The following is a 1,153,433-nucleotide window of genomic DNA, read 5'->3' as shown; positions in this document are numbered from 1 at the left end:
TAAACTTCTAATACATATATATCGAGCGATAAATCATAAATAAACTTTTGCGAAGTTTCCTTAAAATTGCTTCAGATTTAAATGTATCCCATATTTTTTTTTACTAACATTGTGTTCCACCCTAGCGCATTAGCCGACTTAAATTTTGAGTCTATAGATTTTTTAGAAGTCTATCAAATTCTGTCCAGACCAAGTGATATTTAAATGTATGTATTTGGGACAAACCTTTATATATAGCCCCGAACACATTTGACGGATGTGATATGGTATCGAAAATTTGGATCTACAGAGTGGTGCAGGGTATAATATAGTCGGCCCCGCCCGACTTTAGACTTTTCTTACTTGTTTTTCTATAGGAAATTTTGTCAACAGTTTTATTTCTATAGAAAAATTTGTCAAATTTTTATTTCTAAAGAAAATTTTGTTAAAATTTGTAATTATATGGAAAATTTTGTCAACATTTTATTTCTATAGAAAATTTTGTCAAAATTTTATGTCTATAGAAATTTTTGCCAAAATTTTATTTCTATAGAAAATTTTGTCCAATTTTTTTTCTATAGAAAATTTTGTCAACATTTTTATTTCTATACAAAAATTTGTCAACATTTTATTTCTAAAGAAAATTTTGTCAAAAATGTTTTTTTTTTTATAGAAAATGTCAAAATTTTATTTCTATAGAAAATATTGTCAACATTTTTATTTCTATAGAAAATTGTGTCAAAATTTTCTATAGAAATTTTTTATTTCTATAGAAAATTGTGTCAATATTTTATTTCTATAGAAAATTTTGCCAAAATTTTATTTCTATAGAAAATTTTGCCAAAATTGTATTTCTATAGAAAATTTTGCCAAAATTTTTATTTCTATAGAAAATTTTGTCAAAATTTTATTTCTATAGAAAATTTTGTCAAAATTTTATTTCTATAGAAAATTTTGTCAAAATTTTATTTCTATAGAAAATTTTGTCAAAATTTTATTTCTATAGAAAATTTTGTCAAAATTTTATTTCTATAGAAAATTTTGTCAAAAATTTATTTCTATAGAAAATTTTGTCAAATTTTTATTTCTAAAGAAAATTTTGTCAAAATTTTATTTCTATAGAAAATTTTGTCAAAATTTTATTTCTATCGAAAATTTTTCCATTGGGTAGACCCATAGGTCTTTTGAATCGTATCTTTCTCTTTCCCCCAAGTGCTACCAGCCAATGCATTGAGGATTCAGTTTCTACTCCCTACGATTTTAGCAATCATTTCCTCATGTTTTCCACAACGGGTTCTTGCGTGTGGGGTGCTCTGCCGACGAATGTGGATATTAAGCTTCAGGTTCACTTTTTTGGTCCTCCATGTGAAAATGATTGCCGTCGATTTAGGAGCAAAAAGTTTCAGATTCCTGCTGACAAAGGTATCCCGCGGAATGTCTACATTGTATATAGCTATCTCGGCAGCTCAAGATTTGACAAGGTAATCCGATAGCCCACTGTGCCCGCTTTGCATACATAGGGTCGTTGGTTCAACCCAAAGACTATAATTTATTGAAGACAGGAATTCAGTTGTTCTTCCTCTTTTTCTCGAGAAATCAGAGATTAATACAGTACCCTTTCCATGAGAAGTTGCAACTTTTTTTTCAGTTTCCCCTTCAATTTTGCATTCGTAACAAATCTTAATTACCTTATTTTAACAATTTTTTTTTATTAATAACACCGACATTTGCGAGGACTTGCAAGAAAATAGCAAATACAAATTGTCGCCATCAAACCAATAAGTTCGGTGCGCTTTACCTACAAGAGTGCTATTAATCTTTGGTTTCTGATACTAACACAAGCACACCTCATTTCATATCTTCCTCTTCTATGGTCCTTGGTTCAAGCCCAGTTTCGGCCGTACACCAACAAGTTTTTCAGCGGTGGATTATGCCCTCTCAGTAATGCTGCTGACATTTCTGAGTGTTTCAAAGCTTCTCTAAGTGGTTTTACCGCAATGTGGAACGCCGTTCGGACTCGGCTATAAAGCATAGTATGGGGTAGCACTCAGTGATACGTAAAATTCGATACGGTCGAATAAATAGAAACATGCCAATATATTACTAGCACCCACCTCCAAAGACATTTTTAAGAAATCTAAAACATTGTCTCATCTGTGTAAAGGTTATCCACTGCCATCATAATTTTTCAATAGCCCAACAGTCAGGATGATCGCCTTTGTCAATTACCGACCCCGAACGACGACCCTATTTGACCAATGATAATTGACAACCAAAGGACAGTCATAGTTAAAAACATAATTGTAGTGAGTTAGGGGTCAAAGAAATATGAATTTTGTTTCTCTAATTTCACAAAAGTAGGATGATGATGAGTGGATAGATTTTTTCACTTTTTTTGCCCATGGGTTTGGTTTTAATTGTTCATTTGTTTGTTTTAGGTTGCGTTCTTGAGTACGCTGTTATTTTTGAAGTTTCATTGCACTTTCGATTCAAGTTCATTGCTCTTTTGGTGGTGTTATTACTTTGTAGTCATCATCATCATGAACATTCCCCAGGATGGTTCAATTTCACTTTACAAACAAATATGAATAAGTTAGCTTGGTAATCGATAAAGATGATGATGAGTATGTGTATCTATTGTATGCGGTATATGGTAGTAGCATACATGAAGATATCATAGGTGGTAGATTAAATGAATGTGGGATATTTTTCAATACACTTTTGTATGCGTTTGTATTAATTGTGGAAGCACTTTTTCACTCTGAGATATCTCCAAAACATGCATTCTGTCGAAAAACGGGAAAATCTCATTTTACTTTTTACGTATGGGAATAAAAAGAAGTCATTCGGTTCCAAGTCAGGACTATGCGGCGGATGACCCATAAAATCGAAAAATCCAGTACTTTGAGTTGATGTCAGAGAACTCGCATTTACGTGGTGAAGAGTGATCCATCTTCGGAGGTTGGTTTTCCTAATTTCTTAATAGACAACTGGCAAACAAATAAACGTTTCCAAACCAGTAAGACTCATTAGTTCCATTAGTTGTGAAAATGTTATTTCTATAGAAAATTTTGTCAAAATTTTATTTCTATAAAAAATTTTGTCAAAATTTTATTTCTATAGAAAATTTTGTCAACAATTTTTTTCTATAGAAAATTTTGTCAAAATTTTATATCTATAGAAAACTCTGTCAACATTTTATTTGTATATAAAATTTTGTCAAAATTTTATATCTATAGAAAATTTTGTCAAAATTTTATTTCTATAGAAAATTTTGTCAAAATTTTATTTCTATAGAAAATTTTGTCAAAATTTTATTTCTATAGAAAATTTTGTCAAAATTTTATTTCTATAGAAAATTTTGTCAAAATTTTATTTCTATAGAAAATTTTGTCAAAATTATATATTTATTTCTATAGAAAATGTTTGTCAAAATTTTATTTCTATAGAAAATTTTGTCAAAATTTTATTTCTATAGAAAATTTTGTCAAAATTTTATATCTATAGAAAATTTTGTCAAAATTTTATATCTATAGAAAATTTTGTCAAAATTTAATTCTATAGCAAAATTTGTCGAAATTCTATTTCTATAGAAAATTTTGTCAAAATTTTATTTCTATAGAACATTTTGTCAAAATTTTATTTCTATAGAAAATTTTGTCACAATTTTATTTCTATAGAAAATTTTGTCAACATTTTATTTCTATAGAAAATTTTTTAAATATTTTATTCCTATAAAATTTTTTGTCAACATTTTATCTCTATAGAAAATTTTGACAAAATTTTATTTCTATAGAAAATTTTGTCAAAATTTTATTTCTATAGAAAATTTTGTCAAAATTTTATTTCTATAGAAAATTTTGTCAAAATTTTATTTCTATAGAAAATTTTGTCAAAATTTTACTTCTATAGAAAATTTTGTCAAAATTTTACTTCTATAGCAAATTTTGTCAACATTTTATTTATATAGAAAATTTTGTCAAAATTTTATTTCTATAGAAAACTATGTCAAAATTTTATATCTATAGAGAATTTTGTCAAAATTTTTATTTCTATAGAAAATTTTGTCAAAATTTTATTTCTATAGAAAATTTTGTCAAAATTTTATTTCTATAGAAAATTTTGTCAAAATTTTATTTCTATAGAAAATTTTGTCAAAATTTTATTTCTATAGAAAATTTTGTCAAAATTTTATTTCTATAGCAAAATTTGTCGAAATTCTATTTCTATAGAAAATTTTGTCAAAATTTTATTTCTATAGAAAATTATGTCAAAATTTTATATCTATAGAGAATTTTGTCAAAATTTTTATTTCTATAGAAAATTTTGTCAAAATTTTATTTCTATAGAAAATTTTGTCAAAATTTTATTTCTATAGAAAATTTTGTCAAAATTTTATTTCTATAGAACATTTTGTCAAAATTTTATTTCTATAGAAAATTTTGTCAAAATTTTATTCTATAGAAAATTTTGTCACAATTTTATTTCTGTAGAAAATTTTGTCAACTTTATTTCTATAGAAAATTTTGTCAACATTTTATTTCTATAGAAAATTTTTTAAATATTTTATTCCTATAAAATTTTTTGTCAACATTTTATCTCTATAGAAAATTTTGACAAAATTTTATTTCTATAGAAAATTTTGTCAAAATTTTATTTCTATAGAAAATTTTGTCAAAATTTTATTTCTATAGAAAATTTTGTCAAAATTTTATTTCTATAGAAAATTTTGTCAAAATTTTACTTCTATAGAAAATTTTGTCAAAATTTTACTTCTATAGCAAATTTTGTCAACATTTTATTTATATAGAAAATTTTGTCAAAATTTTATTTCTATAGAAAATTATGTCAAAATTTTATATCTATAGAGAATTTTGTCAAAATTTTTATTTCTATAGAAAATTTTGTCAAAATTTTATTTCTATAGAAAATTTTGTCAAAATTTTATTTCTATAGAAAATTTTGTCAAAATTTTATTTCTATAGAAAATTTTGTCAAAATTTTATTTCTATAGAAAATTTTGTCAAAATTTTATTTCTATAGCAAAATTTGTCGAAATTCTATTTCTATAGAAAATTTTGTCAAAATTTTATTTCTATAGAAAATTATGTCAAAATTTTATATCTATAGAGAATTTTGTCAAAATTTTTATTTCTATAGAAAATTTTGTCAAAATTTTATTTCTATAGAAAATTTTGTCAAAATTTTATATCTATAGAAAATTTTGTCAAAATTTTATATCTATCAAAAAATTTGTCAAAATTTTATTTCTATAGAACATTTTGTCAAAATTTTATTTCTATAGAAAATTTTGTCAAAATTTTATTTCTATAGAAAATTTTGTCAAAATTTTATTTGTATAGAAAATTTTGTAAAAATTTTATTTCTATATAAAATTTGGTCAAAAATCAAAATTTGATTTCTATAGAAAATTTTGTCAAATTTTTAGTTCTATAGAAAATTTTGTCAAATTTTTATTTCTATAGAAAATTTTGTCAAAATTTTATATCTATAGAAAATTTTGTCAAAATTTTATATCTATCAAAAATTTGTCAAAATTTTATTTCTATAGAACATTTTGTCAAACTTTTATTTGTATAGAAAATTTTGTCAAAATTTTATTTCTATAGAAAATTTTGTCAATATTTTATTTCTATAGAAAATTTTGTCAAAATTTTATTTCTATAGAAAATTTTGTCAAAATTTTATTTGTATAGAAAATTTTGTAAAAATTTTATTTCTATAGAAAATTTGGTCAAAAATCAAAATTTGATTTTTATAGAAAATTTTGTCAAAATTTTATATCTATAGAAAATTTTGTCAAAATTTTATTTCTATAGAAAATTTGGTCAAAAATCAAAATTTGATTTCTATAGAAAATTTTGTCAAAATTTTATATCTATCAAAAAACTTGTCAAAATTTTATTTCTGTAGAAAATTTTGTCAAACTTTTATTTGTATAGAAAATGTTGTCAAAATTTTATTTCTATAGAAAATTTTGTCAAAATTTTATTTGTATTTTTTTCGATGGTTGATTTTTTTTTTATTTTGTAGAAAAGTGGACCATTTGATGCCGTGTAGTTTGAAAATCTAAAACGCTGCTAAATTCCATATCTTATGAAAATTCGATCCACTTAGACTCTACAGAAGATAATTAGAGGACTACGTAAGAGACTTAAAATTACAAAAAAAAAAAAACATAAAAAGTGGTGTTATGAGGACTCAGGAAAACAAAAGGGGAGAATCACAAATGGGAATAATAGACATTTGCCATATTGCAATGTAAAATGTTCCCTTGATCGTCTTAACCTGGTGAAGGATATTCAAAGTATATTTCAAAATCTTAGGATGTCCTTTTGAAGATCACTCCCTTTGACTACTCTTTGATATAGAAATGAAATTTATGCCGTACTCACCTTTAAAGTGGACACGCAAATTATTCTGTGACAAACCAATCGAAAGGCATTTATCATGAGGACTCCAGCAGCGTGGTAGAGGTGTCTCATTCTCATTTACATTTGGGTAGAGTAATTTCAAACGATCAACAACGGGTTCCGTGGTGCCATTGGCAGATGACCCATGATTGCGATCGCCTGAGCTAGTGCTAGCAAACATTGTTGAACTGTTATTGCTATTGGCGTTGTTGTTGTTGTTATTGTTACTATTAGCGGCACTGGTGCCGTTTGAGTTTTTCTGTTGTGGCAATGATGTAGTTCCAAAACCGTAGCTATAACCACTGGGATGAGGCTGTTGATAGGGACTTGTCGTATGATGGTGATGATGATGATGATGGTGGTGGTGGTATCGTGGATTATGATAGCGATGATCGTAGGACGGCGGTAAATGTTTAGAATCTCCAACTTGTTGTTGTTGTTGTTGTTGAAGTAGCAAAGGCAGTGTTGTTGGTGGTTGTATTTGTCCTGAAGTACCCGCCGACGATCCTGATGGTGTGGTATCTAATAATTCTTCTTGTTCTTGACGACGACTAGCTGATGATCCAGCAGCATTTAGGTCCACATCAAAATCATTATTATCATTGTCATCCAATTGTATATCGTTGTCGAAAGCTTCTCCTGCTGCTCTTTGATTTTGATCACCTGCTTCCCTCGGTGGTGACCGATGAGAAACATTAGAATCCAATGGCTGAACAATTACAGCAGAAGCATCGATTGTATCGGCAATATCGTTACGATTAATATGCTCCCGATCCTGATGCTGGGAAGATGATGGTGTTGAAGCCGATGAGGAGGAGGATGTTTCTAGATTTGATGCTGATTGTTGTTGTTGCGCTTGTAGAGCTTCCAATGGTGGTGGAGAAATTCTTTGTCGCTACAATAAAAGAAATAAGAAAAATTAAAAAAAAAATTGAAGCAGGAGGATTTTTTTATTAGCTGATAATGCAGTTGATGAAGATAAGTCTACAAATTCAGATTATACGAGATTAATGAGATGAATTCAATGTTGACAAAGGACCTTGATGATGATGATGATGATAGAGGAGAGATGGCGTTTTGCAATGTTGATAAGGATGATAGTGCTGGCAGTATTGATTGTCATTAGGAGTTAATTAGAAAACGCTTGAAAAGCTTTAGTATTTTGGGGAAGAGGATATCTAGAAATACATGTAGTGGGAGTGATTTTTGGTTTTTTAAATAGTGCAGTTAATTGCTGTTGTCTCTCTGAAAGTAATGTTTGAAGTGGGAGTTTTATTTGTGTTTGTTTTTTGGGGGGGAATTATAAAAAATTAAAAGTGGATAACTTAAAATTTGTGCCAAGGATATTATTGGAATTAGAAGTTATAGAAGTGGCTGCAGTAGTAGTCGGGTGGGGAACTTAGCCAATGGAAAAATCAAATCAATGCACGAAATTATGAAGTTCGTGTATCTTCCACACTTCTACTAATAAATCTAAGAGCTCAGCACATACCATGGGCTCCAACACAACGGCATTAGCTTCCGCAATATTTGGAGCCATAGGCAAATTATTGACGACATCATTGTTGCCACTACCACCACCAGCCACAGCCCCTTCGGCCGACGAAGACAAAGAAGAATTTTGTGGCATGGATTCCTCCTCGTGCATATTTTCATCATCATTAACATTGCCGTCGTCCTCATGAACATCATCATCGTCCGTTGACCTCATAAATGGCAACATTGGCAAATTTCCTAAGAGATTGCTACTACTGCTGTTATTACTACTACTGGGCGATATCGATGCCGAAGCTGATGACGAATTGGGTTGATCGTTATCATTTTCTGCATCCATGTTGTTCCGCGTTAGCCTTGTTTCGTTTGATTTTTGTTTCGTATTTCAAAAACGATAGTATGGACGTTTTTTTTTTTTGCTTGGCTTCGGTTGTTTTTTTTTCTACCAAATACACCACCTATGTGGGTGAAAAGACTTTCATATACACTTCCTTCCAAGCTTTGCCGGTTTGTACGATAAGAGCACAAACTACGTGTATGCTTATTAAGAAGAAGATATACCACGCACACACATACACACACGCCTGCAATAAGCAAAACAATAAACAAAGGAAGATAATAAAACATTGTTAATATCTTTACTTAAGTAAACCGTATAGAGGAGGTCAATATTCTATAGTCCACAGGGGGGAAATTATTTTTGTTGTATTTCTATTAATTTAATCGAATATTTGTAATGCAGATACGTAAATATCCAAATTTTAGGACATAACAATTTTGGAACAATTTGGTGTAGATCTAAAGGATCTGTGCGTATCAGTATTGTCAGAAAATTTAAACCAACACCGGGCTCGTCATTCTTTCACATAAACAGTAATGAACCACTTTCGCCAAACCTTCACTAACCTACTACTTGTTGACTTTTCGTTCAAGTTGGATATAAAATAGAGGTGTGCACGTGACACGAAATTGTCGTGACTAACGAACGGCGTGAGTGTGCGTGAGCGTGATTAACAAATCAAAATGTCGTGTTTGAGCCTGAGTCACGAAAATATTATCTTCGTGAGTGTGCGTGAGTAAAGATTTACATTCACGATAATAATCCCGCTCACCAACATAAAACGCTTAAGAGTTAAAGTCATTTACAATTTAGTGACACCTGGGATGTTAAGAGTGTAATAACGCTCTCGATTTGAATAATGCTCATGTTTTCAGACACGTCGCAAAGGTAAATTATTCAAAACATTGTTCGTGAGTCACGATATTTTTTCGGACTACAACTTTGACCTCTGTGGTCTTATGACGGAAAATCGGGCGAAAGATATATATGGGAGCTATATCTAAATCTGAACCGATATCAATAAAATTTAGCACACTTGACTACACTACTAATTGTACTCCTAGTGCAAAATTTCAACCAAATTGTGATAAAACTTTGGCTTCTGGGGCCATATAAGTCGAAAGATATATATGAGAGCTATATCTCAATCTGAACCGATTTCACTAAAATTTGGCACACCTGACTATAGTACTTATTCTTCTCCTGGTGCAAAACTTCAAGTAAATTAGGGTAAAACTCTGGCTTCTGGGGCCATTTAAGTCCATATCGGGAGAAAGAAACAAAGATATATATGGTAGCTATATTTAAATCTGAACCGAGTTCTTCCAAAATCAATAGGGTTCTATTCTGACCCAAAACAGGAACTTGTTCCAAATTTGAAGGCGATTGGAATTAAACTGCGACCTAGACTTTGATCACAAAAATGTGTTGACAGACAGACGGACGGACATGGCTAGATCGACTCAGGGACCCACTCTCAGCATTATTCCCAAAGACACCATGTGTCTATCTCGTCTCCTTCTGGATATTGCAAACATATAATACCCTGTTCCACAGTGTGGCGCAGGGTATAAAAAGGAAGGTCTTCGTCATTGAGGTAAGTATGGAAACCAGTAGTACTCATCTTTGGTACTTTGACCATCATTGGTACTAAAATAGTCTAAGATCTTTGTCTATCTTTGCGGAGGGTGAATTTACAAAACTCCAAGATTTTGTAATGGCAGACCATCGATTAGTACTGCACAAGATATCTTAGGTAGTAGATATTTCAAAAGGTTGCTTACGCCATATTCTGCCGAAATTTAAGCAGGAGAAAGTTGTTTACCATATTTGCTCAAAACCAATTAAACGTTAGAAACCAAACAAAATTCCAACCAGTTAACAGTGGAATAACATATAGACTTGCCACAACGTTGCCCATAGAACTGAGACAGGATGAAATTTAAATATGTGGAGAGTAAGACCATTGCACACCATTTTTATATGCAGTCGAAGCAGTATCTCGGGGGGTTGTTTACGCGGTAATCATCCAAACCGCCCCAGAAAGGTAGGGTTGATCTACATTATCTAGAGCGCGATATCCAGCGCTACAAAAGAGAACCTGTAGATCAGGCAGTATACAAGACATGTCTGAATAAGATTCATGAGGATATTGTAGCTGAAAGGGTGAAAAGCTACAAGAGAAGCTCGGATGCCGTTCACCGCCCATAGCATCGAAGGAGAGAGAGACCTCCTCCGGCAGACTAGGCTAGTTTTGGCCCGACTAAGATCAGGCTAGTGCAACAACCTCAATTGGTTTCAGCGAAGCTTACGTGTGTCCCATCTGTAATCAAGGACCATATAACACTCGAAACCTTTTCGCTTGCCAAGCCAAACCTACTCGCCTAACGACCTGACCAATTTGGGTGAATCCCAACTACGTCGCAAAGTTTCTCCATATTGATACAAGCTGATGTACCAACAGCACAGCACGAAATGGACGATAGCAAAACACCCTGGCGCAATCACAAGGCTTGGTCCAATAAAAAAGATTTCCAAGGATTCACGATCTTAGAACTTAACTACTGACGGACCTACACAGGACTGGTACCGAGATGCTGAGCATGCATCCCGCGAGAACGGACGCAATCTGGCACCATTCAGTGCTAAGAGAGAAGTTCACCAATGTGGTAGCACAATAGTCTCACTAGTCTAAGTTGTCCTGAAATATCAAGCTGCCATTATACCTAACCTAACCTATTGAAGCTTTGAAACCCTCAGAATGGTGACATTTCTGAGGGTTTCAAAGCTTCTCTAAGTGGTTTCACTGTAATGTGGAACGCCTTTCGGACTCGGCTATAAAAAGGAGGTCCCTTGTCATTGAGCTTAACATGGAATCGGGCAGCACTCAATGATAAGAAAGAAGTTCACCAATGTGGTATCACAATGGACTGAATAGTCTAAGTGAGCCTGATACATCGGGCTGCCACCTAACCTAACCTATTGAAGCTCTGGGCAGACAGACATTTCGGCTGCAGAACATTGACATTTCAAAAGGTCTCGGCACCATATCACTTAGCACGAGTCTACCAAGAATTGCTTTAAAACGGAGGTTCCTCGTTTCATTTCTAGCGCACAATAGCCTCCAAAATATCCAGATCTCTATCCGTTGGAATTATTGGCTATAATCTGGTCATTCTAAATTGTTCCCGGAAACCTATCTGGACAGACAAACATTTCGGCTGAAGACCATTGACATTCCAAAGGAAATCGGCACCATCCCACTTAGCAAGAGTTAACCAAGAATGGCTTAAAAACGAAAATTCCTCGTTTCATTTCTAGCGCACAACAGCCTCCAAAATGTCCAGATCTCAATCCGTTGGAATTTTTGTCTTGGCATTTGTCCAAATTATGTCAATGACACTTCTATGTTAAAGTACCTCGTTCCTTCTGTACTCTTTGACATGATCTGGGACAGGCCCATACACACAAGGGGCTAATCCTGTACGGTTCCTGGGCATAATCTAGTTACAAGCTGACTATAATGGAAAAGAAAACCCTGGTCAAATTGCACTACGAACTTCAGTCGATTTGCTCTAATTGGACCTCTGCACAGTTTTGTTATTGTTCATTCGCTGATCAAAAATAAATCGCAAATTTTCTAAATATTATGAGGCTAAATACTCATCAGACCATTTTCGTACTAAACGGTGAAATCTCGTTTGCAATTGGAGTTGATATTTTCTAAAATTTTTAATTTTTTTGGAACACTTTAGCAACGCTGTAACATTCGTATGAGACGCAATTATGATCGCTAATGGAAATGGAAAAAACTCAAATTGATTTGAAGTTTTACATTATGAGTCACTGAGCATGGACGCAGGGGGGCGGGCACTAGTAATTTAAAATGCAAATGCTTCCCCAGTGAAAACCATTAAACAAAACATTCCATAACTAACAATTACACGAGCATTGGAAGCATTCGAATGCCATGGACATTTTTCCCCCAGATCCAAGAAGGAATTATGGAATTATTAAATATTATTATTAGACAAAAAATGCAGCATGGCTGGCTAATGCATTCATTTAGAGCAATAGCAATTCAGTTCTCATTGAGAAAAATAAATGAAAATGCATAATGTGCGCAGTAAATGTGGTCAAGGCTAGAGTGACCTAAATTCGATTGCTAAGCACATACACCATAGAGTTTTCCTCCTTTTTTAGAGGAAGAGTGACCATAAATCTTGGAAACTTTTATTCATCGAAAGCAATTGTGAGTTTCTCAATATCCAGGAAACTTTTATGTCGAGGCTAAGAGATCACGAAAATAAAAATACAAACGCAAAAGGCACATACAAACACACATACACCGATATATACATATGTAGTACACCATCACAATGTGGCGACTTATGTGACACGAAAAATTTCTTTGTTTCGATTTATTTCGTTGTCATGTATATGGTGATAAATGTAAGAGGAGGAGATATCTGTTGTTTTTTCCCCAAACATAGAGTTTCCAAAGGGCTATGTTAAGAAGACAACAATATATGCAAAACTATTGATATCTGGATGCATTTATCTCTTCGTCTCAAACTATTGTCGTTGCTGTAATTAAAGGTAGCTGCTAATCGCACACACTAATGGGACTCTGGCAAATCAAAATATCATGCTCTCTTTGGTGAACAAACCTTTGTTTTTCTCTGTTTTTTCACATCCAAAGAAAATATCCGATTCAATCACCAAATCTTCACTGTTTTGCACTCTAAAATTTAATTCTTATTGCACACTAACAAAAAACTAATACAGTCGAAGCTCTGTTTAACGAATATCCCATTTAGCGAAAATCCATTTTAACGAACGTCAAAATTCTTAACATTGAGTATTCTAAATAACGAACAATTGAACAAAATTTACGTTCGATTTAACGAAAAGGCTTTTAATCTTATGAAAATAAACAACAACAAAATTCAGCAATATTTGACGATTGGGAGTATGGCTTAAGTCCTTAGGAAATGTCCACAAAGTACGGCATTCCCAAGATATTTAGATTCCATTAAAATGTTTGAAAACACATATTCAATGGCCGGGTAACTGGTAAAGTAAGGTTAGATAGAGTAGCGCAGCTTCGCTACGCACTGAAAAAAAAGCTACTCGGTTTCAAAGATTTTGTCTTTACTTTAAAAAATTTGGTATTGATTCCGAGCCAAAGAAGCGGAGAATACAAGTAAGAATACTTTTAAGACAAAATTCTCTTTTAAATTTAGGTTTTGTGTACTTGCTTCTAGGAAGCAAATTTTAATTTTTCGCTTTCTCAGCTTTTTTTTCTTCATATGCTATCAAAGTCCTTTAAAAACGAGTTAACGGCAACTTTATTTTCCAAATTAGGGCTCGACTTCCAGTAGAAATTATGCTATGTTTGAAGTAAAAAACTTCTTTAAAATAAAGTTTTGAAAAACATGTCCTATATTTGAACGATTTTTTGCTTCGTAGTCAAGATGCAAAAAGACAACAAATTTAAAGACAATTTCATTAAATTTAAAGAATTTTTCTGAATTATTAAAGTCAAGTTGACCTTAGCCTATAAATTTTTTCTTTCATGTAAAGATACCCATTTTTAAGTCAAATCAATTATAAGGACAATATGACTTCATTGAAAAGTTTATCGACTTTTGGACAAGGAAAATAACTTTATTTTAGAGAAATGCGTCTTCTATGCTAAGCAAAATTTGTATTCGTATTTTAAAGACATGAAATCTTTGACCTCACGACAATATTTTTTTCAGTGCGGGAAATGGATCTACAACAGAACCGGTACAGGACTTCTCCCTGGTGTGAAAAGACCAGTCCCAGTTCTGGCCGAAACGTATGGTAGGGACCGTTCACTTCAACACGGGTTTGTCATTGACGGGGATAAATTTACACTGCAGGCCACGGATTGGACTCATTCTAAACTACATGACCTGGGAGAACTTAGTAGGACTAGACAGGTCCTCATGAAACAGTCTGGGACAAACCCTTAGGAACCGGTATTATTTTGATCATCAGATTTTGCATCAGAAAGAAAAACTTTTGGACTATGTTGGTCCATAGGTAAATGTCTAGATCAAATAAAATTTTAAAATAAAGAGAGTATAGAAATCAATAAATTATATGAAAATTTAAAAACTACGACAAACTCGAGCACTGGTCCTGTAATAGGTCTGTTAGTGGCAATATTTCGTAGGATTGCCAGTTGGACAGGTGGTTTTTCTCTTAATATTGAGTGCTACCCGATTCTATATTTATCTCAATAACAAGGAACCTCCCTCTTATAGCTGAAGATAAACTATGAAATACACAGGAATATCAACATCATTAGTGAGAGGGATAAACTACCACTGGAAAACTTTTTTGGTGCCCGGTCGAAACGGCGTCGAGAGTACATCTATGCCGACAGGAGCAGCGGAGTAGTGGTGTATGTAAGACGTCACTTAGACTATTCAGTCCATTGTGATACCACATTGGTGAACTTCTCTCTTATCACTGAGTGCTGCCCGATTCCATGTTAAGCTCAATGACAAGGGACCTCCTTTTTATAGCCGAGTCTGAACGGCGTTCCACATTCCAGAGAAATCACTTAGAGAAGCTTTGAAACCCTCAGAAATGTCACCAGCATTTCTGAGGTGGGATAATCCACCGCTGAAAAACTTTTTGGTGTTCGGTCGTAGCAGGAATCGAACCCACGACCTTGTGTATGCAAGGCGGGCATGCTAACCATTGCACCACGGTGGCTCCCTATGAACACTACCTATGCCTGGCCATTCTTGAAACCGGGCACTGGAAACAAATTAGGCAATTCGTCTAAGAAGTTAGAGTATACAAATTATGACATGGGTGTATATAGGCCCCCATACGACAGCGAATCTTGGATCCTCTCTTCAATCTAACCTAACCTAGATATATCAAGCTCATCAGGATTATTTTTTAAGTGTCTCTGTGCATTAATTTTTTCAAATGATTATGAATTTTTACTCATCTGGTAAAATAACTTCGATTTTCAATAAAAGTTAACATTTAATATTCCCGTTCGATTTAACGAATTTTTCTAAATAACGAAAGGGCCTGACAATATATCGTTCGTTAAACCGAGCTTCGACTGTAATAAGAAGCAACTGGGGATACCACACAAAACAACAAAAACGAAATGCCAACTGATTGGGAAACAACAATGTTAAGCACAACAATAACAACTTCCTCGCACTCATGTACACACACACGCACACCTAATGAACGAGCCCATAACCATGTTTTGACGTTTTTGTCTTTCTTCATTTTTTTATACCCCCAAATCCCGAATGCATTTTTTTCGAATCCGTTTTATCACCATCAAATTATTGGAAAATATTTCAAATTAAAAATCCGTCTAGGCAGATATTAGTAGGCTATTTTTCTTTGTTTCTAATGCAGTTTTTGTAGCAACTGCATCAAGTCCTTCGGAGTAGGGGGTGCGCTACGAAGAAAGTCGTCATTTACGTCGAAAGGAAAATATCAGATTTGTGTTGCACGACACGACGACGACGAGACTCTTTTTCTTATTTCTTTGATAAACACTCACAAATTTCACCTTGAATGTATTTTGTAACTCGTCTCTTTTCACGTCAATGGCTTCTTACAGCAAATGGTTTTTGATTTTTTGTGTATTCACTTTAATTTGATCCATCAATATTATTTTATTTTTCTTTAAATTAAGTTTTTCTTTTCTTTCTTCGACAAGACGAACGAATCTCAGTGAATGACCAAAATTCGACTACAATTAGAGAGCATTATCGATTATTAGAAGTTCTGGTCGATAATTTATCAGCAGGTTTTTAATTGCTTTATTATCGATTGAAGAGACCATACCTAAATAGAAACGTATGTGTATAGAATATGCTACAGTACGGTACAGAATTAAGCGAACGCAATTAAAGCCCGTATACAGTGCCTGTGGAAATTTTTGTTGCTAATAATACAGTTTTATCGTAAGTTTCTTATGAAATTAAATTGTAAACAGTCGATAACAACTCTGCACGGAATTTTCGATAAAGTCGGTATGCACCTGTAGCGGAAATTTTGTTTGCGTGTCAATAACACAACTTTGCAATGTTTTTCTTATGGGAGCAATATATAAACAATCGATAATAACACCTCAAGGAATTTACGTTAGCAAATATATATAGCAATGCATTTCTTATGGGTAGCGAAAATTTCGGCTGGCGGTGAATACCGGCCTTTATGCGCTTTACAGACTATCAGTTATTCCGGACGACAGTGCTCGTGTCGAACATATCCCAAATATTGCGCACATTATAAGCCCTGCCAACATTTTTTGAATTTGGGGACTCTTTTGAGAATCCCCACTACGTCGAAAACAATCATATACGACATCAAAAACTCGTCGGAAAAGCGCCGTCACTATTGAGAAGTTGTACCACGCCAAGTTACTACAAAAATGTTTCGCATGAGTGCAATTATTAGGTGTCTTTATAGATAAATTTAGAACGACACCAATAAGGGACCCTCCAAACAATCAGAAAAAGTGCATTTTAAGATAGTTGTAAAAGAATCATTGTGGTCGAGTAAAACACGTTTGTTTAGATATTTATTAATTTGATTAAACATTTACAAATTCTTAAAAATATAACATTTATACCACTATCACATTACATTTAACATAATTTTTGGCATTAATGATGATGTTGAGTTACAAGTAGCGAGTTACATGTTGCTGCGTCTATCAACCAGTGTTTTTATTCCATGGAGGCAGCGTGTCTGTAAAATATCTGAAAAACAATCACTTTATTCCATTTGGAAAATCACCAAATTGTTCACCAATATACCTTTCACAATTTTAAGCGTATAATCTATGTTTTCAGAACTTTATTTTCGTTTTTATTTAATTAAAATATAACAAGCTGGGTTGCGCTTGGCGTTTCACAAAAAAATGGCTTTTTTAACAGTAGGGATGGCAAATTACTTGCATGTACTTTTTGATGTACCTTTTCATGATGGTTGAAGTGACATTTACGAGTCTGTGGTAACGATGAGGTTGAAATGGAACTTTGAAATGCTGGCAGGGAAGTTAAGTCCGAAGGCATAATCGATACTGCTGCATGTTTATGGGATCGATAACACATTTACCGATTATTTAGTCATCGCCGACAAGTCGTATCGATCCGACACAATCTAATATTCTTTATGCGCTTTACAGACTATCAGTTATTCCGGACGACAGTGCTCGTGTCGAACATATCCCATATGTTGTGCATATTATAAGTTAAGTCCGAAGGCATAATCGATACTGCTGCATGTTTATGGGATCGATAACACATTTACCGATTATTTAGTCATCGCCGACAAGTCGCATCGATCCGACACACTGTAAGATTCTTTACAAACACCGACATTCCGTCAGGAATAACTGATAGTCTGTAAAGCGCATTACAAACACCGACATTCCGTCCGGAATAACTGATAGTCTGTAAAGCGCATTACAGACTATCAGTTATTCCGGACGGAATGTCGGTGTTTGTAAAGAATCTTAAGGGCACATTATACGGTCGGATAAACCCTTGGACACAACACGTTGCGGCGACAAATCCGTTAGTATAAGGTCATGTTCGCGTGTTGCATAAAATCAAAACAACTTTGATTTTTTCCGGTTTGGGGGTACAAATCTTCAAGTGTAAATGGATGTTCGCCAAACATTAACAAAAACAAATTTATTTTCATAATTAAAATAAGCATTTGTGCAATGAAATTAATGAGGGATTCTTGGAATTTTTTTTATTCCTTCCATTTTTACTAAAAAATGGCTTTACACCTAACTTTTCGTCCATCTTCATTATTTGTGCTTACCCTGCCAGCATTTCAAAGTTCCATTTCATCCTCATCGCTACCACAGACTCGTAAATGTCACCACAACCATCGCGAACTGTGATGGGGGAAGCATATCAAAAAGTACATGAAAGTATTTTGCCATCACTACTGTTACAAGAGCCATTTTATATTTTATTTAAATAAAAACGATATTGAAGTGCTGAAAACATAGTTATTTCGCTTAAAATTGTAAAAGGTATATTGGTGAACAATTTTTGACTTTCCAAATGAAATAAAGTGATAGTTTTTCAAATAAAGGGTGATTCTTTTGAGGTTAGGATTTTCATGCATTACCCTGCCAACATTTTTTGAATTTGGGGACTCTTTTGAGAATCCCCACTACGTCGAAAACAATCATATACGACATCAAAAACTCGTCGGAAAAGCGCCGTCACTATTGAGAAGTTGTACCACGCCAAGTTACTACAAAAATGTTTCGCATGAGTGCAATTATTAGGTGCCTTTATAGATCAATTTAGAACGACGCCAATAAGGGACCCTCCAAACAATCAGAAAAAGTGCATTTTAAGATAGTTGTAAAAGAATCATTGTGGTCGAGTAAAACACGTTTGTTTAGATATTTATTAATTTTATTAAACATTTACAAATTCTTAAAAATATAACATTTATACCACTATCACATTACATTTAACATAATTTTTGGCATTAATGATGATGTTGAGTTACAAGTAGCGAGTTACATGTTGCTGCGTCTATCAACCAGTGTTTTTATTCCATGGAGGCAGCGTGTCTGTAAAATATCTGAAAAACAATCACTTTATTCCATTTGGAAAATCACCAAATTGTTCACCAATATACCTTTCACAATTTTAAGCGTATAATCTATGTTTTCAGAACTTTATTTTCGTTTTTATTTAATTAAAATATAACAAGCTGGTTGCGCTTGGCGTTTCACAAAAAAAAAAATGGTTTTTTTAACAGTAGGGATGGCAAATTACTTGCATGTACTTTTTGATGTACCTTTTCATGATGGTTGAAGTGACATTTACGAGTCTGTGGTAACGATGAGGTTGAAATGGAACTTTGAAATGCTGGAAGGGTAGTATTTGACAGATCACGTGGGATTTCAGACATGGTGTCAAAGAGAAAGATGCTCAGTATGCTTTGACATTTCATCATGAATAGACTTACTAACGAGCAACGCTTGCAAATCATTGAATTTTATTACCAAAATCAGTGTTCGGTTCGAAATGTGTTTCGCGCTTTACGTCCGATTTATGGTCTACATAATCGACCAAGTGAGCAAACAATTAATGCGATTGTGACCAAGTTTCGCACTCAGTTTACTTTATTGGACATTAAACCAACCACACGAATGCGTACAGTGCGTACAGAAGAGAATATTGCGTCTGTTTCTGAGAGTGTTGCTGAAGACCGTGAAATGTCGATTCGTCGCCGTTCGCAGCAATTGGGTTTGTGTTATTCGACCACATGGAAGATTTTACGCAAAGATCTTGGTGTAAAACCGTATAAAATACAGCTCGTGCAAGAACTGAAGCCGAACGATCTGCCACAACGTCGAATTTTCAGTGAATGGGCCCTAGAAAAGTTGGCAGAAAATCCGCTTTTTTATCGACAAATTTTGTTCAGCGATGAGGCTCATTTCTGGTTGAATGGCTACGTAAATAAGCAAAATTGCCGCATTTGGAGTGAAGAGCAACCAGAAGCCGTTCAAGAACTGCCCATGCATCCCGAAAAATGCACTGTTTGGTGTGGTTTGTACGCTGGTGGAATCATTGGACCGTATTTTTTCAAAGATGCTGTTGGACGCAACGTTACGGTGAATGGCGATCGCTATCGTTCGATGCTAACAAACTTTTTGTTGCCAAAAATGGAAGAACTGAACTTGGTTGACATGTGGTTTCAACAAGATGGCGCTACATGCCACACAGTTCGCGATTCTATGGCCATTTTGAGGGAAAACTTCGGAGAACAATTCATCTCAAGAAATGGACCGGTAAGTTGGCCACCAAGATCATGCGATTTGACGCCTTTAGACTATTTTTTGTGGGGCTACGTCAAGTCTAAAGAAATAATCTACAGAAATAAGCCAGCAACTATTCCAGCTTTGGAAGACAACATTTCCGAAGAAATTCGGGCTATTCCGACCGAAATGCTCGAAAAAGTTGCCCAAAATTGGACTTTCCGAATGGACCACCTAAGACGCAGCCGCGGTCAATATTTAAATGAAATTATCTTCAAAAAGTAAATGTCATGGACCAATCTAACGTTTCAAATAAAGAACCGATGAAATTTTGCAAATTTTATGCGTTTTTTTTTTTTAAAAGTTATCAAGCTCTTAACAAATCACCCTTTATTTTTCCAGACACGCTGCCTCTTTTGGGAATAAAAGCACTGGCTGATATACGCTACAACATGTAACTAAAGGGTGATTCTTTTGAGGTTAGGATTTTCATGCATTAGTATTTGACAGATCACGTGGGATTTCAGACATGGTGTCAAAGAGAAAGATGCTCAGTATGCTTTGACATTTCATCATGAATAGACTTACTAACGAGCAACGCTTGCAAATCATTGAATTTTATTACCAAAATCAGTGTTCGGTTCGAAATGTGTTTCGCGCTTTACGTCCGATTTATGGTCTACATAATCGACCAAGTGAGCAAACAATTAATGCGATTGTGACCAAGTTTCGCACTCAGTTTACTTTATTGGACATTAAACCAACCACACGAATGCGTACAGTGCGTACAGAAGAGAATATTGCGTCTGTTTCTGAGAGTGTTGCTGAAGACCGTGAAATGTCGATTCGTCGCCGTTCGCAGCAATTGGGTTTGTGTTATTCGACCACATGGAAGATTTTACGCAAAGATCTTGGTGTAAAACCGTATAAAATACAGCTCGTGCAAGAACTGAAGCCGAACGATCTGCCACAACGTCGAATTTTCAGTGAATGGGCCCTAGAAAAGTTGGCAGAAAATCCGCTTTTTTATCGACAAATTTTGTTCAGCGATGAGGCTCATTTCTGGTTGAATGGCTACGTAAATAAGCAAAATTGCCGCATTTGGAGTGAAGAGCAACCAGAAGCCGTTCAAGAACTGCCCATGCATCCCGAAAAATGCACTGTTTGGTGTGGTTTGTACGCTGGTGGAATCATTGGACCGTATTTTTTCAAAGATGCTGTTGGACGCAACGTTACGGTGAATGGCGATCGCTATCGTTCGATGCTAACAAACTTTTTGTTGCCAAAAATGGAAGAACTGAACTTGGTTGACATGTGGTTTCAACAAGATGGCGCTACATGCCACACAGCTCGCGATTCTATGGCCATTTTGAGGGAAAACTTCGGAGAACAATTCATCTCAAGAAATGGACCGGTAAGTTGGCCACCAAGATCATGCGATTTGACGCCTTTAGACTATTTTTTGTGGGGCTACGTCAAGTCTAAAGTGTACAGAAATAAGCCAGCAACTATTCCAGCTTTGGAAGACAACATTTCCGAAGAAATTCGGGCTATTCCGGCCGAAATGCTCGAAAAAGATGCCCAAAATTGGACTTTCCGAATGGACCACCTAAGACGCAGCCGCGGTCAACATTTAAATGAAATTATCTTCAAAAAGTAAATGTCATGGACCAATCTAACGTTTCAAATAAAGAACCGATGAGATTTTGCAAACTTTATGCGTTTTTTTTAAAAAAAAAGTTATCAAGCTCTTAACAAATCACCCTTTAGCAACTTGTAACTCAACATCAATCTTTTATTAATTAATACAAATATGTTAAATGCGATGTGATAGTCATATAAATGTTATATTTATGAGAATTTATAAATATTTAAGAAAATTAATAAACATCTAAACAATCGTGTTTTACTTGACCACAATGATTCTTTTACAACTATCTTAAAATGCACTTTGTCTGATTGTTTGAAGGGGCTCTTATTGGCGTCCTTCTAAATGTATCCAGAAGGGCACCTAATAATTGCACTCATGCGATACTTTTTTGTAGTAACTTGGCGTGGTACAACTTCTCAATAGTGACGCCGCTTTTCCGAGGAGTTTTGGATATCGTGTACGACTGTTTTCGACGTAGTGGGGATTCTTAGAAGCGCCCCCAAATTCAATACATGTTGGCAGGGATGTTGTTATCATAATTGTTCGTGCGGTGTGAGGGTAAAACTTGAACGAACACACAACAAATAGGCGAACATCTGTTGTAGTGTTTATCCGAACGTCTAAGGTCCGCTTTACAGTGTGTTTGATCGATACGACTTGTCGGCGATGACTAAATAATCGGTTAATGTGTTATCGATCCCATAAACATGCAGCAGGACTTAACTTATAATGTGCACAATATATGGGATATGTTCGACACGAGCACTGTCGTCCGGAATAACTGATAGTCTGTAATGCGCTTTACAGACTATTAGTTATTCCGGACGGAATGTCGGTGTTTGTAAAGAATCTTACAATAATCGGCAAATGTGTTATCGATCCCGTAAACATGCAGCAGTATCGATTATGCCTTCGGACTTAACTTATAATGTGTCCAATGTGTAGGATATGTTCGACACGAGCACTGTCGTCCGGAAAAACTGATATTCTGTAATGCGCTTTACAGACTATCAGTTATTCCAGACGACAGTGCTCGTGTCGAACATATCCCATATATTGTGCACATTATAAGTTAAGTCCGAAGGCATAATCGATACTACTGCGTGTTTATGGGATCGATAACACATTTACTGATTATTTAGTCATCGCCGACAAGTCGCATCGATCCGACACACTGTAAAGGGCACCTTATACGGTCGGATAAACCCTGCGACACAACACGTTGCGGCGACAAATCCGATTGTATAAGGTCGTGTTCGGCTGTCGCGGCGACGTGTTGGCATAAAATCAAAACAACTTTGATTTTTTCTGGTTGGGTGGTACTAATCATTGAGTGTAAGGGGATGTTCGACAAACATTATCAAAGACAAATTTATTTTTACATTAAAAACAGGCATTTCTGCAATGAAATTAATGATGGATCGCCAATTCTAGTTGAAAATTAAAGAAATATATAAATCTAAACCAGTATTGTGGCAAAAACGTGGAAAATATCCACTTCCAATCAATGGGAAACCAGGCGACAAGTATTTTAAATTCATCAAGTAATTTGTAATATATTAAATGTGGATTACTTCAGGAATCATTGTTTTGACACATATACCAGGATTTTTTTTATTATTTTCTTCCATTTTTTCAGTAAAAAATGGTTTCACCCATAAATCTTCGTACAACTTCATTGTTTGTTTATGCTTCTTCTTATTTTTTCATGTTGTCATCATATTTGTTCGTGCAGTGTAAGGGCAAAACTTGAACGAACACACAACAAATAGACGAACCTCTGTCGGAGTGTTTATCCGACCGTCTAAGGTCCGCTTAAGATTCTTTACAAACACCGACATTCCGTCCGGTATAACTGATAGTTTGTAAAGCGCATAAAAAGCATACATGCAAATATATGACTGTATTATCGACACGCAAAAGGAATTTTCGCAAGAGCTGCTTACACGGAAATTTTCGTGTCGCACATATCCCAAATATTGGCCACACTATAAATTATGCTCGAAAAAATAATCGATATTGCATTTACCGATTATTTATCGTCACCACGTCGTATCGATCCGACACACTGTAAAGGGCACCTTATACGGTTGGATAAACCCTACGACACAACACGTTGCGGCGACAAATCCGCTAGTATAAGGCCATGTTCGCGTGTTGCGGGGACGTGTTGGCATAAAATCAAAACAACTTTGATTTTTTCCGGTTGGGAGGCACAAATCTTCACGTGTAAGGGGATGTTCGCCAAACATTAGCAAAAACAAATTTATTTTCATAATTAAAACAAGCATTTCTGCAATGAAATTAATGAGGGATCGCTAATTCAGCTTGGAATTTTTATTGTTTCTTCCATTTTTACTGAAAAAATGGCTTTAACCCTAACTTTTCGTCCATCTTCATTGTTTGTGTTTATGCTTCTTCTTATTTATTCATGTTGTTATCATAATTGTTCGTGCAGTGTGAGGGTAAAACTTGAACGAACACACAACAAATAGGCGAACCTCTGTCGTAGTGTTTATCCGACCGTCTAAGGTCCGCTTAAGATTCTTTACAAATACCGACATTCCGTCCGGAATAACTGATAATCTGTAAAGCGCGTTTTGTGAGCAACATGTAATCAATCGATAACAACGGCTCACGAAATTTTCGGTAGCAAAAATACCAATGCAATGTGCATACCGCCCTTAAGCGAACAATAAATACACTTTGAAAATTGGACCCCTAAACACTATAATACATTTTTAATCACACATATGTGAAATATTTATTAACAAAGATGATTAATACAAGTTAAAATATTATTGAGATAGAACAAATTGTTTCAGTAGTTTTCTGTGGTTCTAACATAATTAACTCCTGATGGCATGGATACTTTATCAAATCCCTTGGGGAATAGTTTCTCGGCCTCAGCATCGGTAACGGAAGGAATGATCATAACTTTAGTACCAGGCTAAAAATAAGTGAAAAAATACGAAATTAATACAAAATTTCGTTTGTTTTTTTTTTTTATTAAAACTTACGGTCCAATTCGCAGGTGTAGCTACTACCTTGAGACGATCGGTTAATTGCAGGGAATCAATACAACGTAAAATTTCACTAAAATTAGATAATGGAAATATGGAGGTGTATTAATATCTGACTTCAAATTATTAATTATTTTTTATAGTTGTGAAAATAAAATATATATATATATATATATATATATATATATATATATATATATATATATATATATATATATATATATATATATATATATATATATATATATATATATATATATATATATATATATATATATATATATAATTCCCATGGGCATTTCAATGGAAATTTGAGTGTATCGACGATAACACAGTTTTAATAAATTTTTCTTAAAGGAAATCGGTAAAATTTTATAGCAATAGGTATTGTGTTGCTAGCGAAAGTAATGAGATACGATGTTATCGTATCGTATCATTTCACCCAAAACTGTGTTAACGATTTTCCAAACAATTGAGATTGTTATATCTTTCTCTATCTTTTCAAATACTTACTCAACATTACGTCCAGTTGTCATTGGATAGAACATGGACAAACGCACTTTATGATCGGGACTTATGATGAAAAGAGCACGAATGGTTTTACCAATTTCGGGATCTTTACGTTGATCTTCATCCAACATACCAAATTGCACAGCTAATTCACGTGTGGGATCAGCAATAATGGGATATGGGAATTCACCGGGAATATCCAAACAATATGACTTAATGTCATTAACCCAATCGACATGTGACTTCAACTGATCGACGGAATGAGCCAAACATTTTGTATTACGTTTGGCAAATTCTGGAGCATGAACAGCTATGCGACCCAATTCAGTGGTGCATACTGGTGTGAAATCAGCTGGATGAGAGAATAGTACTACCCAACTGGAAAACAAAAGTGATATAGAAAAATAGCAATTAAACAAATCATTATAAAAAAAGGGGGTTTTAAGGAATATACTTGTAGATGACTCTATCAGGGATGATAAATGATGTTGACGAAATAGTACTAAAAATGTTTTAAAAATGTACTTTTCGAAACCAAAAGGTACTAATATTACACAATCTAAAGACTATTGTAAAAGTATATGTATATTTAAATCTAGACCGATTTGGACAAGTTTGTTTTAGTTTTTCTAAAAAATTTTATTTTGCAAAATATTATTTCTGCAGAAAATTTTGTAATTTTTTTTTTCATTTGAAAAAATTTTGATAGAACATTTTCTATAGAAAATTTTGTAAAAGTTTTGTTTCTATAGAATTGTGTCAAAATTTTATTTCTATAGAATTTTGTCAAAATTTTATTTCTATAGAAAATTTTGTCAAAATTTTATTTCTATAGAAAATTTTGTCAATATTTTATTTCTATAGAAAATTTTGTCAAAATTTTATTTCTATAGAAAATTTTGTCAAAATTTTATTTCTATAGAAAATTTTATTTTTTAGAAAATGTGGTCAAAATTTTATTTCTATAGAAAATGTTGTCAAAATTTTTTTTCTATAGAAAATTTTGTCAAAATTTTATTTCTATATAAATTTTCTTTTTTGAAAATATTGTCAAAATTTTATCTTTTGTTAACATTTTATTTCTATAGAAAATTTTATTTCTATAGAAAATATTGCCAAAATCTTATTTCTATAGAAATTTTTGTTAAAATTTTGTCAAAATTTTATTTCTTTAGAACATTTTGTCAAAATTTTCTTCTTTTGGAAAATTTTGTCACAATTTTATTTTTGTCAACATTTTATTTCTATAGAAAATTTTGCCAAAATTCTATTTCTATAGAAAATTTTGAAAGAAAATTTTCTATAGAAAATTTTGTCAAAATTTTATCTCTATAGAATTGTGTAAAAATTTTATTTCTATAGAATTTTTTGTCAACATTTTATTTCTATAGAAAATTTTGTCAACATTTTATTTCTATAGAATTTTTTTATCCAAATTTTATTTCTTAAAAATTTTTGTCAAAATTTTATTTCTAAGAAAATTCTGTCAAAATTTTATTTTTTTAGAAAATGTTGTCAAATTTTTATTTCTATAGAAAATTTTGTCAAAATTTAATTTCTATAGAAAATTTTGTCAAAACTTTTATTTCTAAGAAAATTTTGTTAATTTTTTATTTGAAAATATTGTCAAAATTTTATTTTATTTTTTGTTACCACTTTATTTCTATAGAAAATATTGCCAAAATTTTATTTCTATAGAAAACTTTGTAAAAATTTTATTTCTACAGAAAATATTGTCAACATTTTTTTTCTATAGAAAATTTTGTCAAAATTTTATTTCTATAGAATATTTGTCAAAATTTTATTTCTTAGAAAATTTTGTCAAAATTTTATTTCTATAGAAAATTTTGTCAAAATTTTATTTCTATAGAAAATTTTGTCAAAATTTTGTTTCTATAGAAAATTTTGTGAAAATTGTATTTTATTTTTTGTCAACATTTTATTTCTATAGGAAATTTTGTCAAAATTTTATTTCTACAGAAAATTTTTTCAAAATTTTCTTCTCTTGGAAAATTTTGTCACAATTTTATCTCTATAGAATTGTGTCAAAATTTTATTTCTATAGGAAATTTTGTCAAAAGATTATTTCTATAAAATTTTTTTCAAAATTTTGTTTCTATAGAAAATTTTGTCAAATATTTATTTCTTTAGAAGATTTTGTCAAATTTTTATTTTTATAGAAAATTTTGCCAAAATTTTATTTCTATAGAAAATTTTGTCAAAATTTTATCTCTATACAATTGTGTCAAAATTTTATATCTATAGAACATTTTGTCAACATTTTATTTCGATAGAATTTTTTTATCCAAATTTTATTTCTATAAAAATTTTTTTCAAAATTGTATTTCTAAGAAAATTCTGTCAAAATTTTATTTTTTAGAAAATGTTGTCAAAATTTTATTTCTAAGGAAAATTTTGTCAAAATTTTATTTCTTTAGAAAATTTTGCCAACATTTTATTTCTAAGAAAATTTTGTCAATTTTTTTTGGAAAATATTGTCAAAATTTTATTTTATTTTTTGACAAAATTTTCTATAGAAATAAAATCTATAGAAAATTTTGTCAAAATTTTATTTCTCTAGAAAATTTTATCAATATTTTATTTCTTTAGAAAATTTTGTAAAAATTTTATTTCTTCAGAAAATTTTGTCAACATTTCATTTCTTTAGAAAATTTTGTCAAAATTTTATTTCTTCAGAAAATTTTGTCAACATTTCATTTCTTCAGCAAATTTTGTCAAAACTTTATTTTTATGTATCCACAGAAAATTTACAAGTAAGTTTTTGTAAGCGGATATAAAACTAAAAAAAAAAATATTTAAAATTAGGGAGTTGACAAACAAAATTTTATTTTCTTTAAAATTCAGTCAAAAGGAGCCCGTGACAATAATCTTCCAATGGAACTTTTGTTAAAATTTAGTGGAAATTACTTTTTCGTTAAAAAAAAAATCTTTTTTGTACTTTCTTAAAAATTGTATTTTCCATCCCTGTTAGGAATACATGGAAAAACTGTATTATTGGCATGCAGCAGGAATTTTCGCTCTAGCGGAAATTTTGTTTTCGTGCCGATAACACAGTTTTACAATGTATTCCTTATGAGAGCAAAATGTAAACACACGATAATAAATCCTCTCGGAATTTTCCTTAGCAAATATATAGCAATTCATTTCTTATGTGTAGAGGAAATTTCGGCTTGAGGTGTATACTGGCCTATATTCCTATATGCTAGACATAATATTCGCAAATTAAAATTTTGAGCATGAAATGGAAAAAATTTGAAGCCTTTCAGTTTTAAAGATATGTGTACTGTAAAACCTCTCATACTTGGACATTCTGAAAGACAGATACCTCTCAAAAGAGGACAATTATTGAAAAACCTTTGCTACCAGACATAATAAGTGGTAGCGTTGTCTAGCCAAAAATCGTCGCTGCTAAAATTGGTAGTGCGTCTAGGTGGCTTCATTCTATGCTCTGGACACACCAATAGACACAACTCTCCTCCGAACTGGACGCAGTTCGTAACCTATTCTTGATATTAAATATTTTCTTTTTAACTTTTTATTCTTCCATGTTTTGTGAGGCGTCATTATCGATTGTTTACATTTTGCTCCCATAAGAAATACATTGCAAAACTGTGTTATTGGCACGAAAACGAAGTTTTCGCTAGAGCGAAAACTCCTGTTGCATGCCAATAATACAGTTTTTTCCATGTATTCCTAATGGAAGAAAAATGTAAGCAATCGATAACAACGCTTCACGAAATTTTCGGTAGTAAAAACACCAATGTTTTTTTTTTATGAGTGGCGGAAATTTTGTTAGAGGTGCATACTGGCCTTTAATATGTAAATTTGATTATAGGATTGGTCGTACAATTTATTTTAGCATTTTGCCAACGAATTGGCTTTATTGTCTATTACTATTAACTTTGGGCAATCATCCAATTTGTATGACTGTCGGTATTAACAAATTAACATATATTGAATTGCGTGATGTTAATGGTTATCACGTTTTTTGTAATATTGTAAATTATTTTAAGGTATTATGCATTGAAAAAAAATTTTTTTTAATATGAAAGTTCTCTTTTTTTTATTTCGAGAATAATTTTCAAACTCATAAATCGTTAAAAATTCCTAACAAATTTCTAGCAAACATGAAAAACCGTTTATGGTCATTACCCTTAATTGTTCAAATTGTTTAAAACACATTTCAAGATTTTTTTATTCAAACATTTTGGAGCGTGTAAAAAAATAATAAATCTATTAATATTCGCTTAACACGATAATAAATATGCATATTATTAGAATTGAATACCCATAAATAGAAATTTAAGTTGACAATAAATTTATATACGTGTCGTCAGTTTGATAGTGGTAACACTAATTTACAATTATTTTGATCATAAAATCTGATTAAATTTCATTTTTATTTTAATTATATAGTTTATTAAATTTAATTCAGTTCAATTTTAGCTTATTTTGGTGTATTTTATTTAATTTAAGCTTTCAATCCAATTAAAGGCAATTTTAATATGAACGATTTATTTCTGATTTTATAATTTTTTTTTCTCTCTGACCTAGAACTGTATCTCAAAAAATTTTATTTTAGTATTTTTCTTGTGTTGCTCATATCACTGCATATTTTGTCCAACATCTGTCGTCACGGGCGAATAGAAATTGAAAGTTATTGGAAAGGCATATGAAACCAAAGCGATAAGACGTAAATAATCTCAAAATGTGTTTATTTCTTTTATTACGAAAACAGAAGCTCATTACGATTTTCATAAGAAATTAATTGGAGATCGAATTGTTTTACCTCAAAATTGGGAATTTTTATTATCCATCCATATCTTATGTATACGATCTAAAATGTTAAATCAACTATAGGGCCTTTTTCAGATGATCATATTATTTAACCCATGTTTCAAATTTTAAAGGGAGTCAAATTGGTCTCTTGGACTCTTGGTAGAATGACGGTAACAATAGTCTATCAACATAATACTAACATATGAGACTGATAATATAGTAAGGTAGGTAGTCATGTTAACTCCTTATCGCCCAACTTGAATGGAAGCATAGATATTTAGAATCGATGGAGAACTTGTTGATAGTGCACAGAAAAAAATATCACCAAAATATTTCCAATTAAATAGTTAATTGATGTTGAAATTTTTTTCAATTAATAAATAAATTGGTACAATTAACTTTTTAATCAAGATAGAAACATTAAGTTAATTAAGTCAATGATTGAAAATTTTAAAATTTTTAATTAAAAAGTTAATTGATACAATTAACTTTTAATCAAATTCGGAAGATTAAGTCAGTTAAAAAAGTGATGAACATTTTTTTAAATTTTTAATTAATGTTTTTTTTCAAATAATAAATTTTTAATCCAAATAAAAATTCTAAGCCAATTCAGAATGTAATTGAAAACAGTTACCTTTTTTTAATTAATAAATTAATTGAGTTTTGCAATCAACATCAATTAAATTTTTAATTGAATCAATTAAAAAATTAATTGAAATTTGGTAATGAAATCAATTAATTTTTTAATCAAGAATTTTTTCTATGCCCAATTAAAACTGTGATTGATACTATCATTTTCGTGATTGAAGACATTTCAATTAAAAAATTAATTGGATCAATTAATTTCGTGATTGAATCAGAAAAATTTTTTTTGTGTGTGATTCCACAAGGATTCCCAACACGAAATGAATCTAAGTGGATTATTATCGAATGTGTACATATGTAGGCCTTTCATAAACGATAAAATAAAAATGTTTAAAAGATGTTCGCAAAACACTGTTATCGACTATTTCTATATTTTCAAAGAAAGTCATGGAAAACAGTCGTTTGTATAAACGAAGTTTAAATATTGAAATATAAAACAAATCGATAATAGGGATTCAAAAACCAAAAATTCTCGACCCGCACCAAACATTAAAAAATCTAAATGTTGTCGAAAACACCTTTATCGAGCAAAAACAATAATATTAGCTTCCATAGACAGCCCAGTTGCCACTCGAGTCAAAAATAATCTACCAAAATTTGGAGAAAATTTTACCAAAAAACTACCAAACAATCTTCTATAAAAAATTTTGTGAAAATTTTATTTCTATAGACAGTTTTGTAAAAAATTTTATTTCTATAGAAAATTTTCTCAAAATTTCATTTCTATAGAAAATTTTCTCAAAATTTTATTTCTATAGAAATTTTTGTCGATATTTCATTTCTATAGAAAATTTTGTCAAACTTGTATTTCTATAGAAAATTTTGTCAAAATTATATTTCTATAGAAAATTTGGTCAAAATCTTAATTTTTATAGAAAATTTTATCGATATTTTATTTCTATAGAAAATTTTGTCAAAATTTTAGTTCTATAGATAATTTTTCAAATTTTAATTCTATAGAAAATTTGTCAAAATTTTATTCCTATAGAAAATTTTGTAAAATTTTTGTTTCTAGAAAGTTTTGTCAAAATTTTATTTCTATAGAAAATTTTGTCAAAATTTTATTTCTATAGAAAATTTTATTTTTGACATTATCGACTAACATAAAGGGTGGTTAAATTGTAAGGGCCGATGTTGAATGTGAACCACACGTAAACGCCAACTTTTTTCCGAATTTTATTTGACATTTCTATATTTCAGACTTACACAATTTGAACCATGCACACATTGAACCATCGCGGCGCCCATTTGGCCGATATTTTGTTCCATACATAATTGAGTAATACCAATATATCATAATAAAATAAAATTACAATAATTTCCTAAATAGTTTGTGTTTTATTCAAAATCAATATCGGTCCTTGAAATTTTAACCACCCTTTATTTATATTTTCAAAGAAAGTCATGGAAAACAGTCTATATACAAACGAAGTTTAAATATTGAAGTATAAAACAAATCGATAATAGGGTCTCAAAAAACAAAAATTCTTGACCCGCACCAAACATTAAAAAATCTAAATGTTGTCGAAACACCTTTATCGACCAAAAACAATAATATTAGCTTCCATAGACAGCACGGTTGCCACTCGAGCCAAAAATAATCTACCAAAATTTGGAGACAATTCTACCAAAAAAATTACCAAACAATTTTCTATAGACAATTTTGTGAAAATTTTATTTCTATAGAAAATTTTGTCGAGATTTTATTTCTATGGAAAATTTTGTCGAGATTTTATTTCTATAGAAAATTTTGTTAAAATTTTGGTTCTATAGATAATTTTGTCAAAATTTTAGTTCTATAGAAAATGTTTTCAAAATTTTAGTTCTATAGATAACTTTGTCAAAACTGAGTTCTATACAAAATTTTGTCCAAATTTTATTTCTATAGAAAATTTTGTCAAATTTTTGTTTCTATAAAGTTTTGTAAAAATTTTATTCCTATATAAATTTTTGTCAAAATTTTATTTCTATAGAAAATTTTGTCAAAGTTTTATTTCTATAGAAAATTTTATCAAAATTGAATTTCTATAGAAAGTTTTATCAAAATTGTATTTCTAAAGAAAGTTTTGCTAAAAATTGTAATTCTGTAGATAATTTTCTTAGTATTTTATTTCTATATAAAATTTTGTCGAGATATTATTTCTATAGAAAGTTTTGTCAAAATTTTAGTTCTATAGAACATTTTCTCGAAATTTTATTTCTATAAAAAATGTTGTCGAGATTTTATTTCTATAGAAAGTTTTGTCAAAATTCTACAGAAAAATTTGTCGAGATTTTATTTCTATAGAAAATTTTGTCGAGATTTTATATCTATAGAAAATTTTATCAAAATTTTAGTCCTATATATAATTTTGTCAAAATTTTAGTTCTATAGAAAATTTTGTCAAAATTTATGTTCTATAGATAATTTTGTCAAAACTGAGTTCTATAGAAAATTTTGTCCAAATTTTATTTCTATAGAAAATTTTGTCAAATTTTTGTTTCTATAAAGTGTTGTCAAAATTTTATTTCTATAGAAATTTTTGTCAAAATTTTATTTATATATAAAATTTATTTCTATATAAAGATTTTATTTCTATAGAAAGTTTTGTCAAAATTTTAGTTCTATAGAAAATTTTCTCGAAATTTTATTTCTATAAAAAATATTGTCCAAATTTCAAAATCAATATCGGCCCTTGAATTTTTTAACCACCCTTTATTTATATTTTCAAAGAAAGTCATGGAAAACAGTCTATATACAAACAAAGTTTAAATATTGAAGTATAAAACAAATCGATAATAGGGTCTCAAAAAACAAAAATTCTTGACCCGCACCAAACATTAAAAAATCTAAATGTTGTCGAAACACCTTTATCGACCAAAAACAATAATATTAGACAATTCTACCAAAAAAATTACCAAACAATCTTCTATAGACAATTTTGTGAAAATCTATTTCTATAGAAAATTTTGTCGAGATTTTATTTCTACAGAAAATTTTGTCGAGATTTTATTTCTATGGAAAATTTTGTCAAAATTTTAGTTCTATAGAAAATGTTTTCAAAATTTTAGTTCTATAGATAACTTTGTCAAAACTGAGTTCTATACAAAATTTTGTCCAAATTTTATTTCTATAGAAAATTTTGTCAAATTTTTGTTTCTATAAAGTTTTGTAAAAATTTTATTCCTATAGAAATTTTTGTCAAAATTTTATTTCTATAGAAAATTTTGTCAAAGTTTTATTTCTATAGAAAATTTTATCAAAATTGAATTTCTATAGAAAGTTTTATCAAAATTGTATTTCTAAAGAAAGTTTTGCTAAAAATTGTAATTCTGTAGAAAATTTTCTTAGTATTTTATTTCTATATAAAATTTTGTCGAGATATTATTTCTATAGAAAGTTTTGTCAAAATTTTAGTTCTATAGAACATTTTCTCGAAATTTTATTTCTATAAAAAATGTTGTCGAGATTTTATTTCTATAGAAAGTTTTGTCAAAATTCTACAGAAAATTTTGTCGAGATTTTATTTCTATAGAAAATTTTGTCGAGATTTTATATCTATAGAAAATTTTATCAAAATTTTAGTCCTATATATAATTTTGTCAAAATTTTAGTTCTATAGAAAATTTTGTCAAAATTTAAGTTCTATAGATAATTTTGTCAAAACTGAGTTCTATAGAAAATTTTGTCCAAATTTTATTTCTATAGAAAATTTTGTCAAATTTTTGTTTCTATAAAGTGTTGTCAAAATTTTATTTCTATAGAAATTTTTGTCAAAATTTTATTTATATATAAAATTTATTTCTATAGAAAGTTTTGTCAAAATTTTAGTTCTATAGAAAATTTTCTCGAAATTTTATTTCTATAAAAAATATTGTCCAAATTTTATTTCTATAGAAAATGTTGTCGAGATTTTATTTCTATAGAAAGTTTTGTCAAAATTTTAGTTCTATAGATAATTTTGTCAAAATTTTATTTCTATAGAAAATTTTCTCGAAATGTTATTTCTATAGAAAATGTTGTCCAAATTTTATTTCTATAGAAAGTTCTGTCAACATTTAAGTTCTATAGACATTTTTGTCACATTTGTATTTCTATAGAAAATGTTGTCAAAATTTTATTTCTATGGAAAAGTTTGTCAAAATTTTATTTCTATAGAATATTTTGTCAACATTTAATTTCTGTAGAAAATTAGGTCGAAAAAAACTTTTTTTTGGAAAATTTGGTCGAAATTCTATAGAAAATGTTGTCAAAAACTTTATTTCTACAGAAACTTTTCTCAAAATTTTATTTCTACAGAAAATTTTGTCAAGATTTTATTTCTATAGAAAATTTTTTCAAAATTTTATTTCATTGTTGTTGTTTTTTGATTTCAGCTTAAAACCATGCATTGACTAAACTACAAGTGTAGCTTAACCAACAGAGGAAAAGAATGTTTGTCAAATTTATTTGGGCAAAGCCCTATAGACTGCAAGATGGTTGAACCTTCCGCTTAAAACCATGCATTGACTAAACAATAAAAAAACAAAACTAATGAAGGAAGAGGAAGCACGCTCAAAATAAACCCAGCCAACTGCACTCAAATCGATGATTTGACGGTGGCAAAGGAAGAGAGATATGTTTGTACGGCATAAGCCGACTATTTTACATACCTTTTTTCGTAAGGTTCAAGTGTGGTTCATTGTTGGGTTTAATGAACTGCCTGAATTTATTCTGTTAATTGGTTGATAGTTTTGCTGCAAGTAGAGGATACTGATGAGGAATGTGGTAATTCCGAAACGTGCGTCCATCCAACCATCTTGCTGTCAATAGGGCTTTGCCCAAATAAATTTGACAAACATAGAAAATTGTGTCAAAATTTTATTTCCATAGAAAATTTTGTCAAAATTTTATTTCCACAGAAAATTTTGTCTAAATTTTATTTCTATTGAAAATTTTGTCAAAATTTTATTTCTATAGAAAATTTTGTCAAAATTTTATTTCTATAGGAAATTTTGTCAAAATTTTATTTCTATAGAAAATTTTGTCAAAATTTTATTTCTATAAAAAATTTTGTCAAAATTTTATTTCTATAGAAAATTTTGTCAAAATTTTATTCCTATAGAAAATTGTGTCAAAATTTTTTTTCTATACAATTTTTTTTTCAACTTTTTATTTCTATAAAAAATTTTGTCAAAATTGAATTTCTATAGAAAGTTTTATCAAAATTGTATTTCTAAAGAAAGTTTTGTTAAAAATTTTAATTCTGTAGAAAATTTTCTCAAAATTTTATTTCTATATAAAATTTAATTCTATACTTTATTTCTATAGAAAGTTTTGTCAAAATTTTAGTTCTATAGAAAATTTTCTCGAAATTTTATTTCTATAAAAAATGTTGTCCAAATTTTATTTCTATAGAAAATGTTGTCGAGATTTTATTTCTATAGAAAGTTTTGTCAAAATTTTAATTCTATAGATAATTTCGTCAAAATTTTATTTCTATAGAAAATTTTCTCGAAATGATATTTCTATAGAAAATGTTGTCCAAATTTTATTTCTATAGAAAGTTCTGTCAACGTTTTAGTTCTATAGACATTTTTGTCAAATTTTTATTTCTATAGAAAATGTTGTCAAAATTTTATTTCTATTGAAAATTTTGTAAAATTTTTATTTCTATAGAAAATGTTGTCAAAATTTTATTTCTATAGAAAAGTTTGTTAAAATTTTATTTTTATAGAATATTTTGTCAACATTTTATTTCTTTAGAAAATTAGGTCGAAGTTTTATTTTTTTTTTTTGAAAATTTGGTCGAAATTCTATAGAAAATATTGTCAAAATTTTATTTCTATAGAAAATTTTGTCCAAATTTTATTTTTATAGAAAATTTTCTCGAAATTTTATTTCTATAGAAAATGTTGTCCAAATTTTATTTCTGTAGAAAGTTCTGTCAACATTTTAGTTCTATAGATAATTTTGTCAAAATTTTATTTCTATAGAAAATTTTGACAAAATTTTATTTCTATAGAAAATTTTGACAAAATGTTATTTCTATAGAAATTTTTGTGAAATTTTTATTTCTATACAAAATGTTGTTTTATATCTATAGAAAAGTTAGTCAAAATTTTATTTCTTTAGAAAATTAGGTCGAAGTTTTATTTATTTTTTTTTTTTGAAAATTTGGTCGAAATTCTATAGAAAATATTGTCAAAATTTTATTTCTATAGAATATTGCGTCAAAATTTTATTTCTGTAGAAAATTTTATTTCTATAGGAAATTTTGTCAAAAATTTTATTTCTATAGAAAATTTTGTCAAAATTTTATTTCTATAGAAAATTTTGTCAAAATTTTATTTCTATAGAAAAATTTGTAAAAATGTTATTTCTATAGAAAATTTTGTCAAAATTTTATTTCTATAGGAAATTTTGACTATCGAAAATTTTATTTATTTTTGAAGTTTTATTCCTACCATTTTTGGTAGAATTCTACCAACTGTGGCAACCGTGATATTAAGTCATGTAATTCAATAACCGACATAAAGATATTAGGATTAATTTCTGTATACACTATTGGCGAAAGTGGATTTGAGTGACAATAGTTTTTTTACAGTCGATAATATTGTGTAGGAGAAATATATGACGGCAAAAATAATTGTCCATTTCTTAGGGCCATGAAAAAATTTCAAGAATAATGCTTAATTGTAATTAGTCTTGAAGAATGTTTGGTCATATACACAGAAAAATAAGCTATAATAAATCAAATTAAAGACGTACTTAATACATTTGCCTAAAACCGGTTATATGACACAAAAACAAAAAATATATTAAAAGAAAACCCAACATTCAAGAACCACAAATTCAGCATTCAATTTTAGTTGACTTAATTTATTTGGTTCAAACCTAATCTCATTGTACATAAAATCACTATTTTTTGTTTTTATTTTGTAATGGAAAACTTTGACTTTTTCAATCATTAACTTACGAATCTCCTTGCCAATCGTAGAATTCAATAGGACCCTTGGTGGAATCACATTTAAAATTTGGCACTGTAGATCCCAAACGCATATTTATTCTATTTTACTTTTCTTATATAAAACAACAAAAACGAAATTCTTTTTTTTTCACTTATATTCAACTTTTAATGGGGATTAATTGCCGTCTACACACTCACGGAGAAACTGTTTGCTATGATAAGCTAGACATTGACTTTTATAAGGCTAGCTTTTACTCTTTTTTCTCCACCCAAAAGAGATCGTGTGCATGGGGCAGCCGATACCGAACTATTATCGTATGCCTATCCACTAAGGCACACTATATTGTATTGAGTGGTAAGAGTAAACAGTTATTTAGTATGTAAACAAATAAAAGAACTTTAGAATATTGACAATGAAAATGTTATGTTTTCCATCATAAATTAATATATTTATATAATAATCCATTATTAAAGGAATATTAAATTAAATAATTTTTAATACATAGATTATTATTTTTTCTTATCGATTATATAAATGTTCGTGCATAGAGACTGGTATACACCTCCATCCATAAGAAATACATAGTAACAATGTTATCGACAGTTCAAATTTTGTCCTATAAGAAATTCTTGGAAAAACAGTCTTCTTGGCAGATAACAAGAATTTTTGCTCGACCTAAAGAATCGATAAAAACTCCTCATAGAATTTCGTAGAATTTTACACCTCCATCCATAAGAAATACATAGTAACAATGTTATCGATAGTTCAAATTTTGTCCTATATGAAATTCTTGCAAAAACAGTCTTTTTGGCAGATAACAAGAATTTTTGCTCGACCTAAAAAATTGATGAAAACTCCTCATAGAATTTCGGCAACAAAAATAACAATGCCAGATTAGCCATGTATTTCTTGTGGGTGCAACATTAAACAATCGATAGAAACGTCGCACTGCCTCTTCGGTAGCCAAAATAACAATGCCCGTATGCAGCTTCCTTTGGTATGACAATCATATAGTGTTGCATTATATTTGGAACAATATGTAAACAATCGATAAAATCGTTTAATTGTCATAGTAACCACATTTAATAGGAGCAAATGTAATCGATTAATAATAAAAGTCTCGAAGCTTTTTTCTTGTTATAGCATGAAAATAAGTCTACTACACTCTGTACATATAAATATTATTTCACTTTGCTTTAATCTTTTGAGATTTTGTTGAGCTTATCATCATCATCAGTCACCAAATGAGCACTTGTTAAGAAGAGTAACAGAGATAAAAGCTTCGTCATATCTTGTCGCCTCTCCTCAACATAAGCGATATTAATAAGGCCTCGTACTGTGTGTTGTTGTGTTAAATGCGAGAACGTTAATTATTTAAAAGTTAAATGCATTGAGGTATTATTGGAATAGCTCGCCTCATCCACAAATAAAAACGACAACAACAACAAATGATAGAGAGAAATGTAATTAAAGAGGCATATAACAGAACATTGCTTTGTAGCTCGTTTTAAGTAAAATACTGATTCACAGAAGTACGAATTGTGAATTAACATTTTAATTCAAAAAATTAATAACTCCCATTAATTTTAAATTTTCTACGAAAATGTTAAGTTTCTACGAAAATTTCAATTTTCTACGAACATTTTATTTTTCTCTTAAAATTAAAATTTTCTATGAAAATTTCAATTTTCTATGAAAATTTCAATTTTCTATGAAAATTTCAATTTTCTATGAAAATTTAAATTTTCTATGAAAATTACAATTTTCTATGAAAATTACAATTTTCTATGAAAATTTAAATTTTCTATGAAAATTTAAATTTTCTATGAAAATTAAAATTTTCTATGAAAATTTCAATTTTCTATGAAAATTAAAATTTTCTATGAAAATTTCAATTTTCTATGAAAATTAAAATTTTCTATGAAAATTTCAATTTTCTATGAAAATTTCAACTTTCTATGAAAATTAAAATTTTCTATGATATTTAAAATTTTCTATGAAAGTCTAAATTTTCTATGAAAATTTCAATTTTCTATGACAATTTCAATTTTCTATGACAATTTCAATTTTCTATGAAAATTTCAATTTTCTATGAAAACTAAAATTTTCAATGAAAACTACAATTTTCTATGAAAATTTCAATATTCTATGAAAATTTAAATTTTCTATAAAAATTAAAATTTTCTATGAAAATTTCAACTTTCTATGAAAATTTCAACTTTCTATGAAAATTAAAATTTTCTATGAAAATTACAATTTTCTATGAAAATTACAATTTTCTATGAAAATTTCAATTTTCTATGAAAATTTCAATTTTCTATGAAAATTAAAATTTTCTATGAAAATTTCAATTTTCTATGAAAATTTCAATTTTCTATGAAAATTTCAATTTTCTATGAAAATTTCAATTTTCTATGAAAATTTCAATTTTCTATGAAAATTTCAATTTTCTATGAAAATTTCAATTTTCTATGAAAATTTCAATTTTCTATGAAAATTTCAATTTTCTATGAAAATTTCAATTTTCTATGAAAATTTCAATTTTCTATGAAAATTTCAGTTTTCTATGAAAGTTTCAATTTTCTATGAAAATTACAATTTTCTATGAACATTTCACTTTTCTATGAAAATTAAAATTTTCTATGAAAATTAAAATTTTCTATGAAAATTAAGATTTTCTATGAAAATTACAATTTTCTATAAAAATTACAATTTTCTATGAAAATTACAATTTTCTATGAAAATTTCAATTTTTTATGAAAATTTCAATTTTCTATGAAAATTAAAATTTTCTATGAAAAATAAAATTTTCTATGAAAATTTCAATTTTCTAAATTTTCTATGAAAATTTCAATTTTGAATGAAAATTAAAATTTTCTATGATAATTTCAATTTGCTATAAAAATTTTCTATGGAAATTACAATTTTCTATGAAAATTAAAATTTTCTATGAAATTTCAATCATCTATAAAAATTTCAATCATCTATAAAAATTTTAATTTTCTTTGAAAATTTCAAATTTCTATGGAAATTTAAAATTTCTATGAAAATTTAAATTTTCTTTGAAAATTACAATTTTCTTTGAAAAATAAAATTTTCTATGAAAATGTCCATTTGCTATGAAATTTCTATGAAAATTTCAATTTTCTATGAAATTTCAATCTTCTATGAAAATTTTAATTTTCTATGAAAATTTCAAATTTCTATGAAAATTTCAAATTTCTATGGAAATTTCAAATTTTCTATGAAAATTTCAATTTTTTATGAAAACTTAGAATTTCTATGAAAATTTCAATCTTCTATGAAAATTTTAATTTTCTATGAAAATTTCAAATTTCTATGGAAATTTAAATTTTCTATGAAATTTAAATTTTCTTTGAAAATTACAATTTTCTATGAAAATTTCAATTTTCTATGAAAATTTCAATTTATTATGAAAACTTAGAATTTCTATGAAAATATAAATTTTTTGAAAATTTCAGTTTTCTATAGAAATTTAAATTTTTCAGTAACAGTTTTAATTTTCGTAACACAGTCTATCCATTTTCCCGCATTTTTATATGGTACTCTTTAGCTTGGGATTAAGCACAACAACTGCAAAAGCTTTTTTGCGACAAGCTTAGGTTCTACATAAGAAATAACTGATTTTAGTTTATTCGAATTTAAGTTTTTTCCCTAATACGCACAATAATATAATCGTAAGCGCTGTAATGGTAGGCTAGGTAAGGTTTCTGTTATAAAAGCTGCCTTTAGTTTATTAAGTTAATTGTGACCTATGTGTTCACAATTAACAATGAACCTTTTTCGTGACAGTCACAAGATCTTATAGCGAAAATTGCAAGAACGCTGGTATGGAATGTTAACATTTTACAGATTACAGATTTTTCAAATAATAGATGTTTTAAATCCAACGCTAAACTCATGCCACACATATTGAGTTGAAATAAATTATTCATGGATTGTTAATTTTTTTTTTAGAAAATTAAATGTAAAATGATTGTAAGTAAACCTCTTTAAAAACAAACAAATATATCTAATACTTGTTTAAGTGATGTAAAGTTATTTATTACCACTATGAAGATTTACGTGAGAAGTATTTCATTGTTTCATGAAATAAATAAACATCGTCACAAACAGACATACATATATACGTTTTTATCATTCTTGTTTACCTTAGTTGTTGTTGGGTTTTTGTGGGATTTAAAAAAAAATCTCAAATAGAGTTATGTTCTGTTTTTTTTTTGCTCTCCTTCAATCACACTGGAGTTGAAGCACGTGCGAAAGTTGGTTAACTGTATATTATGTTTATTCATAACATTTGGCTGTGGGGGTTTTTTCTATTCTTGTTTAACATTGGTATTTGATTTCAATTACAGTAACACGAAACCATTAACAATATCCCCACTGTTAACAGCGGGAGTACAATGTATGTTTACTCTCGATCTATGTTATTTACATAAGAGGAGTTACAACAGTACAACCAGGGTCAATGTGATTTACGAAAAATATTCCAATGTAGCGAAACGAAATATTATAAGGTGATATTCCTTATATTTATAAACATTAAAAAAATTCCATAAAATTTAGCCATTATCCAGGCCGAATCTTATGTACCCTTCACCATGGATTGCGTAGAAACTTCTACGAAAGACTGTCATCGACAATCGAAATACTTGGGTTGCGGTATCTTAAAACTTCTTAACATCGTTTTCTAAATTGTGAGTTAGTCCATACGTGGTAGAGAGCCAGAATTGTAATATGGGGGTCGCTTATATGTGGGCTATATACAATTATGAACTTGATGTGGACCAATTTTTGTGTGATTGGAAATCGATTTATCTGAGGGATATATATAACTATAGACCGATATGGACCTAGTTAGGCATGGTTGTTAAAGACCATATACTAGCACAATCTACCAAATTTCAACTCACTCGGATGAAATTTGCTCCTCCAAGAGGCTCCAAAACCAAATCTCGGGATCGGTTTATATGGGGCTATATATGATTATGGACTGATATGGACCACGTACCAAATTTCAAGCAGATCGGATGAATTTTGCTTCTCCAAAAGGCACCGGAGGTCAAATCTGGGGATCGGATATGGGAGCTATATATAATTATGGGCTGATAGGAACCAATTCCTGCATGGTTGTTGGATACCATATACTAACATCACGTACCAAATTTCAACCGAATGGGAAGAGTTTTGCTCTTCCAAGGGGCTCTGGAGGTCAAATCTGGGGATCGGTTTATATGGGACCTATATATAACTATGGACCGATTTCGACCAATTTTTGCATGGTTGTTTGAGGCCATATATTAACACCATGTACCAAATTTCAACTGAATCAGATGAATTTTGGTCTTCCAAGAGGCTCCGGAGGTCAAATCTGGTGATCGGTTTATATGGGGGCTATATATAATTATGGACCGATGTGGACCAATTTTTGCATGGTTGTTAGAGACCATATACCAACACCATGTACCAAATTTCAGCCGGATCGGATGAAATTTGCTTCTCTTAGAGGCTCCGCAAGCCAAATCGGGAGATCGGTTTATATGGGGGCTATATATAATTATGGACCAATGTGGACCAATTTTTGCATGGTTGTTAGAGACCATATACTAACACCATGTACCAAATTTCAGCCAGATCGGATGAAATTTGCTTCTCTTAGAGCAATCGCAAACCAAATTTGGGGGTTCGTTTATATGGGGGCTATACGTAAAAGTGGACCGATATGGACCAGCTTTTGCGTGGTTGTTAGAGACTATATACTAACACCATGTACCAAAGTTCAGCAGGTTCGGATGAAATTTGCTTCTCTTAGAGCAATCGCAAGCCAAATTTGGTGGTCCGTCCATATAAATATGGGCGCTATACGTAAAAGTGGACCGATATGGCCCATTTTCAATACCATCCGACCTACATCAATAACAACTACTTGTGCCAAGTTTCAAGTCGATAGCTTGTTTCGTTCGGAAGTTAGCGTGATTTCAACAGACGGACGGACATGCTCAGATCGACTCAGAATTTCACCACGACCCAGAATATATATACTTTATGGGGTCTTAGAGCAATATTTCGATGTGTTACAAACGGAATGACAAAGTTAATATACCCCCATCCTATGGTGGAGGATATAAAAATCATAGAATTTCATAGATTCAAATCAATTTTTGCGAAAATACTCACAAAATGAAGTCATTAATATTCATTTTTGAAAAAAATCATAGAATTTCATAGATTCTAATCAAATTTTGCGAATATATTCCAAAAAATTATGAAGTGTGGTTAAACTGCTCTCAACAATATTGGTGATATTTCTGAGCGTTTCTAAGCTAGTTTAAATAGCTCCATACATAGTGTATATGCCTTTCAATCTCGGCAATAAGCAGCAAATTCAACTGTGAAAACTCTCACACGTGGACACTCTGAAAAGCGGACGAGGTGTCAAAAGTGGACAATTGTCGTGAGACGTTTGCTATTTTATCACATTAAAATTAACCTCTCTTAAGTGGATGCCTCCCATCTGAAAAATTGAGGCGACCGTGGCAGTCCGTCCTCAAATCAGAACCATTGAAATTTTCAATTTCAGTCTACCACACGGATGGATGTGCCCAGCATTATTGAGAGGGGATAAACCACTGGTGAACGACTTTTTGAGCCCGTGCTATCCATTGAGCCTTGTATTCTTTTTAAACGTAGTTAAGGATCTCAATTAAAATTCCTAATTGTAGACAAATCGGGTAAAACTTGCATCTTCTATATGTCCAGGTAGAAGTAAATTCGTCCAAGGCATTTAAAATAACTATTTTTAAAAGTAATTTCTTTATTATGATTGTTTTATTATTATTATTTTTTATTTTCTAAAAATAATTTCTACTTGGCATTTTTATGTTTATATTCTTATAAGTTCATAAAGGCCACACTGTTTACAGTCCTTATTTGTGGATTTCATTTGCCTCTGTTAAAAGCGCCTAATCAATGTTACCATTTCAATTTCTCCCCTGTTAATACTATCTTTCTATCAATAAGGACCAAATGATTTACCACTGTTAACACATATTTTAACAAGGGGGTGGTGCCGGGGTGAAGCAAATAATGTGAATGCACTCTCTTAACTTAACATTGAATGTTGTTTTTTTGTTTTTGTTTTACATATTTCATTCCTTGTTTTACGGCGACAGGCCTGTTAGCAATTTTGTTTTCGTCCATAAGTTTAGTAGTGAATGTTCAGAGCGCGTGTTTAGATCGACACGATTAAGGAAATCTAAAGCTAAAGCAAAACAAAGTATAAACACTCTCACCTTAAGCGGAAGATGGTGATGAAGATGAGTGTTTAGAATTGTTTGGCAATTTTGCGGGTGTAAACAACAACAAGTGTTATGTGAAACTATTTATTGAATGGTAGCACCTAACAATAAAGTGAATGAATAATAAATTTGCCCAATGATGTTGTTATAAAATTGAGTGAATGAATGCGAAAGTGTAATACAAATTGTTATTGTAGTAAAATAACAAGAATGCATTAAGGCTGGCGTTGCCTATCGTTAGTAATTAGTGTTGCCATATTAGCTTTGTGTGGGCCTAAGTTTACAGTTTTAGTGTGAGTGGCTGTGTGTGTAAGAGAGAGGGAGTTAGTTTAATGACATCGATTAGAAAAACAATAACAACAATAAGCAAAGGATTAGTGAAAGTGTAAGCCTTAAATCACAACTTAAATTGATTATAATAAAAATAATAACAAAAAATAAAATAAAAAGTATAATAAATAGTAGAAATAACGGAAAAAAAATAAGTTGTACAATGACTAGTCTTGTAGTGCCGCTATAAATAACTAAGCCATAGTTCCTCCAGATTTTTCCTTGTTTTTTTTTTGTAGTGTTTGTTAAAATAATCACTGTGAATCGTACCACAAGCAAATCTCAATATAAACAACAACAACTACACAAACAACAAAAAGGTATCTCCAAATTGGAATTTTATTGATTTTCTTGTCATAAGTTTGGCCAACTATTAGTGAATTTGCTCGATTGTGTATGTGAGTGTGTGTGTGCGTGAAGGTAAATAAATATTTAATAAGTTTCTGTATTTCTTCACAACATTTACTTGTTTTTATCGAAATACCCTACACTCTTTCCACATCTAAAGCAACATCATTGGACATACCATTATTGTCCTGTTGCTAGCCGGTAATTACCCAAAATAGATTGCCTTGCAACCTATGCTTAGAGGTATGTGAACACAGCTGCGTGTCTCTGAATATTAACGACTTTCTGTGTGTGTGTAAGTATGTCGTATGTCTACTGAAATAGTCAATCATTCATTTCCTTTAGAAATTGAATTTGTAATGAATGTAACAAATTAAGGGAAATCACATTAGGATCGATTTTAGGAAGCAGGGTTGGTAGAAAATCTCGTAAAATTTGAATTGTGGTTTCATGTACAAGAAATAAATAAAAAACGTTTAAAAAGGAGTTAACCCTTCAGGGCACTAAAGTCAATTGAACTTTATTGTAGTAATTATTATGGTTTAGTTTAAATGTCCCCAATATGGGAAAGATTCCGTTACTTTAATATTTTTTGTGTACTGAACGTACGTACGTAAAAATGCCTTAATAAAAATAAAAAATAATAAAATTTACTAAATTGGTATTTACCATAAAATAGATCAGAATTTACTAAAATTTTTAAATCACATTAGGTTTGATTTTAGGAAGCAGGTTTGGTAGAAAATCTGGTAACATTTGAATTGTTGTTTCATGTACAAGAAATAAATGAAAAACGTTTAACTACATTCTAAAGGAGTGAACCCTTCAGGGCATTAAAGTCAATTGAACTTTATTTTAGTTCATGGTAATTCTTATGGTTTACTTTAAATTTCGCCAATATGGGAAATATTCCGTCGTTTTTTGTGTACGTTAAATAAATGAATTAATAAATAACAAAAAATAATAAAATTTATTAAAGTATATCACCATTTATTAAATTTGTAAATTCTACCTAAACTGTTGCCACAGTTGGTAGAACTCTACCAAAAATGATATTTTTGTACACTGAAAAAAAATATTGTCGTGAGGTCAAAGATTTCATGTCTTTAAAATAAGAATGCAAATTTTGCTTACCATAGAAGACGCATTTCTCTAATATAAAGTTTTTTTCCTTGACCAAAGGTCGATAAACTTTTCAATGAAGTCGTATTGTCCTTATAATTAAGTGATTTGATTTAAAAATGGATATCATAACATGAAAGAAAAAATGTTTGGGCTAAGGTCAACTTGACTTTAATAATTTAGAAAAAATCTTTAAATTTAATGAAATTGTCTTTAAATTTTTTGTCTTTTTGCATTTTGACTACAAAGCAAAAAATCGTTCAAATATAGGACATGTTTTTCAACACTTTATTTTAAAGACGGTTTTTACTTGAAACACAGCATAATTTCTACTAGAAGTCGAGCATATGAAGAAAAAAAAGCTGAAAAAGCGAAAAATTAAAATTTGCTTCCTAGAAGCAAGTACACAAAACCCGATTTTAAAAGAGAATTGTGTCTTAAAAGTATCCTTACTTGTATTCTCCGCTTCTTTGGCTCGGAATCAATACCAAATTTTTTAAAGTAAAGACAAAATCTTTGGAACCGGGTATGCTTTTTTTTCAGTGTACTGTTTGGGAGATTGGTAGAATTTTTGATGGTTTGGTAGATTTTGCAATATATCCCACTTCAACTAAGAGGTACCTCAATTTTTTAAAGAAATAAAATTTTGACAGAATTCCTATAGAAACAAAATTTAAGCAAAATTTCTATAGATATAAAATTTTGACAAAATTTTCTATAGAAATAAAATTTTGCAAATTTTTTATAGAAATAAAATTTTGACAAAATTTTCAATAGAAATAAAATTTTAAGAAAATTTTCAATAGAAATAAAATTTTAAGAAAAATTTCTATAGAAATAAAATTAAAAAAAAAAAAATACTATAGAAATAAAATTTTAAGCAAATTTTCTTTAGAAATAAAATTTTAAGAAAAATTTCTATAGAAATAAAATTTTAAAAAATTTTCTATAGAAATACAATTTTGAAAAAATTTTCTATACAAAAAAAAAAAAAATTATACAAAATTTTCTATAAAAATAAAATTTTCACAAAATTGTCTATAAAAATAAAATTTTGACCAAATTTTCTATAGAAATAAAATTTTGACAACATTTTCTATAGAAATAAATTTTTAACAAAATTTTCAATAGCAATAAAATTTTAAGAAAATTTTCTATAAAAATAAAATTTTAAGAAAAATTTCTATAGAAACAAAATTTTAAACAAAATTTCTATAGAAATAACATTTTGACAAAAATTTCTATAAAAATAAAATTTTCACAAAATTTTCTATAAAAATAAAATTTTGACCAAATTTTCTATAGGAATAAAATTTTGACAAAATTTTCAATAGAAATAAAATTTTGACAAAATTTTCTATAGAAATAAAATTTTGATAAAATTTTCTATAGAAGTACGATTTTGAAAAAAATTATAGAAATAAAATTTAAAAAAAATTCTATAGAAATAAAGTTTTGAGAACTTTTTCTATAAAAATGAAATTTTGACATTTTCTATAGAAATAAAATTTTGAGAATTTTGAAATAAAAATTTTATCAAAACTTCAAAATAAGAATTTTTAAATTTGGTAGATTTTTGGTTTTTTTTTTCAACAAAATGTTGATAAAATTTTCTTTAGAAGTAACATTTTGACAAAATTTTCTTTAGAAACAAAATTTTCTATAGAAATAAAAATTTTTACACAATTGTCTATAGAAATAAAAATTTTACAAAATTTTGACAAAATTTTCAATAGAAATAAAATTTAACAAAATTTTCAATAGAAATAAAATTTTGACAAAATTTTCTATAGAGATAAAATTTTGAAATAGAAATAAAATTTTAAGAAAATTTTCTATAGAAATTAAATTTTAAGAAAAATTTATATAGAAATAAAATTGTAAAAAAATTTTCTATAGAAATACAATTTTGAAAAAATTTTCTATACAAAAACAACTTTACAAAATTTTCTATAGAAATAAAATTTTGACAAAATTTTCAATTGAAATTAAATTTTGACAAAATTTTCGATAGAAATAAAATTTTGACAACATTTTCTATAGAAATAAAATTTTGATAAAATTTTGACAAAATTTTCTATAGAAGTACGATTTTGAAAAAAAAATTATAGAAATAAAATTTAAAAAAAATCTATAGAAATAAAATTTTGAGAACATTTTCTATAGAAATGAAATTTTGACATTTTCTATAAAAATAAAATTTTGAGAATTTTGAAATAAAAATTTGATCAAAACTTCAAAATAAGAATTTTTAAATTTGGTAGATTTTTGGTATTTTTTTCAATAAAATTTTGATAAAATTTTCTTTAGAAATAACATTTTAACAAAATTTTCTATAGAAATAACATTGTCTATAGAAATAGAAATTTTACAAAATTTTGACAACATTTTTAGAAAGAAATAAAATTTTGACAAAATTTTCTATAGAAATAAAATTTTGAAAAAATTTTCTACAGAAATAAAATGTTGACAAAATTTTCTATAGAAATGAAATTTTGACATTTTCTATAGAAATAAAATTTTGAGGAAATTTTCTATAGAAATAAAATTTTGACAAAAATTTGATCAAAACTTCAAAATAAGAATTTTTAAATTTCGTAGATTTTTGGTATTTTTTTTTTTCAATAAAATTTTGATAAAATTTTCTTTAGAAGTAAAATTTTGACAAAATTTTCTTTAGAAACAAAATTTTCTATAGAAATGAAATTTTTACACAATTGTCTATAGAAATAAAAATTTTACAAAATTTCCTATAAAAGAAAACTTTTGACAACATTTTCTATAAAACAAAAATTTTGACAAAATTTTCTATAGAAAAAAAAAATTTTTTGACAAAGTTTTCTATAGAAATAAAATTTTGACAAAATTTTCTAAAAAAATAAAAATAAAAAAATTTTCTAAAAAAATAAAATTTTGACAAAATATGAGCAAAATAAATTTTTCATATAAAAATTAAAATTTTTTAGGATTTGGATGCAATTTTTAATTTTTTTGGGGCTGGTCACGAATTAAAGTTTAATTCCTTTCCCTATCAAATTCAGAAGGATAGACCACCCTCAAGCTTATCCGAAGGAGAAATTCGGGAAGCTTTTCTTCAAGTTGGAAAAGGCATGAGGGAGGTCTCCTCTCCGTCAAAAAGCAGATACCCCACATTAATTCCAACCTCCCTCCACGTTCATTGTAAATTTTAAGTAAATCGGGGAATTTTAGTTTTTTTTACACTATATTCAAAAAAGTCCTGCAAAAAAGTCGTATTGTATCTTTGTGTAAACGCCAACACCAATTGTTCCCAAAAATCGGAGAACATAAACGCAATTGTCAAAATGTCGGACAAGTGGGAGGTCCATCTTCCCGTTCAAATATCAAAACATCAGGTATCCCATTTTAATTGCATAACCTCCACCCACGTCCTCTATAAATTTATCAATCTGATAAAAGACACACTGTTAGAAAAATATGTTTTATATATGTTCCGATATAAACAAAATGTGTTTCGGGCACAATTTTTAAACACAATATATTTAAGGGCAAACATGTAATGTTCCTAAACTAACACAAAATGTTTGGGACACATATGTTAATATGTTGGAATATATTATGTTTGGGGCATGAATGTTTCATAAAAATAATATGTGTGAATGTAAACATATATAAATTTACAAATTTCGAGTAAACATATATATGCTGTGATACTTTATTCAGAGAGCGACAGAGAGAGAGAGAGAGTTAGTATAGAGAAATAAATAGAGATGGAAACCGGGAGGGTTGAATAAAAAGATATCAACATAACACAGCGAGAGAATGAAATGAGAGCAATTTCTGTGAAACCGCTTGTATGTTGTTTCGGAAAACTGTTTCATGATAAGGCCAAAAATTTAATATGCTTAAGTCTAAATATTATTTAATTTGAATATTAGAATGAGTATTCGGAATCAAGAGAATAGACATTTGAAAAACAACAGCATATTACAGAAAAAGATGCGAAGAACTCAAAAATTTCGTGGAAGTGAAAATTATGTGAGGGAATGAGCACAATCTTTTTTGAGGAATTCTTCCAAGCATATACTATTTTTGGACTCAAAATGCTTCCAAACATATAATATGCTCACATAAAACAAACATATTAATGTTTCGGCAGTATCCAATAATATATGTGCTTCCTGCAAAATATGTTTGGAACATATGTTAGAGAAGCGATTTTTCTTGAGGGTGCAGGGCCCCTTCCCAACCAACTATCGAAAAATGCGATAACGGATCCTTGTCTGGACGACACACCTAAACGTATAACTTGGATCCAATTTTTAAAAAGTCAGTCAAGGAGGAGGTCCCCCTCCCCTACCAGATATCAAAAAATCAGGTTACTATTTTCAGCAAATGATCACCCTTTATGTTCTCTGAAAATATCAAGTAAATTGGTAAGCGTCCAGAATGGAGATCGGTTTATATGGAAACTAAGCCAAAGTTATATCTAAATAAGGTCTGATATTTAATATTCCCAGCGACCTATTGCTATAATAAAAACTGTCGAATGATGGTATTGGTTTTTCTTTTTGATGAACAAACCATTGTATCGCCATTTTTGACATTACATCATTGTGACATATCAATTAAAAAATGTCATTACAAGGCAAGGATTATCATAAAGTAATAAACACCATATATGTTGATTAATCTTTTTTTTTTGTAATGGTAGTTTTTTAACCAAGATTGATTATGCACTGAAAAAAAAAGCATGGCCGGTTCCAAATATTTTGTCTTTACTTTAAAAATTTTGGTATTGATTCCGAGCCAAAGAATTTTTAAAGTTAAATTGACCTTACCCCAAAAAATTTTTCTTTCATGTTATGATACCCCTTTTTAAGTCAAATCACTTAATTATAAGGACAATACGACTTCATTGAAAAGTTTATTGACTTTTGGACAAAGAAAAAAACTTTATTTTAGAGAAATGCGTATTTTATGCTAAGTAAAATTTGCATTCGTATTTTAAGGACATGAAATCTTTGGCCTCACGACAATATTTTTTTCAGTGTGCTATGAAACAGATTTGTACTCCAATTGCACTGACAGTGACACTGCAATTGACAAGTAGGATTTTTTTTTTTAATTTAATTGAATCCACTGTTGATATCCTTGCATATACACATATAGGTTATCAAAATTTAAAAAAAAAAACTATTTTACTACTCGAGGAAAATCCTGCGTAATAGCGAAATTTATGAAAATAGATAATAAAGGGTGATTTGTTAAGAGCTTGATAACTTTTTAAAAAAAAAAACGCATAAAATTTGCAAAATCTCATCGGTTCTTTATTTGAAACGTTAGATTGGTCCATGACATTTACTTTTTGAAGATAATTTCATTTAAATGTTGACCGCGGCTGCGTCTTAGGTGGTCCATTCGGAAAGTCCAATTTTGGGCAACTTTTTCGAGCATTTCGGCCGGAATAGCCCGAATTTCTTCGGAAATGTTGTCTTCCAAAGCTGGAATAGTTGCTGGCTTATTTCTGTAGACTTTAGACTTGACGTAGCCCCACAAAAAATAGTCTAAAGGCGTCAAATCGCATGATCTTGGTGGCCAACTTACCGGTCCATTTCTTGAGATGAATTGTTCTCCGAAGTTTTCCCTCAAAATGGCCATAGAATCGAGAGCTGTGTGGCATGTAGCGCCATCTTGTTGAAACCACATGTCAACCAAGTTCAGTTCTTCCATTTTTGGCAACAAAAAGTTTGTTAGCATCGAACGATAGCGATCGCCATTCACCGTAACGTTGCGTCCAACAGCATCTTTGAAAAAATACGGTCCAATGATTCCACCAGCGTACAAACCACACCAAACAGTGCATTTTTCGGGATGCATGGGCAGTTCTTGAACGGCCTCTGGTTGCTCTTCACTCCAAATGCGGCAATTTTGCTTATTTACGTAGCCATTCAACCAGAAATGAGCCTCATCGCTGAACAAAATTTGTCGATAAAAAAGCGGATTTTCTGCCAACTTTTCTAGGGCCCATTCACTGAAAATTCGACGTTGTGGCAGATCGTTCGGCTATTCATGATGAAATGTCAAAGCATACTGAGCATCTTTCTCTTTGACACCATGTCTGAAATCCCACGTGATCTGTCAAATACTAATGCATGAAAATCCTAACCTCAAAAGAATCACCCTTTAGAAGCCAACCCCAAATAGTCAGTAAAAAAATTATGGCGCCTGAAAATAGGCAAAGAAATTTTGAACCGAGTACTCATCTGAACTGTTAAAGTTAAAGGATTGGTTGTCGATGAAAAGGAGATAAAATCATTGATGGGTTTATTTAGATAAACAAACATATGAAATAATCAGTGCCACTTTTTTTAAAGCAAGTGTGCCACCTTTCATTGAGAGTGAAACTTTTTGTGATACTTTTATACATTTTCAACGGTAACGTTGCCTTATAGATTCTACCGGGGCGAATTCAGCGACGTTATTATTGAAACCAGGGCTGTGGAGTCGGAGCCGGAGTCGAAGACTGACGATTTTGCTGGAGTCGGAGTCGAGGCTAATAAGAAATGCTGGAGTCGGTGCCGGAGTCAAGCAAAATTGACTCGACTCCACAGCCCTGATTGAAACTATTTTTTATACCCTCCATCATAAGATGGGGGTATATTAACTTTGTCATTCCGTTTGTAACACATCGAAATATTGCTCTAAGACCCTATAAAGTATATATATTCTGGGTCGTGGTGAAATTCTGAGTCGATCTAAGCATGTCCGTCCGTCCGTCCGTCCGTCTGTTGAAATCACGCTAACTTCCGAACGAAACAAGCTATCGACTTGAAACTTGGCACAAGTAGTTGTTATCGATGTAGGTCGGATGGTATTGAAAATCGGTCCACTTTTACGTATACCCCCCATATAAAGGGACCCTCAGATTTGGCTTGTGGAGCTTCTAGCAGAAGCATATTTCATCCGATCCGGCTGAAATTTGGTATATGGTGTTGGTATATGGTCTCTAACAACCATGCAAAAATTGGTCCACATCGGTCCATAATTATATATAGCCCCCATATAAACCGATCCCCAGATTTGGCTTGCGGAGCCTGAAAGAGAAGCAAATTTCATCCGATCCGCCTGAAATTTGGTACATGGTGTTGGTATATGGCCTCTAACAACCGTGCAAAAATTGGTTCACATCGGTCCATAAGTATATATAGCCCCCATATAAACCGATCCCCAGATTTGGCTTGCGGAGCCTCAAAGAGAAGAAAATTTCATCCGATCCGGCTGAAATTTGGTACATGATGTTGGTATATGGTCTCTAACAACCATGCAAAAATTGGTCCATATCGGTCCATAATTATATATAGCCTCCATATAAACCGATCCCCAGATTTGGTTTGTGGAGCCTCAAAGAGAAGCAAATTTCATCCGATCCGGCTGAAATTTGGTACATGATGTTGGTATATGGTCTCTAACAACCATGCAAAAATTGGTCCACATCGGTCCATAATTATATATAGGCCCCATATAAACCGATCTCCAGATTTGGCTTGCGAAGCCTCAAAGAGAAGCAAATTGCATCCGATCCGGCTGAAATTTGGTACATGGCATTGGTATATGGTCTCTAACAACCGTGCCAGAATTGGTCCATATCGGTCCATAATTATATATAGGCCCCATATAAACCGATCTCCAGATTTGGCTTGCGAAGCCTCAAAGAGAAGCAAATTGCATCCGATCCGGCTGAAATTTGGTACATGGTATTGGTATATGGTCTCTAACAACCGTGCCAGAATTGGTCCATATCGGTCCATAATTATATATAGCCCCCATATAAAACGTTCTCCAGATTTGACCTCCGGAGCTTCTTGGAGGAGCAAAATTCATCCGATCCGGGTCAAATTAGGAACGTGGTGTTAGTATATGGTCGCTAACAACCATACCAAAATTGGTCCAAATCGGTTCATAATCATGGTTGCCACTAGAGCCAAAAATAATCTACCAAAATTTTATTTCTATAGAAAAATTTTGTCAAAATTTTATTTCTAGATAAAATTTTGTTAAATTTTTATTCGGTTCATAATAAAATTTTCATCATTGTCAAAATTTTATTTCTATAGAAAATTTTGTCAAAATTTTATTTCTATAGAAAATTTTGTTCAAATTTTATTCGGTTCATAATCATGGTTGCCACTCGAGCCAAAAATAATCTACCAAGATTTTATTTCTATAGAAAATTTTGTCAAAAGTTTATTTCTATAGAAAATTTTGTTAAAATTTTATTTCCGTAGAAATTTTTGTCAAAATTTTCTTTCTATAGAATGTTTTGTCAAAATTTTTATTTCTATAGAAAATTTTGTGAAAATTTTATTTCTATAGAAAATTTTGTTAAAATTTTATTTCTGTAGAAAATTTTGTCAAAATTTTATGTCTACTTTGTCAAACTGAATTATATACGTATTGGATCGATCTTTTTTGATTTAATATATACCACGTATGGACTTACATACAATTTAGAAGATGGTGTTAGGAGGTTTTAAGATACCTTGCCATCGGCAAGCGTTACCGAAACTTAAGTAATTCGATTCTGGATGACAGTGTTTAGAAGAAGTTTCTACGCAATCCATGATGGAGGGTACATAAGCTTCGGCCTGGCCGAACTTACGGCCGTATATACTTGTTTTTTGTTCCCATTAAACACCCTTAATATTAATGCTATTATACACACATATGTTACATAAATTATTATTTGGATTATTCCACACTATTGATGGATAGTGTCTGTCTATTGACCTATTAAAATAGTCAGTTTATATATGATAGCTTTTTGGCTCTGAGCCAGATTAGCGGCAGCTTCAATTTAAATGCTCAAACAATGAGTTCCTAAAAATATTATCTTTATTAACAGTCATCAATCATTTCAAATGTTAATATATTTATGTATGTATTGAAATGAGATAGGCAAACAGAGAAACAGGCAGACAGATAGACAGAGATAATAATGCGAATAATTACAATAAGCATATTTTCAGATTACATCCTCTCTCAAATCACAAATCAAATTGCTATGTAAATTGGGAAATTTTAAAGGACGAACATAATGCATTTAAATGAAGAACTAAAATTGAAGTGATTTAATTTTCAGCGATGAAGAGAGAAATTATTTTACTATGAGGGACAAAAATTCAATCAATTTCAATGAGAATGTGAAAATTTTTTGATCAAAGAACGTTTTTTTTGGAGAGCTAAATCTCAATTTCCTTTAATTAGTGTCAGGACTTTTGCAAGTATCTTCAAGGTAGCCACCATCAATTTTTGATGGAGGAGGAGGTTTGACTTTAGTTCTTTCAAGAATTTCTAAAATGTACACATAACCTTATAACGAAACTGGCATAATTATGAGTACTCGTATGTTTACCTATCAATGACTCCATAATATTTATCGTTCAAGGATCTATCGTTATTGTTTCAAAAGGAATAATTAATCATATAAAACAAGGCGTTAACCCAAAAAGTTTTATAGGTTATTGTAAATATATATTTTTGTTATTTGTCATTTACCATTTCCCCTTGTATGGATCAATAAATTTAATGGTCTCATATGGATTAGTCATAAATGTGATTTAAATTAGGATTCTAAACAAATTAAGGTTATACATATATCATAAGAAAGGCTATAAGCCATAAAATTTATATTTTCCTATACCACATGCAAAGATGCTCACCTCCTACAGAAAAACATATTGTGAAAATCGGGCAATAAATTTATGTAAGAGCTATATGTAAGTCTGAATAAGACGGGCTAATACATCTAAATTACAAATCTCAGTAACATTGGATAATAATTAAATAATTGTGAAAATCTTACGATACCTACACGGATGAAAAAGGCTGTTTTTCATATGTTTGGCTATAAACATTATATGTTTGGAACACAAATTTTTAAACACAATATTTTTGAGTGCAAGCATATAATGTTCATAAACTAGCATAACATGTTTGGGACATATATGTTAATATGTTAGAACATATTATGTTTGGGACGTAAAATGTTTGTAAATATAAAATGTTTGGATGCAAACATATATTAATTTAGAAATAGCCTATAAACATATATGTGTTTAGTAGCTTGGAGCGCTATTTAACAGGGAGCGATATTGAATTAAGTTGGTGGTTGTTGCTTGTTATTACAAAATTAACATTTTATTTTTCCTTGGGCAATTGATCAGCTACTTCTTTGATCCTTACAAACTGTGTGGTCCGCTGTTCGAATCCCCGTCCGGCAAAAGGTAAAATTAAAATAAAAAAATCATACAATTGAATAATTTCTTCTACAATGTTTGTATTACAGAAAAAGGTACTAAGAACTAAAAAATCTCGTGGAAGTGAGAAAGATGTGGGGGAATATACAATTGGGCAGAAACAAAATTTTGAGCATTCAGGTCGAAAACCTATGTTGTTAGCACCTATATTACCTGTTTATTTTCATAATTCGTTATGATTGTAAATATATAAATAAATAACTAAAATTTTGAGCACAATATTGTTTGGGAGAATTTTTTTAAGCATATAATATTTTTGGGTGCAAAATGCTTCCAAACATATTATATGTTCACATAATAACATATTGTTTTTTGGAAGACAACATTATTGAATTTGGATGCAAAAATACAAAATGTTTGAAACTTAGACTACCCAAACATATATTGTTTAGACTAATATGCTTTCAAACATATTATATATTGGAAGAGATCAAACATATAAATGTTTGGGCAATACCCAAAAATGTATATGCTTGAAGCAAAATATGTTTGGGAGTATATGTTACAGAAGCGATTTTTTGTGAGCGTGTATATATGAGAGCTTTATCTAAATCTGAACTGATTTGGATGATATTTTGCTGGTTTAGGTGCTAGTTACTATAGAAAATTAATTTGTGCCAGCTTTAAGTAAGATTGGTTAATAAATAATATTTGGGAAAATCGGGCAATACTATGCAATACAATTCTTCTATAGAAATAAAATTTTGACAAAATTTTCTATAGAAATAAAATTTTGACAAAATTTTCTATAGAAATAAAATTTTGACAAAATTTTTTAGAGAAAGAAATGACAAAATTTTCTATAGAAATAAAATTTTGAAAATAGTGTATATAGAAATGAAATTTTAAGAAAATTTTCTTTAGAAATAAAATGTTGAGGAAATTTTCAATAGATATAAAATTTTTACAAAATTTTCTATAGAAATAAAAATTTGACAAAATTTTCTATAGAAATAAAATTTTGACAAAATTTTTTAGAGAAAAACAAGTAAGGAAAGTCTAAAGTCGGGCGGGGCCGACTATATTATACCCGGCACCACTTTGTAGATCTAAATTTTCGATACCATATCACATCCGTCAAATGTGTTGGGGGCTATATATAAAGGTTTGTTCCAAATACATACATTTAAATATCACTCGATCTGGACAGAATTTGATAGACTTCCACAAAATGTATAGACTCAAAATTTAAGTCGGCTAATGCACTAGGGTGGAACACAATTTAAGTAAAAAAAAATGGGAAACATTTAAATCTGAAGCAATTTTAAGGAAACTTCGAAAAAGTTTATTTATGATTTATCGCTCGATATATATGTATTAGAAGTTTAGGAAAATTAGATTCATTTTTACAACTTTTCGACTAAGCAGTGCCGATTTAACAAGGAAAATGTTGGTATTTTGACCATTTTTGTCGAAATCAGAAAAACATATATATGGGAGCTATATCTAAATCTGAACCGATTTCAACCAAATTTGGCACGCATAGCTACAATGCTAATTCTACTCCCTGTGCAAAATTTCAATTAAATCGTAGCAAAAAATTGGCCTCTGTGGTCATATGAGTGTAAATCGGGCGAAAGCTATATATGGGAGCTATATCTAAATCTGAACCGATTTCAACCAAATTTGGCACACATAGCTACAATGCTAATTCTACTTCCTGTGCAAAATTTCAACTAATTCGGAGCAAAAAGTTGGCCTCTGTGGTCATATGAGTGTAAATCGGGCGAAAGCTATATATGGGAGCTATATCTAAATCTGAACCGATTTCAACCAAATTTGACACGCATAGCTATAATGCTAATTCTACTCCCTGTGCAAAATTTCAACTAAATCGGAGCAAAAAATTGGCCTCTGTTGGCAAATGAGTGTAAATCGGGCGAAAGCTATATATGGGAGCTATATATAAATCTGAACCGATTTGGCTGATATTTTGCAAGTTTTTCGAGACTCTTAAAATATTCGAATGTACTGAATTTGAGGAAGATCGGTTGATATACACGCCAATTATGACCAGATCGGTGAAAAATATATATGGCAGCTATATCTAAATCTGAACCGATTTTTTCCAAAATCAATACGGATCGTCTCTGAGCTGAAACAGGATACTATACCAAATTTTAGGACAATCGGACTAAAACTGCGAGCTGTACTTTGCACACAAAAATACATCAACAGACAGACAGACAGACGGACATCGCTAAATTGACTCAGAATTTAATTCTAAGACGATCGGTATACTAAACGATGGGTCTCAGACTTTTCCTTCTTGGAGTTACATACAAATGCACAAACTTATTATACCCTGTACCACCATTAGCGTAGCTAGACAATTTTCCTAGAGGGGGCTATAGCCCCCCTAGCTAAAACTTTATAGACTGAACTTATAGGTTCAACTAATGTTTTATTTCATAAAATTGAATAAAAAATAGACATCAAAATAGCTCGACAATCAACTAAAAGTACCCTACGATAAATTGGTGCAAATTGCCACTGATGGACCTATCACAGAACTGGTACCTGTGCTCCAGTTAGTTGCAATTTTCACATTTAGTGAAATAAAATTATCAGAATAACCTTTTGTTCGACATATTTCAATTTTTTTTTTCATTTCGGGTTCGATTAGGAGCCCAAATTGAAAGAGATTTCTAAGAGTTTGTCCGAGACTGGTTCCTGAGGACCTGTTTATGGGTTGCTTCTGCTAAATTGTCCCAGGACGTGTCCTTTGGGATGAGTCCAAGACGCGTTCTATGACAAACCCGTCAATGACAAACCCATGTTAAAGTGGACGGTCCCTTCCATACGTTTTGATCAGAACTGGGACTGGTCCATACACACCAGGGACTAGTCCTGTACCAGTTCTGTGGTTGATCCATTTCCCTTAGGGTAGTTCCACACTTTTCCCAGCAAAAAATTGGGAGTTGTTCTAAAAGCACAACTTTAAAAGCACTTCCAAAAATGTCTTCACAAAGAAGTTAACTATTTTAACTACATAGGAAGTTTTTTTTCTTTATTTTTTTATATTTTAATGCGTAATTTTTTGTTTTCTTTTTTTAAATAGTTTAAAAAAAGAGTAAGAATAAATAAAATGGTAAAATTATTCAAATTTTGCCACAAAAATGCTAAATCCATTATAGAAAAATCGATAATATTTGAAAAAACGTTTCAAACAAGCGTTAGAATGCATTAAAAATCATAAAAAAGTATAAAAATTATTTATTTGGGAAAATATCCCAAAATTTTTAATTCACATTCAAAACACTGAATTCGGATCACACCTTAAGAAGTGATGCAAATTCATTGCAGCGGTTGCTGAAACGGTGGACATTCGTTCTATGACAAGTTCATATTACATTCATCGCTTCTCCGCCAATTTTGTACCACTTCCAGACCCAAAAAGAACATTTTCACTTCTTTTTTGGCGACGCTTTTTTGGAGCATTATTAAGAAATTAATTTATGAAAGAATAGTTTTAATATCTATTACTATTTTTTATTCAACTAAATCATAAGTTCAACCACAGCTTTATTTCATAAATATCAGACTTCTACCACAACCCAAGTAATTCGATTGTGCATGAAAGTCTTTAGTGGAACTTTGTGCGTTGTACTAGTATATACTTGTTTAATTTTTATAAAAATGTAAAATCGTAAAAGGTTTTCAAATTCTGGGGGGTCTAAGCCCCCTCCCCAGAGGCCTTCCTACGCTTATGTGTACCACAGTAGTGGTGAAGGGTATAAAAATGACAAAATTTTGTATAGAAATAAAATTTTGAAAATAGTGTATATAGAAATGAAATTTTAAGAAAAATTTCTTTAGAAATAAAATGTTGAGGAAATTTTCTTTAGAAACAATACTTTGAGGAAATTTTCAATAGAAATAAAATTTTTACAAAATTTTCTATAGAAATACGATTTTGAAAAAAAAAATATAGAAATAAAGTTTAAAAAAAAAAATTCTATAGAAATAAAATGTTGATAACATTTTCTACAGAAATAAAATTTTGACATTATTTTTTATCAAAAATTTCAAAATAAGAATTTTTAAAATTTTGACAAAATTTTCTATAGAACTAAAATTTTTACACAATTTTCTATAGAAATAAAATTTGTACACAATTTTCTATAGAAATAAAATTTTTACAAAATTTTCCATAGAAGGAAAATTTTGGCAAAATTTTCTATAAAAATAAAATTTTTACAAACTTTTGACAAAATTTTCTATAGAAATAAAATTTTTACAAAATTTTCTATAGAAATAAAGTTTTTACAAAATTTTCTATAGAAATTAAATTTTCTATAGAAATAAAATTTTGACAACATTTTCTATAGAAACAAAATTTTAGCAAATTTTCCTATTTTTCACTGCAATGTGGAACGCCGTTCGGACTCGGCTATAAGAAGGAAGTCCCTTGTCATTGAGCTTAACATGGAATCGGGCAGCACTCAGTGATAAGAGAGAAGTTCACCAATGTGGTATCAGAATGGACTGAATAGTCTAAGTGAGCCTAATACATCGGGCTGCCATCTAACCTACCCTATTCGTGGCCAAAACAAAAATCTACCAAACTTTGAAGAAAATTTTACTAAAAATCTAACAAATTAAAAAACATATATATTTTGAAGTTTTTGACTTTGGTCGATGGTCTTATATAGATGACTTAAAACGGAAAACCAAAATTTTTAATAATATCGAATTTATAAATTTTTTTTGTTGTTTTTTGATTTCAGCTTAAAAACATGCATTGACAAAACTTGTAGTAGAGGATGCTGATGAGGAATGTGGTAATTCCGAAACGTGCGTCCATCCAACCATCTTGCAGTCTATAGGGCTTTGCCCAAATAAATTTGACAAACATTCTTTTCTTCTGTTGGTTAAGCTACACTTGTAGTTTAGTCAATGCATGCACACAAAAATTTTTTTTTCTGATTCAATCACGAAATTAATTGATCCAATTAATTTTTAATTGAAATGTCTTCAATCACAGAAATGATAGTATCAATTAAAAAATTAATTGAAGGTTAATTAAAAAATTAATTGATACTATTATTTTTGTGATTGATTTTTGTTTCAATTAAAAAATTTGTTGAATCAATAACATTTTTAATTGAATATTTTTTAAAACTCAATTCAAATTTTAATTGGAAAAATTTTCGTGAAATTTTTTTGTGTGTGGTTGTAAGCTGAAAACAAAAAACAACAATAATGCTTAAAGAACAAAAACCAACAATACAAAACAAAACGAATAACATTTTTTTTCTATAGAATATTTTGACAAAATTTTATTTCAGTACAAAATTTTGTCAAAATTTTATTTCTATAGAAAATTTTGTCAAAATTTTATTTCTGTAGATAATATTGTCCAAATTTTATTTCTATAGAAAATTTTGTCAAAATTTTAGTTCTATAGAAATTTTTTTCAAATTTTATTTCTATAGAAAATGTTGCCAAAATTTTTTTTCTATAGAAATTTTTTTCAAATTTTTATTTCTATAGAAAATTTTGCCAAATTTTATTTCTATAGAAAATGTTGCCAAATTTTTTTTTCTATAGAAATTTTTTTCAAATTTTTATTTCTATAGAAAATTTTGCCAAAATTTTAATTTTATTCTATAGAAAATTTTGTCAAAATTTTATTTCTATAGAAAATTTTCTCAAATTTTCATTTTTATAGAAAATTTTCTCAACATTTTATTTCTATAGAAAAATTTGTCAAAATTTTATTTCTATAGAAAATTTTGCAAAAATGTTATTTCTATAGAATTTTTTGTCAAAATTTTATTTCTATAGAAAATTTTGTCAATTTTTTTTCTATAGAAAATTTTGTCAACATTTTATTTCTATAGATACTTTTGTCAAAATTTTATTTCTATAGAAAATTTTTTTAAATTTTATTTCTATAGAAAATTTTGTCAAAATTTTATTTCTGTTGATACTTTTGTCAAAATTTTATTTCTATAGAAAATTTTGTCAAAATTTTATTTCTATAGAAAACTTTGTCAAAATTTTATTTCTATAGAAAATTTTGTCAAAAATTTATTTTTTTAGAAAATTTTGTCAAAATTTTATTTCTATGAAAATTTTGCAAAAATGTTATTTCTATAGAATTTTTTGTCAAAATTTTATTTCTATAGAAAATTTTGTCAATTTCTTTTTTCTATAGAAAATTTTGTCAACATTTTATTTCTGTAGACACTTTTGTCAAAATTTTATTTCTATAGAAAATTTTGTCAAAATTTTATTTCTATAGAAAATTTTGTCAAAATTTTATTTCTATAGAAAATTTTGTCAAAAATTTATTTTTTAGAAAATTTTGTCAATTTTTTTTCTATAGAAAATTTTGTCAACATTTTATTTCTGTAGATACTTTTGTCAAAATTTTATTTCTATAGAAAATTTTGTCAAAATTTTATTTCTATAGAAAATTTTGTCAAAATTTTATTTCTGTAGATACTTTTGTCAAAATTTTATTTCTATAGAAAATTTTGTCACAATTTTATTTCTATAGAAAATTTTGTCAAAATTTTATTTCTATAGAAAATTTTGTCAAAATTTTATTTCTAAAGAGAAATTTGTCAAAATTTTATTTCTATGAAAATTTTGCAAAAATGTTATTTCTATAGAATTTTTTGTCAAAATTTTATTTCTATAGAAAATTTTGTCAATTTCTTTTTTCTATAGAAAATTTTGTCAACATTTTATTTCTGTAGATACTTTTGTCAAAATTTTATTTCTATAGAAAATTTTGTCAAAATTTTATTTCTATAGAAAATTTTGTCAAAAATTTATTTTTTAGAAAATTTTGTCAAAATTTTATTTCTATGAAAATTTTGCAAAAATTTTATTTCGATAGAAAATTTTGTCAAAATTTTATTTCTATAAAAAATTTTGTGAAAATTTTATTTCTATAGAAAGTTTTGTCAACATTTTATTTCTATAGATAATTTAGACAAAATTTTACTTCTATAGAAAATTATATTTCTATAGAAAATTTTCTCAAGTTTTTATTTTTATAGAAAATTTTCTAAACATTTTATTTCTATAGAAAAATTTGTCAAAATTTTATTTCTATAGAACATTTTTTGAAATTTTTATTTCTATAGAAAATTTTGTCTAAATTTTATTTCTATAGGAAATTTTGTCAAAATTTAAATTTTATTTCTATAGAAAATTATGTCAAAATTGTATTTCTACAGAAAATTTTGTCAACATTTTATTTCTATAGAAAATTTTGCCAAAATTTTGTTTCTGTAGAAAATTTTGTCAATAATTTTATTTCTATAGTAATTTTTGTCAAAATTTTATTTCTATAGAAAATTTTGTCAAAATTTTATTATATAGAAAATTTTGTCAAAATTTTATTTCTTTGAACATAGAAACGTTGTCAAAAGTTTATTTCTATATCAAATTTTGTCAAAATTTTATTTCTATAGAAAATTTTATTTCTATAGAAAATATTGTTAGAATTTTATTTCTATAGAAAAATCTGTCAAAAATGTATTACTATAGCAAATTTTATAAAAATTTTATTTCTATAAAAAATTTTGTGAAAAATTTATTTCTATATAAATAAAGTAACTCATAGTTGGTAGAATTCTACCAACTTTGGCAACCGTGCTAAAGAGATGATTTGTTCTTATTTCCAGATTTGAGGCACTACATTGTCTTGAACCATTTAATTATGTTATATTTTTAGCCAATTTTTTAATTAAATGAGAGTCATAAATCATTAATCCATAAATTGGAAATCTTGGGGCCCTAGTTATAGCAAATTTTTAATTTTTTAGTAGTTTTGTATCTATGTAAAACATATATAAACCACTGTCTTGGGATCAAAAATTTATAGGGATCTTGGATTTTTTTTCATAACCAAAATAAAATTTTGAAAAATTTATATTTTTGTAAACCATTTAAATAATTTAGAATTTTTAGGTAATTTTTTTATTGAAACTGGTAAGAGCTGAAAGTTCCATAAATTATTGTGCAATTTCTAAATAATTTTGTATCTTTGTAAAACTTACAAAACCACCGTCCCATACATCTTTTGGTTTAACTTCTTGTTTACTCAAGGGTTTGTAGATTTTTTTTCATTTCATTTCAAAAATATTGTCGTTATTTTCAATTATTCAGTTATAAGGAATTTAAATAATTTATTTTTTTCTAAGTTTGTCATTTATAGTAGAGTCATAAGCCACAGATCCATAAATTTGTACACTTGGTAAAACTTACATATCCACCACTGTCCCGTATAATATTTTGACTTAGAACATATTTTTCTTTTTAGGACTCTCATTTTTTTATAGCCAATATAAATCTGTTATTATCTACAGGTATGAGTTCAATGTATATTTCCTCCCCTCATGACCTTAGATATTAATATCATCCACTTTAAAGGATTATTTTTCTTCTTTCACCATAAGAACATCCATTTTTATTTTAGCTAAAAGAAGAGGGGTAAAAACGATGTATGTTGGCCTGGCGATTGGGCGGGCATTCAGATTTGGTTGCTACCTCTCTTCTCAATTTCAATGATGACCTTTAGCTTTGGGATTGTTTTTCTTTTGCCATTTTTGGAGGAAGGATTTTTTTGTCTGTTCGTATTGCTTAACAAATTATTCATTGCCATTAGTAACAGATGGACGATAGCGAACGTTTACATAAAATCTAGCAAGAATCTCCATGAGAAATACTAGAAGCTGTGGTAGGAGGAACCATATGTTAATTGAAACAAAAAGAATGTAGTAAAATAATTGGTAATTACGAGAGTGGTATGATAAGTACATAACCTCGAAGTAGGAATGTCGATCGATTCTACACAGGTAGAAAACTCTTAGCTAGATTTGTCTTTAAAATTGAGCTAACCAAACAATTTCGTTGGGAGCCACCATGGTGGTATGGTTACACGGACGAAAAATACTATTTTTCATATGTTTGGATGTAAAAATGATATGTTTAGAACTCAAAATTTTTAACACAATATTTCTAAGTGCAAGCATATAATGTACATAAACTAGAATAACATGTTTGGGACATATATGTTAATATGTTAGAACATATTATGTTGGGGACATAAAATGTTTGTAAATATTATATGCTTGGTTGCAAACATATATTAATTTAGAAATAGCCTATAAACATAGATGTGTTTAGAAAGAGAGACCTAGAGAGTATGCTGCAAGTACAACAATGGAAGTAACCAATTGGCGACTTAAAAATATACATATATACACAAAGAAAATTTCATTAAAATTTTTTTCTACCAGTGTATGCTTGAGGTGAAACATAATATGTTTTAACAATACAAACAATATTTTGTTTGGAACAATCCTAAAAATATATATGCTTGAAGCAAAATGTGTTTGGGCCATATGTTACAGAAGTGATTTTTTTTGAGGGCGTAGCCTTGCCCGCCTTGCATATGAAGGCTCACGGTTTCAATCATAGCTTCGACCAAACACTAAACAGTTTTTCAGAGATGAATTATCCGCTATTAGTTATTCTTCTGACTCAAGATAACCTCCTTGGACTCAGATTAACCCCCTGAGTCGATTTGTCCATGTATTTGTTGTTTTTTTGGCACAAGGACAAACGCTATTGAATCTAGGAAAAATCGGATCAAATTTAGATATAGCTCCCGTATATATGTATAGCCCGATTTCGACAAATGGGGTCACATTCACGGTTGTCATAGTAGGTAGAATTCTACAAAAGATGGTAGATTTTTTACTGTTTGGTCGATTGGTAGAATTCTCAATGTTATGAACTAAAATTTAAAATGTAAAGAACTAAAATTTTGACAAAATTTTCTATAAAAATAAAATTTTGATGAAATGTTCTATAGAAATAAAATTTTGACAATATTTTCTGTAAAAATAATATTTTAACAAAATTTATATTAAAATAAAATTTAGGCAAAATTTTTATAAGAATAAAATTTTGAAAAAATTTTCTATTATAATAAAATTTTGACAAAATTTTCTATAGAAATAAAATTTTGACCAAATTTTTTATAGAAATAAAATTTTGACAAAATTTTCTACACAAATACAATTTTGGCAGTATTTTATATAGAAATAAAATTTTGGATTTTTTTGGAAATAAAACTTTGACAAAATTTTCCATAGAAATACAATTTTGATAAAATGTGCTATAGAAATAAAATGTTGACTAAATTTACAAAATTTTCTATAAAAATAAAATTTTAACAAAATTTTCTATCAAAATAAAATTTTAACAAAATTTTCTATAAAAATAAAATTTTGACAAAATTTTCTACAGAAATAAAAATTTGCCAAATTTTCTAGTTTTACATAATTTTCTATAAGAAAAACATTTTGACAAAATTTTCTATTATAATAAAATGTTCACAAAATTTTCTATAAAAACACAATTTTGATAAAATTTTCTATAAAATACATTTTTGACATCCTTTTCTATATAAATAAATAAACATTTTCCATAGAAATACAATTTTGATAAAATGTTCTATAGAAATAACTTTTTTACAAAATTTTTTATAAAAATAATATTTTAACAAAATTTCTATTAAAATAAAATTTAGGCAACATTTTTTTATAAGAATAACATTTGGACAAAATTTTCTTACAAATAAAATTTCCACAAAATTTTCTATAGAAATAATTTTTGACAAAATTTTCTACAGAAATAAAATTTTGACCAAATTTTTTATAGAAATAGAATTTTGACAAAATTTTCTACACAAATAAAATTTTGGCAATATTTTATATAGAAATAAAATGTTGGCATTTTTTGTTTGGAAATAAAATTTCGGCAAAATTTTCCATAAAATGTTGACTAAATTTACAAAATTTTCTATAAAAATAAAATTTTAACAAAATGTTCTGTCAAAATAAAATTTAGGCAAATTTTTCTATAAAAATAAAATTTTGACCAAATTTTTTATAGAAATAACTTTTTTACAAAATTTTCTACACAAATACAATTTTGGCAATATTTTATATAGAAATAAAATGTTGACTAAATTTACAAAATTTTCTATAAAAATAAAATTTTAACAAAATTTTCTATCAAAATAAAATTTTAACAAAATTTTCTATCAAAATAAAATTTAGGCAAATTTGTCTATAAAAATAAAATTTTGACAAAATTTTCTATAGAAATACAATTTTTACAAAATTTTCTACAGAAATAAAATTTTGACAAAATTTTCTACACAAATACAATATTGGCAATATTTTATATAGAAATAAAATGTTGACATTCTTTTTTTTTTTAATAAAATTTTGACAAAATTTTCCATAGGAATACAATTTTGATAAAATGTGCTATAGAAATAAAATGTTGACTAAATTTACAAAATTTTCTATAAAAATAAAATTTTAACAAAATTTTCTATCAAAATAAAATTTTGGCAAATTTTCTAGTTTTACATAATTTTCCATAAGAATAACATTTCGACAAAATTTTCTACAATAATAATAAGTTCACAAAATTTTCTATAAAAATAAAATGTTGACAAAATTTTCTACAGAAATAAAATTTTGACAAAATTTTCTATAGAAATAAAATGTTGACAAAATTTACTATAGAAATAAAATTTTGACAAAAATTTCTATAGAAATAAAATTTTTGACAAAATTTTCTATAGAAGTTTCTATAGAAAAAAATTGAGGAAAATTTTCTGCAAATTCAAAATCTTTAAATAATTTAATTTTCCTATTATTATATACTATCAATGTCCATTGTGAGTAAGATCTCTCTTTATGTAGAGGGAGCTACTTTTCCATGTCGCTGCAAGCTAAAATCGTCAACACATTTACAATTTAAGGGATATTTAAACGTCCGCTTCTTTAATAACCAATTGCGTTTATCATCCTCAAATTTGGCATAAAGTAATATAATTCACTACCCTTGCAGAATTTCATCGAAAACGGTACAGATTTGTTTATAGGTCCCTTATATATGTATCGCCCGATCTTCCCAAATTTGGCCTTAATGATCTGGCTCAAAGCTGGCATAAATTAATCTTCCATAGTATTCACTAAGCCTGCAAAATATCATCCAAATCGGTTCAAATTTAGATATAGTTCCCATATATAAGTATCTACCGATTTTCCCAAATTTAGTCATAATACACTTATTTGGGAAAATCGGGAGATACTTATATATGGGAAATTTAGTCATAATACACTTATTTATTAAACGATTTTAGGTCGAAAATCTATGTTGTTAGCACCTATATTACCTGTTTATTTTCACAATTCATTATGATTGTAAATATATAAATAAATAAATAAATATTAAACGATTTTGCTCGAAGCTGGCACAAATCAATATGCAATAGTTGCACCTAAAACTGAAAAATTGGGTTAGATTTAGATATAGCTCTCATATATATATGTATCGCCCGATTTCCCCAAATTTGACCATAAAAGCTTTATTTATTAATTAATTTTACTCAAATTTCAAATTTTGATGTAGTAGTCGATCTTATTCAGACTTACAAATTTGGCTACATTATCCACACTAATTGAGCCCTTTTTTTTAATAATAGTGGGATACTCTCCCTCTCTCTCTGTATGTGTAAAATCACAAATTTGGCTACATTATCCACAGTAATTGAGCCCCTTTTTTAATATTAGTGGGATACTCTTCCTCTCCCTCTCTCTCTCTCTGTATGTGTAAAATCAAGTATAGCTCCTAATATCAGGTATATCTGTTGAGATAAAGCTCACATCAAAATGTACCCCTTAATTTTCCTAAATATGGAAATTCGCTTTATCTCCCAACCCTATTTCAAAGATACTCCACAAATGCTTATGTCTACTAATTTAGTACGGGTGGTTTAGATTAATAAATTTTTTTCAGTGTAACTAACCATAAAAAACCGCAATCTACACAATCCAATATCTTTGCTAGCTACACCCAGAGAAGGAATATGATCACCTCAAACATGTTTTAAGAGCAAAATGTTATTTTTGGGTGGTGACCATGTAACATGGTTTTCGCAACCATGTTTTTTTTCTCGGAAATCATGTATCTGATTTCGGCAAGCAGGTTATATTTGACGAGAAAATAACATTTTAGTGACAAACATGTTACATGGTCACCATACAAAAATAACATTTTGCTCTTGATACATGTTTGAGGTGATCATATTCCTTCTCTGCGTGTAGCATTCGTAATTGCTCTCCAAATTTAAAACTGAATAAAGTTTTAATATTTTTTCGGGTAACCAAAGAAATTGCCAAGAACCACCATCATCGACATCATCATTGGGCAGAGATATTTTCGTTTTAAAAAATTCATGAAATTCTTTGAGTTTTAATGCCTTTTTTCGCCAAGGCATTTTCCTTTCTATACTCAGCGATGGACGTGTGTGTGTTGTGTCTGCAATTCCTTTCATTTGGAAGATGAAATGCGTTTTAACCATTTCACAAAGAAGTGGGTGTGAGTTGGCCATAAGATTTTCGCATAATCCATGTTTTATTGAAGGAATTCTATAGTTAAGCTCATTGAGTGGCTGCTTGAGTTTTACTTTTTTTTTGTTTTGCTTGTGGGGAGGGGATTCCAGCTTTTTGTTTAATTTTCTCAAGATGCCGATAAAGTTGGTTTTTAGTGGCCATAAAATTTCCTAGCATTAATTATGCACCAAGTACTGTTCATTGACCTAGTTTTAATGTAACAGTAACATTATTGTGATGAGTGCATCACTCTACGTTGGGGGGGAAAAATAAAGAAGGACAAAATCATATATTTTTTTTGAGGAAGGTGGTCGGTCACATACATGTGCTTCTCGTGAGGAATATGAAATCTTCAAGAGGTCATAAAATATGCCTTAAAGCTTTCACATTTAATGAAAATCACAAAAACTTTTGGCTACAATTTAAAGTGTGAAAGTTAGGTGGGTATAGTAGGACCATGAGAATAGAAAGAAGAATATGTTGTCGACATATTTTAAATATCCACCAACATGGATCTTATTCAAGAAATTTATTTTATTTGAAACCCAAAAATTTTGCTACGTTTACATGAACAAAATTAAAGCGAAAGAAATAAAATTTCTATAAAAAATTTTGCAAAATTTTATTTCTATAGAAAATTTTGTCAAAATTTTATTTCTATAGAAAATTTTATCAAAATTTTATTACTATAGAAAATGTTGTCAAAATTTTATTTCTATAGAAAATTTTGTCAATATTTTATTTCTATAGACAATTTTGTAAAAAATTTATTTCTATAGAAAATTTTGTCAAAATTTTATTTCTATAGAAAATTTTGTCAAAATTTTTATTTCTATAGGAAATTTTGTCAAAATTTTATTTCTATAGAAAATTTTGTAAAAAGTTTATATCTATAGAATATTTTGTCAAAATTTTATTTCTATACACAATTTTGTCAACATTTTATTTCTATAGAAAAATTTGTCTAAATTTTATTTCTATAGAAAACTTTGTGAAAGTTTTATTTTTATTGAAAATTTTGTCAAAATTTTACTTCTATCGAAAATTTAGTCAAAATTTTATTTCTATAGAAAATTTTGTCAAAATGTTATTTCTATAGAAAATTTTGGCAAAAATTGTATTTCTTTAGAAAATTGTATTTCTAAAGGAAAATTTTGTCATAATTTTATTTCTATAGAAAATTTTGTCAAAATTTTATTTCTATAGAAAATTTTGTTTCTATAGAATATTTTGGCAAAAATTGTATTTCTATAGAAAATCTTGCCAAATTTTGTCAAAATTTTATTTCTATACACAATTTTGTCAAAATTTTATTTCTATAGAAAATTTTGTCAAAATTTTATTTCTATTGAAAATTTTGTCAAAATTTTATTTGTTTAGAAAATTTTGTCAATTTTTTTTTTCTATAGAAAATTTTTCAAAATTTTATTTCTTTTGAAAATTTTGTCAAAATTTTATTTCTTTTGAAAATTTTGTCAAAATTTTATTTCTTTTGAAAATTTTGTCAAAATTTTATTTCTTTATAAAATTTTGTCTAAATTTTATTTCTTTATAAAATTTTGTCAAAATTTTACTTCTATGGAAAATTTTGTCAAAATTTTATTTCTATGGAAAATTTTGTCAAAATTTTATTTCTATAGAAAATGTTGTCAAAATTTTATTTCTATAGAAAATTTTGTAAAAAGTTTATTTCTATAGAATATTTTGTCCAAATTTTATTTCTATAGAAAATTTTGTCAACATTTTATTTCTAAAAAAATTTTGTCAAAATTTTATTTCTATAGGAAATTGTGCCAACAATTTTATTCCTATAGAAAATGTTGTCAAAATTTTATTTCTATAGAAAATTTTGTTAAAATTTTTTTTTCTATAGAAAATGTTGTCAAAATTTTATTTCTATAGAAAACTTTGTCAAAATTATATTTGTATAGGAAATTTTGTCAAAATTTTATTTCTATAGAAAATTTTGTCAAAAAATTTATTTCTATAGAAAATTTTGTGAAAATTAAAAAAAAAACAACAAAACAAAAAATTTTATTTCTGTAAAAAATTTGTCAAAATTTTATTTCTATAGAAAATTTTGTCAAAATTTTATTTCTATAGAAAATGTTGTCAACATTTTATTTCTATAGAAAACTTTGTCAAAATTATATTTCTATAGGAAATTTTGTCAAAATTTTATTTCTATAGAAAATTTTGTCAAAATTTTATTTCTATGGAAAATTTAGTTAAAAATTTATTTCTATAGAAAAATTTATCAAAATTTTATTTCTATAGAAAATTTTGTCAAAAATTTATTTCTATAGAAAATTTTGTCAAAAATTTATTTCTATAGAAAATTTTGTGAAAATTAAAAAACAACAAAACCAAAAATTTTATTTCTGTAAAAAATTTGCCAAAATTTTATTTCCATAGAAAATTTTGTCAAAATTTTATTTCTATAGAAAATTTTGTCAAAATTTTTTTTTCTATAGAAAATTTTGTCAAAATTTTATTTCTATGGAAAATTTAGTTAAAAATTTATTTCTGTAGAAAATTTTATCAAAATTTTATTTCTATAGAAAATTTTGTGAAAATTAAAAAAACCAACAAAAACAAAAATTTTATTTCTATAAAAATTTTGCAAAATTTTATTTCTATAGAAAATTTTCTCAAAATTTTATTTCTATAGAAAATTTTGTCAAAATTTTATTTCTATAGAAAATTTTGTCAAAATTTTATTTCTGTAGAAAATTTTGTCAAAATTTTATTTCTAAAAAAAATATAGAAATTTTTTTTCAAAATTTTATTTCTATAGAAAATTTTGTCAAAATTGTATTTCTATAGAAAATTTTGTCAAAATTTTATTTCTATAGAAAATTTTGTCAAAATTTTATTTCTATAGACAATTTTGTCAAAATTTTATTTCTATAGAAAATGTTGTCAAATTTTTATTGCTATTTATTTCAAAAAAAAAAAACAACAAAAAACAAAAATTTTATTTCTATAAAAAATTTTGTCAAAATTTTATTTCTATAGAAAATTTTTTCAAAATTTTATTTCTATAGAAAATTTTGTTAACATTTTATTTCTATAGAAAATTTTGTTAAAATTTTATTTCTATAGAAAATTTTTATTCAAACTTTACTTCTATAGAAAATTTTGTCAAAATTTTATTTCTATAGGAAATTTTGTCAAAATTTTATTTCTATAGAATATTTTGTGAAAATTAAAAAAAAAACAACAACAAAACCAAAAATTTTATTTCTATAAAAAATTTTGCAAAATTTTATTTCTATAAAAAATTTTGCAAAATTTTATTTCTATAGATAATTTTGTCAAAAATTTATTTCTATAGAAAATTTTGTCAAAATTTTATTTCTATAGAAAATTTTGTCAAAATTTTATTTTGTAGAAAATTTTGTGAAAATTAAAAAAAAAACAACAAAAACAAAAATTTTATTTCTGTAAAAAATTAGTCAAAATTTTATTTCTATAGAAAATTTTGTCAAAAGTTTTATTTCTATAGAAAATTTTGTCACTCTTTATTTCTATAGAAAATTTTGTCAAAATTTTATTTCTGTAGAAAATTTTGTCAAAATTTTATTTCTGTAGAAAATTTTGTCAAAATTTTATTTCTATAGGAAATTTTGTCAAAATTTTATTTCTATAGAAAATTTTGTCAAAATTTTATTTCTGCCGAAAATTTTGTTAAAATTTTATTTCTATACGAAATTTTGTCAAAATTTTATTTCTATAGAAAATTTTGCAAAAATTTTATTTCTATAGAAAGTTATATCAAAATTTTATTTCTATGGAAAATTTTATCAAAATTTTATTTCTGCAGGAAATTTTGTCAAAATGTTATTTTTATAGGAAAATTTGTCAAAAATTTTATTTCTATAGAAAATTTTGTCAAAATTTTATTTCCATAGAAAAAATTGTTCACAGTGGTGAACTTTAAAAATACGTTTTCAATGACCACTAATTACATCTGCTCTCCAGCCTTCTAATTAAAAAACACAAACTATGCAAATATCACTTAACGAATATCTTCTTTTTTGTTGTCCATGGAAATTAACCCGCAATTTAATTGTAATTACGTGGTTAATTGCAAGTGGAGATTTTTTGCAAGTTCATTATTTAAAATTGCTTATAAACTTTTTTGGTTTTGGAGGTCATCAACCCTCCTAATAACAGCCCATTAAACTGTAGTACACTCGACAGTATGATTTACATGGTTGCACAAATATTGACCTTAACATTGACTTAAGGATTTTGGTAATGATTCCAAGGATTAAATCTATGTTAGAATCTCTGAAACTAAACTAATTATAATTCAGATCTAATTTAAGAAATTTCGTGACGTCAGCATATGCTTTTTACTACTTATGCAAAAATTGGTCCAAATCGGTTCATAAGTGTATGGGGCTATACCCCCATATAAACCGATCCCTATAATTTGACTTCTGGAGCGTCATGAAGAAACAAATTTCATCCGATCCGAATGAAATTTGGCTCTCCAGTTACCGTGGTTCATATCGGTTCATAATTATTTATATATTGCCCTCTACAAATCGATCAGGAGCTAAAGTGGCTTATATATGTATTTAATCAGCCTGATTTTGTCTATACTCCATATGGACTAACTTACAATTTAGAAGACTACGTTAATAAGTTTTAAGATACCTTGCCAGGGGCAAGTATTACAATTACTAAAGTAATTCGATTGTGGTTGATTGTCTTTAGTACAACTTTCTACGCAACCATGGTGGAGGGTACACAAGATTAGGCCTGACCGAATTTGCGGCGGTAGTTATATGTTTTTCTTTAATACATATAAAATTAAATTTTAAATTTCTGATTAAATTTGAATTTAAATTTTTATACCCTCCATCATAGGAGGGTATAAAAAGTATACATATTCTGGGTCGTGGTGAAATTCTGAGTCGATCTGAGCATGTCCGTCCGTCTGTTGAAATCACGCTAACTTCCGAACGAAACAAGCTATCGACTTGAAACTTGGCACAAGTAGTTGTTATTGATGTAGGTCGGATGTTATTGCCATATCGAACCACTTTTACGTATAGCCCCCATATAAACCGACGCTCAGAATTGGCTTGCGGAGCCTCTTGGGGGAGCAAAATTCATCCGATCTTTTTGAATTTTGGTACATGGTGTGAGTATATGGTACTTAATAAACATGCAAAAATTTGTCCAAATCGGTCCATAATTATATATAGCCCCCATAGTTAGTATATGGTTAAGCTAACCTAACCTAGTATATGGTTAGTAGTATATGGTGTTAGTATATGGTATCTTACAACCATGCAAAAATTGGTTCACATCGGTATATAATTATATATATAAGCCGATCCTCAGATTTGACCTCCGGAGCCTCATGGATGAGCAAAATTCATCCGATGCAGTTGAAATTTAGTACGTGGTGTTAGTTTATGGTCTCTGACAACCATGCAGGAATTGGTCCATATCGGTCCATAATTATATGTAGCCCCCATTTAAACCGGTCCCCAGATTTGACCTCCGGAGCTATTGCAAGAGCAAAATTCATCCGACCCGGTTCAAATTTGGTACATTGCGCTAGTATATGGCCGCTAACAACCATGCCAAAATTCGTCCATATCGGTCAATAGTTATATATAGCCGATCCCCAAAAATTATCTACCAAAATTTTATTTCTGTAGAAAATTTTGTCAAAATTGTATTACTTTAGAAAATTTTGTCAAAATTTTATTACTATAGAAAATTTTGTCAAAATTTTATTACTATACAAAATTTTGTCAAAATTTTATTACTATAGGAAATTTTGTCAAAATTTTATTACTATAGAAAATTTTGTCAAAATTTTATTACTATACAAAATTGTGTCAAAATTTTATTACTATAGGAAATTTTGTCAAAATTTTATTTCTATAGAAAATTTTGTCAAAATTTTATTACTATACAAAATTGTGTCAAAATTTTATTACTATAGGAAATTTTGTCAAAATTTTATTTCTATAGAAAATTTTGTAAAATTTTATTGCTATAGAAAATTTTGTCAAAATTTTATTACAATACAAAATTGTGTCAAGATTTTATTTCTATAGAAAATTTTGTTAAAATTTTATTTCTATAGGAAATTTTGTCAAAATTTTATTTCTATAGACAATTTTGTCAAATTTTATTGCTATAGAAAATTTTGTCAAAATGTTATTTCTATAAAAAATTTGGTCAAAATTTTATTACTATACAAAATTGTGTCAAGATTTTATTTCTATAGGAAATTTTGTCAAATTTTATTGCTATAGAAAATTTTGTTAAAATTTTATTACAATACAAAGTTGTGTCAAGATTTTATTTCTATAGAAAATTTTATTTCTATTGAAAATTTTGTCAAATTTTATTGCTATAGAAAATTTTGTCAACATTTTATTTCTATAAAAAATTTTGTCAAAATTTTATTACTATACAAAATTGTGTCAAGATTTTATTTCTATAGAAAATTTTGTCAAAATTTTATTTCTATAGAAAATTTTGTCAAATTTTATTGCTATAGAAAATTTTGTCAACATTTTGTTACTATACAAAATTGTGTGAAGAATTTATTTCTATAGGAAATTTTGTCAAAATTTTATTTCTATAGAAAATTTTATCAAAATTTTATTTTTATAGGGAATTTTGTCAAAATTTTATTTCTATAGAAAGTTTTGTCAAAATTTTATTTCTATAGAAAATTTTGTCAAAATATTATTACTATACAAAATTGTGTCAAGATTTTATTTCTATAGAAAATTTTGTCAAATTTTATTGCTATAGAAAATTTTGTCAAAATTTTATTTCTATAGAAAGTTTTGTCAAAATTTTATTTCTATATTAAATTTTGTCAAACTGAATTATTTACGTATTTAATCGTCCTTTTTGTTTAATAAAGGGTGATTCTTTTGAGGTTAGGATTTTCATGCATTAGTATTTGACAGATCACGTGGGATTTCAGACATGGTGTCAAAGAGAAAGATGCTCAGTATCATCATGAATAGACTTACTAACGAGCCACAACGTCGAATTTTCAGTGAATGGGCCCTAGAAAAGTTGGCAGAAAATCCGCTTTTTATCGACAAATTTTGTTCAGCGATGAGGCCCATTTCTGGTTGAATGGCTACGTAAATAAGCAAAATTGCCGCATTTGGAGTGAAGAGCAACCAGAAGCCGTTCAAGAACTGCCCATGCATCCCGAAAAATGCACTGTTTGGTGTGGTTTGTACGCTGGTGGAATCATTGGACCGTATTTTTTCAAAGATGCTGTTGGACGCAACGTTACGGTGAATGGCGATCGCTATCGTTCGATGCTAACAAACTTTTTGTTGCCAAAAATGGAAGAACTGAACTTGGTTGACATGTGGTTTCAACAAGATGGCGCTACATGCCACACAGCTCGCGATTCTATGGCCATTTTGAGGGAAAACTTCGGAGAACAATTCATCTCAAGAAATGGACCGGTAAGTTGGCCACCAAGATCATGCGATTTGACGCCTTTAGACTATTTTTTGTGGGGCTACGTCAAGTCTAAAGTCTACAGAAATAAGCCAGCAACTATTCCAGCTTTGGAAGACAACATTTCCGAAGAAATTCGGGCTATTCCGGCCGAAATGCTCGAAAAAGTTGCCCAAAATTGGACTTTCCGAATGGACCACCTAAGACGCAGCCGCGGTCAACATTTAAATGAAATTATCTTCAAAAAGTAAATGTCATGGACCAATCTAACGTTTCAAATAAAGAACCGATGAGATTTTACAAATTTTATGCGTTTTTTTTTTTAAAAAAGTTATCAAGCTCTTAACAAATCACCCTTTATATACCCCGTATGGACTAACTTATAATTGAGAACACGGTGTTAAGAAGCTTTACGATACCTTGCCATCGGTAAGTGTTACCGATTCGATTGTGGAATGCAGTCTTTTGTAAAAGTTTCTATGCAATCCGTGGTGGAGGATACATAAGATTCGGCCTGGCCGAACTAACGGCCGTATATACTTGTTAATATTCATTTTCATTATATGTGTAGCTACAGCCTATTATTTCAGGCTCACTTAGACTATTCAGTCCGCTGTGATATCACAAGTGGAGAACTTTGGTCGTTTGGTCGAAACTGGGATTGAACCCATGATCCTTTGTTTACCAGGCAGGCATAACCATTGTACCATAGGCTCGGCTAACCCTCAGCTTTATAGGCCGCCGTGGTAATTAAATGGATTGCGCTATAGAGAAATGATTATAATTAAAATGTAATTTAATTTACTTATATTTTAATTTATAGCATCCCAATAACTGTAACACAACTAAAGTTAATTGCATGCCTTTAAGGTATAAAAAAAACAACTTTAGGATTATTTATAATTTTGTGAATGTTCAATACCGCGGTTAGTGAACCCAGCTGTGGTTTTTTAATTTCCCATAGCTACGTCAACAAGTATTGGCAAAACAATGAATATTAATTTGTTATCCGTTTAAAGGGGAAGGTATTAGTATGAGTCTGAGTGTATGTGTGTGTATGTCTGGAAGCGAATGATTCTATACAGGCGGTTAGATGATAAGAGATCCATATGTTATTTCCCTTTGGCGTGTGTGTATGTGTGTGTTTTATTATGAAAACTCTTTGTATTGTCACATCAAATTTACAGTAACTTGTTATGTTTTCTCTTATTCTCTATCTCATTCTCGTTCACTCTCTTCTCTTTAATTACAGCATCATTGGTGGTGCAAAAAAAAAAAAAAATATGGCAATAATCTATGTTTGCTTTGGAAGAGGAAAAAAGTAATTAAAAATTAATTAAATGGTCATTCATTTACATAAATAAACCATAACCCTTAAGCAAACAATGCTGTAATGGAACGACATTAATTCGAAAGGAGAGAATCTAGAAACACCACTCTCACCAATACACAACACACAAATTAATCAAAGGCCCCTCACCACCAAAAAGAGTTTGAGGTGAGCATATTAAAAATTCCTCAATTACTAACGGAAACTGACTTGTGTGTGTGTGTGTGTGTGTAAACCCAAAATCCATGAAGATTGCTTTTTATTCCGTGTAACCCCCTGGATAAAGCAAAAGCGACTGAAGCCGGTGGCTCCACCAAGATTTTTTTCATTTTCGTCTCAATCACTGCAAGATTCTGTCCAATCTGTGGCAACGCATACGATCGCCACGGCCCAATAGGGCTAGTGGCGGCTATATTCTAACCAGTGGTAACGGTGGTAATTCATCAACCACTGGCAGTAACTTAGCCCCTAATACTACCACAACATATTGGACAAATGCTGATGGCAGTATCCAGGGTGGTGATAGTCCCTATGGTGTTGAGACATTATCATCGAATGAGTGCATAATTAATGTAACCCAGGCTGCTGATAGAGATTTTGAAATTAGGGCTTTCGATATAGCCAAACCGGCCACAATAATCACCACTACCTGTGTCACAGATAGTGAAGAAGAGGAAGAAGAAGAAGACGACGGCGATATCTATGAGCAAGGGAGAGAGGCTGGTGGTGGTGGTGGATACAAGAAAGGAGGTGAAAGCACCAAAAATAATGGTGAAAGTAGTGAAAGTGATAAAGCAAATAATGAAGGTGATTCGAACGATGACAATGACGATGATGATGATGACGACGACGACGATATAGGTGTTGGAGCCGATGATGATGATGAAGAAAGGGCTCTAAGACGTTATTTTCGTAGTTATTTTGCTCGACATGCCCAAAAGAACAACAATAACAATAACATCAGTGCAAGCAATCATCCCCCAAGCAAACCCAATAAACCTACAACCTTACTAAGAGCACCCGAAGTGAAAATCATACCAGCACCAGCAACAAGTCCTTGGACTCCATCGCCAGTTAATAACATTTACAATACATCAATTCCAACACATACAACAACAGCAACTGCAGCAGCACCGACCACAACAACTACAACAACAGCGACGACTACAAAAATGATTGCTCCACGTTATCGTTTTCGCGATTTACTTCTAGGCGATTTTTCCTTTAATGACGATGGTGAAAGGTAAGTCTCCATTAACCATATTCTACTCTCGTTCCTTCTTCAGTTTGTTTTGTGTGTAATTATTTTAATAGAATTTTAGCCAATCTCCGACAGGAAACAAAAAAAAATTTAATTGAGGATGTCAACAACAGTCTTGCATAGCCATAGGGCCAGTTTGTTTCATCTTTTTAATGAATAAAAAAAACGTAAATATAAGAAAAAGCATTGCTTTTGTAATAGCAAAGTAAAATTAATATTTTGCATGTCCTATTACAAGGGATTGTAATGAGAATCAAAAAGTAGACTTTACGACTTTTTCCAAAATTGGAAAATATAATTTTTGGACTTTTTCAAATTTCCAAAATGTCATCTTTTGACTTTTTCAATTATAATTGCAAAGGTGACTTTTGATGTTGCGACTTTCGACTTTTCGGCCTAAACAAACTATATAACTCACGGTTTTTTGATTTTTATACCCTTCACCACTACTGTGGTACAGGGTATAATAAGTTTGTGCATTTGTATGTAACGCCAAGAAATAATTGTCATAGACCCATCTTTTAGTATACCGATCGGCTTAGAATTAAATTCTGAGTCGAATTAGCGATGTCCGTCTGTCTGTCTGTCTGTATATGTAATTTTGTGCACAAAGTACAGGTCGCAGCAGCGTTGCCAATTTAGCTTTTTTCCCGCTAGATTTGGCTTTTTTTGAAGTCGTTTAGCGGGGAAAAAATGCATTTAGCTTTTAGCTTTTTTTCTGGCTTTTTTCATGACCCTTTTAGCTATTTTTGGCTTTTTTTATTTTCGACATATTTCTATTGAAATATGGATAAAACGGCGCTTTTATCTAAGGCTTGCTGTCAGAATAAGGTTTTCCACATATTTCAAAGCTCAATTGAAACATTAATGCTGATTCCAGCCATTTTGCGGGCATTTTTCCATCAACTACACCTTGTTATAACGTTTTTTCCTCATATTCATACAAGTTATCGTAAACTTTAAATCTAATGGTAGATACATGTTCCTTAAATAAACTGTCACTAAATTATTAGGAATATTAGCATTTGACTCGTTGATCCTTTTTATGCTATTATAATATTCTAAAGTTATTATGATATTACTAAATTAAAATAGTAGATATGAATTGCTTTGTACACTGAAAAGATATTGTCGTGAGGTCAAAGATTTAATGTCCTTAAAATACGAACGCGAATTTTGGTTATAATATCATTTGAATTTCTCTTATATAAACTGTTTTCTTTGTCGGCTTGATAAAGTCGTTTTGTCCTTATAGTTAAGTGATTCAACTTAAATCTATACATGAAAAACGGCGTGGATCAATTCTAAAAAATTCTTAAAATTAATGAAATAGTCTTTAAATTTGTGGATTTTTTGTATCTTGACCACAAATCAAAAAAGCGTTCAAAAATAGAAGATATTTTTAAACACTTTATTTCACTTCATTCATGAAGAAAAAGCTAAAAAACGAATAAATTCAAATTTGACTCGGATTCAATACCAAAATCATTCATTAAAATCATAAGAAATAATTAAGGAAATAAAGTTTTGAATGGGGTATTATTTTTTAATTTCAAAAAAATACAATAAATAAAATCAATCAAAACATTTTTAAACGCGCGCTAAAAACAAATCTTTTATTTATTAATAGAATGGATTTACATTTACGAACATTCGACACCAATAGGTTTGTTTGGGTAATTTTCCAATAAAAGTTATTCAGTATAAACTTGCAAGACAGTAAGAATGGGTTTTATTCTCTTGGGTAAAATTAGAAGAAGTTTCCACGTTCACGAATGTTCGCCGAATGCGAAAAGTATGGAAATATAGGGAAAAATAAAAACACGATAGTTTAATATTTTCAATATATAACAAGAGCAGAAGGTTTTATTAAGGTGTTTTCTATTATAATTAATGGTAAACAATATTACCTATAATTTCCAACGATATGGATAAATTTGCAACCGCACCAATTGGCTTATCGATAACAAGTAAAGTGAGAGATGCTCTCAACCAAGATGGCGGAAGGCGGGGCTTTTGACAAGATAAATTAATATTCAAATTATGACATTTCTACTCTGGCAGGGATGTACCAAAAAGTAGTATACAAATTCTAACGAACACTATTAAGTCCAATTAATCTTTACTCGAACTTAAACATTGCCGGCCGCCTTGCAACATCAAGGTATGTTGTAACTAAAACTAAACTTAAAATACAAAATGAGGCTAAGTGCAGTGCAAAGTGAGTTTCCTTCAGTTCATTTACCATAAATCCAATTTATTAATTCATTTATCTTTCCAAATTCAACCTAAGACTAGATTACAAAAAAAACTAATAAAAATAATTACGTAAGGTCAGAAGGGGACCTGGTAGAACCCAAAAGGGGGGCTCTCGCGACAATATATCGATGGGTCAAAAGGGGACCCGTTACAACCCCAAAAAGGGGGCTCTCGCGAAGAGATACAATAAAACGATGGCCAAAAGGGGGCCGTTAGAACCCAAAAGGGGGGCTCTCGCGCATTTACCCTAGCAGTTACACAACCCGGACAGAACCCAACCGAAGATTGTATAATGAGCCACCGGGAGACCGGGCGACGTATACACCCTATGTGTTATGATTCGCCCATACACCTCAGGACCAAAAACGATCGCAACCCGTCCCACTCGGTAAAATTGCGGATCTGCCAAAGGTAATCCCAAAAAGGATTCCTTGATCCGTTCTGGCACGGCTTCGGCGGGGGTCAACACACGACCTAGATCGTGCACACGAGCAGTAAACGTCAGTCGCTGCTCTGGATCATAAGCGGACGATACTGTCAACCGGCAAAATTGGACCCCCTCAATATTTGTAACCGGTAGCCCTAAGTTCTCGACCATAGAACGACAGATTTGGCTTTGGCGCGCGCAGTTGTCGATTACTGCACGGACCGGAACGGACACACCATGGGGGGACACGCGGACTACGAGGCTGGGCGCCAGAGTAACGACATTCTGCAGAGGCAGAACTCCGACGCCGCCAAAATCGGAATATGACCGTGCCACAGCAAGATCGGACGGACGATTCGTATGGCTCCCACTACGAATCCGCTGAGCAGACCTCGAGCTCCCATGTTCAATTCGAGGCGCCACAGCCGCAGCGTGTAACAAAACATTGTGGTCCCCGGAGCAACTGGGGCACCTACGCCGGCTAGGACAATCCTTCGACTGGTGGGTCTGTGCTAGACATCTGTAGCAATAGCGATGTCGTACCACCATACGTATCCTCTTCTCAATCGAAAGAGAGAGGAACTTCCGACACCGCCGCAATGCGTGACGACCTCCACAAACCCTGCAAACCAATGGAGCAGGAGTTCGACCAACATCAGTAGCCTCTACTACAGCAGGCGCCACCACGGGCTCATCCACAACTACCGGAGGTGGACTCTCAATTTCTTGGGGCGATAGCTGAACCTCCGGAATGGCAGGCGACGGTATCGCCATCGGCTCCTCCAACAATGCCCGTTCGACCGCCGACATATCAAGGGGGCACGCAGTATCATCATCCGATTGATCCATAATAACCTCGAAATTTTCCAAGTCGTCAGCGAAGCACGAGGTATTTTCCATGATACTGCGAGAAAATATACGAATTACAAAGAGTTCGCCGAAGTGTCGGTCAATGAGACCAACTTAGCTATAGGTCGTCTTACAACGCCATTCTCCGTACGTATATCCGCGACCCGAATGTGACCATCTACGCCCGGGTGAACCGACACGACTCGACCTAATTTCCAAGAAGTTGGTGGAAGCTGTTCATGACGAATAACGACTAGGTCATTTACCATAACATCGCGCTGAGGAAATTTCCACTTATATCTCATATGCAGATTCTTCAAATATTCCTCTTTCCAACGTACACAAAACTGTTGTGCAAGAGCCTGTACCTTACGAAACCGATTCACCAACGAAAGAGGCTGTTCGGTTATAACTGGCTCAGCAGGGGCGAGTAGAGGGGCACCTATAAGAAAATGACCCGGTGTCAAAGCGTCAAGCTCCTGCGGGTTATCCGATTGGGGACAAAGAGGTCTTGAATTCAAACAAGCCTCAATACGAGCCAACACCGTCGAAAACTCTTCAAACGTGAAACGAACATTCCCTATTTGCCTTCTGAAATGCAACTTAAAACTCTTCACCCCAGCTTCCCAAAGGCCTCCCATATGAGGCGCACCAGCTGGGATAAATCGCCACGATAGGCCCTGGTGTGCAAACTTAGAGGACACGACATCACTGCTTCCCCTAATTACATCCCGGAAATTTCGTTCAAGCTCACGCGACGCACCGACAAAATTTGTCCCATTGTCCGAGAAAATGGTCGCAGGACAACCCCGACGAGCAACAAACCTATGAAATGCCGCAAGAAAGCCGGCAGTCGACAAGTCGGAAACCGCTTCCAAATGAATCGCCCTAGTAGCAAAACACACGAAAACGCACACATAACCTTTAGTTATGCGACAATAACGTCCGGTGAACGACTTCACCTCAAAGGGGCCTGCATAGTCTACGCCAGTCGTAGTAAAAGGTCTGTCGAGAACAGTTCTTTCCGGAGGAAGAGGAGCCATCACCTGACTACAAACCCGTTTCCTCTCCAAAAGACATGGTTTACACCTATGTATAACCGAACGAATAAGATTCCTCACCCGAGGTATCCAGTATTCTATACGAAGAATACGCAACATCAACTGATTTCCTCCATGAATGGAAATCAAATGAACAAATTCCACCAAAAGCTTCGTGAATCGACAGCTGTAGGGCAAAATTATAGGGTGCCGCTCCGAATACGAAAGAATAGGCGAGCGGCTCAAACGACCATACATCCGCATTACACCCATTTCATCAAATGTTGTCCAAGCCGAAGGCGTTTTCTTTAACCAGGCTAGTACAATAGTCGAATCCGTCCAACAATAAATTCGACCAAAATCAATACCGATTTCTCGAATGACCGTTCTTGCGAGTTCGGACGCTAAAACAGCGCCGCAAAGCTCCAAACGAGGCAAAGAAACCGATTTCAACGGAGCAACTTTCGTCTTGCACGATAGCAAATTAACGACAATCTCGCCATTTGGGGCCAAAACTCGAATATATACTACCCCCGCGTATGCCTTAAACGAGGCATCTGAAAATACGTGAAGCTCGGCCGAAGTGCACGGTGTGTAACGAATCCACCGAGGAATATTTATCGAATTGACATCCGGATAACTATCTACAAATTTTTCCCACTCGGATGCCGTTGCCGAAGGCAGTATTTCATCCCAGCCGACGCGATCAAGCCAAACCTTCTGCATGATAATCTTTGCCACAATTATCACTGGACCTAACCAACCGACAGGGTCGAATAATTTCGCGATAGCCGACAACACTTCCCGTTTAGTGTATCCACACCTTTTTGCTAAAGGCTCGACCGCGAAGTAGAATGCATCCAATTGAGCATTCCATCTCACACCCAATGGTTTCGAATTGCTAGCCTCGACAAATGCCAGCAATTGAGCATCAACCAAATATTCCGGCGGTAGTGAATCTAAAATTTCTCTATAATTCGATGTCCATTTCCGCAGTTCAAATTTAGCCGTCGCAAGCGCCGCGATTAATTGATCCCGAGCCATTATCGCAGTTTCAAGGTCATGAGTTCCGGTCAAAACGTCATCAACGTACATACATTTACGTAATATATCGGCCGCGAGTGGAAACTCCTCCTCAGTGTCTTCAGCTAACTGTAACAGTGTCCGTATCGCGAGATATGGTGCACAGTTTACACCGAAGGTCACCGTTTGTAGTTCATAGTCCTGGACTGTCCTTGTCGGAGAATCCCTAAAAACAATTCTCTGCAACGGAGCATGAGAAGAGTCCACTCGAATCTGCCTATACATCTGTGTAATATCGCAGTTGAACACGTATTTAAATAGTCGCCATCGCACAATAAGAAGGACTAAGTCCTGCTGCAAAGTGGGACCTACGTGAAGGATATCGTTAAGACTATTCCCGTTGGACGTTTTATTAGACGCATTAAATACGACGCGAAGTTTGGAAGTCTTCTTCTCGAGGTTAATGACAGGATGATGTGGAAGATAACACGAAAGTGTATCACTTGCAGAAATGGCGGATACTGGCCTCATGTGATCCAAATGCAAATATTCTTTAACAACACTATCATAAACTGATTTCACGTCCGGCCTTTTCGATAATGACGATTCATTACGATAAAATTGCCTCAAAGCAGTTGTTCGGGACTCACCCAAATATCCACGAGGACCGAGCTCTTCCTTTAGCGGAAGTGTAACTATATATCTACCTTCCGAATCTCTGCGCGTTGTCCGAACGTAATTTTCCTCACAGAACTTATCGGAGGGGGACAAAACCCCTTTACGTGGTGTTTCCTCCAACTCCCAAAACCGTAAAAGCGTTCTATCTAAATTTTCCTCTTCATCAACCGCTATAGTCGTAGTAAATGTTTGAATTTGCGATGTAGAAATCGGACCCGTTACTAGCCAGCCGAAAACACTGTTCTGTGCTATCAATGATTGAGCCGCAATCTGCCGGCAACCTTCTAATAGTATTCTCGGGTACAAGTCAGCGCCTAGTAGAATATCGACCGGTCTCGACACGAAAAGATTCGGATCAGCTAAGCGAATATCCGGAATCTGAGACAAAACTTCCTGCGACACCGTAAAGGAAGGTAAATTCCCGGATATAGATTGGAGCACTATAGCCATAGTTTCCAACAAAACCGACGCGTTGAGTGGAGATCCGATTTTCAAATTACACATTTTACTCGATTTGGCCGAAATTGCGCTATTTACCCCCGAAATTGTAACATTAGCCGCGTGAACCGGTAGTTTCACCCGATTTCGAAAGCGTTCCGTCAGAAACGAAGATTCTGAAGCGGGGTCAATCAAAGCGCGTGCCGGATATGAAACCCCATCGTGCATGATATTAATCATCGCAGTTCCCAAAAGCACGGCCCTATTTTGCGTCGTATGAAATGCCTGGCGAGGTAGGCACGCCGACGAGGTAGAAGGTTGCGGCTGATCAACCGAAGGCATAGTTCTCGGTTGAAAACTAGCCGCTGAACTCGACAAGGTGTTGGTCGAACCCGTCGCCGAAGTCGCGCTCTTAGACGGCGTAGAATCGCGATGCAATAGCGAATGATGTCTCGAATTACATTTTGCACACGAATATTGTCTTGGACAATCCTTCATCTCATGACCTTTCATTAAGCAATTCAAGCACAACCGGTTACGTTTTACCACTATGTAACGTTCCGATACCGAGAGTTTACCAAATTTAACGCAAGCCGAAAGTCTATGATTATGTTTAGGACAAATAACGCACTTAGATTCTGACGAAGCACGCGACGATTTAGAAGAAGACGCATTGGTAAAATGCGCTTTTACCTTCTTTTCCTGAGAACGCTTCGAAGACGTGTCTTCCCGCAAATCATGCAAACACATCAACGTACGAACCCTTTCGGACAAAAAAGCGTCTAAATCCGCCCACGACGAAAGGGCTGATTTGTCCCTAACACTCTGCTCCCAAAGAGTCTGTGTGAGCCGCGGCAAACGTTGAAGGCAAATAAAAACGAGTATCTGGTCCCAATTATCGGTCGAAACTTCGTACGTATTCAATGCCGAAAGACAGCCATTGATTCCACGTTGAATCGATTTCAAACCCGCACTTGTCTCTACCGATACTGCCGAAATTGCAAAGAGAGACTTAAGTTGATTGTGAACTAGAACCCGCTTATTGTCGTATGCATCAACGAGGGCCTTCCACGCGAGGGCAAAACTTCGATGTGTCAGCGGAAACTTCGAGACAATTTCCCTAGCTTCGCCACTGGTCTTCCGCACAAGATGACACAAACGCTCGACGTCCGTTAATCTTGAATTGTTAACATAAACTGCTTGAAACAAATCCCGGAATGTAGGCCAGTCTAGAAAATTGCCCTCAAATACATCCGTATCGCACGGTGGCAACGCCAAATTGTGAACCATATCACAAAGTGGAGGGCCACTAACGGCCACCTCACCCCTAAACCCGGCTTTGCCATTAGGCAGCGACTGCCCATCCCGATCAGCCGGTATCGAAGTAGTCGCCCAAATCGCTTCGGATCCTTGAGTCGATTTATGAGACCCGATACTCCGTCTCGATGCTGCAACGACCGAAGACGCAGACGAAGTGATCGATGATCTACGTGACCGACGAAACTGGCCCAATTTTCGATTTATCGCGGACAAACAATTCATATAAGCCTGATGGGACGCGTCATATTTCCCGTCCACCGATTCAATATCGCTCGTTTGCGTTGTTCCGGCACCCTGTAAACTAGCCACGCATTCCTCAAAGCAATCCTGAACCTTTGTCCACAACTTCCCCAATTCCTCACTTCGAATCTCGAGGCTATAGACGTCTAACTCCTCATCTTTCATGGCATTAAAGTGGGCGTGGAATTTAATAAGAGCGTCCGAAACGCGAATAAAGCGATCAAAGGGAGATACAGACATTCTAACTTTACGTTCAACTACCAAATTGAAGAATGTAACCAAATACGAAATTACAATATAGCCAAGAAGCAACGGCCAATAAAATTACCAAACTCAGACAAGGTTCCGTTCAATAAAAATAGCAAAATACGCAAAAGTAACTCGAGTTACAAAGATTAATTCGAGTCCACAACTCGCGAAAATCCGACAAAAGATCAAACGTTCCCAGAAACCGAAAATACTGAATGTAGGGTGCACAAAATATTACCCCCGAACGCTTGACACAAGAAAAATTATAATAATAATAATAATAAACAAAGGTATAAATAAATCAATAATAATAAATACCTGTCCAATAAATATTCAAAATTTACCAAATATTTGAATGATCGAATAATTTCTCTCAGTGTGAGAGCGTAAAAGTTTCAAAATATACCGAGTTTTAATTCAAGCCCCGATTCCAACCGGGAAATATTCAAACCTTTGAATTCAACTTGAATTCTACTGTGGGAATTACACGTAGTGTATAGCCCCCTTAAGAATTCAAATGATGATCGATATCCGATAACACGATAGTACGAGATGTGCCCGATTAGTCACTATACTATAGCAATCGACTAAGAGCGCAACACTGATGAGAACAAAACAAAATAAAAGCTTTTGTATGTTCTCAAATATATGCAAATGAACGAAACAATAATTAATAAATGAAATTTCAGCACAGAAAACGCGAAAAAGTGGTGAATATACGAAACAAAGAGAGTGATATATGTGTATAGTGAATATTAGTGTACGAAAGTGGTGAAAATATGTACTTTAAGTTATTTCTCTCCGAAATTATTTGCACAGACGTCAAAATGGAAATACAAAAACAAAAACCTTGAATGCGTTTTGCCGTCGGCAAATGAAAATTTACTTAAAAACAATGAAAAACGATATTTTCACGCAAATAAAGGCAAATAAACCACTTTAAATAAAAAAACACTAATATTCACTGATATCACTGAACTTGTACACCACTTTTAGGAATATTTATAATAAAAACCGATCGCGTAGCGTTGTAAAACAACCTTTTTTTTTCTTTAAATGGACGGACGACCACTATATTTGTTGTTGCACCGACCGCGAACTCACTTTATAAGGGAAAATGCACTGCACTTACCTTATAAAACGATGAAACAGATGTTGAGGATGATGAACTGATTGGTTTGAGTTTAAGGTGAAATTGATGACCAGGTCAGGTGGACTGTGTCTATAACAAAAACCAAGAAAAACACCGGTTAAACCAATTCTTCCACTCCGAAGTCCAATTATCCGGTACGAATGGATCAAAATGTTCGCCGAATGCGAAAAGTATGGAAATATAGGGAAAAATAAAAACACGATAGTTTAATATTTTCAATATATAACAAGAGCAGAAGGTTTTATTAAGGTGTTTTCTATTATAATTAATGGTAAACAATATTACCTATAATTTCCAACGATATGGATAAATTTGCAACCGCACCAATTGGCTTATCGATAACAAGTAAAGTGAGAGATGCTCTCAACCAAGATGGCGGAAGGCGGGGCTTTTGACAAGATAAATTAATATTCAAATTATGACATTTCTACTCTGGCAGGGATGTACCAAAAAGTAGTATACAAATTCTAACGAACACTATTAAGTCCAATTAATCTTTACTCGAACTTAAACAACGAATTTATCATAAATTCAGCGGTTTTAAACCAAAAACAAAAACGAAATATATTTATATTTTCTAATGCACTTCTATGCGACATTGTGCAATATATCGCACATTGGATTTGTCGATGATTAACCAGCTGATAATTGCACGTTTTTACTGGGAAATGTAAACGAAGGACTTCCAGTAAAAATTTGTGATAGTAATCAAAATGTATCGAGTACGCACACAGAGATCATATGGCTTAGGTATTGTTATAGTCTCACAGAAGTAGAATTAAAATGAATACAATTAAAATAATATGCATTATAAGTGAAATAAAGTCTTTAAGTTTGTTAAATTTCAATCAAAAATGTATTTTAAGTGAAATAAAGTCTTTAAGTTTGTTAAATTTCAATCAAAAATGTGACTTTTGATACAACAAAATTTAGCTTTTTTTCTAGTTTTTTTAAACATTTTTTAGCTTTTTTTAGCTATTTATTTGGGCAAATCTAGCGGTTTTCGGTGAAACAATTCTGGCAACGCTGGTCCCCATCCACATATGAAATCATCGGGTACCCCATATTAATTCCATAACCTCACCACATGTTCTCTGTAAATCTCAGATAATTTAGAGAATTTTAGTTTTTCACTGTACTTTAAAAAAAGTCGAACAAAGGAGAGGCCCCCCTCCGCCAGCAAATATCGAAATAAAAAGTAGCGGATCTTTGTCTAGATGCCAACCCCAATCTTCAACGAAAATTTCAACCAAATCGGTCAACTTTGGTCCAATTTTCAAAAAGTCCGACAAAGGGGAGGTCCCCCACCGCGACCAGGTGTCAAAAAATGAGGTACCCTATTTTCACCACATGAACGCCCCCTACGATCTCTGAAAGTTTCAAGTAAATCGGTTCAGCCGTTTCGGAGCCAACTCGGTACATACAAACAAACAAACAAACAAACAAACAAATAAACAAACATAGATTGAATTTTATATATATAGATAATAAAATTTTAAGTAAAATGAAGTTTCTAATCTTTGCTTCAAAAAAAATTTTTATTAGATGTAGGACACAAATTTTGGAAATTGGCGTCTCTCCGTTAATTCAATTTGTTTACTGTAGGGTATATTAAAGTAAGCTCCGTCTGACTTATGCTTTTCCCTCCTTTTAGGATTTGTAATTTATTTTCGTTTTTTCTGCGTAATCCCACTTTCGTTTGTTTATGTTCATTGGTTCAATGGAAGGTTTAAGGGCCCAAGGGTCAAAAATAGTAATTATTTTTCTGAGAATAAGTGGAAATCATGGATAAACAGGGAAGATGGACTTAACTTAAAATGAGTTAAAATTTCGCTTCAAAAGACAAAGAGCCCTTAAGGTAAGAGATTTATAAATTTAATTTAAAGCTATTCAACTTCAACAAAATAGTAAAAATATATATACAAATAAAGGGTGATTTGTTAAGAGCTTGATAACTTTTTTTTAAAAAAAAACGCATAAAATTTGCGAAATCTCATCGGTTCTTTATTTGAAACGTTAGATTGGTCCATGACATTTACTTTTTGAAGATAATTTCATTTAAATGTTGACCGCGGCTGCGTCTTAGGTGGTCCATTCGGAAAGTCCAATTTTGGGCAACTTTTTCGAGCATTTCGGCCGGAATAGCCCGAATTTCTTCGGAAATGTTGTCTTCCAAAGCTGGAATAGTTGCTGGCTTATTTCTGTAGACTTTAGACTTGACGTAGCCCCACAAAAAATAGTCTAAAGGCGTCAAATCGCATGATCTTGGTGGCCAACTTACCGGTCCATTTCTTGAGATGAATTGTTCTCCGAAGTTTTCCCTCAAAATGGCCATAGAATCGCGAGCTGTGTGGCATGTAGCGCCATCTTGTTGAAACCACATGTCAACCAAGTTCAGTTCTTCCATTTTTGGCAACAAAAAGTTTGTTAGCATCGAACGATAGCGATCGCCATTCACCGTAACGTTGCGTCCAACAGCATCTTTGAAAAAATACGGTCCAATGATTCCACCAGCGTACAAACCACACCAAACAGTGCATTTTTCGGGATGCATGGGCAATTCTTGAACGGCTTCTGGTTGCTCTTCACTCCAAATGCGGCAATTTTGCTTATTTACGTAGCCATTCAACCAGAAATGAGCCTCATCGCTGAACAAAATTTGTCGATAAAAAAGCGGATTTTCTGCCAACTTTTCTAGGGCCCATTCACTGAAAATTCGACGTTGTGGCAGATCGTAAGTCTATTCATGATGAAATGTCAAAGCATACTGAGCATCTTTCTCTTTGACACCATGTCTGAAATCCCACGTGATCTGTCAAATACTAATGCATGAAAATCCTAACCTCAAAAGAATCACCCTTTATGAATGTAAACCATAAGCATAAATAAATAATAATTATTTGATATATTTTCTCTTTTGAAGAAGAAAAATAAAAAAATAACAAAATGCTCTTTAATTTTATCTAAATATAAAAACATATTTTTATAGACCTAGATTTAAATAACAACTTATTTTTATAACATTTCTCTCTTGAATAGGCAAAGGAAAACACGTTAAATTTTTATTGACTATTGCTTCCCCATCGAATTGCTTCGTACTGCAGCAACAATTCTGATTCAAAGTTTTTTTTGCCTTTAGTATGGTATACCCTTCCAGGTAATACAATCTAAAAATATCAGGAAATCAATAAAAGCCATTAACATTAATAAACTAAAAGTGTTGCAGCTCAATTGTGCTTTTAAAATTCCAACAGAAACTTCCAACTAAGTGTAAAACGGAAAAGAATGGAAATGCCTGTCAAACAGTATACGAAACATCGGAAGTTTAAGTCAATACATTATCGATGCATTGTGAAAATTGGCCAAGAACATTACACAAGGAAATTGAAAGAAATGACTTTTGATTTTTGCAAGTAGGAAAAAGCACTGAATTCAGCCGGGCTAAAGCTCATAACCTTCAACCAAGGGTTAAATGCCTTAGGACTTGCAGTAGAAAATAAATGTATAACAATTTAACAAGAGAGGACAACAAAAAATACTGAATATTTTATATGACAATTTTTGATACGAAATGAAAGCCAAACAACTAATAAACGCAAATAGATGTATGGGGAAAGTTTCTATGAAAACTTTAAATTTTCTATGAATATTTCAATTTTCTATGAAAATTTCAATTTTCTATGAAAAAACCAATTTTCTATAAAATTTCAATTTTCCATGAAATTATCAATTTTCGATGAAAATTTAAATTTTCTATGAAATTATCAATTTTCCATGAAAATTTCAATTTTCCATGAACAATTTTTCTATGAATATTTCAATTTTCCATGAAATTATAAATTTTCGATGAACATTTAAATTTTCTATGAAATTATCAATTTTCCATGAAATGATCAATATACTATTAAAATTTCAATTTTCTATGAAAATTTCAATTTTCTATGAAATTATCAATTTTCTATAAAAATTTAAATTTCTATAAAAATTGAAATTTTCTATTAAATTTAAATTTTCTATAAAAATTCCAATTTTCTATGAAAATTTCAATTTACTATTAAAATTTCAATTTTCTATGAAAATTTAAATTATCCATAAAATTTTCATTATTCTATGAAAATTAGGATTTTCTATGAAAATATGAATTTTCTATGAAAATTTGAATTTTCTACGAAAATTATAATTTTTTAATGAAAATTGGAATTTTCTATGAGAATTGGATTTTTTTATGAAAATTTAAATTTTCTATGAAAATTTGAATTTTCTATGAAAATTATAATTTTTTTATGAAAATTTGAATTTTCTATGAAAATTGGAATTTTCTATGAAAATTGGAATTTTCTACGAAAATTGGAATTTTCTATGAAAATTTAAAATTTTAATTTTCTTCTTCTTCTTCTTCTTTATTGCATATTCGATATTCGAATGTTAGCGATCATATTACATTTCATGTAGAGTTTCCTTTTATATATTATTGACAAAACAAGAAAAATAATTCCCTGTTTCTAGCTTCACTTATTAAATTTTCTGCATTTCGAAATTCTGTCCATTGTTTAATATTTTGAATCCAGGTCATCTCTTGTCTTCCTCTACTACGTTTTCCTTCTACGAAAATTTAAATTTTCTATAAAATTTAAATTTCTATAAAAATTTCAATTTTCTCTGAAAATTTCAATTTTCTTTATCAATTTTCCATGAAATGATTAATTTACTATAAAAATTTTAATTTTCTATGAAAATTTCAATTTACTATGAAAATTTCAATTTACTATTAAAATTTCAATTTTCTATGAAAATTTCAATTATCCATAAAATTTTCATTATTCTATGAAATTAGGATTTTCTATGAAAATATGAATTTTCTATGAAAATTGGAATTTTCTACGAAAATTATAATTTTTTAATGAAAATTGGAATTTTCTATGAGAATTGGAATTTTTTTGGAAAATTTAAATTTTCTATGAAAATTTGAATTTTCTATGAAAATTATAATTTTTTTATGAAAATTTGAATTTTCTATGAAAATTGGAATTTTCTATGAAAATTGGAATTTTCTACGAAAATTGGAATTTTCTCTGAAAATTTAAAATTTTAATTTTCTTCTTCTTCTTCTTTATTGCATATTCGATATTCGAATGTTAGCGATCATATTACATTTCATATAGAGTTTCCTTTTATATATTATTGACAAAACAAGAAAAATAATTCTCTGTTTCTAGCTACACTTATTAAATTTTCTGCATTTCGGAATTCTGTCCATTGTTGAATATTTTGAATCCAGGTCATCTCTTGTCTTCCTCTACTACGTTTTCCTTCTACGAAAATTTAAATTTTCTATAAAATTTAAATTTCTATAAAAATTTCAATTTTCTTTATCAATTTTCCATGAAATGATTAATTTACTATAAAAATTTTAATTTTCTATGAAAATTTCAATTTACTATTAAAATTTCAATTTTCTATGAAAATTTCAATTTTCTATGAAAATTTCAATTATCCATAAAATTTTCATTATTCTATGAAAACTAGGATTTTCTATGAAAATATGAATTTTCTATGAAATTTTGAATTTTCTACGAAAATTATAATTTTTTTATGAAAATTGGAATTTTCTATGAGAATTGGAATTTTTTATGAAAAATTGAATTTTCTATGAAAATTTGAATTTTCTATGAAAATTTGAATTTTCTATGAAAATTATAATTTTTTTATGAAAATTTGAATTTTCTATGAAAATTGGAATTTTCTACGAAAATTGGAATTTTCTATGAAAATTTAAAATTTTAATTTTCTTCTTCTTCTTCTTCTTCTTCTTTATTGCATATTCGATATTCGAATGTTAGCGACCATATTACATTTCATGTAGAGTTTCCTTTTATATATTATTGACAAAAGAAGAAAAATAATTCTCTGTTTCTAGCTACACTTATTAAATTTTCTGCATTTCGGAATTCTGTCCATTGTTGAATATTTTGAATCCAGGTCATCTCTTGTCTTCCTCTACTACGTTTTCCTTCTACGAAAATTTAAATTTTCTATAAAAATTAAATTTCTATAAAAATTTCAATTTTCTCTGAAAATTTCAATTTTCTTTATCAATTTTCCATGAAATGATTAATTTACTATAAAAATTTTAATTTTCTATGAAAATTTCAATTTACTATTAAAATTTCAATTTTCTATGAAAATTTCAATTATCCATAAAATTTTCATTATTCTATGAAAATTAGGATTTTCTATGAAAATATGAATTTTCTATGAAAATTTGAATTTTCGATGAAAATTTGAATTTTCGATGAAAATTTGAATTTTCTACGAAAATTATAATTTTTTTATGAAAATTGGAATTTTCTATGAGAATTGGAATTTTTTATGAAAATTTGAATTTTCTATGAAAATTATAATTTTTTTAAGAAAATTTTAATTTTCTACGAAAATTGGAATTTTCTATGATATTTTAAAATTTTAATTTTCTACGAAAATTTCAATTTTCTATAAAATTTAAATTTCTATAAAAATTTCAATTTTCTATGAAAATTTCAATATCCCATGAAAATTTCAATTTTCTATGAAAATTTCACTTTTCCATGAAATTATCAATTTTCGATGAAAATTTAAATTTTCTATGAAATTATCAATTTTCCATGAAATGATCAATTTACTATTAAAATTTCAATTATCTATGAAAATTTCAATTTTCCATCAGTATGTAAATTTTCCATGAGAACTTCAATTTTCTATGAATATTTAAACTTTCCATAAAATTTTCATTATTCTATGAAAATTTGAATTTTTTATGAAAATTTGAATTTTCTTTATCAATTTTCTATGAAAATTTCAATTTTCTATGAAATTATCAATTTTCTATGAAAATTTCAATTTTCTATGAAATTATCAATATTCTATGAAAATTTCAATTTTCTATGAAAGAATCATTTTTCTATGAAATTTTCAATTTTCCATAAAATTATGAATTTTCTATGAAATTATCAATTTTCTATGATTATTTTAATTTTCTATGAAAATTTAAATTTTCTATAAAAATTTAAATTTTCTATAAAAATTTGAATTTTCTATGAAAATTTCAATATCCTATGAAAATTTCAATTTTCTTTATCAATTTTCCATGAAATGGTTAATTTACTATAAAAATTTTAATTTTCTATGAAAATTTCAATTTACTATTAAAATTTCAATTTTCTATGAAAATTTCAATATTCTATAAAATTATCAATTTTCTATGAAAATTTCAATTATCCATAAAATTTTCATTATTCTATGAAAATTAGGATTTTCTATGAAAATTTCAATTTTATTTATAAATTTTCCATGGAATGATCAATCTACTATTAAAATTTTAATTTTCTACGAAAATTTCAATTTTCTATGAAATTATCAATTTTCTATGAGAATTTAAATTTTCTATGAGAATTTAAATTGTTCATCAGTATTTAAATTTTCCATGAGAGCTTCAATTTGCTATGCAAATTCCAATTTTCCATAAAATTTTCATTATTCTATGAAAAATTTGAATTTTTTATGAAAATTTGAATTTTTTATGAAAATTTGAATTTTCTATGAAAATTTCAATTTTCTATGAAAATTTCAATATCCTATGAAAATTTAAATTTTTTATGAAAACTTCAATTTTCTCTGAAAATTTCAATTTTTTTTATCAATTTTCCATGAAATGATCAATTACTATTAAAATTTCAATTTTTTATGAAATTATTAATCTTCTATGAAAATTTCAATTTTTCCATCAGTATTTAGATTTTCCATGAGAAATTCAATTTTCTATGAAAATTCCAATTTTCCATAAAATTTTCATTATTGTATGAAAATTTGAATTTTTTACGAAAATTTTAATTTCCTATGAAAATTTAAATTTTCGATGAAAATTCCAATTTTCTATGAAAATTTTAAATTTTAGTTTTCTATGAAAATTTCAATTTTCTATGATAATTTAAATTTTCTTTGAAATTGCATTTCAATTTTCTGTGAAATTATCAATTTTCTACAAGAATTTGAATTTTCTATGAAAATGTGAATATTCTATGAAAATGGAATTATCAATTTTCTATCAAAATTTCAAATTTATATGATATCATCAGTTTTCTATGAAATTATTATTTTTTATGAAAATATCAATTTTCTATGAAAATTTCAATTTCTATGAAAATTTAAATTTTCCATGAAATTTTCAATTTTCCATGAAATTATCAATTTTCCATACACTTTTCATTATTCTATGAAAATTTGAATTTTCTATGAAAATTTCAATTCTATTATGAAATTTTCAATTTTCTACGAAATGTAAAATTTTTTGTGAAAATGTCTCTTTTATAATCGTTTTACATTACACTGTAATTCAGTATAACAGATGCTCACATGACCATTGTTTATCTGTATAGTTTTGATTGTCTTCGTGTCTCATTGAACTCGAAAGACACTCTAACATACACTCTCTACTGTTAACATTTGCATTTTTCTTGCATTAGCCAAATCTCAAACTAGATTTAGGCCAATATCAATTAAAACCCATTAACTGGACAAGAAAATGCTTTATAGGCTGACAATGAAGTTAGCCTGGCACATGGCCAAGCAGAGAAGAGAAGACAGCATGAGAGTCCAATTAGTGAGACAGGTGAAAAGAGTTCATTTCTTCTTCGTAGTTAAAGTCTCTTCCACAAATTTGCTTTGCGAAGTGTCACAGGAGCTTAAGTAAGAAAATTTAAGAGTTTTTTTGTCACCACAATGAATGAATGTTTTCACCACAATCCGTAATAGTTTCGAAAATGTTCATCATAGAATTAATTTTTTAAGAAGAAATAAATAAAAAAAATTCTCCACACAAAAATACGATTCATAAAGGCTTTTTTGAAATTGCATTGTTCCAATTTTTATGATTTTCTTGCAATTGGTCAAGCAATTTATTCTAGTTTTTTATTCATTTCAAATTCATTTCTCACTTCCCTCTTCTTTGCCATTGAACGAAATCATTTACACCATTCTGCTGTATAATCAAAATTTGTTGTTAATATTTTTAGTAAAACGATAAAATCTATATTGATTTGTTTATCTGTTGGGGGCGAACGAAGAATAAAAAAAAATGACATAAAACCGAGACAATAAACAAAAATGATAGTGACACGGTATAGAGGACATAGCGTATGGACAGACTTCATGACACAATGCAAAGAGGTATAAGTACTCAATGGCGAGTTTTTTTTGACTTTCAGGCTTATCAAATTAAATTAACTTAACTTGAAGGACAATAATTTTTAACATAATATTGGCCTTATTACAAAAATTGAATGGAAAATGTCATTATGTTCTTTTTATGCTGAAATGTCATGTGAAAAATTGCAATCCGCACGAACGAAAAAGACTGTTTTTCATATGTTTGGGTGCAAAAATGATATGTTTGGAACTCAATTTTTTTACTCAATATTTTTAAGTGCAAGCATTTAATGTTCATAAACTAGCATAACATATTTGGGACATATTTGTTAATATGTTAGAATATGCTTCGATGCAAACATATATTAATTTAGAAATAGCCTATAAACATATATGTGCTTAGAAAGAGAGACCTAGAGAGTATGCTGCTAGAAAAATAATGGAAGTAACCAATTGGCTCCTTTAAAATATATCCACAGAAAGAAAATTTCATTAAAATTTTTTACTACCGGTGTATGCCCTAAGGTGAAACATAATATGTTTGAACAATACAAACAATAGTTTGTTTGGACCAATCCTGCAAATATATATGCTTGAAGCAAAATCTGTTTGGGGCATATGTTACAGAAGCGATTTTTTTGAGGGTGTTCAAGAACGTTTGCCACAGTCGGTAGAATTCTAACATAAATGGTGAATTTTTTTTGTTTGGTAGAATTCTTGATGGTTAAGTAGCTGTGCACCGGAGAGTTACTTCACAAATTTTCTATAGAAAAAAAAAAACTTTGACAAAATTTTCAATAGAAATAAAGTTTTGAAAAAATTTTTTATGGAAATTCATTTTTGAAAAAATTTTCTAAAAACTAAAATGTTGACAAAATTTTCTACAGACCTAAAATTGTGACAAACTTTTCTATGGAAATAAAAATTTCATAACATTTTCTAAAGAAATAAAATTTTGACAAAATTATCTAAAGAAATAACATTTTGACAAACTTTTGTATAATTTTCTATAGAAATAAAATTTTGACAAAATTTTCTAAAGAAATACAATTTTGACAACATTTTCTAAAGAAATAAAATTTTGACAAAATTTTCTATAAAAATAAAATTGTGACCAAATTTTCTATAGAAATAAAATTTTGACAAAATTTTACAGAGAAATAAAATTTGGATAATATTTTCTATAGAAATAAAATTTGGACAAAATTTTCTAAAGAAATAAAAATTTGACAAAATTTAATAAAGAAATAAAATTTTCTATAGAAATAAAATTTGGACAAAATTTTGTAAAGAAATAAAATGTTGACAAAATTTTCTTTAGAAATAACATTTTGACAAAATTTTCTAAAGAACTAAAATGTTGACAAAATTTTCTAAAGAAATAAAATTTTGACAAAATTTTCTAAAGAAATAAAATTTTATACAAATTTTTCTAAAGAAATAAAATGTTGACAAAATTTTCTATAGAAATAACATTTTGACAAAATTTTCTAAAGAAATAAAATTTTGACAAAATTTTCTAAAAAAAAATAAAATTCTGACAAAATTTTCTAAACAAATAACGTTTTGACAGAAATAAAATTTGGACAACATTTCTAAAGAAATAAAATTGTGACCAAATTTTCTAAATAAATAAAATTTTGACAAAATTTTCTATAGAAATAAAATTGTGACCAAATTTTCTAAAGAAATAAAATTGTGACCAAATTTTCTAAAGAAATAAAATTTGGACAAAATTTTCTATAAAAACAAACTTTTGACAAAATTTTATTTCTGTAGAAATTTTTGATTTTTTTGTTAGTTTTTAGTACAATTTTCTCCAAATGTTGGGTGATTATGTTTGGCTCGAGTAGCAACCTGCCTGCAAATCGAAATCTCAGCAAGTGTGACATAGAGAGGACATTCCACTGAAGGAACGGTAAATCCAAACCTTAATTCGTAATAGGTTGACACTCAAGATAGGATTCCAGTACCCCTTGTAGGTACTGTGGAAGGATCAGAACTCTTTGGGGGTACTGTAGAAGGCTGAATGGGGGAAATTTATTAATTTAAGCTAAATATAATTTTTTCTCAATTTCATCGCAAATCAATCCTTGAAATTACCAGATCAGAGGAAAACCCATTTTAGCTTTAAAAAATGTCCTTTGCATATTTTAGGCGGCATGGAATAAGTACTCGAACTTAAGGTATTTGACGCATAAGTTCGATTTGATATTAAGGGTAAAAATTTTCTATCCCTCCGGAAGAGAAATTAATTACAAATTGGCACAAGATGGCAAAAAAGTGGCACAAAAATTAAAAATGGCATTTAATGACTAACCCAACAAGTGGCATAAAAATATCAACGCTTCAAAAATGTGGCAAATTTACCAAATAAAGAGCACAACAGTAACACTGTAGCAGATTAGAATAGTATAGGACTCTAGCTACGCGTAATGAATTTTGTTGGAATATTTTGTACTTTTTCTTCCCTTTTTATATGTTGAAAAGCGAAAAATATTCCTTTGGACCATAGCCAAATTTGAATTTTGAAAATTATTTCCTTATTAAGTTAAGTTTTGAGTCCCTTTGCATTTCATCGATTCTATTGAATTGCTACAATAGAACAAAGAAAATATCGTCAAAACGCATCAGGCGTTTCTAATAATAGGTCATAAGAAGACAAACAAACTCCAAACGTGGCTACCAAAAATAAATGTACAACATACAAATTTACATAATCAAATGACTAAGGATAAAGAAAAATTAAAAAAAAAGATACGAAAGCCATCCCATCAATGTATGCCTGCAAGGATGTAACAAAATGTGACAAAAACTGAAAACCAATTATCTCAGTAAACAAAATATGCTTTGTTAACAAACACAAAATTCCGCAAGTCATAAAAAATGTTTAAAGGTATGTTAAACAGGTTTTCAATGGAAATATCTGAAATGTCTTATTGCCAACATTTAGGTGAATTGTTTTTCACTCTCTCTCTCTCTGTCTTTCTCTCACCCATTTAGTCAAAATAAAGCCATTGCAATACAAAGAAAGGCAACAATATTGAATTGCTTTTTTTGTTAAATGATATATCATCATTTAAAAATTAAAAAGTCATCTCTTTAAGACTTTTCACACATATTAAGAAAAATAGGCCGATACTCGGATTATGAATGAGAATGAAAAATTCCTTAAGCTATGCCTCAAATATTTATTGTCTGATAAACTTAAATAAATATGAATAGAATGTAAAAATAAAAGAATTTACTATTTTAGGATAGGGCTTATTACGAGAATGGAGTGATAAAACAATATAGCAATTGACTATTGTGTAGTATATTCTTGTAAATGGTTACTGTCTAAATTTCAGAAACTCCGACTCGAATTTTTTATTCGCTCTTCAAAAGGCAGTGTCTGTGCATTCTCAAAAAATTGCAAAATATTAAAAGATTCCCGGAGGTAAATCAGGAGTTTGAATGCTGCGTAGGGTGACTTTTCTCTAGCTCCACAAATTGTTTTATGGCTCGATGAGCCATGTCACTTTTTTCGAGGCAATCTGTTTATTGTTTATTTTTGGGCCACAATTTTGTTACGCCATACTTTTTTTACCCTGTGCCACACAGTGGCAGTCTGAGTCCAATCTACTTCAAATTTAGCACAGGTATGCATTTTGGGTTGGAATAGAACCCTATTGATTCCAAAGCTTCTGAATTTGGGGACAAGAGCCAGAACTTTTTATAATCGCCCGAATCAACTTTGACTTTTGAATTTTGTACAACACGTGTCGAATCGATTAACCCAAGGTCAGACGCCAGTTACAAAAGTAAATATTTCAAAATACTGAGGTAAAGTAGAACAAATTGGTTCCAGAGTAAGGGTTAAACAAAAACAAGTAAGGAAAGCCTAAAGTCGGGCGGGGCCGACTATATTATACCCTTCACCACTTTGTAAGTCCACATTTTCGATACCATATCAAATCCGTCCAATGTGTTGGATGCTATATTAATCCATACACATATATTCTGTATATCTGAGCAGATCTGTACAGAGTTCTGCAATACTTATAGATTTTACATTTAAGTCGGCTAATGCGCTGGAACACAATGTTAATAAAAAACACAATGTTAGTAAAAAAATATAGGAAACATTTAAGTATGAACCAATTTTGAGGCAACTTCGCAAAAGTGTATTTATGATTTATCGGTCGACAGATGTGTATTAGAGTAATAGAAGAATGTGAGTAATATTGATAAGTCTTCGACTTGGCAGTGGCGATTTGATAAGGAAAATGTAGGTATTTGGGCCAGTTTTGCCTAAATAGGAAAAACATATATATGGAATCTATATCGAAATCTGAAACGATTGCAATCAAATTTCACATGCATAGTTACTATGTTGAATCTACTCCACGTGCAAAATGTCACGTAAATCGGGTAACAACTTTGAACTCTGTGGTCATATGACGGAAAATCGGGCGAAAGATATATATGGGAGCTATATCAAAATCTGAACCGATTTCAACCAAAATAAACACGCATATGCAGAACCTTAATTCTACTGCCTGTGCAAAGTTTCAAGTTCAATTCTACTCCCTCTGCAAAATTTCACGTAAATCAGAGTAGCACGTTTGCCTCTGTGGGCATATTAGTCCAAATCGGGCGAATGATATATATGGGAGCTATATCTAAATCTGAGCCGACTTCAACTAAATTTTGCACAATTAACGATACTATAAAACGTACTCCTTGTGCAAAATTTCAAGCAACTCAGGGCAAAACTCTGGCTTTTGAGGCCATATATATCCAAATCGGACGAAAGATATATATGGGAGCTATATCTAAATCAGAACCGTTTTTAATCAAATTAAGCACACTTAACGATACTGTTAAACGTACTTGTTGTGCAAAATTTGAAGCAAATCAGGGCAAAACTCTGGCTTTTGGGGCCATATAAGTCCAAATCGGTCGAAAGATATATATGGGAGCTATATCTAAATCTGAACCGATTTCAACTAAATTTGGCACAATTAACGATACTATTAAACGTACTCCTTGTACAAAATTTTAATCAAATCAGGCAAAACTCTGGCTTTTGAAGCCATATAAGTCAAAATCGGACGAAAGATATATAGGGGAGCTATATCTAAATCTGAACCGATTTCAACTAAATTTGGCACAGTTAACGATACTATTAAACGTACTCGTTGTGCAAAATTTGAAGCAAAACAGAGCAAAACTCTCGCTTTTGGGGCCATATAAGTCCAAATCGGACGAAAGATATATATGGTAGCTATATATAAATCTGAACCGATTTAGCTGATATTTTCAGTTTTTGCGGGACTGACAAAACATTCAGATGTACAAAATTTGAAGAACGTCGGTTCATAAATACGTGAATTATGATCAAATCGGTGATAACTATATATGGCAGCTATATCTAAATCTGAACCGATTTTTTCCAAAATCAATAGCGATTGTTTTCTACCCGAAGAAAGACGTTATGTCAAATTTGAAGACGATCGGACTTAAACTGCGACCCAGCGTTGCCAGAATTGTTTCACCAAAAACCGCTAGATTTGTCCAAAAAACTAGCCAAAAAAAGCTAAAAAATGTTAAAAAAATAGCTAGAAAAAAAGCTAAATTTTTTTTTGTATCAAAAGTCACATTTTTGATTGAAATTTAACAAACTTAATGGCTTTATTTCACTTAAAATGCATATTATTTTAATTGTATTCATTTTATTTTCATTTCTGTGAGACTGTAAGAAAATCTAAGTTATATTAGCTATGTTTGCGTACTCGATACATTTTTCCCAGTAAACTTGCGATTATCAGCTAGTTAATCATCAACAAGTCCAATATGCGATATATTGCACAATGTCACATAGAATTGCATTAGAAAATATCAATATATTTCGTTTTAACTGAATTAATGATAAAGTCGTGAACGTGTACACTTCTCCTAATATTACCCAAGAGAATAAAACCCATTCTAACTGTCTTGCAAGTTTATACTGAATAACTTTTATTCGAAAATTTCCCATACAAACCTATTGTTGTCCAATTTTCGTAAATGTAAATCCTTTCCATTAATAAATAGCAGATTTGTTTTGATCTTATCACTACGAATTTTTTATTGCATTTTTTTATGTTAAAAAAATAATACCACATTCAAAACTTTATTATTAATTTATTTATTATTATTATATAATTTTTATGTTCGGTTCCAAAGATTTTGTACACTAATGATTTTGGTATTGATTCCGAGTCAAATTTGAATTTATTCTTTTTTTCAGCTTTTTTTTTCATGAGCTATCATGCTTTAAAAACGTGCTAACGACAACTTAAATTTCCATATTCAGACTCGACTTTAAGTAGAAATTATTCTATGTTACGTGTTTAAAATAAAATGTTAAAAAACCTCTTCTATTTTTGAACGCTATTTTGGTTTGTGGTCAAGATACAAAAACTGCACATATTTAAAGCCTATTTCATGTTTCATGAAAAGATACCAATTTGTAAGTTGAATCACTTAACTATAAGGACAAAACGACTTTATCGGCTTTTGGACAAGGAAAACAGTTTATATAAGAGAAATTCACCAATGCTTTATAACCAAAATTCGCGTTCATATTTTAAGGACATGAAATCTTCGGCCTCACGAAAATATTTGTTCAGTGTACAAATCAATTCACATTTCACAATTCAGATAAAAACGAAGTCTTATCCATATTTCAATAGGAACATGTCGAAAATAAAAAAAGCCAAAAATAGCTAAAAGGGTCATGAAAAAAAGCCAGAAAAAAAGCTAAATGCATTTTTTTCCCGCTAAACGTCTTCAAAAAAAAAGCCAAATCTAGCGGGAAAAAAGCTAAATTGGCAATGCTGGAGATCAATGAAATTTGATATTTTATTTTGATACAAACGGAATGATAAACTTATCATATCGTTCATGCTATGATGGCGATTATGAAAACGAAAAAGTGAAGACATAATTTAATTTTATTAATTTAAAATTTTTATGGTCACTGTTATTCTATTTTCTCTTCTTGGCTAACAACAGCAGTAGATTTATCTCGGTCATAAAATAACTTGACAATACCATTTTTCTATATGTTTCTATGTTACTCTTCTCAATGTTCCTTCCTTCCTTCCTTGTGTGTATATAAAGGTGTGGGTATTAGTGTGTCTGCATGTTGAACAATTTAATTTCTAACCTTTATTCTCTCGTCCTCTCTCAATTTATTCAAAAATAATTGGAACTGCTTTTTGAAGAAATTTTTCTTCTCTTATTCCTCTATTTTCAACTGTATTGAATAAAATGGCCGCTTAAAAAATTAATTTCATTAAAAATTGAAATTTAAAAATAGTCTACAAAATACACTTAAGAGAGAAGGATAAAAACTATTTTTATTAATCTTTAAAAAGGACGCTTATGAGATAATAGTGGTATGAAAAAACTTTTACGAGTACTCAATATCATCACTGAAATTGAATGCATTTGGTTTTTGTCTCAATATATGTTTAATGCTTTGTTGTATGTTGAATAATTTAGCAGCTTAAATCTCTGCCATTTCGAGTAATTCAATTAAAGTTATTGCACACAAATTCGCAGACAATAGGTAACAAAGAAAATGAATGGCAATGGTTTGCCACATATGTTGTGACGACAATAGCACTAACAGATACCAAGCTAATGCACAGTGGTATTTATGCTGCTACAGTTTTAGAAATCAAAACTAGAATTTCAGTTAGTGGCAACAAGTTTCAAAAAAAAAAAACAAAAATAGATTTAAAACCCCCAGGTAGCTTAGATATTTTGCAATAAGAACTTTGGTATATAATTTAAAAAAATTACAATTTTTAAAGATACAATTTTATTGTATAGAAATAAAATTTTGACAATATTATCCAAAAAATTATTGACAAAATTTTCTATAAATTCAATATAAAATATTTCTTTGGAATAAAAAAAAAATTGTATACTAACTACAAAAATTTTATCAACAACTTTGCAATGAGATTTTTTAATTTGTTAGATTTTTGGTAAAAGTTTCCTTTATAGTTTGGAACATTATTATTGGCACGAGTGGCAACCGTGAGCTCAACTCCTCTAAACACAATCAAATGGGAGCTCAGCTCCACGAACTCTTACTAGGGGGGAGCTCATCTCCACCAAGTGATACTAGAGGAAGCTCAACTTCACTATAAGCAACCAGTAGGAAGCTCAACACCTCTAAACACAACCCAAGCGGAGGTCCACTGCGCCAATTCTTACTACAGTGAGCTCAACTCCAACCTGACCAACTGACCTCATTTGTGATTATTATCGCCTTTTATAGGCAGTTATGAACATCACACATACGTTGATGGGGTTGATCAAACCAACAGCGCACAACAAATTAACCCTAAGTCATACCCTTTTTGCCAATAGATGTTGCTCCATATGTCCATTAAATTCGAATTCCATCCTCAACGGATAATAAATTAATTTTTATACCGTCCACCATAGGATGGGGGCTATATTAACTTTGTCATTCCGTTTGTAACACATCGAAATATTGCTCTAAGACCCCATAAAGTATATATATTCTGGGTCGTGGTGAAATTCTGAGTCGATCTGAGCATGTCCGTCCGTCCGTCCTATCGACTTGAAACTTGGCACAAGTAGTTATTATTGATGTAGGTCGGATGATATTGCAAATGGGTCATATCGGTTCACTTTTACGTATAGCCCCCATATAAACGGACCTCCAAATTTGGCTTGCAGACCCTCTAAGAGAAGCAAATTTCATCCGATCCGGTTGAAATTTGGTAAATGGTGTTAGTATATATTCCTTAACAACCATGCAAAAATTGGTCCACATCGGTTCATAATTATATATAGCCCCCATATAAACCGATCCCCCGATTTGGCTTGCGGAGCCTGTAAGAGAAGCAAATTTCATCCGATCCGGCTGAAATTTGGTACATGGTGTTAGTATATAGTCTCTACTTACCACACAAAAATTGGTCCACATCGGTCAATAATTATACAAAGCCCCCATATAAACCGATCCCCCGATTTGGCTTGCGGAGCCTCTAAGAGAAGCAAATTTCATCCGATCCGGCTGAAATTTGGTACATGGTGTTAGTATATAGTCTCTACTTACCACACAAAAATTGGTCCACATCGGTTCATAATTATATATAGCCCCCATATAAACCGATCCCCAGATTTGGCTTGCGGAGCCTCTAAGAGAAGAAAATTTAATCCGATCCGGCTGAAATTTGATACATGGTGTTAGTATATGGTCTCCAACAACTATGCAAAAATTGGTCCACATCAGTCGATAATTATATATAGCCCCCATATAAACCGATCACCAGATTTGACCTCCGGAGCCTCTTGGAAGATCAAAATGCATCTGATTCAGTTGATATTTGGTACGTGGTGTTAGTATATGGCCTCAAACACCTATGCCAAAATTGGTCGAAATCGGTCCATAATTATATATAGCCCCCATATAAACCGATCCCCAGATTTGACCTCCGGTGCCTTTTGGAGAAGCAAAATTCATCCGATCTGGTTGAAATTTGGTACGTGGTGGTAGTATATGATATTTAACAACCATGCCAAAAGTAATCCATATCAGTCCATAATCATATATAGCCCCCATATAAACCGATCCCGAGATTTGGTTTTTGAGCCTCTTGGAGGAGCAAATTTCATCCGAGTAAGTTGAAATTTGGTACATTGTGCTAGTATATGGCCGTTAACAACCATGCCTAACTAGATCCATATCGGTCTATAGTTATATATAGCCCTCAGGTAAATCGATCTGCAATCACACAAAAATTGGTCCATATCAAGTTCATAATTGTATATAACCCACATATAAGGGACCCCCATGTTTCAATTTAATACCGTGCAAAAGTCCATATCGATTCGTAATTATTTTTAGACTTACCTACACATACCTTTTTGTGTAATATATACCACGTATGGACTACCTCACAATTTAGAAAACGATTTAAGATACCACAACCCAAGTAATTCGATTGTGGATGACAGTCTTTCGTAGAAGTTTCTACGCAATCCATGGTGGAGGGTACATAAGATTCGGCCTGGCCGAACTTACGGCCATATATACTTGTTTTTGTTAAAGACTACGACTAAATTTAACATAAACATAGTAATTAAAGTAAATAAAAGTGGAAAAATAACAAAATCAAATATAATTTCATAATAATGATGGCGTAAATAAAATAAAATTTTTATGAAATATTGAAGTTTTTGTAGAAAATGTTTATTTAAAAAATTTAATTAGCTATGAAAATTTAAATATTTCTGATAAATGTTCCATATCTGAAATATATTCACTGTGTTCCATGTTTGTGGTTTTATACACCAGAGGGCATGTATATATCCTACGTATGTATGTTCTCACTTAACATTGTTACGCGGCTGAACGCGCATATACGCAGCCTAGTTGAATACCCACAAATGTAACCAAATGATTAGGCTAATTCGTGAGAACAAAAGAATGGTGTGTGTGAGCGAGAGAGTGGTGTGATGAGAATGAAAGCCAGATATAGTGGTGAGATACAGACAACAACAAATGAATAAATGAATGTTGTCATAAAACACGTTTTTCGTTTGACTCTTGATACTTGCAAGTGCAAAAATAACAGAAGCAGAACAAAGAAATAAAAATCACAAGAGAATACAAAATACATATACACACACAGTACACAGTCATTTACACATACACTACCCATAGATCAGCCCATCACTAATATCCTGTTAAAATAGACAGTGTATGAATAACACACATTGGGGACAGGTACTAGACAAACTATTACGGGTGTATAGGTATGTGTTTTTGAGTTGTACACATACATTCACACATATATGTACTTTAGCAAATATACTTTATTGCTGGATTTGGCCAAATTAAACATCTGCCATGAACTGACTTGATGTCTTCCATTCGCGAACTTTGTTCAAATTTGTCGACTAACTTTTACCCTCCCCCATTCCCATGCAACAGTAGTGGTGCTAATCTCTTGATACTGTATGGCAAATTTTTTTGTGTGTTTGTTTATCAAGGTTGATGATGATGCTGCCGCCCCAACTCACACATCTGTCAGCTCTCAGGGACATATCCACAAATATCATTGCTCGGATGACTAAATGGATGCTTGAGCACACGTGCTTTTAGCAGATATTGAAGACTTAAAGCTCGTTTACTTTGTGTTGTGTTGCGTTGCTTAGTGATTGATATTCAGTTAGTTAGTGTTCTTCAAGAGTTCGGTTCAAATTTGATATATTTAAGTGCATGGAAAATGGGCTAAGACAGCATACAAGACAGTTATCGTATTGCAAAAGAGGATATGATTAAAATTTCCTTGAAAAAAAAGGATATACTTCAAAATAAATACTAACGCTAATCAAAGGATTTTTTTGTTTCGGTCATTTAATGTGAAGGCCAAAAAAGGGATAAACCGCACATTGACTACAAATTTATTTTTGTTATTATTAAAGTAAAATAAAATAAAATAAAAAGAAGCAAATGGAATTAAGTATTAAAATATAATTAAAATATTTGTTGTTTTGATAAGGGGTTGTCCAATAAAAGGTCTTTCTTCAGTATTAAAAGAAAAATTCCATTTTGGAAGATAAATGATAAGAAAAAACCCGTGATTTACTTCAACTCTTGGTGTCTATAGCAGCAATATTCTTTGTTGTTCTTGAGCGATAGGTTAGGTTAGGTGGCAGCCCGATGTATCACGCTCACTTAGACTATTCAGTCCATTGTGATACCACATTGGTGAACTTCTCTCTTGAGCGATATTCAAGGGTTTTATTATTCAACTCACCACCTTGTACCACCAGCTCAAACTTTTCCTGCAGTTTTTATATTGCTGTCCGATGGGATCAGCTAATGTTCAATTGTTTCGCAATTTCTTGAATCATTTCAATGCGATTATCGGATTTTTGTAAATAGTAAAAAGTTATAGCCACCGAAACACCTGGTGATGGTTAGATTAGGTTAGATTAGGTGGCAGTCCGATGTATCAGGCTCACTTAGACTATTCAGTCCATTGTGATACCACATTGGTGAACTTCTCTCTTATCTCTGAGCGCTGCCCGATTCCATGTTATGTTAAGCTCACTGACAAGGGACCTCCTTTTTATAGCCGAGTCCGAACGGCGTTCCACATTGCCGTTCGTTCACTACTTAGAGAAGCTTTGAAACCCTCAGAAATGTCACTGAGGTGGGATAATCCACCGCTGAAAAACTTTTTGGTTTTCGGTCGAAGCAGGAATCGAACCCACGACCTTGTGTATGCAAGCGGATATGCTAACCATTGCACCACAGTGACTTCCTGGTGATACTGGAAAGCTCTTTCTTTTAACAGGAAGAGGGAACTCCTTCCTGCCAGACTGCAAAATAATCCCTCATGGCAGCTATAATTTCGTCATTGGAATGTTATTTTTTCCTGTCGAATAATTTTTTAAATTTGAATAAAAGCTACAAAATTTTCTATAAAAATAAACTTTTGAGAAAATTTTCTATAGAAAAAAATTTTGACAAAATTTTCTATAGAAAGAAAATTTGACCAATTTTGACAAAATTTTCTATAGAAATAAAATTTTGACAAAATTTTCTATAGAAATAAAACTTTGACAAAATTTTCTATAGAAATAAAATTTTCTATAGAAATAAAATTTCGAACAAAATTTTCTATAGAAAAATAAAATTTTCAAAACAAACATTGACAAAATTTTCTATAGAAATAAAATTTTGAAAAAAATTCCTATAGAAATAAAATTTTGACAGAATTTTCTATAAAAATAAAATTTTCACAAAATATTCTATAGACATAAAGTTTTGACAAAATTTTCTGTAGAAACAAACTTTTCTATACAAATATAATTTTGACAAAATTTTCTATAGAAATAAAATTTTGACAAAATTTTCTGTAGAAACAAAATTTTTTATAAAAATATAATTTTGTCAAAATTTTCTATAGAAATATAATTTTGACAACATTTTCTATAGAAATAAAATTTTGACAGAATTTTCTGTAGAAACAAATTTTCTATAAAAATATAATTTTGACAACATTTCCTATAGAAATAAAATTTTGACAAAATTTTCTATAGAAATAAAGTTTTGACAAAATTTTCTGTAGAAACAAAATTTTCTATAAAAATATAATTTTGACAAAATTTTCTATAGAAATAAAGTTCTGACAAAATTTTCTATAGAAATAAAGTTTTGACAAAATTTTCTGTAGAAACAAAATTTTCTATAAATTATAATTTTGACAACATTTCCTATAGAAATAAAATTTTGACAAAATTTTCTATAGAAATAAAGTTTTGACAAAATTTTCTGTAGAAACAAAATTTTCTATAAAAATATAATTTTGACAAAATTTTCTATATAAATACAATTTTGACACTATTCTCAAAAAAAATTGACAAAATATTCTATAGAAATAAAGTTTTGACTAAATTTTCTGTAGAAACAAAATTTTCTATAAATTATAATTTTGACAAAATTTTCTATAGAAATAAAGTTTTGATAAAATTTTCTATAGAAATAAAGTTTTGACAAAATTTTCTGTAGAAACAAAATTTTCTATAAAAATATAATTTTGACAAAATTTTCTATAGAAATAAAGTTTTGACAAAATTTTCTATAGAAATAAAATTTTGACAAAATATTCTATAGAAATAAAATTTTGACACTATTCTCAAAAAAAAATTGACAAAATATTCTATAGAAATAAAGTTTTGACAAAATTTTCTGTAGAAACAAAATTTTCTATTAAATTATAATTTTGACAAAATTTTCTATAGAAATAAAATTTTGACAGAATTTTCTGTAGAAACAAAATTTTCTATAAAAATATAATTTTGACAAAATTTTCTAAGAAATAAAGTTTTGACAAAATTTTCTGTAGAAACAAAATTTTCTATACAAATATAATTTTGACAAAATTTTCTAAGAAATAAAGTTTTGACAAAATTTTCTCTACAAATATAATTTTGACAACATTTTCTATAGAAATAAAATTTTGACAGAATTTTCTGTAGAAACAAATTTTCTATAAAAATATAATTTTGACAACATTTCCTATAGAAATAAAATTTTGACAAAATTTTCTGTAGAAACAAAATTTTGTATCAAAATATAACCTTGACAAAATTTTCTATAGAAATAAAACTTTGACAAAACTTTCTATAGTAATAAAATTTTGTTTAAATTTTCTATAAAAATAAAATTTGAAAAAATTTTGTATAGAAAAAAAATTTTCGAAAAGATTTCTATAGAAATAAAATTTTGACCAAATTTTCTATAGAAATAAAATGTTGACAAAATTTTCTATAGAAACAAAATTTGGCAAAATTTTCTATAAAAACAAAATTTTGACAAAATTTGCTATAAAAAATTTTTGACAAAATTTTCTATAAGACCAAAATTTTGACAAAATTTTCTGTAGAAATAAAATTATGAAAAAAAAAATCTATAGAAATAAAACTTTGACAAAATTTTCTATAGAAATAAAACTTTGACAAAATTTTCTATAGAAATAAAATTTTGTTTAAATTTTCGATAAATATAAAATTTGAGAAAATTTTCTATAGAATAAAAATTTTTTTCAAAAAGATTTCTATAGAAATAAAATTTTGAAAAAATTTTCTATAGAAATAAAATTTTGACACAATTTTCTATAGAAATAAAATTTTGGAAATTTATTTATAGAAATAAAATGTAGACAAAGAAAGAAAGGTTTGACCAAATTTTCTATATAAGTAAAATTTTGACAACATTTTCTATAAAAAATATAGAAAGAAAGAAAATTTTTAGTCAGTTTTCTATAAAAACTTTCTATAGAAATAAAATTTTGACAAAATTTGCTATAAAAAAAAAATTTGACAAAATTTTCTATAAGGCCAAAATTTTGACAAAATTTTCTGTAGAAATAAAATTTTGAAAAAAAATTCTATAGAAATAAAACTTTTCTATAGAAATAAAACTTTGACAAAACTTTCTATAGAAATAAAATTTGAGAAAATTTTGTATAGAAAAAAATTTTTCGAAAAGATTTCTATAGAAATAAAATTTTGACAAAATTTTCTATAGAAATAAAATGTTGACAAAATTTTCTATAGAAACAAAATTTTGACAAAATTTTCTATAAAAACAAAATTTTGACAAAATTTTCTATGAGACCAAAATTTTGACAAAATTTTCTGTAGAAATAAAATTTTGAGAAAAATTCTATAGAAATAAAACTTTGACAAAATTTTCTATAGAAATAAAACTTTGACAACATTTTCTATAGAAATAAAATTTTGTTTAAATTTTCGATAAACATAAAATTTGAGAAAATTTTCTATAGAATAAAAATTTTTTCAAAAAGATTTCTATAGAAATAAAATTTTGAAAAAATTTTCTATAGAAATAAAATTTTGACACAATTTTCTATAGAAATAAAATTTTGGAAATTTATTTATAGAAATAAAATGTAGACAAAGAAAGAAAGGTTTGACCAAATTTTCTATATAAGTAAAATTTTGACAACATTTTCTATAGAAAATATAGAAAGAAAGAAAATTTTTAGTCAGTTTTCTATAAAAACTTTCTATAGAAATAAAATTTTGACAAAATTTTTTATAGCAATAAAATTTTGACAAAATTTTTTTTTGCAATAAAATTTGGCAAAATTTTTATAGCAATGAAATTTTGACAAAATTTCCTATAGAAAGGAAATTTTGACAATATTTTCTATAGAATAAAGGAAATTCTTAATGCTTAGTTTTGGGGTTATTTAAGCGTCTTCGTAATCCTTTGAATTAAATTTTATAGAGTTTATGAGTAAGTCTTATATTTAGTGATAATATTTCGCTTTATCTACGTGGCTGTCCATGGAGCGTATAAGTATTATTAATTATGCTGGAATTCCAATATATTGTCCATATCTCCAGAAAAACTAAACTGATGTAATCCGTTTTTAGCCATTTTTGATAGCTTACTAATTGAGTTATATAAAAAAAAATATTTGGAACTTTGAATTGACTCTAAGAAATTTAATTTGCAAGCGTAACATTTTCAGAAATAATATTGAAAACTTATAGTGTTTCACCAAACCCTTTATTTACCATTGAATAAAATGTTTATATATACTTAACATTTACACAAACATTAAAAAAAATTGATCTCTGCATATATTTCCAAAATGCACTGTTCTTTGGGCCCGCTTTAACTTAGGCTTTAACTAAACGATATAACCATTTCAAATTCAGCATAGTTTCATCAAATGTATTCGATTTCAAGTATATATTCAATGAGAAATTTCCTCTTGGATGCATTTGAGGCAAAGCCGCCTTATTGAAAGCATTGCGAAACAGATATGATCCTGATTTAACGGGACATTTCAAAGGATCCGAATGATTTACAAGAAGATGCTGATAGAAACCATGAAAGACACGATTGAGAAGAGGATTGGAAAGAAAGCTGCAACCTTCCATGTTATTGATTTTGTACATTTCCTTATCCTTGTCGACTTGATTGATAATTACATCAATGTAGAAAGCCTTAATATCCTTGACAATGACACAATCATAGATATTATCATCATCGGAGATACGACGAAATTCTTTAATGTAGACAGTATCGGGTGTAGCCTCAAAATGATCCACAATGAATTTGATGGATTTTGAAAGAGGCATTATAGTGGGCTAGAAAGAAATAGAGAGGGTGGGAGAAAGAAATAGTTTTGTGTTAACTCGGCTACAGAAAAATGAAAATCCATTAAAATATTACCTGCGATTTTATTTTATGCAAATTACAGCATAATATTAAAATAATGCATAGAATTTTAGAATTTTTCATATTTAATTATTTTTTCGTTTTTTGTTTTTTTTTTTTTTTTTATTTCACACAAAACTTATTTAGCTTAAATTATTATTTTATTTGTATTTTTCACCAAATTATTTTTACAGACTGATAATTTTTACCTTAAGCCTAATTGTTTATATTTTCCTGTACTTTGATTTTTCATTTTCTAGTAAATATTTAAAATCTCATTAGACCTCATTTGCTGCATCGTATCGTATTTTCTGACGGAATTACAAATAATTTAATTGCTTTGTTATTTTGTTGAGCTCCAAATGTGAAGGTGGTATAATGGTTATTTAATCGGTTTAGTTTTCCCATTTTGGGCCAGAACTCATACAGATTCGTGTTGGCGGTGGGGAAAAACAATCAGATTTATTTATCATATCATTGTATCTATTGTCATCATCGTCATGTAATGATATTTACATAGATATATTTTCTATAGATAGCACATGTCTCCAATTATGTGCGTTTTGGTTATCAACAAAAGGCGATTTACTAGATTTAGCATAAATAAATTGAATTATTAAAATATAAATAAAATAGATTTAATCATATTATATGACATTGTCATAGTTCAACTTATAGGTATTTCCATTTACCTATACACACACATATCTAAACTCAAAAAAAAAAAAAAACTTGGATCCAAATATTTTGCCCTTTGAAAAAATTTTCTATAGAAATGAAATTTTGACAAATTTTTTGTAGAAATGAAATTTTGACAAATTTTTTTTATAGAAATGAAATTTTGACAAATTATTTACAGAAATGAAGTTTTGACAAAATTTTCTATAGAAATAAACTTTGAAAAAAATTTCTATAAACATTTTGAAGAAATTTTCTACAGAAAAAAATTTTGGTACAATTTTCCATAGAAAACAAGTAAGGAAAGTCTAAAGTCGGGCGGGGCCAACTATATTATACCCTGCACCACTTTGTAGATCTACATTTTCGATACCATATCACATTCGTCAAATGTGTTGGGGGCTATATATAACGGTTTGTCCCAAATACATACATTTATCACTCGATCTGGACAGAACACGGTTGCCACGGTTGGTAGAATTCTACCAAAAATGGTAGATTTATTATACTATTTGGTAGAATTCTTGATGGTTTGGTAGATTTTGCACATAAATCCTCTCCAACTAGGAGGTACTTTACACACTTCTATAGAAAACAAGTAAGTAAAGTCTAAAGTCGGGCGGGGCCGACTATATTATACCCTTCACCCCTATGTAGGCCAAAATTTGTGTTACCATCTCAACTCCTTCAAATTTGCTGGAAGCTATATAAAGGGGACAATTTTTTTACTTCTACAAAATCTCTAGAATTAACATTTAAATCGGCTAACGCTATTCAGTTAATTGGAGGAAACTTCCATTGAAAATGGGTCTAAAATGTGTAATAGTCTACCATATTTCCCCAACTCTGGTGTACGTATATATGGGAGCTATATATAATCTGAACCGATTTTGACTAAATTTGACATGTAAAGTTAGAATAATAATTCTGCTATCTATGCGAAATTTCACGTATGTTAAATGGGAGTATAACTTTGGCCCCCTGGTCATATGAGTGCAAATCGGACGGAAGATATATATGGGAGCCATATTTACATCTGAACCGATTTCAACCAAATTTGGCACAATTACCGATACTACTAAACGTACTCCTTGTGCGAAATTTGAAGCAAATCACGGCAAAACCCTGGATTTTGAGGCCATATAGGGTCAAATCGGGCGAAAGATATATATGGGAGCTATATCTAAATCTGAATCGATTTTGACAATATTTGGCACATACAATAGTATCGTTAAAAGTACCGCTTATGCAAAATTTGAAGTAAGTCAGGGAAAAACTCTGGCTTTTGAGACCATATAAGTCCAAATCGGGCGAAAGATATATATGTGAACTATATCTAAATCTGAACCGATTTTAACAAAATTTGACACACTTAACGATACTACTAAACGTACCTCTTGTGCAAAATTTGAAGCAAATCACGGCAAAACACTGGCTTTGTAAGTTCAATGGCCATGTAAGTTCAAATCGGTCGAAAGATATATATATATATATATATATATATATATATATATATATATATATATATATATATATATATATATATATATATATATATATATATATATATATATATATATATATATATATATATATATATATATATATATATATATATATATATGGGAGCTATATCTAAATCTGAACCGATTTGGCTGATATTTTGCAAGATTTTCGAAATTCATAAAATATTTGGATGTGCGGTATTTCAAGAAAATCGGTTGATAAACACGCTAACTATGACCAAATCGGGGATAAATATATATGGCAGCTATATCTAAATCTGAACCGATTTTTTCCAAAACCAATAGCGATTGTCTCTGTCCCACGAAACGGCCCTATGTCAAATTTGAGGACGATCGGACTTAAATTGCGAGCTCTACTTTGTGCACAAAATTACATATACAGACGGACGGACAGACAGACAGACAGACAGACAGACGGACAGACGGACATCGCTAAATGGACTCAGAATTTAATTCTAAGCCGATCGGTATACTAAATGATGGGTCTCAGACTTTTCCTTCTTGGCGTTACATACAAATACACAAACTTCTTATACTCTGTACCACAGTAGTGGTGAAGGGTATAAAAATGTTGTTGAAATTTTTTATAGAAAAAAAAAATTTTGTTGAAATATTCGATAGAAAAAAATTTTTGTTGAAATAGAAATACCAATAAAATTTTTTGCAAAATTTCTATAGACATAAAATTTCCACAAAATTATCTCTAGAATACAATTTTAACAAAATTTTCTACAGAAATACAATTTTGTCAAAATTTTCTATTGAAATAAAATTTTCTGTAGAACTAAAATTTTATCAAAACTTTCTATAGGAATAAAATTTTGCCAAAATTTTCTATAGAATAAAATTGAAAAAATTTTCTATAGAAATAAAATTTTGACAACATTTTCTATAGAAATAAAATTTTAACAAATTTTTTATAAAAATAAAAATTTAACACAATTTTCTTTAAAAATAAAATTTCGACAAAATTTTCTATATAAATAAAATTTTGATAAAATTTTCTATAGAAATAAAATGTTGTCAAAGTTTTCTATAGAAATAAAATTTTGACAAAATTTTTTGTAGAAATAAAATTTAGAAAAAAATTTTTATAGAAATAAAATTTTGATAAAATTTTTTATAGAAATAAAATTTTGACAAAATTTCCTATAGAAATAAAATTTCCACAAAATTATCTATAGAAATAAAATTTTGAAAAAATTTTCTATAGAAAAAAATTTTTGTCATTTTCCACACAAATAAAATTAAAAAAAAAATTGACACAATTTTCTGTAGAAACAAAATTGACAAAATTTTCTATAGAAATAAAATTTTGTCAAAATTTTCTATAGAAATGAAGTTTTGACAAAATTGTCTATAGAAATAAGATTTTGACAAAATTTTCTATAGAAATAAAATTTTGACAAAATTTTCTATAGACATACAATTTTGACAAAATTTTCTATAGAAATAAAATTGTGACAAAATTTTCTATAGACATACAATTTTGACAAAATTATCTATAGAAATAAAATTTTGAAAAAATTTTCTATAGAAAAAATTTTTTGTCATTTTCCACACAAATAAAATTAAAAAAAATTGACACAATTTTCTGTAGAAATAAAATTTTGACAAAATTTTCTATAGAAATAAAATTTTGTCAAAATTTTCTATAGAAATGAAGTTTTGACAAAATTGTCTATAGAAATAGGATTTTGACAAAATTTTCTTTAGAAATAAAATTTTGACAAAATTTTCTATAGACATACAATTTTGACAAAATTGTCTATATAAATAAAATTTTGATAAAATTGTCTATAGAAATAAAATTTTGACAAAATTTTCTATAGAAATAAAATTTTGACAAAATTTTCTATAGAAATAACATTTTGACAAAATTTTCTATAGAAATGAAATTTTGACAAAATTTTCTATAGAAAGTTTTGACAAAATTGTCTATAGAAATAAGATTTTGACAAAATTTTCTATAGAAATAAAATTTTGACAAAATTTTCTATAGAAATAAAATTGTGACAAAATTTTCTATAGACATACAATTTTGACAAAATTATCTATAGAAATAAAATTTTGTAAAAATTTTTTATAGAAATAAAATTTTGACAAAATTTTCTATAGAAATAAAATTTTGACAAAATTTTCTATATAAATAAAATTTTGACAAAATTTTCTATATAAATAAAATTTTGATAAAATTTTCTATAGAAATAAAATTTTGATAAAATTTTCTATAGAAATAACATTTTGACAAAATTTTCTATAGAAATAACATTTTGACAAAATTTTCTATAGAAATAAAATGTCAAAATTTTCTATAGAAAAAATGTCAAAATTTTCTATAGAAATAAAATTTTGACAAAATTTTCTATAGAAATAAAATTTTGATAAAATTTTCTATAGAAATAAAATTTTTACAACATTTTCTGTAGAAATAAAATTTAGACAAACATTTTTATAGGAATAAAATTTTGATAAAATTTTCTATAGGAATAAAGCTTGGACAAAATTTTCTATACACCCTCAAAAAAAATCGCTTCTTTAACATATGTTCCAAACATATTTTGCAGGAAGCACATATATTATTGGATACTCCCGAAATATTAATATGTTTGTTTTTTGTGAACATATTATATGTTTGGAAGCATTTTGAGCCCAAAAATATTATATGCTTGAAAGAATTTTCCCCAGAGAAGATTGTGATCATTCCCTCACATAATTTTCACTTCCACGAAATTTTTAGTTCTTGGCACCTTTTTCTGTAATACAAATAATGTTGAAGAAATTATTCAATTTTATAATTTTTTTTTTTTAATTTTACCTTTCGCCTGGGCGGAGAATCGAACCGAGGCCCATACAGTTTGTAAGCCAACACACTATCCACTGGGCTACGTAGTAGTTATAGTCACCAGTAGACAATTATCGTTACAAGTTACATTTATATAGCATACTTTGCAGCACTCACGAGCCCATGCAAACATAACATTATTTAAAAGAAACATACATTTGTTGGCCACGTGGAGCAGTGATTAGCATGTCTGCCTTGCATGCAAAGGGTCGTGGGTTCAATTCCTGCTCCGACCGAACCAATTTTTTTTGTAATTTAGACATTTATACTATATTAAATTTTTGTAATGAAACTTCGAAATGTGGGTTATTAAAAATTTACAGTCCCCATATACATAAAATTCTCCTCTCAAGGCGAAAACACATGCTGTTTTTTTTCAAATCTCTATGCTCTTGGTTCCGAATGTCTATTCTCTTTACTCTGAATACTCATTCTAATTTTCAAATTAAATAATATTTAGACTTAAGCATATAAAATATTTGGCCTTATTATAAAGCAGTTTTCCGAAACAACATACAATCGTTTCACAGAAATTGTAAACATATATATGTTTGCTCGAAATTTGTAAATTTATATATGTTTACATTCACACATATTATTTTTATGAAACATTCATACCCCAAACATAATATATTTTAACATATTAACATATGTGTCCCAAACATTTAGTGTTAGTTTAGGAACATTACATGTTGACACTTAAATATATTGTGTTTAAAAATTATGCCCGAAACACATTTTGTTTATATCGGAACATATGAAAAACATATTTTTCTAACAGTGTAGAAATAAAATTTTACCAAAATTTTCTTTAGAAATAAAATTTTGACAAATTTTTCTATAGAAATCAAATTTTGACAAAATTTTCAATAGAAATAAAAGTTTTGACAAAATTTTCTATAGAAATAAAATTTTGACAAAAAAATTTCTATTGAAATAAATTTTGACTATTTCCACACAAATAAAATTAAAAAAAAATTTTACACAAGTTTCTGTAGAAATAAAATGTTGACAAAATTTTGAGCAAATTGTCTATAGAAATAAAGTTTTGACAAAATTGTCTATAGAAATAAGATTTTGACAAATTTTTCTATAGAAATGAAATTTTGACAAACTTTTCTATAGAAATAACATTAAAAAATTTTCTATAGAAATAAAATTTAGACATTTTCTACACAAATAAAATTAAAAAAAAAAAAATTGACACAAGTTTCTATAGAAATAAAATTTTGACAAAATTTTCTATAGAAATAAATTTTGAGATTTTCCAAACATAAAATTAAAAAAAAAAATTGACACAAGTTTCTATAGAAATAAAATTTTGGCACAATTTTTTATAGAAATGAAATTTCTAAAGAAATGAACTTTTGACAACATTTTCTATAGAAATAAAATTTTGACAAATTTTTCTATAGACATACAATTTTGACAAAATTATCTAAAAAATAAAATTTGGTTAAAATTTTCTTTAGAAATAAAATTGTGACAAAATTTTCTATAGAAATAAAATTTTCACTGAAATTTTCTATAGAAATAAAATTTTCACTGAAATTTTCTATAGAAATAAAATATTGACAAAATTTTCTATAGAAATAAAATTTTCACAAAATTTTCTATAGAAATAAATAAATAAATAATTTAGGATCTGGCCCAGCTGGGAAACAGTGACTGACATATTAGGAATTTCGTTAAAGACACAGATATCCTGGAATAAAAGATGGGTACGTTGGAAAAAGGAGTTCGAAAGCACAACAAGTCGAATACTAGCTTATGTGCATGTCGGCCGATCCTCTTTTCGACCTAGTCTAACCTAATCCAAACATATATGTATCAATACACGGACTGGGTATAATCGGCAATTGGTTGGGAACTATCTTCCAGCTTATAATCCAAACATTGAAATAGTCTATGCGACCCGCATGTGTGCTTTCTTGAGTTACATCATTTATGTTAAGTGCCTATAAAGATTTAAAAATCATCCCATAAATAAATCCTTAATAAGATATAAAGAAATTTAAATTCTTCCACGTTAATATTTTGCAAAAGATGAAAGGACTTAAAGAAAACACAAAGACAACAACACCATCACATATATGTGGAAAAATTCAATGTTTCCTTTTCGTTTTCTCATTCAAAGGGTCATGCATTCACAAAAAAAAAAAAACTATAAAAGGCTATAAAATGCAAGAAAGAAACATTAAAATTCCAAAGGAAAAAAAACCTGCCAATGGTTTCCATGTCGAACAATTTTGCTTGTGGCGGTTTTTATTTCACCGCGTGGATTTTTATTATTTTTGTTGTTGTCCTCTTCTGTGTTTCTTACTAAAAATGTCAGAAGTCGGCGAAAGTAAGTCTTCCAAGCTAAAAAAAAAACAGGTAAATATGCAAGAAAAAAAAAAAAACAACACAAAATTATGAAATTCCATAGCATAAAGTGGAAAGTTAGGAAAATTGAGCATGAAGAAAAATTAGATTTTGTAACATTTTCTGGTTGGCGGTTTTTCATTTTTCCCCTACTTTCCTACTCCTTCTCCTTCTCATGTTGTTGTTGCTGCTTTATTGTCGTATTTGTTCACATTCACATGTCTTCTTAGCTACCTGGCTTTTGAAACGTTTCAAAAAAATATGGAACTGACATGGCTGAACTATTTACGCGCTTAAACGAACAAACAAAATGTGTCTTTGTCAGGGTAAGTATCTCAGTTATTGAAGCTGGGGGAAACGTGCAAATTTTATTCTTCCCCCCCTAACCCCTTTTTTCTGGTTTCCTTGTTAGTTTTATTGAAGCCTGGAAATGCTTTTACATTGTCTTCCATTCCAAATCCTCTGTCTCTCTGGCCCATCACTTGCTGTACTGTTTGTGTTTTCGACAGACACATGAACTAGTATTTCATCTAAAAATCTCTCAAATGCCCCTTCCTCTCAATTTTCGTTTACCTTAGTGGTTAAGGAGACCTTCTATTACTAAGTTGTAGTGCAATTGGCAAGACTCTTCTGGTATTTACATAGCATCACTTTTGTCTCAATTCGAATGTCAGGTATAGAACAAGCTCCAGAAATAGGATATGGAGAATTTTCTTCGTATGTTATACGCTCTGGTGAATTCAGAGTTTTCTCGTCTCATTAGGCCAATGAGGTATTGCCAAAGGTTTTGTTGGATGAAGGCCTTTGACAGAGTAGAAGGAAATGGAGAGTAACAAAATTAATAACCGGTGGAATTGATGCTCAAATGAAACTTTTTCTCCAACTAACTGAGACCTTTTAAAACTCAAATGAACCCTTTTTCAAATTAAATGAAACCTTTTTCAAAACAAATGAAACCTGTGTAAAATATATTGAGATCGGAAATTAAAAATGCTCGATTTTTTTAAAAATGTTTACCGCAACTAAAACACAACTCGTCCTTTGACTCAATCCGTGAATCTCCCACCCCCCCTTTCGCCACTCCCCCATTTTTAGCTTCCTCATAAGAACAACAATGCTGATCACCTAGGTAATGTTCCATCGATCGGAACATGTTGGAATTCAGAAGGATCAACGTCAGGGCTATATGACTGGTGGATTATGATGTCCCATTTGAGAAGTTCACCATTGTGATATCACAATGGACTGAGTAGTCTAAGTGCAAAATTATTATAACACTTTCAAATAGCTTGATTGGGGGTGAAAGGCTCAAAATTTTGACTAAAATTACTACAATTATTAATAAAGTTTTTTGATTTAATCTAATATTTTTGATTAATTGGCGGCTAAATTTGAGTCGAGATGAGCCGACATATTCGGCGGCGGCGTTGACTGGCCAAAAATGGCCGGCGGCGACTGAAATCGGCGGCGCGACTCGGCGGCTTCATTCTCTGGCCCTGAGCTGTCTTGCGGGCATTTTCCCGAATATATTCATTTCGTTATTTCGACCCGAGGTCGATGAATACGAGCGCCCAACATCATTACCATCGGCGGCACATGAACCGACAAAGCCAAATACCACCTTGATCGACAATTTGGTTGATCGACACTTTGGTATTTTTGAGTGCTAGACTTACTTTCCAAAAAGCCCAAGACACAAAAACTTCAGCAGATTGATATCCGGAGATTTTGGTCGCTAGAAATTAAGGTATTTATGATTGACTCTTGCCGAGTGCGATGGTGATGAGTCTTTTGGAATGTCTATTGCTTGCGACCGAAATGTTTGCCTGCATAGGGCTTTAATACTGTATTTAGGACATTTTCGCGATAATATTTGGCATTTATTTAGGTGATCACAAGCGGATCACAACAATAACATATGAGGCATTTGAGTTCTGGTGGTCAATCGAAGATGTACATTTTCAGCTGTCTTTGTTAGCAAGTAAATTCGATCATTTTGTTTTTTCACAAACTGCTCACTTTGGAATGGCTTCTCATTAGAAAAAAACAAAAACAAATTCGGTCACTGGCCACTTTCTTGCAAGCGAAGCAACTCCTTGGCTTTCTCCAGTATAACATTTTTTGGGCATCGGTGAACCATTTTAGAACGGCATGACTTCAGACCAACCTCATTTTGACAAAATTTTCTATAGAAATAAAATTTTGACAAAATTTTCTACAGAAATAAATTTTTTATAAAAATTTTATATAGAAATAGAATTTTGACAAAAGTTTATAGAGAATTCAAATTTTGACCAAATTTTCTATAGTAATAACATTTTGATAAAATTTTCTATAGAATTAAAATTTTGATAAAATTTTCTATAGAATTAAAATTTTGACAAAATTTTCTAGAGAAATAAAAGTTTGACTAAATTTTCTAGAGAAATAAAATTTTGACAAAATTTTCTATCGAAATCAAATTTTGACAAAATTTTCTATAGAAATAAAATTTTGACAAAATTTTCGAGTGAAATCAAATTTTGACAAAATTTTCTATAGATATAAAATTTTGTCAAAATTTTCTAAAAATAAATTTTTGGCAAAATTTTCTATAGAAATACATTTTTGACTAAAATTTTTTATAGGAATAAAATTTTGATAAAATTTTCTACAGAAATGAATTTTTGACTAAATTTTCTATAGAAATAAAATTTTGACAAAATTTTCTATAGAAATAACATTTTATTAAATTTTCTATAGAAATAAGATTTTGAAAAAAGTTTCTAATGAAATAAAATTTTGAAAAAAATTTTCTATAGATATAAAATTTTGACAAAATTTTATATAGAAATAGAATTTTAAAAAAAGTTTATAGAGAATTAAAATTGTGACAAAATTTTCTATAGATATAAAATTTTGCAAAAATTTCTACAGAAATAAATTTTTGACTAAATTTTCTATAGAAATAAAATTTTGATAAAATTTTCTGTAGAAATAAGATTTTGAAAAAAGTTTCTAATGAAATAAAATTTTGAAAAAAAAATTCTATAGATATAAAATTTTGACAAAATTTTATACAGAAATAGAATTTTGAAAAAAGTTTATAGAGAATTAAAATTTTGATAAAATTTTCTATACAAATAAAATTTTGACAAAATTTTCTGTAGTAATAAAATTTTGATAAAATTTTCTATAGAAATAAAATTTAAAAAAATTTTCTATAGTAATCAAATTTTCAATAGTAATAAAATTTTCTATAGTAATAAAATGTTGATAAAATTTTCTATAGAATTAAAATTTTGACAAAATTTGCTAGAGAAATAAAAATTTGACAAAATTTTCTAGAGAAATAAAAATTTGACTAAATTTTCTAAAGAAATAAAATTTTCGAGAGAAATCAAATTTTGACAAAAATTTCTATGGAATTAAAATTTTGTCACAATTTTCTATAGAAATAAATGTTTGACAAAATTTTCTATAGAAATAAAATTTTGACAAAATTTTCTATAGAAATAAGATTTTGACAAAATTTTCTATAGAAATAAGATTTTGACATAAGTTTTTATTGAAATAAAAATGTGATAAAATTTTCTATAGAAATAAGATTTTGGCATAAGTTTCTATTGAAATCAAATTGTGATAAAATTTTCTATAGAAATAAAATTTTGACACCATTTTCTATAGAAATAAAATTTTGACAAAATTTTCTGTAGAAATAAAATTTTGACAAAATTTTCTATAGAAATAAAATTTTGACAAAATTTTCTATAGAAATAAAATTTTGACACACGTTTCTATAGAAATAAAAAATGATAAAATTTTCTATAGAAATAAAATTTTGACAAAATTTTCTGTAGAAATAAAATTTTGACAACATTTTCTATAGAAATAAAATTTTGACACAAGTTTCTATAGAAATAAAAAATGATAAAATTTTCTATAGAAATACATTTTTGACTAAATTTTCTATAGAAATAAAATTTTGACAAAATTTTCTATAGAAATTAAATTTTGATCAAATTTTCTATAGAAATAAGATTTTGCAAAAAGTTTCTAAACAAATAAAATTTTGACAAAATTTTATAGAAATAACATTTTTACAAAATTTTATATAAATAAAATATTTACAAAATTTTCTAGAGAAACAAAGTTTCAGCTACGTTACTTATCATCCCTGTTTTCAAGTCATATATAAATCAATTGCATTATCACGCTTAAATTAAACCGCTAATAAATGCTGAATGCAATATATTCCAATACTTTTGTTAGCTTGTAAACAGTAAAATGAATTGTCTCTGAAAAAAATCTGTCAGTTGTCAGACAAGCGGTTTAGAAATGATAGCAACCTGACGATGGTTGTAAAACATATCAGCCACCCTCTACGATTGTAAAAACTCATAATTTTTCTGTTATCCATGAATTACAACAGACCAGATTTCAATAGCAATCAGAGATGTAGAAGTCCCATTTGTTGGAAGGAAATCTTATCGGGCCTACGAATACTGATTTTCAGTACTGGATAACTTCATTGCCATTACGACCACCACCACAAGAACTGTCACTTGCTTAGCCTCCAAAACAGAAAATAATTTCAACGCATAATATGAACTCGTTCATGAGTAAAATATTAAAATGCTTTGCGACGCATTTAGTCCTGGTTATGTGGTTACTACAACCGTATTCTTTGCTCACATATGCTGATGTGATATGTGCAAGAGTTTACAAAGTTCATTGTTTCTTGAAATTAATTGGGGAGGAAGTGTTATGCGTTATAATTTCATAATTTATAGAATACGAACTCGTGTAAGCAAGACGAAGAGAAGGTTCTTTCCATTCCCATGTGAATTAACTTAAATTGGAAGACTAACGTGCATAAAATGTTAATAGCTTTACAAAGGATCTGATATTTTTGAGAACTTAGAAAGAAGAAATAGAAGCCACCAATACAGATGAGGTGGATTCGGAGTGAGGAGATAATGCGAAGACTTATTCAAGGATTTTGTCCATGGTTTATACGGACCTTAATTTTTAATCACTCGCAAAAAATAAAAAATGCATTTAAATTCTAAAAAAAATTGAAATTTTTCTATGTATAATTCTTTTGCTCATATCTCCTAAACATAGAGCGAAAAATGCAATTATAGAAATGACGAAGATCGTTTCTATTCACATTGATCTACCAATTTTATTATTTGATTATTTAGAAGAAAATGTTCGTTCATAAAAAAATATAGTGACAAGATTCCTATTTTCATCTCCCGAGTATTTGGAAGAGTATGACATAACTTTTATATTTTTTAAATTCTTAAATTATTACAGATTTTCTTCAGCAAAGTCTACTTCTTCATTTTGTTTTTCATAAAAACTTGTCAAAAATTTATTGGAAAATTTATTGTGAGACATTTTAATTTAAAATGGGGAATTTTGGGGACAAGACCTCGTAATTTGGGGACAAGGACCAGATAAATACTGGCGACAATGGTTGTGAAAGATGATTGGCTGGTTAGTATATGGATTGATGGAATATTTTCTCTCTCATATTCAATGCTACTAGAAATACAAATTTGACAAAATTTCATATAGAAATAAAAATTTGTCAAAATAAAATTTGACAAAATATAGAAATAAAATTTTGACAAAATTTTCTATAGAAGTAAAATTTAAAAAAAAAAATTCTATAAAACTAAAATTTTCTAAAGAAATAAACTTTTGACAAAATTTCCTATTGAAATAAAATTTTGACAAAATTTTCTACAGAAATAAAATTTTGACGAAATTTTCTATAGAAATAAAATTTTGACAAATATCTATTATTATAAAATTTTGACAAATATCTATTATTATAAAATTTTCACAAAATTTTCTATAGAAATAAAATTTTGACAAAATTTTCTATGGAAATAAAACTTTGACAAATTTTCTATAGAAATAAAATTTGGACAAAAATTTCTATAAAAATAAAATTTTGACAAAATTTTCTATAAAAATAAAATTTTGTCAAAATTTTCTATAGAAATAAAATTTGAACAAAATTTTCTATAGAAATAATATTTTCACAAAATTTTCTATAGAAATAAAATTTTGAAAATTTTTTCAATAGGAATAAAAATTTGACAAAATTTTCTATAGAAATAAAATTGTGACAAAATTCTATAGAAATAAAATTTTGACAATATTTTAACAAAACAATATTTACAACATTTAACAATATTTTAATAAAATTGTCTATAGAAATAAAATATTTAAAAAATTTTCTATAGAAATAAAATTTTGACAAAATTTTCTATAGAAATAAAATTTTGACAACATTTTTTATAGAAGGAAAATTTTGACAAAATTTTCTATGGAAATAAAATTTTGAAATTTTTTTCGATAGAAATAAAATTTTGACAAATTTTCCATAGAAATAAAATTTTGACAAAATTTTCTATGGAAATAAAACTTTGACAAATTTTCAAAAGAAATAAAATTTGAACAAAATTTTCTATAGAAATAAAATTTTGACAAAATTTTCTATAGAAATAAAATTTTGAAAATTTTTTCAATAGGAATAAAATTTTGACAAAATTTTCTATAGAAATAAAATTGTGACAAAATTCTATAGAAATAAAATTTTGACAATATTTTAACAAAACAATATTTACAACATTTAACAATATTTTAATAAAATTGTCTATAGAAATTAAATATTGACAAAATTTTCTATAGAAACAAAATTTTGAAAAAAAAAAAATGAAAAATAGAAATAAAATTTTGACAACATTTTTTATAGAAGGAAAATTTTGACAAAATTTTCTATGGAAATAAAATTTTGAAATTTTTTTCGATGGGAATACAATTTTGACAAATTTTCCATAGAAATAAAATTTTGACAAAATTTTCTATAAAAATAAAATTTTGACAAAATTTTCAAAAAAAAATAAAATTGTGACAAAATTCTATAGAAATAAAATTTTGACAATATTTTAACAAAACAATATTTACAACATTTAACAATATTTTAATAAAATTTTCTATAGAAAAAAAATTTGACAAAATTTTCTATAGAAATAAAATTTTGACAAATTGTTCTACAGAAATAAAATTTTGACAAAATTTTCTATAGAAATAAATTTTTGACAAAATTTTATGTAGAAATAAAATTTTGACAAAATTTTATATAAAAATAAAATTTTGACAAAATTTTCTATAGAATTAAAATTTTTACAAAGTTTTCTATAGAAATAAAATGTTGACAAAATTTTCTGTAGAAATAACGTTTTCACAAAATTTTCTATAGAAACAACATTTTTATAGAAATAATATTTTCACAAAATTTTCTATAGAAATAAAATTTTGACAAAAGTTTCTATAGAAACATCATTTTTATAGACATACAAGTTTAACAAAATTTTCTATAGAAATAAAATTTTGACAAAATTATCTATGGAAACAAAACTTTGACAAAATTTTCTATAGAAATAAAATTTTGTTGACATTTTCTATAGAAATACATTTTTTTGAAATTTTCTATAGAAATAAAATTTTGACAAAATTTTCTATAGAAATAAAATTTTGACAAAATTTTCTATAGAAACAAAATTTTGACAAAATTTTCTATAGAAATAAAATTTTGACAAAATTTTCGATAGAAATACAATCTAGACCAAATTTTCTATCGAAATAAAATTTTGTTGAAATTTTCTATAGAAGTACATGTTTTTGAAATTTTCTATAGAAATAAAATTTTGACATCATTTTTATAGAAATAAAATGTTGACAAAATTTTCTATAGAAATAAAATTTTGACAAAATTATCTATGGAAATAAGACTTTGACAAAATTTTCTATAGAAATAACATTTTGACAAAATTTTTTATTGAAATAAAATTTTGACAAATTTTTCTAAAGAAATAAAATTTTCACAAAATTTTCTATAGAAATAAAATTTTGGCAAAATTTTCTACAGAAATAAAATTTTGACAAAATTTTCTATTGAAATAAAATTTTGACAAAATTTTCTATTGAAATAAAATTTTGACAAATTTTTCTATTGAAATAAAATTTTGACAACATTTTCTTTAGAAATAAAATTTTGACAAAATATTCTATAGAAATAAAAATTTTCTAAATAAAATTTTTACAAAATTTTCTATAAAAATAAAATTTTCACAAATTTTTCTATAGAAATAAAATTGTGACAAAATATTCTATAGAAATAACGTTTTCACAAAATTTTCTATAAAACAAAGTTTTTATAGTCTATAGGGCTTTGCCCAAATAAATTTGACAAGCATACTTTTCCTCTGTTGGTTAAGCTACACTTGTAGTTTAGTCAATGCATGGCTTTAAGCTGAGATCAAAAAACAAAAAAAAACAACAATAACGATTGAAGAGAAGCCAACAATAACAAACAAAACGAATAAAATTTTGACAAAATTTCCTATAGAAATAAAATTTAGACAAAATTTTCTAAATGAATAAAATTTTCACAAAATTTTCTATAGAAATAAAATTTTAAGAAAATTTTCTATAGAAATAAAATTTTCACAAAATTTTCTATAGAAATAAAATTTTAAGAAAATTTTCTATAGAAGTAAAATTTTGACAAACGTTTTTATAGAAACAACATTTTTGTAGAAATAAAATTTTGACAACATTTTCTATAAAAATTAAATTTTGACAAAATTTTCAATAAAATTAAATTTTCTATAGAAATATTTTTTTTTTAAATTTTCTATAGAAATTAAATTTTGACAACATTTTCTATAGAAATAAAATTGTGACAAAATTTTTTATAGAAATAATATTTTGACAAAATTTTCTATAGAAATACAATTTTGACAAAATTTTCTATAGAAATAAAATTTTGACAAAATATTCTATAGAAATAGTACATTAAAAAAAAAAAAATTTCATTTGGTAGTGTTTGGTAAAATTTTTTTAAAATTTTTGTAGATTATTTTTGGATTGATTGGCAAATGTGTAGTCTATACTGAACTCATTCCAAAATGTTATGTTATTTCCGACATTTTTTTGCTTTTGAACAATAATGTTTAAATTTTTTAAAAACATATCATCCACCCTATAATGTTTCATTTCATTTACATGTGATCAACATAACAAAAATCATTGGCACTTTGAATTATTGTAGCTTTTGTCTTAAATATTCACATCGACAAATCTTCACGTCAGTGTCATAACATGAAACTTCATAGAAATATTAAATCACATAGAATGTGCGTGTTTGTGGCAAAAATGATTGTCTGGAGGATTTTGTCTGTGATTTAAACATAAAGTTAAAGAAAATATCAACTGATTCTGGATTTTGTCTGTGCATTCCTGATTCTGTATTGTCAAAGAATCACAAGTACAATAGCACCTGCCATATGTGTAATGGAGGGTTGTGGTACTAATGCCACAGGCATTTGGCATTGTGATGCTTTCGATTAAGTCACACGCATTCACATTTGTTCTTTTTTCTTTTATTTAGCCCAAATATTTGTCCATGTACTCGAAGCACGAATGAAGGATGAATGAAGATCTATACTCCCAAACATATGAAAACCACCCCAAGGCCATCATGTTACACACACACACTTTGATTTTGTTTGGGTTATTTGGTGGCTACATCAGAAGACTACTGGAAAATGTAGGTGTTGTAATACACGAACTAACCAACCAACGAACCAAACAACCAATTTGTTCTATATTTTGTTTGTTTTCCTTATTATTAGGCCTATGGGAGGCTTAAATAAAAATATTCGTTAGTCGTACGTGCAATCATAGTAAACGTAGGGACTTAACAAAAACATAAAGGCTTTGAGCTAATGTTTAGAGTGGTGGGAGCAAAAGAGAAGCAAAAGTAAGTGTAAGTGTGTGTGGGTATGTGCGAATTTCTATGTTCCCCTCTATTTTCTGTGGGTATGGACATATGGGAGAATTTAAATAGAATATTAAGAGTGCTGCAACCATAATGATCGATGTTGAATTATGAGTTACACCATACTGTAAAACAGGGATGGACAAAGAGACTACGAGGCTTTTCGCTCTCAATTTTCAAAATATTCTCTTGCTAAGAAGAGCACAAAATCAATATTTGATATGTCACAAAACATTGTCTCACACATGTTATGTTACACATGGTTTCCAGAGACATTTTTATAAAATATTATCGGTTTGATTTCAGCTTAAAATCATGCGTTGAGTAAACTACAAGAGTAGCTTGACCCACAGAGGAAAATTATGTTTGCCAAAGACCTTTAAACTGCATGATGGTTGGATGGACGGCGGTTTTGGAATTAATGCTATTAATTATTTATATATATAAGAAATTAGTTATTTCTTATCAGCATTTTCTACTTGAAGCGAAACTATCAACCAATTATCTAAATAAATTCACTAAACCAAAACTGAACTACACTTGAACCTAACAAAAAAAAAAAAAAATACATACATTTTTGTACAAACATATCACTTTTCCTTTGCCAAAGTCAAATCATGGATTTCAGTGCAGTGGGCTAGGTTTCTTTTGAGCGTGCTTCAGTGTTCCCATTTTGGTCGGATCGGACCAAAATTGGTCCACAGAATTATTAATTTTTAAATTTGGTCCGATGATCGGACCAAATGGAATTTGGTTGGTTTTGGTCCATTTTCGTAATTTTTTTGAAAATTTTGACAAAATTTTCTATAGAAGTAAACATTTTGACAAAACTTTCTATAGAAATAAAATTTTGACAATATGTTATAAACAATAAAATTTTGCCAAAATTTTGTACAGAAATAAAATTTAAAAAAATTTTGTATAGATTCAAAATTATGCAGAAATTTTGTACAGGAAGAAGATTTTGTAAAAAAAATTATAAATAAATACAATTTTGTGAAATTTTCTATAGAAACAAAATTTTGACAAAATTTTCTATAGAAATAAAGTTTTAACAAACTCTGTAGCAATACATTTTTGCAAAATTTTGTACAGAAATAAACTTTAAAAAATTTTGTATAGGTACAAAATTATGCAAAAATTTTGTACACGAAGAAAATTTTTTAAAAATTTTATATAGAAATAAAATTTTGCGATAATTTTTTGTAAAAATAAAATTTTGCGATAATTTTCTGTAGAAATAAAATTTTAACAACATTTTCTATAGAAATAAAATTTTGACATAATTTTCTATAGAAATAAAATTTTGATAAAAATTTCTACAGAAATAGGTTAGGTTAGGTTATGTGGCAGCCCGATGTATCAGGGTCACTTAGACTATTCAGTCCATTGTGATACCACAGTGGTGAACTTCTCTCTTATCACTGAGTGCTGCCCGATTCCATGTTAAGCTCAATGACAAGGGACCTCCTTTTTATAGCCGAGTCCGAACGGCGTTCCACATTCCAGTGAAACCACTTAGAGAAGTTTTGAAATACTGAGGTGGGATAATCCACCGCTGAAAAACTTTTTGGTGTTCGGTCGAAGCAGGAACCGAACCCACGACCTTGTGTATGCAAGGCGGGCATGCTAACCATTGCACTACTGTGGCTCCGTAGTGCAATGGTTAGGGTGTCTTTGAAATCTATTATACAGCAGAATAACTCGGTTGATTTACTATAGAAAATTTTCTTTGCATAGTTTTAGGCGGAACAGTGTTGCCAGTATTGAGGACTTTCCCCCAAAATGATAGATTTTGCAAAATATTCTTCTGCTACTAAGTGGTACTTCACAATTTTTTTTTTAATGTTGACAAAATTTTCTATAAAAATAAAGTTTTGAAAAAAATTTCTATAGAAATAAAGTTTTGGCAAAATTGTCTATAGAAATAAAATTTTGACAAAATTTTCTATAGAAATATAATTTTGACATAATTTTCTATAGAAATATAATTTTGACATAATTTTCTATAGAAATAAAATTTTCACAAAATTTTCAATAGAAATAAAATTTTCACAAAATTTTCTATAGAAATAAAAGTTGGACAAAATTTACTAATAAAATAAAAAGAAATAAAAAATTTAAAAAATTTTCAATCGAAGTAAAATTTTTGGAAAAATTTAACAATTAAATTATATTAATTTAACTTGGAAAAATGGTGCGCTGGTACTAATTTTGGTCCAATTTTGATTCGAAACTTATTTGGAAAATGAGGCAATTGTTTTCATGAAGACAATATCCAAATGTCAATAATATCAATTAAAATTTGAAATTTGAATAAGATCCCCCATGACAAATGAAAAAATTCTTGTTCTAATTAAAATTGCTAACTCATTTTGGTCCAAGTTTGAAAAAATGGTGGTCCAAAATAAATATTCATTGTGGCAACGCTGGCGTGCTTCCTCTTTCTTCATTTTTAGAAATTCATGGCAGAAAAAAAATCAAAGCTTTTCTTCACTTAGTAAAAAATAGAGAGCGTAATGTTAAACTACACTTGTTTTTCCTAATTCGAAATTCAAGAAATATCCACGAGAAACATGAAGAGAGTGATCATATGGACTCGCACAAAATCACAAATCTCTCTCTCTCCCTCTCCCTATGCCATGATGTAAAGTATACTCTCAACCATTGACTAAGAAATGTAGAGACGCCTTAAGATAAATTAACGGTGCTGTTGTTTGCTTACAATGTACATATAAAGGGTGATTCTTTTGAGGTTAGGATTTTCATGCATTAGTATTTGACAGATCACGTGGGATTTCAGACATGGTGTCAAAGAGAAAGATGCTCAGTATGCTTTGACATTTCATCATGAATAGACTTACTAACGAGCAACGCTTGCAAATCATTGAATTTTATTACCAAAATCAGTGTTCGGTTCGAAATGTGTTTCGCGCTTTACGTCCGATTTATGGTCTACATAATCGACCAAGTGAGCAAACAATTAATGCGATTGTGACCAAGTTTTGCACTCAGTTTACTTTATTGGACATTAAACCAACCACACGAATGCGTACAGTGCGTACAGAAGAGAATATTGCGTCTGTTTCTGAGAGTGTTGCTGAAGACCGTGAAATGTCGATTCGTCGCCGTTCGCAGCAATTGGGTTTGTGTTATTCGACCACATGGAAGATTTTACGCAAAGATCTTGGTGTAAAACCGTATAAAATACAGCTCGTGCAAGAACTGAAGCCGAACGATCTGCCACAACGTCGAATTTTCAGTGAATGGGCCCTAGAAAAGTTGGCAGAAAATCCGCTTTTTTATCGACAAATTTTGTTCAGCGATGAGGCTCATTTCTGGTTGAATGGCTACGTAAATAAGCAAAATTGCCGCATTTGGAGTGAAGAGCAACCAGAAGCCGTTCAAGAACTGCCCATGCATCCCGAAAAATGCACTGTTTGGTGTGGTTTGTACGCTGGTGGAATCATTGGACCGTATTTTTTCAAAGATGCTGTTGGACGCAACGTTACGGTGAATGGCGATCGCTATCGTTCGATGCTAACAAACTTTTTGTTGCCAAAAATGGAAGAACTGAACTTGGTTGACATGTGGTTTCAACAAGATGGCGCTACATGCCACACAGCTCGCGATTCTATGGCCATTTTGAGGGAAAACTTCGGAGAACAATTCATCTCAAGAAATGGACCGGTAAGTTGGCCACCAAGATCATGCGATTTGACGCCTTTAGACTATTTTTTGTGGGGCTACGTCAAGTCTAAAGTCTACAGAAATAAGCCAGCAACTATTCCAGCTTTGGAAGACAACATTTCCGAAGAAATTCGGGCTATTCCGGCCGAAATGCTCGAAAAAGTTGCCCAAAATTGGACTTTCCGAATGGACCACCTAAGACGCAGCCGCGGTCAACATTTAAATGAAATTATCTTCAAAAAGTAAATGTCATGGACCAATCTAACGTTTCAAATAAAGAACCGATGAGATTTTGCAAATTTTATGCGTTTTTTTTTTAAAAAAAAGTTATCAAGCTCTTAACAAATCACCCTTTATTATACACAATTGCACTTACGAGTCTCTCAATATCTCTTTGGAGAAAGAGAATTGCAGTACATATCAATCAATCAATCCGATTACATTTAAAAAGGGCTGGATGTGTACAATGTTTTATGATGTTTTATTAAAAAAAAATAATAAGAATAATAATAAAAAAAACTAAATAAATAAATAAAATAAATCAAACACAAATTAAAAATATTAATTTTTAGAAGCAAATGGTGCACTAACTCAGGACGTCTATACCATTATTCCACTATGAGCTCAATCTTTTGATGCTAATCTGCTACTCTCTAAAGCATTGGAATATTGGTTACAGAGAGAGAGAGAGAGAGAGAGAGAGAGAGCGAGAGAGAGATGAAGACAAATATCTATACTCACAACAATGCTAGGCATAGACAATAGAAATACATAGATGCCCCATGGGTGTCAAACTAAGTTTGACAGTTCCGAAGATTAAGAATAAACGAAGAAAATCAAGAGAATTGAGAGATTTTTGGTACTCTTTTCAACACAACAGGGTGTTCTGCAATAAAAAACTCCTCATAAAAAATTAATTGTGAATGGACAACGAATACAAAAGAATCTCTCTTAACGAAAAAAAAAACAAAACGAAATGTCAGAAAATTAATTTTTGGAACTGACACATTTTTTTAAAGAGAAGAGTGGGACATCTATGTATTTCTATTGTCTATGATGCTAGGGAACTAAAATATCTTAGAATGGCATTGAATTTTTTTTTTGTGGGTCGAAGCATTAACTCCCCTCCTCTATGAATTAAACTGTTTTTATGATTTAAATATCGAAGTAATTTTGATTCGAAATTTATTAGGAAAATGAGGCAATTCGTACACACGAAGACAATATCCAAATGTCAATAATATAAATTAAAATTTGAAATTTGAATAAGATCCCCCATGACAAGTGAAAAAATTCTTATTCTAATTAGCATTGCTAACGTATTCCCTTATATTGTTCATTACTGTTGACCCACCTTTTGTTGGGAAGTCCTGAGCTCGTTATATCACCAGTGATATTTTTCTTTCCATTTGTTCTTGTTCTTTCATTTTTTGAAATTTGTTGTGGATGGTTTGGTTTTGGTTTTTTGGTTTTTTTTTTGAAATTTGTTGTGGATGTTTTGGTGTCAAAACAATTGAAATAGAAGAGGTTCGGATATGTCTATTAAAATGGCTCAATGTTTGTGATTGGGCCACCTTCAAATGGTTGACAGATTTTATTGGCAGTTACATTTTCCGAATTATGCTGCATAGTGGGTGACATGGAATCGAAATTTATCAGACCAGGAAAGTCATGTTGTCATATAACCACTAGGCTAGGTCGATCTAACGATTTATATATCATCTATTTATAGATGGTCAAGATGCACTTAGACTATCTATTACTAGAGATTTTATATTTTTTGTAAAAGAATAAAAGTACACCGAAACAAAAGTGAACTGTTTTATAGGAAGAAAAGTTTTATAGGAAGAATGAACTACCACGCACGAAAATTGAACTAAATTTTACTCCACATTTTGAGATTTCCATAAAGCGTTGTGAAAACCAGGAAATTTTAATGCCCTGTTGTACTTTTTAACTGCAGTTCACGAAATTACATCATCTCATAGAAGAAACAATTAACTAAAAGTAAAGAAGAAAATCTTTGGTGCCATATCATGACCATTTTAACCATACAGTAGTTCATTCTTACTATTTTTGGGAATCGTACGAAAATTTTCATTTGTTTTAGTTCATATTGAACTTATGTGTACGGTCATTGAACTTTATACTCACGTTTAGTTAATAACATTTTTGAGACACACTTAAAAAAGTAAGATTTCATTAAGCTGTGGAAAATTTCGATAAAAATAATAAAATTTAACTACATGCAAATAAAATTTTTCCAATAAAAATAAGTTAAATTTAGCGTTAGTTTAACTACGGAAATTTTTTCTGTGTACTTTCTTCCTTATTTGAAATGATGTCTTTCCACACTTGACCACTGTGAGCATTCTTTTGGGGATACTCTCAATTAAAATTTACATAGGCTATTACGGGGTAAGTACTCACAATTATTTTCTATCCTTAGAAATTTGGAAAAGTGTGAAAAAGGGTTAAAGAGGGAAAAAATCATAATAATTTCAAGATAATTTCATGGCTGCAAGGGAATTTTATGGTCACAATTTTAGGTTTGACGTCAATTCAACAGGTCATCTAATAAAAATTTTATGGCACCAAATTATGATGACACCCAAGCAAAAAAGGATACGATTTTCCCTTAAAATGGTGGGAAAAGAATATAAAAAAAATTAGTAATAAAAAACTTCCCTATACATTTCTATTCAACTCTTTTTAAACATTAAATTGTTCCATTATCCTCGATATCACCTTTTGCTTAATAGAAATCGCTTTATGTAAAATTCTTTTGTATTTACTGTCACATTCTCTTTGTTTGTATAACCATTACAAAGAGCAAAAGATTACGCCATTGTTAGTAGAAATTTTTTAAAATTAATTTCAATTTTGCCTGGTTTGTGTGGTGTTAATTAAAACCCACATCTTTGTGGGTTTATCCTTTGTCGTGTCACTCTGGGTGGTGTGGTGAACATATTCACCACACCACACATACTAACATTACTTGTTGAGAGAAAAAAAAACTCGAGTGTTTACACTTTCTCCCTCTCTCTCTCTCCCGCCACTTTACACGTATGAAAACCCCATTAGTAATTGGTGAATCCTTTTGAGATTAAATTTTAATGAAATTCGAAAAGTTCACAAAGTTTAAGAGATATTCAATTATGCGATTCTTAACATACGAATCTGGTACAAGGTTATCGCAAGTTAGCACAATCAAAATTTATTTTTAAAAGGTTTTTCTTGAAGAATCAATTACAGGATGGCACAGAATTTTCCCTAAAAAAAAACACCGACAGTTCCACCTACGAAAACCGACAGCATTTGTATTTGTTTGTATTTCTATTGCAAGACTTTAGTTAAGCTTCATTGAATTGGGAGTTTTATGGGAAAACATTCATTCAGCCTTATTGAATTTAAACTTTTCTATAGGACAACTTTAATTTAGCGAGGCTGAAAACTTGCAGAAAACTAAAATATAGCCTAGCTGGGTTTTCTGTACGAAAACTTAAATTAAGTCAGGCTGAATTAGGCTTTCTATTGGAAAACTTAAATTCTGCTTGGCTGAATTAGGTTTTGTATTGGGAACCTTTAATTCAGCCTGGCTGAATTGGGTTTTCAAAGGGAAAACTTCAATTATGCCTGGCTGAATTAGGTTTTGTATAGGGAAACTTTAATTCAGCCTGGCTGAATTGGGAAAACTTTAAATCAGCGTAGCTGACTGTGTATTTTTATTAGAAAACCTCAATTCAGCCAGTCTGAATTGGGTTTTCTATAGGAAAAATTTAATTAAGCCGTGCTGAATTGGATTTTCTGTAGAAAACTTAAATTAAGCTTAGCGGAATTAAGTTTCCCATAGAAAACTTTTAATTAAGCCGTGCTGAATTGGGTTTTTCTGTAGGAAAACTTAAATTCATCCTATCTGAATTGAATTTTCTGTAGGAAAACTTACATTCAGCCTAGCTGAATTGAGTTTTCTATAGAAAAACTTTAATTAAGCCGTGCTGAATTGGATTTTCTTCAGGAAAGCTTAAATTTAGCACAGCTGAATTGGGTTTTCTGTAAGAAAACTTAAATTCAGCCTATCTGAATTGGTTTGAATTAGGTTATCTGTGGGAAATTCAGCATGACTCAATTAAGTTTTCTATAGGTAAACTTAAATTCTGCCTTGCTGAATTAGGTTTTCTATAGGGAAGCTTAAGTTATACCTGTACGAAAACTTAAATTAAGTCAGGCTGAATTAGGCTTTCTATTGGAAAACTTAAATTCTGCTTGGCTGAATTAGGTTTTGTAGAGGGAAACTTTAATTCAGCCTGGGTGCATTGGGTTTTCAAAGGGAAAACTTCAATTATGCCTGACTGAATTAGGTTTTGTATAGGGAAACTTTAATTCAGCCTGGCTGAATTGGGAAAACTTTAAATCAGCGTAGCTGAATGTGCATTTCTATTAGAAAACTTCAATTCAGCCAGTCTGAATTGGGTTTTCTATAGGAAAAATTTATTTAAGCCATGCTGAATTGGATTTTCTGTAGAAAACTTAAATCTAGCTTAGCGGAATTAAGTTTTCCATAGAAAAATTTTAATTAAGCCGTGCTGAATTGGGTTTATCTGTAGGAAAACTTAAATTCAGCCTATCTGAATTGGGTTTTCTGTGGGAAAATTTAAATTCAGCCTAGCTGAATTGAGTTTTCTATAGAAAAACTTTAATTAGGCCGTGCTGAATTGGGTTTTCTCCAGGAAAGCTTTAATTTAGCCCAGCTGAATTGGGTTTTCTGTAAGAAAACTTAAATTCAGCCTATCTGAATTGGTTTGAATTAGGTTTTCTGTGGGAAAATCAGCCTACCTCAATTAAGTTTTCTATAGGAAAATTCTGCCTTGCTGAATTAGGTTTTCTATAGGGAAACTTAAGTTATACCTGGCTGAATGTGTATTTCGGAAGGGAAAACTTTAATTCAGTGTGGCTGAATTGGGAATCTTTAATTTAGCGTTGCCGATTTGTTTTTTTTTTTTTTTTTTGATAATTTTAAATCAGCTTAGCTGATTTGTTTTTTCTACTGGAAAATTTTAATTCAGTCTAGCTGAATTGGGTTTTCTATAGGAAAACTTTAATCCAACCTTGCTGAATTAGGTTTTCAATAGAACAACTATAATTCATCGTGGCTGAATTGGGTTTTCTATATGTAAACTTTATTTTAACCCAGTTGAATCAAGTTTTCTATAGCAAAACTCTTAGTTGGTATGGCTGAATTCGGTTGTCTGTAATAAAATTTCAATATAGCCTGACGGAATTGGGTTTTCTGTAGGAAATCCTTAATTCCACCTGGCTGAATTGGGTTTCCTAGAGTAAAATTTTAATTCAGCCTGGCTGAATGAGGGTTTCTCTAGGAAAACTAGGCTCTCTATAGGAAAACTATAGGAATACTTATAATCAGCCTGGGATTTCTGTAGGAAAACTTAAATTCATCCCGGCTAATTTTGGGTTTCTCTAGGGCAACTATAATTCAAACTAGCTGATTTGGATTTTCTATAGGAAACCTTTAATTCACTGTGTCTGAATTAGGTTTTTTATAGTAAAACTTTAAGTAAGCCTTGCTGAATCAACTTTTCTATAAGGAAACTTTAACTACACTGGTCTGAAATGGGCTTTCTAAAGAAAACCTCTAATTCAGCCCTGCTGAATTAGGGTTTCTATAAGGCATCTTAAATTCTGCTTGGCTGAATCAGGTTTTCTATGGTGAAACTTTAATTCAACCTTGCTGAATTAGGTTTTGTATAGGGAATCTTTAATTCAGCCTGGCTGAATTGGGCTTTCTATAGGAAAACTTTAAATCAACGTGGCTGAATGTGTATTTCTATTAGAAAACTTCTTTTCTCTATAGGGTATTTTTAATTCAGCCTAGCTGAATTGGGTTTTCTGTAAGAAAATTTAAATTAAGTCCGGATGAATTAGATTTTCTATGGGAAACCTTAAATTCAGCCTGACTCAATTAAGTTTTCTATAGGAAAACTTAAATTCTGCCTTGCTGAATTAGGTTTTCTATATGAAAACTTAAATTATGCCTGACTGAATGTGTATTTCTAAAGGAAAACTTTAATGCAGCGTGGCTGTATAGGGTTTTCTATAGACAAACTTTAATTCAGTCCAGTTGAATTAGAGTTTCTATAGGAAAACTTTAATTCAGTCCAGCTGAATTAGGTTTTCTATAGGTAAACTTTAATTCAGTCCAGCTGAATCAGGATTTCTATAGGGCATCTTAAATTCTGCTTGGTTGAATTAGGTTTTCTATGGTGAAACTTTAATTCAACCTTGCTGAATTAGGTTTTGTATAGGGAATCTTTAATTCAGCCTGGCTGAATTGGGGTTTCTATAGGAAAACTTTAAATCAACGTGGCTGAATGTGTATTTCTATTAGCAAACTTCTTTTCTGTATAGGGAATCTTTAATTCAGTCTAGCTGAATTGGGAAAATTTAAATTATTCCGCATGAATTAGATTTTCTATGGGAAACCTTAAATTCAGCCTGAATCATTTAAGTTTTCTATAGGAAAACTTAAATTCTGCCTTGCTGAATTAGGTTATCTATATGGAAACTTAAGTTATGCCTGACTGAATGTGTATTTCTAAAGGAAAACTTTAATGCAGCGTTGCTGTATAGGGTTTTCTATATGTAAAATTTAATTTAGCCTAGCTGAATAAGGTTTTCTATAGACAAACTTCAGTTCAGTCCAGCTGAATTAGGTTTTCTATAGGAAAACTTTAATTCAGACCGGCTGAATTAGGTTTTCTGTAGGGAAATTTATATTTAGCCCTGCTGAATTAGGTTTTCTGTAGGGAAATTTATATTTAGCCCGGCTGAATTAGGTTTTCTGTAGGAAAATTTTAATTCAGCTCGGCTGAATTAGGGTTTCTATAGGAAAAGTTTAATTTAACCTTGCTGAATTAGGTTTTCTATAGGAAAAGTTTAATTTAACCTTGCTGAATTAGGGTTTCTATAGGAAAACTTTAATCCAGCCTGGCTGAATTAGGTTTTCTATAAGAAATTTTTAATTTAGCATGGCGGAATTGGGTTTTCTATAGGAAAACTTTTATTCTGTGCAGCTGAATAAGGTTTTCTTCTAAACCCCTTTGTTTAAAATTTAACTTTGCTCCATACTTAATCCGAGTATTACCCAATTACCATAGATATACTAAATGAGATTGTATCTCGTTTGTTATTGTACATATCACTCTAAAGGGTCTCTTATTTCATTGCCCCAGTATGATGTCAGGTTAAGTCATCTGAATGTATGTGGGTGAATTGTGTAGTTAAGTTTTTTTTTAAGGTTTAGCTCTGTAAATAAGATAAGAATACATGGCGGGCATGCAAATTGCCATACAAGTCCTTAGACAAGGACATCAAAGAAAAAAAAAAAACCGAAAACATGACAAAAGCCATTGTCATCAGAAATGAAAGCAAAGTTTCCTTTATTTTTGCTACAATCACAAACTATAAGATGGTCCTTACAAGTGACTTTGTCTTGTTTAGAGCCTAGGTATGAACTGACTATGGGCGAAAGTATTTGCCAGAGTCTTTTGGATGTGACTCTGTTCATGCATCTTTTTGTGGTCCTCAGAATCTTAAACAATTGTAAAGAAGAAATTGTAAAACTTTATGATGAATTTTGCACAAAGCTCATAGCTGAAGATGAAGAAGATTTTTTTCCACTGGTATTCAGACAGGTGGGAGAATCTTGTCTAGTCGTTGGACACGCATATTTTTCTCAGTGTGGTAGTAGTCACCACCAAAATGACATACACGTTCCGCTCTGACAAATCATAAAAACCATTGGTTTTTTTTTTATAAAAATGACTTTTCTTAGCTAAATCACAAAGCACAAAAGAAAACTCTGTGCCTTTTTTTGTTCAAAACAATCCAAGCTTGTCATCTCCATCGTCCAGGGGATTTGGAAATGGCATTTTCCTTGGTAGACCATTTTTTGTCGTCGCACAAATTTATGCCTCCATGAAAAACTGTGTTGACCTTTTTACTTAAACTAATGCCAGTCGTCGACCCCCATTCCTCACTCACCCACTACTGACTGACCATGTTGTGTAATTTTTTACCATTCCGCCTGTCTGTAATAAATATTTTGTACAAATTTTAGGATTTTCTGTTGCAAACATTTTGTCTTTAGGATTGTGAGCCCATGGGGAATAGTCATCAATATTAGGTATCGATGTTGGTCATGTCATCCTTAGAGAACATCATCATTCATTTATTGTTGGATTTTATTTTATGGTCTTGCTTTGGATTTATATTTCATGTCGAATTGAAGCTTCAATTTCACGAAAACTTTGGCACATCTTTATCACCATTCAGGACCAGTGCTAGGAAGTGCTAATGGACCATAATGTGATGTATAAATTTACCAAAGTAGTACAGAAGAAAAACAATCGAAGCGTTTAACAGTTGCCCGAAAAGTTTCCTATGGATGCATGTAGTGATAAAGGTTGACATGGAAAGAAATCCCAATTCTGCCATGTCGAATTCAAATTTTCCTTAAGAAAGCCAAATTCAGCCATGCTGAATTCAAGTTTTCCTTTAGAAAACCCAATTCAGCCAGGTTGAATCAAAGATTTCCTATAACAAACCTAATTCAGCTCAGCTGAATTAGAGTTTTCTTAGAGAAAACCCTATTCAGCTATGCTGAACTAAAGATTTTCTATGAAAAAACCGATTTCAGCCTAGCTGAATTAAAAATATCTTTTCAAAAATCCAATTCTGCCATGTCGAATTAAAGTTTTCCTTAAGAAAACCAAATTCCGCCATGCTGAATTCAAGTTTTCCTTTAGAAAACCCAAATTCAACCAGGCTGAATCAAAGATTTCCTATAGCAAACCCAATTCAGCTGAGCTGAATTGGAGTTTTTTTTTTTAGAGAAAACCCTATTCAGCCAGGCTGAACTAAAGATTTTCTATGAAAAACCCAAAAAAAAAATCTTTTAGAAAACCCAATTCAGCCGGACAGAATTAAAGATTTTCATATACAAAGCCCAATTCAGCTAAGCTGAATTAATGCTTTCTTAGAGAAAACCCTATTCAGCCAGGCTGAACTAAAGATTTTCTATGAAAACCCCAGTTCAGCCTAGTTGAATTAAAAATATCTTTTAGAAAACCCAATTCTGCCATGTCGAGTTCAAGTTTTCCTTAAGAAAACCAAATTCATCCATGCTGAATTCAAGTTTTCCTTTAGAAAACCCAATTCAGCCGGTCTGAATTAAAGATTTTTACATAGAAAACCCAATTCAGCCATGTTGAATTCAAGTTTCCCTTTAGAAAAACCAATTCAGCCAGGCTGAATCCAAGATTTCCTATAGCAAACCCAATTCAGCTAAGCTCAATTAATGTTTTCTTAGAGAAAACCCTATTCAGCCAGGTTGAACTAAAGATTTTCTATGGAAAACCCAAAAAAATCTTTTAGAAAACCCAATTCAGGCGGGCTGAATTAGAGATTTTCATATAGAAAACCCTATTCAGCCAGGCTAAACTAATGTTTTTACTATGGAAAACCCAATTCAGCCTAGCTGAATTACAAACATCTGGTAGAAAACCCAACACGGTCGGCCTTAATAAAAGTTTTTCTATGGGAAACCCAATATAGCTTAGCTGAATTAAAGTTTTCTTAGAGAAAACCCTGTTTAGGAAGACCGAATTAAAGTTTTCCAATAAGAACCCCAATTAAGCCAGACTGTTTTAAATTTTTCCTATAGAAAATGAAATTCAGCCTGGCCGAATTAATGTTTCCTTTATAAAACCCAATTCAGCCGGGCTGAGTTAAAGGTTTCCTCTAGAAACCCTTATTCAGACACGGTGAATTACAGTTTTTCTGTAGATAACCCAATTCAACCAGGCTGAATTAATGTTTTTCTATAGAAAATCAAATTCAGTCAGGCTGTATTAAAGTTTTCCAATAGAAAACTCAATTCTGCTTGGCTGTGTTAAAGTTTTCCTATTGAAAACCAAATTCATCCAGGTTGTATTAAAATTTTCCTAGAGAAAACTTTTTCCATCCTGGCTAAATAAAATGTTTCCTATAGAAACCTTTACTCAACGTGGCTGAATTATATGTTTCTTATGGAAAACCCTTATTCAACTTGGTTAAATTTTAGTTTTCCTATAGAAAATCCATTTCAACCTGTCTGAATTAAAGTCTTCTTATAGAAATCCCACATGAGCGAGACAAAATTATAGTTTTCTTATAGAAACTCCAATTCAGCCCGCCTGAATTAAAGTTTTCCTATGGTAAACCTAATTCAGCTAAGCTTAATTAATTTTGTCCCATTGGAAAACCCAATTCAGCCAGTCTAAATTGAAGATTTCAACTCAGCCAGTCTTAGTACAAATTTTCCGATAGGAAACCCAATTCAGCCAGTCTGAATTAGAGTTTTGCTATGGAAAATCCAATTCAGCCAGTTGAATTGAAATTGTCCTACGGAAACCCCGATTTAGCCTGGGTTAATTAAAGTTTTCCTATGGAAAACCTAAGTCACCTAGGCTGAATAAAAGTTTTCCTATAGAAACCCCAATTCAGCCGGGCTGAATTAATGTGTTCCCATGGAAAACCCACTACTGCCAGGCTGAATTAAAGTTTTCCTATTGAAAACTCCATTCAGCCAGACTGATCTAAAGTTTTCCTAAAGAAAACCCAATACTACCAAGCTGAATTAAAGTTTTCCTATATAAATCCTTTTTCAGCCAGGCTGAGTTAAAGTTTTCTCGTAGAAAACCCATTTCAGCTGGGCTGAATTCAAGTTTTCCCACAGAAACCCCAATTCAGCTAGGCAAAATTCAAGTTTTCCTATAGAAAACCCAATTCAGCTAGGCTGAATTCAAGTTTTCCCAAAGAAACCCCAATTCAGCTAGGCTGAATTCAAGTTTTCCTATAGAAAACCCAAGTCAGCTCAGCTGAATTAAAGTGTTTTCAGAGAAAACCCTAGTCGACCAGGCAGAATTTAAGTTTTCCCAAAAAAAACTTTATTCAACTCTGCTGAATTACCTTATTTAGCCCCGATTTAGCCAGGCTTAATTAAAGTTTTCCTATGGAAAACCTAAGTCACCTAGGCTGAATAAAAGTTTTCCTATAGAAACCCCAATTCAGCCGGCCTGAATTAATGTGTTCCCATAAAAAACCCACTACTGCCAGGCTGAATTAAAGTTTTCCTATTGAAAACTCCATTCAGCCAGACTGAACTGAAGTTTTCCTAAAGAAAACCCAATACTACCAAGCTGAATTAAAGTTTTCCTATATAAATCTTTTTTCAGCCAGGCTGAGTTAAAGTATTCTTGTAGAGAACCCAATTCAGCTGGGCTGAATTAAAGTTTTCCTATAGAAAACCCAATTCAGCTAGGCTGAATTCAAGTTTTCCTATAGAAAACCCAATTCAGCTCAGCTGAATTAAAGTTTTCCTATAGAAAACCCAATTCAGCTCAGCTGAATTAAAGTTTTCCTATAGAAAACCCAATTCAGCTAGCCTGAATTCAAGTTTTCCTATAGAAAACCCAATTCAGCTCAGCTGAATTAAAGTTTTTTCAGAGAAATCCCTAGTCGACCAGGCAGAATTTAAGTTTCCCCAACAAAACTTTATTCAGCTCTGCTGAATTACCTTATTTACCTAGAATGGATTAAAATTATCATAGAGAAAACCTTATTCAGCCAGGCTGAATTAAAGTTTACCTATAAAAACCCTTGGCTGAATTATGGAAACCGCTATTCAGCTTAAGTGAATTCAAATTCCTATGAACACCATATTCTTTGAAGTTGAATTAAAGCTTGTCGTAAAAGAATGTTACGGACATAAGTCAAAAATATTTTTTTTTATTTCTAGCCTCAAAAGTAAATACCATAACGATTCCTCTTAATTACCGTTCAGTGGACTCCATTAACCATGAAAGATGGGATATATTTATTTATTATCGCTTTTGTTTTCAAAATAAATTTCAAATATAATTGGTTTCTGGAACATGCCTTTAATTTTAAATATGTGGAGGGACTCATTGCGGATTGGATGTTCATTTAATTCGAGTCTGTTAATTAGATTTTAATTGTCGATAAATGGCATTTATCACAGCCACGAGGAGTAAGAGTTGGGATGGACAAGATAGTCATTATTTGTTTAGCCAAATGTTAATTAAGCAGTAAATTTCCAATTTCATTATTTGTGGCTTTGTGTTAACAGCTCTAATGATGAGTTTTCTTTGTCGAGTGGGCGTAAGCCATTTAGGCAAAAGGCGCATGTAAAGCACAAATGCTAAATGTAGCCAAAAAAATTTAGGACAATTCTGTAGTTTATCGTGGCAGAGGGGGAGGGGGGTTTCCATTGGCAATATCCTTTAATGACTTCAATAATCCAGGTTTCTAAGCAGATTAACAAATATAAAAATGGACATCGCAGCTCTCGACAACGTCTATTGAAATGGAATAAAGCATCTGCGTTACGCGTGTAAACCAACTATTGGCCGTGGACAAAAAATTTGCTCTGGGGAAATTTCATAGACATGAAAGAGCACATAAAGAACTGAATTTGAGATGAGATAATGATAAAATGTGAAGAAATACAGCTGGTGTTGCCCACAACTATAATGAAAGTTGGGGGGCAAATAGTGAAATTTAAAATATTTTTCTTTAGGAAAACTTTAATATAGCCTAGCTGAAGTAGATTTTCTCTAGGAATTCTTACATTCAGCTTAGCTGAATTGCATATTTTGTAGAAAAACTTTAATTTAGCCCAGTTAAATTATGTTTACTCTAGGAAAAGTTTAAGTCAGGTTGGCTGAATTGGGTTTTATAGAGGAAAACTTAAATTTAGCCAGGCTGAATAAGGGTTTCCACAGGAAAACTTCAATTCCCCTGGGTTTAATTAGGTTTTCCATGAGAAAACTTTAATTCAGCCAGGCTGAATAATGTTTTCCACTGGAAAACTTCAATTCCCCTGGGTTTAATTAGGTTTGCAATGGGAAAACTTTAATTCAGCAGTGCTGAATAAGGGTTTCCTCAGATAAACTTTAATTCCGCTGGGTTTAATTAGGTTTTCTGTTGAAAAACATTAATTCAGCTAAGCTGAATATGGTTTTCTAAGAAAAAAACTATAATTCAGCTGGGTTGAATAATATTTTCATTGGGAAAACATTGATTCAGCCAATCTGAATAGGTTGTTTTGTAGGAAAACTTTAGTTGAGTCTGTCTGAATTAGGTTCTCTATAGGAAAACTTTAACTCATCTAAGCTGAATTTGGCTTCTTATAAGGTAACTTTGATTCAGCCTAGTTGATTTGCATATTTTATGGATAAACTTTAGTTTAGCTTTATTAACTTATGTTTTCTTTAATTCAGCACGGTTGAGTTAGATTTTCTACGGGAAAATTTTAATTCAGCCAGGCTGAATAAAATTTTCTATAGGAAAACTATAATTCAGCTTAACTGAATTAGGTTTTCTGTACGAAAACATTAATTCAGCCTAGCTGAATTAGGTCTTCTGTGTGAAAACTTTAATTCTGCTTAGCTGAATTAAGTTGCCTAAGGGAAAGCTTTACGTTACGCTACCTGAATTAGGTTTTCCATAGGAAAATTTTAATTCAATCCAGCTAAATAAGGTTTTCTATAGGAAAGCTTTAATTCAGCCAGGCTGAATAAGGTTTTCTACAGGAAAACTTTAATTCAGCCAGGCTGAATAAGGTTTTCTATAAGAAAACTTTAATTCAGCCCGGCTGAATAAGGTTTTCCAAAAGAAAACTTTAATTCAGCCCGGCTGAATAAGGTTTTCTATAAGAAAACTTTAAGGTTTTCTATAAGAAAACTTTATTTTCTACAGGAAAACTTTAATTCAGCCAAGCTGAATAAGGGTTTCTACTGGAAAACTTTAATTCAGCCAGGCTGAATAGGATTTTCTACTGGAATACTTTAATTCAGGCAGGCTGAATAAGGTTTTCTACAGGAAAACTTTAATTCAGCCAGGCTGAATAAGGTTTTCCACAGGAAAACTTTAATTCAGCAAAGCTGAATAAGGGTTTCCACAGGAAAACTTTAATTCAGCAAGGCTCAATAAGGTTTTCTACAGGAAAACTTTAATTCAGCCGGCCTGAATAAGGTTTTCTACAGGAAAACTTTAATTCAGGCCGGATGAATAAGGTTTTCTACAGGAAATCTTCAATTCAGCCAAGCTGAATAAGGTTTTCTACAGGAAAACTTTAATTCAGCAAGACTGAATAAGGAAAACTTTAATTCAGCCAGGCTTAATAAGGTTTTCTACAGGAAAACTTTAATTCAGCAAGGCTGAATAAGGTTTTCTATAGGAAAACTTTAATTCAGCCAGGCTGAATAAGGTTTTCTACAGGAAAACTTTAATTCAGTCAGGCTGAATAAGGTTTTCTGTAAGAAAACTTTAATTCAATCCGGCTGAATAAGGTTTTCTTTAGAAAACTTTAATTCAGTCCGGCTGAATAAGGTTTTCTATAGGAAAACTTTAATTCAGCCAGGCTAAATAAGGTTTTCTACAGGAAAACTTTAATTCAGCCAGGCTGAATAAGGTTTTCTACTGGAAAACTTTAATTCAGCCGGCTGAATACGGTTTTCTGCAGAAAAACTTTAATTCAGGAAGGCTGAAAAAGGTTTTCTACAGGAAAACTTTAATTCAGCCAGGCTGAATAAGGTTTTCTACAGGAAAACTTTAATTCAGCCAGGTTGAATAATGTTTTCTACAGGAAAACTTTAATTCAGCCAGGCTGAATAAGGTTTTCTACAGGAAAATTCTAATTCAGCAAAGCTAAATAAGGTTTTCTACAGGAAGACTTTAATTCAGCCAGGCTGAATAAGGTTTTCTACATGAAAACTTTAATTCAGCAAGGCTGAATAAGGCTTTCTATAGGAAAACTTTAATTCAGCCAGGCTGAATAAGGGTTTTCATAGGAACACTTTAATTCAGCCTGGCTGAATTTTGTTTCCTATAGGAAAACTTTAATTCAGCTTGGTAATCGAATTAGTGTATTTCAACTCATTGACTATATTCTCATGCTTGAATGTGCTATTGCCACTCATTAATTCTTTACTTAACCAATGATGAGTAAGATATCTTTGCGCTGACAAATTTTATGATAATATGATTGGAAACTATTCCGCACATCATATGTCAAATCATACGTGGGGAAGAGGGTGGTCCATGTGAATGACTTGCTGAATAGATGTCAGTGTCATCTGGCGGCTGCCTTTCAGGTCTCCTCCTCAGTTCTCTATTGAAATGCAATTCCACGAACTTATAATGTTTAGGGTCTCATTGACAATGTATGACAAATTTGGATTTTTATTAATTCGTTAAATAATCCAAGTGGATGAAATGAGGGAGGATATTTCTCAATGGAATGACAAAGTCATCTGTTCTTGTTGTGCGGCAGCCAAGAGAAGCCGTATCATCATTCTAAGCTGTATCCTTTATTGCTGCTATAGGGCGATATGGCTCAATAAGCAAATCATTCAAGTGCTGATGTGTTATGCTACGATAAGGACTCTTTTATGAAGAGTGTATTGGTGGTTTTATCCTTTTAATGGGGCGGGTGATGATCGTTAGCTGTGTGAATTGGACATGGTATTGAGGTTTTAAGTAGAAATGTGAGGTTTAAAGTGGGTGTGCCCATAAAAGGTTTTTTGGTATACTGAAGTTGAGGTTAATGAGTTTTAATTGTAATTATAGTTGAATTTTAGGTTAAAATAAAAATTAAATACATTAAATTCTACTTAATTTGTTTTCTATAGACAATTTTCTCAAAATTTTATTTCTATAGAAAATTTTTTCCAAATTTTATTTCTATAGAAAATTTTGTCAAAATTTTATTTCTATCAAAAATTTTGTCAAAATTTTATTTCTATAGAAAATTTTGTCAAAATTTTAGTTATATAGAAAATTTTGTCAAAAATTTAATTTGTATAGAAAATTTTGTCAAAATTTTATTTCTATAGAAAATTTTGTCAAAATTTTATTTCTATAGAAAATTTTGTCAAAATTTTATTTCTATAGAAAATTTTGTCAAAATTTTATTTCTATAGAAAATTCCGTCAAAAATTTTATTTCTATAGAAAATTTTCTCCAAATTTTATTTCTATAAAAAATTTGTCAAAATTTTATACAATTTTGTCAACATTTTATTTCTATGGACATTTTTCGCAAAATTTTAATTTTGTCAAAATTTAAATTTTTACAGAAAATTTTGTCAAAATTTTATTTCTATAGAATATTTTGTCAAAATTTTATTTCTAACGAAAATTGTGCAAAATTTTAATTTTGTAGAATATTTTATCAACATTTTATTTTGTGTCAAAAATTTATTCGTGGTTTTATCCTTTTAATGGGGCGGTTGTTGATCGTTAGCTGTGTGAATTGGACATGGTATTGAGGTTTTAAGTAGAAATGGTGATTTAAAGTGCGTGTGCCCATAAAAGGTTTTTGGTATACTGAAGTCGAAGTAAATGAGTTTTAATTTTAATTCTAATTGAATTTTAGGTTATAATAAAAAATGAATTTGTTTGCTATAGAAAATTTTCTACAAATTTTATTTCTATAAAAAAATTTGTCAAAATGTTATTTCTATAGAAAGTTTTGTAAAAATTTTATTTCTATCGAAAATTTTGTCAAAATTTTATTTCTATAGAAAATTTTCTACAATTTTTTTTTAAACAAAATTTTCTCCAAATTTTATTTCTATAGAAAAATTTTTCGAAATTTTATTGCTGTTGGAAATTTTGTCAAAATTTTATTTTCATAGAAAATTTTGTCAAAATTTCATTTCTATAGAAAATTTTGCCAAAATTTAATTTCTATAGAAAATTTTGTCAAAATTTTAGTTATATAAAAAATTTTCTCCAAAGTTTGTTTCTATAGAAAATTATCTCCAAATTTTAGTTGTATAGAAAATTTTGTCAAAATTTTATTTCTATAGGAAATTTTGTCAAAATTTTATTTCTGTAGAAAATGTTCTCAAAATTTTATAGAAAATTTTTTCAAAAATTTATTTCTATATTAAGTTTTGTCAAGATTTAATTTCAATAGGAAATTTTGTCACATTTCTATAGAAAATTTTATGAAAATTTTATTTCTATAGAAAATTTGTCAAATTTTATTTCTGGAAAATATTAAAAAAAAAATATATTTCTATAAAAAATTTTATCAAAAAAATATTTCTATAAAAAATTTTATCAAAATTTCATTTCTATAGAAAATTTTATCAAAATTTCATTTCTATAGAAAATTTTATAAAAATTTTATTTCTATAGAAAATTTTGTCAAAATTTTACTTCTGGAGAAAATTTTGGCAAAATTTGGTTTATGTAGAAAATTTTCTCAAAATTTTATGTTTATGTAGAAAATTTTTCAAAATTTTATGCTTATAGAAAATTTTGTCAAAGTGTTATTTCTGTAGAAGTTTTGTCAAAATATTATTTCTATAGAAAATTCCGTCAAATGTTTATTTCCAAAAAAAGTTTTGTTAAAACTTTATTTCTATAGAAAATTTTCTCCAAATTTTGTTTCTATAGAAAATTTTCTCCAAATTTTAGTTGTATAGCAAATTTTGTCAAAATTTTATTTTTATAAAAAAATTGTCAAAATATTATTTCTATAGAAAATTTTGTCAAAATTTTATTTCTATCGAAAATTTTGTCAAAATTTTATTTCGATAGAAAATTTTGTCAAAATTTTAGTTACATAGAAAATTTTGTCACAATTTTAGTTCTATCGAAAATTTTGTCAAAATTTTATTGCTATAGAAAATTTTTTCAAAATTTTATTTCTATAGAAAATTTTGTCAAAATTTTATTTCTAACGAAAATTGTGCAAAATTTTAATTTTGTAGAATATTTTATCAAAATTTTATTTTGTGTCAAAAATTTATTGGTGGTTTTATCCTTTTAATGGGGCGGGTGATGATCGTTAGCTGTGTGAATTGGACATGGTATTGAGGTTTTAAGTAGAAATGGTGGTTTAAAGTGCGTATGCCCATAAAAGGTTTTTGGTATACTGAAGTCGAAGTAAATGAGTTTTAATTTTAATTATAATTGAATTTTAGGTTATAATAAAAAATGAAATACATTAAATTCTACTTAATTTGTTTTCTATAGACAATTTTCTCCACATTTTATTTCCATAAAAAAAAATGTCAAAATGTTATATCTATCGAAAATTGTGTCAGAAGTTTATTTCTATAGAAAAATTTTCAAAATTTTATTTCTATAAAAAAATTTCTACAAATTTTATTTTAAAGAAAACGTTCTCCAAGTTGTATTTCTATAGAAAATTTTTTCGAAATTTTATTTCTGTTGCAAATTTTGTCAAAATTTTATTTCCATAAAAAATTTTATCAAAATTTCATTTCTATAGAAATTTCTGTCAAAATTTAATTTCTATGGAAAATGTTAAAATTTTTAGAAATAAAATTTTAGTTATATAGAAAATTATGTCAAAATTTTAGTAGTATAAACAATTTTCTCCAAATTTTGTTTCTATAGAAAATTTTCTCCAAATTTTAGTTTTATAGAAAATTTGTCAAAATTTTACTTCTATAGGAAAATTTCTCAAAATTTTATTTCTGTAGAAAATTTTCTCAAAATTTTATTTCTATAGAAAATTTTGTCAACAACTTATTTCTATATAAAATTTGGTCAAAATTTTATTTCTATAAATTATTTTGTCAAAATTTTATTCTTAAATTTTCTTAAAATTTTGTATGTATAGAAAATTTTATCAAAAATAATTTTAATTCTATAGAAAATTTTGTCAAAATTTTATTTCTATGAAAAATATTTTCGAAATTTTATTTCTAGTGGAAATTTTCTAAATTTTATTTCTATAAAAAAATTTGTCTGAAGTTTATTTCTATAGAAAATTTTGTCAAAATTTTATTTCTATAGAAAATTTATAAAAATTTTATTTCTATAGAAAATTTTGTCAAAATTTTATAGCTGGAGAAATTTTTTTTCTATAGAAAATTTTGTCAAAATTTAATGTTTATCGAAAATTGTGTCAAAGTTTTATTTCTTTAGAAATTTTGTCAAAATTTAATTTTTATAGAAATTGTTTTGTTAAAATTTTATTTGTATAGAAAACTTTGTCAAAATTTTATTTGTATAGAAAATTTTATGAAAATTATATTCTTATAGAAAAGATTATCAAAATTTTATTTCTATATAAAATTGTATCAAAATTTTATTTCTATATAAAATTGTATCAAAATTTTATTTCTGTAGAAAATTTTTTTAAATTTTATTTCTATAGAAAATTTAGTCAAAATTTTATTTCCATAGAATTGAAATAAACGTCCTATTTAACAACCAAATAAATGAAACTTTTAGCTAGATTGTTAACTGCAGTGTCAAGTTATTATCCTTTTTACGGGCCTTCTCGCAAATGGTTTCCCTCGTGCAATAAAAGAAGTTATCCTCCTTTTAAGCTACCGAATTTTAAGGTGATTAATGACTTTGAAATAAGTAAATAAAAGTTTTTCTTTAATGGTTAAACTTTTGGTTACGTATTTTTTATTTATTTCATTATTCGTAGCAATAAAGTGTATAGCATTTACCACTATTCGCAATCGCTTTCATCTGTATCCTTTTGGGGTTAATTATTTATTTAATTAAACAAAACGGATTTAAGTGCTTTACCTGAAGTTGTTATTGATTTTCGCAACCTTTTCCAAATAAAACCAATTAATTAAAGTTTTTCATTAACATTTATCACGAAAAAATGATGGTAAACTCTTTCGCGGCAAATTAAAGATAACTGGTGCTCCACAACACACTCTCCATGGGAGTAGTAAGAGGATGCAAGGCAATTGTGATAAAGTTGGCTTTTCATAGCCAGGGTGATGATATAATAAGTTTGCCATGACGTCTATAACACATCGAAATATCGATTATTAAAAACAGTTTTTTTAAATATAGAAATTTTGATTAAAACAAAGCTTAAAAATATTTGTCATTCAATTTAGGACACGAATCTTTAAAATTTGTATTCGTCCGTTAAAATCGTATTTTTCTTAAAATAACGAAAAACCATTTCGATTTAAAGAAATAATATTTAATTTTGTTTATCGTTTTTTTCTTCTATTTTATCGGCTTTTTCTATGAATTTGTATTTTGGGACTAAAGGTGAGCACGTGATTAATATTTTACTCACACTCACGACGGAAAAATCTTACTGATGCATGATATTTTTGGTAGGGCTCACGTATACTCTTGACAAAAAGAAAAAACGTTCTACGCACACTCACGAACAGAAATGTCATGACACGGAATAATTTTAGAGAACTTCACCTGGGGAACCTCATTCGAAAAACGCGAGCATGTTTAAAATCGAGAACTCTTAATAACATATTTACGGTGTCACTAAATTTATAAGCGATTTCCACTCGAAAGCGTTATTATGTTCGTGAGCGGAATTATTTTCGTTTGCGTATTTTTCCGAAATTCGTTACTCACGTACAATCACGAAGAGATTTTTTTCGTGACACACGCTCGCGTATGACATTAGGTTGGTTAATCACGCTCACACACACTCACGTGAACACTCCATTTGGGACCATAAATTGGTTTGCCGACTAGGGTCACAAGAACCCGTAATTGTTGTCCGATTTGCCAGACAATTTGGCAAATATCCCGATTTGACTTCAATTTTTTTTTCGATTTACCTAAAATTAAAAGTCTAGAGGTATTTTAGGTTCATAAATAGATAAGCCAAGTAAGCCGTGTATCGGTCCATCTTTTGGTGTGAGCCCCATATAGACCGATATCTCGATTTGACTACTTCGGCCTTCTAGACACCTCAATTTGTATCCGATTTGCCTGAAGTAGGAAGTTTAACGAAATTTGGTTTATATCGATCCATGTCTTGATAATGCTCCCATATAGACCGCCCACCCGATTTGACTTTCCGGACATATAGCAGCTTTTCCTTAAATTAGAAATCTAGAGGTATTTACCTAATACAAAGACCTGAGACGAATTTGGTTTGCTTCTGTAGAAATATAATTTTGACAAAATTTTCTGTACAAATAAAATTTTGACAAAATTTTCTTTAGAAATAAAATTTCGATAAAATTTTCTATGGGAAAAAAAAATTTCGACTAAATTTTCTATGGGAATAAAATTTTGACAAAATTTTCGTTGGGAATAAAATTTCGACAAAATTTTCTATGGGAATAAAATTTCGACAAAATTTCTTAAGGGAAAATAATTTCGAGAAAATTTTGTAAAGAAATAACATTTTGAGAAAATTTTCTATAGAAATAAAATTTTGACAAAATTTTCTAAAGAAATAAAATTTTGTCAAAATTTTCTAAAGATATAAAATTTTGACAAATTTTTCCATAGAAATAAAATTTTGACAAAATTTTCTATAGAAATAAAGTTTTGACAAAATTTTCTATAAAAACAAAATTTTGACAAAATTTTCTATAGAAATAAAATTTCTAAAGGCTGTGGAAAGGTTCATTCGCCCGAACCGAAACATGTACAGTCCAGGCGTGTATAGATTTGTATCTGGCGTTTTCTTTTCAATGGCTCTATTAACCATGTTCCTTAATCTATATCTGTCCATAAAGCTCGAAAAATAATTGTATAATTAGATATAATGCATTTGGACGTCAATTGCCTGTTTCGGTATCAGGCTAACATGTAATAAAATAAAATTTTGACAAAATTTTCTATAGAAATAAAATTTTGACAAAATTTTCCATAGAAATAAAATTTTGGCAACATTTTCTATGGGTATAAAATTTGGACAAAAGTCGACAAAATTTTCTATAGAAATAAAAATTTGACAAAATTTACTATAGAATTAAAATTTTGACAAAATTTTCTTTAGAAATAAAATTTCGATAAAATTTTCTATAGGAATAAAATTTCGACAAAATTTTCTATGGGAATAAAATTTCGATAAAATTTTTTATGGGAATAAAATTTCGACAAAATTTTTGATGGGGAAAAACTTCGACGAAATTTTCTATAGAAATAAAATTTTGACAAAATTTTCTATTGAAATAAAATTTTCACAAAATTTTCTATAGAAATAAAATTTTGACAAAATTTTCTATAGAATTAAAATTTTGGCAAAATATTCTATGGGAATAAAAGTTCGACAAAATTTTCTAGGGAAATAAATTTCCACCAAAATTTTCTATGGGAATAATATTTGGACAAAAGTTTCTTAAAAAATTTTTTTTTTACAAAATTTTCTATAGGAATAAAATTTTGACAAAATTTTCTTTAGAAATAAAATTTCGACAAAATTTTCTATAGAAATAAAAATTTGACAAGATTTTCTATAGAATTAAAATTTTGACAAAATTTTCTATAGAATCAAAATATTGGCAAAATTTCGACAAAATTTTCTATGTTAATAAAATTTTGACAAAATTTTTTAAGTGAAAAATGTTTGGCAAAATTTGTTAAGGGAAAAAAATTTCGAGAAATTTTTCTAAAGAACTAACATTTTGAGAAAAATCTCTATAGAAATAAAATTTTGACAAAATTTTCTATAGAAGTAAAATTTTGACAAAATTTTCTGTAGAAATAAAATTTTTACAAAATTTTAATTTGGCCAAAAGTTTCTTTAGAAAAAACATTTTGACAAAATTTTCTATAGAAATAACATTTTGATAAAATTTTCTATAGAAATAAATTTTGACAAAATTTTCTATGGGAATAAAATTTGGAAAAAACGTTTCTTTAGAAATAAAATTTCGATAAAATTTTCTATGGGAATAAAATTTTGGCAAAATTTTCTATGGGAATAACATTTTTACAAAATTTTCGATGGGAATAAAATTTTGACAAAATTTTCGATGGGAATAAAATATCGACAAAGTTTTCTAGAGGAATAGCTTTTTGAAAAATTTTTCTATAGAAATAAAATTTTGACAAAATTTTTTATAGAAATAAAATGTTGACAACATTTTTTTTAGAAATAAAATTTCCACAAAATTTTGACAAAGTTTTCTATAGAAATAAAATGTTGACAACATTTTCTATAGAAATAAAATTTTGACAAAATTTTCTAAAGAAAAAAAAATTTCCCAAAATTTTATTTTGAAATAAAATTTTGACAAAATTTCTATAGAAATAAAATTTTGGCAAAATTTTGTAAAAATTCAATTATTCTAAAAGTTTTAATATTCGTGTTACTATCAAAGTCCATAGTAGGTAAGTTCTGCTATTTTGTAGAAGTAGTAACTGAAATAACTAAAATAAAATATAAACAAGTAAGTAAAGTCTAAAGTCGGGCGGGGCCGATTTTATCATACCCTTCACCCCTATGTAGGCCAAAATTTGTGTTATCATCTCAACCACTTCACATTTGCTGGAAGCTATATAAAGGAGAAAATTTTTTTACTTCTACAAAATCTCTTGAATTTAAATTTAAATCGGCTATGTTAGGTTAGTTAGGTTAGGTTGAAAATGGGTCTAAAATGTGTAACAGTCTACCATATTTCCCCAATTCTGGTGTACGTATGTATGAGAGCTATATATAATCTGAACCGATTTTGACTAAATTTGACATGTATAGTTAGAATAATAATTCTGCTATCTATGCGAAATTTCACGTAAATGGGAGTATAACTTTGGCCCCCCTGGTCATATGAGTGCAAATCGGACGGAAGATATATATGGGAGCCATATCTAAATCTGAACCGATTTTAAAGCAAATCACGGCAAAACCCTGGATTTTGAGGCCATATAAGTTCAAATCGGACGAAAGATATATATGGGTGCTATATCTAAATCTGAATCGAGTTTGACCATATTTGGCACATACAATAGTATCGTTAAAAGTACCGCTTGTGCAAAATTTGAAGTAAGTCAGTAAGTCTGGCTTTTGAGACCATATAACTCCAAATCGGGCGAAAGATATATATGTGAGCTATATCTAAATCTGAACCGATTTTAACAAAATTTGACACACTTAACGATACTATTAAACGTACCCCTTGTGCAAAATTTGAAGCAAATCACGGCAAAACTCTGGCTTTTGTGGCCATATAAGTTCAAATCGGACGAAAGATATATATGGGAGCTATATCTAAATTTGAACCGATTTCAATCAAATTTACCAAGCATTGGTAGAATGTCAATTCTAACCTCTGTGCAAAATTTCACGAAGATCGGTAGTAAACTTTGGCCTCTGTGGTCAAATGAGTCTAAATCGGACGAAAGATATATATGGGAGCTATATCTAAATCTGAACCGATTTGGCTGATATTTTGCAAGATTTTCGAGATTCATAAAATATTTGGATGTACGGTATATCAAGAAAATCGGTTGATAAACACGCTAACTATGACCAAATCGGGAATAAATATATATGGCAGCTATATCTAAATCTGAACCGATTTTTTCCAAAACCAATAGCGGTTGTCTCTGTCCCAAGAAACGGCCCTATGCCAAATTTGAGGACGATCGGACGTAAATTGCGAGCTGTACTTTGTGCACAAAATTACATATACAGAAAGACGGACGGACAGACAGACAGACAGACGGACATTGCTAAATCGACTCAGAATTTAATTCTAAGCCGATCGGTATACTAAAAGATATGTATATGACCACTTTTTCTTGGTGTTACACACAAATGCACAAACTTATTATACCCTGTACCACAGTAGTAGTGAAGGGTATAAAAAGAGGAAAAAACATTTTTGCATATTAACAACAAAAATGTGATTAAAAACGGCAAGATAGGATTTTTGTATTTGGTAGATTTCAGGTCAAATTTTCTTAAAATGTTGGTAGATTATTTTTGGCATGAGTGACAACCGCGAATATAGGTCCAAAAACCAATGTGCTGCATATGGTGTGTATCGGTCAGGATTTTGGTGTAGCCCCCTTCGACGGTTGCAATAGATATCAATGGGATGATGCATGTATATGTATTTTTTTTAATCCGGCCACACTGTATGTCTAGGATCAATGCCGTTTACTTTATATTCTTGCTCTCAGAGGTTTCCTCTCTCTCTCGCTCTCTGTCCTTCTCTTCAATTTTAGAGGAATTTTATGATTATAGGCCATTAAGGCATATTCACTTTATTCACTGTCCTTATTTTGTTTATATCTGCTATTAAATTTTCACAAATTCTCTGGCCAGTCTATTGTAGAAAATGAAATGTCTTGTTAATTATTTGCCATAAATCTAAAAACAAAGAAACACTAAAACAGTATCTCAAAAGCCAAAATGGAAAAAGCATGATAGAGTACCACAAAGAAATTTATAGCAAGTCATCGCTGAACAGTTTACACAGTCTGTACTATGAACTTAGAATTGACCTTAAATTTAAGCATCGCGAGTCTCTCGATAATCGTAAACAGTTTAGTTTGTGGATACAATGAAATTGTATTTATCTAAGCCTCTGTTTCCACAAAAAAAAAAACCAAAGATTTTTTCATGCAAATAAATCATTCATGCCATGAGAATTCATGCCATTGAGTGGCAATGCAAATATGTGCCCTTAGTAAAAACGTAAAACTTGGCGTTTCGCACAATTTCATTAACCTTGAACTTGAACTCGCAATTCTGTGTAATTGTATCTCAATTACTAGCAAGAACTTGACACGTTTCCTGTGTCAACGATGACAAAGTTTGTGTTTGCAGACGCTCTATCTGTTCACCTGTTCAAGTGTTCTTTTATTCCCACTTTAACCTTCGGGCAGAAGGAGGAGGAGGAGAAGGAGGTAAATATTTTACCAAAACATTATGTTCATGCTAATAGCAATGACATTTAGACTGGAATTTATTTCTTACATTGTATGCTCCTTTGAATTCACTCTTATAAATGGCACAAATAAAATTTCATCTAAAGACAGACACACGAGAATAAATGTTTCACGGCCCATGAAATTTAAGTACCTGAAATTTGTTATCCTTTTTCTAGGTGGGAGGGTGAAATATGTATGTCTGGTAATTAACAATATGAGAATGGTGGGGATGATTATTTCATTCTTCAACTCCTACAAAGATAGAGAGTATGTGTAATTTGACATGACCAAAATGCCCTTCTGGAAGCAGGAACGAGATTCCTACAGTCCCTATCTACTATCTAGAGAAACCACAGCCAAGAGAACAGGCTTGAAATATTTAGTGGAAAAAATACCATGTTGAGCATGGTGTTTGGTATTAATATATTATCTTAAATTTTTGACATTGAGTCATTATATATTGAGTAGTCGAAAATGACTTTTCGTATTATGCCAATAGATGTCGTAGAATTTTTTAATGAAATTTTTTCCACATAAATAAAATTTTGCCAACATTTTCTATAGAAAAAAATTTTAGAAACAAATTTTGACAAAATTTTCTATAGAAATAAAATTTTGACAAAATTGTATATAGAAATAAAATTTTGACAAAATTTTCTATAGAAATAAAATTTGGACAAAATTTTCTACAGAAATAAAATTTGGACAAAATTTTCAATAGAAATAAAATTTTGACAACATTTTGTATAGAAATGAAATTTTGACAATATTACTTATAGAAATAACATTTTGACAAAGTTTTCTATAGAAACAAAATTTTGCCGAAATAAAATAAAATTTTGACAAAATTTTCTATAGAAATAAAATTTTGCCGAAATAAAGAAAAATTAATTTTGGACAATTTTTTCTATAGAAATAAAATTTGACAAAATTTTCTATGTAATAAAAATTTGACAAAATTTTACGTAGAAATAAAATTTCGAAAAAAATTTCTATAAAATAAAAATTTGACAAAATTTTACGTAGAAATAAAATTTCGAAAAAATTTTCTATAGAAATAAACTTTGGTGAACATTTTCTATAGAAATACAATTTTGGCAAAATTTTCTATAAAATAAAATTTTGACAATTTTTTCTATAGAAATAAACATTTGCGAACATTTTCTATAGAAATAAAATTTTGTACAGAATTAATATTTTGACAAAATTTTCTATAAAATAAAATTTTGACAAAATTTTCTATAAAAAAATGTTGACAAAATTTTACGCAGAAATAAAATTTCGACAAAATTTTACGCAGAAATAAAATTTCGACAAAATTTTCTATAGAAATACAATTTTGACAACATTTTCTATAGAATTAACATTTTGACAATAGTTTCGTAAAAAATAAAATTTTGACAACATTTTCTATAGAAATAACATTTTTACAATAGTTTCGTTAAAAATAAAATTTCGACAAAATTTTCTATAGAAATAAAATTTTTACAATATTTTCGTTAAAAATAAAATTTCGACAAAATTTTCTATGGGAATAAAATTTCGACAAAATATTTTATGGGAAAAAAATTTTACAAAAAATTTCTAGAGGACTAACAGTTTGAGAAAATTTTCTATAGAAATAAAATTTTGACAAGATTTTCTAAAGATACAAAAATTTTGACAAAAATTTGTGTTGAAATAAAATTTCGACAAAATTTTCTATAGAAATAAAATGTTTACAATATTTTCGTTAAAAATAAAATTTCGACAAAATTTTCTATGGGAATAAAATTTCGACAAAATATTTTATGGGAAAAAATTTTACAAAAATTTTCTAGAGGACTAACAGTTTGAGAAAATTTTCTATAGAAATAAAATTTTGACAAGATTTTCTAAAGATACAAAAATTTTGACAAAAATTTGTATTGAAATAAAATTTTGACAAAATTGGTTAAGGGAAAAAATTTCGACAAATTTTTCGAAATAAATAACATTTTGAGAAAATTTTCTAATGAAATAAAATTTTGTATAGAAATAAAGTTTTGACAAGATTTTCTATAGAAATAAAGTTTTGACAAGATTTTCTATAGAAATAAAGTTTTGACAAGATTTTCTATAGAAATAAAATTTTGACAAAATTTTCTATAGAAATAAAATTTTGACAAAATTTTCCATAGAGATAAATTTTTGACAAAATTTTCTATAGAAATAAAATTTTGACAAAATTTTCTATAGAAATAAAATTGTGACAAATTTTTCTAAAGAAATAAAATTTTTGCGAACATTTTCTATAGAAATAAAATTTTGACAACATTTTGTATAGAAATAAAATTGTGACAAAATTCTATGTAGAAATAAAATGTCGATAAATTTCTCGATAGAAATACAATTTCGACAAAATTTTCTAAAGAAATAAAATTTTGACAAAATTTTCGATAGAAATAAAATTTTGACAAAATTTTCTATAGAAATAAAATTTTGACAAAATTGGTTAAGGGAAAAAAATTTCGACAAAATTTTCTAAAGAAATAACATTTTAAGAAAATTTTCTATAGAAATAAAATTGTGACAAAATTTTCTATAGAAATAAAATTTTGACAAAATTTTCTAAAGAAATAAAATTGTGACAAAATTTTGTATAGAAATAAAATTGTGACAAATTTTTCTATAGAAATAAAATTATGACAAAATTCTACGTCGAAATAAAATGTCGATAAAATTTTCGATAGGAATACAATTTCGACAAAATTTTCTATAGAAATGCAATTTTGACAAAATTTTCTATAGAAATAAAATATTGACAATAGTTTCGTTAAAAATGAAATTTTGACAAAATTTTCTATAGAAATAAAATTTTGACAAAATTTTCTATAGAAATAAAATTTTCAGAAAATTTTCCGTAGAAATAAAATTTTGACAAAATTTTCTATAGAAATAAAATTTTGAAAAAAATTTCTATAGAAATAAAATTTTGACAACATTCTCTATAGAAATAAAATTTTGACAACATTTTCTATAGAAATAAAATTTTGACAAAATTTTCTATAGAAATAAAATTTTGAAAAAATTTTCTATAGAAATAATATTTTGCCTAAATTTGCTATAGAAACAAAATTTTGCAAAAATTTTCAATGGAAATACAATTTTGACAAAATTTTCTATAGAAATAATATTTTGCCTAAATTTGCTATAGAAACAAAATTTTGCAAAAATTTTCAATGGAAATACAATTTTGACAGAAATAATATTTTAATAAAATTTTTCATAGAAATAATATAAGGAGAAATAAAATTTTGACAAATTTTTCTAGAGAAATAAAATTTTTGCGAACATTTCCTATAAAAATAAAATTTTGACAAAATTTTCTAGAGAAATAAAATGTTAACAAAATTTTTAATAAAATGTTGACAAAATTTTCAGTAGAAATAAAATTTTGACAAAATTTTCTATAGAAATAAAATGTTGACAAAATTTTCTGTAGAAATAATATTTTCCCTAAATTTTCTATAGAAATAAAATGTTAACAAAATTTTCTATAGAAATAAAATGTTGACAAATTTTTCTACAGAAATAACATTTTGTTAAAATTTTCTATAGGAATAAAATTTTGATAAATTGTTTGACAATTTTTTCTATCAGAATACAATTGTGACGAAATTTTCTATAGAATTAAACTTTTGCGAACATGGAAAAAAATTTTGACAATATTTTCTAGAGAAATCTCTCTGTTGGTTAAGCTACTCTTGTAGTTTAGTCAATGTATGGTTTTAAGCTGAAATAAAAAAACAACAACAATGCTTAAAGAACAAAACCAACAATAACAAAACAAAAAAAAAAAATGGAAAAAGAAGAGGAGGCACGCTCAAAATAAACCCAGCCATGTGAATTCAAATCGATGATTTGACAGTGGCATAGGAAAAGAGATATGTTTGTTTCGAATTTATTTCGGCATAAGCCGGCTATCAATGTAAAACCTTTTTTCGGAGGGTTCAAGTGTGGTTTTTGTTGGGTTTAATAAACTGCCTGAATTTATTCTGATAATTGGTTGATAGTTTTGCTGCAAGTAGAGGATGCTGATGAGGAATGTGGTAATTCCGAAACGTGCGTCCATCCAACCATCTTGCAGTCTATAGGGCTTTGCCCAAATAAATTTGACAAACATTCTTTTCCTCTGTTGGTTAAGCTACTCTTGTAGTTTAGTCAATGTATGGTTTTAAGCTGAAATAAAAAAACAACAACAATGCTTAAAGAACAAAACCAACAATAACAAAACAAAAAAAATAAAATTTTGACAAAATTTTCTATAGAAATAAAATTTTGACAAAATTTTCTATAGAAATAAAATTTTTCGAAAATTCTTTATAGAAATAATTTTTTCGAAAATTCTTTATAGAAATAAAATTTTTCGAAAATTCTTTATAGAAATAATTTTTTTCGAAAATTCTTTATAGAAATAAAATTTTTCGAAAATTCTTTATAGAAATAATTTTTTTCGAAAATTCTTATAGAAATAAAATTTTTCGAAAATTCTTTATAGAAATAAAATTTTGCCAACATTTTCTATAGAATTTAACTTCATATTTTTCCCATCCCAGTTACGTTTCATCTTCATTAGCTAGGGTTCATTTCTTTTAAAAACAAAAATGGAAATGATACCTAATGGTATTTTGGGGGCCATTTGCATGTTTCACTTGGGTCTCACATTCATTGGCCTCATATTCTTTATGAAATGTCGCCCACATTAGTGGCCCTGTTTTATTTTAGGGTTTTGGGGCTCATTTTCATACCACCTTCTCTAGGCTCAATTCATTTAAAGTGTCGCAATTGTCATCTGTGGTTCTGTTTATTTATATGAATAAATATGCTTATCTCTCATGTTTATTTCCATGATAATTGCCTATTAACGCTAATTCTTAATGATGAGCTTCGCCACAATTTTGTTACCCAAATGCTTGGATATGTGACTGTATAAAATTTTTTTTTATATTTTTCACAGACCTATAGGGCAAATTCAAGTGGCATCACGAAGAACATTTAATAAAATATTTTCACATTTATTTTAATTTGTGAGGAGAAATTAAAATAACGATAATTGTACAATGAATTTTTGGGGGGATTATTGAGGGAAGATACTACAACCAAGAGACCTTAGATAAAATATTCACCCCTATGCTATTTTTCAAATTATTGGTGTATATTTTTTTTGAGGTTAAATTGTTACCAGGAATTATTTTTAATATTCTCACTATGTATGATAATTTATTCCTATAAATTTCAATTTTTTTTTTGTTTCTGAAAATATCTTAATCTCATGTTTTTTTGTTATTCGTGTGAGAAATTATGCTCCATTTTCAATGGAGAACATATCGTTTGTCTTTGGCTTTGTCCATAGGTGCTTGGGCTGTTTCTGTTCTTCCAATTCTGAAAATGTTTCGTTCGTTGTTAGTCTAAAATGCTGCATATTTCCATTTGTTATTCCGGTAAATGTGGGTATTATTTGCATTACAAATTGTTGGAGTTAAATTTACTATGAGAGCATATCTTTGGGGGGTGATGGTCATGAATTTTTAAAAATATTTCCGTTTTTGCCTGTTTCTCCTTCGCTTTTGCAAGTTATGTACTGCATTCTGTCCTGACTACTGATTCATAAATAGAAGAAATTACATGATAAAATATTTTGAAGTGGTATGCAAAACAAGAAGAAGAAAACAAGAAAATAAAATAAAATTAAGAAGAATACTGAAGTTTGAAAATTTAAAATATTTTTCTCTAATGACGGAAGAATTTTCATGATGGAAGATAGTTGGAAAATACCTGCAGGGGAATTTATTTATATATATTTTTTTAAATAATAATACAAAAACTAAATAGAATAAATTCCATTTTTACTATAGTTCTAGTCATGATAAAACAAAAATCAACAGTTTTAAATATTCCAAATCTGATTTGGTGCTTCCTTTTTTTTAGAAAAACCAGAAATGGGTTTATTTAATTTTTATGTACAAATGTATCTGATATTAAAAACAAATCAATTGAATATTTTGGTCACTTTCCATCCTGCCATTTATCTTCGGGTACATTTTATATTGTCTATGCTATCCCTAAGAAATAAATCTACTTGCATTGAAAAGCTTTCCTTTTCAATTCCTTGATTGCCTCTTAAAGGCCGAAGTGGGTAATTAAGTTACAGGAATAAAATCCATATCCTTGAATGGATGATCTCTTCCTTTGTTCCTTTAAAGGCTTTAAAACTTCACACATAAACAGTCAAGCATATCCTTCCAGTTATATCCGTATTGCTATAGTTAAAAATAGTCCAAGCAAACATATGTATGTATTCCCCCATAGGGAGAGGAAACCATTTAAGCTTTTGGGAACAGGAACTACGCCGAGTTAAAGTGGACAACACTAAACGCATTTATAAACAAGTGCATTAAGTATCCTTTGATGGTCGACGGGAAAACTAAGTGCAAGTTAGCAAATAGAGCTTCTTTTCACTCTCCAGCTCTTTTCATTTTCCGAGGTTAGATTGAATACTTTCCTAGTAAAAAAAGAGAAATGAATATTTTGGTATGGCGGTATGAAAATGGACCCCAGGAAAATGAGGCGTGAACAATGTATTTGAAGCTTGAAAATCCAACCAAAATAAAATTAGGGATAAAATTTTGGCAAAATTTTCTATAGAAATAAAATATTGACAAAATTTTCGTAAAAATAAAATTTTTGCAAAATTTTCTTTAAATATAAAATGTGGCAACATTTTCTATAGATATAAAAATTTTGGCAAAATTTTCTATAGAAATAAAAATTTTGTCAAAATTTTCTTTAAACATACAAATTTCAGCAAAATTATGGAAATAAAATTTTGGTAAAATTTTCTATAAGAATAAAATTTTGGCAAAATTTTCTATAGAAATAAAATTTTGGCAAAATTTTCTTTAGAAATAAAATTTTGACAAAATTTTCTATTGAAATAAAGTTTTCACAAACATTTCAAAAGAAGTAAATTTTTTGACAACATTTCCTATAGAAAAAGATTTTAACAAAAGTTTCTATAGAAGTAAAATTTGGCAACATTTTCTATAGAAATAAAAATGTTGGCAAAGTTTTCTGTAGAAATAAAAATGTTATAAAATTTTATATAAAACGAAAATTTTGGCAAAATTTTCTATAGAAATAAAATTTTGGCATAGTTTTCTTTAGAAATAAAACTTTGGCAAAATTTTCTATAGAAATAAAATTTTGGCAAAATTTTCTATAGAAATAAATTTTTGACAAAATTTTCTATAGAAATAAGATTTTAACAAAATTTTCTATTGAAGTAAAATTTTGACAAATATTTCTATAGAAGTAAAATCTTGACAAAATTTTCTATAGAAATAAAAATGTTGGAAAAATTTTATATAAAACGAAAATTTTGGCAAAGTTTTCTATAGAAATAAAATTTTGGCAAAATTTCCCATAGAAATAAAATTTTCTATAGAAATAAAATTGTGGTAAACTTTTCTATAGAAATAAAAGTTTGGAAAAATGTTTCACAGAAATAACATTTCGGCAAAGTTTCCATAGAAATAAAAATTTTGGCAAAATTTTCCATTGAATTAAAGTTTTGACAAAATTTCCTATAGAAATAAGATTTTAACAAAATTTTCTATAGAAGTAAAATTTTGACAAATATTACTATAGAAGTAAAATTTTGACAAATATTTCTATAGAAATAAAAATGCTGGCAAAGTTTTCTGTAGAAATAAAAATGTTGGAAAAATTTTATATAGAAAGAAAATTTTGGCAAAATTTTCTATAGAAATAAAATTTTGGCAAAGTTTTCTATAGAAATAAAATTTTGGAAAAATGTTTCATAGAAATAAAATTTTGGCAAAGTTTCCATAGAAATAAAAATGTTGGCAAATTTTTCCATAGAATTAAAGTTTTTCCATAGAAATAAAGTTTTGACTTTTCCAGAGAAGTAAAATTTTTGACAAAATTTTCTATATAAGTAAACATTTTGACAAAATTTTCTATAGAAATAAAATTTTGACTAAATTTTCCGTAGAAATAAGATCGTGACAAAATTTTCTATGGAAATAAAATTGTGCAAAATTTTCCATAGAAATAAGATCGTGAAATAAAATTTTTGCAAAATTTTCCATAGAGGAAGATTTTGACAAAAATTTCCATAAAAAGAAGATTTTGAAAAAATTTTCTATAGAAATAAACTTTAAAAAATTATATATAAATAAATAATTGTAAAATTAGATAAATATAAATATAAAAATAAACTTTAATAAAATTCTCTATAGAAATACAAGTTTGCAAAATTTTCCATAGAAATAAAATTTTGGTACAATTTTCTAAAGAATTTCTTTCTAAATTTGACAAAATTTTCTGTATATATAAAATTTTGCAAAATTTTCTATTAAATATAAAATTTTGACAAAATTTTCTATTAAATATAAAATGTTGACAAAATTTTCTATAGAAATAAAAATTTGACAAAAATTTTTTATAGAAATAAAATTGTGGCAAAATTTTATATACAAAATTAAGGTTTGGCAAAATTTTCTATAAAAAATAAAATTTTGGCAAAATTTTCTTTAGAAATAAAATTTTGGCAAAATTTTTTATAGAAATAAAGTTTTGACAAAATGTTCAATATAGGTAAAAATTTTGACAAAAATCCTTATAGAAATAAAATTTTTGTAAAATTTTCTATAAAAAATAAAATTTTGGCAAAATTTTCTATAAAAAAATAAAAATTTGGCAAAATTTTCTAAAAAAAATAAAATTTTGCAAAACTTTCTATAGAAATAAAGTTTTGACTAAATTTTCTATAGAAATAAAGTTTTGACAAAATTTTCTACATAGGTAAAGGGTGATTCTTTTGAGGTTAGGATTTTCATGCATTAGTATTTGACAGATCACGTGGGATTTCAGACATGGTGTCAAAGAGAAAGATGCTCAGTATGCTTTGACATTTCATCATGAATAGACTTACTAACGAGCAACGCTTGCAAATCATTGAATTTTATTACCAAAATCAGTGGCAGAAAATCCGCTTTTTTATCGACAAATTTTGTTCAGCGATGAGGCTCATTTCTGGTTGAATGGCTACGTAAATAAGCAAAATTGCCGCATTTGAAGTGAAGAGCAACCAGAAGCCGTTCAAGAACTGCCCATGCATCCCGAAAAATGCACTGTTTGGTGTGGTTTGTACGCTGGTGGAATCATTGGACCGTATTTTTTCAAAGATGCTGTTGGACGCAACGTTACGGTGAATGGCGATCGCTATCGTTCGATGCTAACAAACTTTTTGTTGCCAAAAATGGAAGAACTGAACTTGGTTGACATGTGGTTTCAACAAGATGGCGCTACATGCCACACAGCTCGCGATTCTATGGCCATTTTGAGGGAAAACTTCGGAGAACAATTCATCTCAAGAAATGGACCGGTAAGTTGGCCACCAAGATCATGCGATTTGACGCCTTTAGACTATTTTTTGTGGGGCTACGTCAAGTCTAAAGTCTACAGAAATAAGCCAGCAACTATTCCAGCTTTGGAAGACAACATTTCCGAAGAAATTCGGGCTATTCCGGCCGAAATGCTCGAAAAAGTTGCCCAAAATTGGACTTTCCGAATGGACCACCTAAGACGCAGCCGCGGTCAACATTTAAATGAAATTATCTTCAAAAAGTAAATGTCATGGACCAATCTAACGTTTCAAATAAAGAACCGATGAGATTTTGCAAATTTTATGCGTTTTTTTTAAAAAAAAGTTATCAAGCTCTTAACAAATCACCCTTTAAAATTTGAACAAACTTTTTTTGTAGAAATAAAATGTTGGCCAAATTTTCTATAGCAATCAAAATTTGGCAAAACTTTCTATAGAAATAAAATTTTGGAAAAATGTTTCATAGAAATAACATTTTTGCAAATTTTTCCATAGAATTAAAGTTTTTCCATAGAATTAAAGTATTGACTTTTTCAAAGAAGTAAATTTTTTGACAAAATTTTCTAGATAAGTAAAAATTTTGACAAAATTTTCTATAGGAATAAAATTTTAACAAAATTTCTACAGAAACAAAATTTTGACAAAATGTTTTTTCAGAAATAAAATTTATTGCTACATTTTCTATAAAAAAAATTTTGGCTAAATTTTCCATAGAAAAAAGTTTTTGACAAAATTTTCTATGGAAATAAAATTGTGTAAAATTTTTCATAGAAATAAAATTCTTGCAAAATTTTCCATAGAAAGAAGATTTTGACAAAAAATTTCCATAAAGAAATTTTCTATAGAAATAAACTTAAATATAAATATATAAATATAAAAATAAACTCGAAAAAATAAAGCTCGAAAAATAATTGTATAATTAGATATAATGCATTTGGTCGTCAATTGCCTGTTTCGGTATCAGGCTAACATGAAATATAATAAAAATAAACTTTAAGAAAATTCTCTATAGAAATACAATTTTGCAAAATTTTCTAATATATATATATATATATATATATATATATATATATATATATATATATATATATATATATATATATATATATATATATATATATATATATATATATATATATATATATATATATATATATATATATATATATATATATATATATATATATATATATATATATATATATATATATATATATATATATATATATATATATATATATATATATATATATATATATATATATATATATATATATATATATATATATATATATTGACAAAATTTTTTATAGAAATAAAAATTTGCCAAAATTTTCTATAAAAAATTAAGGGTTGGCAAAATTTTCTATAATAAATAAATTTTTGACCAAATTTTCTATAGAAATGAAATTTTGGCAAAATTTTCTATAGAATTAAAATTTTGCAAAACTTCCTATAGAAATAAAATTTTTGCAAAATATTTCATGGAAATAACATTTTGGCAAAGTTTCCATAGAAATAAAAATTTTGGCAAATTTTTCTATAGATATAAAGTTTTGACAAAATGTTGAATATAGGTAAAAATTTTGACAAAATTTTTTATAGAAATAAAATTTTAGCAAAATTTTCTATAAAAAATAAAATTTTGGCAAAATTTTCTATAAAAAATAAAATTTGGCAAAATATTCTATTAAAAATAAAATTTTGGCAAAACTTTCTATAGAAATAAAGTTTTGATAAAATTTTCTATAGAAATAAAGTTTTGACAAAATTTTCTACATAGGTAAAAATTTGGAAAAAAAATTTATAGAAATAAAGTTTTGGCCAAATTTTCTATAGAAATCAAATTTTGGCAACATTTTCCATAGAAATAAAATTTTAGCAAAGTTTACATAGAAATAAAATTTTGGCAAAATTTTCTATAAAAATAAATTGTTGGAAAAATTTTTATTGAAGAAATTTCTATAAAATATATAATTTTGGCAAAATTTTCTATAGAAATAAAGTTTTGGGAAATTTTTCTATTGAAACAAAATTTTGGCAAAATTTCCAAAGAAATAAAATTTTGGCAAATATTTCAATAGAAATAAAATTGTGGCAAAATTTTCCATAAAAATATCATTTTGGTAAAATTTTCTATTGACATAAAAATTTTGGCAAAATGTTCTATAGAAATAAAATTTTTTAAAAAATTTGTATAGAAATAAAATGTTGCAACATTTTTTAGAAAAAAAAAATTTGGCAAAGTTTTCTATAGAAATAAACTTTTGGAAAAAGTTTGTATAGAAATAAAATGTTGGCAACATTTTTTAGAAAAATAAAATTTTTGCAAAATTTTCTATAGACATAAAATTTGAACAAAATTTTCTATAAAAATAAAATTTTGACAAAATTTTCTAAAGAAATAAGGTTTTGACAAAATTTTCTATTGAAGTAAAAATTTTGACAAAATTTTCTATAGAAATAAAAATTTTGGCAAAAATTTTTATAGACATACAATTTTTGGCAAAGTTTTCTATAGAAATAAAATGTTGGTAAAAGTGATCAATTTCTTTAAAATTACCAAGCTTTTTCTAAATATATTGAGATAATGATGATTTGACGAGATAATGGAGCAGTGGTAGTCATTTTAATTGAATGTTTCCAAAACAAACAAAAAATGTCTTTTCATTTCAAAGACACAAATACATAAAAATTTTAACTGAAAATAATTTTCAAACTATGTAAATTACAAATACGCTTAGGGACTTTTTGCCATTAGTGCCTTTTTCAAAAAAAGAGACAAATCTTGTGGAACTAAAATTCCTTTGCCTTTTTGGATTAATATCCGGCATTAAGAGCAATTTACTTTGGTTTACCACAAGTGATGTAAATCAAGTCAGTAGCTTAAGTAAATACATTTTTCCTAAGCCGATAAAAAATATGAGTTTGTTTTCCTAGTACAATGATAGTTGGGGATAAGCTTGAAGGGAATTATTTGCAACAAAAAAATGCACCAAAATTTTGGAGGCAATAGAAAGAGTCATATAATTTCAGCCAAGCTTTTATTGTAAGCGCACAATAATTTTTTTTCGGATCCTATCTCGATATTAGTAGAGATATTAGAGAGATTAGTAACATTGGGAAAGACGTCCCGAAGACTTAATAGTAGGGAACATCGTATAAAGGACGAGGTATACTGGGATGCTTATTACAGCTGATTCAGAAATACGTTTACGGTGGGTGTCTCCTATTATCCGGAGATTTTGCTGGTCATTATGCTGTAAAAATGAAGCGCTGAATTTCCTTCTTGGAAGCGCTGAATTTCCTTTTTTGTTGACGCTTATTAAGTTTATGCAAAATTTCAGCACGATAGCTTCATTATTGAAGACTGTAGCGTGATTGTAACAGACAGACAGACGGACAAGGTTATAATCTTAGAATTTCTCCCTTTTGTGTAGTCGGAAATTGATATTTCCATGTGTTACAAAAGCAATGCCACACTCTCTCCCATCACCATCAACGATTTACTATAAGGTCAACAATCTTCAATATTCTCGCAATATTTTTTGTCTTCTAAATTAACAGTCTGAAGATTTCGATAATGAAATCTCTTTGTAATAATTTTAATGAAAAAAAGGAGAGAAAAAAGAAAGAATCAATTGCAATTCTATTCAATGTAGACTGATTTAACTATGCGATATCAATTTTATCATCTTTGCAATATGCTTAACCAACAAAGCCAATAACCACCAACGAACATGCCTTCAATGTCCCACACATACTCACACGCAAAACATCCTTTCACACAAACGATGGAAGGCACAGCCATGTCAAACAAATCCATATTCATACAGTCGAGGAAAGTGAAATCATTCTTTAATCCATGTACGCAATACATTCAAAGAAAAAATTTTCAATTGTTAAACTTCAGAGATTTACTTGAATCAAAAAAAAAAAAAGTTTTTCGAAGTTAGCAGAACTCATTGATGTGGGAGATGTTGAACACTTGTGGTATTACAATGGTTGAGTAGGCTAAGTGAGTTTAAAATAACGGCCTGTCCTACATTTAACTTAACCAAGGTTGGGGGAATTTATGCACGGTTGCCACAAGACCCAAAAAGATCTAGCAAAATTGGGAAAAATGTTACCAAAAACTTAAACTTTTATTTCTATAGAAAATTTTGTCAAAATTTTATTCTATAGAAAATTTTATCAAAATTTTATTTCCATAAAAAAAAATTGTCCAAATTTTATTTCTATCAAAAATTTTGTTAAAATTTTATTTCTATAGAAAATTTTGCCAACATTTTATTTCTATAGAATATTTTGTCAACATTTTATTTCTATAGAACTGTACAAAATTTTGTCAAAACTTTATTTCTGTAAAAAAAATATGTTTCTACAGAATTTTTTTTTCAAATTTTATTTCTATAGAAAATTTTGTCAAAATTTTATTTCTATAGAACATTTTTTTAATAACTTAACTTGTTATAGAAAATTTTGTAAAAATTTGATTTCTATGGAAAATTTGGTCAACATTTTATTTCTATAGAAAATTTTGTCTAAATTTTATTTTTATAGAAAATTTTGTTAAAATTTTATTTCTATTGAATTTGTCAAAACTTTGTTAAAATTTTTGACATCATTTTATTTCTAAAAAAGCTTTGATAAATTTTGTGATAACTTTATTGTTTTAGAAAATTTTGTCAACATTTTATTTCCATAGAAAATTTTGTCAAAATTTTATTTCTATATACAATTTTGTTAAAATTTTATTTCTATAGAAAATTTTGTAAAAATTTTATTTCTATAGAAAATGTCGTCAAAATTTTATTTCTTGGGAAAATTTTGTCAAAATTTTATTTCTTTAGAAAATTCTTTTAAAATTTTATTTCTATAGAAAATTTTGTTAAAATTTTAATTCTATAAAAAATTTATTCACAATTTTATTTATATAGAAAATTTTGTCAAAATTTTATATCTAAAGAAAATTTTGTCAAAAATTTATTTCTATAGAAAATTTTGTCTAAATTTTATTTTTATAGAAACTTTTGTGAAAAATTTTATTTCTAAAGAAAATTTTGTCAACATTTTATTTCTATAGAAAATTGTGTCAAAATTTTATTTTTATAGAAAATTTTGTCAATATTGTATTTCTATAAGAAATTTTGTCAAAATTTTATTTATTTAGGAAATTCTTTTAAAATTTTAATTCACTATAAAATTTTGTGAAAATTTTATTTCTATAAAAAATTTCCTCATAATTTTATTTCTATAGAAAATTTTGTTAAAATTTTATTTCTATAAGAAATTTATTCAAAATTTTATTTATATAGAAAATTTTGTCCAAATTTTATTTCTAAAGAAAATTTTGTCTAAATTTTGTTTTTATAGAAACTTTTGTGAAAATTGTATTTCTATAAAAAAAATCCTCAAAATTTTATTTCTAAAGAAAATTTTGTCAAAATTTTATTTCTATAGAAAATTTTGTCTAAATTTTATTTCTATAGAAAATTTTGTCTAAATTTTATTTTTATAGAAAATTTTGTCAAAATTTTATTTCTATAAGAAATTTTGTCAAAATTTTATTTCTTTAGGATATTCTTTTAAAATTTTATTTCTCTAGAAAATTTTGTGAAAATTTTATTTCTATAAAAAATTTCCTCAAAATTTTATTTCTATAGAAAATTTTGTTAAAATTTTATTTCTATAGTAAATTTTGTCAAAATTTAATTTCTATAGAAAATTTTGTCAAAATTTTATTTCTAGAGCAAATTTTGTTTTTGCAGAAAATTTTGTCAAAACTTTATTTCTATAGAAAATTTTGTCAACATTTTATTTCTATAGAAATTTTTATCAAAATTTTATTTCTATAGAAAATTTTATTTCTATAAAAAATTTTAGAAAATTTTGTCAAAACTTTATTTCTATAGAAAATGTTGTCAACATTTTATTTCTATAGAAATTTTTAAAAATTTTATTTCTATAGAAAATGTTGACAAAATTTTACGATTTACAATTTCTTTAGAAAATTTTGTTAAAATTTTATTTCTATAAGAAATTTATTCAAAATTTTATTTATATAAAAAAATTTTGACAAAATTTTATTTCTAAAGAAAATTTTGTTAAAATTTTATTTCTATAGGAAATTTTGTCAAAATTTATTTCTACTGAAATTTTTATCAAAATTTTATTTATATAGAAAATTTGGTCAAAATTTTATTTCTATAGAAAATTTTGTCTAAATTTTATTTTTATAGAAAATTTTGTCTAAATTTTATTTTTATAGAAAATTTTGTCAAAATTTTATTTCTATAAGAAATTTTGTCAAAATTTTATTTCTATAGAAAATTTTGTCAACTTTTATTTCTATAGAAAATTTTGTCAAAATTTTATTTCTACAGAAATTTTTATCAAAATTTTATTTATATAGAAAATTTGGTCAAAATTTTATTTCTATAAAAAATTTTGTCAAAATTTTATTTCTATGGAAAACTTTGTCAAAATTTTATTTCTATAGAAAATTTTATATCTGTAAAAAATTTTATTTCTTTAGGATATTCTTTTAAAATTTTATTTCTCTAGAAAATTTTGTGAGAATTTTATTTCTATAAAAAATTTCCTCAAAATTTTATTTCAATAGAAAATTTTTCTTAAAATTGTATTTCTATAGGAAATTTTGTCAAAATTTTATTTCTACAGAAATTTTTATCAGAATTTTATTTATATAGAAAATTTGGTCAAAATTTTATTTCTATAGAAAATTTTGTCTTAATTTTATTTTAATAGAAAATTTTGTCTAAATTTTATTTTTATAGAAAATTTTGTCAAAATTTTATTTTGATAGAAAATTTTGTCAAAATTTTATTTCTATAGAAAATTTTGTCAACTTTTATTTCTATAGAATTTTTTGTGAAAATTTTATTTCTAAAGAAAATTTTGTGATAACTTTATTGTTTTAGAAAATGCTGTCAAAATTTTATTTCTATATACAATTTTGTTAAGATTTTATTTCTATAAAAAATTTTGTCAAAATTTTATTTCTATAGAAAATTTTATATCTGTAAAAAATTTTGGGAAAAATTTTATTTCTTTAGGATATTCTTTTAAAATTTTATTTCTCTAGAAAATTTTGTGAAAATTTTATTTCTATAAAAAATTTCCTCAAAATTTTATTTCTATAGACAATTTTGTTAAAATTTTATTTCTATTGGAAATTTTGTCAAAATTTTATTTCTATAGAAATTTTTTTCAAAATTTTATTTCTAGAGCAAATTTTGTAAATTTTGTTTCTGCAGAATATTTTGTCAAAATTATATTCCCGTGTAAAAATTGGGGGATCTGATTTGATATGATTAGATCTGAGCCAAGACATGGTCAGATCTGAGCAGATCCAAAAAATGGTTATATCTGGTCAGATCTAAATACTATGAAATTGGATCTGATCAGATCTCAAAAATGAGACACATCTAATCAGATCTAATCAGATCTAATTTGATATAATTGTATATTATTTGATATTTTTGTATCTTTCGAGATCTTTGAACAGCATAGGGCACCTTCTCATAATAAAAGGCATAATTTGTATATAAAATGAGATCAATTGTTTTATTAAATAAAGAATATACATTAAATATTTGCATTTAAAAGTAAAATTATTACATATGTTAAAGAAAGCTTTTACTAGTTTCAATTTGCACTTATTAAGTTAATGTATTGTATATAATAGCTTATTGCTAAATAAAAATCAATCAATGAATACAAAAAATAAAAAACAAATTATTTTTTAATGTACCTAGGGTACTAAATAATAATAACTTTCAAATTTGCATTTTATTTTTGGCGTTTTATTTCGCCCAAACGTTGCGACATCGCCCTCTCAATTTCCCGCCTTGTTTGCGGGTCCCATCCACGTAATTTGGCAACTGCTATGGAAAAATCTGTGGAAGAATTATCGATTTATGCTCATATGCAAAAGCAGTTTATGCATATAGGTTTTAATACGTTGACTTGTGCGACGATCCCAAAGCCATGTCATGTATTACTTTGCGGCAGTATACATCGTCACCAATACAAACCATCTGCGGAAATAAAATAAATTAAACTTTAATCTTAAAAGTGAGGGAAATATGCATAAAACTTACATCTTCCTCGTAATTAGGCCCCAACATTTGATTATCATCTTTTCTGTAAGATTCCTCTATGGAAACAATAACATTCGAATTTTGAACTGGATTTGGAAATGACCGATCAATCATTATTATTCCACTGGGCCCCGGTCGGTCATTCTCCTTTCCAATTGGCTGCGATCGGTCATTCAGTGATTGTGAATTTTTTTAAGATTTTCCAATTCAGCCTCAGTTTCGCGAATTTTTTTATTTAATGTTGCAAGCTCGTCCTCCTAAAGATCAGAAATACATTTTATGTCAGAACGAATAATATAATATAAATGTATACTTACATCTTCACTAGATGAACTAAGTCTCCTTTTCAAAATGTTCTTTACTTGACACTTTAATTTTTTGTTATCTTTTTTAGACATTTTGATTAATAATTTATTTCTCCAAACGCGCCAATTAGAAATATTCCACAAAATGTCATCTCCATGTTGTTTTCATTATGAGTTGCAGAGTTGCGTTTGAACGGATTGATCGGCCTAAATTGGGGCAGAAAATAATCAGGTAGTGTTGATGGTATTGCAAATAATTTAGACACTCAAATAAATGCATTTGAAAAATGCTATAATTCAACACGTTTTCAAACATTTGCACACACTTTATACGACGAAACACAGGATGAGCTTTTTTCAAATGCAACACCTTTTAAGTTTGAGAGTAAACATAATTTTCAACATAAATTCAACTTGAGACACCTTTCAAAATATTTTAAAATTGTTTGCGAATTACTTCAAAATCGCCAAAATGTTGACGAAATCTTTGGAAGCGTTATGAAAATGATTTAAGAAAACGTGAAAAATATACTACCCTTAAATGCAACGAAAAAACATGTAATTTTCAATACTTCTTTGTGCAACGAAGTTCTTGGTCATTTGGAAGAAGTAGAAAAATATGGAACATTTTGACAATAAACTGAAGTTACTACAAATACTTTACAATAATTGGCAAGTCTAAATAAAAAACGAAATGAAAACCTTATTGAAGTCACTAAACTCAAATATTTTTGTAGAAAACTAAAATCTTTGGATGCTATATTGTTGGGAGCGTTAAGAAGCTGACCGATGAAAATATAATGGTGGCTTGTGGACAATTTCCACAAAACTTTCAAAGTGCAACCAGTTGTTGTTTATTATTAATTTTTTTTGTAAAATTCAATAAATTATACAAAATCCCCAGAAATTTGGTGTTGACTTTCAGTTAGAAGTGGGTTTAATTTTTATAAAAATGATGGTTGAAAAATATTCGCAAAAATGTTAATTTTTAGTTTGTCTCGCATCGAAAACTGTTTGAGAAATTATTGAGTATCGATGCATTTCAATTTGAGGATTATAGATGAGAAATTGTTCTGTTGAGGGTAATGTCTGTTTTTTGTTGAGAACGCGATATTCTCAACTTGAATATTACCCTAATCGTCTGAAAAATGTTTCAAATACTGTTGAATTTAAGCATTTTTCAAACGTTTGTGTTTGTCCAACAAATGGAACACTACCTGATTATCGGATTTGTTTGTGAAAGATCTAAATTGCAACTCTGTGTTTATGTTTATTTAATACAAAATTCTAAAAAGTTTAACTGCAGTTGTGAAAATGGAACAGAGAAACTATTATAGAAAATGGAAGATTACTTCTGGGGTAAGTATACATGGTTTGAATGAAATAACAATGAACTATTAATTTATTGTCTATAGATTCATAGAGCAACAGTATGGAGGTGGAAGCAAAATGAAAGATCAAGAACAAGTTGGAACACCGCAAAACGTTACAAACAGTGGAGCAATAATTCTACCACCGCTGTAAGTGCCCATCAGTCCTTTAAAAACAACAAATTTGACATCGTCTTTTATAGGTACCATATACAACACAAAGAAGGTGGAAACATTTTCTATCCAATGCAGAATGTGAGATGGACGGCTACGAAGAAGTGCACAGTGACGAGGAAGCTTCTGAATGCGACAGTGAGGGAAGTCAAGATAGTGTAGGAGAAAGTAGTGTCATCGAAGAGGGTTGTGCGATCACAGAAATCTATGAAAGTCGTAGTGCTGAAATCGATGGGAGCCAAAGCAATGACGATGAAAGTGGTGGAGAGGAATGCCACATGGTGGAAGAAAAATCTTGCTTGCTTTACAACGGCAGCTCAATGACTGTAGACAAAGCAGTGTTTGAAGTTTTAGAAATGTGGATTTCCCAAAATTTGACGAAAACTGCTCTACGATGCCAACTTGAGCTTCTAAACAAAATGCTGCCACAAGATAATCTAATGCCTAAAACGCTTTACACCTTTTTCAAATACCTTGAAAATAAATTTGACTCCATCGACGTAATTCATCACTACTACTGCATGGAATGTTTGATATATTTATCCTACAAAAAAGTAGAGATCTGTCCATCTTGCGGTGAACGTAGTATATGCTACTTTTTTGAACTTGATATTGTGCAGCAGATAAAGATGATATTTGAAGAAAAAAGTCTGGGGAGTTTATTGGAGAAGCAAATATTTTCCACTGAACCAGAAGTTATTAGTGATATCAGTTGTGGATCAGAGTACATCAGAGTGAATGCAGGGAGAAATACATATGATCTAACTTTAATACTATATACCGATGGAATATCACTATCGAAAAGTTCCAAAAGTAATTGCTGGCCTTTGATGTTTATGATTGCAGAAATACCGCCAACTTTAAGGTCCTCATTTATAATCACCATAGGTTTATGGTATCACACTGAGTTAAAACCGCCTATGAACCTTTTCTTACAACCCTTTTGCATTAAACTGAGAAAACTATCAAAAGGCATCAAATGGAGAGATCCCAAGACAAAACAATATGTTACATCAAAGGTACGGTCGCCATTATTCGTAGCTGATGCTCCAGCACGATCACAAATACAAAATATTCTGAATTTTAACGGAGAATATGGCTGCAATATGTGTGAAATAAAGACAAAGCGTTGCGCAAACGAAAAGCGAAATAGGATAATTAGATTTTATCCCTACAAGTCAAATCTACGTTTGAGAACTGATTCCAACATGCGGCTTCAGGCAATAAAAGCAGATTCTGAGAGCAATGCCATAGAAAAAGGCGTAAAAGGACATACTATAATATCGTGTCTACCATCTTTGGACTTGGGAACATGTGTTTTCCCAGAATACATGCATTCTGTGCTGTTGGGAGTTGCAAAACAAATATTAAATATTTGGCTAACACAAAAAGGACCTTGGAGAATATCCAAATATATAAATAAAATCGACACACGGTTAAATAAAATAAAACCGCTGCAATCTTTTTCAAGAATGCCTCGAAGTATCAGTCTGTACCAGTCATATAAGGCGACTGAAATGTATTATTGGATACTATTTTATTCGATTCCCGTACTCAGTGGCATATTACCGCAAGATTATTACCAAAACCTAATTTTACTTGTCGTTTCCTTGAATAATTTGCTTCAGAGACATATAGAGTATCGAACAATTGAATATACAAACATTTTATTAAACTCTTTTGTTAAAGAATTCCAATCGCTTTATGGAAAGCATTCAATGACGTACAACGTTCATCAATTGTTACACTTATGTGTATATGTTCAACGATGGGGCCCTCTGTGGGCTACATCTGCTTTCCCATTTGAATCCCATAATGGCGTTTTGGCAAAAACTTCACACGGAACGAAAAATTTAGGTACAGAAATGATTAATAATCTTAAAATATCCGAAGGAGCAAATATTTTACGACATAAGTTTGAGCAACAGTCTATGACCAATACGTGTACGTATCATCTTTTTGGACGAAAGGTTAATTATACTCCAAACGCATGGGAACGACAAATACTAAATGAGTGTTTTGAAGAAACCCACACATTTTCTTACTATTCGAGGTGTCAAATAGATAAAAATATCTACACATCCCTTTTATACAAAAATACCAAAACTAATAACTATACAGTACAATTAATAAGAAAAGATGGAGAGGTTCTATTTGGCTCTATTAATTGTTTCTTTACTCATTTTCGACAATTGTATTTTTTTATAAATCTTTTTGACGTCAACCAGCAGTATGCGGTAAAACATTTAAAAACTGGCGCTGTCGTTGATCATATTATACCCATTTCCAAAACTGACTGCTTTAGATTGATAAAACTAACTGACCTGAAGGAGCTGAACTACGTTCTGAAACTCAAAAAACATGTTTGTAAAATGCCTAATACTTTGAAATGTATTATGTAAGTTTGATAAATAAATGAAGTTATTTTTCCATCTGTAACTTTGTGTATATATCTTACGAATAGTTTTTTTTGTTTTGCTATAAAGACGTGTATTTCAAAAGTCTTTTTAACAATTTCATGATTTTTTTATTATATTTTGCACCATATTTATCCCCATATATAGTCAGATATGAAGTTATATATACCATATCTTATTAGATATAGTGCTATACATGATCCTATCCAAGCATATATTATTAGATATGCGAGATATAATTAGATATTATGCTATATATGATGAGATCTGCTATTATATCTAACCAGATCTAGCACCATATATAGCATATCTGTGCAGATCTAATTATGTCTGAAGCAATATCTGCAAAGATCCAATTAGATCCAATTTGATATTATTAGATAGGATTGGATCCTCCAATTTTTACACGGGTTTCTATAAAAAATTTTACAAAATTTTTCCAAAAATTTTCATAGAAAATTTTGTCAACATTTTATTTCTATAGACAATTTCGTCAACATTTTATTTCTATAGAAAACTTTGTCAAAATTTTATTTCTATAGAAAATTTTGTCAACATTTTATTTCTATAGAATATTTATGAAGTACTTGTTTGCAAAATCTACCAAAACATAAAGAATTCTACCAATCTACCAAACAGAAAAATCTACCATTCTGCCAACTATAAATATATGTCATTAAATTAATTTAATTTTTTAAAGTTTTGTTTTTTTTCTGGAAGCGATGTCAAAATTTTATTTTTATGGAAAATTTTATCAGAATTTAATTTCTATGGAAAATTTTATCAACATTTTATTTTTATAGAAAATTTTGTCTACATTTTATTTCCAAAGAAAATTTTGTCAACATTTTATTTCTATAGAAGTTTTTGTCAAAAATTTATTTCTACAGAACATTTTTGCAAAACTTTATTTCAATGGAAAATTTTGTCAAAATTTTATTTCTTTCGTTATGTTTTGTTATTGTTGGTTTATTCTTCAATCATTATTGTTGTTTTTGGTTTCATCTTAAAACCATGGATTGACTAAACTACAAGTGTAGCTTAACCAACACAGGAAAAGAAAATTGTGATAAAATTTCTGTAGAAATGTTGTCAAAATTTTATTTTTATAGAAAATTTTTCATCGTTTTTTTTTCTATAGAAAATTTTGTCAAAATTTTTTCCGTCAAAAATTTTGTCAAAATTTTGTTTCTGTCTAATATTTTGTCAAAATTTTTTCTATCAAAAATTTTGTCAAGACAGTAAATAATCTACCATTTTTGGTAGAATTCTACCAAATGTGGTAACCGAGAATTTATGCCATTAAATTAGGGATTTTATTTTTTCAGGGTAGAGAGAAAAACTGTCACGTGTCCCACTTTTAAATTTTGAGTCTTGTACTTTTATTTAAATTTTTTCTGGAAGTGGGTTATACTACTCCAAAGATTTTTTCCATTTTAAGTGTGTTTTTTAATTTGAGTGTATCTGCCTTTTCCCCATGCTTTCATTATTTGTTACCCTCAATTTTCGAAAGAAAATCCTCAAAAGCCTCTTGTCACAGATTATGTAGTTACTGTGATATTAGCCTAGAGTGGCATATCCTCGAAGCACTTGCCACATGGTTCTCTCTGCCTCTCTCCTTTGTTTTCTTATAAGGATGAAGCTTTGAAGTATGTACACATGGGGGGGCACTTAATTCTCTTAAATTTGCAACAAAATTTATTGGATTTTGGTGTTAACAAACGACAATCCAAATTAAAGTGGCATTAATATGCTGGAAAACTTAATATTATTGTATATTTGGGTGTATGGGAAACAATAGCTTATAAGACGTTGGTCTTAGTCCATACAATATATAAAGGATGGCCAACATGTTTTGCAACCGACTTCAGGTTGCTATTATTTCTTTTGAAAGCTGATAGATTTATTCCAGAAATGATTCGAAAAGTGAATGCGAGAGAGCTGATCGAAATCCACTCCTCAGTATCGTATAAAACTTGCTCGTGAACGGTTGACCATTAAATTCTGTCATTCATTACGAAACATCCTTTTATGCATATATGTTTGAGCTATCAGCCTATATTTTGTTTTATGTTATTTGCGAGTTGTGTCGACATCAACTCTCAAGTTTAATGCAATTTATTGTCATGTTTTTTGAGGATTTGTTTTTTTGGTTCGGATAATATGACACACTTGCGGTTCTAGCCGGCCACTTGTTCTCCCTGTCAACATGTTTTTATTACAATTAAATGAAAATTGAATTGTGGGTATTACTGAACCTAAAGTTTTTTTCTCTTGCTTACAGTGGGTTAGGTTTGATCGCTTTTATATAATGGAAGCCATAACACATGAGGCCCTGGGACTTGGCTAGATGTAGTAAAGACTTAATGTTCACTATAAACACCGCATGTCGTCTTGATTCATCCACAGCATCCAATTGGCCAAATTTCCAATCAGCGCTTGAAAGATCTCGATTACATTCCTTTAGTCGGTTTAATATGGATTCAGTATCAGGAGCAGAACACTGGGCACGTGTTCTAGTCCCCCCCCTAGTTCCTGCCAGATTGCTAAATTTTATTATGAAGATGTTGATGAGAAAGTGGTAGAAATGGAATGTTTGTATTTAACAGAATACTTGAAAATTATGGACATTGAAAATTAGGAATCAAATTCTATGTTAAAAATATATCAACTTTAGAAAGAAAACAACATTGAAGACACATTTCCAAATGTAGAAATCGCAATGAGAATCTTTTTAAGCATGATGGTTACTAACTGCAGTGCGGAAGGTTCCTTCTCCAAACTAAAAAAATTAACAAGTATATACGGCCGCAAGTTCGGCCACGCCGAATCTTATGTACCCACCACCATGGATTGCGTAGAAACTTCTACGAAAGACTGTCATCCACAATCGAATTACTTGGGTTGTGGTATCTTAAAACTTCTTAACATCGTTTTCTAAATTGTGAGTTAGTCCATACGTGGTATATATTAGACAAAAAAGTTATGTATAGTTAAGTCTACAAATAATTACGAATCGATATGGACTTTTTGTACGCAGAGAGCCAGAATTGAAATATGGGGGTCGCTTATATGGGGGCTATATACAATTATGAACTTGATATGGACCAATTTTTGTGTGATTGGGGATCGATTTATTTGAGGGCCATATATAACTATAGACCGATATGAACCTAGTTAGGCATGCTTGTTAACGGCCATATACTAGCACAACGTACCAAATTTCAACTGACTCGGATGAAATTTGCTCCTCCAAAAGGTTCCAAAACCAAATCTCGGGATCGGTTTATATGGGGCTATGTACGATTATGGACTGATATGGACCACTTTTGGCATGGTTGTTAAATATCATATACTACCACCACGTACCAAATTTCAAGCAGATCGGATGAATTTTGCTTCTCCAAAAGGCACCGGAGGTCAAATCTGGGGACCGGTTTATATGGAAGCTATATATAATTATGGACTGATAGGAACCAATTCCTGCATGGTTGTTGGATACCATATACTAACATCACGTACCAAATTTCAACCGAATGGGAAGCATTTTGCTCTTCCAAGGGGCTTTGGAGGTCAAATCTGGGGATCGGTTTATATGGGGCCTATATATAATTATGGACCGATATCGACCAATTTTTGCATGGGAGTTTGAGGCCATATATTAACACCACGTACCAAATTTCAACTGAATCAGATGAATTTTGGTCTTCCAAGAGGCTCCGGAGGTCAAATCGGGGGATCGGTTTATATGGGGGCTATATATAATTATGAACCGATGTGGACCAATTTTTGCATGGTTGTTAGAGACCATATACTAACATCACGTACCAAATTTCAGCCGGATCGGATGAAATTTGCTTCTCTTAGAGGCCTCGCAAGCCAAAATCGGGGGATCGGTTTATATAAGGGCTATATATAATTATGGACCGATGTGGACCAATTTTTGCATGGTTGTTAGAGACCATATACCAACACCATGTACCAAATTTCAGCCGAATCGGATGCAATTTGCTTCTCTTAGAGGCCTCTCAAGCCAAATTTGGGGATCGGTTTATATGGGGGCTATATATAATTATGGACCGATGTGGACCAATTTTTGCATGGTTGTTAGAGACCATATACTGACACCATGTACCAAATTTCAGCTGGATCGGATGAAATTTGCTTCTCTTAGGGGCCTCGCAAGCCAAATCGGGGGATCGGTTTATATGGGGGCTATATATAATTATGGACCGATGTGGACCAATTTTTGCATGGTTGTTAGAGACCATATACTAACACCATGTACCAAATTTCAGCCGGATCGGATGAAATTTGCTTCTCTTAGGGACCTCGCAAGCCAAATCGGGGGATCGGTTTATATGGGGGCTATATATAATTATGGACCGATATGGACCAATTTTTGCATGGTTGTTAGAGACCATATACCAACACCAAGTACCAAATTTCAGCCGGATCGGATGAAATTTGCTTCTCTTTTAGGCTCCGCAAGCCAAATCTGGGGATCGGTTTATATGGGGGCTATATATAATTATGAACCGATGTGGACCAATTTTTGCATGGTTGTTAGAGACCATATACCAACATTATGTACCAAATTTCAGCCGGATCGGATGAAATATGCTTCTGTTAGAGGCTCCACAAGCCAAATCTGAGGGTCCCTTTATATGGGGGCTATACGTAAAAGTGGACCGATATGGCCAATTTTCAATACCATCCGACCTACATCGATAACAACTACTTGTGCCAAGTTTCAAGTTCGTTCGGAAGTTAGCGTGATTTCAACAGACGGACGGACGGACGGACGGACATGCTTAGATCGACTCAGAATTTCACCACGACCCAGAATATATATACTTTATGGGGTCTTAGAGCAATATTTCGATGTGTTACAAACGGAATGACAAAGTTAATATACCTCCATCCTATGATGGAGGGTATAAAAATTAAAAATGAACTGAGAAATACAATGCTTCAAGAGAGATTAAGATTAGGGAGATCGCTGATGTCAATAGAATGTGACGTGCTAAAAAGCATAGAATTTGAAGAAGTGATTAACGATTTTGCCTGTCTCAAATCTAGAAGGGTTCCTCTTCAAACGACATAAATTAGACAGCAACCCTGATGCCAGTCTCTTTAACGCTAACCTCTGATGTCCAGGAGAAAAGATGATGGAGTAGTAAAAAGTTGTAAATGAAGTAAGTCGTTTAAAGTTGATCTGCTCTGTCGCGTATTCTAATCGATTTTGTTTTATCGTTAAAGTTGCCAGCTTAAAGTACCATCAGCCATCGATCGATTATTTTTTTAAAATTTAGTTCCCTTCAAGAGGGATACAACGATTATAACGACCTTCCAATTTTTTGATACCATTTTGGTAGTACTCCTTCAGTTTTGCCACAAAATAGGCCTCAGTTTCGGCGATCACCTCTTCATTGCAGCCAATTTTTTTCCCCTGCGAGCATCCTTTCGAGGCCTGAAAACAAGAAAAAGTCGCTGGAGGCCAAATCTGGAGAATACGGTGGGTGGGGAAGCAATTCGAAGCGCAATTCAATTCATGACTTGTGGCACGGTGCGTTGTCTTGGTGGAACAACACTTCTCTTTTCTTTTCTTTTCTTTTCTTCTTCATATGGGGCCGTTTTGCCGCGATTTCGACCTTCAAACGCTCCAATAACGCCATATAATAGTCACTGTTGAGGTTTTTTCCTTCTCAAGAAAATCGATAAAAATAATTCCATGCGCATCCCAAAAAACAGAGGCCATTACTTTGCCAGCGGACTTTTGAGTCTTTCCATGCTTCGGAGACGGTTCACCGGTCGTTATCCACTCAGCCGACTGTCGATTGGACTCAGGAGTATAGTGATGGAGCCACGTTTCATCCATTGTCACATATCAACGGAAAAACTCGGGTGTATTACGAGTTAACAGCTGCAAACACCGCTCAGAATCATCAACACGTTGTTGTTTTTGGTCAAATGTGAGCTCGAGCGGCACCCATTTTGCACAGAGCTTCCGCATATCAAAATATTGATGAATGATATGACCAACACGTTCCTTTGATATCTTTAAGGCCTCTGCTATCTCGATCAACTTCATTTTACGGTCATTCAAAGTCATTTTGTGGATTTTTTTGATGTTTTCGTCGATAACCACCTCTTTCGGGCGTCCACTGCGTTCACCGACCTCCGTGCTCATTTCACCACGCTTGAATTTTGTATACCAATCAATTATTGTTAATTTCCCTGGGCAGAGTCCGGAAACTCATTATCAAGCCAAATTTTTGCTTCCACCGTATTTTTTCGCTTCAGAAAACAGTATTTTATCAAAACACGAAATTCCTTTTTTTAAATTTTTTTCACAATAACAAAAGTAGCTTCACAAAAGACACTCTATCTCACAAACTAATTAACTTACTGACGTCAAATTTTGACACGAATCATTTGAAGGTTGGTACTATATAAAAATAATATGCATTTAATACTAGCGACGCCATCTATGTGTCAGACTTATCAGCCAACTTGTTATCAGATTTTGAAGGTTAGCGTTTGTCTACCAATTTAGGCAGCCAGATTTTGCCACAGGTTTTATTACCGCAGTATAAAGCCAGTTAAAAAGGGGGAAGGTCCCCATCGTACCATGACGAGAGTACAAAGCCTCATATGACTTTTTTATACGGTCTGTGGTATTTTCCAGTCAGTTCAGTTTAAAATCCAAGAGAACTCCCAAGTACTCAACTTCGTTTTTATACCCTCCACCATAGGATGGGGGGTATATTAACTTTGTCATTCCGTTTGTAACACAACGAAATATTGCTCCAAGACCCCATAAAGTATATATATTCTGGGTCGTGGTGAAATTCTGAGTCGATCTGAGCATGTCCGTCTGTCTGTTGAAATCACGCTATCTTCCGAACGAAACAAGCTATAGACTTGAAACTTGGCACAAGTAGTTGTTATCGATGTAGGTCGGATGGTATTGCAAATGGGCCATATCGGTCCACTTTTACGTATAGCCCCCATATAAACTGACCCCCAAATTTGGCTTGCGAGGCCTCTAAGAGAAGCAAATTTCATCCGATCCGGCTCAAATTTGGTACATGGTGTTAATATATGGTCTCTAACAACCATGCAAAAATTGGTCCACATCGGTCCATAATTATATATAGCCCCCATATAAACCGATCCCCCGATTTGGCTTGCGAGGCCTCTAAGAGAAGCAAATTTAATCCGATCCGGCTGAAATTTGGTACATGGTGTTAGTATATGGTCTCTAACAACCATGCAAAAATTGGTCCACATCGGTCCATAATTATATATAGCCCCCATATAAACCGATCCCCCGATTTGGTTTGCGAGGCCTCTAAGAGAAGCAAATTTCATCCGATCCGGCTGAAATATGGTACATGGTGTTAGTATATGGTCTCTAACAAACGTGCAAAAATTGGTCCACATCGGTCCATAATTATATATAGCCCCCATATAATCCGATCCCCCGATTTGGTTTGCGAGGCCTCTAAGAGAAGCAAATTTCATCCGATCCGGCTGAAATATGGTACATGGTGTTAGTATATGGTCTCAACTGACCATGCAAAGATTGGTTCACATCGGTCCATAATTATATATAGTCCCCATATAAACCGATCACCAGATTTGACCTCCGGAGCCTCATGGAAGACCAAAATTCATCTGATTCAGTTGAAATTTGGTACGTGGTGTTAATATATGGCCTCAATCACCCATGCAAAAATTGGTCGAAATCGGTCAATAATTATATAGGCCCCATATAAACTGATCCCCAGATTTGACCTCCGGAGCCCCTTGGAAGAGCAAAATTCATCCGATTCGGTTGAAATTTGGTACGTGATGTTAGTATATGGTATCCAACAACAATGCAGGAATTGGTTCATATCAGTGCATAATTATATATAGCCCCATATAAACCAATCCCCAGACTTGACCTCTGGTGCCTTTTGGAGAAGCGAAATTCATCCGATCTGCACGCTCACAAAAAATCGCTTCTGTAACATATACTCCCAAACATATTTTGCTTCAAGCATATATATTTTTGGATATTGCCCAAACATTTATATGTTTGATCTCTTCCAATATATAATATGTTTGAAAGCATATTGGTCTAAACAATATATATTTGGGTAGTCTAAGTTCCAAACATTTTGTATTTTTGCATCCAAATTCAATAATGTTGTCTTCCAAAAAACAATATGTTATTATGTGAACATATAATATGTTTGGAAGCATTTTGCACCCAAAAATATTATATGCTTAAAAAAATTCTCCCAAACAATATTGTGCTCAAAATTTTATTTATTTATTTATATATTTACAATCATAATGAATTATGAAAATAAACAGGTAATATAGGTGCTAACAACATAGGTTTTCGACCTGAATGCTCAAAATTTTGTTTCTGCCCAATTGTATATTCCCCCACATCTTTCTCACTTCCACGAGATTTTTTAGTTCTTAGCACCTTTTTCTGTAATACAAACATTGTAGAAGAAATTATTCAATTGTATGATTTTTTTTTATTTTAATTTTACCTTTTGCCGGACGGGGATTCGAACAGCGGACCACACAGTTTGTAAGGATCAAAGAAATAGCTGATCAATTGACCAAGGAAAAATAAAATGTTAATTTTGTAATAACAAGCAACAACCACCAACTTAATTCAATATCGCTCCCTGTTAAATAGCGCTCCAAGCTACTAAATACATATATGTTTATAGGCTATTTCTAAATTAATATATGTTTGCATCCAAGCATATTATATTTACCAACATTTTATGTCCCAAACATAATATGTTCTAACATATTAACATATATGTCCCAAACATGTTATGCTAGTTAATGAACATTATATGCTTGCACTCAAAAATTTTGTGTTTAAAAATTTGTGATCCAAACATATAATGTTTATAGCCAAACATATGAAAAACAGTCTTTTTCATCCGTGTGGTTGAAATTTGGTACGTGTGGTAGTATATGATATTTAACAACCATGCCAAAAGTGGTCCATAGCAGTCCATAATCATATATAGCCCCCATATAAACCGATCTCGAAGACTACCACCTCTATATTTGCAGGTTTCACCCCCAATCCACATCTTCTGATCCAGACTGAAAGATACTGTAAAGCCTCCTCCTAAGATCCACATGAAATACTGGAATTTTCCCATTACCAATATTACGATGTTATCCGTACGCCAATACTTTGATAACTTTTCTGCTCAGGCCAATTATTGGTCCATTTACTATCAATAGCCATAGAATACCGTTATATTACACCACCTTATGTCAATACCCTTGGGGTATTCATTTTCCTTATAGAGTTTGCCAGTTCACCCTCTATATTCGTATGAAATAACATTACCTCAATCCGCTATATGAAACAATTTTCTACACAAATCTCCTCTAACGCCAGTACTAGCCGATCAATACTTGTATTATGTTATTGAAAACATCTTCAATATGTCTTATAGGTATAACCTATTTGGGCTTGCCAACCATAGCTCGTTGAGATTTTCCACGCATATAGAGGACCAATATCAATACTACGCTTAATCTCCATTACGACTAATTTTCTTTTTATATTCACTCATATGCTAGCACTTCCATTGTGCTACCGAAGGCCAGTAGTAGATATCTTTTGCGATACTTTTGTATTAGACGTAGAGGATAAGCACTTATTGGGCCACTCTCGTACCTCTATTCAACTGTTTATATTCTATTATTCTATTCTATTTATCCTAAATATGTGAAAGGTTTTATTTCTATCCATTAATTATTTCGTTTTACTCTGCTGAAACAGTTCTTAGTATAGATGGCTAGCATCGAACTAATCACTCTATGTGAAATATTTTCCCATACGAATAGGAGAAAAAGTCCATACTGAACTGCAAACATAAATTATTTATACATCCTTTTGTGGAATAGATCAAGTTCGCTAGCAAATTGAATTGATATTTCCCCAAAGTTATTACTTCTCCAAATCAAAGTCCCTCCCATTTTCATAACACCATTATTAACGTTTGTTTTGTTGTAAAATCTTATTCTTTAAATGCGACGGACCAAAAGAGATTTCACTGCAAATGATATTTTGACATGTTGATAAAGTTATCTAAAATGAAATTGATTCCTTAAAGTTTCTTTTTTTTGTATAGTCATTTAATAGTTGAAAAAAAAAAAAATAAAATAAAGAAATTATTTGCAAAAGTAATTCAAGCATTTAACATTTAAAGGGTGAGGAGGAGGGGTCTGATAGAGATATAAACTCTCACCCACACATACTCAAATATACTCATATATGAATTACCCTTAAATTCCATGCAATTGCATTTTATCTCAATAGAGAGGAACGCATGAATGGCTGAAGGGTCGAGAGAATGTAAAACGTCATTCGCAATAATACTCACTGATACTCTTGCAATGAGTATGAGAGGGAGTATGACAAATGTTATTCCCAGAGGCTGTCGTACGATGATTGTCCAAATGATGATGATGATGATGATGATAATGATGATGATGATGTACTGATTGCTGCTGTTGGTAGTTGGTAATGACCAAAAACAATAGAAGATGAAGATGGGAAAATGGCAGCAGAGGGTATCAAACCATTGACGGCGTTCGATGCAAACGTGTCGTTTATGATTTTTTGTTCCACAAATTAAACTAAGAATAAAAAGAAATTTATATCAGGGAATGACGTTGAACAATCGGTCAAAAGTTTCTCATTATTATTTACACAAAATTTAACATCATTTGTGAGTTTTTAACAAAAAATATTGCAAATTAAAAATGAACGAACGTGTATGTATCGAACACCGTAAATGCAACTTTTGGTATGACGTCGCCCATTTTCCAATATTCCTTTTCTATTGTCTTTGGTAATGACCAAAGACCATTAATAAAGAAGACGTGAGATAAGCTTGCTCTTCCTCTTTTTCTTGAAAAAACAGAGATTAATATCATACATGTTCCATGAGACGTTGCAACTTTTTTTCGGTTTCTCTTTTCATTTTGCATTCGCAACAAAACTTAATTCGCTTATTTTAGCAATTTTTTAACTCATAAACGAACAAAAACACTTTGTGAAACATTTTATTAATAATTTAGTGCAACCGACACAGAAATTTGCGTGAAATGTTGGAGAAAATAGCTAAATAAAAATTGTCTGCATCAAACCAGTAAGTTCGGAGCGCTTTTCCAACAAGTATGATATTATCTCTGTTTTCTAGTACTAACACTATCAAAGCCCATTTCACGTCTTCTTTATTAATGGTCTTTGGTAATGACAAAGACATTTTTATCTCTTACAACAAAACAAAAGAAAGAAAAACAAACAATAACATCACAAAACACACTTCTATGTGTTTACACTCTATTCTCTTTTATAGCGATTTAGTTGATTTACTTGTATACACGGTTGCCACATTTGGTAGAATTCTACCAAAAATGGTAGTTTTTTTTACTGTTTGAAAGATTGGTAGAATTTTTAATGTTTTGATAGATTTTGCAAAATATAGACACAAAATTTTTAACAAAATTACCTATAGAAATTAAAATTTGAAAAAAAAAAATTCCCATAGAAATAAAATTTGACAAAATTTTTTATAGAAATAAAATTTTGACAAAATTACCTACACTCAAAAAAAGTTTGCTTGGATCCAAAAATTTTGACCTTCCCTTAAGGATTTTGGTATTGATTCCAAGGCTTCATTAAAATAAAGAAATTTTTTAGCAACCTATCTGGCGTTAAATCTAGGACCATAAAATTAAAATTAGGGTACAGATCTCATTTAGCAAATTTCATTCTCTTTTCGAGATTTATTAACAAAGGTAGTCACGTACAAATAAATGCCAGGTTAAAAATTCAAATTATAACGGATACTTCAAAGTAAAAAATGTTTTCTTAATTCAAAAAAAAAACTAAACCAAAGACGCTAAATCCTCAAAATAAGTATTAGCCTATATTTGAAGCGTTTTTATCTTAAATTTAAAGTTTCAATATTTCAGTTAGGTTAGGTTAGGTGGCAGCCTGATGTATCAGGCTCAATTAGACTCTTCAGTCCATTGCGATACCACATTGGTGAACTTCTCTCTTATCACTGAGTGCTGCCCGATTCCATGTTAAGCTCAATGAACAGCGTTCCACATTGCAGTGAAACCACTTAGAGAAGCTTTGAAACCCTCAGAAATGTCATCAGCATTACTGAGGTGGGATAATCCACCGCTGAAAAATTTTTTGGTGTTCGGTCAAAGCAGGAATAGAACCCTCGACCTTGGGTATGCAAGGCGGGCATGCTAACCATTGCATCACGGTTCAGTTAATTTAATGAAAAATTTCTTTAAATAAAAAATGTGTTTCTTTACTTTAAGGAAAATTAGCCTTAGTCCATTTACAAAAAAATTTACAAAATTTGTGTCCTAAATGTACTGCAAACACTTTTTGAAGCAAAGATTACAAACTTTATTTTAATTAAAATTTCATTGTTTTGAAGAAATTTGTCCTTAATATTTTGAAAATTTCGCGTCCTAAAATTTAGGTTGCGTAATCTTTAATATCACATATATATTTTTTTCAGTGTATACGCATAAAATTTTGTCAAAATTTCCAATAAAAATAAAATTTGACAAAATTTTCTGTAAAAATAAAATGTTGACAAAATTTTCTATAGAAATAAAATTTGACAAAATTTCCTACAGAAATAAAATTTTGGCAATATTTTCTATTGAAATAAAATTTGACAAAATTTTCTGTAAAAATAAAATTTTGACAAAATTTTCTATAGAAATAAAATTTTGACAAAATTTCCTACAGAAATAAAATTTTGACAAAATCTCCTATAGAAATAAATTTTTGACAAAAAATTTCTATAGAAATAAAATTTTGGTAATATTTTCTATTGAAATAAAATTTTGACAAAATTTCCTCTAGAAATAAAATTTTGCAAACTTTTCTATAGAAATAAAATTTTGACAAAATTTTCTATAGAAATAAAATGTTGACAACATTTTCTATAGAAATAACATTTTGACAAAATTTTCTATAGATATTAAATTTTAACAAAATTTTCTAAAGAAATAAAATTTTGATAAAATTTTTAAACAAATAAATTTTTTAAAAAATTTTCTATAGTAATTAAGTTTTGACAAAATTTTCTATAGAAATAAAATTTTGACAAAATTTTTAAACAAATAAATTTTTTAAAAAATTTTCTATAGTAATTAAGTTTTGACAAAATTTTCTATAGAAATAAAATTTTGACAAAATTTCCTATAGAAATAAAATTTTAAGTAAATTTTCTATAGAAATAAAAATTGGACATTTTCTATAGAAATAAAATTTTGGCAAGATTTCCTATAAAAATACAATTTCTCAAAAACTTTCTACAGAAATAAAATTTTAACAAAATTTCTTAAAAAAATAAATTTTTGCAAAATGTTCTATGGAAATAAAATTTGACAAAATTTTCTATAGATTTAAAATTTTGAAAAAAATTTCCTATAGAAATAAAATTTTGATAAAATTTTCTATAGAAATAAAATTTTGTTACGAACAATTTTAGATTTTTTTAGTGTTTGGTTTTAACGCTTTGATAGATTTTGCAAATTAGTCGTCTGCAACTAAATAGGAAAAAATTGACCGAATTTTGGATAGAAATAAAATATTGACAAAATTGTCCTTTGACAAAATTTCCTATAGAAATAAAATTTTGACAAAATTTTCTATAGAATTAAAATTTTAACAAAATTCCCTATAGAAATGAAATTTTGACAAAATTTGTTATGGAAATAAAATGTTGACAAAATTTCTTATAGAAATAAAATTTTAACAAAATACCCTATAGAAATGAAATTATGACAACATTATCTATATAAATAAAATTTTAACAAAACTTTCTAAAGAACTAAAATTTTGACAAAATTTTCTATAGAAATAAAAGTTTGACAAAGTTTTCTATAGAAATAACGATTTAACAAAATTTTCTAAAGAAATAAAATTTTGAGAAAATTTTCTATAGAAATAAAATTTTCCAAAATTTTCTATAGAAATAAAATTTTGACCAAATTTCTTATAGAAATAAAATTTTGATAAAATTTCTTATAGAAATAAAATGGTGACAAAATTTTCTATAGAAATAAAATTTTAGATTTTAGTGTTTGGTTTTAACGTTTTGGTTTATTTTGCAAAATATTTCTCTCCAAATAAAATTTTGATAAAATTGCCATTTGACTAAATTTCCTATAGAAATGAAATTTTGACAAAATTTGCTAAAGAAATAAAATGTTGACAAAATTTCTTATAAAAATAAAATTTTAACCAAATTCCCTATAGAAATGAAATTTTGACAATATTTTCTATAGAAATAAAATTTTAACAAAAGTTTCTAAACAAATAAAATTTTGACAATATTTTCTATAGAAGTAACTTGTTGACAAAATTTTCTACAAAAATAAAATTGTGACAAAATTTCTTATAGAAATGAAATTTTGACAACATTTTCTATAGTTATAAAGTTTTGACGAAATTTTCTATAGAAATGACATTTTTACAAAATTTTCTATAGAAATAAAATTTCGACAAAATTTTCTACAGAAATGAAATTGTGCAAAATTTTCTATAGAAATAAAATTTTGCAAAATTTTCTATAGAAATAAAAATTTTGACAAAATTTTCTACAGAAATAAAATTTTGACAAAATTTTCTATAGAAATAAAAGTTTGACAAAATCTTCTAAAGAAATAAAATTTTGAGAAAATTTTCTATAGAAATAAAATTTTGAAAAAATTTTCTATAGAATTAACATTTTGGTAACATTTCATATGGTAATATACACATAAAATTTTGTCAAAATTACGAATAGAAATAAAATTTGACAAAATTTTCTATAGAAATACAGTTTTGACAAAATTTTCTATAAAAATAATATTTTGACAAAATCTTCTGAAGAAATAAAATTTTGACAAAATCTTCTAATGAATTAAATTTTGACAAAATTTTCTATAGAAATAAAATTTTGACAAAAATTTTCTAAAGCAATAAAATTTTGGCACAATTTTCTAAAGAAATAAAATTTTGCAAAATTTTTTATAGAAATAAAATTTGACAAACATTTCCTGTAGAAATAAAATTTTGACAAAATTTTCTATAGAAATAAAATTTTAACAAAAGTTTGTAAAGAAATAAAATTTTGACAACATTTTCTATAGAAATAACGATTTCACAAAATTTTCTATAGAAATAAAATTTTGACAAAATTTTCTATGAAAATAAAATTTTGACAAAAATTTCTATAAAAATAAAATTTTGACAAAAAATTCTATGGAAATAAAATTTTGATAAAATTTCTTATAGAAATAAAGACAAAATTTTCGATAGAAAAATATCTTGACAAAATTTCCTCTAGAAATAAAATTTTGCTAAATTTTTTATAGAAATAAAATGTTGACAAAGATTCTTATAGAAATCAAATGTTGACAAAATTTTCTAAAGAAATAAAATTTTTATAAAATTTTCTAAAGAAATCAAATTTTGCAAATTTTCTAAAGAAATAAAATTTTGCTAAATTTTTTATAGAAATAAAATTTTGACAAAGCTTCTTATAGAAATAACATTTTGACAAAATTTTCTATAGAAATAAAATTTTTACAAAATTTTCTATAGAAATAAAATTTTTACAAAATTTTCTAAAGAAATGAAATTTTGCAAAATTTTCTAAAGAAATAAAATTTTGCAAAACTTTCTAAAGAAATAAAATTTTGCAAAATTTTCTAAAGAAATAAAATTTTGACAAAATTTTCGATGGAAATAAAATTTTTACAAAATTTTCTAAAGAAATAAAATTTTAGCACAATTTTCGAAAGAAATCAAATTTTGCAAAATTTTCTAAAGAAATAAAATTTTGCAAAATTTTCTATAGAAATAAAATGTTGACAAAATTTTCTATAGAAATAAAATTTGGACAAAATTTGCTATAGAAATAAAATGTTGACAAAATTTTCTATAGAAATAAAATTTTGACAAAATTTTCTATAGAAATAAAATTTTAACAAAATGTCTTAAAGAAATAAAATTTTGACAAAATTTGTTATAGAAATAAAATTTTGGCACCAAACTTTATAGATTTTTTATTGTTTGGTTATAACGTTTTTATAGATTTTGCAAAATAATCGTCTCCAACTAAGAGATAATTCGTAAATAGAAGAAAAAAAATTGACAAAATTGTCGATAAGAATAAAATTTTGACAAAATTGTCCTTTGACGAAATTTTGTATAAATTTTGTATAGAAATAAAATGTAACAAAATTTCTTAAAGAAATACAATTTTGACAAAATTTCTTATAGAAATAAAATTTTAACAAAATTTTTTATAGAAATAATTTTTTTTTTTTTTTTTTTTTTTTTTTTTTTTTTGATCTCAGCTTAAAGCCATGCATTGACTAAACTACAAGTGTAGCTTCACCAACAGAGGAAAAGTATGCTTGTCAAATTTATTTGGGCAAAGCCCTATAGACTGCAAGATGGTTGGATGTACAGCTGTTTCGGAATTACCACATTCCTCATCAGCATCCTCTATAGGGCTTTGCCCAAATAAATTTGACAAGCATACTTTTCCTCTGTTGGTGAAGCTACACTTGTAGTTTAGTCAATGCATGGCTTTAAGCTGAGATCAAAAAAAAAAAAAAAAAAAAAAAAAAAGAAAAACGATAACGATTGAAGAGAAGCCAACAATAACAAACAAAACGAATGAAATAAAATTTTGACAAAATTTTCTATAGCAATAAAATTTTGACAAAATTTTCTATAGCAATAAAATTTTAACAAAATTTCCTATATAAATAAAATTTTGACAACATTTTCTATTGAAATAAAATGTTGACAAAATTTCCCATAGAAATAAAAATTTGACAAAATAAAAAAGAAAGTTTTTTTCAATATCCCTTTTTATCTGGCGAATACCTTCGCTGGCTATCTGCCATCCTTGAATGACTTTGTTCTATTCATAGTGGATGGTATTCAAAATTCGTTACGACCAAAACGAGTTCCATTGTATTTACTTACGTTTTCTGTCTAATTTATTGTGTAAGTAACTATAGTCAACGAATTGCAATCGTTGCACAGTGATTTCTATGCATCATAAAAAAGACTTAAGTTGTAAACATGTTTTATTTTTCCATTCTACTATCTGTCTTATTGCCGAACTCTGCGACATAAAAACGAGCTTTCAAAATCACTGATGCGTTTCAAAGTCATTTCGATGAAATGAAGACGACGACGACCATTGTGAATGGAAGAATAGAATGCCATTTGAGAGAAAACTAAAATGATTGATTATTTTTTCATTGAATGCACGCCAGTAATGTAAACATGATTTCAAAGAATTTATTGGCATCCATATAAAATTTATATTGTTATGGGGAGCATTCAGGTCATAATATTGTCAAAGCTTTGCTTTGCTTTGAGAGACCACAGAGGATTGGGTGACACGGCCAATATGGTCTTCTTTTGTGTGGAAATATTTTTGTATTGATTCAAATGTGGGGAAATAATAGAAATTTCAGGATCCTAACATTTAAAATTCTTTGGATTGACCTTTGGTGATGTAGTGGGGAACATGTTTTTTTTTTTGTTTTTGGGCATTTATACTTTATATGTGCCTTATATAATAGTTCCGATACTTATTTGTACCTTAATGGTCTACAATCGTGTCTGCTCAATGAAAATAATTTTGGGATGGGGATTGTAATCACAATTATAAAGTGGACTTTTATTGTTTTAAATTTTTTAAAATTTGGAGTTTTAACAAGTTAAAAAAGTCGGCTCTATCAAAATTGCAATTATTCGATTATAAAAAAAATTAAAAAATGTGGTTTTTGGCTTTTCGATTTAAAAATTGGAATTTGAATAGTCAAATAAAAATTTTGGAAAACTCACTGTGAAGAAAATTCGTTTTTTTGGTTTTATCATAAAGTGGAAAGTCCAGTTTTCGACTGTTTTCAAATTTTGAAAAGCAACCTATTTAATTTTCGTCAGTTTGAAATTGACTTTCAAAATTAAAAAATCGACTATGATCTATTGAAAATTCTCTGATTTGTTTTTTTTTTTTAATTCAAAAATTTAACTTTTCCTTAAAAATTCGCAAATGTCGAGTTTCAAAATTTCCAAAATTAAGAAAAAAATTTAGAAAACTGGAAAATTCGATTTTTTAAACCTTTGTGACAGGTTGGAAAAATAGATTTTTTGGACTTTTTCAAAATTTCCAAAAAATTTAACTTTTCCTTAAAAATTCGGATATGGCGAGTTTCAAAATTAAAAAAACAAAATGTAGAAAACTGGAAAATTCGAATTTTTAAACCTTTGTGACAGGTTGGAAAAATCGCATTTTGAACTTTTTCAAAATTTGGAAAAGCGAAACTTTCGTTTTTTTTTTTAATATGAAAGATTTGAATTTCCGACTCTTTTTAAAATTTTGAATAACCAATTTTTCAAAACGTAGAATATTCGATTTTTAGACATTTCCATTTTATCACAACATAGGAAAGGCCAGTTTTTGATGATCTTAAAATTTGGAAAATATTATTAAGGGACAAATTAGAAAAATCGACTTTTTGACATTTAATATTTGGAAACATTTTTTGAAAACTGTTTGATTTTTTTTAACGAAATGTCGACCTTTCGACTGCTTCCAAATTTGGAAATTTTTTTTCAAAATTTGGAAAAGTCGGTTTTCCTAGTTTTCGAATTTTTCCAGTTGATATTTCTATTTTTCAACAAAATTGATATTTCTATTTTTTTTAAAGTTTGAAAATGTCGACTTGGTGACTGTGATATTCCTCGTCGACATCTTCGAAAATCCTTTTCAATTTTTCAAAATTTTAGATCTTTCGACATATTTTTCAACGTAGCGTACTTTTCGAATTGAAGTCAAATAGTCACCTTTCAATGTTTCAAAATTAAAAACCTGACTTTTCCACCTATAGAGCGAACTTTACGAAGGTTTTAACATTTTTTAGTTATCTTTTTAAATTTTGAATAATGAAGTTACTCTAAATGTGAAAAATTCAACTTTTGTGAAATAACCAAGGCTGTGGAGCCGGAGTCGGAGTCTTGGAGTCGGAGTCTTGGAGTCGGAGTCTGAAGATTTTGCTGGAGTCGGAGTCGTAAAAATTTTGCCCAACTCCGACTACGGCTAAACCAAATTTTTTAAAACACTTCACATTTTTGTGACTAAGCAAGTTTTTACGCAAATTAGTTTCCATTGCGTTATTCATTCGATCAATGTACAGCATGCTTGTAAATGAAAATCAATTTCCAATTACGGCTATCTTTTTAAGTTTCCTAGAATGTTAGACTAGCAGATGGGCTGGATCGATAAATTTTAATGCCCATTTCAATTTATATGAAATATTTCGAACAATCGAAATTATTTTTTTAATTTTATTTTAAGGCCATATACATATGTGGAATATTGACAGAAAATTTTTTCAAAGTTGTTTTTTATAGAAAATTTTGTCAAAATGTTATTTCTATCAAAAATTTTGTCAACATTTTATTACTATAGAAATATTTTTTTCTATAGAAAATTGAGTCAAAATTTTGTTTCTATAGAATATTTTGCAAAATTTTATTTCAATAGAAAATTTTGCAAAATTTTGTGTGTTACATAAAAATTTTTTCAAAATTTTATTTCTATAGAAAATTTTGCAAAATTTTGTTTGTTACTCAAAAAAAAATTTTTTCAAAATTTTATTTCTATTGATAATTTTATTTCTATAAAAATTTAAGTCAAAATTTTATTTCTATAGAAAATTTTGCCAAAATTTTATAGTAATAGATTTTTTTATTAGATAATTTGGTCAAAATTTTATTTCTATAGAAAATTTAGTCAAAATTTTGTTTCTGTAGAATATTTGCAGAATTTTATTTACTACACAAAAATTTTTCTAAAATTGAATTTTTATTGATAATTTTTTATAAATTTTATTTCTATAAGAAAAAATTGTCAAATTTTATTTCTATAGCAAATTTTCTCAATTTTTTTCTTACTGATGCTCACTGATATTCACTGCTATAAAAAATGTATTCAAAATTTTATTACTATAGAAATATTTTTTTTCTATATAAAATTTAGTCAAAATTTTATTTCTATAGAAAATTCAGTCAAAATTTTGTTTCTATAGAATATTTTGCAAAATTGTGTTTGCTACACAATTTTTTTTTTAATTGTTTTTCTATTGATAATTTTTTCAAACTTTTATTTCTACTATCCTTCCCGGCACTCGAAACTCGAGTGCATTGTAAGCCATTAACGGTGGGATAGAGGTCCTAGATGATATGGAACTCTAGCGAACTCTATATCATACAATTTATACACTTCTCTTTAGTTAGTTTTTAAAATAGTCTTCTATGAATTCTGTAACTGATATTTTACATTGTTCTTCTATATTGTGTGCAAGTAAAGTTAATCGGATTATGATATAAGTGGCGCACTATTTATACAAATGTAGCAACACTTTTTTTGAAAGTTTTATAAAAAGTAGTGTTTTTTTTGATGTTGCTCATTTAAGGTGGGTATAAAGTTCGAGTTCATCCTCTAAAATTGAGAATAAACCTGAAACAACAATAAGAAATTATAACTTTTTTTGAAAAAAATATAATAACTTGGTGGGGAATGGTCCAAAGCATAAATTTAAAATTTTCAGTCCTCATTACTATCAGGCTAACATAAAAATAAATATATATATTTTTTTTTAATATCCAACAGGCACAAATGATCTTGGTTATCCGGTGCCTTTCAATTATATTTTATAAATTTATTTTATGAAATATATTTTGTAAATAAATAAAATATATTTTTTTTCTTTAAAATGAATTATTAAAGAAAACTAACAGTGAAAAAGGAAGTAACATCTTTATCGAAAAATTATAAAAAAACTATTCGCATACACTAATTTGAAAACCATTTCCTTACTTTTAAACCAACAGTCTTTAAATAAAACAACAAAATGTTTTTTAATGTGAAAAACTAAAGGTTACTAAATAACCTTTAGTTTTTCACACCGTGGTGCAATGGTTAGCATGCCCGCCTTGCATACACAAGGTCGTGGGTTCGATTCCTGCTACGACCGAACACCAAAAAGTTTTTCAGCGGTGGATTATCCCACCTCAGTAATGCTGGTGAGATTTCTGAGGTTTTCAAAGCTTCTCTAAGTGGTTTCACTGGAATGTGGAACGCCGTTCGGACTCGGTTATAAAAAGGAGGTCCCTTGTCATTGAGCTTAACATGGAATCGGGCAGCACTCAGTGATAAGAGAGAAGTTCACCGCTGTGGTATCACAATGGACTGAATAGTCTAAGTGAGCCTGATACATCGGGCTGCCACATAACCTAACCTAACCTAACCTAAATAAAAGAGGCTCCTAAAGATACACACAGATTTTCTATGATTATTTTTATAATGTAATTTCCATATATTTTATTTTCGAAACCAAATTTTTAGTTAACTTAAAATTCAGGAGATTAGTATATATATTCAATAAAACCAAAAACTTTTATTAACATTCTTACATTTCACTCCCACAACCACACTCCTCTCATCTCAGTACTGTGAATAGTGTTTAGCTATATAACACCCAATCCTATTATTCCTATTTCTGTAACACGATCACTTCTCACTATTTAAGCATTACCAATGACTCTGACACTGTATCAAAAGATGGGGCTTTAATACCAACTGAAGTTTATTTTAGTTCATAAAGATTAGTTGATTTTAGTTAAATGTTGCCCAATGTGAGCAAGTGTTCCTTAGATGAATAATTTTTTGCTTACTTTATTGGCGTGTACTAAAAATAAAAAAAAGTTTTATGCAAATATAGTACATAATTTTACTAAAAAATAAAATATTTCATATTTTCCTAAAAAGGGAAAAGTTGGATTAAATTGTGTTCATAAGCCTCTCAAATGAGTAAATTTTACAAAACTTTTACCTGCCTTGAATTTCGTACAGCGCTAAAGACATTTTAATCATTTTTGGATTTGAAATTTTCTTAAACAACACAAAAAACATTATTACTTCTAAATCATTTTCTTAAATTTTCTTCAAAAACAATTAGCTTATTTGTAATATGTTGCAATTAAAAAAAATTAGTTAAAATTTTCCAAAATAATAACAACCATATATCCGTATATGGCATCCCTATAGAAGTAGGCTTAAATAAATTTAAAATAAAATTGTTTAATGTATTGTTCTAAATATTTTTTAACAAAATTAAATATAATATTACTTTCAAAAATTACTATTTCCAGCGCCTTTAGAAAATATACACGACTAACTGATCACTTTACTACGTAAAACATAAAACCACCCACCACACTCCCCCACCCACCCTATCTATTACCATCTTACAATCATATTATTCTCATTGCTCCCAATCAACTCTCACATTATCACTCTCTAACTTACTCTCCCCCATGCCAGCATAACAAAAGCCAACATACAATGCACACACACCCACACGCTACAACAAACCAAACAACAACTCTCTCGCTCTCACTCACAAACTACAACACAACAACGACAACAACGTCAATAATTTTAGAAAAATGCAATTTTCACCTCGAAAAATGCATCAATTTAAAAAATTAAAACGATTCGCCATATCTACAGAAAATTACCTTTCATTTGATATCAAATTTACCACGCAATACCCCTGCACACGCCCACAATATGTACCCAAAAAAAAGTGTAGCGTATTAATATATACAGTATGTCAAGAAAGTCTTTTGACATTGCCAACTATTTCAAATTCTAGAAATAATTGAAATATTAAATATTTTATTAAATTTTTAATTCTTTACACTTTCCTTGCATTTTTATTTTTTGTTAAAATTGTGTTACGTCCCATAACGTTAGATTTAAATTTTAAGTACATAGATTTTGTAGAAGTATATACAATTTGGTCTAAATCGATTCAGATTCAAATTCATGCATATGGGAATATAAACCTGTATATGGCTCGCAGCAAATTTAAAGTATTTGAGATAGTATCAATAATTTTGGTCCACAAATACATATACTGTTGGTATCTTCTCATATTATGATGGGTATTTATATCATTATTTTATTTATTAAACATTGCCCTAAATTTGCAATATAGAGTTCAATTGACATCTAATGTGAAATTAAGACCGATCCACTTACGGTACCCCCACAATAGAACTAGAAATTAGTGGTATTAAAATGAGATTTAGTTATATTACCCGGAGTCGAGCTGATGAAAAATGATGGAGTCGGAGTCGAGCAAAATTGGCTCGACTCCACAGCCCTGGAAATAACTTCGACTTTTTGTTACATTTTGGAATTTTCAATTTTTTCCAAATTTAAAAAAATTAGAAAGGTCAACTTCTTAATTGGAAATTCGATTTTCGAGTTTTACATCCCTAGTCTATAGAGGTCATTAGTGGTCACAGCTGCCCAATGGCATTCATTATAGTTGTCGCAGATTCATCTTGAATTCATATCATTGAAATAATTTGGAATGTTTGGTATTTCACATATCTCATCATCGACATTTTGTATTCATTGATATTTTGTATTCATAGAAAAATAAAAGAAAAGCCAATGTTTGCATTGAATTTTGGGGGCTTAAACGATTTGATGACTGATGCTTGGTTTTGTGAAGTTTTGTGTGCCAGAAAAAAAAGCAAAAAAAAAAAATTGATATGTCGCATCAACGATTTTTGATATGACATAAAGGTCATCATATCAATTTTTTTATGTCATTGACAGATTGATAGGCTAATACCCATAGGATAGTTGAGAGCAAATTCGATCATTTAAAGGGAAACTATGTCACTAGTTTATTTTTGGAAAAAAATAAAAATTGATAATCGTAGAAAAAAAAATAAATATTCAATACAAGACAAATAAATAAAACACATAAATAAAAAATATGGAGTAATAAAAGAAGGATTCTTGATATTGTTGAAAAATCTACATTTGTTATTATGGCTATGCATCAAAAAAACAGAGCCTTGTTTTTAATAGGTTAGGTTAGGTTAGCAGCCCGATGTATCAGGCTCACTTAGACTATTCAGTCCATTGTGGTAACACATTGGTGGAGTTCTCTCTTATCACTAAGTGCTGCCCGATTCCATGTTAAGCTCAATGACAAGGGACCTCCTTTTTATAGTCGAGTACGAACGGCGTTCCACATTGCAGTGAAACATTACTGAGGTGGGATAATGCACCGCTGAAAAACGTTTTTTGTTTGGTGTTTGTGACATTTCTGAAAAAAACTTTTTTTGGCGTGTGGTCGAAGCTAGGTTCGAACCTACGACCTTGTGTATGCAAGGCAGGTATGCTAACCATTGCACCAAGGTGGCTTCCCAGAAACATAACAATTTGGTGTTGTTGGTTTTGGGGGTTCCAACTAATTTTTTGGGGGTACCAACTAATTTAAAATGAAAATAAACCCTAATTTCTAATTCCTAATTTTGCAAAATATACCTCAAGAGGTACATCAGGTTTCTATGGAAGTTCAATTTTGAACAACTTTTCTATAGAAATAAAATTTTGACCAACTTTTCTATAGAAATAAAATATTGACAACATTTTCTATAGAAATAAAATTTTGACAACATTTTCTATAGAAATAAAAATTTTATTTGTTGTTTTGATCTCAGCTTAAAACCATTCTGTTGACTAAACTAAAAGAGTAGCTTAACCAACAGAGGAAAAGAATGTTTATCAAAGTCCAAATAAAGATTTATTTTGGCAAAAAGCCGACTATCATAGACCTTTTTTCGGAAGCTTCAAGTGTGGTTCACTTTGGGTTTAGTGAACTATCCGAATTTATTCTGATAATTGATTAATAGTTTTGCTGCAAGTAGAGGATGCTGATGAGAAATGTGGTAATTCCGAAACGTGCGTCAATCCAACCATCTTGCAGTCTATAGAGCTTTGCCCAAATGAATTTGAAAAACATTGCTTTCCTCTGTTGGTTAAGCTACTCTTGTAGTTTAGTCAACGCAATAGTTTTAAGCTGAGATCAAAACAACAAATATGATTGAAGAACAAACAAACAGTAAAAAAAAAACAAAATGAAATAAAATTTTGACAAAATTTTCATTAAACTAAAATGTTGACAAAATTGTTTATAGAAATAAAATTTTGACAAAATTGTTTATAGAAATAAAATTTTGACAAAATTGTTTATAGAAATAAAATTTCGACAAAATTGTTTATAGAAATAAAATTTTGACAATATTTTTATTAAAATAAAATTTTTACAAAATATTCTTTAAAACAAAATATTAACAAAATGTTCATTAAAATAATAATTTGACCAAAATTTTCTTTAGATATAAAATGTTTACTATATTACATGTTAGCCTGATACCGAAACAGGCAATTGACGTCCAAATGCATTATATCTAATTATACAATTATTATTCGAGCTTTATGGACAGATATAGATTAAGGAACATGGTTAATAGAGCCATTGAAAAGAAAACGCCAAAATTTTCTATAGAAATAAAATTTTTACCAAAATTTTCTATAGAAATAACATTTTTACCAAAATTTTCTATAGAAATAAAATTTTTACCAAAATTTTCCATAGAAATAAAATGTTTACCAAAATTTTCTTCAGAAATAAAATTTTTTACCAAAATTTTCTATAGAAATACAATTTTGACAAAATTTTCTATAGAAATAAAATTTCGACAAAATTTTCTATAGAAATTAAATTTTGACAAAATTTTCAATAGAAATTAAATTTTGACAAAATTTTCCATAGAAATGAAATTTTGACAAAATTTTTTATAGAAATAAAATTTTGACAAAATTTTCCATGGAAATAAAATTTTTACAAAATTTTCTATAGGAATAAAATTTTGACAACATTTTTTATAGGAATAAAATTTTGCAAAAAAAATTTTGGCAAAATTTTCTATATGAATAAAATTTTGACAAACTTTTCTATATGAATAAAATTTTGGAAAACTTTTGACAAGATTTTCATTAAAATAAAATTTTGACAAAATTTTCACTAAAATAAAATTTTGATAAAATTTTCTATAGAAATAAAATGTTGGCGAAATTTTTTATATAAATCAAATTTTGAAATTTTTTTCTAAAGAAACAACATTTTGACATAATTTCCTATTAAAACATTCAAAAGAAATGAAATTTTGACAAAATTTTAATAGAAATAAAATGTTGACTAAATTTTTTATAGAAATAAAATTTTGACAAAATTTTCTATCAAAATAAAATTTTTACAAAATTTTAATAACATTTTCAGTAAAATAAATTTTTGACAAAATTTCTATATAAATAATATTTTGACAAAATTACCAATAGAAATAAAGTTTTGACAATATTTTCATTAAAATAAAATTTTTACAAAATATTCTTTCAAATAAAATATTAACAAAATTTTCATTAAAATAAAATTTTGACCAAAATTTTCTTTAGATATAAAATTTTTACCAAAATTTTCTATAGAAATAAAATTTTTACCAAAATTTTCTATAGAAATAAAATGTTTACCAAAACTTTCTTCAAAAATAAAATTTTTACCAAAATTTTCTATAGAAATACAATTTTGACAAAAATTTCTATAGAAAAAAAATTTTAACAAAATTTTCTATAGAAATTAAATTTTGACAAAATTTTCAATAGAAATTAAATTTTGACAAAATTTTCTATAGGAATAAAATTTTGACAAAATTTTTTATAGGAATAAAATTTTGACAAAAAAAATTTTTTGGCAAAATTTTCTATATGAATAAAATTTTGGCAAACTTTTCTATAGGAATAAACTTTTGACAAGATTTTCATTAAAATAAAATTTTGATAAAATTTTCTATAGAAATAAAATTTTGACAAAATTTTCTATGGAAATAAAATTTTGACAAAATTTTCTATAGCAATAAAATTTTGACATAATTTTCTATTAAAACAAAGATTTTGAGAAAATTTTCTATAAATTCAATATAAAATATTTCTTTCGAATAAAACACATTTTTTTATCCTAACTACAAAAATTTTATCAAAAACTTCAAAATAAGATTTTTATACCCTCCACCATAGGATGGGGCTATATTAACTTTGTCATTCCGTTTGTAACACATCGAAATATTGCTCTAAGACCCCATAAAGTATATATATTCTGGGTCGTGGTGAAATTCTGAGTCGATATGCACGCAGAGAAGGAATATGATTACCTCAAACATGTTTCAAGAGCAGAATGTTATTTTTGGATGGTGACCATGTAACATGTTCACTACAACCATGTTATTTTTTCGGAAGTTATGTATCTGTTTTCGGAAAGCATGTTATGTTTGGCGAGAAAACGACATTTTTGTCATAAACATGTTACATGGTCACCATCCAAAAATAACATTTTGCTCTTGAAACATATTTGAGGTGATCATAGTACTTCTCTGGGTGTGAGCATGTCCGTCCGTCCTTCTGTTGAAATCACGCTAACTTCCGAACGAAACAAGCTATCGACTTGAAACTTGGCACAAGTAGTTGTTATTGATGTAGGTCGGATGGTATTGCAAATGGGCCATATCGGTCCACTTTTACGTATAGCCCCCATATAAACGGACCCCAAAATTTGGCTTGCGAGGCCTCTAAGAGAAGCAAATTTCATCCGATCCGGCCGAAATTTAGTACATGGTGTTAGTATATGGTCTCTAACAACCATGCAAAAATTTGTCCACATCGGTCCATAATTATATATAGCCCCCATATAAACCGATCCCCCGATTTGGCTTGCGAGGCCTCTAAGAGAAGCAAATTTCATCCGATCCGGCTGAAATTTGGTACATGATGTTAGTATATGGTCTCTAACAACCATGCAAAAATTGGTCCACATCGCTCCATAATTATATATAGCCCCCATAAAAACCGATCCCCCGATTTGGGTTTCGGAGCCTCTAAGAGAAGCAAATTTCATCCGATCCGGCTGAAATTTGGTACATGTGTTAGTATATGGTTTAACAACCATGCAAAAATTGGTCCACATCGGTCCATAATTATATATAGCCCCCATAACATATAAACCGTACCCCTGATTTGGCTTGCGGAGCCTCTAAGAGAAGTAAATTTCATTCGATCCGGCTGAAATTTGGTACATGGTGTTAGTATATGGTCTCTAATGACCATGCAAAAATTGGTCCACATCGGTGCATAATTATATATAGCTCCATATAAACCGATCGCCAGATTTGATGTCCGGAGCCTCTTGGAAGACCAAAATTCATCTGATTCAGTTGATATTTGGTACGTGGTGTTAATATATGGCCTCAAACACCCATGCAAAAATTGGTCGAAATCGGTCCATAATTATGTATAGCCCCCATATAAACCGATCCCCAGATTTGACCTCCGGAGCCCCTTGGAAGAGCACAATTCATCGGATTCGGTTGAAATTTGGTACGTGATGTTAGTATATGGTATCCAACAACCATGCATGAATTGGTTCATATCAGTCCATAATTATATATAGGCCCCATATAAACCGATCCCCAGATTTGACCTCCAGTGCCTTTTGGAGAAGCAAAATTCATCCGATCTGGTTGAAATTTCGTACGTGGTGGTAGTATATGATATTTAACAACCATGCCAAAAGTGGTCCATATCAGTCCATAATCATACATAGCCCCATATAAACCGATCCCGAGATTTGGTTTTGGAGCCTCTTGGAGGAGTAAATTTCCTTCGAGTCAGTTGAAATTTGGTACATTGTGTTAGTATATGGCCGTTAACAACCATGCCTAACTAGGTCCATATAAGCGACCCCCATATTTCAATTCTGGCTCCTTACGTACCGTGCAAAAGTCCATATCGATTCGTAATACATACCTTTTTGTCTAATATATACCACGTGTGGACTAACTCACATTTAGAAAACGATTTAAGATACCACAACCCAAGTAATTCGATTGTGTATAACAGTCTTTCGTAGAAATTTCTACGCAATCCATGGTGGAGGGTACATAAGATTCGGCCTGGCCGAACTTACGGCCGTTTATACTTGTTTTATTTGATTTGTGATAAAATTGTCTTCAAATTTGGTAGATTATTTTTGGGGTTAATTTTCAAGGGGTCCATATTCATCGCGCCAAACTGATATACAAAAACACAATACAAGAATGGATGAAAAAACCACAAACAACCAAAGTGTCGATAATATCAAGAGGGCGCTTAGCCCAAATACCGCAGCGTGTAGTGGCTTTGTCGGCTATTTAAAGGCCATAATTGGTGACCGAGTTAGCCAATTCGAACAAATCTAAAATTTTATGTTATTTCCGGCAGTTTTTGCTTTTTAACAATCAATAAAAAAAAAATTAAATAAAACAATTTAAAGCTTTACTTTGGTGCATTATATCCCAGGTTCTCCGTAGACCTTTCCCACATATCACCAGTTTAATTAATACTAAGCGACATTGTATGCAATGTTGGTCTGTTTTTGTGGCAAATATTATCATGGCTTTCCATTCCATCCCACAAAAAATAATAAACAAAAGTTGAAACGATTTAAAAGGAAATTATAAAAAGTTTTATTTAAATAACTTTCAATATTGTGTGAAATAAAAAAAAAAAACAAGGGATTCTCGAAAATGGGCTTGAAAAGAATTCCTTTTTTCGTAACTACGGAATGTTCAACGAAAAACAAAATCTCTACTCTGTAAAGTGAACTGAACTGTTAACAAAAATCATCAAACTCTACCGATTGCTTGCTGGCATTCATAGAAAACATGGAAAAACTAAAACTTTTCATTTAAGGATTAAATTTCCTTCTATGACAGACATAGGATATTTTTGTGTGTTTGGGTTTTTAGATTCAAATAGAAATTCTGTGGGGATTTTGTTTTGACGAGAAGTAAAAAGTTCCTCCTACTAGATGACCAAGAGGCATAAACTATGGGAGGAGGAGGTGGGATCCTTTTTGTGAAGTGAATGAATAATGAATGACCGAATGAACATACTATGAACCTGCAAATTTTTCTCTATGACTTGGCAGCATATTTCCCATATATATTTGAAATAGCATGGTCTGAATGTGGCAATCAAATGGAGAAATATTTTCGTTCTTTAATGTGTTAGTAGTTCAATGGTTTTCTCTTAAATCGATTGAACATGAATTCAAATAAAAGTTTTATTTTATTTTCTTTTATGATTTTAGATCTCTTACAAAGTTTACAAATATGTCTTGGAGAAAAAAATGTTGCTTTGAAATTTTAGATTTTTATTTTAAATTAATTTAAATGTCATTTAAATATTCTTTAGGAAAATTTGTATTTTAAGACACAAACAAATTTCAGGTAATTTTTTTGTTATACCCTCCATCATAGAATGGGGGTATGTTAATATTGTCATTCCGTTTGTAACACAACGAAATATTGGTCTTACATACCCACAAAGTATATATATATATTCTGGGTCGTGGTGAAATTCTGAATCGACCTAGGCGTCCGTCCGTCCGTTCAAACCTAGTTTGACCAAACACCAAAAAGTTTTTCAGCGTTGAATTATGCCTTCTAAAACATTCTGATGACATTTCTGAGCATTTCAAAGATTCTTTCGAAGTGGTTTCAATGTAATGTGTAACGCCGTTCGGACTCGGCTATAAAAAGGGTCCTCTTTTTGATAAAAGAGAAGTTCACCACTGTGGTACACAACCGTGCCAAACATAATCTATCAAAATTAAAAAAAAAAAAAAAAAGTATATACGGCCGTAAGTTCGGCCAGGCCGATTCTTATGTACCCTCCACCATGGATTGCGTAGAAACTTCTACGAAAGACTGTCATCCACAATCGAATTACTTGGGTTGTGGTATCTTAAAACTTCTTAACATCGTTTTCTAAATTGTGAGTTAGTCCATACGTGGTATATATTGGACAAAAAAGTTATGTATAGGTAAGTCTACAAATAATTACGAATCGATATGGACTTTTTGCACGATACGTAGAGAGCATGAATTGAAATATGGGGGTCACTTATATGGGGGCTATATACAATTATGAACTGGATATGAACCAATTTTTGTGTGATTGGGGATCGAGTTATCTGAGGGCTATATATAACTATAGACCGATACGAACCTAGTTAGGCATGGTTATAAACGGCCATATACTAGCACAATGTACCAAATTTCAACTCACACGGATGAAATTTGCTCCTCCAAGAGGCTCCAAAACCAAATCTCGGGATCGGTTTCTATGGGGGCTATATATGATTGTGGACTGATATGGACCATTTTTGGCATGGTTGTTAAATATCATATACTACCCCCACGTACCAAATTTCAACCAGATCGGATGAATTTTGCTTCTCCATAAGGCACCGGAGGTCAAATCTGGGTATCGGTTTATATGGCAGCTATATATAATTATGGACTGATATGAACCAATTCCTGCATGGTTGTTGGATACAATATACTAACATTACGTACCAAATTTCATCTGAATCAGATGAATTTTGGTCTTCCAAGAGGCTCCGGAGGTCAAATCTGATGATCGGTTTATATGGGGGCTATATATAATTAAGGACCGATTTCGACTAATTTTTGCATGGATGTTTGAGGCCATATATTAACACCACGTACCAAATTTGAACTGAATCAGATGAATTTTGGTCTTCCAAGAGGCTCCGGTGGTCAAATCTGGTGATCGGTTTATATGGCGGCTATATATAATTATGGTCCGATGTTGACCAATTTTTGCATGGTCATTAGAGACCATATACTTACACCATGTACCAAATTTCAGCCGGATCGGATGAAACTTGCTTCTCTTAGTGGCTCCGCAAGCCAAATCAGGGGATCGGTTTATATGGGGGCTATATATAATTATGGACCGATGTGGACCAATTTTTGTACGGGTATTAGAGACCATATAATAACGCCATGTAGAGGCTCTGCAAGCCAAATCGGGGGATCGGTTTATATGTTATGGGGGGCTATATATAATTATCAACCGATGTGGACCAAATTTTGCATGGTTGTTAGAGACCATATACTAACACCATGTACCAAATTTCAGCCGGATCGGATATGGGGACTATACGTAAAAGTGGACCGATACGGCCCATTTGCAATACCATCCGACCTATATCAATAACAACTACTTGTGTCAAGTTTCAAGTCGATAGCTTGTTTCGTTCGGAAGTTAGCGTGATTTCAACAGACGGACAGACGGACGGATATGCTCAGATCGACTCAAAATTTCACCACGACCCAGAATATATATACTTTATGGCGTCTTAGAGCAATATTTCGATGTGTTACAAACGGAATGACAAAGTTAATATACCCCCCATCCAATGGTGGAGGGTATAAAAATTACCAAACTTAAAAAAGTCGAAATTTTATTTCTATGGAAAATTTCAACAAAATTTTATTTCAATAGAAAATTTCAACAAAATTTTATTTCTATAGAAAATTTTGTCAAAATTTTATTTCTATAGAAAGTTTGTCAAAATTTTATTTCTATAGAAGGGTTTGTCAAAATTTTATTTTTATAGAAAATTGTGTCAAAATATTATTTCTATAGATAATTTTGTCAAAAATTTATTTCTATAGAAAATATTGTCAAAATTTTATTTCTGTAGAAAAGTTGGTACAAATTTTAGTTCTATAAGAAATTTTGTCAAAATTTATTTCTCTAGGAAATTTCAACAAAATTTTATTTCTATAGAAAATTTTGTGAAAAATTTATTTCTATAGAAAATGTTGTCAACATTTTTTTTCTTTAGAAAATTTTGTCAGAACTTTATTTCTATAGAAAATTTTGTCAAAATTTTATTTCTATTGAAAATTTTGTCAAAATTTTATTTCTATAGAAAATTGTGTCAAAATTTTATTTCTATAGAAAATTTTGTGAAAAATTTATTTCTATAGAAAATTTTGTCAAAATTTTATTTCTATTGGAAATTTTTTTTGTATGAAAAATTTTGCCAACATTTTTTTCTAATTTTACATTATTTTTTTTTACATAATTTTTTCTTTTTTTTCTATAGAAAATTTTGTCAGAATTTTATTTCTATAGAAAATTTTTTCAAAATTTTTTCTCCATAGAATATTTTGTCAAAATTTTATTTCCATAGAAAATTTTTGCAAAATTTTATTTCCTAAGAAAATTTCAACAAAATTTTATTTCTATAGAAAATTTTGTCAAAATTTTATTTCTATTCGAATTTTTTTTTTTTATAAAGTTTTCTCAAATTTGTTAGTTCTATAGAAAATTTTCTCAAATTTTTTATTTCTATAGAAAATTTTATCAAAATTTTATTTCTATAAAAATTTTTGTCAAAATTTTATTTCTATAGAAAATTTTGTTAAAATTTTATTTTTATAGAAAATTTTGTTAAATTTTTATTTCTATAGAAAATTTTGTCAACATTTTATTTCTATAGAAAATTTTGTCAAAATTTTATTTCTAAAGAAAATTTTGTCAAAATTTTATTTCTATAGAAAATTTTGTCAGAATTTTATTTCTATAGAAAATTTTGTCAAAATTTTTTTTATAGATAATTGTGCCAAAATTTTATTTCTATAGAAAATTTTGTCAAAATTTTATTTCTATAGATAATTGTGCCAAAATTTTATTTCTATAGAAAATATTGTCAAAATTTTATTTCTGTAGAAAAGTTGGTAAAAATTTTATTTCCATAGAAAATTATGTCAAAATTTTATTTCTATAGAAAATTTTGTCAAAATTTTATTTCTACAGAAAATTTTGTCAAAATTTATTTCTATAGAAAATTTCAATAAAGTTTTATTTCTATAGAAAATTTTCTCAAAATTTTATTTCTATAGAAAATTTCAACATCATTTTATTTTTATAGAAAATTTCAGTTCTATAGAAAATTTCAAAATTTTATTTCTATAGAAAATGTCAACAAAATTTTATTTCTATAGATTATTTTAGCGAAATTTTATGTCCATAGAAAATTTTGTCAACATTTCTTTCCATAGAAAATTTTGGCAAAATTTTATTTCTATAGAAAATTTTCTCAAATTTTTTATTTCTATAGAAAATTTTTCAAAATTTTATTTCCATAGAAAATTTTTGGCAAAATTTTATTTCTATAGAAATGTTTCTCAAATTTTTTATTTCTATAAAAAATTTTGTCAAAATTTTTTTCCATAGAAAATTTTGTCGAAGTTTTATTTCTATAGAAAATTTTGTCAAAATTTTATTTATATAGAAAATTTTATCAAAAAATTTTTTTCTATAGAAAATTTTGCCAAAATTTTATTTCTATGGAAAATTTTAAGAAAATTTTATTTCTATAGAAAATTTTGTCAAAATTTTATTTCTATAGAAAATTTTGTCAAAATTTTATTTCTATAGAAAATTTTGTCAAAAATTTTATTTCTATAGAAAATTTTGTCAAAAATTTTATTTCTATAGAAAATTTTCTCAAATGTTTTATTTCTATAGAAAATTTTCTCAAAATTTTATTTCTATAGAAAATTTCAACATCATTTTATTTTTATAGAAAATTTCAGTTCTATAGAAAATTTCAAAAATTTTTTTTTCTATAGAAAATGTCAACAAAATTTTATTTCTATAGATTATTTTAGCGAAATTTTATGTCCATAGAAAATTTTGTCAAAACTTTATTTCCATAGAAAATTTTGTCAACATTTTTTTCCATAGAAAATTTTGGCAAAATTTTATTTCTATAGAAATTTTTCTCAAATTTTTTATTTCTATAGAAAATTTTGTCAAAATTTTATTTATATAGAAAATTTTATCAAAAAATTTTTTTTCTATAGAAAATTTTGTCGAAGTTTTATTTCTATAGAAAATTTTGTCAAAATTTTATTTATATAGAAAATTTTATCAAAATTTTTTTTTTCTATAGAAAATTTTGTCAAAATTTTATATCTATAGAAAATTTTGCCAAAATTTTATTTCTATATAAAATTTTGTCAAAATTTTATTTCTACAGAAAATTTTGTCAAAATTTTATTTCTATAGAAAATTTTGTCAAAATTTTATTTCTATAGAAAATTTTGTCAAATTTTTATTTCTATAGAAAATTTTGTCAAAATTTTATTTCTATAGAAAATTTTGTCAAAATTTTATTTTTATAGAAAATTTTCTCAAATGTTTTATTTCTATAGAAAATTTTGTCAATTTTTTTGCTATAGAATATTTTGTCAAAATTTTATTTCTATAGAAAATTTTGTTAAAATTTTATGTCTATAGAAAATTTTGTCAAAATTTTATTTCTATAGAAAATTTTGTCAAAAATTTTATTTCTATAGAAAATTTTGTCAAAATTTTATTTCTATAGAAAATTTTGTCAAAATTTTATTTCTTGGCACCGAATAGCTTCGTTTTATTCCCTTGGGTAAAACATGAAATGAGAGGTCATTGTATTTTGACACCTGAAGAAGCGGTTGATGCATTGAGAATGCATGTATGGGAGATAGCTCAAGCAGAGATGAGTAGCAAATGTCGAAAATTTTTATTTTACCCCTTCATTTTTGAACCTTTATTTAGCTTTCCATATTTTTATACGACAATGAACAACGTTTTGGCATCTTCTGAGAAACGTATACTTTAACTGGGGTTATATCTTTAATTAACTTAAATCTATTGATAAGTCCAATGACTTTCCAAGAACAAGCATTCCATTTAAGCTCAATTAAGTGTTAATCAAGAAAAAATCCCAATAAAAGTCCCGAACAAAATCTATGACAAATTACCCATAATGAACTTGAGGGTCTTATCGACTTAATAAGAATATTTTGCGATAAACACAATAACCAACCAATGAAGGATGACATCGTAAAGAGAAATTCCAAGCAAAAATTCATTCAAGTCTCGTCCAAAGGTAAAAACAAGTAACAATAAATAAATCTCTCTCGGTGATTGGAGCGAAATCAATAATGACCACATAAAGGTAAAAATAAAATCGCAAGTATCACCAAGGTATACTGATGTCCTGTGGTTATTTCATCTTTACGAGACTAAAGATATTTTCGCTATTTCCCCGGTAATTGGACGACATGTATTTGTTGTCATCAATAAAATTTCGTATACGACTTATACCACAGATTTTTATTATCATGCCAATGGAAATCCTCGGAAAATAGAGTGGAATATAAAAGGGAATTGAAGAGCAATAGTAATGCAATGAAATCTACAAATTTAGCGGGTGGTGAGGACTCTTGAAATAAATTCTTAAATAGGGGTTTTTTTTTACTATTTCTCTTCTCTTCCTTCTTTCTATAACAATGTAATGATATGCTGAATTTGATTAAGAAAAATTCATGGTCTTAACATTGGCATATTGCTGACCTAACTTCAAATAAAGCCGTATTTTACTACTTATCGGCAACAGATATGAAAATGGCATCTTCAACTTTTAATTGAAGGAAGAATTGAAAGCCGAAAATGGACAAAACGGATGTTTCAAATCTTTGCCGAAATTTTGTGGTCTATATGCAATTCAGTTGCAATAAATCAATGTTTAGTCACTTATACTAATTTGATTGTATTTCCAGGAAAATTGCATCTCATCCACACAAAGTATGTCATGTGATATGAAAACAGTCATTATAAATTCTAGGGATTATTTATTTCCGTGCCAGAGAGAGCTAAAATTAAAATTGCATTGCAATCATCTATCATAAGGAAAGCAAAGGATGTACTCTCATAAATTGTGGGAGTATACAGTGTTCGAGAAAATATTGGTATTACTATTGCATGTAGTAAGGTCCTCGCAAGGGTTGACACAAGACCTTATGAGAGCCACGTCGGGCATTAATTTGGATATTGAATGAAAGAGGTCTGCTCTTTTGATGGTTGATGAACCCACTGGTTTTATTTTAAATATTTTTCCTTACTTGATATCTTACAAACTATTTCTTAACCTGGTTCCACACTACTTTCTCTTATCATGCAATAAATCTATATCCTGAAAATTCCCATATATTAAACTCTAGGTAGCGCTAATTATCGTAACATATACACAAACTTAGATCAAGGATGTTTAACCTGAGAGCCATTTCCCTCGAATGTCACTCCCAGCTACTAAGGTAACAAATGGCAAAGTTTTCAGCATGTTGCCAACAATTCTGATCCTTTTCCTAATGGTGGTCTCTTAATCATGTTGCCAAGGATGTACTCTCATAAATTGTTCGATTATACAGTGCTCAAGAAAATATTGATATTAGTAATAATATTAATATTGCATGCAGTGAAATCCTCCCCAGGGTTGACACAAGACCCTATGAAAGCCAGGTCGGACATTAATCTGGACATGGTATCAACAGAACCTGTATAGTCATCTAAATGGTGATGAGATATAGAGCGTTTTCCAAGTCCTGTCAGAGATCAAATAGGACGGAGGCAGGGCGAATTTAGCCTGAGAGTCATTTCCCTCTGATGTCGCTCATTTCGTTTGGAGACGAAGAACAGAGATTTCCCATAGCCCCAACAGGGGATTAGCGGGCCAGAGGCAGGTGCGACATTAGACTGAAAGCCATTTCCCTCGATTGTCACTCCCAGCTACTGAGGTACAACTTTAGTCTGAAAGTCAGCCTGACAGGTGACAAATGCCAAAGTTCTGATTATTTTCCTAACCGTGGTCCCTTAATGATGGTGCGAAGGTTGTTACTAGAGGTCTGCATCGAATACCTTTTCACTACATGTATGCAATTCGCTGTCGAATATAGTACATACACTGTCTTTCTCTCAGAGCGCAAGTATTGAAGTGAAGAGAACACTTGCTTATCAAATACCACCAAGTACTTATCCGAAAAAATATGTGTTCCGAAAAAAAGGAACAATAAAAATGCAAGTACTTGAGAAAAAGTACAACATGGATTCTCTTCACTTCACGTGGTACCACAAGTATTTTTCAGTTATGTGCGAAGCAAAACTTTCCATTATTATTAATCATAGATATGTATGTATGTCACATATTTCATATATTTATGTATGTCACACACTTACCTTAACGTTTGCCGTTCTTTATAACAAACCGAAAACATATATTATGGAGAGTATCTGTTTTTTTTTTTTTTGTATTTCTGAAACTGCACGTGGTACATGGAGTACTCTATGAAGTCTTGTTCTCGCAACATACTCGACATGATCACTCTGAGTACACTTCAATAAGAGAGAAAGAGGAATATGTGTTTGTTGGTAGTGAAGACATCAGAGTAGCTACAAGAAGTTACTCGTGGCTTTTGGTGTTCATCAAAATGTGTACCAATTGTTTTGCGACTCTCTCAAATAGATGTACTCATGTAGCAAGTACACGTGTACTCTTCATTTACAAATGGAATTGTGCAGACCTCTAGTTGTTACAGCTTATCGATATCTGCTGGTTTTTGATTGGAGAGTTCAGATTTCCGTAACGAAGAACGGAGCATCACTCTCATAACTGACCCTACATATAGGGCACCCCTGTGGAGGTATGCCTATTTAACTGGAAGCATCCGATCGCCGAAGCCACCGTGGTGCAATGGTTAGCATGCCCGCCTTGCATACACAAGGTCGTGGGTTCGATTCCTGCTTCGACCGAACACCAAAAAAGTTTTTCAGCTGTGGATTATCCCACCTCAGTAATGCTGGTGACATTTCTGAGGGTTTCAAAGCTTCTCTAATTGGTTTCACTGCAATGTGGAACGCCGTTCGGACTCGGCTATAAAAAGGAGGTCCCTTGTCTCCTGTGAAGAACAACGTCGTCTGCATCCATTTTGGTCGGCGTTTTTGTCGCCACGTGATTAACAACAGGTTTGTCTGTAGCAAGTTCTAGTTCGTGTATTTTCAACCAGGGCATTACCCGTATCGTCACTGTGCTTCTGGATGGTTCGCTGCAATATCGTCAGCGTATCCGACCAAAAACTGTCTACTGGTACTCAATTTCTAGGATCTCATCGGAGTTAATATTCCACAGATAGGGGCATAGGATTGTTGCCTGATGTGTATTATAGATACATCAGTATTATAGATCAATCAAAACTGTTTCTTCTCGATAACTTCTTATTATTCGCATGAGATACCCTGGGATCTAGAATTTAACCGCCAATGAGACTACCTAAAGCATTTTTTACGCCTAGAGTTGCGAGTAGTACGACAGGTCTGCTGTGATGTTTGCTTCTCAAGCGATTCGGAGCCACGTCCATTGCATCCTTAAGCTCTCCCATTGTAGATTTTCCTGAACTGAGAGACAACTTATAGCTGGATTGCTAGCCAAGGCTATGATAAGCCTTCGCAGCAGATCCCCAGTTGCGTTAAACATACTTAGGGTTCTCTATGATTATCGCAGTTATTGCGTTATCTGCATTGTTTTCTTAGCGACATGGACAATTTCCGTAGAGAACATCAACTTTGTATGGAGTCGTATTTTATTGTGACCCTCCCTTTAATAACGACGTCGTCTACTTCCATGTCGATCGGCTTTGCCTTTTTTGTCCCAAGATTATTAATAACAGGTTGGCTGATAAGTCCCCGGTCTGACACATAGATGGCGTCGCTAGTATTAAATGTTATTATTTTTATATAGTACCAACCTTCAAATGATTCGTGTCAAAATTTGACGTCTGTAAGTCAGTTAGTTTGTGAGATAGAGCGTCTTTTGTGAAGCAACTTTTGTTATTGTGAAAAAATGGAAAAAAGCAATTTCGTGTTTTGATAAAATATTATTTTCTGAAGGGGAAAAATACGGTGGAAACAAAAACTTGGCTTGATAATGAGTTTCCGGACTCTGCCCCAGGGAAATCAACAATAATTGATTGGTATGCAAATCTCAAGTGTGGTGAAATGAGCACGGAGGACAGTGAACACAGTGGACGCCCGAAAGAGGTGGTTATCGACGAAAACATCAAAAAAATCCACAAAATGATTTTGAATGACCGTAAAATGAAGTTGATCGAGATAGCAGAGGCCTTAAAGATATCAAAGGAACGTGTTGGTCATATCATTCATCAATATTTGGATATGCGGAAGCTCTGTGCAAAATGGGTGCCGCGCGAGCTCACATTTGACCAAAACGACAAGGTGTTGATGATTCTGAGCGGTTATTGCAGCTGTTAACTCGTAATACACCCGAGTTTTTCCGTCGATATATGACAATGGATGAAGCATGGCTCCATCACTACACTCCTGAGTCCAATCGACGGTCGGCTGAGTGGACAGCGACCGGTAAACCGTCTCCGAAGCGTGGAAAGACTCAAAAGTCCGCTGGCAAAGTAATGGCCTCCGTTTTTTGGGATGCGCATGGAATAATTTTTATCGATTATCTTGAGAAGGGAAAAACCATCAACAGTGACTATTATATGGCGTTATTGGAGCGTTTGAAGGTCGTAATCGCGGCAAAACGGCCCCATATGGAGAAGAAAAAAGCGTTGTTCCACCAAGACAACGCACCGTGCCACAAGTTATTGAGAACGATGGCAAAAATTCATGAATTGGGCTTCGAATTGCTTCCCCACCCACCGTATTCTCCAGATCTGGCCCCCAGCGACATTTTCTGGTTCTCAGACCTCAAAAGGATGCTCGCAGGGAAAACATTTGGCTGCAATGAAGAGGTGATCGCCGAAACTGAGGCCTTTTTTGAGGCAAAACCGAAGGAGTACTACCAAAATGGTATAAAAAAAATTGGAAGGTCGTTATAATCGTTGTATCGCTCTTGAAGGGAACTATGTTGAATAATAAAAACGAATTTTGACAAAAAAAAAATGTGTTTTTCTTTGATAGACCGGGGACTTATCAGCCAACCTGTTAACAGCTCTGTTTTGTAGCAAGTTCTAGTCCACGTCTTCCCAACCAGGACCTTGTCCGTAACACCATTGTGTCAGTTCTCGCCTGTGCTTCTGTGGAGGTTCGCTCCAATAACGTCAGCGTATCCGTGCATAAAGAGTCTTCTGGAATCTCAATTTTTAGGATCTCCTCGTAGCTTATATTCCACAGATCGGAGTCCAGGATTGTTGCCTGGACAGCTACTGATGTGATATCAACTCTTCGAGTTTCTTCGTGTCTGCATTATAGATCAATATTCTAACCTCTGGACAACTTCTTATTATTCGCATTAGGTACCCTGGGATCTGTAAATTAACCGCCCATGAGGTAATTATAACCAAAAAATTACGAGTAGTAAGTTGGGTCTCCCGTTATGGTTACTTATGTGGGTCGCTGGAGCCACGTCCCTTGCATCCTTAAGTGCTCGCATTAAAGATTTTTCCTGATCGGAGCCCATGTTGAGCCTGATAGGTAACTTCTTCTATCTGGATTGCTTGTTCTAGGCTTGACTTCAAAATCCTCCGCAGCTTAAGCATACATAGGGACCTTTAGGATTATCACACAAAATTATTTCCGTTTTGATTTCAAGTACCTTTACCATTCTGAGTTTGTGAAAATTCAACCCATGGGAGCCACCGTGGTGCAATGGTTAGCATGCCCGCCTTGCATACACAAGGTCGTGGGTTCGATTCCTGCTTCGACCGAACACCAAAAAGTTTTTCAGCGGTGGATTATCCCACCTCAGTAATGCTGGTGACATTTCTGAGGTTTTCAAAGCTTCTCTAAGTAGTTTCACTGGCATATGGAACGCCGTTCGGACTCGGCAATAAAAAGGAGGTCCCTTGTCATTGAGCTTAACATGGAATCGGGCAGCACTCAGTGATAAGAGAGAAGTTCACCACTGTGGTATCACAATGGACTGAATAGTCTAAGCGAGCCTGATACATCGGGCTGCCACATAACCTAACCTAACCTAACCCATTGTGCCATATTGTTTATTTTTATTTCTGCCATTCATTGTTTATTAATATTAAATTTTATGATTGTTTACCCATTGATAATATCAAGAACATAAGTTAACATAGTATGTACATGATACACAAAAATGCGTTCTTATGATTGAATTAAATTCAATTGAAATTGATTGAATGTTCCAGCGATGATAACTGCGGTAGCTATAGCAATGACAAACATTTTCATTTGTAGACAATGGCATAGTAATTGTATTAATTGATTGTTCCTAATTCTAAGGCATAAAAAAAATCTTAATTTTAAATAAATTATGAAAATATATAGTCAAAATTTTTATGACCACAAAAATACACACATGGAGACAGTCGACATGCCACCACCACCACCATCAATTCGAATATTTTATTATCTAGACGATTTTTTCTTTTTATTTCTTTTTATGTTGTTGCTATTTTGTTTGATTTATTAGTTGTGTTTTTGTAGTTCGTGCCGTCAGCTAAAATCAAATAAAACGTAGTCACATTAAATTGTGAACATTTATTGCATGCCATAAAACAGATATGAACTGTAAAGTGCTTCAGTTACACGTCATTTTGCAAGGCATGACGGCGTGATATACATTCCAAAAGTCTGGCTAGGGAGGTTTTTATATTAAAATCTGGGAAGGCTATATATCCGAATCCAAAAGTGTTCACCTTTAAGCTATCTCTTAGCATGGGGTAATGCAATGGTAAGATAACAACAGGCAAGCACCATTCCTAAGCTGTACCTAATATTATTCGTTTATTTCTCTCTCTCTATCTATCTTCTCGCGAATAAAATCAATTTGTACCGCAATCGGAAGGGGGTCAGAGTTCATGGCAATGTCCACATGTCATGCTGTGTGCGCCACGAGGTCAGAGCTAACCACAGTGATTCCCCGGAGCTTCTGCATAAGGCCGTCGGGTGGTCTTCATTTAACAAACAGAAATCTGATCCGGAAAATATTCTCCTCACGCGCAAGCTATGAGTGCCAACTAGCTTGATCGGATCGTCCGCCAGGATAGTTCGCTCACTACTTAGTTATTGCCTCGTATTATTCGGTCCTTTTTCGTTTTTCTCGGGAATAAAATCAATCTTCACCGTAATCGGAAGGTGGTCAGAATTCATGGCTAGGTTTACATGTCATGCTGCCTGTGCCACGAGGTCAGAGCTAACCTCAGTGACGCCGCGGAGCTTCGGCATGAGGCCGTCAGAAATCTGATCCCCAATATATTTTATACCCACCCGAGCCGCAATATATTCTCCTCCGGTGTCACAACCAAGCTCTGAGTACCAATTGGCTTGACATACATTCAGATCGTCCAACAGAATAGTTTGCTCACTACTGAGTTATTGCTCTTTTTCTCTCTTCTCGGGAATTACATCAATCTTCACTGTATTGGGAGGCGGTCAAAGTTCTACGTTTGGGGAGCATGGCCATCGGGTCCTATGTCATATATTCTCCCCTGGTATCACATCCAAGCTATGAGGGCCATATGTCTTGAAGTACTTTTAGATAACTTAAGAGGATAATTTGCTCACTACTGAGGTATAAGCTCATATCCAGCCTGGAGTATAAGCTCATATCTAGCCTGGCAACCTGCCCACCGTGACATTTATCCCCTGGATTTTCAAGTTTGGGGTTAGTCGTGGTCAGTGACATGGGTCTGTATCTCATAGATTCATTGACAATGAAGGATATTCGCTCACCGCTGTTCCTTTCTCGTTCGTCTCTCAATGGTATGGCAGGAAGATCTGGAGAATTTAAACTCCGGGAGCATAGTAGTGAGAATAGCCTTTGGTAATTTTAGTTATTTATTATATACGCTTCTTTCTTACTCTTTTCTTGGTAATAAAATCAGCTTTCACTGTGATATGAAGGTGGTAATAGTTCTTGGCTATGACCACGTTGCCATGTGCCGTCTGTGTCACGAGTTCACAGCTAACCACTGTTATTTCTGGGCGGCTTTGGCCGTTATGCGAGTCGGTTGTCATGATGTGCATTCATATCGGCTAAGATAATAGGCTGCTTACTACAGAATCGAGAGGGATATATGCGTTTATCACGTATATGACAACCTTCCCCACCGTGACAGTTAAACCCTACATCTTCATTTGCGGGTTAGTCTTAGTCAGTGGCATGTGTTTGTATTTCACAGCGTCATGGACAGTGGAGGCCATTTCCCCCATGGTGTTCTTTTCTCTGTTCTGCCTAAGAACATAGCAGCACGATGATCCGGAGAGTGTAGTAGCCTGGGCGTGATAATGAGAATATCTTTCTTGTCCATAACAACAGACAAGCACCATTCCTGGGTTTATTCGCTCCTTTCTCTCTCGGGAATAAAAGAATTTTCATTGTGATCGGGAGGGGGTCAGAGTTAATAGCTGTGGGCACAATGACTTCCGGGGAACTTCTGAATTTTCATTGTGATCGGGAGGCGGTCAGTGTTCATGGCTGTGGCCACGGTGACTTTCGACGAACTTCGGTCTTTACGCAAGTCAGTTGGTCTTCATTTAATACACAGAAATCTGTGTCATCCACTTGATCCGCAATATATTCTTCCCTGGCGGCACATCCAAGGTACTCACCAACTGTCATCACATCCCAGCAAAAAAATTTGGAAATTATTCCCAAGGCACAACTTTAAAAGCACTTCCAGAAGATGCACGCCCAATGATGTTCTTTATTTTAACTATCCAGGAAGTTCTTTTAATTCAATTTTCTATAACTTGGTTTTTTCATACTTTTAATAAGTAATTTTAATTTTTTTTTGGTTCAAATAGGTTAAAAACCGAGTAAAAATTCATAAAATGGTACAAATCATTTAAATTTTGTCGAAAAAAATGCTTAATCCAATCTAAAAAAATTGTGAATTTTTGAAAATATTTGAGGTCAAACGTTTTCGACAAGCGTTAGAATCTATTAAAAATTATGAAAAATTATAAAAATTATTTATTTGACAAAATATCACAGAATTTTTTAACTTACATCCAAAACATTGAATTCGGATCACACCTAAAGAAGTGATGCAAATTCAGTGCAATGGCTGTTGAAATGGAGGACTTCCGTCCTATGACAAGCCCATGTAAAATTCATCGCTTCTGCGTCAATTTTGCACTACTTCCGGATCCAAAAAGAACATTTTCATTACTTTTTTGGCGACGCTTTTTTTGCTGGGATGAGGTAACCTATCAGGATAGTTTCCTCACTACAGACGTATTGCTTTATCGGGAATCGGGAGGGATATATACATTTAGCACGCATATCACAGCCTCTCCCACCGTTACAGTTATCCCCTGTAGTCATTGAAAATGGACTATATTCCCTCAGCGATGATCCTTTCTCTGTCATGTCCAAGAATGGAGTACCTCCTGGAGAGTTTAGTCTCCTGTGATTTCAGTAATCTTCCTTTTCAGTCCATTACAGTTCCACTGAAGGATCTTGAGACCCTCAATTGGTTCTTAACAGTGCTGCGGAATGGCTGAGAAGAAAGAGCCAAATATTGCTGTCGCTTGTAGGCTATTGTCGATGGATGGAGATAGCTGAGATTGTCGAATTTTCCGGCTGCAGGTTCCAAGAAAATCAGCGGTATATTATTTCGCATTCCTGATTACCTTTGGCCGAGGTTTTGCAGACAGATATACTGTTCCGAATTTCTGAGTCCACAATCCACGAACACGAACTGACTGTCCTGGAGAATTTTCCGAGCTTGACATGACTCTGGAGCGGTGAGACGGTGAATGTGTTTTTATGGGAGGGTGTGAATTAATGTATGGAGATGTAAGATTTGAAGTCTCAATATGAGAGGACAAGTGGGACACATGAAAGCAGGAATGTAACCTGTTGACAACCAGTTGAGTCCCAAGCAATGCAGGTGTATCCAGTTGTTGTTCTTTTAGTCCTTTGGAGTTGTTCGTATTTTCGAGTTTTTAACCCCCAAATGGTTGTTTGCAGACCTTGGATAGGATAGAAAGCCCTGTGTCAGGCCTGGTCCGTGGAGCTTACTGCAGTAAGGGCTGAGGTGTACTTAGTTGTGACATTTGCTGCTCATCAGAGAGTATCAACTGTGCGTGACTGATCGCGAATAGACTGGACACGCGTGCTTCACTATTCAAGGATTGCCCTCAATGTCGTCGGCCCAAAGGAGAAGGATTATGAGCACATGAAGGAAAAAGGAATGGAATAGGGTTTCGGTTTAAGAATGCGAGTAGGACTATGAGTACGCAAACTTACTTATAACCCTGTGCGGTTGTTACAGTCCGCGGATCCCTTGTCATTGAGCTTAACATGGAATCGGTCAGCACTCAGTGATAAGAGAAAAGTTCAACAATGTGGTATCACAAAGGACTGCATAGTCTAAGTGAGCCTGATGCATCGGGCTGCCACCTAACCTACCTACAGTCCGCGGATAAGGATGGACTCTTCGTGTCGATCCCGGTATGACAGCCTCCTTCACCCAAGTTGTTATCCACTTTATCCCCAAGTCTGGGGTCAGTCTTGATTATTGATATGGATCTGTATATCACAGAGTCAGGGACAATAAAGGCTATTCCCCCAGTGGCGTTCTTTTCTCTGCCCTGCCTAATAACAGAGTAAGGATGATCTGCTAAGGCCTTAAATACTGAAGAGTCTATACTCCTGGAGCTCGGCAATAAGAATAACCTTCTTGTTCTTGAAATCTGTGATTTTAGTAACGTTCCTTCTCAGGGCATTACAGATACACCTAAGGATCTTGAAGTCATTTAACTGGGGTTGTCGAACTCTGCCTTCTTGGCTGGGCTGTAGTTAGCATGTGCTGGCAAGGTAGAATCAACTATTGCTGTCGGGTATGGGCTATTGTAGATGGTTGAGGAAAGCTAAGATTATTGTGGGTTTGAGTTTATTTTCTTAAAAATTGATTTTACACCTTTTCTCTTTAAGCAGCCAATTTTAAGATTTCAGTTATCTGTTATCTCCTTTGGCTTAATAAAAATGTTTATAATCGAATATATATTTAATATCCGTTTGTTTTTTTTTTTTGTTTCTTCTTGCAGGTGAGTCTTAACATGAATTTGCTTTTATGGTCCCACAAACTTGTTATGCAGTCTCGAAATGTAAGTAAGACGTTTTTATGTATCTTGTCTGCAGGGAATTTATTTTATTTTTATGTACTCAAAAAAATCACACAAAAATGAAAAATTGTTTGCGGTAAATCTCTGTCTCAATTCCATGTATTATGTACTTCAAGGTTTTTAAATTCTTGGGAATTTTTCTTTTGCATTGGTTTTGTTTCAACGAATGCACTAAGAGTAAAGTGAATGAGCAATAGATTATTTTGTGATATGTGAAAATCTTAATTAAAGGTTTGAAATTCGCCAATAATAAGGTTAATAAATTTAAGTTGGATTAAGCAATGGCCAGCAATTCCTGTATATCTTTAATTTAATGGATGCCTCGTGTGATCTCCTTTTGTACTAGGAAATGTTATGACAAGAATATACCGTCGAAATTTTGCACGCTCCAAATCTTATGTTACGTACCATCCACCATGGATTGCATACAAAGTTTTACTAAAGATTGTTATACACAAACGAACTACTTAGGTTGTGGTAACAATTGTCGATGGCATCTATGTATAGTTCTATTCCTTAGTAATGTCTTTTACTCCATGTACAATCTATGCAGATTAAATACCTATGTAACTTCTACATGGGATTACCAATTTCCGCTTGGTAATTAAAGGGATAAGTTTCAACCGATTCGCATGAAATTTGCTTTTCTAGTTGGCTCCAGAAGTAAACTCTCTGTCAATCGGTTTATAGGGGGACTATACCTAAAAGTAGTCCGATATTTGTAACGTGACAAAATTAATTTAGTTATTTATTTTGCCAATCAATCCAACAACATACGTCATCCAACAGTAAACCAATTAACACATACGCACACATAACCCACGACAAATTATTATGTTCAACAGCTTAGTAGTTGGGTGTTGCTGCATAGGAGTGATTTCTGGCGACAAACATTAATTAACTACTTCATACAAGCAGTGATAATTCCCAGTAACTTGTTTGTATGCATTACTTATATGGTGGACGTTTTGCACACCAAAAGCAGACTCGGATAGGTGATTGACTGAGACTTTGGACAAATACCTGCATCTGGGGTATACAACTAGGTGCGGATCGTGCTACGAGTGGCTCATTGTACATCGTACTGCTTGAAGTTCGGTGATATATTCTTTGCGTCGTCTGAGGAATTTATTCCCAGACGCGAAATAAATATTACACAGAGACTTTCGTGCCTAGAATTCCCCCACAGAGACTTTCAGGCCTACTGTTCCCCCACAGAGACCTTCAGGCCCTGTTCCCGCACAGAGACTTTCCGGCTTACTGTTCCACCACAGAGACCTCCGGGCTTACTGTTCCCCACAGAGACCTTTGGGCCTACTGTTCCACCACAGAGACCTTCGGACCTGCTGTTCCACCATAGAAGCCTTCGGGCCCACAGAGACCTCCGGGCCTACTGTGCCCCCACAGAGACCTTCGGGCCTACTATTCTCCCACAGAGACTTTCAGGCCTACTGTTCTCCCACAGAGACCATCAGGCCCTGTTCTCCCACAGAGACTTTCGGGCCTACTGTTCCACCACAGAGACCTCCGGGCTTACTGTTCCCCTACAGAGACCTTCGGGCCTACTGTTCCACCACAGAGACCTTCGGAGCTGCTGTTCCACCATAGAAGCCTTCGGGCCTACTGTTCCCCCACAGAGACCTCCGGGCCTACTGTTCCCCCACAGAGACCTTCGGGCCTACTATTCTCTCACAGAGACTTTCAGGCCTACTGTTCCCCCACAGAGACCTTCAGGCCCTGTTCCCGCACAGAGACCTCCGGGCTTACTGTTCCCCCACAGAGACCTTCGGGCCTACTGTTCCACCACAGAGACCTTCGGACCTGCTGTTCCACCATAGAAGTCTTCGGGCCTACTGTTCCACCATAGAAGCCTTCGGGCCTACTGTTCCCCCAAAGAGACCTCCGGGCCTACTGTTCGCCACAGAGACCTTCGGGCCTACTGTTCCCCCACAGAGACCTTCGGACCTACTATTCTTTCACAGAGACTTTCAGGCCTACTGTTCTCCCACAGAGACCTTCGGGCTTACTGTCCCCCCACAGAGACCTTCGGGACTACTGTTCCACCGTAGAGACCTTCGGGACTACTGTTCCACCACAGAGACCTTCGGGACTACTGTTCCCCACATAGACCTTCGACCAACTGTTCGCTCGTAGATTAGCTAGCTAAACACCGACCTTGAACAATACCGACCCGAAGCTGATCCTGACTGTCACGCCACTGTCACACCGCCTCTACAAAAATCAACTGCAGCAACACTGGCAGCCGTCAGAAAGCCGAAGATCTCATCAGCTGTTCCCGATAATCTACAAATCGACAAACAATCAAGATCACGATCAACTACAAATCGACGAGTGCCGAACCTTCCCAATCGCCAGCGAGCCGAACTACTCAGCAACGACGAAGCATCCGCGTCTCAACGAATTCTGTTGCCTCGGATTGTCAAGGAATCATCATCTACCCAGCATGGTCGAACCGATATTCTCCATTACCGATTACAAACGAACCGAACTTCCTCTCACCTAACGAACATCGATAAACCGACGTTCTCATCACTACTGATAACCGACGAACCCAATTTATCGCCGACAATGAATTATCTACGAACCGAATACCTCATCAATTACCGACGCTCTACAAGCCAACGTCCTCATACATCATCGTTCATCAACAAGCCGAATAATCAACAATCAGCGACCGTCAAGAAACCGACGCACTCATCAACGAACCGAATCTCTCATCAAACCCCTATCATCAAGCATAATCGAAGTACTTATGATTATCTACGAATCGAATTCCTTCTTCCACGAAGATACCAGTTGCCATATCGATGTCATCCCGAACAGCGTTGCCACAATGAATTTTTGTATTTTGGACCAACATTTTTTCCAAAATTGGAGACAAAATTCGTACGAGCGGACCATTTTTCCTAATAAAATCATTTAAAAGTTAAAATTTTTCCAAAATTATACTTCGATAGAAAATTTTGTCAAATTTTTATTTCTATTCAAAATTTTTATTTTTATTTTTATTTTATTTTATTTATTTTATTATTTCTATAGAAAATTTTGTCAAAATTTTATTTCTGTAGAAAATTTTGTCAAAATTGTATTTCTATAGAAAATTTTGTCAACATTTTATTTCTATAGAAAGTTATCGCAAAATTTTATTTCTATATAAAATTTTGTCAAGATGTTATTTGAATATACAATTTTGTCAAAATTTTATTTCTATATAAAATTTTGTCAAAATTTTATTTCTGTACAAAATTTCGTAAAAATTTTATTTCTATAGAAAATTTTGTCAAAATTTTATTTTTGTAGAAAATAGAAAATTGTGTCAAAATTTTATTTCTGCAAAAAAAATTTGTCAACATTTTATTTCAACATTTATTTCGGTAGAAATTTGTATCAAAAAATTATTTTTATAGAAATTGTGTCAAAATTTTATTTCTGTAAAAAAATGTCAATATTTTATTTCTATAAAAAATTTTGTCAAATTTTATTTCGGTAGAAATTTTTATCAAAATTTTATTTCTGTAGAAAATTTTGTCAACATTTTATTTCTATAGAAAGTTATCGAAAAATTTTATTTCTATATAAAATTTTGTCAAAATGTTATTTCAATATACAATTTTGTCAAAATTTTATTTCTATATAAAATTTTGTAAAAATTTTATTTCTATAGAAAATTTTGTCAAAATTTTATTTTTGGAGAAAATGTGAATATTTTATTTCCATAGAAAATTGTGTCAAAATTTTATTGTTGTAAAAAAAATTGTCAACATTTTATTTCTATAAAATTTTTTGTCAAAATTTTATTTCGGTAGAAATGTTTATCAAAAAATTATTTTTATAGAAATTGTCTCAAAATTTTATTTCTGTAAAAAAAAATTGTCAATATTTTATTTCTATAAAAAATTTTGTCAAATTTTATTTCGGTATAAATTTTTATCAAAATTTTATTTCTATAGAAAATTTTGTCAACATTTTATTTCTATAGAAAGTTATCGCAAAATTTTATTTCTATATGAAATTTTGTCAAAATGTTATTCCAATATACAATTTTGTCAAAATTTTATTTCTATATAAAATTTTGTCAAAATTTTATTTCTATACAAAATTTTGTAAAAGTTTTATTTCTATAGAAAATTTTGTCAAAATTTTATTTTTGTAGAAAATGTGAACATTTTATTTCCATAGAAAATTGTGTCAAAATTTTATTGTTGTTTATCAAAAAATTATTTTTATAGAAATTGTGTCAAAATTTTATTTCTGTAAAAAAAATTGTCAATATTTTATTTCTATACAAAATTTTGTCAAATTTTATTTCGGTATAAATTTTTATCAAAATTTTATTTCTATAGAAAATTTTGTCAACATTTTATTTCTATAGAAAGTTATCGCAAAATTTTATTTCTATATAAAATTTTGTCAAAATGTGATTTCAATATACAATTTTGTCAAAATTTGATTTCTATATAAAATTTTGTCAAATTTTATTTCTGTAGAAATTTTTATCAAAATTGTATTTTTATAGAAAATTTTGTCAACATTTTATTTCTATAGAAAGTTATCGCAAAATTTTATTTCTATATAAAATTTCGTAAAAATTTTATTTCTATAGAAAATTTTGTCAAAATTTTATTTTTGTAGAAAATAGAAAATTGTGTCAAAATTTTATTTCTGCAAAAAAAAATTTGTCAACATTTTATTTCAACATTTATTTCGGTAGAAATTTGTATCAAAAAATTATTTTTATAGAAATTGTGTCAAAATTTTATTTCTGTAAAAAAATGTCAATATTTTATTTCTATAAAAAATTTTGTCAAATTTTATTTCGGTAGAAATTTTTATCAAAATTTTATTTCTGTAGAAAATTTTGTCAACATTTTATTTCTATAGAAAGTTATCGAAAAATTTTATTTCTATATAAAATTTTGTCAAAATGTTATTTCAATATACAATTTTGTCAAAATTTTATTTCTATATAAAATTTTGTCAAAATTTTATTTCTATAGAAAATTTTGTAAAAATTTTATTTCTATAGAAAATTTTGTCAAAATTTTATTTTTGGAGAAAATGTGAATATTTTATTTCCATAGAAAATTGTGTCAAAATTTTATTGTTGTAAAAAAATTTGTCAACATTTTATTTCTATAAAATTTTTTGTCAAAATTTTATTTCGGTAGAAATGTTTATCAAAAAATTATTTTTATAGAAATTGTCTCAAAATTTTATTTCTGTAAAAAAAAATTGTCAATATTTTATTTCTATAAAAAATTTTGTCAAATTTTATTTCGGTATAAATTTTTATCAAAATTTTATTTCTATAGAAAATTTTGTCAACATTTTATTTCTATAGAAAGTTATCGCAAAATTTTATTTCTATATGAAATTTTGTCAAAATGTTATTCCAATATACAATTTTGTCAAAATTTTATTTCTATATAAAATTTTGTCAAAATTTTATTTCTATACAAAATTTTGTAAAAGTTTTATTTCTATAGAAAATTTTGTCAAAATTTTATTTTTGTAGAAAATGTGAACATTTTATTTCCATAGAAAATTGTGTCAAAATTTTATTGTTGTTTATCAAAAAATTATTTTTATAGAAATTGTGTCAAAATTTTATTTCTGTAAAAAAAATTGTCAATATTTTATTTCTATACAAAATTTTGTCAAATTTTATTTCGGTATAAATTTTTATCAAAATTTTATTTCTATAGAAAATTTTGTCAACATTTTATTTCTATAGAAAGTTATCGCAAAATTTTATTTCTATATAAAATTTTGTCAAAATGTTATTTCAATATACAATTTTGTCAAAATTTGATTTCTATATAAAATTTTGTCAAATTTTATTTCTGTAGAAATTTTTATCAAAATTGTATTTTTATAGAAAATTTTGTCAACATTTTATTTCTATAGAAAGTTATCGCAAAATTGTATTTCTATATAAAATTTTGTCAAAATGTTATTTCAATATACAATTTTTTCACAATTTTATTTCTATATATAATTTTGTCAAAATTTTATTTCTGTACAAAATTTTGTAAAAATTTTATTTCTATAAAAAATTTTGTAAAAATTTTATTTTTGTAGAAAATCTGAAAATTTGATTTCCATAGAAAATTGTGTCAAAATTTTATATCTGTAAAAAATGTCAACATTTTATTTCTATAAAAATTTTTGTCAACATTTTATTTCGGTAGAAATTTTTAACAAAAATTTATATCAATAGAAATTGTGTCAAAATTTTATTTCTGTAAAAAAATTGTCAACATTTTATTTCTATAAAAAATTTTGTCAAATTTTATTTCGGTAGAAATTTATATCAAAATTTTATTTCTATAGAAAATGTTGTCACAATTTTGCTTGTACAGAAAATGTCTTCAAAATTTTATTTCTGTAGAAAGTTATAAAAAGTTTTCTTGCTATGCAAAAGTTTTGCATAATTTTGTATCTATACAAATTTTATTTTTGTTAAAGCTTTTTTTACCGTACAAAACTTTAACAAACTTTTATTTCTATACAAAATTTTGTTAAAATTTTATTTCTATAGAGATGTTTGTCAAAATTTTATTTCTACAGAAATTTTGTCAAAATTTCGTCTGTAGAAAATTTTTAAAAATTGCCGATTTGACGAAAATGGACCAAAATCAACCAAATTCGATTTGGTCCGACCATCGGACCAAATTTAAAAATTAATAATTTTTTGGATTAACTTTGGTCCGATCGGACCAAAATGGCAACCCTGATCACGAAAGCCTGCTCCCATCAGATCCTAATCATATTAGAGAGATTGTCAAATATTACACAAGTAGATTGTAAAATAGTTTTTATCAATAGAACCGAAAGAGGTAAAAAAAATTGTGGTCTTATGCCGAAACGTTTAATGGGTCCTTACGGAGACCCAGGAGGCGATTGAGTTTATCTCAGTATGCCCCAGTCCTCGCATCACATTCCGTACCTTTCATTTTTTTTAATTTTTGGGTAGCCGTTAATTTAAATATAAATCCACCATAGCTAAAGCTCGATCATAGATGGCGCTCTTTTGCAAACGGGAAGTAAAAAAAAATCCAATGACTAAATACAAATACAGAAAAACAAAATCTTGTGACGTTATAAATTCCAGTTATTACAAATACAAGAAAAGTTATGACGTCATTGCTAACGCTGGAAATTAATGACGTCAAAATCTGTTAACCTTGCAAAAGCTTTTCGGCATTTGAAATAGAATAAAATGGAACAGCTGTTCACAGAGTAAAGAAAAAATACAAAGCAAATGTAGAAGTTTTCATTGGTATAAGAAGGAAATACCCAAGAGCAAGTAAACATACATGCAGACAACTAGGCTCTCACATACATACACAAAGAAACTTTCGAATCTTTGCTGCCTTAACCCGATTGTATGTAGTGGTGTGTTTTGCATTCATCTAGAATTTCCCGCCATTTTTCTTTGAATGAATTTTTCATGCCTCTATGCCTCTCCTTTTTTCGGCATAGGTATTTTCTCCCACTTGGTTTTTGTTGTATTCCTATATAAGCTCTTGCTACTTCCTACATTCCCAGGTCTGGTGTTTTTTTTATGAAATTTCTTATTTTACCGTTACCCTCTGTTTGTTGATACTCACCAGATATGATGAAATGAGAAATGAGTACAATGTGTGCAGTATATGAGTAGATATGTGGGCAGATGTGTGTGTGTGTCTACCAACCATCATTTGGTTGCATAGCTGAGCTCCATGTGCGTTCCTAAATAGATGTGAGTGCGTATGAGCGTTTTTGTGAATCTGTACGATTTTAATGCGCTGGCGTATTTCATAACACGTGGTCATTGACCATATCCTGTAAACTGAAATAAAATACTATAGCTGAGTATTGGAAAGTGCGTAGTATATGTGTCTGTATATTTTGTAAAAATAATGTAAACCCCTCTGCAAAATCAACAAAAACTGTGGAAAAAGAAATGAGAGAAATCTGGAGTGTTTATGAGAGTGAATATTTTGAAGGTAAAACAAAATTCTACCAATTCACTACAATAGATAGTCATTGTGTTACCGTCATAACAAACAAAAAAATCAAGACAATTTATCAACATTGAATTCCATCACAATTCACCGTCTATTCTTTGGTCATAACAATGCCAATTGAAGGCACTATCGGACTTTTCAATTCAATGTCCATTATCAATTTGGCCTTTCTGTTTCGTTTTTATTATGCTATTGATTAGCAATGTTGAAAATGAAGACAATGTTTTCTTCTTCTTTGAGACATTAATGTTTATTACAATGCGTATGGAGGGCCACTAATAAAGTTTTTGGAAAATGGGAAATTGGCAAAGATTTAATAATATGAAAATTATTTTGTTTAAGTTTAAATTATAATAAAAAGTTAAATATGGCCACACATCGTAACTTCCCAATTAGAATGTCCCCTTAAATTGGTGGGTCATTTCCCAAATAAATTAATACAATTTAAAAGTTAAAATTTTTCCAAAATATTACTTCGATAGCAAATTTTCTTAAAATTTTATTTTTATTTAAAATTTTGTCCAAATTTTATTTCTATAGAAAATATTGTCAAAATTTTATTTCTATAGAAAATTTTTTCAACATTTTATTTCTATAGAAAATTTTGTTAAAATTTTTATTTCTATAGAAAATTTTTTCCAAATTTTATTTCTATTGAAAATTTTGTGAAAATTTTATTTCTTTTGAAAATTTTGACAAAATTTTATTACAATAGAAAATTTTTGTGAGAATTTTATTTCTGTAGAAAATTTTGTCAAAATTTCATTTCTATAGAAAATTTTGTCAAAATTTTATTTATATAGAAAATTTTGTCAAAATTTTATTTCTATAGAAAATTTTGTCAAAATTTTATTTCTATAGAAAATTTTGTTAATTTTGTTAAAATTTTTATTTCTATAGAAAATTTTTTCCAAATTTTATTTCTATGGAAAACTTTGTCAAAATTCCATTTCTATAGAAAATTTAGCCAAAATTGTATTTCTTTAGAAAATATAGCCAAAGTTTTATTTATATAGAAAGTTATCGCTAAATTTTATTTCTATATAAAATTTTTGCATAATTTTGTATCAATACAAAATTTTTTAAAGTTTATCTTTGTACAAAATTTTGTTAAAATTTTATTTCTATAGAAAATTTTGTCAAAATTCCATTTCTATAGAAAATTTAGCCAAAATTGTATTTCTTTAGAAAATATAGCCAAAATTTTATTTATATAGAAAGTTATCGCTAAAAAAATTTTTTTAAAGTTTATCTTTGTACAAAATTTTGTTAAAATTTTATTTCTATAGAAAATTTTGTTAAAATTTTATTTATATAGAAATTTTTGCCAAAATTTTATTTCTATAGAAAATATTGTCAAAATTTTATTTCTATAGAAAATTTTATCCAAATTTTATTTCTATGGAAAATTTTGTTAAAATTTCATTCTTTTAGGAAATTTTGTCAAAATTCCATTTCTATAGAAAATTTAGCCAAAATTGTATTTCTTAAGAAAATATAGCCAAAATTTTATTTCTATAGAAAGTTATCGCATAAAGAGGATGCTGATGAGGAATGTGGTAAATCCGAAACGTGCGTCCATCCAACCATCTTGCAGTCTATAGGGCTTTGCCCAAATAAATTTAACAAACATTCTTTTCCTCTGTTGGTTAAGCTACACTTGTAGTTTAGTCAATGCATGGTTTTAAGCTGAAATCAAAAACAACAACAAATTTTATTTCTCTATAAAATTTGTACAAAATTTTTGCATAATTATACCCACCACCATAGAATGGTGACGGGGTTATAATAAGTTTGTAATTCCGTTTGTAACACATCGAAATATCGATTTCCGACTATATAAAGTATATATATTCTTGAACAGGGAGAAATTCTAAGACGATATAAGCATGTCCGTCTGTCTGTCTGTTGTAATCACGATACAGACTTCAATAATGGCGCTATCGTCCTGAAATTTGGAACAGATTCGTCTTTTGTTTGCAGGCAGGCCAAGTTCGAAGATGGGCTATATCGGTCCCAGTTTTGATATAGTCCCCATATAAACCCACCTCCCGATTTGGGGTCTTGGGCTTATAAAAACTGTAGTTTTTATGCAATTTGCCTGAAATTTAGAAACTGTACCGAAAATGGTGCCTATCGGTCGATGTTTTGGTATAGACCTCATATGGACCGATTTTGCTTCTTGGGCGTCTAGAAAGTGTATTTTCTATCCGATTTGCCTGAAATTGGAAATCTGGAGGTATTCTAGGGCCATAAAAAAGTGTGCCGAAAATGGGGTGTATCGGTCCATGTTTTGATATAGCCCCCATATAGACCGATTTCCCGATTTTACTTCTTGAGCTTCTAGAATCCGTAGTTTTAATCCAATTTACCTGATATTTGAAATCTAGAGGTACTCTAGGACCCTAAAGACGTGTGCCGAAAATGGGGTGTATCGGTCCATGTTTTGATTTAGCCCCCATATAGACCGATCTCCCGATTTTACTTCTTGAGCTTCTAGAAGCCGTAGTTTTTACACAATTTGCCTGAAATTGGAAATCTAGAGATATTCTAGGAAAATAAAAACATGCGCCGAAAATGGCGATTATCGGACCATGTTTTAATATAGCCCCCATATAGACCGATTCCCGATTTTACTTCTTGGGCTTCTAGAAACCGTAGTTTTTACCCAATTTGCCTGAAATTGGAAATTTAGAGGTATTCTAGGAAAATAAAAAGGCGCGCCGAAAATGGTGATTATCGGACCATGTTTTCATATAGCCCCCATATAGACCGATCTCCCGATTTTACTCATTAGGCTTCTAGAAACCGTAGTTTTTTTCCAATTTGCCTCAAACCGGAAATCTAGAGGTATTCTAGGACCTTAAGGAGGTGTGCCGAAAATGGTGAGTATCAGTCCATGTTTTGATATAGCGCCCATATAGACCGATCTCCCGATTTTACTTCTTGGGCTTTTAGAATCCGTAGTTTTTATCCAATTTGCCTGCATCTAGAGGTATTCTAGGACCATAAAGACGATCCTACATTTAAAACTTGACTCGGTCAAAATCTTTGAATGCAAATAAACATTTTTTTTGAGTGTATGGACTCTAATTTCCAATAAGTGGATTCCTCTTATGGTAAATTTAAGCCTAAGGGGTTATGGCAAAATAAAGTCCTTCCCACACCAAATATTGAAAAAAGAGATACCCTTCATGAATCATAAGAATTTCTTCTACACTTAAGAAAAACATGCCCGGTTCCAAAGATTTTGTAATTTTGAGCCCAAGAAACAGGGAATTGAATTCTCTATTAAATTTGGTTTTTGCGTATTTGATTCTAGGAAGAAAATTTAAATTTTTCGCTTTTTCAAGTTGTTGTTTGTTCATATGCTATTAAAGTCCGTTACAAACGTGTTAACAACCACATAATTTTTTAAATTCAAACTCGACTTCTAGTAGAAATTATGCTATGTTTCAGAAAATAAAAGAAAAGAAAAGAAAATAACATTTTTGCCGAAAAAAAATTGTTTTCTCGCCAAACATAAACTGGTTGTACAAGTCAGATACATAAAGTCCGAAAAAAGCGACAAACATGTTCCATGTTCACCATCCAAAAATAACATTTTACTTTTAAAACGTGATTGGGGTGATCATATTTATTCTCTGGGTGTTTCTCTGGCAATATTCCTGAGAGCTCCCCCTGATTGCTACTCGAACCAAAAAAAATCTACCGACAATTGAAGAAAATTTTACCAAAAAAAAAAAAAACCAAACAAAAAATTTTATTTTACAAAATTATATTTCCATAGAAACTGCTGTCAAAATTTTATTTCTATAGATTTTTTCCAAACCATATTTCTTTTTTTTGTCAAAATTGTGTTTCTATAGAAATTTTTGTCAAAATTTTATTTCATCAGAAATTTTTTTCTAAATTTTATTTCTTCAGAAATTTTTTTCTAAATTTTATTTCTATAGAAAATTTTTTTCAAAATTTTATCTTCATAGACAATTTTATCTAAAGTTTATTTGTATAGAAATTTTTGTCAAAATTTTATTTCTTTAGAAAATTTGTCAAACTTTTATTTCTATAGAAATTTTTTTTTAAGATTTTATTATCATAGACAATTTTTTCTAAATTTTATTATAATAGACAATTTTATCTAAATTTTATTTCTTAAGATTTTTTTTTCAAATTTTTATTTCTATAATTTTTTTTTGCAAAATTTTATTTCTACAGCTAATTTTGTCAAATTTTTATTTCTATACAAAGTTTTGTCAAAATTGTATATCTACAGAATTTTTTTTTTTTTCAAAATTTTATTTCTATAGAATTTTTTTTTCAAAATTTTATTTCTTTAGAATATTTATTTATGAGAGTGAATAAAATCTTTTAAATTTTATTTCTATATAATTTTTTTTTTTAATTTTATTTCTATAATTTTTTTTTTCAAAATTTTATTTCTTTAGAAAATTTTTTCAAACTTTGATTTTCATAGACAATTTTATCAAAATTTTATTTCTATAGAAAATTTTATTTTCATAGACAATTTTATCAAAATTTTAGTTCTGTAGAAAATGTTATAAAAATGTTATTTCTATAGAACATTTCTTCATGATTTTAGTTCTATAGAAAATTTTTTCAAAATTTTATTTCTATAGATTTTTTTTCATATATAATTTTATCAAAATTTTTTTCTATAGAAGTTTTATAAAAATTTTATTATCATAGACAATTTTATCTAAATTTTATTTCTTTAGAAAATTTTGCCCAAATTTTATTTCTACAGATTTTTTTTTCAAAATTTTATTTCTATAGAAATTGTTTCAAAATTTTATTTGTATAATTTTTTTTTATTTGATTTCTTTAGAACATTTATTTATGAGAGTGAATAAAATCTTTTAAATTTTATTTCTATATAATTATTTTTTCAAAATTTTATTTCTATAATTTTTTTTTCAAAATTTTATTTCTTTAGAAAATTTTTTCAAACTTTGATTTTCATAGACAATTTTATCAAAATTTTATTTCTATAGAAAATTCTATCGAAATTTTATTTTCATAGACAATGTTATCGAAATTTTAGTTCTGCAGACATTTTTGTCAAAATTTTATTTCTATAGACATTTTTTGCCAAAATTTTATTTTTATAGAACATTTCTTCAAGATTTATTTCTATAGAACAATTTTTCAAAATTTTATTTATATAGAAGTTTTTTTGTTTTAATTTTATTTCTGGAGAAATTTTTTTTCATATACAATTTTATCTAAATTTTGTCAAAATTTTATTTTTAAATTTTTAAATTTTATTTCTATAGACATTTTTTGCCAAAATGTTATTGCTATAGAACATTTCTTCAAGATTTATTTCTATAGAACAATTTTTCAAAATTTTATTTATATAGAAGTTTTTTTGTTTTAATTTTATTTCTGGAGAAATTTTTTTTTCATATACAATTTTATCTAAATTTTGTCAAAATTTTATTTTTAAATTTTGTCAAAATTTTATTTTCAAATTTTGTCAAAATTTTATTTGCATAGAAAATTATTTTTATAAAAAATTGTGTAGTTGGAGAGGAAGATTTTGCAAAATCTACGAAAATATTAAGATTTCTACCTATCTACCAAACAGTAAAAAATCTACCATTTATAGATAAAGAGAACATCTGTCAGTGTCGTCAAGTGTGCCAAATTTGTTTGAAATCGATTCAGATGAACATAAAGCTCCACTACATATCGTTCGCGCGATATCCATTCAATGCAGCGCAGAGACTAACGTTTCATTTTCATTTGCTTCAAATTTTGCACAGAGAGTAGAATTAACATTCTAGGTATGTGTGCTAAATTAGATTGAAAACAGTTTCGCCCAATTTAGACTCATATGGCTTTAGCCAGAGTTACACTCCGATTTACGTGTAATTTTGCACAACCCAGCAAAAAAAGCGTCGCCAAAAACGTAATGAAAATGTTCTTTTTGGATCCGGAAGTGGTGCAAAATTGACGCAGAAGCGATGAATTTAACATGGTCTTGTCATAGGACGGAAGTCCTTCATTTCAACAGCCGTTGCACTGAATTTTCATCACTTCTTTAGGTGTGAACCGAATTCAATGTTTTCGATGTAAATTAAAAAATTCTGTGATATTTTGTCAAATAAATAATTTTTATAATTTTTTATAATATTTAATGGATTCTAATGCTTGTCAGAAACGTTTGACCTCAAATATTTTAAAAAATGCACAATTTTTTCAGATTGGATATAGCATTTATTCGACAAAATCTAAATGATTTGTACCATTTTATGAATTCTTACACTGTTTTTAACCTATTTGAAACAAAAAAAGCTAAAATTACCCATTACAAGTATGAAAAAACCAAGTTATAAACAATTGAATTAAAAGAACTTCCAGGGTAGATAAAATAAAGAACATCATTGGGATTGCATCTTCTGGAAGTGCTTTTAAAATTTTGCCTTACGAAGAACTTCCAAATTTTTTTGCTGGGAAGGAGTACAATTAACATTTTAGGAATGCGTGGCAAATTTTATCAGATTTCGTAAAATCAGGTATTTTAACCGATTTATTATTAACTTAGTTAAAATACTATTACAAAATGTTAGATAAATGATCCACTCCCAATTGAAAACAATATATAAATAAGTAATAACTTTTTTTTGTCGTGGTACCAAGTTTCTCTCTGTTTTAAAACTTTTACAGTGACCTCTATGGAACATTCACTCCTTAATGTTAACATTAAATTATAAGATATGAAATTTGTTAATTCATTATGAAGGAATATTTTCCATTTAAAAATAAATGTTAATATTAACACGCATTTATTTTATTTTCCCAAAATTAAGGAAAGAGAACTTTCTTATTTTTATTTATGAATAACACGTAATATTTTGTCTTAAATTTTATTCTGCAATATTTTTCTCGTTTGTTTGTTAACATGAAACTCATGTAGTCTACTGCCATTGCTGTTATTGAGAGTTAAGCTTAATCAAGAGAGAGGCAAGAGAGTAGAGAGTTTATAGAAGCTAACTGGGAATGTTAATATGTTGGAGTGTGTGTGTGTGTTAAGCATGATTGCAAAATGTTAATTTAACACACCATTCTTGCATAGCATTTCTATGGCCATGTGTGTGTGTGTTTGTGTGTAGGTTTGTAACGCACAATAAACAGAATGATAAAAGTCACTGGCTATAGAACATCTCCCAATGTCATCTTTGATGTCCATGCTGCTGAGAAATAGAAAAATATGAAAAATCTTAACTTGCTTTTATTTGTTGTCCTTCGATGAACAGAGTCGATGAGTGTAGGACAGAATAGCAGCGCTGCTTTAGCTCTGCTAACCAACTGTCAAGCTCTTGGATATCTCGACAGCAAAATTTTCAGTTAGTTGGTGATTGGCAAACGCGCGAGTTATTTACCAGAACCTCGAAGAAGCTAACAAAAGACCAAACAAAACCACTGACATAGAGTAAAGCGTGTAGCGTGTGACTGGAATGTTAATCATTCTAGTGGTGGAGTGGAGAGGAGTGGAGCGATGAAGTGAAATGGAGTGCTATGGAGCAGAGCAGTGTGGCAAATGGAGTGCCTTTTTTCCATTTGTGGTAGTGTGAAGTGAAAGTGCAAAGTCTAGGAAACACACAGATAAAATGACAGAGCTCTAAAAAGAATACCATTAAGCATTAAAAGCAGAGAAAAAAAATCTACAAAAAAAAGAAAATGTGAAGAAAAAAAGATAATCGAAAAAAATTTAAGGAAATAATAAATTAAAAAAAAGTGAAAAAAATACGCTCTTGAAAAAATACCAAAAAGTAAAAAGAATATCAAATATTTAACATAAAACAAATTTAAATGCAAATAAAACAGGACATTTTTTGTCCTTGAAGTGTTTGTGAATATTTTTTTTCAATGTGCTGGTCCTTTCCTAAAACACCACATGTGTGCTAAAATAATGAAAATAAAGTTTCCGAGAAAAGAAAATCATATAACCCCAAAAGAAAAAAAGTGAAATAATAAAAGTTTTCAATTGAAACAAGGGCAGAACAAATTTTCCCCTATATACAAAACAACAAATGGAGTAATATTTGGCATCCCCCTCTAATAGTTGGTATCCTTTTGCATTTTGCTATTCAAACTTTTTCCTATACCATAAGTTTCTTTGTGGATTTTATTGGTGAAATTGAAATTTTAAGTGGTTTAACATACACGGAGACACAAACAACAAGTATGAGAGGGTTACGCATTCCATACAATTTTGAAGTTTGAGTGAGTGTGTGTGCGTGTGAAAATAGTGTTGTAAACCACTATCTTCATACACATACACACACACACATATATTATCATATATTTAAATATCAATACCAGAATACGCACACCCATAAACTCCCATCCCCTTTGTCTTTCACCAAACTTCACTTCCGTTTGTTAGCTGGTTGTTTTGTTTTTGTTTTTTCCAAAAAATGCTGCATTGCTGCTGCTACTGCAATCGATTAGTAAAGGAAAATACAACTTTAAAATCAATTTTTGGATGAATATTAAAATACAGTGGGGAAATTATATGAGTGAGCTGTTTAGATTATTTGCATTAATGTACTAAGGGCCCAAAGGCCATGTTTTTTCGAGGTATATAAATATCGTAAAACGCTTTACGTATTTTATCCATAGATATCGTTGGAATCCTGTTACCAATCCCCTTGTTTCGACCATGTTTGTAGGAAAGATCCCCCTTTATTTAATCAAACAACAATTAAGAAAATATTACAGTTGTTCAAAAATGAGTGACCATCATGACCACCCCCATAATATGGAGGTGTATACTAACTTTGTCTTTCTGTTTGTAAACATTTTATTTTTGTAGAAAATTTTGTCAAAATTCTATTTCTATAAAAAATTTTGTCAAAATTTTATTTCTATAGAAAATTTAGTCAAAATTTTATTCCTATAGAAAATTTTGTCAAAATTTTATTTGCAAAAAAAAAATTGTGAAAATTTTATTTCTATAGAAAAATTTGTCAAAATTTTATTTCTATAGAAAATTTTGTCTAAATTCAATTTTTATAGAAAGTTTTGTAAAAATTTTTAGTCTACAGCAAATTTTGTCAAAATTTTTAATCTGTAGAAAATTTTATCAAAATTTTATTATTATAGAAACATTTTATTTCTATAGAATACTTTGCCAAAATTTGATTTTTTATAGAAAATTTTGTCAACATTTTATTTCTATAGAAAATTTTGTCAAAATTTAATTTTTATAGAAGCATTTTATTTCTATAGAAAATGTTGTCAGCATTTCATTTGTATAGAAAATTTGTTACAATTTCATTTCTATAGACAATGTTGTCAAAATTTCATTTCTATAGAAAAACTTGTGAAAATGATATTTCTATAGAAAGTTTTGTCAAAATTTTATTTCTATAGAAAATTTTGTGAAATTTTTTTTAGAATATTTTGTCAAAATTTTATTTCTATAGAAAATTTTGTCAAAATTTTATTTCGATAGAAAATGTTGTCAAAATTTTATTTCTATAGAAAATTTTGTCAATATTTTATTTCTATAGAAAATTTTGTCAAAATTTTATTTCTATAGAAAATTTTTCTCAAAAAATTATTTTTATAGAAAATTTTGTCAAAATTTTATTTTTATAGAATCATTTTATTTCTATAGAAAATTTTGTCAAAATTTTATTTCTATAGAAAATTTTGTCAAAATTTTATTTCTATAAAAAATTTTGTAATAATTTTTTTTTCTACAGAAATTTTTGTCAAAATTTTTAATCAATAGCAAATTTTGTCAATATTTTATTTTTAAAAAAAAATTTGTCAAAATATCATTTTTATAGAAACATTTTAGTTGTATAGAATATTTTGAAAAAATTATATTTTTTATAGAAAATTATGTCAAAATTTTATTTTTTATAGAAAGTCAAAATTTTAATTATATAGAAATTTTGTCAAAATTTTATTACCATAGACAATTTTGTAAAAATTTTATTTCTATAGAAAAATTTGTCAAAATTTTATTTCTATAGAAAATTTTATAAAAATTTTATTTCTATAGAAATTTTTTTTTTTGTTAAATTTTATTTTCTTAGCAAATTTTGTCAAAATTTTATTTCTATAGAAAATTTTGTAATAATTTTATTTCTATAGAAAATTTTGTCAAAATTTTATTTCAATAGAATATTTTGTCAAAATATTATATTAATAGAAAATTTTGTAAAAAAATTATTTCTATAGAAAATTTTGTAAAAATTTTATTTCTATTTTATTTCCATTGAAAATTTGGTCAACATTTTTTTCTATAGAAAATTTTGTGAAAATTTAATTTTTATATAGATTTTTTTAATTTTATTTCTCTAAGTTTATATATAATTTGGTCAAAATATTATTTTTATAGACAATTTTGTCAAAATTTTATTTTTATAGAATCATTTTATTTCTATAGAAAATTTTGTCAAAATTTTATTTCTATAGAAAATTTTTCTCAAAAAATTATTTTTATAGAAAATTTTGTCAAAATTTTATTTTTATAGAATCATTTTATTTCTATAGAAAATTTTGTCAAAATTTTATTTCTATAGAAAATTTTGTCAAAATTTTATTTCTATAAAAAATTTTGTAATATTTTTTTTTCTACAGAAAATTTTGTCAAAATTTTTAATCAATAGCAAATTTTGTCAATATTTTATTTAAAAAAAAAAATTGTCAAAATTTCATTTTTATAGAAACATTTTAGTTGTATAGAATATTTTGAAAAAATTATATTTTTTATAGAAAATTATGTCAAAATTTTATTTTTTATAGAAAGTCAAAATTTTAATTATATAAAAATTTTGTCAAAATTTTGTTACCATAGACAATTTTGTAAAAATGTTATTTCTATAGAAAAATTTGTCAAAATTTTATTTCTATAGAAAATTTTATCAAAATTTTTTTTTTGTTAAATTTTATTTTCTTAGAAAATTTTGTCAAAATTTTATTTCTATAGAAAATTTTGTTATAATTTTATTTCTATATAAAATTTTTTCAAAATTTTATTTCAATAGAATATTTTGTCAAAATATTATTTTAATAGAAAATTTTGTAAAAAAATTATTTCTATAGAAAATTTTGTAAAAATTTTATTTCTATTTTATTTCCATTGAAAATTTGGTCAACATTTTTTTCTATAGTAAATTTTGTGAAAATTTAATTTTTATATAGATTTTTTTTTAATTTTATTTCTCTAATTTTATATATAATTTGGTCAAAATATTATTTTTATAGACAATTTTGTCAAAATTTTATTTTTATAGAATCATTTTATTTCTATAGAAAATTTTGTCAAAATTTTATTTCTATAGAAAATTATGTCAAAGTTTTAATTCTATAAAAAAATTTGTAATAATTTTTATTCTACAGAAAATTTTTGTCAAAATTTTTAATCAATAGCACATTTTGTCAAAATTTTATTTAAACAAAAAAAATGTCAAAATTTCATTTTTATAGAAACATTTTATTTGTATAGAATATTTTGAAACAATTATATTTTTTATAGAAAATTATGTCAAAATTTTATTTTTTATAGAAAGTCAAAATTTTAATTCTATAGAAATTTTGTCAAAAATTTTATTTCTACAGAAAATTTTTTTCAAAATTTTATTTTCATAAAAATTTTGTCAAAATTTTATTTCTATAGAAAATTTTGTAATAATTTTATTTCTATAGAAAATTTTATTTCTATAGAATATTTTGTCAAAATATTATTTTAATAGAAAATTTTGTAAAAATTTTATTTCTATAGAAAATTTTGTCAAAATTTTATTTCTATAGAAAATTTTGTCAAAATTTTATTTCTATTTTATTTCCATTGAAAGTTTGGTCAACATTTTTTTTATAGAAAATTTTGTGAAATATTAATTTTTGTATAGAAATTTTTTTTTAAATTTTATTTCTCTAATTTTATATATAAGTTGGTCAAAATTTTATTTTTATAGAAAATTTTGTCAAAATTTTTTTCTATAGAAAATTTTGTCAAAATTTTATTTTTATATAGAAAATTTTGTTAAAATTTGTTAAAATTTTATTTCCATTGAAAATTTGGTCAATATTTTATTTTTCTATAGAAAATTTTGTTAAAATTTTATTTCTCTAATTTTATATATAATTTAGTCTAAATTTTGTCAAAATTCTATTTTTATAATAAGTAATGTCTAAATTTTATTTCTATAGAAAATTTTGTCAAAATTTTATTTCGTTAGAAAATTTTGTCAAAATTTTATTTCTATAGAAAATTATGTCAAAATTTTATTTCTATAGAAAATTTTGTCAAAATTTTATTTCTATAGAAAATTTTATCAAAATTTTATTTTTATAAAAAATTTTGTCAAAATTTTATTTCTATAGAAAATTTTGTCAAAATTTTATTTCTATAGGAAATTTTGTCAAAATTTTCTTAGAAAATTTCTATAGAAAATTTTGTCAAAATTATAATTGTATAAAAATTTTTGAAAAATGTTATTTCTATAGAAAATTTTATCAAAATTTTATTTTTATAAAAAATTTTGTAAAAATTGTATTTCTATAGAAAATTTTGTAAATTTTTTTATTATTTTATTTTAATCTATTTTTTATAATTCGCTTTTTTCATAAATCTGTTAAAAACAGAGTACAAAAAAAAAAAATAAAAACAATGTATTTAAATTTTATAAAAAAAAATGCTAAAAGTGCGAATTTTGGAAAATCAAAATTTTCAAACTGTTCAGACGAGCGTTAAATGTACTAAAATCCATAACAAATTATTTAAATTGTATATCTTGAAAAATATCGAAAAAGTTTTAAATTGATATCGCAAACACTTTATTCGGATCACACCTTAAGAAGTGATGGAAATTCAGTGCACCGGCTGTTGGCACGGTGGACATTCGTCATATGGCTTCTGTGCAAATTTTGCACCACTTCCGGATCCAAAAATAAAATTTTCACTAATTTTTTGGCGAGGCTTTTGTTTGCTGGGCCTGCCATTTGCGGTTTGTTTGGCATATTGCGCATTTAGTTGGGATACAATGTATTATTCCTTCATTTAAATCTCCGCCATTGTGCAGAATCGTTCTTACCACAATGCTTTAGGCAATGAAGGAAGAAACAAAAATGTCCTTTCATGGTCACATCATCAACACATGCATAGTTGACAAAGAATTGGGTCTACAACAGAGCCTCTTGATGTTCTTGATATTGCTGACACTGTGTTGATTTCCTTGATTTTTTTTTTGTTCATTCTTTTGTCCTTTTCTCCTGCTGACAAATGAGGCCAATAGCAAATTTTGTCGATTCAACAAACATCCAACACAAAACATGCTTTTTTGCTTAAAGCATCTATGAATTTCTCTACTAAATATCGGATGGTTTTGCCATGTTAGAAAATTCCAGGAAAAGTGAACAGATAACAGCTGATATTTTTCCTATCCTGAGCTGAGCATGGGCAATGAAACCCCAACAAATTTCCTTCCTTAATTTTGCCTACAGCCTAAGGTGATAAAATTCGCATTGTTTTGTGTCACTGGAATTTTTTTACTATTCGTAAGATTTTCTTGGGAAATTTTCTTCTAAGATCCTTTGCAAGGGTAACATGTAAATATTTTTTTAGATAACTCGGTGTGTGCGTGCGTGTGTGGGATGCTTTTCCCTTTGCCTGTGACATTTTTTCGCATACATAAACCACCAGAATAGTGGTTGGGTATTTAAACAACAAGGACATTAATTTCATAACAGACATGACCAAAACTTGTTACACAAAAGAGCATGTCCATAGTCAATAATGATAAGCCTCTATGTTTTGTTTATTTGGGATATTTTCTTCTTAACCCAGAAATGATTTGGTGTTTGTGTTTTTTTTGGGTTTTTGTGTAACTGGGCTGAAAAAAAATGAGATTTGTATTTTAAAGATAACAAATTCACATTCTCATGGAGAAGGGAAACTTAATATTTTCCATATTTTATGTGTCTTAATAATCACGCATGGACAAAATATTTATTTAAATTAACAGCTTTATAGAGATTTCGATGGAATTTCGAGTTTTTCGGGTGTGGTCAAGATTTTCGTATTGTAAATTTGGATCTTTTTGAATTTCGATGGAATTTTAAATATTTACTTGAAGTTTTAAATTTGGATTTTTAATATGGCATTTGTTTGTACTCGTACGTGAATAGCTTTATTAATATTGCACAAAAAGAAAATGAATGCACAATAAATTAGATCTGCATCCTACTTTTATAGATCCTAGATTTATATCCAGATAGGTCGCTACAAAAATGTCTTTATTTTAAAGAAGCTTCATCTTTGGCTAGGAATCAATACCAAAATCGTTAAAGGAAGGTCAAAATCTTTGTATCCAAGTAAAAATTTTTTGAGTGTAGGAAGCATAGTTTAGAGGATACGGGCAAAATAGGTTTCTCATATAAAATTTTCGAGCTTATCACGATTTCGATGATCACAAATTAAGCTCCTTCATACTTTGGTAGGTGAGGAAAAATAGATATTTTATATGAAAATTAATTTTTTTCAGGTCGAGTTTGTATACCCTCCACCATAGGATGGGGGGTATATTAACATTGTCATTCCGTTTGTAACACATCGAAATATTGCTCTAAGACCCCATAAAGTATATATATTCTGGTTCGTGGTGAAATCCTGAGTCGATCTGAGCACGTCCGTCCGAGAGCATATAAACGAGCATATAAACGAGAACTGAGAAGGTCTCAGCATAACTCTTGGAATGATTACTGCAGCAGCATTGAGAATACGTCCGAGGCTTCCAGACTACGGAAGGTGCTAGCATCCACGAGCTCCGATCCAGGTTTCATTAAAACATCGGAGGGCAATTGGACAACGTCCAGTGAGGAGACGCTGGAGGTACTATTGGACACACATTTTCCCGGAAATCAGACGGTTGAACCATGCACAACGGTGCCACAGTGGCTCAGCGGTTGTTTCATATCTAGGAAATAATAATAATAATAAAATGGGCGTTAAATAGCTTTGGATCATTCAAATCCCCCGGACCTGATGGAATTACTCCGGCGGAGTTACAAGCGGTGGCTGACAGAATTATCCCCTGGTTGTCGGCGATATATATAGGATGTATCAACTTAGCATATATTCCACAAAAGTGGAGGGAATCAAAAGTCGTTTTCATACCTAAAGCGGGAAAAGCCTCTCACTCGAATGCGAAGGATTTCCGACCAATCAGCTTATCATCATTCCTACTTAAGACTCTGGAGAGGATGATAGATATTTATCTTAGAACTAGCGTCGATTCAAGTTTGCTCTCGAAACGACAACATGCATACTCGAAGGGCAGGTCTACTGAGACCGCATTACATGAACTAGTCAGCTTTATTGAAAGCTCACTATCTGTCAAAGAATACACAATCGTGGCGTTTCTAGACATCGAAGGGGCGTTCAATAACGTCCATCCGAGCTCGATATTAAATGGGCTGACAACTCTGAATGTTGATCCAGGTATACTTAGGCTGTTAGACGAACTTCTAAGGAAGAGACGCATTTCAGCCACACTAGGACAAGCAAACATACAGAGGTATGTGAACAGAGGCAGGAGGAGTTCTATCACCTCTTCTTTGGAATGTTGCTATAAACGACCTTCTGGTTTCCCTACAAAAAGAAAGGATACAAGTGGTGGCATACGCAGATGATGTGGCGCTAGCAGTCAGGGGAAAATTCCCATCAACAGTTAGAGATATTATACAGAGAGCCCTCCGGATGACTGAGAAATGGGCGAAAGATAATGGTTTTGGGGGTAAATCCTGCAAAGACAGAACTAGTCATGTACTGCAGAGATCGCAAAACTCCCACGGTTAGACCCATTTCCTTAGGGGGTATTGAAATTCCCTTTAGGGAGTGTGCAAAATACCTTGGCGTTATTTTGGACAGGAAGCTGAACTTTAAGCTTAATATTGAAGAAAGGGCGAGGAAAGCAACGGTAGCTTTATACTCGTGCAAAAAGGCAATAGGAAAAAAGTGGGGACTAAAACCAAAAATTGTACATTGGCTATACACGGCAGTGGTTAGACCTATAATGCTATATGGTGTTGTAGTCTGGTGGCCGGCACTTCACCAGCCGACAAGTTTAGACAAAGTTCAGCGTATGGCGTGCTTGTGTATCTCAGGTGCATTCAGCAAGACAGGAACAAACTCCCTTAATGTCATACTGCATATATTGCCTTTAGACATTTTGGCCAAACAGTCAGCTGCAACAACGGCTGTGCGGTTGCGTGAGCTATCGCTGTGGTCGGAAAGAAGTTACGGTCACAGTTCGGTCCTCAAATGGCAGATGTGCCTAACGTAGTGGATTACACATTGGCGAGTCCACTCTTCGACAAAAAGTTTGAGACTTTAATTCACAACAGTGAGGCGTGGTGTACACGGACCCCGGGGAATAAAAGATATATAGATTTCTACACTGATGGTTCCAAATTGGATGGCCAAGTGGGTTTCGGAGTATATTCTAAAGATCTGGAACTTCGAATAGCGAAAAGATTACCTGATCACTGTAGTGTTTTTCAGGCTGAAATATTAGCAATAAGAGAAGTGGTGAATTGGCTGAGAAGCTCCAAGCAATATTGGCATTAATATATACTCAGACAGTCAACCTGCAATAAAATCCTTGGACTCTGTGTTCCTCAACTCGAAAACGGCCATCGACTGCCGCAAATCACTCAATGAGATGGCTGAGCAGCACAATATTCACCTAATATGGGTGCCTGGCCATAGGAACATACCGGGGAACTGCGAAGCAGATGAGCTAGCAAGGCTAGGAACTACCTTACATATTCCAAGGGAACTAAAATCTGTTGGTATGCCTCTGGCTACCTGGAAGCTCTTACTGCGTGAGAAGGCTGTCATGATGGCAAATGTGCGATGGAAGAATTGTAAGGGTTGTAACGACACCAAGCAAATGGCCCCATTTAAACTTAAACCGCACACTAGATATGCTAGTGTTCTCGAGACGCCAGATATCACTCCTGATATCTGCTATAACAGGTCGCTGCCTGATAGGCGATTTTGCAAAAACTATTGGTGCGAAGTATAATGACTATTGTATGAGCTGTCATGATGCGGAGGAACAGGAATCAATAAAACACCTCTTGTGTGAGTGTCCTGCATTTTGTGTAAGGCGTAAGCAAATTTTAGGGGCATCCGATCCGGCTGAAATTTGGTACATGATGTTAGTATATGATCCCTAATGGCCATGCGAAAATTGGTCCATATCGGTCCGTAATTATATATAGCCCCCATATAAACCGATCACCAGATTTTACCTCCGGAGCCTCTTGGAAGACCAAAATTCATCTGATTCAGTTGAAATTTGGTACGTGATGTTAGTATATGGTATCCAACAACCATGCAGGAATTGGTTCCTATCAGTTCATTATTATATATAGCTCCCATATAAACCGATCCCCAGATTTGACCTACGGTGCCTTTTGGAGAAACAAAATTCATCCGATCTGGTTGAAATTTGGTACGTGGTGGTAATATATGATATTTAACAACCATGTGAGTTGAAATTTGTGGATGACAGTCTTTCGTAGAAGTTTCCATGGTGGAGGGTACATAAGATTCGGGCTGGCCGAACTTACGGCCGTATATACTTGTTTAATTTTGTATTTTCCCCATGTTAAAACATTGTCACATATTCCCGCTAATGCTTATAGCAAAGCATAATAAAAAGGCGGGAAAATCACTAACGTAAATAAGAACAAATTGTGTTTTCTTTGTTGTGTTAATGTTTCAATCATTGATAGGTATTTTGCACCTAGAGATATATGCTGTCCATCCAAAAGGCTCCCTATCTCCACACCAAACGAAATCTGTCAAAATGTTTCCCACGTTGACATCTACGAAAAAGGATTTTCCATAGAAATTCCTTTAAGAAACGCAAACGTTTTGTTGTGTCAGTAACAGCACACCAGGGAGTGAAATGAAGATTTGTAAAGTGAGAAATACACTGAAAAAAAAGACAATATAAAAGTAAATAAGATTACCAGGCTTAAGACTAAAAACTTGTTGAAGTTGTCATAAGATAGTCCCGGTTGCAAATACGGCATTAGATACTTGATTTTTTGTCAAAAACAAATCCTTATTTTAGCTTTGAATTTTTTTTCTGAATGGCAAATTATTTGGCTTATTTTTTTATAGAAAAAAAATTCTATCAAAATTTTCTCTAGGAGTAAAATGGCAACGAATTTGGCAAAAATTTCCATAAAAATAAAATTTTAACAATATTTTATTATGAAATAAACTTCTGTGAAAATTTTCTTTAGAACTAAAATTCTGACAAAATTTCCTCCAGAAATAAAATTTTGACAAAATTTTCCATAGAAATAAAAGTTGACAAAATTTTTTATAGATATAAAATTTTGGAAAATTATTTACAGAAATAAAATTTAGAAAAAAAGAATTCTATTGAAATGCAATTGACAACATTTTCTATAGAAATAAAATTATGACAAAATTTTCAATAGAAATAAAATTATGACAAAATTTTCTATAGAAATAAAATTCTTTTTGTTTTGTTATTGTTTTATTCTTTAAGCACTGTTGTTTAAATTCTGACAAAATTTTCTGTAGAAATAAAATTCTGTCAACATTTTCTCTGGGAATAAAATGTTCTAAAGAAATAAAATTTTGACAAATTTTTCTTTAGAATAAAATTTTGACAAAAATTTTCTAAAAAAATAAAATTAAAAAAAAAAAATCTATAGAAATAAAATTTTGTCAAATTTTTCAATAGAAATAAAGATTTGACAAAATTTTCCATAGAAATAAAATTTTGACAATTCTTTTTTAAAGAAATGAAATTTTGGCAAAAATTTCTATGGAAATACAATTTTGACAAAATTTTCTCTAGGAATAACATTCTAACAACATTTTCTTTAAAAATAAAATTTTGACAAAATTTTCTTTAAAAATAAAATTTTAACAAAATTTTCTTTAAAAATAAAATTTTGACAAAATTTTCTTTAAAAATAAAATTTTAACAAAATTTTCTATAGAAATAAAATTTTGACAAAATTTTCTATTAGAGGTGTGCGTGTGACTGAAATTTAACTCACACTCAAGCACATTCACGTAGCAAAGTGTTTATTCACGCACGCTCAAGCACGATACGTGCAATAGCCAATCCCACTCACGCACATTCACGAAAGGAATATTAGTACTCACGCACGAACTACTGTTAAAGACTCACGTTCATGCACGATTCACACAATTCACGACAAATTCAAGAGACTCATGACATTTTCCAATTTTCCATTACGCACATTCACGAACAAATATTACTGTGCACGCACGACAAATTTCTTTTAGTCCCATTCACGCACATTCACGAGAGTTGCTTTGGTTTTTGTTCACGACTCACGTGATTCATGCGTGAATCACGCGTGTCACGAGAATTTCGTGTCACGCGCACACCTCTATTTTCTATAGAAATAAAGTTTTGACAACATTTTTTATAGAAATAAATCTATATATATAAAATTCAATTTATGTTTGTTTATTTGTTTGTTTGTTTGTTTGTATGTTCCGAGTTGGCTCCGAAACGGTTGAACCGATATACTTGAAACTTTCAGAGATCGTAGGGGGCGTTCATGTGGTGAAAATAGGGTACCTCATTTTTTGGCACCTGGTCGCCTCCCCTTTTTCGGACTTTTTGAAAATTGGACCAAAGTTGACCGATCTGCTTGAAATTTTCATTGAAGGTTGGGGTTGGCATCTAGACAAAGATCCCCTACTTTAGATTTCGATATTTGGTGGCGGAGGGGGACTACCCCTTTGTTCGACTTTTTTTAAGTACAGTGTAAAAACTAAAATTATCTAAATTATCTGAGATTTACAGAGAACATGTGGTGAGGTTATGGAATTAATATGGTGTACCTGATGATTTCATATGTGAACGGAGGGGGGACCTCCCCCTTGCCCTACTTTTTGAAACTTGGAACAAAATTATGCGATTTGCTTGAAATTTTCATGGAAGATTGAAGGAGGTGTCTAGACAAAGAACGGCTACTTTATTTTTCGATATTTTGTTCGGGAGGGGGACCTCGCCTTTGCCCGACTTTTTTAAAGAAAACAAAATTAAAGTCCTCCGACTGAAATTTTACGGAAAAACAGGGTGCGGCAATGAATATTTGGTCGGGGAAAAATAAAAGGGCATAGGGAGACATCCGCTTCTCTTAAGTACATACAGAGAAACAATTAAACTTCACCGAGTTACTTGAAATTTACAGAGGACTGGGGAGAGGTTACGATATTAATAGTTTATGCCTGATTTTGTGATATTTGGACGGAAGAGGGGCCGCCCTTTGTCCTGCTTTTTGAAATTTGGGCTTATAATTTGCTTGACATGTTCTGGGACGTTTACAAAAGATACGCTACATCACTTTTCGATATTTGTTCGGGGAGGAAGTCCTCCTCTAAAACTGCAAAAAAAAAAAACAAAAATTCTAAAGTTTTCTTGAAATTTACAAAGGCAGTGGGAGAAGGTTATGAACGAAGATGCAACCTTCCTTGCCCCACACTTGAAGGAAAGTTTCAAGAATTTTCAGGGAAGGTTAGGGGTGCTATTCACTACGGTGTTTGTCGATATTGTATCGGGGAAAGTGACGTCCCTTTAAAACAATAGAGCAAAATTTAAACATCGCCGATATACTTGAAATTTACAGGGAACGTGGGAACGTGGGGAAGGGGAAAATTGAAATAAACTTTGTAGGTTTACTTCGATAGAATTTATAGGGACCATTGAGTAGTTGTGAAATTAATATAGGGTACGTGATAGTCCGAGTGAAGGTGGGGAGAGGGTTCCCTTTTGTCTGTGTTTTTTTTTTTCTTAAATTGAAAGTAGAGGGTTGTCCGTAAATGGGAACTCGGTACATAATTTTATGATTTTTGCACAGGCTTCTTTCTGCCAAACTTCTTTTTAATAAAGAACTTAAATTTACATGAAATTGGCAGCCAAAGTAGAGGGTGCATCATTTTAGCAAATGTTAATGTGGTAAAATTTTTTACTAATTTTGCTTTTTCCGATTTATTGGATGGGAAACAGTAATTCTTTGTATGTTATTATAATATAGTGCTTAATTTTCAGATATATTGAGGAGAAGGATACCTTTCCTTGACAAACCACACTTAAAATTCACAAGAAATATAGAAGATTGTCCAACTACTTGAATACAGGACATTATTTAAAAAAATTGGAGGAAAGGGTACACCCTCTCGCTTAAGACTAACCGTTTTACATATGCATATCCGCCGTATTTGAACCTATAAACGAAAAAGCAAGTAGTCCGATTTGTTTAAAAGAATTCAAATCGTTTCGAATTTGTTTTCAGTACGAAAACAAATTCGCAAAATATTCCTACAAACACGCTTCGGAAGGCGCAGCGAAGCGGGCCGGGTTACGCTAGTTTTCTATAAAAATAAAAATCTGACAAAATTTTCTATAGAAATAAAATTCTGTCAAAATTTTCTCTAGGAATAAAATGTTGACAAAATCTTCTACCGAAATAATATTTTGACAAAATTTTCTCTAGGAATAAAATTTTAAAAAAATTTTCGTTAGAAATAATAACAAAAATTTCTATAGAAATACAGGTTTAAAAAAATTTTTATAGAAATAAATTGATAACATTTTTTATAGAAATCAAATTTTGAAAAAATTTTCTATAGAAATAAAATTTTGACAATTTTTTTTTTTTTATAGAAATAAGGTTGCCACCGTGATGCAATGGTTAGCATGCCCGCCTTGCATACACAAGGTCGTATGTTCGATTCCTGCTACGACCGAACACCAAAAAGTTTTTCAGCGGTGGATTATCCCACCTCAGTAATGCTGGTGACATTTCTGAGGGTTTCAAAGCTTCTCTAAGTGGTTTCACTGGAATGTGGAACGCCGTTCGAACTCGGCTATAAAATGCAAGTCCCTTGTAATTGAGCTTAACATGGAATCGGGCAGAACTTAGTGATAAGAGAGAAGTTCACCACTGTGGTATCACAATGGACTGAATAGTCTGAGTGAGCCTGATACATCGGGCTGCCACATAACCTAACCTAACCTAACCTTATAGAAATAAAGTTTAGACAAAAATTTCTTAGAAATACTATAGTAATAAATTTTTGACAATTTTTTTTATAGAAATATAGTTTAGACAAAAATTTCTATAGAAATACATGTTTGACAATTTTTTTATAAAAAAAATTGATAAAATTTTTTATAGAAATAAAATTTTTACAAAATTTTCTATAGAAATAAAATTTTGACAATTTTTTTTATAGAAAAAAAAATTGGCAAAAATTTCTATAAAAATAAAGTTTTGACACAATTTTCTATAAAAAAATTCTATTAAATGAATTTTACAAAATTTTCTACCGAAATAATATTTTGACAAAATTTTCTCTAGGAATAAAATTTTGACAAAATTTTCTATAGAAATAAAATTTTTATAAAATTTTCTATAGAAATGGAATTTGTCAATAGAAATAAAGATTTGACAAAATTTTCCATAGAAATAAAATGTTGACAATTTTTTTTAAAGAAATAAAATTTTGACAAAATTTTCTATAGATATAAAATTTTGACAAATTTTTTTATAGAAATAAAATTTTGGCAAAAATTTCTATAGAATAAAAATTTTGAGAAAATTTGCAAAAGATATAAAATTTTGACAAATATTTCTGTTTTTTTGTGAAAAAAATTTTTTCTTTCTGTATAAAATGTGAGTGATATCTATGTCAGCAGTTGTCTGGCATTGCTGGCTTTGCATCGCAAGGAAGGATTTGCGTGTCCTGCTGTTGTAAGCTGGTTTCTGCGTTTTCCTAATATTTTGACTACTATTCTTTGTTATTGTTGTTATGCGATTTTTTTCTATCACATTAAACGAAGCATGGAAATATGGGTGCGTTTTTGACATTAACACTAAGCGAGAGACAGAAGTAAAAAAAACGCTACCTCTTTTCTCCCCTTGAGAAAAAAATGAAAGAAAATTCTCAGAGTTTTCTAAAGCTTTGTTTCCCTTTTGTTCACATGTTTTTTTTTTCATTTTCAGGGAGGGTAGAAATAATCATGATGACATTTTCTTTAGATTGTGGTTACCCTAGCTTAACTTTGGTTGTTGGTTGGTTTCGTAGTTGGTTTGCTGGTTCCTTAGAGTCTCTTTTATTTTCCCCAAGACAAATAAGGCTTTTGTTCTGTCTTGGTGGTATTCGGTCGTTTTGTTTCTTTGTGTGTTTTTATTCATCATGGATTTTGTTGTAGCCTCTAAGGATCTAGTCAATTTGTTTGGCAAGGACTTGTGGTTTATTTTTTTAAGGTCATTTTTTTTACCATGTCTCTTGCACTTTGTATGAAGATGAAGAGTGGGGCTAGGCGGGACTATGTTAACTTTTTCATTTTCCTATGCGACCATTTGCCTTGTCTTCTTTTCTCCTAAAGAAATTTTCATCTATGTTCTGGATATTGTAGCTGCTTCATTTTTATGCAGGTATAATTTGCCTTTTGTTACTTGTTTTCTTAGGTTTATGAATAGACCTATTTTTTGTTTGTTTGGTTTACCTTTAGAGATTTTCTTAGAAATGGAAAATTATGCTAATCTTTATTAGCCCTCTTCGGGGTTACTTTATACTCTGTAGACTTTTCAAAAGATGAATGTCTAAGCCAAAAAGAAAGCGAGAATAGCCTTTGCTATGGATCAGAGATATTTGGCTTTGCTGAAATAATTTAAAAAAATTGGCAAATAGGCGAATATCGAAACATTGAGATAAAATTGAAAAATAATTTTACAAAAATGCTAAATGAGTGATTATCGAAACATTAAAGGCAAATTTTTAATAGTCGAAAGACGACGTTTTTAAATATTAAAAAATTCGAAAAATCTAATTTTTCCGTTTTTATAATCGTTCAAATCGAATTATGAACTTTTTTAAAGTTTTTTGAAAATTGACTCTAACCAACTTCGAAGTCGAACATGGAGACATCAAAGGCGAGTTTTTTTTGCTACTTAACTTTAGTGTTAACAAGTATGACAAGATTTTCTATAGAAACAACATTCTGACAGGTTGCTGTCACAGTTGGAAGAATTCTACCAAAAAATTTAGATTTTTTATAGTTTAATAGATGTTTGGCAAAACATTCCTCTCCACAAATTTACTATAGAAATAAAATTTTGACAAAATTTTCTTTAGGAATAAAATGTTGACAAAATTTTCTTTAGAAATGAAATTTTGACAAAATTTTCTATAAAAATGAAATTTTTGACAAAATTTTCTATAAAAATAAAATTTTGACACAACTTTCAATAGAAATAAAAATTTTAACAAAATTTTCTATCGAAATAAAATTTTGTGAAAATATTCTATAGAAATAAAATTTTGACAAAATTTTCTATAGAAAGAAAAATTTTGACAAAATTTTCAATAGAAAAAAAAATTTTAACAAAAATTTCTATCGAAATAAAATTTTGGCAAAATTTTCACCAGGAATAAATGTAGAAATAAAATTTTGACAAAATATTCTATAGAAATAAAATTTTGACATATTTTTTATAGAAATAAAATGTTGACTACATTTACTATAGAAATAAAATTTTGACAAAATTTTCTATTAAAATAAAATTTTGTCAAAATATTCTAAAGAAACAAAATTTTGACAAAATTTTCTATAGAAATAAACATTTTCACAAAGTTTTTGATAGAAATTAATATTTAAAAAAAATCTAATTATACAATTATTTTTCGAGCTTTATGGACAGATATAGATTAAGGAACATGGTTAATAGAGCCATTGAAAAGAAAACGCCAGATACCAATCTATACACGCCTGGACTGTACATGTTTCGGTTTGGTATCTGGCGTTTTCTTTTCAATGGCTCTATTAACCATGTTCCTTAATCTATATCTGTCCATAAAGCTCGAAAAATAATTGTATAATTAGATATAATGCATTTGGACGTCAATTGCCTGTTTCGTTATCAGGCTAACATGAAATATAATTTAAAAAAAATTCTATCGAAATAAAATTTTGGCATCATTTTCTCCAGGAATAAATTGCTGAAATGTAGAAATACAATTTTGACAAAATATTCTATAAAAATAAAATGTTGAATAAATTTTCTATAAAAAAAAATTTGGCACAATTTTTTATAGAAACAAAAATTTTGACATATTTTTTTATAGAAATAAAATTTTGGAAAAAATTTCTATAGAAATACAATTTGGCAAAAATTTTCTAGAGAACTAAAATTTGGACAAATTTTTTCAGAAATAAAATTTTGGCAAAAATTTCTATAGAAATAAAATTTTGACAAAATTTTCTACCGAAATAATATTTTGGCAAATTTTCTCTATGAATAAAATTTTAATAAATTTTTCTTTAGAAATAAAATCTTGATAACAATTTTGTAAAGAAATAAAATTTTGATAAAATTTTCTATAAAAATAAAATTCTGTCAAAATTTTCTCTAGGAATAAAATTTTGGTAAAAATTTGTATGGAAATACATCTTTGACAAAAATTTTGTAATGAAATAAAATTTTGATAAAATTTTCGATAAAAAATGTTCATAAATTGTTTTAAAGAAATAAAATCTTTACACAATTTTCTATAGAAATAAAAATTTTTGACAAAATTTTCGATAGAAATAAAATCTTTACACAATTTTCTATAGAAATAAAATTTTGGCAAAAATTTCTATAGAAATAAAATCCTTACACAATTTTCTATATGCCAAAAATAAAATTTTGGCAAAAAAAAAATTACAAAAATTTTCTGTAGAAATAAAATTTTGACAAAATTTTCATAGAAATGAAGATTTGAAAAAATTATCATAGAAAGAGCATTTTGACAATTTTTTTAAAGAAATAAAATTTTGACAAAATTTTCTATAGAAATAAAATTTTGACAAAATTTTCTACCGAAATAATATTTGGCAAATTTTCTCTAGCGATAAAATTTTAACAAAATTTTCTTCAGAAATAAAATTTTGCCAAAAATTTTGATAAAATTCTCTCAAAATTTTCTCTAGGAATAAAATTTTGGCAAACATTTTTATAGAAATACAATTTAAAAAATTTTTTTATAGAAATACAATTTAGAAATGCAAGTAAAGTGTTGACAAAAATTTCTATAGAAATAAAATGTTTACAACAATTTTCTTAAGAGATACAACTTTGACAAAATTTTCCACAGAAATAAAATTTGGACAAAATTTTCTATAAAAAAATTTGTCAAAAATTTCTATGGAAATATAATTTTGACAAAAATTTCTCTAGAAATGGAATTTTGTCAAAATTTTCTATAGAAATGAAATTTTGACAAAATTTTCTATAGAAATACAATTTTGAAAAAAAATTGCTATAGAGACAAAATTATGACAAAAAAAAAATTGTACAAATAAAGTGATGACAAAAATTTCTATAGAATTGATATTTTGACTGAATTTTCTATAGAAATAAAATGTTGACAAAATTTTCTTTAGAAATAAAATTTTGATAACATTCTCTAGAAAATAAAATTCTCTCAAAATTTTCTCTAGGAATAAAATTTTGGTAAAAATTTCTATAGAAATACAATTTTGACAAATTTTTTTATAGAAATACATTTTAGAAATGCAAGTAAAGTGTTGACAAAAATTTCTATAGAAATAAAATGTTTACAACAATTTTCTTAAGAGATACAACTTTGACAAAATTTTCCACAGAAATAAAATTTTGACAAAATTTTCTATAAAAAAAATTTATCAAAAATTTCTATGGAAATACAATTTTGACAAAAATTTCTCTAGAAATGAAATTTTTTCAAAATTTTCTATAGAAATGAAATTTTGACAAAATTTTCTAAAGAAATACAATTTTGAAAAAAATTTGCTATAGAGACAAAATTATGACAAAAAAAATTTGTACAAATAAAGTGATGACAAAAATTTCTATAGAAATGAAATTTTGACTGAATTTTCTATAGAAATAAAATGTTGACAAAATTTTCTTTAGAAATAAAATTTTGACAACATTTTCTATAGAAATAAAATTTTGCCTAAATTTTCTATAGAAATAAAATATTGACAAAATATTCTATCAAAATAAAATTTTGCCAAAATTTTCTATAAAAATAAAATTATGACAAAATTTTCTTTGGGAATGTTAGGTTAGGTTAGGTTAGGTTAGGTTAGGTCAGGTTAGGTTAGGTTAGGTTAGGTTAGGTTAGGTGGCAGCCCGATGTATCAGGCTCACTTAGACTATTCAGTCCATTGTGATACCACATTGGTGAACTTCTCTCTTATCACTGAGTGCTGCCCGATTATTATTATTATTATTATTATCTTTATTTGTAATTTGAAGCCTTAAAGGCCAATTGAGGTAAATTACAATTAATCTACTAAAGAATAACTCCTCGAAACAAAGTTTTACTTATAATCTAAGATGGTTAAAGGTATGGAATTAAAGTTATCACAAATATAAACTTCTTAAGTCTAAAGAAAAAAAAAATACAAAATTTTATAATTTTCAATAAAAAAACTACTCTTGCAATTATTATTAATATATTTTTTTTATTGTTATTATTATTTTTATTTTTGTATTTTTTTATATCTTTTTTTTTTATTTATTTTTAATCGTTTTCTTTTAAATCAATATTACTATTGCGAATAAATATATATATTTAAAGTTTTTATTGTCGTCTTCAGTGACACCTACTCTTAAGTACAATATGGTTTTATTTTTGGTATTTTTTTATTATTATTATTTTTTATTTTTTTTTTATTTTATTTTTTTTTTTAATTATTATTATTATTTTTTTTTTATTTATTTATTTATTTATTTTTTTTATCCTATTAAAAAATAGCATTATGATAATCAGATTATAGTGACTAGGATTTTATATATATAAATATTGTATATGTTAGTCCAAATCTTGACAGTATTGCAGAAGATGCTTGCGGTATGTGGCATTTGTACTATTAAATACCCTTAAAGTGCTGGGAAGGGCATTGAACAGTCTAGCCGTTCGTACTGTGAATGAATGTCCCAAATAAGGTCCCACTCGAGGTATAACAAGTTGATTGGCTCGTACAGAGTGACAGAATGTAAACATATTGTAAAGGAAAGACGGGTTGCGACTACGGAAAAATTTATAGAATGTCAAGAGTAAGCGAAAGTTCACAAAGTTCGAAAATGATGAACCAATAAAGCGACGGACAAATGGTGAAATATGGTCATACAATCTGCATGAATATATAAAGCGGACTGCTTGATTAAACGCGGAGTTTACTCTCCTCATGATGATGTCGGATGTGCCAGAATAGACCTCTAAACAATAGATAATGTTTGGCATAATAAGAGCATGGACCAGTCTTTCCCTTACAAATCGAGGTAGCACATGTTAAGCTCAATGACAAGGGACCTACATTTTATAGCCGAGTCCGAACGGCGTTCCACATTGTAGTGAAACCACTTAGAGAAGTTTTGAAACACTCAGAAATGTCACCAGCATTACTGAGGTGGTATAATCCACCTCTGAAAAACTTTTTGGTGTTAGGTCGAAGCAGGAATCGATCCCACGACCTTGTGTATGCAAGGCGGGCATGCTAACCATTGCACCACGGTGGCTCCCTCTTTGGGAATAAAAAGTTCACAAAATTTTCTATAGAAATAAAATTTTAAAAAAATTTTCGCTAGGAGTAAAATATTGACAATATTTTCTATAGGAAGAAAAAAAATTTAAAACTGCCAAATAATATTTTGTGAGTTTGCAGGTTTGTGGATCCAGTGGCAATATATTGATAATATTAGTATGAGTCCATATTATGGTGGAGTGTATAAAAAGTAGAAGAGTAACTTTTCAAGTTTTGGAGAATGTCGAAAAATCTACTTTTTTTATTTTCAATATTGTCGACATCTGATTTTTGATTTTAGGAAACAGACTCGTCGTATTTGGAAGGTGCTCAAATTGAACTAAATAAAGCGATGTTAAATTAAAAAAAATGGTATATCTCTTTTATGAAAAATCTATAGTGAATTTTTTTAAAATTTTTCGAAAGTCTGAAATCAACAAATAGAACTGTAGAAAGTGATGTATCTCTGTCAAAAATTAATATAAAATTATATATCAATTTTATAATTGTTGCCAAAGTTCAAAAAAGATTTTTTTTTTAATTTTAAAATATTGAAAAATTGTCTTAAAATTGAATTATCGACTTTCGATATGGGTCAAAGCAATTAGTCGTTTTTTCGAGTGTCAAAATTGGACCAATCAACTTTCATCAGAAAGTAATAAAACGATATTGAATAAGATAGATAATTAGATGCACGCATTGTATCTCAAAATTTCGCCCAACGCTGGACTCTCCGACATAGGAAGTCAATTGTTTTACATTTTTGAAAAGTTGAAAATTTGCATTTTACAAATTAGGAAAAAGTCAAACAGTCAACCTGACAGGTCAAAGTGGAAGTGTAGAAATAGCTTTTTTCAAATGTATAAAAAATCGAAAAGTGGGACAATATTAAGAAATAGACTTATATCATATTCAGCACTTAAAAAACTGCAAATTAAAATAATATCAAATTAAAATAATAGGTGGATTAAGACAGAAAGGAACATGGTCAGGCGGACAGACGGATGTTTTTAGGTTACAAAAGGAATTTTATTTAATTGGGCAACCAATATGACAATCCTATACAAACTGAATGCCATAGTTGAAATGTCTTCCATCTGATGTGATGCCTGGTATAAAAGTATAATAAAATTTATATAATTCTATTATTTTATACCACCAAATAAAATCGTTTTTGTGTTGTATGCTTTAAATAAATTCTCATATATTTTTATTTTTACAAAATTTTATGAAATTTTCATCTTTTGCCTATGTCCTTTGGAAAATCTAAATGTCAATATTATTTACATACGCACACATTATGTTAATTGAACGGAAATATGCAAACAAGGTCCTTCCTCGATGTTGGCCAGGATATTTGGTTCTAGTAGATGAGATGGTGGTAGTGGCCAATAATGTTGTTGACTTTCTAAAGTATTAATTTCATATGAAATTTTAATTTCTTTTTGCAAAAAAAAAGTAGCACAAAATATAGGCTAATAAATTTTCATGATACTTGGTGACATTAATGTATGGTCTATTTATATGGTAATTAATGAAAACGATATTAAAAAAAATGAATATTAATGCGTAATGAGTTTTTAGACCGAAATTTTTTCGGTATTACATCTCATGTAATTAATATTGAAATTTTTGTGATATTAAAAAAATTTATAATTTAAATTTTGCTATGGTTTTTATTTTATTTTTTTGGGAGAAAATGGAATCTTCGTAATATTATTTAAATAATTTATTAAGAGATGATACTGAAAGAATTAATATTTATATTACCATTCAAATTGTTGTAAATTAATAATAATAAAAAAAAAAAAATATTTGTTGTTTGCTGCAAAGATTTATTTCCCTTAGCGTTATTTATTTCATTAATTTTAAAATTAAAAGAATCAAACAGCCGAAAATTCCTTGTGGCAAAATAAATTAACTATTTTGAAGTCTTAAGGCTACAAAAATCCTCTTGTTGTGTAAAGGTATGAATCATAATGCCACAAGCGGCAAATGGTATAGTGGTTTCTTGGTTTGGAAATACCTCTATCAGAAGGTCTATGTGGGAATTTATCGATTTTAAAATATAATATAATAGCTCGTTAAATTAACGGCCTTAGTTTCCTACAACTCTCGTTTTTTATACTGTTATCGAGTATGGTGACGTATACGTCATATTAATTATTTTCACTTTGTGAGAACAAGGTGCCGTATGATTTATTTTAATTTATGTTATTTGTAGTAAAACTAAAATCAAATATAAATAAGATCTTTGTCTAATGCAAAAATATCGCAAAATAAATACTCGTGTAGTAAATTTATTTTAACCGTTACTAACCTACGGGAAATTGGTGCATATTGCCATTATCAGACCTATAGCAGAACTGATACGTATGTTCTAATTTGTCGAATTTTTAAAAGTTCATATAATTTATTGATTTCTATACTCTCTTGGATATTAAAAATCGGTCAACACATTTATTGAAATACAATTGTTGGAATAATTTATTTTCCAAGTTATGCTAAAAGTTTCTTTTCTGGTACGATTCGGATGCTCAAAATGTAACAGGTTCCTAAGAGTTTGTCCCAGACTGTTACATTAGGACTTGTCTATGGATTACTATTTTGCCCGTGGATGTTTTCTTTGGACTGAGTCCAACTCGTGTCGTAAAGTGTAAACTTATCCTGTCAATGAAAACCCATGTTAAAGTGACCGGTTCCTTCTATACGTTTTAAACAGAACTGGATCGGGTCCATATACACCACATGTGTGTGTGTGTGTTTCCTTTGTTTAATCCATTTTCCGTGTGGTATAGACATTTTACCTGATTGGACTTGTATTTTTCATTTGACTTGAGAATCGGGAGAGTTCTCGACTTTACTATGCTCTTGATCTTAGTTGGATTTTTACCGGAAATTTTAGTTGGGAGGTATCGATCTACTGACAATGATGCTCTCTAAACTATACTGCTATCTGGAGGTCTCTATGGGAATTCATCGAATATAAAATACAAGCTTATAATGACTCAGGGCGTGAATGGCATTAATTTATCCCAACTCTCGGTTTAAGATAATATGATCAAGGTGGCGTATAAGCTATATTATTAATTGTTGATTAGTGCTACCAAGGTGCCGTATGATTGATTTTAATTTTTATTGGCTCAAAACCAAATATTTATGCTTGAAATTCCATGAATGTTAATACTAGATTAGTGCGATAATTTATCGTCTAAAGCAAAAGGCCCAGCCACGGTTGGGACCACGGTTGCCACAGTTGGTAGTATTCAACAAAAATGGTAGAATTCTTGATGGTTTGGTAGATTTAGCAAAATTTTCTATAGAAATAAAATTATGACAAAAATTTATATTAAAATAAAATTTTGTAAAAATTTTCTATAGAAATAAAATTTTGACCAACATTTCTATAGAAATACAATTTTGAAAACAATTTTTTTATAGAAATACAATTTTGACAAAATGTTGTATAGAAATAAAATTTTGACAAAACTTTCTATAGAAATAAAGTTTTGACAAAAACTTCCATTGAAATAAAATTTGGATGAAATTTTCTGTAGAAATAAATATTTGACCAAAATTTCGATAGAATTAAAATTTTGACAAAATTTTCTGTATTTTCTATAGAATTTTCTATAGAAATAAAAATTTGATAAAATTTTCTATAGAAGTAAACATTTGATAAAATTTTCTATAGAAATAAAATTTTGACAAAATTTTCTATAGAAATAAAAATTTGATAAAATTTTGACAAAATTTTCTATAGAATTAAAAATTTGATAAAATTTTCTATAGAAATAAAATTTTGACAAAATTTTCTATAGAAATAAAATTTTGACAAAATTTTCTATAGAAATAAAAAGTTGACAAAATTTTCTATGGAAATAAAATTTTGACAAAAATATCTGTAGAAATAAAATTTGGACAAATCTTCTGTAGAAATAAATTTCTGACCAAAATATCTTTAGAAATAAAATTTTGACAAAATTTTCTACAGAAATAAAATTTTGATAAAATTTTCTATAGAAATAAAATTTTGACAAAATTTTCTGTATAAATAAATTTTTTAACAAAATTTTCTATAGAAATAAAATTTTGACAAAATTTTCTATAGGAATAAAATTTTGACAAAATTTTCTATAGAAATAAAATTTTGATAAAATTTTCTATAGAAATAAAATTTTGACAAAATTTTCTATAGAAATAAAATTTTGACAAAATTTTCTACAGAAATAAAATTTTGATAAAATTTTCTATAAAACTAAAATTTTGATAAAACTTTCTATATAAATAAAGTTTTGACAAAATTTTCTATGGAAATAAAATTTTGACAAAATTTTCTATAGTAATAAAATGTTGACAAAATTTTCTATGGAAATAAAATTTTGATAAAATTTTCTATAGAAATAAAGTTTTGACAAAATTTTCTATAGAAATAAAATTTTGACAACATTTTCTATAGAAACAAAATGTTGACAAAATTTTCTATGGAAATAAAATTTTGACAAAAATATCTGTAGAAATAAAATTTGCACAAATCTTCTGTAGAAATAAATTTCTGACCAAAATATCTATAGAAATAAAATTTTGAAAAAACAAAAATAAATAAAATTTTGATAAAAAATTCCAAAGAAATAAAATGTTGACAAATTTTTCTGTAGAAAAACATTTTTGAGCAAAATTTTCAATAGAAATAAAATTTTGGCAAAATTGCCTATAGAAATAAAATTTTGATAAAACTTTCTATAGAAATAAAATTTTGACAAAATTTTCTATAGAAATAAAATTTTGACAAATTTTTCTATGTAAATAAAATGTTGACGAAATTTTCTATGGAAATAAAATTTTGACAAAAATATCTGTAGAAATAAAATTTTGACAAAAATATCTGTAGAAATAAAAATTGGACAAATTTTCTGTAGAAATAAATTTTTGACCAAAATATCTATAGAAATAAAATTTTGACAAAATTTTCTATAAAAATAAAATTTTGACAAAATAGATACAATTTTGATTAAAAATCCATAGAAATAAAATGTTGATAAAATTTTCTGTAGAAATAAATTTGTGACCAAAATTTTCTATAGAAATAAAATTTTGACAAAATTTTCAATAGAAACAAAATTTTGACAAATTTTTCTATAGAAATAAAATTTTAACAAAATTTTTTATAGAAATAAAATCTTGACAAAAAATTGTGTAGAAATAAAATTTTGATTAAATTTTCTGTAGAAGTAAAATTTGGCATACATTTTTTTTAATTCAATATTTTAATTTTCGTGTTAGGTCATAGTATCAAAGTCCTATGGTGAATAAGGTCTTCCTTTTTGTACAAGTGTTAACTTTCCCTTTTTGACTCAAGCTACAATCGTTAAAATATTTAAAATTCTACACATTTACAATCCAAGGGATATTTATAGAGATTTTTTTAATTTTTGGTAGATTTTTGTAAAATTTTCTTCAATTATTGGTAGATTATTTTTGGCACGCGTGGAAACCGTGGATGGGACTCGTATTTTTGTTTTTAGTAGAAGCTGGAGTGATTGTGTCTTTACGTTACTCTTTATCTTTGTGGGATTTTGCCACGATATTTTAGTTGGGAGGTTGTGTTCACCACAAGCGGCAAGTGATACAGTGTTTTCGATTTCTATCACGAGATCTCTATGGGAATGGCTCAGTGAATTAATGCCCTTACTTAACCCCAATTCTCGGTTTAAGATAAGTTTGTAAAAAGTTATCGAACAAGGTGGCTTACACGTCATATTAATGATTTTTGGTTTTGCGACCAAGGTATCGTATGATTGATTTTAATTTCTATTGTCTTTAGCAGATCACAAATCAAATATTTATGCTACAAATTCCATGGATATGAGATTTAAAATGCAAGCTTAAAATAGTCAGGTGAATTATTGACCTCAGTTTCCCCCAACTCTCTGTATAAAATTATTTTTTAAACAGTTATCGATCACGAAGGTGTATACGTTATATTAATTATTTGTGGTTTATGTTACCAAGGTGCCGTATGATTGATTTTAATTTATATTATCTTTAAATGATTCTATTAATATGTATACCAGAACAGTGCGATAATGAATTGCTTAGTTTTTACTTTCCCTATTTACAGCTTCTATTGCAAAAAGCGAGTAAGCCTATTCTTAGAAAATTTCATTTTAATTAAAATAGTATGTCCAACAGAATATAAATTAATTTATAATTTAATCTCTTCTCCAGTGTAGAATTTTAATTATCTTAGGGTATTAGCAGACTAGCTTTGCGCATAGCAAAATGAACAACTTTTATAAACTCATTTCATAATTTTTAAGCATATTTGTCTATTTGCTTATCACTTCAATTAGTTTGCTAGTTGACAGCTAGAAAAACTAGTTAATTAAACTTTACAAAATCTTTCAAGGATATTGTTTGAAGATTAGAAAAGACAAACGAAATTCAAGGGAAATAGAATTACTTTAATTTGTAGGGAGGAGATGATATGGACATTAGGTTAGTTCGTAAAGCTACCAGGAACACCATAGAGAAAACATTATATTATAATACCGCGACGAAAATCCGGCCTTTGGACAAAATCCGCGGATCGACTCAATTTTTTGCTTTTTTATGGGAATGAAAATGCTGAATAGCCAGATCGTGCGTTACCGATCGGTCCAAGCGGTAATCAGAAGGAGCAATATCTGAACTATACAGCGGATAGGGCAAGACTTCCCAACTGAGTGTTTCCAAATAAGTTACAATTAGGGATGCAGCACCTCATAGTCCCACCATACCATGAGGTGCTAAGAGCAAGGTTGCGCATACGTTATATTATTTATTTTTAGTTTGTAAGACCAAGGTGCCGTATGATTTATTTTAATTTATATTATAAATAGAAATAAAATTTTGACATAATTTTCTATAGAAATAAAAAGTTTTGACAAAATTTTCAATAGAAATAAAAATTTGACAAAATTTTCTATAAAAATTAAATTTTGACAAAATTGTCTATAGAAATAAGATTTTGACAAAAATTTCTATTGAAATTAAATTTTGACAAAATTGTCTATAGAAATAAGATTTTGACAAAATTTTCTATTGAAATTAAATTTTTACAAATTTTTCTATAGAAATAAAATTTTGAAAAAAATTTCTATAGAAATAAACTTTTTAATAAAATTTTCTATAGAAATAAAATTTTGACAAAATTTTCTATAGAAATAAAATTTCAACAAAATTTTCTATAGAAATAAAATTTAAAAAAATTTTCTATAGAAATAAAATTTAAAAAAATTATCTATAGGTTAGGTTAGGTGGCAGCCCGATGTATCAGGCTCACTTAGACTATTCAGTCCATTGTGAACTTCTCTCTTATCGCTGAGTGCTGCCCTATACCATGTTAAGCTCAATGACAAGGTGCATCCTTTTTATAGTCGAGTCCGAACGGCGTTCCACATTGCAGTGAAACCACTTAGAGATGCTTTGAAACCCTCAGAAATGTCACCAGCATTACTGAGGTGGGATAATCTATAGAAATAAAATTTAAGCAAAATTTTTTATAGAACTTAAATTTTATTTTTATAAAATTTTCTATAGAAATAAAATTTTGACAAAATTTCTATTGAAATAAAATTTTGGCAAACTTTTTTATAGAAATAAAATTTTGACAAAATTTACTATAGAAATAGGATTTTCACAAAGTTTTTAATAGAAATAAAATTTTGACAAAATTTTCTATAAAAATAAAATTTTCACAAAATTTTCCAAAAAAAATTAAGCAACATTTTCTATAGAAATAAAATTTTAACAAAATTTTCAATAGAAATAAAATTTTGACAAAATTTTCTATAGAAATAAAATTTTGACAAAATTTTCTATAGAAATAAAATTTTGACAAAATTTTCTATAGAAATTAAAAGTTTTGACAAAATTTTTTATAGTAATAAAATTTTGACAAAACTTTCTATAGAAATGAAATCTTGAAAAAATTTCTATAGGAATAAAATTTGCTTTAGAAATAAAATTTTGACAACATTTTCTATAGAAATAAAATTTTGACAAAATTGTCTATAGAAATAAAATTTTGACAAAATTTAAACAGAAATAAAATTTTTAGAAAATTTTCTATAGAAATAAAATTTTGACAAAATTTTCTATAGAATTAAAAACATTTGACAAAATTTGTTGTAGAAATACAATTTTGGCAAAATTTTCTATAGAAATAAAATGTTGATAAAATTATCCATAGAAATAAAATATTGAATAAAATTTTTACAAGATTTTCTATAGAAATAAAATTTTGAAAAAAATTTCTATAGAAATAAAATGTTGATAAAATTTTCCATAGAAATAAAATTTTGACAAGATTTAAACAGAAATAAAATTTTGAGAAAATTTTCCTATCGAAATAAAATTTTCACAAAATTTTTTATAGAAATAAAAAAATTTGGCAAAATTTGTTGTAGAAATAAAATTTTGACAAAATTTTCTATAGAAGTAAAATTTTGATAAAATTTTCCATAGAAATAAAATTTTGAAAAAATTTCTATAGAAATAAAATGTTGATAAAATTTTCCATAGAAATAAAATTTTGAAAAAATTTTCTATAGAAATAACATTTTGACAAAATTTTCTATAGAAGTAAAATGTTGACAAAATTTTCTATAGAAATAAAATGTTGATAAAATTATCCATAGAAATAAAATTTTGAATAAAATTTTGACAAAATTTTCTATAGAAATAAAATTTTGACAACATTTTCTATAGAAATAAAATTTTGAAAAAAATTTTCTATAGAAGTAAAATGTTGACAACATTTTCTATAGAAATAAAATTTTGACGAAATTTAAACAGAAATAAAATTTTGAGAAAATTTTTCTATCGAAATAAAATTTTCAAAAAATTTTCTATAGAAATAAAATGTTGATAAAATTTTCCATAGAAATAACATTTTGACAAAATTTTCCAAAGAAATAAAATTTTGACAAATTTTTTATAGAAATAAAATGTTGATAAAATTTTCTATAGAAATAAATGTTTACAAAAATTTTTTATAGAAATAAAATTTTGACAAAATTTTCTATAGAAATTAAATTTTGACAAAATTTTCAATAGAAATAAAATTTTGATAAAATTTTCAATAGGAATAACATTTTGACAAAATTTTCAATAGAAATAAAATTTTGACAAAATTTTTTATAAAAATTAAATTTTGACAAAATTTTCTATAGAAATAAGATTTTGACAAAATTTCCTATTGAAATGAAATTTTTACATTTTCTATAGAATTAAAATTTTTACAAAATTTTCTGCAGAAATAAAATTTTTACAACATTTTCTACAGAAATAAAATTTTGACAAATTTTGCAATAGCAATAAAATTTTGATAAAATTTTCAATAGAAATAAAATTTTGACAAAATTTTTTATAAAAATTAAATTTTGACAAAATTTTTTATAAAAATTAAATTTTCTATAGAAATAAGAATTTGAAAGAATTTCCTATTGAAATGAAATTTTTACGACATTTTCTATAGAATTAAAATTTTTACAAAATTTTCTATAAAAATAAAATTTTTACAACATTTTCTACAGAAATAAAATTTTGTCAACATTTTCTATAGAAATAAAATTTTGACAAAACTGTAATAAAATTTTGACAAAATTTGCTCTAGAAATAAAATTATGAGAAAATTAGCGATAGAAATAAAATTTTGACAAAATTTTCTATAGAACTAAAATTTTGAGAAAATTTTTTTATAAAAATAAAATTTTGACAACATTTTCTATGGAAATAAGATTTTGACAAAATTTTCTATAGAAATAAAATTTTTACACCATTTGCTACCACTACACCATTATTTATATAGAAATAAAAAAATTTTACAAAATTTTCAATAGAAATAAAATTTTGACAAAATTTTCTACATAAATAAAATTTAAGCAAAATTTTCTATAGAAATAAAATTTAAGCAAAATTTTCTATAGAAATAAAATTTTGAGAAAATTTTCTATAGAAATAAAATTTGACAGAATTTTCTAAAGAAATAAAATTTTGACAAAATTTTCTATAGAATATTTGTTGTTTGATAGTTTTTTTTCCAAGTTTTGGTAGATTATTTTTGGCCCGAGTCGCAACCATATTTTTGATACCAAGGTGCCGTATGATTTATTTTAATTTCTATTGCCTGTTGTGTATAAGATGAGAACTTTTAATAGTAATTCCATGTATCTTTAGAATTACTGAATTATTAAGATTTTAAATGTGTTACTTAAATCTCTCATCCAGTCAAAATATTTTGCCATAATTCTTAGTGTATACGCTATTGGTAACTTTATGGAAATTTTCAAAAACTTAAAATCACCCCTTCGATTGCTATCCCGTAGATTTTCCTTCATTGGTAAATCCCAAAAGCTAAATATTCAAATACCACTTTAATCAATTTCCCGTTTTGTTACGATGAATGTCTAATGACTGGTTTATGTTGGCATTTGCATAAACCCAATCTGAGGAGGAGAATTTCACTATAAGGAAGTTAAGGTCATACGGTGGGAAGAGCCCTGTTTGTGTTTTTCCATAGTAATGGATGCCAAATTCCTACAGTGTGTTTTTTGCTCTCTCTCTCCGCAAAATCCATAATAGTAACCGCCAATTACTTCGCAGATGAAAACAAAATATCACCGAGGCAAAAAATCTCCCAATACACATCTGCTACGAAAGGTTATCCAATTAAATTGGCAAAAAATAGAAATGTTTATTTCTTCAGTCAAATGAAAGTACTGGGAGACCTAAAGGTGAAATGAAATTCCAAGGCATATCAATTGAGACTAATGACGCTATTGCCTATGGCATAGGAAAAAGTCCCTGTCACCTCAGATGGGGAAGGTGAAAACCATAGCAACGAAAGCAGCAGCAGGTGGTATAGTGGCTTTGATATTTTCCCAAATACCTTAAATACCTTATGGGAATCCATCTAATTTTGAAATATAAGCTTATAATAGCCTAGTGATTCATGGTTCTTGAATGTTTGTTGCCCTTAATTTTCCCCTCCAAAACAGCTTTGTATTTAAGCGAATTTTTGTTTTATATTCATCATCCAATAAGGTGGCGTATACGTTATATTATATATTTTTCTTTTGTGAGACCAAGGTGGCGTATGATTTATTTTAATTTTTGTTTTCTTTAGCACGAAACGAAAAAGCAAATCCGTGTCAATTTCATGAATATGTAAAATGAATATTTTGTTTGTTTTTTTCTCCTCAACCATATTTTAAATTAATGATGTGAAACTGAACTTATGTTTATAATGATCCACGAGAAGATATTATTGTTGATTAATGGTAGTAGGGCAAGTTTGCTAATCAAAATGTATGTAGAAAATCCTATGTCGTCTATGTCGGTGTAATGCAATGGAAGTCATCATATTTCATGGGATTTTACTTTTCACTGGAGTAATGTTAGCCGATTTAAGGATTTTTCTTAATCAAACTGAAAGCTATTATATATGAATGAAGCATATTGAAGAAAATTTCCATCTATGAATTGAAATGTAATTAAATTTCTGTATTATGTTGTGATATATTATATTCAAATGGAAAATGTTTGGGTTAAGTTAGGCAGGTATTTACTGACATTGATGTTCTATATCTTATGGCATAACACCACGATATCTTCACCGATTTTAAAAACCAAACTTATAATAGCTAAGGGAATTAATGGCCTTAGATTTCTTTAACTCTCAATTTATGATAATTTTTGTATTCAGTAATCGAACAAGGTGGCGTATTAGTGATATTATTTATTGTTCTATTTTGAGACCAAGGTGCCGTATGATTTATTTTAATTTCATTTATTTTGAGCAGAACGAAAATAAAATATTTATGTTTCCAATTCCATGAATATGAACTCGAAAATAGTGCTATGAGTTTTTAGCCTTATCATCTAAGACCAAAATATTGCCGTATCGTGTAGTAAATGTATTAAAAGCGAAACTCACGCCAAGTTTAACCACATTGGACGTATAATTTTCTCTTGAGTAGGAGTGATAACGGCCTTAAAATGCTCTTTTGCTTGCTTTACGATGCTCTCGATTTTACCATGACATTTTATTTGGGAGGCTTTTGGTTGCATGACACCACAATATTTTCATCGCTTTTAAAATTCAAGCAATTCATAGGTAGTTCATTGCATGGGTTACCTTTGTCAACCAAAGGCAGACTCGGATAGGCGACTGACTGAGACCTTGGACTATGTAAATAATGGCCTTATTTGCCCTTAACTCTCGGCTTATGCCAAATTGTGTATTCAGTAATCGAACAAGGTGGTGTATACATGATATTATTTTTTGATGTATTGTGAGACCAAGGTGCCGTATGATTGATTTTAATTTCAGATAATAGCAAAACGAAAATCGAACAGTTATGTTTCAAATTTCACGAATATGAATACTAAAGTAGTGCAATAATTTCTTAGCCTTATCTTAGCCCAACACAATTATCGGGCTAGCTGATAATTTACACCTTCTATTGGCCAACAGAACTCAAACGCTGAAGATGGTAATGTCGTAGGCCGCCGTAAGGGCCGATGGTCGCTTTACGGTTGTGTTCATCAAATTAAATGTCAAATATTTTCGGGAAAATTTGTTAAGGACAGTATTTCGTCCGCTGACAATAAACATTCCAACAGGACTCAGCTCCATCACACTAAGCACGCGTAAAGCAAGAATGCCTTAAATAGGAAGTCCCTTGCCTCGTTTTCACCGCCAAATGGCCATGAAAATCTCCAGATCTCAATTACGGTTGGCACCCGGGTCAAAAAATTTTAATTTTACTTAAAAAACAACCATATACAAAAGTCCTATTTTTAGGTTTTTTTTTTAATAAAATTTTTGTGGTTATTATGCGAAACAAATGTTTCCTCAAAAGTACTGATAAAATGACCTTATAGAACATATATTCAAAATTTAATTTTTATAGAAAAATTTGTAAAAATGTTATTTCTATAGAAAAATTCCTTTCCTATAGGAGGTTTTATCAAAATTTTATTTCTATAGAAATTTTGTCACAATTTTATTCATAGAAAAAATTTTGTCAAAACTTTAGTCATAGAGAAAAATTTTGCAAACTATTTTTTCTACACAAATTTTTGTCAAAATTTTATTTCTAGAGAAAATTTAGTCAATTTCTTTATTCATAGAGAAAATTTTGGCAAAACTTTATTTCTTTGGAAATTTTTATCAAAATCTTGCTCCTAGAGAAAACTTTGCCAAAATTCTTGTTCCTATAGAAAATTTTGTCAAAATTTTATTTGTAGAGAAAATTTCGTCAAATTGGTGTTCTTTGACATAATTTTGTCAAAAATTTATTCCTAGCGGATATTTTGTCAAAATTTCATTTCTATGGAAGGTTAGGTTAGGTTAGGTTAGGTTAGGTTAGGTTAGGTTAGGTTATGTGGCAGCCCGATGTATCAGGCTCACTTAGACTATTCAGTCCATTGTGATACCACAGTGGTGAACTTCTCTCTTATCACTGAGTGCTGCCCGATTCCATGTTAAGCTCAATGACAAGGGACCTCCTTTTTATAGCCGAGTCCGAACGGCGTTCCACATTCCAGTGAAACCACTTAGAGAAGCTTTGAAACCGTCAGAAATGTCACCAGCATTACTGAGGTGGGATAATCCACCGCCGAAAAACTTGTTGGTGTTCGGTCGTAGCAGGAATCGAACCCACGACCTTGTGCATGCTAACCATTGCACCACGGTGGTTCCCTTTTCTAGGGAAAGTTTTGTCAAAATTTTACTTCTAGAGAAAATTTTGTTAAAATCTTGTTCCCAGAGAAAATTTTGTCAAAATTTTATTCTTAGAGAAAACTGTGTCAAAATTGTATTTCTACAGAAAATTTTTTCAAAATTTTATTTTTATAAAAAATTTTGTTAAGAATTTATTTCTACAAAAAATTTTGTCCAAGATTTTATTTCTAGGGAAAACTTTGCCAATATTTTGTTCCTAGAGAAAATGTTATCAAAATCTTCTTCCTAGAGAAATTTTTGTCAAAATTTTATTTCCACAAAAAAAATTTGCCAAAATTTTATTTCTAGAAAAAATTTTGTCAAAATCTTGTTCTAAGAGAAAATTTTGTAAAAATTTTATTTTTAAAGAAAATGTTGTCAAAATTTTATTCCTAGAGAAAACTTTGTCAAAGTTGTATTTCTACAGACAATTTTGTCAAAATTTTATTTCTATAGAAAATTTTGTCAAAATTTTATTCCTAGAGAAACTTTTGTAAAAATTTTATTTCTACAAAAAATTTTATCAAAATTTAATTCCTGGAGAAAATCTTGTCCAGAGATTTTTTTTTTTATTTTATTTCCAGAGAATTTTTTGTCAAAATTTTATTTCTATAGAAAATTTTGTCATAATTTTATTTCAATAAAAAATTTTGTCAAAATATTTCTATTTTTCAAAGTCATCTTCCTACAGAAAATTTTATTTCTATATAAAATTTTGTCAAAATTTTATTTCCACAGAAAATTTGTCAAAATTTTATTTCTAGAGAAAAATTTGAACATTTTTTATTTCTATAGAACATTTTGTCAAAATCTTGTTCATAAAGAACATTTTTGCATTTTTTCCTAGAGAATATTGTGCCATTTTTTTCTAGACAAAATTTTGCCAAAATTTCATTTCTATAGAAAATTTTGTCAAAATTATATTTCTATAAAAATTTTTTTATCAAAATATTATTTTGTTAAAATGATTGAAGAATAAACCAACAATAATAAAACGAAAAAAGATGTATTTCTGTGGAAAATTTTGTCAAAATTTTATTTCTATAGAAAATTTTGACAAAATTTTGTTTCTTTAGAAAACTTTGTCAAAATTTCGTTCCTAGAGAAAATTTTGTCAACATTTTATTCCTAGAGAACATTTTTCCAAAATTTTATACCTATAGAAAATTCAGGCAAAATTTTATTTATAGAGACAATTTTGGTAAATTTTTATTTATAGAGAAAATTTTGTTTATTCCTAAAAAAAATTGTGTCAAGATTTTATTTTTTCAAAAAAATTTGTTAAAATTTTTTTGCTATAGAAAATTTTGTTAAAATTTTATTGAAATAGAAAATTTTGTGAAAATTTTATTGAAATAGAAAATTTTGTAAAAATCTTATTTCTGTAAAAAAATTTGTCAAAATATTTCTATGGAGAATTGTTTTGAAAATCTTCTTCCTAGAGAAAATTTTGTCAGAATTTTATTTCCATAGAAAATTTTGTCAACATTTTGTTCCTTCAGAAAACGTTGTCGAAATTTTAGTTCTTTAGAAAATTTTGTCAAAATTTTAATCCTAGAAAAATTTTTGTCAAGATTTTATTTCTAGAGAACATTTTGTCAAAATTTTATTGCTAGAGAAAATTTTTTCAAAATTTTATTGCTAGAGAAAATTTTGTCATAATTTTATTCCGAGAAAAAATTGTGTCAAGATTTTATTTCTTCAAAAAATTTTGTCAAAATTTTATTGCTATAGAAAATGTTGTTAAAATTTTATTGAAATAGAAAAATTTGTGAAAATCGTATTTCTATAAAAAAATTTTGTAAAAATATTTCTATGGAGAATTTTTTGAAAATTTTATTTCTATAAAAAATTTTGTCAATATTTTACTTCTATAGAAAATTGTGCCGGCATTTTATTCCTTGAGAAAACGTTGTCGAAATTTTAGTTTTGCAGAAAATTTTGTTTAAATTTTATTCCTGGAAAAAAATTTGTCAAGATTTTATTTCTAGAGAAAATTTTGTCAAAATTTTATTGCTAGAGAAATTTTTGTACAAATTTTATTCCTAGAAAAAATTGTGTCAAGATTTTATTTCTTCAAAAAATGTTGTCAAAATTTTATTGCTATAGAAAATTTTGTTAAAATTTTATTGAAATAGAAAATTTTGTGAAAATCTTATTTCTGTAAAAAATTTTGTCAAAATATTTCTGCATTTTGTCAAAATTTTATTCGTAGAAAAAATTGTGTCAAGATTTTATTTCTTCAAAAAAATGTTGCAAAATTTTATTGAAATAGAAAATTTTGTGAAAAATTTTTGAGCTTGAAGAACCATTAATTTATAATTCTAACAAAAAGGTCGACCAAAAATCAAACAAAAACTAATAATTTTTGTCAAAATATTTTATGGAGAATTGTTTTGAAAATCTTCTTCCTAGAGAAAATTTTCTCAGAATTTTATTTCTATAGAAAATTGTGTCAACATTTGATTCCTTGAGAAAACGTTGTCGAAATTTTAGTTCTGCAGACAATTTTGTAAAAATTTTATTCCTAGAAAAAATTTTGTACAAATTTTATTCCTATAAAAATTTTTGTCAAGATTTTATTTCTAGAGAAAATTTTGTCAAAATTTTATTCCTAGAGAATATTTTGGGAACATTTGGTTCATAGAGAATATTTTCTCAAAATTTTATTTCTTTGTAAATTTTTTTCAAAATCTTGTTGCTAGAGAAATTTTTTTCAAAATTTTGCTCCTAGAGAACAGTTTTTCAAATTCTTTCTCCTAGAGAAAATTTCACCAAAATCTTGTTCCTAAAGAAAATTTTGTCAAAATTTTATTCCTAGAAAAAACTTTTTCAATTTTTTTCTACTGAAAAGTGTCCCTATTTAAGAACATGTGCCACGAAAATACTGGCAACACTGAAGAGTATTATAATTTCTTTAATTAAAAGTGTTGTATTTTACATAAGCATGTTTTTATTATTGTGTAAATTGTATGTCATTAAATTTAAGTTGCAATAATCTTTCATATTAGGTCAATATATTTTCAGTGTAGATTTTTCTTTAAGAACTTTCGTACCTATATTCGCACATAAATATAGTACCAGTATTGTATTTCCCATTTTCGTTTCCAATTCTTAATATGGTATTGGGGATTTCTTGTTGTACTTTCTCTCTCTCTCTCTCTCTGTCCGCCTCTGTCTCTCAAAGTAGCTTAATCTGTCAAAAATACTTAATGCTTTGTTGAATTTCATCCCATGGAAAGTATGCCACTTTTTTTCTTTGTGGTTTCCACTCAACTGGATCATAGAATTATGGTCTTTAACTTTTTTTCTTTTTTTTGCTCCAAATATTTATGAGTTTGAATTTTGATAGTGTTTTTGAATAACACTTGTATACGTGTGTAATGTCATTATAAATGCAGGATTATTGCCTTTGATAAAGGGCTTCAATTTCTAAAATTGGTCAATGATGTGTGCTTGTGTGTTTGTGTATTTTTAGGTATTTGTATCTAACCAAATAAGCTTATCCTCTTATCATGATTAAAGCTTGTGTATGGAAAGAACGAACAAACCAAAAACAAACTTTAATCATTTATCAAAATAAACAGGCAATTGCCTATATACAAAAATGTTTATCCACCAGGTAGGATATTATCCTTGAATATTAAATGGAGTTTGTTTTTTTTTTTTTTTTTTGATAGAAAGAGCTTGTAATTCGAAATATTTGAAAATAAATTACAAAAGGGCTAAGGCAAGGTAGTGACGACAGTATGATACTCTACACCAACCAGAGATGGTCTGTCGTAAACAGTAAAGTATTTGATATACATTTACAACGTATTTTACCATACGTGAAAAACGTCGTAAAACTTCCTAAAATACTTTGTTTTTGACAATTTGTTTGAGAACGCCTTTTTCTTATAAAAAAAAATATAACTAGTAGAAACAGTTTTCACTGTTTTAGCAACTGGAGAACGCGTTGCATTCAGACGTTTTTGACATGCTTTCAAATTGCTTTTGAGTAAAAATATTATTATAAAAAATTCTAAAATATTTCAATATGAGATTTTTATGGCTTAAACACTTTTGCGGCAAAAATGTTGTTTTCACTCCAAACATAAAATTGTTGTCGAAATCAGATACAATAAATAACATGGTTGCGACAAACTTTTTACATATTTACCATCCAAAAATAACATTTTGTTCTAGAAGGTGATCATATTTCTTCTCTGGATGTATTCTTCGACAGTGGGGTAAACATTTTTACAAAATTTTCTACAAAAATAAAATTTTGACAAATTTTCTATAGAAATAAAATTTTGACAAAATTTCTATTGAAGTAAAATTTTGACAAAATTTACTACAGAAATAAAATTTTGACAAAATTTCTATTGAAGTAAAATTTTGACAAAATTTACTACAGAAATAAAATTTTGACAAAATTTCTATAGAAATAAAATTTTGACAAAATTTTCCATTGGAACAAAAATTTTTACAAAATTTTCTATAGAAATAAAATTTTGACAAAATTTCCTATTTAAATAAAATTTTGTTATAGAAATACAATTTTGACAAAATTTTCTATAGAAATAAAATTTTGACAAAATTTTCTATAGAAGTAAAATTTTAACAAAATTTTCTATAGAAATGAAATTTTTAAATAATTTTCTATAGAAATAAAATTTTGACAAAATTCTCTAGAAAAATAAATTTTTTGCAAAATTTTTTATAAAAATAAAATGTTGACAAATTTTCTATAGAAATAACATTTCGACAAAATTTCTAAAGAAAAAAAGTGTTGATAAAATTTTCTATAGATAGAAAATTTTGACAAAATTTCTATTGAAGTAAAATTTTGACAAAATTTACTACAAAAATAAAATTTTGACAAAATGTTCTATAGAAATAAAATTTTGACAAAATTTTCTATAGAAATAACATTTCGACAAAATTTCTAAAGAAAAAAGTGTTGATAAAATTTTCTATAGAAATAAAATTTTGACAAAATTTTGACAAAATCCACTACAGAAATAAAATTTTGACAAAATTTTCTATTGGAACAAAAATTTTTACAAAATTTTCTATAGAAATAACATTTTGACAAAATTTTCTATAGAACTAAAATTTTGACAAAATTTTCTATAGAACTAAAATTTTGACAAAATTTTCTATAGAACTAAAATTTTGACAAAATTTTCTATAGAAATGACATTTTTAAATAATTTTCTATAGAAATAAAATTTTTGCAAATTTTTCTATAGAAATAAAAATTTGACAAATTTTCTATAGAAATAACATTTTGACAAAATGTCTAAAGAAAAAAAGTGTTGAAAAAATTGTTTAAATAGAAATAAAATTTTGACAACATTTCTATTGAAGTAAAATTTTGACAAAATTTACTACAGAAATAAAATTTTGACAAAATTTTCTATAGAAATAAAATTGTGGCAAAATTTCCTATTTAAATAAAATTTTGTTATAGAAATACAATTTTGACAAAATTTTCTATAAAACTGAAATTTTAAAATAATTTTCTATAGAAATAAAATTTTGACAAAATTCTTTAGAAAAATAAAATTTTTGCAAAATTTTCTATAGAAATAAAAGTTTGACAAATTTTCTATAGAAATAAAATTTTGACAAATTTTCTATAGAAATAACATTTTGACAAAATTTCTAAAAAAAAGTGTTGAAAAAATTTTCTATAGAAATAAAATTTTGACAACATTTCTATTGAAGTAAAATTTTGACAAAATTTTCTATAGAAATAAAATTTTGACAAAATTTTCTATTGGAACAAAAATTTTTACAAAATTTTCTTTAGAAATAAAATTTTGACAAAATTTTCGATAGAAATAAAATTTTGTGAAATTTTGTTATAGAAATACAATTTTGACAAAATTTTCTATAGATACAAAATCAGATACAATAAATGACAAAAAAATAACATGGTTGCGACAAACTTTTTACATATTATCGTCCAAAAATAGCATTTTGTTCTAGAAGGTGATCATATTTCTTCTCTGGATGTTTTCTTCGACAGTGGGTAAACATTTTCACAAATTTTTCTATAGAAATAAAATTTTGACAAAATTCTCTATAGAAATAAAATTTTGACAAAATTTCTAAAAAAAGTGTTGTTAAATTTTTCTATAGGAATAAAATTTTGAAAAAATTTCTTTTGAAGTAAAATTTTGACAAAATTTACTACAGAAATAAAATTTTGACAAAATTTACTACAGAAATAAAATTTTAACAAAATTTCAATAGAAATAAAATTTTGACAAAATTTTCTAGTGGAACAAAATTTATGACAAAATTTATCACAATGGACTGAATAGTCTAAGTGAGCCTGAATCTTAATCGGGCTGCCACTTTAACCTAACCTTGTGACAAAATTTTCTATATAAATAAAATTTTGTGAAATTTTGTTATATCAAACAACAACGTAATACAATTTTGACAAAATTTTCTATAGCAATAAAATTTTGACAAAATTTTCTATAGGAAAAAAAACAAATTTACAAAGTTTTTATAGAAATAAAGTTTGGACAAGATTTTCCATAGAAATAACATTTTGGCAAAATTGCTATAGAAATAAAATTCTCACGAAATTTTATAAAGAAATAAAATTTTGATAAAATTTTCTTTAGAAAAAGAAATTGAAAAAATTGTCTATATGATGACATTTTGACAAAATTTCAATAGAAATAAAATTTTGATAACATTTTCTATAGAAATAAAATTTTGATAAAATTTTCTATAGAAATAAAAGATTGACAAAATTTCTAAAAAAAAATCAAACAACAACGAAATAAAATTTTGCTAAAATTTTCTATAGAAAAAAAATTTCGATAGAAATAAAATTTTGATCAAATTTTCGATAGAAATAAAATTTTGATAAAATTTTCTATAGAAATAAAAGATTGACAAAATAATGAATAAATATAATGAATAAATAAATAACTAAAAAAAAACTTTTTGCTCAAATTTTCTATATAAAAAAGTTTTGACAAATGTTTTTATAGAAATATAATCTTAACAAAATTTTCTGTAGATGTAAAATTGTGACAAAATTTTCTATAGAAATAAAATTTTGGCAAAATTTCTATAGAAATAAAATTTTGACAAAATTTCTATAAAAATAAAATTTTGACAAAATTTTATATAGAAATCAAGTAAGGAAAGTCTAAAGTCGGGCGGAGCCGACTATATTACACCCTTCACCACTTTGTAAGTCCACATTTTCGATACCATATCAAATCCGTCCAATATGTTGGATGTTATATGAATCCATACACATATATTCTGTATATCTGAGCAGATCTGTACAGAGTTCTGCAATACTTATAGATTTTACATTTAAGTCGGCTAATGCTATGAGGTGGAACACAATGTAAGTAAAAAATATAGGAAACATTTAAATATGAACCAATTTTGAGGCAACTTCGCAAAAGTGTATTTATGATTTATCGGTCGATAGATGTGTAATAGAGTAGTAGGAAAATTTGAGTCAATTTGATAAGTTTTCGACTTAGCAGTGGCGATTTGATAAGGAAAATGTAGGTATTTCGGCCAGTTTTGCCTAAATAGGAAAAACATATATATGGAATCTATATCGAAATCTAAACCGATTGCAATCAAATTGCACATGCATAGTTACTATGTTGAATCTACTCCCTGTGCAAAATTTCACGTAAATCGGATAACAACTTTGACCTCTTTGGTCATATGACGGAAAATCGGGCGAAAGATATATATGTGAGCTATATCAAAATCTGAACCGATTTCAACCAAAATAAACACGCATATGCAGAACCTTAATTCTACTGCCTGTGCAAAGTTTCAAGTGCAATTCTACTTCCTCTGCAAAATTTCACGTAAATCAGAGTAGCACTTTTGCCTCTGTGGGCATATTAGTCCAAATCGGGTGAATGATATATATGGGAGCTATATCTAAATCTGAACCGACTTCAACTAAATTTTGCACAATTAACGATACTATAAAACGTACTCCTTGTGCAAAATTTCAAGCAACTCAGGGCAAAACTCTGGCTTTTGAGGTCATATAAATCCAAATCAGACGAAAGATATATATGGGAGCTATGTCTAAATCGGAACCGATTTTGACCAAATTAAGCACACTCAACGATACTATTAAACGTACTTGTTGTGCAAAATTTGAAGCAAATCAGGGCAAAACTCTGGCTTTTGGGACCATATAAGTCCAAATCGGACGAAAGATATATATGGGAGCTATATCTAAATCGGAACCGATTTTGACCAAATTAAGCACACTCAACGATACTATTAAACGTACTTGTTGTGCAAAATTTGAAGCAAATCAGGGCAAAACTCTGGCTTTTGGGACCATATAAGTCCAAATCGGTCGAAAGATATATATGGGAGCTATATCTAAATCTGAACCGATTTCAACTAAATTCGGCACAATTAACGATACTATTAAACGTACTCGTTGTGCAAAATTTGAAGCAAATCAGGGCAAAACTCTCGCTTTTGGGGCCATATAAGTCCAAATCGGACGAAAGATATATATGGGAACTATATATAAATCTGAACCGATTTAGTTGATATTTGACAGTTTTTACGAGACTGACAAAACATTCAGATGTACAAAATTTGAAGAACGTCGGTTCATAAATACGTGAATTATGATCAAATCGGTGATAACTATATATGGCAGCTATATCTAAATCTGAACCGATTTTTTCCAAAACCAATAGCGATTGTCTCTGTCCTAAGAAACGGCCCTATACCAAATTTGAGGACGATCGGACTTAAACAGCGACTTGTACTTTGTGCACAAAATTACATATACAGACAGACGGACAGACAGACGGACATCGCTAAATCGACTCAGAATTTAATTCTAAGCCGATCGGTATACTAAAAGATGGGTCTATGACAATTATTTCTTGGCGTTACATACAAATGCACAAACTTATTATACCCTGTACCACAGTAGTGGTGAAGGGTATAAAAAAGAAAATTTTTGTATATAAATTTGATTAATTTGAATTTTCTATAAAATCTTGTAAAAATTTTAATTTTTGTTTGATGTCATAGTGGAATAGGCTCCCTTTTGTAGAAGTGGTAACTCTCTCTTGTTGTTGCAAGCTAAAAATATTTAAAACTTCGACATATTTACTTCTAAAATAAAATAGTAAATTTTTTCTTTTGAAGAAACATTTTTTTTTCATAATAAGACAAAACATGAATATGTGCCAAATTTCAGTACGATAGCTCTATTAAAGAAGGCATATAGCCTATACCTAAGAGTTATTGGATAAGGCCCATGTGCACTTTTATCCCTCCTACATCAATAACAACGACTTGTGTTAAGTTTCAAATGGAAAGCTTGTTTCATTCGAAAGTTAACGTCAAGAGACGGAAGGACGGACCGATATCGCTAGATCGACTCAGAATTTCACCGCGACCCAGAATATATATACCTAACGGAGTCTGGGATCAATATTTCGATGTGCTACAAACGGAATGACAATGTTTGTATGGGGTGCATCCTATGGTGAAGTGTATAGAAATATTTTGCAGTAATTTTGTTAAATTCAAATGTTTAAATTGTTATTCCACATTCATTGGAATTTCGCCTTAGGGACATCATCATCATCACCATAATCAACATCATGAAGGTCATATGTTATCAAGTATTCAGTAGTGGTGCATTACAGTTGGTGGTGGGGAAAGTCATTATATTTCATAATATCCGTCTGTCAGTTTTCATGTTTGTAGCCATAATAAAAATTGCGAAATTGTGTGGTTTTTATTTTCTATTTATGACAGTGTTGTATGGCCATAAGAATTACTATCATTTACTGGAAGCAACTACACCTTGACCTCCGACCTATCATCCCCCTAGCTACCTGTTTTGATGTGGCAGAAGACAATAGTACTTTCATTTCTTTATGAGTGGACTCGAAATGAATGCTGACTTAAATTGTAGGTGATTGCTAGGCCAACTTGTGGCTTCTTTATTATTAGAAACATAGGTCAAAAGCAACGAAAAGAAATTCACAAGGAGGAGCAAGAGGATAGACGAAAACTGTGATACATTCATTACCCAAAATAGTAGACATGGTACCTAATACGACCTACAAAAAAACAAGAAATGTAATAGGGGATAGTAAGGAAAATTGCTTGCCCACCCTAAAAAACGAGACTTGTTGGACGATTTGGTTTTTATTTTTCCTATGTGGCTTGATATACTATCGAATTTTCTTTGTGTTAGTGGGCAGTCTTAATGGAAAGGAGGAGTAGTGTTTTGCCCACAAATCTTGTGGATTATAGTCTATTTAGCATTTTCTCATGCCACAGCAATGGCTGTGGTAAATTGATGGAATTTAATTGTGAAAACCGAGATTTTCTTTTTTTTTTGTACTAGAACTAGTCATTAATCATGATTGAGTGAAAAGGGCATGTTTGAAAAAGGAATTTTAAGCATTTTCCTAAACATTAGTTATAGGTTTGAAAAATTGCCTAATATTATATGACCTGGATCAATTTGAACAAATATAAATGTTACGGTAAGGAGCAAAAGATAAAATAAAAATTAAATATTGCATAAAGATTGGACCATCAAAAAAATTTTTGTTAGCGTTGGATCCCACACAATTTGCCAATCGATCAAAAAAAAAGAGCTCGTATCGATTGGTCGAAAAAAATGCTCTAAAATTACAATCGAGGGGCTTCGAAAAAAGTCTTTTACTTCGAGGCAGGTGATGAATTTTGCCAGTTACGTGTATAAGAGCGAAAGTAAATAACTGTCGTCTGTATGGATATTTCAAGGTGAGCCAAATCCAACAAAAGTTGCCTGTGCACTAAGCAATCGTACCACTAGAATAATGCATGACAGCCAATTCGCAGTGGTACACAATCATTTGTTTGTCAGTTCCAAGAAATCAAGTAAACCAACCGTCGATGACGGATCACTCGTCACCACGACAATACGAGCTCTCCAATCGGTACTTGAAACATCCATTTGATGGGTCTTGACACCGAATGACTTCTTTTTATTCCTGTACGTAAAAAATAAAATGAACGGTGTTTGACACCTGAAGAAGCGGTTGATGTGTTCTTTGTTACTTTCTCCAATTTAAATTTTTGTTTTTTACTCATGGCTTTTGTGGAGAATATTTATTAGATTTTTGTTTAAACAAAATTTTGAGAAAATTTCATTAAAAAAAATTGACAAAATTTTACAAAGAAATAAAATTTTGACAAAATTTTCAACAGGAATAAAATGTTGACAAAATCTTCTATAGAAAAAAAATTTGATAAAATTTTCTATAAAAATAAAATTTTGACAAAATTGCCTATAGAAATAAAATTTGACAAAATTTTCTATAGAAATAAAATTTTGAGAAAATTTTCTATAGAAATAAAATTTTGACAAAATTTTCTATAGAAATAAAATTGTGACTAAATTTTCTATAGAAATAAAATTTTGAGAAAATTTTCTACAGAAATAAAATTTAGACAAAATTTTCTATAGAAATAAAATTTTCAGAACATTTTCTGTAGAAATAAAATTTTGAGAAAATTTTCTACAGAAATAAAATTTTGACAAAACTCTCTATAGAAAAAAATTGTTTTAACAAAATTTTCTATATAAATAAAATTTTGACAAAATTTTCTATAAAAATAACATTTTAACAACATTTTCTACAGAAATAGAATTTTGACTAAATTTCTACAGAAATCAAATTTTGTCAAAATTTTCCATAGAAATAAAATTTTGACAAAATTTTCTACAGAAATAAAATTTTGACAAAATTTTCTATAGAAATAAAATTTTGACAAAATTTTCTATAGAAATAAAATTTTGACAAATTTTTCTATAAAAATAATATGTTGACAAAATTTTCTATAGAAATAAATTTGTGACAAAACTTTCTATAGAAATAAAATTTTGAGAAAATTTTTTATAGAAATAAAATTATGAGAAAATTTTCTTTACAAATGGAATTTTGTAATAATATTATGAGAAACATTTCCATAGAAATACAATTTTAAGAAAATTTTCTATAGAATTGAAATTTTGAAATAATTTTCTATAGAAATGAAGTTTTGACAAAATTTTCTACGGAAATAAATTTTGACAAAACATTATACGGGAATAAATTTGATAAAATTTTCTACGGGAATAAATTTAAATAATTTTCTATAGAAATATTTGTTTGGTAGATTTGTGTTAAATTGTTTGTGGAAAATTTCCTTTAGAAAAAAAAAATAGAAATAAAATCTTGACAAAAATTTCTATAGAACTAAAATTTTGACAAAATTTTCAATAGAAATAATAGTTTGACAAAATTTTCTATAGAAGTAAAATTTTGACAAAATTTTCTATAGAAGTAAAATTTTGACAAAATTTTCTATAGAAGTAAAATTTTGACAAAATTTTCTATAGAAATAAAATTGTGACTAAATTTTCTATAGAAATAAAACTTTGACAAAATTTTCTATTGAAACAAAATTTTGACAAAATTTTCTATAGAAGTAAAATTTTGACAACATTTTCTATAGAAATAAAATTTTGACAAAATTTTCTATAGAAATAAATTTTTGACGAAATTTTCTATAGAAATAAAATTTTAACAAAATTTTCCACAGAAATAAAATTTTGACAAAATTTTCTACAGATATAAATTTTTGACAAAATGTTTTATAGAAATAAATTTTTCACAAAATTTTCTATAGAAATAAAATTTTGACAAAATTTTCTATAGAAATCAAAATGTGACAAAATTTTCTATAGAACTAAATTTTGATAAAATTTTCTATAGAAATAAGATTTTGACAAAATTTTCTATAAAAATAAAATTTTGATAAAACTCTCTATAGAAAAATTGTTTTAACAAAATTTTCTATAGAAATAACATTTTCACAAAATTTTCTATAAAAATAAAATTTTGACAAAATTTTCTATAGAAATAAAATTTTGACAAAATTTTCTACAGAAAGACAATTTTGACAAAATTTTCTATAGAAATAAAATTTTGACAAAATTTTCTATAGAAATGAAGTTTTGACAACATTTTCTACGGGAATAAATTTTGACAAAATTTTCTATAGAAATAAAATTTTGACAAAACTTTCTATAGAAATAAAATTTTCTATAGAAATGAAATTTTGAAATAGTTATACCCTGCGCCACACTGTGGAACAGGATATTATAAGTTAGTGCATATGTTTGCAACACCGAGAAGGAGACGAGATAGACACATGGTGTCTTTGGCAAAAATGCTCTAGGTGGGCTCCTGAGTCGACATAGCGATGTCCGTCTGTCCGAGAACACATTTTTGTAATCAAAGTCTAGGTCGCAATTTTAGTCCAATCAACTTCAAATTTGGCACAAGTATGTGTTTTGGCTCAGAATAGATCGCTATTGATTTTTGAAGAAATCGGTTCAGATTTAGATATAGCTCCCATATGTATATTTCGCCCGATATGGACTTATATGGTCCCAGAATCCAGAGTTTTACCCTAATTTACTTAAAATTTTGCACAAGCAGAACAATTAGTACTATAGTCAAGTGTGCCAAATTTTATTGAAATCGGTTCAGATTTAGATATAGCTCCAATATATAGCTTTCGCCCGATTTAGACTCATATGACCACAGAGGCCAATTTTTAACTCCGATTTAGTTGAAATTTTGCACAGGGAGTAGAATTAGCATTGTAGCTATGCGTGCCAAATTTTGTTGAAATCGGTTCAGATTTAGATATAGCTCCCATATATAGCTTTCGCCCGATTTACACTCATATGACCACAGAGGCTAATTTTTTGCTCCGATTTAGTTGAAATTTTGCACAGGGAGTAGAATTAGCATTGTAGCTATGCGTGCAAAATTTGGTTGAAATCGGTTCAGATTTAGATATAGCTCCATATATAGCTTTCGCCCGATTTAGACTCATATGACCACAGAGGCCAATTTTTAACTCCGATTTAGTTGAAATTTTGCACAGGGAGTAGAATTAGCATTGTAGCTATGCGTGCAAAATTTGGTTGAAATCGGTTTAGATTTAGATATAGCTCCCATATATAGCTTTCGCCCGATTTACACTCATATGACCACAGAGGCCAATTTTTAACTTCGATTTAGTTGAAATTTTACACAGGGAGTAGAATTAGCATTGTTGCTATGCGTGCAAAATTTGGTTGAAATCGGTTCAGATTTAGATATAGCTCCCATATATATGTTTTTCTGATTTCGACAAAAATGGTCAAAATACCAACATTTTCCTTGTAAAATCGCCACTGCTTAGTCAAAAAGTTGTAAAAATGACTATAATTTTCCTAAACTTCTAATACATGTATATCGAGCGATAAATCATAAATAAACTTTTTCGAACTTTCCTTAAAATTGCTTCAGATTTAAACGTTTTCCATATTTTTTTACGAACATTGTGTTCCACCCTAGTGCATTAGCCGACTTAAATTTTGAGTCTATAGATTTTGTAGAAGTCTATCAAATTCTGTCCAGATCGAGTGATATTTAAATGTATGTATTTGGGACAAACCTTTATATATAGCCCCCAACACATTTGACGGATGTGATATGGTATCGAAAATTTAGATCTTCAAAGTGGTGCAGGATATAATATAGTCGGCCCCGCCCGACTTTAGACTTTCCTTACTTCTTTTCTATAGAAATGAAGTATACATTTTGACAAAATTTTCTATAGAAATATTTGTTCGGTAGATTTGTTTGTTCTTCAAATTTTGGTAGATTATTTTTGGCATACATTTGATGGGTCTGTCGCTTTATAGACCTCACTTGGCACCGAATGACTTCTTTTTATTCCTGTACGTAAAAAATAAAAAGAAAGATTTTTCGACACCTGAAGGAGCGGTTGATGTATTCTTTTTTACTTTCTTCAATTTAAATTTTTGTTTTTTACTAATGGTTTTTGTGGTGAATATTTATTAGATTTTTGTTTAGATAATTTTCTTTTAAATTTCTTTCATTAAATTGTCCTCTTCTAAAGACATTTGTTTATGCCAAATATGTATTTCTCGTTCTCGATGCTCATCATAAAATCGTCTTATCTAGTGTGCATCTCTGTTATTATACATCTCCCAAGAGAATTTGAGTTTAGGGTACCTATGGGGTCACTTGTACGGGCATTCATTCATTCATTCGGTCACATATCGTATGGGGGCTATAAAACGTTTTATTATTTTCATAGTCATCAGTCACTGGGCAGCTGTAGTAGTGTGTGTATTTCATTGTATCTTGTGTTTGTATCTTTGCAGTGTGATGTTTTTTCTTGTATTTACGAGTCTCTGTTTATTTGCAATATGGAAACCCTGATTCTATGATTCTCTTGTGTTAGTTGGGGTTTTTTTATGTATGTGTGTGAGTGTGGTGGTTATTGCAAAGCAATGTACCCCAACACTACTCTCATCATTATAAGCTGCATTATTGCCATCATCATCACTAATATCACCATCGCATTGTGGTTTTTCGAAAAGACCACTCAATCTGAAATGTAAACACTAAAGCTAGCGAGAGAGGGAGACAGAGAAAGAGAGTAAAAACAAAACTTACAAAATATATTTCATTGCTTACTTGTTTATGTGTTACCACTCTCATACTCACCACCACCATACGTGTACTTCATTATAAACAGAAATGCAAAAACAAAAATGAAATTCCAAAAAAAGAATAAAATTTTATTCTTGCCAATTACTCATAATCACAAGAGCTGTTAGTTCGGCCGGATATAGACATGCTTTTTGTTTATTTTACATATATCCTTAGTTATTTTATATTGCTTCTCTCTGGATCAGGCAAACATTTTAGTTGGAGATTGGGGATAAGTTTAGAAGGGTATGTTGAATTTAAAAAAAGTAGCGGCATGCACAAATTTCTTTAAAGGAGGACAATTTAATGAAAAGAAGAAAAAAATTGCAAATATTCTCAACAGAAGCCATCAGTAAAAGACTAAAATTGAAAGTGGAGAAACCATAATTTTTTTTTTTAATTTCTTTCAATAGAGGGTTATACAAAACTCATAGAATATCGATCTCGAACCGTATAAACAGTGTTGCCGGGAACATTTTTCGGTTTACTCTACAAGGACAAAAGAAAAGTTCCCTACTTTCCCAAAAAAATTATCCCTACAATAATTTTCGTTAAGTTTAAACAAAATTTATAAAAAAAAAAAAAAACAAAACTGGTTCTATGTTCTTTACTATCTTAAAACATAAAAATAAATTTGTATCAGAGAGAATAAAAACACAAGAGTTCGTACATTTCTCTTCTACAAAAACAAAAACTGTCAGCCGTATAGATGTCGCACAATGCCTGCAGCGTTGGTATTACCGACGTCGCGGTCGAAGCCCTGTTTTGATAAATTGTTTATAAAGGCATCGGCAGTTATAATTTCAAATTGTCTGCCAACAAAATTTAATAGAATGAGAAGATTTATATAAAATAACATTTGTTATTACAAAGTAGGTTGTAAATCTCCTATTTTCCTTACGTTTCGTAAAGCCAAAGGCAGAGAACTGAACTGGGTGACGCCGACGCAAACTGTATGCTATTTGAAAGAAGCGCCGACAAAAACTGCATGATATTAGAGAAGCTTTCCTCATGATTGCGACTTACTAACGCAGTTTCGCTTCACAGTTTTGTCCTCTTGCCTTTTTATTATCTCTGTATTACCACCATGGTTGCCACAGTTGGTAGAAATCCAGCAATAATGGAAGATTTTTTCTGTTTGGTTGATTATAATCAGAATTCTTAATCTACCAAAAGAATTTGCGAATGTCACTTCAAATCTCTACAGATATAAAACTTTAACTAATTTTTCTATAGAAATAAAATTTTGTCAAAATTTTCTATAGAAATAAAATTTTGAGAAAATTTCCTTTAGAAAAAAATTAATTGACAAAATTTTACATAGAAATAAAATTTACACAAAATTTTCTATAGAAATAAAATTTCATTTATTGAAATTTTCCACAGAAATAAAATTTTGACAACATTTTCTATAGAAATAAAATTTTGACAAAGCTTTCTATAGAAATAATTTTTTGACAAAACTTTCTACAGAAATAAAATTTTGAGAGAATTTTCTTTCGAAATGCAATTTTGTGAAAATTTTTTATAGAAATAAAATTTTGGGAAAATTTTCTATAAAAATAAAATTTTAACAAATTTTCTATAGAAATAAAAAGTTGACAAAATTTTCTTTAGAAATGAAATTTTGGGAAAATTTTATATAAAAATAAAACCTTAAAAAATTTTCTATAGGAATAAAAATTGGCAAAATTTTCTATGGAAATAAAATTTTGTGAAAATTTTCTATAGAAATAAAATTGTGACTAAATTTTCTATAAATATAAAATTTTGCGAAAATTTTCTTTAGAAATGAAATTTTGCGAAAATTTGTACAGAAATAAAATTTTGCGAAAATTTTTATAGAAATAAGATTTTGGGAAAATTTTATATAAAAATAAAATGTTAAAAAATGTTCTATAGAAATTAAAAGTTGACAAAATTTTCTATGGAAATAAAATGTTGTAAAAACTTTCTATAGAAATAAATTTTTGACAAAAATTTCTATAGAAATAAAATTTTGACGAAACGTTCTATAGAAATAAAATTTTGTGAAAATTTTCTATAGAAATAAACTTTTGTGGAAATTTTCTATAGAAATAAAATTTTGTGGAAATTTTCTATAGAAATAAAATTTTGCGAAAATTTTCTATAGAAATAAAATTTTGTAAAATCTTTCTAAGAAATAAAATTTTTACAAAATTTTCTATAGAAATTAGGTTTTGACAAAATTTTCTATAGAAATAAAATTTTGACAAAGTTTTGCGAAAATTTTTTATCGAGATAACATTTTGGGAAAATTTTCTATAAAAATAAAATTTTAAAAAATTTTCTATAGAAATAAAATTCTAAAAAAATTTTCTATAGAAATAAAATTTTCTAAAAACTTTCTATAGAAACAAAATTTTTACAAAATTTTCTATAGAAATAAAATTTTAACAAAATTTTCTATAGAAATAAAATTTTGCAAAAACTTTCTATAGACATAAAATTTTGACAAATTTTATGTCTATAGAAAGAATTTTGTAAAAATATTCTATAGAAATTAAATTTTGACTAGATTTTCTATAAATATAAAATTTTGCGAAAAATTTAATAGAAATGAAATTTTGCGAAAATTTTTATAGAAATAAGATTTTTGGAAAATTTTATATAAAAATAAAATGTTAAAAAATTTCTATAGAAATTAAAAGTTGACAACATTTTCTGTGGAAATAAAATGTTTTAAAAACTCTATAGAAATAAGATTGTGACAAAATTCTATATGGAAATAAAATGTTGACAAAATGGAAAAATTTTGGAAAAATTTTCTATAGAAATAAAATTTTGACAAAATTTTCTACAGAAATAAATTTTTGACAAAAATTTCTATAGAATTAAAATTTATACAAAATTTTCTATAGAAATAAAATGTTGTGGAAATTTTCTATAGAAATAAAATTTTGTGGAAATTTTCTATAGAAACGAAATTTTATAGAAATTGTCTATAGAAATAAAATTCGGTACAAATTTTCTATAGAAATAAAATTTTGACAAAAGTTTCTATAAATATAAAATTTTGCGAAAAATTTAATAGATATGAAATTTTGCGAAAATTTTTATAGAAATAAGATTTTGACAAAAATTTCTATAGAAATAAAATTTAGACAAAATTTTCTATAGAAATAAAATTTTGTGAAAATTTTCTATAGAAATAAAATTTTGCGAAAATTTTCTATACAAATGAAATGTTGACAAAATTTTCTATAGAAATAAATTTTTGATAAAAATTTCTATAGAAATAAAATTTAGACAAAATTTTCTATAGAAATAAAATTTTGTAGAAATTTTCTATAGAAATAATTTTTTTTGGAAATTTTCTATAGAAATGAAATTTTCTAAAGAAACAAAATTTTGTGAAAATTTTCTATAGAAATAAAATTTGCTATAGAAATAAAATTTTGTAAAATCTTTCTAAGAAATAAAATTTTTACAAAATTTTCTATAGAAATTAGGTTTTGACAAAATTTTCTATAGAAATAAAATTTTGACAAAGTTTTGCGAAAATTTTTTATCGAGATAACATTTTGGGAAAATTTTCTATAAAAATAAAATTTTAAAAAATTTTCTATAGAAATAAAATTCTAAAAAAATTTCAATAGAAATAAAATTTTGACAGCATTTTCTATTAAAATAAAATTTTGACAAAATTTTCTGTAGAAAAAAATTTTTGACAAAATTTTCTATAGAAATACAATTTTGAGAGAATTTTCTGTGGGAAACATTTTTATAGAAATAAAATTTTGGGAAAATTTTCTATAAAAATAAAATTCTAAAAAAAAAAATTCTATAGAGATAAAAATTTAACAAAATTTTGCTATAGAAATAAAAATTTAACAAAATTTTGCTATAGAAATAAAAATTTCACAAAAATTTGCTATAGAAATAAAAATTAAAAAAAAAATTTTCAATAGAAAGAACATTTTCAAAAAATTTTCGATAGAAATAAAATTTTAAAAAAATTTTCTATATAAGTACAATTTGTGAAAATTTGCTATAAAAATAAAATTTTGTGAACATTTTCTATATAAATACAATTTTGTGAAAATTTTCTATAGAAATAAAATTTTGTGTAAATTTTCTATAGAAATAATTTTTTTTTAAAATTTTCTATAGAGTTAAATTTAACAACATTTTCTATTGCAATAAAATCTATAAAAAATCTACAGAAATAAAATTTTGACAAAATTTTCTATAGAAATAAAATTTACAAAATATTCTATAGAAATAAATTTTTTTTTACTTGCAGCAAAACTATCAACCAATTATCAGAATAAATTCAGGCAGTTTGTGGGTTTAGTGAACGGCCTGGATTTATTCTGATAATTGGTTGATAGTTTTTCTGCACGTAGAGGATGCTGATGAGGAATGTGGAAATTCCGAAACGTGCGTCCATCCAACCATCGTGCAGTCTATAGGGCTTTGCCCAAATAAATTTGACAAACATTCTTTTCCTCTGTTTGTTAAGCTACATCTGTAGGTTAGTCAATGTATGGTTTTAAGCTGAAATAAAAATAAAAAAAAAAAACAATGACATAAAATTTTGATAAAATTTTCTACGGAAACAACCTTTTGCGAAAATGTTTAAAAAAAAATTGGTTACAATTTTTTTTATAAAAATAAAATATTGCGAAAAATTTCTATAAAATAAAATATTGCAAACAGTTTCTATAGAAATATAATTTTTACAAAATTATCTATGAAAGTAAAATTTTGACAAAAATTTCTATGGTTGACAACAGTTTCTGTAGAAATAAAATTTTGCAAAAATTTTCTATAGAAATAAAATTTTGCAAAATATTTCTATAGAATTTTGGAAAAAAATCTTTTTTGACAAAATTTTCTATAGAAATTTTGCATAATAACATTTTTTGTTTGGTAGTTTTTGGGTAAAATTTTCTCCAAAATTTCGTAGATTATTTTCGCTTCGAATGGCAACCGTGGTTCCGTACGATTTATTTTTATTTTAAATTTATAAGATTTGGCTAATGGAAATACATGAGTGTGTATGACATTTATTTATTTTTTAGGGAATCCATAAATTGTCCGCTACCTGGGTTCTCTGAGAAGGCCAATAGCTCATAATTTATTTTGTTTTTGTTTCGTTTTGGGTGGTTTCCTATTCAAAACGTGGGCTGCAATAATGTTACCATTATTTTTTCAATAAATCAGACAAAACACATTAAATATTTATTTATAAAAATTTTTGAGGGCGAAGTAATAAAGACAAATGGCACAAAGTTTTATGCCTTCCATATTGAAAATAAACCAAAAATAAAAAAGTTGAAAATTTACGTCATACCAATTTGTAAAAGTAAATACAAATTATTGTCCCAGTATACAGGATGCAGATTGAAATATCAGTGGTTGAGCTGAAGTCCGAGGACAAAAATTAATTAGGACCAAACACTGTCCTAACTTATATTTTAAAAATCTAGGAAATATTAACAAAAATGTTATTTCAAATTTTTCATAAAATTTTATTCCTATATTCATAATAATTTGCGGACAGCTTATGGAAGAAATTTGTATTGAAATAGTAGGTTTAAAGTTTATGTTAATTTTTATAAATATGGGTAATATTCTTTAAGTCGGAAATCGATATTTCGATGCTTTACAAATGGAATGGCAAACTTCTATATACCCCCATCATCATCCCATGGTAGAAAAATCAGTGGGTTAATAGACAGCGAAGACATTCTTTTTGTGTTTGGCTATAAAAAAAATTAAATAAAATCAATGATCAGACCTAACAGTGGTTACCCATTAAACTACATCATGCCGAAATATTTTCGCCACTATTAAGATCATCTAAGCACTTCAAAATCTATGATATAAACTGCGAAATCATATAGCCAACACATGTTGATGACATTCATTTAAATCCATTTTACACCGCAGGATCTCTGCATATCCTTCGCAAGCATGGTGCTATACTAACGAGCATAGAAAAAACATTCCAAGAATGATAAATCATCCACCCACCAACAACTAACTCTAATGCACAAATCGTTTATGTTCACAATGAAATGATAAAGATGTGCAAAAAAAATGAGAGAGTAAAAATGCCAAAAGCCAGTCAAATGGAAAATCCAAGGTAATATGCATGCAGCAATGGATTCAACCATAAAATGTAAAAAATGTCTGCGATTCCTAGGAGTCGCCCAAAGCATTGCGACACATTGCTTGGGGATGTTTGCTTTTTTTTGTGGCTACAAATCGAGTTGAAGGACAAGTATTTGCAATTTGATTATTGTAAAAAGGTCATTTAACAACTTTATGTGTACATTAAACGGGGTTTTTCGATTTTTAAGGATGAAAGTTAAAGTAATAAAAAAAAAAACACGGCATTCTCTCCTAGGTAATGACCAGAGAAGCATAGCTTTGGCAGATCAGATAGATGACTCCATATTTTGCACGATGAAAGAAGAGGCCCCCACGAGAATTATGGGTGATTGCAGTAGTTCGCCAGATTTATCTTTAGTGTCGCCTAGTCTGATAAATGACGTTCCCTGGCAATCCCTCATTTCATTAGGATCAGACCACCTCCCCATAATTCTCACCATTAACCGACCCTCCGATTTCATAATCTCTGAACACCGGACGTTTATCAACCAAAAGAAAGCCAACTGGGAAGGCTTCAAAGAATATACTGATCGCCGCTTCAGTTAGCTCTTCGCCGCTCGCTTCATACCGGCTGGACGAATTGCCCAAGTGAGGCCCAACTTCCCAGCCGAGGCGGCGGGACTCGCAGACGAGCGTGATGAACGCCGTCGTTCTAGCCCTGCTGATCCTAATATCAGGGAACTTAATCTAGAGAATAGTAAGATAGTCGACGAGCACAAGCGGAACACTTGGTTAGAGCACCTGAAGCAATGTAACTTAGGCACAGGAACTGGTAAATTGTGGTCAACAGTGAGAACCCTCTCGAACCCCACCACAAGGGATGATGGGATCGCAGTCATCTTTGGCGACGTGACGATCCGAATAGATGCGCCAGATTTTTCAACCGACAGTTTGTCGAGTATACCGAGAGTGATAGAGCGAAAAGGAGAGCCACTCGTCGCATATGTGGTCTCCGAGCCGATGACACACCACAATTTACCACAGCCGAAGTTACAAACCATCCAAGGCGCTGGGTCCCGACGGAATTACAATGCTAATGCTGAAGCATCTGGGAATACTGGGAGTTGACCAGACTCCTCAATTTGCCCTTGGAATCACTCACTATACCCGATGTCTGGAAGATGGGTAGGGTGATTCCACAACTGAAGCCAGGCAAAGATTCGAGTAAAGGTGAATCGTACAGACCGATATTCCTTCTCTCGCCAGTAGCAAAGACACTTGAGGTGGTCCATTGTTGATGACATATGCGATCGATTGAACGTCTACCTCGCTGATCTTAGCAGTTTTTTCACTGCAAGAAATTTGAGGATATCTATCAAATCCTCAGTCACACTATTCACTAAATGGACGGCGGAAGTACACACTCAGTTGAATGTCAGAGTCGACGGCGAAATAATTCCGATCACAAATTACCCCTAGATGCTCGGGGTCACATTCGACAGTCTTTTTAAGTCGTCCGCCTATGCCACACAATTTGTGGTAAGCTCTGCAGTAGAAACAAGGTTCTCAAGTCGCCTGCTGGCAGCACTTGGCCGGTTAGTGATAAACTATGCAGCGCCAGTGTGAACACCTCAAACGGGCGACATGCAGTGGATTAACATACAGACCTGTCAGAACGCTGCCCTTAGAACTGCAACAGGATGTCTCCGCAGTACACCCCTGGATTACCTCTATGCGGAGTCCAAGATCATCCCAGTGCGTCGACACAATTGCATGTTGTCAAAGCAGTACCTCTTGGGTTGCTATCGAAGCTGTCATCCAAATCACCATCTTGTGGATAGACAACCTCCACCCAGGAATGTAAGGGTTGATCTTCAACTTCTAGAGTGCGAGATCCAGCCTTATGATAGAGAGCCTCTAGATCAGGCAGCATACCAGACAGGTCTCATTAGGATTCATGAGGATAGTGTTGCTGAAGCGGTGAGAAGCTACAAACCGCCCATAGCACCGGAAGAGAGAGACCTCCCACGGCAGACAAGGGTAGTTTTGGCCCAACTAAGATCAGGCAAGTGCAGTCGCCTCAATTCTTACTTATCAGTGACGTGTGTCCCATCTGTAATCAAGGGCCACAAGACACTCGTCATCTTTTCACTTGCCAAGCTAAGCCCACGCGTCTCACCATCAGATCACTCTGGACACACCCCATCCTTGTCGCAGAGTTTCTTGATCTGGCTACTAATTGAACTAAATAAGCATAAAACAAATGGATGAAACTACATTAAAAATGTTACAACAACAAATCGAGGCACATTGGTTAGATTAGGTTATAGAGGATGAAAACAATTCTTGAAACGAATTGATGTCCATGTAGATCTCTATTGGTCTATCGCGATTCCTTGAGGCGATTTTCTCATCTTTTTCTTCGTTGGGTGGTTTCATTTAAAGTCGCTCAAGAACATCAATTTTTCCGTCTTCCTTAAAGTTGCTTATAACATGCAACCAGAGGCCCTGAGGAAGGCGAGTATGTTCCTTAAGCTACACTCTCGCAGATCGGTGAGAGCCCAAAAGAAAACAAGAGTTCCGTGTCTTGTTTTTTTCTAAAAGATAATGATAGACACTGACACAGGAAGTTGTACGAGTCTTCCGCAGCTTCCTGGTCCAGACTCCATCGGCAAATGTCATCATCTTTAAGGCCTATTCTTACCATAGGTTTCCCAAGTGTGTTATGTCCTACGATTCTTTTTGTCCTATATCAATTTAGTTTGCTCGCCATCTTCCATAGTTCATTATTAACGGAAGAAACACGTCCGCAATGACATTATTCGTTCCACAAGCGCCTTCCTTAGCCAGCACATTTGATTCTTCATTTCCCATTATTCCATAGTACAGGTACCCAGTTCTCAGTTCAGTGAGAACCTTAAGCTCCCTACCATAACGGCTTATTACCTTAGACCTTATGTTCCTACTATTCCAATGTTTAGCTGCTTGACTGTCGCTTCTGGATAATGGTCTTATATCAACAGTGACTCAATAGTATTTGTGATTGCAGAATATTCTGTCTGAATGATACTGGAATTCCTTTCTAACGTAGATCACTACATTAAATGCCGCTACCAGTTCATTCGTTCCATATTAGATTCATCTGTATACATAATCAGAGTTCTGAAAGTTATTCTCCCTTCCTTTCACTCCTGCATACTTGGTATGGTAGGCTTTCAAGCGAATCACTTACGTCACATCCTGGACAATTTTTTTTGGTATAAATGATCATCCCAGTGCGTCGACACAATAAATAATCAGCCGAAGAGCAGGTGAATAAAAGAGGTCTTTTGGAGGTTGCTGAAAACACTGATTTCATTTTTTCTTTCTTACTTGCTATCTTACAAACTATTTCTTAACCTAGTCCCACACTACTTTCTCTTATCATGCCATAAAACTAACATGAGAAAATATATCCTGGAAATTCCATACATTAAACTCTAGGTAGCACTAATTATCGTAACGTATACGTATAAAAATAATACACACATGGAAAAATAATAACTTATATCAAGGATGTTTGAATTATTCACCCAATATTTAAAATTCTACCTGCTATGGATACATCTGATTAACACTACAGATAGTAACATGTGTTAGCTTACGATAAATTATGTTTGAGAAATTCAAACAGCAGGGCAATGGCATTAATAAGGAAAAACACTTCGAGCCATTGCCATGCTCGAAGGACCATATATTTTTCATGAAATTTTTAATAACCAAATTGCCAAGTTGCTATTTGTCCTAAGTAAGGACTAATAACCTCGCCGAACCATAAACTGCACCAAACACTTACACGTCCAGAATGGAGAAGTTTCTTAGCAATAACTCCTGGGTTTTCAGAGCCCCCAGATGAGACAATTTTGTTTATACGGATGGCCACCGAGGTGGCGGATGAATTTTTCTCCACCAAGAGGCTCTAAAACCAAATTTGGAAATCGGTTTATATGGGGGCTATAAGTGATTATTGACCGATATGGACGAATTTTGACATGGTTTTTAAATACCATATATGTTAGTTGCTCCTACAAGAGGCTCATGAGGTCAAATCTGGGGATCGGTTTATATGGGGGCTATATATAATTATGAACCGATATGAACCAATTTTGGCATGGTTATTAGTGACTATATACGTATCCCACGTACCAAATTTCAACAGGATCGTATAAATTTTGCTCCTCCAAGAGGCTCCGGAGCTCAAATCTGAGGATCGGTTATATGGGGGCTATATATAATTATGGATCGATATGGACCAATTTTTGCATGGTTGTTAGGGACCATATTCTAATACCATGTACCAAATTTCAACAGGATCGTATAAATTTTGCTCCTCCAAGAGGCTCCGGAGCTCAAATCTGAGGATCGGTTTATATGGGGGCTATATATAAATATGGATCGATATGGACCAATTTTTGCATGGTTGTTAGGGACCATATTCTAACACCATGTACCAAATTTCAAGCGGGTCGGATGAATTTTGCTCCTCCAAGAGGCTCCGAAAGCCAAATCTGAGCGTCGGTTTATATGGGGGCTATACGTAAAAGTAGTCCGATATGGCCCGTTTGCAATACCATCCGACCTACATCAATAACAACTACTTATGACAAGTTTCAAGTCGATAGCTTGTTTCGATCGGAAATTAGCGTGATTTCAACGGACGGACGGACTGAGGACATGCTTAGATCGACTCAGAATTTCACCACGACCCAGAATATATATGCTTTATGGGGTCTTAGAGCAACATTTCGATGTGTTACAAACGGAATGCCAAAGTTAATATACCCCCATCCTATGATGGAAGGTATAATAAAAATTTTAAAATTTTATTTCGAAAAAAATTAGAGCAGAGGAGCCACTGCTAGCCTCTAAATTTTCGCAAATTTCTGGCAAAACAAATCGTCTTCTAATTCAATCCGCGAACAACGAAAATGCTGATCAGTCAAGTCATGCGTCATCGATCAGAACAAGGGTTAATCGGAAGGAGCCCAAACGGCTGGACTTCCCATTTGATGCGAAGGTGGCTTTTTATTTGGCGAGATTGAGATGCCAATCTTTCAATTGATAGCTCTATCGTATTTTTGAGGTTATACGTACTTGCAACGTTTTAACATACGAGCACCATTTGTGACCATGGATTAGCTCAACAACTGTGCATCCATGAACCTTTTTTTAATTTTAGGCGATGATGCTTCGTCATGGAATAGGGTTTAATGATGGTATGGTGAATTCAACCGAGGCCGTAATTCACTCCAAGACGAATTGCGTGGAGGTCGTCCAAAATCATTTGTTGATCCTCAAACCACTGATGCGGAAACACGTCTATGACACCTTGGCAGGTGATAAATGGTGGATTTACACGTATCAGTACGAAAGTAATGAACTGTATGGGTATTCCAAGATGAGCCAAATCAAATAAAATTTGATGACGCTCGAAGTACTGCCAATGATCGCCTGATTATTCGGACACAAACTGGACATGTCGTAATTGGACCACTAGAATAACACTGAGCAGTCAATTCTTAGTGGTAAAGGGTGATACGGTCAAAATTTGGTCAAGGGAAAACGCGTGTAAATCGGTGAAATCGTTTATTTAAAAAATCAAATTAAATTTCTTTTTCAAGTTCAATCAGTATAAAATTCAGGAAAAATATTCAGTTAGGCTTTCGCTTTTCCAAATCCGAATTGCCGGGCCTCACGCTTGACACCTGCCATCAGATTTTGTACAGCCACCTTGTCCACCGTCTTCGCCGCAGAAAGCCAGTTTGCCTTGAACTGCTGCTCGTCCTTAGCAGTTTTTCTGGTCTTCTTTAGGTTCCGCTTAACAATAGCCCAGTATTTCTCAATTGGGCGGAGCTCTGGCGTGTTGGGAGGGTTCTTGTCCTTGGAAACCACCTGCACGTTGTTGGCGGCGTACCACTCCATGGCCTTTTTACCGTAATGGCAAGATGCCAAATCCGGCCAAAACAGTACGGAACAACCGTGTTTCTTCAGGAAAGGCAGCAGACGTTTATTCAAACACTCTTTCAAGTAAATTTCTTGGTTAACAGTCCCGGAAGCTATGAAAATGCTGCTTTTCAAGCCACAGGTACAGATGGCTTGCCAAACCAGACATTTCTTTGCGAACTTTGACAGTTTTATGTGCTTGAAAATATCTGCTACATTTCCCCTTCCTTTTGCCGTATAAAACTCCTGTCCCGGAAGCTGCTTGTAGTCAGCTTTGACGTAGGTTTTGTCATCCATTACCACGCAGTCAAATTTCGTCAGCATCGTCGTGTACAGCCTCCGGAACGCGCTTTGGCCGTCGTATTTTGTTTATCATCGCGATTTGGAGTCACTACCTTCTTGTAAGTCGATAGTCCGGCTCGTTTTTTGGCTCGATGCACAGTTGTAGACGATACACCCAGCTTATTTGCGGCATCTCGGAGAGAGAGGTTAGGGTTTCGCTTGAAACTACCGGCAACTCTCTTTGTCGTCTCCGTGGCTTCCGGTTTTCGATTTCCCCCCGATCCAGACTTCCTGACTGTCGACAAACGTTCCCCAAACACTTTAATTATATTTGTAACCGTTGATTTGGCAACTTTTAGCGATTTTTCCAGCTTTGCGTGCGAGTAGCTCGGATTTTCGCGATGCGCGAGCAAAATTTTGATACGCTGCTCTTCTTGCTTGGACGGCATTTTGACAACTGAAGAGTGAATTCCAAAATTAAAATAGGAGCAACATTCTACACACACACTCACCTTCAAAATGAGGGGTGTTCAGGTTTTTTAAATGCAAAATTGAAAGAAATACGTCAAGTTTCAAGCTTCGACAATTGACTCAAATGCATTCAAAATTGGGGAATATTTTAAAACACAATAAAGCGATTTTCGATGGTTAATAATTGTTTTTGTTCTCCAATCCTGTAATATAAAAGGAAACCATCGTATGTCAAGGATTTTCCCATACAAATCAGATGTGCCAAATATCACAAATTGAGTACGGTCAAGGGTATCATAAAGTCGTCTACGCTTATGTGACATTAATCTCTGATGAACTTCTCATTTCTCTTCCGCACGGCATAATTTTGAAAACTTTCTCTTACATTATGCTGATGTGAGGTTCCTTTTCAAACTTTTTAAAGATTTTTTTTTTGTATTTTAGTCGGCTCTTCAAATTATCAGGGGTTGACTGCCGGATAATCGGATAGCTCAAATCAATCATAAAACTTGCGATAATTTTTAATTTAATCTTTAATTTTTTAGTTCGTCATTCAATTAGGCCATTTTATGTACTTTCAGTTTCTGTTTTTTCTTTTCCCTCCCGACATTCCATTTCATTTACCAACTTTTGTTCAATGCTCATCTCCTATTTCACCAAAATAATTTTGCTGGCGGCTTAAAGCACATTCAATTTTAGTGCAAATATTGAATTAAGTCATAAAAAATTTGATCATAACATTTTGCACTAAACTTTTAAGCAGTGTGAAGAAAAACAAACACGAAAGAGGAAATTGAAAAAAAAAAGAATCGAAAAGTTTTTTTTTGTTGGCTCTGAAATGATGTTGTATTGAACCGAGTCATTACATTTTGATTCGTTGCCAAAAATTCTATCTGCTACCTTAAAGCGGTAGGCAAAATTCATTAAACATTTGAAGTCCTGGGAGTAAAAAAATTGGCGAGTGCTTCGATAATCGTTTTAGTGTTGGCAGGTTATATATCTCTGAGCTGTATTTAAGAGAAGAGAATTTATGGTATATTTTTGTAATGATGAGACTTAACTCGGTCAGGATTTTAGTGGTGATTAATTAGTTTTATTGCTTTGAAAGTAGTAATTTAGGTTAGAATGAAAAGATTATACTGGTTATGCTGTCTCATGTCAGACAGTATTCGGCTTGTTGTACTCTCTAACGTCTTTTTTCCAGTGTACCCTTCTTTTATTCCAGAAACTCTGTGTCTCTAAATTAGGTCAGGTTAGGCTTAGGGCAGCCCGATATTTCAGGTTCACTTAGACTATTCAGTACATTGTGATACCACAGTGGTGAACTTCTCTCTTATCGCTGAGTGCTGCGCGATTCTATGTTAAGCTTAATGACAAGGGACCACCTTTTTTATAGCCGAGTCCGAACGGCGTTCCACATTGCAGTGAAATTACATAGAGAAGCTCTTAAACACTCTGAAATGTCATCAGCACCGCTGAAAAACTTTTTGGTATTTGGTCGAAACTGGGTTTGAACCCACGACCCTGTGTATGCAAGGCGGGCATGCTAACCACTGCACCACGGTGACTCCCTCTCTCTAACAAATTTCCTAATTTTTTTTCTAATATCTCAAGCTGGGCCAAGATCCGTATCACCTCGTATTCGGCACAGATGTTTTCAATTCTAGGTGCCCGGCTATTATTCTCACGATCCTCCTGACTTTTGTCCTACTCTCCTTAAGTAGTTTTCTAGTCTTTTCCTTATTTGGGTCACCCCATTGTATTTTCATCGCCATTTTGACCGTTGCATTGGTCCATATCGCTTTGTGTGTCTCCCGTGTCCATTCAGATGGACCTGTCTCATGTCGTCTGATGTAAACCTAAGCCAGTATGCAGCCTGTATCCAAGTTGTACCAAGTCCTGAATCATCTCTTCATCGATATGGTTAGCTTTTTGCCTAGTAAAGACAAGGCAGTAACATAGGTAGAGTTCCAAGGTCTCATCATCCGCAAAACACACTCTGCATGCATGCTATTCAGCAAATATGTGCTCTCCATATTAGGTGCCCGGTTATTATTCCCTAGGTCCTCCTGAGTATCATCCTCCCTCCTTTCCTTAAGTAGTTCTCCATTTTTTTTGGGTTACTCCATTGTATTTTGATCGCCATTCCGACCGTTTCAATGGCCCACATCGCTTTATTTGTCTCCCGTGTCCATTCAGATGGCCCTGCCTAATGTCTTCTGAAATATACACAAGCCAGTATTCGGCCTGATTTCAAGCTGAGTCCCGAATCACCTCTACACCGACATGGTTATCTTTTTGCCCAGTAAAGTAGGGGCAGTGACAAAGATCGATCTCTAAGGTCTAATCATCCCTAAAACACGTCCTACATGCACCATCCTCTGCTGCTCCTGTTCGTCACAAATATGCTCTCAATTCTATGTATCCGTTTATTATTCTCATGGTCCTCCTGATTGTCGTCCTTCTCTCCTTCAGTAGTTTTCCAGTCCTTTTCTTATCTAGGTCACTCCATAGTATTTTCATCGCCGTTCTGACCGTTGTACAAATATGCTCTCAATTCTATGTATCCGGTTATTATTCTTATGTCCTCCTGATTGTCGTCCTTCTCTCCTTCAGTAGTTTTCCAGTCCTTTTCTTATCTAGGTCACTCCATAGTATTTTCATCGCCGTTCTGACCATTGTATTACTCCACGTCGCTTTATGTGTCCCATGCGCCCATTCATCCAACTCTGCTCGCGTTGTCCTTATTGTCTTAGCTCTTATGACCAATTCCTCCTATTCTTGCATGCCCCGGCACCCATATGATGCCGATCCTGCTATGTTCTGAGAGTTCGTTGGTCATGCTTTGCATTCCAATATAGTTCGCGAGCGAACCGTAATGTCTACTATTTCCTTCATTGCTCTCCGACAATCTATTTCCATGTTTTTTGGTCGTTCCGTTGCGACACGCATTTCTGCCTGCAGGATTGTGCTGTGCTCCGGGAATCGCAATGGGATCTCAGTGTCTGGTTCCTTCACATATGCGCTCAGTACCATTCTCTCGTTCATCTTCGATCCATTGGTGTAGCAGTTATTTCCCTCTGCTATCAGTTCTGGGGTCCCATTCTCCCAGGTCCATCTTACTGGCTTCTGCCAACAACAAACCTCTGAAGGGGAACCGTACATGCGGTGAACTCAGTGAGGGTTTTCAGTCCCGTAAAGATCATAGGTGCGACGCAGATGCGATGAACTCCGTGGGGATTTGGCAGATTGCTTTATGTGTCACCATTGACCATTCTTCCACTCAGCCTGTGTTGCCTTTATTGATTTTGCGTTCTTCAAGTTCATTTCCCTATGTGTTCAATCTGTAATTCGTGAAAATGTTCACGGTTTGTGTTCTGGTGTTATTTCGGAGTCATTTAACACATTCGGTGATGGCACGCAGTTTTGTTCTGTTGTCCGGTAATCGGAATAGGATCTCGGTGTCCTGGTCCACCACATATACGCCCAGTCCCGTCCTCTCACCCAACTTCGATCCATCGGTGTAACAGTCATTTCCCTCTGCCAACAGCTCAGGGGTCTCATTCTCCCAAGCCCATGAGGAATTTTCAGTGTCGTAAAGATCAGAGTTGAAACCGTAGATGCGAAGAACAAATTTCAGTCCCGCAACGATCGGAGGTGAAACCGTAGATACGAAGAACTCCGTGGGGATTTTGTACATCACTTTATGTGTCTTCCGCACCCATTCATCCAACTCTGCCCGCGTTGCTTCTATTTGATTTGCGTTCTCCAATTTCACTTCCCTATGTGTCCAAACTTCAATCTGTGCAAATGTTATTTATGATCCATTTACCACATTCGGTTATAGCACATATTTCTGCCTGCAGGATTGTGTTGTTGTCCGGTAATCGGAATAGGATCTCAGTGTCTGGGTCCTCCACATATACGCCAAGTCCCCTCCTCTCACCCATATTCGATCCATCGGTGTAGCGGTTATTTCTCTCCGGTATATATTCTGGGGACCTTTACTCCCAGGTTCATATTACTGGCGTCGGAATGTCACACTCGGCAGCTATACCACCTCAGGTAGACGACCGATGAATTGTTGCGCCATCCGCCATTTTACCCACCGTCTCCCCTTTTATCTTTTGATGGTTCGTCATGTTTCGTAGATGTCTGAACATCTTTAAACTCATCGCAGCCATGCCGGCTACGTTTTTGATCTGAACCTTTGTAGGTCTTAAGTCCTGTATCGTATCCAAGCCTTTGCTTGACATGGTCGTCATTGCCCTAGTTTGGCCAATGCAACATGTTGGTTGGATTCGATGCAAAGTTTCTAGGTTGCACTTCATCTCCATTGATATTCACCAGACTATCGTAGCTTATGTCAATATTAGCCTTACTACGATCTCATATATCCAGTGCGTCACCTTTGGATTCAGTTCCCATTTACAGCCCACCGCTCTTATGCCCAGTGCCCAATATCTGTAGGCTTTCTCAGTCGTCTCTTTGATGTGTTTTTCCAATTCAGTTTCGTAGGAGTAATCCTACGTCCTTTTACAGAGTCTGTTAAGACCCGTTCCTGCAGAAGTATTATAAAATCGTATACTTAACAGAGGGGTTCAAATCCATCCTGAGCTAGACTCTTTAGTAGGCCGTGTATAGTTGTTACTCACAGTAGTGGCGATAGCATACGCCTTTATGGAGTTCTCTGCTCTACATTCGCCGTTATGGTCACATAATGGGATACACAATTTATTCAGTAGTAGGGAATTCGGCAGGTCAGCAGCTTATAAACCCTTCATCATGGATGTAGAACACAATGCAATCGCATATTTGGAAAGATCTATAGATCAAACCCACGATACTCCAACCTTTTCAACCAGTCTGAAACCCCGCTCGACCTTGAGTGTCTTATGATTGAAATCCCTTGAGCACCCCTTAAACCCAAGCATTTCTCTGCATTCCTACTCATTGCACCCTCGCGTGTTACATCCCCTTTTCTTGATAGTCGATAACGATTTCCTTTTACCATGTAACTTCATTTAATCCAACATTTATTTTACTAAACGAACGATAATCAAGTTCCATGTCAACGCCCATGTGAAAATCAAATCCATTTTCATTTCTGGTGTTCATGACGTCCCTCCGCATATTTTCATCGTTTTCTTTAGCTTCCTTTACTTCTCCTTTTATTCTTGCAATGTTTCCTGAGCGCACAAAAAACCCCATTTGTTAAACGAAAAGTATATCCTGTCGTGTTGTTCTGCGCGCTGTTGTGTCTTTCCCAGATTGAGTTGTGGTTGCCTTGGGGTGTTTGCTACGTTGTTAAAATCGAAAAAAGGAATTTTGTTTTGTTTTTCAGTTTGTTTTGTGGTCTCTAGTTTATGCTGTTCATTTTGATGGTTTCTAGCATTTAATTTTGTTTTATTGCTATATTAATGGAAGTATTTATTTTTCATAATGTCTTTCTCATAACTGAAATAAAATTTAATATCGAAAATGTTCTCATTTTCTTGATTATCCAAAATCAGTACTATGACTATTAGGGGGAAAATGGGAAATTTTAATTAGGTGTTAAGTATATAAAAAATTATATTCCGAAAATATATAATTGAGTAGAAAATTTACACAGACTTGAGGTATTTACGATGGAGAGAAATAAGTAGATAATGGATAACATTTGTGACAGAGTTAGTTAGATGTCCAGTAACTTGTTCGTCTCCCTGACTTTCTGCATTTATTTGATTTTTAATTTATTTGATTTTAAAGGTGCATATTCGTACAAATTACTGGAGAAACTCTAAATCAGCAATTCAGTGTGGCAACTGTCCGATCCGAAGGACTCAGCGAGATTTCCGTAGAAATCCATGGGGGCTCTGTACATGCAAGGAACTCAGAAGGGAAATTTCAGCCTCGTAACGCTCACGAAGAACTCAGTGCGGGAACTATAGATCCGAACATCTCATTGACAAAGCTCTTAATTCCAAGAACTCAGTGTTGGAACTGTAGATCTGAAGACCTCAGAAGTGGAATTGTAGATCCGAAGAAGTCAGAGGTAGAAGGAAAACCTCGTTGAGGGAATTGTTGATCCGAAGAGGTCCCATGTAGAAGGAAGAACTCGTTGAGGGAACTGTAGAGCCAGATAACTATATGTGATAACTGTAGATCCCAACAGCTCAGAAGCAGAAGGAATGACTCATTGAGGCAGCTGTAGATTCGGAGAATTCTGTGTGGTATCTTAAGATTCGAAGAATTCAGGGTCGGAACATCTGAAGAGCCCAGAGGTGGAAGTATACATGCGAAGACCTCAGTGAGGGATTTTCGGTTCCATAAAGATCAGAGTTGGTACTCAGTGGTTGAACTGAAGATCCGAAGAAACTGTAGATCCAAAGAACTCAGTGTCGGAACTGTTAATACGAAGACCTCAATGATGGAACTGAAGATCCGAAGAACTCAGTATGGGCATTGCACATTCGTCCTATTAATCCCGTAAAGATCAAAGTTGGAATTGTAGCTCGAAAGAACTCAGTCGGGAACTGTAGATCTTCAGAACTAAGTGGGACAACTGTAGATAAGAACAACTCAGCGGGGAGCTTTAGATGCCACGAAGTCAGTGATGGAACTGCAACTGTATATGCCGATAATTCGGTCAAGAAACTGTAGATCCAATGAGCTCAGTAGAGGAATTGAACATTCAAAAAAGTCAGAGGTGCCGGAACTATAGATCCGGAGAATTCGGTGGAAAATTGTATATGCGATTAACTCAAGAAGGAAATTTCAGGCCCGTTAAACTCATAGATGGAACTGTAGTTTCAAGAACACAGAGTGCGAATTGTAGATCCGAAGAACTCAGGGTGGGAACTGTAAATTCGAAGATCTGGTGGAACTGTAGTTCCAAATAACTTAGAGTGGAAACTGTATATCCTAAGTACTCAGTGGTAGAAGTAGATCCGACGAACTCTGTGGGAAAAGTTTAGGTCCTTAAGCTCAGAAGTGGAACAATAGATCCGAAGATCTCGGTGGCGACGCTGTAGATTCGAAGAACTCAGTGGTAGAATTTCAGGCCCGTTTAGTTCAGAGATGAAACTATAGATCCGAGAAACCCAATACGGGGAAATTGCGAAGAACTCTGTGGAGGAAATCCAATCGCGTAAATATCACAGGTGGGACTGAAGATACGAGGAACTCTGTGGGGAAAACTGCACATGCGATCAATTGTACATGGGAAGTGTAGCTCCCGAGAACTCAGTGGTGGAGCTCTAGATCCAAAGAACTCAGTGTCGGAACTATAGATCCGAAGGAATCATTCGGGAAACTGTACATGTGGTGCGGCTCATAAGGCTCATAAAATTCAGATGTGGAAATTTCCTAATTACACAGTGTACGAAGAAGATCCGAAGAACTCAGTAAGGGAACTGTCAATGCGAAGAACTCAGTGGGAGGAGTTTGGGTCTGCAAAGCTCAGAAGAAAAACTGTACTTTCGAAGATTTCATTATGGGAACTGTAGATCTAAAGAACTCAGTTGTGAATATGTAAGTCTGAAGAACACAGTGATACTAAGTACCCAGTGTGGGAAGTAGATCCAAAGAAAAGGGAATTGAGTGTGCAAGGAACCCAGTGGGAAAAGTTTAGGACCATAATGCTCGGAGTGGAACTCTAGATTGGAAGATTTCAGCACAGGAACTATAAATCTGAAGAACTCAGTTGTGCAACTGTAGGTCCGAAGAACGCAATGGGAGTTTTCAGTCTCGTAAAGTACAGCGGTGGAACTGCATATCCGTAAAACTCTGTGAGGAAACTGTTGATACGAATGTCTCAGAAACTGTAGATCTGATGAGCTCTGTTGGAATTTCAAGTCCGTAAGGACCAAATATGGAATTTTATATTAGAACATTTCTCTGGTGGAACTGTAGATCCGAAGAATTCAGATCGCCATCTGTGGCTCCGCAGAAGTCAGCGCGCGAGCTGTAGATCCGAAGAACTCAGTGTGGGAAATTCAATCGCGTACAGATCAGAGCTGGAAATATAGATACGAAGAACTCTGTAGGGGAACTGCGAATAACTCCTTAGGATAAGTGTAGCTTCGAAGAAGTCAGTGCGGGAACTGAAGCTCCGAAGAGCTCAGTGGGCGGACTGTACACGCCACGAATTCATAGAATTTCAGGAGCGTAAAGAGGTGGAATTGTAGATCGGAAAAACCCAGTAATCCAACTAAAGGTCCAAAGAATTCGGCGATGGAAATGGAGGTCCTAAGAACTCAGTGTGCGAAAAGTGGGCGAACTCAGAGTCGGAACCGTCTATTCGAAGAAGTCTGTGAGGGAGTTTTAATCCAAAAATCCCAGTGGAACACTGTACATTCAAAGAATTCAGTGGTGAAAAATTAGTTTCATAGAACTAAGTGACGATCCGAAGAAGTCAGAGGTAGAACTTTTGATGTAAAGAACTCAATGCGGGAACATAAGATCCGAATAACTCAGTGGGCGGACTGTACACGCCACGAATTCATAGAGGGAATTTCAGGAGCGTAAAGAGGTGGAATTGTAGATCGGAAAAACCCAGTAATCCAACTAAAGGTCCAAAGAATTAGGCGATGGAAATGGAGGTCCTAAGAACTCAGTGTAGGAAAAGTGGGAGAACTCAGAGTTGGAACTGCCTATCCGAAGAAGTCTGTGAGGGAGTTTAAATCCGAAAATCCCAGTGGAACACTGTACATTCGAAGAATTCAGTGATGGAAAATTAGTTTCATAGAACTATGTGACGATCCCAAGAAGTTAGAGGTAGAACTTTTGATGCAAAGAACTCAATGCGGGAACTGAGATCAGAAGAACTCAGTGGGCGGACTGTACACGCCACGAATTCATAGGGGGAATTTCAGGAGTATAAAGTTCAGAGGTGCAACTGTAGATCGCAAAAACCCAGTAATCCAACTAAGGGTCCAAAGAATTCGGCGACGGAAATGGAGGTCCTAAGAACTCAGTGTGGGAAAAGGGGGAGAAATCAGAGTCGGGATCTATCCCAAGAAGTCTGTGAGGGAGTTTTAATCCGAAAATCCCAGTGGAACACTATACATTCGAAGAATTCAGTGATGGAAAATTAGTTTCATAGAACTAAGTGACGATCCGAAGAAGTCAGAGGTAGAACTTTGGATACAAAGAACTCAATGCGGGATCTGAAGATCCGAAGAGCTCAATGGGCGGAATGTACACGCCACGAATTCATGGGGGAATTTCAGAAGCGTAAAGCTCAGAGGTGGAATTGTAGATCTGAAAACCAAGTAATCCAACTAAAGGCCCAAAGAATTCGGCGATGGAAATGGAGGTCCTAAGAACTCAGTGTAGGAAAAGTGGGAGAATTTAGAGTCGGAACTGTCTATCCGAAGAAGTCAGTGAGGGAGTTTTAATCCGAAAATCCCAGTGGAACGCTGTATATTCGAAGAATTCAGTGATGGAAATTTAGCTTCATAGAAATAAGTGGCGATCCGAAGAAGAAGAAGACGTAGAACTTTGAGATACAAAGAACTCAATGCGGGAACTGAAGATCCGAAGAGTTCAGTGGGCGGACTGTACACGCCTCGAGTTCATAGGGGGAATTTCAGGAGCGTAAATCTCAGAGGTGGAATTTTAGATCGGAAAAACTCACTGGTCGAAGTAAAGATCCGAAGAACTTAGTCTGGAAACAGAGGCTGAACTCTAAATCTGAAGAAGTCAGAGTGGGAGTTGTAGATTCGAAGAACCATTGGGGACACCGAACATTGAAAGAATTCAGTAGTGGAAATTTAGACTCTTAGAAATTAGTGGCGAATCGGAAGAACTCATTGGGGGAATCTCAACTCAGAGGTGAAACTATAGATACGAGTAACTCAGTGTGGGAACTTTAAATTCGAAAACGCATTTTGGACAACTGCTGATTCTGATATGTCAGTGGTGAATTTGCAGATCCGAGAAAATCTATGGGGAAATTGCATAACGAAAGATGTATTACTCAACCAGGAGCGAATTCTTCAGAGCGCTTAAAAAATCGTATAAACCTGTGGGTGGATTATACACGCCACGAATTCATGGGGGAAATTTCAGGAGCGTAAATCTCAGAGGTGAAATTGTAGATCGGGAAAACTCAATGGTCGAAGTAAAGATCCGAAGAACTTAGTCTGGAAACAGAGGCTGAACTCTAAATCTGAAGAAGTCAGAGAGGTAGTTGCAGATTCGAAGAACCCATTGGGGACACGGAACATTGAAAGAATTCAGTAGTGGAAAGTTAGACTCTTACAAATAAGTGGCGAATCCGAAGAACTCAGTGGGGGAATCTCAGCTCAGAGGTGAAACTATAGATACAAGTAACTCAGTGTGGGAACTGTAAATTCAAAACCCCATTTTGGAAAACTGCGGATTTTGATATCTTAGTGGTGGAGACTATATATCGGAAGATTCCATGTATTACTCAACCAGGAGCGAATTCTTGAGAACGCTTAAAAATCTTAAATTTGCAATCTAGCTGCAAGCGAAAAATGCTGAAAAGTCGAAAGTCAATTTTTGTTTCCTTTCCGAGTAATTTTTCTGCTTTTGAGTGGATGAAGATCGTATACTGAGATTGTTTTCGTATTTGTGTGCAATTTTGTGGGTCCCTAGCTGGTCTATCGGATTGGAAACTTGATCGTCTCGAATGTGTGAAATTTAGTTTCAGCCACAAAATCTGCAATTATGAAGCGATTTTTGTGCGCATGCGTACATCTCTTTTAGTTCGCAAAGTAGGGTCCTTACAAGCCTTTGGACATGACTAAGCCGTCATAGAGTTCCATTTTCTTCCACTTATGTGCGCTTATTTAACAAAAGCGGAGTCAAGGAGTTCGGAGTTATTTTTGCAAATCGAGACAAATCGACTATCGACCAAAATTGTTTTTAACTTATTATTTAGATTGTAATTAAAGGTACCCCACTTGATATACAACCATATTAATTTGTTCTTTTTGGCGAATATGAAAAACCCCATTTCACTTAACATTGGTATTTCAAAGAATTTTTGGATGTATTCTTCCGGCCAAAAAGGCAATACACAATACCCCCTTATCTCACTAGACAGACACATGGTGGAAATGTTAAAATTAACCTTTTTGGTTGGTATTTCAATGTAATTTGTCACAATGTTAATGGGCCAAAATATGATTGTACAACAAAGTGTTACGACAGTGAAACACACATTTTTGACTTACTCCAGCGTCGCACAAAAAGGATATTTTGGGTCAATGAATAAAAGTGTGTTTGTGAGCATCTAGAGTTTTCGAAATAAATGTCATAACCAGAGAAATCTTGTGCTGGGAACAGGGTTAATTCGAATATAATTTCATCTACCCCACCCATCCCTTGGACACATTTAATTTGAAAGTAGTTTGTATTTAATCACCATCTCCCAAAAGACATGTCTTGCATACACGATGAGATTTTTTCCAATTGTAGTAGCTAATTCTGAAGCACACACAATACTGGCATGTTTTTGCAGTTAGTTTTCCAAAGAGGTGATAAAAAGATGATGACAGGCCCGCCCACCTATACCACACACCCTCACAGACATTTCAAAATATCCTGGAAAAGTGAATTTCACAAAGAAATGAAAAACTTTTCTCATAAAGGAAGTCACAACAAACATAAGAATTTCTTTTATTTTTCTAAAGTCATTTTTAAATCAAGCCTCGGTATGTGTATGTGTGTGTGCTTGTGTGGTTAGTCTTTAATGCTTAAAGGATATTTTTCTGTTGTATTTGTGTGTGTGTGGGTGTTTGTGTTTTACACAAACTGTTGAAGATGCTCGATTCTATCAAACACTCCCAAGATAATAACGGAAAGGATGTGACGGAAGTCCTTCGTGTGAGAATGAAAGAAACAACAACAGAAAATGAAAATGATAATTTTGATTGAAGATTATTCCCATGGTTGTTGCTGCAATGCCATTACTTTTTGCCTTAGGTTTTTTTGTTATGAAATTGTTAAGAAATTTAATATAAAAAAATTATTGAAAATAAAATCTTATAGGAATGAACTTGGGGATATTTTTTTGGGGATTTTTTCGTCGTGGTTGGCCGTAAAGAAATGTTATTAAATTTTTATAAAAAATTTTGTCAAAACTTTATTTCTATAGAAAATTTTATCAACAAAATATTTTTATAGAAAATTTAGTCAAAATTTTATTTTTATAGAAAATTTAGTCAAAATTTTATTTTTATAGAAAATTTAGTCAAAATTTTATTTTCATAGAAAATTTTGTCAAAATTTTATTTTTATAGAAAATTTGTCAAAATTTTATTTCTATAGAAAATTTGTCAAAATTTTATTTCTATAGAAAATTTTGTCAAAATTTTATTTTTAGAGAAAATTTTGTTTTTATAGAAAATTGTGTCAAAATTTTAGTTCTATAGAAAAATTTTATTCTATAGAAGATTTTGTCAAGTGTTTATTTGTATAGAAAATTTTGACAAAATTGTATTTCCATAAAAAATTTTGTTAAAATTTTATTTCTATAGAAAATTTTTTTAAAAATTTATTTCTATAGACAATTTTGTCAAAATGTTATTTCAATAGAAAATTTCGCGACGATTTTTATTCTATTGAAAATTTTGTCAAAATATTATTTCTATAGAAATATTTGTCAATTTTTTGTTCTAGAAAATACCATGAAAACTTTACAGCTATAGAAAATTTTGTCAAAATTTTATTTCTATAAAAAGTTTTCACAAAAATCTATTTTGATAGAAAATTTTGTCACAATAATGTTTCTTTAGGAAATTTTGTCAAAATTTTATTTATAGCGAAAATTTTGTCAAAATTTTATTACTATATAAAGTTTTGTCAACATTTTATTTCTACAGAAAATTTTGTCAAAATTTTATTTGGTTTTGTTTGTTATTGTTGGCTTCTCTTCAATCGTTATTGTTGTTTTTTTGATCTCAGCTTAAAGCCATGCATTGACTAAACTACAAGTGTAGCTTAACCAACAGAGGAAAAGTATGCTTGTCAAATTTATTTGGACAAAGTCCTATAGACTGCAAGATGGTTGGATGTACAGCTGTTTCGGAATTACCACATTCCTCATCAGCATCCTCTACTTCTATAGAAAGTTTTGTCAAAATTTTATTTTTACAGAAAATTTTGTCAAAATTTTATTTCTATAGAAAATTTTGTCAAAATTTTATTTTTATAGAAAATTTATTCAAATTTTTATTTTTATAGGAAATTTGTCAAAATTTTATTTCTACAGAAAATTTTGTCAACATTTTATTTCTGTAGAAAATTTTGTCAACATTTTATTTCTATAGAAAATTTTGTCAATTTTTTTTTTGTATAGAAAATTTTGTCAAAATGTTATTTTTAGAGAAAATTTTGTTTTTATAGAAAATTGTGTCAAAATTTTATTTCTATAGAAAACTTTGTCAAAATTTATTTCTATAGAAAAGTGTGTCAAAATTTTAGTTCTATAGCAAATTTTTATTCTACAGAAGATTTTGTCAAGATTTTATTTTCATAGAAAATTTCGTTAAATTGTTAGTTCTATAGAAAATTTTGTCAAAATTGTATTTCCATAAAAAATTTTGTTAAAATTTTATTTCTATAGAAAATTTTTTTAAAAATGTATTTCTATAGACAATTTTGTCAAAATGTTATTTCTATAGAAAATTTCGTGACGATTTTGATTCTATTGAAAATTTTGTCAAAATATTATTTCTATAGAAAAATTTGTCAATTTTTTGGTCTAGAAAATACCATGAAAACTTTACTGCTATAGAAAATTTTATTTCTATAAAAAGTTTTCACAAAACTCTATTTCGATAGAAAATTTTGTCACAATAATGTTTCTTTAGGAAATGTTGTCAAAATTTTATTTCTATAGAAAAATTTGTCAAAATTTTATTTCTACAGAAAATTTTGTCAAAATGTTTTTTTCTATAGAAAATTTTGTCAAAGTTTTATTTCTATAGAAAATTTTGTCAAATTTTTATTTCTATAGAAAATGTTGTCTAAATTTTATTTCTATAAAAAATTTTGTCAAAATTTTATTTCTATAGAAAATTTTGTCAAAATTTTATGTCTATAGAGAATTTTGTCAACATTCTATTTCTATAGAAAATTTTGTCAAAATTTTATTCCTATAGAAAATTTTGTAAAAATTTTATTTCTATAGAAAATTTTGTCAAAATTTTATTTCTATAGAAAATTTTGTCAAAATTGTATTTCTATTTGTTTAGTTCAGCTTGAGGTCATGCGAATAAAAACAGATGTGTTTTTTTTTTTGAGTTGTACTTTTTATTTAAAGTGATTCAATATTTCGAAACATCTTCGATGTTCGTCTTGAGGGATATTTCTTTAAACAAATAACAGAAAACATTTTACACATTAATAAACAAAATAGATATCAAAATCCAAAAATATTGATATTGATATCACTCTTAAAATTCATCCGTCTTTCTGTAGGTACATTTATAATATGTAGCATCTCCAGTGTAAATCTCCTTTTATAGTTGGTTTCTTGCGTCAAAATATCCTTAAGATTTGGCTTATGTCCTGTTAGAGTGCAATGTGCTTCAAGTGCCGTCTTTTGCTCTAAGGGCTTGTCAGTGGATTTCTGATCAGATTTATGCCCTGAGATGCTAGTTTTTAATTTGGATTTTGTTGTATCAACATATACTTTTTGGCAAGTGTCAGATTCTTTCCCATCGTATTTTATCTTATATACTACGTTCGACATATCATCTTTCTTGATTTGTATTTTGACTTACTGAAGAGTTTATTTACATTATTGCGAGTCCTTTTGTAATCTGAAATTTGTCCTTATTAAACATTAAACATTGATGATTGATGATTTAGATCTTTCTGTAAATCCGGGAATATAAAGGGTGATTCTTTTGAGGTTAGGATTTTCATGCATTAGTATTTGACAGATCACGTGGGATTTCAGACATGGTGTCAAAGAGAAAGATGCTCAGTATGCTTTGACATTTCATCATGAATAGACTTACTAACGAGCCACAACGTCGAATTTTCAGTGAATGGGCCCTAGAAAAGTTGGCAGAAAATCCGCTTTTTTATCGACAAATTTTGTTCAGCGATGAGGCTCATTTCTGGTTGAATGGCTACGTAAATAAGCAAAATTGCCGCATTTGGAGTGAAGAGCAACCAGAAGCCGTTCAAGAACTGCCCATGCATCCCGAAAAATGCACTGTTTGGTGTGGTTTGTACGCTGGTGGAATCATTGGACCGTATTTTTTCAAAGATGCTGTTGGACGCAACGTTACGGTGAATGGCGATCGCTATCGTTCGATGCTAACAAACTTTTTGTTGCCAAAAATGGAAGAACTGAACTTGGTTGACATGTGGTTTCAACAAGATGGCGCTACATGCCACACAGCTCGCGATTCTATGGCCATTTTGAGGGAAAACTTCGGAGAACAATTCATCTCAAGAAATGGACCGGTAAGTTGGCCACCAAGATCATGCGATTTGACGCCTTTAGACTATTTTTTGTGGGGCTACGTCAAGTCTAAAGTCTACAGAAATAAGCCAGCAACTATTCCAGCTTTGGAAGACAACATTTCCGAAGAAATTCGGGCTATTCCGGCCGAAATGCTCGAAAAAGTTGCCCAAAATTGGACTTTCCGAATGGACCACCTAAGACGCAGCCGCGGTCAACATTTAAATGAAATTATCTTCAAAAAGTAAATGTCATGGACCAATCTAACGTTTCAAATAAAGAACCGATGAGATTTTGCAAATTTTATGCGTTTTTTTTTAAAAAAAAGTTATCAAGCTCTTAACAAATCACCCTTTATGTCAAGGGTTTTCAATTTTTGGTTCAATTTCGTCATGTATGGTGTGTTTTCGTTCTGTTACATGTTGAATTAGGTTGTCAATCGTTTTATTCGGGAAATCATTTAATCGTATTATAGTCCTTATCTTATCCTCGTTGTCCTTATGAAATATTTCATCGCTAATATCGTATACTCTTCATATAAAATTTGTAGACGTATTCAGTATGATTCATCTACGATGTTTGGAGTTGAAATTTATCGTCCTATGGCTGTTGGCTTTTGATACCAGTTAATTTTTATTCCAATTTTGTGCCTTTTTTTATTTCTTTAGATTCTTTTTTATTTCTATAGAAAATTTTGTCAAAATTATATTGCTATAGAAAATTTTGTCAAAATATTATTTCCATAGAAGATTTTGTCAAAATTTTATTTCTTTGTAAAATTTTGTCAAAATTTTATTTCTATAGAAAATTTTCGCAAAATTTTATTTTTACAGAAAATTTTCGCAAAATTTTATTTCTATAGAAAATTTTGTCAATTTTTGTTTTCTATAGAAAATTTTATCAATTTTTTTTTTCTATAAAAAATTTTGTCAACATTTTTATCGTATAAAAAATTTTGTCAAAATTTTATTTCTATAGAAAATTTTCGCAAAATTTTATTTCTATAGAAAATTTTGTCAACATTTTATTTCTATAGAAAATTTTGTCAAAATTTTATTTTTATGGAAATTTTGTCAAAAGTTTAGTTGTATAGAACATTTTGTAAAAATTTGATTACTTAAGAAAATTTTGTAAAAATTTTATTTCTATAGAAAATGTTCGCAAAATTTTATTTCTATAGAAAATTTCGAAAATTTTATTTCTATAGAAAATTTTGTCAAAATTTTATTTCTATAGACAATTTTATAAATTTTTTTAATATAGAAAATTTTGTTTCTATAAAAGATTTTGTCAAAATTCTATTTCTATAAAAATTTTTGTTAAAATTTTATTTCTATGGAATAATTTGTTTTTATAGAAAATTTTGTAAAAATTCTATTTCTATAGAAAATGTAATCAAAATTGTTAAAACTTTATTTGTATTGAAAAGTTTTGTCAAAATTGTATTTTTATAGGAAAGTTTTGTCAAATTTTTATTTCGATAGAAAAATTTTTAAAAATTTTATTTCTATAGAAAATTTTGTAAAAATTTTATTTCTATAAAAATTTTTGTAAAAATATTATTTCTATAGAGAATTTTCGCCAAATTTGATTTCTATAGAACATTTTGTCAAAATTTTTTATCTATAGAAAATTTTGTTAAAATTTTATTTCTATGGAAAATTTTGTTAAAATTTTATTTCTATGGAAAATTTTGTCGAAATTTTATTTCTATAGAAAAGTTAGTCAAAATTTTATTTTTAAAGAAAATTTAGTCAAATTTATTTCTATAGGAAATTGTGTCAACATGTTATTTGTATAGCAAATTTTGTCAATTTTTTATTTCCATAGAAAATTTAGTAAAAATTTTATTTCCATAGAAAATTTTGTCAAAATTTTATTTCTATAGAAAATTTTCGCAAAATTTTATTTCTATAGAAAATTTTGTCAACATTTTATTTCTATAGAAAATTTTGTCAAAATTTTATTTTTATGGAAATTTTGTCAAAAGTTTAGTTGTATAGAACATTTTGTAAAAATTTGATTACTTAAGAAAATTTTGTAAAAATTTTATTTCTATAGAAAATGTTCGCAAAATTTTATTTCTATAGAAAATTTCGAAAATTTTATTTCTATAGAAAATTTTGTCAAAATTTTATTTCTATAGACAATTTTATAAATTTTTTTAATATAGAAAATTTTGTTTCTATAAAAGATTTTGTCAAAATTCTATTTCTATAAAAATTTTTGTTAAAATTTTATTTCTATGGAATAATTTGTTTCCATAGAAAATTTTGTAAAAATTCTATTTCTATAGAAAATGTAATCAAAATTGTTAAAACTTTATTTGTATTGAAAAGTTTTGTCAAAATTGTATTTTTATAGGAAAGTTTTGTCAAATTTTTATTTCGATAGAAAAATTTTTAAAAATTGTATTTCTATAGAAAATTTTGTAAAAATTTTATTTCTATAAAAATTTTTGTAAAAATATTATTTCTATAGAGAATTTTCGCCAAATTTGATTTCTATAGAACATTTTGTCAAAATTTTTTATCTATAGAAAATTTTGTTAAAATTTTATTTCTATGGAAAATTTTGGTAAAATTTTATTTCTATGGAAAATTTTGTCGAAATTTTATTTCTATAGAAAAGTTAGTCAAAATTTTATTTTTAAAGAAAATTTAGTCAAATTTATTTCTATAGGAAATTGTGTCAACATGTTATTTGTATAGCAAATTTTGTCAATTTTTTATTTCCATAGAAAATTTAGTAAAAATTTTATTTCCATAGAAAATTTTGTCAAAATTTTATTTCCATAGAAAATGTTGTCTAAATTTTATTTCTATAGAAAATTTTGTCAAAATTTTATTTCTATAGAAAATTTTGTCACAATATTATTTCTATAGAAAATTTTGTAAAATTCTATTTCTATAGAAAATGTTCGCAAAATTTTATTTCTATAGAAAAATTTCGCAAAATTTTATTTCTATAGAAAATTGTGCTTTTATAAAAAGTTATGTCACAAATTTAATTTCATATAAAATTTTGTCAAAATTTTTTTCTATAGAAAATTTTGTGAAAATTTTATTCCTCTAGAAAATTTTGCTAACATTTTATTTCTATACAAATTTTGTCACAATTTTATTTTAATAGAAATTTTTTTTCAAAATTTTATTTCTATAAAAAATTTTATCATCATTGTATTTCTATAGAAAATTTTGTAAAAATTTTATTTCTATAGAAAATTTTGTAAAAAGTTTATTTCTATACAAAATTTTGTAAAAATATTATTTCTATAGAGAATTTACGCAAAATTTGATTTTTATAGAAATTTTTTTTCAAAACTTTTTATCTATTGAAAATTTTGTTAAAATTTTTTGTCTATAGAAAATTTTTTAAAATTTTATTTCTATAGAAAAGTTAGTCAAAATTGTATTTTTAAAGAAAATTTAGTCAAATTTATTTCTATAGGAAATTGTGCCAAAATGTTATTTTCATAGAAAATTTTGTCAATATTTTATTTCCATAGAAAATTTAGTCAACATTTTATTTCCATAGAAAATTTTGCCAAAATTTTATTTCCATAGAAAATTTTGTCAAAATTTTATTTCTATAGAAAATTTTCGCAAAATTTTATTTCTATAGAAAATTTTGTCAACATTTTATTTCTATAGAAAATTTTGTCAAAATTTTATTTTTATGGAAATTTTGTCAAAAGTTTAGTTGTATAGAACATTTTGTAAAAATTTGATTACTTAAGAAAATTTTGTAAAAATTTTATTTCTATAGAAAATGTTCGCAAAATTTTATTTCTATAGAAAATTTCGAAAATTTTATTTCTATAGAAAATTTTGTCAAAATTTTATTTCTATAGACAATTTTATAAATTTTTTTAATAGAGAAAATTTTGTTTCTATAAAAGATTTTGTCAAAATTCTATTTCTATAAAAATTTTTGTTAAAATTTTATTTCTATGGAATAATTTGTTTTTATAGAAAATTTTGTAAAAATTCTATTTCTATAGAAAATGTAATCAAAATTGTTAAAACTTTATTTGTATTGAAAAGTTTTGTCAAAATTGTATTTTTATAGGAAAGTTTTGTCAAATTTTTATTTCGATAGAAAAATTTTTAAAAATTTTATTTCTATAGAAAATTTTGTAAAAATTTTATTTCTATAAAAATTTTTGTAAAAATATTATTTCTATAGAGAATTTTCGCCAAATTTGATTTCTATAGAACATTTTGTCAAAATTTTTTATCTATAGAAAATTTTGTTAAAATTTTATTTCTATGGAAAATTTTGTTAAAATTTTATTTCTATGGAAAATTTTGTCGAAATTTTATTTCTATAGAAAAGTTAGTCAAAATTTTATTTTTAAAGAAAATTTAGTCAAATTTATTTCTATAGGAAATTGTGTCAACATGTTATTTGTATAGCAAATTTTGTCAATTTTTTATTTCCATAGAAAATTTAGTAAAAATTTTATTTCCATAGAAAATTTTGTCAAAATTTTATTTCTATAGAAAATTTTCGCAAAATTTTATTTCTATAGAAAATTTTGTCAACATTTTATTTCTATAGAAAATTTTGTCAAAATTTTATTTTTATGGAAATTTTGTCAAAAGTTTAGTTGTATAGAACATTTTGTAAAAATTTGATTACTTAAGAAAATTTTGTAAAAATTTTATTTCTATAGAAAATGTTCGCAAAATTTTATTTCTATAGAAAATTTCGAAAATTTTATTTCTATAGAAAATTTTGTCAAAATTTTATTTCTATAGACAATTTTATAAATTTTTTTAATATAGAAAATTTTGTTTCTATAAAAGATTTTGTCAAAATTCTATTTCTATAAAAATTTTTGTTAAAATTTTATTTCTATGGAATAATTTGTTTCCATAGAAAATTTTGTAAAAATTCTATTTCTATAGAAAATGTAATCAAAATTGTTAAAACTTTATTTGTATTGAAAAGTTTTGTCAAAATTGTATTTTTATAGGAAAGTTTTGTCAAATTTTTATTTCGATAGAAAAATTTTTAAAAATTGTATTTCTATAGAAAATTTTGTAAAAATTTTATTTCTATAAAAATTTTTGTAAAAATATTATTTCTATAGAGAATTTTCGCCAAATTTGATTTCTATAGAACATTTTGTCAAAATTTTTTATCTATAGAAAATTTTGTTAAAATTTTATTTCTATGGAAAATTTTGGTAAAATTTTATTTCTATGGAAAATTTTGTCGAAATTTTATTTCTATAGAAAAGTTAGTCAAAATTTTATTTTTAAAGAAAATTTAGTCAAATTTATTTCTATAGGAAATTGTGTCAACATGTTATTTGTATAGCAAATTTTGTCAATTTTTTATTGCCATAGAAAATTTAGTAAAAATTTTATTTCCATAGAAAATTTTGTCAAAATTTTATTTCCATAGAAAATGTTGTCAAAATTTTATTTCTATAGAAAATTTTGTCAAAATTTTATTTCTATAGAAAATTTTGTCACAATATTATTTCTATAGAAAATTTTGTAAAATTCTATTTCTATAGAAAATGTTCGCAAAATTTTATTTCTATAGAAAAATTTCGCAAAATTTTATTTCTATAGAAAATTGTGCTTTTATAAAAAGTTATGTCACAAATTTAATTTCATATAAAATTTTGTCAAAATTTTTTTCTATAGAAAATTTTGTGAAAATTTTATTCCTCTAGAAAATTTTGCTAACATTTTATTTCTATACAAATTTTGTCACAATTTTATTTTAATAGAAATTTTTTTTCAAAATTTTATTTCTATAAAAAATTTTATCATCATTGTATTTCTATAGAAAATTTTGTAAAAATTTTATTTCTATAGAAAATTTTGTAAAAAGTTTATTTCTATACAAAATTTTGTAAAAATATTATTTCTATAGAGAATTTACGCAAAATTTGATTTTTATAGAAATTTTTTTTCAAAACTTTTTATCTATTGAAAATTTTGTTAAAATTTTTTGTCTATAGAAAATTTTTTAAAATTTTATTTCTATAGAAAAGTTAGTCAAAATTGTATTTTTAAAGAAAATTTAGTCAAATTTATTTCTATAGGAAATTGTGCCAAAATGTTATTTTCATAGAAAATTTTGTCAATATTTTATTTCCATAGAAAATTTAGTCAACATTTTATTTCCATAGAAAATTTTGCCAAAATTTTATTTCCATAGAAAATTTTGTCAAAATTTTATTTCTGTAGGAAATGTTGTCAAAGTTTTATTTCTGTTGGAAATTTTGTCAAAATTTTATTTCAATAGAAAATTTTGTCAAAATTTTATTTCAATAGAAAATTTGGTCAAAATTTTATTTCTACAGAAAATTTTGTTCAAATTTATTTTGTGTAGAAAATGTCGTTAAAATTTTATTTCTATAGAAAAGTTTGTCAAAATTTTATTTCTATAAAAATTTTTATTAAAATTTAATTTTTGTTGAAAATGTCGTCAGTACTTTATTTCAGGCTAACATAAAAACGAGAAACTTTTCATTGAATGCTTTTTGTACAACTGAGTTTTTTATTTGTAAAGAGATCCATACTAGAAATTAATTACTTTTTGGTTGCCTGATTTTCTTTGGAATTCTTCCTTTCTATTTTACATTTGTGGTTTTAATTGTTATGCTGGTTTTGCTTTTACAACCCAAACTCGGGAGTTTCATAGAAAAAAAAAAACTAATTGATGGCATCATTAAGGACAGCATCATTTGCCAGTAATCATTTGTTGGTACTGCAGGATGATGATGACGACAATGAGCTTAAATTCTAAGAAAATGAATTTCAGACCAAACTAAATGAGGAAATGGGAGAAAGAATGGATAATTTCACAACTACCAAAAAACTACAACTGGTTGTGGTGTCAAGGTCATAAAATTCATCATCATTTATGTCTTCATTATTCTAACAAATAAAAAGATAGTTAGCCAATTTTCTTAACATTTCCCATAATTCACTTTGACTCAATTTACATCAGAGTCAATCTTTAGTGCTACTGGAAAAAACGTTAAATTTCAATTATTTGAAAAATTTATTTTTAAAAGTTTATGTCAAACTAAAATAAACTTTTATACCCCGTTTTTATAGAGTTTTTTTTTTCTACATCACGACCAGGCCAGACTGCTGGATTTATGTCCAGAAAACTTCACAATGAAATCGTTGAGATAACGAGAAAATAGAACTTTATGAATAATGCAACTTTGAAAAAATGCCTTCATGTTGCATTAATAAATACAGAGAGATGGAGATAGACAAGGAGAGGGAGAGAGAGAGAAAGAGGGAGTGAGCTCTTTGGTGTAGCATAGAGAATATGGGTCAAATATGACAGTAACTTGAAAGCGACATCATAATACCATAATACCTCGCATAAAGACAATAAAATTCTTTGTTAGCATATTTCTGAGGAAGAAATATCCTTGGCATTTTGATTAAGTTAAAGTATTAACGGAAACTTTTTCATAAACTGGAGGAACAAAGACACAGAATATGCGTCCCAGATAGGTGAGAGATTTTGGATTTATGGCAAATATTTTATTATGGGGATCATTTTCATAACCTTTGCTAATAAGATAATACGACATTTAATCAAATATTAATAATTTTCATTCCTTTTGTAACGCATCGAAATATCGATCGATTTCCGGCTTTATAAAGTGTATATATGTATATTCTTGATCTGGGAGAAACTCTAAAATGATAAAACCATGTCGGTCTGTCTGTATTTTGTAATAACGCTAGGGCCTTCAATAATGAAGCTATCGTGCTGAAATTTTGGATAAACTCGTTTATTCCTGCAAGTAGATCAAGTTCAAAATTTGATATAGCTCCCATACTAACCGGCCCTATAAAATGGACCCACGGTTGCCACAGTTCATTCAATTCTACCAAAAATGGTAGATTTTTTACTTTTTGGCATATTGGTAGAATTCTTGATGTTTTGGTAGATTTTGCAAAATATTCCTCTCCAACTAAGTGGTACTATATAAAAAAATTAACCACATTTTCTACGAAAATAAATCCTTGAGAAAATTTTCTAAAGAAATAAAATGTTGACAAAATTTTCCGTAGAAATAAAAAATTTGACAAAATTTTCTATAGAAATAAAAATTTTCACAAAATTTTCTATAGAAATAACATTTTGGCAAAATTTTCTATATAAATAAAAATTTTGATAAAATTTTCTATAGAAATAAAATTTTGCCAAAATTTTCTATATAAATAAAAATTTTGATAAAATTTTCAATAGAAATAAAAATGTTGATAAAATTTTCTATAGAAATAAAATGTTGAGAAAATTTTCTATAAAAATCAATTATTGAATAAAAATTTTATGGAATAAATTTTGAAAGAATATTCTATAGAACTAAAATTTATAAATATATTCTATACAAATCAAAATTTAGAAAAATCTTCTGTAGAAATAATTTTTTTAACAAATTTGATATAGAAATATAATTTTGATAAAATTTTCTACATAAATAAATTTTTGAGATAATTTTATATAGAAATAAAATTATGATAAAATTTATTTTTCTATAGGAATAAAATTATGATAAAATTTTCTATAGAAATAACATTTAGACAAAATTTTCTATAGAAATAAAAGTTTGAAAAAAATTTTCTATAAAATAAAATTTTGATAAAATCTTCTATAGAAATGAAATGTTGACAAAATTTTCTATAGAAAAAAAAAAATTGACAAAATTGTCTTAATTTTTTTTTTTTTAATTTTTTTTATAGAAATAAAATTTTGACAAAATTTTCTATAAAATAAATTTTTGAGAAAATTTTCTATAGAAATAAAATTTTGACAAAATTTTCTATAGAAATAAAATTTACACAAAATTTTCTATAGAAATAAAATTTGGCCAAAATTTTCTATAGAAATAAAATTTTGACCAAATTTTCTCTAGAATTTAATTATTGAATAATAATTTTATGGTATAATTTTTAAAGGAATATTCTATAAAACTAAAATTCATGAATATATTCTATAGAAATAAAATTTTGACAAAATTTTCTACAGAAATAAAATGTTGACAAAATTTTCCGTAGAAATAAAAATTTTGACAAAATTTTCTATAGAAATAAAAATTTTGACAAAATTTTCTATAGAAATAACATTGTGCCAAAATTTTGTATATAAATAAAAATTTTGATAAAATTTTCTATAGAAATAAAAATTTTGACAAAATGTTCTATAGAAATAAAATGTTGAGAAAATTTTCTATAAAAATCAATTATTGAATAAAAATTTTATGGAATAAATTTTGAAAGAATATTCTATAGAACTAAAATTTATAAATATATTCTATACAAATCAAAATTTAGAAAAATCTTCTGTAGAAATAATTTTTTTAACAAATTTGATATAGAAATATAATTTTGATAAAATTTTCTACATAAATAAATTTTTGAGATAATTTTATATAGAAATAAAATTATGATAAAATTTATTTTTCTATAGGAATAAAATTATGATAAAATTTTCTATAGAAATAACATTTAGACAAAATTTTCTATAGAAATAAAAGTTTGAAAAAAATTTTTCTATAAAATAAAATTTTGATAAAATCTTCTATAGAAATGAAATGTTGACAAAATTTTCTATAGAAAAAAAATTGACAAAATTTTAATTTTTTTATAGAAATAAAATTTTGACAAAATTTTCTATAAAATAAATTAAATTAATTAATTAATTAAAATTAAATTAAATTAAGTTAATAAAATAACGCTACAGCCTTCAATAATGGAGCTATCGTGCTGAAATTTTAGATTTAGATTAGATTTTAGGTAAATCCGTTAAACTTGCAAGCAGGTCAAGTTCGGTGGTGGGCTATATCGGTTCATAATTTGATATAGCCCCATACTAACCGGCCCCCTGATTTGGGGTTTTCAGCGTCTAGACAGCCCAAGTTTTATCCGATTTGATTTAATTTTACAATCTAGAGCTATTTTAAGTGCATAAATAAGTGTGCTTTGGTCGACAGTTTGATATAGACGCAGATTATCCCACCTCAGTAATGCTGGTGACATTTCTGAGGGTTTCAAAGCTTCTCTAAGTGGTTTCACTGGAATGTGGAACGCCGTTCGGACTCGGCTATAAAAAGGAGGTCCCTTGTCATTGAGCTTAACATGGAATCGGGCACCACTCAGTGATAAGAGAGAAGTTCACCACTGTCACAATGGACTGAATAGTCTAAGTGAGTCTGATACATCGGGCTGCCACATAACCTAACCTAACCTAACCTTGATATAGACCCACGGTTGCCACAGTTCTTTCAATTCTACCAAAAATGGTAAATTTTTTACTGTTTGGCATATTGGTAGAATTCTTGATGTTTTTTATAGATTTTCAAAAATATTCCTCTCCAACTAAGTGGTACTAAATAAAAAATAAAAAATTAATCACATTTTCTACGAAAATAAATTCTTGAGAAAATTTCTATAGAATTTTGACCAAGTCTTCTATAGAAATAAAAATTGGACAAAATTTTCTATAGAAATAAAAATTTTAACACAATTTTCTATAGAAATAAAATTTTGACCAAGTTTTTTATAGAAAGAAGTTTTTTATAGAAATAAAAATTTTGACAAAATTTTCTATAGACATCAATTATTGAATAAAAATTATATGGATACAATTTTGAAAAAAAATAGTTTATAGAACTAAAAATTATGAATATATTCTATAGGAATAAAAAATTAGCAAAATTTTCTGTAGAAATAACATTTTTACCAGGTTTTCTATAGAAATAAAATGTTGACAAAATTTGTTTAGAAATAAAATTTTGACAAAATTTGTTTAGAAATAAAATTTTGAAAAAATTTGTCTAGAAATAAAATTTTGACAACATTTTCTATAGAAATTAAATTTTGACAAAATTTTCTGTAGCAATAAAATTTTGACAAAATTGTCTATATAGAAATAAAATTGTGACAAAATTTTCTATATAAATAAATTTTATTTAAGTTTTTCTTTATACATACATTTTTGGACAAATTTTTCTATAGAAATACATTTTTGGAAAAATTTTCTATAGACATAAAACTTTGAAAAAATGTCTATAGAAGTGAAGTTGTGACAAAATTTTCTATATAAATAAATTTTGTACAAAATTTTCTATAGAAATAAAAATTTTGACAAAAATTTCGACAGAAGTAAAATCTTAACAAAATTTTCTATAGAAATAAAAATTTTGACAAAATTTTCTATACAAACAAAATTTTGACCAAGTTTTCTATAGAAATCAATTATTGAATAAATTTTCAAAGAATATTCTATAGAACTAAAATTTATGAATATATTCTATAGAGATAAAAAATTAGGAAAATTTTCTGCAGAAATAAATTTTTTTTACCAAATTTGATATAGAAATTAAATTTTGACAAAATTTGTTTAGAAATAAAATTTTGACAACATTTTCTATAGGAATAAAATTTTCACAAAATTTTCTATAGAAAAAAAATTTGGACAAAATTTTCTAAAGAAGTAAAATTGTGACAAAATTTTCTATATAAATAACATTTTTTCAAAATTTTTTATATAAATATAGTTTTTTTCAAAATTTTCTTTATAAATAAATTTGTTGACAAGTAGAAATAAATTTTTTGCAAAATTTTCTATAGAAATAAAATTTGGACAAAAATTTCTATAGAAGTAAAATTGTGACAAAATTTTCTATATAAATAAATTTTGTAAAAAATTTTCTAAAGAAATAAAAATTTTGACAAAAATTTCGATAGAAGTAAAATCGTAACAAAATTTTCTATAGAAATAAAAATTTTGACAAAATTTTCTATACAAACAAAATTTTGACTAAGTTTTCTATAGAAATCAATTATTGAATAAATTTTTAAAGAATATTCTATAGAACTTAATTTTATGAATATATTCTATAGAGATAAAAAATTAGGAAATACATTTGTTTACCAAATTTGATATAGAAATAATTTTTTGACAAAATTGTCTACATAAATTAATTTTTAAGAAAATTTTCTATAGAAATAAAATGTTGACAAAATTTTTTATAGGAATAAAATTTTCACAAAATTTTCTATAGAAAAAAAATTTGGACAATATTTTCTATAGAAATACAATTTTGACAAAATTTTCTATAAAATAAAATTTTGACAAAATTTTCTATAGAAATAAAAATTTTGACAAATTCTTCTATTGAAAAAATTTTTATAGAAATAAATTTTTTTATTTTTGTTTTTGATCTCAGCTTAAATCATGCATTGACTAAACTACAAGTGTAGCTTAAACAACAGAGGAAAAGTATGCTTGTTAAATTTATTTGGGCAAAGCATTATAGACTGCAAGATGGTTGTATGGACGCACGTTTCGGAATTACCACATTCCTCATCAGCATCCTCTACTTGCAGCAAAACTATCAACCAATTATCAGAATAAATTCAGGCAGTTCACTAAACCCAAAGTGAACTACACTTGACCTTCCACAAAAAAGGTTTGTAGTTTAGTCAGTTTAGTTTAATAACAAACAAAACGAAATAAAATTTTGACAAAATTTTCTATAAAATAAAATTTAGACAACATTTTCTATAAATAAATTTTTGACAAAATTTTCTATAAAATAAAATTTTGACACAATTTTCTATAAAATAAAATTTTGAACAATTTTTTATAGAAATACAAATGTTGACAAAATTTTCTGTAGAAATAAATCTTTGAAAAAATTTTCTATAGAAATAAAGTGTTGACAAAAGTTTCTACATAAATAAATTTTTGACAAAATTTTCTTTAGAAATAAAATTTTGAGAAAATTTTCTATACGGACAAAATGTTCTATAGAAATAACATTTTCACAAAATTTTCTATATAATTAATTTTTTTACAAAATTTTCTATAGAAATAAAGTTTTTGAAAAATTGTCTATAGAAATAAAATGTTGAGAAAATTTTCTATAAAAATAAAATTTTGATACAATTTTTTATAGAAATAAAATTTTGACAAAATTTTCTGTAAAAATAAAATTTTGACAAAATTTTGTATACGAATAAAATTTTCACAAAATTTTCTATATAAATTAATTTTTTACAAAATTTTCTATATAAATATTTTTTTTTTACAAAATTTTCTGTAGAAATAAAATTTTTACAAAATTGTCTATAGAAATAAAATTTTGAGAAAATTTTCTATAAAAATAAAATTTTGACAAAATTTTTTATAGATATAAAATTTTGACAAAATGTTCTACATAAATAAATTTTTGAGAAAAATTTCTATAGAAATAAAATTTTGACAATATTTTTTATAGAAATAATATTTTGACAAAGATTGATCAATTATCGCACAGAAAAAAAGTCCGTTATAAAATTGATGCTAAAATGAACTTATATTTATTGCAATTGCAAAAATTCATTTTATTTTAAAATTGTTAAAGAAATTCTTGAAAACGTTCCAGTTATGATTTTTTTTGAAGAATATGGCGGATGGGTTGCACTTAAAAATGATTCGAATGACCCATTTTGAAAACAAAATCATGTCCATGAACATCGTTAAATCGACTCGGGATCCGAATAATTTTACCAAAGGTCTTACTGCTTCATTCCTTAGTTGAAACTAGTACTGCAGACTTATAGATTTGGAATTATTTTTGTAGTTTTTTTTTGTTTGTATTCTAATCTTATTGAAGCTAAATTCGATTTGTAAATAAATTACCCATAATAATCAGTAGCAAAAATTTTCTTCTATTCACCATATTCACAAATAACTGGCGTGTTGTGTTATCCATAGAATATTTCTCTTATTAAAAACAAAAAAAAAAAACTTACAGCAATTAACTTTTTTCACACGTCAATTTCTGAGAGACCGGTAAATGAAACGTAAGTTCACTGTCAGTCATAATGACAGATGTGAAATTTATGTTTAGCTCTCTCTCTCTCCAGGGACTGAAATGGTCGACTTGACGATTATGAATTATTAATCAGAACCATTTGAAATGTTCGCTTCTCGATGTGCGGTGGTTATTGGCACATATGTAATAATACTTGCCGGCGATCATAAAAAAGAAAAAGAGACAAGCAATTGACAGATGGATGAATATCCATTAGAGATGTGAATAAATTTACCCATATACTACAATTAACGATGGTGTTGATAATTTTGAAAGTGAACTAAGTAAGATTCAACAAAATACAAAAAATAAGGGTTGTAATAAATTATAATAAACAAAATTTTTGCCCCAAAAATGTTTTATGTTCTGCGTACAAAAATAACAGTTCTACTCTGCAGGCGTATCCTTTGTGCAAATCGCCGCTTCTTTGACTCGGAATCAATATCAAAATCATTAGTGGAAAGATAAAGTCTTTGGGACGGAGAAATCCTTTTTTCAGTGTATCTTAAATTCCTTAATCCTATTTAAAACAAAAAATTTTCTCAAATTGGCTGAATCCAAAAGATATTTTCAAATAAGACTTTTCACAAATAGTCTCATTATATCTCCGGACATGTATAGTACAGTCTTACATGTAAAGAAATTTGTCTATGTACTTAATTGTTACCGTTTTTTGTGCTTTCACTTGTTTTTACCCCATGCTGTCTATTTTGTGTTGTGTTGTTGTTTGTTTTTGTGACATGGAGAATATTTTCAAGCATGCCATTGACAACATCTGACACGATATAAATTTATTTAGAACATGTTCTGTGGATGTGTATAAAGAACGGTTGGCTGTTTGTTTAAAACAATTATTAATATTCTTAAAATTATTTTGGTTTTTTTCTCTCACATTTTTGCCAGCTGCCATATACAGAAAGAAAACGTTGTTCTTTGGAATATTAGCAGATACTGATTTCCTCTACCCATTAACCATGGCACTCCTAAGTTAAATGCTTCTATTAATACTTTTGTGAAGTAATTGATTTTTTTAACATATTTACAAAAAAACATAAAATATTTGTATTCCATATGAATTTCGGCCAAAGGTATTAGGTTTTTGCGAACGCTCTTCTACGCTCTTTCTACGCTCTTTATACTTTTTATTCTATGCTCTTTATATACGCTCCCATCCTCGACTATGGTTATAAAAAAAAAGGGTTTTGGAACAGACAAATTTCAATTAAATTTCTCAAGTTAATAGAACCTAATGTACTCCCCATATTCCATATATTATTTGGGAGCGAATGAGAACTAAAAAAAAATTTAGCTGTTAGAGGTGGCTTGTGCTTGCTCAAGACAACAACCACCCAGTTAATCAAATTCAAATTGGCTGTTCGATGAGAAGAAAACTCAAGTACTCTGCTCATCAAATGGATGCACATGACTAAAATGCCATGAAAGACAAAAGAAAACAACAACAACAAATTACTTGGTATATATGTCCAGATGTGTGTGTGTGTGTGTGCGAGAGTGTTTGTTTGGACTCTTAAAGCAATATGCTCAAATTGATATTGACCAATAAATGTATACCACATATGAGACATATGGGAAGTAACTTACACTCAAGCTAACTAAATTAATTTCAGTTGAAAGTTAATAAATTAGAAAACTAAAAGCTAAAAAAAAAAATTTGATCAAGTTTTGCCAAATAATGGATGGAAAAAGATCCAAGGAATTGATTGCAAATAATTTTATATTTCTAAATTAATTAACTAACAAGTATATACAGCAGTAAGTTCGGCCGGGCCGAATCACCATGAATCAAATATTAGGGTTTCCTTTGAAATTTCAGTGGGGTTTGAGGACAGATCAAGTAGAGCAGTTCAATCAGTACACTTCCCGTAGAAAAATTTAAAGATTTTACCTATGAAGACTATATCAGATTCTGGATTTTTAAGAACCATTTTTGTTTGAGTTTTAGAGGAATCATTAATATCTCTTGTAAGTGTGCCAGAAAATTATAAAATAACGTCTTGATTTGAAATCTTAGATCTGTAGATTTTCACCCCAGAAGTAAAATCTGGAAATTTTACATTGAGTTTCAAGCAATTTTCATGATCAATGCGTCTGCTATACCCTCAAGAAGTGAAATCAGTCTATATGGAGGCATTACCAAATGGACCGATAAAAAATTAATCCGACACACGTTTTTGTGAGCCAAAAATACCAGAATATTTACAATTTCCGGCAAATCGGATAAAAACTATGGTTTCTAGAAACCCAAGGAGTTAAATTGGGAGACCGGTCTATGTGGGGGCTATATCAAAACATGGACCGATACACCCCATTTTCGGCACATCTCTTTATTTTCCTAGAATACCTCTAGATTTCCAATTTCAGGCAAATTGGGTAAAAACTAGGGATCCTAGAAGCCCAAGAAGTAAAATCGGGAGATCAGTCTATATGGGGCTATATCAAAACATGGACCGATACTCACCATTTTCGGCACACCTCTTTAAGGTCCTGGAATACCTCTAGATTTCCGATTTGAGGCAAATTGGGTAAAAAATACGGATTCTAGAAGACCAAGAAGTAAAATCGGGAGATCGGTCTATATGGGGGCTATATCAAAACATGGACCGGTACTCACCATTTTCGACACACGTCTTTCTGGTGCTAGAATCTAGATTTCCAATTTCAGGCAAATTGGGTAAAACTAGGGATTCTAGAAGCCCAAGAAGTAAAATCGGGAGATCGGTCTATATGGGGCTATATCAAAACATGGACCGATACTCACCATTTTCGGCACACCTCTTTAACGTCCTAGAATACCTATAGATTTCCGACTTGAGGCAGATTGGGTAAAAATTACGGATTCTAGAAGCCCAAGAAGTAAAATCGGGAGATCGGTCTATGTGGCGGCTATATCAAAACATGGACCGATACACCCCATTTTTGGCACATCTCTTTATTTTTCTAGAATACCTTTAGATTTCCAATTTCAGGCAAATTGGGTAAAAAGTAGGGATTCTAGAAGCCCAAGAAGTAAAATCGGGAGATCGGTCTATATGGTGGCTATATCAAACCATGGACTGGTACTCACCATTTTCGGTACACGTCTTTAGGGTCCCAAAGTATCTCTAGATTTCCAATTTCAGGCAAATTGGATAAAAACTAGGGATTCTAGAAGCCCAAGAAGTAAAATCGGGAGATCGGTCTATATGGGGGCTATATCTAAACATGGACTGGTACTCACCATTTTAGGTACACGTCTTTAGGGTCCCAGAGTACCTCTAGATTTCCGATTTGAGGCAAATTGGGTAAAAATTACGGATTCTAGAAGACCAAGAAGTAAAATCGGGAGATCGGTCTATATGGGGGCTATATCAAAACATGGACCTATACTCACCATATTCGGCACACCTCTTTAAGGTCCTAGAATATCTCTAGATTTCCGATTTGAGGCAAATTGGGTAAAAAATACGGATTCTAGAAGACCAAGAAGTAAAATCGGGAGATCGGTCTATATGGTGGCTATATCAAACCATGGATCGGTACTCACCATTTTCGGTACACGTCTTTAGGGTCACAGAGTTCCTCTAGATTTCAAATTTCAGGTAAATTGGATTAAAACTACGGATTATAGAAGCCTAAGCAGTAAAATCGGGAGATCGGTCTACATGGGGGCTATATCAAAACATGGACCGATACTCATCATTTTCGGTACACCTCTTTATGGTCTTAGAATACCTCTAGATTTCCAATTTCAGGCAAATCGGATAGAAAAAGTGTATTTGCCCAAGAAGCAAAATCGGGAAATCGGTCCATATGGGTGTTATACCAAAACATGGACCGGTAGGCACCATTTTCGGTACACTTTTTGATGGTCCTAAAATACATCTAGATTTCCAATTTCAGACAAATTGGATAAAAACTACAGTTTTATAAGCCCAAGACCTCAAATCGGGAGGTCGGTTTATATGGGGACTATATCAAAACTTGGACCGATATAGCCCATCTTCGAACTTGACCTGCCTGTAAACATAAGACGAATCTGTGCCAAATTTCAGGACGATAGCGCCATTAGTGAAGGCTGTAGCGTGATTACAACAGACAGACAAACGGACATCGTTATATCGCCTTAGAATTTCTCCCTGATCAAGAATATATATACTTTATATAGTCGGAAATCGATATTTCGATGTGTTACAAACGGAATCACAAACCTATTATACCTCCGTCACCATTCTATAGTGGTGGGTATAATAAAGTTAGAATAAGTTATACTAAATAAAATTTAAAATAATATTAATTTGAATTAATACTTAAACGAAAATTAAAATTAAAAATAAATTTAAAATTAAAATTAAAGTTACATTATTATTATTTTGATTTCAGTTTAAAACCATGCGTTGACTAAACTACAAGAGTAGCTTAACCAAAAGAGGAAAAAATACTAAAATATTAAAAATAAAATATAAATTAAAATTGAAACAGAAAATAAAGAAACAAAATTTTTTTAGAAACTAAATTTTCTTAGAAACAAAGTTTTAACAAAATTTCTTATAGAAATAACATTTTGACAAAATTTCTTACAGAAATAACATTTTGACAAAAATTTCTTATAAAGGGTGATTTGTTAAGAGCTTGATAACTTTTTTTTTAAAAAAAACGCATAAAATTTGCAAAATCTCATCGGTTCTTTATTTGAAACGTTAGATTGGTCCATGACATTTACTTTTTGAAGATAATTTCATTTAAATGTTGACCGCGGCTGCGTCTTAGGTGGTCCATTCGGAAAGTCCAATTTTGGGCAACTTTTTCGAGCATTTCGGCCGGAATAGCCCGAATTTCTTCGGAAATGTTGTCTTCCAAAGCTGGAATAGTTGCTGGCTTATTTCTGTAGACTTTAGACTTGACGTAGCCCCACAAAAAATAGTCTAAAGGCGTCAAATCGCATGATCTTGGTGGCCAACTTACCGGTCCATTTCTTGAGATGAATTGTTCTCCGAAGTTTTCCCTCAAAATGGCCATAGAATCGCGAGCTGTGTGGCATGTAGCGCCATCTTGTTGAAACCACATGTCAACCAAGTTCAGTTCTTCCATTTTTGGCAACAAAAAGTTTGTTAGCATCGAACGATAGCGATCGCCATTCACCGTAACGTTGCGTCCAACAGCATCTTTGAAAAAATACGGTCCAATGATTCCACCAGCGTACAAACCACACCAAACAGTGCATTTTTCGGGATGCATGGGCAGTTCTTGAACGGCTTCTGGTTGCTCTTCACTCCAAATGCGGCAATTTTGCTTATTTACGTAGCCATTCAACCAGAAATGAGCCTCATCGCTGAACAAAATTTGTCGATAAAAAAGCGGATTTTCTGCCAACTTTTCTAGGGCCCATTCACTGAAAATTCGACGTGATTTGCAAGCGTTGCTCGTTAGTAAGTCTATTCATGATGAAATGTCAAAGCATACTGAGCATCTTTCTCTTTGACACCATGTCTGAAATCCCACGTGATCTGTCAAATACTAATGCATGAAAATCCTAACCTCAAAAGAATCACCCTTTAGAAATAAAATTTTGACAAAATTTTCTATAGGAATAAAATTTTGACAAAACTTTCTATAGAAATAACATTTTGACAAAATTTCTTATAAAAATTAAATTTTGAAACAGAAACTAAAGAAACAGAAATTTAAAAAAAAACAAAATTTTAACAAATTTTCTAATAGAAATAACATTTTGACAAAACTTTCTATAGAAATAAAATTTTGAAAAAAAAAATCCATAGATATTGACAAAATTTTCTAAGAAATAATATTTTGATGGAATTTTCTATAGAAATTAAATTTTGACAAAATTTTCTATACAAATGAAATTTTGACAAAATTTTTGATGGACATACAATTTTAACAGAATTTTCTACAGAAATAAAATTTTGGCAAAATTTTTTATAGACATAAAATTTTGACAAAATTTTCTATAGAAATAAAATTTTGACAAAATTTTCTATAGAAATAAAATCATGATAAAATTTTCTATAGTAATAAAATTTAGACAAAATTTCCTATAGAAATAAAATTTTGACAAATTGTCTATAGAAATAAAATTTTGACAAAATTTTCTTTAGAAATAAAATTTAAACAAAATTTCTATAGAAATAAAATTTTAACAAAATTTCCTATAGAAATAACATTTTGACAACATTTTCTATACAAATGAAATTTTGACAAAATTTTCTACACAAATAAAATTTTGACAAAATTGTCTATAAAAATAAAATTTCGACAAAATTGTCTATAAAAATAAAATTTTGACAAAATTTTCTATAGAAATAAAATTTTTACAAAATTTTCTATAGAAATAAAATTTTGGCAAAATTTTTTATGGACATACAATTTTAACAGAATTTTCTACAGAAATAAAATTTTGGCAAAATTTTTTATAGACATAAAATTTTGACAAAATTTTCCATAGAAATAAAATTTTGACAAAATTTTCTATAGAAATAAAATCATGATAAAATTTTCTATAGAAATAAAATCATGATAAAATTTTCTATAATAAAATGTTGACAAAATTTTCTATAGAAATAAAATTTTGACAAAATTTTTATAGAAATAAAATCATGATAAAATTTTCTATAGTAATAAAATTTTGACTAAATTTTCTAAAGAAATAAAATTTTGACAAAATTGTCTATAGAAATAAAATTTTAACAAAATTTTCTATAGAAATAAAATTTCTATAGAAATAAAAAATAAATGAAATTTTGACAAAATTTTCTACACAAATAAAATTTTGACAAAATTGTCTATAAAAATAAAATTTTGACAAAATTTTCTATAGAAATAAAATTTTAACACAATTTTCTATAGAAATAAAATGTTGGCAATATTTTTTATAGACATAAAATTTTGACATAATTTTCTATTGAAATAAAGTTTTAAGAAAATTTTCTATAAAAATAAAATTTTGACAAAATTTTCTATAGAAATAAAATTTTGACAAAATTTTCTATAAAAATAAAATTTTGACAAAATTTTCTACAGAAATAAAATTTTGACAAAATTTTCTATAGAAGTAAAATCATGATAAAATTTTCTATAGTAATAAAATTTTGACAAAACTTTCTATAGAAATAAAATTTTGGTAGATTATTTTTGGGGATCGGCTATATAAACTATAGACCGGTATGGATCAATTTTGGCATGGTTGTTAGCGGCCATATACTACCAAATTTCACCACGTGCCAAATTTTAACCGGATCGGATGAATTTTGCTCCTCCAAGAGCTCCGGAGGTCAAATCTTGCGATCGGTTTAATGGGGTTTATATATAATTAAGACCGGAATGGACCAATTTTTGCATGGTTGTTAGAGACCATATAAAGGGTGATTTGTTAAGAGCTTGATAACTTTTTTTAAAAAAAAAAACGCATAAAATTTGCAAAATCTCATCGGTTCTTTATTTGAAACGTTAGATTGGTCCATGACATTTACTTTTTGAAGATAATTTCATTTAAATGTTGACCGCGGCTGCGTCTTAGGTGGTCCATTCGGAAAGTCCAATTTTGGGCAACTTTTTCGAGCATTTCGGCCGGAATAGCCCGAATTTCTTCGGAAATGTTGTCTTCCAAAGCTGGAATAGTTGCTGGCTTATTTCTGTAGACTTTAGACTTGACGTAGCCCCACAAAAAATAGTCTAAAGGCGTCAAATCGCATGATCTTGGTGGCCAACTTACCGGTCCATTTCTTGAGATGAATTGTTCTCCGAAGTTTTCCCTCAAAATGGCCATAGAATCGCGAGCTGTGTGGCATGTAGCGCCATCTTGTTGAAACCACATGTCAACCAAGTTCAGTTCTTCCATTTTTGGCAACAAAAAGTTTGTTAGCATCGAACGATAGCGATCGCCATTCACCGTAACGTTGCGTCCAACAGCATCTTTGAAAAAATACGGTCCAATGATTCCACCAGCGTACAAACCACACCAAACAGTGCATTTTTCGGGATGCATGGGCAGTTCTTGAACGGCTTCTGGTTGCTCTTCACTCCAAATGCGGCAATTTTGCTTATTTACGTAGCCATTCAACCAGAAATGAGCCTCATCGCTGAACAAAATTTGTCGATAAAAAAGCGGATTTTCTGCCAACTTTTCTAGGGCCCATTCACTGAAAATTCGACGTTGTGGCTCGTTAGTAAGTCTATTCATGATGAAATGTCAAAGCATACTGAGCATCTTTCTCTTTGACACCATGTCTGAAATCCCACGTGATCTGTCAAATACTAATGCATGAAAATCCTAACCTCAAAAGAATCACCCTTTACTAAGACCATGTACCAAATTTCAATCGCATCGGATGAATTTTGCTCCTCCAAGAGGCTCCGGAGGTCAAATCTGGCGATCGGTTTATATGGGGGCTATATATAATTGTGAACCGATGTGGAACAATTTTTGCTTAGTTGTTAGAGACCATAGACTTACATCACGTACCAAATTTCAGCCGGATCGGATGAAATTTGCTTCTCTTAGAGGCTCCGCAAGCCAAATTTGGGGATTGGTTGATATGGGGGCTATATAGAATTATGGACCGATGTGGACCGATTTTTGCATGGTTATTAGAGACCACAGACTTACACCATGTACCAAATTTCGGCCGGATCGGATGAATTTTGCTGTTCCAAGAGGCTCCGCAAACCATCTCTGGAGTCGGTTTATATGGGGGCTATATATAATTATGGACCGATGTTGACCAATTTTTGCATTGTTGTTAGATACCATATACTAACACCATGTAACAAATTTCACTTGGATCGGATGAATTTTGCTCCGCCAAGAGGCTCCGCAAACCAAATCTGAGCGTCGCACAGTGGGGCAAAATCGCAAAAAATGGAGATTAATTAAACTGCTTATCCGATTTTAAAAATTCTTTCACTATTATAATGCTACGTTATCACTGAATGACAAAGGCTACACATCTTTTGGAAAAGTGGGCGGTGACACTCCCACTATTAAAAATAGCTCTAGCGGCCATAGTAACGGAACGACTGTCATGAAACTTTCCCAATGTTGTACTGTTAATCTGGTAATAATCCTTGGCTATACATGGTTATGATTGGGCATGGCACCTCCCAATCATAACCACTGTTGTCCTGCTAATAAACCGTGGCTATACTTGATTATGATTGGGCGTGGCACCGCCCATTCAAACCTGGAACGGATATATCTTATGAACTATCAGGGGTAAGAATATGAGATTTGGTATATATGTTGATCGTACAGTATGAGTTACATCCAAGGTGGAATAGGGCGGTGCCACGCCCCCTTTTAGAAAATGTTCTGGCTTAGTCGAATTTTTTGTTTTTTGGAAAAAATTAATACAATTTTAACATAGTAATTAATTTATTTGTATTATAATATGATAACGTTGTATTATATGTGCAACTAAATTCGGGACCCAAAGCAGATATTAAATTTGTTATAAAAACACCTTGTTCCTTCATATCTACAAAGTAGGAAAAAAGTTTATACACCCTCAAAAAAAATCGCTTCTTTAACATATGTTCCAAACATATTTTGCAGGAAGCACATATATTATTGCATACTGCCGAAACATTAATATGTTTGTTTTATGTGAACATATTATATGTTTGGAAGCATTTTGAGCCAAAAATATTATATGCTTGGAAGAATTTTTCCCAAACACGATTGTGCTCATTCCCTAACATACTCGTTATTTTCACTTCCACGAATGTTTTTAGTTCTTGGCACCTTTCTCTGTAATACAAATAATGTTGAAGAAGTTATTCACTTTTATAAATTTTTTAAATTTTACCTTTCGCCTGCACGGAGAATCGAACCGAGGGCCATACAGTTTGTAAGCCAACACACTATCCACTGGGCTACGTAGCTGTTATAGTCACCAGTAGATAATTATCGTTTTAAGTTACATTTATATAGCATAGTTTGCAGCGCCCACGAGCCCATGCAAACATAACATTATTTAACAGAAACATACATGTGTTTGCCACGTGGAGCAGTGGTTAGCATGTCTGCCTTGCATGCAAAGGGTCGTGGGTTCAATCCCTGCTCCGACCGAACATTTTTTTTTTTTTTTTTTTTTTTAATTTACACATTTATATTTATACTATATTAATTTTTTTAAATGAAACATCGAAATGTGCATTATTAAAGATTTATAGTCAGTAACAGTGCTTGATATAAACGAAATTGAATGATTTTTGGATAAAATATTATTTTTTATTGCAAAAATAACAATCTTGTAATAAAAAACTGTTTTTGTACAAAACTTTAAAATTTGGAAGGAATTCAAAAACTAACAAAAGAAGAACGTGGAGTCGAGTATAAACATACATACAAAATTTTATAATATAAACATAAATTTATTTAGGAGTGAACAGTTTTTTACTAGCATTTACCACCATCGCTCTAAAATTCCTTTTATTTTTCTTTAATAATTCATTTTAAAGAAAATAAACTTTTTAAATTGTTTTAGCTGTAAAAGTCGAACTTAATGCCCGCTTTTATATTTGATGGTGTCCGTCAACTCCTCGTGGACTACTTTTTAATAAAGAGAAACTAAACTTTGTTTTTTTTACATTTTACTGTGTACTTTTTCACTATTTCCTCCTTATGTCATTTTACCGTCCCAATTCTAAAAAGAGTATAGTGCCCTTTCGTTATTTTTATGAAGACCCCTGATTTCTTTTAACGAACCAAAAAAAAAAATTGTGCCCATAATGCCAAAATGATAAACAAAACACATGTCCACACATACATAAAATGCTGCTCTCAAGGCGAAAACATAAGCTGTTTGTTTTTCAAATGTCTATTCTCTTGGTTCAGAATGTATATTCTCTTTATTCAAATTAAATAATATTTAGACTTAAACATATCAAATTTTTGGCCTTATCATAAAACAGTTTTCCGAAACAACATACAAGCGGTTTCACAGAAATTGTTCTCTTTTGACTCTTTTGCTGTGTTATATTGATATCTTTCGTCAACTCTCCCGGTTTCCATCCCTATTTCTCTCTATACTCTCTCTGTCGCTTTGAATAAAATATCACAACATATGTATGTTTAGTTGAAATTTGTAAATTTATATATGTTTGTATTCACACATATGATTTTTATGAAACATTCATGCCCCAAACATAATATATTCTAACATATTAACATAGATGTCCCAAACATTTAGTGTTAGTTTAGGAAAATTACATGTTCGCACTTAAATATATTGTGGTTTAAAATCGTGCCCGAAACACATTTTGTTTATATCGGAACATATGAAAAACATATTTTTCTAACAGTGTACATAAATTTTTATATATATCGTTATAAGACATATGTTTCTGATCTGCTATTTTAAAATATATGCCCAGAGTCATCAAACTCCAATGCATTGTCCTCCATATAATCATCGTCGTCATCTGTTTCATGATTTGTGCCTTCTGGTGCCACGTTCGTCAAAACTGAAGGCGAAACAAGTAGATCTACCACTGATTTTGGAAGTTGGTGGATTTTTTCTTTTTTTTGGCAATTTTGTTTTACAAGATTGGATCTTAACTTAATAGGAACCTATTTAATATGTCTCGATGGCAATCCTCTCGACTACATTTGAGAGAAACATGCTCTCTGTAGTTCTTAAAATTTTTGTTTCGGGCAACCCAGGAACCCAATTACTAGTTTTACATCATGCGAAAACGTCAGACGTGTTGAGGTTTTCGCATTTCAATACACAACACATAACTCACAATAACAAATACTCTTGTCATTGTAACACACAATTGCTAACGATATTTAAAAACAAAAGTTATAACAAAGAAAACGAAGAAAAAGCTAAGAAAAGACAAAAACTGGACTATTTGCTCAGTTAATTTAATAAAAAAAATTCGCGCAAAAATGCGCAACATTTTATTACTTCGTATGAAAGCCTAGGAATTGTAGTTTATTAAAACATTAATATTCTAACGCCAAGTGACCTCATTCATATTTAAATATCCAAGAATATTTTGAAAATAGCCAAAATTTAGACACATTTTAAAAAATTTTTTCAAAATATTTACACACATTTTTTGTTAACACAATTTTTGTAGAACAACGCTAAAATACCAGAGGTTAAAGATTCCATAGTGAAAATATTACTTTTGGCTTGCGAAATACTATATATTAAGCTCCGAAATATACCAAATTTCAAAGTAGCACTACTTTGCGCGAATAGCTCAAAAATTGCTTAACTTTAACATAATGCAGCGTGACAAGTAAACAACATATGACATTGACATTTTCAGTAGTGATGTACAATTTTATATACTTTAATCGGATCCCAAGTATTTTTCAAAAAACAAAAATTTAATTTTTCAATTAATCTCCATTTTTTGCGATTTTGCCCCTCTGTGCGTCGGTTTATATGGGGGCTATACGTAAAAGTGATTCGATATGGCCCATTTGCAATACCATCCGACCTACATCAATAACAACTACTTGTGCCAAGTTTCAAGTCGATAGCTTGTTTCGTTCGAAAGTTTGCGTCAACGGACGGACATGCTTAGATCGACTCAGAATTTCACCACGACCCAGAATATATATACTTTATTGGGGTCTTAGAGCAATATTTCGATGTGTTACAAACGGAATGACAAAGTTAATATAGCCCCCATCCCAATGTGGAGGGTATAAAAAGTTCTTGTGTATTTATATTATTAAAATTTATTTTATTTTTGGTCTTTAATTTTTTTATATTTTTTTTTGTGTTTTTTTATCATCCCCATAATTTTTGGAATTTCCCATATGTGTTGTATATTGGTGTGAGCAATTCATAACCATATATATTCACCCATAACAAAAAAGTGTAATACAATTCACATTTAAGTTGTTTGGGCATATTTTCACAAAGTTCAATTTGTTTATTAGTTGTCACCGGACAGCTGAGGCAGAAGCAGCAGCAACATCTTGGAAATATGTGGTGATTTGTTGGCCCATGTTTTTTCGCTTAACGCCATGAAATGTTTAAAAACAATCATAAGTAATTCTCGTGATGAAAGATATATTTATGGGGGTCCACAAATATTATATTTTGATTTTGTTTTCTTCTTAAAAAAAAATACCAATACCACAAAAATTAAACATTTATTTTGTGTATTTATTTGTTTTTTTTTTTTTTATTTTTTGCCTATATTCTAATGTCTCTAATAATCATCTAATAATAGGCTAAATGATGAACCTAACCAAAACAAAAAATTATTTAATCTCCAAAATAAGAAAAAGAAAACATAAAAGCAAATATTCTTAAATGAAACAAAAAAAAAATCAACTCAATAAAAACTACGAGTACTCAGTCTATAGAAAAGAAGAAACAAAAACATAGATATCCCAGTGCTAGCTAAATTAAATGAATGAAAGAAAAAAAAAATGTGGAAAATGTGCTATGTGCTGGCAAAATGGCTTTGAATTTTCCGAAAGTATGAAAGTGCTGGTGGCTAACTTTGATAAATTACAATGCCTTAGTATGCGAATTGCTATGTGGACGTGCAAATGATAAAGGCCATATACCAAGCGGAGTGTTAGTTGGAAGAAATAAAACAAACAAAAAATTAAAAATTTTATAATACAATCTAAGAAAAGTGCAAAAATATACTACAAATATTAAAAAGAAAAAAAAAGTTCCACAAAAATTAGAAAACCAACAGAAAATTGTTATTCACGCGACCTCTAACGCGCGCGCCATGACCCATAATTTTCAAGTAAGCTATACAGCCCTTGGAATGTCTGATGATAATCATACCAGCTACTCGATGCCTTCGGTGGCATCGTCTAGCCGTGCCCGTAATGTTAACTTTAATGAGGATCTCAATGATTCGGCTGGCTATCCACCACAGCAGTTGCCACCCCAGCCCAGACGCAGCTCGAAACTTTTCTTTCAACGTCCGCGCTCAATGTCAGCATGGAGTGATATTAGTCGCAGTAGCATGCGATTGGATGAAAGGTAAATCTAAAATATATTTTTTTTTGCAGAAAAAAAAAATTATAATATTGAATTGGATTTTTTTTTCTAAATTTAGTTTGGATGAAAGGTAAATGTGAAAAAATATTTTTTTTTGTGCTTTAAAAAACGATTTAACAGGCTCTACACATTGCATTCAAAATCCACATTTACGAGATTTGAAATTTCCTTTTTATAAGGCAAATGTCAGTTGAAATCTAGTTGAAGTGGTTTTTGGAAGAATAATGTGTAAATCGTATAATATTGTATTTTAAATTTTGAATTGTTTAATTTATTTTTTAATTTCGCTCTGGTTCTAAAATTAACCATTAACCCATGTTCCTTACAAATTGGTCATTTTCATTAGTCAAACTAAAGTAAAAAAAAATTAATTAACAATAAATGCAATTTGTGAATTACTACTGCACAATTTATTGATGCTTAAAAAATTTTAAAAACTATTGTGTTTTATTTTTTATTTATTTGTTTATTATATGTTTGTTTTTTCCCAAAGGCTCTTTGATACTTAAAAAAAAATTTTAAAAAAAAATATTATGTTTTGTTTTTTATTTATTTAAATTTATAAAGACATTTTGGTGCATAATAAATTAAAAAAACTGTTCTTTTTATTCCCTGCAAGGCTCTGATTTTTAGTTATTACTAATATTTCCATATGAATCGGATTAAGAACACAAAAATATTAATTCATGTCCATTTAAAATTGTTCATTTTCATCTGTCAAACTAAAGAAAAAAAAAAAAAAACAAAACAAATTAATAACAATTGATTGATTGATTTTCATCAATAATTTTTTTTTTTTTTACAAACAACAATATTGTATTTGAAATTTGTATTTTTATTGTTCATGTGGCCAAAAGGCTATTATTACAAGAGAGGTCAAAGTTGTGATGCGATTTAAGTGAAATTTTGCACAGCGAGTAGAATTAACATTGTAACTATACATGCCAAATTTGGTTGAAATCGGTTCAGATTTAGATATAGCTCCCATATATATGTTTTTCTGATTTCGGCAAAAATGGCGAAAATGCCAACATTTTCCTTGTAAAATCGCCACTGTTAAGCACGGTTGCCAGACGTACCAAAAATAGTCTACCAAATTTTTAAAACAATTTTACTGAAAATCTAACAAATTAAAAAAAATATTTTTCTATAGAAAAATTTGCCAAAATTTTATTTCTATAAAAATGTTATCAAAATTTTATTTGTATAGAAAATTTTCTCAAAATTTTATTTGTATAGAAAATTTTCTCAAAATTTTATTTCTCTAGAAATTGTTGTCAAAATTTTATTTCTATAGAAAATTTTCTCAAAATTTTATTTCCATAGAAAATTTACGCTAATTTTTATTTCTATAGAAATTGTTGCCAAAATTTTATTTCAATAGAAAATTTTCTGAAAACTTTATTTCTAGAACATTTTCTCAAAATTTTATTTCTATAAAAATTTTCTCAAAATTTTATTTCTTTAGGAAATTTTGCCAAAATTTTATTTCTGTAGATATTATTGTCGAAATTTTATTTTAATAGAAATTATTGTCAAAATTTTATTTCTATAGAAAATTTTGCCAAAATTTTATTTCTATAAAAAATTTTGCCAAAATTTTATTTCTATAAAAAATGTTGTCAAAATTTTATTTCTATACAAAAATTTTGTGAAACTTTTATTTCTGTAGAAAATTTTCTCAGATTTTTATTTCTCTAGATCAACTACTAGAGAATTTTATTTTTATACATTTTTCTCAAAATTTTATTTCTATAAAAATATTCTCAAAATTTTATTTCTGTAAAAATTTTCTCTATAGAAAATTTTCTCAAAATTTTAATCTATAAAGTTATTTCTCAAAATTTTAATCTATAAAATTATTTCTCAAAATTTTATTTCTATAGAAAATTTTCTCAAAATTTTATTTCTATAAAAATTTTTCTCAAAATTTTATTTCCATTAAAAATTTTCCCAAATTTTTATTTCTCTAGAAATTGTTGTTAAATTTTATTTCTATAAAAATTTTTCTCAAAGTTTTAATTTTATTAAAAATGTTCTCAAATTTTTATTTCTCTAGAAATTGTTGTTAAATTTTATTTCTATAAAAAATTTTCTTAAAATTTTATTTCTATACAAAAATTTTGTGAAACTTTTATTTCTGTAGAAAATTTTCTCAGATTTTTATTTCTCTAGAAGTTGATGTCAAAATTATATTTCTATAAATTTTTCTCAAAATTTTATTTTTATAAAAATATTCTCAAAATTTTATTTCTGTAAAAATTTTCTCATAATTTTTCTCTATAGAAAATTTTACTTTATAAAAAATTTTCTCAAAATTTTATTTCTATAGAAAATTTTCTCAAAATTTTATTTCTATAAAAATTTTTCTCAAAATTTTATTTCCATTAAAAATTTTCCCAAATTTTTATTTCTCTAGAAATTGTTGTTAAATTTTATTTCTATAAAAATTTTTCTCAAAATTTTAATTTTATTAAAAATGTTCTCAAATTTTTATTTCTCTAGAAATTGTTGTTAAATTTTATTTCTATAAAAAATTTTCTTAAAATTTTATTTCTATACAAAAATTTTGTGAAACTTTTATTTCTGTAGAAAATTTTCTCAGATTTTTATTTCTCTAGAAGTTGATGTCAAAATTATATTTCTATAAATTTTTCTCAAAATTTTATTTTTATAAAAATATTCTCAAAATTTTATTTCTGTAAAAATTTTCTCATAATTTTTCTCTATAGAAAATTTTACTTTATAAAAAATTTTCTCAAAATTTTATTTCTATAGAAAATTTTTTCAAAATTTTATTTTATTTTTATTTCTCTAGAAATTGTTGTTAAATTTTATTTCGATAAAAATTTTTCTCAAAATTTTAATTTTATTAAAAATTTTCTCAAATTTTTATTTCTCTAGAAATTGTTGTTAAATTTTATTTCTATAAAAAATTTTCTTAAAATTTTATTTCTATACAAACATTTTGTGAAACTTTTATTTCTGTAGAAAATTTTCTCAGATTTTTATTTCTCTAGAAGTTGATGTCAAAATTTTATTTCTATAAATTTTTCTCAAAATTTTATTTTTATAAAAATATTCTCAAAATTTTATTTCTGCAAAAATTTTCTCATAATTTTTATCTATAGAAAATTTTCTCTATAGAAAATTTTACTTTATAAAAAATTTTCTCAAAATTTTATTTCTATAGAAAATTTTTTCAAACTTTTATTTCTATAAAAATTTTTCTCAAAATTTTATTTCTATTAAACATTTTCTCAAATTTTTATTTCTCTAGAAATTGTTGTTAAATTTTTTTCTATAAAAATTTTTTTCAAAATTTTATTCCTATAAAAATTTTCTCAAATTTTTATTTCTCTGAAAATTGTTTTCAAATTTTATTTCAACAAAATTTTTTCTCGAAATTTTATTTCAATAGAAAATTTTCTCAAAACTTTGTTTCTAGAAAATTTTCTCAAAATTTTATTTCTATAAAAAATGTTGCCAAAATTTTATTTCTATAAAAAATTTTGTCAAAATTTTATTTCTATACAAAAATTTTGTGAAACTTTTATTTCTATAGAAAATTTTGTCAAAATTTTATTTCTATAGAAAATTTTGCTCAGATTTTTATTTCTCTAGATGTTGATGTCAAAATTTTATTTTTATAAATTTTTATCAAAATTTTATTGATATCAAAATATTGTCAAAATTTTATTTCTGTAAAATTTTTTTTTTAATGTTTCTTTATAAAAATATTTCTCAAATATTTATTTCTATAGAAAATTTTCTCCAAATTTTATTTCTTTAGAAAATTTTCTCAAAATTTTATTTCTATAAAAATTTTTCTCAAAATTTTAGTTCTATTAAAAATTTTCTCAAATTTTTATTTCTCTAGAAATTGTTAAATTTTATTTCTATAAAAAATGTTCCCAAAATTTTAGTTCTATTAAAAATTTTCTCAAATTTTTATTTCTCTAGAAATTGTTGTTAAATTTTATTTCTATAAAAAATTTTCTCAAAATTTTATTCCTATTAAAAATTTTCTCAAATTTTTATTTCTCTGGAAATTGTTTTCAAATTTTATTTCAATAAAATTTAGTCTCGAAATTTTATTCATATTAAAAATTTTCTCAAACTTTTATATCTCTAGAAATTGTTATCAAAATTTTATTTATATAGAAAATTTTCTACAAAATTTATTTCTGTAAAATTTGATTTCTATAAAATATTTTCTCAAAATTGTATTGCTATAGAAAATTTTCTCAAAATTTTATTTCTATAAAAAATTTTCCCAAAATTTTATTTCTATTAAAAATTTTGTCAAAATTTTATTTCTATAGAAAATTTTGTCAAAATTTTATTTCTATAGAAAATTTTGTCAAAATTTTATTTCTATAGAAAATTTTGTCAAAATTTTATTTTTATATTTTTTTTTTCAATATTTTAATCTATAAAAATTTTTCTCAACATTTTGTTTTTGTGAAAATTTTATATAGATTAAAATCCCAGCAAAAAAGAGTCGCCAAAAAAGTAATGAAAATGTTTTTGTTGGACCCAGAAGTGGTGCAAAATTGATGCAGAAGCGATGAATTTAACATGGGCTTGTCATAGGACGGAAGTCCTTCATTTCAACAGCCATTGCACCGAATTTGCATCACTTTTTTAGGTGTGATCTGAATTCAATGTTTTGGATGTATTTGGTTAAAAAAATAAGTTTTAAAATTGTTTATGATTTTTAATGTATTCTGACGCTTGTCTGAAACGTTTGACCACAAATATTTTCAAAAATGCACACTTTTTTTAGATTGGCATTTTTTTTGACAAAATTTAAATAATTTGTACGATATTATGAATTCTTGCTCTGTTTTTAACCCATTTGAAACAAAAAAATTAAAATTACCCATTAAAAATATGAAAAAAACATGTTATAAAAAACTTTAATTAAAAGAACTTTCTGTGTTGTTAAAATAAAGAACATCATTGGGAGTAGATATTCTGGAAGTGCTTTTAAAGTTGTGCCTTTGGAAGAGCTTCCAATTTTTTTTTTATTTCTATAGAAAATTTTTTCAAAATTTTATTTCTATAAAAATTTTTCTAACATTTTAATCTATAAAAAAGTTTTCTCAAAATTTTATTTCTATAAAAATTTTCACAAAATTTTATTTCTGTAGAATATTTTCTAAAAATTTTTCTTCCATAGAAAATTTTCTCAAAATTTTATTTCTGTAGAAAATTTTCTCAAAATTTTATTTCTGTAGAAAATTTTGTTACAATTTTATTTCTTTAGAAAAATTTCACAAATTTGATATGCTATCGAAAATGTGGAACTAAAAAGTGGTGCAGGGTACAATATAGTTGGCCTCGCTCGACTTTAGACTTTCCTTACTTATTTTATTTATATTTTTTGCTTTTTCCTAAGGCTCAGATATTTTAAATCCCTTGTGTATATATATTTCCCCATTTGCGTATTTTTTATTTGGTTCTCATTCTTAAAAAAAAAAAAACATTAACCCATGACCAATTAAAATTGGTCATTTTAATTCGTCAAACTGCAATAAAGCAAAAAAATTTACATTAACAATAAATGCAATTTGTAAATTCCATGTAGGTGTTCTAGTTTTGGTTTTTTTGTCTATTTGGATTTTTTTCTTAATTTATATGTCTCAAATGATTTATCGTAGAACACACATGGTTTACACAAAAATAGCCTTTTGACCACATGGACAAAATGTCTACAGTTGTTGTGCCTCTGATCCATATAATGGAAATTTTAGTCATAAATATTTTTGTTTTTAAACACGACAAGATAAATGTTTTACGAAAATAAGAGAACAAAAATTACAAACATAATTCGTATGTTTTTACTCGGGGCCAGCAATAAGCAAATATTTTTGTTTTGATTTTATTTGATTTTTCTGGTTAAAAATTAAATTCATAAATAATAGCAACTAATAAAAGAGATTAATAGGATTTATATAAATCAATATTTAATAACAATTTTATATTTATGGTGTTCTCAGTGGTTTTTGGTAGAATGAATTATTTTATTTATTTAAATTATACTAAACTTATAGTAAATATAAGATAAGTATGGGAAAATTGAGGGAAGCTTTAGCAACTGAGGCCATCAGCTAAGAATGAAGTATTAGCAAAAGCAAACATTTTAGAATTATCCTCCATAAACGTTTCAGTTGGTTAAGCCGACAAATATATTTTTTGCCTTTGGCACGAAATTATAATGCCCTCCACCATAGGATGGGGGGTATATTAACTTTGTCATTCCGTTTGTAACACATCGAAATATTGCTCTAAGACCCCATAAAGTATATATTCTGGGTCGTGGTGAAATTCTGAGTCGATCTGAGCATGCCCGTCCGTCCGTCCGTCTGTTGAAATCACGCTAACTTCCGAACGAAACAAGCTATCGACTTGAAACTTGGCACAAGTGGTTGTTATTGATGTAGGTCGGATGGTATTGGTCCATTGGGCCATATCGGTCCTTTTTTACATATAGCCCCCATATAAACGGACCCCCAAATTTGGCTTGTGAGGCCTCTAAGAGAAGCAAATTTCATCCGATCCGGCTGAAATTTGGTACATGGTGTTAGTATATAGTCTCTAACAACTATGCAAAAATTGGTCTACATCGGTCCATAATTATATATAGCCCCCATATAAACCGATCCCCCGATTTGGCTTGCGAGGCCTCTAAGAGAAGCAAATTTCATCCGATCCGGCTGAAATTTGGTACATGGTGTTGGTATATGGTCTCTAACAACCATGCAAAAATTGGTCCACATCGGTTCATAATTATATATAGCCCCCATATAAACCGATCCCCAGATTTGACCTCCGGAGCCTCTTGGAAGACCAAAATTCATCTGATTCAGTTGAAATTTGGTACGTGGTGTTAATATATGGCCTCAAACTCCCATGCAAAAATTGGTCGATATCGGTCCATAATTATATACAGGCCCCATATAAACCAATCCCCATCTTTGACCTCCAGAGCCCGTTGGAAGAGCAAAATTCACCCGATTCGGTTGAAATTTGGTACGTGATGTTAAAAAAAAAATTGGTCCATATCAAATTCATAATTGTATATAGCCCCCATATAAGCCCCCTACGTCTCGTGCAAAAAGTCCATATCGATTCGTAATTATTTGTAGACTTACCAACACATACCATTTTTGTCTAAAATATACCACGTATGGACTAACTCACAATTTAGAAAACGATATTAAGAAGTTTTAAGATACCACAACCCAAGTAATTCGATTGTGGATGACAGTCTTTCGTAGAAGTTTCTACGCAATCCATGGTGGAGGGTACATAAGATTCGGCCTGGCCGAACTTACGGCCGTATATACCTGTTAAAATTAGAAAAACTTAAATTCACCACTTTTAAAAAATCAAAAAGTGAGATTAGTAGACCTTTCGATTTTTTAAAAATTTGGAAAAGCTAATTTTCGACCTTACGTCATTTTTCGAATTTTAGATTTTTAAATAATTTGGTATTTAGAAAAGAATTATAGACAATTTTTGAATCGCAAAGGGGAGTTTCGTTTGTCTAAAATTTCGTTCCGGAGGAAAATATTATTTTTTTTGCAACTTGGTATTGAAAAAGTTCATCGTAATAATAGGGTCCCGTGAGCGTGGCCGTTATGACCATTTGGCTGATTTTTCTTTTCGTTATTCACGGCATACTTGCCTCTTTATTATGAAGTAGGCATTCGATAATTTATCTCAAAAAATGCCACTTGGCCTTGGAACCCAAAATAAACCTTCTCTTTGGAAACATCCATTATACATCCCTCGAGTTACTTATGGGAATTCATCTTACATATCTGGGAGATTTTAAATGATTGCTATACATGATTTTTATGATGGCAAATCCCACGAAAGTCCCAAGAGAAAGGACACATGAAGCTTATGTGGGAATTTGTTTGGTTCGTTTCAACATCGAGACCAAGAAATATGTACCTGACTGTAAATGCCTTCTGTGGAAATTTCTTCTTTTCTGAGAGCATATCGTAAATACCTTAAGCCAAAAACAGGAGCTTAAAGTATTCCCTCCTGTATGGGTAATACTCTGGCACACAAATCTAAATCAAATGTTAACCCCCCCCTCCAATTTTGGTGTATACAAGAGGAGCTTATTCTACAAGGATAAAAATCTTACCGTAGACAAATATAAAAAAATATTTTGGAAATGCATGAATGAATTTGATTTGTATGTTTTCCCTTTTTTATGTTATCATTTCAACGTCGGCTGAAAAAAAAACAAGAACCAGATGAAGAAAATTGATTTGGAATATATCCTGATGAACGTTTCACTTTTTTGTGTTAGAAGTCCTTTATGCTTAGAAGTCCTTGTTTGTTTTTACCTTGTGTAGCGGCTAAGGATATTCATCATAATTTTATGTTTACCCATAAGGATGTTTGACAATCAGAATTTTTTTATGTACGCAAGTATATCCTTTTTATTTTATTTATATGGAATGCAAAGGATGTGAACAACATGAGTACAAAAAAATATGCATACAACCACGTATGCTGCTCTTAATGTATCCGGTGTATGGTGCGTTATGGAGGTTTTTGGATTTTAAGGTAAAAGTAAACCAAAAGAGAAGAATTTCTTTTTAAAGAGGTCTATATTTTTTACCATGAAAATTTGACTTAAATTAAATTACATGTCGATCATAATTTAACATTACATTCAAAATTGATTTTACCCTAATTTTAAAGGAATAAAAAACATGTTTTTTTTTTTCAAATGTCTTTTAAAAATCATTTACCAAATTGGCATCTCTATCAATATGGGATATGATTGGTTTAGCATAAATATTTTGTGTGTGTGTGTTTTTTTTGTTATCAAACATGATTTTCCTTTTAAGCTTTAAGTCCTTAGAAAATATTTTCCATCCTTCCATTGAGTAAATGGAATAAAACTCCTGTGGTTTCAATGACCAAAATCATCAAAGACCGAAACCAGTCAGGACAAACAAGTGAAACGAAATTCACCTTATGTTGAATACTTAACATACCATAAAATATTGTGCAACTAATCCGGGTCACAATTAATCCCATCGACATAAAAGTTAATTTCGACATGTGGTTTACACAAAAAAGGTCATTTTATGTTTTTGGTTTCTTATATTGCAGTCGATTGGAATTTTGATGGATGACTATGATGTCATGAAAGATTTGCTGTGTGTTTAATGGTATTGTCAAAATTTTATTTCTTTAGAAAATTTGATCAAAATTTTATTTCTATAGAAAATTTTGTTAAAATTTTATTTCTATAGAAATTTTGTCAAAATTTAATTTCTATAAAAAATGTTGTCAAAATTATTGTTGTTTTTGATCTCAGCTTAAAGCCATGCATTGACTAAACTACAAGTGTAGCTTAACCAACAGAGGAAAAGAATGTTTGTCAAATTTATTTGGGCAAAGCCCTATAGACTGCAAGACGGTTGGATGGACGCCCGTTTCGGAATTACCACATTCCTCATCAGCATCCTCTACTTGCAGCAAAACTATCAACCAATTATCAGAATATATTCAGGCAGTTCATTAAACCCAACAATAAACCACACTTGAACCCTCCGAAAAAAGGCTTTACATTGATAGCCGGCTTATGCCGAAATAAATTCGTACAAACATCTCTCTTTTCCTTTGGAGGGTTCAAGTGTGGTTTATTGTTGGGTTAAATGATCTGCCTGAATTTATTCTGATAATTGGTTGATAGTCAATGTATGGTTTTAAGCTGAAATCCAAAAAAAAAAAAAACAACAATGATTAAAGAACAAAAAATAACAATAACAAAACAAAACGAATTTTGTCAAAATGTTATTTCTATAGAATTTTTTGTCAATTTTTTTCTATAAAAATTTTCCAAATATTTTATTTCTATAGAAAATTTTAACAACATTTTATTTCTATAGAAAATTTTGTCAAAATTTTATTTCTATAGATAATTTAGTCAAAATGTAATTTTTATTGTTAAAATTTTATTTCTATAGAAATGTTTGTCAACATTTTATTTCTGTAGAAAATTTCAACAAATTTTTATTTCTATAGAAAATTTTGTCAAATTTTTTTTTTTGCTATAGAAAATTTTGTCAAAAATTTATTCCTTTAGACAATTTTCGAAAATTGTTTCCTATTGAATATCACAATGGGCTGAATAGTCTAAGTGAGCCTGAAATTTAATCGGGCTGCCACTTTAACCTAACCTAACCTTCCTATTGAAAATTTCTTCAAAATTTTATTTCTATAGAAAATTCCAAGAAAACTTTATTTCTATAAAAAATTTCAACAAAATTTTATTTCTATTGAAAATTTTAACAAAATTTTATTTCTATTGAAAATTTCAACAAAATTTTATTTTTATAGAAATTTTGTCAAAATTTTATTTCTATAGAAAATTTTGTCAAAATTTTATTTCTAGAGACAATTTTGTCAAATTTTATTTCTATAACAAATTCTGTCAAAATTTTATTTCTATAGAAAATTTTGTCAAAATTTTATTCCCATAAAAATTTTTTAAATATTTTATTTCTATAGAAAATTTTGTCAAATGTTTATTTCTATAAAAAACTTTGTAGAAATTTTATATCTATAGAACATTTCGTCAAAATTTTATTTCTATAGAGGATTTTGTCAAGATTTTATTTCTGTAGCAATTTTAACAAAATTTTATTTCTATTGAAAATTTTGTCAAAATTTTATTTCTATAGAATTTTTTGTAAAATTTTTATATCTATAGAAAATTTAACCAAAATTTTATTTCTATAGAAAATTTTGTCTAATTTTTATTTCTATACAAAATTTTTTGAAAATGTAATTTCTATAGAAAATTTTGTCAACATTTTGTTTCCATGGAAATTTTTGTAAATTTTTTGTCAATATTTTATTTCTATAGAAAATGTTGTCAAAATTTTATTTTTATAGAAAATTATGTCAAAATTTTATTTTTATAGAAAATTTTGTCAAAATTTTATTTTTATAGAAAATTTTGTCAAAATTTTATTTTTATAGAAAATTTTGTCAAAATTTTATTTTATAGAAAATTTTGTCAAAATTTTATTTTTATAGAAAATTTTATTGCTATAGAAAATTTTATCAAAATTTTATTTCTATTGAAAATTTAGTCAAAATTTTATTTCTATAGACAATTTTGTCAACATTTTATTTCCGTAAAATTTTGTCAAAATTTTATTGCTATAGAAAATTTTTTCAAAATTTTATTTCTATAGAAAATTTTTTCAAAATTTTATTTCTATTGAAAATTTAGTCAAAATTTTATTGCTATAGAAAATTTTTTCAAAATTTTATTTCTATAGAAAATTTTTTCAAAATTTTATTTGTATAGAAATTTTTGTCAAATTTTTATTTCTATAGACAATTTTGTCAAAATGTAATTTCTATTGTTAAAATTTTATTTCTATAGAAAAGTTTGTCAAAATTTCATTTCTGCAGAAAATTTCAACAAAATTTTATTTCTATAGAAAATTTCGTCCAAATTTTTATTTATATAAAAAATTTTGTGAAAAATTTATTTCTATAGGCAATTTTCGAAAATTTTTTCCTATTGAAAATTTCTTCAAAATTTTATTTCTATAGAAAATTTCAACAAAATGTTATTTCTATTGAAAATTTCAACAAAATTTTATTTCTATAGAAAATTTTAACAAAATTTTATTATACCCTTCACCACTACTGTGGTACAGGGTATAATAAGTTTGTGCATTTGTATGTAACGCCAAGAAGGAAAAGCCTGAGACCCATCGTTTAGTATACCGATCGTCTTAGAATTAAATTCTCAGTCGATTTAGCGATGTCCGTCTGTCTGTCTGTCCGTCTGTCTGTCTGTTGATGTATTTTTGTGTGCAAAGTACAGCTCGCAGTTTTAGTCCGATTGTCCTGAAATTTGGTATAGGGTCCTGTTTCGGCTCAAAGACGATCCCTATTGATTTTGGAAAAAATCGGTTCAGATTTAGATATAGCTGCCATATATATTTTTCACCGATCTGGTCATAATTGGCGTGTATATCAACCGATCTTCCTCAAATTCCGTACATCCGAATATTTTATGAGTCTCGAAAAACTTGCAAAATATCAGCCAAATCGGTTCAGATTTAGATATAGCTCCCATATATAGCTTTCGCCCGATTTACACTCATTTGCCCACAGAGGCCAATTTTTTGTTCCGATTTAGTTGAAATTGTGCATAGGGAGTAGAATTAGCATTGTAGCTATGCGTGTCAAATTTGGTTGAAATCGGTTCAGATTTAGATAAAGCTCCCGTATATAGCTTTCGCCCGATTTACACTCATATGACCACAGAGGCCAATTTTTTGCTCCGATTTAGTTAAAATTTTGCACAGGGAGTATAATTAGCATTGTAGCTATGCGTGCCAAATTTGGTTGAATTATTCAGTTTTAGATACAGATTTAGATATAGCTCCCATATATATGTTTTTCTGATTTCGACAAAAAAGGTTAAAATACCAACATTTTCCTTGTAAAATCGCCACTGCTTAGTCGAAAAGTTGTAAAAATGACTCTAATTTTCCTAAACTTCTAATACATATATATCGAGCGATAAATCATAAATAAACTTTGGCAAAGTTTCCTTAAAATTGCTTCAGATTTAAATGTTTCCTATATTTTTTACTAACATTGTGTTCCACCCTAGTGCATTAGCCGACTTAAATTTTGAGTCTAAAGATTTTGTAGAAGTCTATCAAATTTTTCCAAATCGAGTGATATCTAAATGTATGTATGTGGGACAAACCTTTATATATAGCCCCCAATATATTTGACGGATGTGATATGGTATAATTTAGATCTACAAAGTGGTGCAGGGTATAATATAGTCGGCACCGACCGACTTTAGACTTTCCTTACTTGTTTTTATAGAAATTTTGTCAAAATTTAATTTCTATAGAAAATTTTGCCAAAATTTTATTTTTATAGAAAATTTTGTCAAACTTTTATTTCTATAGAAAATTTTATCAAAATTTTTTTTCTACGGAAAATTTTGCCAAAATGATGATTTTTTGATGACAACCGTACTCATTTGGAGAATCCCAGGCGAAAAGGCAAACAGATTGTGATTCGAAGATTTTAGTGACCATTCTATAGAAAATTTTGTAAAAATTTTATTTCTATAAAAAATTTTGTCAAAATTTTATTTCTGTATAAAATTTCAACAAAATTTTATTTCTATAAAAAAAAATTCGTTACTATAGAAAATTTCAACAAAATTTTATTTCTATAGAAGATTTCAACATAATTTTATTTCTATAGAAAAAATTGTCAACATTTTATTTCGTTGGAAAGTTTTGTCAATATTTTATTTTTATGGAAAATTTAGTCAAAATTTTATTTCTATAGAAAATTTCGTCAAAATTTAATTTCTATGGAAAATTTTGTCAAAATTTTATTTCTATAGAAAGGTTAGGTTAGGTTAGGATAGGTGACAGCCCGATGTATCAGGCTCACTTAGACTATTCAGTCCATTGTGATACCACAGTGGTGAACTTCTCTCTTATCACTGAGTGCTGTCCGATTCCACGTTAAGTTCAATGACAAGGGACCTTTTTTTTATAGCTGAGTCCGAACGGCGTTCCACATTGCATTGAAACCACTTAGAGAAGCTTTGAAACCTTCAGAAATGTCACCAGCATTACTGAGGTGGGATAATCCACCGCTGAAAAACTTTTTGGTGTTCGGTCGAAGCAGGAATCGAACCCACGACCTTGTGTATGCAAGGCGGGCATGCTAACCATTGCACCACTGTGGCTTCCTTCTATAGAAAAAATTGTCAAAATTTTATTTCTATAGAACATTTTGTAGAAATTTTATTTCTATAGAAAATATTGCGCAAATTTTAAGGTAAAAAGAATGTATTTCTTTTTTCAACACGTGATAAACAGTGTGGCTGATATGGAAGGCAACAAAGTATATCACTGTCGTTTTTTTTTTTTTAATTTTATCAAATTTTAAAATCAATTTTGGCCCATTTCTGGCTCGAGATGATCGGGATGATTTTTTGATGCCAACCGTACTCATTTGGAGAGTCCCAAGCTCAAAAGGCAAACAGATTGTGATTCGCAGATTTTAGTGACCATTGTGCGGTAGAAATGAAGCGACAAACCTCCTTTCTTAACCACTTTTAGTTGACATTTGCATAGGCGATGATGATGAATCCAGTTGGAATGTCCACGGTCTGCGGGTAAAATTTTGTTCTGTCCAGGCTTCCATACTACCAGTAGGACTTTTTCCAGATAGTACTCGGCATTTTGACCCCATGGTCGACGAATACGAGCGGAGAGTGACCATATGCGGAGCTTGAGTTCTGGTGGTCAATCGTAGTTGTATTTTTCAGCTGACCCCTTTGGCAAGTAATGGCGAAGAGACGGAAAAATTTTGTATATATTATTTATGAAATGAAACTTTCAATAAAAAAAGTAAACCCAATCATTTTGGTTGTTGTATTCTCCATGTGAAGCTTTGCAGCTTTAACTTAAATTTCGGGACCCATATGATTTGAACAAATCTTCTTGGGGGAGTATATTTCATCAAATCTACCTTAAATTAGTTAAATTTTCGAATAGTTCGTTACGACGAGATTTCGAGTTCTCAGTGGGAAATCTATCCACGAATGGTGGAGATCAAAGAACAAATTTTAATCTTGAAATATTTATTTTTATTTTCCCACGGCACTTTCCTTAGTTTTGAAAACAAACACCAACAATTCTAGTTTAACCTTTAATCTTTGTCGTTTTGTATCGTCCCCTTTTACTAAAAATTTTCTACAAAAATAATTTCACCTAAGTACCACGACATTTTTGTATATGATGGTTAGAGTCATCAACAAGTATGCAATTAACAACGGTGTTTAACAAATCCACCCATTTTAAATTGCTAGTGAGCGTTGTTTGCGACAACATACTTTGAGGCGAGATTAAACCAAAAAGAATAGCTCTTGAGATACTCTTTGTAACAACAACTTAATGACGATAATGATGATGATGTTGTTGCTGCTATTGTTGATGATGATGTTTTTGTTATTGCAATAGGGAATGTTAAGCATGCCCTTGGCCGACTTCTCAGTTTCTTTGTTACACTCTTCTTCTTCTCATCACTCTCACTCCCTTGGATGTATGCGGGGGAAGAATCCAATCAGCCTTTTAATGTATGAGATGGGTTGAGAGTGTTGATCCATTTGAATATGCAAAAAGTAGAGATGATATCTGAGATTATAAAACACACGAAAGTAGCTACGCAAGTTCGTGTATGTGAATGTGTTTGTGTGTTTTTTGTTTGTAAGACCATACAATGTAAACTTTTGCAATAACCGGAAAATATAATAAAACAAAAAATAAAACACGAAGCTAGATATTAAACTAGGTCGTTTAGATATTTTTGGTGCATTGCCTTTGGGGAATTTATTGAAATTTAATTTTGTGTATAGTTTGATGTGGTTTGATATTTTTTAAGTGTTTTCGTGACAGTTAAAATATTCGCTGGTACACGCTGGAGCATAAGTCGAAATTAGCAATACAACAGTTGAAAAAGAGCTTCTCGACTTTTTATCAAAACAAACATTGAAAAGTCGAAGCCGAATTTTTATAATCTTTATAACACTAGTTTACAAAATAAAAATGTTTCATGTACATTTGAGGAGATGTGACTTTTCTTATGTATTTTGATCTGCTGAACTCGAAAAAAAAATTTATTTTATTTATGGAACAGTTTTTGAGATATAACGGGATAGTTTTTCGCTCTTTTTTCACTAAAAAAATATATATATCTCGAGTTAGAAACGTCCGATTACATCTATGTTGTTTATAATTAAATGAAAGGTATTGAGATGACGAACAATCGTGTACAATTGGATCTGTAATAAGTTAAAAGCTTCAAAAACTATCGATGCATAAAGTGCGAATTTTCACAAAAATCATGTTTTACTGTGACCCCTTTCCGCCGTCTAAATCGCAATTGGATTGGAAGATGAATGGTACACCCAGAGAAGGAATATGATCACCTCAACCAAGTTTCAAGAGCAAAATGTTATTTTTGAATGGTGACCATGTAACATGTTTGTCGCAACAATGTTATTTTCTCGGAGGTTATGTATCTGATTTCGTCAAGCATATTATTTTTGGCGAGAAAAGAACATTTTTGCCATAAACATGTTACATGGTCACCATCCAAAAATAACATTTTGCTCTTGAAACTTGGTTGAGGTGATCATATTCCTTCTCTGCGTGTACATCACTTCTTCCAGAGACGCTTGTGTCAATAAAGAATTGTCATTTGAATACAATGCTTGTCCTTCTAAAAGGTATAACATTCACGGATGCCACTCGTGTCAAAAACAAAATTTAGAGAAGATTTTACCAAACAAAAATTCTTATTTTGCAAAATTTTATTTGTATAGAAAGGATTGTCAAAATTTTATTTCTATAGAAATTTTTGTCAAAATTGGTTTTTTTATAGAAAATCTTATTTCTGTATAAAATTTTGTCAATCTTTTTTCTAGAAAATTTCGTCAATTTTTTTTTTATTTCTATAGAAAATTATTTCAAAAATATTTTTGTTTCTATAAAAAAATGTTCGCAGAATTTTATTTTATAGAAAATTTTCACAAAATTTTATTCTATGGAAAATTTTTTCAAAATTTTATTTCTATAGAAAATTTTGACAATATTTTATAACTATTGAAATTTTTGTTAACATTTTATTTCTGTAAAAAAATTTGTTAATATTTTGTTTCCATAGAAAATTTTGTTAAATATTTATTTCTATAGAAAACTGTGTCAAAATTTTATTCTATAGAAAATGCCTTGAAAATTTTATTTCTCTAGAAAATGTTGGCAAAATTTTTATTTCTATAGAAAATTTTGACAAAATTTTTATTTCTATCAAAAATTTTGACAAAATTTTATTTCTTTAGAAAATTTTTTTTCAGTAAAAAATTTGTCAGTTTTTTTGTAGACCATTTTGTCAAAATTTTATTTCTATACAAAAAATTTTGACAAAATTTTATTTCTATAGAAAATTTTGTCAACATTTTCTTTCTATAGAAAATTTGTCAAAATTTTATTTCTATAAAAAATTTTGACAAAATTTTATTACTATAAAAAATTTTGTCAAAATTTTATTTCTATAGATAATTTTGTCAAAATTTTATTCTGTAGAAAATGCTTTCAAAATGTTATATCTATAGAAAATTTTGACACAATTTTTATTTCTATCAAAAATTTTGACAAAATTTTATTTCTATAGAAAATCTTTTTCAGTAAAATATTTGCCAGTTTTTTTTATAGACCATTTTCGCAAGATTTTATTTCTATAAAAAATGTTGTCAAAATTTTATTTCTATATAGAAAATTTTGTCAAAATTTTATTTCTATAGAAAATTTTGTCAAAATTTTATTTCTATAGAAAATTTGTCAAAATTTTATTTCTATAAAAAATTTTGACAAAATTTTAGTGCTATAGAAAATTTTGTCAATATTTCATTTCTATAGATAATTTTGTCAAAATTTTATTTCTATAGAAAAGGTAGTCAAAATTTTATTCTATAGAAAATGCTTTCAAAATTATATTTCTACATACATTTTTTTCAGTAAAAAATTTGTCAGTTTTTTTGTGGACAATTTTTTCAACATTTTATTTCTTTAAAAAATGTTGTCAAAATTTTATTTCTATATAAAAAATTTTGTCAAATTTTTTTTCTATAGAAAATTTTGTCACAATTTTATTTCTATAGAAATTTTGTCAAAATTTTATTTCTATAGAAAATTTGTGAAAATTTTATTTCTGTAGAAAATTTTGACAAATTTCATTTCTATAGATAAATTTGTCAAGAGTTTATTGCTATAGAAAATTTTGTCAAAATTTTATTCTATAGAAAATGCATTGAAAATTTTATTTCTATAGAAAATATTGACAAAATTTTTATTTCTATCAAAAATTTTGACAAAATTTTATTTCTATAGAAATTTTTTTTTCAGTAAAAAATTTGTCAGTTTTTTATAGACCATTTTGTCAACATTTTATTTCTATAAAAAATTTTGTCAAAATTTTATTTCTATATAAAAAATTTTGACAAAATTTTATTTCTATAGAAAATTTTGTCAAAATTTTATTTCTTTGGAAAATTTGTCAAAATTTTATTTCTATCGAAATTTGTATTTTTATAGAAAATTTTATTCCTGTAGAAAATTTCGTCAATCTTTTTTATAGAAAATGTTCGCAAAATTTTATTCTATAGAAAACTTTGTCAAAATTTTATTTCTATCGAAAATTTTGACAAAATTTTATTACTATAGAAAATTTTGTTAAAATTTTATTTCTATAGAATTTTTTTTTTTAAATTTTATTTCAATAGAAAATTTTTTCAAAATTTTATTTATATAGAAAATGTTGTTAAAATTTTATTTATATAGAAAATTTTATAAAATTTTTATTTTATAGACAATTCTGTCAACATTTTATTTCTATCGAAAATTTTGGCAAAATTTTATTTCTATGGAGAATTTTGTTAAAATTTTCTTTCTATAGAAAATTTTTTCAAAATTTTATTTCTATAGAAATTTTTTTCAAAATTTTATTTCTAAAAAAAATTTTGTCAAAATTTTATTTCTATAGAGAATTTTGTCAACATTTTTATTTCTATCAAAAATTTTGACAAAATTTTATTTCTATAAAAAATTTTTTTTCAGTAAAAAATTTGGCAGTTTTTTTTTATAGACCATTTTCTCAACATTATAATTCTATAAAAAATTTTGTCAAAATTTTATTTCTATATAATAAATTTTGTCAAAATTTTATTTCTATAGAGAATTTTGTCAAAATTTTATTTATATAGAAAATTTGTTAAAATTTTATTTATATAGAAAATTTTGTTAAAATTTTATTTTATAGACAATTCTGTCAACATTTTATTTCTATCGAAAATTGTGGCAAAATTTTGTTTCTATGGAGAATTTTGTCAAAATTTTCTTTCTATAGAAAACTTTGTCAAAATTTTATTTATATAGAAAATTTTGTCAAAGTTTTATTTCTATAGATTTTTTGTTTTTTTAATTTTATTTCAATAGAAAATTTTTTCAAAATTTTATTTCTAAAGAAAATTTTTTCAACATTTTATTTCAATAGAAAATTTTTTCAAAATTTTATTTCTAAAGAAAATTTTGTAGAGATATTTGTCAAAATTTTATTTCTATAGAGAATTTTGTCAAAATTTTATTTATACAGAAAATTTTGTTAAAATTTTATTTTATAGACAATTCTGTCAACACTTTATTTCTATAAAGATTTTTGCCAAAATTTTATTTATATAGAAAATTTTTTTTAATTTTATTTTATAGACAATTCTGTCGATCGAAAATTTTTGCAAAATTGAATTTCAATAGAAAATTTTTTCAATTTGTTTATAGAAAATTTTGTCAAAATTTTATTTTGACAAAATTGGAGTACGGCTAGTACCATACTCCACTGGTACCCACAAGAAACTAAGGGACAGTTGATAGAATGGTTTCCACCGTATTCGACGTTGACATCCTTACGTAGATGTCGGTAGGTGACTTGTAGACTCGAAAAACGCAGTGGTTGAATTGGAGACTGGGATAAATCAGTAGTTGAACTGCAGACTCAAGGATCTCAGTGATTGAACTGCAACAACGGAAACTTGTGCGGCTAAAAGAATGTGGGGTGGCCATTTGTAAATACCTGGACGGCGGAAAACACATAGATACAGATGGCACGCGACGGACTGTACCGTGCAGGCATCTACAATTTCTTCGGATGTCGAATTGTCCGTGTCGCGTTGGATGGAGGTGTGCATTCGCCCACCCAGTGTTTCCTATTATTGCCACCCTACGTTATTGCTAAACTCAGTACCTTAATTGTACTTGCACTGTTATACTCATTTAGGGGCAATTTGGATCTTATATGCTATCAAATCGAATCATATTTTCATCTAAACTACATGTCTTGTTTCGTTATCAGGCTACCATGAAAAAGTAACAAACAGTATCTTTAAAACTATACATCCTTATGTTCCATCTTTCCACTTGAATATGTTAGCAAGAATGTCTGAAATTGTTAAGTAAATCCAATCATATTTCATTTGAATGTTTTAGAATCTTTGCTCTCTTTTTTTCGCTTGCTTCAAATATTTACCAAGGTTGTTTGTCATGTTAACATGGAACTCTTGGGTAAATCATCAGAAGGAAGACATGAATTCATTTACTTGGATATTTTCTTTTGCCAAGTCTGTAAAAATCACATGTGATTTATTTTCATATGAAAGAGTTTCATTTTTCGTTTGGGAATTTCATGCAGATGATTAGATTTAAAAAGACATATTATTTGTCTTCAGAGCTTAGACAAATATTTTGCTTGTAGTGAAACCATTTTGGATAGAAACATTTTTTTAAATTGTTCAGAAAAAAAATATCTGTCTATGTGACTACCTTAAATAGTGGCATCTGCTAAAGTTTTATAAAGATTGCGGGTTTGCTTCTTTCGGAGAGATTCCACATAAACCGATGTTCTTTCCCATGAGCTGTGGCTCAAATGATGTGGACAGTATGGCCAAAACAGAGCAGAGAACTCGTCTGGAAATTATGCATATTTACACCAATAATGGTAGTGATGATCAAGGCCTCAGAAATTCAACTATAGATCTGAAAAGACCACAGTCGTACGTCAGCAGACCTGAAGATCTCAGTGAGTGACCTGCAGAAATGAAAGGGTTCAAAGGTCCCAAAGATTTTTCTGATTTAACTGCAAGTGCGAAGATTTTTGTCGTTGAACTTCAGATCTGAAAATATCGGCGATTGAACTGGGTTTTCAATGATTTAAATAATCGAAATGCCGGCCCAAAGATTTCAGTATTTGAAATGCCGACATAGGAGTCTCAGTGAGTGACATACTGAATCGAACCTTTCAGCTATTGAACTTAAATATTCCAATGATCAAAGTGCAAACCCGAAGATCTCAGTATTTGAACTGAAGATTAAAAAATGGATCAGTGGATGGACAGCAGACGCGAAGATCTGTATAATTGAATGGTACACCGCTAGGTTAGGTTAGGTGGTAGCCCGATGTATCAGGCTCACTTAGACTATTCAGTCCATTGTGATAGCACATTGGTGAACTTCTCTTTTATCACTGAGTGCTGCCCGATTCCATGTTAAGCTCAATGACAAGGGACCTGCTTTTTATAGCCGAGTCCGAACGGCGTTCCACATTGCAGTGAAACCACTTAGAGAAGTTTTGAGACCCTCAGAAATGTCACCAGCATTACTGAGGTGGGATAATCCACCGCTGAAAAACTTTTTGGTGCTCGGTCGAAGCAGGAATCGAACCCACGACCTTGTTTATGCAATGCGGGCATGCTAACCATTGCACCACGTTGGCTCCGCTAGATCTCAGTTATTGAACTGAATACATCGAAATGTTTAAGATTAAAGTGGACACGGGAAGATCTTTGTGTTTGAACTGCTGCCATAAAATCCCAGTGAATGACTGGAGCAGAAAATCTTGAACTTCTGAACCGATGATCTCAGTGATCATCAGTGTGCAGATCTAAAGACCTCAGTAGTTTGAACTGGAGACCCGAAGATCGCAGTGATTGAACTGCCAACACGATATGGAGATTTTACTCCCGAAGATCTCCGTCCAGCAGGAGGTTTTAGTCATTAAACTGCAGATCTTAAGGTTCCAGTAGTCACCTACATCTGGAGACCCGAAGATCTCAATGATTGAACCGATGACCATAAGATCCAGTGAATGACAAGGAGATCTCAGTGATTGAACTGCTGGCGGGACGATCTCAGGGATGAACTTGCAGATCTGAAGATCCCAGTGAGCGACCCGGTAATACCAAAATGACAGTGTGTGCACTGCAGACCCGATATATCAGTGAGTGGACTGTGGACATGAAGATCTCAGCAATTGAACTGCAACCTCAACTAATCTAATGACGAAACTGCAAATCTGAAGATCGCAGAGTTTGAACTGTACACACGAAAGTCTCAGTTACTTAGTTGGTGAAACGAATATATCAAATATTGAACTGTAGACCCGAAGATTTCTCTTATTGGGATGCCGACGCGAAGATATCAGTAGTAAAATTGCATGTCCATAGGGGTCGGTAAGTGTACAGTTGTAACGTGCAAACCCAATGAGGCGAAGATTTCAGATCGGGAGATCTCAGTGATTGGGATGCAGATTGAAATATCCCGGGGGCGTCCAGCAGATACCAAAATGTCAGTTTGTGAACTGCAGACCCGAAATCTCGGTAAGTGATCGGCAGGCTTGCAGATCTCAGCTACTGAACTGCAACCACAAATATTCCAACAATGAAAATGCCCATCTGAAGATCGCATAGATTGAACCGCCCACAGTAAAATCTCAGTCATTTAGTGGTAGACACGAAAATCTCAGTAGTGGAATTGCAGACCCATTGGTCTCAGTAAGCGTACAGTAGGGACCCAAAATCCCAAAATCCCAAAGAGGCGAAGATTGCAGTAGTTGCACGTCAGGAGGTTCACTAATTAAGCTGGAAGATCTCATTGTTTGAACTGCAGACCAAAGGGCATCCTTCACATACCAAAATGTCAGTTTGTGAACTGCTGACCCGAAATCTCAGCGAGTGACCTGCAGACATGAAGATCTCAGCTACTGAACTGCAACCACAAATATTCCAATAATGAAACTGCCAATCGGACAATAGCAGAGATTGAACTGCCAACATGAAAGCCTCAGTCCGAAGAGTTCTCTTATTGCTCACAAGATCTTTCCTGTAGCTCTCATCGATTGAATTGAAGGTACCAAAGTCTAAGTTACAGAACTGCAGAAACTCTCAGTGAGTAATTAGTAGACTGGACGATTTCAGTGGTTGATCTTCAGACCTGAAGATCTCCGCACATAAAAAGCAGACCCGTAGGTCTCATTCGACCATCAAACCAGACGATTTGTGATCGAACTAAAGGCCTGAAGATCTCGGTTATTGAACTTCAATTCCAACAATCTCAGTGAATGACCAATAGATCAAGATTTCCGTATGTGGCCACCAGTGAGTCTGAATGATTGAACACCAAGATCTGAGTAACTAAACTGCAGACCCGCAGATCTGTTTGAATGACCAACAGACCCGAAGACTTCAGTGGTTGATTTTCTGACCCAAACATATTAGTGATTGAACTGCAGACACGAATATTTCTCTGATTGGAATGTAGAATGAATGCAATATTCATTAGTTGAATTACAGACCCATAGGTCTCTGTAAGCGATCATCAAACCAGGCAATTTCAGACAATCTTCAGACCTGAAGATCTAAGTTATTGAACTACAGATTCGAAGATCTTAGTAAATGGTCAGCAGACCACAAGAATGCAGTATTTACCCACCCATAGGTCTCAGTGATTGAACTGAAGGCACCAAGATCTATGTGACTGAACTGTAGACCAGTAGATCGTAGACATTGCAGACCCGAAACTCTCAGTGAATGAGCAGCAGATCGGAAGATTTCAGTGGTTGATCTTCAGACCTAAAGATCTCAGTGATTGGACTACAGATCTAAGTGACTGAACTGTAGACCCGTATATCGTAGATATTGAATTGTAGACCCGAAACTCTCAGTGAATGACCAACAGACCGGAACATTTCAGTGGTTGATCTATAGACCTAAAGATATCAGTGATTGGACTGCAGATCTAAGTGACTGAACTGTAGATCCGTAGATCGTAGATATTGAATTGTAGACCTGAAACTCTCAGTTAATGACCAACAAACCGGAACATTTCAGTGGTTGATCTTCAGACCTAATGATCTCAGTTATTGAAGTGCAGACCCGATGATGCGTTAGTAGATGAACCTGCAGATTTGTGATTGAACTGCAGACCTGAAGATTCCAGTTATTGAATGCTGATCCAAAGATGTCAGTTTTTAAACTGCAGATCCGACGATCTCAGTGACTGACCCGCAGACCAGAAAATTTCATCTCAGTAGTTGAACTGCAGATTCGCAGGTCTCAGTGAGCGTCCATCAGACCAGAAGATTTGTGGCTGAACTGCAGACCCGAAGATCTCAGTTATTGGAATGCAGACCTGAAAATCAAAGGTGTCAGTTTTCAAACTGCAGATGAACAGCAGACCTGAAGATTCCAGTTATTGGACTGCTGATCCAAAGATGTCAGTTTTTAAACTGCAGATCCAAAGATCTCAGTGAATGGCCAGCAGACCAGAAGATGAAATCTGCGTCCACCAGACCAGAAGATTTGTGTCTGAATTGCAGACCCGAAGATCTCAATTTTTGGATAAAGACCTGAAAATCTCAGTTTTTGAACCGCAGACCCAAAGATCAGAAGATATCAGTATTTGCGCAACCCAAGGGTCAGCGATTGCACTGAAGGTACCCACATCTCAGTGATTGAACTGCCGACCGGAAGATCTCAACGAGTGACTTGCAGATCCGAAAATGTTAGTGTTGGAGCTGCAGACTTAAAAATTCCGATGATCACACTGTAGGCCCGAAAATCCCCGTGGATGAACTATAGACTCGAAGGTTTCGGTGATTGATCTGCAGAATCAAAAATCTCGGCGAAAGAACATGTAGACCCGAATAATTCAGCTATTGAATTGCCGACCAAAACACTTCAACGATAAAATTGCCGAATTGAAAACCTCTGCGATTCAAAAGCAAATCAGAAAGATCTCAGTGGTTTGACTATGAAATCTAGGATTAGATGGAATTGCAAGCCGGACAATGGATCCTAACAGGTTGGCTGATAAGTCCCCGGTCTGAACCATAGATGGCATCGCTAGTATTAAATGCATATTATTTTTATATAGTACGAACCTTCAAATGATTCTTGTCCAAATTTGACGTCTGTAAGTCAATTAGTTTGTAAGATAGAGCATCTTTTGTGAAGCAACTTTTGTTATTGTGAAAAAATGGAAAAAAAGGAATTTCGTGTTTTGATAAAATACTGTTTTCTGAAGGGGAAAAATACGGTGGAAGCAAAAACTTGGCTTGATAATGAGTTTCCGGACTCTGCTCCAGGGAAATCAAGAATAATTGATTGGTATGCAAAATTCAAGCGTGGTGAAATGAGCACGGAGGACAGTGAACGCAGTGGACGCCCGAAAGAGGTGGCGTCCACTGCAAACTGATTTTGAATGACCGTAAAATGAAGTTGATCGAGATAGCAGAGGCCTTAAAGATATCAAAAGAACGTGTTGGTCATATCATTCATCAATATTTGGATATGCGGAAGCTCTGTGCAAAATGGGTGCCGCGCGAGCTCACATTTGACCAAAAACAACAACGTGTTGATGATTCTGAGCGGTGTTTGCAGCTGTTAACTCGTAATGCACGCGAGTTTTTCCGTCGATATGTGACAATGGATGAAACATGGCTCCATCACTACACTCCTGAGTCCAATCGACAGTCGGCTGAGTGGACAGCGACCGCTGAACCGTCTCCGAAGCGTGGAAAGACTCAAAAGTCCGCTGGCAAAGTAATGGCCTCTGTTTTTTGGGATGCGCATGGAATAATTTTTATGGATTATCTTGAGAAGGGAAAACCCATCAACAGTGACTATTATGCAATGAAGTGATCGCCGAAACTGAGGCCTATTTTGAGGCAAAACCGAAGGAGTACTACCAAAATGGTATTAAAAAATTGGAAGGTCGTTATAATCGTTGTATCGCTCTTGAAGGGAAATGTGTTTTTCTTTGTTAGACCGGGGACTTATCAGCCAACCTGTTAAAGCTCGATTATTAGCAGGAAACTTAGACAAAAGAGCCACCGTGGTGCCCGCCTTGCATACACAAGGTCATGGGTTCGATTCCTGCTTCCACCGAACACCAAAAAGGTTTTCAGCGGTGGATTATCCCACCTCAGTAATGCTGGTGACATTTCTGAGGATTTCAAAGCTTCTCTAAGTGGTTTCACTGCAATGTGGAACGCCGTTCGGACTCGGCTATAAAAAGGAGGTCCCTTGTCATTGAGCTTAACATGGAATCGGGCAGCACTTAGTGATAAGATAGAAGTTCACCAATTTGATATCACAATGAACTGAATATTCTAAGTGAGCCTGATACATTGGGCTGCCACCTAACCTAACCTAACCCAACATAGACAAAAGTTGATTATTAGTTGAAATGGGACACTGATGCCTTCTCAACGAGTTTTTTTATTATTGATCTGTCCTATGGTCAATATAGTCCATCGTTAAGTTTTTGCCGCAAATTGTTTCAAATGTCGGCGTTAAAAGGGGGCATTATAAGATAGTCTTAGAACTACAAGATTACCGTTGTTATAAAAACGGAACTCGAAAACTAAGTGGCACATAACCTGAATGATAATCCCAATCGAAAGCTCCCCTAATCCAATTACTTTTCCCACAATATCTAGGTGATTCTCGTTTACCTTATGGTTACACCCTAATCCTATAATTCACCCTTTGGTCGCTGAAAAAAAAAAATATTTCCGCACCATAAATCCTCGCCTGCCGCATGGCCATATAAATCATTCTGTTGCACTTGTATAGCTACCATACATCCATTTATCCTTCTCTATTTCCTTGTGCCTGAACGCCAAGGCCCAGAGCCCATTGCACTGAAACTATGTAAAGCAAACTACTTTTAACTTCAATTTGAATTTACTATAACAACAAAGGGTAATCAGCTAACATCGCGTGTCTCACTTGTTTTAGTTTTCTTCCGTTTTGTTTTTTTTGCCTTTGTTTTGCGAATTATCAAAATCGCACAATCTTAATGGTAACGAATGCTAACACTCGCTTTGAACTTTTTTATTTTTTTAACCAGCAATTTTTTTCTCCCTTAAATTGGTGGCAAAACGATTTGGTTTTTATTTGATTTTTGTTTTTATTCGCTTCACTTGAAATTCAGTTTTGCATATTCAACAAGTTTTGAAAGCTTGGCAGTCGACGGAAGCCAATTAATGTAAATTTTAGTCGGAAATACTTTGTGGTTGTAATCGAATACAAATCTAATTCGTAGAGTTTTCAAAAAGTTGGTGCAGATGTCAAGCGGATTAGGAAGTTTGTTGTTGTTGTGTGATTTTGAAATTATTTATGTCCGACGAGGTTTCCAAGGTATTCGTTATAGAATAGGATTAAAGGGAGGGCGACTGATGGGAACCAGTTGGACTGCTTTAAGACCCCTAAAAAACTAGACTTCATGAGTAAGACAGCTAATTAGATTCTCTTCGCTCTACGATTAAGCTTCTCCATTATCAGCTGTTTCCTCAGGGAGCCATGGTTAGCATGCCCGCCTTGCATTCACAAGGTCGTGGGTTCGATTCCTGCTACGACCGAACATCAAAAATTTTTTCAGCGGTGGATTATCCCACCTCAGTTACGCTGGTGACATTTCTGAGGGTTTCAAAGCTTCTCTAAGTGGTTTCACTGGAATGTGGAACGCCGTTCGGACTCGGCTATAAAAAGGAGGTCCCTTGTCATTGAGGTTAACATGGAATCGGGCAGCACTCAGTGATAAGAGAGAAGTTCACCACTGTGGTATCACAATGGACTGAATAGTCTAAGCGAGCCTGATACATCGGGCTGCCACATAACCTAACCTAACCTTCCTCAGATCACCCACTAGCCCGTCCGCAGGCTGAAGAGAGAACCAAACGTCAATCGTGCTACATTTATCATTGAATTACCGATGCGAATATGTCAGTGGCTGAACTGCAAACCTGAAGGGTGTTTCTTTTTCAAGTTCAATTAGTATAAAATTCAGGAAAAATATTCAGTTAAGCTTTCGCTTTTCCAAATCCGAATCGCCGGGCCTCACGCTTGACACCTGCCATCAGATTTTGTACAGCCACCTTGTCCACCTTCTTCGCCGCAGAAAGCCAGTTTGCCTTGAACTGCTCGTCCTTAGCAGTTTTTTTGGTCTTCTTTAGGTTCCGCTTGACAATAGCCCAGTATTTCTCAATTGGGCGGAGCTCTGGCGTGTTGGGAGGGTTCTTGTCCTTGGAAACCACCTGCACGTTGTTGGCGGCGTACCACTCCATGGCCTTTTTAGCGTAATGGCAAGATGCCAAATCCGGCCAAAACAGTACGGAACAACCGTGTTTCTTCAGGAAAGGCAGTAGACGTTTATTCAAACACTCTTTCACGTAAATTTCTTGGTTGACAGTCCCGGAAGCTATGAAAATGCTGCTTTTCAAGCCACAGGTACAGATGGCTTGCCAAACCAGATATTTCTTTGCGAACTTTGACAGTTTTATGTGCTTGAAAATATCTGCTACCTTTCCCCTTCCTTTTGCCGTATAAAACTCCTGTCCCGGAAGCTGCTTGTAGTCGGCTTTGACGTAGGTTTCGTCGTCCATTACCACGCAGTCAAACTTCGTCAGCATCGTCGTGTACAGCCTCCGGGATCGCGCTTTGGCCGTCGTATTTTGTTTATCATCGCGATTTGGAGTCACTACCTTCTTGTAAGTCGATAGTCCGGCTCGTTCTTTGGCTCGATGCACGGTTGTAGACGAACACCCAGCTTATTTGCGGCACCTCGGAGAGAGAGAGGTTAGGGTTTCGCTTGAAACTACCGGCAACTCTCTTTGTCGTCTCAGGGGCTTTCGGTTTTCGATTTCCCCCCCATCCAGACTTCCTGGCTGTCGAAAAACGTTCCCCAAACACTTTAATTACATTTGTAACGGTTGATTTGTCAACTTTTAGCGATTTTGCCAGCTTTGCGTGCGAGTAGCTCGGATTTTCGCGATGCGCGAGCAAAATTTTAATACGCTGCTCTTCTTGCTTGGACGGCATTATGACAACTGAAGAGTGAATTCCAAAATCAAAATAGGAGCAACATTCTACACACACACACCTTCAAAATGAGGGGTGTTCAGGTTTTTTAATTGAAAGAAATACGTCAAGCTTATATTGAAAGAAATACGTCAAGTTTATATTGACCAAATTTTGACCGTATCACCCTTTATTCCTCCATGTCGCGGGACCCATATGAAGCGGATCCTGCGGTATTCAGAGTATTCTTTAATCAGGCTTTTGCATTCCAATACGTTTCACTATCGAAACGTACTGTCTGCTATTGCCTTCATTGCTCTTCGGCCTCCACATATTCGCCCAGTCCCGTCCTCCCACCTGTATTCGATCCATCGGTGTATTTATTTCTGCGGACTCATTTTCCCAGGACGATCTTACTGACGTCGCAATGTCACATCATTTTCATAGCACCTTTTTATTGGCGTCAGAATTTCATACTCGATAGCCACGCCCACTTCAGCTATAAGACCATGGATTGTTGAGACGTCCGGTAATCGAAATAGGATCTCGTTGTCTGGTTTCACACTCGATAGCCATGCCCACCTCAGCTATACGACCATGGATTGTTGAGACATCCGGTAATCGAAATAGGATATCGTTGTCTGGGTCCTTCACATATACGCCCAGTCCTCTCACTCGTCTTCGATCCATCGGTGTAGCAGTAACTTCGCTCTGGTATCAGTTCTGGGGTCCCACTTTCCTTGACCATCTCACTGACGTCGGAATGTCTCATGGGGACATCAAGTATACAATCATGGATTGTCGAGACATCCGGTAATGGAAATAGGATGTTTGGTGTCTGGGTCCTCCGTATATACGCCCAGTCCTCGCACCTGTCTTCTAACCCATGGTGTAGCAGTCATTTCCCTCTGGCATCTGTTCTGGGATCCCATTCTCTCAGGCCCATCTTACTGGCGTCAGAATGTCGCACTCGGTATCTGTGGCCACCTAAGGTACACAATCATGGATTTTTGAGACAACAGGTAACCGAAATAGGATCTCAGTGTATGGGTCCTCTACATATACGCCCAGTCCCGTCCTCTCAACCGTCTTCGATACAACGTCATCTGTTGTGGGATCCCATTCTCCCTAGCGTCAGAATTTCGGTATCTATGGCCACCTTAGGTATTCGATCATGGATTGTTGTGGCATCCCCCTATCAACCAACCACCCACTACTAACCCTTCAGGGTTCGCCATTTTTTGTATTTCCTTCCATTCCCTTAAAGTCTGCAATATCATCGGCTATAGTGGCAGCCCGATATTTCAGGCGCACTTACACTATTCAGTCTATGCTGATGTTAAGCTCAATGACAAGGGACCCCCTTTTTATAGCCGATTACGAACGGCGTTCCACATTGCGGTGAAAACACGTAGAAACACTCAGAAATATCATCAGCTGAGAGGGGATAAACCACCGTTCAAAATCTTTTTGGTGTTTGGTCGAAACTATGGTTTAAACCACGACCCTGTGTATGCAAGGCGGGCATGCTAACCATGGCATCACGGAGGCTCTTCTATGTTGTACTTCCTCTCCATTGATGTGCTTCAGACTATCGACGCGTATGTCAGTATTGACCCTATTACCCTCTCATCACCTTTGGATTCAGCCCCAATTAGAGCCCAACATCTGTAGGATTTCCCAGTCCTCTCTTTGGCGTGGTACATTCAATTCAGTTTCCTGTCTAAGGTTACTGTCACGTACTTTTTTTTTACCAGACGCTGGTATCGTCTTGTACAAAAAACTCTGTTAGTTAAATTGAGCAATTTTATTCCTTCTAGTTCTGACTTCTCCGGTTTAACATTCAGACCTATGGCTCTGGCTCAGTCACATTCCATCCTCAGGACCTTTCACATTAGAAACTATGCAAGTTTCCGCATATCCAATTAAGAGCAACCAACCTAATCCGCCTGACCTATCCAATGACATTATGAGCTATTGTATTTAGAATTTTCGTTTCAGCAATCTATGAGGGAAATACCCAAAACAAGCCTTATTTCCCTGTTTTGTTTATTTACACAATTTGTTCCAATGAATGAAGCCATATTAAATCAATGTTTGAATTAAATTTTATGTAAACTCTAACATTATACGCACCATAAATCGCCAAAAGTTTTCCAAGTCCACCTCCCCAAAAATTTAAGCTTTGCTATGTATTTTCATGGGAAAAGAAGGAATTCGAATTTCCTTCTGTAAACGTATACATGTATTAGTGTGTACTATTGTGTATGTATGTAAGCGGTCGTTATTCACGCTTTTGTGAAGTATCGAGTTTCAGAAAAAAATAGAAAAAACATACTCTAAGATATAACCGTGGTTCCCCAAACACGGTTGCCACTCGAGTCCAAAATAATCTATCAAAAAAATTTCATTTTGCAAAAAGTTATTTCTTAGAAAATTTTGTTAAAATTTTATTTCCATAAAAATTTTGTCAATATTTTATTTTAATGGAAGATTTGGTCAAAATTTTATTTCTATAGAACACTTGGTCAAATTTTTGTTTCTATAGAAAATTTTGTCAAAATTTTATTTCTGTAGAAAATTTTGTCAAAATGTTATTTCTATAGAAGATTTTGTCAAAATTATATTTCTATAGAAAATCTTGTAAAAATTTTATTTTAATAGAAAATTTTGTCAAAATGTTATTTCTATAGAAGATTTTGTCAAAATTATATTTCTATAAAAAATTTTGTCAACATTTTAATTCTACAAAAAAATTTCGTCAAAATTTGATTTCTACAGAAAATTTTGTTAAAATTTTATTTCTACAGAAAATTTTGTCAAAATTTTATTTCAATAGAAAATTTTGTCAAAATTTTATTTCAATAGAAAATTTTGTCAAAATGTTATTTCTATAGAAAATTTTGTCAAAATTTTATTTCTATGCTTAAAATTTTATTTTGTCAAAATTTTATTTCAATAAAAACTGTTGTCAACATATAAATTCTATAAAAAATTTCGTCAAAATGTTATTTCTATAGAAAATTTTGTTGAAATTTTATTTCTATAGAAAATTTTGTCAAAAATTTATTCCTATAGAAAATTTTGTCAAAGTTTTATTTATATGGAAAAATTTGCCAAAATTTTATTTGTATAAAAAATTTTGTCAAAATTTTATTTCTATAGAAAATCTTATCAAAATTTTATTTCAATAGAAAATTTTGTCAACATTTTATTTCTATAGAAAATTTTATTTCTATGCAAAATTTTGTCAAAATGTTATTTCTATAGAAAATTTTGTCAAAATTTTATTTCTATAGAAAATTTTGTCAAAATTTTATTTCTATAAAAAATTTGGTCAAAAATTTATTTCTGTAGAAAATTTTGTAAAAATTTTATTTCTATAGAAAATTTTGTAAAAATTTTATTTTTATAGAAAATCATGTCAAAATTTTATTTCAATAGAAAATTTTGTCAAAATTTTATTTCAATAGAAAATTTTGTCAAGGTTTTATTTCTATAGAAAATTTTGTTAAAATTTTATTTCTATAGAAAATTTAGTCAAAAATTTATTTCTGTAGAAAATTTTGTAAAAATTTTATTTCTATAGAACATTTTGTCAAAATTTTATTTTTATAGAAAATCTTGTCAAAATTTTATTTCAATAGAAAATTTTGTCAACATTTTATTTCTATAGAAAATTTTATTTCTATGCAAAATTTTGTCAAAATGTTATTTCTATAGAAAATTTTGTCAAAATTTTATTTCTATAGAAAATTTTGTCAAAATTTTATTTCTATAGAAAATTTTGTCAAAATTTTATTTCTATAAAAAATTTTATCAACATATTAATTCTATACAAAATTTCGTCAAAAATTTTTTCTATAGAAAATTTTGCCAAAATTTTATTTCTATAGCAAATTTTATTTCTATAGAAAAATTTGTCAAAATTTTATTTTAATAGAAAATTTTGTCAAAATGTTATTTCTATAGAAGATTTTGTCAAAATTATATTTCTATAAAAAATTTTGTCAACATTTTAATTCTATAAAAAATTTCGTCAAAATTTGATTTCTACAGAAAATTTTGTTAAAATTTTATTTCTATTGAAAATTTTGTCTAAATTTGATTTCCTTAAAATTTTTTGTCAAAATCTATAGAAAATTTTGTCAAAATTTTATTCCTATAGAAAATTTTGTCAAAATTTTATTTCAATAGAAAATTTTGTCAAAATGTCATTTCTCTAGAAAATTTTGTCAAAATTTTTTTCTATGGTCAAAATTTTATTTTGTCAAAATCTTGTTTCTATAAAAATTTTTATCAACATATTAATTCTATAAAAAATTTCGCCAAATGTGATTTCTATAGAAAATGTTGTTAAAATTTTATTTCTATACAAAATTTTGTCAAAAATTTATTTCTATCGAAAATTTTGTCAAAATTTTATTTCTATGAAAAATTTTATCAAAATTTTATTTCGATAGAAAATTTTGTCAAAATTTTATTTCTATAGAAAATTTTATTTCTACGCAAAATTTTGTCAACATTTTATTTCTATGGAAATTTTTGTCAAAATTTTATTTCAATAGAAAATTTTGTCAAAATTTTATTTCTATAGAAAATTTTGTTAAAATTTTATTCGTATAGAAAATTTGGTCAAAAATTTATTTCTGTAGAAAATTTTGTAAAAATTTTATTGCTATAGAAAATTTTGTAAAAATTTTATTGCTATAGAAAATTTTGTCAAAATTTTATTTCTATAGAACATTTTGTCAAAATTTTATTTCTATATAAAATTTTGTCAAAATTTTATTTCAATAGAAAATTTTGTCATTACAAAAGATTTTGTATTTCTATAGAAGATTTTGTCAAAATTATAGTTTTATAAAAAATTTTTGTCAAAATTTTATTTGTATAGAAAATTTTCACAAATATTTATTTCTATAGAAAATTTCTATAAAATTTCATTTCTGTAGAAAATGTTCACAAAATTTTATTTCTATAGGACGTTTTGTCAAAATTTTATTGCTATAGAAATTTTTGTCAAAAATTTATTTCTATAGAACGTTTTGTCAAAATTTTATTTCTATAGAAATGTTTGTCAAAATTTTATTTCAATAGAAAATTTTGTCAAAATTTTATTTCCATAGAGAATTTTGTCACAATCTTATTTCTATAGGGAGCCACCGTGGTGCAATGGTTAGCATGCCTGCCTTGCATACACAAGGACGTGGGTTCGATTCCCGCTTCGACCGAACACCAAAAAGTTTTTCAGCGGTGGATTATCCCACCCGTTGGTGCCATTTCTGAGGGTTTCGAAGCTTCTCTAAGTGGTTTCACTACAATGTGGAACGCCGTTCGGACTCGACTATAAAAAGGAGGTCCCTTGTCATTGAACTTAATATGGAATCGGGCAGCACTCAGTGATAAGAGAGAAGTTCACCAATGTGGTATCACAATGGACTGAATAGTCTAAGTGAGCCTGATACATCGGGCTGCCACATAACCTAACCTAACCTAACCTAACCTATAGGAAATTTTGTCAAATTTTATCTCTATTGAAGATTTTGTCAAAATTTTATTTCTATAGAAAATTTTGCCAAAATTTTATTTCTATAGAAAATTTTGCCAAAATTTTATTTCTATAGAAAATTTTGCCAAAATTTTTTTTCTATAGAAAAAGTTGCCAAAATTTTATTTCTATAGAAAATTTTGTAAAAATTTTATTTTTATAGAAAATCTTGTCAAAATTTTATTTTTATAGAAAATCTTGTCAAAATTTTATTTCTTTATTTATTTAAATCTATAAAAAATTTCGTCAAAATTTTATTTCTATAGAAAATTTTGCCAAAATTTTATTTCTATAGAAAATTTTGCCAAAATTTTTTTTCTATAGAAAAAGTTGCCAAAATTTTATTTCTATAGAAAATTTTGTAAAAATTTTATTTTTATAGAAAATCTTGTCAAAATTTTATTTTTATAGAAAATCTTGTCAAAATTTTATTTCTTTATTTATTTAAATCTATAAAAAATTTCGTCAAAATTTTATTTCTATAGAAAATTTTGTTAAAATTTTATTTCTATAGAAAATTTTGTCAAAAATTTATTTCTGTAGAAAATTTTGTAAAAATTTTATTTCTATAGAAAATTTTTTCAAAATTTTATTTCTATAGAAAATCTTGTCAAAATTTTATTTCTATAGAAATTTTTTTCAGAATTTTATTTCTATAGAAATTTTTGTCAAAAATAGAAAATTTTGTCAAAATTTTATTTCTATAGAATATTTTGTTAAAATTTTATTTCTCTAGAAAATTTTGTCAAAAATGTATTTTTGTAAAAAATTTTGTAAAAATTTTATTTCCATAGAAAATTTTGTCAAAATTTTATTTCTATAGAAAATTTTATGTCTGTGTAAAATTTTGTCAAAATTTTATTTCTATGCAAAATTTTGTCAAAATTTTATTTCTATAGAAAATTTTGTCAAAATTTTATTTCAATAGAAAATTTTGTCAAAATTTTATTTCTATAGAAAATTTCGTCAAAATTTTATTTATATTGAAAATTTTGTCAACATTTTATTTCTATAGAAAATTTTGACAAAATTTTATTTCTATAGAAAATGTTGTCAAAATTTTATTTCTATAGAAAATTTTGTCAAGATTTTATTTGTATAGAAGAGTTTGTCAAAATTTTATTTCTATAGAAGAATTTGTCAAAATTCTAATTCTATACAAAATTTCGTCAAAATTTGATTTCTATAGGAACTTTTGTCAAAATTTTATTTCTACAGAAAATTTTGTCAAAATTTGATTTCCATAAAAATTTTTTCAAAATTTAATTCTATAGAAAATTTTGTCAAAATTTTATTTCTATAAAAAAGTTTATTTCTAAACAAAATTTTGTCAAAATTTTATTTCTATAGAAAATTTTGTCAAAATTTTGTTTCTAAAGAAAATGACAAAATGTTTCTTCTATAGAAAATTTTGTCAAAATTTTATTTCTATAGAAAATGCTGTCGAAAATTTATTTCTATAAAAAATTTTGTCAAAATTTTAATTCTATAGAAAATTTTGACAAAAATTTACTTCTCTAGAAATTTTTGTCATAAAAAGAAAATGTTGTCAAAATTTTATTTCTTTAGAAAACATCAAAAAATCTACCATTTTTGGTAGAATTCTACCAACTGTGGCAACCATGCCCCAAACCTTGATGATAGCTGCCCTTGATATTTTCTGTTTTGTTTCTTTAGCTGAATGGGAAAAATACCAAAATTCCCTAAGAGTTATCAATTTACTGCTCTACCAAAAATCTCTAGTCGTTTGTTTACGCTTTTGTAATTTTACACTTTCTTAAAGTTCTTAAATTTTTGTTTTAGCAAAAAAATTGAATAACTTGGCCATCGCAATGCTAAACTTTTATTTCGTTTCTTTCTTTTCTTATTCTTTACAGGTGAGTTTTGGATATTTTATGTACTACTACTTACATTACAAGGCTGCTACTCCCAAATCATAAAAAAGAGGAGGAATGGTAAGCCACGTACAAAAAGAGGGATATTTCTTGTGGCCTTCATCACACCACGACCACTCCCTGCCCGGGAGCTCTTAAAGCAATGAAACCATGATATCCTTATACCTTTAACATTTGTGGCAATTACTCAAGTACATGCAATGCAACATTAAAGGTAAGCGATGAGGCTTAAAAGCCATTAATTATTGTAACAGCGCAAAATAGAGGTTAAATGGGGTTGAGAGAATTTACTCTTCACCTCGTAGTCCATAGGGTAAGTAATTATTATGTCTAGCGCAAGAGGATGCACTAGAGTGTGGATTATGGTTATGGCTTTTATTGTCCACTGATGAAATGCCATAAATTTCAATTAAAAATGCCTATGAATAGCTTTCCCTTGTGAGCAAAGTGTGAAAACCCCACTTGACCCCCTAGCAAATAAAATCGGAACAAGTTAAGCGTCTATAAAAAAAAATCAGTACTCAGCTTAATGACATTTTGTGACCGGTGGTTATTAGCAATTTTACCTTCATACTCACTATTCATACCCCATGTTTTTTCCGATTTTTGGCGGTAATTAAAGCAGAGATGGAAAAATTTTAGCCGTTGTAGTCACTCACGGCCATGCTCACTTTAGCATGAATCAGGGTGATATATCGACAGTGTAGTCTTTTATCTGCCTCGAAAAAAATGGAAATTGTCTTGGAAAAAAAATTCGGATTCTTAAATTTTATTTTTTCTGACAATTTTCCCTTTAAACAATAAAATTAAAAAAAAAAAACTATAGCCCTCTACTTTGTTGCTTTACATATCAGCCTTATCCATAGAAATAACATTTTTGACGAAATTTTCTATAGAAATAAAATTTTGATAAAATTTTCTATGGAAATAAAATTTTTCACTAAATTTTCTATAGAAATAAAATATTTGACACAATTTTCTACAGAAATAAAAGTTTGATAAAATTTTCTATATCAATATAAATTTGACAAAATTTTCTTAATAATAAAAATTTTCTAGATAAAGTATAGGTTAGGTTAGGTTAGGTGGCAGCCCGATGTATCAGGCTCACTTAGACTATTCAGTCCATTGTGACACCACATTGGTGAACTTCTCTCTTATCACTGAGTGCTGCCCGATTCCATGTTAAGCTCAATGACATGGAACCTCCTTTTTATAGCCGAGTCCGAACGGCGTTCCACATTGCAGTGAAACTACTTAGAGAAGCTTTGAAACCCTCAGAAATGCCACCAGCATTACTGAGGTGGGATAATCCACCGCTGAAAAACTTTTTGGTGTTCGGTCGAAGCAGGAATCGAACCTACGACCATACACAAGGTCGGCAAAGCGGGCATGCTAACCATTGCACCACGGTAGCTCCCTAGATAAAGTATAGAATTTGACAAAATTTTGTAAAGAAATAAAATTTTGGTAAAATATTCTAAAAATATTTTTTAAAGAAATAATATTTTGATAAAATTTTCAGTAGAAATAAAATTTTGACAAAATTTTCCATAGAAATAACATTTCGACAACATTTTCTCTAGAATAAAAAATTTTCTATAGAAACAAAACTTTGATAACATTTTCTAGAGAATTTTCTAGAAAAAAGGAATAAAATTTTGAAGAAAATTTCTCTATAGAAAGAAAATTTTGACAAAATTTTCTATTGAATTTTCTATAGAAATACAAATTTTGTCAAAATTTTCTATAGACATAACATTTTGTCAAAAATTGACAAAATTTTCTATATAAATAGAATATTGACAAAATTTTCTAGAAATAAAAAATTGACAAAATTTTCTCTAAAAATAAAAATTTGACAAAATTTTCTAGAGAAAAAAAATGTTGACCAAAATTTGACAAAATTTTCTATAGAAATAAAATTTTGGCAAAATTTTCTATAGAAATAAAATTTTGTCAAAATTTCTATAGAAATAAAAATTCGATTAAACTTTCTATAGAAATAAAATGTTGACAAAATTTTCTATAGAAATAAAATTTTGTCAAAATTTCTATAAAAATAAAATTTTGTCAAAATTTCTATAGAAATAAAATTTTGTCAAAATTTCTATAGAAATAAAAATTCGATTAAACCTTCTATAGAAATAAAATGTTGACAAAATTTTCTATAGAAACGAAATGTTGACAAAATTTTCTATAGAAATAAAATTTGGACAAAATTTTCTATAGAAATAAAATTTGGACAAAATTTTGTAGAGAAATAAAAATTTCAAAAAGAATTTTCGAGAGAAATATTAATTTCAAAAAATTTTGTATAGTATAAAAGTTTGATGAAATGTTCTAGAAAAATTTGACAAAATTGTATATAGAAATAAAAATTTTACAAACTTGTTCAATAGGAATAAAATTTTGAAAAATTCTATATTGAAACAAAAATTTTGACAAAATCTTCCATTGAAATAAAATTTTGACAAAATTTTCTATAGAAATAAAATTTTGAGAAAATTTTCTATAGAAATAATATTTTGACAACATTTTCTATAGAAATAATATTTTGACAACATTTTGTCTAGAATACAAATTTTCTATAGAAACAAAACTTTGATAACATTTGATCAAAATTTTGATAAATTTTTCTAGAAAAATTTGATAAAATTTTCCACAGGAAAAAATTGTTGAAAACATTCTCTATAGAAAGAAAGAAAATGTTGACAAAATTTTCTATAGAAAGGCAATTTTGACACAATTTTTTTATAGAAATAAAATTTTGTCAACATTTTCTATAAATATAAAATTTTGTCAAAATTTTCAAGAGAAATAAAAATTTGACCAAAATTTGACAAAATTTTCTATATAAATAGAATTTTGACAAAATGTTGTATAGAAATAGTATTTTGACAAAATTTTCTAGAAATAAACAATTGACAAAATTTTCTCTAGAACTAAAAATTTTACAAAATTTTCTATAGAAATAAATTTTTTCAAAATTTATATTGAAATAAAATTTTGATAAAATTGTCTATAGAAATAAAAACTTTACAAAATTTTCTTTAGAAATAAAATGTTGACAAAATTTTCTATAGAAATGAAATTTTGATAAAATTTTCTGTAGAACTAAAAATTTGACCAAATTTTTTATTGAAATAAAATGTTGACAAAATTTTCTATAGAAATGAAATTTTGATAAAATTTTCTGTAGAAATAAAAATTTGACCAAATTTTCTATAGAAATAAAATGTTGTCAAAATTTTCTATAGAAATAAAATGTTGACAAAATTATTTATAGAAATAAAATTTTGATAAAATTTTCTCTAGAAATAAAAATTTTACAAAATTTCTATGAAAAAAAAATTGATAAAATTTTCTATAGAAATAAAATTTTGATACAATTTTCTGTAGAAATAAAAATTTTACAAAATTTTCTATTGAATTTTCTATTGTAATACAAATTTTGTCAACATTTTCTATAAATATAAAATTTTGTCAAAATTTTCAAGAGAAATAAAATTTTGACCAACTTTTGACAAGATTTTCTATATAAATAGAATTTTGACAAAATTTTCTAGAAATAAAAATTTGACAAATTTTTCTCTAGAAATAAAAATTTTACAAAATTTTCTATAGAAATAAAATTTTGTCAAAATTTATATAGAAATAACATTTTGATAAAATTTTCTATGGAAATAAAAATTTGACAAAATTTTCTATAGAAATAAAATGTTGACAAAATTTTCTATAGAAATAAAATTTTGACAAAATTTTGTGTACAAATAAAAATTTGACAAAATTTTCAAAGAATAAAACTTTTGGCAACATTTTCTATAGAATATGTAATCAATTTGGCCGAATGAGGCTTCTGGATTATGAAAGTAAATAAATAAATGAAATGAAATGAAATGAAATAAAATGTTGACAAAATTTTCATAGAATAAAAATTTTGTCAATTTTCTGTAGAAATAAAAATTTGACAAAATTTTCTATTGAAATACAAATTTTGTCAACATTTTCTATAAATATAAAATTTTGTCAAAATTTTCAAGAGAAATAAAATTTTGACCAACTTTTGACAAGATTTTCTATATAAAAAGAATTTTGACAAAATTTTCTAGAAATAAAAATTTGACAAAATTTTCTCTAGAAATAAAAATTTTACAAAATTTTCTATAGAAATAAAATTTTGACAAAATTTTTTAGAAAAAAAAAATAATTTCAAAAAATTGTGTATATAAAGAGATTAAATTTTCTAGAAAAGTTTGACAAAATTGTATATAGAAATAATATTTTTACAAAATTTTCTAAAGAAATATAATTTTTACAAAATTTTTTATAGAAATAAAATTTTGACAACATTTTCTATAAAATACAATTTTCGACAAAATTTGCTATAGAAATAAAATGTTGACACAATTTTGACAATATTTTCTATAGAAATAAAATTGTGACAAAATTTTCTATAGAAATAAAAAATTTAAAAAAATTTTCGAGAGAACTATTAATTTCAAAAAATTTGTATATAAATAAAAGTTTGATGAAATTTTCTGGAAAAATTTGACAAAATTGTTTATAGAAATAAAATTTTGACAAAATTTTCTATAGAAATATAATTTTAACAAAATTTTTTATAGAAATAAAATTTTGACATTTTCTATAAAAATACAATTTAAAAAAAATTGACAACATATTCTATAAAAATACAATTTTAAAATAAAATGTTGACAACATTTCCTATAAAATACAATTTTCGACAAAATTTTCTATAAAAATGAAACTTTTAACAAAATTTCCATTGAAGTAAAATTTTGAGCAAATTCAAATTTCGGTGGATTATTTTTGGTAAATATAATTTTATAGAGGCTAGAGTTAAATATAGACAGCCCTCCTTGGTTAGGTTAGGTATGGTTGGTAGCTGCCCGATATTAGGTAAACTTATGTGAATTTTATTGACAAAATACCTCCTTTTTTAGAGAAGGTTTGAAACCCTCAGAAATAGCACCAGTTTTGCTGAAAGGAGAAAAACCATCGCTATAAATCTTTTTGGTGTTCGGTCTAGACTAGGATTGAACCCAAGAGCCTTTGGATGCAAGGAGCGCATGCTAGCCACTGTACCACAGTTGCTACTCCCTGAACGTCGTTATTAATCCATGTTTTGAGAATGATTGGGGATAATGTTTGTGAACGTGTGGCACTCACAACCAAAATTTTCTCTCCATTCCAAGAATTTTCGGCCCATAGCATTATGGGTTCACTTGCACATCTCTAAAGTGACCCCCATCTCCTGAAAAATTGTATGGCGACTACCGACCGAACAGGAGTGAATGAGATCCACAGCTTAACTTGTTCTCGATAGTGGCACTATAGAATGATGTCAAAATGGGAGATTATTTTGTTATTTTTGGCTAATAGCCATAGTACCCTGAGACGTGTTTTAATATGGTCCTTATGACATTGACCAAGTTCCAATAAAAGGGATTTGGACGACCATCTTGAATGGTGTTCAACGTTTAACAAGAAAGAGAGCATGAGACTAAAACAATAACACCCATATATGTCTAGTATGAAGAGGCTTTAGAAAAACAAAAAATATTTTCATGACGGAGAGAGAGAGAAATAGGGAAACCAAGGCGATGAGGGGTGGTCCTTGGCATATTAAACTAAATTATGATATCCTTTATGATAGCCTGCCTGTCACTATGGATTTTGATGGTAATAAATATGAAAGCTACCATCATTATAATTAACCATTATATAAATCCCGATGGCTAGTGGAATAACCAAAGGGGGAGGGGGGGGTCCATTATCTATAGCAATCTCTGTGGTATAACGAAAGAGAGGTTACCCATCATCGAATGGTCCATCTTTTGCCACACATACCAATTGTGTTGATTAATTGCCTTTCGGGCATATACAGTAATTGCCATTAAATGCATGAAATCGAAAAAAAAAAAATAAATCAAAGCAAACAATGGATACTTAATTCAATTGAGATAATGGTGTCCGAAATGAGAATAATTACTCTGAGTATGTATCGTAATCAAATTGACTAAACACACTATAGTTTTGTGCCATAATAATAAGGACGTGGAATACATACATTGGCAATTTTATTATATTCAGTTATCGTGATTAAAATAGAAAATAAGTGAGTAACTTATAAAGATGGGAGATGTCGACTTATATTATTCCATATAGGATTATCTAGGCCAACAATAACCCTTGGAAGTTTAACTCTTTCAACTTAGATGAATTTATTTTATGACATCCATGTCCTAAAATTAAATAAGGCGATTTTTTTTTTTTTTGTTTTGTAAAAATCTTTATTTATTATTTTGAATCAATTTCATACTCTCGACAGTAATCCCATTCCCATAAAATGTCTCTATGGCAACGTTTTTGCCAATCCTTGAAAGATACCAAAAGTTCCATTTCCGTTAAAGTCATCAGCGCCTTCTTTGAAAATCAGACGAATATGGTGGTTGTTGCAACCGCGGCGCAATGGTTAGAACACACGGTTGCCAAACGTGCCAAAAATAAACTATCAAAATTTGAAAAAAATTTTACCAAAAATCTACCAAACTTAACCAAAATTTAACCTTTATTTCTATAGAAAATTTTGTCAAAATTTTATTTCTATAGAAAGTTTTGTCAAAATTGTATTTGTATGGAAATTTTTGTCAAAATTTTATTTCTATAGAAACTTATGTCAAAATTTTATTTATATGGAAAAATTTTTCAAAATTTTAATTTTATAAAAACTACTGACAACATTTTATTTCTATGGAAGATTTTGTCAAAATTTTATTTCTATAGAAAATTATGTCAAAATTTTGTTTTTATAGAAAATTATATAAAAATTTTAATTTTATAAGAACTATTGACTAAAATTTACTTCCATGGAAAATTTTGTCAAAATTGTATTTCAATAGAAAATTTTGTCAAAATTTCTATAGAAAATATTGTCAAAATTTTATTTCTATGGAAAAAATTTTCAAAATATTATTTCTATAGAAGATTTTATCAAAATTTTATTTCTATAGAAAATTTTGTCAAAACAATATTTCTATGGAAAATTTCGTCAAAATTGTATTTCAATAGAAAATTTTGTCAAAATTTTATTTCTATAGAAAATTTTGTCAAAATTTTACTTCTATGGAAGATTTCGTCAAAATTGTATTTCAATAGAAAATTTTGCCAAAATTGTATTTCTATAGAAAACATTTCAAAATTTTATTCCTATAGAAAATTTTGTCAAAATTTTATGTCTATATATAACTTTGTCAACATTTTGTTTCTATAGAAAATTTTGTCAAAATTTTATTTCAATGGAAAATTTTTCCAAAATATTATTTCTATAGAAGATCTTATCAAAATTTTATTTCTATAGAAAATTTTGTCAAAATTTTATTTCTAAAGAATTTTTTTTTTTAAATTTTATTTCTATGGAAAATTTCGTCAAAATTGTATTTCAATAGAAAATTTTCTCAAAATTTTATTTCTATAGAAAATTTTGTCAAAATTTTATTTCTATAGAACATTTTGTCAAAATTGCATTTCTATAGAAAATTTTGTCAAAATTTTATTTCTATAGAAAATTTTATCAAAATTTTATTTCTAGAGAACATTTTGTCAAAATTGTGTTTCTATGGAAAATTATGTTAAAATTTTATTTCTATAGAAAAATTTGTCAAAATTTTAATTTTAGAAGAACTATTCACAAAAAGTTATTTCTGTGGAAAATTTTGTCAAAATTTTATATCTATAGATAATTTTGTCAACATTTTATTTCTATGGAAAATTTTGTAAGAGCTTTATTTCTATAGAAAATTTTCTCAAAATTTCATTTCTATGAAAGCCTCAGTTTTGGCTCGGATTAATGAATCCAAAAGCTATATACCTTTGTATTCATTAAAAATACGGTTAACTTGTCCTATAGAAAATTTCAGATAGATATTTTTTTTGTTACCCATATAGAAACTTTTGTCAAAATTTTTTTCCTATAGAACATTTTGTTAGAATTTTATTTCTATGGAATTTTTTTTTCAAAATGTTTTTCTATAGATGATTTTATCAAAATTTTATTTTATAGAAGATTTTATCAAAATTTTATTTCTATGGAAAATTTCGTCAAAATTGTATTTCAATAGAAAATTATGTAAAAATTTTATTTCTATAGAAAATTTTGTCAAAATTTTACTTCTATGGAAGATTTCGTCAAAATTGTATTTCAATAGAAAATTTTGCCAAAATTGTATTTCTATAGAAAACATTTCAAAATTTTATTCCTATAGAAAATTTTGTCAAAATTTTATGTCTATATATAACTTTGTCAACATTTTGTTTCTATAGCAAATTTTGTCAAAATTTTATTTCAATGGAAATTTTTTCCAAAATATTATTTCTATAGAAGATTTTATCAAAATTTTATTTCTATAGAAAATTTTGTCAAAATTTTATTTCTAAAGAAATTTTTTTGAAAATTTTATTTCTATGAAAAATTTCATCAAAATTGTATTTCAATAGAAAATTTTCTCAAAATTTTATTTCTATAGAAAATTTTGTCAAAATTTTATTTCTATAGAACATTTTGTCAAAATTGCATTTCTATAGAAAATTTTGTCAAAATTTTATTTCTAGAGAAATTTTGTCAAAATTGTGTTTCTATGGAAAATTATATTAAAAATTTATTTCTATAGAAAAATTTGTCAAAATTTTAATTTTAGAAGAACTATTCACAAAAATTTATTTCTGTGGAAAATTTTGTCAAAATTTACTTCTATAGACACTTTTCCCAAAATTTTATTTCTATATAAAATTTTGTAAGAGCTTTATTTCTATAGAAAATTTTCTCAAAATTTCATCTCTATGAAAGCCTCAGTTTTGGCTCGGATTAATGAATCGAAAAGCTATATACCTTTGTATTCATTAAAAATACGGTTAACTTGTCCTATAGAAAATTTCAGATAGATAATTTTTTTGTTACCCATATAGAAACTTTTGTCAAAATTTTTTTCTATAGAACATTTTGTTAGAATTTTATTTCTATGGAATTTTTTTTTTACAAATTTTTTTCTATAGATGATTTTATCAAAATTTTATTTTATAGAAGATTTTATCAAAATTTTATTTCTATGGAAAATTTCGTCAAAATTGTATTTCAATAGAAAATTATGTAAAAATTTTATTGCCATAGAAAATTATGTCAAAATTTTATTTCTATAGAAAATTATGTCAAAATTTTATTTCTGTAGAAAAATTTGTCAAAATTTTAATTTTAGAAGAACTATTCACAAAAATGTATTTCTGTGGAAAATTTTGTCAAAATTTTATTTCTATAGATAATTTTGTCAACATTTTATTTCTATGGAAAATTTTTTCAAAATGTTATTTCTATAGAAAATTTTCTCAAAATTTTATTTCTATGGAAGCCTCAGTTTAGGCTCGGATCAATGAATCAAAAACCTATATACTTTGTATTTATTAAAAAAAAACGGTTATTTCGTCCTTTAGAAAATTTCACATATGTTTTTTTTATACCCTTCACCACTACTGTGGTACAGGGTATAATAAGTTTGTGCATTTGTATGTAACGCCAAGAAGGAAAAGTCTGAGACCCATCGTATAGTATACCGATCGTCTTAGAATTAAATTCTCAGTCGATTTAGCGATGTCCGTCTGTCTGTCTGTCTGTCCGTCTGTCTGTCTGTTGATGTATTTTTGTGTGGAAAGGACAGCTCGCAGTTTTAGTCCGATTGTCCTAAAATTTGGTATAGGGTCCTGTTTCGGCTCAAAGACGATCCCTATTGATTTTGGAAAAAATCGGTTCAGATTTAGATATAGCTGCCATATATATTGTTCACCGATCTGGTCATAATTGGAGTGTATATCAACCGAACTTCCTCAAGTTCCGTACATCCGAATATTTTATGAGTCTCGAAAAACTTGCAAAATATCAGCCAAATCGGTTCAGATTTAGATATAGCTCCCATATATAGCTTTCGCCCGATTTACACTCAAATGACCACAGAGGCTAATATTTTGCTCCGATTTAGTTGAAATTTTGCACAGGGAGTAGAATTAGCATTGTAACTATGCGTGCCAAATTTGGTTGACATCGGTTCAGATTTAGATATAGCTCCCATATATATGTTTTTCTGATTTCGACAAAAATGGTCAAAATACCAACATTTTCCTTGTTAAATCGCCACTGCTTAGTCGAAAAGTAGTAAAAATTACTCTAATTTTCCTAAACTTCTAATACATATATATATCGAGCGATATATCATAAATAAACTTTTGCGAAGTTTCCTTAAAATTGCTTCAGATTTAAATGTTTCCCATATTTTTTTTACTAAAATTGTTTTCCACCCTAGTGCATTAGCCAATTTCAATTTTGAGTCTATAGATTTTCTAAAAGTCTATCAAATTCTGTCCAAATCGAGTGATATTTAAATGTATGTATTTGGGACAAACATTTATATATAGCACCCAACACATTTGACGGATGTGATATGGTATCGAAAATTTAGATCTACAAAGTGGTGCAGGGTATAATATAGTCGGCCCCGCCCGACTTTAGACTTTCCTTACTTCTTTTATATAAGTTTTTGTTCTTATCCCACAATAATGGATTTAATTTAATAGATCCAAAACCTTTATATTCACAAAAAAAAATCTGGTTAAGTTGTCCTATAGAAAATTTCACATAGATATATATTTTTTTGTTACCCACATTTATGTCACACCAATAGGCCAAGTCATCTTCACACCCACAATGAATATTTCTTCTTTATCACAAACACCCTACTATTTATTATTATTACATTTTCATTATTACGAGTTCATTATTGCTTCCTTTTATTTCAACGTTTTGTTTTTACGTGCCTTTGGGTGTGTGTGTGTGCCTATGCATATGGGTTTGAATAAAATCTAAGGGAAAAAATTTAAGGAAATCATAGTCCATAGGACGATATTGACAAGGTTACATTTTGCACCTTACAAAAGTTCATTAGTCAGTGTTGATTTTCTTTTGTATTTGTATTAGTGGTTGTTGTTGTTGTTGCTATACACACGAATGTTCTCTGCTGGCGTTCACAACTGTTCATTGTGGCTTTTATTTCTGTTATTGTTATTTTGGGTTAAAATGTACGAGTAAGTTTATCCTGTTAATGTTAGCCTACAAACAATGTTTATGCAAGAGGTTTCTGGTATTTGTGTTTGCTGCTGTTTTTTTTTTGTTGTTCTAACCACGTGTTCTGTTAGTCATTACAATAACTTTCACTTTAATTTTGGTTTGTCTCTCATTTACACATACACATACATTCACCACTATAGAGAGGGGAATTTCCGCACAGTGATTATATTTGAGAGTATGTGAGAGTTAAACGAGTTTGTGAGAGTTGTGAAGACAACAGAGGATATACAGAAAAATAAATATGCTAAATAGTTAAAAGAGAGCACATCATCTGTAGCAAGGGAGTGTATGGGAATTTGTGTTGACCATTTTGTTTGTGTGTGCGTAGTGGTGGTTTTGTTTATTGCGATTTTACGTTTTTGTTTTGATTATTGAAATTGTGTCAGTATGTTGGCCTTTAGATATTTTGTGTAACCTTCTGAGGATTGTGTGAGTGTTAGAAAAGCTTCCTAGCTTTTCTAATCCATTTTATTTACTTGCGAATGCAACAGATGGCGCTGTTTTTCCATGAAGTTTTTTTTATTAAGAAATTATTCCAAAAACATTTCCAGTTACTGCGAAGCTTTCAAAAGCTTTTTTGTGGAAATTTATTACTGTTTACTTTTTTTAAATTTGTTTGCTTTAATGGTTTGGCGATTATTTGTCACAAAAAGTCCATTAACTAGAGATATTTAGAGAATTTTTTTGGCAAAGTAACATCATCCATAGAAAATAATCATGACCAGTTCCAAATATGTTATCTTAACTCTAATGATTTTGATATTGATTCTGAGACAAAAAAAACCGAAGAATTGAAGTAACGATACATTTAAGACCCAATTGTCCTTTAAGTTTGAGTTTGGGGTCCTCGTCTCTAAGAAATAAATTTGAATTTGTTCGTTTTTTCAGATGTCTCGTATGCTGTCAAAGACATTCTTATGGCGATTTCGATTGGGAAAAAAGGTGCAACATTCTCGAAATTGATTGCAACATATCACGGACACTGCCATAGATTTTGGATCCTTTATACCTCACAATATTATAAATTAACAATAACTTTAGAATCACACTATCATTTGGGCGAAATGTCAATTAGGGAAAAAGTAGTTTAACACCAAGGCAACATATTTTTTGCGAATCGAAAACGCCCTTAAATATAGCCCAATATTTTGGTTCAAATTCTAAACCAGTGCCTTTTTATTTCTCTTCTTTTATATGCCACGCATTCATTGGGGGTAGAAATCATGCCATGTTTCAACTAAAAAAGTCTTTAAAATAAAGTATGGAAATCATATTATATTTTTGAACGTATTTTTGCTTTGTAGTCAAGTTACAACAAGTCAACAAATTTAACGCAGATTTCATTAATTTCAACGAAATTTTTAAAAATTATTAAAACCACGTGGACCTTAGTCAAACGAAATTTTCTTTGATGTAAAGATTCCAATTTTTAAGACGAATCATTTAAATAGAAAAACAAAACGACTTCATTGAAATTTTTATCGACTTCTGGACAAGGAAAAAAAAACTATATCAGATAAAAGTGTCTTCTCTGCTTAGCCAAATTCGCATTCGCATTTTAAGGGCATAAAATCTTTGGCCTCATTGCAATATATTTTCAGTGTCCATTCACAAACACTGTGGTAAATGGTACCTTGTTATAGCGCTAAATTTTGAGATATTTCAATTCTCGGTATAATTGTATGATTCTTCGATTATTCAACCAATAATAAAGGCAACCTCGCCCAGCTATAAATGCATATCCACCACCGCCATGGCATTTGTAAGACATCGAAATGTTGAGTTGGAGATCGACATTGTATATACAGTGAGCAAAAAAAAAAGTTGTACACCAGTGTGACGTAAATTGTGACATGATATGGAAAATATGAAGTAAATATTTAGTTTTAATTAAAGGTATAAAAAATAAATATTTACTTTATATTTTCCATATCGTTTCACAATTTATGTCACATTGGGCCAAACTTTTGTTATTTTCTTTTGCTCACTGTATATTCTTGACCAGACCATTCTAAGACCATTTAATGGTGTCTACTGTTTGGTTTGTTGTCAAAAATGGGCTAATCGATCGCAAATTTGGCACATATCTGTATATTTTTTGTTTTCTGCAAGCAGGTCAAGTTCGAAATATCGGTTCAGAGTTTAATATAGCCCCCATATAGACATATCTCCAGGTTTGATATTTTTTAGACATCTAGACCACCGTTGCCACTTGTTCCAAAAATAATCTATCAACATTTGAAGAAAATTATACCAAACAAACTACCATATTAAAAAAAAAAATATTTTGAAGTTTTTTATCTAAATTTCTCCAAAATTTTATTTCATTGAAAGTTTTGTAAAAATTTTATTTCTATCGAAAATTTTGTCAAAATTGTATTTCTATGAAAAAGTTGGTAAAAATTTTATTTTTATAGAAAATTTGTAAAAGAAAATATTTCTATAGAAAATGTTGTCAAAACTTTATTTCTATAGAGAATTTTGCTCAAATCTTATTTCTATAGAAAATTTTACCAAAATCTTATTTCTATAGTTTTTTTGTTTTTGTTTTTTTTTTAACGAAAATTTTGTCAAAATTTTTTTTCTATAGAAAATTTTGTCAAAATTTTAATTCTATAGAAAGTTTTGTCAAAATTTTATTTCTATCGAAAATTTTGTTAAAATTTTATTTCTATAAAAAAGTTGGTTAAAATTTTATTTTTATAGAAAATTTGTAAAAAAAATTATTTGTATAGAAAAAAAAGATTTATTTCTATAGAGAATTTTGTTCAAATTTTATTTCTATACAAAATTTTACCAACATCTTATTTCTATAGTTTTTTTTTTTTTTTTTTTTTTTTTTTTAACGAAAATTTAGTTAAAATTTTATTTTTATAGAAAATTTGGCCAACATTTTGTTTTTACTGAGAATTTTGTCAAAATTTTATTTTATTTTTATTTTGTCAAAATTTTATTTCTATAGAAAATTTTGTCAAAATTTTATTTCTATAGAAAGTTTTGTCAAAATATTATTTCTATAGAAAATGGACAATATATATACAGTGAGCATACAAAAGGTGTACACCAATGTGACGTAAATTGTGAAACGATATGGAAAATATGAAGTAAATATTTAGTTTTAATTTAAGGTATAATAAATAAATATTTATTTTATATTTTCCATATCGTTTCACAATTTATGTCACATGGGTGCAAAACTTTTTTTTTAGCTCACTGTATATTTTTGACAAGGCCATTCTAAGACCATTTAATGGTGTCTACCGTTTGGTTTGTTGTCAAAAATGGGCTAACCGATCGCAAATTTGGCACATATTTGTATATTTTCTTTTTCTGCAAGCAGGTCAAGTTCGAAATATCGGTTCAGGGTTTAATATAGCCCCCATATAGACATATCTCCAGGTTTGATATTTTTTGGACATCTATACCACCGTTGCCACTCCTTCCAAAAATAATCTATCAACATTTGAAGAAAATTATACCAAACAAACTACCATATTAAAAAAAAATATATTTTGAAGTTTTTTATCTAAATTTCCTCAAAATTTTATTTCATTGAAAGTTTTGTAAAAATTTTATTTCTATCGAAAATTTTGTCAAAATTGTATTTCTATGAAAAAGTTGGTTAAAATTTTATTTTTATAGAAAATTTGTAAAAAAATTATTTTTATAGAAAAAAAAAAATATTTCCATAGAGAATTTTGTTCAAATTTTATTTCTATACAAAATTTTACCAACATCTTATTTCTATTTTTTTTTTTTAACGAAAATTTAGTCAAAATTTTATTTTTATAGAAAATTTGGCCAACATTTTGTTTTTATTGAGAATTTTGTCAAAATTTTATTTTATTTTTATTTTGTCAAATTTTTTTTTCTATAGACAATTTTGTCAAAATTTTATTTCTATAGAAAGTTTTGTCAAAATTTTATTTCTATCGAAAATTTTGTTAAAATTTTATTTCTATAAAAAAGTTGGTTAAAATTTTATTTTTATAGAAAATTTGTAAAAAAAAATTATTTTTATAGAAAAAAAAAATTTATTTCTATAGAGAATTTTGTTCAAATTTTATTTCTATACAAAATTTTACCAACATCTTATTTCTATAGTTTTTTTTTAACGAAAATTTAGTCAAAATTTTATTTTTATAGAAAATTTGGCCAACATTTTGTTTTTATTGAGAATTTTGTCAAAATTTTATTTTATTTTATTTTGTCAAAATTTTATTTCTATAGAAAATTTTGTCAAAATTTTATTTCTATAGAAAGTTTTGTCAAAATATTATTTCTATAGAAAATTTTGTCAAAATTTTATTTATATCGAAAACTTTGTGAAAATTTTATTTCTATAGAGAATTTTGCTCAAACCTTATTTCTATAGAAAATTTTACCAAAATCTTATTTCTATAGTTTTTTATTTTTTTTTTATTTTTTTTTTAGTTTTTTTTTATGAAAAATTCGTCAAAATTTTATTTTTATAGAAAATTTGGTCAACATTTTGTTTTTATAGAGAATTTTGTCAAAATTTTATTTTATTTTTATTTTGTCAAAATTTTATTTCTATAGAAAATTTTACCAAAATCTTATTTCTACAGAAAAATTTGTCAATTTGGTCAACATTTTATTTCTATCGAAAATTTTTTTAAAATTTTATTTCTATAAAAAAGTTGGTCACAATTTTATTTTTATAGAAAATTTTTAAAAATTTTATTTCTATAGACAATGTTGTCAAAACTTTTATTTATATATAAATGTCAAAGTTTTATTTCTATAGGAAATTTTGTCAAAATTTTATTTCTATAGAGAATTTTCTCAGAATTTTATTTCTATTGAACATTTTGTCAAAGTTTTATTTATATAAAACATTTTGCTCAAATCTTATTTCTATAGAAAATTTTACCAAAATCTTATGTCTATAGAAAAATTTGTATATTTTTTCCCTATAGAAACTTTACCCTATAGAAATTTTCTTCTATAAAAAAAATTTGACAAAATTTGTTTCTTCTTATTAAAAATTTTGTCAAAATTTTATTTTTGTAGAAAATTTAGTCAACATTCTTACTTCTATAAATTTTTTTTTCTACAGAAAGTTTTGTACATTTTTCTTTCTATAGAAAAATTTGCTAAAATTTGTTTTTTTTATGAAAATGTTGTCAAAATTTTATTTCTAAAGAAAATTGCTCAAATCTTATTTCTATAGAAAATTGTACCAAAATCTTATTTCTACAGAGAAATTGTCAATTTTTTCTCTATAGAAAATTTTTTAATTTTTTTCTATAGAAAATTTGTCAAAATTTGTTTTTTTTTTTTTATAGAAAATTTTGTCAAAATTGTATTTCCAAAAAAAAAAAACAAAAAGTTTTCAATATTTGATTTTATTTTGTCTTTGTCAACATGTCTATAGAAAATTTTGTCAACATTTTTTCAACAAATTCTCTATAGAAAGAATTTTGTGAAAATTTTATTTCTTTAGAAAATCTTGTCAAAATTTTATTTTATTTTTAGTTCGTCAAAATTTTATTTCTATATAAAAATTTATAAATTTTTTCTCTACAGAAACTTTTGTAAATTTCTTTCTATAGAAGAATTTGCCAAAATTTGTTTTTTTATAGAAAATTTTGTCAAAATTTTATTTTTATAGAAAATTTGGTCAACATTTTATTTCTATAGAGAATTTTGTCAAAATTTTATTTCTATAAAAAAGTTGGTTAGAATTTTATTTTTATCGAAAATTTTTTAAAAATTGTATTTCGATAGAAAATGTTGTCAAAATTTGATTTCTATAGAAAATGTTGTCAAAACTTTTAATTCTATAGAAAATTTTGTCAAAATTTTATTTCTATAGAAAATGTTGTCAAAACTTTTATTTCTATAGAAAATGATTTCAACATTTTATTACTCTATAAAATGTCAAAGTTTTATTTCTATAGAAAAAATTTGTCAAAATTTTATTTGTATAGAAAATCTTGACAAAGTTTTATTTTATTATACCCTGCTCCACACTGTGGAACAGGGTATTATAAGTTAGTGCATATGTTTGTAACACCCAGAAGGAGACGAGATAGACACATGGTGTCTTTGGCAAAAATGCTCAGGGAGGACTCCTGAGTCAATATAGCCATGTCCATCTGTCCGTCTGTCCGTGATCACATTTTTGTAATCAAAGTCTAGGTCGCAGTTTTAGTCCAATCGGCTTCAAATTTGGCACAAGTATGTGTTTTGGCTCAGAATAAATACCTATTCATTTTGGAAGAAATCGGTTCAGATTTAGATATAGCTCCCATATATATATTTCGCCCGATATGGACTTATATGGCCCCAGAAGCCAGAGTTTTACCCTAATTTGCCTAAAATTTTACACAAGAATAACAATTAGCACTATAGTCAAGTGTGCCAAATTTTATTGAAATCGGTTCAGATTTAGATATAGCTCCCATATATATCTTTCGCCCGATATGGACTAATACGGTCCCAGAAGCCAGAGTTTTACCCCAAATTGGTTGAAATTTTGCATGGGGAGTAGAAATAGCATTGTAGCTATGCGTGACAAATTTGGTTGAAATCGGTTCAGATTTGGATATATCTCCCATATATAGCTTTCGCCCGATTTACACTCATATGACCACAGAGGCCAATTTTTAACTCCGATTTAGTTGAAATTTTGCACAGGGAGTAGAATTAGCATTGTAGCTATGCGTGCCAAATTTGGTTGAAGTCGGTTCAGATTTAGATATAGCTCCCATATATATGTTTTTCTGATTTCGACAAAAATGGTCAAAATACCAATTTCGCCACTGCTTAGTCGAAAAGTTGTAAAAACTACTCTAATTTTCCTAAACTTCTAATACATATATATCGAGCGATAAATCATAAATAACCTTTTGCAAAGTTTCCTTAAAATTGCTTTAGATTTAAATGTTTCCCATATTTTTTACTAACATTGTGTTCCACCCTAGTGCATTAGCCAACTTAAATTTTGAGTCTATAGATGTTGTAAAAGTCTATCAAATTCTGTCCAAATGGAGTGATATTTAAATGTATATATTTGGGACAAACCTTTATATATAGCACCCAACACATTTGACGGATGTGATATGGTATCGAAAATTTAGATCCACAAAGTGATGCAGGGTATATAATAGTCGGCCCCGCCCGACTTTAGAATTTCCTTACTTGTTTTCTCTATAGAAAGTTTTGTATTTTTTTTATAGAAAAATTTGCCAAATAGAGAATTTTGTGAACATTTTATTTGTATAGAAAATCTTGTCAAAACTTTATTTTATTTTTAGTTTGTCAAAATTTTATTTTTAAATAAAAATTTGTCAATTTCTTTCTACAGAAACTTTTGTAAATTTTTTTCTACAAAAAAAAATGTGCCAAAATTTGATTTTTATAGAAAATTTTGTCAAAATTTTATTTTTATAGAAAATTTGGTCAACATTTTATTTCTATGGAGAATTTTGTGAAAAATTTCATTTCTATAAAAAAGTTGGTAAACATTTTATTTTTATCGAAAATTTTTTAAAAATTGTATTTCTATAGAAAATTTTTTCAAAATTTGATTTCTATAGAAAATGTTTTCAACATTTTATTACTCTATAAAATGTCAAAGTTTTATTTCTATAGAAAATATTGTCAAAATTTTATTTGTATAGAAAATCTTGTCAAAATTTTATTTTATTTTTGTTTTGTCAAAATTTTATTTCTATATAAAAATTTGTAAATTTTTTCTCTACAGAAACTTTTATAAACTTTTTTGTATAACAAATTTTGCCAAAATTTGTTTTTTTTTTAAGAAAATTTTGTCAAGACTTTATTTTTATAGAAATTTTGGTCAACATTTTATTTCTATAGAGAATTTTGTCAAAATTTTATTTTATTTTTATTTTGTTAAAATTTTATTTCTTTCGAAAATTTTGTCCCAATTTTTATTCCTGTCAAAAATGTTATCAAAATTTTATTTCTATAGAAATTTTTGCCAAAATCGTATTTCTATAAAAAATTTTGTAAGTTTTTCTTTATAGAAAGTTTTGTAATTTTGTTGTTTCTATACAAATTCATTCAAAATTTTATTTCTCTGCCAAAAAACTAATTTCTATAGCAAAAAAATTATTTCTATAGAACATTTTGTCAAAATTTTATTTCTATAGAAAATTTTGTCAAAATTTTATTTCTATAGAATATTTTGTCCAAATTTTATTTCGTAGAAAATTTGGTCAAAATTTTATTTCTATAGAAAATGTTGTCAAAACTTTATTTCTATAAAAATGTTTGTCAACATTTTATTTCTATAAAAAATTTTACCAAAATTTTATTTCTATAGAAATTTTTGCCAAAATTTAATTTCTGTAGAAAATTTTTGTCAACATTTAATTTTTATAGAAAATTTATGTAGTAACTCTTAGTTGGAGAGGAATATTGTGCAAAATCTACCAAAATATCAAGATATCTACCATTCTAGCAAACTGTAAAAAATCTACCATTTTTAGTAGAATTCTACCAACTGTCGCAACGTTGTTCGATTGTTCTTCAATTTGCTTAAAATTGGAAATCTAGAAAAGTTTCAAGTCCAAAAGTGGGTGCGCCAAATATGGTGTACATCACTTCATGTGTTGGTATAGCCACCAATCTCCCGATTTAATTTTTTGGTTTTCTAGACAGCGTAATTTTCAATCGATTTGGCTGAAATGGAAATCTAGTTCACAACTAGATGTGCCGAGTATAGTGTTTATCGCTCCATGTTTTGGTATAACCCCAATATAGGCTGATTTCCTAATTGGACTTCGTAAGACCATTGAAGGCCCAATTTTCTTCCGATTTGCTTATAATTCGAAATCTGAAGGAATTATAAGTCCATAAAGATTTGTGATAAATTTCGTTTATATTGTTGATATATTCATATTGATGATATAGTTTTCTTCAATGTGAAGTTCAAATTGAAATTAGAAGTATTACGATTTATTTATGTTATAATAAATTAAATACTTGCGAGTTGCCATACATGGGAACATAAGAGATTAAGACAATGAAAAATTTCTCATAGGAGCTCATAGAGAGAATATAGATTCAGCCTTTAGTTTTTGAATTTTTTCCATTCCTATGTTCTATTCAATTTAATTTTTTTACCTGCTAGCATTTTTCTTTAAGTGTTCTCTTAGATTCATCCTCTCAATTTAGCTTTGACTAGAGTGGTAATGTATTCAAATGATAGTCTTCGTCACAGAACATGTTGTGACATCAACGATTATGAATATGATATTCGAAAGGGATTGAAAGGACAAGTGACAGGAGTTGAGTTTCAATAGCTGTGGTTTTGATTACAACATAACCATCATCATACATCATAAGGACTTTAGCCAAAAACGAAAGGAAACCAGGTTAAGGATGAAAAGAAAGAAGCAAACACATACGCATACACCAAAATAGGCTGTTCAACAATGTCGATATGTTTACTTTAAAGATTAGAAATCAATAACACAAAGTAGAAGCAAAAGTGAAGTGAACTATACGCTTTCATGGGGTTTGCATTTGAAGAATTTAGGAATGGGATATGATGGATTTTCTGGGAATGAAGTGTATTTTTCTGTCGCCAGTGATGGATGATATTCAAATGTTGAAGTTAAATGGTTAGGTTATATGGCCTTATTTTTGAATTAGCATATATTGGAAGCGTCGGATATGATGTATGAGCTATAACTGATAGGTTAATAGACAAGATATTTTTACAAATGATTACTTGAATAAAATCGTTTCATAAATATTTATTTTTTTATTTATTTAGCAAATTAAAATAGACAGACATCCCTGAAGTCTGGACTCGCATCCTATTTAAAATATAAAAAGAAATCGTATATTGTCAATATAACGACATTTGATGGTGGTAATAAACGAATTTTATTTTTTCAAGTTGCTATGTGAATTTCTATTTTCTATGAAAATTTCAATTTTCTATAAAAATATCAATTTTCTATGAAAATTTCAATTTTCTATGAAAATTTAAATTTTCTATGAATTTAAATTTTCTATGAAAATTTAAATTTTGTATAAAAATTTATATTTTCTATGAAAATTTCAATTTTTTTATGAAAATTTAAATTTTTATATGAAATTTCTTGAAAAATTTCAATTTTCTGTGCATTTTAATAGAAAATTTCAATTTTCTATGACAATTTCAATTTTCTATGAAAATATCAATTTTCTATGAAAATATCAATTTTGTATGAAAATATCAATTTTCTATGAAAATATCAATTTTCTATGAAAATTTCAATTTTCTATGAAAATTTCAATTTTCTATGAAAATTTCAATTTTCTATGAAAATTTCAATTTTCTATGAAAATTTCAATTTTCTATGAAAATTTCAATTTTCTATGAAAATTTCAAGTTTCTATGAAAATATCAATTTTCTATGGAAATTTTCAAGTTTCTATTAAAATATCAATTTTCTATGAAAATTACAATTTTCTATGAAAATCTCAATTTTCTATGAAAATCTCAATTTGCTATGAAAATATCAATTTTCTATGAAAATATCAATTTTCTATGAAAATTTAAATTTGCTATGAAAATATCAATTTTCTATGCAAATATAAATTTTCTATGAAAATATCAATTTTCTATGAAAATATCAATTTTCTATGAATATATCAATTTTCTATGAATATATCAATTTTCTATGAATATATCAATTTTCTATGAAAATATAAATTTTCTATAAATATATCAATTTTCTATGAATATATCAATTTTCTATGAATATATCAATTTTCTATGAAAATATAAATTTTCTATGAAAATATAATTTTTCTATGAAAATTTCAATTTTCTATGAAAATTAAAATTTTCTATTAAAAATTTAAATTTTCTATGAAAATTCCAATTTTCTATGAGAATATAAATTTTCTATGAAAATATCAATTTTCTATGAATATATCAATTTTCTATGAATATATCAATTTTCTATGAAAATATCAATTTTCTATGAAAATATCAATTATCTATGAAAATGTCAATTTTCTATGAAAATTTCAATTTTCTATGAAAATATCAATTTTCTGTGAAAATTTCAATTTTCTATGAAAATATAAATTTTCTATGAAAATATCAATTTTCATAGTAACATTGAAAATTTCAATTTTCTATTAAAAATTTCAATGTTACTATGAAAATTTCAATGTTACTATGAAAATTTCAAATTTCTATGAAAATTTCAATTTTCTACGACAATTTCAATTTGAAAAAATTTTTGGGGTGATATTTTCGGTTTTTATAACCGTAATTAGAATGTTCCGATTTAAAGCAAATGTGCACGGTTTGGTTAGATAGCTTGATGCCTTTTTCAATGTAAATTAATTTAGTACCTTACATAGCCGCCGTTTCTATTGCCAAGCAAATTGAGACAACCTTCTCTTGTAACAAAATGTTCACCTGGACTAGATCGTAATTACATGGTGCCATAACCTTACTATACACCTAATTTAAAAAAAAAAAATTCTATCTGTCCCATATAGAATATATTATTTTTAGAAAAGTCAATAAATTTCTGTTTTTTATTTAAAATTTAAATTTTTATATAAAATTAAATCTCTCATATGAATTGATACTCAAACCTCTTTTTCTCTACGAATATATGGGAGAGGCTTTACCAATGCAATGACTTTGTTGTGCTCAGGAGTATGAGTGACATTCATTCACTGTATGTGAGTGTTACTCCTGTATCTGTAATGTGTCTACATCGGAGTCGTGTTTAATATGTAATGAAGCTCAGTGTCTGATTTTTCATACTCTCCCATATTGTTGTTTTCTCTAACCCCTCTCCATATGATTATTCTATACATATGTCTAATGGCAATGAAAGCATTGCCATTAGATATTGCATTGTGTGTGTGTGTGTATTGGTGAGTATTTATGTATGTTTATAATAAATATTGGTTTGACATGCTTAGGTTAGATCGTTATAGCCATTTTATAGGAATATGAAAGTACGAAACCTTCTGCCTATATTCTGAAAATATTTCATAGGCATATGAATGTGTTATTGGCTCTATTATTGGTCGATGTCTTTCGATATTATTGCCACTTATACAAGCATAATGTCATTTGAACTCCTTCCGTTAAATTATGATCGAATGTGCGGATAATGGAGGAAATGGGTGGAAATTATTGTGGTATCAACTATTTCAATTATTAATAAATATGAGATGATAGCAATGCGGATATTGAAGGAATATCTTTATAGAGACTTTAAGGTTAGGAGTGAGTTGGGGGAAATTGATGTAGAAGTCTATTTATTAATAGTTTTAATTTAAAAATTATATAAAATTTTAAATTGTTTTAATTACAACTAAATATAAAATTAAAATAAAATTTAATAATAATAAAATAATAAAATAAAGTAATATATAAAATAATAAAACTAATTGTAATAAAATAAAACGAAATGATATATAATAAAGTAAAACTAAGCTAAAATAAAATATAATTGAATAAAATAAAATAATATAAAAATAATATAAATATAAAATAAAATAAAGTAAAGTAAAAAAAAAAAAATAAAATAAAAAAAAATAAATTGTAATAAAACAAAGTAAAGTAAATAATCCAAAACAAAACAAATTAAATTTTTGAATAATTTTTCATAAATATTTTTTATTGAAACCGAAATAAAATATTTTGAAATAAAATAAATTGTAGTATAACAAAATTAAATATAATAAAATTAATTAAAATATAATAAAATTAAATGAAATGAAAGTGAAACTAAGCTAAAATAAAATATGATTAAATAAAATGAAATAATATGAAAATAACATAAAATAATATAAATAAAAAAATAAAATAAAGTAAAAAAAAAATAAATTAAAACAAAATAAAATAAATTGTAATAAAGTAAAATAAATAATCCAAAACAAAACAAATTAAATTTTTAAATTATTTTTCATAAATATTTTGTATCGAAACCGAAATAAAATAAATTATAGTATAATAAAATAAAATATAATAAAATTAATTAAATTAAATAAATTGTAATAAAACAAAGTAAAATAAATTATCCAAAACAAAACAAATTAATGTTTAAATAATTGTTCATAAATATTTTTTTAATCGAAAATTAAATAAATAAATAAATAAATAATATAATAAAATTAAATTAAATTAAATATAATATAATAAAACAAAATGAATTTAAATAATAATAAAATAAAGTTTTAACTAATATTAAATTAAGTAAAATATACAAAAATAATAAAACGAATACATAGTAGAATAAAATGTAATAAAAAATTAAAAATAAATAAAATAAATTAATTAAAATTTAACAAATGAAACTAATACAAATTTTTAAATATTTTTTTTTTTTTAACATTTTGTAACGAACCCTAAAATAATATAAATTTAAATAATAATAAAATAAAGTTTAAACTAATGTTAAATTAAGTAAAATATACAAAAATAATAAAACGAATATATAGTAGAATAAAATGTAATAAAAAATTTAAAATAAATAAAATAAATTAATTCAAATTTAACAAATGAAACTAATTCAAATTTTTAAATAAATTTTTTTTAAACATTTTGTAACGAACCCTAAAATAATATAAATTTAAATAATAATAAAATAAAGTTTAAACTAATGTTGAATTATGTAAAATATACAAAAATAATAAAACTAATATATAGTAGAATAAAATGTAATAAAAAATTAAAAATAAATAAAATAAATTAATTAAAATTTAACAAATGAAACTAAATTAAATTTTTAAATAAATTTTCTTAAACCTGTTGTAAAGAACCCTAAATTTGCTTGTATTTGATTTGATTGTGTCACTCTTATTCATTGTCTCCTTGAACTGCGTTCCTATGCGCTTACCCAAAATATGACCATGACCGTAGATTTGATAATATACCAATTTTTTTTGCCGGCATCTGAATCAGCAGGCCAAAATGTCATTGTGAAAATTTCTAAGGACCAGAGTAGAATAATAAATTAAATCAAATATTTGTCGGCATTCGGAAATACTAAGAAAAAGTAATGACAAATACATATTTCAATTTTACACTATTTTCATAAATGCATTGTTTTGGGATAAAAGATGACTATTGCCCAGTGGGTTATTTTTCTGGAAAGCCATACTATTTTTGCTTTTTTTGTTACTAGTGAAAAATATATCAAGGGCTACAGCCCTACCTAAAATAGTTTGTCAGTAAACACCTGTTGCTTAGATTTTAGCCTCTATCATTGTAATTTTTTTTGTTACCACATCCATTGAAAGTGTCTGATATAAAAAAGTTTTCCACATAGTAGCTCTTGTAATTTACGATGGGAATCATCCCCAAAAGACATGCATTGTTTTCTTATGAAGTCATAAATTCTCGTCGTAATCTCTCATATGGCTAAAGTCATTCTACAATATGGCACCTTGCTTCTCCCCTTAATATTTGAATAATAAAGCTTTTGTCTTAGCTTCATTTTCATTGTCAAGGTCATGAATGGATTTGAAGACTTTTGGGACTATGTTGCTCCCTTCAGGCAAAGTTTGTAAAATTGCCAAAGAAAAAAATAAAGAAAATTTTAATTCGCTAAATACATAAAGTCAATGATTACGCTGCAGTTGTACGATACGATGTTCTGTTTTAATTTTTCATCAGTTAGAATTTTAAATTTAAATTAGAATGAAAATTTAAGAATTTTGAGCTTCAAGTCACTTTCAATAAAAATAAGATTTTGCCACAAATTTCTATAGAAATAAAATGTTCATAAAATTTCTATAGAAATAAAATTTTGACAAAATAGAAATTTTAAAAAAATTTTCTATAGAAATAAAATTAAAAGAAAAAATTTCTATAGAAATAAAATTTTGACAAAATTTTCTATAGAAATAACATATTGACAAAATAATCTATGAAACTAAAATGTTGGTAAAATTTTCGATAGCATAACAGTTTTGACAAAATATTCTATAGAAATAAAATTTTGAGCAAAATTTCTATAGAAATAAAATTTTGAGAAATTTTCTATAAAAACAAAATTTTGATCAAAATTTCTATACAAATAAAATTTTGTGAACATTTTCTATAGAAGTAAATTTTTGACAACATTTTCAATATTTTGACAAAATTTTCTATAGAAATAAAATTTTCAAAAATTTTTTTAAAAAAGACAAAATTTTGACAAAATTTTCTATAGAAATAAAATTTTCACAAAATTTTCTATAGAAATAAAATGTTGACAAAATAAAAATTTTAACAAAATCTTGTATAGAAATAAAATTTTGAGAAAATTTTCTATACAAATAAAATTTGGGAAAAATTTATTATAGGAATAAAATTTTCAGAAAAATCTTGTATAGAAATAAAATTTTGAGAAAATTTTCTATACAAATAAAATTTGGGAAAAATTTATTATAGGAATAAAATTTTCAGAAAATTTTGAGAATATTTTCTATAGAAATAAAATTTTGACAACATTTTCTATAGAAATAAAATTTTGAAAAAAAATCTATAGAAATAAAACTTTGACAAATTTTGTATTGAAATAAAATTTTGGCAAAATTTTCTATAAAAATAAAATTTTTACAAAATTTTCTATTGAAATAATATTTTGACAAAATTTTTATTGAAATAAAATTTTTACAAAATTTTCTATAGAAATGCAATTTGACAAAATTTTCTATAGAAATAAAATTTTCTTAAGATTATCTATAGAAATAAAATTTTGACAAAATCTTCTATCGAAACAAAATGTTGACAAAACTTTCTGTAGAAATAAAATTTTGCCACAAATTTCTATAGAAATAAAATTTTGAGAAAATTTTCTAAGGAAATACAATTTTGTTAACAATTTAATATAAATATAAATAAAATTTTGAAAAAATTTTCTATAGAAATAAATTTGTGACAAAATTTTCTATAGAAATTATTTTTTTGACAAAGTTTTATATAAAAACCAAATGCTGACAAAATTTTCAATGGAAATAATATTTTGATAAATTTTCTCTAGAAATAAAATTTTGAGAAAATTTTCTGTAAAAAAAAATTTTGAGAAAATTTTCTATATATATAAAATTGTGAGAATATTTTCTATAAAAATAGAATTTTGATAAAAATTTTTATAGAAAAAAAATTTTGACAAAATTTTCTATAGAAATAAAATTTTGAGAAAATTGTCTATAGAAATGAAATTTTGACAATATTTTCTATTGAAACAAAATTTTGGTAAAATTTTCATAGAAATACAATTTTGACAAAATTTTCTATAGAAATAAAAGTTGGAGAAAATTTTTTATAAAAATAAAATTTGGACAAAATTTTCGATAGAAATAAGCTTTTTGACAACATTTTCTATAGAAATGAATTTTTTTACAAAATTTTCTCTGGAAATAAAACTTCGAGAAAATTTTTTACTGAAACAACATTTTCTTTAGATATAAATTTTTAACAAAATTGTCTATACTCGTAGAAATAAAATTTTGACAACAATTTATCTATTCAAATGAAATTCTTGACAAATTTTTCTATTGACATAAAATTTTGACAAAATTTTCTATAGAAATAAAAGTTTGAGAAAAAATAAAGAAAATTTTAATTCGCTAAATACATAAAGTCAATGATTACGCTGCAGTTGTACGATACGATGTTCTGTTTTAATTTTTCATCAGTTAGAATTTTAAATTTAAATTAGAATGAAAATTTAAGAATTTTGAGCTTCAAGTCACTTTCAATAAAAATAAGATTTTGCCACAAATTTCTATAGAAATAAAATGTTCATAAAATTTCTATAGAAATAAAGTTTTGACAAAATAGAAATTTTAACAAAATTTTCTATAGAAATAAAATTAAAAAAAAAAATTTTCTATAGAAATAAAATTTTGACAAAATTTTCTATAGAAATAACATTTTGATAAAATAATCTATGGAACTAAAATGTTGGTAAAATTTTCGATAGCATAACAGTTTTGACAAAATATTCTATAGAAATAAAATTTTGAGAAAAATTTCTATAGAAATAAAATTTTGAGAAAATTTTCTATAACAGTAAAATTTTGAGCAAAATTTCTATACAAATAAAATTTTGTGAACATTTTCTATAGAAATAAATTTTTGACAACATTTTCTATAGAAACAATATTTTGACAAAATTTTTTATAGAAATAAAATTTTCAAAAATTTTTTTAAAAAAGACAAAATTTTCTATGGAAGTAAAATTTTGATAAAATTTTCTATAGAAATAAAATTTTCTATAGATATAAAATTTTCTATAGAAATAAAATTTTCTATAGAAATAAAATTTTCTATAGAAATAAAATTTTGAAAAAATAAAAATTTTAACAAAATCTTGTATAGAAATAAAATTTTAAGAAAATTTTCTATACAAATAAAACTTGGGAAAAATTTATTATAGGACTAAAATTTTCAGTATACCTTCTATAGAAATAAAATGTTGAGAATATTTTCTATAGAAATAAAATTTTGACAAAATTTTCTATAGAAATAAAATTTTGAAAAAAATTCTAAGAAATAAAACTTTGACCAAATTTTCTATAAAAATAAAATTTTTACAAAATTTTCTATAAAAATAAAATTTTTACAAAATTTTCTATTGAAATAATATTTTGACAAAATTTTTATTGAAATAAAATTTTTACAAAATTTTCTATAGAAATGCAGTTTGACAAAATTTTCTATAGAAATAAAATTTTCTTAAAATTATCTATAGAAATAAAATTTTGACAAAATCTTCTATCGGAACAAAATTTTGACAAAACTTTCTATAGAAATAAAATTTTGCCACAAATTTCTATAGAAATAAAATTTTGAGAAAATTTTCTAAGGAAATACAATTTTGTTTACAATTTAATATAAATATAAATAAAATTTTGAAATAATTTTCTATAGAAATAAAATTGTGACAAAATTTTCTATAGAAATTATTTTTTTGACAAAGTTTTCTATAAAAATAAAATGCTGACAAAATTTTCAATGGAAATAATATTTTGACAAATTTTCTCTAGAAATAAAATTTTGAGAAAATTTTCTGTAAAAAAAAAATTTGAGAAAATTTTCTATAAATATAAAATTTTGAGAAAATTTTCTATAAAAATAGAATTTTGATAAAAATTTTTATAGAAAAAAATTTTTGACAAAATTTTCTATAGAAATAAAATTTTGAGAAAATTGTCTAAAGAAATGAAATTTTGACAATATTTTCTATTGAAACAAAATTTTGGTAAAATTTTCATAGAAATACAATTTTGACAAAATTTTCTATAGAGATAAAAGTTGGAGAAAATTTTTTATAAAAATAAAATTTGGACAAAATTTTCGATAGAAATAAGCTTTTTGACAAAATTTTCTATAGACATAAATTTTTTTACAAAATTTTCTCTGGAAATAAAACTTTGAGAAAAATTTTTATTGAAACAACATTTTCTTTAGATATAAATTTTTAACAAAATTGTCTATACTCGTAGAAATAAAATTTTGACAACAATTTATCTATTCAAATGAAATTCTTGACAAATTTTTCTATTGACATAAAATTTTGACAAAATTTTCTATAGAAATAAAAGTTTGAGAAAATTTTTTATAAAAAAAAAAATTTCGATAGAAATAAAATTTTCACAAAATTTTCTATAGAAATAAATTTTGTTACAAAATTTTCTCTGGAAATAAAATTATGAGAAAATCTTCTATTGAAACGAAATTTTCTTTAGATATACATTTTTAACAAAATTTTCTATACTCGTAGAAATAAAATTTTGACAACAATTTATCTATTCAAATAAAATTTTTGACAAATTTTTCTATTGAAATAAAATTTTGACAAAATTTTCTATAGAAATAAATTTTTGTTGAAATTTTCTATAGAAATAAAATGTTGACAAAATGTTCTAGGGAAACAAAATTTTGACAAAATGTTTAGGGAAATAAAATTTTGACAAAATTTTCTATAGAAATAAAATTTTGTGAAAATTTTTATAGAAATAAAATTTTCAAAAAATTTGCTATAGAAATAAAGTTTTGACAAAATTTTTTTATAGAAATAAATTTTTTTTCAAAATTTTCGATAGAAATAAAATTTTGCCAACACTTTCTATAGACATAACATTTTGACAAATTTTTCTATAGAAATGCAATTTGACAAAATTTTCTATAAAAATAAAATTTTGAGAAAATTTTCTATAGAAATAAAATTTTGACAAAATTTTCTATAAAAATAGAATTTTGACAAAAAATTTTATAGAAATAAAATTGTGACAAAATTTTCTATAGAAATGAAATTTTGACAATATTTGCTATTGAAACAAAATTTGGTAAAATTTTAATAGAAATACAAGTTTGACAAAATTTTCTATAGAAATAAAAGTTTGACAAAATTTTCGATAGAAATAAGATTTTCACAAAATTTTCTATAGCAATAAAAATTTGACAAAATTTTCGATAGAAATAAAATTTTGACAAAATTTTCTATAGAAATAAATTATTTGACAAAGTTTTCTATTGAAACAAAATTTTCTTTAGAAATAAATTTTTAACAAAATTTTCTACACTCGTAGAAATAAAAATTTGACAAAAATTTATCTACTGAAATAAAATTTTTGGCAAATTATTCTATTGAAATACAATTTTGACAAAATTTTCTATAGAAAAAATTTTTGATAAAAGTTTCTATAGAAATAAAATTTTGAGAAAATTTTCTATAGAAATAAAATTTTGAGAAAATTTTTTATAGAAATAAAATTTTGACTAAATTTTCTATAGAAATAAAATGTTTGAAAAATTTATTTCTATGGAAATAAAATGTTGACAAAACGTGGTATAGAAATAAAATGTTGAGAAAATTTTCTAGAGATAACATTTTGACAAAATTTTCTATAGAAATAAAATTTTGACAAAATTTCCTATAGAAATAAAATTTTGAGAAAATTTTCTATTGAAATAAAGTTTTTAGAAAGTTTTCTATGGGAATTAAATTGAGACAAAATTGTCTAGAGGAATAAAAAATGTACAAAATTTTCTATAGAATAAAATTTTCACAAAATTTTCTATAGAAATAAAATTTTGACAAAATTTTCTATAGAAATAATATTGAAATAACAATTTCTATAGAAATAAAATTTTGACAAAATTTTCTACAGTAATAAAATTTTAACAAACATTTTTATAGAAATAAAATTGTATATGTTTCCTCTTAATTTTTTTTTTACAGCATAAAAGCTTATTTGTTAACTAAAATCCTTTAGTGCGGCTGACTCTCTCTTATCATGTTTATGTTAATAACAGTGGGGGTAAAAAAAGCTTTTTTCCCAATTTGTAATGGCTTCCACAAAGCCTTATGAAAACTGTCCTACCCTTCAGTAATGAAAGAACATACACATTTGGGGTTATCCTGTTCTTTATCCTCCAAGAAACAGCTACACTCCAATGTTATTTATAGCCAACAGTATGCTATTTACATTATCTCTGCTACCTTTTGTTTACAGGCTGTTATTTTACAGAAAGTTTACTCGTTTGTGGTGCTACTGTAGCAGATGATTTTGGTAAACAATGACATTTGAAAGTTTTGCTTTTAGTTAATTTTTATACGTTAGTGATGAAACACGTTTAAAGAGGAGATACGGCCCGAAAAAACGAAAAAATAAATATAAGAAGGAAAAAAGAAAACACCTTTCATCGGCCAATACAAAAAAAAAAGAATGAATAAAAATTTGAAAATATTTTGGGTTTTTTCTACGTGCATAAAGTGTATATATAAATTGAAATTAGTGACAAAATAAGGGACTAACAGCAAAATTTAATAAAATTTAAAAAAAAAATACCTTAGATAAATAAAAATATAGAATTTTGTTTCTTTTGTATAAAAATATAATCATAATATGCGCCGGCGCTTTATGTTCGTTTGGATAAATATTTAAATGAAAGTTTAATGGTGAAAATAAAAAGTGTAACGATCATAAATATTTTAAAAATATATATCAAAATAAAAATAAATATACAAAATAAATAAATTAATAATATGTGTAAAATATATGTATAATATAATAGAAGTATAATTTAGTAGTGAAAAAAACATAGAATAAACAAAAATAGTTTAAGTGACTTAACAATAAGTGAAAATATCAGTAGCATGGGCCAAACAATGATTTAATATAACAATTTTCTATAAATCCTTCATGAAGTGAAATTTTCAAAAATTTATAAAACAAATTTGGTAAATTTCTACACTCTCAAAGATATCTATTTTCGTTATTTTTTTTTATTAGCAAGAACTTCAACGAATATTTTTTAATACGAAAATAAATTTTAAAATTTACTAAAATGGAAATTAGAATAGCCATATGTATACCGGGTTTTCCAATAATAGGTCAGGTTAAATCATAAGATATTGGTGGCATATCGATAAGATATCATCTCTTCGATATAAAACGGCCCTGGAAACTATTCTCGTACAACAACAATGGTTTCGTTGTACCGCTTTCAACTTTGACCATAAGATGGCCTCTTAAGCATCTCCCGATAACGATACCATAACTGTAGGTCAAAAAAGTCGAAATCGACTTTTTGTAATCTTCAAATTCGAATAATCGACTTTCCATATTTGCGAAACTCGTTTTTAAGTGTTCGTCAAAATCTACTAAATAGAAGTCGACTATTTATAATATTCTAATCGATTTTTAACCCTTTCACTACCGATGTCCACTTAGAAGGACATTCGCAAAACACAATAAATTCTATTTTTCCACTTAGTTTCGATTTATTTCTCGATGTTAGGATAGGTTAGGTTAGGCTTTAATCTAAATAAGCTATAAATATTTTCCATATTGGTGAGGTTTAAAATGCATTTTTATAAACTTCTTTAGCAATAAACGAAAAATACAAAATTTGAGACAATTTTTCTACTGTATGTTTCTAGTAAATGGAAATTCATACAAAAACTATAGCTGATACTTGTTCGGATTCTTTTTTGTATTTTTTCTCACACTTTGAAGGAAATTATAGGCCAAATAGCGTTTATTTTCGTAAGGCCATTTGGCCACAATTCAAGAATCAAGTTTTCAGAACAAGCTCATATAGCTCTTGAAGTAATTGAGGTAGCTTTTCAAAATGGAAATTTTTGTTCTACATGCTGTTAGTACAAGTAAAAACAGAAGAAAAATTAAAGTTTTTAACATTAGGTTTATTTAGGTAGTGAAAGGGTTAATGAAATATTCGAAAGATGCAAATATGATAAAAACATGGCTATGACTATGATGGCGTATATCAATTCAAAAAAAAAAAATCAAAAAAAAAAAAAATTAAACAAAAAAAAGTCGACTGCTTCAAATTTTCAAAAAGAATTTTAAAAATTTTTGAAAAGTCGATTTATTTATTTATTTTTTTTTTTTTAATTTAAAACACGAAAAATCTTAACTTTGAAAAAAAATAAAAAAGTCGACTTTTCAAAATTCCCAAAAGGTCTACCTTTTAAATTTTTCACAATTTTGAAAAAATTAAAAAAAAATCTCAAAAAAACTACTTTTTCAAATTTTTGAAAATCCAAATTGTCAAAAAATCGAAACTCTATAAGTCGACATTTATAAATTGCCGACAAAAATGTACTGTTTTAAATTTTCAAAAGTCGTTGTTTACAATTTTCGAAAAGTCGACTTTTTAAAATTTGTAAAAAATCGAAAACTCTCAATTTTGAAAAAATTAAAAAGGTCGACTTTTCAAAATTCCCAAAGAGTCGACTTTTTAAAGTTTTCAAAAAGCCGAATGGTTGAAAATTTAAATTTTCCTATATAACAAAGAAAACGAAAAGTCGACTTTTTTAAATTTTCGAAAATTTAAACTTTTTCAATTTTTCAAAAAATTTAAAACAAAATTGACATATTTAAATTTTTCGAAAATCGAAAAATCAACATTTGTAAATTTTCCAAAAATCGAAAAATCAACATTTGTAAATTTTCAAAAGGCAATTTTTCTAAATTTTCAAAATATCAACTAAATTCCCAAAAAATCTACTTTTTTAAATTTTCAAAAGGCCGAATGGTTGAAAAGTCGATTTTTTTTCATATAAAAAAAAAATTAAAAGTCGACATTTTCAAATCTAAAACACGAAATATTAAGATTTTTAAATATTCAAAAATTGGACTTTTAAAATTTTCAAAAAGCCGAATGGTTGAAAATTGAAATTTTCCTATATAACAAAAAAATCGTAAAGTCGAATTATTAAAAGTTTCGAAAATTTAAACATTTTAAATTTTTCAAAAAATTGAAATCATGAAAAATTTACATTTCTAAAATTTTCAAAATGTCGACTTTTTAAAATTTTCAAAAAGCCGAATGGTTGAAAATTCAAATTTTCCAATATGACAAAAAATCGAAATGTCGACTTTTTTAAATTTTCGAAAATTTAAACTTTTTTTTTATTTTTCAAAAAAATTAAAACATGAAAAATCGACATATTTAAATTTTCTAAAATCGAAAAATCAACATTTCTAAATTTTCAAAAAGGCAACTTTTCTAAATGTCAACTAAATTCCCAAAAAATCTACTTTTTCAAATTTTCAAAAGGCCGAATGTTTGAAAAGTAGATTTTTTTCATATTTAAAAAAATGAAAAGTCGACTTTTTCAAATCTAAAATACAAAAAATCAAGATTTTTAAATATTCAAAAATTGGACTTTAACAAATTCTCAAAATAATTTACTTCTTTTCAAAATGTCGACTTTTTAAAATTTTCAAAAAGACGAATGGTTGAAAATTGAAATTTTCCTATATAACAAAAAAATCGTAAAGTCGACTTAATAAAATTTTTGAAAATTTAAGCATTTTAAATTTTTCAAAAAATTGAAATCATGAAAAATTGACATTTCTAAAATTTTCAATATGTCGACTTTTTAAATTTTTCAAAAAGCCGAATGGTTGAAAATTCAAATTTTCCAATATGACAAAATTAAATTTTCGAAAATTTAAACGTTTTCAATTTTTCAAAAAAATTAAAACATGAAAAATTGACATATTTAAATTTTCGAAAATCGAAAAATCAACATTTGTAAATTTTTATAAGGAAATTTTTCTAAATTTTCAAAATATCAACTAAATTCCCAAAAAATCTACTTTTTCAAATTTTCAAAAGGCCGAATGGTTGAAAAGTCGATTTTTTTCATATTAAAAAAAAATTGAAAAGTCGACCTTTTCAAATCTAAAATACGAAAAATCGAGATGTTTAAATATTCAAAAATTTGACTTTTAGAAATTCTCAAAATAATTTACTTCTTTTCAAAATTTTCAAAATGTCGAATTTTTAAAATTTTCAAAAAGCCGAATGGTTAAAAATTGAAATTTTCCTATATAATAAAAAAATCGAAAAGTCGACTTTTTAAAATTTTCGAAAATTTTAACTTTTTCAAAAAATTGAAATCATGAAAAATCGACATCTCTAAATTTTTCGAAAATTGAAAAATTAACATTTGTAAATTTTCATAAGGCAACTTTTCTAAATTTTCAAGATGTCAACTAAACTCCCAAAAAAATATATTTTTTAAAATTTCAAAAAGCCGAATGATCGAAAAGTCGAATTTTTCAAAATTTTCAATAAAAATTGAAAAGTCGACTTTTTAAAATTTTCAAATATATAAAACACGAAAATTCAAAATTTCCAAATGTTCAAAAGTTTTCCACATTTTCAAAAACTAGACTTTTTCAAATTTCCTAAAATCGACACTTCCAAATTTTCAAGAAATCGATGATGATGGATTACATTTACAATCAAATTATAAGTAAAATTATTCTATTCGCATTTTTTTAAAGTTTGGAAATTTTTGAAAATTTCTCAAACTGGACTTTTTTTTGGAACTTTAGAAAAGTTGATTTTCGTAAAATTTGGACTAGATCAACTTTTCGATTTTTTTTTTTTTTTTTGAAAATTTATAAAAGTCGACTTTCGAAAACTCTAAAAGTTAACTTTCCCAAATTTTGAAAATTTCTAAAACTAGACCTTTTTTAAATTTTTTATAAAGTCGATTTTTGAAAATTTTAGACTATATCTATTTTTCGATTATTTATCGGCTTTCCAATTTTTTTTTTTTTTTGAAAATTTAGAAAAGTCGACTTTCGAAAACACTAAAAGTTAACTTTCCCAAATTTTAAAAAATTTGAATTTTCGAATTTGTAAAAGTTTGGAATTTTCTGAAAATTTCTAAAACTGGACCTTTTTTTCAAAATTTATTACAGTCGATTTTCGAAAAACTTAGACTATGTTATATAGACTTTTCGATTTTTTTTTGAAAATTTAGAAAAGTCCACTTTCGAAAACACTAAAAGTTAATTTTCCCAAATTTTCAAAAATTTGAATTTTCGAATTTGTAAAAGTTTGGAATTTTCTGAAAATTTCTAAAACTGGGCCTTTTTGTCAAAATTTATTAAAGTCGATTTTCGAAAAATGTAGACTATATTGACTTTTAAATTTTTTTTAAATTTAGAAAAGTCGACTTTCGAAAACTTAAAGTTAATTTTCCCAAATTTTCAAAAAAGTCGAATTTTCTATATTTTTATAAAAATCGAAATGTTGATATTTCCAAATTTTCAAAAAAAAAAAATTGAAAAGTCGACTTTTCAAAAATGTCCAGACTTTCAGAAATTTAAAAAGTTGACTTTTCCAAATTTCTGATTACACTTTCTGAACCGCAGCTACCAGTCCCACTTTGAGTACGGAATGGCTTCTCTACAATAACTCTTGAGTTCTTCAAGCCCCATATGCGAGAATTTTGTTTTGACGACGTAGCCACTGTGGTGGAGATGGACCCCATTAGCGAAGACGAGATTTCCATATATCTGTGGCTCAAGTGTATCACCATTTTTCTATTGAAATTACAATAAATTCAACGCGTAGATGAAACAAATTTCAATATTAATTTTGCTAGTTGTCATAGGTTAAATACCAATAACTACAAAAATTAGAGCAACAAAAAAGCCGGTTATTTAAAAATAACACCTCTTATTGGAAAACCCTTTCTTTACACTCTCCAAGGTTTCTGGTTCCGTTTCCTTCTCCAACTACTAAGAAACTTTAACATATGCTCATACACACATATGCTTTAAATTAATTTGCATTTCTATAAACTCTCTCTCTCACACACACACACACATAAACCCATTGGCTATTATCTATGAATTACTGACTTTTAATTGCTTGAAATTGAAATGTAATCCATTTATAATTGCATCAAGAAACAATCAATGCTTAATGATTATGACCCTGGTCTTAGAATTTACCGATTTCGTTTACAATGATCAAAGGGAAAATTTCATTTTGGTGATTTTTATTAGTTTCTTAGTAAAGCCTTATACTATTTCGAATTACTTAATGACCACCGATTACAAAAGGGCGCCTAATAAATTGGTGTCGATATCATTGTCCTCTTTCAATATCATGTACGAGTATAGATTTAATTGTTGTATAAATATTATTTCACTGACCCTAATTAACATCATTTTCTTGTTTCTCTTATTGGTTATCAAGGATGGGGGGACGAAAAGGATTTTCTATCTGTATTTGTGTTATTTTTTTTTATTTGTAAGAAAATTATTTTCTCCATTAAGGCCTAATGGAATTTATGTAATGTTTTTTTGGATAATGTCTTTTCGCTTAGGCAATTAAATAGCAAAAAGTTTTCTAAGGTGATAATCATTTGGATTGAATAAAATATCAAAAAAATGGACCTTTGCTTGAGAAGATGTTTTATGGATATCTTGCAAAAATATATTAAAACGGTTCATTGACAATGGTAACCAAAGGTGATTAGTAAAAGTAACAGAAAAAAGATTTCTTTTAATTGGCATTTAACAAAGTCCTCCATTAAAAAAAAAAAAAACAAAAAGAAAAGGGCTGAGAAGGCATTTCTTATGTTTTTCCTGGAGTATAGTATTTATGGTGGAACTTTTTTGTACGCACCTTGAATATTTCAAGAAAACTCTGAGAAAAAAATGTTGTCAAATTTGTATTTTTGTAGAAAATTTTATCAAAATGTTATTTCTATAGAAAATTTTGTTAAAATTTTATTTCTATAGAAAATTTTATCAAAAGTTTATTTTTATAGAAAATATTGTCAAAATTTTACCTGTATACCACATTTTGTCAAAATTTTATTTCCATAGAAAATTTTATAAAAATTTTGTTTCTATAGAATCTTGTCAATTTTTTTTTTCTATAGAAAATTTTCTCAAATTTTTATTTCTAGAAAAAGTTTTCTCAAAAATTTTATTTCTATAGAAAATTTTGTCAAAATTTTATTTCTATATAAAATTGTTAGCAAAATTTTATTTCTATAGAAAGTTTTATCAAAATTTTACTTTTATAGAAAAGATAGTCAAAATTTTATTTCTATACCACATTTTATCAACATTTTATTTCCATTGAAAAAAATTTTGTAAAAATTTTATTTCTATAGAAAATTTTGTAAAAATTTTATTTCTATAGAAAATTTTGTAAAAATTTTATTTCTATAGAAAATTTTCTCAAAATTTTATTTTTATTGAAAATTTCGTCAAAATTTTGTTTTTATAGAAAAGATTGTCAAAATTTTACTTGTATACCACATTTTGTCAAAATTTCATTTGTATAGAAAATTTTGTCAAAATTTTATTTCTATAGAAAATTTTGTCAACATTTTATTTCTATTGAAAATTTTGTCAAAATTTTATTTTTATAGAAAAGATTGTCAAAATTTTACTTGTATACCACATTTTGTCAAAATTTTATTGCTATACCACATTTTGTCAACATTTTATTTCCATAGAAATACATTTTGTCAAAATTTTATTTCTATAGAATATTTTCACAAAATTTTATTTCTATGGAAAATTTTCACAAATTTTTATCTATAGAAAATTTTGTCAACATTTTATTTCTATTTTTTCAATTTGTCAACATTTTATTTCTGTAGAAATTTTTCTCAAAAATTGTATTTCTATAGAACATTTTGTCAAAATTTTATTTCTATAGAAAATTTTGTCAAAATTTTACTTCTATAGAAAAATTTTATTTCTATAGAAAATTTTGTCAAAACTTTATTTTTATAGAAAATATTGTCAAAATTTTACTTGTATACCACATTTTGTCAAAATTTTATTTCCATAGAAAATTTTATAAAAATTTTATTTCTATAGAAAATTTTGTAAATTTTTTTTTCTATAGAAAATTTTCTCAAATTTTTATTTCTAGAGAAAATTTTCTCAACATTTTATTTCTATACCACAATTTGTCAACATTTTATTTCCATTGAAAAAAATTTTGTAAAAATTTTATTTCTACAGAAAATTTTCTCAAAATTTTATTTCTATTGAAAATTTCGTCAAAATTTTATTTTTATTTTCAAAATTTTACTTGTATACCACATTTTGTCAAAATTTTATCTGTAGAAAATTTTGTCAACATTTTATTTCTATTTTTTCAATTTGTCAAAATTTTATTTCTATAGAAAATTTTGTCAAAATTTTATTTCTATAGAAAATTTTGTCAACATTTTATTTCTATTGAAAATTTTGTCAACAGTTTATTTCTATTGAAAATTTTGTCAAAATTTTATTTTTATAGAAAAGATTGTAAAAATTTTACTTGTGTACCACATTTTGTCAAAATTTTATCTGTAGAAAATTTTGTCAACATTTTATTTCTATTTTGTCAATTTGTCAACATTTTATTTCTATAGAAATTTTTCTCAAAAATTGTATTTCTATAGAACATTTTGTCAAAATTGTATTTCTATAGAAAATTTTGTCAAAATTTTACTTCTATAGAAAAATGTTATTTCTATAGAAAATTTTGTCAAAACTTTATTTTTATAGAAAATATTGTCAAAATTTTACTCAAAAATTTATTTCTATATAAAATTTTGTCAAAATTTTATTTCCATAGCAATAAATTGTGTAAAAATTGTATTTCCATAGAAATAAAATTTCTATAAAATTTGTAAAAATTTTATTTCTATAGAAAATTTTGTAAAAATTTTATTTCTTTTGAAAATTGTGTTTTATTTCTATAAAAAATTTTCTATAAATTTTATTTCTATAGAAAATTGTGTCAAAATTTTATTTCCATAGAAGATTTTGTCAATTTTTTTTCTATAGAAAATTTTGTCAAAATTTTATTTCTATTGAAAATTTTGTCATTTTTTTTCTATGGAAAATTTTGTCAAAAATTTTTTTTTCTATAGCAAATTTTGTCAAAATTTCATTTCCATAGAAATAATTTTTGTAAAAATTTTATTTCCATAGAAATAAATTTTGAAAAATTTTATTTCTATAGAAAATTTTGTAAAAATTTTATTTCTTTTGAAAATTTTATCAAATTTTTTTTTCTATAGAACATTTTGTCAAAATTTTATTTCTATAGAAAATTGTGTGAACGTTTTATTTCTATAGAAAATTTTCTAAAAATTTTATTTCTATAGAAAATTGTGTCAAAATTTTATTTCCATAGAAAATTTTGTCAAAATTTTATTTCTATAAAAAGTGTGTCAAAATTTTATTTCTATAGAAAATTTTGTCAAAATTTTATTTCTATAAAAAGTGTGTCAAAATGTTATTTCTATAGAAAATATTGTCAAAATTGTATTTCTATAGAAAATTGTGTCAACGTTTTATTTCTATAGAAAATTTTCTAAACATTTTATTTCCATAGAAAATTTTGTCAAAATGTTATTTCTATAGAAAATTTTGTCAACGTTTTATTTCTATAGAAAATTTTGACAAAATTTTATTTCTATACAAAAATTTGCCATAATTGTATTTCTATAGAAAGTTTTGTCAAAATTTTATTTCTATAAAACATTTTGACAAAATTTTATTTCTATACAAAAATTTGCCATAATTGTATTAGTATTATTTACGTTATGATATAGTCGGCCCCTCCCGATTTTCTACTTCGCTCACTTGTTTTATTTAAAGGTGTTTATCTACCAATAAAAACACAATTTGAGTGTTTATACTCCATATTTTCTCGAAATTACTTTACGATTTTAGTTACTATCTTAAATAAGTAACAATTTTAATTTACCAAGCTGGAAAAATCTCCTTTAAAATGTATTGTTCACACCAAACATGTCTTCTCTTAAGATAACTTCGATACATCACAAGGATCCCTGGGGATACTGACGAAGTCAAAAAGTTAAGAACAATTCTGTCAATCGAATATGGATGCTACCAAAACTTTACTCACTCAGTGTAAAAAGGAAGCACAAACGAATGTATGTGTGTTACTCTGCCTCTTTTTTGGCTCCTTTTAGGTCAACATCGATATGTGTGGACACCATGTTGTGCTTAAACGGTTATAAACTCCAAGTGGCTTTATTCGGAATACTCTTAGGACTTTTTCCTTTTTGTTTTTTTGAATGGAAGACATGCAGAGAATTTGAAAAGGATACCATGATAGTTTATGGTATGAGGCTAAGGACAATAGGAAAGACCAAAGGATATCACAAAAATAGGTTCATGGACATTCGTATACAGTGGAAAACAAGTTTGCCCCGAGCCAAAGATTTTGTCTTTACACAAATGACCACAGTTCATTAGATTTTTCTTTTATGTAAATTTAAACATTTTTATCTCGAATTTCCTAACTCTAAGCATAAGCAAGTTAATTGAATTTTGCTTCTTTTTAATTTTTTCTATAATTTTTTTTTTAAATAATCTATAGAAATAAAATTTTGTTTAAATTTTCTATAGAAATAAAATTCTGACCAAATTTTCAATAGAAGTAAAATGTTGGTAAGATTTTCTATAGAAATAAAATTTGGCAAAATTTTCTATAGAAATAAAATTTTTACAAAATTTTCTATAGAAATAAAATGTTGAAAAAATTTTCTTTAGAAATAAAATTGTGTTCAAATTTCCTATAGAAAAAAATGTTGACAACATTTTAAAGAGAAATAAAAATTGACAATTTTTTTTAGAAATTAACAATTGGCAAAATTTTATATAGAAATAAAATTTTGACAAAATTTTTATTGAAATAAATTTTTGACAAAATTTCGTCAAAATTTTATTTCTGTATAAAATTTCATCAAAATTTAATTTTTAAAGAAAATTTTGTCAAAATTGTATTTCTATGGAAAATTTTATTTCTATAGAAAATTTCAACCAAATTTTAGTTTTATAAAAAAAGTAAAAAGTTTTGTCACCATTTTATTTTCATTGAAAATTTTGTCAAAAATTTATGTATATAAAAACTGTATACCAAATTTTACTCTAGGAAATGTCTTTATTTCTTTAAAAAATTTTGCCAAAACTTTATTTCTATAGAAAAATGTGTCAAAATTTTATTTCTATAGAAAATTTTGTATCTTTAGAAATGTTTTTTGACATAGTACGAAATTTATATACACCCTCTATTTCCCTAACAATTTCTATTTGCAAATCGAGAGTAATTTTTAAAACCACGGCAATGGTTAGCATGCCCACCTTGCATACACAAGGTCGTGGGTTTGATTCCAGCTTCGACCGAACACCAAAAAGTTTTTCAGTGGTGGATTATCCCAACTCAGTAATGCTGGTGACATTTCTGAGGGTTTCAAAGCTTCTCCAAGTGCTGTCACTGCAATGTGGAACGCCGTTCGGACTCGGCTATAAAAAGGAGGTCTCTTGTCATTGAGCTTAACATGGAATCGGGCAGCACTTAGTGATAAGAGAGAAGTTCGCCAATGTGGTATCACAATGGACTGAATAGTCTAAGTGAGCCTGATACATCGGGCTGCCACCTAACCTAACCTAAAATTACCACAAAAATGGGAATGTTCCCTCACCCTGTCTTTTTAAACCCATATTACCTACCTTCTCTATAAATTCCAGATAATTCGGAGCAATTAGCAAATATTTTTGAGGGGCTTTATTTCTTGCTCTATGCTCTTACCAAGTTGGAAGAAAATCATTACCATATAAACAATTTGGATAATTTTGGTCAGCCGATTTTTCTTGGAATATGACTAATATACAAGGGAACATAATATTAATGGCTTCCATGACCATCTATAACAATTTATTTGTTTTGTGTTAGTAAGTATAAATGTGACCACTCTCTGTCTCTCTCTCCCATTTCACTTTCTGCCTATGGAACTCAATATGAGTGATTTGCTACATACTCTCATCACACCACTTAAATGCTTTTGTATAGGTATCCCATTCAGCATATTGATGCTTATTTGTAAATATTTTAAACCAAAATTACAAACAATACAGAAATTGTATTGAATTTAAATTTTTTCTTTTGATGTGCATATTTAGGAGGAAAACTAAAATAAGAAAAAAGGAGAAAACAATTTCAAAAATTCAACCGGAATAGAAGGTCAAACATTGTAGCAAATGCGAGAAGAGAATAAAACTGCATTTGAGCTTTACAATGCATTGTATTGTGCAATGCCATAAATATTCAGCATTTTTTTATGTGATTGTACGAGTAACGGATTTATTTGTATGAAAATGGAAGAAAACAAAAATATTGTAAACTATTTTAGCAAAAGATAAATATTTCCAAAAAATATCAATCTATTGTTCATACAATACTAAGTTTTAAATAGAATTCTATAAAATCAGCATAGGTTTGGGAAATGCATATTAAGGTCTATGGGGGATAAGAGTTTCCATTTCCTTTTGAATGAGAAATTTATTGAGATTGCATTCTGACAGAATTTACTGTGGTTCTGGGCACATATTGGGTTGCAGATTAAATTTCAACATCATCGTATATACCGGGAAAAAATTAACAATAAAAATTTCATTTGAATTTTAAAAAATGTTCTATTAAAATTTTAATTTACATATCTCTACCTTGGCCATTTATCTTCCAATCACTTGAAATTTTTTGACAATTTTTAAGAATATTGCAAAAGTTTTTTATGGCATTTTATCCTTAAGCCTTTAAACTTTTAATAAACCTGGATTGTAGTTTTCTTCGTCAATTTAATTCCAAGTTTTTTCCCCCTGAACCATTGTCTTAATAATTTTCATATATTTCCGGAGATATCCTTTTTCCAGTTAAATGCTCTTCCCGCTAGTTTTGCGTTTTTTCTTCTATTTTCTCAATTTAGGTTTTAATGTCCCATTTGAGTTTGTGGTTGAAAGTTGATGCTACCATTTTACGCACTCTCTTCGATTAGAGCTATTCCTTTACTCTTCCCCATAGCATATCCTGTATGCATGTATGCTACTCTAGTTCTACTATTACTGCCACTGCTGCATTGCATGTCAAACTCAAATCAGTGTTGAAAGTTGTAAAAATGCCAAAGGCAAAACAACAACGAAGGAACGAAGAAAAAAACAAAAACAAAACTACTCCAGGATAAAGGACATGTTATATAGCCATTTTAATCGTGGCACATAAAAATCTATGTTTATGCTTGAACCATTAAATATTTGAAATTGAAGCTGAAATAGAATGCGAATTTGAAAGAGAGACGCGGTGTTTGTCATCATTAAATATGATATGGAAAATGAGGCGGAAGTTTAAAGAATTCGCTATGATTTTTTCAATAATTTAAGTTTTTGTTAGCAAAAAGAGACATATATTCTGGGTTGTAATAGAAGTAGAATTCTCGTTGTTTTGGTAGCTTTCGTAAAATATTTCTCTCCAACTAAGAGGTAATGTATAAATAGAAATATTCTACTGGAATAAAATTTCGACAAAATTTTATACAGAAATTAAATTGTGACAAAATTTTCTATAGAAATAAAATTTTGTGAAATTTTTCTATAGTAATAAAATTTTGTAAAAATTTTCTATAGAAATAAATTTTTGTGAAAATTTTCTATAGAAATAAAATTTTGTAAAAATTTTCTATAGAAATAAAATTTTGTGAAAATTTTCTATAGAAATAAAATTTTGTGAAAATTTTCAATAGAAATAAAATTTTGTAAAAATTTTCTTTAGAAAATAAATTTTTATAAAATAAATTTTTACAAAATTTTCTATAGAATAATTTTGTGAAAATTTCTAAAGAAATAAAAATAAATAAATTTAAAATTTGACAAAATAAAAATGTTGACAAAATAATAAATAAATTTTGCCAAAATATTCTATAGAAATAAAATGTTGACAAAATTTTCCATAGGAATAAAATTTTTAAAAAATTTTCTATAGAAATAACATTTTGACAAAATTTTCTATAGAAATAACATTTTGAGAAAATTTTCTATAGAAATAAAATTTTAAACAAAATTTTCTATAGAAATAAAATTTTGTGAAAATTTTCTATAGAAATAAAATTTTGTGAAAATTTTCTTTAGAAAATAAATTTTTATAAAATTTTCTTTAGAAAATAAATTTTCTTTAGAAAATAAATTTTTACAAAATTTTCTATAGAATAATTTTGTGAAAATTTCTAAAGAAATAAAAATAAATAAATTTTGCCAAAATATTCTATAGAAATAAAATGTTGACAAAATTTTCCATAGGAATAAAATTTTTAAAAAAATTTTCTATAGAAATAAAATTTTGACAAAATTTTTACCAAATTTTCTCGAGAAATAAAATTTTCACAAAATTTTCTATAGAAATAAAATTTTATGATTTTTTTTTTAGAAATAATATTTTGTTGCAATTTTCTATAGAAATAAAATTTTGACAAAATTTTCTATAAAAATGAAATTTTGACAAAATTTTCTACAGAAATAAAATTTCGACAGAATTTTCTACAGAAAAAAAAAAATTGACAAAATTGTCTACAGAAAGAAACAAATAACATTTTGAAAAAATTTTCTATACAAACAAAATTTTGACAATGTTTTCTATAAAAATAATAATGTGAAAAAATTTTATAGAAATAAAATTTTGATAATTTTTTTTTATAGAAATAACGCTTTGACAAAATTAATAAATAAACTTTTGATATAATTGTCAATAGCGACAAATGATGACGAAATTTTGTATAGACATAAAATAATAAAAGTAAAATTTTGACAAAATTTTCTTTAGAAATAACATTTTGTTGCAATTTTCTATAGAAATAAAATTTTGCCAAAATTTTCTATAGAAATAAAATTTTGACAAAATTTTCTATAGAAATAAAATTTTGACAAAATTTCTTATAAACATAAAATTTTGACAAAATTTGCTATAAAAATAAAATTTTGACAAAATTTGTAATAGATAAACTTTTGTGAAAATTATCTATAGAATTAAAATTTTGTGAAAAATTCCTTTAGAAATAAAATTTTACAAAATTTTCTACAGAATAATTTTGACAAAATTTTCTATAGAAATAAAATGTTGAAAAACATTTTTTATAGAAATAAAATTTTGACAAAATTTTCTATGGAAAAAAAATTACAAAATTTTCAGTAGAAATAACATTTTGACAAAAATTTTTAGCGAAATAAAATTTTAACAAAATTTTCTATAGAAATAAAATTTTGCCAAAATTTTCTATAGAAATAAATTATTGTTGCAATTTTCCATACAAAACAAATTTGACCAAATTTTCTGTATAAATAAAATTTTGACAAAAGTTTATATGGATATAAAATTTTCAAAAAATTTTTATAGAAATAAACTTTTGACAAAATTTTCCATAACAATAAGTTTTGACAAAATTTTGCTATAGAAATAAAAGTTTGAAAAAATGTTCTATAAAAATAAAATTTTCACAAAATTTTCTATAGAAATAAAATTTTGACAAAATTTTCTATAGAAATAAATTTTGTGTTGTTGTTTTGATCTCAGCTTTAAAACCATTGTGAAAATTTTGACAAAATTTTATATAGGAATAAAATTTTGAGAAAGTTTTCAATGGAAATAAAATTTTGACAAAATTTTCTATAGAAATAAAATTTTGTTGTTGTTCTTTATTGCAGCTTAAAACCATACATTGACTAAACTACAAGAGTAGCTTAACCAACAGAGAAAAAGAATGTTTGTCAAATTTATTTGGGAAAAACCCTATGGACTATGAAGATGGCTGGATGGATGCACGTTTCGGAATTACCACATTCCTCATCAGTATCCTCTATTGCAGCAAAACTATCAACCAATTTTCAGAATAAATACAGGCAGTTCACTAAACCCAAAAGTGAACCACACTTGAACCTTCCGAAAAAAAGGTTCACAGGACAGCCGGCTTATGCCGAAATAAATTCGTACAAACATATCTCTTTTCCTTTGCCACCGTCAAATGATCGATTTGAGTGCAGTTCCCTGGGTTTATTTTGAGCGTGCTTCCACTTTTTTTGATTCTGCACTCAAATCAAACTTGCTATAGAAATAAAATTTTGTGAAAATTTCCTTTAGAAATAAAATTTTACAAAATTTTCTAAAGAATAGTTTTTACAAAATTTTCTATAGCAATAACATTGCGAAAACAAATTTCTATAGAAATAAAATTTTGCCAAAATTTTCTATGGAAATAAAATTTTTACAAAATTTTCAGTAGAAATAACATTTTGTCAAAAATGTTTATCAAAATTTTAACAAAATTTTCTATGGAAATAAAATTTTGATAAAATCTTCTATCGAAATAAAATTTTGACAAAATTTTTTATATAAATAAAATTTTGACAAAATTTTATATGAAATAACATTTTGTTGAAATTTTATATAGAAATAAAATTTTGTTGAAATTTTCTATAGAATTAGAATTTTGACAAAATTTTATATAGACATACAATTTTCCAAAAATTTTTTATAAAATTTTGACAAAATTTTCCATAAAATAAGTATTGACAAAATTTTGCTATAGAAATAAAAGTTTGACAAAATTTTTTATAAAAATGAAATTTTCACAAAATTTTCTATAGAAATAAAATTTTCTATAGTAATATAGTTTTGACAAAATTTTCTATAGAAATAAAATTTTGACAAAATTTTATATGAAATGCCATTTTGTTGAAATTTTCTATAGAAATAAAATTTTGACAAAATTTTCTATAGAAATAAAATTTTGACAAAATTTTCTATAGAAATAAAATTTTGACAAAATTTTCTATAGAAATAAAATTTTGACAAAATTTGCTGTAGAAATAAAATTTTTGACAAAATTTTCTATAGAAATAAAATTTTCTATAGAAATAAAATTTTGACAACATTTTCTGTTGTAATAAAATTTTGTTGAAATTTTATATGCAATAACATTTTGTTGACATTTTCTATAGAAGTAAAATTTTATTGAAATTTTCTATAGAAATAAAATTTTGTTGAAATTTTCTATAGAAATAAAATTTTATTGAAATTTTCTATAGAAATAAAATTTTGTTGAAATTTTCTGTAGAAATGAAGTTTTGAGAAAATTTTCTATAGAAATAAAATTTTTAGAAAATTTTCTATAAATAGATCGATTTAGTTGATTCTGAGTCGTTTGGTATATATTTTTTGTGGCGTTTAGTAGGCACTTTTTTTTTGGCAGATCAACGTTTTTATACCCTGACCCATTATGTGGTTAAGGGTATAGAAAAACTTTTAAGCAAAAACTTTATATTACTTTCTGCTTTTGTGGTTTATAAAAGACCATATCACCGTCATCTCTTTATTCTTTGATGAATTTTTCTAATACAATATAATGGTTGCAATTTACTTCACAAAACCTCTATTCCCCTTATTGTCTTTGGCTTCCTTAACAAAATTGAGAAAATTGACCTTTGCCATTGTGTGTGAGTGTCGACAAAACCGCAATTAAAATCAATCTAAAAAGGGAAGAATAACTGACAATGTGTTGATAAATTAAATAAACACAGACCTACAAAAAAAAAAAAAAAAAAAAAACGTAGAGAAAAGAAACCACACAGAAAATCAAGAAATACGGGCCCAACAGAGCACCAACACGAGCCAAAACCATATATAGCAACAACAAATAATACAAATGAGAGCAAACAAACCGCATAGAGGGAACAAAACAATAACGATTTTATCTAATATCCTTATTAAAATCAAGCATATATGCATGTGTATATGTACCTTCATATATACGTATTAGTGTCTTTTTACTGATAAGGGCCCTATCAAGTGTGTGTGTGTATGAGGAGGTCTTAAGCAGAAATACGTGCAAGTTTTTTTTTTAAGGAAAAGGAAACAAGAAATTCAACAACCAACACTGATACCATAAACCAACACAAATACAAACATTAACACTAACACCAATCTACATGAATTTTTACACCCTCCACTACAAAGAGTAAATAAATCAATCTCACTTGTTGAATATTAGGGTGGCTCCTTAACCGTTTTTGTTTTAGTTTCTCCTTAGCTTTTGGAAACTTGGATTTTCCCACCATTCTATCCTGTTATATAGAAGAAAAGCGTAAATAAGAAAATTATCTTTAATCTATAAAGGAATACGGTATTAAACCCCAAGAGCAACAAACATAAGTGAATAGTGAATTTCATTATAGACGGGTAGTTCCATTACCTTAGCACACATATATTCTTCAAGTGTATGAATACAAAACGTATTGCTATGCATCCTGGCTTGTGTAAGTGGGTGTCTGCATGTGTGTGTGTGCGTCTATGTCAATGATAATACCCAGTGATTGTTTGCTTCGTTAAAGAAAAGTGCAAATATAAAAAAAAAAACCAAAAGCAACAAAAAAAACTCTACCTATATAGAATGGAAAACTTAAGCCCTACTGGTATAGTGAATGGATCACATGAGTGCTGAAGCAACAACTTAATCTACATTTATCAAAGTTACCCGCATACAAGTACCAGGACTGACTGTAGTGTTCTGCGAGGAAAAACTTACGTTTGTTCATTCACTCCTTGGCATCTTTGGTATTTGCTGTCTAGATGCTCACATATACAAATACAGGAAATTTTTGAAGCTTCACCATTTCATTGTTAAATGAAAAAAGGTGGCACACAACAACATCCTCTAACGTGGAAATCCGTCCTCTGTTTTCGTTTATTTAAGCTCAAGGAAAAACCCCCGAAAAAATCCATTTAAAATTTCTTCAATATCCAGAAAGCACCACAATAATCCGGTAAGTTTAGTTTGTTTATTCTTCTTTTACAAAAAATCCTTTATTCTCATCTTTTACTATAAGCGAACAAATAAACCTTTGGCTCAAGTATCTAGAAACGCAATTCTATTCACAACTATGAATAAGGATTTTATGGTATATGAAAAAATATGCTATAATTGCTTTTAGCTTGGAACAATATATAAGGAAAATGTCAATTAAAAAAAATCATAGGAATCTCACAAATCAAATTAAACGGTCTAAATAAATTAATTATATAAGTGAAGGAAATGAAATTTGAAATTAAAAATTAAATAAATTAAAAAAAAAAAAAATTAAAAATTAATTAAAATTAAAATTAAAATTGGAATCATACTTAGAATTGAAATTAATATTAAATATTTAAGTTAAATTTTAAATAAAAATCAAAATGAAATTTAAAATAATATTTAAATTAAATCTGAAATTAAAATAAAAATTAAAATACATTAAAATGAAAACTAAAACTAATTATAAATATAAAATCAAAATTAAAATGTCAATTAAAAAAATCATACGAATATCACAAATCAAATTAAACGCTTAAAATAAATTAATTATATCAATGAAGGAAGTTAAATTTTAAATTAAAAATAAAATAAATATATATAAAAAAATCAAAAATTAATTAAAATTAAAATTGGTATAAGAATTAGAATTGAAATTCATATTTAATATTTAAGTTAAATTTTAAATTAAAACAGAAAATAAAATAAAAGTTAAATTAAATTAAAACTAAGTATAATTATAAAATCAAAATTAATATGTCAATTAAAAAAATCATACGAATATCACAAATCAAATTAAACGCTCTAAATAAATTAATTATATAAGCGAGGGAAAATTAATTTTAAACTAAAAATAAAATAAATTGAAAAAAATCAACAATTCATTAAAATTGGAATAAGAATTAGAATTGAAATTAATATTAATATTAAATATTTAAGCTAAAATTTAAATAAAAATCTAAATGAAATTTAAAATAAAATTTAAATTAAAAGAGAAACTAAAATAAAAGTTAAATTAAATTAAAATGGAAACTAAATATAAATATAAAATCAAAATTAAAATGCCAATTGAACAAAAATCATACGAATATCACAAATCAAATTAAACGCTCTAAATAAATTAATTTTATAAGCAAGGGAAAATTAATTTTAAATTAAAAATAAAATAAATTTAAAAAAATCAAAAATTAATTAAAATTAAAATTGGAATAAGAATTTGAATTGAAATTAATATTGAAATTTAAATAAAAATCAAAATGAAATTTAAAATAAAATTTAAATTACAACTGAAATTAAAATAAAAAGTAAATTTAATTAAAATTAAAACTAAAATTAAATATAAAATCAAAATTCAAATGTCAATTAAAAACATCATACGAACATCACAAATCAAATTAAACGCTCCAAATAAATTAATTATAAAAGTGAAGGAAATGAAATGAAATTAATATTAAATATTTAAGTTAAACTTTAAATAAAACTCAAAATGAAATTTAAAATAATATTTAAATTAAAACTGAAACTAAACTAAAAATTAAAATTAAGTATAAATATAAAATCAAAATCCAAATGCCAACTAAAAAAATCATACGAATATCACAAATCAAATAAAACGCTTTAAATGAATTAATTATATAATTGAAGGAAATTAAATTTTAAATTAAAAATAAAATAAATAAAAAAAATCAAAAATTAATTAAAATTAAAATTAAAATTGGTATAAGAATTAAAATTGAAATTAATATTAAATATTTAAGTTAAAATTTAAATAAAAATCAAAATAAAATTTAAATTAAAACAGAAACTAAAATAAAAGTTTAATTAAAACTAAAACTAAATATAAATATAAAATCAAAATTAAAATGTCAATTAAAAAAATCATACGAATATCACAAATCAAATTAAACGGTCTAAATAAATTAATTATATAAGCGAGGGAAAATTAATTTTAAATTAAAAATAAAATAAATTTCAAAAAATCACAAATTAATTAAAATTGGAATAAAAATTAGAATTGAAATTAATATTAAATATTTAAGTTAAAATTTAAATAAAAGTCAAAATGAAACTTTAAATAAAATTTAAATTAAAACTGAAACTAAAATAAAAATTTAATTTAATTAAAATGAAAACTAAATATAAATATAAAATCAAAATTAAAATGTAAATTAAAAAAAAATTGTGATATTCGTATGAGTATCACAAATTAAACGCTCTAAATAAATTTATTTTATAAGTGAAGGAAATCAAATTTTAACTTAAAAATAAAATCAATTAAAAAAAATAATTAAAATTTAAATTGGAATAAAAATTAGAATTGAAATTAATATTAAAAATTTAAGTTAAAATTTAAATAAAAATCAAAATGAAATTTAAATCAAAACAGAATCTAAAATAAAAATTAAATTTACTTAAAATGAAAACTAAAACGAAGTACGAATATAAAATCAAAATTAAAAAGTTAGATTAAAATAAAAATGAAAAATGAATAAAATAGTAAAATTAAATTAATAAAAAAAATGAAAGTAAAATGAAAATTAAAAGTAGAATTTTTAAGTCGGCAGCTTTAGTTAATTTTTAATATAAAATTAAATATATGTAAATTTAATGTAATTAAATTAAATATATTTTTAATATAAAATTAAATAAATATTAAAGTAAAACTTGAGAATTAAAATAAATTAAAAGTTTAAATTAAAATTTTTAAAATAAAATTTAAATTAAAATCAAAAATTTTAATTAACATTTTAAATAAAAGCTAAATTAAAGTTAATTCAAAAATTCAAATGAAAATTTTAAATTGAAATAATTATAAAACATTTAAATGAAATTTTTAAATAAAAATTACTGTTAAAATTTAAAATTGAGATAAAATTAAGATTAGATTACATTTAAATTAATATTAAATTCAAATTTCAAATAAAAATTAAAATTATAAATTTAAAATTATATAAAAACTATACTTAAATTATACTTTAATTAAAATTCAAACTAAAATATAAAATTAAAAATCAATTTTTAATTTAAAATAAATTTTTAAATTAAAAAAAATAATAATAAAAATTAAGATTCCGATTTTAAATAAGACATAAAATGAAAATAAAAATTGGAATTAAAGTTATAATGAAAATAAAAATCCAATTTAAAAAATTAAGTTAACTTTTTAAAATAAAACTAAAATTTTAAATTAAAATAAAAATTAATATTCAATTTTTAAATAAAACATAAAATGAAAATAAAAATAAAAATTGTAATTAAAATTGTAATAAATATAAAAATCAAAATTAAAATTACAAATTTCAGTTAACTTTTTAAAATAAAACTAAAATTTTAAATTTTTGTTAAAAAAAAAAAAAAAAAACAAAATTAAATTAAATTATTATTAATTATAGCAATTTCTTTGTTTCCAAACAAGTAGTTTGGAGCCCTTAACTTTGGATAATCTTCCATGTTTTTTTTTTTTTTTTTTTGCGTGTGACAGAAAAATCCTTTATGAATCCGACATTGCGTCCACTTGCCTTGTGTCGGTCTCTATCACACTTAACGATACCGGCTAAGAACTCATCCTGTCTCACTCCTGCTATACTTCCCGCCTCGTAACCGCTTTCGTGGATCATGCCCATGATAGACTCTGTTTCCTCGTCTGCTACATTGGTCGGTGGAGTGTTCATGTGATTTGGTTGCCAACTTGGAGCGATTATCTGCGTCCGATAATGTAGTTGCCCTGAGGAGTGACCTCATGTAAGCAGTGAGCCATTGCTAATTTCTCCAAGCCCTACAAGGGGAACGGGGACACTTATAACATTAGCCTGAAAGACATGTCATTCTCTTGTAACAGAATGCCACAACTGTCGACTCGTTGCTTCTATTCCATTCCATATTTCAAAGCAAGGTCCATATTCGTGATTCCATGTCAATACCAATCTCCAATATTCTCCTTGTTTGTTTTGGAAGTCAACGAAGGCATCACTCCCATTCCAGCGCCTATCTATAGGGCACCCTTGTAGGGAGATCCTTACTTAAATGGCGGTATCTGATCGCCATGTCGCAAAGACGTCCTCGGATATTTGAAAGTAGTTCGGTTTCAGATACTTTTCAAGAGAAGCGTGCTCGACTGCACCAATCTTTTTTCCCAATAGAAATGAGGGCTTCTATGAGAGAGGCATAATGAAATTATCTTAAATAAGTTATTAATTAAAACGACCCATATTTCACCTAAATCGGTTCGTCCTTACTATGGAAATTAAAGCCTTCAATTTTATGCAAAAATAATAATTTTATTTTGGCTACACCGATATTAAAACTAAATTTTAAACAATGAATAAAGACTATTTGAAATATATGCTATTTAAAATTTAATCTAAAAGTAAAAAATTAAATAAGATTTTTTATATTGTGTTTTTTTAAATTTTTTAACAATTTAAGAAAATACAATGCAACTGTAATTTTAAGAAATTTTTAAAGTTTTATCATATTAAATTATTTGGGATTTTAAGGTCGGGCATTTTATCCCGGAAAATTGACTCTATCATTTACATTTACTTACTAAATAAATAGTTATTAAATTGCTTAATTGATTCCATTAATTTTTATTAAATTGTTGTAGAGCCACCATTTTTTTCTCGCGGGTTCTCATACCCATTTACTTAAACTAAACTCAAAATAAATTAAATTAAATTTTTTGGCAATTTTGGTATTTGTATATAGTCTCTCTCTCTCTCTCTGTCTGCCTGTCTGTCTCTAATGCTTTATTGGGTCATGCCTTTTCTTTAGTTCTTCATCATAATATATAATAAATCAATCCATGGTCCTAAATGGAAACTTGAACTTTGATACAACTCCGATATGGGAGCAAGCAAGTGTAAAAGTAATGCTCAACTCACCAGTAACAATATTAAGCAGCAAGATAATAAAGCACACTTAATTTACGAGTATCCTTCTCAAAAAAAAAAAAAAAAGAAAATAAAGCAAAAATGTTAGTGGGTCATTTTTTATGGATGCGTTTTGTTTCGGTTTTTTTCCCTCACTCTCATTCTTTTTTGTGATCTATAAATATTTCAGTATCACGGACGAGTAATGCATACAAAACTTATTGTTTTCTTTATTTATTGAGCTGGGCAAATAAGCTATTGTGAACACACAGTAATTGAGGTGGTAGAAAGGTCTCCATAGATTCTGGGAAAATTGTGACAAAATTTTATTTCTAAAAAAAAATTGTCAAAATTTTATTTCTATGGAAAATTTTCGTCAAAATTTTATTTCTATGGAAAATTTTGTCAAAATTTAATTTCCATAGAAAATTTTGTGAAAATTTTATTTCTATAGAAAGTTTTCTCAAAAATTTTTTTTTATAAAAAATTTTACCAAAGTTTTATTTCTATAGAAAATGTTGTCAAAATTTTATTTTTTTACAAAAATTTGGTCAAAATTTTATTACTATAAAAAAATTTTTCAAAATTTTATTTCTATAGAAAATTTTGTCAAAAAATTTATTTCTATAGAAAATTTACCAAAATATTACTTCTATAGAAAATTTTTATAAAAACTATTATTTCTATGAAATTTTTTTCAAAGTTTTATTTGTATAAAAAATTTTGATAAAACTTTATTTCTATGGAAAATGTTGTCAAAATTTTATATCTATAGAAAATTTTGTCAAAATTTCATATCTATGGGAAATTTCATTTCATTTCATTTATTCAATTAATAATCGCTAAGCCATACAGGCCAAATTTTGTCATAATTTTTTTTCTATAGCAATTTTTTTCAAAATTTTATTTCTAAAAATAATTTTGTCAAAATTTTATTTCTATAGACAATTTTGTCAACGTTTTATTTCTATAGAAAATTTTGCCAACATTTTATTTCCATAGAATATTTTGTGAGAATTTTATTTCCATAGAATATTTTGTGAGAATTTTATTTCAATAGAAAATTTTGTAAAAATTTTATTTCTTTAGAAAATTTTGTCAACATTTTATTTCTGTAGAAAATTTTGTCAAAAATTTTATTTCTATAGAAAATGTTGTCAATTTTTTTTTATAGAAAATTTTGTCAAAAAATTTATTTCTATAGAAAATTTTGTCAATTTTTTTTTTTATAGAACATTTTGTCAAAAATTTTATTTCTATAGAAAATTTTGTCAACATTTTATTTCTGTAGAAAATTTTGTCAAAAATTTTATTTCTATAGAAAATTTTGTCAAAAATTTTATTTTTGTAGAAAATTTTGTAAACATTTTATTTCTGTAGAAATCTTTGTCAAAATTTTATTTCTATAGAAAGTTTTGTCAAAATTTTATTGCTAGAGAAAATTTTGTTAAAATTTTATTTCCATAGAAAATTTTGTCATCATTTCATTTCATTTTCAAATTCTTCTTTATTAGTTTAATTTTTAAATACAATTCATTTAATAAGATTTTATCACAGTGGATATTACAACAAATGAGACTCTGACAGAAAATAAAGTAAGTCATTTAAGAAAATTTTGTCAAAAATATTATTTCCATAGAAAATTTTGTCAGAATTTTATTTCTATAGAAAATTTTATCAAAATTTTATATCTAAAGAAAATATTGTCAAAATTTTATTTCTATAGAAAAGTTTAGATATATAGAAAATTTTAGCAAAATGTTTGATATATTGGAAAATTTTGTCAACATTTTAGATATATAGAAGGAGCCACCGTGGTGCAATGGTTAGCATGCCCGCCTTGCATACACAAGGTCGTGGGTTCGATTCCTGCTTCTACCGAACACCAAAAAGTTTTTCAGCGGTGAATTATCCCACCTCAGTAATGCTGGTGACATTTCAAAGTTTCTCTAAGTGGTCACTGCAATGTGGAACGCCGTTCGGACTCGGCTATAAAAAGGAGGTCCCTTGTCATTGAGCTTAACATAGAATCGAGCAGCACTCAGTGATAAGAGAGAAGTTCACCAATGTGGTATCACAATGGACTGAATAGTCTAAATGAGCCTGATACATTGGGCTGCCACCTAACCTTACCTAACCTAGATATATAGAAAATTTTGTCAAAACTATAGATATACAGAAAATTTTGTAAAAAAGTTTATTTCTATAGAAAATTTTGTCAAAATTTTATTTCTAAAGAAATTTTGTCAACGTTTTCTTTTTATAGAAAATTTTGTCAACATTTTATTTCTGTAGAAAATTTTGTAAAAAATTTTATTTCTATAGAAAATTTTATTTCTATAAAAAATGTTTGTCAAAATTTTATTTCTGTAGAACATTTTGTCAAAAATTAATTTCTATTAAAAATTTTGTCAAAATTTTATTTGTGTAGAACATTTTGTCAAAATTTTATTTCTATAGAATATTTTGTCAGAATTTTATTACTATAGAAATTTTAGTCAAAATTTTATTTCTTTCGAAAATTTTGTCAAAAATTTTATTTTCTATACGAAATTTCATCAAAATTTTATTTCTATTCAAAATTTTGTCAAAATTTTATATGTGTAGAAAATTGTGTCAAAATTTTATTTCTATAGAAAATTTTATCAAAATTTTATTTCTAAAGACAATTTTGAAAAATTTTATTTCTAAAAATAATTTTGTCAAAAATTTTATTTCTGTAGGAAATTTTGTAACAAATTGTATTTCTTCAGAATATTTTGTAAAATTTTTTTTTGCTATAGCAAATTTTGTCAAAATTTTATTTCCATAGAGCGTTTTGTCAAAAATTTATTTCTATTGAAAATTTTGTCAAAATTTTGTTTCTATAGAAAGTTTTGTCAAAATTTTATTTCTTTAGAAAATTTTGTCAAAAATTTTATTTTTTATGTGAAATTTTATTTAAATTTTATTTCTTTAGAAAATTTTGTCAAAATTTTATTTCTACAGAAAAATTTTATCAAAGTTGTTTTGTATAGTAAATTTTGACAAATTTGTTTTTCTATAGAAAATTTTGGTCAAAATTTTATTTGTGTAGAAAATTTTGTCAAAATTTTATTTCTGTAGAAGATTTTATCTAAATTTTATTTCTGTAGAAAATTTTGTCTAAATTTTATTTCTACAGTAAATTTAGGTCTTTCATTGTCATCCATATATATCTGCATCCAAAGTTCAGAATTAACCACTGTATCACTTCACTTGCAACATCCTGGGAAATATTCTGTTTTATTTGCTTCTGTTATTTTCTGTTTTGCTTCACATGATTGGTTAGATGGTTATCTTGTTAAAGGAATTTTAATGGCAGACTGAATAAATTATGCATTTTATGATTGCTCCTGAGCTTCAGGCCAATCCAGACCATTGAGCAAAGGAACACAAACTTGAAGCCAGAGAAAAAAAAACGTTCAAGTCAATGTCAGAGGCCAGGCATTTGTTAATATTGTCACCTCACCTCCTTTAGAGAAATGTCAGATAATAAAATGGTAAGCGTGGGAAGTTAACGAGAAGCAGCTCGAGTCACTTCACTGGTATGGTCAAATGCCGGTTGTGATGGAGTTGATTAAGACTAAGAGGATATTTATGACCACTCATTTACTGGATGACAAAAAATGTGATGCAAACTTTAATTAAAATATTTATTGCATTTAACATTGACGATTGGCCAGGTGTCCTGAAATGAAAAAAAAAAATCAATACCAAGGGCAACAAATGTTTGTACAGTGAAACCTATTAAACATGGACATTTCTCAAAAGTGGTTAATTTTCATGAGACGTTCATTATAATTGTCACATTAAAAAATAACTTCTTATAAGTGACAGTGACAGTTAATTTCGACCAATGGACACCTTCCACATGTGGAGAAAATTGAGGTGACCATTAGTGACATCTTTTTAGAGGTTTCACTGTATTTTATTTATGTTTATTGAACAACAATTGGACATGCAGTAATAGGAATCTAATCTATAGAGCTTCCCTAAGTCTTTGACTTTGTTGTTCCTCCCTTCTCCACTCCCTTTTATGGTTCATTTATTGATACTCCAATACTTGTTAAACTTTCCCTGGACAAGGATGAACTATGACAACGCGTTGCTTCTGTAGCTCTATTATTATATCAATATTTTTGGCTTAAATTGCTAAAGATTTGAACCCCACTGAATGCAGGATGACGATATCGAGCAATCAATATTGATTAGTGACAGTGATATTTTATTTTTATGTTTCATTTAGGTGTTCTAATTGGATTCGAAGTTATGGTATTCGGAGGAAAACTTGCGTAGGTAAGCAATTATGATATAGAAAGAAGACAAATATTGTGATATTTGGATGGAAAATATCATAAAGTGTGGAAAGTAGTTTCGTCAAAAGCCAAAACGTGACCAATATTTCTATGGTAACATTATTTGGAAAAATTTTCTTTTCGAAATAGAATTTCAATTGAAAACATTTTTAGAATTCTAAACTAATTTGGGTAGAAAATAACAACAACAAAATCCAATTAACAATATCAAAAACCAAGATGAAACTTATAATACCAAGCGGATGGTAGTCGCAAATTAAAACTTCGGGAGTTTTTCAAATGTTTAACAGTTTATTCCGAAAACATGTGATAGACTGGTCAATCCATGTATTGCCCATTGTTAGCCACTATTTTTTCCATCTTTCTAACAACATATGGATACCGAGCCAGTTGCTACAGATAGTAGAATTTACTTGAGAAATTCTTTTGAGAAAATTTTCTATAGAAATAAAATTTTGAGAAAAATATCTATAGAACTAAAATTATGAGAACATTTTCTATAGAAAAAAAATTATTAGAAATATATCTTTAGAAATAAAATTTTGAGAAAATTTGGTACAAAAATAAAAATTTGGGAAAATTTTCTAAAGAAATAAACTTTTGACCAAATTATCTAGAGAAATAAAATTTGGCAAAATTTTCTATAGAAATACAATTTTCGGAAGGTTCAAGTGTGGTTCATTTTGGGTTTGGTGAACTACCAGAATTTGTTCTGATAATTGGTTGATAGTTTTACTGCAAGTAGAGGATGCTGAAGAGGAAAGTGTTAATTCCGTATCGTGCGTCCATCCAACCATCTTGCAGTCTATAGGGCATTGCCCAAATAAATTTGACAAACATTCTTTTCCTCTGTTGGTTAAGCTACATTTGTAGTTTAATCAACGTGTGGTTTTAAACTGAAATCAAAACATAATATATAATTGACAAAAAAAAAACAATAATAATAAAATAAAACAATGTAAATTTAAAATTAACAGGCAGAAATTTAAAGATATTTTTGATGCGACTTAATTTTGAACAGAAAATATTTTTATCAGTTATGTTCCTCGTTAAAGTGGTAGTATAAGGGATGAATTAATCAACCGACAATCCTAAACATTTCCTCAATTTACTTTTTTGTTAAAGCCTAACTAAACTACATGCAAATGAATATTATTAACCTACATTAAAATACACCAACGTTTGTGTGACTCTGGATGAGAAAATCCATTTAAAAAATTAAATTCATTTAAAACGTATAGTAATTTTTTTCAATTAAATTCATTTTTATTATGACACAGCTTAATTATTTTAAGTGAATTGCATTCAACTAATTAACAATATAAATATTTGCATTGATATCAAGTCATTGAAATCGCGAACACCGTAACGTATGAGTCACATGAATAACATGCCACCATAGATCCTACGCTCCCATGGCAGACCAACAACCACGGTTGCCACTCGAGCCAAAAAAAACATCTACCATAATTTGGAGTAAATTCTACCAAACAAAAAAAAACTTTTTTTGTCAAAATTTTATTTCTATATAATATCTTGTGAACATTTTATATCTATAAAAAATTAGTTAAAATTTTATTTCTATAGAAAATTTTGTCATAATTTTATTTCTATAGAACAAAATTTTTATAGATATAAAATGTTGATAAAATATTAGATAGAAATAAAATTTTGACAAAATAATTTTATTTCTATCTAATATTTTGTCAACATTTTATATCTATAAAAATTTTGTCAAAATTATATTTTTATAGAAATTTTTGTCAACATTTTATTTCTACAGAAAATTTTGTCAACATTTTATTTCAATAGAAAATTTTGTCAACATTTTATTTCTATATAATATTTTGTCAACATTTTATTTCTATAAAAAATTTTGTTAAAATTTTATTTCTATAGCAAATTTAGTCAAATTTGTTTTTGTAGAAAATTTTGTCAAAATTTTATTTCTGTAGAAAATTTTGTTAAAATTTTATTTCTATAAAAAATTTTGGCAAAATTTTATTTCTATAGAAAATTTAGGCAAAATTTTATTTCGTTATTGTTGTTTTTGATGTCAGCTTAAAGCCATGCATTGACTAAACTACAAGTGTAGCTTAACCAACAGGGGAAAAGTATGCTTGTCAAATTTATTTGGGCAAAGACTGCAAGATGGTTGGATGTACAGCTGTTTCGGAATTCCTCATCAGCATCCTCTACTTGCAGCAAAACTATAAACCAATTACCAAAGTGAACTACACTTGAATCTCCCGAAAAAGCGTTTGATAGTCGGCTACTGCCTAAACAAATTTGCCAGCATATTTTTTCGGGAGGTTCAAGTGTAGTTCACTTTGGGTTGAGTGTATTACCCGAATTTATTCTGATAATTGGTTTATAGTTTTGCTGCAAGTAGAGGATGCTGATGAGGAATGTGGTAATTCCGAAAGCTACACTTGTAGTTTAGTCAATGCATGGCTTTAAGCTGAGATCAAAAACAACAACAACGATTGAAGAGAAGCCAACAATAACAAACAAAACAAAAAAAAAAAATTTATTTCTATAGAAAATTTTGTCAAAATTTTATTTCTATATATTATTTTGTCAACATTTTATATGTATAGAAAATTTTGTCAAAATTTTATTTCTATAGAAAATTTTGTCAAAATTTGATGTCTATAGAAAATTTTGTCAAAATTTTATTTCTATATAATATTTTGTCAACATTTTATATCTATAAAAAATTTTGTCAACATTTTGTTTCAATAGAAAATTTTGTCAAAATTTTATTTCTATAGAAAATTTTATCAAAGTATTGTTTCTATAGCCAATTTTGTAAAAATTTGATTCTATAGAAAATTTTGTCAAAATTTTATTTCTTTAAAAGATTTTGTCAAATTTTATTTCTATAAAAAATTTCTCAAAATTTTATTTCAATAGAAAATATTGTCAAAATTGTATTTCTACAGAAGATTTTGTCAACATTTTATTTCCGTAGAAAATTTTTTCAAAAAGTTTATTTCTATTGAAAATTTTGTCAAAATTTTTTTTCTGTAGAAAGCTTTGTCAAAATTTTTTTTGTGTAGAAAACTTTGTCAATATATTATTTCTATAGAAATAAAATTTTGACAAAATTATATTTTTATAGAAATTTTTGAGAAAATTTAATTTTTATAGAAATTTTTGTCAAGATTTTACATCTATAAAAATTTTTGTCAAAATTTTATTTCTATAGAAATTTTTTTAAAAATTTTATTTGTAGAGAAAATTTTGTCCAAAATTTATTTCTATAGAAAATTTTGTCAAAAATTTATTTCTACAGAAAATTTTGTCAAAATTTTATTTCTATAGAAAATTTTTTCAAAATTGTATTTCTACAGAAAATTTTGTCAAAATTTTATTTCTGTAGAAAATTTTGTCAAAAAGTTTATTTCTATTGAAAATTTTGTCAAAATTTTATTTCTGTAGAAAATTTTGGCAATATTTTATTTCTATAGAAAATTTAGGCAACATTTTATTTCTATCGAAAATTTTGTCAAAATTATATTTTTATAGAAATTTTTGACAAAATTTCATTATTATAGAAATTTTTGGTAAAATTTTATTTTTATAGAAAGTTTTCTCAAAATTTTAAATCCATTAAAATTTTTGTCAAAATTTTATTTCTATAGAAAATTTTGTCAAAATTTTATTTCTATAGAAAATCTAGTCAAAATTATATTTCTATAAAAAATTTTGTCAAAATTTTATTTCTATAAAAAATTTTGTCAAAATTTTATTTCTATAGAAATTTTTGTCAAAATTTTTTTTCTATAGGAAATTTTTTTCTACAGAAAATTTTGTCAAAATTTTAATTCTATAGAAAATTTTGTCAAAATTTTATTTTTATAGAAAATTTGGGTAACATTTTATTTCTATTGGAAATTGCGTCAAAATTTTATTTTTATAGAAAATTTTGTCAAAATTTTATTTCTATAGAAAATTTTGTCAAAATTTTATTTCTATAGAAATTTTTGTCAAAATTTCATTTTTATAGAAAATTTTGTCAATAATTTTTTTTATAGAAATTTTTGTCACAATTTTATTTTTATAGAAAATTTTGTCAACATTTTATTTCTATAGAAAATTTTGTCAAAAATTTATTTCTACAGAAAATTTTGGCAAAATTTTATTTCTATAGAAAATTTTGGTAACATTTTATTTCTATAGGAAATTTTGTCAAAATTTTATTTTTATAGAAAATTTTGTCAAAATTATATTTTTATAGAAATTTTTGTCAAGATTTCATTTTTATAGAAAATTTTGTCAATAATTTTTTTTATAGAAATTTTTGTCAAAATTTTATTTCTATAGAAAATTTCGTCAAAATTTTATTTCTATAGAAAATTTTGTCAACATTTTATTTCTATAGAAAATTATGTAAAAATTTTATTTTTAAAGAAAATATTGTCAACATTGTACCTTTTAGTTGGAAAGGAATATTTTGCAAAATCTACCAAACATAAAGAATAAGCACAGAAAACTCTTAATCAAAAATAATATTTTAAATTTATTTTTACAAAATAAATATTTTATGAGTTTAAGGACATTACAAATTAATTTGTAACTTAATTTAATTTGTAATTAAATTAAGTGATTTAAGAAAAATCGCTAATTTTAACTTTTTTAATTCCATGTCTATTTCTATAAAATTTGCCATTAACCAAATACAAATCTCTTTTTAAACTCACTCCCCTTATGCTTTGTGTAATCAATGGTGATATTAATTTTTAATGATCGAAAATGTTACACGTGCCATGATTTACCCCGAATGTGGTCATTTCAAATTATTTATTCAATTAGGGAGTAGTTTCCACTATAATGCTCAGCAAAAAAGTAATAAATATTCAAACCTGTAATGTAAAACTAAAAAAAAAATCTAATAATTTTTCAATTCCTAAACCATATACATACTTAACCCCCCTCATCGTAGGGGATTAGAGAGGCCTCTTCAAATATAAAACACACTCCATACTCCATTGCTGATTTGAGATGAGCTTCCATTACCAATCTAAATAAATAGCAATAGAATATCCGAACCCTCAAAAACCACATCATAAATGGCTAATACCAAAACACATATTCCACGAATCTAAATTGAACTAAATAAACTCATTTTTAAATTTACTATAACCATTTTGTGGGAGCTCTGAGTGGAATATTAATAGAGACTCTATGGACCAGAAAAAAATTTCTGTTTGTGGTTATTTTGGTAGAGCAAAAAAAAAAAAAATTGATAATATATAACGTAAACAAAAAAAATGTTTTAGAGAACATTAAAAAAAAAAAAAAAAAAAAAAACATTTGATCGAGCTAAATATCAAAATTTCTTTGTTCAAAATTTAAGTTTTCGTATTTTCTGAATTATTTTTTTAGATTACTTAATGTTTTCAATAATCTAAGCTCCGACCCTTAGGCAATTCTAATGTTAGAACAAAGAGCCAAAGTTTAATCATTGTAAAATATAACAGAAAACTTGGTAAAATTTGTATAAGATTTTTGAGTTAAGGACTCTTAAAAAAAAACTGAACATAAAGGAAACTTGTGTACAGTTTATAAGTCATAATTTTCTTTGGCTGTTTGAAAAACAATTTTTTAATCCTCTATCACATTTTGCAAATTCTTCGTTTTGTTTTTTGTCAAAGAGGTCAGTTGAAAGTTTATACCTTCGATTGGCTGCCAGAACTGAAGCGCATCCTATGGTAATTGGGTGGGTCTCCGTAATGGCCGATTGTCGCTCCCCGTTTGTATTCATCATATAGTCAATCGTCTCAAAGCAGTGCTTCGCTGAGAATGGGGTCAAATACCGCAGAGGCGCTATTGTACAGCTTGTGATGGCTTTGTCGGTGGTAGAAAAATGGGTTCCTGGAAAAATGGGCCCCAAACACCAAAAATGGTCGATTTTTTACTGTTTGATAGATTGGTAGAATTCTTCATGTTTTGGTAAGTTTTAAATTTTTTTAAAGAGCTTAAATTTTGTACCACATTTCCTATTTTGACAAAATTTTGTATAGAAAAAAAAAATTTGACAAAATTTTCTACAGAAATAAAATTTTGAAAAAATTTTCCATGGAAATAAAAATTTGACAGAACTTTCTATGGAAACAAAATTTTGACAAAATTTTCTGTAGAAATAAAATTTTGACAAAATTTTCTATAGAAATTAAATGTTGACAAAATTTTCTATGCAACTAAAATTGTGACAAAATTTTCTATAGAAACAAAATTTTGACAAAATTTTGTATAGAAATAAAATTTTGACAAAATTTTCTGTAGCAATAAAACTTTGACAAAATATTTCTATAGAAATAAAATTTGAATTTTTTTTTTATAGAAATGATATTTTGATAAAATTGTCTATAGAAATAAAATTTTAACAAAATTTTCTATATAAATAAAATTTTGACAAAATTTCCTATAGAAACAAAATTTTGACAACATTTTCTGTAGAAATAAGTTTTTTATAAAATATTCTATAGAAATAAATTTTTGACAAAATTTTCTGTAGAAATAAAATTTGGACAAAATTTTGTATAGAAATAAAACTTTGACTAAATTTTCTATAGAAATAAAATTTTGATAAAATTTTCTATAGAAATAAAATTTTAACAAAATTTTCTATAGAACTAAGATTTTGACAAAATTTTTTATTGAAATAAAATTTGTACAAAATTTTCTATAGAAATAAAATTTTGACAAAAAAAATGTTGTATAGAAACAAAATGTTGACACAATTTTCTGTAGAAATAAAATTTTGACAAAATTTTCTCTATAAACAAAATTTTGACAAAATTTTCTGTAGAAATAAAATTTTGACAAAATTTTCTATAGAAATAAAATTTTGACAAAATTTTCTATAGAAATAAAACTGTGACTAAATTTTCTGTGGAAATAAAATTTTGACAAAATTTTCTATAGAAATAAAATTTTAACAAAATTTTCTATATAAGTTAAATTTTGACAAAATTTTCTATAGAAATAAAATTTTGACAAAATTTTGTATAGAAATAAAACTTTGACTAAATTTTCTATAGAAATAAAATTTTGACAAAATTTTCTATAGAAATAAAATTTTAACAAAATATTCTATATAAATTAAATTTTGACAAAATTTTCTATAGAAATAATATTTTGACAAAATTTTCTATTGAATTAAAATTTTGACTAAATTTTCTATAGAAATAAAATTTTGACAAAATTTTCTATAGAAATAAAAGTTTTACAAAATTTTTCTATAGAACTAAGATTTTGACAAAGTGTTCTCTGGAACTAAGATTTTGACAAAATTTTTTATGGAAATATAATTGTTACAAAATTTTCTTTAGGAAAAAATTTTGACAAAATTTTCTAAAGACACAAAATGGTGACAAAATTTTCTGTAGAAATAGAATTTTGATAAAGATTTTTTATAGAAATAAAAGTTTAACAAAATTTTCTATAAAAATAAAATTTTGACAATATTTTCTATAGATATAAAATGTTGTCAAAATCTTCTATTGAATTAAAATATTGACAAAATTTTCTATTGAGTTAAAATATTGACAAAATTCTCTATAGAAATATAATTTTGACAAAATTTTCTATTGAAATAAATTTTGGACAAAATTTTCTATAGAAATAAAATTTTGACAAAATTTTCTATAGAAATAAAATTTTGACTAAACTTTCTATAGAAATAAAATGTTGACAAAATTTTCTATAGGAATACAATTTTAAAAAAAATTTTCTATAGAAATAAAATTTGACAAATTTTTTATAGAATAAAATTTTGTCAAAATTTTCTATAGAACTAAATTTCGACAAAATTTTTTAAAGATTTGACAAACTCTTCTATAAAAATAAAATTTGACAAAATGTTTTATAGAAATAAAATTTTGACAAAATTTTCTATAAAAATAAGATTCTGACAAAGTTTTCTATATAAATAAAATTTTGACAAAATTTCCTATAGAAATACAATTTTGACAAAATTTTCTATAGAAATAAAATTTTAACAAAATTTTCCATATAAATAAAATTTTGACAAAATTTTCAATAGTAACAAAATTTTGACAAAATTTTCTATAGAAATAAATTTTTTACAAAATTTTCTTTAGAAATAAAATGTTGACAAAATTCTCTATAGATATAAAATTTGACAACGTTTTCTATAGAAATGACATTTTGACAAAATTTTCTATGGAAATAAAATTTAGACAAAATTTTCTATAGAAATAAAATTTGGACAAAATTTTCGATAGAAATAAAATTTTGACAAAATTTTCTATAGAAATAAAATTTTAACAAAATTTTCTATAGAACTAAGATTTTGACAAAATTTTTTATTGAACCAAAATTTGTACAAAATTTTCTATTGAAATAAAATTTTGACAAAATTTTGTATAGAAATAAAACTTTGACTAAATTTTCTATAGAAATAAAATTTTGACAAAATTTTGTATAGAAATAAAACTTTGACTTAAATGTCTATAGAAATAAAATTTTGACAAAATTTTCTATAGAAACAAAATTTTAACAAAATTTTCAATATAAATTAAATTTTGACAAAATTTTCTATTGTATTAAAATTTTGTCAAAATTTTCTATAGAAATAAAATTTTGACAAAATTTTCTATAGAAATAAATTTTTGACAAAATTTTCTATAGCAGAAAAACTTTGACAAAATATTTCTATAGAAATAAAATTTGACAAATTTTTTTATACAAATGACATTTTGACAAAATTTTCCATGGAAACAAAATTTTGACAAAATTTTCTATAGAAATAAAATGTTGACAAAATTTTCTATAGAAATAAAATGTTGACAAAATTTTCAATAGAAATAAAATTTTACAAAATTTTTTTATAGAAATGACATTTTGACAAAATTTTCTATGGAAATAAAATTTTGACAAAATTTTCTATAGAAACAAAATTTTGACAAAATTTTCTGTAGAAATAAAATGTTGTCAAAATTTTGTATAGAAATAAAATGTTGACAAAATTTTCTATATAATTGAAATTTGACCAATTTTTTATAGAAATAAAATTTTGAAAAAGTTTTCTATAGAAATAAAATTTTGACAAAAATTTCCAAAGAACCAAAATTTTGACAAAATTTTCTGCACAAATAAAATTTTGGCGAAATTTTCTATAGAGATAGAAATAAAATTTTAACAAAATTTTCTATAAAAATAAAATTGTGACAAAATTTTCTATAGATATAAAATTTTGGCACAATTTTCTATAGATATACAATTTTGGCACAATGTTCAATTGAAATAAAATTGTTGGCAAAATTTTCTATAGAAATAAAATGTTGACAAAATTTTCCATAGAAATAAAATTTTGATAAAAATTTTTATAGAAATAAAATTGTGACAAAATTTTCTATAAAAAATATTGACAAATTTTTTTATAGAAATAAAATTTTGAAAAAATATTGTATTGAAATAAAATTTTGACAAAATTCTCTGTAGAAATAAAATTTTAACAAAATTTTCTATTGAAATGAAATTTTGACAAAATTTTCTACAGGAATAGAATTTTGACAAAATTTTCTATAGGAATAGAATTTTAACAAAAATTTCTATAGAAATAAAATTTTGACAAAAATTTGTGTAGAAATAAAATTTTGACAAAATTTTCTATAGAAACAAAATGTTGACAAAATTTTCTAGAGAAATAGAATTTTGACAAAAACAAAATATTGACAAAATTTTCTAGAGAAATAGAGTCTTCGGTAGAAACAAAATGTGGACACCATTTTCTGTAGAAATAAAATTTTGACAAAATTTTCTATGGAAATAAATTTTTTTAAAAAAATTTTCATTGTTTGGTAAACACGTTACCATATATACACCCAAAAAAATTGTCGCTATTAAAAGTTATATTAAAATAAACATCCAAAGTAAAAAAATAAAACATTTCCTTCAATGAAAAAGAGAAACATTTTCCCATACTAACCACAACAATTGGATGAAAAACTCCATGATAGTATTTTTTAAATTTGGAAGATTTTTGGTAAAATTTTCTCACAATCCATAATATGGTTAAGCCTCCATATGTAGGTTAAATATTAAAGTAGCAGCCCGATTTATTGTCAAGCTCACTTAGACTATTCAGTCCATATGTAGAATGTTTGGATTTTTTTTTTTTTGTTGGGTAACCGTATCATTTAAATCGAGCATCTGCAATTTTATATTTTACCATGAAATCTACTACGACGAGGTTTCTTCAAAGGAAACTATTATATCTCTTACAAGGTGGCTGTATTTAAGATTTTTATTTGTTAGTTTTTGTATTTTTTTAAGTCTATTTAAACTATTCAAGGAATTTCATTTCTTATAAATTAGCTATATTTTATTACGAGGGTGGGAGCGCTTTATTGCCTCCATTCCAACTAAACCGCAATTCTCTAAGGATAAAATTTCATGGTTGAATGTTAACCACAAAGTTTGTATATTTAAATTAAACATAGTTTTCGAGCGAGCGAAAAAATGTTAACAATTATTATAGATGGAGGTATTCACATATGAACCCAACAAAAGCTAACTCAAGGGAATGGTATTCAATTATTGCCTGGTAAACTTTAAAATTTATTTTTTTTAATTTTATTTATTATTAAGTTATAATTAAAATTTAATATTATATGATATCTTAAGTATTATGCCCATATGCAAAACATTTTATTGACAGTTTATCGAATGAATTTATAGGGCAAAAGTAGGCTTGAAGTATTCTGTAACTTTATTGCATATGGGGGTTAAGGTTGCAGATTTTAAAATCTATTTTTTTAGTTTATTCATTATTAAGTTATAATTAAAATTTTATAGGTAGACAGACTATGACAACTTAGGTCTTAAGCGCCTAGACTTTAAAAATTCTTTGCAATATTTTTTCACTTTATTTCACTGATGACCCTTATAAGAATCTTTAAATAAAGTCTGCTTCTATATTTGAACAGCGCCATGGTCTCCAATGTTCACATGAATATTTTTTTCTTTTAGCTTGCGTATAACAATGAATAATTAATCGAGTGAATATATTAAAAAAAAAGTACAAAAGAATTTTTTTAGCATACATTCTAATGACGTGTAAACGGCAAGTGACAAATTTAAAAAATGAAATGAAAAAAATCTAAAAGCAAATGCTTGGGGAATTAAGAACTTAAATTCTAGACATGGAAGGCACTTAAAAAAATAAAATTTTAAAATGTTTCATATGATATTGAAAATCATTTGAATGCAGAGATTTTTGGATCAAGAGATTATCGGTTTTTAAAAGCAATAGGAATCTGTAGATAATTCTATGAAAATTACTTAAATTTTTCTATCGATTTTCTTTTATCCTTTTAGTGGATATTTTTAAATGGAAATAAATCCAAATTTCAAAATTTATGACAGAATGACAAAAAAATTCTTTTAGCAAATGTTATGGGAATTATGAACTTAAATTCTAGACATGGAAGACACTTTAGCGAAAGCATTTTAAGATAATTCATATGATATTAAAAATACAAAATAAAATCTTTGTAAACCAAAGAATTTTAAATCAACAAACATACATTTTTTAAAAAGGCAGTAGCCTTCTATAAAAAATTCTATGAAAATGACTTAAAGTTGTTATATACAGTTTCTCTTACATTCTTTCCTTGGCTATCTTTGAGTGGCAAAAAATTAAAAAAAAAATTTTTTTTGAGTGGCAAAAAAATTAAAATTGCCAAGTGACAAATTTAACAAGTACATACAGCGGTAAGTTCGGACGGGCCGAATTTCAACAGGTTGGCCGATAAGTCCCCGGTCTAACAAAGAAAAACACATTTTTTTTTGTCAAAATTCGGTTTTATTATTCAACATAGTTTCCTTCAAGAGCGATACAACGATTATAACGACCTTGCAATTTTTTGATACCATTTTGGTAGTACTCCTTCGGTTTTGCCTCAAAATAGGACTCAGTTTCGGCGATCACCTCTTCATTGCAGCCAAATTTTTTCCCTGCGAGCATCCTTTTGAGGTCTGAGAACAAGAAAAAAATCGCTGGGGGCCCAGATCTGGTGAATACGGTGGGTGGGGAAGCAATTCGAAGTCCAATTCATGAATGTTTGCCATCGTTCTCAATGACTTGTGGCACGGGGCCGTTTTGCCGCGATTTCGACCTTCGAACGCTCCAATAACGCCATATAATAGTCACTGTTTATGGTTTTTCCCTTCTCAAGATAATCTATAAAAATTATTCCATGCGCATCCCAGCGGGCTTTTGAGTCTTTCCACGCTTCGGAGATGGTTCACCGGTCGCTGTCCACTCAGCCGACTGTCGATTGGACTCAGGTGTGTAGTGATGGAGACATGTTTCATCCATTGTCACATATCGACGGAAAAACTCGGGTGTATTACGAGTTAACAGCTGCAAACACCGCTCAGAATCATCAACACGTTGTTGTTTTTGGTCAAAAGTGAGCTCGCGCGGCACTCATTTTGCACAGAGCTTCCGCATATCCAAATATTGATGAAAGATATGACAAACACATTCCTTTGATATCTTTAAGGCCTCTGCTATCTCGATCAACTTCATTTTACGGCCATTCAAAATCATTTTGTGGATTTTTTTTATGTTTTCGTCGGTAACCACCTCTTTCGGGCGTCCACTGCGTTCACCGTCCTCCGTGCTCATTTCACCACGCTTGAATTTTGCCTACCAATCAATTATTGTTGATTTCCCTGGGGCAGAGTCCGGAAACTCTTTATCAAGCCAAGTTTTTGCTTCCACCGTATTTTTCCCCTTCAGAAAACAGTATTTTATCAAAACACGAAATTCCTTTTTTCCCCATTTTTTCACAATAACAAAAGTTGCTTCACAAAAGACGCTCTATCTCACAAACTAATTGACTTACAGACGTCAAATTTTGACACGAATCATTTGAAGGCTGGTAGAGGCGGTAGATCGGTCTATATGGAGCCTATACCAAAACATGGACCGATACACCCTATTTGCGACACACCTATTTGTGATCTTAGAATACCTCTCGATTTTCAATTTCAAGTAAATCGGATAGAAAATATAGTTTCTACACGCCCTAGAAGTAAAATCTGTAGATCGGCCTATATAGGGGGGCTATACCAAAACATGGACCGATACGCTCCAATTTCGGCACTCCTCTTAATGGTCCTCAAATACCTCTAGATTTCCACTTTCAGACAAATTGGGTAAAAACTACGAATTCTAGAAGCCCAAGAAATAAAGTTGGGAGATCGGTCTATATGGGGGCCTATATCAAAACATGGACCGATAGGAGTGAGGTCGCTTGGTTAGAGATCTTGAATTCATGGTAATATTTGTCTCATACAATTCATAAGCCATGGATACAATATAAAAATTGCCAATATTTGTGGGATATGTTCTAAAAACTGTAATGAAGTCCCGGACAGACAAACATTTCGGCCGCAGACCATGGAAATTCCCACAGATCTCATCACTATCATACTAAACACGCGTCAACCTAGAATGGCTCAAAACAAAAAAAAAGTGCTTCCACTGCACATTGGGCTGCCAAATCTCCAGATCTCAATACTTTGGATTTTTGCGACTGTACCAAAGATTCGATCATCTCAAGATGGTGATTCTTTGAGAACGCGCCCCAGAGCAACTTTCATGCAGCGGTCGTTAGAAGGCTGTAATTCTTGCCAAAGGTCAATAAATCGATCAAATCCATATATTTTATTTATTTTCCAACATTTTTTGCTTTTGATTAAAAAAAAATTTAAAAATAAATATATATATTAAAAACAAGTATTTACGGCCGTAAGTTCGACCAGTCCGAATCTTATGTACCATCCACCATGGCTTGCGCAGAAATTTCTACTAAAGACTGTCATCCACAATCGAATTACTTGGGTTGAGGTAAAACTTGCCGATGGCAAGGTACCTTAAAACTTCTTAACACCGTCTTCTAAAGTGTAAGTTAGTCCATATGGAGCATATATTAAACAACAAAAGGCCGATTAAATACGTATATAATTCAGATTAGCATAGTTTTCTATAGAAATAAAATGTTGACAAAATTTTCTATAGAAATAAATTGTTGGCAACATTTTCGATAGAAATAAAATTTTGAAAAAATTTTCGATAGAAATAAAATTTTGAAAAAATTTTCTATAGAAATAAAATTTTGACAAAATTTTCTATAGTAATAAAATGTTGACAAAATTTTCTATAGAAATAAAATTTTGACAAAATTTTCTATAGAAATAAAATGTTGACAAAATTTTCTATAGAAATAAAATTTTGACAACATTTTCGATAGAAATAAAATTTTGACAAAATTTTCTATAGAAATAAAATGTTGACAAAATTTTCTATAGTAATAAAATGTTGACAAAATTTTCTATAGAAATAAAATTTTGACAACATTTTCTATAGAAATAAAATGTTGACAAAATTTTCTATAGAAATAAATTGTTGACAACATTTTCGATAGAAACAAAATTTTGTCAACATTTTCGATAGAAATAAAATTTTGACAACATTTTCGATAGAAATAAAATTTTGAAAAAATTTTCTATAGAAATAAAATTTTGAAAAAATTTTCTATAGAAACAAAATTTTGACAAAATTTTCTACAGAAATAAAATTTTGACAAAATTTTGTATAGAAATAAAATTCTGACAAAATTTTCTATAGAAATAAAATTTTGACAAAATTTTCTATAGAAATAAAATTTTGACAAAATTTTTTATAGAAATAAAATGTTGACAAAATTTTCTATAGCAATAAAATGTTGACAACATTTTCTATAGAAATAAATTGTTGCCAACATTTTCTATAGAAATAAAATTTTGACAGATTATTTTTGGCACGAGTGACAATCATGATTATGAACCGATATGGACGAATTTTTGTGTGATTGGGGTTCGGCTATATACAACTATAGTATGATATGGACGAATTTTGACATGGTTGTTACTAGCGCAATGTACCACATTTCAACCGAATCGGATGAATTTTTCTCCTTCAAGATGTTCCGGAGGTCAAATCTGGCGATCGGTTTATATGGGTGCTATATAAAATTATGGACCGATATGGACCAATTTTTGCATGGTTGTAAGAGACCATATACCAACACCTCGTACCAAATTTCAACCGGAACGAATAAATTTTGCTCTTCAAAGAGGTTCCGGAGGTCAAATCTTGGGATCGGTTTATATGGGGGCTATATATAGTTATGGACCGATATGGACCAATTTTTGCATGGTTGTTAGAGACCAAATACCAACACCATGTACCAAATTTCAGCCGGATCGGATGAAATTTGCTTCTCCTAGAGTCTCCGCAAGCCAAATCGGGTGATCGGTTTATATGGGGGCTATATATAATTATGGACCGATGTGGACCAATTTTTGCATGGTTGTTGGAGACCATATACTAACATCATGTACCAAATTTCAACCGGATCGGATAAAATTTGCTTCTGTTAGAGGATCCCCAAGCCAAATTTGGGGGTCCGTTTATATGGGGGCTATACGTAAAAGTGGACCGATATGGCCCATTTGCAATACCATCCGGCCTACATCAATAACAACTACTTGTGCCAAGTGTCGATAGCTTGTTTCGTTCGGAAGTTAGCGTGATTTCAACAGACATCTTTAAGAGGATATTTTTGGAAGTGCTTTTAAAGTTGTGCCTTTAGAATAACATCAAAATTTTTGCTGTGATATTATTAATATTGTATACAGCGAGCTTTTTGGGATAGGATATGATTTTAATCAACGCAACACTAGCTAGACATGTTTCATCGCAAGCTTAAGTGCATTTTCATTACCTACGGAGATGCCTCCGTTTGAGTCTTATTAAAATCAGATACGCGAATTATTCTCCCCAAATTGAACCATCTGTTTCAAATACTTTTTTTAGTACAAAATGTCGTATATCGTCTTTTCTTCATCGTCCCACCCTAGTACACACAGTAGAATATGTAAATATAAAAAAAAAATCCAGCAACGTTGACAAACAATTATTGTGTTTATATTTGTGTTGTTGCCATATAAAATTTTTAATTTGATTATAAACTTTTTTTGCGGTAATACTTGTAATATTTCAATGAGGCAGAGAAAATAGAGTGTGAGAGAGAGAGAGAGAGAGAAAAAATTGGAGCAGTGCGAATATGTTGCTCTTTGAATGTATGTGCGAAAAACTTCTTAAATTGACATGACATATGAGAGTTTGCGGATTTTATTGTGGTGATGGTCTTTAATACGAGTATCTACACACATTCAGGCTCACCTATACACTGACGCATGCACATTCATTTTGAGATAATACATCATCTAGAGTATGAAAATTTTGGAACTCTCTAAAGCAATATAACTTGTTATTGTTTATATATGTGCATGTGTGCTTATATGTATATATGTATGTGTTTATATACTTATGTATGTTGGTTACTGTTTGATTATTTAGGTGTGTTCATTTATTTTCGGTTCACTTGTTTGCAGGTTGATTTCAGGAATTTTTCCTCGTTACCCACGGGGCATTTCCCCCTCCTCTCTCATACCCCCTCAATGGTTATGAATTTCAATTCCCACATCCCTGTTTTACGTATTCGTATATTGTGTGTTCGGTTTAGTAAAGCATATGAATATTTTGTTTTTGTGGGAGGTAAAAGTCCACCAAGTGTAAATCCGTTGATTAAAGTGAATGTCAACATTCTATCAAATTGTCAGTTTAATGGATAATAAATTTGATTTCATTCCATTTTTCAATATGTGCAAACATACGTACATAAATACTGATGCAGTATTACAGTAACTAACTTTAGCATTATTATTAGTGGGATTTGTTTAGGTAAAAATTCGAATTTTTATAAATTTTTTTATTTTTTTTAATAATAAAAATTTTAGAAATATCGCACTCAATCAAACGGGGAGCTGAGGCCAATTTAACTTTATTTTATTTCATGAAAATTACCATGTTTTAGTTGAAATTTCCCCATTATGAAATTTCAATTCCAACAAGTATATTCCAACGTAAGTTCGGCCGGGCCTAATTTTAAGTAACTACCACTATGGACCAAATATGATAATATTCCTCGAAGATTACTTTATACCATATACAATTTGAGATAAATTTGGCCAACCTTTCCTGCCTAAAGAAAATTGTATCAAATGTTAATGTTCCCAAAATTTGAACATATTAACTTGCTGCATATGACGAGGACATGAGGTTCTGGGTTTATAAGAACCATGTTAGATTGAGTTTTAAAGAAATCTAAAAATTCTTGTCTAAAGGTGTAAGTAAATCCGGTTAAATAACGCCATTTTTATGATTTATCTTAATTCTGCAGGTTTCTACCTTCGTTACTCGAATGAGTACGAGAAGTAAAATCGGAAAATTTTACTTTCTATTTCGGGCAATTTGGATTATAAATGCGCCTTTGCACTGGTGTATATCAGGGTAATAACATACTCTTAGAGACCTAAGACCGAGAGCCACCGTGGTACAATGGCCAGGATGCTAGCCTTGCATACAAAGGGTTGCTTGTTCAATCTCAACTTCGACCTAACACCTGGTGACATTTCTGAGTTTTTCAAAGCTTCTCTAAGTGGTTTTCCGTACTGTAAAACGCCGTCCGGACTCGGCTATAAAAGGGCTAGGTCCCGTATCATTGAGGTAAACATAAGATCGGGCAGATTTACCAACATATTCCTCTCCCAAGTTGTCTATGTTAACAAAATTTTCTATAAGAATAAAATTTTGACAAAATTTTCTATAAGAATAACATTTTGAAAAAATTTTCTATATAAATAAAATTTTTACAAAATTTTCTATGGAAATAAAATTTTGACAAAATTTTCTATAGAAAGAAAATTTTGACAAAATTTTCTATAGAAAGAAAATTTTGACAAAATTTTCTATAGAAAGAAAATTTTGACAAATATTTCTATAGAAATATAATTTTGACAAAATTTTCTATAGAAAAAAAAATTAAATTTGACAAAATTTTTATACAGGAAAAAAATCTTGACAAAATTTTCTATAGAAATAAATTTTTGAGAAAATTTTTCATAGAAATAAAAAATTTGACAAAATTTTCTATAGAAAAAAAATTTTGACAAAATTTTCTATAGAAATAAATTTTTAAGAAAATTTTTCATAGAAATAAACTAAATTAAATGATTCTATAAGAAATAAAATTTTGACAAAAATTTCTATAGAAATAAAATTTGGCAAAATTTTCTATAGAAATAAAATTTGGCAAAATTTTCTATAGAAATAAAATTTTGACAAAACTTTCTATAGAAATAAAATTTTGCCAAAATTTTGTATAGAAATAAAATTTTGACAAAATTTTTTATAGAAATAAAATTTTGACAAAATTTTGTATAGAAATAAAATGTTGACAAAATTTTATATAGAAATAACATTTTGAGAAAATTTTCTATAGAAACAAAATTCTGAGAAAATTTTCTACAGAAATAAAATGTTGACAAAACTTTCTATAGAAATAAAATTTTGACAAAATTTTCTATAGAAGTAAAATGTTGACAAAATTTTCTACAGAAATAATATTCTGAGAAAATTTTCTACAGAAATAAAATTTTGAGAAAATTTTCTATAGAAATAACATACGGACAAAATTTTCAATATAAATAAAATTGTGACAAAATTTTCTATAGAAATAAAATTTTGACAAAATTTTCTATAGAAGTAAAATATTGACAAAATTTACTATAGAAATTAAATGTTGATCAAATTTTCTATAGAGTTTTTCAAAGCTACTGTAAGTGGTTTTATCCGTTCTGTAAAACGCCGTCCGGACTCGGCTATAAAAGGGCTAGGTCCCGTGTCATCGAGGTAAACATAAGATCGGACAGATTTACCAACATATTCCTCTTCAGCTAAGAGGAACTTCCCAAATTGTCTATGTTAACAAAATTTTCTATAAGAATAAAATTTTGACAGAATTTTCTATAGAAATAAAATTTTGACAAAATTTTCTATAGAAATTACAATTTTGAGAAAATTTTTTATAGAGATAAAATTTCCGATAGAAATTAAATTTTGACAAAATTTTCCGTAGAAATTAAATTTTGACAAAATCTTCTATGGAGTTTTTCAAAGCTACTCTAAGTGGTTTTTTCTGTACTATAAAACGTCGTCCGGACTGGGCTATAAAAGGGCTAGGTCCCGTGTCATAGAGGTAAACTTAAGATCGGGCAGATTTACCAACATATTCCTCTCCCAAATTGTCTATGTTAACAAAATTTTCTATAAGAATAAAATTTTGACAAAATTTTCTATAAGAATGACATTTTGACAAAATTTTCTATATAAATAAAGATTTTACAAAATTTTCTATAGAAATAAAATTTTGACAAAATGTTCTATAGAAATAAAATTTTATTTTTCGAGCTTTGTGGACAGATATAGATTAAGGAACATGGTCAATAGAGCCATTGAAAAGAAAACGCCAGATACAAATCTCTACACGCCTGGACTGTACATGTTTCGGTTCGGGCGAATGAATTTTGACAAAATTTTCTATAGAAATAAAATTTTGACAAAACTTGTTATATAAATAAAACTTTGACAAAACTATTTTTATAGAAATAACAATTTTGAGAAAATTTTCTATAGAGATAAAATTTTGAGAAAATTTTCTATAGAGATAAAATTTCCTATAGAAATTAAATTTTGACAAAATTTTCTATGGAGATTAAATTTTGACAAGATTTTCTATAGAAATAAAATTTTGACAAAACTTTTTATAGAAATAATAATTTTGATAAAATTTTCTATAAGAAAACAATTTTGACAAAATTTCTATAAAAATAAAATTTTGACAAAATTTTCTATAGAAATAACAATTTTGAGAAAATTTTCTATAGACATAAAATTTTGAGAAAATTTTCTATAACATAAAATTTTGAAAATATTTTCTATAGAGATAAAATTTCCCATAGAAATTAAATTTTAACATAATTTTCTATGGAGATAAAATTTGGTTAAGCTTTGCGGTGAAGAACTAGTCACCAAAAACCTTTTATAAAGGTTTGAATCAAATTGTGAGAAGTTAAGTTCATTATAGAAGGCTGTAGCTGTAGGATTACAATAGACAGGCAGATCGACAGACGGACATTGCTATCAAGCAGTCGGTGTCTGCGACCACTTCAACCATATCGGTTATCCTGATTTCAAAAATTATTCCTCATTTTTGGTTTTAGAAAATTCATATATCTCATCTCGATTTGCTTTCCCAATCCACTAGTCCTGGTGCTGTTGAAAATTTCTCACACATTCGAACTTTCAGTAAATTGTGCTAAAGTTGGTAAAAGCTTTCAAAGTTTTGTGCTGTTTTTCTGTTTTTTTTTTTATTTTTTTGGCTTAAATACATTGGTTTGCTGATAATGGCCTCATAATAACATAAAGTAGGTATGACGTTAGGTGTGCTGCGTATATGCACTCGACCGAATGTTAAGTAAAATTAAATCTCACACCGGAATTATGAGAATGTCATCAATGATGGCAACGGTGATAATGATGACAGAATCAACACTGATTGCGTTCGATAATAATGATGTTTGGCTTCACAACTAACAGTGATTGCTGTGATAATGCCATCGATGATATGACAATGATTATGCGGATGCAGATGCTGATTATACGCAGGCAGGCATGTCGAGTAATAATATAGCCTAAAAGTATTCGCTTTCCACTCCATTCCATCTTCCTCCATACATTTGGACATCATCATATATTGCATTTGCCTTGCTAATTGTGTTAATGCTAATTTTATATTCAACAAAAAATGTTTTTTTTTTTTTCATTTCAAATTTTATATTGCCAATGAATTTGTCAGACAAGGGGGATTTGTGTGTGTGTGTGTGGAAGTGACAGATTTATGCTAAAAATCAAATTAAATTTCTGAAATTTTGATTGAAATATTTTAGAGGAGTTTTTATTTTCTGCTGTTATTAGATTTTATCATTACATTTCCTAAATCCCAATTGAATAAATCCATTTAGTTAATTAATTGATTAGAGGTTTTATGTGTTGTTATTTCATGCATGGATTGATAGGTTTTGAAATGATTTTTTTTTTTTGTTTGATAATTGGACATTGGAAATTGTTTGAACATATTTACATCAGTAACGCACGGTTGCCATTCGAGCCAAAAATAATCTACCAAATTTTGAAGAAAATTTTACCACAAATTACCAAACCAAAGTCTTGTTTTGCAAACCATTGTTTCTTAAAAAAATTGCCAAAATTTTTTTTTCTATAGAAAATTTTGTCAAAATTTTATTTCTATGGAAAATGTTGTCAAAATTTTATTTCTATAGAGAATTTTTTCAAAATTCTCTTTCTATAGGAAATTTTGTCAAAATTCTCTTTCTATAGGAAATTTTGACAAAATTTTATTTCTATAGAAAATTTTGTCAAAATTTTATTTCTATTGAAAATTTTGTCAAAATTTTATTTCTGTAGAAAATTTTGTCAAAATTTTATTTCCGTAGAAAAATTTGTCAAAATTTTATTTCTATAGAAAATTTTGTAAAAATTTTAAATCTATAGGAAATTTTGTCAAAATTTTAAGTCTATAGGAAATCTTGTCAAAAGTTTATTTCCATAGAAAATTTTGTCAAAATTTTGTTTCTATAGAAAATTTTCTCACAATTGTATATCTATAAAAAAAATTTTGTCAAAATTTTATTTCTATTGAAAATTTTGTCAAAATTTAGTTTCTATAGAAAATTTTGTCAAAATTTAGTTTGTATAGAAAATTTTGTCAAAATTTTATTTCTATAGAAAATTTTGTCTAAATTTAATTTCTAAGAAAATGTTGTCAAATTTTTATTTCTATAGAATATTTTGTCAAAATTTTATTTCTGTAGAAAATTTTGTCAAAATTTTAAGTCTATAGGAAATTTTGTCAAAATTTTAAGTCTATCGGAAATTTTGTCAAAATTTTAGTTCTATAGACTATTTTTTAAAAATTTTAAATCTTTAGGAAATTTTGTCAAAATTTTAAGTCTATCAGAAATTTTGTCAAAATTTTAGTTCTATAGAAAATTTTGTCAAAATTTCGTTTCTATAGAAAATTTTCTCAAAATTTTATTTCTATAGAAAAAGTTCTCAATTTTTTTTTTCTATAGAAAGTTTTGTCAAAATTTTATTTCTATTGAGGATTTTGTCAAAATTTTATTTCTATTGAGGATTTTGTCAAAATATTATTTCTATAGAAAATTTTGTCAAAATTTTATTTTCATAGAAAATTTTGTCAAAATTTTATTTCTGTAGAAAAATTTCTCAGAATTGTATTTCTATAGAAAATTTTGTCAAATTTTAATTTCTATAGAAAATTTTGTCAAAATTTTATTTCTATAGAAAATTTTGTCACAATTTTATTTATATAGTAAATTTTGTCAACATTTTATTTTTTTTTAGAAAATTTTGTCATAATTTTATTTCTGTAGAAAAATTTCTCAGAATTTTATTTCTATAGAAAATGTTGTCAACATTTTGTTTCTATAGAAAATTTTGTCAAAATTTAATTTCTATAGAAAATTTTGTCAAAATTTTGTTTGTATAGAAAATTTTCTCAAAATGTTATTTCTATTAAAAAAATATTGTCAAAATTTTATTTCTATTGAAAATTTTGATAAAATTTTATTTCTATGAAATTAAATAGAAAATATAGAAAATTTTGTTTCTATAGAAAATTTCGTCAAAATTTTATTTCTATAGAAAATTTCATTTCTATAGAAAATTTTGTCACATTTTTTTTCTATAGAAAATTTTGTCACAATTTGATGTATATAGAAAATTTTGTCATAATTTTATTTCTGTAGAACAATTTCTCCGAATTTTATTTCTATAGAAAATGTTGTCAACATTTTATTTCTATAGAAAATTTTGTCAAAATTTTATTTCTATAGAAAATTTTTTCAAAATTTTCTTTGTATAGAAAATTTTCTCAAAATTTTATTTCTATTAGAAAAAATATTATCAAAATTTTATTTCTATTGAAGATTTTGTCAAAATTTTGTTTCTATAAAAAATTTTCTCAAAATTTTATTTCTATTGAAAATTTTGATAAAATTTTATATCTATGAAAATAAATAGAAAATTTTGTCAAAATTTTCTTTGTATAGAAAATTTTCTCAAAATTTTATTTCTATTAGAAAAAATATTGTCAAAATTTTATTTCTATTGAAGATTTTGTCAATATTTTGTTTCTATAAAAAATTTTCTCAAAATTTTATTTCTTTAGAAAATTTTCTCAAAATTTTATTTCTATAGAAAATGTTCTCAACTTTTTTTCTATAGAAGGTTTTGTCAAAATTTTATTTCTATGGAAGATTTTGTCAAAATTTTATTTCTATAGAAAACTTTGTCAAAATTTTATTTCTATAGAAAATTTTGTCAAAATTTTATTTCTATTGAAAATTTTGTCAAAATTTTATTTCTATAGAAAATTTCATTTCTATAGGCAATTTTGTCAACATTTTATTTCTATAGCAAATTTTGTCAAAATTTTATTTCTATACAAAATTTTGCCAAAATTTTATTTCTATAGAAAATTTTGTCAAAATTTTATTTCTATAGGAAATTTTGTTAAAATTTTATTTCTATGGAAAATTGTGCCGAAATTTTATTTCTATAGAAAATTTTGTCAAAATTTTGTTTCTATGAAAAATTTTATTTCTATAGAAAATTTTGTTTCTACAGAAAATTCTGTCAAAAATTTTATTTCTATAGAAAATTTTGTCAAAATTTTATTTCTATAGAAAATTTTGTCAAAATTTTATTTCTATAAAAAATTTTGTCAAAAATTTTATTTTTATAGAAAATTTTATTTCTATAGAAAATTTTGTCACAATTTTTTTCTATAGAACATTTTGTCACAATTTGATGTATATAGAAAATTTTGTCAAAATTTTATTTCTATAGAAAATTTTGTCACAATTGTATGTATATAAAAATTTTGTCAAAATTTTATTTCTATAAAAAATTTTGTCACAATTTTATTTATATAGAAAATGTTGTCAAAATTATATTTCTATAGAAACTTTTGTCAAAGTTTTACTTCTATAGAAAGTTTTGTCAAAATTTTATTTCTATAGAAAATTTTCTCACAATTTTATTTCTGTAGAAAATTTTCTCAGAATTTTGTTTCTATAGAAAATTTTTTCAAAATGTTATTTCTATACAAAATTTTGTCAACATGTTATTTCTATACAAAGTTTTCTCAAAATTTTATTTCTATAGAAAATTTTGTCAAAATTTTATTTCTATAGAAAATTTTGTCAAAATTTTATTTCTATAGAAAATGTTGTAAAAATTTTATTTCTATAGAAAATTTTGTCCAAATTTTATTTCTATAGAAAATTTTGTCAAAATTTTATTTCTATAGAAAATTTTGTCCAAATTTTATTTTCAGTCTAGGAAAACCTTGGTGGGTGAAATTTAACATTGGTTCCTGCTGAACATTCGCTTCGGCCAAGACGATTTAAAACGGAATCAACATTTTTGCGACATAATTCTATGATAATCCAAAATTTTGATTATTTTGTGAGAATCAAAAATTATATACCTTACTAGCGTAACCCGGCCCGCTTCGCTGCGCCTTCCAAAGCGTATTTGTAGGAACATTTTGCGTTAACTTAGTCAAACATATCCTTCGTGCTGAAAACAAATTCGAAAAGATTTGAATTCTTTCAAACAAATCGGACTACTTGCTTGTATTCGGGTAGTTGGACAAACTTCTACATTTCTTGTGAATTTTAAGTGTGGTTTGTCAATGAAAGGTATCCTTCTCCTCAACATATCTGAAAATTAAGCACTATATTATAATAACATACAAAGAATTACTCCCCGACCAAATATCGAAAAGTGATGTAGCGTATCTTTTGTAAACGTCCCAAAAAATGTCAAGCAAATTATAAGCCTAAAGAGGCGGGCTCTCTTCCGACCAAATATCACAAAATCAGGTATCAACTATTAATATCGTAACCTCTCTCTCCCCAGTCCTCTGTAAATTTCAAGTAACTCGGTAAAGTTTAATTGTTTTTCTGTATGTACTTAAGAGAAGCGTATGTCTCTTTATGCCCTTTTATTTTTATTAAAAAATCAGGAACCTGATATAAATTTCATAACCTCACCCATTTTTTCCGTAAAATCTCAGACGGGGGAGTTTAGTTTTGTTTTCAATGTACTTAAAAAAAAAGTCGGGCAAAGTGGTGGTCTCCCTCCCCGACCAAATATCGAAAAATAATGTAGCGGATTTTTGTCTAGATGCCAACCCCAACATTCAATGAAAATTTCAAGCAAATCGCATAATTTTGTTCCAAGTTTAAAAAAGTAGGGCAAGGGGGAGGTCCTCCTCCCCGTCCACATATGAAACCATCAGGTACCCCATATTAATTCCATAACCTCACCGCATGTTCTCTGTAAATCTCAGATAATTTAGAGAATTTTAATTTTTTCACTGTACTTTAAAAAAAGTCGAACAAAGGGGAGGTCCCCCTCCGCCACCAAATATCGAAATATAAAGTAGCGGATCTTTGTCTAGATACCAAACCCAACATTCAATGAAAATTTCAAGCAAATCGGTCAACTTTGGTCCAATTTTCAAAAAGTCCGACAAAGGATAGGTCCCCCTCCGCGACCAGGTGTCAAAAAATGAGGTACCCTATTTTCACCACATGAACGCCCCCTACGATCTCTGAAAGTTTCAAGTAAATCGGTTCAGCCGTTTCGGAGCCAACTCGGAACATACAAACAAATAAACAAACAAATAAACAAACATAGATTGAATTTTATATATATAGATTTCTGTGAAATTTTGTTTTCCATTATAGCCAGGAATTAAATTCGAATTATTAAGGACTTTGAAATTCATTTCGGTGATAACAAAATAAGCCACTTATGTAGAATGCAAATATTTATGAAATTATCATAATTATAACAATTAACTAAATTCCTACACAATAAAAACAAAATAATATTTTTATTGATATAATTAGGCATGAAATTCCAAAGAAAATCATCATTATAGCAACAAGTCTATAGCCTTAGGGAAAAAATTAACCACAAAACATTTTATACACCTGTGGCGTCCTACTTATATTGTCATTGGTAGTTCTTTTACAAATCGAATACAATGGTTTCTTTGCCTTTTGATATTTACTTATGAAAGGAAATTCCATTGACAACAGTTGTCATTTGTCGATTATGATCAAGGCATGGTTAGTTCTTCGGTTAATGATGTTCTTTTATTCTATGCCAAATGCTACACCATATTTACTGTGAGTTTCATTATTTAAGTAAATCTTTTATAATGAAGTTTCATTGAATTTATTTTAATAAATAAAATATTTGAAAAAATATTCTGTAAACAATTTATTAAAGAAGCGGGATTTTTAGTTTAATTTTAAATATTATTATAATAAGTTTTAATATTTAAAAAAAAAAAAACAAATAAAATAAATTAAAAAAAAATAAAATAAAATATTTATTAATTATTTTACTTCTTTGTGAATAGTATAAAATCTACTTTTTAAATTTTTGGAAAATTTATTTAATGATATTTTTTTTAGAAAACATGTTAATAAATTATAAAGTTGTGTCCTATTAACTTTCGAAAAGCTACACGGGCCCATCGTTACTGGTAATTGATAGTTTTAATAATATTAATAATAATTTTAAATATTAAATAATATTTTTTAATATTTGAAAAAAGACGCTAAACATATTAAAATAAAATAATAAAAAGTATTAACAATCTAATTTCTTTATAAATATTTTGAATTTGAATTTTTCTTTTAAATTCTTGAATAACAAGTTTAATGATAATTAAAAAATCATTTAATTATGGAATCCATTTATTTAATTTATTGATTAACATTTTAAGAGGAGACACCGTGGTGCAATGGTTAGCATGCCCGCCTTGCATGCACAAGGTCGTGGGTTCGATTCCTGCTTCGACCGAACACCAAAAAGTTTTTCAGCTGTGGATTATCCCACCTCAGTAATGCTGGTGACATTTCTGAGGGTTTCCAAGCTTCTCTAAGTGGTTTCACTGCAATGTGGAACGCCGTTCGGACTCGGCTATAAAAAGGAGGTCCCTTGTAATTGAGCTTAACATGGAATCGGGCAGCACTCGGTGATAAGACAGAAGTTCACCAATGTAGTATCACAATGGACTGAATAGTCTAAGTGAGCCTGATACATCGGGCTGCCACCTAACCTAGCATTTTAATATTTCGTAAAACAAAAGGGTGGGGGTATGTGTTTACGGTTGCCACTCGTGCCAACAATAATCTATCAAAATTTTACCAAAAAATCTACCAAATTTAAAAAAACATCTGGATAAATTTCCCTTAGATTGTAAATGTGTAGAATTTTAACGATTTGAGCTTCTGCGAACAAGGGAAACGTACCACTTCTAAAAAAACTGAAGAACTTTGATAGTATGAGGTAAAATGAAAATTAAAATGTAAAATGTTTCTACAGAAAATTTTCTCAAAATTTTATTTCTGTAGAAAATGTTCTCAAAATTTTATTTCTATAGAAAATTTTCTCAAAATTTTATTTCTATAGATAATTTTCTCAAAACTTAATTTCTTTAGCAAATTTTTTTCAAAATTTTATTTCTATAGAAAATTTTGTCAAAATTTTATTTCTACAGAAAAATTTTTCAAAATTTTATTTCTATAGAAAATGTTGTCAAAATTTTAATTCTACAGAAATATTTTTCAAAATTTTTTTTTCTATAGAAAATTTTGTCAAAATTTTATGCCTATAGAAAATTTCGTCAAAATTTTATTTCTATAGAAAATTTTTTCAAAATTTTGTTTGTGTGGGCAATTTCCTTTTTTTTCATTTTTATTTCTATAGAAATAAAATTTTGACGAAATTTTGTATAGAAATAAAATTAAAAAAAAATCTATAGAAATAAAATATTGAGCAAATTTTGTAAAGAAATAAAATTTTGACAAAATTTTCTACCGAAATAAAATTTAAAAAACATTTTATAGAAACAAAATTTTGAGAAAATTGCCTATAGAAACAAAATTTTGACGAAATTTTCTATAGAAATAAAATTTTGACGAAATTTTCTACAGAAATAAAATTTTGACGAAATTATCTTTAAAAATAAAATTTTGACGAAATTTTCTATAGGCATAAAATTTTGACAAAATGTGCTATAGAAATAAAAGTCTTCACAAAACTTTCTATAGCAATAAAATATTGAGAAATTTTGCTATAGAAATAAAATTTTCCGAAAATTTTCTATAGAAATAAAATTTTGACGAAATTTTGTATTTTTATAGAAATAAAATATTAACAAATTTTCTAAAGAAATAAAATTTTGATAAAATTTTTTACTGAAATAAAAATGAAAAAAAAGGAAATTGCCTACACAAACAAAATTTCGTCAAAATTTGATTTCTATAGAAAATTTTGTCAAAATTTTGTTTGTGTAGGCAATTTCCTTTTTTTTTTCATTTTTATTTCAGTAGAAAATTTTATCAAAATTTTATTTCTTTAGAAAATTTGTTTATATTATATCTCTATAAAAATACAAAATTTCGTCAAAATTTTATTTCTATAGACAATTTTCGGAAAATTTTATTTCTATAGCAAAATTTCTCAATATTTTATTTCTATAGAAAGTTTTGTGAAGACTTTTATTTCTATAGCAAATTTTGTCAAAATTTTATGCCTATAGAAAATTTCGTCAAAATTTTCTTTTTAAAGATAATTTCGTCAATATTTTCTTTTTAAAGACAATTTCGTCAAAATTTTATTTCTATAGAAAATTTCGTCAAAATTTTGTTTCTATAGGCAATTTTCTCAAAATTTTGTTTCTATAGAATTTTTTTTTTAAATTTTATTTCGGTAGAAAGTTTTGTCAAAATTTTATTTCTTTACAAAATTTGCTCAATATTTTATTTCTATAGATTTTTTTTTTAATTTTATTTCTATACAAAATTTCGTCAAAATTTTATTTCTATAGAAAATTTTTTGAAAAATTTTATTTCTATAGCAAAATTTCTCAAAATTTTATTTCTATAGAAAGTTTTGTGAAGAATTTTATTTCTATAGAAAATTTTCTCAAAATTTTATTTCTATAGCAAATTTTGTAAAAATTTCGTCAAAATTTTGTTTCTATAGGCAATTTTCTCAAAATTTTGTTTCTATAGATTTTTTTTAATTTTATTTCGGTAGAAAATTTTGTCAAAATTTTATTTCTTTACAAAATTTGCTCAATATTTTATTTCTATAGAATTTTTTTAAATTTTATTTCTATAGAAAGTTTTTTGGAAAATTTTATTTCTATAGAAAAATTTCCCAATATTTTATTTTTTTATTTTAGAAAGTTTTGTGAAGAATTTTATTTGTATAGAAAATTTTCTCAAAATTTTATTTCTATAGCAAATTTTGTCAAATTTTTTTTCTATAGGCAATTTGCTTTAAATTTTGTTTCTATAGATTTTTTTTTAATTTTACTTCGGTAGAAAATTTTGTGAAAATTTTATTTCTTTAGAAAATGTGCTCAATATTTTATTTCTATAGATTTTTTTTTAATTTTATTTCTATATAAAATTTCGTCAAAATTTTATTTCTATAGCAAAATTTCTCAAAATTTTGTTTTTATAGAAAGTTTTGTCAAGAATTTTATTTCTATAGCAAATTTTCTCAAAATTCGATTTTTATAGAAAATTTTGTCAAAATATTATTTCTATAGAAAATTTTGTCAAAGCTTTATTTCTATAGAAAAATTTAGTTAAAATTTCAGTTCTACAGAAAAATTTCTCAAATTTTTATTGCTATAGAAAATTTTGTATTTCCATAGAAAATTGAGCCGAAATTTTGTTTCTATAGATTTTTTTTTTTTTTTTAATTTTATTTCGGTAGAAAATTTTGTGAAAATATTATTTCTATAGAAAGTTTTGTCAAGAAATTTTTGCAAATTTCTCAAAATTCTATTTTTATAGAACATGTGGTTAAAATTTCATTTCTATAAAGAAAACTTTTGTCAAGCATTTTATTCAATAGAACATTTTCTTAAAATTTTATTTCTTTAAGAAGTTTTGTGTGGAATTTTATATCTATAGAAAATTTTGTCAAAATTGTATGCTTATAGAAATTTTTGTCAAAATTTTATTATTATAGAAAGTTTCGTCAAGATTTTATTTCTATAGAAAATTTCGTCAACATTTTATTTTTATAGAAAGTTTCGTCAAGATTTTATTTCTATAGAAAATTTCGTCAACATTTTATTTCTATAGACAATTTCGTCAACATTTTATTTCTATTGAAAATTATCTCAAAGTTCTATTTCAATACAAAATTTTCGCAAAATTTTATTTCTTTAGAAAATTTTTGTCAAAGTTTTATTTCTGTGGAAAATTTTCTCAAAATTTTAATTCCATAGAAATTTTTATCAAAATTTTGTCTATTTTAGCACCTCTTAGTTGGGGAGGGATATAGTTCAAAGTCTAGTAACCTATCAAGAAATGTACCAATCTACCAAACAGTAAAAATCTACCATGTTTGGTAGAATTCTACCAACTGTGGCAACCGTGTATATATTACGTTACGGTTGGCCCACGTGGCGTATGAGTGCTATAAATGAGTATGCACCATAGGACGTATGAGGAATATTGATTAACTTCTTTGATTTGGATAAAAGTGCAGCTGAATCGTATGAACCACTCTGGTTACGAAGTTGTGTATTTATAACTTGGGAAAAGCTTCCCCAGCATCGTTACTGATGATTATAATTTTATCAATAATATATAAAAATATTTGGTAATAATTTGTGATATTTGAAAAAAGAAAAAAAAATAAAGAAAATTAAAAAAATATTTATAATCATATATCTTTGTAAATTGTTTACAAATTTATTCTGGTTTTAAAATCTTGGAAAACTAATTTAATGATAAAACAAAATCATTAAATTATTAACGTTTTTATATCCTCCACCATAGTATGTTCTACGCCGAAAAAAGTCACCAAAAAAAATCGCAATTAAAATTTTAATTGAATTTTTAAAAATATTCAGTTAAAAATTTAAGTGATTCAATAAATTTTTTAATTAAAACAAAAATCAATCACAAAAATTTATAGTTTCAATTAATTTTAAAATTGGATCATTTTTTTATTGACTTTGGTGATTGTTACTATCATTTCTGTGATTGAAGACATTTCAATTACAAATTTATTGATCACATTAATTTTTAATTTAAATGTCTTAAAGTTTTCAATTTCGTGATTGATTCCGAAAATTATTTTTTTTTGTATATACACCGAAATATTACTCTAAATGAATTAATTTCTGGCTTTAATGGAACACCATACACATTTGGTGTCATTATTTGTTGATATGCAATGGTTTGCAATGTCATTAAAAGTTCTAAGGTGTTTTCTTGCCATTAATCGTCCCACGCTTGAAAACAACCATACATTTTTTTTCCAATTGAAGCTTAACTATGGCCTGTTGCTATTAATTTATGTGTTATGATTGCTTCAAATGTCCTTGTCATTCAAATTAACATTCAATGTTCGATGATGATAATAATAATGAGGTTTTTTTTATTATTTTATTTTCCTAGTGACCTTTTGGGCCAAATTATTTATATGGATGTAATGGGTGTAGGTTGCTGTTACAAATACTGGAAAAGCCTAGTCATGTTTTTCAATTTAAGAAGCTTCCCAAGTCTTAAGATAGGCTTCTCTAGAAGCTTATATTTGGTGGTATTTTTGTAGGAATTTCTGTTAAATTGTAAAGTTTACTTTTAATTTTAATGACTTTATACAAAAAAAAAAATATGGCGCAAATTTTTCCAATTAAATTTTAATAGATTTAAAAAAAAAATATTCAATTAAAAATTTAATTGGTTCAACAAAATTTTTAATTGAAGCAAAAATCAATTACAAAAATTAGTTGTAGCAATATTTCAATAAAAAAATTAATTGCATCAATTCATTTCGTAATGAAAAAAAAAATGTTTTTTTGTGTGTAACTTAATTTTATGGTTTAGCTCCGTAAACACAATTCAATCACAAAATAAATTGATCCAATTAATTTTTTAATTGAAATGTATTCAATCACAGATATAATAGTATCAATCAAAACGGGAGCCACCGTGGTGCAATGGTTAGCATGCCCGCCTTGCATACACAAGGTCGTGGGTTCGATTCCTGCTTCGACCGAACACAACAAGTTTTTTAGCGGTGGATTATCCTACCTCAGTAATGCTGGTGACATTTCTGAGGGTTACAAAGCTTCTCTAAGTGGTTTCACTGCAATGTGGAACGCCGTTCGGACTCGGCTATAAAACGGAGGTCCCTTGTCATTGAGCTTAACATGGAATCGGGCAGCACTCAGTGATAAGAGAGAAGTTCACCAATGTGGTATCACAATGGACTGAATAGTCTAAGTGAGCCTGATACATCGGGCTGCCACCTTACCTAACCTAACCATCAATCAAAAACCTAATCGAAAACAATTAAAAAAATTAATTGATCCATTTAAAAAATTAATTGATACTATCAATTTTTGTGATTGATTTTTGTTTCAATTAAAAAGTTTGTTGAATCAATTAAATTTTGAATTGAATATTTTTTTTTTAAACTCACATAAAAGAAATTCCGATTTTTTGTTTTTCAATTTAAGTCTTAATTGAGTTTTAAACAAATATTCAATTGAACATTTAATTGATTCAACAAATTCTTTAATTGAAAGAAAAATCAATCCCAAAAATTAATAGTATCAATTAATTTTTTAACTAACATTCAATTAATTTTTTAATTGACTTTCGATTAAATTTTTAATTGATAATATCATTTCTGTGATTGGAGACATTTCCATTAAAAAAATAATTAAATCAATTAATTTCGTGATTGAACCAGAAAACATTTTTTGTGTGTATGACGCTAAACCACAAAATTAAGTTACACACAAAAAAATATTTTTTGCCCTCAATCATGAAATTAATTTATACTATCATTTCTGTGATTGAAGACATTTCTGTGATTGCAGACATTTCCATTAAAAAAAAAAATAATTACATCAATTAATTTCGTGATTGAATCAAGAAAAATTTTTTTTGAGTGCAGTTAGGGTTTTAATTGGAAAAAAAACTTTGTGAATTTTTATTCATTATGCATCACACTGTGGAACAGGGTATTATAAGTTAGTGCATATGTTTGCAAGAAGGAGACGAGATAGACACATGGTGTCTTTGGCAAAAATGCTCAGGGTGGGCTCCTGAGTCAATATAGCCATTTCCGTCTATCCCTCTGTCTGTCTGTGAACACATTTTTGTAATCAAAGTCTAGGTCACAGTTTTAGTCCAATCGAATTCAAATTTGGCACAAGTATGTGTTTTGGCTCAGAATAGAACCCTATTGATTTTGGAAGAAATCGGTCCAGATTTAAATATAGCTCCCATATATATCGTTCGCCCGATTTACATTCATATGACCACAGTGGCCAATCTTTTCCTCCGATTTAATTGCAATTTTGCACAGGGAATAGAATTAGCATTGTAGCTATGCGTGCCAAATTTGGTTGAAATCGGTTCAGATTTAGATATAGCTCCCATATAGAGCTTTCGCCCGATTTACACTCATATGACCACAGAGGCCAATTTTTTGCTCCGATTTAGTTGAAATTTTGCACAGGGAGTAGAATTGGCATTGTAGCTATGCGTGTTACATTTGGTTGAAATCGGTTCAGATTTAGATATAGCTCCCATATATATCTTTCGCCCGATATGGACTAATACGGTCCCAGAAGCCAGAGTTTTACCCCAATTTGGTTGAAATTTTGCACAGCGTATAGAATTAGTATTGTAGCTATGCGTGCCAAATTTGGATGAAATCGGTTCAGATTAAGATATAGCTCCCATATATAGCTTTCGTACGATTTACACTCATATGACCACAGAGGCCAATTTTTTGCTCCGATTTAGTTGAAATTTTGCACAGGGAGTAGAATTTGCATTGTAGCTATGCGTGCCAAATTTTGTTGAAATCGGTTCAGATTTGGATATATCTCCCATATATAGCTTTCGCCCGATTTACACTCATATGACCACAGAGGCCAATTTTTAACTCCGATTTAGTTGAAATTTTGCACAGGGAGTAGAATTAGCATTGTAGATATGCGTGCCAAATTTGGTTGACATCGGTTCAGATTTAGATATAGTCCCCATATATATATGATTTTCTGATTTCGACAAAAATGGTCAAAATACCAAAATTTTCCTTGTAAAATCGCCACTGCTTAGTCGAAAATTTGTAAAAATTACATTAATTTTCCTAAACTTCTAATACATATATATCGAGCGATAAATCATAAATAAACTTTTTCGAAGTTTCCTAAAAATTGCTTCAGATTTAAATGTTTCCCATATTTTTTTACTAACATTGTGTTCCACTCTAGTGAATTAGCCGACTTAAATTTTGAGTCTATAGATTTTGTAGAAGTCTATCAAATTCTGTCCAGATCGAGTGATATTTAAATGAATGTATTTGGGACAAACCTTTATATATAGCCCCCAATACATTTGACGGATGTGATATGGTATCGAAAATTTAGATCTACAAAGTGGTGCAGGGTATAATATAGTCGGCCCCGCCCGACTTTAGACTTTCCTTACTGGTTTTTTACTAAAACTGTGTTCCATTCTAGTGCATTAGCCAACTTAAATTTTGAGTCTATAGATTTTGTAAAAGTCTATCAAATTCTGTCCAGATCGAGTGATATTTAAATGTATGTATTTGGGACAAACCTTTACATATAGCCCCAAACACATTTGACGGATGTGATATGGTATCGAAAATTTAGATCTACAAAGTGGTGCAGGGTATAATATAGTCGGCCCCGCCCGACTTTAGACTTTCCTTACTTGTTTTTTTTTGTGTATAATAATTTTTGTATTGTTCGATTAAAAATTTTTTGTGGATTTCTGAAAGCTTATACTTGTAGGTAATATTTCATAAATTACTGATATCTTTTAAAATTTAATTTTTTATTAATTTTTATGCTCAATTTTATGACTTAATTTATTAGGATAATTTTGCAACAGTTGATTATAGCCCGACAGCAAATTCCTGTTTGAAGTTTTTCATAAATTTCTGATATCTTTTAAAAATTAATTTTTAATTCATTTCATTAATTTCTTTACTCAATATATTAGGGTATTTATTTTTTCGAAAGTTGATTAAATTTTTTCTGAATTTACAGCTCAATGGAAAATTCTTTTTTCGATGCATTCATATGTATGTCCCCTTAGAAGCTTATATTTGCTGGTATTTTTGATGAATTTCTGATATCTTTTAAAGTTTAATTTTTAATTGATTTTTTCGCTTAATTTTATGGCTATTTTTTGCAATAACCAATTACAATTTTTGCGGTTTTGCCGCATTTACTCATTATGCGGTAAAGCCGCATTATTACCAAAAAATATTCAATGCTACAATTGGCTAGAATATAAGGCGAGATCGAATTAAATATGCCCTATTATTTAACCTATAAATGGAATAACTTTCTTGTATTTTTATAAAAGTTCATACGATTTACATATTTTTTAAGGAATTTTTTCGATTATAAATATAGTTCGATTTGTCTTTACATTTGGATTAGTTAAGTACGTGATTCAATTAAAAAAAAAATATTTTTTTGTGTATACGTATCTATAGAAGTTGATGGGAACATTCCCTGAAAATATCTGTGAAAAAAATCCATTGCAGTATTTTAAATCTAACCCCGAATAAAAAAAAAAACTTTACTCCAGTTATTTCGGCCTGCCAATGGTTCATTTTTATTCAACATTTTTGTCATTAAAACCATCAACATTTATAATGAATTCAATGCTTTAGTAACATATTTTAAACGATGTCCATGGATGGGTTAATTAACACCAAATTGCCAATAAAATATTTTATTCCTAGTTGTTTTTTTTTTGGGAATGTCTCATATTTATGACACTCTATGTTTGTATGAGGAGTGTGATACTTGCCCCAAGTCTTAAATTCGGTATCGGTCAAGGTTGACTGTGGATCAAAAAAAAGTTTGTTTTGTGTCGTATGTCGTGTGTGTGAGTATGAGATTATTGTTCACAGCAAGAAGTCCTATATTTTCCATGACAACATATGACGATTGGGCTTCATGGGTTGTTTTTACATTCTCTCTTACTACCATCTATGTGTACGAGTAGTTGCCTATGAGGTATAAATAGAAAAATATGGCTAATGAAGCCTACTACGATTTAATATCTCCATATGTTTTGGTTTTTGTTATATACAAACTTTCTGTCTCATGTTGAAAGTAAAAGGGTGGATTGGAAGATTAAAAAAAAAATCGGTACAAATGGAATTTTTAATTTTTGAGAAATTCTTCTATGGAAATAAAATTTTTGAGAAAAATTTCTATAGAAATAAAATGTTAAGACAATTTTGTATAGAAAAAAAAATTTGAAAAAATTTTCTATAGAAATAAAATTTTGAGAAAATTTTCTATTGAAATAATTTTTTTAAAAAATTTTATATAGAAATACAATTTTGAGAGCACTTTGTATAGAAATAAAATTTTCAGGTAATTTTCTACAGAAGTAAATTTTTGACAAAATTTTCTATAAAAATAAAATTTTTAGACAATTTTCTACAGAAATAACATTTTGAAACAATTTTGTATAGAATTAAAATTTTGAGACAATTTTCTATAGAAATATAATGTTGAGTAAAATGTTTATAGAAATAAAATTTTAAAAAGAGGTTTCTATAAAACTAACATTTTGAGAAAGTTTTCTATGGAAATAAAATTTTGAGAACATTTTCTACAGAAATAAAATGTTAAGACAATTTTGTATAGACAAAAAACTTTGAGAAAATTTTCTATTGAAATAAAATTTTGAGAAAATTTTCTAAAATTTTGACAACACTTTGTATAGAAATAAAATTTTCAAGTAATTTTCTACAGAAGTAAATTTTTGACAAAATTTTCTATAAAAATAAAATTTTGAGACAATTTGCTACAGAAATACAATTTTAAAACAATTTTGTATAGAATTAAAATTTTGATACAATTTTCTATAGAAATAAAATGTTGAGAAAAATTTGTGTGTATTGAAATAAAATTTTCAGTTAATTTTCTGCAGAAGTAATTTTTTGACAAAATTTTCTATAAAAATAAAATTTTGAGACGATTTATTACAGAAATAAAATTTGTGGACAATTTTTTATAGAAATAAAAGTTTTAAGACAATTTTCTATAGAAATAAAATGTTGAGAAAAATTTCTGCGTAGGTAAATTTTTGAGAAATTTTTCTATAGAAATTTTGAGAAAATTTTTTTATAGAAATAAAATTTTAAGAAAGGTTTCTATAGAAATAAAATTTTCAGAAAATTTTCTATAGAAATACAAGTTTTGAGAAAATTTTTTACAGAAATATATTTATGAGAAAATTTTCTGTAGAAATAAAATTTTGAGAAAATTTTCTTTGAAATAAAATTTTTAAAAATTTTTCTATTGAAATAAGCCTTTCAGTTAATTTTCTATAGATGTCAATTTTTCACAAAATTTTATATAAAAATGAAATTTTGAGACAATTTTCTACAGAAATAACATTTTGAAACAATTTTGTATGGAATTAAAATTTTGGGACAATTTTCTATAGAAATAAAATGTTGAGAAAAATTTGTGTGTATTGAAATAAAATTTTCAGTTAATTTTCTACAGATATAAAATTTTAGACAATTTTGTATAGAACTAAAAGTTTTAAGACAATTTTCTATACAAATAAAATGTTGAGAAAAATTTTTGCGTAGGTAAATTTTTGAGACATTTTTCTATAGAAATAAAATTTTGAGAACATTTTTTTATAGAAATAAAATTTTAAGGAAGGTTTCTATAGAAAAAAAAAAAATTGAGAAATTTTCTATAGACACAAAATTTTTGAGAAAAATTTATATAAAAATAATATTTTGAGAAATTTTTCTATAGAAATAAATTTTTGGGAAAATATTCTATAGAAAAAAAAATAAATTTGGGAGACTTTTCTATAGATATAAAATTTTGACAAAATTTTCTAACGAATACAATTTTCAGACAATTTTCTATCGAAGTAAATTTGTGAGCAACTTTTCTATTCAAATAAAATTTTTGAGAAAATTTTCTATAGAAATAAAATGTTGAGAAAATTTCTATAAAAATAAAATTTTGATAAAAGTTTCTTTAGAAAAAAAAAATTAAGAAAATTTTCTGTAGAAATACATTTTTGAGAAAATTTTTTATAGAAATTTATTTATGAGAAAATTTTCTATAGAAATACATTTTTGAGAAAATTTTCTGTAGAAATAAAATTTTGAGAAAAGTTTCTATGGAAATAAAATTTTGAGAAAATTTTCTATAGAAATAAATTTTTGGGCATATTGTCTATAAAAATAAAATTTTTAGAAAATTTTCTATTGAAATAAAATTTTTAAAAATTTTTCTATAGAAATAAACTTTTCAGATAATTTTCTACAGAAGTACATTTTTGACGAAATTTTCTATAAAAATAAAATTTTGAGACAATTTTCTACAGAAATAAAATTTTGAAATAATTTTGTATAGAATTAAAATTTTGAGACAATTTTTTATAGCAATAAAATGTTGAGAAAAATTTTTATAGAAATAAATTTTTAAGAAAGGTTTCTAAAGAAATAAAATTTTGAGAAAATAAAATTTTCGGAAGGTTCTAGTGTGGATCACTTTAGGTTTGGTGAACTACCAGAATTTGTTCGGATAATTGGTTTATAGTTTTACTGCAAGTAGAGGATGCTGTGTCCATCCAACCATCTTGCAGTCTATAGGGTTTTGGCCAAATAAATTTGACAAAAATTATTTTCCTCTGTTGGTTAAGCTACTCTTGTCGCATAAAAAACATTGCGTTGTTTTTAAGCTGAGATCACAACAACAAATATGATTGAAGTACAAACCAACAATAACAAAACAAAACGAATTAAATAAAATTTTGAGAAAATTTTCTATCGTAGTAAAATTTTTACAAAATTTTTTATAGAAATAAAATTTTGAGAAAATTTTTTATAGAAATAAAATTGTGAGAAAATTTTTTATAGAAATAAAATGTTAAGAAAATTTTCTATAGAGATAAAATTTTGATAAAAGTTTCTATAGAAATAAAATGTTAAGAACATTTTCTATAGAGATAAAATTTTGATAAAAGTTTCTATAGAAAGAAAACTTTGATAAAATTTTCTATAAAAATAAAATTTTGAGAAAAGTTTTTATGGAAATAAAATTTTGAGAAAATTTTTTGTAGAAGAACATTTTTTAGACAATTTTCGATAAAAATAAAATTTTGAGAAAATTTTCTATAGAAGTAAATTTTTGAGAAAATTTTCTATAGAAATAAAATTTTTAGTAAACTTTCTATAGAAATAAAATTAAAAAAAAAAATTCTATAAAAACAAAATTTTTGAAAAAATTTTCTATAGAAATAAAATTTTGAGAAAATTTTTTATAGAAATAAAATGTTGAGAAAATTTTCTATAAAAATAAAATTTTGAGAAAATTTTCTGTAGGAGTAAATTTTTGAGAAAATTTTCTATAGAAATAACATTTTTGAAACAATTTTCTATAGAAATACAATTTTGAGAAAATTTGTTATGGAAATAAAATTTTGTAAAATTTTTCTATAGAAATAAAATTTTTGAAAAAAATTTTCTATAGAAATAAAATTTTGAGATTTTTTTTTTTATAATTCAATATCTTTAAAAAAATAATTTTCGCGTATTATCTCATACTATCAAAGTCCATTGTGTGTAAGTTCTCCCTTTTTGTTTCACTTGTTGGTGCAAGACAAAATCGTTATAAAATTCGACACATTTACGATTTAACATCAATATGACAAACATTAATATATGTTTGTCATAGAAGTTCAGTAGCAGTTCGAATTTTGTACTACCAGATACTCAGCATTAATTATTATTTAATATGTGTCGTCTTCGAATATTTTTTATAAATTTCTTAATTTAAAACGGTTTGTACACATGGCTATCTTAGCCGCTAATAGAAAGCAGAAAAATAGTTTAAATATTTAATTTAAATATTTTTTTTTTAATTTTATTTTTAAATTTAAATATATTTATTATATTATATCACCCCTTAGACATACTTATACCATCCATGGTACAATTGAATATGTATCGTTTTGGTATAACTTTTATTTTATTTTTTACTTTATTTTTACCTTAAGGGTCTGCACACATAATAATTTTAGTTATTGTTAGAAAGTAAAATAAAGGTTTCAGCAATACATGTTTGTCATATTTCAGTATCAGTTCTTATTTTGTTAAATTTTAGATTTTAATTGATTTAAAATAAATTATACCACCCAAGGTACTCAGAATTACTTATACCACCCATGGTACCCTATAATAAGTTTCGTATTTAATTTTTTCAATCACACAGTATTTCCGTAGCTATTATTTTCGAAGCTATATACTTGACACAAAAGATTACGAAATTAAAAATGGCTTACACTGGAAAAAAAGTAAGAAAAATTTTCATTTGAATAAAACATTGGTTTTCTTAATTATAGAATACCAGCAAGATTAAAACACATATTAAATAGAAAAACTTGAATTGAATAGATTGTTCGTATCTGTTTAATTATTTCAAAATAAAACTTCATATTGGAAAACGTTTTGACATCGAACGAAAAGAATTTAAAATCTAAAAATCGTTTAAAATAATTTTAGATTTTATAAATAATATTAGATATTTATTATGTATATATAATCAACAAACTAAATTTACATTTTCACTTCATATCAACTATTTAAAAAATTATTTACATTTTTATTTACTTAAATCTTCCCTTTTCTACATTTTAATATACGAACGCCAAAAGTCCTCCCATAGGGGGGTAGACATAATGACAAAAGTTTCCTGTTGTCATCACCATATATGGTTTTATATGGATAGACTGGCTTAAAATGCTTTTCTTCACTGTCACCGGAAATTAAGTGTAAGGACATAAATGATACTTAACCTTTGTATGCTTAAAACTATCCTCCTCCGCTTACCCACACAAAAAGGGACAGTCGGAGTATGTTTGATGTGCTCAACTTAGTAGACATTTTGACAATATGTCTAAAACGATCAAAATCATTCTAACTAATTTAAGGAGAGGGCGAAGGGAAATAAAATAACCACAATTCTAAGACATACATCCATCACATTGTTGTGGCAATAACCATTGTACTTGAAATGGTGACTACCGCAGACAAAGCCATTGACTGATGTCATAGACCTCATCAAAGAAAAAAAATGGAACTCATATGGATTTAATTTGATGGGGCTTTATTTGGTATAATTCTATGTTCTTTTGAGGCCAAATACATATGTATAACTTTCTCCCCTTTTTTAAGTTTAATTGTTTTTTTCTTCTTCTTTCAATAGGATGAGACCTAGTTTTTTTCCAATGTCTATTGCGTGACCATGAAATTAGAAAACTTTTTGTTTTATTGTCTATATATCATATTATTACCACTTTGAAGGTTATCTATATTGCTAAAGCAACTCTAAACTCGAAATCGATATGATACTAATGATATAAAATATTCTATAAATATTAAATTAATTTAAAATTAATTTTGGATAAATTAAAAAAAAAATTTTTGAAATTCCATCAATTTTGTAACACATTGCAAAAAAACAAGCATGCCCTCTCTTGAGAGAGAGTCAGAGTAGAATTTCTTTTATATATAGCCAAAAAAAATTTTTTTTCCTTATTTCTAATAACTTTCTCATTCATTAGTTTCCCACTGCAGCTGATGTTCTTCTTAATTTTTGCTATAGCATTATTGCATTTTGCCATTTCAGAGTAAATTTAAAGTCATTGAATAACTAATGAAACACCACTTGAGGCATCAAGCGGCAATTACCCATCACAAGCAAACAAAAAAAAAAAAAAAAATTTTTTTTAAATCTCTCTTTTATTTTCATTTCATTGTCTTCCTGCAGGATGAACAATGAATGCAATTGCAATACGAATTGTTACAAGTTTCTATGAAACTGCTCAAGAGACATAGCCAAGGGGAACATGAGTTGGCTTTCAAGGGCCATGAATTATTCAAGTAGAGTTGGCAAGAAAGTCACAACAAGAGACAAGAGAAACAAGGGAGAACAATGGCAATATGTATAATGTTATATCGGTTTAGTATATTTAAATTTAAAGGATTAGTAAAGACATATGAAGATTTAAATAGAAATAAAACATTACTTTTAAGAATAACAAAAAGGCTTAATTCTGACAAATGATTTCGTTTTTATTTTGCATAATATATTTTTGAGAACAAACATTTATATGGAAAATTTGACACTACTACACCAAAAAAATTGTAACGAAAGCGAACATTTCGATAGAAATACAATTTTGACAAAATTTTCTATAGAAAAAAAATTTTGATCAAAATTTTCTATAGAATTAAGATTTTGGCAAGATATTGCTATAGAAATAAAATTTTGACAATTTTTTATAGAAAAAAAAAATTAATAAATTTTTTTTTAAATAAAATTTCTACAAAATTTTCTATAGAAATAAAATGTTGGCAAAATTTTCTATAGAAATAAAATTTTGACAAAATTTTCTATAGAAATAAAATGTTGACTCAATTTACAAAAAAAAAAAAAAAATTTGGCAAAATTTTCTACAGAAATAAAATTTTGGCAAAATTTTCTATATAAATAAAATTTTGACAAAATTTTTTGTAGAATTAAAATGTTGACAAAATTTTCTACAGAAATAAAATTTTGACAAATTTTTTTATAGAAATGAATTGTTGACAAAATTTTCTACAGAAATACAATGTTGACAAAATTTCCTTAAGAAGTAAAATTTTGGCAAAATTTTCTAAGAAAAAACAAAAAATTGACAAAAATTTTCTATAGAAATAAAATGTTGACAAAATTTTCTACAGAAATAAAATTTTGACCAAATTTTGTATAGAAATACAATTTTGACAAAATTTTCTATAGAAATAAAATTTTGACATAAATTTTCTAAAGATATAAAATTTTTGTTGTTGTTGTTTTTTTTTTTTTTTTTTTTTTTTTGATTTCAGCTTAAAGCTGAAAAAACAACAACAATGATTAAACAACAAAAACCAACAATAACAAAACAAAACGAATGATATAAAATGTTGACAAAATTTTATATAGAAATGAATTGTTGACAAAATTTTCTATAGAAATGAATTGTTGACAAAATTTTCTATAGAAATGAAATGTTGACAAAATATTCTATAGAAAAAAAATTTTGATAAAAATTTTCTATAGAAATAAAATTTTGGCAAAATTTTCTAAGAAATAACAAAAAATTGACAAAAAATTTTCTATAGAAATAAAATGTTGACAAAAATTTTTATACAAATACAATTTTGACAAAAATTTCTATAGAAATAGAATTGCAGCAAAACTAAAACTTTGGGTTGAGTGAATTACCCGAATTTATTCTGATAATTGGTTGATAGTTTTGCTGCAAGTAGAGGATGCTGATGAGGAATGTGGTAATTCCGAAACAGCTGTACATCCAACCATCCTGCAGTCTATAGGGCTTTGCCCAAATAAATTTGACAAGCATACTTTTCCTCTGTTGGTTAAGATATACTTGTAATTTAGTCAATGCATGGTTTTAAGCTGAGATCAAAAACATCAATAATGAAATAGAATTTTGACTAAATTTTCTATATAAGCAAAATTTCGGCAAAATTTTCTATAGAAATAAAATATTGACAAAATTGTCTATAGAAATAGATTTTGGCAAAAGTGTCTATAGAAATAAAATTTTGATAAAAGTTTTCTATAGAAATAAAATTTTGACAAAATTTTCTACAGAAATAAAATTTTGGAAAATTGTCTATAGAAATTATATTTTGACAAAAATTTCTATAGAAATAAAATTTTGACAATATTTTATATAGAAATACAATTTTAGCAAAATTTCCTATAGAAATAAAATTTTGATTAAAATTGTCTATGAAAAAAAAATTTTACAAATTTTTTATAGTAATAAAATTTTGAAAAATTTCTATGTTATATAAATAAAATTATGACAAAATTTTCTATTTGAGTAAATTTCGTCAAAATTTTCTATTGGAATTAATTTCTACAAAATTTTCTATAGAAAACAATTTTGATAACAATTTTCTGTAGAAATAAAATTTTGACAAAACTTTCTATAGAATTACATTTTGACAAAATTATCTAAAAATAAAATGTTGATAAAAAATTGATTAGAAATAAATGTTGACAATATTATCGAAAGAAATAAAATTTTGGCAAATTTTTCTATAGGCATAAAATAATTTTGACAAAAATTTTCTAAAGAAATAAAATTATGACAAAATTTTCTATTGAAATAATTTTTGACAAAATTTTCTATAGAAATAAATTTTGACAAAATTTTCTGTAGAAATAAAATTTTGCGACGATTTTTCTATAGAAATAAAATTTTGCGACGATTTTTCTATAGAAATAAAATCTTGCGAAGATTTTCTATAGAAATAAAACTTTGACAAAATTTTCTATACAAATAAAATTTTGAAAAAATTTTCTATAGTTATACAATTTTAGCAAATTTTTTTATATAAATAAAACTTTGACATAATTTTTTGTAGAAATAAAATTTTGACAATATTTTCTAAAGAAATAGAATTTTGACAAATTTTTCTATAGGCATAAAGTAATTTTGCCAATAAACTGTCTTGTCAACTGAATACTGCCTTTTTCCATTTCTCTCTTTTACTTTTTTCGGGAGCATTAAATGATATATACAGTCCATTGCAGTTACTGATCTCGGAATTGTTCAACAGTTTTCTATAGAAATAAAATTATGACAAAATTTTCTATAAAAATAACATTGTGACAAAATTCTCTATAGAAATAAAATTTTCACAAAATGTTCTACAGTAATAAATTTTGACAAGATTTTCTATAGATATAAAATTTTGTCGAAATTTTCTATAGAAATAAAATAATTTTGACAAAAATTTTCTAAAGAAGTAAAATTATGACAAAATTTTCTATATAAATAAATTTTGACAATATTTTCTAAAGAAATAAAATTTTGGCAAATTTTTCGATAGACATAAAATAATTTGACAACAGTTTTCTATAGAAATAAAATTATGACACAATTTTCTATAGAAATAAAATTGTGACAAAATTTTCTATAGAAATAAAATCTTGACAACATGTTCTATAGAAATAAATTTTGACAAAATTTTCTATAGATATAAAATTTTGACAAAATTTTCCTTAGGAAAATATTCTGACAAAATTTTCTATAGAAATAAAATTTTGGCAAAATTTTCTATAGAAATAAAATTTTGACAAAATTTTATATAGAATTAAAAATTTGACAAAAAAATTTTATAGATATACAATTTTGACAATATTTTCTAAAGAAATAAAATTTTGGCAAATTTTTCTATAGACATAAAATAATTCTGACAACAATTTTTATATAGAAATAAAATTTTGACAAAATTTTCTATAGAAATAAATTTTGAAAAAATTTTCTATAGAAAAAAAATTGATAAAAATTTTCTATAGAAATAAAAGTTTGACAAAAATTTCTTTAGAAATAAAATGTCAATATTATTTATAGAAATAAAATTTCTGTAGAAATCGCATAATTTCTTGTTTTCACCGTACGTAGAAAATAAAATGATCAGCGTCATCATCTTTCGTCACCAGAAGAAGCGATCGATGTGTTCTGAATGCATGTTTTGGAGGTACTTCAATCAGAGTGTCAAAGGTCCTTCGGCAATTGCTTCAAATGCAAGAAAAAGTGTATAGATCTTAATGGAGAATATTTTAAAAAACAATAAAGCGCTTTTCGATGATTAAAATTTGTTTATGTTCTCTTTAATCGCGAAATATAGAAGGCAACCCTCGTCATTTTTGAAGATCAGTTAATTTTATCTAAAGTAAATATAAGCTCCATTGGATCTCAACTCAAATAAATAATGATGATATCCACAACTATACATCGATATTCATAAATCTCTATGTACATATTTGTTCTCACTTCCTTGTTACTAGCATCCAATATCCTTGCAACGATGCCATCGTAAATGTGAAAGTGCAAATGTAGAAATATGCTAGCCAAGGGAATCGAATATTTTAGCACTTTTCTTTATCTTTCTCCTACAGACAAAGACATAAAGCTCAAAGTACGGCAGAACATCATTTGCACTGGAGTACTCGTAGTGCGAATGCAGTTAAGACCAAATTCAAAGGCAACATCACCAACACCAACCCATCTCTCTAACAAAAGCAGACTATAAGTATTGTCAACTATATCACACATGAGGCTCACTTATATCTTGTACATATGGGAATGGGCGTATGAGTGAGGACAGTGTGAGCATGTGAGATGTTCAAGAATGTTGTTCTTGTTTTTTATGAGAACTGATGGTTGCCACATTCGGTTTCTTTGTAAGGGAAATGAATAAATCTGTTGCAATGATGAGACCATGTGTGAGAGCGGATATGAGAGTAATGTCTGAGCATATATGTGTGTGTGCAACATTATTCTTTTGCTTGGGCAAGGCATGTGAGAGAGAGTGAGAGGATTTGTATGAAATATTAAAAAACATTGATTTGCCCAAGTGCCATCGTATATGATATGAGAATAAAATGAGCTAAAGAGAAACACACATGCACTTTATGATGCATTCGTTTATGATGATGGCAGAGATGATATTTCATATGAACACTTTTACCTCTGTCACAATACAAGATACATTCGTATTTCACATATAACTTGGCAATATTTCGATGTACAGTGATGTTATTTCGGTAATCAAATAAAAATGCAATTTTTTTAGGATAAATGATCCGATGTTTACCTCATAATAAAGAGGAAGGTATACCAACACGGTTGCAACTCGAGCTAAAAATAATCTACCAAAATTTGGAGAAAATTTTGCCAAAAAAAAAATACTAAACAAAAAAAATCATATTTGAAAAATTTTATTTCTATAGAAAATTTTGTTAAAATTTTATTTGTATAGAAAATTTTGTCAAAATTTTATTTCTATAGAAAATTTTGTCAACATTTTATTTCTATAGAAAATTTTGTAAAAATTTTATATTTAGAGAAATTTTGTCAACATTTTATTTCTATAGAAAATTTTGTGAAAATTTTATTTCTATAGAAAATTTTGTCAAAATTTTATTTCTATACCAAACTTTGTCAAAATTTTATTTCTAAAGAAAATTTTGTCAAAATTTTATTTTTATAGAAAATTTTGTCAAAATTGTATTTCTATAGAAAATTTTGTTAAAATTTTATTTGTATAGAAAATTTTGTCAAAATTTTATTTCTATAGAAAATTTTGTCAAAATTTTATTTCTATAGAAAATTTTGTCAAAATTTTATTTCTATAGAAAATTTTGTCAAAATTTTATATTTATAGAAATTTTGTCAACATTTTATTTCTATAGAAAATTTTGTGAAAATTTTATTTCTATAGAAAATTTAGTCAACATTTTATTTCAATAGAAAAGTTTGTCAAAACTTTATTTCTATAGAAAGTTTTGTCGACATTTTATTTTTACAGAAATTTGTGTCAACATTTTATTTCTAAAGAAAGTTTTGTGGACATTTTATTTCTACAGAAAATTTTGTCAAAATTTTATTTCTATAGAAAATGTCAAAATTTTATTTCTACAGAAAATTTTGTCAAAATTTTATTTCTACAGAAAATTTTGTCAAAATTTTATTTCTATAGAAAGTTTTGTCAAAATTTTATTTCTATAGAAAATGTTGTCAAAATTTTATTTCTGTACAAAATTTTTTCAAAATTTTGTAAAATTTTATTTCTATAGAAAATTTGGTCAAAATTTTATTTCTATAGAAAATTTTGTCAAAATTTTATTTCTATAGAAATTTTGTCAAAATTTTATTTCTATAGAAAATTTTTTCAAAATTTTATTTCTATACAAAATTTTGTCAAAGTTTTATTTCAATAGAAAATTTTGTCAAACCTTTATTTCTATAGAAAGTTTTGTCAAAATTTTATTTCAATAGAAAATTTTGTCAAACCTTTATTTCTATAGAAAGTTTTGTCGACATTTTATTTCTACAGAAAATTTTGTCGACATTTTATTTCTACAGAAAATTTTGTCAAAATTTTATTTCTATAGAAAATTTTGTCAAAATTTTATTTCTATAGAAAATGTTGTCAAAATTTTATTTCTGTAGAAATAGTTGTCAAAACTTTATTTCTATAGAAAATTTTGTTAAATGTTATTTCGATAGAAAATGTTGTCAAAATTTTATTTCTATAGAAAATTGTGTCAAAATTTTATTTCTATAGAAAATGTTGTCAACATTTTATTTCTATAGAAAATGTTGTCAACATTTTATTTCTATAGAAAATGTTATCAATATTTTTTTTTTATAGAAAATTTTTTCAAAATTTTATTTCTGTAGAAAATGTTGTAAAATTGTTATTTATATAGAAAATTTTGTCAAAATTTTATTTTATGGAAAATTTTGTCAAAATTTTATTTATTTAGAAAATTTTGTCAAAATTTTATTTTTATAGAAAATGTTGTCAAAATTTTAATTCTAAAGAAAATTCTGTCAACATTTTATTTCTATAGAGTATTTTGTCAAAATTTTATTTCTATAGAAAAATTTGTCAAAATTTTATTTCTATAGAAAGTTTGCCAAATTTTATTTTTATAGCAAATTTTTGCCAAAATTCTATTTCTATAGAAAATTTTGTCAAAATTTTATTTCTATAGAATTAGTTGTCAAAACTTTATTTGTATAGAATTTTTTGTCAAATGATATTTCTGTAGAAAATTTTAATTCTATAAAAAAATTTTGTCAATATTTTATTTTTATAAAAAAAATTTGTCAAAATTTTATATCTATATAATTTTTTCAACATTTTATTTTTATAAAAAATTTTGTCATCTATTAATAAAAATGGGAAACCCATATCTCGATACCCAAACATTTTTAGTGTTTATATTTTTTAATAATTTTTTCTTAATTTTTTTTTATCATTTCCTTGTCACAAATTGAATATAGTCTCAATTATTAATATTTTTTCTGTCCACCAATCCTTGTACAAAAGTACTCCCATAAATTATTACCTAGCCATTATACACCTGTTTCGCCGGTTAATAATCTCTCTGAGTCCTGAGAGAAATATACCACAAATCCTTTACTACACAGTAACGTTTCATTCTTGTTTATATTCCATACGTGTGTGTCCGTATAAAACCGCTTTTATATAAGGTCAAATGCAGCTGTTGTCTTAATATCCTTCACGTTATCTCATTTATCCTCTTGTGGATGAGGTTGACCGAAAAACGAGCTCTTTTAAATAAACTACCATGATTGGACAAAAGTGTTTTATAGTTACTGTTTGGAGGATTTTATTGTGTTTACGGCAATTCACTGGGCAAATAAATGTGACAATGTCCTCCTGAACACTTGAGTGGCATAGAAAATTCTCTCTACTCTAGTGGTTCAGATTTTGATGGTATGATAGCTGCTAGCCATTGTTGACTGTGGTCTTTGCTGGGACCATACACCGTGGAGATTTTATTTTCATTTTTGGTGATCTATGCAAAATTTTGCGAATGACCTAATTTTTGAGTGAAAATTAAATTTACATGAAATGTCAAGTGAATATTCTCCGTAAATTGAAATTAATTTGATTTGTGAATACATTTTTGTGTCATTTAGTAGGAAACACTTAGTTCGTGTTGGACTCCAGTAAATATAATTGTTACGGGCTATTGTCAGTGAACACTGCTGAAAAGGCGGGGAATTAAATAAAATAATTTATCAATGAGGGGGGAAATAAATAAAAACACAATTAAATTTCGGGTTTTAAAAGAAATAAATTAAAATTTAATTTATTGGCGGGGGTATTCGTACCTTCGGGTATTTGAGCGAGAGAGTAAGTAAGAGAAAGTTTCGATAAGTCATTTGTCATTTTTTCAGATATCGTTATAATTCAGGGGTGTATTTTACAATTCATGAAACTTAAAAACTAACAGGGTGCCAACCTGAACATCCCGCCCCCCTTGCAGGAATGCAACATAGGGGCAAGCAGGAGCTAGGGGACAATAAAAAACGAGAATTCAATTTACAATTCAAATGGACATACAAATACAAAAAACATAAATAAATAAATTCAAATTCAGTGGGACCCAGAATGGACGTGAATCACAATAGTAGCCGGCCCATGACCGGTATTGGGGCTAACTGTGGTGGAGTTGGTCGGATTGTGGCCACAGGTGCATCGTCCACTGATGGTTCTCTGCTGCTGGGTCTCTGGGTTTCGTGCTACCCTCCTGGAGGCATTATTGCGGCGCCGAGCATCATCGGAGCGCCTTTGATGGGAGTCACGTTGCGGTGGCTGTCTGATAGCTCTAGGAGCCTTCTTCACCTTTTGGGGTCGACTAGCGACGGCTCTGGGGGGATCTTCGCGCTTCCGCTGATTCCCAACAAATCTGGGGTGGAGCATTGTGTGGTGCTCACCACAGCACTCCATACACCTTTCCCGACTCCTGCAATCAGTCCTTTTGTGTGACTCCGCCAAGCAATTAAAACAATAGCCGAATTGCATTACGGCTTTACGACGTCTTGCAGGGTCCATAGCTCGGAAACGCGGGCAAAGGCGGAGTGCGTGTGGTTGCAGACACACTTTGCATCTCACCTCACCACACTTCTTCTTTGGTTGGGCGACGTCCACTTCTACCTCAGGGCGCTCGTTTTTGAGACGACGTGATGGGCCAGACATGTCTGGAAATACGAAAATAAAAGATGGGACAGCACACACACAAAGAAAAGAAATGGTTATTAATTTTGTCCATCAACAGGTAGTAGTACGAGTTTGACAACGGGCCTTGTAATAGTACAATTTCCAACCCTGATGTCAACAACTCGCACTTTGTTGTCGGGGCCTAAGTAGATCTTTTCGATTCTACCTACTTTCCACTCTGGTGGAGGCAAATTATCTTTCCTGATTACTACCAGGTCACCAACGGCAAAATCTCTTTGAGGAAATTTCCACTTATTTCGCTTATGGAGTTCAACGAGATATTCCTCTTTCCACCTTTTGGCGAAAGAGTGAGAAAGGACCTTAAGTTTCTGCCATCTATTCACATAACTTAACGACTCAATTGCCGTGTCGGGCTCCGGTGGGGAGAGAAGGGCAGAACCTATAAGGAAGTGTCCTGGGGTCAAAGGAGCCAAATCGTTTGGATTATCGCTCATAGGACTAAGGGGCCTAGAATTAAGGCATGCCTCGATTCTAGCTAGCATTGTGCTGAACTCTTCAAAAGTAAACTTCTGAGCGTGAGACACTTTCTTAAGATGAGTCTTGAAACTCTTAACTCCTGCCTCCCAAAGACCACCCATATGTGGCGCACCAGGGGGAATAAATTTCCATTCTAATAATTGGAAGGCGTTAAGCGAAATAAAATTTTGCTTCACTTCAGCGAGAAATCGGGCTTGGTCTCTACCAAGAACATTAGAAGCTCCTACAAAAGATGTCCCATTATCCGAAAACATCTTAGAAGGGCAGCCTCTTCGGGAGAAAAATCGGGTGAACGCAGCAATAAAACAATCAGTCGACATGTCATTTGTCGCTTCCAAATGAATTGCCTTAGTCGCAAAGCAGACAAACACAAGCACATATCCCTTAGTGATACGGCAACCTCTACCAATGTAGGTCTTTATATCAAAGGGGCCTGCAAAGTCGACTCCAGTGCATGTAAACGGGCGAGACAGTGTAGTTCTCTCAGGGGGAAGAGCGGCCATAATTTGGTCTACAGTTTTCTTCCGAAACAATACGCATGCACGGCAATTATGGATGATTGTCCTTACGAGATTCTTCAATCTGGGTACCCAAAATTCCAATCTCATTAATCTCAACATTAATGCATTTTCACCATGCACCGTATTCTTGTGAATGTACTCCAGGTACAATCTGGTAAACCGGGCATCATAGGGTAGAATTTTGGGGAATCTCTCGTCATAGGTGAGAGTAGGGGAACGCGCAAGTCTACCATTCATCCGCATAAATCCAACAGAATCTATAAACGGATTGAAGTTCAACAGAGGGCTCTTTCGAGATAACTGCGCATTGTTCTCCAGCGCCACATATTCAGGGAAATGTCGACGCTGGCAGAGGACAACAAGACGACCTTTCACAAAGTTGATCTCACCCTGTTCCAAGTTGAAGGATGAATGCGTCTGTGTCGATTTAAACTTCGGGTGTATTCGATGAAAGAATCTGAATACATATGACAAAACTCTTAGGGCTCTGGATAAATCAGAGAAACGGGCCAAAATATCCTCAGGAGGGGATAATTGGTTCAAATTGACTTGAATCGGTTTAGTTTCAAGATTCGTCATGATTCTAAACGTAGATTTTGGCCATTCGGAGCGAGGGCGACATAACCAAGCGGGACCTTTCCACCAAAGGTTATTTGTTAGAAGATCGCGCGCTGAAGAACCTCTCGAGGCTATATCAGCGGGGTTATCGTGTGACAGAACATGATGCCAATTACTAGTACCGATTTTCGTAGAGATGTTAGCTACTCGATTCGCAACAAACGTAGGCCAGTGGCACGGGGGCTTCTGAAGCCACGACAAAACTATCGTCGAATCAGTCCAATAGAATGTCTCAATTTCTGGGAGACTCAGCTCGGAGCGAATAGTCTCAACCATATCAGCCAATAGAGTTGCACCGCAGAGCTCTAAACGGGGCAAGGATTCAACCTTGATTGGCGCTACCTTAGTTCGTGCTGCGAGCAGATGCGTGACATAATCACCAGGGGCGTTTTTAATTCGGACGTATAGTGAAGCCGCATATGCTTTCTCAGAAGCATCACAAAATGCATGAAGCTGAACTTCATGGTCTGGGCTGAAACCAACCCATCGGGGGATCTCTATCCGTTCGATTTCACTATAATCGTCCAAAAACGCAAACCATCTATTCAGAGTCATGGGTTTCAAACATTCGTCCCAATCTGTTTTGTCCTTCCAAATTTGTTGCATTATAATCTTAGCAACTATTATCTTAGGGGCCAGCCAACCTGCTGGATCGAACAATTTAGCTATCTCAGACAAAACAGCTCGTTTGGTGACGGAAGATCTAGTAGGGGCTGAAACCAACTTGAAAAAGAAAACATCTTTTCCAGCGTTCCAACGTAAACCCAGAGTCTTGGCGGTACTTTCATTGGAAATATTCAAAAAGTCATTATCCAATAAATATTCGGGGGGTAAATCTAACAAAAGACCCTGCACATTAGAAGTCCATTTTCTTAGATTAAACCCAGCAGAACCTAGAACTTCCATAAGTTCATCACGGCTCTTCATGGCATCATCTAAACTGTGAGCTCCTGCCAAAATGTCATCGACATACATCTGCGAACGTATTATCTCCGCAGCAGTCGGGAACTCACCCTCGACGTCATCAGCAAGTCTAAGTAGGGTCCGAATAGCAAGATATGGGGCACAGTTCACACCAAATGTGACCGTGTTCAATTCGAAATCTTGGATTATATCATCAGGGGCTAGACGGAAAACAATTCGCTGATATAACGCCTGATCGGGATGAATCAGAATTTGCCTATACATCTTCTCGATGTCGGCATTGAAGACAAATCTAAATAATCTCCATCGGAGAATCAAAACAATTAGATTTGCTTGTAGAACGGGTCCAGTATACAATACGTTATTAAGACTAACGCCATTAGAAGTGACACTGGAAGCATTAAACACCACACGTAATTTAGTGGTGGCGCTGTCAGGCTTGAAAACAGCGTGATGGGGTAAATAATACACAGTATTAGAAGAATTTACCTTATTCTCATCAACCATGGTCATATGTCCCAAATCAGCGTACTCTTGTAGTACCCTGTCATACTGAATCTTTAGCTCGGGATTTCTCATTAACCGCGACTCATTTCGCTTAAATTGAGAAATGGCAATATTCCGGGACAAACCAAGTTGCAAATCTTTGGGGTATTCACGCTTAAAAGGCAGTGAAACAACATATCGACCATTATCATTACGATAAGTCGTTCGTAGGTATAATTCCTCACACCATCTATCCTCTTCTGACATAGTGCATACTTTCGGTACATCTTCGATTTCCCAAAACCTAGCAAGTTGATCATTCAACTCTATGTGGCTGTAAAATGATACCACCGACTGTAGGGGCTTGGTTTGGGAGACTTTGCCAGTCACGATCCAACCGAAAACTGATTTCTGGGCAATAAGATCACCATTAGGGTGCTTATGAACATCAGTATGCATTATCCGAGAATATATATCACCACCCAGTAAAAGGTCCATATGAGAACACTTTAGATCACACATCGTGACTTCGGGCAGATCTACATCTAGTAGCTGTGACAATGAATAAGTAGGCAAACGACCAGTTAACTTGTCAACCACATACGCATCTGTCGACAACTCAAAAGTTGGGTCAATAGGGGAGCACAAAGAGATCCTACAAACATTAGTAGACTTCGCCGATATCGTGCCGTTTAGGCCAACAATATTCGCAGAAGTAACTGGGAATATCGGCAAAGCAAGTTTCTTCTGCAACTTTCGGGAAATAAAAGTTGCTTGCGAGGCAGGATCGATCAATGCTCTAGCAGAACACTTCACGCCATGACAACACAAATCTACCACAGTAGTTCCCAAAAGAACTGTAGAAAACTGTGATGTTTCCATAGCAGTTGCAAAAGTTTGCAACGAACGGGCAGCCTCTGATGTAGAAGGAACATCGTCAGAAGCTGATCGGGCTGGATTTCCCATATCGCGGGTCATTCCAGGTCGTGAGCTCGAATCTCGACTTACTTGTGCTGAGGATTCCCTTCTATGCAAGTGAGAATGATGTTTTTGTTTGCAGAAGAAACATATATTTGAGCTCTTACAATTGCTAAAAGTGTGCGACGAAGCTAGACAATTTGTGCAACATTTGAGTCGCTTGACGGTTTCCAATCGATTGTTAACCGACATTTGAAGAAATTCTTCGCATAATCGTAGGGGATGCGATTCGGAACAAAGAGGACATTTCTGCTGAGAATTAGATGGTATAATCGTAGAGAAGCTCTTAAAACTTCTATTACCATTATTATTAGTAATTGACTTTCTCTTTGGGCTAGTAGGTTTTCTTACATAACTCGGACCAGAAGACGTCGAAATATTATGGGCGCCTTTAATGTCAAAGACGGACTCAAGGGTCTGATACCGAGCAGTCAAAAACTTATCCATTGTTTCCCATTTAGGTAGGTCAGAACTTGACCCTTGAGATTGCTCCCAATGTCCTAGGGTAACTTCAGGAAGACGGGTGGAACATATGAAAACAAATATAACGTCCCAATTCTTCGTATCAATGCCCAAAAGAGACAAATTAGTTATGCAGTCGCTCATAGCACGCTGCAATTGCTTAATAGAGGGGCCAGATTCCTTTAAAACGGGTGCAAGATTGAATAAAATCTTGAGTTGGGCGTTTACAAGAACCCTTTTGTTCTCATAACGATCGACTAAATTTTGCCAAGCCATCTGAAAACCCTCATTAGTAATCGGACATGTTTTGATAATATCGCGGGCTTCACCTTCCGTCTTTTGCATCAGATAATACATTTTCTGAATATTACTGATATGTTCATTATCTTTATATAGGGCAGAGAACATGTCTCTGAACGTAGGCCAAGATTTATAATCACCAGAAAAAATCTCAGTATCACAAGGGGGAAGGTGAATTGGAAGGGATGAACTAGAAGACTTCTTCTTCACATTGAGCTTTTCAATTAAAGACTCAATAAGGGCTAGTCCACGCACATACGTCTTATATGTTGCGATATATTTTGCCTTAACTTTTGCAATATCATCACTAGAACCCATAGTGTCACACAATTCCTCATAAATTTCACGGAAATTCTCCCAAAGTCGAATAATTTCCTGTTTATGAATGTTGAGGCTGTGGACGGTGTGATCATCCTCCTTGAGCGAAGTCACGAACATATCCAAATCAATTAAGCGGTCTGCGCTTTTAATCAAATTCTTGATATCAGACATTATTATTTTCAATAAAATTCAAATTCCGAGTAAAAAGTTTAATTTGGTATGAAAACGGGGTTGCAGAACTCAATTCCAACAACAAACGTAAATAGGGTTCAAAAAATTAAAAAAAGTTATGATTTTTTTTTATTATTGGCAATAAACAAATATTTAATGCCTTTGAATATTTTTCGTAAATTAAAAAATATTTCAATTTTGGTCTTACCAACACCACTGTGCAGCAAAACTACGTATTAGTATACGATACAATGTGCAAGAATCAAAAATATTTCAAACGGGCGAAACTACGGGGTTAGTTCGATATCAATTTAATTTATTATACAAAATAGTCACAATTGCCTCTTACTTGCAATATTTTTCAATAATTAATTAATTAAAATAATTAATTTGAATATTTATTTTTCAATGTAAAATAATTTTCAAAATTATTTAATGAACAACTTTTGTTCCTATCGGGCCCACTGTGCAATGTTCAGTTACAACTCACTCGAACATGCAATGCAACATGTAGTACAATTGAATGCAACACACACACGTATGTCCGTATAACAGTCAACCACACTACTTGATAAGAGAGACGGGAGTGGGGGTAATAATGCAAGCTGTTGTTTTCGTTTGGTTGTTAGAAACCAAAGCGTATGGGCAAATGAAAATACAACAACAACACACAGGCAAACGAAAGAGTGACTTTGTATTTATTATTTCTTTTATTTTATTGATATTCTTGCACTTTTGTTTACTTTATTTTCACCACTAATAAATGTCAACAACCTTACCTTGGTATGATGAATATTATAGGGGAAAACAATGGTGATAGCCAATAATTTAGGGGGTAAAAAATACCAAAATAACCAATTGATTTTCGGGCTCTAAAAAGAGAAGCTCAATGATAAATTATTTTATTTTAAATCTCGGGCGGTTTAATCCGGCTCGAAGGACCAATGAAAAGGCGGGGAATTAAATAAAATAATTTATCAATGAGGGGGGAAATAAATAAAAACACAATTAAATTTCGGGTTTTAAAAGAAATAAATTAAAATTTAATTTATTGGCGGGGGTATTCGTACCTTCGGGTATTTGAGCGAGAGAGTAAGTAAGAGAAAGTTTCGATAAGTCATTTGTCATTTTTTCAGATATCGTTATAATTCAGGGGTGTATTTTACAATTCATGAAACTTAAAAACTAACAGGGTGCCAACCTGAACAACTGCGAAAATGGTATTAAATATGAAAGGCAAACATTTATTGATGAGCCATTCTACTATTTTCTGTGCCACATAATATTTTTTAGTTGGAAAACAACATCATTTTATATACAAAATTTTTCTGTGGACTATTATTAGAAGTCGCCATTGGGACTCTGCTCTAAAATTTAAACTAAGTTTCTTCTCTAATAAAATCTTAATATTGGTTTTAAAAAAGTTCATGCTCAATACTTTCGATACTATGAATACTGATGATTTTTCCATCACATAGTCCTTATCATTCTGTAATAGGTGACAACTCTTTATAATATAGCAATAAATACATATATATGAATGAAAAAATTTTGCCCATTCTAAAATTGTCTAATCAGATAATTCAGTCCTTCTTATGCAAACATATACTTTTGAGCATTTTCCAGAAGTAATATTAAGGATTGAGTTCAAATTCGCGATCCATTAATTAGAATCAATTATTTTGGTGATAAAAATTTTATTTTAATTTATATTAAAATTACTCATACAACCCATGGTACAATATTGCTGTGAGTGTACACATGGAGAACGGAAATATTTCCGAAATTCATATAAAAAGAAATAAGTTTGGGCATCAATATCATTTCAATATCAATTTCATTTCGGACTGCAATAAATTATTTATCAATTATTTCATAGAGTCAATGTTTATACAATAAAATAAATAAATAGAAATAATATGTTGACAAATTTTTTTATAGAAATACTATGTTGACAAAATTTTTTATAGAAATAAATATTTGATAAAATTTTCTATGGAAATAAAATTTTGACAAAATTTTCTATAGAAATAAAATTTTGACAAAATTTTCTACAAAAACTAAACTTTGACAAAATTTTCTATACAAATAAAATTTTGATAAAATTTTCTATAGAAATAAAATTTTGACAAAATTTTCTATAGAAATAAAATATTGACAAAATTTTCTATAGAAATAAATATTTGATAAAATTTTCTATAGAAATAAAATTTTTACAAAATTTTCTATAGAAATAAAATTTTGACAAAATTTTCTATAAAATAAAATTTTGATAAAATTTTCTATAAATCCTAAACTTTGACAAAATTTTCTTTAAAAACTACATTTTAACAAACTTTTGTGAGAATATAAAAAAAAATATTAAAAATTTGTATAGAACATAACAGTTAAAAAATTTTGTTTCCATAGAAAAGTTTGCCAAAATGTTTAAAATATCAATCAGAAAAATAAGTTGTGCGCAGGAAGCTCACGTATACTATTGAACGTTTATCAAAAGGTGTAAGAAGAATTATGCTCAAGTCTGAAATTCATTCATTGGAATCAATTATTTTTATATTAAAAGATTAATTTTAATTTAAATTAAAATTACTCATACAACCCATGGTACATATTAATACGATGCACACATGGAGACAGTATACATTTTCGAAATTCATGTAAAAAGAAACTTGTATTGACATCAAATTCATTTCAATATTAATTTCAATTCGGACAGCAACACATTATATATCGGTGGTATATTAATTAAAATAACCTTTGAGATTATGCTCTAAAATTTAAATGAAGGCGAATACCATCAAAACCATGCGTTGACTCAACAGCAGGAGTAGCTTAATCAACAGAGGAAAAAGTAGTTTGTCAAACTTATTTGGGCAGAGCCTTTTGGACTTCCAGATGGTTGGATGGACGGCCATTTTGGAACTACCATATTCCTCATCCGCCTTCTCCAAAATGAATTACACTTTAACCACTTTTAATTTTGTAAGAAATATAAAGGAATATCATGAGATTGCCAATTTGAAAAATGTCAATCAGAGAAATTAGTCGTTCTCATGCACACATATACCATTAAACATGTATCAATAGCTGTATGAAGGATTGTGTTCAAGTATGCAATCCCTACATTGGAATCAATTGTTTTTGTGTTAAAACAGTCATTTTAATTTTAATTAAAATAACACATACAACCCATGGTACATATGACTAGGAATGCACACATGGGGAAAGCATACATTTCCGAAATTCATATCAAAATCATTGCGTCTTGGCATCAAATTTATTTCAATATCAATTTTATTTCGGTCAGAACAGAATTATTTATCTCCGCTTTCAAATAATTCGAAGATTCCATGTGTTATAAAATAGTTTATTTCAGGGATCCGGAGCGGTCCATTTTTTTCGCTCCGCTCCGCTCCCGCTCCGGAGAAAAAAAAACCGCTCCGCTCCTCGCTCCGCTCCGAGAAAAAAAAATTCGCTCCGCTCCGCTCCACGCTCCGCTCCGCTCCTCTTCGAGAAAATTATAGTACAAACATTGTATTATTTGTTCAATTGAGTTTTATTTTATTTAGAAAAATCGGGCGGTACATATATGGGAGCTATAGCTAAATCTGAACCGATTTCGATGATTTTTTGCACATATAGTTAGTGCTATAGAAGATTACATTTCGCCAACTTTGAGTAAGATGGGTTGATAAATAAGGGTTTTATGACCTAATTTGACAAAATCGGGCGATACATATATATGGGACCTATATCTAAATCTGAACCGATTTCGATGAAATTTTCAGACTTAAAGGGTGATACAGAAGATTATTTTGTGCTAAATTTGACGACGATCGGTTAGTAAAAAAAGTGCAACGTGACCCCATTCATCGAAATCGGGCAATACATATATATGGGAGCTATATCTAAATTTGATCGGATTTCTTCCAAATTCAATAACGTTCGTCCTTGTGCCCAAAAAAACTCCCTGTACCAAATTTCATCAAAATCGGTTAATAATTGCGACCGAAATCCTGTGAACAACAAATACATGGACAGACGGATGGATGGACGGACGGACGCCAAGCGCTAGATCGACTCAGGAGGTGATTCTGAGTCGATCGGTAAATATTTTATGGGGTCTAAAATCAATATTTCTTGTAGGCACATTTTTTGGCAGATCAAACTTATTATACCCTAACCACTATGTGGTTTAGGGTATAATGACTTTAAAACAATGTGTTGAAATATTTTATTAATTTTGAAGATTTTTTCAGAAATATTAAATCCATTTTGACTTCATTAAAACGAAATTTGCATTCATGTTAGGATACACATTTTTATGTCGAATCACTTAGCTATAAGGACAAACAGACTTCATTGAAAAGTTTAGAGACTTTTAGACAAGGAAAAACTTTTTTTCAGAGAAATACGTCTTCTATTCTAAGCAAAATTCGTATTCGTATTCGTATTTTAAGCATGTGAAATATTTGGCCTCCCGACAATATTCTTTGCGGTGCACCATCTACTATTTAATATGTGATAGAAACCAAATTTATGAAAATGGACCAAATTCTGTTTGGTCTGACCATCGGACCAAATTTAAAAATTAGAAATCTTTTGGACCAATTTTGGTCCGATCGGACCAAAACGGCAACGCTGATTGGAATTGAAAGTCTATACACAGAGTAGAAGTAACTACTCTCCGAAAGTTTTTTTATACCCTCCATCATAGGATGGGGGTATATTAACTTTGTCATTCCGTTTGTAACACATCGAAATATTGCTCTAAGACCCCATAAAGTATATATATATTCTGGGTCGTGGTGAAATTCTGAGTCGATCTAAGCATGTCCGTCCGTCCGTCCGTCCGTCCGTCTGTTGAAATCACGCTAACTTCCGAACGAAACAAGCTATCGACTTGAAACTTGGCACAAGTAGTTGTTATCGATGTAGGTCGGATGGTATTGAAAATGGGCCATATCGGTCCACTTTTACGTATAGCCCCCATATAAAGGGACCCTCAGATTTGGCTTGTGGAGCCTCTAACAGAAGCATATTTCATCCGATCCGGCTGAAATTTGGTACATGGTGTTGGTATATGGTCTCTAACAACCATGCAAAAATTGGTCCACATCGGTCCATAATTATATATAGCCCCCATATAAAACGTTCTCCAGATTTGACCTCCGGAGCCTCTTGGAGGAGCAAAATTCATCCGATCCGGTTCAAATTAGGAACGTGGTATATGGTATATGGTCGCTAGCAACCATACCAAAATTGGTCCAATCACACAATCGGTTCATAATCATGGTTGCCACTAGAGCCAAAAATAATCTACCTAAACTTTATTTCTATAGAAAATTTTGTCAAAATTTTATTTCTATAGACAATTTTGTCAAAATTTTATTTGTAGAGAAGATTTTGTTAACATTTTATTCGGTTCATAATCAAATTTTCATCATTTTCAAAACTTTATTTCTATAGAAAATTTTGTCAAAAGTTTATTTATATAGAAAATTTTGTTAAAATTTTATTTCTATAGAAAATTTTGTCAAAATTTTTATTTCTATAGAAAATTTTGTGAAAATTTTATTTCTATAGAAAATTTTGTTAAAATTTTATTTCTGTAGAAAATTTTGTCAAAATTGTATGTCTACTTTGTCAAACTGAATTATATACGTATTGGATCGCTCTTTTTTGATTTAATATATACCACGTATGGACTTACATACAATTTAGAAGATGGTGTTAGGAGGTTTTAAGATACATTGCCATCGGCAAGCGTTACCGCAACTTAAGTAATTCGATTGTGGATGGCAGTGTTTAGAAGAAGTTTCTACGCAGTTCATGAGTATATACGGCCGAACTTACGGCCGTATATACTTGTTTTGTTTTGCAACAGACGTAGAGAAGAGGTTTTGTTATATTTGTAATGTGTGTGTGTATGTTTATGTTTGCAACAACCTCCATCGACATCAGTCCGTGGTATACCTACGAATATTCTTACTCAGATCTAATGGTACCTAATTTCGCTTTTTTCCCCTTTATTGTATAATAAATGTATATGCGCACATTTTTCAACTAAAATTGAAACTATCCATAATTTTAATTAAATTTTCGAGAACTAATATCAGAAATAAGAGAATGCTAGGATATAGTACAATAGTAAAGCAAATGTGAATGAAAAAAAGCATGCCCGGTTCCAAAGATTTTGTCTATACTTTAACAGTTTGGGTATTAATTCCGAGCCAAAGAAGCGGAGAATACAAGTAAGGATACTTTACAGACGTAATTCTCTTTTAAATTTGGGGGTTATGTACTTTCTTCTAGGAAGCAAATGTTAATTTTTCATTTTTTTAGATTTTTTTCGTCAGTTGTTATCAAAATCCTTTAAAAACGAGTTAACGAGTTATTTTTTTCCCATATTAAGACTCGACTTCCAGTAGAAATTATGCTATGTTTCAAGTAAAAGGCGTCTTTAAAATAAAGTGTTGAAAAACATGTCTTATTTTTTAACGATTTGTTGCTTTGTAGGCAAGATGCAAAAAGGAAACAAATTTAAAGACAATTTTATTAATTTTAAAGAATTTTTCTTAATTATTAAAGTCACGTTGACCTTACCTCAAAAATTTTATCTTTCATGTTATGATACACATTTTTAAGTAAAATCACTTAATTATAAGGACATTACAACTTCATTCAAAAGTTTATTGCCTTTTGGACAAGAAAATAACTTTATTTTAGAGAAATGCGTCTTCCATGTTAAGCAAATTTGCATTCTTATTCTAAGGACATGGAATCTTTGACTTCACGACAATATTTTTTTCAGTGTAGAAAACTAAAAAATTAAGTATAAATAAGATCGTTTAATTGCATTTATTTGACGTTCATTACAAACATCTTTGTAGTAATACGGGATGGAATTGATCGAAAGTACTGTTGTTACTTTTACAACACATACTAGATATATATTTTGACATTTGCCGTTTTTGAAAACAATTACTAAAAAACACGTTGTGTTTTCCCCAATGTACGTACGTACAAAAATACATATCGTACATTTTAAACGTTTACTCACACTACGCTAAGTACTAGCTAAATTTGAAATTACCTACACAGTGTAATTTCAAAGTTACACATTTCATTCAAGTAATATTTTATTCGGAGCGGAGCGGTTTTTCATTTGGAAACCGCTCCGCTCCCGCTCCGCTCCGGATTTTAGAAATGCCGCTCCCGCTCCGCTCCCGCTCCGGCAAAAAAAGGGCTTGCTCCGCTCCGCTCCACGCTCCGCTCCGCTCCGCTCCGGATCCCTGGTTTATTTTACTAAATAATTTTATTATTATAAATTTGAAATTTCATTCCATTAAGACTATTTGGTATAATACAAATAAAAAATAAAAAAATCGAAAATTTTTCAGAATATTGCAAAAACTCACATACTTCTCACACATTTCGTTGCTAAATGAATTTTGATAACAAGAGAAGATATTATAATGTACACATAAACATATGAGCTTTTATTACGATTATAATTTAGAACTGTACTCATCTATGAAATTCATAAATTGAAATCAATTAATTTGATGGCAAAAAATTAATTTTCAATTAAATTAAAATAACTCATACAACCCATGGCCCATATTACTCCTAATGCACACATGAGGAAACGAAACATCTCCGTAATGCATATAAACAGTAAACTGTAATGGCATTAAATGCCTTTCAATATCAATTTAATATCATTCAGAAAAGAATCAAATTTTTCAAAATAGCTTGCCTATTATTCAAAATGGATTTAGAACAACGTAATTAATATCAAACATTTAATTTTAATCTTAAGCAAAATTATAATTTTCTCCCGATAAAATGTCCTTATATAAATTAACCAAAATTAATCAATAAATCATTTTTGAAGGATTTTAAGTTACCAAAGATTTTATACACCATGGGTCAAAAGGTATCCTGCACACAATGTGTCTTTTAAGTACCTTTGGAAGCCATATCCAGCACTTATTCAAAACAGTTATTCGTTTATTAAAATCAATTACTATGTATGGAAAAATTAAATTTTAATTATAATTTATATAACTTATACAACCTATGGTACTCTTAATTTTCTTCAAACTTATGGGGATAAAATAAATTTCAACCATTTTAAATAATGATTTATTGGGGAAAAAAAATACCAATACCAATACCATGGATATGTACAAAAATAGTCCTATTATACTGCATCCCTGGTATTGATGTGAATTTTCCAATAATTGAAATCAAATAAAGCAATATTTACCTCTTGACGTTGACATCTTTTCACAACGACTCAATTCAATCACATGAAGATGTATGTTAACCTGCAATCATCAGCCTATTCGAGTACATTCTTTCCGGTATATATCATGGCATTTATTTACATATTTGCTCAATAATTCAAAGAAAAGCTTCGGGCGGACGAAAAAGAAAGTCCGTTGTACATTAAAATTTAAACAACTTTCCCAATTCACCTTCTGGTCCATTACTATAAAGTTAATCCGATGAAAAAAGAAACCTGGCATGGAATGAGAATACATTGGTTAAGCAACACTTTTCCAGGAAAATGTGAACTACATTAAACATTGGTTTGAACTGCCAAATGGTTCGTATATGGTTTACAGTGGAAATATGGTGCGATTATGTATGATATATAAACTGAAACTGTTAGTGTTTTGTAATCATGTTTGTATATGTTCTTATGTACTTAAACACATGTACTTTTATTTATATTATTTACAACTTCTTCCCGTAGATATTTAATGGGCCTTTTTGGTGGGCACAAAAAGGCCGAAAACACAAATTTTTATGGTGCTTAAAAAAATATTATATACACATAAAACTTATAGTTAATCCAAAAATTTCCTATTACAACTTGCATGAATAATAATATGATAAACTCGCAACAATTATTTACCATCGTATTATATTTTACCTACTCGTTTACTACCATTTATATGACACTTTAATTAAATACATTTATTGGAATCATCTTTATAAATGTTTTTATTATAGCATATTTTGATAAAATTTTCTATAAAAACTAAACTTTGACAAAATTTTCTTTAAAAACTAAATTTTAACCAACTTTTGTGAGAATATAAAAATAATATTAAAAATTTGTATAGAACATAACAGTTAAAAAATTTTGTTTCTATAGAAAAGTTTGCCAAAATGTTTAAAATATCAATCAGAAAAATAAGTTGTGCGCGTAAGGCACACGTATACTATTGAACGTTTATCAAAAGCTGTAAGAGGAATTATGCTCAAGTCTGAAATCAATTCATTGGAATCAATTATTTTTATATTAAAAGATAAATTTTAATTTAAATTAAATTACTCATACAACCCATGGTACATATTAATATGATAAACGTTTTTATTATAGCATAGCCTTCACACATAATTAGCTTAACCATTATTAGAAAGCAGAAAAATAACTGGATCACTGAAAGTGCGCGATATATCAGTATCAATTCGAGTTTTTATTAAATTTAATTTTTTTTTTCTTGAATTAAAATAAATTATACCACCCCCTGTACTTAGTATAACTCATACAACCCCGGGTACACATTAATAAGTGTTATATTTAAAATAAATTATACAACCCCATGTACTAAATATGTGTGTCATATTCGAATAATGAAATATAAAGGGATTTCCAACAAGTGTTTTTTTTCGAAAAATTTGCAACTGATGCAACTAAAACTTTTAAATTATCTTTGTAATAAATAATGGTGAAAATTGCATTTCGCAAACTTTCAGCAAACAAATGGCTGAAAAAATTAGATAGGTAAGGCCAAAAAATAAAACCCCATACTCGTAACTCAAGAAATACCGAGAATATTGCTGATGTAGCTTAAGGGGTCCATTCGAGTTCGGCATTGCATTAACGTCATTATGCCATATTTTTCATAAAAACTAGAGTCTCAAAATTTAGCAAGTTCAGTTAACAAAAAAGTAAAACTGGTCATAAACAACATCGTGTCTAATTCTTGGGTCATTGAAATGATCAGGACCTCCATTGACAAATCAAGAGCTATTGTTGAGAATCTTTCCCATCCACAATGAGTAAACCTTTGGTTTAGTTGTATGTTTATCTCAATGGACTGAATAGTCTAATGGCGATTTCGATTGGAGAAAAATGTGCAACATTCTCGAAATTGATTGCCAAATATGAAGGACATTGTCATAGATTTTGGATCCTGTATCCCTCACAACATTATGAATTAACAATAACTTTGGAATGACACTTTAATTTGAGGGAAAATACCATGAGGAAAAAGGTAGAGTAACACCAGGGCAACATATTTTTTGCGAAACGAAAACGCCCTAAGTCAGCCTTGCAATAAATCGGGCTGCCACTTTTATCTAACCTAGTTTTATGTTTCGGTGGGGTCATTGGTTCTAACTTTTTTTTTGGAAAATTAGGTTGGCTCAATATTGGTAGCTGCGCTAGCAAGGGCTGATTAATGAGTTTTTGTGGCCAAAGTTGCATGGCGTTGACCTGGACAAAGTTTATTCCCAAAAAGAATCCAAACCATTCTTCATTTGCAAGAATAGCTTCAACTCTTCGAGGTGACCATAATTGACCAACAATGCCTTGTAACTTTGTCCTACGTAAATGATAAGATCTACGCCAACAGTCCAGCAACGATTGAATTTCTCAAACATAGATTTCGTAAAGCTATCGAGGACATATGGCAGCCACTGAAATCTATACTGAAATCTTATGCAAAATTTCATGGCCCTACAGGTTTGGCCTTGGTAGCAATTTGATTTCTTTTCGTTATTGCGACAAGTCACCGTCTTCCTTATTATGAAATAAAAATCCTGTCATGAAAATTTTCTGTTAATACCAAAATAACACGTCTTATTGCAAAAAATGTTCATTTATTATAATAGTCAAAAAAAAAAAATCATACTTTTTGTGTACGACAGATTTTCATTTGATTCAAAAAGTTGAGATTTCTTTCACATGGTTAATCAAAAGTCTAGAAATAAAATGAAGAAGTTACCATTATCCAAATCACATTAAGTTTGAATGAGCGACGTATTTAAATAGGCTTTGTAATGAATTTTTTTTTTTCATTCAGAAATAGTTGAAAATCTATTAAAATAACAAAAAATCTAAGATTGAATGTGCACACATGAAATATTTATTATCTTCGAAAAAGCACAAGCTTAGTAGGATTATACCCTTCAGCTCATATTTCTGTAGCAATTCAATTTTTGCTAAAAAATCACTTTTATTATTAATTAATATAACTCATACGACCCCAAGCACTTATTTTATTGAAAGCACACATGACTTAAGTAAGGATTTTTAAAAAGAATACATTTAACTGAGTTTGCAAAGGTGGCTCCAGTATACACAACAATTAGATTTATTGGAAAATTAAAACTCATACCGAATCTATCGACCCATGGCTCATAAAATTTTTGGTTAGCACACTTCGGAATATTTTTTTTCGAATTCACTTAAGTTACAGTTCAAATGAGGGACGTGTTTTTAAATAGGCTTCTTTAACTGTTTTTTCATTCAGAAATATCTGAAAATCTATTGAAATAACAAAAAAATCGTAGATTCTATGTGCACACATTTAAGATTTATTATTTATCAAGAAGCAATCAATTAAGGATATCCTAATGTAAAGTTCATAAATTTATAACAATTCGATTTTTTTATCGAAAACATTACTTTTATTATTTATTAATATAACTCATACGACCCCAAGTACACATTTAATTAAAAGCACACATGACTTAAATAAGGATATCTAAAAAGTATACACATAATCGATTTTGTAATGGTAGATCATATATCCATAACAATTAGAATTAAGGGAAAATTTGAATTTTAATGTAATCTAGCATACTAGACATACTTTCGAAAACTTTTAAGCTCATAATTCTCATAAAGCTCATAATTGCACACATTAAAAATTTATTAAATACTAAAAAGCAAAAGTTTAGTGGGATTAATATACCATTAAGCTCATATTTCTGTAGCAATTCGATTTTTACTAAAAAAAATCACTTTTTTTATTAATTAATATAACTCATACGACCCCAAGCACTTATTTTATTGAAAGCACACATGACTTAAGTAAGGATTTTTAAAAAGAATACATTTAACTGAGTTTGCAAAGGTGGCTCCAGTATACACAACAATTAGATTTATTGGAAAATTAAAACTCATACCGAATCTATCGACCCATGGCTCATAAAATTTTTGGTTAGCACACTTCGGAATATTTTTTTCGAATTCACATAAGTTACAGTTCAAATGAGGGACGTGTTTTTAAATAGGCTTGTTTTTTTAACATTCAAAAATAGCTGAAAATATATTAATATAACAAAAAATCATAGATTCTATGTGCACACATTTAAGATTTAATATTTAGCAGAAAGCTAAAGTTAAAGGATGTCCTGATGTAAAGCTCATAATTTTGTAACAATTCGGGTTTTGCTAAAAAAAAAAGAATTTTTTAATAATTAATATAACTCATACGACCCCAAGCACATATTTTATTGAAAGCACACATGACTTAAGTAAGGATTTTTAAAAAGTATACAGATAACTGTGTTTTCCAAGGTGACTTAAGTATCCATACCAATTAGAATTAAAGAAAAACTTGAATTTTAATAGAATCTAGTAACCCATGACTCATCAACTATTTTAATTGACATACTTTTAATTTTTGAATATGAGGGACGTGTTTTTAAACAGGCTTGTTTTTTTTTCATTCAAAAAGAGATGAAAATCTATTAATATAACAAAAAATCATAGATTGTATGTGCACACATTTAAGATTTATTATTTAGAAAAAAGCTAAAGTTAAAGGATATTCTGACCTAAAGCTCAAAATTTTGTTACAATTCGGGTTTTGCTAAAAAAAATAATTTTATTTTTAATTAATATAACTCATACGACCCCAAGCACGTATTTTATTGAAAGCACACATGACTTAAGTAAGGATTTTTAAAAAGTATACAGATAACCGAGTTTGGTAAAATGACTCAAGTATCCATAGCAATTAGAATTAAAGGAAAACTTGAATTTTAATAGAATCTAGTAACCCATGACTCATCAACTATTTTAATTGACATACTTTAAATTTTTGAATATAAATGAGGGACGTGTTTTTAAACAGGCTTGTTTTTTCATTACATTCATTACAATATTCAGGATTTTCTAGAAAATATATGTAAAGTTATTCGAGTTCCAATCTAGAGGAACGATTCCTCTCGAGTCGACCCATGGCTAATAACATTTTTGGTTAGAATACTTTGAAATATTTTATTTTCTTTTTTGAAGAATGAAGAAGGTACCATTATCGAATTCACAATATAAATGAGGGACGTGTTTTTAAACAGGCTTGTTTTTTTTTTTCATTCAAAAATAGCTGAAAATCTATTAATATAACAAAAAATCATAGATTCCATGTGCACACATTTAAGATTTATTATTTAGCAAAAAGCTAAAGTTAAAGGATATCCTGATGTAAAGCTCATAATTATTTAACAATTCGGGTTTTGCTAAAAAAAAGAATTTTATTATTAATTAATATAACTCATACGATCCCAAGCACATATTTTATTGAAAGCACACATGACTTAATTAAGGATTTTTAAAAAGTATACAGGTAACCGAGTTTGCCAAAATGACTCAAGTATCCATAGCAATTAGAAGTAAATGAATACTCGAATTTTAATAGAATATAGTGACTCATGACTCATCAACTATTTTAATTGACATACTTTCGAATACTTTTAATTTTTGATTTGGTAACCCAACCCATTTTATTACACGAAGGCCTTTACTTTCATCATATGTTTACCTCATCTCTGCTCTGCGATAATATACAAGCATACACCACTATATCCCGTATGTGTGTTTACAATTTAAGCAGAGATTTCATATCGACGTGATAAGATCAAGAGTGATTTGTTTTCATCAGACTCACATGTCAAGTGCCAAAGTAAACGAATCCTTTTTGATACTGGTGAAAAAGATGTGGAAATTGAATTTCCAGCCAATGCAGTCATTCCACAATGTACGCTGTACAATGATGCACTTGTCGCTTGGTTAACTCCAACCAAAAACATTTGACCCTCCTCGAGATTATCAATCACCAAGCTACTTGACCGGCCTGGCCTTGAATGAGAGCAATTTGATTGAAATTCTGTTCATTCTGTTCCTTTGCTGTGGCTTATTTGCTGTAGTCTTGTTTTCACTTAGAGAGCGCTGAGTTGCTGCAATGAATCGTGTTTTGATTCCTTCGAAATTTAATTTAAAATCTGAAAAACACAAGAAATGAAAAGTGCAGGAACGTGTTAAAAAGTTTGTTTTTACAAAAATAAACAGAAAGAGATAGAATTCTTATATTGAGTGGTTTTCTCTAGATGGTCAAATTGAAATTTGTCATATCAGTTTTTGCATTTAAGGAACTGTCACATTTCCATTGACCATAGTAGATGGTCGTGACAGGTTAGCGGTAAATAAATGTATACAGAATATTTATTAAGCCAATGGAAATATTGAATTTTAATTCGATTCACCTTTTTCTGAAGGGGTTTAAGCCGAAAAAAAACTTAAATAAAATCAAAAAGGCTGAAATTGAATTTTATGCCTCACTGAATATGCATTAAATAGTTGTGTTGTGAAAAAAGCTGTTTTTTTTGTGCCTTAAATTAAATATCATTTATATTAATTGGATTTATATTTTTACCTTACGAGTGGTGAAACCGATTTCCTGTAGAAATGAAAATTTGCCAAATTTTTTTATAGAAATAAAATTTTCGAAAATTTTACTACAGAAATAAAATATTGACAAAATTCCTTAGAGAACTAAAAATTCCTTCCGAATTTAAATTTTGATAAAATTTCCTATAGAAATGAAATTTTGACAAAATTTCTTATAGAAATAACATTTTGCGAAATTTTCCTGTAGAAATACAATTTTGTCCGAATTTCCTGTGGAAATGATATATGGCCAAAATTTCTTGAATATTTTTTGAAAAATTGTCTTATGAAACAAAGAAAATTTTGAGAAAATTTCTTGTGAAACTGAAAGGAAATTTTGATAAAATTTCTTATAGAAATGAAATTTTGAGAAAATTTCCTATGGAAATGAAATTTTGAGAAAATTTCGTATTCATATGAAACTTTGACAGAATTTCCTATAGAAATACAATTTGAAAAAAAAAAATCTTATAGAATTCAAATTTTGAAAAAATTTCCTATAGAAATGAAATTTTCAGAAAATTTTCTATAGAATGAAATTCTTATAGAAATCCAAAAATTCCTATAGAAATCAAATTTTGAGAAAATTTCCTATAGAAATGAAATTTTGACAAAATTTCTTATAGAAATAAAATTTTGACAAAATTTCCTTCCGAATTTAAATTTTGAGAAAATTTTCTATAGAAATGGAATTTTTACAAAATTTCCTATAGCAATAAAATTTTGACAAAATTTTCCTGTAGAAATCCAATTTTATCCGAATTTCCTGCGGAAATGATATATGGCCAAAAATTTCTTAAATAATATTTGAAAATTTTTCTTATAAAACTGAAAGGAAATTTTGAAAAAATTTCTTATAGAAATTAAATTTTGAAAGCATTTCCTATGGAAATGAAATTTTGAGAAAATTTCCTATGGAAATGAAATTTTGAGAAAATTTCGTATTCATATGAAACTTTGACAGCATTTCCTATAGAAATACAATTTAAAAAAAAAATCTTGCAGAATTCAAATTTTTAAAGAAAATTCCTATAGAAATGAAATTTTCAGAAAATTTTCTATGGAATTAAATTCTTATAGAAATCCAAAAATTCCTATAGAAATCAAATTTTGAGAAAATTTCCTATAGAAATAAAATTTTGAGAAAATTTCCTGTAGAAATCAAATTTTGAGAAAATTTTCTAAAGAAATGGAATTTTTAATTTAAATTTTGATAAAAATTACAGTAGAAATAAAATATTGACAAAATTTCTTATAGAAATAAAATTTTGACAAAATTTCTTATAGAAATAAAATTTTGACAAAATTTCTTACAGAAAAAAAAATTTGACAAATTTTCCTGTAGAAATATAATTTTGTCCAAATTTCCTGCGGAAATGAAATATGGCCAAAATTTCTTAAATAATATTTGAACAATTTTCTTATAAAACTGAAAGGAAATTTTGAGAAAATTTCTTATAGAAATGAAATTGTGAGAGAATTTCCTATGGAAGTGAAATTTTGAGAAAATTTCCTATGGAAATGTAATTTTGAGAAAATTTCGTATTCATATGAAACTTTGACAGAATTTCCTATAGAAATACAATTAAAAAAAAAACATAAACATTGAAAAAAAAATTGACAAAATTTTCTTTGGAAATAAAATTTTGACAAAATTTTCTATAGAAATAAAATTTTGACAAAATTTTCTACAGAAATAACATTTTGACAATGTTTTCTATAAAAATAAAATTTTGGTAGATTATTTTTGGCTCGAGTGGCAACCATGACTATGAACCGATATGGACCAATTTTTGTGTGATTGGGGATCGAGGCTCCGGAGGACAAATCTAGGAATCGATTTATATGGGGGCTATATATAATTATGGACCGATATGGACCAATTTTTGCATGGTCATTAGAGAACATATACCAACACCATTTACCAAATTTCAGCCGAATCGGATGAAATTTTCGTTTCTTAGACGCTCCGCAAGCGAAATCGGGGGATCGGTTTATATGGACCGGATCGGTTTTATGGACCGATGTGGACAAACTTTTGCATGGCAATTAGAGAACATATACCAATGCCATGTACCAAATTTCAGCCGGATCGGATGAAATTTGCTTCTCTTAGAGCAATCGCAAGCCAAATTTGGGGGTCCGTTTATATGGACCGGATCGGTTTTATGGACCGATGTGGACAAACTTTTGCATGGCAATTAGAGAACATATACCAATACCATGTACCAAATTTCAGCCTGATCGGATGAAATTTGCTTATCTTAGACGCTCCGCAAGCCAAATCGGGGGATCGGTTTATATGGGGGCTATATGTAATTATGGACCGATATGGATCGGATGAAATTTGCTTCTCTTAGAGGCTCCGCAAGCCAATTTGGGAGTCCGTTTATATGGGGGCTATACGTAAAAGTGGACCGATATGGACCAATTTTTGCATGGTTTTTAGAGACCATATACTAACACCGTGTACCAAATTTCAGCCCGATCGGATGAAATTTGCTTCTCTTAGAGCAATCGAAAGCCAAATTTGGGGGTCCGTTTATATGGGGGCTATACGTAAAAGTGGACCGATATGGCCCATTTGCAATACCATCCGACCTACATCAATAACAACTACTTGTGCCAAGTTTCAAGTCGGTAGCTTGTTTCGTTCGGAAGTTAGCGTGATTTCAACAGATGGACGGACGGACGGACGGACATGCTCAGATCGACTCAGAATTTCACCACAACCCGGAATATATATACTTTATGGGGTCTTAGAGCAATATTTCGATGTGTTACAAACGGAATGACAAAGTTAATATACCCCCATCCTATGGTGGAGGGTATAAAAAATCTTATAGAATTTTCAGAAAATTTTCTATGGAATGAAATTCTTATAGGAATCCACAAATTCCTATAGAAATAAAATTTTTACAAAATTTCTTATAGAAATAAAATTTTGACAAATTTTCCTCTAGGAATACAATTTTGTTCGAACTTCCTGCGAAAATGAAATATGGCCAACATTTCTTAAATAATATTTGAAAATTTTTCTTATGAAACTGAAAGGAAATTTTGAGAAAATTTCTTATAGAAATGAAATTTTGAGAAAATTTCCTATGGAAATGAAATGAAATTTTGACAAAATTTTCTATAGAAATAAAATTTTTACAAAATTGCCTATAGAAATAAAATTTTTAAAAAAATTTCCTATAAAAATGAAATTTTATCCAATTTGATAAGTCAAATTTTTCAAAAAGTCACTTCTGAGTGAATGTGGCATTTTAGTTGAAAAATGTTATCAGAATTTAATGTCCAACGTGCAATCTTTCCATGTCTCGATGTTTGCGTTTGTCCCATTTCAAGGGAAATGAACCTCAGCCAATATTTGTCTTTAAATTCCATCCTACTCCTACTTTATTCCAGGAATAACCATTGTATGGTTTAAAAGAAAAAAAATCTTCTACCATTGCTTCCATAAGCGTTTCCTTAAAACCTCTTAAATTCAAATGGAAACTATAAAAGTTTAAAATTCTTTGGTTCAAGGACAATGCAGATACAGACTAGAAATGACCATAAATCCACAGGTTACTAAGATCTTCAAGTGTGTCAGAGCTACATTGTGTTGAATATTAAAAGCCCCTGAGACAATCTTCCTACCATGATATCTTCAAGTCACGTAGATATACTGGAAATGGTTTAAATTAAACATGGCCACATGTGCCGGAATATATTATGAGTGGTAGAAAGTTTGGTTTAGATATGACTGTGCGTGTGTGTGTGTGTGGTTTCTTTGAAAGATCCTTTTGTCTAACACATGTTCCATTTTATATTTTATCGTTAATACATCAAAATTAATAGGCAAACCAAATGGTTTTGTGGGGCTATGAAAATCTTTCATGACATAACAATTTTAATTTCCTGTTGAATATTCTAATGAAATTGGGATTAGTTGGAAAATTTCCACAAACCATATGCTGATGTATTGCTGATGATTAATTCAAATTTATTAATTGATAGTATGTCCTAAAAATTTAGAGAGATTTAAAATATATTTTTAAATAAAAAGGGAAAATATATCTATTGAGGCCAAAACAAAATAGATTTCTGTGGATGACCTTAACCTAGAATACATAATTTTCAATATCTAAAGGATATATTTTAAAATTTTTTATTTACAGAAAATAAAAATAAAAATTTTGTCCACAGAAATTTTGGTAAAAATTTCATTCCTATTACAAATTTGACATTTTTATTTTATAGAAAATTTTTGCAAAATTAAATTTTGTCGCCAATTTTGTCAAGATTTTGTTTCTATAAGAAATTTGGAAAAATTTTATTTTTTTAGGAAATTTTGTCAAAATTTAATAACTATAGGAAATTTTGTCAAAATTTCATTTCTATATGAAATTTTGTCAGAATTTTATTTTTATAAGAAATATAAATTTCTACCAATCATCAGTATTCGGTTAATTGATTAAACCCACAGTAAATTACAATTGAACCTCCTGTCCATCGCGCCATCTTGCAGTCTACAGTTCTTTGTCCAAATAGATTTGAAAAGCATACTTTTGCTCTGTTGGTTGATCAATTCTTGTAGTTTAGTCAAGGTATGGTTTTAAGCTGAAATCAAAACAACAAAAATGATTGTAGAACAAACCAACAATAAAAAATAAAACGAATTGTATTTATACGAGAAATTTTAGAAAGATTTCATTTCCATAGAAAATTTAGTCAAAATTTAATTTCTTTAGGAAATTTTGTCAAAATCTCATTTCTACATTTGTCTCGAAATTTTGTAAAAATTTAATTTTTTTAGGAAATTTTAATAAAATTTTTTATAGAAATTAAATTTGGCCAAATTTCCTATAGAATGAAATTTTAACCAAATTTCTTATAGAAATTAAATGTTGACAAGATGTCGTATAGAAATCAAATTCCCTATAGTAGTGAAACATTTGACAAAATTTCCTATGGAAATGAAAAATTTGACAAAACTATCTATAGCAGTGAAATTTTGACAATACTTTTTATAGAAATGAATTTTGACAAAATTTGCCGTAATAATGGAATTTTGAAGAAAAAAATCTGGAGATATGAATTTGTGGCAAAATTTCCAATTTTTTTTAATTTCCTAGTAATAAAAGTTTGACAAAAATTTCTAGTAATGAAATTTTGGCAAAATTTCCTATAGTGGTGAAATTTTAACGATATTTCCTATAATAGTGAAATTTTGACAAAATTTCCTATAGAAATGAAATTTTGACAAAATTTTCTATAGCAGTGAAATTTTGACACAAATTTCTTAAAGAATTGAAATTTTGACAAAATGTCCCTACTAGTGAAATTTTGACAAAGTTTCCTATAGAAATTAAATTTGAAAAAATTTTGTCAAAATTGACCAAAATTTCAATTCTTATAGAAATGAAATTTAAAAAAAAAATCGTATAGAGATGAACCATTGACAAAATTTCCTATAAAAATGAAAGTTTGGCAAAATTTTCGATGGTTAGGTTTGGTTAGGTGGCAGCCCAATGTATCAGGCTCACTTAGACTATTCAGTCCATTGTCATACCACATTGGTGAATTTCTCTCTTATCACTGAGTGCTGCCCGATTCCATGTTAAGCTCAATGACAAGGGACCTCCATTTTATATCCGAGTCCAAACGGCGTTCCACATTGCAGTGAAACCACTTAGAGAAGCTTTGAAACCCTCAGAAATGTCACCGGCTTTACTGAGGTGGGATAATCCACCGCTGAAAAACTTTTTGGTGTTCGGTCGAAGCAGGAATCGAACCCACGACCTTGTGTATGCAAGGCGCGCATGCTAACCATTGCACCACGGTGGCTCCCAAAAAAAAAAAAAAAATCGATAGAAGTGATAGTTTGGCAAAATTTCCAACAGAAATTACATTTTGAGAACATTTCCAATAGAAATGAAATTTTGCGAAAATTTCCTATTAATGAAATTTTGACAAAATTTTCTTGTAATGCAATTTTGACAAAATTTCCTGTAGTAGTAAAATTTTGACGAAATGTCCTATAGTAGTGAAATTTTTACAAAATTTCCTATAGTAGTGAAATTTTAACAACATTTCCTATAAAAATTAAATCTTGACAAAATATTCTGTAGCAGTGAAATTTTGACAAAAATTCTTAAGGAATTAAAATTTTGACAAAATTTCCTATAAAAATGAAATTTTGATAAAATTTCCTATAGAAATGAAATTTTGACAAAAATTTTCTATAGTAGTGAAATTTTGACGAAATTTCCTACATTGGTGAAATTTTGACAAAATTTCCTATAGTAGTGAAATTTTTGAAAAATGTTCCTATAGAAATGAAATTTTAACCAAATTTTCTATAGAAGTGAAATTTTGCCAAAGTTTCCTATAGAAATGAAATTTTGAAAAAAGTTTCTATAGAAATAAAATTCTGCCAAAATTTATTATTGGAATAAAATTCTGACGAAATTCCCTCTAGAAATTAAAGTTTGACAAAATTTCCTATAGAAATTAAATTTTGACAAGACTTCCTATAGAAATACAATTTTGAAAATGAAATTTTAACAAAATTTCCTATAGAAATTAAATTTTGACAAAATTTTCTATACAAATATCATTTTGAGAAAATTTCCTATAGAAATTGAAATTTTGACAAAATTTCCTATAGAAATGAAATTTTGAAAAAAGTTTCTATAGAAATAAAATTCTGCCAAAATTTATTATTGGAATTAAATTCTGACAAAATTCCCTCTAGAAATTAAATTTTGACAAAATTTCCTATAGAAATGAAATTTTAACAAAATTTCCTATAGAAATTAAATTTTGACAAAATTTCCTATAGAAATTAAAATTTGACAAAATTTTCTATACAAATAAAATTTTGAGAAAATTTCGTATAGAAATTGAAATTTTGACAAAATTTTCTATAGAAATGAAATTTTCACTAAATTTCCTATAGAAATGAAAATTTTCTATAGAAATGAAATATTGACAAAATTTCCTATAGAAATGAAATTTTGACAACATTTCCTATAGGAATTAAATTTTGACAAAATATTCTATACAAATAAAATTTTGAGAAAATTTCGTATAGAAATTGAAATTTAGACAAAATTTCATATAGGATTGAAATTTTGACAAAATTTTCTATAGAAATGATTTTTTGACAAAATTTCCTATGGAAATGGAATTTTGACAAAATTTTCTATAGAAATGAAATTTTGACAAAATTTTCAACACAAATAAAATTTGGAGAAAATTTCGTATAGAAATTGAAATTTTGACAAAATTTCCTATAGAAATGAAATTTTGATAAAATTTTCTATAGAAATGAAATTTGACAAAATTTCCTATAGAAATTAAATTTTGACAAAATTTTCTATAGAAATTAAATTTGGTCATAATTTACTATAGAAATTGAAATTTTGAGAATATTTCCTATAGATATGAAACCTTGACAAGATTTTCTGTAGCAGTGAAATTTTGACAAAATTTCTTAAAGAATTTAATTTTGACAAAATTTCCTAAAGAATTTAAATTTTGACAAAATTTCCTATAAAAATGAAATTTTGACCAAATTTGCTATAGAAATTTGACAAAAATTTTCTATAGTAGTGAAATTTTGACGAAATTTCCTACATTGGTGAAATTTTGACAAATATTCCTATTGAAATGAAATTTTGACCAAATTTTCTATAGAAATGAAATTTTACCAAAGTTTCCCATAGAAATGAAATTTTGATCAAATTTTCTATAGAAATAAATTTCTGCCAAAATTTATTATTGGAAAAAAATTCTGACAAAGTTCCCTCTACACCCTCAAAAAAAAAATGGCTTCTTTAACATATGTTCCAAACATTTTTTTCAGGAAGCACATTTATTATTGGATACTGCCGAAACATAAATATGTTTGTTTTATGTGAACATATTATATGTTTGGAAGCATTTTGAGTCCAAAAATATTATATGCTTGGAAAAATTTTTCCCAAAGACGATTCTGTTCATTGCCTAACATACTCGTAATTTTCACATCCACGAAATATTTTAGTTCTTGGCACCTTTTTCTGTAATACAAATAATGTTGAAGAAATTATTCACTTTTATACATTTTTTAAATTTTACCTTTCGCCACCACCAGGAGATAATTATCGTTTTAAGTTACATTTATATAGCATAGTTTGCAGCGCCCACGAGCCCATGTAAACATAACATTATTTAACAGAAACATACATTTGTTTGCCACGTGGAGCAGTGGTTAGCATGTCTGCCTTGCATGCAAAGGGTCGTGGGTTCAATCCCTGCTCCGACCGAACACTTTTTTATTTTTAATTATTTTTAATTTAAATGAATAAATTCAGCTCCATAAAACAGAAAAGAAATATGATCACCTCAAAAATGTTTCAAGAGCAAAATTTTATTATTGAACGGGGAACAATTTTCCGGTGATGACCACAAGATTTCTCCCAGAAATTGGATTGAATTGGCGATAACACCGAGGAATTAGAAGCTATGTAGAACAAGGGTTGCTTTATTCAAAGTGCAATGATTGGAGGGAAAATATTATTAGGTGTTAGTAAAGCCATGCATTTGTAAGTGAAACTAACCCCTCGAAGCACTGACGATCACCGCCAAACTTACTAAAGCATGAGTTTATAGAAGAGAACAAAATGATTTATGGTGAGCACTAAATATGTTAGCAAGAACTCTGGTGTTGCCACCACGAAACAACAATGTTGGAATCCGTCGTAGACACTCGTTCCAAAAATAATCTACTAACATTTGAAGAAAATTTTACCACAATCTACGAATTTAAAAAAAAAAATATTTTGAAGTTTTTGATCAAATCTATGTGGTTAGTATAAAAAAATTAATGACTGAATGATCCCTCCCATTAGAATGAATGCATGAGTGATCCCTCTCATTAGCGAAAATTTTTTAGGTGTAAAAATACCCTTGAATTGCAAACGTGCCGAATTTTATATGTTTTAATGATTTTAGGTTGCATCAACAAGTGAAAATTACTACTTCTATAAAAACTTAGTTCTCCGTTTTTATAGAAGTAGTAATTTTCACTTTGGACGAAAATGAAAATTTTTAAAAATAATTAATTATAAAATATTTTCTCAAAATTTTATTACTATACAAAATTCTATTAAAATTTTATTGCTATAGAAAATTTTGTTAAAATTTTATTTCTATAGAAATTTTTTTTTATTTCTATTAAAAATGTTGTCAAAATTTTATTTCTATAGAAAATTATGTCAAAATTTTTATTTCTATAGAAAATTGTGTCAAAATTTTTTAGTATAGAAAATTTTCTCAAATTTTTATTTCTATAGAAATTTTTGTCATAATTGTATTTCAATACAAAATTTTATAAAAATTGGATTTCTATAAAAAAATGTTGTTAAAATTTTATTTCTATAGAAATATTTGTATTAATTTTATTTCTATAGAAAATTTTCTTTAAATTTTATTTCCATAAAAAATTTTGTCAAAATTCTATTTCTATAGAAAATTTTGTCAAAATTTTATTTCTATAAAAAATTGTGTCAAAAATTTTCACTATAGAAATTTTCTCAAATTTTTATTTCTATAGAAAATTTTGTCAAAGTGGTATTCCTATAGAAAATTTTGTCAAAATTGGATTTCTATAAAAAATCTTGTTAGAATTTTATTTCTATAGAAAATATTGTCAAAATTTTATTTCTATAGAAAATTTTGTCAAAATTTTATTTTCTCAAATTTTTAATTTTATAGAAAATTTTGTCAAACTGGTATTTCTATAGAAAATTTTGTCAAGATTGGATTTCTATAAAACATTTTATTTCTATAGAAAATTTTGTAAAAATTTTATTTCTATAGAAAATTTTGTCAAAATTTTATTTCTCTAGAAAATTTTGTCAAAAGTTTATTTCTATAAAAAATTTTGTCAAAAGTTTATTTCTATAAAAAATTTTGTCAAAATTTTATTTCTATAGAAAATTTTGTCAACATTTTATTACTATAGAAAATTTTGTCAAAATTGTATTTCTATAGAAAATTTTGTCAAAATTTTATTTCTATAGAAAATTTTGTCAAAATTTTATTTATATAGAAAATTTTGTTTAAATTTTATTTCCATAGAAAATTTTGTTTAAATTTTATTTCCATAGAAAATTTTGTCAAAATTTTATTTCTATAGAAAATTGTGTAAAAATATTTTACTATAGAAAATTTTCTCAAATTTTTATTTCTATAAAAAATTTTCTCAAATTTTTATTTCTATAGAAAATTTTCAGTTAATTTTATTTCTATAGAAAATTTTCAGTTAATTTTATTTCTATAGAAAATTTTGTCTTAATTGTATTTCTTTAGACAATTTTGTCAAAATTTTATTTCTATAGAAAATTTTGTCAAAATTTTATTTCTATAGAAAATTTTGTCAAAATTTTATTTCTGTAGAAAATTTTGTCTAAATTTTATTTATATAGAAAATTATATCTTAATTTTATTTCTATAGAAAATTTTGTCAACGTTTTATTTCTATAGAAAATTTTGTTAAAATTTTATTTAATTCGTTTTGTTTTGTTATTGTTGGTTTATTCTTCAATTATTTTGTTGTTTTTGATTTCAGCTCAAAACCATGCATTGACTAAACTACAAGTGTAGCTTAACCAACAGAGGAAAATAATGTTTTGTCAAATTTATTTAGGCAAAGCCCTATAGGATGCAAGATGGTTGAATGGACGCACGTTTCGGAATTACTACATTCCTCATCAGCATAATAAATTCGGGCAGTTCACTAAACCCAAAGGGAACCACACGTGAACCTTCCAAAAAAGGTTTATTTTAGTGGGCTTTTTCCGAAATAAAACATTTGTAACAACGTCTTTCTTTTCAAACACAAAAACAACAATAATGATTGAAGAATAAACCAACATTAACAAAACAAAACGAAAATGTTATTCCTTTAGAAAATTTTGTCAAAATTATATTTCTATTGAAAATGTTGTCAAAGTTTTATTTCTCCAGAAAATTTTCTCACAAATTTAGAAAATTCTACAAAATTTTCTCAAAATTTTGTTTCTATAGAAAATTTTTTCAAAATGTTATTTTGTCAAAATTTTATTTCTATAGAAAATGTTCTCACAATTTTATTGCAGTAGCAAATGTTCACATTTTTTTCATATAGAACTTTTGTCAAAACTTTATTGGTACATTTTTTTCAAATTTAATTTCTCTGGAAATTTTTTTAAAAATTTTGATAAAATTTTCTACAAAAAAAGTTATCAAAATTTTATTTCTATAGAAAATTTTCTCAAAATTTTGTTTCAACAGAAAATTTGCTCGAAATTTTATTCCTCTAGAAAATTTTGTTAAAGTTTTATATCTATAGAAAATTTTATCAAAATTTTATTTTAATACAAAAATTTTGTTAAAATTTTATTTCTATGGCAAAATTTGACAAAATTTTATTTCTTTAGAAATTTTTTTTCTAAATTGAATTTTTTTTCTATAGAAAAGTTTACCAAAATTTTGTTTCAATAAAAATTTTTGTCAAAATTTTTAGTTCTATAGAAAACTTTGTCAAAATTTGATTTCGATAGAAAATTTTGTCAAAATTTTATTTCTATAGAAAATTTTGTCAACATTTTATTTCTAACGAAAATTTTATTTCTATAGAAAATTTCGCCAAGATTGTATTTCTATTGAAAATTTTGTCAAAATTTTATTTCTATAGGAAATTTTCTCAAAGTTTTATTTCAACAGAAAATGTTCTCAACATTTTATTTCTATAGAAAATGTTGCCAAAATTTTATTTCTATACAAAATTTCGCCAAAATTTAATTCTATAGAATTTTTTGTCAAAATTTTATTTCTATACAAAATTTTCTCAAAATTTTGTTTCAACAGAAAATGTTCTCAAAGTTTTATTTCTATAGAAAATGTTGCCAAATTTTTATTTCTTTAGAAAATTTTTATTTCTGGCGAAAATATTCACATTTTTTGTTCGTATGGAGCAGTTGTCAAAATTTTATTCGTAAAGGACATTTCTTTTTCAAAATTCTATGCCTTTAGAAAATTTTTTCAAAATTTTGTTTCAATATAAAATTTTCTCAAAATTTTATAGAAAATTTTGTCAAAATTTTATATCGATATAACATTTTATCAAAATTTTATTTTAATACAACAATTTTGTTAAAATTTTATTTCTATAGCAAAATTTGACAAAATTTCATTTCTATAGAAAATGTCAGAATTTTATTTCTTTGGAAAATTTAGTCAAAATTGAATTCTATAGAAAATTTTGTTAAAATTTTAGTTCTTTAGGAAATTTTCTCAAAATTTTATGTCTATAGAAAATTTTGTCAAAATTTTATTTCTATAGAAAATTTTGTCAAAATTTTATTTCTATAGAAATTTATGTCAAGATTTTATTTCTATAGAAAAGTTTACCAAAATTTTATTTGTATAAAAAATTTGTCAAAATTTTGTTTCAATAGAAATTTTTGTCAAAATTCTTATTTCTATAGAAAACTTTGTCAAAATGTTATTTCTATAGAAAATTTTGTCAACACTTTATTTCCAAAGAAAATTTTATTTCTATAGAAAATTTCGCCAAAATTTTATTTCTATACAAAATTTTCTCAAAATTTTATTTCTGTAGGAAATTTTATCAAAGTTTTATTTCAACAGAAAATTTTCTCAAAGTTTTATTTCTATAGAAAATTTTGTCAAAATTTTTTTTCTATAGAAAATTTCGCCAAAATTTTATTTTTATAGAAAATTTTGTCAAAATTTTATTTCTATTGAAAAATTTGTCAAAATTTTATTTCTATAGAAAATTGTGTAAAAATTTTGTTTCAACAGAAAATGTTCTCAAGGTTTTATTTCTATAGAAAATGTTGCCAAATTTTATTTCTTTAGAAAATTTTTATTTCTGGCGAAAATATTCACAATTTTTTTCGTATGGAGCTGTTGTCAAAATTTTATTCGTAAAGGACATTTTTTCCAAATTCTATTCCTTTAGAAAATTTTCTCAAAATTTTTTTTCAATATAAAATTTTCTCAAAATTTTATTTCTATAGAAAATTGTTCAAAGTTTTATTTCTATTGAAAATGTTGTCAGTTTTTTTTTTATAGAACATTTTATTAAAATTTTATTTCTATAGAAAATTTTGTCAAAATTTTATTTCTAAAGAAAATTGTCAGAATTTTTTTTTATAGCAATTTTTTTAAAATTTTGTCAGAATTTTGTTTCTCTAGAAAATTTTGTCAGAATTTTGTTTCTATAGAAAATTTTGTCAAAATTCCATTTATATAGGAAAATTGAAGTAAGTTTTAGTTGGACAGATATGTTTTGCAAAATCTACCACTTATGGTAGAATTCTACCAACTCTGGTAACAGTGCTAGACCCTGGGTAATAAAAGTAATGAACCAAACATTTTTTCTAAACACGAATATGGTTTTTTTCTATCTCATAATATGCTAGAAATATCTTGTTCTAATCTATTGGCCGCATTCTGTTTAGAAAAAAAACGTAGTAACCATAAAAACCATTTTCTACCTTAACATTTCCCACACATCTATGAAGTACTTCTTCGACACTCTTCTTCATTCTCCTGCACTCATTTCTTTCATCAGCCACACATCAGTTATGCTACATGAATATTTAAACTGAAGTCATTTTGAGTTAAACAACCGACAAGAGAGAGACGAGTGGAGTGTGTGTGAGAGCGTATGTGTGATATAGGTAGTATAGGTGTGCTTAGGTATGCGAAACATCTCATCTCATTAAATATTACAAATCCTCTTGATGTCTAAAGAGTAAACTTGAGTACTTTAATTCACTCCTTAGATCAGAGTAAATGGGAACAATTACAAGTGTTAATAATACCGGGTAAGGTAAACATTGTAGTTAGGCCATGTAAACATTAATTTCCTAAGCTCATTTTATTCTCAAACATTTGCAAACAGTGTGACTTGTATTCAATTAAATGGATTATTGACGCATCAGTCTGTTTGCATTTGAAAATGGGCGTTTTTTTCTTGTAATTTGTAAATTGATGGATTAAATAAGAAATTTATTACAAATTGTAATATAATAAAAGGCTTAAAGTATTTTTTGAACACGGTATTCAAATTATCTAAAAACATAGATCATCTTCGCTGCAGTATAAAATGTCCCACCAAAACGTATGCAAACAATTCGTCTTCTTAAATAGTTTTGTTACAAATCATAACTATCTTCTATAAAATACCCCACAATTGGAAAACTTTTCCATTTCCTCTTCATAAAACCCTAAACATGCGTAATCCTTATTACAGATGATTTCTTTTTCTTGTTGTTCATTGAAATAATATCCCCCCATTATGTTGGAAATCGATACATTGTCTTTTGATTCAAGGCAATGGCTTCTTTGCGTAAAGTCTTGTGTATCCCTTCCATTGTTCTCTTGCTTACATTAACAGAGGGGAGTTTAAGTTTAGTTTTACACTCCCTCCCCTCTTTTAAAAATCATATACAAATTGAACAATAACTAACAATTTCCGTTTTTCTGATTAGAAACTCTAACAATAGGGGGAAAATGGAAATTCTAAGAAATAAATCCAAATTTGGTTTGCATTACTTAATATATTCTATGTGGAGTATATATATAAAATGAATTTAGGTCATTTTACTGGAAATTATAGGTTACTTTTAAATGAATATAATCACCCTCAATGGTATATAATGCTGCTCTATGTTTTTGTATAGAAGAAGAATGAAATGGAAAGTTCTGCTAGGACCAAGAATTCCTTGAGCATACATAAGAAAAGTTTTGGAATGCCTCATAGACTTTTATACTCAAAGAACTAATGTCGATTTAAAAAAAAAAATTATTTTTACCAAACAACGTCAACCTTTTAAAGTTCTCAAATGGAAGTAACTGTTCCAGCTTAAAATTACAGCAATTACAACTTTCGATTTTTGCGATTACTGTTGACTTGAAGAAAGTCAAAGTCGTAAGTTCTACATCACATTCTAAGAATGACTATTCAATTTTATCCTAAAAGGTCGATTGGTTGATTTTAATCAACATCATTTAGTGGATTTTGGTCAATATCAAACGATTTTCATAAAACGTAAAAGTCGATTAATTGATGCTGACGTAGATTAAAAAAAACTTCTTGGTCTCCTTGTGTATTGAATTTCGATCTCTGTGCCATCGACTATCACGTAAGGACACTGCGATTCCATCGTATTGACCTGAAATATCTGAAATGGTCTCACATTTGTAGTGGTGGTATGTACATCCCAAAAATTGAGACTGGAACCAGGGCTGCCAATTTTGCGGACTTATCGGCAGTTTGACGATTTTTTACTCAAAAAAAATAGCAACTGCCGATTTTCCGATTTTTGCCCCAAAAAATGACGATATTATCTCCATTAAAAAATTTTGAATAGCAGCAGTTCATTTACACGTTTAGAGCCAGGCAAAAAGAGTTTTTGCTAGAAATTTCAGACATATACAGTATGTCAAGAAAGTCTTTTGACATTGCCAACTATTTCAAATTCTAGAAATAATTGAAATATTAAATATTTTATTAAATTTTTAATTCTGTGTACGTATGTATACTTTGCAAAATACATAATAAAATATTTTTTTAAAATTTCATTATATTTAATTTTGGAACAAAACATAATGGGATAAGTCAAAACACTTTCTTGACAAATTGTAGGAGCTATATCTCATTTTACATCTACAGTATTAGTATCACGATTGCCACTTGTAACACCAAAGTTTGAAGAACATTTTAACAAAAATCTATCAGAATAAAAAATATTTATAAGTAGTTGTATATAAAAATATTTTATTTTATTCAAAATAAATGTTTTATATTGAATTTATAGAAAAATTTGTTAAAATTTTATTTATACAGAAAAAAGTTGTCAAAATTTTATTTCTATAGAAAATTTTGTCAAAATTTTATTTATTTAGAAAATTTTGTTAATATTTAATTTCTATTGAAAATTTTGTCAAAAATTTATTTTCATAGAAAATTTTATCAAAATTTTATTTCTATAGAAAATTTTGTCATAATTTTATTTCTATAGAAAATTTCGTCAAAATTTTATTTCTATAGAAAATTTCGTCAAAATTTTATTTCTACAGAAAATTTTGTCAAAATGTTATTTCTATAGGAAATTTTGTCAAAATTTTATTTCTATAGAAAATTTTGTCAAAATTTTATTTCTATAGAAAATTCTGTCAAAATTTTATTTCTATAGAAAATAATGTCACAATTTTATTTCTATAGAAAATTTTGTCAAAAATTTTATTTCTATAGAAAATTTCGTCAAAATTTTATTTCTATCGAAAATTTTGTCAAAATTTTATATCTATATAAAATTTTGTCAAAATTTTATTTCCATAAAAATTTTATCAAAATTTTATTTTCATAGAAAATTTTGTAAAATTTTTTTTCTATAGAAAATTTTGTCAAAATTTTATTTCTATAGAAAATTTTGTCAAAATTTTATTGCTATAGAAAATTTTGTCAAAATTTTATTTCTATAGAAAATTTTGTCAAAATTTTATTTCTATAGAAAATTTTGTTCAAAATTTTGTTTCTATAGAAAATTTTCTCAAAATGTTATTTCTATAGAAAATTTTGTCAAAATTTTATTTCTATAGAAAATTTTGTCAAAATTTTATTTCTACAGAAAATTTTGTCAAAATTACATTTCCTACGTAACTCCTAGATCTACCGCAATTCAGTATGCCAAACTGAAGATATAAACGATCCGTAGCTACTACCATATCTGAAACTACTATAAAATTTGAAACGACTACCAGAAACAGGCCAATAACATAGTAAGTACCATGTATCGATACAGTTGCCTTATTGAGACTTAGGGCCTACTATTGAATCTTATGCGATTGCCAAGTCCATCCGAATCTGAAGTCAGTACACGTGTACGAATTATCCCTAAGGCACCAACTATAGCCACATAGAGTCGTGTGGAAAAAACCCAATAACCAATAAACTTCAAACCTAAACGTTCTTCGACTACCAATCATCTGGAAATCAGCCGGGTAAAGATTGAACTGCAAATGAAAGTGCTCGTCCCATCCTAATCACCTACATCTCAATGAAGACATCAGAAACCGAACAACTTATCAGATTCCTAATGTATTCACTCATAACATTCCCAGACCATATTAGAGAGGACTTTCCAATAAGAGTTTTTATTTGTATATGGAGAGAGATATTTTAACTTATTGTTGTGAGATCACAGTAAGAATTTTCCCCAAAGAGATTGGAAATCACCAACGATATGCAAAAGTTAAATAACGACTTTTACAAAATTTGAAGCAGATTTAGAGCTAAGAATTATGAAAATAAAATATATTCTTTACAATCGATCAGACACATATGTTAACATATATCTGATCTAAGCTCTTACTCTGATCACAGCAGATATCTATGTGCAGTTCGACCCCAATACACACACATACCAAACGTCTACACAATAACGAACTCTGTGTGACATTATCCTTTGTTCAGCAGCTGCAACCATCAAAAAGTGATAGATATTCCAATGTCCAATACATACGTCTGTAGTGTACATGGTAATAGTTCATAATGACTTCATTTTGTAGTTGGCTACAAGCAAACACTTGTAACCTCTCATTTACATTCATTCTCTAACGTAAACTATCCTCTCCCATTCTCCCACTCTCCCACTATTGATCCGATTAGACCACAATGCCAAATGTTATGATTGTGTGTTTGTGTTTTTTTGATATATTGCATGTTTTGGCTATTGAATAATTTATAAGAAAAGAGGGAGAGCGAGAGAGAATGCTACATTCAACTATCAATAAGATATGGGAATATGAATAGAGTTTTGTTTACATGAACGGGTGGGTGTGTGTACCGGGTTTTCGTGCTAGTATATCCATGCAATTTAGATTTTGATTTATTACACATGGGATTACAAATAAGTTATGGTGATTTAGATTGTATATGGAAGTAATTACTTTATAATCAGTATTTGTTGAGTAAATCATATGTTGTTTAGAGTCGTTAGTCTAATAGCTTGTAACTATTGCAAAGAGTTCAATAACCAAAATTAACTTCACTGAAGGTTGTCTTTGAAAGAAATTCAGTTCATTGACATTTATTAGATAAAAAATTGATTTTTAATTATGTGGAAATATATTTAATGTATAATATATAAAGATTGAAAGAATATAATTTAACATACAGCCCACCCCAATAGTTTTTTTTACACAAATGTGCCCTAACATTTGTATAAAAAAAACTATTGGGGTGCAAATTAAAAATGCAAGATTTTTTCAAATATTTGAGAAATTATTCCAAAAAAAAAAATCAACTGTAACCGACTGATCAGTCGGAGACACTGCGCTTCATTTCTTTAAATGTAAACATTCATTCAAGATATCAAAAGTTCAGCTTCAATATAGAAGGCAAACATATTCACATAATGAACACCCCTTGTTTGTTGCCGTATGATGAACCCCCAAAAATACTTTAAGTATAAAAAATTTACAAAAAATAATTTCTATAAAAAATGTTGTCACGATTGTTTTTCTATAGATTTTTTTAATTTTATTTCTATAGAAAATTTTGTCAAAATTTTATTTCTATATAAAAATTTTAGTTCTCTAGAATTTCTTATTTTGCGAAAATTTCATTTCTATAGAAAATTTTGTCAAAATTTTATTTCTATAGAACATTTTGTCAAAATTTTATTTCTATAGAAAATTTTGTCAAAATTTTATTTCCATTGAAAACTTTCTCAAAATTTTATTTCTATAAAACATTTTGTCAAAATTTTATTTCTATAGAAAATTTTGTCAAAATTTCATAGAAAATTTTGTCAAAATTTTATTTCTATAAAAAATTTTGTCAAAATATTATTTCTATAAAAAATTTTGTCAAAATTTTATTTCCATTGAATACTTTCTCAAAATTTTACTTCTATAAAAATTTTTGTAAAATTTTATTTCTATAGGAAATTTTGTAAAAATTTTATTTCTATAAGAAATTTTGTCAAAAATTTATTTCTATAGAAAAATTTCTGAAAATTGTATTCCTATAGAAAATTTTGTCAACATTTTATTTCTATAGAAAATTTTGTCAATATTTTATTTCTATAAAAAATTTTGTCAACATTTTATTTCTATAGAAAATTTTGTCAAAATATTATTTATATAAAATTTTGTCAAAATTTTATTTCTGTGGGTCCACTAAAATACTCACATCCAATTTCTATAGAACATTTTATCAATATTTTATTTCTATAGAATATCTTATTTTGCGAAAATTTTATTTCTATAGAAAATTTTGTCAAAATTTTATTTCTATAAAAAAATTTGTCAAAATTTCATTTCTATAGAAAATTTTGTCAAAATTTTATTTCTATAGAAAATTTTGTCAAAATTTTATTTCTATAGAAAATTTTGTCAACATTTTATTTCTATAGAAAATTTTGTCAAAATTTTATTTCTATAGAAAATTTTGTCAAAATTTTATTTCTATAGAAAATTTTGCCAAAATTTTATTTCTATCGAAAACTTTGTCAAAATTTTATTTCTATAGAAAATTTTGTCAAAATTTTATTTCTATAGAAAATTTTGTCAAAATTTTATTTCTATAGAAAATTTTGTCAAAATTTTATTTCTATAGAAAATTTTGTCAAAATTTTATTTCTATAGGAAATTTTGTCAAAATTTTATTTCTGTAGAAAATTTTGTCAACATTTTATTTCTATAGAAAATGTTGTCAAAATTTTATTTCAATAGAAAATTGTGTCAAAATTTTATTTCTATAGAAAATTTTGTCAAAATTTCATTTCGATAGAAAATTTTGTCAAAATTTTACTTCAATAGAAATTTTTTCCAAAATTTTACTTCTATAGAATTTTTTGTCAAAATTTTACTTCTATAGAAATTTTTGTCAAATTTTATTTCTATAGAAAATTTTTGTCAACATTTTATTTCTATAGAAAATTTTGTCAAAATTTTATTTCTATAGAAAATTTTGTCAAAATTTTATTTCTGCAAAAAATTTTGTCAAAAATTTTATTTCTATAGAAAATTTTATTCCATAGAAAATTTTGTCAAAATTTTATTCCATAGAAAATTTTGTCAAAAATTTATTTCTATACGAAATTTTGTCAAAATTTTATTCTATAGGAAATTTTGTCAAAATTTTATTTCTATAGGAAATTTTGTCAAAATTTTATTTCTATAAGAAATTTTGTCAAAATTTTATTTCTATAGGAAAATTTTTCAAAATTTTATTTCAATAGAAAATTGTGTCAAAATTTTATTTCTATAGAAAATTTTGTCAAAATTTTACTTCTATAGAAATTTTTTTCAAAATTTTACTTCTATAGAATTTTTTGTCAAATTTTATTTCTATAGAAAATTTTTGTCAACATTTTATTTCTATATAAAATTTTGTCAAAATTTTATTTCTATAGAAAATTTTGTCAAAATTTTATTTCTATAGAAAATTTTATGAAAATTTTATTCTTATAGCAAATTTTGTCAAAATTTTATTTCTATAGAAAATTTTGTCAAAATTTTATTTCTGTAGAAAATTTTGTCAAAATTGTATTTCTATAGAAAATTTTCTCAAAATTTCATTTCTATAGAAAATTTTGTCAAAATTTTATTTCTATAGAAAATTTTGTCAAAATTTTATTTCTATAGAAAATTTTGTCAAAATTTTATTTCTATGGAAAATTTTGTCAAGATTTTATTTTTATAGAAAATTGTGTCAAAATTTTATTTCTATATAAAATTTTGTCCAAATTTTATTTCTATAGAAAATTTTTTCAAAATTACTATAGAAAACATTTAATTTGTATAGGATAATTTGTCAAAATTTTATTTCCATAGAAAAAATTTCTCAAAATTTTAATTCTACATAAAATTTTGTCAAAAATTTATTTCTATAGAAAGTTTTGTCAAAATTTAATTCTATAGACAATTTTGTCAATATTTGATTCCTATCAAAAATTTTGTCAAAATTTTATTTCTATAGAAACTTTTGTCAAAATTATATTTCTATAGAAAATTTTGTCAATATTTTATTTATATAGAAAATTTTGTCAAAATTTTATTTCTATAGAAAATTTGCCAAAATTTTATTTCTATAGAAAATTTTATTAAAATTTTATTTCTATACAAAAATTCTCAAAAAACAAAAAAAAAACAAAAAAAAAAAAAAACAATTATAACATACTTATCTGTCGGAGACATTGATCTTCATTTCTTTAAATGTAAACATTCATTCAAGATATCAAAAGTTCACCTTCAATATAGAAGTCAAACATATTCACATAATAAACTCCCCTTGTTTGTTCTCATGTGCTGAACCCCTAAAAGTATTTCAAGTATAAAAAATTTACAAAAATTAATTACTTTGTTGGATTTTTTTTCGTAGCTGCTACAGTTTTTATTGTTGATGTCATAGTGATGTGATTATCACTCTGGCGTATAAGAGAACTTAGAAAGTTAACGACACCTTAGGGAATTTCCAAGAATTCAGCCTAAGACACACACACACACCCACAAATGTCCACATCATTCTTAGGAAAACAAAAAGTTTTCGCTTCAACTCAAAGTTCTTTTTTAACCTCAGTTGTTATCAGCCTAGCAAATAGTTTTTCACAAGCAGTTGATGTTGCGAAAAAACCAACCATATATATAGATAGAAGAAGAAGAAGTTTATGTAACTGGGGATGTCATGGATACGAAACCCTACTCCTGTATGGGAAAGCATGACATTCGTTAGGATTTATTAAATCTATAAATTGGCAAACCTATACAATTCTTTTGCTCATAAGGAAAACTCAAGGGATTTGAATTTTAGTGCAATTTTAAACGGGGATAAACCTATAAAAGTATTATTTTTTTTTCAGATAATTATTGTAATTTTTGTTAATTCCATGTGGAATGAGTATGAAAGTATGATGTGTCGAAATGGTGAAACATATTTTCAAATAATGTAAGGAAAGTCTAAAGTCAAGCGGGGTCGATTTTTATACCCTGATCCACTTTGTAGACCTATATTTTCGAAACCATCAAAAATCTTTTTTTTATTTTCTAAAAAAAATTATAATAATCTTTTATAAACATATATTTCCCATTAAAGTTATTTTTATAAAATTTATGAATTTTTGTTATTTCCTTAACCATCGTTTTCCCGGATCATTGAATAAATTTCAAATGACTTTTTCTTCTCTGTGGGTCCAATAAAATACTCACATTCAATTTAATTGCTTAATCATCCTTCCCATTTTGTTTTGCTGGAATGTTTCCAACTCTATAACTCTAAAGTGTAACAATAAAATTAAGAAGTCTCTTTTTTCCAACCACTCTTTCCCGTTATTCAAGCGAATTCTTTAGCTGCTCGGAGACTGTTAAATTATTCAAACAAATTATGATGAAGATATACACAGCCTTACTCATATGTTCCTCACTTGCTCGTTCGCTCACTCACTCTCACTCTCAAACAAACATAAAACATGACTTGCAAATTCCAATGCATTCTCATGTTCACTTCATGCAGACATACTCTTCCTCGTACATAGATGGCTACAAGCTCAAGTATGTGACAAAGGCTTTGGGAGCCTAGGGTATAGGGAAATTATTCATTCACATGTTTGCACCAAACGCACTCCTGTATAAGTAAACATACAAATTTACTCGTATTGATGTGTAAGTGTGTGTACATTTGGGTTCTCAAAAGAGAATGTGAGAGTATGTGAATGGGCTTAGAGAAACAGAGTGTGTCAGTAAGTAAACATTGTAATTTCTCAAAGTTATGAGATTTTTAAGTAGTTTTGCATATGAAAGTATGCTAAAGTTAAAGGTTGGAATATATGAAGCACAGCATACGGATAACTTTTAGAAACTTATTGAAAAATATTGTTGATATTTATTGAAGTTAAAGGCTTACGTAAGAAAGATGTTGGAAAGAAATCTACCAAATTTAAAACAAAAAACTAACTAGAAAATTTGTCAACATTTTATTTCTATAAAAAAATTTGTCTAAATTTTATTTCTATAGAAAAGTTTATCAAAAAAATTTTTTTCCATAGAAAAATTTCTCAAAATGTTACTCCTATATAAAATTTTGTCAAAAATTTATTTCTATAGAAACTTTTGTCAAAATTTTATTTCTATAGAAAATTTTTCAAAATTTTATTTCCATAGCAAATTTTCTCAAACCTGCAATAAAAATTTTGCCAAACTTTTGGTTCTATAGAAATTTTTGTTAAAAGTTTAATTCTATAAAAAATTTTGTCAAAATTTTATTTCTATAGAAAATTTTGTCAAAATTTTTATTTTTATAGAAAATTTTGCCAAAAGTTTATTTCTATAGAAAATTTTGTCAAAATTTTTTTTCTATAGAAAAGTTTATCAAAATTTTTTTTCTATAGAAAAATTTCTCAAAATTTTATTCCTATACAAAATTTTGTCAAATATTTATTTCTATAGAAACTTTTGTCAAAATTTTATTTCTATAGAAAATTTTTTCAAAATTTTATTTCCATAGCAAATTTTCTCAAACTTGCTATAAAAATTTTGCCCAACTTTTGGTTCTATAAAATTTTTTGTCAAAAGTTTAATTCTATAAAAATTTTGTCAAAATTGTATTTCTACAGAAAATTTTGTCAAAATTTTTATTTTTATAGAAAATTTTGCCAAAAGTTTATTTCTATAGAAAATTTTGTCAAAATTTTATTTCTATAGACAAATTTTTAACATTGTATTTCTATAAAAAAATTTAGTTCTATAGAAAATTTTGTTAAAATTTTATTTCCACAGAAAATTTTGCCTACATTTTATTTCCATAGAAAATTTTGTCAAAATTTTATTTCTATAGAAAAGTTTGGTAAAATTTTTTTTCTAAATAAAATGTTTCGGTATAGGTTAGGAGGCAGCCCGATATATCAGGCTCACTTAGGCTATTCAGTCCATTGTGATACCACATTGGTGAACTTCTCTCTTATCACTGAGTGCTGCCCGATTCCATGTTAAGCTCAATGACAAGGGACCTCCTTTTTATAGCCGAGTCCAAACTGCGTTCCACATTGCAGTGAAACCACTTCGAGAAGCTTTGAAACCCTCAGAAATGTCACCAGCATTACTGAGGTGGGACAATCCACCGCTGAAAAACTTTTTGGTGTTCGGTCGAAGCAGGAATCGAACCCACGACATTGTGTATGCAAGGTGGGCATGCTAACCATTGCACCACAGTGGCTCCCAAATAAAATGTTAGTTAGATAAAAAAATTTTATTTCTATAGAAATTTTTGTCAAAATTTTATTTCTATAGAAAATTTTGTCAAAATTTTATTCTTATCGAAAATTTTGTCAAAATGTTATTTCTATAGAAAATTTTGTCAAAATTTTATTTCTATAGAAAATTTTGTCAAAATTTCATTTCTACAGAAAATTTTGTCAAAATTTTATTTCTATAGAAAATTTTGTCAGAAAAATTTTATTTTTATAGAGAACATTTGTCAACATTTTATTTCTATAGAAATTTTGTCAAAATATTATTTCCATAGAAAATTTTGTCAAAATTTTATTTCTATAAAAAAATTGTCAAAATTTTGTTCTACAGAAATAGTTGTCTAAGGTTAGTTCTATAAAAAACTATGTAAAATTTTAGTTCTATAGAAACTTTGTCAAAATTTTTTTTCTATAGAATATTTTGTCAAAATTTTATTTCTATAGAAAATTTTGTCAAAAATGTATTTTTATCGACAATGTCAAAATTTTATTTCTATTGAAAACTTTCTCAATATCTTAGTTCTATAGAAAATTTTGTCAAAATTTTATTTCTATAGAATATTTTGTCAAAATTTTATTTCTATAGAAAATTTTGTCAGAAAATTTTATTTTTATAGAGAATATTTGTCAACATTTTATTTCTATAGAAAATTTTGTCGAAATTTTATTACTATAGACAAATTTGTCAAAATTTTATTTCTATAGAAAATGTTGTCGAAATGTTACTACTATAGAACATTTTGTCAAAATTTTATTTCTATAGAAAATTTTGTCAAAATTTTATTCCTATAGAAAATTATTTCAAAATTTTAATTCTATAGAAAATTTTCCCAAAATATTATTCTGTAGTAAATTTGTCAACATTTTATTTCTGTAGGAACTTTTGTCAAAATATTATTTCCATAGAAAAATTTGTCAAAATTTTATTTCTATTGACAATTTTATCAAAATTTTATTTCTATAAAAATTTTTCAGAAAATTTTATTTTTATAGAGAACTTTTGTCAACGTTTTATTTCTATAGAAAATTTTATCAAATTATTATTTCCATAGAAAATTTTTTCAAAATTGTATTTCTATAGAAAATTTTGTCGAAATTTTATTACTATAGAAGATTTTGTCAAAATTTTATTTCTATAGAAAATTTTGTAAAAATTTTAATACTATAGAAAATTTTGTCAAAATTTTATTTCTATAGAAAATTTTGTCAACATTTTATTACTATAGACAAATTTGTCAAAATTTTATTTCTAAAGAAAATGTTGTCGCAATTTTAGTACTATAGAACATTTTATCAAAATTTTATTTCTATATAAAATGTTGTCAAAATTTTATTTCTATAGAAAAATTTGTCAAAATTTTAGTTCTAAATAAAATTTTAGTTGGATAGAAAAAACTTTCTCAACATTTTATATCCATAGAAAATTTTGCCAAAATTGCATTTCTGTAAAAAATTTTTCAAAATTTTAGTTCTACAGAAATTGTTAGTTCTATAAAAAATTTTCTCAAAATTTTAGTTCAATAGAAATTTTGCAAAATTTTATTTCGATTGAAAATTTTATCAAAATTATATTTCTATAGAAATTTTTGTCAAAAATTTAGTTCTATAAAAAATGATGTCAAAATTGTAATTATAAATAAAATTTTAGTTAGATAAAAAAACTTTTGTCAAAATTTCATTTCTATGGAAAATGTTCCAAGATTTTATTTCTGTAGAAAATTTTGTCAAAATTTTATTTCTATAGAAAATTTTGTCAAAAATTTAGTTCTATAAAAAATGTTGTCAAAATTTTAGTTATAAATAAAATTTTAGTTAGATAAAAAAACTTTTGTCAAAATTTAATTTCTATGGAAAATTTTCCCAAGATTTTATTTCTATAGAAAATTTTTTCAAAATTTTAGTTCTATATAAAAATTTGTTAAAATTTTATTTCTTTAGAAAAGACCATAATTCGAAGAAATTTATACTGATTTTAAAATTTGATGTTACTTTCGAAATGTTATGCTCAGGGCTCTTTGACTTAAAATCCTAATTTCTGCCTTTGTCAAAATTAGTTCTTATTTCATTGCTAAATGCTGTTGTATGAAAAATTATCATACTTTTCCTGTAAAGGGGTCACTTAGATTTTTAGGACTATTTTTTTATGTTTAATTTTCCATTATTATTATGAATACGAACAATGCCTTGGCTCGTTCCCTAGTCCATTATTTAACCATCCTTAGTGACTGCAACATAATGATGGATATGGATATGGAAATACTTTATGCTCCGGACTTATTTGTATTAAAATATTAACAATTTTTGTTTTTGCTTGGCAAATTTTGTTCAGAACTTTTTGGCATAATAATAAATAGCCTTTAAACAAAGTAACCAACATTAGCAAATTTATCTGTGTGGGTCTGAGAAGTGTGAGTGTAGTCCTTTAGCACCAAAAGACAGACTATCCTTAAAAAGCCATATTTCAATAAAAGTCCATAGGTCATAACTCATTAGGAAAATTGAGCTCTTTTGCAAATATCTCCCTGTTTTATGTATGGCAGTGGACATTGCGTCAATCATTATTCGTTTGTTTAGGATAATTGAGAGGTAAAGTTCAGCGACTACCAGTGAAACTAACTGGCACTCGTTAATTCCTTTTGGCCAGAGACTGAAAGATGGATAATTGAGAGTAAGGTCATAATATTATGTCAATATGAGTACGCGTATTATGGTCCAGTTTATGATCTAGACAAGTGACATCAAAGACACATTATCGCTAATTTTGTGGTTTAATTTTACCAAAGAGAATTTTTCAAATGAATGTCCGATTTAAGTTCCCAACCCATTGCCCCACGTGAAATTGTATGAGACTTTGCTCATGTCAAAACCATCTAATCCCAAATGCTATGAGTGTGCTTGGTGTTATTGTTCAATGGACCAATGTAAAGTCACGCATGATAACGACATACTCAACATTTGAACATTTGCTGACAAAGAAAAACTACACTGAAAATAAAAATTCTAGAAAATTGGTCATAGTGTGTATTTTTTAAGATGCACTCCAAAAAAGTGTGTTCCTCAAGATGGGTACGTGAACCGTAACGTTTTTCCTAAGTTTACTTGGATCCTTGGATTTCACCAAACTTACTCTCCGACATGCCCCAGGCGTTCTATAGAAAATTTTATATAGAGAAATTTTGACAAAATTTTCTATTAAAATAAAATTTTGACAATTTTTTTTAAATAAAATTTTGACAACATTTTCTATTAAAATAAAATTTTGACAAAATTTTCTATAGAAATAAATTTTTGACAACATTTTTTGTAAAAGTAAAATTTAAAAAAAAAATTTTGACAAAATTTTCTATAGAAATAAAATGTTGACAACATTTTTTTTAAAATGAAATTAAAAAAAATTAAAATAAAATTTTGACAAAATTTTCTATAGAAACATACTCTTGACCCCATTTTCTATAGAAGTAAGATTTTGGGAAAATTTTCTAAGAAATAATATTTTGACAAAATTTTCTATAGAAATAAAATTTTGACAAAATTTTCTATAGATATAAAATTTTGATGAAATTTTCTGTGGAAATAATAGTATAAAAAAATTTTCTACAGAAATAAAATTTTGACAAAATTTTCTATAGAAAAAAAATCTTGACCCCATTTTCTACGGAAGTAAGATTTTGGGCAAATTTTCTAAGAAATAATATTTTGCAATAGAGGAATAAAATTTTGACAAAAGTTTCAAGAGAAATAAGAGTTCGACCAAATTTTTTTAGCGAAATAAAGCTTTGACAAAATTTTGTATAGGACTACAATTTTGACAAAATTTTCTATAATATAAAATTTTTTATTTGACAAATTTATCCCTAGAAATAAAATTGTGACCAAATTTTCAATAGAAATAAAATTTTGACAAAATTTTCAAGAGAAAAAAACTCCGACCAAATTTTCCAGAGAAATAAAATTTTGACAAAATTTTTTATAGAAATAAAAATTTTTATTTGACAAATTTATCTATATAAATAAAATTTTGACAACACTTTCTATAGAAACACATTTTTGACAAAATGTTCTACAGAAATAAAATCTTAACAACATTTTCTATAGAAATAAAATTTTGACCAAATTTTCTATAGAAATAAAGTTTTGGCAAAATTTTCTATAAATTTTTTTTTGAAATAAAATTTTGGAAAATTTTCTATACATTTTTTTAGAAATATAATTTTGACTACATTTTCTGTAGAAATAAAATTGTGCCAAATTTTCTACAGAAATACAAATTTGACAAAATTTTCTATAGAAATTAAATTTTGACCAAATTTTCTATAGCAATAAAAATTTTACAAAATTTTCTATAGAAATAAAATTTTGACAAAATTTGCTATAGAAATAACATTTTGACAAAATTTTCTGTACAAACTAAAGATGAGACAATTATTACCAAAAATAAAATTTTGACAATATTTTCCATAGAAATAAAATTTTGACCAAATTTTCTAAGGAAATAAAAGTTTACAATTTTTTCTATTGAAATAAAATGTTGAAAAGATATTCTATAGAACTAAAATTTCGACAAATTTTTCTATAGAAATGAATTTTTGACAAAATTTTCTATAGAATTAAATTTTTGACAAAATTTTTTGTGGATATAAAATTTTGAGAACATTTTCTATAGAAATAAAATGTAGACAAAAATTTTCATAAAAAATAAAATTTTGACAAAATTTGCTATAGAAATAATATTTTGACCAAATTTTCTGTAGAAACTAAAGTTGAGACATTTTTTAATAAAAATAAAATTTTGACCAAATTTTCTAAGGAAATAATAGTTTACAATTTTTTCTATTGAAATAAAATGTTGACAAAATTTTCTGTAGAACAAAATTTTGACCATTTTTTCTATAGAAATGACAAATAGAATTAAAATCTTCACAAAATTTTCTGTGGATATAACATTTTGAGAACATTTTCTATAGAAATAAAATTTTGAGGAAATTTTGTATGGAAATAACATGTTGACAAAATTTTCTATACATATAAAATTTTGACAAGATCTTCTACAGACATAAAATTTCACAATATTTTCTACCGAAATTAAATTTTTACATTTTAGAAATTAAATTTTTTTATAAAAATTTTATTTTTTTTTTTAAATTTTCTATAGAAAAAAAATTTTGACAAATTTTTTTATAGAAATAAAATGCTGACCCTATTTTCTATAGAAGTAAGATTTTGGAAAAAATTTCTAAGAAATAATATTTTGAAAAAATGTTCTATAGATATAAAATGTTGACAAAAGAAATAAAATTTCGACCAAATTTTTTAGCGAAATAAAATTTTGAAAAAATTTTGTATAGGAATGAAATGTTGACAAAATTTTCTATAAAATAAAATTTTTTATTTGACAAATTTATCCGTAGAAATAAAATTGTGACCAAATTTTCAAAAGAAATAAAATTTTGACAAAATTTTCAAGAGAAATGAAACTCCGACCAAGTTTTCTAGAGACAAAAATTTGTATAGAAATAAAATATTTTGTTTGACAAATTTATCTATAGAAATAAAATTTTGACAAAACTTTCTATAGATATACATTTTGGACGTTCTACAGAAATAAAATCTTTATAAAATTTTCTATAGAAATAAAATTTTGACCAAATTTTCTATAAAAATAAAATTTTGGAAATTTTTCTATAATTTTTTTTAGAAATAAAATTTTCGAAAATTGTCTATAAATTTTCTACAGAAATAAAATTTTGACAAAATTTGCTGTAGAAATAACATTTTGACCAATTTAGTTTCTGTAGAAATTAATTTGAGACATTTTTCAATAAAAATAAAATGTTGACACTATTTTCTATAGAAATAAAATTTTGAACAAATTTTCTATAGAAATAAAAGTTAACATTTTTTTTTATGGAAATAAAATGTTGACAAAATTTTCCGTGGTCATAAAATTTTGACAAAATTTTCTGTGGACATAAAATTTTGAGAAAATTTTCTAAAGAAATAAAATTTTGAGAAAGTTTTGTATAAAAATAAAATGTTGACAAAATTTTCTATAGAAACAAAATTTTAAGAAAGTTTTGTATAGAAATGAAATTTTCTATAGAAATAAAATTGGAACAAAATCTTCTACAGATATAAAATTTGGACAAGATTTTCTGTAGATATAAAATTTGACAATATTTTCTACCGATATAAAATTTTGACACTTTAGAAATAAAATTTTGTTGAAATTTTCTGTAGAAACAAAATTTGACAAAATTTTCTATGGAAAAAAAATTTGAAAAAAATGTCGATAAATATTTTTAAAAATTTTAATTTATTTCGGACTTAAAAAATGTCGCTGATAGGAGGGGTAATTTATTAATGCGAAGAAAACACATTTTTTCATCAATAACATCAAAATAAGTTTTTTTTATACCCTCCATCATAGGATGGGGGTATATTAACATTGTCATTCCGTTTGTAACACATCGAAATATTGCTCTAAGACCCCATAAAGTATATATATTCTGGATCTGAGTCGATCTAAGCATGTCCGTCCGTCCGTCTGTTGAAATCACGCTAACTTCCGAACGAAAAAGCTATCGACTTGAAACTTGGCACAAGTAGTTGTTATCGATGTAGGTCAGATGGTATTGAAAATGGGCCATATCGGTCCACTTTTACGTATAGCCCCCATATAAAGGGACCCTCAGATTTGGCTTGTGGAGCCTCTAACAGAAGCATATTTCATCCGATCCGGCTGAAATTTGGTATATGGTGTTGGTATATGGTCTCTACCAACCATGCAAAAATTGGTCTACATCGGTCCATAATTATATATAGCCCCCATATAAACCGATCCCCATATTTGGCTTGCGGAGCCTAAAAGAGAAGCAAATTTCATCCGATCCGGCTGAAATTTGGTACATGATGTTGGTATATGGTCTCTAACAACCATGCAAAAATTGGTCCATATCGGTCCTTATTTATATATAGCCCCCATATAAACCGATCCCCACATTTGGCTTGTGGAGCCTCTAAGAGAAGCACATTTCATCCGATCCGGCTGAAATTTGGTACATGGTGTTGGTATATGGTCTCTAACAACCATGCAAAAATTGGTCCACATCGGTCCATTATTATATATAGCCCCCATATAAACCGATCTCCAGATTTGGCTTGCGAAGCCTCAAAGAGAAGCAAATTGCATCCGATCCGGCTGAAATTTGGTACATGGTGTTAGTATATGACCTTTAACAACCGTGCCAGAATTGGTCCATATCGGTCCAAAATTATATATATCCCCCATATAAAACATTCTCCAGATTTGACCTCCGGAGCCTCCTGGAGGAGCAAAATTCATCCGATCCGGTTCAAATTAGGAACGTTTTGTTAGTATATGGTCGCTAACAACCATACCAAAATTGGTCCAATCACACAAAAATTGGTCCATATCGGTTCATAATCATAGTTGCCACTAGAGCCAAAAATAATCTACCAAAATTTTATTTCTTTAGAAAATTTTGTCCAAATTTTATTTCTATAGAAAATTTTGTTCAAATTTTATTCGGTTCATAATCATGGTTGCCACTCGAGCCAAAAATAATCTACCAAGATTTTATTTCTATAGAAAATTTTGTCAAAAGTTTATTTCTTTAGAAAATTTTGTTAAAATTTTATTTCTGTAGAAATTTGTGTCAAAATTTTCTTTCTGTAAAAAATTTTGTCAAAATTTTTATTTCTATAGAAAATTTTGTGAAAATTTTATTTCTATAGAAAATTTTGTTAAAATTTTATTTCTATAGAAAAATTTGTTAAAATTTTATTTCTATAGAAAATTTGTTAAAATTTTATTTCTGTAGAAAATTTTGTCAAAATTTTATGTCTACTTTGTCAAACTGCATTATATACGTATTGGATCGATCTTTTTTGATTTAATATATACCATGTATGGACTTACATACAATTTAGAAGATGATGTTAGGAGGTTTTAAGATACCTTGCAACTTAAGTAATTCGATTGTGGATGGCAGTGTTTAGAAGAAGTTTCTACGCAATCCATGATGGAGGGTACATAAGCTTCGGCCTGGCCGAACTTACGGCCGTATATACTTGTTTTGTTGTAGTTTGGTTGATTTGTGGTAAAATTTTCTTCTTCAAAGTTTGGTAAATTATTTTTGACACGGTTATCGTTAGTGAGATCCAGAGGTTTTGGTTGCCGTTCTGTTGTAGAAATGTAGCGAGGAGAACCTCCTGGTTAGGACATTTTTGGTAGACATGTGCTTAGTGCAATTATCTAGAATTCTGTTAGGTTAGGTTAGGTTAGGTTAGGTGGCAGCCCGATGTATCAGGCTCACTTAGACTATTCAGTCCATTGTGATACCACATTGGTGAACTTCTCTCTTATCACTGAGAGCTGCCCGCTTCCATGTTAAGCTCAATGATAAGGGACCTCCTTTTTATAGCCGAGTCCGAATGGCGTTCCACATTGCAGTGAAACCACTTAGAGAAGCTTTGAAACCCTCAGAAATGTCACCAGCATTACTGAGGTGGGATAATCCACCGCTGAAAAACTTTTTGGTGTTCGGTCGAAGCAGGAATCGACCATTGTACCACGGTGGCTCCCGCAGAGTTCTGTTGGATTGTCTTTTATTTGTGTTCGAAATGTTATCCGCCCAGGGTTTCAATACTGTCACTAGGACATTTTACTGATAATATGCAAATATTTATTTTGAGACACATATAATTTTTCTTTCAACAAGATATATTGATTTAGTTCTTTGGTTAGATAGTTTTTAAGATAAATCGCAACTTTTTCCCTTTAACGAATTAAAAATAAAATGCTTCATTGTCTTTCGTTTCCTTCTTCTCAGTGTAGATTATTCCCTAGGATAGAACATAAATTTTAACCTTGTAGCCTTTATTACCTTTCTCCTCGTGATAAGGCTGACTGGGAACATTGTTTGCCCGTAGAAAAGGTAAACATGACCAGTATGTGTAGTGGTATTCAATTACAGACTGGATGTGTGTGGTGTTTCCCATGAACAGAAAACTGTGGCAAAAAAAATGGAAGTGAATTCATTGCAATGAATGGGTTGGTTAATGAAGAAAAGTGAGATGAAAATCATGCAGCTAAAAATCTCTTACCGTGGTACGAAGAAGAAAAATTTTTATGAAATTGAAAATTAAAAAAATAACAAGGATAACTTACTATAAAACAAGTATATACAGAAGTACCTATTACAACTAGATCAGATTCTGAATTTATTAGAACCATTTTTTTTTTGAGTTTTAGAGGAATCATAAACATCTCTTGTAAGTGTGCAAGAAAATGTTGAAATAACGCCTTGATTTGAAATCTAAAATCTGTGAATTTTCATCCCAATTATTTAAATAACTACGAGTTGTAAAATCTGGAAATTTTTCATTCAGTTTCAAAGCAATTTTCATGATCAGTGCGCCGTCTATACCCTCAATAAGTGAAATCGGTCTATATGGAGGCCTTACCAAATGGACCGATAAAACTAAATCATATACAATTTGTTATGGGCCTCAAATGGCGGTATATTTTTATACCCTCCACCATAGGATGGGGGGGTATATTAACTTCGTCATTCCGTTTGTAACACATCGAAATATTGCTCTAAGACCCCATAAAGTATATATATTCTGGGTCGTGGTGAAATTCTGAGTCTCTAACAACCATGCAAAAATTGGTCCATATCGGTCCATAATTATATATAGCCCCCATATAAACCGATCACCAGATTTGACCTCCGGAGCCTCTTGGAAGACCACAATTCATCTGATTCAGTTGAAATTTGGTACATGATGTTAATATATGGCTTCAAATGCCCATGCAAAAATTGGTCCATATCGGTCCATAATTATATATAGGCCCCATATAAACCGATCCCCAGATTTGACCTCCGGTGCCTTTTGGAGAAGCAAAATTCATCCGATCTGGTTGAAATTTGGTACGTGGTGGTAGTATATTATATTTAACAACCATGTGAGTTGAAATTTGTGGATGACGGCCTTTCGTAGAAGTTTCTACGCAATCCATGGTGGAGGGTACATAAGATTCGGCCTGGCCGAACTTACGGCCATATATACTTGTTAATTTGTGGCAAATCGGATAAAAACTAAAAGTTCTAGAAACCATAGGAGTTAAATCGGGAGTTCGGTGTAATGTGGGCTATACCAAAACATGGAAGGATACACACAGTATTCAGCACATTTAATTGTAGTTCTAGAATCTAGACCCCAATTCGGAGTTCCGGTTTATAAGGGGGCTATATCAAAAACTGTACCGATACTCAATATATTCGGCACACCCCTTTATGGTCCTAGAATACCTCTAGATTTCCAATTTCATGCAAATTGGGTAAAAACCACGGATTCTAGAAGCCCAAGAAATAAAATCGGGAGATCGGTCTATGTGGGGGCTATATCAAAACATGGTCCGATAATCACCATTTTCGGCACATCTTTTTATTTTCCTAGAATACCTCTAGATTTCCAATTTCAGGCAAATTGGGTAAAAACTACGGATTCTAGAAGCCCAAGAAGTAAAATCGGGAGATCGGTCTATATGGTGGCTATATCAAAACATGGACCGGTACTCACCATTTCCGGCACACGTCTTTAGGGTCCTAGAGTACCTCTAGATTTCAAATTTCAGTTGAATTGGATTAAAACTACGGATTATAGAAGCCCAAGAAATAAAATCGGTAGATCGGTCTATATGGGGGCTATATCAAAACATGGGCAGGTACATCCCATTTTCGGCACACCTCTTTACGGTCCTAGAATACCTATAGATTTCCATTTTCAGGCAAATCGGATAGAAAATACACTTTCTGGGCGCCCAAGAAGCAAAATCGGTAGATCGGTATATATGGTGACTATATCAAAAAATGGACCGGTAGGCACCATTTTCGGTACACTTCTTGATGGCCCTAAAATATCTCTAGATTTCCAATTTTAGGCAAATTGGATAAAAACTACAGGTTTTTTAAACCCAAGACCTTAAATCGGGAGGTCGGTTTAAATGGGGACTATATAAAAACTTGGACCGATATAGCCCATCTGCGAACTTGACCTGCCTGCAAACACAAAACGAATCTGTGCAAAATTTCAGGACAATAGCCGTATAATTGAAGGCTGTTGCGTGATTACAACAGACAGACAGACGGACGGACCTGTTTATAACGTCTTAAAAGTTCTCCCTGATCAAGAATAACATTCTATGGTGGTGGGTATAAAAATCACGGCATACTTCCAGGCGGTAATATGAAACACCCAAGTAAGCTGAGTCCGCACAATGTTCCAGATTGCGGTGAAACCATATCAAGAATCTTTGAAACTCTCAGAAATATCACCAGCATACTGAGAGAAGATAATCCACTGCTGAAAAACTTTTTGTTGTTTGGTCGAAACCACCACAGTGGCTCTCCACAATGTTGCAGTATACAAGACAGAAAAAAAGGTGGCAGAAAATTGTAATACACACGTTTTACAATTTTCTGCCACTATTTTTGGTGTGTAAAACAATTTGTGATACAAAATTATAATCTCTGGAAAAAGGTGGCAAATTCGGCAGATCGGTAGTTTATATGCAGGAACCGATATATAGCATCTATGGAATTGATTTGACTTCACACAAATTAGACCATGTGCCAAATTTCAGTAGCATGGTTTCAATATGGAAAGCTGAAGTATCTAAGAAGAAACCGAGGGACGAACTTAAATTGATCATCTTAGATGAACATATAAATCTGAAACCCTTGTTTTATACTTAAAACTTCAGAAATATATTATTTTTATTTATTGTTTTACAATTTCATTATTTAGATGTTTGAAATTAGATAAGCACTGTACACTCCTCCTTTGCATTTTGACATTGTGGACATTGTTGCTGATGGCTTATGAAGTAGTCTCATTTGGTTAGTGGTGCTAATCTCATACTTACACATGCATAGAAAAACTCAAAGGGAACAGCGAACCACCCCTCCCCGCCCCCCCCTCTACACACACCCACACACATTCAAACCCACTCATCAAATGCATCATCATTTTACACATAGCTTTTCACAAAACACTCTCACACATATGAGCATGTATGCTTACACCCCAAGTCCTCTGTCATTAACCAGGATAATTTGCCTGCGTAAACTGTTTCTTCTCCACAATAATGACAAGGATGCTTTTTTAATAGCTTGACTAGCATCAAACATCAACTATCGCAATTTATGTGGGCTCTGGGGTATGGCGGGGGTAAAATGTTAATTGGTTCCTTAACTTTTACCCCATGATCTCTGGCAAAAATTCAACATAAATTATTTACTTTCGAAACAATTGATAAATATCTTTTAAAGGATATTCAATATCCATAGTCAGCATTATTTCATGCTGAGGGACAAGAAGGAAATTTCCATTTACATTAATTTAATTACTTGGGATAAATTACGAAGTCAATGAAATCATGTAAACATTGAGAGATAAGCAGATTTCAATATCAAAATAAAGTTTTACAACGAAGACATGGAAATGTCTGTGGGCATATTGTTAATATGAAAAAGGATTCCATAACAATTAAAAACGGAATTGAGATTGTCCAGGCCTTCGCCCTAAGCCCTCTTGTAGAAAATGTTCAATGATTTATAAGAGCGAAAAAAAAATTAAATTTTGTCTATCGATGTAAGAATCAGATAAGCTGATAAATCATAAACATATAAACCGAAATCAGGTCACCAGCATACAGAGAGAAGATAAGAAAATATCCCTACGTTAGGTTAGGTTAGGTGGCAGCCCGATGTATCAGGTTCACTTAGACTATTCAGTCCATTGTGATACCATATTGGTGAACTCCCTACTTTGATCTGAAAATATCTACGTTGTGTATTTCAAATATTGAGATTTCGGCCTACAGTTTATTTCGTTTGCTGCTCAAGTATAGAAACTACTGACTGCACAGTAAACATTGGTAGTCATCATAAGGCAATGGTTAACATGCCCCCCTTGCACACAAAAGGTTGTGGGTTCAATTCCAGTTTCCAGCAAACACCAAATAGTTTTTCAACCGCCCATTATCCCCTCTCAGTAATGTTGGTGACATTTTTTAGTGTATCAAAGTTTCTCTAAAATTGGGTTCACCGCAGTATGAAACTCCCGTCGGACTCAGCAATAAGAATAAGGTCTTGTCCATGGGCATAAATTGTATAAGACAGCACTCAATGCTAAGAGAAAAGTTAAACACTTCTGGTATCACAATGGACTGAATAGACTATGTCAGTCTGAAATAACGAGCTGTCATAATACCGAACCTAACCTAATAATAGATTTCGCATCGAGAAACTGAGGTCAGGAAGTCAAACACAGAGTCTTTGGTGTGCAGATCTATCAACAAGATTTCAGCCCGCAATGCAAACATGGAGCTCTTGATTGGCACTTTAAAAGTGAGATTTCGATTTTAAATCCAGTAACCGCGAACTCAGTTGAAGAGGTTTCGACTGCAGCGCAAGTACGAAATTTTGTCAAAATTTTATTTCTATAGAAAATTTTGTCAGAAGTTTATTTCTATAGAAAATTTTGTCAAAATTGTATTTCTATAGAAAATTTTGTCAAAAGTATATTTCTATAGAAAATTTTGTCAGAAGTTTATTTCTATAGAAAATTTTGTCAACATTTTATTTTTTACAGAAAATTTTGTCAAATTTTATTTCTATAGAAAATGTTGTCTAAAATTTTACTTCTATAGAAAATTTCGTCAAAATTTTATTTCTATAGAAAATTTTGTAAAAATTTTTATTTCTATGAAAATTTTGTAAAATTTTTATTCCTACAGAAATTTTGTCAAAAATTTTATTTCTGTAGAAAATTTTGTCAATTTTTTATTTCTATAGAAAAATTTGTCAAAATTTTATTTCTGTAGCAATGTTTGTCAAAAAATTTTTCTTCTATAGAAAATTTTATCAAAATTTCATTTCTATAGAATTTTTTTCTCAAAATTTTATTTCTATAGAAATGTTATCAAAATGTTATTTCTATAGAAAATTTTATCGCAATTTTACTTTTATAGTAAATTTTGTCAACATTTTTCTTCTATAGAAAATTTTGTCCAAATTTTGTTTCCGTCTAATATTTTGTTAAAATTCTATTTTTGTAGAAAAACTTCTCAAAGTCTTCCATAAAAAATTTTTCCAAAATTTTATTTCTATAGAAAATTTTTTCAAAATTTTATTTCTATAGAAAATTATGTAAAAATTTTATTTATTTAGAAAATTTTGTCAAAATTGTATTTGTATAAAAAATGTTGTCAAAATTTTATTCGCATAGCAAATTTTGTCAATATTTTATTAGTATAAAAATTTTTGTCAACATTTTATTCGTATAGAAAATTATAGCAAAATTTTATTTCTATGGAAAATTTTGTCAAAATTTTATTTCTATAGAAAATTTTGTCAAAATTTTATTTCTATAGAAAATTTTGTCAAAATTTTATTTCTATAGAAAATCTTTTCAAATTGTTATTTCAATAGAAAATTTTGTCAAAATTTTATTTCTATAGAAATTTTGTCAAAATTTTATGTCTATAGAAATTTTGTCAAAATTGTATTTTGTCAAAATTTTATTTCTATAGAAATTTTGTCAAAATTTTATGTCTATAGAAATTTTGTCAAAATTGTATTTCTATAGAAAATTTTGTAAAAAATTTTATTTCTATGAAAATTTTGACAAATTTTTATTTCTATAGAAATTTTGTCGAAATGTTATTTCTAAAGAAAATTTTATTTCTGTAGAAATTTTTGTCAAATTTTTTTTCGTCGATAGAAAATTTTATCAAAATTTCATTTCTATAGAAATTTTGTCAAAATGTTATTTCTATAGAAAATTTTATCCCAATTTTACTTCTATAGTAAATTTTGTCGAAGTTTTTCTTCTACAGAATATTTGTCCAAATTTTGTTTCTGTATAAAATTTTGTTAAAATTCTATTTCTGTAGAAAAATTTTTCAAAGTTTTATTTCTGTAGAAATTTTTCTCAAAATTTTATTTGTATATAAAATCTTCCCTAGAAAATTTTGTCAAAATTTTATTTCTATAGAAAAATTTGTTAAAACGTTATGTCTAAGACATTTTTCACAATTGTATTTCTAGAGGAAATTTTGCCAAAATTTTATTTCGATAGAAAATTGTATCCAAATTTTATTTCTACAGAACATTTTGCAAAAATTTTATTTCTATAGAAAATTTTGTCAATATTTTATTTTTATAGAAATTTTGTCAAAATTTAACTTTTGCAGAAAAATTTTTCAAAATTTTATTCCTATAAAAATTTTTGTCACAATTTTATTTATATAGAAAATTTTGCAAAAATTTTGTCAAAATTTTATTTCTATAGAAAATATTGTCAAAGTTTTATCTCTTAAGAAAATTTTTTTCACAATTTTATTTCTATAGAAATTTTTGACAACACTTTATTTATACAAAAATTTTTGTCAAAACTTTGTCTTTATAACAAATTTTGTCAAAATTTTAGTTCTAAAGAAATTTTTGTCAAAATTTTATTTCTATAGAAAATTTTGTCAACATTTTATTTCTGTAGAAAATTGTGCCAAATTTTATTTCTATAGAATATTTTGTCAAAATTTTATTTCTTTAGAAAATTTTGTCAAAATTTTATTTCTTTAGAAATTTTTGTCTAAATTTTATTTCTATAGAAAATTTTGTCAGAATTTTGTTTCTATAGAAATCTTTGTAAAAAATTTTAATTATGTAAATCATTTTGTCTTAATTTTATGTCTATAGAAGATTTTGTCAAAATGTTATTTCTATAGAAAATTTTGTCAAAATGTTATTTTTATAAAAAATTTTGTCATAATTTTATTTCTATAGTAGATTTTGTCAAAATTTTATTTCTATAGAAAATTTTGTCAAAAGTTTATTTCTATAGAAAGTTTTGTCAAAATGTTATATCTATAGAAAATTTTGTCAAAATTTTATTCGTATACAAAATTTTAAAAAATTTTATTTGTATAAAAAATTTTGTCAAAATTTTATTCGTATGGAAAATTGTATCAAAATTTTATTTCTATAGAAAACTTTTTCAAAATGTTAGTTTTGTCACAATTTTATTTGTATAAAAAATTTTGTCAAAATTTTATTTGTATAGAAAATTTTGTCAAAATTTTATCTCTATAGAAAATTGTATCAAAATTTTATATCTTTAGAAAATTGTATCAAAATTTTATTTCAAAAGAAAAGTTTGTCATAGTTTTGGAGCAATGGTTAGCATGCCCGCCTTGCATACACAAGGTCGTGGGTTCGATTCCTGCTTCGACAGAACACCAAAAAGTTTTTCAGCGGTGGATTATCCCAGCTCAGTAATGCTGGTGACATTTCTGAGGGTTTCAAAGCTTCTCTAAGTGGTTTCACTACAATGTGGAACGCCGTTCGGACTCGACTATAAAAAGGAGGTTCCTTGTCATTGAGCATAACATGGAATCGGGCAGCACTCAGTGATAAGAGAGAAGTTCACCAATGTGGTATCACAATGAACTGAATAGTCTAAGTGAGCGTGATACATCAGGCTGCAACCTAGCCTAACCTAACCTTGTCATAATTTTATTTCTATAGTCAAAATTGTATTTCTATAGAAAATTTTGTCAAAATAGTATTTCTATAAAAATTTGTGTCAAAATTTTATTTCTATAGAAAATTTTGTAAAAAAAAATATTTATATAGAAAATTTTGTGAAAATTATCTTTCTATAGAAAATTTTATCAAAATTTTATTTTTATAGAAAATTTAACTAAAATTTTTGTTTCATAGAAAATGTTCCAAAAATTTTATTTCTTTATAATTATTTGTCAAAATTTTATTCCTATTGATTTTTTTTTAATTTTATTTCAATAGAAAATTTTATAAAAAAATTTTATTTCTATAGAAAATTTTATAAAAAATTTTATTTCTATAGAAAATTTTATCAAAATTTTATTTCTATAGAAAATTTTGTCAAAATTTTTGGATGATGGCAACTATTCAGACTTTTGCTCCGAATAACATTGTATCACATCAGAATTATTTTTTGGGTGGTCAGCTTTCGGCCGGGGCTAAAACTTTTCATCGACCGAGGGGTCAAAATAAATGTCAAATATTATAGGGAAATATCCTCGAAACAGTGTTGGAGGCCTGGGCTGGAAAACATTTTGGCCGTAGGTACTCAGCAGTGCGTGCCTACGGCTAAAGCTGTGAAATTGCAAGGATAACACTTAAGAGTTAAGCTCAATGTAAACACGTGTGTGTATAGATATGTGTGTGTGAGTGATCATATCAGCTAGACTTTGTGTTATAGGAGATATGACTGGTTATGAGTGAGAGAGTGAGAATGGGAGTGGGTGTGTGTGTGTGTGACTAAGCTAATAATGTTTTACTGGGGAATTATGGTATTATCCTTTTGTTTCCATTGTTTCATTGCTATTCCATTATTTCTTATTCATATTTCCCAGTCTCGGTATCATTAAATGAAGGTGAACCAATTTTAATGGGGTGGGGACTCTTATCTTCGTTTTATTTCTGTGAATTTTTTAAAATGGCATTTAGGAATGTAAAGTCTCGCTCTAGGTTTCTTTTACAGTATTTAAATAAAATTGCCATTGTGTGGTTATTTGCATTCTATTTTCTGGCATTCATCATCATGTGACAAAAATTCTAAAACATTTAGATTTTGTTGGAAATTTCTGTCTTGTCTATAAATTAACCTGGTAAATTGAGAATGACATGCCACAAATTGAGGTGTCAAAATCACTTTAGATTTGATATCTTCTTCTACTTGCATATGTTGCCTTTATCAAGAAATGTTTTTTAAGTCATACACTGAAAGAAAAGTTTTCTTTTCTGACGAACGAAATTTTTAACAAAGTTTTCTTTTATCATTAAAAGCATATATGTTTAGAGATATAAAATCGCATTTAGTTACTCTAAAAGAAAATACTAGTGAAAACACAAAAAATATTGGAAACAATTTTTCTTTCTTCTCTATAAATTTATTGCCATTGTCATCTTTACTCTTGCAATAGCTCAAATAGCGTAAATAGAAGAAACAATGATGATGATAACAGCGTTTATTGAGAATGGGAAAGAAATGCTTGCAAAAAATGTCACTGTCAGTTTCCTTCCTTGTTTCATAAAATGGTATGGTTTGACATGCGATATGTTGGTCGGATAACAAAACCAACTGGAAAAACATCAATTTAGCCAAAATTTTTTTTCTAATAGGAAAGGTGAACATGATGTGTTTCCATGAAAAATGCAAAATTGTTGTGTGGTTTTTCATGAGATATTAAGCAATAAGACCCACCCAGCAAAAACTCTCATTACCCGGTAATCTTGTAGGTAAACCTGCCCAGCAAAAACTAGGTAACCACATCTCATTACAATTGACATTACCAGGAGTAAAGCTGTCATTACACGTTGCATTACATTGCGGCGAGTTATAATGACTAACTTGTAATGACAAAAATAAATACTTCTCGGTAATTTTCGAATTGTTATTCTCAAATTTTTAGGCAGTTGTAGTTAATATAAGTATTCACATAATCGAGCACTTACATAAAAAATCAAAAAGAATATGTAATGTAACGGTAATTCTGAAGATTTTTCCGCTTAGAATTTTTTATCACAAATATTTCATAATAATTGTGTTTAATGACATTATCATATTATGTTTTAAATAAACATAATATGATAATAATCCAAAATGCGCTTAAACTAAATTTCAAATTTTTTTGTTATGTTCAATTATTTAAAATCTTAAAATTATATTAAAATTTATATTAATACTAAGTATAATTCTAATAATAATTTCAAATCATTTGTATTGCCAAATACCAGCTAGTACTGTAATTTATAAGATATCAAATCTTGTTGTACTAGTTTTACAATAATAAATAAATAAATAAATCAAATGCCATTTGCCTTATAAAAAAGAGACTTAAAATCCACTTTTAGTAGATTTCGAACCTTATGTGAATTGGCTATTGGATATATTATAACGTAATTCACGAATCCAACTCCCTTAAACAACCTACATTTATTTCTATTTTAAGTGTGACATTAATTTGAGTGTAATCGTATTTAGATTATTTATTAGATTTTTTGTTTATTTATACAATATTCTATTTCTATTCAGTAGTTCTCCTATTACAGCACCACTCGCCATATTTTGATCCATTGTAATCGGCGATAGAAATCAAAATTTTCGAGATTTGGTTGCCTGAGACTATAAGTGGCTATTTTGCAAGCTTTGGTGTATCTACGAATAAGTCATTACATATTAGGTGATTATATGCTTTAAATGCACTACTTATTTTATGGCCGAAAGTATGCCTGGGGAGAAGTACTTTCCTCATAGGACATGCGTATGTAAATGTAATCCGAAACGATGCCAATTAATAAGTGGTTATTAATTTTTAAATAGGCTTACCTACAAGATTACCGGGTAATGAGAGTTTTTGCTGGGTGTTTAAAAATTAATAACCACTTATTAATTGGCATCGTTACGGATTACATTTACATACGCATGTCCTAGGAGGAAAGTAATTCTCCCCAGGCATACCATTGGCCATGATATAAGTAGTGCTTTTAAAGCATATAATCACCTAATATGTAATCACTTATTCGTAGATGTACCAAAGTTTTCAAAATAGCCATTTATTGTATCAGGCAACCAAATCTAGCCGATTACAAAATATGGCGAGTAATGATGTAATATGAACATTACTTGAATAGAAACGAATATTGTAGAAATAAACAAAAATGTAACAAATCGTCTAAATAAGGTTACACGCAAATTAATTTCACATTTAAAATAGGGAGTTGTTGTTTAAGGGAGTCGGATTCGTGAATTACGTTACAATATACCTAATAGCCCATTCACATTATGTTCAAAATCTACTAAAAGTGGATTTTATATATCCCTTTTTATAAGCCATCTAGTGAAATCTAGTGAAGTCGATTTTGAAAGTGTAATGTGAATGAGTTATATTAGCATTTATTTAAAACATAATATGGTAATGTCATCCATTTTAAAACACAATTATTATGAAATATTCGTGAAGAATATTCCTTAACGGAAAAATCTTCAGAATTACCGTTACATAAAATATTATTTTTGTGTGTGTTTTTTTTTTCGAGTAACTGCTCAATTATGTGAATACTTATACCTAATGGTACCATAATTTATTCTATTTTATTAAGTCATTGACAGCTAAATGCATTACCTTTTGAGAATATCAATTCGAAAATTACCGAGAAGTATTTATTATTGTCATTACAAGTTAGTCATTATAACTCACCGCAATGTAATGCACTGTGTAATTACAGCTTACTCCTGGTAATGTAAATTGTATTGAGATGTGATTGCCTAGATTTGCTGGGCATCTATGAAAAATTGGGCTAGGCAACACCCAGAAGGAGACGAGATAGACATAAAGTGTCTGTGGCAGTATTGATCAAAGTGGGTCCCTGAGTCGATATAGTCATGTCCGTATGTTCGTCCGTCTGTCTGTGAACACAAATTTTGACCAAATTGTCTATAGAAATAAAATTTTGACAATTTTTTTTTTACAGAAATAAAATTTTGACAAAATTTCTGCAGAAATAAAATTTTGACAAAATTTTTTATAGAAACAAAATTTTGACAAAATTTTCTATAAAAATAAAATTTTGACAAAATTTTCTATAGAAATAAAATTTTGACAAAATTTTCTATAGAAATAAAATTTTGAGAAAAATTTTTATAGAAATAAAATTTTGAGAAAAAGTTTTATAGAAATAAAATTTTGACAAAATTTTCAATAGAAATACAATTTTGGTACAATTTTCTATAGAAATAAAATTTTGAGAAAAAGTTTTATAGAAATAAAATTTTGACAAAATTTTCTATAGAAATACAATTTTGGTACAATTTTCTATAGAAATGAATTTTGACAAAATTTTCTACAGAAATAAAATTTTGACAAAATTTTCCATAAAAATAAAAATTTGACCAAATTTTCTATAGAAATGAAATTTTGACAAAATTTTTTGTAGAAAAAAAAATTTGACAAAATTTTCTATAGAAATAAAATTTTGACAAAATTTTCTATAGAAATAAAATTTTGACAAAATTTTCTAAAATAAAAAAATAAAAATAAAATTTTGACAAAATTTTTTACACAAATAAAATTTTGACCAAATTTTTTACACAAATAAAATTTTGACCAAATTTTCTATAGAAATAAAATTTTGACAAAATTTTCAATAGAAATACAATTTTGGTACAATTTTCTATAGAAATAAAATTTTGACAGAATTTTCTATAAAAATAAAATTTTGACAAAATTTTTTACACAAATAAAATTTTGACCAAATTTTCTATAGAAATAAAATTTTGACAAAATTTTCTATAGAAATAAAATTTTGACAAAATTTTCTATAGAAATAAAATTTTGACAAAATTTTCTATAGAAATAAAATTTTGACAAAATGTTCTATAGAAATAAAATTTTGACAAAATTTTGTATAGAAATAAAATTTTGACAAAATTTGCAATAGAAAAAAAATTACAAAATTTTCTATTGAAATAAAAATTTGATAACATTTCATATAGAAAAAAATTTGACAAAATTTTCTACTGAAATAAAATGTTGACAAAATTTTCTATAGAAATTAAATTATGACCGAATTTTCTAAGAAATAAAATTTCGACAAAATTTTCTATAGAAATAAAATTTTGACAAAATTTTCTATAAAAATAAAATTTTGACAAAATTTTCTATAGAAATAAAATTTTGACAAAATTTTCTATAGAAATAAAAGTTTGACAAAATTTTCTATAGATAAAAAATTTTCACAACATTTTCTATAGAAATAAATTTTTGACAATATAAATAATGAATTTTTGATAAAATTTCGATACAATTTTGGTAAAGTTTTCTATAGAAATAAAATTTTGGCAAAATTTTCTACAGAAATAAAATTTTGACAAACTTAAATGTTGACAAAATTTTCTATAGAAATAAAATTTTGACAAAATTTTCTATAAACATAAAATTTGGACAAAATTTTCTATTGAAATAAAATTTGGACACAATTTTCTATTGAAATACAATCTTGACAAAATTTTCTATAGAAATAAAATTTGGGCAAATTTTTCGATAGAAATAAAATTTTTACAAAATTTTCTACAGAAATAAAATTTGGACAAAATTTTCTATAGAATTAAAATTTTGACAAATTTTTCTATAGAAATAAAATTTTGACAAAATTTTCTATAAAAATAAAATTTAAAGAAATAAAATTTTGTCAAAATTTTCCATAGAAATAAAATTTTAACAAAATTTTCTATAGAAATAATATTTTGACAAAATTTTCTATAGAAATAAAATTTTGACAAAATTTTCTATAGAAATAAAATTTTGACAAAATTTTTTATAGAAATAAAACTTTGACAAAATTTTCTACGAAATAAAATTTTGACAACGTGTTCTATAGAAATACAATTTTGACAAAATTTTCTATAGAAATAAAAGTTTGACAAAATTTTCTATAGAAATAAAATGTTGACAACATTTTTTATAGAAATAAACTTTTGACAAAATTTTCTATAGAAATAAAATTTTGACAAAATTTTCTATAAAAATAAAATTTTGACCAAATTTTCTATAGAAATAAAATGTTGAAAAAAATTTTTATAGAAATAAAATTTTGAGAAAAATTTTTATAGAAATAAAATTTTGACAAAATTTTCTATAGAAATACAATTTTGGTAAAATTTTCTATAGAAATACAATTTTGACAAAATTTTCGCTAGAAATAAAATGTTGACAAAATTTTCTATAAAAATAAAATTTTCACAAAATTTTCTATAGAAATAAAATTTTGACAAAATTTTCCATAGAAATAAAATTTTAACAAAATTTTCCTTAAAAATAAAATGTTGACCAAATTTTCTAAAAAATAAAATTTTGACAAAATTTTCTATAAAAATAAAATTTTGACAAAATTTTCTTAGAAATAAAATTTTGACAAAATTTTTCATAGAAATAACATTTTAAAAAAATTTTCCATAAAAATAAAATTTTGACCAAATTTTCTAAAAAATAAAATTTTGACAAAATTTTCTATAGAAATAACATTTTGACAAAATTTTCTATAGAAATGAAATTTTGACTAAAATTTTTATAAACATAAAATTTTGACAAATTTTCTATAGAAATAAAATTTTGACAAAATTTTCTATAGAAATAAAATTTTGACAAAATTTTCTATAGAAATAAAATTTTGACAAAATTTTCTATAGAAATGAAATGTTGACAAAATTGTCTATAGAAATAAAATTTTGACAAAATTTTCCATAGAAATAAAATTTAAACAAAATTTTCCATAAAAATTAAATTTTGACCAAATTTTCTATAGAAATGAAATTTTCACAAAATTTTTTATAGAAATAAAATTTTGACAAAATTTTCTATGAAATAAAATTTTGACAAAATTGTCTAAGAAATGAAATTATGACAAAATTTTCTATTGAAATAAAATTTTGACAAAATATTCTATTGAAATAAAATTTTGATAAAATTTTCTAAGAAATTTTCTAATTTTGACAAAATTTTCTATGGAACTAAAATTTGGTAAAATGTTCTCCAATTGTAATAGATTATTTTTGGCTCAATTGGCAACCGTGCTCAGAAGCCCCGATTTTGACTCATATGACCACAGATGCCAAAGTTGTAGTCCGAATTACGTGAAATTATGCACAGGTAGTAGGATTAACATTGTAACTATGCAATGCCGAATTTTGTTGCAATCGGTTCAGATTTAGATATAGCTTCCATATATATCTTCTTTCGATTTGGGTAAAAATGGTGTAAATAGACACATTTTCCTTAAATTGTAAGTCTATCAATATTTTAGAAATTTAACAAATTTTGTGCGGATCAAATCAAATTTAAATGTAGGTCTATAGGAACAAAAACCTTTATATGGAGCACCCAAAACATTTTACCGATTTTATATGGCATCGAAAATGCGGATCTACAAAGTGGTGCAGGGTATATTATAGTCGACCCCGGCCGACTTTAGACTTTCCCTATTTTTTTTATTATAAATTTATTTTTTTTTTAATTTATTTTTAATTTATGATTTGAAATTAGAAAGAATTTTCTAAAATTTCTTTTCACAATAAAATTTTATCAACCACTGTGAATACCTATGGCTTTAATTGACCGCCTTGACCATGCCATCCTGTGGGGATTAACTTGCAAAATTGCTAGTATGTTAGTATATGTATACGTATGTGTGTTGGTATGCTATTTCAATTTTCATGTGTGTGTGTGTGTGTGTCTGGTTTGTTTCTTTTCAATTTTTTAAATGAAAACAAAACAAGAGTGTTCTAACATCCACGAGCCATCATAAAACCAAAGTGAACTTTTGAAAAATATATTACAACAGTTCCAACATCATTGTTGCCATTTTAACTTTTGTTGCAACACTTTAACGAGGTTAAAGTGAAAATAATGGATGGTTTTTGTACAAAAATAAGCAAGTCATTTCACTTTGAAACAACAACGAAAAAAAATTAAATAATTATTGAGGTCATAAAGATGAGACAGAAAGTAAAAGTCCGGCATAAGGGAACTCTGATTTTATACATGAAAGCCTGCGGCGATTGAGGGAAGAAGAAATTTATTCCTTTACCGGAAGACAGTTGATGCAGAAAACAATCTTTTCCATTTTTTTCTGTTTTACTCTTTTCAATGCACATAAACATTTATGTGTGTGTTTTACTTTCTTTTTTTGTTGTTGTTTTGCTGTAAAAACCACTGTAAGTGATACCATGAAAAACAAAAAACTGAGAGATACGCTTACAAAACTCAACTCAACGGAAAAGGAAATGGGGAGGACACAGCACCAACAACAATAAAAAAAACATGACAGCAACGCACAATGATACCACTTAGGTATGCCATGGTTCATTAAAACTTTTATGATTGTCAACGTGTTAGGTGTGTGTGAGAGAGATTTTTTATTTGGGCTCTCTTATATACTATCGCATACATATGAGAGGTTTTTAATGGTTTTCTGTGTACCTTTCCCTTAAAAAAATGCTTTGTCACATACATATTCATGCAATGGGGTAAATTTAAATGATTTTCTCGTGCATATGTGTGTGTGTGTTTGAGAGTCTTTTAAAAATAAAACAATTTGTATGCCATAGATGAGTACAACACAATTTGTGTGGTATGTTTTTTTTATGGTCCCCTCAATGAAATTGCCGTTTTTCCAAATTGACCAAGGAAACTAAACTAAACAGATGACAAAAAATATACAAAGTGGGAAAACATTAAAGGTTTGTCATTGAAGTTAAGGCGTTTTTTTTCTTGTGGTTAGAAAATACAAACAAGTTATTATTTTTTGGTTTTAATAAGGCATAAAGAATAAAGGTAAAGTTTTTCTTTTTTTTAAGGGGCTTCTTAAAAATGCGACAATGGCAGATGTATACTGATGTCACACTGCCTTTTACGGAATCATCATCCAAAAATATGAAATAGAAATAATAGAATATAAAAAAATATATTTGGCAAAATTTTCTATAGAAATAAAATTTTGCCAAATTTTCTATAGAAATAAATTTTCAACAAAATTTTCTATAGAAATTATGTTTTGACAAAATTTTCTATAGAAATCAAATTTTGGTAAAATTGTCTATAGACATAACATTTTGACAAAATTTCCTATAGAAATAAAATTTTGACAAAATTTTCAATAGAAATAAAATTTTGACAAAATTTTCTATAGAAATAAAATTTTGACAAAATTTTCTATAGAAATAAAATTTTGACAAAATTTTCTATAGAAATAAAATTTTGGTAAAATTGTCTATAGACATAAAATTTTGACAACATTTTCTATAGAAATAAAATTTTGACAAAATTTTTTACAGAAATTAAATTCTGAAAAAATTTTCTATAGAAATAAAATTTTACCTAATTTTCTAGGGAAATAAATTTTTAACAAAATTTTCTATAGAAAATATATTTTGATAAAATTTCTGTAGAAATAAAATTTTGACAAAATTTTCTACAGAAATAAAATTTTGACAAAATTTTCTATAGAAATAAAATTTTCACAAAATTTTCTATAGAAATAAAATTTTGACAAAATTTTCTATAGAAGTAAAATTTTGACAAAATTTTCTATAGAAGTAAAATTTTGAAAAAATTTTCTATAGAAATAAAATTTTGTTAAAAAATATTAAACTGAAGTTTAAAAAAAAAAAAACCAAAAATCCCCAAATTTATAGAAATTCCCCACCAAATCCCCAAGTCCCCAACTCAGAAATTTCATCCCCATTCACGAAAAAATATCCCCAATTTGGGTGTTGTAAACATGCACAGAAAAAAAATCACGAAAATTTTTCCAATTAAAGTCTTAGTTGAGTTTAAAAAAATATTCAATTAAAAATTTAATTGATTGAACAATTTTTATACCATCCACCATAGGATGGGGGTATATTAACTTTGTCATTCCCTTTGTAACACATCGAAATATTGCTCTAAGACCCCATAAAGTATATATATTCTGGGTCGTGGTGAAATTCTGAGTCGATCTGAGCATGTCCGTCAGTTGAAATCCCGCTAACTTCCGAACGAAACAAGCTATCGACTTGAAACTTGGCACAAGTAGTTGTTATTGACGTAGGTCGGATGGTATTGCAAATGGACCATATCGGTCTACTTTTACGTATAGCCCCCATATAGGTTAAGTTAGGTTAAGTTATGTGGCAGCCCGATGTATCAGGCACACTTAGACTATTCAGTCCATTGTGATACCACAGTGGTGAACTTCTCTCTTATCACTGAGTGCTGCCCGATTCCATGTTAAGCTCAATGACAAGGGACCTCCTTTTTATAGCCGAATCCGAACGGCGTTCCACATTCCAGTGAAACCACTTAGAGAAGCTTTGAAACCCTCAGAAATGTCACCAGCATTACTGAGGTGGGATAATCCACCGCTGAAAAACTTTTTGGTGTTCGGTCATAGCAGGAATCGAACCCACGACCTTGTGTATGCAAGGCGGGCATGCTAACCATTGCACCACGGTGGCTCCCTAGCCCCCATATAAACGGACCACCAAATTTGGCTTGACGATCCTCTAACAGAAGCAAATTTCATCCGATTCGAATGAAATTTGGTACATGGTGTTGGTATATGGTATCTAACAACCATGCAAAAATTGGTCCACATCGGTCAATAATTATATATAGCCCCAATATAAACCGATCCCCCGATTTGGCTTGCCGAGCCTCTAAGAGAAGCAAAGATCATCCTAACCGGCTGAAATTTGGTATGTGGTGTTAATATATGGCCTCAAACACCCATACAAAAATTGGTCGAAATCGGTCCATAATTATATATAGCCCCCATATAAACCGATCCCCAGATTTGTTCTCCGGAGCCCCTTGGAAGAACAAAATTCATCCGATTCGGTTGAAATTTGGTACGTCATATTAGTACATGAGATTTAACAACCATGCTAAAAGTGGTCCATATCAGTCCATAATCATATATAGCCCCCATATAAACCGATCCCGAGATTTGGTTTTGGAGCCACTTGGAGGACTAAATTTCATCCGAGTCAGTTGAAATTTGGTACATTGTGCTAGTATATGGCCGTTAACAACCATGCCTAACTAGGTCCATATCGCTCTATAGTTATATATAGCCCACAGATAAATCGATCCCCAATCACACAAAAATTGGTCCATATGAAGTTCATAATTGCATATAACCCCATATTTCAATTCTGGCTCTCTCCGTACCGTACAAAAGTCCATATCGATTCGTAATTATTTGTAGACTTACCTATACATACCGTTTTTGTCTAATATATACCACGTATGGACTAACTCACAATTGGATCAATTAATTTTTAAATTAACTTTCAATTAATTTTTTTTTTTATTAAAAAATTAATTGGATCAATAAATTTCGTGATTGAATCAGAAAAAAAATGTTGTGTGTATGCCCTAACTTATAATAACTTATTCCACAGTGTAGCGCATAATATACTAAAAAACGCTTTAGTTTGCAGTCCAATACATAAAGGTCTAAATGGCACATAACTCTGCAAAATTCAAAAATTATGTTAAAAAAATATTTTTTCAATAGTCGGAAAAGTCGAAATTCCATAAAAAATTAAAACGTCAAAAATTTAACTCTTTCAAATTTTATAAATTAAAAATGAAAATGTTAAAAACGCAGAAAGTCGATTTTCTCAAATTTTTTAAATTATGACAGATTCTATTATGTATATTCGTTATATTTTATTCGTTTTCTAAACATAAATCCATTATTTTTCTTAAGCAACACATTTACTAACTCTCCTATTTGAATTCATATTCACTTAGCATTGAAATCTAATACCCTTTAGTCATAACTTTTTGAGACACATTCTCATATTCCACATTGCCGTTAGCGTATGTGTGTGTGTGAGTGAATGTGATCTTGTTTACATGCCACTTTGTATTACTATTGAAAAGAGCACTATGGACGTCATTGTTGTTTGTACTCATGCGTCATATGTGGTCTCAACTAGGGGAATAAATATGAGTTGTATTGCTGAGTGTTGTTGTTGTTAGTTTGTTTTTTTGCATCTTGTATTTCCTCATATGTCGTCGTCTCTTGGCTTGTGTTCATGTCTGTGGTTTGTTTGCTTGGCTGCTTAGACAAAGTTTTTATTACAAAGTTTGACCAACACAGGCGAAGTATATAGGATCTCTCAAGGGAGAGAATTGATTGGAGAGGGGAGAGATGTTGGGCAAGATTTTATTCCTTTTTCATATTATATTTTGTAAGCTGTTGATACCATTTATTTGCTTTTTCCACAATGGGAGGTTTTGTTGTTGTTTTTTTTTACAGTTAGTGTGTACGTGTGTGGCATATACTTTTAAGTGCGGTCTGCTTGGGTTCATAATATTTAAATATAAAATAAAAGTTTTCGTTTTTTATTGATTTTGCCAATCTGTTGTAAATGTTTATTTTTATTATTAAACAATTCACTGGTGTTTCCAGAAATACTCAAAGAGAATATGTTAGATAGAGAGAGAGGATAGGTAATAGAGGGTGGAGAAGTGTATATGAATATCAATGATGTTTAACTTCGGTAATGTTCGAAATTTTCCCATGTTTTTTGGTGGAAGGAGGTATTTGTTTTCTTGAATACTTTGTGAAGTATTTATTTTCATAATATTCGAACATTTTAATTTCCTATATATCAATATTTTAAGTTTTTATTTATTTTATTTTATTTTATTTTATTTTATTTTTTTACAGATTAAATTTGATGCATAATTTAATCTGTAAAATGTTCCAGGATTGCAAATTTAAAAACAAAATACAATGGTTTCCCTGTTTTTGCTCCAAGTTCAGTTTGCACTTTGTTTACTTCTATTTTTCTCGTTTTTATACTAGAATGACCTCCACTACTTGGCTTTTTTGTATTTTTGCCACTGCTTGTTGAGTTAATTAAAGCTCCACAAAAAAAAACAAAACTGTGATAATTCCAGTGGCAAGCCATCCTAGAAGGTTGCTGCCATTGAAAGTTAGTTTTAACACAAAAAAAAAAAAAATGAAAACCAAACATATGTAACATACTTACTCATACATCACTAGTTTTTCATATGTAACATCAGGACATTTATGGTGTTCAATTTGTTGTTGTTGACTTTAACATGAAAGTGAAAGTTATGAGTTTTACAAATTCAATTTGGCTTCCTATATAGGGATATTTTAATTAATAATGAAATATGTTAGTTTGTTTTACTAATTGATATCAACATCTTTTGGGTCACGCTAGAAGAAGTATGCTCAGGATTTAAATCTTCCGTCCAGAGGGAGGAGGATATGCATTATATATTCAAAAGTAAATTGCTATATATTTTTCTATTGTTTTTTATATCACACTAGCATTATCAGGAAGTGGAAGCACAGTTACCACAGTTGGTAAAAATCTACCAAAAATTGTAGATTTTTACTGTTTGGTAGACTGGTAGAACTTTTTATGTTTTGGTAGGTTAGGTTTAGTTAGGTTATGTTAGGTGGCAGCCCGATATATCAGACTCACTTAGACTATTCAGTCCATTGTGATACCACAGTGGTGAACTTCTTTCTTATCACTGAGGTGCTGCCCGATTCCATGTTAAGCTCAATGACAAGGGACCTCCTTTATATAGCAGAGTACGAACGGTGTTCCACATTGCAGTGAAACCACAGAGAAGCTTTGAAACATTCAGAAATGTCACCAGCATGCTTTGGTAGATTTTGAAATAAAAATTTTTAGAAATAAAATTTTGACAAAATTTTCTCTGAAAATACAATTTTGACAAAATTTCTATAAAAATAAAATTTTGATAAAATTGTCTATAAAATGAAATTTTGACAAAATTGTCTATAGAAATAAAATTTTGACAAAATTTTCTACATAAATAAAATTGTTACAAAATAATTTATAGAAATAAGTTTTGACAAAATAAAAATTTCATAAGAAATAAAATTTTCTATAGAAATAAAAATTTCCAAAGAAAATTTTGACACATTTTTTTATAGAAATAAAATTGTGACAAAATAAAAATTTGAGAAGAAATAAAATTTTGAGAAAATTTTCTATAGAAATAAAATTTTGAGAAATGTTTCTATAGAAATAAAATTTTCTCTAGAAATAAAATGTTGACACAAAATTTTCTATGGAAATAAAATTTTGAACACATTTTCTATGGAAAAAACATTTTGACAAAATTTTCTATATCAGTAAAATTTTTTAGAAAATTTTCTACAGAAATAAAATTTTAACAAAATTTTCTATAGAAATAAAATTTCGACATAATTTCCATAGAAATAAAATTTCGACAAAATTTTCCATAGAAATAAAATTTAGACTAAATTTTTGCTAGGACTAAAATTTAGACTAAATTTTCTATAGAAATAAAATTTTGACAAAATTGTATAAAGAAATAAAGTTTTGACAAATTTTTTACAGAAATAATATTTTGACAAAAAAAAATTTTTTCTATAGAAATAAAATTTAAAAAAAAAATTGATAGAAAATGAAAACTTTGACAAAATTTTCTATAGAAATAAAATTTAGTGAAATTTTCTATAGAAATAAAATTTAGTGAAATTTTCTATAGAAATAAAATTTTGAGAACATTTTCTAAGAAGTAAAAATTTGAGAACATTTTCAATAGAAATAAAATTTTGACAAAATTTTCTATAGAAGTAAAATGTTGACAAAAATTTTCTGTAGAAATAAAATGGTGACACAAAATTTTCTATAGAAATAAAATTTTGACAAAAATTTCAATAGAAATAAAATTTTGACGAAATTTTATAGAAATAAAATTTCGACAAAATTTTGATAGAAAATATAAACTTTGACAAAATTTTCTATAGAAATAAAATTTAGTGAAATTTTCTATAGTAATAAAATTTAGTGAAATTTTCTATAGAAAAAAATTTTGAGAACATTTTCTTTAGAAGTAAAAATTTGAGTACATTTTCTATAGAAATTAAATTTTGACAAAAATTTTCTATAAAAATAAAATGTTGACAAAAATTTTCTGTAGAAATAAAATTTTGACAAAATTTTCTATAGAAATAAAATTTTGACAAAATTTTCTATAGAAATAAAATTTTAAAAAAATTTTTGATAGAAAATAAAAACTTTGACAAAATTTTCTATAGAAATAAAATTTGGACAATATTTTCTTTGGAAATAAAATTTTTGAGAACATTTTCTATAGTAGTAAAAATTTGAGAACATTTTTGACAAAAATTTTCTATAGAAATAAAATGTTGACAAAAATTTTCTGTAGAAATACAATATTGACACAAAATTTTCTATAGAAATAAAATTTTGACAAAATTTTCTATAGAAATAAAATTTTAAAAAAATTTTTGATAGAAAATAAAAACTTTGACAAAATTTTCTATAGAAATAAAATTTGGACAATATTTTCTTTGGAAATAAAATTTTTGAGAAAATTTTCTTCAGAAATCAAAATTTTGTCCAAATTTTCTACAGAAATAAAATTTTGACAAAAATTTCTATAGAAATAAAATTTTAACAAAATTTTCTATAGAAATAAAATTTCGACAAATTTTTCTATAGACATAAAATTTTAAAACAATTTTTGATAGAAAATGTTGTCAATTCTATAGAAAATAAAAACTTTGACAAAATTTTCTATAGAAAATAAAAACTTTGACAAAATTTTCTATAGTAATAAAATTTTGTGAAATTTTCTATTGAAATAAAATTTTGTTGAAATTTTCTATAGAAATAAAATTTTGACAAAATTTTCTATAGAAATAAAATTTTAAAAAAATTTTTGATAGAAAATAAAAACTTTGACAAAATTTTCTATAGGAATAAAATTTAGTGAAATTTTCTATAGAAATAAAATTTAGTGAAATTTTCTATAGAAATAAAATTTTGAGAACATTTTCTATAGTAGTAAAAATTTGAGAACATTTTCTATAGAACTAAAATGTTGACAAAAACTTTCTATAGAAATAAAATGTTGACAAAAATTTTCTGTAGAAATACAATGTTGATAAAAAATTTTATTTAGAAATAAAATTTTGACAAAATTTTCTATAAAAATAAAATTTTAAAAAAATTTTCTATAGAAAAAAAAAACTTTGACAAAATTTTCTACAGAAATAAAATTTGGACAATATTTTCTTTGGAAATAAAATTTTTGAGAAAATTTTCTTCAGAAATCAAAATTTTGTCCAAATTTGCTATAGAAATAAAATTTTGACAAAAATTTCTATAGAAATAAAATTTTAACAAAATTTTCTATAGAAATAAAACTTCGACAAAAAACTTTGACAAAATTTTCTATACAAAATAAAAACTTTGACAAAATTTTCTGTAGAAAAAAAAAACTTTGACAAAATTTTTTATACAAATAAAATTTTGTGAAATTTTCTATAGAAATAAAATTTTGTTGAAATTTTCTATAGAAATAAAATTTTGTTGAAACAAATTTTCTATATAAATAAAATTTTGACAAAATTTTCTATAGAAATAAAACTTAAAAAAATTTTTGGTAGAAAATAAAAACTTTGACAAAATTTCGTATAGAAATAAAATTTGGACAAAATTTTCTTTGGAAATAAAATTTTTGATAAAATTTTCTTCAGAAATCAAAATTTTGTCCAAATTTTCTATAGAAATAAAATTTTGACAAAAATTTCTATAGAAATAAAATTTTAACAAAATTTTCTATAGAAATAAAATTTCGACAAAATTGTCTATAGAAATAAAATGTTAAAACAATTTTTGATAGAAAATAAAAACTTTGACAAAATTTTCTATAGACATTAAATTGGTGAAATTTTCTATAGAAATAAAATTTTGAGAAAATTTTTTTCTGGAATCAAAATTTTGAGAACATTTTCTATAGAAATAAAATATTGACAAAATTTTCTATAGAAAAAATATTGACAAAATTTTCTATATAAATAAAGTTTGGTGAAATTTTCTATAGAAATAAAATTTTGACAAAATTTTCTATAAAAATAAAATTTTAAAAAAATTTTCTATAGAAAAAAAAACTTTGACAAAATTTTCTACAGAAATAAAATTTGGACAATATTTTCTTTGGAAATAAAATTTTTGAGAAAATTTTCTTCAGAAATCAAAATTTTGTCCAAATTTTCTACAGAAATAAAATTTTGACAAAAATTTCTATAGAAATAAAATTTTAACAAAATTTTCTATAGAAATAAAATTTCGACAAATTTTTCTATAGACATAAAATTTTAAAACAATTTTTGATAGAAAATGTTGTCAATTCTATAGAAAATAAAAACTTTGACAAAATTTTCTATAGAAAATAAAAACTTTGACAAAATTTTCTATAGTAATAAAATTTTGTGAAATTTTCTATTGAAATAAAATTTTGTTGAAATTTTCTATAGAAATAAAATTTTGACAAAATTTTCTATAGAAATAAAATTTTAAAAAAATTTTTGATAGAAAATAAAAACTTTGACAAAATTTTCTATAGGAATAAAATTTAGTGAAATTTTCTATAGAAATAAAATTTAGTGAAATTTTCTATAGAAATAAAATTTTGAGAACATTTTCTATAGTAGTAAAAATTTGAGAACATTTTCTATAGAACTAAAATGTTGACAAAAACTTTCTATAGAAATAAAATGTTGACAAAAATTTTCTGTAGAAATACAATGTTGATAAAAAATTTTATTTAGAAATAAAATTTTGACAAAATTTTCTATAAAAATAAAATTTTAAAAAAATTTTCTATAGAAAAAAAAAAACTTTGACAAAATTTTCTACAGAAATAAAATTTGGACAATATTTTCTTTGGAAATAAAATTTTTGAGAAAATTTTCTTCAGAAATCAAAATTTTGTCCAAATTTGCTATAGAAATAAAATTTTGACAAAAATTTCTATAGAAATAAAATTTTAACAAAATTTTCTATAGAAATAAAACTTCGACAAAAAACTTTGACAAAATTTTCTATACAAAATAAAAACTTTGACAAAATTTTCTGTAGAAAAAAAAAACTTTGACAAAATTTTTTATACAAATAAAATTTTGTGAAATTTTCTATAGAAATAAAATTTTGTTGAAATTTTCTATAGAAATAAAATTTTGTTGAAACAAATTTTCTATATAAATAAAATTTTGACAAAATTTTCTATAGAAATAAAACTTAAAAAAATTTTTGGTAGAAAATAAAAACTTTGACAAAATTTCGTATAGAAATAAAATTTGGACAAAATTTTCTTTGGAAATAAAATTTTTGATAAAATTTTCTTCAGAAATCAAAATTTTGTCCAAATTTTCTATAGAAATAAAATTTTGACAAAAATTTCTATAGAAATAAAATTTTAAACAAAATTTTCTATAGAAATAAAATTTCGACAAAATTGTCTATAGAAATAAAATGTTAAAACAATTTTTGATAGAAAATAAAAACTTTGACAAAATTTTCTATAGACATTAAATTGGTGAAATTTTCTATAGAAATAAAATTTTGAGAAAATTTTTTTCTGGAATCAAAATTTTGAGAACATTTTCTATAGAAATAAAATATTGACAAAATTTTCTATAGAAAAAATATTGACAAAATTTTCTATATAAATAAAGTTTGGTGAAATTTTCTATAGAAATAAAATTTTGACAAAATTTTCTATAAAAATAAAATTTTAAAAAAATTTTCTATAGAAAAAAAAACTTTGACAAAATTTTCTACAGAAATAAAATTTGGACAATATTTTCTTTGGAAATAAAATTTTTGAGAAAATTTTCTTCAGAAATCAAAATTTTGTCCAAATTTTCTATAGAAATAAAATTTTGACAAAAATTTCTATAGAAATAAAATTTTAACAAAATTTTCTATAGAAATAAAATTTCGACAAAATTGTCTATAGAAATTAAATGTTAAAACAATTTTTGATAGAAAATAAAAACTTTGACAAAATTTTCTATAGACATTAAATTGGTGAAATTTTCTATAGAAATAAAATTTTGAGAAAATTTTTTCTGGAAACAAAATTTTGAGAACATTTTCTATAGAAATAAAATATTGACAAAATTTTCTATAGAAAAAATATTGACAAAATTTTCTATATAAATAAAGTTTGGTGAAATTTTCTATAAAAATAAAGTTTGGTGAAATTTTCTATAGCTGAGATAAAAAAAAAAACAACAATAACGATTGAAGAGAAGCCAGCAATAACAAACAAAACAAATAAAATTTTGTTAAAATTTTCTATATAAATCAAATGTTGACAACATTTTCTATAGAAATAAAAGTTTAAGAAAATTTTTTCTATAAATAAAATTTTGACAAAATTTTCTATAGAAATAAAATTTTGAACACATTTTTTCTAGAAATAAAATTTTCCGTTTGTGTTTTTATTGTTGGTTTGTACTTCAATCATATTTTTTGTTTTGATCTCAACTTTAAAACCATTGCGTTGACTAAACTACAAGAGTAGCTTAACCGACAGAGGAAAAGAATGTTTGTCAAATTTATTTGGGCAAAGAAGATGTTTGGATGGACGCATGTTTCGGAATTACCACATTCCTCAGCAGCATCATCTACTTGCAGCAAAACTATCAACCAATTATCAGAATAAATTTGGGTAGTTCACTAAACCCAAAGTGAACCACACTCGAACCCTCCGAAAAAAGGTTTATGATAGTTGGCCTTTGCCTAAATAAATTTTTGTACAAATGCTTCTCTCTTCTCTTTTCCTTTGACAAAATTTACTAAAGAAATCACTTCTTTATAAGAAACTGCAAAATATATTTTTTAATTTGGTAATTTTTGGTAAAATTTTCTTCAAATTTTCGTAGATTATATTTGGCTCGAGTGGCTCCATGAAAGCAACCCAAACTACGGCATCTGTTGTCAATCCTGTCATTACTAATTTGCACTTCCAATATATAAAAGTTATTTTTTACTAAGGCTTTTAAAATATAGTTGGAATATATGAGCATTCTACAACAAAATTTTTTATTTATTAAAACTCACGAATAAAATGGCTCCTTTACTCTTTATTTAATCCCACCTTTCTTACAATAACCCCCTCCATATTCTTCTCTTTCGTCTTCAATATTATTAAACAACGACAATGAATATCGATTGATGTACGAAATGATTGACATAAACACAACAATGACTGTGGCCATTACTGGGTAACTATGAAAAGGTCTCTTGTTTTGGCATTTTAAATAAAAACCAGCATTATTTGCTTTATTTGGTTGTGCCTATTGTCCAAATATAATTAAGCCTTTATTCATATTCAGAGTATTTTACAATTTTGGTATTTTGGCCATTTGCGATGCTTTTCTTCTTCATACCAAACAAATATCCGGAAACAGTAACCACTTCTTTCTCTCTCTCTCCCTGTGTAGGCCTTCCCAACCCATCGAAAAGCAAACAATAACCAGTAAACAAAACGTGTCCATTGTTTAAATTGGCGTGTTCCGCACAATAAAACGTCCTGGTTAACAGGCAATAGCTTTAATGCCATTGTTAGCAGAAAAATCATAAGCAATGAACTCGGCAAACGCAATGTGTAGATATTGAGTAACGAATAAATGCCTTAATTTGTTCGTTCATCGTTTTTTTTTTTTTTGCCAGTGATACTCTGGCCTACAGAGATTATATCGACAATTTATGGCCTATAAATAGTCAGTGTTTTATGTGAACAAATAAAGGAGCAACAACTCAATCGTTTGGAAAAGTATGTTGTCTCGGAAAATTATCATAGCGGCAATAAAACATTTTACTGGAAGTGGCGTAGAGCTAAATTCATGGCACAGTGGTTGTTAAAGAAAATTGAAATGAAATCATTCAATTGAGAAAACATCCATTAATCAACCATTCTTTGACTAAATATAGTTTTAAATTTATAAAAAAAAGTTTAGTATTAGTAGGTAGTCAACAAATTCTTTTCATAAGCGAGGGCTTCAGTCCTTAAGCCAAATATGAGCTTCGTCCAATTTTTCGATAAAAAAGTGGATCTTCGACCAACTTTCCAATGGCCCATGCACCAAAAATTCTGCATTGCGCTAGATGATTCGGCTTCAAGTCCTGCACCAGCTGTACTTTGAAAGGCTTCACATTTAAATCTTTCCCCAAAATTTTCCACATTGTTAGGTAACAGAGGCCCAATTGCTGTGAACGGCTACGAATCGTGATGATTAAATAGCCCCAATAGCCGCTTCAGTGGGTCGATAATTAGGTTAGTTTAGGTATAGTGGCAGCCCGTAATTTCAGGTTCACTTAAACTATTTAGTCAGTTGTGATTTTGGTCCGATCGGACCAAAATTGGTCCAAGAAATTATTAATTTTAAAAATTATTAAAATTTGGTCGATGGTTGGACCAAATGGAATTTGGTTGATTTTGGTCCGTTTTCGTCAAATCGGTAATGTTTTAAAAATTTTCTATAAAAATAAAATTTTGCGATAACTTTCTATAGAAATATAATTTTGACAAAATTTTCACAAAATTTTCTATAGAAATAAAATTTTCACGAAATTTTCTATAGGAATAAAATTTTCACAAAAATTTCTATAGAAATAAAATTTTCACAAAATTTTTTATAGAAATCAAATTTTCACAAAATTTTCTATAGAAATAAAATTTTCACATAATTTCTTATAGGAATAAAATTTTGACCACATTTTCTATAGAAGTAAAATTTTGAGAAAATTTTCTATAGATATAAAATTTTGAAAAAATTTTCTATCGAAATAAAATTTTGAGAAAATTTTTTTATAGAAATAAAATTTTGAGAAAATTTTCTATAGAAATAAAATTTTGATTAAATTTCTATAGAAATAAAATTTGCAGAAAGTTTTCTATGGAAATAAAATTTTGCGATAACTTTCTATGAAATATAATTTTGAAAAAATTTTCACAAAATTTTCTATAGAAATAACATTTTCACATAATTTTTTATAGAAAAAAAATTTCACATAATTTTTTGTAGAAAAAAAATTTCACATAATTTTTTGTAGAAAAAAAAATTCACATAATTTTTTGTAGAAATAAAATTATGACCACATTTTCTATAGAAATAAAGTTTTGGGAAAATTTTCTATAGAAATAAAATTTTGAGAAAATTTTCTATAGAAATAAAATTTTGAGAAAATTTTTTTATAGAAATAAAATTTTGAGAAAATTTTCTATAGAAATAAAATTTTGATTAAATTTCTATAGAAATAAAATTTGCAGAAAATTTTCTATGGAAATAAAATTTTGAAAAAATGTTCTATAGAAATAAAATGTTGATTAAATTTCTATAGAAATAAAATTTGCAGAAATTTTTCTATGGAAATAAAATTTTGAAAAAAAAAAATCTATAGAAATACAATTTTTCGATAACTTTCTATAGAAAAAATTTTCTATAGAAATAAAATTTTGAGAAAATTTTCTGTAGAAATAAAATTTTGACCACATTTTCTATAGAAATAAAATTTTGAGAAAATTTTCTATAGAAATAAAATTTTCAATAGAAATAAAATTTTCACAAAATTTCTTATAGAACTAAAACTTTGACCACATTTTCGATAATAATAAAATTTTGAGAAAATTTTCTATAGAAATAAAATTTTGAGAAAATATATAGAAATAAAATTTTGAGAAAATTTTCTATAGAAATAAAATTTTGATTATAGAAATAAAATTTGCAGAAAGTTTTCTATGGAAATAAAATTTTGAAAAAGTTTTCTATAGAAATAAAATTTTGCGATAACTTTCTATAGAAATATAATTTTGACAAAATTTTCTATAGAAAAAATTTCACAAAATTTTCTATAGAAAAAGAATTTCACAAAATTTTCTATAGAAATAAAATTTTGAGTAAATTTTCTGTAGAAATAAAATTTTGACCACATTTTCTATAGAAATAAAGTTTTGGGAGAATTTTCGATAGAAATAAAATTTTGAGAATTTTCTATAGAAAAAAATTTCACAAAATTTTCTATAGAAATAAAATTTTAAAAAAATTTTCTATAGAAATAAAATTTTGACCACATTTTCTATAGAAATAAAATGTTGAGAAAATTTTCTGTAGAAATAAAATTTTGACCACATTTTCTATAGAAATAACATTTTGAGAAAATTTTCTATAGAAATAAAATTTTGTGAAAATTTTCTATAGAAATAAAATTTTGATTAAATTTCTATAGAAATAAAATTTGCAAAAAGTTTTCTATGGAAATAAAATTTTGCGATAACTTTCTATAGAAATATAATTTTGAAAAAATTTTCACAAAATTTTCTATAGAAATAATATTTTCACATAATTTTTTATAGAAAAAAATTTCACATAATTTTTTGTAGAAATAAAATTATGACCACATTTTCTATAGAAATAAAGTTTTGGGAAAATTTTCTATAGAAATAAAATTTTGAGAAAATTTTCTATAAAAATAAAATTTTGAGAAAAATTTTTTATAGAAATAAAATTTTGAGAAAATTTTCTATAGAAACAAAATTTTGATTAAATTTCTATAGAAATAAAATTTGCAGAAAATTTTCTATGGAAATAAAATTTTGAAAAAATGTTCTATAGAAATAAAATTTTCACAAAATTTTTTATAGAAATAAAATTTTGATTAAATTTCTATAGAAATAAAATTTGCAGAAAATTTTCTATGGAAATAAAATTTAGAAAAAAATTCTATAGAAATAAAATTTTTCGATAACTTTCTATAGAAAAAATTTTCTATAGAAATAAAATTTTGACCACATTTTCTATAGAAGTAAAATTTTGAGAAAATTTTCTGTAGAAATAAAATTTTTACAACATTTTCTACAGAAATAAAATTTTGAGAAAATTTTCTATAGAAATAAAATTTTCAATAGAAATAAAATTTTCACAAAATTTCTTATAGAAATAAAACTTTGACCACATTTTCGATAGGAATAAAATTTTGAGAAAATTTTCTATAGAAATAAAATTTTGAGAAAATTTTTTTATAGAAATAAAATTTTGAGAAAATTTTCTATAGAAATAAAATTTTGATTATAGAAATAAAATTTGCAGAAAGTTTTCTATGGAAATAAAATTTTGAAAAAGTTTTCTATAGAAATAAAATTTTGCGATAACTTTCTATAGAAATATAATTTTGACAAAATTTTCTATAGAAAAAATTTCACAAAATTTTCTATAGAAAAAGAATTTCACAAAATTTTCTATAAAAATAAAATTTTGAGTAAATTTTCTGTAGAAATAAAATTTTGACCACATTTTCTATAGAAATAAAGATTTGAGAGAATTTTCTATAGAAATAAAATTTTGAGAATTTTCTATAAAAAAAAATTTCACAAAATTTTCTATAGAAAAAAATTCACAAAATTTTCTATAGAAATAAAATTTAAAAAAAAATTTCTATAGAAATAAAATTTTGACCACATTTTCTATAGAAATAAAATGTTGAGAAAATTTTCTGTAGAAATAAAATTTTGACCACATTTTCTATAGAAATAACATTTTGAGAAAATTTTCTATAAAAATATAATTGTGAGAAAATTTTTTTATAGAAATAAAATTTTGTGAAAATAAAATTTTGATTAAATTTCTATAGAAATAAAATTTGCAGAAAATTTTCTATGGAAATAAAATTTTGAAAAAAATTCTATAGAAATAAAATTTTGCGATAACCTTCTATAGAAATAAAATTTTGACGACATTTTCTATAGAAATAAAATTTTGAGAAGATTTTCTGTAGAAATAAAATTTTGACCACATTTTCTATAGAAATATAATTTTGAGAAAATTTTCTATAGAAATAAAATTTCAAGAATTTTCTATAGAAAAAAATTTCACAAAATTTTCTATAGAAAAAAAATTCAAAAAATTTTCTATAGAAATAAAATTTTGACCACATTTTCTATAGAAATAAAATTTTGAGAAAATTTTCTGTAGAAATAAAATTTTGACCACATTTTCTATAGAAATAACATTTTGAGAAAATTTTCTATAGAAATAAAATTTTGAGAAAATTTTTTTATAGAAATAAAATTTTAAATTAAATTTCTATAGAAACAAAATTTGCAGAAAATTTTCTATGGGAATAAAGTTTTGCGATAACTTTCTATAGAAATATAATTTTGACAAAATTTTCTATAGAAAAAAAAATTTCACAAAATTTTCTATAGAAATAAATTTTTCACAAAATTTTCTATAGAAATAAATTTTTCACAAAATTTTCTATAGAAATAAAATTTTCACAAAATTTTTTATAGAAATAAAATTTTGACCACATTTTCTATAGAAATAAAATTTTGAGAAAATTTCCTATAGAAATAAAATTTTGAGAAAATTTTCTATGGAAATAAAATTTTGAAAAAAATTTCTATAGAAATAAAATCTTGCGATAACTTTCTATAGAAATATAATTTTGACAAAATTTTCTATAGAAAAAAAAATTTCACAAAATGTTCATGAGAAAAAAAAATTCACAAAATTTTCTGTAGAAATAAAATATTCACAAAATTTTCTATGGAAACACAATTTGGACGACAAATTTGTGACAACATTTTTTATAGAAATAAAATTTTTAAAAATGTTCTATAGAAATAGCATTTTGAGAAAATTTTCTATAGAAATACAATTTTCACAAAATTTTCTATAGAAATAAAATTTTCACAAAATTTTCTATGGAAACACAATTTGGGCGACAAATTTGTGACAACATTTTTTATAGAAATAAAATTTTTAAAAATGTTCTATAGAAATAACATTTTGAGAAAATTTTCTATAGAAATAAAATTTTCACAAAATTTTCTATAGAAATAAAAATTTGATAAAATTTTCTATCGAAGTAAAATTTTGGAAAAATTTTAACTGTTAAATGATATTAATTTAATTTTAAAAATGGTCCTCTGGTACGAATTGTGGTCCAATTTTGGAAAAATGTCGGTCAAAAATAAAAATGCATTGTGGCAATGATGATTGTGATACCACAGTGGTGAACTCTTATCACTGAGTGCTGCCCGATTCTATGTTAAGCTCAATGACAAGGGACCTCTTTTTTTATAGAACACATTGCAGCGAAACCACTTAGTGAAGATTTGAAACACTCAGAAATGTCACTAGCAATACTGAGGTGGAATAATCCACTGCTGAAAAACTTTTTGGCGTTTAGTCGAAACTGGGTTTGAACCTACGACCCTGGGCATGCTAACCATTGCACCACGATGGCTCCCAATTCGTTAGTGGCCCCCAGTCCTTTGTGATGCAACAAAGGTGAACTTCTCTCTTATAATTGAATGCTGCCCAATTCTGCGATTAGCTCAATGACAAGGGACCACCTTTTTATAACCGAGTCCGAACGGCGTTCCACCTTGCCGTGAAACCCCTTGGAGAAGCTTTGAAATACTTAGTAATGTCACCAGCATTACTGAGTGGGGATAGTTCACCGCTGAAAATTTTATTGGTGTTTGGTCCAAATTGGGATTAAACCTATGATCCTTTACATACAAGGCGAGCATGCTAACTATAGTGGGTTTTTTAAAGTGACCATAAAATGGAAGAATTCAGCGATGAACTTGGATAACAGAGCACGCATTTGGATAATAAAATCCAATAATTGGTAAGCGTTGCTCGTTTGGAAAACGATTCATTGTTAAATTGTAGACCAAATTGAAGGTGTTTGCTAGTGAAATGAGCGGCAGCTGTTTAAATAAGTGTCACCAAAAAGAAACAGCTAAAAAAATATCTTGCGAATTAGGAATTGCGTCTTTCAAAGCCATCAAAGCCAGTAATTATCAATGAAGCTTGTAGTTCAGCCAATGAAGAGATGATATCCGCTCCTTGTCATATAACATCACCAATCGATTTTTTTAAAATAGATTTTAATAAATCTCGTAGCATTAATTCCTGATTACTTACTTGCTACATTGTTTTTTTTTTTCATTCTTGGCTCCTGAATCTCATTAACTGGTGTTCATCAAACATCTGCCTGTGGCAATTATTGCTTTTGTTATTAAAGCCTGAGTAAAAACAAAAACCCTCGCATTGGTGGATATGCTTAACCATTTCACTTACGAGAGAATGTATTTCGAAAAACTTCCAACCACATCAACAGTGTCATTATGCTTGTCGTCATAGTCATTTAGGCAAAGCAAATGTCGCTCTTTACTTTCGTGTTTTTGTTGTTTTTTTTTTTTTGGTATACAATGTGGTCTTCTAAGACTCTCTGTATTTGTGCTCCACACACACAAACCATAGAGTGAGAGAAACAAGAGGGTATTGTATTCTTGTCACAGTCACTTGTTGTTCCTCTTCTCAAAGACAATGTTGTTGTGGTTGTTGTTGTTGCTGTTTTTATTGTTATTATGCTTATTTTTATCGTATTATCACGGATGGTTGTTAGCAATTATTATACTGCTGCATAGAAATTCCAACCAGAGAAAAGAGTGGTGGTGGCAAAAGAGAAAGGAAAATGAAAAGAAGGGCAAAGAGAAAGCCAGGCATATAATTATGAACTTTTATAAAATTCATATACAGTTGATGCTTTGTTCGGGCAAAACGTGTTTATATTCCTGCTACACAGTGAAGGAGTAAATACGATTTTCTCTAGAGACCACAAAAAAACTCATCATAATATTGTGAAAATAAATTAAAGCTTGAAATGAGTTTACCGTCATTTTATATATGTAAATTTTAAGCTTGGAGGTATATCAACATTATTTGTTCTAAAATTCAACTAATCCCTTAAATTAATATGTATTAATTTTAATTAGTATCACCTTGTGTCTGTTTATGGCCAGTGGGAATATAAGTTTGATCTTTGTGAAAATGTGTCCAGCAAAATTTATGTCATTTTTTACTTTTTTTTTTAATATTAATGAGCTACATATTTGATGAAAGGCTGTGAGCCATGGTATCAGTTCGAAGTTTTTATGTGAGAAGTGGATAAATTAATATACGTGCTAATATTACGCAATTTCAATTAATTATGAAAATGCTACTCAATAATTTTTTTGTTTTTTTGCAACAGCTGCTCAGTTATACATGAGGAGGAACCATTGTCTCGTGAATAATGATATTAAAACTTAAATTTATCTCTCTATCAATAATCAGCATTTTGATTAATTATGAAAATGGTCTGCAATTGAATTTATGCATGAACAACATTTACAGATTTCTCGGAAATAAAGAAGGGATGTGGAAGAAACTGACTAAAAAACCCTAATTAATGAATTCCACTAATAATCGAATAAAACTTAATTGATTTTTATGGAAGTACAATTTCGAGAAAATATTGGGTGGTCGAAAAAGTCTTCTTGTCTTTCGTAAACAAACCTCATTTTTGTATACGATCCAAAAAGGGCCACTAAAGCCAATTTAGGGAGCCATCGAGGGGCAATGCTTAGAATGCCCGCCATGGATACAAAGGGTCGTGGGATCAATCCCTACATCGACAGAACACCAAAAAAATTTTCAGCGGTGGATTATCCCCTCTCAATAATGCTGTTAACATTTCTGAGTATTTCAAAGCTTCTCTAAGTGGTTTCACCGCAATGTTAAACGCCGTTTGGGCTTGGCTATAAAACAGAAGATGCTTGTTATTGATCTTAATATAGAATCGGACAGTACTCAGTAATAAAAGAGTGCCTCAGTCGTCGCCTATAGTAAAGGTGTAGCCCTCCATAACCGCCGATGGTTACTCCCCGCTTCGCCCGACTACCGTGGGATCACAAAAATCGCCAAATGTTATCGGGGAAAATGTCCTAAAGACCGTGTTGATGCCCTGGACAGACAAATAGTTTGGTCGCTGACCAAGGACATTCCAACAGGACTCAGCACGCTTCAACCAAAAATGGCTAAAAAAGAAGGTTCCTCGCTTCATTTCTACCGCATAATGGCCATAAAAATCTCCGGATTTCAATTAAATATATTTTAAAAATATGAAGAAAGGATATGCAATTTATATTAAATCGCACCCTATAGTCGGAGTTTAGCAACAAGTGCACTGAAAACAAACATGTCCTGTTCCAAAGATTTTGTCTCTACACTAAAAATTTTGGTTTAGATTCCAAGCTAAAAGAGCGGAGAATTGAAGTAAGGACACATTTAAGACACAATTATCTTTTAAATTTGGTGTACTTGATTATAGGGGAAAATGTAACTTACTCGTTTTTTCCGCTAATTTCTTCATATGCTGTTCATGTTCTTTAATTTTCCAAATTCAGGCTCGACTTCAAATAGAAATTATGTTTCATTTAAAAACGTCTTTCGAATAAAACAATGAAAAATATCTCCTATTTTTGAACGGTTTTTTGCTTTCTAGTCCAGATACAAAATTTTTTAGAATTATTAAAGCCAAGTTGACTTTAGTCCAACAAAATTTTCTTTCATGGGGAATAATTCGCTTCAATGGAGGCTTCTTTCTGTAGAAACCAAGGCTGCTATGAAAGACATATTATTTAACTTTTAACATTAGCAACAAATTATCTAACAAAACCGCAAATATTGCACCTAAATCAAAATATTTTGACTATCGCAATTAAAGCCTTCAATTTCATTAAAAAAATATATTTAATTTCTTTTTACCACATCTGCTCAAGAAATTAATACAGAGCAATGTAGCTCAAGTAAATTTTTCCCAGAAAAATCGATTTAAAATGCAGCTTCATGAGAAAACTGCTTCCAAAACCAACGCTCGTCTTATGGCCTCAGTCATCCTATTAAGTTCAATGTGAATAAATGGTGCCATAATGAGGGGTTAATTTGATTTCAGCATAAAAATTTAAAAGGATTAAGTGACAACCATACCCCGGCGCAATGGCAAAGAGACAACATTAAACTCACACCAAAGAGCCTGGGATTGTATGTAGAACGGGGGGCCTTGAGGGAGGGTATTGTCCAGTAAGAATAGATAGAAAGTAATACCAGCAACTCAACTTAATGTTAATGAGATCTTGGCCTTTTGCATTTTTAATTTTGGGTTAGAAGAGTCATCAAAGAGCAGCTGTAATAATATCACCAAAAAACGAGCCAAGCATTAATGATATCCTTGGGGGAATTTTATATTACATGAGACTTTTTTTTTGTTGCCTTGTGTGAAAAAAATAAATAAATAACTCTCAAAAATTCATTTAAATTTTATAAAATTGCATATGAAATGGTTAATGGGGAATATAAAGTATATATATTCTGGGTCGTGGTGAAATTCTGAGTCGATCTGAGCATTTCCGTCCGTCCGTCTGTTGAAATCACGCTAACTACCGAACCACTTTTACGTATAGCCCCCATATAAAGGACCCCCAAATTTGGCTTGAGATTGCTCTAAGAGAAGCAAATTTCATCCGATCCGGCTGAAATTTGGTACATGGTGTTAGTATATGGTCTCTAACAACCATGCAGAAATTGGTCCATATCGGTCCATAATTACATATAGCCCCCATATGAACCGATCCCCCGATTTGGCTTGCGGAGACTCTAAGAGAACCAAATTTCATCCGATCCGATTGAAATTTGGTACGTGGTGTTAGTATATTGCCTCTAACAACCATGCCAAAATTGGTCCATATCGGTTCCTAACTATATATAGCCCCCATATAAGCCGATCCCCAGATTTGACCTCCGGAGCCTCTTAGAGGAGCAAAATTCATCCGATCCGGTTGAAATTTGGTACGTGGTGTTAGTATATGGTCTCTAACAACCATGCAAGAATTGGTCCATATCGGTCCATAATTACATATAGTCCCCATATAAACGGACCCCCAAATTTGGCTTAGGGATCCTCTAATAGAAGAAAATTTTTTCCGATCCGGTTGAAATTTGGTACATGGTGTAAGTATATAGTCTCTAACAACCATGCACAAATTGATCCACGTCGATCCATAATTATATATAGCCCCCATTTAAACCGATCCCCAGATTTGACCTCCGGAGCCTCTTAGAGGAGCAAAAGTCATCCGATCCGATTGAAATTTGGTACGTGGTGTTAATATATTGCCTCTAACAACCATGCCAAAATTGGTCCATATCGGTTCATAACTATATATAGCCCCCATATAAGCCGATCCCCAGATTTGACCTCCGGAGCCTCTTGGAGGAGCAAAATTCATCCGATCCGGTTGAAATTTGGTACGTGGTGTTAGTATATGGTCTCTAACAACCGTGCAAGAATTGGTCCATATCGGTCCATAATTATATATAGGCCCCATATAAATCGATCCCCAGATTTGTCCTCCGGAGCCTCTTAGAGGATCAAAATTCATCCGATCCGGTTGAAATTTGGTACGTGGTATTAGTATATGGTCTCTAACAACCATGCAAGAATTGGTCCATATCGGTCCATAATTATATATAGCCCCCATATAAACCGTTCCCCAGATTTGATCTCCGGAGCCTCTTGGAGGAGCAAAATTCATTCGAGTGAAATTTGCAACGTGGTGTTAGTATAAGGCCGCTAATAACCATGCCAAAATTGGTCCGTATCGATCTATAGTTATATATAGACGGTTCATATCGGTTCATAATCATGGTTGCCACTCGAGTCAAAAATAATCTACTAAAATTTTATTTTTATAGAAAATATTGTCAAAATGATGTTTCTGTAGAAAAGTTTGTCAAAATTTTATTTCTATAGAAATTTTTTTCCAAATTTTATTTCTATAAAAATTTTTTTCCAAATTTTACTTCTATAGAAAATGTTGTCAAAATTTTATTTTGTCAAAATTTTATTTCTATAGAAACTTAATTATATACGTATTTAATCGGCCTTTTTAGTTTAATATATACCACGTATGGACTATGTGGTATATATTACGGTGTTAGGAAGTTTTAAGATACCTTGCCCAAGTAATTCGATTGTGGATGACAGTCTTCAGTAGAAGTTTCTACGCAATCCATGGTGGAGGGTACATAACCTTCGGCCTGGCCGAACTTACGGCCGTATATACTTGTTTTTTTTTTTTTTTAATTTTTACATTATTTCCATTTTTTATAGAATTTTTTAGAAAAAGTCTCTTTCTTTCTGAAAATCAAGATCATATTTAAGTCTCAACTATTACTAATTATAAGCAACTGTTGCATTTATTATTCTCTAGCAGTCCAACCAAAAGAGTGGTAAAGGTTAATTAAATCAACTTTGTCCTACTGTTGCCACCAATGGTCGAGTCCTTGTTGGTGACAGTTGTTGGCGTTTAAAATGCAGAAAATGTATACTCACCATGTCACCAACACTTCTGCATTTATGGCAATGCACAAGAGTTGGGTTTATATTCATTTGTATTCATCATAATTGAATATGTGACCATAAAGCACCCATACAAAGACACACACAAACAGTGGTAGTAAATAAATTTCTGCTCCAATTTGTTGCTTGCAAATATATGGTGAATAACATAGTAAATGCATACGTGTGTATATGTGTGTGAGTGTGTGTCTGCAATAGGAAAGGCCCACATCAGCAGGGGTTTAATATGCATGCCGCCAATTTAAATTAACACCTTACAGTCATAGCTAGAAATCAGCTAACACTTGCACTTTAGCACAATTCCATATGTGTGTATGTAGGTGTGTTAGTAAATTCTCAGTCAGTCATTCAGTGACAAAATCTATTCTCATGCAACACTTATGCTTCGTTAGCACCATTGAATATGAGTATAGTAGAGAGAGTGTGTATGTGTGTCTCCCAATGCTCTATAGTTGAGAATAAGAGAGAGAGAGAGAGAGAGAAAGCACTAACCAGTAAATTAGAGCTGAAACAACCTGGGCATGTGTGTAATGGTTTCTTGTGTGAAACTACCATGCACATCTATAGTTCTAAACCTACCTACCATTTCCGTTTCCTTTCCGTTGGGCATAAACAGGAAATAAAATTACATGGCCCACAACTGGGCAAATATAATTCATTTTTGTTATATTTCTCTATGTCCTTGTGTATGTTTTTGAGCAAAGTTTTTCACTTTAAATGTCAATGTGCAAATGAGCACTCAACTGTAGTGAACTTGTGTTGAACTTTTATTAGGTCACAAAAAACACAAAAAAAAAAAACAAAAAATGAAAACTTTTCAATCCCTTGGGAATAGTGCATTTATTTTACTGGCATTCTAAGAATAGAAATTTCGTATAAATGTTTAATTTTACTATTCATATAGCGATATAATGGAATTTTTATTTGCCAAGTTAGCAATGCAACAGCAAAGTGAATGAAAATTGTATTGAAATGAACTAAATTAAAATTAAAAAATATAAATTCAGCAATATAGTGACTGAGAAACACAAACAATGAAAGAAGGCGTCGAAGTGAACGGACGTATTTTCCTACATCAAAAGAAAAGAATACTTTCTTAAGGAATGAAATTTTAGACAAAGACATAAAAAAATATATTTCGATTTGTTGTTGCATTAGTGTACTAACAAACCGAAATCAAAATATAGGATTAAGGAAGTTCAAGTTATATGAAAAGATGATGCACAGTGGTGGTGCAAAAAAATGGTTCAATTTGGGAAGAATAATTCTTGTATGTAAATTTCATAAGGAATTAACTTAAAGATCCAAATTAAATCATCTCACCCAGCCTGGCTATTATTAACAAGGGAGTACGGTGGTAATAAATTGAGGGAAATTGAGAAGTCTATGTCGGACTAGAAGTCTATGGATTGTTTTAAAGCCGCGTTGATGATAAGTGGTAATCTTTCAAAATCATTCAAGGAACGTAGAAATGCTTTGTTTATCCTAAAGAAATTCAGATCAATTCCTTAAAATGGACGCAAGGAATTCTTGAAAGTGGGAAAAGGGGACGTTCACCGTATGAGTTGTCAAGTTCCAAAAGGAGAGCAATTGAGAACGGGATATCTGGCGTCTATTTTGAGGTGCTGAAAAGGTTTCCCTTTCCAAGTGCTCGACTACAAGATGTTGAATGTTATCAAGGACGATTAAAGTAAATCTCGTTTGCAAGCCAGAGGTCTATGGATTTTCTCGAAGCTGTGTTGAGGATAATTGCTGAAGTTTGGCAAGGAGCCGCCAAGAGGTTGAATGGTATCAAGGACGATTTAAGTAAATCTCGTTTGCGAAATTTAGTTAAATCGAGGTCTATGGATATTCTCAAAGCTGTGTTGTTGTTGTTGTAGCCCATGGGAATTTATGTATGAAAATAGACAAACAAGGAAAATACAAAACAAACAAATTATTAGGGATAAGACATTTAAGCAACAACATCCAGCTCGAGGAAGCGAGCTGCCTCTACTGATTGAGTCCAGAGGGAAGTAGATGTCAGATCTGTTGGCTTAGCAGGACACGCGAAGAGATGCCTCGTGATGTGAGGCGATTGTCCACAATTCGGGCAAACATCCTGGATTGCTGGGTTCAGAATGGAGAGGTAACTATTCAAGTACCTGGAGATCCCCGATCTTAGCTGATATAGCACCGACCTGGTTTCTCTAGGAAGCCGTCCCTCATCATCGCTGATTGATGGTGGTCTTCCCCCCAGTTCAACGCGGCACTGGTAAGAGTCAATTGCCTTCTGAACCGCTGCCGTGTGTGCCGTCCTTATTCCCTCATCAGTGTCATCGCCGATCATATGTTCTATTGTCAAAGCTGTGTTGAGGATAATTGCTGAAGTTTGGGAAGGAGCCGCTTTAGAATTAGTCGAGTAGAAGGACATACCGGCTACACTTATAGCATCTGCTATAGCAATAAAATTTTGTCAAAAACTTATTTCTAAAGAAAATTTCAACAAAATTTTATTTCTATAGAAAATTTCAACAAAATTTTATTTTTATAGAAAACTTTGTCAAAATTTTATTTCTATAAAAATTTTTGTCAACATTTATTTGCTATAGAAAATTTGTCAAAATTTTATTGCTATAGAAAAATTTGTCTAAATTTTATTTCTAATGAAAATTTCAAAAAAAAATTTTATATATATAGAAAATTTTGTCAAAATTTTATTTCTATAAAAAATTTTATCAAAATATATAGAAAAATTTGTCGAAATTTTATTGCTATAGAAAAATTTGTCAAAATTTTATTTCTATAGAAAATTTCAACAAAATTTTATTTTTATAGAAAATGTTGTCAAAATTTTATTTCTATAGAAAATTTTGTCAAAATTGTATTTTTATAGAAAATTTTGTCACAATTTTATTTCTATAGAAAATTTCAACCAAATTTTATTTCTTTAGAAAAATTCAACAAAATTTTATTTTTATAGAAAATCTTGTCACAATTTTATATCTATAGAAAATTTCAACAAAATTTTGTCAAAATTTTCTATAGAAATAAAATTTTTACAAATTTTTTTCAAAATTTTATTGCTATAGAAAAATTTGTCAAAATTTTATTGCTATAGAAAAATTTGTCAAAATTTTATTTCTATAGAAAATTTCAACAAAATTTTATTTTTATAGAAAATTTTGTCAAAATTTTATTTTTATAGAAAATTTTGTCAAAATTTTATTTTTATAGAAAATTTTGTCACAATTTTATTTCTATAGAAAATTTTGTCAAAATTTTATTTTTATAGAAAATTTTGTCACAATTTTATTTCTATAGAAAATTTCAACAAAATTTTATTTCTTTAGAAAAATTCAACAAAATTTTATTTCTATAGAAAATTTCAACAAAATTTTATTTTTATAGAAAATTTTGTCAAAATTTTATTTCTATAGAAAATTTTGTCAAAATTTTATTTTTATAGAAAATTTTGTCACAATTTTATTTCTATAGAAAATTTTGTCAAAATTTTATTTTTATAGAAAATTTTGTCACAATTTTATTTCTATAGAAAATTTCAACAAAATTTTATTTCTTTAGAAAAATTCAACAAAATTTTATTTCTATAGAAAATTTCAACAAAATCTTATTTGTATAGAAAAAAATTTTGTCAAAATTTTATTTTTATAGATAATTTCAACAAAATTTTATTTCTCAAGAAAATTTTGTAAAAATGTTGTTTCTATAGAAAATTTCAACAAAAATTTTATTTCCATAGAAAATTTCATTTATTTCTATAGAAAATTTTGTCAAAATTTTATTTTTATAGAAAATTTTGTTAAAATTGTATTTCTATAAAAAATTTTGTCAAAATTTTATTTTTATAGAAAATTTCAACAAAATTTTATTCCTATAGAAAATTTCAACAAAATTTTATTTCTATAGAAAATTTCAACAAAATTTTATTTCTGTAAAAAATTTCAACAAATTCTTATTTCTATAGAAAAAAATTTTGTCAAAATTTTATTTTTATAGATAATTTCAACAAAATTTTATTTCTATAGAAAATTTTGTAAAAATTTTATTTCTTTAGAAAATTTTGTAAAAATTTTATTTCTATTGAAAATTTCATTTATTTCTATAGAAAATTTTGTCAAAATTTTATTTTTATAGGAAATTTTGTCAAAATTTTATTGTTATAAAAAATTTTGTCAAAATTTTATTTCTATAGAAAATTTCAACAAAATTTTATTTTTATAGAAAATTTCAACAAAATTTTATTTTTATAGAAAGTTTTGCCAAATTTTATTTCTATAGAAAATTTCAACGAAGTTTTATTTCTATAGAAAATTTTGTCAAAATTTCATTTCTATAGAAAATTTGTCAAAATGTTATTTCTATAGAAAATTTTGCCAACATTTTATTCCTATAGGAAATTTTGTCTAAATTGTATTTTTATAGAAAATTATGTCAAAATTTTATTTCTATAGAAAATTTTCTCAAAATGTTATTTCTATAGAAAATTTTGTCAAAATTTTGTTCCTATAGAAAATTTCAACAAAATTTTATTTCTATAGAAAATTTTAACAAAATTTTATTTCTGTAAAAAATTTCAACAAAATCTTATTTCTATAGAAAAAAATTTTGTCAAAATTTTATTTTTATAGATAATTTCAACAAAATTTTATTTCTATAGAACATTTTGTAAAAATTTTATTTCCATAGAAAATTTCATTTATTTCTATAGAAAATTTTATCAAAATTTTATTTTTATAGGAAATTTTGTCAAAATTTTATTTCTATAGAAAAATTTGTCAAAATTTTATTTCTATAGATAATTTCAACAAGATTTAATTTTTATAGAAAATTTCAACAAAATTCTATTTTTATAGAAAGTTTTGCCAAATTTTATTTCTATAGAAAATTTTTGTCTAGTTTTTTTTTCTATTAAAAATTTTCTCAAAATTTTATTTCTATAGAAAATTTTGTCAAAATTTTATTCCTATAGGAAATTTTGTCTTAATTTTATTTCTATAAAAATTAAAATTTGTTTGGTGTAGAATATTTTGCAAAATCTAACAAAATATCACGGATTCTATCAATCTACCAAATAGTAAAAAAATCCACCATGTTTGGTAGGATTCTACCAATTGTGCCAACCATGCCTGTAAACCCTTGTGAATCGGCAAAAACTGAGATAACGTGGCTGGAATGCATCCGCTATAGTCCTGATATTGTGCCATAGAACTACCATTCATTTCGGTCAATGTATATGTATCCTAATGGAGTTAAGTTGACTTCCAGAGACAGTTACATGTCTCAGATTTTCGCCAAGAAACCACTAATGGAATAATGTCTCCAGTGGGAATAATTACAAAACCTGGTTGAATAAATTGGTACATATGAGGTTCAATAATGTTCCAAATGTGATGAAATTCAATAAAAACACCAAAAGTCTTCTTCATCATTTCCAGAATTCAAAGCAATTTTGGAAATCTGTACATTTTTTAAATTCGTTCTGGTAGCTATTCTTCGGGGATTTTTATGTCACTCCCATGCCTTTCTACCAGAATTTTTTTGTTTAAGTTTCATATCGAGAGATTTGATGTTTTTTATTTAATGCTCTTTTCATTAACTCTATTTGGATCTCCATTTCTGACCTTTAAATAATTTTCTTTGGCCCTCTTTTTTCATTTACAGCTCATAGAAATTTCTTTTCAATTCTCTTACACACATATAAACAAAGGAATTTTGACATTAAAAATACGGAACAATAGAAATTCTTTTCCCTTGATAAACGGGAAATCTCTTAGCGCTCTGAACTTCTATTCAAACTGGATAATACAATAGAATTTACTGACCAACGAGCAAAGAGATAACATTTCATTTCATAGACCCCCGAAACTTCACTGACCACTATATGCTTGTATGTTGACGTTATTATTAATCTTAAATGAATTTATAGCAATTTTTATTTTTTCCACTCATCCATGATGAGTGCAAAAAAAATGAAAGGAAAACAAATATTTAACCATTGCGTTATAATCTCAAAAGGATAGGGATATAAAGGACCACGAGGACTAAGATCATTGTACGTTTTCTATTTAGCTGGTGCTATATTGTAAATCCCCCATAGAATATATTTATTATTCATCGGCAAATATTATTTATTTTTTGATTTCTATATCTCAATTTTCTCACGTCTTTGATGTTGTCCTTTGAGTGTGAACAGCTAGACAATCCTATTAACGAAAATCTGTTTGTGGCAAGATGTACGGCAAATTAAATATTTCTTCTGAAATTGGTTTTAAATTCATCGAATTGAGTGCATAATAAAAGCTTTGTGGTATTATATACACATTGATAGTTAAAAACAGATGCCTGGAAATTCTGGTGTATTTTAATTGTACACAGCTACATATGGTGAATAAAAAATTACACTCTGATAAAAAAAAACGGTCAGAGTTTTTCATTGAATTTTTAAAGGCAGTAAAAAAGTCTACTAAAAAATATTTTTTTTACTACTCGCTTTCGCTTCAAAATTAAATTTTTATTTTTATTTAAGTGTTATTAGTAAACGATAGTTGTTTGTAAAAAATGTCGTTTGATGGCAAAAAATTATTTGTTTGCGTCTGTCTATAAGCGAGAATTTTCTTTTGTTTCTTATAACATAGGTCTTGCTTTTATTGAAGACTTCATGAAAAATTCGCATTTTCATTGTCATTAGAAATTAAATAATAAACTCTCAAAAATTTTCAAACGCTTTTTATACCCTCCGCGATTGTGTCAAAGTATCATGATCAAGGTATTATAAGTTAGTGGGTAGGTTTGTAACACCCAGAAGAAGATCAGATAGACATATGGTGAATTTGAAAATAATGTTCAGAGCCAGTCCCTGTAGAATTCAACCAAAAATGGTAGATTTTTTATAGTTTGATAGAATAGTTGATGTCTTGCCCCCATATGCAAAAAAATAAAGAAATCTTCCAGCCTACTTTTACCATATAAATTCCTTCGATAAACTGTCAATAATTTTTTTTACATATGAGCATTGATGTTTTGGAAGATCTTGCAAGCTATTCCTTTCCAACTAAGAGGTACTTTTCTGTAGAAATAAAATTTTGACAACATTTTCTATAGAACGAACAATTTGACAAAATTTTCTATAGAAATAAAATTTTGACAAAATTTTCTATAGAAATAAAATTTTGACAAAAAAAATTTCTACAAAATAAAAATTTGACAAAATTTTCCAAAGAAATAAAATTTTGATAAAAATTTCTATACAAATAAATTTAAAAAAAAAATCTACAGAATTAAAATTTTAAGAAAATTTTCTGTAGAAATAAAATTTTGTCAAAATTTTCTATAGAAACAAAATTTCTACAAAATAAAAATTTTACAAAATTTACCAAAGAAATTAAATGTTGATAAAAATTTCTATACAAATAAATTTAAAAAAAAATCTATAGAAATAAAATTTTGACAAAATTTTCTATAGAATAAAACTTTGACAAAATTTTCTATAGAAATAAAATTTTGACAAAATTTTCTATAGAAATAAAATTTTGAGAAAATTTTCTGTCGAAATAAAATTTTGAGAACATTTTCTGTAGAAATAAAATTTTGAGATAATTTTCTGTAGAAATAAAATTTTGAGAAAATTTTCTGTAGAAATAAAATTTTCACAAAATTTTCTATAGAAATAACATTTTGACAAAATTTTCAATATGAATCAAAGATGCTGATGAGCAGTACATCCAACCATCTTGCAGTCTATAGGGCTTTGCCCAAATAAATTTGACAAGCATACTTTTCCTCTGTTGGTTAAGCTACACTTGTAGTTTAGTCAATGCATGGCTTTAAGCTGAGATCAAAAACAATAATAACGATTGAAGAGAGGCCAACAATAACAAACAAAACGAATGAACCAAAATTTTGACAAAATTTTCCATAGAAATAAAATTTTGTTGAAATTTTTTATAGAAATACAATGTGGACAAAAATTTTTCATAGAAATAAAATTTTGACAAAATTTTCTATAGAAATAAAATTTTGACAAAATTTTCTATAGAAATAAAACTTTGACAAAATTTTCCATAGAAATAAAATTTTGACAAAATCGTCTATCGAAGTCAAATTTTTACAAAATTGTCTATGGAAATCAAATTTTGACAAAATTTTCTATAGAACGAAGAATTTTACAAAATTTCCCATAGAAATAAAATATTGGCAAAATGATATATCGAAGTCAAATTTTGACAAAATTGTCTATTACCAAAGAAATTAAATGTTGATATAAATTTCTATACAAATAAATTTAAAAAAAAATCTATAGAAATAAAATTTTGACAAAATTTTCTATAGAATAAAACTTTGACAAAATTTTCTATAGAAATAAAATTTTGACAAAATTTTCTATAGAAATAAAATTTTGAGAAAATTTTCTGTCGAAATAAAATTTTGAGAACATTTTCTGTAGAAATAAAATTTTGAGATAATTTTCTGTAGAAATAAAATTTTGAGAAAATTTTCTGTAGAAATAAAATTTTCACAAAATTTTCTATAGAAATAACATTTTGACAAAATTTTCAATATGAATCAAAGATGCTGATGAGCAGTACATCCAACCATCTTGCAGTCTATAGGGCTTTGCCCAAATAAATTTGACAAGCATACTTTTCCTCTGTTGGTTAAGCTACACTTGTAGTTTAGTCAATGCATGGCTTTAAGCTGAGATCAAAAACAATAATAACGATTGAAGAGAGGCCAACAATAACAAACAAAACGAATGAACCAAAATTTTGACAAAATTTTCCATAGAAATAAAATTTTGTTGAAATTTTTTATAGAAATACAATGTGGACAAAAATTTTTCATAGAAATAAAATTTTGACAAAATTTTCTATAGAAATAAAATTTTGACAAAATTTTCTATAGAAATAAAACTTTGACAAAATTTTCCATAGAAATAAAATTTTGACAAAATCGTCTATCGAAGTCAAATTTTTACAAAATTGTCTATGGAAATCAAATTTTGACAAAATTTTCTATAGAACGAAGAATTTTACAAAATTTCCCATAGAAATAAAATATTGGCAAAATGATATATCGAAGTCAAATTTTGACAAAATTGTCTATGGAAATCAAATTTTGAAAAAAATTTCTATAGAACGAAGAATTTGACAACATTTTCCATAGAAATCAAATCTTGACACAATCTTCTATAGAAATAAAATTTTGACAAAATTTTCGATAGAAATAAAATTTTGACAAATGGTCTATCGAAGTCAAATTTTGACAAAATTGTCTACGGAAATCAAATTTTGACAAAATTTTCTATAGAACGAAGAATTTTACAAAATTTTCCATAGAAATGAAATCTTGACACAATTTTCTGTAGAAATAAAATTTTGACAAAATTTTCCATAGAAATAAAATTTTGGAAAAATGGTCTATCGAAGTCAAATTTTGACAAAATTGTCTATGGAAATCAAATTTTGACAAAATTTTCTATAGAACAAAGAATTTTACAAAATTTTCCATAGAAATAAAATCTCGACACAATTTTCTATAGAAATAAAATTTTGACAAAATTTTCCATAGAAATAAAATTTTGGCAGAAATGGTCTATCGAAGTCAAATTTTGACAAAATTGTCTATGGAAATCAAATTTTGACAAAATTTTCTATAGAACGAAGAATTTTACAAAATTTTCCATAGAAATAAAATCTTGACACAATTTTCTATAGAAATAAAATTTTGACAATATTTTCAATAAAAATAAAATTTTGAGAAAACTTTCTATAGAAATAAAATTTTAATACAATTTTCTATAGACATAAAATTTTGAGAAAATTAGAAATAAAGCGTTGACAAAATTTTCGATAGAAATACAATTGTGACAAAATTTTCTATAGAAATAATATTTTGACAAATTTTTGTATAGAACAAATAATTTAAAAAATTTTCTTTAGAAGTAAAATTTTGACAAAATTTTCAATAGAATCAAATTGTGACAAAATTTTCTATAGAAATAAAATTTTAACAAAATTTTTCATAGAAATGAAATTTTAATAATATTTTCCATAGAAATAAAATTTTGACAAAATTTTCTATAGAAATAACATTTTGACAAAATTTTCTATAGAAATACAATTTTGACAAAATTTTCTATAGAACGAATAGTTTGACATAATTTTCCATAGAAATAAAATTCTCAATAGAAATCAAGTTTTGACAAAATTGTCTATAGAAATAAAATTGTGAAAAAATTTTCTGTAGAAATAAAATTTTAATAAAATTTTCTATAGAAATAAAATTTTGACAAAATTTTCTGTAGAAATAAAATTTTGACAAAATTTTCTATAGAAATAAAATTTTGACAAAATTTTCTCTAGAAATAAAATTTTGAGAAATGTTTCTGTAGAAAAAAATTTTGACAAAATTTTCTACAGAACGAACGATTTAAGAAAATTTTCTATAGCAATAAAATTTTGACAAAACTTTCTATAGAAATAAAATTTTGACAAAATTTTCAATAGAAATAAAATTTTGTTGAATTATTTTATAGAAATACAATTTGGACAAAAATTTGTCATAGAAATAAAATTTGGCAAAACTTTCTATAGAAATAAAATTTTAACAAAATTTTCTATAGAAATAAAATTTTGACAAAACTTTCTATAGAAATAAAATTTTAACAAAATTTTCTATAGAAATAAAATGTTGACAAAATTTTCCACAGAAATAAAATTTTGACAAAATTGTCTATCGAAGTCAAATTTTGACAAAATTGTTTGTGGAAATCAAATTTTGATAAAATTTTCTATAGAACGAAGAATTTTAAAAAATTTTCCATAGAAATAAAATTTTGGCAAAATGATCTATCGAAGTCAAATTTTGACAAAATTGTCTATGGAAATCAAATTTTGAAAAAATTTTCTATAGAACGAAGAATTTGACAAAATTTTCCATAGAAATAAAATCTTGACACAATTTTCTATAGAAATAAAATTTTTACAAAATTGTTGTTTTTTTATTTCAGCTTAAAACCATACATTGACTAAACTACAAGAGTAGCTTAACCAACAGAGGAAAAGAATGTTTGTCAAATTTATTTGGGCAAAGCCCTATAGACTGCAAGATGGTTGGATGGACGCACGTTTCGGAATTACCACATTCCTCATCAGCATCCTCTACTTGCAGCAAAACTATCAACCAATTATCAGAATAAATTCAGGCAGTTTATTAAACCCAACAAAAACCACACTTGAACCCTCCGAAAAAAGGTTTTACATTGATAGCCGGCTTATGCCGAAATAAACTCGAAACAAACATATCTCTTTTCCTTTTCTTTTACAAAATTTTCAATAGAAATAAAATTTTGAGAAAATTAATAAAATTTTGAGAAAATTAGAAATAAAACTTTGACAAAATTTTCGATAGAAATACAATTTTGACAAAATTTTCTATAGAAATAAAATTTTGACAAATTTTTGTATAGAACGAATTATTTGATAAAATTTCTATAGAAGTAAAATTTTGACAAAATTTTCAATAGGAATCAAATTTTGACAAAATTTTCTATAGAAGTATTGAGAAAATTTTCTATAGAAATAAAATTTTGAAAAAATTTCTATAGAAAAAAACTTTGACAAATAAAATTTCTACAAAATAAAAATGTGACAAAATTGTCCACAGAAATACAATTTTGATAAAAATTTCTATACAAATAAATTAAAAAAAAAAATACCATAGAAATAAAATTTTGAGAAAATTTTCTGTAGAAATAAAATTTTGACAAAATTTTCTGTAGAAATAAAATTTTGACAAAGTTTTCTATAGAAAAAAAATTTTTGACAAAATTTTCTATAGAAATAAAATTTTGACAAAATTTTCTATAGAAATAAGATATTTGTTTTTTTTTTTTTAATTTTCACAAAATTTTCTATAGAAATAAAATTTTGACAAAATTTTCAATAGGAATCAAATTTTGACAAAATTTTCTATAGAAATAAACTTTTAGAAAAATTTTCTATAGAAATAAAATGTTGACAACATTTTCTATAGAAATAAAATTTTAAGAAAACTTTCTATAGAAATAAAATTTAAAAAAAAATTTTCCATAGAAATAAAATTTTGTCAAAATTTTCTATAGAACGAATAGTATGACAAAATTTTCTTTAGGAATACAATTTGGAGAAATTTTTCTGTAGAAATAAAATTTTAACAAAATTTTCCATAGAAATAAAATTTTGGCAAAATTTTCCATAGAAGTAAAATTTTAACAAAATTTTCTATAGAAATAAAATTTTGACAAAATTTTCCGTGGTAATAAAATTTTGATAAAATTCTCAATAGAAATCTAATTTTGACAAAATTTTCAATAGAAATAAAAATTTATGTATAGAAATAAAATTTTGAAAAAATTTTCTGTAGAAATAAAATTTGACGAAATTTTCTACAGATCAAAATCTAGTTCGCAGTTTTTTCCAATCGATCTCTAATCAAATTTTGGTAAAAATCGGTCAGATTTAAATTTACCGAGGCCTTTTTTTAACTCCGATTTATTTTACTAACACTTTGCATCGTCCCAGGGCATTAGCCGATTTAGATTTTAAGTCTAGAGCTTTCGTAAAGGTCTATGGAAGCAATAACTTTTAACAAATTCGAACGATTTGAGATGGTATCGAAAATGTAAATCTACAAAATGGTGGGGGGCATAATATAGTAGGCGCCGCCCTATTTTTTTCGATTTTCCTTACATGTTATTTTTTCTTAAAATCAATCTTCATTCCTACATTAGTAAATTGTGTAAATGGAAGCTAATTTACCATTGAATTGCGCGTTCTTGAGCCGAGGGTTTATGTTCGCCCTTATAAAAAAAATTGTTTAATAAAATTTATATTTTCTTTCTTGACATTTTCACATATTTGCAGGACCAAACAAATAATAGAAAGCTGTTTTTGATCTTAAAAAGCTGTTTTTAACTCAATAAAACAAAAATTTTCTCTTACAATTAATTCAATGCTTATGTAAAAAGGACCAAAGGAAACTAAAACAAACTCAGAGTATGCTAAATAAAACTAATGTCTGATTAAATGGAACTTTACTAGTCAATAACAATTGTGAAAATTACAAACAAAGGGAGAAAGCAGAGTAGAAAAAAAATCTATAGACCTAGCTCAAATAGAAATAGAACGAAAAAAAAAACTCAACTTTAGCCCAAGGCATTATTCACAGAAAATTTAGCAGCAACTATGACCTATCTACACTGAAACTCTAACTCACAAAGGACCATATTAATTAAATTAACAACAAGTATAAAATACAAGTCTTTATAAATTTTTTTTATGTAAAATACAAGCTTTACAGAAAACAAATTCAAATGGAGAAAAAAACAATTAATTATAAAACAAATGGAAATGCAACTGAAATGAAACAGAAAAGGGAAAAAATGTTTAAATATAAAAAAAATACCAATTTCATTTAAAGAAAAAAATACTATTATTAGCAAAATGTTATCAATTAATTGTAATGCAAATATAAATTAATTACAATTTATATATTTAAAAAAAATGCATTTGGTAATAACAGCTTTAATTAGGAAACTAAGTGACTAATATATAAGGACCCATTAACCTAAAAAAAGAAACTATTAAAAAAATAAAAACAAAAAAAATTATTATATTAATTTATATATATAAAATTACATAAATTAATTATATAAAATTTATATATAATTACCACAAAAAAACTATAATAGAATAATTCATATTAACTTAAAATTAACATAAATGTCAATTAACTATTTAGTGAAAAACAAATATCGTATATATCAACAATAATGTCTACAATAAATATTAAATATTTCTATAGACTGTAAATAACAATAAATAACTTAGTGAAATTATTAGAAAATTTCAAAAAGAAAAAAAGTGTTAAAATTTTTTTTAAATTCGTGGTTACGTGTATTCCAACAACGCTACTTGTTTTCTAAACTAAACTAAAGTTGTCATAAATCTTCAGGTAACTTAGTTTTTGCTAAACCGGAAACCAAACAAACCAAACTTTGTAACCAAACCGTAACTAAACTAAACAACTCATACTGGGAGTAACAGCTTAAAAACATATGAAAAAAAACGAATAACCTTTTTTTTTAACAAAAAATTAATAACAACATTATAGACTCTCAATTAAAATATTAAAACAAAAAAATAAAATTAAACACCAAGGACCTCAAATAACCATAAATCAAGATTAAACAACAACAACAACAACAGCACTTTAAAAACGCCAAAAACAAAAACTTTACTACGTTGAAAATCACCTAAATGTGTAAATGTCCTTTGTCTATCGCTCTCAATCAATTCTTTCTCATGTAAAAGCACTTCAATGTCTACACAAGCACACACACTCACACCAGGGATGGAAAATACAATTTTTAAGAAAGTACAAAAAGGGAATTTTTTTGAGCCCAAAAGTACTTTTCACCAAAATCAACAAAAATTGCATTGGAAGATTATTGACCAGAGCTCCCTTAGACTGAATTTTAAAGAAAATAAAATTTTGTTGAGTTGACCCCAATTTTAAAAATTGTTTTGTTTTATATCAGCCTACAAAAACTACCGTAGCATTGTAATCACGGTCGCTACAGTTGGTAGAATTCTACTGTTTGGTAGATTAGTAGAAATTTTATTTCCATAGAAATACAATTTTTAGAAATTTTTTATAGAAATAAAATTTTGACAAAATTTTCTATAGAAATAAAATTTTGACAAAATTTTCTATAGAAATAAAAATTTTACAAAATTTTCTATAGAAATAAAATGTTGACAACATTTTCTATAGAAATTAAATTTTGACAAATTTTTCTACCGAAATAAAATTTTGAAAAAAAATCTATAGATATAAAATTTTGGCAAAAATTCTATAGATATAAAATTTTGGCAAAAATTCTATAGATATAAAATTTTGCCAAATTTTTCTTTATAAATAAAATTTTCAATAAAAATAAAAATTTGACAAAAGAAAATTCTATAAAAAGAAAATTTTCTATAGAAATAAAATTTTTACAAAATTTTCTATAGAAATAAAATTTTGACAAAATTTTCTATAGAAATAAAATTTTTACAAAATTTTGACAAACATAGAAAATCTATAGAAATAAAATTTTGACAAAATTTTCTATAGAAATAAAATTTTGACAAAATTTTCTACCGAAATAAAATTTTGAAAAAAAATTTTATAGATATAAAATTTTGCCAAATTTTTCAGTATAAATAAAATTTTGACAAAACCTTCTATAAAAAAATTCTTTTGACAAAAATTTCAACAAAAATAAAAATTTGACAAAAAAAATCTATAAAAATAAAATTTTGATAAAATTTTCTATAGAAATAAAATTTTGACAAAATTTTCTATAGAACTAAATTTTGACAAAATTTTCTAAAAAAATAACAAAATTTTATAAAATTTTACAAAATTTTCGATAGATATAAAATTTTGATAAAATTTTCTGTAGAAATAAGATTTTGATAATACTTTTTGAAGAAATATATTTTTGGAAAATAATTTTTTTTGGTAGTATTTGATAAGATTTTCTCCAAGTGTTGGTAGATTATTTTTGTCTCAAGTTTCGACCGTGACTGTAATGGTTTGCATTATTTTCTTCTTCTTAACATATATAGAAAGTGTTTGTGTGGAAGCGTAATATAGAATCACATGCTTTTTATACCCTTCACCACTATTGTGGTACAGGGTATAATAAGTTTGTGCATTTGTATGTAACGCCAAGAAGGAGTAATCATAGACCAACCTTTTAGTATACGGATCGGCTTAGAATTAAATTCTGAGTCGATTTAGCGATGTCCGTCTGTCTGTCTGTCTGTCTGTTGATGTATTTTTGTGTGCAAAGTACAGCTCGCAGTTTTAGGCCGATTGTCCTAAAATTTTATATAGGGTCCTGTTTCGGCTCAAAGACGATACCTATTGATTTAGGAAAAAATCGCTTCAGATTTAGATATAGCTGCCATATATATTTTTCACCGATCTGGTCATAATTGGCGTGTATATCAACCGATCTTCCTCAAATTCCGTACATCCGAATATTTTATGAGTCTCGAAAAACTTGCAAAATATCAGCCAAATCGGTTCAGATTTAGATATAGCTCCCATATATAGCTTTCGCCCGATTTACACTCATTTGCCCACAGAGGCCAATTTTTTGCTCCGATTTAGTTGAAATTTTGCATAGGGAGTAGGGTTAGCATTGTAACTATGCGTGCCAAATTTGATTGAAATTGGTTCAGATTTGGATATATCTCCCATATATAGCTTTCGTGCGATTTACACTCATATGACCACAGAGGCCAATTTTTAACTCCGATTTAGTTGAAATTTTACACAGGGAGTAGAATTAGCATTATAGCTATGCGTGCCAAATTTGGTTGACATCGGTTCAGGTTTAGATATAGCTCCCATACATATGTTTTTCTGATTTCAACAAAAATGGTCAAAATACCAACATTTTCCTTGTTAAATCGCCACTACTTAGTCGAAAAGTTGTAAAAATTACTCTAATTTTCCTAAACTTCTAATACATATATAACGAGCGATAAATCATAAATAAACTTTTGCGAAGTTTCCTTAAAATTGCTTCAGATTTAAATGTTTCCCATATTTTTTTACTAACATTGTGTTCCACCCTAGTGCATTAGCCGACTTAATATTTGAGTCTAAAGATTTTGTAGAAGTCTATCAAATTCTTCCAGATCGAGTGATATTTAAATGTATGTATTTGGGAAAAACCTTTATATATAGCCCCGAACACATTTGGCGGATGTGATATGGTATCGAAAATTTAGATCTACAAAGTGGTGCAGGGTATAATATAGTCGGCCCCGCCCGACTTTAGACTTTCCTTACTTGTTTCTACTAAAACATTCTTCAAATTAAAGAAATATTGTTCTATGGCATTTACAAAATCGAGATTTTCTTCCCGCATGAACTTGTCTGTTTTGTCAAATTTGTAAGAAACTATTAGCAACTAAGTTTGTTAAAGACTTTCTCAAAATATTAAAATATTTTGTCAAAACTATTGTACCATGAATCTAATATCGGCTCAAAAATGTCTACACAAAAGGTACTAAATCATTCGCGGGGGTACTACGGCACTGGCCAAGGTGAAAAAGTATTGAAAATATTACTATAGTACTGCATTTTCCATCCCTGACTCACACCCATATACACCATCATTAGTGATTATTGTGAATGAATAGCATTAATGGGTAACCTTAACAATAACATCCTCTCTCTCTCTCTCTTACTCTCACACATTTAAATAAATACAAGAGAATTTTACTGTAGAGAAACATATTTTGGATGGTGTGTGTTTTTTTTTGGATTATTAATTCTATGTTATTTTTAGATTTAACAATAACCCCTCACCTCATTCCCTACCCCGTGACAGTTTAACCCAACAAACCCTTCATATATGTATGCCACTATTAACATTTAATTTTAAAAAAGTTGGTATTAAAAATTTGTGTTATCATTTATTTATATATATTGAGTAGAAATTTTCATTGGTACAACTACATCAATAAATTATAAAATATTTATTAAAAATTAAAGAAAATAATTAAATATAATAATAATGGAATATAGCCTTAAAAGACACAAAATCTGGAATCAAAATAGAGTCTTATACACCCATATGAGGAATGTGATCACTTTAGACGTATTTCAAGAGCATAGTGTTGATTTTTATACCCTCCACCATAGGATGGGGCGTATATTAACTTTGTCATTCTGTTTGTAACATATCGCAATATTGCCCTAAGACCCCATAAAGTATATATATTCTGGGTCGTGGTGAAATTCTGAGTCGACCTGAGCATGTCTGTCCGTCTGTTTGTTGAAATCACTCAAACTTCCGAACGAAACAAGCTATCGACTTGAAACTTGGCACAAGTAGTTGTTATTGATGTAGGTCGGATGGTATTGCAAATGGGGCATATCGGTCCACTTTTACGTATAGCCCCCATATAAACGGTCCCCCAAATTTGGCTTGCGGAGCCTATAAGAGAAGCATATTTCATTCGATTCGGCTGAAATTTGGTGGTTGGTGTTAGTATATGGTCTCCAACAACCATGCAAAAATTGGTCCATATCGGTCTATAATTATATATAGCCCCCATAAAAAGCGATCCCCAGATTTAAGCTCCGGAGCCTCTTGGAAGAGCAAAATTCATCCGATTCGGTTGAAATTTGTTACGTGGTGTTAGTATATGGTCTCTTACAACCATGCAGGAATTGGTCCATATCGGTCCATAACTATATATAGATCCCATATAAACCGATCCCCAGATTTGACCTCCGGGGCCTCTTGGAAGAGCAAAATTCATCTGATTCGGTTGAAATTTGGTTTGTGGTGTTGGTATATGGTTTCTAAAAACCGTGCAAAAATTGGTCTATATCGGTTAATAATTATATCTAGCCCCCATATAAACCGATCCCCAGATTTGGCTTGCGGAGCCTCAAAGAGAAGCAAATTTCATCCGATCCTACTGAAAGTTGTTACATGATGTTGGTATATGGTACCTAACAACCATGCAAAAATTGGTCCATATTGGTTCATAGTCATAGTTGCCATTCGAGCCAAAAATAATCTAGCAAAACTTTATTTCTATAGAAAATTTTGTAAAAATTTTATTTCCATAGAAAAATTTGTAAAAATTTTATTCCTATAAAAAATTTTGTCAAAATTTTATTTCTATAGAAAATTTTGTCAAACCCTTTTTCGGGAGGTTCAAGTGTAGTTCACTTTGGGTTGAGTGAATTACCCGAATTTATTCTGATAATTGGTTGATAGTTTTGCTGCAAGTAGAGGATGCTGATGAGGAATGTGGTAATTCCGAAACAGCTGTACATCCAACCATCTTGCAGTCTATAGGGCTTTGCCCAAATAAATTTGACAAGCATACTTTTCCTCTGTTTTTTAAGCTACACTTGTAGTTTAGTCATTGCATGGCTTTAAGCTGAGATCAAAAACATCAAAATTTTATTTCTATAGAAAATTTTGTTAAAATGTTATTTCTATAGAAAATTTTGTCAAAACTTTATTTCTATAGAAAATTTTGTCAAAATTTTATTTCTGTAGAAAATTTTGTTAAAATGTTACTTCTATAGAACATTTTGTTAAAATTTCATTTCTATAGAAAATTTTGACAAAACTTTATTTCTATAGAAAATTTTGTAAAAATTTTATTTCTATAAAAAATGTTGTCAAAATTTTATTTCTATAAAATTTGTTAAAATGTTATTTCTATAGAAAATTTTGTTAAAATTTCATTTCTATAGAAAATTTTGTCAAAATTTTATTACTACAGAAAATTCTTTCACGATTTTATTTCTATAGAAAATTTTGTCAAAATTTTATTTCTATAGAAAAATTTGCCAAGATTTTATTTCTATAGAAAATTTTGTAAAAATGTTATTATCATAGAAAATTTTGTCAAAATTTTATTTCTATGGAAAATGTTCTCAAAATTTTATTTCTATAGAAAATTTTGTCAAAACTTTATTTCTATAGAAAATTTATCAAAACTTTATTTCTATAGAAAATTTTGTGAAGATTTTATTACTATAGAAAAATTTGCCATGATTTTATTTGTATAGAAAATTTTGTCAAAATTTTATTTCTATGGAAAATGTTCTCAAAATTTTATTTCTATAGAAAATTTTGTCAACATTTTATTTCTGTAGAAAATTTTATCAAGATTTTATTTCTATAGAAAATTTTGTCAAAAGTTTTAAATAGAAACAAGTATATACGGCCGTAAGTTCGGCCAGGCCGAATCTTATGTACCCTCCACCATGGATTGAGTAGAAACTTCTATGAAAGACTGTCATGCACAATCGAATTACTTGAGTTGTGGTATCTTAAACCTTCTTAACATCGTTTTCTAAATTGTGAGTTAGTCCATACGTGTTATATATATTAGACAAAAAGTTATGTATAATGAAGTCAACAAATAATTACGAATCGATATGGACTTTTTGCACGGTACGTAGAGAGCCAGAATTGAAATATGTGGGTCGCTTATATGGAGGCTATATAACAATTATGAACGTGATATGGACCAATTTTTGTGTGATTGGGGATCGATTTATCTGAGGGCTATATATAACTATAGACCGATATGTACCTAGTTAGGCATGGTTGTTAACAGTTATATACTAGCACAATGTACCAAATTTAAACTCACTCGGATGAAATTTCCTCCTCCAAGAGGCTCCAAAACCAAATCTCGGGATCGGTTTATATGGGGGCTATATATGATTATGGACTGATATGGATCACTTTTGGCATGGTTGTTAAATATCATATACTACCACCACGTACCAAATTTCAACCATATCGGATGAATTTTGCTTCTCCAAAAGGCACCGGAGGTCAAATCTGGGAATCGGTTTATATGGGAGCTAAAGGGTGATTGTTTTGAGGTTAGGATTTTCATGCATTAGTATTTGACAGATCACGTGGGATTTCAGACATGGTGTCAAAGAGAAAGATGCTCAGTATGCTTTGACATTTCATCATGAATAGACTTACTAACGAGCCACAACGTCGAATTTTCAGTGAATGGGCCCTAGAAAAGTTGGCAGAAAATCCGCTTTTTTATCGACAAATTTTGTTCAGCGATGAGGCTCATTTCTGGTTGAATGGCTACGTAAATAAGCAAAATTGCCGCATTTGGAGTGAAGAGCAACCATAACTGCCCATGCATCCCGAAAAATGCACTGTTTGGTGTGGTTTGTACGCTGGTGGAATCATTGGACCGTATTTTTTCAAAGATGCTGTTGGACGCAACGTTACGGTGAATGGGAGCCACCGTGGTGCAATGGTTAGCATGCCCGCCTTGCATACACAAGGTCGTGGGTTCGATTCCTGCTTCGACCGAACACCAAAAAGTTTTTCAACGGTGGATTATCCCACCTCAGTAATGCTGGTGACATTTCTGAGGGTTTCAAAGCTTCTCTAAGTGGTTTCACAGCAATGTGGAACGCCGTTCGGACTCGGCTATAAAAAGGAGGTCCCTTGTCATTGAGCTTAACATGGAATCGGGCAGCACTCAGTGATAAGAGAGAAGTTCACCAATGTGGTATCACAATGGACTGAATAGTGTAAGTGTGCCTGATACATCGGGCTGCCACCTAACCTTACCTTACCTTACGGTGAATGGCGATCGCTATCGTTCGATGCTAACAAACTTTTTGTTGCCAAAAATGGAAGAACTGAACTTGATTGACATGTGGTTTCAACAAGATGGCGCTACATGCCACACAGCTCGCGATTCTATGGCCATTTTGAGGGAAAACTTCGGAGAACAATTCATCTCAAGAAATGGACCGGTAAGTTGGCCACCAAGATCATGCGATTTGACGCCTTTAGACTATTTTTTGTGGGGCTACGTCAAGTCTAAAGTCTACAGAAATAAGCCAGCAACTATTCCAGCTTTGGAAGACAACATTTCCGAAGAAATTCGGGCTATTCCGGCCGAAATGCTCGAAAAAGTTGCCCAAAATTGGACTTTCCGAATGGACCACCTAAGACGCAGCCGCGGTCAACATTTAAATGAAATTATCTTCAAAAAGTAAATGTCATGGACCAATCTAACGTTTCAAATAAAGAACCGATGAGATTTTGCAAATTTTATGCGTTTTTTTTTTAAAAAAGTTATCAAGCTCTTAACAAATCACCCTTTATATATAATTATAGACTGATAGGAACCAATTCCTGCATGGTTGTTGGATACCATATACTAACATCACGTACCAAATTTCAACCGAATGGGAAGAATTTTGCTCTTCCATGGGGCTCCGGAGGTCAAATCTGGGGATCGGTTTATATGGGGGTTACATATAATTCTGGAGCGATGTCACCCAATTTTTGCATGGTTGTTAGAGACCATATACTAACACCATTTACCAAATTTCAGCCGGATCGGATGAAATTTGCTTCTCTTAGAGGCCTCGCAAGCCAAATTTGAGGGTCCCATTTGCAATACCATCCGACCTACATCAATAACAACTACTTGTGCCAAGTTTCAAGTCGATAGCTTGTTTCGTTCGGAAGTTAGCGTGATTTCAACAGACGGACGGTCATGCTCAGATCGACTCAGAATTTCACCACGACCCAGAATATATATACTTTATGGGGTCTTAGAGCAATATTTCGAAGTGTTACAAACGGAATGACAAAGTTAATATACCCCCATCCTATGGTGGAGGGTATAAAAATACCCCAATAACCACGAAAAAGCCCTTTCCCTAAAAGAAACCTTCTCCTTCTCATCAACACATATACTCGTATATAAACCTAAAAGCTTGACTATTTAAATATCTTAGATGTAATTTCTACATTTAGTTTTTTTAATTTCATTTTCTCCCCTATCCTTTCTTATCTCTATATTTTTTGGTTTAAAGCGATTTACTACACTTCACGAGTTTAAACGACGTTGCCTATATGAATATCTGTGTGTATGTGTCTATGTCTGTCATCATCGTCGTCATTTGTTTATCTTTATATCCTATTGAAAGCGTTCTTTAAATATCCTTAACACTACTAGCCATCGTAGTCTATTGGATTTGTGTTGTATCGTATCGTATCGCATCATAATCAACTACCATTGCCACAATGTCCTTGAGAAGAAATGGCGTCATTAAGACTACCCCCAATGGTTATGTATCAGAGGGATCGACTGGTGATTCGAGAGACTCATCACCAAATGGCAATACCGAATTCAAATTCACTGACATGACTGGTGTCAGCTTAACTCCAACATTGGCTCCCAATGGAATTCTTAATAATAAATATACACAAATATCCAAATGGTTTATTGTAAGTTTTTTTTTATTATTTATTTTTTTATTTTGTAACAAATAAATATTTGTTTATTTATTATTAAGCATATAGCATGCAGCAATCATTTTGCTTACTACTTTGAAAGTTCATAAAAGAAAAAAATTATATAAAAAAAATAATTATTAAATTTTATAGACATTTGAGGAGATTTGAAATGAAACACCAAAATCTTTGAGAAGTTTTGAGAAGAAGTATATTATATTTAATAACTAAACACACAACCCAAATATTTGAGTTGTTTTCAATAGAAAGGACTTAACAGGTTCCTGGTGGGAAGAACTAACTACATCATGCCAAGAATTTAATCAAATTATATTCTAGATATATTATAGATTTGCTTAATGCGTCCCCAAAACAACGACAATTTATGAAAATTTTTAGAACTTCCTAAATGGTAGCTAAACGTTTAGGAAATTCATTTTTTTCTCATAAAAGCAAAACTGAAAAGCTAAGAAACAATCATTATCGCCAAATCATTACCATATTAACTACGTTGTAATTCATTCATAGTTCATTTTAAAGAAGTGTACGAAAATGTTCCGCATTACACTTCTTTTTATGACCATTGAAATTTAGTTTCAATTGAAATTTAGTTTCAATGGTCATAAAATTTTTGAGATATAGTTGGAATAAAGAGAGTTTCAGTAGACTGGGGAAACTCTCAAAAAAATAAAATATATTTTTTTGGAAAACAAATAAATTAGATTCGTTCTAGATGTTTTGGTAGACTTTGCAAAACATTCCCCTCCAATTAAGGGTACTTTTTACATTTTCTATAAAAATTAAATGTTGACAAAGTTTTTTATAGAAATAAAATTTTAACAAAATTTTCTACATAAATTAAATTTTGGCAAAATTATCTGCAAAAATAAAAATTTGAGAATTTTTTTTATAGAAATACAATTTTGATAAAGTTATCTATAGAAATGTATATAAAAAAAAAAAAAAACTATATAAAAAGAAAGTTTTGAAAAAAATTGTATGGAAATAAAATTTTGGCAAACATTTCTATAGAAATAAAATTTTGGCAAAATTTTCTATAGAAATAAATTTTTTGCTAATTTTTTTATAGAAAAGAAATTTGGGCACACATTTTTATAGAAATAAACTTTTGGCACACATTTTTAAAGAAATAAGATTTTGACAACATTTTCTAAAGAAATTAAATTTTGACAAAATTTTCTATAAAAATAAAATTTTGTTGAAATTTTCTATAAAAATAAAATTTTGTTGAAATTTTCTATAAAAATAGAATGTTGACAAAATTTTCTACAGAAAGAAGATTTTAGCATTGTTGTTGTTTTTTTTTTTTTATTTCAGCTTAAAACCATACATTGACGAAACTACAAGTGTAGCTTAACCAACAGAGGAAAAGAATGTTTGTCAAATTTATTTGGGCAAAGCCCTATAGACTGCAAGATGGTTGGATGGACGCACGTTTCGGAATTACCACATTCCTCATTAGCATCCTCTACTTGCAGCAAAACTATCAATCAATTATCAGAATAAATTCAGGCAGTTCATTAAACCCACCAATGAACCACACTTGAACCTTCCGAAAAAAGGTTCAAGTGTGCATCCTAACCGACATAAGCCAAAATTTGACAACATTTTCTATAGAAATTAAATTTTGACAAAATTTTCTATATAAAATTTTTTTTTTTTTGAAATTTTCTATAAAAATAAAATTTTGTCAAAATTTTCTACAGAAATAAGATTTTGTTGAAATTTTCCAATAAAAATTTTTTTTTTGAGAAAATATTCTACAAAAATAAAATTTTGACAAAATTTTCTATGGAAATGAAATTTTGGCAAAACTTCTATGGAAATAAAAGTAAAATTTTGTATAGAAATTAAATTTTGACAAAATTTTCGACAGAAATTAAATGTTGACAAATTTTCTATAGTAATGAAAATTTTGACAAAATTTTGACAAAATTTTCTATAGAAATACAATTCTGACAAAATTTTCAATAGAAATAAAATTTTGACAAAATTTTTTATACCAATAAAATTAAGACAAAAATTTCTACAGAAATAAAATTTTGTTGAAATTTTCTATAAAAATAAAATTTTGACAAAATTTTCTATAGAAATAAAATCTCTTTGAAAATTTCTACAAAAATAAAATTTTAACAAAATTTTCTAAAAAAAAAAAAAATTGACAAAATTTATTATGGAAATGAAATTTTCACAAAATTTTCTTCAAAAATAAAATGTTGACAAAATTTTCTATGGAAATAAAATTTTGACAAAATTTTCTATTGACAAAATTTTCTATAGAAATTTCCATAGAAATAAAAAAAATTTTGTTGAAATTTTCTATCGAAATAAAATTTTGACTAATATTTTTAAAGAAGTAAAATTTTTAGAAAACTTTCCATGGATATAAAATTTTTGCAATATTTTCTATGGAAATAAAATTTTGACAAAATTTTCTATAGAAAAAAATTTTGTTGATATTTTCTATAGAAATAAAAGTTTCAGAAAATTTTCTATGGAAATAAAATTGAAATTTTGTATAGAAATAAAATTTTGACAAAATTTTCGATAGAAATTAAATGTTGACAAATTTTTCTATAGTAATGAAAATTTTACAAAATTTTCTATAGAACGAAAATTTTGGCAAGATTTTTTATTGAAAAAAAATTTGACAAAATTTTGTATAAAAATAAAATTTTGACAAAATTTTTTATAGCAATAAAATTTTGACAAAAACTTCTATAGAAATAAAATTGTGGCAAAATTTTCTATAGAAATAAAATTTTGACAAAATTTTTTATAGCAATAAAATTTTGACAAAAACTTCTATAGAAATAAAATTGTGGCAAAATTTCCATAGAAATAAAATTTTGACAAAATTTTCTATAAAAATAAGATTTTGACAAAATTTTCTATCGAAATAAAATTTTGACTAATATTTTTAAAGAAGTAAAATTTTTAGAAAACTTTCTATGGATATAAAATTTTTGCAAAATTTTGTATGGAAATAAAATTTTGACAAAATTTTCTATAGAGAAAAATTTTGTTGAAATTTTCTATAGAAATAAAAGTTTTAGAAAATTTTCTATGGAGATAAAATTGAAATTTTGTATAGAAATAAAATTTTGACAAAATTTTCTATAGAAATTAAATGTTGACAAATTTTTCTATAGTAATGAAAATTTGACAAAATTTTCTATAGAATGAAAATTTTGGCAAGATTTTTTATTGAAATAAAAATTTGACAAAATTTTGTATAAAAATAAAATTTTGACAAAATTTTTTATAGCAATAAAATTTTGACAAAAACTTCTATAGAAATAAAATTGTGGCAAAATTTTCTATGGAAATAATGTTGACAAAAATTTTCTATAGAAATAAAATTTTGACAAAATTTTCTATAGAAATAAAATGTTAAAAAAATTTTTTGATAGAAAATAAAAACTTTGACAAAATTTTCTATAGAAATAAAATTTGGTGAAATTTTCTATAGAAATAAAATTTTGTTGAAATTTTCTATAGAAATAAAATTTTGTTAAAATTTTCTATATAAATGAAATGTTGACAAAATTTTCTATAGAAATAAAAATTTCCAAAATTTTCTATAGAAATAAAATTTTCACAAAATTTTCTATAGAAATAAAATTTTCACAAAATGTTCTATAGGAATAAAATTTTTACAAAATTTGCTAAAGAAATAAAATTTTGACAAAACTTTCTATACAAATAAAATTTTGACAAAACTTTCTATAGAAATAAAATGTTGAAAAAATTTTCTAAGAAATACAATTTTGACAAAATTTTCTATAGAAATAAAATTTTGACAAAATTTTCTTTAGAAATTAAATTTTGTTGTAATTTTTTATAGATATAAAAGTTTCACAACATTTTCTATAGAAATTAAATTTTGATAAAATTTTCCATAGAAATGAAATTTTGATAAAATTTTCTATAGAAATAAAATTTTGCAAATTAAATTTTGTTTTGTTTGGAAGTTTTTTGGTAAAATGTTCTTCATACATTGATTGATTATTTTTTGGCTCGAGACCTCATAAAATCAATCCATCTGTTGAAATCACACTAATTTCCGTATGAAACAGTCAATTGGCTTGAAACTTGGCGCAAGTAGGGAGCCTCTTGGAGGAGAAAATTTCATCCGATCCCGTTGAAATTTGGTAAGTAGTGTTAATCTATGGCATCTAACAGCCATGGATAAATTGGTCCATATCGGTTCATAATTATATAGACCCCATAAAAACCTATCTTCAGATTGTATTTTTGAAGCTTCCTAGAGGTATCAATTTCATCCGATCCAGTTGAAATTTTGTCAGTGACGCTACATTATATTTGGCCTGGCGCCGACGCATATACTTCTTTAAATTTCCTTTCCTGTAAAAAATATTAATTCCCCAAAAAGCAATCCTCTTAATATATGATTATGTGAAAAAATCAAATATATTCACATTTTACACCCATTGGTCTTTTTGTTTAAATCTTTTCACATCTCTTCTCCAATAGCTTAGGGCTTAGATTGTAATCTCCAAATTATTAGGTGTTAGTTTTCAAACCGTTTTGATCTTATTTAATACAATTAACGCACCAGCATCCATGATGGTGACTCCTGGTAAACGAACGTAAAAAAGCCTCCCCTATAGTTAACAATTCCACGTACAGATATCAAATATTTTTTTGGGATATGAAAACAAATCCGTTTACACGCAACGCGTTCAATTAGCTTTAAGGCATTTCGCTCTCACCATCTCTCTCACACTCTCTCTTCTTTGTTGTCTCCTATGCTGGCATGTGTTGGTTAGGTGAGAATATTTGTTAGAACCGTGTGTTATTTATATTGCCTGAAGCTCAAAATTCTGAGAATTTTCATTGACGATTTTGCCACTGTATGTGTTTTTTTTTAAATATTTATTTTAGTCTTGTTTTGAGAACAAATAATAAAGACCAAACATTGCAAAATCCCTCCATACCTTACAAAAATGGGAGTAGGGGACCATGGGCCTACGGTGTTTAAAAAAATTCGAAAATGAAATTTAAATTCAATGGAAGCTTATTTGTTTAGAGCTCTCATCCTATTTGGATTAAATGACATTCATGTTGTGGAAATAAATCTCATTTAAGAAGTCTTCTCCTGCATGGCCTTTTTTCATGCTTTAACAAATCCACCCATAAACATTTCTTGGTGTTTGTAGACTTTAAATTTTTGTTTGTTTATATCAGTTTGCTGTGAAAATGACAAAAAAAGAATATGAGAATATAACACATATCCCTTGACATATGGAATATGCCTTTATTAAGAATATGACAAATGTTAAGAAGACATTGTGGAAAAGTGTTTTCAGCGGTGATTTATCCTCTCTCTGCAATGCTGTGTGTGTGTTCCAAAGCTTGTCTCAGTGATTTCACCGTAATGTGACGCGCACTCGGCTATAAAAAGGTGATCTTTGAGCTAAACATGAAATCTGGAATCACTCGGCCATATTTGGCCATATTTGATCAAAATTCAAAATGTTCCATGTTCAACGTCCAAAAATAACATTTTGCTCTTAAAACCAGTGTTGCCAACTCCCCAAGGCCAAAAAGCACCAAAAATATATTATAATTTCTAACATACCACCTTTCACCACAAAATTAAATGCTCTACTAAATTTACTAAAATTCTCTACTAAAAAAAAAAAAAAAAACTTCCGAAGATGTATTATAGAACTTTTGTGAGTTGAATTTTAAGAAGTTAAGGTGGGTATTAAGATCGAGCTTAACTGCTAAAATAGTCATTTTTTCACAATTACAATTTCTTTAATAATTCATTTTAAGGAATATAAACTTTGTGAAAATTTGCTTTTGGCTATTCCCCATCAAGTTATAATAAAATTTGCAGCAAATATGCATAATTTTATGCCGTTTTTACTGATATAGTTTTCACTTTAGCGGCAAAACTCGAACTTAGTACTCACCATTATGAACTGTTATTCAAGTATACACTTTGATCAGTTTTAATGCTTTCGTCCAATTCATTTTGATCAGTGATGTTTTTCAACTTTCAAAATATTTATGTATGGAAGGAATCTATTGCTTATTTCAGTTTTGCGTGCTTTTGTGAATTTAATACAAACGTTTTTAATGACATCTTTACCAAATTCAAAAATTCGACACTCATCGCTCGACTTTCCTACAGAATACTTCATAACAATACCAACTTCATAACAATAAAATTCTATATTTGGCAATAAATTTGAGTTTCTTCGGCTCTTGAAAGTCTAATCAAAATTTTTGTATCAATTAAACTTAATACTGTTCAAAATAAAAAAAGCACCAAAAGCACTAAATGAAAATGCCAGAAAGCACCAAGTTGGTGCTTTTTTTGAAAAGGCACCAAAAAGGCAATTTGGTGCTTTTCACAAATCAAAAAGCACTAAATTTGGTGCTAAAAGCACCAAATTGGCAACACTGCTTAAAACATATTTGGGGTGATTATATTCCTTCACTGGGTGTAGCTAGCTTAAGCTGCTTCGCTTTTAAGAATGTTGCCAGTTGTAGAATTTGGTTTTCTCTCATGAGAAGCCATTCCCAATTGTGTAGTTTGTGAACAAATAAACAAAAAATTACTTGCCAAAGAGGTCAGTTGAAAATTAACACCTACCATGGCCATCGGAACTCCAACGTCGCCGATGGTAATGGGGTGTCTTCCGTGAGGTCAAACTATATACTGAATATTATCGGGAAAATTTGGTAAAGACTGCATTGAAGCTCTGGGCAGGCAAACATTTTGTTCGCAGATCATGGACATTCCTACAGGACTCAGCATCATCGCACTAGGCCAATTTGAATCCACAATGCACAGACTGGAAAAAGCCAAGGAGTTGCCTCCCTAGCCACTCGTGCCAAAAATAATCTACCAACTTTGAAGAAAATTTTACCACTATCTACAAAATTAAAAAATTTTAAAGTTTTTGATAAAATCTTTGTGGTTAGTTTGAAAAAATATTTTTTGTTCTTTGAATGAATGAATGATCCCTCCTATTAGCGACAAGTTTTTGGGTTCATAAATACCCTTGAAATGTAAGTGTATCAAATTTTATATGTTTTAACGATTTTAGATTGCACCATCAAGTGAAACATTTTTGTTACAAAAAGGGAGAACTTACTCACAATGGTCTTTGATAGTATGAAATAACAGGAAAATTAAAAATTTTAAAGATATTGAATTATAAAAGAATTCTCAAAATTTTAGTTCTATAGCACATTTTGCAAAATGTTATTTCTATAGAAAATTGTGTCAAACTTTTATTTCTACACAAAATTTTTTCAAAATTTTATCTCTATAGAAAATTGTGTCAAACTTTTATTTCTACACAAAATTTTGTCAAAATTTTATCTCTATAGAAAATTTTGTCAAAATTTTATTTCTATAGAAAATTTTGTCAAAATTTTATATCTATAAAATTTTTCTGAAAATGTTATTTCTATAGAAAATTTTGTCAAAATTTTATTTTTAAAGAAAATTTTGTCAAACGTTTATTTTTAAAGAAAATTTTGTCAAATTTTATTTCTATAAAATGTTTTTCCAAAATTTTATTTCTACCACCAAATACTGCGGATCTCTCTCCATTCGACTTTTTCGCTGAAGGCATTAAGAAGAACAAAGTTATTACCAAAAAATACTGAAGTGTCGATCATCTCAAAACGGCATTTCGCCGGGAATGAGCCCAAATACCGTAGAGCTTTTTGTGCAGCGTGCGATGGCTTGAAACAGAAAATTTTGCAAACATTTTATTTCCATAAAAAAATTTGCCAAAATTTTATTTCTATAGAAAATTTTGTCAAAATTTTATTTCTATAGAAAATTTTGTCAAAATTTTATTTCTATAAAATTTTTCTGAAAATGTTATTTTGAAAGAAAATTTTGTCAAACGTTTATTTTTAAAGAAAATTTTTTCAAATGTTTATTTCTATAGAAAATTTTGTCAAAATTTTATTTCCATAAAAATTTTTTGTCAAATTTTATTTCTATAAAATTTTTTTTTTCAAAATTTTATTTCTGCCACCAAATACTGCGGATCTCTCTCCATTGGACTTTTTCGCTGAAGGCATTAAGAAGAATAAAGTTATTACCAAAAATTACTGAAGTGTCGATCATCTCAAAACGGCATTTCGCCGGGAATGAGCCCAAATACCGTAGAGCCTTTTTGTGCAGCGTGCGATGGCTTGAAAACAGAAAATTTTGTCAACATTTTATTTCCATAAAAAATTTTGTCAAAATTTTATTTCTATAGAAAACTTTGTCAAAATTTTATTTCTATAGAAAATTTTGTCAAAATTTTATTTCTATAGAAAATTTTGTCAAAATTTTATTTCTATAAAATTTTTCTGAAAATGTTATTTCCATAAAAAATTTTGTCACAATTTTATTTTTAAAGAAAATTTTGTCAAACGTTTATTTTTAATGAAAATTTTGTCAAATGTTTATTTCTATAGAAAATTTTGTCAAAATTTTATTTCCACAAACAATTTTGTCAAATTTTATTTCTATACATTTTATTTTTCAAAATTTTATTTCTTAAGAAAATTTTGTCAAAATTTTATTTCTAAAGACAATTTGTCAAAATTTTATTTCTAAAGAAAATTTTGTCAAAATTTTATTTCTTTGAAAATTTTGTCAACATTCTATTTCAACGGAAAATTTTGTCAAAATGTTATTTGTATTGAAAATTTTGTCAAAATTTTATTTCTATTGAAAATTTTATCAAAATTTTATTTCTATTGAAAATTTTGTCAAAATTTTATTTCTTTTGAAAATTTCGTCAACATTTTATTTCTATTGAAAATTTTCCCAAAATATTTTTCATTTCACAAAATTTTATTTCTATAGAAAATTTTATTCCTAGAGAAGATTTTGTCAAAATTTTATTTCTATAGAAAATTTTCTCAAAATTTTATTTATATAGAAAAATTTCTCAAAATTTTTCGAAAATGTTATTTGTAGTGAAAATTTTTCTAAAAATTTTATTTTTAAAGCATATATTCTTTTTTTATTGGTAAAGAAAATTTTATTTCTAAAGAAAATTTTTGTCAACATTTTAGTTCTATAGAAATTTGTGTAAATTTTTATTAATATAAAAAGTTTTGTCAAAATTTTATTTCTAACGAACATTTTGTCAAAATTTTATTTCTACGAAAATTTTCTCAAAATTTTATTTCTATAGAAAATTTTCTCAAAATTTTATTTCTATAGAAAATTTTCTCAAAATTTTATTTATATAGAAAAATTTCTCAAAATTTTACTTCTATACAAAATTTTTCGAAAATGTTATTTTTATTGACAATTTTTCTAAAAATTTTATTTTTAAAGCATATTTTCTTTTTTTTATTGGTAGAGAAAATTTTATAAAAATTTTATTTCTATAGAAATTTTTTGTCAACATTTTATTTCTATATGAATTTTTGTAAAATTTTTATTTATATAAAAAATTTTGTCAAAATTTTATTTATATAAAATTTTTGTCAAAATTTTATTTCTAACGAAGATTTTATCAACATTTTGACTTCAATAGAACATTTTGTCAAAATTTTATTTCTTTAAAAAATTTTGTCAAAATTTTATTTCTATAGAAAATTTTCTCAAAATTTTATTTCTATAGAAGACTTTGTTAACATTTTATTTCTATAGAAAATTCTTTTAAAATTTAACGTCTATAGGCAATTTTCTCAAAATTTTATTTATATAGAAAAATTTTTCAAAATTTTACTTCTATAGAAAATTTTTCGAAAATGTTATTTCTAAAGAAAATTTTTCTAAAAATTTTATTTCCAAAGCATATTTTTTTTTATTGGTAAAGAAAATTTTATAAAAATTTTATTTCTAAAGAAAATTTTTGTCAACATTTTATTTCTATAGGAATTTTTGTAAAAATTTTATTTCTATAAAAAATTTTATCAAAATTTTATTTCTAACGAGAGTATTATCAAAATTTGATTTCCATAGAAAATTTTGTCAAATTTTATTTCCACAAAAAATTTTGTCAAAATTTTATTTCTATAGAAAATGTTGTCAAAATTTTATTTCTATAAAAATTTTCTAAAAATGTTATTTCTATAGAAAATTTTTCTAAAAATTTTATTTCTAAAGCATATTTGCTCAAAATTCATTTATGTAGAAAATGTAAATACCGCCCAGTTGAAGAGAAATGTTTTGCAAAATCTACCAAAACATCAAAAATTCTACCAATCTACCAAACAGTAAAAAATTTACCATTTTTGATAGAATTCTACCAACTGTAGCAACCATAGCGCTAGCACGAAAATGCCCAATTACCGACGAGAAGCCCTTCCAAATTGTGCAGTTTGTGAATAAATAAAAATGATCGGGTTCACTTGCCAAAGAGGTCAGCTAAAGATTTACACCTACGCTTGAGTACTCAGCGCCGTCAATCGTAATGGTGTAAATGCCGATGGACGCTCCCCACTAATATCCATCTACCGTGGGGCCCAAATGCCGAATACTATCGGGAAATGTCCTAAAAGCAGTATTGAAGCCCTGAACAGACAATGGACACATATAGACCGCAGACCATTGACGTTCAGCCCACTCAGCACGCGTCAACCAAGAATACAAGCGAAAGTGGCAAATTTTCGAATTTGGTTTCCTGGGATGAGATGCCATTCTGAACTGAGTATTTTGTGAACAAACCAAATATTCGTGTATACTTGCCATAAATCTCCTTCGATTGGGCACCAGAACTCAAGCGTCGCCATTGGTAATGGTGAGGGTCAACATAATGACCGATAATCGCTCTGCACTCGTATTTTTCGCCCGTGAGGTCGATGTGGTCACTATTAAAGTCCTGGGCAGACACAAATTTGGACCGAAAACCAACAGAACTCAACACCATCACATTCATTGGCCACCAGAACTCAAGCGTCGCCATTGGTAATGGAGTGGGTCAACATAATGACCGATAATCGCTCTGCACTCGTATTCTTCGACCGTGAGGTCGATGTGGTCGCTATTAAAGTCCTGGGCAGACACAAATTTGGATCGAAGACCATAGACATGCCAACAGAACTCAGCACCATCACATTCAGAAGGCCTTAACCACGAATGGCTAAAAAAGGGATGTTCCTCGTTTCATTTCTATCGCAAAATGGGCACCAAATACTGCGGGTCTCTATCCATTGGACTTTTTCGCTGAAGGCATTAAGAAATATAAGGTTATTACCAAAAATTACTGAAGTGTCGATCATCTCAAATCGGCATTTCGCCGGCAATGAGCCCAAATACCATAGAGCCTCTTTCGTGCAGCATGCGATGGCTTGGTCGGCCTTTTTAAGGTCATAATTTGTGCCAGATTCGAACAAATCCAAACTGGCTATTAAATTTAATGTAATTTCTGATATTCTTTGTTTTGAACAATAAAATTCAAAAATAAATCTCTACTTTGTTGAATTTCATACTTGAGCCGTTTACGTAGCAATTCACTCAAATACCAGAACTGTGGGCCAAATATGGGCCATTGCTATTGAACATCTATCGCATACACAACAATCACTGTGATTGTTGTATGATTTGATTGAGACAATTTTCTTCCATTGTGGTTGTATTTAACTCCATTAAACTGTGAGCGAATTCATATAGTGCTCGCTCTTGTTATGTCTTCCCTTTGGCACCAAAAACAAACAAAGCTTAATAAGCACTAGCATCATATAAATACGCTCTCTAACTCTACCAATCTTAACACAACAACAATGCATGATGATAGTTTCGAAGACATTCACAATGTGCGTGTTGTTCCTCCCTATGCGCCTAAACGAATGAAGGAAATTCTACAAACACAATTCTCCGAGAGGCTAAGCAAAATCCCTAGACTCTCCGATTATGAATCTCCTCAACGCATTGTTATGCTCATCGATAAACGTTTTGAAAAACAATACGAATTGCTTACTGTGTCAATGAGGGCAAATGAAACTCGTATGTTAAATGAGATAGACTCTAAAATCACAAACTCAATTAACGAGAGTGAGGCCCACCTACCGTATAAGTGTAATTGATAAAAGATTCAATGACTTTGAAAATTAAATATTTACTCCTTATGAAAGTGTTACCAAATTAGAAACTCTTTAAATCTGTTTTTGGAAACGACCATCAAAGGAGTAGATTTGCATGATTTTCATACTAAAACGAAAAATCGAATAATCGTAAGATTGTTGCTCTTTTTGTAGATTGTTAAATACACGGACATTCCTGCTACCTTAAAATCTGATAGTTAAATACCCAGTGAAACCTGTGCATCAGGCTATGCGAAAATGTACTTTTTGCATCATCTCCCTGGAATTCTAAAACTATACTTAACCCCTCCGGGATTCTCCTTAACATTGATTTCATTTGAAAACTTTATACAACCTCAAGGTTTTAAAAAAAGGAAACAGGAAGTTACACAAGATGGATTTACAATCACTCTCGTTAACTTTTTCTTTTTGCAAAAAAAGGAACACGCGGAACTCAGGCCCTTGGCATCTCTGATACAGTGTATAAATATGGTCATGACTGCATGTGTGGGTGTGTGTGTATGAGAGAGCGCAATGGCTTGCAGTATCTCCTTTAGATCTGTTCACATAAATGGATTCGCATTTTCAGTCACTTTCAGTTGCATTGCAAAGCAAATAAACCTCAGTTTTAAAAGCAAAATACCTTCTAGAACAGAATGCGAACAAAGGCCTGGAGATTTAGTGCCACAAAGGTTGTTTCTATCTTCTATTCCGGTTACAGCTTTACAGCTCTTACATCCTTATCTGTGCAGAGTTTGTGGTATATTTGTATGTTCAAATTTAGTCTTCTTCTGTCAGTTGCGCTTTTTCTAAGGAACTCAAAAGTGGTCTATTTACCAAGGGAGGCCAGAAGTTAACCTATTCGGTTTTAATCTGACTTTTTTTCTCGCACAATTCTTTGTTTATTTCTTTTTTTGGTGTTTACTTGTCTGTTTCGCTTTTTTGCTTTCATTGCTGTTATTTGATTGGGGTTGGCATAAGTGAGGGGGATTTCTTCAAGTGTTAGAGGTGTTGTTTATTTACTTTCTTGGTGACTGACTTTCATGCTTATTTACCACTTTCCCTTCTTTTTATTTATTTAGTAAATTGATGTGCGTGAAGATAAATTGTAAATTTAACTAGTCGAGACACAAACCAGGTAGTTTTTGCCTGCGCACCTAATGGGTTAATTACAATTTGGGGAGATAAAATATTTTATGAAATTCAGCACTTTCCAACATATTTGCGCAAAATATTTTGGTATTAAACGAAAGATCTTGACAAGTACTATAAATGCAAGTGGTTGTCATGTTCGAAAGCGTCCCATAAATGTTAGTTTTGCAGCTATATTTTAAAAGTCAGTTTGTCCAACTTGAAATAAAGTTAAACTACGCCCACTGTGCAATACCTGCTCTAGATTTTTGGGTATCAAATGAAGGCTCTTGATGAGTACTATAAATCCAAGTGGTTGTTATATTCGAAAGCATCATAAAAATATCGGTTTTTATAAAAAAGAAAATTACTTTTTTAGAATTTCAAAAAAAGTGCACATTGGCCCACTGTGCAACACCTGCTCTACGGTGTTTGGTATCAAATGAAAACTCTTGATGAGTACTATAAATGCAAGTGGTTTTTATTTTCGAAAGTTTCCCAAAAAAAATTGTTTTAAGCAAAAGTAAAATTAATTTGCGAAATTTTAGAAAATATCGCACCAGCGCCCACTGTGCAAAACCTGCTCTAGATTTTTTGGTATCAAATGAAAGCTCTTGACGAGTACTATAAACGCAAGTGGTTCTCATGTTCGAAAGCATCATAGAAATATCGATTTTTATCAAAAATATAATTAATATGTCAGAATTTAAAATATAGTGCACGCATTTCAGTTTTATTTTAAATTGTGGCGATTAAATTTTAAAAAAATTAACAAAAACCTACATTTCTGGGATGTTTTAGAAAATAAAAACTACTTGCATTTGTAGTACTCGTCAAGAGCTTTCATTTGATACCAAAAAATCATTTGATACCAAAAAATCTAGAGCAGGTTTTGCACAGTGGGCGCTGGTGCGATATTTTCTAAAATTTCGCAAATTAATTTTACTTTTGCTTAAAACAATTTTTTTTGGGAAACTTTCGAAAATAAAAACCACTTGCATTTATAGTACTCATCAAGAGTTTTCATTTGATACCAAACACCGTAGAGCAGGTGTTGCACAGTGGGCCAATGTGCACTTTTTTTGAAATTCTAAAAAAGTAATTTTCTTTTTTATAAAAATCGATATTTTTATGATGCTTTCGAATATAACAACCACTTGGATTTATAGTACTCATCAAGAGCTTTCATTTGATACCAAAAAATCTAGAGCAGGTATTGCACAGTGGGCGCATTTCAGTTTTATTTCAAATTGTGGCGATTAAATTTTAAAAAAATTAACAAAAACCTACATTTCTGGGATGTTTTAGAAAATAAAAACTACTTGCATTTGTAGTACTCGTCAAGAGCTTTCATTTGATACCAAAAAATCTAGAGCAGGTTTTGCACAGTGGGCACGGGTGTCCTATATTGTAACTTCGTGCAAACTAAGTTTCTTTTTGATAAAAATCGATATTTCTGTGATGCTTTCGAATATAGCAACCACTTGGATTTATAGTACTCATCAAGAGCTTTCATTTGATACCAAAAAATCTAGAGCAGGTATTGCACAGTGGGCCCGCGTGCACTATATTTTAAATTCTGACATATTAATTATATTTTTGATAAAAATCGATATTTCTATGATGCTTTCGAACATGAGAACCACTTGCGTTTATAGTACTCGTCAAGAGCTTTCATTTGATACCAAAAAATCTAGAGCAGGTTTTGCACAGTGGGCGCTGGTGCGATATTTTCTAAAATTTCGCAAATTAATTTTACTTTTGCTTAAAACAATTTTTTTTTGGGAAACTTTCGAAAATAAAAACCACTTGCATTTATAGTACTCATCAAGAGTTTTCATTTGATACCAAACACCGTAGAGCAGGTGTTGCACAGTGGGCCAATGTGCACTTTTTTTGAAATTCTAAAAAAGTAATTTTCTTTTTTATAAAAACCGATATTTTTATGATGCTTTCGAATATAACAACCACTTGGATTTATAGTACTCATCAAGAGCCTTCATTTGATACCAAAAAATCTAGAGCAGGTATTGCACAGTGGGCGTAGTTTAACTTTATTTCAAGTTGGACAAACTGACTTTTAAAATATAGCTGCAAAACTAACATTTATGGGACGCTTTCGAACATGACAACCACTTGCATTTATAGTACTTGTCAAGATCTTTCGTTTAATACCAAAATATTTTGCGCAAATATGTTGGAAAGTGCTGAATTTCATTTAATATTTTATCTCCCCAAATTGTAATTAACCCATTAGGTGCGCAGGCAAAAACTACCTGGTTTGTGTCTCGACTAGTTAAATTTACAATTTATCTTCACGCACATAGTAAATTGTTGTGTTGTGTGGGAGTTTCTGTCTGAAACTTATTTAGAAATTTATTTTGGCTTTATGGAAATGTCTTGGAAACTAAAGAATAATAGAGAGGAAAAATTCATGAAGAAATTTTTATTGATAGTAGACTCCCTACGGGAAATTGGTGCAAATTGCCACTGTCCGACCTATCACGGGACTGGTGCCGGTGATCCAGTTTGTCACAGTTTTTAAATAGTGATAATTTAATATAAGTGGAGCAAAATTGACGAAGAAGCGATGAATTTAACATGGGCTTGTCATAGGACGGAAGTCCTCCATTTCAACAGCCGTTGCACTGAATTCGCATCACTTCTTTAGGTGTGATCCAAATTCAATGTTTTGGATGTAAATTAAAAAATTCTGTGATACTTTGTCAAATAAATAATTTTTATATTTTTGTTATATTTTTTAATGGATTCTAACGCTTGTCTGAAACGTTTGACCTCAAATATTTTCAAAAACTCACAATTGTTTCAGATTGGATTTAGATTTTTTTTCAACAAAATTTAAAGGATTTGTACCATTTTGTGAATTCTTACTCTGTTTTTAATCTATTTGAAACAAATAAAGTTAAAATTACCCATTAAAAGTATGAAAAAACCAAGTTATAAAAAATTGAATTAAAAAAACTTCCTTGATAGTTAAAATAAAGAACATCATTGGGGGTGCATCCTCTGGAAGTGCTTTTAAAGTTGTGCCTTTGGAAGAACTTCCAAATTTTTTTGCTGGGTAGCCTAATTGCGTACTAATTCTTGTCCAAAAAGGACTGCATCGGAAGTAGAACAAGTATATACGGCCATAAGTTCGGCCAGGCCGAATCTTATGTACCCTCCACCATGGATCGCGTAGAAACTTCTACGAAAGACTGTCATCCATAATCGAATTACTTGGGTTGTGTTATCTTAAAACTTCTTAACATCGTTTTCTAAATTGTGCATTAGTCCATACGTGGTATATATTAGACAAAAAAGGTATGTAAGTCTACAAATAATTACGAATCGATATGGTCTTCTGCGCGGTACGTAAAGAGCCAGAATTGAAATATGGGGGTCGCTTATGGGGGCTATATAAAATTATGAACTTGATATGGACCAATTTTTATGTGATTGCGGATCGTTTTATCTGACGGCTATATATAACTATAGACCGATAAGGACCTAGTTAGGCATGGTTGTTAACGGCCATATACTAGCACAATGTAACAAATTTCAACTGACTCGGATGAAATTTGCTCCACCAAGTGGCTCCAAAACCAAATCTCGGAATCGGTTTATATGGGGGCTATATATGATTATGGACTGATATGGACCACTTTTGGCATGGTTCTTAAATATCATATACTACCACCACGTACCTAATTTCAACCAGATCGCATGAATTTTGCTTCTCCAAAAGGCACCGGAGGTCAAATCTGAGGATCGTTTTATATGGAAGCTATCTATAATTATGGACTGATATGAACCAATTCCTGCATGCTTGTTGGATACCATATACTGACATCACGTACCAAATTTCAACTGAATCGATTAATTTTGCTTTTCCAAGGGCTCCGGAGGTCAAATCTGGGGATCGGTTTATATGGGGGCTATATATAATTATGGACCGATTTCGACCAATTTTTGCATGGGTGTTTGAGGCCACGTAGCACACCACGTACCAAATATGAACTGAATCAAATGAATTTTGGTCTTCCAAGAGGCTCCGGAGGTCAAATCTGGCGATCGGTTTATATGGGGGCCATATATAATTATGGACCGATTTCGACCAATTTTTGCATGGTTATTAGAGACCATATACTAACACCATGTACCAAATTTCAGCCGGATCGGATGAAATTTGCTTCTCTTAGAGGCTCTGCAAGTCAAATCGGGGGATCGGTTCATATGTGGGCTATATATAATTATGGACCGATGTGGACCAATTTTTGCATGGTTGTTAAAGACCATATACTAACACCATGTACGAAATTTCAGCCGGATCGGATGAAATTTGCTTCTCTTAGAGGCTCCGAAAGCCAAATCGGGGGATCGGTTTATATGGGGGCTATATATAATTATGGACCGATATGGACCAATTTTTGCATGGTCATTAGAGACCATATACTAACATCATGTACCAAATTTCAGCCGGATCGGATGAAATTTGTTTCTCTTAGAGGCTCTGCAAGCCAAATCGGGGGATCGGTTTATATGGGGGCTATATATAGTTATGGACCGATGTGGACCAATTTTTGCGTGGTTGTTAGAGATCATATACTAACACCATGTACCAAATATCAGCCGGATCGGATCAAATTTGCTTATCTTAGAGAACCCCCAAGCCAAATTTGGGGGTCCGTTTATATGGGTGCTATACGTAAACGTGGACCGATTTGGCCCATTTGCAATACCATCCGACCTACATTAACTACTTGTGCCAAGTTTCAAGTCGATAGCTTGTTTCGTTCGGAAGTTAGCGTGATTTCAACAGACGGACGGACGAACGGACGGACATGCTCAGATCGACTCAGAATTTCACCACGACCCAGAATATATATACTTTATGGAGTCTTAGAGCAATATTTCGATGTGTTACAAACGGAATGACAAAGTTAATATACCCCCCATCCTACGGTGGAGGATATAAAAAGTTCATTGGGGGATCCCATTGTGGACTTGTCCAAAAGGACTGCATCGGAAGTTGAAAAAAATCGATGGGGGATTCTGGGATGCGCTTCAAAAGAAATGTTTGTGGGATAACTTCCAATTTTTTATGAAAAAATGTGTATTTTCTGAACCATTTAACCAAAAATATGGTCCAGGAACTGTGCACAATTTTATTGAGATTTTGAATGTTTGGATTAAAGATAAAAAGGCTTCAAATATAGGCTAAGATTTATTTTGAAAATTTTTCATATTTGGTTTGCTTGTTCTCAGTTTGCTCGATTTTAATGCAGAAATCTGATATCGTGTTTCCTTCCCTTTCATCCTCATTTCACCCCAAAAACAAATGAATTTAACAATTCTCTCACAGGAAATTGCTTTACCAAATCGACATATCTCTATTACGAGATTAATCCTTCCTAGAGATATCAGATCTTATTCATTTCCGATGTGCCAATTTCTGTTACTCAGCATCGGTATGGTGTCTTCTGTCAGTGTGTAAAGGCTTAAAAACCCCCTACATTGTCACTCTCGTTTCCTAAGGAATGTTACTGTCACTCATTATTTAGGTTTTTAAATTCGTTTTCGGTTTTTTTTTTTGGGCGGGACTTTCTTCTTGATTCATTCTATGAGCAACATGCTGTGCCAAGGATGGCACATTTATTTATTTAAAAGATTTCTAAGATAGATTTTTGCATTCTGTACATGAAGTGTATTTCAATTGACTTTAGCCTCAATGGCAATTGTCACACTGGTTCTGTCTCCCAAGGCAATTTGATGTGAAGTGGATTGTAGTAACCACGTAAGTTGGAAAATTTTATGGTTTTTCTGGGACGTAAGATGGAAACTTAAGGTAATAGACATATATCGATTTTTTTTTGTTTGAAAATTTCACAACACAAAAAAGAATTGGAGAAACCGAAATGCAATAGAAAACACTCAAACATTAAATAAATTAAGAAAATTAATTTTCTTAATGTTTTGTCTTAATTTCATTGTGCATGAGCAAAAAAGTGAAGCAACCCTCCTCGTCTCATTCCAGTTTAACTTTTTTTGTTAATTGGTGAGCTCTTGCATCTTTTGGAACTTCAATGGTTTTAGTCCAAGTTTATTTTTCAATATGTGTTGCACCCTTTCTCGCGATATGTTCAGCTCACCAGCAAGTTTTCTATTCAAGTGGCGATCGAATCTGGCCTTCACTCAACTTGGCACCATTTTCGTGTTATTATACGGGAAAAAAACATGCCCAGTTCCAAAGATTTTGTCTTTACACTGATAATTTTGGTATTGATTCCGAGCCAAAGAAGTGAAGAATTGAAGTAAATATAAATTTAAGACACATACAAAACAAAATAGATTTTTCAAACGAATTTTTAAATCAATCGATCTTTGGGTAAAAAATCAATAGGAAAATCCTTAATGGAAGGTCAAGATTTTATTTTTTTTTATTATTTTAATTTAGTTTTTGTTTTATTTTTTATTTTTTAACTTTATTTATTTTTTTATTATTTAACTTTTTTGGAATGCATTTGAGTGGAACATAGAAATACTGCAAAATTTTTTTTTTTAAAGAATCGTTGGTCCTGAATCAAAGTCAAAATCCTTAACTGGAAGTCAAAATCGTTGGTTCAAAATGAACTTTATAATTATTTATTATTATTTTAATTTTTATATTATTCCCAAATTCCTTAAAATCCTTAAGCTTAAGAAATTTATCTAAAGCAAAAACAATTTTTGTTAATATACATATTCAAGACGTAATTTCGTTCCTATTTTCAAAAGAAAAAAACTTTTTTCACAAAATCATTGAGACGAACTCACATCACGTACATGTACAAATTGTCTCTTAAATTTAGAAACTTGCATACTTAAGCAAACACGCGCACACACACACACACGCAAGGAGGACACTTGTAAACTTATGTGCATATCCTTCAATTTGTTACTGTCTGTTATTTTTAGTTAGAATAGCACTTGCGCTTGTCTTTGTGTCAGCTAACATATGCCAGGAGATACTTAGAACAAGGATCTGTTTCATTTCGAAAATAATAGAGTGTCACATAGAATGGAAGGTGTATGGGTGTATGTGTGTGTGTGTTTGTATGACATGTTTTTGTATATCCTTGTGTGCCACCTCAAGACCTTGCTTATGCATATCCTTATGTCAATGCTAATGAGGATATTCTCAAATAAAATTTCATATTTCAATTGTTTGTTTGGCGTTTTGTGCCTTAATTGCTAATCTACGAGTGTAAGAAAGCCCCATATATAAACTTTTCACCTATAATAGAGAAATATAAAAATAATTTTTTTTGATACGTAATTTGAATTGGAATATTTTGCCATAATAAACCCTCCAGGAAATGATACTAGCTCTGAACTTGGAGTAATGTTAATTTTAAAGAAAATAAAAAAAATCACTAATGATTACCTCAAGGCTAAATATGAGCGAATTTAATATGGTCTTGTAATTTGAGAAAGCAAAATTGACTACCTTATGCACTACCAGTAAACTAATGGGGAACTGATACCGGTGTTGCCAGTAGTTTTCTGGATCTGGTCACCAAATTACAACGTTTTCGTCCCTAAAACTTCCCCAATTTAATTTAAAATTCATCACAAAAATCCTCTATAATTTTTTTACATTTTTCTTATGAAACAAGTAAGGAAAGTCTAAAAAAAATTATGATAAAATTGTATTTCTCTAGAAAATTTTGTCAAAATTTTATTTCTATAGAAATTTTTTCAAAATTTTATTTCTATAGAAAGTTTTGTAAAAATTTTGTTTTTATAAAAAAGTTTGTCAAAATTCTATTTCTACCCAGCGGGAAATGGAAGCGACGTGGAATCGATGATGGAAGTGCTGTCCGGGTAGCTATAAGGCCTGGGCGCTGCATTACGTGTTCATTTCAAAATAACATTGGATTGGATTGGAGACCAAGGCCTTGCCTCTCGCTTCTATTCGTATGCCTTCTAGAGGTGGTGTCGTCGATGTCATGTTATCAGGCCTTCATACTAAGTACAAAAATCATGCCTTCCAAAGAAGGCCCTCAAACAGGCCTGGCCAGGAAGGCGTAAAAGAAAGCGTGTAAAAATAAATATTTTGAAGGCAAGGTTGTCTATGAACTGAACATTTGCCCTCATACATTTTACGTTAGAATTTAATTTGACTTACTTTTCCTATACAGTTTATCTTCTTTTTTTGATTTTAATATTTACCTCAAGTGTATTTTTATTTTTCTGCTCCGTCGGGATTTGAACCGGGGTCCTCGTTATTGGTAGTCCTACACTCATCCACTGGCCTACGACACATTTATGTGATGTGGGCGCCAAAAGGTGAACTTAAGCTACACGTGAGGTCATTCCGCGTTCCCTTCTGTTGGAAGTGAACGTATAATGGGTATCGGATCTTTTATATGTTACAGAGAATGACTTCTATAAGGCCAAAGTTAGGAGTAACTAGACATAAGCAAATTAATAGCTTGGCAGCCAACAAATAATGAGTATGGGATCATTGGTGGGTTCGAACAGATTCTACTATAGGCAAAGTTATAGATTTTTGTTATTATTAATTTAATTATTAATTATTTAGAAAGATTTATGTTTATTTATTTAACCGCACTATAAAAATAAGTAAATACGACCGGAATGTCAGGCAGGCCGAGTCTTATGGACCATCCACCATGTATTACGAAGAAAGTTCTACTAAAGACAAGGTATCTTAAAACCTCTTAACATTGCCTTAATGTACATGGAGGTAGATTAAATACCTATATAAGCTAAATCAGTTCTTGATCGGTTAACATAAAAATTTACAATTTCGATTGGATCGTATGAAATATGCCCCTGCAGAAGCGCAGGAAACCAAATATGGAAATTGCTTAGGCAGATAGCCTCTACTTGCTAGTGCCCGAATAAATAAGTTTATTGTAATTTGTAATTATAATGAATTAAATAATAAATAAATAATGTAAATTGCTTTTTATGGAGGCTATATATATCTTTGGAACGATATGGGCCACTTTTGCATCGTTGTTAGAGGCCAGTTACTAACACCACGTACCACATTTCAACTGGATCGAATGAATTTTTCATCTCCAGAAAGCGCAGGAAATAAAATCGGGGGATCGGTTAGGACTAATTTTTGCCTGGTTGTTACAGGCCACGGATGTGATAAAATTGTCTACTCCAAGAGGATCGTGGGCTACACCTAAATATGGTCCGATATAGCTCATTTGCAATACCATCCGACCTACATAAATAGTAGCTACTTGTACAAAGTATCCTGTCGCACAGTGGGGTATTTGACCCCCAAACTGGTATTAATTCAAGGGAACAACCGATTTACATGAAATTTGGCAAAACGTTTGCTCTTGTTAATAGTAGTATCTCTGTCAATTTTCAAAGAGATCGTGTCAGGTATATATATAGCGCCTGTATATTTAATCGTCCGATTTGAGTTTATATCCCATATTACTCAGCCAATTTTTTGAAATTTTGAACAAACTTTTTTTTGAGTGGCAAACACTTTTACTATATTCAGTTCAAACGTGATCGGAGTTATATATACCTACCCATATGTACAGGATGGCTGATATGTAATGCAACAAGTGCTATTCTTTTTATTTTTTTTTTATAATATATAACAACAACAAATAATATATGTTAGAAGACAAATAGAAAAATATCACGATCAAAACAAACGTATAAAGTAAAATCAATGGAAAATATGTGGGTAAATTGATCTACAACTAACTATATGTCCAACTTAATCCCAAAAATAAGTAAATTTTAAGACATCGTCAGAAATGCTGTTTCGAATACAAAACTTCACTTTTCTGATTTGTTTGTTCCTATGGTGGAGGGTAAAAAAATATATTCTATTTTAAATACATTGGAAGGCGGGGAGCGATACTAACTTCCAAATTTCTGGCAAATGGATGAGAATATCGCATTAAATGCTCTAGAACTAAAATCAACAACTATATCTAAGTATAAATCATCTTGCGAAATAACAGCAAATTCTAATTTTGAGGCAAATCGGATTAAAACCGTGTCCTGTTAAAAATGTTGATACAAATGTTTGTTTGATGATTATATAAAAAAACTGAATTTTCATTCTTATAACAACAATGTAGGTCCTTCTTTTTCGAATTCCCAAAGAAGGCACAGAATAATGTTTGCGGGTATTTTTTAGAAAGGAAGTGCAAGGCATTTTAGCATGCATGATAGGAGAAGGCATATGGGAAGGTGTTAAGGATCCCAAAATCATGGGTTAAGAAGGCATGATTTTTGCGGTACTTCGCAATTTTCCCGCTGGGTATAGAAAATTTTGTCAAAATTTTATTTCCATAGAAAATTTTGGCAAAACTTTATTTCTATAGAAGATTTTGTCAAAACTCTATTTCTGTAGAAAATTTTGTCCAATTTTATTTCTATAGAAAAATTTGCCATTTGTTTCTATAGAAAATTTTCTATAGAAATAAAATTTTGACAAAATTTTCTAGAGAAATAAAATTTTATCATAATTTTCTATAGAAATAAAATTTTGACAAAGTTTTCTATATAAATAAAATTTTGACAAAATTTTCTATATAAATAAAATTTTGACAAAATTTTCTAGAGAAATAAAATTTTATCATAATTTTCTAGAGAAATAACATTTTGACAAATTTTTCTTGATAAAAAAATTTTTGCAAAAAATTTTGGCAAAATTTTCTATAGAAATAAAATTTGGGCAAAATTTTCTATAGAAATTTTTGACAAAATTTTCTATAGAAATAAAGTTTTGCCAAAATTTTCAATGGAAATAAAATTTTGATAAAATTTTCTATAAAAATAAAATTTGGACAAAATTTTCTATAGGAATAAAATTTGGACAAAATTTTCTATAGAACTACCATAATTTTTTTACCATAATTTTCTGTAGAAATAAAATTTTGACAAAATTTTTTATATAAATAAAATTTTGATAAAATTTTCTAGAGAAATAAAATTTCATCATAATTTTCTAGAGAAATAACATTTTGACAAATTTTTCTAGATAAAAAATTTTTTGCAAAAATTTTCTATAGAAATAAAAGTTTGGCCAAATTTTCTATAGAAACAAAATTTGGACAAAATTTTCTATAGAAATAAAGTTTTGACAAAATTTACTATAGAAAAAAAGTTTTGCCAAAATTTTCTATGGAAATAAAATTTTGATAAAATTTTCTATAGAAATAAAATTTTGACAAAATTTTCTATAGGAATAGAATTCTTAAAAAATTTTCTATAGAAATATAATTTGGACAAAATTTTCTATAGAAAAAAAATTTTGACAAAATTTTCTATAAAAAAAAATTTGAAAAAATTTTCTATAGAAAAAAAATTTTTGACAAAATTTTCTACAGAAATAAAATTTTGACAAATTTTTCTATAGAAATAAAATTTTCACAAATTTTTCTGTAGAAATAAAATTTTCACAAAATTTTCTATAGGAATAGAATTTTCACAAAATTTGCAATAGAAATAAAATTTTTACAAAATTTTCTATAGGAAAAAAATTTGCTCAAATTTTCTATAGAAATAAAATTTTCTATAGCAATAAAATTTTGACAAAATTTTCTATAGAAATACAATTTTATCATAATTTTCTATAGAAATAAAATTTTGACAAAATTTTCTATATAAATAAAATTTGGACAAAATTTTCTAGAAAAATAAAATTTTATCATAATTTTCTAGAGAAATTACATTTTGACAAATTTTTCTAGATAAAAAAATGTTTGCAAAAATTTTCTATAGAAATAAAATTTTCTATAGGAATAGAATTTTTACAAAATTTTCTACAGAAATAAATTATTTACAAAATTTTCTATAGGAAAAAAATTTGACCAAATTTTCTATAGAAAAAAATGTTGACCAAATTATCTATAGAAATAAAATTTTGAAAAAGTTTTCTATAGAAATAAAATTTTAACAACATTTTCTAGAGAAATAAAATTTTATCATAATTTTCTATAGAAATAAAATTTTGACAAAATTTTCTATATAAATAAAATTTTGACAAAATTTTCTATATAAATAAAATTTTGACAAGATTTTCTAGAGAAATAAAATTTTATCATAATTTTCTAAAGAAATAACATTTGGAAAAATTTTCTGTATAAATAAAATTTTTACAAAATTTTCCACAGAAATAAAATTTTATCATAATTTTCTAGAGAAATAACATTTTGACAAATTTTTGTAGATAAAAAAATTTTTGCAAAAATTTTCTATAGAAATAAAATTTTTAAAAAATTTTCTATAGAAATATAATTTGGACAAAATTTTCTATAGAAAAGAAATTTTGACAAAATTTTCTATAGAAAAGAAATTTTGACAAAATTTTCTATAGAAATAAAATTTGGACAAAATTTTCTATAGAAATATAATTTGGACAAATTTTTTTATAGAAATAACATTTTGACAAAATTTTCTATAGAAATAAAATTTTTACAAAATTTTCTATAGAAATAAAATTTGGACAAATTTTTCTATAGAAATAAAATTTTGACAAAATTTTCTATAGAAATAAAATTTTCACAAAATTTTCTATAGGAATAGAATTTTTACAAAATTTTTTATAGAAATAAAATTTTTACAAAATTTTCTATAAGAAAAAAATTTGACCAAATTTTCTATAGAAAAAATGTTGACCAAATTTTCTATAGAAATACAATTTTGACAAAATCTTCTATGGAAATAAAATTTTGACAGAACCGACCATGAATTTTTTCATTTAGATAAAAAATTTGTTTTAGTTCGGCAACACAAATAATCTGTTTATGTTATTCGTTAAGTGACTCCTCCTTACATTACTTACATTATTAGTCGAATACATATGGGAGAAACTAGTTCGTTTATTCATTACCCGTAGTTAGAAAGATCTATAGTTGGTTAGAAAATCATTTATTAATTATCCACACACAAACTGATACCCATATGACAAGAAGTTAGATCTAGTATAACATCTAGATCTAGCACTAGATTTTTTCGATTATTTCAAGGACAAGTTTCTGGTGATAATGTGGTAGAAAAATCTGACTACTTCCCTAGTGACTGATGGCAATTGGTTACCTCAATTCTAAGAGGATATTGATTAGCTTATGTGTGTAGAAATTTAGAATGTGTGGCATTTGAAATGGGCTTTCCTTTGTTAAATAAATATGAATTTTTCCACATCCTGTTTGGCATTGGGGGGAATCCAAATTCTCTTCCTTCCTTGTATCAGGGAAATGGAATACGTAAATACAGTCATGCATCAGTTCAGACAATTATCATTTTTCAAATGGAAGACAGGCACGATACCTAAGAGGTGGCTGGCTCAAACATTCCTCAATATTTACCTGACGTCTCCATTGAATGATCATGGCTTCTATTTTTGTGAAGCTCATGGTAGCATGGGGATTTCCTTGGAATTCCAAATACAAATATGGATAAATGCCAAAAAGCCAAAAAATACTGTTTTTGAAATAGGGGATGAAGCATGGATTTCACAGGCATATCCCAAGACATTTCCTATCACATCTAAAGTTAACCTTTTTCCTCCACAAAATCAAACATATCAATAAATCTCTTAAGGCCATGACGATATTATCCCAAGGTATCCTTGATTCAATGAAGGCATTCTATAAAACAACTTTATTTAATTTAACAAAATTTTCAACATTATTTAGTTTACCACCTATACAAAGGGGGCTAAACATTTTCTTTCACCTTTTTCTCTTGAGGTATTTCAAAGGAAAAGGATACGTTTTTTGGTCATTAGCCACAACATATCAAGAACTGCCCTTAAGAAAACAAAAACCAAACTCTAATGATCAATTTACACCATCACAAATTGTGCCAAATTGTCTAATTTTGTGAAAAGAATCAAGAAAATCTAATCCAAAGAATTCCATAACCCCTAGAAATCCACTGAGGTCATACAATAAAACTGGAATCGAAATAATAAAGGACTCGTGCGGTCAACCCTTCACAAAAGTGATAACTATTATTAGCTTCATATGAATGTTATCATTTCGCCATCTTTCTACAGCTACGATGGGAATAACCACAACATGCCAGAACATGAATTGCTATTTATTATATTTTTGTTGGGGGGAGGGAGGTTGAGGTCTATGGTTGAGTGCTCCTTTGTTTAAAAAGTCCTTTTTGAAGCGAGAGCCAAAAATCTCTTAGTTGTGGGTGTAACAAACATACAAAAGGATATGATAATTGAAACAATAATAAAAGGGAAACTTTTCCGGGTTCTTAAGAAAAGGAAAAAACAGAAACATTTGGAAAACTGCCAATTTCGGATGTTTAGTTAAACATCTGGACAAAATGTAACACAATGTAGTATGTGGCCATAATATAACTACTTTTTATGTTTGAAAATATTTTTTTCAATTTTTAAAACTGGAAATTTTATTTTCTATAGAAAGAAAATTTTGTCCAAAATTTTTATAAAAATAAAAATTTGATAAAATTTTCTATAGCAATAAATTCTTGAGAAAAATTTTCTTTTCTTTAGAAATAAAGTTTTTAGAAATTAAACTTAGACAAAATTAATCTTTGAAAAAATTTTCTAGAGAAATAAAAATTTGCAGAAATATTCTATAGAAATAAAATTTTGTCGAAATTTTCTATAGAAACAAAAATTTGTCGAAATTTTCTATAGAAATAAAAATTTGATAAAATTTTCTACAAATTTCGAATCAAATTTATCAATAAAATTTTGACAACATTTTCTATAGAAAAAAATGTTGACAAAAATTTGTCGAAATTTTCTATAGAAATAAAATATTGACAAAATTTTCTATAGGAATAGAATTATTACAAAATTTTCTATAGAAATAAAATTTTTAAAAAATTTTCTATAGAAATAAAATTTTGACAAAATTTTCTATAGAAATAAAATTTTGACAAAATTTTCTATAGAAATAAAATTTTGACAAAATTTACTGTAGAAATAAAATTTTTACAAAATTTTCTATAGAAACAAAATTTTCACAAAAATTTTCTATAGAACTAAAATATGGACAAAATTGTCTATAGAAATAAAATTTTGACAAAATTTTCTATAGAAAGAAAATTTTGACAAAATTTTCTATAGAAATAAAATTTTGACAAAATTTTCTATAGAAATAAAATTTTGAAAACAATTTTATAGAACAAAAATTTTAACAAAATTTTCTATAGAAACGAAATTTTGACAAAAAATTTTTATAGAAATAAAATATGGACAAAATTGTCTATAGAAATAAAATTTTGACAAAATTTTCTATAGAAATAAAATTTTGACAAAATTTTCTATAGAAATAAAATTTTGTCAAAATTTTCTATAGAAATAAAATTTTGACAAAATTTACTGTAGAAATAAAATTTTGACAAAATTTTCTATAGAAATAAAATTTTGACAAAATTTACTGTAGAAATAAAATTTTGACAAAATTTTCTATAGAAATAAAATTTTGACAAAATTTTCTATAGAAATAAAATTTTGTCAACATTTTCTATAGAAATAAAATTTTGACAAAATTTACTGTAGAAATAAAATTTTTACAAAATTTTCTATAGAAACAAAATTTTCACAAAAATTTTCTATAGAACTAAAATATGGACAAAATTGTCTATAGAAATAAAATTTTGACAAAATTTTCTATAGAAAGAAAATTTTGACAAAATTTTCTATAGAAATAAAATTTTGACAAAATTTTCTATAGAAATAAAATTTTGAAAACAATTTTATAGAACAAAAATTTTAACAAAATTTTCTATAGAAACGAAATTTTGACAAAAAATTTTTATAGAAATAAAATATGGACAAAATTGTCTATAGAAATAAAATTTTGACAAAATTTTCTATAGAAATAAAATTTTGACAAAATTTTCTATAGAAATAAAATTTTGTCAAAATTTTCTATAGAAATAAAATTTTGACAAAATTTACTGTAGAAATAAAATTTTGACAAAATTTTCTATAGAAATAAAATTTTGACAAAATTTACTGTAGAAATAAAATTTTGACAAAATTTTCTATAGAAATAAAAATTTGACAAAATTTTCTATAGAAACAAAATTTTAGCAAAATTTTCTATAGAATAAAATTTTAACAAAATTTTCTATACAAAAAAAAATTTTGACAAAATTGTCTATAGAAATAAAATTTTGACAAAATTTTCTATAAAAATAAAAATTTGACAAAATTTTCTATAGAAAAATAATTTTGACAAAATTTTCTATAGAAATAACATTTTGCCAAAATTTTCTCTAGAAATAGAATTTTGACAAAATTTTCTATAGAAATGAAATTTTTACAAAATTTTCTATAGAAATGAAATTTTGACAAAATTTTCTATAGAAATAGAATTTTGACAAAATTTTCTATAGAAATAGAATTTTGACAAAATTTTCTATAGAAATGAAATTTTGACAAATTGTTCTATAGAAATAAAAGTTTGACAGAATTTTCTATAAAAATAAAAATTTGACAAAATTTTCTATAGAAATAAAATTTTGACAAAATTTTCTATAAAAATAAAAATTTAACAAAATTTTCTATAGAATAAAATTCTAACAAAATTTTCTATAGAAATAAAATTTTGACAACATTTTCTGTAAAAATAAAATTTTGACAAAATTTTCTATAGAAACAAAATTTTGACAAAATTTACTGTAGAAACAAAATTTTAACATAATTTTCTATAGAATAAAATTTTAACAAAATTTTCTACAGAAATAAAATTTTGACAACATTTTCTATAAAAATAAACATTTGACAAAATTTTCTATAGAAATAAAATTTTGGTAAATTATTTTTACTTCGAGTGGCAACCATGATTATGAACCGATATGGACCAATTTTTGTGGGGATCGACTATATATAACAATGGACTGAATAGTCTAAATGAGTCTGAAACTTAATCGGGCTGCCACTTTAACCTAACATAAATGTAGACCGATGTGGACCAATTTTTGCATGGTTGTTAGAGACCATATACCAACACCATGCACCAAATATCATCCGTATCGGATGAAATTTGCTTCTCTTTTAGGCTCCGCAAGCCAAATCTGGGGATCGGTTTATATGGGGGCTATATATAATTATGGAACGATGTGGACCAATTTTTGCATGGTTGTTAGAGATCATATACCAACACCATGTACCAAATTTCAGCCGGATCGGATGAAGTTTACTCCTCCAAGAGGCTCCGCAAGCCAAATCTGAGCGTCGGTTTATATGGGGGCTATACGTAAAAGTGGTCAGATATGGCCTATTTGCAATACCATTCGATCAACATCAATAACAACTACTTGTGCCAAGTTTAAAATTAATAGCTTGTTTCGTTCGGAAGTTAGCGTGATTTCAACAGACGGACGGACGGATATGCTTAAATCGACTCAGAATTTCACCACGACCCAGAATATATACGATTATATATACTCTAAGGGATCTTAGAGCAATATTTCGATGTGTTACAAACGGAATGACAAAGTTAATATTCCCCCCCATCCTATGGTGGAGGGTATAAAAATTAATAGTAGCAATTAATTTTTTAAGTGTGTCAATAAATTGTTTTTGCATGATTTGTAAACACACAATTTTTTCCTGATTTAATCACGAAATTTTATGTACCAATTAATTTGTTAATTGAATGTCTTCAAGCACAGAAATTATATTATCAATTAAAAAAATTAATTGACAGACAATAAAAAATTTATTGATCCAATTAAAAAAATTAATTACTACTATTAATTTTTGTTTCAATTAAAAAATGTTTTGAATCAATTAAATATTTAATTGAATACTTTTTTGAAACTCAATTAAGACTTTAATTGGAAAAATGTTCGTGAATTTTTTTTTCTGTGTGGGAATATTAAATTTTTTGTTAAGTTTATGTAGAAAAATAACTAAATAAAGACGATGTACCACATAGAAGAATTTTTATTTTGAAAAATATTTAATAGAAATTTTGTGTCTGATAAAATTAAAACCTGAACACAGAAAAATATTTCACGAAAACTTTTCCAATTAAATTTTAATTGAGTTGTAAAAAATATTCAACTAAAAATTTAATTGATTCAACAAATTTTTGGATTGAAACAGAAATCAACCACAGAAATATTTTCAATTAATTTTTAATTGTATCAATTTATTTTTTAATTGACTTTCAATTAATTTTTTAATTGATACTATCATTTCTGTGATTGAAGACATTTCAATTAATATTAATTGGATCAATTAATTTCGTGATTGAATCAGAAAAAAGTTTTTATGTGTGTTTGTTTTATTTTTTCATTCATTCCGGTCGGAGCGAACAAGTTTTTCAAATTGCAAAAATTAGATAACCACAATATAAACAAGTATATACGGCCGTAAGTTCGGCCAGGCCGAATCTTATGTACCCTCCACCATGGATTGCGTAGGAACTTCTACTAAAGGCTGTCATCCACAATCGAATTACTTGGGTTGCGATAACACTTGCCGATGGCAAGGTATCTTAAAACCTCCTAACACCATCTTCTATATTGTATGTAAGTCCATACGTGGTATATACTAAATCAAAAAAGATCGATCCAATACGTATATAATTCAGTTTGACAAAGTAGACATTAAATTTTGACAAAATTTTCTACAGAAATAAAATTTTAACATAATTTTCTATAGAAATAATATTTTCACAAAATTTTCTATAGAAATAAAAATTTTGACAAAATTTTCAACAGAAATAAAATTTTGACAAAATTTTCTATAGAAATAAAATTTTGACAATGATGAAAATTTTATTATGAACCGAATAAAATTTTAACAAAATTTTCTCTAGAAATAAAAATTTTGACAAAATTTTCTATAGAAATAAAATTTTGACAAAATTTTGTATAGAAATAAAATGTTGACAAAATTTTCTACAGAAATAAATTTTTTACAAAATTTTCTATAGAAATAAAATTTTGACAAACATTTCTATAGAAATAAACTTTTGACAAAACTTTCTATAGAAATGAAATTTTAACAAAACTTTCTATAGTAATAAAATTTGACAAAATTTTCTATGGAAATAAAGTTTTGGTAGATTACAAACTTTTCTATAGAAATAAAATTTTGACAAAATTTTCTATGGAAATAAAATTTTGACAAACATTTGTATAGAAATAAACTTTTGACAAAACTTTCTATAGAAATGAAATTTTGACAAAACTTTCTATAGTAATAAAATTTGACAAAATTTTCTATGGAAATAAAGTTTTGGTAGATTATTTTTGGCGATATGGACCAATTTTTGTGTAATAAGTCATCGGCTATATATAACTAAAGACCGATATGGACCAATATTTACATGGCTGTTAGAGGCCATATATTGACAAAATGTACCAAATTTCAACCGTATGGGATGACTTTTGCTCTTCCAAGATGCTCCGGAGGTCAAATCTGGGGATCGGTTTATATGGGGGCTATATATAATTATGGACCGATATGGACCAATTTTTGCATGGTTATTAGAGACCGTAAACTAACATCAGGTACCCAATTTCAACCGTATCGGATGAATTTTGCCCCTCCAAGAGGCTCCGGAGGTCAAATCTGGGGATCGGTTTATATGGGGGCTATATATAGTTATGGACCGATATGGACCAATTTTTGCATGGTTGTTAAAAACCGTATACTAAGACCACGTACTAAATTTCAACCGTATCGGATGAATTTTGCTCCTCCAAGAGGCTCCGGTGGTCAAATCTGGGGATCGGTTTATATGGGAGCTATATATAATTATGGACCGATATGGACCAATTTTTGCATGGTTGTTAGAGGCCGTATACTAACATCAGGTACCAAATTTGAACCGGATCGGATGAATTTTGCCCCTCCAAAAGTCTCCGGAGGTCAAATCTGGGGATCGGTTTATATGGGGGCTATATATAATTATGGACCGATATGGACCAATTTTTGCATGGTTGTTAGAGACCATATACTAACATCAGGTACCAAATTTCAATCGGATCGGATGAATTTTGCCCCTCCAAGAGGCTCCGGAGGTCAAATCTGGGGATCGGTTTATATGGGGGCTATATATAATTATGGACCGATATGGACCAATTTTTGCATGGTTGTTAGAGACCGTATACTAAGACCACGTACCAAATTTCAACCGGATCGGATGAATTTTGCTGCTCCGGGAGGCTCCCCAAGCCAAATTTGGGGATCGGTTTATATGGGGGCTATACGTAAACGTGGTCCGATATGGCCCATTTTCAATACCATCCGACCTACATCAATAACAACTACTTGTGCCAAGTTTCAAGTCGATAGCTTGTTTCCTTCGGAAGTTAGCGTGATTTCCACAGACGGACGGACAGCCGGACAGACGGACAGACGGACGGACGGACAGACGGACGGACATGCTTAGATCGACTCAGAATTTCACCACGACCCAGAATATATATACTTTATGGGGTCTTAGAGCAATATTTCGATGTGTTACAAACGGAATGACAAAGTTAATATACCCCCATCCTATGGTGGAGGGTATAAAAAGTGTAATAAAAAATATTGAAAAAAAAAATTAACAAGTGAAATTGGTAAAAAATCATTTTCTTTTTAATTTCGTCATCCAAATGAAAGCAATTGAAAAGATCTCAAAACGAAGTACTTCCGTCCTATGAAAAGCCCATGTAAAATTCATTCATTGTCCAAGTTTGCAATTTTTTTTGTTTTTGTTTGCAATACTCCCGAATCACAATTTGGGGTTTCAAACTACTTTTTTTTCTTATAAATTTTTTTACTAAACCCTATGTGGTTTAAGGAAAACAACCTGATAACAAAAAGGGCTTCGTCTTCAATCAACACTAGACAACGCACATCAAATTTGAAGCACCCAGACTTTGCACCAAGTTGGCTTGAAAAATGTGGAATTTAATTTAGTTTCATTTCAATAATAATATTTATATAAATTTAAATTTAAATTAATTTAATACAATTAATTATAAATTAATTTTTATTCAGGTTCACCTACATTCATTTTGAAAACAATTCTTTGAAAGCAACATTTTTGTTTTTAAACCCCTTTGAGAACAAAACACATGCCTACCTTTATTATTCAGAACTCCATAATTATTAGTTATAAAAGATTTCGTATCTTCAAGTGGTAATTATCTCATAATATATGTTTCTTTCCTTTTTCAGAGCTTTTAAATGTCCTCTTGAGGATTTGGGATTTTCTGAGAATAAAGACTTTGCGGTCGTATCAAATAAATGTCATCACAAAAAATTCCCTCCTACGATTAGCCAAGAAAAAAAAAGAATTTTTTGACAAGATTTCTTTTTCGTGGAAAATTATCTAAATGGGTACTTTTCTCAATTGCTCTTCTTGAGTATAAGATGCCAACAGTTGAATTGTTATTAAATGAAAATATTTACCAGAGAGATTTTTAGATTTTTGACTACAAAATCGTCCTTCTTGTGTAAAAGGAGATATCCCATCAAGAGCACTGGCCTTTCTGAGAAGAGACTCATTATTTAAATGTGGTCTGTAAACATAAATTTAAATTTTTGTGTATTTCATTCGCGACATTATACCTGATCTTTGCCTTGAGCCTTGTGGCAGGACAAACAATTTGCTCCTTAAGTACCAGAGTGTCAACAGTTCTGTATTCTGTAGGTTAGAGTAAAAGGTTCAGTTTAAAATTTATAGGCACATTAATAGCTTAATAATTAATTGGCTTAGTGTTCTTAGACATAATAATTGCAAAATAAATTAGTTTACGTGGGTGAAGCTATAAGTAAATTTCCTAAAGCACAAAAAGTTTTGACCAAATTTTTTGACAAAATTGTTCATAGTTATAACACTTTGACCAAATTTTCTATAGAGATTAAATTTTTACAAAATGTTCAATAAAAACAAAATTTTCTATAGCAATATAATCTTGACAATTTTTTTTTATAAAAATAAAATTTTGACAAAATTTTTTTTAGAAACACAATTTTGACAAACTTGTCTTATAGAAATAAAATATTGGCAAAATTTTCTATAGAGATAACATTCCGACAAAATTTTCTATAGAGATAACATTCCGACAAAATTTTCTATAAAAATAAAATTTTGAAAAAATTTTCTACAGAAAATTTTGTCGCAAATAAAATGTTGACAAATATTTTTCTAGAAATAAAATTTTAACTAACTTTTCTATAGAAAAAAAATTCTATTCTATAACATGTTGTCAAAATTGTATTTCTTTGTATTTCGGCAAAATTTTATTTCTGTAGAAATTTTCGCCAAAATTTTATTTTAAAAGAAAATTGTGTCAAAATGTTATTTCTATAGAAAATTTTGTCAAACATTAACTTCTATAAAAAAATCGACAAAATTTTATATCTATAGAAAATTTCAACAAAATTTTATTTCTATAGAAAATATTGTCAAAATTTTATATCTATAGAAAATTTGGTCAACATTTTATATCTATAGAAAATTTGGTCAAAATTTTGCATCTATAGAAGATTTTGTCAAAATTTTATTTCTATAGAAAATTTTGTCAAAATTTTATTTCTATAGAAAATTTTGTCAAAATTTTATTTCTATAGAAAAATTTGTCAAAATTTTATTTCTATAGAAAGTTTTGTCAAGATTTTATTTCTATAAAAAACTGCAACAAAATATCACTTCTATAGAAAATTTTGTCAAAATTTTGTTATTTCTATTGAAAATTTTGTCAATATTTTATTTCTATAGAAAATGTTGTCAAAATGTTATTTTATATCTATAAGAAATTTCGGCAAAACTATATATCTCCAGAAAACTTCGACAAAATTATATATCTACAGAAAATTTCGACAAAATTTTATTTCTATAGAATATTTCAACAAAATTTTTTTTCTGTTGAAAATATTGTCAAAATATTATATCTATAGAAAATTTGGTCAAAATTTTTCATCTATAGAAAACTTTGTCAAAATTTTATTCTTAGAAAATTTTTTCAAAATTTTATTTCTAGAAAATCTTGCCAAAATTTTAGTTCTATAGAAAGTTTATAGGCCGATTTCTCCTCTTGAGGGTACACCCGAAGAAAAAATATTTTCCTTCGGAATGAAATTTTAGACAAAAAATAAAACTGATTTGCTTGCGAGAATATTTGCCATCAAACCCCCTAAACTTCTATATATTACTAGCTTTACCCGGCCCGCTTCGCTGTGCCTTTTTACCTTTATCGAAGATAGTTATGATCACTGTTTGAAACTGGCTGCCAGTTTCAAACAGTGACCCTAAGTATCTTCCATAAAGGTAAAAAGGCACAGCGAAGCGGGCCGGGTAAAGCTAGTCGGTAATAGTTATGAAAGGTAAAATAACAAATCCACAATTTAATAGTTTTTATACCCTCCACCATAGGATGGGGGTATATTAAATTTGTCATTCCGTTTGTAACACATCGAAATATTGCTCTAAGACCCCATAAAGTATATATATTCTGGGTCGTGGTGAAATTCTGAGTCGATCTAAGCATGTCCGTCCGTCCGTCCGTCTGTCCGTCTGTCCGTCCGTCCGTCTGTCCGGCTGTCCGTCCGTCTGTGGAAATCACGCTAACTTCCGAACGAAACAAGCTATCGACTTGAAACTTGGCACAAGTAGTTGTTATTGATGTAGGTCGGATGGTATTGAAAATGGGCCATATCGGACCACGTTTACGTATAGCCCCCATATAAACCGATCCCCAAATTTGGCTTGGGGAGCCTCCCGGAGCAGCAAAATTCATCCGATCCGGTTGAAATTTGGTAAGTGGTCTTAGCATACGGTCTCTAACAACCATGCAAAAATTGGTCCATATCGGTCCATAATTATATATAGCCCCCATATAAACCGATCCCCAGATTTGACCTCCGGAGCCTCTTGGAGGGGCAAAATTCATCCGATCCGATTGAAATTTGGTACCTTATGTTAGTATATGGTATCTAACAACCATGCAAAAATTGGGCCATATCGGTATATAATTATATATAGCCCCCATATAAACCGATCCCCAGATTTGACCTCCGGAGACTTTAGGAGGGGCAAAATTCATCCGATCCGGTTGAAATTTGGTACCTGATGTTAGTATACGGCCTCTAACAACCATGCAAAAATTGGTCCATATCGGTCCATAATTATATATAGCTAAATGGGTACTTTTCTCAATTGCTCTTCTTGAGTATAAGATGCCAACAGTTGAATTGTTATTAAATGAAAATATTTACCAGAGAGATTTTTAGATTTTTGACTACAAAATCGTCCTTCTTGTGTAAAAGGAGATATCCCATCAAGAGCACTGGCCTTTCTGAGAAGAGACTCATTATTTAAATGTGGTCTGTAAACATAAATTTAAATTTTTGTGTATTTCATTCGCGACATTATACCTGATCTTTGCCTTGAGCCTTGTGGCAGGACAAACAATTTGCTCCTTAAGTACCAGAGTGTCAACAGTTCTGTATTCTGTAGGTTAGAGTAAAAGGTTCAGTTTAAAATTTATAGGCACATTAATAGCTTAATAATTAATTGGCTTAGTGTTCTTAGACATAATAATTGCAAAATAAATTAGTTTACGTGGGTGAAGCTATAAGTAAATTTCCTAAAGCACAAAAAGTTTTGACCAAATTTTTTGACAAAATTGTTCATAGTTATAACACTTTGACCAAATTTTCTATAGAGATTAAATTTTTACAAAATGTTCAATAAAAACAAAATTTTCTATAGCAATATAATCTTGACAATTTTTTTTTATAAAAATAAAATTTTGACAAAATTTTTTTTAGAAACACAATTTTGACAAACTTGTCTTATAGAAATAAAATATTGGCAAAATTTTCTATAGAGATAACATTCCGACAAAATTTTCTATAGAGATAACATTCCGACAAAATTTTCTATAAAAATAAAATTTTGAAAAAATTTTCTACAGAAAATTTTGTCGCAAATAAAATGTTGACAAATATTTTTCTAGAAATAAAATTTTAACTAACTTTTCTATAGAAAAAAAATTCTATTCTATAACATGTTGTCAAAATTGTATTTCTTTGTATTTCGGCAAAATTTTATTTCTGTAGAAATTTTCGCCAAAATTTTATTTTAAAAGAAAATTGTGTCAAAATGTTATTTCTATAGAAAATTTTGTCAAACATTAACTTCTATAAAAAAATCGACAAAATTTTATATCTATAGAAAATTTCAACAAAATTTTATTTCTATAGAAAATATTGTCAAAATTTTATATCTATAGAAAATTTGGTCAACATTTTATATCTATAGAAAATTTGGTCAAAATTTTGCATCTATAGAAGATTTTGTCAAAATTTTATTTCTATAGAAAATTTTGTCAAAATTTTATTTCTATAGAAAATTTTGTCAAAATTTTATTTCTATAGAAAAATTTGTCAAAATTTTATTTCTATAGAAAGTTTTGTCAAGATTTTATTTCTATAAAAAACTGCAACAAAATATCACTTCTATAGAAAATTTTGTCAAAATTTTGTTATTTCTATTGAAAATTTTGTCAATATTTTATTTCTATAGAAAATGTTGTCAAAATGTTATTTTATATCTATAAGAAATTTCGGCAAAACTATATATCTCCAGAAAACTTCGACAAAATTATATATCTACAGAAAATTTCGACAAAATTTTATTTCTATAGAATATTTCAACAAAATTTTTTTTCTGTTGAAAATATTGTCAAAATATTATATCTATAGAAAATTTGGTCAAAATTTTTCATCTATAGAAAACTTTGTCAAAATTTTATTCTTAGAAAATTTTTTCAAAATTTTATTTCTAGAAAATCTTGCCAAAATTTTAGTTCTATAGAAAGTTTATAGGCCGATTTCTCCTCTTGAGGGTACACCCGAAGAAAAAATATTTTCCTTCGGAATGAAATTTTAGACAAAAAATAAAACTGATTTGCTTGCGAGAATATTTGCCATCAAACCCCCTAAACTTCTATATATTACTAGCTTTACCCGGCCCGCTTCGCTGTGCCTTTTTACCTTTATCGAAGATAGTTATGATCACTGTTTGAAACTGGCTGCCAGTTTCAAACAGTGACCCTAAGTATCTTCCATAAAGGTAAAAAGGCACAGCGAAGCGGGCCGGGTAAAGCTAGTCGGTAATAGTTATGAAAGGTAAAATAACAAATCCACAATTTAATAGTTTTTATACCCTCCACCATAGGATGGGGGTATATTAAATTTGTCATTCCGTTTGTAACACATCGAAATATTGCTCTAAGACCCCATAAAGTATATATATTCTGGGTCGTGGTGAAATTCTGAGTCGATCTAAGCATGTCCGTCCGTCCGTCCGTCTGTCCGTCTGTCCGTCCGTCCGTCTGTCCGGCTGTCCGTCCGTCTGTGGAAATCACGCTAACTTCCGAACGAAACAAGCTATCGACTTGAAACTTGGCACAAGTAGTTGTTATTGATGTAGGTCGGATGGTATTGAAAATGGGCCATATCGGACCACGTTTACGTATAGCCCCCATATAAACCGATCCCCAAATTTGGCTTGGGGAGCCTCCCGGAGCAGCAAAATTCATCCGATCCGGTTGAAATTTGGTAAGTGGTCTTAGCATACGGTCTCTAACAACCATGCAAAAATTGGTCCATATCGGTCCATAATTATATATAGCCCCCATATAAACCGATCCCCAGATTTGACCTCCGGAGCCTCTTGGAGGGGCAAAATTCATCCGATCCGATTGAAATTTGGTACCTTATGTTAGTATATGGTATCTAACAACCATGCAAAAATTGGGCCATATCGGTATATAATTATATATAGCCCCCATATAAACCGATCCCCAGATTTGACCTCCGGAGACTTTAGGAGGGGCAAAATTCATCCGATCCGGTTGAAATTTGGTACCTGATGTTAGTATACGGCCTCTAACAACCATGCAAAAATTGGTCCATATCGGTCCATAATTATATATAGCTCCCATATAAACCGATCCCCAGATTTGACCACCAGAGCCTCTTGGAGGAGCAAAATTCATCCGATGCGGTTGAAATTTAGTACGTGGTCTTAGTATACGGTTTTTAACAACCATGCAAAAATTGGTCCATATCGGTCCATAATTATATATAGCCCCCATAAACCGATCCCCAGATTTGACCTCCGGAGCCTCTTGGAGGGGCAAAATTCATCCGATCCGGTTGAAATTTGGTACCTGATGTTAGTTTACGGCCTCTAATAACCATGTAAAAATTGGTCCATATCGGTCCATAATTATATATAGCCCCCATATAAACCGATCCCCAGATTTGACCTCCGGAGCCTCTTGGAAGAGCAAAATTCATCCGATCCAGTTGAAATTTGGTACATGGTGTTAGTATATGGTCTCTAACAACCATGCAAAAATTGGTCCATATCGGTCCATAATTATATATAGTTCCCATATAAACCGTCCCCTGATTTGACGTCCGGAACCTCTTGGAGGAGCAAAAGTCATCCGATACGGTTGAAATTTGGTACATTTTGTCAATATATGGCCTCTAACAGCCATGTAAAAATTGGTCCATATCGGTCTTTAGTTATATATAGCCGATGACTTATTACACAAAAATTGGTCCATATCGCCAAAAATAATCTACCAAAACTTTATTTCCATAGAAAATTTTGTCAAATTTTATTACTATAGAAAGTTTTGTCAAAATTTCATTTCTATAGAAAGTTTTGTCAAAAGTTTATTTCTATAGAAATGTTTGTCAAAATTTTATTTCTATAGAAAATTTTGTAAATAATTTATTTCTGTAGAAAATTTTGTCAACATTTTATTTCTATACAAAATTTTGTCAAAATTTTATTTCTATACAAAATTTTGTCAACATTTTATTTCTATAGAAATTTTTGTCAAAATTGTATTGCTATAGAAAATTTTGTCAACATTTTACTTCCATAGAAAATTTTGTCAACATTTTATTTCTATAGAAAATTTTGTCAAAATTTTATTTCTATAGAAAATTTTGTCAAGGTTTCATTTCTATAGAAAATTTTGTCAAAATTTTATTTCTATAGAAAATTTTGTCAAACTAGATTATATACGTATTTAATCGGCTTTTTTTGTTTAATATATACCCCGTATGGGCTAACTTACAATTTAGAAGACAGTGTTACGATACCTTGCCATCGGCAAGTGTTATCGCAACCCAAGTAATTCGATTGTGGATGACAGCCTTTAGTAGAAGTTCCTACGCAATCCATGGTGGAGGGTACATAAGATTCGGCCTGGCCGAACTTACGGCCGTATATACTTGTTTTAATATCAAAAGATACGCGTGTCCGCACTATTTCGTTTTTAAAAAGCAGGTAGAACAGTTTCCTAAAAACATTTTGCACGACTACTGTGTAAATTTCAATAAAACCCGAGAAGAGTAGTACTGTACACTGTATTTTACTGTACTGTATTTAAAAAAAAGTAGAGTAAAGGGGAGAGACCCCTCCACGACTAAATTTCGAAAAATAAATTAGCGGTTCCTTTTCTAGGGACCACCCCTACCATCCTGGAAAATTTTAAGTTAATCGGAGAACTTATGTCCAATTTTCAAAAAAATCGGGCAAGGGGGAGGTACCCCTCCCCGACCAGATACCAACAAATGAGGTACCCTATTTTCACCACATGGTCACCCTTTACATTCTTGAAAAGTTCAAGTAAATCTGTTTGACGTTTCCGACTTCAAGCAAATCCGAAACTTGAAAAAGGATTGGCAAGAGGGAGGTACCCCTCCGGCAAAGGGTCCCTTCCCTGATCCAATTTTAGAAAATGAAGTTGCGGATCTTTGTTCCATAGTCACCCCCAACTTTCACTGAAAATTTTAAGCAAATCGAAGAACGTAAGTCAAATTAACAAAAAGTCGGGCAAGGGGGAGGTACCTCTCCACGACCGGATATAACAAAAGGGAGTACCTTTTTCTACCAAATGATCATATTTTACCTTCGGTTCAACCGTTTGCGAGTTCAAGCAAATCTGAAAACGTAAGTCCAATTCTAAAAAAATCGAGCAAGGCGGTGGTACACCACCACCCCCCCGGGCCAGAAATATATAAATGATTTACCCTATTTCTACCACATGATCACCCTTTACCCTCTCTTAAAATTTCAAATAAGTCGGTTCAGCCGTTTCCGATTTCAAGCAAGCTCTATTTTCAAAAAGTCGCTTAAGGGGAGGTACCCCCTCCCGATCACATTTCGAAAAAAAAATTGCGAATCTTTGTCTAGGGATCACCCCCTACTATCCCTGAAAACTTCGTGCAAATCGGTCAACTTTGGTCTAATTTTCAAAAAGTCGGACAAAGGGGAGGTTCCTCTCCGCGACCATATGTCAAAAAATGAGGTACCCTATTTTCAGCACATGTGTGCCCCCACGATCTCTGAAAGTTTCAAGTAAATCGGTTCAGCCGTTTTCGCGCCAACCCGGAACATACAAATAAACAAACAAACAAATAAACAAACATAATTTGAATTTTATATATATAGATCAACTAACCCTCTACGACGAAGAGTTTTCACAGTAAATTATTATATTTGATTCATGGTGGTGGGTACATAAGATTCGGCCCGGCCGTACTTACTGCTGTATATACTTGTTTTCTATAGAAAATTTGTCAAAATTTTATTTCCATAGCAAAATTTTATTTCTATAGAAAATTTTGTTAAGATTTTATTTCTATAGAAAATTGCAACAAAATTTCACTTCTATAGAAAATTTTGTCAAAATTTTATATCTATTGAAAATTTTGTCAAAATGGTATTTCTATAGAAAACTTTGTCAAAATGGTATTTCTATAGAAAACTTTGTCAAAATTTTATTTCTATAGAAAATTTTGTCAAAATTTTATTTCTATAGAAAATTTTGTCAAAATTTTATTTCTATAGAAAATTTTGTTAAAATTTTATTTCTATAGAAAATTTTGTCAAATTTTTATTTTTATAGAAAATTTTGTCAAAATTTTATTTCTATATAAAATTTTGTCAGAATTTTATTTTTATAGAAAGTTTTGTCAAAATTTTATTTCTATAGAAAATTTTGTCAAAACTTCATTTCTATAGAAAATTTTGTCAAAATTCTATTTCTATAGAAAATTTTGTTAAAAAATGTATTTCTATATAAAAATTTTGTCAAAAGTTTGTTTTCATAGAAAATTTTGTCAAAATTTTATTTCTATAGAAAGTTTTGTCAAAATTTTATTTCTATAGAAAATTTTGTCAAAATGTTGTCAAAATTTCATTTCTAGAGAAAATTTTGTTAAAACTTTATTTCTGTAGAAAATTTTGTTAAAATTTTATTTCTATAGAAAATTTCGTCAAAATTATTTTTCTATAGAAAATTTTATCAAACTGAATTATATACATATTTAATCGGCCTTTGTTTTTGTAATATGTACCCCGTATCGACTAACTGACAATTTGGAAGACGATGTTAAGAAGTTTTAAGATACCTTGCTAGCGGCAAGTGTTACCGCAACCCAAGTAATTTGATTGTGGATGACAGTTTTTAGTACAAGTTTCTATGCAATCCATGATGGAGGGTACATACACGCAAAAAAATAATTCTTTCCTCCCAAACGAAATTTTAGACAAACAAAGTTCGTTTCTCATTTGCTTTTCGCTGTAAGGAAGTGTATTTGGAAGAAAAGTATATACTTTTTGTGATAAACGTTTATTCTTTTCCAGGATGTAAAAACAATTTCATAAAGACTAACTCAAAAAAAAAATTTTTCTGGCTAATTGCATTTTCCCTCACATCTTTCTCACTTCCACGAAGATTTTTAGTTCTTAGCACCTTTTTCTGTAATACAAACAATGTAGAAGAAATTATACGATTTTATAAATTTTTAAAATTTTTTACCTTTCGCCTGGACGGAGAATCGAACCGCGGACCATGCACTTTGTAAGCCAACACACTAACCACTGAGCTATGTACCTGTTATGGTCATCAAGAGATAAATATCCATATAAGTTATATTTATATAGCATAGCTTGCGGCGCCCACGAACCGAATAAACAAAGTTTATTTAACAGAAACAAACATTTAGTTTGGCACCGTGGAGCAGTGGTTGCTACGTCTGACTCTCATGCCAAGGGTCGTGGGTTCGATCCCTGCTTCGACCAAAGTTTTTTTTTTTTTTTTTTTTTTTTTTTTACATACATTCTACATATGTTCGGAAGATTCCGAAAAAAATGTTCAACATTACATTGTACTATATTAAATTTTGAACTGTAAAATGTGTGTTAAAATGTGTCAGAAAAGAAGAGTGTTTGATATAAACGAAATGGACTCTGTTGTTGTTTCAAAAATAAATTTTTTTATTGAAAAAATAAAAACTTTGTAACAAACGAATTTTTTGGTGATAAAAGTTTAAAATTTTCGAAGCAATGCAAAAAACTCTAACAAAAGAAAAACGTTTTCGGTACACGTTTTCCAAACGTTTTTTTTCTTTGCGTGTAAGATTCGGCCTGGCCGTTTATATTTGTTGCTATTGATTTTTGTTTCAATTAAATAATTTGTTGAATCAATTAAAATTTTAATTGAATATTTAAAAAAAACTCAATCAAGATTTTAATTCGTAAAATTTTCGTGAATTTTTTCTGTGAAATCTTCTCAAAAAAACTGGCCAAGGTTCAAATCCCCGCATGGTTGAATTTCTTAATTCTATTTTTATTGTTGTTTAATTGTTCAAAATTTAAATTTTGACTTTAAAAGGTTAAATAGCGAATTTCCAAAGACTGGTCTAAAAACTTCATCAGAAATGGAAAAATTGATGGGGGATCCCGGGATGCTTTTAAAAAGAAATGTTTGTGGAATAACTTCCAATTCTTTTGCTGGGGGCATAAATAACATTGGCAGTATTGCCAGGTAATTTATGATTCTTCCCCCCCAAATCTTAAGAAAAACCCCCAAGATTTTTTTGTATCAGGAGAAAGGGCGTAACGTGTACTTTCTGGATATAGGGTCGCTATATTCGAAACCAATCCAGAAAGTTGTGTTTTATCAAATTTAATGGAAAAGTACTAACTTGGATGGATTAATATAAGGAAAAATATCCCACTGTTCAATTTTGCCCAGGATATTTTGATATCGGAAGATAGGGTGTGACGTGTACTTTATGGCTTAAAGGTTTCTTTATTCGAAACCAATCCACATAATAGATGTTACCCCTAAAAATCCCTCTAAACATGAAAAACCCCTAAATTTGGGGGGAAACCCCCCAATCTGGCAACACTGAACTTTGGTCTGAAAAATAAAATGTGTCTACCAGATTTTATTGATTTTAGATCCAATAAATCGATCGATATGATTTAGATTCACCTCCTGACTCGATCTAGTCCTTAGTGCTTGTCCGTCCATCTGTCCTTGAATTTGTTGTTGGCAGGATTCCGGTCTCAATTATAGCCGATTTTGACAAGGCAGGATCAATGCTCGATTTTCTACTTTAGTCACTTAATTTTTTTATAAATGTTCGTTGAATTTTTTAGTTATTTTTTTTTTTGTTCTTAATTCTTTTCCTCTGGCTTTGCATGTTTATATATGCTTGTTGAGTTTTTCCACACTAAATATCACTTTTCAAAACCTACAATTTAAACTCCCAGTATTAAAAAAAATCAATTACACTGTGATATGCTTTAAAAAATATTTTTGTAATATTTATAAAAAAAAAGAATCTTCCAATAATCGATAAATAATATTTTTCTTTAATTAAACTATAACTCGAAAAAAATTCCTGCACTTTATTAAAACCTATTATTCGAAAGACTTCACCTGAAAATCTTAAAAAAATGGAAATTCGAAAAAAATGCCAATATCCATGTGTATGCCATGACAATGAAAATGGAAATGAAAATTGAAAACAAAATAAAAAAAACAATACCCAACATATTGAATGCTGGGTCCATTCAAAATGCTTTTTTTTGTTTTTTTTTTTTTGAAATTCTTCTCATGTCTTTGGCTGTTCATCTAAATTGCTTTTTATGCTTTCACCAAACGAAATAACCAAACAATCGTTAAATTCGAACCAATAAAAAAAATCAAAAAATCCCTCGGAAAATCGAAAAAATCTAATCGACTCAAAACCAAAAAAAAAAAATCTGCAATTCAAAAATCTTTTGGTGCATCTAACAATCTCTATATAGAATGTCAATGTTCTTCTTCCGCTTGCATAATCTTCAGCGTGCTGAGGAGAGTAAACGCAAAAAGCGTGCCGAACGCCAGCGCCAACAGCAACGTCATAGGAGGGGTGCCAAAGTGTTTCGCTGTGTCAGTGATTCAACGGGGCATTTGACATTAGCACCGAGTCGTCTCTTCGAAAAGACACCCATGAGTCCATCAGATAGTCTAGATGAAATAGCATTACAGATACCCAGGTAAGAAGGCCGTTTAATACAAGAAAAAAAATCAAATAAATTTCAGATCATTCAGGAAAAATGAAGCCCTCCTTGAAAAACAACAAAAATGCTAATTATTATTTTAAAATTAAAAAAAAAATAATTATCCACATAATTAAAGAAAAAACATAATCATTTACTAAGAAAGGATTGTTAGATATTATTTTAAAATTTTAAAAAATATATATATTTTTTTAGAAACTTTAAAAGACATCACTATTTTCTACGAAAGGTTGGTGGTGGTTGTGATAAGGCCTTGAATTTTTATCTAAACTCAACATTAAATTATTTTAAATTCTTTATTTACATTTAATTCATTATTTGAATCATCAACTAATTGTTTACTTGTGTTTATTTTCTTTTCTCATTACAGGTATGTTTATATTTGTCAACAAAGAATTTGCCAATATTTTTAAATTTCTAGCCTCGAGCTACAAAAGTGTAAGTAAGTAAATATTTATTAATTATTTTGTAATTATTCTATTGTTAATAATGGGAAATACATAATAATACATAACAATTTATAATAATAGTTCGACGTTGGCGAAAACATTATAGCATGATGAGGAATATTTTATTGAATATGAATAAATTTGCCCATAACGATACAAAGTCTACACACAAAGAAAATTTCATAAAAATTGTTTTTGTTTTTATTAAAAAAAAAATTTCATTAAGATATTGAAAATATTCATATATAAAATGCAAATTTTTATTAATAAATTCAAAAATTTATTATAATAATGAATAATTTCATTGTATTTACGACATTGCTTCGTTGACTCAATTTTAATGCAAAATTTCGTTAACATTACAAAATATTTTCTACCAGTGTAGTTTATATAAATAACACGAACATTGCCTAACTTCAATTAATTAACTAGGCTAAATAGTAATGAGAATCAACAAGTCAACTATTCGACATTTTCAAAATTTCCGAATAGTCAACTTTTCGATTTTTATAAAGTTGAAATTTGAATGAGACGGCTTTCATCTTTTATGAAAGTGGAGTTTTCAAATTTCTGATTTTTTCCCCCTAAATATTTGAAGGAGCTGAATTTTTAAAAAATATTAAAAAGTTGTCTTTTCATTTTTGCCATTCTTAAAAAGTTAATTATAGACATAGTGGCTTTTGATTTTTAAAGAATATTCAAAATAAAAAGATCTATATGACATACCGCTTTCGACTTTTCCACTTCCCTATTTTTTCCAAATTTAAAAAATTGACTTTTCGAATTTTTGCGATTCTTAAAAAGTTTATTATAGACATAGTGGCTTTTGATTTTTAAAGAATATTCAAAATAACAAGATCTATGTTATATAGCATTCCGCTTTCGACATTTCCACTTCCCTATTTTTCCCAAATTTAAAAAATCGACTTTTCGAGTTTAAAAAAAAAAATTGAAAAAGTCCCTTTTTTGACATTCTAGATTTTAGATTTTTTTGAATATTTATAATGAATTTTCAGCATAACAAAAGCTTAGTCGATTTTGGTCACTATAAAAAGTTGACTAGTCGATTTTAACCAACATCAATTAATCGATTTTACTCGATTTGGCAAAACTCCAATGGCGATTTTTCGACTTTTAAGACAACAAAAAATTTACTTTGATTTTCTCCCTTTTTTACAAAAAATTGATTGGTCAAAATCCATTTACCTACTCTCATATACTCTCAATAGAGTGGCTGATATATAATGCAACCAAGTAATGCAATATTTTCTATATGTAAAAAAAATTGTAGAAACTTTTGTCAAAACTTTATTGTTATAGAAATTTTTGTCAGAATTTTTGAGTTAAAAAACAAAAACATTCAATTTAATTGATTTTAACTGAAAAATTAAAATAAATCAATTAACAATTAATTTCTTAATTGGTATTATCATTACTGTGATTTAAGACATTTCAATTAAAAATTAATTAGATCAATTTATTATGTTATTGAAGACAAAAAATATTTTTTTAATGTCTATAGAAAATGTTGTCAAAATTTTATATCTATAGAAAATTTTGTCAATCTCTTATTTCTATAGAAAATTTTATCAAAAATTTATTTCTATAGAAAAATTTGTCAAAATTTTATTTCTATAGAAAATTTTGTCAAAATGATATTTCTTTAGAAAATTTCAACAAAATCTTATTTCTATAGGAAATTTTTTTTTTCAACATTTTATTACTATAGAAAATTTTGCCAAATTTTATTTCTATAGAAAATTTTGCCAAATTTTATTTCTTTAAAAAATTTTGTAAAAATTTTATTTCTATAGAAAACTTTGTCTTTCTATAGAAATTTTAAGAAAATAAAATTTCCATAGAAAATGTGAACAAAATTTTATTTCTATAAAAATTTTCACAAATTTTATTTCTATAGAAAATTTTGTCAAAATTTTATTTCTATACAATATTTTGTCAAAGTTTTATTTCTATAGAATATTTTGTCAACATTTTTTTTCTATAGAAAATTTTTTCAACATTTTATTCCTGTAGCAAATTTTTTCAATATTTTATTTCTATAGAAAATTTTGCCAAATTTTATTTCTATAGAAAATTTCTCAAAATTTTATTTCTATTGAAAATTTTTTCAAAATGATATTTCTATAGAAAATTTTGCCAAATTTTATTTCTATAGAAAATTTGTCAACATTTTATCTCTATTCAAAATTTTGTCAAAATTTTTCTTTCTATAGAAAGTTTTGTTAAACATTGTATTTCTATAGAAAATTTTGTCAACAGTTTTTCCTATAGAAATTTTTTTCAAAATTTTATTTCTATAGAAAAGTTTGTCAAAATTTTATTTCTATTGAACATTTTGTCCAAATTTTTGTTTCTATAGAAAAGTTTGTCAAAATTTTATTTCTATAGAAGCTTTTGTTAAAAGTTTTGTCTATAGGAAATTTTGTCAAAATTTATTTCTATAGAACATTTTTTCAAAATTTTACTTCTATAGAAAATTTTATTTCAATACAAAATTTTGTCAAAATTTTATTTCTATAGAAAATTTGTACAAAATTTATTTTATTTCTATTAAAAATTTTCTTTCTATAGAAAATTTTGTTAAAAATTGTATTTCTATTGAAAATTTAAAGAAAATTTAAAAATTTTATTTCTACAGAAAATTTTGTTAAAATTTTTATCTCTTTTTAGAAAATTTCAACAAAATTATATTTATTTATACAGAAAATTTTATTAAAATATTATTTCTATAGAAAATTTTTTCAAAATTTTATTTCTATAGAAAAGTTTGTAAAATTTTTATTTCTACTGAACATTTTGTCCAAATTTTGGTTTATATAGAAAAGTTTGTCAAAATGTTATTTCTATAGAAGATTTTGTTAAAAGTTTTTTTTTTTTTTTATAGGAAATTTTGTCAAAATTTATTTCTACAGAAAATTTTGTCAACATTTTATTTCTATACAAAATTTTTCAAAATTTTATTTCTATAGAAAATTTTATTTCAATACAAAATTTTGTCAAAATTTTATTTCTTTGGAAAATTTTGTCAAAATTTTATTTATATAGGAAATTTTGTCAACATTTTATTTCTAAAGAAAATTTTGTCAAAATTTATTTCTATAGAAAATTTTGTCAAAATTTTATTTATATAGGAAATTTAGTCAACATTTTATTTCTAAAGAAAATTTTGTCAAAATTTATTTCTATAGAAAATTTTGTCAAAATTTTATTTCTATAGAAAATTTTATTTCAATACAAAATTTTGTCAAAATTTTATTTCTATAGAAAATGTTGTCAAAATTTTATTTATATAGAAGATCTTGTTAAAAGTTTATTTTTATAGGAAATTTTGTCAAAATTTATTTCTACAGAAAATTTTGTCAAAATTTTATTTCTATAGAAATTTTTTTCAAAATTTTATTTCTATAGAAAATTTTATTTCAATACTAAATTTTGTCAAAATTTTATTTCTGTAGAAAATTTTGTAAAAATTTATTTCTATAGAAAATTTTGTCAAAATATTATTTCTAAAGAAAATTTGTAGAAAATTATATTTCATTAAAAAATTTCAACAAAATTATATTTATTTATACAGAAAATTTTATTAAAATATTATTTCTATAGAAATTTTTTTCAAAATTTTATTTCTATAGAAAAGTTTGTCAAATTTTTATTTCTACTGAACATTTTGTCCAAATTTTGGTTTTTATAGAAAAGTTTGTCAAAATGTTATTTCTATAGAAGATTTTGTTAAAAGTTTATTTTTATAGGAAATTTTGTCAAAATTTATTTCTATACAAAATTTTTTCAAAATTTTATTTTTATAGAAAATTTTATTTCAATACAAAATTTTGTCAAAATTTTATTTTGTCAAAATTTTATTTCTATAGGACATTTTGTCAACATTTTATTTCTAAAGAAAATTTTGTCAAAATTTATTTCTATAGAACATTTTGTCAAAATTTTATTTCTATAGAAAATGTTTGTCAAAATGTTAGTTCTATAGAAAATTTTGTCAAAATTTTATTTCTATAGAAAATTTTATTTCAGTACAAAATTTTGTCAAAATTTTATTTCTATAGAAAATTTTGTCAAAATTTTATTTCTATAGAAAATTTTGTCAAAATTTTATTTCTATAGGAAATTTTGTCAAAATTTATTTCTATTGAAAATGTTGTCAAAATTTTATTTCTATAGAAAATGTTTGTCAAAATGTTATTTCTATAGAAAATTTTGTCAAAATTTTATTTCTATAGAACATTTTATTTCAATACAAAATTTTGTCAAAATTTTATTTCTATAGAAAATTTTGTCAAAATTTTATTTCTACAGAAAATTTTGTCAGAATTTTGTTTCTATAGAAAGTTTTTTCAAAATTTTATTTCTATAGAAAATTTTATTTCAATACAAAATTTTGTCAAAATTTTATTTCTATAGAAAATTTTGTCAAAATTTATTTCTATAGAAAATTTGTACAAAATTATTTTTCTTTAAAAAATTTCAAAAAAAAATTATTTCTATTAAAAATTTTCTTTCTATAGAAAATTTTGTTAAAAATTGTATTTCTATTGAAAATTTTAAGAAAATTTCAAAATTTTATTTCTAGAGAAAATTTTGTTAAAATTTTTATCTCTTTAGAAAATTTCAACAAAACGATATTTATTTATACCGAAAATTTTATTAAAATATTATTTCTATAGAAATTTTTGTCAAAGTTTTACTTCTATAGAAAAATTTCACAAAATTTTTTTATAAAGGGTGATTCTTTTGAGGTTAGGATTTTCATGCATTAGTATTTGACAGATCACGTGGGATTTCAGACATGGTGTCAAAGAGAAAGATGCTCAGTATGCTTTGACATTTCATCATGAATAGACTTACTAACGAGCCACAACGTCGAATTTTCAGTGAATGGGCCCTAGAAAAGTTGGCAGAAAATCCGCTTTTTTATCGACAAATTTTGTTCAGCGATGAGGCTCATTTCTGGTTGAATGGCTACGTAAATAAGCAAAATTGCCGCATTTGGAGTGAAGAGCAACCAGAAGCCGTTCAAGAACTGCCCATGCATCCCGAAAAATGCACTGTTTGGTGTGGTTTGTACGCTGGTGGAATCATTGGACCGTATTTTTTCAAAGATGCTGTTGGACGCAACGTTACGGTGAATGGCGATCGCTATCGTTCGATGCTAACAAACTTTTTGTTGCCAAAAATGGAAGAACTGAACTTGGTTGACATGTGGTTTCAACAAGATGGCGCTACATGCCACACAGCTCGCGATTCTATGGCCATTTTGAGGGAAAACTTCGGAGAACAATTCATCTCAAGAAATGGACCGGTAAGTTGGCCACCAAGATCATGCGATTTGACGCCTTTAGACTATTTTTTGTGGGGCTACGTCAAGTCTAAAGTCTACAGAAATAAGCCAGCAACTATTCCAGCTTTGGAAGACAACATTTCCGAAGAAATTCGGGCTATTCCGGCCGAAATGCTCGAAAAAGTTGCCCAAAATTGGACTTTCCGAATGGACCACCTAAGACGCAGCCGCGGTCAACATTTAAATGAAATTATCTTCAAAAAGTAAATGTCATGGACCAATCTAACGTTTCAAATAAAGAACCGATGAGATTTTGCAAATTTTATGCGTTTTTTTTTTTTTAAAAGTTATCAAGCTCTTAACAAATCACCCTTTATATTCTGTATTTCTATATTATTTATTTATTTATTTATTTATTTATTTATTTATTTATTTAATCAAACTGAGCCCCCATGGGCCATATGTTGATAGATATATAAAGAAGAGCAATCATGAGATTTAAAATACATCATACATCAAAAATTGCTAAGGCACTAACACGAAAAATTCTTAAACTATAAAAAAAAAACTTAAAAATCTAAAAATCTAGCAAAATCCTCAATGCACATTTCTAAAAAAAAATAATAAACAAGTGTGAGACAGAGATAGTCATTGACAATCTCTGTCTCACAGAGATTGTGAGACAAATGGGATATTAACTTTTTTTGAAAACATGAACACTATTCGATAATTGTTTTATGTTTTGAGGTAAGGAGTTCCACAGTCTGGTAACTCGAATTGAAAACGATTGATCCAGAATATTATGGTTGAAATGTTCAATGAGTATTTGAGTGGTCCTTGTTGTATTCAAGAAAAATTCGCTAATTTATTAGATATTATATATTTTTAGTTTTAAGTCCTAGTCTGTAAGGAATTTTTGTTATTCCATAGACTGAAATAAATAAATAAATAAATAAATAAATAAATAAAGAACCGTAAAGAAGAAATAAGATATACTGGTTTACCTGATTTCAAAACACCATAAAGAAAACAAAAACATCGAATTTCAAGATAACGCTCAAACGAGCATCCCAGAAATTCATTAGCAAAGCGTGAATAGTTGTGTCTAAAATTTTTACTATAAAAAAATGACTTCGAATTTTAGCGAAGTCTTTTTTAAGTTTTGAGATTCTCAAGTACGGACATAGTGACTTTCGATTTTTTGTTGGTCATTATAAAAATTAAATTAGTCGCTTTTGACCAACATCGATTAATCGATTTGACTCGATTTGGTAAATCAAAAAATCCAAAAGGTGATTTGGCGATTTTTAAGACTACACAATAATGACTTTGTTTTTCCGACTTCGAAAAGCCATTTGTCGATATTTATATCTTTATTTCCAATATAAGTTAAAGAAGGAGTGTGAAGTAAATAAACTTTCTGTTGAAATCACGCTAACTTCCGAACGAAACAAGCCATCGACTTGAAACTTGGCACAAGTAGTTGTTATCGATGTAGGTCGGATGATATTGAAAATGGGCCATATCGGTCCACTTTAACGTATAGCCCCCATATAAAGGGACCCTCAGATTTGGCTTGTGGAGCCTCTAACAGAAGCATATTTCATCCGATCCGGCTGAAATTTGGTCTCTAACAACCATGCACAAATTGGTCCACATCGGTCCATAATTATATATAGCCCCCATATAAACCGATCCAAAGATTTGGCTTGCGGAGCCTCAAAGAGAAGCATATTTCATACGATCCGGCTGAAATTTGGTACATGATGTTGGTATATGGTCTCTAACAACCATGCAAAAATTGGTCCACATCGGTCCATAATTATATATAGACCCCATATAAACCGATCTCCAGATTTGGCTTGTGGAGCCTCAAAGAGAAGCAAATTTCATCCGATCCGCCTGAAATTTGGTACATGATGTTGGTATATGGTCTCTAACAACCGTGCAAAAATTGGTCCACATCGGTTTATAATTATATATAGCCCCCATATAAACCGATCCCCATATTTGGCTTGCGAAGTCTCCAAGAGAAGCAAATGTCATCCAATCCGGTTGTAATTTGGAACATGGTGTTAGTATATGATCTTTAACAACCGTGCCAGAATTGGTCCATATCGGTCCATAATTATATATAGCCCCCATATAAAACATTGTCCAGATTTGACCTCCGGAGCCTCTTGGAGGAGCAAAATTCATCCGATCCGGTTCAAATTAGGCACGTGGTGTTAGTATATGGTCGCTAACAACCATACCAAAATTGGTCCAATCACACAAAAATTGGTCCATATCGGTTCATAATCATCGTTGCCACTAGAGCCAAAAATAATCTACCAAAATTTTATTTCTATAGAAAATTTTGTCAAAATTTTATTTCTATAGAAAATTTTATTTCTATAGAAAATTTTGTCAAAATTTTATTTTTAGAGAAAATTTTGTTAAAATTTTATTCGGTTGCCACTCGAGCCAAAAATAATCTATCAAGATTTTATTTCTATAGAAAATTTTGTCAAAAGTTTATTTCTATAGAAAATTTTGTTAAAATTTTATTTCAGTAGAATTTTTTGTCAAAATTTTCTTTCTATAGAAAATTTTGTCAAAATTTTTATTTCTATAGGAAATTTTGTGAAAATTTTATTTCTATAGAAAATTTTGTTAAAATTTTATTTCTGTAGAAAATTTCGTCAAAATTTTATGTCTACTTTGTCAAACTGAATTATATACGTATTGGATCGATCTTTTTTGATTTAATATATACCACGTATGGACTTACATACAATTTAGAAGATGGTGTTAGGAGGTTTTAAGATACCTTGCCATCGGCAAGCGTTACCGCAACTTAAGTAATTCGATTGTGGATGGCAGTGTTTAGATGAAGTTTCCACGCAATCCATGATGGAGGGTACATAAGCTTCGGCCTGGCCGAACTTACGGCCGTATATACTTGTTTTATTTTACAATTAACTTAGCTTACCTTTTGCCCACAGTTTTAGATCACATTTCCGGCAAAGGTGAATTTGAAAATTTGTCGTTCAAATTCAATTGTTCGACAATTTTGTTTTAACAATTTTGACGATTACTTTAAAACTTATTTCAAGTCAATATAGAATATTTGGTGGAATTTGGTTACATATATCGATTTTTCAATTAAATACTAAAATTGGAGACATCTCGATTTTACAAAAATACTAACGACGATTCGTGCATTTTGAAAAACGTCTTTTTTGATCAAAAAGTCCATAGGTCGAAAAGACGTTTACATTTTTCAAACCAATTCATTTTTCCTTTTAACTACAATACAACATCACATTTCCTTTCAATGGTCAACAATCGATTTTCGTCACTATCAAAGGCCGATGTGAATCGGTTTTCAGTAAAACCAAAAAGCCCAGTTTGATGCACTATAATAGAATAAAATTGAAAAGTACGGTCAAAAATACTTACTATACAAAAGCATCTAATTTTTTGAAAATTTTGACAATTAGTTGAAAATCCATTTCACACTCAATTTTGGCGACATTTTATTTTTATATACGTTAACTGATTTTTTAATTAAACGCTAAAATTAGAGATACCTAAAGAAATCATTATTTAAACTGTATCCACAAAATTTTTACTTTTAATTTATTTTTATACCCTCCATCATTGGATGGGGATATATTAACTTTGTCATTCCGTTTGTAACACATCGAAATATTGCTCTAAGACCCCATAAAGTATATATATTCTGGGTCGTGGTGAAATTCTGAGTCGATCTAAGCATGTCCGTTCGTTCGTCCGTCCGTCCGTCCGTCCGTCCGTCCGTCTGTTGAACTCACGCTAACTTCCGAACGAAACAAGCTATCGACTTGAAACTTGGCACAAGTAGTTGTTATCGATGTAGGTCGGATGGTATTGAAAATGGGCCAAATCGGTCCACTTTTACGTATAGCCCCCATATAAAGGGACCCTCAGATTTGGCTTGTGGAGCCTCTAACAGAAGCATATTTCATCCGATCCGGCTGAAATTTGGTACATGGTGTTAGTATATGGTCTCTAACAACCATGCAAAAATTGGTCCACATCGGTTCATAATTATATATAGCCCCTATATAAACCGATCCCCAGATTTGGCTTGCGGAGCCTAAAAGAGAAGCAAATTTCATCCGATCCGGCTGAAATTTGGTACATGGTGTTGGTATATGGTCTCTAACAACCATGCAAAAATTGGTCCACATCGGTCCATAATTATATATAGCCCCCATATAAACCGATCCCCAGATTTGGCTTGCGGAGCCTCAAAGGGAAGAAAATTTCATCCGATCCGGCTGAAATTTGGTACATGATGTTGGTATATGGTCTCTAACAACCATGCAAAAATTGGTCCATATCGGTCCTTAATTATATATAGCCCCCCTATAAACCGATCCCCAGATTTGGCTTGTGTAGCCTCTAAGAGAAGCATATATCAACCGATCCGGCAGAAATTTGGTACATGATGTTGTTATATGGTCTCTAACAACCATGCAAAAATTGGTCCACATCGGTCGATAATTATATATAGACCCCATATAAACCGATCTCCATATTTGGCTTGCGAAGCCTCAAAGAGAAGCAAATTGCATCCGATCCGGCTGAAATTTCGTACATGGTATTAGTATATGGTCTCTAACAACCGTGCAAAAATTGGTCCACATCGGTCCATAATTATATATAGCGCCCATATAAACCGATCCCCAGATTTGGGTTGCGGAGCCTCAAAGAGAAGCAAATTTCATCCAATCCGGTTGTAATTTGGAACATAGTGTTAGTATATGATCTTTAACAACCATGCCAGAATTGGTCCATAACGGTCCATAATTGTATATAGGCCCCATATAAAACGTTCTCCAGATTTGACCTCCGAAGCCTCTTGGAGGAGCAAAATTCACCCGATCCGGTTCAAATTAGGAACTTGGTGTTAGTATATGGTCGCTAAGTACCATACCAAAATTGGTCCATATCGGTTCATAATCATGGTTGCCACTAGAGCCAAAAATAATCTACCAACATTTTATTTCTATAGAAAATTTTGTCATAATTTTATTTCTATAGAAAATTTTGTCAAAATTTTATTTCTAGAGAAAATGTTGTTAAAATTTTATTCCGTTCATAATAAAATTTTCATCATTGCCAAAATTTTATTTCTATAGAAAATTTTGTCAAAATTTTATTTCTATAGAAAATTTTGTTCAAATTTTATTCGGTTCATAATCATGGTTGCCACTCGAGCCAAAAATAGTCTACCAAGATTTTATTTCTATAGAAAATTTTGTCAAAAGTTTATTTCTATAGAAAATTTTGTTAAAATTTTATTTCTGTAGAAATTTTTGTCAAAATTTTCTTTCTATATAAAATGTTGTCAAAATTTTTATTTCTATAGAAAATTTTGTGAAAATTTTATTTCTATAGAAAATTTTGTTAAAATTTTATTTCTGTAGAAATTTTTGTCAAAATTTTATGTCTACTTTGTCAAACTGAATTATATACGTATTGGATCGATCTTTTTTGATTTAATATATGCCACGTATGGACTTACATACAATTTAGAAGATGGTGTTAGGAGGTATTAAGATACCTTTCCATCGGCAAGCGTTACCGCAACTTAAGTAATTCGATTGTGGAATGCAGTGTTTAGAAGAGGTTTCTACGCAATCCATGATGGAGGGTACATAAGCTTCGGCCTGGCCGAACTTACGGCCGTATATACTTGTTTAATAATTATGGTGTCACAATATTTTTTATTTTAATTTATAAGAAAACGAAATTTGATTGGAACCCAATAAGAAAAGTTTTGTCCTTTCTTCTCAGTATCTTTAAGGCTTCATTTGTTTTCAAGGGCCTTTTATTGTTCTATAAATTTGGACAACTAGGACAATTCCAGTTGCAAGAGCGACAATATGCCTCATTTTCCAAAAGCTTATTTGAAATAATATTTTTGCTAAAATTGGAAAAATTATTTATTTTTTTTTAAATTTTGAAAGAATAAAAGAATGAATGAACTAAAATAAAAAATGATTTCAAAGCCAAGGCATACTATATTTAGCTAAAGTGTTGCCAATAAATATGGTGTCACATCAGTAGTTAGAGAGGAGTTAGTGTCATTGGCAGAGACCTCTGGTGATTCAGTTTTACAATTAGAAATCTATGTCTAAATGTGAATGGTCTTTGGAACTTCCGCTTGGTGGACCTAACCAAACGCCTCGAATGCCTTTGTCTATTACCCAAATCCTTATAAAAAAAAGCCCTCAGGCAATATTTTTTCCAAATGTTTATATTTTCCAATGAAAATTTGTTGGTGACATTGATATTGTAACAGTGGTCAGCCAGAAAATGTGGCCACTAACAATATTGCTTGGCTATATCCACAATCTACGAAATTTGTTGTTTTCCCAAAAATTTATGTGGCAAACCCATAGAATACTCAACACCACCATGTGGTTTGTCATAACAAAAGTCATTTGCATGTTTAAAGCTTAAATGGAAGAGCCTTCCATCTCATCCATATTTAAAGATGCCCAAAAAAATCCTATTTGGGGTAATCATTCACCACCAGGTCCGTCATCACGCTCTCGTAATTCTTTTGGTGACAAATTTGAATTTTTCGCATCAATGCCAATGGTGAAATTTGGAAACTTTGACAACATGGCAACCAATTGAAAAAGTTAGCCAGGAAACAATTTCAAAAATTAGACATTTTTTAAGAAACTTTTCTTTCGATTCGTTTTCTTTTAAGTTGTCGAACATGTTGCGTAATTCTTTGAATCAAGTGAATGGAATTACGTTAAATAGTGCAGCTGTTTAGATAATACAATTTACATAGATTACGCTAAGGTTAGATGCCATAGAAAATGAAATTTTGATAATGGCTGGAAAGCGAAAATGTTTCTAAAAATTATTAAACATTGTTCCTTAAATTGGTCTAAAAATTTAATTGCTTCTCTTCAATTTTGAAATAGGAATATAATAGGAAATAATTAGGATGAAATTTATTTTGTTAAGCAATTTTCAATTTAGAATATATGTGAAAGTTTGGGATTTCAAAAAAGTAAGGAAAGTTTAAAGTCGGGCTGGTCAGACTGTATTATACCCTGCACCACTTTGTACATCCCCTTTTGCGATACCACCTCAAATCCTTCAAATTTTATGGGTGTCAAATATAAAAGTTTATGCCTATATACGCTTATAATGTAATATGAACTGATGTGGACAAAAATTGTATAGACTTAGACCCTGGGGCTATCACAATGGACTGAATAATTTAAGTGAGCCTGAACCAAATTGGACTGCCACTTTAGTCTTTAGAACCTGAGGCGGAGCAATTTCGCAAAAGTCGATTTGTGATTTATCGGCCGATAGATATGAATTAAAAGTATTGGAAAATTTGAGTAATTTTTACAAGTGTTCTACTAAGCAGTGGCGATTTTATTAGGAAAATGCGGGTAAGTTGGCCATATTTGCCCAAATCGGATTTGAGCAAATTTGGCACACATTACTATAATCAAACTTTTTTTCCATAGACAATTTTGTCAAAATTTTATTTCTATAGAAAATTTTGTCAAAATTTTATTTCTATAGAAAATTTTGCCGAAGTTTTATTTCTATAGAAAATTTTGTAAAAAAATTTATTTCTGTAGAAAATTTCAACAAAATTTTATTTTCATAGAAAAGTTTGTCAAAATTGTATTTCTATAGAACATTTTTTTAACATTTTATTTCTATAGGAAATTTTGTCAAAATTTTATTTCTATAGGAAATTTTGTAAAAAATTTATGTCTATAGAAAATTTTGTCAAAATTTTATTTCTATAAAAAATTTTGTCAAAATTTTATATCTAAAGAAAATTTTGTCAAAATTTTATTTCTATAGAAAATTTTGTCAAAACTTTATTTCTATAGAAAATTTTGCCGAAGTTTTATTTCTATAGAAAACTTTGTCAATTTTTTTTCTATAGAAAATTTTGTAAAAAAATTTATTTCTGTAGAAAATTTCAACAAATTTTATTTTCATAGAAAAGTTTGTCAAAATTTTATTTCTATAGAACATTTTTTTAACATTTTATTTCTATAGGAAATTTTGTCAAAATTTTATTTCTATAGGAAATTTTGTAAAAAATTTATGTCTATAGAAAATTTTGTCAAAATTTTATTTCTATAAAAAATTTTGTCAAAATGTTATATCTAAAGAAAATTTTGTCAAAATTTTATTTCTATAGAACATTTTGTAAACATTTTTTTATAGGAAATTTTGTCAAAATTTTATTTCTATAGGAAATTTTGTCAAAATTGTGTTCCTATAGAACATTTTGTCAAAATTTTGTTTCTAAAAAAAATTTTGTCAAAATATTATTTCTATAGAAAATTTTTTAAAAATTTTATTGCTATAGAAAATTTTGTCAAAATTGTATTTGTATAGAAAATTTTGTCAAAAATTTGTTTTTATAAAAAATTTTGTCAATCTTTTATTTCTATAGAAAATTTTGTCAAAATTTGATTTCTATAGAAAATTTTGCCAAAATTTGATTTCTATAAATTTTTTTAAAAAATTTTGCCGAAATTTTATTTCTATAGAAAATTTTGTAAAAATTTTATTTCTATAGAAAATTTTGTGAAAATTTTATTTCTATAGAAAATTTTGTCAAAATTTTATTTCTATAGAAATTTTGTCAACATTTTATTTCTATAGAAAATTTTGTCAACATTTGATTTCTATAGAAAATTTTGTCAAAATTTTATTTCTATAGAAAATTTTGTAAAAAATTTATTTCTATAGAAAATTTTGTGAGAATTTTATTTCTATAGAAAATTATGTCAAAATTTTATTTCTATAGAATATTTTGTCAAAATGTTATTTCTATAGGAAATTTTATCGAAATTTTATTTCTATAGGAAATTTTGTCAAAATTGTATTCCTATAGAAAATTTTTTTAAAATTTTATTTCTACAGAAAATTTGTCAACATTTTGTTTCTATAGAAAATTTTGTCAAAATATTATTTCTATAGAAAATTTTGTAAAAATGTTATTGCTATAGAAAATTTTGACAAAATTGGTTTTGCATAGAAAACTTTGTCAAAAATTTATTTCTTTTAAAATTTTTGTCAAAAATTTATTTCTGTAGAAAATTTCAACAAAATTTTACTTGTACAGAAAATTTTGTCAAAATTTTATTTCTATAGAAAATTTCAACAAAATTTTATTTCTATAGAAAATTTCAACAAAATTTTATTTCTATAGAAAATTTCAACAAAATTTTATTTCTATAAAAAAAAAATTGTCAAAATTTTATTTTTACAGAAAATTTTGTCAAAATATTATTTCTATAGAAGGTTAGGTTAGGTTAGGTTATGTGGCAGCCCGATGTATCAGGCTCACTTAGACTATTCAGTCCATTGTGATACCACAGTGGTGAACTTCTCTCTTATCACTGAGTGCTGCCCGATTCCATGTTAAGCTCAATGACAAGGGACCTCCTTTTTATAGCCGAGTCCGAACGGCGTTCCACATTCCAGTGAAACCACTTAGAGAAGCTTTGAAACCCTCAGAAATGTCACCAGTATTACTGAGGTGGGATAATCCACCGCTGAAAAACTTTTTGGTGTTCGGTCGTAGCAGGAATCGAAAACACGACCTTGTGTATGCAAGGCGGGCATGCTAACCATTGCACCACGGTGGCTCCCATTTCTATAGAAAATTTTGTAAAAGTTTTATTGCAATAGAAAATTTTGTCAAAGTTGTATTTGTATAGAAAATTTTGTCAAAAATTTATTTCTATAAAAAAATTTTGTCAACCTTCTATTTCTATAGAAAAGTTTGTCAAAATTTGATTTCTATAGAAAATTTTGTCAAAATTTGATTTCTATAGAAAATTTTGTCAAAATTTGATTTCTATAGGAAATTTTATCGAAATTTTATTTCTATAGGAAATTTTGTCAAAATTGTATTCCTATAGAAAATTTTTTCAAAATTTTATTTCTTCAGAAAATTTGGCAAAATTTTGTTTCTATAGAAAATTTTGTCAAAATATTATTACTTCAGAAATTTTTGTAAAAATTTTATTGCTATACAAAATTTTGTCAAAATTGTTTTTGTATAGAAAACTTTGTCAAAAATTTAGTTCTATAAAAAATTTTGTCAAAATTTTATTTCTATAGACAATTTTGTCAAAAATTTATTTCTGCAGAAAATTTGGACAAAATTTTACTTGTACAGAAAGTTTGGTAAAAATTTTATTTCTATAGGAAATTTTGTCAAAATTGTATTTCAATAGAACATTTTGCTAAAATTGTATTTCTATAGAAATTTTGTCAAAATTTTTATTTTATAGAAAATTTCAAATTTCTAAGAAAATTTCAACAAAAATTTTGACAACATTTTCTATGGAAATAAAATTTTGACAAAATTTCCTATGGAAATAAAATTTTGACAAAATTTTCTATGGAAATAAAATTTTGACAAAAATGTCTATGGAAATGAAATTTTGACAAAATTTTCTATAGAAATAAAATTTTGACAAAATTTTCTATAGAAATTAAATTTTGATAAAATTTTCTATAGAAACAAAATTTAACAAAATTTTCTGTAGAAAAAAATTTTATTTCCATAGAAAATTTTGTCAAAATTGTATTTCTATAGAAAATTTTGTGAAAATTTTATTTCCATAGAAAATTTTGTCAAAAATTTTATTTCTATAGAAAATGTTGTCGAAATTTTATTTCTATAAAAAATTTAATTTTATTTCCATAGACAAAATTCTATTTTTAGAGAAATTTTTTTTCAAAATTTTATTTCTATAGAAAATTTTGTCAAAATTATATTTCTATAGAAAATTTTGTTAAAATTTTATTTCTATAGAACATTTTGTTAAAATTTTATTTCTATAGAGAATTTTGTCAAAATTTTATTTCTATAGGAAATTTTGTCAAAATTTTATTTCTATAGAAAATTTTGTCAAAAATTTTTTTTCGATAGGAAATTTTATTTTCATAGAAAATTTTGTTAAATTTTTATTTCTATAGAAAATTGTGTCAAAATGTTATTTCTATAGGAAATTTTGTCAAAATTTTAATTTTATAGAAAATTTTTTAAAAATTTTATTTCTATTGAAGTTTTGTCAAAATTTTATTTCCATAGAAAATTTTGTAAACATTTCATTTTTATAGAAAATTTTGTAAGAATTTTATTGCTATAGAAAACTTTGTCAAAATTTGATTTCTGTAGATTATTTCAACAACATTTTATTTCCATAGAAAATTTTGTCAAAATTGTATTTCTACACGCAAAGAAAAAAAAACGTTTAGAAAACGTGTACCGAAAACGTTTTTCTTTTGTTAGAGTTTTTTGAATTGCTTCGAAAAGTATATACTTTTATCACCAAAAAAATTCGTTTGTTACAAAGTGTTAATTTAAAAAAAAAAAAAAAGTTATTTTTGAACCAACAACACATTCCATTTCGTTTATATCAAACACTGTTCTTTTCTGACTTTAGGTTTTTAATAAGACACATTTTACAGTTCAAAATTTAATATACTGTAATGTTATGTTGAACATTTTTTCGAAATCTTCCTAACATATCTGGAACATATGGAAAAAAACAAAATAAACTTTGGTCGAAGCAGGGATCGAACCCACGACCCTTGGCATGCAAGTTAGACGTAGCAATCACTGCTCCATGGTGCCCAACTAAATGTATTTTTCTGTGAAAAAACTTTGTTTAATCGGCTCGTGGGCGCCGCAGGCTATGCTTATATAACTTATATAGGTAATTGTCTATTGATGACAATAACGGCTACATAGCTCAGTGGAAAGTGTGTTGGCTTACAAATTGCATGGTCCGCGGTTCGATTCCCCGTCCAGGCGAAAGGTAAAAAAAATTTTAAAAATTTATAAAATCGTATAATTTCTTCTCATTGTTTGTATTACAGAAAAAGGTGCTAAGAACTAAAAAACTTCCTGGAAGTGAGAAAGATGTGAGAGAAAATGCAAGTAGCCAGAAAAAATTTTTTTTGAGTTAGTCCTTATGAAATTGTTTTTACATCCTGGAAAAGAATAAACGTTTATTACAAAAAGTATATACTTTTCTTCCAAATACACTTCCTTTCAACGAAAAGCAAATGAGAAACGAACTTTGTTTGTCTAAAATTTCGTTTGGGAGGAAAGAATTATTTTTTTGGGTGTATAAAAAATTTTGTCAAAATTTTATTTGTATAGAAAATTTTGTCAAAATTTTATTTCTATAAAAAATTTTGTCAAAATTTTATTTCTATAGAAAATTTTGTCAAAATTTTATTTCTATAAAAAATTTTGTCAAAATTTTATTTCTATAGAAAATTTTGTCAAAATTTTATATCAATGGAAAATTTTGTCCAAAGTTTATTTCTATAAATTAGGGCTACCTTATATTATTTCACTTTGAGTGCCAACCTTGCTTTTTATTTCAGTTTGACATATTCTTGAATTTTTTCAGTTGAAATCAATACTCCCATTTTCTTCAAATTTTCATAAAAACTTCAAATATATTTCGTCAATTACCCATATTATCCATGGAGTACCCAGGAGTATTACTATTTGTGGCCACAGCCGTGGTCATACGTATTGCGGTGGTCTCTTTACAATCATCTGGAAGTGGAGTTTAAAGAACTTTAGCAAATGCAAAATAATATAAAGAAAATTAGAGAAATAGCAAAAACATAAGATCAACTATTATTGGATATGATATGAAAATATCTTTAAAAATTAAACCTCAATTGAACTGCGATGTTGTTTGCAATTGTTCAATTTTCCAAAAATAAAAAATAAATTTTGTTTGAAATATGAAGACTAAAATATTTTTTTTTAAGTATTTCCACAATGAAAAATTTAAATTCACTTTTGTCCCCTCAGGTAATCGAATCAAATATCCTTAACTCAATCCATATCTAATTTTATTCCCTAAGGTCAAAATGAGGCATTGACTGTCGATTGGCCTTCACATATATACACTGTTAGAAAAATATGTTTTTCATATGTTCCGATATAAACAAAATGTGTTTCGGGCACGATTTTAAACCACAATATATTTAAGTGCGAACATGTAATGTTCCTAAATTAACACTAAATGTTTGGGACATCTATGTTAATATGTTAGAATATATTATGTTTGGGGCATCAATGTTTCATAAAAATCATATGTGTGAATACAAACATATATAAATTTACAAATTTCGACTAAACATACATATGTTGTGATATTTTATTCAAAGCGACAGAGAGAGTATAGAGAGAAATAGAGATGGAAACCGGGAGAGTTGACGAAAGATATCAATATAACACAGCAAAAAGAGTCAAAAGAGAACAATTTCTGTGAAACCGCTTGTATGTTGTTTCGGAAAACTGTTTTATGATAAGGCCAAAAATTTGATATGTTTAAGTCTAAATATTATTTAATTTGAATAAAGAGAATATACATTCTGAACCAAGAGAATAGACATTTGAAAAACAAACAGCTTATGTTTTCGCCTTGAGAGCAGCATTTTATGTATGTGTGGACATGTGTTTTTTTTATCAATTTGGCATTATGGGCACAATTTTTTTCTTGGTTCGTTAAAAGAAATCAGGGGTCTTCATAAAAATAACGAAAGGGCACTATACTCTTTTTAGAGTTGGGACAGTAAAATGAAATAAGGAGGAAATAGTGAAAAATTACACAGTAAAATGTAAAAAAACAAACTTTAGTTCCTCTTTATTAAAAAGTAGTCCACGAAGAGTTGACGGACACCATCAAATATAAAAGCGGGCATTAAGTTCGAGTTTTACAGCTAAAACAATTTAAAAAGTTTATTTTCTTTAAAATGAATTATTAAAGAAAAATAAAAGGAATTTTAGAGCGATGGTGTTAAATGCTAGTAAAAAACTGTTCACTCCTAAATAAATTTATGTTTATATTATAAAATTATGTATGTATGTTTATACTCGACTCCACGTTCTTCTTTTGTTAGTTTTTGAATTCCTTCCAAATTTTAAAGTTTTGTACAAAAACAGTTTTTTATTACAAGATTGTTATTTTTGCAATAAAAAATAATATTTTATCCAAAAATCAGTCAATTTCGTTTATATCAAGCACTGTTACTGACTATAAATCTTTAATAACACACATTTCGAAGTTTCATTTAAAAAAATTAATATAGTATAAATATAAATGTGTAAATTAAAAAAAAAAAAAAAAAAAAAAATGTTCGGTCGGAGCAGGGATTGAACCCACGACCCTTTGCATGCAAGGCAGACATGCTAACCACTGCTCCACGTGGCGAACAAATGTATGTTTCTGTTAAATAATGTTATGTTTGCATGGGCTCGTGGGCGCTGCAAACTATGCTATATAAATGTAACTTAAAACGATAATTATCTACTGGTGACTATAACAGCTACGTAGCCCAGTGGATAGTGTATTGTCTTACAAACTGTATGGTCCTCGGTTCGATTCTCCGTGCAGGCGAAAGGTAAAATTTAAAAAATTTATAAAAGTGAATAATTTCTTCAACATTATTTGTATTACAGGGAAAGGTTCCAATAACTAAAAAAATTCGTGGAAGTGAAAATTACGAGTATGTTAGGGAATGAGCACAATCGTGTTTGGGAAAAATTCTTCCAAGCATATAATATTTTTGGCTCAAAATGCTTCCAAACATATAATATGTTCACATAAAACAAACATATTAATGTTTCGGCAGTATGCAATAATATATGTGCTTCCTGCAAAATATGTTTGGAACATATGTTAAAGAAGCGATTTTTTTTGAGGGTGTACCAACACTAATTGATTGATGGCATTTTAGATAGCTCAGAATCTATGTAGTATATGGAAAATTTACACAAATTTCCCTTTTTTTCAAGGCTGTTGTTATGATATTGGGTGTTAATAGCATTCGTGTTTTAATGAAATCCCCATAAAGGCCAATACCCTCACTGTTAGAAAAATATGTTTTTCATATGTTTCGATATAAACAAAATGTGTTTCGGGCACAATTTTTAAACACAATATATTTAAGTGCAAACATGTAATGTTCTCAAACTAACACTAAATGTTTGGAACACATATGTTAATATGTTAGAATATATTATGTTTGGGGCATGCATGTTTCATAAAAATTATATGTGTGAATGTAAACATATATAAATTTACAAATTTCGAGTAAACATATATATGTTGTGATATTTTATTCAGAGAGCGACAGAGAGAGAGAGAGAGAGAGAGGGAGAGAGAGAGTATAGAGAAAGAAATAGAGATAAAAACCGGGAGGGTTGACGAAAGATATCAAATTAACACAGCGAGAGAATCGAAAGAGAGCAATTTCTGTGAAACTGCTTATATGTTGTTTCGGAAACTGCTTTATGATAAGGCCAAAAATTTTATACGCTTAAGTCTAAATATTATTTAATTTAAGTCTAAATATTATTTAATTTGTGTATATTATAAAATTATTTATGTATGTTTATACTCGACCCCACGTTCTTCCTTCGTTAGAGTTTTTGAACTCCTTCCAAAATATCAAACTTTTATACCAAAATTATTTTTTTATTACAAAATTTTTATTTTTGCAATAAAAAAATAATATTTTATCCAAAAGCTCAGTCCATTTCGTTTATATCAAGCACTGTTTCTGACTGTAAATCTTTAATAACCCACATTTCGAAGTTTCATTATAAAAATTTAATATAGTATAAATATAAATGTGTAAATTAAAAAAAAAAAAAATTGGTGTTCGGTCGGAGCAGGGATTGAACCCACGACCATTTGCATGTACGGCAGACATGCTAACCACTGCTCCACGTTGCCAACACATGTATGTTTCTGTTAAATAATGTTATGTTTGCATGGGCTCGTGGGCGCTGCAAACTATGCTATATAAATGTAACTTATAACAATAATTGTCTTCTGGTGACTATAACAGCTACGTAGCTCAGTGGTAGTGTGTTGGCTTACAAACTGTATGGTCCTCGGTTCGATTCTCCGTCCAGGCGAAAGGTAAAATTTAAAAAAATTATAAAATTGAATAATTTCTTCAACATTATTTGTATTACAGAAAAAGGTGCCAAGAACTAAAAAATTTCGTGGAAGTGAAAATTATGTTAGGGAATGAGCACAATCTTCTTTGGGGGAAAATTCTCCCAAGCATATAATATTTTTGGCTCAAAATGCTTCCAAAAATAGAATATGTTCACATAAAACAAACATATTAATGTTTCGGCAGTATCCAATAATATATGTGCTTCCTGCAAAATATGTTTGGAACATATGTTAGAGAGGCGATTTTTTTTGAGGGTGCTGAGGACAAAAACCACACCGAAAAGAAATCCCAATCAAATTCATTTAAATGAGAGACTGACAAATAAAAATAATGTCCATTTATCATTTACAAATGTTCATCTAAGATGTTTTTATTATAAAAAAAGCAAAAAAAAAAGAAACAAAATATATATGTAGCATCAAATGGAAAACATTTTAGCCATATTTAGTTGTGTGCATAATTTTTCTATTCCAGACTACAACCACAGACTTGACCATGACATATTTCGGTCCAGACATACATGTTGTTCCATGTCGAACTATTCATTGTGAAATAAAAAGGGTGCCGAAAAAAATTATGTAAATATTCAAAGAGAAGAGAATCATAGTGAGATATCCGTTTCAAACACCCGGGAATCACTAGATGAGTTACTAAAGATAAGTTCACGATGAACGGACGGGCAGTCCATTTAAATAATTTTATAATTTTGGTTAGGCACAAGACAAATTCCATTGAACTTTGATAGAAATTAAACCAACTTTCCATGTCCATCCATCTGTTGTAATCACGCCTTCAATAATGGAGCTATTATTGTGAAATTTGGCCCCGACATTTGTCAGTTTTTTGTCTGGAAGCAGAAATTTGCTATATGGCTTGGCACCAACGATGAGGAAAATTTTACTAAAAATACACGAGAATATGCTGTCCCATATTTTAAAAATGGACAAGCAACTCAGTATTTTTTTTTTACATTTTTGAAGTACCCCACACTGTGGAAAAGGGTATTATAAGTTAGTGCACATGTTTGCAACATCCAGAAAGATACGAGATAGACACATAATGTCTTGGGAAATATTGCTCAGGGTCGGCCTCTGAGCACTGTTGCCACTCGAGCCAAAAATAATCTACCAAAATTTTGACAAATTTTACCAACAAACTACCAAACCAAAATATCTCATTCTGTCAACATTTCATTTATGTAGTAAATTTTGTCAAAATTTTCTTTCTATAGAAAATTTTGCTAAAATTGTCTTTCTATAGAAAATTTTGTCAAAATTTTCTCTTTATAAAAAATTTTGTCAAAATTATTTTTCCACAGAAATTTTTTTCAAAATTTTATTTCTATTGAAAATATTTTTTAAAAATTTTATTTCAATAGAAAATTTTGTCAAAATTTTATTTCTATAAAAATTTTTCTCAAAATTTTATTTCTATAGAGTTTTTTTTTAAATTTTATTTCTATAGAAAATTTTGTCAAAATTTTATTTCTATAGAAAATTCTGTCAAAATTTTATTTCTATAGAAAATTTTGTCAAAATTTTATTTCTATAGAAAATTTTGTCAAAATTTTATTTCTATTGAAAATTTTGTCAAAATTTTATTTCTATAGAAAATACTGTCAAATTTTTATTTCTATAGACAAGTTTGTCCAAGTTTTATTTCTATGGAAAATTTTGTCTAAGTTTTATTTCTATAGAAAATTTTGTCAAAATTTTATTTCTATAGAAAATTTTGTCCAAGGTCTATTTCTATAGAAAATTCTGTCAAAATTTTTTTCTATAAAAAATTTTGTCAAAATTTTATTTCTACAGAAAATTTTGTCAAAATTTTCTTTCTATAGAAAATTTTGTCTAAGTTTTATTTCTATAGAAAATTATGTCAAAATTTTATTTCTATAGAAAATTTTGTCAAAATTTTATTTTTATAGAAAATTTTGTCCAAGTTTTATTTCGATAGAAAATTTTGTTAAAATTTTATTTCTATAGAAAATATTGTTCAAGTTTTATTTCTATAGAAAATTTTTTCAAAATTTTATTTCTATAGAAAATTTTGTCAACATTTTATTTCTATGGAAAATTTTGTCAAAATTTTATTTCTATAGAAAATTTTGCAAAATTTTTATTTCTATAGAAATTATTGTCAAAATTTTATTTCTATAGATTTTTTTTTTCAAAATTTTATTTCTATAGAAAATTTTGTCAAAATTTTATTTCTATAGAAAATTTTGTCAAAATTTTATTTCTATAGAAAATTCTGTCATTAAGTGCGGGAATTCCTGGTAATTTTTCTTTACAATATTTTATATATAATAGAGGGTTTTATATGGCAAATGACAGTTGGATTTTGGAAGTGTAATGTGAATGAGGTATTAGGCGATAGTGTTTCGCTTTTGGGAATATTGACCGAATATGTGCATATAGCAGGTTTGCCTTTGACCGGGTCCCGGGAAATTCGAAAAAAATTCCCGCTTTCCCGGGAATGGAAAAAGTCCGGGAAAAGGAAACCCCTACCACAGAGACAAAATTTTAGCTCCGATTTACGTGAAACCTTGCACAGAGAGCATAATTAACCTTCTTACTTTGCATGCCAAATTTGATTGAAATCATTTCAATTGATAGCCCCCATATATATGTTTGGGAAAAAATCGCCAAAATATCCACATTTTCTTTGTGGGTATTTTGGCCATCACTGCTAAGTGAAAAACTAGTATAACGGACTCAAGTTTTCATATATTTCCAATACATATTTATCGTTCGATAAATCATAAATGCTTTTTTGCGAGGTTATCTAAAAATTGATTTAGATATACATATTCCACACATTTTTTTTTTTTTTGTACTAACATTGTATTCCACTCCAGGACAATAGCCGACTTCAATTTTAAGTCTATAGATTTTGTAGAAGTCAAACAAATTTTGTCTAGATCGAGTCAGCTTTAAATATATGTATATGAGTATATGGGATTTGAGATAGTATCTACAAAGTGGTGCAGGGTATATTATAGTCGACCCCGTCCGACTTTGAATTTTCCATACTTGTTTAAAATTCATCTGATATTCTTTGATTTTGTTTGTTGAAATTTTCAGACTTGCCAAACCGACATCCCTACACCAAAAACAAAAAAAAATTAATAACGTGTAATCTAATGCTAACCTTAGAGAGGAAACAAACTTCGTTATATCTCTAGCCTAAAGCTATTGGAATTCATAATGAAAACCACACAGTAAATGTCAACAAGAAATTTATTGATTGGATTAACCCATTGAAAAATCAATATTCGATAACAGTAATCAATGTCGACAAAGGCCATAAGTATTTTCCAGAGGCTTTATATGAAATGGCAGGCTTAGTACCTTAAGCATCGATGGACACCAGCATACAGCAAAGTCTTGGTGCATGTGTGTGTGTGTGCTTAGGTTAACTTAAGGCCTCTCTGCTGTATCACAATCAACAACAGTAGCCAGATTGAAGTTTTAGAGAAAGTTATATTGTCTGTTATTCTACATTCTACATACAGTTCTCTTCACTTCAAGTACTATGGACTACAAGAACAACAACAGCAACAACAACAACTACTACTGGTGTTGTCCTTATCTCGTAAATTTGTTTGCTTAGCCCTCTGGCAAAGGAACCAAATATCAACAAATATAATAATAATAATAAATACTTAACAAAAAAGTTTTTATTGTCCACATTGGCCAAGGATAAGTTTTGGAGTCGAAGTAAAAATTTGTTAAGCTGGATTATCATGAACCATGAACTACAAATAAACAGGACACAAAATGGTTTTCTCTTCTCTCTTCTATTGTTGTTGTTATTGTTCTTGTGAGCCCAGGTTCAAGGGGTGAAAACAATTGTGAAAGTTCTTTTGTAACCTTGGGTTTTGGTTTTTGGTGTTTTTTTGGGGTGGGGAAGTGGCTGGAGAGAAACAAGTGTTTTATTCAATAGAATCCTTATAACTTATAGGTAACTTATTTATTTATTTATTTATAATCGACCAACTTATTACAGTTTGCTATGTGTGTGCTTTTGTTTTTTGTATCTTTTGTATTGTTGGATTAGGTTTCTTGTTTATTGAGGATATAACTTCTGAACATTACTCTTATTATTAATAGAGACTGAACATATATTTGCACTTTTCCGGAGTAGTTAGATAACTTCTATGTTGAGAATTATGTTATTAGAAATTAAGGAAACAAACATTTGTCAACAATTGAATTACAACGCCTAAATGATATAATACAGTGGTATGTAGTGGAAAATAAAAATTGAAAGTATATGTGATATCAGGAGAAGATGTTCGGTGTTCGGTGTGTAGCATTAATAAAAACACTTAATGGCATAATTCGATGATCTGTAACGAAATTGGCACTGTTACCCATTGATAATAACTTTGTTGAAATGCACATCATTCCAACGGGGGGAGGATGCTCAAGCCAACCCACTGTACAAGCAAACGAATCTCAGTAACAGCACTCTCAGCAGCATAGCAATGCGAAACATACAAACATCTCCCTTGCAATAACATGCATGTACACACGAATGTTTACTCTTGCAATGTACTTGCATTTATTCTTGACAACATGCAAAGGGCCATACAATTTGCATGTCGAAATTCCAGCGGTTCAGTCTAAAGAGATAATGAGAGATAATAATGATGTTTTCTTTTGTATAGAGAGATTACTACTTTATTATATTGGTTTTTGTCGTCGGAATAAAGTGATCGATTGTGATCAAGTATTGTTTTATTTTTTGATTTAAAATAAAGCCTATAACAAGTATATACGGCCGTAAGTTCGGCCAGGCCGAATCTTATGTACCCTCCACCATGGATTGCGTAGGAACTTCTACTAAAGACTGTCATCCACAATCGAATTACTTGGGTTGCGATAACACTTGCCGATGGCAAGGTATCGTAAAACTTTTTAACACTGTCTTCTAAATTGTAAGTTAGCCCATACGGGGTATATATTAAACAAAAAAGGCCGATTAAATACGTATATAATATAGTTTGACAAAATTTTCTATAGAAATGAAAACTTGACAAAATTTTCTATAGAAATAAAATTTTGACAAAATTTTCTATAGAAATAAAAACTTGACAAAATTTTCTATAGAAATAAAATGTTGACAAAATTTTCTATGGAAGTAAAATGTTGACAAAATTTTGTATAGAAATAAAATGTTGACAAAATTTTCTACAGAAATAAATTTTTTACAAAATTTTCTATAAAAATAAAATTTTGACAAAACTTTCTATGGAAATAAAATTTTGACAAACATTTCTATAGAAATAAACGTTTGACAAAACTTTCTATAGAAATGAAATTTTGACACAACTTTCTATAGTAATAAAATTTGACAAAATTTTCTATAGAAATAAAGTTTTGGTAGATTATTTTTGGCGATATGGACCAATTTTTGTGTAATAAGTCATCGGCTATATATAACTAAAGACCGATATTGACCAATTTTTACATGGCTGTTAGAGGCCATATATTGACAAAATGTACCAAATTTCAACCGCATCGGATGACTTTTGCTATAGATAATTATGGACCGATATGGACCAATTTTTGCATGGTTGTTAGATACCATATACTAACACCATGTACCAAATTTCAACTGGATCGGATGAATTTCGCTCCTCCAAGAGGCTCCTGAGGTCAAATCTGGGGATCGGTTTATATGGGAGCTATATATAATTATGAACCGATATGGACCAATTTTTGCATGGTTGTTAGAGACTATATACTAACACCACGTACTAAATTTCAATTGGATCGGATGAATTTTGCTCCTCCAAGAGGCTCCGGAGTTCAAATCTGGGGATCGGTTTATATGGGAGCTATATATAATTATGAACCGATATGGACCAATTTTTGCATGGTTGTTAGAGACCGTATACTAACATCAGGTACCACATTTCAACCGGATCGGATGAATTTTTCCCCTCCAAGAGGCTCCGGAGGTCAAATCTGGGGATCGGTTTATATGGGGGCTATATATAATTATGGACCGACATGGACCAATTTTTGCATGAGTGTTAGAGACCGTATACTAAGACCACCTACTGAATTTCAACCGGATCGGATGAATTTTGTTCCTCCAAGAGGCTCCGGAGGTCAAATCTGGGGATCGGTTTATATGGGAGCTATATAGAATTATGGACCGATATGGACCAATTTTTGCATGGTTGTTAGAGGCCGCATACCAACATCAGGTACCAAATTTCAACCGGATCGGATGAATTTTGCTGCTCCGGGAGGCTCCCCAAGCCAAATTTGGGGATCGGTTTATATGGGGGCTATACGTAAACGTGGTCCGATATGGCCGATTTTCAATACCATCCGACCTACATCAATAGCAACTACTTGTGCAAAGTTTCAAGTCGATAGCTTGTTTCGTTCGGAAGTTAGCGTGATTTCCACAGACGGACGGACAGCCGGACAGACGGACAGACGGACGGACGGACGGACATGCTTAGATCGACTCAGAATTTCACCACGACCCAGAATATATATACTTTATGGGGTCTTAGAGCAATATTTCGATGTGTTACAAACGGAATGACAAAGTTAATATACCCCCCATCCTATGGTGGAGGGTATAAAAAAGCTTATGGGCTCAACAGCATAAAAACTTATGTATATTCCTTTGATGACCGATATTTTCCCAAGCAGATCAGTTCAACCAATACACTTCCCGCAGATAAATGTAAGACTAGAGGAGATTCTGGATTTACAAGAACCTTTTTTTGTTTGAATTCTAGAGGAATCATAAACATCTCTTGTATGTGTGCAAGAAAATAATGAAATAACGCCTTGATTTGGAATCTAAAATATGTGGATTTTTAATTCCATTGATTTAAATGATTACGAGACGTAAAATCTGGAAATTTTACATTCAGTTTCAAGAAATTTTCATGATCAGTACACCTTCTGAAGCCTAAAGATCTGAAATCGATCTATATGGAGGCCTTACCAAATGGACCGATAAAACTAAATCATATACACTTTTTTGTGGGTCTAAAATGTCAGTATATTTTCAATTTGTGGCAAATCGGATAAAAACTAAAATTTCCAGAAACCCTAGGAGTTAAATCGGGAGATCGGTCTAATGGGGCTACGCCAAAAGCATGGAGGGATACTCCCAATATTCAGCACATCTAATTGTAGTTCTAGAATCTAGACTCCAAATCGAAGGCCCGGTTTTAAGGGGGCTATATCAAAAACTGTACCGATACCCAATATATTCGGCACATCTCTTTATGGTCCTAGAATACCTCTAGATTTCCAATTTCATGCAAATTGGATAAAAACTACAGATTCTAGATGTCCAAGACCCCAAATCGGGCGATCGGTCTACATAGGGGCTATATGAAAAGATGGTCCGATGATCACCATATTCAGCACCTCTTTACGGTCCTAGAATACCTCTAGATTTCCAATTTCAGGCAACTTGGATGAAAACTACGGATTCTAGAAGCCCTAGACCCCAAATCGGGCGATCGGTTTATATGGAAGCTACATCATAACCTAAACCGATATAGCCTATCTTCGAAATTGGCCTGCGCGCAGACAAAATACGAGTCTGTGTCATATTTCAGGACAATAGCTCTATTATAGAAGTCTGTAGCGTGATTACAACAAACAGCCAGACGGACATGCTTATATAGTCGTAGAATTTCTCCCTGATCAAGAATATATATACATTATATATAAACGAAAATCGATATTTCGATGTGTTACAAACGGAATGACAAACTTAGTATACCACCGTCACCATTCTATGGTGATGGCTATAAAAATGTTGACATAATTTACTATAGCAAAAAAAATTACAAAATTTTCTATAGGAAGAAATTTTTCTATAGAAATAACATTTTAGAGAAATTTTCTATAGCAATAAAATTTTGACAAAAATTTTCCATCGAAATAACATTTTGGCAAAGTTTTCTAACAAAATAAAATTTTGATAAAATTTTCTAAGGCAATACACTTTTGATATAATTTTCTAGAGAAATAGAAATAAAATTTTGACAAAATTTTCTATAGAAATAAAATTTTGACAAAATTTTTTAGAGTATTAAAATGTTGACAAAATTTTCTATAGAAATAAAATTTTGACAAAATTTTATGGAGAAATAATATGTTGACAAAATTTTCTATAGAAATAAAATGTTGACAAAATTTTCTATAGAAATCAAATTTTGACAAAATTTTCTATAGAAATAAAATTTTGACAAAAAGTTTTATAGAAATAAAATTTTGAAAATTTTTTCTGTAGAAATAAAATTTTGACAAAATTTTCTATAGAAATAAAATTTTGACAAAATTTTCTATAGAAATAAAATTTTGACAAAATGTTCTATAGAAATAAATTTTGAGAAAATTGTCTATAGAAATAAAATTTTGAGAAATTTTTCTGTAGAAATATATTTTGAGAAAATTTCCTAAAGCAATAAAATTTTTGATATAATTTTCTAGAGAAATAGAAATAAAATTTTGACAAAATTTTCTATAGAAATAAAATTTTGACAAAATTTTCTATAGAAATAAAATTTTGACAAAATTTTCTATAGAAATAATATTTTGACAAAATTTTCTATAGAAATAAAATTTTGATAAAATTTCCTAAAGCAATAAACTTTTGATATAATTTTCTAGAGAAGTAGAAATAAAATTTTGACAAAATTTTCTATAGAAATAAAATTTTTACAAATTTTTCTATAGAAATAAAATGTTGACAAAATTTTCTATAGAAATAAAATTTTGATAAAATTTTCTATAGAAAAAAAAATTGAGAAATTTTTCTGTAGAAATAAAATTTTGACAAAATTTTCTACAGTAATAAAATTTTGACAAAATTTTCTATAGTATTAAAATTTTGACAAAATTTTCTATAGAAACAAAATTTTGACAAAATTTTCTATAGAAATAAAATTTTGACAAAACTTTCTATAGAAATAAACTTTTGACAAAATTTTCTATAGAAATAAAATTTTGACAAAATTTTCTATAGAAATAAAATTTTGACAAAATTTTCTATAGACATAAAATTTTGACAAAATTTTCTATAGAAATAAAATGTTGACAAAATTTTCTATAGAAATAAAATTTTGAGAAATTTTTCTGTAGAAATAAAATTTTGACAAAATTTTTTATAGAAATAAAATTTTGAGAAAATTGTCTATAGAACGAAAATTTTGACAAAAAGTTCTATAGATATAAATTTTGAGAAAATTGTCTATAGAAATAAAATTTTGAGAAATTTTTCTGTAGAAATAAATTTTGAGAAAATTGTCTATAGAAAAAAGATTTAAAATAATTTTCTGTGAAAATAAAATCAAAAACTTCAAAATAAATAGTTTAAAATTTGCTGTATTTTTGGTAAAATTTTCTTCACATTTTGGTAGATTATTTGTGGCACAAGTGACAACCATGATCCAGAAACGGAGATGGAGGCCATAAGCGTAGGAAGGCCTCTGGGGAGGGGGCTTAGACCCCCCAGAAAAATTTTAGCCCCCCCCCAGAATTTGAAAACCTATTTACGATTTTACATTTTTCTAAAAATGCAACAAGTATATACACAGCAGAAAGTTCCGCTAAAGATTTTCATGCACAATCGAATTACTTTGGTTGTGGTAGCAGTTGCCGATGGCAATGTTTTTAATCTGGTATTTATAAAATAAATCTGTGGTTGAACTTTTGATTTAGTTGAATAACTAAAGCTCCTTTATTATTTTGTTTAGTCTGGTTTAGTCAATTTAATTTAAAAAATAGTAATTGATACTATTTCATAAAGTAATATCTTAATAATGCTGCAAAAAAGCGTAGCCAAAAAAAGAAGTGAAAATGTTCTTTTTGGGTCCGGAAGTGGTGCAAAATTGGCGGAGAAGCGATGAATGTAATATGAAATTGTCATAGAACGAATGTCCACCGTTTCAACAGCCGTTGCAATGAATTTGCATCACTTCTTAAGGTGTGATCCGAATTCAGTGTTTTGAATGTGAATTAAAAAATTTTGTTATATTTTCACAAATAATTAATTTTTATATTTCATGTTAGCCTGATACCGAAACAGGCAATTGACGTCCAAATGCATTATATCTAATTATACAATTATTTTTATATTTTTTATGATATTTAATGCATTCTAACACTTGTTTGAAACGTTTTCCATCGAATATTTTCAAAAATTCTATGAAAATTTCTATATTGAATTAAGCATTTTTGTGGCAAAATTTGAATAATTTGTACCATTTTATTATTCTTACTTTTGTTTAAAAGAAAACAAAAAAATACGCATTAAAATATGAAAAAAATGAAGTAAAAAAACTTCCTGTGTAGTTAAAATAATTAACTTCTTTGTAAGGACATTTTTGGAAGTGCTTTTAAAGTTGTGCCTTTAGAACAACTCCCAATTTTTTTGCTGGGAAAAGCGTGGACTACTTTTAGTTGCTTTATTATAAATGAATTGTCGAGTTATTTTGATGTCTATATTGTTATTCATTTCTATGAAATAAAACATTAATTGAACCTATAAGTTCAGTCTATAAATTTTCAGCTAGGGGGGCTATAGTCCCCCCTAGGAAAAATGTCTAGCTACGCTAATCATGGGGGCTATACTTATTTTGTCATTCTGTTTGTAAGAAATCGAAATATTGGTCCCAGACCCAGTATTCTAGGTCATGGTAAAAATCTGTCCGTCCTTCCATCGATCTTTTGAATTCACGCTAACTTGCGCACAAAACAAGCTATCGGCTAGAAACTTGGCACAAGGAGTTGTTATTGGTGTAGATCGGATGGTATTGCTGGATATTGGTGAGGCAGGCCACATAAATACGGCCCAATTATTTCTTGCAAAAAGCAATAGATGAAAAGGACAGACAGCTACTGCTTGGATTTCTTGTACGTGAGCACGTGTTTTTAAAATAACTATTTCTTAAAGCCTTATATTGGTGTAGAATATAAAAACAATTAACTCATTATACTCTCATCTCCCGGCTGCTACCTTTAAATGACATTGTTCAACAACCTTGTCTAAATTCATTTTTAATTGCTCTTGTAATTAAATTTCCACTACAATAGACCAATTGTTGTCTTTCAATCATCGTCATCATCACCAGCTAACCACAACCATTTTAAAATTCAATAAATAATTCTGTATAACCCCCACTTTTGGGAATATTCCAAAATGTCTTTGTCCTGGCAGGTAGGCAGACAGGTGGGTATTGTTCTACAGAGGAATACCTAATTACAATACTAGTACTTCAAAGTAATGTTAGTCATTGTTAGTTTCATCTGAAACAAATGGACTTCTCTTGTTTTCATTTCGTCTGCTTTGGAAATGTTTTAGTTCTTTTCATTTCATTGGTCCAGTTCTTGCATTGTCAATGAACATTTCCCAAAATTGGAATTTATTGACATTAATTTGAAATTTAAGAAAAACAAATAGAGTAACAATGTACTCAGCATTCAAATCAAATTTTCGGATTTGGAAAATCAATATGTGAATGTAAATAATATAAATTCTGCTTCAATTATAAAGTATGAGGGTTTCTCTACAATACGGGGGAAATTAAGAATAATTTCCCTTGCTAACAAATAAATATACAAATGCGACGCACAGTGTGACGTATACACGTATTTAAATAATTAACTAATATCGAAGAAATCCATCCATTGTCAGTTTTATACACACATCATAAATAATGGCCATTAACAAGCAATTTAAACATTAAATTGAAAAACTCCTTTGTGTGTAACCACTCTCCATCTCAAAATCTACTCTCCCCTTCCCCAACTCTAGTCATCAGTGTACTGTCATAAGAGATTTACTCTCTGTTTAAATAAAATACGCCTTTGTGTGTAATCTCTATCCATCTCGAAGTCTACTCTCCCCTCTTTACTGTGGTCATCAGTGTTCTACCATCAGAGATTTACTCTCTGTTTACTTTTGAGAGAAGTGAATAAACGAATAGTTAATGAATTTGATTGTAATTTAAACTCCCATTAAAGAAATGGCATTTACAGTGGACTGAATCTTTATGGTGGGTGGTGGGTATGGTTGTGGTTTTGTTGTTAATGGATTGTATAGGGTGACTGTATGGGTGAGAGTGAAAGTGGTGAAAGAATACAGTGAAAACTTTATGATCGTTATTGATAATAAGACCATAAGAAATCAACTAAATTTACTACATTAAATTAACATAAATTAAATTTATTGAACTAAATTAAATTAAAATCTAAATACACTCAAAAAAAAAAAAAAAAAAAAAGAACCCACTAGAAAGGCAAATATAGGTAAATTCTATAAAATTTGAACTAAATTATATTGTAAAGGAAGACATCACAAAAAAAGTAAATACATTTCGAAAAGTTCGAAAAAAATTGAATTAAGAAAATTTATTAGATATAATTAATTGTATTTACTTTTTTAAACAAATTCGTAGTTTGAAGGAAACAATTGGGGTTGAAGTTCATGATCGACGCATTTGTGGTAAAATTTACAAATTTACCCAAAATGTATTCTTCATTTAAATATAATTTTCTCTCTTTTTTAGATTATGTACCTAACGTACACTAAAACAATTGGAGAAATGCGAACTTAATATATTAATACTAAAAAAAGTTAAATTGGCTGTTTTTTTTTGTTGTTTTTGAGTGTAAAAATTTAACTTTAAGCTTATCAGAAAATTGCACAAAATTTTGTAAAATGTTATTTCTTTTTATTTCTATAGAAAATTTTGTCAAATTTTTATTTCTATTGAAAATTTTGTCAACATTTTATTTCTATAGAAAATTTTGTCAAAATTTTTTTTCTATAGAAAATTTTTTCAAAATTTTATTTCTATAGAAAATTTTGTACAAAGTTATTTCGATAGAAAATTTTGTGAAGATTTTATTTCTTTAGAAAATTTTGTCAAAATTTTATTTCTATGGAAAATTTTGTCAAAACTTTATTTCTATAGAAAATTTTGTCAAAATTTTATTTCTGTAGTTTTTGTTCTTCAAAATTTTATTTCTATAGATTTTTTTTTCAAAATTTTATTTCCTTAGATCTTTTTGTAAAATTGTATTTCTATAGAATTTTTTTTTTCAAAATTTTTTTTGTAAAAAAAATTTTTCGAAATTTTATTTCCAAAGAAAATTTCATTAAAATTGAATCGACGACAGCTTTAGATTTATACAACAAAAAGTTTTCATTAGAACAAAACTTTGTCAAAATTTTATTTCTATACAAAATGTCAACAAATATTATTTCTATACAAAATTTCAATAAATTATTATTTCTATAGAAAACTTCAAAAAATTTTTTTTCCAAAGAAAAATTTGTCAAAATTTTATTTCTATAGAAAATTTTGTCAAAATTTTATTTCTATAAAAAATTTTGTCAAAATTTCATTTCTATAGAAAATTTTGTAAAAATTTCATTTCTATAGAACATTTCATTATTTTATTTCTATAGAAAATTTCAACAAAATTTTATTTCTAAAGATTTTTTGTCAAAAATTTATTTCTATAGAAAATTTTGTCAACATTTTATTTCTAGAGATTTTTTTTTTCAAAATTTTATTTCTATAGATAATATTGAGAAAATGTTCTTTCTATAAAAAAATTTATCAATTTTTTTTTTCTATTGAAAATTTTATTTCTATACAGAATTTTAGTTCATTAGAAAATGTTGTCAAAATTTTATTTCTATAGAAAGATTTTTTTTGCACAATTTTATTTCAATAAAATTTAGTCCTAAAGAAAAATTTGTCGAAATTTTATTTCCAAAGAAAATTTCATTAAAATTGAATCAACGACAGTTTTAGATTTATACAACAAAAAGTTTTCATTAGGACAACATTTTTTCAATATTTTATTTCTATACAAAATTTCAACAAAATATTATTTCTATAGAAAATTTCAACAACATTTTACTTGTATAGAAAATTTCAACAAAATTTTATTTGTAAAGAAAAATTTGTCAAAATTTTGTTTCTATAGAAAATTTTGTCAAAATGTTATTTCTATGGAAAATGTTGTAAAAATTTCATTTTTATAGAAAATTTTGTAAAAATTTCATTTCTATAGAAAATTTTGTAAAAATTTAATTTCTGTAGAACATTTCAATATTTTATTTCTATAGAAAATTTCAACAAAATTGTATTTCTAAAGTTTTTTTTTCAAAATTTTATTTCTATAGAAAATTTTGTCAAAATTTTATTTCTATAAAATTTTTTGTCAAAATTTTATTTCTATAGAAAATTTTGTTCAAATTTTATTTCTATAGAAAATTTTGTCCAAATTTGATTTCTATAAAAAATTTTGTCAAAATTTTATTTCTATAGAAAATTTTGTCAAAATTTTATTTCTATAGAAAATTTTGTCAAATTTTTATTTCTATAGAAAATTTTGTCCAAATTTTATTTCTATAGAAAATTTTGTCCAAATTTGATTTCTATAGAAAATTTTGTCCAAATTTTATTTCTATAGAAAATTTTTTCAAAATTTTATTTCTATAGGAAATGTTGTCAAAAGTTTATTTCTATAGAAAATTTTGTCAAAATTTTATTTCTATAGAAAATTTTGTCAAAATATTATTTCTATAGCAAAATTTATGAAATATCTCTTACTTCGATTGGAATGTTTTGCAAAATCTACCAAAACATCAAGATTTCTACAAATCTACCAAACTGCAAAAAATCGATCATTTTTGGTAGAATTCTACTAACAGTGACAACCGTCGTTTTTGGTCCCCAAAGAGGTATATGAAATTTGTTTTCAGTAACTTCATGAAGGCATATGAAACACACTTATCATCCAAATTGCCCCAAAACCGGAAGTAAAATTTTCCTACAGAATTCCTGTACCGACAGACGGACACATATCGTTAGATTATTTTAAAGTTTTACTCAAATCTAATCAAATATGTAATTACAAATTTATTATACCCCATTCCTATGGAGGTAGGTATAATTAAACTCAATTGACTTTATTTTAGTTTTATAAATTTTATTACGATATTATTCACCATTGTTTTTTTGAGTGTATCTTTGGCCATTACTTGAATTTGTTAAACATCTGTTTCTTTTACGCAATATTCTTGATCTAGAGCAACATCAGCCATGGTGCGATAAAATAACAATCAAGTTGGCAAGAGATATTACTACAATGATATAGCACACATACACAAATAAATATCCGGTGAATTTCCATGTACACTCACATACAGCCAAACACACACTGTGTGTGTTTACATGCGTACACATTTACGCATGTATTTCTATAATTACTTTTCGATGGTTAAATAAAAAGAGACCACAAAATTTGTTTTATTGTCATTTGATATCATTGTCCATTTCCCATTCAGGAATCAGAAATGAAAGAGGAACAGATAAATCTTTACAGTTAAGCTTTAATTCAAAATTAAAGATAAGAGAAATTTTCTGTAGAGTTTTGAAAATGTTATGGAAGGATTGAAAAATTTAATGCTTTTAACATTTTAAAGCCATTCCAACCATGAAAATATAAATATCCAATAAGATGTGCTTCCAATAAGGGGTGTTACTTTAGTACTCAAAGAAACCTTTAATTTTTTAAGACATATGAACCGATTTTTATCTTATAGTAATGAGAAATTTATGTTATATATAAAGGAGAGCAATATTATCCAAATGACCATCACAACCCCGTTTATAGGATTATATACTTTTCATGAAATTTTCCATATCCAAATTGTAAGGTGGCTGCCCCATGGCCTATATGGCGTCTCGAACTCTATTTTTGAGGTCCTGAATCGGCGTTGGGCGTAGACCTCATCTTTCATCCAATTTCACTTTCAAAAAAGGAAGATACAATGACCACGTCGCACCAAAAACTTCAGGTCATATAATTGTATATCGGGCGAAATACATAAGTGGGAGGTTTATATAAATGTGAAGGGATTTCTTCCAAAATCAATAGGATTATATTCTGACCCAAAATAAATACTTGTGCCAAAGGTGAAGTCGAGTAGACTAATGCAGCGGCTTAGACTTTCATCACCGTGGTGCAATGGTTAGCATGCCCGCCTTGCATACACAAGGTCGTGGGTTCGATCCCTGCTTCGACCGAACCCCAAAAAGTTTTTCAGTGGTGGATTATCCCACCTCAGTAATGCTGGTGACATTTCTGAGAGTTTCAAAGCTTCTCTAAGTGGTTTCACTGCAATGTGGAACGCCGTTCGGACTCGGCTATAAAAAGGAGGTCCCTTATCATTGAGCTTAACATGGAATAGGGAAGGACTCAGTGATAAGAGAGAAGTTCATCAATGTAGTATCATAATGGACTGAATAGTCTAAGTGAGCCTGATACATCGGGCTGCCACCTAACCTAACCCAACCTAACATAGACTTTCATCATAAAAATGCGTTCACAGACGGACAGACGAACATGGCTAGCTGGACTAAGGGCACTGTTGCCACAGTTGGTAGAAATTTACCAACAATGGTAGATTGTTCACTGTTCGGTAGATTGTTAGCATTCTTGATACTTTGGTAGATTTTACAAAATATTCCTCTCGAAATGAAAGGTACTTCATAAATTTTCTATAGAAATAAAATGTTGAAAAAATTTTCAATAGAAATAAAATTTTGACAAAATTTTCTGTAAAAATAAAATTTTGTTGAAATTTTCTATTGAAATAAAATTTTGACAAAATTTTCTATAGAAATAAAATTTTGACAAAATTTTCTATAAAAATAAAATTTTGACAAAATTTTCTATAAAAATAAAATTTTGACAACATTTTCTATAGAAATGAAATTTTGACAAAATTTTCTATAGAAATAAAATATTGACAAAATTTTCTATAAAAATAAAATTTTGACAAAATTTTCTATAAAAATAAAATTTTGACAAAATATTCTATACAAATAAAATTTTGCCAAATTTTCTACAGAAATGGAATTTTGACGAAATTTTCTATAAAAATAAAATTTTGACAAAATTTTCTATACAAATAAAATTTTGCCAAATTTTCTACAGAAATGGAATTTTGACAAAGTTTTCTATAGAACTAAAATCTTGACAAAATTTTTATAGAAATGGAATTTTGACAAAATTTTCTATAGAAATAAAATTTTGTTGAAACTATTCATAGAAATCAAATTTTGACAAAATTTTCTATAGAAATAAGATTTTGACAAAATTTTCTATAAAAATAAAATGTTGACAACATTTTTTCAGAAATAAGATTTTGACAAAATTTTCTATAGAAATAAAATTTTGTTGAAATTTTCTATAGAAATGAAATCTTGACAAAATTTTCTATAGAAGTAAGATTTTGACAAATTTTTTTATAGAAATATGGTTTTGTTGAAATTTTCTATAGAAATAAAATTTTGTTGAAATTTTCTACAGAAATAAAATTTTGTTGAAATTTTCTTCAGAAATAAAATTTTGACAAAATTTTCTACAGAAATAAAATTTTGACAACATATTTTATAGAAATGAAATTTTGAAAAAATTTTCTATAGAAATAAAATCTTGACAAAAATTTCTATGGAAATAAACTTTGACTAAATTTTTTATGGAAATAAAATTTTGTTGAAATTTTCTATAGAAGTAAAATTTTGTTGACATTTTCTATAGAAATAAAATTTTCATAGAATTGTCTATAAAAATAAAATTTTACTGGAATTTTATATAGAAATAAAATGTGACAAAATTTTCTATAGGAATTAAAATTTTATAAAATTTTCTGTGGAATAAAATTTTGACAGAGTTTTCTCTAGAAATAAAATTTGCGCAAAATATTTTTTTGTTTGGTGTTTTTTTTTTTTTTTTTTGGTAAAATTTTCTCCATATTTAGGTAGATTATTTTTGGATTTCAATTTTGTTGCAACTATCTGTAGAAATAAAATTGTCTATAGAAACAAAATTTTCTGTAGAAATAAATTTTAACCAAATTTTCTGTAGAAATAAAATTTGGACAAAATTTTCTATAGAAATTAAATTTTGACAAAATTTTCTATAGAAATAAAATTTCGACAAAATTTTCTATACAAATAAAATTTTGACAAAATTTTCTATAGAAATAAAATTTTGACAAAATTTTCTAAGAATTAAAATTTTGACAAAATTTTATATAGAAATAAAATTTTGACAAAATTTTATATAGAAATAAAATTTAGACTAAAATTTTCCAAAGAAATAAAATTTTGACAAAATTTTCTATAGAAAAAAAAATTGTTTAAATTTTATATAAAATTACAATTTTGTTGAGATTTTCTACAGAAATTAAATTTTGACAAAATTTTCTATAGAAATTAAATTTTGACAAAATTTTCTATAGAAATAAAATTTCGACAAAATTTTCTATACAAATAAAATTTTGACAAAATTTTCTATAGAAATAAAATTTTGACAAAATTTTCTATAGAATTAACATTTTGACAAAATTTTCTATACAAATAAAATTTTGACAAAATTTTCTATAGAAATAAAATTTTGACAAAATTTTCTATAGAAATAAAATTTTGTTGAAATTTTCTATAGAATTAAAATTTTGTTGAAATTTTCTAAAGAAGTAAAATTTTGACAAAATTTTCTACAGAAATTAAATTTTGACAAAATTTTCTATAGAAATAAAATTTTGACAAAATTTGCGATAGACATACAATTTTGTAGAAATTTTTTATAGATATAAAATTTTGACAAAATTTTCTATAGACATACAATTTTGTAGAAATTTTTTTATTGATATAACATTTTGACAAACTTTTTAATAGGGTTAACAACATTTTCTATAGAAATAAAATTTTGACAAAATTGTCTATAAAAATAAAATTTTTCCGGAATTTTATATAGAAATAAAGTGTGAAAAAATTTTCTATAGAAATTAAGATTTGATAAAATTTTCTGTAGAATAAAATTTTGACAAAATTTTCTATAGAAATAAGATTGCGCAAAATATTTTTTTGCTTGGTGTTTTTTTTTCTCCATATTTAGGTATATTATTTTTGGATCGAGTGGCAGCCTTGAGCATTATTGCCATGTGTCTATCTCGCCACCTTCTGGGTGTTGCAAATATATGCACTAAATTACTAAAATAGCCTGTTCCACAAAGTCACTCTAAGTATAAAAATCTTTAATTATAAGCTAAAACTTAATTTAAAGATTTTGATTACTGTTTATACCCTCCACCATAACTTTGTCATTCCATTTGTAACGCATCGAAATATTGCTCTAATATGCCATAGAGTACATATATTCCGGGTCGTAGTGAAATTCTGAATCGATCTAAGCATGTCCGTCCGTGCGTCCGTCTGTTGAAATCATGCTAACTTCCGAACGAAACAAGCTATCGATTTGAAACTTGGCACAAGTAGTTGTTATTGATGTAGGTCGGATGGTATTGCAAATTGGCCATATCAGTCCACTTTCACGTATAGCTCCCATATAAACGGACCCCCAAATTTGGCTTGCGGATCCTTTAAGAGAAGTAAATTTCCTCCAATCCGCCAGAAATTTGGTACATCGTATAAGTATATGGCCCCCATTTGGCTTGCGGAGCCTCTAAGAGAAAAACAATTTCATGCGATCTGGCTGAAATTTGGTACATGGTGTTGGTATATGGTCTCTAATAACCATGCAAAAATTGGTCCATATCGGTCCATAATTATATATAGCCCTCATATAAACCGATGCCCAGATTTATCCTCCGGAGCCTCTTGGAGGAGCAAAATTCATCCGATCCGTTCGAAATTTGAAACGTGATGTTAGTATCTGGCCTCTAAAAACCATGAAAGAATTCGTCCATATCGGTTATTAATTATATATAGCCCCCATATAAACCGATCCCCAGATTTATCCTCCGGAGGAGCAAAATTCATCCGATCCAGTTGAAATTTGAAACGTGGTGTTAATATATGACCTCTAAAAACCATGAAAGAATTCGTCCGTATCGGTCCATAATTATATATAGCCCTCATATAAACCGATCCCCATATTTGACCTCCGGAGCCTCGTGGAAGAGCAAAATTCATCCGATATGGTAATTATATATCACCCAGATAAACCTATCCGCAATCACACAAAAATTGGTCCATATCGGTTCATAATTGGATAGCTAAATGGCTCTCAAAAAAATTTATTTATTTTAAAGAAGCGGCATCTTTGCCTAGGAATCAATGCTAGAATTTTTGAAGGGAAAATCAAAATATTTGGAAAGTTTTACTGTGCTAATTTGTTTGCCACTTTTTTTATGTATTTTAATATAAATTTTGAAATTATTATAATTTACCTTTCCCATAACATCCTTTTCGATATACTATAGACTTTCATCATTATTTAATGTCATAAAAAATTATATATATATGTATATCAAATTTTAAATTTTAATTAAACTATCAACTAAAATTATTATGCCAAAACGATAACAACGTAACTAATTGTTATGTCATGGAAAATTCAAAGGCTTCACCATTTATTAGTGTTGAGAATGTGACAGAAAAAGAGAGAGAGTGAAAAAATAAAACCGAACAAGTGAAAACCATTAAATGAAATATGAACATTTTATGTGATAATCATATTTCCATGTTATTCTCAGTTTTATTAGCCAATTAACCACCAACAAAACTTATACAATTTAATTACTGCAATTAATTTAATTGTCATGGACATGTGAGTGGGTGTGTGTGTGTGTGATATTTGCAAAGAGGAAATTCTAGTCGTACAAATACAATATAAGGAGACAAAAATTTTGTCTCCCATCTGTTATGGTATAGTTGGTGCCAAATTGCAATTCTAATAAAATGACAAAAACACTCAATAACTACAGCCATAAATGACCAATACCAGAGACATTCATTACCTTGACAAATCTAATAGAGACAACAGGAATTTAAATCCCAGATTAAGAATTCAACAGGATTTTGGGTACAAAAGCCCATGTACTCCAAATGAAATCAAGTCTAAAAAGAATACTGGTGTTATCTGGATATTGAATTTTGAACTAAATTTTTGGCTGTAGATAGAAGCTTTTCATAAAAGCTTTGGCTTTGAAGCTTTTTGGTTACAGTAAAGATATTTTGTTCTGTAACAAACGTGTTATTAACATGGTCATGCTAGGTAAGGGTTTTCATAGCTTTTTTAAGCTCTGAAAGATTTTATTGTTTTTGGCATATATATGTAACATCTGTTCTAAAAGCTTTTATGTAATGGAAAGGACCTGAAAAAAGTTTATAACTGTTATACTTGCCACATTGACTTTCTATTTTCTATCCTTAACACTTATGTATAAGATTGATTAGATGGATTAAATTTGTATAAATACAAACTCTAATATTTTGTTATTCATAAAAAATTTCAAAAAAAAGCAGGGCACTGGCATTTTTTTCCGGTCCGCCCAAATATTGACAAAATATCAAAAAGTATTAATAAAAATTTTAGGTCAAGCAATTTACACAGTATTAAGGAAATTGTTTAAACAAGTATATACGGCCGTAAGTTCGGCTTGGCCGAAGCTTATGTACCCTCCACCATGGATTTCGTAGAAACTTCTTCTAAACACTGCCATCTACAATCGAATTACTTGAGTTGCGGTAACGCTTGCCGCTGGCAAGGTATCTTAAAACCTCCTAACAACATCTTCTAAATTGTAAGTAAGTCCATACGTGGTATATATTAAATCAAAAAAGACCGATTAAATACGTATATAATTCAGTTTGACAAAATTCTCTATAGCAATAAAATTTTGACAAAATTTTCTATAGAACTAAAATTTTAACAAAATTTTCTATAGAAATAAAATTTTCACAAAATTTTTTATAGAAATAAAATTTTCACAAAATTTTCTATAGAAATAAAATTTTCACAAAATTTTCTATAGAAATAAAGTTTTGACAAAATTTTCTATAGAAATAAAATTTTAACAAAATTTTCTATAGAAAAAAAATGTTGATAAAATTTTTTCTAGAAATAAAATTTAGACAAAATTTTTTATGGAAATAAAATTTTGTTGAAATTTTCTATAGAAATAAAATTTTGAAAATATTTTCTATAGAAATAAAATTTTGACAAAATTTTCTATAGACATAAAATTTTGACCAAATTTTCTATAGAAATAAAATTTTGACAAAATTTTCTATGGAAATAAAATTTTGTTGACATTTTCTAAAGAATTAAATTTTGTTGAAATTTTCTATGGAAAAAAAATTGTAACAAAATTTTAAATAAAAAAAAAATTGACAAAATTGACAAAATTGACAATAGAAATAAAATTTGACAAAATATAGAAATAAAATTTTGACAAAACTTTCTATAGAAATAAAATTTAACAAAATTTTCTATAGAAATAAAATCTTGACAAAATTTTGTATAGACATAAAATTTTGACAAAATTTTCTATAGAAAAAAAATTTTGACAAAATTTTGTATAGACATAAAATTTTGACAAAATTTTGTATGGAAATAAAGTGAAAATAAAATGACAAAATTTTCTATAGAAATAACATTTTGACAAAATTTTCTATAAAAAATTGACAAAATTTTCTATAAAAAATTGACAAAATTTTCTATAAAAAAAAAGGTTTACAAAATTTTCTATACAAATAAAATTTTGAGAAAATATTCTATAGAAAAAAATTTTTGACAAAATTTTCTATGGAAATAAAACTTTGTTGACATTTTCTATAGAAATAAAATTTTGAAAATATTTTCTATAGAAATACAATTTTGACAAAACTTTCTAAAGAAATAAAATATTGACAAAATTTTCTGTAAAAATAAAATAATGACAAAATTTTCTATAGAAAAAAAATTGACAAAATTTTCTATAAAAAATGGCGAAATTGACAATAGAAATAAAATTTGACAGAATATAGAAATAAAATTTTGACAAAACTTTCTATAGAAATTAAATTTAACAAAATTTTCTATAGAAAAAAAATTTTGACAACATTTTCTATAGAAATGTACTAAATTTCATCAAGATCGGATGAAATTTGATTCTCTTTGATGCTCCGCAAACCAAATCTGGGGATCGGTTTATATGGGGGCTATATATAATTGTGAATTTTTCCACGGTTGTTAGAGACCATATACCAAAACCATGTACCAAGTTTCAGCCGGATCGGATGAAATTTGCTTCTCTTTGAGACTCCGCAAACCAAATCTGTGGATCGGTTTATATGGAGGCTATACATAATTATAGACCGACGTGGACCAATTTTTGCATGGTTGTTAGATACCATATAATAACACTATGTACCAAAATTCATGAAGTTCACAAATTTTTCTATAGAAATAAAATTTTGACAAAATTGCCTATAAAAAAATTTGACAGAATGTTCAATAGAAATAAAATTTTGACAAAATTTTCAATAGAAATAAAATTTTTACAATATTTTCTATAGAAATAAAACTTTGACAAAATTTCCATAAAAAAATTGACAAAATTTTCTATAGAAAAAAAGGTTTACAAAATTTTTTATAGAAAAAACATTTTGACAAAATATTCTATAGAAAAAAATTTTTGACAAAATTTTCTATGGAAATAAAATTTTGTTGAAATTTTCTATAGAAATAAAATTTTGAAAATATTTTCTGTAGCAATACAATTTTGACATAACTTTCTATAGAAATAAAATATTGACAAAGTTTTCTATAGAAATAAAATATTGACAAAATTTTCTATAGAAAAAAAATGACAAAATTCTCTATAAAAAAAAAATTTGGCAAAATCTTCTATAAAAAAAATTTATTAACATTTTCTATAGAAATAAAATTTTGACACAATATTCTAAAGAAAAAAATTGACAAAATTTTCTATAAAATGTAGACAAATTTTTAAAATATTTCCTATAGAAATAAAACTTTGAATAAATTTTGTATGGAAATAAAATTTTGACAAAATTTTGTATGGAAATAAAATTTTGACAAAATTTTTTATATAAATAAAATTTTGATAAAATTTTCTATAAAAAAATTTACAAAATTTTTATACAAAAAAAATGTTTACAAAATTTTCTATAGAAATAAAATTTTGACAAAATATTCTATAGAAAAAAAAATTTGACAAAATTTTGTTGAAATTTTCTATAAAAATAAAATTTTGAAAATATTTTCTATAGAAACACAATTTTGACAAAACTTTCTATATAAATAAAATATGAAAAAATTTTCTATAGAAAAAAAAATTGACAAAATTTTCTATAAAAAAATTTGACAAAATTTTCTTTAAAAAAAAATTTGACAACATTTCCTATAGAAATAAAATTTTGACAAAATGTTCTATAGAAAAAAAATTGACAAAATTTTCTATAGAAAAAAAATTGACAAAATTTTTAATAGAAAAAAATTTTGACAAAATTTTCTATAAATAAATTGACAAAATTTTCTATAAAAAATTTTTTGACAATTTTTTGACAATTTTTCTATAGAAAAAAAAAATTTCACAAAATTTTTTGTATAAATAAAATTTTGATAAAATTTTCTATAAAAAAATTGACAAAATTTTTATAGAAAAAAATGTTTACGAAATTTTCTACAGAAATAAAATTTGACAAAATATTCTATAGAAAAAAAGATTTGACAAAATTTTCTATGGAAATAAAATTTTGTTGAAATTTTCTATAAAAATAAAATTTTGAAAATATTTTCTATAGAAACACAATTTTGACAAAACTTTCTATAGAAATAAAATATGGACAAAATTTTCTATAGAACAAAAATTGACAAAATTTTCTATAAAAAAATTTGACAAAATGTTCTATAAAAAAATTTGACAACATTTTCTATAGAAATAAAATTTTGACACAATATTCTATAGAAAAAAATTGACAAAATTTTCTATACAATTTAGACAAATTTTTAAAATATTTCCTATAGACATAAAATTTTGACAAAATTTTGTATGGAAATAAAATTTTGACAAAATTGTTTATATAAGTAAAATTTTGATAAAATTTTCTATAAAAAAATTGACAAAATTTTTATAGAAAAACAATGTTTACAAAATTTTCTATAAAAAAAATTTTTGACAAAATTTTCTATGGAAATAAAATTTTGTTGAAATTTTCTATAAAAATAAAATTTGAAAATATTTTCTATAGAAACACAATTTTGACAAAACTTTCTATAGAAATAAAATGTTAACAAAATTTTCTATAGAAAAAAAATTTACAAAATTTTCTATAGAAAAAAAAAATTGACAAAATTTTCTATAAAAAAATTGACAAAATTTTCTATAAAAAATTTTTTGACAACATTTTCTATAGAAATAAAATTTTGACAAAATTTTCTATCGAACTTTATCTCCATTCTATGCCAACTGGATAGAATTAACCTTAAGTCTAGACTTATGACTTTGATGAAGATATCATGAGCAACAATTGCCAATTTCACTCATTTTATCTAAATAAAACATTTAAGTAACATCATATACTAGTATTTTTTCAGATAACATTAATGATATGAAAAGCTTAACTGTAGTATATCCTCTGTAAAGTTTTTTGTTCCCATGTAAAAACCTGAACAGCAGTTATATACTTTAAACAGTATACCACAATTCATAAAAGAAATGGTTTACTCACGCTCTTTCTTTTTCTCTCTCGCTCTCTTTATTACAACTCTCACATTTTTGTGGATGCTGTTGTACTCTTCAAAGGTAAACAACAAATCAGCTGTGCGTTTTAAGTAAAGCTTTTAGGATAGAAATTTGAAATCAGCTGTCCTTGTATACACATGAACAGTCTTAGTGGTAAACAAATACAAAGGAGTATGTGGTATTAACTCGTTTTATTGACTTCAGTCGTTAGTCAAATGCCGAAGCGGTAAAACTGAAAAAGTCGAAACCCTTGAAAAGCTGGGAATAAAAACCAAATCGTTTTAAAAAAATTGAATACTCAAGAAAAAAGTAACGGTTGAATAAAATTCAAAAATAAACATTTCAAAAAGAGAAAGAGTGAATTAAAAAATCGTCGGAAAAATAGTTAGTTTATAGATATCGCGAAAGATTTTAAAGATTTTGCCATAATGTAAAATTAAAAGTGTAGATAAAAAATTAATTTCCCCCTTTTCCAAAGAAGGTATAAAAAATAATTTAAATTAAATAAAACAAATGTTATGCTTCAAGAAAATGCTTTCAAATAACTCCCTTTGAAACAAACAATATCTGTTTTATATTTTTTTACTTGTCCATTATAAAAATTTAATTAATATTGTGCGTACGTGTAGTTGTGTTTGGTATTGTGTGCGTGTTTGTGTAAAAATGAAAATCCATCAAATGAAATGAATTCATTAAAATATTAATGGATTAATTTAAACTTTATTACCGTTATATGATTACCATACTGTTGTGATTGTGATTCCAATTCTCAGTGAGATTGAATGTTGAGTGGGATTTTTTTTTTGTGTGTGTGAAAGTGCTGATGAATCTTAATGAAGTTTGCAGATATTAATTGAAAATATATTCTCACTCATTTCTTTTAATTAGGAAAAAGAGAGTTAAATTAAATAAAGGAAATATGATAATGATGACAAATGAAAAATAAAAAAATTGGTGGAAGGATAGAGTGACGTATTTTTTATATGGACACATTTATGACTGACATATATATTTCAAAATGATAATTATCTTCGAAATTGGGACCAATGATGGTCACTAGTGTTAATAAAGTATTTTTTTTAAGGCAAGTGACATTTAATTGATGACAATCGTTGAAATTTTAACCTTTATTTGGTCTAAACTTTAACGAAAAAAATTTTCCAACATAAACGTACTAAAAAGTACTAATTTCCAATTTCTTTTGGAGAAACGATTTTTTCCAAAATATTTTAACGCGTTGCGAAGAAAACAATTAATTAATAAAAAACAAGTGCCATAATAAATTATAATATTTTTTATTTAATTTCTTATGAACTGGCGAATTAAAATATAAAAGTTAAAATATTTGTGACAACGATAATTGTTTGACGCCAAAGTAGGTTATGTGCAAAACAAAAAAAAAAAAAATAAAAACCAAGAACAAAATAGGAATCTGCAGCTGCAAAAATTATTTTTGTAACGATAAAACGTTTCTCCCAACAAAATTTCGTTTACCACAACCCGAAAATCTGGGTATCTAATTAATATTTTGTGTACTGTGAACAAATTAGCCATTTTCTTTGTACATCTATTTGCTACATAATTTTGATGAACTCCTCATGGTATAATTGACTAAGATATATTTTACTGATGACAAAATGGAAGGATTTATTATCTTAGGAACGAAATTTTAAACAAATTTTTTTTACATTTAATAAATTATTTTTGAATTCAAAAAAAAACGGATAAGAACCATTCATTGGTACGCTTGTCATATATTCTGATTATTTGCTTTATAACACAAACATATTCTGCTTGTCTAAAATTTCGTTTGGGGGGAACATATTTTTTTTAACTCTAACAGAATCCAGTGCGAGTTTTATCACATTTTCGTTTTCATGTTAATACATTTTTGCCGCAAAACTATTTTTTTCTCTAAGCATAAAATGGTTGTCAAAACCAGATACATAATATCCGAGAAAATAACCTCATTGTGACAAACATCTCTACGGGAAATGGATGAACCCCAGGGCCTGTACAGGACTAGAAGCTGGTGTGTATGGACCAGTTCTAGTTCTGGTCAGAACGTTTGGATGGACCGGAGCGGTCACTTTAACATGGGTTTGTCATTGGCGGGGTAAATTTACGTTCTGGGACAATTTCACTTCAAAAATTGCGATAAACTGAAGCACTGGTATCATTCCTGTGATAGGTCCGTTAGTGACCATTTGCACCAAGTTCCTGTAGGGCTGTTCCAGGAGGTAAAAACAGGCGATCATTTATTTGGAAGTGTTTCGTGCAAGATAAACTTTTGTTGGATTTAGCTCATCTTCAATTGAAACTGTCGACTGCGGTTGAACAAATTTTAATTCTATAGAAGATATTGACAACATTTTATTTCTATAGAAATACAATTTTGAAAAAAATATTCTATAGAAATATAATTTGGCAAAAATTTCTATAGGAATAAAATTTGGCAAAATTTTCTATAGAAATAAAATTTAGCACAATAAAATTTTGGCAAAATTTTCTATACACGCAGCGAAGGAATATGATCACCTCAAACATGTTTCAAGAGCAAAATGTTATTTTTGTATGGTGACCATGTAACATGTTTGTCACTAAAATGTTATTTTCTTGTCAAATATAACCTGCTTGCCGAAATCAGATACATTATTTCCGAGAAAAGAACATGGTTGCGAAAACCATGTTAAATGGTCACCACCCAAAAATAACATTTTGCTCTTAAAATATGTTTGAGGTGATCATATTCCTTCTCTGGGTGTAGAAATAAAATTTTGATAAAAATTTACTATAGAAAAAAATTGTTGAAATTTTCTATAGAAATAAAATTTTGTTGTAAAATTTTGACACAATTTTCTATAGAACAAAAATTTGACAAAATTTTCTGTAGAAAAATCAATTTTGACAAATTTTTTTATATACAAAAATATTGCCAAAATTTTCTACAGAAATAAACTGTTGACAAAATTTTCTATAGAAAAAAAGATTTGTTGAAATTTTCTATAGAAATGACATTTTGACAAAATTTTCTATAGAAATAAAATTTTGACAAAATTTTCTATAGAAATAAAATAAATGTTTTATAAAATTTTCTGTAAAAAATTTTTACAAAATTTTCTACAGAAATGAAATTTCGACAAAATTTTTTATATAACAAAATATTGCCAAAATTTTCTATAGAAATAAAATGTTGACAAAATTTTCTATAGAAAAATAATGTTGTTGAAATTTTCTATAGAAATGACATTTTGACAAAATTTTCTATAGAAATAGAGTTTTGACAAAATTTTCTATAGAAATAAATTAAATATTTTACAAAATTTTCTATAAAAAATTTTTTACAAAATTTTCCATAGAAATGAAATTTTGGCAACATTTTCTATAGTAATAAAATTTTGACAAATTTTCTATGGAAATAAAATTTTGACAAAATTTTCTATAGAAAAAAAATTTGACAAAATTTTCGATAGAAAATCAATTTTGACAAAATAGAAATTAAATGTTGACAAAATTTTTTATAGAAATGATATTTTGACAAAATTTTCTATAGAAATAAAATTTTGATTAAATTTACTATAGAAAAAAAATTGTTGAAATTTTCTATAGAAATAAAATTTTGTTGAAATTTTCTATAGAAATAAAATTTTGTTGCAATTTTTTATAAAAATAAAATTTTGACACAATCTTCTATAGAAATAAAATTTTGACAAAATTTTCTATAGAAATAAAATTTTGAGAAAATTTTCTATTAAAAAAAAATTGATCAAATTTTCTATAGAAAAATCAATTTTGACAAAATTTTTTATATAAAAAAAATTTAAATAAAATGTTGACAAAATTTTCTATAGAAAAAAAATTTGTTGAAATTTTCTATAGAAATGACATTTTGACAAAATTTTCTATAGAAATAGAGTTTTGTAAAATTTTTTATAGAAATAAAATTTTAACAAAATTTTCTATAGAAATAAAATAAATATTTTACAAAATTTTCTATAGAAATGAAATTTTGACAAAATTTTCTATAGAAATAAAATTTTGACAAATTTTCTATAGAAATAAAATTTTGACAACATTTTCTATAGAAATAAAATTTTGAGAAAATTTTCTATAAAAAAAAATGACAAAATTTTCTGTAGAAAAATCAATTTTGACAAAATTTTTTATTAAAAAAAATGTAAATAAAATATTGACACAATTTTCTATAGAAAAAAAATTTTGTTGAAATTTTCTATAGAAATAAAATTTTGGCAAAATTTGCTATAGAAAAATCAATTTTGACAAATATTTTTATATAAAAAAATATTGACAAAATTTTCTAGAGAAATAACATGTTGACACAATTTTCTATAGGAGTAAAATTTTCTATAGAAATAAAATTTTGACAAAATTTTCTATAGAAAAAAAATTTGACAAAATTTTCTATAGAAAAATTAATTTTGACAAAATTTTTTATATAAAAAAATATTGCCAAAATTTTCTATAGAAATAAAATGTTGACAAAATTTTCTATAGAAAAAAAGATTTGTTGAAATTTTCTATAGAAATGACATTTTGACAAAATGTTCTTTAGAAATAAAATTTTTACAACATTTTCTATAGAAATAAAAAACATGTTTTACAAAATTTTCTATAAAAAAATTTTTACAAAATTTTCTATAGAAATGAAATTTTGACAAAATTTTCTAAAGAAATAAATTTTTGACAAATTTTCTATAGAAATTAAATTTTGACAAAATTTTCTATAGAAGAAAAATTTGACAAAATTTTCTATAGAAAATCAATTTTGACAAAATAGAAATAAAATGTTGACAACATTTTCTATAAAAAAAAATTTTTTTGATATATTTTATAGAAATGATATTTTGACAAAATTTTCTATAGAAATAAAATTTTGACAAAATTTTCTATAGAAATAAGATTTTGACAAAATTTTTTAGAAAAACAAATTTACAAAATTTTCTATAGAAATAAAATTTTTACAAAATTTTCTATAGAAAAAAAATTTTGACAAAATTTTCTATAGAAATAAAATGTTGACAAAATTTGCTAGAGAAATACAATTTTTACAAACTTTTTTATAGAAATAAAATTCTGACAAAATTTTTCATAGAAATAAAATTTTGACAAAATATTCCATAGAAATAAAATAGTGAGAAAATTTTCTATAGAAATAAAATTTTCACAAAATTTCTATAGAAATAAAATTTTCGCAAAATTTTCGATAGACAAAATTTTCTATAGAAATAAAATTTTGACAAAATTTTCTATAGAAATAAAATTTTAACACAATATCTTGTAGAAATTAAATTGTCTACAGAAATAAAACTTTCGTAAAATTTTCTATAGAAATAAAAGTTTGCAAAATAATTTTTTTTTTTGTGTAATAGTTCTTTTATAAAATTTTCTCCAAATTTTGGTATTTTTGTTTTTTTTTTTTTTTGGCTCGAGTGGCATCCGTGCATCAAGGAAGAATACATTTTTTTACAGTCAAATGATGATGAAATTCATGCGATAGATAGCCTTCGATGACGATCTTGCAAAATCAATTGGCCCACACCATTAATGACATGGAAACTTCAGGAAATTCGTCTTGAAGTGAACTACGACTTTGGTTTAAATCCACTACAGTAATCCCTCGATTTACGTCGTGATTGGTTCCGGAATTTGACGACGTTAATCGAAACGACGTAAACCGAATTAAAAATTGCTCATACTTATTCCTAAGTCCATTTATGTATGTATGTGTGTGTACATAATAAAAAAGCTTCAAAAATAAAGGTAATTCAGTAAGAATTTCAGAAAAAAAATGTTTCGATGTCATCATCGTTGATACTTATTGTACTTATGGAAGGCGTTTTTTATAATGTGGGCAAAAAAGTCGACGACGTAAATCGAATGGCGTCGTAAATCGAAGTTTGAAGGAACAAAAAATTTGACGACGTAAATCGAAACAACGTAAACCGAGACGACGTAAATCGAGGGATTACTGTATACCATCGAAAAACACTGGTCATTGACGGAGTTCATTGCTAAAAATTGTATTAAGTTCATCGATACACTCTTGTCGAGTTAATCCGCATCGAAAGTTTGAAAAAATAATGGCATGAAAATTTTAACGATTTAATTCCATGTTTGAGGGATGTTGACTTTTTTAAGACCTTGTAGACAATACAAATAGCGCTCGTATATCAAAACGTTCTGAGTACGTATAACTTCAAGCTCAAGTCAAGCTTTACAATAGAGCTGTCAGTTGCCAGATTGTAATACTAGGGTCGCCCAATCCCGAAATATAAAAAGCAAACCTCGTAATGATTAGAACATCCCACTTTAAACTTGAAAAAAATAGAGGTTAATAATTCAGAGGTGTATCAAGCTACGCTTTAGTAATGCATTATTATATTATAATTCAATTAAGCAATTTTTAATTTAAGTAAATTCTTTTTTATTTCTATTTTATTTAGTTAAATTTATTTTATTCAATTTTTTTATTTTAATACTAAATACTTTATATTAATTTTTATATTTTATTTGAATATAATTAACTATGAATGGTTATGTTTCCATACACTCTGCTCCATTTACTACATCAATTTATGAGTTCATACGATGTTTTCTCTCTCTCTCTCTCGCTCTCCCACTCTATCTCTCATTTCAATATATGTATGTGCTTGTGGGTGTGTATTGCAATGTGATTTCTGTCTGCTGCAATATGTACGTGTGAATCGCATGGTACTTTCATTGAATAGTGGATGTAAATACATAAATTGTTATTTAGTGTTATTATTTTACAACTAAATTGATATTTAAGTGATAGTTAATGTAGTTGCACTAAATCAATTACCTGTCTCATGTCTGCTTCTGGTCACATACAAAACTATTCCATGACACCCGCAGAGGGGGGAATTGATTTTCCTATACTGAGTTTGGTAAAATCAATTATTTTGGAAATTACTAGCAGTCAAATGGTTAAGAGTGTAAAGTGTTGGGGGGGGGGGGCAATGTTAACATTTAAAAAAAAGGGGGAGAAGAGAATTAAATAACTTCTGCCTGAGTGGGTTTTTTTCAATAATGTATTAAAAACTTACACAAATAATAATATTATAAACGTGGCATATAATCGAATTCGTCATGTAATTCGAATTAAATTAGCATTTATGTTACTAAAATAAAATAACGGTTATATTGAATATTTCTTTGAAATATATAGGACCTGATTTTTTGACAGCTTAGGTTGATTATTGTTTTTTTTTTTTTTTTGTTGAGGACGTGTATCATTGCTGGGATACAGCATGAAGTCGCAGATGCTCGTTTGTTTCAATATTCCTAACCTAACAACTAATTTATCTTAATTTTATTAAAAACAAGTATATACAGCACTAAGTTCGGCCGGGCCGAATCTTAAATACCCACCACCATGAACCAAATATTAGGGGTTCCTTTGAAATTTCAGGAGGGCTTGAGGACAATTCCCGAAGATAAATTTAAAGATTTCACCTATGAGGACTATATCAGATTCTGGATTTATAAGAACCATTTTTGTTTGAGTTTTAGAGGAATCATTAACATCTCTTGTAAGTGTGCAAGAAAATTATAAAATAACGTCTTGATTTGAAATCTGTAGAAGTAAAATCTGGAAATTTTACATTGAGTTTCAAGCAATTTTCATGATCAGTGCGCCTTCTACACCCTCAAGAAGTGAAGTCGGTCTATATGGAGGAATTACCAAATGGACCAATAAAGACTTAATCCGATACACGTTTTTGTGAGCCTAAAATACCAGAATATTTACAATTTCAGGCAAATCAGATAAAAACTACGGTTTCTAGAAACCCAAGGAGTTAAATCGGGAGATCGTTCTTATGAGGGCTATACTAAAATATCGACCGATATTCACCGTTTTCGGCACACCTCTTTACGGTTCTAAAGTACCTCTCGATTTCCAATTTCAGGTAAATTGGATAAAAACTGCGGTTTCTATAAGCCCAAGAAGTAAAATCGGGAGATCGGTCTATATGGGGGCTATACAAAAATATGGACCGATACTCACCATTTTCGGCACACCTCTTTATGGTCCTAAAATAACTCTAGATTTCCAATTTCAGACAAATTGGATATAAACTACGGTTTCTATAAGCCCAAGACCCCAAATCGGGAGGTCGTTTTATAAGGAAACCATACCAAAACATGGAGCGATACTCACAATTTTTGGCACACGTATTTGTGGTCCTACAATGTCTCTAGATTTCTAATTTCAGGTAAATTGAATAAAAACTGCGTTTTCTATAAGCCCAAGAAGTAAAATCGGGAGATCGGTCTATATGGGGGCTATACCAAAATATGGACCGATACTCACAATATTTGGATCAAATATTTGTGGTCCTACAATACCTCTAGATTTCAAATTTCAGGCAAATTGAATAAAAACTGCGGTTTCTATAAGCCCAAGAAGTAAAATCGGGGGATCGGTCTATATGGGGGCTATACCAAAACATGGACCGATACTCACCATTTTTGGCACACTTCTTTATGGTTATAATATACCTCTAGATTTCAAATTTTAGGCAAATTGGATAAAAACTACGATTTCTATAAGCCCACGACCCCAAATCGGGAGGTCGGTTTATATGGGGACTATAACAAAACCTGGACCGATATAGCCCATCTTCGAACTTGACCTGCCTAAAGACAAAAGACGAGTTTGTGCAAAATTTCAGCACGATTGCTTCATTATTGAAGACTGTAGCGTGATTACAACAGACAGACAGACGGACATCGTTATATCGTCTTAGAATTTCTTCCTTATCAAGAATATATATACTTTATATAGTCGGAAATCGATATTTCGATGTGCTACAAATGGAATGACAAACTTATTATACCCCCGTCACCATTCTATGGTGGTGGGTATAAAAAGGTTCCCTAAAATTTAAAACTTAAGGGTTTTTAAAATTGACAGTTTAGAGGAATAGTCCGGTGTAACTACACTTAAAAAAATATTGACCTAAGATGAGAGATTATGCAACCTAAATTTTAGGACATACAATCTACACAATATTGAGAAAAAATTCCTAAAATTAAGAGATTAAAGGAAATTGTATAATCATTTGTATACCCTGTGCCACACTGTAGAACATATTATATATGAAATTTTATTTCTATAAATTTTTGCAAATTTTTTTTTATTCAACATTTTGTCAAAATTGTATTTCTATAGAAATTTTGTCACAATTTTATTTTTACAGAAAATTTTTTCAACATTTTATTGTTAAAGAAAATTTTTGGAAAATTTTATTTCTGTAGAAAATCTTGTCAATATATTATATTTATAGAAAATTCTGTCAAAATTTTATTTTTATAGAAAATTTTGTCAAAATTTTATTTTTATAGAAAATTTAGTCAAAATTTTATTTCTATAGAAAATTTTGTCACTATTACTAAAGTTTATTTTTAAAGAAAATTTTTGCAAAATTTTCTTTTTATAGAAAATTTTGTCAACATTTTATTTCTATAGAAAATTTTGTCAAGATTTTATTACTATAGAAAATATTGTCAAAATATTATTTTTATAGAAAATTTTGTCAAAATATTATTTTTAAAGAAAATTTTTGCAATATTTTAGTTTTATAGGAAATTTTAACAAAATTTTATTTCTATAGAACATTTTGTGAAATGTTTATTTCTATAGAAAATAGAATTTTATTTGTAAAGGAAATTTTTGCAAAATTTTAGTTTTATAGAAAATTTTGTCAAAATTTTATTTCTATACCACAAATCAAGCAAACATAAAATATTATTTCAATATGAAATGTTGTCTAAAGCGTTTTTTAAAGAAATTTTTTGCAAAATTTTCTTTTTATAGAAAATTTGTCAACATTTTATTTCTATAGAAAATTTTGTTAAGATTTTATTTCTATAGCAAATTTTGTCAATATTTTATTTTTATAGAAAATGTTGCCAAAATTTTATTATTACAGAAAACTTTTGCAAAATTTTAGTTTTATAGAAAATGTTGTCAAATTCTATTTCTATATAAAATTTTTGCAAAATTTTGTTTCTATAGAAAATGTTGTAAAAGTTTTATTTCTATAGAAAAATTTGTTAAAATTTAATTTGTAAAGAAAATTTTTACAAAATTTTATTTCTATATAAAAAATTTGTCACAATACTATTTCTATAGAAAATTTTGTTAAGATTTTATTTCTATAGAAAATTTTGTCAATATTTTATTTTTATAGAAAATTTTGCCAAAATTTTATTTATAAAGAAAATTTTGCCAAAATTTTATTTCTATAGAAAATTTTGTAAAATTTTTATTTCTATAGAAAATTGTTGCAAAATTTTATTTCTATAGAAAATTTTGTAAAAATTTTATTTGTAAAGGAAATTTTTGCAAAATTTAATTTTATAGAAAATTTTGTCCAAATTTTCTTTCTGTAGAAAGTTTTATAAAAATGTTATTTTTATAGAAAATTTTGTCAACATTTTATTTCTATAGAAAATTTTGTTAAAATTTTATTTCTATAGAAAATTTTGTCAAAATTTTATTTCTGTAGAAAGTTTTATAAAAATTTTATTTTTATAGAAAATTTTGTCAAAATTTTATTTCTATAGAAAATTTTGTTAAAATTTTGTTTCTATAGAAAATTTTGTTAACATTTTATTTCTATAGAAAATTTTGTCAAAATTTTATTCCTATAGAAAAGTTTATCAACATTAAATATGTTTAAAGTTTTTTTTTTGCAAAATTTTAGTTATATGGACAATTTAGTCAAAATTTTATTTCTATAGAAAATTTTGTCAAAATTTTATTTTTATAGAAAATTTTGTCAAAATTTTATTTATATAGAAAATTTTGTCAAAATTGTATTTCTGTAGAAAATGTTCTCGAAGTTTTATTTCTATAAGAAGTGTTGTCAAAATGTTACTTCCATAGAAAATGTTGTCAAAATGTTACTTCCATAGAAAATGTTTGCAAAATTTTATTTCTATAGAAAATTGTTTGCAAAATTTTATTTCTATAGAAAATTGATTGCAAAATTTTATTTCTATAGAAAATTTTTGCAAAATTGTATTCCTATAGAAAATTTAAGTACCTCTTAGTTGGAGAGGAATGGTTTGAAAAATCTACCAAAACAGCAAGAATTCTACCAATATACTAAACAGTAAAAAGACTAGCATTTTTGGTAGAATTCAACCAGCTATGGCAACCGTGTATGCAAGGCGGATTGATACCCATTCCACTTTGGCGGCTCCTAATATATGTTATTTGCAATGTAGTAAGATTTGGGCAAAAGTTTGTTGGTTCATTGTATGTATGCACATTTATTATGCAGATTATTCGAGTTTCGAGCCTTTCAACTTCAATTCATATTTTATCTCCCCTAGATTTTAATTCGTCTAATAAGTCCCTTGAAAGCTGTGAAAATCCTCTTATGGAATATTATTCTTAATAGTTTTATTAGTCTTTTATTGTAGACGGACTCACTTAGCTTATCATAAAAACAAACGTAAATGATAGTTTTGATTAAATAATGAAAAGATTTATAATTCATAAATTCATAGTATCATAATAAGAAAAACGTATTCCGAGAGTAGAAAATGATATCTGCTATTCCGAGGATATAATACAAACAGAGAACAGGAAATAGGGAAAAAAAAGACTGACATTTATACGTTTCAAAGTGTTTTAATGTCAGGCACATAGATATGTCTTAACTATTACTACACGCGCACATAGTCTCCCACACATATTCACATCTACAAAACACACATAAGGAGATCCACATCAAGTGTATCTCATAGTCGTATCATATTCGTGCTTACACGCATAGTGGAATATGGTTGATAGTCTTAGATTTGTGGGTGCCAGTGTCTTTATGATGTGGTTTTGCTTTTGGCTTACTGAAATGTGGATATAAATCGAAGGGTATGTGTTAGTGTGCGTGTGTGTGAAGATGCCTTTGATTATGTTTACAAAGAGATGTTTGTGTCTGTGGTTTTTATTTACTTTTGTCGCAAGCACACACACACACACACACAAGAACATATATTCCCACATATAACCACATTGATCTGTATCTTAAGCTTTTATCTCATGGGCTAAATCGCTTCTCTCCTTCCTCCTCCTATCAAGTAGTAGTGAGTGATGTCGACATAATGGTTTATTTCATTAAGGAAATTATGTGATGATTACACATAAAATTCCAAATAGATTAGGCAAATAAATACCCCGCGCCCCACGCAATACCCAAAACCAAATGCCAAACCAGTACAATATTCAACCGCATCATTAATTAACCCAGAAATTTTCTTAATGCTAAGATCTGAAATTCCAAGTAGACAACATTTTCACATTCGTAATGGCATCTTCGTTTTGCTCAACTCAATAAGGACTTGGAAGGAAATTTTTCGATTTACCAATTAAAAAGAGATTTAAAAGATCTCATTTTGTAATTTTGTTAATTGGAATTTAATCAGTTTGGTGAAATGACGTCTTAGCATCTCAAAACGTTTATCCAAATTGAAATTGAAGTGTTAACGACTTTTCGAGCTAATTTTTTTTATTAAATTAAAATTTCTTTAAAATACTCAAAGAAGAAAGATTCATGTTTTAGTCACAATGATAATATTACTGAAAATATTTTCATACAACTATATAATTATAAAACAATATGGAAGTGTTATCAAGAAGAAGAACGAATACAGCTGAAAATAATGTCACAGAAAAAATACATATTTTCAAATTAATTGATCCATTTTATTTCAATTGAAAGCTCTTCAATCACTAAAATGATAATATCACAAACCGACACCAATTAAAAACTTATTTGATGTAATTTAATTGACACAAGTCATTTTTGTGAATGAATTTTGTTTTGATTAGAAACTTATCCTATAAAAATTAAAAATTGGATAAATATTGTTGATATATATTTCTGTGGGTGGGATTGGGTCGAAAATAGGATTTAGGTATACTGTCAGTTGACCTACCCACAAACCATTCCAATATGGTCTTACCCTGCCACCATGGTGCAATGGTTAGCATGCCCGCCTTACATACACAAGGTCGTGGGTTCGATTCCTGCTTCGACCGAACACAAAAAAGTTTTTCAGCAGTGGATTATCGCACCTCAGTTATGCTGGTGACATTTCTGAGGGTTTCAAAGCTTCTCTAAGTGGTTTCACTGCAATGTGGAACGCCGTTCGGACTCGGCTATAAAAAGGAGGTCCCTTGTCATTGAGCTTAACATGGAATCGGGCAGCAATCAGTGATAAGAGAGAAGTTCACCAATGTGGTATCACAATGGACTGAATAGTCTAAGCGAGCCTGATACATCGGGCTGCCACCTAACCTAACCTAACCTAACCTACCCTGCTCTAATAACTCTCTCTCTCTCTCTCTCTGTTTGATATTTGATTGGAGGAATGACACCCTATTTCTTAAAGAATATCTAATCCTTAACTTCCCTAATTCAAATTTTAGTGATCCCAGCTGAAGATTGTTTAGTTTAGAAGGCCTTCTAATAAAATCTAGACATATATTTATTTGTTGTTAAGTCAAAAATGAAACTACCTTGGATCTCTGAAATATATAATATATATCCCTAATATTTAAAATTTGACAAATTTTTCTATAAAATTAAAATTTTTACGAATATTTCTATAAAACTAAACTTTTGACACATGTTTCTGTGAAAATGACAATTTGAAAAAAAAAATATTCAATAAACAAATTTGACAAAAATGTCTAGATAAATAAAATGTTGACAAACTTTGGTTATAGAAATAAAATTTTGTCTGCATTTTCTGTAGCAACAAAATTTTTACAAAATTTTCTATAGAAATAAAATTTTGACAAAATTTTCAATAGACATAAAATTTTGACAAAATTTTCTATAGAAATAAAACTTTGAAAAACTTTTTATAGAAATAAAATTTTGACAAAATTTTTTATGGAAATAAATTTTTGACAAAATTTCCTGTAGAAATAAAATTTGACAAAATTTTCTATAGAAATAAAATTTTGACAAAATTTTCTATTGAAATACAATTGTGACAAAATTTTTATAGAAATAAAATTATGACAAAATTTTTTATGGAAATAAAATTTTGACAAAATTTTTTGTAGAAAAAAAAAATAAGATTTATATTTTCCAAAAAAATAAGATTTTGTCCAAATGTTCTATTGAAATACAATTTTGCCCGAATTTTCTACAGAAATAAAATTTTGTACGAATTTTCTATACAAATAAAATTTTGACAAAATTTTCTATAAAAATAAAAATTTTAATAATCTTCTACAGATATAAAATTTTGACAAAATTTTCTACCAAAATAAAATATTGACACAATTTTCTATAGAAAAAAATTTTGACAAAATTTTCTATAGAAATAAAATTTTGCAAAAATTTTCTATAGAAATAAAATTTTGAAAAATTTTCTATGGATATAAAATTTTGAGAAATTTTCTATAGATGTAAAAGTTTGAGAAAATTTTCTATAGAAATAACATTTTGACAAAATCTTTTGTAGAAATTTCTATTTTTTTTTCTATAGAAAATTTTGTCAAAATTGAAAAAATTTTGACCGAAATGAAACAATTTTCTATAAAAATAAAATTTTACAAAAATTTTCTATAGAAATAAAAATTTGACAAAATTTTTAATAGAAATCAAATTATGTGCAAATTTTATATAAAAATAAGATTTTGTCCAAATTTTCCAAAAAAATAAGATTTTGTCCAAATTTTCTATTGAAATAGAAGTTTGCCCGAATTTTCTACAGAAATAAAATTTTGTAACGATTTTCTATACAAATAAAATTTTCTCTGAATTTTCTATAAAAATAAAATTTTGAAAAATTTTCTATAGATATAAAATTTTGACAAAATTTTCTATCAAAGTAAAATTTTGACACAATTTTTTATAGAAACAAAATTTTCTAAAGAAATAAAATTGTCTATAGATATAAAATTTTGCAAAAATTTTCTATAGAAATAAAATTTCGGAAAAATTTTCTATAAAAATAAAATTTTGAAAAATTTTCTATAGATATAAAATTTTGAAAATTTTGGTAAAATATTATTTCTATAGAAAATTTTGTCAAAATTGCAAAATTTTCTATAGAAATAAAAAAATTTTCTATAGAAATAAAATTTTGCAAAAAGTTTGAATAGAAATCAAATTTTGTCCGAAATTTTATATTAAAATAAGATTTTGTCCAAATTTTTCAAAAAAAAAATAAGATTTTGTCCAAATTTTCTATTGAAATACAAGTTTGCCCGAATTTTCTACAGAAATAAAATTTTGTACAAATTTTCTATACAAATAAAATTTTGACAAAATTTTCTATAAAAATAAAAATTTTAATAATTTTCTACAGATATAAAATTTTGACAAAATTTTCTATCAAAATAAAATATTGACACAATTTTCTATAGAAACAAAATTTTCTATAGAAATAATTTGACAAAATTTTTAATAGAAATAAAATATTGTCCAAATTTACTATCAAATAAAATTTTGTCCGAATTTTTTATAGAAAGAAAATTTTGACACAATTTTCTATAGAAATAAAATTTTGCAAAATTTTATTTCTCTTGAAAATTTTTGCAAAATTTTATTTCTATAGAAAGTTTTGTCAAAATTGCGAAATTTTCTATAGAAATAAAACAATTTTCTATAGAAATAAAATTTTGCAAAAATTTTCTATAGAAATAAAATTTTGACAAAATTTTTAATAGAAATCAAATTTTGTCCAAATATTATATACAAATAAGATTTTGTCCAAATTTTCAAAAAAAATAAGATTTTGTCCAAATTTTCTATTGAAATAGAATTTTGCCCGAATTTTCTACAGAAATAAAATTTTGTACTAATTTTCTATACAAATAAAATCTTGTCCGAATTTGCTATAAAAATAAAATTTTGACAAAATTTTCTATAAAAATAAAATTTTGAAAAATGTTCTATAGATATAAAATTTTGACACAAAATTTTCTATAGAAATAAAATTTTCTATAGATATAAAATTTTGACAAAATTTTCTATAGAAATAAAATTGTTGTAAAATATAAATGTCACTACATGTACTATACAAGCCCATTATAACAATACATATATGTAAAGGAATGAACCTATTATATTTTATACATCGTTTTTGTACTCTAGTTTTCTTCCTCTTCTTTGTTTTTTCAAACCATGTATGCCATTTTTGATTTCTAGTTTTAGTCGTAACAAATCTCTCAAGAAAAGCACATCGCTGGCGTTTTATTTGCAGGAAGGCAATAACATATTTTCAATAAAAATTTTGCAAAAATTTTCTATAGAAATAAAATTTTGCAAAAATTTTCTATAAACATAAAATTTTGAAAAATTTTCTATAGAAATAGAATTTTGAGAAAATTTTCTATAGAAATAAAATCTTTCAAAATTTTATTTCTTTTGAATATTTTTGTAAAATTTTAGAAATAAAATTTTGCAAAAATTGTCTATAGAAATAAAATTTTCTATAAAACTAAAATTTTGAAAAATTTTCTTTGGATATAAAATTTTGAGAAATTTTCTATAGATGTAACATTTTAAAAAAATTTATAATAGAAATAACATTTTGACAAAATTTTTTGTAGAAATAAAATCTTGAGAAAAATTTTTAGAGAAATACAATTTAGCCAACATTTTCTACAGAAATACAATTTTGACAAAAATTTCTATAAAAATAAAAATTTCACAAAATTTTCTATAGAAATAAAATTTTGACAAAATTTTCCATAGAAAAACAAAGTTGACAAAATTTTTAATAGAAGTAAAATTTTGTCGAAATTTTATATAAAAATAAAATTTTGTCCAAATTTTATATAAAAGTAAGATTTTTTCCAATTTTTCTATAGAAATAAAATTTTGTCCGAATTTTCTATTGAAATAAAATTTTGCCCGAATTTTCTACAGAAATAAAATTTTGTTCGAATTTGCTATACAAATAAAACTGTATCCGAATTTGTTACAAAAATTAATTTTGACAAAATTGTCTATAGAAATAAAATTTTGTCTATAGAAATAAAAAATTGTCTACAGAAATAAAAGCTTGATAATATTTTTTTGGAAATAAAGTTTTGACAAAATTTCCTATAGAAATAAAATTTTGACAAAATTATGACAAAATATTCTTTCGAAATTTCCAGAAAATTTTTAAAATTTTGTCGAAATTTTCTATAGAAATAAAATTTTCACAAAAATTTCTATCGAAATAAAAGTTTGACAAAATCTTCTATACAAATAAAATTTTGATACTATTTTCTATAGATATACAATTTTGACAACATTTTCTTTAGAAATAAAATCTTACGAAAACTTTCTATTGAAATAACATCTTACCAAAATTCAATAAAAATAAAATTTTGTCAAAATTTCTATAGAAATAAAAATTTAACAAAATTTTCTAAAGAAATATTTTTTTGTTTTTTTTTTTCTTCAATCATATTTGTTGTTTTGATTTCAGCTTAAAACCTTTGCGTTGTCTAAACTACAATAGTAGCTTAACCAACGGAGGAAAAGTATATTTGTCAATATTTATTTGTGAAAAGTCCTATAGACTGCAAGATGGTTGGATGAACGGCCGTTTCGGAATTACCACATTCTTCAGCAGCATCCCCTACTTGCAGCAAAACTATCAACAATTTATCGGAAAGGAAAAGTGAATATTTGTACAAAAATTATTTAGGCAAAGCCGACTATCAAAAACCCTTTTTTTCGGGAGATTCGAGAGTAATATACATTAGGTTTAGTGAATTACCCCAATTAATTCTGATAAGACATAAAAATAAATAAAAATGAAGCGAGGTATATAAACATTTTAGTTTATGTTGTAATTTAATGGTCATGCATTTGATAATCTTAAACAAGTTGAACTAATGAGCATATATGGCATTGCCATTCAGTTTGAACCAAGCTAATTTTTCTATAGAAATCAAATGTTCGATAGAAATAAAATTTTGACAAAATTTTCGAAAGAAATAAAATTTTGTAGGAATTTTCTATAGAAATACTATCTTAGGAAACTTTTCTATAGAAATACAATTTTCACAAACATTTCTATAAACATAAAATTTTGTCGAAATTTTGGGTAGAAAGAAAATTTTGTAAAAATTTTCTACAGAAATAAAATTTGACAAATTCTTCTATAGCAATAAAATTTTGACAAAATTTTCAATAAAAATAATAATTAATTAATTTGACAAAAATTTCTAAAGAAATAAAATGAAGTCGAAATTTTCTATAGAAATAAAATTTTGATAAAATTTTCTATCGTAATAACAATTTTGTCAAAATTTTCTATAGAAATAAAATTTTGATAAAATTTTCTATAGAAATAAAATTTTGATAAAATTGTCTATTGTAATAAATATTTGACAAAGAAATTAAATGTAGTCAAAATTTTCTATATGAATACAATTTATGTCAAAATTTTCTTTTTTTACTTCCACCCTAAAAATCCTCTGACCTCATGTAGGTTAAAGCTAATCTATCAAAATACCTAAGCCACAAAACGTAATACTAATCGAAAATTGCCGAAAAAGCTAAATAAATAACCTCTCGTTTATATCGCAAATCCCCAAACAAATAACCAATTCAACTCATAATCCCCTCTTTTAGTACGTGGTCAAACCTTTTTCATCAAGGATTACAAAATACCAAACATTCATGATGCGTGGATGTTCATAGAAAAATGTAGCACATCATGTATAAGGATTTACTGGTGTGCTCTTCACATAACACAAAAAATGGCCATGCCTCAGATCCTTTAATTTCCAACTGCCGTGTCATGATCCAATAAAAGGCTTTCCTTTCATTTCAATCCAGGGACAATAGGAATATGGTAGGGTGTCCACTTTGTTTTAAGTTGACCATCTCTGACCGAAGCAGGCGATAGAGTGGAAGCAACAAGAGAAAATCGGACAACCCAAACATTTACTAAAAAAAGGAAAACAGGATGAGCAACAAAGAGTAACCACGGAAACGGAAAGTAAAACCATAAAAAATGTTTTATGTCGGTATTCTCAACCACATACAATTACTGAGACCACGACCAATGGGATAAGCCACAAACGAACAATCAAGCGAATATCACAAAACTCCCGAGTCATGATAAATTAGAAGGTTTATTTGTTTCTCCCTGGTGGTAGTGGGAAAATATAACAATTTCTGCTACAATGTTGACTGTTTTTGTTTTTTTTTTTTTGCTTTCTAACTTGGCTATTTGCTTTTATGGGATTTATTGCACTTCCATAAGCCATTGCGTCAGTCAGTGTATCCATGAATTTGCCACTGGATTTATGGTGGAATCTAACTGCAAACACTTGTTTTGGAAAACCTTTGTTGTTTTTCCCCGCCGTCTCTGATCTATGTTTCATAATTTATTAGTTGGTTAGTTTTATTCCTATGGATGACAAATGTGGACCATAAAATCGCAATAAACAAATGCCATGGTTTGAATGTCACTTCTCCAAAATAAAACAAATATGTGGTTTTTGTTGGAAAGTTTTGTGACATAAAACAAACTTTTGGTAACCACATATACCTGAAAAAAATCGATTTATTAACTATGAATATTGCACAAATAAAATATTTATACAAGTAGTTTTATTTAAAACAAATCAGCAAGTGTTTTCAGAAATGACTTTTATAGAACCTTTAAACCAAATTTTATTTTCACATTATTTTCCATGGAAATGAATATTTCTATAAAACTAAATTTTGTCAAAAACTTTCTATAGAAACAAAATTTTGGCGAAATTGTCTATAGAAATTACATTTGAATAACAATTTTCTATAGAAATACAATTTTGACAAAATTTTCTTTACAAAAAAAATTTTGAGCATAGAATAAAATTTTGTAAAAATTTACTAAGAAATCAAATTTTGTGAAAATTTACTATAGAAATAAAATTTTCAGAAAATTTTCTCTAGAATTAAAATTTTCAGAAAATTTTCTCTAGAATTAAAATTTTCAGAAAATTTTCTCTAGAATTAAAATTTTCAAAAAATTTTCTATAGGAATAAAATTTTGTGAAAAGTTACAATAGAGATAAAATTTTCAATAGAAATTTAATTTTCGATAGCTGATGGGCTTAGCAGCCAATGCTACTTTTCTCTTTTTATACCCTGCGCCACACTTATAATACACTGTGGAACAGTGTATTATAAGTTAGTGCATATGTTTGTAACACCCAGAAGGAGACGAGATAGACACATGGTGTCTTTGGCAATAATGCTCAGGGTGGGTCCCTGAGTCGATATAACCATGTCCGTCCGTCTGTCTGTGAACACATTTTTGTGATCAAAGTCTAGGTCGCAATTTAAGTCCAATCGCCTTCAAATTTGGCACATGTTCCTTATTTGGGTCAGAATAGAACCCTATTGATTTTGGAAGAAATCGGTTCAGATTTAGATATAGCTCCCATATATATCTTTCGCCCGATATGCACAGCAGCCAGAGTTTTATACCGATTTGCTTGAAATTTTGTACAAACATAACACTTAGTCGTATCGTCAAGTGTGCCAAATTTGATTGAAATCGGTTCAGATTTAGATATAGCTCCCATATATATCTTTCGCCCGATATGTACTTATATGGCCCCAGAAGCCAGATTTTTGGCCCGAATTTGGTTGAAATTTTGCACCAGGAGTACGACTAGTAGTACAGTCAAGTGTGCAAAATTTGATTGAAATCGGTTCAGATTTAGATATAGCTCCCATATATATCTTTCGCCCGATATGGACTAATATGGTCCTAAAAGCCAGAGTTTTGGCCTAATTTGGTTGAAATTTGCACAGGGAGTATATTTTGCATTGTAGCTATGCGTGCCAAATTTGGTTGAAATCGATTCAGATTTAGATATAGATCCCATATATATCTTTCGCCCGATATGCACTTATATGGACCCAGAAGCCATAGTTTTATCCCGATTAGCTTGAATTTTTGCACAAGGAGTACAATTGGTAGTATTGTCATGTGTGCCAAATTTGATTGAAATCGGTTCAGATTTAGATATAGCTCCCATATATATTTTTCGCCCGATATGGACTTATATGGCCCCAGAAGCCAGAGTTTTGGCCCAATTTAGTTGAAATTTTGCACTAGGAGTACAATTAGTAATATAGTCATGTGTGCCAAATTTTATTGAAATCGGTTCAGATTTAGATATAGCTCCTATATCTATGTTTTTCTGATTTCGACAAAAATGGTCAAAATACCAACATTTTCCTTGTTAAATCGCCACTGCTTAGTTGAAAAGTTGTAAAAATGGCTCTAATTTTCCAAAACTTCTAATACATATATATCGAGCGATAAATCATAAATAAAATTTTGCGAAGTTTCCTTAAAATTGCTTCAGATTTAAATGTTTCCCATATTTTTTTTACTAAAATTGTATTCCACCCTAGTGCATTAGCCAACTTAAATTTTGAGTCTATAGATTTTGTAAAAGTCTATCAAATTCTGTCCACATCGAGTGATATTTAAATGTATGCATTTGGGACAAATCTTTATATATAGCACCAAACACATTTGACGGATGTGATATGGTATCGAAAATTTAGATCTCCAAAGTGGTGCAGGGTATAATATAGTCGACCCGCCCGACTTTAGACTATCCTTACTTGTTTTTTACTAAAATTGTGTTCCACCCTAGTGCATTAGCCAACTTAAATTTTGAGTCTATAGATTTTGTAAAAGTCTATCAAATTCTGTCCACATCGAGTGATATTTAAATGTATGCATTTGGGACAAATCTTTATATATAGCACCAAACACATTTGACGGATGTGATATGGTATCGAAAATTTAGATCTACAAAGTGGTGCAGGGTATAATATAGTCGGCCCCGCCCGACTTTAGACTTCCCTTACTTGTTTTATCATACATTTACTGTATGATTAAAATAAACAATAAATAAATAAATAATAAAATTATCGTTAGAAATAAAATTTTCGGTTGAAATAACATTTTCAGAAAATTTTTTATAGAAATAAAATTTTCGAAAAATTTTCTATAGAAAAAAAAACTCACAAAATTTCCTATAGAAATAAATTCTTCAGTAAAATTTTTATAGAAATAAAATATTTAGAAAATTTTCTATAAAAAAATGTTGAGAAAATTTTCTATAGAAATAGCATTTGAAAACAACTTCCTATAGAAAAAAATTTGTGAGAAAATTTTTAATAGAAAAAAATTTTGAAAAAAAAATTTATACAAAAAAACATCATTTTCTATAGAATTGAAATTTTGACAAGATTTTGTACAGAACTAAAATTTTGACACAATTTTCTATAAAAAAAATAATTATTTATTTATTTATTAAAGAATTTAAAACCATAATAAATTATGATATTAAATGAGATAGGTATTAACAACAAAGGTTTTCGACCTAGAAAAAAAAAATCAGAAAATTTTTTATAGAAATAACATTTTCAGAAAATTTTCTATAGAAATAAAATTTTCAGAAAAATTTCTATAGAAATAAGCTTTCCAGAAAATCTTTACAATATTTTCTATAAAAATAAATGTTTGTCAAAATTTTCTAAAAATACAAATTTTATCAAAATTTTTAAAGAAAAAAATTTTTTTGTAAAAAAAAAAAACATTCGACTACTTTGCTAAATAAAATAAAAACTTATGAAAACCAAATCCGAAATCTTCAATTGGAAAAACACTTTAACATCTTCCTACAGAAATAAATTTGTGCGAAAATTTTTGATAGAAAAAAAAATTTTGATAAAAATTTGAAAAAAAAAAAATCTATATAAAAAAAATGTTTAAGAAAATTTTCCAAAAAAAAAAATGACATCATTTTATAAATAAATAAAATTTTAATAAAAATTCCTATATAAATAAAATTTTCAGAAAATTTGTTATAGAAATAATATTTTCAGAAAATTTGTTATAGAAATAAAATTTTCAGAAAATTGTCTATAGGAATAACATTTCTAGAAAATCTTTACACTATTTTCTATAAAAACCAATGTTTGTCAAAATTTTCTATAAAAACCAATGTTTGTCAAAATTTTCTAAAAAAAATACAAGTTTTGTCAAAATTTTCTAAAAAAAAATACAAATTTTGTCATAATTTTCTAAAAAAATACAAAATTTGTCAAAATTTTTTAAAGAACTAAATTTTTCTGTGGAAATAAAAATTCGACTAATTTGCTAATTTATTTATTTCAATAGAAAAAAAATTCTCAAAAAATATTCTATAACAATAAGATTCTCGAAAATTTTCAATAAAAAAATTCAGAATATTTGCTATAAAAATCAAATTTTCAGAAAATTTTCTATAAAAATAAAATTTTTAGAAAACTTTCTATAAAAATAAAATTTTTAAAAAATTTTCTATAAAAATAAAATTTTTTAAAAAATTTTCTATAAAAATAAAAATTTGTTAAAAAGATTTCTATAAAAATAAATTTTTTTAAAAAATTAAAAAAAAAAAAATTAAAAAATTTTCTATAAAAATAAAATTTTTAAAATATTGTCTATTGAAATAAAATTTTCAGAAATAAAGTTTTTAGAAAATTTTCGATAGAAATAAAAATTTGAAAAATTGTCTATAAAAATATTTTTTTTTCTTTTCGTTCTTCTTTAGAAATAAAATTCTGTTAATTTTTTTTAAATTTTGGCACGTTTTTCTATAAAAAAAATTTTTTTGAAATAATTCTATGGAAATAACATTTTGACAAAATTTTCTATACAAATAAAACTCAAAAAGTTTTTTGTTTGGCTACTCTAAAAATTTATCTAACACATAGCCTGAGCATAAATTACAAAGAATTATTTCTACAAAAATATTTTGAAAAACTTTATTGTTATTAGAACTTTTCTAAATTCTGTTTTTCAAAATTTTACTGCTTCACAAAATTTTTTTCAAAAATTTTTTTTTTTTTTTTTTTTTTTGAAAAATGATGATTTTTATTTTTTGTATCAAATAGAAAATAATTTGCAATAAAAACGGTAGGCATAGATTGTAAGCTATTCAAATTTTTGAGTGAGAGTATATGAGTTTCGTTACTGCCAACCTTGCTCCATTTTTTCTTGTTATTACTCACCCGATTTATAGTGATATGGTTACATTAGTTCCAATTATTATTTTATCTTATTTATATCTATCAACTGTGCATACTTATTGACTATCCTTTTAATATCATCCAGATATATCTACCATATAAATAACTATGACTTTTTCCCCTATTTATTGGCTTAGACATGGTTTTTTATGTGGATAATGAAATTGTATTTTCCAAAGCAAAAAAAAAAAAAAACAATGTTCCATGTTAAAAGTTCATTAATTGTGACATTTTCAAATACACGATCTAATGGCATTCTAATTACTTGTAGAATATCCAAGTCACGATAATAGACGAAAAAAATCCATGGAAAATGTTTTTGTTTTGTAACGCCTCCAAAAATGTCATATCACCATGATAATGAAGTGACTAAATATTATGGCCAACACAAATGAAAGCATGTTATTATATTTGGCCTAAAGCCAAGTAGAAAAAAAACGGTATTTCAACAGGCATACTCAAGCTCTGTTTCCACCCCCAAATGTAGACACAAAAACGCCATTAGGTCACATAAGCAAACAAAAAAAAAACAGGCCCACGAACAAGCAACAGTTGTCAGCAATTAGTCTTAAAAGTTGGCTGATCAAAATGAAATCATGGTTATCCTTGTGGTGCCAATAAAAAAAAAAAAACACAAACTCCCACAATCACATTCTATAGAGCGCAAAAAGTTAGGAAAGGTTAGGGAAAAATATAAATTCACTTGCACCCTCACCCATAAAATCCGATTGAGATTTTAATGTGAGAACAAAAAAAAAGGCATTGTAGTGGCTTATATCCTTAGCCAAGGATAATACCTTAAAGCCAAATTTATTGAACTTTTATGGTATAAATATTAGAGTGTTTTTCTCCTTTATGGGGCTTTGTGTTTTCTTTTCACTTTTCCTAGTATTGTGGATATTTCTTGGGCAAATTTTAATAGACCATGAAATATCGATTTTCTCCCTTCCAAAAATGGCCATAATTTTTTTTTTTTCAGAGAAAAGACTCAAAACAAAAACCCTAAATTTTCGAATTTAGAAAAATCCTTTACACATTCAAAGGCTAGATAATGTCATAGAAAAGATTTTTGTTACCGTTTTGGATGGTTTGATTTAGCCTGTATCCACGAAACAAAAACGGTTATTATTAGAAACAACCACCCAAAAAACAATTCATGGCAATGACGTGGCTTCCACCTGGTGGAAATATTTTTACTGTTTCCATTAAAATCTCTGCTATGCTAACAAGATTTCTTTGCATTTTATTTTCTAAAGGGGAAACTTTTCTCCATTAAAAGTTTTAACCAACCACTCGACTCCTTGTTCCTAGTCCTTGAAAATTGAATTAAATCAGGGCATATTTGTCTAAAGTATCGAACGGTTATGCTTTTATAGGACCTGTGTATTCTTGGGATTTCTATAAAATAAAATAAAATGTTGATTTTCAAATACAAACAGGTACGAAAAGTATACAAAAATATTTACTTTAGTAATTTGCCTAACAAATTTTTTTTTGGAGAAAAAGGTATCAGGAACAAAAGTTTTACTGCTTGTTAGCTTATTTCAAAATTTAAAGACAAATTGTAAATTAATTAAGGACTTGATTGAAAGCAATTCAATTAGCAAAGAAACTTTTACGGCAACCTTTACTAATTATTAAAATTATTTTTTATTGTTTTGGGAATTTATAATTACACTATGGTGTATAGGGGTTTATAGTACCTTTTGACATAATTATATTTCTATAGAAATTTTTGCGATTTTTTTTTTTGCATAGACGACTAACGGACACGGTTGCCACTTGTGCTAAAACTAATCTACCAACATTTGAAGAAAATTTTACCTCTACCCCATAAAATTTAAAAAATCTTGTTTTGAAGTTTTTGATCAAAAATTTATGGTTGTATGCAAGAAATATTTGGCAGCAATTTTTTGGGTGTATAAATAGCCCTTGAATTGTAAATGTGACGAATTTTAAATGTTTTAACAATTTAAGATTGTACCAAAAACGAAATGCTACTACTTCTACCAAAAGGGAGAACTTACTCACAATTTTTTTTCAAAACAAAAAAGATTTGGTCAAAATTTTATTTCTATGGAATATTTGGCCAAAATTGGGTTTTTTTGAACAATTTCTAAAAATTTCAATTCTATTGAAAATTTGTCAAAATTTTATTTCTATAGGAAATTGTGCCAAGATTTTATTTGTATAGAAAGTTTGTTCAAAATTTTCGTTACTTAGAAAATTTTCTCCAAAAAAAATATTTCTACGAAAATTTTGTAAAAATTTTATATCTATAGAAAAATTTTTAAAATTTTTTTCTACAGAAATTTATCCAAAATGTTATTTCTATAGAAAATATTGTCAAAATTTTATTTCTATAGAAAATTTTGTCAAAATTTTATTTCTATAGAAGTTTTGGTCAAAATTTTATTTCCATAGAAAATTTTGTCAAAATTTTATTTCTATAGAAAATTTTGTCAAAATTTTATTTCTATAGAAAGTTTGTTCAGAATTTTAGTTACTTAGAAAATTTTCTCCAAAAACATATTTCTACTAAAATTTTGTAGAAATTTTATATCTATAGAAAAATTTCTTAAATTTTTTTTTGTCTACAGAAAATTTATCCAAAATGTTATTTCTATAGAAAATATTGTCAAAACTTTATTTCTATAGAAAGTTTGTTCAAAATTTTAGTTACTTAGAAAATTTTCTACAAAAAAATACTTCTACGGAAATTTTGTAAAAATTTTATATATATAGACAATTTTCCTAATTTTTTCTTCTACAGAAAATTTATCCAAAATGTTATTTCTATAGAAAATATTATCAAAATTTTATTTCTATAGAAAATTTAGTCAAAATTTTATTTCCACAGAAAATTCTGTCAAAATTTTATTTCTATAGAAATTTTGGTCATAATTTTATTTCTATAGAAATTTTGGTCAAAATTTTATTTCCATAGAAAATTTTGTCAACATTTTATTTCCATAGAAAATTTTGTCAACATTTTATTTATTTCTATAGAAACATTTTATTTATTTCCATAGAAAATTTTGTAAAAATTTTATTTCTATAGAATATTTTATTTCTCTAGAAGATTTGGCCTAAATTTTATTTCCATATAAAATTTGGCCAAATTTTATTTATATAGAAAATTTGGTCAAAATTTTATTTTAATTGAAACTTTTGTAAAAATTTTATTTCTATGAAAATTTTACCAAAATTTTAATCTATAATCAAAATTGTATTTCTATAGAAAATTTTATGAAAATTTGTCAAAATTTCTGTTCTACAGAAAATTTATTTTCTATAGAAAATTTTCTAAACAATTTATTTCTACAAAAAAAAAACTTTGTAAAAAAAAAAATTATATAGAATTTTATTTTGTAGAAAATGTTCTCACAAGTTTATTTCTACAGAAATTTTTCTCAAGATTTTATTTCTACAGAAATTTTTCTCAAGATTTTTTTCTATAGAAAATTTTTTCAAAATTTTATTTCTATAGAAAATTTTTAAAAATTTTATTTCTATAGAAAATTTGGTCAAAAACTTTTTTCTGTAGAAAATTTTGTCAATTTTTTCTTTTTCTACAAAAAATTATCTCAAAAATTTATTTCTATCGAAAATTTGGACAAGATTTTATTTCTATAGAAAATTAAGCCAAAACCATGTTTTTTTGGGAGCCATCGTTGTGCAATGGTTAGCATGCCCGCCTTCATACACAAGGTCGTGGGTTCGATTCCTGCTTCGAACGAACACCAAAATAAAAAAATTTTCAGCGGTGGATAACCCCCTCAGTAATGCTGTTGACATTTCTGAGTTTTTCAAAGCTTCTCTAAGTGGTTTTACTGGAATGTGGAACGCCGTTTGGACTAGGCTATACAAAGGAGGTCCCTTGTTATAGAGCTTAACCTAGAATCGGGCAGCACTCAATGATAAGAGAGAAGTTCACCACAATGGACTGAATACATCGGGCTGCCACCTATCCTAAAACCTTGTTTCTATTGAAAATTTTCTCACACTTTTTGTTCTATCAAAATTTTTAATAAATGTATTTCTATAGAAAAATTTGTCAAAGTTTCAGGTCTATATGAATATTTGTCAAAATTATATTTCTATCGAAAATTTTGTCAAAATTTTATTTCTATAGAAAATTTTGTAAAAATTTTATATCTGTAGAATATTTGATCAACATGTTATTTTTATAGAAAATTTGATAAAATTTTATTTCGATTAAAAATTTGGGCGAAATTTTATTTCCATAGAAAATTTGGCCATAATTCTGTTTCTCTACAAAATGTGGCCAAAATTTTATTTATATCGAAAATGTTTTGAAATTTTGATTTCTTTGGTCAAAATTTTATTTCTCTAGAAAATTTTCTCAAAATTTAGTCAAAATTCTATTTCTATAGAAAAATTATATCAAAATTTAATTTCTATAGAAAATTTGCCCGAAATTTTATTTCTATAGAAAATGTTGGCAAAATTTTATTTCCATCTTTTTATAAAAAATTTGGTAAAAATTTTATCTTGTAGAAGAAATTATAAAAATTTTATTTTTTAGAAAATTTTTCAAATTATCTGAATAAATTCCGGCAGTTCAATAAACCAAAAAGTGAACCACATTTGAACCTTCGGAAAAAAGGTTTTACATGGTAGCCGGCTTATGCCGAAATAAATTCGTACAAACACATCTCTTTTCCTTTGCCACCGTCAAATCATCGATTTGAGTGCAGTTTTATTTCGGCATAATCCGGCTATCAGGTAAAACCTTTTTTCAGAAGGTTCAAGTGTGGTTCACTTTTGGGTTTAGTGAACTGCGTGAATTTATTCTGATAATTGGTTGATAGTTTTGCTGCAAGTGAAGGATGCTGATGACGAATGTGATAATTCCGAAACGTGCGTCCATCCAACCATCTTGCAGTCTATAGGGCTTTGCCCAAATAAATTTGACAAACATTCTTTTCCTCTATTGGTTAAGCTACACTTGTCGTTTAGTCAATGCATGGTTTAAGGCTGAAATCAAAAACGACAACAAAATTTTATTTCTATATTAAATTTTCTCAAAATTTCATTTCTATAGATAATTTGTAGAAAAATTGGTCAAATTTGGTCAAAATTTAATTTTTATAGAATTTTTTCTCAAAATTTTATTTCTACAGAAAATTTGGCAAAATTTTAGTTAGATGGAAAATTTCAGCGAAATTTTATTTCTATAGAAAATTTGCCCATAATTCTGTTTCTCTACAAAATGTGGCCAAAATTTCATTTATATAGAAAATTTTCTGAAAATTTGATTTCGTTGGTCAAAATTTTATTTCTATAGAAAATTTTATCAAAATTTTATTTATATAGAAAATTTGAAAAACTTTAAGATTTGGCCGAAATTTTATTTCTATAGAAAATTTTGCCGATTTTTTTTTTTCTATATAAAATTTGGTCGAAATTTTATTTTTATAAAAAATTCGGTCACCATTTTATTTTTGTAGAATATTTGGTCTAAATTTTATATTGAAGAAAAATTTGTAAAATTTTTTTTTTAGATAATTTTCTCAAAATTTTATTTCTATAAAATTTTTTTCAAAATTTCATTTCTATATAAATTTTTTTTCAAATTTTATTTCTATATAAAATTTTCTCACATTTTATTTCCATAGAACATTTTCAAAATTTTTTTCTTTTTGCAGAAAATTTTCTCAACATTGTATTTCGTAGAAAATTTGGCCAAAATTTTATTCCAATAGAAAATTTGGTCAACATTTTATTTCTATAGATAATGTTTTCAAACTTGTATTTCTATAGAAAATTTAGCCAAAATTTTATTTCGAAAAAATTTTGGCAAAATTGTATTTGTATACGTACTTCCATCCAATCGTCTTGCAGTCTATAGGGCTTTGCCCAATAAAATTTGACAAACATTCTTTTCCTCTGTTGGTTAAGCTACACTTGCAGTTCAGTCAATGCATGGTTTTAAGCTGAAACGAGAGAGGGAAAGTGTGGTACGAGAGAGGAAAAGTTCTATCATATAGATGCGCACTTCTAAAGACTATGCACTTGAAGAAATTCTACGTTTTATCTCCCCTACAACTCAGCATGAAAATAGCCTTCCATTTTCTTGACCCATGTGTAGAAGATTTCTTCAAATATTCACTCTGCGAACTATAATCTTTTGTCCATCATTTTTGCATATTTTCATAGCATTAAAGCTATTTTAAATTAAAGTACTTATGGGATAATGAAGAGTTAAGGACCGGCTACCAAACAATAACAGTCATGGCAGTCATGCATCTTAAATAGCGCACCAAAAACTTTTGAAGCTTATGGGCAAAGGAGTCAAGAGAACCCAAGACGATTGAGAATCACCAACCAAACTGAAATAGTTTTTCGTGTTTTTCTTATTAAATAATTTTCCATTTTTTGTTCTTTCATATCGTCACGCATTTAAGTATTAGAATTTCTTTTTGGAATACTTTAGCTTCTCTTAAGAATAATCTAAAGGAATACATAGCTCAAATTTCCATAATTCGTGACTACTTATATTTGCCTCTTCAATAGCTAAGAAGGATAGAAAAAGAGAAACAACAAGATATTTAAGGAGTGTGCTTCACATTTTTTTTTTTTTTTTTTTTGTATTTTTATGTGAAGGACCTATGTTAATTTCTTTTAGATAGGACATGTATTTAATGGTCATATCATGCAAATGAATGAACTGAATGTGTGAAATTCAGATCTTTTTCTTAAAAAAAAAACAAAGGATAAATTCTTTAAGCAATTCATCATCAAAAAATGAAACTTAAATTTTTTTCTTATTTTGGGATAATCATTGCCTTCAGATGTACTCCTTCTTCAAAAGAAAAAAAAAACTAAAGATAAGAATTTTATGAGTGTATTTAGAGCCTAACTTTTATATGATTTCCAAAATGCTCTCGAGGAACAAAAGCTATCCTGAATTTCATTACAACACGTGGCAAAATCTTTTAAGGTTATTTTGTATTTAGAGAGAAACAATAAAATCCTCTTTTATTTATACATTTCAGTTAACCCGAAAATTTAATGTGTTTAACTTGAGATTTTCCAAGTTTAGATATCGTATTGAAATTGGAAGTTTGAGTGAAAATTTTAAATAGGAAAATTGAACAAGAACACTGTTGAATAATTTTCCTGATATATAAAAAAAACTAATGTGTAAATCTCTACATTAACTCTTTTTTCATATAGGAATAATAGGAATATATTAGGGTTAAGTTGGGCCGATACTTTCAGCACTCTTGTACTATTTAGTTCATTGTGATACCACAAGTGTTAAATTCAGTTAATAAGGGCTGATCGAATCCATTAAGATTCAATACTAAGGTTCCAATTTTATATACGGAAGGTGGGTGCTTTGTCACTATACCTTACCTAACTTAAGGAGGGAATACCAACCGTAAAAGTGGTATAAGAATTTACAAAAAGAAAATTTTAAAAAGTGAAGAAAAACTTTAAATCGTATGTTTTTTATTTGATCTAAATAAAACTAATACAAATTTTATATCGATTTAATCAAAAAGCTATCATTGAAATTAACCACTCTGCTATGTAAATTAAATTGTCAAAATTTAATTTACGTAGAAAATGTTGTCAAAACTTTCTATCTATAGAAAATTTTGTCAAAATTTTATTTCTATAAAAAATTTTGTCAAAATTTTATTTTTGTAGAAAATTTTGTCAAAATTTTATATCTAAAGAACATTTTGTAAAAATTTTATTTCTATTAAAAATTTTGTCAAAATTATATTTCTAGAGAAAATTTTGTCAAAATTATATTTCTATAGAAAATTTTGTCAAAATTTTATTTCTATCAAACATTTTGTCAAAATTTTACTTCCATAGAAAATTTGGTCAAAACTTTATTTCTATAGAAAATTTAGTCAAATTTTTATTTCTATAGAAAATTTTGTCAAAATTTTATTTCTATACTCAGGACCCAGCAAAAAAAATCTACCAAAGCTAAGAGCTAATTTTACCAAAAACCATCAAAAAAAATATATTCAAAATATTACTTCTATAGAAAATTTTGTCAAAATTTTCTCTCTATAGAAAATTTTGTCAAAATTTTATTTCTATAAAAAATTTTGTCAAAATTTTATTTCCATAGAAAATTTTTTCAAAATTTTATATCAATAGAAAATTTTGTCAAAATTTTATATCTATAGAAAATTTTGTCAAAATTTTATTTCTATAGAAAATTTTGTCAAAATTTTATATCTATAGAAAATTTTTGTCAAAATTGTATTTCTATCAAAAATTTTGTCAAAATTTTATTTCTATAGAAAATTTTGTCAACATTTTATTTCTATAGAAAATTTTGTCAACATTTTATTTCTACCGAAAATTTTGTCAAAAATTTAATTTCTATCGAAAATTTTGTCAAAATTTTCATTTCTATCGAAAATTTTGTCAAAATTTTCATTTCTATCGAAAATTTTGTCAAAATTTTCTATCTATCAAAAATTTTGTCAAAATTTTATTTCTATAGAAAATTTTGTCAAAGTTTTATTTCTATAGAAAATTTTGCTAAAATTTTATTTCTATAGTGGTGAAAGGTTAAAGTGGAAGCCCGATTAAGTTTCAAGCTCACTTAGACTATTCAGTCCATTTATCATTCAGGGGGTATGTCGGTTTTTCCATAGTATAGAAATATTCTTTGCATATTTTCAGGCGACACATTTATTGCAATATTCATGCCAAGTTTGCTACCTTTTTTTAACAATGACACTTTTTGTGATACTGTTTAGAAAATCTCAACAACAGTCTTCAAATAAATTATATTATTCTTTTTGTGAAACATAAATTTTATTATATTTGACTTCCTATATAAATCAAATTGCAATAGTTATTTTTGTTTAATAAATAAACCCCTGCAGTTACTATAGTTGAAGAATGTACTAAAGCAGAAAAAGGTGTTGGAGCAGCTATAGCAGCTGGTAATCAAGAAGAAAATGGAATTTGAGCTCTTTTAGTTATTGCAGCTAATATTACTAATATTCCAACAATTATTATTTCTATATTAGAATTTATCACTTCTAAATAAAAAATATAATTTCATCTTCCATAATTTAATATTCAAGCAATTGCTAATAATAAAGCTATATCTCCAATTCGATTTGATAAAGCTGTAAATATACCACAATTATAAGATTTAATATTTTGAAAATAAATAACTAGACAATAAGACACTAATCCTAACCCATCTCATCCTAATAAAATTCTAATTTTTTTCTGTGAAACATAAATTTTATTATATTTTACTTCCTATATAAATCAAATTGCAGTAGTTCTTTTTTATCTTTCCTCATCATTGCTATTAAAGAAATTTGGTACTTCGGGAAAACTTGAAAAAAAGTTTTCAAATAAACTAAAAGGTCAAGTAAAACTATGCACACTCTTATAACAAATCAATCCTTTCACGATGATATATCCTAAAAACCAAACTAGCAACAAAAAACCATCTCATGGATCATGAACACAAGAAAACTCAGGAAAATTCTTGTCATTTTCCCCATCTCAAACGACCTAAGTTTTTCCGCATACAATGAAGTGAACATCTTTCACACTTTCAACATAAAAATTTAGCATTTTTATGGCACCAGCGTGAATACAAATTCATATTCGCACACTGAATTCATTTTATGCACAAAATTCCCATGATAGGAGAGAATACCTCTTTCTCTCTCTCTCTCTCTCTCTCTTTCTAGATGCACGTGTGATGTTCTTAGCCTACACTCGAGCAGTGATTGGTACTTGTTATAGTGTGTATAGTGTGCACAGGAGTGGGAGTGAGAGTGCGTGTTAGTATGTTTGTGTGTTTTGGTTTTTCGAGAGCTACACTTCATAAATCTAAAATGCAAAAACTATTTGAACATTCACATTTGGCATGTAACTTGCCAAACAACCATTCCGCTCTTCCACAACAACAAAAACCCCAAGAGCAATGTACACTGAATTCCAAAAGTATACACATTTCCATGTCATAGAACTCTAGAGAACCACACAAATATTCTGAGAAGCGAATAAGGACAAGGGGAAATCATTTTCCAATGTTGGCATCGACATAAAGCAAATAACATCGACTTGAATAGGATTAAAGTCTTTGTTAATGGGAATCTATGAACAAACAGAGAAATAAGGTCAATGTTCTGAAAATGAAAGCATTGATCGAAAAACAAAAGAAAAAAAAGCAAACAAAAAATTTAAATAATAATAATATTCTATGGCTTTTCGTATTAATTTAATGTTTTTCTGTAATTTTGTTTTTCACTATGGACCCACTCTAATGTTTGATTGTAAACAAGAAAATATCTTCACACCAAGTGCAACCAATGGAACGCGTTGTGAAAGTGAATGGACTTCTGCTGGTTTTCGTTGATATTTGTGTATTTTTCCCTTTACACGCGCTGCAAAAATATTTAATTTGCATTTTAATTTCTTTATTAAATTTGCTAGAAATCAACATGAAAACATACAAACATACCAACAACACCAGATACTACTGTCATACGTATTATAGCTTTGTGTTCATCTAATGAATAAACTGGAGCGAAAAGAACACAAAAAATATTTTTGGATTAATTATATTTAAGTTGATTATGTTATATTAACAAAATTGAAATAAGCAATATTATTCTGATATCAATTTTATATAATTAACGACAATAAATAAAATAATGAAATTTTTTAATAAAAAATTTTCATTAAGGGTTTTCAAACCAAGAGTCCATCTAACCCAAAATTTTTCCAACCCCATAATCAAAGTTTGATCCTATTTAACCCATATTCGAATATAACCTAGTTGCGAGAAGTGTCTGTTTCAAATTTCGGCGCTCAGCAAAACAAATTGGAAATTCCACATAAATCACTACTCCTAATGTACAGAGTGGCTTATATGTATTGCAACCAATTTCAAATTGATATAATTTCTAAACTGATCGCCTGACAACTACCAGATTTATTCAAGTGACAGTCCAATTTATAGTTTATAAGCTTTCATAGGCATTTTGAACTAAAAAGTGTTTGCTTTATATTTGGCTGGAAAAACCACAAGTTGCTATTGTCAGAGCATTTAGTTTTACATATGTGTTTTTTGTTTCTCATACCATTGCTTGTTACCAAGATATCAAAATGAAAAGCCAGATCTCATAAAAATCTGTACTAGAAGAAACCTTGATCGCGAGAACAGATTTAACCACTATTAAAAAAATTAGGTTGTAACATACTAAAGCCATTGAAGTTTCAACAAATGCAAGAGCTCACTGATTCGAACACTCCCCGCAGGTACTCATCGATCGGGGTTAAATTTAATGCCGAATGTTATTGAAAAAATTACCTAAAGACAGCATTGACAAAATTTCCTATAGAAATGAAATTTTGACAAAATTTCCTATAGAAATTAAATTTTGACATAATTTCCTATAGAAATGAAAATTTTCTATAGAAATGAAATTTTGACATAATTTTCTAAAGAAAATAAATTTTGACAAGATTTTCTATAGAAATAAAATTTTGACAAAATTTCTTATAGAAATTAAATTTTGACATAATTTCCTACAGAAATGAAATTATGGCAAAATTTCCTATACAAATGAAATTTTTGACAAATTTCCTATAGAAATTAAATGTTGATAATATTTTCTATAGAAACGGAATTTTGACATAATTTCCTATAGAAATAAAATTTTGACAAAATTTCCTATAGATATGAAATTTTGACAAAATTTCCAATAGAACAAATTTTTGAAAAAATTTCCTATAGAAAAAAATATTTTGACAAAATTTCCTGTAGAAATGAAATTTTGACAAAATATCCCAAAGAAATGAAATTTTGAGAAAATTTCCTATGGAAATAAAATGTTGATAAAATTGTCTATGGAAATGAAATTTTGACAAAATTTTGTAAAAAAGATTTAACTTTATTTGTTTATTTCGGTTCGAGGTCATGGGAATAAAAAAAGCTGTTGTTTTTTTGTTTCAATTTTATTCAAATGTATCCAGTATTTTGATAAAATTTCTTAGAAAAATTGAATTTAAACAAAATTTCCTAAAGAAATGAAAATTTTCTATAAAAATGGAATTTTGACAAAATTTTCTATAGATAAGATATTTTGATATAATTTCCTATAGAAATGAAACTATGGCAAAATTTCATATAGAAATGAAATTTTTACAAGATTTACTATAGAAATAAAATTTTGAAAAATTTCCTATGAAAATAAAATGTTGATTAAATTTCCTATGGAAATGAAATTTTGACAACATTTTCTATATAAATGAAAATTTTCATAAAGAAATAAATATATTTTTCGGCACATTTTCACCGAAATAAAAATTAAAAATAATTTTAACCCTCTCGCTACCGATTTTCAGTTAGGAAGATATTCAAAACCGACACCAAACTCTAACCTAACCCAATTTGTTTCGATTTATTTCTCCACGTTGTTGTAAAGTAGAGGCTTCAATTTAAATAATCTATAAATATTTCCATATATTGGTGACCACTAAAATGCATTTTTATAAACTTCTTTGAAAATAAACCAAAAATACGAATTTTTGAGACGATTTTTCAAATGCCAGGCCGAAGCTTATGTACCCTCCACCATGGATTGCGTAGAAACTTCTTCTAAACACTGCCATCCACAATCGAATTACTTGGGTTGCGGTAATGTTTGCCGATGGCAAGGTATCTTCACATCTCCTATTGAAATTTAAAAAAAAAAAATTCTATAGAAATAAAATTTTGACAACATTTTCTATAGAAATGAAATTTAACAAAATTTTCTATAAAAATAAAATTTAAAAAAATGTTCTATAGAATTATTTTTGGCTCGATTGGCAACCATGATTATGAACCGCTATGGACCAATTTTTGTGTGATTGGGGATCGGCTTAATATAACTATAGACCGATATGGACCAATTTTGGAATGGTTGTTAGCGGCCATATACTAATTTGAACCGGATCCGTTCCAAATTTGAACCGGATCGGATGAATTTTGCTCCTCCAAGAGGCTCCGGAGGTCAAATCTTGAAAACGGTTTATATGGAGGCTATATATAATTATGGACCGATGTGGATCAATTTTTGCGTGATTGTTAGAGAGCATATACCAACACCATGTACCAAATTTCAGCCGGATATGATGAAATATGCTTCTATTAGAGGCTCCGCAAGCCAAATCTGAGGGTCCGTTTATATGGGGGCTATACGTAAAAGTGGAACGAAATGGCCCATTTGCAATACTATTCGACCTACATCAGTAACAACTACTTGTGCCAAGTTTCAAATCGATAGCTTTTTTCGTTCGGAAGTTAGCGTGATTTCAACATACTGACGGACATGCTTAGATCGACTCAGAATTTCATCACGATCCAGAATATATATATTATATGGGGTCTTTCGATGTGTCAGAAACGGAATGACAAAGTTAATATACCACCATCCTATGGTGGAGGGTATAATTAGAAGCTAATATAATGAACCTTCTTATTTATTTATTAAAAAATTTAAAACTTTAATAAATTATTATATTAAATGTGGGAGGTACTAAAGCAATGGTTGTCTACCTAATGAACTTTATTTGTATTAAACTGTCTGTACAATAAAGATTTTTGTTGCTAATATTGATCAAATTACGTGTCCTTAAATTTAAGTTACATAATCTTTCAAATTTAGGTTAATATTTTTTCAGTATAGGGGCTGTGCTCTTATTTCTTGGCCAAGACACATGATAATTTTATCAAAAAGTCACACACTTATAGCATTTACCACTGGGGAAAATCCCTTTAAAACATGGGTAAATTTGGGACATGTGGTTTGATTCAAATTCTTACCTGCAAACGAATGATCAAAGACATTTTTTTGGATGGATTGACAAGTTGAAAGGCATTCCCCAGAATACTTCTCTTTTTTTTCTCTTGGCCTATAAGAATTTAAGATTTTAAATTGATTTTTCGGGACTAGCATCCTTCAAAAAAAAAAAAAACAAAAAGTAGCAGACAAAGAACTTGTTTCATTTTTTTAACTAAAAGGCATATTAAATTTTCATTGGATCCAAGTGCTTGTAAAATAATAAATTGAAACCATAAAGGGATTTTTGTTTCATCTACAATAAGGATTTGTAAGAGGTTCTTGATTCTAAGAAGTCTTTTTGTTGTAATAAGAAATACAATACGATTTGGGTTTACAGTTATAATTTCAGTAGGTATATTTTGTATTAAAATAATAGATGATATTATTAAATTTAATATTAATAAAAGCTAACAATACAATGAAAGAAATACTATTTCATAAAGCATAAGTATTTGCCAGGATTTATTTGCTTTAATCTGGCAGATTATAAAGAGTTAGATTAACAAATTTTCATTGATGAAACCTACAAATACCAAATTAAAAATTAAGATTTTTATTCATTTACAAATTTGTTACTCCTTTCGAAAATAGATATGTTTTAATACAAAAAAATATAAATAAGAATAAAACAGGTATGCACGGCCGTAAGTTCGGTCAGGCCGAATTTTATGTACCACCACCAAGGATTCCGTAGGAACTTCTACTAAAGACGGTCATCCCCAATTAAATTACTTGGGTTGCGGCCGATGGCAAGGCGTCTTAAAACTTCTTAACATCATCTTCTAAATTGTAAGTTAGTCCATGCAGGATATATAGTAGACAAAAGAGACTTCGATTAAATACGTATATATTCAGGTCTTGACCAGTATATATAGGGCAGAAATAATTACGAACCGATATTAAATTTTGTGCAGTAATTATAGAGTCTATCGAAAATAGCAGATTTTTTACTGTTTGGTAGATTGATAGAATTCTTGATGTTTTGGAAGATTTTGCGAAATATTCCTCTTCAACTAGGAGGATAGGTAAGATTAGGTAGCAGCCCGATGTATCGGGCTCACTTAGACTATTCAGTCCATTGTGATACCACATTGTGTGAACTTCACTCTTATCACTGAGTGCTGCCCGATTCCATGTTAAGCTCAACGACAAGGGACCTCCTTTATCCCTTTCCGACCTATAGCCGATCCACGTGATAGATTTTCCTAAATTTTTCAATTTTGTTATTTATGTGTACATAGAACATTTTAAATTATTAAGTTTGTTCAGTTTGATCCTGTATCCTGTTTTTTCAGGATACGTACAATTGTTGCAGTCCGGTAAATTCCGGTAATAGTCCGGACGTAAAAATATCAAAAAACACAAAATAATCACGAAGTTACTGTTTGCATACAATATTTAAAATGTTTTCTTATTGAAAACACTTGTTTGATGAAATATTCCACAATTTAAATAATTTTAATATATTTGCAAACTTACATCTTCCACTCATTTTTACAAATGCGCAAAGTACACTGCTGAAACTTCAAAATTAATATGAAAAGCAAATATTTATAACGGTTCTTCACATTCTTAGACAAAGAGAGAGCATACACCATTATTTTTTTGCCGCTCTTATCGCAGTACGTCATATATTAAAGAAATTATAGAGACTTAAACTTACCCGCACAATTGTGCGTACACGGTCGGAAAGGGTTATATAGCCGAGTCCGAACGGCGTTCCAAATTGCACTGAAACCACTTAGAGAAGCTTTGAAACCCTCAGAAATGTCACCAGCATTACTGAGGTGAGATAATCCACCGTTGAAAAACTTTCTGGTGTTCGGTCGAAGCAGGAATCGAACCCCCGACCTTGTGTATGCAAGGCGGGCATGCTAACCATTGCCCCACGGTGGCTCCTAGGAGGTGCTTCATAAATTTTCTATAGAAATAACATTTTGACAAAATGTTCTATAGAAATAAAATATTAACAAAATTTTTTTTAGACACAAAATGTTCAGAAAATTTTCTATAGAAATAAAATGTTGATGAAATGTTCTGTACAAACAAAATGTTGAGAAAAATAGAAATTTTCTTTTTGTAAAATTTCTATAGAACTAAAAATTTTAGTTTAGTAAAGAAATAAAATTTGAATAACTTTTTTTTTTATAAAAATTTTTCCATAGAAATAAAATTTTGGCAAAATTTTCTATAGAAATTAAATGTTGACAACATTTTCTATAGAAATAAAATTTTGACAAAAATTTTCTATAGAAATACAATTAAAAAAAATGTTCTATAGTAATAAAATTTTGGTAGATTATTTTTGGCTCGAGTGGCAATCGTGATTTTTCTGTGATTGGAGATGGGTTTATCTGGGGAGCTATATGTAACTAAAGATCGACCAATTGTGGCAAGGTTGTTATCCGCCATATACTAGCGCAATGTACCAAATTTCAAATTTCGGATCGGATGAATTTTGCTCCTTCAAGAGGCTCCGGAGGTCAAATCTGGGGATCGGTGTATATAGGGGCTATATATAATTATGGATCGATATGGACCAATTCTGACATGGCTGTTAGAGACTATATATTAACACCATGTAACAAATTTTAACCAGACCGGACTCGGCTATAAAAAGGAGGTCCCTTGTCATTGGGAGCCACCGTGGTGCAATGGTTAGCATGCCCGCCTTGCATACACAAGGTCGTGGGTTCGATTCCTGCTACGACCGAACACCAAAAAGTATTTCAGCGGTGGATTATCCCACCTCAGTAATGCTGGTGACATTTCTGAGGGTTTCAAAACTTCTCTAAGTGGTTTCACTGCAAGGTGGAACGCCGTTCGGACTCGGCTATAAAAAGGAGGTCCCTTTTCATTGAGCTTAACATGGAATCGGGCAGCACTCAGTGATAAGAGAGAAGTTCACCACTGTGGTATCACAATGGACTTAATAGTCTAAGTGAGCCTGATACATCGGGCTGCCACATAACCTAACCTAACCTAACCCTACTCTTGCAATCTGCCAACTGACAGCTCTATCGTTAAACTTGAGGTTTACATACTCATAAATATTTAAGAATTTGAAAGCATTTCGGTTGATGAAGGTGCAAAAAACCATCATTTGGTGACACCACAAAAAATGTTCTTGCTTTTTTGGGAAACCCAAGGAAGATTTTCTCTAAATTCCAAGAAAAATTTAAACAGCTTTCCTCTTGATTACAACATAAAAATCCTTAAAGAAAGAGACTATTTATGTTATGTTAACCCTCTAATGCCCAATCCCGCCTTTAGGCGGGCTTCATTTAATAAGGAAGCTTTTAGTAAAACGCACTTTAAGACAACAAAAATGGGTAAAATAAAAAGAAAACTTAGTTTAAACTGTTCAAGAGGCTTTGCTGCATATACTGAATTTTACCGTATAATTTTTTCTTATTTAGTTTTCTTGCTTTTGTGTCGTCAACATTGAAAATTTAGTCAGCTGGCCAAAAAATTGGGGCATTAGAGGGTTAATTATGATACCAGAATCTGATCCGAAATCCGAAATAATTGATAATTATTTTATAGTAGTAAAACTCACCAAAAAAGTATATTTTATTTTGCGTATACGCTATAAAATCTGTGTAAATTCGTCACTCATACGTCATGAGGTCATGGATCTTAACCCCTAAATGTCCACTGTATCTTTTAAGATACAACCATAAAAACATTTCTTACGTCTTTAACTTTTGACAGAATTCTATGAAATCAGATTCATAGAGCTTCCAAAAAAGTTGTTTGGATCCCCAATCTCTGATCCGGAAGTAGTGGAAACTTGGATCATCTCCAATGAATTTTACATGGGCTTAGCATAGGACGGAAGTACTCCCTTTTTAGATCCTTTGCATTGCTTTAGAAGTTGTGCCCTGGAAGTTAATTTGAATGAAGAAATTTAAAACGCGAAAAAAATTTTTTTTCAACAAATTTCATTTTTTTTTTCAACCATATTTTTTATTACACTATTATTTTTCTATTATCTAATATTTTACAATTTGAAAAACTTTTTCACTCCGACCAGGGGTTGAACCTGGGTTGGATGGCACCATAACAGAACGCCTTAGCATACTCAGCCACAAACGCCATTGAACATAAAGCGTCGAAAGGTCAATTCAAATGTTTGTGATATGATCGTAATACGACACCAAAGTATAACATTTTAATTGCTTCTCGAGATGTTCTTTATTAGTATGAACGGAAAAATAAGAAACGCAGGTTCAAATCTCACCAGAGGCAATTTTTTTTTATCAAATATTTTTCTAAAAAAAAAAAAATTATGTTTTGCGTCGTTTTTATACCCTCCACCATAGGATGGGGGGGGGGGGGTATATTAACTTTGTCATTCCGTTTGTAACACATCGAAATATTGCCCTAAGACCCCATAAAGTATATATATTCTGGGTCGTGGTGAAATTCTGAGTCGATCTAAGCATGTGCGTCCGTCCGTCTGTTGAAATCACGCTAACTTCCGAACGAAACAAACTATCGATTTGCAACTTGACACAAGTAGTTGTTATTGATGTAGGTCGGATGGTATTGGAAATGGGCCATATCGGTCCACTTTTACGTATAGCCCCCATATAAACCGATCCCCCGATTTGGCTTGCGGAACCTCTTAGAGAAGCAAATTTCATCCGATCCGGCTGAAATTTGGTACACGGTGTTAATATATGGTCTCTAATGACCATGCAAAATTGATCCACATCGCTCCATAATTATATATAGCCCCCATATAAACCGTTCCCCCGATTTGGCTTGCGGAGCCTCTAAGAGTAGCAAATTTCATCCGATCCGGCTGAAATTTGGTACATGGTGTTAATATATGGTCTGTAATGACCATGCAAAAATTGATCCACATCGGCCGCCATATGAACATAAATAGTGCAAGTAATATATACTCCCATACCGGCAAAAAAATATGTGTAGTGTAACTGTATCCCTATTTTATACTAAATTTAATTGTTTATTTGTAAATAAAAACTTAGTTTCCATCACACCGTTTTTTAAGATACAACCACTATTTAAACAAGGAAAAATTTTTTTTTTTTTTGAAAAAAATGTGGTATGCAGATGATCTTTATTTATCATTTTGCATATTATCCGAGAAATCGGTGATCTTGAGCATTCGCCTAGAGTAAATCCCAAACAATTTAAGGTACATTTTCTCTAAAAATATCGTATTTGGAAGATTCAGGTTTTCCAGGATTAACTGGAATCTAAAATCGACATGACATTCATTCGCCTAGATTAAACAAGTAAGGAAAACTAAAGTCGGGCGGGGCCGACTATATTATACCCTGCACCACTTTGTAGATCTAAATTTTCGATACCATATCACATCCGTCAAATGTGTTGGGGGCTATATATAAAGGTTTGTTCCAAATACATACATTTAAATATCACTCGATCTGGACAGAATTTGATAGACTTCTACAAAATCTATAGACTCAAAATTTAAGTCGGCTTATGTACTAGGGTGGAACACAATATTAGTAAAAAAATATGGGAAGCATTTAAATCTGAAGCAATTTTAAGGAAACTTCGCAAAAGTTTATATACGATTTATCGCTCGATACATATGTATTAGAAGTTTAGGAAAATTAGAGTCATTTTTACAACTTTTGGACTAAGCAGTGGCGATTTTACAAGGAAAATGTTGGTATTTTGACCATTTTTGTCGAAATCAGAAAAACATATATATGGGAGCTATATCTAAATCTGAACCGATTTCAACCAAATTTGGCACGCATAACTACAATGCTAATTCTACTCCCTGTGCAAAATTTCAAACAAATTGGAGTAAAGCTCTGGCTTCTGGTGCCATATAAGTCCAAATCGGGCGAAAAATATATATGGAAGCTATATCTAAATCTGAACCGATTTCAACCAAATTTGGCACGCATAGCAACAATGCTAATTCTACTCCCTGTGCAAAATTTCAACTAAATCGGAGTTAAAAATTGGCCTCTGTGCTCATATGAGTGTAAATCGGCCGAAAGCTATATATGGGAGATATATCCAAATCTGAACCGATTTCAACCAAATTTGGCACGCATAGTTACAATGCTAATTCTACTCCCTATGCAAAATTTCAACTAAATCGGAGCAAAAAATTGGCCTCTGTGGGCAAATGAGTGTAAATCGGGCGAAAGCTATATATGGGAGCTATATCTAAATCTGAACCGATTTGGCTGATATTTTGCAAGTTTTTCGAGACCCATAAAATATTCGGATGTACGGAATTTGAGGAAGATCGGTTGATATACACGCCAATTATGACCAGATCGGTGAAAAATATATATGGCAGCTATATCTAAATCTGAACCGATTTTTTCCAAAATCAATAGGGATCGTCTTTGAGCCGAAACAGGACACTATACCAAATTTTAGGACAATCGGACTAAAACTGCGAGCTGTACTTTGCACACAAAAATACATCAACAGACAGACAGACAGACGGACATCGCTAAATCGACTCAGAATTTAATTCTAAGCCGATCCGTATACTAAAAGGTTGGTCTATGAGTACTCCTTCTTGGCGTTACATACAAATGCACAAACTTATTATACCCTGTACCACAGTAGTGGTGAAGGGTATAAATATGGGAAACGTTTAAATCTGAAGCACTTTTAAGGAAGCTTCGAAAAAGTTTATTTATGATTTATCGCTCGATATATATGTATTAGAAGTTTAGGAAAATTAGAGTCATTTTTACAACTTTTCGACTAAGCAATGGCGATTTTACAAGGAAAATGTTGGCATTTTGACCATGTTTGTCGAAATCAGAAAAACATATATATGGGAGCTATGTCTAAATCTGAAGCGATTTCAACCAAATTTGGCACGCATAGCTACAATGCTAATTATACTCGCTGTGCAAAATTTCATCTAAATCGGAGTTAAAAATTGGCCTCTGTGGTCATATGAGTGCAAATCGGGCGAAAGCTATATATGGGAGATATATCCAAATCTGAACAGATTTCAACCAAATGTGGCACGTATAGCTACAATTCTCATTCTACTCCCTGTGCAAAATTTCAACTAAATCGGAGCAAAATATTGGCCTCTGTGGTCATATGAGTGTAAATCGGCCAAAAGCTATATCTAAATCTGAACCGATTTCAACCAAATTTGGCACGCATAGCTACAATGCTAATTCTACTCCCTGTGCTGAATTTCAACTAAATCGGAGCGAAAAATTGGCCTCTTTGGTCATATGAATGTAAATCGGGCGAAAGCTATATATGGGAGCTTTATGTAAATCTGAACCGATTTCAACCCAATTTGGCACGCATAGCTATAATGCTATTTCTACTCCCTTTGCAAAATTTCAACCAAATTGGGGTAAAACTCTGGCTTCTGGGACCGTATTAGTCCATATCGGACGAAAGATATATATGGGAGCTATATCTAAATCTGAACCGATTTCAATAAAATTTGGCACACTTGACTATAGTATTAATTGTTCTTCTTGTGCAAAATTTTAAGCAAATTGGGATAAAACTCTGGCTTCCGGAGTCATATAAGTCCATATCGGGCGAAATATATATATGGGAGCTATATCTAAATCTGAACCGATTTCTTCCAAAATCAATAGGGATATATTGTGAGCCAAAACACATACTTGTGCCAAAGTTGAAGTCGATTGGACTAAAACTGCGACCTAGACTTTGATTACAAAATGTGTTCACGGACAGACGGACATCGCTATATCGACTCAAGAGTCCACCCTGAGCATTTTTGCCAAAGACACCATGTGTCTATCTCGTCTCCTTCTGGGTGTTGCAAACATATGCAATAACTTATAATACCCTGTTCCACAGTGTGGAGCAGGGTATAAAAATCTTAAAAAAAAGATTTTTTCTAGGCAACCCAGTCTTTTACCACCCACGTACCATTTGTTTTGGGAAATGCAGAACTTCCTTAATAGAGTAAATCTGGCTTCAAGAGAAGCCTTTAAAAAAAATACTTGTGGTGGTTTTTCCCCAAGAAACCACAAACGTTTTAAATCAGTTTGAATAATTGATCTAGCGGAAATATGGCAATATCTGGTCGACCTAAATGTTACCTATTTTGTTCAACAAAATTCTTTATTGTATTTTATTTTTTTTAGTTATTTATTCAGGTAGTCAAAAAACTACATTTTTCATCTTTTTTTACAAAATACTTAAGAAATGGTATATACCTTAATTCTAGAATTTGTTTTATTTTACGAATGCGAAATAATAATAGGACTTACTAAAAAACTGTTTACTAAGGAAAATAACTACCACTTCAAACCAGGGACCGTAACGGTTATAAGTGCTATCAAAAAAGTTATTTTTTAATCGTTATTTTGTGACTAAAAAAATAAAAACTCGAATGAAACTGTTAAAAATAGAGTTTTATTTATCCGTCATAAATAAAACTCTTTTTATGAGTTTTATTTTTTCCTTCAGAAAATGATACTCTTTTTTGGAGTTTTATTTTTTTCTTCAGAAAATAAAACTATTTATAGGAGTTTTATTTTTTTCCGTCTTAAATAAAACTCATTTGTGGAAGTAGGCCTTGCTATGTTCGCCAAATTTATTGTCACTAAGTATTTCATTTGATGGGTCAATTTTTGAACACCCTAAATGTTGACAGGGAACAAGAAAGTGAAGAAACTGATAATGAGGAAGAAAAAAAGCCTTCTATCAAATCGATAACTTTTCCCCAAGGCCCTTGTCGATTGATAAACCTCTTTTTGAGTTCTGGGAAGCAAAAAGAGTAAATTATCCGTATTTGTATATATTGGCAAAAACTGTACAGTGTGTTCCTGCAACCCAATAAGTGTGGAAAGAGCATTCTCTGCTCTTAAATTAGTACTGAGCGACCTGCGTTTAAATCTTTCCGTTGAAAATTTGGAAAAAATTATGTTCGTTAAATTAAACAAATAAATTAATACAAACTTTATGTGAGATAGACTCAATAAAACAAGAAACTGTAAAAAAAAGAAAAATAAATGAATATGAGTTTTATTTAAGACGGAAAAAATAAAACTCCTAAAAAGAGTTTTATTTTCCGAAGAAAAAAATAAAACTCCAAAAAAGAGTATTATTTTCTGAAGAAAAAAATAAAACTCCAAAAAGAGTATTATTTTCTGAAGGAAAAAATAAAACTCCTAAAAAGAGTTTTATTTTCCGAAGAAAAAAATAAAACTCCAAAAAAGAGTATTATTTTCTGAAGAAAAAAAATAAAACTCCAAAAAGAGTATTATTTTCTGAAGGAAAAAATAAAACTCCTAAACAGAGTTTTATTTATTACCTTTTATTTTTACGTTGAAAAATAACCGTTAACTTTGGAGTTGGGAGCGTTTTTTTAATATCACCATAGATTCTGAAAGAGCTTTCCGAGATGAATCTTATGGTATATGACAGTATAGGTCTCCGTTGATTCTAACATGAAGAGTTTTTGAGTTTAAAATTTTCTGGATAACAGTTATTTACGGTCCCTGCTTCAAACCCTTCGCAAATTCTTTATTAATATTAAATATGAGTTTAAGAATTTCCATAACAAACTTTTTGCACCAGCCAATTTATCTCAGTTTTAAGTAGTTTGGTCTTTTTCAAATTTTAGCGAATTTTCTATTCCCCAATGTGTTACATTTCCAAAAAGTTTTCTCAACAAAATTTGCTACAAAGTTAAACTTATTCAAATATTTATATAAAGTAGGCTGCCTTAAGTAGGCCACAATATAACACAATACTCCTGAATCTTGTATGAATGAAATGAATCATTGGAATTTAAAGGAATTTATTATATGGCTTTGTTACAGCAACATTAAGGAGCCAGCTTAACAATACTATTTGCCTTTTTGTAAACTCCTTACAAATTGCTGAAACTTTGGATAAATATAAATATTTAAATACCGCAGTGGTGGTTTTATTGTGAGCTTTGAAAATGTAAATTATTGAAGACCTTTATTTTCTATAGAAATTAATAAAGGCAAGAAATTCGTCAAGGAATTGATTAAAACTTTTAAATCCAAAAAGGTTTCAAAGAAATGTTTTGTAAATTACTTTTGCAGCAATTGAATATTTAAACAAAATTGTTTCCAAACATAAGGGTTAAAATGGAATGTAATGGATTTTTGTCATTGTTATTAGTTTTTATACCCTTCACCACTACTGTGGTACAGGATATAATAAGTTTGTGCATTTGTATGTAACACTACCCTGCAAACATTTTCTATCGAAAGTGTATCGAAGTAGTTTCGCCGCGGATGATAAAACTTTCGCAGGCGATATCATCTTCTTATTGAATTAGGGTCCCCGTTCGGGGGACCCTAATATCCTACTACGCGATAGTGTTCTCGGGGAATCGAACCAGTGACAAAAAGTAGTTATAAACGCGATAGTTATTTTTTAAAATATAAAAATAATGATCGGATGCATCGAGCATTGAACTCGGAACATTTCGTTATCAAGTCAGAGGCTCTCCCTCTGTGCCACACAAGCTCGTTGGTTGATAGTGGCTTTTTACACACATGTACTCTCAGCGAGGTGCTATCCTGCAAACATTTTCTATCGAAAGTGTATCGAAGTAGTTTCGCCGCGGAAGATAAAACTTTCGCAGGCGATGTCACCTTCTTATAGAATAAGGGTCCCCGTTCGGGAACAAATGTCCCACTACGCGATAGTGTTCTCCGGGAATCGAACCAGTGACTAAAAGTAGTTATAAAAGCGATAGTTATTTTTTAAAAAATAACAAGTATATACGACCGTAAGTTCGGCCAGGCCGAACCTTATGTACCCTCCACCATGGATTGCGTAGAAACTTCTACTGAAGACTGTCATCCACAATCGAATTACTTGGGTTGCGGTAACACTTACCGATGACCAGGTATCTTAAAACTTCCTAACACCGTCTTCTTAATTACAAGGTAGTCCATACGTAGTATATATTAAACTAAAAAATGCAGATTAAATACGTTTATAATTAAGTTTAAAGTTTCTATAGAAATAAAATTTGGAAAAAATTTTCTATAGAAATAAAATTTTGACAAAATTTTCTATAGAAAAAAAAATTGGACAAAATTTTATATAGAAATAAAATATTGACAAAATTTTCTATAGAAATAAAATTTTGACAAAATTTTCTATTGAAATAACATTTTGACAAAATTTTCTATAGAAATAAAATTTTGAGAAAATTTTCTATAGAAAATAAATTTTGACAAAATTTTCTATAGAAGTAAAATTTTGACAATGTTTTCTATAAAAAAAATTTGGTAGATTATTTTTGGCTCGAGTGGCAACCATGGCTATAGACCGATATGGACCAATTTGGCATGGATATTATCGGCCTTATACTAACACCACGTTGCAAATTTCAACCGGATCGGATGAATTTCGCTCCTCCAATAGGCTCCGGAGATCAAATCTGGGGAACGGTTTACATGGGTGCTATATATAATTATGGACCGATATGGACCAATTTTTGCATGGTCATTAGAGAACATATACCATGTACCAAATTTCAGCCGGATCGGATGAAATTTTCGTTTCTTAGAGGCTCCGCAAGCCAAATCGGGGGATCGGCTTATATGGGGCCTATATATAATTATGGACCGATGTGGACCAGTTATTGCATAGTCATTAGAGAACATATACCATGTACCAAATTTCAGCCGGATAGGATGAAATTTGCTTCTCTTAGAGGCTCCGCAAGCCAAATCGGGGGATCGGTTTATATGGGGGCTATATATAATTATGGACCGATGTGGACCAATTTTTGCATGGTTGTTAGAGACCATATACCAACTCCATGTACCAAATTTCAGCCGGATAGGATGAAATTTGCTTCTCTTAGAGGCTCCGCAAGCCAAATCGGGGGATCGGTTTATATGGGGGCTATATATAATTATGGACTGATATGGACCAATTTTTGCATGGTTGTTAGAGACCATATACTAACACCATGTACGAGAGACCAAGAAAAAGTCGCTGGGGGCCAGATCTGGAGAATACAGTGGGTGGGAAAGGAATTTGAAGCCCAATTCATGAATTTTTGCCATCGTTCTCAATGACTTGTGGCACGGTGCGTTGTCTTGGTGGAACAACACTTTTTTCTTCTTCATATGGGGACGTTTTGCCGAGATTTCGACCTTCAAATGCTCCAATAACACCATATAATAGTCACTGTTGATGGTTTTTCCCTTCTCAAGATAATCGATAAAAATTAGTTCATGTGCATCCCAAAAAACAGAGGCCATTACTATGCCAGCAGACTTTTGAGTCTTTCCACGCTTCGGAGACGGTTCACCGGTCGCTGTCTACTCAGCCGACTGTCGATTGGACTCAGCAGTGAAGTGATGGAGCCATGTTTCATCCATTGTCACATATCGATGGAAAAACTCGGGTATATTACGAGTTAACAACTGCAAACACCGCTCAGAATCATCAACACGTTGTTGTTTTTGGTCAAATGTGAGCTCACGCGGCACCCATTTTGCACAGAGCTTCCACATATCCAAATATTGATGAATGATATGACCAACTCGTTCCTTTGATATCTTTAAGGCCTCTGCTATCTCGATCAACTTCATTTTACGGTCATTAAAAATCATTTTGTGGATGTTTTTTGATATTTTCGTCGGTAACCACCTCTTTCGGGCATCCACTGCGTTCACCGTCTTCCGTGCTCATTTCACCACGCTTGAATTTTGCATACCAATCAATTATTGTTGATTTCCCTGGGGCAGAGTCCGCAAACTCATTATCAAGCCAAGTTTTTGCTTCCACCGTATTTTTTCCCTTCAGAAAACAGTATTTTATCAAAACTCGAAATTCCTTTTTTTTCCATTTTTTTCACAATAACAAAAATTGTTTTACAAAAGACGCTCTATCTCACAAACTAATTGACTTACAGACGTCAAATTTTGACACGTATCATTTGAAGGTTGGTACTATATAATAAGAATATGCATTTAATACTAGCGATTCCATCTATGTGTCAGACCGGGGACGTATCAGCCAATCTGTTATACTCTAGGTCGTGGTGAAATTTTGAGTCGATCTGAGCATGTCCGTCCGTCCGTCTGTTGAAATCACGCTAACTGCCGAACGAAACAAGCATCGACTTGAAACTTGGCACAAGTAGTTGTTATTGGTGTAGGTCGGATGATATTGCAAATGGGCCATATCGGTCCACTTTTACGTATAGCCCCCATATAAACGGACCCCCAAATTTGGCTTGTGGATCCTCAAAGAGAAGCAAATTTCATCCGATCCGGCTGAAATTTGGCACATGCAGTTTCAATATGGTCCATAACAAGCTTGCAAAAATTGGTCCACATCGGTCCATAATTATATATAGCCCCCATATAAACCGATCCCCAGAATTGGCTTGTGTAGCCTCAAAGAGAAGCAAATTTCATCCGATACGGCTGAAATTTGGTATATGGTGTTAGTATATGGTCTCTAACAACCATGCAAAAATTGGTCTATATCGGTCCATAATTATATATAACCCCAATATAAACCGATCTCCAGATTTTAACTCCGGAGCCTCTTAGAGGAGCAAAATTCATCCGATCCGGTTGAAATTTGGTACGTGGTGTTAGTATATGGTCTCTAACAACCAAGCAAAAATTGGTCCATATCGGTCCATAATTATATATAGCCCCCATATAAACCGATCTCCAGATTTTAACTCCGGAGCCTCTTAGAAGAGCACAATTCATCCGATCCGGTTGAAATTTGCAACGTGGTGGCCGCTAATAACCATGCCAAAATTGGTCCATATCAGTCTATAGTTATATATAGCCGATCCCCAATCACATATCGGTTCATAGTAATGGTTGTCACTCGAGCCAAAAATAATCTAACAAAATTTTATTTCTATAGAAAATTTTGTCAAAATTTTATTCCTATAGAAAAATTTGTCAAATTTTATTTCTATAGAAAATTTTGGTAAAATTTTAAATCTTTTGAAAATTTTGTCAAAATTTTATTTCTATTGAAAATTTTGTCAAAATGTTATTTCTATAGAAAATTTTGTTAAAATCGTATTTCTATAGAAAAATTTGTTAAAATCGTATTTCTATAGAAAATTTTGTTAAAATCGTATTTCTATAGAAAATTTTGTCAAAATTTTATTTTGTCAAAATTTTATTTCTATAGAAACTTTTGTCAAAATTTTATTTCTATAGAAAATTTTGTCAAACTTAATTATATACGTATTTAATCGGCCTTTTTAAGTTTAATATATACCACGTATGGACTACGTGGTATATATTACGGTATTAGGAAGTTTTAAGATACCTTGCCATCGGCAAGTGTTACCGCAACCCAAGTAATTCGATTGTGGATGACAGTCTTCAGTAGAAGTACATAAGCTTCGGCCTGGCCGAACTTACGGCCGTATATACTTGTTATGGTATTAATTTATTTCTTAATTGAATATTTTTGAAACCAATTGATATTTATATACATTATTCAATACAAAATTAAAACATATACACACAAAGAATATCAATGAATTTTCCTGTCAATACTATTAACATTATGTTTAAATTGTGAGCTAACAACGTAATTTGTAAATACAATTACGATTTTAGTAATATTTTATCACATTAGCAACCAATTTTGTTATATCAAAAAAAAAAAAATTTTTTTTTAACTTAAAAATTTTCTTTAACAACAATTTATTGTAAGTTAAAAATTTATAATATTATTTTGTGTGTATATGAAAAAAAAATAATTTAAACTAATTTTTTTAATCTAATTAAAATGTTAATTCAGTTGATAATGATTTTAAAAACTGGAAATATTCAATCAAATGATTATTGTTCTGATTTGTTTGTTTTATTGATTAAAAATGTATTTGAGCAATTATTTTTTTTTTTTAACAATTTATTAACTTCAGTCTTCAATTAAGTTTGTAGTTGAAGTATATGATAAGTCAGCCAACCTGATAAGTCAGCCAACCTGTTATTTAAAATATTTTTTTCTTATATTTTCGGAAATTTGCTGTAATTTAAATTAAATTTTAGTTTTAAATTTGTTCCTTAGTTTTTTTTTATTTAATTAAAATATTAATGGTATCATAATTTTGTACACAATTTATTAAATAGCAGCTTCATATATTTTAATTTCAAATAAAAATTAAATACAACAAATATTTTATATATCTTAAAAAAAATACTTGGACTAAATATTTTTAATCTATTAGAATGTTAAGTTGGTTGATTACTTTTTTACTTTAATAACTTGCAATTGATTGATTTTTCTTTTCTTTTTTTTTTTTTTTATTATTTTTATTAAGAAGTTGACTACATCAATTAATTGTAATTATTTTAATCATTATAATTTAATTCATTTTAGTTGTATTCTATTTGAAATATTTTTTCTTATATTTTCGGGAAATGTTTAATAATATTATTTCTGCTTTCTGTTTATTTGTTTTTCAATTTGATTAAATATTGTGGTATTAATTAATTTTTTTTAACAATTTATTAATTTTCATCTTTAAATCACGAATATATGTTTGAAATTTTTTCTCACATTTTTTCTCATATTTTTTCAATTAGTTCTTATGGTTCATTTCAAATAAAAATGAAATATTTATAAAAAATATAATCTTTGCCGATTTAATTAATCAACGAATTGTAAAAGAATTAAAGCAGTTGACTTTTGTTACGATTATATTTCTATATGCCTTTTGCTTTTGGCATTTTTACCTAAAAAGATATTTCATTATTTATATTTGACCCAATAAACAGTTGGCATTAATGGATTTTAAGCTTTAAATCTTAAATCCTTAGGTGCTTGTAGTGATTTAGTACAACCTTTTGTATGTTATTACTTTGACTGATGTTGCTAACATTGCTCTATCTTTCTCTCTCTCTCGCACACACACACACACATAACACACAAAGGACCAACAATCCCTCTAAACGACCTTTAAGTCTTTTGAGACGACCTTTTTCCACTTTAATTAATCAACATTGAATATTTTGTCCATTTTCAGGAGTTTTCCAAGCCAACGGTTTTATATTTCAACTTCATAGAAATTCACTAAAACTGTGTGGGGACAAAAGCAACAGACATAGAAGTTGGTTGATGTAGGTGAATACATAGGGAAAATAAAATACTCTAGGGAGTTAAATTAAATAGGAGATTAAATTAATAAATAGAAAAAAAAAAATAAGTGAAATATATCGATATCAATTTTCATTGTTAATGTTAATATGAGAAAATTTGAAAACATTTAATAGACTTTGTATTGCGGAAGGACATACTAGTAATGAATGACCCACCTTATCACATGAGATTTACACATGAGCTGTTCTTGGCTTTATAGGATCACATAGGTAACGCTATCAGGTACTTCTCGTATTAGTTTTTTCCACTATCTTTTACACTTTTGGGTCATTCAATTTTGCCAGATTATTATTTCAAGATTTAAATTAAAATAAAAAAATGTTCATAATTTTTCTCTGTGTATTCTTCAAACTAAACTCCTCATGAAGCTAACTACTCACAATGATGAACTCTTCCTGACTGCTGACTTGGCATGACGTCGTTGGTCTATATAAATCATTAAATAGTCGACCCAAAAATCTAGCACTAGCACGGTGAAGTGAAGTGAACGAGGGTTTGGCACATTCAAGGCATTCAAGCACCATGACCACCACCAACAAATGGTTGGACAAAAATTGAAATTCAATCTGTCAGTCAGTTACTGGCGGTTTTAATAACCGACCGCACAAAATTTTAATATTTAAAATTCTTGCGATTTCAATGTTTTTGGCATATCACGGTGGGTCTATTTGCTAATTGCTTTTGCCTTTACAAAGATGCTGCAAGTGAATTTCATCTACCAAAGTGAGATTAGTTTTGCTTGGATGGGAGCATCCAACATCCGATGATGACTTGTATGACTGATGAGAATGTTATTGCAAGGGATAAATTGAGTTGACTGGTTAATGAATGGTGGAACATGAAATAGGTTTGACCCATGTAAAACATGGCTAATAATTTTTGGGATAATGAGGAACTTTTGCAAGTCAATAACCTTGTCAAAGAAAAATATTTCTCTATGGGTTAAATATTGCATCCTTCATTATACAAGAGGTGGGCTATAAGTTTGCAGTGCCATTCATAAATACTTCGATATATGAGTTTCCAGTCATATTATAAAATATGGTTGAAGAGAAGTTTAGACTACTAAACTCTAAAGTTTGGAACATAGTTTTTTGTTTTTTTTTGGTTTTTTTAATGAATATTGTTGGTTTTAGAAAATTTTGAAAATTTTGTCAAAATTTTATTTCTATAGAAAATTTTGTCAAAAATTTTATTTCTATAGAAAAGTTCGTCAACTTTATTTCTATAGAAAATTTTGTCAAAATTTAATTTTTATAGAAAATTTTCTCAAAAATTTATTTGCAAAGAAAATGTTGTCAAATTTTTATTTGTATAGAAAATTTTTTCAAAATTTTATTTCTAAAGAAAAATTTGTCAAATTTTATTTCTTTTAGAATATTTTGTCAAATTTTTATTTTATATTTTTTTTTTTTAATTTTATATCTTTTAGAATATTTTGTCAAAATTTTATTTCTATAGAATATTTTGCCAAAATTTTATTTCTTTTAGAATAAAATTTGTCAAATTTTATTTCTTTTAGAATATTTTGTCAAAATTTTATTTTATATATATATTTTTTTTTAATTTTATATATTTTAGAATATTTTGTCAAAATTTTATTTCTATAGAATATTTTGCCAAAATTTTATTTCTTTTAGAATATTTTGTCAAAATTTTATTTTATATTTTTTTTTTAATTTTATTTCTTTTAAAATATTTTGTCAAAATTTTATTTCAATGGAAATTTTAATAAAATTTTATTCCTACAGAAAAATTTGTCAATAGTTTATTTCTATAGAAAACTTTGTCAAAATTTTTTTTTCTATATAAAATTTTATAAAAATTTGATTTTTATCGAAAATTTTGTCAAAATTTTATTTCTATAGAAAATTTTGTCAAAATTTTACTTCTATAGAAAATTTTGTCAAAATTTTATTTCTGAAGAAGATTTTGTCAAAATTTTATTTCTAAAGAAAAATTTGTCAAAATTTTATTTTTTTATAATAAAGGGTGATTTGTTAAGAGCTTGATAACTTTTTAAAAAAAAAAACGCATAAAATTTGCAAAATCTCATCGGTTCTTTATTTGAAACGTTAGATTGGTCCATGACATTTACTTTTTGAAGATAATTTCATTTAAATGTTGACCGCGGCTGCGTCTTAGGTGGTCCATTCGGAAAGTCCAATTTTGGGCAACTTTTTCGAGCATTTCGGCCGGAATAGCCCGAATTTCTTCGGAAATGTTGTCTTCCAAAGCTGGAATAGTTGCTGGCTTATTTCTGTAGACTTTAGACTTGACGTAGCCCCACAAAAAGTAGTCTAAAGGCGTCAAATCGCATGATCTTGGTGGCCAACTTACCGGTCCATTTCTTGAGATGAATTGTTCTCCGAAGTTTTCCCTCAAAATGGCCATAGAATCGCGAGCTGTGTGGCATGTAGCGCCATCTTGTTGAAACCACATGTCAACCAAGTTCAGTTCTTCCATTTTTGGCAACAAAAAGTTTGTTAGCATCGAACGATAGCGATCGCCATTCACCGTAACGTTGCGTCCAACAGCATCTTTGAAAAAATACGGTCCAATGATTCCACCAGCGTACAAACCACACCAAACAGTGCATTTTTCGGGATGCATGGGCAGTTCTTGAACGGCTTCTGGTTGCTCTTCACTCCAAATGCGGCAATTTTGCTTATTTACGTAGCCATTCAACCAGAAATGAGCCTCATCGCTGAACAAAATTTGTCGATAAAAAAGCGGATTTTCTGCCACTGATTTTGGTAATAAAATTCAATGATTTGCAAGCGTTGCTCGTTAGTAAGTCTATTCATGATGAAATGTCAAAGCATACTGAGCATCTTTCTCTTTGACACCATGTCTGAAATCCCACGTGATCTGTCAAATACTAATGCATGAAAATCCTAACCTCAAAAGAATCACCCTTTATTTTGTCAAAATTTTATTTCTATAGAAAATTTTGTCAACATTTTATTTCTTTTAGAATATTTTGTCAAAATTTTATTTAAATTTCATATCTTTTAGAACGTTTTGTCAAAATTTTATTTCAATGGAAATTTTTATAAATTTTTATTCAAACACAAAAGTTTGTCAATATTTTATTTCTATAGAAAACTTTGTCAAATTTTTTTTTTCTATATAAAATTTTGTCAAAATTTTATTTTTATCGAAACTTTTGTCAAAATTTTACTTCTATCGAAAATTTTGTCAAAATTTTATTTCTATCGGAAATTTTGTCAACATTTTAATTATATAGAAGACTTTGTCAAAATTTTATTTCTATAGAAAATTTCGTCAAAATTTTATTTCTACAGAAAAATTTGTCAAAATTTAATATATATAGAAAATTTTTGCCAAATTTTATTTCTATAGAAAATTTTTGCAAAATTGTATTTCTAAGAAAATGTTGCTTAAATTGTCTTTCTTTTGGAATATTTTGTCAAAATGTTATTTCTTTTAGAAAATTTTGTAAAAATTTCAATTCTATAGAAATTTTGTCAAAATTGTATTCAATAGAAAATTTTTGTCAAAATTTTATGTCTATGGAAAATATTGTCAACATTTTATTTCTATATAAAATTTTGTCAAAATTTTATTTATACAGAAAAGTTTGCTAAAATTTTATTTCTATAGAGAAATTTTGTCACAATTTTATTTATAGGAAACTTTGTCAAAATTTTATTTCTAAAGCAAATTTTGTCAAAGTTTAATTTCTATAAAAAATTTTGTGAAACAAAAATTATTTTTAAACAAATTGGTATGTTTTTATAGAAAGTTTTGTCAAACTTGGGAGCCACCGTGGTACAATGGTTAGCATGCCCGCCTTGCATACACAGGCTGGTGTGGGCTCAAACCCAGTTTCGACCAAAAACCAAAAAGTTTTTCAGCGGTGGATTATCCGACCTCAGTAATGCTGGTGACATTTCTGAGTGTTTCAAAGCTGTTCTGAGTGGTTTCACTGCAATGTGGAACGTCGTTCGGACACGGCTATAAAATGGATGTCCCTTGTCATTGAGCTTAACATAGAATGGGGCAGCACTCAGTGATAAGTTCGCCACTGTGGTGTCACAATGGACTGAATAGTCTAAGTAAGCCTGAAATATCGGACTGCCCCTATAAATTTTATTTCTATAAAATTTGTTTGCAAAATTTTATTGCTTTAGAACATTTTGTCAAAATTTTATTTCTATAGAAAACTTTGTGTACATTTTATTTCCATAGCAAATTTAGCTTACATAGTATTTGATGTATATATAAAATCTTGTCAAAATTCTATTTCTATATAAAATTTTGTCAACATTTTATTTCTATAGAAAATTTTGTCAATATTTTATTTCTATAGAAAATTTTGTCAAAATTTTATTTTTCTCGAAAACTTTGTCAACATTTTATTTGTTAGAAAATTTTGTCAAAGTTTTATTTCTATAGAAAATTTTATCAATATTTTATTTCTATAGAAAATTTTGTCAAAATTTTATTTCTACAGAAAAATTTGTCAACATTTTATTTCTTTAGAAATTTTTATCAACATTTTATTTCTGTAGAAAATGTTTGCAGTTTGTTTTTTCTAAATAAGGTTTTGCTTAAGTTATATTTCTTTTAGAATATTTTGTCACAATTGTATTTTAATAGAGAATTTTGTCAAAATTTTATTTCTTAGAAAATTCAGTCAAAATTTTATTTTTATAGAAAATTTTATCAAAATTTTATTTCTATAGAAAATTTTATCAAAATTTTATTTCTATAGAAAATTTTTTCAAAATTTTATTTCTAAAGAAAATTTTATCAAAATTTTATTTCTATAGAAAATTTTGTCAAACTTGTATTTCAATAGAAAATTTTGTCAAAATGTTATTTCTATAAAAAATTTTATGTCTATAGAAAATTTTATTTCTATAGAACATTTTATCAAACTTGTACTTCAATAGAAAATTTTGTCAAAATAATATTTCTTTACAAATTTTAATCAAAATGTTATTTATATATTATATTTTTTGCAAAATTTTATTTGTATAGAATATTTTGTCAAAATTTTATTCCTATAGAAAAATTTGCTTGCAGTTTATTTCTATCGAAAATTTTGCTTACATATTATTTCATTTAGAATTTTTTTTTTCTTCAAAATTGTTTCTATAGACAATTTTGTCAAAATTTTATTCCAATAGAAAATTTTTGCAAAAGTTTATTTGCAAAAAAAATTTTTGCAAAATTTTAATTTCTATAGAAAATTTTTGCAAAATTTTATCTCTATGGAAAATTTTGAAAAAATTTTATTACTATAAAAATTTTGTCATAATTATATTTATATAGAAAATTTTATCAAAATTTTATTTCTATAGAAAATTTAGTCAAAATTTTATTCATGTAGAAGGTTTTGTCAAAATTTTATTTCTATATAAAATTTTGACAAAATTTTATATAGAAAATTTTATATAGAAATAATAAATAATAAATTTTGACAAAATTTTATTTCTACAGAAAATTTTGTCAAAATTTTATTTCTATATAAAATTTTGTCAATTTGTTTTCTATAAAAAATTTTGTCAAAATTTTTTTCCACATAAAATTATGTCAAAATTTGTATTTCTATAGAAAATGTTGTCAAAATTTTATTTCTATAGAAAATGTTGTCAAAATTTTATTTCTATAGAAAACTTTGTCCAATTTTTTTTTTCTATAGAAATATTTGCCAAAATTTTATTTTTATAGAAAATTTTGTGAAATAAATATTATTTTGAAACAAATTGGTATGTATAGTTTATTTTGACGCTCACTGTATATGTTGGCCCAAGGCTTTCAGGCTCAATGTTTTACCAAACAATTAATTCCATAATAAACCCATTTTCATTCTGTTGAATTCTTAGAATGTTGCCTTTGTTCCCAGCAAAACAATGGAATAACACATGATTATTGATGTTTCGGGACTAAAAACAAAACATTTCATCTGTGGCATTAACAATGACCAACAATTCAATTTATTTACACAATTCTGTCCATTGAAAAGCAAGCGAAAAATATAACCTCCTGCTTCCCATAGAAGGATGTGCCTGTTTTCATGTCCAACACCTAAATACTCCTTAGAGAGACATTCAAGTTCATTGGTATGTCCAACCCAGTAATATATTAGTCCTAGAAAACATAGTCGTATATTAGCCAACAACAGGTTATTTGTCATGGGCTTCCGCTTTTCACTAGGGGGAGTTTTGTGTGTGTGTGTGTTTTTTTTTTGAGAATTTTTGATATAGTGTGTGGTGGTTGCCACTTGTGTTGGTTGGGTGTTTTCACATTGTCATAATAATGTCGTGTATTTTCTAGATTACAATGTATTTTTTTCCTTTTTTTATGTGCAATTTATTAATTTACTCCTTCCTCATATATAGAGGAGTATGAGTAAAAAATATCCTCTGGGTGAATAGTCTTTATTGTCTAAAAATTTCATAAGACCTTAACCCATATTTGTGGCAGTTCTGTATTAACTAAATTACCTCATGTAGGTGTTTTATCATTGTCCCATCTAAAGCGCCCCAGGCGAAAATGTTTTCATTTGTTTTATTATATTCTTAATTCCATTAAATTAATAGGTTTTGGCAAAGGGCGATAATAAATCTAAAGGCCAAAATGGATTAGTCTAGTTTTGTTAAATATAATTTAATAAGTAATTGGTTTTATTTTTTCTAACTGATTTTACCTATGGCAATATCCAATGATAAGTATTTTATAGACCATTGGATAGGTAGGGGAATGTCCATTTATTTTTAACATATCGAGAGACAACTAAATAAATTTAATATATGTATAGAAAAATATTGTCAAAATTTTATTTCTATAGAAAATTTTGCTAAAATTTTATTTCTGTAGAAATATTTGCCAATATTTTGTTTCTATAGAAAATTTTGGCAAAAATTTTCCCAGCAAAAACTAGGTAACCACATCTCATTACAATTGACATTACCAGGAGTAAAGCTGTCATTACACGTTGCATTACATTGCGGCGAGTTATAATGACTAACTTGTAATGACAAAAATAAATACTTCTCGCTAATTTTCGAATTGTTATTCTCAAATTTTTAGGCAGTTGTAGTTAACGAATTAATAAAATAGAATAAATGATGGTACTATTAGGTATAATTATTCACATAATCGAGCACTTACATAAAAAATCAAAAAGAATATGTAATGTAACGGTAATTCTGAAAATGTTTTCTTAAGAAATTTTTGTCACAAATATTTCATAATAATTGTGTTTAATGACATTATCATATTAGGTTTTAAATAAATGCTTTTTTATACCTCATTCACATTACACTTCCAAAATGCGCTTAAACTAAATTTCAAATGAAAAAGAGACTTAAAATCCACTTTGAGTAGATTTCGAACCTTATGTGAATTGGCTATTGCATATTTATAACGTAATTCACGAATCCAACTCCCTTAAACAACCTACATTTATTTCTATTTTAAGTGTGAAATTAATTTGCATCTTATTTAGATTATTTATTAGATTTTTTGTTTATACAATATTCGTTTCTAGTCAAGTAGTTCTTCTATTACAGCATCACTCGCCATATTTTGATCCATTGTAATCGGCGATAGAAATCAATATTTTCGAGATTTGGTTTTCTCAGACAATAAGTGGCTATTTTGCTAGCTTTGGTGTATCTACGAATAAGTCATTACATATTAGGGGATTATATGCTTTAAATGCACTACTTATTTTATGGCCTAAAGTATGCCTGGGGAGAAGTACTTTCCTTCTAGGACATGCCTATGTAAATGTAATCTGAAGCGATGCCAATTAATAAGTGGTTATTAATTTTTAAATAGGCTTACCTACAAGATTACCAGGTAATGAGAGTTTTTGCTGGGTTGTTGTATAGAAAATTTTGTCCAAATTTTATTTCTATACAAAGTGTAGTCAAAATGTTATGCCTATAGAAAATTTTGCCAAAATTTTAGTTCTATTGAAAAATTTTCCGAAGTTTTATCTCTGTAGAAAATTTTGTCAAAATTTTATTTCTATAGATAATTTTGCCAAAATTTTATTTCTATAGAAAATTTTGCGAAAATTTTAGAAAGTTTTATGTCTGTAGAAAATTTTGTCCAAATTTTATTTCTATAGAAAATTTTGTCAAAATTTTAGTTCTATAGAAAATTTTTCCAAAGTTTTATGTCTGTAGAAAATTTTGTCCAAATTTTATTTCTATAGAAAATTTTGCCAAATTTTTATTTCTATAGAAAATTTTGCCAAAATTTTATTTTTATAGAAAAGTATGCCAAAATTTTATTTCTACAGAAAAATATTGCCACAATTCTACTTCTATGGAAAATATTGTCAAAATTTTATTTCTATGGAAAATGTTGCCAAAATTTTAGTTCTATAGAAAAATATTGTCAAAATTTTATTTCTATGGAAAAATACTGCCACAATTTTATTTCTATGGAAAATTTTGTAAAAATTTTATATCTATAGAAAATTTTGCAAACATTTTATTTCTATTGAAAATTATAACAAAATTGTAATTCTAAGGAAAATTTTGACAAAAATTTCATTTCCATAGAAAATTTGCCAAAATTTTATTTCTATAGAAAATTTTTTCCAGATTTTATTTCTACAGAAAATTTTGTCCAAATTTTATTTCTGTAGAAAATTTTGTCCAAATTTTATTTCTATAGAAAATTTTATTTTTATATAAAATTTTGCCAAACTTTTATTTCTATAGAAAATTTTGCCAAAATGTTATTTCCATAGAAAAATATTGTCAACATCTCAGCCAAAAAATTTGAAAGTACTTCTAAAGGCACAACTTCAATTTTATTTTAAGTGCACAGGAAGTTCATTTGAGTCAATTTTTGTATAACTCGCTTTTTTCATATTTTTAATAGAAAATTTAAAATTTTATTGTTTCAAATAAGTTAAAAATAGATTAAGAATTATTAAAATAGTGCAAATTATTTAAATTTTGCCGCAAAAAATGCTAAATCCTTTCTAGAAAAAGTGCGAATTTTTGAATATATTTCATATCAAACATTCCATACAAGCTTTTAATGCATTATCACAATGGACTGAAGTGAGCCTGAATCTTAATCGGGCCGCCACTTTAACCTAATGGATTAAAAATCATAAAAAATTTAAAAAATATTTATTCGTCAAAATATCACAAAATTTCTTAATTCAAATCCACAATACTGGATTCGCATCGCACTTTAAGAAGTGATGCAAATTCAGTGCAACGGCTGTTGAAATAGTGGATATTCGTCCTTTGCCAAAATTTTATTTCCATAGAAAATTTTGCCAAAATTTTATTTCTATAGAAAAATATTGTCAAAATTTTATTTCTATAGCAAATTTTGCCAAAATTTTATTTCTATAGAAACTTTTGCCAAAATTTTATTTCTATAGAAAATTTTTACCAAAATTTTAGTTCTATAGAAAAATTTGCCAATATTTTATTTCTATAGAAACTTTTGCCAAAATTTTATTTCTATAGAAAATTTTTACCAAAATTTTAGTTCTATAGAAAAATTTGCCAAATTTTTATTTCTATAGAAAATTTTGTCCAAATTTTATTTCTTTACAAAATTTTGTCAAAATTTTATATCTACAGAAAATTTTGCCAAAATTTTAGTTCTATAGAAAAATTTGCCAAATTTTTATTTCTATAGAAAATTTTGTCCAAATTTTATTTCTTTACAAAATTTTGTCAAAATTTTATTTCTATAGAAAATTTTACCAAAATTTTAGTTCTATAGAAAATTTTGCCAAAATTTTATTTGTAGAGAAAAATATTGTCAAAGTTTTATTTCTATAGCAAATTTTACCAAAATTTTATTTTTATATAAAATTTTGTCAAAATTTTAGTTTTATAGACAAATTTGCCAAATTTTTATTTCTATAGAAAATTTTGTCCAAATTTTATTTCTTTACAAAATTTTGCCCCAATTTGATTCCTATAGAAAATTTTGCCAAAATTTTATTTCTATAGAAAATTTTGCCAATTTTTTTTTTTTGCAGTAAAAAATCTACCATTTTTGGTAGAATCTACCAACTGTGGCCAAACGTCGATGCTGGATAAAATGAAGTTACTCCCCAAAAAACATAAAAATGTGTTGTTGTTGTTTGGCATAATTTAATGGGGCCGCCTGCCCCTAGATAGACCACCATTGGAGTGATTTTTAACTGTCTTCTATAGAAGGAAAAAACTCTTTGGCCTCAGGTTAATATTTTTTTCTGTGTGTGTCTGCGTCTAAATCTGAACCGATTCAACCCAATTTGGACACTTTACGACACAATCAATTGTACTCCATGTGCAAAAATTATAGTAAATCAGGGTAAAGCTCTGTTTTCTGGGGCCATATAAGCGCATATCGGGCGAACGATATGTATTGGAGCTTAAATCTGAACAGATTTCAACCAAAATCAATTGGTTTCTATTCTGCCCCAAATAACATACTTGTGCCAAATTTGAAGACGACTGAACTAAATTTGACCCCGCAAAACCCAAATCTGAAGCGATACGATGTTGCCATGATTGTCAAATCCCAGATTGCGAAAATAGTTCCAACAGGAACAACGAAGCACAATCCAAAAAAAAATGGGATTAATTTTCATTTGAAATATTTGGGTTTTGGATGCAAACGGGCCCGAAAAATACAATGAAGTTGCTCCCCAAAAACCATAAAAATTGTGTGTTGTTGTTTTCATATAAATTATGTGGGGTTTTTGGGATAATTTTCATGGAGCCCATATTCATTATACCTCTAAACTGATAGGCCACCATTGGTGAAATTTTTAAAACTTTATTGCAAAGTGGGCTATTGCAAACGGAAATTGATATACGATCCATGGTGCTGGGTATTTATCATTGAAGCTTTTTTGGAAATTAACTTTTTTGAACATTTTCCACTTACCTGTTATTTTAGGTTTACAAAATTTAATTTATAAGAAAAACACAAAATGTACAATTTTTAATTTTTTTTTTACAAAGCCATTCCTATTTTCGTTTTCCCCCCACTGTCCCAAACATGCTGTCCCATTAGCAAAAGATATTCCTATTACAAATTATCCTAGCGTTTATCTCACAAAACTCAGTAACTCAGAGGGATTTCTTTTTTGCCTCTGTCATCCCATCCATTAAAACCACATCCATTGATGGTGGGAGTCGTGTAATACAAGTTGATAACTTGATTTGGTTCAAGTTACAAAAATAATTTGTCTTAGTCCATTAGGTATTTATGAAAGATTTACTTGATCGTCTAAGGGCAACCTCTTCCAAAGACCATCCTCAGAAGCAGAAGAGCATAGTGCGAACTTGTTCTGGTTTCGGTTTCTTCCTTCACACCACATGAGAGTTCATCATAAATTATTTGTTCCTCAACCTCCCCTTGGCCCCAGGCAGATGGTGGGGAGGAGAGATGCCATCTTCGATGTCAGACAATTTAAGAAGTCAAGTATCAAAGTTATGAAGCAAAATGTCTAAACAAAATGTCATCATTTAGAGATTTTGGTGTAAATATGTGAAGCAAACAACAAAATTTGAAAATTCATTGTTCATATGAAGTGAAAATAAACAAATTTTTAATCCGTTCAGCAAACAAACCAGACATAGATATATTACACCGAAATGTTTTAAAGATCTTTAAGATTGTAAATATTTTCCATAGAATAAAAAATATAAACTTTAAAATAAATTCAAAAAAATTTCAACCAAAAATAAAGAAAAAAAATACATGGTGATACTTTTTGAAAACGCCAATATTATTCCGGCCCCTCAATTGCAATCCAATGGATAATTTATTATGTAACATGGCGGGTAGTAGTCGTTACTCGTCCTACAATTGTCTAACATCGTGGGATTCCTATGACAAAATACCCAGGTAAGTTGTAACTCATGAACAAAATTTAGCTCAAAATACAATAAACTAGCAAAAAAAAAGTGTTGAGAAAATGTGACTTTTTAAATAATTTTTTTTATTTGCGGAAAATAACCTTAGGTCTGATAGCTTAAACATATGGTAAAATTCTAAAACTAAAAAACGGACCAAAATAATAAATCAAAAATAATTTTATGTTAGCCTGATATCAAGGCAAGCTAGTTGGCTTTAAATCTAGCATCAATAAAATAAAAATCTCGATACAGATCCTATGTATCAAATTTTAATTCTCATTTTGCTATATATTAACGAATAGCTTTGTTATATATTAATGAATAGCGTACATATAAATGAATGTTTAAAATTTTAAATTATACTTCAAAATAAAGTAAGTTTTCTTAATTCAAAAAAAAAAAAAATAAACCAAATGCTAATTCCTCAATATAAGTATTAGCCTATATTTGGAGCGTTTTTATCTTAAATCTATATTATATTTTAGATTTAAGATAAAAAAGCTTCAAATTCATTTAATTTAAGAACGATTTCTTTAAAGCAAAATGTGTTTCTTTATTTTGGGGAAAATTTCACTTAGCTCAATGACATGCGACTTTAACGGAAGGACGCAAATTTACAAAACGTATATTCCAAAGTTAATGGCAAAAATTTTAAAACAAAATTTTATGTCTATCGAAAATTTTTTAAAATTTTATTTCTATAAAAAAATTTGTCGAAATTTAATTTCCATAGAAAATTTTGTCAAAATTTTATTTCTATAGCACATTTTGTCAAAATTTTATTTATATAGAATGTTTAGTCAAAATTTTATTTTTATAGAAAATTTAGAAAACATTATTTCTTTAGAAAATTTTGAAAAAATTTTATTTGTATAGAAAATTTTAACAAAATTTTATTTCTATAGAAAAGTTTGTTTGCTAGAATATTATTCTTATATAAAGTTTTGTCAAAATTTTATCAAAATTTTATTTACAATTTTGGGATTATTTGTTTGGCCTGAGGTCATGGACTAATGAAAAATGCTGGCGTTAATTTTTTTCATTACTTTTTATTGAAATATTGCTGTTCTCGGATATTTCGATTTCTCTGTTGGTTAAGCTACACTTGTAGTTTAGTCAATGCATGGCTTTAACCTGAGATCAAAAACAACAATAACGATTGAAGAGAAGCCAACAATAACAAACAAAACGAATGAAGATAGAGGAAGCACGCTCAAAAACAAACCCAGCCAAATACATTCAAATCGATGATTTGAGTTTGGCAAAGGAAAAGAGATATGCTGGCAAATTTGTTTAGGCAGTATCCGACTATCAAACCCTTTTTCGGGAGGTTCAAGTGTAGTTCACTTTGGGTTGAGTGAATTACCCGAATTTATTCTGATAATTGGTTGATAGTTTTGCTGCAAGTAGAGGATGCTGATGAGGAATGTGGTAATTCCGAAATAGCTGTACATCCAACCATCTTGCAGTCTATAGGGCTTTGCCCAAACACATTTGACAAATATTCTTTTCCTCTTTTGGTTAAGCTTAACTTGTAGTTTAGTCAATGCATGGCTTTAAGCTGAGATCAAAAACAACAATAAAGTTTTATTTTTATAAAAAAAGTTGTCGAAATTTTTTTCTATGGAAAATTTTGTCAAAATTTTATTCCTATAGAAAATTTTGCGAACATTTTATTCCTATAGAAAATTTTGCGAACATTTCTGAGATCAAAAACAACAATAAAATTTTATTTCTATAAAAAAATGTTGTCGAAATTTTTTTCTATGGAAAATTTTGTCAAAATTTTATTCCTATAGAAAATTTTGCGAACATTTTATTTCTATAGAAAGTTTTGCCAATTTTTTTTAATAGGAAAGTTTTGCCAAAATTTTTCTTCTATAAAAATATTTCTCAAAATTTTATTCCTATAGAAAATTTTGTCGAAATTTTATTTCTATAGAAAATTTTGTCAAAATTTTATTTCTATAGAAAATTTTGTCAAAACTTTATTTCTATAGAATATTTTGTCAAAACTTTATTTCTGGTAGAAAATTTTGACAAAATTTTATTCCTATAGCAAATTTTGTCAAAATTTTATTTTTATAGAAAATTTAGACAAAGCTTTATTTCTTTAGAAACTTTTGTCAAAATTTTATTTCTGTAGAATGTTATCTCAAAATTTTATTTCTATAAGAATTTTTCTCAAAATTTTATTCCTATAAATAAAATTTTGTCGAAATTTTATTTCTATAGAAAATGTTATCAAAATTTTATTTCTTAGAAAATTATGTCAAAATTTTATTCCTTTAGAAAATTATGTCAAAATTTTATTCCTTTAGAAAATTTTGACAAAATTTTATTTCTATAGAAAATTTTGACAAAATTTTATTTCTATAGAAAATTTCGCTAAAATTTTATTCTTATAGAAAGTTTTTCAATTGTTTTTCTATAGAAAATTTTGTCAAAATTTTATTTATATAAAAATTTTTCGCAAAATTTTATTCCTATCAAAAATTTTGTCAAAATTTTATTTCTTTAGAAAATGCTGTCAAAGTTTTATTCTTATAGAAAATTTTTGCTAAAATTTTATTTTTATAGAAAGTTTTCCGAAATTTTACTTCTATAGAAATTTTTTGCAAACTTTTATTTCTTTAGAAAATTTTGTCAAAGTTTTATTTCTATAGAAAGTTATCTCAAAATTTTATTTCTATAGAAAATTTTGCCAAAATTTTATTTCTATAAAAAATTTGGTTTGTCAACATTTTATTTCTATAGAAAATTTTGCCAATTTTTTTTTAATAGGAAAGTTTTGCCAAAGTTTTATTCCTATAAATAAAATTTTGTCGAAATTTTATTTCTGTAGAAAATTTTGTCGAAATTTTATTTCTATAGAAAATTTGTCAAAATTTTATTCTTATAGAATATTTTGTCAAAATTTTATTTTTATAGAACATTTTGTCAAATTTTAATTCTGTAGAAAATTATGTCAAAATTTTATTTTTATAGAAAATTTGGACAAAATAGAAAAAAATATAGAAAAGTTTGTCAAAATTTTAATTCTATAGAAAATGTTGCTAAAATTTTATTCTTATAGAAAGTTTTGTCAAAATTTTATTTTTATAGAACATTTTGTCAAAATTTTAATTCTGTAGACAATTATGTCAACATTTTATTCCTATAGAAAATTTTGTCAAAATTTTATTTTTATGGACAATTTTGACAAAATTTTATTTCTATAGAAAAGTTTGTCAAAATTTTAATTCTATAGAAAATTTAGCTAAAATTTTTTCTTATAGAAAGTTTTGTCAAAATTTTATTTCTATTGCAAATTTTGTCAAAATTTTATTTATATTCAAATTTTGTCAAAATTTTATTTATATACAAATTTTGTCAAAATTTTGTTTCTATAGAAAATGTTGTCAAAGTTTTATTTTGCTAGAAAATTTTACTAAAATTTTATTTTTATAGAAAGTTTTCTCGAAATTTTATTTTTATAGAAAGTTTTCTCGAAATTTTACTTCAATAGAAAATTTTTTCAAAATTTTATTTCTATAAAAATTTGTCTCAAAAGTTTATTCCAATGTCAAAGTTTTTTTTTCTATAGAAATTATCTCAAAATTTTATATCTATAAGAATTTTTCTCAAGATGTTATTCCTATAGAAAATTTTGTCGGAATTGTATTTCTATAGAAAATTTTGTGAAACTTTTATTTCTTTAAAACATTTTGTCGAAATTTTATTTCTATAGAATATTTTGTCAACATTTTGTTTCTATAGAAATTTTTGTCAAAGTTTTATTTCTATAGAAAGTTATCTCAAAATTTTATTTCTTTTACATTTTTTCTCAACATTTTATTACTATAGAAAATTTTCTAGAAATTTTATTTCTATAGAAAATTTTTGCAAAATTTTATTTCTATAGAAAATGTTGTCGTAAGTTAACAAAAAGATACCAAAACTTGACAAACAAAAATAATACATAAACATATTTATGTGGCTTATTAAAATAAAAAAAAAAATGTGGGATATGAAAATTCAATACAATAACTAAAATAAACCATTTGTAAAAAATGTTTATATACGACATCGTTGAGAATATCTAAGAAACGGCATAAAAGGTCTCACTTCTCATGAAAAGTGGCAGACCCACTTTAAAAAATACCTATTTTTTAAATAATTAAAGGAATTTATATCAATTAAGCATCATATCAATAATCATATCATAAAATTCATAAATATTTTTTTTAACTTTAATCCTTCCTAGCCTAGTTTAGCTGGCGCAATGAATATGGGTCCAATGAAAATTAGCCTTAAAACCCTAAATGAAGCAGGGCCACAAAAAATTATATGGAAAACAAGAACACCAACATTTTAGGCTCTTTGGGGTGTAACTTTATTTTATTTTTGGGGCCCATTTGAATTATGAAAATAAAGCCCAATATTTAACATAAAAATTAACCTCAAATTCCTTTTTGTGTGCTTAGTTTTCAAGTGGGGCTTTTTTCGTTTTCTGTGATTTGAACATGGCCAGAGTTCTAGGTCGGCTAACACGATTCGAAACTGATTAAAACTGCCGGCCTTCAGCCGGGATTTAGGACTTTTTTCTACGGACAGTATAAAAAGCTGTCTAACGCGAGTGAAAGTGAAAAGTGAATAAATTGAACATTGTCAAAAAATGGGGTTATGACATTCCAAAATGTTTAAGGACCAGCCCTTGGTAAGGGTGTTAAGACTTTCTCCTATGGACAGAATACAAAATAGGCAATCGCGAATATAAACGGAATTATGTGGTACAACACATAATTTACTGACGTAAGAAAAAATATTAATGCTTTCGTACTCAGTAGCACATATGCAATTTGGGCTCACATAGGCGTTTAAATTGACAATAAGTTCTGCTCTGGTGTAAATTTTCTTGTTTCATTACATTTTGTTGGGGGCTCATATTCATTATGAAAATTCATCCCACTTTTGGGGCTCTGTTTCATTTGGGTTTCAGGGCATGTTTTCATACGCGAAACCACAAGTGGTAAACTTCTCTCTTATCAATGAGTGCTACACGATTATTTGTTTATCCCAATGACCTCCTTTTTATAGCCGAGTTCGAACGACGTTTCACCTTATGGCGAAACTACTTAGAGCAGCTTTGAAACACTCAGAAATATCACGCAGCATTACTGAGGACGCTTAGTTTAGGAGATATGGCCAAAAGAAGTTTTTCATATAAAAATTAAATTTTTTTTAGGATTTGGGGATTTTTCAATTCTTTGAGGGTGGTCACGAATTATCGTCCTTTTCGCTCTAGGACGCTTAGTTTAGAAGATTTGGCCAAAAGAAGTTTTTCATATAAAAAATTTCAATTTTTTTAGCATTGGGTGGATTTTTCAATTTTTTGAAGGTGGTCACGAATTATCGTCCTTTTCGCTCTAGGGCGCTTAGTTTAGGAGATAGGGCCAAAAGAAAGTTTTCCATATAAATTTAAGTTTTTAGGATTTGGGTGATTTTTTTTTTTGAATTTTTTGAGGGTGTTCACGAATTATCGCCCTTTTCGCTCTAGGGCGCTTAGCTTAGGAAATGGGTCCAAAAGAAGTTTTTCATATAAAAATTTCAATTTTTGTAGGATTTGGGTGGATTTTTCAATTTTTTGAGGGTGGTCACGAATTATCGTCCTTTTGGGATTGACCCAGTACCTTTTGTATGGAACGCGGACATACTAACCATTGCACCACGATGGCTCCCTAGCCTAACAATTATATTATCTTTATTTCATTTGAAACCAATCCTTGAACTGGGTTTGTCTAAGATAGACAATTTTCTTTGCCTACTTTTAGGCTGTGCATGTGTTCTCTGAAAACATTATGATAAAAAAAGTAAAAAAATGAAGTTGGTATGTACTAAAAAGTTGTTCCCAATTATAGGCTATATTTCTTCTCTTAATTGTTTCGTAAACTTTTCAATAGTTTAAGAGCTATAGTCGAAAAACGGGAAAAATCGGTGATAAAAGTGGTCATTTTTTCCACACTTTTGCCGTTTTTGGCATGAAGATGAAAATTTTCCGACTTAATGTACTCAGCATTTTTGTTGGCTGAGTCAAGAGCTATAACTTTGCTGAAGCCAGTAACAAAAAAAAAATTCACCCCATTTTTCAAGCTATGGCCATGCGAAAAGTGCAAAACAGCAAAAAAAATTTTAGTGGCTTATAAAGGCAACCAATCTAGCAAAATCCAGGAATTACTTTTCTCGTATCATCGAGTATTTTGGCTGGCTTAAGTGATTTTTTGTTTGGAATTTTTGTGTTGCACTGTGTAATCAAGTGTCGAGAGTTTTTAAGATTCCGGCCCAAAGATCATCGCGTTTTTTTCTTACAATTTTACGGAACTTAAAACTCCCGCCTTCTAAAATTATCCCTTATTCTTTGTAAATATCTAGAATAATTTAATTTTCGAAGAGTTTATAAACCTTTGTGAATATTCATTGGCCTTTCATTTATTGCACTCCCAAAAATATTAGCTCTATAGGTCAATGTCTCATCTGTGGTTATTGGCAATGGGTAAGTTTTTTTTTTTTTTTGTTTTGCTCTCATCCAAGTTGCAGTTAATTTTTGCTGCGTGGTTTTCTTTTCCCAAGTCAATGTCCTAGGGAATATCATATTTGTGGTTCAAAAGCACTTCTATGTTTCATTAGCAAAACATCCTTTTGTTATTTGCCACATACTTTATAACACCCGCTGACATTTTGTCTAGGGCAAGTGCTGGTTTGATATTTCGAAGACAGTGCACCCATTGATTTTTCAAACTCTTATCATCATCATCTAGGGATGCTGTAAATACCAAGTTGCCAAGAATTAAAGAAGAACAAGAAAACGAAGAAGAAATAAAATTTATTCGATAAATTGTTCTTTGTATTTAACAAAAAGTTGTTGTGCGAGTTCAATTCAATAGCCTGCAATGGATTCCTGGCCTTAGTCATAGTAGTCGTCGTAGCTGTCGTCTTCATCGTTATCGCAATTGTCTAGTAAGTATCTTAACCATGTTATGAGCTCATAAAAGCATAAATTTCTCAAATCGTTAACAGAGTGCAATTTAAGTAAAGTTCTTGGGAATTGTAAAAGTTTTTTCTTATTCTTCGAAAAAAATTACTTCCACAATTTATCGGGGGTTTGTGACATGGCGCCACATTTGTCCGAATCAAATTTCCCAAAGAAATTAAGCGAGCGTTGATTATGGAATGACAAGGCATAAGGTTCAATGATCCCTAAGGGATTTTTTAATGTAAATGGGGGGAAAATATTTGTAGAGTTAGTTGGAAAATAAATAAGTGATAAAATTATTATGGAATCCCAAACGAATTGGTAAAATTTTTATTTAAGCTTTTTCAGTGGCCAAAAGCTTTGGATTAAAAAAGAAAAAAATTATATTTCATTTAACCTTTCTTACCCCGATTTTCTTGTTTGCTATTCTACCTAAATATATTTATACCATTTAGGAATTTAACTACTGAAAATTGTTCAGTGAAAGTTGAACGAAGAAAAGATATTTTCAACTTACTTTACACTTCAAGCCTACCGAAGCTACACTCAAAAAAAAAAGTTTACTAGGATCCAAAGATTTTGACCTTCTCTTAAGAATTTTGGCTTTGATTCCGAGCCAAAGATGCGGCATCTTTAAAATAAAGAAATTTTTTAGTGACCTATCTGGCCTTAAATCTAGGATCAACAAGTAAGGAAATTCTAAAGTCAAGCGGGCCGACTATATTATACCCTGCACCACCTTGTAGATCTAAATTTTCGATACCATATCACATTCGTCAAATGTCTTGGATGCTATATATAAAGGTTTGTCCCAAATACATAAATTTAAATATCACTCGGACTGATTTGATAAACTTCCACAAAATCTATAGACTCAAACTTTATGCCGGCTAATGCACTAGGGTGGAACCCAATTTTAGTAAAAAAACAAGTAAGGAAAGTCTAAAGTCGGGCGGGGGCGACTATATTATACCCTGCACCACCTTGTAGATCTAAACTTTCGATACCATATCACATCCCCCAAATGTGTTGGGGGCTATATATAAAGGTTTGTCCCAAATACATACATTTAAATATCACTCGATCTGGACAGAATTTGATAGACTTCTACAAAATGTATAGACTCAAAATTTATGTCGGGTAATGCACTAGGGTGGAACACAATGTTAGTAAAAAAATATTGGGAAAAATTTAAATCTGAAGCAATTTTAAGGAAACTTCGCACAAGTTTTTTTATGATTTATCGCTCGATATATATGTATTAGAATTTTAGGAAAATTGGAGTCATTTTTACAACTTTTCGACTAAGCAGTGGCGATTTAACAAGGAAAATGTTGGTATTTTGACAATTTTTGTCGAAATCAGAAAAACATATATATGCGAGCTATATCTAAATCTGGACCGATTTCAATCAAATTTGGCACACATGACTATATTACTAATTGTACTCCTAGTGCAAAATTTCAACCAAATTGGGCCAAAAATCTGGCTTCTGGGGCCATATAAATCCATATCGGGCGAAAGATATATATGGGAGCTATATATAAATCTGAACCGATTTCAAACAAATTTTGCACACCTGACTATACGACTAAGTGTTATGTTTGTACAAAATTTCAAGCAAAGCGGTATAAAACTCTGGCTGCTGGGTCCATATTAGTGCATATCGGGCGAAAGATATGGGAGCTATATCTAAATCTGAACCGATTTCTTCCAAAATCAATAGGATTCTATTCTGACCCAAATTAGGAACATGTGTCAAATTTGAAGGCGATTGGACTTAAATTGCGACCTAGACTTTGATCACAAAAATGTGTTCACAGACAGACGGACGGACGGACAGACGGACATTGTTATATCGACTCAGGGACCCACCCTGAGCATTATTGCCAAAGACACCATGTGTCTATCTCATCTCCTTCTGGGTGTTGCAAACATATGCACTAACTAATAATACCCTGTTCCACAGTGTGGCGCAGGGTATAAAAATATGGGAAACATTTAAATCTGAAGCAATTTTAAGGAAACTTCGCAAAAGTTTATTTATGATTTATCGCACGACATATATATATTAAAACTTTAGGAAAATTAGAGTAATTTTTAAAACTTTTCGACTAAGCAGACGCGATGTTACAAGGAAAATGTTGGTATTTTGACCATTTTTGTCGAAATTAGAAAACCATATATATGGGAGCTATACCTAAATCTGAACCGATTTCAACCAAATTTGGCACGCATAGCAACAATGCTAGTTCTACTCCCTGTGCAAAATTTTAACTAAATCGGAGTTAAAAATTGGCCTCTGTGGTTATATGAGTGTAAATCGGGCGAAAGCTATATATGGGAGCTATATCTAAATCTGAACCGATTTCAACCAAATTCGGGACGCATAGCTATAATGCTAGTTCTACTGCCTGTGCAAAATTTCAACTAAATCGGAGTAAAAAAATGGGCTCTGTGGTCATATGAGAGTAAATCGGGCGAACGATATATATGGGAGCTATATCTAAATCTGAACCGATTTCAACCAAATTTGGCACGCATAGCTACTATGGCAATTCTACTCCCTTTGCAAAATTGCAACTATATCGGAGTAATAAATTGGCCTCTGTGGTCATATGAGTGGAAATCGGGCGAACTATATATATGGGAGCTATATCTAAATCTGAACCGATTTCAATAAAATTTGGCACACTTGAGTACACTACTTATTGTACTCCTAGTGCAAAATTTCAACCCAATTGGAGTAAAACTCTGGCTTCTGGGACCATATTAGTCCATATCGGGCGAAAGATATATATGGGAGCTATATCTCAATCTGGACCGATTTCTTCCAAAATCAATAGGGTTCTATTCTGAGCCAAAACACATACTTGTGCCAAATGTCGATTGGACTAAACCTGCGACCTAGACTTTAATTACAAAATGTATTCACGGACAGACGGACATGGCTATATCGACTCAGGAGCCCACCCTGAGCATTTTTGCCAAAGACACCATGTGTCTATCTTGTCTCCTTCTGGGTGTTGCAAACATATGCACTAACTTATAATACCCTGTTCCCCAGTGTGGCGCAGGGTATAATAAAATTAAAATTCATTTATGGAATTTTCATTTTCTTTTCGCGGTATATGAATAAAACTAGTCACGTACAAACAGATGCCAGTAAAAATGTTTTCTTAGTCCAAAAAAGAAAAAAACTTTAAACCAAAGATGTTAAATCCTCAAAATAAGTCTTAGCCTATATTTGAAGCTATTTTTTTTTTGCTTTCTTAAACCTAAAGGTTCAATATTTCAGTTAGTTTAAGGATGATATCTTTAAATCAAAAATGTGGTTCTTTAGTTTAAGGAAGATGTTCCTTTCTCCAAAGATATGCAACTTTAACGGAGGGTTGCAAGTTTACAAAATTTGTGTCTTAATTTTATAAAAAAAAAACAATTTTTGAAGTAAAGATTATAAATTTTGTTTTAATTAAAATGTCATTATTTTAAAGGAATTTGTCCTTAATATTTTGTAAATTGCATATTCAAAAATTTAGGTTGCATAATCTTTAATATCACGTAAACATTTTTTTTTTTTCAGTGTATATGAAGGTGGACGTTAATGTCATTTCTATTTAGTAAAAAACTTTTGGTTATTTTGCGGTTGTAAAATGCATTTACTAAATTTTTGTTTTTGATAATAAAATTCATACGAAATGCAATTTAATTCGAAATCAAGTTAAATTGAGAGCAATGATGTCTGTCAGATTGTGGCAAATTGTCTAATGGGTTTGGTACACCATGCCGTATACGGCATGCACATCAGTAGGCCATAATACCCATACGCCACAATGGCTAATGGCTACCAAAATTTCTATAGAAAATGTTGTCAAAATTTTATTTCTATAGAAAATTTTGTTAAAATTTTGTTGAAATTCCATTTCTATAAAAAATTTTGTCAAAACTTTATTTCTATAGAAAATTTTGTTAAAATTTTATTTCTATAGAAAATTTTGTGAAAATTTTATTTCTATAGAAAATTTTGTTAAAATTTTATTTCTATAGAAAATTTTGTTAAAATTTTTGTTTTATTGAAAATTTTGTCAAAATTTTATTTCTATAGAAAATTTTATCAAACTGAATTTAATTGGTCTTTTTTGATTTAATATATGCCACGTATCGACTTACTTATAATTTAGAAGACGGTGTTAAGAAGTTTTAAGATACCTTACCAACGGCAAGCGTTACCGCCACCCAAGTAATTCGATTGTGGATGACAGTGTTTAGAAGAAATTTCTACGCAATCCATGGTGGAGGGTACATAAGCTTCGGCCTGGCCGAACTTATGGCCGTATATGCTTATTATATTTTTTATTTCTTTTAATTAATTTAAATTAAATTATATATTTTGTCATTTAATAAAAATTCTAAAATGACCAATAAATTCTTTTTTTATTACTTGAGTATTTAGAAGTAAATTTTCCTTTCTAAATACGTGGTAACGAACTCCCATTTTTCATTTCTCGAGCATATGGAAGGCGATCGCCGGTCTCTCGATGTTGTATTTCGAATTTTTGATTTAATTGCAGCTCGCAAGCTGATATAAAAAATTTAATATTTCAATTTTTATACCCTCCACCATAGGATGGGGGTATATTAACTTTGTCATTCCGTTTGTAACACATCGAAATATTGCTCTAAGACCCCATAAAGTATATACATATATTCTGGGTCGTGGTGAAACTCGATCTGAGTCGATCTGAGCATGTCCGTCCGTCCGTCTGTTGAAATCACGCTAACTTCCGAACGAAACAAGCTATCGAAACTTGGCGCAAGTAGTTGTTATTGATGTAGGTCGGATGGTATTGAAAATGGACCTTATCGGTCCACTTTTAGGTATAGCCCCCATATAAACGGACCCCCAAATTGGGCTTGCGATTGCTCTAAGAGAAGCAAATTTCATCATATCCGGCTGAAATTCGGTACATGGTGTTAGTATATGGTATCCAACAACCATGCAAAAATTGGTCCACATCGGTCCATAATTATATATAGCCTCCATATAAATCGATCCCCCGATTTGGCTTGAGGAATCTCTAAGAGAAGCAAATTGCATCCGATCCGGCTGAAATTTGGTACATGGTGTCGGTATATGTTCTCTAATGACCATGCAAAAATTGGTCCACATCGGCCCATAATTATATATAGCCCCCATATAAACCGATCCCCAGATTTGACCTCCGGAGCCTCTTAGAGGAGCAAAAGTCATCCGATCCGATTGAAATTTGGTACGTGGTGTTAGTATATTGTCTCTAACAACCATGCCAAAATTGGTCCATATCGGTCCATAATTATATATAGACCCCATATAAGCCGATCCCCAGATTTGACCTCCGGAGCCTCTTAGAGGAGCAAAATTCATCCGATCCGGTTGAAATTTGGTACGTGGTGTTAGTATATTGTCTCTAACAACCGTGCAGGAATTGGTCCATATCGGCCCATAATTATATATAGCCCCCATATAAATCGATCCCCAGATCTGGCTTGCGGAGCCTCTAAGAGAAGCAAATTTCATCCGATCCGGTTGAAATTTGGTACATGGTGTCAGCATATGATATCGGTTCATAATCATGGTTGCCACTCGAGTCAAAAATAATCTACCAAAATTTTATTTTTATAGAAAACATTGTCAAAATTTTATTTCTATAGAAAATTTTGTCAAAATTTTATTTCTATAGAAAATTTTGTCAAAATTTTATTTCTATAGAAAATTTTGTCAAAATTTTATTTCTATAGAAAATTTTGTCAAAATTTTATTTCTATAGAAAATGTTGTCAAAATTTTATTTCTATAGAAAATTTTGTCAAAATTTTATTTCTATAGAAAATTTTGTCAAAATTTTATTTCTATAGAAAATTTTGTCTAAATTTTATTCCTATAGAAAATTTTTTTCAAATTTTATTTCTATAGAAAATGTTGTCAAAATTTTATTTCTATAGAAACTTTAAACTTAATTATATACGTATTTAATCGGCCTTATTTAGTTTAATATATACCACGTATGGACTATGTGGTATATATTACGGTGTTAAGAAGTTTTAACATAACTTGCCATCGGCAAGTGTTACCGCAACCCAGGTTATTCGATTGTGGATGACAATCTTCAGTAGAAGTTTCTACGCAATCCATGGTGGAGGGTACATAAGCTTCGGCCTGGCCGAACTTAGGGCCGTATATACTTGTTTTTTCTTTTTTTTAATTTAAAACTGTTACTGATATTCTATACCAGAGTCAACTTCTTTTAGTCCAATTCTCAATAACAACTCCCTGGGAAGTTTTCCCCTCTTCCCTGTTCCCCTATTCTAAACAAAATCTCCCTGGCGAATTTTTCTTTATTCCCTTTTCCCTTATTCTGAACCAACTTCGAAAATGGGAAATTTTTCCCTTGAGGAAACGTTAGTATTACAAATGACAAAAAAGATATTTATATTTTTATTTTTTTTTTTTAATATTAATAAAAAATCCAAAATAAATATTAAAGATTTTTGTGAAATTTTTTTTTATTGAAATAGTCAAGTTTTGGGGAAACGAAGGCGTCCTTATTTGGGAACAAGAGCCAGATACTTTTGATTTATGACCAATTAAAATATATATATTCTTCATGGGGGAGATATTCTAAAACGATCTAACAATGTCCGTTTGCCTATCTGTTGTAATTACGCTTCGGTCTTCAAGAATGGAACTAAGGTCATGGAATTTAGATCATATTCGTTTTTGTCTGCAGGCTGGTCGAGTTCAAAGATGGGCTATATAAAGTCAGGTTTTGATATTGCTCCACGAAAATTCCCCCCGACTTGACGTCTTGAATATTTAGATGCCGTAAATTTTATTCTATTTTCCTGTCCATAAAGTATCATGCCAATTTTGGCTAATGACATTTTAAATGTATGGAAATTTTAACACCATAAAGATAAATCTACCAAATTTGGAATTCATCGATTAATGTTTTGATGTAGCCCCTCATACAGAGCGACCTCCCAATTTTACTTTTTGGAGCATAAATTCCTATTTTGATTTATAGATATTTTGCACAAGAGCTGTATCAAATTTCATGTCTATTAGTTCATCAGTGATTAGTCCCCACACTCATAAAAAGTTTAATTACATCCAAAGATCTTTATCTGAGAATGTGCTACGCTTTCTCCTACGCTTTAGACCTTTTTAAAAATTTAAAAATATCACAGTAATACAGTTCGAATGTGATATTTTAATTTTAAATTTAATATATTGTGAAATAGAAAAAATTTCCATCATTCTGCTACTTTGGCTTATTGTATGAGCCTCAGATATGTACGTATTTCTATTTATGTCGTGTATTTATTTTATTTTATTTTTTTTTTATTTATAGAATAAAAAAAATTATAGAATATAAACATTAGAATAATCTTTTTCTTTTTTTGTTTTTAATTATAAAAATGATAAAATGTCATTAAGAAAAATAATTGTTTTTTTTTTTATATGTTCGAAAAAAAAATAATATTTCCAAAATATTTCAAAATAAAAATTTGTAACAAAAATCAAAAAGTAATTCAAGATTCAATAGCATACACATTCCTTTTCTCCCTCTATTCTCCAAAATATCACCTTTAATTTTTCTCCACATTTCCCTTCACTCCACCCTCGGGTTTTCCAGCATATTTTTCCACAGTTTCTTGTAGATTTTCAGCATTACTACTGGAAAATTGATGGAGAATTTTCTTATTTTGCATTATCAAAAATGTTGGCATCGCAGTGACATTATTTTCCACAGCCAAATCTTCAAATTCATCAACATCGATTTTCACAATTAGAAGTTTGCCTTGATACTCCTGGGCCATGTCCGTCAACGTAGTGGTAAGAATTTTACAGGGACCACACCAAGGGGCAAAAAACTCAAACATAATTATACGATCACCAGCTTCCTTGATAATATTATTGAAATCATCTTTATGTTCAATCGAAAATAAATTTTTACCCAAGGGGAAGGTAAAAGATCTTGACTTTATTGTAGTATCCTCACTTTTGGTGGATTTCAGAGGATTTGAAGAAATCATTTTCGTTAAAAATTTTTGCAAAATTTTAAATTAATTCCAAAAATGTTTGTGGCCTTGCTTTTTGATTTTATGAAATTTTAATATAATTTTTTTTTTTCATTTGACAGTTTTAAATCGTTTTTCCGATGCCTCCTTTCCAAAATATTTTTGGATTAAAAAAATTATTCTGATATGAACTCTGCAAATAAACTTTGGATGGAAAGGTTTCCCCTTTTTTTATACCCTAAACCACATAGTGGTCCGGGTATAATAACTTTAATCTGCCAAAAATTGTCGAGAAGAAATGATTTTAGACCCTATAAAATATATACCGATCGACTCAAAATAAAACCTTGAAACCAAACCAAGACAGTCCTTGGATTGGGTTCAAGGTTTTATCTTATGGACAGATGATTCTGAGTCGATCAGGCCAAGACGGCCCTTGGTTTGGGTTCAGGGTTTTACGCTCCACTTGAAAACAAAGGACAATCCCAAAAATAAAATTGAGTTTAATTTTCATTTGAAACATTGGGATTTCATTTCGTAATGCAAACTACACCCAAAAATAAGGTGAAGTTACACCTAAAAAACACACAAAATTGTTGTGTTCTGGTTTTCCAATTTTTGTGGTCCTTGGTTTCAAAATTTTATTTTTATAGACTTTTTTTTAAATTTTATTTCTATAATTTTTTTTCAAAATTTGATTTCTATAGAAAATTTTGTCAAAATTTTATTTCTATAAAAAAGTCTGTTAAAATTTTATTTCTACAGAAAATTTTGTCAAAATTTTCTTTCGTTGTTTTTTTATTTCACCTTAAAACCATACATTGACTAAACTACAAGTGTAGCTTAACCAACAGAGGAAAAGAATATTTGTCAAATTTATTTAGGCAAAGCTCAAAAGACTGCACGATGGTTGGATGGGCGCACGTTTCGGAATTACCACATTCCTCATCAGCATCCTCTACTTGCAGCGAAACTATCAACCAATTATCAGAATAAATTCAGGCTATTCATTAAAGCCAACAATGAACCACACTTGAACCTTCCGAAAAAAAAGGCTTTGCAAGATAACCGGCTTATGCCGAAATAAATTCGAAACAAACATATCTCTTTTCTTATGCCACTGTCAAATCATCGATTTGAGTGCAGCTGGCTGGGTAATTCCGAAACGTGCGTCCATCCAACCATCTTTCAGTTTATAGGGCTTTGCCCAAATAAATTTGACAAACATTATTTTCCTCTGTTGGTTAAGCTAAACTTGTAGGTTAGTCAATGTATGGTTTTAAGCTGAAAAAAACAACAACAATGCTTAAAGAACAAAACCAACAATAACAAAACGAATGAAGGGAAAATGTTCTTTCTATAGAAAATTTTGTCAAAATTTTATTTCTATAGAATTTTTTTTTTCAAAATTTTATGTCTATAGAAAAATTTATCAAAATTTTATTCCTATTAAAATTTTATTTGTTTAGAAAATTTTGTCAAAATTGTATTTCTATAGAAAATTTTGTCAAATTTTTATTCCTATTAAAATTTTATTTCTATAGAAAATTTTGTCAAAATTTTATTTCTAAGAAAATGTTGTCAACATTTTATTTCTATAGAAAATTTTCCCAAAATTTCAATTCTAAGAAAATTGTGTCAAAATTTTATTTCTATAGAACATTTTATCAAATTTTTATTTATAAAGGACATTTTGTTAAAGTTTCATTTCTATAGAAAATTTTGTAAAAAATTTATTTCTTAAGAAAATGTTCGTCAAAATTTTATTTCTATTGAAAATGTTGTCAAAATTTTATTTGTATAGAAAATTTTGTCAAAATTTTATTTCTATAGAGAATTTTGTCAAAATTTTATTTTTATAGAACATTTCAAAACATTTTTAGTTATAGAGAAAATTTTGTCAAAATTTTATTACTATAGAAAATTTTGTCAAAATGTTATTTCTATGGAAAATTTTGTCAAATTTATATTTATAGAGAAAATTTTGTCAACATTTTATTACTATAGAAAATTTTGTCAAAATTTTATTTCTATAGAACATTTTCGTCAAAATTTTATTTCTATAAAAAATTTTGTCAAAACTTATTTCTATAGAAAATGTTGTCAAAAATTTTTTCATAATTTTTTTTTTCTATAGAAAATTTTCTCAAAATTGTATTTCTAAGAGAATTTTGCCAAAATTTTATTTCTATAGAATATTTTGTCAATATTTCATTTCTATAGAAAATTTTGTCAAAATTTTATTTCTAGAGAAGATTTTGTCAAAATTTTATTTTTATAGAAAATTTTGTCAAAATTTTATTTCTATAGACAATTTTGTCAAAATTTTATTTCTATAGAATATTTTGTCAATATTTCATTTCTATAGAAAATTTTGTCAAAATTTTATTTCTATAGGAAAGTTTGTCAAAATTTTAATTCTATAGAAAATTTTCTTAAATTTGTTTTTTTTTCTATAGCAAATTTTGTTAAACTTTTATTTCTACAGAAAATGTTGACAAAATTTTATTTCTATGGAAAATTCTGTCAAAATTATATTTCTATGGAAAATTTGATTTCTATAGAAACTTTTGTCAAAATTTTATTTCTATGAAACTTTTAGTCAACAGTTTGTTTCTATAGAAAATTTTATTAAAGTTTTATTTCTATAAGTATTTTCTACCAAATTTTATTTGTATAAAAAATTGTATTCCTATTGAAAACTTTGTCAAAATTTTAATTGTATAGAATATTTTGTCGAAATTTCACTTCTATAGAAAATTTTTTCCGTCCGTCCGTCTGTTGAAATCACGCTAACTTCCGAACGAAACAAGCTGTCGACTTGAAACTTGGCACAAATAGTTGTTATTGATGTAGGTCGGATGGTATTGCAAATGGGCCATATCGGTTCACTTTTACGTATAGCCCCCATATAAACGGACCCCAAATTTGGCTTGCGAGGCCTCTAAGAGAAGCAAATTTCATCCGATCCGGCTGAAATTTGGTACATGGTGTTAGTATATGGTATCTAACAACCATATAGAAATTGGTTCATATCGGTCCATAATTATATATAGCCCCCATATAAACCGATCCCCGATTTGGCTTGCGGAGCCTCTAAGAGAAGCAAATTTCATCCGATCCCGCTGAAATTTGGTACATGGTGTAAGTATATGGTCTCTAACAACCATGCAAAAATTTGTCCACATCGGTCCATAATTATATATAGCCCCCATATAAACCGACCACCAGATTTGACCTCCGGAGCCTCTTGGAAGACCAAACATTTATCTGATTCAGTTGAAATTTGGTACGTGATGTTAGTATAGGGTATCCAACAACCATGCAGGAATTGGTTCCTATCACTCCATAATAATAATATAATATAAAGCTCCCATATAAACCGATCCCCAGATTTGACCTCCGGTGCCTCTTGGAGAAGCAAAATTCATCCGATCTGTTTGAAATTTGGTACGTGGTGGTAGTATATGATATTTAACAACCATGTGAGTTGAAATTTGTGGATGACAGTCTTTCGTAGAAGTTTCTACGCAATCAGATTCGGCCTGGCCGAACTTACGGCCGTATATACTTGTTAAACTCTTATTTCTATATAAAATATTATCAAAATGTTATTTCTATGGAAAATTTTGCTTCTGTAGAAAATTTTGTCAAAATTTTATTTCTATAGAAATATTTGTCAAAATTTTATTTCTGTGGAAAATTTGATGTCTATACAAAATTTAGTCAAAACTTTATTTCTACAGAAAATTTTAGTCAAAAATTTGTTTCCAAAAAAATTTTTTATTTCTATAGAAGATTTTGTCAAAATTTTATTTCTATAGAAAATTTTGTTAAAATTTTATTTCTATAGATTTTATTTGTAAATTGTTTGGAATATGTTTTACATATTTTCGTTGTTTATTATCAAAATTCATATTCATAATGAAATTTACACTCTAAAATGCCCATAAAAACTTGAATAAGACCTTTCAAATTTCATTCAATCCATTCATTTGTAGACTAGAGAAATTGCATATATTTTAATGGCTAGCAATCAATAGAATTTGATTGGATATTTAGAAATGGATAAATTAGAAATTTATTGCATATGGTCGAATACAAATTTCCAATTTTCTGAATCATATCAACCAATCAATTGCACATATGTGAATAACTCTCATAGTACTATCGTGCGTATAATTAACTTTCATTTTGTATTAGCATATCACTCATACGTTTACTCGTCCTCGTCCTTTTATCTCATTTCACATTGCTAGCCATTATAAATAAGATATTTGGCAAGTGCTTTGGTATTGAGATTTGTGAAACATTAAGTGAATGAATTTAGCATATTTTAATGATTTTCAATATGCTGACAATATGGCAATGCTACCGCCCCATGAGAATGATATCCAGCAATTTGGAAAATTGAAGTACTCATTCACATACATCCTTCAGCAATCATTTTAATGATGATGGCGACTATGATGTATTTGCAAAAGCAAATGCATCATTATTATTAAACATCTTAACCCACCTCTATGACTTAACCGAAAGCAAATTTACCCTGATCTTAGTTAGAACATTAGCTGACAGTATATTTCTCTCTTAGCATTAAATTGGAACATTTCCTTGTGTCATTTGCCATTTCCCTCGTTCATGGTTGCAAGTATTGCTCTTGGCTCTAGTAGAACACAGATAACGTTTTTATGTTTAAACAGTATATTGGCCATATATAATATGACCATATGAAATGAGTCAGGAAGACTTGTATCTATGAATGTACATACATTGCATTGCTTGTCTTTAAATGATTCACATCACAATATGGAATTATATTGGAATGGGTTGTGAAAAAACTTTCGAAGTTTTCTAATACTTAGAAGTAAATTAAAAAAATAATATCGTACTACTTTAAAAAAATTCCTCAATTTTAAACGAATGTGAATGTGGACACCAACGGTTGCCTAAATTTTGCCCACATTTGGGAGGTATCCCCGTATGAGAGGTTAATCTTAATCTTGGGTTAATATAAAAAATTTACTCTCCACTTGTGATAGGTGTCCGATTTTCAGAGTGCCCAAGTATGGGACGTTTCATTGTACAGTGCTGCCGCTACTACTTCAATCGAAGTATTTTGCTTCATTTTCACAAAATTTACTTCGTCACTCCTTCTTCCAAAAATCTGCTTCACTTTTTGTTCTGCTTCAAATTTTAAAATGTTTCCCTATTACCTCATTGTTTTTCCTATTCCTTTAATTACGATGAACATAGCGGTTTTAATCATTGAATTATTAACCGATTTAGACCAATTTTTGCATAGTTGTTAGAGACCATATACTTACACCATGTACCAAATTTCATCGGATGAAATTTGCTTCTCTTAGAGTCCCCGAAATCCAAATTTGGGGGTCCGTTTATATGGGGGCTATACGTAAAAGTGGACTGATATGGCCCATTTGCAATACAATCCGACCTACATCAATAACAACTACTTGTGCCAAGTTTCAAGTCGATAGCTTCTTTCGTTCAGAAGTTAGCGTGATTTCAACAGACGGACTACTTCAATTTTATTCAATCTACTCCACTTTTTTCCAAAATCTACTTCACTCAATTTTTCACTAGCGGCAGCACTGCATTGTAGGATATCCCAAAATTTCGTCTACAAGGGAGGATTTTTTTAGTTTTTTAAATCAAAAAATTAATTTAAATAAAAACAAAGTATTTATATTAAATATTATTTTTAAAAAGAAAAAAACTTCACCACACTATTTCCAAATATAAGGTTGATTGAAGAAGAAACCATAATCAAAAGTAAACTGATGCAATTAATTTTTTAACCAAACTAATACTTGAAGTCAGTTAAGAAAATGATTTAATTTTTGTTTTCTTAAATCATCATATGGTTTTCATCAGTTGGGATTTATTTCCCAATAGAAATGGGGGAGTTTCCCATCTCATGTTTAAAATCAAAAAGTATGAAACAAAATATTTCAAGAAAATCAGAGAAATTAATTGATTTGAATTTCCAGCGGTAATCCTTTTCACTACATGTGAAATATTTTTGAATGTATAAACAAACATAGCTTTTAATTATCCTAAAGCAACGACCCATTCTACTGTCTGCCAGTCCTTAAACGCTGAATGCCATTAAATTCTCTTTGTGTCCGTGCTGTTGACTTGGTCTTGTCAATTCGATTGAAATTTGAATTGAGTTATAAAATCCAATGAATCTGCTTACTTTTGTCATGCATACTTATAGACAAACTAAGTGTCATTCAAATGAAAGTGTACATTATCCAGCGATAATATTGAAAATAATGTCAAAAGTTTATTTCTATTGAAAATTTTCTCAAAATTTAATTTCTATAGAAAATTTTCTTTCTATTGAAAAATTTCTCCAAATTTTATTCTATAGAAAATATTCTCAAAATTTTCTTTCTATGGACAATTTTATCAAAAGTTTATTTCTATTGAAAATTTTATCAAAATTTTATTCTACAGAAAATTTTTTCAAAGTTTTATTTCTATAGAACATTGGGTCAAGATTTTATTCCTATTGAAAATTTCTCAAAATTTTATTTTGATAGAAAATTTTCTCAAAATTTAGTTTTATAGGAAATTTTGTCAAAATTTTATTTATATAGAAAATATTCTCGAAATTTTATTTCTATAGAATTTTTTATCAAGATTTTATTTCCATAAAAAATCTTGTCCAAATTTTATATATATTGAAAATTTTGTCAAAATTTTATTCCTATCGAAAATTTTGTCAAAATTTTATTCCTATCGAAATTTTTATCAACATTTCATTTCTATACAAAATTTTGTTAACATTTCATTTCCATAGAAAATTTTGTCAAAATTGTATTTCTATAAAAAATTTTTTCAAACTTTTATTGTTATAGAAAAATTTACCAGAATTTTATTTTTGTAGAAAATTTTATCAACATTTTATAGAAAATTTTGTCAAAATTTTATTTCAATAATTTTTCTTGTTACTTTTATTGCTATAGAAAAATTTTTCAGAATTTTATTTTGTAGAAAGTTTTATCAACATTTTTTTTCTCCAGAACATTATGTCAAAATTTTATTTTTATAGAAAATTTTCTCAAAATTTTATTTCCGTAGAATATTTTGTCAACATTTTATTTCTATAGAAAAACTTGTAAAAATTTTTCTATGGAAAATTTCTATAGAAAAATTTCTCAAAATTTTATTTCTATAAAAAATTTTGTCAAAATTTTATTTCTATTGAAAATTTTGTCAAAATTTTATTTCTATAGAAAATTTTGTCAAAATTTTCTTCCTATAGAAAATTTTGTCAAAATTTTATTTCTAAACACAATTTTGTCACAATTTTATTTCTATAGAGAATTTTATCGATATTTTATTTCTATAGAAAATTTTGTTAACATTTTATTTCCATAGAAAATTTTGTCAAAATTTTATTTCTATAAAAAACAATTTCAAAGTTTTATTGCTATCGAAAAATTTATCAAAATTTTATTTCTGTAGAAAATTTTATCAACATTTTATTTCTCAAGAACATTATATCAAAATTTTATTTCTATAGAACATTTTCTCAAAATTTTATTTCCGTAGAAACTTTTGTCAAAATTTTATTTCTATAGAAGATATTCTCGAAATTTTATTTCTATAGAAAATTTTATCAAGATTTTATTTCTATAAAAAATTTTATGAAGATTTTATTTCTACACAAAATCTTGTCCAAATTTTATATCTATTGAAAATTTTGTCAAAATTTTATTTCTATAGAATACTAGCGTAACCCGGCCCGCTTCGCAGCGCCTTCCTAAGCATATTTGGAGGAATATTTTGCGTTAACTTAGTCAACTATATTCTTCGTGCTGAAAACAAATTCGAAAAGATATGAATTCTTTTAAACAAATCGGACTACTTGATTTTTCGTTTATAGGTACAAATACGGCGGGAGAGGGTGTACCTTCTTCTATATTTCTTGTGAATTTTAAGTGTGGTTTGTCAAGGAAAGGTATCCTTCTCCTCAACATATCTGAAAATTAGGCACTATATTATAATAACATACAAAGAATTACTCTTTCCCATCCAATAAATCGGAAAAAGCAAAATTAGTAAAAAATTTTACCTCATTAACATTTGCTAAAATGTTGGAAAATGATGCACCCTCTACGTTGGCTGCCAATTTCATGTAAATTTAAGTTCTTTACTAAAAAGAAGTCTGGCAGAAGCCTGTGCAAAAATCATAAAATTATGTACCGAGTTCCCATTTACGGACAACCTTCTACTTTCAATTTAAGAAAAAAAAGGACAAAAGGGAACCCTCCCCCCACCTTCGCTCCACTCCGACCTGATATCGGTCTATCACGTACCCTATATTAATTTCGCAACTACTCAATGGTCCCTATAAATTCTATCGAAGTAAATCGACAAAGTTTATTGAAATTTTCCCCTTCCCCAACCAGATATCGAAAAATTATATACTAATTTAAAAGTCATGTATAAATTTAATCACCTCCGCCCACGTTCCCTGTAAATTTCAAGTAGATCGGCGATGTTTAAATTTTGCTCTATTGTTTTAAAGGGACGTCACTTTTCCCGATACAATATCGACAAACACCGTAGTGAATAGCACCCCTAACCTTCCCTGAAAGTTCTTGAAACTTTCCTTCAAGTGTGGGGCAAGGAAGGTTGCCTCTTCGTTCATAACCTTCCCCCACTGCCTATGTAAATTTCAAGAAAACTTTCTCTCCTTAGTCGCCTTTCTCTTCCCTTTGGAACTTTCGGCGGATCTAGTGTTCGATGATCTTAAGCGCTGTTATAAAAGACGCGTAGCTTGATCTTCTACAGATTCTGAATTTATACGATTTGAAAATCGTACTTGTTCTGATTGCACTCGGGCATCATGTTGTTGTTGTGTCTCTGATTGTCGCGATGCAGCAGTTCTTATCAGTTGGGAGCGTAATCGTTCATCCCATTGTTGTTGCGTCTCCGATTCTCTTAATGAGAGAGTTCTGACCAATTGCGATTGGAGTCGTTTATCGCGTTATTCTTGCGTTTCAGATTGTCTCAATGCAATAGTTCTTACCATTTGCGATTGGAGCCGAATATCGCGCTGATTCTGAGTGTCGATTTCTCGAGAAGCTAACGTCCGTATTCGTTGTGCTTGGATTCTGCGGCGACTTTCTTCAGATTTCTCTAATGTACGCAATGTGCTTGATCGAAATCTTTGTGACAGGATTCGAATTTCATGCTGTTGGTTTGTCTCTGCTTGTCTAGAAGTTGTTGCTCTATTTCTATTTTCTTCTAAACGCAACTCACGCTCTTCTTGCGACTCTTTATTCCTTCTTTGTTTTAGTTTCTGCGATTTTATAGAAAGTTTCGTAAGAGTTGCCTTCTTCTTCATTGGCATGATTTAAAAATTTATTACAGGAGTTACAGAGTTGTTACAGAGTTGTGAATGCAAATGGTAATAATCGAAGGTAATTATTGCTACACACTGATTTCACACTGACTACTTTATCGGTAATAGTTATGAAAGGTAAAATAACAAAGCCACAATTTAATAGTTTTTTTAATATCAAAAGATACGCGTGTCCGCACTATTTCGTTTTTAAAAAGCAGGTAGAACAGTTTCCTAAAAACATTTTGCACGACTACTGTGTAAATTTCAATAAAACCCGAGAAGAGTAGTACTGTACACTGTATTTTACTGTACTGTATTTAAAAAAAGTAGAGTAAAGGGGAGAGACCCCTCCACGACTAAATTTCGAAAAATAAATTAGCGGCTCCTTTTCTAGGGGCCACCCCTACCATCCTGAAAAATTTTAAGTTAATCGGAGAAGTTATGTCCAATTTTTAAAAAAATCGGGCAAGGGGGAGGTACCCCTCCCAGACCAGATACCAAAAAATGAGGTACCCTATTTTCACCACATGGTCACCCTCTACATTCTTGAAAGGTTCAAGTAAATCTGCTTGACCGTTTCCGACTTCAAGCAAATCCGAAACATGAAAAAGGATCGGCAAGGGGGAGGTACACCTCCGGCAAAGGGTCCCTTCCCTGATTCAATTTCAGAAAATGAAGTTGCGGATCTTTGTCCCATAGTCACCCCCAACTTTCACTGAAAATTTTAAGCAAATCGAAGAACGTAAGTCAAATTAACAAAAAGTCGGGCAAGGGGGAGGTACCTCTCCACGACCGGATATAACAAAAGGGAGTACCTTTTTCTACCAAATGATCATATTTTACCTTCGGTTCAACCGTTTGCGAGTTCAAGCAAATCTGAAAACGTAAGTCCAATTCTAAAAAAATCGAGCAAGGGGGTGGTACCCCCACCCCTGGGCCAGAAATATAAAAATGATTTACCCTATTCCTACTACATGATCATCCTTTACCTTCTCCTAAAATTTCAAATAAGCCGGTTCAGCCGTTTCCGATTTCAAGCAAATCGGAAAATTTGAGCTCTATTTTCAAAAAGTCGCTTAAGGGGGAGGTACCCCCTCCCGACCAAATTTCGAAAAAAAAATTTGCGAATCTTTGTCTAGGGATCACCCCCTACTATCCCAGAAAATTTCGTGCAAATCGGTCAACTTTGGTCTAATTTTCAAAAAGTCGGACAAAGGGGAGGTTCCTCTCCGCGACCATATGTCAAAAAATGAGGTACCCTATTTTCAGCACATGAGTGCCCCCCACGATCTCTGAAAGTTTCAAGTAAATCGGTTCAGCCGTTTTCGCGCCAACCCGGAACATACAAATAAACAAACAAACAAACAAATAAACAAACATAATTTGAATTTTATATATATAGATATTCTCGAATTTTTATTTTTATAGAAAATTTTATCAAGATTTTATTTCTATAACAAATTTTATCAAGATTTTATTTCTATACAAAATCTTGTCCAAATCTATTGAAAATTTTGTCAAAATTTTATTCGAAAATTTTATCAACATTTCATTTCTATAGAAAACTTTGTTACCATTTTATTTCCATAGAAAATTTTGTCAAAATTTTATTTCTATAAACATTTTTTTTCAAACTTTTATTGGTATAGAAAAATTTATCAGAATTTTATTTTTGTAGAAAATTTTATCAACATTTTGTAGAATATTTGGTCACAATTTTATTTCTATAAATTTATTTTTTAACTTTTATTGCTATAGAAAACTTTATCAGAATTTTATTTTTGTAGAAAATTTTATCAACATTTTATAGAATATTTTGTTACAATTTTATTTCTATAATTTTTTTTTAACTTTTATTGCTATAAAAAAATTTATCAGAATTTTATTTCTGTAGAAAGTTTTATCAACATTTTTATTTCTCTAGAACATTATGTCAAAAATTTATTTTTATAGAAAATTTTCTCAAAATTTTATTTCCGTAGAAACTTTTGTCAACATTTTATTTCTATAGAAAAACTTGTACAAATTTTCTCAAAATTTGATTTCTATAGAAAAATTCCTAAAATTTTATTTCTATACATAATTTTGTCAAAATTTTATTTCTATAGAAAATTTAGTCAACATTTTATTTCCATAGAAAATTTTGTTTACATTTTATTTCCATAGAAAATGTGGTCAACATTTTATTTCGTTATTGTTGTTTTTGATCTCAGCTTAAAGTCATGCATTGACTAAACTACAAGTGTAGCTTACTTTTCCTCTGTTGGTTAAGCTACACTTGTAGTGTAGTCAATGCATGGCTTTAAGCTGAGATCAAAAACAACAATAACGATTGAAGAGAAGCCAACAATAACAAACAAAACGAAAATTTTATTTCTATAAAAAAAATTTTCAAAGTTTTATTGTTATCGAAAAATTTATCAAAATTTTATTTCTGTAGAAAATGTTATCAACATTTTATTTCTGTAGAACATTATGTCAAAATTTTATTTCTATAGAACATTTTCTCAAAATTTTATTTGCGTAGAAACTTTTGTCAACATTTTATTTCTATAGAAAAATTTGTAAAAGTAATAGAAATTTCTATAGAAAACATTCTCAAAAAAAAATGTCTATTGATACTTTTGTCAAAATTTTATTTCTATAGAGAATATTGTGAAAAGTTTATATCTGTTGAAATTTTTGTCAAAATTTTATTTCTATAAAACCTTTGGTCCCATTTTTCTCAACAACTTTTTTCAACAAAAATTTCGTAAAAAAGTTCTTTATGTAGAAAAGTTTTCCAATATTTTAGAAAATTTTCTCAAAATTTTTTATCTATACAAAATTTTCTGAAAATTGTATGTCTAAAAAACATTTTCTCATAATTACTTCTCAATGTTTTATATTTATAGAACATTTTGTCAACATTTTATTTCTTTAGAAAATGTTCTAAAAAATTTTAGTTCTATAGAAAATTTTGTCAAATTTTTATTTCTATAGAAAATTTTTATGAAATTTTTATTTCTTTAGAAAATTTTGTGGAAATTTTATTATAATTGAAAATTTTGGGAAAATATTATCTATAGAAAACTTGTACAAATTTTTATATTTATAAAAAAATGTCAAAATTGTATTTCTATATCAAATTGCAGTCACACGTAGTTGAAGAGGAATAATTTGCAAAATCTTACAAAACGTCAAGAAACCAAAAATTTACCATGTTTAGTAGAATTCAACCAACAGTGACAACCGTGGTTGTAATTCTATGCCACTTCTCTGTTGTATTTTAAGGGGTATGGTCGACTCGCCGAAGTGAAGTAGACATGAATTGGTGACGTTTTTAAAAGACCTATGAGTTTTTGTCGGGGCCTGACTTTAATATTATTAAGAAGAGAAAATTAAAAAAAAAAAAAAAAAAAAACAAGAAACAAGAAACAATAAATCTTTGTGCAGTTTATGCTCGATAGTTTGAAATTAAAATAGGATTAAATATAAAGCATTTTATATATCTTTAATCTTTTTAAAGTTATAATTTGTACACACATGTCTCCACATGTGCTGGCCTCTGTATGTATGTGTCCACTTGGTACGAATTCTATTTTCAAAAATTTTATCTTATCTATAACATCTACCAGACGATATTTCTTAAATATATTGACATAGAATTTAAGTAAATAATCTTAAAAATTCTAGCACTTTCTCTTCTTCATTTTATTCAATTTCTTTAATCTTTTATTTTTCTATAAGCCCATACTGTTCACTTCAATCCCCACAAAATAGTATAACAAATATTTTGTTTTCCTATCCTATCCCATCCCCTTCCTCATATTCGATTTGTTGACATCATGCTAAATATCTTATGGTTTTGACAACAATAATGATGAATATTGAATGAAATTTGTAACATAAAAGGAGAAAGGGATCTAAGGACCAAAGACTATTATAGTTGACCATAATACCCATATAAGAGTGACAAGTATAGAAAAACTTTAGCCATGTGCAAGTTGAAATGGGTGTAGTTGAATACAAAGCTAGGGGAAAGATGATGGGATGAATGTGACTTTAGACCATGTTTGTATTTATATGTGGATCAACTCGTCAGATAGCCAATACAAACTATTAAGCATAAGTGGATAATAAACATATACATAAAAAAGAAGTCTTAAATTACAAACTTGGATATTATTTTGTCCAAAAACTAACAAACATATATGTGGAATAAAGTCCTTAAAACTATACAAAAAATATACCCTTTAAAAATTTATGCTAAAAACTCAGGAAATAAACTTAAAAATTGTAAAATAATGTAACCGTCGGTGTTTATTTCTATAGAAAATTTTACAAAATTTTATTTCTATTGAAAATTTTTTCAAAGTTTTAGTTCTATAGAAATAAATTTTGTGCAAAACTATCAACCAATTATCAGAATAAATTCTGGTAATTCACTCAACCCAAAGTGAACTACACTTGAACCAGGGATCCGGAGCGTGGAGCGGAGCGGAGCAAGCCCTTTTTTAGCCGGAGCGGGAGCGGAGCGGGAGCGGAGCGGGAGCGGCATTTCTAAAATCCGGAGCGGAGCGGGAGCGGAGCGGTTTCCAAATGAAAAACCGCTCCGCTTCGAATAAAATATTACTTGAATGAAATGTGTAACTTTGAAATTACACTGTGTAGGTAATTTCAAATTTAGCTAGTACTTAGCGTAGTGTGAGCAAACGTTTAAAATGTACGATATGTATTTTTGTACGTACGTACATTGGGGAAAACACAACGTGTTTTTTTAGTAATTGTTTTCAAAAACGGCAAATGTCAAAATATATCTCTAGTATGTGTTGTAAAAGTAACAACAGTACTTTCGATCAATTTCATCCCGTATTACTACAAAGATGGTTGTAATGAACGTCAAATAAATGCAATTAAACGATCTTATTTATATTTAGTTTTTTAGTTTTCTACACTGAAAAAAATATTGTCGTGAAGTCAAAGATTCCATGTCCTTAGAATAAGAATGCAAATTTTGCTTAACATGGAAGACGCATTTCTCTAAAATAAAGTTTTTTTTCTTGTCCAAAAGGCAATAAACTTTTGAATGAAGTTGTACTGTCCTTATAATTAAGTGATTTTACTTAAAAATGTGTATCATAACATGAAAGATAAAAATTTTGAGGTAAGGTCAACGTGACTTTAATAATTAAGAAAAATTCTTTAAAATTAATAAAATTGTCTTTAAATTTGTTTCCTTTTTGCATCTCAAAAAATCGTTAAAAAATAAGACATGTTTTTCACCACTTTATTTTAAAGACGCTTTTTACTTGAAACATAGCATAATTTCTACTGGAAGTCGAGTCTTAATATGAAAAAAAAAACAACTCGTTAACTCGTTTTTAAAGGATTTTGATAACAACTGACGAAAAAAATCTAAAAAATGAAAAATTAACATTTGCTTCCTAGAAGCAAGTACATAACCCCCAAATTTAAAAGAGAATTACGTCTTTAAAGTATCCTTACTTGTATTCTCCGCTTCTTTGGCTCGGAATTAATACCCAAACTGTTAAAGTAAAGACAAAATCTTTGGAACCGGGCATGCTTTTTTTCAGTGTAAGGACATTCATATTTGCTTTACTATTGTACTATTGTACTATATCCTAGCATTCTCTTATTTCTGATATTAGTTCTCGAAAATTTAATTAAAATTATGGATAGTTTCAATTTTGGTTGAAAAATGTGCGCATATACATTTATTATACAATAAAGGGGAAAAAAGCGAAATTAGGTAACACTAGATCTGAGTAAGAATATTCGTAGATAGTAGATTGGTACAGGGAGTTTTTTTGGGCACAAGGACGAACGTTATTGAATTTGGAAGAAATCGGATCAAATTTAGATATAGCTCCCATATATATGTATTGCCCGATTTCGACAAATGGGGTCACGTTGCACTTTTTTACTAACCGATCGTCGTCAAATTTAGCACAAAATAATCTTCTGTATCACCCTTTAAGTCTGAAAATTTCATCGAAATCGGTTAAGATTTAGATATAGGTCCCATATATATGTATCGCCCGATTTTGCCAAATTAGGTCATAAAACCCTTATTTATCAACCGATCTTACTCAAAGTTGGCGAAATGTAATCTTCTATAGCACTAACTATATGTGCAAAAAATCATCGAAATCGGTTCAGATTTAGCTATAGCTCCCATATATGTACCGCCCGATTTTTCTAAATAAAATAAAAGTCAATTGAACAAATAACACAATGTTTGTACTATAATTTTCTCGAAGAGGAGCGGAGCGTGGAGCGGAGCGGAGCGATTTTTTTTTCTCGGAGCGGAGCGTGGAGCGGAGCGGTTTTTTTTCTCCGGAGCGGGAGCGGAGCGAAAAAAATGGACCGCTCCGGATCCCTGACTTGAACCTCCCGAAAAAGGGTTTGATAGTCGGCTACTGCCTAAACAAATTTGCCTGCATATCTCTTTTCCTTTGCCAAACTCAAATCATCGATTTGAATGTATTTGGCTGGGTTTGTTTTTGAGCGTGCTTCCTCTATCTTCATTCGTTTTGTTTGTTATTGTTGGCTTCTCTTCAATCGTTATTGTTGTTTTTTTTATCTCAGCTTAAAGCCATGCATTGACTAAACTACAAGTGTAGCTTAACCAACAGAGGAAAAGTATGCTTGTCAAATTTATTTGGGCAAAGCCCTATAGACTGCAAGATGGTTGGATGTACAGCTGTTTCGGAATTACCACATTCCTCATCAGCATCCTCTACTTGCAGTAAAACTACCAATTTTCAGAATAAATTCGGGTAATTCACTCAACCCAAAGTGAACTACACTTGAACCTTCCGAAAAATAGTCGGCTACTACCTAAACAAATTTGCAAGCATATCTCTTTACCTTTGCCAAACTGAAATCATCGATTTGAATGAAGTTGGCTGGGTTTGTTTTTGAGCGTGCTTCCTCTATCTTCATTCGTTTTGTTTGTTATTGTTGGTTTCACTTCAATCATTATTGCTGTTTTTTGGATCTCAGCTTAAAACCATGCATTGACTAAACTATAAGTGTAGCTTAACCAACAGGGGAAAGGAATGTTTGTCAAATTTATTTGGGCAAAGCCAGTTGGCAGTAGCCGACTATCAAACCTTTAGGATTAGGAATGTGCTGATTGGGAATGTAGTAATTCCGAAAAAGCTGTACATCCTACCATCTTACAGTCTATAGGGCGTTGCCCAAATAAATGTGTCAATCATACTTTTCCTCTGTCGGTTAGGCTACACTTGTAGTTTAGTCAATGCATGGTTTTAAGCTGAGATCAAAAACAGCAAAATTTTATTTCTATAGAAAATTTTGTTAGCGTTTTATTTCTATAGAAAATTTTGGAAAAAAATTACTTTTATAGAAAATTTTGTCAAAATGTTATTTCTATAGAAAACTTTGTTAGCGTTTTATTTCCATAAACAATTTTGTGAAAAGTTTATTTCTATAAGAAACTTTTTTTTCAAACTTTTTTTTATTTCTATAGAAAATTTTTACAAAATGTTATTTCTATAGAAAATTTTTGCAAAGTTTTAGTTGTATAGAAAAATTTGTGCAAAATTTAATTCTATAGACAATTTTTGTAAATTTTATTTCTATTGAAAATTTTTACAAAATTTTATTTCTATAGAAAATTTTGTCAAAATTTGATTTCTATAGAACATTTTGGCAAAATTTTGTTTCTATAGAAAATTTTGGAAAAATGTTACTTTTATAGAAAATTTTGTCAAAATTAATTTCTATATAAAATTTTGTCAAAATTTTATTTCTATAGAAAATTTTGTTAGCGTTTTATTTCCATAGAAAATTTTGTGAAAAGTTTATTTCTATAAGAAACTCTTTTTTTCAATCTTTTATTTCTATAGGAAATTATTGCAAATTTTTATTCTAAAGACAATTTTTTATTCTAAAAAAAACAATTTTTACAAAATTTTATTTCTATAGAAGATTTGTACAAAATTTTATTTCTATAGAAAATTTTTACAAAATTTTATTTCTATGGAAAATGTTGTCAAGATTTTATTTCTATAGAAAATTTTTGCAAAATTTTATTTCTATAGAAAATTTTGGAAAAATTTTACTTTTATAGAAAATTTTTTCAAAATTGTATTTCTATAGAAAATGTTGTTAAATTTAATTTCTACAGAAAATTTTGTCAAAAATTAATTTCTATAGAAAATTTTGTTAGCGTTTTGTTTCCATAGAAAATGTTGTAAAAAGTGTATTTCTATAAGAAACCTTTTTTCAAACTTTTTTTTCTATAGGAAATTATTGCAAATTTTATTTCTATAGGAAATTTTTACAAAATTTTATTTCTATAGAAAATTTTTATAAAATTTTATTTCAATAGAAAATTTTTGAAAAGTTTTAGTTCTATAGAAAATTTTGTGCAAAATTTAATTCTATAGAAAATTTTTGCTAAATTTTATTTCTATTGAAAATTTTTACAAAATTTTATTTCTATAGAAAATTTTGTCAAAATTTAATTTCTATAGAAAATTTTGTTAGCGTTTTGTTTCCATAGAAAATGTTGTAAAAAGTGTATTTCTATAAGAAACTTTTTTTCAAACTTTTTTCCTATAGGAAATTAATGTTTATTCTAAAGACAATTTTTACAAAATTTTATTTCTATAGAAGATTTTTACAAAATTTTATTTCTATGGAAAATGTTGTCAAGATTTGATTTCTATAGAAAATTTTTGCACAATTTTCTTTTTTATAGAAAATTTTGCAAAATTTTATTTTTATAGAAAATATTGTCAAAATTTTATTTCTATAGAAAATTTTGTCAATTTTATTTCATAGCAAAATTTGTCAAAATGTTATTTCTATAGAAAATATTGTCAAAATTTTATTTCTAAAGAAAATTTTTACAAAATTTTGTTTCTATAAACAATTTTTGCACAATTTTATTTCTATAAAAAATGTTTGCAAAATTTTATTTCTATGGAAAATTTTGTCAAACATTTTATTTCTGTAGAAAATTTTTGCAAAATTTTATTTTTGTAGAAAAGTTTTACAAAAATGTATATCTATGGAAATGTTTGCAAAATTTTATTTCTATAATTTTTTTTTTTTTTTTAATTTCATTTCTATAGAAAATGTTTGCAAAATTGTATTTCTATAAAAAATGTTTGCAAATTTTTATTTCTATAGAAAATTTTGTTAAAATTTTATTGCTATAGAAAATTTTTGCAAAATTTTCTTTTTTATAGAAAATTTTTGTAAAATTTTATTTCTTTCGAAATTTTATTTTTATAGAAAATTTTGTTAAAATTTTATTTCTATAGAAAATTTTGTTAAAATTTTATTTCTATAGAAAATTTTGTTAAAATTTTATTTCTATAGGAAATTTTGTTTTCTATAGAAAATTTTTGCAAAATTTTATTTCTATAGGAAATTTTGTCAAAATTTTATTGCTATAGAAAATTTTTGCAAAATTTTATTTCTATGGATTTTTTTTTAAATTTTTTTCTATAGAAAATTTTATTTCTATAGAAAATTTTTGCAAAATTTTATTTCTATATAAAGTTTTTCAAAATTGTAGTTCTATAGAAAATTTTGCAAAAATTTTATAATTCGAAAAGTCGACTTCTTTAATTTAAAAAATTTCCACCTACTACGATTTCCATGTAAAGTCAAATTTACCATGAAATTATTCTATAATTATAAGAAAAATATTTTGCTAAGAAAAAATATTTCTTAGCAAAACTTTACTATGACATATACTTTCTATAAACCAATTATTTAATTTCTCAGCAGCATTGTTATGTTCCAGTGTCTGCAAAATTTAATTTTATTTTAATAGTAACTCAATTTCAAATCTTTTACTATTCGTTGATTTTTTTGCTTTGCCTTTTGCTACCCGCGCCATAACAATTTAGTTAGCACCACATTTCCTATATCCAGTTTTCACCACGTCAACGATGCCCTTGGCAAAACAGGAGTACATTTTTGGGTGAGTCGATTTGTTTAGAATTGCTTCCTTGTTTGATGTGTTCCAAGAGGGAAGCGTGTGTTGCTTGTAGCTTTCCTTTCTCGCTATGTAGACGGAGGAGACATACTAGGGGAAGGAGATAAAAATTGAAAGCTTATAAAATGTCATGTGAACAAATGTAGATGTGACCTATAAAATGAGTGTTAAAAAGGTAGAAGAATGGAAAACGTTTGCTAAACGAAATAAATCAATGCAGGAGCACTGAAAAAAATGAGAGAAAAACTTGAACATTAAAATGGAAATGCAATATAATATTTTTTAAGTAGCTTCTTCAAGACGTTCAGAATTGAACCTGATAACATTAGGTGACTGGACCGATGATCTGACGAACAGATCGATAAATGGAAGGACACTAGGTTAGGTTAGGTGGTAGCCCGATGTATCAGGTTCACTTAGACTATTCAGTCCATTGTGATACCACATTGGTGAACACTAGAAAAAATGCCTATGGACCTATGGACGGAGAGATGGACCAAGGATGGAAAGACGGACGTAAATATAGATAAAAGTTTGCCCTGATCGTATCTTGAATCGCGTACAAACAGACGGATGGACGGATAAATGATCGTACGAAAGGATAGACATAGCAAGAAAGGCTAAGGACCGATGAACGGATAGACGGATCTATAATGCATGTACGGACCGATGGACGGACATTGAAATAAAAAATCAATAAGTAAATATAGAAAAAGTTAGGACAGATGGAATCTTGGTCAGTTTTTCAACGAATCACATGCAAAGCAATCGGTCTCGAAAGATATTTTGAGCGACATCCGGCCGGACCAATGCAAGGACGGACGGATTAATCAACAGACAAATGGATATATGAACGAATGGACACTATAAAAAATCCTAAGGACCGATGGAGGGAATGACGGACCAATAATCTAAGAACGGACCGATGGACAGACCAATTATCTAAGAACGCATCGATGGACGCAGCGGCGAATGGACGGACCTTAAAAGAAAGAATCACGAATAAATGTAGAAAAAAAAATTGATCGGATCGAATCTTGGTGCAGTTCTACAATGTATCGCATATAATACCTTCGGTTGCTAAAGACATTTTAATAGATGTCCGGATGGACAAATGCATGGACGAATGGACAGACTAATCGACATACGAACGAATCGATAAACGTTTTGGAAGCAAAAGCTAAGAACTGATTGCCAGACAGACGGACCAATAATGGAATAAAGCACCACTGGACGGAGCAACGAACGGACGGACATTAAACGAAAGAATCAACAAGTAAATCTAGAAAAAAGTTCATCCGGATTCAATCTCGGATCGGTTCTACAATAGATCGCATACAAGCCATTCAGAGGCTAAGGATATATTAATAGACTTGCGGACGAATCAAATAAGGACTACTGGACGAAATAAACGACACACGAACGGATTGATGAACGGATGGATATTACAAAACAATCTAAAGACTGATGGACGGACAAACGGACAGAGGAATGGATCGATGGACAAATGATTATAGAAAAGTTATCGGTCGGTTTACAATAGATTGCAGACAAGATATTCGGACGTTAAGGATATATTAATAGACCTCCGGACGGACCACTGTGCGGACGAACGGACGGTCTCATCTACAGACGAATGGACCAATGAACCGAATGGGCATTAGAAAAAAGGCTATAGACCGATGGAACTACAGACGGATCAATTACCTAAGGGTTCTCCAATGGATCACATACAAGACTTTCGGACGCTAAGGATATTTTAATAGACGTTATAGAATGAATGGACGGAGGAATTAATCGGCAGACGAACGGATGGATATTATAAACAAGTTTGAATGGATCGAATCTTGGTTCGGTTTTCCAATGGATAGCATAAAAGGCATTCGATAGACGTCCGGACGGATCAATGTACGGACGAACGGACGGACTAATCGGCATACGAACGGATCGATGCAAGGCTAAGGACAAATGGTGGAAAAACGTATGCTTCAACGTTTTTCAAAGCAAAGAATACAGCAAAGAATTAAGCGACGTATTCCTTGTGTATCGGCCTAAAGGATATTTTAATAGACCTCCGCACGAACTAATCACACGACGTGTTCCTTGTGTATCGGCCTTAAGGATATTTTATAGACCTCCGCACGAACTAATCAACAGAAAAAGGCTATGGACCGATGGAAGCACTGTCGGACCAAGAGTGGAAGAATGGACAAATCGATGCACTGACGGACGGAACTCCAAGTTGCTAGAGAGATGCCAAGAGATTCTATTGGAATTTTTTTTGTGTCACCTTTTATAGCGAATAACAATTTTTGTGCCAATTTTTAGAAATTCTCACCAAACTAAATGTCATCTCACTAGATCTTAGGACACTAGGACTTAAGACTCCAATTTGCTAGAGATAAGCCAACAGAATACAGTCATCTTGGAGTAATTATAATCCTCGCTATCTTATAATGGTTGATACGGTCAATTTGGTCAATATAAACTTGACGTATTTCTTTCAATTTTGCATTTAAAAAACCTGAACACCCCTCATTTTGAAGGTGTGTGTGTGTGTGTAGAATGTTGCTCTTATTTTGATTTTGGAATTCACTCTTCAGTTGTCAAAATGCCGTCCAAGCAAGAAGAGCAGCGTATCAAAATTTTGCTCGCGCATCGCGAAAATCCGAGCTACTCGCACGCAAAGCTGGCAAAATCGCTAAAAGTTGCCAAATCAACCGTTACAAATGTAATTAAAGTGTGGAAGGGGAACGTTTGTCGACAGCCAAGAAGTCTGGATCGGGGGGAAATCGAAAACCGGAAGCCGCTGAGACGACAAAGAGAGTTGCCGGTAGTTTCAAGCGTAACCCTAACCTCTCTCTCCGAGATGCCGCAAATAAGCCGATAAGGGTGTATCGTCTACAACCGTGCATCGAGCCAAAAAACGAGCCGCACTATCGACTTACAAGAAGGTTGTGACTCCAAATCGCGATGATAAACAAAATACGACGGCCAAAGCGCGATCCCGGAGGCTGTACACGACGATGCTGACGAAGTTTGACTGCGTGGTAATGGACGACGAAACCTACGTCAAAGCCGACTACAAGCAGCTTCCGGGACAGGAGTTGTATACGGCAAAAGGAAGGGGAAAGGTAGCAGATATTTTCAAGCACATAAAACTGTCAAAGTTCGCAAAGAAATATCTGGTTTGGCAAGCCATCTGTACCTGTGGCTTGAAAAGCATCATTTTCATAGCTTCCGGGACTGTCCCCCAAGAAATTTACGTGAAAGAGTGTTTGAATAAACGTCTACTGCCTTTCCTGAAGAAACACGGTTGTTCTGTACTGTTTTGGATTTGGCATCTTGCCATTACGGTAAAAAGGCCATGGAGTGGTACGCCGCCAACAACGTGCAGGTGGTTCCCAAGGACAAGAACCCTCCCAACACGCCAGAGCTCCGCCCAATTGAGAAATACTGGGTTATTGTCAAGCGGAACCTAAAGAAGACCAAAAAAAAACTGCTAAGGACGAGCAGCAGTTCAAGGCAAACTGGCTTTCTGCGGCGAAGAAGGTCGACAAGGTGGCTGTACAAAATCTGATCGCAGGTGTCAAGCGTGAGGCCCGGCAATTCGGATTTGGAAAAGCGAAAGCCTAACTGAATATTTTTTCTGAATTTTATACTAATTGAACTTGAAAAAGAAATTTAATTTGATTTTTTAAATAAACGATTTCACCGATTTACACGCGTTTTCCCTTGACCAAATTTTGATCGTATCACCCTTAACACAGAAAATAATATTATAATTTTTAACTAACTATTGTTAGTTCAAAAATTATAATATTGTTGTTGTTACAGAAAATTTTTAAGTTCAACAAATTTTTTGTTGATATAACAAAATGTTTGTTGATATAACAAAATTGGTTGCTAAGGTGACTAAAATCGTAATTGTATTACAAATTACGTTGTTAGTTCAAATTTAAACATAATTTTAATTGAATTGACAATCAAATTAATTGATATTTTTTTGTGTGTATGATTTCACAATTTTTGATTTTACTATTCTAGAATCGATTGACTAATCAATTGCCGAAAGGCATATGCAATCTTTCCAAATTCCATTATTTCCAAATTCCAATATTTATGAAAAGAAAATTTTCCGCGTGTGCAAAATAAATTGTCTTGTTAAAATCACGAAGAATAGCTCAATTATAAATCTTTCGAAAGAATAAAGTAAACTTGTTCATTGGTGATGGGTGGGGGCTGGGGAGAGGATGGTGTGGAGGTGACAACAGCCATTATTCCTTGTGGAGTGTGTGCGCATATTTGGGGTGCCTTCAGCGAAAGGTGTGGTGTGGTAAATGGATGCTGCAAAGCGAACAACTGATGATGGAGGTTGAGACCTTATAAATGACTCTCTATTGTGTTAACACAATTTGTGAATGTGCTTAAAAATAGATTGTCAATAAATGCTTTTAAATACTAAAACATATTAGACGTCATTATAGAAAAATCTAAGAATGGCATTAAATTGATATATAAATAGGCCATAATTTCTTGGGGAAATTTTTTAACTACAAAAAAAGAGCAATGCTATAGGAGCAATAGGATGAGGGGTATATTAACTTTGTCATTCAGTTTATAACACATCGACGAAATATTGCTCTAAGACCCCATAAAGTATATATATTCTGGGTCGTGGTGAAATTCTGAGTCGATCTAAGCATGTCCGTCCGTTCACCTGTTGAAATCGCGCTAACTTCCGAACGAAACAAACTATCGACTTAAAACATGGCACAAGTAGTTGTTATTGATGTAGGTCGGATGGTATTGCAAATGGGCCATATCGGTTCACGTTTACCTATAACCCCTATATAAACGGAACCTCGGATTTGGCCTATAAGGGAAGCATATTTCATCCCATCTGCCTGATATTTGGTACATGGTGTTTGTATATGGTCTCTAACAACCCTGCAAAAATTGGTCCTCATTGGTCCATAGTTATATATAGCCCCCATATAAACCGACCCCCAGATTTGGCTTGAGGAACCTCTACGAGAATTACATTTCATCAGATCCGGCTGAAATTTGGTACATGGTGTTAGAATATGGTATCTAATAGCCATGGAAAAATTGGTTCATACCGGTCTTAATTATATAATAAACCCCATTTAAATCGATCCCCAGATTTGACCTCCGGAGCTCTTAAAGGAGCAGATTTGGCTTGCAGAGCCTCTAAGAGAAGCAAATTTGGTACATGGTATTAGCATATGGTATCTAATAACCCTGCAAAAATTGGTCCATATCGGTCCATAATAATATATAGCCCCCATATAAACCGATCCCCAGATTTGGCTTGCGGAGCCTCTAACAGAAGCAAATTTCCTCCGATCTGGCTGAAATTTGATGCATGGTGTTATTATATAGTCTCTAACAACCATGCAAAACTCGGTCCACATCGGTCCATAATTATATATAGCCCCCACATAAACCGATCCCCAGATTTCACCTCCGGACCCTCATGGATAAGCAAAATTCATCCGATTCGGTTGAAATTTGGTACGTGGTGTTAGTTTATGGTCTCTAACAATCATGCTAAAATTGCTCCACATCGGTCCCTAATTATATGTAGCCCCCATATAAATCGATCCCCAGATTTGACCTCCGAAGTCTCATGAATGAGCAAAATACATCCGATTCGGTTGAAATTTGGTACGTGGTGTTAGTATATGGTCTCTAACAACCATGCAGAATTTGGTCCATATCGGTCTATAATTATATGTAGGCCCCATATAAACCGATCCCCAGATTTGACCTCCGGAGCTCTTGAAGGAGCAAAATTCATCAGATCTGGTTGAAATTTGGTACGTGGTAAAAGTTGGTACATTGCGCTAGTATATGTCCTCTAACAACCATGTCAAAATTGGTCCATATCGGTCTATAGTTATATATAGGCGATGCCCAAAAATAATCTACCAAAATTTTATTTCTATAGAAAATTTTTCAAAATTTTATTACTATACAAAATATAGTAAATATTTTTTTGTTTTTTTATAGAAAAAATTAAAATGTTATTTCTATAGAGAATTTTGTCAAAATTTTATTTCTATAGAAAATGTTGCCAAAATTTTATTTCTATAGAAAATTTTGTCAAAATTTTACTTCTATAGAAAATGTTGTCAAAATTTTATTTCTATAGAAAATTTCTTCAAAATTTTATTCCTATAAAAAATTTTGTCAAAATTTTATTTCTATAGAAAATTTTGTCAAAATTTTATTTCTATAGAAAATTTTGTCAAAATTTTATCTCTATAGAAAATTTTGTCAAAATGTTATCTCTATAGAAAATTTTGTCAAAATTTTATTTCTATAGAAAATGTTGTCAAAATTTTATTTTCTATAGAAAATTTTGTCAAAATTTTATTTCTATAGAAAATTTTGCCAAAATTTTATTTCTATAGAAAATTTTGTCAAAATTTTTTTTCTATAGAAAATTTTGTCAAACTGAATTATATACGTACTTAATCGGCCTTTTTTTTTGTTTAATATATACCCAGTATGGACTAACTTACAATTGAGAAGACGTTGTTTAGACGTTTTAAGATACCTTGCCATCGAGAAGTGTTATCGCAACCCAAGTAATTCGATTGTGGATGACAGTCTGTAGTAGAAGTTTCTACGCAATCCATGGTGGAGGGTATATAAGATACGGCCTGGTCGAACTTACGGCTGTATATACTTTTTTTTTAAATTAAAAGGAGACAAAAGGCAAGACAAAAATTTAAAGATGTTGTCAATCGAGAGAATAACATAAATAAAAAAAATATGTAGAGAAAATATTGTATTGTATTATTATTGTAATTTTTAAATTAAAAGGATTTTTTTTACACATTTTAGGGCTAAGGCCTTTGTGTCCGTCTGTCCGTCCATTCCAGAATTTATAGCAAGATAAATTTCGAAAATTTTATTTAATCTTCATGGGTTGAGAGTATTCGATTTCAAGGATTTCAGTGGTTTAGTTATGCCTTAGAAAATATTAAATTATTTACAAACAAAAATGGCAATAAATTAAGCCTATAGTTGTGGGAATTGAGAAACCGCGAAAATAAATTGACTTTCAATGTCTAAACAGAATACAGACTTAATTGAGTAAACAAACAGTTTTTAAAGAAAAAAAAAATCAAATATAATTCATGGAATACTAACAAAACAAAATGGAAACTATTTTAAAGAAAATGTGTCATTTTGCTGCTGCATTTAATTCCCTGTCAAAGAAACCTTTATTTTTTTCGTCCCCCAGGGATTTCTTTGTAATCGTCCTTACATTTTTTGTATAACATGCCGTAATGTACATCTCTCCATGTATCCTCAACGAAATGGAAACACTTCAAAAAAAGACATTTTTCAAATGAAAATATGAAAATTTTTCTTTTGTAGTATCCATTTCATATGCATGTATGGATTCGAGAAAGATCCAATTTCTAAGAAAGAGGCAACAATAAATGCTCAAATGTTTGGACGATGTAGTTCACTCAATTGATTATTTTTTTTTGGTATATTTTGATATAGTCTATTGCATTGGAAAAAAGAAATTCAAATATCAATTTAAACCCTTTTCTGGTAAATTGATATTGAAAATAAGAAATAAAGGATTAATAAAAATTACATTTTGTACCTTTTTGCCCTACTCGAAAATATTTGAAGTAAACACAACAAAAGTGACAGAATTGTAATGGAAAAAGAAAATATATTTTTTTTAATTTAAAGTCGGAGGTAAAACCAAGATGGAATTGATATGCGAAGGTGCATTGTTGAAATTTTGGAATTTTTACTTAGCAAATATTTGGTAAGGTTTTTATTATTTGTTTTAAATGTATTAGAAAAAAATCCTTAAACATCCAATTGATGGCATTAGAGTGTGGCTGATATATACTGTAACCAACTTCAGGTCGATACCATTTTTAACCGCTTTTCGAACAGCTGACAGATTTATTTTAGTTCATTTTATTGTTTATGAGCTTACAAAAACATTTAAGTCTATTGCGTTCAGAAACAAAGTTATTCATCATGAAATTCAAGCGTGATAGTGTGATATTTAATATTTAATTGTAAACCCGCAAGTGGCTATCGTTAGAACCATCCAGCATTTAAATGTGAATAAATCTTTTGTTTCTAGAAACATTGCAGGCAGTGTTGCATATAGCGTCCAAAAAGTGGACGAAAATACCCGGAACAGAAAAAAAATTCACGAAAATTTTTCCCAATTAAAGTCTTAATTAAGTTTTAAAAAATATTCAATTAAAAATTTGATTGATTCAAAAAAATGTTTAATTGAAACAATAATCAATCACAAAAATTAATAATATCAATTAATTTTTTAATTGGATCAATTAATTTTTTAATTGATACTATCATTTCTGTGATTGAAGACATTTCAATTAAAAAATTAATTGGATCAATTAATTTCATGATTGAATCAGAAAAAAAATTTGTGTGTACAATATCAGAAATGATCCATAAAGACAGGATCAGCTTCGGCTCCATGCCGAATTGGTACAACCTATCGGGAGAACGGATGCAACACATTTTGGGAATTAAAGCCATTGAAGTTCAAAAAAAGTGCAAAAGCTCATCGAGGTACAAAAAATATAGACCGGAAAGAACCAAGCTTTTATTTGCCAAAGAGATCAGCTGAAAATTGGCATCTTCGATTGGGCACCAGAATTAAAGCGCCGCCAATGGTAATGGTGTGGGCCACCGTAATGGTTGATTGTGGCTCCCCATATTGATCGACCGGGATGTCAAATTATGAAAGGCTTAAAAAGGTTCCTCGCTTCAATTCTACAGCACATTGCTTCCATTGCAAATCTCAGAATCTCACTTCGTTAGACTTTTAGGCCTGCGGCATTTTGGAGGGTAAATTTTGCACAAAACAAAATCCATCATCATTTAAAAACGTGGCTTCATCAGGAACGAGCCACAATACATGGTTGCCATAGATCTTAGGATTCTATGAAAAAAGTTAAATTTTTTACTACTTGGTAGATAGGTAGAATTCTTGATGTTTTAGTAGATTTTGCAAAATATTATTCTTGGCAAACTTTTTAATAAAAATAAAATTTTACAAAATTTTAAAAAAATATTTTAAAGAAATAAAATTTTGACAAAATTTTCTACAGAAATAAAATTTTGACAAAATTTTTTGCAGAAATAAAATTTTGGCCAAAATTTTCTATGGAAAAAAATTGACAAAATTTTCTATAGAAATAAAATGTTGACGAAATTTTCAATAGAAATAAAATTTTGACAAAATATTCAATAGAAGTAAAATTTTGACAAAATTTGCTATAGAAATAACACTTTGTTGAACTTTTCTATAGAAATAAAATTTTGACAAAATTTTCTATAGAAATAACACTTTGTTGAACTTTTCTATAGAAATAAAATTTTGACAAAATTTTCTATAGAAATAAAATTTTGACAAAATTTTCAACAGATATAACATTGTGATGAAATTTTCTATAGAAATAAAATTTTGAAAAAATTTACTATAGAAAAAAAAATTTTGACAAAATTTTCAATAGAAATAACATTGTGATAAAATATTCTATTGAAATAAAATTTTACCAAAATTTTTTATAGAAATCAGATTTTTACAAAATTTTCTATAGAAATAACATTTTGGCAAAATTTTCTATAGAAATAAAATTTTCACAAAATATGATTTTTTCTATAGAAATAAAATTTTGACAAAATTTTCTATAGAAATAAAATTTTGACAAAATTTTCTATAGAAATAAAATTTTCACAAACTTTTCTATAGAAATAAAATTTTGACAAAATTTTCTATTGAAAAAAAAATTTCACAAAATTTTATAAGAATTTAAAATTCTGAAAAATTTTATATGGAAGTAAAATTCTGACAAAATTTTATAAAGAAATAAAATTTTGACAAAATTTTCTATAGAAATAAAATGTTGACAAAATTTTCAATAGAAATAGCATTGTGATAAAATTTTCTATAGAAATAAAATTTTGGCAAAATTTTCTATAGAAATAAAATTTTGACAAAATTTTCTATAGAAATAAAATTTTGACAAAATTTTCAAAAGCTATAACATTGTGATAAAATTTTCTATAAAAATAAAATTTTGACAAAATTTTCAAAAGCTATAACATTATGATAAAATTTTCTATAAAAAAAAAATTTTAACAAAATTTCCTATAGAAATCAAATTTTGACAAAATTTTCTATAGAAATAAAATTTTGACAAAATATTCTAAAGAACTACGATTCTGAAAAATTGTATTTGGAAATAAAATTCTGACAAAATTTTATGTAGAAATAAAACTCTGACAAAATTTTCTACAGAAAAAAACTTTAACAAAATTTTCTACAGAAAAAAACTTTAACAAAATTTTCTAAGAAATAAAATTTTGACAAAATTTTCTGTAGAAATAAAATTTTCTAAAGAAAAAAATTCTGAAAAATTGTATTTGAAATAAAATTCTGACAAAATTTTATATAGAAATAAAACTCTGACAAAATTTTCTATAGAAATAAAATTTTGACAAAATTTTCTATAGAAATAAAACTCTGACAAAATTTTCTATAGAAATAAAATTTTGACAAAATTTTCTATAGAAATAAAATTTTGACAAAATTTTCTATAAAAACAACATGTTAACAATATGTGCTATAGAAATAAAATGTTGACAAAATTTTCTGTAGAAATAACATTTTGACAAAATTTTCTATAGAAATATTTTTTTTTAAATAAGATTTTTTTTATTTGGTATGTTTTTAGTAAAATTTCCTCCAAATTTTTGTAGATTATTTTTGGCTTGAGTGGCAGCCGTGTCACAATACCGCGGAGCCGCTTTCGTGCGGTGTTTGATGCCTTTGTCGGGCGCTTGTATGATGATTATTTGGAGTTCACTTTTTGGGAAACAAACAAAGAGGTCAGCTGAAAATTTACACTTTCGATTGGCGAACTCAAGCCCCGTCAATAGTTATAGTGTGGGCCGTGGGTCAAAATAAATTCCGAATATTATCGAGAAAATGTTCTAAAAAACAGAAAAAAACAGTTCGGTCTCAGACCATGGAGAATCCAACAGGACTCTGCACCATCATACTCAGGTAGCGTCAGCCAAGAATGGTTGAAAAACAGGAAGTTCCTCGCTTTATTTCTACAGCACAATGGCTAAATATGCAAGCTATCTTGGGTATTAATTTCTGAGTGGTTTCATTCTAGACTTTCTTTAATTCTATGATTCATTTATTAACCTGTTAACGGCCAAGGACGAGTATTTTCGTCCTGTGCAAACTGAACAATGTCAAAATCACAATTCTCATACTACATTTAAAAAAGAAAACGAAATACTCAGAATTACTTTATCCCATTATCTGCTGAGACACTGTAATCGGCAATAGTGAATTTCTAAGTGGCGCAATGTGTCTCGCTTTCTTTCCACCTTTCTTTAACGCTCAAAATATAAATGGCAATGGGAATGACTTCATACCATGTAAGCTTGGCACCGAAAGAAAACCTTTGATTTTATATTGAAACGGTTTTTGCATTGAAGAAGAAAAAAATCTAAGCTACTTATATATATATTCTTAAATAAATTAGTAACAGAAACCTTGTAAACTAAGGTCGCTTATTTGTATATGTTCATTTCAAGTGACTAGGTAAAGAGCTTAGCCTTTTTTGGTAAACCTAAAAGTGGCTATGTAAATGGTATGATTCACAAGGAATCCTGCTAGAAAGAATATTAATATGATACCACACACATACAAAAACACACGTATCTGCAGAAATTTATGACACATTTATTTTTATGACGTCACTGGTGTTATGATAATATTTCGTAAAAAAAAAATTATGTTATGCTGTAGCATCTTCATACACTCGATTCGAAGAATTGTATTTAATAGGTGGAAATAAATCATAAAATACTCTTCTATCCTCAACTTAATGGAGTAGATGGGTAGTTGGAGAAAGAGAGGGAGGGTCTCTTTGAAAATAATGTACTCAAAATTATTAATGGTGTGAGTATTACCACGTAGTATGTGGTCTTGTGAAACCACAGAAGTGCACTGGGTCGTATGATTATTTCAATTCATATTCGTTACAATCATACGTCACCATGGCTAAAAATAAAATTAAGCATAAACGCCATCCAATTTTACTTCTCATCATAATAAAAATAAAACAGACTATAAAAGTATCCTTTACAAAAACCTCTTTGCTGGCTTATATTATTTATATGGAAAACAAATAAAAAATGTCTTGACCTATAAATATAAAATAAAATTTGCTAAACCCTTCCAATATTTGTTTATGCCATAATACCATTTATTTATGGTAGATATACTCAGTCCTAATATTTTAATATAATACGACCAAGCTAAATGCCACCTTTTTCAACTTATCATAAAAATGCATATAGAGCTCACAAAACCACATAAACATAAGGCGTCATCATCTATTTCATGCGTCATTGTTCTCAGCAATGGCATCATAAACCAGTGATTCATATTCAACAAAAGCCAGAAAATAAAAATTGAAAAATTATTTAGAATTTCACAATTATTTATGGAAAATATTTTATTTCGCCAATGATGATGTAAAAAATTCTAAAAGAAAATTATATAAAAATCAGCCCATAAAATTGCAATATAACAATATATGAATTAACTATAACTATATATATATAACTATAGAATTAACATTTTGACAAAATTTTCTATAGAAATAAAATTTTGAAAAAATTTTCTATACAAATAAAATTTGACAAAATGTTCTACAAAAATAAAATTTTGATACAATTTTGTAAAGAAATAAAATTTTGACAAAATTTTCTATAGAAATAAAATGTTGACAAAATTTTTTATACAAATAAAATTTCGGCAAAAATTTTTTATAGAAATAAAATTTTGACAAAATTTCAGTAAAAATAAATTTTTGACAAAATTTTCTATAGAAATAAAAATTTGACAAAATTTTCTATATAAAATAAAATTTCGCCAAAAATTTTTTATAGAAATAAAATTTTGACAAAATTTTCTATAGCAATAAACATTTGACAAAATTTTCTATAGAAATAAACATTTGACAAAATTTTCTATAGAAATAAAAATTTGACAAAATTTTCTATAGAAATAAACATTTGACAAAATTTTCTATAGAAATAAAATTTTGACAAAATTTTCTATAGAAATAACATTTTGACAAAATTTTCTATAGAAATAAAAATTTGACAAAATTTTCTATAGAAATAAAATTTTGACAAAATTTTCTACAGAATTAACATTTTGACCAATTTTTCAATAGAAATGAAATTTTAACAAAATTTTCCATAGAAATAAAATTTTGACAAAATTTTCTATAGAAATAAAATTTTGACAAAATTTTCTATAGAAATAAAATTTTGAAAAATTTTTTTATAGAAATAAAGTTTTGACAAAATTTTCTACAGAAATAAAATGTTCACAAAATTTTCTATAGAAATAAAAATTTGACAAAATTTTCTATAGAAATAAACATTTGACAAAATTTTCTATAGAAATAAAATTTTGACAAAATTATCTATAGAAAAACAATTTTGACAAAATTTTCTATAGAAATACAATTTTGACAAAATTTTTTATAGAAATAACATTTTGACAAAATTTTCTATAGAAATAAAAATTTGACAAAATTTTCTATAGAAATAAACATTTGACAAAATTTTCTATAGAAATAACATTTTGACAAAATTTTCTATAGAAATAAAAATTTGACAAAATTTTCTATAGAAATAAAATTTTGACAAAATTTTCTACAGAATTAACATTTTGACCAATTTTTCTATAGAAATGAAATTTTGCCAAATTTTCTACAGAAATAAAATGTTCACAAAATTTTCTATAGAAATAAAATGTTGACAAAATTTTCTATAGAAATAAAATGTTGACAAAATTTTTTATAGAAATAAAATTTTGACAAAATTTTCTATAGAAATAAAATTTTGACAAAATTTTCTATAGAAATAAAAATTTGACAACATTTTCTATAGAAATAAAATTGTCTACTTTTTTTTTTCGTTTTGGCTTTAATGAACTGCCTGATTTTATTCTGATAATTGGTTGATAGTTTTGCTGCAAGTAGAGGATGCTGATGAGGAATATGGTAGTTCTGAAACGTGCGCCCATCCAACCATCTCTCAGTCTATAGGGCTTTGCCCAAATAAATTTGACAAACATTCTTTTCCTCTGTTGGTTAAGCTACACTTGTAGTTTAGTCAATGCATTTAAGCTGAAATAAAAAAACAACAACAAATAAAATTTTGACAAAGTTTTCTACAGAAAAAAAATTTTGACAAAATTTTCTATAGAAATAAAAATTTCACAAAATTTTCTACAGAATTAACATTTTGACAAAATTTTCTATTGAAATAAAATTTGACAAAATTTTCTACTGAAATAAAATTTTAACAAAATTTTCTATCGAAATAAAATTTTGACAAAAGTTTCCATAGAAATAAATTTTTGATAAAATTTCCGTTGAAATAAAATTTTGACAAAATTTTCTATAGAAATAAAATTTTGACAAAATTTTCTATAGAAACAAAATGTTGACAAAATTTTCTATACAAATAAAGTTTTGACAAAATTTGCTTAAGAAATTAAATTTTGACACAATTTTCTAAAGAAATAAAATTTTGACAAAATTGTCTATAGAAATAAAGTTTTGAAAAATAAAATTTTGACAACATTTCATTAGAAAAAAAATTTTGGCAAAAGGTTCCATAGAAATAAAGTTTCGACAAATTTTCTATAGAAATAAAATTTTGTCAAAAAATTTCTAGAATTTTCTCCCAATTCTAGTAGATTATTTTTGGCTCGAGTGGCCACCGTGAGACCGATACAAATAAAATAGGATAATAAAATTATATTTTTATATCGGTACCCATAGGATGTATTGTGGATCAGGTTGGATTTCTAAAACGATCTAAGCATGTTCGTCTGCCGGTTTTAACGACCTTCACTAATGAAGCTATCATTCTGAAATTTGACAGAAATTCTATTTTTGTCTGCAAATGTTCCATGATGGCTATATCAGTCCCAATTTGGTTTCTTCAGCAACTAGACACAGTCATTTGTTTTCCATATGCCTAAAATTGGAAATCAAGAGCTTCTTTAGGCCTATAAATAGCACATCGAATATGATGTGTATTTGTCCATTGTTTTGTATAGCCTCCAATCTCCCGATTGATTTATAGGGCTTCTAGACATCATAATTTCTATCCTAATTGCCTGAAATTGGAATTAAATGGCTATACACATGCTTCGATATAGCCCTATCTCCCAATTTGACCTTTTGGCTCCTAGACACTATAATATTTATCTGATTTGCTTAAAATTATAAATTCTGAAAGTATTTGGATTTAGACAGATGTTAATATTGATATCGATGTAACGGTAAGTCATTGGCATCGCCCTCATATACTACGATTTACTGTTATAACTTCTTGAGGGGATAGATGTCGCACTTGTCATCCGTTTTTAGAAATATTCATCCTAAACTTAAAGCTGAACCCCTAGGTACAAATATCATGGCTCAAAATTTTATCTATTGCGTTTTATTTTATTATTTTAAAATCATCCATAACCGATTTTTATCAACATAAAAACTGGAATTCTGCATCATCCTCATATATGAATATAATATTACGTTGAAGATATTCACTATTGATTTTTTTAATTTACCACTTCACAATGAACGACGATTGCAAACGTCAAGAATCGTGATTTCGATTGTCATGAATCGTGATTTCGATTGCATAGTAAAAATGCAATGAGGCATATAATTATTCTCGTTGGTATTAATATCTTGCATGTACAAACGCAATTAAATGCATATATAAGAGCAACCATCTATCATACTCAGCAATGGTTCGTTGGATCGTATAATTATTTCAGTACATATCATATCAATTTCAATCATACGCCACCATAGTTAAGTAAATAATATTAATCATACACCATAGTGGCCAAAGAATTGAGATTTCAATTAAAAACTGGCTGCGTTAAAATCGCATTAATTAATTATATAGGAAATCGTTTTAAGAGTTTATATGGCTTAAATATACCAAACAATCATTAAACATAAGTACATGATGTAGCCTTTTATGTGCCATATATATGGAGTGATATATTCTCACAAGCAAATTAATATCTCTTATTTCATTATTTTAACCTATTACGTATGGATAAACATGCTGTGTTCCCACGAAACATAAATGAAATGTTTCATCTATCATCCTTTTCCATTGGAAATGAATGATAGATGACTGTCAATACATTTCCCATTTTCAGCTTGCTACTAACACAATAATTGATAAAAATTCTAAATTCTATCAATAATTACGATTTGGAAAAAATTAGGGTAGCGTCAATAGACCATTTAGACCAGTAAACAATTCCGCTTTTAATGTTTGCTTTTACTAGTTCATAATTAGCAAGGATTTTTAAGGGATGGTCACATGTGGAGAGTGCCATAGGCCTACTGACCTTTTTCGACCATAAATTATATCCATTATTTGCCAATCGCCTTAGCTTACTTTTAGTCGTTCACTAATAAGAGTTATTTACCTCTACCGGTTCACAAATCACCGACTTTTTAAGGGATGACCAAGGGACGGTCCGTGGGCCTATTGTCAGGCTCCTAGACAATAGGCCCACAGACCACGGCTGTCACTCGAGCCAAAAATAATCGACCAAAATTTTGAGACAATTTTACAAACAAAAACTACCAACAAAAACCATATTATGCTCAAATTTTATTTGTATAGAAAATGTTGTCAAAATTCTATTTCAATAGAAAATTTTGTCTAAATTTTATTTCAATAGAAAATTTTGTCAAAATTTTATTTCTATAGAAAATTTTGTCAAAATTTTATTTCTATTGAAAATATTGTCAAAATATTATTGTATAGAAAATTTTGTCAATATTCTATTTCTATAGAAAATTTCATCAAAATTTTATTTCTATAGAAAATTTTGTCAAGATTTTAATTCTATAGAAAATCTTTTCAATATTTTATTTCTATAGAAAATTTTGACAAAATATATTTCTATAGAAAATATTGTCGAAATTTTAATTCTATAGAAAATTTTGTAATGATTTTATTTCTATAGAAAATTTTGGCAAAATTTTATTTCTATAGAAGATTTTGTCAAAATTTTATTTCAATAGAAATTCTTGTCAAAATTTTATTTCTATAGAAAATTTTGTCAAAATTTTATTTCTATAGCAAATTTTGTCAAAATTTTATCTCTATAGAAAATTTTGTTAAAATTTTATTTCTATAGAAATTTTAATCAAAATTTTACTTCTATAGAAAATTTTGTCACAATATTAATTCTACAGAAAATTTTAATTCTATAAAAAAAAATTATTTCTATAAAAAGTTTTGTCAAAATTTTATTTCTTTAGAAAATTTTATATCTATAGAAAATTTTGTCAAAATTTTAATTCTATAAAAAAAATTATTCCTATAAAAAATTTTGTCAAAATTTTTTTCTATACAAAATTTTGTCAAAATTTTATTTTAATAGAAAATTTTGTCAAAATTTTATTTCTATAGAAAATTTTGTCAAAATTTTATTTCCATAGAAAATTTCAACAAAATTTTATTTCTATAGAAAATTTTGTCAAAATTTTATTTCTATAGAATATTTTGTCAAAATTTTATTTCTATAGAATATTTTTTCAAAATTTTATTTCTATAGAAAATTCCGTCAAAATTTTATTTCTATAAAAAATTCCGCCCAAATTTTTTTTTCTATATAAAATTTTGTCAAAATTTTATTTCTATGGAAATTGTTGTCAAAATTTTATTTCTATAGAAAATTTTGTCAAAATTTTATTTCTATAGAAAATTTTGCCAAAATTTTAATTCTATAGAAAATTTTATCAAAATTTTAATTCTATAGAAAATTTTGTCAAAATTGTATTTCTATAGAAAATTTTGTCAAAATTGTATTTCTATAAAAAATGTTGTCAAAATTTTTTTCTATAGAAAATTTTGTCAAAATTTTATTTCTATAAAAAATGTTGTCAAAATTTTATTTAAATAGAAAATATTATCAAAATTTTATTTAAATAGAAAATTTTGTCAACATTTTATTTCTATAGAAAATTTCAACAAAATTTTATTTCCATAGAAAATTTTTTATAGAAAATTCCGTCAAAATTTTATTTCTAGAAAAGATTTTGTCAAAATTTTATTTCTATAGAAAATGTTGTCAAAGTTTTGTTTCTATAGAAAATTTAATCAAAATTTTAATTCTATAGAAAATTTTGTCAATATTTTATTTCTGTAGAAAATGTTATCACAATTTTAATTCTATAGAAAATGTTTGTCAAAATTGTATCTCTATAGAAAATTTTGTCAAAATTTTATTTCTATAGAAAATTTTGTCAAAATTTTATTTCTATAGAAAATTCCGTCAAAATTTTATTTCTATAGAAAATTCCGTCAAAATTTTATTTCTATATAAAATTTTATCAAAATTTTATTTCTATAGAAAATTTTATTTCTATAAAAAATTTTGTCAAATTTTATTTCTATAGAAAATTTTGTCACAATTTTATTTCTATATAAAATTCTGCCAAAAATTTTATTTCTATAGAAAATGTCAAAATTTTATTTCTATAGAAAATGTTGTCAAAATTTTATTTCTATAGAAAATTTTATCAAAACTTTATTTCTATAGAATATTTTGTCAACATTTTAATTCTATAGAAAATCTTTTCAATATTTTATTTCTATGGAAAATTTTGTCAAAATTTTATACTATAGAAAATTTTTTCAAAATTTTATTTCTATAGAAAATATTGTCGAAATTTCAATTCTATAGAAAATTTTATCAAAATTTTATTTCTATATACAATTTTGTCAAAATTATATTTCTATAGAAAATTTAATCAAAATTTTAATTCTATAGAAAATTTTGTCAAAATGTTATTTCTATAGAAAATTTTGTCAAAATGTTATTTCTATAGAAAATTTTGACAAAATTAAAAAGATAGTATATCTAGTGAAATTTTTGTCAAAATTTTATTTCTATAGAAACTTTTATCAAAATTTTATTTCTGTAGAAAATTTTGTCAAAATTTTATTTCTATAGAAAATTTTTTCAAAATTTTATTTCTATATAAAATTTTGTCAAAATTTTATTTATATATAAAATTTTGTCAAGATTTTATATCTATAGAAAATTTTGTCAAAATTTTATTTCTATAGAAAATTTTGTCATATTTTTATTTCCATAGAAAATTCCCTCAAAATTTTATTTCTATAGAAAATTCCGTCAAAATGTTATTTCTAAATAAAATTTTAGTTCAATAGAAAATTTTGTCAAGATTTTAATTCCATAGAAAATCTTTTCAATATTTTATTTCTATAGAAAATTTTATTTTAATAGAAAATTTTGTCAAAAATTCATTTCTATAGCAAATTTGTGATGCACCTCTTAGTTGGAGAGGAATATTGTGCAAAATCTACCAAAACATCAGGATTTCTACCAATGTACCAAACAATAATAAATTTATCATATTTGGTAGAATTCTACCAAGTGTGGCAACCGTGCCACGGACACCTTAGGACCATACAGTTTTACCCATTATCAGGCAAGCACCACAGCTTTCGATGTTAACTTTTAGCAGTTTATAGATGACAGATTTTTTAAAATGTTTTCTTGACTTCTTAACAATTTTAATCTACCAACCTTATATTAATGTCAATCATACGTCACTGGGTATAAATGGAATAATTTATGTTTTTTTATAGAGAACAATAACACCTAATCTCAACTACTTTATATTTATGAAAACAATTATCACAAAAATCCCTAAGTATTAACAATTATATATCCATCCAATTTCATTTATGTACAATAATTTGCTATAAACCGTTTCTTAAAATATTGGCATTCTGACAACAAATAATACACATATATAATATCTCTAGCATTTGGAAATGACATTGGTTAGATATAATTCTAAGATCCAATAAATATTAATAAAAATTTTTCACATTGTCAACTGTATGTCATGATGGTAATTTTTTAATGGAAAGATGTAAAATGCAAATAGTCCTTGTAAGCCACTTTATTTCATTTATGATTATTTCAATGAACGTGGCTTGAGCAGCAAGATAGTGCGAGAGAGAGCGATGGCAGAAGAGAAAATTTACCTTAGAAGGAATACAATAAATTTTTATTTGTTAAATGCGATTTACTACTTTGACTTCAATCTAGGGGAAAAGCTTACAATTGAAATGATTGCTATTTTAATAGCAATGAACGTAAAGTCTAATAGGATTTCCATAATGCAACTTAAAACTTCACTCAGTAGAGCTTTATAAAACTTAAATAATGAAACATTTATAGATGCTATTAAAATAAAATAACAATCGAATGTCATAAACAAATATTAATTATTAAATCCATTTAGGTATATATGTAATGAAACATTAAAATTAAAAAAAAAATCGAATCTGATGTACACAGAAAAAAATACGTTTTTTGTCTTCAATCGCAAAATTAATGGATCCAATTGATTTTTAATAGAAATGCCTTTAATCACGGAATTGAAAGTATTAATCACCAAAGACAATTCAAATTAATTGATACCATTAATTGTTGTGATTGTTATTGTTATTTCAAATAAAAAATTTTTGGACCAATTAAATATTTAGTTGAAGAAATTTTTAAATCTAATTAAAATTTTAACTCGAAAAATTTTGGTGATATTTTTTTCTGTGTAGCTTAGCTTAGGTATAGTTGCAGCCATTTATTTTAGGCTTACTTAGACTATTTAGTCCCTTGTGATGTCACAGTTGTGAACTTCTTTCTTGTCACTGTGTGCTGCCCGATTCCATGTTTAGTTCAATGACAAGGGTCCTTATTTTTATAGCCGAATCAGAACACATTACGGTGAAACCACATATGGTGATTTCGTTTGTGCAAAAAAAGTGTTGCATACAAATGGAACAACATTTTATGGTGTTACCACAATGTTGTGGAAACCCCCAGCAACAAACCACACCGTTTGAGCGGCCAAAAGTGTGCAACATTGATACAAAAAAAACCAAGTGATTTGTAATCAAAAGAAAATTCGCGGAAATATAGCGATTGCTGTTAACAACTAAATAAACATATTTTTGTATTTTTATTTTAAAAATATTTAATTTATTTTCGCGGCCTCTTCTTGGTGACGCAGCAAAAAAAAAGAGCATCAAAAAAGTAGTTTTGATCCCAAATTTGTGATCCGAAAGTAGTGCAACCTTGGATCATCTCCAATGAATTTTACAAGGGCTTGTCATAGGACGGAAGTACTACATTTTTGAATCATTTGCATGGCTTTACAAGTTATGCCTTGGAAGTTCATTTGGATGAACAAATTAAAAAAAAAAAAAACAAAAAAAAAATGTTTTTCCAATTTAATTTTTTATTTTTATAAGTATTTTTTGTTAAACTTTTATTTTCTTATTATCTAATATTTTCAAATTGAAAAACTTTTTCGGTTCCATCAGAGAGTTGAACCTGGGTCGGTTGGCACCATAACAGAATGCCTTAGCGCACTTAGCCACAAACGCCATTGAAAACGATGTATCAAAACGTTAACCCTTTCACTACCGAAATAAAAATAATATTAATAACCTTAATTTTTCTTCCGTTTTTACTTGTACTAACAGCATGTAGATCAAAAATTGTCATTTTGAGAACCTGCCTCAATTACTTCAAGAGCTATATCAGCTTGTTCTGAAAACTTGGTTCTTGAATTGTGACCAAATGGCCTTACGAAAATAAGCGCTATTTGGTCTATAATATATTTCAAAGTGTGAGAAAAAATACAAAAAAGAGCCCGAAGTAGTATCAGCTATAGTTTTTGTATGAATGTCCATATATTAGAAATATATAGTAGAAAAATTGTCTCAAATTTTCGTATTTTTCATTTATTGTTAAAGAAGTTTATACAAATGTATTTTAGTTGTCACCATTATGGAAAATATCTATAGCTTATTTAGATTAAAGCCTCTACTTTAAAATAACATCGAGAAATAAACCGAAACTAAGTTCGGCACAAATAATATTTTTTGCGTAAATAAATAAAAATAACGTTGAAAGATACGGAAAATACTTGACAGGCAAAGTGAAAGAGTTCTTCGGAGGTAAAGAGCAGTGAAGAATGCCACCAACACGTCGTAAAAGCTTAAAATCTGTTAAACATTGTGATCAATGTAAATTATCTATCAAAGAAGATGAAGAGGCATACATAGAGTGTGATAGCTGCGAAAAGAGATTTCATTCTCAATGCACTCAATTAGATAAACGACAATTTGAAAAGCTATTGAATGATGAGACTGAAACGTTTGAATGTCACTTTTGTGATAAAGGAGGAGAAATAAAAAGCGAACTTAGAGAAATAAAAAAAGAATTGGGTGAAATCAAAGCAATAAAAGCAGAACTGAGTAAATTGACAGATATACAACAGTCGATCAACTTTATGTCGCAGAAGTATGATGATATGTTAAAGGGTATTGTTGAGAACAAAAAAAGATTAAATGCTGTTGAGAAGGAAAATGAACTATTAAAAAATGAAGTGGCTGATCTTAAAATGTCTGTCAAAATATTAAATGATATGAGGGTGAAGAATGACTGTGTAATTAATGGTATGGAAGTGACTGATGGTCAATCGGCAGCTGATTCAGTAATTAAACTTTCAAAAACTGTTGGTGTTGAAATAACTCAAGACCATATTGAAGAAGCTTTTTTTATTCAGAAAAAGAACGATAATTCTAGAGCTAATAGACCTAATTCAAACGCAAAAAAATCCGTGGTCGTAAAATTTTCTTCAAAAAAAACAAAGGATTTGTTAATGGCTGCTAAGACAAAGTTTAAAGACAGCGAAGCTACAAGTCGAGTCTTTGTAAACGATTACCTTAGCAAAGACACAATGGAACTACTAAATTATGCTCGAACTTTAAAAAACATTGGATATTCTTATATCTTTGCAAGAGATGGGAAAGTTTTTTATAAGCGTAATGCCATATCGAAAGCCCAAATAATTAGAAACAAGGATGAAGTTGATAAAATTCTATTAAATTCGGCTACTCAGCCATGGAAACGAAGATCGGGAGTCCAAAATGAAATAGAAACTGTCATTGAATCAGACGCAAGTAATGATATGCCATATGATTCTCCATCTTAAGTAATGTTTATATATAATTGATTATACATAAATTGCATTAGTTCCTTTTCGTTAAAAATGAATAATTGTTATTTTCAAAACTTTTCATTATTTAATAATTATTTAGATAATATTAATTACAAATTTTTAAATATTGTTTGCTTAAACGTGAGAAGCGTTTCTTCGCTGGATAAATTTAATAAATTTAAATCGCTTATAGCAGAATTTTCGAAAATTCCTGATATAATTGCTATACAAGAATCGTGGTTTGAAGAACATGTAACCCAATTATATAAGATTCCAGGTTATTCGGACGTTCACTGCTGCAGGAGTGATGGGTACGGAGGTACCTCGCTATACGTTAGCGATAGATTAAAATTTTCAACTAAATATTGCAAAAGTGAAGGTTATATAGATAGAATAGCAATAGTACTTAATAATTTTCGCGTCGGCAATAAGCCATTGGAAATTGTTACTGTATACCGTTCTCAAAAGTGTTGTACTAATGATTTTTTACTATACCTGGAGAGTTTTATGGAATCTCGTTCACAACTTCCTATGGTTTTTATGGGGGATATGAATATTGATTTATTTCGTAATCCACATTACTCGGATTTGTCCAACATGTTTTTGAATTATGATGTGCAGGCTTGTCACCATTTTATTACCAGGCCCGCAAGTGGTTCGAGCATTGATCATGTGTTCAGTAATATTTCAACCGAAGTTACTGTACATTCGGTTGAATGCCAATTGACAGATCATAACATTGTACATATTGAAATTGCGAGCGACTTTGTTAGTAACCGTGATACTGAGATTAATGTCAGCCGGTGTGACTATGATAGTCTTAATCGATATTTGCAGGTTCATTTAGATGGATTCGATGAAAGTTTAGGAGCATCTGAGTCAGCAGAGAGACTGGTCACTATTATTAATGAGGGTGTTTCGAATTCGACGACTGCATATACATATAGGAAGCCATTAAGGTTTTGTATTGCTCCGTGGATTAGTCGGAATTTACAATCTCTGATTATGTACAAGCAGAAACTATTGAAAAAACGCAGGAAATGCAGAAATGGGAAGTATGACGATATGGTGAAAAGGTTGAGTAGAATTATAAAAGTAGCTTTAAAGATATCTCGCAGTAATTACTATTATGACAATCTGATGCAAGTGGGTGAAGATCCTAAGAAATGTTGGCATTTTCTTAATAACGCCATAGGGAGAGTGAGGGAGAACAACATTTGCCTTGTCTCTGAAAGTGGGGAAATTGAATCAAATCACCAAGATATAGCCAATAGATTTAATGGGTACTTTATTGACTCGGTTTGTCATTTACGGCAGCAGATCCATATAAGGCCAGGTGATAGCTGTAATAGTATGCGGACGTTACCTCGCAGTGCGAACCGGTTTTCTTTACCAACTGCATCAATTGGGGAAATTGAATCAGTTTTGTGCGATTTGAATGTTAGGAAATCTACAGGATATGACAGGGTGTCCCCTAAGACTATAGTTTTCTGCAAGGAGATCTTGGCTCCAATATTGCTTAGGATCTATAATAAAATGGTTGAGTCTGCTGTTTTTCCCGACTGCTTGAAGGTTAGTAAAGTCATTCCAATTCCGAAAGTTGTAAACGCCTCGGCAGTTGAGAGTTTTCGTCCTGTTTCAGTTCTCTCGGTACTTGACAAAATATTTGAGAAAATTTTGTATCAAAGGCTTCGTTTACATTTCGAAGGGTATATTTATAGGTACCAGTTCGGATTTAGGAAGGGTTGTGGAGCTGAGGAAGCCGTTTTAAATGTTGTGAATAGCATATGTGATGGTTTAGATCGTGGATCAAAGGGTGTAGCAGGTTTGTTCCTCGATTTTACAAAAGCTTTTGACCTTGTTGACAGTGAGATTCTGTTAGAAAAGCTGAGGTATTATGGCGTGGATGGAAGTGAGAGAGAGTTGCTTAAAAGTTACTTGCGTGATAGAAAGCAGTTTGTGGAAGTCGGTAGTTGTCGAAGTAGCACTTCAGTTGTGAATTGCGGTGTGCCACAAGGAAGTTGTTTGGGGCCCTTGCTTTTCACAATATATATAAATGACATAAGCAACTTGGATTTGGCGGGTAGAATGTTCATATTTGCTGATGACGTATGCTTGTTGTATCCGTATGGGAACGATTTGATGTTAAAGATTAATATGGAGAGAGATATTTCTCTTATTCTTGAATTTGTCCGTATCAATAAATTAATATTAAATCCGACAAAGACAAAAATTGTACGTTTTACTCCTCGCTCCAGTGATGAAGGGGATTTCAATATTCAAATGGGTGGACATACTATTCAGACAAGTAAATTCGTGAAGTACCTGGGTGTAACATTGCAGGCAAACCTATCATGGGATATGCACTTATCTGAAATTAAACGGAAGATAGCTCCTGCCATTGGGGTGTTATTCAAAATGAAGAATAAACTCTCCAAAAAGGCAAAGACTCTTCTTTATCAAGCGTTAATTCAGAGTCATTTAAACTACGCAGCAGTAATTTTTGCAAGCAGAAATACCACAACACTGAAAACTCTGCAACGACTGCAGAACAAGGCAATAAAGATTGTACATAAATTACCACAAACATATCCAACTTTTTCCCTTTATGCGGATGTGTGCAGGCCAATTTTGCCAATTCGTGGCATATATTTGTACCAATTGTTAATATATGTGTTTAAATCTATGAATAATATAGGTTATCGCACGGTGCAATATTTTCCAAATCAGATGTTATTTCATACAAGGAATCGCCATAACCTGAGAACGTCGCGTTGCTGACTTGAAGTCACGAAACAACGTATTGAATTCATGGGAGCTAGTGAATATAATAAATTACCTGACGAATTAAAGTCTATTACCAGGATATCTCAATATAAAGTAGCTATCAAAGCCTACATATTAAGTAAACTAGAAACGCTTCTTACCTAATTAAGATATAAATTATTTTAATTAAATTTAAACTTTAATTGAATCGATTTGTAAATAGTACATATAAGTAAATTGTTGCCAGCTCGTCTCAATAATGCCTTAAGGGCGCTGAGACCAACAAAGCATGGAAAATTTAATTTAAATGAAATAAAGATTATTAAAAAAAAAAAAAAAAAAAAAAAAGTGGGAAAATAGAATTTGGTGTCTTTTTCGAATGTCCTTCTAAGTGGACATCGGTAGTGAAAGGGTTAATTCAAATGATTGTGATATGAACCTAATATGCCATCACGGCATGACATTCTAACTACTTCCTGAGATGTTCTTAATTATTATGTATGAAAAAAATAAAGAACGCTGGTTCAAATCTCACTAGGGGCAATTTTTTTATTAAATATTTTTCTAAAATTTTTTTTTTTATCTTTTTATGTTGTATTTATTTCATTTTTATGTTGTTTTTTTCCGGCATATGTTTTTTGTATACACATATATTTTTTCGATTAAAAATCAACAAAAAATCAAAAGTTGCCAAAACTTTTCAAAACAACTTCCACGGAAGTGAAAAAAGCAAACCATACAGGTTCAAATTCCAGCGGGGATAATTTTTTTTACTTTTTTAATGATTTTTCTATTCTTTTTTGCGAAATTTAATTGTCAAAACTTAAATTTTCACTTAAGACGGCTTAATTCCGTACTGAGATTTGTCCAATAGGACTACATCGAAAGTGAAAACAAATGAATAGGAGATCCCGGGATGCTCTTTAAAAATATTTTTAACCTTGTCCAAAAGGACTGCATCGGAAGTGGAAAGAATCCTAAACCTATAATTAAACCATAATTTTAAATAAAATTTAATTTTTTGGGGTGGATTTTTTTTAATTTTTATTTTGTTTTCTTTTAATGGGGTTTATGTTTGTATAGCAATTCTCTAAAATATTAACTTTCAGTCTCCAAATAGGCATTATCGTTATGATTGAAATCTAAGAAACAAAATATAAGATCCCTGACTACATATACTCGTAAGTTTAATAACTATAAACAAAAAAGGCTTTTATTTTGTCATCCTAATCTTTAATTCTGAAGAAACCAATTATTTTAATTGAACAATTGTTGAAATATCTTTAAACTATTATAAGATTTTTATCTATTCTCTATAAAATTCTTTGTCAATTTCCATTATTTGTGAATTTTATCACATATTTATAAGTGACAATATTTTTAATTAATTTTATTGCTTTTTTTCTTCTTTTCTTTCACAGAGTACGTGTGGAATACTATGTAAATGAAAATACATTCAAAGAAAGACTGCAACTATATTTCATTAAGAATCAGAGATCAAGTAAGTACAAAAGTTAAAACAATATATATAATTTTAAATAACACATATAATGAACTTGAAACGTACTCGATAGGGTTTAGCTTTCGATAAAAAATTGTAGATTGTAACTAGGACACCATACAGTGAAAATAACATTGAACTCTATAGGATGAAAATTTTGGTTAATTTTAGAAAATTTTGAATATTTTTAGAAAATTTGAACTAAACAGTATTACAAACGCTGACATCACGCCGATATCACAAAAATAAGTAATTATTTTTCAACAAATTCAAGAAAATTTATTAGACATAGTTCATTTTTTTCAATTGTAGTTTGGAAAAAAAAATTGGAGTTGAAAAATGCAAGAATCTATTTAGTGACATACGAAGCTCATGATGGACGTATTTTTGGTAAAATTTACAAATTTAAAGAAATAATGAACTAGTTTGTGAGAAATGCGACTTTAGTAAATCTTTTTGCTTAATTTGTGTATAATTTTTTTCGTTTTTTAGTTCATTTAATTAAAGTGCGCAAAAAAATATTAGAGTAAAGGAAACTTTCTCCAAACATAATAATTCCATGAACTAAAATAATGTTAAATTGGCTTTAGTGAAATAGAGAGTTCACTATTTTTTTGAGTGTAGCACACCCTAACAAGCGGACATTTCTTAAAAATGACAACTTGCCGTGCCATTTTTGTTATATTAGCACAATAAAATTCTTCTCATAAATGGACAATTGGAAACCACCACGGTTGTCACTTGTGCCAAAAATAATCTTCCAACATTTTAAGGAAAATGTACCTAAGATCTACCATATTAAAAAAAATAAGTCAAAATTTGTCAAAATTTATATTCTATAGAAAATTTTGTCAAAATTTTATTTCTATAGAAAATTTTGTCAAAATTTTATTTCTACAGAAAATTTTGTCTACATTTTATTTCTTTAGAAAATTTTGTCACAATGTTATTTCTACAGAAAATTTTGTCTACATTTTATTTCTTTAGCAAATTTTGTTAGAATTTTATTTCTATAGAAAATTTTTCAAAATTTTATTTCTATAGAAAATATAGTCAAAATTTTATTTCTATAGAAAATATTGTCAAAATTTTATTTCTATAGAAAATTTTGTCAAAATTTTATTTCTATAGAAAATTTTGTCATAATTTTATTTCTATAGAAAATTTTATCAAAACTTTACTTCTATAGAAAATTTTGTCAAATTACTATTTCTATATAAAATTTTGTCAAAATTTTATTTCTATAGAAAATTTTGTCAAAATTTTGTTTCCATAGAAAATTTTGTCAAAAATTCATTTCTATCGAAAATCTTGTCAAAATTTTATTTCTATAGAAAATTTTGTCAAAATTTTATTTCTATAGAACACTTTGTCAAAATTTTATTTCTATAGAAAATTTGGTCAAAATTTTATTTCTATAAAAAATAAAATTTTCTATAAAAATTTTAAAAATTTTTTTTTTGTATAGAAAATTTTGTCAAAATTTTATCTATATACATTTTATTAATTTTATTAATTTTATTAATTTTAAAATTTTATTTCTATAGAAAGTTTTGTCAAAATTTTATTTCTGTAGAAAATTTTGTTTTGTCAAAATTTTAATTCTATATACAATTTTGTCAAAATTTTATTTCTATAGAAATTTTCAACAAAATTTTATTTCTAAAAAAAATTTTGTCAAAATTTTATTACTATAGACAATTTTGTCAAATTTTATTTTATAGAAAATTTTGTCAAAATTTTATTTCTATAGAAAATTTTGTCAAAATGTTATTTCTACAGAAAATTTTGTCTACATTTTATTTCTTTAGAAAATTTTGTTAGAATTATATTTCTATAGAAAATTTTGTTAGAATTATATTTCTATAAAAAATTTTGTCAAAATTTTATTTCTACAGAAAATTTTGTCTACATTTTATTTCTTTAGAAAATTTTGTCAAAATTTTATTACTATAGACAATTTTGTCAAATTTTTTTTTATAGAAAATTTTGCCAAAATTTTATTTCTATAGAAAATTTGGTCAAAATTTTATTTCTATAGAAAATTTTGTCAAAATGTTATTTCTACAGAAAATTTTGTCTACATTTTATTTCTTTAGAAAATTTTGTTAGAATTATATTTCTATAGAAAATTTTGTTAGAATTATATTTCTATAAAAAATTTTGTCAAAATTTTATTTCTGCAGAAAATTTTGTCTACATTTTATTTCTTTAGAAAATTTTGTCAAAATTTTATTACTATAGACAATTTTGTCAAATTTTATTTTATAGAAAATTTTGCCAAAATTTTATTTCTATAGAAAATTTGGTCAAAATTTTATTTCTATAGAAAATTTTGTCAAAATGTTATTTCTACAGAAAATTTTGTCTACATTTTATTTCTTTAGAAAATTTTGTTAGAATTATATTTCTATAGAAAATTTTGTTAGAATTATATTTCTATAAAAAATTTTGTCAAAATTTTATTTCTGCAGAAAGTTTTGTCTAAATTTTATTTCTTTAGAAAATTTTGTCAAAATTTTATTTAAATAGAAAATTTTTCAAAATTTTATTTCTACGGAAAATTTTGTCAAAATTTTATTTCTATATACAATTTTGGGAGCCACCGTGGTGCAATGGTTAGCATGCCCGCCTTGCATACACAAGGTCGTGGGTTCGATTCCTGCTTCGACAGAAAACCACAAAGTTTTTCAGCGGTGGATTATCCCACCTCAGTAATGCTGGTGACATTTCTGAGGGTTTCAAAGGTTCTCTAATGTGCTTTACATTCTGTAATGTTATTCCGGACGACAGTGCTCGTGTCGAACATATCCCATATATTGTGCACATTATAAGCTAAGTCCGAAGGCATAATCGATACTGCTGCATGTTATGGGAACACATTTACCGATTATTTAGTCATCGCCGACAAGTCGTATTGATCCTAATAAGCGGACAGCTTTTAAAAGTGACTAACTTGCCGTGACATTTTTGTTTTATTAGCACATTAAATTATCGTCATAAATGGACACCTCCCAAATGTGGAAAATATGTAGATAACCACCACAGTTGTCACAAGTGCCAAAAATTATCTACCAAAATTTTAAGGAAAATGTACCTAATATCTACCATATTAGAAAATTAATTTTATATAAATAAAATTTTGTCAAAATTTTATTTCTACAGAATATTTTGTAAAAATTTTATTTCTGTAGAAAATATTGTCAACATTTTTTTTTCTGTAGAAAATTTTGTCAAAATTTTATTTCTATCGAAAATTTTGTCAAAATTTTATTTCTATAGAATTTTTTTTCAAATTTTTGTTTCTATCGAACATTTTATTTCTGTAGAAAATGTTGTCCAAATTCTATTTCTATAAAAAATTTTGTCAAAATTTTATTTCTATATAAAATTTTGTCAAAATTTTATTCCTATACTAAATTTTGTCAAAATTTTATTTCTATAGAAAATGTTGTCAGTACTTTATTTCTATAGAAAATTTTATCAAATTTTTATTTCTATCGAAAATTTTATCAAAATTTTATTTCTATAGAAAATTTTGTCAAAATTTTGTTTCCATAGAAAATTTGGTCAAAAATTAATTTCTATAGAAAATTTTATTTCTATAGACAATTTGTCAAAATTTTATTTCTATAAAAAATTTTGTCAAAATTTTATTTCTATAGAAAATTTTGTCAAAATCTAATTTCTATAGAAAATTTTGTCGAAATTTTATTTCTGTAGAAAATTTTATCAAAATTTTGTTTCCATAGAAAATTTTGTCAAAAATTCATTTCTATAGAAAATTTTGTCAAAATTTTATTTCTATAGAAAACTTTATCAAAATTTTATTTCTATAGAAAATTTTGTTAAAATTTTATTTCAATAGAAAATTTTTTTAAATTTTATTTTTATAGAAAATGTTATCAAAATTTTATTTCTATAGAAAATTTTATCAAATTTTAATTTCTATAGAAAATTTTGTCAAAATTTTATTTCTATAGAAAATTTTGTCAAAATTTTGTTTCCATAGAAAATTTTGTCAAAAATTCATTTCTATAGAAAATTTTGTCAAAATTTTATTTCTATAGAAAATTTTGTCAAAATTTTATTTCTATAGAAAATTTTATCAAAATTTTATTTCTATAGAAAATTTTGTCAACATTTTATTTCTTTAAAACATTTTGTCAATATTTTATTTCTATAAAAAATTTTGTCAAAATTTTATTTCCACAAAAATGTTTATCAAAATTTCCATTCTATAGAAAAGTTTTGTCAAAATTTTATTTCTATAAAAAAATTTATCAAGATTTTATTTCTATAGAACATTTTGTCAAAATTTTATTTCTATAGTAAATTTTGTCAAAATGTTATTTCTACAGAAAAGTTTGTCAAAATTTTATTTCTATAGAAAATGTTGTCAAAATTTTATTTCTATAGAAAACTTTTGCAAAATTTTATTTCTATAGAAAAATGTTCAACATTTTATTTCTATAAAAAAATTTTTCCAACATTTTATGTCTACAGAAAATGTTGGCAAAATTTTATAGAAAACTTCTGAAGTACCTCTTAGTTGGAGAGGAATATTCTGCAATCTACCAAAGCATCAAGAAATTTGCAAATCTACCACACAGTAAAAAAATCTAAAATTTTTGGTAGAATTCTACCAACCGTGATGACCACCCTCCATATAAGCCGATCCCCAGATTTGACTTCTTGAACCTCCTGGAGGATCAAATTTCTTCTCATCCGAGTGATATTTTGGTCAGTATATGCATTAATATCTAGACCCACATGGAAGAACAAAATTTCATCCGATTCAGTTGACATTTGGTCTACGATGTCAGTATATAGCCACTAATTTCCATAATTAAATGGGTCCACATGATATTCTATGGGTTCTATGAGAACACGTGTATACCACAAACTATCGGGTCCATTAAATTCAAAACTATTCATAAACATTTGCGTCACCTTCAGACTGTCAAGGACACATATAATCGCAAATTGTATAGAGATTATTTTTGTCTTACGAGCATACATTAGATAAAAACAAATTTAGTTTTATGCTTTCATAATTTTCCAGTAGTTCCTGTGGAAATTTTAACAATAATATTCTCACTTTCCATAAGGATTATACTTACATAAGTATTTGTTAGCAACAATGACCATACAATTTATAGGATATAAGCGTCTATAATCATATAATCTATGGGTATGATAGTAACAAACTAAGAATGGCATTGAAATGGGGAAAAAAGAAACTAATACAAATTTTACTTATATAAACATTGATGTGGACCACAGATGGGAGAAACACCAGACACGTGTAATGGTAGCAGTATATACGTCCTTAAGAACGGTCATGCCACCACCAAATATAATCGTTTCCTTTGAAACCCATTCATCGTAGCGGGTTACTTGAATATAAAGGGTGATTTGTTAAGAGCTTGATAACTTTTTTTTTTAAAAAAAACGCATAAAATTTGCAAAATCTCATCGGTTCTTTATTTGAAACGTTAGATTGGTCCATGACATTTACTTTTTGAAGATAATTTCATTTAAATGTTGACCGCGGCTGCGTCTTAGGTGGTCCATTCGGAAAGTCCAATTTTGGGCAACTTTTTCGAGCATTTGGGCCGGAATAGCCCGAATTTCTTCGGAAATGTTGTCTTCCAAAGCTGGAATAGTTGCTGGCTTATTTCTGTAGACTTTAGACTTGACGTAGCCCCACAAAAAATAGTCTAAAGGCGTCAAATCGCATGATCTTGGTGGCCAACTTACCGGTCCATTTCTTGAGATGAATTGTTCTCCGAAGTTTTCCCTCAAAATGGCCATAGAATCGCGAGCTGTGTGGCATGTAGCGCCATCTTGTTGAAACCACATGTCAACCAAGTTCAGTTCTTCCATTTTTGGCAACAAAAAGTTTGTTAGCATCGAACGATAGCGATCGCCATTCACCGTAACGTTGCGTCCAACAGCATCTTTGAAAAAATACGGTCCAATGATTCCACCAGCGTACAAACCACACCAAACAGTGCATTTTTCGGGATGCATGGGCAGTTCTTGAACGGCTTCTGGTTGCTCTTCACTCCAAATGCGGCAATTTTGCTTATTTACGTAGCCATTCAACCAGAAATGAGCCTCATCGCTGAACAAAATTTGTCGATAAAAAAGCGGATTTTCTGCCAACTTTTCTAGGGCCCATTCACTGAAAATTCGACGTTGTGGCAGATCGTTCGGCTTCAGTTCTTGCACGAGCTGTATTTTATACGGTTTTACACCAAGATCTTTGCGTAAAATCTTCCATGTGGTCGAATGACACAAACCCAATTGCTGCGAACGGCGACGAATCGACATTTCACGGTCTTCAGCAACACTCTCAGAAACAGACGCAATATTCTCTTCTGTACGCACTGTACGCATTCGTGTGGTTGGTTTAATGTCCAATAAAGTAAACTGAGTGCGAAACTTGGTCACAATCGCATTAATTGTTTGCTCACTTGGTCGATTATGTAGACCATAAATCGGACGTAAAGCGCGAAACACATTTCGAACCGAACACTGATTTTGGTAATAAAATTCAATGATTTGCAAGCGTTGCTCGTTAGTAAGTCTATTCATGATGAAATGTCAAAGCATACTGAGCATCTTTCTCTTTGACACCATGTCTGAAATCCCACGTGATCTGTCAAATACTAATGCATGAAAATCCTAACCTCAAAAGAATCACCCTTTATATAGAATTTTCTGTCATCAAATACAGATATACTCCCAAGCAAACAGATACTAAAAACTGGACCATTCACAGCGAAGCACCATCTTGAGATGATCGACACTTTGGTATTTTTTAGTGCCAACCTTAACTCTTCAAAATTCTCTAGGAACAAAGGGGTAACGGATTGGGAAGCTAGGAACTTCCTTTTTTCCCCCTCCTTGCTGGGTGCGATGGTGTTGTTGGTCCTGTTGAAATGGCCATGGTCTGCGGCCGAAATGTCGGTCAGGTCAGGATAGATTATTTATAGTGGCACTGCATTATTTCAGACTCACTTAGACTATTCAGTCCATTGTAGTACCACACTGGTGAACTTCCCTGAGTTTTTCCCAATGACAAACAACCTCCTTTTTATACCGGAGGCGGTATGGCGTTTCACATTGTGATGAAACCACTTAGTAAAGCTTTTACTCAGGGTGTTTTTGTCTCGCAAAAAATATGTTGCCCTGGTGTTACACTACTTTTTTCCTCATTGTATTTTCCCTCAAATTAAAGTGTCATGGTGCAAAGTTATTGTTAATTCATAATGTTGTGAGGGATACAGGATCCAAAATCTATGACAATGTCCTTCGTATTTGGCAATCAATTTCGAGAATGTTGCACATTTTTCTCTAATCGAAATCGCCATCAGTCAGAACTGTTACCAGCATTACTGAGAGATGAAAATTTTATTTCTATAGAAAATTTTGTCAAAATTTTATTTCTATAGAAAATTTTGTCAACATTTTATTTCTATAGAAAATTTTGTCAAAATTTTATTTCTATAGAAAATTTTGCCAAACTTTCATTTCTATAGAAAATTTTGTCAAAATTTTATTTCTATAGAAATTTTTTTCAAAATTTTATTTTTATAGAAAATTTTATCAAAATGTTATTTCTATAGAAAATTTCGTTAAAATTTTATTTATACAAAAAATTTTTTCAAAATTTTATTTATACAGAAAATTTTCTCAAAATTTTATTTCTATAGAAAATTTTGTCAAAATTTTATTTTATAGAAAAATTTTGTCAAAATTTTGTTTCTATAGAAAATGTTGTCAAAATTTCATTTCTATAGAAAATTTTGTCAAAATTTCATTTTTATGAAAAATTTTGTCAAAATTTCATTTCTATAGAAATCTTTGTCAAAATTTTATTTCTATAGAACATTTTATCAAGATTTTATTTCTATAGAACATTTTTTCACAAATTTGTTTCTATAGAAACCTTGTCAATTTATGTTTCTATAGAAAATTTTGTCAAAATTTTATTTCTATAGAAAATTTTTTCAAAATTTTATTTCTATAGAAAATTTTGTCGATATTTTATCTATAGAAAATTTTGTCAATATTTCATTTCTAAAGAACATTTTGTCAAAATTTTATTTCTATAGAAAATTTTGCCAAACTTTCATTTCTATAGAAAATTTTGTCAAAATTTTATTTCTATAGAACATTTTATCAAGATTTTATTTCTATAGAACATTTTTTCACAAATTTGTTTCTATAGAAACCTTGTCAATTTATGTTTCTATAGAAAATTTTGTCAAAATTTTATTTCTATAGAAAATTTTGTCAAAATTTTATTTCTATAGAAAATTTTATCAAGATTTTATTTCTATAGAACATTTTTTCACAAATTTGTTTCTATAGAAACCTTGTCAATTTATGTTTCTATAGAAAATTTTGTCAAAATTTTATTTCTATAGAAAATTTTGTCAAAATTTTATTTCTATAGAAAATTTTATCAAGATTTTATTTCTATAGTACATTTTTTCACAAATTTGTTTCTATAGAAACCTTGTCAATTTATGTTTCTATAGAAAATTTTGTCAAAATTTTATTTCTATAGAAAATTTTGTCAAAATTTTATTTCAATAGAAAATTTTGTCAAAATTTTATTTCTATAGAAAATTTTGTCGATATTTTATCTATAGAAAATTTTGTCAATATTTCATTTCTATAGAACATTTTGTCAAAATTTTATTTCTATAGAAAATTTTGCCAAACTTTCATTTCTATAGAAAATTTTGTCAAAATTTTATTTCTATAGAACATTTTATCAAGATTTTATTTCGATAGAACATTTTTTCACAAATTTGTTTCTATAGAAACCTTGTCAATTTATGTTTCTATAGAAAATTTTGTCAAAATTTTATTTCTATAGAAAATTTTGTCAAAATTTTTTTTCTATAGAAAATTTTGTCGATATTTTATCTATAGAAAATTTTGTCAATATTTCATTTCTATAGAAAATTTTGTCAAAATTTTATTTCTATAGAAAATTTTGCCAAACTTTCATTTTTATAGAAAATTTTGTCAAAATTTTATTTCTATAGAAAATTTTTTCAAAATTTTATTTTTATAGAAAATTTTATCAAAATGTTATTTCTATAGAAAATTTCGTTAAAATTTCATTTATACAGAAAATTTTTTCAAAATTTTATTTGTACAGAAAATTTTCTCAAAATTTTATTTCTATAGAAAATTTTGTCAAAATTTTATTTCTATAGAAAATTTTGTCAAAATTTTGTTTCTATAGAAAATTTTGTCAAAATTTTGTTTCTATAGAAAATTTTGTTTCTATAGATATTTTGTCAAAATTTTATTTCTATAGAAAATTTTGTCAAAATTTTATTTCTATAGAAAATTTTGTCAAATGGCTTCTCATCGGAGAAAACCAACTTCGGTAAGGGACCACTTTCGTGCAGGCGAAGTACTTCTGGACTCTTTCCAATAAAATTTTGTTAATGCATCGGTGAGCTCTTTAATGCAATAGGTGTTACGTAGGTTATGGCAATATGTTCAGCTCACGCGTAATTTTTCTACCCCAGTGGTGTGGATTTCTATCAAATCTATCCTTCACCAAGGGGATCATTTGTTGTGTTGTTACCGTTTTTTTTTTTTTCCAATGAACTGTCAATGGAATTATTAGGCACCCTATTAGACGAGCGGTTTAGAAATGATTAAAATCACTACTCAGAAAAAAACAATAAAAATTAAACTTTTTGGATTTGCAAAAGGTACATAATTAGATGAATTCAGACACATGACTTAACTTGAATTTTTTTTTGTATTTGTTCATTTGTTTTTGTTTCCTTGGCTTTATTTGTTCAATAAATCATGATTTTTTTTCTATCTCCTTACAGGTTTACGCATACGAATAGCCGATTTATTTTTTAAATTATTAGCGTGTGTTTTGTATATATTACGTGTGATAACGGATACAGATCCAACATATGCCACATGGTAAGTTTTTTTTAAAATAATTTCATAAAAAAATTTTATAGCTTTTAAAATTTTGACACAAACAAATGAATGTATTCTTAAACATAATTATTTCATTAGTATTTATTAAAAAAATAAAACTTATTAGAAATTTTGATTTCATTTGATCTTTCTCTTGTATTAAATAGAAGATAATTATTCAAGCTTGAGATCGTTTTTGAATGTATAAGTTTCTTTATTCTTCAATATTTCGCAAATACGTTGAGTTCATCAGGAGTAGATCTACAATAGAAAATGATTGATATCTTTAATCATGACATACAAATTATATACCACAGATTGTTCTATCAAATTACAATTAATACAAAGTTGTCGGGACATAAATCAGACATACAACTTCGCAACAGTAACACACTTCAAAAAACAGCGGTGGCAACACATTGTACGACAACAAAACATCACCCGAACTTTGACAATGTGAGAGTATTGGAGAGTGAGAGAGAGAGCAGAAACAGCAAGCGATTAACATTAGAAATGCTGTACATCAACAATGTACCAACAGAGAAGAGAATGAACTACAAATCAGACACAGATAACATTGCTCACATATACAGACACATCATAAATAAGATATGTATATATACAAGCACTCAGCATCAGATAAAGCAAGAGGGAAATTAGTGCAATAAAAGTAACAGACGAACGTAGTGATTTGTAGTTCATTCTCTTCTCTATGTACAGCATTTTCAATGTGAGTAGCTTTGTGTTGCTGCTCTCTCTCTCCAATACTCTCATATAAGGTGATGTTTCGTTGTCGCAAAGTGTGTTGCCAGCGCTGTTTTTTCTGGAGTTTTTTTTTCTGTTCCAAAGTTTTATGTCTGATTGTTGGGACATAAATCAGACATAAAACTTCGCAACAGTAACACACTTCAAAAAACAGCGGTGGCAACACACTGTACGACAACAAAACATCACCCGAAAATTGACGATGTGAGAGTATTGGAGAGTGAGAGAGAGAACAGCAACAGCAAGCGATTAACATTAGAAATGCTGTATATCAACAATGTACCAACAGAGAAGAGAATGAACTACAAATCAGACACAGATAACATTGCTCACATATACAGACACATCACAAATAAGATACATATGTAGACATACAAGTACTCAGCATCAGATAAAGCAAGAGGGAAATTAGTGCAATAAAAGTAACAGACGAACGTAGTGATTTGTAGTTCATTCTCTTCTCTATGTACAGCATTTTCAATGTGAGTAGCTTTGTGTTGCTGCTCTCTCTCTCCAATACTCTCATATAAGGTGATGTTTCGTTGTCGCAAAGTGTGTTGCCACCGCTGTTTTTTCTGGAGTTTTTTTTTTCTGTTCCAAAGTTTTATGTCTGATTATTGGGACATAAATCAGACATAAAACTTCGCAACAGTAACACACTTCAAAAAACAGCGGTGGCAACACACTGTACGACAACAAAACATCACCCGAAATTTGACGATGTGAGAGTATTGGAGAGTGAGAGAGAGAACAGCAACAGCAAGCGATTAACATTAGAAATGCTGTATATCAACAATGTACCAACAGAGAAGAGAATGAACTACAAATCAGACACAGATAACATTGCTCACATATACAGACACATCACAAATAAGATACATATGTAGACATACAAGTACTCAGCATCAGATAAAGCAAGAGGGAAATTAGTGCAATAAAAGTAACAGACGAATATAGTGATTTGTAGTTCATTCTCTTCTCTATGTACAGCATTTTCAATGTACGTAGCTTGCTGTTGCTGCTCTCTCTCCAATACTCTCATATCAGGTGATGTTTCGTTGACGCAAAGTGTGTTGCCAGCGCTGTTTTTTCTGGAGTTTTTTTTTTTTTGTTCTAAAGTTTTATGTCTGATTTATGTCTCAACAACCTTGTTTTAATTGTAATTTGATAGAACAAATTGTGGTAAATATCAATCATTTTTATTGTAGATCTACTCCTGATGAAGCAAATCAACGCAATTGCAAAATATTGAAGAATAATAAAACTAATCAGACAAAAACGATCTCGAGCTTGAATAATTATCTTATATTTAATGAAAACAAAAAAAAACGCATGTTATAGTTAAAAAACACATGTTTTATTTTTCTTCCATTTTCCAGTTATGGCTGTACGGTTAGCAATAAAACGGAATTTTTAGCATCGGCACAATTAACCGAAGAGGAATTTCAAGAGAAACCCATTATCAATTGGGAGGCAATATTGTGGGTTAATCGTCCCACTGTGCTATGGGCTGTTCAATTAATTTTAGCTTTAGTCTCACTAACAGAAGCTGTACTATTAACATATTTAGGCTATAAGGTAAGTATACAATGAACTAAATAAAATAAAAATAAAAATAAAAATAAAAATAATACTAAAATAAAATAAAATAAAATAAAATAAAATAAAATAAAAAAAATAACATAAAATAAAATAAAATAAAATACAATAAAATAAAATAAAATAAAATAAAATAAAATAAAATAAAATAAAACAAAACAAAATAAAATAAAATAAATAAAATGAAATGAAATGAAATGAAATGAAAGAAAATGAAACAAAAATTAAATAAAATAAAATAAAATAAAATACAATAAAATAAAATAAAATAAAATAAAATAAAATAAAATAAAATAACATAAAATAAAATAAAATAAAATAAAATAAAATAAAATAACATAAAATAAAATAAAATAAAATAAAATAAAATAAAATAAAATAAAATACAATAAAATACAATAAAATAAAATAAAATAAAATAAAATAAAATAAAACAAAACAAAATAAAATAAAATAAAATAAAATAAAATAAAATAAAATAAAATACAATAAAATACAATAAAATAAAATAAAATAAAATAAAATAAAATAAAATAAAATAAAATAAAATAAAATAAATAAAAAAAAATAAAAAAAAAATAAAATAAAATAAAATAAAACAAAACAAAACAAAATAAAATAAAATAAATAAAATGAAATGAAATGAAATGAAGTGAAATGAAATGAAAGAAAATGAAACAAAAATAAAATAAAATAAAATAAAATAAAATAAAATAAAATAAAATAAAATAAAATAAAATAAAATACAATAAAATAAAATAAAATAAAATAAAATACAATAAAATAAAATAAAATAAAATAAAATAAAATAAAATAAAATAATATAAAATAAAATAAAATACAATAAAATAAAATAAAATAAAATAAAATAAAATAAAATAAAATAAAATACAATAAAATAAAATAAAATAAAATAAAATAAAATAAAATAAAATAAAATAAAATAAAACAAAACAAAACAAAATAAAATAAAATAAAATAATATAATATAAAATAAAATAAATAAAATGAAATGAAGTGAAGTGAAATGAAAAAAAATGAAACAAAACAAAAATAAAATAAAATAAAATAAAATAAAATAAAACGAAATAACAATAAAATCTACAAAATAGTGTTATAGAAAATCTACTGGTTTTCTCTTAATTTTTTCAATAAAAACTTTTTTCAGTTCAAATAAACTTTTGAGATAATATTGTACATATTTTTCATGTTATTTGAGACCTTAATAACTTATCACTTAATAAAAAATGATAATTTTAGTACATTAATTATAAGCGTGTCTACGATGTTTTTTTTTTTTTTTTGTTATCCTCTTTAGTTTTTCTCCTCCGTTTTCATTTAATATAATGCAATATATATTAATAATGTTTTATTACAACGTCTATGTCGTTTTTCTTTTCCATTACAGGGAAATATATGGCAACAAATACTTTCGTTTCATTTTATATTAGAATTAATTACGACAATACCTTTTGCATTAACGGTAAGTTGGTCTTTCGTTACTTAATTATGATCAAAACATAAATCTTTACTTAAATGACACTACGAATATGTTATATATTGGAAAATTTCAAGGTTGCTGGAAAATAGATGTATGTGAGAATATAAATGGATATTATTTTTTATTGGGTTTAATTGAACGTACAGAGTGTGCCACGGATTTGGTACCTAGGGCTGAAGTACGAGGGCAGTTCGGAAACTTTTTTGCCTAGCACAAAAAGCGCGGTATAAACAGAAAATTTTGTTGCGATCTGGCAACTCCTTCATATAGAAACACCAAAGATAATTGAGAAGAAGATGCAGTCTTGTCATAGCAAAACTGAAGCACCAGAGTACTCTGCTAACAAAATATCATGAAGTTTGCGTCGACGTGTCTCTCAAATGTACTGCCGTTTGCGTCGGAAAATATCATAACATTTGTGTTTTTCATAAATTTCTGAATAAAATCCCACAAAAGCAATACCAAAACGATTGTAGAAATTTAAAATAAGACGTATGTGTATTTAAAGCGAATATTCATTATGGTTTTATGTGAATATTGCCGTTTTAAATTTATTCCTGGGCAGAGCTGCTTTGGAAAAAATTGACAAATAAAACAATTTTTTTTCTCATAGCCCTCTACACCTTGACATTTGTTTTCTCTTTAAAAGAGCACAATGCTTAATATTGTTATACTCAATTATCTTTGGAAACAGGTGTTCAAAAAAGACGCATCCGCAATTTTTTTACAATGGAAACAGCAACAACAACAGAAATTGTAGCGAAAGTGCATGATATGGTATTAAATGATCGACGAATAAAAGTGCGTGAAATTGCTAATATCATGGGCATTTCAAATGATCGAGTCCATTTGCATGAAGAACTACAGATGAGAAAGCTTTCTGCAAGATGGGTGCCGCATTTGTTAACAGTCGATCAAAAACGCATAAGAATGAACATTTCTCAAGCTTGTTTGGATCGTTTTAAGCGAAATAAAATGGATTTTAAGCATCGTTTCATAACTGTTGATGAGACATGGATCCACCACTATACTCCAGAGACAAAAGAACAAGAACAAACAATGGACTGAAGCTGGAAAAAGTGCCCCAAAGAAGGCAAAAACAATTCAATCGGCTGGTAAGGTTATGGCAAAGGTTTTTTTGGGACTTCATAGGTATTTTATTGATTGACTATCTGCAAAAGGGTAAAACAATAAATTCAGAGTACTATTGCAAACTCTTGGATCAAATAAATGTACAAATTCGAGAAAAACGTCCTGGCTTACAACACAAAAAAATAATTTTTCATCAAGACAAACTATTAAAGGGTGATACGGTCAAAATTTGGTCAATATAGTAAAAAAATAAAAAAATATAAACTTGACGTATTTCTTTCAATTTTGCATTTAAAAAACCTGAACACCCCTCATTTTGAAGGTGTGTGTGTGTGTAGAATGTTGCTCCTATTTTGATTTTGGAATTCACTCTTCAGTTGTCAAAATGCCGTCCAAGCAAGAAGAGCAGCGTATCAAAATTTTGTTCGCGCATCGCGAAAATCCGAGCTACTCGCACGCAAAGCTGGCAAAATCGCTAAAAGTTGCCAAATCAACCGTTACAAATGTAATTAAAGTGTTTGGGGAACGTTTGTCGATAGCCAGGAAGTCTTGATCGGGGGGAAATCGAAAACCGGAAGCCGCTGAGACGACAAAGAGAGTTGCCGGTAGTTTCAAGCGAAACCCTAACCTCTCTCTCCGAGATGCCGCAAATAAGCTGGGTGTATCGTCTACAACCGTGCATCGAGCCAAAAAACGAGCCGGACTATCGACTTACAAGAAGGTAGTGACTCCAAATCGCCATGATAAACAAAATACGACGGCCAAAGCGCGATCCCGGAGGCTGTACACGACGATGCTGACGAAGTTTGACTGCGTGGTAATGGACGACGAAACCTACGCCAAAGCCGACTACAAGCAGTTTCCGGGACAGGAGTTTTATACGGCAAAAGGAAGGGGAAAATGTAGCAGATATTTTCAAGCACATAAAACTGTTAAAGTTCGCAAAGAAATATCTGGTTTGGCAAGCCATCTGTACCTGTGGCTTGAAAAGCAGCATTTTCATAGCTTCCGGGACTGTCAACCAAGAAATTTACGTGAAAGAGTTTTTGAATAAACGTCTGCTGCCTTTCCTGAAGAAATACGCCGCCAACAACGTGCAGGTGGTTCCCAAGGACAAGAACCCTCCCAACACGCCAGAGCTCCGCCCAATTGAGAAATACTGGGCTATTGTCAAGCGGAACCTAAAGAAGGCCAAAAAACTGCTAAGGACGAGCAGCAGTTCAAGGCAAACTGGCTTTCTGCGGCGAAGAAGGTGGACAAGGTGGCTGTACAAAATCTGATGGCAGATGTCAAGCGTGAGGCCCGGCAATTCGGATTTGGAAAAGCGAAAGCCTAACTGAATATGTTTCCTGAATTTTATACTAATTGAACTTGAAAAAGAAATTTAATTTGATTTTTTAAATAAACGATTTCACCGATTTACACGCGCTTTCCCTTGACCAAATTTTGAACGTATCACCCTTTAACAATGGCTAAAATCAACGAATTAAAAAACGAGTTGCTTGACCACCCACCTTATTCTCCTGATTTAGCTCCCAGTGACTTTTACTTGTTCCCAAATCTAAAAAAAAATCCTTGCTGGCAAGAGTTTTACCTCAATAGAAGATGCAATTACAGTTGTAATCCACTATCTTGAAGACCTTGAGGAAAACTATTTTAATCAAGCGAAAGAATTGCTAGTAAAGCGTTGGACTAAGTGTATTGAAGTTTCAGGAGATTATATTGAAAAATAAAAATATTTTTGAAAAACTAACTATTCTCTTTCATTGATTGGCTAAGAAGTTTCCGAACCGCCCTCGTAGAAAATTTTTAATAAATTTAGCATAATACAAATTATTTTATAATTTTCGGCAGGTTAGTTAGAAAATCGGAGAGGCTAAAAAGTTTAATCAAAATACTGCCCCATATAAACCATTAATTTACGTGTGTAAAAAGCAACGGACTCTGTTTGAAGGCGAATTAAGACTGGGCTATTAAGATGTCACTCTCCCAGAGATGACGAGTCGGTGTTCAAGGAAAATATCCCAAAGCGGCAGAAGGGTACACGCAACAATATGAAATAAATTCAGAGATTGATCTGAAGTGGCATTATATAAAATGCCACTTCAGATCCATAACCTCTTAATCATATTCAGAGGTTATGGATTGAAAAAAAATTGAAATTTAAAGCAAGTAATAAAAAAATCAATTTACCCAATTCGCAATACATAGCAGATCACTATTTATACGTCAATAAATACACAAAATGAAATAAAACTTGAGGCTTACAACTCTTAAATTCAAGGGATCAGTCTACATCGAATATCTTTCTGGCTACTAATAATATTCGAATATTTTTCTGAAGACCCAAGAACCCTTAAATTCTATTTATTAGAATCCCATAAATCCGTTTTCAAAATTAACAACTTCTCCAATTTCTTCTTCTCTGTTATTCCTGTACCTGTTTTCTCTTCAAAAGACCATGAGAATTTTTCCAATAGCAAAAACAAAAAATAGAAATCCATTAGCAATTTCCCATGAACATATGCTTCCGTATCAGTCGTATATGTTATGATTTATTAAGCACATTCATCGTTTTTTAGGAAAAAATCCGAAGAGCAATTCATAGAATTTTTTATTTAACTTTTCCCCTTGAAAATTGAAAATGACAGACTACTTTTTTTTAATTAAGTTGTCAAAAACACACAAAAAAAGTTACTTGCAATAAAACGAAAAAAAACTCACAGTAAAGGCACTTTAGGGAATTAGAATGTGATACAAATGTATTTTTTCATACATATCGAAGCTTTATAATGTTTTATAATTTACATTGTAATGGCTGAAAGAAGAAGAGAGTTTTTATTTAACAAGACATTTGGGAACGCATGAAATATTTCAACAAACTTATGTTAAATAATAATAAAATTTATTGGGATATTGTTGTTGAAAATTTCCAGACGACCAGTTACAAGGAAAACTTTTAAAATATAAGAAGATAGGGAAATATGAGAAACCTATATACTTTTTATTATATTCTTAGACTTCAAAATATAAAAGAAAATTACTAAAAGAATTGGAAATGAATTGCACACTTAAACAAAATTCCCAAGCGTTGAAAGTTAAGACAGAGGGTAATAATACGTTTTAGACGTGTTAGCAATATCAATTAATGTAGAAGAACACATACCAATTACTTTTATGATAAAAATTCAAGGTTACATATATTTTCGGAGACACATTATTTGAGCTCTATTGATCATCTACGTTCGGTAGACATATGACCATATTTTTTCTAATTGAAAAGGAAACTCTAGATAAAGTGAATTTTGCTCATTGAATTCAATGCCCTCTTCACGCCAAAACTCTCTTTAACATTACATCAGCCAAATAACATTATTATTTTAAAATTTCGAAATAATCATTTTTATCAGAGGTTGAGACTTGCACACATTAACAGAGTATACAGTGTTTGATTTGTCTGACACTAATATATCTACGATTTTTCACTAATATTTAATATCAACTCATTTTCCATTATAAATTTATAAACAAATAAGTGCTTATGAAATTCATCAAAACTGAAATAAAAATTTTGCACACAAGTATATTTTTTAAAGTGTTAGCAAGATATCTAGGTCCAAAATACTGACCATACTTTGTTAAGTCCCATATCTCATGAACACAAGAACGTACCTCTTTTACAGGAGTTAACAAAATCCATCCAGCAAAGAAAAAATCATGGAAACCATTAATAATTGGGGATTTGGCAGCTAAAACAAAATTCTAGGTTACCAATTTTTAAAGATTATGTTGCGGCCTTTTTATTAATTTTTCATTATTGTAACTATTGAATTCTCTGTATTTAAATGAATTGTCTACACTGTCTTTGCATACATTTATTCTCATTAAAAACATAAAGTTATCAACGATCAAAAGCAAATGCAAACGCAATAATAACTAGGGATATATGAACTAATGAGAGCAAAACCAATAGACGAAAAGAAATGCGAATAAAATACTGGTTTTTTGCGCGCATTACTGCATTGAACATTTGTTTTTGGATTGACATGGTTTGAATATACAAAGAATTGAATATACAAAGGATTGCTTACCATCATAAAAAGAAACGGTACACATCATAAAGTAAAATGAAATGAATGTAACTTATTTGATAGCGAAGAAATTGAAATAAAGTCAGTCTTACATTGAACAGCTCAGTATATACCAACTCAAGTCTTTAACTTCTTTTTATAAAGAAATCGAGTTTTTAGAAAAAGGCTGAAGTGTACAAGCTCCGTTGGGAAAAAAGATTCTCAGCGTAAACATTGGCGCCCGAGAACGGACTATTACGTTTAAACCTAATAATCAATAATTAATTAAAAAAAAAAAAAAATAAATTCGATCCGGAAAAAACTCGCTATAATATTAGCCACTCTGCTCGTTGTTGCCCATCATCATATTAATCGAACCATTGAGGTTGTTGCTGCTGACTGCCGTTTCATAACCATTATATGCAGTGAGTAATTGCCGTCGGCAAAAGAGTCTAGAGTTGTGTAATAGCTGTCAAGTGCTCCGATCTATAGCCGAAAAAGGAAATTTACATTTGTATCGAATTCGCATAATATAATTGTTAAAAATGGTCAAAAGTTCAAAAGAACTTTCTAAATCGCGAGATAGTTTATTTAATTCTTTAAGTCGCAACAGAACTTATGTTTTTAAAAATAATGCGTCTATGACAGTGTCGGAACTAGAGACACGCCTAGGGTTGATAGAATCCGTCTTTACTCAATTATGTAATATCCAGGCATCAATTGAACAGGAAACGGGTGACGAAAGTGAGTTCGATAAGCGACAGCGCTTTGAAGACCTGTATTGCGAAATAAAATCTAAAATTTTATCGACTATATCACAAAAGCAAAAAAGTTCAGGCACTCAGGAGTCATCGGTATTTAACCAAACACTAAACTCGTCGGGTTCAGTTACCAAGCCATCGTCAAATCTTCCTAAACTTAAATTACCGGTATTTTCAGGAAAATACACTGAATGGACCAATTGGTTCAACACGTTCAATTCGATAGTCGATTCAGATACCGACTTAGATGATTTATCAAAATTCGTCCACCTTAGGTCGTGCCTGGGTTCTGTTCCATTAGGAACGATTGAGTTCTTAGAACTTACTGGAGCAAATTATTCCAAGGCCATGAATTTACTAAAAAAGAGATTCGAAAATAAGTCGGTTATATTTCAATCTCATGTTAAAGAATTGTTTGAATTAGAACGTATCTCTCGGCCATCTTCTGAATCTCTCAGTCGTTTAATAGATGTAATAAATTCTCATTTACACTCGCTAGAAAGCTTAGGCTCCGTCGAGGAGTTAAAGGAGGTAATGATATTTTATTTAGCTCGACTGAAACTTGATGAAGATACCCTAATGAAATGGCATGAATATACGAACGTGGGGGAATTGCCTTCATGGGGCCGTCTTGAGGCATTCCTCACGTCTAGATGTTTGTCTTTGGAAAATAGTGAGGTAAATTCCGGAAGAGTGGTGGAGAATTCATTTAAGCGTAACGATGACAGACGGAATGGACGAAAGGTTAGAGCCAAGGTTTTGACTGCCTCAATGAGTGTTTCTGATACTATGTGTCCAAGTTGTAGTAAAGGCCATTCAATTATGCAATGTCCCATATTTCTGAACCTATCACCGAGTCAGAAATATTTTGAAGCCAAAAAATATTCTCTGTGTATTTTGTGCCTATGCCATAGGCACCCAGTTCGTGATTGCAAGGCTGAAAAATGCGAAAAGTGTTCAAAGCCGCATCACACTATGCTGCACAGAGAAAATTCCAAGGTATCAGTTCCTAGAACTCCGGTCGATAATAGGGGAGAGGTTGGCAAAGGTAGTAATAATGCAGCTTTATACAGTTCCATGTTACAAGTGTCTACTGCGAACTTTTTGGCCACCGCTTTGGTTTTGGTCAAAGACGCTTCTGGAGGTTTTCATGAAACCAGATGCGTTTTAGATTCTGGGAGCCAATTGAATTTTATAACTGCGGGCCTTGCAGATCGATTAGGACTACCATGCATTGAGTCGTTTGCCAAAATAAGTGGTATAGGAAATTTGAGCAGTGAAATCAGTAAAAAGGTCTCTACGCAAATAAAATCTAGGACTTCAGAGTTCACTTGTAATTTGGAAATGCACGTAATTCCAGAAATAACGAATTACTCTGGAAATAGTTTAGTTGATATCAGTTCATGGAATTTACCAAGGAACATCAAACTTGCCGATCCCTTTTTCAATAAAAATCGTAAAATAGAAATATTAGTAGGAATTGGACTGTTTTTCAAGTTATTGTCTGTAGGCCAGATTAGATTGGCTGAAAATCTTCCGCTCCTTCAAAAGTCTTTATTGGGCTGGATAGTTGTTGGGGAGTGCAGTGGCCAATCAATGAACTCGTTGATTGTGGCTTCCAATTCGAAATATGACAATGAATGCAAGCTTAAGGATTTAGTAGAACGATTTTGGAAATGTGAAGATGTTGCCCTGGGCACCGAACATTCACTAACACCCGACGAACAGAGATGTGAAAATATTTTTACTGCTACTGTCACACGCTCGGATAGTGGTCGGTTCATTGTTCGGTTGCCTTTTCGGAGTGAACATTGCACACTCGGTAGTTCCTACAATATCGCCCTGAAAAGGTTTCTAAATTTGGAACGAAAACTGTATGGCAACCCTGTTCTACAAGATGAATATATTAAATTCATTGAGGAATATAAGTCAATGGGTCATTTGGAAGTTATAAATGTAAATTGCGATATAGGGTCTGTGAGGTATTTTATGCCACATCATCCTGTTATTCGGCTTGATAGTACAACTACTAAATTACGCGTTGTATTTGATGCCTCTTGTAAGACGGATAACGGTTTCTCGCTGAATGATCAGCTGCTCGTTGGTTCTCGTTTGCAACCTGACTTGTTTGATATCTTACTACGTTTTCGTTCTTATAGATATGCCTTAACGGCAGATATTGCAAAAATGTTCAGACAAATTCGAGTTCATGACGACGATTGTCTCTACCAGTGCATATTATGGCGTTCTAACAAGGCGGAAACTGTTAGAGTTTTGAAATTAAAGACCGTTACTTATGGTACTAGTTGTGCTCCATTTCTATCCGTCCGATGCATGAAATATTTGGCCGACATGTATTCCGAAACGTATGAGCTCGGAAGTAGAGCTATTCATAATAACTTTTATATGGATGATATGTTAGCTGGGGCTAATTCCAAAGATGAGTTGCGTCGCCTGAAATTGGAAGTGTTGAAAATACTCAATTATGGTGAATTCGAACTGCATAAATGGAGATCGAATTGTTCGGAATTTAACTCAACCCGAGATACGCTCTCGATAAAAACCGAAGATTGTGCTAAGACCCTGGGTATTTTGTGGGATTCCAGAGATGACGTTTTCGGTTTTTCATATGTCGATTTGAAGGGGACAAAATGTACAAAGCGAACAGTTCTATCTGAGGTTGCACGTCTTTTTGATCCTCTGGGTCTAATTAACCCTGTGGTAGTTTTAGGTAAGATCTTCTTACAACAACTATGGCTATTGAAGTTGAGTTGGGATGAGTCTTTGCCCCAGGAGCTGGCGACTCAGTGGGCAAAATTTAGACATGAACTTGTGTTATTGAGAGATCTGAAATTTCCCAGAACTTTCTGGACAGAACATGATTTTGTTTCCTTGGAACTACATGGCTTCTCGGATGCCTCCATGAGGGCATATGGAGCGGTCATATATACCCGCATCATCGATAGGGATGGAAATGCTCATGTGCAGTTACTTACGGCAAAATCTCGTGTCGCTCCTCTTAAATCCGTATCACTACCCCGGTTGGAGCTAGAGGGAGCTTTGTTATTGGCCAGAGTAATGAATCGGGTAATGGAAAGTATACAGTTAGATGTTGCTGACACCTATTATTGGACCGATTCAACACTAGTCCTTCAATGGCTAGCTTCTCATCCTTCCAGATGGTCAACTTTTATAGCGAATCGAACCGCTAAAATTCATGGTTTATCTCGAGTCACTAATTGGTATAAGGTAGACGGGAAACAGAATCCTGCCGATATTGTATCCCGTGGGATGTATCCGTCTGAGCTAGGGTCGTCTCAACTCTGGTTGAATGGACCCAAATTTTTATTAGACCCCGAGGATAATTGGCCAAGGCTTCGAAAAGAGATATACGGTAATATTGAGGAATTGGAGGAACGTAAAGGAGAATTCAGTCTGATAGTTGGTAATGTGGGGAACACTATAACTGATCTGGTTTCTTCCTGCAAATATTGTAATAATTTTCCCAAATTGCAAAGAGTGTTTGGGTTTATTTATCGATGGCGCATGAGGTCGAAATGCAAGTCTAAATCATATTTAACTGTACCAGAATTGGTTGGAGGTCTTAATTATATTTTATTTAATATTCAAGAGGTATGCTTCGGTGCAGAAAAAAGAAATCTAAGGTTAAATAAAAATGTTAAATCTGCTACTATACAGCGGCTTAATCCGTTTATGGATGATTCTACGATTCAATTAATGAGAGTTGGTGGACGACTAACAAAGTCAGAGTTTCCATATGAAACAAAACATCCCATTCTTTTGCCCGGGAATCATGAGGTAGTGACTTCGTTAGTCGACCACATCCATAGACTCAACTTACATGTAGGTGCTGTCGCATTATCGGCTTTCGTACGACAAAGGTTTTGGATTATCAATATTAGAAAAATTGCACGAAAGGTTGTTAGAAAATGTATGCGTTGTTTTAAAGCTAATCCAAAACCATTAGTTCAAATGATGGGGGATTTACCTTCGAATAGAGTAAAGGGAAATTCGCGTCCTTTTGAACATGCCGGGGTAGATTTCGCCGGTCCTATTACCGTTCATTATAAAATTAGAGGTAAAAGGCCATATAAGGCGTATATAGCCGTTTTTGTTTGTTTCCTCACTAAGGCTTGCCATATAGAGGTGGTTTCGGATCTAAGCACTGATTCATTTATTGCATCACTTAAGCGCTTTTTTGCTCGACGTGGACTAAGCTCACATCTATATTGCGATAACGCCACCAACTTTGTTGGTGCATCCCGAAGAATTGGTTGTAGCATGTTCACCAATCAAGAGAAGGACGACATTGAGAAAGAATGTGGAAAGAGAAGCGTACAGTTTCATTTTATACCACCTCGCACTCCACATTTCGGTGGCTTGTGGGAAAGTGCTGTTAAGATCGCAAAACAGTTATTAGTGCGCCACTGCAACTCTGCTTCCTTGACATATGAAGAACTCAACACAGTTGTAGTTCAAATAGAAGCTGTAATGAACTCGAGGCCACTGTGTCCGATATCTTCTGATGCCAATGATCTAGAAGCACTAACGCCGGGCCATTTTTTGATAGGCCGACCACTAAATGCATTATCTGAAGACATAGATGACCAAGAATTGAGCGTCACACACCACAATAGATGGAAGCGAATTCAAGCGGTTCAAGCAATGTTCTGGCGAAGATGGTCGAAGGAATACATTACATTGATGCAAGAGAGAATGAAGTGGAATAAAGCCACGAAGAATATTGAAATTGGAACTCTAGCTATTATATCGGAAGACAACATTGCTCCTTACAATTGGTTGCTGGGACGAGTCATAGAAATTCACAGTGGGACTGACGGACTAGTTCGTGTAGCGACACTTCAAACTAAATCTGGATTGCTGAAACGAAGTATCCATCGCCTTTGTCCTTTACCCCTCGATTAGGCCGCTGTAGCTCTATGAAGTTGTAAGGAGCTTACAAGGGGGGACTATGTTGCGGCCTTTTTATTAATTTTTCATTATTGTAACTATTGAATTCTCTGTATTTAAATGAATTGTCTACACTGTCTTTGCATACATTTATTCTCATTAAAAACATAAAGTTATCAACGATCAAAAGCAAATGCAAACGCAATAATAACTAGGGATATATGAACTAATGAGAGCAAAACCAATAGACGAAAAGAAATGCGAATAAAATACTGGTTTTTTGCGCGCATTACTGCATTGAACATTTGTTTTTGGATTGACATGGTTTGAATATACAAAGAATTGAATATACAAAGGATTGCTTACCATCATAAAAAGAAACGGTACACATCATAAAGTAAAATGAAATGAATGTAACTTATTTGATAGCGAAGAAATTGAAATAAAGTCAGTCTTACATTGAACAGCTCAGTATATACCAACTCAAGTCTTTAACTTCTTTTTATAAAGAAATCGAGTTTTTAGAAAAAGGCTGAAGTGTACAAGCTCCGTTGGGAAAAAAGATTCTCAGCGTAAACAGATTATTTTCAATCTGTGGGCCCACTAGGAAACTTAGAGAAAAACCCCTCAAATTTTAAACCAAGAAAAAATTATGTTAATATCTTTACCCGTTGAAAATTTACCGAATTATTTCCAAAAGACGAGATTTGGAACCACTATGCGACATTACCTGCACACATGAACGTTATATAGTGTGTTTTATATCAGTCATAACAATGTATTACTGCCTTTACACCGCTATTAAATATCAATTCATTTATCGAAATAAATGTGTTAAGAATAAATGACGATGAATATATGCATTAAATTTCGCCAAAAATCCATAAAAATCGATACTTTTTCCCGAAAAATCATAATAATCGGTACTTGCATTTTAAAAATCGCACAAATAAAAAAAATTACTTGGGTTGCGGTAACACTTGCCGATGGCAAGGTATCTTAAAACTTCTTAACACTGTGTTCTAAATTGCAAGTTAGTCCATACGAGGTATATATTAAACAAAAAAGTCCTCTTACATACGTATATAATTCAGTTTGACAAAATTTTCTATAGAAATAAAAGTTTTGACAAAATTTTCTATAGAAATAAAATTTTTGACAAAATTTTGTATAGAAATAACATTTTGAAAAGATTTTCTATAGAAATAAAATTTTGAAAAAAAAAATCCTATAGAAATAAAATTTTGACAAAATTTTCTATAGAAATAAAATTTTGAAAAAATTTTCAATAGACATGAAATTTTGACAAAGTTTTCTATAGAAATGACATTTTGCAAAATTTTGTATAGAAATGAAATTTTGACAAAATTTTCTATGGAAATAAAATTTTGACAAAATTTTCTATAGAAATGAAATTTTGACAAAATTTTCCATAGAAATAAAATATTGAGAAAATTTTCTGTATAAATAAAATTTTAACGAAATTTTCTATAGAAATAAAATTTTAAAAAATTTTCCATAGAAATAAAATATTGACAAAATTTTCTATAGAAATTAAATTTTGACAAAATTTTCTATAGAAATTAAATTTTGACAAAATTTTCTATAGAAATAAAAATATTGACAAAATTTTCTATGGAAATGAAATTTTGACAAAATTTTCTATAGAAATAAAATTTTGAGAAAATTTTCTGTATAAATAAAATATTGAAAAAATTTTCTGTATAAATAAAATTTTAACGAAATTTTCTATAGAAATAAAATTTTGAAAAAATTTTCTATAAAAACACAATTTAAAAAAAAATTCTATAGAAAAAAAATTGACAAATTTTCTATAGAAATAAATTTGTGAAAAAATGTTCTATAGAAATAAAATCTTGAAAAAATGTTCTATAGAAATAAAATTTTGACAAAGATTTCTATAGAAATGAAATTTTGACAAAATTTTCTATAAAAATGAAATTTTGACAAAATTTTCTATAGAAATGAAATTTTGAAAAAATGTTCTGTATAAATAAAATTTAATCGAAATTTTCTATAGAAATAACATTTCGACAAAATTTTCTATAGAAATGAAATTTTAACAAAATTTTCTATAGAAATAAAATTTTGACAAAATTTTCTATAGAAATAAAATTTTTGAAAAAATTTTCTATAAAAACAAAATTTTAAAAAAAAATTTCTATAGAAAAAAAATTTCTATAGAAATAAAATTTTGAAAAATTTTCTATAGAAATAAAATTTTGACGAAATTTTCTATAGAAATAAAATTTTGAAAAAATTTTCTATAGAAATAAAATTTTGACAAAATTTTCTATAGAAATAAAATTTTGACAAAATTTTCTATAGAAATAAAAATTTTGCCAAAATTTTCTATAGAAATAAAATTTGGAGAAGTAAATTTTTGAAAAAATGTTCTATACAAATAAAATCTTGAAAAAAATGTTCTATAGAAATAAAATTTTGACAAAATTTTCTATAGAAATGAAATTTTGACAAAATTTTCTATAGAAATAAAATTTTGAAAAAAAATTCTATAGAAATAAAATTTTGACAAAATGTTCAATAGAAGTGAAATTTTGACAAAATTTTCTAAAGAAATAAAATTTTGAAAAAATTGTCCATAGAAAAAAAATTTGACAAATTTTCTATAGAAATAAATTTTTGAGAAAATGTTCTATAGAAATAAAATCTTGAAAAAATGTTCTATAGAAATAAAATGTTGAGGCAATTTTCTATAGAAATGAAATTTTGACAAAATTTTCTACAGAAATAAAATTTTGAAACTAATTTCTATAGAAATACAATTTTGACAAAATTTTCTATAGAAATGAAATTTTGACAAATTTTCTATAGAAATAAATTTTTGAAACAAATTTCTATAGAAATAAAATTTTGTTGTTGTTTTTTATTTCAGCTTAAAACCATACATTGACTAAACTACAAGAGTAGCTTAACCAACAGAGGAAAAGAATGTTTGTCAAATTTATTTGGGCAAAGCCCTATAGACTGCAAGATGGTTGGATGGACGCACGTTTCGGAATTACCACATTCCTCATCAGCATCCTCTACTTGCAGCAAAACTATCAACCAATTATCAGAATAAATTCAGGCAGTTTATTAAACCCAACAAAAACCACACTTGAACCCTCCGAAAAAAGGTTTTACATTGATAGCCGGCTTATGCCGAAATAAATTCGAAACAAATTGGTTGATAGTTTTGCTGCAAGTAGAGGATGCTGATGAGGAATGTGGTAATTCCGAAACGTGCGTCCATCCAACCATCTTGCAGTCTATAGGGCTTTGCCCAAATAAATTTGACAGACATTCTTTTCCTCTGTTGGTTAAGCTACTCTTGTAGTTTAGTCAATGTATGGTTTTAAGCTGAAATAAAAAACAACAACAATGCTTAAAGAACAAAACCAACTATAACAAAACAAAACAAATGAAAAAGAAGAGGAGGCACGCTCAAAATAAACCCAGCCATGTGAATTCAAATCGATGATTTGACAGTGGCATAGGAAAAGAGATATGTTTGTTTCGAATTTATTTCGGCATAAGCCGGCTATCAATGTAAAACCTTTTTTCGGAGGGTTCAAGTGTGGTTTTTGTTGGGTTTAATAAACTGCCTGAATTTATTCTGATAATTGGTTGATAGTTTTGCTGCAAGTAGAGGATGCTGATGAGGAATGTGGTAATTCCGAAACGTGCGTCCATCCAACCATCTTGCAGTCTATAGGGCTTTGCCCAAATAAATTTGACAAACATTCTTTTCCTCTGTTGGTTAAGCTACTCTTGTAGTTTAGTCAATGTATGGTTTTAAGCTGAAATAAAAAACAACAACAATGCTTAAAGAACAAAACCAACTATAACAAAACCAAATAAAATTTTGACAAAATTTTCTATAGAAATGAAATTTTGACAAATTTTCTATAGAAATACATTTTTGAAAAAATGTTCTATAGAAATATAATCTTGAAAAAATGTTCTATAGAAATAAAATTTTGACAAAATATTCTATAGAAATGAAATTTTGAAAAAAAATTCTATAGAAATAAAATTTTGACAAAATTTTATATAGAAATAAAATTTTTACAACATTTTCTATAGAAATAACATTTTGACAAAATGTTCTATAGAAACAAAAATTGTACAAATTTTTCTATAGAAATAAAATTTGACAAAAATTTCTATAGAAATAAAATCTTGAAAATATGTTCTATAGAAATAAAATTTTGACAAAATTTTCTATAGAAATGAAATTTTGACAAAATTTTCTATAGAAATAAAATTTTGAAAAAAAAATCTATAGAAATAAAATTTTGACAAAATTTTCAATAGAAGTGAAATTTTGACAAAATTTTCTAAAGAAATAAAATTTTGAAAAAAATGTCCATAGAAAAAAAATTTGACAAATTTTCTATAGAAATAAATTTTTGAAAAAATGTTCTATAGAAATATAATCTTGAAAAAATGTTCTATAGAAACAAAATTTTGCAAAATTTTCTGCAGAAGTGAAATTTTGACAAAATTTTCTATAGAAATAAAATTCTGAAAAAAAATTCTATAGAAATAAAATTTTGACAAAATTTTATATAGAAATAAAATTTTTACAACATTTTCTATAGAAATAACATTTTGACGAAATGTTCTATAGAAACAAAAATTTTACAAATTTTTCTATAGAAATAAAATTTGACAAAAATTTCTATAGAAATAAAATTTTGACAAAATTTTCTATAGAAATAAAATTTTGATAAAATTTTCTATAGAAATAAAATTTTTACAAAATTTTCTATAGAAATAAAATTTTTACAAAATTTTCTATAGAAATAAAATTTTGACAAAATTTTCTGTAGAAATAAAATTTTGAAAAAAATTTCTATAGAAAAAAAAATTTTACAAATTTTCTATAGAATTAAATTTTTGAAATATAGAAATAAAATCTTAAAAAAATGTTCTATAGAAATACAATTTTGACAACATTTTCTATAGAAACAAAATTTCTATAGAAATAAAATTTTGACAAAATTTTGGTATATTATTTTTGGCTCGAGTGGCAACCATGATTAAAAACCGATATGAACCAATTTTTGTGTGATTGGGGATCGGCTAAGTATAACTATAAATATAACGATATGGACCAATTTTGGCATGGTTGTTAGCGGCCATATACTAGCGAAATGTACCGAATCGGACGAATTTTGCTCTTCCAAGAGGCTCCGGAGTTAAAATTTGAGGATCGGTTTATATGGGGCTATATATAATTATGGACCGATGTGGACCAATTTTTGCATGATTATTAGAGACCATATACTAACACGATGTACCAAATTTAAACCGGATCCGATGAATTTTGCTTCTCCAAGAGACCCCGGAGGTCAAATCTGGGGATCGGTTTATATGGAGGCTATATATAACTATAGACCGATATGGACCAATTTTTGCATGGTTATTAGAGACCATATACTAACACGATGTACCAAATTTAAACCGGGTCGGATGAAATTTGCTTCTCTAGAGGCTCCGCAAGCCAAATCTGGGGGTCAATTTATATGGGGGCTATACGTAAAAGTGGTCCAATATGGCCCATTTGCAAAACCATCCGTCTTACGTCAATGACAACTACTTGTGCGAAATTTCAAGTCGATAGCTTGTTTCGTTCGGAAGTTAGCGTGATTTCAACCGACGGACGGACGGACATGCTTAGATCGACTCAGAATTTCACCACGACCCAGAATGTATATAAAATTTATGGGGTCTTAGAACAATATTTCGATGTATTACAAAAGGAATGACAAAGTTAATATATCGGATTTATCTATTTCGGATTTATCTGTTTGAGGATTAAGTCATTCACCTAAAACCATCAACCATTATCTTCAACTTGAACTTTCCAATATATAACATTTGTCTTATAAATGTTCTCGTTTTTTTCCTTCTTTCTTTAACATATACACTCTACATTACATTTTCAGATATTATGGCCACCTTTAAGAAATTTATTTATACCCATTTTCCTAAATTGCTGGCTGGCAAAACGTTCACTGGAAAATATGTTCGTAAGTATCATAAATTAAAGTAATTTATCTTCAAAAACTTTTATGTTAAAATATATGGTTGAGTGAACATTTAAAAATATCCTCTGTATATATTTCATGGTCATTTTAGAACGATTTACATCGAGCCATGCAAAAATCACAGTCCGCCTTGTCACAACAATTGACAATACTGTCTGCCACATTGTTATGTTTGGTCTTCACCAGGTAAGTAAAGGTCACATTTATATACCCTTTTCTTGTTAGGAGAGAAACTTATGGGACAAAAGATATTGGGTGTGTTTTAATAAAGAAAAACAAAAATACCAATATTTTTACAATTAAAATTTTAATTGAAATTGGAAAAATTATTCAATGCGAAGGACCATTGAAGTTTTAATCAAAACAAAATTCATTCATATAAATAAATTAAAATATGTTTTTAAATCAATTATTCTTTTGATGTCAATGATTGATATTATTATTGTCATAACTAAATCAGTCTTATTTTTTTTTAAATAATTTCATGATTTAAGCCATATTGGATGCCTTTCAGAGAATGAAACCGCCGAGTCGCGCCGACTATTTTTTTCCCAGTCGACGCCATTGCCTAATTTTTCGGCTCATCTCGACTCATATTTAGCCAATTAATCAAAAATATCGATTTAAATCAAAAAAATGTATTAATAATTGTCATAGTTTTTGCCAAAATTTCGATCCTTCCACCCACAATCAATCAATTTCAAGCTGCTATAATAACTTTCCAAAAATTTAGCTCAGAAAATTTTAACGAAATGTAAATTTGATTGTAAGATTGTACAACTAATCTCATTACCATTCGAGTTACTTCAAATTGATTTTATAATGGATAATTGTCAGCCACCGAATGGACAAATTTATATCGGCTCAGCCGTTCAGTCAGCCGCCGCCGGAGGCAAAAATGTAGTGCCAACCGCCGCCGATAAAAATGGGTTGGCTTCATTCTCTGGTAATCACAATGGACTGAATAGTCTAAGTGAGCCTGAATCTTAATCGGGCTGCCTATTCTCTGGTACCTTTTTATGTAATACAACAGAAAAAATATATCAATAATATATTTTCAAATAAAATTTTAATTAAATTAAAAAATAATATTCAATTAAAACAATGATTAATTTGCTTAATTTTTTAATCAAAACAAAATCACATAAATAGATTTTAAATTTTATTTTACTCATTTTTTTAATGAATATGGACATTTGTTATTATTTTGTTAATGACTAAAGCAATTTAAAATACTTACGGCCATTTTCATGTAGCTCCGTTAGGCTTTAACTGCCAATTAACAGAAAGTAAATTGCAAATATCTTCTTTCCAGTTAACTTTAAGTGAAAAATTTTCGTCAGTTAAGTTCCTAACTGGTATATGGAATATATATGCTAGATGACAATTTCGTCCATAATACGGTTCAAAAGTTGGTTAGTTAACGGAACACTAACGGAGCTTTATGAAAATGGGGGTTAGTGTCTAAAAATAAAATAATTTCATGATTGAAGCCAAAAAACAATCGCTGAGAATAAATATCAAAGCATAAAAAATTGTCATAAAAATTGCTATAAAACACTCCCATTTTTTTATATGCTTTAATAAAATTTATCTCACAATCTCTTTCTCTCTCAATCTCTCTGTCTACCCATTTCATTGCTGTCTTCGGTCTCACTTCATTAGCGTTTGTGGCATACAACATTTTCAACGTGCCGGTCATCGCCACTTGAATTTATTTCAATCCACCTACTATGTGGTGGTCACCTTCTCAACAGTGGGCTACGGTGATTTTGTACCCGACATTTGGCCATCACAATTGTACATGGTCATTATGATATGTGTGGCATTAATTGTTTTACCAACACAGGTAAGTAGTAAAGCAGTGACAATAACAAAACAAAAACACATGACATTCACCACTTCTACTACGTTACTTGACCAAGAGATAGACGACATCTCAACTCAATGGGTTTTCTCTGTGTGTGTGTGTGTATGTGGTGTGTTATGGACATTTGTTGTAAAAATATGACAGCTCATTGAAAATGAAATGAGTTGTATTAAATAAGAATAGAGTCTAATATACAGAGAACATTGAGGCACAGTGGGATGCTTAAGGGAATTTTGGGATTAAGTTTTAAGTAAAATAAGTTTTAATAAAAATTTGTGATGAAAATTCCAATATATATTCCTATAAATCCTATAAAATCAAAGATATCATTCACAATAATATAGCAACATGAAATATCTTACGGCACATCAAATACAAAATTTGTCGATCAAAAAATGTGAAATAAATTGGTACAGTGTACGAGTATGAGTATGACATATTTATCTTAAAATTACGTCGATATCTTCTATTGAAAGAAATAATCTTTAAATTAACAGAGATATTGAATCGTTGCAGTAAAGATCAAAAAGCGACAAATAAAATTAATTTTCATAATTTTTGATCTAAAGTTTTCTATATTTTTTTTTTATAAAAAAGAACGAAAATCAGATAAACACGATCTGTATGTTAATTGTAATTTGGTAAACTCTAGATTTAAAGCAAATTATCAGCCCACAGAAATTGGGTTTATTTTAAATAATCCTATGATTCTTTATACTCCCGGAATCAATACTAAAATCCGTAAGTGAATGTCAAAATCCAAATAAACTTTTTTATACCCTCCATCATAGGATGGGGGTATACTAACTTTATCATTCCGTTTGTAACACATCGAAATATTGCTCTAAGACCCCATAAAGTATATATATTCTGGGTCGTGGTGAAATTCTGAGTCGATCTAAGCATGTGCGTCCGTCCGTCCGTCCGTCTGTTGAAATCACGCTAACTTCCGAACGAAACAAGCTATCGACTTGAAACTTGGCACAAGTAGTTGTTATCGATTTAGGTCGGATGGTATTGAAAATGGGCCATATCGGTCCACTTTTACGTATAGCCCCCATATAAAGGGACCCTCAGATTTGGCTTGTGGAGCCTCCAACAGAAGCATATTTCATCCGATCCGGCGGAAATTTGGTATATGGTGTTGGTATATGGTCTCTAACAACCATGCAAAAATTGGTCCACATCGGTCCATAATTATATATAGTCCCCATATAAACCGATCCCCAGATTTGGCTTGCGGAGCCTCAAAGAGATGCAAATTTCATCCGATACGGCTGAAATTTGGTACATGGTGTTGGTATATGGTCTCTAACAATCATGCAAAAATTGGCCCACATCGGTCCATAATTATATATAGCCCCCATATAAACCGATCCCCAGATTTGGCCCATGTTGGTATATGGTCTCTAACAACCATGCAAAAATTGGTCCATATCGGTCCATAATTATATATAGCCCCCATATAAACCGATCCCCAGATTTGGCTTGTGGAGCCTCTAAGAGTAGCATATTTCATCCGATCCGGCTGAAATTTGGTACATGGTGTTGGTATATGGTCTCCAACAATCATGCAAAACTTGGTCCACATAGGTATATAATTATATATAGCTCCCATGTAAACCGATATAGCCCCCATATTACGTATAGCCCCAATATAAACCGACGCTCAGATTTGGCTTGCGGAGCCTCTTGGAGGAGCAAAATTCATCCGACCCGGTTGAAATTTTGCACATGGTGTTTTTATATGGTCTCTCACAACCATGAAAAAATTGGTCTAAATCGGTTCATAATTATATATAGCCCCCATATAAACCGATCTGCAGATTTGGTTTGCGGAGCCTCTAAGAGAAGCAAATTTCATCCGATACGGCTGAAATTTGGTACATGGTGCTAATATAGATGGTCTTCAACAAACATGCAAAAATTGGTCCACATCGGTATATAATTATATATAGCCCCCAATATAAACTGATCCCCAGATTTGGCTTGCGGTGCCTCTAAGAGAAGTAAATTTCATCCGATACGGCTGAAATTTGGTACATGGTGCTAGTATATGGTCTCTAACAAACATGCAAAAATTGGTTCACATCGGTCCATAATTATATATAGCCCCCATATAAACCGAAAATAATGTACCAAAATTTTATTTCTATAGACAATTTTGTCAAAATTTTATTGCTATATAGATTTTTGCCAAAATTTTATTTCTATAGAAATTTTTGTCAAAAATTTATTTCAATAGAAAATTTTGTTCAACTGAATTATTTACGTATTTAATCGACCTTTTTTTGTTTAATATATACCCCGTATGGACTAACTTACTTTATGATTCGCTCGATTTTATTGAAATATTTTTTTCCATATAGAATCCTCGAACATTTCTAATTCAATATAACCTAAAAATTCCCAATTTCATTAATTTTATCTCCTACAAATATTTCCACCCACTGTGCCTACTACGTCATATATTTCAAGCATTTCCAATAAACATTTATATAGGTCACAACTGACATCGTTCAGCACAAAAAAGGATGTGGATGTGCGGTTCTACAGAACACTTCAAGAATACACCCATCATAAAATTGAGAGCTTAAATTCATTAGGGATATTTATTTAAAATTCTCTAAACATGTAAGAGGATGGTAGTTCGCTTGCCTACGGAAGGTCTATTGTATATATAGCCTACGATGTGGACTTTAAGCTTTTGCCAATCAATCAAAATGCTATATTCCAAAAAAAAACAAACTCCAATAAACTTTTATCGTCATGACAATAGGAAAAAAAAGAAAAAGGACAAAGTAAGAGAACGAACATAAAAATTTTCTTGAAAATTTTTTTTGAAAAATGAAGTTGAAGATGAACTGCATGGGAAGTTTCTATTATGACATATGTATTCTGGATTAGTATTCCTAGTAGTTTATCATTGGTTTATTACCTTATAGGAAAACATACAAATTGGCATGGACAGCAATCATCCATTTGATATATTGTCTGGTTTTTTTATAGAAAATTTCTCCAGTTATCTTGCACCGTGGGATGGCCTATTGTCATGCCATTATGGGAAAGTCTTTAATATAATTGTTTTAAAACTATAAGGATTTCGAAAATCGTGACAAATGATATGTTGTGATATTGATCCCGAGCCAAAAATGTGGCATCTTCAAAATAAAGACATTTTTTTATGAAGCTAATATGTAGCTGCAAATCTAGGCTACAAAAAAATTAAATTTAGGATACAGATCTTATTTATCGAATTTTCATTATATTTTGACTTGTATCAACAAAGCTTTTCACATAGAAATAAATGTCAGTTTAAGAATTTAAATTATTATAGATACTTTAAAGTAAAAAAAAAATCTTTAAATAAAAATGTTTTTCTTTTGGTTTTACTAAAAAAATTGGTTTTACTTCAAAGACAAATTTAAATAATGCCTATATAAATTTAAACCATTTATCGAAACTTTATAAGGTTTTTGCATAAAATTGGTTCTCGCCGCATATTGACAAAATAATTCAAATCAAATCTGGACTATAGGCGGATGACCCAACAAACCGATGCACAGTGGGGTTTTTGATGTCAAAAGTGGGAATTAATTCGAAGTAGCTTTCCCTTTTTTCGGCCAAATTCACTAAAAGACATAAAACCAATCAAACTTTAAATATTTTTTAGTCCACATTTTATTTGTTTTCCATTGGTTAATTTGCAACAAAAAAAAAAGAGAATGAATATCTGCTTTTTGATCTGATTCTTAACAATTATTATCATCATCGTCAGAAAATTACTATATGTATCATTATCATCAACACTGGCATTTTGATCACCATCAAGATTTGACTCAAATATCAACATTTGAATTGCTTCCATAGGCAAATTGTGGGGTTTCTTCTCTTTTAATTTCTCATTTCTGATATAACTGGATCCGAAGTATGTTAATTAACAGTCTTTTAAATATCTCTTCATTTGACTTTTCCATAGAACATTTTCGCAAAAAAATGCTCTCTAAAATTTTTAAAATCTTTGTTTCTAGCTTCTTGCGCTTCTTCCGACAACTGTCCAATTGGAAGTAAAGCGTGGTTAATTATTTCTGCTCCAAGTAATAAATATTTGTGAACAGTTGGGGACATATAGTACCAGGGGTTGAAAAATGTATTTCCATTTAATTTCGAAATGTGCAAAAAAGTGCAGACAACTTTTTCATCTATGCTTTCAAAAGAGTTTATTGTTTTAGAAAAAATAAACTTTTTTACTTAATTTGGCTTTATTCAACACTATTTGTCGACATATTTCTCGAAATCCTCTAATTTAAAGACTTACGAGCGAAACTAAATTTCATATAATAACACAAGTCAAATATAAAAATAAAAAACACAAAAATAATCTTATTAACCTGAGGATGAAGGTTCCATTATTATTATCGCTTTAGAAAACACTCAAAACTAATTTTTAAGACACCAATAATTTACATTTATATCGCACGCAAGGAAAACGTAAAATAACTCCAACTTCAAACATATATAGTGACACAACGGTACTTGTCAAAGACACAATTTTTGCGCTAGTGATGTGGAATTTTGTGTACTTTTACCGACTATAAAAATTTTTTCGGTTCTCCTAAATTTCATTTTTCAATTAATTCCCATTTTTGGTATCAAAAACCCCAATGTGCGATGTTTTGAGAGCTGAAAAATACAGTTGTTTGAGCCGTTAGAGCTCGCAATTCCATGATGACTTGGTTTTCCTGTCTTCGTCTTCGGTTTTCCTGATTTCTTGGAAGACAACTGGCAAACAAATGATTGTATATCACTCAAAGAAAAATTATTTCCATAAAAAATTTTGTCAAACTTTTATTTATATGGAAAATTTTGTCAAAATTTTATTTTAATAAAAAAATTTGTCAAAATTGTATTTCTATAGAATATGTTGTCAAATTTTATTTCTATATAAATTTTGTCAAAACTTTAATATTATAAAAAATGTTGTCAAAATTGTATTTCTATAGAAATTTTGTCAAAACTTTATTATTATAAAAAATGTTGTTAAAATTTTATTTCTATAGCAAATTTTGTCAAAGTTTTATTTCTACAGAAAATTTTGTCAAAATTTTATTTCTATAGAAAATTTTGTCAAAATTTTATTACTATAGGAAATTTTGTCACAATTTTATCCCAATAGAAAATTTTGTCAAAATTTTATTTCTATAGATAATTGTGTCAAAATTTTAATTGTATAGAAAATTTTGTAAAATCTAAAATGTTGTATTTCTATAGAAAATTTTGTCATAATTTTAGTTGTATAGAAAATTTTGTCAAAATTTTATTTCTATATACAATTTTGTCAAAATTTTATTTCTATAGGAAAATTTGTCAAAATTTTATATCTATAAAAAATTTTGTCAAAATTTTATTTCTATAGAAAATTTTGTCAAAATTTTATTTCTATAGAAAAATTTTTCAAAATTTTATTTCTATGGAAATTTTTGTCACATATTTTTTATTAAAGAAAATTTTGTCAACATTTTATATCTAAAGAAAATTTTGTAAAAGTTTATTTCTACAGAACTTTTTGTCAAAATTTTATTTCTATAGAAAATTTAGTCAACATTTTATTTCTATAGAAAATTTTGTCAACATTTTATTTCTAAAGAAAATTTTGTCAAAATTTTATTTCTATAGAAAATTTGATCAAAATTTTATTTCTATAGAAAATTTGATCAAAATGTTATTTCTATAGAAAAATTTTTCAAAATTTTATTTCTATGGAAATTTTTGTCACAATTTTTTTTATTAAAGAAAATTTTGTCAACATTTTATTTCTAAAGAAAATTTTGTCAAAATTTTATTCTGTAGAAAATTTTGAAAAATTTTATTTCTATAGAACTTTTGTCAACATTTTATTTCCATAGAAAATTTTGTCAACATTTTATTTCCATAGAAAATTTTGTCAAAATTTTATTTATATAGAAAATTTTGTCAAAAGTTTGTCAACATATTACTTCTAAAGAAAATTTTGTCAAAATTTTATTTCTATAGAAAATTTTGTCAAAATTTTTTTCTATAAAAAATCTTGCCAAATTTTAATTCTATAGAAAACTTTGTCAAAATTTTATTTCTATAGAAATTTTTGTCAAAATTTTATTTCTATAGGAAATTTTGTCAACATTTTATTTCTACAGAAAATTTTGCCAAAATTTTATTTCTACTGAAAATTTTGTCAAAATTTTATTTCTATAGAAAATTTTGACATAATTTTATTTCTATAGAATATTTTGTCAAAATTTTATTTCTATAGAAAATTTTGTCAAAATTTTATTTCTACAGAAAATTTTGTCAAAATCTTATATTTATAGAAAATATTGTCAAAATTTTATTTCTAAATAAAATTTTGCCAAAATTTTATTTCTATAGAAAATTTTGTCAAAATTTTATTTATATAGAAAATTTTGTCAAAATTTTATTTCTATAGAAATTTTTGTCAAAATTTTATTTCTATAAGAAATTTTGTCAACCTTTTATTTCTACAGAAAATTTTGTCAACATTTTATTTCTAAAGAAAATTTTGTCAAAATTTTATTTCTGTAGAAAATTTTGTCAAAATTTTATTTCTATGGAACTTTTTGTCAAAATTTTATTTCTATAGAAAACTTTGTCAAAATTTTATTTCTATAGAACTTTTTGTCAAAATTTTATTTCTATAGAAAATTTTGTCAAAATTGTTATTTCTATAGAAAATATTGTCAAAATTTTATTTCTATAAAAAATTTTGTCAACATGTTATTTCTATAGGAAATTTTGTCAAAATTTTATTTATATAGAAAATTTTGTCAAAATTTTATTTCTATAGAAAATTTTGCTCACAAAAACTCAGCAAAAAAGAACTTTTGTATTTTTGAAAAACTTTCCATTGACTTTTGACCTATATCCCTGAGATTTTTTTTTAGATTTTTGTGCCTTGAGTAAAATGAAGCCACATCCACATTATTAAGCATCTTCTGCAATTCTATAGAACTTTTTGTCAAAATTTTATTTCTATAGAAAATTTTGTCAAAATTGTTATTTCTATAGAAAATATTGTCAAAATTTTATTTCTATAAAAAATTTTGTCAACATGTTATTTCTATAGGAAATTTTGTCAAAATTTTATTTCTATAGAAAATTTTGTCAAAATTTTATTTCTATAGAAAATTTTGTCAAAATTTTGATTTCTGTAGAAAACTGTGTAAAAATTTTATTTCTATAGAAAATTTTGTCAAAATTTATTTCTATGGAAAATTTTGCCAAAATGTTATTTCTATAGGAAATTTTGTCACAATTTTATTTCTATAGAAAATTTTGTCCAAACTTTATTTCTATAGAAAATTTTGTCAAAATTTTGATTTCTATAGAAAATTTGGTCAAAATTTTGATTTCGACAAAAAATTATGTCAAAATTTTATTTCTGTAGAAAATTTTGTCAAAATTGTATTTCTATAGAAAATTTTGTCAAAATTTTATTTTTATAGAACATTTTGTAAACTCTAAAATTTTGTATTTCCATTGAAAATTTTGTCAAAATTTTTATTTATATAGAAAATTGTGTCAAAATTTTATTTCTATAGGAACTTTTGTCAAAATTTAATGTCTATCGAAAATTTTGTCAAAATTTCATTTCTATCGAAAATTTTGTCAAAATTTTATTTCTATAGAAAATTTGGTCAAAATTTTGATTTCTGTCGAAAATTGTTTCAAAATTTTATTTATATAGAAAATTTTGTCAACATTTTATTTCTATGGAAAATTTTGCCAAAATTTTATTTCTATAGAAATTTTTGTCAAAAGTTTATTTCCATAGAAAATTGTATCAAAATTTTATTTCTATAGACAATTTTGTCAAATTTTTATTTCCATAGGAAATTTTGTCAACATTTTATTTCTATGGAAAATTTTGCCAAAATGTTATTTCTATAAAAAATTTTGTCAAAATTTTATTTCTGTAGAAAATTTTGTCAAAATTTTATTTTTATTAAGTAAAAAAATAAAACTTTAATCTAAAATGCATAAATTCACACAATTAAAGCTTAATTATCATTATACCAAAGCTTCATTAACTCATTTAATTTGTCAATTATAAACATTTTTTTTAATTTAAAGATAATTTATCTTACTTCAGAAACATACGACTTTTACGAAGCGTCGAAAATTTCTTAAATTTAACGAAAAAAATTTAAGCAAAGCTTATAAGCACCCATTTAACTGAAATTTCTTTATTTTTAAGAAATTTTTAATTGTAAAATAAATTGTGTGTGAAAAATAATTAGGTTGTATACTAGGTCAATATTTTTTTGATGTGTGGGAACAAGAGATAAAGGATATATTAAATTAGATTAAATTTGCATCATAATAACGAGGACCTCCTTAGTATGTCAGAACCTAACGGACGTGGGGGAATATAAAATACATCTGAGAAAATTTTCTTTATCTATTTACTAAAGACAAGGAACATCAAATGTTAAAGAAACACAAAAAAAATCTATCATAATCCAATTACGATTCTCCAAATATGGATAGCCTACACAATTTAGGAGAAGCTTCAACGCTTCTATGGCTTCGGTTGATTTTTACGTAATCCACTGTGTCTGCAATTTAAAAAATTGCTCACAAAAACTCAGCAAAAAAGAACTTTTGTATTTTTGAAAAACTTTCCATTGACTTTTGACCTATATCCCTGAGATTTCTATTTGGATTTTTGTGCCTTGAGTAAAATGAAGCCACATCCACATTATTAAGCATCTTCTGCAATTCAAACTGACAAAAGAAAACTAAAACTGTGCAACTTTTACTTTTCTGTTTCTTGGCTTCTTCGAATTCTTGTTAATTTTGTATTTTTTCTTTATTTGTTTGTTTGTGTTTTTTGTTTCTGTGATATAGTTCGAACAATTGGCCTTCACCTGGATGGAACGTCAGAAATTGGGTGGCAGTTATTCTTCACATCGTGCCCAAAGTGAAAAACATGTGGTGGTGTGTTCGACGACACTGCATGCAGATACAATCATGGATTTTCTCAATGAGTTCTATGCCCATCCACTGTTGCAGGATTACTATGTGGTGCTATTAAGTCCCATGGAATTGGACACAACGATGCGAATGATACTGCAAGTGCCCATATGGGCTCAACGTGTCATTTATATACAGGTGAGTTTTCGGGGAGGGAAATTTTGCAATGGATGTTCCAGGGAATTTTACAATTATGGACAAGAGCAGGTTTTCCAATAAAACCAAAAAAAAAATTAAAAAATTAATTAAATTAGATTTGATAAAATTAAATAATATTAAATTCAGATTAAATAATTTGACTTCAAATAAAATTAATTTTGAAATAAATTAATTTTATTTTAGTTATGTTATGTTAGATTAATCTAATTACTAGGTTTTAATATAATAAATAAATAAAAGATTACATGATAATTTAAATCAAAATATTTTAAGCTAAAATACAATAAATAAAAAGATTAAAATAAAATTAATTTTAACTAGTAAAGTCAAATACAACAAACAAACTGCAATGCAAGTTAAATGTATTTCAAAATAAAATTCAAAATATATTTAGTATATATAAATATAAATATATTTAATAAATAAAATTGAATATTAAATATCAAATGATTAAATAGGTAAAAAATAAATTTAATAGATAATTCCTATGTACTTAGTTTTTATGTATGCTATTTAATAGACAACAAAATTTAATCAAAATAAACTAAATTTAAATTAAAGCGGTGGATAATAACCCCAAAAAAAGTATATACAAAAAACATTCACTTAAACCAAATTAGATTTCATAAAATTAAATTGTATTATTTTGGAAAAAAATAAACTGTCCTTAAATAAAATGAATGAGAAATAAGTTTATTTAAAAATAATATTCAACCCAAAATTAGAATTTAATATAAAATGTCAAATTATTAAATAAATAAAAAATAAATTTAATAGATAATTCTTAGGTGGTTTGCTTCTATTTATGTTAGCAATAAACATTTTCAAGCCAAAAAAAAACATTAGTTATCCAAATTAAATTTCATAAAAATAAATTGTATTTATTTTAAATATAGTAAACCGCTTTCAAATAAAATGGAAGTGTAAAATAAATTAATTTAATTTTAATAATTTAATCATTTTATTTAAGTTTTTTTAATTTAATTTAATGTATTTTAGATGAATTTATTCACAGATTTAATTAATTTTTGATAAACGAAAAAACAAAACAATTAAATGAAAATAAAATTGAATTTAATTTACAATTCATTAAAATCAAAGAGCATTATTATTACTTGCGATGCAAGTTAAATACATTTAAAAATCGAATTAAAATTAGATTTTAATATAAAAATTCAAATTAATAAATAAATAACTAAAAAACAAATTCTATAATTAAAATAAATTTATAATTAAAATAACCTAAATTTAAATTGAAGTGATGGATAATAAAAAACCAGCAAGTACTTTAATTAGATTACAATAAATTGAAATAAAGTAAACTTCCTTGTAGTATGAAACAAGTTAATTTAATTTAATTTATTTTAGATTAATTAACTTTAAATGGGTTTTAATATAACAAATAAATTAAATAAAAATAATTCAAAAATAGTTAACTAAAAATAATTTAATAAATTTAATAAAAATAATAAATAGTTTAAGTTAAACTTAAAAAAATAATATACTAATTTAAATAAAAATAATAAATACTTTAAGTTAAAGTAAATCACAGCAATTTAAAATAAAGTTAAATTGAACAAAATTAAGTTAAATACAATATCAGTAAATGTATTTAAAAATAAATTTAATACAAATCTTCAAATAAATTAATGTAAATTTGTTGCTATTAAGTAATTAAACCACATTTAAAATTAAAATAAATTAAATTTAAATTAAAGTAACGGACAATAACCCTTTTCAAACAAAAAAAACAAACGAAGTGCTTTCATTATAAAAACCAATTTATATTAAATTGATGCAAAGTAAATAAATGTACTGTGCAATAAATTCATTTAATTAAATTTAATTAGTTTATATATAATAAATAAATGATATAAAAATAATTTAATACAAATATTTTAAGTTCAAATAAATCAAATTAATTTAACATAAAATAAAATTTATGTCATTAAACTAAACCGCAATGCAAGTTTAATTTGAATTAAAATTATAATTTAATAGTACACATTGTATTAATAAATAAATAAAAATATAATTTTATATTGCATTAAATTTTATTTTATGAAATTTAAGTTAGATATTAACAATTTAATAAATAATCAATTTAATAAACAAATAATGAACACTCTGAAAACCGGACACCTCCCAAAACGTGGACAGTTTACTACATTAACACATTAAAATTAACCTCTCATAAATGGACACCTCCCAAATGTGGACAAAATTTAGGCGACCGTGAATGTCCACCTTTCAGACGTTTCACTGTATTTTACTTTTGTTCATGTCAATTCATAAATAAAATAAATTTCAAATTAAACTAAACTAAATTCAGGTTCGATCCAACTTGAAATCAATTGGGTATATTTTTTAGCCTTACCTTGCTATTATATGTTAAAGTACTGAATATCACAATTATACTTTTCTGTAAGAAAAATGAAGTGAGCTCATTTCATTTTTCTTTCTATTATTTATTATTTTAGCTCTCCATTATTTCCCAACCTTCATTATTCATAATGTTTATCATTTATTTCCCATTTGTATTGAGTTTATTTTATTCATACTAATTTCTTTTATATTTCATCCCTACTATTGTTTTCGAAATTATCTTTTGTTTTTTTTTTCTTTTTTCAGGGATCCTGTTTAAAGGATGGTGATTTGGCACGAGCTCGAATGAATGAGGCTGAGGCCTGTTTCATTTTGGCTGCACGCAATTATGCCGATAAGACTGCTGCCGATGAGCACACGATATTAAGATCGTGGGCCGTTAAAGATTTCGCTCCCAATGTGCCCCAATATGTTCAGATATTCAGGTAAGTCTTCAGAGTCTGATTGCCCCAAAACCAATCATCCATCATGTGGATAACTGGTTGTGGCTGTCCTGCATTTATTCCCACATCAGGCCACTGGAAAAAAAAACAGACACACAAAGCGAATACAAAACAAATTTTTCCTTTGTGGCCTGATGATGATGATGGTGTTGTTGTGGTCATTGTTCCCCATTTCCTGCTTCTGTATATGTATGGAACTCACTTGCCCCGTTTACCCCAGCACTATACCTATACAACCGGAAACGGTTCTCTTTGTTTTCTTATTATTATGTGTATGTACATGAGTGTGTGTGTGTGTTTGTGTTATTTACAACCTATGTCTCTTTGGTTTGTTGTTTTTATTGTAGACCCGAACATAAGCTTCATGTTAAATTCGCTGAACATGTCGTGTGTGAGGACGAATTTAAATATGCTTTGTTGGCAAATAACTGTACATGTCCTGGTGCCAGTACCTTAGTGACACTCCTGTTGCATACATCAAGGGGCCAGTAAGTATACATTTACAGTTTATATCGAAAGAAAAATAGTACATGCATACACATACAAGCATACATACCGTTCTTCGAGAGGGGGTTGCGACATTAACATTGTCACAAAAACTGCTCTTCAACTAAACTAATATCAAAGAACTCAGCGTATACAACAGTCTGTTCGAGGAAACTTTCATTTGAAAACGAAATTCTATAGAAAGAAGTGTGTTAAGTTTTCACTAAATATACAAACTGCTCTGCGACATTATGAATCCTAATACGAGTATACTTTACCCAGAAGGTAGAATTTGACGAAAACGGCTACTTCGAAAAACTAAATTTTAAAGTTAAGAAAATATTTTCAACTCTTCAGAGAAAATGTAATTTCAACATTTAAGATGTAACATTTCCCTCTAAAGATATTTTAAATTTGAGATAAAATTTTTAGCTTTAGAGGAATTTTCACCGAAATTTTTTCATTGAATTTCATAGATAAAATTTTTAGTTTTAGATGAATAAAATTATTAGCTTTAGAGGAATTTTCGCCGAAAGTTCTCATTGAATTTCATAGGCAATAGAAATTTTTGGAATTTCTTTCCTTAGAGAAAAATTTCGTAGAATTTCTATCTTTCATAACTTCCAAAGAAAAACTTCCATTGAAATGTTTTTATTGGAAAAGGATTTTTAGAGGTAACTATATAGGGAAAGTTCCTTAGAAATGTTATACCCTCCTCCATAGGATGGGGAGGGTATAACATTCCGTTTGTAACATATCGAAATATTGCTCTAAGAACCCATAAAGTATATATATATTCTGGGTCGTGGTGAAATTCTGAGTCGAACTAAGCATGTCCGTCCGTCCGTCCGTCTGTTGAAATCACGCTAACTTCCGAACGAAACAAGCTATCGACTTGAAACTTGGCACAAGTAGTTGTTATTAATGTAGGTCGGATGGTATCGCAAATGGGTCATATCGTACCACTTTTACGTATAGCCCCCATATAAACCTCTTGGAGGAGCAAAATTCAACCGATCCGCTTGAAAGTTGGTACATGGTGTTAGTATATGGTCTCTAACAACAATGCAAAAATTGGTCCACATCGGTCCATAATTATATATAGCCCCCATATAAACCGATCCCCAGATTTGGCTTGCGGAGCCTCAAAGAGAAGCAAATTTCATCCGATCTGGCTGAAATTTGGTACGTGGTGTTAATATATAGTTTATAATAAATTTCATCCGGATCGGATGAAATTTGGTACATGGTGTTAGTATATGGTCTCTAACAACCATGCAAAAATTCGTCCGCATCGGTCCATAATTATATATAGCCCCCATATAAACCGATCCCCAGTTTGGCTTGCGGAGCCTCTAAGAGAAGCAAATTTCATCCGATCGGCTTGAAAGTTGGTACATGGTGTTAGTATATGGCCTCTAACAACAATGAAAAAATTGGTCCACATCGGTCCTTAATTATATATAGCCCCCATATAAACCGATCCCCAGATTTGGCTTGCGGAGCCTCAAAGAGAAGCAAATTTAATCCGATCCGGCTGCAATTTGGTACATGGTGTTAATATATGATCTCTAACAACCATGCAGGAATTGGTCCATCTCGGTCCATAATTAAATATAGCCCCCATATAATCCGATCCCCAGATTTGGCTTGCAGAGCCTCTATGATCGGATGAAATTTGCTACATGGAGTTAGTATATGATGGTACATGGAGTTAGTATATGATATGAGGAGCCACCGTGGTGCAATGGTTAGCTTGCCAGCCTTGCATACACAAGGTCGTGGGTTCGATTCCTGCTACGACCGATCACCAAAAAGTTTTTCAGCGGTGGATTATCCCACCTCAGTAATGCTGGTGACATTTCTGAGGGTTTCAAAGCTTCTCTAAGTGGTTTCACTGGAATGTGGAACGCCGTTCGGACTCGGCTATAAAAAGGAGGTCCCTTGTCATTGAGCGTAACATGGAATCGGGCAGCACTCAGTGATAAGAGAGAAGTTCGCCACTGTGGTATCACAATGGACTGAATAGTCTAAGTGAGCCTGATACATCGGGCTGCCACATAACCTAACCTAACCTAGTATATGATCTCTAACAACCATGCAGGAATTGGTCCATATCGGTCCATAATTATTTGTAGCCCCCATATAAACCGATCCCCAGATTTGGCTTGCGGAGCCTCAAAGAGAAGCAAATTTCATCCGATCTGGCTGAAATTTGGTACGTGGTGTTAATATATAGTTTATAATAAATTTCATCCGGATCGGATGAAATTTGGTACATGGTGTTAGTATATGGTCTCTAACAACCATGCAAAAATTCGTCCGCATCGGTCCATAATTATATATAGCCCCCATATAAACCGATCCCCAGTTTGGCTTACGGAGCCTCTAAGAGAAGCAAATTTCATCCGATCGGCTTGAAAGTTGGTACATGGTGTTAGTATATGGCCTCTAACAACAATGCAAAAATTGGTCCACATCGGTCCATAATTATATATAGCCCCCATATAAACCGATCCCCAGATTTGGCTTGCGGAGCCTCAAAGAGAAGCAAATTTAATCCGATCCGGCTGAAATTTGGTACATGGTGTTACTATATAGTCTCTAATAACCATGCAAAAATTGGTCCACATCGGTCCATAATTATATATAGCGTCCATATAAACCTAGGAATAAACGAGGAATTTTCGCCGAAATTTTTTCATTGAATTTCATAGACAATAGGAATTTATAGAATTTCTTTCCTTACACTCAAATTTGGCTTGCGGAGCCTCTTGGAGGAGCAAAATTCATCTGATCCGCTTGAAATTTGGTACATGGTGTTAGTTTATAGTCTCTAACAACCATGCAAAAATTGGTCCACATCGGTCCATAATTATATATAGCCTCCATATAAACCTATCCCCAGATTTAACCTCCGGAGTCCCTTGAAAGAACAAAGTTCACCCGATCCGGATGAAATTTGGTACGTGGTTTAAGTATATGGTCTCTAACAACCATGCAAAAATTAGTCCACATCGTTCCATATTTATATATAGCCCCATATAAACCGATCCCCAGATTTGGCTTGCGGAGCATCTTGGAGGAGCAAAATTCATCCGATCCGCTTGAAATTTGGTACATGGTGTTAGTATATAGTCTCTAACAACCATGCAAAAATTGGTCCACATCGGTCAATAATATTATATAGCCTCCATATAAACCAATCCCCTGATTTGACCTCCGGAGCCCCTTGGAAGAGCAGAGTTCACCCTATCCGGATGAAATTTGGTACGTGGTGTTAGTATATGGTCTCTTACAACCATGCAAAAATTGGTCCATTATCGGTCCATAATTATAAAGGGTGATTTGTTAAGAGCTTGATAACTTTTTTTTAAAAAAAAACGCATAAAATTTGCAAAATCTCATCGGTTCTTTATTTGAAACGTTAGATTGGTCCATGACATTTACTTTTTGAAGATAATTTCATTTAAATGTTGACCGCGGCTGCGTCTTAGGTGGTCCATTCGGAAAGTCCAATTTTGGGCAACTTTTTCGAGCATTTCGGCCGGAATAGCCCGAATTTCTTCGGAAATGTTGTCTTCCAAAGCTGGAATAGTTGCTGGCTTATTTCTGTAGACTTTAGACTTGACGTAGCCCCACAAAAAATAGTCTAAAGGCGTCAAATCGCATGATCTTGGTGGCCAACTTACCGGTCCATTTCTTGAGATGAATTGTTCTCCGAAGTTTTCCCTCAAAATGGCCATAGAATCGCGAGCTGTGTGGCATGTAGCGCCATCTTGTTGAAACCACATGTCAACCAAGTTCAGTTCTTCCATTTTTGGCAACAAAAAGTTTGTTAGCATCGAACGATAGCGATCGCCATTCACCGTAACGTTGCGTCCAACAGCATCTTTGAAAAAATACGGTCCAATGATTCCACCAGCGTACAAACCACACCAAACAGTGCATTTTTCGGGATGCATGGGCAGTTCTTGAACGGCTTCTGGTTGCTCTTCACTCCAAATGCGGCAATTTTGCTTATTTACGTAGCCATTCAACCAGAAATGAGCCTCATCGCTGAACAAAATTTGTCGATAAAAAAGCGGATTTTCTGCCAACTTTTCTAGGGCCCATTCACTGAAAATTCGACGTTGTGGATCGTTAGTAAGTCTATTCATGATGAAATGTCAAAGCATACTGAGCATCTTTCTCTTTGACACCATGTCTGAAATCCCACGTGATCTGTCAAATACTAACGCATGAAAATCCTAACCTCAAAAGAATCACGCTTTATATAGCCCCCATATAAACCGATCCCCAGATTTGGCTTGCGGAGCCTCTTGGAGGAGCAAAATTCATCCGATCCGCTTGAAATTTGGTACATGGTGTTAGTATATAGTCTCTAATAACCATGCAAAAATTTTTCCACATCGGTCCATAATTATATATAGCCTCCATATAAACCGATCCCCAGATTTGAACTCCGGAGCCACTTGGAAGAGCAAAGTTCACCGGATCCGGCTGAAATTTGGTACATGGTGTTAGTATATGGTCTCTAACAACCATGCAAAAATTGGTCCATTATCGGTCCATAATTATATATAGCCCCCATATAATCCGATCCCCAGATTTGGCTTGCAGAGCCTCTACGAGAAGCAAATTTCATCCGATCCGGATGAAATTTGGTACGTGGAGTTAGTGTATGATATCTAACAACCATGCAGGAATTGGTCCATATCGGTCCATAATTATTTGTAGCCCCCATATAAACCGATCCCCAGATTTGGCTTCCGGAGCCTCTAAGAGAAGCAAATTTCATCCGATCCGGCTGAAATTTGGTACATGGTGTTAGTATATAGTATCTAATAACCATGCAAAAATTGGTCCACATCGGTCAATAATTATATATAACCTCCATATAAACCGATCCCCAGATTTGACCTCCGGAGCCCCTTGGAAGAGCAAAGTATCTAACAACCTTGCAAAAATTGGTCCACATCGGTCCATAATTATATATAGCCCCCATATATAAACCGATCCCCAGATGTGGCTTGCGGAGTCTTAAGGAGAAGCAAATTCATCCGATCCGCCTGAAATTTGGTACATGGTGTTAGTATATAGTCTCTAATATCCATGCAAAAATTGGTCCACGTCGTTAAATTTTATGAAGTTGTTGCTAAAATGCAATTTCATAGATTTCTTTTTGAAAAAAAATCATACAAAAAATGTAATTGTATAAGAAAAATTCTTTAGGGATAAATTCATGAAAAGTTTTTGCTTTTTAGCAAATTTAATTGATATTTTTCTTCAAATAGAATTCCATCAATTTAAAAAATTCATTGAATTTTTTTTTTTTTTTTTTTTTTTTTTTTAATTCAATTTCGAAATTTCATAAATCTTTTTTTTATTTTGTTGGAAAAAAATCCATAGAATTTTTTCTTGAGAAAAAATTTTATAAATAACATTTTTGGATGCAATTTTATAAGAAAAAAAAATTAGGGAAAATTTCATAAAAAGTTTTTCTTTTTGGAAAATTTTATAGATATTTATCTTTAAAAAAAAATTCTATAGTATTTTTTTTTGTACAGAAATTGTTTAATAGGAAATGTTAAAGAAATGATTTCTTTATTGAAAATTTCATGGAGTTCTTTTTCTTTAAAAAAAAAATTTAATTAATTAATGAAATTTTTTTAAATTTTTTTTTTTTGCTTTTGAAGAAAATTTCAATTTTTTTCTTTAGAGAAACTTTTATAGATTATTTTTTCTGTAGAGACAATTTCATAGATCATTTTTTAGAGAAATTTATTCGGAGAAAATTTCATAAAGAAAATAAACTTTTCTCTTTACAGAAACTCTCAGAGACTTTTTTCCTAACGAAAATTTCGTCGATTTTTTTCTTTAGAGAAAGTTTCATAGACTTTTTTCTTTATAGGAAATATTTATAGGAAATTTCATATAATATTTTCGTTAGACAAAATTTCATAAAAATTGTTACTTATGTTTTATTTTCCCTTCATAATTTTTACCACTGTCTTATTGTTTCTTGAACAGACGGTTTGTTAATGCAGCGTAAATTTAACTATCCATTAACAAAAGGAAACTTGGAAATGACATCAGTCACAAACGACCATACATAATAGTCACATTGCATTTGGGGTTTGGTGCTTTCATTCCATTGTAGCATGGACTACGAATAAAGCTTCCTTGTAGCTAGAGAACAATGTATGGAAATTTGTAAATGTTTTATGTTGCCCTATAAGGCCATTATCCCTTAAGGGAGAGATACTTACTCATAGAAAGTTAATGTTCATATATTTTAGTGAGGGCTTTGTTTAGCCTCTGGCCATTATTAGCTAAGGTTATAACGAAACCTGGTCATGGCCACACATTTGATATCGTCCTTTCATTTGTTAAACTTTTTTCCCATGATATTCACATTTAAGTAGCCACTGGTCATAGTGTTACATATCAATTACCTCATTCCTCTAGAGAGAACTTTGGCCTCTTTAGCTTGTACCCTTTTTCGGGGAGGCGACAAATTTTTCTCTTGTCATTTTCATTAGAATGTCATACTTATGTCTGACCATATTACTGCTGCGGCGACCACATTTTTATAATTACATATTTTGTGTGTTTTGTCTTTTTTTTGGGGGAGGGGGGGGTCGTAGATCATAGATGATATATAGTATATAAATATTTTCATAATTTTCATGCTAATAACTTTAGTGACGGATGATAATTTCAGGCAGACCTGTGTGTCCAAATCAAACACAAAAAAAAGTTTATTTGATGGTGCCGACTAATTTGTTTAATTCATTAGTAACATTATCTATGGTATCCAAGGTTATATTCATGGTTACAGACCTTTCAAAAATATTAAAGTGCAAGTAAATTATGAATGTTCAAATAATGATAAATAATCATGAAAAGGCTCTTTATAAAAGATAAACTAAGAATATACAGAGAAACTTTATTGATTATTTGTTATAACTAAAAAGGTTACAAAAGTCTAAGAATGAGATGATGTAAATTATGGAATTCCCTCCTTGGTTATTTGCATTAAAACGTAGGTACACTAAAAAAAAAAAGCATGCACGGTTCTAAAGATTTTGTCTTTACTTTAAAAATTTTGGTATTGATTCCGAGCCAAGGAAGCGGAGAATACAAGTAAGGATACTTTTAAAACACAATTCTCTTTTAAATTTGGGTTTTGTGTACTTACTTCTAAGAAGCAAATTTTAATTGTTCGCTTTTTCATATTTTTTCTTCATATGCTATCAAAGTCCTTTAAAAACGAGTTAACGACAACTTTATTCTCCAAATTCATACACGACTTCCAGTAGAAATTATGATATGTTTCAAGTAAAAAACGTCTTTAAAATAAAATGTTGAAAAACATGTCCTATATTTGAACGATTTTTTGCTTTGTAGTCAAGATGAAAAAAGACAACAAATTTAAAGAAAAATTCATTAAATTTAAAGAATTTTTCTGAATTATTAAAGTCAAGTTGACCTCAACCCAAACATTTTTTCTTTCATGTTATGATACCCATTTTTAAGTGAAATAACTTAATTATAAGGACAATGCGACTTCATTGAAAAGTTTATCGACTTTTGGCCTAGGAAATAAACTTTATATTATAGAAATGCATCTTCCAAGCTAAGCAAAATAGGCATTCGTATTTTAAAGACATGAAATCTTTGACCTCACGCCAATATATTTTTTTTTTTTTGCAGTGTAAGATGATAGCCGTTAAGGTGATAGAAGCTTAGGCGATAGCCGCTAAGACGATAGCCGATATGGCAATAACCGCTTTGGCGATAGCCGATATGGCGATAGCCGCTATGCCAATAGCCACTATGAAAAAATATTCTATAAAACTAAAATTCTGTCAAAATTTTCTATAGAAATAAAAATTTTGAAAAATTTTATATAGAAATAAAATTTAAAAAAATTTTCTATACAAATAAAATTTTGAAAAATTTTATATAGAAATAAAATTTTCTCAACATTTTCTATAGAAATAACGTTCGGAAGAAATTTTCTATAGACATAAAATTCTGACAAAATTTCCTATAGAAATAATATTTTTACACAATTTTCTATAGAAATAAAATTTTGACAAAATTTTCAATAGAATTAAAATTTTTACAAAATTGTCTATAGAAATAAAAATTTTAAAAAATTTTCTATACAGAAAAAATTCTGACAAAATTTCTTATAAAAATTAAATTCTGACAAAAATTCTTATAAAAATTAAAATTTGACAAAAATTTCTTAAAAAATAAAATTTTCACAAAAATTTCCATAGAAATAAAATTTTAACAAAAAATTGTATAGAAATAAAATTTTGACAAAATTTCCCATTGAAATAAAACTTTTACAAAACTTCTTATAAAAATAAAATTTTGTACAATAAGATTTGGTATTTTTTGGTAAAATGTTCTCCAAATTTTGATAGAGTTGTTTGGCTTAAGTGGCAACCGTGATTGCATCACTATCTACTCGACAGACCTCAAACAGTACTAATTTTTAAATTAATTAAATTTTCTATAGGAATAAAATTTTGACAAAATTTCCTATAGAAATAAAATTTTAGAACAATTTTCTATAGAAATAACATTTTAGCACAATTTTCTATAGAAATAAAATTTTTATTTGTAGAGTTTGTAAGGCTTGAGGTCATGTACTAATAAAACAAAATAAAATCTTAGTATTTTTATAGTGTTTTCTATAGAAATAAAATTTTGACAAAATTTTCTATAGAAATAAAATTTTTACAAAATTTTCTATAGAAATAAAATATTGACAAAAGTTTCCGTAAAATTAAAATTTGTACAAAATTTTCTTTAGAAATAACATATTGCCATAAATTTCTTTAGAAATAAAATTTTGACAAAATTTTCTATAAAAATAAAATTTTGACAAAATTTTCTATAGAAATAAAATTTTGACAAAATTTTCTATAGAAATAAAATTTTGACGAAATTTCCCATAAACATAAAATGTTGACAAAATTTTCTATAGAACTAAAAGTTTTACAAAATTTTCGATAGAAATTAAATTTTAACAGAATTTTTACAATTTTGACAAAATTTTCAATAGAATTAAAATTTTGACAAAATTGTCTATAGAAATAAAAATTTTAAAAAATTTTCTATAGAGATAAAATTCTGACAAAATTTCTTATAAAATTAAATTCTGACAAAATTTCTTATAAAAATTAAATTTTGAAATTTTTGAAATTTCCCATAAACATAAAATGTTGACAAAATTTTCTATAGAACTAAAAGTTTTACAAAATTTTCGATAGAAATTAAATTTTAACAGAATTTTTACACAATTTTGACAAAATTTTCAATAGAATTAAAATTTTAACAAAATTGTCTATAGAAATAAAAATTTTAAAAAATTTTCTATAGGGATAAAATTCTGACAAAATTTCTTATAAAATTAAATTCTGACAAAATTTTTTATAAAAATTAAATCTTGACAAAAAATTTCTTATAAAAATAAAATTTTGACAAAAAATTCCATAGAAATAAAATTTTAACAAAAATTTGTATAGAAATACAATTTTGACAAAATTTCCCATTAAAATAAAACTTATACAAAACTTCTTATAAAAATAAAATTTTGTACAATAAGATTTGGTATTTTTTGGTAAAATGTTCTCCAAATTTTGATAGAGTTGTTTGGCTTAAGTGGCAACCGTGATTGCGTCACTATCTACTCGACAAACCTCAAACAGTACTAACTTTACTATACTTAAGTACAACAGACAACATTTTCTATAGGAATAAAATTTTGAAAAAATTTCCTATAGAAATAAAACTTTAGAACAATTTTCTATAGAAATAACATGTTAGCACTATTTTCTATAGAAATAAAATTTTGACTAAATTTTCTATAGAAATAAAATATTGACAAAATTTTCCATAGAAATAAAATTTGTACAAATTTTCTTTAGAAATTAAATGTTGACAAAATTTTCTATAAAAATGAAATTTTGACAAAAGTTTCTATAGAAATAAAATTTTGACAAAATTTTCTATAGAAATTAAAGTTTGACGAAATTTTCCATAAACATAAAATGTTGACAAAACTTTCTATAGAACGAAAAGTTTTACAAAATTTTCTATAGAAATAAAATTTTAGCAGAATTTTCTATAAAAAAAATTGACAAATGGTTCTTAGGAATCAAATTTTTGACAAAATTTTCTATAGAAATAAAATTTTGACAAAGTATTCTTTAGAAATTATATTTTAACAAAATTTTCTGTCGGAATAAAATTTTAAGAAATTTTTCATAGAAATAAAATGTTGACAAAAGTTTCTTTAGAAATAAAATTTTGACAAAATTTTCTTTAGAAATAAAATTTTTATAAAATTTTTTATAGAATATATATAAATAATATAAAACTAATATATTGACAAAATTTTCTGTAGAAATAAAATTTTGATAAAATTTTCTATAGAACTAACATTTTGACAAAATTTTCTGTAGAAATAAAATTTTAACAAAAATTTATATAGAAATAAAATTTTAACAAAATTTTCTATAGAAAACACACATTGGCAAAAATTTTCTATAGAAGTTAAATTTTGAGAAAATTTTCTTTGGAAATAAAATTTTAAGAAATTTTTCATAGAAATAAAATTTTCTATAGAAATAAAATTTTGACAAAGTTTTCTATAGAAATAAAATTTTGACAAAATTTTCTATAGAAATAAAAGTTTGACTAAATTTTCCATAAACATAAAATGTTTACAAAATTTTCTATAGAACTAAAAGTTTTACAAAATTTTCGATAGAGATTAATTTTTAACAGAATTTTCTATAAAAAAATTGACAAAAATTTCTTAGGAATCAAATTTTTGACAAAATTTTCTATAGAAATAAATTGTGACAAAGTATTCTTTAGAAATTATATTTTAACAAAATTTTCTATCGAAATAAAATTTTAAGAAATTTTTCATAGAAATAAAATGTTGACAAAGTTTTCTTCTAAAAATAAAATTTTTATAAAATTTTCTATAGAATATATATAAACAATATAAAACTAATATTTTGACAAAATTTTCTATAGAAATTATATTTTGACAAAATTTTCTATAGAAATAAAATTTTGATAAAATTTTCTATAGAACTAAAATTTTGACAAAAATTTCTATAGAATTAAAATTTTAACAAAAATTTATATAGAAATAAAATTTTAACAAAATTTTCTATAGAAAATAACATTTTCTATAGAAGTTAAATTTTTACAAAATTTTCTATGGAAATAAAATTTTAAGAAATTTTTCATAGAAATAAAATTTTGACAAAATTTTCTATAGAAATAAAATTTTGACAAAGTTTTCTATAGAAATAAAATTTTGACAAAAATTCTTATAAAAATAAAATTTGTAGAAAAAAAATTGGTAGATTTTTGGCAAAATGTTTATCCAAATTTTGGTAGATTTTTTGCTATAGAAATAAAATTTTGACAAAATTTTCTATAGAAATAAAATTTGGAAATTTGGACAAAAAAAAATTAAGAAAAAAGTTTCTATAGAAATAAAATGTTGACTAAATTTTCTATAGAAATAAAATTTTCACAAAATTTTCTATAGAAATAAAATTTTGACAACATTATCTATAGAAATAATATTTTGATAAAATTTTCTATAGAAATAATATTTTGACAAAATTTTCTATAGAAACAAAATTTTGACAAAATTTTCTATAGAAATAAAACTTTAACAAAAATGTATATGGAAATAAATTTTAACAAAAATTTATATAGAAATAAATTTTCATTAATTACAATTTTAAATGCGAGCTAATTGGACATGAAGATTAAGGAATTGGTATTATTATGCTATTGAAAAGAAAATGCCAGATACCCATCTTACAAGCCTGACTATACATATGTTTCAGTGTTGGCTAATCCACATTTCCATAGTCTCTAGTAAGATTTGGCTGGGTGAGATAATGAGAAATGTGGATAGGCAACACTGAAACATATGTATAGTCAGGCTTGTAAGATGGGTATCTGGCATTTTCTTTTCAATAGCATAATAATACCAATTCCTTAATCTTCATGTCCAATTAGCTCACATTTAAAATTGTGATTAATGTAAAGTAATTGATTTGGACGAAAAACCAGCCTTCGTTGAAATCGGGCTGACATAAAATTAATAGAGATAAAATTTTGACCAAATTTTCCATTGAAATAAAATTTTGACAAAATTTTTGATAAAAATAAAATTTTGCCAATAAGATTTGGTAGTTTTTTGGTAAAATTTTCTCCAAATTTTGGTAGATTTTTTTTTTGGCTCAAGTGGAAACCATGATTGCATGACTATCTGCTCGACAGACCTCAAAGAGTACTAACTTTACTTTACTTTAGTACAACAGAAGCTAAGGCAAAATCAGCTTCGACATTATCAGTTAAGACAATAGCCGTTAAGCTAATAGCCCCTAATGCCGTAGCCGCTAAAACAACAACCGCTCAGGCAATAGACGCTAAGCCCCAGTACTTCGATCACATTGTCGCACGAAAAACGGTTATACTTCATAATAAAAGAAAACGTTTGCGCAAAGTAACTACGAAACCTTTGCTTTAAGTTTTTTCGAACAGTTATTGATACAAGTCTGGCATATTCGCAAGGAAAAAAGGCTGGCACATTATGTCGCATAAATAAGTTAACAACACGATTCTTGGAACACTATTCGCAGTGATAAACGCTGCTATTCGTTGTGCACAAAAACGAACTTAGTACAATGACCGCTAAGGAATTAGCCACTACGGGAATAGCCGCTAAGCGGTAGACCTGCGGCCAGAAAACAAAATAGATTTATCTTTGAAGGATGCAGCTTGATTACACCAGAGAGATAGTAATAGTAAATTCAAAATGAGTAAATTCTTGGAATATCTTTCAGCCGATATTTCGAATAATATTTAGCAAAAAAAAAAACTTTCCATTGAATGAAAATGTTCGAATATCTTTTTATTTTTTTTTTTAATTTCCAGATTGATTTAAAGGAATATGTTATTTGTCATATTTTATTTAATACAATTCAAAATGAATAAGAGAAACGGTATTATGTAAAATAAAATGCATTCCATATTGCAGAGTTAATGCTTCATCTCTAGAATGATGAGGATGGTCTTTTTTTATAATTTCGATTTTTTTCTAAAATTTCTTATAATGCACTTTTCCAGGGAAGGTCAACAATCCCCTGAAGAATGGCATCGTTTATATGGTAAATGTTCAGGCAATGAAATTTATCATATTGTATTGGGTGATAGTCGGTTTTTCGGCGAATATGAGGGTAAAAGTTTTACCTATGCCAGTTTCCATTCACATCGAAAGTAAGTAAACAATCAACAACAACAACAACAAATTGAATTAATGATAACATTTAAAATGTCTCACAAAAATTAATTAATTCCATATTATAACAATGCCCAATTGCTGTCACTTATCTATAGATATGGCGTGGCCTTGGTTGGTGTACGCCCTGCCCATTTACCTGAATTCTATGAGGATACAATTTTATTGAATCCTGGCCCTAGGCATATTATGAAGAAAGATGACACCTGCTATTACATGAGCATCACCAAAGAAGAGAATTCCGCATTTGTGGTTAATCAAAACCAACAAAATGCAAATGCGGATCCCATGGCAACCAAGGAGAATGGTAAGTAGGCTTTGGCTTTACGGGAAGAAAATCATAAATTTAAAGAGCAACCTCTGTTTGTGATGAGTTTCTATTTTTTTGGGATACTATATAACTTTCTTCTATTCTCTTATGGTTTCTGGTTTCGTTTGGGCTAAAAGAATCAAGTTTTTTTTTGGTTTTCTATGTGGTTTATTGTGTTGATTTTTTTTCAAATATTTACAATATTATATTAAAAATAAATTAAAAAAAAAATAATAATAATAATAATAAAATTGTAATTTTCCACAAAACAATAACGAACTACAACACACTTGGTTTTTTTTTCCTAATTTATTTGACCACTACTACTCTTACTATTTACTTACTTTGGCTAATACAACAACAACTTCTACTATAACTATGCTTAAAGTGCTATTTGTATGTATTTGTATGTGCGTGTGCGTAAGTGTGTGTGTGCGTTGTTGATGCGTTTACCAAGCTTTAAGTTTATTTTATGTACCATACATACACACACACAAACACTCTCTCTCTCTCCCTCAGGATATTCATCATAAATTATGTGCTCTTCCATGTCTGCCTTTGCAAAAAAAAAAAACAACAAAATCTCTCTTCTCGTTGAAGAGGTCATTGTTGGTCTGTACGTACTTGAGTAGATGAGGGTATTCAGGAATTATCTTAAATATGCCATGAAGTGGTTCCATTTAATTCATATTGAACCATCATTTTATGTTGCCATTCATAGTTTGCTACTGCTGTCTCATCATGTCCTTGATTTCTCTCTTGATTTTTTTATATTCTTGCGGTAGGTTCTTATGCGTTTTTCTTTGTTGTTGTTGTTTTTTTTTCTCCGATCCTTACTCATCTGCTGGCTATTAAAAAATGGAAATTAAAGATGTAATCGTATTTTCGTGTTTCCTTCATACCTTCATTGACGTTGGTTCATTTTTACTACCATAATTTTTTTTGAGTTTATTTGCATACACTCGTATTCTCTTTAAGTCGTAAAGTTAAAGGACAATTATACACATACACTTCGAAAAAGAATTATGATATCTCAAAAAAACACACACACAATAACACTTTTGTAGAGATAAAATAATCAATATATAGCATATTCTCAGGCGCACCTAATTTGAACTCTGTAAGATATTTACAGCATTTTCACTTCAAATGAAACCTTTTTCAAACCAAATGAACCCTTTTTTCGAATCAAAAGATCCTGATTATTAAAATTTTTGGTAGGTAGGTACTAAATTTGATACGAACAGAACCCGTGACATTCTGAGTCTGAGTGAGGTTTTCGCAATAAGTCTTGAACAGTGTTACCCTGGTTTATTTAGAAAAAGTATCATTCGTAACAAAAAGTGGCACACTGATTTTCAAATAGTGTCACCAAAAATGAAACTCTTACTGATTTCTTGGAGCAAATTAGATCTAAATTAATGTTAAAATCATTCTATCTCTAATATATCAAAATCACTCCCCCATGTTCCGATATTCGGAATCGCAAATCACAAAATTTTTTTTTCTTATAACGAAAAAAATCGAAATATTCTCGCACTCCAATCCAATTGTACTTTGAACTGTGTATTAAAGAGAACTATACATTACAATGATTTAAGTTTATAAGTTTCAGGGTTAATAAATTATAGACAAATGAAACTTTTCACGATTTCGAATATTTGAACATGGGGCATAACTTTCAGGGAAATATCCCAGCAAAAAAATTTGGAAGTTCTTCTTAAGGCACAACATTAAAAGCACTTCCAAAAATGTCCTCCGAAAGATGTTCTTTATTTTAACTGCACAGAAAGTTTATTTGAGTAAATTTTTTATAACTTGCTTTTTTCATATTTTTAATGGGAATTTTAAAATTTTATTGTTTCAAATGGGTTGAAAACAGATTAACAATTAATAAAAATGTGCAAATTATTTAAATTTTGCCGAAAAAAATTCTAAATCATTTCTAGAAAAATTGCGAATTTTTGAAAATATTTGAGGTCAAAGGTTTCCAACAAGCTTTAGAATCCATTAAAAATTATAAAAAATTATAAAAATTATTTATTTGACAAAATATCACAAAATTTCTTTATTCACATCCAAATCACTGGATTCGCATCACACCTTAAGAAGTGATGCAAATTCAGTGCAACGGCTGTTGAAATGGTGGACATCCGTCCTATGACAAGCCCATGTTAAAATCATCGCTTCTGTGCCAATTTTGTACCAATTCCGGATCCAAAAAGAACATTTTCACTACTTTTTTGGCGACGCTTTTTTTCTGGGATTTTATAGAAAATTTATTTTGAGATAAATCCATACTTGAAAGTGCCACATGTAGACACATAAAAAAAATTATTGGTATGACATGGAAAATTGTTCACAAATATAGTATTGGACACATTACACAACTCAATTATTTGTTTAGGCACCAAACACATCCATACTCTTGACGGGATTCGTGGTCAAAATTTAGAAAAAAAATAAATTTACATCCCAAAAGGAGTTAAATTCTAAATTTCACACCATTATAAAAAGATGTACGAAAATAAAAAAAGTGTGGAATTAAGTGGCTTGACAAAAGATCGGGAAAATTTGCCAATAAAGTGGCACTTATTATATAAGTAAAAAAATGTAGTATACTTTTAGGATAAATTTAATTTCGAAGGCTATTTTGAAGAAGGACAACAAATGGAGATTAATAAAATTTGAGTATTGGTGGACCTAGGCCTAAGAAAATGAGCATATATACAGGGTAGCTGACATGTAATGCAACAAACTAAATATTTGTGCAAATTGGCTAACTTTGGCACGGCCTAAAAAGCCTTTACACGCTGTACGAAAGAGGTTCTGGTGCTGGGTCTTGAAGTGATCATTAATCTGGTATGTTTTAGTGGTAAGATTACTCTCCAAAATTTCCCCGGGAGCAAAACTTCAATGGTCAAAATCTGGAGATTTTGAAATCTACATGGTCTGCGACCGTGTGTCTGTTTGTCTGACCAGGTCTTCAAATAATATTCAGGATTTATTTTGACCCCACGGTCCATGAATATGAGGGGCTACTGAACATCGGCCGTTACGATGACCCACACCATAACCATCGGCGGCGGTTGATACTGGTGGCCAATTGAAGGTGTACATTTTCAGTTGACCACTTTGGCAAATAAATTTCGATTTTTTTCACAAACTGCTCAATTTGGAATGGCTTATCATGGGAGAAAATAAAATTCGGCAAATGGCCACATTCGTGCAGGCGAAGCAAATCCTTGGATCTTTCGAGTTGAACATTTATAGTGCATTAGGCAGCTCTAGCACTTTTTGTTCAGCAAGTTGTCGAACAAGTTGTCTATTACTGCGGTGTGGATTTCGATCAAAAAATGTAGCTTTCTCCCAACGGATCACTTCTGGTGTTGTTACCACGGTTGCCATAGTTGGTAGAATTCGACCAAAAATAGTACTCGTAGATTGGTAAAATTCTTGAGGTTTTGGTAGATATTCCTAGGAGGTACTCCAATTTTCTATAGAAATAAAATGTTGAAACAATTTTCAATAGAAATAAAATTTTGACAACATTTTCCATAGAAATAAAATGTTGAGGACATTTGCTATGGAAACAAAATTTTGAGAATATTTTTTTTATAGAATTAGAATTTTGACAACATTTTCTTTACAGAAAAAAATTAACAAAAAATTTTCCAACTAATTTTAATTGAGTTTTAAAAATATTCAATTAAAAATTTAATTGATTCAAACAATATTTTAATTGACACAAAAATCAATCACAAAAATTAATAGTATCAATTAATTTTTAAATAATACTATGATTTCTGTGATTGAAGATATTTCAAACTAAAAATTAATTGAATCAATTAATTTCGTAATTGAATCGGAAAAAAAAAGTTTTGGGTGTCTAGTAATAAAATGTTGAGAAAATTTTCTATATGAATAAAATAAAAGATAAAAGAATATTTTCAATAGAAATACAATTTTAAGAATATTCTTGTTTTGTTATTGTTGGTTTTGTTCTTTAAGCATTGTTGTTGTTTTTTGATTTCAGCTTAAAATCATGCATTGACTAAACTACAAGTGTAGCTTAACCAACAGAGATATGTTTATACGAATTTATTTCGGCATAAACCGGCTATCATGCAAAACACTTTTTCGGAAGGTTCAAATGTGGTTCATTGTTGGGATTAATGAACTGCCTGAATTTATTCTGATAATTGGTTGATAGTTTTGCTGCAAGTAGAGGATGCTGATGAGGAATGTGGTAATTCCGAAACGTGCGTCATCCAACCATCTTGCAGTCTATAGGGCTTTGCCCAAATAAATTTGACAAACATTCTTTTCCTCTGTTGGTTAAGATACACTTGTAGTTTAGTCAATGTATGGTTTTAAGCTGAAATAAAAAGAATATAAGAATATAATAAAATCAAATATAATAAAATTTTGAGAATATTTACCATAGGAATAAAATTTTGGTAACATCTATTATGAAAATAAAATTTAAAAAAAAAAACTCTTTAGAAAACTAATTTTGAGGAATAAATAAATAATAGAAATAAAATTTTCAGAATATTTTCTATAAAAGTAAAAATTTGCATTTTATATAGAAATAAAACATTGACAAAATTTTCTATAGAAATAAAATTCTGACAAAATTTTATATAGAAATAACATTTTAAGAAAATTGTCTATAGAAATAAAATTTTGACATATTCTCTAGAAATAAAATTTTAAGAATATTTTCTATAGAAATAAAATGTTGACAAAATTTTCTAAAGAAATAAAATTCACACAAAATTTTGTAGAGAAATAAGATTTTGAGAAAAATTTCTATAGAAATAAAATTTTGACAAACATTTTCATAGAAATAAAATTTTGACAAAAATTTTTATAGACATAAAAATTTGACAAATTTCTATGGAAATAAAATTTTGAAAAAATTTCTATAGAAATAAAATTTTGACAAAATTTTCTATAGAAATAAAATTTTGACAAAATTTTCTATAGAAATAAAAGTTTGACAAAATTTTCTATAGAAATAAAATTTTGACAAAATTTTCTATAGAAATAAAATTTTGACAAAATTTTCTATAGAAATAAAATTTTGACAAAATTTTCTGTAGAAATAAAGTTTTGACAAAATTTTCTATAGAAATAAAATTTTGACAAAATTTTCTAGAGGAATAAAATTTTGACAAAATTTTCTAGAGAAATCAAATTTTGACAAAATTTCCTATAGAAATACAATTTTGACAAAATATTCTATAGAAATAAAATTTTGACAAAATTTTCTTTAGAAATAAACTTTTGGCAAAATCTTCTATAGGAATAAAATTTAAAAAATATATATAGAAGTAAAATTTTGACAAAATTCCCTATAGAAACAAAATTGTGAAAACATTTCCTATAGAAAAAATTTTTTTAAAAATTTTCTATAGAAATAAAATTTTGGCAAAATTTTCTTTAGAAATAAAATTGTCACAAAATTTTCTATAGAAATAAAATTTTGATAAAAAATATCTAAAGAAATAAAAGTATGACAAAATATTTACAGTTTCTATAGAAGTAAAATTTTGTCAAAAATTCTCATAGAAATAAAATTTTGACAAAAATTTTTATAGAAATAAAAATTTGACAAATTTCTATGGAAATAAAATTTTGAAAAAAATTCTATAGAAATAATATTTTGATAAAATTTTCTATAGAAATAAAATTTTGACAAAATTTTCTATAGAAATAAAATTTTGACAAAATTTTCCACAGCAATAAAATGTTAACAAACTTTTCTAGAGAAATAAAATTTTGACAAAATTTCCTATAAAAATACAATGTTGACAAAATATTCTATAGAAATAAAATTTTGACAAAATTTTCCACAGAAGTAAAATATTGAAAAAATTTTCCATAGAAATAAAATATTGACAAAATTTACTATAGAAATAAACTTTCTTCTATAGAAATAAAATTGTAAAAAATTTTGCTATAGAAGTAAAATTTTGACAAAATTCCCTATAGAAATAAAATTGTGAAAACATTTGCTATAGAAAAAATTTTCTATAGAAAAAATTTTTTTTAAATTTTCTAAAGAAATAAAATTGTCGCAAAATTTTCTATAGAAATAAAATTTTGACAAAATTTTCTAAAGAAATAAAATTTTCTATAGAAATACAATTTTGATAATATTCTATAGAAATAAAATTGTGACAACATTTTTCTATAGAAATAAAATTTTAATAAAAATATCTAAAGAAATAAAATTCTGACAAAATTTTCTAAATAAATAAAATTCAGACAAAATTTTCGATAAAAATAAAATTTTAAGAATATTTTATGGGTAAGTTCTTCATTTTTGAAGAAGTCGTAATTTTTCCTTGTTAGTGCAAGCTAAAATTGTTAAAAGATTTAAAATTCGACATATTTGCAATTCATATTTCTACACTCAACAAATTTTCACAAATAGTAGATATCATAATATATAATATTAAACATTTTAATAACATTTTTTATACTAACCACAAAAATGACATAAAAATCCTCAAGATAAGATTTTTTAAATATGGTAGATTTTTGGTAAAATGTTCTTCAAATTTTGTGTACATTATTATTGGCAACTGTAGTTGTTACCGTCTACGTTATGGTAACGACCAATGGTACGAGAAACAAAAGATTTTAGTCACACTTAAATACTGGAGGACTCTACCGATAGCCACTTGTGGTTTTCCAACCATATATAACGCTATCACACTATATGGCGTTATTGCTTTATTCTTGAACACAATAGATCAAAATTCTTTTGTAAGCTTGGAAACAATAAAATAAACTGTCACTGGACCAGGAGCGATTTAGTAATGATACCAACCTGAAGTTTGTTGCAATAGATATCATCCACATTGTATTTCACACTTTTCAAACCTTGAAACATTTGCATAGTCTCACACAAGTTTACATACGATTAAAGAATTTATATTTTCTTTAAATAATAAAATATTATAAACATGCTTTATTTTTAGTAAAATAATTTAAAAAACAAAGTATTTATTAATTTTTAAGAAAAAAATTTAAGTGTGGTTTATAAACAACAACAAGAAACAGGTTTAGTTAGAAGGTTAAAAACTCAGGGGTATGTAAACTTGTGTAAGACTGTGTATATTATAAATTTCTAAAACATAGATTCGGAAGTTAAGTTTATTGCGGTAAGATCATAAGGAAAATAGGAAATTAAAAAAAAAATGAAAGACAGTCATAAATATTACATCTTAATCCCAAGTTCTATTTATTTTTAAGTTAAATTTCTCTAAGTGTACCATGACTACATCAAACTCATTTCATAAAGCAATCATTACTTTTTTTAAGTATCCATTTCGGTACACCATAAACCCAGGCATCCATCCCAATGGAATGTAGTCTCACTCCCCCTTGAAGTATTTGGCTATCATAAAAAAAAACTTAAAATATTTTGCCATTAGCTTATAGAAGCTCATCATAGTATCTCATAAAGTGAGAAAATTATTATAGTTTTATGGTTTTGTAAGCCATATGTATATTAGGGAAAACGGGAGCGATGATAAACGATGATACTTGTCTATTATAATAGGTATTTTGAAAATGCGGAAATAAGTTTTTAAATGAAAATGGAAAACAAAGCTTTGTATTCTATAAAATTTAATATGAATTTGTGTTATTTTTCTATATGTTAAACATTTTTAAAACTAAGTTGAACATTTTTCAATTCCAAGAATGAACATTAAATTGCATACCTTAGAACCACACATGCCCGCCTAAAAATATGCAATTATTTCAAGCGTTATTTCTTGTTTTAGGGAAATAGATTTATCTTATTGATCCGTGGATATCAGCAAGGTATATATAAGATAATATATATAGTATCAGTTTTACTCCAACCCAACTTTTGTGGCTTATTTTTTTGCAGAAATTAAAAAAAGAAAAACAAGTAAGGAAAGTTTAAGGTCGAGCGGGGCCGACTATATTATACCCTGCACCACTTTGTAGATCCACATTTTCGATAGCATATCAAATCCGACCAATGTGTTGGCTGCTATATATAAAGTTTTATGTTCTGACCGAATCTGCACAAAATTAGTTAGACTTCTACAAAATTTATAAACTTTAAATTTAAGTGGAACACAATGTTAGTACAAAAATATGGGAAACATTAAAATGTGACCCAATTTTAAGGCAACTTGTATTTATGATTTATCAGTCGATAGATATTTATTAGAAGCATAGGCAAATTGGAGTAATTTTTATAAGTTTTCGACTTAGCAGTGGCGATTTTATAAACAAAATGTGAATATTTTGGCCATTTTTGCTCAAATCGGAAAAACATATATATGGAAGCTATATCGAAATCTGAACTGATTTCAACCAAATTTGACAAGAATAGTTACTATGTTAATTCTACTTCCTATGCAAAATTTCACATAAATCGGATTACAACTTTGACCTCTGTTGTCAGATAACGAAAAATCGGGCGAAAGATATACATGGGAGCTATACCTAAATCTGAACCGATTTCAACCAAAATTGTCATGCGTATCTAGAACCTTAATTTTACTCCCTGTGCAAAGTTTCAAGTAAATCGGAATAAAACGTTGGTCTCTGTGGTTATATGTGTCTAAATCGGGAGAAAGATATATGTGGGAGCTATATCCAAATCTGAATAGATTTAAATAAAATTTAGCACACTTGACTACACTACTAATCTTACTCCTAGTGCAAAATTCTAAGCAAATTAGGGTAAAACTCTGGCTTTCGAGTCCATATAAGTCCATATCGGGCGTATGATATATATGGGAGCTATATTTAAATCTGAACCGTTTTCTTCCAAAATCAATAGGGTTATATTCTGACCAAAAACAGAAACTTGTGACAAATTTTAAGTCGACCTAGACTTTCATCACAAAAATGTGTACACAGACAGACGGACGGACGGGCAGACTGACATGGCTAGATCGACTCAGGGAATCACCCTGAGCATTATTGCCAAAGACACTATGTGTCTATCTCGTCTCCTTCTGGGTGTTGCAACCATACGCACTAACCTATAATACCATGTTCCACAGTGTGGCCCATGGTATAAAAAGTGGAGACTCATTTAACATCTATTTTTATACCCTCCACCATAGGATGGGGGTATATTAACCTTGTCATTCCGTTTGTAAGACATCGAAATATTGCTCTAAGACCCCATAAAGTATATATATTCTGGGTCGTGGTGAAAATCTGAGTCGATCTGAGCATGTCCGTCCGTCTGTTGAAATCACGCTAACTTCCGAACGAAACAAGCTATCGACTTGAAACTTAGCACAAGTAGTTGTTATTGATATAGGTCGGATGGTATTGCAAATGGGCCATATCGGTCCACTTTTACGTATAGCCCCCATATAAACGGACCCCCAAATTTGGCTTGCGATTGCTCTAAGAGAAGCAAATTTCATCTGATCCGGCTGAAATTTGGTACATGGTGTTAGTATATGAACTCTAATAACCATGCAAAAATTGGTCCACATCGGTCCATAATTATATATACAAGATGTGACCCACGGAACCTCTTGGAAGACCAAAATTCATCTGATTCAGTTGAAATTTGGTCCGTGGTGTTAATATATGGCCTCAAACACCCATGCAAAAATTGGTCGAAATCGGTCAATAATTATATATAGGCCCCATATAAACCGATCCCCAGATTTGACCTCCGGAGCCCCTTGGAAGAGCAAAATTCATCCGATTCGGTTGAAATTTGGTACATGGTGTTAGTATATGGTCTCTAACAACTATGCAAAAATTTGTCCACATCGGTCAATAATTATATGTAGCCCCATATAAACCGATCCCCAAATTTGGCTTGCAGACCATCTAAGAGAAGCAAATTTCATCCGATCCGGCTGAAATTTGGCACATGGTGTTAGTATATAGTATCTACCAAACGTGCAAAAATTGGTCCATATCGGTCCATAATTATATATAGCCCCATTATAAACCGATCCCCAGATTTGGCTTGCGGAGCCTCTAAGAGAAGAAAATTTCATCCGATCCGGCTGAAATTTGGTACATGGTGTAAGTATATAGTCTCTAACAACTATGCAAAACGGGGTCCACATCGGTCAATAATTATATGTAGCCCCCATATAAACCGATCCCCAGATTTGGCTTGTGGAGCCTCTAAGAGAAGCAAATTTCATACGATCCGGCTGAAATTTGGTACATGGTGTTAGTATATGGTCTCTAACAACCATGCAAAAATTGGTCCACATCGGTCCATAATTATATATAGCCCCCATATAAACCGATCCCCAGATTTGGCTTGCGGAGCTTCTCAGAGAAGAAAATTTCATACGCTCCGGCTGAAAGTTGGTACATGGTGTTATTATATGGTCTCTAACAACCATGCAAAAATTGGTCCACATCGGTGCATAATATAGCCCCCATATAAACCGATCACCAGATTTGACCTCTGGAGCCTCTTGGAAGACCAAAATTCATCTGATTCAGTTGATATTTGGTACGTGGTGTTAATATATGGCCTCAAACACCCATGCAAAAATTGGTCGAAATCGGTCCATAATTATATATAGCCCCCATATAAACCGATCCCCAGATTTGACCTCCGGAGCCCCTTGGAAGAGCAAAATTCGTCCGATTCGGTTGAAATTTGGTACGTGGTGGTTGTATATGATATTTAAAAACCATGCCAAAAGTGGTCCATATCAGTCCCGATCCCAAGATTTGGTTTTGGAGCCTCTTGGAAGAGCAAATTTCATTCGAGTCAGTTGATCCCCAGATTTGACCTCCGGTGCCTTTTGTAGAAGCAAAATTCATCCGATCTGGTTGAAATTTGGTACGTGGTGGTAGTATATGATATTTAACAACCATGCCAAAAGTGGTTCATATCAGTCCATAATCATATATAGCCCCCATATAAACTGATCCCGAGATTTGGTTTTGGAGCATCTTGGAGGAGCATATTTCATACGAGTCAGTTGAAATTTGGTACATTGTGCTAGTATATGGCCGTTAACAACCATGCCTAACTAGGACCATATCGGTCTATAGTTATATATAGCCCTCAGATAAATCGATCCCCAATCACACAAAAATTGGTCCATATCAAGTTCATAATTGTATATGGCCCCCATATAAGCGACCCCCATATTTCAATTCTATCTCCCTACGTACCGTGCAAAAGCCCATATCGTTTCGTAATTATTTGTAGACGTATGTTACACATACCTTCTTTGTCTAATATATACCACGTATGGACTAACTGACAATTTAGAAAACGATTTAAGATACCACAACCCAAGTAATTCGATTGTGGATGACAGTCTTTCGTAGAAGTTTCTACGCTATCCATGGTGGAGGGTACATAAGATTCGGCCTGGCCGAACTTACGGCCATATATACATGTTAAAATTTAATATTTGAATAATTGGAGGCTATGTTTCATTCGTGAAGAACCCACTTAATCAACGGAGTCCGACGACTGGACACAAATATTAACGCGACTCGACGGCTTCATTCTCAGACCCTTTCCTTAGCAAAACAATACAGAATGTGAGAATTTTATATATCAATTTGGCCCTTTAACAGGGATTTGATAATAAAGTTGTATGTATTTCATTGTAGTTAAATAAATATTTATTTTTATAATGTTTAACACAAATATAACAATAATATCAGTATAATTACAATAAATAAATAATATATCCATATACACAAATGCAAATATGCAGAACAAAACGTCCAAGACAAACAAATCAAAAGGCAAAACAAATACACAAATCCAAATCGAAATCCTTGGTCCCCATCCTCTAAAAGAATCATTAGATAAAAAATTGGCAATAGTGTGCAAGTATTGGGGAGTGCGTGTGTTTGTGAGTATGTGTGCGAGTACATAGTGACCCATAATATTATTTATTATATTATTAATAATATTAATTCAATAACAATAACAACAAATATACATATATTACATATATTAATACTGTAACTACTTCAATCTCTATGAAAATGTCTATCCAACTATGATTACAATAATAATAATAACAACAACAATAACAACAACATCCATTAATACAGCAACAACAATATCATCATCATCATCGCACACGGTCCCCATACCATCCGTTTGTGTACGTGTGCCCCATAGTACTAGTTATGATGTGGTGGGGGGTGGCCCCGACTCCATTACAGGCGCCCCCACCATTACCACCACCAATACCACTACTAACACCACAACCATCATCACCACAACCACCATGAATATGCCCACCATAGAACGGCATAGCTCCGAATGTGATTTTACAACACTGTTTGTGCGTGAGTGTAACACCAAAATTTTTTGTCTCAAATCAAATTTGATTTTGTTTTGAAATCCAAACCCTCGCCTCGGTTTCCCCCCCAGCTAAGCCCTGCAGATCTTCATAGAAGAAATCCCAATCCAATAAAATAATAGAAAAACATAGAATTTCTAGAAACCTTAACGTTACCTCATATAGATCAATAGAAGCTTTTATTTCCATAATATTTTCGTTAGTTGGTTCGAATCGTTAGTTCGCTCGTTCGCCTACTCCTTTTATTAAGTCGTTCGTAATTTTTTTTAATACTTAGAGAGTTTAATCCTTCCTTTGCCTTGCTTTATGCCTTAGATATTTTTTTATCGTTATTTTATAGTGAAATTCCTCCAAAGGATTAGATTTGTAGTTCCCCCTTGTTCCCCCTTAGAGATTATTTTTATAAAAAGTTGTTTCATATCCCCTAGACATATATAGAAGGTTATAATAAAACACTCATTATATTCCATTCAAATCATTCTCCCTTCAAATCTCACCATTCATTCATTTGTATATTCATTTCATCTCAGTACTCTCTTCGATTTTCTCTTTCTTAATGTGATCTCATGTGTTATTTGTAATTACTCATTTTCTCATTGTAAGCATGAATGTAAATAAATTGCTACGGAATGTTTTACATAATTAAGTGTTAGAATTTTTTTATAAACTAGGGTTTTGTATGAATATTTTTAGGGTCAATCCAATTAGACAATGTCCTTTCAATAAATGCTATTCGGAAAGGAACATTTTTTAGTCTAGTGAGCGTACTGGATAACTAGGCATTGCACTCACCGAAAAATTTGCTTGAAAGTTTCAATTCAAGAAGAAGAACCGTTCGATGCCACTCTCAAATCTATACGGGAGCATGTTAAAAACAACGATAGTTGTGAAGATTTTTCGGCTCAAATTGGTACTCGAGAATCGCTATATACAGTGCCCCACATAAGTATTGGCACAGTACCCTAAACCACATAGTGGCCAGGGTATCTGCGAAAAAATGTGCCTACCAGAAATATTGATTTTAAGCTCCATAAAATATTTACTGATCGACTCAGAACCACTTCTAATGCTAGAATTTACTTATATATATTGCAAAAAAATTTATTTTGTTTTAGTTTATTTTTAAAATTTTGTAAAAAATATTTCCCATCCCAAGAAATGTTTTCTTTATTCCAAAAATGTCTCAAAAATTTTATGAACTAAATGACAGTAAAATTTCAATAACATACAAATAATTTCAATTCTAACTAAAACAGAAGAAGTTTTTCGTATACTTCACAAAAATAGTAAGACCCGTGTAAAAATTGGTGGATCTGGCCAGATATTATTAGATCTCCTGCCATATCTGATTAGATATGATAGTATATGTAGGCAGATCTGGTCAGATCCGAAAAATGGTAATATCTGATCAGATCTAATTCTAAAGGAATTAGATCTGACCAGATCTCAAATTTGGCCCACATCTAATTACATCTAATTTGATATAATTAGATGTTAATATATCTAATTATATATAATTTTATCTATAAATTTCCAATATTACTGAAATTACAGTAATTAATAAAAAGATTTATTTTAGGTTTTATAATGAAAGTGTATTTAATACAGCAAGTTGGCTCAAACCTATTTACGTTATATCTACGCATAGGAGTAAAAGTATAAGAATTCAATTAAAAATATATATACATAGCCACTACGTTTCTGCGGCGTTTCTGGCGTTTAAATTGTCCAAGGCATTGTGGCATTGCTCTCTTCACACATTTTTTTACATTAGTCTCCCAGTTCCTCTCTTTGGCTACTCGGAATGAAACTCTGAAAAATATAACATAAAAATACAGAAGACTGAAATAAATACAAATAATACATATACTTACCAATAATTGCTTCTCGTGCCCAATAATTCAAACCAAAGCTATAAGGAATCGTTTGTTCGAAGTCCCTAATACCATACATGAATAATATATCCGTTTCATGATGCAAACCATCTCCAAATCATTATTTTATCTTTTTGACTTGGATAATACTACATTCTATCGCAAATTCGAAAATGGCGTGGCTACAAATCATCACGTTGCTACTCGGTCTCCTTAATCTTTTCGTCCAACTAGAAAGGGAAAATATTAAATATATAAAAATAGGACCCAAACGATAAACTTACCTCATCACTTCTCATACTCCATGATCTTCGTCGAAAAATAAGAATACATTAAATTTTTATATGAATAAAACATAAAAATATCAAACTCGCATTATCCAATATTTGATACCAACATTTTGTTTTAAATTTAATAACAACAACCGTTGCTAATGGTGATTGTTATGTGATGATATTTTTGAAAACAAACAGACAGTTGTGTCTGAACGTAAGAAATTTTGAATTTTTAAAATGATATTGAAAAAGGTTTATTCGAACTGTCACAACATATAAAGATTGTTTGATTATGTTCACCACTAGTTGTGATTTGTGACCAAACATATTTAATTGTAACAATATATATCACGTTAACATTCTCGTAACAAACATATTAATTTTACACCCAAACATACACATATTTTTTTTATCCGTATAGCAGTACTGGTTCATGACTTAATGCGATACATATAATTAGATATGGAGCTATATATAGTATATATAATTAGATGTGATGTCATATATGAAGATATACAATTAGATCTTACCAGATATGACTGATACAATTAGATATAACAATATATATAATGAGATCTTGAATCAGATCTAATCATATAGAACACTATATATAACATATCTCCGTAGATCTATTTATATCCACAACCATATCTGAACAGATGTAATTATATATACTTTGATATTATTAGATATGATCAGATCCACCGATTTTTACACGGGGAATGAATTAAAGCGTGGTACGTAAATGGTAGTTAAAAATAAAAAAAATTCCGAAAATTGTCGTTAATTTAATGAATCTCAAAATTTGGAATACAATTTAATTCAATTTTCACACGAGATTGTTCATTTTTCCCACAACATAGGTTTAAAGCTACCAATAAAGAGACGGTTAACAATCTAACGGCCATTTTCATGTAGCTCCGTTAGGCTTTAACTCCCAGTTAACAGGGAGTAAATTACAAATATCTTCTATCGGGTTAACTTTTACTGAAAAAATTGCAGCGGTTAAGTTTCTGACTGTCATATGAAGTATGTAGGCAAGATGACAGATATGTCCATAGTACGGTTTAAATTTCGTTAGCTAACGAACCGCTAACGGAGCTTCATGAAAATGGGGGTAATAGTTATTTAGAGAACAGTTTTAGAAGAAAATCTGGAGACTTTTAAAGAGGCTAAAAATGTTTAAAAGGTTCTGGTTCAAAGAAAGGTAATTCTTTTTTTGTTTATTTTAATGGGCTGTTTTGGTCAATATATATAAATGCAAATAAAACAAGTTTATTTCATCTTTTTTCTCGAACAGAAAGGTAATTAATTTTCCGATATTTGGAAGGCCAAGAGGGTTTTCCCCTGGATCAACTATGAATCAACATAACTGAGCCTTTTTTATAAGCGTAAATAAACTATTCATCACCTGTCACGATGTCACAGGCCTTGATCGTATTTTTAAGCATTTCCTTCGACCAATCGACACAAGCCATTGACAAAATGTTTTGATAGGCATAAAGGGTGATACGGTCAAAATTTGGTCAAGGGAAAACGCGTGTAAATCGGTGATATCGTTTATTTAAAAAATCAAATTAAATTTCTTTTTCAAGTTCAATTAGTATAAAATTCAGGAAAAATATTCAGTTAGGCTTTCGCTTTTCCAAATCCGAATTGCCGGGCCTCACGCTTGACACCTGCCATCAGATTTTGTACAGCCACCTTGTCGACCTTCTTCGCCGCAGAAAGCCATTTTGCCTTGAACTGCTGCTCGTCCTTAGCAGTTTTTTTGGTCTTCTTTAGGTTCCGCTTGACAATAGCCCAGTATTTCTCAATTGGGCGGAGCTCTGGCGTGTTGGGAGGGCTCTTGTCCTTGGGAACCACCTGCACGTTGTTGGCGGCGTACCACTCCATGGCCTTTTTACCGTAATGGCAAGATGCCAAATCCGGCCAAAACAGTACGGAACAACCGTGTTTCTTCAGCAAGGGCAACAGACGTTTATTCAAACACTCTTTCACGCAAATTTCTTGGTTGACAGTCCCGGAAGCTATGAAAATGCTGTTTTTCAAGCCACAGATACAGATGGCTTGCCAAACCAGATATTTCTTTGCGAACTTTGACAGTTTTATGTGCTTGAAATTATCTGCTACCTTTCCCCTTCCTTTTGCCCTATAAAACTCCTGTCCCGGAAGCTGCTTGTAGTCGGCTTTGACGTAGGTTTCGTCGTCCATTACCACGCAGTCAAACTTCGTCAGCATCGTCGTGTACAGCCTCCGGGATCGCGCTTTGGCCGTCGTATTTTGTTTATCATCGCGATTTGGAGTCACTACCTTCTTGTAAGTCGATAGTCTGGCTCGTTTTTGGGCTCGATGCACGGTTGTAGACGATACACCCAGCTTATTTGCGGCATCTCGGAGAGAGAGGTTAGGGTTTCGCTTGAAACTACCGGCAACTCTCTTTGTCGTCTCAGCGGCTTCCGGTTTTCGATTTCCACCCGATCCAGACTTCCTGGCTGTCGACAAACGTTCCCCAAACACTTTAATTACATTTGTAACGGTTGATTTGGCAACTTTTAGAGATTTTGCCAGCTTTGCGTGCGAGTAGCTCGGATTTTCGCGATGCGCGAGCAAAATTTTGATACGCTGCTCTTTTTTAAATGCAAAATTGAAAGAAATACGTCAAGTTTATATTGACCAAATTTTGACCGTATCACCCTTTAGTAAAATAAGTATGCTGCATAATAATAAGGGAGAAAAAAAATTCACAATAAGAATCAACAATATCAACAATCATAATCAACATAAAATATATGAAATAAAAAGTGATGATGACCTGTACTTATCATGTCATTCATTTTTCTCATTTTTATTTGCTTTACAAAACATTTAACAATTTTGTTTGCATTTCCGTTGCATTTCTCTTGCATGCTTTTCCGGTTTCCGTTATGTGTTTGCTCACCGTTGTTTCCGTTACTGCAGTTGATTCCTTTCTTCGTAAAAGTGGGTAATTGTAGCAACTCACTCTACTTTTTATTATTAATTCAAATCAACTTCCTCCTTTTTAATCATGTTTATACATAAGCTTTTGATTTAGCAATTCATTTTTCTTTGTTTCCACTTAGCTTTTTTGTGTTTCTAGATTTTTTAACTGTTTTCTATTGCGTGTTTCAAAGAAACTAACAAAAAAAGCAATTCATGTTTTCCTTCTTGAAATATGGAAGGAAGGATGGACTGAAGGAAGTGTCACAAAAACAACCCATGCTATTAAGAATGGCTTTGTATTTCTGTTTGTGAATGTCTAGATGTGTAGATGTAGAAATATAGCAAATGGTGTTGTAAGATTGCATTTGGCTTACGTTCTGCACTGGAATTAATTAACAGCAATTTTCTTTGTTTCTCTCTCTCTCGTCATGTTCATATCCTGGGTTAACATTCCTTGTACTAAAACTATTAGACAACTTTTTTCTAATGCTTACTAAGAACAAAATTTTCTTGTGCATACTTTATCACTTAAATTTTGGATATTTTAAATTTTTTCCATTTTCTTTGCCGGTTCCTAGAAAATTTTAATTTGTATTCTTTTTTAAAGAAATGTCTTGCTTAGTTTTGAAATTATATAAAGAAAGATACAATGTTCAAAAATGACAAAATTTTTAACTTAATGGAAATATATGGAGCAATAAGCATTATTTTGACAAATACTTAAAACTTTTATATTTTCCATAAGTTTAGGTTAATATAACTTAAAGAATTTAAATTTTTTAAATTTATTTCATTCGCTCTTTTTTATCAAAAAAAAAAAAAAAAAAAAACAACCAAAACTACATTTTCCTTTCAATTTCAAGTAAATGGGTTGAAATCATTTTTTTTAATTTAAAATAAAAATAGTCCGAGAAAGAAGAACCGGCATTTAGTCGCGGGATTATTTTTTACCTTCCCTGAAATTAAAACAAGTATATACGGCCGTAAGTTCTGCCAGGCCGAATCTTATGTACCCTCCACCATGGATTACGTAGAAACTTCTAGGAAAGATTGTCATCCACAATCGAAATACTTGGATTGTGGTATCTTAAAACTTCTTAACATCGTTTCCTAAATTGTGAGTTAGTCCATACGTGATATATATTAGACAAAAAAGTTATGTATAGTTAAGTCTACAAATAATTACGAATCAATATGGACTTTTTGCACGGTACGTAGTGAGCTAGAATTGAAATATGGGGGTCGCTTATATGGGGGCTATATACAATTATGAACTTGATATGGACTAATTTTTGTGTGATTGGAAATCGATTTATCTGAGGGATATATATAACTATAGACCGATATGGACCTAGTTATACATGGTTGTTAACGACCATATACCAAGAGGCTCCAAAACCAAATCTCGGGATCGGTTTATATGGGGCTATATATGATTATGGACTGATATGGACCACTTTTGGCATGGTTGTTAAATATCATATACCACGTACCAAATTTCAACCAGATCGGAATTTTGCTTCTCCAAAAGGCACCGGAGGTCAAATCTGGGGATCGGTTTATATGGGAGCTATATATAATTATGGGCTGATAGGAACCAATTCCTGCATGGTTTTGGATACCATATACTAACATCACGTACTAAATTTCAACCGAATGGGAAGAATTTTGCTCTTCCAAGGGGCTCTGGAGGTCAAATCTGGGGATCGGTTTATTAGGGGCCTATATATAATTATGGACCGATTTCGACCAATTTCTGCATGGGAGTTTAAGGCCATATATTAACACCACGTACCAAATTTCAACTGAATCAGATGAATTTTGGTCTTCCAAGAGGCTCCGGAGGCCAAATCAGGTGATCGGTTTATATGGGGGCTATATATAATTATAAACCGATGTGGACCAATTTTTGGCATGGTTGTTAGAGACCATATGTTAACACCATGTACCAAATTTCAGCCGGATCGGATGAAATTTGCTTCTCTTAGAGGCCTCGCAAGCCAAATCGGGGGATCGGTTTATATGGGGGCTATATATAATTATGGATCGATGTGGACCAATTTTTGCATGGTTATTAGAGACCATATACTAACACCATGTACCAAATTTCAGCCGGATCGGATGAAATTTTCTTCTCTTAGAAGCCTCGCAAGCCAAATCGGGGGATCGGTTTATATGGGGGCTATATATAATTATGGACCGATGTGGACCAATTTTTGCATGGTTGTTAGACACCATATACTAACACCACGTACAAAATTTCAGCCGGATCAAATGAAATTTGCTTCTCTTAGAGGCCTCGAAAGCCAAATTTGGGGTCCGTTTATATGGGCGCTATACGTAAAAGTGCAATATCATCCGACCTACATCAATAACAACTACTTGTGCCAAGTTTCAAGTCAATAGCTTGTTGCGTTCGGAAGTTAGCGTGATTTCAACAGACGGACGGACGGACGGACATGCTCAGATCGACTCGGAATTTCACCACGACCCAGAATATATTTACTTTATGGGGTCTTAGAGCAATATTTCGATGTGTTACAAACGGAATGACAAAGTTAATATACCCCCCATCCTATGGTGGAGGGTATAAAAAAAAATTGCATGTTAGCCAGTGTCCATATACTAACACAAAATATAAAATTTCAACTAAATCGAATGAAATTTGCTCCTCCAAGAAGCTCCAAAACGGAATCTGGGGATCAGTTTATATTGGGGGCTATATATAATTATGGACCGATATGGGCCAATTTTTGCGTGGCTGTTAGAGACCACATACTAACACCACGTACCAAATTTCAACCGGATCAGATGAATTCTGCTTCTCCAATAGGCTCAAGAGGTCACATCTGGCCATCGGTTAATATGGGAGATATATGTAATTATTGACCTACACAGTCTCACACAAGTTTACATACGATTAAAGAATTTGTATTTTATTGAAATAATAAAATATTATAAACTATGCATATACATGCTTTAATTTTTGTACAATAATTTGAAAACATAGTATTTGTTAATTTTTAACAATATTTTTTTAGTGTGGTTTATAAAAAACAATAAGAAAGATGTTTTGTTAGTAGGTTAAAAACTCAGGGGTATGTAAACTTGTGTAAGACTGTGTATATATATGGACCAATTTTTGCATGATTGTTAGAGACTATATACTTACACTACGTACCAAATTTCAATCGGATTGGATGAAATCTGCTCCTCCAAGAAGCTCCGGAGATCAAATCTGGGGATCGGTTTATATGGGGCCTATATATAATTATGGACCTACATAGGCCAATGTGCATACATGGTTGTTGGAGACTATATGCTTAAACCTCGTACTAAATTTTAAACGGATTGAATGAATTTTGCTCCTCCAATAGGCGCAGGAAATCAAATCTGAAGATTGGTTTGTGTGGGGGCTACATATAATTAGGGACCGATATGGGCCAATTTTTACGTGGTTGTTAGAAACCACATAGTAATACCACGTACCAAATTTCAAACGGATCGAATGAAAGTTGCTTCTCTAAGAGGCTACGCAAACCAAATCTGGGGTTCCGTCCGTCTGTTGAAATCACGCTAACTTCCGAACGAAACAAGTTATCGACTTGAAACTTGACACGAGTAGTTGCTATTGATGTAAGTCGGATGGTATTGAAAATGGGCCATATCGGGCCACTTTTACGTATAGCCCCCATATAAACCGGCGCTCAGATTTGGCTTGCGGAGCCTCTTGGAGGAGCAAAATTCATCCGATCTGGTTGAAATTTGGTGCATGGTGTAAGTATATGGCCACTAACAACTGTCCAAAAATTGGTCCACATCGGCTCATAATTATACATAGCCCATATATGAACCGATCCCGAGATTTGACCTCCAGAACCTAATGGAGGAGCAAAATTCATCCGATCCGGTTGAAATTTGCTACATGGTGTTATTATATGGTGTCTAACAACCATGCCAAAATTGGTCCATATCGGTCTATAGTTATATATAGACGATCCCCAATCACACAAAAATTGGTCCATATCGGTTCATAGTCATGGTTGCCACTCGAGCCAAAAATAATCTACCAAAATTTTATTTCTATAGAAAATTTTGTCAAAATTTTTGTTCTATAGAAAATTTTGTTAAAATTTTATTTCTATAGAAAATTTTGTCAAAATTTTATTTCTATAGAAAATTTTGTCAAAATTTTATTTCTATAGCAAATGTTGTCAAACTTTTATTTCTATAAAAAATTTTGTCAAAATTTTATTTCGTTTTGTTTTGTTATTGTTGGTTTTGTTCTTTAAGCATTGTTGTTGTTTTTTATTGCAGCTTAAAACCATACATTGACTAAACTACAAGTGTAGCTTAACCAACAGAGGAAAAGAATGTTTGTCAAATTTATTTGGGCAAAGCCCTATAGACTGCAAGATGGTTGGATGGACGCACGTTTCGGAATTACCACATTCCTCATCAGCATCCTCTACTTGCAGCCGGCTATCAATGTAAAAACTTTTTTCGGAGGGTTCAAGTGTGGTTTTTGTTGGGTTCAAAAAACTGCCTGAATTTATTCTGATAATTGGTTGATAGTTTTGCGGCAAGTAGAGGATGCTGATGAGGAATGTGGTAATTCCGAAACGTGCGTCCATCCAACCATCTTGCAGTCTATAGGGCTTTGCCCAAATAAATTTGACAAACATTCTTTTCCTCTGTTGGGTAAGCTACACTTGTAGTTTAGTCAATGTATGGTTTTAAACTGCAATAAAAAACAACAACAAAATTTTATTTCTATAGAAAATTTTGTCAAAATTTTATTTATATAGAAAATTTTGTCAAAATTTTTGTACTATAGAAAATTTTGTCAAAATTTTATTTTTATAAAAAATTTTGTCAAAATTTTATTTTTATAAAAAATTTTGTCAAAATATTATTTCTATAGAAAATTTTTCAAAATTTTATTTCTATAGAAAATTTTGTCAAAATTTTTTTTCTAAAGAAAATTTTTTCAAAATTTTATTTCTATAAACAATTTTGTCAAAATTTTATTTCTATAGAAAATTTTGTCAAAATTTTATTTCTATAGAAAATTTTGTCAGAATTTTATTTCTATAGAAAATTTTTGTCAAAATTTTATTTCTATAGAAAAATTTTGTCAAAATTTTATTTCTATAGAAAAATTTTTCAAAATTTCATTTCTATAAAAAATTTTTTCAAAATTTTATTTCTATCGAAAATTTTGTCAAAATTTTATTTCTATAGAAAATTTTGTCAAAATTTTTGTTCTATAGAAAATTTTGTCAACATTTTTTTTTTCTATAGAAAATTTTGTCAAAATTTTATTTCTATAGAAAATTTTGTCAAAATTTTATTTCTATAGAAAATTTTGTCAAAATTTTATTTCTATAGAAAAATTTGTCAAAATTTTATTTCTATAGATAATTTTGTCAAAATTTTATTTCTATAGAAAATTTTGTCAAAATTTTATTTCTATAGAAAATTTTGTCAAAATTTTATTTCTATAGAAAATTTTGTCAAAATTTTATTTCTATAGAAAATTTTGTCAAAGTTTTATTTCTATAGAAAATGTTGTTAAAATTTTATTTTCTATAGAAAATTTTGTCAAACATAATTATGTACATATTAAGTCGGCCTTTTTTAGTTTAATATATGCCACGTATGGTCTACCTTGCAATTTAGAAGACGGTGTTAGGAAGTTTTAAGATACCTTGCCATCGGCAAGTGTTACCGCAACCCAAGTAATTCGATTGTGGATGACAGTCTTCAGTAGAAGTTTCTACGCAATCCATGGTGGGAGGTACATAGGCTTCGGCCTGGCCGAACTTACGGCTGTATATATTTGTTATATGTTACAAACGGAATGACAAAGTTAATATACCCCACATCCTATGGTGGAGGGTATAAAAAACATAAAAATGTCAGTCAAATAGCAAGGGTTTGAATTGTTACCTATTTCTGCGGTATTTCTTAGTCTTTACCTGACTCTTTAAAACGACGCAAATCGAAAAGTTCATCACATTGGCCAATTTGATATTCATCTGTGGGCAAAATGAAGAGCGGATAGTGGTTTTCTGTTTTATCGACAAATATTAACAAAAATTTTCCAATTAAAATTTCAAATTTTCACATACAAATTTAATTTAATTATTTAATAAAAACAAAAATAAAATACAAAATTAATTATATCAAAATAATTTTTTTAACATTTCATATTTATACATTTATTGATTAAAAATTATTTAAAATTTATTGATGATGAAAAGAAGCTTATTTTCTGGGCGGAGACCAAACACCTCCCACATTTAAAGGGAATAAAAATTATCAATGAATTAATTAATTTATTTAATTTAATTGAAAAACCCGGACAACCAGATCTATATCTTATAAGTGGCTGTGCTAATTTCAAGTTGTGAATTTTCTTTACTACTTTTTTTTTTTGTTAATGAATTGACTATCTTTATTGTCAATACAAAATTTTGTCTTATCAAATTTTCTCCTATATCAAAAAGAATATATTTTTTTTAAATTAAATGTTTATAAAATCAATTTAAAATTTTCCCCTTTTTTTCTTAACCTCCCCCATTAAAAAAAAAACTAAATCACCAAAAACACTCGGAAACACAAACAAAAATCTCCCCCCTTACAAACACCCCCTAACTACTTAAATAATTGAATTACAGTGAAACCTCTCAAACTTGGACACTCTGAAAACCGGACACCTTCCAAATGTGGACTGTTGTCCCCAGACAACTTTTACTATATTAACTCATAACTGTACAACTCCCAAATTTAGGCTATCGCGGATGTCCAACCTTTCAGAGGTTTCACTGTATATGCTTTGGCTGTTCACATTAAAAATTCAATTTCGATTTTCTTGTTCTTTTGTATAGAGATATGAAATGATAAACTAATTGAATTTTCTCTTTGCAAATTGCATGATTTTGTTGGCATTTTCCATTTTGGATTGGCTCTTCTCAATCAAACTTTGTCTAGGATTTTATTCTATTCTTGTAGAATTGAATTTGATTTTATTTTTGGCAAAAACAAAAAAAAAAACAAAAAAAAAATAATTTAAATAAATGTATTTTGTTATCTACCCTTCTGTATCTGGTTTTCATTTTGTTTTTGTGTCTTGAACTTTTTCTAGCATCGGATAATCCTACGTCTGTGATAATCTCAGATTCCAAACAGAATCTTAAAGATACTGCGGTAACATCGACAAATGCAACGCAAACACCTGCAGCAACGACTACAACCACTGTCACAACCACCATACCTCTGGGTCTAGGAGTCGGTAGCGGCATGGGCGGTGGGGTAGGTGGTCCTAGTTCTTTACATGGTAGCTTAGGTAATACTCTGGGTATCGGAGGAGGCGGCGGAGGAGGCGGAAGTAGCGGTTGTGGCGGTGGCCTTACAATAGGCACAAGCTCATTAAGCACTGGTAATCATTTGGATGTCCCACAATCTGGTAATCCAAATTTACTAAGTCCAGATATTTTAAATCGAAGAGGTAAATGACAGCCAGAGAGAGAGAGAGAAATTTAAAAATCAAGAAACTAAAGCAATTTCCGTTTTTTGTTTTTCCTCACGCATTTTGCAGGCAGTCGAAGACCTTCAATACTCCCAGTGCCTGATATGTTCACCTCCTCCTCGTTTAGTATATCTGGTAATGATGATGGCGATGAAGGCGACGAAAGTGATGATGAAATCGATGATGATGTCCCATGGCGTTCACCATCGGAAAAAATAGCGTAAGTCAGCATTTTATGAAATTCCACCAAATTTCTTTGTATTGTAAATTTTCTGTTTGTATATATTACCCACTCACACACTCCCACATCCATACAATCGTATTATCGTGCATATAAAACCACCATAAACACCACTTGTATTTTTGGTCTTGATTAATGTAACCCTTGTCCATTACCACTACCACCCCGATCACTACTACAGAATTTATATTTTGTGCCAAGTATAACTCCATTCCAATGTAATAACACCCTAAGCTTCCTAATGATGTTGAAATGAAAAAAAAAACAGAGAAATCCATTTGAAATCCCATTTTCCCAATTGAGATTAACACCAAAAATTGTCAAAGCTCTTTAAGCTCTACGTTGTAACATTTTTCTTTCTGGGAAGCACATAAAAAAAAAAAACAAAAACAAAATGAACATTCAAATTCACAAAATTCATAGAATTCATACAAACACAAGAAAACACAACTAATATACAAGTAAATCATCCCATATACACAGGAATCTTACATCGATTTTATTCCTTGAAACCAAGGCCATCCATTAAACATCCATTTGTATGCAGTCATTGTTGGAAGACAAACCACCGAGACCAGCCAGCAGTTAACTCTCAATTAATTTTATATTGATTGATTAACGATATTTTGCCATGATAAATCATTTTTAAAGTTTGCCCTTAAATTATGTATTTAAAAGAAATTAGTCATAATGAGGTCGATTGCAAAATGGTTCAACATATTCTAAAACTTTTAAGATTAGCAAAAGCCCTCTATAGAAAATTTTGTCACAATTTTATTACTATAGCAAATTTTGTCAACATTTTATTTCTATAGAAAATTTTGTCAAAATTTTATTTCTATAGAAAATTTTGTCAAAATTTTACTTCTATGGAAATTTTTGTCAAAATTTTATTTTTTATAGAAAATTATATCAAAATTTTAGTTCAATGGAAAATTTTTGCAAAATATTATTTCTATAGAAAATTTTGTCAAAAATGTTATTATAAAAATATTTTGTCAAAATCTTATTACTATGCAAATTTTGACAACATTTTATTTCTATTGAAAATTTTGTCAAAATTTTATTTCTATAGAAAATTTTCTCAACATTTTATTTCTATAGAAAATTTTGTTAAATTTTTTTCTATAGACAATTTTGTCAAAATTTTTTTTCTATAAAAAATGCTGTCAACATTTTATTTATATAGCAAATTTTGTTAAAATTTTATTTCTATAGAAACTTTTGTCAACATTCTATTTCTATATAAAATTTTCTCAACATTTTATTTCTATAGAAAATTTTGTCAAAATTTTACTTCTATACAAAATTTTCTCAACATTTTGTTTCTATAGAAAATTTTCTCAACATTTTATTTCTATAGAAAATTTTGACAAAATTTTTTTCTATAGAAAATTTTTCAAAATTTTATTTTTATTTTTCTTTTTGATTCTTAATAGAAAATTTTCTGAAAAATTTTCTATAGAAATAAAATATACATATTTTGACAAATTTGTCAAAATTTTATTTCTATAGAAAAATTTCTCAAAATTTTATTTTTATAGAAAATTTTGTTAATTTTTTTTTCTATACAAAATTTTGTTAATTTTTTTTTCGTAGAAAATTTTGTCAAAATTTTATTTCTATAGAAAAATTTCTAAACATTTTATTTCTATAGAAAATTTTGTCAACATTTGATTTCTATAAAAAATTTTCTAAAAAATGTATCTCTGTAGAAAATTTTCCCAAAATTTTATTTCTATAGAAAATTTTCTCAAAATTTTATTTCTATAGAAAAATTTCTCAACATTTCATTTGCATAGAAAATTTATTTCTATAGAAAGTTTTCTCAAAATTTTATTCTATTTCTATAGAATTATTATTTCTATAGAAAATTTTCTCAAAATTTTATTTCTGTAAATAATTTTCTCAAAACTTTATTTTTATAGAAAATTTTGTCAAAATTTTCTTTTTTATAGAAAATTTTGTCAAAAGTTTACTTCTATGGAAAATTTTGTCAAAATTTTATTTCTATAGAAAATCTCTTCAAAATTTAATTTTTACAGAAAATTTTTCCAAATGTTATTTCTATAGAAAATTTTGTCGAAATTTTATTTTTTATAGAAAATTTTGTCCAAATTTTTTTTCTATAGAAAATTTTGTCAAAATTTTATTTCTATAGAAAATTTTGTCAAAATTTTAGTTCAATGGAAAATTTTGGCAAAATTTTATTTCTATAGAAAATATGGCGAAAATTCTTTTATAAAAAAATTTTGTCAAAATTTTATTACTATAGCAAATTTTGTCAACATTTTATTTCTATAGAAAATTTTGTCAAATTTGTTTCTATAGAAAATTTTGTTAATTTTTTTTCTATGGAAAATTTTGTCAAAATTTTATTCCTATCCAAAATTTGGCAAAATTTTTTTTATATAGCAAATTTTGTCAAAGTTTTATTTCTATAAACAATTTTGTCAAAATTTTATTTATATAGCAAATTTTGTCAAAATTTTATTTCTATAGAATATTTTGTCAAAATTGTATTTCTATAGAAAATTTTGCCAATATTTTATTTCTATAGAAAATTTTATCAAAAATTTGTTTCTATAGAAAATGTTGTCAAAATTTTATTTCTATAGAAAATTTTGACAAATTTTTATTTCTATAGAAAATTTTCTCAACATTTTATTTCTACAGAAAATTTTGTCAAAATTTTATTTCTATAGAAAATTTTGTCTAAATTTTATTTCTATAGACAATTTTGTGAAAATTTTATTTCTATAGAAAATTTTGTGAAAATTTTATTTCTATAGAAAATGTTGTCAAAATTTTATTTCTATAGACAATTTTGTCAAAATTTTATTTTTTACAGAAAATTTTGTCAAAATTTTATTTATATAGAAATTTTTTGTCAAGTTTTTATGTCTGTAAAAAATTTTGTCAAAATTTTATTTCTATAGAAAATTTTGTCAAATTTTATATCTATAAAAAATTTTATCAAAATTGTATTTCTATTGAAATTTTTGTAAAAATTTTATGTCTATAGAAAATTTTGTCAAATTTTATTTCTATAAAAAATTTTATCAAAATTTTATTTCTATAGAAAATTTTGTGAAAATTTTATTTCTATAGAAAATTTTGTCAAAATTTTATTTCTATAGAAGATGTTGTCATTGGGTTCTCTTGTTCTGCGAGTTCACACAAAAGCTGCATTATCAATAAGGTTCCATTGACCGACTCATAGGTCTATTGAATTGTTTCTTTAATTTTCTCTCAAATGATATCAGTCAATGTAGTTAGTAACTATTTTCGCAGGTTTCGCAAAGATGAACAGTCTGTCAAATGTCACTCTAAGGCTAGGCAAATATTTGACCAAAATGAGTGTCAAACATTTTTCCAGAACCATTTTCCAAATATCTTGATACGGTTTTTGGAAAACAATCCTACCATGAAGTTATATATACAATATGAGCTAAATATGTTTTCTGGTTTGGCTGTGGCGACGGATTCTTTTTTGATTTCTGTCAAATATTTGCCCAGTGTGACCATAGCATAAGAACTTTGGGGTTCTTACTTGTGGAATTGCTTCTCTGGTTCACCTCTTTTGTCTGCGATGTGAAAATAGTTGCCATCGATTTCGGGCCAGAAAATTTCAGATTACCACTGACAAAGAAATCCCTTAAAAAGTCCTGAGAGGTAGTCATTAAGCATCACCTCAAGATCAAGATCCTTGGCGTATCTACTTGATGTTATTACACCCAGAGAAGCAATATGATCATGTTTCAAGAGCATAATACTTTTTCGAGGAAACATGAAAGATTTTTGTTTCAAAACTATCGTTTTCTCTGAGAAAATAGCATAGTTGTATGGAACAGTCTTCCACATAGATGAAGGAGGATTTCCTGTCACGTAAAAGTGTAAAAAAGAGAAGGGTGAACAGTACACCGCCTTGAGGTACGCCCACTTTGTTCCTCTTAGACGAAGGTTTTTTTTTCAAAATTCCACATAGGACTGTCTACCACCCATATAGTTTGCTAATCATTTCTTATATTCAGGAAGATATTTCCCAAATAAAAAAATAAAGAAAAGGATTTTCCAAATCCATTGAGAATTTTAAATATTTGAGAAAAATGCAAAAATATTAAATTTTCAATTTTGAAATTGCAAAACAACTACAAATCCGAGAATTTTATTTTCTTTTTTAACACAACTTTATATGTGGGCATAACATATCGATATATCGATGAAAAGTCAAAATCTCTGACTCATTTTGCCACAATTCTCCTGGTCAGATCTTTAGAAAGAGTGTTAATTGTCTCCGTGAAGGAGACGAGTAAGATACAAGGTGCCTTTGGCAATAGTGCTTTGAGTCGCCCCTGTGCCGATTTAGCGATGTCCGTTTGTCCGTCCGTCTGTCTGTCCATCCATCAACCAAACGACTTGAAATATGGCACAAGTCCATTTTTCATATTCAGACCTATCACTCATATATATGTCTCACAGTCTAGAAATTGTCTCCGATTTACTTAAAATTTTGCACCAATTAAAGAATTAATGTTATCGTTAAGTGTGCCAAATTTAGTTCAAACGGTTCGTTTCCGGACTTCTTCAATTCCCGGAAAAGCGGGATTTTTTTGTAAAAAATTCAAGCAAATCGTTTAATTTTGTAATAAATCTTAAAAAAGCAGTTCAAATGGACGATGCACTGCTCTCTAGATGACACTCTTCTTGTTCTCAAAAACATTCCCAGTTTTAATTCTACAGAAAGCAAGGGAGGCAAAGGAAAATTTCCAAAAATTAAATTGAATTTTGCAATCACCCCCATCTATGACTATTTTTACCATAAGCAGGAATGTGTTGGATTTTATGAAATTAAGGGAAATATTTAATAAATCATATATTTAAAAGCAATCTAAGGAGAACTAAGTAACACCATGAATTCACACAAATTTTTATTGATTTTTATTTTTAAGTTAAATTCTTCATTCTCTTTGTGTTGTATTAAGACCTCAATGAAAACCTCAACATCCTTCCTTTATCTCTCTCTTCTTTCTCTCTTAATGTTTATAATCATTTTCATAAAATAAAAATTTGTAAAAAAAATTTAAAAAAAACACAAAACTCCACTGCTCCTTCATAATCCTTCTACTCCACGAAATGAAACGAAACGTAACGAAATTAAAAAAAAAAAAAAAAAAAAAACTAAAACAAAAACAACGTAAATAATTACAAAACAAAAAACTTATCAACTTGAAAACAAACAAATCGCCTCAAAATGTAAAAAAACGAAAAAAAATTAAATGCAGTTGCTTGGGTGGTCATTTCCCACAATCACGTACCTATTCACTTATAATGAGCTCATCGGAAGATTCAAACTTACGTGGCTGCTGCTGTAATGGTGGCAGCAGTGGCGACGGCAGTAATCACAATGTCACCCAGACTGGTGGCTGGCAACAGCATTCTGCATTAGGTCGTCATTATCAGAAAATGAAAAAGAGTTACAGTTGCGACAGTGACTGTGCCCGAAGTCGTATCACTCGCATGCGCCAACATCTGCAGAATCAGCAACAGGCTTTTCAAGACACTTGCTGCTGTTCATCTTGCTGTTGCTCAACAACAACCATTGCTCCCGCATCAACAGCTACCACGGCAACATTCACCACCACAAATACGCAACCAACCGCTGCTGCGGCTATTGCTGCTGCCACCTCCAGTAGTTCAGGTTCAGTCAAAGTGACACGTCCCATATGGGCGGCCGATTATTTACGGTAAGTCATCGAACACTTTTACGTAAATCGAATAACATACACACCCTCTCTCTCTCTCACACACACACACACACCCACAACTTACGTTTGTAATATCACGAATGTTTGTGGTTATGCTTATGGTGAGTATCCCTCACCAAATGCCCACTTTGAGAAAATTCCACCACACATACGCCAAAAGTGTCAATGCGGAAAAGGGTTCAAATGCCGATTTTCAGTTCTTTTGTACTTGACCGACAAAAGCTGGTCGACAGGTATGCATGTCTGTCAATCAATACGATTGCCATACTATTCTCATACCCTTTGTACTGACAATCAAATCAAACTCTATCTTCTCGGCAATGACTACTCATTGTGCTTTTGTATAAGTGTATGTGTGTGTGTGTGTGAGTGTGTGGGTACGTGTGTATGTTCCGGTTCAAATGGTTGGTATGCTTCATACTTGTCTACAGTGTTTACGTAAAAGTTGTTTCGATTGTCGATTGTGTTTTGCTTCAGTTCATTTGGGCGCTCTTTAATGGTCGCCAAAGTACACATGATTATAGTCATATACTCCCTGTCATCCACTTATATACCATATTCACTCATACACACACACACACAAACAATCGTCACACATATTTCATATTACTAAACATATGGGGCTTTACACAATTCGGAATTTTTATAAAGGAATCTTAATTTTGCATTCGAATTTTATTATTTTTTAAGAAACTATGATTAAGGGCATCGATAACAGTTGTACATTAATTAACCCGGCAAAAAAATTGGAAGTTCTTCTAAAGGCACAACTTTAAAAGTTGAGGTGTGCACGTGACACGAAATTGTCGTGACTCACGAACATTTTCGTGATTCGTGCGTGAGTCGTGAGTCACGCTCATTACAAAAGCGTGAGTGTGCGTGAGCGTGATTAACAAGCCAAAATGTCGTGCGTGAGCGTGAGTCACGAAAATAATGTCTTCGTGAGTGTGCGTGACTAAAGAATTACACTCACGAAAATATTCCTGCTCTCCAACATAAAACGCTTATGAGTTATATTCAATTTTAGTGACACCTAGGGTGTTAAGAGTTTAATAACACTCTCGATTTTAATAATGCTCATGTTTTCAGACACTTCGGTAAGGTAAATTAATCATAAAATTATTCGTGAGTCACGATATTTTTCATGAGTCACGGTATTTTTCGTGAGTCACGACGTTTTCGTGCGTGAGTGTGCGTGAGTACAAATTTTCCTTTCGTGAGTGTGCGTGAGTCCTACAAAAAAATATCGTGCGTGAGTATGATTTTTCAGTCGTGAGTGTGCGTGATCGCGAGTAAACTATTACTCACATGCACACCTCTATTTAAAAGCCCTTGCAAAAATGTCCTCCCAAACAAGTTCTTTATTTTAGCTGCACAGGTAGTTCATTTGAGGCAATTTTTTTATAACTGGCTTTTTTCATATTTTTAATGGAAAATTTTAAATTTTTTGTTTCAAATAGGTTAGAAATATATTAAAGCGTAATACGGTCAAAATTTGGTCAAGGGAAAACGCGTGTAAATCGGTGAAATCGTTTATTTAAAAAATCAAATTAAATTTCTTTTTCAAGTTCAATTAGTATAAAATTCAGGAAAAATATTCAGTTAGGCTTTCGCTTTTCCAAATCCGAATTGCCGGGCCTCACGCTTGACACCTGCCATCAGATTTTGTACAGCCACCTTGTCCACCTTCTTCGCCGTAGAAAGCCAGTTTGCTTTGAACTGCTGCTGATCGTCCTTAGCAGTTTTTTTGGTCTTCTTTAGGTTCCGCTTGACAATAGCCCAGTATTTCTCAATTGGGCGGAGCTCTGGCGTGTTGGGAGGGTTCTTGTCCTTGGGAACCACCTGCACGTTGTTGGCGGCGTACCACTCCATGGCCTTTTTACCGTAATGGCAAGATGGCAAATCCGGCTAAAACAGTACGGAACAACCGTGTTTCTTCAGGAAAGGCAGCAGACGTTTATTCAAACACTCATTCACGTAAATTTCTTGGTTGACAGTCCCGGAAGCTATGAAAATGCTACTTTTCAAGCCACAGGTACAGATGGCTTGCCAAACCAGATATTTCTTTGCGAACTTTGACAGTTTTATGTGCTTGAAAATATCTGCTACCTTTCCCCTTCCTTTTGCCGTATAAAACTCCTGTCCCGGAAGCTGATTGTAGTCGGCTTTGACGTAGGTTTCGTCGTCCATTACCACGCAGTCAAACTTCGTCAGCATCGACGTGTACAGCCTCCGGGATCGCGCTTTGGCCGTCGTATTTTGTTTATCATCGCGATTTGGAGTCACTACCTTCTTGTAAGTCGATAGTCCGGCTCGTTTTTTGGCTCGATGCACGGTTGTAGACGATACACCCAGCTTATACTCGGAGAGAGACGTTAGGGTTTCGCTTGAAACTACCGACAACTCTCTTTGTCGTCTCAGCGGCTTCCGGTTTTCGATTTCCCCCCGATCCAGACTTCCTGGCTGTCGATAAACGTTCCCCAAACACTTTAATTACATTTGTAAGGGTTGATTTGGCAACTTTTAGTGATTTTGCCAAATTTGCGTGCGAGTAGCTCGGATTTTTGCGATGCGCGAGCAAAATTTTGATACGCTGCTTTTCTTGCTTGGACGGCATTTTGACAACTGAAGAGTGAATTCCAAAATCAAAATAGGACCAACATTCTACACACACACACACCTTCAAAATGAGGGTTGTTCAGGTTTTTTAAATGCAAAATTGAAAGAAATACGTCAAGTTTATATTGACCAAATTTTGACCGTATCACCCTTTACGAATAAATAAAATGGTAAAAATGAATTAAAACTCATAAAAATTTTAAAAATTATTTATTTGTCAAAACCTCACACAAAAATTTCTTAGCTTTAATTTTCGAGATTAAATTTTTTCTTAAGAAATCAAGTAATGCCCCATAATCATTGATTCATTCAAACACACCCACACACAAACAAATCAATTTCGACTCGCAACTCTACCACATACAATTGTCAAAAGATCAATTAAATTGAAAATCAAAACTCATTTTCTCGAAGGCATTTCATTCAACTCACAGTGCAAAAGAGAACATCCATCCATATGCCTCATTCATTCTCAATCATTTGCAAATCTACCACCCATTCAACAAATATTAATGACTTAACAGCAAAGTATGGTGGCAATAGTAGCACCACAACACTTTGATACAAAGAGCTTGATATGAGAACAACAAAAAATTAACAATAAAAAATTTAACAATAACAACTACAAAACAAAAAATATCATACGTTTGTTTGTTCGTTCGTTCATTGGTTGGCCCGATCGCTCGCCTTTAAGCTCTTACGCTAGTTCGTTCGTTCGTTCCTTCGTTTTGTTATATCATTCGTTCGTTCTGGTTCGTTCGTTCGTTGATTCATTCCTTTTTGCCTTGTATATGATTTATTTTCCAAGCTATTTCACATTTGTTTTAAGGGTATTGTTTTCAAAGTAAAATCCATTCCCTCCAACACTTTTTCCCTATTGGTTTAATTTTATTTTGATTTTCTTCTTCTACAAACAAAAAAAAAACGAAACTACAACACAACATTTACACAATATTTTACTCGAACGGACATGAAGTACTGCGAAAAAATCGTTGTTGTGCATCCCCTATACCGATACCCCACCCAAAAATCCACACATATCTAGGTATGATTTTATTGGCTTTGCTTTCGAAAGCTTCATGTATCCTCTCCAATACTCTCTTTAGTGCTATCGCTCTCGCGCTCTCTCTCTGTTTATATAGTTGGCTTCATCGTTCTTCATATTTAAGAGATAACAGTTATTGAAAATATGTATTTATATAGTTATTTTTATTGTTGTTTTATATTTCAATTTAAATTTATGTGTATGTTTACAACAGCTTAAAATATTAAAACAAATAATAAAAATAATGCTTTAATGATTTTAAATAAATGTTATAAATAGGGAAAGTATTCTCTCACCGAAATAGAAAATTAAATTAAATTTCTCTAAAATAAATTTAATTTTATTAAAATTAAAATTAAAATAACATTAAAATTTAAATAAAAATTATCAGAAATATTAAATTATTTATTTAAATAATATTAAGAGATCTTAGAAAAATTTAACTGTTGTTGTTGAGTTGTGAATTTGACTTTTCCTAAATTGAGGACTTAAATTCAGTTTGTACAGCATTTTATTAAAAAAAATTAGTCCTTTAATAATTTTAAATAAATGTTGTAAAAAATTTAATTAAATTTCTCTAAACTAAATTTAATATAATTACAATTAAAATATTATTAAAATTAAAATTTAAATAAAAATTATTAGTTTATTTTAGAAATATTATTTTATTTACAAAAATAATAAAAATAATGCTTTAATAATTTTAAATAAATGTTATAAATACCAAAATAAAAAAACTGAATTAAATTTCTCTAAACTAAATTAATATTATTAAAATTTGAATAAAAATGATTACATTATTTTTGAAATATTATTTTATTAAAAAAAAGAATAAAAAAATGCTTTAATAATTTTAAATAAATGTTATAAATAACTAAATTGAAACTTTAATTAATTCTTCCAAACTAAATTTAATATAATTGAAATTTAAATAAAAATTATTAGTTAATTTTAGAAATATTGCATTAGTCATTTAATATAATTAAAATTAAAATATTATTAAAATTTAAATAAAAGTTATTAGATTTTAAAAATATTATATTATTAAAAATACTAAAAATAATGCTTTAATAATTTTAAATAAATGTAAATACCAAAATAGAAAATTTAATTACATTTCTCTAAACTACATTTAATATAATTAAAATTTAAGTTTAAATAAAAAATATTAAATTATTTTATAAATATTATATTAGTTATTTAATATAATTAAAATTAATATATTCTTAATATTTAAATAATAATTATTAGATTATTTGAGAAATATTATTTTTTTTAACAAAAAAATAATAAAAATAATCCTTTAATAATTTTAAATAAATGTTGTAAATACTAAAATGGAAAATTTTAATTAGATTCCTCTAAGCTAAATTTAATATAATTAAAATTAAAATATTATTAAAATTTTAGTAAAAATTATTAGATTATTAAAACTTTTAAATAAATTTTATAAATACCAAAATAACAAATTTAATTAAATTTCTCCAAGCTAAATTTAATATAACTAAAATTAAAATATTGTTAAAATTAAAATTGATTATTTTAGAAATATTATTTTATTTAATAAAAATAATGCTTTAAACAATTTAATTAAATATTGTAAATAGGGAAAGTACTCTCTCACCGAAATAGAAAATTTAATTAAATTTCTTTAAACTAAATTTAATTTAATTAAAATTATGTTATTTTATTTAAAATTTAAATTTAGATAGAAAAATTTTTAGAAATATTAAATTGGCTATTTAAATAAATCTGATCTGTTGTTGTTCTTGAGTTGTGAATTTTACTTTTCCTAAATTGAGGACTTAAATTCAGTTTGTACAGCATTTTATTTAAAAAAATAGTAATAAAAATAATGTCTTAATAATTTTAAATAAATGTTATAAATACCAAAATAGAAAATTTAATTAAATTTCTCTAAACTAAATTTAATATAAATAAATTTCAATAAAAATTATTTGATTATTTTAGAAATATTATATTAGTCATTTAATATAATTAAAATTAAAATATTATTAAACTTTAAATTTAAATAAAAGTTTTTAGTTAATTTTATATTTAAAAAAATAATAAAAATAATGCTTTAATAATTTTAAATAAATTTTATAAATACCAAAATAGAAAATTTAATTAAATTTCTCCAAACTAAATTTAAAATAATTAAAATTAAAATATTTTTAAATTTGAATTTTAAATAATAATCATTAGATTATTTTAGAAATATTAGTCATTTAATATAATTAAAATTTAAATATTATTAAAATTTCAATAAAAATTATTAGGTTATTTTAGAAATATTATTTTATTTACAAAAATAATAAAAATAATGCTTTAATATTTTTAAATAAATGTTATAAATACCAAAATAGAAAATTTAATTAAATTTCCCCAAACTAAATTCAATATAATTGAAGTTAAAATATTATTAAAATTGAAATTTATATAAAAATTATTAGTTTATTTTAGAAATATTACATTAGCAATTTAATTAAAATTAAAATATTATTAAAATTTCAATAAAAATTATTAGATTATTTTAGAAATATTATTTTATTAAAAAAAAATTAAAAATAATGCTTTAATAATTTTAAATAAATGTTATAAATACCAAAATAGAAAATTTAATTAAATTTCTCTAAACTAAATTTAATATAATTAAAATTAAAATATTATTAAAATTGAAATTTAAATAAAAATTATTAGATTATTTTAGAAATATTTAAATTTCTCTAAAATAAATTTAATATAATTAAAATTAAAATATTATTAAAATTTAAGTAAAAATTATTAGATTATTTTCAAAATATTATTTTATTTAAAAAATTAATAAAAATTTTAAATAAATGTTATAAATACCAAAATAACAAATTTAATTAAATTTCTCTAAGCTAAATTTAATATAACTTAAATTAAAATATTATTAAAATTAAAATTGATTATTTTAGAAATATTATTCTATTAAAAGAAAATAATAAAAATAATGCTTTAATAATTTTAAATAAATGTTATAAATACCAAAAAAGAAAATTTAATTAAATTTCTCTGAACTAAATTCAATATTATTAAAATTTAAATATTATTAAAATTTCAATAAAAATTATTAAAAATTATAAACTATTAAATTTAAATTAAAATTATTAGATTATTTTAGCAATATTATAATAGTCATTTAATATAATTAAAATTAAAATATTATTAAAATTAAAATTTAAAGAAAAATTATTAGATTAATTTAGAAATATTATTTTATTAAAAAAAAATAATAAAAATAATGCTTTAATAATTTTAATAAATGTTATAAATACCAAAATAGAAAATTTAAATTTAAATAAAAATTATTAAATTATTTTAAAAATATTATATTAAGAAATTAAGAGTTTTTAGATATATTGAGCTGTTGTTGTTGAGTTGTGAATTTTACTTTTCCTAAATTGAGGACTTAAATTCTGTTTGTATAGCATTTTATTAAACAATATCAGCTTTCATTGTTCTATGGTTTTTAGATTTATTTTTATTATCAGTTTAATATGCGTATCCGTAAAGAGTTGAGTTTCAAAATCATTTCCTGTTGTTAAAAGTATATAAAAAAATATGAAAAAAATCCCTAACAAAATATCTTGCCACGATATTTATGGTGAATTTTACTTTTATATAGTATAAGGTACTCACATACAATTTTATATTGTCTTTCTTTCTTTTCTGTTTTTCTTGATATTTTATAGCATCGTTAAAGGATTTCCGCCAGTATCACCGTTTATAGGTGTAAGTCCTACGCTTTGTTATTTGCTCAAGGAAAAGAAGCCTTTATGTTGTCTGCAGCTAGCACAGGTGGGTAAGAAGAGAAACGGAGACATTTTTTCCTTTCCTTTGTTGTGGGGGATGTTATAAAATATCCCTTTATTTTGTATATTTATCCATATAGTTTTACAAATATGTATCATTTTTTCTATTTTGTCATTCCATAGGTCTGTGAACATTGTAGCTATCGCAATGCCAAAGAATATCAATGGCAAAATAAAACCATCATTTTGGCTGCCGATTATGCCTCGAATGGAATTTATAATTTCATCATACCCCTAAGGGCACATTTCCGTTCGAAAACCTCTTTGAATCCGATCATTTTATTGTTGGAACGTAGACCGGATGTGGCATTTCTGGATGCTCTGTCATATTTTCCTTTGGTAAGACTCGTATACTTCAAATTCCAAAAAGTGTAGTATACTTTTAGGCTTGCGTTTTGTTTTCCTTTCACTCACATCACACAATTTTGCTGATTATCATTTGATTTTGTTTAAAGGTTTATTGGATGTTGGGTTCCATCGATTGTTTAGATGACTTGCTTAGAGCTGGCATTACTCTGGCCGAGAGTGTGGTTGTGGTAAATAAGGAGCTATCAAATTCAGCCGAAGAAGACTCTCTTTCAGATTGTAATACAATTGTGGCCGTTCAGACAATGTTCAAGTAAAACTTTTAAACAAAATTTTCCAATATTTCCCCAAAAAAAATAAATTTTTCTATTATTCTCTTGTTTTTTTTTAATGTTGTTATATATTATCTTCCTTCCCAAAGATTTTTCCCCAGCATAAAAAGCATTACAGAATTGTCACAGAGTTCCAATATGCGTTTCATGCAATTTCGAGCTCATGATAAATATGCCCTGCATTTAAGTAAAATGGAAAAGGTAAATCAAGAATTTCCAACTTTCCTATTATCCTCTTAATGCCATTATTGTTGAAATTGTTTTTGCAGCGTGAAAAGGAACGTGGTTCCCATATATCGTATATGTTTCGTTTACCCTTTGCGGCTGGTGCCGTTTTCAGTGCCTCCATGTTGGATACCCTGCTCTATCAGGCTTTTGTCAAGGATTATGTTATAACATTTGTAAGGCTATTACTGGGCATAGATCAAGCGCCGGGTAGTGGGTTTTTGACATCGGTAAGTAAAATCACATAATCGTCAATCATTCTTTATTATTAATAATTTTAAATTGGACTTAAATCTCGGGGGTTTCAAATTTGGTCACTACCAAACACACATTCTTATTTCAAGACTACATTTCTATAATAATTTGTGAAATATAATGCACCGATCATGTGAATGTTAGATTGGTTGTACAATTAATCTCGTAGCGTTTTGAGTGTCTCTTATTTGGTTTGGTTAATGGATAATACTAGTTTACAAAACACATTTTTTTCGTGTACACTTGATGAAAGGCAACTTGTTTTTATGTATTTTGATCTTCTGAATTCGAAAAAAATTTTTTAAATTTTTTCATGTAACAGTTTTTGAGATATCCCGTTATTTTTAGTTTTTCGCTCTTTTTTCACTAAACAAATTATATGTCGAGTTAGAAATTACCGATTATATCGTTGTTGGTACTTAAATGAAAGGTATTAAGATGACGAATAATCGTTTGTAATTGGATCTGTAATAAGTTAAGTGGTTCACAAAAATATCGATGCGAAAAGGCCAAATTTTCCACAAAAAAAATTAAATGGACCTTTTCCACCAGAAAAGTATAAAACAATTTTTAAACATTTTTTTCGATCAAAATACATAAGAAAAGTTGACTCTCATCAAGTGTAATTTTTCTGTGTAAACTAGTGTAATTAATTGACCGTCGAACCGCCTGCAACAAAAATTGTGTTGTCAGCCACCGCAGATAAAAAGGGGTTGACATCATATGTGGTTAAGTTATTTTTTAACCTCTCAAAAGTGGACATAGAGGTGCTCTAAATTTTGTTCACATATGGTAGCTGTTATTATACCCTACGCCCCATTGTGAATTGCTCAGGGCCGGCTCCAGAGTCGATATAGCCATGTCCGTCCGTCCGTTCGTTTGTTGAAATCACACTAACTTCCGAACGAAGCAAGCTATCGACCACTTTTACGTATAGCCCCCATATCGGACCACTTTTACGTATAGCCCCCATATAAACCGACGCTCAGATTTGGCTTGCGGACCCTCTTGGAGATGTAAAATTTATCTGATCCTGTTGGAATTTGGTATATGGTGTTAGTATATGGTCTCTAACAACCATGCAAAAATTGGTCCATATCGGTTCATAATTATATATAGCCTCCATATAAACCGATTCCCAGATTTGGCTTCCGGAGCATCTAAGTGAAGCAAATTTCATCCGATCCGGTTGAAATTTGGTACATGGTGTTAGTATATGGTCTCTAACATCCATGCAAATATTGGTCCACATCGGTCTATAATTATATATAGCCCCCATATAAACCGATTTGGCTTACGGAGCCTCTAAGAGAAGCACATGTCATCCGATCCGGCTGAAATTTGGTACGTGGTGTTAGTATAGGGTCTCTAACAACCATGCAAATATTGGTCCATATCGGTCCATAATTATATGTAGCCCCCATATAAACCGATCCACAGATTTGGCTTGCGGAGCCTCTAAGAGAAGCACATGTCATCCGATCCGGCTGAAATTTGGTACGTGGTGTTAGTATAGGGTCTCTAACAACCATGCGAATATTGGTCCACATCGGTCTATAATTATATATAGCCCCCATATAAACCGATCCCCAGATTTGGCTTGCAGAGCCTCTATGAGAAGCAAATTTCATCCGATCCGGCTGAAATTTGGTACATGGTGTAAGTATATGGTCTCTAACAACTACGCAAAAATTGGTCCACATCGGTCCGTAATTATATATAGCCTCCATATATACCGATCCCCAGATTTGGCTTGCAGAGCCTCCATGAAAAGCAAATTTCATCTGATCCGGCTGAAATTTGGTACATGGTGCTAGTATATAGTATCTAACAACCAATCAAATATTGGTCCACATCGGTCTATAATTATATATAGCCTCCATATAAACCGATCCCCAGATTTGGCTTGCAGAGCCTCTATGAGAAGCAAATTTCATCCGATCCGGCTGAAATTTGGTACATGGTGTAAGTATATGGTCTCTAACAACTACGCAAAAATTGGTCCACATCGGTCCGTAATTATATATAGCCTCCATATATACCGATCCCCAGATTTGGCTTGCAGAGCCTCCATGAAAAGCAAATTTCATCCGATCCGGCTGAAATTTGGTACATGGTGCTAGTATATAGTATCTAACAACCATGCAAATATTGGTCCACATCGGTCTATAATTATATATAGCCTCCATATAAACCGATCCCCAGATTTGGCTTGCAGAGCCTCTATGAGAAGCAAATTTCATCCGATCCGGCTGAAATTTGGTACATGGTGTAAGTATATGGTCTCTAACAACAACGCAAAAATTGGTCCACATCGGTCCGTAATTATATATAGCCTCCATATATACCGATCCCCAGATTTGGCTTGCAGAGCCTCTACGAAAAGCAAATTTCATCCGATCCGGCTGAAATTTGGTACATGGTGTAAGTATATGGTCTCTAACAACCACGCAAAAATAGGTCCACATCGGTCCATAATTATATATAGCCCCCATATAAACCTATCCCCAGATTTGGCTTTCGGAGCCTCATGAATAAGCAAAATTCATCCGATTCGGCTGAAATTTGGTACATGGTGTAAGTATATGGTATCTAACAACCACGCAAAAATTGGTCCATATCGGTCCATAATTATATGTAGCCCCCATATAAACCGATCCCCAGATTTGACCTCCGGAGCCCCTTGGAAGAGCAAAATTCACCCGATCCGGTTGAAATTTGGCACGTGGTGTTAGTATATGATCTCTAACAACCATGCAAAAATTGGTCCATACCGTTCTTAATTATATATAACCCCAGTTTAAACCGATCCCCAGATTTGAATTCCGAAGCTCATCCGATCCGGTTAAAATTTGGTACGTTGTGAAATTTGGTACATTGCGCTAGTATATGGCTGCTTACAACCATGACAAAATTGGTCCATATCGGTCTATAGTTAAACATAGCCGATCCCAAAAAAAAAACTACCAACATTTTATTTCTATAGAAAATTTTCTCCAAATTTTATTATTATAGAACATTTTGTCAAAATTGTATTACTATAGAAAATTTTGTCAACATTTCATTACTATACAAAATTTTGTCCACATTTTATTACTATACAAAATTTTGTCAAGATTTTATTTCTATAGAAAATTTTGTCAAAATTTTATTTCTGTACAAAATTTTGTCACAATTCTATTTCTATAGAAAATTTTGTCAAAATTTTGTTTCTATAGAAATGTTTGTCAAAATTTTATTTCAATAGAAAATTTTGTCAAAATTGTATTTCTATAGAATGAATCAGCCTTTTTTGTTTAATATATACCCCGTAGGGACTAACTTACAATTGAGAAAACTGTGTTAAGAAATTTTAAGATACCTTGCCAAGTGTTACCTTACCGCAACCCAAGTAATTCGATTGTGGACAGCGTTGCCAGAATTGTTTCACCAAAAACCGCTAGATTTGTCCAAAAAACTAGCCAAAAAAAGCTAAAAAATTTAAAAAAATAGCTAGAAAAAAAGCTAAATTTTTTTGTATCAAAAGTCACATTTTTGATTGAAATTTAACAAACTTAAAGGCTTTATTTCACTTAAAATGCATATTATTTTAATTGTATTCATTTTAATTCCATTTCTGTGAGACTGTAAGAAAATCTATGTCATATTAGCTCTGTTTGCATACTCGATACATTTTGATTACTATCACAAGTCCTTCATTTATATTTCCTAGTAAAAAACTTTTTTCCCGGTAAACTTGCAATTATCAGCTGGTTAATCGTCAACAAGTCCAATGTCGCATAGAACTGCATTAGAAAATATCAATATATTTCGTTTTAACTGAATTAATGATAAATTCGTGATCGTGTAGACTTCACCTAATATTACCCAAGAGAATAAAACCCATTCTAACTGTCTTGCAAGTTTATACTGAATAACTTTTATTCGAAAATTTCCCATACAAACCTATTGTCCAATTTTCGTAAATGTAAGTCCATTCCATTAATAAATAGCAGATTTGTTTTGATCCTATCACTACGAATTTTTTATTGCATTTTTTTGATGTTAAAAAATAATACCACATTCAAAACTTTATTTCCTTAATTATTTCTATGTTCTGTTCCAAAGATTTTGTACACTAATGATTTTGGTATTGATTCAGAGTCAAATTTGAATTTATTCGTTTTTTCAGCTTTTTCTTCATGAGCTATCAAAGAGCTTTAAAAATGTGCTAACGACAACTTAAATTTCCAAATTCAGACTCGACTTTAAGTAGAAATTATTCTGTGTATACGTTTTTAAAATAAAATGTTGAAAAACCTCTTCTATTTTTGAACGCTATTTTGGTTTGTGGTCAAGATACAAAAACTCCACAAATTTAAAGACTATTTAATTAATTTTAAGAATTTTTTAGAATTGACCCTAGCCTTCTTTCATGAAAAGATACCCATTTTTAAGTTGAATCACTTAACTATAAGGACAAAACGATTTTATCGGCTTTTGGACAAGGAAAACAGTTTATATAAGAGAAATTCACAAATGCTATTATAACCAAAATTCGCGTTCGTATTTTAAAGACATGAAATCTTTGGCCTCATGACAATATTTTTTCAGTGTACAAAGCAATTCACATCCACTATTTTAATTTAGTAATATCATAATAACTTTAGAATACGTATTAAAATAACATAAAAAGGATAAACGAGTCAAATGCTATTATTCCTAATAATTTACTGACAGTTAATATAAGGAATTTGTATGGTAATAGTAGATTTAAAGTTTACGATAACTTTTATGAATACGAGGAAAAAAAAAAACTTTACATCAAGGTGTATTTGCTGCAAAAATGCCCGCATAATGGCTGGAATAATTATTAAGGCTTCAATTGAGCTTTGAAATATGCGGAAAACCTTATTCTGGCAGCAAGACTTAGATAAAAACGAAGTTTTATCCATATTTCAATAGGACCATGTCGAAAATAAAAAAAGCCAAAAATAGCTAAAAGGGTCATGAAAAAAAGCCAGAAAAAAAGCTAAAAGCTAAATGCATTTTTTTCCCGCTAAACGTCTTCAAAAAAAGCCAAATCTAGCGGGAAAAAAGCTAAATTGGCAACGCTGATTGTGGATGACAGTCTTTAGTACAAGTTTCTATGCAATCCATGGTGGAGGCTACATAAGATTCGGTCTGGCTGAACTTATGGCCTTATATACTTGTTTTTATTAAAATTTTACTAAAATTCTGAGAATATAAACCTTTATACATAGAACCAAACAAATTTGATGGTTTTAAGATGCTATCGAAAATGTGGATTCACAAAGTGGTGCAGGGTCTACTACAGTCGATCCCATAGCATAGCAAACGCCTCCCAAAAATTATCCATTTTTAAGATGTGACCATTTTTCTTAATATTTCACTGCTATTGATGCTACACAGAAAAATAATTCCGTAGTTAAACTAACGCTTAATTAAACTTATTTTTATTGCAAAAAATTATTTGTTTGTAGTTAAATTTTATTATTTTTTGCGAAATTTTCCACAGCCCAATGAAAATTTCGTTTTTTTTTTTAAGTATGTGTCAAACTATTTAAGAACTAAACGTGAGTATAAAGTTCAATGACCGTACACATAAGTTCAATATGAACTAAAGCAAATGAAAATTTTCGTACGATTCCCACAAATATTAAGAATGAACTACTGTATGGTTAAAATGGTCATGATTTGGCACCAATGATTTTCTTCTTTTATTAATAATTTTACTTTTTTTCGGTGTAAACCCAAATTTATTCATTTATTTAGCCTTTTATTCTTATATTCATATTTATTGTGAAATTTTTCTAATTTTTTCTCTGGGTTTTACCCATTTCTTGCTCTCTCTCACTCTGCTTTACAGATGCGCATTACCAAAGAGGACATGTGGATACGCACCTATGGTCGTTTATATCAAAAATTATGTTCAACAACCTGCGAAATACCCATTGGCATCTATCGTACTCAGGATACTTCCAATACGGAAGCAACACATGTGAGTAATTCACCTGTAGACAAATGGGGACCATTTTCAGCTTTCGGAAGGCACTGTGTGCGCTTGCGGCCATCGGTGAGTCCAAGTCTTAAAGATGTGTTGTACCACTACCACTACTACTACTACCACTGTACAACTAACACACAATACGTATATCTCTTTAAAACTCACCAACACTTACACATGTAAACTTGTAACATCTACACTAACACAAACATACATATATACCAACTATAGTGAATACTAAAAACCTATTAATACTAGTACTACTACTACTGCCACTTTAATATAAAACCACTGCAAACGATTTTGTCATGACACGACTTTTCTCGCTAAATCGAAAAAAAAGAAACAATACATACACCTTTTCTTGTTATTCTCTTTCGCGAGTTCGCTCTCTATCTCTATTTCTGTTAATCTCTTTGCCACTTTCAAATCACATTAAAAAACAAATGCTACTTTTCTCCTAATGGCTAACTTAACTTTATTACTCCTACTGCTACCACTACTGTAACTACCCACTAATACTCGTACTAAACCTGCTATTGGTTCTCTTAAACTCTCTCTCTAAACACATACACATCAACTCATAATGTTCTGTTTTGGCCATCAATGAATTATAATTAAACAAAACTAGAAGAGTTACATTTCATCATAGATCGTAGTATTTAGGAAAATTAGAAGAAAAAACAACGCTACACAATCATCGATCAAATTTAAAGCTAAAATGCAAGGTTATGTTTTTTAATGCTTATCATTTCTGTTTTCTTCTTTGTTTTAATTTAATTTATTTGTTTATTTAAATTATATGTTTTACATATTTATAATTTGTTGATATATAGTTTTTATACCACGCACATTGAAATATTGTCCTACTACTATATGAAGTTTTTCAAGTACATATTTATACTTGAAAGAGAAATTATAAAACTATTTCGCGAGATTCGACAGTCTACGTACTGTAGGGTGATGATGCTTCCTTCATTACTGTAGCACTCTTCAAGGAATCTTGTACAGATGCGTTTCTTTTAGTTTTTCTACAGGTACACTAAAGAAAGTATACTAGAATCCAATGATTTTAACTATTCCTTAAAGATTTTGATATTGACACAAATGTGGTTTATTTAATGTTTAGGGAGCTATCTATATTTCTTGAAGTCTGGGCTCAATAAAATTAAAATGAGGATACGTGTCACATCTACACCCTCAAAAAAAAAATCGCTTCTGTAACATATACCCCAAACACATTTTGCTTCAAGCATATATATTTTCAGGATTGGTCCATATAAAATATTGTTTGTATTGTTCAAACATATTATGTTTCACCTTCAAACATATTATGTTTCACCTTTCTTTGTGTGGATCTATTTTTAAGGCGCCAATTCTATACTTCCATTATTTTACTTCCAGCATATTCTCTAGGCATATTCTCTTTTTAAACACATATATGTTTGTAGGCTATTTTTATATTAATATATGTTTGCATCTAAGCATATTATATTTACAAACATTTTATGTCCCAAACATAATATGTTTTAACATATTAACATATATATCCCAAACATGTTGTGATAGTTTATGAACATTATATGCTTGCACTTAAAAATATTGTGTTAAAAAATTTGCGTTGCAAACATATAATTGATTTTTTCACTTTCATGGAAATTCTTTTGAAAAGTTTTGCAAATTACGATAATTTTTTAATTTTTTGTTGATTTTTAATGAAAACAAGTACAAACAAGGCCGAATCTTAAACACCCAACACCATGAATCAAATATAGTAGTTCCCTTTGAAAATTTCAGGAAGGTTTGATGACAGATATTTTCCCAAGCAGATCAGTTCAACCAGTACGCTTCCCAAAGATAAATTTAAAGATTTTACTTATGAAGACTAGATCAGATTCTGGGTTTATAAGATAAGAACTAAATCATATACACTTTTTTGTGGGACTAAAATTCCAGTATATTTTCAATTTGTGGCAAATCTGAAAAAAAACTATATTTTCTGGAAACCCTAGGAGTTTAATCGGGAGATCGGCCTAAAGGGGGCTATGCCCAAAACATGTTGGGATACACACAATATTCAGCCCATCTATTGTAGTTCTAGAATCTAGACCCCAAATTGGAGGGCCGGTTTAAAAACTGTACAGATACACAATATATTCTGCGCACCTCTTTATGCTCCTAGAATACCTCTAGATTTTAAATTTCTGCCAAATTAGATAAAAACTACGGATTCTAGAAGCCTAAGAAGAACAAGTATATACGGCCGTAAGTTCGGCCAGGCCGAATCTTATGTACCCTCCACCATGGATAGCGTAGAAACTTCTACGAAAGACTGTCATCCACAATCGAATTACTTGGGTTGTGGTATCTTAAATCGTTTTCTAAATTGTGAGTTAGTCCATACGTGGTATATATTAGACAAAAAAGGTATGTGTAGGTAAGTCTACAAATAATTACTAATCGATATGGACTTTTTGCACGATACGTAGAGAGCCAGAATTGAAATATGGGGGTCGCTTATATGGGGGTTATATACAATTATGAACTTGATATGGACCAATTTTTGTGTGATTGGGGATCGATTTAACTGAGGGCTATATATAACTATAGACCGATATGGACCTAGTAAGGCATGGTTGTTAACGGCCATATACTAGCACAATGTACCAAATTTCAACTGATTCGGATGAAATTTGCTCCTCCAAAAGGCTCCAAAACCAAATCTCGGGATCGGTTTATATGGGGGGCTATATATGATTATGGACTGATATGGACCACTTTTGGCACTTTTGGTTGTTAAATATCATATACTACCACCACGTACCAAATTTCAACCAGATCGGATGAATTTTGCTTCACCATAAGGCAGCGGAGGTCATATATGGGGATCGGTTTATATGGGAGCTATATATAATTATGGACTGATATGAACCATCATCACGTACCAAATTTCAACCGAATCGGATGTATTTTGTTCTTCGAAGGGGCTCCGGAGGTCAAATCTGGGGATCGGTTTATATGGGGGATATATATAATTAAGAACCGATTTCGACCAATTTTTGCATGGCCATTAGAGACCGTATACTTACACAATGTACCAAATTTCAGCCGGATCGGATGAAATTTGCTTTTCTTAGAGGCTCCGCAAGCCAAATCGGGGGATCGGTTTATATGGGGGCTATATATAATTATTGACCGATGTGGACCAATTTTTGCATAGTTGTTAGAGACCATATACTAACACTATGTACCAAATTTCAGGAGGATCGGATAAAATTTGCTTCTCGTAGATGGTCTCCAAGCCAAATGTGGGGGTCCGTTTATATGGGAGCTATACGTAAAAGTGGACCGATATGACCCATTTGCAATACCATCCGACCTACATCAATAACAACTACTTGTGCCAAGTTTCAAGTCGATAGCTTGTTTCGTTCTGAAGTTAGCGTGATTTCAACAGACGGACGGACGGACATGCTCAGATCGACTCAGAATTTCACCACGACCCAGAATATATATACATTATGGGGTCTTAGAGCAACATTTTGATGTGTTACAAACGGAATGACAAAGTTAATATACCCCCATCCTATGGTGGAGGGTATAAAAATCGGAAGATCGGTCTATATGGGAGCTATATCAAAACATGGTCCGATAATCACCATTTTCGACACACCTCTTTATGGCCCTAGAATGCCTCTAGATTTCCAATTTCAGGCAAATTGGATAAAACTACGAATTTTAGGAGCCCAAGAAGTAAAATCGGAAGATCGGTCTATATGGGGCAGTAGCAAAACATGGTCCGATAATCACCATTTTCCGCACACCTCTTTATGGTTCTAGAATACCTCTAGATTTCCTATTTCAGGCAAAAAAAAACTAAGGATTCTAGAAGCTCAAGACCCCAAATCGGGTGATTTGTTCATATGGGAGCTAACTATATCAAAACCTGGACCGATTTAGCCCATCTTCGAACTTGGCCTGCGTGTAAACAAAAGACGATTCTGTGTCAAATTTCAGGACGATAGCTTCGTTATTGAAGACTGTAGCGTGATTACAACAGACAAACAGACAGACGGACATGGTTATAACGTCTTAGAATTTCTCCCTGATCAAGAATATATATACTTTATATTGTCGGAAATCGATATTTCGACGTGTTACAAACGGAATGACAAACTTATTATACCCCGTCACCGAAAAAAAAAATCAAAATAAAAACGAGGAATAACATAAAAATAAAAATTTTTAAAAATTATTTAATTAGCGTTCTTAATTTGGCTGATAAGTCCCCGGTCTAACAAAGAAAAACACATTTTTTTGTCAAAATTCGTTTTTATTATTCAACAAAGTTCCCTTCAAGAGCGATACAACGATTATAACGACCTTCCAATTTTTTGATACCATTTTGGTAGTACTCCTTCGGGTTTGCCTCAAAATAGGCCTCAGTTTTGGCGATCACCTCTTCATTGCAGCCAATTTTTTTCCCTGCGAGCATCCTTTTGAGGTCTGAGAACAAGAAAAAGTCGCTGGGGGCCAGATCTGGAGAATACGGTGGGTGGGGAAGCAATTCGAAGCCCAATTCATGAATTTTGCAATCGTTCTCAATGACTTGTGCCACGGTGCGTTGTCTTGGTGGAACAACACTTTTTTCTTCTTCTTCTTCATATGGGGCCGTTTTGCCGCGATTTCGACCTTCAAACGCTCCAATAACGCCATATAATAGTCACTGTTGAAGGTTTTTCCCTCCACAAGATAATCGATAAAAATTATTCCATGCGCATCCCAAAAACCAGGGGCCATTACTTTGCCAGCGGACTTTTGAGTCTTTCCACGTTTCGTAGACGGTTCACCGGTCGCTGCACACAAAAAATTTTTTTCTGATTCAATCATGAAAGTATGCACTACTTCCGGATCACAAATTTGGGATCCAAACTAATTTTTCTTAAGCTCTTTTTTTGCTGGGAAAAAGTACGAAAGTTTTTCATAAAAAGTACGAAAGTTTTTCATAAAAAGTACGAAACTGGTCTATAATATCTTTCGGAATGTGAGAAAAAATACAAAAAAGAGCCCAAAAAATTTCAACTATTGTTTTTGTATGAATGTTCATTTCGTATTTTTTGTTTATTTTTAAAGAAGTTTAAAAAAATGAGGGGCTCACCAATATGGAAAATAGTTATAACTTATTTAGATTAAAGTCATTACATTAAAATAACATCAAGAAATAAATCGAAACTAAGTGGCAAAAAAGAGTTTGGTGTCGATTTCGAATGTCCTTCTATGTGGACATCGGTAGTGAAAGGGTTAATAAAAACTTGTGTTTTGAAACCCCCTTTAGATGACTTAAATATCTGCGCAGTTAAATTCAAACGTTATGAGAAAACAGAATTTTGTGTCTGTCTTGCCGGCTATTGAGATCAATGTTTCTGGTACGCAGATTTCCATACAGATCAAAGTTATTGTTGTACCACAACACAGTGATAAGTAATCTAATCATTTTAAAACATATACCGGTTCCTATCAATAAAAGACAAAACATTTCAATGGACTTTAAAATCTTATAAAATGTTTTCTTATCTACGTTATGGAATTAACTTTGTTATGTTTCTATACAAAATGGTCCTTTCGATGATTTTTCACAAACAATGGTCAAGGAATTCAACAGGCTATTATATAACATTTTCTTTGCCAAAGTATAAAGAAAAGGGTTTCTGCTCTTGTCATATCTATTGTTTCTATGACATCGTCATCGTTCAAGATGAAAACACATATTGTCATCCAGATGGAAGGCTAAGGCTGTTCTTGGCCTTGCCTTGGGTACACGTGTGTGTGTGTAGCAACAATGTAGCCTTTTTTCATTTATGTAAGATTTTTCGCTTTATTGTGGGGATTGTTTTTCATTGCATTTCGTTTCTTTATACCCTTCAACACTACTGTGGTACAGGGTATAATAAGTTTGTGCATTTGTATGTAACGCCAAGAAGGAAAAGTCTGAGACCCATCGTTTAGTATACCGATCGTCTTAGAATTAAATTCGGAGTCGATTTAGCGATGTCCGTCTGTCTGTCTGTCTGTCTGTCTGTCTGTCTGTCTGTCCGTCTGTCTGTCTGTTGATGTATTTTTGTGTGCAAAGTACAGCTCGCAGTTTTAGTCCGATTGTCCTAAAATTAGGTATAGGGTCCTATTTCGGCTCAAAGACGATCCCTATTGATTTTGGAAAAAATCGGTTCAGATTTAGATATAGCTGTCATATATATTTTTCACCGATCTGGTCATAATTGGCGTGTATATCAACCGATCTTCCTCAAATTCCGTACATCCGAATATTTTATGAAAACTTGCAAAATATCAGCCAAATCGGTTCAGATTTAGATATAGCTCCCATATATAGCTTTCGCCCGATTTACACTCATTTGCCCACAGAGGCCAATTTTTTACTCCGATTTAGTTGAAATTTTGCACAGGGAGTAGAATTAGCATTGTAGCTATGCGTGCCAAATTTGGTTGAAATCGGTTCAGATTTAGATATAGCTGCCATATATAGCTTTCGCCCGATTTACACTCATATGACCACAGAGGCAAATTTTTTGCTCCGATTTAGTTGAAATTTTGCACAGGGAGTAGAATTAGCATTGTAGCTATGCGTGCCAAATTTGGTTGAAATCGGTTCAGATTTAGATATAGCTCCCATATATAGCTTTCGCCCGATTTACACTCATATGACCATAGAGGCCAATTTTTAACTCCGATTTAGTTGAAATTTTGCTTAAGGGGTTGAATTAGCATTGTTGCTATGCGTGCCAAATTTGGTTGAAATCGGTTCAGATTTAGATATAGCTCCCATATATATGTTTTTCTGATTTCGACAAAAATGGTCAAAATACCACCATTTTCCATGTAAAATCGCCACTGTTTAGTCGAAAAGTTGTAAAAATGACTCTATTTTTCCTTAACTTCTAATGCATATATATCGAGCGATAAATCATAAATAAACTTTTGCGAAGTTTTCTTAAAATTGCTCCAGATTTAAATGTTTCCCATATTTTTTTACTAACATTGTGTTCCACCCTAGTGCATTAGCCGACTTAAATTTTGAGTCTATAGATTTTGTAGAAGTCTATCAAATTCTGTCCAGAACGAGTGATATTTAAATGTATGTATTTGGGACAAACCTTTATATATAGCCCCAACACATTTGACGGATGTGATATGGTATCGAAAATTTAGATCTACAAAGTGGTGCAGGGTATAATATAGTCGGCCCCGCCCGACTTTAGACTTTCCTTACTGGTTTTTTACTTGGAAATTTAATTCTCTTAAAACGTTTTCTTTTTTCTTGGCTTTTGTTTCTCTTGTTTTATGTCTTGGTTTAATTGGTATTTTTTTTTTCTTACAAAATATTGAGGTAACCTTGCATTTTATGCATATTTACATAGTCTTAGAGATACTCACCCATACATACATAGATTCTAATAAATTTATGATACTAATGGATATACTGGCCCAGTAGATAATAACAAGAAAATTAGAAGAAGCTTCTTCTAAAAGTTAAAATTCTGAAGCTACTTTTCTTAGAGTTAGACTATACAAAAATCTTTAATTCTTAATCTTAAATTCTATATGACTTTCTGATAGAAATTGAATGAAATTTCCAAACATCTCTTAGTAAAAACAAGTTTTTTCACAGACTATTGAATTTCCTATGAACATTTTTAATTGAAATTTTTCGCTATATGAAACATCAATTTAGACAAATGAACGATACGCTACATAACAACTTAGACTAATGCATTTAGCTTTCAAATTGTTTGCTTTTATCTTTCTTTTAAACTTACAATTTTTATATTAAATTTAAACATAACATTTATTGCATATGATAAATCTATTCTTTATAACTATTTTTATATCAGAGCTTTTAAAAGGGTTGTACGCTTTCGTTTAAATAGGGGGCCTTTCTACAATATTATTGTTTTATAATTATATAAAATATGATGTTGTATAATATAGTATAAATAGGTATATGCTAGCGAAATTATATAGTAAAAGTTTCTCAGAGAGAAAAACTGGGGTTTGCTCTCTTAGCCCAAACTATAAGAAAATACTTCAACGCCATCTAGCAGAATAGTTTAGGTCAGGTTAGGTTTAGTGACCAATGTTGCCAGGGACAATTTTCGGTTTACCCTGCAAGGACAAAAAAAATTGTCCCTACAATATTTTTCGTTAAATGTGCTTTATTAACATGAAACGTACAAAGAAATTTGTATTACCACAATGGTTGCCACAGTTGGTAGAATTCTACCAAAAATAGTAATTTTTTCTGTTTGGTCGATTGGTAGAATTGTTGATATTTTGATAGTTTCAATCTCTATAGAAATACAATTTTCGAAAAAGTTTTTATAAAAAAAAAATTTGGGAAAATTTTCTATAAAAAAAATATCTTTCTATAAAAATTAAATTTTGAAAAAATTTTCTATAGAAATAAAATTTTGAGAAAATTTTCTATACAAATAAAATTTTGACAAAATCCATTGAAATAAAATTTGGACAAATTTTTCTATAGAAATTAAATTTTGACAAAATTTTCTATAGAAATAAAACTTTGACAACATTTTCTGTAGAAATAAAATTTTGACCAAATTTTCTATAGAATAAAAATTTGAGAAAATTTTCTAAAGAAATAAAGTTTTAAGAAAATTTTCTATAGAAATAATATTTTGACAAAATTTTCTAAAGAAGTATAATTTTAAGAAAATTTTCTATAGAAATAAAATTTTGACAAAATTTTTTACAGAAATAAAATTTTGAGAAATTTTTTTGTAGAAATAAAATTTTGACAAAATTTTCTAAAGACATTAAAATTTTAAGAAAATTTTCTATAGAAATAAAATTTTGACAAAATTATCTAAAGAAGTAAAATTTTAAGAAAATTTTCAATAGAAATAAAATTTTGACAAAATTTTCTATAGAAATAAAATTTTGACAAAATTTTCTACAGAAATAAAATTTTGAGTAAATTTTTTATAGAAATAAAATTTTGACAAAATTTTAAGAAAATTTTCTATAGAAATAAAATTTTGACAAAATTTTCTATTGAAATAATATTTTGACAAAATTTTTTACAGAAATAAAATTTTGAGAAATTTTTTTGTAGAAATAAAATTTTGACAAAATTTTCTATTGAAATAATATTTTGACAAAATTTTTTACAGAAATAAAATTTTGAGAAATTTTTTTGTAGAAATAAAATTTTGACAAAATTTTCTAAAGACATCAAAATTTTAAGAAAATTTTCTATAGAAATAAAATTTTGACAAAATTATCTAAAGAAGTAAAATTTTAAGAAAATTTTCAATAGAAATAAAATTTTGACAAAATTTTCTATAGAAATAAAATTTTGACAAAATTTTCTACAGAAATAAAATTTTGAGTAAATTTTTTATAGAAATAAAATTTTGACAAAATTTTCTAAAGAAATAAAATTTTAAGAAAATTTTCTATAGAAATAAAATTTTGACAAAATTTTCTATAGAAATAAAATTTTGACAAAATTTTCTATTGAAATAATATTTTGACAAAATTTTCTACTGAAGTAAAATTTGAACAAAATTTTCTAGAGAAAATTCTACAGAAATAAAATTTTGAGAAAATTTTCTAAAGAAATAAAGTTTTAAGAAAATTTTCTATAGAAATAAAATTTTGACAAAATTTTCTATAGAAATAAAATTTTGACAAAATTTTCTATAGAAATAAAATTTTGAGAAAATTTTCTATACAAATAAAATGTTGTCAAAATTTTCTATAGAAAAAAAATTTTGACAAAATTTTCTATAGAAATAAAATTTTGACAAAATTTTCTAAAGAAATAAAATTTTTAACAAATTTTCTATAGAAATAAAATTTTGACAAAATTTTCTAGAAAACTAAAATTTTCTATAGAAATAAAATTTTGTCAAAATATAGAAATAAAATTTTTATAGAAATAAAATTTTGGGAAAAATTTCTATAAAAAATGTTTTTCTATAAAAATAAAATTTTGAAAACATTTTCGATATAAATAAAATTTTGACAAAATTTTCTGAAGAAATAAAATTTTGACAAAATTTTCTATAGAAATGAAATTTTGACAAAATTTTGTATAGAAATAAAATTTTGATAAAATTTTCTATAGAAATAATATATTGAAAAAATTTTCTATAGAAATAAAATTTGACAAAATTTTCTGTAGAAATAAAATTTTTGGCAAAATTTTCTATAGAAATAAAATTTTGACAAAATTTTCTATAGAAATAAAATTTATACAAAATTTACTATAGAAATACAATTTTGTCAAAATTTTCTATAAAATAAAATGTTGACAAAATTTTCTATAGAAATATTTTTTTTTTCAAAATTTTCTAAAGAAATAAAATTTTAAGAAAATTTTCTATAGAAAAAATTTTCTACAGAAATAAAATTTTGACAAAACTTTCTATAAAAATAACATTTTGACAAAATTTTCTATTGAAATAAAATTTTGAGAAAATTTTCTACAGAAATAAAATTTTGAGAAAACTTTCTAAAGAAATAAAGTTTTAAGAAAATTTTCTATAGAAATAAAATTTTGACAAAATTTTCTAGAAAACTAAAATTTTCTATAGAAATAAAATTTTGACAAAATTTTCTATAGAAATCAAATTTTGACAAAATTTTCTATAGAAATAAAATTTTGACAAAATTTTCTATAGAAATAAAATTTTGACAAAATTTTCTATAGAAATAAAATTTTGACAAAATTTTCTGTTGAAATAAAATGTTGACAAAATTTTCTGTAGAAATAAAAGTTTGACAAAATTTTTTAATAGAAATAAAATTTTGTCAAAATTTTCTATTGAAATAAAATTTTGACAAAATTTTCTACAGAAATAAAATTTTGAGAAAATTTTCTAAAGAAATAAAGTTTTAAGAAAATTTTCTATTGAAATAAAATTTGGACAAAATTTTCTACAGAAATAAAATTTTGAGAAAATTTTCTAAAGAAATAAAGTTTTAAGAAAATTTTTTATAGAAATAAAATTTTTGACAAAATTTTCTACGGAAATAAAAGTTTGACAAAATTTTCTATAGAAATAAAATTTTGACAAAATTTTCTAGAAAACTAAAATTTTCTATAGAAATAAAATTTTGACAAAATTTTCTATAGAAATAAACTTTTGAGAAAATTTCCTGTAGAAATAGTGTTGATAAAATTTTCTATAGAAATAATATTAAAAAAAATCAATCAACTTTTTAATTGAGGCCATCAATTATTTATTATGTGGTTGTTTATTTATTTATAATTATTTCTTCTTTAGATGTAAGTAATAAAATTTTCCGAATAAAATTTTCAATTATGTTTTTAATTGGAAATTTTTTTTTATTTACTTATGCTAATAGGGATAATTAATATTAAAAAATCTTTATTAACTTATTTTACTTAGAATAATTTTTTAATTGAATACGTTTTCAACTTCTACCAATTTTTAATTGGAAATATTTTGGTCATATTTTGTTCTGTGTAGTGGAAATTCGTAGTTTAGTGAGTCTAAGGAAAACTAACATTGACCGATTTTTAAAGAACTACATTAACTAAAGGTGGGATTCTAAGTATAGAACTTACTTCGAAATTTTGTTATAAACGCAGACAGATGAAAACCCATAACCAATTACGAATATCATACGGAGAGCACTTCTGATGGCTAGAAAAAAAAAACAAGAGAGAATAGTCTAGTAGAAAATTCTGCGAAGACAGAACTTCATAATTTGGCCAAACAAAAAAAAACAAGTTATGAAGCATGATAGCTTCACCAGGTATTCCTAATGGTATTGTTCTAAATACCTGTAGCTTATATTGTGTACTGAAATGGCTGAGAAGATTGATGCAAGATGTCGATCCTGGAGATTCAAATTAATGTAAAGTAACTTGATTTTTATTCTAAATAACAATAACATAGTTTAATTTATTTCAAAATGTCCAACTCTGTTTAATTAGTTTTACATTTATTTATTTAGAAGTTTTATTTGTATTTATATTATATTTTTTCTGGTTCAATATTTTATTTTGTTTCCTTTCATTTTATTGTTTAATGTAATTTAGTTTATTTTAATTCATTTGATTTTATTTTACTTCATTTCCTTTTATTTTAATTTATTTTTTTTTTTATTTTGTTTCACTTCATTTTATTTTATTTATTTTTTCTTTAACTCAATTTAAATTCTCCATTATGCTACAAGAGAACAGTGGTCCGATTAAGACTTCAAGTGCACTATTAAATATATAACTCCCATCCGAATAAGCGTACAACTCTTCCTCTTATAATCAACTCTGAGATTATACTTCTTCAATTCTTTAAACATTTTTTAAATAATATTGGCATAATTGCATATGTAAGCTCTGTTATGTTTTCTTATTCTATCTTTTTATCTAACTTCTTCTGAACAGTTTTTAAGTCTACACTTTTTCTCCCTTCCCACTCTATTTTAATAGAATCCCCATTCATAAAATATGATCATTTTATTTAATAATATCGTATGATTTAAATATAAGTTTTAATGAACTTTTATACTCCTTTCCCTTTTTGGATCTTATTCTACATCTATTTCTACTTCTTATTATTATTCTTTGTCTACTATATACATATTCAATATTTATTCTATACGCCTTCCTTTCTTTTTCTTGTTCCTAATTATATACAAATATTTTTCTTATATTTTGTCATCTGTTTTAAATATTATTGTGTACATACAAAAAATTATATATACAAAAAAAGCGAAGCATATATGGGTCATTCTATGTTGAGAAATAATAGGAACTACGCAAAATTGATAAAAAAAATATTTGGAAAATTGACTTTTCTCAATATGTTTGTTATATAAACTAAACTCACACTAAAAGAGTAAAAATACAAACTAATAATTTATATTTTTATGTATTTAAACTTAAATGAATTAATTAATACATTTGTTATATAAGCCCAAGAATGTGGTAAATCCTATTCTAAACTCAAAAACCGGGATTCGAAAATTTCTAATGCTAGTTACCTTTAACAACATGAGTAGAATAGATTTTATTTGCTACACTCAAAATTCACATTTTTCGAAATTTGAAATCTGGGTTTATAAGGCAAATGGCAGTGGAATGTGCGAATGACTTATAAGAAGAACAAGTATATACGGCCGTAAATTCGACCAGGCTGAATCTTATGTACCCTCCACCATGGATTGCGTAGAAACTTCTACGAAAGACTGTCATCCACAATCGAATTACTTGGATTGTGGTATCTTAAAACTCCTTAACATCGTTTTCTAAATTGTGAGTTATTCCATACGTGATATATATTAGACAAAAAGTTATGTATAGGTAAGTCTACAAATTATTACGAATCGACATGGAATTTTGCACGGTACGTAGAGAGCCAGAATTGAAATATGGGGGTCGCTTATATCGGGGCTATATAGAATTATGAACTTGATATGGACCAATTTTTGTGTGATTGAGGATCGATTTATCTGAGGTCTATATATAACTATAGACCGATATGGACCTAGTTAGGCATGGTTGTTAACGGCCATATACTAGCACAATGTACCAAATTTCAACTGACTCGGATGAAATTTGCTCCTCCAAGAGGCTCCAAAACCAAATCTCGGGATCGGTTTATATGGCACCTATATACGATTATGGACTGATATGGACAACTTTTGGCATGGTTGTTAAATATCATATACTACAACCCTGTACCAAATTTCAACCAGATCGGATGAATTTTGCTTCTCCAAAAGGCACCAGAGGTCAAATCTGGGGATCGGTTTATATGGGGGCTATATATAATTATGGACTGATATGAACCAATTCCTGCATGGTTGTTGGATACCATATACTAACATAACGTACCAAATTTCAACCGAATCGGGTGAATTTTGCTCTTCCAAGGACCTCCGGAGGTCAAATCGGGGGATCGGTTTATATGGGACCTATATATAGTTATTGACCGATTTCGACCAATTTTTGCATGAGTGTTTGAGGCCATATATTAACACCACGTACCAAATTTCAACTGAATCAGATTAATTTTGGTCTTCCAAGAGGCTCCGGAGGTCAAATCTGGTAATTGGTTTATATGGGGGCTATATATAATTATTGACCGATGTGGACTAATTTTGGCATAGTTGTTAGCGACCATATACTAACACCATGTACCAAATTTCAGCCGGATTGGATGAAATTTTCTTCTCTTAGAGGCTCCGCGAGCCAAATCTGGGGATCGGTTTATATGGGGACTATATATAATTATGGACCGATGCAGACCAATTTTTGCATGGTTGTTAAAGACCATATACTTACACCATGTACCAAATTTCAGCCCGATTGGATGAAATTTGCTTCTCTTAGATGGTCTGCAAGCCAAATCTGAGCGTCGGTTTATATGGGGGCTATACGTAAAAGTGGTCCGATATGGCCCATTTGCAATACCATCCAACCTACATCAATAACAACTACTTGTGCCAAGCTTCAAGTCGATAGCTTGCTTCGTTCGGAAGTTAGCGTGATTTCAACAGAAGGACGGACGGACGGACATGCTTAGATCGACTCAGAATTTCACCACGACCCAGAATATATATATATATATATATATATATATATATATATATATATATATATATATATATATATATATATATATATATATATATATATATATATATATATATATATATATATATATATATATATATATATATATATATATATATATATATATATATATATATATATATATATATATATATATATATATATATATATATTTTTCGGAAGTTAGCGTGATTTCAACAGAAGGACGGACGGACGGACATGCTTAGATCGACTCAGAATTTCACCACGACCCAGAATATATATATATATATATATATATATATATATATATATATATATATATATATATATATATATATATATATATATATATATATATATATATATATATATATATATATATATATATATATATATATATATATATATATATATATATATATATATATATATATATATATATATATATATATATATATATATATATATATATATATATATATATATATATACTTTACGGGGTCTTAGAGCAATATTTCGATGTGTTACAAACGGAATGACAAAGTTAATATACCCTCATCCTATGGTGGAGGGTATAATATAGCTGTATGAAAATATGATGCCCAGAAGTGAAAGAATTTATTAAATTTGGGAAAAATAAATCGAGTATGTAATTTCCATAAGAAGTTATAAGAACACATAGGTTAGGTTAGGTTAGGTGGCAGCCCGATGTATCAGGTTCACTTAGACTATTCAGTCCATTGTGATACCACATTGGTGAACTTCTCTCTTACCACTGAGTGCTGCCCGATTCCATGTTAAGCTCAATGACAATGGACCTCCTTTTTATAGCCGAGTCCGAACGGCGTTCCACATTGCAGTGAAACCACTTAGAGAAGCTTTGAAACCCTCAGAAATGTCACCAGCATTACTGAGGTGGGATAATCCACCGCTGAAAACCTTTTTGGTGTTCGGTCGAAGCAGGAATCGAACCCACGACCTTGTGTATGCAAGGCGGGCATGCTAACCATTGCACCACGGTGGCTCAACATATAAGATCCAAAATAAGACAGACGCAAAATAAATCCGCCCGCCAGATTCATACTGAAGACTATGAAAATCCGCTTAAGTCTGGCATTTTCTTTTCAATTCCTTAATAATACCAATTCCCTTCATCTTCTTGTCTAATGAGCTCGTACAAGAATTGTAATAATATGTGAAAATTCATATGATAACTTTCTTTAGATTTTACTTCAGTTTTCTAGATTCTTTCCTGTTTAATAAATTTATACCATGGAATGACCCATATTCTTATTAATTTGTCTAAACAACAGAAACAGCAACAACAACAATAACATCCTCGACAATACATTAAATCATTCAATTCAATAAACGAGGAGCTTTCTCAAAAACTTCAAAGTCAAAAGAAAATCAACTATGACAGACAGTTTGTTGAAGCAGAACTTTTGTCTTTCCTATATAACAAACGCAGACAAACACAAACACACAGTCACATTGCAATAGAAATACCGTTACAAATAAAGTACACCTAACGTTAAGGAAAACTGTAAAGGCCACTAGGGACATGAAAATAATAATTGATGGTGTTTATAATAAGTAATTGATTTACTTTTGTCACACAGCACTCACTTACACGCACATATCAAACATACACACACAGACACACATTCACTCTTAGGCTCAATCATATTGAAAGACAAATACTTACTGCTGCTGTTATTAGAGTCGAGAAAACTTGACAATCGTAGCATAAATTCAATTAGACAGACAAGCACTTAACATCACTTCAAAAGTATACAACATACATTCACACATACATACATACATATGGACTATTTAAGACAACTACTTGATAAGCTACCCTTCCTACAAACATACATACGTATTAAACAACAAACACATGATGATGATAATTAAGCTCTTGAGAGTTTAACTCTCATTGAGATGACTAACCATTGGCAATTGACATATGTCCAAGAAAGTAGAATTGCCATTTCGAATTTCGAAAATTTGAAAGTTGTGCTGGATTGTGCTAGGTTTGTGCCGATTTGTGCTGCAATTTGTTTTTTTAAATTTTATCAAATAGCCGAGATATTTCGAAAAAACTTTTTTCAAAAAAATTTTTGCCAGAATCGCCATTTTCGAAATTCGACATTTTGACAGTTGTGCTGAGTTGTGCTAGCCGAGTACATTATTGTGCCGTTTAAATAAAAATTCTATCTCTTATAGTTTTCGAGAAATTCTAAAATTTCGAAAATTTTCCAGAATCGCCATTTTCGAATTTCGAAATTTTTAATATTGTATTAAACCGTTATCGACTTGTGCTAAGTTGTGCCGTTGAGATCACCTTTCTATCTCAAGCCGTTTCCGAGAAACAGCCAAATTAAATTTTTAAAAAAGTTCAAAAATATGTGTTTGAAAAACGCCAAAATTTAAATTTTCGAATTCAAAAACTGAATGTTGTGCCAATTTGTGCTAGTTCAGTACTCATTTGTGCCGTTCGAATCAACTTTCTATCTCAAACCGTTTTGGAGATATTCGCAAAAACTTTTTTTTAAAAATGCCAATTTATGATTGAAAATAGTCAAAATTTAAAATTTTCGAATTTCAAAAAATTTTAATTTTTAATAATATCGTATGATTTAAATATAAGTTTTAATGAACTTTTATACTCCTTTCCCTTTTTGGATCTTATTCTACATCTATTTCTACTTCTTATTATTATTCTTTGTCTACTATATACATATTCAATATTTATTCTATACGCCTTCCTTTCTTTTTCTTGTTCCTAATTATATACAAATATTTTTCTTATATTTTGTCATCTGTTTTAAATATTATTGTGTACATACAAAAAATTATATATACAAAAAAAGCGAAGCATATATGGGTCATTCTATGTTGAGAAATAATAGGAACTACGCAAAATTGATAAAAAAAATATTTGGAAAATTGACTTTTCTCAATATGTTTGTTATATAAACTAAACTCACACTAAAAGAGTAAAAATACAAACTAATAATTTATATTTTTATGTATTTAAACTTAAATGAATTAATTAATACATTTGTTATATAAGCCCAAGAATGTGGTAAATCCTATTCTAAACTCAAAAACCGGGATTCGAAAATTTCTAATGCTAGTTACCTTTAACAACATGAGTAGAATAGATTTTATTTGCTACACTCAAAATTCACATTTTTCGAAATTTGAAATCTGGGTTTATAAGGCAAATGGCAGTGGAATGTGCGAATGACTTATAAGAAGAACAAGTATATACGGCCGTAAATTCGACCAGGCTGAATCTTATGTACCCTCCACCATGGATTGCGTAGAAACTTCTACGAAAGACTGTCATCCACAATCGAATTACTTGGATTGTGGTATCTTAAAACTCCTTAACATCGTTTTCTAAATTGTGAGTTATTCCATACGTGATATATATTAGACAAAAAGTTATGTATAGGTAAGTCTACAAATTATTACGAATCGACATGGAATTTTGCACGGTACGTAGAGAGCCAGAATTGAAATATGGGGGTCGCTTATATCGGGGCTATATAGAATTATGAACTTGATATGGACCAATTTTTGTGTGATTGAGGATCGATTTATCTGAGGTCTATATATAACTATAGACCGATATGGACCTAGTTAGGCATGGTTGTTAACGGCCATATACTAGCACAATGTACCAAATTTCAACTGACTCGGATGAAATTTGCTCCTCCAAGAGGCTCCAAAACCAAATCTCGGGATCGGTTTATATGGCACCTATATACGATTATGGACTGATATGGACAACTTTTGGCATGGTTGTTAAATATCATATACTACAACCCTGTACCAAATTTCAACCAGATCGGATGAATTTTGCTTCTCCAAAAGGCACCAGAGGTCAAATCTGGGGATCGGTTTATATGGGGGCTATATATAATTATGGACTGATATGAACCAATTCCTGCATGGTTGTTGGATACCATATACTAACATAACGTACCAAATTTCAACCGAATCGGGTGAATTTTGCTCTTCCAAGGACCTCCGGAGGTCAAATTCGGGGGATCGGTTTATATGGGACCTATATATAGTTATTGACCGATTTCGACCAATTTTTGCATGAGTGTTTGAGGCCATATATTAACACCACGTACAAATTTCAACTGAATCAGATTAATTTTGGTCTTCCAAGAGGCTCCGGAGGTCAAATCTGGTAATTGGTTTATATGGGGGCTATATATAATTATTGACCGATGTGGACTAATTTTGGCATAGTTGTTAGCGACCATATACTAACACCATGTACCAAATTTCAGCCGGATTGGATGAAATTTTCTTCTCTTAGAGGCTCCGCGAGCCAAATCTGGGGATCGGTTTATATGGGGACTATATATAATTATGGACCGATGCAGACCAATTTTTGCATGGTTGTTAAAGACCATATACTTACACCATGTACCAAATTTCAGCCCGATTGGATGAAATTTGCTTCTCTTAGATGGTCTGCAAGCCAAATCTGAGCGTCGGTTTATATGGGGGCTATACGTAAAAGTGGTCCGATATGGCCCATTTGCAATACCATCCAACCTACATCAATAACAACTACTTGTGCCAAGCTCAAGTCGATAGCTTGCTTCGTTCGGAAGTTAGCGTGATTTCAACAGAAGGACGGACGGACGGACATGCTTAGATCGACTCAGAATTCACCACGACCCAGAATATATATATATATATATATATATATATATATATATATATATATATATATATATATATATATATATATATATATATATATTATATATATATATATATATATATATATATATATATATATATATATATATATATATATATATATATATATATATATATATATATATATATATATATATATATATATTTTTCGGAAGTTAGCGTGATTTCAACAGAAGGACGGACGGACGGACATGCTTAGATCGACTCAGAATTTCACCACGACCCAGAATATATATATATATATATATATATATATATATATATATATATATATATATATATATATATATATATATATATATATATATATATATATATATATATATATATATATATATATATATATATATATATATATATATATATATATATATATATATATATATATATATATATATATATATATACTTTACGGGGTCTTAGAGCAATATTTCGATGTGTTACAAACGGAATGACAAAGTTAATATACCCTCATCCTATGGTGGAGGGTATAATATAGCTGTATGAAAATATGATGCCCAGAAGTGAAAGAATTTATTAAATTTGGGAAAAATAAATCGAGTATGTAATTTCCATAAGAAGTTATAAGAACACATAGGTTAGGTTAGGTTAGGTGGCAGCCCGATGTATCAGGTTCACTTAGACTATTCAGTCCATTGTGATACCACATTGGTGAACTTCTCTCTTACCACTGAGTGCTGCCCGATTCCATGTTAAGCTCAATGACAATGGACCTCCTTTTTATAGCCGAGTCCGAACGGCGTTCCACATTGCAGTGAAACCACTTAGAGAAGCTTTGAAACCCTCAGAAATGTCACCAGCATTACTGAGGTGGGATAATCCACCGCTGAAAACCTTTTTGGTGTTCGGTCGAAGCAGGAATCGAACCCACGACCTTGTGTATGCAAGGCGGGCATGCTAACCATTGCACCACGGTGGCTCAACATATAAGATCCAAAATAAGACAGACGCAAAATAAATCCGCCCGCCAGATTCATACTGAAGACTATGAAAATCCGCTTAAGTCTGGCATTTTCTTTTCAATTCCTTAATAATACCAATTCCCTTCATCTTCTTGTCTAATGAGCTCGTACAAGAATTGTAATAATATGTGAAAATTCATATGATAACTTTCTTTAGATTTTACTTCAGTTTTCTAGATTCTTTCCTGTTTAATAAATTTATACCATGGAATGACCCATATTCTTATTAATTTGTCTAAACAACAGAAACAGCAACAACAACAATAACATCCTCGACAATACATTAAATCATTCAATTCAATAAACGAGGAGCTTTCTCAAAAACTTCAAAGTCAAAAGAAAATCAACTATGACAGACAGTTTGTTGAAGCAGAACTTTTGTCTTTCCTATATAACAAACGCAGACAAACACAAACACACAGTCACATTGCAATAGAAATACCGTTACAAATAAAGTACACCTAACGTTAAGGAAAACTGTAAAGGCCACTAGGGACATGAAAATAATAATTGATGGTGTTTATAATAAGTAATTGATTTACTTTTGTCACACAGCACTCACTTACACGCACATATCAAACATACACACACAGACACACATTCACTCTTAGGCTCAATCATATTGAAAGACAAATACTTACTGCTGCTGTTATTAGAGTCGAGAAAACTTGACAATCGTAGCATAAATTCAATTAGACAGACAAGCACTTAACATCACTTCAAAAGTATACAACATACATTCACACATACATACATACATATGGACTATTTAAGACAACTACTTGATAAGCTACCCTTCCTACAAACATACATACGTATTAAACAACAAACACATGATGATGATAATTAAGCTCTTGAGAGTTTAACTCTCATTGAGATGACTAACCATTGGCAATTGACATATGTCCAAGAAAGTAGAATTGCCATTTTCGAATTTCGAAAATTTGAAAGTTGTGCTGGATTGTGCTAGGTTTGTGCCGATTTGTGCTGCAATTTGTTTTTTTAAATTTTATCAAATAGCCGAGATATTTCGAAAAAACTTTTTTCAAAAAAATTTTTGCCAGAATCGCCATTTTCGAAATTCGACATTTTGACAGTTGTGCTGAGTTGTGCTAGCCGAGTACATTATTGTGCCGTTTAAATAAAAATTCTATCTCTTATAGTTTTCGAGAAATTCTAAAATTTCGAAAATTTTCCAGAATCGCCATTTTCGAATTTCGAAATTTTTAATATTGTATTAAACCGTTATCGACTTGTGCTAAGTTGTGCCGTTGAGATCACCTTTCTATCTCAAGCCGTTTCCGAGAAACAGCCAAATTAAATTTTTAAAAAAGTTCAAAAATATGTGTTTGAAAAACGCCAAAATTTAAATTTTCGAATTTCAAAAAACTGAATGTTGTGCCAATTTGTGCTAGTTCAGTACTCATTTGTGCCGTTCGAATCAACTTTCTATCTCAAACCGTTTTGGAGATATTCGCAAAAACTTTTTTTAAAAAATTCCAATTTATGCCAAAATAGTCAAAATTTAAAATTTTCGAATTTCAAAAAACTGAACGTTGTGCCAATTTGTGCTAGGTTAGTACTCATTTGTGCCGTTTGAATCAACTTTCTATCTCAAACCGTTTTGGAGATATTCGCAAAAACTTTTTTAAAAAATGCCAATTTATGATTGAAAATAGTCAAAATTTAAAATTTTCGAATTTCAAAAAACTGAACATTGTGCCAATTTGTGCTAGGTTAGTACTCATTTGTGCCGTTTGAATCAACTTTCTATCTCAAACCGTTTTGGAGATATTCGCAAAAACTTTTTTTAAAAAATGCCAATTTATGATTGAAAATAGTCAAAATTTAAAATTTTCGAATTTCAAAAAACTGAACATTGTGCCAATTTGTGCTAGGTTAGTACTCATTTGTGCCGTTTGAATCAACTTTCTATCTCAAACCGTTTTGGAGATATTCGCAAAAACTTTTTTTAAAAAATGCCAATTTATGATTGAAAATAGTCAAAATTTAAAATTCTCGAATTTCAAAAAACTGAACGTTGTGCCAATTTGTGCTAGGTTAGTACTCTTTTGTGCCGTTTGAATCAACTTTCTATCTCAAACCGTTTTGGAGATATTCGCAAAAACTTTTTTTAAAAAATGCCAATTTATGATTGAAAATAGTCAAAATTTAAAATTTTCGAATTTCAAAAAACTGAACGTTGTGCCAATTTGTGCTAGGTTAGTACTCATTTGTGACGTTTGAATCAACTTTCTATCTCAAACCGTTTTGGAGATATTCGCAAAAACTTTTTTTAAAAAATGCCAATTTATGATTGAAAATAGTCAAAATTTAAAATTTTCGAATTTCAAAAAACTGAACGTTGTGCCAATTTGTGCTAGGTTAGTACTCATTTGTGCCGTTTGAATCAACTTTCTATCTCAAACCGTTTTGGAGATATTCGCAAAAACTTTTTTTTAAAAAATGCCAATTTATGATTGAAAATAGTCAAAATTTAAAATTTTCGAATTTCAAAAAACTGAACATTGTGCCAATTTGTGCTAGGTTAGTACTCATTTGTGCCGTTTGAATCAACTTTCTACCTCAAACCGTTTTGGAGATATTCGCAAAAACTTTTTTTTAAAAAATGCCAATTTATGATTGAAAATAGTCAAAATTTAAAATTTTCGAATTTCAAAAAACTGAACGTTGTGCCAATTTGTGCTAGGTTAGTACTCATTTGTGCCGTTTGAATCAACTTTCTATCTCAAACCGTTTTGGAGATATTCGCAAAAACTTTTTTTAAAAAATGCCAATTTTAAAAAAAGTTTTTGCGAATATCTCCAAAACGGTTTGAGGTAGAAAGTTGATTCAAACGGCACAAATGAGTACTAACCTAGCACAAATTGGCACAACGTTCAGTTTTTTGAAATTCGAAAATTTTAAATTTTGACTATTTTCAATCATAAATTGGCATTTTTTAAAAAAAGTTTTTGCGAATATCTCCAAAACGGTTTGAGATAGAAAGTTGATTCAAACGGCACAAATGAGTACTAACCTAGCACAAATTGGCACAACGTTCAGTTTTTTGAAATTCGAAAATTTTAAATTTTGACTATTTTCAATCATAAATTGGCATTTTTTAAAAAAAGTTTTTGCGAATATCTCCAAAACGGTTTGAGGTAGAAAGTTGATTCAAACGGCACAAATGAGTACTAACCTAGCACAAATTGGCACAATGTTCAGTTTTTTGAAATTCGAAAATTTTAAATTTTGACTATTTTCAATCATAAATTGGCATTTTTTAAAAAAAAGTTTTTGCGAATATCTCCAAAACGGTTTGAGATAGAAAGTTGATTCGAACGGCACAAATGAGTACTGAACTAGCACAAATTGGCACAACATTCAGTTTTTTGAAATTCGAAAATTTAAATTTTGGCGTTTTTCAAACACATATTTTTGAACTTTTTTAAAAATTTAATTTGGCTGTTTCTCGGAAACGGCTTGAGATAGAAAGGTGATCTCAACGGCACAACTTAGCACAAGTCGATAACGGTTTAATACAATATTAAAAATTTCGAAATTCGAAAATGGCGATTCTGGAAATTTTTCGAAATTTTAGAATTTCTCGAAAACTATAAGAGATAGAATTTTTATTTAAACGGCACAATAATGTACTCGGCTAGCACAACTCAGCACAACTGTCAAAATGTCGAATTTCGAAAATGGCGATTCTGGCAAAAATTTTGTTGAAAAAAGTTTTTTCGAAATATCTCGGCTATTTGATAAAATTTAAAAAAACAAATTGCAGCACAAATCGGCACAAACCTAGCACAATCCAGCACAACTTTCAAATTTTCGAAATTCGAAAATGGCAATTCTACTTTCTTGGACATAATTGACATGGATATTTGCATACATTTCACAATGAAGGAGAGTCAGCTATTTAAAAATGGCCACACTAGTCTTGATTGAGTACTTGAGGATTTAAGCGTAATATTTGGGAATTTTGAAGACACAACAAGAAACCCCACAACAGTATAGCCACATAAACCTTCAATAAACAATAACAGACTAACATTACAACACAACATACAATAACAATTACAAATGACACAGCAACAACAACAACAAGAAAATGAACATCATTATATTGGACTTTAACTGATAATAACGCACACGCACGCAGTGAGTCCTATGCCTTCGCCTATTGTGAAGAGTCCAAAACTTTCTCTTTCGCTATCTCTCTCTCTCTCTACTACTACTCTGTCCCTCTCTGTATTACTAATAGAACTCCTTGTTATATTACTATTTCTGTATATTTCAAACAATCATATTCATAAATGTTCTTGTTGTTGTTTTATAAATATTAAAAAACAAAATAAACCATTTAATTAATGTTAACACATTGTAAATTTATGCATTTATAAATTACAAAAAAAAAAAACAAATAACTGACAATGGCACACTTAAACCACTTTCATATTCTTTATGAGTTTATATTTCCTTGGACCTACATAACTTATTTATGCTTGTGAAGTTATGTAGGGCTTTCAATAGCTGTTTTTTATTTTTGTATAATGTTTTCCTTTTAAAATATATATGAACCCTATAAAGAATGTTGCTTTTTGTTTTATTAAGCTTCAATTATTTTTTGCTCTGGCCTTTCCCAGTAGCGATGCGTTTTTAAAAATCGTTTTTTGTTACTGAGACTGCCGTTGTTATTGATTGTCAACATCAATGTGTCAATTGTAATGGAAAAACATTGTAAATCAATTATAAGCACTTATATATTCGTTGTTGCATATGTAAAATATATTAGTGTGTAACGAAATGGTGCTAAGGAATAGATACGATTTTGAAAAGGATAGAAACTATCTCTATTTAAGAAAGTATGCAAAATAATAGTAACAGTAATAAGTTATAGAATTATGAGGGCATAAAAAATGTTTAGGTGCAAAGTCCTATTAATAATTTAATTTTTTAATGTTATTTTAATCTGATATAAATATAATTTTATTTAGATGTATTTAATAATAATTCACATCATTTATTTTATTATTTAATTTATTTTATATTATATTTATATTAATTCGCTGTAATTTGAGATTTTTATTAAAACAATTAAAAAATATGCTATTATATATTTTTTTTTTATTACAATAAGCATAATTTATTTCATGCTACTGTATTCTTCATATTTTAATATAAAGTTATTATTATTTATGTGACTATTTGTAGGATAACAATTAATATTATTTTCTATTTGCACCTAGAAAATTAAAAGAAAATGATCCTTATTGAATAAAATTGCTCTTCTTTGCTGATCTGACCTTCGATAAATTTGATATATTTTATAACATCTGTATAACAGTTACATACAATAAAAACATTATAAATTCAAGTCTTTAGAAAAAGCCTCTCAGCTGCAATGTATATCCACTTACTTTACGATAAGCGAATGATAACACCTAATTTGAATATTGACCTTATGTGATATATATCGTTATATTCGATGTATAACAGTTGGTCTCTGATTGATATATGTTCTCTACAGAACACTATTTGTGACAAAAATTCCAACGCGACCTGCACAGGTATATATTGGTTAAAAAATACAGCGAATCAAAAAACATACATGTGAAGCGAGTGGAATGAATGTATTTATTACACAGAAAAAATTTCACGAAAATTTTTCCAATTAAAATCTTAATTGAGTTTTAAAAAATATTCAATTAAAAATTTAATTGATTCAACAATTTTTGTAATTGAAATAAAAACCAATCACACAATTTAATAGTATCAATGATTGTCAATTATTAATTGATACTATAATTTTTGTGATTAAAGATATTTCAATTAAAAAATTAATTGTATCAATTAATTTCGTGAATGAATCAAAAAAAAAATCGTTTTATGTAGGATTTTGTAGTATAACAGTTTTAGTTCTGTACGAAATATCAACATGCCTTTGAATCAATCACTTAAACTATATAAATATAGACTGCATTTTAGAGAAAATAAAAGTTTGTTTGTCAACTCCTCAATTTTAAATATTTTTATAGTTTTATATCCGCTTACAAAGTCTACCGTAGTATTGTAATCACGGTTGCCACAGTTGTACTTCATGGTACTTCATAAATTTTCTGTACATAAATAAAAATATTTTTTTGACAAAATTTTCTATAGAAATAAAATTTTGACAAAATTTTCTATAGAAATAAAATTTTGACAAAATTTGATACAGAAATAAAATTTTTATAAAATTTTCTATAGAAATAAAATTTTGACAAAATTTTCTATAGAAATAAAATGTTGATAAAATCTTCTATAGAAATAAAATTTTGACAAAATATTCTATAGAAATAAAATTTTGACAAAATATTCTATAGAAATAAAATTTTAATAAAAGTTTCTATAGAAATAAAATAATAATATTTTGAAAAAATATTCTATAGAAATAAAATGTTGATAAAATCTTCTATAGAAATAAAATGTTGACAAAATTTTCTATAGAAATAAAATTTGAACAAAATTTTCTATAGAAATAAAATTTTAATAAAAGTTTCTATAGAAATAAAATAATAATATTTTGATAAAATTTTCTATAGAAATAAAATTTTGACAAAATTTTCTATAGAAATAAAATTTTGACAAAATTTTCTATAGAAATAAAATTTTGACAAATTATTCTATAGAAATAAAATTTTAATAAAAGTTTCTATAGAAATAAAATTTTGACAAAATTTTCTATAGAAATAATATTTTGAGAAAATATTCTATAGAAAGAAAATTTTGATAAAATTATCTATAGAAATAAAATGTTGACAAATTTTTCTATAGAAATAAAATTTGAACAAAATTTTCTATAGAAATAAAATGTTGATAAAATCTTCTATAGAAATAAAATGTTGACAAAATTTTCTATAGAAATAAGATTTTGACAAAATTTTCTATAGGAATAAAATTTTAACAAAATTTTCCATAAAATAAAATTTTAACAAAATTTTCTATAGGAATACAATTTTGATAAAATTTTCTATGGAAATAAGATTTTGACAAAATTTTCTATAGAAATAAATTTTTTTACAAAATTTTCTAAAGAAATAAAATTTTGACAAAGAAAATTTTTCTAAAGAAATAAAATTTGACAAAATTTTCTATAAAAATAAAATTTTGACAAAATTTGCTATAGAAATAAAATCTTGATAAAATTTTCTGTAGAAATAAAATTTTGACAAAATTTTCTATAGAAATAAAATTCTGACAAAATTTTCTATGAAAATAAAATTTTGACAAATTTTTCTATAGAAATAACAATTTTTACAAAATTTTCTAAAAAATAAAATTTTGACAAAATTTGCTATAGAAATTAAATTTTGATAAAATTTTCTATAGAAATAAAATTTTGACAAAATTTGCTATAGAAATAAAATTTTGATAAAATTTTCTATAGAAATAAAATTTTCACAAAATTTTCTATAGAAATAAAATTTTGACATAATTTTATTTTCTATGAAAATAAAATTTTGACAAATTTTTATATAGAAATAAAATTATGGCAAAATTTCCTATAAAAATAAAAATGTTGACAAAATTTTTCTATAAAAATAAAATTTTGACAAAATTTTTCTATAGAAATAAAATTTTGACAAAATTTTCTATAGAAATAAAATTTTGACAAAATGTTCTATAGAAATAAAATGTTGATAAAATATTCTATAGAAATAAAATTTTGATAAAATTTTCTATAGAAATAAAATTCTAATAAAAGTTTCCAAAGAACTAAAAATTTTGACAAAATTTTCTATGAAATAAATTTTTTTACAAAATTTTCTAAGGAAATAAAATTTTGACAAAAAAAAATTTCTAAAGAAATAAAATTTTGACAAAATTTTCTATAAAAATAAAATTGTGACAAAATTTGCTATAGAAATAAAATTTTGATAAAATTTTCTATAGAAATAAAATTTTGACAAAATTTTCTATAGAAATAAAATTTTGACAAAATTTGCTATAGAAATAAAATTTTGATAAAATTTTCTATAGAAATAAAATTTTGACAAAATTTGCTATAGAAATAAAATTTTGATAAAATTTTCTATAGAAATAAAATTTTGGCAAAATTTTCTATAAAAATAAAAATGCTGACAAAATTTTCTAAAGAAATAACATTTTGACAAAATTTTCTAAGAAATAAAATTTTGACAAAATTTTTTATAGAAATAAAATTCTAATAAAAGTTTCCATAGAAATAACATTTTGAGAAAACATTCTATAGAAATAAAATGTTGACAAAATTTTCTAGAGAAATAAAATGTTGACAAAATTTTCTATAGAAATAAAATTTTGACAAAATTTTCTATAAAAATAAAATTTTGACAACATTTTCTATAGAATAAAATTTTGACAAAATTTTCTATAGGAATAAAATTTTGATAAAATTTTCTATGGAAATAAAATTTTGGCAAAATTTTCTATAGAAATAAAATTGTTACAAAATTTTCTATAGAAATAAAATTGTGACAAAAAATAAATTACAATGTTGATAAAATTTTCCAAACCAAAAAAAAGTTTTGACAAAATTTTCTGTAGAAATAAAATTTTAGCAAAATTTTATATAGAAATAAAATTTGAACAAAAATACAATAAAATGTTGATAAAATTTTCCAAAAGGAAATAAATTGGCAAAATTTTCTGTAGAAATAAAAGTTTCTTTTTGAAGAAAAAAATGTTTGCAAAATAATAGTTTTTTGGTAAGATTTTCTACAAATGTAGGTGTGGGTACTACGGAACTGACCAGGGTGAAAAAGTATTGGAAAAAGTACTATAGTACTGCATTTTCCATCCCTGTTACACACAGAGGTGATAAAATTCTCTCTTGTCAATGAGTTCTGGTCTGTTCTAAGTTCAGTCTAAAAGCAAGGACGCCGAATCCAAATGTCATTTCACATTAGGGTGAAGCTACTTAGAAAAGCGAAAAACAATGGCTGAAACATTTTTAGGTATTCGGTCGACACTGAGATTCAACCCATGGCTAGTATAACAATCGTATAACAATTTTCATATAATGAATTTCAATAATCAAAGTAGCCAAAATATAAATACCAACCGATGCACTCATCGCACTAGGGTATAAGAAAACGTATCACAGGGTCTACATTATATGCCTCGCCTTCTGAATATATATGGCTATCAAATGAAAGCTCATCATCATTGAGAAGAAAATTGTATAGTTCTGAACAAATTTATATGAGAGTTGTCGCATTCTGATGAGATATTCGGAAGATGTATATATGTACTTATTTACAGACGATATATGATCAACAATCCAAAACCGAGTATTAGTATCGGAACGAACTGTTATACTACTGTTATAACAGTTCGTTCATATTGGACTATAAAAACGAAGTCCCTTGTTAATGAGCTAAACATAGAATCGTGATGTCAGAATTGACCGAAATAAGTGAGCCTAAAATAATGGGCTGTCACTATACCAAAGCTAACCAAATATTATAGGGAATATTAACACTCTATGTTTTGCTAATTTCCTTTGGCCTGTTTTTTCATATTATTTCAATAATATATTTTCTTTATGCATTTGAATTATATGCAATGGCACATATTGAAAACATATAATTAAATAAAAACAAAAAATAAATTATTTCACTGATTTAATTAATAATAGCATGTTGCCTGTTTATACATATGTAGATTATATAAAATTTATTGTTTATACATGTAAAGCACGTTGCTATTAAAAATGTTTGCTTTTATAACAGTTAATTACTTAATCATAGTAAGAAAAAATGCACAATGCTTTCAATGACATCTATTAACATCCCATAGATTTAATGAATTTCTATTTAATTAAATAAACGTTAAAATACTTTCATAATGTTTGACATATTCATTTTGTATCTAAATTTCATTGCTCATTCGTTAATACTACTCGTACTACTACTACTACTACTACTACTAACCAAAACCCTCAAATATCTCGAATCAAACAAAACTCGTAACAATCAAATGAAATGAAAATCGCAAACAAAATTTTTTGAAAATCACAAAAAAACCGAAATAATAGTATGATGAGGAAACCACTGTTACACCAGATTCGGGTAAAGATAGTAAGGAAGTATTGCACAGTGTTACATATCGACCACCATCATCGGGTGGCCCTCATACCCATCATAGTGGCCATCCACAACACCATAAATCAACCAACTGTCTGGGTGGATGCTCCGATCGCAAAGGATCTTCAGTAAGTACTACCACCAAATTAGTCACAAAAAATGAGCACCAAAGCACAAACTTCCCTAAAATTACCATCACTCTGCAAAAAAGGATATTCTTCTTCCCAAATGAGGTTAGGTAAATAGAAGTGGTATAGAGATTTCATTGTTTAAGTAAAAGTGCAACAACATTAACAAGTGAAATTGATAATTAGAACTGTAGGTCGATAAAAAAAATAGTTAACTTGATTTAATCAAATTATTGGGTTTTAACATAAGTTAGTATTCAAAAACAATAACTATAACAATAAATAAATCAATAATATTTTCTATAGAAATAAAATTTTGACATTTTCCATAAAAATACAATTTTGACAAAATTTTTATAGAAATAAAGTTTTGACAAAATTTTCTATACAAATAAAGTTTTGAGAAAAATTTCTATAGAAAAAAAAATTGACAAAAATTTTCTATAGAAAACCATCTCGCAGTCTATAGGGCTTTGCCCAAATAAATTTGACAAGCATATTTTTCCCCTGTTGGTTAAGCTACACTTGTAGTGTAGTCAATGCACTAAGCTGAGATCAAAAACAACAATAATGATTGAAGAGAAACCAACAATAACAAACAAGAAATAAAATTTTGACAAAATTTTCTATAGAAATAAAATTTTGACAAAATTTTCTACAGAAACAAAATTTGACAAAATTTTCTATAGAAACAAAATTTTGAGAAAATTTTCTTTAGAAAAAAAAAATTAGAAAATTTTCTATATCAAAAAAAAATTTTAGAAAATTTTCTATAGAAAAAAATTGACAAAATTTTCTATATAAATAAAATTTTGACTAAATTTTCTGTAGAAATAAAAATTTGACAAAATTTTCTATAGAAATAAAAGTTTGACAAAACTTTCTATAGAAATAAAATTTTGACAAAATTTTCTATAGAAATACAATTTTGACAAAATTTTCTATAGAAATAAAATTTTGACAAAATTTACTGAAGAAATTAAAATTTTACAAAATTACAAAATTTTCTAAAGAAATAAAATGTTGACAAAACTTTCTATAGAAATAAAATTTTGAGCAAATTTTACTATAAAAATAAAAATTTTAGAAATTTTTTTATAGAAATAACATTTTGATAAATTTTTTTATAGAAATAACATTTTGGCTAAATTTTACTATAAAATACTATTTTGAGAAAAATTTTCTATAGAAATAAAATTTTGACAAAAGTATCTATCAAAATAACATCTTGACAACATTTTTTATAGAAATAAAATTTTTAGAAAATTTTCTATAGAAATAACATTTTTAGAAAATTTTCTATAGAAATAACATTTTTACAAAGCTTCCCTACGGGAAATTGGTTAAAATTACTACTGACGCACATATCACAGGACTGGTACCGGTGCTCCAGTTGGTCGCAATTTTTAAATAGTCATAATTTATTGATTTCCATACTAGCTTGAAATTTTTAGAAAATTTTCTATAGAAATAAAACGTTTAAAAAATTTTCTATAGAAATAAAATTTAGACAAAATTTAATATACAAATAAAATTCTAAACAAAATTTTCAATAAAAACAAAATTCTGACAAAATTTTCTATAGAAATAAAATTCTGAAAAATATTATATACAAAATAAAATTTTGACAAAATATTTTATAGAAATAAAATTTTGAGAAAATTTTCTATAGAAAAAAAATTTGACAAAATTTCCTATAGCAATAAAATTCAGAAAAATATTATTTACAAAATAAAATTTTGTCAAAATATTTTATAAAAATAAAATTTTGAGAAAATTTTCTAAAGAAAAAAAATTTGACAAAATTCTCTATAGAAAAAAAAATTTTGACTAAATTTTACTATAAAAAAAATTTAGAAAAATTTTATATACAAATAAAATTTTGACAACATTTTCTATAAAAATAATATTTTATAGAAATAAAATTTTGAGACAATTTTCTATAGAAAAAAATTTGACAATCTTTTCTATAGAAATAAAATTTTTACAAAATTTTCTATAGAAATAAAATTTTGAGAAAAATTTCTAGAGAAAAAAAATTGACAAAATTTTCTATAGAAATAAAATTTTCAGAAAATTTTCTATAGAAAAACAAATTGACAAAATATTCTATAGAAATAAAAGTTTGACAAAATTTTCTATAGAAATAAAATTTTGATAAAATTTTTATAAAAAAAAAAAAAATTTTTAAAATTTCTATGGAAATACAATTTTGACAAAATTTTCTATGGAAACAAACATTTTGATAAAATTTTCTATGGAAATAAAATTTTTATAAAATTTTCTATAGAAAGAACATTTTGACTAAATTTTACTATAAAAAATTTTTGAGAAAAATTTTCTATAGAAATCAAATGTTGACAACATTTTCTATAGAAATAAAATTTTGACAAAATTTCCTAAATTTCCTTTTTGACCAGAACTGGGACTAGTCCATACACACCAGGGACTCGTCCTGTACTGGTCCTGTGGAGGATCCATTTCCCGTAGGGTTTCTATAGAAATAAAAATTTGACCAAAAAAATTTTACTATAAAAATAACATTTTTTATAGAAATAAAATTTTGACAAAATTTTCAATAGAAATAAAATTTTGACAAAATTTTCTATAGAAATAAAATTTTAAAAAAGTTTTCTATAGAAATAAAATTTTAACAAAATTTTCTATGGAAATAACATTTTGACAAAATTTTCTATAGAAATAAAAGTTTGACAAAATTTTCTATAGAAATAAATGTTTGACAAATTTTTCTATAGAAATAAAATTTTGACTAAATTTTACTATAGAGATAAAATTTTTATAAAATTTTCTATAGAAATAATATTTTGACTAAATTTTACTATAAAAAAATTTTTGAGAAAAATTTTCTATAGACTTAAAATTTTGACGAAATTTCCTATAGAAATTAAATTTTGACAAAATTTCCTAAATTTCCTTTTTTGACCAGAACTGCGACTGGTCCATACACGCCAGGGACTCGTCCTGTACCGGTCCTGTGGAGGAGGATCTATTTCTATAGACAAAAAAATTTGACCAAAAATTTGACTATAAAAATAAAATTTTTTATAGAAATAAAATTTTGACAAAATTTTTTATATAAATAAAAATTTTGACAAAATTTTCTATAAAAATAAAATTTTGACAAAATTTTCTATAGAAATAAAATCTTAACAAAATTTTCTATAGAAATAAAATTTTAACAAAATTTTCTATGGAAATAACATTTTGACAAAATTTTCTATAGAAATAAAAGTTTGACAAAATTTTCTATAGAAATAAAAGTTTGACAAAATTTTCTATGGAAATAAAATTTTTAGAAAATTTTAATAGATATAAAATTTTGATAAAATTTTCTATGGAAATACGATTTTGACAAAATTTTCTATAGAAATACAATTTTGACAAAATTTTCTATGGAAATAAAATTTTTAGAAAATTTTCTATGGAAATAACATTTTTATAAAATTTTCTATAGAAATAAAATTTAGACAAAATTTACTATAGAAATAAAATTCTAAAAAATATTATATACAAAATAAAGTTTTGACAAAATTTTCTATAGAAATAATAATTCTGAAAAATATTATATACAAAATAAAATTTTAACAAAATATTTTATAGAAATAAAATTTTGAGAAAATTTTCTATAGAAAAAAAATTTGACAAAATTTTCTATAGCAATAAAATTCTGAAAAATATTATATACAAAATAAAATTTTGTCAAAATATTTTATAGAAATAAAATTTTGAGAAAACTTTCCATAGAAAAAAATTTGACAAAATTCTCTATAGAAAAAAAAATTTGACTAAATTTTACTATAAAAAATTCAGAAAAACTTTATATACAAATAAAATTTTGACAAAATTTTCTATAGACATAAAATTTTGACAAAATATTTTATAGAAATAAAATTTTGAGAAAATTTTCTATAGAAAAAAATTTGACAAACTTTTCTATAGAAATAAAATGTTTACAAAATTTTCTATAGAAATAAATTTTTTACAAAATTTTCTATAGAAATAAAATTTTGAGAAAAATTTTTAGAGAAAAAATAATTTTGACAAAATTTTCTATAGAAGTAAAATTTTTAGAAAATTTTCTATAGAAATCAAATTTTTAAAAAATTTTCTATAGAAATAAAATTTTAATAATATTTTCTATAGAAATAAAATTTTAACAAAAATTTCTATGGAAATAAAATTTTAACAAAAATTTCTATGGAAATATCATTTTTACAAAATTTCTATCAAAATAACATTTTGATAAAATTTTCTGTAGAAATAAAATTTTGACAAAATTTTCTATGGAAATACCATTTTGACAAAATTTTCTATGGAAACAAAATTTTTAGAAAATTTTCTATAGAAATAAAATTTAGACAAAATTTTCTACAAAAATAAAATTTTGACAAAATTTTCTATAGAAATAAAATTCTGAAAAAAATTTTCTATAAAAACAAAATTCTTACATAATTTTCTATAGAAATAAAATTCTGAAAAATTGTATATAAAAAAAAATTTGTCACAGAATATTTTATAGAAGTACAATTTTGAAAAAATTTCTATAGAAATAAAATGTTGACGAAATTTTGTGGGGTTAGTGAGAATCTAAATTGAAAAAGTTATTTTAGAATTGTATATAAAACACTAAGGGGACCACTGTGCTGCAATCGTTAACATGCCCGTCTTGAATACACAGGATAATGGGTTCAAACCCAGTTTCGCCCACGGCTCCATAGCATAGTATCGAGTAACGCTCATTGATAGGAGTGACGTTCACCACTTGTGGTATCACAATGGACTGAATAGGCTAAGTGAGCCTAATAATATCGGACTGCCGCTATACCTAACTAAATTCTGACTACGAACTTATGTTACAATCCAATTATAAAATAATTTAAATTATATTAAACTTTAAGAAATCGTAATTAGATTTTAAGAATCACAAGAATATAGTTTTCTTTTTTCCAAAAAAAAATCGACGTTATGTACATTTAATTTTTCTTGACACCATAGGATAATTTAGAAATTTAAATTAATTATTTTCATTAAATAGCATTTGTTTTTTGGTAATCACCAAAGGTAGGTAAATTAAATTTAAATAAAAGGAGCATAAAAAATCATGCCTCGTTTCCATAAAAAAACGATCTCAACACAACAAACTAAACCTAAATCTAAACATAACTGAATGAGAACTTTGTGCATAGAAACTTTTCTAAAAACTAACTTTTAAACTGTAGAAGCATGGAATTTTTCTAAACAAAGAATGAAACTAAAAACCTAATGACTTGAATTAGCTGTATTCTAAATACGCATAACTGAAATGCTTTGTTTTCAAGAATAAAATACAATAGAAAAACCAACACACTGCCATCAAACAATTGAATTGAAATGAAATGAATGATAAAAAACACATTTGTCTGAGAATACAAGGCAACAAAACAGATCATTTCTATTTTCAGTAATCAAGCAATCAAACAATTGTAGTGTGCTTTAAGTAAAATAAACAAAAAAAAAAACAAATATTTCCTTTAACTTTTTTAACTTCATCTCTAACCACATGAAAATTATTCAAAAAAAAAAAATAACGTATATAGGAAAAATCAATAACCCACTCTAATATTTTTGTACACGCAGAAATCTGTAGATGAGAAGCACCTCTTAATGAGGGGACCTTCGCACTCTACATGCATTTCGTGAAATTGAAAAACTAATCGTAGAGCAGTCGTCTATGTTTTTTCAGTACTCCATCAATTTGGCCGATGAGGCACGCGATAATCATGCCCAGCAAATCGAAAGAGCAGAAATTGCCAATCTAGTGCGCAGTCGCATGGAATCATTGAATTTACCCACCATTGATTATGATGATGTGAGCGAAAAGCGCAACCATCTCTCGTATGTGATAATCAATCCGAGCTGTGATCTTAAATTAGAGGAAGGAGATGTAATGTGAGTATTAAGAAAATAAATCTATCTCTCTCACTTAGATGGCATTCAATGTTAATTTTCTCTTTACTCTTTTTACAGATATTTAGTACGTCCTTCACCCTTCTCAGCACAGAAAACCTTTGAACGTCATAACTCACGACGCAAATCAAACATATCATTTTGTTCCAACATCAATATGGGCGCTGCCTGCGGTTCCAATGTCGGTCCAGTGGGCGTGGGTGGCAACACTGGTCCCGGTTCGAGACGCGGTTCGGGCATGGCTGGACTCAATCCCATGCAAATGCAGAGTGTCCAGACATTGGCCGGGTATGCTTCGCCACGCTGCACGCCGCCAATACAACAAATTAAATCCAATTCTCTTTCTCTACCCGACAGTCCTACGGTTGTTGGCTCGCAGCGCGGACGGAGTAACTCATTACGGGTTGGCTATAGTTAAAATTCCTCTACATTTCTTTTTCGTTTTTCGTTTTTTTTTGTTTGTTTCTGTGTGTTTTTCTCTTTGGTTCTCAACTTTTTTTTTCGTCTTAATTTCTAATGCATAGTTTTTGATTTTGTTTCACTTTTCCTGTGTCGGCTTCCTATTTACCATGTGTAACAAAAACAAAATCACTATAACCCATCTTACATTTAATTCGATTTAATTCGATGTGTTAATTGTTCTTGGTTTTTATTATAAGTTTTAAATGTTTATTGAATTGTAATGTTCTTTGTTGTAAGACATTTATGACACACAAAAAAAAATTTTTCTGATTCAATCACGAAATTAATTGATCCAATTAATTTTTTAATTGAAATGTCTTCAATCACGAAAATGATAGTATCAATCACAGTTTTAATTGGGCATAGAAAAAAATTTTGATTAAAAAATTAATTGATGTCATTACCAAATTTCAATTAATTTTTTAATTGATTCAATTAAAAATTTAATTGATGTTGATTGCAAAACTCAATTAATTTATTAATTAAAAAAAGGTAACTATTTTCAATTACCTTTTGAATTGGCTTAGAATTTTTATTTGGATTAACAATTGATTGTTTGAAAAAAAAAATTAATTAAAAATTTAAAAAAAATGTTAATCACTTTTTTAACTGACTTAGTCTTCCGAATTTGATTAAAAGTTTATTGTATCAATTAACTTTTTAATTAAAAATTTTAAAATTTTGAATCATTGACTTAATTAACTTAACGTTTCTATCTTGATTAAAAAGTTAATTGTACCAATTAATTTATTAATTGAAAAAAATTTCAACTTCAATTAACTTTTTAATTGGAAATATTTTGGTGATATTTTTTTCTGTGTATATTTAAAAAAAATTGGGGTTTCTTTTCAAATATTAAATTTATTTGTATACTTTTGTGTTACAGTTTTTTGTGGTTGTTTTAATGCTAATGTACAAACGTTTTAACAATTTTAAGTCATTTTTTTTTCATTTTAATTTACGAAAATTTTTTGGATGGTATTAATTTTTTCGAAATTTTAAAATATATATTAGTTTTGTTATTATATGAGGGCTTGTCTATCTATATACACTGAAAGAAGATTTTTTTTTTCTGGAGAACAAAATTTTAGATGAGCAAAGTTTTCTTTTAACGCTAAAAACTTTTCTTTAATAGCAACTAATTGTAGAATCGCTTTTCATAAATTCGAGTTTATTTGCTTTCTATAAGAAAGGGGGAATTTTGTTTATCAAAAATTTCGTTTCAAAGGAAAGTATTTTATTCTTTAGATGTATTAGCGACATAAAAAGATTTTTTTGAGGACTAAAATCTAAAGAAAATTAAATTTTTATATCCTCCACCATAGGATGGGAGTATATTAACTTTGTCGTTCCGTTTGTAACACATCGAAATATTGCTCTAAGACCCCATAAAGTATATATATTCTGGGTCGTGGTAAAATTCTGAGTCGATCTGAGCATGTCCGTCCGTCTGTTGAAATCACGCTAACTTCCGAACGAAACAAGCTATCGACTTGAAACTTGGCACAAGTAGTTGCTATTAAATGTAGGTCGGACGGTATAGCAAATGGGTCATATCGGTCATCTTTTACGTATAGCCCCCATATAAACGGACCCCCAAAGTTGGCTTGCGGGGACTCTAAGAGAAGCAAATTGGTACATGGTGTTAGTATATGGTATCTAACAACCATGCAAAAATTGGCCCACATCGGTCCGTAATTATATATAGCCCCCATATAAACCGATCCCCCGATTTGGCTTTCGGAGCCTCTAAGAGAAGCAAATTTCATTCGATCCGGCTGAAATTTGGTACATGGTGTTAGTATATGGTCTCTAACAACCATGCAGAAATTGGTCCACATCGGTCCATAATTATATATAGCCCCCATATAAACCGATCACCAGATTTGACCTCCGGAGCCCCTTGGAAGACAAAAATTCATCTGATTCAGTTGATATTTGGTACGTGGTGTTAACAAACATCCATGCAAAAATTGGTCGAAATCGGTCCATAATTATATGTAGCCCCCATATAAACGGATCCCCAGATTTGACCTCCGGAGCCACTTGGAAGAGCAAAATTCATCCGATTCGGTTGAAATTTGGTACGTGATGTTAGTATATGGCATCCATCAACCATGCAGGGAGCCACCGTGGTGCAATGGTTAGCATGCCCGCCTTGCATACACAAGGTCGTGGGTTCGATTCCTGCTACGACCGAACACCAAAAAGTTTTTCAGCGGTGGATTATCCCACCTCAGTAATGCTGGTGACATTTCTGAGGGTTTCAAAGCTTCTCTAAGTGGTTTCACTGGAATGTGGAACGCCGTTCGGACTCGTCTATAAAAAGAAGGTCCCTTGTCATTGAGCTTAACATGGAATCGGGCAGCACTCAGTGATAAGAGAGAAGTTCACCACTGTGGTATCACAATGGACTGAATAGTCTAAGTGAGCTTGATACATCGGGCTGCCACATAACCTAACCTAACCTAACCTTACCATGCAGGAATTGGTTCATATCAGCCCATAATTATATATAGCCCCCATATAAACCGATCCCCAGATTCGACCTCCTGTACCTTTTGGTGAAGCAAAATTCATCCGATCTGGTTGAAATTTGGTACGTGGTGGTAGTATATGATATTTAACAACCATGCCAAAAGTGGTCCATATCAGTCCATAATCATATATAGCCCCCTTCTAAACCGATCCCGAGATTTGGTTTTGGAGAGCATATTTCATCCGTGTTAGTTGAAATTTGGTACATTGTGCTAATATATGGCCGTTAACAACCATGCCTAACTAGGTCCATATCGGTCAGATAAATCGATCCCCAATCGCACAAAAATTGCTCCATATCAAGTTCATAATTGTATATAGCCCCCGTATAAACGACTCCCATATTTCAATTCTGGCTCCCTACGTACCGTGCAAAAGTCCATATCGATTCGTAATTATTTGTAGACTTACCTACACATACCTTTTTTGTCTAATATATACCACGTAACGATTTAAGATACCACAACCCAAGTAATTCGATTGTGGATGACAGTCTTTCGTAGAAGTTTCTACACACTTACGGAGGGTACATACTTACGGCCATATATACTTATTAACCTTAATATGTGTAAATTTTAACGCAAAAAATCTCAAAGACAAAATTCGACCTATTTCTGAAGGTTTTGGTTGCTTTTTTAACCTCCATCATAGGAGAGGGTATGCTAACATTTTTTAACCCATCGAAATAGAGATCTCAGATCCCTTAACCCTTTGACCACCGATGTCCACTGAGGAGGACATTCGAAAACGACACCAAACTCTATTTCCCCACTTAGTTTTGATTTATTTCTCGATGCTATTTTAAAGTAGAGGCTTTAATCTAAATAAGCTATAAATATTTTCCATATGAGTGAGCACTAAAAAGCATATTTATAAACTTCTTAAACAAAAAACGGAAAAACGAAATTTTCAAGACAATTTGTTTACTCTACGTATCTAGTAAATGGGCATTCAAACAAAAACTTTAGCCGGTATTATTTCGGATTGTTTTTGAATTTTTTCTCACACTTCGATAGATATTATAGGCCAAATACTGCTTATTTGGGTAACACGATTTAATCAAAATACAAGAATGAAGTTTTCGGAACAAATTCATATCGCTTTTGAACTAATTGAAATAGGTCCTCAAAATTACATTTTTTCTACATGCTGTAAGTATAAGTTAAAAAAGAAGAAAAATTAAAGTTTTTAATACTAGGTTTGTTTTGGTAGTGAAAAGGTTAAGGATATACAGGGAGCAGCAAAAGTCATGTCTTGGGAAATTACCATTGGCATTATGACTTTTGCTGTATGTTCTTGGGCTTGGTGAAATTCTATGTCGATCTAGCCACGTCCGTCTGTTTGTCAAAATTACGCTAACTTCCGAATACAACAAACTATCGACTTAAACTACTTGGCACAACTTGATGTTTGTCCGATCCAGTGCTGCCAAGTATTTTTCCGGCTCTTTTTTTCAAATAATTTATTCTTTAAGAACAATACGATTTATTGGCCACGAAGGCTTACTGTATTGTTAAATAAAATGAAAATGAAATAATAATGCTTTCATCCTCCAAAAATCCCCAATTTAAATTAACATTGCCCACATAAATCTCCAATAAAGTTTTGACAAGCCTTCATGAAAAAAATAAAGAAATAGGCTCTGTTGTAGAAAATCAGTAATAATTTAAAAATATATAAAATTTCTCATACCAGGAGACCAGTCATCGTTTTCCAAATGCTCGAGAAATGAGAATGTGATGTCGGTCACCATATATTTAAGAACGAAAATTTACTTCTAAATAGTCAAGTATTAAAATCAATATGAAGGCTAACATCTTCGTCTTTTCTGTATTTATATGGGATGCAGTAAAACATCTCAAACTTGGACCTTCTGAAAACCAAACAGCTCTCAAAAGTGATAATTTTTCGGGCTGTGGAGTGAAGCCAAGTTGGCTCGACTCCGACAAAATTTTCTGTAGAAATAAAATTTTGACAAAATTTTCAATAGAAATAAAATCTTGACAAAATTTTCTATAGAAATAAATTTTTGACAAAATTTTCTATATAAATAAAATTTTTACAAAATTTTCAATAGAAATAAAATCTTGACAAAATTTTCTATAGAAATAAATTTTTGACAAAATTTTCTATAGAAACCAAATGTTGACAAAATTTTTAAAATAAATAAAATGTTGACAAAATTTTCAATAGAAATAAAATTTTGATAAAATTGTCAATAGAAATAAAAGTTTACCAAAATTTCTATAGAAAAAAAATTTTGACAAAATTTTCTATAGAAATAAAATTTTGATCCCATTTTTAATGGTTAGGTTAGGTTAGGTGGCAGCCCGATGTATCAGGCTCACTAAGACTATTCAGTCCATTGTGATACCACATTGGTGAACTTCTCTCTTACCACTGAGTGCTGCCCGATTCCATGTTAAGCCCAATGACAAGGGACCTCCTTTTTATACTCGAGTCCGAACGGCGTTCTACATTGCAGTGAAACCACTTAGAGAAGCTTTGAAACCCTCAGAAAAGTCACCAACATTACTGAGGTGGGATAATTCACCGCTGAAAAACTTTTTGGTGTTCGGTCGAAGCACGAATCGAACCCGCGACCTTGTGTATGCAAAACGGGCATGCTCACCATTGCACCACGGTGGCTCTTACATTTTCTATGGAAATTTTGATAAAATTTTCAAAACAAATAATATTTTGATAAAATTTTTCAATAGAAATAAAATGTTGACAAATTTTTCTATAGAAATAAAATTTTGACAAAATTTTCTATAGAAATAAAATTTTGAAAAAAATTTCTATAGAAATAAAATATTGATAAAATGTCCCATAGAAAAAATTTTACAAAATTTTCTATTGAAATAAAATGTTGAAAATTTTTCAATAGAAATAAAATTTTGACAAAATTTTCAATAGAAATAAAATTTTGACAAAATTTCATATAGAAAAAAATTTGACAAAATTTTCTATTGAAATGAAAATTTGATAAAATTTCATATAGAAAAAAATTTGACAAAATTTTCTACTGAAATAAAATGTTGACAAAATTTAAAAAAAATAAAATTTTGACAAAATTTTCAATAAAATAAAATTTTGACAACATTTTCTATAGAAATAAAATGTTGACCAAATTTTGTATAAAAATAAAATGTTGACAAAATTTTCAATAGAAATAAAATCTTGACAAAATTTTCTATACAAATAAAATTTTGACAAAATTTTCAATTGAAATAAAATGTTTGCCAATTTTTCTATAGAAATAAAATGTTGACAAAACTTTCTATAAAAATAACATTTTGACAAACTTTTCTATAGCAATAAAATGTTGACCAAATTTTCTATAAAAATAAAATTTTGACAAAATTTTCAATAGAAATAAAACAACATTTTGACAAAGTTTTCTATTGAAATAAAATGTCGACAAAATTTTCCTTAGAAATAAAATCTTTTATAAACTAAATTTTGATAAAATTTTCATTAGAAATAAAATGTTGACAAAATTTTCTATAAAAATAAAATTTTGACAAAATTTTCTATAGAAGTAAAATTTTGATAACATTTGCAATACAAACAACATTTTGACAAAATTTTCTATAGAAATAAAATTTTGACAAAATTTTCTGAAATTTTGACAAAAAAAATAAAATTGACAAAATTTTCTATAGAAATAAAATTTTGACAAAATTTTCTGTAGAAAAAAATAAAATTGACAAAATTTTCAATAGAAATAAAATATTGACAAAGTTTTCAATAGAAATAAAATGTTGACAAATTTTCTATAGAAATAAAATTTTGACAACATTCTCTATAGCAATAAAATTCTATAGAAATAAAAATTTGATAAAATTTCCCATAGAAAAAAATTTACAAAATTTTCCATTGAAATAAAATGTTGAAAAAAATTTTCAATAGAAATAAAATGTTGACAAAATTTTCTATAAAAATAAAATTTTGACAATATTTTCTATACAAGTAAAATTTTGATAACATTTTCAATACAAATAACATTTTGACAAAATTTTCTAGAAGTAAAATTTTGCCAAAATTTTTTATAGAAAAAAATAAAATTGACAAAATTTTCTATAGAAATAAAATTTTGACAAAATTTTCTGTAGAAAAAAATAAAATTGACAAAATTTTCTATAGAAATAAAATATTGACAAAGTTTTCAATAGAAATAAAATGTTGACAAATTTTCTATAGAAATAAAATTTTGACAACATTCTCTATAGCAATAAAATTCTATAGAAATAAAAATTTGATAAAATTTCCCATAGAAAAAAATTTACAAAATTTTCCATTGAAATAAAATGTTGAAAAATTTTTCAATAGAAATAAAATGTTGACAAAATTTTCTATAAAAATAAAATTTTGACAATATTTTCTATAGAAGTAAAATTTTGATAACATTTTCAATACAAATAACATTTTGACAAAATTTTCTATAGAAGTAAAATTTTGCCAAAATTTTTTATAGAAAAAAATAAAATTGACAAAATTTTCTATAGAAATAAAATTTTGACAAAATTTTCTGTAGAAAAAAATAAAATTGACAAAATTTTCTATAGAAATAAAATATTGACAAAGTTTTCAATAGAAATAAAATGTTGACAAATTTTCTATAGAAATAAAATTTTGACAACATTCTCTATAGCAATAAAATTCTATAGAAATAAAAATTTGATAAAATTTCCCATAGAAAAAAATTTTCCATTGAAATAAAATGTTGAAAAATTTTTCAATAGAAATAAAATGTTGACAAAATTTTCTATAAAAATAAAATTTTGACAATATTTTCTATAGATGTAAAATTTTGATAACATTTTCAGTACAAATAACATTTTGACAAAATTTTCTATAGAAGTAAAATTTTGCCAAAATTTTTTATAGAAAAAAATAAAATTGATAAAATTTTCTATAGAAATAAAATTTTGGGAAAATTTTCAATAGAAATAAAATGATGACAAAATTTTCTATATAAATTTTGAGAAAATTTTCAATAGAAATAAAATGTTGACAAATTTTTCTATAGAAATAAAATTTTGACAAAATTTTCTATTGAAATAAAATTTTGATAAAATTTCCATTACAAATAAAATTTTGATAAAATTTTCATTAGAAACAAAATGTTGACAAAATTTTCTATAGAAATAAAATGTTGACAACAATTTCAATAGAAATAAAATTTTGACAAAAATTTTCTATAGAAAAAAATAAAATTGACAAAATTTTCTATAGAAACAAAATTTTGAGAAATTTTTCAATAGAAATAAAATGTTGACAAATTTTTCTATAGAAATAAAATTTTGACAAAATTTTCTATTGAAATAAAATTTTGACAAAATTTTCTATAAAAATAAAATGTTAACAAAATTTTCAATAGAAATAATATTTCTTATAGAAAAAAATTACAAAATTTTCAATTGAAATAAAATTTTGACAAGATTTTCTACTGAAATAAAATGTTTACAAAATTTTCAAAAGAAATAAAATGTTGACAAAATTTTCAACAGAAATAAAATTTTGACCAAATTTTCTATAGATATAAAATTTTAAATGGAAATAAAATTTTGACAAAATTTTCAATAGAAATAAAATTTTGACAAAAATTTCAAAAGAAATAAAATTTTGATATATATGAGACAAAATTTTCTATAAAAATAAAATTTTTACAAATTTTCTGCCAATGTTCGACATATGTATATAGCTTTATGGTCTTAAAATAAAACTAAAAACAAACAAAATATTTCACATAAATTTTTATGGTGGTGGCCATTAAAGTGGATCTGAATGGAACTATCTGTTTTTTTTTTAACTCAAAGTTGTCTTTTTTATTCCGACTCCAGCAAAATCTTCAGACTCCGACTCCACAGCCCTGCTCTCATCATTAGGCGACAGTGTCCACTTGTGACTGTGTGATGAAAACTGATTAGGGGGCAACATTTAGATCCGAGTCCTCACGAAATGATTTTACAATTCTAGAAAAATATCTTTCCCAAGTTGAGTAAAATTACCCCCAAAATGAAATCTTGTGTCCGTTTCTAGTCCAAATGCTCCATTTGCACCATTTTCTATGTCATGCAATAATTTTTTTAATTTTTTACGATTCGGTGTGGTTCGTTAATTATTAATGTAGCAAAAGAATTTCATGCAAACCATTATTGAACCACCGTGGTGCAATGGTTAGCATGCCCGCCTTGCATACACAAGGTCGTGGGTTCGATTCCTGCTACGACCGAACACCAAAAAGTTTTTCAGCGGTGGATTATCCCACCTCAGTAATGCTGGTGACATTTCTGAGGGTTTCAAAGCTTCTCTAAGTGGTTTCACTAGAATGTGGAACGCCGTTCGGACTCGGCTATAAAAAGGAGGTCCCTTGTCATTGAGTTTAACATGGAATCGGGCAGCACTCAGTGATAAGAGAGAAGTTCACCACTGTGGTATCACAATGGACTGAAAAGTCTAAGTGAGCCTGATACATCGGGCTGCCACATAACCTAACCTAACCTAACCATTATTGAACTGATATAGAAAAATCCCCAAATTTATAAAAATTCTCCTCCAAATCCAAGGTGAGTTGGTATCTTTTCGTATAGAAAAGCACTTTTTCAAAGCGGTCTTAGTACCATTTCAACTCGAATATTTATTATCTCTGACAAGAGCCTTTTTCGCAGAGAGTGTACACTAATTCTTTCGGCCATATTTAATTGTTGTTGGCATTTTTTAATACAATTTTTAATATACCATTAAGACCATAATGTGTACATAATTTTTTCTTAGTATTCAAGATTTCGTCACAATTTTGTTTTTCAATTTTTTTTGGTTATCCAAGGAAAATGCTATCAAAATTTCTATAGAAACTGTTGTGGAAGTTATTTCGTATTCAGTCAAAAATTTCCAAAGATTTTATAAAAAATAATTGTTTCAATATATAAACTGATTATTAAATAATTTTTTGAAAAATTGATTTATATGGTTCTTTTAATTTATTTCGTTTTTGTTAAAATGTTTTTTCCAATTTTTTGTTTAATTTTTTTTTATCAAATCATTATTGACTCCCTTCCCACCTTGTAAATACAATAAAGTCCAAAAATCCATTTTATATAATATTTTTATGTATTTTCACCTTCACCCTCACCTTCAATCACCTTATCACAATGTAATTGGCTGCACTACTCTCTGTTACTATGTCCTGTGATTATGTACAACTTTATATGTATCTCCATAAAAAAAAAACGAAAATAAGAGCTTCCTTGACCCTAAGCCTATTCACTGCCCACTGTATCTGTATCTTTAAACTTAAGTTGTTTTCCCCCTAAAACTTTTGTTCAAATGCTGATGCAAATGTATCAGCGATGAAGACACTTTGAAAGCCACTCGTAATAGAATCACAATCATCATCATCACAACCACCACCAAATATCATCACTACAACCACTGTGAGTGTATGGGAGCACCAAACTGCAAAGGGGATCCCAAGGGCCAAGGCACTAGATGGAGAGCTTCATCGCACCAAAACATGGGGATAAGAGGATATTTTAGTGCATCCAGAACCATCACTTGAATTGAAATTCACACCACTTATTATTGATGTTTTGCCATAAAAAAAGAAAAAAATTATATATATATATATATTTTTTTTTAATATTGTACAAAATTGTGATATTTTGATTTTTGTTTTATACAAAAAATTTATGGTTTTTTGTTCAATCAGTGTCGTTTTTTGTTTTGTTTTGTTTGGAATTCTGAGTCGTCAGTGCCTTTATTTTTGGGTTTGGACCATGTCTCCTCTTCTTACCTCTTCTAGATCGATAATGATATTTTACTACGTCGCTCCTCATCGCTTCGCCAGGGCTTGCCCAGTGTGGGCATTAATACGGGTAGAAGAAAATCTTCATTGGAAGAGATAGGCATAAGTCATTTCACCACATTAATGCAGGCCACCAATCATACGAATCCCATAAAGATAGCTTTGAACGGCAGCATAGGTTTGGAGGTAAGTAGGAGTAGGAGTATGAGGTTTTTCCCAAAGCTCCTTGCTCTTCAATCATGTTCGATGTTTGTGGCGGCATATTAATATAAACTTCCATACTCTCATATTTACACTTAATTGTCTTTGTGTCTTTTCCATTCCTCAAAAGAATCGCATTTCGTTACAGGTAACACCACCCGAAGAGCCTACACCTATTTTGGGTGTACCCTGTGTTGTCCCTGGTGGTCAGGGTGGTGGCATTAATCCCTCAACCTTGGGCGGTGGTGGTGGTGGAGGTTCCACGTTGAATATCAATACAGCTGACTTGGCTGCCAGTTCCAATTCGAATAGCCCCCTGCAAGTACCCCAGGATCAATCACAAGGTTCTGCTGTGCAATCACCGCAACATCTACAGGGCACAATTGTATGATACAACCTTATGTGGGGTCGCAGACTCCGCTCTTCAATATCGAAGAAAAACAAATGGATTTAATATCGAGCCAAATAAGTATCTGCGACCTGCGGTTCCGATACATGGAGATTGTATATTAAGTATATATATATATGTAGAAATATATTTCAAAATCAACGATATGTTTTTGTTAAAAAAAAGAATTCATACACACAGTACTCACACACCCACTCTAATACTTGAATTTGTTTTTGTATTAGTAGTTGGTTTAATTTCTGTTTGTTTCAAATTGTTAATAGAATTAGCTGTACACAAACGAAATGGAACATAAATTATGTTCTTATAAAAATAATTTATTATTGCATATTTAATTATTTCCTTACACAAGAGAGAACATAAAAATCAAATTGTTCCTATAATTACATTATTATTATTATTATTATTTTTTTTTTTTGTTAGGCAGGTCTTGGGTGGTAAGTTGTTATTTAAAAGAGAAAAGTAAAAACAGATTAAAGTTTGAATGTTTTAATAATTATTTAAATAATTTTGAAATCGATACATTGATGATAGATTTATGACTGAACAATTGAATAATTAATGGATGATCAATTGATGACTGCTGAATGATTGATTGTTAAAATTTCCAAAATTTTGTGCAAATTTTATTTCTATTCAAAATTTTTATTTCTACAGAAAATTTTTTCAAAATTTTATTTCTATAGAAAATTTTGTCAAAATTTGATTTTTATAGAAAATTTTGTCAAAATTTGTTTTATATAGAAAATTTTGTCAAAATTTTATTTCTATAGAAAATTTTGTCAAAATTTTATTTCTGTAGAAAATTTTGTCAAAATTTTATTTCTGTAGAAAATTTTGTCAAAATTTTATTTTTATTTGGTCAAAATTTTATTTTTATAGAAAATTTTGTCAAAAATTTATTTCTAAGAAAATTTTGTCAAAATTTTATTTCTATAGAAAATTTTGTCACAATTTTATTTTTATAGAAGATTTTCTATAAAAAATTTTGTCACAATTTTATTTCTATAGAAAATTTTGTCAAAATTTTATTTTTATAGAACATTTTGTTAAACTTTTATTTCTATAGAAAATTTTGTCAGAATATTATTTCTTTAGAAAATTGTGTAAAAAATTTATTTCTATAGAAAATTTTGTCAAAATTTTATTTCTATAGAAAATTTTCTCAAAATTTTATTTTTATAGATAATTTTGTAAAAATTTTATTTCTATAGAAAATTTTATAAAAATTTAATTTTTGTAGAAGATTTTATTAAAATTTTGCCAAAATTTTATTTCTATAGAAAATTTTGTCAAAATTTTATTTTTATAGAAGATTTTCTATAAAAAATTTTGTCAAAATTTTATTTCTATAGAAAATTTTATCAAAATTTTATTTCAATAGAAAATTCTGTCAAAATTTTATTTCTATAGCAAATTTTTTCAAAATTTTGTTTTTATTTGGTTAAAATGTTATTTCTTTAGAAACTTTTGTCAAAATTTTATTTTTATAGAAGATTTTCTATAAAAAAATTTTGTCAAAATTTTATTTCAATAGAAAATTATGTCAAAATTTTATTGCTATAGCAAATTTTGTCGAAATTTTGTTTTTATTTGGTCAAAATTTTATTTCTATAGAAAATTTGGTCAACATTTTATTTCTATAGAAAATTTTGTCATAATTTTATTTCTATAGAAAATTTTGTCAACATTTTATTCTATACAAAATTTTGACAAAATTTTATTTCTATGGAAAATTTTGCCACTATTTTATTTTTATAGAAAATTTTGTCAAAATTTTATTTCTATAGAAAATTTTTGTCAAAATTTTAGTTTAATAGAAGATTTTGTTAAAATTGTACTTCTATAGAATATTTGGTCAAAATGTTATTTCTATAGAAAATTTTGTCAAAATTTTATTTCTATAGAAATTTTTACAAAATTTTATTTCTATAGAAAATTTTGTCATAATTTTATTTCTATAGAAAATTTTGTCGAAATTTTGTTTCTATAGAAAATTTTGTTAAAATTTTATTTCTATAGAAAATTGTATCAAAATTTTATTTTTATAGAAGATTTTGTTAAAATTTTACTTCTATAGAAAATTATGTCAAAATTTTATTTCTATAGAAAATTATATCAAAATTTTATTTCTACAGAAAATTTTGTCAAAATTTTATTTCTATAGAAAATTTTGTCAAAGTTTTATTTTTATTTGGTCAAAATTTTATTTTTATTTGGTCAAAATTTTATTTCTATAGAAAATTATGTAAAAATTTTATTTCTATAAAATATTTTGTCAAAATGTTATTTCTATAGAAAATTTTGTCAAAATGTTATTTTTATAGAAAATGTTGTCAAAATTTTATTTCGGTAGAAAACTTTGTTTAAATTTTAGTTAATTGGAAAATTTCGCCCAAATTTCATTTTTATAGAAAATTTTGCCCAAATTTCATTTTTATAGAAAATTTTGTCAAAATTTCATTTCTTTAGGAAATTTTGCCAAAATTTCATTTCTATAGAAAATTTAGCGAAACTTTTATTTCTATAGAAAATTAGGCAAAATTTTATTTCTATAGAAAATTTTGTCAAACTTTTACTTCTATGGAAAATTTTGTCAAAATTTTATTTCTATAGAAAATTTTGACAAAATTTTATTTCTATGGAAAGTTTTGTCAAAATTTTATTTTTATTTGGTCAAAATTTTATTTCTATAAAAAATTTTATCAAAATTTGATTACTATAGAAAATTTTGTCAAAATTTTATTTTTATAGAAGATTCTGGTAAAATTTTACTTCTATAGAAAATTTTGTCAAAATTTTATTTCTATAGAAAATTATATCAAAATTTTATTTCTACAAAAAATTTTGTCAAAATTTTATTTCTATAGAAAATTTTGTTAAAGTTTTATTTTTATTTGGTCAAAATTTTATTTTTATTTGGTCAAAATTTTATTTCTATAGAAAATTATGTAAAAATGTTATTTCTATAAAATATTTTGTCAAAATGTTATTTCTAAAGAAAATTTTGTCAAAATGTTATTTCTATAGAAAATGTTGTCAAAATTTTATTTCGGTAGAAAACTTTGTTTAAATTTTAGTTAATTGGAAAATTTCGCCCAAATTTCATTTTTATAGAAAATTTTGCCCAAATTTCATTTTTATAGAAAATTTTGTCAAAATTTCATTTCTTTAGGAAATTTTGCCAAAATTTCATTTCTATAGAAAATTTAGCGAAACTTTTATTTCTATAGAAAATTAGGCAAAATTTTATTTCTATAAAAAATTTTGTCAAACTTTTACTTCTATGGAAAATTTTGTCAAAATTTTATTTCTATAGAAAATTTTGACAAAATTTTATTTCTATGGAAAATTTTGTCAAAATTTTATTTTTATTTGGTCAAAATTTTATTTCTATAGAAAATTTTATCAAAATTTGATTTCTATAGAAAATTTTGTCAAAATTTTATTTTTATAGAAGATTCTGGTAAAATTTTACTTCTATAGAAAATTTTGTCAAAATTTTATTTCCATAGAAAATTTTGTCAAAATTTTATTTCTATAGAAAATTATGTCAAAATTTTAATTCTATAGAAAATTTTGTCAAAATTTTATTTCTATAGAAAATTTTGTCACAGTACTATTTTTTTTTTGTCAAAATTTTATTTCTATAGAAAATGTTGTCAAAATTTTATTTCTATAAAAAATTTTATTTCTATAGATTTTTGTCAAGATTTTATTTCTATAGAAAAATTTGTAAAAATTGTATATCTGTACAAAACTTTGTTTAGATTCTAGTATACTACAAAACTTTGTTTAAATTTTAGATCAGTAGAAAATTTTGTCAAAATTTCGTTTCTATAGAAAAAGTTGTCAAAATATAATTTCTATAGAAATTTAGGCAAAATTTTATTTGTATAGAAAGTGATGGCAAAATATTATTCCTATTAACATTTTTACAAAATTTTCTTCGTATTGATGATCAATTTAGCATTGGTTGATAATATTTTCATATTCCGTGTTTGACAGATTTATGAGTGTTTGATGAGTAAGTGAGCATTATTTGATTGACGACTGTTAACTGATTGGTTTGTGATTTATGATTGATTAATAACCGATTGATGATTGATTTATGATTGCTTGATCATTAGTTGAGTAATCATTACATTATTGATTAATGATTGTTTGACTTATTGATGATCTACTGATGACTGATTAATGGTTATTGATAATGGCAATTGATGATTGATTTTTTGATCATTAGTTTATTGATCGTTACATGATTGATGACTTTTAGGATGATTGATGGTTGATTTATGCTTGTCTGATAATTAATTCATTATATATGTATATTGATTTGCGATTTTTTGTTTATAAGTTGATTGAGGATTAAGTGATCAGTATTTTATTGACGATTGATTAATAATTGGTGGCCGAATAATTTATGCATTGATTGATAATCAATTAATTACTGATTGATGATTGATTTATGATTATTTCATCATGAGTTGATTGAGCATTATTTGTTTTATGATTGATGACTTATTGATGATTCATTGACAACTGATTGATGGATGTATAATGATTTGTGGTTGATTGATGCTAGCTTTAAAATTTGTTAGATCATTACTTGATTGATGACTGTTTTATGATTGATTGAATTGTGGATTAGTGATTGATTTATAATTTATGATTGTTTGATCATTAGTTGATTGATAATTACGTTCAATTGATATTTTATTGATGAACGATTTGTTAATATTCTATCAACCATCAGTGAGTTGATTGATGGTTGATAGAAAATTATTTGATTGATAGATCATCATTTGATTGATGACTTTTTTATGATTGAGGGAATTGTGTATTATATGATTGTTTGATCATTAGTTGATTGAAGATTACCTTCAATTGATGTTTTATTGTTGACAGATTTGTTAAGTTCTATCAACCATCAGTCAGTTGATTGATGGTTGATAGAACATTATTTAATTGATGATTGATAGATCATTATTTGATTGATGACTGTTTTATGATTGGGGGAATTGTGGATTAATGATTGATTTATAATTTATGATTTTTTGATCATTATTTGATTGATGAATGTTTGATGATTTATTGATGATAAATTGACCACTGACTGATGATCAATTAATGACTGATTACTCATGAATTGATGGCTGATTTATGTTTGATTGATTGATGTATCGTTTTTGGTTTTTTTCATGATGACTGTGTTATGATTGACAGAATCGTTGATTAATAACCCAGCCAACAAATTTGGAAATTCTTCCTATGCCATAATTTTTAATCTACATCCAAAAATGCTCTTCTAGCGATGGACTTAATTTTCACTTCATAAGAGGTTCTTTTGGCGTAATATATAAAAATCGAATGTTTACTGCAAAAACCATGTACATATTTTGCAGTAAATTAAAATTTTTTGAAATTTACCAGGAATAAATCCCAGAAAGGCAAAACAAAATAATGGATATTTGAAAAATGTCCCTATCAATTTCTCGGCTGACGAGGAACATAAGTAGCATATGGTTCAATGCAAGTTTCGACCAAACATCAAAGCTTTTTACAGCAGTAATGCTGGTGACATTGCTGAGAGTTTCAAAGCTTATCTATGAGGTTTCACCGTAATGTGAAACGCCGTTCGAACCCGCCTATAAAAAGGAGGTCCCTTTTCATTGACCTAAACTTGGAATCGGGCAGCAGTCAGTGATAGGTTAGGTTTAAATGGCAGCCTGTTATTTCTTGCAGGCTCACTTGGACAATTCAGCATGGACTGAATAGTCTAAGTGAGCCTGATATAACGGGCAGCCACTACACCTAACCTTACGTATATTGGTCCACAATTAGTAATAGGTAAACTTTGAAAATTATTGGCCTCTACCTTAATCGATGTTTAAATATCTATATTCTTCTTATCGATTCTATTGTCTAATGGTTCTAATTCGTTCACAATATAGTGAATCGCCAATTTTTCCAAGTTCAATCTGACAATACCCCCAAGTTTTGTATGAAATGTTCGAAATAGTATTCAGTTCTAAAAGAAAACATGCCTATTATTATTTAATTATTTTTAAAATATTTAATTTATTTTCCATACACAATTCAATATCTGTTATGTACATAAATTACACTCATAATTAAAAATGAATAAAAACAAACTCGCATTTTCAAATTAAAACACCTAGTTTTTAAAACTTTATATGAAAATGTAATGGTCAATTTTAAAATGAATTATACATAAAATTCGAAGAACCCTAAACATATTCACATATAAACTTTCTCATCATACATATGATAGAAGAGAAACAAATCGAATCTTATATTTTTTTTCAAATAAACTGATACAAATAGATACGAAAACATAAATGCAAGAGTGTTTTGGGAACAAAGACAAATGTAGTTAAACAAAAAGAAAAAAAAAACGACAAATATTATAAACCTTACGAGAAAAACAAAACCAAAGAAATTTCAATACAAAAGAAAAAACCATCACAAAAATTATGTTGCAAAACTAGGCCTAAAATTAATAATAGTTGATAACAAAAAAAGAGATCATAAGAGGGGAAAACCCAATAGCACTAGAAACAACCTAATGTAGATAATAAATAAAAAAATAAAGTGTCTATTTTTTTTTCATACGAATTCATGAACAAAAAAAAAATTAAACAAATATTTTTTTTCAAACAAATTTTATTTCAGTTTTTGTTTTTGTAAATAGCCTTAAATATATATATATTTGGATAAAAATATGATAAATATGCTACGATTTTGGTAAAGAAATTGTAGTTTTTGAAGTCTGTGGAAACGCTGAACAAAATTTGAGAAAATATTTAGCTAAAACATATTCTAGGCAATTTTTAGTAGCTTCTTAATAAATATTTTTAAAAAATTTTAATTTTGTTGTTTTGTTTTTCAGTCTTCAGTCTGTGTACCTTGCATCGTAGATGATACCATAAGTTCTTAAATTATTAATTTAATTATTGTAACTCGAATTTGGGAAACCGATTTGTGATGTGTACTTATTTATTTTAAGGAATTTTATTTTTAATATACCCTCCACCATAGGATGGGGGGTATATTAACTTTGTCATTCCGTTTGTAACGCATCGCAATATTTCTCTACGACCCCATAAAGTATATATATTCTGGGTCGTGGTGAAATTCTGAGTCGATCTAAGCATGTCCGCCAGTCCCTCTGTTGAAACCACGCTATCTTCCGAACGAAACAAGCTATCGACTTGAAACTTGACACAAGTAGTTGTTATTGATGTAGGTCGTATGGTATTGAAAATGGGCCATATCGGACCACTTCTACGTATAGCCCCCATATAAACCGACGCTCAGATTTGGCTTACGGAGCCTCTTCGAGGAGCAAAATTCATCCGATCCGCCTGAAATTTGGTACATGGTTTTTGTATATAGTCTTTCACAACCATGCAAAAATTGGTCCAAAACGGTCCATAATTATATATAGCCCCCATATAACCCGATCCCCAGATTTGGCTTGCGGAGCCTCTAAGAGAAGCAAATTTTGTCCGATCCGGCTGAAATTTGGTACATGGTGTAAGTATATGGTCTCTAACAACTGTGCAAAAATTGGTCGACATCGGTCCATAATTATATATAGCCCCCATATAAACCGATCCCCAGATTTGGCTTGCGGTGCCTCTAAGAGAAGCAAATTTCATCCGATGCGGCTGAAATTTGGTACATGGTATAAGTATATGGTCCCTAAGAACCATGCAAGAATTGGTCCATATCGGTCTATAATTATATATAGCCCCCATATAAACCGATCCCCAGATTTGTCCTCCGCAGCCTCTTGCAGGAACAAAACTCATCTGATCCAGTTAAAATTTGGTACGTGGTGTTAGTATATGATCCGTAATAACCATGCAAGAATTGGTCCATATCGGTCTATAAATATATATAGCCCCCATATAAACCGATCCCCAGAATTGTCTTCCGGAGCCTCTTGCAGGAACTAAATTCATCTGATCCGGTTGAAATTTGGTACGTGATGTTAGTATATGATCCCTAACAACCATGCAAGAATTGGTCCATATCGGTCCATAACTATATATAGCTCCCATATAAACCGATCCCCAGATTTGTCCTCCGGAGCCTTTTGAAGGAGCAAAATTCATCCGATCCGGTTGAAAATTGGTACGTGGTGTTATTATATGGTCTCTAAGAACCATGCAAAAATTTGTCCATATTGGTCCATAATTATATACAGCACCCATATAAACTGTTCCCCAGATTAGATCTCCGGAGCCTCTTGGAGAAGCAAAATTCATCCGATCCGGTTGAAATTTGGAACGTGGTGTTAGTATATGACCGCTAATAACCATGCCAAAATTGGTCCATATCGGTCTATAGTTATATATAGCCGATCCCCAATCACACAAAAATTGGTCCATATTGGTCCATATTGGAGTCAACAATAATGTACCAAAATTTTATTTCTATAGAAAATTTTTTCAAAATTTTGTCAAAATTTTTTTTCTATAGGAAGTTTTCTCAAAATTTTATTTCTATAGAAAATTTTATCAAAATTTTTGTTCTATAGAAAATTTTGTCAAAATTTTATTTCTATAGAAAATTTTTTCAAAATCTTATTTCTATAAAAAATTTTGTCAAAATTTTATTTGTACAGAAAATGTTGTCAAAATTTTATTTCTATAGAAACTTTTGTCAAAATTTTATTTCCATAAAAAATTTTGTCAAACTTAATATTATACGTATTTAATCGGCCTTTTTTAGTTTAATATATACCACGTATGGACTACCTTGCAATTTAGTAGACGGTATTAGGAAGTTTTACGATACCTTGCCATCGGTAAGTGTTACCGCAACCCAAGTAATTCGATTGTGGATGACAGTCTTCAATAGAAGATTCTACGAACTCCATGGTGGAGGGTACATAAGCTTCGGCCTGGCCAAACTTACAGCCGCGTCTACTTGTTTAATTCTGAGGCCTATACAGAAAAAAAATTCACAAAAATGTTTTCAATTAGAGTCTTAGTTGAGTTTTAAAAGATATTCAATTAATCGATTCAACAATTTTTTTAATTGAAACAAAAATCAATCACAAATATTAATTGTATCAATTAATTTTTTAATTGGATCAATTAGTTGTTTAATTGACTATCAATTAATTTTTAAATGATACTATCATTTCTGGGATTGAAGAAATTTCAATTAAAAAATCAATTGGATCAATTAATTTCGTGATTGAATCACAAGAAAAAATTGTGTGTGTGTGTGTGTGGTTGTGTGGACCACTGGGTCTTTGTATTATATATAATGAAAAAATAAATAAATGAATTATTTAAAACGGTGGACCTCGCCCAGAAAAACGCGCTTCGAAGAAATCGAAGAACTCATTGTGATCCACCTGGAGAAGTACATTAATTTTATATGGAACCAAATTTCGTATATTTCTCTATGGCCCTCTTATAATATCACATTCCAAGATTCAGGTAAATCAAAGAAAAAGTACTATTTATATGGGATCAAGAAAAAAATCATTAAATCGGTCTATATGACTCCGAAGTAGAACTACACTAAAAAAAATTTTTTTCTGATTCAATCTCGAAATTAATTAATTGAAATGTCTTCAATCACAGAAATGATAGTATCAATTAAAAAATTAATTGAAAGTCATTAAAAAAAGTAATTGAAAGTCATTAAAAAAAGTAATTGAAAGTCAATTAAAAAATTAATTGATACTATTAATTTTTGAGATTGATTTTTGTTTAAATTAAAAAATTTGTTGAATCAATTAAATTGGATATTTTTTAAAACTCAATTAAAATTTTAAATTGAAAAATTTTCATGATTTTTTTTTTCTGTGTACATTGGATAAAATTGTGGCTGCTCAGGAAGTTCGATCAAACTTTGGACCAATATAAAACCTATTTAGAACATTTTTTGAAGGCCTTTGTTCGTTATGGATTTTAGACAAATCGCACACTCAAAAAAAGTTTACTTGGATCCAAAGATTTTGACCTTCTTTTAAGGATTTTGGTATTGATTCCGAGCCAAAGATGCTAGTTCTTTAAAATAAAAAAAAGTTTGCGACCTATCTGGCTTTAAATCAAGCATCTATAAAATTAATATTAGGATACAAATCGAATCGAATTATCGAATTTTCATTCTATTTTGCCGGTATATTAATAAAGCTAATCACGTACAAACAAATGCCAGTTTAAAAATCCAAATTATAACCGATACTTCGAAGTAAAAAATATTTTCTTAATTCCAAAAAAAAAAACTTTAAACCAAAGATGCTAAATCCTTGAAATAACTCTTAGCCTATATTTGAGAGGTTTTTATCATAAATCTAAAGATTCAATATTTCAGTTAGTTTAAGGATGATTTCCTTAAATCAAAAATGTGTTTCTTTCTTTTCCTCAGTTTAAAGACATGCCACTTTAACAAAGGGACGCAAATTTTCAAAATGTGTGTCCTAAATTTAATGAAACAAAATTTTTGAAGCAAAGATTATAAACTTTCGTTTAATTAAAATTTCATTATTTTAAAGAAATTCGTCGTTAATGGTGTGTAAATTGCGCATCCTAAAATTGAGGTTGCGTAATCTTTAACATTACGTGCACATTACAAATCTCAAGAAATAAATTTGGGAAATCGGTTGATATGAATACTATGACGTGCAATACCCAGCAAAAAAATTTGGAAGTAAAGGGTGATTTGTTAAGAGCTTGATAACTTTTTAAAAAAAAAAAACGCATAAAATTTGCAAAATCTCATCGGTTCTTTATTTGAAACGTTAGATTGGTCCATGACATTTACTTTTTGAAGATAATTTCATTTAAATGTTGACCGCGGCTGCGTCTTAGGTGGTCCATTCGGAAAGTCCAATTTTGGGCAACTTTTTCGAGCATTTCGGCCGGAATAGCCCGAATTTCTTCGGAAATGTTGTCTTCCAAAGCTGGAATAGTTGCTGGCTTATTTCTGTAGACTTTAGACTTGACGTAGCCCCACAAAAAATAGTCTAAAGGCGTCAAATCGCATGATCTTGGTGGCCAACTTACCGGTCCATTTCTTGAGATGAATTGTTCTCCGAAGTTTTCCCTCAAAATGGCCATAGAATCGCGAGCTGTGTGGCATGTAGCGCCATCTTGTTGAAACCACATGTCAACCAAGTTCAGTTCTTCCATTTTTGGCAACAAAAAGTTTGTTAGCATCGAACGATAGCGATCGCCATTCACCGTAACGTTGCGTCCAACAGCATCTTTGAAAAAATACGGTCCAATGATTCCACCAGCGTACAAACCACACCAAACAGTGCATTTTTCGGGATGCATGGGCAGTTCTTGAACGGCTTCTGGTTGCTCTTCACTCCAAATGCGGCAATTTTGCTTATTTACGTAGCCATTCAACCAGAAATGAGCCTCATCGCTGAACAAAATTTGTCGATAAAAAAGCGGATTTTCTGCCACTGATTTTGGTAATAAAATTCAATGATTTGCAAGCGTTGCTCGTTAGTAAGTCTATTCATGATGAAATGTCAAAGCATACTGAGCATCTTTCTCTTTGACACCATGTCTGAAATCCCACGTGATCTGTCAAATACTAATGCATGAAAATCCTAACCTCAAAAGAATCACCCTTTACTTCCAAAAACACAACTCTCAAATCACTTCCAAAAATGTCCTTCCAAAGATGTTCTTTATTGTAACTACTCAGGAAGTCCTTTTACTTCAATTTTGTATAACTCCCTATTTTTCATATTTTTAAAGAGCAATTTAAAAAAAAATTATTTCAAATAGGGTAAAAACAGAGTAAGGATTAATAAAATCGTACAAATTAATTAAATTTTGTCGAAAAAAAAATGCTAAATTCATTCTAGAAAAGTTGCAAAATTTTGAAAATAGTTGAAGTCAAGCGTTTCAGACAAGCCTTAGAATGCATTAAAAATCATAAAAAAAAATAAAATTATGTATTTATCAAAATATCGCCAAATTTTTTAATTCACGTCCAAAACACTGAATTCGGATCACACCTAAATAGCTGATGCATATTCTGTGCAAAGGCTGTTGAAATGGTGGTCATCCCTCCTATGGCAAGGCCATGTTAAATTCATCGCTTCTGCGACAATTTTGCATCACTTCCGGATGCAAAAAGAACATTTTCACTACTTTTTGGCGACGCTTTTTTATGCTGTGTATATACCGTTGTGCCACTTTTGAGGCAAGTTAGTCACTTTTTTCAAGTGGTGATAGTTTTATGTACTGTATACTGTTTGTACTCTAATATTTTCAACTACCTCCTAAAAGTATGCAAAGAAAATGGTCTATAGTAGATAAACCGATTAATCTTGTGAAAATTACATTTCAATGAATTATTTTCAACTAACGGCCATTGTCTTGTAGCCCTGTTAGGCTTTAACTGTCAGTTTACAGAAAGTAAATTGCAAATATCTTCTCTCCTGTAAAATTTAACTGAAAAAAATTTCAGTAGTAGTTCTTAACTGACATATGGAATATATAGGTAAGATGACAGATATGTCCATAGTACGGTTTAAATGTTCGTTAGTTAACGTAGCGCTAACTGAGCTTCATGAATATGGGGGCTATTAAGATAAAATTATTGTTAGGTTTGTTAAGATCTAAATTGAAACAAAGATAGTTCGCAACTTCGTATAAATATATACGGGTTCCAATTTAAATATTTTTTTAATGAAAACTGGCATATTTTTTTAAATGCATGTGCCACCTTCTATGGATTTTTAGATAGATTTTTTATATATATTTCCCATAACCGATAACTTCATCATGTTGTAGCATATTTATAATATTTTACCCGTTATGTTTTCTAAATTTTAAATAAGAAAAAAATTAAAATAAGTATAGCCTAGTATTAGATTTAAATACACAAAGAAAACTTATATAAATAAATTATATTTTGAAAGAAAAAAAACAAAACTGAACAAACGCTTTGGTAAACAATAAATGCTTTACAAACACAAATTACTTGAAAACAAAAGAAATAGTTTAACCAAAAGATGGCTCCTGATTTCTTTTGTTAAACAAACCTGTCTTTTCTTTCTCCATAAAATAAAAAAAAAAAACAATAAATAAATATTCTTTAATATTGTATAAATTTTTTTATTTTAATGTTCATAATAAATGCTTTTTTTCGTTTTTTGTTTTCTTTAGGGGAAGGTACTGACTGCCAGTCCTACTGTTCCTTTTATATTTTCTATAAATTTATTTACACAAAATAAATAAAAGATTTTTCTTAACTCTTTATTTTTTGGTGAAAAAACGAATTCATTTTCCATTCACTGTTATCTACAGCCTTGCTTTCTCAACAAAAAAAGAGAAAGAGAGCGAAGCTTTATTATTTTTGTACACCTACTAGGGATGGAAACTACAATTTTTAAAAATGTACATAAAAGGTATTTTTTGAGCAAAAAGTACATTTTACTACATCTCAACCAAAATTCCATTGGGAGATTATTTTCAAAAGCTCCCTTAGACTGAATTTTAAAGAAAAGAAAATTTTGTTTGTCAACTCCTCAATTTAAAAATGTGTTTATTATATATCCGCTTACAAAGAATTGTAATCACGGTTGCCACAGTTGGTAGAATTCTACTGTTTGGCAGATTAGTAGAATTCTTGGTACTTCATAAAGTTTCTGTAGATAAATGAAAATAAATTTTTAACAAAATTTAAAATTTTGACAAAATTTTCTATAGAAATATAATTTTGACAAAATTTTCTATAGAAATAAAATTTTGATAAAATGTTCTACAGAAATAAATTTTTGACAAAACTTTCTACAGAAATAAAATTTTTACAAAATTTTCTATAGAAATATAATTTTGACAAAATTTTCTATAGAAATAAAACTTTCACAAAATTTTCTACAGAAATAACATTTTTACAAAACTTTCTATAGAAATAAAATTTTGACAAAATTTTCTAAAGAAATAAAATTTTCAAAAAATTTTCTATAGAAATAAAATTATAATAAAATTTCTATAGAAATAACATTTTCACGAAATTTTCTATAGAAATAAAATTTTAAAAAATTTTCCATAGAAATAAAATTTTATCAAAATTTTCTATAGAAATAATATTTTGACAAAATTGTCTATAAAAATTGTCTATAAATATAGAACTAAAATTCTGACAAAATTTTCTATAGAAATAAAATTTTCACAAAATTTTCTGTAGAAATAAAATTTTAACAAAATTTTCTATAGAAATAATAAATTGACAAAATTGTCTATAAAAATAAAATAGAAATAAAATTTTAACAAAGTTTTCTATAGAAATAATATTTTGACAAAATTGTCTATAAAAATAAAATTTTGGCAAAATTTTCTACAGAAATAAAATTTTGGCAAAATTTTCTACAGAAATAAAATTTTCACACAATTTTCTACAGAAATAAAATTTTCACAAAATTGTCTATAGAAATAAAATTTTCCATAGAAATAAAATTTGACAAAATTTTCTATAGAAATAAAAATTTGACAAAATTTTCTATAGAAATAAAATTTTCATAAAATTTTCTATAGAAATAAAATTTTTTACAGAAATAAAATTTTCACACAATTTTCTACAGAAATAAAATTTTGACAAAATTTTCTATAGAACTAAAATTTTGACAAAATTTTCTATAGGAATAAAATTTTGACAAACTTTTCTATAGAAATATAATTTCGACAAAATTTTCTATAGAACTAAAATTTTGTCAAAATTTTCTATAGAAATAAAATGTTGACAAAATTTTCTATAGAAATAATATTTTGACAAAATTTTCTATAGAAATAAACTTTTGACAAAATGCTCAATAGAAATAAAATGTTGACAAAATTTTCTATAGAAATAAAATTTTGACAAAATTTTCTATAGAAATAAAATTTGACAAAATTTTCTATAGAAATAAAAATTTGACAAAAGTTTCTATAGAAATAAAATTTTAACAAAATTTTCTATAGAAATAAAATTTTGACAAAATTTTCTATAAAAACAAAATTTGTCAAAATTTTCTATAGAAATAAAATTTTCACAAAATTTTCTACAGAAATAAAATTTTCACAAAATTTTCTACAGAAATAAAATTTTCACAAAATTTTCTACAGAAATAAAATTTTCACAAAATTTTCTACAGAAATAAAATTTTCACAAAATTTTCTATAGAAATAAAAGTTTGACAAATTTTTCTATAGAAATAAAATTTAAAAAAAAATTGATAGAAATAACATTTTGACAAGATTTTCTATAATTTTTTTTTTTGACAAAATTTACAAAAATAAAATTTTGAAAAATTTTTTCTAAAAATAAAATTTTCACAAAATTTTCTATAGAAATAAAATTTTGACAAAATTTTCTATAGGAATAATATTTTGACAAAATTGTCTATAAAAATAAAATTTTGACAAAATTTTCTATAGAAATAAAATTTTGACAAAATTTTCTGTAGAAATAAAATTGTGACAAAACTTTCTATAGAAATAAAATTTTGACAAAATTTTCTACAAAAATAAAATTTTGACAAAATTTGCTATAGAAATAAAATTTTGACAAAATGCTCCATAGAAATAAAATTTTGGCAAAATTTTCTATAGAAATAAAATTTTGACAAAATTTTCTATAGAAATAAAATTTTCACAAAATTTTCTATAGAAATAAAATTTTGACAAAATTTTCTATAGAAATAAAATTTTGGCAAAATTTTCTACAGGAATAAAATTTTGACAAAATTTTCTATAGAAATAAAATTTTGACAAAATGCTCCATAGAAATAAAATTTTGGCAAAATTTTCTATAGAAATAAAATTTTGACAAAATTGTCTATAGAAATAAAATTTTGACAAAATTTTCTACAGGAATAAAATTTTGACAAAATTTTCTATAGAAATAAAATTTTGATAAAAATTTTCTAATCTTCTTAAGTATATTTCAATTCATTTTAAATTTGAATTTTTTAAAAACACATTTCATTTTTTTTATACGCATATAGATGTTTTTCTTTAATTTTTTAATAAAATGGATTTATTTATTTACGTTAAAGAATAAATAAAAATAAAACCTATCAATATTATAAAATTATTAGTTTTATTACTTCAATGGTAAAACCTTAAATCGAATGCCTTGTTTTGTTGCTAAAAAAATCTTTAAAAGCCAAATAAAAAAGTAAATACTTTATATAACAAAAAAATAATAATAGCATAAAGCGCATACACTCAATACAAATACAAGGAATCACCTAGCAACCAACATTTGTACATAAAGTGAAACAAACCAAAAATAGCTGTATGTTTCATTACGGAAACTTTGTAGAAAATTATTTTTGCACTTTTTGTAGAGTATAGAAATTGGTAGAAAACTAAAACCTCCATAGAAAGAAATTTTAAATGATTTTCTTTTTTAATTCCAATGCAAGAAATAAATTTTATTTGAAATATAGCATTAAATTAACGAAAATTTTATTTACAGGATAACTGATTAACTATCACATACATTATAAATGTACAAAACTACTCGTAATAAATAGATAAAATTTTAAGAAAACCAAAACGAAATATAGACACTAACACTAAAATTTCATAGTAGGCATTAAAAACAAAATTTGATAAAAATTCGAAATTTTTTAAATATTTTATTAAAGCTTTTATTTTTAAAGGATAATCCTTTTAACATAAAAAATATATAATTTTTTTTCATTACAAACTCCTTAAAATTTTTAGATGAATTTATTTATACAATTAAAGTTATATCAGATTTTTCCATAAATCTTTTTTGCCTCACTACCCTGAGCTTAAATTTTTTAAACATCCATTTCAATAGGCCGAAAAGTAAATAAGCATTTATTTAATTTCCTTAAGAAATTAAGTAAACACAATCATAGCAAAGTTATTAGAGTTTGTTTATCTTATTGTTATTATTATTGTATTTATTCTAATTTTTTTTCTACACACCACATCATATTTATAGACAGAAACACACTCAAACTAAAATCGAAACTAATAATTAAAAAAAAATAATAATAAACACAAGAAAAATCAATGTAGTTATACAAAACGATACAGAAGATTGAAATACTGGAAATTGTAAGAATGTAATTATATAAAATAAATTGAAAATGTTCAATAAAAAAAATATAAACTTAACTGATTTTTAATTATTTCATGGATATTTAGGATTACTATTTGGTAGTTGGGTAAGAAGCATATACGAAAATCGCATTAATTTTATCATAAAAATCCCAAGATTAAAACGAAGCCCCTAGAGGTATGCAACAATTTTTAGAAAGTTATCAAGGCATGTGGAAATATCGCAATTCAGATTGTTTTACTTTTGAAGAGAAAAATAACATAGTTTGAATGATATTGCGGACAGTCATCATTGTGAATATTGAGGCATGATAATTGATGATTCAGCGCTGAGTCTTGAATTGATCAAGTATAATAAAACCGCAGTTTTGTGTCCATATATGATAATAACACATGGTTCAATAATTTTACTCTGAACTCCAACAGGCAGTCATCCAAGTGAACGGCATACGAAGAACTTCCTTTAAAGGCTAACCAAATGCAACTTTCGATAGACATGTCTATCGGTTCGGTAGGGATACGCATAGAATAATTTGAAGAAAGTGTCAGAAGTCAGCGCAAATGTATCAATATCAGAAGTCAGTGTCAATGGTATCAAAAAGCATGCTCGCTCTTATGAAATTTTCTTCGTCTAAAAAGTGAGTACCAAAACTTTAAAGCAAATCTCAAATCGTAATAGAAAAATGATATCGGGGATTTAAAATTTTGACAAAATTTTCACTAGAAATACAATGTTGACAAAATGTTCTACATAAATAAAATTTTTACAAAATTTTCTATATAAATAACATTTTGAGAAAATTTTCTATAGAAATAAAATGTTGACAAAATATTCTATAGAAATAAAATTTTGACAAATTTTTCTTTGGAAATAAAATTTTGACAAAATTTTCTTTGGAAATAAAATTTTGACAAAATTTTCTTTGGAAATAAAATTTTGACAAAACTTTCTATAGAAATAAAAATTTTACAAAATTTTCTCTAGAACTAAAATTTTGACAAAATTTTCTATAGATATAAAATTTTGACAAAATTTTTAATCGAAATAAAATTTTAACAAAATTTTCTATATAAATAAAATTCTGACAAAATTTTCTATAGAAATGAAATTTTGACAAAATGTTGACAACATTTTCTATAGAAATAAAATTTTTTCATAATTTTCAGTAAAAATAAAATTTTCTATATAAATAATAGATAAATTTTGACAAAATTTTCTACAAAATGTTTACAAAATTTTCTATATAAATAATAAATAAATTTTGACAAAATTTTCCATGGAAATAAAATTTTGACAAAATTTTTATAGAAAAAAATTCGACAAAATTTTCTATAGAAATAAACTTTGACAAAATTTTCTATAGAAATAAAATTTTGACAAAATTTTCTACATAAATAAAATTTTTACAAATTTTTCTGTATAAATAAAATTTTGACAAAATTTTCTTTGGAAATAAAATTTTGATAAAATTTTCTTTGGAAATAAAATTTTGACAAAATTTTCTATAGAAATACAATTTTGACAAAATTTTCTAGAGAAATAAAATTTTAACAAAATTTTCTATATAAATAAAATTCTGACAAAATTTTCTATAGAAATAAAATTTTGACAAAATGTTGACAACATTTTCTATAGAAATAATATTTTTACACAATTTTCAGTAAAAATAAAATTTTGACAAAATTTTCTATATAAATAATAGATAAATTTTGACAAAATTTTCCATGGAAATAAAATTTTGCAAAAATTTCCTATAGAAAAAAAAATTCGACAAAATTTTCTATAGAAATAAACTTTGACAAAATTTTCAATAGAAATAAAATGTTGACAAAATTTTCTACATAAATAAAATTTTTACAAATTTTTCTATATAAATAAAATTTTGACAAAATTTTCTCTAGAACTAAAATTTTGACAAAATTTTCTATAGAAATAAAATTTTTACAAAATTTTCTATAGAAATAAAGTTTTAACCAAATTTTCTATAGAAATAAAAATCTTGACAAAATTTTCTATGGAAATAACATGTTAACAAAATTTTTGGCAGAAATAAAATTTTGACAAAATTTTCTATAGAAATAAAATTCTAACAAAATTTTCTATAGAAATAAAATTCTAACAAAATTTTCTATAGAAATAAAATTTTTACACAATTTTCTATAAAAATAAAATTTTGACAAAATTTTCTGCAAAATGTTGAAAAAATTTTCTATATAATAAATAAATAAATTTTGACAAAATTTTCCATGGAAATAAAATGTTGACAAAATTTTCTATAGAAAAAAAAATTCGACAAAATTTTCTATAGAAATAAAATTTGACAAATGTTTCTATAGAAATAAAATTTTGACAAACTTTTCTATAGAAATAAAATCTTGACAAAATTTTCTATAAAAATAAATTTTTGACAAATGTTTCTATAAAATTAAAATTTTCTATAGATATAAAATTTTGACAAAATTTTAACAAAATTTTCGATAGAAATAAAATGTTGACAAAATTTTGTATAGAAAACAAAATTTTCTATAAAAATAAAATTTTGACAAATGTTTCTATAAAAATAAATTTTTGACAAAATTTTCTATAGATATAAAATATTGACAAAATTTTCTATAGAAATAAAATTTTGACAAAATTTTCTATTCTATTTTCTTTTTGCTGAAATAAAACTTTGACAAAATTTTTAATATAAAAAATTTTGACAAAATTTTCCATAGAAAAACAATTTTGACAAAATTTTCCCTAGAAAAACAATTTTGACGAAATTTTTAATAGAAATAAAGTTTTGGCAAAATTTTCTATAGAAATAAAATTTTGACAAAATCTTCTAGAGAAATAAAGGTGAAAAATTTTTCTGTAGAAATAAAATTGTGACAAAATTTTGTTTAGAAATAACATGTTTTAAAATTTTTCTATAGAAATAAAATTTTTAAAAAATTTTCGATAGAAATAAAATTGTGACAAAATTTTCTATAGAAATAAAATTTTGTCAACATTTTCAATAGAAATAAAATTTTGTCAAAACTTTCAATAGAAATAGAATTTTGACAAAATTTTCTATTAAAAAATGTTGACAAAATTTTCTGAAGAAATATTTTTTTTTTTTTAGCAGTTTTTGGTAAAATGTTCTCCAAATTTTGGTAGATTATTTTTCGCTCAAGTCACAACCGTGCTTCCCATAAGGAATACACATAAACAACTGTTCGTCTATCGCTGTGGTTGTGTTTACCCACTACTCAACGGATAAAACTGAAAGCCTAAAAGTATGTAACATTTTTTTATTTGACATCTACTTGTGTATTTATGTTCGCCATAGGATAAAGTTGTTTACGAATATAAACACTTGTATATAAAATGACGAGTTTTATTTATTGTCCGCCCAAAGCTAGTGCTTTATTTAGTGTAATGAGAAAGAAAGTTAAGGTTTTTTGGCGATAATCCCGATACTAAGCTGTTTGTTATCCTAAACTGAAAAAAATATTTACGTGATATTATGCAACCTAAATTGAAGGATGCGCAATTTGCACAATATTAAGGCCAAATTTCTTTAAAATAATGAACTTTTAATTTTCTTAAACACATTTTTTATTTAATGAAATGGTCCTTAAATTCGATTAAATATTGAATCTTTAGATTTATGATAAAAACGCTTCAAATATAGGCTAAGACTTATTTCGAGGATTTGGCATCTTTGGTTTAAAGATTTTTTTTTTTTTTGTAATTAAATATATTTTTTTACTTTGAAGTATCTGTTATAATTTGAATTTTTAAACTGGCATTTGTTTGTACGTTAATAGATTTATTTATATACCGCGAAAAGAAAATGAAATTTCAATAAATGAGATCTGCATCCAAAATTTAATTTTAGTAATCCTAGATTTAAAGCCAAATAGGTCTCTAAAAAATGTCTTTATTTTAAAGAAGCCTCATCTTTGGCTGGGAATCAATACCAAAATCCTTAAGCGAAGGTCAGAATCTTTGTAAAATTTTTTTGAATGTAGTGTGTTATAGCCTTTAAGAGTTTCAAATTGGCAAGGACATTTTTCCTGGAGCACTTTGGGAATAACTGGATATTATCTTTGGGACACCTAACTATTTCTGAGAGAGAATGACAGTGGCGACAAATTCTTTCTTAATTAGTGTCTAATATGGCCCAACCTTAACACTTTTTTTAATTAAAAACAAATTCACTATAATTTCCATTTTATTTAAATTATTTATTTTTATTGCAGTAGAAAAAAATGATGATGGCGGTACAAATTATCAATGTTTGTCCACGATATGTAATAATGATTTAATATTTGCTCTTTGGTAAGTGAGGGAAACGAATCCATATGTAGACAATTAAAATAAAATATAAAATACAAATAAATTTCCACTTTTTGTTCTTTTTGTTTAACAAATAAAAGATTATGTGTATATAAATTACAAAGTAAATCAAAAAATGCTCGTGATCCTTTTCGCACAAAGACTTAAGTACTTTTACATATTGTTAAAGGGATTGGGAACATTACACAATTTCGAAAGGGATGTACATTTACAACTTTTACCCGAAGGGGCTTTACGATTGACCAGACAAAGGCGGGAATCCGAACAGCCGCCATTATTAATTTGACAAGGGCTATCCATTTGTGGGCAATTATCTTCGACCGATGTCATGGCATACATTTTATGACTACCAAAGAAGGGAATTTGCATACTCTTCTGGCGTAAGCCCATGTTATCAACACTTTCAAGTTTTTTCCTAGAAAAAAAGAGATAACGGGGGAAGATGTTAGGAATCTAAAATTTGATATCGTATCTCTTGAAAATCTTACGTAGTCCAATCAGTCCAATAGAATTGATCTTGGGTATAAACCAAACCAAAGGGATAGGTCAATTCATTTGATATGGTACGCAATTTCTTGGTATAAGGATCAATACACTCCACTTTCTTGGTACCAGCATCGGCAAAACAAAGTTCACCAGTGCGTTCTAAGACCACCAAAGAATTTGGCAAAGTCACAGCATCTTTGCCCAATAATAATTCACGATCAGTACCATCCAAATCGGACATTTCAATTTTAGGTGATTCACGATTCCAATCGGACCAGTAAATTTTTCTAAAATATTCAAAAATTTATTTTTTTTTTAACCTCGAAATTTTTTTGTCAACTTACTCTCTGTAAGGATCAACGGAAATGCCTCTGGGATTTACTAGATTTTTGTTAACCAATATCGATCTAAGACTGGGATCATCTAAGCTGGCCACTTCAATGGTATCTTTTACAGAATCAGTCCAATAGAGACGTCTGGAAATAGTATCAATAGCTATACCTTCAGGAGATTCCACATCTAAATTAAAAAAAAAAAATGATAAAGAAAAAAATGAGACATGGACTTCGTAAAAATCGAGGACTTTTTTTAATGTACCTTCATCAATAAATGTCTTCATGTCGCTGCCATCATATTTGGCACTAACAATTTTCTTAGCTGAAATATCACCCCAATAGATACGTCCTTCAACACAATCCTTGTCCAAACCAATGGCCATGGAAGCCACAGAAATGGGACGAACATTTTTACCATTCAAAGGAACACGCACTATAACAACTCCTTGGGAGACCAAAAGGAAACCAGAATCATGCTGCTTGCGTTCCATACACAAGGAGCCATTGCCATAGAAGCCTGAAAAATGATAATAGAAAAAATATATAATAATATAATAATTTTAAAAATAAAAAAAAACTTTTTTTTGCTATCGATTTTTGACCTTTAACAAAGTGGCAGGTCATTATTATACCCACCACCATAGAATGGTGACGGGGGTATAATAAGTTTGTCATTCCGTTTGTAACACATCGAAATATCGATTTCCGACTATATAAAGTATATATATTCTTGATCAGGGAGAAATTCTAAGACGATATAGCCATGTCCGTCTGTCTGTTGTAATCACGCTACAGCCTTCAACAATAGCGCTATCGTTCTGCAATTTGGCACAGATTCGACTTTTGTTTGCAGGCAGGTCAAGTTCGAAGATGGGCTATATCGGTCAAGGTTTTGATATAGTCCCCATATAATCCGATCTCCCGATTTGGGGTCTGTAGTTTTTATCCAATTTGTGTGAAATTGGTAATCTAGAGGTATTTTAGGACCATCAAAAAGTGCACCGAAAATGGTGCCTATCGGTCCATGTTTTGTTATAGCCCCCATATAAACCGATTTTCCGATTTTGCTTCTTGGGCGTCTAGAAACTGTATTTTCTATCCGATTTGCCTAAAATGGTAAATCTACAGGTATTCTGCGACCATAAAGAGGTGTGCCGAAAATGGTGAGTACCGGTCCATGTTTTGATATAGCCACCATATAGACCGATCTTCCGATTTTACTTCTTGGGCTTCTAGAATCCGTTGTTTTTACCCAATTTGCCTGAAATTGGAAATGTAGAGGTATTCTAGGACCATAAAGAGGTGTGTCGAAAATTGTGAGTATTGGCCGATGTTTTGGTATAGCCCTCATATAGACCGATCTCCCGATTTTACTTCTTGGGCTTCTAGAATCCGTAGTTTTTATCCAATTTGTGTGAAATTTGGAATCTAGAGGTATTCTAGGACCATAAAGACGTGTGTCGAAAATGGTGAGTACCGATCCAAGTTTTGTTATAGCCCCCATATAAACCGATTTCCCGATTTTACTTCTTGGGATTCTACAATCCGTAGTTTTTATCCAATTTGCCTGAAATTTGAAATGTAGAGGTATTCTAGGAAAATAAAGAGATGTACCGAAAATGGCGAGTACCGATCCATGTTTTGATATAGCCCCTATATAGACCGATCTCCCGATTTACTTCTTGGGCTTCTAGAATCCATAGTTTTTATCCAATTTTCCTGAAATTGGAAATCTAGAGGTATTCTAGGACCATAAAGGGGTGTGTCGAATATATTGAGTATCGGTACAGTTTTTGATATAGCACCCTTATAAACCGGCCCTTCGATTTGGGGTCTAGATTCTAGAACTACAATTAAATGTGCTTAATACTGTGTGTATCCTTCCATGTTTTTGTATAGCCGCCATTACACCGAACTCCCGATTTAACTCCTAGGGTTTCTAAAAATTTTAGTTTTGATCCGATTATCCACAAATTGAGAATATACTGGCATTTTAGACCCATAACAAAGTGTATATGATTTAGTTTTATCGGTCCATTTGGTAAGGCCTCCATTTAGACCGATTTCACTTATTGAGGGTATAGAAGGCGCACTGATCATGAAAATTGCTTGAAACGGAATGCAAAATTTCCAGATTTTACTTCTCGTAATCATTCAAATAATTGGGATGACATTCTACAGATTTTAGATTTCAAATCATGGCGTTATTTCATCATTTTCTTGCACACTTACATGGTTATGGTTCCTCTAAAACTCAAACAAAAAATGGTTGTTATAAATTCAGAATCTGATCTGGTTTTCATAGGTAAAATCTTTACATTTATCTGTGGGAAGCGTACTGGTTGAACTGATCTGCTTGGGAAAATATCTGTCATCAAACCCTCCTTAAATTTTCAAAGGAAACTAGTATATTTAATTCATGGTGGTGGGTATTTAAGATTCGGCCCGGCCGAACTTACTGCTGTATATACTTATTTTTAAGCTCATTTAGCGGTGGTGAACTTCTCTCTTAGCAATGAGTGCTGCCAGATTATATGGCGTCTCCTTTTTATAGCCCGAACGGCGTTTCACTTAACGGTGAAACCACTTTGAGAAACTTTAAACATTCAGAACTGTCACCAGGATTACCGAGAGTGGATAAGTAATCACTGATAACATTTTGGTGTTCGGTCAAAAATTAGATTGGATCCATGACCCCTTGTATAGAAGGCGTGCATACCAGCCAATTCACCACGTTATCTCCCAATCCTTAAACACCATCTATTTCAATTCGAAAATGACCACAGACTGTAGAATAACAATGATCTTTGGTGAAGCAACTCTAAGCGAAATGTGCTTAACAATGTAGCAGAAGGTTGTGCTTGTAATTGTGGCAATACCCTGCTTTGTTGCATCATGGTATTTACCTTTTTAAGTACACAAATATTTTCTAGTTCTAGTTGATTTCATTCAATAATATAATTTTTTTTTTCAATTATAAAAAAAAATGTTGGCCTTTGCAAAATGTTCTGTATAAATTTCGTAAAACGTGTGCCTTGGTTCTCATCCAAAATTCCCAAATCATCGATAAGACATATCTATGGAAACTCCAGGAAATTCCCAATGAATACAGCATATCAAGAATTAATTATCTCCCCAAAGATATTTATGCATGCAAATCGAGATGAGAGAACCTTTCGAATATATCATGCAAAAGAGATATATCCAACCACAACGACTAAGGCCTGCAACTATTCTACGGCTTCAAAATCGACGTTGGACCATCGAACGAAGATCAAAAATTGTGAAGCAGCTTCAAAGAAAATGTCTACATTTGAAGGTTTTCAAGAGTTCTTTTCACATCCCATGACGTGGCAAAAGAATTATGGCTATTTAAATATTCTATTGGGTCTGATTATATTTGCTTTTTTCTTTTGTTCATCGTGTCCTCCGCCATCGAGAGGCTCGAATGTTTCCCATGATATTCAGAAAGAGAAATGAGAGAAGGCACACATGTTTCCAATACGTTTCCATTGAATTGATAATTGTAACTCTCCCTTGAAATTGTAGACTTTCCAAATTTAATAAATGTTAACAATCTATGTAAGCGTTTTGTATTATTGCACTAATAAAAAAATTCGTTCCAAAATTGTGGACGGACGGTAACAAAATGAAACGGAAACGTTCGCAAAAAATCTAAACGGAATATTCACGGTTTCATGAAAGGCTTTCGTTTTTCTTTGGCCAGGAAAAGTCTTAAAAAAATTCGTTAGATGTTCTTATGCGAACTTCTTCGGTGGTGCAATGGGCTAAGGCGATTGTTAACACGTATGAAACAGACAATCCAGGTTCTAGTCACGGTAGTGAAGTTTTTGTTATAAATTCGTAGCTTACGTTTTCAGATCATGAACGGTTGTTCATGTTTTTTTGGAAACGCATGGTGTCATTTTATCGTTGCTAGTTTGACACCGCCAATTCCCCATTTGACACCACATGTGTGTTGATTCACTTTCATGAACGGATATTTTTCAACGTTCATGATTTGTACTATGGATATGGCGCATATTTATTTGACTTTGGTAGCTACATGTAATTCTGAAGCTTTATGACTGATAGGAAGTCTAGCTCTTAACTGTCTTTGACTGACTTCAGTAGTGGAATCACTACCCTTTATCCAAACAACGGATTAATTCATTATAAATGAATGAATCCTAGGAGAACTGGAGGAGTCTAGTTATATACTCAATTCCAGTTAAGTCAAGGCGAATCAACAGCAGCATTGTGACTACTTCAAGGGCTAGCACTTTGGGTGCCTTGCCGCAAGTGATAGGTTAGGTTAGGTTAGGTTAGGTTAGGTTAGGTTAGGTTAGGTTAGGTTAGGTTAGGTTAAGTTAGGTTATGTGGCAGCCCGATGTATCAGGTTCACTTAGACTATTCAGTCCATTGTGATACCACAGTGGTGAACTTCTCTCTTATCACTGAGTGCTGCCCGATTCCATGTTAAGCTCAATGACAAGGGACCTCCTTTTTATAGCCGAGTCCGAACGGCGTTTCACATTCCAGTGAAACCACTTAGAGAAGCTTTGAAACCCTCAGAAATGTCACCAGCATTACTGAGGTAATGAGGGATAATCCACCGCTGAAAAACTTTTTGGTGTTCGGTCGTAGCAGGAATCGAACCCACGACTTTGTGTATGCAAGGAGGGCATGCTAACCATTGCACCACGGTGGCTCCCTAGGTTAGGTTAGGTGCCATCTTGTTAGACTCACATAGACTATTCACGATACAATTTTTAGCTCAATTTATGGCAGAGTTCGAATAGCGATTCACATTGTGGTAAAACCACTTAGAGAAGTTTCAAACACTCAGAAATTTCACCAGGGGATAAACCACCGATGAAAACCTTGGTTTTTTGGTATTCGAGCGAGACTGGGATGATCCTTGGTACTCAAAGCGGATATACTATTAATTACACCAAGTTATCTTTGAGTAAGATAAATTGTGGAGTGCTTGGAAACCACGAATTCGATGTGCGACTCTATGAACTTCGAGAACCTCAGTAACCTCGTCAAAAATAATATGATACATTATGCCTGGGTTCCTTAGGTCTTTCACAGATTCTGGGATTAGTCCTGCCAATTTCATCCCGTTCAATTGTCCTGTAGTCCTGTTAGGTTAGGTTAGGTTATGTGGCAGTCCGATGTATCAGGCACACTTAGACTATTCAGTCCATTGTGACTGAATAGTCTAAGTGTGGGAAGTTCAATTGCTGCGCCACTATTGAGCACCTCTTTTATTGTTCTCCAGTTCGCAGAATCTGGTTTGCAGTGCTATCAATCTCACCCCGTTCAATTGTCCTGCCATCCTGTTGGGAAGTTGAGTCTCATCTATCGGATTCGAGCAGCAGCAGTATGAAGCACGCTATGGCTATTTATCTCTTGTTCATAGTTTCTGGGATCAGTTCTACCAATCTTATCACGCTCAATTGTCCCGCAGTCCTGTTGGGAAGTTGAGTCTCTTCTTGGGGATTCGACCAGAAGGCTTGAATCAAGCGTTGCGAAATTGCGCAGTTGTTCCGCCCCTATTCGACAACTCTTTTATAGATCTCTAGTTCACAGATTCTGGGATCAGTACTATCATTCTCATCACCCTCAATTGTCCTGCAATCCGGTTAGGAAGTTGAGTCTATTCCATGGGATTTGACCAACAGGTATGAAAGAAGCTACTGTTTCATTAAGAAATTGCACAGTTTTTCCGCCATTATTCGGAAACTCTTTTTTATCTCTAGTTCACAGATTCTGGGATCAGTCCTGCCAATTTCATCACTCTCAATTGTCCTGCTGGGAAGTTAAGTCTCATCTATCGGATTCAGCTAGCTGGTATGAAACATGCTACTGATACGTTATAATCTCTATTATTGATCTCTAGTTCACAGATTCTGGGATCAATCCGACCAATCGCATCACCCTCAATTGTCCTGCTGAGAAGTTGAGTCTCATCTATCGGATTCAGCCAGCTGGTATGAAGCATGCTACTGATACGTTTAATCTCTATTATTGATCTCTAGTTCACAGATTCTGGGATCAATCCGACCAATCGCATCACCTTCTATTGTCCTGCTGGGAAGTTGAGTCTCTTTCTGGAATGATCATTTGTACTCAAGGTTGATACACTGATGCACCAAGTTGGCCTTCACTTCGAGTGAAATAAATTGTGGAGTGCTTGGGGACCACGAATTCGATGTGCAGCTCTATTATTCTCAGATGAACCATAAATTCCCATTTGGATCGGTAACCTCGTCAAAGATGATCGAAACCATTATGCCGGGATTCGTTAGGGCTTCCACAAACATTCCTTCCCAGATATGTTCCGCTTGTATTCGGCAACTTTTTATTGATCACTAGAGTTCACAGATTGTGGGATCAGTCCTGCCAATTTCATCACGCTCAAGTGTCCTGCAGTCCTGTTCGAAAGTTGGTTCTCTCCTATGGGATTCGACCAGCAGGTATGAAGCAAGCTTCTGTTACGTTAAGAAATTGCCCAGTTGTTACGCCACAATTCGGTCAGTTGTTACGCCACAGTTGTTAATGGTCTCTAGAGTTCACAGATACTGAAATCAGTCCTGCCAATCTCATCACACTCAATTGCCCGTCAGTCCTGCTGGGAAGTTAAGTCTCCTCTGTGGGATTCGAATAGCAGGTATGAAGCAAGCTATTGATACGTTAAGAAATTGCACAGATATTTCTTGAAAATGAGAGGCGAGGAGGTTCACTAAAGAGGCGTTTGGTGTATTCTCTGAAACCACCCCAAATATATTTCTGCTGATATATATATATATATATATATATATATATATATATATATATATATATATATATATATATATATATATATATATATATATATATATATATATATATATATATATATATATATATATATATATATATATATATATATATATATATATATATATATATATATATATATATATATATATATATATATATATATATATATATATATATCCGGCGTTCAAACATAATGAAATCGACAGGCCAGTCGATGGTGAGAATCATGGAGAGACTGCCTACACCTTTCTGACGGAACCTGACAGGTTGTCAGTTTCCAAAACCAGGCGACGCTAATAAAATGTTAAGCTATCTACGGCAGTCACCCATCATTTTGTGGGAGTTTCCTATCAGATCAACGATCAGATTGTAAAATCATCAATTAGCTCTGCCCGGGCTATACTCCTCCTACTATGAACAACAAAACTCATAGTGGACATTGAAGTCTTCTACAACCAAACTCCTCACAGCACCCATTCTATTAATGGGCTATAACCTGAAATACTGCTTTGGACCGGGTGGTCGAAGAGGGTGGTGGTTTACTAAAGAGGCGTTCGGTGTATTCTATGAAACTACCCAAATATCCTTCTGCTGATATATATCCGGCATTCAGACATAATGAAATCAACAGGTAAATCGATGGTGAGAATCATGGAGAGACTACCTGCACCTTTCTGACGAAACCTGACAAGTTGTCAGTTCACTATACCAGGCGACACTAATGAAACAGTAAGCTAGCTGCTGCACTTACCCAAAATCTTGCGAGAGTTTCCTCCCGATTGCGGAGTCGGGTTGTCGGAGCTATACTTCTCTGACTGAGAACAACAAAGCTCTTAAAGTCCTAAAAACAAACGATTGTTCCCACACATCACCCACACTATGAACGGGCTCCAGAGTTACCTTGCAAACAACTAAGTACAAACGATGGACAGACATATTCCATTCGACTTAGAAACTCTTGTAACTTCCAAACATACCAAAGAACTAACATAGTCCTTTCGATGTATTATCCGTTTTCTACCTAATCCTTCAGAGAGAGCACAAATCATCTTGCTCCTGAATACTTGGCGGTTAATTAAAATCTTATGAACTATCTGTATTGTATTTCCCTTGAAACACCCGATATTTACCTTTATTACAAACACAGACCAATCCATTATTGGTGGACAAACATTGGGCATTCATGTCACACAATTGAGGAGTATTCAAGCAATTCTGATCTTCAATACAGACATAACCATCACCATTGAAACCAGCATGACATTGACATTCATAGTAGGCAGGATCTCTGGAAAATGCAAATAAAAGTTAGGCTCCTCATATTCCCATTCCATATAGTCCTTAGTGCTTAGTGCTTACTCTGTTGGCTCACAACTGGCATGGACACCACAATTGTACTGAACATTGCATGGTATAGGTTTGCTTTTGCATCCCATTACAGCATCTCCCTCATAACCATCCATACAATCGCAATACTTAACACCTTGCTCATGATCAAATTTACAAATGGCATTGGTCCCACAGAAGAGAGCACCACAACTACCAGCCAAAACGCATATATCGGACATATCACGTTCATAGCCCTTCAGACACTGACACACATCATGATCACAGTAAGCATTTTGTCCACAATCCAAATCTTCCAAACATTCAGGAGCCAAGGCACAACGGAAACCATCACCCTCATAGCCACGTCTGCATTGACATTGTGAACGACCCAAGGCTTCGTTGTAATTACACTCAGCTTGAGGATCACAGATTTCGGGTTTCTGAAAATGAATTGGGAAGACCATTAGTAAATATACCACATTCTATGTAAGAAAATCTAAAAATCCATTTCTTACCACAGCGCAGGATTCCTCAAGTAAAGCACAGTGATAACCATCTCCACCATAACCAGACTTGCAAATGCAAGCATGTCTCAATTCCAAGGCTAACCATTCACAGGTGGCATTAGCATGACAATTGAATTCAACATCACATGGAACTAAAAGAGAGAGAGAGGGAGATAAATTAGATATAAAAACAATGTATACCCTCCACCAGAGGTTACTTGACTGAGTCCACTTTCTAGCCCCCACAAATACCGACTTTCCTTTGTAAAGTCTTGAGTGCCTAAAGACCCACGTTTTCCTCTAAATGTAATGATCCCTCCGCCCTCCAATTTATTGAGAATCCAGGGTAACGCCACTATCCCAAAACTCTTCGGACCCACATTTTCTCCATTCAGACTTTCGGTCATACAGTTCCATCACCGATATCTTCAAGCCAACATTTCAAGCTTCTGGATCTATTACTAGATGGAGAGCTTCAAGTCGTCAGATCCCTTCGTGAAAATTTCGGGTCTACACTTCAACGTGGCTATACTTGACATCAGCCACTATGGTGCAATATTTAGCATGCCCGCCTTTCATAAAAAGGTTTCTGGATTCAATCCCATTTTCGACTGAGCACTAAACAGTTTTTCAAAAGTTTATCTTCTCTAAGTAATGCAAGTGACATTCTAAGTTTTTGAAAGCTTCTTCACCGTAATGTGAACGCTATAAAAAGGAGTTGGAATCGGGCAGCACCGAGTGAAAGTAGAGAAGTTCACCCTTGTGGTATCACAATGGAGCTTGGAATAACGGGCCGCAACCATATATAATGTAATACCATAACCGAAACCAACTCGAAGGTATTACCGAACCGGAGGCGACGACCACATTCGTGATGGCGATCATTGGAACCTTCAGACATATCGAGCCCTCCGGTCATACAATTCCACCACCAAGACCTTTGCGCCTACCGATAGATCCTTGGGCTTACCTGCAACCTAAACATTCAGGACTTTTGTTGCCTCACTAAGGACTTCGAGTCTACATTTTCTCTACTGAGACATCAAGGCTTACACCTCAACGTTGCCTGACGATTCATTATTCTTATCTGATGGTATACTATAGCCGAAACCAACTCGAACGTTTCGGAGACATCCACCATACTCGAGACTACTCTGCCACCATCATCTAACACTCAGACCTACAGTTTCCCCTCTTAGGTTCACCTCCAACGTCTTTGGGTCAAGATTTCCTCCACAGAGACCTTTGTGTTTATAGATCTACAACCTAAACCTTCAGGACTTCAATTCCCAGCTTAAGGACGTCGAGCCTACAACTCCCCCAGAGAGACCTCCAGGCTTACACTTAAACTTTACATGACAATTCGTTGCGATATTCTTTCCTGAAGCTAATACTATAACCGAAACCAAGGAATTGACTAACCGGAGACGACTGGAACACTCGAGACTCCAATGACCACCATTTAACACTCAGACCTACAGCTTCCTCACTTAGGCCTTCGGTCATACAGTTCCACCACCAAGGCTTTCCGGCCTCCATTTTCCCACAGAGACCTTTGGGTCTATAGATCCACCGCTGAGAATTTCATGTATACAGTTCCCTTCATGAAACCTCTGGAGGATGAGGTCCCCTTAACATTCGGAACATCAACCGTCTCTTAACCGTAGACGACTACCACACTCGAGACTCCAATGACGACCATGTAACACTCAGACCTACAGTTTCCCCACTTAGACCTTCGGTCATACAGTTCCACCACCAAGGCTATCCGGACTCGATTTTTCCCTCAGATACCTTTGGGTCTATAGATCCACCAATGAAAACTTCATGTCTACAGCTCCCTCCCTGGAACTTCTGGAGGAGGAGGTCCCCTGTCATTGGGCATAAAATTCGGAGCCTCACACTTAAGCTTTTGAGATTGGTATGCCACCATTTAACACTCAGACCTAAAGTTTCCCCACTTAGAGCTTCGGTCATACAACCACCATCCGACCTCCATTTTCTCCACAGCGACCTTTGAGCTAAGACTTTAAAGTCTACGGTCTCCTCCCTGAAACCTCCGTTAGAGTAGGTCCCTTGTCATCGGGCTTAACATTGGGAACCTCAAACACTTTATAGATTACTCAGGCTATGTTGGATATTATAAAACCCAACTGCTCCTTTCCACACTTACCGAAATCATCGATTTTATTTTCACCATTGAAAAGACCCATCCAACGGCACATTTGTACATCCTCCATCAATTCATAACCATCATCGCAAACACAATGACCAAAGAAATTACAGCGAGGTTCAATGTCAGGTTCCTCATAGGATAGCTTGACACAACGGCCATCTTCCCAGGCTTCATCCAAACCACAATTACTGGCGCAATAGAAACCATCGCCATTAAATCCTTCACGACACACACATCTACCCTCCCAACAGTCAGCATAAGGAGAACAATGCTAAAAGAAGACGAATTAAATTACAAATCAATCTAAAGTTCACACGATTGAAGGAACTTACGAAACAATCTTCGGGATTATACGAATGATATGTATGGGTCATGGGTGTTGTGGAAGGTGGTTGCATGGGCATATAATGCTCTTGATCTGAGGTGTGCTCTGTATGCTCTTCACCCGGCGATACTTGAACTATTGTAGTTCCCACATTATGCGAACCAGACATGGGAGTTTCAATATTGTCAGCCACTGTTCCATTGATCAAACAACGATAACCGTTACCCTCATAGCCATCGAAACAGACACAAGTGAAGCCACCTTCATTGTTGTTACACAAGGCATTTTCGTCACAGACATGGGTACCCAAAGCACACTCATCAATATCCATGCAAACCTCGGCACCATTCTCTGTTACTTGAGGTCCATAGCCATGGAGACAATCACACCTATAGGTATCATCATAGGGTATGCAAACCATGTTCTCTCCACAAACAGCAGTGCCATCTGTGCAGGCATTCGAAACGGCACTAACACCGGCCACTGTCAAAATGCTGGTCCTCAACGCTTGATCCTTTTCGAAAAAGTCCAACATGATTTTAGAAATCTTTTGCATATACGAGGTTCCCACAATCTCATATTTGCTATGCTCATTGACCAAACAACGTTCAAAGTAGATATTCTGCTCCAATTGGAATTTGATGACACGACTCTCTTCGGGAATTTCTATGGTATGGGCTTGTATGGAATGTACCTCATTTTCCGAGACGAATTCATATTCTTCCGTGAACTCAGCCATATGTAATTTGACAGAGGGCTTAATGGCGGGAACTTGACCATGCAAATCAATCTTCAAGGAAAGTTGATCCCAGTAGTTAAGACCTTCATAGGTTTGATTGATCAACAACACCTCTCCAGTTTCAAAACTCAACTTGGAGGTATGGACAAATTCTCCCCCTGTGAGTTGATAACCATTCTGGGTATTATTCAAGGGTTTGGCAAACAACCATCCAATGGAGGTAACCAAGGGTAAAGCTAAACGCATATTCGATCCCAATTCAGTGCTAATGGGAGTTACAGCAGTATAACTACGTCCATCAGCGGTAACCACATAGGATTGCAATTTCGAACCATCATTGATCGTCTCACCATTAAGTTCACCCATCAATGAACCTGTTACGCGGACAGGGACATCATCTTTGATACAGACATTACCGTTACCATAGAAACCCGCATTGCAGATGCAGCAGTAACCCTCGGACTTATCAACACACATGGCATTCTTATTGCATACTCTCTGGCCAGCTTCGGAACATGTTTGTGAGACAGTGGGTGATTCGGTAAAGGTCTCTTCATTTGTGGGAGCTTCAACATTTTGTTCATAATCTACAGGACCAACACGATACAGCCAAACACCAGCAATACCAACATTGGATTTGTCCACCAGAAAACGAGCCTGTACAAAGAGAAATATCTTTAGAGTCTCTTTTTTGGATTGGGATTATAGTAACTTACATTTTCACTACCCGAACCTTCCAGATTAAAGAAACGTCCATCTTCTGCGACAAAACCAGCTTGAGCTCGAATATCGGGCAAACCCAAAGGTCCATTCTCACCTTGAAGCCAGTTCAAGCCTCCCGAGGGATATATAAATTGCACGAAGGTATCCTCATCATCCACAATCAAGGCAATCTGAAAGAGTGGACATTTTTAAAGTAAAATAATTCATAAGAAAATAAACAATAATAAATGGACAGATGGTGGACGGTAATAAGAAATGAGCAAATGAGTGGTCGCTTAAAATAAAGCGGCAGGATGTTTTCATATTAAGACCAGAGAATGGATCCGCCGAGTCTTGCCTCCGTTTTTAGCCGCTACGGGATAATTTTCATCATTCCAATGGATAACTGTCTGCTGCGTGAGCGTTCATATGTCTGTTATCTTTTGTACTGTCCACCTTCGATAAAATTCTATAGACAGATCTGCCTAGAGTCCGAAGTATCCCATTACAGAAGCTATTACTATCTTCGAACCTAAACCCTACAAATGGGTCGGATTATTGGATTTCCTGAACCAATGGTCATATTCGTGAGGCACATTCTGCGATATCCGAAGACCTTCATTGGGATAATATTTGTATTTGAGAACTGAATATTTCCATCAATGGATTCATTAACAAGCCACATATCATTGTATTCTCATTTGTATGAAATAAGTCCCTCTTTCTAACGACAATTATTAGGAGACCGTTCCCGAAACCGAATCCTCTTCATTCCATCACTCATTCGAATGAAAGCAGGTGTTTGAGTATCAAACACCTATTGTTTATGATTCAGCTTTGGATCTCGGTGTCTTAGCCATCCACATATGGCGACCTTGCTTTCCTCTCCCCCATCTTTGCCCCATCTCTATATCAACTGCACCTCGCACATATGGCGTCCTTTCGTTTCCTCTCCCCCATCTTTGCCCCATCTCTCTATCAACTGCACCTCTTTTAGGTTATCATGAAGTTTATGATTGCTTTTCGCTACACCATGCCAAATATATGCCGAAAAGTAGATGGTTGCTATCACTAGAAGCAGTCGGTAACAATGCCAGTGAGTGTACAAATTTTCTATTTAGGATGTTATTGGGAAAAACATCGTCGGTCTCTTCACACGTGTGCAGTTTATATCATAGCATTATAGCGCCATTCAGTCCTAAGACTTTGGTTGTTGATCCTTTCGAGCCAAGTTTCTCCATGATGAGTTTATAATCCGCTTCCAGGAGTTCCAGTTTATACCAGCTCATAGGTCCCTCAAAATCCCTTCTTGATTTGCCTGATTAAAATTTGAAGTCCTCTATTTGGTTCTTTGTATTCATACCTTCAGTTTTCGGCATTTAATATAATCTCACCGCGCTCTGGCAATTTCATCATTCCACCCATGGACAGCCTTCCTGACCTGCATATTTGACGGAATTTTTGCCATTAGCAAATATCATCTTTTCCTAAAGGGCAAAATCGCTAAAAGTTGCCAAATCAACCGTTGCAAATGTAATTAAAGTGTTTGGGAAACGTTTCGATTTCTCCCCGATCCAGACGATCGGGGAGAAATCGAAAACCGGAAGCCGCTGAGACGACAAAGAGAGTTGCCGGTAGTTTCAAGCGAAACCCTAACCTCTCTCTCCGAGATGCCGCAAATAAGCTGGGTGTATCGTCTACAACTGTGCATCGAGCAAGGCCGTAGCCAGGATTTTAATTCGGGGGGGGTTCAACTTAAAAAAAAATATTCATATAATCTCATGTGTAGAAAATTTTAATTATGCATAGGTATGTATACAATATTTTTATAATATTAAATTGAACCGACGGGCTTTTTGGGCAGCAAATAAATCAATGACTTCTTCAGTCGGCACATTTATTCGGCGATGAACCGACATTAATGCCAATCCTTTGAGTCTACTCTCGCTAGTCGAATTTCTAAGATACGTCTTTAATCTCTTCCATGGCTGAATAAGGAGGTTGAATCATGATAACAAAAACAACAAATTTCAATATGTTGTTTACAATTTTAAGAAGTCAAAATCAGCTGATAAAAGAATCGTATGGCATTGGTAAAAGTGGCAATTATTTATTCTTTCAATTGTCCTGAAAAAATAATTCAAATCCAGAGAAAAATAAAGGTTCAAATTTAATTGCGTCACCTATGAGTTATTGTGAAGTGGATAATTCATTCGAGGAACGCCGATATGAGACCAAAGTTAATAATGGAAGTCAGTCAAATGGATATTCGCCATCTATTAACAAAAACAGTTTATGATGCAGTTTAAAAACTGATGTGCGTGGTATTTTGGGTCTGGAATATGTTATCAAGATACTCAAGTCATCTTTGAACAATTCTCCAGCTATGAATGCGCGAGTTTGTTTGAGATGCATTTGCTATGCAGTGTCATTTGGAGAGCTGCAATCACCATAAACATATGATTTTGACATCTTAAAATTTGGTCGAAATAAAAAAATTGTAATCATAGGGCCCCATGATTTAACCTTCTTGTTCAGCCATGAATCTCTTCATTGTTGAAAATGAACGTTCGGATGAGCACGTAGTAACTGCAGGGATGGAAAATGCAGTACTATAGTACTTTTTTCAAAAGTTTTTCACCCCGGTCAGTAACGTAGTACCCCCGCGAATGATTTAGTACCTTTTGTGTAGACATTTTTGAGTCGATATCAGATTTATGGTACAATAGCTTTGACAAAATATTTTAATATTTTGAGAAAGTCTTTATCAACCTTATTTGCTAATAGTCTTTTACAAATATGGCAAAACAGACATGTTCATGTGGGAAGAAAATCTCGATTTTGTAAAAGACATAGTCAAAAACAGGATTTTATTGAACTTCAAGAATGTTTTAGTCGAAAAAAGAATGCGATTCTATATTATCGATTTTTTATTTCGGTACAAAATGTTGTCAACATTTTATTTCTATATAGAATTTTTGCAAAATTTTATTTTGATATAAAATTTTGTCAAAATTTTATTTCAAATGAAAAAATACCTTTTTTGTACTTTCTTAAAAATTGTATTTTCCATCCCTGAGTAACTGGCAAAGTGACCAAAATTTTTAAAATATGCACGTTTGGAAATATCTCTTTATTGCTTCCATCGCTAAATTAGGCAGGTTCTTTTCGCAGGTTTTGCTCCATTTCATTTACACACGTGTGTTTGGCTGTTTCGTTGTTGTTCTATGGCCAAACAAAGCGAATCATGTTCACAAAAAGAACAACAAACACACATAAAAAGCAGAAATACATTTTCCAAACATGAAATTTGTGGTGCGAGAACAAAAACAATTTGTTTTTTTCGACCGTCGTTTGACGGGCTTTTCAACTAGTATTCTATGATTTGTGCAAGTTTTATAGGTAAGCATTTTTCAAAATAAAACCTCCAGCATTTCTTCAACATCTTCGATAAGATTTTTCTATGCAGCTAAAAATATATATTTATCTATATAAAAATATTCATTCATTTCGGGGGGGGGTTCGATCCCCCTCATCCCCCCCCTGAATACGGCCTTGGCATCGAGCCAAAAAACGAGCCGGACTATCGACTTACAAGAAGGTAGTGACTCCAAATCGCGATGAAAACCAAAATACGACGGCCAAAGCGCGATCCCGGAGGCTGTACACGACGATGCTGACGAAGTTTGACTGCGTGGTAATGGACGACGAAAAGCTTGCGTGGCTTGAAAAGCAGCATTTTCATAGCTTCCGGGACTGTCAACCAAGAAATTTACGTGAAAGAGTGTTTGAATAAACGTCTGCTGCCTTTCCTGCAGAAACACGGTTGTTCCGTACTGTTTTGGCCGGATTTGGCATCTTGCCATTACGGTAAAAAGGCCATGGAGTGGTACGCCGCCAACAACAACGTACAGGTGGTTCCCAAGGACAAGAACCCTCCCAACACGCCAGAGCTCCGCCCAATTGAGAAATACTGGGCTATTGTCAAGCGGAACCTAAAGAAGACCAAAAAACTGCTAAGGACGAGCAGCAGTTCAAGGCAAACTGGCTTTCTGCGGCGAAGAAGGTGGACAAGGTGGCTGTACAAAATCTGGCAGGTGTCAAGCGTGAGGCCCGGCAATTCGGATTTGGAAAAGCGAAAGCCTAACTGAATATTTTTCCTGAATTTTATACTAATTGAACTTGAAAAAGAAATTTAATTTGATTTTTTAAATAAACGATTTCGCCGATTTACACGCGTTTTCCCTTGACCAAATTTTGACCGTATCACCTTTAGTTAGGTTAATTAGATGTTCTGCAATTGCAGATACTTTTACTCTATCTGGTAATGGATTAGGCACTCTGTCTATTGGGGCCAGTCAAGCTTGGTCGCATTTCACTCAGGGCCGATTTAGGTCGAGCTCTTTATTGACCACCTCTTAGGTTGTTCGATATTTACTGATGGTCGTAACCTCTTTAGGTTCCTACAACTCCCCACTTTACTTCTGTACTAAAAGCGCTAGGGTAACGTCTGAAATGGGTCCTCTAAATATTGACGTGCTTATGTCCAAACTGACCATATGTGCAGCGAATCTTCTCCCTTAAAATCAGTACTGCATTCCTTCCCAGCAAAAAAATTTGGAAGTTCTTCCAAAGGCACAACTTTAAAAGAACTTCCAGAAGATGCACTCCCAATGATGTTCTTTATTTTAACTACCCAGGAAGTTCTTTTAATTCAATTTTTTATAACTTGGTTTATTCATACTTGTAATGGGTAATTTTAACTTTTTTTGTTTCAAATATGTTAAAAATAGAGTAAGAATTCATAAAATGATACAAATCATTTAAATTTGGTCGAAAAAAGTACTAAATCCAATCTGAAAAAATTGTGCATTTTTGAAAATATTTGAGGTCAAACGTTTCCGACAAGCGTTAGAATCCATTAAAAATTATAAAAAATTATAAAAATTATTTATTTGACAAAATATCACAAAATTTTTTAATTTACATCCAAAACATTGAATTCGGATCCCACCTAAAGAAGTGATGCAAATTCATTGCAACGGCTGTTGAAATGGAGGACTTCCCTCCTATGACAAGCCCATGTTAAATTCATCGCTTCTGCGTCAATTTTGCACCACTTCCGGATTCAAAAAGAACAATTTCATTACTTTTTTGGCGACGCTTTTTTTGCTGGGTTATTCTGCTGCTCAAGCCACCATATGTTGTCTTCTAATATCCTCGTTAGCACTTAGTTTTCTCTCGAACTCCTCAATACCGCTAGCAGGCGTAAGGTAAGAATTGATCCGGTTTAACAGCTGTATCTCTATAAATCTCTCGGACCTCTAGATTCAAGATTGCGATGCACCCCATTCGGCAACGGGCTTCTTGGTTAGACTTTTGAAAGTCCTTAACAAAACTATCTGGCAAGACCAGAACCAGGGAACTATAGCATATACGAATTACATCCGCAGATATCATCCATCCCTCCTTTTATCATTCAATTTCATTTGAGATATTTAAAATCACTCATCATTGTCAAATGCTCTAAAAAAAATTCACTTACCTGGAAAGTATTCAATTGATCGGTTTTCGAATCAAAATAGCCAACATTCTTCCATGTGGCGACAATCACTTCAGTGGCTTCAAAATCGGCTTTCTCATCATAGGCATAACGAACCAGTTCACTGACTTTTTGCAATTGCTCAGGATCCTGAGTACTAAAAATTGTGATCGATGTTGATTCATTGCCTGCTGTAGTATCCACATTCGAATAGAATCCAGCTATTGAAGGGTACTCAAAGGGAAATGGTTGATTGATGTATTCCGGAAATTCAATATTGAATGTCAATATGCCATTGGTATTGATCTGTAATGAGAGAATAAACATCCAATCCATTTAAATAAAGTGGAAAACACACACACACATCAAAAGAAATGATCGTTTTGTCAAATTAGGGTTTGAGAATTTCCACACCACAACATCAGTCAACAAAACCATAAACATTCAGCTTCTTCTCACAACAGTTAACATCAAAGACCCCCAATAGCAATTAGTGGGGTAATAAATTCTCATCTAAAGTAAAATACTTCCACTGAAAGACGATCTCAAAGACAAACTAATTAAGGACATTGGTGAAGTGGTTTTAAGATTCAAGTGCATCCTAAGTGATTTACATATGGTGTGAGTAGATTTCCAGAACGAGCAACTGTCATCATGGGGTGGTTTTGTAATCCTTAAGTGGATATAAACACTCTCTCACCATACACTTTTCTTTAACCTCAATTTTGGAAATGAGGAAAGACTACAATAAGTGAAACCACACCAATAAAAGAGCATCGCCCCTTGTTAGAAATCCAGAAGAAACTGGAACAAAGTGATGCTGAAACAATAACAATAAAACCAAAACATAGCCAGAAGTCATCGCAAGGGATGAGAAAGAAATAGGGGGCGGGTGTTAAGGAAAACCTCCCATGTGGAGATCGTTGAATATATGGTCCAAGCAAGTGCATGAAAACAAGCCACATAATGACGGCGTTAATTGTTTTGCTGCCATACAAAACCCCCCATATTTCAACAACTACAAGGGGAGCCCCCCAACCACAAACTCTTTCCCAGCTTATGAATTCCCATTCATAGATATGCATTGACTATGGACAATGGATAATTTCAAAACACTTTGATCAATGTCCGTCCATTCGGAGATCTATTCATCTTTTTGTCCGTCCGTCCGTCCGTCTGTCTGTCCCTCTGACCATTCGTTCCTTTTACAAGATCTTTAGCATCTCCATTGCATTCTAATATTGGTCTCATTGCATTGCATTTGCCTCACTTGATTGGTGTTATTGTCGATCGCAATCTTCATCGCATCTTAAGTGCTTTGCGATCTCCTCTTGTGCCACAATTAATTCTTTTGCACTCAGCTCCAGAAATAGTGAATGGTGATGGTGCAATACACATTTTTGTTTTATGCATTCGTCTGGACGCTTCATTGCACAAATTGTTCTTGCTTTACTAGAAGCATTTTAAGATACTTCGTATCCATTTGCTCCAAACCAAATTCTAGTAATTTAAAATCTATATTTAGTAGCGGGAATATTTACAAAACCATTCCATACACATTGTCTGCGGATGTGCAAATGCACTTACTCCCTAAGACTGTTTTCTTTAGTTGTTTTTTTTTCGGTTTCTATTGTATATTGTGTTATTTACTAATTTTGATATTTATAAATATTATATATAATACAGCATAAAAACAAAAATAATTATTTAATTGTATAGTGGAAATATATAAAAAAAAATATTTTATTTTATTATTTTAAATTTTATTTTATTTATTAAAAAATTGATTTAAATTTATTATTTTAAATTTGATTTACTTTATTAAAAATTTTTATTAAATTTATGAACTAACTATCTTAATTATTTTAATGGTATTAAATTATATTTATTTATAAAAAAAACTCGGTATTAGAAAGCCAATAGAGGTCTATACAAATTGTGTTTAACTTGATAATTCTAAGTTTGACTTAATGTATTAAAAATTAAATTATTATTATAATTAAATGTAATATTCTAAATTTGATTCAATATATTAAAAATTTATTTAAATTTATTATTTTAAGTTTGATTTAATTTATTAAAAGGTTGATTTAAATTTATTATTTTAAATTTGATTTAATTAACTATAATTTTGATTTAAATTTCATTTAATTTATTACAAAGCAAATAAATTCTAAACTTGATTCAATATATTAAAAATTTATTTAAATTTATTATTTTAAATTTGATTTAATTTATTAAAAAGTTGATTTAAATTTATTATTTTAAATTTGATTTAATTAACTATAATTTTGATTTAAATTTCATTTAATTTATTATTTTAAATTTGATTTAATTTATTAGAAATTTGATTCATATTTATTATTTTAAAATTGATTGAATTTATTATAATTTTTTTTTTTAAATTTATTATTCCAAATTAATTTTTTTAAAAATTATTTTAATTTTATTAACACTTTTATTTTAATTATTATTTTAAATTTGATTAGACATCAAAATTTTATTTATTTTATTATTTGATATAAATTAATTATTTTAAATTTGACTTAATTTAAATTTGATTTAATTTTATAGTTAAAAAAATAATATAAAAAAATGCATTGAAATGTATTATTTTAATTATTTGATTTAAAATTATTATTTTAGATTTGATTTAAATTATTAAAAAAATAGATTTAAATTTATTAAAAATTTTGATTTAAAGATATTATTTTACATTCGATTTTATTTATTAAAAATTTGATTTAAATTTGATTTAATTTATTAAAAAGTTGATTTGAATTTATTATTTTAAATTTGATTTAATTTATTACAAAATTGATTTAAATTTGCTATTTATTTATATTTATTATTTTAAAATTGATTTATTTTTATAAAATTGAATTAAATTTATTATTTTAAAATTTAAATATTTAATTTATTATAAATTTGTTTTAACATTTTTAATCCAAATTATATTTATATAAATTTTATTTTATTTATTAATAGTTTGATTTAAATTTGTTACTTTAAAATTGATTTGATATAAATATTTCATTTTTATAAATTTGTTTTAACATTTTTAATCCAAATTATATTTATATAAATTTTATTTATTAACATATTTGATTTAAATCTATTATTTTAAAATTGATATGATATAAAAATTTTATTTAATTTATTATTTGATTTAAATTTATTATTTTAAATTTGACTTAATTTTAAGGTGAAAGAAAAAATATAAAAAATTTCATTTAAATTTCTTATTTTAAATTTTATTTTATTTACCAAAGAATTGATTTAATTTCATTAAAAATTTAAATATATTGTTTTACATTCGATTTAATTTAATAAAAATTTAAATTTATTATTTTAAATTTAATTGAATATATTAAAAAATTGATTTAAATTTATTATTTTAAATTTGATTTAATTTATTCAAAAGTTGATTTAAATTTGATTTAAATAACTACAATTTTCATTTTAATTTATTATATTAAATTTGATTTGATTTATTATAAATTTGATTTATATTTATGATTTTAAAATTGATTTACTTTTATAAATTTGATTTAAATTTATTATTCCAAATTTAATTTATGAAAAATTTTATTATACCCTCCACCATAGGATGGGGGTATATTAACTTTGTCATTCCGTTTGTAACACATCGAAATATTGCTCTAAGATCCCATAAAGTATATATACTCTGGGTCATGGTGAAATTCTGAGTCGATCTGAGCATGTCCGTCCGTCCATCTGTTGAAATCACGCTAACTTCCGAACGAAACAAGCTATCGACTTGAAACTTGGCACAAGTAGTTGTCATTGATGTAGGTCGGATGGTATTACAAATGGGCCATATCGGTTCACTTTTACGTATAGCCCCCATATAAACGGACCCCCCCAATTTGGCTTGCGATTGCTCTAAGAGAAGCAAATTTCATCCGATCCGGCTGAAATTTGGTACATGGTGTTAGTATATGGTATCTAACAACCATGCAAAAATTGGTCCATATCGGTCCACTTTTACGTATAGCCCCCATATAAACGGACCCCCAAATTTGGCTTGCAGACCCTCTAAGAGAAGCAAATTTCACATTTGTCAAAATTTTGTCAATATTTTACTTCTATAGAAAATGTTGTCAAAATTTTATTTTGTCAAAATTTTATTTCTATAGAAACTTAATTATATACGTATTTAATCGGCCCTTTTGTAGTTTAATATATACCACGTATGGACTATGTGGTATATATTAGGTTGTTAGGAAATTTTATGATATCTTGCCATCGGCTTAAGTAGACGTTTCTACGCAATCCATGGTGGAGGGTACATAAGCTTCGGCCTGGCCGAACTTACGGCCGTATATACTTGTTTTATTTATTAACAGTTTGATTTGCATTTAAAAATCTTCTATATATGTTTGTATAAAAGATTTTGTCAATTTTTTCAACCGAATATTTTGTCAACATTTTATTTCTAAAGAAAATTTTGTCAAAATTTTATTTCTACAGAAAATTTTGTCAAAATTTTATTTTTATCAACTATTTTTTCAAAATTTTATTTTTATCAACTATTTTATCAACATTTTAGTTCTATGGATAATTTTGTCAAAATGTTACTTCTATAGAAAATTTTGTCAACATTTTATTTCTATAGAAAATTTTGTCAAAATTTTATTTCTATAGTAAATTTTGTCAAACTTTTATTTCTAGAGAAAATTTTGTCAAAATTTTATTTCTAGAGAAAATGTTGTCAATATATTTTTATCTTTAGATAATTTTGTAAAAAATTTTTTTATATAGAAAATTTTGTCATTTTTTTTATAAAATTGATTTAATATCAACATTTTAGTTAATTATTAAAAATTTGGTTTAATTATATTATTTTAAATTAGATTTAATTTATTATAAAACATTGTCAAAATCTAAATTCTGCCGATTTATGTGGATGCTATATCAAAATAAAAACCAATATTAATCAGATTTACCATATCTCAAGGGGGTCCAAAATTGAATTTCAGGCATATCGGATAAAAATTGCAATTTCTATGCCCTCAAACAGTCGAGGTGGGATATCGGTCTATATGCACGGATGAAAAAGACTGTTTTTCATATGTTTGGCTATAAACATTATATGTTTGGAAAACAAATTTTTAAACACAATATTTTTGAGTGGAAGCATATAATGTTCATAAACTAGCATAACATGTTTGGGACATATATGTTAATATGTTAGAACATATTATGTTTGGGACATAAAATGTTTTTAAATATAATATACTTGGATGCAAACATATATTAATTTAGAAATAGCCTATAAACATATATGTGTTTAGTAGCTTGGAGCGCTATTTAACAGGGAGCGATATTGAATTAAGTTGGTGGTTGTTGCTTGTTATTACAAAATTAACATTTTATTTTTCCTTGGGCAATTGATCAGCTACTTCTTTGATCCTTACAAACTGTGTGGTCCGCTGTTCGAATCCCCGTCCGGCAAAAGGTAAAATTAAAATAAAAAAAATCATACAATTGAATAATTTCTTCTACAATGTTTGTATTACAGAAAAAGGTGCTAAGAACTAAAAAATCTCGTGGAAGTGAGAAAGATGTGGGGGAATATACAATTGGGCAGAAACAAAATTTTGAGCATTCAGGTCGAAAACCTATGTTGTTAGCACCTATATTACCTGTTTATTTTCATAATTCATTACGATTGTAAATATATAAATAAATAAATAAAATTTTGAGCACAATATTGTTTGGGAGAATTTTTTTAAGCATATAATATTTTTGGGTGCAAAATGCTTCCAAACATATTATATGTTCACATAATAACATATTGTTTTTTGGAAGACAACATTATTGAATTTGGATGCAAAAATACAAAATGTTTGGAAATTGACTACCCAAACATATATTGTTTAGACCAATATGCTTTCAAACATATTATATATTGGAAGAGATCAAACATATAAATGTTTGGGCAATAGCCAAAAATGTATATGCTTGAAGCAAAATATGTTTGGGAGTATATGTTACAGAAGCGATTTTTTGTGAGCGTGTGGAGGCCAAACCATATTTGGCATAGCACTTTATGGATCCAAAATACTCCGAAATTCCCATATTTTCGCTAAATACGATAAAAAATACGGCTTTTATGCCCTTAATGCCCAATCGAGTAAACGCTCTATATGGGGGATATACAAAAGCATGGACCATTTTGAACCTAGAATTCCTCTATTTCCAATTTCGGATATCAGATAAAAATATCAGCGTATAGCTAACAACATAGCCCACCTACACACTTTTTCTACCAGTGTATGGTGCAATGGTTAGCATGCCCGCCTTGCATATACAAGTCGTGGATTCAATCCCAGTTTCGATGGAACACCAAAAAGTTTTTCAACTGTGGATTATACTCTCTCAGTAACGGTGGTTAAATTTTTTAATGTGTCAATGCTTGCTTCCACCTTAATATGAAATTTCGTTCGGACTCGGCTTTAAGGAGGAAGTCCCTTGTCCCTTATTGATGAAAGAGTTTAATTTAACGAAATTAAAATAAATTTTATCTTAATTTTCAAAATTGTACTGTAAGAGTGAGAAAAGTAATTTCCTAATAATAAATGAATTTTCATTTCCAACACAACGTCTAATGTCTCTAATGATGTCACATACATATAAATATTTTTAATTCAAAAAGTGTAGCAGATTTTAAACTAATGAGCATACGGTATGGTTCACAGCGTTAACTAACATAACGACAGAAATCCTTATCAAATTGTATACGCTCCATTTACATTTCCCAATAAACATGTGTACATCATTTCCATCACGTGCTGTCTTTTAAACATAAATCCTTTCAAATACCATAGAGAATCGGATACTATACCAAATACTCATCTCAATTTTTATTGAGAATTAAAAACAAACACCAAAAATTTGCTCCACTTTGCGGTGGGTGGTGGTGGTGGTGGTTTGCGGTATTTTTCAAATCAAAGCATTTTTCACGTTTATTTACAAAATGCATTGCCTAAAGTTGTGGCTTTCAGTTTATTTGATTTTAAAAATATTACAAACACATAAGGGATTTGTTTAGAATAAACAAAATACATATATAATGAATTAAATCCACCTAGCCACAGGTTCAAGAAAATCGAATAGTCTAAATAGAGTTTCTTATTTCCTTAGAAAAATTTAGATTAGTGGTTTAGTCGGAAATGTGAAAGTAGAACAAATTTATGCATAAACACTAGCTGCAGACATCGCCAGCAGGAATGTGATGTTAGGGTGCATTGGTACTTATCTAAACTAATTCTAAAAAAAAAAAAATTAATTATCAAGAAGCATATATGTTGCATTTGATTTAATTATATCTCAAAACATAGCGGCGTAAGGAAAAAAATTGAATCTATAAAACAATTACTATGAAAATCACAAATCTTATTGAATAAACTACACAGACATTGAATATTTGCAAAATATTATCATATTCATTATTTTTTCATATTCCTCTTTATTTATTTTAATTTATAATAACAATTCATTTAATGCGGTTTTATCAAAAAAGTAGTGCATTTTTCTTTTAAATAGTATCCACATTTAAACCACGTAAAATTTGAAAACTTTTTTCAAATTTATTATTAGAAATAGTTTTCAAATTATTTCAATATATTATTTGAATTTATTTCCAAGCATTCAGATGAATTGATATGGAGGAACGGTTGCAAACGTAAAGCTTCACATAACTTCTAGTTTTCATAAAAGTTATATAGGTTCAAGTGTGCAGGCGTTATTAGCACAGTCTTAAAGAAATCCGACAAATATTGATAAAATATGGTTTAATCAATTTTTAAACTATTATATGAATTGTTATAGGAAAACAATTTGATACTGATAATTCCATTTATATTCATCTTTCATAAAATCAAAAACACTTTCTTGTGTGCAAAATTCCAATTTGTTATTAAATAACTTATTTCCCTTCATTAAGATTAATTGATATGAATAAACGGTTGAAAACATGAAGTTTCACATAATTGTCTTTTTCGCAAAAGTAAAACCTGTTCAAGTGTGCAGCCTTTGTTAGAAATTCTTACAAATATCTGACAGAAATATATAATACCATGATTTAATAAATTTTTAAACTTTTAAATGAATTGTTATGAGAAAATAATTTAATATTGATAATTCCATTTACATTCTTCTTTCATAAAAACAGAAATACTTTCTTATGTGCAAAGCTCAAATATGTTATTAAGTAATTTATTTTCAGCCATGAAGAAGCATGAAGTTGCACATAACTTTTAGTTTTTGTAAAAGTAATATTTCTTCAAGTGTGCAGCCTTTTTGAAAAATTCTAACGACATCGGACAGATAATGATACAAAATTATTTAATCAATTTTTAAACTTTTAAATGAATTGTTATGACGAAACAAAATAAAAAGAATAATTCCATTTAAATGGTTCTTTCATAAAAGCATAAAGACTTTCTTGTGTGCAAAATTCAAATGTGTTATTAAATAATTTGATTACAGCTATTAAAATGAACAGGTATGGAGATTCACATAACTTTCAGTTTTGCAGGTAATATTTTTTCTAGGGTGCAGCCTTTTTTAGCAATTCAGACAGAACTGGATGTTAGTCGATTTTTAAACTTTGAAAAAAAAAACATTATGAAAAAACAATTTAATACTGATAATTTAAGCATAAAATGTGCACTAACTTATAATACCCTGTTCCACAATGTGGCGCAGGGTATAAAAACCCTTTGTTGTTTTTTTTTTTATTAATTTTTATAATTTATTATGATTATAAATGTTCTAATAAATAATACTAATTCGATTTACATTCTTCTTTCATAAAAGAGAAATACTACTTTGCACCTTGTGCGCAAAATTCCAATTTATTGAATAATTTATTTCCAATAAATAACATGAACTGATATGAATAAGCGGCGTGGAAAATAAAGTTTCACATAACTTTACGTTTACGTAAAAGTTATGCATGTTCAAGGGTGCAGCCTTTGCTAGCAATAATAATAATTTGAAAAAGTTGAACAGTGGAAAATTATGTCTAAATGTTATTTCCATATAAAATTTTCTCAAAATTTTATTTCTATAGAAAATTTTCTCACAATTTTATTTCTATAGAAAATTTTGTCAAAATTTTATTTCTATAGAAAAGTTGGCCAAAATTTTATTTTTATAAAATATTTGGCCAAAATTTTATTTTTATAGAATATTTTGTCAAAATTTTATTTCTATAGAAAATTTTGTCAAAATTTTATTTCTAAAGCAAATTTTCTGAAAATTTTATTTCTAGAGAAAAATTTATCAAAATTTTATTTATATAGAAAATTTTATCAAAATTTTATTTCTATAGAAAGTTTTATCAAAATTTTATTTCTATAGAAAATTTTGTCGAAATTTTATTTCTTTGGAAAATTTTCTCAAAATTTTACTTCTATAGAAAATTTTCTCAAAAAATTATTTCTATAGAAAATGTTCTCACAATTTTACTTCTATAGAAAATTTTGTCAAAATTTTATTTGTATAGAAAATTTTGTCAAAATTTTATTTGTATAGAAAATTTTGTCAAAATTTTATGACTATAAAATTTTTTTTCAAAATTGTATGTCTATAGAAAACTTTGTCAAAATTTTATTTCTATAGAAAATGTTGTCGAAATTTTATTTCTATAGAAATTTTTGTCAAAGTTTTATTTCTATAGAAAATTCTCTCAAAAATTTATTTCTCACAATTTTATTTCTATAGAAAATTTTGTCAAAATTTTATTTCTACAGAAAATTTTGTCAAAATTTTATGTCTACAGAAAATTTTGTCAAAATTTTATGCCTATAGAAAATTTTGCCAAAATTTTATGTCTATAGAAAATTTTGTCAAAATGTTATTTCTATAGAAAATTTTGTCGAAATTTTATTTCTATGGAAAACGTTGTCAAAATTTTATTTCTATAGAAAATTTAGTCAAAACTTTATTTTTATAGAAAATTTTCTCAACATTTTATTTCTATAGAATATTTTGGCAAAATTTTATTTCTATAGAATATTTTGTCAAAATTTTATTCATATAAAAAATGTACCAAAATGTTATTTCTATAGAAAGTTTTATCAAAATTTTATTTCTATAGAAAATTTTGTCAACATTTTATTTCTACAGAAAATTTTGTCAAAATTTGATTTCTATAGAAAATGTTGTCGAAATTTTATTTCTATAGAAAATTTTCTCAAAATTTTATTTCTATAGAAAATTTTGTCAACATTTTATTTATATAGAAAATTTTCTGAATATTTTATTTCTATAGAAAATTTTATCAAAATTTTATTTATATAGAAAAATTTCTGAAAATTTTATTTCTATAGAAAATTTTCTGAAAATTTTATTTCTATAGAAAATTTTATCAAAATTTTATTTCTATAGAAATTTTTATCAAAATTTTATTTCTATAGAAAATTTTGTCGAAATTTTATTTCTTTGGAAAATTTTCTCAAAATTTTATTTCTATAGAAAATTTTGTCAAAATTTTATTTCTATAGAAAATTTTGTCAAAATTTTATGCCTATAGAGAATTTTTTCAAAATTTTATGTCTACAGAAAATTTTGTCAAAAGTTTATTTCTATAGAAAATGTTGTCAAAATTTTATTTCTATAGAAAATTTTGCCAAAATTTTATTTCTATAGAAAATTTTCTCAAAATTTTACTTCTATAGAAATTTTATCAAAATTTTATTTATATAGAAATTTTTATCAAAATTGTATTTCTATAGAAATTTTTATCAAAATTTTATTTCTATAGAAAATTTTGTACATATTTTATTTTTATAGAAAATTTTGTCGAAATTTTATTTCTATAGAAAATTTTGTCAAAATTTTATTTCTATAGAAATTTTTCTGAAAATTTTATTTCTACAGAAAATTTTATCAACATTTTATGTCTATAGAAAATTTTGTCAAAATTATATTTTTATAGAAAATTTTCTCAAAATTTTATTTCTATAGAATATTTTGTCAAAATTTTATTTATATAGAAAATAGTACCAAAATTTTATTTCTATAGGAAATTTTTTCAAAATTTTATTTCTATAGAAAATTGTCTCAAAATTTTACTTCTATAGAAAATTTTATTTATATAGAAAATTTTATCAAAATTTTATTTCTATAGAAAATGTTGTCAACATTTTATTTCTATAGAAAATGTTCTCAAAAATTTATTTCTATATAAAATTTTCTCAAAATTTTATTTCTATAGAAAATTTTCTCACAATTTTATTTCTATCGGAAATTTTCTCACAATTTTATTTCTATAGAAAATTTGCCAAAATTTTATTTCTATAGAAAATTTTGTCAAAAATTTATTTCTATAGAAAATTTTCTAAAAATTTTATTTCTATATAAAATATTCTCAAAATTTTATTTCTATAGAAAATTTTCTCACAATTTTATTTCTCTCGGAAATTTTCTCACAATTTTATTTCTATAGAAAATTTGCCAAAATTTTATTTCTATAGAAAATTTTGTCAAAAATTTATTTCTATAGAAAATTTTCTAAAAATTTTATTTCTATATAAAATATTCTCAAAATTTTATTTCTATAGAAAATTTTCTCACAATTTTATTTCTCTCGGAAATTTTCTCACAATTTTATTTCTATAGAAAATTTGCCAAAATTTTATTTCTATAGAAAATTTTGTCAAAAATTTATTTCTATAGAAAATTTTCTAAAAATTTTATTTCTATATAAAATTTTCTCAAAATTTTATTTCTATAGAAAATTTTCTCACAATTTTATTTCTATAGAAAATTTTGGCAAAATTTTATTTCTATATAAAATTTTTGAAGAGGAATACATTGCAAAATCTACCAAAACACCAATCTAACAAACAGTAAAAAAATGTGCCACTTTTGGTAGGTTTCTACCAACTGTAGCAACCGTGAATGCAATACTTGTCATTACAATCACTAAAAACAAATCTGGTTCATTTTCAAATTGTTATTTTTATAGACTAAGTACCTATCAGACATCATTCATATGTATATAATATCCAATTTAGGACCAATATATCTGATACACACTTGTTGATAAATTTTTAAGGAATAAATAGTAGGCTGACTATGATGGGTAATTCAACTTTTGTAGCCTAGTCTTCTTTACAAACAAATTCATCTTTGTTAGACAAATGCTATGCCAATATGTCTATTTGTGACTTTCGTTTATTTACATTTTTATTAAATTGCAATTAAGCCACCCAGACGAGACAGATGAATGAATATAAATATAATCAAACGGACAGACAGACAACTGGCCAATAATTATCATTGGTGATAATAACATTTTGAACATTTACATGGTGATAGCAGAGAAAAAATTCAAGCTGTCAAAATGTTTCACTTTTGACATGAATATTTGATGATTTACACTTAAAGATTAATTTTCAAGGCGAGACATTTCTGTTAAGTGATTGCAACAGAAGTGTGTTTTTCTTCCCCAATGAACTTTCAATGGCTTTTCGAAATAAATGACACAATAAAATTTCATAAGATTTTTTGTTTTTGTTGTAGAGAAATTTTCTAAAAAGATTTATATCTTACAGTTCAAATCATGGATAACTATATGCGATTAATGGCCTTTAGTAAATCTATAAAATATAAAACTTCAAAGGCAATACATAGCCACGAGGAGAACGAGGTGTATTATTATATTAATATTATTGAGGTTGGGGTCAATATTATCTATGGAGAAATCCTCTTCAAAAAATATCTGTATGTTTCTTGCTTTGTTTTTTTGTTTTATAAACGAGCCACTCTTTTTGATTTCAAAATATAGAAATTTGTCGCTACGCAGAAAAAAAATCTATCAAAATTTTCTATAGAAATAAAATTTTCACAAAATTTTCTGTAGCAATAAAAATTTGACAAAAGTTCCTATAGAAATAAAATTTTGACAATATTTCCTATAGAAATAAAATTTTGACAAAATTTTCTATAGAAATAAAATTTTGAGAAAATTTTCCATAGAATTTTTCTCTACAACAAAGTCTTGACAAAATGTTCTATAGATATAAAATTTTGACAAAATTTCCTATAGAAAATTATGACAAAAAAAAATCTTTAGAAACAAAATTTTGACAAAATTTTCTAGAGAAATAAAATTTTCTAGAGAAATAAAATTTTGACAAAATTTTCAATAGAAATAAAATTTCGACAATATTTCCTATAGAACTAAAATTATGGCAAAATTTTCTATAGAATTAAAATTTTGACACAGTTTTCTATAAAAATATAATATTGACACAGTCTCCCATAGAAATAAAATTTTGATAAAACTTTCTATAGAAATAAATTTTGACACGTTTTCCTATAGAAATAAAATTTTGGCAAAATTTTTTATACAAATAAAATTTAAAAAAAAAAAAATTCTATACAAATAAATCTTGACAAAATTTCCTATAAATATAAAATTTATAGGAGAACGAGGTGTCTTATTATATTAATATTATTGGGGTTGGGGTCAATATTATCTATGGAGAAATCCTCTTCAAAAAATATCTGTATGTTTCTTGTTTTGTTTTTGTAAAACGAGCCACTCTTTTTGATTTCAAAATATAGAAATTTGTCGCTACGCAGAAAAAAAATCTATCAAAATTTTCTATAGAAATAAAATTTTAACAAAATTTTCTGTAGCAATAAAAATTTGACAAAAGTTCCTATAGAAATAAAATTTTGACAATATTTCCTATAGAAATAAAATTTTGATAACATTTTCTATAGAAATAAAATTTTGATAACATTTTCTATAGAAATAAAATTTTGAGAAAATTTTCTATAGAATTTTTCTCTACAACAAAGTCTTGACAAAATTTTCTATAGATATAAAATTTTGACAAAATTTCCTATAGAAAATTATGACAAAAAAAATCTTTAGAAACAAAATTTTGACAAAATTTTCTAGAGAAATAAAATTTTCTATAGAAATAAAATTTTGACAAAATTTTCAATAGAAATAAAATTTCGACAATATTTCCTATAGAACTAAAATTTTGGCAAACTTTTCTATAGAATTACAATTTTGACACAGTTTTCTATAGAAATAAAATATTGACACAGTCTCCCATAGAAATAAAATTTTGATAAAACTTTCTATAGAAATAAATTTTGACACGTTTTCCTATAGAAATAAAATTTTGGCAAAATTTTTTATACAAATAAAATTTAATAAAAATTTTTATACAAATAAATCTTGACAAAAATTTTGAGAAATTTTTCTATAGAAATAAAATTTTGAGAAAATTTTCTATAGAAATAAAATTCTGACAAAACTTCCTATAGAAATAAAATTTTGAGAACATTTTCTATAGAAATAAAATTCTGATAAAATTTTCTATAGAAATAAAATGTTCACAAAATTATCTATATGAATAATATATTGGTAAAATTTATTATAGAAATAAAATTTTGACAAAAATTTCTCTAGAAAAAAATTTTCACAAAATTTTCTATAGAATTACAATTTTGACACAGTTTTCTATAGAAATAAAATTTTGACAAAATTTTCTATAGAAATGTAAAATGTTGACAAAATTTTCTATAGAAATAAAATTTTGACAATATTTCCAATAGAAATAAAATTTTAACAAAAATTTTAATTGCAATACAAATTTTACAAAATTTCCCATAAAAAAAAAAATTGACAAAAATTTTATAGAAATAAAATTTTGACAAAATTTACTATAGAAATAAAATTTTGACAAAATTTTCTATAGAAATAAAATTTTGTTGTTTTTTGTTTTTTTTTTTTATTTCAGCTTAAAACTATGCATTGACTAAACTACAAGTGTAGCTTAACCAACAGATCAAATCGATGATTTGACGGTGGCAAAGGAAAAGAGATATTTTTGTACGAATTTATTTCAGCCTAAGCCGGCTATCATGTAAAACCTTTTTTCGGAAGGTACAAGTGTGATTTTCTTTTGGGTTTAGTGAACTGCCTGAATTTATTCTGATAATTGGTTGATAGGTTTGCTGCAAGTAGAGGATGCTGATGAGGAATGTAGTAATTCCGAAACGTGCGTCCATCCAACCATCTTGCAGTCTATAGGGCTTTGCCCAAATAAATTTGACAAACATTCTTTTCCTCTGTTGGTTAAGTTACACTGGTAGTTTAGTCAATGCATGGTTTTAAGCTGAAATCCAAAAAAACAACAACAATGATTAAAGAAAAAACCAACAATAACAAAACAAAACGAAATAAAATTTTGACAAAATTTTCTCTAGAAATAAAATTTTGACAAAATTTACTATAGAAATAAAATTTTGACAAAATTTACTATAGAAATAGAATTTTGACAAAATTTACTATTGAAATAAAATTTTGATAAAATTTTCTATAGAAATAAAATCTTGACAAAAATTCCTATAGATATAAAATTTTGACAAAATTTTCTATAGAAATAAAATTATGACAAAATTTCCAATAGAAATAAAATTTTGACAAAATTTTCTATAGCAATACAAATTTGACAAAATTTTCTATAGAAATAAAATTATGAAAAAAATTTCTATACAAATAAAATTTTGACAAAATTTTCTATAGAAATAAAATTATGACAAAATTTTCTATACAAACACAATTTTGACAAAAATAACTATAGAAATAAAATTTTGACAAAATTTGATATAGCAATACAAATTTGACAAAATTTTCTACAAAAATAAAATTTTGACAAAAATTTCTATAGAAGTAAAATTGACAAATTTTTTTATGGGGAAAAAATTAAATTATTTTTATTTAAAAAAAATATTGTTATAGCTGCACTAAATTTTCCTCAGTTCAAGGCAATTTTCTTTATGCCAAGTATGTCTCAAAAATATGTATTAACTAAACGGGTCATAAAATTCAGTGACCGGACAAATAAGTTCAATTCAATCAATGCATAAAAATATATAATATGGAAAATGGTCAAGAACATCTGCATACATTTTTTTCAAAAAAAATTGGTGTCTTTTTTTTGTTTTTGAAAAAATTGTGGTTGTGTTTACAAATAAACAATTTGAGAATAGAGATTTTTTTTACACTACACAGTTTTTTTAACAAAATTATAATCAAATATAATAAATATTATATAACTTCAATTTTTTTAATTTTTGGAATTTTTGCTCAAAATTTTATTTTCAATTTTGACTGCCAGATTACTCAAAAGTAGTAAACATTTTCCAAAAAAAAAAACATATTTTTAAAAATAGCGTTATGGTGTTTTCAATGTAACAAACGTGATTTCATAGAATTTGGTCAACATTTTAAGACGTAAGCATTTTTTTCTGGTTGTATATTAAAAGATACAGTGCTCATTTAAGGGTTAAAATAAAGCTGAAGACAAGTTTCGTACCATTCCCAACAATATTAGAAACGAACTATACACACGTTAAATATAGTCATGATTTGGCGCCAATGATTACTACGTTATTTTTAATACATTTTTTTTCTAACACAAGGTTTAATTTTGTCTAATTTCTAATTTTCCGGAAAAACATATTTTTAAAAATATCGTTATGATGTTTTAATGTAACAAACTTAATTTCATAGAATTCGGTCAAAATTTTAAGACGTACGCATTTTTTTCTGGTTGTATCTTAAAAGATACAGTGCTCATTTAAGGTTTGAACTAAAGCTGAAGACAAGTTTTGTACCGTTCTCTACAATAGTATAAATGAACTATACATATAGGCATATAAATATAGGCATGATTTAGCGCCAACGATTTCTATGTTATTTTTAATTTTTAAGACAAGGTTTAGTTGGTACAATAATAGGCCATTACATTTTCTTTGTTTTAACAACGCCTTGTAATTATTCCAAAAAGTAGAATACAATGTAGTTCAATAAAATTGTTTATTTTTTTTTTTATAAAAATCCAAAATTTAATTTTAATTTGCCTTAAAAATTATTAATAACAATTTTCACTTTTTGGATTTATTTATTTTATCAATTTAAATTTTCCCCTACAACAATCTATTTTTTTTCTGTGTATTTTTCTTATAATTTCAAAAAATTCAAATTTTAATTTTAAACTGCCCAAAAAAATACTATTAAGAATATTTTCGCTTTAATTTTGTTGTCATCGAATGAATATCATCTGAGGCGTTACCTTATTCCACTTTCGTATGCTTTGCGCCACATTTTTTCGTCTTTTAATACGTCGACGATTTATTGTCATGTCCATTTTGGCGTCAAATCATAAACAATTTTTTATTCTACCATGAATCCGAAGAATCATCACAGAGTACACACATGTTTTCCGAAAATGCTAGGCATTGGCGGAATGTTCACCGCCGCCACACCACGCCAACATTGTGAACATCAACAACACCTACCCCCCTCCCCCAAAAAAAAAGAGAAAATGCGTTTTTTCGCCTCATCTCTCGAATCTCACGAATGACCGATAGTTTAATATTGTTGGACAACAATGATATTATTGTGTCCTACTATATTATGTGGTTTGGTGAATATGAAATTAATTAATATAAAGTGAATGTGTGTTGACAAATTTAATTGTTATAAGATGCAGTTTTTAATGACATTAATGTCCATGTTCTCATGGAGAGTAAGGTTGGTTATAATAAACAACAAATACCAATACTTTTGGACCATAATACAGTGGAGCCACTCTCTTGCTGCGTATGATGGCTGTACCGGCCGTTTGAAGATCTCAATTCGAGCCAGGCAATTTCACCAAATCTTAACTGATTCAAAAATTTTCTTTTGAACAAAAAAAATTAAAACATTTTTTTTTATTTATTTTTTATATAGTATTTTATTATTATTTTTGCCTTAGGTACTATATAATACTGACTATAGGGTATTCCAAAACAAAAAAAAAACCTGACCAAATTGTGTGCGTGAGATTTTTTATTATTGTATTCATGATTTTGGCCAGAAGCCAGATAATTTTTAAGTGTTTGTGTCAAAAAGAGTTATGGATTCATTTTCACGTTGAAATTCAAAAAGAAAGGGGTTCATGTAAAAATAGAAACACACACACACACAACAAAAATGAGTTTGTGGAACTTTTGCTATGAAACAAAAGATCCCATGAATGTTGTTCATTGATGAAATTTTGTAAAGTTACAAAGAACAGGGGCATTGATTCATGGCAGGATTTCGTAAAAACAAAAAATAAAATATTTCGAATATTATTAAATTTTGGCCATATACAAAACGATTTTAAACACAGTTTACACACCAAAAAAAAGTGATCTGTTTTATAGGAAGAATGAACTACCTCGCAAGAAAATTGAACTAAATTTTACTTCACATTTGGAGATTTCCACAAAGCATTGTTAAAACCAGGAAATTTTAATGCCCTGTTGTACTTTTTAACTGCAGTTCACGAAATTATATCATCTCATAGTAGAAAAAATTAACTAAAAGTAAAGAAGAAAATCATTGGCCCCACATCATGACCATTTTAACCATACAGTAGTTCATTCTTACTATTTTTGGGAATCGTACGAAAATCTTATTTTGCTTTAGTTCATATTGAACTTATGTGTACGGTCATTGAACTTTATACTCACATTTAGTTCATAAAATTTTTGAGACATACTTAAAAAAAGTAAGATTTCATTAAGCTTTGGAAAATTTCGTTAAAAATAATAAAATTTAACTACAAGCAAATACATTTTTTCCAATAAAAATAAGTTAAATTTAGCGTTAGTTTAACTACGGAAATTTTTTTCTGTGTATGAAGTTATTCCTTATAAATATATATTCGGAAATATCACAATCGAAAATCTTACCATCAGAAAAGTTTAAAACAAAGAGAATATAGATACATTTTCCAGTCTCCATTTTGACCACACACAAAAAAATATCAATTAATTTGATTGTCAATACAATTAAAATTATGTTTAAATTTGAACTAACAACGTATTTTGTAAATACAATTACGATTTTAGTCACTTTAGCAACTAATTTTGTTATATCAACAAACATTTTGTTATATCAAAAAAAAAATTTAGTTGAACTTCAAAATTTTCTGTAACAACAAGTTATTGTTAACTCAAAAATTATAATATTATTTTGTGTGCATAAACAAGTATATACAGCAGTAAGTTCGGCCGGGCTGAATCTTAAAAACCCACCACCATCCAATATAATAGTTTCCTTTGAAAATTCTTCGTCGTAGCGGGTTACTTGATAATATATATAATTTCAGAAGGTTTTATGACAAATATTCTCCCAAGCAGATCAGTTCAACCAGTACGCTTCCCGGAGATACATTTAAAACTTCTACCTATGAAGACTAGATCAGATTCTGGATTTATAAGAGCCATTTGAACCAGAGAGGAATCAAAGTCATCTCATATAAATGTGCAAGAAAATGATTAAATAACACCTTGATCTAAAATCAGTAGATTTTCAACACCAATACCACCCCCCCCCCCCCCATTATTTAAATGATTACACTGAAAAAAATATTGTCGTGAGGCCAAAAAATTGCATGTCCTAAAAATACGAATGCAAATTTAGCTTAGCGTAGAAGACACATTTCTCTAATATAAAGTTTTTTCCTTGTCCAAAAGTCGATAAACTTTTCAATGAAGTCGTGTTGTCCTTATAATTAAGTGATTGGATTTAAAAATGGGTATCAGAACATGATTTTTTTTTTTTTGGCTAAGGTCAACTTGACTTTAATAATTCAGAAAAATTCTTTAATATTAATGAAATTGTCTTTAAATTTTTTGTCTTTTGCATCTTGACTACAAAGCAAAAAATCGTTCAAAAATAGGACATGTTTTCAACACTTTATTTTAAAGACGTTTTTTACTTGAAACATAGCATAATTTCTACTGGAAGTCGTGTCTGAATTTGGAAAATAAAGTTGTCGTTAACTTGTTTTTAAAGAAATTTGATAGCATATGAAGAAAAAAAGCTGAAAAATTGAAAAATTAAAATTTGCTTTTGTACATTTGTATTAAGTTCGTGTTTAGCCGCTAATTTTCACTAAAGTGAAAACTAAATGAGTAAAAAACGTCATAAAATTATACATATTTGTCGCAGATTTCATTATAACGTGATGGGGAATATCCCAAAGTAAATTTTCACAAAATTTATAGTCCTTAAAATGGATTATCAAAGAAAAGTAATCGTGAAAAAATGACAATTTTGGCGGCTAAACTCGAGCTTAATACCCACCTTTAGAGTCAAGTACACAAAACCTAAATTTAAAAGAGAATTGTGTCTTAAAAGTATCCTTACTTGAATTCTCCGCTTCTTTGGCTCCGAATCAATACCGAAATTGTTAAAGACAAAATCTTTGGAACCAGGCATGCTTTTTTTCAGTGTACGAGAAGTAAAATCTGGACATTTTACATTCAGTTTCAAGCAATTTTCATGATCATTGCGCCTTCTATACCCTCAAGAAGTGAAATCGGTCTATATTGAGGTTCTAGAATCTATCAAAATCGGAGGACTGGTTTAAAAGGGGGCTATACCAAATCCTTTACCGATACACAATATATTTAGCACACCTATTTATAGCCCTAAAAAACTTTCATATTTTCAATTTAAGGCAAATTGGATAAAAACGTCGGATTCTAGAAGCCCAAGATGTAAAATCGAGAGATCGGTCTATATGGGGGCTATATCAAAACATGGACCGGTAAGCACCATTTTCGACACACCTCTTTATGGTCCTAAAATACCTCTAGATTTCCAATTTCAGGCAAATTGAATAAAAACTACGGATTCTAGAATCTCAAGAAGTTAAATCGGTAAATCGGTCTATATGGGGGCTATATCGAAATATGGACCGATAATCACCAATTTCGACACACGTGTTTATGGTCCTAAAATACCTCTAGATTTCCAATTTCAGGCAAATTGGATGAAAACTACGGTTTGTAGAAGCACTAGACCCCAAATCGGGAGGTAGGTTTATATGGGGACTATATCAAAACAAGGACCGTTACACGCCATTTGTGACACACGTATATGTGGTCCTAAAATCCCTCTGGATTTCCAATTTCAGGCAAATTGAATAAAAACTACGGATTCTAGAAGCTCAAAAAGTTAAATCGGTCTATATGGGGGCTATATCGAAACAGGGACCGATAATCACCAATTTCGACACACGTGTTTATGGCCCGAAAATACCCCTAGATTTCCAATTTCAGGCAAATTGGATAAAAACTACGGTTTGTAGAAGCCCAAGACCCCAAATCGGGAGGTAGGGTTATATGGGGGCTGTATCAAAACAAGGACCATTTTCGCCATTTCCGACACACGTATTTGTGGTCCTAAAAAACCTCTAGATTTCTAATTTCAGGCAAATTTGGTCAAAACTACGAATTGTTTAAGCCCAAGTAATAAAATCGGGAGATCGGTCTAATGGGGGATATACCAAAACATGAACCGATAATCACCATTTTTGGCACACCTCTTTACGGACCGAACTAAAATACCTCTAGATTTCTAATTTCAGGCAAATTGGATAAAAACTTCGGTTTCTAGAAGACCAAGGCCCCAAATCGGGAGGTCGGTTTATATGGGGACTATATCAAAACCTGGACCGATATATCCCATCTTCGAACTTGACCTGCCTGCAGACAAAAGACGAGTTTGTCCAAAATTTCAGCAAGATAGCTTCATTATTGAAGACTTTAGCGTGATTACAACAGATGGACAGACAGACGGACATGGTTATATCGTGTTAGAATTTCTCCCTGATCAAAAATATATATACTTTATATAGTCGGAAATCGATATTTCGATGTGTTACAAACGGAATGACAAACTTATTATACCACCATCACCATTCTATGGTGTTGGGTATAAAAACTGAAACCCATTTTCATAAAAAATTAAATTTGTTTTAATGTTGACTTTACACATAGAAAAAAGTGAATCCACCATGAAAGAAAATGTAGATTACATTTTAGAAAATTTGAACTGAAATGTTTTACTAATTGCTACATGATAAAAATAAGTTAACAGTTTTTATCAAATAAAAACAAAATTAAATAATATTGTTTTCTGTTGTTTAAGAAAATTTCATATTTCGAAGGAAAAAAATTGGAGTTCAAAATTTTTTAAAATGTCTTTATCGCTATATGAAGTTCAGGACAGACACAATTTAAGAAAAATGTACTTATTTGAGAAATTTATGAACGCAATTTAAGTAGACTTCATCGCGGTTAGGAAAATATGAACTATTTTCAAATGTAGGAAAATTCATTTGTGTAATACTTTTTTCCTCATTTTTAGTTCATGTCATTAAGCAGAAAGAAATTAAAATTTAAAATTTTGTAAATTAAAATTAAATCGTCAAAAAAATGTTGTTATCTTTTTTCTCCATACAAAATTGATTTGAAAATCATTAAATTTTTTTACTTAGTTCTTTCGTACTTACGTATAATTGATCATATTTTTCACTGTAAAAACTTATGGGATTGTCCAAATGCCAAACAAGAAATTCACTATCACCATTTGGCAAAGTCAGGACAGAATCCTCGTTGGCACTATCGGGTGTGTACAATTCATTTATATGTAAGCTATCCAAAATGTGACCGGATGTACAGGAAATGGTTAAAAGTAGTAAGGCGGAAATGCCCAAATATTTAGTGGCAGTTTTCATATTTGAAATGAACATTTTAGTTGTTTTTTTTTAAATTTAATTTTTTTCGAATCACAAAGGATACAAATTCTTAAAAAAAGAATTTTCTTTCAAAATATTTTATTGCACAAATTCACTGCATTGTTTTTTTTTTTTTAATTTATTTAATATTTTTGCAAAATTGTTATTGCTGCTTAATGTATGTATATATGTATTTTCCTTTGGCAATGTATTAGTGTGTGTGTGATATGTTTATGTCTGCTTTTTTTTTGTTTTTTATATAAACCGAGTGGTTTTTAAAAATAACTTCACTTTATACTTTTAATTTCATATGCTTTATTTCTTTTTTTTCTTCTTTAAGATGCCAAGCGATTCGTATATTGGCGGATGTTTAGTCCGAACAGCGTTGTACACGCTCTTACTACACTTTTGCAACTGAAAGATCTTTGGAAAATACTGATCCTCAAAAACTCATCAGCCTACAGTGAATGAATGAACCAACATCCTCTGCCAAGAAAATAGCAGCAGCAGCAGCAATAGCATTAATGTCTTCGACGGACTGCATGGATCGATGAATTCAGCATTCGGAAAAGCAACATTACTGTGGGGGAGAGTGAAAATGCCCAATACACACTTTCATGAGCATTAGCATTTATTCATTGCCTTACTCTCACTCATACTCTCCCACACCGGCATAGTTTAATCTCAATATTAATGTGAGGGACTGTGAGAAATCATGTACATATATCCGTTGTAAAGCTCTCTTCGCTTGAGTTCTTAACGGTAGATTGCACATCATTTTCCTATGTTCGATTATTTTCGTGGGTGCGTATGGGTGATGGCTCGCGCCCTTTTATGTTTTTTTTTTTTGATTTTCCCTTTGTGTATTGGTCGATTGGTTGGTTGGTCGGTATTCTCTTTTTATGTTCTCATTTATGGGTCGCTTGTCACATTTATTGACATATAAAACTATGAACAGGCCATAGTAAATTTCCTCCCGCACCATCAAAAGGGTGTTGTCGAAGACATTACGACACGCCAAAAATGTCAAAAGTGTCTTCTATTCGACACAACATTTGAGTATCTAACAATGTCAATAATAATTTATGGTATGAAGGCGCCAAGGACAAATTCAACATAAAATCACAGAGTGACACAGACTGGCTAATCTATATATGACTCAAAGTAAAGAAATTTATGTTGAACAATGAAAATGTGGTATTCAGAGAGATTCTTAGAATAACCATTGAAGTCATTTTTTTAAGCTAAAGGAGAATGCTATTCCGTTTACAACTTTTATATAACCTTTCTCACTCTCAAAAATTATTGAAAAATGAAAATTTCGACTATAATCACAAGAGCCGAAGTCAAAATGTTAAAAAGTCGAAAAATAGACTTTTTAAAATTCCAAAAAAAAAAAGTTTGATAGTCGACAGTTCTAAAAGCTAAATAGTCGAAAGTTGAATTTTTAAAATTTTTAAAAATCGTTATTTTTTTATTATACCCTGCGCCACACTGTGGAACAGGGTAGTATAAGTTATAAGTGCATATGTTTGCAACACCCAGAAGGAGATATCTTTGGCAATATTGCTCAGGGCCGACCCCTGAGTCGATCTAGCCATGTCCGTCCGTCGGTCTGTGAACACATTTTTGTAATCAAAGTCGAGGTCGAAATTTTAGTTCAAATTTGGCACAAGTATGTGTTTTGGTTCAGAACCTTATTGATTTTAAAAGAAATCGGTTCAGTTTTAGATGTAGCTCCCATATACATATATATTTCTCCCGATATATACTAATATGGCCGCAGAAGGCAGAATTTCAGCCTGATTTGCTTTAAATTTTGCACAAGGAGTGCAATTGATAGTATCGTAAAGTGTGCCGAATTTGGTTGAAAACGGCTCAGATTTAGATATAGCTTTAGATATAGATTTAGATATAGCTCCCATACATACCAATTTTTATTGAAATCGCTTCCGATTTAGATATAACTCCCATATATATCTTTCGCCCCATATGGACTTATATAGCCCCAGAAGCCACAGTTTTACCCTAATTTGCTTGAAATTTTGCACAAGAAGAACAATTAGTACTATAGTCAAGAATGCCAAATTTTATAGAAATAGGTTCAGATTTAGATATAGCTCCCATATATATCATTTTCGTAATAATAATAATTTTCCGTAATATAACCACAGAGGTCACAGTTGTAATCCGATTTAAGTGACATTTTGCACAGGGAGTAGAATTAACATTGTAGCTATGAATGTCAAATTTGGTTGAAATCGGTTCAGATTTAGATAAAGCTTCCATATATATGTTTTTCCGATTTGGGCAAAATGGTCCAAATACCCACATTTTCCTTGTAAAAACGCCACTGCTAAGTCGAAAACTTTTAAACATGACTACAATTTTCCTATAGTTCTAATACATATCTATCGACCGATAAATCATAAATACAATTTTACGAAATTGCCTCAAAATTGGTTCAGATTTAAATTTTTTCCATATTTTTTACTAACATTGTGTTCCACCCCTGGGCATTAACCGACTAAAATTTTAGGTCTATAATCTATAGATGTCCAGATCGAGTAAGATTGAAATATATGTATATGGGAACATACACACTTATATATAGCACATAATACATTTGACGGATTTCATATAGTATCGAAAATTTGGATCTACAAAGTGCAGGTGCAGGGTATAATATAGTCGACCCCGCCCGACTTTCTATCTTTCTTACTTGTTTTTATACCCACCACCATAGAATGGTGACGGGAGTATAAGTTTGTCATTCCGTTTGTAACACATCGAAATATCGATTTCCGACTATATAAAGTATATATATTCTTGATCAGGGAGAAATTCTAAGACGATATAACGATGTCCGTCTGTCTGTCTGTTGTAATCACGCTACAGTCTTCAATAATGAAGCAATCGTGCTGAAATTTTGCACAAACTCGTCTTTTGTTTGCAGGCAGGCTAAGTTCGAAGATGGGCTATATCGGTCCAGGTTTTGATATAGTCCCCATATAAACCGACCTCCCGATTTGGGGTCTTGGGCTTATAGAAATCGTAGTTTTTATCCAATTTGCCTGAAATTTGAAATCTAGAGGTATTTTATGACCATAAGGAGGTGTGCAAAAAATGGTGAGTATCGGTCCATGTTTTGGTATAGCCCCCATATAGACCGATCTCCCGATTTTACTTCTTGGGCTTATAGAAACCGCAGTTTTTATTCAATTTACCTGAAATTGGAAATCTAGAGGTATTGTAGGACCACAAATACGTGTGCCAAAAATTGTGAGTATCGGTCCATGTTTTGGTATGGTCCCCATATAAAACGACCTCCCGATTTGGGGTCTTGGGCTTATAGAAACCGCAGTTTTTATTCAATTTACCTGAAATTGGAAATCTAGAGGTATTGTAGGACAACAATAACGTGTGCCAAAAATTGTGAGTATCGGTCCATATTTTGGTATAGCCCCCATATAGACCGATTTCCCGATTTTACTTCTTGGGCTTCTAGAAACCGTAGTTTTTATCTGATTTGCCTGAAATGGTTAGCATGCCCGCCTTGCATACACAAGGTCGTGGGTTCGATTCCTGCTACGACCGAACACCTAAAAGTTTTTCAGCGGTGGATTATCCCACCTCAGTAATGCTGGTGACATTTCTGAGGGTTTCAAAGCTTCTCTAAGTGGTTTCACTAGAATGTGGAACGCCGTTCGGACTCGGCTATAAAAAGGAGGTCCCTTGTCATTGAGTTTAACATGGAATCGGGCAGCACTCAGTGATAAGAGAGAAGTTCACCACTGTGGTATCACAATGGACTGAATAGTCTAAGTGAGCCTGATACATCGGGCTGCCACATAACCTAACCTAACCATGGATATTTCTCACTTTATCCTCCATGATAACCATTATAGGCACTCCTGCATGCGACCAATTTGAAACTTCTTAAACAATTTTGGACAGAAGTCATCGAAGATTGAAATTAATAACGCTGCGCGATTTATCTTCCAAAAACAAGAATCGAATCGAATGCATGGATGGAATATCAGCCGGTGATGTGCGGTACTTGTGCATAATGTGGTGAGACTAAGTACTTATTGGTCCGCGACGATTATCTTACGATGGTATGAAAAGAGATAGGAATCATCCCATTTACCCAGATATCCACCTACACCAAAATAAATATGTTAGTAGACACAGCAGAAAAATGTGTTACCATTGAAATTTTTAATAGAAATCATAAAGGTTGCATTAAAAGAGAATATGGTATTATTAGGAGGAAAGTATAACAACAAAAAAAAACAGTTTTTATTCATTTTGGGATATTTTTATTAGAATCAAATTTCCGAGCTACGTGTATACTTTTTTCACTATTTTTCATTGTCTCATTACCACTGTCAACTCTCGTGCTGGTGATCATTTCCTAATCATTACATAGGGAAAGGAAACGTCATCCTTGCAGCACGTGACATTAATCTCTTTGAATATTTTAAACTTATCTCGGTTTCCAATTCTATAATAAATGTTCCAAAAGAGAATCATTAGTGTCTATGTCCAAAAATAGATGACATGGCCAACCACAATAATTACAGATACATACATCATCATCATCATCACCATCTATGCTGTGAATGCTCCAAAAGAGAAATGTTTCTTGGTCAGCCACATGTGTTTTTATAGACATGACGAAAAATTACAAAGCGTACATACGTATTTTTACCCCCAAAAATGAATCCATCAAAATCGAAATGGAAATGAAAATGAAAATGAAAATTAAGACGAAAACTAAAAATACAAAATTGCAGCGGCAGCTGGTCATAATTAACCATTATTCTCATTTTGGATGAATCATGATGTACATATGCCTAAAATGAGGCATTGCAGTCACTTTCCCGTATACAGGTCTCTTAAGCACCATACACAATGGTATCTGGAATGATTTTTTTGAAATATACTCCTGCCATTTGGGAAACATATTTTTCCAGAAATCAAATCAGCATCACATTGAACATTTTTGGTAGAGCTGTAGTAGCTGTCGTCTTGACACATACTTTGGGGATAATGTTTGGAAACGATGTACACGTGATCTTCTCAACTTCTGAGGCCATACGAGAATGACACCATATGAAATTCAGTTACAGATGTAAAATATCATTGGGCGGCTTATTCTGGTACAAATTTGTTTACATCAAAGCGACTGGAAATGTCCGTCTGGCGGCATGCAAATCGTTTAATCCATATTATTTTTTTCGAAAGAAAAAAAAACTAAACTTTTTGAAAAAAAAAACAATTGTAATGCATGGATAAGTGTGTCGCATGCTTAGTTTCTTTAGTTTGTATGTGTATCCATTTCAGCTCTAACAAACCAATCATCCAGCCAGTCCGGGGCCAGATGTTTAAGATTAACCAAATTTAGAGCATATCGATTCCACATCAAACATATGCGCGAATATATACGTTACAGAAAATCGAATACTTTCGAATTTTTGGAGGTGTGAAAATAATGGCATGACCAATTTCAATAGGGAAGTTGCTTATACGGTAAGGGAGCACTCAATTTTGGGTTTATTTATTTATCTCAATTATTAACCAGAAACTATTTGAAATGAAAATTTTAAAAAATATTGTTTTTAAAACCTGATTTAAAACAAGTATATACAGCACTAAGTTCGGCCGGGCCGAATCTTAAATACCCACCACCATGAACCAAATATTAGGGTTTCCTTTGAAATTTCAGGAGGGCTTGAGGACTTGAGGACACTTCCCGAAGATAAATTTAAAGATTTCACCTATGAGGACTATATCAGATTCTGGATTTATAAGAACCATTTTTGTTTGAGTTTTAAAGGAATCATTAACATCTCTTGTAAGTGTGCAAGAAAATTATATAATAACGTCTTGATTTGAAATCTTAAATCTGTAGAAGTAAAATCTGGAAATTTTACATTGAGTTTCAAGCAATTTTCATGAACAGTGCGCCTTCTACACCCTCAAGAAGTGAAGTCGGTCTATATGGAGGCATTACCAAATGGACCGATAAAAACTTAATCCGATACACGTTTTTGTGAGCCTAAAATACCAGAATATTTACAATTTCAGGCAAATCAGATAAAAACTACGGTTTCTAGAAACCCAAGGAGTTAAATCGGGAGATCGTTCTTATGGGGGCTATACTAAAATATGGACCGATACTCACCGTTTTCGGCACACCTCTTTATGTCCCGAAAATACCTCTAGATTTCCAATTTCAGGCAAATAGGATAACAACTTCGGATTCTAGAAGCCCAAGAAGTAAAATCGGGAAATCGGTCTATATGGGGGCTATACCAAAATATGGACCGATACTCACCATTTTCTGCACACCTCTTTATGGTCCTAAAATACCTCTAGATTTCCAATTTCAGACAAATTGAATAAAAACTACGGTTTCTATAAGCCCAAGACCCCAAATCGGAAGGTCGTTTTATATGGGGACCATACCAAAACATGGACCGATACTCACAATTTTTGGCACACGTATTTGTGGTCCTACAATACCTCTAGATTTCCAATTTCAGGTAAGTTGAATAAAAACTGCGGTTTCTATAAGCCCAAGAAGTAAAATCGGGAGATCAGTCTATATGGGGGCTATACCAAAACATGGACTGATACTCACCATTTTTGGCACACCTCTTTATGGTCATAAAATATCTCTAGATTTCAAATTTCAGGCAAATTGGATAAAAACTACGATTTCTATAAGCCCAAGAACCCAAATCGGGAGGTCGGTTTATATGGGGACTATATCAAAGCCTGGACCGATATATACATCTTCGAACTTGACCTGCCTGCAGACAAAAGACGAGTTTGTGCAAAATTTCAGCACGATTGCTTCATTATTGAAGACTGTAGCGTGATTACAACAGACAGACGGACATCGTTATCGGACATCGTTCTCGTCTTAGAATTTCTCCCTGATTAAGAATATATATACATTATATAGTCGGAAATCTATATTTCGATGTGTTACAAACGGAATGACAAACTTATTATACCCCCGTCACCATTCTATGGTGGTGGGTAAAAAAACGTGATTTTTTGTAATTTGCACATATCTCAGCTGTTTACCGGCAAAACACCGATTGCTGATCTCTTTTCCAAAAATTCTCGTATGTTCATTAACTAACTGTGAAAGGTTTCAACATCACCTTTCACAGTTAGTTAATGAACATACGAGGATTTTTGGAAAGAGATCAGCAATCGGTGTTTTGCCAAATGAGAAAAAAGCTTAAAACGTATCTTCATTTGGGTTTCTATAAGAAACAAGCAAAAACAGCTTGGGAGAAGACTAGAAAAAATGTTTTCGAAAAAAAATTGTCAAAATTCTGTTTGTTTTTTCATGTTAGCCTGTATTTGTGAAAAAAATTATGTATTTTTAATTCCAAATTGTGGAGTCTACAACTTTTAATCTAAACCACATAAGTACATAATTTTTTCTTAAAAATTGCGTAGATTTGTGTATGGAATGCAGTTAAGAAATTAAAACATGGATCTGCCTAAAAACAGACCTTCTAGGTTCAAAATAATTTGTTCAAATTTTTCAAAACACTAAATTGTGGGGCCCATATCTCGTGAAATATAAAACATCGAAATCGGTTCATAATTGCGGATTTGACAGCTAAAACAAAATTTCATAACCCCAAGATGACCAACTTTCAACGCCTACAGGTCAGCCCGTGGACCCACTAGAGACGCACAAACTTAATGGAAAACACCTCTGCTTTCTCACAGCACTCAGCAATAAGAGAGTAGTTCACCACTGTCGTATCACAATGGACTGAATAGTTTAAGTGAGCCTGAAAGTACCTTCCTTAATATACCTTAGGTGTGCTACAAATATTGTGAATAGAAATGTTCAATCAAGGAAAATTAAAACTTCGATGAAAGTGTAATTTTGATTGGCATTGGAAATTTGAGATCGCTCAGGCCTTTGGAAATATTTACTACGGCTAAATGTTCTGTATGTAATCGCTTACATTCATACCGAAACCTATGAAAAAAAGTTCTTACAACGGTTTGATATCAACATGCACTCTTATAATGACATCTTCATAATAAAAGAACCATTGCTAAACATCAAGAAGGAGTGTTTGACTTTAATGCAACATATATTAATTTATCCATTTTAACCCAAATTTATTCAACCTTTATGGATTGAAATGAGCTAAATGCAATCACAGGGCATATACAACTTTAGAATGTGTTCATATTTTTTAATGTCTCTTTCACAAATCTTAATGATGCATGTAAATCAATCGAAGTATAAACTTCTTAACATTAAATGGGGGAGTGGAAAAGAATATGAAATTTATTGTGTTGGATGAGTAACACATGAGAGTAATTATGGGTAATTATTTTAGGAAAATGTTGGATAATTACTGCTATCTTCGTGAAATTATAAAGGTACACTCAAAGAAATAAAATAAAACTCGGCTAAAACAAAAAAAAGTTTTCTGAAAATGGAAAAGCAGTCACTGCAAAACTTGTAAAAAAAGTTTTTAAGACACAACATTTTAACTTATATTATTTAGTCATTTTGTAGGTGCAAAACTAAAAAAATTATTTCTATTGAATATGTTGTCAAAAATTTATTTCTATAGAAACTAGCGTAACCCGTTACTTAAAAAAGTCAAGCAGAAGCCTATGGAAGAATCATAAAATTATGTACCGAGTTCCCATTTATCGACAATCCTCTACTTTCTATTTTCAAAATATCGGGCAAAAGGGTAGTAGACGTCTCAGAAAATCTCAAGCAAATTATAAGCCCTATTTTTAAATAGCAGGGCAAAGGGAGGCCCCTCTTCCCTTCCGAATATCACAAAATCAGATATCCATTATAAAGGGTGATACGGTCAAAATTTGGTCAAGGGAAAACGCGTGTAAATCGGTGAAATCGTTTATTTAAAAAATCAAATTAAATTTCTTTTTCAAGTTCAATTAGTATAAAATTCAGGAAAAATGTTCAGTTAGGCTTTCGCTTTTCCAAATCCGAATTGCCGGGCCTCACGCTTGACACCTGCCATCAGATTTTGTACAGCCACCTTGTCCACCTTCTTCGCCGCAGAAAGCCAGTTTGCCTTGAACTGCTGCTCGTCCTTAGCAGTTTTTTGGTCTTCTTTAGGTTCCGCTTGACAATAGCCCAGTATTTCTCAATTGGGCGGAGCTCTGGCGTGTTGGGAGGGTTCTTGTCCTTGGGAACCACCTGCTTGTTGTTGGCGGCGTTCCACTCCATGGCCTTTTTACCGTAATGGCAAGATGCCAAATCCGGCCAAAACAGTACGGAACAACCGTGTTTCTTCAGGAAAGGCAGCAGACGTTTATTCAAACACTCTTTCACGTAAATTTCTTGGTTGACAGTCCCGGAAGCTATGAAAATGCTGCTTTTCAAGCCACAGGTACAGATGGCTTGCCAAACCAGATATTTCTTTGCGAACTTTGACAGTTTTATGTGCTTGAAAATATCTGCTACCTTTCCCCTTCCTTTTGCCGTATAAAACTCCTGTCCCGAAAGCTGCTTGTAGTCGGCTTTGACGTAGGTTTCGTCGTCCATTACCACGCAGTCAAACTTCGTCAGCATCGTCGTGTACAGCCTCCGGGATCGCGCTTTGGCCGTCGTATTTTGTTTATCATCGCGATTTGGAATCACTACCTTCTTGTAAGTCGATAGTCCGGCTCGTTTTTTGGCTCGATGCACGGTTGTAGACGATACACCCAGCTTATTTGCGGCATCTCGGAGAGAGAGGTTAGGGTTTCGCTTGAAACTACCGGCAAGTCTCTTTGTCGTCTCAGCGGCTTCCGGTTTTCGATTTCCCCCCGATCCAGACTTCCTGGCTGTCGACAAACGTTCCCCAAACACTTTAATTACATTTGTAACTGTTGATTTGGCAACTTTTAGCGATTTTGCCAGCTTTGCGTGCGAGTAGCTCGGATTTTCGCGATGCGCCGCTCTTCTTGCTTGGACGGCATTTTGACAACTGAAGAGTGAATTTCAAAATCAAAATAGGAGCAACATTCTACACACACACAACTTCAATATGAGGGGTGTTCAGGTTTTTTAAATGAAAAATTGAAAGAAATACGTCAAGTTTATATTGACCAAATTTTGACCGTATCACCCTTTAATAATATAACCTACCCCACATCCTCTGCAAATATCATGTAACTTGGAAAAGTTTAATTGTTTCACGGTATGTACTTTAGGAGAAAGGTGGTCCCCTGTGCATTTTTATTTTTCCCCGATTTGGTCGCCCTCGACCACATCCTCTGCCTACCTTCCTAGAAAATTTCAAGCAAATCGTATAATTTTTTTTTCCAATTTTCAAAACATCGGGCAAGGGGGAGATCCCCCTTCCCGACCAAATATTAAAAAATCAGGTACCCCATAATAAATGCATAACCTTACGGCGTGTTCTCTGTAAATATCAAGTACTTTAAACAAAAGTCGTATAAAGGAGTGGTCCACCTCCGCGACCAAATATCGAAAAATAAAGTAGCGGATCTTTGGCTAAACACCACCCCTAACCTTCCTTGGAAATTTCACCCAAATCGGAGAACTTTAGCCCAATTTTGAAAAAGTCGGGCAAGGGGGTTGTCCCCCTCCCCCACCAGATATCAAAAAATGAGGTACCTTTTTTTCACCACATGATTACGTATTCCGAACACTACGATGAATTTAAATTAAAAATTTTTATAATATGCCGCTTTTCCGTTGAAACATTTCTTTAATTTTCTTTGCTAGAAACATCACAGAGCACGAGACCTTTCCAACGAATGCAAACCCGTGGAAATCGGTTCGTGTGTTCTGCAGTTGCATCAGAGATGGCGCTGTATATAAAAAAGATTTTCCCTCTTTTCTGTTGACACTTTTCTTGAAATTTCTTTGCTATAAACCTTACGGAGCCCGAGACATTTCCAACAAATGTAAAACCATGGTTAGGTTAGGTTAGGTTAGGTGGCAGCCCGATGTATCAGGCTCACTTAGACTATTCAGTCCATTGTGATACCACATTGGTGAACTTTTCTCTTATCACTGAGTGCTGCCCGATTCCATGGTAAGCTCAATGACAAGGGACCTCCTTTTTATAGCCGAGTCCGAACGGCGTTCCACATTGCAGTGAAACCACTTAGAGAAGCTTTGAAACCCTCAGAAATGTCACCAGCATTACTGAGGTGGAATAATCCACCGCTGAAAAACTTTTTGGTGTTCGATCGAAGCAGGAATCGAACCCACGACCTTGTGTATGCAATGCGGGCATGCTAACCATTGCACGGTGGCTCCCGGTGCAATGGTTACCATGGAAATCGGTTGGTGCGTTCTGGAGCCATTGCGTCAGGAAGGAAAACCCCACTTATTTTTATATAATAGATTTTGTCAAAATTTTATTACTATAGAAAATTTTGTCAAAACTTTATTTCTATAGAAAATTTTGTCAAAATTTTATTTCTATAGAAAATTTTGTCAAAATTTTATTTCTATAGAAAATTTTGTCAAAATTTTATTTCTATAGAAAATTTTTTCAAAATTTTACTTCTATAGAAAATTTTGTCAAAGTTTTATTTCTATAGAAAATTTTGTCAAAATTTTATTTCTATAGAAAATTTTGCCAAAATTTTATTTCTATAGAAATTTTATTTTATCGTAGTTGGATAGGAAAAACTTGCAAAATCTACCAAAACATCAAGCATTCGACCAATCTACCAAACAGTAAAAAATCTACCATGTTTAGTAGAATTCTACCAACTGTGGCAACCGTGATCACAAGGTCATCCATAATTGTTTTATTGATCAGAGTAAAAGTTTTAACCCAACATCTGTTCCTTCAAATATTCTAGAAAAATATACTATGGCCAGGTTTGTCATGTCAGCGTGCATAACAAAAATTGCCATTACATTCTACTTTTTTGTGAAATTAGAACATCAAATATCATTTCAAGGTAAATTTTTGATTTCTATAAAGCTTCAGATTGTTTATTCCACTAAAATTCTATATTGTTCTTAATCGTTCAAGAACTTCGCCTAATATAGTAAACATTGTTCTGGTTTAACTTGCTTAAGATCATATTTCTTTAGCACTTTATTAGTATGTTATTTATTGGTTTATGTGTTTAATGTAAATAACTTTTATTTCTAGCTTTTGTTTTCTTATATTTTTTTGTTTTTGTGAAGAATCTACAAACTAGAAAAATGAGTCGTCAACTGGATGTGAATGATGATGACTCTTAGTTTTCCTTGCATATGAATGTTTATGTAAGTTTGTTGTTTTTATATTTTAAATAATTTCTTTTAGAAATAAGGTATTTTTCTCTCATTCTGAAAAAGGTTGTGGTTGTGAAGAAGGTTTTCGAATATTTTAATTAAAAATGTTTGTGTTTGCGAATAAAAAGCCTGTATTCGTTCTTCTGAGTTATAAGTAGCATAGTAAGAACAATGGACGCACCAAATTTCCATCGATTTCCGGATATTCAGTCACGTTTCTTTTTACGTCTAGGCTTCTTCTTCTTTTTTCTTCGCTCCTATTTCTTACTGCTCTTCGTATTTGTATCCTCCTTGCTCTTGTCGGATTTCTCTTCAGCACCCTTTTTATCCTTTGTCTCCTTATTCTCTTTATCCTTACTCTCTTTACTCTTATCTTCGGACTTTTTATCTTTGCCTTCCTCAGCATCACGATTTGCCAATTTATTGTTGATGAGATTGTGCAGGGCGATAATCGAACGTACCATGGATGCCAAATATACAACTAACATTTGATCGTTGGTCTTGACATACATGGTTTCAGTGAATTGATCATTTGTAATATCGGGCAAGAGATTAAAGATATCCTGCAGCTGATATACAATTTGATAATTAATGGGCATTTTACCATCACCGACACGTTGTAGATAGTTTTTGATATCACTTAATTGGGCTTTGAGACCCCGCAGTCCCATCAATTGGTTGGTGATTTTCTGTGAAAGACTACCCACTGTGGTGTCTTTAATGTCACGCAGTAAATGTTCCACTCCCACTTCTTCGGCTTCCTCTGCACCAATCTCACTGGGGACATGCTCAAAGGTTTTGCAAGTTGGTGAGCCATCATCATGGACTTCTTCCACGGCAATATAGGCTTCTGTTGGTAAACCCAAATCTTTTGGTTTAGCATCTATGATCACCAATACAGAATTGGGACAATAACGGCGTATCAGTTCGTTAATGGCAATGTCGTTTTGATGTAACTTGGGACCAGTGTGGTACCAGCCCACTACACGTTCTTTGGCATTGACTTTTTTGAACATGCCATACATATTCTCCAAATAGTCATGATCCAAAAACCATACTGATTTATCTTTGTCGTCCTCATCGAAGGGGACTGAAAACAAAAGGGGAAACCACATTGGCCATGAAACGTACAAATTTATATTTACTATGGTATCTATGGACTAACCTGCAAAACTGTTGGATATATCTAAAATACCCTTGGCCCTCCAACATCCAAGCAACACACCAACAACTCTTTTCTGGTTACCAATTTTTCCCATACGATTGAAATGATCCACCACAGACAATAGCACCAAAGGATGCACAATGACTTTGTTTACCAAAACTTCTGAAGTAGGCATTTTGTAAGATCCCTTTTAGTTTGTTTATAATAAAATGCAATTCCTTAAATTTTGTTTATATGCTCCAAGAGCTTTGTGGTCTTAATTCTTTCACAAATCAAAAATTTGACCGGAATCTTTGCACTCAAGAAATGACAAGCATAATTTCTAAAGACGTTTGTTTTTTGTTGTCATCAGATAATGGTTGGTAGCAATGAAACGCCCCTATTGAAAGGCGTAAACGTCGACGGAAAGTCAATCGAACGACGCAAGCAAAGCTCAAAGGCGTAGCCAAATGTACGATATCGGCGATGTTTTTTCATTGACTGAAATGCCGACAACTGCTAAAAACCTGTGCTGTGGTTGTTTTTCGCATTGAAATTTTGGGAGTTACTTAAGTGACACTGCAACAATCGCCAACTGTGATGCGGAAAGCGTATGAAAAGGTATGAAATATATTGGAAAGTGTTGTGCAAATGGCGCCACCCTGCCAACATTTTTTGAATTTGATGGCGCTTCTGAGACTGCTAATGTGCCCAAATTTTAGTTATCCAAACATTTTATGTACAGTTGGGCCAGACAACAATTGGTTGCTTTAACAAATTTTGTCGGTTATATTCTGATAGTAGATGGGACCAAATAATTTGATTGGCAAAAAAAATGGTTGGTACAACAAATTTGTTTTCTGTGTTTATTTATACGGGCACTAGCAACTAGAGGATATCGGCCTAAACGAATTCTATGTTGGAAGTGTCCAGAAAAGAGATAGAAGTGCACAGAAAACACATTCAGGAAGTTTTCTTATTTCAGTGTACATTGATAATAAAAAACTGAAAACCGGTTTTTATGTTACTAAAAACACCGGTTCTACGGGTCCACCGAAAATGGGATTTTATACAAAACCGACGATCGGTGCAAAACGAAAAACCGGTCCACCGGTTTCATACAAAACCGACAATCGGTGCCAAACGAAAAACCGGTCTACCGGTCTTTTTATTTGCATTTGAATGCTTTGTCAATACTTGTAGTATACGCGTTTGGTTCGATAAACGAAAAGTATGGACCTAACACCGTAAATGGTTTGATGTGCTCAGTAGCCAATTTCCCATCTTCCTACGTCTATTGTCTTTGATCACTACCACGATTTGTTTTAAGAAGCAATAGGTTTTTCTAAAAATAAGCATCTACTGAAGTGAGTCTACAAAGTTCGTGAATAGACCTAATTATGTAAATGCAATCAACCCTGGAACTAATGTAAAAGCGTTTTGCACGCTTTAAAAAGAGGTTGACATCACTAACGCTAATATATTGCTTCCTATTTACCGTTATTTTGTGCACAAACGCCGCAAATCCGTGATCAATGAAGAAAAATTAAACCAATTTATTGTAAAAACATAAAGCGAATATTTTACGGAGCAACAATAAATACGGACAAAATAAAGCGAATATAATGTCTAAATTTGTGGAAGCTACAATTTCAATTGAAGATGAAGTACAAGTCATTCAATGGCTTAATGAAAGAAGGGTAAATTGAATTTATTATAAGAACTATATAATTAAGGAAGTTGTTGATTCCTAGTTAATAATATTCTTATTATATAGAATTTGATTATAGAAGAGTCCCGACAACGGTTAGAAGAAGCCAGAAAGAAAAATGAATTACTTTCTGCGCAAATTGAAGAACAATCTAACAAATCGCTTATGCATATTAACTCCTCCTTTACGATCAATCAAATCTGTGCTGAGACATTGCAAACATGCAATGATTACATAACAACAAAACTTCAGCAAATAAAAAGAGCCAAAGAAACGATAGAGGATAAAATGAATGAAGAAGCCGAGCGCTCCAGGCGATTAGTTTATGAGATGTTACTAAGGGATGATGTTGCCTTGCAGGTATTCATTTTGGGAATATCTCCGAAAGTGAAGATCTTAATATGAAATTGCGCATATGTTTTGTTTTTGTTTGTAGCCATATCATGATGTCGAGACGGCCACTGAAGATCTCATTGAAAAGACTGAACAAAAAAATAAGGATATAAATGACATAAAAGAAGCAAGGTCAAAGTCTCATTGCGATATTAAAAATCAATTTGCAGAGATTATACAAAATTACAATAGTTTGGAAATGCTCACCAAAGAACTATGGTAAATTAATACAATATCAATTCCAAAAAACATATGTATATGGTGATGGATATATTTCAAATTTTTTGTAGTTGGGATGTTACCAATGGTCGTAGCAAACTAATCGACAATGAAATTTTCATACTGAATGGAGATTTTGAGTCGGATGATGAAGAATTGGATTCTTTGAAAATTCAAGAGTTAAACGCTGATATCGCAAATATTGAAGCTGAATTGTCAAAATATTCAGAAACTATTTAGAAATCCAATTAAAAATAAGAATAATTTTTTAAAATATATTGACCACAACAATTATTTAAACTTAAGGTTGAAGAAGAGGGCAATGACGTATTTTAATAGTATATCTCTAAGGAAATTGTTAAGTCAAAGAATTTGTGAAAACGTATTGCTATAACCCGTACACCATAATCACATTTTAATTTTATATTTTATCTTCTATAACGATTTTTCTCTAAATAATTTGTCAGAATTGAACAAAAAATAGATAATTTGTGTAAAATAATTAAAGCTGTAATCTGTTTTTCATACTTGTACAATAATTTAAAGATAGTCCTTTAACCCGGAAAGTCATCCTTATTTTTTGTACACTAACGTCATCCTTCGCCATTTTGACTACGGTTTATTTCAAGATAATTTTCATCATGAGCAAAAATAAGAACCAAAACTGAAGTTATTTTCTTAATTAACATAAAACAAAAATTCATAAAATGGTTGAATTAGTATAACTTAAACTTATCTTTTCCCATTTGACTAAATTGCATTTAATATCGAAAATGAAATGCGTCGTCATTTTGACGAAGGATAACTGTCTAGGGTTAACTGAACTTAATGAGTTCTTAATATATATAAGATTTAAGTGAATTTAATATCCCACCACCAACCAACATTTTTGTATTCTAATAAATTTTCAACTTAGTTGATATAATTCAAATAAGACCACAAGCAAGTTGTGGGCACGCCTTCAAAGTTTTCCGTACCCTCGAAAAAAAAATCTTCATTACGAAGAGTCCAGCGAAAATGTTACGCTATTGCCGAAATTATGTATATTATGGCCGAAATTATGCATATTACATTCTTTTCAACACCACATTCTAATACTATTGACCTAAATTCTATAGGGACATTTTATATAAAGTGCAATGTAGGATTTTTTTAAATGATAGGACAAAGTTAAACAAATCCAATTGAACATTTGAAAAACAGTCAAATCTTTCAATCTTGGACACTTTGAAAATCGGACACCTCTTAAAAGAGCACAACTGTCGTGAGAAGTTTGCTATATTAACATGCTAAAATTAACCTCCCATAACTGGACACCTCCCAAAAGCGGACAAAATTTAGGCGACCGTTTGTGTCCACTTCTGACAGGTTTCAGTGTATAAGGAGTTTAGAATTTTGTAGACTTCATAGGTTAGGTCAGGTGGTACCTTGCTGTTATAGTGCAGACGTACTAAGCCTATCATTTATTTTCATACCAAAAATCAATAATAGACTAAAAACAACAGGCATCACAAATTATTTTAATTAAAAAAAAATTAATAAAAAGTTTTAATGGATTTCCCTCATATCAATGATTATGTTTACGTCATTTATAAAAGCAAAAATAGTATAGAATCATTGAATATTCAAATTCAAGACAGGCATGCAAACTAATATACAATAGTGCCCTCCAAATATGGGCTCCAAAATGTCTTGTAGATTGACTCATTTTGTCTGAGACTGCTGTTTGTAGTAAAGTGTATGACAAAGCTTTGTTATTGATATGCAATCAAAAGTTTGTATTTGTAGTATTCTGTGGATCTAAAAAACCATACTTTGATGGGAACGAATTTCGGGAAATCCCATTCCAAAAAGATGTTTAAACTTTTTTATATAAGTTTTATTATTTTTCTATACGTCAATCTTTCGTTGTAAATATCAACTAGGGCTGTCATTCGGGATCGACTTTTATAAATCTCGTGATTCGGGATTTCAAAATATTGAATCCCGGCATTTTCCATGATTTTTTCGGGATCCCTAAATTGTCGGGATTCTTGAAAAAAATTTAATTAGTAACAATCTACAGCGCCAAAACCAATTTAGTATAATTCAATTTTATTAACCAAAAAGAACATAAGAGTAAACTAAAAAGCAATTTCAAATTGCTATCATACTTAACGAACACTAGTCAAACTCAAGATGGTAAAGAAATAAAAACAATAGAATTATGACAAAATAAATTAAAAAGAAATTTCATATTGCTGTCTTACTCAGCAAAAGATTTTGATTGCACGTCATCATTTTAAGTAACTTCTTAAAAATTACCAGGTATCCAAATTTTTATCAGATAAACGCATTCTTGTCATATTGTCGACACACCTTTTATCATTGTTTTTATTTTATGTGGCACGAATTCCATTTCACTTGAAGAAGAACCTGATCGATTTTTCACGATTACACTTCCAAAATCTACTTTAAATAGATTTCAACTGTCATTTTCCTTATAAAAAAGGGATTTCAAATCAAATTTAGTATAATTCGAGCCTAAAGGCCGGTATGCACCTCTAGCGAAATTTTCGGTAGCGAAAATTTTTTAAGTCTACAACAGAAAAACAGGGCTGTGTACACAAATTTTAACCAGCTAATCGCTTTTAAAATTGTTAATATATGTTCCAAATATTCCTCAAATAAATTGTTTATTATTTACAGACCTTTTAAAACTTTTACGCACACAATGATTGTAATAAATTAAATGTTTGCTGCCAAAATATGCTTTTGACAACCCTGTTATTTTCATTAGAGGTGCGTACCAGCTTACGAAATTGAACGCTACCGAAAATTTCGTCAGCATAAATAGCAATGCATTTCTTATGGGAATGAAATTTTTCGCTAGAGGTGCATACCGGCCTTTACAGCCTGTTTCTGTATGTCGAACGAGCACAATCGATCGACTGAAATCGACACAAACAGCTGAATTTATAACCAGAAATCAGCTGTTTCTATGCATTCCAGTCGATCGACAGAGCTCGATCGACATACAGAAACAGGCTGTTAATGTGAATGAGCTATTAGAAAAGGCTTGAAATAAACATTTCTTGTTGGTCATGTAAATAAACAACCGCAATCAAACGTTTCCGCCGACGTTTTTATTGAGCTTAATCGCGTTGAGTATGACAGTGCGGCAACAATACGAACAACAAGTTGTCATCAGTTAGCAGATGTTTTTATTTGATAATTATTGCAAATATTGCCCAATCAGAAACTGAGTGGACATTCGCGGCTATAATTTCACAGAAAATGTTCCAAGGCATTTTAAAAAGCTCTAGTAAAATATTTATTAATCAGGGAAATTTAAAAAGATATTTGGCCCACCATGTAAATTCTACAAAACGCGTTTGTATTGTAGGAGCGGGTCCAGCTGGTTTCTATGCGGCACAAAATATTTTAAAACATCTCCAAGATGTGAAAGTCGATGTCATAGATAAACTTCCCGTTCCCTTCGGTTTGGTAAGGTAAGATATCGAAATAAACTTAAAGTGTATAAGCTGCTGTTGTGTTGAAGGGCGTGAATTTTGCTATGGGATCAACTATAGCATGGAATACATTTTGAAAGTAGGCTAAAATATAAAAGATTATTAGAGAAAATTTGTTAATCATATAAATACAAACCTCCTAAGCCACTTAGATCAAAAGTAGCTTTCGTTCCGGCAATAAAAAAGATTACTATTAAAAGAAGTTGTATATTAACCAAACAATTCATCTTTAATCTCAATATGAGTGCATTTTAAGTTTCATTTTATAGGTAACACAATATATATGGAATTCCGAAACTCGTACGTTTTGTCTCATTTGTATTATTTTAAATCAACAAATGTTTTCATCTTATCTCTCATGGTATAATGACTTATGCCATTAACGTCTTGGAGTTCAATGAATAAATATACATATTTTGTTTGTCGTTTTTTTCGTAGATTTGGTGTTGCTCCCGATCATCCAGAAGTGAAAAATGTAATTAATACCTTTACAAAAACTGCCGGAAATGAACGTTTCAGTTTTTATGGCAATGTAGCTTTGGGGCGAGATGTTACACTTAAACAACTACGGGATCGTTATCATATAGTCCTTCTTACATATGGTGCTGATCAAGATCGTCATTTGGGTATTGAAAATGAATCACAAGCCAATGTTCTATCCGCACGTAATTTCGTTGCGTGGTATAATGGTCTACCCGGAGCGGAAAATTTAAACCCAGACTTATCTGGCCAAACAGTAACTATTGTGGGTCAAGGAAATGTTGCGGTGGATGTTGCCAGAATGCTTTTAAGTCCTATAGATGAGTTGAAGGTAAGCCAAATTTAATTTATAGAAAAAAAAAACGTAATGGGTTATTATCGAAAGCAATCTAAAAGTTTCATGGTAAGATATTGTAAAAATTGTAGTTGGTATTCAAGACGTAGTTTTTTAGTTCCGGTATACTATCGTTTACATTCTGTGAATAATGCATTTCCGTATTTATTTATACCAGAAAACCGACATAACCTCATATGCCTTGGAATCCCTCTCCGGTAGTAAAGTAGAAAAAGTATATCTTGTGGGCCGTAGGGGTCCGTTACAAGTAGCTTTCACTATTAAAGAATTAAGAGAAATGTTACGCCTGCCTAATGTAACAACGCATTGGCGTCCAGAAGATTTTCAAGGTATAGCCGATGTTATAGAGAAACTGGCTAGACCACGAAAACGTTTAACAGAGCTAATGCTGAAAAGTCTAAGTGAACAAAAGCCACAAATTGAAACCAAAAAACAATTCCTACCCATATTTCTAAGATCACCAAAACTATTAAAAGACCAAAGACTTTTATTTACTGTCAATGAAATGAAACAAGACAATGCTGTGCCCACTAACTTAGAAGAAAGTCTACCTGCAGATTTAGTTTTGAGAAGTATAGGCTATAAATCATCATGTGCTGATACGGATATATGTTTCGATTCGAAAAAAGGACTTATACCCAATGTAAATGGACGTGTAATGAAAAATACAGATGATGCTACAAGTGTGGACAATGGCTTATATACTGCGGGTTGGTTGGCAACTGGACCTACTGGTGTTATTCTGACAACAATGAATGTAGCATTTTCAGTGGCTAAAATGATATGTGATGATGTTTTCGCAAAGAAAATTAACATGGACGAAAGTAAACCAGGACTGGAAGATCTTTTGAAAGACAAACCTTATCTCACTTGGCAAGGCTGGGAAAAAATCGATGCCGAAGAAGTTAAACGTGGTGCTGCTGTAGGCAAACCGAGGGAAAAAATTGTAAATATTGAAGAAATGCTTAAAGTAGCTGGTGTGTGATGCAATGTAAATATTATTTTTAAGGCACAAACGAAGTATATAGTAAATAGCAAAAATTCATAGACATGGTTTTGAAAACCATTAATTTAAGTTTAGTTGAAAAATGTAAATAAATTTGAATAGGCAATACTTATAGTCTGAGATTATTATACAGACGAGAGAAATAAATAAAGTTTTTAAAACCGCTAATAATTGTAACAAATGTATTTAGACATTACGTCTTTTGACTTTGCCTATATTTCGAAATCCAAATATGTGGCTAAACAACGGTCGAAACATCGACCGGAAAGTTGATGGAATTTATAAGGTGTAATCTCTATCGATGCCTGGACTAGACTATGCTCGATTCTGAATTTTTAAAAATTCATTGAATTCTCAGGCGAAAAAAATTAAAAATACTCATGTCCCTTATCTCATACGAAATGAAAGAAATTTGTTTTTTGCTCTTCTATTGGTGCCCTGTTCCTGTAAATCGAACGAAACCCCATTCCAAAGGAAATCAGTCACTCTAATTCGAATCAATTTGGGTTTCTATTAGAGGTGTGCACGTGACACGAAATTGTCGTGACTCACGAAAATGTTCGTGATTCGTGCGTGAGTCACGCTCATGACAACAGCGTGAGTGTGCGTGAGCGTGATTAACAAACCAAAATGTGCGTGAGCGTGAGTCACGAAAATAACATCCTCGTGAGTGTGCGTGAGTAACGAATTACACTCACGAAAATATTCCTGCTCACCAACATAAAACGCTTAAGAGTTAAATTCAATTACAATTTTAGTGACACCTGGGATGTAAAGAGTTTAATAACACTCGATTTTAATAATACTCATGTTTTCAGACACTTCGGTAAGGTAAATTAATCATAAAATTATTCGTGAGTCACGATATTTTTCGTGAATCACGGTATTCATTGTGAGTCACGATGTTTTCCTGCGTGAGTACAAATTTTCTTTTCGTGAGTGGGCGTGAGCATGAGTCCTACCAAAAAATATCGTGCGTGAGTATGATTTTTCAGTCGTGAGTGTGCGTGAGTAAACTATTACTCACGTGCACACCTCTAGTTTCTACATATTTGAAAGTTCGTTTCGTTTGTATGATAATGCATTGACTATCAAAAATGAGTAGTCTCCAATTGTTGACCTGACAATTTATTCAAATTTTAACAATGTTTTTAGTTTTTTCTACACTACAATATATACGTTTGACGTTCGTTTCCCACTTGTCGAAGTGACTTTCGAAATAGAGAAAACAAAATCAATTTCCTTTCTTTTGAAATAGGAAAGAAAGCTTTCGATATACAGTAACAGTCCATTCAACTGTTATAAACCTTATAACAACGATGTTTGGAACTTGTTTTTTTCCGGAAATGTTAAAGGCGTTATTACGGCAAATTAAAAAAAAAATAGTATTCCTTTATTATAGTAAATTTACAAAATAATGGGATAAGTGTTATTTTATAACGGTTCTATAAAATATATGCAATGTGTTATATTAGCCATGTATTATATTTTCAATTCCCTTTTTTACCGTTATGAATTGAAATTGTTATAATCTTTGGAATGTATTTTTATAGTAAAATACAGTAGGAAATTCGCTATAACATTATTTATAGTCATGTATACCAATTTATTGTATAACGGCCAAATAATGGGTATATATTTTGTACATTTAAGATATTTTAGTACAGTTTTTGTAGGAATGTCTACCAAGAATATAATTTTTCTATTATGGTAAAAAAAAGCTAAAACGTTTTGGAACCAAACTGTGAGATTTGTTTGAATATATCGATGGTTACAATTTATTTGAATTCGCTTTCAATTGGGTTTTCAGATGCTGGTGTAAACAATTAATACACGATACCGGTAAATTAAAAAAAATAGGATTCCTTTATTATAGTAAATTTACAAAATAATGGGATAAGTGTTATTTTATAATGGTTGTATAAAATCTATGCAATGTGTTATACTAGCCATTAATGTATTATATTTGCAATTCCCTTTTTTACCGTTATGAATTGAAATTGTTATAATGTTTGGAATGTATTTTTATAGTAAAATACAGTAGTAAAATACGGTTCTATATAATATATGCAATGTGTTATATTAGCCATGTATTATATTTTCAATTCCCTTTTTTACCGTTATGAATTGAAATTGTTATAATCTTTGGAATGTATTTTTATAGTAAAATACAGTAGGAAATTCGCTATAACAATATTTATAGTCATATATACCAATTTATTGTATAACGGTCAAATAATGGGTATATATTTTGTACATTTAAGATATTTTAGTACAGTTTTTGTAGGAATGTCTACCAAGAATATAATTTTTCTATTATGGTAAACAAAAAGCTAAAAAGTTTTGGAACCGAACTGTGAGATTTGTTTGAATATATTCGATGGTTACAAATTATTTGAATTCGCTATTAACAGAGATAATGGGGTTTATTCTTGAAAAACCTTCAAAATTATACTGGTATTTAGCTTTACAGTACAATGTTGAATATAATCAACTAAAAACCCTCTATATATCGTTCTTGTATTCCAGCTTCTAGTCACAAATATTATTTTTAAAAAGTTGGTTATAGGAAATAACTTTTATTTCATACTTAAAAGTGGGAAATATAACAATTTTATTGAATACATTCACCAGATGTCACTCAAAATTATGAACGCCAGAGTTCGCATCAAATTGGTGGATGTTCGCAATAAATAGGCTTGTTTCCCTTAACCTTCTATAGATGGCAGTAATAAAATTAAAGCAAACACTAGATGCCGCCTGCATAGAAATGTCACATGAAAAGTAAAGACTAGAACAAATTTTAGTTTAGCTAGAGGGCGTTAGTAGGGTTAGGTAGGTTTGTTAGATAAAATAAAGGAATGTGACAGCGGACACTAGATGGAGCTACAAGAATAGGTGTTGCCAATAGGTGGCACTATCTCATATCATATTTGATACACAAACCACAAACAGTTAAGGTTTATGTCTTCGACTCAATGTAGAGGAAATAATGGGTTCTTTCAAAATAATCGGAGAGAAGAAGATGGGGAATTCGTTTGAAACACTCGTATCAAAAAAATTTCAATTTTATGAAAGTTTGTCTCAAGTATTAAAGAAAATCTTTATCCAAAACCATAAGAAAATGTAGTTGGGTAATCGATAGTGATGGCGAATTGTAGGATATAATAAGAACAGGATAATGCCCATATTCTAAACAATCTATTAAAAGTTTCTCAAAGTAATTTGTATGGTAAAATTAGGTTTAAAGTTCACGTTAACTTTTTTCAATATGGGGAAAAATGTATAAATTTTATATATTCGTCCTTTGTTAAGTTTGTGAAACTTACCATGGTAAGTCATTGCTATTCGCTTGTTTTTGTTCTATGCCTAAAGCTCCTCTAACTTCCATAAAAATATATCACAAATTCTGTGTGACATATAACATAACTCTTTAAATTAACCATTATTTCTCACAATTTAGTGATAGTTAGCAATAACTTCTATTTTATAGGCAATATATAAAACCATATTAATGGTAGAAATCCATCCTCATTATTTTATGCCTTTGCCATAAATGAACCAAATATGTGTACAGATAATTTAAGAAAAATACTAATATTTGGGCAGATAAATTTATGGAAAAAAATGAAAATGCCAGTTTTTGGCCGGATAAATTTATTGAAAAAATCCCATAAAGGAAAATATAGGAAAATTCCTGCATAAATTTAAAATGCTATAAATTCATACCATAAAAGCAGATTGGAATTTCCCATATCAAAGCTTCTACCTGAGAATTAAAACAAAGACATTTTTGATTGAATTTAAATTGTATTTTATTATTTTTCAATACATACTTAAAGAACTATCCTTGGCTTAAAGTCATCGAAACATAAATTTCTAAAATCATAATCGACTTCAAGTAGAAATTAAATCAAGAGAAAAAACGTCTTTACAGTAAAGTGTTCAAGGAACGCTTTATCTTGACTACAAACAAGATACTCGTACAAAAAAAGTCAACAAATTTAAAGACGATTTCACAGAATTATTAAAGCAAAGTTGCACTAAGTTAAATAAAATGTTCTTCCATATAAAGATGCTCATTTCCGAGTCGAATCACTTAACTATAAAGACAAAACGATTGCATTGAAAAGTTTATAGATTTTTAAACATGAAAATGAGTCTTCTATAGAAGCAACATGCGCAATCGTATTTTAAGGACAAGAAAATTTTGGCCTCAATATTTTTTCAGTGCAGAAGAATATCAAAGTGGACTCCCATGGTTGCCTAAATTTTGTCTACATTTGAGAGATGTCCACTTGTTAGAGGTTAATGCGATAATATAACAAGCACTTCACGACAGTTGCCGAATTTTGAGAGGGGTTCGCTTTTCAGAGTGTCCAAGTTTAAGAGGTTTCACTGTAATTGCGACAGATAGCATTTGCAGATATCCGTGAATTTGCTCTTAATGTAGACATCCATAATAGCTGCAACATTTTTTATTGCAGTAAAAACCAACCCCTTTTTATACCATCCACCGTAAATTAGGGGGAACATTAACTTCGTCATTTATTTTCTAACACCTCGAATTATTGAAATATGCTATTGACTTAAATATAGGCACAAGTAGTTGTTATTGATGTAGATCGGATGGTATTACAAATGGACCATATCGGACCACTTTTAGGTATAGTCCCCATTTAAACCGTTCCCCAGATATGGCTTGCGGAGGCTCGTGGAGGAGCAGATTAGGATGATATCCAGATTAAATTTAATACTTAGTGTAAGTAACACGGTTGCCACAGTTGGTAGACGGTTGCCACAATGGAAGATTGTTTATTGTTCTTAATGTTTTGATAGAAATAAAATTTTGATAAAAATTTCTACGGAAATAAAATTTTGACAACATTTTCTATGGAAATAAGGGTTTGGCGAAATTTTCTATAGAAATAAAATTTTGACAAAATTTTCTATTGAATTAAAATTTTTACACAATTTTCTATAGAAATAAAATTTTGACAAAATTTTCTATAGAAATAAAATTTTGAGAAAATTTTCTATAGAAATAAAATTTTGACAAAGTTTTCTATAGAAATAAAATTTTGACAAAATTATCTATAGAAATAAAATTATGACAAAATTTTCTATAGAAATACAATTTTGACAAAATTTTCTATAAAAATAAAATTTTGACAAAATTTTCTATAGAAATAAAATTTGCCCTGAGGATAAAAATATCAATAGAAATACAATTTTGACAAAATTTTCTATAGAAATACAGTTTCGAGAAAATTTTCTATAGAAAAAACTTTCACAAAATTTTCTATAGAAATAAAATTTTGAGAAAATTTTCTGTACAAACAAATTTTTGACATTTTCTATAGAAATAAGATTTTGACAAAATTTTCTATAGAAATAAAATTTTGACAAAATTTTCTATATAAATAAAATTTTGACAAAATTTTCTATAGAAATAAAATTTTGACAAAATTTTCTATAGAAATAAAATTTTGACAAAATTTTCTATAGAAATAAAATTTTGACAAAAATTTCTATGGAAATAAAATTTTGACAACATTTTCTATAGAAATAAGTTTTGGCAAAATTTTCTATAGAAATAAAATTTTCACAAAATTTTTTTATAGAAATAAAATTTTGACAAAATTTTCTATAGATATACAATTTTGAGAACATTTTCTATAGAAATAAGATTTTGACAAAATCTTCTATAGAAACAAAATTTTGACAAAATTTTCTATAGAAATAAAATTTTGACAAAATTTTCTGTAGAAATAAAATTTTGACAAAATTTTCTATAGAAATACAATTTTGAGAAAATTTTCTATGCAAATAAAATTTTGACAAAATTTTCTATCAAAATAAAATTTTTCACAAAATTTTCTATAGAAATAAAATTGTGATAAAAAATTTTCTATTGATATACAATTTTGACAAAATTTTCCATAGAAATAATATTTTGACAAAATTTTCTATAGAAATAAAATTTTGACAAAATTTTCTATAGATATAAAATTCTGACAAAATTTTCTAAAGAAACAAAATTTTGACAAAATTTTTTATAGAAATACAATTTTGAGAAAATTTTCTATAGAAAAATTTTCACAAAATTTTCTATAGAAATAAAAGTTTGAGAAAATTTTCTATAGAAATACAATTTTGAGAAAATTTTCTATAGAACAATTTTTCACAAAATTTTCTATAGAAATAAAATTTTGAGAAAATTTTCTATAAAAAAATTTTTGCCAGAATTTTCTATAAAAAATTTTTTTGCCAGAATTTTCTATAGAAAAAATTTTCACAAGATTTTCTATAGAAATAAAATACAGTTTTGTGAAAATTTTCTATAGAAAAAAATTTCTGCCAGAATTTTCCATAGAAAAAATTTCTGCCAGAATTTTCCATAGAAAAAATTTTCACAATATTTTCTATAGAAATAAAATTTTGAGAAAATTTTCTATAGAAATAAAATTTTGACAAAATTTTCTATTGATATAAAATTCTGACAAAATCTTCTATAGAAATAAAACTTTGACAAAATTTTTTATAGAAATACAATTTTGAGAAAATTTTCTATATAAAAAATTTTCACAAAATTTTCTATAGAAATAAAATACAGTTTTGTGAAAATTTTCTATTGAAAAAAATGTTTGCCAGAATTTTCTATAGGAAAAATTTTCACAAGATTTTCGATAGAAATAAGATTTTGACTAAATTTTCTATAGAAATAAAATTTTGACAAAATTTTCTATAGAAATAAAGTTTTGACAAAATTTTCTGTAGAAATAAAATGTTGACAAAATTTTTCTATAGAAATAAAAATGTTGACAAAATTTTCTATGAAAAAAAAAATTGACAAAATTTTCTATAGAAATAAAATTTTGACAAAGTTTAAAATAAGGTTTTGAATTTTGGTGTTTTTTTTTTAAATATTCTCTAAATTTTGGTTGATAATTTTTGGCAACCGTTGTTTGTATATGGCCTGTAACAACCATGCAAATATTTGGTCCATATCGGTATAGACTTACATTTAAAAGTCAATACTAACAAGTATTAAGAAGCATTGCCATCGTCAAGTGTTATCACAACCCAAGAGATTCGATTGTGGATGACAGATTTCAGCAGAACTTTCTACGCAATACATGATGGGGGATACATAATATTCGGCCTGACCGAACTAACGGCCGTATATACTTGTTTATATTTTGTGTTTTTATACCCACCACCATAAAATGGTGACGGGGGTATAATAAGTTTGTCATTCCGTTTGTAACACATCAAAATATCGATTTCCGACTATATAAAGTATATATATTCTTGATCAGGGAGAAATTCTAAGACGATATAAGCATGTCCGTCTGTCCGTCTGTCTGTCTGTCTGTCTGTCTGTCTGTCTGTCTGTCTGTTGTAATCACGCTACAGCCTTCAATAATGGCGCTATCGTCCCGAAATTTGGCACAGATTAGTTTTTTGTTTGCAGGCAGGTCAAGTTCGAAGATGGGCTATATCGGTCCAGGTTTTGATATAGTCCCCATATAAACCGACCTCCCGATTTGGGGTCTTGGGCCTATAAAAACCGTAGTTTTTACCAGATTTGCCTGAAATTGGAAATCTAGAGGTATTTTGGGACCATAAAGAGGTGTGTCAAAAATTTTCCGTATCGGTCCATGTTTTAGTATAGCCCCCATATAGACCGATCTCCCGATTTTGCTTCTTAGGCGTCTAGAAACAGTATTTTCTATCCGATTTGTCTGAAATTGAAAATCTAGAGGTATTTTAGGACCATAAGGAGGTGTGTCGAAAATCGTTCGTATCGGTCCATGTTTTGATATAGCCCCCATATAGACCGATCTCCCGATTTTGCTTCTTGAGCGTCTAGAAACTATATTTACCATCCGATTTGCCTGAAATTGGAAATCTAGAGGTATTGTGGGACTACAAAGAGGTGTGTCGAAAATGGTCCATATCGGTCCAGGTTTTGGTATAGCCCCCATATAGACCGATCTCCCGATTTTGCTTCTTACGCGTCTAGAAACAGTATTTTCTATCCGATTTGTATGAAATTGAAAATCTAAAGGTATTTAGGGACCATAAAGAGGTGTGTCGAAAATGGTCCGCATAGGTCCATGTTTTGATATAGCCCCCATATAAACCAACCTCCCGATTTGGGGTCTTGGGCCTATAAAAACCGTAGTTTTTATCCAATTTGCCTGAAATTGAAAATATAGAGGTATTTGAGGACCATAAAAAGGTGTGCCGAAAATAGTTCTCATCGGTCCATGTTTGTGTATAGCCCCCATATAGACCGATATCCCGATTTTACTTTTAGGGTTTCTAGAAACTATATTTACCATCCGATTTGCCTGAAATTGGAAATCTAGAGGTATTTGAGTACCATAAAAAGGTGTGGCTAAAATGGTGCTCATCGGTCCATGTTTTGATATAGCCCCCATAGAGACTGATTTCCCGATTTTGCTTCTTGGGCTTCTTGAAACTATATTTTCTGTCCGATTTTCCTGAAATTGAAAATGTAGAGTTCTTTTGGGACCATAAAAAGATTTTTACTTCTTGGGCGTCTAGATACTATATTTTCTGACCGGTTTGTTTGAAATTGAAAATCTGGAGGTATTTTAAGATCACAAATATGTGAGTAGCAAATGGTGCCTATCGGTCCATGTTTTGGTATAGCCCCCATATACACCGATCTCCCGGCTTTATTTCTTGGGCTTCTAGAATCCGTAGTTTTTATCCGATTTGCTGGAAATTAGTAATCTATAATAAAATTTTACACAAACGAAATTTCTTTTTCTTATAAAGTGTTTTCGTTTATTCAACGATTGTCTCTAAAATTTGTGTCAAAAGAAAACTTTGCTTGTCTAAAATTACGTTTCTCAAAAAAGAAAACACTTCTTTCAAGGTATAGCAGGCGCACTGATCATGAAAATTGCTTCAAACTGAAAGTAAAAGTTCAAGATTTTACTCATCGTATTTAAATAAATGCGGAAAAATCTACAGATTTCAGATTTTATGTCAAGGCGTAATTTCAACATATACACGATATGTTTATATTTTCTCTAAAACTCAAACAAAATTGGTTCTCATAAATCCAGAATCTTATCTGGCCTTCATATTTAGAATCTTTAAAGTTTGTCTTCGGGAGCTGGCTCGTTTGGGAGAAGATTTGTCATCAAACCCCATACAATTCTATATATTATCAAGTAACCCACTACGACGAAGAGTTTTCATCTATTATACTTGATTCATGGTGGTGGGTATTTAAAATTCGGCCCGGCCGAATTTACTGCTGTATATACTTGTTTTCAGTCTTTTTGTTTCAAAATGCATTTATCATCTATGATGCGCCTTGGAGACTGTTGTTGCACGAAGTAAGATATAATGGCTTATTTATTAGCCTATCATTACTGATGTTTTTTATGGCGTTATGGAAAGTTAAAAATGTTGTCCAAAATTGTTGGGAATCACAAACTTTTGTCCTTGCCCTATTTCCATATTTTAATGTGATTTGTTTTAAAACGTTAAAGTTGAGAATTTCCTTTGAGTCCTGAGTCCCTCTTTTGTTATGGAAATTTAGGAAGTTTTCAAAAACAAAAAAAAAAAGTATTTCCCAGAATTGTATGGTGACATTAGGATGTTCTCTAATATACCTCAATGTTTATTCAGGAGACCACGCATAACGCAAATTAGATTTTAAATGCAATGTAAATTTTGTGGTTCCTCATTTCACAATTCATTTTCCGTTTACCCCACAGATACCCATAAAAGATTCACTTACCTCATTCTATCGCACTCGAGGTTTTGATTGTTACATTTCCATGGAATTTCAAAAATTTGAAAGTAGTAAGCAAAATATATGGCGGTGCTGTTATGTTTTGCTACCGTTTGCCATGGCTTACAAATTATAGACAACAACAACAACAACAGCAACAAAAACCTATACCACCATCAATTCTTCCCCCACCAACTCTGCCAAAAATACGAGAAAAATAGGAAAAAAATTAAAAGGTCTCTTTGTAAAATGCAATTTAAATAATTACAAAGCGAAATAACATTCCAACGAAATTGGAAATGCATGATAAATTAAAGTACGACATACTTTTGGATGCATATACCGCGGCACCACATACCCACACACCGTGCTTACACAAATACAATTCAGAAAAATTCTATTAAAACAAATACAGCTGCATACACACGCACACCCATGCATGGCCACACTCATTCAACTCAACCAACTCAAATATACAGGACTAGAAAATATCCTGGGTTATATGTATATATGGCATGAATGGTTTTTATGCTATGCAAACCAGACAAGAGCCTAAAAGTTCACATACCACCAATGATAGAAAAGAGTGTGTGTGTTTGTATGTGTTTGGTGCCTGGATGAGTTTTGGGTGTAAAAAAATGGATGTTAATAGGAGTAAATATATATTCCAATGCAGAAGGGAACAACCATCACTTATTTAAGATTTTTATTTGCCAGTTATGCAGTTTCTGCTGACAATATAAGTCGCTCACACCCCTCCACCCACACCACCAACTACCAAAAACAGAAAGCCAAATGAAATGTTTGGCATTCCCATTTAAAATTGTATTCCCGATCTTTGGGCCATTTGCCCATTTCAATCTATTTGAAATGGTTGGCTACAGCTTCCAATTTCAATACAGAATTACACCCACAGAGGAAAAAATAATTGTTTCCTCATAAGCTGGAGTGGCAATCAGGGCATAATGGGCTGTGTATTATCAATAGTAAAGTGAAAAATATTATGGTTGATAATATTTTCAAGATCATTAGAGAAAATATATAAAAAAGTAGAATATCGACTTCTTATGTATTTGACTATCGAATTTTGATGATCGACTAAATTGTTGACTTATAAATTTTTATCCCTAGAATTAGGTTTATGACTGAATAATAATTTATAATAATTTTATAATTTGCTCTGAGGATAAAAACTAGAGGTCTGCATCGAATAACTTTTCACTAAATGTATGCAATTCGCTGTCGAATATAGTACATACGAGGGCGGTTCGGAAACTTCTTAGCCTATGAAAAAAACCAACAATAACAAAACAAAACGAAGGAAGAAAAAGAAGAAGCACGCTCAAAATAAACCCAGCCAACTGCACTCAAATCGATGATTTGACGGTGGCAAAGAAAAGAGATATTTTTGTACGAATTTATTTCAGCCTAAGCCGGCTATCATGTAAAACCTTTTTTCGAAAGGTTCAAGTGTGATTTACTTTTGGATTTAGTGAACTGCCTGAATTTGTTCTGATAATTGGTTGATGGTTTTGCTGCAAGTAGATGATGCTGATGAGGAATGTGGTAATTCCGAAACGTGCGTCCATCCAACCATCTTGAAGTCTATAGGGCTTTGCCCAAATAAATTTGACAAACATTCCTTTCCTCTGTTGCTTAAGCTACACTTGTAGTTTAGTCAATGCATGGTTTTAAGCTGAAATCAAAAACAACAATAATGAAATCAAATTTTGACAAAACTTTCTATAGAATAAAATTTTGACAAAAATTTCTATAAAAATAAAATTTTGAAAAAATTTTCTATAGAAATAAAATTTTGAAAAAAAAAAAAATTCTATAGAAATAAAATTTTGAAAAAAATTTCTATAGAAATAAAATTTTGATAAAACTTTCTATAGAAATAAAATTTTGATAAAACTTTCTGTAGAAATAAAATTTTGATAAAACTTTCTATAGAAATAAAATTTTGATAAAACTTTCTATAGAAATAAATTTTGACAAAATTTTCAATAGAAGTACAATTTTGACAAAACTTTCTATAGAAATAAATTTTGACAAAATTTTCTATAGAATTAAAATTTTGACAAAATTTTCTATAGAAATAAAATTTTGACCAAATTTTTTATAGAAATAAAATTTTGACAAAATTTTCTATAGAAATAAAATTTTGAGAAAATTTTCTATAGAAATAAAATTTTTACAAAATTTTCTATAGAAATAAAATTTTGAAAAAAAATTTCTATAGAAATAAATTTTTTTTTTGACCAAGTTTTTTATAATAATAAAATTTTGACAAAATTTTCTATAGAAATAAAATTTTTACAAAATTTTCTATAGAAATAAAATTTTGACAAAATTTTCTATAAAAATAAAATTTTGACAAAAGTTTCTATAGAAATAAAATTTTGACAAAATTTTCTATACAAATAAAATTTTGACAAAATTTTCTATAGAAATAAAATTTTGACAAAATTTTCTATAGAAATAAAATTTTGACAAAATTTTCTATAGAAATAAAATTTTGACAAAATTTTCTATAGAAATAAAATTTTGACAAATTTTTCTATAGAAATAAAATTTTGATAAATTTTTCTATAGAAATAAAATTTTGACAAATTTTTCTATAGAAATACAATTTTGATAAATTTTTCTATAGAAATAAAATTTTGACAAAATTTTCTATACAAATAAAATTTAATCGAAATTTTCTACACAAATAAAATTTTGACAAAATTTTCAATAAAAGTAAAATTTTGACAAAATTTTCTATAGAAATAAAACTTTGACAAAATTTTCTATAGAAATAAAATTTTGACAAAATTGTTACAAAATTTTCTATGGAAATAAAATTTTGACAAAATTTTCTATAGAAATAACATTTTAACTAAATTTTTTATAGAAATAAAATTTTGACAAAATTTTTTTCAGAAATAAAATTTTGACAAAATTTTCTATAGAAATAAAATTTCAACAAAATTATTTTATAGAAATAAAATTTTGGCAAAATTTTCTATAGAAATAAAAATTTTTTTGACCAAATTTTTTATAATAATAAACTTTTGAGAAAATTTTCTATAGAAATATTTTTGTGGTAGATTTGTTGTAATACTTTCTTCAAATTTTCATAGATTTTTGTTTGGCACGAGTGGTAACCCTGTTTACCACACATTGTTACAGATAAAGACTTGCCGGATTCTAAGTTCCTCCTCTAGAGCTATCAAAATGTAAAAATTATTAAAAATTATATTGTTAATTATTTATTTATTTATACTTTCGAGGATGGGGACGAAATTTTTGTGTTGGGGACTTGTGTATTTGGTGGGAAATTTTCATAAATTTGGGGATTTTTCCAAATAATAAGTCTGGCTTAAATGAGATTTTAATTTCTGCATTACTAAAAAAGATTCGACAAAATTTTAGAAAGAAAAACTTTGCTCCACTTAATTAGTCGGCATACAATAAGGCGCAAATTGAATATTTAGTCTTATTTTGGGGGTTCAAACGCTCAACTTCGATAATTGTGAAATCATTTCGTGGGCACTCAGGTCTGAATGTTGCCACCTCATTAGAGTCACTGATTTTCTATATACATATATTTATGGAATATATAGAAGTGATGAGGATGGTTCACCTTCATAATGATCTACCACCCAATTTTAGTACTTGAGTATTTAAAAGTAAATTTTCGTTCACAAATACATGGTGTTCATTTCTCCAGCATTTGTCTTGTTTTTGGTTTCGCAAGCTGATATGATAAAAATTGTAATTTTTTTTAATTTTTAAATTATTGTTTTCTACAGCGGAGCCCATTTTTTTTGGGGAAGAAAGCTTCCCACTTTGGGAATAAGAGTCAGAAAGATACTGAGAAAACTAGTTTCCAGATGGAGAAATGCTGGTGACATTTCTGAGGGTTTCAAATCTTCTCTAAGTGGTTTCATTGCAATGTGGAACGCCGTTCGGGCTCGGCTATAAAAAGGAGGCCCCTCGTCATTGAGCTTAACATGGAATTGGGCAGCACTCAGTGATAAGAGAGAAGTTCACCAATGTGGTATCACAATGGACTGAATAGTCTAAGTGAGCCTGATACCTTGCGCTGCCACCGAACCTAACCTAGATGGAGCAATTTTATTTCTATATAAATTTTGTGAAAATTTTGTTTCTATAGAAAATGTTATCAAAATTTTATTTCTATAGAAAACTTTTTCAAAATTTTATTTCTATAGAAAATGTTGTCAAAACTTTATTTCTATAGAAAATGTTGCCAAATTTTATTTCTATAGAAAATGTTGCCAAAATTTTATTTCTATAGAAAATTTTGTCAAAATTTTATTTCTCTAGAAAATTTTGTCAAAATTTTATTTCTCTAGAAAATTTTGTCAAAATTTTATTTCCATAGAAAAAATGTTGTCAAAATTTTATTTCTATAGAAAATTTTGTGACAATTTTATTTTTATAGAAAATGTTGTCAAAATTGTATTTCTATAGAAAATTTTGTGACAATTTTATTTTTACAGAAAATTTTGTCAAAATTTTAATGTCTATAGAAAATTTTGTCAAAATTTTATTTCTATAGAAAATTTTGTCAAAATTTTATTTTTATAGAAAACTTTGTCAAAATTTTACTTCTATTGAAAATTTTGTCAAAATTTTATTTCTATAGAAAATTTTGTCAAAATTTTACTTCTATTGAAAATTTTGTCAAAATTTTATTTCTATAGAAAATTTTGTCAAAATTTTACTTCTATTGAAAATTTTGTCAAAATTTTATGTCTATAGAAAATTTTATTAAAATTTTATTTCTATAGAAAATGTTGTCAAAATTTTATTTCTATAGAAAATGTTGTCAAAATTTTATTTCTATAGAAAAATTTGTGAAAATTGAATATCTGAAGAAAATTTTGTCAAAATTGTATTTCTACAGAAAATTTTGTTAAAATTTTATTTCTATAGAAAATTTTGTCAAAATTGTATGTCTATAGAAAATTTTGTTAAATTTTTATTTCTATATAAAAATTTGAAAAATTTCTTTTTTATATAAAATTTTGTCAAAATTTATTTCTAGAAAAAATATTGTCAACATTTTATTTCTCTAGAAAATTTTGTCAAAATTTTATTTCCATAGAAAAAATGTTGTCAAAATTTTATTTCTATAGAAAATTTTGTGACAATTTTATTTTTATAGAAAATGTTGTCAAAATTGTATTCCTATAGAAAATTTTGTGACAATTTTATTTTTATAGAAAATTTTGTCAAAATTTTGATGTCTATAGAAAATTTTGTCAAAATTTTATTTCTATAGAAAATTTTGTCAAAATTTTATTTTTATAGAAAACTTTGTCAAAATTTTATTTCTATATAAAATTTTATCAAAATTTTATTTCTATAGAAAATTTTGTCAAAATTTTACTTCTATTGGAAATTTTGTCAAAATTTTATTTCTATAGAAAATTTTGTCAAAATTTTACTTCTATTGAAAATTTTGTCAAAATTTTATTTCTATAGAAAATTTTATTAAAATTTTATTTCTATAGAAAATGTTGTCAAAATTTTATTTCTATAGAAAATGTTGTCAAAATTTTATTTCTTTACAAATTTTGTTAAAATTTTATTTCTATAGAAAAATTTGTGAAAATTGAATTTCTGAAGAAAATTTTGTCAAAATTGTATTTCTACAGAAAATTTTGTTAAAATTGTATTTCTATAGAAAATTTTGTCAAAATTGTATGTCTATAGAAAATTTTGTTAAATTTTTATTTCTATATACAAATTTGAAAAATTTCTTTTTTATATAAAATTTTGTCAAAATTTATTTCTAGAAAAAATATTGTCAAAATTTATTTCCACAGAAAATTTTGTCAACATTTTATTTCTATAGAAAATTTTGTCAAAATTTTATTTCTATAGAAAATTGTTGAAGTATCTCTTGGTTGGAGAGGAATATTTGGCAATATCTACCAACACATTAAGAACCAATGGTGGTAACCGTTGCAGTCATATGTGGTAAAAAGTATAAACGGTCAGGTAGGTGTTTGGTCTTCTCTTTACTTGTTTTCATTTTTTGAAAACTATTATTTAACTTTTTGAAATTCTAAATCCCACTGTGCAAAAATAAAGTTGCATTAAGCGAGTGTTGGCACATTTAAAATTTAATTGTTACAAAATAAACAAATAATTCATGGAATTAGAAACTTTGTGCAAAGTTTTTATATTTAAATGGCTAATATATTTAAATTAAATATGCGAATCAGCTCACACCCTTTTACACAACTACACACGCACACAGCTTTATTAATAATTGAATACCATATAAATGTAGTCATATACAAAAACTACGAAAGGACAAAGGATAGCCGTATTCACATATTGACAATTTAAACACAATAGGCAATTAACACTTTATTAACAGTTAATACGCTAGAATATATAATTATTATAATTGCATTAAAACAGGAAAAACAATTTGAATATATCACACACGCATATACTCATGTACCTAAATAGAGCATAACGATATCCAATGTTTAATTTTGTTTTTTTTTCTTGCAGAAAAAAAAAAAAAAACAAAAAATATTGTAGCAGATGGAAATCTAATTGTTAAGTGAATTTATGAATTACCATTGTGGTTTGATAAAAACAAAATCGAGTTAAAAAGGACAAAAAATATGTGAATTGCCTCTATAAACAATGAATTAATAGCTATTGTTTGTTTCCTTTCATTTTTGTTTTTTTGTCTTTTATTCTATCGTTTATTTAATAATAATAATGACACATGGGACATTACACAGGAGATTTTGTGGCTATAATTTCAATTAATATAGGACCATATTGATTTGCTATGTCATTTGTTTTCTCAAATGAGATTTGTGAAAGTAATAGACTAATATTTATTATTATTTAATTGTGTATTTTTATAGAAGAAAATAAGGACACGTTTCTAGAGAAACTAAATGAGCATTTGTGTTCATATACTTTTTGGATCGAGAAGTGGTACACTGCAAAAAATATTTACATGATATTAAAGATTATGCAACCTAAATTTTAGGATGCACAATTTACAAAATATTAAAGACAAATTTTTTTAAACTACTGACATTTTTTATTAAAACAAAGTTTAACAACTATACACGACCTTCTACCGATTCTAGCTAAGAAGGAATTTTAATCCGTCCGTTATACAGACTATGTTATATTTCTTCTGTACGGAATGGATTCTAACAGACTCTGCACACTGAAAAAAATATTGTCGTGAGGTCAAAGATTTCATGTCTTTAAAATACGAATACAAATTTTGCTTGGCATAGAAGACGCATTTTTCTAAAATAAAGTTATTTTCCTTGTCCAAAAGTCGATAAACTTTTCAATGAAGTCGTATTGTCCTTATAATTAAGTGATTTGACTTAAAAATGGGTATCTTAACATGAAAGAAAAAATTTATAGGCTAAGGTCAACTTGACTTTAATAATTCAGAAAAATTCTTTAAATTTAATGAAATTGTCTTTAAATTTGTTGTCTTTTTGCATCTTGACTACAAAGCAAAAAATCGTTCAAATATAGGACATGTTTTTCAAAACTTTATTTTAAAGAAGTTTTTTACTTCAAACATAGCATAATTTCTAATGGAAGTCGAGTCCTAATTTGGAAAATAAAGTTGCCGTTAACTCCTTTTTAAAGGACTTTGATAGCATATGAAGAAAAAAAGCTGAGAAAGCGAAAAATTAAAATTTGCTTCCTAGAAGCAAGTACACAAAACCTAAATTTAAAAGAGAATTGTGTCTTAAAAGTATCCTTACTTGTATTCTCCGCTTCTTTGGCTCGGAATCAATACCAAATTTTTTAAAGTAAAGACAAAATCTTTGAAACCGAGTATGCTTTTTTTTCAGTGCAGGAGGGCAAAAAGGGTCTTGAGGATGGCATGAGACTAAAATTGCCCAATATATCGAAGCGATTTTTTTGGGCAAGACAATACCAGTGTCTTAATATATGAGAGCGTAATAAGGTGGAGAGGAAGTGCAGCATAGACATTGGGACAATGAAGACCACGTTAATCAGAGCCTTGGAGACCTATAGAGGTTCACATAAAGAGCGTATTCGTCATGGCTGCGATGAGATTGAAGATGTTGAGAAAATGGACGGAACACCCAAAATATGATGAACCATCAGAGGATAGTAGAGGAGACGGTGGGTGAAATGGCGGATATCGCAAGAATCCATGATCGTGTACCTGAGGTGGCCATAGCTGCCGAGTTTGACATTCGGACGCCAGTAAGTTGGTCTTGAGATAATGGGACCTCACAACAAATACCAAAGGAAAATAACTGCGCAACTGAGCTTATATATGGCGAGGGCCTAAAAACCGAGATCATGTTTTGATTACCGCACCATAGCACAATTCTGCGGGTGGAAGTGCTTGACGTAGCAGAATGTGTAAAATGGCTCGGAAATAACGCGAGGCCACAAAACGTGAACTATTTCACAGATTTGCCGGCGGGCAATGAAGGCTGAGAGCACATCTGTGCCGAATATGACCAGCATAGGATGGTACATGTAGGGCGTGTTTTGAGTATGGCGAGACTTTGGGACACAACCTTAAAATGAAGTATTAGAAAAAAGTAACCGTGAAAAAAACCAAATTTAAAAAAACTTTTTATTTTTTTATCAAAATTTTGATTAATCTAGAAAATTTGGCAAAATATTATTTCTCCACAAAATTTTGTAAAAATTGTATTTCTCCACAAAATTTTGTAAAAATTGTAATTCTCTAGAAAATTTTTTAAAAATTATATTTCTATAGAAAATTTTGATCAAATTCTATTACTCTAGAAAATTTTATCAAAATTTTATTTCTATGGAAAATTTTGCAAAAATTTAATTTCTCTAGAAAATTTTTCCAACTTTATTTTATACAATATTTTGCAAACATTTTATTTCTATAGTAAATTTTGACAAAATTTTATTCCACTAGAAAATTTTGTAAAAATTTATAGAAAATTGTGTAAAAATTTTATTTCTGTAGAAAATTTTGTTTAAATTTTATTTCTTTAGAAAAGTTTGTCCAAATTGTATTTTTCTAGAAAATTTGCCAAAATTTAATTTCTCTAGAAAATAAAATTTTTATTTCTGTAGTAAAGTTTGTTCAAATTTTATTTCTATGGAAAATTTTGCCAAAATTTTATTCCTCTAGAAAATTTGCCAAAATATAATTTCTCTAGAAAATTTTGCCAAAATTTTATTTTTATGGAAAATTTTGCAAAAATTTAATTTCTCTAGAAAATTTTGTAAAAATTTTATTTCTGTAAAAAAGTATGTTCAAATTTTATTTCTCTTGAAAAGTTTGTCCAAATTTTATTTTTCTAGAAAATTTTGCCAAAATTTTATTTCTACGGAAAATTTATTTTTATAGAAAATTTTGTCCAAATTTTATTTCTCTTTTTCGCCAAAATTTTACTTCCCAAATTTTATTTCTATAGAAAATTATTCCTAAAGAAAATTTTGCCAAAATTTTTTTTCTATAGAAAAATTTGCCAAAATTTTATTTCTATCGAAAATTTTGCCAAAATTTAATTTCTCTAGAATATTTTGTAAAAATTTTATTTCTATAGTAAAGTTTGTTCAAATTTTATTTCTATGGAAAATTTTGCCAAAATTTTATTCTTCTAGAAAATTATAAAATTTCTTTAGAAAATATAATTTCTCTAGAAAATTTTGCCAAAATTTAATTTCTCTAGAAAATTTTGTAAAAATTTTATTTCTGTAGAAAAGTTTGTTCAAATTTTATTTCTTTTGAAAAGTTTGTCCAAATTTAGTTTTATTTCTACGGAAAATTTATTTTTATAGAAAATTTTGTCCAAATTTTATATCTCTTTTTTGCCAAAATTTTACGTCTCAAATTTTATTTCTATAGAAAATTATTCCTATAGAAAATTTTGCCAAAATTTTATTTCTATAGAAAATTTTGCCAAAATTTTATTTCTCTAGAATATTTTGTAAAAATTTTATTTCTATAGAAAATTGTGTAAAAATTTTATTTCTGTAGAAAATTTTGTTTAAATTTTATTTCATTAGAAAAGTTTGTCCAAATGTTAGTTTTCTAGAAAATTTTGCCAAAATTTTATTTCTATGGAAAACTTTGCCGAAAGTTTATTTTTATAGAAAATTTTGTCCAAATTTTATTTTCCTATTTTGCCAAAATTTTATTTCTATAGAAAGTTTTGCTTAGATTTTATTTCTATAGAAAATTTTGCCAAAATTGTAGGAATATAAAAAAATTTCAAAATTTCATTTCTATAGAAAACGTCTCCAAAATTTTATTTCTATACAAAATTGAAGTACCTCTTGCAAAATCTACCTATTTACCAAAAAGTAAAAAATTTACCATTTTTGGTAGAATTCTACCAACTGTGGCAACTGTGTCTAGAACCCAAACCGGGTTTACCCAGAAAATGTTAATATGCTTGCCTTGGACATAAATGTTCCAAGGTTCAATCCCATTTCCAACCGAACCATCAAAAAGTTTTTCAGCGTTGGAGTATCCCCTCTCAGGGAGCCACTGTGGTGCAATGGTTAGCATGTCTGCCTTACATACATAGGGTTGTAGGTTCGATCCTTGCTTCGACCGAACACCAAAAAGTTTTTCAGCGGTGGATTATCCCACCTCAGTTATGCTGGTGACATTTCTGAGTGTTTCAAAGCTTCTCTAAGAGGTTTCACAGCAATGTGAAACGCCGTTTGGAATCGGCTATAAAATGGAGGTCCCTTTGTCATTGAGCCTAACATTGAATCGGGCAGCACTCAGTTATAAGAGAGAAGTTCACCATTGTGGTATCATTGTGAAGTGAATAGTCTAAGTGAGCCTGATAGTATGGGGTTGCCTCCTAACCTAACCTTACCTAACCGTCCCCTCTCAGTAATACTGATTTCTGAGTGTTTTAAATCTTCTCTTTGTATATTATCAGGCGCTACAATTGTAACACTATGTTATAAGAAGGATTGCTCATAATTGTAGTATTGCATATATAATATTATATTGGGCACGGAACACATCTCTAATTAATATTATGATTTGAAACTGTTCATATGACCTGCAATTTTTTTTTTGCTTCAAAATTTATACCGTGACAAATATTCCACAATAAATATTTCACAACACAATATTTAGCCTTAAATTTGTGTTAGGTTGTTTTTTGTTTTCATTTTGTTTTCTTTTTTTGTCATTTACCAATTATTATGCCAAGTAAGCAAAAACGTAATATTAGTTTTGTAATAATGCCATCAATAAAGCTGATTGCTATTTTATTCAAGCGAATAAAAACTATAAAAATTTTTAAATCTCATATAGAGAAATGTATGTACATTGAACCATTAAATCATCTACGTAAATGATTCATAGGACATTAAATGTCTGTGAAATATTAAAATTTATTCGCTTACACTGCGGATAGATATAAAGCGAGCGTATAGTGAATAAAAAGGGTTAAGTCAAATTAATGTAAAAGCGTTACCTTTAAAAAATAAAGTAAGTGAACATTTTAATATTTTTCCATAAGTCATGTTGGCTGAAATACACCTCAGTATGTATACGGCATGTTCTGCCCTCTAATACGTTCTCTTCACCATACCCTTAGGTTAGGTTAGGTTAGCTTAGGTGGCAGCCCGATGTTTCAGGCTCACTTAGACTATTCAGTCCATTGTGATACCACATTGGTGAACTTCTCTCTTACCACTGAATGCTGCCGGATTCCATGTTAAGCTCAATGACAAGGGACCTCCTTTCTATAGCCGAGACCGAACGGCGTTCCACATTGCAGTGAAACCACTTAGAGAAGCTTTGAAACCCTCAGAAATGTCACCAGCATTACTGAGCTGAAAAACTTTTTGGTGTTCGGTCGAAGCAGGAATCGAACCCACGACCTTGTTCTAACCATTGCACCACGGTGGCTCCCTCACCATACCCTTAATTAGCGATCATCTCTACAAAATCCAAAATTCCATACAAATCCTGAAATATTCATAATTTATAAGAGGTAAAGGAGGAAAATTTTGGTTCAGTAGAAAGTGGGATTGAACCCACTATCCTTTATATGAAAGGCGAGCATGCTAACCATTGCATCACGGTGTATTCATAATGTTTTCAAGTGCAACTTATACCGCCTGAAAGTATGTCGAGATTTTTTTTTCTATATTAATAGGTAAACTGGGTTGATCCCCTACAAATGCCACATACGAGAAGTGATTATCGATGAAATAGAACACAATGACTGTTAGCTACATTTACAAAAATATTTTATTTTTAAATTCATTTTAAAATTAAAAAAAAAAACTGCTTCTCATTACATGCCCTTCATACATGATCTTATGCTACTCCTATTCTCCAAAAATTTTGCCTTCTTTCACGTTTATTTATGAAAAGTTTCTTTAAATAAAGTTTTCTTCAACAATGCGCCAAACTCCTCCAGTTTAGGCGGTTTATTGTAGGGTTGATATAATTACCCAGCAAAAAAATTTGGAAGTTTTTCCAAAGGCACAACTTTAAGTTTTTCCAAAGGCACAACTTTAAAAGCACTTCCAGGAGATGCACTCCCAATGATGTTCTTTATTTTAACTACCCAGAAAATTCTTTTAATTCAATTTTTTATAACTTGTTTTTTTTTTCATACTTTTAATGGGTAATTTTAACTTTGTTTTGTTTCGAATAGGTTAAAAACAGAGTATGAATTCATAAAATGGTACAAATCATTTAAATTTTGTCAAAAAAAAATGCTAAATCCAATCTGAAAAAATTGTGAATTTTTGAAAATATTTGAAGTCAAACGTTTCCGACAAGCGTTAGAATCCATTAAAAATTATAAAAATTATTTATTTGAAAAAATATCACAGAATTTTTTAATTTACATCCAAAACATTGAATTCGGATCACACCTAAAGAAGTGATGCAAATTCAGTGGAACGGCTGTTGAAATGGAGGACTTCCGTCCTATGACAAGCTTATGTTAAATTCATCGCTTCTGCGTCAATTTTGCACCACTTCCGGATCCAATAAGAACATTTTTATTACTTTTTTGGGCGACGCTTTGTTTGCTGTGTAACTCTTTCAGACATGAGCTATTTTTCACTTATATTTTATTAACAAATATTTTCTAATGTCATGTGAAATTTAATTTTGTTTCTAAAGGGATACTTCCTATATTAGAAAATAGTATAAATGACCTAAATTGAGTCATCTCCCCCAGCAAGATCTGTACTGAAAACTATCCATTTGTCCGCATGGAAACATCTATAGTTACTTGGATCGAAATTTTATGACCTTCCCATAAGGATTTTGATATTGATTCCGAGCCAAAGATGCGGTTTCTTTAAAATAAAGACATTTTTGAGTGACCTATCTGACTTTAAATCTAGGATCAATAAAATTAAAATTAGTATTCAGATATCATTTATTGAATTTTGTTTCTCTTTTCGTGGTATATTAATAATGCTATTAACGTACAAATAAATGCCAGTTTAAGAATCCAAATTATAACGGATACCTCAAAGGAAAAAATGACTTCCTAATTCCGAAAAAAAACTTTAAACCGTAGATGCTAAATCCTCAAAATAAGTCTTAGCCTATATTTGAAGCGCTTTTGTCTTAAATTAAATGTTTCAATATTTCAGTTCATTTAAGAACGATTTCTCAAATAAAAAATGTGTTTCTTTACTTTAAGGAAAATTGGCCTTAGTCCAATGATGTATGACTTTAAGCGAGGCACGCAAATTTCCAAAATTTCTGTCCTTAATTAAAATTTCATTATTTTAAAGAAATTTGTCCTTAGTAATTTGTAAATTGCGCATCCAAAAATTTAAGTAGCGTAATCTTTAATATAGAGTGGAGTGATTATCGATTAAATAGAACACAATGATTGTTAGCTACATTTATAAAAGGTATTTTTTAAGTCATATTAAAAACAAGTAAGGAAAGTCTAAAGTCGGACGGGGCCGACTATATTATACCCTGCACCACTTTGTAGATCTAAATTTTCGATACCATACCACATCCGTCAATTGTGTTGGGTGCTATATATAAAGGTTTGTCCCAAATACATACATTTAAAAATCACTCGATCTGGACAGAATTTCATAGACTTCTACAAAATCTATAGACTCAAAATTTAAGTCGGCTAATGCACTAGGGTGGAACACAATGCTAGTAAAAAATAAATATGGGAAACGTTTAAATCTGAAGCAATTTTAAGGAAACTTCGAAAAAGTTTATTTATGATTTATCGCTCGATATATATGTATTAGAAGTTTAGGAAAATTAGAGTCATTTTTACAACTTTTCGACTAAGCAGTGGCGATTTTACAAGGAAAATGTTGGTATTTTGACTATTTTTGTCGAAATCAGAGAAACATATATATGGCAGCTATATGAACCGATTTCAACCAAATTTGGCACGCATAGCAACAATGCTAATTCTACTCCCTGTGCAAAATTTCAACTAAATCGGAGTTAAAAATTGGCCTCTGTGGTCATATGAGTGTAAATCGGGCGAAAGCTATATATGGGAGCTATATCTAAATCTGAACCGATTTCAACCAAATTTGGCACGCATAGCAACAATGCTAATTCTACTCCCTGTGCAAAATTTCAACTAAATCGGAGTTAAAAATTGGCCTCTGTGGTCATATGAGTGTAAATCGGGCGAAAGCTATATATGGGAGCTATATCTAAATCTGAACCGATTTCAACCAAATTTGGCACGCATAGCTACAATGCCAATTCTACTCCCTGTGCAAAATTTCAATTAAATCGGAGTAAAAGGTTGGCCACTGTGGTTATATGAGTGTAAATCGGGCGAACGATATATATGGGAGCTATATCTAAATCTGAACCGATTTCAACCAAATTTGGCACGCACAGCTACAATGCTAATTCTACTCCCTGTGCAAAATTTCAACTAAATCGGAGCAAAAAATTGGCCTCTGTGGTCATATGAGTGTAAATCGGCCGAAAGCTATATACGGGAGCTATATCTAAATCTGAACCGATTTCAAATTTGGCACGCATAGCTACAATGCTAATTCTACTCTCTGTGCAAAATTTCAACCAAATTGGGGTAAAACTCTGGCTTCTGTGACCGTATTAGTCCATATCGGGCGAATGATATATATGGGAGCTATATCTAAATCTGAACCGATTTCAATAAAATTTGGCACACTTGACTATAGTACTAATTGTTCTTCTTGTGCAAAATTTTAAGCAAATTAGGGTAAAACTCTGGCTTCTGGGGCCATATAAGTCGATATCGGGCGAAATATATATATGGGAGCTATATCTAAATCTGAACCGATTTCTTCTAAAATCAATTGGGATCTATTCTGAGCCAAAACACATACTTGTGCCAAATTTGAAGTCGATTGGACTAAAACTGCGACCTAGACTTTGATTACACCATGGGTGTATCTCGTCTCCTTCTGGGTGTTGCAAACATATGCACTAACTTATAATACCCTGTTCCACAGTGTGGAGCAGGGTATAAAAACTGCTTCTCATTACACGCCCTCCATACATGATCTTACGATGCTCCTATTCATCGAAAATTTTGATTCATTATATCAGTTAATTTAAGGCCGATTTCTTTAAACCAAATATGTATTTCTTTACTTTAAGGAAAATTGGCCTTAGTTCAAATACATGCGACTTTAACGGAGGGATGCACATTTACAATATCTATATCCTAAATTTAATGAAAAAAAATTTTAAAGCAAAATAAAAATAAACTTTATATTAATTAAACTTTCATCATTAAAGAAAATTTGTCCTTAATATTTTGTAAATTGCACATCCCAAAATTTAGGTTGCGTAATCTTTAATATCACGTATATTTTTTCAGTGCGTGAATATATTGCTATCAGGCATATTCTCTTTAATGCCTTAATTACTGAAGTTTCTTAATCTTCTTTGACCATAAAATTCAAATAATAATTAATTGGAATTAAAACAAAAAATAATTTTTTATACATTTCAAATGTCAGTTATAGTAAATTGAAAAATTATTTAAACCTGACTTAGAATATTTTCATTACAACACAATATTACATAAGGCCATTAAGTTTAAATCTGCTTTTTACTTCTCTCGAACTCTCGCTCATTTCTCCCTCTGTGTCCCTCTCTCTCTCATATATAATAATTCTCTTTTTGTATGATAAACGGGTAATTAACGGTTTATGTAAATCATGTTTCGATGGCATCGCAATGGGAATTTACCTATAGGACCTGCCTCTTTTACGTTTTTATGCGAAACATTAAAATTGGCCCTTTTGTTGTTCGCTTTTGACCCGGCATTATTTATTAACAATAAACAATTATGGCTTGTGTTTTGTTTTTGCAATTTATTAAATATTTCATGTTAAAGCAAATAGTCAATGACAGTCCTTGTTTGCATTGGTATTTGCTTTACTATTTGAGTTGGTATTCTAGTGGTCTTGTTGCTGGTGCTGGCTTTCATATTTGTATAGTGAATATGATGGTGTTCGTGTGTACGAATTTTATTACTTCTTTTATTACCGCTGTTGTTGTTGTTGTTGTTATTGCTGCTGCTACAACACGCTAGCTGCGGGCGTTGGTTTTGCTGTTATTGTTGTTTGCCAATTTTCTCGTTTGTTTTTTTGCAAAGATTTAAAACTCAGATGGTAAAACGTGACTACTCGTATTTATAAATCATTTTTTGTGTGTGTTTATGTTTGTGTGTGTGTGGGTGTGTAAAAAACATTCACAAAGATATATCAACAGACAGGCAGACTGACATTTGGACAGACTCGTGTCATATATACACACACACACACACGCATATATAGAGACCATCAGATATACTCAAATATTTATATGTATTTGGGGGCCACTTATTTACCACTGACTGGCATGTGCCAGTGACAAAGCATATTTCAATTTATTGGTAGGGTGAAAATAGAAAGTAATTTTATTAGATTTTATTTTGACATTTTTGTTTTAAGTGCTTGTACAGTGTTTGAAAAGTTATAGAATATCTTTGAAACTAGAACTTTGACTTGGAATTGATCATGTTTCGGAAATGATTTTATTTATTTAAAATCTATTTAATGACATTGATATGATGATATTTTTTCATGGAGTAACAATTTCAAGTGATTAACTAATATTTCACAATGATCTGCCATATATAGCATATTAGAGGGGGTAATTAGACCATTCTACATTAAAAACAAGTAGGGAAAGTCTAAATCGGGCGGGGCCGACTATATTATACCCTGCGTGGTGTAGATCTAAATTTTCGATACCATATCACATCCGTCAAATGTGTTGGGGGCTATATATGAAGGTTTGTCCCAAATACATACATTTAAATATCACTCGATTTGGACAGAATTTGATAGACTTTTACAAAATCTATAGACTCAAACATTAAGTTGGCTAATGCACTAGGGTGGAACACAATTTTAGTAAAAAAATATGGAAAACATTTAAATCTGAAGCAATTTTAAGGAAACTTCGCAAAAGTTTATTTATGATTTATCGCTCGATATATATGTATTAGAAGTTTAGGAAAATTAGAGTAATTTTTACAACTTTTCGACTAAGCAGTGGCGATTTTATAAGGAAAATGTTGGTATTTTGACCATTTTTGTCGAAATCAGAAAACTTATATATGGGAGCTATATCTAAATCTGAACCGATTTCAATCAAATTTGGCACACATAACTATATTACTAATTGTACTTCTAGTGCAAAATTTCAAACAAATTGGGCCAAAACTCTGGCTTCTGGGGCCATATAAGTCCATATCGGGCGAAAAATATATATGGAAGCTATATCTAAATCTGAACCGATTTCAATCAAATTTGGCACTCATAGCTACAATGCTAAATCTACTCCCTGTGCAAAATTTTAACCAAATTGGGCCAAAGCTCCGGTTTTTAGGACCATATTAGTCCATATCGGGCGAAAGATATATATGGGAGCTATATCTAAATCTGAACCGATTTCAATCAAATTTTGCACACTTGACTATACTACTAATTGTACTTCTCGTGCAAAATTTCAACCAAATTTGGCCAAAAATCTGGCTTCTGGGGCCATATAAGTCCATATCGGGCGAAAGATATATCTGGGAGCTATATCTAAATCTGAACCGATTTGGCTGATATTTTGCAAGATTTTCGAGATTCATAAAATATTTGGATGTACGGTATTTCAAGAAAATCGGTTGATAAACACGATAACTATGAGCACATCGGGGATAAATATATATGGCAGCTATATCTAAATCTGAACCGATTTTTTCCAAAACCAATAGCGATTGTCTCTGTCCCAAGAAACGGCCCTCTGCCAAATTTGAGGACGATCGGACTTAAATTGCGAGCTGTACTTTGTGCACAAAATTACATATGCAGACAGACGGACGGACGGACAGACAGACAGACAGACAGACAGACAGACGGACATCGCTAAATCGACTCAGAATTTAATTCTAAGCCGATCGGTATACTAAAAGATGGGTCTATGACCACTATTTCTTGGCGTTACATACAAATGCACAAACTTATTATACCCTGTACCACAGTAGTGGTGAAGGGTATAAAAAGAATTATGTCTAATAAATTTTCTTGCATTTTCGAAAATTAATTTATTTTCCTAAAATTAACTAAAATTTTCTTTGCTGGTGGGTTCACTGTTTTTTTTTCAGTGTAGCGTATGCAGTGAGTCACTCTGTTGTAATGGTTAGGTTGCCAGTTTAGTTTTTATAAAGCATTTATCCACGGTTGCCACATTTGATTCTACCAAAAATGGTAGATTTTTTACTGTTTGGTAGAATTGTTGATGTTTTGGTAGATATTGAAAAATATTCTTCTTTAACTAAGTGTTACCTCACAAAGTACCTATAGAAGTAAAATTCCGACAAAATTTTCTATAGAAATAAAATTTTCTATAGAAATCAAATGTTGACAAAATTTTCTATAAAAATAAAATTTTGACAAAATTTTGTATACAAACAAAATTTTGGCAAAATTTTCTATGGAAATAAAATATTAAAAAACTTTTCTATAATTTTCTATAATAATTTTGACAAAATTTTCTATAGAAATAAAATTTTGACAAAATTTTCTATAGAAATAAAATTTTGACAAAATTTTCTATAGAAATAAAATTTTGAAAAAAATTTCTATTGAAATAAAATATTGAAAAACTTATCTAAAGAAATAAAATTTTGACAAAAGTTTCTATAGAAGAAAAATTTTGTTGAAATTTACTATGGAAATAAAATTTTGAAAAAATTTTCTATAAAAATAAAATTTTGACAAAATTTTCTTTACAAATAAAATTTTGACAAAATTTTCTATAGAAATAAAATTTTGATAACATTTTCTATAGAAATAAAATTTTGACAAAATTTTCTATAGAAATAAATTGACAAAATTTTCTATAGAAATAAAATGTTGACAAAATTTTCTATACAAATAAAATTTGGACAAAAATTCCTTTGAGATAAAATTTTGATAAAGTTTGCTATAGAAATCAATATTTCGACAAATTTTTCTACAGAAATAAAATTTTGGCAAATTTTTCTACAGAAATAAAATTTTGACAAAATTTTCCATAAATATATAAATTTTGACAAATTTTTTTAAAAAACAAGTAGATGCAGCAGTAAGTTCGGCCGGGCTGAATTTTAAATACCCACCACCATGAACCAAATATTAGGGTTTCCTTTGCAATTTCAGGAGGGCTTGAGGACTTGAGGACACTTCCCGAAGATAAATTTAAAGATTTCACCTATGAGGACTATATCAGATTCTGGATTTATAAGAACCATTTTTGTTTGAGTTTTATAGGAATCATTAACATCTCTTGTACGTGTGCCAGAAAATTATAAAATAACGCCTTGATTTGAAATCTTAAATCTGTAGATTTTGGCCCGATAAGTAAAATCTGGAAATTTTACATTGAGTTTCAAGCAATTTTCATGATCAGTACGCCTTCTACACCCTCAAGAAGTGAAGTCCGTCTATATGGAGGCAATACCAAATGGACCGATGAAAACTTAATCCGATACACGTTTTTGTGAGCCTAAAATACCAGAATATTTACAATTTCAGGAAAATCAGATAAAAACTACGGTTTCTAGAAACCCAAGGAGTTAAATCGGGAGATCGTTTTTATGGGGGCTATACTAAAATATGGACCGATATTCACCGTTTTCGGCACACCTCTTTATGACCCGAAAATACCTCTAGATTTCCAATTTCAGGCAAATTGGATAAAAACTTCGGATTCTAGAAGACCAAGAAGTAAAATCGGGAAATCGGTCTATATGGGGGCTATACCAAAATATGGACCGATACTCACAATTTTTGGCACACGTATTTGTGGTCCTACAATACCTCTAGATTTCCAATTTCAGGCAAATTGGATAAAAACTTCGGATTCTAGAAGCCCAAGAAATAAAATCGGGAAATCGGTCTATATGGGGGCTATACCAAAATATGGACCGATACTCACAATTTTTGGCACACGTATTTGTGGTCCTACAATACCTCTGGATTTCCAATTTCAGGTAAATTGAATAAAAACTGCGGTTTCTATAAGCCCAAGAAGTAAAATCGGGAGATCGGCCTATATGGGGGCTATACCACAACATGGACCGATACTCAACATTTTCGGCACACCTCTTTATGGCCCGACAATACCTCTAGATTTCCAATTTCAGGCAAATTGGATAAAAACTTCGGATTCTAGAAGCCCAAGAAGTAAAATCGGGAAATCGGTCTATATGGGGGCTATACCAAATTATGGACCGATACTCACCATTTTCGGCACACCTGTATAAAAACTACGGTTTCTATAAGCCCAAGACCCCAAATCGGGAGGTCGGTTTATATGGGGACCATTCCAAAACATGGTTAGGTTAAGTGGCAGCCCGATGTATAAGGCTCACTTAGACTATTCAGTCCATTGTGATACCACATTGGTGAACTTCTCTGCCCGAGTGCTGCCCGATTCCATGTTGCTGCCCGATTCCATGTTAAGGTCAATGACAAGGGACCTCCTTTTTATAGCCGAGTCCGAACGGCGTTCCACATTGCAGTGAAACCACTTAGAGAAGCTTTGAAACTCTCAGAAATATCACCAGCATTACTGAGGTGGGATAATCCTCCGCTGAAAAACTTTTTGGTGTTCGGTCGAAACAGGAATCGAACCCACGACCTTATGTAGGCGGGCATGCTAACCATTGCACTGTGGTGGTTCAGCGTTATTATTTCACCCCATTTTACAAAATCGACAAAAGGAGGGATATTTTTCTTTGTCGTATGAAAGCAATATACACTTAAGATTTAAAAATTCTTAGTAATCGGTCTTAAATTTGGCATAGATTCCTACTTATCGGCAGACAGGTAAAGTTTGAATATATTGAAGATTGTGGCTAATACCTCATTCACATTACTCTTTCGAAATCCACTTTAACTAGATTTCAAATGTTATTTGCCTTATAAAAAATGAATTTCAAATTCACTTTTAGTAGATTTCGAGCCTAATGTGAATGGATTATAAATTTCAGAGATTTTTTTAATGTTGATAACATCCTCAAATTAAAAAAAAAAGAAGTGTATCTTAAATCCATTATTAATGATTTCGAGTGTGCTACTTTGGCTTGGGGTCAATAACAAAATAATTATTCTAAAATTAAATTTGTTGAAACTTAGCAAACTGTTTTTCAATGTCTTTGAAGACCACCTAAATGAATTTTTTCTATTCTTTAAAAGTTACTGCAAAAAGATCAAGATTTTTGCCATTTTATATTCGTTAGCTTTGTTGTCCAGTGTTGCTATTTTAAACGAATTCCCATTTGACACCAAGCTCATATTGAAGTAGCTTACCTTTGGAGACCTCTCCACGGTAGTTGTATCAAAAATATCATCATTCGCTATAGCCAACACCCCATGTCAGTGTGCCAACATGTTAACATCGGTATGCTCATCTTGTTCAACTGTGACGAAATATTTACATTTGTAGATGTTATTGGTGTTGATTCATTCCGTACACAATTTTGACTTGAATTTTTCCTTTTTTTCTTGTTGTTTTTGGTTTTTTTTTTGGCTGCAAACAACAAAAGCTTAGATGCTCGAAAAATATTCTCGAATGATAAAAATCGATGTCGAGTTGCACGACATTCTCGACATCTTTTCTAAAATAAAAGAAAATTGAACGAGAAAAAGTTCTACACACACACACCCATAGACATACATACAACCATAATCGGATGTAAAAAGAAAATTGTTTACGTTTTTGGGTTTATCACGTAGCAAACAGCATTGAACGATATACACGTATTCTCTCTCTCATATACACACAGGCACGGACAAAATCACAAACAACACCGCATAGCCACCGCAGCAACACCACACCACACTACACCACACCATATCATCATACATGTTGCTTAAATATTGAACAAATGATGGCCTCTTTGTTGGCAACATTTTAAACATAAAAGTTTTTGGGAATTTCTTTGGCGTACAATTGTGAATGTGTTTGTTTGTGTGTGTGCGTGTGTGTCTATGCAGATTTTTATCGATAGACAAAGTTCATCGAAATGAATATGGGACAACAAGCAACTAAAATAGTTTGCGTATTGAAATATATAAATAAATTGGTAAAGACTCCTTTTGGATGCATGACAATGTACTAATTTGGCAAATCTGTTGTGATATGTGGCACCATTGTTCTCAAGAGGAAATTCAATTCTAGGAATAACACGCTTCAAGCGAAAACCACAATATGGTGCTTTAGGGCAAAGTTTTTGTTTTTTTTTTGTTTGTTTGCCTTTTGGTTGGAGATTTTCTTTTTGTTTGCAAGTCCTTTCATGATTCTATTTTTTTTTTCTCTTTGAAGAAGAAGACTATAAACTTAATTTTCTCAACATAAATGATGGCAAAGATTTTAGATAAAAATCTTTTGAACTTTAATTAATTTTTTTGAGATGACAACATTCTTTCGCCCCAAAACAAAACAATAACATGAGGTTATTCAAGAGTCACGATAGGCATTGCTTATGTCATTTAAGGAAGCTATCTTTTATTGTTTGATTCTGGTTAATTTATATAGTTTGGAAATATTTTCTTCAAATATTTGTAAAATTCTATAATGAAAAGAATTTATAGCAATATTACCCTCATATGTTGGAGAAATGCTTTGGGTTTTGTGGACTATGGAACGTATGAGTGGTATGAAGGTCAATATGTAAATTATTGTTCATAATACGCCACCTAGAGCAAATGAAACAAAAAAAGAATTTCACTTATATGCATTAATATGCATGGAATTTGTATGGTAATATTAGGTTTATAATTTACTTTAACTTTTATGAATATAAGGGTAAATATTTAATAGAAAACTATAAACATAATTTTCTCAACATAAATTATGTCAGAGAATTTAGAATAGAATTTTTTGAATATTAATTTTTTTTTGAATGACAACAAAAATATTTAAAATGTTGGTATTTTTTATAGAATTACAATGCCTTGCCTAATGATGTTAGTGGTTCACTACTACACATAATTCTAGTTCATTTTAAACAGCTATACGATGATTTATAGAATGCCTATGTAAATTCTATTATATTTTGAAAATTAATTTTTTAGAATGTATTTTATACATTCTCAGTAAAAAAGCGTAGCAAAAAACAAAAAAAATAAAAACAAGTATATACGGCCGTAAGTTGGGCCAGGCCGAAGCTTATGTACCCTCCATCATGGATTGCGTAGAAACTTCTTCTAAACACTGCCATCCACAATCGAATTACTTAAGTTACGGTAACGCTTGCCGATGGCAAGGTATCTTAAAACCTCCTAACACCATCTTCTAAATTGTATGTCCATACGTGGTATATATTAAATCAAAAAAGATCGATCCAATACGTATATAATTCAGTTTGACAAAGTAGACATAAAATTTTGACAAAATTTTCTACAGAAGAAAAAATTTTAAAAAATTTTCTATGGAAATAAAATTTTCACAAAATTTTCTATAGAAATAAAAATTTTGACAAAATTTTCTATAGAAAGAAAAATTTGACAAAAATTTCTACAGAAATAAAATTTTAACAAAATTTTCTATAGAAATAAACTTTTGACAAAATTTTCTATAGAAATAAAATCTTGGTCGATTATTTTTGGATCGAGTGGCAACTATGATTATGAACCGAATAAAATTTTCTATAGAAATAAAATTTTGACAAAATTTTCTATAGAAATAAAATTTTGACAATAATGACAATTTTATTATGAACCGAATAAAATTTTAACAAAATTTTGTCTAGAAATAAAATTTTGACAACATTTTCTATAGAAATAAAATTTTGGTACATTATTTTTGGCTCTAGTGGCAACCATGATTATGAACCGATATGGACCAATTTTTGTGTGATTGGACCAATTTTGGTATGGTTGTTAGCGACCATATGCTAACATCACGTTCCTACTTTGAACTGGATCGTATGAATTTTGCTCCTCCAAGAGGCTCCGGAGGTCAAATCTGGAGAACATTTTATATGGGGGCTATATATAATTATGGACCGATATGGACCATGTTCCAAATTACAACCGGATTGGATGAAATTTGCTTCTCTTGGAGACTTCGCAAGCCAAATCTGGGGATCGGTTTATATGGGGGCTATATATAATTATGAACCGATGTGGACCAATTTTTGCACGGTTGTTAGAGACCATATACCAATATCATGTACCAAATTTCAGACGGATCGGATAAAATTTGCTTCTCTTTGAGGCTCCGCAACCCAAATCTGGGGATCGGTTTATATGGGTGCTATATATAATTATGAACCGATGTGGACCAATTTTTGCACAGTTGTTAGAGACCATATACCAATACCATGTACCAAATTTCAGCCGGATCGGATGAAATATGCTTCTCTTAGAGGCTCCACTAGCCAAATCTGGAGATCGGTTTATATGGGGTCTATATATAATTATGGACCGATGTGGACCAATTTTTACATGGTTGTTAGAGACCATATACCAACATCATGTATCAAATTTCAGCTGGATCGGATGAAATTTGGTTCTCTTTGGAGCTCCGCAAGCCAAAATCTGGGGATCGGTTTATATGGGGGCTATATATAATTATGGACCAATGTGGACCAATTTTTGCATGATTGTTAGAGACCATATACCAACACCATGTACCAAATTTCAGCCGGATCGGATGAAATATGCTTCTCTTAGAGGCTCCACTAGCCAAATCTGGGGATCGGTTTATATGGGGGCTATATATAATTAAGGACCGATATGGACCAATTTTTGCATGGTTATTAGAGACCATATACCAACATCATGTACCAAATTTCAGCCGGATCGGATGAAATTTTCTTCTCTTTGAGGCTCCGCAAGCCAAATCTTGGGATCGGTTTATAAGGGGGCTATATATAATTATGGACCGATGGGAACCAATTTTTGCATGTTTGTTAGAGACCATATACCAACACCATGTACCAAATTTCAGCCGGATCGGCTGAAATTTGCTTCTCTTTTAGTCTCCGCAAGCCAAATCTGGGGATCGGTTTATATAGGGGCTATTTATAATTATGGACCGATGTGAACCCATTTTTGCGTGGTTGTTAGAGACCATAAACCAACATCATATACCAAATTTCAGCCGGATCGGATGAAATAGGCTTCTGTTAGAGGCTCCACAAGCCAAATCTGAGGGTCCCTTTATATGGGGGCTATACGTAAAAGTGGACCGATATGGCCCATTTTCAATACCATCCGACCTACATCGATAACAACTACTTGTGCCAAGTTTCAAGTCGATAGCTTGTTTCGTTCGGAAGTTAGCGTGATTTCAACAGACGGACGGACGGACGGACATGCTCAGATCGACTCAGAATTTCACCACGACCCAGAATATATACTTTATGGGGTCTTAGAGCAATATTTCGATGTGTTACAAACGGAATGACAAAGTTAATATACCCCCATCCTATGATGGAGGGTATAAAAAAACAAAAATGTTCTTTTTTAATCCGGAAGTTTGCCATATAAAAAAATTATCTTTTTATAGATCCTCTGAATTGATGATGATTCTGAATGATTTCCCATTAGTTCTTCAGATGTAATGCTATTTCATTATTTCAGATTATATTTAAAAAAAATAAGAAAAAATAAAAAGTTTCTTAAATTTGATGACTTTTATCACTACATACTAGAGGTGTGCGCGTGACTGAAATTTCACTCACATTCACGAAGCAAAATATTTATTCACGCACGCTAACGAACGATACGTGTGGTAGCCAATTCCACTCACGCACATTCACGAAATGAAAACCAGTACTCAAGCACGCTCACTCACGAATTACTTTTAAAGACTCACGTTCACGCACGATTCACGACAATTCACGTGATTCACGACAAATTCACGAGACTCACGATATTTTCCAAACGGAAATCAGCAAATCAGTTCGAGAGCCAAATTAATTTCAGTTAACTTGCGAGTGTGAATTAAATCTTGATTATTTTCGTGAGCGTGATTTTGCAGAAATATTATTCACGCACATTCACGAACCGATTTTATTTCTCACGCACGCTCACGCACGCACGAAATATTTATTTTAGTCCCATTCACGCACATTGACGAGAGTTGCTTTGGATTTTCTTCCCGACTCACGTAATCCACGCGTGAATCACGCGTGTCACGCGCACACCTCTAATAAATACGTTTCATATCTGCCAAGAAATGGATCAGTACCACGATTGCCAAAGTTTGGAGAATTCTACCAAAAATGGTAAATTTTTTACTGTTTGGTAGATTCCTAGAATTCTTGATGGTTTGGTAGATTGTGCAAATTATCCCTCTCCAATGAAGAGGAACTTCACAAGTTTTCTATAGAAATAAAATTTTGATAAATTTTTTTCTTTAGAAATAAAATTTTGACAAAATTTTCTATAGAAATAAAATTTTAACAAAATTTTCTAAAGAAATAAAATTTTGACAAAATTTTCTATAGAACTAAAATGTTGACAAAATTTTCTATAGAAATAAAATTTTGACAAAATTTTCTAAAGAATTAACATTTTAACAAAATTTTCTATAGAAATATAAACTTGATGTAATTTTCTATAGAAATAAAATTTTGACAAAATTTTCTATAGAAATAAAAATTTTGACAAAATTTTCTATAGAAGTAAAATTTTGACCAAATTTTCTATAGTATAAAAATTTTGATAAAATTTTCTATAGAAATAAAATTTTGACAAAATTTTTTATAGAAATAAAATTTTTACAAAATTTGCTATAGAAATAAAATTTTGACAAAATTTTCTATAGAAATAAAATTTTGACAAAATTTTCCATAGTATAAAAATCTTACAAAATTTTCCATAGTATAACAATTTTACAAAATTTTCTATAGAACTAAAATGTTGAAAAAAATCTCTATGGAAATAAAAATTTTGACAAAATTTTCCGTAGAAATAAAATTTTGAAAAAATTTTCTATAGAAATTAAATTTGAACAAAGTTTTCTATAGAAAATACAGTTACGACAAAATTTTTTATAGAGATACAATTTCGACGAAATTTTCTATAGAAATAAAAGTTTGACAAAATGTGCAATAGTATAAAAATTTTTACAAAATTTTCCATAGAAATAAAATTGTGACAAAATTTTCTAAAGAAACAAAATTTTGACAAAATTTTCTATAGAACTGAAATGTGGAAAAAAATTCCTATAGAAATAAAAATTTTGATAAAATTTTCGATTGTGATAGAATTTGCTATAGTATAAAAATTTTGCCAAAATATGTAGAAATTAAATTTTGGCAAAATTTTCTGTAAAAATAAAATTTTGACGAAATTTTCTAAAGAAATTAAATTTTGACAAAGTTTTCTATAAAAAATAAGGTCATGACAAAATTTTCTATAGAGATACAATTTCGACGAAATTTTCTATAGAAATAAAAGTTTGAGAAATTTGCAAGTTTTTACAAAATTTTCCATAGAAATAAAATTGTGGCAAAATTTTCTATAGAAATATAATTTTAACAAAATTTTCCATAGAAATAAAATTTTGCAAAATTTTCTATAATATAAAAATTTTGACAAAATTTTCTATAGTATAAAAATTTTGACAAAATTTTTTAAAGAACTAAAATGTTGAAAAAAATTCCTTTAGAAATAAAAATTTTGATAAAATTTTCGATTGTGATAAATTTGCTATAGTATAAAAATTTTGCCAAAATTTTCTATAGAAATTAAATTTTGGCAAAATTTTCTGTAAACATAAAATTTTGACGAAATTTTCTATAGAAATTAAATTTTGACAAAGTTTTCTATAAAAAATTTAGTTATGACAAAATTTTCTATAGAGATACAATTTCGACGAAATTTTCTATAGAAATAAAAGTTTGAGAAATTTGCAATAGTATAAAAGTTTTTACAAATTTTCCATAGAAATAAAATTGTGACAAAATTTTCTACGGAAATATAATTTTAACAAAATTTTCTATAGAAATACAATTTTGACAAAATTTTCTATAGTATAAAAATTTTGACAAAATTTTCTATAGAAATAAAATTGTGACAAAATTTTCTATAGAAATAAAATTTTTACAAAATGTTCTAAAGAAATAAAATTTTTACAAAATGTTCTATAGAAATAAAATTTTTACAAAATTTCCTATAAAAATAAAATTTTGACAAAATGTTCTATAATATACAAATTTTAACAAAATTTTCTATAGCATACAATTTTTAACAACATTTTCTATAGTATAAAAATTGTGAAAATTTTTTCTATAGTACAAAAATTTTGACAAAATTTTCTATAGAAAAAAAAATTTACAAAACTTTTCTATGGAAATAAAATTTTGGGAAAATTTTCTATAGAACTAAAATGTTGACAAAATTTTCTTAGAATTAAAATTTTGACAAAGTTTTCTATAGAAAATACACTTATGACAAAATTTTCTATAGAGATACAATTTCGACGAAATTTTCTATAGAAATAAAATTTTAACAAAATTTTCTATAGAATAAAAATTTTGACACAATGTTCTATAGAAATAAAATGTTGGCAAAATGTTCTATAGAAATAAAATTTTGACCAAATTTCTTATAGAAATAAAATGTTGACAAAATTTTCTATAGAAATAGAAATTAACAAAATTTTCAATGGAAATAAAATTTTGACAAAATTTTCCATATAAATAAAATTTTCATTCGTTTTGTTTTGTTATTGTTGGTTTTCTTTTTTAAGCATTGTTGTTGTTTTTTTATTTCAGCTTAAAACCATGCATTGACTAAAGTACAAGTGTAGCTTAACCAACAGAGGAAAAGAATGTTTGTCAAATTTATTTGGGCAAAGCCCTATAGACTGCAAGATGGTTGGATGGACGTTCGTTTCGGAATTACCACATTCCTCATCAGCATCCTCTACCTGCAGCAAAACTATCAACCAATTATCAGAATAAGTTCGGGTAATTCACTCAACCCAAAGTGAACTACACTTGAACCTTCCGAAAAAAATTTTTATATAAATAAAATGTTGACAAAATTTTCTATAGAAATAAAATTTTGTCAAAATTTTCGATAGAAATAATATTTTGATAAAATTTTCTATAGAAATAAAATTATGACAAAATTTTTAATAAAAATAAAATTTGAACAAAATTTTCTATAGAAATAAAATTTTACCAAAATTTTAATACTATTAAAAATTTTGTCAACATTTTACAGAAATTTTCTTTAGAAATAAAATTTTGACAAAATTTTCGATAGTATAAAAATGTTGACAAACTTTTCTACGGTATAAAAATTTTGACAAAATTTTCTATAGTATAAAAATGTTGACAAAATTTTCTATATTATAAAAATGTTGACAAAATTTTCTATAGAAATAAAATTATTATTGTTGTTTTTGATCTCAGCTTAAAACCATGCATTGACTAAACTACAAGTGTAGCTTAACCAACAGAGGAAAAGAATGTTTGTCAAATTTATTTGGACAAAGCCCTATAGACTGCAAGATGGTTGGATGGACGCACGTTTCGGAATTACCACATTCCACATCAGCATCCTCTACTTGCAGCAAAACTATCAACCAATTATCAGAATAAATTCGGGTAATTCGCTCAACCCAAAGCGGACTACACTTGAACCTTCCGAAAAAATTTTCTATATAAATAAAATGTTGACAAAATTTTCTATAGAATAAAAATTGTGACAAAATTTTCTATAGAAATAAAATTTTGACAAAAAATTCTATAGAAATAAAATTTTAACAAAATTGTATTCCTATTAAAAATTTTGTCAACATTTTATAGACATTTTCTTTAGAAATAAAATTTTGACATAATTTTCGATAGTATAAAAATTTTGACAAACTTTTCTACGGTATAAAAATTTTGACAAAATTTTTTATAGTATAAAAATTTTGAAAAAAATTTCTATATTATAAAAATGTTGACAAAATTTTCTATAGAAATAAAATTTGGCATTTACTGTCTTAAGACAGACACAAATCTAAAACAAAAGAAAAACCGCAAGGACCATCTCTGCATTACAACCATTCATACCTAAATATTATGTCAATATTGGCCAAGAATGTGGTGACATTAGACTCTTCTTACTTTCTTTAATTTTTAATTTTCCTAATTTATTTGCTTTACAAACACTTGGTCTAAATTTAATAGCTTTGCTTTTGGCCAAGGCAAATATTTAATATAGATTTTCTATAGAATTTGGCAATTTAAGTTTCAATCCTAAATAATTTGTATTGCTATTCCAAGAATTAAGAAATTAAATGTAATGGACATTTATATTTGTGCAGCCATAGAATGACTGAATTTGGTCATGGTAGACTAGTTAGTGGAAAAGTTAAAAGCTAACAAAAGTAATTTCTCAAGAATCTCATTGACAAAACCATTATCCAACCATACGGAAATAATTTATCCAAGGGCAGTGTCAATTAATTTGAGCTAAATATATATATACGTAGAAAATGAAGCCAGTAAGGCATTAGCAGTGATGCTTTAATAAGAGCCATTACATTTGTTTTGCCTAAGTCCGAAATAAGAACAGCAAATGAAAAAAAAAACGAAAACAAAAGATTTTATGCTTATAATAATTATAACTATTACTATTATTATTTACATAAATATCAAAAAGCCATAAATTTCAACAAGGAATTTATGACCAAATGTTGTGGCGGGGAAGGAAAAAATACTTAGAAATGTGGTTAGCTGGTTGGCATATTGTGTATGTGAGAGAGTTTATATGCTTCGACTTGGTAAATAAAATCGATTAAAACTTTTTTTTATGGGCAAATAAATTAGCACTACCAGCTCTCCCCTCGTTGCCAGAGCACCCAGTGAATTCAATTAACTGCAGCAATAAATCGACCAACTTGTAGTCGATGCGAATGAAATGACTCTAAATGAGTAAAAATGAGCAAATGAATGAGTTGGAAATGAGAGTACATGAATGAATGTTTACATGAATGCCATGAATGGAATTAAATGAGCGAGCAGCAAGCGAATAAATTCATGAATAAATAAACTTCAACTAAAGCAATTTATGGCTTTAAGTAGCAAACATTTGTATTTTCTATTTAATCATGTTCAACGGAGCTGTTTACCAAATTAAATGGGTCTTTTGTTGAAGCGACTGAAGTCTTTCAATTTCAAATTGGAGCTTGAAATTGTATGTCTTCCAGTTAAACATAAGTATGTGTGCATATACATATATAACATGTATGAGTTTGTGTGTAGATTTGCAAGTAATTAGAAGTTGTATTTTAGTCATTTGCTTCCAGACAAGTATCCCATCGCACCCCATTCCATTCGAATTCCATTCCATTCACAGCTAAATACAGTCTAAATACCCAGCCAACAAGTCATTGAGTCAACCATTTAACAGCTAGCCAGCTAGCCAGCCAGCCAGCTAGTCAGTCTGAAAGTCACAAGCCTAGAGAATGATTTGAAAGTTTGTACATATTTGCTGAATGCCTTCATGCAGTGCGCAATGGAAACGATTTCATTTCATTTATCGTTTCATTAAATTCTTCTTTGCATAAATAATTAAAATAGTTTGTCGTCGTTGCAATCGTAGTAGTCATCACTAATATTATCATCATCCGCAATGGAGTCATTGCACAGTGGTCCGAATTTGAAAAAAAAAATTCGTAAAAAATAATTCAGGTTTTAAAGTTATCTACGCTGAAAAGAAAGCATGCCCGGTTCCAAAGAGTTTGTCTTTACAGTCATGATTTTGGTATTGATTCCAAGCCAAAGAAGCGGAGAATTGAAGTAAGGTTACGTCTAAGCCAGAAATCACTTTCAAATTTAAATTTAGCGTACTTGATTTTTTTTTTAGTTTATTCGGTTTTTCCGTTTGCTTTTTCAAGTGCTATTATTTTTCATGTCTTTTAAAATCTTGTTATAGACTCGACTTCAAGTAGAAATTATTGTGTGTTTCAAGTTGAAATCCAATTTAAAATAAAGTGTTGAGAGCCATATCCTATTTTTAAAGATTTCAAAACGACAACAAATTTAAAGACAATTTCATTAATTTTGAATAATTTTTCACAATTATTAAAGACATATAGCTGATGGCCTTAGCAGCCAATGCTGCTACTTTTCTTTTTTATACCCTCCACCATAGGATGGGGGTATATTAACTTTGTCATTCCGTTTGTAACACATCGAAATATTGCTCTAAGACCCAATAAAGTATATATATTCTGGGTCGTGGTGAAATTCTGTGTCGATCTGAGCATGTCCGTCCGTCCGACCGTCTGTTGAAATCACGCTAACTTCCGAACGAAACAAGCTATCGACTTGAAACTTGGCACAAATAGTTGTTATTGAGGTAGGTCGGATGGTATTGCAAATGGGCATATCGGTCCACTCTTACGTATAGCCCCCATATAAACGGACCGCCAAATTTGGCTTGCGATTGCTCTAAGAGAAGCAAATTTCATCCGATCCGGCTGAAATTTGGTACATGGTGTTAGTATGTGGTCTCTAACAACCATGCAAAAATTGATCCATATCGGTCCATAATTACATATAGCCCCCATATAAACCGATCCCCCGATTTGGCTTGCGGAGCCTCTAAGAGAAGCACATTTCATCCGATCCGGCTGAAATTTGGTACATGATGTTGGTATATGTTCTCTAATGACCATGCAAAAATTGGTCCACATCGGCCAATAATTATATATAGCCCCCATATAGGAGAAAAAGTCATCCGATCCGATTGAAATTTGGTACGTGGTGTTAGTATATTGTCTCTAACAACCATGCCAAAATTGGTCCATATCGGTCCTTAATTATATATAGCCCCCATATAAGCCGATCCCCAGATTTGACCTCCGGAGCCTCTTAGAGGAGCAAAATTCATCCGATCCGGTTGAAATTTGCAACGTGGTGTTAGAATGTGGTCTCTAACAAACACGCAAGTATTGGTCCATATCGGCCCATAATTATATATAGCCCCCATATAAACCGTTCCCAGATTTGATCTCCGGAGCCTCTTGGAGGAGCAAAATTCATCCGATCCGGTTGAAATTTGCAACGTGGTGTTAGTATAAGGCTAGCGGCCATGCCAAAACTGGTCCATATCGGTCTATAGTTATATATAGCCGAGCCCCAATCACACAAAAATTGGTCCATATCGGTTCATAATCATAGTTGCCACTCGAGCCAAAAATAATCTACCAAAATTTTATTTTTATAGAAAACAATGTAAAAATGTTATTTCTATAAAAAATTTTGTCAAAATTTTATTTCTATAGAAAATTTTGTCAAAATTTTATTTCTATAGAAAATTTTGTCAAAATTTTATTTCTATAGTAAATTTTTTCCAAATTTTATTTCTATAGAAAATTTTGTCAAAATTTTATTTCTATAGAAAATTTTGTCAACATTTTATTTCTATAGTAAATTTGTTCCAAATTTTAATTCTATAGAAATTTTTTTTTCAAATTTTACACACAAAGAAAATTTCATTGAAATTGAGCCAACGAAAATTTTTCATTGATACAACGAAACATTTTCATTAGGACAATATAAATGTTCGTTAATATTACGAAATGTTTCGTTGACTAACAAAAAATTCGTTATAATAACGACAAATTTCGTTATATCAATGAATTTGTTTCATTGGCTCAATTTTAATGACACATTTCATTAATATAACGAAACTTTTTCTACCAGTGTACTTCTATAGAAAATGTTTCAAAATTTTATTTTGTCAAAATTTTATTTCTATAGAAACTTTAAACTTAATTATATACGTATTTAATCGGCCTTTTTTAGTTTAATATATACCACGTATGGACTATGTGGTATATATTACGGTGTTAGGAAGTTTTAAGATACCTTGCCATCGGCAAGTGTTACAGCAACCCAAGTAATTCGATTGTGGATGACAGTCTTCAGTAGAATTTTCTACGCAATCCATGGTGGAGGATACATAAGCTTCGGCCTGACCGAACTTACGGCCGTACATATTTGTTATTATTATTTTTATTTCTAGTACCGAATGGTTCGACACACACCATAGACCAATCTTCCGATTTAACTCCTTGGGCTTCGAGAAACCGTAGTTTTTATCCGATTTGCTCGAAAATGTAAATATATTGGTATTGTAGACCCTCATAAATCTGTATCGCGTTTATTTTTACCGGTCCTTTCGTATAAAGTATTTTCGTTTAGAGCAAATAATCCGAATTTTTGATTACAGATTTAAGATTTAAAATCAAGGCGGTATTTCATCATTTGCACGATATCACGATTTCTCTTAAACTCAAACAAAAATGGTTCTTCTAAATCCATAATCTGATCTAGTCTTCATAGGTAGAATCTTGAATTTATCTTCGGAAAGCGTACTGGATGAACTAATTTGCTGGGAAGAATATTTGTCATCAGACCCCTGAAATTCTATATATGTATTATCAACTAATGCGCTACGACGAAGAGTTTTCAAAGGAAACTATTATATTTGATTCATTGTGGTGGGTATTTAAGATTCGGCCCGGCCGAACTTACTGCTGTATATACTTGTTTTAAGATACCCATTTTAAAGCCGATTCACTTAATTATAAGGATAAAACGACTTTATAGAAAAGTATATTGTCTTTTGGACAAGGAAAAAAACTTTATATCAGAGAAATACGTCTTTTATGCTAAGCAAAAAACCCATTCGTTTAAGCACATGCAAACTCTGGTCTCACGACAATATTTTTTTCAGTGTACTTTCTGGCTGATTGTATTGCATCGTAATGATAAAAGATCTTTTCTTTTATCATTTTGTAGCTGAGTAGAAACTGCTTGGCTAATATGTATTGTAATCAACTGCAGGTTGCTATCAATTCTAAACAGCTGACAGATTTATCCCCTACAGTAGGAATATGATCACCTTAAACGAGCTTCAAGAGCACAATGTTTTTTTTTCGGACGGGGAACATATAACATATTTCCCGCAACCATATTATTTTCATGACAAATATTTTATGGTTTGCGAGAAAATTAAATTTTTGCTGCAAAAATGTCGCAATATGAAAATGGGCTCCAGGAAAATGAACCCCAATAATCAAATTAAACCGGTCCATAGATGTGGGATAATGCCTCATAATCAATATAAGACCCAATAAAATTTAAATGAAGCATGAAAATCGACATCAATATGAAAATGGGGCCAACTTTCTCTGTTATCTTAAAAGACCATGTGAAAATGAAACCACACATGTTTGCCAAAAGACCAGACAATACGATTCATTACAACAAAAGTGTGTATAGTTGCCACCGTTGTCAAATCCCAGAAATAAGCCCCACCGAAACGAAACGAAGTGTGATCTCAAAATTGGGGTTTATTCCCATTTGAAATATAGGGGTTTATTTTCCTAATGCAAACGGGCCCAAAAAAAAACATAGAATTTGGTGTTATGGTTTTCCATATAATTTGGGGGGGGTTCTACTTCATTTAGGTTTTGGGGCTAATATTCATGGAGCCCATATTCATAGCGCCTGAAAAGGTGGTATGAAAATGGGTTCCATAAAAATAAGCCCCACAACTGAAATAAAACAGGGCCACAAATATGAGATGACGCTTCATAAAATGAGCCCCAACAAAATGTAACTGAAGCACGAAAATCGATCCCAAACTAAAAATAGGGCTAATTTTCACTTGCACATGCAAAACATAATTCTGATGCGATACAATGCTATTTAGAACAAAAGTGTGTATTGTTGCCACCATTGTTAAATACTCAGAAAGTAAAAATGGCCCCACATGAAAACGATACACAATCTAAAAAAGGGAATTGGGGTTAATTTTCATTTGAAATATTGGGGTTATTTTCATAACGCAAACGGGCGCCAAAATTGAAATGAAGTTACTCCCAAAAATATCACAAATTGGTGTTGTTCTTTTCCATATAATTTTTTGGGTCCTACTTTATTTAGGTTTTTGGATTAATTATCATGGGGCCCATATTCATTGCGTCCAACCAAGAATGGCTTAAATAAGAGGTTCACCACTTCATTTCTACCGAGCAATGGCTACCAAAATCTCTGGATCTCAATCTGTTGGACTTTTGCCCTTGGTAAAATTTTGGAGAGTAAAGTAGACACAAAAAACGTCATAGTATCGGTCTTTTCAAGACGATGCTTCGCTAAGAATGGGATAAAATACCGTAGAGCCAGAGTTGGCCGTTTGAAGGCCATGATTCGTGCCAAAGGTAGCCTATTCGAACAAATCTAAACTGATTCTAAAATTTTATGTTAGTTTCAGAATTTTTGCATTACATATTTTTTTATCACCACATGTTTTTTCGAAGGACCTTCCATACATTATCGTTTCATGTTAACCTCAAAGTTTAGAAAAATATTGTGAAGGTCGGTTAGGGGGAGTGTTTTCTTTTTCCCATATCCATGTCCCTCTCTGTATCCTATAAATTTTACTTTGATTTTTGAAGTGTCCGAAAATATTAAGACTTAATCGATTCTTTACTTGTCCCATTGTGAGTTTGTTATTTTTGGACTTTGCTCCTTAGACCAAAAAGAACTCTTGATGGCGGTAGTCAAAGGATCGCTGCTAATGTCTATCGATGCATATATGTAGAGAATCTAGCAATTGCATACTAACACATATGCAAACATCACGTATACACAGACACACACACTCACTTTTACACACTCTTGGCTAAACCCTAGAAAGGACCTACAGCAGAGACACACACACGCATATCCAACTACAAAGTCGTGGAGGAGTTGCATGTACCTCCCAACCGAGTATTTCAATTATTTTGTTTGCCCTGCGGTTTTGACAACTTTTGAACTTTTAACACGATTTCAATTAAGGCTATCCTAGAGAAACGGATATGGTTACAAAATTCCCTTACATGTGGGTGTATATTTATATATGTATATGGATTTTAGTTCAAATGTGGGGCGCATAGACGCCCAATGAGTGATGTATTGGTGGTGTAATGGTGTGGGTGAGTGCGTGCGTGCTTATGTGGTATAAGCATGCCTATGGGAGTTATTCGAGTGCATATAAAGGGTGATTCTTTTGAGGTTAGGATTTTCATGCATTAGTATTTGACAGATCACGTGGGATTTCAGACATGGTGTCAAAGAGAAAGATGCTCAGTATGCTTTGACATTTCATCATGAATAGACGAACGATCTGCCACAACGTCGAATTTTCAGTGAATGGGCCCTAGAAAAGTTGGCAGAAAATCCGCTTTTTTATCGACAAATTTTGTTCAGCGATGAGGCTCATTTCTGGTTGAATGGCTACGTAAATAAGCAAAATTGCCGCATTTGGAGTGAAGAGCAACCAGAAGCCGTTCAAGAACTGCCCATGCATCCCGAAAAATGCACTGTTTGGTGTGGTTTGTACGCTGGTGGAATCATTGGACCGTATTTTTTCAAAGATGCTGTTGGACGCAACGTTACGGTGAATGGCGATCGCTATCGTTCGATGCTAACAAACTTTTTGTTGCCAAAAATGGAAGAACTGAACTTGGTTGACATGTGGTTTCAACAAGATGGCGCTACATGCCACACAGCTCGCGATTCTATGGCCATTTTGAGGGAAAACTTCGGAGAACAATTCATCTCAAGAAATGGACCGGTAAGTTGGCCACCAAGATCATGCGATTTGACGCCTTTAGACTATTTTTTGTGGGGCTACGTCAAGTCTAAAGTCTACAGAAATAAGCCAGCAACTATTCCAGCTTTGGAAGACAACATTTCCGAAGAAATTCGGGCTATTCCGGCCGAAATGCTCGAAAAAGTTGCCCAAAATTGGACTTTCCGAATGGACCACCTAAGACGCAGCCGCGGTCAACATTTAAATGAAATTATCTTCAAAAAGTAAATGTCATGGACCAATCTAACGTTTCAAATAAAGAACCGATGAGATTTTGCAAATTTTATGCGTTTTTTTTTTAAAAAAAGTTATCAAGCTCTTAACAAATCACCCTTTACAATCAAATGCACCACCACAAAGACCAGCGACACAAATAGATGACGCATCGTTAAGGACATGAAAAGCATAACTTTCAATGATATTTGAATAACGCTAATATTTGGAATGTGATGGGTATTCCAATATTAATGGGGCATACAAAGGACTTAAAAAATAATTCTTCATGGGTTTGTTTGGAGAGTTTTGTGCTGATGATAAAAATCGAACGTGATTAAAGTTTCAGTTGGCATACTTAAGTTTTGGACGATTGACAGAGATAGATGAGCAAGCAATTGGATGGATATTATAAAATTGTTTCCAACTAAACTTAAATTAAACACGTAAGGAAAGTCTAAAGTCGGGCGGGGCCGACTATATTATACCCTGCACCACTTTGTAGATCTAAATTTTCGATACCATATCACATCCGTCAAATGTGTTGGGGGCTATATATAAAGGTTTGTCCCAAATGCATACATTTAAATATCACTCGATCTGGACAGAATTTGATAGACTTCTACAAAATCTATAGACTCAAAATTTAAGTCGGCTAATGCACTAGGGTGGAACAAAATGTTAGTAAAAAATAATATGGGAAACATTTAAATCTGAAGCAATTTTAAGGAAAAAGTTTATTTATGATTTATCGCTCGATATATATGTATTAGAAGTTTAGGAAAATTAGAGTAATTTTTAAAACTTTTCGACTAAGCAGTGGCGATTTAACAAGGAAAATGTTCGTATTTTGACCATTTTTGTCGAAATCTGAAAATCATATGTATGGGAGCTATAACTAAATCTGAACCGATTTCAACCAAATTTGGCACGCATAGCTACAATGCTAATTCTACTCCCTGTGCAAAATTTCGACTAAATCGGAGCAAGAAATTGGCCTCTGTGGTCATATGCGTGTAAATCGGGCGAAAGCTATATATGGGAGCTATATATAAATCTGAACCGATTTAGTTGATGTTTTTACGATTTTACGGGACTGGCAAAATATTCAGATGTACGCAATTTGAAGAACATCGGTTCATAAATACGTGAATTATGATTAAATTGGTGATAAATATATATGGCAGCTATATCTAAATCTGAACCGATTTTTTCCAAAATCAATAGCGATTGTCTTTGACCCGAAGAAAGACGTCATGCCAAATTTGAGGACGATCAGATTTAAACTGCGACCTGTACTTTGTGCACAAAATTACATATAGAGACAGACGGACTGACAGACAGACAGACGGACAGAGAGACATCGCTAAATCGACTCAGAATTTAATTCTAAGCCGATCGGTATACTAAAAGATGGGTCTATGACTACTATTTATTGACGTTACATACAAATGCACAAACTTATTATACCCTGTACCACAGTAGTGGTGAACGGTATAAAAATGAACCTTTTTGTTCTATAGAAAAATTTGTCAAAATTGTATTTCTATACAAAAATCTTGTCAAGATTTTATTCCTATAGAAAATTTTGTCAAACTTTTATTTTTATAGAAAATTTTATCAAAATTTTATTATTATAGAAAACTTTGTCAAAATTTTATTTTTATAGAAAATTTTGTCAAAATTTTATTTTAATACAAAATTTTGTCAAACTTTTTTTTTTATAGCAAATTTTGTCAAACTTTTATTTTTATAGAAAATGTTGTCAAAAAAAATTTTTATAGAAAATTTTGTCAAAAATTATTTTTTATACAAAATTATGTCAAACTATAGAAAATTTGTGCAAAATTTTATTTCTATAGAAAATTTTTGCAAAATTTTATTTCTATAGAAAATTTTTGCTAAATTTTATTTCCATAGAAAATGTTTGCCAAATTTTATTTCCATAGAAAATTTTTTCTAAATTTTATTTCTACAAAAAAAAAATCGTCAAAATTTTATTTCCATAAAAAAATTTGTCAAAATGTTATTTCCATAGTAAACTTTGTGAAAATGTTATTTCTATAGACAATTTTGTCAACATTTTATTTCCATAGAAATTTTTATTAAAATTTTATTTCTATAGAAAACTTTGTCAAAATTTTATTTCTATGAAAAGTTTTGTCAAAATTTTATTTCTATAGAAAATTTTGTCAAAATTTTATTTCTATAGAAAATTTGGTCAAAATTTTATTTCTATAGAAAATTTTGTCAAAATTTGATTTCTATAGAAAATTTTGTTAAAATTTCATTTTTATACAATATTTGGTCAAGCTTTTATTTTTATAGAAAATTTTGTCAAAATTGTATTTCCATAGTAAACTTTGTGAAAATGTTATTTCTATAGAAAATTTTGTCAACATTTTATTTCCATAGAAATTTTTATTAAAATTTTATTTCTATAGAAAACTTTGTCAAAATTTTATTTCTATGAAAAATTTTGTCAAAATTTTATTTCTATAGAAAATTTTGTCAAAATTTTATTTCTATAGAAAATTTTGTCAAAATTTCATTTTTATACAATATTTGGTCAAGCTTTTATTTTTATAGAAAATTTTGTCAAAATTGTATTTCCATAGTAAACTTTGTGAAATTGTTAGCGAAAATTTTGTCAAAATTTTATTTCTATAGAAAAATTTGTCAAAATTTTATTTCCATAGAAATTTTTGTTAAAATTTTATTTCTATACAACATTTTGTCAAAATTTTATTTCTATAGAAAACTCTGTCAAAATTTTATTTCTATAGAAAATTTTGTCAAAATTTTATTTCTATAGAAAATTTTTGCAAAATTTTATTTCCCTAGAAATTGTTGTTAACACACTGAAAAAACAGTGAACCCACCAGGAAGAAAACTTTTGGTTAATTTTAGAAAATTTTGAATATTTGGAGAAAATTTTAACTAAACAGTATTACAAACGTTGGAATCACGCCGATGTCATAAAAATAAGTAAATATTTTTCGACAAATTCAAGAAAATTTATTAGACATAACTAAGTTTTTTCACTTGTTAAAGAAAATTTTGTAGTTTGAAGGAAAAACTTGGAGTTCAAAATTGCAAAAATGTCTTTAGTGACATACGAAGTTCATGATGGACGCATTTTTGGTAAAATTTACCAATTTAAAGAAATTCTGAACTATTTTGTGGAAGACACGAATTTAGTTAATCTTTATGCTTCATTTGAGTATATTTTTTTCCTCGGTTTTAGTTAATTTAACTAACGTACACAAAAAAATATTAGAGTAAAGTAAACTTTCTCCAAACATAATAATTCCATGAACTAAAATAAAGTTAAATTGGCTTTAGTGAAATAGAGAGTTCACATTTTTTTGAAGGCATTTTATTTCAACAGAAATTTTTTGTCAAAATTTTTAGTTCTATGGGAGTCAGCGTGGTGCAACGGTCAGCATGCCCGCCTTGTATACACAAGGTCGTGGGTTCGATTCCTGCTTCGACCGAACACTAAAAAAGTTTTTCAGCGGTGGATTATCCCACCTCAGTAATGCTGGTGATATTTTTGTGAGTGTTTCAAAGCTTCTCTAAGTGGTTTTACTGCAATGTGGAACGCCTTTCGGACTTGGCTATAAAAAGGAGGTCCCTTGTCATTGAGCTTAACAAGAATCGGGCAGCACTCAATGATAAGAGAGAAGTTCGCCACTGTGGTATCACAATGGACTGAATAGTCTAAGTGAGCCTGGTACATCGGGCTGCCACCTAACCTAACATATTTCTTCTATAAAGTCTTTTTCCTTGTCCAAAAGTCGATAAACTTTTCAATGAAGTCGTATTGTCCTTATAATTAAGTAATTTGACTTAAAAATGGGTATCATAACATGAAAGAAAAAATGTTTGGGCTAAGGTCAACTTGACTTTAATAATTCAGAAAAATTTTTTAAATTTAATTAAATTGTCTTTAAAGTTGTTATCTTTTTGCATCTTGACTACAAAGCAAAAAAATCGTTCAAATATATGACATGTTTTTCGAAACTTGATTTTGAAGACAGTTTTTACTTGAAACATAGCATAATCTCTATTGGAAGTTGAGTCTTAATTTAGAAAATAAAATTGTCGTTAACTTGTTTTTAAAGGACTTTGAAACATATGAAAAAAAGCTGAAAAAGCGAAAAATTAAAATTTGCTTCTTAGAAGCAAGTACACAAAACCCAAATTTAAAAGAGAATTGTGTCTTAAAATTGTCCTTACTTGTATTCTCCGCATCTTTGGCTCGGAATCAATACCAACATTTTTAAAGTAACGACAAAATCTTTGGAACCGGGAATGTTTGTTTAGCAGACATTTGTCAAAATTTTATTTCTATAGAAAATTTTGTCAAAATTTATTTTGATAGAAAATTTATCAAAATTTTATTTTAAAAGAAATTTTTGTAAAAATTTTATTTCTATAGAAAATTTTATCAAAATTTTATTTCTATAGAAAATTTTGCCAAAATTTTATTTCCATGGAAATAGATAATAGATACCAAATAATAGATACCAAAAATAACAAAAGTTAATACAAAATCCTGTCCTGCGAATGTTTTTTGGTGTAGTGATTTAATGCCTATATAATTATAGAAATGAACAATTACTTGGAAACTCATTAGCCGGATTAGTTCTGGAATGACCATTATGGTTTGGATGCTTATGTATGGATTTCATTATGTGTATATGCCTTTGCGTGTGTGTATTTGTGTTTATGTGATTTTATTAGATTGGTCTATTTTGGGATGTATGAAAATAGAATTACAGGTAAAATCTCAAATGAATATTTGAATTTGTTTGTTTAATCAAATTCACGTGCCCACATACATATCTAGAGGATATTCTTTGTGTATTTGTGTTTCGGTATATTAAGGTCTGTCATTAATGTTGACCAAACCATAAAAGAAGAAAACTCTCAATCTAAAGTATGTCCTTATAAATACACATGCCACAAAAACGATATTGAAAATCAACAAAAAGAGAAATTATTGGTTAACAATGACTTTTATCTATAGGCTATAGAGACTAAAGTCTGGAGGACAAAACTTGAAGCCTTTTCGTCTGAAACATGTCCTTCAAAAGACACATGCCATAAAAATGATTTTATTGAAAATACTTCTTCAAAGAAATAGCCATGGAAAAGAACAAATATTGACTTAAAGTAGCTTTTATTTATATAAGAGTTTAAATAATGGATGTATGTTCTAATAATTACACCCAAAAAGAAAATTTTATATCAGTGATATTTGAATACCGGATCAAACCGATGGGAACATGGAATTTATCAGTGGCTACAATCTCATCGTAATTTTTCGTCAAAATTTTAAGACGTTTGGTTTTCTCTTCCACCCATACCTATCGTAAGGTGAAAAGTATAAAAATATATTTAATACACAAAAAAAATTTTTTTCTGATTCAATCACGAAATTAATTGATCCAATTAATTTTTTAATTGAAATGTCTTCAATCACGACAATGATAGTATCAATCACAGTTTTAATTGGACATTAAACAAATATTTGATTAAAAAATTAATTAATTTTAATTAGCAAATTTTTCAATTTTTCAATGATTCAATGAAAAATTTAATTGATGTTGATTGCAAAACTCTATTAACTTTTTCATTAAAAACGTGACTATTTAAAATCACTTTCTTAACTGACTTGTTTTTAGTGTGATTAAAAAATTGAATGTTTGAAATAAATTTTTAGTCAGAAATTAAAAAAAAAGTGACTTACTGCCTGTTCATGAAACACAAAATCGACTCGACACGAATCGTTCGTCTAGATTGAGACTAAAATAACTTTTGATATATTTGCTAGAAAATCCTGAAATTTGTCATGAACTCATTATATATGATTTACTATCGAACAATGAAACAATTGGGATTCTACAGACTCTGATTTTCGGGATATCAATATGGGATTTTTGACGATTCGTTCGTCTCGAGGCAAACGAAAATTCCACGAACAGGCAGTTAGTTTTCCAAGTTTGAATACAAGTTAATTGTATCAATTAATTTTTTTATTAAAAATTTTAAAATTTTCAATCATTGACTTAATTAACGTAATGTTCTTATCTTGATTAAAAAGTTATTTGTATCGATATTAATTGAAACAAGTATATACGACCGTATGTTCGGCCAGGCCGAATCTTATGTTCCCTCCACCATAGATTGCGTAGAAACTTCTACGAAAGACTGTCATCCACAATCGAATTACTTGGGTTGTGGTAATACTTTCCCATGGTAAGGTATCTGAAAACTTCTTAACATCATATTCTAAATTGTAAGTTAGTCCATACGGGGTATATATTAAACAAAAAAGTATATATACACTGAAAAAAGCATGCCCGGTTTCAAAGATTTTGTCTTTACTTTAAAAATTTAGGTATTGATTCCGAGCCAAAGAAGCGGAGAAAACAAGTAAGGATACTTTTAAGACACAATTCTCTTTTAAATTTGGGTTTTGTGTACTTGCTTCTAGGAAGCAAATTTTAAATTTTCGCTTTTTTTCTTCGTATGCTATTAAAGTACTTTAAAAACGAGTTAACGAAAACTTTATTTTCCAAATTAAGACTCGACTTTGAGTAGAAATTATGAAAAGAAAATTTCAAGTAAAAAACGTCTTTAAAATGAAGGGTTGAAAAAACATGTCCTCTATTTGAACGATTTTTTGCTTTGTAGTCAAGATGCAAAAAGACAACAAATTTAAAGACAATTTCATTAAAGTTAAAGAATTTTTCTGAATTATTAAAGTCAAGTTGACCTTAGCCCAAACATTTTTTCTTTCATGTTATGATATCCATTTTTAACATAAGTGAAATCACTTAATGGTAAGGACAATACGATTTTATTGAAAAGTTTATCGACTTTTGGGCAAGGAAAAAAACTTTATATTAGAGAAATGCGTCTTCTATGCTAAGCAAAATTTGAATTCGTATTTTAAAGTCATGGAATCTTTGACCTCACGACAATATTTTTTTCAGTGTAGGTAAGTCTACAAATAATTACGAATCGATATGGACTTTTGCACAGTACTTAGAGAGCCAGAATTGAAATCTGGGGATCGGTTTATATGGGGGCTATATATAATTATGAACCGATGTAAACCAATTTTTGCATGGTTGTTAGAGACTATATATTAACACCATGTACCAAATTTCAGCCGGATCGGATGCAATTTGCTTCTCTTAGAGGCTCCGCAAGCCAAATCGGGGAATCGGTTTATATGGGGGCTATATATAATTATGGACCGATGTGGACCAAGTTTTGTATAGTTGTTGGAGACCATATACTTACACCATGTACTAAATTTCAGCCATATCGGATGAAATTTGCTTCTCTTATAGGCTCCGGAGGTCAAATCTGGGGATCGGTTTTTATGGGAGCTATATATAATTATGGACCGATGTGGACCAATTTTGGCATGGTTGTTAGAGACCATATATTAACACCATGTACCAAATTTCAGCCGGATCGGATTATGTACCGATATGGACCAATTTTTGCATATTTGTTAGAGACCATATACTAGCACCAATTTTGCTCCTCCAAGAGGCTCCGCAAATCTGAGCGTCGGTTTATATGGGGGCTATACGCAAAAGTTATCCGATATGGCCCATTTGCAATACCATCCGACCTACATTAATAACAACTACTTGTGTTAAGTTTCAAGTCGATAGCTTATTTCGTTCGGAAGTTTGCGTGATTTCAACAGACGGTCGGACGGACGGACATGCTTTGATCGACTATGAATTTCACCACGACCCAGAATATATATACTTTATGGGGTCTTAGAGCAATATTTCGATGTGTTACAAACGGAATGACAAAGTTAATATACCCCCATCCTATGGTGGAGGATATAAAAATCTTCAACTTCAATCAACTTTTTAATGGAAATATTTTGGTGATATTTTTTTCTGTGTAGAAATTTACGGAATCTTATCTCCACTAGTATGACCTACCCTATTATCATACGTTAATTTTGATAACATAGCTACAATGATATCAGAAAGTCGTTTATTGATTACACATTAGGAGATTCAAAACCCTTACAAATGGTTTGGTTACTTGAGATACACATGACATGCATCATTAATTGGATAAATTACGCATCCCTTGATTTACGAGCAACCATTGGTGTACTATGCTCACACACTGTCACATGTTAGTAAGTAAGTTGGATTACTGACACTGCAGCATAATTAAAGGATTTTCAAAATTTTATGAGTATCAGCAAAACGGATTACAAAATTCTACGATAGACGAATGCTACAAAACTCACAGAAACAGTAACAACATCATCATTGAAGAGATGGTCATTTTAATACTCACAGCTTAGATTATTTTCTCCATTCAATTGCAATGAAATAAGCCATTTACTCAATTTTGTGGAATCTACTAAAATGGTCTTGTCTCACGTTGAAATGATACGCAAGTAGATAACGGTGTTAAACGAATTATGAGAGCATTTAGATTATAGCAATAGGTGTATGTGTGTGTGTGTGTGTGTGTGTGTGTGTGCAGGTGTGCAGTTGCCGTAGGTTATTAAAACTCTATGTTATCGTAGAGGTAAAGAGATGGCAAGAGATTATTTACACTGACACTTACACACCCACCCACCCACACACATTTGAACACTCTCCCGAATGTTTGATAACTTTAATGCCATTGTAAATTTAAATGGGAAAAATATTTACATATTTAACACAATTTTTCAATGAAACACCTTTTGGCAATGAACACAATTACAAACCAAACAAATAACAGAAAAAACAGAAACGTAGCCATATAGCTGTGTTGAAAATCGTAACTATCATCATCAACTTACATATAGAAAAACATGTGTTTTTGTATGGCAAAACATTTGCCCATATATAAATACACATATAAATATTTCTACAAACATATGTGTCATGGGCACACACAGAGATCCACACAGAGCCAAATACACTTATACACATATTTATACATATTCTATATAAATTTAAGTCCTTGCCGAAGTTATCAATTGAATGAACTCTCGTACTGGCTCCATTCGTTGTAGCATCAGCAATTCTGTGTACGTGATGGACAAAAACTAATAGAATATTTGCTTTTCTATAATTCAATTTTTATTATTTTGTTTTTTTTTTTCTTTCTCACAAAATTGTTATTTTAATATAAAAAGTTAATTAATTTTGTGTGTTCGTAAATTATAAAATCATGAATATCTCTTTTTCATTTTTATATGTGTATACACAAAATGATTATTACCTTGGGGTAATTTAAAAATAAACCCAGTAAAAGCTTGTGGAATTGGCACTTAATTGAAATTGTGGTAAAATGTTGTAGAAAAAATGCAGATATTTCAATTTTCAATCATTTTTTGTTTGGTTTTAAAGTATTTTTTTTTATAATTTTAGTTTTAGTCAATTAAAATGCGGCTTGAAAACGGCAGGGTTTCCTGGGATCATAATTGATTATCGAAATGAACAATATATTTACGTGATATTATAGATTACGCAACTTAAATTTTAGGATGCGCAGTTTACACAATATTAATTTGAAATAAAATAAAATAATTTTTTTTTTTTAATTAAATTTTTAATGTTTTTATACCCTGCGCCACACTGTGGAACAGGGTATTATAAGTTAGTGCATATGTTTGTAACACCCAGAAGGAGACGAGGTAGACATATGGTGTCTTTGGCAATAATGCTCAGGATGGTTCCCTGAGTCGATATAACCATGTCCGTCTGTCCGTCCGTCCGTCTGTCTGTGAACACATTTTTGTGATCAAAGTCTAGGTCGCAATATAAGTCCAATCGCCTTCACATTTGGCACGTGTTTCTTTTTTGGGTCAGAAAAGAACCCTATTGATTTTGGAAGAAATCGGTTCAGATTTAGATATAGCTCCCATATATATATTTCGCCCGATATACACTTATATGGACCCAGAAGCCAGAGTTTTATACCGATTTGCTTGAAATTTTGCACAAGGAGTACAATAAGTAGTATAGTAATGTGTGCCAAATTTGATTGGAATCGGTACAGATTTAGATATAGCTTCCATATATATCTTTCGCCCGATATGGACTTATATGGCCCCAGAAGCCAGAGTTTTGGCCCAATTTGGTTGAAATTTTGCACACGAAGTACAATTCGTAGTACAGTAATGTGTGCCAAATTTTGATTGAAATCGGTTCAGATTTAGATATAGCTCCCGATATGGACTAATATGGTCCTAGAAGCCAGAGTTTTGGCCCAATTTGGTTGAAATTTTGCACTAGGAGTACAATTAGCAGTATAGTCAAGTGTGCCAAATTTGATTGAAATCGGTTCAGATTTAGATATAGCTCCCATATATATGTTTTTCTGATTTCGACAAAAATGGTCAAAATACCAACATTTTCCTTGTAAAATCGCCTCTGCTTAGTCGAAAAGTTGTAAAACTGACTGTAATTTTCCTTAACTTCAAATACATATATATATATATAGCGATAAATCATAAATAAACTTTTGTGAAGTTTCCTTAAAATTGCTTCAGATTTAAATCTTTCCCATATTTTTTTTACTAACATTGCGTTTCACCCTAGTGCATTAGCCGACTTAAATTTTGAGTCTATAGAATTTGTAGAAGTCTATCAAATTCTGTCCAGATCGAGAGATATTAAAATGTATGTATTTGGGACAAACCTTTATATATAGCACCCAACACAATTGACGGATGTGGTATGATATCGAAAATTTAGATCTACAAAGTGGTGCAGGGTATAATATAGTCGGCCCCGCCCGACTTTAGACTTTCCTTACTTTAATTTTAATGTTTATACTCTTTGCTCCAAAAATTTTTTTTATTAAATTTTGGACACAAATTTTGAGAATTTGTGTCCCTCCGTTAAAGACGCATGTCTTTGACCTAAAGTAAACTTTTCTTAAAGTAAAGAAACACATTTTTTATTTAAAGAAATCGTCTTTAAATTCGATGAAATATTGAATCTTTAGATTTAAAATAAAAACGCTTCAAATATAGGCTTAGACTTATTTTAAGGATTTAGCATCTTTGGTTTAATTTTTTTTTTTTGTATACCCTGCGCCACTCTGTGGAACAGAGTAGTATAAGTTAGTGCATATGTTTGTAACACCCAGAAGGAGACGAGATAGACACATCGTGTCTTTGGCATTAATGCTCGGGGTGGTTCCCTGAGTCGATATAACCATGTCCGTCCGTCCGTCCGTCTGTCTGTGAACACATTGTTGTGGTCTACGTCGCAATCGACTTCAAATTTGGCACATGTTCCTGTTTTGGGTCAGAATAGAACCCTATTGATTTTGGAAGAAATCGGTTCAGATTTAGATATAGCTCCCATATATATCTTTCGCCCGATATGCACTTATATGGATCCAGAAGCCAGAGTTTTATCCCAATTTGCTTGAAATTTTGCACGAGGAGTACAATTGGTAGTATAGTCGAGTGTGCAAAATTTGATTGAAATCGGTTCAGATTTAGATATAGCTCCCATATATATCTTTTGCCCGGTATGGACTTATATGGCCCCAGAAGCCAGAGTTTAGACCCAATTTGGTTGAAATTTTGCACATGGAGTACAATTAGTAGTGTAGTCAAGTGTGCTAATTTTTATTGAAATCGGTTCAGATTTAGATATAGCTCCCATATATATCTTTCGCCCGATATTGACTAATATGGTCCTAGAAGCCAGAGTTTTGGCCCAATTTGGTTGAAATTTCGCACTAGAAGTACAATTAGTAGTGTAGTCATGTGTGCCAAATTTGGTTGAAATCGGTTCAGATTTAGATATAGCTCACATATATATCTTTCGCCCGATATGGACTAATATGGTCCTAGAAGCCAGAGTTTAGACCCAATTTGGTTGAAATTTTGCCCCAGGAGTACAATTAGTAGTGTTGTCAAGTGTGCCAAATTTTATTGAAATCGGTTCAGATTTAGATATATCTCCAATATATAGCTTTCGCCCGATTTACACTCATATGACCACAGAGGCCAATTTTTAACTCCGATTTAGTTGAAATTTTGCACAGGGAGTAGAATTATCATTGTAGCTATGCGTGCCAAACTTGGTTGAAATCGGTTCAGATTTAGATATATCTCCCATATATAGCTTTCGCCCGATTTACACTCATATGACCACAGAGGCCAATTTTTAACTCCGATTTAGTTGAAATTTTGCACAGGGAGTAGAATTAGCATTGCAGCTATGCGTGCCAAATTTGGTTGAAATCGGTTCAGATTTAGGTATAGCTCCCATATATACAATGTTTTTCTGATTTCGATAAAAATGGTCAAAATACGAACATTTCGCTTTTAAAATCGCCTCTGCTTATTCGAAAAGTTGTAAAAATTACTCTAATTTTCCTCTACTTCTAATACATATATATCGAGCGATAAATCATAAATAAAAGTTTGTGAAATTTCCTTAAAATTGCTTCATATTTAAATCTTTCCCATAATTTTTTACTATCATTGTGTTTCACCCTAGTGCATTAGCCGACTTAAATTTTGAGTCTATAGATTTTCTAGAAGTCTATCAAATTCTGTCCAGATCGAGTGATATCTAAATGTATGTATTTGGGACAAACCTCTATATATTCAGCACCCAACACATTTGACGGATGTGATATGGTATCGAAAATTTAGATCTACAAAGTGGTGCAGGGTATAATATAGTCGGCCCGCCCGACTTTAGACTTTCCTTACTTGTTTTTGTTTCAGTATTAAGTATATTTTTTACTTAGCAGTATCTGTTATAATTTGAATTTTTAAACTGGCATTTGTTTGTACGTGAATAGATTTATTGATATACCGCGAAAAGAAAATGAAAATTCGATAAATGAGATTTGTATCCTAATTTTAATTTTATTGGTCCTAGATTTAAAGCCAAATAGGTCTCTAAAAATTTCTTTATTTTAAAGAAGCCGTATCTTTGGCTCGGAATCAATACCAAAATCATTAAGGAAATGTCAAAATCTTTGGATCCAATTAAACTTTTTTTTGAGTGCACTTAATAAATTTTGGGGAAATGCATAAAAAATTGATTCGAACATTTTTAGCAAATCAGTTTAAACTAGATGATCATGTGGTCAAATAGGGTACTTCAATATCCCTTCTCAGTAATGCTGGTATCATTTCTGAGTGATTCAAAGCTTATTTTAGAGGTTTCACCGCAATATCAGTCAGTTCAGAGTCGAATATAAACAAAAAGGTCCCTTATTATTGATCTAAACATGGAATCAGGTAGCACTCAATAATTAGAGAGAAGTTAACCAAAAATCACTTAATGACCTTGGATTGGTCATTAAGTGATTTTTGGATCTTCATTCGGTTCGAACTCACCTGTAAAAAGGGGTCCATTTAGCTAAACATGGAATTAGGCATCATTCCGAGAAGAAAGAAATTGACCACCACACCTAACCTAACAAACAGCACTCCATTTTTTGATCCTTTGTATTGCTTTAGAAGTTGTGCCTTGGAAGTCCCTTTGGGTGAAGAAATTTTAAAACTAAAAAACAATTTTTTTTCCAATTTCACTTTTTATTTTTATCAGTATTTTTTTTTGTTAAACTTTTATTTTCTTATTATCTAATTTTTTTTGAACCTGGGTCTGTTGCCAGCCACAAACGCCATTGAACACAATACATCAAAACGTCGATTCAAATGTTTGTGATATGAACCTAATATGACACCACGGCATGACATTCGAAATACTTCCAGAGATTTTCTTTATGATTATGAATGAAAAAAATAAAGAACTCTGGTTCAAATCTTAGCAGCGGCAATTTTTATTAAACATTTTTCTAAAAAAATATTTTTTTTTATGTTATACATCGTTTTTATTTTGATTTTTTTCGGCATATTTTTTTTTTATTAAAAATCAACAAAAAAATTAAAAATTATCGTTATTTGCAAAGCCTTCTCAAAAGAATATCCATGGAAGTGAAAAAGTCAAACGACACAGGTTCAAATCTCAGCGGGTATAATTTTTTTACATTTTTATTTAAGATTTTCTTTTTTTTTGCGAAATTTAAATGTCCAAAACCTAAATTTTCATTGAAAGCGGCCTAATTCCGTACTTTCTAAGACTTGTCCAAAAGGACTGCATCGGAAGTGGGAAAAAACTTCATAGCGGATTCCGCTTCAAAAAAGAAATGTTTGTGGAACAACTTCCAATTTGTTTTTGCTGGGATGTTAACGGCAACTTACACACAAAAAATACCACCAAACAATTTTTCCAATTAAAAAGTTGATTGAAGTTGAAAACGTGATCAATTTAAAATAAACTGATACAATAAACTTTTTAATAAAACTAAAAAGAAAAAGTCAATTAAGAAAACGATTGAATAAAAAAAAATATTAAAAATGTTTTCAAATAAGAAAAACTAATTGAAAAATGTATTCGCAAATATTTGGTTTTGTACAATTTATTGCTTTAATATACTTTGACTCAAATCAAAAGAAAAATCAACTACAATTACAATTTTTTTTCTTGTAAGTAAAATTGCAAAAAAAAAAATATTTCATCTAACAGAAAAATAATTATAAATAAATAAACAATAATAATTGAGTTTTTCGACCAATGTTAATTAAATTTTAGATTTAACCCAATTAAAAAATTAATTGAAAGTGCCAGAAGAAATCAAATAATAATATTATAGAAATCAAATAATAAAAATTATTTATTAATAAAGTACAGTGAAACCTCTCAAACTTGGACACTCTGAAAACCGGACACCTCCCAAATGTGGACAGTTGTCCGGGGCCATTTGCTATATTAAAATTAAATTCTCATACCTGGACTCATCTCAAATGTGGACAAAATTTAGGCGACCGTGGGTGTCCACCTTTCAGAGGACTCTAAAAATTTCTTTATTTTAAAGAAGCCGCATCTTTGGCTCGGAATCAATACCAAAATCGTTAAGGAAATGTCAAAATCTTTGGATCCTACTAAACTTTTTTTATGAGTGCACTTAATAAATTTTGGGGAAATGCATAGAAAATTGAATCGAAAATTTTTAGCAAATCGCTTTAAACTAGATGCTCATGTGGTCAAATAGGGTATCTCAATATCCCCTCTCAGTAATGCTGGTATCATTTCTGAGTGATTCAAAGCTTATCTTAGAGGTTTCACTGTATATTTTTTATTTATAATTAATTCTGTGATTTGTACTATCATTTTCGTGATTGAAGAAATTTCAATTAAAAATTTATTTAGATCCATTAATTTCGTGCTGAATTAGAAAAAAAAAAACATTTTTTGTTTAGAATTCCAAATTCAAACCTGAATTCTACAACAAATAATGTCATGTTTCAAGAGTAAAGTATCTTAAGAATAACATTTTGTTAGACATCTCTTAATAACCAACACCTGAACCTTCGTTTTTAACTATAGACCAATATGAATAAATCGGCTAAAATAGCTGCAGGTGTTGTTTGTTAGCTTAGGTGGGGTGGTGAATTTCTTACTTCTCTCATTGGTGCTACCCGATTCCATGTTTAGATCAATAACAGGGGACCTCCTTTTTTATACCCGACTCTGAACGGAGTTCCATATTGCGGTGAAACCTCTAAGATAAGCTTTGAATCACTCAGAAATGATACCAGCATTAACAAGTATATACGGTCGTAAGTTCGGCCAGCCCGAATCTTACGTACCCTCCACCGTGGATTGCGTAGAAACTTCTACGAAAGACTTTCATCCACAAATTTCAACTCACATGGTTGTTAAATATTATATGCTACCACCATGAATTTTGCTTCTCCAAAAGGCACCGGAGGTCAAATCTGGAGATCGGTTTATATGGGAGCTATATATTATTATGGACTGAGAGGAACCAATTCCTGCATGGTTGTTGGATACCCTATACTAACATCACGTACCAAATTTCAACCGAATGGGAAGAATTTTGCTCCGGAGGTCAAATCTGGGGATCGGTTTATATGGGGCCTATATATAATTATGGACCGATATCGACCAATTTTTGCATGGGTGTTTGAGGCCATATATTAACATCACGTACCAAATTTCAACTGAATCAGATGAATTTTGGTCTTCTAAGAGGATCCGGAGGTCTAATCTGGTGATCGGTTTATATGCGTGCTATATATAGTTATGGATCGATATGGACCAATTTTTGCATGGTTATTAGAGACCATATACTAACACCATGTACCAAATTTCAGCCGGATCGCATGAAATTTGCTTCTCTTAGAGGCTCCGCAAGCCAAATCGGGGGATCGGTTTATATGGGGGCTATATATAATTATGGACTGATATGGACCAATTTTTGCATGGTTTTTAGAGACCATATAGTAACACCATATACCAAATTTCAGCCGGATCGGATGAAAATTGTTTCTCTTAGAGGCTCTACAAGCCAAATCGGGGGATCGGTTTATATGGGGGCTATATATAATTATGGACCGATGTGGACCAATTTTTGCATGGTTGTTAGAGACCATATACTAACATCATGTACGAAATTTCAGCCGGATCGGATGAAATTTGCTTCTCTTAGAGGCTCCGCAAGCCAAATCGGGGATCGGTTTATATGGGGGCTATATATATAGTTATGGACCGATGTGAACCAATTTTTGCATGGTTGTTAGAGACCATATACTAACACCAGCTGCATCGGATAAAATTTGCTTCTCTTAGAGGCCTCGCAAGCTAAATTTGGGGGTCCGTTTATATGGGGGCTATACGTAAAAGTGGACCGATATGGCCCATTTGCAATACCATCCGACCTACATCAATAACAACTACTTGTGCCAAGTTTCAAGTCGATAGCTTGTTTCGTTCGGAAGTTAGCGTGATTTCAACAGACGGACGGACGGACATGCTCAGATCGACTCAGAATTTCACCACGACCCAGAATATATATACTTTATGAGGTCTTAGAGCAATATTACGATGTGGTACAAACGGAATGACAAAGTTAATATACCCCCCATCTTATGGTGGAGGGTATAAAAAGAGGGTATATTGAGGTACCCTATTTGACCACACGATCATCTAGTTTAAACCGATTTGCTAAAAATTTTCGATTAAATTTTCTATGCATTTAGGTTAGGTTAGGTTATGTGGCAGCCCGATGTATCAGGCTCACTTAGACTATTCAGTCCATTGTGATACCACATTGGTGAACTTCTCTCTTATCACTGAGTGCTGCCCGATTCCATGTTAAGCTCAATGATAAGGGACCTCCTTTTTATAGCCGAGTCCGAACGGCGTTCCACATTGCAGTGAAACCACTTAGAGAAGCTTTGAAACCCTCAGAAATGTCACCAGCATTACTGAGGTGGGATAATCCACCGCTGAAAAACTTTTTGGTGTTCGGTCGTAGCAGGAATCGATCCCACGACCTTGTGTATGCAAGGCGGGCATGCTAACCATTGCACCACGGTGGCTCCCTTCTATGCATTTCCTCAAAATTTATTAAGTGCACTCAAAGATGCGGCTTGTTTAAAATAAAGATTTTTTGTTTAGCGACCTATCTGGCTTTAAATCTGGGACTAATAAAATTAAAATTAGGATACAAATCTCATTTATCGAATTTTCATTCTCAATAAATAAATATCAATAAATCTATTGACGTACAAACAAATGCCAGTTTAAAAATTCAAATTATAACAGATACAGCAAAGTAAAAAAAAAAAAATAAAAAAAAATTAAACCAAAGATGCTAAATCCTTAAAATAAGTCTTAGCCTTTATTTGAAGCGTTTTTATCCTAAATCTAAAGTTTCAATATTTCAGTAAATTTAAAGACAATTTCTTTAAATAAAAAAATTGTTTCGTTATTTTAAGGAAAATTAGCCTTAGTTCAAAGACATGAGACTTTAACGGAGGGACGCAAATTAAAAAAAAAATGTGATCTAAATTTAATGAAAAAAATTTATTGAAGCAAAGATTAAAAAATTTCATTTAATTAAAATTTCATTATTTTAAAGAAATTTGTTCTTAATATTTTGTAAATTTCTCATCCTAAAATTTAGGCTGCGTAATCTTTAATATCATGTAAATATTTTTTTCAGTGTGAAGAATAATTTGTGGTAAAAATCAAACCCTAATATATACCACACACACACACAATTTCATATTTTCACAAAAAGAAAAATATCACAGTTATTTTTACTACTTTAATATGTACATATAAGTTTTGTTTTGATTGTGTGTGCGACCATGGTTTTTTTTGTATGGGTTTGTGTTTTGGTTATAAAATGAATCTGTTCTGAGGTTTATGTTCATCTATAATTGCAATAAAAATATTCCACTAAATGTCCCAGGGTGTATGGTATATATTTGTGTTAGTATAGTTTATCATTTTTATACGTATGTGTGTGTGTGTGCGTCCATGTAGATGAATGTTGTGGTCTCTTTTTGATATTCCAGTATATAATACAAAAAAAAAAAAAACAAAAATAACTAAAATAAAACCATTGTAATTTTTGTATACAAATCTATGTTGTTGGCTGATAGGTAGTTAGTAGTATCATCATCGTTAGCAGCAACAGCAACTAAATCGATTTAAGTACGAGTGTGTGCGTGTGTGTGTGGTGTATATCTAAATAATAAAAGACTAAATACTATCACCAAAATATATTCCATATATCCATATTCATGTTTTTGTAAAGGGTGATTCTTTTGAGGTTAGGATTTTCATGCATTAGTATTTGACAGATCACGTGGGATTTCAGACATGGTGTCAAAGAGAAAGATGCTCAGTATGCTTTGACATTTCATCATGAATAGACTTACGATCTGCCACAACGTCGAATTTTCAGTGAATGGGCCCTAGAAAAGTTGGCAGAAAATCCGCTTTTTTATCGACAAATTTTGTTCAGCGATGAGGCTCATTTCTGGTTGAATGGCTACGTAAATAAGCAAAATTGCCGCATTTGGAGTGAAGAGCAACCAGAAGCCGTTCAAGAACTGCCCATGCATCCCGAAAAATGCACTGTTTGGTGTGGTTTGTACGCTGGTGGAATCATTGGACCGTATTTTTTCAAAGATGCTGTTGGACGCAACGTTACGGTGAATGGCGATCGCTATCGTTCGATGCTAACAAACTTTTTGTTGCCAAAAATGGAAGAACTGAACTTGGTTGACATGTGGTTTCAACAAGATGGCGCTACATGCCACACAGCTCGCGATTCTATGGCCATTTTGAGGGAAAACTTCGGAGAACAATTCATCTCAAGAAATGGACCGGTAAGTTGGCCACCAAGATCATGCGATTTGACGCCTTTAGACTATTTTTTGTGGGGCTACGTCAAGTCTAAAGTCTACAGAAATAAGCCAGCAACTATTCCAGCTTTGGAAGACAACATTTCCGAAGAAATTCGGGCTATTCCGGCCGAAATGCTCGAAAAAGTTGCCCAAAATTGGACTTTCCGAATGGACCACCTAAGACGCAGCCGCGGTCAACATTTAAATGAAATTATCTTCAAAAAGTAAATGTCATGGACCAATCTAACGTTTCAAATAAAGAACCGATGAGATTTTGCAAATTTTATGCGTTTTTAAAAAAAAAAAGTTATCAAGCTCTTAACAAATCACCCTTTATAACCAACTACTGGCTATCCCAAATGGCATCGATATATTCATGTTATTGACTTTTTCTTTTACAAATGAGAAACATTGCAAACAATTGTTCAGTGATGGTGCATAGTTGAGCTTCATCATTGTACACCAGGGAGGGGAGTGAAGGGAATTGTGGTGTTGTTCTGTGATAGTCCCAAAATTTGGTGTTATGAATATTCGATAGGCAAATTTATATTTTGAATCTAATTTCCATATTTTTGTTTTGGGAAATCACCATTGTGTGATTGTGTCCACAAAGCCCAAATCTCATACATATACATATTATCAAATGTAAGCTTTCGCACACACACACACACATGTCTCTGCTACTGAACAATTATTTTTATTTGCTAAATAAATTGGCTCTAAAGTTATTGGGCAACAAAAAAAAAAAGTCAATATTAAATTGAGCTAAACATAATTTTTAGCCAATGGACCACGTTCGGTGATACAGTACGTGCCGGCAAAAGTGAATTCACATTCATATTGGATCAATCCGTAGGGGAGACCAAATCCTTGTCAATGTGATAATTGGAGTCAATTCCATTTAGTTTGATTGTTAATTAGTTTAATACCAAAATAAATAGAAATATATTATGAAGAGATTTTTTTCTAATTTGATATTTGAATTGATTTATTTTAAATGGTTTTTAATAAAGTAGACAATTTTCTTATATTTTTATTTAATAAAAATTAAAGAAATATGTTTTTAGCAGAGGAAAAATGAAAAATTTTGATAAACAAATTAAACACATGATACAAAGATTTTTTTACTTGACCAACATTTTATTAACTTTGCCCTTGAAGTTAGACGATGCGATTTTCAAATGGGTAAATTTATTTAAAAATTCCGTTGAAATGAGGCCACCTTAATAATTATGAAAAATTCTTTAATTATAACAAAATTGTCAAACATCATCCTTCACAGTAAATTTTGCAGGATAAAAAAATTAGTGATCGTTTTGGAAAAATTCCAAAGGATTTGATGTTATTTTCGAAATTCACATTAATACGAATTTCAATTTATTCATGGAATTGATAACGGCTTTTTGTCTAGGTTAACGAAGAAGTTAAAGCCCTCGCAACAAACTATAACATTTTTTTCTAATTGTGGTTAATTGCTCTTAAAGTAGTGTCACTCATAGCATTGTTGGTAGTTAAGAAGAATTGGGCTGCATTAATTTGTAAGAGAGATTTATTTAAATTTCTATTTCTAGGGAAATCCCCTTACTGACACATAAAATGAAGTACACTTTTTTCTTCTACCTATATGGAATCCGTCTACCCACGGAGGAAGAAAAACACTCTAAAGTCTGGAAAGGTACAAATATGTAAATGTAACATGTAAATACGTATTTCCCATACAGGGCACGGTTGCCACTCCTGCCAAAACTAATCTACCAAAATATGAAGAAAATTTTAGCAAAGATCTACGAAATTAAAAAACAACAAGGGTTAACTTACAATGGGCTTTAATGGTATGACCTAACACGAATTTTTAAAGATATGAAAATTTTGTCAAAATTTTATTTCTATAGAAAATTTTATCAAATTTTTATTTCTATAGAAAATATTGTGAAAATTCTATTTCTATAGAATATTTTGTCAAAATTTTATTTCTATAGAAAATTGTGTCAAAATTTTATTTTTATAGAAAATGTTGTTAAAATTTTATTTCTTTAGAACATATTATCATAATTTCGTTTTATAGAAAATTTAGTAAAATTTTATTTCTATATGATATTTTGTCAACATTTTATTTTTATAGTAAATTTTGTAAAAATTTAATTTTTATAGAAAATTTTGTCAAAATTTTATTTTTATAGAAAATTTTGTCAAAATTTCATTTTTATAGAATATTTTGTCAAATTTGTATTTTTATAGAAGATTTTATCAAAATTTTATTTTAATAGAAAGTTTTGTCAAACTTTTAGTTTTATAGAAGATTTTCTCAAAATATTTTTGTTTATATAGAAAATTTTGTCAAAATTTTATTTTTATAGAAAATTTTGTCAAAATTTCATTTTTATAGAATATTTTGTCAAATTTGTATTTTTATAGAAGATTTTATCAAAATTTTATTTTAATAGAAAGTTTTGTCAAACTTTTAGTTTTATAGAAGATTTTCTCAAAATATTTTTGTTTATATAGAAAATTTTGTCAAAAAATTTTTTTTTGTAGATAACTTTGCCAAGATTTTATTTCTATTGAAAATGTTGTCAAAATTTTATTTCTATAGAAAATTTTATTAAAATTTTATTTCTATAGAAAATTTTGTCAACATTGTATTTCTCTCTATTTCTGGAAAGAAGGAACTTTTCCTACCGTGCAAATATCAAACATGTAAATACGTATTTCCAATACAGGGCACGGTTGTCATTCCTGCCAAAACTAATCTACCAAAATATGAAGAAAATTTTAGCAAAAATTTACCAAAATTAAAAAACAACAAGGGTTAACTTACAATGGGCTTTAATGGTATGACCTAACACGAATTTTTAAAGATATGAAAATTTTGTCAAAATTTTATTTCTATAGAAAATTTTATCAAAATTTTATTTCTATAGAAAATATTGTGAAAATTTTATTTCTATAGAATATTTTGTCAAAATTTTATTTCTATAGAAAATTGTGTCAAAAATTTTTTTTTATAGAAAATTTTGTCAAAATTGTATTTTTATAGAAGATTTTATCAAAAATTTATTTTAATAGAATGTTTTGTCAAACTTTTAGTTTTATAGAAGATTTTCTCAAAATATTTTTGTTTATATAGAAAATTTTGTTAAAATTTTATTTCTGTAGATAATTTTGTCAAAAATTTATTTCTATAGAAAATTGTGTCAACATTTTATTTTTATAGAAGATGTTGTGAAAATTTTATTTTTTTAGAACATTTTATCAAAATTTTATTTTCTAGAAAATTTTGTCAAAATTTTATTTTTATAGAAAATTTTGTCAAAATTTTATTTTTATAGAAAATTTTGTCAAAATTTTATTTTGATAGAAAATTTTGTCAAAATTTAATTTTGTTGTTTTTTTTTGATCTCAGCTTAAAGCCATGCATTGACTAAACTACAAGTGTAGCTTAACCAACAGAGGAAAAGTATGCTTGTCAAATTTATTTGGGCAAAGCCCTATAGACTGCAAGATGGTTGGATGTACAGCTGTTTCGGAATTACCACATTCCTCATCAGCATCCTCTACTTGCAGCAAAACTATCAACCAATTATCAGAATAAATTCGGGTAATTCACTCAACCCAACGTGAACTACACTTGAACCTCCCGAAAAAGGGTTTGATAGTCGGCTACTGCCTAAACAAATTTGCCAGCATATCTCTTTTCCTTTGCCAAACTCAAATCATCGATTTGTATGTATTTGGCTGGGTTTGTTTTTGAGCGTGCTTTCTCTATCTTCATTCGTTTTGTTTGTTATTGTTGGCTTCTCTTCAATCGTTATTGTTGTTTTTTTTTTATCTCAGCTTAAAGCCATGCATTGACTAAACTACAAGTGTAGCTTAACCAACAGAGGAAAAGTATGGTTGGTTAAGCTACACTTGTAGTTTAGTCAATGCATGGCTTTAAGCTGAGATCAAAAAACAAAACAACAATAACGATTGAAGAGAAGCCAACAATAACAAACAAAACAAAATTTAATTTTTATAGAATATTTTGTCAAAATTGTATTTTTATAGAAGATTTTATCAAAATTTTATTTTATTAGAAAATTTTGTCAAACTTTTAGTTTTATAGAAGATTTTCACAAAATATTTTTGTTTATATAGAAAATTTTGTCAAAATTTTATTTTTATAGAAAATTTTGTCAAAAATTTATTTCTATAGAAAATTGTGTCAACATTTTATTTTTATAGAAGATGTTGTGAAAATTTTATTTTTTTAGAACATTTTATCAAAATTTTATTTTATAGAAAATTTTGATAAAATTTTATTTCTATATGAAATTTTGTCAAAATTTTATTTTTATAGAAAATTTTGTCAAAATTTAATTTTTATAGAAAATTTTGTCAAAATTTTATTTTCATAGAAAATTTTGTCAAAATTTAATTTTTGTAGAATATTTTGTCAAAATTGTATTTGTAAAGACGATTTTATCAAAATTTTATTTCAATAGAAATTTTTGTCAAACTTTTAGTTTTATAGAAGATTTTCTCAAAATATTTTTGTTTAATAGACAATTTTTGCAAAATTTTATTTTTATAGAAAATTTTGTCAAAAATTTATTTCTATAGAAAATTGTGTCAACATTTTATTTTTATAGAAGATGCTGTGAAAATTTGTTTTTTAGAACATTTTATCAAAATTTTATTTTATAGAAAATTTTGATAAAATTTTATTTCTATATGAAATTTTGTCAAAATTTTATTTTTATAGAAAATTTTGTCAAAATTTAATTTTTATAGAAAATTTTGTCAAAATTTTATTTTTATAGAAAATTTTGTCAAAATTTATTTTTTTATAGAATATTTTGTCAAAATTGTATTTGTAAAGATGATTTTATCAAAATTTTATTTTAATATAAATTTTTGTCAAACTTTTAGTTTTATAGAAGATTTTCTCAAAATATTTTTGTTTATATAGAAAATTTTGTCAAAATTTTATTTTTATAGAAAATTTTGTCAAAAATTTATTTCTATAGAAAATTGTGCCAACATTTTATTTTTATAGAAGATGTTGTGAAAATTTTATTTTTTTAGAACATTTTATTAAAATTTTATTTTATAGAAAATTTTGATAAAATTTTATTTCTATATGAAATTTTGTCAAAATTTTATTTTTATAGAAAATTTTGTCAAAATTTAATTTTTATAGAAAATTTTGTCAAAATTTTATTTTTATAGAAAATTTTGTCAAAATTTATTTTTTATAGAATATTTTGTCAAAATTGTATTTGTAAAGATGATTTTATCAAAATTTTATTTTAATAGAAATTTTTGTCAAACTTTTAGTTTTATAGAAGATTTTCTCAAAATATTTTTGTTTATATAGACAATTTTTGCAAAATTTTATTTTTATAGAAAATTTTGTCAAAAATTTATTTCTATAGAAAATTGTGTCAAGATTTTATTTTTATAGAAGATGCTGTGAAAATTTGTTTTTTTAGAACATTTTATCAAAATTTTATTTTATAGAAAATTTTGATAAAATTTTATTTCTATATGAAATTTTGTCAAAATTTTATTTTTATAGAAAATTTTGTCAAAATTTAATTTTTATAGAAAATTTTGTCAAAATTTTATTTTTATAGAAAATTTTGTCAAAATTTATTTTTTATAGAATATTTTGTCAAAATTGTATTTGTAAAGATGATTTTATCAAAATTTTATTTTAATAGAAATTTTTGTCAAACTTTTAGTTTTATAGAAGATTTTCTCAAAATATTTTTGTTTATATAGAAAATTTTGTCAAAATTTTATTTTTATAGAAAATTTTGTCAAAAATTTATTTCTATAGAAAATTGTGCCAACATTTTATTTTTATAGAAGATGTTGTGAAAATTTTATTTTTTTAGAACATTTTATCAAAATTTTATTTTATAGAAAATTTTGATAAAATTTAATTTTTGTAGAATATTTTGTCAAAATTGTATTTGTAAAGATGATTTTGTCAAAATTTTATTTTAATAGAAATTTTTGTCAAACTTTTAGTTTTATAGAAGATTTTCTCAAAATATTTTTGTTTATATAGAAAATTTTGTCAAAATTTTATTTCTGTAGAAATTTTCACAGACTTTTTTTTTACTTCTGTAGAAAATTTTATTAAAATTTTATTTCTATAGAAAATTTTGTCAAAATGTTATTACTATTGAAAATTTTGTCAACATTTTATTATTATAGAAAATTTTGCCAACATTTTATTTTTATAGAAAGTTTTGTCAAAATTTAATTTTTATAGAAAATTTTGTCAAAATTTCATTTTTATAGAAAATGTTGTCAATATTTTATTTTTGTAGAAAATTTTGTCAACATTTGATTTTTATAGAAAATTTTGCAAAATTTTATTTTTATAGAAAATTTGTCAAAATTTTAGTTTTGTAGAAAATTTTGTCAAAATTTTATTTCTATAGAAAATTTCGTCAAAATTTTATTTCTATGGAAAATTTTGTCAAAATTTTATATCTATAGAAAATTTTGTTAAAATTTTATTTCTATAGAAAGTTTTGTCAAAATTTTATTTCTATAGAAAATTTTGTCTAAATTGTATTTCTATATATATATATATATATATATTTTTAATTGTCAAAAATGTATTGGGGATTTTTGTGAGGAATTTAAATTTAAGTTGGAGATTTTTTGGGATGAAAACATGATAATTTGGTGACAAGAGCCAGAAAAATACTGGCAATAGTGGTGTTGGCTATTTGGCTGATATTTCTCCTGTAACGGCAAAACTGTCTATTTATTATATCAAATAGTTAGGTTAAAATTTTTTGAAAAAATTTTAAATTTTGACTACCAAGCAAAATGCCCTTATCTTCAATAATTTCCAAGAATCACTAAAATTATTCTTTTTAGTTTTTTTAAATGGCATTTTTCTCAAAAAAAAAAACACACACACATTTACTAATTTGTCACCATTATTTTAAGTAAATGATTACACATCCAACCTTTAGAATATAGAGCCCAAAGTCTATGACTTTATAGGACATATAAAAACCTTTCAAGTGTAACTAATATCCTATTTTCATTTAAGGGTTTTGTACTTCAACTCATTTGAGTAGTTTTTCACATTTACCCCAAAAAAAATATGTTGGCTCTTAAACACCTTTTTGGTCGGTGAGAGAATCTAAGCATAGGTTATAAAGCAAATCCCAAAAAAGGATTTTACTCTAATGTGAATATCCTCTTGGTTGTAAATTTTTCAAAGTCTAAAAGGCAGACTAATGTCGTCTATTAATCTTGTTGACTTTGTTCGTTTTTTTTCTTTAATCTTTCACATTAAACGCTTGAGTGGAAACGATGTTACCCATTTTTTTGTTTTGCCATGGAATGAGAAAGGCTCTTACAGATTTGCTTTCATCTATGTGTGAGGTTAAAGGATAATGAAACATATTGTGATTTCCCATTAACGGCCAGGTAAAGTGAAAAGCCTTTGGGCTAATTTAAATAATTGCTTAGTTCGTTAAGCCCCCCAATTAAAGTTTATACAGTCTATTGAATAAATCGGGAAGGAAAGCAAAACGTAGTCATGGAACTTTTTGACATATGTTCAAAATAAATGGCCTTGTAATGGATGGATTGATTTATTGGTGAAATTTCAAACAAAAAAATCCTTTCATATCCTTGAAGTTATAAAAATTAATGTGACATTCCCTCTCACATTGTGATAAACTTTTTTTGTAGTCCCAATTAAAGTCGCACTAATCAATAGGAATGTAGCTTTTATGATCATTTAAATTGTTCAATTTCTCATAGGCCAATGGTTTTTTCCCCGCACTAAATGACCATGAATCAAAAACAGCGGAAACGAGTAACCACACAACAAAAAAACATACAACTACAACGACTACATTTTTGTAATTGCAACGGATGTGAAAATGAATGTATTATGATTCGTTGTAGTGTGGTTGTATTGGTTGACCAACCTTTATGTTGTTGTATTCTACATTGTTGTTGTTGTTGTTGCACTTAAATATGAGATCAGTGAAATGCATTGTATAGCATAATGCACCTGCAATACAAAACAAAAAAACGGAAAATAATAGGGCAAAAAAAAAATCACGAATTGCTAAACTCTAATGACCATTTGTCCGTCCTTACGTGAATTCGTTCAAAAATTGCTAAATAGTATGCTTATTGGTTCGCTTAATAGAGCCATGGCCGACATTAATTCGATGATTATGGGGGAAATTTTAATATGCAAGCTTTCATTTGTTCCATGGCTACACACATAACTCAAATAAACTCTCAAAAACACAAACACGCAATTATGAAGGAAACGTATGAAATTGCATAACCACACATTTAACATATACCCAGCAAAAAAAGGAGCTTCCAAAAAAGTAGTTTGGATCCCCAATCTGGGATCCGGAAGTAGTGCAAACTTGGATCATCTCCAATGAATTTTACATGGGCTTGTCATAGGACGGAAGTACTCCCTTTTTGGATCCTTTGCATTGCTTTAGAAGTTGTGCCCTGGAAGTTAATTTGAATGAAGAAATTTAAATAGCGAAAAAAATAATTTTTTCAACCAATTTTACTTTTTTTTCATCCATATGTTTTATTATATTTTTTACAATTTGAAGAATTTTTTCGCTCCGACCAGGGGTTGAACCTGGGTTTACTGGCATCATAACAGAACGCCTTAGCACACTTAGCACACTCAGCCACAAACGCCATTGAACATAAAGCGTCGAAAGATCAATTCAAATGTTTGTGATATGATCGTAATACGACACCAAGGAATAACATTCTAATTGCTTCTCGAGAAGAAAAAATAAGAAACGCAGGTTCAAATCAAATATTTTTCTAAAAAAAATATTTTTTTATGTTATGCATCGTTTTTATTTTTTATTTTCGGCATGCATATATTTTTGTATAAATTTATTTTTTCCATTAAAAATCAAAAAAAAAAAAATAATAAAAATTCACGTAATTTCAAAACCTTATAAAAAGAACATCCATCGAAGCGAAAGAGTCAAACGGCACAGGTTCAAATCCCAATGGGGACGAAATTTATTTTTTATTATTATTATTTTTTTTACATTTTTATTAATTTCCTATTTTTTTTTTATTTTTTATTAGTTTTCTATTTTTTTGTAAAATTTAATTGTCTAAAATTGTTAAAATAGCTTGATTGCGTTCTTTCTAATACTTGTCCACAAGGACTGCATCGGAAGTAGAAAAAAATCATTGGGGGATCCCAAGATGCGCTTCAGAAGAAATGTTTGTGGACTTGTCCCAAAAGGACTGAATCGGAAGTTGAAAAAAACTCGATGGGAGATTCTGGGATGGGCTTTAAAAGAAATGTTTCTGGAACAACTTCCAATTTTTTTTTGCTGGGTAGCTATGCTTGCGTGAGACTATAAAAAGGATTACAAAGAGAATGCACAATGGGCGAAGATTTTGATAAAAAAAAAAAAAAAAAAAAAAAAAACAGTGAAAAAATTAGTAAATTTCTTGAATTCTACCCATATAAATGGCCGTTAAATCCGAGATGTAAGTGAAAGGACTTTTCTTATATTTTTTGGAAATTTTCATTATTTTATTTGTCCTTATTTGTGTAGCAACAGTTAAATTTCGAATTTTTAGATATCACCTCAAAAGAACTTCTTTCGAAGTAACAATTAATTCGGTAGTTAAATACTTTTCTACAATTTTTTTATTTTTGAAGCTTTTTTATCTTTAATCCAAAGATTTATAGGGTGTTACGGTCAAAATTTGGTCAATATAAACTTGACGTATTTTTTTCAATTTTGCATTTAAAAAACCTGAACACCCCTCATTTTGAAGGTGTGTGTGTGTGGAGTGTTGCTCATATTTTGATTTTGGAATTCACTCTTCAGTTGTCAAAATGCCGTCCAAGCAAGAAGAGCAGCGTATCAAAATTTTGCTCGCGCATCGCGAAAATCCGAGCTACTCGCACGCAAAGCTGGCAAAATCGCTAAAAATTGCCAAATCAACCGTTACAAATGTAATTAAAGTGTTTGGGGAACGTTTGTCGACAGCCAGGAAGTCTGGATCGGGGGGAAATCGAAAACCGGAAGCTGCTGAGACGACAAAGAGAGTTGCCGGTAGTTTAAAACGAAACCCTAGCCTCTCTCTCCGAGATGCCGCAAATAAGCTGGGTGTATCGTCTACAACCGTGCATCGAGCCAAAAAACGAGCCGGACTATCGACTTACAAGAAGGTAGTGACTCCAAATCGCGATGATAAACAAAATACGACGGCCAAAGCGCGATCCCGGAGGCTGTACACGACGATGCTGACGAAGTTTGACTGCGTGGTAATGGACGACGAAACCTACGTCAAAGCCGACTACAAGCAGCTTCCGGGACAGGAGTTTTATACGGCAAAAGGAAGGGGAAAGGTAGCAGATATTTTCAAGCACATAAAACTGTCAAAGTTCGTAAAGAAATATCTGGTTTGGCAAGCCATCTGTACCTATGGCTTGAAAAACAGCATTTTCATAGCTTCCGGGACTGTCAACCAAGAAATTTACGTGAAAGAGTGTTTGAATAAACGTCTGCTGCCTTTCCTGAAGAAACACGGTTGTTCCGTACTGTTTTAGCCGGATTTGGCATCTTGCCATTACGGTAAAAAGGCCATGGAGTGGTACGCCGCCAACAACGTGCAAGTGGTTCCCAAGGACAAGAACCCTCCCAACACGCCAGAGCTCCGCCCAATTGAGAAATACTGGGCTATTGTCAAGCAGAACCTAAAGAAAACTGCTAAGGACGAGCAGCAGTTCAAGGCAAACTGGCTTTCTGAAGGTGGACAAGGTGGCTGTACAAAATCTGATGGCAGGTGTCAAGCGTGAGGTCCGGCTATTCGGATTTGGAAAAGCGAAAGCCTAACTGAATATTTTTCCTGAATTTTATACTAATTGAACTTGAAAAAGAAATTTAATATGATTTTTTAAATAAACGATTTCACCGATTTCCACGCGTTTTCCCCTGACCAAATTTTGACCGTATCACACTTTACCCTCCACCATACGATGGGGGTATATTAACTTTGTCATTCCGTTTGTAACACAT

General features: G+C 28.6%; 13 protein-coding genes and 2 long non-coding RNA genes across 21 annotated transcripts in view; 5 read left to right on the top strand and 10 right to left on the bottom strand.

The window, feature by feature from the left end:
• The window catches only part of RanBPM (Ran-binding protein M), a 43,427-nt gene extending 27,417 nt beyond the window's left edge, over nt 1-16,010 (bottom strand). Inside the window, exons 1-3 of the mRNA XM_075313937.1 lie at nt 15,824-16,010; nt 7,906-8,491; nt 6,396-7,308 (exon numbers count right to left, since the gene is read on the bottom strand). Of these exons, the coding sequence (XP_075170052.1) occupies nt 6,396-7,308; nt 7,906-8,247 (1,255 nt within the window). The 5' untranslated portion in view covers nt 8,248-8,491; nt 15,824-16,010. The remainder of the gene's footprint in view (nt 1-6,395; nt 7,309-7,905; nt 8,492-15,823) is intronic.
• An 806-nt stretch (nt 16,011-16,816) lies between these two features.
• LOC142241819 (uncharacterized) lies at nt 16,817-17,488 on the bottom strand. The gene is made up of 2 exons (XR_012723825.1): nt 17,088-17,488; nt 16,817-17,030 (listed from the first exon to the last, which is right to left on the bottom strand). It is a non-coding gene; the product is annotated as an uncharacterized LOC142241819 (long non-coding RNA).
• A 1,186-nt stretch (nt 17,489-18,674) lies between these two features.
• On the bottom strand, nt 18,675-19,063 carry LOC142241418 (uncharacterized). Its single transcript, XR_012723625.1, has 2 exons — nt 18,946-19,063; nt 18,675-18,888 (listed from the first exon to the last, which is right to left on the bottom strand). It is a non-coding gene; the product is annotated as an uncharacterized LOC142241418 (long non-coding RNA).
• A 5,393-nt stretch (nt 19,064-24,456) lies between these two features.
• Nucleotides 24,457-37,846, bottom strand: LOC142240143 (peroxiredoxin-6-like). The gene is made up of 4 exons (XM_075311852.1): nt 37,639-37,846; nt 25,259-25,633; nt 24,743-24,818; nt 24,457-24,672 (listed from the first exon to the last, which is right to left on the bottom strand). Exons 1-4 carry the CDS (start codon nt 37,719-37,721, stop codon nt 24,544-24,546), a joined length of 663 nt encoding a protein of 220 aa, XP_075167967.1. The 5' UTR covers nt 37,722-37,846; the 3' UTR covers nt 24,457-24,543.
• Nucleotides 37,847-82,386: 44,540 nt separating this feature from the next.
• LOC142240717 (uncharacterized) lies at nt 82,387-90,427 on the bottom strand. The gene is made up of 2 exons (XM_075312426.1): nt 90,212-90,427; nt 82,387-84,146 (listed from the first exon to the last, which is right to left on the bottom strand). The coding sequence occupies exon 2, from the start codon at nt 84,140-84,142 to the stop codon at nt 83,063-83,065; it is 1,080 nt and encodes a 359-aa protein (XP_075168541.1). The 5' UTR covers nt 84,143-84,146; nt 90,212-90,427; the 3' UTR covers nt 82,387-83,062.
• A 25,118-nt stretch (nt 90,428-115,545) lies between these two features.
• On the bottom strand, nt 115,546-116,359 carry LOC142240687 (uncharacterized). Its single transcript, XM_075312393.1, has 2 exons — nt 116,217-116,359; nt 115,546-116,131 (listed from the first exon to the last, which is right to left on the bottom strand). Exons 1-2 carry the CDS (start codon nt 116,283-116,285, stop codon nt 115,658-115,660), a joined length of 543 nt encoding a protein of 180 aa, XP_075168508.1. The 5' UTR covers nt 116,286-116,359; the 3' UTR covers nt 115,546-115,657.
• A 65,648-nt stretch (nt 116,360-182,007) lies between these two features.
• On the top strand, nt 182,008-184,746 carry LOC142240450 (uncharacterized). The gene is made up of 3 exons (XM_075312151.1): nt 182,008-182,122; nt 182,179-182,283; nt 182,337-184,746. Exons 1-3 carry the CDS (start codon nt 182,078-182,080, stop codon nt 184,707-184,709), a joined length of 2,523 nt encoding a protein of 840 aa, XP_075168266.1. The 5' UTR covers nt 182,008-182,077; the 3' UTR covers nt 184,710-184,746.
• A 62,251-nt stretch (nt 184,747-246,997) lies between these two features.
• Nucleotides 246,998-991,150, top strand: SLO2 (slowpoke 2). Of its 7 annotated transcripts, none has more exons than XM_075310161.1 (27): nt 247,039-247,761; nt 353,024-353,799; nt 838,224-838,303; nt 848,185-848,284; nt 850,429-850,627; nt 852,057-852,131; nt 868,983-869,066; nt 869,176-869,270; nt 870,750-870,933; nt 879,862-880,125; nt 882,778-882,956; nt 883,322-883,462; nt 896,655-896,804; nt 896,925-897,133; nt 921,738-922,100; nt 922,191-922,341; nt 935,517-935,622; nt 935,760-935,975; nt 936,092-936,255; nt 936,364-936,475; nt 936,544-936,729; nt 942,624-942,830; nt 979,121-979,326; nt 979,405-979,632; nt 979,702-979,747; nt 990,155-990,343; nt 990,489-991,150. In XM_075310161.1, the coding sequence occupies exons 2-27, from the start codon at nt 353,540-353,542 to the stop codon at nt 990,747-990,749; spliced, it is 4,455 nt and encodes a 1,484-aa protein (XP_075166276.1). In that variant the 5' UTR covers nt 247,039-247,761; nt 353,024-353,539; the 3' UTR covers nt 990,750-991,150. The 7 variants fall into 7 exon arrangements, with proteins under 7 accessions (XP_075166280.1, XP_075166276.1, XP_075166275.1 ...); XM_075310160.1 differs by adding an exon at nt 973,201-973,377 and having other exon boundaries at nt 979,405-979,747; XM_075310159.1 differs by adding an exon at nt 973,201-973,377 and having other exon boundaries at nt 979,103-979,326; nt 979,405-979,747.
• Nucleotides 499,392-506,487, bottom strand: LOC142241071 (uncharacterized). Its single transcript, XM_075312807.1, has 2 exons — nt 506,363-506,487; nt 499,392-500,285 (listed from the first exon to the last, which is right to left on the bottom strand). The coding sequence occupies exon 2, from the start codon at nt 500,281-500,283 to the stop codon at nt 499,681-499,683; it is 603 nt and encodes a 200-aa protein (XP_075168922.1). The 5' UTR covers nt 500,284-500,285; nt 506,363-506,487; the 3' UTR covers nt 499,392-499,680.
• Nucleotides 790,710-791,563, bottom strand: LOC142238835 (thioredoxin-2-like). Its single transcript, XM_075310561.1, has one exon. The coding sequence runs from the start codon at nt 791,424-791,426 to the stop codon at nt 790,980-790,982; it is 447 nt and encodes a 148-aa protein (XP_075166676.1). The 5' UTR covers nt 791,427-791,563; the 3' UTR covers nt 790,710-790,979.
• A 20,910-nt stretch (nt 991,151-1,012,060) lies between the features above and the next one.
• Ndg (Nidogen) lies at nt 1,012,061-1,054,204 on the bottom strand. The gene is made up of 12 exons (XM_075310173.1): nt 1,053,574-1,054,204; nt 1,031,168-1,031,470; nt 1,025,637-1,025,813; nt 1,024,189-1,025,577; nt 1,023,854-1,024,127; nt 1,021,690-1,021,832; nt 1,021,205-1,021,614; nt 1,020,976-1,021,133; nt 1,013,277-1,013,531; nt 1,013,024-1,013,198; nt 1,012,682-1,012,966; nt 1,012,061-1,012,608 (listed from the first exon to the last, which is right to left on the bottom strand). Exons 1-12 carry the CDS (start codon nt 1,053,811-1,053,813, stop codon nt 1,012,347-1,012,349), a joined length of 4,071 nt encoding a protein of 1,356 aa, XP_075166288.1. The 5' UTR covers nt 1,053,814-1,054,204; the 3' UTR covers nt 1,012,061-1,012,346.
• Nucleotides 1,015,947-1,016,600, top strand: LOC142239139 (uncharacterized). The gene has a single exon (XM_075310912.1). It carries the CDS (start codon nt 1,016,018-1,016,020, stop codon nt 1,016,492-1,016,494), a length of 477 nt encoding a protein of 158 aa, XP_075167027.1. The 5' UTR covers nt 1,015,947-1,016,017; the 3' UTR covers nt 1,016,495-1,016,600.
• Nucleotides 1,054,205-1,065,862: 11,658 nt separating the features above from the next.
• Rpn8 (regulatory particle non-ATPase 8) lies at nt 1,065,863-1,067,566 on the bottom strand. The gene is made up of 2 exons (XM_075310044.1): nt 1,067,253-1,067,566; nt 1,065,863-1,067,177 (listed from the first exon to the last, which is right to left on the bottom strand). Exons 1-2 carry the CDS (start codon nt 1,067,425-1,067,427, stop codon nt 1,066,345-1,066,347), a joined length of 1,008 nt encoding a protein of 335 aa, XP_075166159.1. The 5' UTR covers nt 1,067,428-1,067,566; the 3' UTR covers nt 1,065,863-1,066,344.
• Nucleotides 1,067,567-1,068,718: 1,152 nt separating this feature from the next.
• LOC142238728 (uncharacterized) lies at nt 1,068,719-1,069,830 on the top strand. The gene is made up of 4 exons (XM_075310439.1): nt 1,068,719-1,068,931; nt 1,069,009-1,069,302; nt 1,069,379-1,069,554; nt 1,069,626-1,069,830. Exons 1-4 carry the CDS (start codon nt 1,068,857-1,068,859, stop codon nt 1,069,792-1,069,794), a joined length of 714 nt encoding a protein of 237 aa, XP_075166554.1. The 5' UTR covers nt 1,068,719-1,068,856; the 3' UTR covers nt 1,069,795-1,069,830.
• A 2,888-nt stretch (nt 1,069,831-1,072,718) lies between these two features.
• Nucleotides 1,072,719-1,075,088, top strand: dare (NADPH:adrenodoxin oxidoreductase, mitochondrial). The gene is made up of 3 exons (XM_075310901.1): nt 1,072,719-1,073,045; nt 1,073,505-1,073,877; nt 1,074,059-1,075,088. The coding sequence occupies exons 1-3, from the start codon at nt 1,072,831-1,072,833 to the stop codon at nt 1,074,884-1,074,886; spliced, it is 1,416 nt and encodes a 471-aa protein (XP_075167016.1). The 5' UTR covers nt 1,072,719-1,072,830; the 3' UTR covers nt 1,074,887-1,075,088.
• Nucleotides 1,075,089-1,153,433: the final 78,345 nt, after the last annotated feature.

Source organism: Haematobia irritans, chromosome 5, assembly GCF_050003625.1.
Source record: "Haematobia irritans isolate KBUSLIRL chromosome 5, ASM5000362v1, whole genome shotgun sequence".
Taxonomy (NCBI): Eukaryota; Metazoa; Arthropoda; class Insecta; order Diptera; family Muscidae; genus Haematobia; species Haematobia irritans.
The sequence above is the reverse complement of the archived record's forward strand: the minus strand, read 5'-3'. Positions and strand labels throughout refer to the sequence as shown.

Excerpts from the sequence above, each read along its gene's own strand:
- SLO2 (XM_075310159.1), top strand. The coding sequence starts at position 353,540 with ATGACCCATAATTTTCAAGTAAGCTATACAGCCCTTGGAATGTCTGAT. Across the intron at positions 353,800-838,223 it reads AGCATGCGATTGGATGAAAG|AGTACGTGTGGAATACTATG; the intron begins GTAAATCTAAAA and ends TTTCTTTCACAG. Across the intron at positions 922,342-935,516 it reads TCACCATCGGAAAAAATAGC|CATCGTTAAAGGATTTCCGC; the intron begins GTAAGTCAGCAT and ends GATATTTTATAG.
- LOC142240450 (XM_075312151.1), top strand. The coding sequence starts at position 182,078 with ATGGAACAGAGAAACTATTATAGAAAATGGAAGATTACTTCTGGG. Across the intron at positions 182,123-182,178 it reads AATGGAAGATTACTTCTGGG|ATTCATAGAGCAACAGTATG; the intron begins GTAAGTATACAT and ends TATTGTCTATAG. Across the intron at positions 182,284-182,336 it reads GCAATAATTCTACCACCGCT|GTACCATATACAACACAAAG; the intron begins GTAAGTGCCCAT and ends CGTCTTTTATAG.
- Rpn8 (XM_075310044.1), bottom strand. The coding sequence starts at position 1,067,427 with ATGCCTACTTCAGAAGTTTTGGTAAACAAAGTCATTGTGCATCCTTTG. Across the intron at positions 1,067,178-1,067,252 it reads TATATCCAACAGTTTTGCAG|TCCCCTTCGATGAGGACGAC; the intron begins GTTAGTCCATAG and ends TTTTGTTTTCAG.
- LOC142241071 (XM_075312807.1), bottom strand. The coding sequence starts at position 500,283 with ATGTCTGGCCCATCACGTCGTCTCAAAAACGAGCGCCCTGAGGTAGAA.
- LOC142240717 (XM_075312426.1), bottom strand. The coding sequence starts at position 84,142 with ATGGAAAATACCTCGTGCTTCGCTGACGACTTGGAAAATTTCGAGGTT.
- Ndg (XM_075310173.1), bottom strand. The coding sequence starts at position 1,053,813 with ATGTTCATTTCAAATATGAAAACTGCCACTAAATATTTGGGCATTTCC. Across the intron at positions 1,025,814-1,031,167 it reads ATCAATTGAATACTTTCCAG|ATTGCCTTGATTGTGGATGA; the intron begins GTAAGTGAATTT and ends CCACTCTTTCAG. Across the intron at positions 1,012,609-1,012,681 it reads TATTGGACTGATTGGACTAC|GAAAAAACTTGAAAGTGTTG; the intron begins GTAAGATTTTCA and ends CTTTTTTTCTAG.
- LOC142240687 (XM_075312393.1), bottom strand. The coding sequence starts at position 116,285 with ATGAAAAATTCTAAAATTCTATGCATTATTTTAATATTATGCTGTAAT. Across the intron at positions 116,132-116,216 it reads TGCATAAAATAAAATCGCAG|CCCACTATAATGCCTCTTTC; the intron begins GTAATATTTTAA and ends ATTTCTTTCTAG.
- LOC142239139 (XM_075310912.1), top strand. The coding sequence starts at position 1,016,018 with ATGTTCTGTATAAATTTCGTAAAACGTGTGCCTTGGTTCTCATCCAAA.
- LOC142240143 (XM_075311852.1), bottom strand. The coding sequence starts at position 37,721 with ATGCGTTTGGGATCTACAGTGCCAAATTTTAAATGTGATTCCACCAAG. Across the intron at positions 25,634-37,638 it reads TACGATTGGCAAGGAGATTC|TTGGGTAGTACTATTCTCTC; the intron begins GTAAGTTAATGA and ends TTTGTTTTCCAG. Across the intron at positions 24,819-25,258 it reads ACAACTGGACGTAATGTTGA|TGAAATTTTACGTTGTATTG; the intron begins GTAAGTATTTGA and ends ATCTAATTTTAG.
- dare (XM_075310901.1), top strand. The coding sequence starts at position 1,072,831 with ATGTTCCAAGGCATTTTAAAAAGCTCTAGTAAAATATTTATTAATCAG. Across the intron at positions 1,073,046-1,073,504 it reads GTTCCCTTCGGTTTGGTAAG|ATTTGGTGTTGCTCCCGATC; the intron begins GTAAGATATCGA and ends TTTTTTTCGTAG. Across the intron at positions 1,073,878-1,074,058 it reads GTCCTATAGATGAGTTGAAG|AAAACCGACATAACCTCATA; the intron begins GTAAGCCAAATT and ends TATTTATACCAG.
- LOC142238728 (XM_075310439.1), top strand. The coding sequence starts at position 1,068,857 with ATGTCTAAATTTGTGGAAGCTACAATTTCAATTGAAGATGAAGTACAA. Across the intron at positions 1,068,932-1,069,008 it reads AATGGCTTAATGAAAGAAGG|AATTTGATTATAGAAGAGTC; the intron begins GTAAATTGAATT and ends CTTATTATATAG. Across the intron at positions 1,069,303-1,069,378 it reads GGGATGATGTTGCCTTGCAG|CCATATCATGATGTCGAGAC; the intron begins GTATTCATTTTG and ends TTTTGTTTGTAG.
- LOC142238835 (XM_075310561.1), bottom strand. The coding sequence starts at position 791,426 with ATGATTTCTTCAAATCCTCTGAAATCCACCAAAAGTGAGGATACTACA.